Below are 1,131,013 nucleotides of genomic sequence, written 5' to 3'. Positions count from 1 at the left end.
CTGGTAAAAATCTCTCTCTGGGTTCTGAAAACATGTTCTCCAGGAAATTTGAGAGAAGGAAGCCCCAAATTGGTGCATTTATGCTCGTAATCATCTATTTCCCTATTAAGAAACTGGCTCTCAGATGTTATTACTGGCTAGATACTTAAGTATCTTCTTGAGGCAATTTTGAAACTGTCTCTTTCTCTGCACGCACATGTGCACACACGTGCACCCAGAGCAATACACAGTAGTATGCATAATGAAACTTGAAAAGTGAGCTGAAGCACCCTGTGGTAAACTAAATGAACCAAACATATCCTTGGCAAGACTTGAAAAAAAAGCCAGATTTTTCCCAGAAATAAACAGTTCCATCATAACAGAGGTGAAAAAAAATTAAACTAAAACTCCCAAATCCATCTCAGTTACATGGAAAGTCCATTAAAGTTTTCCTAAGAAGTTGTTACCAAAATCCTAAAAATTCACTCTGAATTCCAATGATCTACTTTTTATTCCAAGTTGTTACTTACCGGTGCAGCATTTCCATTATCCATGTTGAGCAATGGCTTATAGATGAATAAGGAATTTAGAATCAAGTATTTGAATTCAGCAAGCCGTTTCCAGTAAGTAATTTGAAACTCTGAGAAATGCCAAAGACCTAATTACTAATAGAATAGTCCTTTGTATCTGTGTAAATGAAAATGGACGCCAAACTCTGGTTAATAGAGATCATTTCCTAATATGCCCATACTTTTAATGTTGTGACATGGACTGTAATGATTACTTTTCACCATTATATTGTCACTGTCATTTGAAACATCCTGAGAGGGGAGAAGATGATTGACTTGAAATGTACTAGCAAGGTAGACACGGTCTTTCTCTACAAATACTTGGCCTAAACCTTGGGGACACATTGGAGACTGTCGAGTCTTTCCCTGGCTTTTTCTGGGGTTTTCACTCAAATGCCAGTGCCTCCAGGAGGCTTTCTCCACAGGAAAGATGCCTACAGTCTTCATCAGGGCTCAGAGGGGCTGGAGATTCCTGGACTCTTGCTATATCTCTTGCTTGAACTAGTGAGGTGATTGTAATCAATTCCGGTCGACACATTCTCCAATTTCCCCAGAGCATGGGGTAATTTTATCCCCTCCAGACTACTTGCAAAGTTCTTTAAAGACCCACGAAGACTGAACTGTATTCAAAATTCTAGGAACCATTGAAAGGGCAGGGGGTCAATGAAGTCAGGTTCTGCAAACAGCGTGAACCAAATCTGGCTCCACATTTTCCCCACCAATCTGTCTCTAATAATCTGTCTCTCTCTAATGATCTCTAATAGACTATTTGTCTCTAATAACCTAAGCTCAAAACTTTGGTCTGCTTTGACTTTTCCTCACCTTCTTTCAAAGGAACTTAGTTATCAAGTCCTTATCACTGCATTCAGCAGCTTGCAGTAGATCTAAATGAGTGAATGATGGCACATCAGGGAAGCATTATGGGTTGTCCAACTGACGCTTGTTCCATTTTCCTTCTTTTTTGCTGGAGAAGCCTCTCCCACTCTAGAGGCTGTAAGTGCCCAGGCCTTGCTAATGCATGGGCGTGAGACTCAGTCCTTGCAAGACATAGGCATGAGACTCAGCCATGACCGATGCATTAAGTCTTGTAGGAGGCCTCTAGGAAAGGTTTTCTCCTCTCAACACAAAGAGACACACTGCACACACTTAAAAATGGTTGCAATTAGGACTGAGAATACCAAGTGTTGGAGAGGATGGGGAGCAACTGGATCTCTTCCACATTGTTTTAGAAAACAGTTTGTCAGTTTCATATGAAATATGAATATATGTTCATTAGGAATATTGGCCTGTAATTTCCTTTTCTTTTGGTATCCTTATCTGGTTTTGATATCAAAATAATACTGGCCTTGTAAAATAAGTTTAGAAGTGATCCCTCCTCTTCAATTTCTTGGAAGAGTTTAAGAAGGATCGGCATTAATTCTTCCTTAAATATTTGGTAAAATTCACCAACGAAACCATTTGGTCCTGGGCTTTTCTTTGTTGGGAGATTTTTGATTACTGATTCAATTTCCTTACTCATTATTGCTCTGTTTGGATTTTCTATTTCTTCATGATTCAGGTTTGGTAGGTTGCATGTTTTTTAGGAATTTGTCCATTTCTTCTAGGTTATTCAATTTGTTGGCATATGATTGTTCATAGTAGTCTCCTATGATCCTTGTATTTCTGTGGTATTGGTTGTAATGTCTCCTGTGTCATTTTTTATTTTATTTGAGTCCTCTCTCTTTTTTCTTAGTTAGACTAGCTAAACATTTCTCAATTGTGTTTATCTTTTCAAAAAAGCAGCTCTTAGTTTCATTGACCTCTTATTTGTTTTTCTGGTCTCTATTTCATTTATTTCTGCTCTGATCTTTCTTACTTACTTCCTTCTGCTAACTTTGGGGTTGGTTTGTTCTTCTTTTCCTAGTTCCTTCAGGTGTAAAGTTAGGTTGTTCATTTGAGATCTTTCTTTTATTCTTAATGTAAGCATCCATTGCTATAAACTTCCTTTTTAAAACTGCTTTTGTAGACTCCCATAGGTATTAGTTTGTTATGTTTCCATTTTCATTTGTTTCAAGATATTTTTTGATTCCACTTTTGATTTTTCCTTTGATCCATTAATTGTTCAGGGGTGGGTTGTTTAATTTCCGTATATTTATGAATTTTCTAGCTTTCCTTGTATTATTGATCTCTAGTTTCATACCATTGTAGTTAGAAAGATAGTCTTCCCTTTCATTCTATTTTCTCTGAGCCATGATCCCAAATAATCACCTTTGTCATCTAACCTTAACTCTTGATTATTTATTCTTTTATAAAAATCTAAAATTGGTCAAGATTTCACAGTTTGCCATCATCTGTACTAGTATTACCAAAATGACCTAGCATGTGCCATAGAATGCACTGGAGTTGATATTCATTGTCTTATTTAATCCTCATACTACACTAAAAAGTAGATACTATCATTAGACCAGGGTTTCTTAACCTTGGCACTATTGACACTTTGGGGCTAAATAATTCTTCGTTGTGAAAGGCTGTCGTGCACATTGTAGGATAGTTAGCATCATCCCTGGCCTCCACCCACAGGCGCCAGTAGCCTATTTCACCCTCAGTTCTGGCAATCTAAAATATTTTCAGATATTGCCGAATGTCCCTGGAGAGAACGGGCTTCATTATCACACCCAGTTGAGCACCATTGTGTTAGACAGCTTTTACAGATAAAGGGACTGAGATTTGGAGAAGCTAATTACTAGCCCAAAGGTTCTTTGCTGGTAAGGGACAGAGTAAAGATTTCAATCTAGTTTTGCCTATCTTTAAAACTCTGAATTAATATTCTCTGTTGCCTATACAAACATAACTCCTTCTCTTCTCCATATACATCATTTGGTCTAGCAAACTGAGCTCCTCCCCTCTGAAGGAGATGTACTGATCTCTTATCCACCTCTTTGCACATTTCCTTGCCCCAACTCACCCACCCTTTACTTTACTTTTCTGCCAATTCACATATTATGCTATTCTGGATTAATGCTTCAACACGTTTTACCAATGTTGCTAGAGAATGGGTATAATCCTTAGAAATACTGGTGGAGTGGAACCCCAGGAAAAAAATGGATTTTTACCAGGCTAGACATATGAGACCTCAGAGTCAGTGCGAAAATGATATTCTACCCCCCACCCTCCTCCAAAGAGGAATAATAATTTGAACCAGTTACAGAGCCATAAAATGTTAGAACTACAGGGGCTTTAGAAATGATCTTACGGAAGCACCTCAGTTTACTTATGTGAAGGCTGAGGCCCATGGAGGAAAATGAGAAACTCATGATCGCACAACCAGCTGGTGGAGAGCCACACCTTTGGCCTCCTAGACTAGGGCTCTTTCCACTGCATCCTCCTCTTTCTAGAAAAGACCAAAGTCAGAACAGTGAAACTGGGTTTCAGAGGTGGTTTGAATTATTATTGAATTATACAATAAACGTATATTTAATGGTTCTATTTCTGAGTAATATAAATGAAATTCACTATTTTTAAAATGACTCTTCAAAATGACAAAGTTAATTAATGGCTCTGCCATTTCTTTTAACATTTTCTATGTTTTGAGCACTTACTATATGCTGAGCTCTTTCACTCATTTAATTCTTACAGTGTGAAGTAGGTACAATGACTATTGCATCAGCTCAGAAACAGACACCACTTTAAGACTTTTGAGCAAAGGGAATTTGATTCAGGAAATTGGTTATGCCAGAGTGGGAATGCTGAGAACGTTAAAAGGGGACAACAAGGCAACCCAGAGATTAGTAACAGCAGGAAGCTGCTACCATATCTGGGGCTGGAGGCACAATAGGAGGAGGTGGTGTCACCAGATTTCAGAAGTCTGGTTCTCTGAGAGGAAGGCTGCCCTGTGGGAGCTGGAGCTCTGGAAGAGATACTGCTATTGCCAGAGACACAGCAGGAAGTGGAGAGAGAGAGGAATGGGAGAAATACCTTGACATTTCTCCAGCTCCCACCCTTTGGCTATCTACTACTGTGTCTCATTGGTTGGACCTACCTAGGAGCTGGACAGCAAGGGAGCCTGGGAAATATGACTCCCTGAAATACAGAGCAGAGCAGAGGAAGGACAGAGGATAGATCTGAGGGCAAACAGGCATTGACTTACACAATTGTCTTTGTTTTACCTACTTCTTTGACTTTGTGACAGCCACCTCAACAGGTCCTCCTAAATAGAGGCAGGCAGACTGGCGGGCAGACTGTGTAGAGGAGTGATAACCCAAGTTGCTGTTTTTAGCTTCCCTTCTCTTTATCCTAAAGACAAGAAGAGATTAGAGTCAAAGCAACAGAAACAAGCTGGCACTTATCATTTGATGATATCGCTGGGGTGGAATCTACCAGCCAACTCACCCAGGAATCCACCAGCCAACAAGTTAAAAATTATGGGACACATTTGGCATCAGGCTCGTGTATTTTCCAAAAGGAAACATTGACCAGTTATGTGAGTGATGAGGCAAAAAAAGATGCATGTTATGGGCTAAGTTGTTGTTTACCAGAAATTCCTATATTGAAGCCCTAACATCCAACATGATGGCGTTTGAAGATAATGCCTTTAAAGAGGTAACTAAGGTTAAGTGAGGCCATAAGGATGGGGCCCTAATCCGATATGACTGGTGTCCTTATAAGAAGAGGGAGAGACATCAGAGATGCCCACACAGAGGGAAAAGGCCATGTGAGGACACAGTAAGAAAGTGGCCATGTGCAAGCCAAGGAGGGAAGCCTCAAGAGAAACAAAGCTGGTGATGCCCTGGTCTTGGATTGCTGGCTTCCGGAATTGTGAAGAAAACAGATGTCTGTTGTTTAAGCCACATGGTCTGTGATATTTTGTCATGGCATCCCCAGAACACTAATCCAAGGCACCAGAACAATACTTCCAGTAATGGCCAATGCTATTGCTGCTTTCCAAGCCAGTGGCAGGAGGTTACCCCCAGGAACTACCTAGTCCCTGAAATCATTTACCAGCCAACTAGCTCCCTTCCATAGGCAGAGATGAGGTATAAACACACGCCCATGAGAGAGAAAAAAAGCAATGACTCAAATTCATATGCACATAGAAATGATTTTCTTGAGAGCAAGTTGTAAGAAGTGGGGATAAAGACAGAACGAGGCAAATGGATATTCATAAAAGAAGGATTCGAAGAGGCGTATGGTGGGAGAGGGCATTGAGGGCACTGAAGATAAAGTTTTCCAAGTTTTTAAATTTGCCATGTTCGCTGGCTGAAGTCATGGTTAATTTTTTTCTCATTACAGCTTTGATTTTCAGAAAAGATACAATACCATATATGGTAGCAGATCAGCGACATACTTTTTGGTATGTTTCTTTCTCCAGATCATTTTGCATAGAAAATTGTTAAAATGGTCTAATTTGGATGTATTTCCTGAATCTTAAAATCCTTGACACATCGGGTCACAGGAATTCTGTGTCAGCATAATTAGGAGGGTATTGCTTTATTGAGGAAGATAAAAATGAAGTCCAAATAAGCCAAAAGTGCTCAGGTAGGCCATCCCAGTTTGGGGATCCTGAGAGCTGCTGCAGGATTTCTTTTGGGCAAAACAATTTTAGGAAGTAAATTGATATTCTGCAGTGGCATTGCCTTTGGGTCCTTCTGGGGTCAGAGCAGCAATTCGGGATCTGGTTGGGATTAACTGTTTCACATTTTCTCCTTGGAGACCTGCCTAAGTCCTGTAAATCACAAGAGAACTCCACAAACATGCTCTTCCCTGGAGGATCGGAGAAGGAGAGGGTAGAGAAGGATAAGGATCAGCGGGCTTTCTGGGGAAGAGAAGCAGCGTTGCTGATGAAGCTTATCTCAGGTGGAAGCAAAGGAGTGAATGACAGCAAGGCTTGCAGCTCTAGTGAGGAGAGACCTACACTCAAAACTACTAGGTTACCTCCATCTCCAGCAACCAAACTAGGGAGAGTTTCCAAGGCAGTTTGTTTATATTTTTTGAAGCCTTTCTACTCAAAGTGTGGTCTCAGACCAGTAGCATCAGCAAAACTGGGAGCACATCAGAAATGCAGATAATGCAGATCCCCAGACCCACTGAGTCAGAATCTGCATTTTAACAAGATCCCCAGATGATTTCCACGGCCATGAAATTTTGAGATGCTCTTATCTAAAGCATTCTTCACCCAGATGGATGTAAGAGGGGGTTGAAACATTCTGCCATGGCCTGAGTGTATACTCAAGGCCTTTCTTTCCCTCATTTCTTTGTTTCCCTTGAACAAAGCTGAGGGGAAAGGACATAGAGAGCAGAAATGGGTTTAAGGTTGTCTCTGAGCCAACTCTCACTAGCCCAGCCTTCACAATCAGTGGCAAACAGCAACCCAGTGAAGGTGTAAACAGCATACCTGGACTGTACAGGGCAAGAGTTTCCAGCTGCCACTGCTGCTGTTGTCAGAAACCTGCCACTCTGGGCACCTGGTGCAGGCTCACAGAGTTCTCTGTTCTCCCTTCCAACCCTGTTTCTCAGGCCACTGCTGCCCACAAGAAGTGAGCACCAACTGGTTGTTGCTCCCAGACTGTGTTTAAAACCCAACACCAAACAAGTTGTCATTGGTGTTGGGAGGCCATCCCCAATGCTGGGGAACTTCAAGCCATGAGCTAACACTGACAAGTAAATTCATAGGTTCCAGACTTGATGTGATCACCACTTGGAAATAAAGTTCCATTTCGCTATGGACTAAATGTTGTCCCCCAACCCCAGTTCGTATATTGAAGCCCTAATCCCCAAGGTGACTGTATTTGGAGATAGGGTCTTTAAGGAGGTAATTAAGCTTAAATGAGGTCATAAGTGTGGGGTCCTAATCCAATAAGATTGGTGGTTTTATAAGAAGAGGAAGAGAGATCTCTCTCTCTATGCACACACACTGAAGAACAGCCATGTGAGAACACAGTGAGAAGGTGGTTGTCTTCAAGCAGGGAAGAGAGTCCTCACCAGAACGTGACCGTGCTGGCATCCTGATCTTGGACTCCCAGCCTCCAGAACAGTGAGAAAATAATTTTCAAAATACCCAGTTATGGTATTTTGTTACAGCAGCCTGAACGGGCTAAGACACAATTTGTCCCAAGAGAATGGACTGTTGGACCCTAGATTTCTGATTAAAAAAGACAATGTTTCTGAATTCCAGCTTGTTTGCTGACATTGGTCGTGCTGGTTTTCTATCAATGATCAGTCGTTCCCTCAGTCAATCTGAGCATGTAGTGCAGTAACACACACTCTGGCAGGAAGGAGGATGTATCAACACACACTCACACACTGGGAATGAAGTCACAACACACACTGGCTCATTTAGGGTGACCAACCATTCAACTTGCCCAGGACTGAGGGGTTTCCTGGGACATAGGACTTTCAGTGCTAAAACCAGGAAAGTCTTGGGCAAACCAGGACAAGCTGATCACCCTAAATGGGCCAAATTTCACCTGTTGGAAGACCAATGGTGACATGTAGTGAGGAAATAGAGCATTTATTGAAAGAGAATTAGAGCCCTGGACTAGAGCCCTGGTCCAGTCTCAGCATTGTGTGCCTTGGATAAGTTACTTTACCTCCCTAGGCCTACATTCTGCTCCCTGTGAACTGAAGAACTAGACTACCTCTAAGGGATGTTCCAGTTCGAACATGCTGTCATTTTTGACTTTTGGATTGTTCTGTCATTTGTGACTTGGGTTCAATTGTATCAACCTACAAAATAATCTAAGAGGAGGAACAAGCCTCTGAGCTAGGTGCAAGGATATAATTGTATGTAAAGTCCTGCCTTCATGGAGCTTACTGTCTACTGGAGGTAAGAGATTATAAACAAGAACAGATGTGATGAGTGCTAGGAAGGAGATAACAAAGTGTTGCAATAAATAATGATCGAGCACCTTGTCAGAAGAAGTAATGTTGTTTTTGCTGGGATTGGAGGAGCCAGGCATGAAAAAGGAGAGGGATAGGGAACAGCAAGCACCCATGGGCCTGTGATGGGGAAGAGACTATGAAGTCAAAGGAGCAGAAAGGACTGCAGTATGAATGGAGCAGAAAGAGTCAAAAGACAGTTAAAAGAAATGAGGCTGGGGAGTTAGGCAGGGGCTAGATCAAGCTGGCTTTCCGGGCCGTGAAAGGAAGTTCCGATTTTATTCTAAGTACCAAGAGAGGCTAGCAAAGGTTTTGGAATTATATTAGAGTTACACAAACTGACTAGCCTTACTCAGTAAATTATTATTGTACAGTTATGGATCACACAAATGATTCCGTGCAATAACAATATAATATAACAGTAAGCACATAACGTTCCCATCCCACAGGTCTGGTTTTTATTTAACCAAGAAGAGCCTCCAAAGGTTTGATGTAAGTTGGGGATCCATACCTCCACCACATCGCTTTGAACATCAGTATCCACTTCAGCATGACTTTCACGGTAAATGACAAAATGAATCTGAGGCTCAAATAACCCAGATCTATCCCTTTGGGAGTGGAATGTTACTTGGAACATATCCTTATAATTAAGATCTATTTGTTATTGATGCTCAGACAAATGTTCTCACTGGCTGCATCTCCAAGAAAGTAAAACACAGATTACTTTTTCCCAGTGCCAATAGTGTTTGGATGAGCACCCAAGGAGATATTACCCCTGATTTTGGATCTTGACAGGAGTTTGAATTCATGCAGGAAGGATCAGAAATTAGATCTGTGTGGGTTTAAAGTTTATCCCGCATCTATTACAAAGGCATTTGAGGCAGCTTCAAAAATTAAACACTGCACAAAATAGAGTAACAAAGGGATGGGAAAAAGCATGTATGAATCTCTTCATCCCTCAAAAGGGGATGACTTTCTAGTAGATGAACTCAATGACGAAATTCTGCCCCTGAATTTTCTGGAAACTGAGACAAGAAGGAAAATGGTGGTTTGCATGAAACGTTATCTGATAACAAGGAAACATCAGAATTGCTCAATAGCAATTGAGTACCAAAGAAAAGACAAACTTTTTCTTTGGACTCCCACTGAAAGAGTAATTTATCCTGTGGATGTCTGTATAAGGGACATTGGATATCTCATGGGCAATACATTCAGAGAAAAATTTTGAAGGAAAGAAGACAGTAATGCAATTAAAAATTGTGTTATGTTTCTTGGGCTAGCTGTCTGTAAAAACTGAGTGGTATAAATCCACAAAGGTATTTTTGTAAGATGCCAAGGTATTGTCAGCCAGGAAATTTCCTTAATGACAAGGACTTCACTTACAGAACCTAGAAAAAAGAAGATATTTCTTAACATGTCCATTAGACCCTTTCTCGCAAATTACAGCTGCTTGAAGCAAGCCTTTTGTAGGTATTGAGTTGCAGTCAATTTGGAAAAGTAAAAATCTCAGGGAATGCAGACAGGCTATCAGCCAAAATGTACCCTGAGTGGCCAGTCACGAAAGAGGCTGCGTTGACCTGCTGGGGTGGGAGGGTAAGATGCGGACTTGTTGTCCAGTCCAGAGCACATCCTGCTTATTCACAGACTTGCCAGACAAAGATTGTATCTTTTTCTTGGAAAAGAGCTTTGAATATTCGCAATAACTTGTACAAAAATTCTTTGTTGTGTGTCCAGATTTTGATCCTCCGGCCCTTGAAGAAATGCTACTTGGAACATATGAGTGTGGAGCATGCCATCCCACCGGGGGATATCATTTCCTGGGGGTGTTTGCCTGATTGTACAACTCCTACCATAGTTTTTAAAATCAAATCTACATGGTACCTCTATTGTTTTTGCACTTATTTTCTTTGCTGAGGAAGATTCACCCTGAGCTAACATCCATTGCTAATCCTCCTCTTTCTTTTTTTTGCTTTAGGAAGATTAGCCCTGAACTAACAACTATGCAAACCTTCCTCTTTTTTTGTATGTGAGACACCTCCACAGTGCATCTGGTGAGTGGAGCATGTCTGCACCTGGGATCTGAAACTGTGAACCAGGGCGCCAAAGCAGAGTGCAATTTTTGCATTTTTATATCTTCTTATTGTGTTCTAATTTGTTTATTTTTCTGGCTTCACTAAACTCAAAGGCTAGGTTATGCCTATTTCTTCTTTCCCTTTTGAGTTGTCTACCATTAAAACTTAAGATTCATTAGGAAAGATATTCTGTGCTCATGGATTGGAAAAATTAACATGGTCAAAATGTCCATAATATCTAAGGCAATCTACAGGTTCAATGCAATCCCAATGACATTTTTCACAGAAATAGAACAAAGAATCCTAAAATTTATGAGGAACAACAAACTGAACAGCCAAAGCAATAAAAAGAACAATCTGGAGGCATCACACTCCCTGATTTCAAAATATGCTACAAAGCTATAGTAACCAAAACAGCATGGAATTAGCAGAAAAACAGACACACACATCAATGGAACAGAATTGAGAGCTCAGAAATAAACCTACACATCTATAGATAGCTAATTTTCAACAAAGGAGCCAAAAACCTACAATGGAGAAAGTCTCTTCCATAAATGGTGTTGGGAAAACTGGACAGCCACATGCAAATAATGAAAGTAGACCATTATCTTACACCATACACAAAAAGTAACTCAAAATTGATTAAAGACTTGAATGTAAGACCTGGAACCATTAAACTTCTAAAAGAAAACATTGGCAATACGCTCTTTGACACAGGTCTTAGCGGTATCTTTTTGAATATCATGTCTCCTCAGGCAAGGAAAAGAAAAGAAAAAAGGTAAACAAGTGGCACTACATCAAACTAAAAAGCTTCTACATGGCATAGGAAGCCATCAACAAAATGAAAAGACAACACACCAACAGGGAGAAAATATTTGCAAATTGTATATCCAATAAGGGGTTAATATCCAAACTATATAAAGGACTTATACAACTCAACAACAACAACAAATCCTCAAACAACTCAATGAAATAATGGGCAGAGGATTTGAACAGACATTTTTCCAAAGAAGATATACAGATGGCCAAGAGACACATGAAAAGATGTTCAACATCACTAACTATGAGGGAAATGCAAAACAAAACTGCAATGAGATATCACCTTATACCCAACAGAATGGCTATTACTAAAAAGACAAGAAGTAACAAATGTTGGAGAGGATGTGGAGAAAAAGGAACCCTCATGCACTGCTGGTGGGAATGTAAATTGGTGGAGCCACTTTTGAAAACAGTATGGAGATTGCTCAAAAAATTAAAAATAGAAATACATAGGATCCAGCTATTCCACTTCTGGGTATTTATCCAAAGAATACGAAACACTAATTCAAAAAGATATATGCACCCCAATGTTCATTACAGCATTATTCACAATAACCAAGACTTGGAAGCAACATAAGTGCCCATCAATGGATGAATGGATAAAGAAGATGTGAAATATATATCTAGTGAAATACTACTTAGCCATAAAAAAGATGACATCATTCTATTTGCAACAACATGGATGAAGCTTGAGGTTATTATGCTAAGTGAAATAAGTCAGATAGAGAAAGACAATTATCATATGTGGAAGATAAACAAATAAACACATAGATGTTGAAAACAGATTGGTGGTTACCAGAGGGGAAGGGGCTGGGGGAGGGTGAAAGGGGTAAAGAGGCACAGGGTGATGGCAACTAGACTTTTAGTGGTGAACACAGTCCATACAGAAGTTGAAATATAACACTATATAAGTTTCAGGTAATGTACACCTGAAACTTATATAATGTTATAAAGCAATGTTACTTCAATAAAGAAATCAAGATGCATTAAATATTAATTTATTCTTCGTATTATAACCTGACATATGTGTGTGTGTGCGTGTATGTCCAACCATTTTATACCATTACTCCATTACTACTGTGATGATTTCTGACAAGTAGATTAGCTATTTGATGAATTCATAAATGGATCTTAACACAATTGGAGAAGGGAATCTTATAATCTCTTTTGCTGCTATGTTTTATGAAAGTCTGTGAGAATTTTTCCCTTGGAGTTATTAAAAATTGTGTGTATACATATATAGATATATAAAATATAAACCTGTATACTACATACATATACATATGTATACATACATATTATGTGTGTGTAAATTTTTATTCTGCTATGTAATGTTTTGTATCTAATCCTTCTAGCTGGGCCACTCTAAGGTAAATTGACATAACCCCGATGAATTTATACAGAACATTGGTTATAATGTTGACCAGGAAGTCAAGTTCACCAAGCTACATGGTCCTCATGAGAAGATTAATTCCTGGATAAATTCAGTCTGCTTGGGTATGAATGATGTTCATGTGGAATCCCTCGGGCCCACTATTAGTCTCTGCAGATGCTTCAAAGATGAACAGGCCATGGTCCCTGCCCTCTAGGAGCCCAGAGTAGGGGAGGCTTAGCACAATCCCTGTACGCAGTAGGTACTTGGTGCCTATTTACTGAATAAATAAGTGAATAATGATGAGAACGTTTCACAGATAGCCATAAAACAGGGGTGAATAAGAAAGCCAGACTATAACTACCAAGCATTATTGGGTTCAAAGAAAGGAAAAAGGCAAACGACTTTGAGCTTGGTGAATCAGTAAAGGCCCTATAGAAGGGGTCATATTTAGATGAAATTGAAGGATGAGTAGAATTGTAGATTACAGACATGGAGAAGGAAAACAAATGTAGTGATTATTGTCTTTATCTGGGAGCACCAATCCCAGTCTCACATTGGTAACAGACTCTGCCACACTGGCCAAAACTCTGGGCAAATGAGCCAGGTTAGGCCAATTATCATTCTCCTTCACATTAGCCACTGGGATCAAGACATCTTGAGGGTACAGGATGGCTTGTTAAAGCTAGGCCATTCAGGTTGTTTCTCCTAAGAGTTAGAAACTTGGAGACAAAAATAGAGAGCTTAATAGGGGGGTTAATTGGGATGGAGTCATCATGAAGATAGTCTCTTAGAAGGTCCATGGGCTCCTTTGCTTGAATCTCTGAGCTGTACATAGCCTTCCTGACTCTTGATCCTCTAGTTTTTCCTTTGAGTCTGTGAGCCATCCTTCCAGGAAATATCTTCTACCTCCTTTGTTTTACTTAAGTCAGTCCAAGTCAATTTCTGTTGCTTGCAACCAAAGAATTCTTAATTGATACAATTAACAGGGAGAGGCATGGAGGCAGGAAAATAGGACGTAAATTCAGAAAGACTGGGTATTTTAGCAGGAGTGGGGTACAGGGACATAATAAGACATAATACTGGAGGGAGAGAGGAAGTGACCTTGTTACTGGAGGCTTTGAAATCCAAGAGATGCAGTTGTTCCTTGTTATTCAGATTCCATATTTGAAAGATTATATACTCAGAAAAATGTATTGGTAACCCCCAAATCAATACTCATGGCACCTCTATGGTCATTCATGGACATGTGCAGAGTGGTAAAAATTTAAGTCCCTGACACACCTGTTTGCAGGTGAGGTTGAACAAGGTCGTAGTATTTTAGCTTTCACCCTGTAAACAGGTGTCTTTTTTGCCATCTGTTTAGTGCCAGGTATTTCACATTTTTGTACTTTTTGTTGATTTCACTGTTTAAAACGGCCCCAAGTCTTAGTGCTGAAGTGCTGTCTAGTGTTCCTAAGTGCAAGGAGGCTGTGATGTGCCTTACAGAGAAAATATGTGTTGTGAGATAAGCTTCATTCAGGCAAGAGTTATAGTGCTATTGGCTATGAGTTCAATGTTCATGAATCAATGATATTTATTAAATAAGGAGTCTTTAAACTGAAATGTATTTTTAAAAAGGTTATATATAGATGGGCTGATGACAGTGTGTGACCAGAGGTTCTCAGGACCCTAACCCCGTATTTTCTCTAGAAGCAATGGTTCAGTATTCACTAATTCAGTGTTCCCAGGGACTTTGCAGAATACAACTACAGTGACTAATGAGAATCAAGTATATTTAGACTTAACTTTATAAGTAAAATTGAGTTATTGAAGGTTTTTGACACAGAACTACTATGTTCAAAACTGTGCAGTAAGAGAATTACTTGAGTGGCAAATGTTCAGTGTCCATTAGAGCTGGGAGAGACAAATAGCTGGAAGACCAATGAGGGTGCTCTAGGAGGTTACCTTTTGGCAGCAAGGAAGATAGAAAGTTCTTGATGTCTATGGTACCAGAAAAGAAGGCATGGATGTGAGATGTTGTGAAGGCAGAAGATACAGGAAGTTTGTGATGTGTAACCAAGCTGAGGAACAAATCAAAGGGCATAACTGAAATTTTGAGTTTGGGTGAACGGGAGACAGAATGGTGGTGTAGAAAGATAAGTCAGTCAGAAGTTGGTCAAGGGAGGAAGACGATGGATTCACTTTTAGATGTGCTGAGCTTGAGACCCTGTTGGTATGCCAAGGAATAGTTTACACTCAATAAACAGTATCTATATTGTTGATAACAATTGTGAGGAGGAGGAAAGTGATGAGGTGGGGGAGAAGAGGGGTAGGAGACAAATCTCTTAGTCACCTGCCAGAAAAACTGGCACTCAGCTGTCCCTTTCAAGTCCAATATCCAAAATGGCTGAGTTCTGGATGGCCCAAATGCCAGTCACTGATACCCCAGTGTGCAAATTAAGGGTGTGATGTGGCAAAAGCATCAGGGATCTGAGTTTTTAGCTCTCAGAAATCCACTCTTGTGATTCAAACTTAACAGAGAATTGCAGTCGTGTACCTTAAGCCCACCCATGGATGTTGGTGGCTGAGTCAGGAGAGGTTCTAGCATCAGCCACAGGCTGTGTCTAGAACCAGCTCTTGTCAGAAGTCCCCAGAAAGAAACCCTCCCCTACTCCATCCAGAGGCTCACACCTTGTTTCTTGGGGCTGGAGCTCAGAGGTCCTACTGCTGCTGCCATTGCTCCCTCAGAGTAGAGGTTGGATGGTGTCTCCTGCCTGTGTGTATGTGGCCAAGCTTTCTCCAACCTTGGAAGCCTGGCCTGAGAAAGAAGAAAGACCCTCCTTCCAGCCCCATGGATCGCCCATTTTTCTGGTCCAAAATTACTGTCTTCTTAGTACAATTGATTTCTATTTCCTTCAGGGGAAGCATCTGTATAATCTGGTACAATCTAGTCACCTGGTTAAAATTCTATGGATCTCTCCTGTACACCAATGATCTGTAGGTTGTTTGGATGATCTGGCGGGCACATACATGCCTCTATGCCCTGAGAACCCAGGAGAATGAGATAATGTCCCTCACTCCTTCCAACCTTGCTAGTGGCCATCTATTCTGCAGCTCTGTCCTGTGGTCCCAGAGATGAGCTCTCATAAGGAGACATGCCAGTGTTAGTTGGTGGGGTTGGGGCATCAGTGTCTGTAAGTCCCCGCAGCATCTCCTCACTCACCTGGCTGAGGTGGAAAGGGGAAGCACCTGAGTGGAGGTGAATGATTGATGAAGAATGCTGTGTGAGATCCCAAGGTCACGTTTAAATTTCTTAGCATCATAGTATCAAAGAAAAAAATGGCAGTTGCAGAAGTCTCTCCAAATGGTCACTTTTCTTTCATTACTTGCTTTCCTTCCTCTGAAATGCCCTCAGTGTCTTTCCCAAGTAAAGATAGGAGAGAGAAATTAATTCCCTCTTCGTTTCTGATATATTATAGCCCATTTTAGGGTTCTCCTAAGGCTCACTGAGCTGAATTTCTCTGGGTAGCATAAAAAGAGCCTTTCAGAAAAGGCACTTATAGATGTTACAGTGAAACCAGACAACTTTGCAACTGATTTATCAAAACCCTTGAAGGACCATTTGAAGGCAGGTGGCAAAGGCAATAATGTCGAACAAAGGGAGTACATCCAGAGGCAGAACTGTATTGCATGTTCTAAAAAGAAAAAAATAACAGTGAGAGAGAAAACCGAAGCCCACAAGGAAGCATTTTGTTTCGTTTTGTTCATGTCTCTTTACTGGTTCTGAGCATGAACCAACACAATTTTTAAAGAGCCCAATCAAAGCCAACTGGAGATAAAGGCATTCATTTCTTTCAGCTTCTCATAAGGGAACAGGTAGAATTCTCTTCTGAATTTTATGGTAATTATAGAGAGTTGCTTTTCTGTTCCTTTAAGTAGGCACTGTCAAAAATAACCTCCTGTAAAATCATAGTTTTTGACAGTTAACCAAAGGGAGCATTTTGGAATAAATGCACGCAAGAATGAAAGCATAAACAACACACATTATACTTTATATTACAATCTCTCCTGGTAAAAAGACAGAAAGGTGAGTTTGTAGCCCAAGAGAACAAAGGTACCTGAATGTCTTCCACTGGGACATCTAGCCCTAGGGAAGGACCGAGCTGTGGCAGCCTGTTAAATCAATGCAGTGAGTCAGCACCTGGGAAGGAGAATCAAGAGGGAGCAGAGGGCTCTGAAAGTCTGCCTGCCTTGGTGGAGTTGCACAGCTTTCTGGGGGGACCGGCCACGTGACAACTGAAATCCATGCTCCACCCACCATCCAATTCCATGGGAGATATCTCAAGGAAAAAATGGAGTCTTTGAGTCCTACAGTATCCAAGATGGGAGGGACACCCAGAGCTCATCTAGTCCAACTTCCCAGTTATATGGCCCAGGAAACTGAGGCTCTGACACAGGAACAGTAAAAGCTAAAATGAGAGACTGATTATGTTTGAGGTTCTGTTCTCACTATTCTAAGTATAAAAGTATGTCATTTAACAATACAACTCATTTGATCTTATTAATGTTTTAAAAGTTGGTGCTGTGATCTCATTGTCCCCATTATACAGATGAGAAATTTGAGACAAAAGGAAATTAAGTAACATCTTCGTGTGTTCCATACACTGGGTGGCTTGAAAACAAGAGATTTTTATTTATTTCTCACAGTTATAGAAGCTGGGATATCCAAGATCAAGTCACCAGCAGATTTGACATCTGGAGAGAGCCTGCTTCCTGGTGCATAGAAGGCCAGCTTCTTGCTGTGTCCTCACATGGGAGAAGGGGTGAGGGAGTGCTTGGGGGTCTCTTTTATAAAGGCACTGATCCCATTCATGAGGTTTCCATCCAAAGGCCCCCCTCCTAATACTATCACATTAGGGGTTAGGACTTCAACATATGGATTGTGAAGGACACAAACATTCAGTTTATAACAAGTAACTGACCTAAGGTCCCATAAACAGTAAGTGGCACAGTTCCTTGGTGATGTTGGGCCCCTCACTTAAATTCTCTGAGCTCCGTCTCTTTATCTGCCCATCAGAGATGCCAATGCCTTCCTTATTGGGTTGTTGTAAGATATGAAATACACCTCTAAATGCTCCTGGTACATATCAGACATTCTGGATTAAGGGGGTTGGAGTTGCTCAGGGAACGGGGAAGGAAAGGAGGCCCATGCTCTTGTTAGTCAGGTGTTTTTTGTTGTTGTTGTTCTTTGATTAACCTGGAACAAAAAACTGACATGGGGGAGTGAGAGAAAAGCAGGGAACTTGGGGAAGTTCAAATCCTCAGAGAAATGAAAGAGAGCCTGTATTAGTTAGGGTTCTCCAGAGAAACAGAATCAATAGAATCAATAGTAGGGTGTGTGTGTGTGTTTAGAGAGAGAGATAGAGAGAGAAGAGATTTATTATAAGAAATTGGCTCACAGGCCCAGTCAAGTTGACACATACAATTAACTATCACAGAGCCCTCATTCAAATATTTTTTCATTCAACAAAAATTTACTGAGCACCTACCATGTGCCAGGCAGTGTTTTAATCATGGAGGATATGTCAGTGAATAAAACAGTTACCAGTGCTTGTGCTGCTGATGTTTACATTCTAGTGGGGGGAGAAAGAAAATGAACATATTAAATATGTAAATTATATAATATTTTAAAAGGTAATAAGAGCAATAGGAAAAATAGAACAAGATAAGGGGACTGGAAATGCTGGTGAGGGGAGGACAAAAGCTTACCATTTCATTTATTTATTTTTTGAGGAAGATTAGCCCTGAGCTAACATCTGCCGCCAATCTTCCTCTTTTTGCTGAGGAAGACTGGCCCTGAGCTAACATCCGTGCCCATCTTCCTCTACTTTATATGTGGGACACCTACCACAGCATGGATTGCCAAGCAGTCCCGTGTTCGCACCTGGGATCCAAACCGGCGAACCCCTGGCGGCCAAAGCAGAACGTGCGCACTTAACCGCTGAGCCACCGGGCCGGCCCCAGGCTTACCATTTTAAATAGGATAGTCAGGCAGGGCCCCATGGAGAAGGTGAAATTTGATCAAAGACTCAAGGGAAGTGAGGGAGGGAGCCATATGGATATCTGGGGAAGACTATTCCAGGCAGTAGCACCAGCAACATCCCAGAGGTAGATTTGTATGAATAGTTAAGCATGTTTGATGAGTAGTTAAGGAGGTGAGTGGGCCTAGAAGAGAGAGAATGAGGGGAAAGTAATAGGAGAAAGGTTGAAGTCCATCATGGCTATTTGATTCACAGATCCAATGTATTCATAAGGAAGTGGTGACTTACTCTTGGAAACTTCCATCCTGCTTGACTTGGCCTAGACCTAGAGTTGAATGGTGTATTGATGGCAGTTTTCACAAGGCCCTTTCCACTGTTAATGAGTTGTGATCAACAACTCTGAAGTCATCTTATCTGCTAATCTGTCAAACATTTATCAAGCCCCCTGCATACACATGATGCTGTGATGGATATGGTAAGTCTAAGACAATGTCTCAGACTCAATTAACTTGTATATAAAATATTGAAGAACTTTATCAGTTAATTGAGCATGCAGATACCTGAATTAATTGCCAATTATAATTAATACGTATAATTGCAAAGAAAGGTATTGTTAACAAGCACGAGGCAATTTGGATGCAATTGAGATCCTTCTGGGCTTGGGTGGTCTGAGGAAGCTTTCTAAAAGAGGAGAGCCTTTAAAGATAGGTAGCAAGGCAGCAGCAAAAGAATGGTATTCTGGGAGTAGAGTAGTGTGGCTGAAATTCAGCGTTTATAAGGTAAGAAGAAAAAATATGGCTAGGAAGATAGGATGAAATCAGATCATTAAAGGCAGGAATGGGAGGAGTTTATACTCTAGGATGTAAGAAATGAAGAGTCACTGAAGGTTTTGGAGCAGCAGACTACAAAGTTGGCACTGCTCTTTATGAAGACTCCCATGGCAGCAGTGTGATGATTGAGTTGTTAAATGGAGGTGGGGGAGTGGGAGAGGGGTTGAGAGGGCAGAGAAGAGAATGAGAGGTGGGAAAAAACTCTAAAGGTACAAGCCTAGGGTTTTATCCACAGTTAAAGAATCTCAAGTACTTGGTGTAATCATTTGTACATTGTGCATTGGCTATAATCATCCTCTCTGGGTTTCTGAGAAAAGGCAGGTTTCTAGATAAGGAAAAGTGAATGGTAGACTTTCAACGCCTTCTTAGATCTTGAGTTTTGCAAAAGTAGGGCTCCAGACCATTTTATTTTTGTTAAAATTTAAGTTGAGCTGCCCAAAAGAGAGAAAATAAGGTCTTGAACTGAAAAGGGGAAAGAATAGAGGGAAAAAGGGGATCAAAGAACCCTATTTTCTAGCAGATCAATGGCCCCAGACAAAATTTCAAAGTGTATGCCCAAGCAAATTTGTGAAGTAAGTACACTGATCTATATTCTTTTAGGCTCTCCTAAGTTCCTGCAACCACTTTTTTATCTAGAGTCCCAATTTGGATCTTTTTACAGCTCAAGCATCATTCTCATAAAACTATTAAGTTTTAAATGTGATTTCTCTTTCAGGGAGGTTTTCGTTTTCATATTAGATTGAGGTAAGATTCAACAATGCTTAACCAAAGGAAATTAAATGGAAACAGAATTTCACCTTCTAGTACAGACTGTTTTTGGGGGTGGAGCATCAACCATGGTTTCTTCAAATCACCTCACTTTGGTGATCAAACACATATAGTGTTATCCGTAGAGAATAAAAAATTTGGCTTGGATGAGGACAAGACAATCCCTAAACATATGCAGTCTCATATGTCTAATGAGGCATTTCTTGCAATAAAATTAAAGAGCCCAGATTCAGCTCTCATCAGGAGTGGGAAGGGAAGAAGCTGTTACAAAAACAAGGCCATGACCAGAACTTCTGGAATGGCAGAGTGAGAAACTCCAAAAAGCAATAAGAGCACTGGCAAAAATGGTCAAAATCAATTTTTTTCCAAACTCTGGAAATTAATAAAGTACTTGCAAAAATACAAGGAATGTTCATTCAAGAAAAATGAGTGGATCTCGTTAAGAACAATGAGCTTTGTGACAGTTTAACTTACTCTATTCCCACTTCTCTCTCCCCAGTTCCATATTATCCTTGAAAACCAACAGCCTTGCAACCACAGGAGGGAGCAGATCAGGTTTGGGGCCCCTCAGAAAGTCCCATCCTCATGGTATTGCCACTATTTGACCTATCTAGCAGCTCCTCAGAAAAATCCCATTCTCTGAGCTTATCTTTATTTGACTTGTCTCAGTGGTCACTCAGTGTGAAAAGCCTTATTCTCAGGTTGTTTGTCAAAAATGATCAGGGACAATTGTTTAACACTGCCGCTACCTGAGGCAGCAATATCAGTTGGGGCAAACAAGAGGTGGGCCAAAAAACCTAAAAGGAAAATCTGGGAAATGAGATGTCCCTAGGGGGATTTGAAAAGCTCTAACATATTGCTGGGGGACTTGAAGGTTATGCACAGAGGTAGGGGTGTGTACATGCCCACTAAAGACCTGAGAAAGCCCTAATCCCTCATTTCTGGCTGACCTTGAGTCCCTGTGTAAGCAAGAGGAGAAGGCTAAGGCAGAGAGTTGTAAAATGCCAGAGTAGTGAAGACACATCTCAATACACACACACACACACACACACACACACACACACACACACACACGCTTTTCAACAAAAGATGGGAGATTTATTGGTTAAAGGCATTTCAGGAAATCTCTATCAATCGTTAGCTAGCTACTAAACTAACCAGGCAGAGACTTCAGTGGCTAGACATGACAAAGAAAATAGACTTTAAAGAGTTAGTCCAAAGATGTCACTAAACAAACAAACAAACATCAGCAAGAATAACAACAATAGGAGGAGAGAAAATATAATTTCTAGTGTTGCCACACTGTAATATTTAAAATGTCCAGTTTTTGACAAAAAATTATGAGATGTGCAGAGAAACAGAAAATTATGGCCCAACACAGAAACAAAAGCAGTCAACAGAAACTATCCTTGAGAAAGATGAGATGTTGCACTTATTTAAAAAAGACTTTAAATCATCTATTTTAAATATGTTCATAGAACTGAAAGAAGACATATCTAAAGAATCAAAGAAATCTGTAAGAATGATGTCTAACCAAATAGAGAATATCAATAATATATTTGTTTCCTAATGCCTCTGTAACAAATTACCACAAACTTAGTGGCTTAAAACAAGACAAACTTATTATCTTATGGTTCTGAAATTCAGAACTCTAAAATTGGTCAACAGCGCTTTGTTCTTTATGGAGGACTTAGGGGAGAATCCATTTTATTGCCTTTTCTAGCTTCTAAGGGCTGCCCCTTTGGCTCATGGCCCTGTTTCCTCTGACCTTTCTTTCCATTGTCACATCTCCTCTGACTTTGACTCTCCTGCCTCCTCCTGATAAGGACTCTTGTGAGTGCATTGGGCCCACGTGGATAATCTAAGATATTCTCCCTATCTCAAGATCCTTAACTTAATCATACCTGCAGTCTCTTTTGCCATATAAGGTAACACATTTGCAAGGTTCATGGATTAGAACATGGACATCTTGGGGGAGGGAGGAATTTTTCCACCTACCATGAGTAAAGAGACAGAAATTATAAGAAAAAAATCAAACAGAAATTCTGGAGTTGAAAAGTATAACAACTGAAATGAAAAATTTGCCAGAGAGATTCAACAGCAAATTCGAGCAGGCATAATTAAAAACTGACAAACTTGAAGATAGGGCCATTGAGATTATGCAGTCTGAATGACAAAAAGAAAACAATTGAAAAAATATAAGAGACCCTCAGAGATCTGTGGGACACCATCAAGCATACCAACGTACGCATAATGGGAGTCCCAGAGAAGAGGAGAGAGAAAGGGGCAGAAAGAATATTTGATCGAAAACAGCTCCATATTGGTCCTCAAGTGGAGTCCCAGCATTACACAGTCCTTTAGGACTGTACCGCAATGCAGTTGGAAGGTAGCATAGTAGAGTGGTAAAAAAAATTTGGCTCTATGGTTCAAATCTCAATTTTATCCTGTAAAATGGAGTTAACGTGTCTTTACCTCATAGGGATACACTGTAAGGATTAAATTAGGTAAGGCAAGTAAGGAGCTTAGCAGAGTGTCTGTTACATGGTAAATTCTCAATAAATGTTGACTTTTTACATCAACCAATTTATACTGTTTGCTGTGTGCTGGGCATGATGCCAAGCACTTTATCCCATGCCTCTTTTCAATTCTCATAACAGTCCGATGAGTTATGTATTATTATTCCCAATTTTCAGATAAGAAAATCAAATTTCAAAGACATTTAATAACTTGCTGAAGGTCACATGACAGAGCCATGACTTGAACCCAAGTCTGATGCCACAGTTGGTTCCCCAAATCTCTAGACTCAACTGCTGCTCTGGTAGAACATTTCTGTGAATTGCAGAAGTGTCAGGTCTCACTGAGTTCTTGTGAAACAAAAGTAAAAGACTATCCAAAAAATTAAACTCATTGGAAATTTCCAAAATTGAGCTTTCTGATTTCATACCAATTATAATAAAGCATGAGGCTTTTAGTAGCTTAAGCTTTGCCTCAAAACTGACATACAAGTAACTAGACTGATGAACGGTAGAAGTGATGGGGAGGTGCTGTAGACTGAATTATGTCAACAATCCCTATGTTAATGCTCTCACCTCTAATGTGACTGTATTTGGAGATAGGACCTTTAGGAGGTAATTAAAGTTAAGTGAGATTATAAGGGTGGCACCTTAGTCCAATAGGGCTAATGCCTTTAAGAGCAGAACAAGAGACACCAGAGTGCTCTCTCTCTCTGCCATATGAGGACACAGTGGGAAGGCAGCTGTCTGCAGGCCAGGAAGAGAGCTCTCATCAGAACCTGACCACGTTGGCACCCTGATTTCAGACTGCCTGCCTCCAGAACTGTAAGAAAATAAATTTCTGTTGCTTAAGCCACCCAGTCTATGATGATGGTATTTTGTTATGGCAGCTGAGCTGACTAACCCAGGAGGAAGCGTGGGAAATGAGGAGGTAAGGCAGTCAGATCCTCCTTATACGCACATACCCTTTCACATAGTTGGAATTAGCATAAAAATGCTAGCAAGGAACTTGTGTTGTCAAGACTGTATATGTAATGTGTGTGTAAGTGTGATTCATCACAAATGGAGTTTCTGGCTAAACAGAATTTCTAAGCGTTTGAGAACATGAAGGAACTGAGTGCAGCTGTCTCTTTCCTTCTGCATGGGTTTGCTGACTGGTCATAGCCTGCCAAGACCACAGCTAAGTACCAAGCACCACTTGGGCTGGAGAAGACACTCCTTTTGGGCAAACTGGGAAGGCTGCTTGGATGGGGAGAGAGGATTCTAATGACAGAGGCTTCCAAACTGGGCAATTCTGAGTAATTTGTAGATGATGGGGAAACTGGGGGAATTTGGAGTTGGGTAGAAAATGATTAAATATAAGCAGAGCAGTGTGTAGGGCACTTAGAAACCTAGAGGTTTGGGGCAGGCCAAGACTGGAGGAGATCTCAAAAGCCCAGGTTTAGCAGGTAAGCGTCTGCATTAGCAATGGGATGATTTTGAGAGAAGGGCAAAGCTGAAGCACTAATTGAATTCAGAGGATGCACGAGAGGAGCGATGGGCTGATTTTAGCCACACCTGCCAAGATTTGAGAAAGACCAGTGAATTTATAACACAAAGAGGAATTTATGTCTTTCTGTAGTTTACAATTTGCAAACAACAAAATTCCATCTCACTGCTTGCCAGACCGTGGTCTATTTAGCAAGGAATAAGCAAGTGTTCTGGTCAGATTTTAAAGAGAGAAAATTCATTTTTGTTCATTCATGCATTCAATAAATACTTGTTAAGTTTTTATTCCAGACCGTGAACTGTGTTACGTGCTGGTGATACAATGATAAGCAAGATAGACAAGGTTTCTCAGGAAGATTATAGTATAGTGACAATTTTTTAACTTCTTCAACTAACTCATCCTGTGAACACATTTTCTTCTTGGTAATATCCACTGCCTACAAAACCACATCCTAACAAATTCCTCACAAGTTAAGCATAAACACATTTATAATCAATGCAAATAGAAATTTCTTCCTTATGTCTACTCTCTAATGTGCGAACTCTAGGAGTTTCATCTATGCTTACAGAATTGCAAGTACCTAGTGTTCCCGCAGCCATTCTCCCTTGGGTTTCTGGAGAAGGAAAAGTGAGCAGTAGACTTTCACTGCTCTCTTAGGCCTTGGTTTTCTAAAATCAGTTCTCCAGTCTGTTTTGTTTTTAATTAAAATTTATGTTGAATTAACGGAGAGAACTTTTGGAAGCTATCAACAGGGTGCCCGCTATGCACTAGGTGGTAATGCCAGTCAGTGACATTTCACAGGAAGTAGAGCTAGTTATGTTTTATCTGTGTTAGCACTCCTACTCCTTGCTGATGCAGAGGAAACCTCTCACAATTATACAGGAAAGGAAAATTATAGAGACTATCTAAATGTGAACTTTTATCACAGATTTGCTGATACGTGACCAGATAAGTTTCTTTTAACCCACATGTAAGGCCACAAGCCCTGCTGGGCTAGAGCGGTGGGGTATCATGCTGAGAGACTGAAGAAACGACCCGGAGACTGCAAATGAGACATATAGGTTTACTGGGACTTACTTACGGGAGAGTGTCCAGTGGTGGCTGGCTGGACAGAAGTGTGCACCTGCAACCGCCCCCTAAGAGAAGCTTGCCTCAGTAGGCAGAGGAACAAAGGATCTTGCTTGCCGAAGGGCTGTCCTTGGTACAACCAGTGTTCCCAAGAAAAGCAGCTCAAATAGAGAGGCTCTGTGTCCCTGTAAGACGTGGTGTTCTTCACATGAGATAAGCAAGGATCCAGGCTGGCCAGACTCAGATGGTTACAAATCTCGGTAGCTGGGCCGCCTACCCAGAAGGGAGCCAGAAGGACATATGGTTGCAAAGGGCCTGGGGGTTTCTGCGAGCAAGCAAGGCCCAGGCCTTACACCACATTAAAGAATTTTATGTTCTCTTACTTGAGACAAGGTACTGGTTTTAGAGCAGATCCAAAAGCAGGGAGAAACAAGCTTGCATCTGATTAGCATGCCTGACATTTGCCTGAGATTGAAAAAGACCAGAAACCAGGGCCTTGTATACTTTTAGTCAGTGAGCAAACCCCTCACTAACGCCTGACCATTTGTTTACTCAGCTGTGGAAACCTTCACTGTCCAGGAGCCGATTGTTAAACCACAGCTTTCTTTTCCAGTTTTAGAGACATGGGCAAGATTTATGAGCAAAATGGTGGCTGCTTACTCCCAATACTAGAGTCACGTCCTCAAAGTGGTGGCCTTTGAACAGATTCCAGAAAAGCAAAGAGGGAGATGTTATGGAAAGAGCACTAGACTTGGAATTAGGATTCTAATCATAATTCTGTTCCTTATTAGCTACGTGACCTCACACCAATACTTGAGCTTCCAGTTCCATCATCTGTATGTTGAGGATCTCAGCCTTACCTCCCTCACAAGGCCACACTCAGGTTTTTTCCTGAAAGATTTCAAACATATGCAAAGGAAGAGAGATCAATATATCAAACACCCATAAACTACACCCAGATTCAGCAATCTTTTGGATTCTGCCACTCTAGCTTCATATAGCACCCCCTCCTTTTTTGGCTAAGTATTTTAAAGCAAATCTCAGAACTCACATCATTTCACCTCTTTATACTTCAGTATGCATTTCTAAAAAATACCCAGACATTTTCTTATATAACTGCAATGCCATTACCAACTCTAACAAAATTAACAATAATTCTTTGATTTCTTTTATGATCCATTACATTTGTATTTCCTGATTATATCACAAGAGTCTTTTTACAGTTGACTTGTTCAAAAGACTTTCCAAATAAGAGCCATACATTGTGCTTGGTCATGTCTCCTAGAATCTTTTAATCTAGAGAAGTGCCTCCTCTATCATTTGATTTTTTTATTCTATTGTCTTACTGAAGAAAATGACTTAGAAAATTTCATAATCTCAATTTTTCTGCTTGTTTCTTCATGGTGGCATTTAATTTGTTTCCCTATACCCCATATTTCCTGTAAACAAAAATTTTTCTCTAAGGGTTCAATTATATTCAGCTTTGACCTTTTATTTCTACAAATCCCTCATGGGTGGTGCTATGTATTTCACCTTGCCTCATGTGGCAAAAAATTCTGGTTTTGCCACTGGGAGTCGTGCTTAAATTGATGTGTGGGTTCAGGTGATAAGAGCGTGATCCCGGGGGCTGGCCGGTGGCACAGCATTTAAGTGCGCACATTCCACTTCTGCAGCCAGGGGTTCCCTGCTTCAGATCCCGGGTGCGGACATGGCATCCTCCACTTGTCAAGCCATGTTGTGGCAGGTGCCCCACATATAAAGGAGAGGAAGATGGGCACGGATGTTAGCTTAGGGCCAGTCTTCCTCAGAAAAAAGAGGAGGATTGGCAGCAGATGTTAGCTCAGGCCTAATCTTCCTCAAAAAGAAGTGTGATCCCTCCTTTGCAAAATGCTCCATACATTTTGAAAATGTTTTTATTTATTGATAGTCTTTACCTAAATCAATTGTTTCATTAGAAATTGCAAAATGTTGATTTCTTAATTCTGTCATTTCTTCCATCCCTCCACATTTATTGGCTAGAATTCTTCTAAGAAGAAGTATCGTTCTTCATCAACTAGGGCTACTTGGTGACACTAAGATACTGCTTATCCAGGAAAGGCAGAGTAAATGTTTAAGTATTTCCCCAACTAGTGAATTTTCAGAGTGAGGAGTTATTTCAAATATTGAACGATGAGGCTTTTTGGATGCTTTCGTAGAAAGAGCTATATATTTTTTTAACTATTAGTACAAACCTATAGACTTTTATAAATTCATTGAGGTTTTTATCAATTGAAGTTTACTTGTTTGATGTTCAAATTGTCCCTTCTTTGGTCAGCGAGAGACCCTTCCAGCTGGTTCCTGTGTCCTTTTGATGTGACTCCATTAGTCTTTGATTGCTTCTTTGTTATTAGGTATAAAAAGGTGGCCCAGGCTCATCTTGTACATTTCCTGCCTCAGATCTGGAATCAGCAATTCTTCTGTGGAGTCCTGGTTCCTTTTAGTGGGGCACAGTCAGTTTTCATAAAATGGGATCAAGAAGCTAAAAATGTAAACATTAAAATGCCTGGATCCTTGTCAATATTTGCTTCTACCACGCCACACTCTGTGTCTACCAGAACAAGTCTATTGACTGTAAATTTTCTATCTCCTCTCCAACTTGCTGTAGCCTCTGCCCTGATCTGAAATGCACACTATGAATGTTCCTTATGATGATGATTGAGTCTAATTCACCACTGAATCTCCAGGGCTTACAACAGATCCTGAGACATGCCAGGATGCCCAATAACATTTTGTTACATGAAGGATATGTTCATTCTAAGATGACTTTCCTGTTTCCCTGCTTCCTGAATCAGAATTACTTTTCATTTATTTTGTTATTATCATTATTATTTTTAACTGAGGAAGATGAGCCTTGAGCTAACGTCTGTACCAGTCTTCCTCTCCCTTACATGTGGGTCGCCGCCACAGTGTGGCTGTTGAGTGGCGTAGGTCTGCACTGCAGATCTGAACCTGTGAACCTGGACCACTGAAGCAGAGTGTGCCAAACTTAACCACTATGCCATGGGGCTGGCCCCAGGAATTACTTTTTAAATTTTTCGTTGTAGTTTATATCTCTATTAGTTTTCAGTACCTGGCACACTGGCATTTACAGGCATGCAATAACTATTCTTCAATAATAAACAAATGAACAAACGATATAATGACACTCTTCATTTAAAAATCCATTTATGACTCCTATTGTTCTTGAGCACATTTTCAGTTCTTTAAAGTGGTAAATAAGGCCCCGTACCATCCGGCCCCACTCATCAATCTTTTCAGCTCCATCTTCTGCCGCTTTTCTCCTTGCCCACCGAGCTCCAGCTCCGCAGAGTTGGTGCAGTTCTTTGAAGGTACCTCCTGCCTTTGCACCCTCACGTAGACTCTTTCCTCTGTCTGACATGATTCTCTTCCTTCTCCATTTTTCCCATGTAATTCCAACTCACCTTTGGATCCTCCCTTAAAACAATCTCTCCTAGAAGGCCTTGCCTGACTCACTGTCCCTAAGACTCCTTGGTATATGTTCCTACAGTGTTTGTTACTTTACTACCATGCTAGGACATACTAGTACTGTGTAATTACTTACTAAATGTCTGTATTCTCCCCTGGGTTTTGAGCCCCATCAGAGCAGAAACCATGCCTGCATAGACTAGCACTCTATCCCCAGTTCCTCAGTAAGTACCCAATCAGTATTAGCTGAATCAGTGGGACTTAGCAGCTGGTAAACTCCTGGAATATAAGAACCATGCTTTTTCTACCACTGCATCCGTTTTAGCTTCTCCAATCATTTGGATTCTTCGAAGAGATTTGGGAAATGTTGTTTGAATGGCTAGGTGCTATCTCTAATCAAGGCACTCAGCTGCTCTAGCTATGCAGAGAAAAACATTTCCTGGCACAGCCTACCACTCCAGTCCAGATTTTGTGAGTCTGAGGTATTTTTCCTCCTAATGCCTCGAAATTCATCTGTATCTTCACCTCCCCATCATCAGTTCTAAGCAACTCACAGTGCCAAAAAGCCAGCAGCTGGAAGGGTGGTCTATGGAGACTGCCACTCTGGGGGCTGGTTGCGTGTCCCTCTTGTGCACCTAAGTACTGGCATTTTGTCTATATGACCATGCTCTATGGCAGGGAGAAAGGTGAGTGCAAGTTGAGGAAGACCCCTGCTCCACTCAGGATGACTTAGCTTTTAGGAAGCAATGCGACATCCCATGAGTCCATTTCAGCTTCTGCTTAGTAACAGAACAACTCCATCCTCAATTACAGCCATAACCAGGAGAGGAAAGTTTAGTGACATCTACTGGATACAAGTTTGACTGCCTTGTTTACATCAGACAGAGCAAATATGATCTCCACGAATGGCATGCATTTTAAAAAATATTGTCAAGTTTATTACAGAACTTTTATTACGGAAAGAACCATTCCATTCCATTAGGACAGGGCGCTCATGGGTGGATCAAGTGCAAATTAGGAAACAAAGATGCTTAAAAAACTGGCCCAGCAGCTACCTCAACACTTAATCTACTGCTGTGGAGGATTCCACATCCAGAAAGCAGAGTTTATTGCCAGTGGGTAAGAATGGGCTGGGGCAGAGTGGGGAAGTGGCACCTCCTTGGCACTTCCATTGGTATCTGAGCAGCTACCTATTTGCAAACACATTTCAGGCTAAGAGACAGTTTGCATAGTGGTTAACATCTCAGACTTCAGAATCAAGCAGATACGGATTCACATTCCAGTTTTACTAGTTATTAGCTGGGTAACCACAGGCAAGTTTCTTAACTTCTATGAGCCTTCGTTTCCTCATCTATAAAGTGGAATAATAATAAACAGTTCCTACCTTATAGGATTTTGTGAGGCATAAGTGAAATAATGTATGTAGAGTGTTTAGCTCATTTACCCATTTCAAGTGGGCTTATTAGGTAATACTGAAAATAGTTATCTCCATAAGAATACCTCTTAAAGTGCTATTGTGATATGATTTTACTAGTTAGTTATGTACAGTCACGTGTCACTTAGTGATGCGGGTACATTCTGAGAAATGCATTGTTAGGCAATTTTGTCATTGTGCAAACATCATAGAGTGTATTTACACAAACCTAGATGATACAGCCTACTACTCGCCTAGGCTATATGGTACTAATCTTATGGGACCAGCATCATATATGCGTCGTGTCATTGACTGAAATGTCATTACGTGGTGCATGAATTTAAAGATGCAGAAGATGCAGCTCAGACTCTCAAAGAGCTTGCAGACTAGATGGGGAAACCAGTGCATAAATACCTAATTAGAATACAGTTTAATCTCTACTCAACATACCTATGAGAAAACAGAAGGGAACAATGAAGTGCATTCGGGGTAGGGTGAAGCAAGGCTGAAAATTGGGCTGGGCCTTGAAAGGTGAAGAAAATTACAACCAAGATGGACAAGAGAGAGGCAAGTGCAGAGTATAAGTTTGGGGGTGTGAACATGAATGGCTTGTTCAGGAAACATGGTGTTGCCTGATGCAGTGCAAGTGAGGAGAACTTTAAGGGGCATGAAGCTCAGTGTATTCAAGACCCTAAAAGAAGGCCTAGTGGCTCAAGCCTCATTGGCGAGGGCAAGAGGGGGACAGATGCTCTGTAAGGAAGGGTGCTTAGATGTTCTATGATACTAGTAATACACATTGCCTGCTTTTGTCTGCCCACTGTCCATCTTTCCATCTTTTGAAAGTGACAACCTGGTTTTCCTCTGGGGAATAATCTCTCCTGGATCTTCTGTCTATGTGATTTGTGTGGCACTGATCAGCTAACCTCATACCCACATTCATTCTCAAGGGTAGTCATTCTCAAGGGCAGGCCTGGAGAATGAGCATATTCCATCCTCCTAACCACAGTGATTGGTTCAGAGATTGATGATGCCATCTAAGTTAGTCCAATGACCCTAGGGCCCACAAAGACTACAAGCTGCATTTGATAGCTATAAAGATGTGCAAGCCTGAGCCACAGAGGTCACCGCGTGTCTAGTAATAAAGGCAATAGACAACAAAGAAAAGTGGAGCTATAGAAAGAGGACTAAGCCCTGATTATGTAATTTGGACTCCTGGATCCAGACATACCTGGTGGCATTTTCTATTCCTTGATTTCCCAATAAATATATCTTTTGGTTTAGGCCACATTAGTTGGCTTGCTATTGCTTTCAACTAACAGATTCCTGACCAATGAAATACTGCTGGCTCAATTTTTTTAAAAAGCTTTTGCATTTTATAACTCGTGGGGCTACTTCACTGTTACAATTGATGCATAACTTCTAGGAGCTTCTAATACATTTCCCAGCAAAAATTCGGGGTTTCCCTAGTTCTGCAAACAAGTGTTTTGAATATAAACTTGTCATCCTGCAGGGGGAGAAAACTATAGACTCAACAGACAGGTAAGAAAGTTATTGTAACTAATCTCCAGTCCTAAAGCCAATATTGAAATCAATAATGCATGCCATTTTTAGACAGTGAAGACCTGAAAACCATCTTTTATGAGTTTTACAGACTGTTACAGGACCTCTGTCTGTTGTTGGTCATGAGTGAATCCCCAGTGAATGTACAAGAAGAGAGAAAAGAAAGAAGAAAGAGTCCTTTACTACTGACAGCTTTGATTCCAGCCCCAGCAAGGCATTGTCTTTGGAAATGAGCACACTCTCTGGTTGAGCTTGGCAGCCAGCTAGCTGACAAGAAAGAGCCATTGCTCCGGGCAAGGCCACAAGCACAGGGGCTGGTGTACCCTCTCTCTGCAGCCCTGGCGGGAACCACACTGTTCAGCAGGGAACACAGCTGTGTGGGAGGCAAAGTAAAAATGTCGATGAAAAGAAGTACTCAGGCAAGATAGATCACATTTTCCCTATCATCATCACCATCATCATTATTATTGTATGATTGCAAAGGTTCAAACATTCCTAAGTCACTTACCTGAAAAATAGACTTTTTTTTTCAAGGGCATTGTTGGGTGGAGGGTCAGTTCCAGGAGAGCTCACCATGAATCATGAAGCCTGAAAATTGACATACCCAAAAGGGCTAAAGCACGACAGCCACCCACAGTGCTCTTAAAGGTGTAACGTGTGCGCTCCATCTCTTTTGAGTCATTTTTCTGACTGCAGAGTATAGAGAGACAGATGCCACAGCAGATACCAAAGGTTCATTTCTAGGCTGAGGAAACAGCAGACATACCCAGCACAGGTTTAATATATTTCCTTTGTCTTATAGGATCTTATAACAGAAAAGTGGTTCTATTGTATACTATTACTTTTAAATCAAATTTGAGAAAAATATCATCATCTTAAACTTCTCCCTAAACACTGGAGGATATCCCAGAACCCAGGGCAACCCCATGCAGCTAACAATATTCTTGATCAACTGCCAAATCTAACATCATCCGATGTTCAGGTTAAAGAGATTCTTTTTTCCCTACAAGGCTAGAGAAGCTGAAGAAGAAGGAAAATCTAACAGTGTCTGGGTGTGTTTGTGTGTACATGACCCCCATGGTATTTGCTGTTATGGCGCACTGTGTATTTTTTTCACAGGACTTCCATAACTGTAGTTAAAGAATGTGGTGTACAATGCCCTTATTTCTTGGTTTCCTCTGCCAATGGACCAGAATCTCTGTGGGGGCTGGAACTGAGTTTGACTTGCTCATTATTAGATCTACCTGTGCCCATCCCAGAGCTGGGAGCACAGAGGCACTTGTTAAATATTTGCTAAATGAGTGACTGAGAGGAAGAAAAAGGGAGAAAAACAGAAGGAAAGCCTATTTCAAAAAAATGTTGAGAGTGTGCTTAGAAAATTAAATATATTAAAAATTATATAGATACATATATATATATATGCATTTTATAAAAACACCCTCATCCTGAGGAAAGAGAATAAGGGGAGCATATGAGCCTATGGGCAAGCGACCATGGTCACTGCATACCACCCTGGGACAAGAGACAAGAGCTGAGCTAGGCTTGTAAGGAATTTACTTCTTATTCAGGAAAACTGGTTAAAACATACATGGAAGGGTTAGATAAAAAGAACCTTAAAACACATGGTTTTCTTCAGTGACCCCCCAGAGCAGTCAGGAAGTTGCCACGGACTGGATGCAGCAGGACAGCATTGGTCCCCTTGAAACTGTCTCACACTGTGGCTTGGCACCTCCTGCATCAGTCTCTGGGAGCTCATTAAAATGCAGAATCCCAGACCCTCCCTAAGAACTATTGAAAGAGAATTTGTAGGGCTGGGTACTGGAGATTTTATTTTTAAATTTTATTTTTTAGGAACCTCCTGGTTGATTCTTTCACACTTTAAATTTTGGGAATCACTGCCAAGTCAAGAAGGGAAACTTGCCTTGATATCATGGCTTGGGAGAAATAGCCCTTAAAACGCTACATTTTAATAAAATTTGAGTAAAATATTTTAAATGTGCTACTAACTTTGATCAAAAATGCAAAATATTTCCTCAACCCCTTCAGTGTGTTTAAACTGGGGGCTGGCTTGTTTTGGCATTTCCATTTTTTATAAAATGGTTCCCACACACGGGATGACTGGAGCTGGGAGCGAGAGAACAAAAGTGCAGTGAGTGACTCAAGAGAGCTGGATGGGGATAAACCAAGCAAGAGTATTTTAAGAATGTAATTTTTAATACTAACAGCAATGGGCAGTCACTGATCATTTTTAAGCACCAGCAAGAAAGAGTCCACTTTCCTTCCAGCATTTGTAAAAGCTCTTTCTGGGAGCAGGAAAGAGAATGCTTGAGGGAATGGGGAATGGGAAGGAATGATAATAAGGAGCAATGACAACAGTTGGTGGCTTCCTAAAGAGCTACAGTTGAGAGAAGATGGTGGTTTTGAATTAATCTATTGGTGGTAGGAATGTAAACATGCACAACTTTAAGAGAAATGAAAGAGGTAGAGTTCACAGAACTGGGTGATTGATTGGACGTAGCAGACGGAGAGGCAATAAGAATGACTTCTGGGTTTTTGGCTTGGACAATTGGATGGTGACGGCCTTTACTTAGACAGGAAAGCCTGGATGAAGATAACCAAGTTGGTGTGGTTAAGAAGAGACGGGGAGAATTCAGTAATTTAATTTTGGATATTTGGAGTTTGAAGTAGTGACAAAAGATCTAAGTAGAGAAATTCGGTAAATAAATGCATCTAGAATTTGGGGAAAAGATTTGACTAGAGTCAGAAACATAGCTTTAAGAGACCCCAGAAAATGAATAATAATTAAAAACATAGGATTAGGTGTAGCTATTTACAGACAGTGTGAAAAGTGAGATGAGAAGCGGGCCTGGGGCAGCAGCCTGAGGAACAGCAACATCTAAGGGATAAGCAGATGAAGAGGAGAATGGAAAAGGGACTGCAACATGCAGAGAGGTAAAGACAATAAGGAGAACAAGGGGGTTAAAAGAAGAGAATTTTTTAGATAGAAGGAATAATCGACTGTGGCGATGATGCTGTGAGGTCAAGAATGGCTATGCCTACAGGCATATAAAACACAGCCACAAAAAGGAGAAGAGAAAGACTTCCTGTTGTAAAGGACTAAACTACGTAGTGGAGGCAGTGCCAATAGAGACAAAATGCGGAACACAATTCAATTAAAAGTTGCAAAGAGGAATTTTTTTTTTTTCTCAGAAGAGGTAGGGGATGAGTTCAATCATGCTGAATAATGGCTGTTCAGATCACTGAAGGAAACTTTATGTTGATACTAAGTCCCAGTATTTTGGAGACCCAACCCTTTATGACAATGTGTCACAGTACAATATCAATTTTAATCATGGTCACTAGTATACCGGCTTCTGATTTTTTTTAAGTGAACATTTATTATTTTTAAGCTGTCCAGAATTCATTCATCAACATTCTGTTAAGAGTCTAATTTCACTTGACTAGATAGCTCTCTAATTTGAAGTCCCTTTGGGTATGGTTGAGCTGCCTCCCTCCCCTTCCCTTCTCCAGGTCCCGTGGTCCCATGGGTAAAATATACAACTTCTACCTAAAACCTTCCTTAGATTATTTTGTGGATGATAAAATTGGATTTCTTTGACTTTCAAATGACAGAACACTCCACAAGTCAAAAATTATCACATATGAGAACTGGAACATCCCTTAGATGTGCTTTAGTCCCACATTTCACAAGGAGCAAAGTTTAGGCCTAGAAAGGTAAGTTAGCTTGCCAAGGACGCACAACAGTAAAACTAGATCAGTTAACTCCAGTCCAGGAGTCTAACTGCCTTTCAGTAAATGTCCTTTTTTCTCAGTATGTTTCACCATCCGTCTTCCAACAGGTGAAACTTGGCTATAGGATTGGTTCAGATTATGAACACGTGTAACAGGCAGACTAAACTCGAGGAGTGGAACTGTTTGAGCTATTGGGGAAGAATACTCCTCTTTTTTTCTTTTTAATATATATATTTTCTTATCTGTACTTTAAAAGTTTTTAAATTTATTTTATTTTTATTTAATTAATATTTTTGAGGAAGATTAGCCCTGAGCTAACGTCTGTGCCCATCTTCCTCTATTTTATATGTGGGATGCCTGCCACAGCCTGCCACAGCTTGGCTTGGTAAGCAATACATAGGTCTGCGCCTGGGATCCGAACCGGCAAACCCCAAGCCGCTAAAGCAGGGCATATGAACTTAACCACTGGGCTGCGGGTCCGGCCCCAGAAGCATACTCCTTTTTTCCATTGTATTTGAATTTGAGCTCTTAAAAGGGCAGAATTCATCTGAGAATGGAGCTAACACTGTAGAAGGCAAAGGCAAAAGGCAGAAAGAAATCAACTCTAGTGTCACAGTAGGAGCCACTTGTCAAGGCATGCTTTATAAAGAGCCCTGTCCTTGAAGGTGTCGCCTAAATGGGCCCTCAAATTACTCTTCTTGTACAAACCAGTGTAAGTTATGTTTTCTGTCACTTGCAACTGAAAGAGTCCTGATTGACACATCGTTAACCCTTCCGCTGCCCCTTAAATGTGAAAGCCAGGATGACCCTAATGAAGGTGAAATGCCCTGGTACTAAGAAGTCTGAAGGCTGCAGGGGAATTAAAAGCAACCTTTTATTTCAAACTAAGATTTCCATGTCCACACCACTTTCTGAGAAAGCTCTAGCTTGAACAACCATACCCACTCAGCTCTGACTCCTTTTGCTTCATTACAGAATCTGGGTGAAGAGGCTGCAGTCTGTCTGATTCCTGAAGAAAGTAATCATCAGACTTGGGTGCACATGCTGGGAATGAGCTGGCTCAACTTTTCCCAGAACTTTACCAAGCAGTCCTTGAAATCAACTTACGGTCTTCCCACTGATTAAACCCAAAGAGAGTTTTTCAAAATGAGAGTTGATTGCTCAACAAGAAAAGGCCCAAGGCCCCCAAAGTTTTGGCATGGTTTTCTCCATACTAATTATAGCTTTAAAATGAGAGAGTCAACATCGAGTATCTCTATGCAAAGGATAAAGACAAAGGAGTGATTTGGGGGTGGGAAGGGCATGGGTCTCCAGATTGGAAAGCTTGGCTCTGAACGGTCTGAATTCTGGCCCTCACTAGCTGTGTAACCTTGCCATCTCTGGACTCGATCTCTGGATATAAATATCTCTGGGCTTGCTGATAGAATAAAGGAACTGGATTATTTGTTTCTTTGCTAGCTCCTTGTCAAATAAGAGTCTATCAGAATCCTTGAGATAATGCATTTCAGGTTAGACCACCCAGGATCCAGTGCAGTTCACTGCTGTGTTTCATTGCATAAGTTCTCTAACCTCCCTGATCATCTGTTTCATAATCTAGATATTTGGGGAAATATTTATATTTTAAGGCTGTTTCGACGATTAAATAAGGTTATACACGTAGAGTTTACTCACATCATAAGTTAAACAAATTATAGCAATTATTACCACCACCTTATAATTTTATAAAAGTCCCCAAAGATGTAATGAAAGATAAACTCTTTTAAAGCCAGGACCCCATGGTTTGATATGCTTCAGGCACTGCTTAAAAATACGGAGCATAGGGTAAGTGTGCATGGGAGATGGGGTGAGGGTATGTTCATCTTCATAGTCCTTTCTTTTTTTCCTGCTTAAGCAAGTTAACTTATTGAGTACATAAATTAATTTTAAAAAACTTTTTAAAAGAAATATCACATGGGAATAAAAGGGCTCTTTACTAAGTAGGGCCTCTTTCATAAGGTATGCATTATTAAAAAAATAGGTGAAAATGTTTGATTTTCTCCATACCACCCAGAGTCTGCCCTCTGGTTTATGAGTGTGTCATGCCATGGACCCTGGGAAGTTTGCAAGGAGGCCAGGCTGTTTTCGTATGCCAGGCACTAAAATCTCCCTGCAGACTCTGGGCAACATGAGGACAAGTCAGTATCAACTCCTTTTCCCCGCTGGGACCCTACACACGGCACCACAGGATTTAAGCGTCTTAAAAAAAAAAAAAAAAAAAGGTTAGTCTTAGCACAACATTGTCTGAAAATGCAGATTTCTGCATGGGATGACTGAAAGGTTTTAGAGGATGGTAAAATGTATCCTTTAAAACTAATTTTTTCAGAAGATAGGTAGAAGAAATTCAAATTTTGATATCTGAAAAGGCTTCCATCTTTTCCACATCATTTCTGCATCATTTCTCAACTTGCTTCTTGAAGAAATGACAGAAACAATTGCTTTAGAGAACAGTGAAATTATACTTAATATAGCAATGAGAATAAATCACTCTGCAGCATTTCACTTCTAATCAGCCTTAAGTAATAGTGAAGAGACGTTTATCGGGAGCATAATTTGCTCTTCACACAAAAGGAAAAAAAAGGACTAGAATAATTTACTACATTCACATCTCTAACCCAAACATGAAACAGGAGGGGAACCAATTTTCTTATCACATAAGATGGTGATTTATAAGAGAAAAGAGAATAATTGATTTATCTTCTTGTAGGACGTAGAAATATCCAAGAACAAATTATTGTGATTTAAAAAAAAAGTACAGAAAGAGAAAAAAGCACAATGCAAATACCTTTGATCTCAAACCTTTCTTTTTTTCATGCTTTGAAAAAGTAAGACACTACCCTCACCCCAGTCAAACATAATGAGCATAGATTCTTGAAAGGGTTGTAGCCTCAATTTGAGCTGTAATGCTCCCGCCTGCTGGAAATGTTCAGTATCAGACCCTCTTTCCACTGCACACTTTTGAAATTTAATTACTTCCTTTACACACAAAAGAAATAATGCTTCTAAAGCATTGTCCAAAAAATGTTGAGCTTATGTGGAATTGTAGCATGGGGCTAACATTTTTCCCAAAGTTTCCCCAGTTCATCTTGAAAGTTGATTTCTCTGAAAAAGATGTTAGCTTTTCCCCCTAAGGCCCATATGAAATGGGGAGTTCATGTCTTAAAATCCATTCATTCTGGAACATTCTAATCTAATTTCCGCCATGAATGCCTTCCTCAGATGCTGTTTCTGTATAAGTGTGTCACTCACATACAGGGAGTCCCCAGTTAAAGACAGGTTGTATTCCAGAAGTGTGTGTGTGAGCCCTTTGGCTCTCAGTTTATCTTTCCTCATAAACACAATATTTAAACAGTGATTGGCTGATTCTAAGGTTCAGAATGTATTTCAGCTACATTATAGGTTATACATTTTTGTAGGTTTGGAAAGAAAAATGCTTTCTGAGATCTTTTTAAGAGTAACCCTTCTTGGAATGTAAAATAGTGCAGCAGCTTTGGAAAACAGTCTGGCAATTCCTCAAATGATCAAACATTGAGTGACCACATGACCCAGCAATTCCACTCTTAGACATATACCCAAGAGAAATGAAAACATTTGTCTACACAAAAACTTGTACACAAATGTTTACAGCATTATTCATAATAGCCAAAGGTGGAAACAACCCAAATACATATCAAAGGATGAATGGTAAACAAAATGTGGAATATTAATACACTGAAATGTTATTTAACAATCAAGTGGAATGAAGTACTGATGTATGCTACAACTTGGATGAAACTTCAAAACATTAAGGTAAGTGAAAGAAGCCCATCACAAAAGTCCATATATTACATGATTCCGTTTATATGAAAGCCTAGAATTGAGAAAGTTACAATCAGAAAGGTAAGTTGTTGCCTAGAGTTGGGGTGGGGTATGGGGACTGATGACGATATCTAAAGTGTACAGGGTTTCCTTTTGTGGTGATGAAAATGTTCTAAAATTGACTGTGGTGACATTTGCTCATATCCATGAATATACTAAAAACCATTGGGTTGTATACTTTAAATAGGTGAACTGTATGGTATATGAATTATATCTCAATAAAGCTGTCTTTTTAAAACAGAGCACATCTGCTTACTCTCTCAACCTTGGCACAGGCTGGTCATTAGCAAGGTTAGTTTGCAGCCTCTTACCTTACGTAGATTGGTAAAACAAAACCTTAATTATTGTGCATCAATGTTGTATCTAAAGCTCTTGATAGTTGGTCAAGTTCATTCATGACTCAGGCAAAAATGAGTTAAGATTACAACAGACCTTGTGTTGGCTAGACAAAGGAAGTGGTCTCCTAAAGAAAACTCCACTTGGGTTATTATTTTTCTTTTCACTAAAGACATTCTCTACATAGTCCGTATATTTCCTTTTTATGTGTATATAGAAAGAGGCATCGAAGTTGGAAGAAATCAATGATTTTTTTAAAAAAGTTTGGCAAAGAGTGAGGGTGGTGGTGATTTGGATGTTGTTCTTTGCTATACCTCTGCAGATTCAGAAATGCTCAGAAAACATGAGTGGACTAGACCTTTCTGAATGGAGTTGAACAGAGAAAGAGAGTGTGAACAAGACATCATTGCAATTGATTTTCAAATTAATAGAAATCAATCTATCAGCAAAGATATATATATATATATCTCCTTATATACACACATATATACTACATATATATTCCATAAATATACATGTAGATATATATGGACTTGTACATACTACATACATGGTGCCTCCCCCTCACCCCATACCCATTATAGGTCTGAACTTATGATAAACTTGGAATTGGTAACAGTTAAGAAACAATTTAACTCTGATGTGCTAAACTCCAGATCTGCTTTACTCATTAATCTTATGCATTAACACTGTCCAGTTGAGTAAAAATTGAAAGATGAAGGCGTTTGATGCTAAGAAAAGTTAGGTTACTGGAGACATCAGCCCCAGGGAACCCTCAGGCTCTGCTCTTGATGGGAATTCTTACGTCTGCCATTTAAATAGGGAGGAAATTAAAAGCCAAAATGTCTTAGTCCTGTACTGAAGGAAATAGGACTGGAATGAGACAAGGATTCACTGATATCTAAGGAGATAGGAAAAGTCAAACAAAAAAGCACCTTGCTCTCTCCTTACAGACTTGAAGGGCAAGAAGCAAAGAGAGGGAGGTTATAGTACTCTGTAGGCAGCTTTTCTTTGTTTTTTTTTTTTTCCACAGAACTGACCCAGTCTTAGAATGAGTGCAATCTTGCAAACTTTTTATGACCTAAGAGCATTTTATTTCTTTATTGACCCTATAACATCAGAAATGTTTTAGAGAAAGCAGTATGGTTAACAGTTGGGCAAAGGAGCCTAAAACTGTTAGGTGTCAAATGACCTGTAGTACTTATATCTAACAGCTTGCAGTAATTGAGCCAAAAGCTCAACCTGCCAGGCTTTTTGCTTAAATTATTTCACTATATTCCAATAGCAACCTATGTGAGAGGTACCATTGTTTATTATAAAGCTCCAGTAACTAATACAGTATACCACTGGCACAGATAGACTGGAATAAGAATCTAGGAAGAGATCAATTTGTGAAAAAGTGAAACTTCAATGTAGTTGGGAAAGAATGGTCTTTTCAATTAATAAGTCAATTGGAAAAACATGAAAAAATTAATCTGACCCTTATCTTACATGATATACAAAAATCAATCCCAGATGGATTAAAATTTAAACATGAGAGAATATAACATAATCTTGGGCTGGAGAAGAATTTTTAAGTTGGACGTAACAGTGCTAACCGTAAAGGAAAAAATATTAATCAGATTACGTTAAAACTAAGAACTTCCATTCCTCAAAAGACACCATTAAAAGCGTAAAAAGGTAAGTGACGGAGTGAGAGAAGATAATTGCAATGCATTTTTCCGACAAAGGAGAATATATCAAAAATTCTTACAAACCAATTAGGAAAACATAGCTAACCTGATGGGGGTGATCTGTAAAAGATACATCTAGACAGTTCAGAACAGAAGATTCCGAAAGAGGGATACACATACAAAAAATTACTCCACTTCTTTAATCACCAGAGAAATGCAAATTAACATCACAATGCAACACTACTATACACCCACTTGAGCAGCTAAAATGAAAAAGACAAGTGTTAGCGCATACATGGAGCAACTAGTTTACCTCCCATCAGCGGCATATGAAATTTATAGGTGCTCCATCTATGCATTAACATGTGTCTTTGGAAGACTGCTTGGTGGTCAGTAGCTACCAAGGCTGAACCCTATGACACATCAATTCCATTTCAAGGCATACAGCTAATGGACACCCGTACATATGCCCACACAGGCTATTTCTATATGGAGCAACATGAATGAGTTTCATGAACATAATAATGGATAAAGATGACAGATACAGAGGGTACACGCTATATGATTCTGTTCAAATAAACTTCCCAAACGGAACTAATCTCTGATGTTGGAAGTCAGGATAGCAGGTGGAGGTCAGTGACTGGGAGGGACCTGAGGGAGTTTTAGGGCGCTGGTAATGTCTTATGTTTTATCTAGGTGGTACTGTCTTTATGTTTTATCCGTGGATGCATGGATGTGCCCACTTCATGAAAACTCATTGAAGTATACACTTATGATCTGTGCCCTTTTCAGTATGTTTGTTACATTTCAATAAAAAGGTAATAAAAAAAAAAGTAACACATGACCCTATGGATAAATTTCTGTTTGACTCAGAAAAATTGAGAATCTTGAGAGGCCGATACTGCAGGCAACGTTATATCTCCATCTAGGGTCTTGTATCCTGCTAAGTACATGGATTAGGGAGTGAGTTCAGTGAATTCATTAGTGATTTGGAATGAAATGGAATGCAGTGTACTGTGTTTCGTTTGAGTGGAGCATAACTTCATTAGTTTCAATTCGTTCCTACCGTGTGTGAGGGCAGTGATTGTTTGCTGCTGCTGGGATCAAAACCGACAACTTAAGAAGACACACCTGCATGATTTCCCCTTCCTGTCAATCTTTTTTTTGTGGAGTTTCAATCCCACTTTCACTGACTCTCCTGGACTACTCCAGAATTCTTTCTATCAAGAAAATAAAATATAGATGATAGATAGAGAGTCAGATAGAAAACAATTGGAAAAATCTTAGAGATTGCCTGGTCTTCTTTTCCTCTAGCTATCCATTTTCATGACCCGGTGACAGAGGAGCAAAAAGGAGGATAACGCATCCAAACTATAGAGTCAATTAGAAATAGAACCCGGACTAAAATCCAAATCTTGTCATTGCCAGTCTGTGCTCTCCCCATTGCCCCGGGCTTCTCCGTGATCTTGTAACAGGCATTATTTAATTTCTGTAATTTGCTGCGCACTCCCTATTAAAATGGTACTTGTCACCCTGCAACACTGCAATTTTCTTCAGAACAGAGCTTATGCCTTACATGACCCTGGGCCTGACACACACTATGCTTTTCCATGGTTACCTGCTAGCTTACTCAATCAGCCACACACATTAATCAATTACTCCACACATTATCCAGATTACATTTTCTCAGACCATGTAAGGAAGAAATAATGGCAGCGTGAAATCAAATAGGACAGTCCTTGGGAGGAGAGTCTATGCCAGCATAGGCATTCGTGGGCAGGTTAACAGACTCTAAATTACCCAGGCCTCCCTTAATGCCTGAACAAATATAATCTACTTGTGGTGGATAAAGAACTCTACACTGAAGAACTTGACCAAAGGCACTTACGCTGCCTCCTACTTCAGTCCTTCATTTACTTGGAACTGAAAATCGAAGGAGACAAATGGGATTTTCATTTTATTCAAACTGACATTCATTTTCCATCAAATTTCCATTTTTTCCCTTAAATGGGTGTACTTTATTTTTTGGCTCATTATTTATTATCATTTCATTTATTTAGAAATGGAAACTTCGAGAGTTTGATTAAAAGATTAAATAACTGGACTTTTCAGAGCTAAAAATAATCTAGGTATGGATTGCATTAGGTTTCAAAATATTTGAGGTTTTGATCAAATCTCTAAACACATCATTGCCGACTACTTTCCCCTTCTTTTCAAATTTTAAACACATTTATATTTTGAGAGAAATTCATTACTAAGTTTTCAGAATCACTGCTAAAGATATATGAGCTTTCTGAAGAGCCTTTTCTTTAAAAACTAAAACAAATTCTTCCTAAAATAAAATTAGAGGGTAAGAAATGCTGATCCTAAAAAATGCAATCATTTAATCTTCACGTTCTAATCAACCCCTCAAAAGCTACAGATATCAATTCAGTCAAATACCTTCAACTTTTCCCAAGGAAAGTTTCTCAAGAAACTAACATCAGTTGATCACTTACAAGATGGCGGTGCATTTTCTCTCTGGTGCTTTATTTATTTTTGAGAACAGCTCGTAGATGAAGGAATTATTAGGTCCTGAGAGGTTGAGTCACTTGATCAATATTTCAAAGGACGAAAATGGCAGAGCCAGGATTTCACACCAAGTCTGCTCGATTCTAAAGACTGCGAGCTTTCAAAAGAATTATCATTGAGCGTCTTCAAGCTGGCTTTAGGTAAGAGATACAAAATAAATAGCATGAAAATATAAACTTTCATTACTTTACCTGAAGCTGAGAAGAAAAGAATAAAAGAGAAAAAAAGAAACAGAAATAAAGTGCCGTTAAATAAAGATCCCAAAGACATCTTATGTCATAAAAGTGTTTAGCCTTCTGTATACCTAGCCAGGACCACCTAATGGTATCTATAAAATACTCCCTGGGAGCTAACAATTAATTGGAAAAGTTAAATAAATGAACAGAAATTACCATCACAAGGAGCACTATCTTTTATTGTGGCACAAAAATATTTTTCAGCACTTAATGGAGAAAGGATGCCAGAAAGAGGAAGAAATGCTCATGGGTTAAAAACGACTTTCAAGAAATGATTGAAGTAGATCAAAGACAATATGTTAGAGAAAGCTGAGTCCTGATGAATCATATTATTTCATTCCAATTCAACTCAACATGCATTATTTGGTAATCATAAAGACACTTGAAAAACCCATTTGAAAAATGTCATGGACAGTCCATTTGAATCTGAAAAACTACCAAGAAAGACACCAAGGGCTAGAATCATGCAAGCAGTTTTGGAAGAGAGTAAAGCATTTATGATTATTTCAGAGTCGTGGTGACGGGTCAGGGCTAGAAGTTACCATCATTATCTCCACTTCGAGATACAAAAACAGTCTCCATAAGAGCAGAAGTACACCCAAGGTCATGTGACCCATTAGAAAATAGGGCCACTTATTAGTCTCCTCTCTCCCATCCCAAAACTTCTTCTCAGTTGGACAGGTCACACAAATGACACAATTGCAGACAGACCTTATCATATGATAGATTATTTATCGTTTTTGTCAGTATCCATCACTAGGTTTTGGCAACATGGATACTCTGGATTGTGGTGCTGAGGACCCAATCCATTATCTCCAAGTTTAAACAAAACCAACAGATGGCAGCATCTCAACCACCATTTTTCCCTAGGGGAGTCACCATGGAGAAAGAAGAATGTTGTAATCTTGAAAAGGGTTGAGTCTAATGATCAGGGAATTCCAGAGACTACTAGAATTCTACTCAGTTTTCCTGCTTGTATGATTATGTGCAAGGTTCTTAAATTGATCCAGAAATTTCTAGGAACAGGAAAGCAAGTATAGTACTAGGTAAACCAGCAAAACAGATATGCATTTCTATGGCTGCTCTTTATGGGTGTTAGGAAAGAGTCAATTCCAGGGATTCTAAATTCCTGGCATGGGAGGTCATATAATAACCAGAGAAATTCCTCCTCATTAAAAGACTGAGTATTACCTAAGGCCACTTGGGAATTTTTACTGTATCTTCAGTCAGTCACACTTTATAAGTAAAATGATAGTAGATATAATAACTACTACCATTTATTGAGCAGCTGTTATATGCCAGGTGTTGTATTAAAATCGATGACAATGGTGGCAAGCATTTTGCAGCTGGCTGTGAAAGTAACCTGTTCAATGTCAAACATTAACCATGGGAGAACCAAGATATGGTTCTATTTTGAACCTAAAACTCAGCAGTTGGACTTAGGATATTTCAAAGACATGAAAAGATTTGTAAAATGGAGATCAGACATTAATTAAAGCAGTTTATTGGGCAAGGATCCAAAAGGAATGAGAAACTGGGTTCAAGCCTGTTGCTTTTCAATGACCATAACATTTATTTGGCTGCAGAGATACTCCTGGACCAATTAATCAATTCCCCTATCCTTTTCTATTCAAACTTCGAGCAGACTTCATCTAAGTAATTGCCTTGCAAGGCCAGAAACCATCAGGATGGCAAAGTCACTTCTTGAACAAAGCAAAGACTAAGGCTTTCTTTCAGATGTTCCTGAAGATGGATGAGAAGAAAACGGAACACAATTTTACTCTTGACCAGCCACGAAGTGCTCAGCCAAATAAATGACCAAGAAAAGTCAGACAAAAGCTGGAATGTCAAGGGTATGATTATTTCTCATCTCTTCCATCACCTCCAATTTGTTCTCATGCTGCATAGCAGCAAACTTGCTGGAACAAGAGCGGCTTTAGCAGCAGAACTATATTAGGATCAAAGTGACTGAGCTGGTCATGCAGGCACGCAAAAGACACGACACCCACATCAAACCTCCATGTACTGGCCCTCCTGCCTAACTGACATCTCTTGTCCCCTTCTGTTAGGCTCTCTCTGCGAGCTGAGAAATGCTCTTTCATCTAATGTGGCCACTGAAAGAATGAATGTCCTTTTTGGGGTTTTGGTGATTTTTGCGGAGAAGTTGCTAAAAAGTAAACACATCAGCCAGGGTTGTGACTCTAAACAAATATTCCACTCGCTGATCAGCAGAGTATAAGGACATAGCTTTAAGCCCTTGCCTAAATCGGTGGTCAGCCCTTCTTCGGCTTGGGCCTGATTTTGGTTCTCTAAGATGAGCAGTGAGGCAGAAACACTAGTCTGCGAGACCAACAACGATCAAAGTTTGACTTTACAGCCTCTTCTCTGCCATCCAAACTGTGCTCACTGGTTTCAGCTCTTTCCTGCTAAGATTTTTTTCCTTTTACTCAAAGTCTCCAGAGATGTCGACCTTCCATCTATTCTGAAGTAGACACAAAGGCTTTTGCTTTCCCTTCAGTGACGACTCCAGAGGGGGAGGTGTTAGCTTCTTTTCATCATCTTCCATCGGGCAGAGATGATTGGCAGCAGACATCCGATCGTCCTTCCTCTCCTCTGAGGGGGGTTCATTGGTGGGCCTTCTCTGCCCTTTGGAGAAAATTTTGAAAAGCAAGGGAGCACAATTTTGGACAGAGGTTTTTATGGGAATGCAGTAGTCGTTATATGTTCCATTTGTCACCACGTGGGAAATGTACATTTCTGAGAAAACAACACACACGTTTCAATGCAAATGACTTAGTAGTCCAGTTAAAAACAATTATTCCTATGTAGTGAATGTTAGGCTGCTCCAGGTTTTAAAAGGGAATTTGGCCAACAGTCTCCCCAAACACACAAAACCCTCAGTGGGGCAACTCTGGAATGCCAGATTCAATTCTCAGCACAGCATTTCATTAATTGGACAGTTATTGGAGCTCATTAAACCTAAGTGTCCACAGCTGTGATACGAGACCATCGGACTGTAGCATTTTATACGAGGGATGCGTTCCTGAAGATTTCTCACAATTCAAAATTTGCATAATTCAGAACTAATTTTCACACAGGGGAGCATGTAAGGTGGGATTCACAGCAATTCAAAATTTGTGCATATAGTCTTTATACCTTTCTATCTCAAATTCGCATAAAGTGAAACCTCATTGTAATGATAATAGCACTATGACGTCATGGCATCTTTCTGAGGAATCAGTGAGATAATCCTCGTATGTCAACACTCAGCACCGGCACAAGGCTCACTAAATGATCACTGTGAACATAATTGTATTGTTACTATTGCCGCTACCACTGCTGTCATCATCATCATTATTATTTTCCGTAGCATGAAACTTGTATACTCCAGCCTTCATCATCTCAAGGACAATCATGGAATTCTCCTTCAGTGCAACTCTATCATCTAAAATATATATATAATTCTTTCAAAAACTTGGTGCCTCCAGAATTGCTTTGGATGAATTATGCCGGAGAAGGAGCATAGTTGCACCAAAAGTTATTATGTAAAGGAGCCCGATGAAACGTACTGCTGCTCTCCCTGCAGTTTGCTCCTGAGGCTGGTCACCGCATCTTGCTCAAGAAAAATTCCTGGCTCATCTGGTTTCCAGGAATGGTGAAGAATAAAGGGATCATTTTAAAACTTTGATCCCTGTGAATGGAGTAACTGACAAATCTTCTCTCTTACACCTCCAAAGAGCCACAGCCAAATTTGTAGCCTGCCTAGGATATTTGTGTATCGTCGGGCCTCTTTTTTCTCCCTCATCTTTGTTTATCTTTCTTCTTTTGCCTCATCTTTAATTCATACTACTTTGCATGTGGAATGTACCTCTGCAAGCTCTTTGCAATCCTTTCTGGAGAAAAAGTCATGAATAAATGAATGAATGAATGAATGAATGAATTTCTTTAAAATAAGAGAATAGGAGGGGCACATAGAACAGCTTCCAAACACATGGTTACTGATTATAAATCATCTAAGACTCTGTAGAAATTACTGAAGTAGAGGCTTATTATCTCCTGCAATGGACAAGTATCTTTTTTGTAGGTCCAGCATCAGTCTGTTTTCCTTTGGGAAACACTTCCTTCCAATCACAGGCCCTGTGGTTTTGCTGGAATGTATACCACTCCTGTCTCCTGGGTACCTGACCCAGCGTAGGAGTCCTTCACCTGCCTCTGGCCTCAGGGATTGGCTTATGAATGGGTTTGTAACCTGAGCTGGGGGAATGTGGGTCATTCTGGGATTTCAGGTATAATTGTTGGGAAGAGGTCCTCTTTCTGCTGGCGTTGTTGAACTGGTATGACACAAGTTTATCATTTCTAAGGGACACCACATGACAAGAGCACCCGAGAACAGAGCTGAGAGAAGGAGTAAGAATACTTGAGTCTGGATGATGTTCTCTGTTGTCCTGAATCCACCTGTCTGCTTATGGACTTTTCTGTTATGCAACGATGCATTCCCCTCTTCATTTAAGTCAATTTGAGTTATTTGCAACAGATAACATTTCTGACTATTATTCCACCTCAAGTACTAATATTTCAGCTAGTTTTTCTCTTGCTGAACATAAAGTGAAATATTAAGGGAAAAGAAATCTGAAAAGTCAAAGTTGTCAAGCGTCTCTATCAATCTCCTTCAGAACATCCCCAACATTCCTCATCGTTATTCTAGCCTAACCATTTCCTTGCAGTCAGCGATCATAACTGAGGAAGTTTACGTAAGATTACATCCCCTAATTTCTGGAACTTAAATTGAAATTTAAAGATAGAAAAAAGACTGTCTTCAAATCGACATGCTACGAATAGCTGGTAAAGAGATGTGATGGTTGCTTCAGGATTTGAGACGAAATGAAGAATCTTTTGAGCATATGTAGTACTTCCTTCATGAAGAAGTCACTCTACACGCAGTTCTTACACGCTTCCCGGTAACACCAGCGGCCTCAGATTTAGTGTTTGTGGAGGATATCATGGGAGATATATATGGCAACTTCTGGGCCCACCAACCTTCTGCAGAGTCTTCTATGATTGCTACTGAAATAGCACAGTGTCCTGAGCATACCTTCCATTCACATTCCATGCTGTAGCCAGAGTTCGTTTTTCAAACTGCATATGTGATCCTGCCTCTCCGTAGGGTAAAGGTCAAACTGCCTAATAGGTTGGGTGAAGCCAGGTGCTGTCTGGCCCCCTCTCACTCCTTCAGTCTCACCTAGTATGCTTCTCCACTCTGCCTGGCTCCAAGCTCACCAATCTTCATTCTCTAATGCGTCACCCTCTCTGCCTCCTCAGGGCCTTCGTATATGATTTGCCTCCTTTGACTAGCATGTTCTTTGCATTCCAAGTCTAAGTCAGATTCTTTTTTTTTTTTAATATACATTCTCATAGAATGATATTGTTTTCATCAGCACAATTGTCTCATATTGTAATTAAACACTCACTGCATGGTTACAAGGTCATGCGTCTCCCGCCAGACATTCTGTTCCAGGAGAGCAGGCACAGTGGCTGTCTGAGCTCACGGGTGCTCACCCCAGTGCCTGCTGCAGGGCCTGAAATTCCCAGTCATCAATTCTCTTCCTTTGTTTCATTCCCCTTTCAGCAGCATTTGATACAAATGACCACTTCATCCATGAAACACTTCAAAACTCAGCTTCTGGGGTCCCACACTCTCAGGCCCCCTCCCCCCCATCATGGCTGCTGCTTCTCGGTCTCCTTCACTGGATCCATCTTCATTTCCATCCTCTAAACAGTCATACATTCTGTCTTATCATCCAACTGATAGGATCTCTCCTAAGAAAAGAGCCCAAAGCTTAGAAAAAGTCAAATAGAGGAAGATGCCCATTGCCGTAGTAGTTATAATAACAAGCAATTTGGGAGAAACTTAGATGTCCAACACTAGTGAGGTGGTGCAGAAATCGTGGTGACATCTGCTTTGTGTAATATTATGCTGCTAACAAAAGTAAGAACTATACAGTCTGTCTTGGAACACAACAAATTTCTATGATGTAATGTTCTATGAAAATCAGGGTACACAAAAATTATGTTATAACTTTCTAAAAATTAACATTAAAAAAGACCTGGTGAACATGGCAAATAAATATTACATTAGAGTGACGGGATTATGGGCGGTTTTTCCAAACGTTTCTATTTTATGAAAAGGTGTGTGTGTGTGTGTGTGTGTGCGTGTGTGTGTGTGTTTGAGCATGCAGAGAGCATAGGGAGACAGGGAGAGAGAAACAGAGAGAAAATAGTTATACTATGATTTTTTAAATATAACAAAAATGAGTATACTTGTAGAAATGTTATTAAAAAACAAAACCACTGAAAGCCATCCTAAAATATTTCATGCAAGAAATTCTCATAAATTGCAACACTGTGAGAGAGATCACACTTCTGCGATGCAGACACCAAACTCAGGAGGCAGTGGATTCTGCACAGTGGCAGATAACCTCGCAGTCAAGCTTTCCCTTTGTAATCTCACGAGGTGAGCTGTCCTTGTCCTGGAAAACAAGGGGCCACATTGGCCTTTGCAGGCCATTCAAAACTCCATCCTCTTCCTCAGCTTCTTTCATCTTATTTGCTTCAAGAAAATTATTTTAAGCCAATGAGTTCCAGGAAGCAGCAGGACAAACATTCACCTCTTTGCTCTGCCCAAAGCAGCCATTTTAACCACAGGCGCTCCTCAGATTCCACAGTGAAGACCAAATTTAATTGATTTCCAGTAGCTCTTGAGGATGAATTTGTACCGCCAAGCAATAGGAATCGCTTCCTTTAAAACGGAACCCCACATCTTCCTCTCCAAAAGATGTTGTCTTGCTGCAGCAGTAAGAAATGAATAGACTTTTTACACAATCTTTTATTGGAAAAAAACACACTGGATTACTATACAATATAATCGTGCAGCCAGAACTAATGGAACTTCAGAGCCACGAGCCCCGATTGTTGAGTTCTAGCATTCCCGAGCATAATTAAAAGACTGCAGTAGTCCGTATAAACAAACCCATGTAATTATGTAAACTATGTTATAATCTTGCGGATGACATGAGGCTAGTTTATGCAGTTTCAGCCAAATAGTCATAATATTAACAATACAGCTTGCATGCATTGTGTGAATACCATGTGCCCGGCACCGCATTAACATCTATTCTTTGCTACAACCTTGAGGGTCCCATTACCTCTGTTTTACAGATGGACAAACTGAGCCTTGGTGAGGCTAAATAATCAGATCTTTCTCTTTTTTTTTTGTTTCCAGAGTTCTTCCTCACCCTCCACCATTTCTCAACACCTTTTGTATGTTGCTTCTCCTCTGAACTAACTCAGGAGACTTTAGTACTTTGCCAACAATATGCTAGCTACATCCCTCAGGTTTTGAAAAGTACTTTTACGTTGAGACTGACTTGGAACATAGGTTCTAACTTAATCCATGTTCTTTTGTTCTAAGCATCTCATGATGGCAATAACTGTCTCTGGTGGATTCAGGTCTGGGATCAGCCAGGATTGGCTGAGCCCTTCCTGTATCATTTTTTGAGGAGAACTGATTTTCTGTAGGCCAATCCTTGGACAGATGCATCAATCTAACTTCTATCAACTTTACTCATAAACACAATCTGACGTTGTTAAAAGAAAAGCACGTGCAGGAGAATCATGTAGTTTATTTTTTCCAAAACCTGGGAGGTAGCTATTCTTCCCTGACTTTACCGATGACAGCACAATGTTGCACAGCCACACACCTACGACTTCTCTTCTCAACACTCAAATGAGGGCTGCAAAACACCTGGTGTGCAAGCAGCCACTTCCGTGGTCTGTGCTCATGTTAAACCTCACGCATGGTATTTGTCTTACGTTAGGTTCCCCCAGACACAGACCCTGAGAGGAAGATTTGAGTGCAAAACATTGATTTGGGAGTCAATCCCATCATAAGGGAATGGGGAGTTAAGATAAGGAACTGAAGGAAGCCAGTGCGTGGTGCACTAATGAGCAGGTTAGCTCCACGGGCAGGTGGGGCTCAGGTCCACTGGGGACCTCTGCGAGGGCACATGGAGCATGCCTCAGAGTTGCCTTCCGCCAGGGTATTTTCCACCAACTCCAGCCAGTCCTTGACTGTTTCCAGGGGTATTACGGGCAAGGCACTTTCTGCCTGCCTGGCCCACACTAACTGCCAGCTCTAGAGGCCATAGGAAGTCCCTAAGCAAGGCGTTGCAGTTGAAGTCTGTGAGCACTGAGCCACGGAGTGCTGGGGGATGCGGGTAGGCGCTCTGACAGGGTTGCGTTGCAGTTGAAGTCTGTGAGCACTGAGCCACTGAGTGCTGGGGGATGCGGGTAGGCGCTCTGACAGGGTTGCGTTGCAGTTGGAAGTCTGTGAGCACTGAGCCACTGAGTGCTGGGGGATGCGGGTAGGCGCTCTGACAGGGTTGGCTGCTGTGTTCTCTGCTGCTCCTCCAGCCCTCCAGGCAGCCACCACCTCTCTGCTGGAATTGGGAAACAAACGGAAACCCGTCGGCCACTTTGATTGTACTGCACTAATTTATAAATGTAGATAATTTCTGCTCTGACTAGATAACAGGTAGATCATAAATATTGATGAAATGTAACATAGCCTTGTGTGTTGCCCTTATAGTTTTCTAGCAGACAAAAGGCAGCAAGGCGTAGCGGTTAAGAACACAGACTCTGATGTGAGACTACCTGACTCTCCTCCCAGCTGCTCAACCAAATTGCCAAGTGACCTCATGCAAATGACTTAATTGCTCCAGGTCACAGTTTTTTCATCAGTAACTTCAGAACAAAATAATATCCCACAGGTTTTTGTGAGAATTAAATGTCTATCTGTCTATCTATCTATCTGTCTATCATCACTTAGTAAGTAATAGAAGTGCAATCTGTTATTAATATCAATATGCTCACATAATTTACAAAAAATAAGGATCAAGGGCTGGCCCGGTGGCTCAGCAGTTAAGTTTGCACGTTCCACTTTGGCGGCCCGGGATTCGCCGGTTCGGATCCCGGGTGCGGACACACTCAGCAAGCCATTCTGTTGTAGGGGTCCCACATATCAAGTAGAGGAAGATGGGCATGGATGTTAGCTCAGGCTGGTCTTCCTCAGCAAAAAGAGGAAGATTGGCAGCAGATGTTAGCTCAGGGCTAATCTTCCTCAAAAAAAAAAAAAAAGAATAAGTATCAGATTAGATTTTAAAAGCAAATGTGGTGAGTCTTTGGTAACTTTACTTCCCATTTTAAATGGCAACTCTTAGTCACTGGGGGATCCAGAGGCTGTGCTCATGTAACTGTACTTGATAATCCAGGAAGGGAAAAAGACTGAGGAATAATTTGTCATTTTGCTAAAGGAACATGGATCCAATTTCTGCAGCTAGGAGAAAAAAAGCACTCTGTTTTTCAATGCACATTAAAAGAAAAACCTCCTGAAAACAGTACTGAGAACCTTGTCCCTTGGTTCCTTTAAACCTGAGAGCTGAAAGCACCTCCCTTTTCATTGATTTCATCTAGTAAATGGATCCCAGGCTTCTTAAATGGGACAAAATTGAATTCGTATCTTCAGAGCCTGTACTCCGCAGCAATCCTCTTGGCATCTAAAATCTCTGATGATACAAGAACACACTTAAGACAAGAAAATTCCCCATTTAAATCACCCCTTTTCTCCTTTGGGAGATCAATCAAGCCAGCGGGGCCTCTGGCTTTGCAAGGATCTGTGCTTTCCTCAACCTACTCACTCAGCTCGCTTCAGGCTGGGCAAAGGAACCAGTTGGGCAGCCTTGAAGAACAGAACTTAGATCTCCTTTCTTCTGAATCATGAGCTCTGACTACCATGTCTGATCCATCATCAAGCATCACTGGACCTCTGATTCCTTGTCTCAGTGTGAGGAAATCCCCAGGAATCTCTACATGTATTGAACAACAAATGTCCATTGCCTCATGTTAATATCACTGGCGATGAATTTTCTTGCTACTTTCTCCCTTTCCCTTTCCTTCTGATGAGACAGAGCAAAGCCTTGAATCACTTATAGCTCGAAGCCCAGAGCAAGGCAGAAAACAGCACCTGTTACCTATATGATGTAGTCACTTTATAGTTCTGTTTCAAAGGTGGACTACATTCTACTCATATGTGTTTTAAATTTTAAATTAATTTCCTTTTGTAATGGGGGTTTCTGCGACAAAGGACAAGCTATAAAACTTTAGTTAGCTGCTTCTGCTGATGAAAAAATAATAAAACTCAAAAGTCTTTTTTAGCTTTGAAATTCTATGGTTCTGTAATTCTAGAGCTCTGAAGAAAGAAGTTTGAAATGAGTTGGAAGCTGACTATAAGGAGAATGCCAATTGGAAAAATAAGGTATATTTTTAAAAGGCAAGCAATATAAAGCTACATCATGAGTTTTTCTCTTTCTAAAAGGAGATGCTCAGAAGTTAGCAGAGATTCTCAGGAAACTAAGTGGTAATGCCAAAAGCCAGGGCAATCGCTTTTCTGTTGGTCCACCCCAAATGTCGGCTGCAGCTTGGATCGACAGTTTCCATACAGAGCTATGGCTTACCATCTCAAATGGTAGTGTCACTCTGCCAGAAAGCTGTTTTTGCCTGTAGAAGGCCAGAAGGGTAGTTAAAGCTCTCAGGAGCCATTCACAACTGATGAGGGATAGAATGTAGAAAACAAATATCTCGGGCTTCTTATCCCTCAGTGGGACATTCCTGAGTGTCTTCTAAAGTCTGTCAGAGGGGCAGGACTCAGCCTCATTAAGAACACTGGTAGCCACTCATTACCACAGCTTTTATTGGCTCTGCGATCTTCCAGACTCACTTCCCTACCTGCTGCCAACGCTTCTCAAGATCACCTCCCAAATAAACCACTTACACCTATAGGGCAGGAAGAACTAGTCCTCTACCCTTTAGGTTCTTCTGGCTGGTCTAAGAATTAAATTGACATGAGACAGAATAACAGGAGAAAATCGAACAAGACTAATAACATGTATACATGGCAGCAACCCAGGAAAACTGAGTAACTCCTCAAAATTGCTGAAGCCACTACCTTAAATACTATCTTCAGCTAAAAATAAAGGAGAATGTTGGGGTAATGGTTTGGGACTTCAAAAGGACAAAGGCAACTCACATGGAGATGGGAAAGCAAATGTTTAGTGAACAAATGTTTGCTATGCCTTGCAGAGACAATGGGACATGGAGAGGACTTTGATCAAATGGGTCTTGCTGGCTTCTTCCCTGTCTGCCACACCTGGTTCATATTATACTATAGTTATCTATGATGATAGCTCCTTTCGGAAATAGCTTCTATCTTAAATTCTTCAAGGAAGTTAGGGGAAAAGTCAAAGTTTCTTCCTGAATCCTTTGTTCTTAAAAATAATCAAGCCAGGGCCAGCCCAGGGGCACAGCAGTTAGGTTCATGTGCTCCAATTTGGCAGCCTAGGGTTCACAGGTTTGGGTCTTGAGCGCGGACCCACATGCTGCTCATCAAGCCATGCTGAGGCAGGCATCCCACATATAAAATAGAGGAAGATGGGCACAGATGTTAGCTCAGAGCCAATCTTCCTCAGCAAAAAGAGAAGGATTCATGGCAGATGTTAGCTCAGGGCTAGTCATCCTCAAATAATAATAATAATAATAATATTATAATAATAATTAAGCCAAAGAGACAAATTTTGGGGTATCAACTTATGCTCCCCTACACACCCAAAAACTTTGTCTCAGGGTATGCTTTTGAGGAAAGCAAAATTAGGATAACTAGTGGAAAAATAAAGAATAAACCCTAACTAGAACCCACCACCAAAGCTTCCTAAAGCATCATGCTACACTTGTATCCTGAGGCACCTTTGAAACAAGCAGGGCTCCTCAGGAACTGGAGCGAGAAGTGGGATTTGATAAAACACTAAAGATTCACGAAAGAGTCTTCAGTGATACCAAAGCAGTTCTTCATTATCACGAGAAGCAAACACACTTTGAAAACGGGAAAGCATGATAGAAATATTAGAGGGTCTTATATTTCTTTTTAATTTTGCTCTAAAGCAAGGATAGGCAGATATTTTTTATGAAGGATGAAACGGTAAATATTTTAGGCTTTGCAGGCCTTGTGGTAGCTATCTCAATTACTCAATTCTGTCATTGCAGTGCAAAAGCAACAATGGACAATCTATAAATGAATGGTTGTGGCTGTGTTCCAATAAAATGTTATTTTCAAATATAGCTGGAGGGCCAGATTTAGCCTATGAGCAGCACTGTTTTTTTTTTCTTAATAAAACAGTAAACTAGATGTCCCACTGGGCTTCCTGCATGTTTATTTTACTTTTTTCAGCTTTATTAAGGTATTATTGACAAGTAAAATTGTTAAGGTATTTAAAGTGTGCATCTATGAGCAGTAGTTGAATGACCCCTGCTGCAAAGCATTATTTATTTGTAATGTATATTATGCCGATGGTAATTCATTGTTCTCCAATATTATCTTAGTGAGTTCGATTGTTATGGAGCAAGCAGAAGCACACGGCAAATCCCACCCTGTTGATAAGAGACCATGTGAACATGAGGGAAGTCCATGTCTGTCCACCAGGAGCTCACAGTTTCCCATTTTCCAGCCATAACTGGCCATAGTGAGGGTGAGCCCTCTCTAATGAAGGTTCAGCAAAGCCAGGCTTGCAAATCTGTGCCTATAAAATAGCAGTCCGCGTCCCAACTCCGCTGCCGTGAGTGTGTACCTGGCAGACCTCCTCTTACAGGAAATAATTGATCAAGGGCTCCAGCTGCTGCATTTTTAAAACCATCTCCACATGTGCACCGAGGCCACACCTCCCACAGGCTCTTCCTGCCAATAACTGGGTGTGGTGGGAATACCAGGGCAGACTCGTTCCTGGAAGACACGGAGAAACTCCACTGTGGGCCAGGACGCAAGGACTCGCTGATGGCTTTGCTGAATCTTCCTTAGGCTGCATGCAGTCTAGGATGCTTCCATCCTACCTCTCTCCCTCTCTCCTTCACCCGGGTTCAGACTTTCATCACAGTGACAGTGTTGAATGTCACCTGAGCCCTGTGCTTCTGGAAAACAGCAGTGGTTAAGAAATCTACTCCCCACACTTTTGTGTGCTGGGAAACAGCTTACTGCAAAGAGTAATCCTTCCCCTATGACTTAGGTAAGACTCATGGTTGCCTCCCTTGTTTACCTATGACCAAGCCAGGCACAGACTCCCCAAATCCTATTCTTTGACTCATAAACAATGAGCTGAACTGCTTGTCCTCACTAACCAATCTTGACATAATGCCCACTACCTTGACTTGACCAAACGTTAGTGAGCCTTCTCTCCTTCCCACAGGCTCCTAAAATTTGGCCTAATGTTGAGCATTGGGAAACAGAACAACCTTTTCTTAACGGCCACACGCAAGAATCCCTTGACCTCAGGGAAGAATATTCCCTGATCAATGTCCCATCAAGCCACTGTTCATCCCACTCATCCCCACTCTTTCCCTTCTAGCCTTGTTTACTTCCTCCTATAAAAGGCAAGTCCTTTTTGACTTACTCATGGAGACACTTGCAGATCTTATGATAGAGCCTTCTCCCTAATGCTATTCTGCCCTTATTGTTATTATCCCTTTGAATAAAGTCTCTCCTTGCCTAAATCTGGATTTATTTTTAGCAACGGTCTGAGGGCTCTCCCAGTTTTCTCTCTCTCCTCCTTTATTTTCTCTCTCTCTTTCCCTTAATAAAGTCCTCGCATGTTTAATCCCTCTTGGCATCTCCTTCTCAGAGGACCCACACTAACACAAATGGCACCAAGAATGGTCTGAGAAAAATGAGCAGTAAAATGGGATTTGGTACTGGCTCACCCTCCATCCAGCTGGCCAAGAGGATGATATCTTGACTGGTAGGTGGAGCAGAGATGGATCTTGGCACAAGGATGGTACAATTGCTAAATGATTCACTTGTAATGACCTGGGAAAATGTCTTGGTAGAGGGGAATGCCGGGGCAGGCGTGATAGTGCAGGCATTTGGAATATGGAGAGAACAATGCTTTCAAAGACAGAAATGTTGGCTGGTTATTGCCAAATTGTATTGATGCCCTGAAGAAGGATAATGAGAGATGGAAAGTTACTGACAAGCAATTAATACACAATGTGAGAACCAGAGGACCTCAATGGTATCCATAAAGAGACCCTCATCACCTTTGGGAAGACAGAATGGTCAGTGATTCATCATCACAGGGGTATAGATCTCTTCGAGGTATAGATTTGGCTTTCCTGCTTGCCGAGCCTCAGCCAGCACTGCTATCCAGGGCTTATGAAATAGAATCCTCTATAGTATGGCATCTGACCAGGGCAGTCCTTTTACATGGAAGGAAATGCAGGAATAGGCCCATTACTGTGGGATCCACTGGACATATCACATATCACCAACACTGGGACAGCCTTTTAGAAGGTACAACTGAAATGCAAGCTTAGAGGAAACATTCTGAAAGAATGGGGTGCATCCTTCAGAATATAGTACATTTATTAAATCAGAGACTTTATATGGCGTTATCTCCAACAGGAAGGACACATGGGTCCAGGAACCAAGAGATGGAAGCAGAAGTGGCCTCACATACATCACTACAATGTGCACCCTGGGCTCTGCAGGATTGAAGGTTCTAGTCCTGTAAAGTGTCACACTCTGCAAAGGGGACACGACAAAAGTGTCACTGAACTTCAAATTACAGCTGCCACCAGGACACTTTAGACATCTTGTGCTGAGGAACCAGGACATGAAAAGAGGAGTCACCATACTGGTGGGGTAATTGATATTGATCAGCAGGAGAAGGGAGGGCTGCTTTTATCCAATGGAGGCAGGGAAGATACACGAGGAACTCAAATGATCTACTTAAGCACCTCTTGGCACTGCCCGGTTACTGTGGACAAATGTGTGCAACATCCCTAGATTGAGAAGGATGTGAAGATCAAGTTTTCAGATGGTTCAGGTACAATGGTCTGGATCACACCACCAGATAAGTCATGATCACCTGCTGAGATTGTAGATTGGAATGAGAGGAATTTAGAATGAGTAGTGGACGAGGGAGAGGGTGAGTACCAATTGCAAGCCCAAGGGCCACAGCAGCCATAGAGTCTGTAGCTCATCCCATTAACCCCCTTCTGAGTTTCTCTTAGGAAGAAAGGCCCATGAAACCATGGAGCAGTTGCTCCCTGAGCCTGTATGGAGAAGCACACTTTGAGGCACAAGGGATGCATTGTGGAGGTCATGTAAGCACTTCTAAAGTACCTCCTCCTACAGGGAGTGTAATCACTGAGTATCACTGAGCATCCCAGATGCTCCACTTTGAAATCCATCCCAGCATTGTGCTGAGGCCACGCCAAAGACTGAAGGCAGTGGGGATACTAAGGCAGACTCATTCCTGCAGGACAGAGAGACTTCTTTATTGGCCCACGTTGGCTCAAGGACTCCCTAATGACTTTGTCAAAACTTCCTTAGATGGCAGAGCAGTCTAAGACTCTGAGCCAGTCTTCTCTTGCTTCTCCTTCACTCAAGGTCATACTTGCACCACAGTCTGATGGCTCTCTGACCTTCTCTAGGTCTCTGCTTACTTCCTTTCACACAAATATTTCTCCTAACAAAATTCTCACATGTTTAATTTTATCTTGGCATCTGCTTCTTAGAGGACCCAGACTAAAATAACAGCATTTTTAATTTTCAGCGAGAATGAAAGGAGCTTTCATCTCAATAGGCCACTGAGCTCGTACAAGCTGCCTTTGGCCATATTGGGAAATTGGGGGTACTTTGGGGAAAAAGTGGCCAAATACTTTACTTCATTTCAGAAAAGCTACCCCCTTGAGGCAGAGAAGGGAATGCTCTTGTAGGCAGTGGAGATGAAGTAGAACAATTGCCATTTCTCCAACTGACCAGAACCTTCTTCAGGTTTTATTAGACTTTTTTCTGTCAACCCCTATCCAGCTGAAACTGTCAGGATTTGGATTTTTTAACATCTTAAAATCTACTGGTGTAGAACCAGTCCTTGCCCACACTTTGTTCCTAATGGCACAGAATTTTATTAGATGGTGTTTACCTGAAACCATATCTGTTTCAGTCACATACGCATGTGAACTCAAGAAAAGGAAACTGACTCTATGTGTGCTCCAAGGATTCTCCAAGGATAAAAATTTGACTGAAAGAGGGGGACTTATCTTTGTATTTTATATTGAAAGTACAAAACATACCTTTCAAATAAGGCAATGACCCAACTCATGGGGCACCAAGTTCATCTGTCTTTTGAAACAGAGGGAAATAAAATGTGGGATGGAGAAATGAGATGAACCCATCAGTAAATAAAAGAAAGGAGGTGATTTGCATGGAAGCCCTTCTAAGAAGAGTGGAGAAATAGGCTGAAGAACACAAAAGAGAAAACGCTAGAGGAGGGACACCCCATGGGCAAACTGAACACATGCTTAGGGCCCCAGAAGAGCGAGAATACCAAAAATAGAAAAAGTTAAGAAAGGCTAGAAAAAGACATTTTAATATGGGCTTGCATATACATTTAGTGACATTCTGAAAAATTACATTTCATATTTTGCCACTTAGTATTGTGTTTAATTTCTATATCGTACGGCCACGCATAGCCGTCTTTGTGGTACTTAGGGTCTTTCAGGGTCTTCATCTGGCCCGGGTTAGGGTGATGTGCCTGTATGTGTCTGGAGAGGGAGAAGGAGAGCCTAGGAAGGAAGAGTACTTTATAGAATTGAAAAAACAAAAAAACGAAAGAAACCCCTACTCTATCTAGTAAGTGATGCAGGACCATGGAGCAATGGTCTTTCACATTTATCACTTCCATTCAGTTTTGTTTTAAAAGAAGTGAGCCTTCCACTAAAGACATGGTTTCTAACTCTTTATTTCTTCTTCCTTCCATCCTTTTCTTCCTTTTTATTTTTACATCTCATTTTCTCATTTTGATGCTGGTACAGGCTCATTTACAATTTTGTCATGCTCTTTGAGTGAAAAAAAGGCATTTAAAAATGCTGGAATTCTTTATCCAAGAATCCCAAAATGTTTAACAACCCACTAGGCTCCATAGTGCCCTGGAAGGAAAAGGAACACAATCAGACAGTAGAAGGGGAGGTGGGCAGAACACTCAATGACATGGTAGATTTTCATTCCAGAATGCTAGAAATACGTCATCTTGGAGTCCTTATTTGACCTGTGTGCCAAAACTTCCCTACCATCTTTGATTTAAAAACATTTTGTTCAAATCTTTCTTCCTTCCAAAACTTCTGTGTTTCAATATTTGCAATCAATTCCCATATACAGTAGCCAATTGCTCCTTACTGGGCGGTGAGCTTCCTGATGGCAGCGACCATGGCAGAGAGACCAGTCTAGGCCAGAGGAGTGCTCAGAAATTATTGGGTGGATGTTCTCATGTCATTTGAACAAACATTAACTCAGTGCATTCTTAAGGCAAGGTGTTGCACTAGCTGCATGATCCCTACCTTTAAGGAGTTCACAATCTAGTGGGATGCAAAACCATAAAGAAATGTCACAAAATGTTAAATACAATTAACACTCTCTCTTTGCTCTCTTTTGTCTTCATGCTCTGGGTAACACTGAACCTTGTCTCCTATCAGAATTCCTTCCCAGTCAATTTCCCCAGTCCTTCAATCACAATGCTGGGACTTCTCTGTGCTCTCTTAGATGTCTCTATCAATGGAGAAATCAAACTAGGTGATGGAGACAGAGACGAATGAACAGCTCTCTTGAGGAAAAATCATGTTTTTTCTTGTGTTTGGGACTTCAGCCTCTTTTAGTCATGATAAGACAAGTCAACTGGTATTTAGTGAGCTCAGCATCATGCCAGGTGTGTGTGCATCCATTTCACATTTAGTGCACACCTACTATGTGCCTAGCTTGGTGGCAGGCCCTGGGGAAGCAGTGATGGCATGGGATAGTTTACAGCCCCTGTATTTCTGGGACACACAGTAATAATAAAATAATTAAATACTATTCAGTCAATACAGGTGCCATCTCAAGCTTTTGGGACTGTATAATCCAGGTGATGAGGTATTGTAAGAGCCTAGTGATAAAAACCTAAAGGAAAGTAATAAAGTCTATATTAATTGACACTAGAAGGGGGAAAAAAAAGCTTAGTTTTTCTCAGTGCCCTGTGCAAAAAGTCATTGTAATCACATTTAAATGAAATTACATTCCAGTTGTAACAGCACTGTGATACACAATAATCCTCAGTGAAATAATAGAAAAATTTCCTTCACAAAAACTGATTAAATGCATTTCCTTACAACTGCCCCAAATCAAAGCTTTTGTGTGGTGTGTTGTGCTCTGCCTTCTTGTGTGTTAGAGAAAACATTGCTCCTAAATCAGATTATCCAGCCCCAAACTCCAAATTGGGATTAGGCCTGGGCCCAATTCACATCTTCCAATTATCAGCAAGATGGACTTGGGCAAAGCCCTTAGTCTCTTTTAGCATCAGCTCTCCATCTATAAAACAGGGATAATATTACCCTTTTCATGGGCTTGATGTGCATAATAAATGAAACAAGATAATATATGCAAAGTGCCTAAATTGTAGTAAAGGGCTGAATAATTGATACCTACTATGATCATAATGGTCATTACTGCTATAGTTATTATTGATGCTGGGACTCTCTCCCACATTTTCGTGGAGACTGTTCCAACTAATGTCACACCTTTCATGTCAAGACATGTGCACCATCTACTCTATCTCTTGGAATGTCAGGTCCCTTGGAATGTGTAAGTTTTTTTTGTGCCCAGCTCTTTGAATAAAGCACTGCATACAAATGCTGGAGACAAGCTTGGAGTCACCCTCCATATAAATTTTATTAATATTTATAGCTCTACTCAGGTTTTCTAAGTTTTTTCTTGATTTAGTTGGTAATTAATTTCTTTTAGGAAATTGTCTACTTCATCTTAATTTTCAAATTTACTGTCACAAGTTTTTCCAATATCATCGTTCTAAAATGTCTCCTATGTTAGAATTACATCTTCATTTTCATTATGCATTTCATTTCCTTGTTGCATTTATTTCTTTTCTTGATAAGCCATGCCATGGCCACACCACAAGGTCAATACAGACCGGGGATGGCAGGACTAGTAAGGTGAGGGAGGGGTTCAAGTGATGAATCCCATTCTTTCGCAGGCAGTATGCTGTTCTCCAACATACAACATCTCATGCCTACACTTGGGTCTCCTCAAGGGTGTTTAGTGTCACCAGCTATAAGTTTGAAGGCGCTACAGACAGCAGCAAACAGCCACAGAAATCCAACAAGGGGTGTCTGCATGAAGTCGTGCCAGCTCTTCCTCCTTAATCCTTCCCTCAGCATTACCATTTATTTCAAAAATTCAAAAGCTAGAAAGTTTAGTGTGCAAATCAAAGGCCAAAGAAATACCCAGAGCTCTGCTCGGTGTCCTGATGAATGTGTTAAAAAGAAATGTGATTAGAGAAGTGATAGAGTTAAGCAGGGAATTATGCAGCCTGCTCATGTTTAATGGATTCTGGTGGAGTGGGGGATGGGCAGTAACCATGCTCTTCTGAATGATAATAGTGTGAAAATCCCCAGCTGCTTATGACTTACTTGTTTTTTTGGCCCGGTTAAAGTGTCCCTGACCTGTGGTGGATATGAATAACACTTTCCATTAATTTTACCTTTTGTTAAAAAATCAAAGGAGAAATCAGTCCATTTGCACAAATGGAATATTACAAGACCTCTGCTTGTATATGTGGAAAGAGAAACCCCCGGAGAAACTCAGTCAGAAGGTCACCAATAGAATGGGCACCATTAACCCTGAAATTTTTAATCCCTATGTTATGCATAACATAGAGGCAAGGAAAAAATTTGTTTCAAGCCAGAATATAGGCAGGACTCTATGTGGAAGGAGACGTAATGCTTAGTTACCCTGTTGGTCTGCCTGCTTTGGTCAGTAATAGAGATTCTGGAATCTACCCTGCCTGGGATTATCTGTGCCTCTTCCATTATGGTAATACCTCGCATATCTACAGCACCACAGAACTTACAAAGCATTTTCTCATATATTATTTCAACTGCTTTCTGTGTCATCCCATGACAATAAACAGCACAGGTATTATTTTCCCATTTGCACAGATGAAAAAAGCGAGGCTCAGAAATCTTTCTGGGGTTTAATAGGTGACAACTCCTACGGTAAAACTGGAGAGACAAATGTGGATTGGAATCCTAGCTCTGCCAATTAGTGAGTGGATGGCTTTGCTAAAGCAATTCACACAGTCTGAGTCATAGTTTCTTCCTCAATAAATTGTGGATGATCATCCACACCTGGCCTGCTGTGGTAAGGAACAGCTGTAACATACTCAAGGGCCCAACTCTGTGTCTCATGGAGTAGGGGGCTCAGCACATAGCAGCTCTCATCATTAGCCAAATCCAGCCTGGCCTTCTAGCATGCCTCAAGTCAGCCACTGACATCATTAACCAGGAGTCACCTAACAGAGTAATACCATGAATGCATTAAGAACGATGCCAGAAAGGCAGTGTAAATTAATTAAATATATACACACATAAAATATTCAGAACAGCTAGATCCAAGAGGAAATTTCCAAGGGACTAGGATGTGATGCTTGCCGAAATCCGGAGAACAATTCCCCAGGTGTTTTCCCTGAAATGTACTTGTGTTCTGAACACAATTACTTGGGGGACAGGGAACATAGCAGAGATCATTTCCAGAGGATTAGCAGTTTTCTCCTCCTAATCACCATGGCAGTCTGTGCCAAAGCCAAGATGAAGCAATGGCTACATCATTCCATCCCCATTTTGCAGCCAAAACTGTGGATATATATTGCCAGGCCTCTTCTGCTGCCTGATGAGTATTTTGATTTCAGGCAGGAAGGGATGAGCAGCAATAGTTCATGAAACCAGATCTAATCTCCATGCCCTGAGCCAAAGGGAGGATTTGAAAAGACATAGTTTTGTACATGGGCAGATTCAAATCAGTCTGCGATCCAGCATCTCCCTAACAATGTGAGCAGATCTATAACAATAAGCACATAAAAATCTGAATTGTTATTCATATTCTCCCCAAAGATGTGCCCCTTATATGTATCAGCGTGCCTGCGTTCCAGGGAACCACTTACAAATGAAGAGCTAATAAAATTCCACATACCCACAACTGGCCAAATCATAACAAAAGTCCGTTTATCAGCTGGGTAGAATGTAGTACTCCAAGCAAGAAAATGCTACCATCCTAGTTAGAGCCCTGGACATATTTCTCGAGAAGTACTTTCTCATTCTCTGGGAGAGTTTACATACTTGAGTAGCACCTCATTAATTCAGACAGTGGTAATTGGGAAGACGCCGTACTAAGGATGTAGAAAGAGGGATACATACACCATAACATCTAAGCTGTGTAGAGCTCTATCAAGCCTTGCAGTGACCAACAGCTAAATCATGCAATCTGCTCACTTCTAGGAATTAGTGACCTGGTGGCCGTCAGTCCCAGAGCCCTAGCCTCCCTCTGAGAACAAAGACCATGGAGAGTTTAAAGCCAAAGCAAAAGAAACTGGACCTGCCTGCTGATTCATTACATAAACACTCATCCAAGTGGAGGGATAAGGAAGAGGATCTGGAGATATGCTTAATTACAACCAGACAAAGGGTTTCTTGCTAAGATTTTTGCCTGGACAACCACAGTTTCTGTCTGGACCACTGCATTTGATGATTGAGGCTCAAGGTTTCTTATTGGAAGCATTGATTTTACCTGCTGAACCAAGAAAGCTGGTTTTCATCTTGCAGACCTGTGATGAGATTACAAAATACACTTTCTATGCAAGGAATACAGCAAAGGGAACTGCATTAACCCTCCTGATATCACAACAAAAAGGAATCTTCGGACGAGGTGTGCAGTAGAGGGTGAACACGTGTTCCCACAGTGTGTGTGACTCACCTGTCGGGATTCAGGGCAGCCCCAGCTGGTTTCCCTCATTTGTTGGTTAGGCTTGTGTGCAACACCATGTCTGACACCAGCTGAATGATTTCAGGCAAGTTACAGAGACTCTGAAAAGCCTCATTTTCACAGTCTGTAATGACCTCTCAGGGCTGTGGTGAGGATTAAATGAAATAATGCATGCAAAGTGCTTAGAAGGGCACCTGGTATTTTAATAAGTTCTCAATAATTTTGACTATCTCGAAAATCATCATTATTATCACTAGGAATTATGAGACTGTGAAGGAAGATAAATCTATAGTCTCTACTTTGGGTAGATTAATGGAGACACCAGAGAAATGTCCATAGAAGAGGAAAGTTAATATAGAAATAGGCAAACTGAATAGGGAATCGTGGCAAAGACTGGAAGCCCAGTTGGGGATGTTTTCTGAAGGCTACATAGAATGACGGTGGCACCAACTACAGACATATATTGAGAATCTGCTGTGTGCCTGGCAGTGTACTGAACAATCTACACGCTCACCCAACTTATTTTATACATACTAGGCCTACTGGAAATGTTGACTCAGTAGGGTGCAAATAAGAAGAAAACTTTCCCTCGTCATTGCCATTTAAACTTGCCCTTTAGAATTAAACCTCAGTAAAATCGCAAGTAGACTCCCCATCTTCTCTTGTCACTTTCACATATCATGAGTCTTATTTGGGGGAGAGGTTTTACAAGTCCAGTGTTTCCTAATATCAAACTTTTATTCTCTCAATAGATTTACACTCACCGCCCTAAGCTTGCATCGGACTCAGGCTTAGACATCTACGGCGTGAAGATGGTGGTGAGCTCAGTGTCACCACTATGTTCTTTATCTTATACAAGTGGTGGGCTTGAGGTGGGAGGAAGCACACTCTTCCACTTCCCTCTTTTTCAAAGAAATTCTTTCTCTGTTTTCCTTGCATAGCCGTTTATATATACTTGAAGTAGCTGATGAACTATGATTTTTTAAAATCACTCTTTGGCAGATTCTATATACATGACCTGGGCTTCATTTGTAAATATACATGAGCATTTCATATCTTCTGTTTCCCAACTTCTAAATCTCAGCCAAAATTCCATGACAATAGGAAATGGCTGGGTTAACTTCCTATGAGATATGTTAAAGAGATTGACAGTTAGATCTTTGATCAAGGTCCCATTGATAAGAGGCCACAGGAGTTTGCACCTAGTTTTCCTGTACATGATTTCTTCTATTACATCATGCTGGAATCTTAAGAAGGTAAAATTCAAACAAAGAAGCAAATAAACCAAGCAAACCCAACAAAGTCAGAGTACCTATCAAACTGTGGCTTGTGCCTACCTCAATTTTTTGACAAACCCTTAACATCCAGGCAGCCCTGTGTTACACCAACTCTGCTCCCAATTTCTCTGCTTTGATGAAGTCATCAAAGAACAAATCTTTGAAATGTTCCTGTAAAGGATGTGTTCCAGTGATGTCTCATACTGAATGGGCAGTTCAATCCCTAGAACCGTTTGCCTCCATACAATTATAGCTACCGCCATCTACTTGTTGGTAGCCGTATCTTTATTAACAAAAGAAAAAGTGTCTGCATTCTTGGAACAACATCCACTTCTCATCCTCCTTTTGGTAAGGGCATATTCTAGTCACTAAATCACATTTTAGATATTCCTTCTCTTATCATATTGCTCCAAATGCAGAGATTTGAAAGGCTCATAATGCACAGCTGAAATTAGTTCCAATCAGAATCTGGAGAGTTACTTATCACTTTAACCATCTGTGTTCAGGATCATCAAGAGAGCCCGTCTTAGGAGATATGGCTGGTAAATAATTGGAATATTTTTCTCTCTACATTGTTCCCTAGATTTTTTGTGTACCTTAATACATTTTCTTGTATATATTGGTACATTACTTAAAAGAGTCTGACAGTGGCCAAAAAATTCACTAACCTCTACCAGACCTCTGCAGTTTACAGAAAAATTTTCAAAATATTTATCTCATTTTACCCTCATTAAAACTATGTGGGGTTGATAGGGCATAGCTTGCTTATATCTAGAAAAATTATTAATGAGATAGCTTTCCATGCTTTATTTTCCCCAACCATTGAGGGACAAAAGCTATGGTTGTGACACCATCTTGCCAGCCATAGCTGCCCGAGTCAAGGAGGGACCACTGACCTAGGTAGCTTATTACAAGCCCCTCGACAAAGCCTTGTATGCAGGACTCTACCCAAAGGAGATTAGTTGAAGCTTATTCAATTTCCCTCTAAAGAAGTTAGAATTAGGAAACCAAGACACTAAGCTCTGAGTAGCTAAGCAGAAAGGTCACCTAGACCTGGGACTTCAGGCACCCATTATGGGACAGACGGAATATGGATAAATAGAGGACGGCCATTTGTAAGAAAGGAGAGAAGCAAGAGAGTAGAGAAAGCATGAAGTGGACAACCTCAGTAATAAAGACTCTCCAGTCTCAGTTTCTGTAGGGCCTGGCTGTTTTTGTTTTCTAACTTTGGATTTCCCTGAGACAACTCTTTTGCCTGATGATAAACTCTCTTTCCTTGAGCTAGTTCATGTGGATTACAGTTACTTACAACAAGCAGAGGCTGAATTGGAGCACTCCATTGTACTGAAAGTTTCTTCCCCACTGCTCATAGAATAGAAGCCAAAGTCTTTATCATGATCTGAAAGCACCCTTCTAGCCAGGCTTCTACTGTGACTTCATCTTGTGCCACTCCCCAACCTTTTCACCACACCCCAGCCAGTTTGATCCTTAGTTCCTCCAAAACTCAAGCTCCTTCCCATACCATGGAATTTAAGTTCCATCAAAGACAGGGGCCATGTTGTCGTGTACACTTCTGCATTTCCGGAGCTTAGCATCATGCTCAATACATAGCCGATGCTCAATAAATATTCGTTGAGTAGCTAGTAAAAGTTAGTCAAAAATTCATATCCGTACCTTCTCATACTCTTTCCATCATTCCATATTGCTTGGCCAACTAACAGCTGATTAATTTAAGGTTTTAATTTCTAAATTTTAAAATCTATAGTAATCACAGACATCCATTCACCCACATGTGTTTTGTGAGCCCAAAGAAGAGACAGGAGAACTATAGTCGTCCAGCTGGCATTACCAAGACACGCCACAGAGTTATGTAGAAAACACTTCTGGAATTCAAAACAAGGAACAGAGAAGGACAGCACTAAATGTATTTAGCAAAATGTGAGTAATAAGTAGCCTCTTTTCTGGAATCTTTGAAAATGTTAAACCACAAAATGCACAAGTTAGCCACTTTTAGGTAGAAAATACTAAGCAGGGTAATAGAATAGTTTTTATTTGAATCAAAGGCCTGGAGGAACATTTCAGAAATGTTCCCCTGAACGTTAATAACAGTCTAATAACTTGAAATTACACCACATGCTTCCAAAGCTGAAGTCCATTTTTTTCCCTTTTAAGTGCAAGAAACATCCTTATTCAAGGAGAAGCTGGCCATGGGGCAAGGTAAAAAAAAAAAACAAAAAAACCCCCCAGGGGTTCTGAAGATTAACTTGCGTCTTGGTGTCTCAAGAACATAAATTGTCCAAGTACTTCAAACCTTTATTTGAATGCCTGCGGCTGTACAGGTGCAAAGTGGACTAAAATGTCTACCAACTGACATCCTCCCAGGTAGCAGGCCATGTCCCCTCCCGGTGGCTTGCTAGACATCCTATTATGCAATACATCCCACTAGCCCAGGCTTTAGCACAGCACCTGTTAAGAGTTTTGCCTAAATTTGCGGCCTAGCTGGAGGCTTCCCGAGACCAGGATCTGAGACTCGGTTGTTTTGGAATCCCCAGCATCTAGCCTCAAGCTTGGCACATAGTTGCCTGTACCAAGACCCATGAGATGCAAGCTTAAGAGTTCAGGTTCTAATCCTAGCTTCACAACTTGTTGTATATGTGGCTTTGGCAAAGGTGCTTCACTGCATTGTACCTTGGTTTTCTTTTTTGTAGGAGGACGTACTAGTACCACTTTGTAAGGTCATGGTGAGGATTAAGAGATATAACTCAAGACAAGCACTCCATAGGTGCCAGCTATTATTATTATTATTATTATTATTCAATTATTGTTGAAAGAATGAATGAATATCTTGGAGATTTCCCAAGTCCCTGGTTTCTTGCCTTGACCCTATTCTCAGTAGCTGCACTTCACCATAGCTTCCAGTGCTGCTGGAACCCAGGGAGGGAGATCCTCAGCACCACAAATGGGAATCTGGAGGCCATTGATAGGCTTATGGTATGAGTACGAAAGAAAAGCATGGAGAATACTAAGGGGGAAAATCTTATCTATTGTCTGCTGAGTAGGCACTGTACTTTGCTCTCCACCCTATAGGATACAAGCATTGCTCTGAGCACTGCTGCCACCAAGGGAGATAGGGACAGGTGAATGGAGAAGAACATGAAAGGACCTGGGGTTTACCTTTCCCACCAATGACCCAACCTGGAATTATTGAGCACCACCTACGTGTTTGGCCATCTACCAGATGAATGAGATATCAGAGGCAGCCTTCATCCTCATGGAGCTTACGGTCTAGCAGGAAAGGCAAATATTAACTATTGAACAAGGGGTTACAAAAACGTGTGATGATAGAGCAAGTGCTCAGTGCTATGGAAGAATTTTGCAGTGGGATCTGGCCTAGTCAAGAGTGTCAGGAAGGTTTCTGAAAGGAAGTGATGTTTTACTTAAGACCTAAAGAATAGAAGGATAAGTTAGATGAAGAGTGGTGGGGAGAATCTTCCAGGCAGGGGTAAAAGCAAGTGCAAAGACCCAGAGTGGGGAAAGATGATGTATTAGGAGAACGGAAAGAAGGCTGGTGTGTCTGAAAGGCAGAGATTGAGGGGGAGCCTGGTGAGCGATGAGGCCATGGTGATGGCTGTCCATTCCTCCTGCCCTGACTTCTCCCTTTTTTCATTCTCCTGCCCTCAACGTCTGCTCTGGAAATCCTCAACCTTCTCAACACCAAGAATACCTTTGTTTTCTTTCTGCTTCTGTCAGGTTTTTAAAATATTTTGTTTTGACACATCTCATCAAGTACACAGTACTTACTAATAAATGACTTAATTATCCTGTTTTAATTAAAGTCACCTTAGTTACTAGTCACAGTTTCTGATCAGAATGAGATAAACAGTGTTATCACACAAAGCTGATGGAATTCCAGGGAACAACACACAAATGAAAGTCTGTTTGAATAATAACTAGTAACTGCTAACTAACATTGGTTGAATACTTGCTATAGGTCAGGCGCTATGGTAAATACTTTCTACACATTTCACTTTCATTTAATCTTCCTATGACTCTAGGAAATATCCCACTTTCTAAAGGAGGAACCAGATTTGGAGAGTCTCAGTAACTCAGTAACTGAAATTCCCATAGGTAACATTGGGTGAACCTGGGCTGCAAATTCAGGCAGCGTGACTTCTGATTCTACACACTTAATCACTCCATATTCAGTTTCTGGTCTTGTAGATGTTGTGTAAGTCAGTCCACTTGATTTTGAAATAATGTTAAAAATAGCCCCAGCATTGCTCCTCCTACCATCCCCCAACTTGATGCCTTTGAAGAAAAGTCAAGACTTCCTGAGGGCTTTCATAGCCTTAGGCAGTTGCTCTTGCTTCCAAGCCTGAGCTACTCAACTTGATTATAAGATTCACAAAGCAGAGACTAGAGTGTGGAACTCGCCTCCACTCCTGGACCCGGGTGGAAGTAACCCTTCAAGTCCTTTAACTGGAATTTTTACCTGAAACTTAGAGAAGGATTTCATTATGCTACTAAATCAGTTTGAAAAACTTTACTAGCAGATTGGGGATTCCATGGTATTTTGTTGAGAAAAAGTCTCTAGATTTTTTTTTTTTTTTGCACATATAGTATGTAAAAATCGACCCCATGTAGAGCAGTCATCTGATTACCATGAAATTCATGGGACAGAAAATAAAACACAAAAGTTCTATGCACAGCTCTGACAGTATATTAATGAATCAAGACAAAAATTTCAAATATCTCTAAAAATAATGATAGATGGATTATGTGGTATCGAAATTATGACATTTAAAGTTGGTGGGAGAATTCTAGTCCTTCAATTTGACAAGTTTTCCATTCTCAAATGAAAAACAATACATCAAAGAAATTATTTGTACCATGCCCAGACAATTCAATTAATCCCTTTGCTCCTATGGCAACGGGGGATGAAAAAAGCTGAGCCTATGTGGTAAGGTATAAAATAAACTTGCTGAAAGCAATTATTTTGAATTAAAGCTGAATATTAGGTTTACTCCCAAAACAATGATGGATGACGATAATAGTATGATAATGGCTTACACATTCCACAGCGTTATGATATTTCTACATGGAACTAAGAGGGATGTCACTTCTTCTTGAACTAAGCTTCCTGTCCATAGTTGGATCTAGACGTTTCTGTTTAATGAATGTTTTGTGCACACAAACTCCAAACAATTAATTTGATTGGGCGTTGATTATACTGAGTGAATTGATTCCTTCTTTAGAAAGATAGAACTAGCAAGGAGGGTAACTTAGCTCAAGAAAAAAAGGATATTCTATGACAAGGCTTGCCAGCACTGTACATTGAGCCAGTCACTTCATGTGGCAGCATTGCCGAAGGGAAATGAAAGGGAATGAAAGAACTCAAAGAGATAGACTTCCCCAAGCAGCCACCAGGTACGTGGCAGGCTGCAGGATCAGGAAGAAAAACCACACCTTGTCCCTGACTTCAAGGAATTTAGTTTCTATAGGTTATTGGGGCAAAAAAGAAGCTTCCCCTCCTCGCTCAGATTTTTTAAATAAAAAATTTTGATGAAAAGGAATCTCATTTATTCTTGGTGGAAATACAAAATGGCACAGCCAGTTTGGAAGATAGTTTGGCAGTTTCTTATAAAACTAAACATAGTCTTATGATACAATCCAGAAATCGCAGTCCTTGGTATTTACTCAAAGGAGTTGAAAATATCTCCACACGAAAATCTTCACACAGATGTCCACAGCAGCTTTATTCGTAAGTGTCAAAACATGGAAGGAACCTTGAAGTCTTTCAGTAGGTGACTGGCTAAACTGTGGTACATCCATACAATGGAATATTATTCAGTGATAAAAAGAAATGAGCTATTGGGGCCCACTGGTGGCTTAGAGATTAAGTTTGCGCACTCTGTTTCAGCGGCCCAGGGTTCACAGATTCAGATCCTGGGCGTAAACCTACACACCACTTATCAAGCCATGCTATGCCAGGCATCCCACATACAAAGTAGAGGAAGATGATCACAGATGTTAGCTCAGGGCCAATCTTTCTCAACAAAAAGAGGAGGATTGGTGGCAGATGTTAGCTCAAGGCTAATCTTCCTCAAAAAAAAAAAAAGTAAAAAGAAATTAGCTATCTAGCTACAAAAAGACATGGAGGAAACTTAAGTACATATTACTAAGTGAAAGAAACCAACCTGAAGAGGCTATGTACTGTATGATTCCAACTATATAACATTCTGAAAAAGGCAAAACTATAGACAGTAAAAAGATTAGTGGTTGCCAGTAGGTTGGAGGGAGAGAGGAATGAAGAGGTGGAGCACAGGGGATTTTTAGGGAAGCAAAACTGTTCCATATGATACCATGATAATGGACATTAGTCAAAACACAGAGAATGCACAACACCAAGAGTGAACCCAAAGTGGATTTTGGGTGACTATGATGTGCCAATGTATGCTCATCAGTTGTAACAAATGTACCACTCAGGTGTGGGATGTTGATGTTGGGGGAGGCTTTGAGAGGGTGTGGGGAGTGGGTTTATGGGAACTCTGTACTTTCTGCTCAGTTTTTCTGTGAACCTAAAATGCTAAGCAAAATTTTCCAATTTTAAAAAAATTTATTTCAGAACTGGGTCTTCAGAGAAAGAATTTGCCATAAAACAATGAGATAAAATGAAAATTATCACGGAAATGAGTCATAAAGAAGAAAACTAGGAACCCATTTTAGAATTGTAGAAGAGAACTTTTGACTCAAAATCCTAACATGAATGAGCTTGTCTCATTTAAAAGTAGTTTTGCACTTTCAGAACAATGCATCTGCAGAAAAGGCTGGGCTCAAGGTAGCAGGAAATGGGACATGCAGAGAAGAAAAGGGAGGAGGAGGAGGAGGAAAATATCCACGGAAGTTCTATCTATGAGCTGAAGAAATGACTAAACTTAGATTCTCCATTGCTCTTTATTCACTCATTCAGCAAAAGTTTGGGGCTTCTTTATCTCTTCTTTACCTCCAAACCCAGGCTGTGAGTGATGGAACATACCTCGCCTATGCACACTTGCCACAGGCTGTCAGAATGCAGGACATATAAGAAGCACTCCCATGTTTTTTAACTGATTTATATAAAATTTTATTTCTACTAATTAAAGTTTACCACTTGAAAGTGGCATGCTGCTTTTCCAAATGAAACCCAGGTAACTATTTATCTCTGGAAATCATAAGTGATTTTAATAACGACCTGTGAAATTCCTTTCTCCCTGATCAGATTGCAAACAGTGACAGATGAGGCAATCCCATGATGCTGAAATTAAAAAAAGAGCCATTTGTGTTGGTGGCTGTCTGGTGAGATATTTTATGCATAATTAATGCCCACGGAGTGATTTAAAATTTTTTTTCACATTAATCACTGTGAATGAGAATTTGTTGGTAATTCCATTTGGTTTAGCAAAGTTAAACATCTGTAAACTAATAAGAAATAGCCCTGTAGTCAACACTGGTCAATCAAGAAAAATTTCTATATTTTTAATAAAATAACTAATGTATTTCATACCTAGGGAAGAGAAAGACATAAGAGCTTACACTCCTACTAGTGAAGCAGCAGATATATTTGACTAGAACCATTAAGAGACAGAAAACACAAACTCCCCCAAAGGAAGACATGACATTACCTTACTTATTCCTGGGAAATCCCTATTCCCTTTTGCTTTGCAAACTTCCTCCATTATTTACGTTTTTCCACTCTTCAACTTCTCAATAGTTCACACTTGGATGCTCACAGAGGTCCTCCCTTATAATCTACAACAGCAACAAATATTCATTAAAACATCGTGCAAACATACACACATTTGTATTTAAGCAACTCCAGTGTAAAGAAATGCACTAGAAAAGATTTTAAGTGTTAGTTTCCAACTTAGGAGTGTGGTATGGAAGACAGAATACTGAGTATATGTGCACATTTCACCCACCACTTAAAATTTATATAAACAACAGAAAACATATTTTTAAAAAGAATAAATAAATACATTTTCTGCTATGGAAAAGATGGTATAGATTTGATTCTCCCTGCTCCTCCCCCATTTATCATAGTTACTTTTGTGTGTCAACTTGGCTGGCCATAGAGTGCCCACATTAAACACTATTTCTGGGTGTGTCTATGAGGGAGTTTCTAGATGAGATTAGCAGTTGAATCTGTGGACTCAGTAAAGAAAATTGCCTCCCCAATGTGTGTGGGCATCATCCAATCCACTGAGGGACTGAATAGAACAAAAGGCCAAGGAAGGGAGAATTTGTCTTTTTTCTTGTCTCAGAGCTGGAGCTGGGATAATTCACCCCATTTTCTCCTGCTCTTGTACTGTGATTTATATTGTCAACTCCCCTGATGCCCAGGCCAGGCCTCCCTTGGCATAGATAGATAGATAGATAGATAGATAGATAGATAGATATCCTATTTTACATATACATATCTCCTACTGACTGTGTTTCTTTGGAGGTCCCTGACTAATACACCATTAAATACAACTGTAAACCCTGGAAATAATGCAATAGATAACCAGAGGAAAACTCTAAGAGGTGGGAGGAGGTAGTCAGACTGCTCAGGAGCCCCAGAACTGGAGACACAACACAACGTTGCAGAGTATAACAAATACCTATCCAACAGCACAAGGTGATCCAGGCCTGGAATCTCCCAACCTCCAACTTCGCGTCACAAGGTATCCCAGGTACATTCCTCCTCTGGATCAAAGAGCTCAGCCCAGGAAAGTGCTTTCCATCTCTGAAGGCTGGAGACTCTCTTCTCTCATCTAAAGTTACTAGTGGCCTGGTCAGGGGAAGTGACTTCCATCTCTGCAGGGGGAACTATCAAGGATTCATAGGAATCCCAGTAGCACTAGGCAAACCAAACAAACCAAAACAGCACTATAAAAACTCTCAAAACTAAATCGTCATTGGAACCATAGCTATAAAAGAAGGCTAGGACTTGCAAGCTCCATCTAAATAGGATGACAACCTGTTAAAATAGAAGACTTAGACAGGAGCCAGAATCTTCTGACATAATGTCCAGAATACAATAGAATATCACTTGTCAAGTCAACAACCATAAAAATCACAACATGCCTTAGAAAAGACAATAAACATATGCCACCACAAAGATGAATCAGATGTTGGAATTATCTTACAACCATTTTAAAGCAGCCAGCATAAACACGATTCAACTAGAAAATGCAAATTCCTTTGAAACAAATAAAAAATACAGAAAAACCTCATCAAAGAAAGGAGAAGATATAAAAAAGAATTAAAATTATATAAACATTGTTTTGTGGATCTGTGAGACAGTAATACAAATCCAACATTCATGTCATTGAAGTCCCAGAAAGAGAGTAGAACAAGATTAAGGCTGAAAAACCCTTGAAGAATTAATGGCTAAAAATTTCCTAAATTTATTGAGAGACATAAATCTATAGATTCAAGAAGTAAGGGAACACAAAACAGAATAAATACAAAGAAATCCAAGCCCATACACATTATAATTAAACTTCTAAATCTAAACAAAGAAAAAGTCTTGAAAGGAGTCAGAAAAAAGTGACACATTACCTACAAAGGAAAACCAATTCAAATGACAACAGATTTCTCATCTGAAACCATGGAGGCCAAAAGGAAGGGCACAAGGTTTTTCCAAATGCTGAAAGAGAACCCCCAAACTTGAATCCTATATCTGATGAAAATACACTTCAAGAATGAAGGGGAAATAAAGAGGTCCTAAAACAAAGGGTAAAAAAAAAAAGGAAAATTTTTCACCAGCACACCCACGCTTAAAGAATGGCTAAAGGAAGAAGGCTTGAAGAATAAAGGGAGAATAAAGGGAGGAAAAATAACTCCATAAAGGGAGGAAGAATAATGGGATGGGTAAAATAAGGGTAAATAGACCATTCTTCTTACCACGAGATTTTTAAATCACGTATGATAGTTGAAGTAAACATTATAACATCTGATGTGATGCACTATAAACGTGGAGAGAATATTCAAGTAAATTTCATTTAGAAAGTGAGGAGAGTAAAGGGACTTATATATAAATGAGATTCTACACTTTTTTGAAGTGGAAGAACGTGGATACCAGGAGACAGTGATAAGCTATATATATATATATATATGTTGCAATTCCTAGAGTAACAACTAAGGAAATTATACAAAGCAATATACTCTGCAACACTATAAATAAATGAAAATGGAATCCTGCAGAATTTGTAAACAACCAAAGGAAGTCAAGAAAAGATAAACAGAGAAATGAGAAATAAAGCAAGCAAGTAATAAGACGGCAGACCTAAGCCCCAGCATATTAATAAACAACTTAAACTTAAATGATGTAAATACACGGATTAAAATACAAAGGTTAACAGAATGGATTAAAAAATACAACACAAGCCATCTATATGCTGTCTACAAGAAGCTTACTTCAAATACAATATCATTGGGCAACAAGAGTTGAAATGGAAGTCCCACAGGAGTGGGATCAGGAAGCCAGTAAACTACTGTGGGTTATTGCTCCAAAAGGCAGCACCCTAGGATTACGACTCAACCAGAATTAGACATACCATCATAGGAACTGACATCCAGCAACATATCATCACAACAACTGAAATTTGATGAAGATCATCTCAGATAGTGCCCCCAGATAACTGGAGAAGAAAATGTAAATTACCTCTGGAGGAAAGTGAGATTATTGTAAGCCTCAAATATTTCTACAAAATGTGTACAAATGTAATGCCCAGATCTATTTAAAAATTAGAATGAGAATCAAGAGACTTCCATTTCTCACCAAGATGGAGTAACACATACCAGATTTACCATTCTGCCTAAAAAATAATTTTTTTAAACTGGCCAAAATATACAAAACAAGCATTTTTAAGACATTGGATATCAGGCAATTAAGTGCATTCTTCCCTGAGAGACAGGAAACAAGTCAAGTAAGCTTATGATTGCCATAGCTTATTGCTTTAAGAGAGCTCCCAAGTCGCAATTCCAAGAGATGGAGCCTGGGTGGAACCTGCAGACTCTGTGAGTTGAGAGGACAAAACTGAAAGCCCAGAGAAGCCAAGGCAGCTGGAAATCACAGGACAGCACATCAGACAGGAGTGAGCTTCATAGGAGAGAGCAGAGAAAAAATGCCGGAGACATACCTGAAGTTCCCCGAGAGTCTTTAGCTAAATACTAATCAGAGCAAGTGAGAAAACTACCCAAGGCTGGGGAAAGAAGCACCTGAAAGGATTAGAGGGAATAATACCTGGGCTTGCATAGAGCTGGGAATAGTGCCTGTTTGCACCATACAAATTAGAAAACCTATAATTCAGGCAGCATATGGTGGAGGACTCAGAAAGATTTTGCCTCAGTGTTCAGGATGAATTAGCCATCGAAACAACCTTTATTTCTGGTCCTGCTAGCAAAGCTTAAAAAGAAAACCCCAAAGGACCAAACTTTCCATATAAATTAAAGACATCCAAGAACAAAGTATGAGAATATTGATAGGAATAAAAAAATACCCAGCATCAAATAACATAAAATTCACACTATCTAGTGTACCATGCATACAAAGAAGGAAGAAAATATGACCCACAATGAGAAGAAAAACCAATCAATTAAAAACAACCCCAGAACTAACATGTATGTAAAAATTGGCAGGTGAAGTTACTATAGTTATTATAACTGAATTCCATATGTTTAAAAATCTAGAGAAAAGATTTAATATGCTAAATGGAAACATGGATGAAATAAAAAAGACCCCAAATGAACTTCTAACAATACAAACTACAATGTCTGAGGTGAAAAATACACTGGATGGAATTAATGGCAGATAGACATTGAAAAGAAAAGGTTAATAAACTTGGAGATAGAGCAATAGAGATTATCCACAGTAAAACACACAGAGAAAAAAAGAAACTGAAAAAAAAATGAACAAGAGAATCAGTGAGCAGTGGGACAATTTCAGGCACCTTAATATTCATGCAATTGGAAGCCCCAAAAGGAAAGGGAAGAATTAAAATATTTAAAGAAATATCTGCTGAAAACTTTCTAATTTTGATAAAAGCTAAAACTCATAGATCCAAGAAGTGTAACAAATCCCGATGGTAAGAAATATAAAGAAAAGTACACCAAGGCACAGCATAACCAAATTGCTCAAACCCGGTAATAAACAGAAAAATCTTAAAAGAAGCTAAAGGAAAGAAAGCGCATATTACATAGAGAGGAATGAAGATAATGATGACAGCAGATTTATCATTGGAGAGAATCCAAGACAGAAGACAATGGAATGCCATCTTTAAAGTACTGTAAAAAAAAAAAAAACAATTTCTCAATCTAGAATTCTATATCCAGCAAAAAAAGAAATCTTTCAAAAACAAAGGCAAAATAAAGATTTTTTTCAGATGTGCAAAAATTGAAAAAATTACAACCAGCAGATGTACAGCATAAGAAATATTCAAGGAAGTCCTTCATCCAGAACAAAAATGATACCAGATGGAAATCTAGGTTAAAACCAAGGATTGAAGAGTACTAGAAGCGGTAACAACATGAGTAAATAAAAGAGTTTTTCTTACTATTTAAATTTTCTAAAAAGTAATAGTCTATTTAAAAAAAATAATAAGAATATAGCATGGAGTTTGCAACACGTTAGAAGTAAAATATGTGGCAACAGTAGCATATAAATCAGGGAGGTGGAAATGGAAATAGACTTTTAAGATTCTTATATATGAAGTGGTATAATATCACTTGAAGGCAGACTGTGATAAGTTAAAGATGTAGACTGCAAATGCAAAAGCAACCACTAACATAAGAAACTAAACTTACAGTAATAAGCCAATAAAGGAGGTAAAATTGAACCATAAAAAATACTCAACTCAAAATGGATTAAAGACTTGAATGTAAGACCTAAAACCATGAAACTTCTAGAAGAAAACATAGGCAGTATGCTCTTTGACATCAGTCTTAGAAGCATATTTTCAAGTACCACGTCTGACTGGGCAAGGGAAACAAAAGAAAAAATGAACAAATGGGACAACATCAAAGCAAAAAGCTTCTGCACAGCAAAGGAAACCATCAACAAAACAAAAAGACAACCTAACAATTGGGAGAAGATATTTGCAAACCACATATCAGATAAGGGGTTAATATCCAAAATATACAAAGAACTCATACAGCTCAACAACAAAAAAACCAACAACTCAATTAAAAAATGAGCAAAAGATCTGAACAGAGATTTCTCCAAAGAAGATATACAGATGGCCAACAGGCATATCAAAAGACGCTCAACTTCATTAGCTATCAGGGAAATGCAAATCAAAACTACAAAGAGGTATCACCTCACTCCGGTCAGAATGGCTATAATTAACAAGACAGGAAACAACAAATGTTAGAGAGGATGTGGAGAGAAGGGAACCCTCATACACTGCTGGTGGGAATGCAAACTTGTGCAGCCACTATCGAAAGCAGCATGGAGCATCCTCAGAAAATTAAGGATAGATCTACCATATGATCCAACTATTCCACTGCTGGGTATTTATCCAAAGAACTTGAAAACACGAATGTGTAAAGATACCTGCACCCCTATGTTCATCGCAGCATCGTTCACAATAGCCAAGACTTGGAAGAAACATAAGTGTCCATCAAGGGATGAATGGATAAAGAAGATGTGGTATATATACATAACGGAATACAACTCAGCTATAAGAAATGATGAAATCTGGCCATTTGTGCAACATGGATGGACCTTGAGGGTATTATGCTAAGTAAAATAAGTCAGAGGGAGAAAGTCAAATACCATATGATCTCACTCATAGGTAAAAGATAAAAACAGTGACAAACAAATACATAGCAACAGCGATTGGATTGGTGGTTACCATAGGGAAAGGGGGGAGGTGAGAGGGCAAAAGGGATGATTAGGCTCACATGTGCGAGCTATAATTAGTTTTTGGGTGGTGAACATGATGTAATCTACATAAAATTCAAAATATATTGCAATGTACATCTGAAAGCTATATAACGTTATAATCCAATATTACTAAAATAAAAATAAATACAAAAATAAATACTCAATTGATCCAAAATAAGATAGAAAATGAGAAAAATGCAACAAAGAATGGATGGGACAAATGTAAAATGAATAGTGAAATAGCAGAATTAAAACTAAGCATATCAAAATCACATTACATGGATATAGGGAATGAAAAAAGGAGATAATTCAAGGCTGAATCTTTTTTGGTGACATAAGCAATTGAATGAATGCAGTATCATTCAGTGAGATGGAAAGGCTTATGGGGCAGGGTAGGGTAGTAAGTTTGACAGGAGACAAGAAAAGTTCGACTTGTACATATTAAATAGAAAAATTGAGTAGGCTTGTGTATCTGTAAGTCTTCAGCTCCCAGGGAGATGACTGGATTGGAGACAGAATTTTGAGAGTTAACAGCACATATGGTGTTTAAAGCTGTGAGAGAAGTTGAGATCATCTATGGAGTGGGTATAAGTAGGGAAGATAACCACAGCAAGCCCCTATGTACCACCATTTGGAAGTCTGGTAACCAGCAAAGACTTTGTGTAGCCAGCAAAGTAGACTGAGGAAACACAGGTACGAATGGTATCCTCGTATCTAGGCAAGAACACGTTTCAAGAAGGTGGGAGGGGTCAGCCATGTGAAATGCTGCTGAAATCAAGTAAGATAAAATCAGAGACTTAACTGTTGATTTTGTCAACGTGTAGAAAATGGTTAACCTTGACCTTGAGACATTTCAATGGAGTGGTAGAAATTAAAAGTACTTGGAGTGGGTGTGAAGAAAACGAGAAGAGAGGAATGAGTGATTGAAAGAATGAATAATTGTTCATTTTCTCTGGAATTCCAACTTTAGCATGACATTTTAAAAAGTAGCCACTCAACTCAATTACAAATGAAAATGTGCATTACAAAAAAGTTTCAACACTAAACTTCTACACTCAGAGAGAAAATACTTCAAGTATCCAGTTCACTCTGTTCCTGAATATATTAAAAGTTAACAAAAATATATTTAGCTTAATAAATAAGGCATCATAGCTTTTTCATCTGAGACATTTTTCTGAATCATAGGTACAAATCCACATAAACATAGATCATACACAGAAATAGACTATTTTCTTTCTTTAAAAATTTTTGCTCTCCCCAACCATACAATGCAACTGTAACTAATGGTTATTACAAGTTCATTTCACCAACATTATCTGTTTACACAACCATTCATTGGAACTCTGTAAAACAAAGTATGTCATTGTCCAAAACAGAGCAATAAGCCTGAAATGCTAACGCATACACCAGTATAATATAGTAGTCCCCTTTAGCCTTATCCGTGATTTTACTTTTTGTGGTTTTAGTTACCCTCTGTCAACCGTAGTCTGAAAATATTAAATGGAAAATTCCAGAAATAAACAATTCATAAGTTTTAAATGGATCGCCGTTCTGAGTAGCATGATGAAATCTCACATTGTCCAGCTACGTCCCACCTTGGATGTGAGTCATCTCTTTGTCCAGTGTATTCACACTGTATGTGGTACCCACCCATTAGTCACTCAGTAGCCCTCTCGGTTATCAGATTGACTGTCGTGGTATTGCAGTGCTTGTGTTCAAGTAACCCTTATTTTACTAAATAATGACCCCAAAGCTCAAGAGTAGTGATGCTGGCAATTCAGATATGCCAAAGAGAAGCTGTAAAGTGCTTCCTTTAAGTGAGAAGGTGAAAGTTCTCTATGTAAAAAGAAAAAAAACTGTATGCGGAGGTTGCTGAGATCTTTGATAACTTTTGTCACAACATATTATTATAATTGTTCTATTTTATTATTAGTTATTGTTGTTAATCTTTTACTGTGCCTAATTTATAAATTAAATTTTGTCATAGGTATGTATGTATGTATAGGAAAAAACACAGTATACATAGGATTTGATACTACCCAAGTTTTCAGGCATGCACTGGGGGTCTTGGGACACATCCCCCGAGGATAAGCAGGGATGGCTCTACGGCTTTGGTGACTCATGTCCGGTTCACAGTCATAGGATGACATAACACAACAAATGATCTTGAAGACATAGATAAGGCAGGATGAGAGAGTTCAAGGCACAATGAAATCTGGCTGGAATCTAAAATAAAGAGCTAAAACAGTGGTCAGGAACAGAGCAACACACACCAACAGCACAGAAGCTGCAGCTCTCCCTGAAGAGATAATTTGCTCTCTAATAAATTAGAATACTACCAGGGCAATAGGGAGGCAGTATTAGGGATGCAAAATTTCAAGCTCCAGATATAGAAACTGTAACTGCAAAAGTCTCCAGGGTATATCCTAAGTCCCAGAGTTGCCTTGAAGAAAAGTATTGATGGTTAGGTTAACTCTCCTGCTAACGTCAAAGAATCTGGACCCTGGGTATACCACAAATACGTACTAAATTTGCTATGTGCAAGCACTGTGCATCACTTCATCCATCTTCACAACAGTCTTATGAAGCAAGTACTATTTATCGTTCCCAATCTCTAGTTCAAGAAACTGAAGGTCAGAACGTTTATGGGACTTGATCAACATCCCACAGTTAGAGATTAGTCTGTGTTTGATCCCAGGCAGTCAACACTTCCTCTCTGAACCTCGAACTTCCTCTTGACAAATATCCATAGTTATTGGAATTTCCACATATGGCTACCCTGGCTTAGTGGTCCAGAAATTGAGACTTAAATTCCAGCTGAGACTTCCCACTAGTTCTCTGAGTAACTTTGGAAAAGTTATATAGTCTCAGCGAGCCTCAGTTTCCACACTAGTAAAATGGGTATAATTCTGCCAGACTGTATTGTATGGCAAACAAATGAAATAACAATATGGAGAATTATTACCGTTGTTATTTTGCCTGTCTTCAGCCATCCCTAAAAGTTTTTATTAGATTCTATCTATAAAATGTAGAGCTCAAAATGCCGGAATGACCCCCTCGTCCTAGAATCCTGACTGAGTGGGTGAGCCCATTCCATTCTAGCAGGATATACAAGAAAGCAGCTTTTTCCCTCTATTATTTTCTACTATTCTTTTTTTTTTTTTTTACAAGAGAACTATTCCTTTGCAGAAGAATTTGCATACATATAGCCAAATTACACACCATTTCCCACTTTTGACCTGGAACTTACTTCTTTCCCTAAAAATCTATCTCAAGAAAATCATACAAAGGAAGAAAAAAACAACATATACAGTAAGGTTTTTTTTTTTTTTTTTAAAGAAAAATCCAGACAACAATAACAAAAACCCCCTGGTGCAGCAAAGAACTGAGGATTAAGTAAATTACAAGTTCAAAATGTTGAAATACTATGAAATTTATTAAATGAAAATTGGATTTTAAAAAATTAAAAGGGTTTAATGAAATAATATTAAATGGGAAAAGTAGAATAGGAAATAATATATACACAATGATAATAACTACATGTGGAAAAGAATTGACAAAAAATAAAATTTATTGTAGTTTTGGGGATTTCTTTCCCTTATTTAAATACATTCTCTTAAAAATGTTTTATTGAACTTTTAATTTTTAAATTAATTTTTAAATTTATTATTATTTTTAATTATTTATTATCTATTTATTTTTTAATTTATTCAATTTATTGAATTGAATTGAAGAATATTCTAAATTTTTAAAAACAATGAGCGACTCAAACAATAGCCTTTTCACGCCCTCCTCCCAAAAGAAAAAAACAGACCTCACTTCCAACTCTTCCTTTATTTCTGGTCCCTAAATTGGGAAATTGTTGCCTTCTCCTTCTCATAGATCTGCCTTGAGTACAGAGGGTCAGACAGCTCAGTCCATCCTGAAGATACTCAATTTTAGTCAGTTTGCGTGACCTGTCTCTGATTTGGTGCTGAAGCCCAATGCTGACCCACCTGACACTGTGTTAGGATACCATCAGCAATTCTTCCAAAACACCTCAGAACAGTGCCCATCTTCCATTCATCTGATGGATATTTATTTAGCCTTTACTATGTGCCAGGCACTGGAGAGTCAATAATGAGCAAAATCTCATTCCCTTAGCTCAGGGAAGTTACTGATATTGTCCCTTTGCATATTTTTTTTAAAAATTTTAAATGAGAAGATATTAAGCAACATTTTTGAAAAAGAGAAAATAAAACTCAGCCACATTCTCCCATCTCCTAACATAATGTTCTTTTTGATATGTATCCCTCCTGTCTTTGTCTTCATGCATACATATTTTATAAACTTAAAATTACAGTTTAAGTAGTAAAGTGTGATTTTTGTGTTCTGAATGTTTTCATCAGAATCATAAAGAATTTTCCACAAAGACTTTTCTTGCTTCATCAGAATCAAGAGGACTTTTCTACAGTCTTCATAATGATCATCTCTCAGGGCCGGCCTGGTGGCGAAGCAGTTAATTGCACACGTTCCACTTCTCAGTGGCCCGGGGTCTGCTGGTTCCGATCCCGGGTGCGGACATGGCACCGCTTTGCAAAAGCCATGCTGTGGTAGGTATCTCATGTATAAAATAGAGGAAGATGGGCATGGATGTTAGCTCAAGGCCAGTCTTCCTCAGCAAAAAGAGGAGGATTGGCAGTAGTTAGCTCAGGGCTAATCTTCCTCAAAAAAAAAAAAAAAAAGAGAAACCGGCAGCCAAGGAAAGATTAAGAGAAGAAAAGTGATCATCTCTTGTACTTGCCTCTAGTCAACCATATTTCCCATTTTTGATTTGTCCTTTTCCAATTTCTGAAAGCTTAGATCACTTTCAGACTTTTCTTCTATTTTATAATATAGATAATACAAAAAAAGAAATGAATCTGGCTCCTTACAGCCTGGCCCTTGCTGATGGCTGCAGCTGCTTCTCTTGCCTGTCCTGACCTGAAATCAGGTCATGCTAATCCTCGGAGGGTCCCAGTTGCCCATGTGTGGTCTATTCGGTTTCCCTTTGCAGATGTTCTTATTCCTGCCCATTGGCATCTAATTTCTCAATCTCCCACCTTCTTTGCCAGGGAAACTCTTCCTCAGCTCTAAGCTTCAACTTAGATATCACTTCCTCCAGGAAACTTTTTTGGAACCCTCAAATTGGAGATTAGGTGCCAGAACTGTCTGCTGTTACTCACCAACTCACCAATCACGGCACTTAGCATGTAATATTCCAAATGCCTAAATGACTCGCCTCTATCTCCCGCTGAACTGTAAGTTCTGGGAGAGATAATGTCTTTCTTTGCAGTCACTTCTCCTTCCTTTCTGCTCTCTCCTTTCTTTATAAAGCACTTGGATTTATTTTTTTTATTAAATATTCTATGCATTCAAAATAGAATACGCAATATAGATGTAAACGATAAAACATAATAACAAAACAAGTGCTCATGTACCCACCGCCTAGTTTAGTCTTGCACTTCTGCATTGGTTAGGATCTGTGGCAATATTTTGAATAGAAACAGTGAAAGCAAGTCTCATTTTCTTGTTCCAGATTTTTAGGGGACTATTTTGAAAGTTTCACCATTAAATATGATGCTTCCAGTAGGTTTTCAGCAGTAACGTTTATTAGATTAAGAAATTTTCCTTTTCATTCTAGCTTTTCCTAAGAATTTTTATCATAAATGGATATTGAATTTATCAAACGTTTTTGCTACATCTACTCAGATGAGTCTGTGCGCTTTCTCGTTTAATCTGGTAATTTGGCAATTTACATTTTAATAGATTCTCTAATATTAAAATAACCTTGTATTTCTAGGATTTGACCAATGTGACTAGCATTTACTATTTTTTTAATACATTGTTGGATTCGGGGTGCTAATATTTTGTTTAGAATATTTCATGCATGTTCATGAGTGAGATGAGCCTATAATTTTCCTTTCCTTTCCTATTATCCTTGTCTGGTTTTGGTATTGAGGTCATATTCACCTCACAGGAAAAGGAAAAAACCCTCCCTAATGCATTCTATTCTTTGGAAGAATTTAGGTAAGATTGATTTAACAATCCTTCAAATGCTTCATAGAACTCATCTGCAAAAGCATTTGGGACTGATATTTTCTTTGAGAGAAGACAATTACTGATTCAACGGTAAGGTATTTTTCTAGGTATTTTGTTCATTCCATTTAAGTTTTCAAATTTATCAGCATACAATTGTTCATAGTACTTACATCATCTTTTTAAATCACTGCTCTTTCTATAGCTATGTCTTCATTTTCGTTCCTAACGGTGTTTGTGTCTTTTCTCTTTTTATCTTGGTCAGTCTTGTTAGAACAGTGTTGATTTCATTAATCTTAAATTTTAAAAATGACTATTGGCTTTATTAATTCTATTTATACTCTATTTTACATTTGTTCTTTGTTTTTCTTTTTTACTTTTGTAGTCTTATTTTGTTCTTCTTTTTCTCATTTTGTAAGCAGGGTCCTTAGCTCATTCATTGCTGGCCTTTTTAAATTTCTAACATAAGCACTTCCTCCAGAAGTCTTTCTGAACCCTCAAATTGACTTTGACATCATTCAGGTTCCTATTTCCAGACTGATTGCTCTTTGTCCCATGAGTCTTTCTAGAGCTTGTTTTAAAAAAATTTCTAAGTGATGCTGCTTTAATTTTGGTTTTGGTATTGTTAATCTACAAATGAATTTTATTGCATTCAGAATACAAGGTCTCTTTGACATCCAATGTTTTGAATTTGTTGTTAATTTTTACAAACCTTTCCTGTGTGCTCAAAACAACACTGTATTCTGATTGTTGGAGATATAGTCTAAATGCCCATCAGACGAAACTCAGTAACTGCAGAGTTCGAATCTACCATATCCTTCCTAATTTTTTGTACTTGATTTTAACTACTGAGAGACAGATAGTATTAAAATCTCTCATTTCTCTTTGGAGTTATAGTACTTTTTGCTTTATATATTTTGAAGGTATGTAGTTAGCTTGCATTCCTGGTAAACTGACATTTTTCTTATTATATATATAGTGACTTTTTATCTGTAGTAATGCTTTTTGCCTTAAAGTCTGTTTTGTCTGTAGGTAACAGACACCAGTAACATTTCAGTAGTATTTGTCTGTTCTCTCTCTTTACATTTCAACCCTTCTCTGTCCTTGATTATGGTTAAATATGTTATGTTTAATGTGTGTCCCTTGTAAACAATATGTAATTGATGTACTTTTTTAATCTTCTCCGTGTTCCTACTAAGGAGTTCAATTTATATTCACTTCTTATAGTTAGTCTTACATTTAGAGTTTTTTTGTGATCTTATTCTGTTATCTGCCCTGCTCTTATGCAATTTTATTCTTTTCTTTTTTTGGTTTCGTTTGCTGTATTTGTGTATTTATTTGTTTTTTCTTTGAGAGATTTCATGAAAATGAAAATCTAATAAAAATGATCATTATGATCAAATTTTTTAGAACACTTAAATCCCATCGTCTGTCACACAAACCCCACTCTCCTGCTAATATGGCTCATGATAGAAACCATATCTTGCTTACTTAACTCACAATATTTAACATTAGAATTACTAAATTTAATCATTAATATTTTCTTAATCTATTCAAATGTTTATTCTATACTTTAGTTAACACGCCTTCTATCTCAGACCTTGCATCTGGATCGTTTCCTTCTTTCTAAAGTACAAGTACTAGAACTTCCTTTCGGCAAAGGTCTGTTGTTAGTAAACTCCCTCAGTTTTAGTTTTTCTAAAAATGCTTGATTTCATTATTGTTTTCGAAAGCATAGAATTCTAAACCATTACTTTTTTCTTCAATGTTTGAAGTTAGTTGTCAGTTTGATAGTCATTTCTGTAATCTTTCTTTTTCTTGGCTACTTTTATAAAGTTTTTGTAATGAAATTGCAAAAACTTCAAACGTGATGTGCTTACATGTGGACATACTTTTAATTATTCTGCCTTGCAATCCATTGGGCTTCCTGAATCTGAGTATTTATGTCTTTAAATAATGCGGGAAAATTCTTAGCCATTATGTCTTCAAATATTGCATTTTTATTCTCTCTATAATCTCCTTCTAGAATTGTTAGTGAAGAATGTATGTTGAGCTTACTCCCTCTACTCTCCTTATTTCTTAATCTCTTTTTCTTAATTTATGTCTCTTTGTCTCTCTCTTCTAGTCTATATGATTTTTTGGTATATTTTTGCAGTGGATTAATTTTCTTTTCAGCTTTGTATAACCTGATGTTTAACCATTACACTTTAGTTTTCATATATTTATTTTTAGAAGTTCAATTTAGTTCATTTCTTTTTCTTTTTGCTGAGGAAGATTCACCCTGAGCTAACATGTGTTCCCAATCTTCCTCAATTTGCTTGAGGAAGATTTACCCTGAGCTAACATCTGTGCCAATCTTTCTCTATTTTGTAGTTGGGTTGCGGCCACAACATGGCTGCCAGTGAGTGTTGTAGGTCTGTGCCCAGGAGCTGAACGCAGGCCACCAAAGTGGAGTGTGCCGAACTTAACCACTAGGCCATGGGGCCAGCCTCACTATTTAGTTCTTTTTTTTCCCCAGTCTTTATGATCATTTTTAAATGATTTCTAGTTCTTACTCATGTTTTTTAATTGGCTCTGTTATGTTTTTTTAAATGTAGGTTAAACACATTTAGTTTGTGTTCTGTGGCAGATAATTAAATTTTTATTGGTCTGATTCTAGTTTTCTTTTTTTTCTGTTGCCTTTCATTCATGGTACGCTGTTTCCTTTTGTGTGGGATATATTATTATTGTTAGTTTATATTCTCGGAACTTTACTTACAGGAATTCTTTAAGACTCTCATGGATTCTAAGTTCCTCTAGAGAATACCTGCAGTTATTTCTACCAGATACCTGGGGACAGCTTATCCTGGTCCATTTTAAAGTAAAAGTCTCAGGTTACGGCTTTTCAGGCCCCAAATGGGTGAATTCAGTCCCCACTCCCTCATGAGGACTGACAACAGACCACAGATTCTCAATGGAAAATTTTTCTCCACCTTCAATCAAAGCCGATGCTGAGACTGAAAATGTTCTCTCCTTTCTGCCTCTGTGGAGTATGTTTTTCAAAGTGGGTTTTTCTAAGCATTCTTTGTTCTTTCATACTTTCTCTGTGGAGGAGGGTATACAACCTGACTCCATTCTCTTCAGTGGGCCGACTTCCATCACCTGTTGCTTGCTAATGAGATTGTTAAAACCAAAAATATAAACCAATCACATCAATTGGTACACACCCCCGGTCAGCCTGCAGCTTCACTCGTTTCTCACCTCTACTGAGAAATGGTCCCATTCCTTTCCTGACTTTTCTGCCAAGCTCTCTCACTTATTTAAATGGTCTTTTAAAAATTTCATTTTAGGTGGCATTTTTAGTTTCTTTTTAAAAGGAGAGCTTCTGGTTCTCTATAACTGTCACATTTCCAGAATGGAAGGCAGTTGCATCAACTTTCTTGTTTACTATTTAATCCTAGTATCTTGTACAGTGCCTGGCATGGAGTAGGTGGTATATAAAAATTTACAGAATCAATAAATTAATTAAAATGTATGATATTGTGTATGCAAGTTTTTGCTTCTGGATCATTTCTTCAGGATAAATTGGATTGTTTGGTTCAAAGTATGAAAATTCAATGTCTCTTATTATGGATACTGCAAGATTACTTTCCAGAAAAGATGCACAATACACATAGTAGGTTAACAGGTTTGTGCACATATTAGGCATGCTGTACATTTTTGCAAATAATTACTAAGTTGTTTCTTTTCACCTCTAAGGCACATATACAGCATCATTCAGCCTTGTTTATGGAATGTGTGCTTCCTAATGACTTCTAAAGAACTGAACAGAACGCTCTGGAGGCCAAAAAGTTTGCTTTGCTGCCAATCTGAATATTACAGGATACACAACATTCATTTGGCCTTTATTTTGTAATGCAAGAGTTTCAAAGACAGGTTAATTAGTATGAATAAAGCATATTTTTCCCTCGTGAGACATGACTTCATTGCCTAGCTAAGGTCACATCCTATTCTCAATTTCTCTTCTACCCAAATCTACACTTACAGAATTTAGATACAGAAAAGCACAATCCCCCTAATGTTTGTCGTAACAATTTTGACCATGAAAGGTTAAGTACCTCCAAGGGAAACTTGAATTTGTGTGACTAGAATTTACATACACAATAAACCAAGATCGCTATTCTTACCTGCACTAATGGGCTGATATTTTCCCAAAGAAGAAATACTCTCCTGTGTATTAATTAGCTTCGGTACCGGCTGATATAGACAAAAATGTCTCCAGGGCCTGATGTGTTCTTTATTATACAACTAGAGTCTGGAAAAATCAATTTCAGGATAACCAAACTCTGGGAATATCTTCTCTGGGGTTTTAAAAAGATTTAACCCGTCTTTGAGAAAGAAAATGATTCTGGCGTCTGTGTGCGCACACACGCACGTGCGTGCGCCCCCACGCGCACATGCGCAGAGCACATGATGCAAGAAGAGGCGCTCAGTGCGTGTTTGCTGAATAGAGTGAAAATATATGAATATATAGACTCTCAAAGTGTTCTTTTTTCTGCTTGGCGTAGAGGAGTCTGATGGCTCGGAGGCCATGCCATCTCCCTCGAAGTTCCAGGTTTCTTGAGAGGAGAAAGTCCTGCAGCTGAGATCATCCTCCTTCCCTCACTGCTTTGATGATCCACCAGACCAGACAGTTTAGAGTGCCCTCCTGTTTTTAGCATGTCCTCAGGTTCAGTTCTCATCCAAGAGTCTGTACCCAAGCTCAATATTCAGTTTTATGATTCCTGTGCAGGCTTGGGTCATTAATCCTAGACAGAGCTTGAATCTGAATCTGGTTTCAAGTGGTTGTTGATAAAACATTTGTCAAAGGCTAGTATATTAGTCAGGACGATTGTTACCAGCTTTTGAAACAATCTCAGCGGCTTAACGAAGAAAACCTGTCATAATTCCACTCAAATCAGGCAACTCTCCTTGGCAGCTCTCCCCTGAAAAATCAATAGGAAACTAAGTGCCCCACTCTTGTGGCTCTGCCATCCACTAAGGACTTCCTCAAAGTCCTTGATTGGATTTTCTGTATTCAGCCAATAAGCAAGAAAAAAAGAGAATGAGAAGGATCTTGAAGGTGGTTTTACAGACAGGCCTGGGAATGAGCTACATTCATTACATCTGCTCACATTCTGTTGGCCGGGAGGAGTCACATGGCCTCAACCAAAATTCAAAATAGGCTAAGATATGTGTATAGGAGGAGAAAATGATATTGGAGAACATCTAGTTCCTCTCTGACATAGCTAATTCTTATTTCAAGTATACTCTTTAAAACAGATATGGGCCTAATATAAAAAATCCAAGACCATAAAGAAGCTAAAGTGGAGAGTTGTTATCTATACTATTATAATTGGACATTATATTTTAATATTGAAAACAATAGAATTAACTGAAATTATCAGCATTCCATTATATCCAAAATAAATTCAATAATGTGTAAGAGGAGAAAATACATCACAACATTCAAAAACTCTAAGATTATCAGGAATAAATCTAATAAAAAATTAGAAACTTTATGGAGAAATTTATTGAACTTTATTAGACGCCAGGAAAAAAAAAGTGGGAGATGGATTCTCTTACTAGAGGTGAAGACTTTATGTACTAAACATGTCCTTTAATCTTCAATTAATACTTCAAGTCAGTGCAATAAAAATGTGACAGGCGTATTATAAACTTCAAATGAATAGAGGAATAAATTAGCTAAAACAATTTTGTAAAAGAATGACAAGGAGAATTTTGCCCTTCCAGATTTCAAGTCTCGTTATGATGCCATAGTAATTAAAAATGTGTGAAGCTGATGCAAAAATAGACAATAGATAAATGGAATAGAACAAAGAACTCAAGAACAAACTTATACGTATATAAGATCTAGTATATAATAGAGGGGATATTCCAAATTAATGAGGAATGGATAGACTATCCAATGGATTTCTACTAGAAAAAAAATAAATCCCACATTATAGCAAACACAAAAAGTAATTTAAAGATGCATTTAAAAAAAAACACAAAAAAGAATTCTTGAAAATTCTTAGAGTGGACAATATAGACTATATAATTTCTGGCAGTTACAAATTTCTTAAAACACATCAAGCATTTACCAGAAAAGAAAACGTATATAAAAGTGATCACATCAAAATTAAAATTCTCCATATGAAAAAGTATACATCTAATCAGGTTACATGCCAAGCAACAGAGCAGTAGAAAAATTTGCAATATATATAAGAATAAAAAAATACTCAGAATAGCTAAGGAGATCTTAGAAGTTAATAAAAATAAAATTAAATAACTCACAATAAATATGAGTGAGAAATATGTACAAGTAATTCACAGAAAGGAATAAGGAAAGGAAAGGAAATATGAGCATCCGACAATCGTATGAAATGGTGTTAACTTCACCAACAACCAGGGAAATGCAAATTAGAAGAATAATGATGTAGTATTTTTCATTCATCAGAATGTCAATATCCAACTCTAACAGTGGTAAATGTGGAAGTGGATGTGAGTAATGGTTTTCTGATATGCGACTAATTGAAGGTCAAATTGGTAGTTTCACTGGAGCTCAACTTGATGATATCTATGAAATTGAAAATGTAATACCTTATGGCCCAATATTCAGTTTTAGATACATATTCAAAGAAAAGATTTGATTATGATTATAGGGAAAATGTCAATGGACATTCATTGCAATGTTGTTAGTAACTGTAAACAAATTGAATACCCTAATATTTACATATAATGGAAAGGTTGAATGAAATAATATATTATTCATAAAATAGAAAACTATATACTGTCAAAGTGATCTAGATCTGCACAAATTTCAATGGATAGATGTTAAAAACATAACAGTGGATGAACCAAGAACCAGAATGAGATGTACAGGGTGATACCATTTATGTAAATTTAAAAAGTACTAAAAATACCATATATATTTTATGGGTTTATAGAAATGAATGCCGAATTATTTTTAAAATGTAATAAATGAATATATATTAAACTCACTATAGTTATTGCCCCTGGAGTAAAAAGAAGAGGAATAGAATTGAAAGTGGTAACTGAAAGAGCCTTAAACATTTTAAATGTAAATTTTTCAATGAACAAAATGTGATTATAATAATATGTCTCTTCAATAGAATGATTCTTGAGCAAAGAATATGCTATCTATTAATATGTATATATGTTAAGAATACCAAGTTCTCCTTTTAAAAGGGGGAAAAATGAAGAAAGACAAGTTCCAGCAGATGTTAAAAAGTATTTCAAACTTATAATAATTAAAACATGTTATATTGGCACAAAAATAGACTGATAAAATTAGTGGAACAAAAGAGATAGTCCAGGAAAAGTTTTTACAATATATCAGGATTTACTAAATTATGAAGACAGCATCAAAAGCCAATGGAGAAAAGAGATATCATTCAGTAAATAAAGTGGTGATATGAGTTAACAAATTTTCCCAAAGTTAGATCTTTATACCAAACAAGAATAGTCTTTCTATATGAATTAATGAAAACATATTACATATGGAAAAAAATATACAGAAATCAAATCTAATTTTGAGGTATGGATAAATTTTCTCAGCATAAAAATAAGTAAAAGAAAAATCACAAAGAAATGAGAGAATAGAGTGGATCACTTAAAGAGTAAAACTTTCTATGCCTCAGAAAATCTCATAAAAAATATTTAAAAGGAAATATTTGCATTGTATAGCATACTTGTTTAAAAACTTCAATACAGAAAAAGAACTTATAAATTAATAAGAAAAATATAAACACCTAAGTATAAAATGAACAGAAGATATAATTTATAAAAGAGAAAAGAATGGCCAATACACATATAAAAGTATTTAAACTCATTAGTAACTAAAAATACTAATTTAATAATTAGAGACATTTTAGCCTTTCAAATTTTTTAATTAAAACATTCATTCTTGTTAGGAGTGCAGATAACTGTATGCACACACTTGTTCTGTGGGTAGGAAAAGGTGAAAACTTTTTGAAAGTTTATTTGTCAAGAAGCAGCAAAAAGATTATCCCACACACTTTTCACCCAATAATTCCAATCTAGAATTTTACCTTAAGAAACGAATTATGTGCACAAGATGGTGCTTTTTAAGCTATCAAGAGGATGAGTAGAAGAAATAAAAGAAAAAGGAGTAAGAAGAGAGGAAGAAAGAGAATAGGAAGAAGCAATGTAACTGATAAAAAAAAGAAATGGCTAAATAAGTTGTGATAAACTACTTTGAATATTTTAATTAATACTTATTGACATGAAAACGTACTCATGACAAACTTCGTAAGCTGACTTAGAAAGAATCTTCCCTACTTCTGCTTCTAGCCATGATGGAGTAACAGACACACCCAACAACTACAGAATACACATTCTTTTCAAACACACATGGAACATTCAAACCATGACAGACCATATCCTGTGCCATAAATAAACGTCGATAATTTCAAAAGATTGACATCTTAGAGAATATATTCTCTAACCACAACAGAATTAAATTACAAATGAATAACAACAAGATATCTAGAAAATCCTCAAATGTGTAAAAATTAAGTAGCATCCTTCTAAGTAACACATAGGACAATGAAGAAATAATAAGAGAAATTAGAAAATATTTCCAACTGAATGATAATGAAATGTCATGGGATGCACAGCATTGTACAATGCTTAGAGGGAAATTTATAGCTTTAAATGTCTATATTATAAGAGAAGAAAGGCTTAAAAATCAATTATCTAAGTTGCTTCCTCAAGAAGCTACAACAAATAGAGAAACCTACAATAAGTAAGAGGAAAGAAAAAATAAAGATAAGAGAAGAAATCAATAAAATAGAGAAAACTAGAGGAAATTAACAAAGTCAAATTTTCATTCTTGACAATACTTTAAAAATTGAGGAACCTCTAGCAAGAATAATAAAAAAAGGGTAAAAAACACAAATTGCCAATATCAGAAATAAAAATAGGGATATCACTACAGATCCTACAGATATTAAAAGACAGTAATGGGGAATTATGAGCATCTATACCAATAAATTCAACAACTTAAATGAAATGAAGAAAAATGCTTGACAGACACAACTTATAAAATGACTGAAGAAAAAAAAATAAAATTCTGACTAGCCCTGTGTCTATTAAAGAATTTGAATCTGTAATTAAAGAACTTTCTACAATAAAAGAATCTTCCGAACACTGGGAAGTCCTAGCTGCAGCAAAACAAAATAATGGTTGGATATGTAGCCAAGCTTGCAATCAAGAGGAAGAGATTCTTAAGGTGCTAAAAATGAAGAGGAAATTCAGAGTGTCAACAGGTACTGAAGCCAGGGTTTATGGGATCTAGGTCTTTATCAGACTTTATCAGGGTTTATCAGATATAGGTCTTAACACTGTGGATTAGGTACTGAATTTGGAAAGGAAGTATGAGAAACAGATTTGGAGGACTCCTAAGGCATGGAGTCTTGAAGAGCTATCCTATTGCTATTCCTGAAACAAGAATTAGAAATAGCTCACCTGCTGGCCCAGAAGGGAATAGACAACAGTGTAGCCAACCTGGGGCCACATTCCTAATTTTTTTTTCATGTCCCTTCTATTGTCTCTCTTGCCCTGATTCTTTACTTACTGCCATTTTTAATGAAGATATATGGTGAAGTATTAAGGCAACTCATTTAAAATACCTGCACCCTCCCCATCCCCCTGCAAAAGAAAACCTGCTAGAAGTGTTTTAGAGCTTTGGGGAAGTTGCTGTGAACTCACCAACGAATAATAAAACTCGTTTTTGTATCCGTATCACAACATTCACCCAAGGATTGAGAGGTAAGCATTATATTTCTAAAAGATCTGGTAAATCCTTCCTCTCTTCTCAAACCTAAAAGTAACTCTCTCTCAATGTCTCTCTTTCTCTCTCACACAGATGCACGCACACAGATCTGGAGAAGCAAATGGGTATTTTTGTTGGTTTCAAGGCCACAGAAGTGGGGAGGTTGGAATGAGGTGCCTTGAGTCAGGCAGGGAAGAGAGACTAGAAAAGGACATGGCAGTTTGAGTATTTCTGAGAATGGCAGAGACCCAGGGCCAAGCAGCAGTTTCCCAAATGGAGCATAAACGTAGGATGTCTTTGGATGATGGACTTTAAATGTCAAGCCTTGAAAGCAACAGCAAGAGAGAGTCACTGTGGCGAGAACCTCACAACAGGCATGTGGCCTAATGGGGTCACCTGACTGTACTGCATTGATGTTCACTGTAAAGTGAGGCCCAGGCCCATCATCTGGGCACCATATAAGCCCCTCAGAATTGTCATGGATCCAACAAATTGACAACAAACTTCCCAATACACAACAGAGACCCAAAACACAGCAGAGGTAGAAACTCTTGCATGCTCTCTTGGATGGGAGCCCAGGTTAGGTTTTATTTTGCTAAGAAAAATAAAGTAATGTGATGGTTCTTAAATTCAAATGTTGTGGGGGAAACTCCATATCCACTACATCGACAAATGATACATCAAACCTATATGGAACGGTAGAAGTCACCAATGTCCCTCTGCTCTCTATCTTTTTACCCTTTAAGGAAACCTGGAAACATTTGAAAGTACGATCTTGAGCATCCACGTCCCAGAAGAGTGATTGTCATCTCCTGAGAGGGCAGCATTCAAGATATTGAGGCAACTTCCCCGGCTGTGATTCAGTGGGTTCCTGCCGACTTTTGCTTCCTACCTTCCCAAGGGAAGTAATTCCAAATCTTCTCTAAAGGAAGTGAAAGAGAGAGAAGAGGCTGAATGTTGATCTAAACAGAACCTTGGCCTCAAGTTCCTCTCCTGAGAATGGAGTACAGACAGGGAAACAGAGAGGAATGAGTCCAGCTTGGGAAAGGAGCTCCTAACACATCCTGGGGAGGGGCCTTCTTCTGGCCTCTTCAGAACTCTGACACATGAGGGTCATGACTACAGAAACCAGCAACAATGGGAAAATGAAGCAATTATCTAGATGACTCAAGTAAACAACCCCAAATCAAACCAAACTAAGGGGTGAAACACACCTACATCGTTTTTCATAAACAATTGAGATTTGTCAAGTAAATGTGAGCCTTGTAGTCAAGATCTTTTGGATAATTGTCCTGATTCTTCACTCTACATGCATATGCACAACCTGAGAAGCCCCAGCTATGCACCGCCTTCCCACACATGGGCTCCCTAAAGAGGGTAAAATCATTTATGTTGCCTGCCTCTGCATCATTAAACATCCAGAAAGTACAGGAAATTGGGACTTTATTCCTCTTAACAGCAGTGTTTGGGGAACGTGGGTGTAAGCAGATTGATCTTCTAAAAGTGCAGTTTGGGTTGCCTCATTCCTTGCTCAGAAAACTTCCGCCTCCCTGTTATCTCATAAATCCTGTCCCTACTTCTTCACCAGCCATCCAAGGCTCACCTTTTGTACTTCTTTTCTTACCACTCTCCAAAATGTTCTCTGGCCTCCAATAAAGCCAGCCCACCTTCAGCCACCACACTTGGCCTATCCACACCTTTGTTTGTGCTGTTGTTGCTCCTAAAATCCCCTTTCCCAAACTTGTTTTTACCCTGATCATACCTGTTGAAAATAATTTTTCCTTCTTTTGATCCCCTAAATATTTTGCCTTTGTGCTCTTGATATTTGGCAATTTTTATTTGCATTAGGTATTAGTAACTATTAGAGCATGCATTTTAGCTCCTCTACTAGATTTTTAAGCCCCCTCGGGGCTCTCCTAATAATCCTAAAATGATATAAACTGTCTAGCATCCTGCCTTTTCTGGGTTATACAGCTTCAGGCAAGCTGCCTGTTCCTAAAAATTCTCTTTTCTCTAAGATGGGTCCCCAGTAGCCGTGCAGGTGATTTATGACATTTTCTGGCCATAATTAATTAGTTTTTGTGGTTGATACATAAACCATGTATTCAATCTTGTGTACTTGGAATTTTTAACCAGAAACATAGGAATTAGAGACTGGGGGTGACTAAGTCATATTCATGATGATTCTCTAAAGAGAAGGTCTGTAAACTTTTGCACAAGAAGTTGCCAAAGCTATCCTGATTTGGGCCCATTCTGATAATTCATTGTCCCTCTCTTCTTTGAACACTATAAGACACCCTCATATCCTTCCAAAAATTTTCCTTTGTTGCTTAAGCTACTATGGGGGACTGGTCTTGGCCATGACAAGATATGTCTCTTTGGCATGAGGATTATTTGAGCATGATTGCTTTTGATAAACTGGGACAGGGAAGGAGGCTCTGAGGGGTGGAACTTGCTTGCCTTTTGTTAGGAGATATTTACATTTGTAAGGGAAATCTCTATCTGTAAAGGTGCCTCCCTCTCTGTACCAGGAAGAAAGGGGATGACCTTCTCTCTAGAAACTCTTAATCAATGCCAAAGGCAAGGACTTAAATCTGTATAATAATCTTATTCCTGTTTCTGGTAACCTCCTGTAACTGACTCCCCCTACCCCCAACCTCCTCCTTTGTCATTAGCTGAGATGATACTTAAGGTGGGGGCTTCAGCCATTTTGGGGAGTTGCTCAGCTTGCCTGACCTCTCCCATGTATACATGTTATAAAGCTTTGTTTAATTTTCTCCTGCTATTCTGTATCATGTGAATTTAATTCGTTCTCCAGCCAGACGAACCCAGAGAGGGTAGAGGAAATGTCTTCCTCCCCTACACTAGCTCAAATTGGTTTCTTTTGCTTACATCAACAACAAAAATCACTAGTACATTTATCTATTAGATTTTCAAAATCTGTTGAGTAACGAATTGCAGGATTGAGTAGAGTAGAGGTTAGTGGTACTGGTGAAAGAATAAGAAAATATGTGAAGAAATGTGAAAATATTTAAATTTTGGAGTGGAGGAGATAAAGGCATTTTGGTCTTTGGATATGTTTTTGGGGTCTCTCACTAATCCAAATGTGAACCACAATATATTTAAATTCATTATTAATAGTATTTGGTCCTTTTAAATCTGATTTTTTAAAAGATATTTCTGCAATATCAACTGTCACTTCAGTTTACTATTTGAGGACCTGAAATGTGGAAGGCAGTGTATTAGATTCTGGAGGGATTACAAAGATGGAAGAGGTAGACCTCACTTATAAGCAACTTACAGTCTGTTCTGGGAGACTGAAAGATACACAAATAATTATGATAAAATCACTTCTCCTGTCTTAGATCCAGAAGCAGAGCCTGAGACAGGATTTGGGCACGTCATTCATTGATGGAGTGCTCCTAAGGAAAAACCTTTGGAGAGAAGGAGAAGAAGATAAAGACACAGAAGTAACCAAGCAAGGCTTTGGTCTCAGGCGAAGACTGGTCCCGATATGATCCACTGGAGGCCAGGGATGGTGTTGGCAGGCTGTGGAGCATAACTGCCACCACAAATGTGTTCCCTCTAGAGGCAAGGGGGCTGCCTTTTTAATTCCTTTATCAGTCGTTCATTGGCTGTGGGTGGCCCCAGGCTGGAGGTGGGTCTCCTTTCCCTATCAGAGGACAATTCTCTGGAGAAGATGGACAGTTATGAGCCCTTAGCTGATAATACTCAGAGCAGCTGGGGGATGGGTGCAGTGACTCAGTTAAAAGGAGCAAAGGGAACCTGGGCTGGGGAGCATCAGTATCTTATTGCCACTCACTTAGCATTCACTTGATGGTTTTGGAATAAGGAACAAGGTCTCCTATGGAACATCTACAGCACGAAAGCTTGCAAGGAGAGGTAACTGTATGAACAACAGCATATGGGACAATAATGTAATTTTTTTCCCGGTTATAGACTGTATCAGTACATAAAACCTCTGTGAACTCATGAGATCCATGGGTATTTGGTATCGAGCTTGAGTAAGGCGTGTCTTGCTGCAAACACAAAGAGGCTGAAAGATGCGTTCAGCTAAACACTGTGGTCACAGTGGTGCGAATGGCAAAAAGAAGATCTATTTGGACCCCACCAGCTGGAATGTCTTATGCCATATGGCCTAAAAATGCAAGACTTCTACTTTGGGTCAAAGATTTTACATGTCTTACTTTGCATTAGGCTGTTAATCTGTAGCTATCTGGTCTTTTCAGAAGGATGTCAGATACAATCTCAAATCAAATCAAATCATGAGAGTTGAAATTTGCCTCCTTTGTCACTTTGCCCCCTAGTATTTCTTTTTCTTATTTTGTTTCTTTCCCCTCTTCCTCCAGGAATCACCCTGTAGGAGTCTTGATATACACAAGTGTCTCTTAATTGTCTTTTTAAATTCAAAAGCCACTCAGCTTTCCCAATTACCACAGTCTCTCAAGGTTGATGTTTCCTTCTCCCTGTCCCCTGCAGTGGTCTCCATCTCCCCATCTGACGTAAAACTGAGGCCAAATCATTTTTCTGGTTTTCCATTTGGCAATCGTCATACATTCCCACAATGGTTTATTAAGCACTTCTATGGCCTCAAGGAACTCTCGTTATTCATCTGCAATAAGCCCATTACTGAGAGATACTGAAGATAGAATAATTTATAGACTACCAATTGGAATAATATCTGCTTTATGAATTATAAGTTCCATCACTTAATGACTTTGGCTTGATCCGGCTAAGTCAGCTTATGAACTTAACTTGCACCTAAGCCAGCATGAGGAATTAGACAGCTTTTGGAAAATTCCACCTGGTGAAAATGAACTTGTGATTTGAAATCAACAAATATTTTCAGACATGGAGTTGGTAGACTGGTGAGGGAAAATGAGAAGCCAATGATTGCCCCTTCAGCTGTGTAATAAAAACAGATAGATGGACATCTATGTTTAACTTCTCCAAGCTAGTTGATAATGACCTGTTTCTTAAGAATTCTTTTTCTAGGACTCTTCTCTAATCTAAAAACTCTGGGACATATTCCTATACTCTGCTTAGATATTTCTTTAGAGAAGTTGCTTCTTTTGATCTGGGTAACATTACAAAACTAAGCATTCTCACACACACTGGTGGGATTGAAAATTACACAATTTGGAAAGCAGTTTGGCCAACTTTAGAATTCATCATGCCCCTTGATCAAGAGCTTGAGCACTTCCAGGAGTATAACCTGAAAAAATAATCAGAAATACAAGTAAAGATTTATTTCCAAAGATATTTATGGCAAACTTACTTTTAATAGTAGGGAAAAAAAGAGGACATGTCCAACCATGGGAGACTAGTTAAAAAGACACATGACCCGTAAATAGAGTAATCTACGTCAATTAAATCAGATTGCCAAGGAATTTTTAATAGGCTGAAGAAATGCTTATGATATAATGCTAAGAAAAATAAAAGAAAAAACTTTGAAGCTAAAATGTTTTTGATCACCTATATCCTTAAAAGGAATAAAGTATTTAAAAATGTTAAACTCCAACCATAGCTACTACTGGGCTATGAGATTATGGATGATTTTTTTTTCTGCTTCTTTACCCTTTTTGGCATTTTCGATAATTTTGAAAATGAGTGTGTATAATTTTGTTAAGTCAAATAAAAAAAATAAATCACTATAGGAGAAGATGTTTCTCTTTAGAGCTCATAGGAATTTGCAAAAGAGAGTTTCCTTAAGGGAACAGAAGGAGGGGGCGTGACCCCATGAGAGATGGACAAGGAAGAGAAGAGAAATGGAAATAAAGCCAAAACCTTTAACAGAACCTGCCTCAGGGTGAGGCACCAATCCAGTTATTTATGCAGCCTCTAGAATTGCTGTCAAAACCACTTGTCTTCAGCCTTAAGGTGTGGTGTCATTAGGGGCATAGCTTGACTTCTAGGAGTAAGCTATTTTAAATATTTCCTAGAAAGTTTTCTCCTAAAAATGTGTCCTGTCAGCCTCCAAGGGCATGATCAATACACTGCATTTATTTTAAATGATGGTAAAGGGACAGCAATGACACAGAGGCAAAGTTCAGTTTAACAGCACTTTGCTAAGATCATTATTGATTCATTTTATGATAGTAATATCAGAACAACATTAGAAATTATCTAACCCAACTTCCTCAATGTATAGGTATGAAAATAAGGCCCAGAGATATGAGACAAATTTGCATTTGGCCTGGCAATGGAAACCCCTGTTTTTGTCTACAAGTTCCAAATGTGTTTTCATAACACCATGTCAACTCTACCATTTTCCCACTATTGAGAGAATCTAGGGGATGGTTTACAAACCACATAAGAAGGTTAAGCTCATCTCCCACTTTATCTTGTAAATATACACCCCCCTCCCCACCAGATATGCTTCACTCAATCACGTTGTCACTGACTGTTATGGCCTGAATTGTGTCTCCCCCAAATTCGTATTTTGAAGTCTTAACTCCCAATGTGATGGTATTTGGAGGTGGGGGCTTTGGAAGGTAACTAAGTTTAGATGAGATCATGAGGGTGGGGTCCTCCTCACAGGATTAGAGCCTTTATAAGAAAGATCCGAGGGCTTGTTCTTTCTCTTTCCTCCGTATGAGGATATAGCCAGACAGCAGCGTCTACAAACCAGGAAGAGGGCCCTCACTAGGGCCTGATCATACTGGCACCCTAATCTCCAGTTTGCCAGCCTCCAGAACTACGAGAGAGACATGTCTGGTGTTTAAGTCACCTGTCTATGGTGTTTTGTTATAGCAGCCCAGAGAGACAAATACACCATTGTAGCCAGATCTTGACACGTAAGAAGCTCTTGCCTTGGTAATTTATATTCCTTTCATTCTTTATTTACAAACAAATCCATTATGAGAAAGTAAGTTTCCTGTTTGTCAAGCAGAGTTTAACATCCAGTATAGTTATCCAAAGAAAAGTATGTATCTATACATTCAAAACAGTTTGGTTGCTTGAATCCAACACATCTCTAAATGTGGTACCCACTGATGGCCACTGGTAATCACAAAAGCTAATGTTAATACTTGCAGGCTTTGTCATAAATGCTTTATATCGATTATCTCATTTAGTTATGTCAATAGCCCTGTTAGATAGATACTATTACAGAAAAATAAACTTAGCCAGCTCACTGAAGGCACACAGGTGGATCCGGGTTCTGAATCCAGTTATGCTTGATTCCAAAGTCCAAGTGCCTAACAGCTTTGCTACTTTGCCTCGCAATTAAAAGGATGGTCCATTTGCCTTTAATATTGATTAAACCATTATTTCAAAGTCTGATAGAAAGAATACTTGAATGTATGAGCTGAAGGAACTTTAAGAAAGGACCCTTCTAAGTAACAACGCTTTTAGCCTTGACAAAAAAATGGCGAGTGAGCAGAATCTGAGACCTACAGAGAGAACTGAATAAAAAACAAAAAATAAGCAGAGGCAGGGCCAGCCCGGTGGCGCGGCGGTTAAGTGCTCACGTTCCACTTCTCGGCAGCCCGGGGTTCGCCGGTTTAGATCTTGGGTGTGAACATGGCGCCGCTTGGCAAAAGCCATGCTGTGGTAGGTGTCCCACGTATAAAGTAGAGGAAGATGGGCATGGATGTTAGCTCAGGGCCAGTCTTCCTCAGCAAAAAGAGGAGGATTGGCAGTAGTTAGCTTAGGACTAATCTTCCTCAAAAAAAAATTAAATAAAATAAACAGAAGTAAAAAGGGAAAATAGAATTTTCAGTGGTTGGGGTATATAGACAGAGGGTGGTCCACAATGACCTCATCTACCAATCAAAAGCATTATTGCTACAGGCCAGAGTTTCTCGACCTTGGCACTCTTCACATTTGGGGCTGGAAAATTCTTTGTTGTAGGGCACTGGCTTGTACACTGTAGAATGTTAGGCACCATTCCTGGCCTTTGCTCATTAGATGCCAGTAGTACTTGTATCTCAATTGTGACAACCAAAACACATCTCCAGCATTACCAGACATCCCCTGGGTGAAAATCACACAGGTTAAATACTACTGCCAAAGCGAATTGCTCTAGCGTAACTGTTTTTCCTCTGCAGAACTTCACCTGAGGCAATCTAGCCAAAGACATGCCTGTATATAATCTAAAGGAAAAAGTTCAAAAGGTCCCTAGAAAGCAAAATTTTATGGAAGACAATGCCCTGTAGTGGAAATGGCATTGGAGTTGGAATTAAAAAGTCTGTTTTCAAAGCCAAGCTTTACTACTTAATGGCTATACAACCTTGAACAAATCACTTCTCTGAGCCTCAGTTTCCGTCTGCAAGATAGGTGTTTATCAACCTCTACAGAGAGAGCTATTGTAAACTAAATGGCAAAAGTGTTAAGAGCATGAGTTTTGGAGCCTGGCAGACCTGAGTTTGAAACTTGCATCAGGAACTTCCTGCCCTGTGCCTTTGGACAAGTTTTTCCATGTCTCTACGCCTCTGTATCCGCATCTGTGAACTGGAGACACAGAGACCTCCACCATAGGCTCTCTTTAATCTCATACTTTCTCTAACTGCCCACTGCATATCTCTATCACAGGTCCTGGGGTACTTCAAATGCACTCCTGGTTATGGAGAGATCCTTCACTTAAGGCAGACATTTCACAGTAGTCATTGATACAGCTCATTCTTCCTTAGCTCCTAATTATAATTAATTGCAAAGTTCTATTTACACCCAATTAGTTCCTTCTCCTATGGACAGTAATGGAGGCTCTGGCTCCCCATTGTTATCAGAATGAAGATCAAACTCTTTACCATGATCTATAAGCTCTACAAAAACTATAAAATTTACAAAGTCCAGCCTCAAACTTGTTTTGCAGCTTCTTGCCTCATGGCACTCATAGTCTCCAACCCCTAGGTCCATCATGCACTCTTCAACCGTACTGGACTTCTCACTGCTCTCTGATCTCATCAGGCTCTCCATGCTTCTTTAGCTTTGAACCATCTATTTTCCTTCCTTGAAATACTACTTCTTTCTCTACCTGACTAACTCTCACTCACCTTTCAAGGTTCAGTTTATATGTTATTCTTCCAAGGAAGTAACCCTAAACAATTCCAGTTAGATTTCTTCATTCTTCCATATCGTTGCTACATTTTTCTGTAGCAGGTTTTGGGTCTCCTTAGAAGAGCATTTGTCACAATATCTTGCACCTCTTTGGTTACACTTTTGTCTCCCCTGCTTCACGTGTTCATGATATTTGTGAAGACTATAGTGGAGGAAAGTTCCAGTTGTCTTCCTTGAATCCATTTCCTATTTTTGAAAAGCACCATGATTTTCTTTCAGATATCCATCTCTCCCACATGCAGCTTCAGGGGGAGCTGACCCCTCTTCCACTTCTACTGGTGGTATGAAGGGTCTGAGTGTAATCAAGTTCCCACATGTATTAGTTTAGGAGTCTAGACTCAAGTCAACTAGAATATGACGTTCTCTGGTTAAAGGGATCAGCCTGGGAATGGCACAAATCCAACTGGGGCTGAGACATGAGAAAGAAGTTTGCTGAGAAAGATGTGTCTTCATTCTTGAGAGAAATCCCTAGAAGAGATGGTCTCACTCTTCCTCTGGATATTGTTGTACATAAATATCATGGACATGTGTCCTTGTACACATGTACACAGATGCAGCCACCTCTCGACCACCTTGAGATATGAAAGATCATGTGGAGGGGGGAAGAGCTGAGAAAGCTATAGAGAAATGGACCTGGAATCCTGGTTGAATAATTCTTAAACTCTGCCCTGCCTCTGGATTTTTTCAGTTACATGAGCTAACAAGTCCCCTTTAACATCTAAACGCATTTGGGTTGAGTTTTCTGATATTCAGGGCCAAAGCATCCTAACTAATACAACTCTGGCTTATATCTCAACCTCAGCACCAGTTTTCATATCTGTCCCATAGTTGATGATGAATGAATACCTTAACAAATGACTGAATCTGTAGTTACTATTCCATGATTTAAGTCACTTATATCTCAAAGTTGGTCTTAAGGTTTTTGATTGCTCTATTTATTTCTATTTATCGCTGTCACATATTACCATAAAGTTGTGGCTTAAAGCAACAAGCATTTATTTTCTTACAATTCTGGAGGTGAGAAGTCTGAAATTAGTTTCACTGGGCTAAGGTCAAGGTGCCAGCAGGATTCATTCCCTCTGGAGGCTCTAACAGGGAGCCAGTTTCCTTACTTTTCCTAGCTTCTGGAAGCAGCCTGTATTCCTTGACTTAGGACAACTCTAACTTCTTGCTTCTGTTGTCGCATTTCTTACTTCCTATTTTGTAGTCAAATAGCCCTCTGACCCTCTCTTATAAAGACGCTTGTGAACGCTTTTAGGGCCTGCCCAGATAATCCAGGATAATCATCCCTTTTCAAGACCCTTAATTTAGACACGTCTGTGAAGTCTCCTTGGCCATAGAAGGTGACATTCCCAGGTTCCAAGGATTAGGACCTGGATATCTTTGGGGACCACTGTATAGCTTATCGCAATTGCCTAACTTTACGTCATAAAATTGGTGAAAATCAGGCTTTTATTTATTTTGTTTTTTGAGGGAGGTTTTCCTTGAGCTAACATCTGTTGCCAATCTTCCTCTTTTGCTTGAGGAAGATTGTCACTGAGCTAACATCTGTACCAATCTTCCTCTGTCTTGTATGTGGGATGTCACCACAGCATGGCTTGATGAGCAGTGTGTAAGTCTGTGCCCAGGATCTGAACCAGAGAAACCTGGGCCACCAAAGCGGAGAATGCAAACTTAATCACTATGCCACCGGGCAAGCCCAATCAGGCATTTTTAAGATCTTAAAAATACCTGATAGATAACCTCTGACAAATAAATGGCAAGCAATAGGATATACTGGAGTATATGAGGAAGCCATTAGTGTAAACCTAATTGGGCCTGACTTTGTTTTTTCCGAAAGGGCCTGATGTGGCCATTGGGCATGCATTGTATACCTGCTTTAAGCCTTTCCTATGTCCTAAAGGCAAGAGCAAATGGCCTTAAGAGAAAGGTGCAACTTCCCCCACATTGACATTTCCTTAAGGATAAGCATCTCTCCCTAGGCTAGGAACTGATTGCTGTGCTCACCTGTGACCACCCAGCTCGGAACAACAGATCTGCCACCCTGCTGTGTCTACCAAGACAGCAGACCTACTACCTGCTTTGTCCATCAATCATTGTGCCAACAAAGCAGTCTCATGACTATTGCAAAAGGGACATTTCAATCATATGTGAGACATGATCTTTGAGGGTTTATAACCATTCTGTACACCCAACTTCTTTGGTGCCCTTCCTTCCTTGGGGAAGGAAGGCTCTGGGCTATATGATCCTCACATTTTGGCTCAGAATAAACTCATCCCAATTTTGATTTATAGATTGGTTATAGATTATGTGCATCGACACCTCCAAAACCCTCATTCTGAAGATGTAGAGACTGAGACTGAAAGAGGTGACTTATTCAAGGTCACATAATCATAACTAGAAATAAGGCCTTCTGAGTCCAAGATATGTACTCTTGATAGTTTGCCATGTTCCTGTTGCACTTGACAGTGCAATTCATAATCTGAGTTATCATAAATATTTACTGTTGGAACATAAGAAAGTTTCAAAAATTTGTCAAAATAAGCCCAAAAGATTTCAAATAAAAAAGATAGTTTAAATCATTCTTAATCTCTCTGGAAGTCTGACCCAAATTATCTTCTGTATTGCTTTGTATTTTTATTCCAATAATTTCTCCAGTAATGTTGCATACATTTTCTAGCTTTAGCCAACTCAATCAGTAATAGCCTGAGAATCCCATTACACAATATATTGAATAGGACCAAAATAATTCATCATCCTATATTCTCCCTGTTTTGTTGATCTCATCTTGGATGTCCATTGAGCATAATGATGTTCTCTACTGCATTAAACCTGTTTTCAATGGACTGAACCACTCTGGATCCTTCAACTACTTCAGAATACATCATCTTTTCAAATATATGGATACAACATTGCACTTCTTTAGAAAATTTTGTTTAGAATTCCTGGTAAACAGGACTGTGATTTTCTCCATAATTACACCATTACACTTCATTTTCTACAAATATATATTTGTAGTCAAGCATTTGTGCCATACTTTGGCTTGAGTCAGCATCAAGGTAAGTGACAGGCATGTTGTCTCACAAATGAATAAGCTGTTTTTCCCAATTTGTTCTGGGTTTATTATATGCCTTTTTATACTAGTATCATCATCATACAGTGTCTCCTTGTAGTTACTGTCTAGTCAAAATGCAAAGTCCATTTGAATTATTTGAAAACAAATCAACATTAGCTAGGGAAATGTTATTCTTCTGAAAAAAGTCATTTTTCCTTACATGAAACAACTTCCCAAAGTATCCTATGAGAAGAAAAACTTTTCTCATCTTGATTAGTCATTCCTGATGTAGCTATGAAACAATTCTCATGGAAAATTCACTATATTTTCATGACAGAAACCAAATTCACTTTTTTCTCCTACAGATAGAGAGGTAGCAAAAATAGTAATAAAAACATGTAAATTTAAAAAGCTTAGTGTCTTCCATGGGCCAGGCTCAGAGTTAAGAATAATCAGATTCATCATTATATTTAATCTTTACAATGTCCTTGTAGTGTGAATGACATCAGTTGCATTTTATAGAAGAGGGAACTCAGGCTTCTACACTTATGAAACTAGCCCAAAGTTGTGGAACCAGCCACCTGTTTATATGTAATGGACAATCCCACAACCTATTGGCTTAAAACAATGATTTATCACTTCAATTTACTACTGCTCACAGTTCTGTGGGTTGGCTGACTAGTTTTTCCATTGGTTTCCCTGAGTTCCCTCAGGTGGCTGAATTGCAGCTGGAGAGTTGGCTGGAAGCAGGGCTCAGCTGGGATAGCTGGGATGGCTGTCCCTCTTTCTCCATATGGTCTTTCAATCTCAAGGAAGCAAGCTTGGGGCTGGGCTTCCTCACAGGATATTACATGAAGACAAGCCACAGTGTACAAGTGCTTATCAAGTCCGTATTTGAGACACATTTGCTGATGTCCCATTGGCCAAAGCAAAATTCAATATAGAGGGAAGAGATGCACAAATGCATTGATGCTGGAAGTTGTGATTGATTGGGGGTCATTCACTGGACAAGGTACTACAATCACAGAGCTAGTAATAGAGAGGACTAAGACTCTGGAGTCCTTTCCAGAATGATGGAGCTATAAAACTGACCAACTAAGTGATACCTCAGAATATGCTGCTAGTGTTTCAACAAACAATGTTAGACACAATTTTGGAATAAAACTTTTCCTTTGAAAATTATCAGGGCAAACATGAAGGAAGAATGTATTTATAATTTAACTGGCCTCTGGTTTTACAAGATCATTTCCTGCTATGAAAAACATCTCCCTGCAAAAATGATCAAGTTCTGAGAAATTTGTTCTTGCCCTTCTTTCTTGGGGGAGATGAGTCTGTGTCTCAGCCAGATAGACATATCAACATGTTCTGAATGGCTAAGTAACTGTTCCAGGACTGTTCTGTCTTAAACTAGCCTCTCAGATACTCCTTGCCAGGTGTTGGTCTCTTCTGAAACTTGTAAAACCACGGTGCACTGCCTTCTTCTAAGTCCCATCAGATACTGACTTGGGAGAGGTAAACAACATTTTGTTTGGTCTTGCCTTTCCTTGCAGGGATTATTTGGGTATGCCAAACTCATTCTACTCACCACAGGATGCTACAAAGGCAGGACAAAGAGAAGTCATGTGCTCCATACTTGGGCCTCTTAGTTTCAGGAGAGATGGCAGGATTCAGATGGGAGAGCAGGACACCTCAGGGACCAGTTCACTGGGGAGAGGAGAAGGGAGAAGTCAAAGGAATTCCCTCAGAACTACACATTTGCTCATCTATTTATGGAAAACTGAAGCTAGAAGAAATGTAAGACATTACTTAGTATAGATATGAGAGATTAGGGAATTAGAATAATTAGAGGTGGTAAATGTCTGGCAAATAGACATGAATCTCCAGTCTTGCACATTGCAAATCGATCTGCATACTTCTCAGAATCTTCTCAATACAGTTTTTGGAGCAAATTTGGTAATTGGTAGTATATCGAGTCTATTGGACAGTATAAGTATTGTTCCCCTTTTTTGGATAAAGAAATAGGTTCAGTAAGAGGAAGAAAGTAAGCCCAGCTGCAACAGCTGTGAAAGGACAGTCCCAGAACACTAACCTGGCCAATCTGATTCCAAACATGACCTTGACACGAAGCTGCACAGAGGAGACCTTTGCTTGCCCCAGAGGCTATTGGTTCATTCTTTGAAACATTTACTGATGCATCCGTTCATTTGAGAAGTATTTGCTGATAACCCACTATGTGCCAAGTTTCCATGTTAGGAGAATGACTAGACAGAGACAGTCCTTGCTTTCATGGAGCTCACGTTCTAGAGGGGGAAGACAGAAAATCAAAACATTAAGAAAAACAAAATATACCATCAGATGATAAAAAGTGCTAAGAAGAGAAATGTAAGTAGTTCAGTTCTATCTCCATTTAAAAATTTTTTCCTGCATTCTCAGGCATGTAACACATAGAAATGCACAGAAAAAGTTCCTGTAACCCTTGGCATTGGATTTTTAATGCATCTCATCCTTGCTAACCTGCATTCTACCCCTGAGCCAAGGACTGGCATATCTAGAGCTGCAGAAGATTGCAAGGACCGTAGGAAGCCACAGAGAAAGCCAACTGGAAGACTGAACAAATTATCCAGGTAATTTGGGCAGAAATGTATCCTGCTAGGGACTGAATATTTGGCTAAAGTAATTTTTTGACAAATGATTTTGGTAATCATTCAAGCCTTAGTTTTACTTTGGAAATTTTTTGTTCTTGAGGTAAGGTAAGGACACATATACAGTTTCTCTTATGAGTTGGTCCATGGTATAGACACTGGAAACAAATTTGTGAGTGAGACCTGCACCCTCTCATATGCTTAGAATCAAAATAATTTATTCACTCATTTTAACAATCTTTATTCTAGAATCTACTATGTCCAAGACATTCTGTTAGTTGCCAGGGAAAAACAGTAATTGACAGAACTAATTGATAGGATAAATACAAGAGGGGAGAAGATAAGAAGGAGGAAGAGAGTAAGATAGTATGTAATTCTTAAACCTTAGGCAGACAGTAGAGTCACAAAGAATGAGAAATGAGGTGGGGGAGGGATAGTGTATCAGCTAAGAATTAAGTTCAACCTCCAATGCTATGTGTTTGAGGTTTTTTTTGTCGTTTTTATCTTCTACTTATGAGTGAGATCATATGGTATTTGACTTTCTCCCTCTGACTTATTTCACTCAGCATCATACCCTCAAGGTCCATCCATGTTGTCACAAATGGCCGGATTTCGTCATTTCTTATGGCTGAGCAGTAGTCCATTGTGTATAAATACCACATCTTCTTTATCCATTCGTCCCTTGATGGGCACCTAGGTTGCTTCCACGTCTTGGCTATTGTGTATAATGCCACAATGAACATAGGGGTGCAAGTATCTTTATGCCTTTGTGTTTTCAAGTTCTTTGGATAAATACCCAGCAGTGAAATAGCTGGATCATATGGTAGATCTATCCTTAATTTTCTGAGGATACTCCAAACTGCTTTCCATAGTGGCTGCACCAGTTTGCACTTCCACCAGCAGTGAACAAGGGTTCCCTTCTCTCCACACCCTCTCCAACATTTGTTGTTTCCTGTCTTGTTAATTATAGCCATTCTGACCGGAGTGAGGTGATACCTCATTGTAGTTTTGATTTGCCTTTCCCTGATAGCTAATGAAGTTGAGCATCTTTTGATATGCCTGTTGGCCATCTGTATATCTTCTTTGGAGAAATCTCTGTTCAGATCTTTTGCCCACTTTCTAATTGGATTGTTGGTTTTTTTGTTGTTGAGCTGGGGAAGGGGGGAGGGGGAACTGCAAAAGGGGTGATTAGGGTCACATGTGAGGGGATGCACTATAATTAGTGTTCGGGTGGTGAACAAGATGTAACGTATACAGAATTCGAAATATGATGTACATACGAAAAAAATAAAAATTTAAAAAAAGAATTAAGTTCATCTGCTTGTTAAAAAGAAAGTTGTGACAAAAAAATAAAGGTTTAAAATTTTTCTTATCTAATAAGAAGCCTGGAGTAAGACAGTCTAGGCTTATGGTTATTCCACAGAGCTTCAAGGGACCCAGGCTCCTGCATCTCTGCTCTGCCCTTCTTCATGCATGGTCATTTTCCTCATGCTAGCAAGATGGCTACTGGAATTTTGGAATTAATTACTCTATTCTCTTTCATTTTATATATGTTTGAAAGTGTATATTAAACATCTTAAAAAAAGAAAAAAGTTTCAGCTCCAACATATAAAGAGATTAGCAGTTATCATTTGTATCCTTACAATAAAAAAAGCTAAACAAACTGAAAGTCAACTATTTTTCTCTGGCCCATTATGGAACTGAATTCATGGGGCAAATTGTCATCCTGAAATCTGGAGAGACTAGGTGAACTCACAAAGTCACAGTTGAGATCTATTTACATGGAACTGAAGCAGTGGGAGTCATAGACTCATAGGAACACTTAAATGGTAATTGTGATGAATGGTTGAAGGCTGGGTGTGACTAGTTTGAGAGTGAGAAACTCTTGAGGTTGCAGTCTTGGGGTTGTGGAGCACACTCTTGTAAGTTTTACCTCCAGGAACCCCACTAGGTTCTAATGATTAAGAGCCAAAAAAAAAAAATCCCCTCATGGCTCTGGCAGGGGAAGGGGAAGAATGCCATTGCAAAAAGCACCCAGGCGGAAGGAGGCTAAGAAACATGTATGAAGGTCACAGCCCAGAGACACAGTCCCACTAAAAGACAGATTTAATCATAAGATTATAGAACGTTCCCCTCCTCCCTACCTTACCACCACATCAATAAGACTCCAGTATAATGGTACAGCTGAGAGAGCTGCAAGGCCCAGATATTATCTACGGACAAGTCCTTAAGGGAACCCAAAGACAGCAGAGGAGACAAAATAAGGGCATTAGAGAAAATAAAGCCTCTGGAATCTAGATCTCCAGCAAATGATAAACACAGCCCAATTCCTAGGTTAATATAAATGCTCATGCTAAAGGTCCATTTATCTCAGTCCCTGTTACTGAATACATTAGGTTCAGCTTTCAACAAAAAATTACAAGGCATGCTAAAACATAGGAAAACACAAAGCCTGAAGATACAAAGAAAGCATCAGAACCAGATTCAGATATAACAGAGATTTTGAAATGGTCAGACAGAAAATTTAAAATAACTAGTTTCATATACTAAGGACTCTTTCCAAAAAAAGTAGACAACATGCAAGAACAGATGGGTAATGTAAGTAAAGAGATGGAAATTCTAAGAAACCATGGAAGGAAATGCTAGAAATCAAAAACACTGTAACAGAAATAAAGAATGCCATTGATAGGCTCATCAGTTAACTGGACACCACTGAATAAAGAATCAAGGAGTGTGAAGATATGTCAGTAGAAACTTTCCACACTGGAATACAAAGAGAAAAAATAATAGGGGAAAAAAGCAGAATCTACAAGAACTGTGGAGCAATTTCTAAAGCTGTAACATGTGTAATTAGAACACCAAAAGCAAAGGAAAGAGAGAACAGCAGAAATGTTGAAGTAATAATGGCTGAGAATTTTTCAAAATTAATGGTTGACACCAAACCACAGGTCCAGGAAACTCAGATAACACCAAGCAGGATAAAGACCAAAACATCTATATCTAGGTATATCATATTCGAACTGCAGAAAACCAAAGACACAGAGAAAATCATGAAAGAAACCAGAGAATAAAATCACCTTACCTATAGAGGAACAAAAGTAGGAATTGGAGCAGACTTCTCACCAGAAATCGTACAAACAAAAGAGAATAGAATAAAATATTTGAAGCATTGAAAGAGAAAACCTACCAACCTAGATGTCTGTACCAAGTGAAATCATCCTCAAAAGTGAAAAATAAATAAAGACTTTCTGAGAAAATTAAAACTGAGGAAATTCATGACCAGCAGTCCTGCCCTATGTTAAAACAAATCTTTCAGGGAGTAGGGAAATGATATAGGTTAGAAATGTGAATCGACAGAAAAAATTGAAGAGCATTGGAGAAAGAATAAAAGATGACAAAATAAGTTATTTTATTTTTCTTATTCTCAGTCTACCTAAAACATAATCATTGTTTAAAGTAATAATAGTAATCGTGTATCAGGTAATTATAGCATATGGATAAATGAAATGAATGACAGTAACATCACAGGGAATGGAAGAGAGGTATTGGAAGTATGCTGCAATATATTAACTACATTACAAGTGAAGTGGTGCAGTTTTATTTAAAACTAGACTTAGATTAGTTAAAAATATATATTGCAAACTCTAGGATAACCAGTAAAAATGTCTTAAGGGAGGGTAATGATTATGCTAAGAGAGAAGATATATTATAATTCTTCAACATTCTCAATTGAAAACAGAAAAGCAGAAAAAGAAAGAGAAAAAAGACCAAATGAAGTAAATAAAAACAATTGCATAGTAAATATTAATCTAACTATATAAGTAATCACTTTAAATGTAAATGGTCTAAATACACCAATAAAAGATTTTCAGAGTGGTTTAAAAAAGACAATTATATGTTATCTACAAGAATATCACTTTAAATATAAAGATAGGTTAAAAGTAAATGGATGGGGAAAGATATGTCATGCTAATAATCAAAAGAAAACTGGGGGTTGGCTTGGTGGCACAGTGGTTAAGTTCACATGTTCTGCTTCAGTGGCCTGGGGTTCACTGGTTTGGATCCTGGTGCAGACCCATGCACTGCTTGTCAAGCCATGCCATAGCAGGCATCTCACAAACAAAATAGAGGAAGATGGGCACCGATGTTAGCTCAGGGCCAGTCTTCCTCAGCAAAAGGAGGAGGATGGGTGGCAGATGTTAGCTCAGGGCTAATCTTCCTCAAAAAAAATGAAAGAAAGAGAGAAAGAGAGAGAAAGAAGGAAGGAAGGAAGGAAGGAAGGAAGGAAGGAAGGAAAAAAGGAAGAAAGAAAGAAAGGAAAGAAAAGAAAAAAGAAAACTCGAGTAGCTATATCAATTTTAAACAAAGAAGACTTCAGAACAAGAAAACTTACCAAGGATAAAGAGGAGTATTTCATAATGATAAGGGTCAATTCTCCAAGAAGACATAACAATCTTACATGTGTATACACTTAACAACAGAGCATCAAAGTAAATGAGGCAAAAATTGAAAAAAATGGAAGGAGAAATAGATAAATTCATTACTATAGTTGGAGACATCAACACCCCTCTTCCAATAATTGCTAGATCAAGCAGACAGAAAATCAGTAAGGATGTAATTTTCCTGAACAGCACTGTCAATCAACTAGATATAATTGATATTTACCTAATAATCTATCCCACAACAACAGATTACATATTCTTGTCAAACTCAAATGGAACATTCACCAAAGTAGACCACATTCTGGGCCATAAAACACATCTCAACAAATTTAAAAGAATGAAATCATACAAAATATGTTCTCAGAATACAATGGAATTAAATTAGAAATTAATAATAGAAAATAAGTGGAAAATCCTCAAACATTTATTGATTAAATGACATACTTCCAAACAACACATAGGTTAAAGAAGATGTCTCAAGCGACAGTAACAAATATTTGGAATTAAATGAAAATGAAAATACAACTTATAAAAATGTATGGAATGTAGTGAAAGTAGTGCTTAGAGAGCATGTATAGTGTTAAATACACATATTAGAAAAGAAGAAAGATCCAGGATCAGTAACCTATTTCTTCCAGGTTGTCCAATTTGTTCGTGTTAATTGTTTGCAGAGGTCTCTTATGATCCTTTGTATTTCTATGGTATCATTTGTAATGTCTCTTCTTTCATTTTTTTTAAAATTATTTATTTATTTTTTCTTCCCAAACCCCCCCTCCCCCCCCCCCCCCCCCCCCCCCCCAGTGCATGGTTGTATATTATAGTTGTGAGTGCCTCTGGTTGTGCTATGTAGGAAGTCACCTCAACATGGCCTGATGAATGGTGCCATGTCCGAGCCCAGGATCCAACAAAACCCTGAGCCGCCGAAGCAGAGTGTGTGAACTTAACCACTCAGCCACAGGGCTGGCCCCTCCTCTTTCACTTCTGATTTTATTTATTTAAATCTTCTTTTTGTCTTGATGTGTTTAGCTAAAGGTTTGTCAATTTTATTTATCTTTTCAAGGAACTAGCTCTTAGTTTCATTGACCTTTTCTATTGTCTTCTTAGTCTCTATTTCATTTATTTCCACTCTGATCTTTCTTATTTCCTTCCTTTAACTAACTTTGAGCTTCACTTGTTCTTCTTTTTCTAGTTCCTTGAGGTGTAAAGTTAGGCTACTTATTTGAGGATTTTTGTTTCTTGATGTATGCGTTTATCACTATGAACTTTCCTCTTAGAACTGCTTTTGTTGTATCCCACAAGTTTTGGTATGTTGTAGTTCCATTTTCATTTGTCTCAAGGTAGTTTTTGATTTATCTTCTGATTTCTGCTTTGACCCATTCGTTGTTTGGTAGCATGTTGCTTAATCTCCAAGCATTTTTGAATTTTCTAATTTTCTTCCTGTAATTAATTCCTTTTTTCTTTCTTAGTTAACTTTATTTTTTTAATTGTAATTTTTTTTATTGTGGTAACATTGGTTTATAACATTACATAAATTTCAGGTGTAAATCGTAATATATTTTGACTTCTGTGTAGATTACATCATGTTCATCACTCAAAGACTAACTACAATACAAGTAATTAATTTCTAGTTTCATATCATGGTGGTCAGAAAAGTTGTTTGATATGATTTCTATCTCCTTGAATTTATTGTCTTGTTTTGTGGCCTAATAAATCATCTGTTTTGGAGAATGTTCCACATACACTTGAGAAGAATGTCTGTTCTGCTTCTGGATGGAATATTCTGTATAGATCCATTGAGCCCATTTGGTCTAACATGTCATTTAAGATCGATGTTTTCTTACCGATTTTCTGTCTGGATGATCTAGCCATTGATGAAAATCTCTAACTATTATTGTATTAAAATTCTCTTAATTTATTAATAAATAATTTGTCCAGTCTTTGTTTTTCTGTCTCCTTTTGGACCATGTCATCTAAGCCTTAACTTCCCAAAGCAAATAAGCTTCTCAATTTCATGTCATCTATTTTAAAATATATTTTACCAAGGAGTAAAAATAGTTTAAGTAACTCAAATAGAAATTAAAAGTTTTACGCAGCTGATGTGGCTCAGGAAGCGCTTGAAGACCAGGTAACTTTGAATCAAAGAAGGGTTGGAGTTTCATAGGGTGAGGAGTAAAGAATAATAATATTCTTACAGTCTGGCTTATGTGGTAGATTTTTTTTTTTATCTCTATCTGCTACAACATTTGTGATTGGACTGGATGCAGATTATTCTAGTTTTTGTTCCTCTTGACTGCATTGGTGGAGCAATCCCATCCTGGCAACTGTTAGAACAATTCCTTTGAGAATTCTTTTGAGAACTACTTTGTTGTTTGTCAAGGTTCAGGGGAGAAGGGGTGGGGAAGGAGCAAGAGGGGCAGGGGACAAAGGAGAGAGGAATCAAGTGCTGAAGCAGAAAACCTGGAGGCTCACTAATATGTCTGTTTTAATCCTTTATAGCTTCCTCCTTTTACATAAACATAGCAGAAAGAACTTGAATTCCGGATCTTCTATTTCTATGTCTTGGTAATTCTATACCTTTCCTGTCTTTCCTCTTTTCTTTCCTTCCCTTGTTAAGTTGTTACCAAACCAGGTTTGTTTTGCCTGCCACACAATTATGCCAATCACTGAGACAAGGAGTTTGCAAAGAGAAAGGATTTAATCACGAGGAAGCCAAGTGAGGAGGAGGTGGGAGAACCATTCTCAAATCAGCCTCCCTGAAAAGTGGGGATTCGGGATATTTATGGGATAAGAGTGTGGAGTGGTCTGAAGTGGAAATAGATGATTGGAGGTAAGGAGAATTAAAACAATCAATGATCTAATCAAGCTTCATGGCTTTTCATTGGGCGCATGTTCACAAAATGGAGGCATTACCATGATCTGATGGTGGAATTTTCATCTCTTTGATGTCAAAGCGTCACTTATCCTGGTCATCTGTGAAGGCCAACTTGATGAGTTGGTCTTCTTAACCAGCCTGAACTGGACAAGGAATTGACTCCCAGATCCTGAGAAAACTTAAGCACCTCACCCGTTACCATGGTGATCCAAGTGTCAGAGATATTACCTATAGGGTGAGTTTTATTAATGCATTATCTAACTACTTTTGCAAACAGACAACTAACTGAGGATAATTAAAGTAAATTGGCCCCTGATTTCAAAGTTGTGTGGACTTATACAAAGTATTTCTTCTCTTTGTACCTCAATACCTAGGTTGGAAAATGTGGATATAATTCCTACCTCACAACAGTATGATGAGGGTTTATGAGATATGTGACATTATTGCAGTAATTATACCAAGGAAATTATGTTTCTCTCTGGACCTCCTCCCTTTCATTATCACAGACTTTTGGAGTTTAAGGTTAACATGAGGGAGAAAAGAAACATTTGAATCACAGAGTCTCAGGGTAGATGACCTCATATTCTGCTGTGCATCACTGAAGAATTCAATGAGACCCAGGCTCATTATAAAATCTTTTTATACTGCCTTTCAATCCAGCCCCACCCTTCTGTCCATCACTATAATAATCCACAACCCATATGCCTGGCACAAAAAGTCCCAGATTAAGATTTCTGGTATTTTACTCATTTGGAATTATCTTCTCACTGTCCCCTACCAAAAACAATATAGAAGAACTCAGACTCAGATATGATACCAAAAGAAAAGGAGTAAAAGTAAGCAAATGGGACTACATCAAACTAAAAAGCTTTTACACAGCAAAGGAAGCAATCAGCAAAATGAAAAAACCTACAGAATGGGAGAAATACTTGCAAACCATCTATCTGATAAAGAGTTAACGTCCAAAACATAAAAGGAACTCATACAACTCAGCCACAAAAAAACAAAATGTGATTAAAAAATGGACAAATGCCTTGAATAGACATTTTTCCAAAAAAGACATGCACAAATGGCCAACAGGTACATGGAAAGGTGCTCTATGTCAACAGTCATCAGGGAAATGCAAATTAAAACTACAATGAGAGCACACACTTGTTAGAATGGCTATTATCAAAACGGCAAGAGAGAAGTGTTGAAGAGGATGTGGAGAAAATGGAACCCTTGTGCACTGTTGGTGGGACTCTAAATTGGTGCACCCACCATGGAACACAGTATGGAGATTCCTCAAAAAATTAAAAATAGAACTACCACATGATATAGCAATCTCACTGCAGAGTATACATCAAAGGAAATGAAACCAGTATCTCAAAGAGATATCCACACTCTCATACTCACTGTAGCATTATTCATCACAGCTAAGACATGGAAACAACCTAAGTGTCCTTTGATGGATGAATGGATAAAGAAGATGTGGTATAAATATACATACAATGAAATATTATTCAGCCATAAAAAGAAGGAAATCCTGCTTCTTGTGACAACACGGATGCACCTTGAGGGCATTATGCTAAGTGAAATAAATCAGAGAAAGACAGATGCTGTATGTTCTCACTTACATGTACAATCTAAAAATGTCAAAATCATAGTAATAGTGAGTAGAACAGTGGTTTCCAGGGGCTGGGGAGTGGGGTAAATGGGGAGATACTGGCCAAATGGTACAAGCTTATAGCTATAGCATGAATAAATTCTGGGGACTTGATGTGCAGTGTGGTGACTATAATTAACAATACTGAATTGAATACTTGAAAGTCATTAAAAGAGTAGATCTTAAATATTATCTCCACACACAAAAAGATGGTTATTATGTGAGGAAATGGAGGTAACTAATCTTATTATGATCATTTTACAATATGTACATGTATCAAATTAAATCATCATGTTGTACACCTTAAACTTACATATGTCATGTCAATAATATCTCAGTAAAGCTGCAAAAATAAAAAAAGAGAACTCCAATTCATTACCCTGCCCCAGCTCCTTGGTGCCCATCATATTTTATAATTTTATGTGTTCTCTTAATGTTTGCATTCATATAACTAATGTCCCAAGTAACATATATTTTATATACTAAAATAGAAAGAACCACAGCCCCCATCAAGAGGGACATAAAAAAGGGAAAATGGTGATCTGGGGCACTCCAGGCAACAATTTGGAACCATAAAAGAAACAAAATGAAAGCTATTATGTAAATATAAAGGGATTTAAGTTTGAAATAAAGGGTGATAGATTCATAGTTCAGGATTAAGAAAAGGAGAGGGAACATATTTTGAAGTTTTCTTCCCATTAAGATAGTGCCTCAATTCTATTTGAATATTTGTCTTCCACAGAGCTAGGGGCTTAAGGTACAATAACTGACCTCACCCTTGTCTTCAGTCCTGAGTTTAACACCAACTTTGGAAAACCCAGTGGTTAGACAGATGGAGATCAATATAGCATCCTAATTACCAATAAAGCTGATTGCAAGATATGGCTTGAATGTGTGAACACTGTCGGACTTCCTAATATTTGTCTCTCAAATCAAGACCTCAGAAAGGTCCCACCTGAGTGAGAGTGTGACTATAAAAGAAGATGCATTCCATATTGATGCTCCTCATATCCACAGTAGAGAGTGAGAGATTGAATATGCAAACGGATAATGGTCAGACCATATAGAAAAATAGAACTCTGACCCATACGCTGCAGCAAACAGCCCAGGGAACCAACCCGTCACCTACAGTAACCCGCCCAGGAAGCCAGCCTGCCATCTCTAAGTTAGACTTGTAAGAAGTTAGACTGCTACATCTAGTAACTGGTTCAGGAAGCCAAACCATAATCTTTGTAACGATCAGCCCCAAATGGCCAGGACTTGATTAATAACTGACAGTTTCCCTACTGTTTATCCCCACTTCCAATTTAAGACCAACCAGAAAAAGCCATATATGCTCCCTTAATCAATCACATAGGGTGCCTCCAGCCTCCCTAGGCCAACAACCTCCAACCGGAGCACACCTGAGGCTTTCCTTTTTCCAAATAAGCTTTCCCACTTCCTTGCTTGTCTTCAAATCTCTGCCAGAATACAAAGCGTTGGGGGTAGACTCCATTGCTATAGCAAGCTCTGAATAAATAGCCTTTGCTTGTTCTCATTTGGTTGATCTTTATTTATTTCCACAGGAGGGAGGGAAAGAGCAAGGCCACAGATCTCTCTTTCAGAGGCCAGCCTAGGCTCTACCCTGGCCTTGGTGTGCAGAGAAGTTAGGAGGAAAGTCAGATGCAAAGGTTCTCCAACAGGCTGTTCTGAAAGAAGGGGGCAGTTTCTGCCAGATTTCTCAATCCTTGCTTCCCAGTTTTACTAATTGGATATATCCCTTCCAATACCTTGGAAAGGAGTGAGTGAGTTAGGGGTAGAGAGGAGGAAGTGGCGGGGAAACTCCTTCCCCTCTAGGAAATTTGAGAAGTAGGGAATCAGTATAATCCCAACATATAGTATTTGGTCTCTGCAACTTTAATTCTTCAATACATCTCAACACTATGGATGGTGTTATCATCATCGTCATCACCATCATTGTCATGGTTAAAGGAAATACACTGAGATCAAATAAAATCTAGAAACTGTCCTTTGTTATCCCAGAATTATTTTGCCCAAGATCCTTCCCCTGCTTAAAATCTACATAATCAGGAAATGATTACTGAGTTCAGTAAGACCTTAAACCTGTCTAACAGTCAGTTACAGGAGCCCACACATAAGGTGACTTTCTCTAAAGGCTCCTGATTTGTGGAGAGAGGAAGGAGCAGAGCAAGTGCCCCTTCCCCAAAGACCGAATTACTAGGATTCACAACCCAGGATTGGGGGTGGGGGGTGGGGAAGGATTTCCCTAGTGTCCCTCTATCGCTTTTGTGATGACAAAGGTGAGAAAAAGATGATTCATTATATAACAACAGCAATGCCTGCCAACAGTAGTCCCTGTGTGAGCAATGTAGGTACAGCTGTGTGCTCACTTCTCCATCTGGGGTGAGCTCAAAATACTACGAGGAAGGGACTCACATGCAGTCCTGCCTGTCAAAACTGGGAACCTTTTCAAAGGCTCGAGAAAGCCATCTTGAGACTAAATGGGACTCATTTTGTTACTCTCAATTCAGAATTTGGAACAGATTTGTCCTTGTAGTAATGTCCTAATTGGATAAATAATAGCATCTCCTAGTTGTCAAAATTATATGCACTAAAACTCAGTTTGGACAATACAGTAAAGTGCCCTTCTTAGCACACTGTGTCCTGATCATGATAAATAGTGTGGTTATTCTTGTCTATCTTCCTCCTAACATGATTAAGAAGGATCGGTTATGAGATAAAAATGCAGAACAAAGACAAATACATCTCCAGTAGACGCCAAAAGTCATTGCCTAAACAGATGCACCCAGGTTGTGGGTACAAGTGACACCACAGTACATTCCTGGGGTGGCCACAGAGCATAAAGTGTAGTTCAAGTGTTTACATAAACAGCAGAGCTCCATTGATCTGAAAGAAAGTAAATGAGTGAGGAAGGGTTAGAATCAACTTGTGCAAAATAAGAGGCTTTTGTCACTGAGAATCAACTCCAAAATGCAATGTTTCCTTACATGTGATCCAAAAGCTTTTCACCTCTGTTCATCTCATAGTAGGGAGTCTTATTTACTATGAAGTTATCCCCAGGGGATCAAAGTTTCCCCCAAGGAATTCAAGTCGAAGTCTTTTACGGACGGGTCAAACCAAAAGTATTTATTCAGTATCCATAAAAAAGAAAGGTTTATGATAGATGTAATAAGTGATATGTGTAATAATAATATGTCTTGGTCCTTGTCTTTAAAAGGCTTATTCTTTAGTGGGGGAGATAATCCTCACAATTACCTTGCTGGCTGAAATGGCTAACACTACAAGGAAGCAGAGTGTCACAAGGGAGTCAATGTCGTGAGACCGGTAGTCATCCCAACAGCGACTCAACATTCAGATTAAGAATGAGGTGTTCAGAATCAGACAGGTCATGGTTCAGTTTCCACTTCCATCACTCACTCGCTGTATGATCTTGAGTAGTGTGTTCAACTTCCTTTTGCCTCAGTTTCTAAATATGTAGAATAGGGTGGATCATACACATGCATGTCAGGGTTTAGCAGGGCCTGTCCAGTAACAGGCACAAAATAGATGACAGCTACTCCTTTCTCTAACTTCAGTTAGCACTAGCAAAATGAAGCAAGTGGTTTTAAATGTGTTTATTTTTGCTATTGTGTTGTTATTTTGTTTGTGTTTTTCTTCCCTCATCGAGAATCAGAAGGGATGTTCACAGTGAAGATGTGTCTGCTACCCTGGTTGAATTCATGAGCATGTGTGGCTGTGAAGGGGAGCACTTATTTCTGAGGATTTGCTAGGATTTGGACTTGGATGGACCAGGAAACAGCACACATGGAGAGTGTAGAGATCCGGATTCATGTCCAGGTCACTTGTCATTGTAAATGGTACTTCAAGCTAAGTTGCTTAATCACTTTAAGTCTTGTTTTTTTATGTATCAAGTGGGAAAGATAGGAAGAAACTTCCACTTACTGAGGGTCAGGCATTATGATAAGTAACTTCTGTACATACTATCTCATTTAATCCCCACTCCAAACCTTCAAGGAACCCAGTTTTATCTTTATTTTACAGATCAGGGAACCGAGGAGACTGGAATATGGTGCAAAAAGTCTTGTAGCAAGGCAGAGCCATTCAGTAGCAAGACCATAGGCTTGGACTCAGATCAACTCAGCTCAAATGTGTCCTGGCCAGTGCCACCTTGAATAAACTACTCAGGCCCTCTAATCTCAATGTTCTCATCTGTAAAATGGGAATAACAACGCATACTACTTGGGCTTGTCAGTATTAAAATAAAATAATTACTCTGTGCTAAGTGTCCAGATCAGTAACTAGTACTTAATGCATTAAATGGTACCTATGAGGACATGGACCACAATCTGATGTCAAAATGGGTCAAATGACAAGGGTGCATTGGAAATATCTGGATCTGAACTCAGTTTCAGGGAAATAACACTGGCTTGGATGGGCTTCTTTTGAAGGCTCTGACATCATCTCCTGCTCCCCTGCTATTAATCCTCTTAAAGTAGATAAGTTGCATGGTTGCTCCTGACAGGAGAGAGAGCCTTGAGCCCAGTTCTCTTGTCTTCCTGTTTAATGACTGGTGTTAATGTCCACTTCACTCTGTTCTCAGAGATGTAGATGGAAAAAATAGCCATGACATAAGGTGTTCCAGTTTCCATCAAGGCCATGAGATTCATTAGAAAGCAAATTTAGCAAGCACCTACTATGTGCCACCTACCGTGTGCCAGATATTCTTCTAAGTGTGAGTTCACAGAAGTAAACAAGACAAAGATCCCCACACTCATGGAGCTTACTATCCAGCAAAGGGAAAGACAATAAATACAATACGTAAGGAAATTATATAGCATGTGAGAAAATGGTCAAAGTGCTATGGAAAAAAGAAAGAAGAGGTTAGGATAAGGGATTGGGGCGTAGGGGATGGGGTAGATTGTGACAGCTTTTAAATTGGTTTCAGGGAGTCTCATCTAACCAGCGTCATAATTAATAACACCTCAGAGATAATAGCTCTGAGCTGAATCTGCAGATGTTTAATGCTGCTTTGTGTGAAAAGTGGATTGAAATGATAATTTAAGAATAATTATTTTAATTGATGTTTGAGTATCAGAGAGGCAATGAGTTCTCTTGTGGGATGGGAAGATGTGCTCATGCTCGGGGATGTTCAACTTCGTTGATTTAAATGATATTTTTGATATTATTATTTTTATATAAATGCAAAGAAAACAAAATATTAACAGAGGTTGTCTCTGTCCACTTTTCACACAAAGCAGCATCATACCACACATGCAATTTTCCCACTTAAAACGTAATTTGATCATCTTTCCAGATACTTACATATTCCACTTGTAGTGGTTGTTTGGCATCATTAGGGCATGAATTAATTGCAAGCATTATACATAATGTCACCCTTTTCATCAGAAAGAGAGGTGTTTCTATTAACTATTGAGTGGCAGAAAATTTCCCATGAACTTCTGTCACCTTCATATGGACAGGTCAGAATAATAAGCACGTGGTGTCATTTTAGCCACCTGGCTGAGCTCTCTCCTTTTCTAATCTTTGATGATTTTGAGGTTTCTCAGTTTCTTTCAACCCTCTCTGCTCACCAGGAGAGAACAAACGAGAGGATATTTCTCGGTAAAGAGAACTGTTTACAATTACCTGGAAGGGTTACCTCACATCCAGAAAAGAGACTTGAATGCAAAATTCATTTAAATCAATGAAGTTGAACATCCCCGAGCATGAGCACATCTTCCCATCCCACAAGAGAACTCATTGCCTCTCTGATACTCAAACATCAATTAAAATAATTATTCTTAAATTATCATTTCAATCCACTTTTCACACAAAGCAGCATTAAACATCTGCAGATTCAGCTCAGAGCTATTATCTCTGAGGTGTTATTAATTATGACGCTGGTTAGATGAGACTCCCTGAAACCAATTTAAAAGCTGTCACAATCTACCCCATCCCCCATGCTCCCAATCCCTTATCCTAACCTCTTCTTTCTTTTTTCCATAGCACTTTGCCATTTTCTCACATGCTATATAATTATATAATCTGGGTAGACTTACGAGTGATCCTTATTTTCTTCTTCTGTGATAAGCATGTCACTTTTGCAAAAAGAACATATCAACACTAAAAGTTATATTTAAAACATAATAACAAATAAATGAGATCATCCATAGATATATTAGCCTTGTCCTCACCAAAAGGCTTGAAATCCTTTTGACAACTGGGCTGCACCCTTGTTGTGTACTGTACATGTGCAGTTTTGGTGAGGGATCACATCACTGAAGTGCTAGTAAATATTTAACAAATGGCTCTCTCGCCCACTCCTCCATCCAAAGAAAAAAGTCCTGATTTTTAGTGTTTTGCGAATTTCCATGGTGTAAATACTCGCTCCGTAGCCAATTTCAAGCTACCAATATCATGTCACTGAATATTGAAAACTCCAGAATTGGGAATCTCTTTCTTATTACATGAATAAAGGAATCTTACAAGAACAGTTAATTGAGACAGAGCAGCAAATGCCATTCTAGCAAAAGGCCCTGCATTATGTCACTGAATGAGGATTTGGGAAGGTATGCTCACAGTTGACTCCTGGGAGCCTTTAGGTAATACGCTAGTACACTATGGGTCATGTTCACATCTGCCTGAACACAGATTTAGGCGTGGAGCAAAACTGGTCCCATACATTGTTGACTCACTGATGCTTCTCTTTTCCCTGGGAGAGGAAGAGGCAGCTACGACGACTTGTTATCTTCTACTACGGTAAGGACTCTGGAGAGCCATGTGATCTTTTGCTAGCAAACAATTTGCTGCTCTATTTCTTGACTAATTGTTCTTATATGGCTTAATTTTTTCATTTAATAGTATGGAGATTCAGATTCTAAATTTTTCAATATATGAAGTTCCTCATCCAGTGTTTCAGGAACTTCTCAGAGATTCTGTGGGAAGGAGGGAGATAGCTCACTTCAACGCAACCTTTGCTATATCCGGATGGAAGTGGAGATTTAGCTTGTGAGAAAGGCAACAGACATTCACCCTGAAGGCAGACTATTACATAAAAATCACAGGGCAATGGTATTTGCACCGAGAAACCATTTGATGTAGATGGGGGTAGGTCATGGCCAGGAATCTGTACTGTGAAATAATGACCACCACTTATTGGGCATGTACCACATGGCAGGAATGACCTCAGTTCAATCTTTGTGACAACCTTATGAGCTAAGCCTTGTTAGTAACCCCCACATTATAGATAGGGAAACTGCATAGATTTATAAAGATATTAAGGGGTGGAACTCTGATTCCAACCCAAATCAGCTTTATCTGAATCTAAGCGAATTCTCAAAAGTGTGACACTATGTGGTGTCCCCAGTGTGTGGGTCAGTTCCTGGAAAGGCCCTGGGTGACAATATACTCTGTCAGAGACACTGCTATGTTTTTGTAACACCCATTTTATTTTCCTCCTGGCTGCACAGCTAAACTTTATTTTCCAGGCTCCTTGAGATATGTTGGAGTCGTGTGACTGAAGCTAGATCAAATGGAATGAAGTCAGAAGTAATGTGGGCCACTCCTGGCTCATACAAACCTCCCATGCTCAATGCTTCTTTCTCTTTTCTCCTTCCATGGTGAATTTGCAAGACACATTTTGAACATGGAGGTACCACAAAATGGAAGGAACCTGAATTTCTGAATGACCATGGTTAAGCCTCAGAGACTTGGGTTTATTTGTTAGTGCAGCATGGCAGAGTCTGCCCTAACTTATCCATACATCTCAGTGAAACTTTTTGGTTAAAAGGAGGCGATGTGGCCAGAACCTTGCTCTGCTGAGATGTCCCTCTCAGAGTGGTCCTCCAGACTTCCATAACATACTCCATCTCCCACTGTTACAGTTGCCACTGCGTTGAATTGCAGCTTACACTTCATATGTTTTTTTGTAAGCTCCTTCAATGCAGGACTGACCTCTGGAGCTAGTCCAGCTAGGCTGTTGGTTGGCATGTTGATTGGATCTCACACATTATCCTGGAAATGTCTGAAATGAAGGACTGTCAAGAACCAATACAACCTTTTGAACTCGTTTCAATGTTTCTTTGGAGTTGCATTTTTGCTGTCTTCCCTAAAAGCCCCAAACCCATGAGGTCCCTTCATCACTGATTCCAGAAAAGAAACTCTTTCAACTGAGATTATAAATCACTGCCTCACCTCCCCCTGAAAAACATGCATTTTAAAGCTGACTAGGGAAGGAGAGACTTTGAGCCCTGGGAAGGGGATCCAGATAGCAGGAGTTGGTCAAAATCCTTGCGGGCATGAGACCCTTCTCTGCTCCTGCAAACCCATCTGTTGGCCAGCTGAAGCCCTTCTGTGCTCTGCCATGGGCCTTGACATTACCTCAACTTTCTCCTTACTGCACTGATCACATTTATGCCCACATATTTCCATGATTTTGTGATACTGGGTGACCTCCTTACCACACTGGATGCTCCCAAAGGACAGGGCTTGCATGTTTTGTTCACACTATAAGCCCAGTGTCCAGCACAGGCCTGTTGCTATGCTGTGGGTGCTGGATGTGTAAGACTTTCCTAGTCCCCAGACTCAGGCTGCAGGCTCAGAAAGGTGCTGTTGGGGAGTGAAGAGGAAAACTATGGTAGACACTTACAGGTTTTCTCATTTAAAACGTAAGTGAGAAACTTAGAGGCTCTCTGTGAGGTGCTTGGTGTCACCCTAATTTTACCTTTCAGAGGATAGAACAGTTCACTGCTACTAAGTGAAGACACTGGGGTTTGGCCAGGGTGTGGCAGACACCAGGGCTTCTGCTCTTTCCATCAAACCTCTCTCCTTCTGCTACCACTTGTCGCTTCCTGACCTTTCCCCTACATTCTCAGCCAGTCAGTTGGGGTCAGAATAGAGTAAGAGGTCACAGCATCGCCCCATCTGAGATGCTGGCCCACGAGCCTTACAGAGGCCCCTGGTCCTTACTTCAGACTCCCTACATGGGCCTAGCCTTGGTGCTGGGAAGATTTGTACATTCTCATGAGCATCTTTTCAGTTCTGGTGGCTGAAAGCAGGCACTAGGGGAGTGAAAAAGCCAGGGGAAAACACTGAAACTCTTTTGAGTCTGCTGAGAGAGTGGGCACCCTGAAACTGGTGAGAAATTAAAAGTACCACACAGCTTTTTGAAGAAAGAATCATGCTACTTTTATCTCTCATTACTCTGTTTTCAGGCAACCCTCCCTCCAATTCTCTCTCTCTTTCCTTATTTCATGCATATATTACTGATCTGTTGCTGTGTGTCTTATGAGACACACACCCAACTAATCTTGCCCAACTGATTGGACCAAAATTTTGGACACAGAGCACTGTTGGAGACCACCGAGTCATTAGAAAGCCAGAGACTAGCACACCACAGACCACACAGCTTCTCCTTCCCCTGATCTACAGATAGCTGCCTTACAGACTCCAGGCACGTCTTATTTCTGAGCTGCTTAAGACCAATCTCTCCCTCTGAGTGTGTGGAGAATCAGCATTAGGCTGATCCACTTTTTGTATCTTCATCTGGCTATCCGAATACGTAGTGAATATCCTAAAACTCTCTAGTGTATATTCAAAATCTACCTTTTGTAGATTCAGAATATAGTCACAAAACAATCCTGAAGTTGTGAAATAAAGAGCTCTTGGATAGCCCTCCTCTCAAAATATACCTAAAAACAAAAGAATCATGCTCATGTTGAAGACAGATTTTCCCTTTGATATTGATAACGACAGTATTTTACAGACTTGGTCTGGTTTCCAAGGGGCATTTGGAGGGTGACATTCTTTCTTCTCTTCTCCTTTTGCTGTGATTTTTTTTTTTTTTTTTTTTTTTTGGTTTCAGGGGTTCCTTCTGCTTCTATGTTGAAAGAAATAGTGTACGATTAAGGGTCTGCTGGCAAACACGAGCTCAAGTTAAGACAGACTCCCATTTCCTCCTGTGTCATTCAGAAGAAACAAAAGAAAAACCTTGTTAGTTAATAAAATACAAATGCTGTGGATTCACTCACATTCTCTCAGGGGAATCTGAAAAACAACCTTGGGTCTCTTCCCAGCTCATTTAAAAGTGAGAAGTCAATGGAATGAAGCTGTTTTTGCCAAGTAATAATGGTGATAAATAATGCATGGGCATTTATTATTTCCACAGCCCCTCTTCTCCCACTTGATCAAGGTCCTAAGCAAACTTCCTCCTCCTCATGCTCATTCTCTGCCAGCTGAAGGGTCCAGTAAGAAATGATGGGTAGTTCATGCCCAGCGTCACCCAAAACAAAACCTGAGAGTCACACATGCTCGGCAGGCCACATAGAAGGATGATGTACCCTACTGGGATCTGCTCCAAATCTCCACTTGACCGAGGAAACTCCTCCTAACAGCATCTTACAGCAGGCCTGTGTTTCAGGGAATTGACCTGACAGGAGGATGAATCGAGTTGTCTCAAAAATGGCAGGACATGGCCATCAGGACAGAGGGAGAAGGTAATGTTCTGCACTTGTACAGAAGAAAAGGCAGCGGGACTGTGAATTATCACCCAGTTTGCAACCCGTGGCTCCACTCTGGTTGAGCCTTTTTGGAAGAGTAAACTCTAGGTTCTTTCCTTGAAGCACTGGAAGGACAGGTTGACTGGATAATCTGGTTCAGACTTTCCCAGCCAGAGGCCCAAGGAACTAGCTCCTCCAGATACTGGAAGAGGAGACAAAGTGTTCCACGGGAAAATATGTTTAGGAAATAATTGAGTTTCATTAGCACAGGATTTCTGAGAATCAAAACTATGTAATTCTAAATTGTGAATCTCTAAAAGAGGGGTTACAGCAAATGGTGGCTCCCAAACGTAATTCGCTATAGAGTTCTCTCGCTCACTTCTTTATAGGAGTCACTTACTAGCTGTGTGGCCTTGGGCAAGTTACTTAAATTTTCAAAATGGGGAAATTAAACTGATTAAATTAGTTAATGTGTGTGAAGAACTAAGAATAATGCCATAGAATAGTAAGTACTATATAAACAATAAATGATGATTGCTATTATTTCGATCGTTGTTGTAGAATCCAGGATTGCCATGGATTAAGAGTTGAAGAGTTTATGACACATATTTTAAGCATAGTGGAAAGAACATGGACTCTGAAGTCAGACAGCTATGGTTTCAAATACCAGGTGTCATTTTCTAGCTGTGTGCTCCTAGGAAAATTTGCTTCCATCCCTCAATTTCTCCTCTGTAAAATAGGGCTATCATAGTAGCTTGTAGGAATATTTTGAGACTTGAATGAGGTGGGATTACGTATGTAAAGTTCCTAGCACCGTGTCTGCCTGCATATTGTAAGCACTCTCAAACATCACCTAGCATCATCATTTTTTATCACAACAGCCATCATCTCAATTAATATTTGAAACAACTCTGCAAACTGAGAATTATTACAATGGAAGAGCAAGGCTCAGAGGGATTAAGTAATTTATCCAAGATCACTCAGCTAGTAAGACAAAATGCAGATTTGAACCCAATTCTATCTGATTTGAAAATTTCCATATGCCTGAAACATTGTGTTTTTAAAAAAATCCAAAATCTATGTGCTCCCTATAATCCCCGACCTGCCTTGCCTTGCTCTGGGTCAAATGGATGAATCTGGCAAATGGGGAATGATGAGCCATTTCTGGACAAGAACACTTACGCTTTGGTGAGACTCTTTCATCCCTCTCTTCCCTGCCATGACACACTCAGAAGGTATATGCTGATATGATGTGTCACAGACTGAGGAAGGCTGAATTCCTGAGTCACTAGGTACAGTAGTACCCTCTCCAGCCTTTATTGTGTGAAACCACTAGGATTTTATGGTTTGTTGTGGTCTAGTAATGGTTATCACAATACAGCATACTCTATCCATCACGCTTAAGATAATGTCCCTGTTCACAAAGAACTCACCAACTGGGGTGGGATATAAGACATACACACATGAAAATACATTTTAAATACTCCAGAGTATGTCAGCAACTATATCACTCAGGATCCAATCAGGAAGTCAGAAATAATTCCAGGTATATTAAACAGAAGATACTTAACATAGGAATTGATTACAAGGACATGGCAGGGGCTAGGGGATTAAAAGAGGAGAAAATAGAGATGCTTATAGCATTTGTGGGAAACTAGTACTGTTTCTGGATCCTTGGAGCAAAGATCTACCTGGAAGCGAGTGTGTTGTGCTGCTAAAGCTCCTGCAGTTGGAGCCCGGCTGCCTGAGCATGACCCAGAAGCCTGTGCTCCCAAGTCACTGCTGCCTTTGCTACAGTTGCCAGTACTGGAACCATTGCTGCCATTGTCACTGCCGCCAAGACAGCTTCTGCAACCAACACGATTCCTGATGCTGCTCGCAGAGACACTGTCAAAAGCCACTTTCCAACTTGCTACCTATGCCCGTCACTGGCAGAATCTGAGCCAGTCACGGGGGAGTCAGGGATATGTTGTTTGGTGTTCATGGAAGTGCAGCACAGAGGCTGGGAAGGAGGGCTGAGGGCACATAGTTGGCTTGGACTCAAATGAAGCACTAAGGACAACACTTGCCAAGGGAGAAGCAATTAGGAAAGACTCTGTGGTCAAGTAGAGATGTAGCAGTTTCCTGTTTCTGCCGAAACAAATAGCCATAAACTTAGTGGCTTAAAACAATACAAATGTACTATTTTACAATTCTGGAGGTCAGAAGTCTAAAATGGGACAGCACAGCTGCCTTTCTTCGAGACTCTGGGGTAGAAGCTGTTTTCTTGTCTTTTCTAGCATCTAGAGGCCATCCACATTCCTTGACTTGTGGCCTTCATTACTTTGACCTCTGCTTCCATCATCACATCTCCTCTTCTTACTCTGATCCTCCTGCCTTTGCTTATAAAAACCATTGTGATTATGTTGTGCTCACCCAGATAACCCAGTAAAATCTCCCCATCTCAAGACCCTTAATTACATCTGTGAAGTCCATTTTGCCATGTATTGTAACATATTCACAGATGTCAGGAATTAGGATGTGAACATAGAAAGGGGGCCATTATCCTACCTACCACAAGAGATTTGGGCCAGATGTTCAAAGGCCGCATAGGCTTGAGATGAGTAGAGAAGAGCATGGGGAGCAGTGAGTTCCAGGCAGGGGAACTGGCAAGTGCAAAGGCACAGGGGCAGAGAAGCATGCAGTCAGGGAGGGGACAGTGTATAAGGAGTCATGACTGGCAGATGGCTCACGTAAGGCCACTGTGAAGCATAAATCTAGAAAGGAAGGTGTGGGCCAGATACTGGAAAGCATTGATCTTGTAGTTTAAGTTGCAGTTAATGGGAAAACATGGACGATTATTGAACAAGGGAGTAATGTAAAAAAAGATCCTATCTAGTAATGTACATAATGGCAATAGTTAAGATTTATTGAGACTGCCAGGCATTGGATTAAGTATTCACATTCAGTGCTCATTAACCTACATGACAGTCCTGTGACCATTAAGATCTCCATTTAGCAGATGAGGGAACTGAGGCCAAGAGAAGTTTAGAGACATTCCCAAAGCCATTTGTTTGGTAAGTCAGGGAGCTGCAATTTAAATCAATTAAGCTGACTTTGGAATCTGAGTTCTTAACCCCTGTCTTAGTCTACTCGGGCTGCCAGAACAAAATATCGTAGACTGGGTGGCTTAAACAACAGAAATTAATTTTCTCACAGTTCTGGAGGCAGGAAAGTCCAAGATCAAGGTTCTGGCTGATTTGGTTTCTGGTGAGAGCTCTCCTCCTAGTTTGCAGATGTGTCTTCTCACTGTGTCCTCGTATGCAGAGATAGAGAGCAAGTTCTATGATGTCTCTTTTTATAAGGGCACAAATCCCCTCATGAAGGTCCCATCCTCCTGATCTTATCTAAACCTAGTTGTCTCCCAAAGGCCCCATCTTCAAATACCATCACATTAGAGATTACGGCTTCAACTTACAAATTTGGGTGACACTCTTCAGTCCATAGAAACTCCGAGGTAAGTGCGCGATCCATAGAAGAACTAGATTAGACCAGAATTGGACGTCTCAGATACTCTCATTTTCTAGAATCTCCATAGACAAACTTCAGAGAAGTTAATTTTGAAATTTTTTGAACAAAGAAAGAAGGGAAATTAAAACAATAGTAAAGTGTCATTTCACTCCCATCAGATGGATGCACATTTAAAACAGATAACACCAAGTGTGGGCACAGACATGGTGTATGGAAACTCGTACCCTGGTGACAGGTGTGTGATGGCTACATTTTGGATAGCAAATTGGCAACACCTCTGTATTGACAGAGGAAGTGGGTTACACCTACCGATATGTTTACTGTAAACATATTTTGCTGTGTGTGATATCAAAATAGTAAAAACAAGCAAAGATTCTATTAGTAGGGACAGAGATAAATAACTGAAGGTTTAGTCCAACATTAGAATAGCATATAACAGTTAAAATGAATAAGCTCGAGCTCATCTATCAACATGGATGAATCTCAAAAACATAATGTTGAGAGAAAAATGTAAAAGAAGGCATACAATGTTGGCTAAAATGCACGTAAGTTTTTAAAACACAAAAATTTAGTGTGCATTTTTTATGGATACATATACACATAGTAAAATTACAAAAACATTGGTGAGAAGAATGCCATGAAGTGCAGAGACATGGAGAGGGTGGGGAGAAATGAGAAATGAGAAAGCTTTAGCTTTACCCATAACAATTTATTTCTTGGGGAGAAAAAGAGACATTTGTAGAATGTTAACATCTGCAAATCTGGGTAGGAAAGATGCTTGTGTTGTACTATTTTCTGAACTAGCATATTTTCCTGCTGTAAGATATTCAAATTCTTTCATAATATAAAATAATTAGGAAAGAAGGCAAGGGGATGTAATAATGATAATACTCAACTCCCCAGGCTGATCTGAGGATTAAATGAGATGTTATAACCAAACCATCTTGCACAGTGTGTGTCTCTAGAGGCCAGGCTAAGGCCTCAGGAAAGGAAGGCTCCCTTCCCAGATTTCCTGTTCCTCCTTGACAATCATTCATGATTTATGGATTTTATATCCATTATTTTATTTTATCATCATAACAAGCCAGAGGATATAGTACATATCCTTATCTCATTTCAAGACACTGGGGTCCAAGAAATGAATATAGGGGGCCGGCACCATAGCCAAGTGGTTAAGTTCAAGTGATCTGCTTCAGCTGCCCGGGGTTCGCCAGTTTGGATCCTGGGCGCAGATGTGGCACCACTCATCAGGCCATGCTGAGGTGGCATGCCACATAGCACAACCAGAGCCACTCACAACTAGAATATACAACTATGTACTGGGGAACTTTGGTGGGGGGAGGAGGAGAAGGAGGGAGAAGAGGAGGGGGGAGGAGGAGGGGGAGGAGGAGGAGAAAGAAGATTGGCAACAGATGTTACCTCAGGTGCCAATCTTTAAGGAAAAAAAGAACAAATGTAGTGGTTCAAGGCAGGCTGGAGGAGGAATCAGGTCTCCTGATAGCCTGCCCTTGGCTTTTCCCACTCTCTCTCCAAGATGGGGCAGCCGTGGCTTGTCAAGGGCTGGAGCAAGCTCTTCTCCCTGCAGAGTGATAGTAACCCTGATAAGCCTAATTTGCAGGCTGCAGAGGCAAGAGATGGATTGGAGAGAACAGGGCCCCCCTGAGCACTTCCTCCACTACTGGCTAACACATCCCCTAAGCTTTCTGCCTGAATGCTCCTGTTCACAAAACGGAGATAAATATACCAGTTTTTCCCTATCACACAGCCTTGTTCCCTATAGATGCTTTAGAAATATGGATCAAATGAAACCATATGTGCAGTCATGCTTTGGAAATAATGATGTGATAATAAATGTAAAATACTATTGTTATTGCATAAATGGGCTATTGGACTGAATGTTTTGATATTTCAGCATTTCCATATGGCTCAGATCCTTCCTAAAATTCTAAGAAAAAGAGAAGGAAGGGGGGAATCTCTAGTCTTTTTAACATCAAATCTGATGAAAAGCCCAAAGGAGGATTTCTAATTGCAAAGAACCAATTCCACTGAGTCTAAAAAGCATAGAGTTATCTCTAAGTGGCTGTGACATATGGGTACCACAATGTCTTCTTCAATAAGCAGCTTTAATCTATTCACATTGTTTTCCATGCTATAAAAGTAGTTCCTAATTTACAATATCTGATAGGATTCATTAATCTAGAAAATTAGATTTCTGGGGGAACATGGTCTGTGTGTCCAAAAATTAAAATCCAACTCTCTGTGCTCTTTTGTTTTCCTTCAAAGAAACTTTTAGGTTTGCAAATGCAGAACGAATTAATTTAGCTAAGTGATTGCCCCCATAGTTATAAAAATGGATGTTTGACTTAGTCATCATTGAGTTATAGGAAGTGCAGGACAGCAAGAACAAGGTGGCTGATAAAAAAGGAAGAGTGTGAGTTAACAGTGAGGGCAAGCAGGGGCATCTCCATAACGGGGACAACACTGGGCACAGGTAAAACCTACCTGCCGAGGGACTGAAAGCTGACATCGGGATGAGTAACTTCTATTAGCCCTAGGAGCTTGTCACTGAGCTTTTCAAAACAATGCCTTGATGGAGAATCAAAAAGAACTAGGAGGAAGTTTTCCAGCCATTCAGCAGTTGAGGAGTTGGCTGTATCTGGAATCCCAAACAACCAAGGGACAAGAGCCTGGGTGCTGGCCAAGTTGCATGGTCTAGACTCTCTCACCTGCACAAAGGAGGTAATACCTAGCTTCCCAGGACAGTAATGAAGTTTCAATAGATGACATATTGTAAGTTCTTTGAAATGCTTGCTCATGTCCATCCCCACACAGTGGTATTTGCCCTGAGAAATGTTTTGGGAGTAGGAGGCAATGCCACATCCACCACGGATTGGACACCACTCTTTCCACTAAAGTTCTTATCTTTCTGAGTCTCCCCGAAGCAGTTAATAAAGGCTTTTTGAAGTGATCCTTTAGGAACAAGGCAAGGGGTTGGGCAAAGAAATAAATTATTTCTTATTGATGACAGTAATGGAAAACAAAGCCCAGGAGAAATTCATAATAATAATTCGTCTTTTACCGGGCAGTGGATTTCATTTGAATTGATCTACCCTGACCAGAATTCCCCAGCTCCTTACTGCATGCCTCATATGTAAAACAGTTCTTTCCAAGCTATACATCATAAGCACTAGTTCAAATTAATTAGGTATTGCTTGGATTTTTTACAAAAATGATTCAATTCTCGGAGTCTCTTGTTTTTATATCTCGTGTACTATGTGTCTTTAGAACTACTTTAATTTAATATTAGAGAAATTAGATATGCTTATAATCAAACTCCATTATTCACACAATCTAAGCATCCACACTTTTCAATGCTTGTATTTTGTACTTCAGTTTGTTTTCTTTTAAGGGTTGAATCAACTTGATTAGGTATTCTTATTGTTCAGCATAAGCCTTGTCTTTCTTTTCAGTCTGAAAAGATTGAGTGCTAACCACTGAGTCACAGAAACCTACTAGATTCAGCATTTCAAACTCAAACCAGGATGGCACCAATGAGCAGCACATCTTCTTCCCTGACGAAAGGACACTAGTCACATAAGTAAATGTACCATCTTTTATTCTTAAAAAATGTTATAGATTGCAAGTTCACTTTCTTTTTATGATGGGTTGAGCCACTTATATCTTAAGGCATGATTTTCTATGGGATTTGCTAGGTCAAATGGTACATGTATTTTTAAATAGATATTTCCAGATTGCTTTCTCCACAAGATGTAACAATTCAGATTTCTACCAGCAATGTATGAACACATACTTAAATTCTCCATCAGGAATAGGTAAGAGAGGTTTTTACAATTTATGTCAGTTTGATAGGTATGTGATATTTCATTGTTACTTTTTTTTTCTTTCCCTGCTTTATCTCCCCCAACCCCCCAGTACATAGTTGTATATCTTAGTTGCAGGTTCTTCTAGTTGTGAGATGTGGGACGCCGCCTCAACGTGGCCTGATGAGCGGTGCCATGTCTGCGCCCAGGATCCGAACCCTGGGCCGCTGCAGCAGAGCGCGCTAACTTAACCACTCGGCCACGGAGCCGGCCCCTCATCGTCACTTTAATTTGTATTTCCCCGACCACTAATGAGTTGAAGAAGTTTTAAATGTGTATGCTGGTTATCTGGATTTCTTTTTCTTTGAATTGCTTATTCATATTTTTGTCTCATTTTTTCTGCTCAAGTGTTTGCTTTCTTGTCAATTTGTAAGACCTCTTTGCATATAATTAGAGTTGTTAATTTTTTGTTGCCTGCACTGAAATTTTCTCCCAATACACAGTTTGTTTACTGATTTATTTTTTGGTATACAGGAAGCATTTTAAAAATTATTTTTTATAAGAAAGTATGCTTATTTGTTTTTTAAATGGTTTCTGGTCTCCCTGTCTTGGCTAACAAAGTTTCTCCTGGCTTTAGTTTGTATATGTAATCTCCCTGATTTTTACTAAGATTTTAAAAATATTTTCATCTTTTAATATTTAAGTCTTTCATCATCTGGAATTTATTTTTGTGGGTGATGTAATACAAAGGCCAAATGTCATTTTCTTCATCATAGAGAAGCAGTTACACTATCACCATTTGTTTAATAATTCATCCTTTCCCCACTGAATCGAAATAGCATCTTTAACATCTATTAAATTTTAATATATGCTGGAATTTTTTTCTGAATTCCCTATTCTATTTTATCTATTTCTCTCATAATTTTTATTTTGCTTTTCTTCTTCTCATTTGTACCAGCCCTTGCCTGATTCCATACATATTCACAATTATTTCCCCGTAAGTCTGAATTTGAATTCAAAAGATGTGAGTCCAAGTAGAAGGACCTCCTTTTACAAGATTTGATACACTGGGCAAACGGTTTGCTTCTCTAAGCCTCAGTCCTCTCTTGGATAAAATTAGAGTGTTAATACCTGTCAGCCCACAGAGCTGTCGTTATCATCAAATGAAAGAATTTGTATAGTGCTAGGGACCCTTTAAGATACTATAAACATGTAAGCTATTATGGTACAGAGAGATGGAATACAGCAACAGATATATACAGCCAGACCACGTATAACAATAGAATTCAGACCCACAAACTCTGCAGCAACCAGCCCAGGGAGCCAAATCACAACCTAAGCAGCAATTGGCCCCAATGATCAAAACGGTTAATAATTGCCAGCTTCCTGATTTTTTGCCACAACTCTCCCCCACTTCTCAGAACCAACTAGAGAAAGCTAAATGTGGCTCCGCATACGATTCCTCCATTCTAGTTAGCCCACCTCCAACTTCCCTTGCCAAGAATCTCTAATAAAAGTGTTTCTAAAGCCTTCTCTCTTTTTTTCCCACTCTACAGCTGTTTAACTCCCTTAGCTGCCTGCCTTTGGATCTCTGCCAAATACGAGTATAGTGACTGACTCCTACAATAGAGCAAATCTACATAAGTAGCCTCTGATATTTCTCATTTGGGTGGTCTTTGTATATTTTTATAACACCTGGTGTGTATTTAAATTTACTCGTATAAAGCTTGACAATATACATTTTTTATTTCAGAGAAATCCATTCATTTATTGGCTTAATGTTGATATTTATTAAGCATCTCCCATATAATAATAACTGTGATAGCTCCTCCAGGGTTTCAAAGAAGACTACTTTATGTAGAACCATAAATTATATAGAACCATGGGGAGCACATAACCTTGCTTGGAAAATATGATATAGAATATGAAAAAGTAAATAAAAAGGAAGTCAGCAATTGAGATTTCACATATAATATTTTAACAAGGTACTCCATAAATTTTTTAAAAAGAGGCTTGCAAACCATTGTCTGAATTAAAATGGAGAATTCATGTACTTCTTGCATGTGTCTGATTTCTTGGTACTGGATGTGGGAGTGGTCCAGATGATACCTTGATAACAAGAAGGAAGCGTTATCAAGTCATGTCTTCTTTGCTGGCCCCTGGATACCTCCTTTGACTGTCTGGAGCTTTGTGACCCACAGCATGAAAACTAGAGACCCCCCAAAAAAGTGAAGGCAAAAGAACTGAACCTATCTAATAGGTAAGAAGATTGAGAACTGAAATAAAAGAAGAATTATCAGTCCAAAGCCATTTGGTTTCAGACGATTGTACTTAAGGAAGGTGCTCCACGGAGTTAGCCTGATTCTGACTCCATTTCCCTCTTTACCTGAAGTGTCTATTTTACTCAAGACATGTGCCTGGCCTTGTGGGGCCCACGAAATCAGTAAGACTTGGTTTTGCCTTTAGGGTGCCAGAAGATATGGAAAAAAGTGGGGAGTTATGAGAATTCAGAGGTGACAGATAAGTCCTAAAGGCCTTCATGGGGATAAAGGTCTTCCCCCAAAGGAAACATAGACAGAAATATGGGCAAGTGTACGTGGTTTGTGAGTATGCCTTGACTGTAATGTGCATAGATGATGAGTATGGAGACACCAGGGATAAGACAAGGAATGTAGGTTGGAATCAGATGATGAAGGGCCCTAAATGCCATGGAAAATTTAGTCCAATATGGGGATGAGAAGAAGACAAGGTCAAGAGGTCTGCTCAAAACTGACCAAGCTCTTATATCACCTTCTGGTAGGAAAATGTCCTGTTGGGACCATTGGTCCTGGGACATGCTTCCTTGCTTTCTGAGGCACCCTTTCATCATGGTCCCACCTTCCAACAAAGGTGATTCTAACAAAAGAGGCTACAATATTTAGGGCTGTAATCAAGCCCTCCTTGCTTACACCAAAACTGTAGCCACTCTAAGCCAGAGCTTGGCTTATGATCTCATGTGTCACTATTATCTCACTCCCACCTGATCTAGGTTTGGACATCTGGTCTCTCCTCTCCTATCTCTGACTTTGCCCACTGAGGATGGCTTAAGGTAATGCCCCCAGCCCTCTACTCTACTTGGAATTCAGAACTCAATTGCAGAAGCTGAACCTAGAAAATTCCCTGCACCGGGAGACCTTAAACAATCCTTCCTAGAAGATATAGTGCACTTTTCATTCCAATCTTTTCCTAGCCTTGGTGCATTCTGAAGAAGTAAATGTTCAAAATTTTAAAAAGATAGAAAAGCAATTATGTTTTCTGTATGTTGCAGGGAGGAAAAGAGGAACATGCAGACAAGTAGAAAGATTCTTTTACTGTGTTTGTCTTGTTTTTAGGGTTAGGTCATTCCTTAAGGCTGGGCCATTCAAAGTTTTTGTCTGTTCTACACACCTATGTGGGCAGCAGGTCTGCAGAAATACCCACAATTGCTCCCCATAGCTGGCTGCAGTTGGAAAAGCATTCCTTTTATATAGCAACATCTGGACACAGGAAAGTTACATTTTCATTTTCTAGCAAGATGACTTATTTTGAAAGATTGGGTACCTGTGCTTTGAAAACGTGTTTTCTCTCAACAGAAAAGATAGTGTGAGTAATAACACCCCACAGAAACTGATTATTTCAGCTGTAAAATCCAACTTCTATGGAGAGTGATGATTCTGAGAATAAGGTGGAGTTTCAAAGATAAAAAGCCTATACTTCCAGTCCAACTTTTTCCACTGTTCAAAAGACTCTGTTATCTGTATCTTTTTAGCAGCTTGCTTTTCCTTGTTTCAGACATGACAGTTCATTTTGAATGAGCTTTTGGAAGTCTTCTTAAATCAACCGTAACTACCAGCTAAAATAGCAACTACTCATTTTACTTTTTTTTACTTTACTTTTCCCTAATCAAATAATTAAATTTATTTATTTATTCAATGGATGTCTAAAAATTTTATGCAATGGAAAATGCAAAATAATAATGAGATGTAATTTCTGCTTTCTAGAAGCTTATAGTCTAATTATAGGGATGAGATATGTAGACCAATAACTATGGCACAAAAGAGTATATGATAAGGGCCTTATGAATGATTTAGTTAGTTAAATGCTATGGTATATATCAGGAGTTAAAACACAAATGGCTAGGGGATCCAGCAGGAAATGAAGGATAGGTAAAGTTGGCCTGTGAAAGAAGCAACAGGGATTGGCAAGGATCTAGAGTACTTATACTACTTAAAGGGGGCAACTTTTATTCTTTTGAGCTGTATGTTGTCAGGCAAGAATATGGGCCATCCTCTGCCCATCTTCTTATTTTTCAGGAGAATCCAGTGATCTGGACTATCAGAATATCTTTGAAAAAATCTAAACAGCTAAAAAATATCTAAAATCTAAAATCTGAAATATCTATTACAAATAAAATTAATCCAGGGCAAGCCTGGTAGCATAGTGGTTAAGTTCATGCGCTCTGCTTCAGTCACCCAGGGTTCACTGGTTCAGATGCTGGGCGCAGACCTACACACTGGTCATCAAGCCATACTGTGGTGGTGTCCCACATACAAAACAGGAAGATTGGCACAGATGTTAGCTCAGCAACAACCTTCCTCAAGCAAAAAGGTGAAGATTGGCAACATATGTTAGCTCAGGGCCAGTCTTCCTTACCAAAAAAAAAAATTTTTAGATAAAGAAAAATTAAAATTAACCCTGTGTGAGTTTATAATGTGAAAGCCAAATGAAACATGTCTGCATGCCATATAGAGCCAGAGGCCACGAATTTTCAAACTCTTTTTATAGTCATTTAGGGAAAGAAGTAACTACATTGTAACAGATAAGATCATGGGCTTTGGAATTGGGCAATCATAACCTAAAGCAAGTGACTTAACTTTCCAGAGCACAGTCTGTAAAATAATAGGTAATTCATAGAACTTTTGCAAGGATTAAGTGACAGAACATACACATAGTATGTATGAGGGTTCCTGCAAAGTTGCAAATACTCATTCAATGATAGTTCTCTCTCTCTCTCTCTTACACACACACACACACACACACACACACACACACACACTCATGTTTTGGAATCCTTGAAGGCAGGAAGATCTATGGCTTCTGTCTTTATCCTCCAGCTACATGGTAATAACACATTCAGTCTAGAGGTTAAACTGTTCATTAATTTTAGTGAAACAATCACTCTATTATAATTCCAACTTCTTGTTAATTGGTAGTTGACCTAGAGACGTGATCAGCTTCAGGTTTGATTTTGTCATTTGTGTGGTTGTTAGCCTACTTTACACGTGAACTTGCACCAGGAAGTACATAATGTATAGTTAAGCCTCCGTTTATGATGGTAGCAGCCATTGATGACCAATACCTGGAACCATTTATTCATTAGGCACTGTAAAACACTAATATTACCATTCCATTATTCCATCTTCATTTGTTGGCTAAAAATACTTCAAAGAAGAAAAATTTCTCAGTAACTATTTTGCCATCCTGAGGTATAAATCTTATTAGAAAGACAAGATGAAGCTTGATTCTTTTTTTAATTACCAGTTTTCAAAATAATGCATAGTTCTCTACCTTCTTGAAAAGGTCAAAAACTAGTTTATCAATTTTATCATTGTCCCCATCATTAATATTGTCATTATGAACTCATGGATTCAAACATAGTTAATGTCATTTAGTCTACTACAGTTGTCATTTTTGCTGATGAAGAAATTTCTCCTTCTTTAGTCAGTAGGAGCTTACTCAAATTGGCTCCAAAGTCCTTTTGTCTTGACCCTAGTTGACTTTGATACTTTCTCTACTTTCTGCATGATAAAATATTCCAGGATCATCCTGAACACTTTCTGCTGTGAGCCTAGAAACAGCACTTCTTCAAGGACTCCTAGTTCTTTTAATAGGAAATGATACATAGAAATCACAATCTTGGCACTTGGGGTGCTTATTCCCACTGAGTTGGTCATGATTTCTAGTAATTTCATTTGACAGAACTAAAATAAAAGTATGATTTTTAAGATACACTATATAATGAGATCATACTGATTCTTCCCATCCAAGTTTAGAACTACAGAGTTGTACTTAACCTGAAGTTTTCACTTAATATCAAAATCACATTTGTATTTCCTTTCATCCACACTAAAAGTCTTGGTTCTCAAAGACATCAACAAAAATACTCTTGATCTAATCCTGAGGACACATGCAGCCTATCCTAGACTAACATCACTGACACTATTGCTGATATGATATTAAAGATTGTTGGTTTTTGCCCATTAGTTTTGTCCCCATTAGGGATATGCAGTCAAATAACCGTGTTTTCAGATTCCTTTGACTATTTCTCTCTAGCTGATTATGCCATCAACTTTGAGCACATTCATGTTGATTGTTCACTTTACTTTTGATTTTTAGGAATTGCTTTTTTAAAATGAATTTTTGTTTTGTAATTAAGTAAAATATCTATAAAGTCTACAAATAAAGTACTTCAAAGAAGTCAGCTTCTATCCATGGCCCTCCTTTTCACTATAGGTTAAATTTTTTAAGAAGTTTTTATGATTTATCTTTCCATTTCTCTAGTACAAGTGTGTGTGTGTTTACTGCCTCCTTTCTTAGATAATCCATAGCATATTATTACTGTTATTGTACCTCCAGTACAATGTCGAATAGGAGTGGTTGCTGTGGAATCTCTGACTTGTTTATAGCTTAAGGAGAAAGTATTTGATCTTTCACCGTTAAGGAAGATGCCAACTCTAGATTTTTGAAGATGCCCAATTAAGGAAGTTGCTTTCTATTCCTATGCTGCCAAGTATTTACCATTGCTGGAGGTTGATTTTCTTTTTTCAAATGCTTTTTATGCATCTATCGGGATGGTTATATGCCTTCTTTTCCTTTAATTTATTGATATAGTGAATTATATTGATTGATTTTTGAATGCTGAACTAACATCGTATCCCTCAGGTAAACCATTCTTGGCATGATGTATTATCATTTTTCATAGTTATGTTTGATTTCTGAATATTTTACTGAATGTTTCAGCATCAATATTCATCAAGTGTATTGCCCTGCAGTTTTCTTTTCTCTCAATTTCTTGGTCTGTTTTGGTATGAGGGTGATTGTGATCTCAGAAAATGAATTTGGAGGTAGTCTCTCCTCTTCTCCCTTCTATTCTCTGTGAGAGTTTGCGTACAATTTGAATTATTTCTTCCCTTAAACATTTTGTAGACTTTCCAGTGAGGCTATCTAGACCTAAAGTTTTCTTTTTGGAAAGGATTTTAACTACAAATTTAATTTCTTTATTAGATATAGGACCTTCAGGTTATCTAATTCTTCTTGAATTAGGTCATTAGTCATTTGTATCCTTCAGGAAATGTGTCCATCTCATGTACGTTGATGAGCTTATGGATATACAACGGTTTGTACTCTCTCATTCTTAGTTTTTAGTGTCCATAGAAATTGCAGTGATATACTTTTTCTCATTTTTGATAGTAGTAATTTGTATCTTCTTACTTTTATGAATTTTTTTGATCTTTTCAAAGAATCAGATTTTGATTTCAGTGATTTTTTTCCTGTTGTTTTTCTGTTCTCTATTTAATTTCTCTCTGCCCTAATTTTTATTATTTTTTTTTTCTTCTGTTAGCTCTGGGTCTAGCTTACTCTTACTTTTATAGTTCCTTAAGCTACAAAGTTAGGTTAGTGACTTGGATTTTCCTTGTTTTTATTTATTTATTTATTTTTAATAATTTTTCTTTTTTGAGGAAGATTAGCCCTGAGCTAACATCTGCTGCCAATCCTCCTCTTTTTGCTGAGGAAGACTGGCTCTGAGCTTACATCCGTGCCCATCTTCCTCTACTTTATATGTGGGAAGCCTACCACAGCATGGCTTGTCATGTGGTGCCATGTCCGCACCTGGGATCCAAACTGGCAAATCCTGGGCCGCCAAAGCTGAATCTGTGCACTTAACTGCTGCGCCACTGGGCTGGCCCCTGGATTGTCCTTCTTTTTAAATGCAGGTGTTTAGTTGTGAATTTTTCCTACTACACCCTGCTTTTGCTGTATCCCATAAGATCTGGTATATTGTGTTCATTTTCATGCATCTCTAAGCTTTTTCTAATTTCCCTTGTAGTTTCTTCTTTGACTAATTGGTTGGTTGATAGAATATTGCTTATCTTTCACATACTTGTGAATTTCCTAGTTTTCATTCTCTTATTGTTGTCCATTTTCATTTCATTGTGGTCAGAGAAGATACTTTGTATGATTTTAAAATGTATTGAGCCTGGTTGTGTTACCTGACGGTTATGTCATCTATGCAGGAGAATCTTCCATGTGTGCTTGAGAAAAACCTGCAGTCTGTCGTTGTTGGGTAGAGGGTTCTACAAGTCAGTGAGGTCTGGTTGGTTTATAATGTTGCTTATATCCTTTATTCCCTTATGGATCTACTTTTCAGTTGTTCTATTCCTTATTGAAAGTGAGCTATTAGAATTTCCAACTATTATGCTAGAACTTTCTATCTCTTCCATCATTTTTGTCAGTTCTTGCCTTGTATTTTTGGGGACTCTGCTGTTAGGTGTGTATATGTTTGTAAATGTTATGTCTTCTTCACAGATTGACCTTTTTATCAATATACAATGTCTTCTTTGTCTCTTACAACTGATTTGTCTTATAGCCTATTTTATGTGATATTAATATAGTGACCCCAGTTCTCTTTTAGTCACTATTTGCATGAAATATCTCAAATGTATGTATTAAATCATGTGTTTTTGTTTTGTTTTGTTTTCGTTTTTTCTGCTGAGGAAGATTCATGCTGAGCTGACATTCATGCCAATCTTCCTCTGGTTTTTAGTGTGTGGGCTGCCAGACAGCATGGCTGTTAAAGTAGTAGTGTAGGTCCATGCCCAGAACCGAACCCAGGCCATCAAAGTGGAGCGGGGCTGGCCCAATCCCATGTTTTTTTTAACCCATTCTATGAATTTCTGTCTTTTAATTGGATCATTTAATCCATTTACATTTTAAGCAATTACTGATAAGGAAGAATTTGCTTCTAGTTTTGTACTATTTGTTTTCTTTATGGCTTATATCTTTCTTGTTTCTTTCTTTTTTTTTTTGAGGAAGATTAGCCCTGAGCTAACTGCAGCCAATCCTCTTCTTTTTTTGCTGAGGAATACTGGCCCTGAGCTAACATCTGCCAATCCTCCTCTTTTTGCTGAGGAGGACTGGCCCTGAGCTAACATCCGTGCCCGTCTTCCTCTACTTTATATGTGGGACGCCTACCACAGCATGGCTTGCCAAGCGGTGCCATGTCTGCACCCAGGATATGAACTGGTAAACCCCTGGCCACCAAAGTGGAACGTGCGAACTTAACTGCTGTGCCACTGGGCTGGCCCCTCTTTCTTGTTTCTTGTTTCCTCCATTACTGCCTGTCTTTCCTTAGACTTAGGGATAGTTGGATCTATGACCTCAGATCTCTGATGAGTTCAAGAAAAGTTATGATTTTGTGATTCTGTAGATAATTTAACTTTTTCTTGTTATTTTTCTTCTTATTATCTGGGTTGTTTTTATTGTTTGGGAGTGATGCTTTTTCCAACCCAAGTGAAATTTTTTGTTTGTTTGTTTTGTTTTTTGTGAGGAAGATTGGCCCTGAGCTCCCATCTGTTTCCAATCTTTCTCTTTTTCCTTGAGGAAGATTGTCCTTGAGCTAACATCAAAGCCAATCGTCCTCTATTTTTGTTTTTGGTATGTGGGATGCCACCACAGCATGGTTTGACAAGCAGCATGGAGGTCCACTCCCAGGATCCCAACCTGTGAACACCAGGCTGCTGAAGCAGAGCACACAAACCCAACCACTATGCCACTGGGCCAGTCTCCCAAGCGGAATTTTTAGAATGCCAGTCTTTCTTTTGAAAGAAAGTTTTACTTGTTAATTCAAAGAATTTATGGGCCCAGAGTGCTCCAGTATCTTCAGATTTTACTGTGTCTCAATTCCTTTTCATTCACTTATAAATTATATGTTTCAGAGCATCTTCCCACTTTCTGCTGCTGTCCTCATATTGGCTAGTCGTATTTCCCAGTGAGCACTTTTTGAAGACTTTGAGGGTCTTCTCTCCCCAGGGCCCAGATAAGCCTAATTTCCTTCCCTCTAGTTCTTCCCTCACAAATGCTAATGCCACATAGGTCTTGTTGGCAATTTGTCTCCATTCATTTACATTTAGGGCTCATGGAGATAGCCAAATTACATGATTTTGCTGTAGATGTCCATAGGTCTTAACTTGGCTCTTTTAGCTATTCTGTTAATTTAACAGAAGGATTCAGGGAGAATTGAAAATTACACTCACTGCCACTATTATTCTAGGATCTATAGCTACTTTTTATTGCTCCTTAATTCAAGGAAAGTGGCTACTATTTAAGGACTACCTGCTCTAGACCAGGCACTTTACATGTTATTATTAATACTTTTTACCAACCTTGTAGCATATTAGTCCTATTTTAGAGATGAAGTGACTAAGCAGACTCAGCTACCTAAGATCCTACAGTTAGGTGGTGGTAGAGCGTGAATTAGATCTTTCCCACATCAATGACTGCCTTTTCGACTATATCATATGGCTGCTTCACATAAGAACATCAGTGCAAGCTAATGCAATGCCAAAGAGTCCCCACATTAGCTTCACAACTGTGACTCACTCACACAACCTTTCACTGACCTTCTAGGATTATAGTCATTCATTCAATCAACAAACATTTATGGAGTTTATTTTATGTGCCAAGAACTGATATAATGACATAGATATAATGAGTATTATCAATAAGAGTCTCTGCCTTCATGTTACATAATTTAGGACGTGTACTCTAAGGTAACACATTCTACTAAGTAGCAACAAGATAATAAATATGCTGACTTCAAAGGCAAGAGAGGAGAGCCTGGGCTGCAGTATAAAGACACCTTGAAGAGAGTAAAATTTAACTGACTTGAAGGGCATGAAGAAGTCCATTTATTGAACTTGGATATTCAACAGGGACTAGGGGTAGGGAAAGGTTAATAGTGTGATCCCTAAAGATACCGTGACATGGAAACTAAGGAATAAGATTAGTAAGCACTAAGTTCAGTAGTGGGAAACAAAATTATTGGAAACATTTAAAAAGTCACATTTATAAATAGTCAAGATTTAGATAAATAAAAAGGAAAGTGCAAGCATCCTGGGTCAGAAAGGATAATTGCACAGATATAGATGTGGGAACGCTGTGGCCAATTCAAGGGACAATGAGGAAGGGAGTCTGCCCAAAGAAAGTGTACAGAAGGGGTTTAGAAGAGAAGAACGGGGCTGGTATCATATGAACTTTAAGTTCCAGCTGGGTTATTAACTTCGAGACCTTGGACAAGTGACTTAACCTCTCTAAGCCTCAGTTTTGTCATGAAACATAAAGATAAGAATAATACTTCTTCATAGGGTTGAAGTATGGATAAAATGAGATGAGGCACATAACGAACCTGGCCTAGTGCTTGCCACATGTTAAATACCTAATACACATTTATGATGGTGGTGCTAACATTAGGGATAATGATGATAATGAGACTGATTCTGGGTCACCAATGCCCATCTAAACACCAAGGTGTTGGAATTCTGTTCCATAGTTTATGGGAACTGCTAAAGGGAATTGACTCTTTCTGAAGATGAATTTGGCTGTATCATCAGAATGGATTAGCAGGCGTAGATCAGAGAGGTAGGGAATAAGGCTAAAATTTCTGTCTGACAAAAGTGCAGACGTGAAAAGTACAAAGCATGCAGGAAAGACAATAATGTACACTTTTCTCTCCAGCGAGGACACGCTTTGTTTTTATCTGGGGTTTTGTTCTGGTTAAGTATGTACATTGTTATCTCCAGGATATTTTCTCACTGACGTGGAATCAATATCAAATTATTCTTTTCTATCAGTTTTGGAGTTCTTATCCTCTAAAGAATTCAACTCCAGGCACAAAAATTGAAATCAAATAAATAGAGATTTAGGACTGATTATCAGATGTTTAATGTTCTTCCTCAAACTAATACTACTAGAGAGAAGTGCAAAATAGGAGTGTACTTTGCTTAAACAAAAAATTTCCCAATCACTTCCTAGAGCAGTTTGCTTAAGGAGTATAGTCTTGCCAAACTGCCCTGAAGGAGGTGAAAAAGAGGTCACCAGTCTGGTGGGACCAAGTAACGAGGCCAAACTGGCAAAAGCTCTGAATATCCACTTTCTACAGCTGAATAGAAGGAGATAAACACATTCATCTTAGAACGAGTGATTCAAAAACTTCCTTTTTGCCACACAGGTCAGCAGAAACAAGGAGGCAGTTTTAACTTAATTTACTATCAGCCATCACATAGAAACCATCAGATTGTTTTGATATTTTCTCCAATAACAAGCATGAGTTTTCACTGAACCATGAGCAAGTCTTCTTCTGGGTCACCTTTTGACAAAAAGCATATGTTTATGAGCTGGAAAACTGGAAAAAAACATCAGTCTGTGTATAGTTCATAGAGCTGGTCTGTTTCTAAGAAACTCAATGGAGGATAAATGGCTCACGTCATTACTCTGCTGGGACATGGCCCTCAAAAATGGGATTTGATCTGGCTTTCTTTGGACTCTAACTAGATTTTTGAGAGGTCTTTCAAGCCTCATCTCCTAGACTCATATAAACCTTCTCTCTTGTTCCAGCCTATGGTCAAAATCAAAATTGCGGAAGATGCTTTTTTATCCTGGATCTGAGCCACGTTTTATTTCACCCACTCTTCTAGTGCCAAACTAACACTCATTTATTTAATCTACAAATATTTATTGAGTGTTGACTCTTAGCTGGGGACCCTGCTTGGAGCTGGAGAAATAACAGTTAGTTTGACCCAAGAGATGGATCCCAGTGTTCTCAGGACCAGTGTGTGGCTCCATTCCATGCATTTGTCAGAGTCTGCCTGGTCTTCCTTCATTTATGTTTCCAGTTTTCAGGCAGGCAGTTCCATACTTTTTCCCCTCCTGCAATCTTAGGAACTTGCCTTATTTTCCTAATCATTGCATATCTAGTCCCAAAGAGAAGCCACTATTGTTACTCTAAATTTCCCATTCCTAATTAACAAGGTGATAAAAGTCCGAACACTTTCACAGCACAACAAAATGTAGGTCTGTAAGGACATATTATTTCTGAGCAACAAATGGCATTTTAATCTGGAAAGCATTTATGTTAGAATGCTTACCCTTTCTGCTATTGTTTCCATTGTCAGGGAAAAAACTGTAGAAACACTAATTATTATTGCTCAGTGAAAAAGGAAGTTTGAGGTACTTCTGAATCATCAGTTATAAAAAGCTATTCCCTGAGTTCATTCTATTTTATTGTATATAATACAGTAACAACCTTTTAAAAATTAACATTATTGTCAGTACATGGAATAATAACAATATTTGGTGCAGTGTTCTAAACAGGCAGGCAGAAGAACAGCCCACTCTGGGAAGGAGATGGCCTTGCCCCTGTGTCTGAGAGCCAGCAGCTGTGGTGCTGGGAACGAAGTGTGCAGAGACAACAGAGATGCAGTGTACACCTCAGCAGAGCCCAGACTTGCAGGAGACATGATCCAACTGGGAACAAATGGGGCCTGTATTCATGTTACCCATCCTTGCTTCTCCCTGTTCTGTGGGAGACGACCTGCATCCTGGGTAATTCTATTAGAAGACTGAAGACACAGCAAGCAAATAGATGAGCAAAAGAGACAGTGAAAAAAGTATCATCCCATAAAAGAGGGCTTTCCATTCTGCACAGCTTTGAGTTACGGCACCCCATGCAACTGCCCAGGAAACTCGTCCTGTGGATTCCTGCCACAGAAACTTTGCTACCAAAACAGCATTTTACCATACTTTGTTCAATCATGAAAGACCTATCTTTCCTCCCCCTTCCTTGCAGTCTTCCCTTACAGTGTTAGAAGCTAGACAGTCTTCATAATTTATCTGGATAGGATTTGGTCTGCATTAAAGCTAAGAGAAGGACAGAGAAGTGACAGACAGTCATGTGTGGTAGAAGGCAATGGAGTTTGTTTGTGCTTACTCCTGCAGATGGGGAGTCTCCTGTCCTTTGGGAGACATCCATCTCCATCCAAGGAGAACATCCATTATGACTCTCAGCGAACATTCCTAGTGATAGATCCCCTGGTTCCAGAATGCAGAGCCTCTTCTCAGGTCTCCCCTCGCCATTTCCTTGTCAAATAAAAAAATTCAAAAGCTTCTCTGAAACAATCCACGCGGGGAAGAGCATTCCTTTTGTAGCTAGAGGTTGTGCATGCTGAAGTGGTCACCTCTCATCCAATCCATCAGTGAAACCTGTCTGTTCCAATTTTGAAATGTATCTGGAATCTGACCACTTTTCACCCTCACTGCCACCACCTTCTCTTGCCCAACCTCAGTCCAAAAACATCCATCATCCACCTTGATGACTAGTCTTTCTTATCATTTCTCTCTTATGCAAAATCCTCCAGTGGTTCCATATTACCAAACAGTGGGGTCCAAACTTGGTGTGCTGGTTATCTGAGATACTTATAAAAATATGTAGTATGAAGTCTTACTTCTGAAAATTCTGATTCAGTTGGACAATTCTATTGTGGAAATTCTGTGGTACAGACTTTGAGAAAAAAATCTTAAAAGACAAATTTCAAATTTCTTACCATGGATATCTACAATCTGGCTCCTCTTTCTCTCCCAGGGGTCAGCTTTTGCTCTGTCCTTCTCCTCCACCCATCATTCTATCTTCCAGCCATGCTGAGCTACCTTCAGTTCCCAGAATCTGTCTTGCTATTTTAGAATTAATGTCTTTGTTCCATCAGCCTAAAATGCTACGTTTCTTCCAACATGTCTGCTATGTGAAGACATACATCTATACATCTTTCACTATGTGAAAATACTTACAATGCCCTCCATGTTCCCCGGATACAATTGATCGTTCTCTCCCTTCAGTTTTCATTTTATCCTTGTGGACCTCTTTCATAGCTCTCTAACACCTAATTGCACACACCTGTTTTCTTAAGAGACAAGAAGTTCCTTGAATTCAGAGACCGTGTCTTATTCTTCTTTGAAGCCAAGCATCTGGTATTGTTTCTGGCACACAGAACTTGCTCAATAAATGTATATGTTAAAGAATGAATGCAAAAGTGATAGATTTTAAGAAATTTGTTTATTCTTCCAAATCAGATTAAAACTGGGAGTCAATTTCCTCAAGCCAATGAGTAATGAAGAAAAACAAAGCCTTGGTTTCATAACACAGAAGGTCACGAGCACTCAGTCCTCAGTAGCCTGGGGTACCTCAGTTACTCCCAAACTTTAGTTTTGGGGAGTTCAACAAATGCAGATTCCTAGGCCAGTCCCTCAGAGAGTCCAATTCTGAATGTCTGCAAAGGGGGCCCATGAAGCTACATTTTAAACAAGCGCCTCAAGTGGTTTTCATGTAGATAATTCCAAAGGTTTGTTTCTCCACTAGGAGAAAGCACACAAAGCCTGATGCAAATCTTAAATCCTACAACCCAACATGCTGGTGCCTACAAGCGTAAATATAATATAAATATGCTTAGCTATGACTTGAAGACATTTTTTCCCCTTCATGACTCACCAAAGGTTGTAAACACAGTTCAGAGTTGTCAAGCCCTGGTGGATAGGAAAGCATTGTTTTTAAGATGTTAGTTTTTGGGGGGAAGTTGTAAAGCTCTTCAAGAGTTAATTGCCCGAATCAGTGCTCCACTCAGCCATCTATCATGTGTCCCCTCAGGTGCGCAGGGCCTGAAGTTTCCCTCTTCCTCTAGGAGAAAGGAACTCCAGGAAGCACGGGGCCAGGCCTGAGAGACTGTGATTTCTTCAAAGGTTGGAACTGTGTCAGAATCTGTTCCCCACCTCTGCAACCCTTCCTCGTTGACCTATGGGAGTGAAATCTCAAGCGAACAGAACTGCTGGGGCAACGTCTCCCTTCCATTGCTAGTCACAATAGGAAATTGCACAGGGGCCAGCCGCTCCTGACATTATCCCAGCCCTTCCGCTTCCAGGCTTAACATAAAAACTAATCGTATCGAAACAGGCAGAACCAAAGAAAAAGGTACCTTGGACAGATCTTCTGGGAGGCACCCCCTGCAGGAAGTGGGGTGAGGTGAGGTGAAGTGTCTGTGAGCTCCCCAACCGTGGGTGGCTTACTTCCTAGCCACACTGGTCGTTGCCTGGGTGAATAGTACAGAAATCAAAAGGCAGTGCTAGAGAGAGGGTGAAAGATTTGTATTAACGAGGAAGTCATGATGGTCTTTGGTCCTTTACATAAAACGGGAGTAATTGTTAATTTAGAGGCACCTAATATATGGGAAACTGGGCCCCACCAAAGACAAAAGAGACGCTGTAGGGCTGGTCTTGTAAACTGAAAGACATTTGCCAACATTACTTGGTATTCATAGAATGCCCATCTATACTCAGATTTAGCAAATAAAAAATATCTAACAACAGTAGCTACTACATTTTACATGCAAAATACTTGATGGAACATATTACGTTTATTGGTGTAAATTTCACAGCAATCCAGAAATATAGATGCTGTTATTCCCATTTTATAGTCGAGAAAATGGACATTAACAGAGGAATAATTGGTTTAATCATTACTCTACAGCTAAAACTAGTATATGCCTAACCAAGGAATATTGTGTGAACATCAATTTTACAAGTAGCATGGGAAATTTGATCACAAACACTTTTTAAAATAAGAAAAGTTCATAGGAGTGGCGTAGATTAAAATGTCACATTCAGAAGAAGATAACTGTGTTGATGGTGGTCAGTGAACGCTTCACTGAACTGAGACCAGAAGAGCAGGCAGAGTTTGGTCTGACCAGCATTGAAGGGGATAGGATAATGGAGGCCAAGCAAAGAGGCAGGACTCTGAGGCACACGGAATTATTCAGTCTGTACATAAAGTTTTTAATAAAGCATCATGGAGAAGAAGTTTAGAGGCGTTAGTGGGTCTAGAAAAAAGAGAAACCTTGAGAGTTAGCTTATGGAATCTGTGTTTTTCCTTATAGACAATTGGAAAGCCTCAAGGTTTTTTGATTGAGTTTATTTTAGGCAATCGGGTACAGAATGAATTAAGTGAGGGAATCTATTTGGAAAGTCTTTCAGGGGCTGAGTGATGAATTTCTTCACAGGTGGAGGAAGGAGAGAACATGATGAGAGAGAAGGAAGGGGCAACACTAACAAAGAAGTGCCTGGCCTTGCTCTGAGGGTCAGCAAAGACATGGTTTTGAATCCTTCTTCCACCATTCACCCATATAGGAAGAAGAAGAAGAGTAGCCAACATCTGTTGAACTTGACTGTATACCATGCACGGTGCTGGCCATTCCCTCATTGCACAGATACATTCCGAATGTTTTCTAATGTCAAGCATCATTTTAGGCATTAGAGATACAGCTAAACAAGAGAAAAAATGGGCTGTTCTGTCTCTAATTCTATGAGACAGAAACCATTATTGTTCCCATTTTACAGATGTGAAGATCAAAGTTCTGAGAGGTTACACAATTATCCAAGGTCACATAAATGGTAAGCAGCAGATCCATGACACTCTGCATTCTAAACCAGCAGGTTATTAGAGCAGAGCTCAGATAATTACCCTTTCCTCAGCTCCAGTGGTCTCTTCTGTAAAATGGGGATGGAAGACTTTCTCATAGCACACGGCAGTTTTGTTTGTTGATTTATTTATTCATTCATTATTGGTGGCTGATTCCACTAGAGAATCTCAAAGAGATTCCCAGCCATCTCTGAAATAAGGTTGGTGTGACTCCAGGGATAATGGACAGCAAAGGGGCTCTGTTCACATTAAGGATGATTTCGCTCCTTGTGTTTCGGCGAGGGCCACCTTTGGAAAAAGCACGAACAAAACAGGTATATTCTTTCCTTTCAACCCAAGTTCTGAAGGTTTCTTGATTTTCCCAGGAGTCAAGAGAAAAGAATTATCACTTTATACAATCATTTTATTCTGCAACTCTGAAAACGGCGTCATGGACACAAGGAATTTGTTATTTTAATTATGGGTTTGGAAGGTTTGGTAAGAAGCCACTTTTCTTAGGCTAGACTCTAAGAAGAAAACAGGTGAGAGGCTTTGTGACGTGGTTAAGTATGTTGAAGTAGGCATCCTGTGTGGGTAATACCACCTTCTTAGTCAGACTATATTCAGAAGACGGCAGCCCCAGGAGGGGCCAGGAAATGGCATACAATCCCCGCAACTGAGACTTGCCACTGGGCTACATTTGTAAGACAGGAAATGCATTAAGGAAAGGAAGCCAAATTAATCATGTTACCTTGTGTAAAATACCACCCACCATATCTTCCCACCAGAACAGGTACAGAGAGCTGTAAGAACAGTGAAGCCAGTTCCTTTTATTTTTAAACACAAAAGAAGAAGGAGGTCTTGGATGTGAAAGGGACCTTCATTTGAGCAATGTACATCACCCAGCAAGATGGACGGAAGATGCCTGTACCAAGTGAAGTCAAGCATAGAGCATAATGACTCAGAGATTAAAAATCATCCTGTGTAATTTTTAAATTATTTAATTCACATTGATTAAGCATCTTTTACACTCCTGGCTAGATGCTAGGGATTCAAGGACAGATTCACATATGGCAAAAGTGTTTGAATGTGTTCCTTGTTTATTGTAAGCCTAGGGAAGTGGCTTTGGCTTCTTATTTAACAACTCTGGACCTCTGAACAATAATGACACTTCATAGGGTTATTATGATGATTAAATTAGATAATCTATATACATCAACAAACCTAGTGGCTGGCAGACAGTAAGTGTTCAGCAAACATTATCTGCTATTAGCCATCACCGTTAGATGCTAAGACACAGTGATGAGCAGTACTGACATGCTTACTGCCCACTAGAGGCTTAAAGTCTATCACATTTACTAATTTTCCACAGAGGTTGTGATAGAGGAATGTTACAGGGTACGGTTATCAGCCAAGGGAACAGTGGTCAATTTAAGCTGGGAGAGCCTGAAAATCTTTCGGTAAATGGGTAGATTGGGCAGTGATGGAGGGGTGCAAGAAAGGGTACTTCAGGCAGGCAGATCAGTGTGCTAAAATATGCAACAGCCAGGACTGTCAAGACATTTACTGGGATACAGGAGGGCAAAGACTGAAGAGGAAGCTAGAGGCCAAATCATAGAGGACTCTGGGGCATTTGTTCCTTCAGTAAATATTCCTAAGTGTCTACCATGTGCCAGGCACTGTGTGAAGTACTATAAGAGGACAAAGAAGGAAAGGACTTCACTTCAAAAGCCATTTACAAATAACCCTTGCCGAGGGCAAGGGATCATAAGTACCATGACGAGAGGAACAAACCGTATAGTGAGTGGTCCTGTTCCTGCCCCAGACTGTGACCCAGAGCAATTTGATTTACCTCTTTGGGGCTTAGCTTCATCATCTGTGGGCTGGGGATGTTAATTATTCCCTGCCTACCACACCTGAAAAGAGGAACGAGAGCTGAGAATATCAGAGGAGGCAAGGACAGAAGGCACCACGGGAATTGTAAAGCACCACTGACATAAAAAAGACAGTGAGAAAATGATGATGATGTTGGTAAAGATGATGATTGTGATGATAAAGAAGCTAGAGAAGATGGTGGTAAATAAGATGAAAACAATAACTATCATGACGATTCATCATGATTCATTCAATCATTGAACAACTATATATTGAGAGCTGACTACATGTTGGACACTGTTCTAGCATTATGAATAAGCAATAAACGAAATATCTCTCTTATTTTTTATTGGGAGGAAAACTATAAATAGATGAATAGTCATATAGATATTAGAGTTTTAGATAGCAAGAAAAAATGTAGAATGAAGAGAAAGAAAATGATGAGAGGTGGTGATGAGGATGATTCTGGTAACAGGTGAAATCTCTTAGCAAAATTAAAAACCTGTGGGACATTTCAAAGCAGGGGGGCAGGTTCCAGTGGGTCCGCTTTTATTTTTATTTTCTGATCCAATCTTTGTCACTCTAGGTGGTTCCGAGTGGCAGACATGTGGTGTTGTGACATTGGTATAAGCTCTGAGTGGGTACATGGAGGACAAAATGTGGAAGAAAAGATCTTATGGAGTCTGAGTACAAATGCCCAAACAGTCTGGGCAAACAAAGACACTGGTTGTTTCTATCATATAAAACACGTTTCTGAAGTTTGTCTTCCCTGCATCCAGCCGTGATTTCTGTGTAAGGTTCAGGAGGCTGGCACGTACGGCAGGTTGGTAACGTCAATTTTCCCCGTAAGAAATAATAACATCATCATAATTGTCTTTGGTTTTAGGCTTATGCTATTTTCCTGAGGGAAATTAAGTTGAAGGTGGGTGGAGAAAGGCTATTAAAACCCTGGGCTCTTTCTGCACATATAAAGAGCATACAATGACTTCGCTCGCCCCGGTTTTGGCAGCTAGGGTCTGAATCAGCTCGGGCAAACCCTGAAGTAAACACCTGAACATCACAGGAACAGAGAACAGGGAATCAGAGGGACTGCAGGGAAGCCCAGGTAAATTAGAACATTCTGTAACGTTTGAAAATTTGGTGCATGTCAAAGAAAAGGCCCCATTGGACTCTGGAAGGTCTCCAAAAGCAGAGGCCATGTTTTATTCACATTTATATTCCCTGTCTTTTAGTACTGTATCTGGCAACATAAATCAGCAAGCATTTAGTTGTTCGAATGTGGGACAGAATAAAAGAGAGAATGAGTAAGTGAGTAGGAGAATAAATTAGCAGAAACTGGTGTGGAGCAGAAGTGGAAGGAACAGACAAATGCAGAATCCAGTCCAGGCTTCATCTTCACCAGCTGGAAGATCCCGGGCATGGTCTTGACCTTGAACTTCATTTCCCTCATCTGGGAAATAAAGAGAATTATCATATCTACCTGAGAGAGCTCTTGTGAGGATTATGGAGTGACAGCCAGCATATGAATTTCCCAAGCAGCGCCTGGCATGTAGATGTGCTCAACCAACGGTCAGTGTTAATAATCATATTGGTTACCGTGCTCATGATCCTTGTCAGAAAGGCAATATTCTTCAGGACCAGAGGAAGAAAGCGCAATGTAGACATATTTCAGTAAAATGTCTAATCACAACTTCACTTAGCAAGGGCTTCGATCCTTTTACGTTGTGTGTCAGTCTCACCATGCCTAAATATAAAGCAGTACATGATCACTTAACATGTTTAAAGTGTTAGGTGCTTTGGGGGATACAAAGAATTATAAAATGTGGGCTCTGTCCTCAGGATGCTTTTACTACCTAGAGAGGTAGAGAGATAGACACACACACATACGTAAAACTATGACACAAAGCAATCCAAACTAAGTATTATGGGGGAGCAGGGAAAGCAAAGACTACTCAGGTAGAGTACTTGGAGATACTAGAGAAAGTACAGCCCAAGGCCACCTTTCTAGGAAGCCGATGCTCTTAAACTGGGTGACTGGCAAACAAAGCAAAAAACATGAAAATTCATAATAAATATTTCAATTAAAAAACTTGGAAATTCTAAAATATCATTCTGAATATACTTCAGATCACAGAAGAAATGAGCATTGCAGTCGTAGACGTTTACAGAACAGCTACAATACAAACCGCAAATGAAATTTGAGATGTAGTCAAAGCCGCACTCAATAGAGATGACATTGGAGTAAATGTTTTCATCTTTAAATACCAAAGAATAAACATGAGGGAAATAATCACTGAATTCAAGAAGTTAGGAAATTAACAAAATGTACCGAAGTAGGAGAAAAGAGTGAAAATGATGAAGGCAGAAATGACTGAATTAGAAAGCAAAGAAAGAATTATTAATAGACCAAAGACGTGGTTCTATAAAATAATCATGCATCCTGAAGAAACGCGTGCGTCTTAGGGGAAAAAAAAAAAATAGAGAATAAGACAGTGTGTTGGTGGTGGGGAACAGGCTATCTTCCATTAGAAATGAAAAAGAGTTCATAACATGTAGACAAGGTTTTAAATTATTTTTAAATGCCATTAAAATGTTTGAATAAAATAGATAAAGTTTGTAGATCAAAATTGGCTTAGGAATTAGAAAAAAAGAACTGGACAATAATGAAGGAAGCCTTCCCCTCCCCCTCCCCAATTTCAAAAACAATCTCTATGATGTTTAATGGACCCAGATGAATTTTACAGATATATCCTTTAAGGAGCAGGCAATATCTATGTTGTTTTGACCCTTCTGTAGAGAGAAAGAAAGATTCCCAAATTTTTTTTGAAGCTAGTATAACCCTGATAACTCAAATCTGATAAACATAACACAAAAAAGGGAATATTAGACTATTTACATTGCCTGTATCCAATAACAGACGTGTTCCAATCAATTGTCCTGGATTCTGACCAGATTAGCCCATCACAACTTCTGGGAGAAGTAAGATAATGAGATAAGATAATGAGTAGGATAATGAGATAAGATAATGAGTAGGATAATGAGATAAGATAATGAGTAAGATAAGGAGATAAGATGAATACAAGAGCAAGAAGAAAGAAGTTTTCATGGTGTGGGAAGCAGAGTTAGGAGCCTAACGTCTTTCTATCTTTATCTAACTGGAAAACTCCAGAGAACAATGAAAAAATTTTGGAATTAGTAAAAGAGCTGAGTAAACTGATTAGTTACAAACAAACATACAAAACAATTATTTTTCTCTGTAACCAATTTTATAATATAATGGAAGCGGTTTCCCAATAAAAACACAAAACATCTTGGGATAAATTTAATAAGAATACTTGGAACCTGTATAAAGGAGACTACCTTTTCTTAAGGTCTTAAAAGGAGGTTTGAATACAAGGAAAATTATACCGTGATTCCTTGGTAAGAAGACTGAATATTATTATGTCAAATATACCCCAATTAATTTATAGATTTCAATGCATATTAATCAAAATCCCAACATGATTATTTTTGAATTGTCAAAATGATTATGAAGTTCATCTGAAAAAGCCAAATAGATTAGAATAGCCAAGAAAATTTTGAAAAAGAAAAATGATGAGGTGGTACTTAATATATTTATTTATTTTAATATATTGCTATTAAATATTACCATGTTAGTATTTAAATATATTTTAAAGCTAGAATAAGTTTTAAATGCCTGGAAAGATATTAAACTAACATGACAATTATGGATGCGTCTAGGTTGAAGTGGTTATTTTTATTTTCTTCTCTGTACATTCTCAATATTTTCTAAATTTTCAATGGTGGGCATGTATTATCCTTATTATCAGAATAAAATTTAATGTTTTTTAAGGGATCTGTAGAATGCAGATAGAGAAGGGAGGCAGTCCAGTTTGTGGCAAGTCTATGAAGAAACAGATGGGTTATAAACATTAGCTCCATGAGATTACATGAAATTTACATTCTCAATTTGAATGTGTTTTATGTTTTCTATTTTGAATGTTTTTTGTGTGTTTGTAAATTCCTTCTCTCATAGCCCTCTGAGGGAGGGGGATTTTTTCTGTTTTACTCACTGCTGTATCTCCACCATCTAGATAAGTCTGGCCCATATTATGTAGTCATTAAAGGTTTGATGACTATTAAATACATACATATTAGTGTGGTTGATGTCTTAGTTTGGATTCCTCCCCAAACAGAGTTCTGAAACAAGGACTTGGGTACAGGCAGTTTACCTGGTTGCTAAGCCCAAGAAGCAGAGTGAGGGAGCAGGTAGTGTGAAATAGGAAAGTAAGACCAGTCCATCTAAAGATGCGTTATCTACAGTAAGCCCATAAATAACAGGCCCAACTCTCCTGGTACCCACTAAGAAACATACAGAAATTTACACCCGAAGGATGGGAGGCCAGAGCATCTGTCTACTGGCTCCCATCACTCATTGATTGAGGTTTGCCCTTAGGGCATTGATTTCTCTGCCCTATAAACAGACTTCTGCAAGATTGGTAAATCTCAAGGGAAAAAAAGAAAAAAAAGGAAAACTGATTGTTTTGTGCTGAGGCAAGATACAATCACCATGAGGTCAGACTTAGTTCCCAGGGAACTGGTCATCGTAGCAGAGGCTAAAATCAGAGGTGAACCAAGGGGTGGACTTTAGGTACCAGAGGTGTCTGTCACAGTTGATGAAGAGTATGATGATGCCAACTGGAAAAGTCTTGAGTCTCAGGTGAGACAAGTTGGCCTTTGTTCTGCGGCAAAGGGAATGAGAACTTGTGGAGAAAAACAAACTCATGCTAGTACCATTTAGAGAACCACAAGAAGAGAAAAGCCAAATTAATGGGAGCAACAACGCTTTCTTTTACAGCTAAATGGTTAATGACAACTTTGGATGGAGAAATCATATGTCCTAATCTTGAACTGTAGGATTGAATAGCCACATTACAAAAGTCATATTCTGAACTAGAGAATGGCTCTGTTTTGAGCGTAAGGGACTGAAGGACTTAGAATTTCCACTGTGGTCTTGTCCCCATAGCTATTTTTCCCTGCTCCCTCTTGCAGTTGACTTTAGCCCCTGACAGTGCCATCCCATCCCTTTTGATGAACCTGAATTGCCCTGTAATTAATCTGTAAGAATAACTTCTCTCTCTTCTTAGAACCATTTTTTGTCCAACTATTCCACACACAGGCTAAACTTGCTGACCCCTCTTGCTAAAGCTCTTACAAATCAATGTACCTTTCTCTTTTAAATTATAACATTCTTTCGGAGCCTTCTCATGCCATTTTGAATAAAGGCTTATCGTAACCATGCTCTCGTTGATTTTCCTCCAAAATTTTTGGCGCAACCAATTGGATCAGGACTGAACTTCTGCTCAGCCTTGGCCACTTAGATGAGAAGAGAGAGTACCAAAGACCCTTTGATGTCTCCCTTCCCTGGAGTCCTATGGCTGGTCAGCTGAGTCCTACTCCTGATGAACAAACCCTGTGCTCCCTTGGCATTCAAGTGCTACCTAAGCTGTTATTTTTAATTTTATTGTCTTTGGTATAGTCCTCTTGACTTGATTTGTCTCATTGCTCAGGGCTGGCATAGACTAGGTTAGGTTGGATTCCCAGAGCCTGGTTATCCGTCTGTTGTCTGTTCACATCAAACAAACCTCTGTGCCATCTGGCTTCTGCAATTCTCTCAGAGTCTTACTGAGGACAATTGTTTTCTTCAGTGACCCGTCTGGGGAACTCGGGACATGTATAAGAAGGTCCATTTTCATGGCACCTAAGAATCAAAGAGTTCAAACATTTCAAGTAATCACTGATCAGTAATTTTTTTTATCGTATAAAGAGGCATCTGAAAGACAGAAAATTTCTAAAATTACTCTCCTTAAGGACTCCTTAGACAAGGCTAAGAAAAATATACAGAATCTAAAAATCTAAACTTAAACTCTCCTCTTCTCCATACCCAACTCCAAATTGGCTTCCCTCTGTTGTCCTACACATCAACCACCACTTCCACCTTGCTCTGCTCCTTTTATTACTCCCGAACCTTCACCAGACCCTTTCCACTGTCCTTCATACACTTCTCACTGGACAATATACAAACATAATGTCTTATAACGTAGGTGGAGATGAAGATCAGCCAGTTGCTCTTTTAGTTTTTAATCTGATCTAATCAAGATCAGATTTGCATGATCTAGTTAAAGGCTCTCCAAACTCTTAGATAGAAGACAGTTCAATGAAGAACTTAGAATTGTCTTATGATCTTATAATTCTGGATGTTCTGATCAGTATCAATTGGTTCACTCCCTTGTGAGTCTTAAAGATACTAAAACTTGTTTAGAAACTACAGAATGCATTGATTACAGAATGATTAGCAGCTATCTCTGTGGTCTTTCCTGCTAAAATTGATTAGTCAACAATCCAGTCTTATAAACAGAAAAAGAATAAATCAATTGCTAATTTCAGAAACTACTTAAAGATCACCAGGGACTATTATAGTCTCCATAAGGGCAAAGACAATTCCCCTATCCACGTTCTTTGTTGATGTTCTTAAATCAGAAGTGGGATATTAGGCAGAAAACAAGATAGAATGGCAGTCTGCTCCCCTCCTGAATTAATAGGGCTTGTTGAGCACTTTGATGATACGTTGACTCAGAAAAAAACATAAATTGCAGGCCAAATAATAGCTCTTTAGGTTAAGTAATTAGACAAACCCAAGAACAAGGGCACCTCTGTGTCTGATATAGACCAAGACATTGGCAATATTGTGAGGAAAAATGACATTGGAAGTACAATTCCCACTTTAGCTTGAAAGATAAAAATCTCACAACTTTGTATGACAAAGCGACAGCCCTCTGAAGAGGTAGCCTCTCAACTCTGCACACATTTGCCCTTAACACAGAGGGAAAAATGTCCATGCAATTTCAGAAACAGAAGGTTCTATCTCTAGATGATTCTAGTCTACACTCTTTACTATAAATCTTTCCACTTTTCCATCATTTCTTACTCAGAATAACAAAAAAGTTCCAACAGTTAGAATCTCAAATATCCCTTAAATTACCTTTGTCTCTGCCACTGTAGTCCCTCTGAGCTCTTTTGCTAGGAACACACTTATTGCTTAGGGACCTCACTCCAGCGAATCAGTTGGAACGAGACCTACTTTCTAAATGGAGTGCCACTCTTACATACGGACCAATGGCCTCTTTCTGAAACACACAGAAGGAAAATAATCCCCAGCCAATAATTGAATGATTACACAGATTGATTACCCACTATCAACATCTCAGACCTTGAATTTGTCCCTGAAAGCTTCTGGGTCAAAGACAGTTCAGTTGTAACACATTAGGGAGTCTGAGCCCTTAAAGTCTCCACTAATTCAGCAACACTTTTACTAAATCTGTCCCAATACCCACACAAAAAGAAGGGTACTGAAGGACTGCAGGCCAGCATATCTACATTCCTCCAGATAGGACTCATTATCCCCTGCACTTGCCCTTGTAATATCTCTGTTCTGCCCGCTAAAGGACATATAAGTATGGCCACTGCTTTGTTCAGGATTTAAGGATCATCAACAAGATTGTTCCTGTTCACTTTCCTGCAATCCCAAACCCTATTACCATCATGTTCTCAATCCACAAGACAGTTGCTTACTTTACATTGGTCAAGCTATGTTCTGCACTCTTAGGATACCCCTGCACACAGACTCACAGTATCTATTTGCATTTACTTGGGGAAATCAATAATATGTGTAAACAGTTTGCCACAATGGTTTACAAAGTACTCTCTTACTTCTTAAAATTATTAACTGTAGCTTTAGAAGCATCCAAATCACCCAGGACTCTGTTCTTAAATAATATGTGGATGATCTGTTATGTTCTCCAAATCAAAAGTCTTGCAGAATTGATTCCCTTTATTTGATGTCAGTGTTAGCATAAGAGGGACACAAGGTCTCTTAAGTTTATCTTCAATTTTGTCATACCCAAGTGCATTATATAGGCCATGACATATTGCAATATGGAAGGACTCTTTCTGATCAAAGATTGTAAGCTATTGTGACTTCCCTGGGCCAATTACCAGCAGACTACTTAAAGGATTATTTAGTGTCATATGGTGAACAGACATTTGCTTTGTAATGTTTCTGAATTGGCTTTCCTTCTCTATGATCCAATGAAAGCTGACACACAGAAGCCCTTGCCCAAAACATTCATTGGAAACTACTGTAACATAAAGGACTCCCTTGAAAATCTCTAACCAATTACCACCAACCTTTTTATTTGTACATCAGAGATCAAGACAAACTTTGTGGGTTCTACACAATAGTACAATGGATATCAGTGAGCTGCATCACTTGTTATAGCCTCTCACTTTTGCTCCCCAGGTAGCAAAAGCCTACCTCCCTTATTTGTGCACAGTGGCAGCAGCCACAAATTTAACTGAGGCCTCTGCTGATCTAGTCGGGATCTACACTTAGCCACATGATCTCTCATGTTGTTCAGACCTTACTCCTGTCTGAAAATCCTGCTTTTAGAATGACCTCCTGTGAAATCCTTCTGTCATCCACACATATTTCTATCCATCATTGCCACATCCTAACCACCGCCCCCCCAACCCTTCTTCCACTCTCAAAGAGAGAATCTCATGACTGCCATACTCTTCCTCTCTACCTTGTCTTGAACTTTTTGAAACCTATCTAGACAACCAAGATTTAGGACTTTTTGTAAGTGATCCTATTTAAGAACTCAAGAAGAAAACTGTCAAGCTGGATAGGTAATCATAACCCAATCAGACTTGATTGAATCCAATCCTTTCCCAGAAGATGATTCTGTAGAGTTGATGAAATCGTACTCCTTAGTAGGGCCTGCTGGCTAACTAAAGACAAGAGAGTGTCCATCTATACAGATAGTAGATATACTTTGGGGCTAATGAATGATTTAGACAGGATTTAGAAGCAACATGGCTTCTTCACTTCCCTTGTGAGTGATCATGAATATGTTCATACTAGCGTCTCTCTGTTTTCTGGTTGGCCAAGAGCCTGTCCTTGCTGTAAAGCAACTTGTATTTGTTTCGCATTTAGTGAATATCCACATATTTATTTTGTGAAGGGGTACCCGTTTCACTGAAGCAGTAATTAAGGAATTTGCAAGGCTCTGCCTGTCACACAAAAGTTTCACCATCACTATTTCACAAGAAAAATAGAAAGAATGCACAGAAAATTATACTGAAACTTGCAAAAATATCACAGGAACTTACATTTCCATGGTTAAATACCTTGCTCTTGGCTCTCACGGATGTTAGATGCACTCTAAACAGGAACTCATAGACTCTTCCCATTAGAGCTGGTCACTGAATGCTTCATGTGTCTCAGCTGCTTGCCTCCTATCCTTGATTTTACTCTTTTACAGATGAAAATGGCCAAATACTACAGAGATTTAATACAATTTATCCAAGCTTATTAACAGCAGGTCCAGGTGGCTTTTCCCAATTGTAAACCTTAGGAACCCCTGCCTAACTTTCAGCCTGGCGACCATGTGTACTTGAAATGACACCAATATAAAACTTCTCTTGAACTTCTTTGGAAGGAAACTTATCAGGTACTATTAGTCACAAACACTGTAGTAAAACCCCAGGGTATTGACTTTCAAATTCATATCTCTCACTTAAAAAGATATCTTATATCCACTTCCTGGACTTCTAAGCTAATGGAAAATTCTCCAGAAACAGGCTGTCATGAAGGAGACAGCCTTCCCAAAAGCTTCAGATCAAGCAGCAGACTGTTATGTGTGTGTATTAGTCAGCACTCTCCAGAAAACAGAATCAATAGGATATATATATAAGATATTTATTATAGGAATGGCTCACATGATTATGGAGACTGAGAAGCCCCATGATATGTCATCTGCAAGCTGAAGAATCAGGAAAGCTGGTGGCCTAAGTAGCTGATGTCTGAGGACAGGAGAGGATGAATGTCCCAGTTCAAGCAAGGAGAGCAAATTCATCCTCCCTCCACCTTTTTGTTTGATTTAGGCCATCACGAGATTGGATGATGCCCACCTGCGTTGATGAGGGCACTCTTCTTAACTCAGTCTACCAGCTCAAATGTTAATCTCTTCCAGAGATCCCCTCACAGACACACCCAGAAATAATATTTCATTGCTATCTGGGCATCACCTTAGCCCAGTCAAGGTGACACATGAAATTAACCATAACAATGTAGGTGGCTTCCACCAAGGACCTTCAACTCAAGACCCCAGGCAAACCAGGGATTACTTACCACCACACACTTCTTTACATCTTTTTCTTCTTTTTTTTATCCTTTAGCTTTATTTTTTAAGAGTTTTATTGAGATATAATTCACATTCCATACAACTAATTCATTTAAAGTGTATAATTCAGTGCTTTTTAATACATTTACAGTTATGCAATCATCACTACCATCTAATTTTAGAAAATTTTCACCACTCCAAAAAGAAACTCTGTCCCCATTAGCTGTCGCTCTTCTTCCCCACACCCCACAGCCCTAGGCAACCACTAATCTACTTTCTGTCTATATAGATCTGCCTATTCTGGACATTTTATGTAAATGGAATCATACAATGTATGATCTTTTGTGATTGGCTTCTTTCACTTGCATAATATTTACAAAATCCGTCCATGTTGTAACAAGTATCGGTATATCATTCCTTTTTATTACTGAATAATATTACATTATATGAATATACCATATTTTGTTTATCCATTATTCAGTTGAGGGAGATCTGGCTTGCTTCCACTTTTGGGCTTTTATGAATAATGTCACTATGAACATTTATGTAAAAGTTTTAGTGTGGATATATATTTTTTATTCCTCTAGAGTGGGATTGCTGGGTCAAATACTTTCCAAAGCAGCTATATCATTTTACATTCTCACTAGCAAAGTATGAGTGTTCTAATTTCTAATATTCTCACTGATACTTTTTATTGTCTACTTTTTTGATTATAGCCATTCCACTGAGTCTGAAATGGTAACTCACTGTTGTCTTAATTTGCATTTCCCTAATGACTAATGATGTTGAACATCTTTCCATGTTTATTGGCCATTTGTATATCTTCTTTGGAGAAATGTCTATTAAAATATTTTGTCCATTTAAAAGATTGGGTTATTGATCTTTCTTATTATTGAATTGTAAGAATTCTCTATATAATCTGTAAATAGTCCTTCATCAGATATATCTGTCCTATATCATGTGAGTTGTCTTTTCACTTTCTTTTTTTTTTTTTTACTATTTTTATCCCTGTTTTTTTTTTTTAAATTTTTTTATTAATGTTATGATAGATTACAACCTTGTGAGATATCAGTTGTACATTTTTGTTAGTCATGTTGTGGGTACACCACTTCCCCCTTTGTGCCCTCCCCCCCCCCCTTTTCCCTGGTAACCACCGATCAGATCTCCTTGTCAATATACTAACTTCCACCTATGAGTGGAGTCATATAGAGTTCCTCTTTCTCTGACTGGCTTATTTCACTTAACATAATACTCTCGAGGTCCATCCACGTTGCTGTGAATGGGCCAATTTTGTCTTTTTTTATGGCTGAGTAGTATTCCATTGTGTATATATACCACATCTTCTTTATCCAGTCATCAGTTTCTGGGCATGTAGGTTGGTTCCGCGTCTTGGCTATTGTAAATAATGCTGCGATGAACATAGGGGTGCAAGTGACTCTTGGGATTTCTGATTTCAGGTTCTTAGGATAGATACCCAGTAATGGGATGGCTGGGTCATAGGGTATTTCAATTTTTAACTTTTTGAGAAATCTCCATACTGTTTTCCATAGTGGCTGTACCAGTTTGCATTCCCACCAACAGTGTATGAGGGTTCCTTTTTCTTCACAACCTCTCCAACATGTGTCGCTCTTGGTTTTGGATGTTTTTGCCAATCTAACAGGTGTAAGTTGATATCTTAGTGTAGTTTTGATTTGCATTTCCCTGATGATTAGCGATGATGAACATCTTTTCATGTGTCTATTGGCCATATTCATATCTTCTTTTGAGAAATGTCTGTTCATGTCCTCTGCCCATTTTTTGAGCGGGTTGTTTGTTTTTTTGTTGTTGAGCTGTGTGAGTTCTTTGTATATTATGGAGATTAACCCTTTGTCGGATAAGTGGCTTGTAAATATTTTTCCCCAATTAGTGGGCTGTTTTCTTGTTTCAATCCTGTTTTCCCTTGCCTTGAAGAAGCTCTTTAGTCTGATGAAGTCCCATTTGTTTATTCTTTCTACTGTTTCCCTCAACTGAGGAGTTATAGTGTCTGAAAAGATTCTTTTGAAACTGATGTCAAAGAGTGTACTGCCTATATTCTCTTCCAGAAGACTTATTGTTTCAGGCCTAATCTTTAGGTCTTTGATCCATTTTGAGTTTATTTTGGTGTGTGGTGAAAAAGAATGGTCAATTTTCAATCTTTTACATCTGTCCAGTTTTCCCAGCACCATTTGTTAAAGAGACTTTCTTTTCTCCATTGTAGGCCCTCTGCTCCTTTGTCGAAGATTAGCTGTCCATAGATGTGTGGTTTTATCTCTGGGCTTTCAATTCTGTTCCATTGATCTGTGGACCTGTTTTTGTACCAGTACCATGCTGTTTTGATCACTGTAGCTTTGTAGTATGTTTTGAAGTCGGGGATTGTGATTCCGCCAGCTTTGTTTTTCTTGCTCAGGATTGCTTTAGCAATTCGCAGTCTTTTGTTGCCCCATATGAATTTTAGGATTCTTTGTTCAATTTCTGTGAAGAATGTTCTTGGGATTCTGATTGGGATATCATTGAATCTGTAGATTGCTTTAGGTAGTATGGACATTTTAACTATGTTTATTCTTCCAATCCATGTGCATGGAATGTCTTTCCATCTCTTTATGTCGTCGTCAATTTCTTTCAAGAAAGTCTTTTAGTTTTCATTGTATAGATCCTTCACTTCCTTGGTTAAGGTTATCCCAAGGTATTTTATTCTTTTCGTTGCGATTGTGAATGGGATTGAGTTCTTGAGTTCTTTTTCTGTTAGTTCATTGTTAGTGTATAGAAATGCTACTGATTTACGTATGTTGATTTTATACCCTGCTACTTTGCTGTAGTTGTTGATTATTTCTAATAGTTTTTCTATGGATTCTTTGGGGTTTTCTATATATAAGATCATGTCATCTGCAAACAGCGAGAGTTTTACTTCTTCGTTACCTATTTGGATTCCTTTTATTTCTTTTTCCTGCCGAATTGCTCTGGCCAACACCTCCAGTACTATGTTGAATAGGAGTGGTGAAAGTGGGCACCATTGTCTTGTTCCTGTCCTCAGAGGGATGGCTTTCAATTTTTGTCCATTGAGTATGATGTTGGCTGTGGGTCTGTCATATATGGCCTTTATTATGTTGAGGTACTTTCCTTCTATACCCATTTTATTGAGGGTTTTTATCATAAATGGGTGTTGGATCTTGTCGAATGCTTTCTCTGCATCTATTGAGATGATCATGTGGTTTTTGTTTTTCATTTTGTTGATGTAGTGTATCACGTTGATTGACTTGCGGATGTTGAACCATCCCTGTGTCCCTGGTATAAATCCCACTTGATCATGGTGTATAATCTTTTTGATGTATTGCTGTATTCGGTTTGCCAAAATTTTGTTGAGGATTTTTGCATCTATGTTCATCAGTGATATCGGCCTGTAGTTCTCCTTCTTTGTGTTGTCCTTGTCAGGTTTGGGGATCAGAGTGATGTTGGCTTCATAGAATGCGTTAGGGAGTACTCCATCTTTCTCAATTTTCTGGAACAGTTTGAGAAGAATAGGTATTAAGTCTTCTTTGAATGTTTGGTAGAATTCTCCAGAGAAGCCGTCTGGTCCTGGACTCTTATTTTTGGGGAGGTTTTTGATTACCGTTTCTATTTCCTTACTTGTGATTGGCCTATTCAGATTCTCCATTTCTTCCTGATTCAGTTTGGGGAGATTGTAGGAGTCTAGGAATTTGTCCATTTCTTCCAGGTTGTTCAATTTGTTGGCATATAGTTTTTCATAGTATTCTCTTATGATCCCTTGTATTTCATTGGTATCTGTTGTGATTTCTCCTCTCTCATTCCTAATTTTATTTATTTGCGATTTCTCTCTTCTTTTCTTGGTGGGTCTGGCTAAAGGTTTGTCGATTTTGCTAATTTTTTCGAAGAACCAACTCTTTGTTTCATTGATCCTTTCTATTGTCTTTTTTGTTTCAATATCGTTTATTTCTGCTCTTATTTTTATTATTTCCCTCCTTCTACTGACTCTGGGCTTTGTTTGTTCTTCTTTTTCTAGTTCTGTTAGGTGTCGTTTGAGGTTGCTTATGTGAGCTTTTTCTTGTTTAGTGAGGTGAGCCTGTATTGCGATGAATTTCCCTCTTAGGACTGCTTTTGCTGCATCCCAAATGATTTGGTATGTTGTGTTCTCATTTTCATTTGTCTCCAGATAATATTTGATTTATCCTTTAATTTCTTCAATGATCCATTGTTTGTTCAGAAGGGTGTTGTTTAATCTCCACATTTTTCACCCTTCTCTGCTTTTTTCTTGTAGTTGATTTCTAGTTTCATAGCGCTATGATCAGAAAAGATGCTTGATATTATTTCAACTCTCTTGTATTTATTGATGTTTGCTTTTTTTCACTTTCTTGATGGCATTGTTTATAGCATAAAACTTTTTAATTTTTATGAAGTCTAATTTATCTACTTTTTTGTCCCATCTAAACAAATTTTGGTACAATGTCTAAAATATTATTGCCTACCTCAACATCTGAAAGATTTACTCTTGTATTTTATCCTAAGAATTTTATGGTATTACATCTTACACTTAGGTCTCTGATCCATTTTGAGGTAATTTTTGAGTATGGTATGGGATAAGGGTTCAATTTCATTCTTTTGTATTGAATTATCTTGGTATTCTTGTCCAAAATCAATTGACCGTAAATATATGGGCTTATTTCTGCACTCTTAATTTTACTCTACTCATCTATTTACCTATTCTTAAGCTAATACCACATTGTCTTGATTAACCTGTAGTAAGTCTCAAAATTGGGAAGTATGAGTCCTCCAACTTAGTTCTTCTTTTTAAAGATTTTTTTGGCTATTCTTGGTCTCTTGCATTTCCATATGAAATTTAAGATCAGCTTGTTAATTTCTGAAAAAGAGGCAGCTTGGATTTTGATAGGAATTTTGTTGAATATTTATATCAATCTATGGAGTATTGTCACTTTAACAATATTGTTTTCCCATCCATGAACATGGGATGTCTTTCCATTTATTTAGATCTTTTTCAATTTATTTCAACAATGTTTTGGAGTGTCCAGTGCACAAGTCTTGCACTTCTTTTGTTAAATTTATTCCTAAGTATTTTATTCTTTTTGATTCTGTTGCAAATGGAATTGTTTCCTTAATTTCATTTTGTGGCTTTGCATTGCTATTGTATTGAAATACAACTGATTTTTGTAGGTTGATTTTAAATCTTGCAAGCTGGCTGAATTTTTTTTATTAGTTATTATACTTATTTAGTGCATTTATTAGAATTTTCTATATATAAGATCATGTCATCTGCCAATAGAGATAACTCTACTTCTTCCTTTCCAATATAGACGACTTTTAGTTCTTTTTCTTGGCTAATTTCCCTGGCTAAAAGCTCTAATACAGTGTTAAATAGAAGTTGCTAGAGTGGATTTCCCTGTCTTCTTCCTTATCTTAGAACAAAAGCATTTACTTTCCGTCATCAATTATGATGTCAGCTGCGGGTTTTTCACAGATGTCCTATGGATACCGTATTGGATAGTGCACTCTAGAACTTCCCTCCCAGGTCCAGTGACTCATTCTTTCTGTGTGTCTTACTCATTGTGCCCTGGGGAAAGAAGAATCACTTCTCTGGTGAGTTTGAAAGAGGAACAGGATATCTGATGTTCAGCCTCCTCCTCTTTCCTCTCTCTGGGTAGCCAGCTGACCACAGAAAGCACATTTTCCTGTATGCCCCTCCACGTTTTAAGTTTTTAGGGGAAAGTTTTGACATGGGGAGATCTGCAATTGTTGATTACTATCTGTGATTGGGTGTCCAATTTGGAATTTCAGTTTCAGAAAACCTATCTGTGACATATTCTTCGCTATTATCTTATTAAAAAATCTGACATTTTTACCTTCACGTGACTGATGCAATCTGTCTATCTTAATTGATTCCTAACCTGGGCAGGGGAAAGGTATGTTATACAGAGCCCCATGAAACCCAGACAAGCACTGAAAGAGTGCTTCAAGGTCTAGTAAAATGCCACATGAAAATGTTAAAGCCCTCTGTGCGTTTAACCAGGGAAAGTAGTATAACTAGTAAAATCAGTCCCTGATACAAGCTTTAGTGTGCTCTCCAGCCACACACAGTGAATGACATTTAAGCTTCTTCACCATCTATAGCAGGGAAAATGAATTTGGCTAAACAAGTATAAAATTCTTGGGTAAAGTGAAGAGCTGAGGTTGTGTGTGGAAAGAGATGGAGAATAGGAGGGGAGAAGGATGTTTTATCTTAGATGGCAGACTCAAATTTCCAAGAGTAGAGGGCTGATGCTTCAATGCCAAGGGTAAGATAGTACATCTATAAATAACATCAGAGAGGCTTCCTTAGATAACCAAGGATTTTCATAGCCCATAGAGCCCAATGTAAACCACTGGCTGTATTGACCCTTCTTGCTTCATACACTGAGGGATTAAAAGAGAGGGCTAAAATTGTAATTAAAACCTTCCGATAACTGAAGTCTGTCCCATGAAAGAGGAGTTAGATTTATTCTGGAGCCTTAAGAAGACAGATCAGAAATAGCTTATTGAAATTAGCATGGAATACAATTTGGTCAATGTAAAGAAAAAGCAAATAATTAATGCTGGTCAAAAAATGGAATTGAACACACTGTGATGGCAAGAGCCAACATTTTGGGGAACATTTCACCGGAAACTAGTTGCTCACTTCTAGAGAATGCTGTGGAGGGAGATTCTTGCAAGTAGTAGACATAGAACCAAATATTCCACATGGTCCTTTCCCACTCTGAGATTGTAGGATTCTCGAAGGAACCAACCTGGGGGCTTAATACAACTCTTCAAGTAGAAAATCTGGGTTCTTGGCTCAAGTCTTCCACTAACATACCACCTGTTTGACCTTGAGCAAATTATTCTTTACGAACTGCAGCTCCTTTATCAGTAAAATGCACATCCAGGGTTGCAAGAGATAATGTTTATTTAAATTGTCTTTTAGTTTTAAACAATGCTAAGATTTAAATGGAGATGTAGAGTGGTCTAGAGCAGCCGTATTCCAATTTGCGCAGATGAAGCCTTCCCAGGGTTTCGGCACAGTGGTGACGTAGGACCGCCTTCTCCCGGCTCACCAGAGCTCATTGAGCATCTTTTTCCAACTCTGCAGTTCAGTGATGTCAGATTAGTATCGTGAGAATATTTACAACATGGAACTCAGCAAATACTACAGATTTAAGCTTTTTTGATTCAGAGAGTAGATTTATCAGAACAATGTTGGTTCGTGGTCAGGTATAGTTTTAAGAAAATCAATCTTCAGATCGAAGATTGCCTGATAAAGTGGCTAAGATGCCGGTGTAGTTTCTCTCTCCTCCAACTTTACAAAAGAAAACACCTCTCACACTGTCCTAATTCCTACTAAGAAGCATTTCCCCAGGGAGGAGAAACCTCCAGGGCACTAAACAAAGACACATTTGGAAATGCTGCTATAGGTGCTGAAGAAAGTGAATGACTAATGACTTAGGAGTCAATTAAGACAGGTAGTTTCCAATGTTTTTTCAATAAAATTAAAGGACAATTCATCTGAGCTGTCAATAAATAGATCATTAACAATAATTGTCTTTATGATAAATCTCTGATTTCTAGCATGCACCTGAGGAATTCAAAGAGTTGAGTGGCATTGTCATAACAAATATCAAATGTAGCTTATCATTGTTTACATTTTACAAAGAGAGAAATAGAATTAATGTTGCTTCATTCTAACAATGTGATATTTGTTTAAAAGTACATAATCTAATCTAAACAAAATCCTTTCCATATTATTAAGAAATATATTACTGTAAAATTTTATTTTTAATTAATCGATATTTTTTAGAATTTGCAATATATTTGTTATTTTGATTAATATATGAAATAGTTTTAATGATATCTCACACAGGAAAAACGTTAATAATTACACCCTTATGCTCACAGGCAATAAAAAGTTACATATCCTTTTATATATAATATTTTTGACACAGAAAACCATAATAGGGTTTTCTGTAAAACAGTTTCAAGCTTAAAATACAATTACAGTAGGATAAAATTCTATGTGGGAAGTGGAATGGAAATTTCAGCTCAAGGAGAAAAGGAATCTATATAAAATTTCCAGCTGTTAAAGAACTTCATGTGTGCGCGTGCGTGCGCGCACGCGCTTTAAACTGAGGATAGTGAAATCACATTGTTAAAGTATTCAGATTCCTCTAGATACATTTAAAACAACAAGGACACAGTTTTAAGATGTTAACATTTACCACACGTTGGAAATGATATCCTTGGCAGTATAGAGAGTGAGTTGGGGCATGGGCATGCCTGCCCCCTCACCCCAAAATAAGTCATACAGCAGGGCGAGCACAATGCAAGCCGCCCCTACCAACTTAGCAGCACTTCTACCTGCTACTACATGGCTCCGTGCAGAGGAGCCTCTCAGTAAATCCCAGATTGGTTGATCAGTCTAGCTAAAGGCCTGAGAGAGATGAAGTCCTTAGTTCAAAACACAATTGGAATATTAAGTGGCTGCAGCCAGAAATCATGCTGGCCAGCCAAGGAGTTCTTGCTTCACTCTGCTGCAGCCTGGCAAGAGGAAGACTCGAGCAACAATTCAGATGATGCAGTACACAAAAACCTCAAACTTTTCCGAATCCCAAACCTAAGACAATGACATTCAGCCCAAATATGGATGTTTTTGGTGTAGCTGGGGATACTACAGTGTCACTGGCATTTATTCTGGAAAATTTGGGATGAGAAAACTTGATCTTTTGATAAAAACCTTAGAAACTATACAGGGGGCAGGGTGGTTCAAGGTGTTGGGTGGGGAAAGCTTTATGGCCTCTTTCCCTGAATTTTCCACCCTCATCCTCACCCCTCTCTCTAAAAGGAGAAGGGGTAGTTTGCAGAAAAGAAGCAGGGAATTCTTGGTTTATCTTCTCTCTGCTTTCTCTTGGAACCTAGAATTCTGGTTTGTTCCTCTTAGCCTTAATAAACGCAGTGCAGCCTGTGATTAGGGGGTACCTAATTTTGGGGTTCAGTATTAGTAAGCTCGTGTTGCTGCGTATCTAAGCCACATCCTCCAAGGCGGCTTCATTGGCAATAAAGTTGATCATTTGCTCTCCAGCTATCTGCCTTTGTTGCCTTTGTTAACTCTCAATCTAATGGGGAGAAGGGGTCCTTAAAACCTCCAAATAAGGGTCTATCTGTGGAATCAAAATTAAGAGATAAATGTCCAAAGATCATTTTTATCAGGATTTGGAGAGGATGCAGGTAGCATCAAGGTTTCAGTATAAGAGAGGTAAATAAGATTAGAATGAGGAAAGAGAGAGAGTGAGAGTTTTGAAATGCCAAATGGTGAAAGGCTTTCCCCTAAACCGTGTCTCTTCATTTATCTAAATGTTCCCCATCTTTGTAGGGTGGTAGTGTAGCATGTCTAAAAACCTAACCTGACCTATCATGAGTTTCAACTGTAAGACGTGAGGAGATGACTGACATCCTAGGTAGGGCTGTTGTAACATAGTAGGGATTCCTCTTATTTGAATCTCTATTCTGTATATACAGAAATAGATGGCTTTAAGGACATAAATGTAAGTTATGGATGATTGCAAAAACCTGTCCCATTGGTAATTGACTCCTTGAATTCACTGCTGTTTATGTCCCAGATTGGTAGGTTTGTGCCTCTGGTGACATGGTCCAAGGCGCACATGTCTAGCTTTCTCTTTGAAGCATATCCACCATTGTAGGTCCAAGAGCTTTTGTAAGCACACGCCCCAGAGGATAACTCTGTGGTTAAGTTCTAGCAGAACTTTAAACTGCTTTATGTCATGAACTCTTTAAGGGTGGAAATCGTGACCTGATAAACATGATACTTACATCAGAAACTAGAACTCATGTGAGGGACTTGAGAGTCTACCTGGTAGATTTGGATAGTTCATTTTTCATTTGCTCATTCATTAATTCACTCAACACATTTATTGAATGCCTACCATGCTCTGTGTGCTTGTTATAAACTGCAGAAATAGTCATAAACTCCTCCCATCTCAGTACTCGCTTTCCCATCTGGTAGTCCCTTTGCAACGTGACTTTAAAGCTTCTCCCAGGAAAAAGAAAGCACATATTTCTCCACTTCTTTAATCTAGGCTTGACCATGTGACCTGCTTTGGCCAAAGGGGATATTAGCATGTATGATGCAGTCAAGGCCTTGAAAAGTGCTTGGTCATTGGGGTTTACCCTCTCTTGTTGCTCAAGGGAACCCTGTGACCATCATCATACGAATGAGTCCAGGTTTGCCTGCCAGGTGAAAGGTAACATGAGCACAGAGTTATCTTCATTGCCCTTGCAGACAACCAGCCAACCTCCAGATTTATGAGTGGGCCATCGACCATTAGCTGACTACAAATACGTGAGTGAACCCAGTTGACACCATATTGAGCAGAGAAAAATTGTCTCAGTAGAGCACCTCCCAAATTGCTGACCCACAGAAACATAAGGAAATAAATAAATGGTTTGTTCTTTTAGGCCACTAAGTTGCTGGGATGGTTTGTTACACAGCAAGAGCTAACTGACCTAGTGCTGGATATTCAAGAGCCAATAAAGCAGAAAATGTCCTTTCTCTCATGGAATCATCTTTCCTTTGGGGGAGAATAATGACAATTAAATAATTAAATAATGATAATTAAATTAAATAAATTAAATTCCTATTTATTATTGCAGATATATTATATCTGAAAATATTAGATAAAACAAGACAGAGAATTGAAATGGGTCAACATGATAGCAAGTACCTGGAAAACTACTTAAGATTGGGTGGTCAGGAATGGTTCTTCAGAAGAAGTGATACTTAAGCTGAGACCTAAATGACGCAAAGCAAGCCAAGACAGGGGTAAGATTTTTCTAGGCTGGTTTCTTTGGACAATTATGTTAGAAAGTGACAAGATTTCTGGCATACATTGGGATGGCTTCTAGGTGAGTACAAGGCAATGGCTTTCAAGAAAACTTCCTGGCAAATTTTTAGAATTTTCAAAGCTGAACATGTGTGGTGCTCTCTCTCTGCTCAGACAAAGATGTCAGAGAGGAATAGGAAAGACGCAATTCTCATGAATTAGAGTGAAAATCTTGCAAGAGGAGTCCCCAAGATCTTTGTGCAAAGTTCGTGCATTTGCTATTGGGATCTTGGGAGTTTTCCACCTGATAAGTTTGTTCTAGTTATAAAATAAACTTCAAGTATGTATATGACAGGGACCAAAATATGCCATGAAAAGACAGCAAGATGGATGGTGTGGAGACTGTGCAATGCTCCATTGCTCACCATTGGTCAGTGTATGTTTTCTGAGAACTAAATTGTTTTATAAGAACTAGATTGACAAAACAGTTTATTTCCTAAAGCTACAACATGAAGGATTTCAACCAACTGTCCATTAATGCTCTGTTCATTCATAGTGGCCCGGGCTGTCAAGATGATACCCAGCCTGTGTCCATAGACCTAAGGGAAAAGATTAAAAAGAAAGAAAAATATGCAAGAAAAAAGGAGGTGTGGTGGAAGGAACGTAGGGGAGCCTACCATATATCCTCATACCAAGAAAGCAGATCAGGAAGCTTGTTCTAAAGAAAAAGAGTAATAATTATCAAAAGGAATTATGCCAGTCTTAGAGTAGAATCCCCAGCTATAGCTTTGTTAGTATACAAAATCCTTCACCTGCCTTTGATAAAAGATAGAACCATAGAATAATGGTGGAAAAGACTGGGAAAGCAACATCAAATACATGTATACATGTACACACTCACACACGCAAATGAATATTTTTAGCAGAATCGACTATGAGTCTTTCAAGACTTTTGCTACATAGGACCAAATTAGAGTAAAATTTGCTATAATAGGAAAGAAGGAAGGAGAAAAAGAAGGAAGAAAATGAAAGTATAGAGAAGGGAGAAAAAGGCAAGGTAAGATTAAGAAGGTACTAAATTAAGGTTAAAGTATTAAGTGTGTGTGTATTAAAAGTGTAAAACAAAGAAAGTAAACCATAAAGTTCTATTGGCAATAGACTGCAGCGCCACCTCCTGGCTGGAAGACTTTTTGGATGATGATATCCAAAGGCTTTTACAGGAAGCCATTGCTTCTCCAGCAACAGAAGGGGTGGGCAGGTGGGGTAGCTGCTCTTTAATGCTGATAATGTCTTTAATTGATTGTGATCCCTGCTAATTCATAAATGCCCAGAAAAGTCAGCCTAGAGAAAAAAAAATCAACACTTTACTTCCATCATTTGTTTTCAGGTTATTTTCACCTAAATTCGTTTAAAGTTAAATTCGCATTAATTTTGAAGGCTTGACACTGATGTAAACTTTAATATTCTTAGTCATTAATTACAGAGCACTGCCAAAGTCAAATTTTTTCAAAACAAGTCCTGGCTGTCAGAATAGGAATATAGACACAAACTAGGCACATATTCTAACCTTATTGAGAAATCTTTAAAATCGCCTTAGGGTTTTGGCAGAGATGTACTGTCAGATGGAATTTGTGCAATTAAAAACCTGAGGAAGAACAAAAAAACACATTTCTTCCTGCAGTTAGTTTTGAAGGATGTCAGGAAAGACTCGGGGAAGCAGCGTCAAGTGTTAAGAGGATCAGTGTAGAGCAGTGGGGGAAGCTGATCAAGGTCAGCAGCAGCTGAGTGAGGAGAGGACACCGCATCCAGGCTTTCTGCCTTGAGTGTAAGCTCTTTCCAGTAGGCCCCCACCCCTGCCAGGAGGAGGAAAGCTCTCTGCATCCAGAGTCCCAGGAAGAAATATCTAACATGTGAATATCTAACAACAGATAGACTTTTCTAAGGGTGATAGTTGCCTGTGGTCATGACAGTGCTTTTCCAGATCAAGGTAATGTCACACATGAAACAGTCCCCTGTTTTCTTACCATTTGAAAGTCATGATTGCTTGGGACTGATTTTTTTTTTTTTTTTTTTTTGAGGACAGCTAGCCCTGATCTAACATCTGTGCCCATCTTCCTCTATTTTATATGTGGGATGCCTGCCACAGCATGGCTTGATGGGCAGTGGGTGGGTCTGCGCCTGAGATCCAAACCAGGGAACCCTGGGCCACCAAAGCAGAACATACAAACTTAACTGCTACACACAGGCCAGGCCCTGCTTGGAAGTGATTTCTTAATGACCACTTTTGCCAGTAGCCTCTTATAACCATGATCATCAGGCTCATTCTGCCCACAGAGTGGAGGTTCTGGCCAACTGGATGTCTTGAATGAGCACCAAGGACCCAGGCTCTCTGCTCTGTGTGTGGGCCGTTCCTGTACAGAGAGTATTAGCATATCCTAAGGATCCTTTCCTGATACACATCTACTGCACATCCTCCTCCCTTCTCTTATGTGGGAGATCCAGCAGACATGCAAATAAAGACGTGGGCTACACTGAGGTGGAGTGGAATTAGCAAGAGGGACTCAGCTTTCCTGAAAAGATGACAGCTCTACCAAGCATTTGGCAGCTGTCAATTAGGCCAGCTTCAAAACGTGCTAAGAAAGTTCCTTGCCCCCCATTGTTATCGGGGTTTGCACAGATTATGTGCTCAGTGTTTGCCTGTTGACTGAAGAGAGGAAAGAAGTGGCTGGCTGGGGGAAGTGAGAGCTAGGAAACTAGATAACCTCTCACAGGGTGGAAGAAGAGGGTTTGTGTGGTGGATTCTATAGGCAGGAATGGGGGGGGGTCAGCCCCCCCACACACACACACACACAGGTGGGGATTATGTCTAGAGAAATATGCTATGCATTTACCTCAATAAGAATCATTTTCTCAATTGTAAAATAGGATTCTTTTTTTTTACTAATAACTAATGACTACCTTACATGAGATTTTGGGGGGAGTAAAGATTTAATGGGATAATGCATATGAAAATGCTTGCATATCTTCAGCACTCAGCAGATATTATTTCCAATTAACCAATGGCAAACTGAGGCTCAGAAAGGTGAATTGACTTCCCCAGGATCACATAGCTAGCAAGTGGCAGTGTCAAAATAGAATCCAGTTCTTCTGAGCCAGCACCCTTTCCACTAAGCCTCATTCCCTCTATCCAGAAATCTCATGGATGCCTGTTTCTTTTGTAACTGGGCACGGGGATGTTGTCATTTCAAGGTCTCTAGTCTTACGGAGATAATCTACCCAAATGCTCTCAGGTGAGAGGAGGTAGAGCGGGGTGGTGATGAATACAGGTTCTAGAGTTTCACTGAATGGACTCAGGGGTTCCACCAATTCTTAGCCATATATGCTGTTCAACAAATTGCTTAATGTCTCTAAGTCTCATTGTCCTTGAGACTTTTTTAATGCAAAATGAGGATGATAATAATACCATTTACCTTATAGTTGTAAAGATTAAAAGATAAGATCTACGTACATTTAGTACAGTGCCTGGTACATAGTAATAACTCAATAAATGCTATCTGCTTTTCCCATCAAAGCTCTGATTTCCAACATATTCTAGCTGTGGGATGGAGCTGCTCATTGACCTCAACTGAAAGACCAAGAGTTTGGGATCAACCCAGCTCTTCCCCTCTCATCCTTCCACTCAAGGAACACACACAGTTATTTTTGTTTTAGTCAAACTTACATATCCAATTCCAGGCCAGATCTCCCTCACTTTTTGTTTTTAAGGGGTGTCAGCCTAAGCACAACCCTATTGTCTGGGCAGGCCTGGCAGGGGATCCAGTAACCAGGCCAGTGGGAGAGGGGTCATGAGCAAGGGTTGGACCATGAGAGGCAGTCACCTGCAGCTATGGCCAGGAACACGGAGAAGCAGTCCCTTGTCAGACACCAAGTTTGCCAGGGCCTTGATCTTGGACTTCCCAGCCTCCAGAACTGTGAGAAATGAATTTCTGTTGTTTGTAAGCCACCCAGTTCATGGTGTTTTGGTATAGATGCCTGAACAGACTGAGATACCATTTTACTTGACTGCTCAACAGTATTCTGTTAACTCCTCCCTTCTTAAAGGACTGTCTTCCTCTGTTTTCCATAGCATCTTGGTCTCCTGTGTTTCCTCTGAATTCCTGTCTACTTGTTTTTCGTCTGCTTTGCAAGTCTTCCCGTCTCTATGGCCATCAGATACTTGAGTTCCTTAAGACTCAATTCTAGACCCTCTTCTCTCACTTTGTTTTCTCTCCCTAGGTAATCTACTTGTTTATGGTTTTAATTATCTTCTCTATGCCAATGACTCTCCAATTTATATTTCTGATTCAGGATTCTCTTTTAAACTGGAGACCTGTATATCTGACTCCCTACTTAACATCTTTATTTCAAACTCAAAGGTGCTCCAAATCAAAAATTAGTCCATAACTCAAGATCATTTTCATCCCCAAACCTGGCCCTTTTTTGGTGCTCCCTATATCATTGAATGGCACTGCAATTCATCCAGTAAATCAGAATGAAGTCATTCTTTACTCCCCCATATCAGTCTATCAACAATTCCTATTGAATTGATATTCCAGTATCTTTCTAATCTAAACATCTTCTCTAGGTCCAATGTCAATATTCTAGTCTAAGCCTTTTTGCCTGAACGTCTTTAATAGACTCTTAATTGATTTCGCTAATCCCTTCTTGCCCTCCTTCTAATCCATTCTCCACATTGAGGCCAAAGTAATCTTTTCTCTTGTTTGAGAATAACTCTGATTACATGAGATGCACAGCATCTCCCCCAGTACATAAACACTTCAGTGGCTTCCCATGCTCTTAGGATAAAATCATACACATGACCTAGAAACTCTGCACCATCTCACCCAACTCTGCAGCCTCATGTTATGTCACCTTTCTTTGTGGTCTCTGCATTCTGCCTCAGAAGTATTCTGTGCTATTTTCTTTGCCTGGAATGCTCTACCCTCCCTCTACCTTCACTCTACTTGCATCTGTTCATTCTTTAGTTTTTGCAGAAGTGTTTTCTACTCTCTCAGGCAAGGTCAGGTGCACCTGCTAAATGCTCCTATAGTATCATCACACACATCTTCTTTAGTGCGCTTATCCAGTTTAAGTTTGCATATATTTGTATTATTTATTAATTCAGACTCCCTTTCTTCCAGATATTGGGAGCATATTTGTTCTGCTTACCATTGTATTTCCAGTTTCTATGCCAGGCTTTGCACATAGTAGAGGTTTAATAAATATTGTTGAATGAAGGGAAAACAAGCTAGGATGATGAGGAGCTCTATGACCCTTAGAGGACCAGAACTGAGAGAACCAAAGCTCTCTTTATTGGGGTGCTGGTGGCATGGTGCCATACATCTCCATGTTCAAGGGTATGGAGTTAGGGAAAATTATAATCATCTCTAGGAAGAAGTGGATCAAAGTGATAGCACTATCCTTGTTCCCAATGGTCAGAGTATTTTTGGATGATACAAGCCAGGAAAAATGGCTGAGCATCTGAAGGGGTTAAAGGAAGAGTGGCTAGAAGAGATTATAAGCAGATTGAGAGTGCACAGTACACAACAAGGAAACAACAGAACACAGCTTCCGGGGAATCTCTCCCCAGAAGACTTTTCCATAATGATTGAGTCTTCCCTGCGGGTGTTTAATGTGACACCCCCTGAGGTTCTCTCTGACCTCATCCGTGTTGATCTGCGTATCTCCAGGGTTAGTTCCCTGTGGTATCTGAGTCCCTGCATTTTTGTTTTGGTTTGATTTGGTTTTTGGTTTTGATGCAAACATCCTCCTTTTTCTTAAAAAGACAGGAGATATTTGAAAATGGCCAAGGAGCTCTTTTGTTCTCTCCTTGGATGGAGGGACAGAGAAGCAACAACAAATTATCTTGTGGTGCACAAGTCATGGGATTTGCTTCCCAAAAAACCACTCTTGGGGAGGGAGGCATATCAACTGGAGCAGCAAACATTTGATAAGAACTGGAAGAGAAAGATAGAGAGGAGCTGGAAAGTACAGTCATTCTGAGGTACCTGCCTGGGTCTCATCCCAAAGCCCATCTCCACCTCTTTACTTACTATGTGACCTTGGGCAGGTGACTCTACTCCTTTGTGGTTCCAATTCATCGTTTGAAAAATGGAGTTGATGATACTGTTTTTACTTTATAGGGTTGTCAGGATAAAGTGAGATTATGTATAAAACACTGTTAGCTCTTAATATTGTAAGACATTATATACAAAATGTATATTAGGGAAGGTGGTATTCCTTAACGGGACAGAATGTAATTTTAATATCTTTGTGGGAGATTACATATTGACAGTTATTGAATATGTCCTTTAGTGATTTCATGTTTCTTGGGGATACACTAGGGAGATCAACATCCACCTCTACCTAATGTTTAAAGCCTTACTTCTTTAATCAAGAATCTTTATTACAATGCCAAAAGGATAGGTGGCCATATAGCTGGCACAGATAATGTCATAGGATAAACTTGGCAGCCCTTCCTGCAGAATCAATTTTAGTTTATGGTATATAATTTGAAATACTTTTTAAAAAATAATTTTAAAAAAATCATGCATAGGTTGGAGAGTAGAATGTGAAATTCCCATTTTTTTCAAAAAGACAAAGGCTTTAAGGAAATATCAAGTTAACTGGGGGGATCTTAGAGTTGTGTCTCCAGACCTCCAGGGGTGTAAGCTCGCTCTCCTTCAGTACTAAGGCTATCTGATGGAAAAATTTAGTTGCGCTGATTTAAAAGAATAGAAAGAGGATCACTAGGGATGAGAAAAACATCATCTGAGAAAGGAATTCAAGATGTTTTATCCTTTCAAAAATTGCTTTCCTCTTTGTGTTTTCATTTGGATTCTTCCAAAGAAGTCGAGAAAGTACAAGAGAGAAAAAATGAAGAAAAAAATCAATTGCTTTAAATGATCCAAATAACTAGGGTTCAGTGTTTCTGGGCAACTTTACAGCAAATATTAAAAAAACGGTTTTTGGCCCAGAAACAACTCAAATGAATCCAGCAAACGTAAATGAGGAGCACAGGATATTCTCTCCTGCTCTGTAGTACTTAGATTCAGGAAATGGGAAGCTACTTTAGGTGAGGGAGACCCAAGACAGCAGGTTCCCATCTGGGTGAGACACACTTAAGACAGAGAGTGCAGGGGAGGGACGCTGACAGGGACAGAAGACCCAGTTTTTATATCTTAGCCCCAAGGCCAACAGGATGTGGTCAATTTGTTTCAGTTCTCTTGGTTGCTTCATCTGTAAATTGAGGGAATAGATTCAGGGTCCCTGAATCTCAGGACCCAGTCCTTCCTTGAAGCGATGGTTGTTAAGTCTTTCCTTGAATATTTTTAGAGATGAGAAGACACCTGCTATCTCTAAATGTCACCACTGGATGAAGAGCTCAGAGCCAGAAGTCAGAAGACATGAGTCCAGGCTCCATTCACAAATTGACTACATATGTAGGTACAGAACCCTCCATGTTACTGAGTTTCAGGCTCCTATTCTGTAAAGCAAGGAGGGATGGATTAAATAACTCTTGATATGGCATTTGTGATGTTCCAGAGACATCAAATCCCTAATATTCAAAGAATATCGTTTTCTTTCTTCCCCCTGCATCCTCTTTGCTCAGGACAATGTCAAAGAATATAACTACTGTGTCACTCTGCCACCTGCCTTAAAAGGGTAAATAGCCAGGAATTGCTTGTCTGGGAATAAAGAGATGAAGCCTAAGCCTTGGAAGAAAGGAGTAGAAAAAGATGACTGAGTAGGAGCAACAAAGACAGAATGGACTCTGTAGTAGCTGGAAGAAGAGTAGCAAGTTACCATGGGAGGATGAAACCAACTCAACATCTAGATTGGGAAAGAGGAAATAGAAAGGGGCTAAGAATCTGCACCTAAGAGTGTGCCAAGGGTGAAGGTTCCTGTATGGAGCGGGGGAAGGGAGAGTGAGAGAGATCAGAATATATAATCAACTCTTCCTCAATGTCGTGGATCCAGACACCTTGCCACAACTTTGCTGCTATATATCATTCAGGCTAAAACAAGAGCTGCAAACTCTAAGAGGATGGAATCCACAAGTTGATTCCCTGAATATGTTACGGTGACACACATCATGGAGATCACTGCCACTGGGGGGTATGACCTATAATGTCCCTCTCTGGGAATCTGTACCTCAAACACAGAGTCTCTGGGGGATTGACAAGGCAGTTTTGGCCTCACTCTTCAATCTCCACTTATTGTTCCTGTGATGGTTAATTTTATGGGTCAACTTGATTGGGCTATGAGGTGCCCAGATATTTGGTTAAACATTATTTCTGAGTGTGTCTGTGAGGGTGTTTCCAGGTGAGATTAGCATTTGAATCAGTATACTGAGTAAAGAAGATTGCCTTCCCAATGTGGATGGGCCTCATCCAATCCATTGAGGGCCTGAATAGAACAAAAAGGTGAAGGAAAGGAGAATTTGCTCTCTCTGCCTGACTCTTGAGCTGGTTCTTCTCCTACCCTTGGAATGGGACTTATACCATCAGCTCTCCTGATTCTCAGGCCTCCTGACTCAGAATGGAACTATACTATTGGCTTTCCTGTGTTGCCAGCTGGCAGATGGCAGACTGTGGGACTTCTTAGCCTCCATAATCATGTGAGCTAATTCCTCATAGCCAATTCCTATATTATTCTCTCTCTTTCTGATATATATTTCCTATTGGTTCTGTTTCTCTGGAGAATCCTGACTATTTAAGTTCCCTTCAATCTCTGGGCTTCTCTACACATTCATCTTCTCCCTCAAACACACAGGGAAAGTAAACTAAACTTACCCAATGAGATAATGGCCTCTTGCTTTGGGCTCTAACTGTAAAGTGACTGCTCCAGCAATCAGGGGCTGCTGTTAGGACTGAAAGTCAATTAGAGTCAGATTGGGAGGAAAGAGTGGGCAGGAACCAAGGCTCTCTTGGGAAACCCAGCCTTACAATGTTCAATGCAGTAGAGACCAAATTGTGCATAGGTGCAATTTGTCTGAATACATCAATATCCTAAAGCTGTTAGGATTTGGCAGTATCACTACTGATCAAGCTGGATTTTCCTATGGTGTTGTAGAATGACTGCATTAATGGCCCTGATTAATAGCCTCCCTGTATTACACCTTTGGAAGTGCCCTTACACACTGACTCTCAGTTTGGCCATGTCACTTGCTTTGACCAATGAGACAGTAGCAAACTTAATGCAAGCATAAATTTGTAGAAGCACTAGCACAATTTTTGCTTTCACCCTTGCTTCTCCACAATTGCTATGAGAACATGCCTGAGCCAGCCTGCTGGAGGGAAGTGAGAGACACATGGAAAGAGGCTCCAGTCATCCCAGCCATCCCCACTGAGGCTATCCTAGATCAACCATAGCCAAACAAGCCCCGACATGTGATGGCTTAGCTTAGCTGATACCAGAAGAGCAGTCCAGCCAAGCATAGCCTAAACTGCTATCCTATGGACTCACCTGGTCTTCTCACAGCTGATTTCCACCTGTGTAACCAATAGACGATTATTGTTTTAAGCCACTGAGTCTTGGAGTGGTTTATTCTATAGCACTATTGTGGCAATAGATCATCAATATAGGAATATTTAATTTATCTTATTTGATATTTGAGAAATAAAACTAATTATTCAATTAGACCAACTCTGTGATAAAAGCCTTTGGAAAACACCACCAGCATTCAGCATTCAAAAAGCTACTCTCTGCCTCCCTCCCTCATGCTTTTTGGAACCAAATCGTGAACGCTTTTCTATGGACTGAATGTTCATATGTTGAAGCCCTAATCCCAACGTGATGGTGTTTGGAGGGGGTCTTTGGGGGATAATTAGGTCTAGATGAGGTCTTAAGGGTAGAGCTCCATGATGGGATTAATGTCCTTATTAGAAGAGAAGGAATCCAGAGTTCTTTCTTTCTCCATCATGTGATGACACAGCAAGAAGGTGGCCCTCTGCAAACCAGGAAGAGAGTCCTCACCAGACACTGATCCTGCCTGCACCTTGATGTTGGATTTCTCAGCCTCCAGAACTGTAAGAAATATATGTTTGTTGTATAAGCCACTCAGTCAATGGTATTTTGTTATAGCAACCCAAACTGACTGAGACACTCCTTTTGCATTTGTTCTGTCCTTCACAAAATACAAAAAGCCATACTGAAAGGTCAGTCATGGACAAGTGACTATGTTCCTTGCTTGCTTGGTGTCTTGTCTCAAGGTCCTCAGGTGGCCACGTCTTAGTTAGGATTGTCACCTGAATTACACAAACCTCTGGAGCTTGTCAAAGTGAGCCATTTAGCTCTCAACAAATAATAACAATAACCTCCCTAAACAGATGGCCTTTCCTGTCAGCATGAAGCCTTCTAGCCTCGGCTAGAAATAAGGCGTGCCAAAAGAAAATACATTGCTACAGAAAGATTAAGCTACACATTATTTACAATAGCCAAGACATGGAAGCAACCTAAGTGCCCATCAACAGACGAATGGATAAAGAAGATGTGGTACACATATACAATGGAATACTACTCAGCTGTAAAACAGAACAAAATCATTCCATTTGCAATAACCTGGATGGACTTTGAGGGAATTATGCCGAGTGAAATAAGCCAGCGAGAGAAGGATGATCTGTGTATGACTCCACTCATATGAGGAATTTAAAATTATGGACTAAGAACAGTTTAGTGGATACCAGGGGAAAGGTGGGGTGGGGGGTGGGCACAAAGGGTGAAGTGGAACACCTACAACATGAATGACAAACATTAATGTACAACTGAAATTTCACAAGATTGTAACCTATCATTAACTCAATAAAAAAAAAAAAAAAGAAGTGAAAAAGAAAAAGATTAAGCCACAAACAGGCAGCCCAAGACTGATTTCAGATACTCACTTCTTTGTCTTTTACCTGCCCCTTTTACATGGTAGGTCCTTGGTGTCTCATAAATCAGCCTCATTACTAGTCCTACAAATGGAGGAGATGGTCGGAATGGATCCCATGGTTCTCAGGCTAAAGGCATCTCTGGGGCCTGTGTCCTTCAGAGTAGACTTCAAAGATATATTTCCCTTTGGTAGCTGCCCAGCATCCTCTGGGCTTCCTGGCCTTGGACAACCAAGGACATTTGGCATTAAAATCTGTTTTCTGACTCCCTGCATGAGACTTCCTGGCTGCTCAGCTTCTTGCCTCCTCCAGCTCCATCCACCTCGGCCATCTGTCCTTCAAGCTGTGGGGAGACTCAGCCAGGGAGACAGGCAGAATTCCCTGTGGAGGGAAATCCTGAGTGAGGCAGAGCCCTGAGTCAGTAGGGGGTGGACGTTTGAAGCCTTTTAAAGGTATTTGCAACTCTCATTGTTCCCCATCCATCGGTCGGAGACTTGGTCACCACAAATGTCATTAAAGCTGAGCACTAGGTCAGTGTGGGTCCCACAACCTGACCTACCAGGCACCAAGTTTCTGAGTTTCTTCAAATATCCCTCATCATGAACAGAATTAAGTCCAAGTTAGAAGGAAGATATGATTTACAGAGAATAGAAATCAGAAACAGGGCATCAGGGAGGCTAAGAGATCATTACACAGAAAAAAATCCAAAAGGAGGGGTGGGGTGGTCAGAAGTACCAAATGCTGCAGGAATGGAAGAGGGCTTCCAGACGAGCTGAGGGAGGCGCTTTCAAGGGCAGAGCTCCCAGGGTTTGGTTCATTCTCTTGGCATTAGTCTCAGAAGTTTGGGATGAATCCAACTTCAAAAGAAGTTAGTGAGGTTCCATGTTATCTTTTTGGCTGAGGTGTTCTGGGTAATTTCCCAGATAAAGGAACTCTTGTTAATTGCTTAAGTGGAAAGACAAGGCATTCAAGTTTACTCTTTCCCAAGGAGCAGGGGTTTTTTTTAGCAGGTTTTCTGTGGAAACTGTCACCTTAACCCAAAGAACTCATGTAAAGGGTGGTGGAGGGAATCACATCTCTTAGAAGGATGGTGTGTGGACCTTTTGTTTTGCCCCAACTTAGATTAATTGTGTGACCCTGGGCAAGGCATGTTCCCTCTCTTGGACCAAAATTCCTCATCTGTAAAGTGAGAAGCTTGCACCTTCCTTACAATCCTTTCCTCCCCCGGCATTCAGTGGTTTTTATTCTTTCCTGATTCAAATCCAATTATTGTCGTACGTTGTTGTATGTGCAGAGAACCCCACACTATCGGTTGAATGCTGGTCTGTCTCTGTCAGACAGAGTTCTCTCTGCACTCAGGAAGTGCAGTCCCGCAAGGTCAATCTTACAGGTTCAGTTTGCTCCTGAGTTAAAAAGGTTCTGACTTCCAATTGATTCCAGCACCAGTAACCAGGAAAGAATACCAGGGCTGGAGAGTGCCTAATAAACAAACCTAGCTGCTTGCCAACTAAACAAAGAGGGTTTATTTTATTTTCTCTGGCAAACATCAGTAACACAAAATGCCAACTGGGGGCTCTAAATAAAGCTGTCTCCTTCATTTATATGAAATTTGTAACTATATCAGCAAAGAAAATTACTGAATACAACTATTTATCTGCTAAGTTGTTAATGACATGAGATGCACAGGTTTTTAACCATTTACTCCTATAACGGCAGGCAAGCTTAGTCAAGAAGCAGCTGTTTATCTAGGGGAAACTTTGGCAACGATTCTTATTATGGTGATTGGGTGTGATAAAACTCTATTGTCTCAGGGCAGCTAGCAGGCAAGAAGTCATTCAGCAGAGTTACAAAACTAATCTTTACTGAATTTGTCACAAACAAAGGATGAAACATTCACACAAGGAGTCAAGATCCATCCTGGGCTATAAGCCACTGTTCCCCCTCCCGACCTGCTGAGGAAATTCAATACACTCCAGCTAGTCAGCAAACAGACCAGAAACTCTAAAATTGATTAAATCTAAGATGTGTTTATTATGCTCCTTGTGACTTAGCTGCCTGAGCCTCCTGAGGGAAAGGAAGAAAAACAAAAAGCTAAACAAAACAAAACTCTTTGGTATTCCAAGTGGATCTCCTGGTTTCTGCTTCTTGGCCTCTCTGGATTTCAATGACCCATCATGGGCCAACTATTTTGCACCCGGGGTGTGGGCTCAGTTGCAAAGGAGGTTGTGGGCCCTCTCTGGACTCAAAGGCAAAGCCAGAAAGAGATGCCTGAGACTCGTCTGGGAGTGAAGGTCTCTGAGTCCGGCTCCCCAGGCAGAAGCTGACAAACTGTGTGAACTCTTTTTATTTCTCTAATTAAGACCCAAGCAGTAGATCTGTACCTAATTTGATTGCTTCAGCCACAGAAAATACACGTGTGCAGGTGCACGCACACGTGTAGACACATAGACAAGCCCACTTGGACATTTTCCATTAAATTTAATCGGTGGTTTCAAGAAATAAAGTTAAAAAAATTAATTATGAGGTTCAAATCCAAAAATGTTCAAATTGCTGAGCAGATATGGGTTAGCCCTGGGCATGTGATTGGTTGCATCAGGCCTAGGAAACCTCTCCAAGGAGAAGAGTCTTGTCTTCACAAGCTGGTTCCAACCACATTTGCTGTTTAGATTTACCTACCTTCGCCCATTTCTAGCACTTCCCATTTTCCCCCTTTTTTTCATACATGCACACACACACACACACACTATCCTCTCAACCTCTCTGCCATCTCTTCTGAAGATGTGGTTTCTTTGCTGTTTCTTAACTGGAGAAAATCTTAGTGGTAGCTCGTGTCTGTTCTTTCTCCCTTCACACATGCTCACATCCCCTAACCCAACCACGTCTAACTCAAGATGGTTTTTTAAATCCAATCTAAATTTCATGAAAACATTGAAAATCATTTTCTCTCGGTGGTGCGATCTTCCGTGATTATTTTTACCTTCTTCTTTGTACTTTTTTGCGTTGCATATACTTGTACAATAGCATGCAACATTTTTACAATAACAATGAACTTTTACTTTAAAAGAGGAAACAAAGGCAAATGCACACAATAGTGCATAATGATTGCAATTTTTCTAAAAACTATCTGCTCAACAATAAGAATCAGGAGGAGGAATTCACTTGAAAATAATTGTTGTTTCCTTTCTGATTATAACATGGCTTAACAGTCAATAGAAAACAAAACTTTCAAATAGTTTTAGAGGCCATCTGAGCCTCAGAACTTTGGGCAAGAGGAGAGAAGAGGGCCCTACCCACACACACGTGGACTCAGCTTAGCAACTCAGCAGAGAAGATGTGGTTCACCCTCTTTCAGAGCATTGCTTATAAAGGCTTCTCCAGGCATGGAATAGAGTTCATGTCAAGATTACGGCCATAGATATTAAATTGAGTAAATAGACTTTCTGTACTTCCAAAAGCACAAACACAGTGCTGCTCTGCCCGGTCACCAAGGCAAGATCCAAGCCTGGGTTATTGTTCATCTTTGGCATTTTACAAACTGATGCTAATCCTCAATTTGGAATAAAGATGTCCTAGATAGAATCTGCACTGGAAATTTCAGAAGCGCCTAGTTTTAGAAAAGCAGAGGGTTTTTGCCTCCATATTTTCTAATCTTTCTCTAAAGCACCAAAGAGCAAGCACATGCTCAAGGATTAGTTGTTCTAAATCTCCATCACGGTGAAAAGAGGGATCCTGAAAGTTGACCAGCTGTTAAAAAGACATTAGCAGTTACTTCTCAAACAAGCTTTTAGTTTAAGGTAGTACTCATTTTTTAACACATTCATAAAGGAAGGAGAAAGAAAGGAAAGGGAAGTAAGAGAGAGAGAAGAAAGGAGCAGAAGGGTATAGAAAGAAAATGAACACAGGGTTTCTTTTAAATTATAACTGATGCTCTGTCAATGTGTTTGCTAAAGCTGCCTTATCTTTGATATACCCTCCCTCTTTCATCTTAGGATTATATATACCCATTAAATAGTTGCAATGCTCAGATTAATCCAAGAGGGAGACATAAAACTAAATACGTAACCTCGGATGATATTTGAGTACTGGGATTCTGTTCCCAGGTATGGCAGAGATCCATAAATGTGCTGGAAGACCCTAGAAGGCCAGAATTAAGGCAGCAGAGAACAAACCCAAGCCACATGTTGCTTGGACTGTTGCTTAGAACAAGAACGTTGAGTTCTTGCACTTGTAGCTTCATCTTGTTAGATGTAAAAGTGAGAAATAAGAATAACACAGAATGCTGTGGTTTGGGGAAGGAGTGTTCAATATTGGCACACTAGAGATGCTACTGCAATTTAATGATTCTGCTCCATGAAGGAGCAGATTTCAGACTGATATTGCGAAGTTACCTTTTTAGGGAAAAGACATTAGAACCATGTATGCACTTACTCCAACTCAGCAGCAAGCACTGACATAAGAAGGTAAACCTCTTCTCAGAGGACTCAGAGTGCTTCAGGCTGAGTAGAAAGGCAAAGTCCCCAGGGCCTTGTAAACAGCAGGAGAGGCCTTTCCCAGGGTGACAAGTGGAGTCTTTTTGTCAAGCATGTTGGAGGGAATAAACACCCTTAGCAAGAGTACTGAAAAAGATCATATTCAAACTTGGACAAGCACATAAGTAGAAACAAGTGAATGAAATTGATCGAGCAACAACAGCTTTCCACCCCAAATGGAGGAGCTCTTCCTCCTGTATCACCAAGGCTGATGAATGACACTATAGCCCAGGAGATGGGGAATAATTTTGATGCCCACCACAATCAGGATACAAAACAGTTCCATTAGGCCAATAAAACACCCTCATCCTCTCCCTCTGTAGTCATACCCTGCCCACCCTCAAACCCTGGCAACCACTGATGGATTCTCCAACATGATTTCGTCTTTTGAAGAATGTCATAAAAATGGAATCATATAGCATGTAACCTCTTGACACTGGATTCTTCCACTCATCATAATGACTTTGAGATTCATCCAAGTCATTGCATCTTTCAATAGCTCATTCCATCTTATTGCTGAGTATATTCCACTGTATGCATGTACCACAATGTTTATCCATTTACTCACTGAAGGACATTTATGTTGTTTATAGTTTTTGCCTATTATGAACAGAGCTGATATAAACATCTGTATACAGGTTTATGTGTAAACATAAATTTTCATATCTCTAGGGTAAATACCTAGGATTGAGATCACTGGGTCATATGCTAAGCGTACATTTAACTTTATAAGAAATTGCCAACTTGTTTTCCAGGATACCTGTACCATTTTGTATCCTGAGCAGCAATGAGAGTTCTAGTTGCTTGTAAACACTTGGTATTAGTATTTACTTTAAAGATTTTATTTTTTTCCTTTTTTTCCCAAAAGCCCCCCAGTACATAGCTGTATATTCTTCGTTGTGTGTCCTTCTAGTTGTGGCATGTGGGTTGCCGCCTCAGCGTGGTTTGATGAGCAGTGCCATGTCTGCACCCAGGATTCAAACCAACGAAACACTGGGCCGCCTGCAGCGGAGCGCGCGAACATAACCACTCGGACACGGGACCAGCCCCCTATTGGTATTTACTTTAGCCCTTCTAATAGGAGTATATTAGTATCACATCATGATTTTAATTTGCATTTCCCTAATGTCTAATAATGATTAGAAATTATATTTTCATGTGTTTATTTGCCTTACATATATCTTCTTTGGTGAAGAGTCTGTTCAAGGATTTTACCCATTTTTAATTGCGTTGTCTGTTTCCTTACTGTTAATAGTTGATAGGTTTTTTAAAAATATATTCTGGATATAAGTTCTTTGTTAGATTTGTGACTTATAAAATATTTTCTTCTAGTCCATAGCTTCTTTTTTCATTCTCTTCACAGTGTCTTTCACAGAGCCAAAGTTTAAAATTTTGATAAAGTCCAATTTACCAACTTTTTTCTTTTGTGTGTCTTGCTATTGGTGTCATGTTGAAAGAATTCTGCCTAACCTCTAGTCACAAGTGTTTTCTTTTATGTTTATGATTTTATATTTTACATTGAGATCTATGATTCATTTTGATTTAAATTTGGCAAAGGGGAGAGATTTAGGTAGAGTGTCTTTTGTTCTTTTTTGGGGGTTGGGGTATATGCGTAACTAACTATTCCAGTGCAATTTGTTGAAAAGACTATCCTGTCCCCGTTAAACTGCTTTGCATCTCTGTTAGAAATCAATTAACCATATTTGTGTGGGTTTATTCCTGGAGTCTTTATTCCATTTCACTAATTTATGTGTCTACCCCTACATTTGATTACTACAGCTTCATAATAAGTCTTTACACGGGTAGTGAGATTCCTCCCACTTTATTCTTCCTTTTCAACATTTTTTTAGCTATTCTACTCCATTTGTATTTCTATATGAATTTTTAAATCAGCTGTCAGCAAGATGGTGGAATAGGAGATCCCAGCCTGTCATATACAAATAGTCAACAGGTATATGGAAAATTGCTCAACACTAATAATCAGGGAAATGCAAATCAAAACCACAACGAGATGTCACCTCATACCTTTTGGGATGGCTATTTTCAAAAAAGCAAAAGATAACACATGTTGGTGAAGATGTGGAGAGAAGGGAACCCTGTACACAGTTGTTGGGAATATAAATTGGTGCAGCCACTATGGAGGTTCATCATTATGGAAGGTCATCAAAAAATTAATAATAAAACTACCATACGTTCCAGCAATCCCACTTCTGAGTGTATACCCAAAGAAACTGAAATCAGGATCTGGAAGAGACGTTTCCATTTCCATGTTCATTGCAGCATCATTCACAATAGCTAAAATGTGGAAGCCCACAAACGTTCAAGGATGGATAAATGGATAAAGAAAATGTATTTACATACAGCAGAATATCATTCACCCTTAGAAAAAGGAAATCCCACCATTTGTGACAACGTGGATGAACCTGGAGGACATTGTGCTAAATAAAATAAGCCAGACGCAGAAGGACAAATACTACATGATATCACTTATCTGAGGAATCTAAAGTACTCAAAATTATAGAGGCAGAGTGTAGAATGGTGGTTGCCAGGGGATGGTGGGGGCAGGGGGCCGAGCAATGAGTTGGTATTAATCAAGGGCACAAAATTTCAGTTATAGAAGATGAGCAAGTCCTAGAGATCTACTGTACAGCCGAGTGCCTACAGTGAACAAGACCGTACTACATACTGCAAGCTTTTTGAAGAGAGTAGATCTTACGTTGTGTTCTTACCACACACAAAAATTAAAAAGATGGGAGGAAACTTTTAGAAGCGATGGATATATTTATGGCATTGATTGTGGCACTGGTTTTAAAGATGTTTACTTATCTCCAAACTCATCAAGTTGGATACATTAAATATGTGCAACTTTTAATATATCAATCATACCTGAATAATACAGTTTTTTAAAAAATAAATAAAATTAAATCAGCTGTATCTATCTACAAGAAATCCTACTGATATTTTCCTATGTTGAGTTTTCTAATCCATGAGCACAATGTCTCTCCATGTATTTAGGCCTTACTTATTTTCTTTCATGAGCGTTTTGTAGTTTTCAGCTTACAAATATGCTATGTTTTTCTGAAGCTATTGTAGAAATTTTCAAATAGAAGTTTTAATTAGAAGTTTTTAAAAATTTATTCATTGCTGGTATATGGAAATATGACAGGCTTTTGTATGTCATCTTTGTATCCTGTCATCTTGCTAAACTCATGTCTTAGTTTTAGGAGGCTTTTTTGTTTGCTTTGTAGCTTCCTTGGGTTTTTCTGAGTAGACAGTCATGTCATCTGCGAACAGTAACAGTTTCAGTTCTTTCTGTACAATCTGTCATTTACATATTCTTCTTTCCTTATTACATAGGCTAGGCCTTCCGGTATGACACTGACGGAATAGTGAGAGTGGACATCCTTACCTTGTTCCTGAATTTAGAGGGAAACATTCAGCTTTCACCATTAAGTATGATGTTAGCTGGAGGTTTTGCAGATGCTTTTTATCATGTTGAGGAAGTTCCTTTCTATTACTAATATGCTGAGAGTTTTAAAATCGTGAATGTATATTGAAATTATTCAAATGGTATTTCTACATGAATTGACAAGATCATGCAACTTTTCTTTTCTTTTTTTTTGAGGAAGATTAACTCTGAGCTAACATCCGTCACCAATCCTCCTCTTTTTGCTGAGGAAGACTGGCCCTGAGCTAACATCTGTGCCCATCTTCCTCTACTTTATATGTGGGATGTCTACCACAGCATGGCTTGCCTAGTCCACATGGCTTGCCATGTCCACACCCAGGATCCGAACCCGCAAACCCCGGGCTACCGAAGCAGAATGTCTGCACTTAACCGCTGTGCCACCAGGCCAGCTTAGTGACTTTTCTTGTTCAGTCTGTTAGTATACTGGATTACACTGATTTGTTGTCAAATATCAAATCAGTTTTGCCTTCACTCGATGATGATATTATTGTTATTTATATACATTGCAGGATTTGATTTGCTAAAATTTGCTGAGGATATTTGCATTTATGTTTATGAGGGATCTTGGAATGCATCTTTCTTTTCTTGTGCTATCTTTGTCTTTGTCTGGTTTTAGTGTCAGGATAATTTTGGCTCCATGAAACAAGTTGCGAAATACTTCCTCTTCTATTTTTTGGAAGAGATTGTATACAATTGGTGTTATTTCATCTTTAAATATTTGGTAGGATTTGCTAGCGAAACTATGTGGGCCTACATATTTCTTAAATGTTTTTAATTTTAAAATTCAAATTCATTAATAGTTATAGGACCATGCAGGTTTTGTATTTCATCTTGGTTAAGCTTTTGTAGCTTGTCATTTTCAAGGAATTGATCCTCTTCATTTAAGTTATACAATTTATGTGTATAGAGTTGTTTGTGATATTCTCTTATTAGTTTTTTAATGTCCACAGGATCTCTAATGATATCTTCTTTTTCATTCCTGATATTGGTAATTTGTGTCTTCTTTTCTTTGACAGTCTTGCAACAGGTTTGTTAATTTATTCATTTTTTCAAAGAACCACCTTTTGGTTTTAGTGATTTCTGTTTTCAGCTTCATCAATTTCTGTTCTTTATCATTCATTTTCTTTCTGCTTGCTTCAAGTTTATTTTGCTGTATTTTTTTATTAAAGTGCAATTTTAGAGTATTGAGACCTTTTTCCTTTTATAATATAAGCATTTAATGCTGTAAATTTCCCTCTAAGTACTCCTTTAACTGCATCCTATAGCTCTTATATGTTGTATTTCCATTTTGGGGTTTTATCCTGGACATTTTTAATATTACCTTATGAGTCACTGGGTCTTGTTTAAGTCCTATCAAGAATGTTGATATTTTTGCTTTACTAGGCAACCAACCCTATTGGGTTCAGGCTGCAAATTCCAACTATCCTATGGTTTGTGCATTAATCTAGTCTCATTTTCATAGACTTCACAGTGCTATTCACATCTGTTCCACATGTGTGCCATTCAACAGCCACTCCAGGACCTAGGTTGTAGTTAATTTAGTTCTCAATGTCTTTGATATGCTGTCTAAGATCAGATCTATCCATCTGGGGTATGTTCATAAACAACTTTTATGGGATTGTATTTTCCAGGTTTCTCTGTCTCTGCAATCTCCTGGTACTTTTCACTTTCTTGGGGCTCCCCTTTTCAGTCCTCCAGTCAGAATGCTGGGGCTTCCTTTACTCCAGTCTTCTGTGTACTTTCTGTGATTACACCTGCATCCAAGACCAAGTGACAAAATGACAGGAAGAGAAAATAAAAAGTGAAGGTGTTTTGTCCCTCCTTTTTGGGAGCACAGCTCCTCTGATTAGAGAGGAAAGTTACCCTCTTTGAGGGTTTTATGTATTTGTGGGATTCTGCTGACATCACTGGTGCTAGCCTCACTGTCACGGGGTTATCCATAAGCTGGAGTACAAGAGAACAGAGAAGAGAAAAGAAAAATGGAACATTTCCTCCACTCTCTGAGTGTTGGGAAACCTCTTTCCTATTCTTTAAGCCAGAGCTAGAGAGCTCTTTCTATTCTTACCAATGCCTATGTCCAGGTCTTAGTCTACTTTGAGTCCAGGCTGGGGGATACTGGAGTGGAAAATAAATGGTGAACTCATTGTCAGTTCTGCGGAGCCTCAAATTCTTCTCTAATCTGGATGCTACTCTTTACTTTACTTTTTGGAGTCCTCACGTAGGTCTTCCATGCCTTTGGGCCAGGTCTTATAGTTGCATTCAGAGGGAGAGACAGGGTAGAGTGTTCTACATCTTAGCTGGAACTGGAACCTGACTTTGATATTTTTAAAACATTTCAGAATCTGAAAGGATCACAGATATGGAATAGAGGTCTCTGGTACCAGCTACTCTGTGTCTTGTTCATTTCTATACCTAGAGTTCCTACCATAAGTCTTCACAGAGTAGTCACTCAATAAAAGTTTTGATGAATAAAATGAATGGATGGATATAAAAATGAGTGGATAAGCAAACATCATATTATAAACTAGGTGAGTTAAAAGTAGTATAGGTCATACAGAAGAGGGACTGTTGAATGCAGACAATGAAACATCATTGATAGGCCAAAGAAATCACAAAGTAAAAAGAAACTAGAAGTTTTTACCAAAACTCCTTTTCGTGATCGTTGTAGTTGCTGCATCTATAACCCTGGAAAATGGAGTGTAAATAAGTTACAAATATGTTTCTCTGACTACCTCTCTACCTATAATTATGTGAACTCCCAGACCCCATAAGGGTCCGCTTAATTCCTTCTAGGTGTTTCCACAGTGGGGAACTACTACCACGTAGTGGCCACTATTTTCTCTTCTCTCCTGAGGTCATGCTTCCTGTTGCTCCCAATAGTCTGAAGCTGGAATAAGTATACAAGTTGAACCAGCTTACTCTTTAAAGACGCTGTCCATTCTTGCGTCCTATATGTTAACAGATCCTCTCAGGGGCTCTGTGAGTTTCCAAAGGAAAAGGAGTAGTTGATGTATTTTTTGAGCTAAGCAGTGGGATCCACTCACCAACTCCTCTGCCTAAACAGCGCTTGAGACTAAGGAAGCTCCAGCAAACTCTTAGAAACTTCCTTTATTGCAGTCAATTGTGTTTGCTTCCTTGTCATTCTCTGACAGAAAAATAATTAGAAAAGTTATTATCCCCAAAGGATCTGCTCAAATCTTCCCCTCTAATGAGGTAATGAATTCTCTACACCATGATTTAAAGACAAACAGAAAAAAAGTTTCTTGCAGCAAGATGTAAATAAACAAAAATGGTGGAGACGTGACTACATTGTGAAATGGTGTAAGCTAAACATAAGTTCTGGAGGATATTACACAACTGAAGAAAATGAAAAGCATCTGAAATGCCGGCACGCCTTTGTTGTACTTTTATATATCCATTGGTGAGAGAATGCTCTGCAGCTAACTGGGGAAGTATGAGTGCCATGTTTTCTGTGTATTCCTGTGTATGCTTTCGGTAGTGTACCTCTGAATTAGCTTGAATGTTGCACTTTATTCTGGGCTATGTTCTTGATAGCTGGGAAGACCTGGTTTTAAGAAAAAAGAGGCGTTTTAAAGCTGAGCTGGGATATATGGTAAACAAGCCTGGAGGTGTCTGTCTGGCCATGCCTGCATTGGGGTGGCCTCCGGAGAGCATAATGACTAAGATGGCAGTGTCTGTGTAATCAGACACCTAGAATTTAAAACCTGGCTCTTCTCCCTATTAGCTGCAAACTTGGCAAGTTTCTTATCTGGCTATGTCCCACTTTCTCCTATGTAAAATGGGGATTATGGCAGTACTTACTTTGAAGTTACTCTGAGGATTAAATGAGATATGTGTCTAAAGTACTCAGAGCCTTGTCTGGCCCATGGCGGACACTCCCTATATGTGTGATTACTCCCTGCCACAGAGACTGATGCAGGGGCAGTTAGCTCACCCGAGGCAGCCCACTCTAAGCCTTTCTAATTAGAATTGTAAACCAGAAACAGAAATCGAAGTCATGGAGCTGGGTCATGTTCATGGTAGCTGGAGAGAGAAGGTCCCTGCACTTCTGCTCCTCAGTTCCTAGTCTTTCCAATCTTACATGTTCATCCTTTATTTTCTGTGAAATGACTCAGTCAGTTTCAATAAAAGGAACATAACTGAAAAAGTGTAGGATGTTTCGAAAATGGTAGCCATTGTGTTCCTAGCTGGTGACCTGAGAAAAGATGGTAGAACAGGGGCAGAAAATAAGACAAAACCAGATACAGAAAGACTAGGACATCTTTGTAAGGTTTTTAGTCCTGTGTATTAAGGTATCTTTCAGCTCCTCTAAAGAACCGTACTCTACCATTCCACAGTGCCTTTGCACATGCTGTTCTTGCTTCTGTTCATGCCACACCCTCACTCCTACACATCCTTCAGATCTCAGCCTGGGTATTATTTCTTAGGAGAAGCCTTTCTCTGACCCACTGTGCTAGGTCAGTTCCTGTCCCTGGACCACCATGCTAAGTAAGTTGGACTCTGAGAGAGTACCCTGTACTTCTTCTGTGCACTTATTACAGCTTATAACTACATATTTGCAAGATGCGTGGTTAATATTTGTCTGTCCCATTAGCCTGTAAGCCACTGAGAACAGAAACTACCTGACCTGCTCATCGCTGTATTCCCAGCACTGGGTACAGTTCCTGAAACAAAGCCATGGCTCAAAAGGGATTTGTTAAATGAATAAATGAATGAACAATTGAATGTCCAGTTCAAAACTTCCCACCACTATTCTTGTTGCCAGGCAGAATGCATCGTTCCCTCATCTGTGCTCCCAGAGTGCTTTGCAGATACGTTGATTGTTCTTGCCACATTATGTCCTAGTTAGTAGCTCCCAGCTTAAGTTCTGAGCTCCCAGATGGCAGGGTTTATGAACTAACTTCTCATCTTATCCCTGTTGCCATTGTGACTGGCCCATGGCAGGTACTCGATTCAGATCTGTTAAAATGAAAGAAAATTGAATTCTCTCCCACAAAGCGAAAGCAACCAGCAGAGTCAATCCATGACTTGTTCTGTAGAAAAAAATAAATTGAAGCTTTTCCCGAATTGTCTGCTCAATTCCATCAAGGTGATCCATTTGCTGTAATCTTACAGTGAACTTACATCAACTTTTTTACACTTCAAAGAACCTTCAAGTCTTTCAGGTCCTTGAGTACCAGCCAAAGTCCTGTGAGGCAGCCAGGTGGGTATTATCGTGCCCGTTTCACAGAAGAACTGAGCATCAGGGAGGTTAAATTGGCCTGAAATCAACACTGAGGAAAGAGTGAGCTAGGGCGCCATCCATGTCTCCAGACTCCTTCTGAGTCAAGGACTTTTACTCCAAAATCAGGGTTCTCCAATAATGCGGTTGTTGAATTTTAGGAGGGAGTACCTCCTAATTTCTTTAAAGCCTCAAAATTACTGAGTGTGTATATATGGAAGGGGAGAGGCAGAGGAAAAGATGACAGAGACATCCCTGGAAGGGAATAAAGGAGTGAGGGGAGCTGGTGGGGGAGGGGAGTCAAAGAGAAGACCTCTGAGGGTGAGTGTAGAGCAGGTGAGAAGGGCAGCAAAGAGGGTATCTACATTCCCTGATACAGTCCTGCCGGCCTCAGGAGGAGGAAGTGGCCAGCACTTGTCACTCAGGGATCTTCCAGGTAGCTAAGGCGTTGAGATTGCACTGATCAGCATTTTCCCAATCTATTTCATCAAGGACTTGCTTTATATTATGATACATTGTTGATAGGACACCAGTGGGTCTCATGAGATGTAATGCATGCTTAGTTTAAAGCAAACATCAAAAAATGATCTCTTAAATGAATTGCTGCAAGGAATTATGGAAATTATCTTTGATTTAAGTGTAAATTAAAGATTTTATGATTAAACAAAAAATGACGAATTGAAGAAGTCAAATGTTTTTTATTTTATTAAAAACACAAAGAACAGATCTCACAAAGACACGCTGAAATTATAAATCAAGAGACATGACAAACACCCTTGATCACCCAACAGATGACACACTTCACCTCTGTGCTTCTTGAAATTGGCCTGAGCATCATGAGCTCATGGAACCAGGGTCCCTCTTCCCTCAGGGGGTTACACTCACCTTCCTTGGTTTGCATCACCTTTCCTTCATAGCAGACATGGCGGATAATCACAGAAGAAGACTAACTTTATGTTTTTTTAAGATTTAAGATTCTTAGAAATTTACTTTAAGAAAATTATCCTTAGAAGTAAACTTTGAGAATAACATTAGAATATGTATTGTACATGGATGTACATGGATGTACGTATGTGTGCACCTGCCTGCAGGTTTAAATATGTATGTAGGTGTGTACATATGTACACACACACACATCCAAACCCTCACATCTCCTATGTTTCTGGAATCCAGTCTGATATATAGCCCAGATAATTCCTTCCATAGAGCATTTCCACCTCACAATATCCTAATTTCAATCTTCCCAGTGGATATTGATGCACTAGTGACTGACCACTGGATCCATTCACTCAACCTGCTGCCGGGGAGAATGGGCACAAGGCGAAGCTCCAAGCTGGAGGCGCCCCGTCCTGACATACCAGGGGCCTGTCAAAGCCTGTACAGGGATGGCCCTTGTATAAGATGGGAAGCAGGTGGCCCACTCCAAAGGGTTTTATTGAACTGAATTTTAGGAATGGACTATTTCCTGAGGTAAGGGTAGGGTCAGGAGAACCACCAAGGAGGGAGAGGCTTAGAGACTGGAAACGAAACTGTGGAAGGCTTGAAGGGGAGGGAATTGAGTTTCCAGAGTCCAGAGAAAGCTGGAGCCACGGAAGGGCAGCCCCAACAGAGCTGTTATCTAAGGAACATGGTCATTATCAAAACCTCAGCCAGGCTGCAGCCAGAACAAGAATAAACACCCCCACCTCTCTAGGATTGCCAGATAAATACAGGACGTGGAGTTAAATTTGAATTTAAAATAAATAACAAATCATTTTGTAGCGTAAGTATGCCCTAAATACTTAACGGGACATACTTACATTACAAAATGTTTTGTGGTTTACCTACAATTTAAATTGCACTAAGATCTTGTATTTCCCCCCCAGCTTTATTAAGATATATTTAAAGTATACAGCATGATGATCTGATATATGAATGCATTGTGAAATGATTACCACAATCAGGTTAATTAACACCTCCACCACTCCACATAATTAGCTGGTATGTGAGTGTGGTAGGAATGCTTCAGTTTTATTCTCTTGGCAAATTTCAGGTATACAATACATTATTATGACCTATAGTCACCATGCTGTACATCAGATCCCCAGAACTTAGTCATCTTATCCAGCAGTCCATTCATCCAGCAATCCCACTTCTGGGTATATATCTGAAGGAAACAAAATCAGCATCCCAAACAGATATCTGCACTCCCATGTTTCTGCAGTGTTATTCACAACAGTTAAGATACGGAAACAACGTAAGTGCCCGTTGATGAATGAAGAGAGAAAAGAGATGTGAGAGATGGGTGCGTGTGTGTGTGTGTATGTTTATAAAATACTATTCAGCCAAAAAGATAGAAGAATAGCCTGCCATTTGGGGCACCATGGAAGAACCTGAAGGAAATTATGCCAAATGACATAAGCCAGACAGACTAAGACAAATACCATATGATCTCACTGATATGTAGAATCTAAAAAAAAGTCCGACAAAGAAGCAGAGAGTAGAATGGCAGTTACCAGGGGCTGGGCGGAGGGGGCAATAGGGAGATGCTGGGATCCTGTATTTTCATTTGCTAAATCTGGCAACCCTAAACCTCTCTCCTCTCACCAACCAATCTCTGGCCAGTGCCAGCTCTATTGTCCAGACCCAGCTAGAAACCAGAGGACAAGGGAATCGTGTGGAGCCATCGCCAGAGGTCAGCCTCACCTGGGCCACAGGGCCAGGCACAGAAGGAAAACAAGATCTGCGGGTGCGGCGGTAACCAGAGAATAGCCAGAAATTAGCAATATTAAGCTTCTGCTGTTCTAAACTCATCCTCTGTGGCAGAGTGGGGTTTTCTGTGGACAAAGCAGGCGTGTGCTCCTTATTTCCAGACTTAGCGTGCTTGTAGATCACTCTTCTTTCTTCAATCTCTGTCAGTGGTTTTCAATCTTTTATTCCAAACAAAATATTCCACAGAATCTCAGGACACAAAACACATGGAAAGAGGACAGCTAAGGTGGCAGCAGAGGTGATGAGCCTGAAACCCTGCCTGCTGCCCCTTGGCACCACCCCACCCACACACATATAAGCACAACGACTTACAGGCACCTGACCTGCCCGAAGCTGTTTGGAGAACCTGTGCTGTGAGGCTGCAAAAAGCAAATCCAGTGTGCTATCTTTTGCATAAGAAAGAAATAAGGAAAGGATATGTCTTATTTTTGCAAAAGGAGTCATAGGGAAAGTAGAAAGTATTAAAAACTGTCACCTCTAGGAGACAGGTGGGAAGGGATGGGGAAGCTGGGGACAGGAGCAGGAATTCTTCAAGTATGTCTTTGTGTAGTTTTGATTTTGAAATGAGTGAGCCCAAAAGGGATGAAAAGAAAGCACATCCTAAAACCGAGGACAAACAGAAACAGGTGAAACTGTATTAAATCAGTGGCATAGCACATAGGGAAAGACGTAATTCAAGTAACTTCTACACGCAGTTCTCTAATGATAGATATTTAGAGGCATGTGTTCAAAGACAGAAAGAGCTGCAAATGAGGGAGGCTTGTGTTGACGGAAAAGTTCTGTATCTTGATTGTGGTGGTAGTTATAGGAATCTACACATGTGATCAAATTGCGTAGGGTCACATCCACACACGAATGAATGCACATCCAACTGGTTAAATCTGAATAAGCTCTGTGGATTGTACTGATGTTAATTTCCGGTCTTGATATTATGCTGTGGCAAAGCGAGGTGGACCAAGTGGGGGAAATACGCTGAAGGACACACAGCACCTCTCTGTAAATTTTTTGAACTTCCTGTGAATCTATAATTATTTCAAAATATAGAGTTTAAAGAAAAAGGACTGTGAAGAATCCTGGAACTTTACCTAGTAGATTTATTGTATTAAAACGGGCATAGCAATCCTGAAATTCTTTTCTGTAGAGAGTAGGATAAAGTAAATATAATAACGTTATTATGAATAAGATGTTCACTATAACATAAAAGAAATGTACATACAAAATAAAAGAACATAATGAAAACATTATTATGTCAATTATGTTAAAATTGAAAAGAAAATTCTACTCTAAACTCATCTTTTAAAAACATATATTTCCTGGGGCTGGCCCCGTGGCCGAGTGGTTAAGTTCGCGTGCTCTGCTGCAGGCGGCCCAGTGTTTCGTTAGTTCGAATCCTGGGCGCGGACATGGCACTGCTCGTCAGACCACGCTGAGGCAGCGTCCCACATGCCACAACTAGAAGAACCCACAACGAAGAATACACAACTATGTACCGGGGGGCTTTGGGGAGAAAAAGGAAAAAATAAAATCTTTAAAAAAAAAAAAACCCCATATATTTCCTGGCTTCTACTGAAAGGCCTGGAAGCCATGAGACCTGGTGGCACTCACACCTTGGATTCTAAGTACTATTCCCACTAAAAAAATAAACACACAAACAAAACTGAGTTCCTCGGAGAAATGCCTGGGCCTGGATCTGGAGGAGAGACAGTGTAAGGTGAGGCTGGTACTTCACTTCGTGCCAGAAGATGCTCAAGCATAACAGAGGCACATCAGAACTTGAATAGTTCCTACTGGCCAAACTGAGAACAATTTAAACATCAGAAAGAAATATTAATAGGAAAGGATTATAATACATTGAATGCTTTTTAAAAAATATTTTATTATCTGGACTGAGAGAGGAAAAGTCATTCTTTTTATAACAATGGTAGCTATTAAATGTAAGAAATGATAGAAATAGAAAAATCACCATTTTTCAATGCCCAGTGTAATAATTGGTTCAGGCAAAGATTACTAGTATCTGTTAAACTACTAGGTAAAATAATGGTGGGGAACAGGACATTCACATAGTCGCAAAGTGCTCCCCCATAGATCTCTTACTAATTACAAAGGAGAAGAGGATGACAGCGAGATCTGGAGGTTATCGTCTTATCTAAAGGATCCATCACCAATGGAAGGGAATTGGCTGGGGCTATACTACTCTGTGATGGAACAGAGTACAGCAGAGACTTACAGGAGAGAGGCAGGGGCAGGAAAGTCTTCATAGAGGACTTGAGTCTGGAATGCAGAGTAGGAGCCTGCTTGCTGGGGGAGGCATTCCAAGCACAAGACACAGCAGAAGCAAAGACACTGTGGCTTGAAGCAGCCTACTGAATTTAGAGAACTGCAATTAGATGAGAATGGTTTGGACAAACAGTGTAGAAATGGGGTTAATGGAAGGTGAGGCTGGAGAGCTAGGAGAAGCTAGATCATTAAGGATCTCAATTACCAGGTTAAGGAGCCAGACCTTATTCAGAAGGTGATGGGGAGACTTTGAAGGTACTTTAAGGATGGTGGCAACAATGAGGATGGGAAGAAAGTGACAAATGTGAGAGCTATACAGAAGGTAGAAGCAACTGGCCTCCGTAACCAATCAGGGATGTGGATGATGAGAGAAGATATTAGAATGAAGAGGAAAGTGTTTCACGATGAGGGCCAATCCTGTGCACAGGTAGTGTCAGGCTAGAGATCTGGGTGAAAAACATATAAGGTCACATCCAAGGTCAGCAGAAAACAGTGCCAGGATGATTAGCGATGTCTGCTTTTGTTGAGAAGACAGGGAAGCGAGGAATACCAGGGTGGATGGTGGTGCCATTAACTGAGGTTAAAAGCCTAAGAGGAGAAATAGAAGTAAGGTAGTAAGGACAAGTGCGTTATTTCAACTCTGCTGAATTAGAAAGGGTTACCAGTTGCTTTGGAATTCCTAGCACCTAGTGTGGATTCAGTACGTATGCTGGAGGAGCCTTTTGGAGTTCTAATGATAACTTAAGGGCTATTTAATGTGTAGATTACTTACCCAACAGACCTCAGGGGCTCCAGCATACGCACCAAAGAGCACCTTCTGGATTTAGAGTATAGAGCTTGAATCAGGAGTCCTATTAGGTTGAAAAGGATTTACATAGCTAGAAGGGCTGTGGATGCTAGAATGAAAAAGGCTCTCAATCTGCCTTTGCATTTAATAATAATTAATAATGAATACGCTCTTTCCCATGGGAGTCAAGCATAGACACAAATTGCTGCTGCAAAGTCAACTTTCCTGCTTTGGATTGCTGTCCCATGGCAATGCTGGCACCCCAGTTTGTTAGCCTGAGAGCCTGTCTAGTCCAGGACCCGCACTGGGTGACTTATAATTAAAACAATTGCAATTTCTTTGTATAATTCAATTCCAAATATAATTTCTCATTTGCTTCACAAGGGGATAGCGTGCACAGCAGCCTGTGGGGAAATTAAAGAAAAGCACGGCGATATGCACCTCACAGTGCTTATATTAAAATAATCATTCATATTTTTCTGGCAACACTTTTTAATAAGTGTCAAATCTTCATTACTTTCTTTGACATTTGGGTCCACATTAATCACGTCGAATTCGTATGGTATTTATTTCTGGAGGTTGTAAAAATCAACACAGGGGCTGCCCTAAGCTAATCAATTAGTCTAAATCCACTTCTGAATTTCTGATTTGTGGAAGTTATAATGGCTTGGGGAGTATTCAAGAAAGGAGATTCTAACTTTGCGATGGCCTCAGGGGTGAGGAAGGGGATTCAGTCCCCTCCTGAGCCACTCACCATAGGTTTTCCTACTGCCTTGGCCAGCAGGATCAGGCCCCTACTGGGGTCAACTTTCTGATATAGGAAACCCACACATCACCACTTTTCCATAGCCACAGAGTGGTGCCTTCCTTTTACAGAGTAGAAAGGTCTAATAATGGGAGCCATGTAGATGCTTGCTGGTTCTCATGGGGTCACCCCTATAAATTATGGAAAGAGCACTATCCATAAATAAAGTGAAGACTAGAAGGACAAAAGCTGCTGGTGTGGCAAAAACTCTTGGTCTGTGTTTTCAGGACTTTAAGATGGGCTCACCTGCATGGTGTCTGAGGCTCCAACAATTCTCAAGCTGATGAGTGACATCATCAAATATCTCCCACCCAGGAAGAGACTCACAGCAGGGAAATTGGAGGATGCGGTGACCTCAACATTAAGCTTGACCAAACGAGGAAGTGATGGGTTGAACTTTATCAGTGTCACTCCCACCTTTAGGATTGAAACCTACAAGGTTGACACTATTGATGAAGAAGGAGGGATGCATCTGGGGTTTCTTTGGGTTTCACCCAATAAAGAGAAAACAAATGATAGGGAAACCCAATATGGTGGCACTGGGTCCATCTGCACTTTAATTCACCAGTCTGGGGCATCCAGCATCTGGTGTGGAAATTTTATTCACTCCTAGTGCAAAAGATAGAGACCGATTTAATGGACGTATTACACTGCACCCACATTTATCCTTGAGATCACAGAACAGAAAGAACTTGAGGAATGGAACTGATCTTTGCAAAACTGTGAAATAGGCAGATTTTGTCTTTTCTTCCCCCAGCTTCCTTTTATGTATCATTTTCCCCAGGGGAGTTCCCCCAACTATCTCTTTCAGGTGCTCAGTGTTCTGCTCCTTCTTTTTATTCTCCTGTATCCTCTGTCCAGCAGATCTCTTCTCAAGGCACCTCCCTTGCCAGTCATTTTTATCTTAGTGTGAATTTATACAACAACTTCTTTCAGCGAATGGGGAGAGGAGACAATCCAGACTTTGAGGAAACACGTATATAGGTAGAGACTTCTACTCATCACCCCAAATCTGTTATCTTCTAAGGCTCCTCCATAGCTACAGAACCCCAATTATCAGCTGAAGGCACAGTTACTGAAAATAAAGATTACATTTTCCAGCCTCGCTTGCTATTAGATGCATTTAGGTAATTACCACATGACCAGAGGAATGTGATGGGAAGCCATGAGTGTAACTTACAGGACACGTCCTTAAAGGGAAGAGGAAGAGCTATGCCCCTTCTCCGCATCCCCCTTTTTTTCCTGCTTCTTGGAACATGGTCATGGAGGTAAGCCATCTTGGACCAGGAGGCAAGGGCAATACCCTAGGATGGCAGAGCAACAAGACAGAGGAGCCTGGTCTGCGGATAACCACAGGGAGGAAAACCATCAAACCAGCACTGGAATACCTACTCAGGAACTGGTATGTCATGGAGAAATATTGTTTAAGCCACTTTTTTTTTTTACCTTTATTACTCATTGCCAAACCTAGATGGTAACTAAAACCAAGGCAAAAGATTAGCTATAGTGGAGACGGCAATATCCTCTCCGCGCACCTAGGTTTGAATTCCGCATCCACTATTTACCATCTGTATGACCTTAGACAATTTGTTTCCCCTTCCTGAAACATATTTTTCCCCAGGTCACTTTCTGCAAAATAAAAGTAAGAATTCCTATCTCATAGACTTGCTTTGAGAAATAAATTAAATGCTTATGAAAGTGCTTTTGTATACTCTAAGGCACCTGTAACCCTGTGATGTTGATCAGTGAAAGTCAAGCCTCCTCAGACTGTAAGGACAGGACCCCACTGACACTTACTCAGTGAGGGGTTTACTTTAAGGAGATGATAGGTGCGAACATACACATCCAAGAAAGGGCGAGGAAAGGTGATTGAGCTTTTAGGAAGATTGGAACTACAAAAGTCAGATTTAAATACTACACTCAACGTCCCCTGGGAACCACATGACCTCCCCCATACGGCTTCCTCAACACCTCAACACATTGTGAATCTTCAGCTTCAACTATAGTCAGAGGGGTCCTTCAGTCTTAATTCAGATTCCTCACAGAGGATCTGATTGGGCAATGCCATTGGCTGGCTTCAGGTCAGGTGCACACTTTGATCCAATCACTTTGTCCAGGGGTGCAAGGTCATGAAGTATGGAGGGCTGACCTTTCCAGAAGCTGTGTGGATTAACTTCTCAGGAGGGATAGTGAGTGGAGCAGTCAGTATCCCTTCTGGTACACAATGGTGATAATGACAACAACTATGTTAACTCTTCCTAGCAGGAGGAAGGTGTAAACAAATACCTAGAAATTTTTTATTTGAAAAGTTATGAGTTCTCCAAATATTTCACCTTTCTTATCAATGCAATGGACCTTACAACATCAGTCACCCATGGACCAATACAGTTAACTATTCATCTTCTCTTTAGCAGTCAGCGTCTGCCTGCCCCCACATCATGAGCTGTCTGGACATTCACATTATTGTCACCCTGTCCTTTATCTTTAATTACTGAAATTAGAAGTTCCTTTCAAATTAGACATAGATGGGTATAAAAGGGTATGGCCTCTTTCCACAATAATCTGGTACCCAGAGCCATGGATGAATTTTTGTCCTCACTGAGCCTTAAGCTTCCTTATAATTTCCAGCTCTTTAGTGTGACATGCCTTCTGAGTAAGTGACCTATGCCTTTCCCTTTGCAAAAGAAAGAGCAAAGAAAAAGCTTATCCAAAGACCTGAACAAAAGGGAGAGAAGACACTCGTCCCTGCTTCACAGTCCTGCCCTCCTGCTGGAGGAAATAGCATCTCATGCCCAGCCAAGATCCTGCGCTCTCTTTCTGCCTCTGAGTTTTGAGGAGAAAAACATCTTTAGAAAGTAAATGTGAAAGTGAGCTAAGCCCATTTATTTCTGATCATGCCAGATGAGAGTAAGAGTTGAAGAGAAAATTTTCTAGCTTTAACTTCCTTAATTTCACTTTCATTCCTTCTAATGAGGCAAACATCTTCCAGAGGACTCAAATTCCCCTAAGCCAGTTTGCATTTAATTTTCTATCACTTACAACAGAAAAATCTTAACTAACAAAACAAATCACAGAACTAATTTTTTTGTTGTTATTTAGTTTTCCTTTTTCTCTTGAAAGAGTTTTATATAGATATAATTGCAAACAATAAACTGAAAATATTTAAAGTATACAATTTGAAAAGGTTTAATGCATGTATACACCCAGGAAGCCATTTACACAATTAAAGTAATGAACATATCACCCTCAAAAGTTTACCCCTGTCTCTTCATAAACCCTTCCTCCCATTCCTTCTCACCCCCACATCCATTTTACTGGCATACACTGATCTGTTTTCTGTCCTAGACTGTATTTTCTAGAATTTTATAGGAAGGTAATCATACAGCATATATATATTTTTTGTCTAGCTCCTCTCACTTAGTATAATTATTTTGAAATTTGTCTACGTTATTGCATGTATTGATAGTTCATTCATTTTTATCACTGAATAGTACTCCACTGTAGGTATATACCACAATTTGTTGATTTGTTCTCCTCTTGCTCGACATTTGGATTGCTTCCCGTTTGAGGCTATTACAAATAAAGCTAGGAACATTCAGGTACCAGTCTTTATATGGACATATACTTTCACTATCCTTGGGCAAATACCTAGACATAGAATGGTTGGATCCTATGGTACGGGATTAATCTTTCAAAAAATTGCTAAGCTATTTGCCAAAGTGGTTGAAGCATTTTAGTTCCCATCAGCTGTGTATGAGAGTTCCAGTTCCTCCGCATCCTCAACAACATTTGATGTGGTCAGTGTTTTTAATTTTGGACAATCTAATACATACGTAGTAGTATCACAATATAATTCTAATTTGCATTTCCCTAATGATTAAAGCTCTTGAGATTCTTTTTATGTGCTTATTTTCCATCTTGTTATCATCTAAGGTGAAGTGTCTATTCAAACCTTTTGCCTATTTTTAAAATTAGGTTGTTTTCTGCTTCTTGAGATTTGAGAATTCTCTAATTCTTTATACATGCCAGATATAAGTTCTTTATCAAATATGGGATTTGCAAGTAGTTCCTCCATGTCAGCAATAACTTTCAAAGAGCAGAAGTTCCTCACGGTGATAAAGTCCAAATTATCATTTTTTTCTTTTATAGATTACTCTTTTGATGATTTATCTAAGACGTCTTTACCTAACCCAATGTCACAAAGAATTTCTCCTGTATTTTTCCATTTCTCTTTCCTTTTTAGACCTTGAAACAAACTATCAAATGAAGACTCTTATCAGGACTTTCAGCCATAGCCACAATGGCCAGGTGGAGCAAGTCAGGAAAATCCTAAGTAGCCTTTCCTCCCATGAGTTTCCATTTGTACCATTTATCATAGTCGGGAACAGCTTTTCTGAGTGTCCTAATGGTATCAAACAGTCAAAGAAGGGGAGAATTAGCTGTGGTCAAGAAGTGCTCCTCGCACTTAAATTTCAGAGACATCGACGGCTTACACCTCAGAGACCTCCTGCCCACTCCCGTCAGGTTGACAGAACAGGGTGGGGACCACCAGCAGAATTCTTTTAAAATGCCATACAGGTTTTCAGAATAACACCTAGTAGCTTTCTCAGGCAACACTCACCTCAAAATTACCTCGACTCTCCTTGTTTGTGATGTGAGATGGCTGATTCTCCTGGGCTTACCTTTAGCTCCAACCTGTTAGAAGGAGGGGAAGAAGGAGAGCTCTGAGCAAGTGCCCCACTCAGCACGTGGCCTCTGGACTACCTGCATCAAAACCTCCTGGGAAAAAGGCAGACCCTGGCCCCGCCCCAGACCACGTGAACAGAATCTCTGGCTCGCACCTCAAGGTCAAATTCCTCAGGTGATTCTTAAAGTCATTACAGATGAGCCCTCAGGCATCTGAGATGAGGCACAGGCAGGGATTCTCTCTTAAGTCGGCTTCTGGAAAGGTTCTCAGGGTGAACCAGTGGTTCTCAACCCTCTCCTGGCATGGAATCATCTGGAGAGCTTAAAAACTACAGATGCCTGGGCCCTACCACTGAGGCTCTGCAACAAGCAATTGCGCTAAGCCCAGTCTTTTCACTTTGCTTTGCTTGCTTTCTTCTTCCTCTTCTTCCTCTCCCTCTCCTCCTCCTTCTCCCTCCTCCCTCCTCCCTCTTCTCTTCTCCTTCCTCCTCCTTTTTTTTTTTCTCTTAAAGTCCCCAAGACAATTTTAACATGCAGCCAAGGCAGAGAACCACCCAGCCACAGAGCAGGAGCAGTGACATCCCAGCCGCGGGATAGGCAGGAGATGGAAATGATTGAAGGGGGCTGGCTGGGGAGTATCGTGAAGCAGAAACCTCAGCTTCATCCAAAGAGGGTGGTCCCTACTCAGCTAGTCAACTCCTGCCTTGTGGGAACAAAATTCATACTTGCCAATCCTTCTGATATTTTGAGAGAAGTCAGAAATAATTATTTGAACATGAGATCTTCTGATTTTTAAATGTGTGAAAATGACACAAAATGTGTAAATCACTGTGCGTGGAACAGAATACACCTGTGGGTGACAATGGCTCAAGGACTGCCAGTTTGTGACTTCAGCCTGCCAAGTTTCTCAGTCCTGTGGACAATGCTAGGACAGCCTTTCATGGTGACCACTTCTTGGGGGCCAGTTCTGAAGGAGTTCATGGGTTGTATGTAAGTCATACCTGCCTTCACAGAGTTTCTAGGCAGGGATAAACTCTGCTGTGCTCCTTGACATGGATTTCTCAGATTTCCTGACTTGTTTGAGACCAATCAGAGAAGTCAGTCTCATAATTAATATATAAGATAGCATATTTTACATGTTTTTCTCCTTATAGAATCCTTCTTCTATCATAGACAAGTGATATTTGTAAGAATATGATTTTTAAAAATGACATCTGAGAGTGGGGTTTTTTTCCCATCAAATTCATTATTACTAACAGTTTTATCCCATCCAATCCCCCAACCACACTCAGAATGGTGGTTCTCAAGCCTTAACTATAAGAATGAATAAGAATCACCTGAGGCACATGTTAAACTGCAGAAATCAGGCCTATGGTGTCCATACACTTGGTTATCAAAATCAGAAGACTTCTGAGAATGAAAGTAACTCTGAGTTAACGGGCGTAAACTGGTCCATGTGGTCAGCCCACCCAAGCCTCACTTGGACAAATCCTGATTCCGTGGCCTGTGCTGGAGCCAGGGACTCCCCTACTTTGAATGAAGCACCCCAGGTAAACCAGATGCAGGCGGTCTCAGTTACACGTTGAACAGCACTGACTTATTAGTAGGAAGAGAAGACAGTAGAGAAACACTTATTTGGGAGATGGAAACACCGAGTCTAGAGAGAGGACTCCCTGAGATCCAGCTGGGTGATGCTCAATACATTCTGTGATAAACAACCAGCCAGCAAGGAAAGTCGGAGACAAACACTAATTGCTAATCTCACACTTGCCTTTTTCCAGATTCCTCACAAAAGTAATTTGTTAGCTCTACTGGATTATATGGTGGTTGTCTATCTTCAAGTAAACACCTAAAGGCAACTGATAATTAATGAGGTGCTCATAAGCATTGTGATAAGCAATAAACATAGGCCACAGACATGCATTTTTATGAAGATGTGCTAATGAATCTTAGCACCCCAAACTGAAAGCATAACTCCAGAAGGGTTTTCTTTTTATTTATGTATTTTAGCCAACAACCAAGTGAGAGGTAATGAGCTCACTCGGGTCTGGCTTTCTATGCTATGGGCGCCAGGGCTCTCCAATGGATCCATTTGAATCACTTCAGAAACTCAATGAGTGGTGCTCTGTTTCCAGTAGCAAGGAATTGGCAAAGAGGATTTGCATTTTATTTCTGTTAGCCACAGCCACCTATCCGCACAACATGAGCTGGTCAAGAAGTGGGTTTCTTGTTTGATTTTGTTTTTAATTGATTCCCATCTGATGAATTCAAGTCAGAGAATTCCAGGGTATTGAGGGCCATTGGACCTCTGAGGTTCACAAGCACATTCTACTTCTTTTCTGGATGACGCAGCAGAGTTTAGTACTTAGAGTATGGACTGTAGAGCCTGCTGCCTGGGTTTGATCCTGGCTCTGCAACTTACTATTTCTGTGTCCTAGAGCTTAACTTCTCTGGGCCTCAGTTTCCCAATTTGTAAAACGAGGAGCATAATAGTACCTATTTCCTAGGGGTTTTTATGAGTAATAACTGAGCTAATATTTGTGAAGCACTCAGCAGGGTGTCTGGCATGTAGCAAGAGCTACGACGGTGAACATTGAGGTTCAGAGGGCCCAGCCCTTAGAACAGAACTTTTACCTAGGGAAGTTGAGTTAACACTCTCTTGGTTGACCTTAGCCTTTCAGTTTTCATCTGTGAATCACTCGCTGTGTCTCTACTAAGCCATCAATACTGCATCTCGGTTTCTTTATTCCCCCAAAGTCTCCTTAGGACGATATTAACTAACATGCCTCCCATGTTCTATTGGTTGGATCTAAGGAAACAAAGCTGCTAGCTAAAAAGAAAGCAGCTTTACCCAGGGAGTTTGGGAGCCCAACCATAGAGTGGAAAGCTACATTGGGCCTTCCTGTTCCTGCAAACACACGCTGTAGGCAGCTAGATATGTAGCTCGTGACCATGCCCTGGCCTTCATGGGGCCCCTGAGCTGTCCTCCCCACAGTGAAGTTTGACCTTCCTCTCTCTCCAGTAGCAGAATTCAACCACACACCCTCCTCCCCACCCCTACGTCCTCGTCTTCATGAGAGATTAAAACTCCATGCAAGGTTCTTTTTTCTCCCCTCCAGACACTCTGTGTTTAGAATCACAGCCACCTTTATTTTCAGCTTCAAGCAGATATTCCAGGCAGAAAATGTCTGCCAAGTTCAGGAGGTTTGGGCTCACTCTTTGCCGAGCAAAACTCTGCTGATAATTCTAGAAAACAGTAACACTTGTACGTGAAAAGGGTATTACTGAGAGAGGTTCAAAGCTCCAGAGAAATAATTACAGTACTTTCTACTTGACAGTTTATCAAGTCCTTTCACATCCATGATTGCATTCGCATCTTGTAACAACCCTGAAAAGTAGTCATGGCAAAGATGAGGACCGTTATTTTACAGATGACAGGGCTACAGATAAGAGAGATGCAAGGACTCGACACACTTCCAGGAGCTTGGTCTCTTGCCTTCCAAACCTACGTACTTTCCAGAAATAACAACATAATACATTCACATATCACCTTTATATCTACTCTACAAAGTACTAACATGAGCACAGTGTTACTTTATCCCCAGGAAAGTCCCGTGAGTTAGATAAGGAAGAGTTTTGGTCGGCATAAAGTAGGCTATGCTTGGGTAACAAATAAGCCCTGATATCTCAGGAGCTTAACCCACCAAAGATTGATTTCTTTCTCATATCATAATCTGATATAGGTCCAGGTTGTTCTCTGCGGTGATTTTCCTCTAAGTGGTAACCAGGATCCTTCTATATTATCATTCTCCATTTTAAAAACATGGCCTTAGAAAGTCAATAGGGAATGGGAACATAATATCATCAATTTCCTGGAAGGTTTTATGGCCAGGACACCACTTCCACTCGCATCCTATTTGCCTGAACCCAGTCACGACTTCAACCTAAGTGTAAAGGAGAGCTCTTCTTGTGTGCCCAGGAAGAATAAATGAGATGGGTTTTAGCGACTATAAAGCATTCTTTCTGCCATCCAAATTGGGCCAGCGTTTGTTCTAGGCTGTCTATGAGGGGTTGGCAAATTAAACATCATGGTCAAAAACTTTGTACTGTGCCAACTGTTGGGCAGCAACAAAATATCTTCAGGGCAAATTGAATTATTTCAGTGGTAAATCTCTCCACAAGCTGAAGAATGTTGCTATAGGTCAGGCTACCAGACCCCAGGAAAGACGAGCAGAATGATTTGTACATTGCTGGAACGGAAATGGAAATATTACTATTTACTCATTCATTCTTTTAGTATCTCCATCTACACCCACAAATGATTTGAGTGAGTTTCTAACATTAAAGCACATCCAAAAGGAAACAATTAAGAACAAAACCACAGGGGCCAGCCCAGTGGCGCAGCGGTTAAGTTTGCAAGTTGCATTCAGTGGCCCGGGATTTGCAGATTTGGATCCCAGGTATGGACATGGCACCGCACCACTTGGCAAGCCATGCTGTGGTGGCGTCCCACATATAAAATAGAGGAAGATGGGCACGGATGTTAGCTCAGGGCCAGTCTTCCTCAGCAAAAAGAGTAGATTGGCATCAGATGTTAGCTCACGACTAATCTTCCTCAAAAAAAAAAAAAAAGAACAAAATCACACACATACACACATAAAAAAGAAAAGTAGTTAATAGAGCAGAAATCTAGTCATACCAAATATTTAGGATTGATTAATCATTACAACTGAAAAACAGATTTGTCCTGAGCTTACTGGAAGCTAAAGGAGAAAGGAGAATAGAGAGGTTATGAAAATGGCATTTTTGATGTCCCAGTTACTATGTGAAATGTTTTATTTACATCAGCTTATTTGACCCCCACATCAGCTTCCGATTCTCAGTTAATGATAGTAGCACCACATATTGAATTTGTTCTCAGTGAGATGACATAAAATGTCTCAAGTACAGTCAGTGGTCAAGGCTAGGTTCCAACTCAGCCCTATCTGATTCCAAACTCTGTGCTCTTTCTATAACCTAATAGTTCTCTTTGCCACATAAAAGGAAGCATATAATTAAGTAGACACAAGGAAAACTAGAAGATGCACATACTCTCTATTTTTACTTAAAAAAAAAACAGGGTGCTATCTTAATGAGCTCCCAGTCAGCAAGTCCAAAATTTTCCTAGCTATTTCAAACCGCTTGGAGGTTAAGGTAAAGTTCACCTCTCAGGGTATCAAAGGGGCCTGCAATATACCCGTGGCAAGGAGAGGATTTGAAAGCCGAGGGAGGAAATGAGTGCAGGTAAACAAGGTTAAGATTTCTGTGTAAGGTCACACAGCAAGGCAGTGCCAGAGTCTTTCAGCCCTTCTCCTAGCGTTCTGTTTATTAGACTGAATTAGATTAGATTCTGAAGGCTAAAGCACTAAAAGAGGGTGCATTTTCATTTTTACCAAAGAACCAGAAACAAAGAAGAGAGAGGAAAACCTGTACACTACACGTTTGTTCCTTGTACCGTCTTTGATCGATACATGGGCAGTCATTTGGCTCACTACCCTTGCTAATGGCGTTCCTGCCTCCCGGCAGTGCTATACTGCACATCACCTCCATGATTAACAGCTGTTTCCAGTCCATGCTGGCTGCGCAGACTCAAGGCTAAAAGTACATCCTTTCCTAAAGCTAGAGACCAGGCATATCATCCAAGGACGGACATTCGATGAAACTCTGTACTTTGCCTACTTCACAGCCACCTGGAAGTAAGGGACTGGCCTGGGGTATCTCTGAAGTAGTACAGAGCTGCAAGGAATGGATGGTGAGTGGCCAGTGAGGGCATGTGTCCATCCACAATAGGCAGCCTTCACTCTGCATCGTTCTGAAATCTGCTGCCCAAATTCCAGTTACCGTGGTTTGTTTCAATAACACCAGTCCCCCAACAACACACATCAATTTCCAGTTACCTCTGTGTGTCAGCTGTGAGTTATTGAATAAAGTAGGGACTTTGCTGCCAGCTCTCCAGTCCACCAATCACTGTGTAAACAGCAGATGCATGTCATGGTCAGTGACCAATCAAGCCACATCTTTCAAAGTCTGGCCGTGATTGGTCACTGCGCACGTTACTCAGTTCACTAGAACGAGCGAACCTTGGAGTTGTGTTACCTCCTTGTCTCTCAGTGATAAGCCCGTGGGTCATTTTACAAAAATGGATAATCAAAAGAGGGGGTTGGCCAACGCAGAGAACGGCACAGCAAAGAAAGAGGCAAATTTCGAATCGAATGAAATCGGAGCAGTAACAGCCGACCATGCAATGATGCAGGCCGCTGTTGGAGAGGCTCTAGACAGGCTGCCAGAGGAACTTAGCGAAGGTGACCTATCCACATAAATGAGGAAAAGATGGAAAATATCCCAGAGAAATCGGCACCATCAAAAACCTTCACATGAAAGGAACTCTCCGAGCTATTTCACAACATTGAAAGTGCAAAGGATGAAATGTTGGAAGCTAATCCAAACTTAGAAAGAAGTGTGACAGTTCACCAAGGCACAGACAAGATGTTCCCTCCGTATTATGAGTGACATGATGAGAAGGCAGACACTGTTCAAACTACTCTTTATAACTTTTTTACAAGAAATAAGACATTTTGATTCTCAATGTTTCTAATGTTTTAAATAACCCCATATTAAGCAACTATTAGTTTTATTAATTGTTTCACTTCCCTGTACACTTAAAAGTGACGGTAAGAAAGCTTTTAATGTTTTGATAGAAATTTTTAAAGGTCACAGAACGATAGTAAATTTCCCCGTGGATTTTTAAGATCACTTTGTGTCGTTTCAGTTTGCATGGCATTTTTATAGTCATGCTCTACCTTGCCAAGCGAGGACCTCCTGTATTTCCCCGATCTTTCAGTGAGGAGTTCTGCTCAAATAAGTCATAATACAAAAATAATGGCCCCTAAAAGATGCCCATAGCATGCATGGGAGGATGTGATCCATCGGTGTGTGATCCTTTGTTCATTCAACTAACCTCTGGCAAGGGTTCTGGTGGCCTGGACACAGTCTAGAAATGAAAGAGGCAGATTAAAAAGGCATTTGAGGTGGCCAGCCCAGTGGCGTAGTGGCTAAGTTCATTTGCTTTGCTTTGGAGGCCCAGAGTTCGCCAGTTCAGATCCTGGGTGTGGACCTGCACACTGCTCATCAAGCCATGTTGTGGCGATGTCCACATACAAAATAGAGGAAGATTTGCACAGACATTAGCTCAGGGACAATCTTCCTCACCAAAAAAAAGGCATCTGATATTTTTCAGGAGAGTAGTATAGAATTGGAAGGATATAGGTTATCTGAAAGGAAGATCTATACAGACAGTCCCCACCTTACGAAGGTTTGGCTTACAATTTTTCAACCTTAGATGGGGCGAAAGTGTTACTCATTCAGTAGAATCCATACTTTGAATTTTGAGTTTTGATCTTTTCTGGGGTAGTGATATGATGTGGGATGCTCTCTTGTGATGCTGGGCAGCAGCAGTGAGCCTCAGCTCCCAGTCAGCCACGCGATCATGAGGGTAAGCAACTGAAACACTGACAACCATTCTGTACCCACACAACCATTCAGTTTTTGACTTTCAGTACAGTATTCAATAAGTTACATGGGATTTTCAACATTCTTTTGTAAAATAGACTTTGTTGTAGATAATTCCACCCACACGTAGGCTAACATAAGTGTTCTGAGCACGTTTAAGGTAGGCTAGGTTGACCTATGATGTTCTCTAGTTAGGTGTATTAAGTGCATTTTTGACATGATATTTTCCAGTTACGATGGATTTATCAGGACGCAATCCCATCATAAGTCAAGGAAGATCTGTATATCTAAATGAAATAGTTAAGCAGATATTTGGAATGTCCCTTCTGATTCTCAGTAGAAATCCAGGCTAAAGATAAATGATAAATAACTAGGACTCATTGTCCTGCTGGTTACAGTGAAGGCCATTAGCCAGATCTAGGAGTCTCCCCAAGAGAGAAGGAGGCAGGCACTACTCGGTGCATCTCGCTTCTTTTAGTGATGGAACCCAGATTTTCTTGTTTGTCTTCTCACTCCACGTGGTTAGGTGTTCGGAGTGGGGCCTCTCTCCAGCCAAATTCCCTGCATAAATCCTGACTAGTCTAAGTCTGTGGAGAGATTATTCCGTGCCCCTTGCAAGGTTCAGGCGTGGGCCTGGGATGCAATTCTACCCACAGAAGTGAGGGCTGGGAGCTTCTGGGAGAGTGTCCTTGACTGATGAAAAGAGGGTGAGACACAAAAGTGTCCATCTCTGTTAGCCAGCTTGTATAATGTGACACCTGGGACTCAAAGCTAATTGCAACAACAAGAGAGCATGCCTAAGAAACAAGCCAATTTGCTGAGGAGAGCAGAATAAAAGAGGAAAGTGACCTGAGCTGCTGAATCTGGAACTGACCAATGTGAAGATTTCTTGATATGTGAGACAAATGTCTTTACAATGTAAGCTGTCACTGGCAACTGAAACATCCCAATATGTCAGACAGAAATCTGAGAAATGACAGAGACTAGGGTAGCCAGGCAGGGAGGGAGGAGATCTATGGAGGACCAACAAAGAGATCCAGCATGGGGACTCCTGGCACCTCTGAACTCTCTGATCCAAACACTTTTTTCAGCTTTATTGAAGTATATTTAACACATAAAACTGTAATATATTTAAAGTGTACATTGATCCAAAGATTTTTAAGCAGGAAATCCACCTTCTCTTACAAGTGTTAATTCGATTTCCAAATATAGATGCAAGTCAGCAAGCACTTGAAAGTCAGACAAGTAGAGGAAGAAAAATCACGGGCACTGCCTTAACCAAAGGGAATTTGATACTTATTTTTTTTTTTTTTAAATCTTGGTTGCATCTTTCAAGGCTCTCAAGCTGGTTACACATACAAAATGAAGATGAACAACTTGGCGGGTGGTAGAAAATGAACAAGCATGGGCAACGAGCAACAACAGAAATGAGATAACCTGGAGCTTCAACAATGCTGAAATTATCCACAACTCAGGGCGAGATTATTATTAACAAAAAGGTACCAATAAAGGGCCAAATGGAACTGCTGAAAACTAGCCCAATCTTGTTTCTGCCTTTCAAATTAAACATGATGTGGCATCTATATTTAAGCAAGAAATGTCTGTGGGGAGATCTTGTTATATGTTATTGGATTGAGATGTCAAGACAGCATCCTCTACTCAACAGTCTTAAAAATTAAATAAAGGGTCCTTGTATAATGAATGCTCTGTAATTATGATGAGACACAGGGCCTAAAGGCCAGGGCGGTGCAAATCACTGCTGTGGACCTGGACCTGGAGTTAGGTCAAGAAAGACAATTTTCTCCTCTCATCTCTCCCCTACCAGAGATTGGATTCATTATGGAGAGATCAAGAGCTTTGCTGAGCTTATCATCAGACAAGCCTGGATGATATTGGTCCGGGCAATTTTTAGTGGTATGATCTTAAGCAAGTCACAAAGTCTCTGAGCTTCAATTTCCTCATGTGAAAAAAGGAGCAATTATAATATAAGATTATTATATATAAAGCTATTATAAATATTTAATGAGATTGTTCTTGTAATAGCCTAAGTCAAAATGACAGGAATAACTAATACGCATTAAACATTTACTATGTGGCAGCCATTTTATTAAGAGAAATGACAGAGAGAATGTGCATTGGGTTTGTCAGCAATGCCCAGCTAGTGATGAGAAAATTCACGCTGGTATTGAAAATGTGAGAATCTGGCTTTTCTCTTACACCAAGGTGGGTTAAACAGTGGTTTTAATAAGAAAGACTAGTCAATCCCTCAGATAAAATGTTACCTATGTTGAGTAATTTGAGTGACCTTAATATGACCTGTCCCCCTGAACTTGTTCCCTTATTTTTGTTTGAAGTTCCATCATAGGTCTTTCTGTTAAGCTTTGCTGGTTCCCTGGAACATTCTGTGACAAACATGTGTTCTGTAAATCAGCCCAACATTTCTTCCCTCCTTTGTCTCTACAGTCTCTTCCCTCCTTTTAGTAACTGCATGTTCCCTGACTCCAAGTAGTTCTGATGCGGCCTCAATTCACAATTCCCCAATCTCCTGGCTATAAGGGGGAGGGGGAGGATGGACAGGTATATGACCCAGCCCCGGTTGTTTATTATAACTCACCACCCTGAGCCCGGATGCGTATATGACTCTGGGATTTTATAATTGGATGTTCAGAGACAGAAGCTTTCTGTCTCCTGGATGACAGGCTGTGAGGATGTGACCCCCAGCACTGCTGGCATCTGAGTTACATCTACTGGGAGAAAATAAATCTGCAGGAAGAGAAAATTAAATCAACAGACAAAGAGAAGCATTATGAAAAGCAGAGCTGAGAGATGAGAAGCCCCGGGGATACTGCTTGGGTCCCCACATTCAGTCACACCTCAAGTTAGCATCTCCTCCATCCCTCCCAGCTATGGAAACCAAGAAATTCTCTTCTTTACTTAAGCTACTTTGATTGGAGTCCTGTCACCTTTAATCAAAGGAGTCCTGATTAATATGGAGCTCATCTAAAGCAAGTGCCTGAAAAAATCTAAAATTTTGTAGTGGAAAAACATGCTGGAAAGTTGTAGAATGAAAATGCTTCAAAGTTGCTGGTTTAGAACACAGTTCTACCTCCATGGTACCTGATTGCATGGGGAAACTTTACCCCACGTGTGTGTGCCTCTCTCTGCTGCCAAAGACTGGTGACTTCCTGGAAAGAACCTTCTGCTACTCCAGGTCAGTGGGCCTTAAAGAACCATTTGCTGGGGCCACAGTGCCAAAAGCCCTCTTGGATGTTCAGCGTGCCTACGGCTAATGTAAAGGTTTCTTGCTGCCAGATTGTTAAAAGTGATTCAGGAAGAAAGGTGTGGGAGGAGGGACTCAACAGAGGATGAGGGGACTGCCGCCAGCTGGAGGTAACCCAGAAGAGACAATCACTCATGCTCAAGACAGGCCCCGAGATGGAGATAGGAGAAATAAGATACCGGGGACAGTCTTGAGTCTACTGATGCCAGGACAGCTGGTTTCAAGGTGAAATCCGCCTTCGGGCTTTCCATACATTTATCGAATACAGTGTTTGATGACTTTGGAGAACCAAAAATAGGATAGTTCTGGTCCCAAAGAGTCAGAAACATGGCACCCATCCAGGATGGATTCTTTCTGTGCCCCGGAGCTCAGTCACTTTCTAAACTTATTTGACCATTGCATCCTTTGTTTCCTGAGCACGTGTTTTGTTGTTGTTTCAGATAACAGCATTAACACCCTATAGTAGTATTAGGACTATCCTATCTTGTCTAATAATAGCTCTCATCTGTTGAGTACCTGATATGCACCAGGCATCATTCCAAGCACTTGGCATGCCATATCTCATTCCATTCTCACAGCAGCCCCATCACTTAGTAGGAATCATCATCTCTATCTTACAAACGAGGTAACTGAGCCTCAGAATGGTTAAGGAACTTGCCCTAAGTTGTCGCTACTCAAAATGCTGCTCTGTGAGCTCTTTGCTGTCAGTCAGCAAAGTAACAAGAAACTTAACCTAGAATGTAAATCAACACACTGCTCCCTTCTTTGACAAAGTCTTGATTTGGAAAAAAAGAGCCAGCAGAACTAATGGTGTGCTTAGTGACATAGCTGATTTACATTCTGGCACAAACTCGTAATCTCCTTGTTGACTGTAACAGTTTATAGACTGATGGCAGTCTGCGAACTAGACTTTGTGTTGCACTGCTCCAGCTCACAGAACTGTGTGAGAAGAGGAGCCGGGATTCAGGCCCAAGCATGTCTGGTTTCAAAGCCTCTTCTCTTAAAACCACTATATCTGCTGTCTCCTGTAATACAGTTCTACAGCCACCAACCGTTTACCCAGTTTCCAGGCCATACCAGTTAGACTTCTCGAGCTACTAGATACATGTACCCAAAAGGTTTATGTTATCCTTCAGGGGTGAACAGACCCATTAGTCCAAGTAGAACCTGTAAAGTCTTTAAGACAAGTACGTTATGACATGGCCATAGAGCTGTAGCTGAGCCTGTGCATTCGAGAAGCAGGGAGCATCTGAGCCACATGCTGACTTATAACTCTGCTCAGACAGTGGGAGAGCTTGCCACAGGGTCCCTGTTTTTAGACTTGATTCACTGTAGCTTATAATTAGGCATTGTCACTTTGATGCCTGAATGAATTAGTGAGGATGACATGGGGGCTTAGCAAAGGCTGGAATGAGGAGACTTTACAAAAATAAGCAACCAGAAAAAATTTTTCTTAACAGTATGTCAGACTTTTGGGAAGTCAGTGTCAGGAACTGCATATGGCCTGCTCAGATGATTTAAATGACAAAGTGTCAGAGGCGTCTGTTTTTCTCTCCATCCTTGAGTCTTGTCTGTGTTTGTATCTCCCTTTGAAGTAGACACTTTTCCTTCTCCCACTCTTACAGGGACAACCAGTAGTGTCTATGAGAGAAACAGCTCACTTTAGTTCAGCTCATCCATTTATTTTTTTCGTTTAAACATTTATTGAGTCCTAGTGTGTGTCAGGCACTGTACTGAGTACTAAAAAGGAAAAAAAACACCCTGAAGCATCACAGAATTTGAAATAAAGCAACTCTGCTGTCTTAGACCCCAAAGAAACTGAGAAGTAAAGAGAGATCTGATGATCACACCAGCTTGTTATATGGGCCTCTAGCTGAACTCTGAGCCAGGTCAGAACAAGTCCCCAGGATAATAATAATAGAACAGGTAACATTTATAGATGTGCCAAATACTATATTAAATGCTTCATATATTGTATTTAATCCTCACAAGTGTAAGAGATAGGCCTTATTATTAGCTCCCTTTTAAGGATGAGGAAACTGAAGCACAGAGAGGTTAATTAACTTTTCCAAGGTCACAGTTAGTAAGTGTTATATCTCGGTCCAAACCAACGCAATCTGGCTTCAGAGTCCTTGTTCTTAGCTTTAAATCTCTTTGGAATGGCCTATTGGGCTCTCCTTCCTACCAACTGAAGCCTATATTCTATTTCCATTAATTCATCAAGAACAAGCACCTGCTGAATTGAAGCCACGTCTTTCTAGGCTCGGGGATGGAGAAAACAAGGAGGCCTGAGCCCTAGTCAGCTCACTTGGCACTTACATTCTGGCTGGGCTGACATGACACATGCAAAATAGCATTTACAGACAAGATGGCCTTTCCTACAACAGCATCGTATCAGATTGCTGGGCCATATTCTGTGGTTCAAAACATTTGCAGAGTCTAGAAAGCAGTCCAGAATACTGTTTCCCAAACTGGGCAGCACCCGGTGAATTTAAAAAATATTGATGTCCACCCCCAGCGATTCGAGTTTAATTGGTCTAGGGTACTGCATGGGCATCAGAGTCTTGAAATGGACCTGGGTGATTTTAATGTGCAGCAAAGTGTTAGAATGACTGATCTGCTGTTGTTGTGTGAGGAGTTAGAGTAGAACACTAAAGGGATCACTGTGAGCTACTCATTTTGTACACAGCTACCATGTTACTGCCTACTTTCACATAAATGTGCTTTCACACGATGCGTTTAAACCTCCTAATCAATAAGGTAGGTATTCTTATGCCCATTTTACAGATGAGAGAATTGAGGAGTAGAGAGGCAAATAACTTGCCTGGGGTATAAGTCACAGAGCTAAGACTCAATCCCTCCTCCCCCCAGGACTTTCTGCCTCTGAAAACTATTCTCTTAACCACTAGCCTATTACGCTTCCCTGGAGGTGGAGAGAAGAACTCTTGAAAGAGGTGGATCAGGGCTATGCCCTGAGGGACAGATCAAGGCTCAGCAGAAAGGGAGGTGACGTGGGGGTGAATGGGCAGTCGGCAAAGCATGGAGGCCTCTGGGCATTCAGACAACAGAATGGAAGGGTTAGCTGAGCAAAATCTGGGCTTTTCTGCATTAATACTTCTGTAAAGCCATTGTTCCCAAACTGGAGCAAGTATTTAGGATCACCTGGACAGCTTGTTAAAACCAAGACTCCTGGACCCCACCCTCAGAGTTTCTGATTCAGTAGGTCTGAGGTAGATCCCAAGAATTTTCATCTCTAAAAAATTTCCAGGTGATGCTGATTATGCTGGTCCAAGGACCACACTTTGAGAACCACAGCTATAGAATGGGCTCTTCTATAGAATGGGACAAACGTCCATTTGAAGACTGCCAGCAATTACCTCCTGTAATTGGGAATAGAGTCTGGATCTTAAGGTTATCGAACCTGGACAAGAACATTCTGGGTATCACAAGCAGTTTCAGCACTTTAGGGTGGAAGATGGAATTTGTTCCATCTTGGGGCCGACCCTCTCCTCCTTCCTTCCTGGAGGAACCAGTTTGCTGGGTCCCTTTATTTGTGTCCACCCGGTTTTTACCTAGGGAAGAGCAGAACCCAAGAAGTAATACAAACATGGATGTTTCTGAGCTGTTAAGAATCTCAGTCAACAGTGTAACAGGCCATCTTCACTGTGGACCAACTATACCTTGGATCCATCAGTTTTCGTTCTTGTTCTGGCAAGGTCTAAAGACAGAAGTTGGGGACCCAGGCACTGTTCTAGGAAGTTGGGGTTTGCTGGTGAACTAAAGAGACAAAGCACGTGTATTCTAGAATCACATTTAACGAGCAGCATCTTGGCAGCAAAGCACAGATGGAGGATCCCTACCTCTAGACATGCTGAATGAAGGGTTCAGAGACCTAACTTCTAATGTGCTGTACACTGAGCTTTCCATCATTCAATTTCTAGGCTTCAGTTTTTCCTCCTATAAACTGCAGAGCATTCCTCCTTTACCTAAATCGTGGGGCTAGAGGAAGACAAATAGATTATCAAAAAGAAAGCATGCTGTACCCACACACAACAAACCCTCTCTCTGCTTTAAACCCACTTTGCTGAAAACTTTTATATAATTGCCAATAACACATCACTCAAAAGCGGGTGAGGACATGCTGTCTGCGATTCTTCATTTGAGCTCCAGGACTCCTGCTCTCCAGAGGGGGCTGGCAGATGATTAAGAAGTCATCTGATGAATATGCAACATGATTCTGTCTTAATAAGTTCCACAGCTGTTGGGAACTCGACAAGGAAAACAAAGCCATAGAAATATGTGATGTTGAAAAACTGGCTGCCAACCTCACAGAGCCCCCCAGGTGGGGTCTCCCAGCCACAAATGGGCCCGGGCTTTTGCAGAGATGCAAAACATGCTACTGATGGAGCACACTCACCCAGTCAGGGGTGCCCACTCTGACAGCATCTTCTTTGTTTTTATAATTTGCCTCCTTATCCTTCAGTCTCCTGATTCTCAATACAGATAGATATACACGCATGCATGCATGCACACGCCTTTTTTTCTGTCAAATCAGAAGTAGAAATACTTAAGGATAGACACAACAGACAGAGCTAGGATCCTAAGATAGATAGACCTGAGTTAAAATCCTGGCTTCTCGACTTACTAGCTTTTCATTCTTGGCAATTCATTTAAGCTTTTTGTTTATCAGTTTCATCATTAGTAAAATGGGCGTAATAACACCTATCTTCTGGTGCTGTGATAAGGCTTGTTAGTAGAGAGCTCCAAATACAGTAGGTGTTTAATAAGCAATAGTAATTATGTTAATTAATATCATCATCACATCACCATTTCACGTAAGAAGAGATCAAAGCCTTCTTCAGAGTTTTGTGAACATCTGTTGATTTTCTTGTCTGGCATCCATTCCTCCCTTTTCTGGTACTAGCCCTCTGGTTATCCTCTTCCCCAGTGCATGGGGTGAGAATGGAACTGACTCTACAAACCCCTTCCCACAGTAATTGGATTTGGAAAGGCATATTGACCCAATCCAAGACAAAGAGCTGCAATCCTCTGAGTTTAGTCGGAATTATTAGAAAAAGGAGTTCTCATTTTGTCTGGACTTAAACTCAGGAAAATATAAACCTGGAATTGCTAGGGGCACAGGAGAGAGGACGGCTGAGACCAACAAAGAAAAGAAGCAGAGCTGAGAAACAAGGAGACCATTCTGATGACATTGCCTGAGCTCCTGGATCCAGCCATATCTGAAGCCCTAGAACTTTCAGTTACACGAGGCATCAACACACTTGCGGTGCTTAAGACAGCTCAACTTAAGTTGTTGCCAGGTATGGTCACATGTAAACTAAACAATCCTGACTGTGCATTTTACTGTATGTAAATTATAAGACTAAAAATAAATCTTTAAGTCAATATTTCTTCCGAGTTCTATATAGCTGGACAAATCTTCCCAGGAACAATTCTCACTGACACTTCTACCAAGACATTTCTGTGTAGCTCATTTTTGGCCCATAAAATGCAGCCCAAGTGCTAAAAGCAGCAGGTTCGCACCAGCTCCTACGCAGTATCTGGGGTTTGACACAGTCTTGCGTACTCAATAGAGATGTTAATTGATGCATTTTCTTCTAACAAAGCTTGGTGGTTTTTAATGTCTTAAGATACATGGATTACAATTCACGGCATTTGTAGGCACTAATGTTTGGTTTCAGTGTTCAAGATTGTTATTTTTAAATGTGAGGATCTTCCAGGAAACATTAAGGTCTTGTTTACATGCAAACTACAGTTTAATTCTGCAAATCAAAGGAGTTTCATGGAACTCGAGAGGAATGCACAGGTACTAACCATCAGCCCTTTCCCTTTAAGCTTGCTGACATATGACCAAATGTGCTTCATCATGATTCTTCAGTAAAGTGTTATTTGTGTTTTGCATTTCCCCTTAACAATTGGTTTTAATTCAGCTCATTCAAGCCTGGGCAAAGTCACTGGAAAGTGTCTATGTCCAAGCAGTTTCTAGGTGCCTGGAGATGTCACAGGGAAGTGTGGACAGAGAGGACCCAGAAAAGTTGTGACTACACACAGTGGAGCCCCTCCCTCCTTCTACAGTCCTGCTTGGTGCGGGAGCATTGGGAGGACATCCTGCTCTCTACTTACTTAGTTTTGGGTTTTGATGGCAGCCCATGTTGTTCACCCCACATGGTGACTGTTCTTCATTATAGCTACTTAATGTCCTCGTGTCCTAGTCTAAATTCTATGCCTCTAGAGTGCCTATTCTACACCTATTCTACAAACCCCCGCCCGCAGTGATTGGTATTATATAGTTACTTATATTTTAATTCCTTCACAAAGAAAAAAGCATATTGCAATGTGGCTACACACATGCTGTTGAGTTGGACAGGCCTAAATTCAAATCCTGGTCACATGGCCTTGATTTGGATAGTTGACTTCAATCGAAGTTTTGATTTCCTCCTCTTTAAAATGGGGCCAATAATACCTACCTTCCAGATCTGTAGTGAAGAATCAACAGCCTAACACCTATGAAGCACTGAGCACAGGGCCTGCTCCCTCGGAGGTCCTGTACAGATGTTTGTGGCCTGGCTTTTCTGCTCCTCGTGAGCTCCTCAAGGGCAGAGTCCAGGAGTGGTCCTCCTTTGTGTGCCCCCAGATCTTAGGAAAACAGCACATGGTAAATGTTTCTGGAATGAATGCTTGAATAGCAGTGACTTTTCATTCGTTAGTGCAACTATTTGATGGTCTCTCCTTCTAGACTGGACTGTAATGAACTCCAGAAGCTGGAGGAGTGTATTTGCCTGTGCTCATTAATCTCTCTTCAGCACCAGCGCAGTCCTGGCACATGGTAGGTATTAAACAAACGTTTGCAGAATGAATGAATGAGTGACTGAAAGACACTAGCACCATTATTGGAGGTAGCACTAAGAAAAAGACCTATGCAAGCATGAGCAATGTGTACGTGTAAGTGTGCACCTGTGTATAAAGTGTGTGTGTCCATTCTATTCCATTGTATTAGTGTTCTGAGAGGCAGAGGATGAGCCTGTACTGAACAAGGGGTATGGAGGTAGGGAGAAAATATGTTTGGAAAAAGCTGAGAAGAGATGAAAGAGGAGAATCAAAGTCTGGCTTAGAGTTGACTTCGTAAGAGGCATCTTAAGAAGACTAAAGATGTTTGGCCCCAGAACTCAATTTCTTAACATGAAAATAAAAGTAGATAGAGTTTTATAGACAATGCTCAGTGCTATCTTCAGGTTAGAAGTGTCAAATTTATGGGATTTTCTTATTGTGACCTTGTTACCCAGATGTGTTTCCCCCATCGCCTTGCCACTTCCAGCGCGTCTGTGCTTGGGCCAGTTCGCCACTATTTTGGTCCACGGACTTCCTAGATTGCTCTCCAGCCAAGTCTGAGAGAGATCTAGACTCAAGGAATTCTGCAAGCTTCCCAGTCTGGCTTGCCCTCTGTGTTGCCCTTGGAACTTGCTTCATGCAATTGTGGGGTCCCTAGCTCTCTGCTTGCTCGGTCAGCTTACCTGTATAATGTAATATTTGTTGTTTCTTTTCTGATTATGAAATGTAAAAATTTGGGAAAAATATAAGCACAGATATAAAGAAGAAAATTAAAATCACACATTATCTCATTCCTCAGAAATATCAACTATGCAAGTACACACAGACACACACACACATGCAACACACACACCTTCTCCCCCACACACAAAATTGAAATTTTACTCTCCATATTTCTGTAATATTTCCAGTTTGGTTTTCTTTTTGCTAGTAGTACATTGTGAGTATATTTTCTCAAACATAAATATTCTCTGAGTTTTGCTTTTTAGAAACTAAAAAGTTATTCCATGATTTGGATTTATCATAATTTCTTTATTGCCGATTTATCACTATGATAAATCAGAATGTCTTTATAAGAAATCCCTAGAAAGAAACTACTTGGCAAAAGGCTATGTATTTTTTAAGGTTTTGGATAGATATTGACAAATTGCCCTGTAGAAACATTAGACCTATTTGCCGCATACACCCACGCCAACACTGAGTACTATACTTTTGTTTTTACATTTTTTGTGATTTTTAAAAATATCCAATGCTATTTCCTAACAGGATTTGCCTTTCTTTATATATTGGAACATAAAAGTTCCTTATACATCAGACTTATTAATCCTTTCTTATTCACAAATGTTGCAACTATTTCCTAATTTTACTGTTTTCTTTTTAGTTATGTATATGGAGTTTATGAATATACAGAAGATATACTAATCTTTTCCCGAATTCCAATACCATTCAAACACATCTTTCCAGTTAATCTGTGGTTATTATAATTTTATTTGCATTCAGTGTAAAAACATTTTTTTGCTTAATATGTAAAATGAGGAATTGATATATACTTTTCCAAGTGGTTAACCAATTATATCTGAGCGTTATTTACTGGACAATCTGTTTTGACGATTGATTTGTGATGCTGCATTTGCAATGTACTAAATATCTTTTTATCTTTCTGAAATTTCCATTCTATTTTATTGCCTTGCCATTGGATTTATTGTTACTGGATAAATGTCATTTAATAGCTTATAGAGGAGGCCATCCCCTGCCTATTATATTTTCTTTCTGTTTTACAAAATGTACTTGGCTATGCTTGTTTTTTAAATTTTATTTTCCCAGATGAATTTGATTACTCTTTTTTCATGTTTAAAAAGTTCCAATGGGATTTTGATATTAATTGAATTTAAGTTTGTAAGATGTGTAAAATAGTAATCTTTCAAATCCTAAAACTTTCCCTCTACTAAATGAAACTATATACTTAATTTTTTGAAATATGTTTCTATGCCTTTTAGAAGTTTTTAAAAATTTTCTTCAGGGGCCGGCTGGGTGGTGCAGCGGTTAAGTTCGCACGTTCTGCTTCCGCAGCCCAGGGTCCGCCAGTTCGGATGCCACTGCTTGGCACGCCGTGCTGTGGTAGGAGTCCCACGTATAAAGTAGAGGAAGATGGGCACGGATGTTAGCTCAGGGCCAGGCTTCCTCAGCAAAAAGAGAAGGATAATCTTCCTCAGGGCTAATCTTCCTCAATAAATAAACAAAATAAAAATTTTCTTCATATAAGCTGTACATATATGTTTTATAAGGTTATTTATAGATATTTTTGTATTTTTCATGACTGTTGTGCATGAAATCTTTAACTTGCTTTTTTCTTATTAGTTTTTACTAGCATATAGTGAAGTGACACTTGTATATTTCTTTATTCCCAATCAACTTACTGTACTCATATTAGTTTCAAGTTTTTTCAGTTTGATTCTTTGAGTTTTGGGGGAAGACCATTACCACTCACAAATAAAGATAACTTTGAATCCCCCTTTCGGATATGTCGACTTTAGATTCTTCTCATTTCATCACATTGGTAGAACTTCCAGGATCACTTTTGTTTTTTGCTTTTAAATTAATAGACTTTATTTTTCAAAGCAGCTTTAGATTCACAGCAAAACTGACTAGAAAGTACAGAGGTCCCACATACTCCCAGCTTCCCCGCCCATACACAGCCTCCGCCACTATCAACATCCTGCATCAGTGTAGTACCTTTATTACAATCAGCCAACCAACACGGACATGTCTTTATCAACCAAAGGCCATAATTTACATTAGGGTTCACTCTTTGTGCTTATATTCGATGGGTTTTGACAAATGTATAATGCCATGTAACCACCATTCTAGTATCATACAGAACTTTTTCTCTGCGCTAAAACTCCCCTGTGCCTCACCTACTCATTCATCACCTCCTCCCCTGAACCCCTGGCGTTCACTGATATTTTTATTGTCTCCACAGTTTTGCCTTTTCTGGAATGTCACATAGTTAGAATGATGCAGCATGTGCCCTTTTCAGAATGGCTTCCTTCACTTAGCAATATGCCTTTCAGTTTCCTCCATGTCTTTTTGTGGCTTGATACTTCATTTCTTTTTAGCACTGAAAAATATTCCATTGTCTGGATGTGCCACAGTTTATCCATTCACCTACTGAAAGATAACGTGGTTTTCTTTGGAAAATTTTGGAAATTATGAATAAAGCTGTTATAAATATCCATCTGCGGGTTTTGTGTGGACGTAAGTTTTCAACTCCTTTGAGTAAATACCAAGAATCACAACTGCTGGATGATATGGTAAGAGTATGTTTAGTTTTGTCAGAAAGCACCGAATGCTCTTCCAGAGTGGTTGTACCACTTGCATTCCCACCAGCAGTGAACGAGAGTTCGTTCTGCTCTGCATCCTTGTCAGCATTTGGTGTTGTCAGTGTTTTGAATTTTAGCCATTCTACTAGGTATGAAGTGGTATCTCATTGTTGTTTTAATTTACAATTCCCTAATGACACGTGATGGTGAGTATCTCTTCATAGGCTTATTTACAGCTGAATATTATCTTTGTTGAGGCGGCAGTTCAGATCTTTTTCCCATTTTTAAATTGGATTGTTCATTTTCTTATTGTTGAATTTTAAAAGTTCTTTGTATATTTTGGATAAGTCCTTTAGCAGATATGTCTTTTTGACAATATTTTCTCCCTAGATCACTTTCTAAATAGATGTGATAGGGCATAGGCTATTTTATTTGTGACTTCAGTGGAGATATCTCTGTCTTCTGATGTTACTATAATTGAGTTATAGGTTTCAGATGAATATTTTTGCCAATGTAGAGGAAATCTGGATTCAAATTCCCAAGTTACTGAACATGTTTAACAGATATGGATATTGAATTACATGTTTTATCAAATCATGTTTCTTTAACATATTAATGTGGGTGACTCTTATTAATAGATTACCATTAAACTACTTTTGTACTTCTGAAATAAATCACAATAATATTCTTTTAATATAATATAGCATTCAAATAACTAATATATTATTTAGATTGATCTGTCCTACTCTCACGTTTTAGTACCAGATTTAAACCCATGAAATGAACTGAGAAAATTTTTTCTTAATCTATATTGTGTAGTGGTTCATGCAATATGAAATATATCACTTTCCTTGAAGTTTGAAAAACCTTACATTTAAAAACAATCATTTTTCTTTTATCTACATTAATTTCTACCTTCTGCTTACTATTGTTGTTTATCTTACCTAATTCCCTACGTTTAGTATTTAGCTTATTTTTCTTATGTTTAAGAATAAAAGAATTTAAGGGTAAGAATTTGCCTCTGAGTTTAGCTTTGGCTATACATTCCCATATTTAATATTCTCATTGTTAATTTTTAAATTTTATGTTATTTATTTTTGTTTTTCTCTTTGAACAATATTAATTTATAATATTTACATTTTCCAAATAATTACATTTGTAAAATACATGTTTATTATTAACTTTTAATATTATTTCCTTTTGGGTAAAAAATTACTGCTTTGAGGGTAAAGGACATAAACTATTTGTTTTCAGACTTTTTGGAATGATTTAGAACTTTTTCTTGGCCTCACTATATGTTCTGTTTTTATGTGCCTTATTGGAACTTGAAAGAAAATGGTATATGCTTTGTACAGTTTAAGGTCTGGTATTTGTTTATGAAATTAACCTCAGAATTTTTTTCAGAATTGCTAATTACCTATTTACTTTTGTCTCTTAGCCTGTTGAATGCAAAGAAATGTGTGCCAGTCACCTACTGCCTTTTACTCTTCCTGTTATTTTTCTCTCGGTGTTTTTATTAGCCTTTGCTTTATACATTTTGATGCCATAATTTTTAACAATTCTCATCCTTTTGCCTTTTTCCTATATATTTTAAAAGAAATTCTCTTCTATACCAAGGATTAGATTTTCCCCAGATGTCATCTCAGCCCTTTGGTGTTTCTAATATGGATTCAAATTCTTCCATTGCAATTTTAATTTCAATTTTATTTTTATTTAAATTAATTCAGCTTCCTTTTATTTCTATCCATATCTTGTCTAAATGACGAAGTACGTGTGAAATGTTTTGAATAGTGCCTGGCATAGGATAAGTGCTCAATAAATCTTATTATTGGTATTGATGTCTAGTGTTTTTTATAGAAAACATTTTATAGCTTATCAAGAACCTACATTTCTAAATATGATATATTTCCTGTGTGTTTCAAGAGTACACTCTTTCTTGGCCTCTTGAGAACAACACTCTCCTTTTTGTTATAGGTTCCATAGAGCTCTTCAGCTTTCTGTTTTCTCTTCTTGAATTGCTTCTCCAAGCTTGGTATTTTCTCTTAAACAAGTTGAGTGCATTCTCTTTGGCCCTATTCACTGGACCTCTCTTTGCTTTTAGAATCCTCCACCCAAATCTTAACTTGGAGGGCTGGATGATATAAATTGCATTATCAGTTCAAGGATCCAGCAACTGGGATGGGAAGGGATGGGAAGAGGCTGGAGTCTTAGTTTGGCCACTGTTGCGAAAACTCTAAGGCATTTCTTCTTTATTGTTTGGTGAATCATTTATGATGGGGCCACTTTGTTCAACCAACTTTCTATTCAGCCTGGTGTTTTTGCCAGCGGTAAGCTGCAGCTCTCCTAGACGCCTGCCCTACTCTATCACCCATTCCCATCTTTTCTTCTTATCTGACTACTATGGAAACCCTGGGATCTCCAGTGCCACTGACTTTGAAGGCTGCTAATCTGTGTTGTCAAAGAACAGTTCAAGTCCCACATTTTATGCCACACAGCCTCCTTTTATTCTTAAAAATTAGGGGGTGCAAGAAGGGATTTTCTACATGATTCTTATTGGGGGGAGATACCAATGTATCCATTGTTCCATTGTCCTACTTTGCCCAGGAGAGTTCCAGTTTATGCCTGTTATAGATCAATTAATGCCTACTGATTACTTTAGTGCCTCTTTTCATTCTTAAAAAGTATCCCTCTTTAGGATATAAATAATATAATTCCCATATATATAATGAGTGATACACACATATAATGAGTGATCTGTTGAGAGCTGCCTGCATAGCATTCCCTGATTCCCTCTTAGAGGGAGATAGGTCTGTCATCGTAAAGTAATAGACCTTTCAATAGAGGATGAGAGTCCAGTGAGACTCTATGTGAACGAAAATGCAAAGCACTGCATTCGTGTGAGATTATTCTCTTTGCTCCATTTGTTTGGAACCTTTTCTCAGAATCAACGCACCCCTGTGGGAAACTATATCAGAGTTTGCACTTGGAAAGCAACATTCTAACACATCAAAGTTCATAACCAGAGGCTGTCTCTCTCTGCTCAGCCTTACTCATCTCCTGCTCATTACTAATCCCTTAAGCTGTAGGAGCCCACAGCTGACACACACCTTTAGGTGACAGAAAAGGTTGATGCAACCACAATAAGTTGTCAGCCAATTCAGCCCTGAGCAGTAAGAGGCAACAACAATAATTAGGTTTAGAGTGAGTGTACAAACTGAAAGGTAAGGAAGTATTCCACATTCCACTTGGTCAGGAGGCAGTCAGAGGTACTGTAGCAGCTCTTCTGTAGCCCATATTTAGCCAAGCTGACAAATCCAAAGTGGGAGTCATTTTGCTCACCAAATAATAATAATAATCCTTGGCAACATGATGGTTCTGCTGCTCCCCAGATGGATTCCCTGCTTCCACTAATCCTTAAAACTCCAGTAGAGGCAGGCTAGAGCCTTAAAGCAGATCCCACGCCCCTCCTCATATCTGGAGTCTTAACTAGGAAGCCAAGGTGGTGGGTGGAAACAAGGTTTAGGCTTTGTAAGATGCTGAGTGCTGGGAGAAAAGGCTCTTTTGCCTTTGAATTCACAAGCAAGGACAGTAGCTGTAATCTACATTTTGCTTTCTGCCAACAAGATAAGGAAAGAAGGTGACTTCTGACTTCAGTTTTACCCTTCACCACCAGGAGATCTTGCCTCCGCCACTGCTTGTGAGAGCAATGCTCAAGAATGTAAGATTTGAATCTGGACAGACCTGGGTTCAAATACTTGCCCTGCCACTTACCAACTGCATAGCCTTAGAAAACGTACTTGCTTTCTCTGTGCTTCAGTTCTGCCATCTATAAAATGAGGATAATAATACTTTTCTCATAGTGTCAGCATGAAGCATTAATGAGCTGACATTTATAACGTACTAAACTCAGACTTGGCACAGATGGGGTTTAATTAATGGTAGCCTTTATCATGATAAATATTTGTTGAATGAGGGAATGACTAAATGAATAACTGAATGAATGAACGAATGAAATGAGACTGGAGTTGAGGGTGGAATGAATACTAATTGAGTGACTACTCTGAGTTAAGCACTAGGGAAAAAATGGTGAGCAAAATTTAGATACCATCCCTGCTGTCATGGACTACATATAGTACTAGAGCCAGACCTTAGTTTTAAAAGGAAATGCAGCAATGATAAACGTACTTTTAAAAATGGAGTTAAATGCTCCATGAGAACTTAAAATAAAGGAACCTGATCTCAGGGAAGGCTTTTCTGTGAATGTGCCATTTCTCAAGACATGATCCGATCCGAGGGATGAGAAGGAGTTAACGAAGGTGAGTGGCGAGCGTTCTGGGAGAGGACAGCATGCATGGAACCCAGGAGGGCAACTGGATCCACGGAACTGGAAGTCAGAGGAAAGCACCTAGATCCTGAGGCCGTGTCTATGTTGTCAGCACATGGGCATAGCTGAGCTGACGTAGAAGACTAAGAGTGGTTAGAAGTGTAGTAGGCAGCCCAGGAGAATTTGTTCTCATATAAGCCAGGTATTTCAGTTACTATTGCTGCATAAGAAATAACCCCAGAATGTAGAAACTTAAGCCAACTATTTTATCTTGCTCATGATTTTTGTGGGTTGGGAATTTTCAAAGGCCTTGGCTCAGCAGTTCTCACTTGGGGTCTCTCATGCAGATACAATCAGATGTCAACTAGGGCTACAGTCATCTGAAAGCTCAACTGGGCTGGACATCCAAGATGGCTCACTGGCATGGCTGTCAGTTGACACTGCTTTTCAGCTGGGGAATCAGCTGAGTCAATTAACTGGAGTGCCTACACAGGGCTTCTCCAACAGAGTAATCTCAGGGCAATTGAACTCGGTAAATTACAACTGGTTTCCCCCAGAACAAGTGTCCTCAGAGAACCAGGAAAAAGCTGTATAGCTTATTATTACCTATCCTCAAAATTCATACAGTCTAACGTATGCTGCAGTCCATTGGGTGGAGTAGTCACAAGGCCAATCAGATTCAAGGCGAGGGAACACAGGTCCTACCTCTCCATGGGAGGAGTGTAAGCAAATGTTGAAATCAGGTTTTAAAACCAACACACAAAAGGAAAAAGAATGATGACCCATGTCAGTTGTTGCTAGGAGCTCAAGTACAACAGGACATGAAAAAAAAAAGATAGGATTTAGCAATGTGGAGATCAACATTGACCTTAGCAAGAGTGATCTTTGTGGAAGGATGGGGGCTGACACAGTAAGGTTCACTTCTCAAGAAATATGGCTGGAGTAAAAAGGAGCAAGGTGGGATGGTAGCTGGTAGGGGAGGGAGAGAATGTTTTCTTCATTTCTTGCTTCCTTTCTTCTTTCCTTTCCCAGTGGGATAGCTTTAAGTGTGTTTAAATGTTGAAGGGAAAATCCCTCTTGCAAGAAGGCATCCTCAATTCCTCCTTCTCTGAAGTTCTTTTGCACCTGTAGCTGATCTTCTTTACCCACGTGCTGCACAAGACACATCGGAGTTAAATTGGCCCTCAGTGTGCATGTGTGTATAGTTTGTAAACTTGGTCAACTGGAAGGACTTGCTTTCTGCTGTAGTTCTCACAGTGCCTTGCAGAGAAAAACTGAGCTCAGGGAAAGTCTCAATAAATATGCTGCTTCTTAGTATATTTGTGTCACAGACTTGGAAACCCTCAAGGACAGAGGCTGGGTTATCATTGTCTACGTCTTCCAGTGCCTGGAACAGCACCTGGGCCACATGGGTGCTCAACATCTATTTATCAAACCAAACCAAATCGAACCAAGAGACAAAACTACTCCAGTGGAGTGCTTTTTGAAAGAACAATGACCACATCACCCTTGAAAGTTCTCATTTTGAGGACTTTTCAGACGTATCTGCTAAATGTTTAAGCAACCCCATCCCTGGCCAATGGTGGGATTCCTTTTCAGAGATGATGATCAGAAGCAGATTCCATTCAATATTAATTGAGGACATACAACATGTCAGACACCTTAGCCTGGGGAAAAGCCATTCCTCGGACTTGACAGACTCCTGAGGCAGTGGCTGTTGGCTTCAGTATTATACATCTTAAATGCCAAATTTCTAGGTGCATCAGAGAGGCTGCTTTATTTAGACAGTGAAATGTCGACGAAAATAATCCATAACCAATCTATAAATGAAAATTTGGGAGAGTTTATTCTGAGCTAAAATGTGAGGACCATGGCCCAGGGCCTTTCTTCCCAAAGGAAGAAAGGGCACCAAAGAAGTGGGGTGTACAGAGTGGGTATATACCCCCAAAGAGGATGTTTCACATATGATTGAAATATCCCTTTTACAATAGTCGCGAGACTGCTCTGTCTGCACAGCGATTGACGGACCCAACAGGTAGATCTGCTGTCTCAGTGAACACAGCAGGGTGGCAGATCTGTTGTCTTGAGCTGGGTGGTCACAGGTGAGCTGGGTGGTCAAAGGTGAGCACAGCAATCAGTTCCTAGCCTAAGGAAAGATGCTTATCCTTAAGGAAATGCCAATGTGGGGGGAAGTTGCACCTTTATCTTAAGGGCATTTGTTCTTGCCCTAGTAAATGTTTAAAGCAGATATACAATGCATGCTCAATGGCCATGGCAGACCCTTTTGGAAAAACAAAGTCAGGCCAAATTAGGTTTACACCAAATGGCTTCCTCATATACTCCAGTATATACTATTGCCATTTCTATTTGTCAAAACAAACCTTTTGGTTAGAGGTTTTGAAAATAATGTGATCTATTTTCCTTCCTCCTAGCTATTTTCCATTCTTATGTAATGTGTGTTCTACAAAGCTCTAGCCAAGCCAGGAAGCAGAAAGCAGCAGCCAGCACACATCTAATGTACTCAGAACCAGGGGGCAAGGCTCCATGCCAGGTGACTCTGGACTTGCTGGATGCCTTGGCTTGACAAATTTGCAACAAAACAGGGAGCGCAGGTGAGTTCAAAACCCATCAAACAGGGTGATGAACAGACAGTGTAGGTGGAGGCCAGAGCCACAGACAGCACTCATCATTGGGAGAATGGACTTCATTAGTTCATATTTCCTGAGAGAGGGGAAGATCGAACTTGAGAATCTTTCATTCTGGTCTCTTTTTCTTCTCTCCTTTGGCATGTCATCTTCTTGAAGCAAGTGTCAGCAGATGGCTTTCTAACTCAGTGGATGGATGGCCTCTTCTGAGAGTTCATTTACTGGTTTAGGACAGTATTATGACCAGAAGTGTTTTTACCTACTATGGAATGGAGAGCGAGAACAGCTCAAAATTTTTCCATGACCTTTTGTTAGTGTAAAAGGGGAAAAAGTTTTTCTCGACCCTCTTAGGGTCCCTGGATGGGTCTGAAAGTTAAACCAACAAAGACAGATTAACAAGAGAAAAGTATGCAAATTGATTTAATATAAGTTTTACTTGACACCGAAGCCTTCATAAGGAAATGAAGATCCAAAGAAACAGACCAGGGGCCGGCCCGGTGGTACAACGGTTAAGTTCGCACATTCTGCTACTCGGTGGCCCAGGGTTCGCCAGTTCTGATCCCGGGTGCGGACATGGCACTGCTTGGTACGCCATGCTGTGGCAGGCGTCCCACATATAAAGTAGAGGAAGACGGGCATAGATGTTAGCTCAGGGCCAGTCTTCCTCAGCAAAAAAGAGGACTGGCAGTAGTTAGCTCAGGGCTAATCTTCCTCAAAAAAAAAGAAACTTAAGAAACAGACCAGTGTATTTTTACACTAGGTTTGGTAAAGAGTGGACAGTCACAGAGGAATGATAGGTTAAGGAGTGATAAACAAATAAAAAGGAATAGGATATATTGGAGTGTATGAGGAAGCCATTTGGTTTAAAACTAATTTGGCCTGAACTTGTTTTTTCAAAAATAGCCAGACATGGTCTGTTGAGCACGTGTTGTACATCTGCTTTAAACATTTATGTCATCCCAAAGATAAGAGGGATACCTTTAAAGGTAGGACTATATATTCCTTCCATATCAGCATTTCCTTAAGGATAAGCATCTCTTCCTGGGAACTAAGGATTGATTACCGACTTGCTGTGCTCGCCTTGTGACCACTAACCTGCTGAGCACTGATCAGCTGTGCCAGCTAAGCATCCCGTGACAAGAGTAAAAGATATTCCTGTCATATGTGACATATGCTCTTTGTTGTAAGACGGTATGTAACCACTCTGTACAACCCACTTCTTTGGTGACCTTCCTTCCTTCCTTGGGAAAAGAAGGCCCTGGACTATAGTCCTCAAAACTGGGTCATAATAAAGTCACTCCAATTTTGATTTATAGATTGAGTACAGATTATTTGCTGTGACAGGAGGAAGAGGTAAATGTAGTAAACAGGGGGAAACTTGACAAAGCCTGTTTGATAGGATTCTTCTTGGAGTCCCTTTGTCTTCAAAGATAAGGATCCTCCCTTCCTCTGGCTATAGGGAGCGTACCTCTCATGGAAGGATTTTATGACCTGTTTTGGGGAGAATTGGAAGAGGAGAAGGAGGAGGTCAGAGAGGCCTTCCTGCTTCTGCAGTCTTCTCAAACTCCTTCAGATTAAAATATTCAATATGCCAAGGGGCCATTTTTTTCTTTGCGGCAGATTAGCCCTGAGCTAACATCCGTCACCAATCCTCCTCTTTTTGTTGAGGAAGACTGGCCCTGAACTAACATCCATGCCCATCTTCCTCTCCTTTATATGTGGGATGCCTGCCACTGCATGGCTTGACAAGTAGTGTGTAGGTCTGTGCCCAGGATCCAAACCAGCCAAGCCCAGGCCGCCAAAGCAGAACATGCAAACTTGACTGCTGTGCCACCAGGATGGCCCCCAAGGGGCCACATTTTGGGGTAGCATGTCCTGAACCCCATCATTAGTCTTTCTCTACTCCCAATTCCCTTGTCAAACTTCATATAAAATACAATATGCTAAAATTATCAGATTTAATGGGCCCATTCTAACTGGTAGCTCTTTTGCTTATACTCCCAACTTTTGGAGACAGATATAGATTTCCATGTTTAATTGAATAAAACATTTCAATAATTATTCTTTTCTGAGCAGGAAGCTTGAGACAACCAGTCCAATAGTTTTTAATTGAGTATAAAGTGTCTCTTGATACTTCTATGAATCTTTCAATACAAATAAGAGTCTGCAATTAGCATAAATGGCTGGAGAATACACAGTAAGCTTAATCTTTTACATAGCACCAGCTTGAATATTAATCACTTCAGCTGGAATGAGAAGGGATAAGTGGTAGCCTTTGATACTGAAGTGCATTTTGAAACAAAATTATTGTCTTCCCTTGGTTTATTTGTGAAGAATTAGAAAACTTGGGCTAAACTTTTCCTCTCAGAAGGAAAAGAGGAGAAGTAGATATTCTCCAATCCGAGTCCTCCAGAAGCCCTGAAACTTTAAGGGATGCTTCCTGTAAACTGATGGTGAAAGCCACTCCTTTCACTTAGTATCCATCTCTACAATAGACACTGGCGTAAGCAGAGGGGTTGCAATGAATACATTTGCTCAACCAGTAGTCAAACAGAGACATTACAATGGCTATAACATTACTGTCCCATGCTGCCTCTCCTTTAGACACAGATATCTCAGTACCCGCTGGCTTTAGGGCTGACCATCTTTCGAACCACTTGTTCCCTAAAAGGATCTATCACATCTCTGGAGGCCCCAGCAGAAAATACAGCTCATCAGGAAATGGGTTGCAATATCTTACGGTAGTTACTGATCCCTCTTGTCTTCTTTCTCCACTGCCAAACAGTCCCCAGGTAGCGTCAGTGTTTCTTTATCAGTCTTCCACTTCCTTCCCTTCTAGTCCATCTCAACACCCACCACTCCAGTTCAGGCTCTCAGCACCCTGGTCTGCCCCACTGCAATAACTTCTCTTCTGATCCTCCAGCCTCATTCTAATCATTTGTCATCCTTTAATTCACCACGCTGTACATGAGATATGGGATGAAAAGAAAGATGAGTTTGGGAATCAGAGAGACCTAGATTTAAATCTGAAGGTCTTCACTTTGTAGCTGTGTGAACTTAGACAATTTATTCCACTTCTCTGAGCCCCATCTCCTCACCTACAACATATGAATAACATGATTACCTCATGAAATTGCTATGAAAATTATAGAGGAAAATACATGTGAAACCCAAGTCAAATACCCTTACTGTAAGCTGTTCATGCACGCTAAAGTAGTCCAGAACAGTATCCATAATTGTCTTTGACCTGAGGTTAGTTTTATCTTCCAAGGTTTTTTTTTCTTTTTTAAAGATTGGCACCTGGGCTAACAACTATTGCCAATCTTTTTTTTTTGTTCTCTGCTTTATCTCCCCAAACCACCACCCCCCACCCCCCCAACACACACACACAGTTGTATATCCTAGTTGCACGTCGTTCTAGTTGTGGGATGTGGGACACCGCCTCAACGTGGCCTGACGAGCGGTGCCATGTCCAGGCCCGGGATCCGAACCCTGGGCCGCCGCAGTGGAGCATGCAAACTTAACCTCTTGGCCACGCAGCCGGCCCCAGCCAAGCTTTGTGAAATCTAAAGAAAACTAGGGTCTCAGGAGCGGTTCCTTTTCTTTCTTCACCTCCTCACTAGTTCCTTACTAGTCCCGGCTCTTCAGTCTCAGTTTTTTTAGCCATTGTACATGGCTACTCACTCACAGTTATTAAGAGCAGTGTAGGGGAGGTAAAATATTCTTCCCCTACCTTCCCAGGTTCAATGACAAACTGATAAGAGACTTACAGGAGGAAAAAACCCAACAGATTTACTTACTTGCATAGATATAGGAGTTCACAAAGAAATGTAACTCAAAGGGAGGGTTAGAATTCGACGCTTATATACCATCTTGAAGGTAGATAAGGTGAGGAGAAGAAGCTAGACAAAGGAAAAAGGGGTTTGGGGCTCAGGGAGAGGAGAGGGATGCTAACACAAGTAGGAAATATAAGGTAAATAAGGTCATTTAATAAGGTTTGTTATACAGATAGAGTCCTCTCACTGCTCAGAGTTGTCTCCAGAGTGGTCTTCATCCTGGTAGGAGCGGGAGACAGAGATACCTTTACAAATGGAAATTGGTGTCCTGCTTTTAAACAGAAAGGAGGAGGGCAAAGAGCTAATAGCCTTCAGCTCAAAAACAATCCCTAAGCCCAAGTGGCGTATGTTGGGGTGGCATATTCTGGTCCCTACCATCAACAGCCCTCTTAGACTCTCTCTTAATTCCCTCCCTTCTCCCATGGCTCCTATGTCCCTTTAATTCCTCTGCTCCCTTCTCTTCAATCTTTAGCTCATCTTAGTAGTTAGTGGAGGTGAGGGGGAAGACTGGGGTTGGGGTGTCCCTTAAACCACTGAGAAATCTAACAACTACAAAGCATTCAGCCGTTTTGCACAGGTGAGATGAGTCTCCTCTTAGTTTCTGTCCTGTGTGTTATTAAGCTAAAAGTCTCTGTGTTATTTTCCTATTGCTGCTGTAACAGATTACCATAAACTTAGTGGCTCAAAAGAAGACAAATTTATTATGTTAGAGTTCAGTAGGTTAGGAGTTTGCCATGGGTCTCTCTGGGCTAGCATCAAGGTACTGGCATGGTTGTGTTCTTTTCTGGAGGCTCTGGTGGAGAACCTATTCCCCTCTGTTCTCAGCTTCTAGAGGTCACCCCCATTCTATGGCTCATAGCTTCCTTACTTCATCTTCAAAATCAGCAAGGTTGCATCTGTCTGAGACTTTTTCTGTAGTCACATCTCCCTCTGACTCTCCTCTTCTTCTTCCCTCTCCTACTTTTAGGGAATCTTTATAATTACATTGGGCCTACTCAGCTAATCCAGGATAATTTCTCAATTTTAAAGTCAATTGATTAGCAACCTTAATGCCATCTGCAACCTTAATTTCCCTTTGCTATGTAACCTAACATATTCCAGGGTCCTATGGATTATGACATGGACATCTTTGGCATGTCTTTATTCTGTCTATGCTTTCCATTTCTTCTTCTTTCCTGTTTTTGCAAATGCCCTCTTTCGTTAACTTTTCAATAAATTCCACATCCCATTAAAAGGAGTGAATCTATGAGGCTCTACAGAATGGGGTGGGGACAAAACATCCCTCTATACATCTAAAGAACTTAGTAGAGTGCCTTATACAAAGAGGAAGTTCAATACATGTTAGTTTCCTCCCTTCCCATCCTTTTTACTAATATATACGAGCTTGCCTTTCCTAGTCATGCCCATTCACATCACCACTAACTGGCATACTCATCTCTCAGTTGTCATTCAAGCCAACAAAATTCTTCGAGAACTCTCCCTCTGTGCCAGGCATGGTGCTAAAGGTAGATAAACTGTATTTAGTCCAAACTCCTCAAGGATCTTGTATTTGAGCAGAGCAGTTTTATCATCTTTTTCCACCTGGCATGCCACAATTCTGCTATTGGCCCATTGTATCTTCTCAAGTCATTTCCTTCCCCTGGTACACTGATCAGTCGAGCTCTTCTGTGAAGCCTGCCTGTCAAAATGTACCTCTTTACAATTTAAATAGATCTCTCCTCTTGGAGGATTCAGAGTATATGTAAAGCCATACTCCTCATTCGATGCAGTTTTTGAACATGTGTCTTCTGAGTCACTGGGATGGCTCCTGAGTCACTGCATGCTTATCTCATTTTTCCCAAAGTGTAGTTTCCTTTGGGACAGGAACTGTGTCTTCAACCTTTTAGTATTTCCCATAAATCAAGATGTGGGTGCTGAATTCAGGGGGGATGATGAGTCATGGGGGCTGGTGAAGATTAAGAAGGAGGAATTGCAGAGTAGCATTGAAAAAAGCAATGATCCTTAGTGCTGGTCAACAATATGCCCGATTCTCCTCCTTTTTGGCATATGAGAAATTGTACTCTCAGCCCCACTTGAAGTTACACGTGGTCATATGACTTACTTTGCCCAGTGAAATGTGAGCAGAAATGACACAGTCACTTCTACAATGCTTTTTAAGGCTCGTGCATGATAATCCCTTATCATCCCACCTTTCGTGCTGATTGACGGTAGTCTAGACATTGAGGCTCCAAGAGCCAGTGCACCTTAATGAGGCTGCATAGTGTGGTCTCTGACTGAACTGAGATGGACATGTAGCACAAACAAGAATTAAACTTTGTTGTTTCAAGACTTTAGGATTTGAGTTTTCTTTTTTTTTTAAGATTTTATTTTTTCCTTTTTCTCCCCAAAGCCCCCTGGTACATAGTTGTATATTCTTCGTTGTGGATCCTTCTAGTTGTGGCATGTGAGACGCTGCCTCAGTGTGGTCTGATGAGCAGTGCCATGTCCGCGCCCAGGATTCGAACCAACGAAACACTGGGCCACCTGCAGCGGAGCGCGTGAACTTAACCACTCAGCCACAGGGCCAGCCCCATGAGTTTTCTTTTAATAGACTTTATTTTTAGAACAGTTTTAGACTGATAAGATAGTATGGAAAAACTAAGAAGATAAAACAGAGAGTTCCCATATACCTCTTGCATCCAGTTTCCCCTGTTATTAACATTTTACATTAATGTAGTATATTTGTTACAATCAATGAACCAATATTGATACATTATTACAGTCACATACTACATAATGATGTTTCAGTCAATCACGGACCACATGTATAATGGTGGCCTCATAAGATTAGTGTTATATAGCCTTGCTAGTCTATACCATCTAGGTTCATGTAAATATACTCTATAATGTTCTTACAATGATGAAATGGCCTAATACACATTTCTCAGAACGTATCCCTGTTGTTAAGTGACACATGACTGTATTAACTGAAGTCCATACTTTATTCAGATTTCCTGATGTTTTACGTAGTATCCTTCTGTTCCAGGATCCCATCCAGGACAGCACATTACATTAGTTATCATGTCTCCTTCAGGCCCTTCCTGGCTGTGACAGTTTCTCACGTTTTCCTTGTTTTTGATAACTTTGATAGTTTTGAGGAGTAGTAGTCAGGTATATTGTAGGATGCCTCTCTGTTAGAATTTTCTTGATTTTTTTTTTTCTTATGATAACAGGTTTTGGGGAGGAAGATTACAGAGATAAAGTGCCATTTTCATCACACTATATCAAGGGTGTACACTATCAACATCACATCACTATTGCTGTTAACCTTGACCACTTGGCTCAGGGAGTCTTTATCAAGTTTCTCCACCGTAAAGTTACTCTTCATTTAGCCCCTTTTCTACAGTGTACTCTTTGCAAAAAAATCACTATGCATAGTCCACACTTAAGGAGTGGGGAGTTATGCTTCCTCTCTTCAGGGTGGAGTATAGGCATAAATTATTTGGAATTTTTCTGCATAAGAGAGCTTTCTCTCTTCTCCTCCAGTTATTAATTTACTCACTCATATATTAATTTATCCAATCATTTATTTAAATCAATATGAAGTCATGAATATTTCTTGTATACTTTGGATTATAATCCAATACTACTTTCTTTATTTTGTTGCTCAAAGTTTCCCTGTTTTGTACGTTGAGTGCTCTGAGTTGGCTCCCATGCTCTTTTGACATGCCCCCATAGTTTTGTTTTTTGAACACTTCCTTACTTTTTAAGGTATTACAATATGTTTCAGGACTATCTTGCATGTTTCCTGCCCCAGTCCTGGCAATAGCTATTTCTCCAAGAAACCCTGATTCTTTTTATTGGAGAATGGTATTAGAAACCAAGATCTGGGTGCTCATTGCTACTGGGGTGTCATTTCTTTTAGACCTTCTCAGACGATGGAGCAAATATATGAGTGTATACTAACCTGTGCATATACACATATCTAAAGGTAATTCTATGTGCAACTGTGGTATCCACGTCAAGCCAAACAAGAATTATTACTGATGTCTCCAACTCTAATCCATTTCCCCTGGATCATTCTAGTCTCCTCCCTTGCTTATCTGTAAATTACCACTCCAACAGTGAGAAATATGGTTCCCACCATCCACCACCCGTTTACTTAATTGTTCAAGTACACCTGTAGAGCAGTATCAGAATTTGTAACATACTTTCATGGGAAATAACTTTATCAACTAGGCTACAGTTCTCACATGCAGTTCCTTTTGCCTTTACTCTTACAGATGACATTCATTTCCAAAGTTACTTAAGTCAGTGCCTTTTTCCTCTACCTCCTTCAGTTAAATTGTTCCATACTTTTGTAATACATTTTGATTCTCTTGTCACAGTCTATATTCCTTCCTGGGACCTGAGAGTTGTTTTCAACCATATTGATACAGTGTTCTAGTCTTGCTTTTTATATATTAGCTTATGAAAGTGGTTGCTGTACATCCATTTTAAAAATTAGACTTTAAGAGTTTTCTGGGAAGGCAGGCCTTTTCTGTCTCATCCGTCATTCTGAGGTCAGAGAAAAATTCAACTTTACATTTGGAATGTCCTCCTTCTTCTATACTAAATCTGCTTCCTCAAAACCATGGAAGGGTACACAAACTTTAGGCCTTAATGCCCATCATATCTAAATCACTTGGTCCTTTTCATAAAATTCTGCCCTGATCATTTTTCCCTGTGCTCACAAAGCACTTTTCCCAGCCCACATAGAAGTTTGGTCTTGACTATATTCCTGGGGTTTAAGGATTGGCAAATTAGAACTCATTAGGGTAGCAGAGAGGCCAACAGAGCCAGTGACAGCCATATTGCTAGTTTTCTATCATGCCTGTATCCTAACTCAGCCTTCTCCTCAGCTACCAAGTCCTACCTCTTGACCATGCTCTTAGAAACTCTATAGTTGCATGTTTCAATTTTGTTTTTCCTAGAAGAGGATCCTAATAGGATTCTGTCTGTGACTTTGGAGAATCCAAAGTTTGAAGGAAAAGAACTGCAGAGAACTCTCTCCTCAAACACATGAGCTACAACTCAATTGTTAAAGAACGAGCTTGAGTAAACAGCAGGATGTAGAAGTCTAAGTTGAGCTGGGAAATTTCAAAAGCTTGACTTGAAGCATGTGATGGTTAATCTTGGCCTTAGCTCCCCAATGTTAAACTGGACTTTCTTTGTATTTAAGCACTGCATTCAGCTTCAGTAGTCCTCCCTGCTTGAACCAATCCGAATGGTGCACACACAGGGAAACTTCTGGCCTGCCTGTTAAATGGTGTTTCAGAATCATGTTTCTAGGTAGCAGCAAATCCCATGTCAAAAAATATTGTTTTAAAACTTCAGGGAGTTGTTAGCACTGAGTAATTAATAATAAGAAAATGCTTGAAGATTAACAGGAATATGCTAACACTAAGATTACCTGACACAAAGCAGGTGAAAGCACACACACGCGCACACACACACATACATACACATATAAGAGGATTCATACACTGTGAAGAAAGGAGGACTCTTTCTCATGGCAACCTTTCTGATTCAGTCTGCACATTTAGAAATATGTTTTAAATTATTAGGAGCAGTTTATACTGTACTCAGTACTCGTAAAGATTCACATTTAGGGAGCTCCAAGAAACATAAATATAAATTGGTACTAAAATGGTGCGCTTGGATGATTTTTTTTTTCTTATTTCTCAAAAACTATGACTGCTCAAAAATCACCACATGGCTGCATCCTCCAGTTAGGAAAACTATTACCCAGAGTCCCAACCTGTGAGATAAGCATGTGCTCCAATGGCAGAGCGTCAGGGGCCTTCTAATTTTACAACCAGAACACTAGCGTGCATCTGTCAAAGCACTGAGCTACATCGCAAGCAGGAGACAATAAGTCAAATACGATTTTGAAAATTTAATGTGTCAATTTAAAACTGCCACTCGCAGGGTGGTTAGCAAACCAATTTTCAGAGCAGAGGGTCAGAAGTGGTAAACAAATTCCCTCTGCTAAGCAGTTGCTGATGTAAATTGCCTGAAATGAAAGATATTTATTCATGACCACAGTGGGCTCAAAGAAATTAATTTAGAGAAGTTTTTCCACCTTGCCTGGAGTATGAAATTCTTAAATAAATGATCAATAGCTGACTTGAGCCAAACAGAAGGACTTGTCCAGGATCAGGCAGGTAATTACTTACAGTGATGAGCTGAGGAAGTAAGGCACCCGGGGACACAGTGGCATTAATCATGGCTTTAAAGCATTTCTCCTTTTCTACTTTCATTATTTGAAAAATCACTGAACAATTTTGTCTACTAGAAAATCCATAGATCAGGGTGCGTGTTTCAGATACCTCCATCTTCAGGCCAACTCCCAGAGCGGGTGGAGAGAATTATTACTGGGAAGCAACGTCATTTTGTGCTTTTTAGGAGACATTGGAGTTCCTGGTTAGCCGAGAGAGCCTGAGTGGATGGGGGCTGGGAGAGGTGAATGAGACATGGGCAATTTGGGCCTGTAAATATCTGTTTAGTTCCCTAGTGGGAATTGAGGACAGAATATTTGTTCCATTTAGTCCTTAGAACAAAATGTCCACGGCTGGTGCTGAAACTTTCAGCCTCTACAAGCCAGACCAAGATGAAAAGGCTGATGTGGAATGAGTTTGGCACTTCAGCCCTGGAAGTTGCTTTATTTTTTCCCAAGGGTGACTAACTCTCGGGCCCTCAGAAGGAAAGTACAGTGCAACGTGGCAAAACTGAGGAACATCGGGTCTGTGGACTTACTGATCCTACAAATTCTATTTCTAGGAACCTAGAAATAATTACTCAAGTATGTAAGCACAGCCTTAGCTAAAATGATAAACATCTAATGGCCATCACCACGGAGATAGGCTAAATTAAAAAACAAATATTTTGTAGCCACAAAAAACAATACGGTAGGTCTACATGTATTATATAGAATAAATTGGAAGATAACCTAAGTGAAAAAGAGCTAGAAACAGGATAGTAAGCATTTGTATAAAAGAATGTATGTTTATAAATATTTTATATATTCTCACTCTACATATACAGAAAACTTCTGAAAAATAACCAAAAAATTATTTACAATGGTTGCCTTTTAGAAGTGGGGATCGGAGTCAGAGAAAGAGGGAGAGGGGTTTACATTTTCCTTTTGTGTTTAATTACTTTTCTTACTACAAGCATGTATTGATTATAAAATTTAAATTCAATTAATTGAAAAGTTGCTTTTTCTTAAGAAGAACAAGGATCTAGCAGCGTCGCCGTTAGTTCTAATTGCTCTGTCATTTGGTGACCAATGAGAACTGCTAAAACCAGGCCCAAGAGGTCAGAAGTAGGCTGTACCGTTTACTAGCTGCATGACCTTGGGTAAGTCATTTATGAGTTTTTCTGTAAATGAATAAGTTGGACTAGACTGGTATATTCAAAGAAGATGCCACGTCTGCTGCCTTAGTGAAGGGTGTGGAATGCTAGGGGAGAAGCTGATGCATTCCAGATGCTGGGCACACATCTCTGCTTTAAGAATGGATGCAACCTCATCTAGTCTACCTGTATGGAGCTTTCATGTAAGTTACAGTTAAAGGAAGGATCCTGAGGCTAAAATACATTGAAAAACCTAACATCTTGTAAAGGTAATGGATCACATCCACATTGGTTACCATTTATTGAATGCTTTGAATGTGTCAAGCACTGTGTTAACAACTTAATTTGTTGCATTTCTATTAATCCTTACAATAACTCAGAACTATGTACTATTATCACCTCTATTTTGCAGTTACAGAGACACAAACAACCTCTCTTGCCCTGGCCTATATCCCATAGCAAGAGAGCGTTGAAGCAGAGATGGAGAACAAACCCAAGAACTTGTGACTCCCAAGTCAATGTACTTAATGACTATGAGCTACCTGTCAGGCATCTGAAGAGGAGAAAGTGTGTTCCCATTTACCAACTCTTACCTAGCCCACCAGGATGCTCACTGGCTGATAAGCATGGTAAGGCATATGCTTGGCAGGTGCTGCTTACAGAGTGGTCCAGGGAGCAGCAGCATCACCTGGAAGCTTGTTAAAAATACAGAATCATAGGCCTCCCCCGGGTCAACTGATTCAGCATCTCTAGGGATGAGGTCCTGTCATCTGTATTTTCATAAGATCCCCAGGGGATTCACAGATGCCTTCAGGAATAAGAAGTTGTCTGGGGACCACTACTCAAAACTCAGTTCTAGAGCAGTGCTTTTCATCCCTACTGAGTATTACAATTACCTGGAAAGTTCCTTAAAGCTATTGATGCTTAAGCCCCACCACAGACCAATTAAACCATAGGTGTGGCCTGGAAGTGTGTATTTTTAATAGGTGTCTAAAGTATTCCAATGTGCAGCCAAGTTGAAAACCAAACCATTTTTCTAGACCCAAAACTTCGAAGACAGTGCATCCCAACCTCTGGTTGCACATGGGACTCACCTAGGGAGCGTTAAAAACTACTGACGCTTGGATCGCCCCAGAGATTTTGTTTTAATTGCTCTGAGGAGTGTCCTGGACTTTGGGAATTTTTTAACACTCCCCAAGCAACTTGAACATACAGCCAGGCGAGCATTACTGTAAGAAGTGTGGGAGGGAGGACCCAATACAAGCCTGGTTTCTGATTCTACCTGGCTCATCGTTCCACAGAGAAGCAGCAGAAGCCTTAGGTCAATGGCAAAATTGTTCCGGTGGATAAGCCATCAGCACCTGGGTACTCTGAGCAAATTCCTGGTCCTGGCAATGGCACTCTAAGACGTGTATTTGCCAACTTGACAATGTAAAGGTTCTCCTGCACGTCTTTGCTTCCTGTTGCCTCCCCTAAACCCTCCGACAGGTAAAAATGAGTATTGATACTGCAGTATGCGAGCTTGCCACTTATTTAGCTGTAACCTTGGAAATCTGAATCATCGTTCCCAGAGAACAGCTAAAATTGCAGCCTGTTGAGAAGGAGAAGCTCGAAGGAAATAAACTCAGACCTGAAGCTCTCCTGAGAAAATTATGCCTTTCGGGGAAGAACAATGCATCATACCTTTTAATGAGCAGGAGAGATTCACTTGGGTCTCATGTTAATTTAGAGCTCATGCAAATCCCAATTGAGGAGTCAAATTTGCATTTATATAGAGGCTGAATACTCTACCAAAAGGCATCTGTCCTAAAAATTTATTTTTCTATAGGAAACTTAGTAAGGTGAAAATGACCCATCAAATCATTGGGTGAGTGTATTAGAGCCTGGGCTTCTAATGGGAGATCCAAGCTCAAGTCTGGCCTCTCCTTTTTACTAGCTGGGTAAGATATCCCATCTCTCTAAAGTGTAACTTCCTCATGAGTAAAAGGGGGATAATATTTCTTTCATAGGCTGCTTGGTAATAATCAAATAGGATAATGTGCATAAAGCTCCTAACACGGTGATTCGAATGCTGTGGGCATCAAATAAATGTTTGTTTTTGTCTCTTTTGTTGCCTTCTTTTCTCAAACAGACAGGAGATGAAATGGATTTATTACCATTAATTGAAATCCATTCTGATACCACAATTGGCAGCTACTGGAAGTCACCTAGATAAATCAAAGCCAGCCTTCCACTTCTTGGTGTCCTTATAAATCCTCTAGACTCTTCATCAAATTGTGGGGACCTGGAATTGGCCACCCCAAGATATGCCTCTTTGGCATCAGGATTATTTGAGGCTGATTGATTTTGATAAACTGGGACAGGGAAGGAGGCTCTGAGGAATGGAACTTGCCCTTTGTTAGGACACATTTACGTTTGTAAGGTAGATCTCTATCTGTAAAGGTGCCTCCCTCTCTGTACCAGGAAGAAGAAAGGAGATGACCTTGTCTCTAGAAACTCTTAATCAATACCAAAGGCAAGGACTTAAATCTGCATTTTATTGTGCTTCTCTGGTAACCTCCTGTACCTGACTTCCCTCCCCATCCCAACTTTGGTGTTTCTTTAAGGATTAAGCATCTTTCCTCAGGGAAGGAACTGATTGCTGCACTCACCTGTGACCACCCAGCTCCAGACAATTGACTTGCCTCCGGCTACGCCCTCTGAGACAGCAGACCATTACCTGCTGTGTCCATCAAGCACTGTGCTGACAGGGCAATCTTGTGACTATTGTGGGAGGGACATTTCAATCACATGTGAAACACCCTGTTTGGGGGTATATAACCACTACGTGCACGCCACTTCTTCGGTGCCCTTTCTTCCTTCGGGAAGAAAGGCCCCAGGCCATGGTTCCTCATAAAGCTTTGTTTAATTTTCTCTTGCTATTCTGTCTCATGTGAATTTAATTCGTTCTCCAGCCAGACAAACCCCCATTTGGGAAGAGGAAATGTCTTCCTCCCCTACAAAATCAAGCAAAGGGACTAGCATGACTTATACCAGGGAAAATGAGCAATAGAAATTAAAGAGTGAAGAGAGATTGAAAGCCATCCAAGAAGAAAGAAACAAGACTAAGAAATCAGAAATAAAAAACGGAATAGAACTTGAACCATGAGCTTGACCAATCCAGGCCTTCAGAAGTCTGAAGGACTTCCTCCCTTGGCTGCTCTGACACCACTCCCTCCTAGACCTCCTCCTGAATGGCATCTCCTTCTCATTCTTCATCGCATGTCTTCCTCTGGCTAACCCTTGTATACAGTGTTCTCTCAGGAAGAAGAAAAGATGTTTGAAGGCAGAAATTTAGAATCTTATCCTCACCCATGATTTCAAGGATAGCATTTGAAGGATTATTCTAAAAGCCATTCTCCACTCAATGCTCCTCTTCTGAGTTCCAAACCTGAATATCCAACTGCCTGCTGGGTATAGATACTTAGATTTCCCATGGAAATCTGAATCCAACATGTCTAAAACTTGACAAGCATTTTCCCCAAAATTTGTTGTCTTCTATAATCTATACCTCAATGAAAGATGCCTCAAATAATGCAATCACGCAAGTCAGAAACCATTCTTGACACATCATTCTTCCACATCTAATCATCAATACATCCTGATGATTTAATTTTTTTCATTAATTCATTGGATAACTCCAAGATCTGTCCACTTACTATGGGGAAGGCCAGATATCCACATATGGAAAATTAATAACAGTAAAATGTAATTTTCATTCATTTGTTCAATAAATATTAATCAGTGTTTTATTCCTTGATAAACATTGCTGTAGGTTGTCTGACAGAAAAAACAGAGACTCTGCCTTTGAGGAGTTCATAGTTTAAAATAAGAGTGAGAAAATAATATGCTCGTGTATCAATGACAAAAATCCAAAGCTTTGATAACCATAATGTAGCATAATACTTGCCAAAATAAAGTCTCACAACCTTGAACATTTTGAGAAGCCCTCAATGGGAGATAAGAATCTGAGCAGGAAACACAAGGATAAAAAAGTATATCCAGAAGCTATCACCACCATCACTTCTACCATTATTGGTTAATATTTCTTAAATACCTTACTATGTACCAGACTCCACGTCCAACACCATACATGCATTATTTTATTCATTCCTCACAAAAGCCCAGTGTGATGGAGGCTGCAGTAAAAATATTTCCATTTTGCTGACAAAGAAACTGAAGTTTACAGAGGTTGAATATTGCCTAAGGCCATACAATTGGTAAATGGCATAAGTTCAAACTCAGATCCATCCTTTTCACTGCTATGCCACATTGAGAATGGCATGCCTAGCAGAATATAAAACAAATGCCACGGGAATGCCACAGAAGGCAGGACTCCAGCTGTGTTCTCCAGTGCGGTAGCCACTAGGTGTATAGAGTTTCCAGAGATGTGAGCTGTACACATAAGATACAGTCTACATTTTGAAGACTTCATATAAACAAAAGAATGCAAAATATCTTAATAATGACTTTTACGTTTATAACATTTTGAAATGAGAATATTTTGGATATATTGGGTTAAATGAAATATATTATTAAAATTAACATTACCTATTTCTTTTTACCTTTTTATGTGGCTATTAGAAAATTTTAAATTACATATGTGACTCGTATCTGTAGCTTGTGTTATATTTCTATTGGACAGTACTGAGCTAGAGGTGTTGAGGGGGCGGGAAGAAGACTATGAGCAGGACTGTCTGAGGAGGTGCCACAGAAGCATCCAGACCTGAGTGAGGATTCAGAAAGATGAGTCAACTTTGAATGAGTAGGAAGAGGGGGCAGACTTGTCAAGTGGAAGGAAGAGCTCAGGAGGAAAGATGGCATGATTTCTGTTGGGGAATAGTGCACAGGTCAGCAGGAGCTGCACCCTGGAGTTTGCCCAGGGTATCTGTACACAAATTAAAACTCTCATTTAGACTGATGTCTGTAAACAGGAAATAGCTTTATTGAATTCTTCATTAGATAAAACGTGAGGCCTATTGTAATTCTATTGCAAAGGGAAGTAAACTGTCAGTTTAAATAACAGTGCCATTTGGAGAACTACTATTCTGTGAAAATATTAGGGAAGGCAGGTCCTCAGAAATTCGAGATTGCAATTTGCTTATCCTTGAAATTTTCAAGTACGTGATGTCTAACTGAAAGGTAGCACTCTAATAAATCAAAGATTTTATTTCAGATGAAAGATTGTACTTCTGACTGTAAATTCTGGCCCTAAACTTGTGTTAAGGTTTCTCTTTTTATAAACATTCATCTGAATGTGTCTCCAGTGGAGATATCTATACCCTATGCTTGAGTATAGATGTGAAGTCAGGGTGACATTGTCATGGGAAAGTTCACTGGCTTTGGGGTCAAACAGATCTGCATTGCCATGGTGGTCTCCTATTTACGGGCTAGTTACTTAACCTCTCTGAACTTAAATAGCCTCATCTGTAAAATGGGGTCAATGATACCTACCTACTCTCCTACTCACAAAGAGGTGGTAAGGATTAATTTTAAAAAGGCAGGCAGTGCATTTAGCACAGTGCCAGGAATGTGGTAGAAGCTTGGTGAATGGCAGACACACCTACTCAAACCCACACACAAATGCACTCACCTACTGTAAGAAAGGCAGGCTTGAGCCAGCCCTGATGGTCTAGTGGTTGAGGTTCAGGACTCTCACTGCTTTGGTGGGCCACGTTCACTTCCTGGTCAGAGAACCACACCTCCCATCTTTCAGTTGCCATACTGTGGCAGTGGCTCACATAGAAGAACTAGAAGGACTTACAACTAGATGCACAACCATGCACTGGGGCTTTGGGGAGAAGAAAAAATAATAAAAAGAGGAAAATTGGCAACAGATATTAGCTTAGGGCAAATCCTTCCTAGAAAAAAAAAGAAAGAAAGAAAGAAATGCAGGCTTGATTTTTTAATATACTGACTATGAATGCTGAATGGTCATGGGAAAGCTATGCAAACCTGTCCAAGTGACTTCCTAAGGCCTCAAGGCACTGCTGAAGACCACTCTGCTCCTGTCTGTCTTCAGGAGTCTTTGGAATACTCCATTAATGCCAATGAACTGAGAATATACTATTTGTATAATAAGCAGCAATTTTCTTTTCAAATTTTCTTAAATAAGACGGGAAAACAGTCTTCTAGACCAAGAAGTATATATCTCAAGAGACTGAGTATACATTAATGAGATCCCAAGGCTAGACTTATAGGCTTGTTATACAGCAGAATTAGTCAGAAACGGAGAAAATCTGGTCATTCTATCAACTAGAATGACTAAGTCACTTTCGGGCTTTCACACAGATACAAATAACCAAGCCAATTCTGAATTAATCATATACTCATATCTGGAAGGGTAGGCTGGATACTCCCTTTATTTTATGATATTGATTCTCAAGATACACAACAGGGCTTTGAACTGTGAGGGAGTAAGGGTTATTTTACCCATACTTGAATCCCCTACAACGATTAGCTCTAGTACCAACCAAATACTTATTGAATGAATGAATCAATGAATGAATGACTTGGATTGAAATTAACACATTTCTACATGTTTTCATGGGTAATGAGTCCATTCTGGTACAGGGTAAAAGTGTTGGACTGTCCAAGGATGCTTGGGACAGTGATGTAAAAAATTTGGTTATAATTGAAAACCCAGAGGGAACGTTTTAAAATTACAGATATCCCTACCCCTGATCCTAACTTTGTGTTTCTAAGGTGGGGAACAAAGTTATTGGTCCCAGAAAATTCTGATAATCAACAGAGTTGCTACTCACTGTCTCAGGAAAAAAGCATTGGGCGAATATTGACCCTAAGGCAAGTGAAATTCATTGAACCCTCAATCTGAATGCTGAAAATCTTCCATCCTGGGAGTAGGACAGCTAAATGAGCACTTCAACAAAGAAAGCAGATTTCAAATACTTAGGAGCAATGATAAATAACTAGTCCCAACAGAAAGAGAATGGGTATAAGTTCTTTGAATTTATTAGTCACCATAGGCTTATCAGGTGAATGTGTTTAAAGCAGTAAGGCAATGATGAGTGACGTCAGCTGAGTCATTAGTAGGGCAGGTTTTTCCTTGGTGATTTCTTTTGCCAAGTTCATAAATGGAAAGTGAGGCCTGTTGGGATAATTATAAACCAGACTGGCAACTGAGATGATTCTTTCCCAAATTTGCTTAACCAGGAAGGATGGAAAGGTACCACTATGGAAAGGTGCCAAGGAAGTCAGGAACTTCAGGCAGCATGTCTGTACTGAGTGGCAGAGCAGGGGTGTGTAAGGCTGAGTGGATCTGTGTGCATGTATTATTTCACAAATTAAGAGGCAAGGTTGAACAGTGAGGCTTCTGGTGAACATCTCAAGCTCAGAGGCTAGTGTGGAGGTGGACACGTGGTTTCACCTTCTTCACCATTATCCAAGGTGGCTTCCAGCAGCCCTCCCCGACATCAGGTTGCTAGTGTTGTCATGCTTACCAGAAGCCCAGCCAATTTGAAGGAATTCAAATATAGGAAGAAAGAGATTCAACATCCACCAGAAAAGTGCTTGCTTAGGTGAGAAGGCTTGGCTCAGAACAATAGATGGATGGGGTAATCCCATTAGCTTTCATGTCTAAAAGCCTCTTGGAAAATGACAGCCTAGAAATATAAGCCAGGGAGAATTATCCGGTTGTTAACAACGATGCCTGTAGGGACATCTAATCCAAGCATAATCAGAAGAAGGCCGGCAGTATAGGCAGGGTGGCAAGGGGACTCTGCGGGAGTCGGCTGAACTGGCTTCTAGTTGGACTTCATGGATTTTACTTCCTGCTCTGCACTTTTCTGGCTGTATGAGATTGGACAAGTTAGTTAATTTTTGAGTCTGTTCCATCTGAAAAAGAGAACAACCAAAAAATCTAATTCATACAGTTGTCATGGAGGTAATTTTTGTGAAGTGCTTAGCTGAATGCTTCCCACCTCTTAGTTCAGACATGTGATCAGAGGATGTTCACCATCTGCTGGGAGCATGCCTAAATCGCCAGGTCTGTGTTTCGGATAGGTCAATAAATGACACTTCTAAAAGCTGAGTTCCACCTCACAGGGTAACAAAGATTCAAGTTCTATTCTCCACTCATTCTTTAAAGGTTGAAATGAGGAGGAAACCTGAAAGGGCCGGCTTCATTGAGACCAGCTGATCAACTTTTTTTGGCCTGAGTTTGGTCATTCATTCTCCAGGACATGTGCCACATAGCTTGTGAAGTCAGTCATTTGTGGTCCCATGAATCAATATCTAACGTGTGTCAAATGTGTCAACAAGTTAACAAAAAGACAGCAAGGCTGATTCTTTTGGCACTTGTAGTCTCTCTGGCAGCGAATTTACAAGCTAAATTGAATCATCAGCACCCAATTAAATTCCTCCTGCATCATGGCACAAAATGCTCATTTTATTTTCTTGATGAAGGAGGAGAAGTGGGGGAGGAGGGGAGAGCCATCCCATTCTCGTCCACGTATTTCCTTGAATTAGAATATGTTTCACTCTTGAATTCATCTAGTTTCTCAAGTCTAGTGAAGTAAGGAAATGTTATAATTATATTTCCTGGTCGCCTACATATTTATCTCCTTTGCTATAATCTCCGTTACTCATTACACTCCCACTGACTCTATCAAGGTTAAAAAATTTATCTGCACAGATCCCAATATCCGCTGCAGTCCCTGAGCACCCATGAGCTGGCAGCTTTCGCCCTGACTCTCATCCAGAGAGGGGTTTATCATTTCTGGATGGGACCTGCCAATAAAATATTTAAGTCTCTGCAGTCTCAACAGCCACCACCGGAAACCCACTGTTCTGTCTAGCTGGGACAAAAAGGACAGTTCTTCCTCCTGGAAGGAGGTTGCCAAGTAATAAGCCAAACCACCCAGCTGCACTTCCGAAGTCCTACTGCTAGCGCTACCGGTTGCCTGTCTCCAACCTGCTTGACAGACTCCTGGGCCAGCAGGGTTGAGAGCACCCGGCCTGCACAGGATCCAATCTCATTTCTGTCTGGATTCGGAGTCTTAGCCACAACTCCTGTTTAGAACACCAGTCTTGCCCTTTAGATTTGATGTTCAGATGAGAGTGCTCCAGACCTAAGTAAAGCCCTTCCCTCAAAGACCATGGCTCAGGATTATACTTCTAGCTGTCCCAATTTGGTCTACCTTAGGGATGGTTTCAATTTGGATTCCCCTAAATCAGACCCTGAGATAAGGATTTGGGTACAAGATAATCTCAGAAAGCACTGTGAGAGCAGGGAGGATATCCAACAAGAAAGGGTATGTTCGTGAATACGTTGCTATTGTGGACAACTTGTACTCAGTCCCACTAGACATTATTGCCCAAGAGATGGCATGGGGACAACTTAGAGTTGTCCTGTGGATGAGTGAAGAAGCTGGAGAATTTAGCCACAAACTTCCATCTCTCCTCACTGGTTGAGAGTCCCGTCTGCAGCAGGACTTCCCTGGGGCATCCAGCTTGCCCTACAGGCAGACTATATTCCACACCCAGAGAAGACCTTCAGACAGGGAAGCTCAGGAGACCACAGGGTGTCTGTTGACCTTCTAATAGGCTGAGGGAACTGATGGTGTTCAGGGCAGGCTGCCCCAAGATGTGCCACTCTGGTATGCAGATTATTTCAAGCTGAAGACAACAAAGGCTCAGAAGACTCAGGAAGAACTTCACACCTTCCCCCTCCCCCCAACTCCCTAAAAGAAATGTAAAATAAAGGCCTGTCCCCAGGACAAGCCATCGCCATAGAGCACTCGGGGTATCGGTAGACAGGGAGGATACTTACTAAACCCACTCTTATCAAAGTTCTATTTACCAAACATTTGCTTTTCCATTTCCATGTGAGTTGCCTTCCTCCCTTCAAATCCCCAAATCACTACCCACAATGTGCTCCTTATCCAGAGCTGAAGATATTTAAACAGGCAGCCTCCGCCAGATGGCTGAGTTATTCAGTTTCTCCTGAGTTTCTCCCATGTATACATGTTATTAAACTTTGTTTGATTTTCTCCTGCTAACATGCCTTTTTAATTATTTGACCAGCCATAGGAACCTTAAGGAAAGGTGGAGGAATTCTCCCACTTCCCCAGCAGGACACAGCCAGGCACCAACAGTCTGCAATAAGGACATTATCCTCGCTCAAAATGAGCACAACCTAACTGGTCACCAGTTGAAGGGGTCAAATACCAAATTGGAGACAATGTTATGGCGATTCCCTTTCAAGAACATCTCAGGCAAGAGTAACATAGATGGACGTACTGGACCAAATAAATGGGCCACAAAACCACAGTTTGGGGTTGGAGTTTATCTACTGTAGGGACAGAAAGTAATGGTTTGAGGAATTCCTAAGTGTGGAGCAGTGCACAGAACTTGTCTTCATTGTTTATTCTGCATATGTTTACAACAGCATAGGTTATTGTGTTTAATTCCCACAATGATATTGTGAAATAGACATTTGTATTCTCATTTTACAAAGGAAACTGCTGAAGTTTGGAGAATTAAGTAATTTACCAAAAGTGACACTTTAAGTCATGAAACTGGGGCTAAGACGCTCCAAAGCCCCCCTCTTTCTAGGGGGCCACACGCTTCTTGCTCCCCCTAAGGCAAGACTGGCCTACTGGTGAGGTAGGATGGATAGTGCACTGTCTACAGGGCTTTTAGGGACTCAAAAGAACACCACCCAACACCATACTTGCTACATATCTCCATTCCTGGACGGTAAATGATGCCCAAAGTTTCATGGCCATCAATTCATTCTTTTAGGGTAGGCATAAAAAGACCATATAATTTTCTTGGGAAGTATAGCAAGTAAATTCATTAGATTCTGAGCTAATGTAGGGCAAGGACCTTACGAATCATCATTTTATCTCCAGTACCTAGCACAGAGCTCAGTGTGTTAAAAAGTCCTCAGTAATTATCTGTTGAATAAATGAGTAAACCTCACTGTGAATAAATTTAGCAAATAAATATATGAAAGGTATAAAGGTTAAATATAAAAACAGGAAAGAGTAAACAATGTAGGAAGAGAACTTAGAATTTTCTCCATTTCTCGTTCATTCTATTAACCCAGGAATCTATATATAAACTTTCCTTTTGTTTCCTTGATCAATATAGTTAATATTTAGCGGCTGCCTGCTACTTTCCCAAAGTCTTCCTGCTTATGGTTACCTTTTAAGGCCTTCGTAGGGTGTTAGATTCCCCTCTAGACTCAACACTCCAAAGGAAGCACCTTGATCTGTTTTGTAGTCCACTGCATACTTAGTTTTGGCTCTAACACAAAATGGGATCTTCAAAACTGAGTTGCTGATCTTTACTCTAAAGAGCATTTGAGATGGTCAGAAAATGTTCAGAGTTGCTGTTTGCTTCAGAGGTCATAATATACGACACTCAAGAAAGACTCAACTCCTACTCTTCGATTCCACATTGCAGATGTGGGGACTGGAATTGGCCACTCAAAGATATGTCTCTTTGGCATGAGGATTGTTTTGGGCTGGTTACTTTTAAAAACTGCAGACAGGAAAGAAACTGAAGAGTAGAATTTATTTACCCTTTGTTAAGAGACATTTACATTTGTAAAGGAAATCTCCATTTGTAAAGGTGTCTCCCTCTCTGTACCAGGAAGGAGGGATGACCTTATCTCTAGAAACTCTTATCAAGACAGAGGGCAAGGGCTTAAATCTGCATAATCACCTGACCCTTGTTTACTATACTTGTCTGGTAATCTCCTGTAACTGACTGCCCCCACCCCCAACATCCTCCTTTGTCTTTAGCTGAAGATGATATTTAAGGTGGTGGCTTCAGCCGTTTTGGGGAGTAGCTCAGGTTGCCTGAGTCTCTCCCATGTATACATGTTGTAAAGCTTTGTTTAATTTTATCCTGTTATTCTGTCTCATGAATTTAATTCATTCTCTGGCCAGAAGAACCCAGAGCAGGTGGAGGAAATGTCTTCCTCCCCTACACAGAAAAGTGTTTCTGTGGTCTCTCTAAACCGGAGTCAGTATATTCTCCTTCAATATAAACTTGAAGATTATATTGCTCTTTTCCATGGGGCCTTTAGGGGAGTGTGGGGCCAGCATGGGGATAATAAAATGTCCCCAATCTCCTGTTAAAGAAAAAATTATTCATGACACTTGTTCAAACAGAAACAAACAGAAAGGCAGACATCATTCAAGACTATCACAATAGGTATAGGGACTACTGCAATGGGGTTTTGCAGCAGGGGAGAGAGATTGGGCTTTACTCTGAATAACAACAAAAGAAAGTATGAATTTATAGCCAAGGAGTAGCATTCTGTGGAAGAGGGTCAGTGGGAAAATTACTAAGATAAAAACACCAGGGGTGAGGGGGGATTCTGGCTAAAGTGACCTAACAGACTTCTTGCTGAAGGCAGGTCAGGGGGATCAGACATCACTTAGGGGATGGTAGGGGATGAGAAATTTGGTCAGATATCAAGGGTGAGCAGATATGCAGGGTGAGGGATTCTGGTTAAGCTGACCTAGCAGGATTCTGGCTAAAATGGGGCTCTTGAGGACATGCCCAAGGGTGGGACCTGGTTGGAAAAGAGCTCAGAGGAGCCCAACTAGAATTTGGTCAAGGAGAAAATCTTTGTCGTTCCCACCTCCCAGATTTGTCTTTGTCTCTTCTCCATGACCCAAAAGCCTCAGGAGTCAACAACTGCTGGGGGGTGAATTCCAAACTACAACAAATGTATCAGATTATGTTATTCCAGCCCCAAAGCTTCTATGAGTCCTTCTAATTGTCAATCACAACATTACAAATAGTAAAGTAAAATAATTTTACAAATAAGGAAACTGAACCAGCAAATGGCAAAGTGGGGATTTAAACCTGACAACTGAGACTCTGAATTTGGTCCCTTTCAACTGCACCGACTGATAGGCTGTAGGAGGGTTAAAGGGTAAATATATTTAAAAAGAAAAGTAAACTCATAATTCATATACAAATATAAAAGAACACAAGTCAAAATGTCAAAGTTTTTATTTTTAGTCCAGTTAATAATGAGAGAATCAGTAACTATTATAACAGGTTCAAAGGAGAAGCTGAAGGACACATTTATAGAGATTCAGATTGAATGTCCAAGTAAATTTTCCAATAGATGCAACACTGATCTCTTCCACAGGAAGGAAATCAAATGCATCTTCCCTGGACCAAATCTATCTGCATTTCTATGCTCAGGAGTCATTTGCATCACCATCAGATCTCTGCAGGTTAACTTCTATCTCTACAGAATTGCAAAGTAGTTGAAGACAAAGAAACGCCCCTATACAATCACATAACCCTGGAAGGATCCTCAGACAAGACCTAGCTTCCATCAAAAGGATTCCAAGTAGTCTTTGGCCCATTTCAAAGGCTTTTACAATTGTGCCTGTTAGTAGCATGATGTAGGATGAGATGCCTCTGAAGAACTCAGCTAAAAAGACAACCTATCTAGAAGGCCTTCCAGTTTCCTTCCGGAACTGTTCTATTTCATACCCTGCCTTAAAATGAGAATCAGGATCCCATCCCAGGGTCCAGTTCAAGGAAGTCTGTCGAAGTGGGAAAAAGACACTGTGGAAACATCTAGAAATCACGAGAACCTCAAGCTGCAGCAGTTTTTAACAGAGCAAAATCACTGTGTTCAGCTTCCGCATTCTCAAAGAGCTATTGCCAAGGACTAATCACTCGGATAGAAAGGGAATGAACAACCTCCCCAGGCAGCCTGGCTTGCTGGTGTCCCTCTCACAGAAGAAGTCCTCAAAGAACAAAAATTAACTGAGAGCAATTTCTGAATGTGAGTCAAGTATTCTGTACTTTTCCCCTTCCCTGGAGATTTGGATGTGTACATCAAATCCAAACATTTATTAAACACTCGAGGTATTCTTCGGTGGAGCAGACATGGTGGAGGGTACAGAAGGAGGAATGGGAGACGTTTGGGATCTGGCTACATATATGACAGCACAGAGCAAAAGAACACACTGCTCATCTGAGAGCAAGGTCATTTAAACTCATCTTAGGGGATGCTTAAAGGAGTGTGAGGAAAAGGAAGCCTAAGATGGAGTCAGGGAAGACTCTAGGTGGGGATGGGTAGACACCAGAGCTGGGTATTGAAGGACAGGCAAGAGTTAACCGGGTTAAGGAAGGTGGGAAAAGAGCCCTCCTTGCGTGGGGCAATGCTACCGCAGCGACAAATAACTTCCATTATAGCATAGCAACTCCCATTAATCTCCCTGGGCCCTGATGTCCTGGCTCAGAAAAAATAGCCTAATTCTCCTTTCTCCTCAATTCTTCGTGTAGACAATCACCTGAATCTTGTTCACTGCAGAGGCTGCAGCAATTAAAGGTATCAAACTACTTAGGGGAAAGGTTCATGGTGTGCCACCAGCAGGGATATAGTTGCATGATGGCTACAAGAGGATCCTGGAAAATAATCCATCCTAAATCAGAAAGGGTCAGAGAGGTTTCCAGGTCAATGGAACAGAGTCAGAGAGTGAGGCTACTGAAAATATTAGATGAGACAACACATAAAATCCTTGATCCAGGGTCTGGCACTTAGTAAGCCTTCAGGAATTGGTAGCTATGAGGCTCTCTACCTTGCTGCCTCTCTGAGTGCATCCTGGAAACGTATCCCATTTTATTCTGTGTCTTTTGGGGCAATCATGACATTCAATATCAATCATTTACTTGGTAGATCGTCTCATCTGCACTGTACAATCAGAAAAAAAGAACAGAAAAAACTTGCATCAGTAAGACTAAGTCTTTCACTTAAAAACTCATTTTCAACCATCCAGAAGGTCACCAGTTAATGGTGTTCATCTCCGTATGATAAAACCACTGTAGATGGCTTCACTAATGGGATGCTTTTAAAAACAGCAGCTCCGTAAGTCTCCCAGTGCTGCATAAAGGACTTTTATGAAGCTATTGGTTTTCGGCAAATAATCATTTTAGTGATACATCCTAAGTATAATTGTAAACACTCAGTGGGGCCATTTAACCTTCACAACATGTGAGCAGAGAAAGGCAGAAAGAATTATGGGCTCCCTCAAGAGAAACCAGAAGTTACGAGAATGGGAAAGGCTTCATCTGCTGATTAAAGAGGGTCAATGGAACGGTCCATTTGGAGGCAGAGAAGCCTGGTGGTTGAAAAGACAGACTTTGGAATCCACCTTAGACTTCAGGTCTAAAGCTTTGTGAGGCTATTTCCTTTTCAATGACATAAGGATCATGTTAAAAGCCTCTCAAGATGAATGTGAGAATTGGCTTGAATAGGGCGTAAACGGAAAGCACTTGGCACATATATGATCAATAAATTGTAACTACTTTCACTGTGGTTATCGTATACATACGGTACATGCCAGACTCAGAGACTCTTTGCCATGTCCCCTTCACAGACATTGAGTCACTGAGCTATTCTTTCTTCTCCTGGAGAATCAGAGCAGCCAGGAGTCTCCCAGGGAAAGCTTTGTTCTCCAGAAGATAATCGAGAGCACTAAGTGTAAACTAAAAAGAAGATTTTTCTCTGGACTTACATATGGTTATTTTACCTTAGGTCTGCTTGCATGAGCATTTTATAAACAAGATCTATGGCTCAAGGGCTCAAGCACGAGCTAGGAAGCAGAGAGTTCCCCTCCAGCGTGTGTTCTCCACACTTATTTCTCAGCACTCCATCTGGAGAGGAGTTTGGAAATTTCCATTATGCCACCTGGAATCTGTTTTGCCACAGGGAAAAAAAAGTGTAGTTTATTTGAGATGATGGTGTGCAATCCTTTTTTTATTTTTTAAATAAGACAGGCTCCTGAGGTGAGAATAACAAAAAAATAAATCTTCAAAAACAAAGTTCAGACACCACCTTCCAGGATATGTAGTAATCGGTACAGACACACACCTCCACACACACCTGCAGACTACAGCATCAATGCTTGACATCACAGCCAGGAATGAGGGTTTTGGAGTTTGTGCATGTGTGTGTCTTGCTTTTTTTTTTTTTTTTTTTTTGATGATGATGCAGATGAGCTAGCTAGTGAAAGGGTGCTTGGGGAAAAAAAATAGGAAAGATGAGATGATTCTCACTCCATCTATATTTCAAAGTAAATCCCCAGGCAAAATGAATCAGCTCTTCAAAGATGTTTTCCGTCAAAGAAACTTCTGAGAGTCCATGACAGGTTTCACTGTGGAATCCCAAATAGATTGATTAACTACCTTACTAGAACTTTGTAGTCAGCTCTCTTCCAATAATTGAGCCTTTATGCTCCTGCTAATAAACTTTGAAAATCAGTTTTAGAATACGAGGCATCCTTAAGCTGACAATACCCTCAGAATTCACCTGTCTAAACCCCTCATTTTACGCATGAGGGACCAAATTCTTATTGGTCAAAACATAAATGACAAAAACTCCCAGCTCAGACTGGCTTAAAGCAAAATGGAAACTTTTATTTAAGTAACTGACAAGTCCAAGGGTGGTGCAAGCTTTCAATATGGATAGCTCAAAGTGCTTAAGCACCGTGACCTGGCATTTGTCTGTCTCAATCCTTCATTCTGTTTGTCTCTTGTATTGTCTTAGTTTGGGATGAGATTCTCTCTGAGGAAACAAAGATGGCTGGCATGACCTCCAGCTTACATCTAGAAAGGCTAGCACCCCAACAGGAAGAGAGCGTTCTTCCCTAGAATTCTAGCAAAAACCATAGACTTCACACTCATTGGCCAACTTGAGTCATGTATCCACATGCTCATGTACTTGATGGGGATGGGACATGCTAGTGGCCAGACCTGGACCCCATGCCCACCCCAAAATCATGGGCCAGAGAGAAGAAGTAAATCACCAAAGGAAAATAAGCCTACTCTCCCCCTAGAAGACAGATGAGTAGACATTAGGCAAGATCAACAGATGTTTATTGCAGGCATCGAGAAGGGCTGTAACTTACCCCAAGCCACACACAGTTAATGGAACACAGATCTCCTGCATCGTGCTGTGTTGAGTTTTGATCCACTAGGGTCAGGGGAACTATTATTAAGAGGAGCCAGGAAATGGCTTGGTTTTGAGTCAGCAGATTCATATGAGGTCACTGTTCACAGTGTACACGTACACATTGTCAACTGAGAAAATAACAGCAAAAGCTACTATGAATTCAGCAACAACTTTAACACAATTATTAATCACAAAGACATCTATGTCCATTTAAAAGATAGCCTTTCAAGTATGTGCCAGACATTCTACTTAGTCTACAGACAATTCTTGCACACATGGGTTCATAGACTCTTTGTAATAACCATTAAACACCTCACTGGGTTCACTGCTCAGAGAGTTACTGACAATTGTTGTTCTAATCCTAGCCTTGCCAGAAAAGAAAGCAGTGTTTTTGTCAAAACTCAAGTATCAGTCACCATCAGAGACCACTCCGTGGAGGAGATAGAATTTGAGTGCCAAGGGAAAAGCATGAATGGAGCACTGAGAAGGAAGAAGGCCACCTTTCATTTGGTGGGAACAGCAGGAGTAGAGAAGATCGGGAGACCAGCCTGAGTGGAGTAGAGATTTGGGCTGGGGAGCAGTGATGGACCAGCTTTTGGAGAGCCAGGAAGTCAGCTTCTGTTTCCGTATGTCTACTGACTGTATATCTTGATTCAGTACTCAATGTGGGGGTGGTTAGAGGTTCTTAAACTGGCAGATATTAGAATGAATGGAGTGATAAGCTACAAAGTTAATCTTTCGTTCTGTAAGGAAACTAGTTTTCCTGATCTGTAGTGTTTGTGGAATTATAAGAAATAAATTTCAAAGTATCAGTCTTAGAATGAAGATAAGCCATTTCAGGCCCCACTGAACCTCCACTGTGTTATGAGCGGAGAACCAGCCTTCTGGATACCATTTTACATAGGAGGGGAATGGAGGCTCAGAGTGGGAAATGCTGCTCATGGCCCTACACTTATTCTGCTGAGGGGAACTTCCTGGTACTGGGTAATGAAGCCAACAAGAATTTGTTATTTAATATGGTCTTCACCTCGTCAAAACTATTTACTGACCTCAAGGGACCTATAGGATGTTGGTACCATGTCTCTTGATAAGACATATGACCAACATCTGTTCTACTACTCTTTGTCCTGACTCTTTCAATGGTCCACCATTGGGCTATACACCAGGCTGTTGGAAAGGCCTAAGCTCTTTATCTTGAGGAAAGATAGGGAAAATAAAGTGAAGTAAAACCAAAGTTGATGTAGCGAGAGACCATGCTAGAAACATTCTCATTCATTTTCTCATTTAACCCTCCCAAATACACTGCATGCTAGGTGTTATTCCTTCATCTGAACAGAATGAGGCTCAGAGAGGCTAAGTGACTTACTTAAGGACACAGGGCTTGCAGTAGCCTAATTGAAAGTCAAATCAAGGTCTGGGCGCAAAGTCCATGCACTTTCCACTACATTATACAATTTTCACAAATCAGGGCAGGGGGTACCAGGAGTGGCAAAATGGTTTTATCTATCGTTCCTCCATGCTCATTAAAGTGAGAAATACCTGGGACCTCAAATAATTAGAGAACCCGACTCTGCTCACCTCTCACTTCTTAGACTTATTCCCCCAACTGTAGATAATCAATCATCAATGCATTTCCCTCCAGCCAATTTCATTTTGAGCTTACTCATTGAGTCCCTCTATTGTGCTGGTCTCTAACGTACTTAATTCCATTTCATTCCCACAAAAACTAAATTAAGTGAGTACCATTTGTCCTCATTTAACATATGGGAAATCTAAGGCACAAAGAAGTGGAGCAACTTGCCCTAGGTCACACAACAAGAAATCTGACAAAGATGGAATTCCTACCCGAGTCTGGCTCCAAACCCAAGCTCCCCTCTGAATGGCAGGCACTCAGCCATGCCTAGCACTTGTTGGCACTCTAACCACCAGCCATTTTTGTCCAAAATCGCTTGCCACAGAGATTTTCAATTATGCTGTGAAGGGTCACTGCTAGTTGATCATTCAGAAGCCTCCTCATTCAATTGTGAACTTTCCCAAAGGGGTGGAGACTCCAACAGGGTTCCTTCCTGCTCAAGGTACCAGCTGCCAAGCAGCAATTGGGTGTTCCCTACAAGGCTGAGTGGTGTTGAAGCTGCCAGTTGTCATTAAACTGTCAAATCCTTTCCTGGAGCCCCAGCCGCCTGACAAGCTAATTGTCAGGTGTTGAAATCAATAAGTTTCAAAAGGTTTCACAATTAACCCCCCTCTGCCTCTCACAGTGTTACTGCTCTTTCAGCAGAGGCTATCCTCACTCTACTTCTGCAGCTCAAAATCTGCCTGTGCCGCTAGCCTTCAAATCCAGGGAGCCCACATCCATTTAGCATGGTCAGTGCAAAGCATAATCAGGAGGTGAATTAGCTTCAACAAACACATGCATTGCACCTTCCAAAGACAAAGGCATTGTTGATTATCCTCTGGGTTATTGGCCATGGAACAATGAACCTCCATTATCATTAGAACACAAAGCAAAAAACAAAAAAATTAAATCATAGTACATATTCCAAAATATCTCAATTCCCTTATTTGAGGCTGAAAGTTTTAGAAATACTCTTCTCTAATTAATCAAAAAAATTTAACATTCACAGATAAAGTTATAACATAAAAAACTGCATTTATTAGAGTTATCTAAATTATAAGCCAACCCTGTGAGGAAGATAAGGTCGTGTTTTTAGCTCAAGGTAATATAAGCAGTGATTATCAGAATGTGAAATAAAAAATGATTTTCTTGACTCCTCTTTCAGTGCTCTTTCCATTGGGCAAGATTGCCTTCAACTATTCTCCAGGGAGAGTGGAGGGTGATCCATTGAAGCTCAAGGAGTTGGAGCTCAGGAATTGAAGAGAAGATAAAAAAACATCTCCAGAGAGAATTCTGACCTCCTACAAATCTAGTCCTGCCTCCCTGGCCAATCTTGCAATTTTAAAAAACATTTATAAATTATCTATCATGAGCCAGGAGAGTCCCAGATGCTATAAACACAGGGTTTAACAGAACTGTCTTTGGAGGCTCACAAGCCAGTTGTTCAACAATGATCTACAGAAATACTCGCTATGAGAGAAGAACATGCAATTCCTATGGAAACTCAAAGGAAGGAAAACAGGGAAGACAGGGAAGAAAGGCATCCCAGATAAAAGAAAAGTATGTTCAAAAGGTATGTACATTTGGGGAACTGTACCCTATTTGGTGTGACTGGAATGAAGCTAGACATGTAGGTAGGAACAAGATCCTGAAGGATCTTGAATGTCATGACAAAGGATTTAAACATTATTCTTAAGGCATGGGCAACCAATGAAGAAATTTCAGTCACTGAAGACATGTGAAATTATTTAACATCAGTCCCTCTGATGGCAGTGGGCAGAATGGATGGGGCAAGAATAGAGGTGGGAAAACCAGTTAGGAAGATATCGAAATTACTTGGATTTTTTTTTAAATAGCGTGAACCTGAAGTGTCCACAGTGGGAGATAGATGACAAAGACTGCGTTGAGAGGTGTTTAGAAGATTGAATTAAGAGGAACTCATGACAGATGAAAAAATAGGGGTTGAAAAGATGAAAGGTCCATGATGACTCCCAAGTTTCTGATTTCAGTGATTGGAAGGAGTCAAGCACTCGCGAGGAAAGAGCGGAGTAGAGGGAGATGAAGAGTAAACTTTTAAACGTGTCAAGTCGTGAATTCTCAGACAGAGATGTTCAGAAGATCTATGGATAGACAAGCCTGGATTTCTAGAGGGAGGTCAGGGGTGAAGTTAAGGATCAGAAAATTCTCAGTATGTAGTCAGTAGTTGAAGCCAAAGGCAAAGATCACAGTACCCACTGGGAGAGGCCAGGAGTGAAGAGACGAAACCCTGGGATGTACCAACACCCATCAGGCAGAGGTCTTACAAATCAAGGACAGAGAGAGGTCAGGAAGGAGGGAAGGTCAACAGTGAGCTGAAAGGTGAGTATTTCATTTAGCACCAGAAAACTGCTGCTGAACTTTAACAAGCTCCTCTGCCACTGGTTAAATGTGAGAGGAAATAGTAGGAATGGCCTTTTTTTTTCTTGGAAGCAGGTTCTTTCTTTTTACAGAGGCAAAGGGTTTCGACTGTTGATATACAAACACATCTATTCACATCTCACTGTAAGTCAGGTCAAGAATCGCTGGTGGGGAACCTGACACCTAGGTCTAACCTGGATCATCCTTTCCTCTCTCTGAGCTTCATGTGTTTCCTGTAATTAACTCTCTCTTTCCTACATACTCAATTGGAATGCCACTTGAAAAAAAAAAAAAAAAAAGGAGTGCCCAAATATAAGCTGAAGCCCTATATGGTCCTGTCTAGAGATGGTGTTGCATTCAAAGAAACACGGACCTGTTGGTATAATAATGTCAATATCTTCCTAACTGGTTTTCCCACCTCTATTCTTGCCCTATCCATTCTGCCCTCTGCCATCAGAGGGACTGATGTCAAATAATCTCAAATTTCTTCACTGACTGAAATATACCTGTTGGTATATTTATGGTGTATATATGATATATATACACCATAAATATTTTGAGTCATTCCAATTACTACTTTGAGAACATGAAAGGGAATCAAATTTGTAATACGCACCCAACCTCCTTAATGCTTTCCCAACCCTCTTCCTTTCTCACACCTCAGGAGCTCCTTCAGAGCCTCACAATCTTAATCCTACAATTTCCTCTTGCACCTCCAAAGTTTCTGAGGCCCCAGAATCTGTGTTACTTTTCCCACTGTCCCTTTATCCTATGAACTAGCTATACAGGCAGAACTCCCATCATAAAGAGAGAGAGAGAGGAGCTGAATAAGCAAACACTGTTCCCCTGAAAGCCAGCAGTGAGAAGTTCAGCAAAGGCTGGGAAATGCACATTTTAATAAATTTTGTCCCAGCTACATCTAGCACTTTAATCTCTTCCAAACACTTATGTTCGTACTCTCCTATGCTCCTCATACCACTCCTTCTGTGAGATTGGTAGAACTGATTTCAATATCTTTGAAAACAGAGACCAAGATAATAAATCCCCTGTCTGTATTCACCAGTCACGCCAGAGCCAAACTGGACATTCAGCAAGGTCTCCTGACTCCCGCCCTGAAGTGTCAGCCCAGCCACCTCTCCCTCCCCAAGCACCACATGGCTCAGCCTCAGCAGACACTCCCTGCCTGTGCTGTGGCTGATGAGAATGAATTTGGGAGTGTGGAGCCATTTATGAAACCCAGCATCTTAAGTACACTTCATCGTAGGTGAGGAAAATAATTTTCTCTCTTCCCTTCTGAGTCCTAGCCAAGACCCCTGTAATAAAAGACATATTAACAAGAGAAAAATAATTAACATGTGTATCTCATATACACATAGGAGATACCCAGGAAGAAATGGGTAACTCAAAGAGATGAGTTAGAATTTAGGCTTAAATACCATTGTAAGAGGGAAAGGAGACAGGGAATGCAGGCATCTTAGAGGAGAGTAAATGATTTTTAGGAAAGATGAATAGGTCCTTAGAAGAATAGATGATAAATACAATAGTTTGTGACAAAGTTTGTCTGGGGGTGGTGTCAACTTCGAGTCTCCTCTCCTGCGATAAAAGTCAGTCTTCTCTGGTTGGTGAGTCTCTGGCGGAGGGGAATTAGGACAACTGAGTTCCTTTTGGAGGATCTGTCTTTAGGCAGATAAGAGGAGTTCAGAGAAGGCCTCTCTCTGCATGTGCTGTATTTCAAGTGTCTACAGCTCAAAATAATCATATGCTAAAGTGGCATTTTGAGGGTGGCATAAGCTGCCACCCTTCTTCATGCGTAAATGAAGAAACTTAATTCTCTGGAAGAAGAGAATGGGGAGAAATGAACTCCATTTTCTCAAATTTTTTCTACAGCTATAATCCAGGCACCTCCCATGGATCCAACCAGTGACCTGAACATCATATCATTTATTTTCTGCTTGCATTTTGCATGCCTACAATTCTTGTTGAAATACCATTTCATCCTGCTGCCTGACAGACAGCTCCCCCTCAGCTCCATCATCTGCCAGATGCACAAAATCTGGAAGGAAACGCTAGAAACCTAGACCCCCTTTCAAATATATTTACGTATGGATTATTCAGAAATCCTCTATTACTGAGCAGTATTTTGGTGGCAATTTTGTCCATCCTGCACCATTCCTTACAGTAGTAAACAAAATTCATCTACTACAGGACATCTTATTTCATCTATTCCTCCTTTTCAAACTACTTTAATTGAGAGAGAGGCGAGTCAGAAAAAAGAACGAATTTTTCAGGGAAGAAAATCATCTATCTGACATCAGATAGCAGTTTCTGCGATGTTGTGCTCAGACGGAGGGACGGAATAAACAGCAACTTTAGCAACAGCAGCTCTTCACGTGCCACTCGGGCAGCAACCTGGTCTCCTTCCCGGCCAGCAAAGTCAGGGACTTCAGTTGAAAACAGGTGTTGGAGCCCTGGTTGTTCTGCACATCTTGGGGAAATATCACTGCAAAATTTAAAATACTATTGGCACCAGGTGCATGCTAAGAATGTAAGTGGTGCTGTTAATTTACTCTAATGAATTAATTACAGTAATGCCCTGATCTACAGGGAATTTCCCTAGAAAGAGAAATGGAATGATAAAAGACAGCTCTAACGTGGCTTCCTGACTCACAATGGAGGAAGTTCACTCCAGAAGGGCTGCTCCGGGAAATCTAGGGCAAGAGAGGACAATGAATGAAACCCCCCAGAAGGATCCACTGTACCAGTGGTTCTCAGCAAGCGCCAGAACATGCCGAGGGCTTGTTAGAACACACCCTGCTGGGCCCTCCCCTCAGAGTTTCTGATTGTTTCTAACAAGTTCTCAGGTGATGCTGATGCTGCTGGTCCAGGCACCACATTTAAGGACTACGGACCTACGGGCCGGCCTGGTGGTGCAGAAGTTGTGTGCACGTTCCGCTTCAGTGGCCTGGAGTTCTCCGGTTCGGATCCCAGGTGCGGACATGGCACCACTTGGTCAAGCCATGCTGTGGTAGGCATCCCACATATAAAGTAGAGGAAGATGGGCATGGATGTTGGCTCAGGGCCAGTCTTCCTCAGCAAAAAGAGGAGGATTGGCAGTAGATGTTAGCTCAGGGCTAAACTTCCTCCAAAAAAAAAAAAAGAACTATGGGCCTAGACCAAATGACCCACAGAATAGGAGGCAAAGTGAGCTCTGGAATCAGCCAGACCTGGGTGTAACTTACAGCTCAGCTAACCAATTGCAAGATCCTGTGGAAGCGCCTTAACCACTGTAAGAGACACACATAACTCGTTGTGGATGGGTGACAACAACCACTCCCATGCTGCTGTGAAGAAGAGGGGCATGCAGTCTGACACAATGTGTGACCTTAGCAGGCTCCGCAGAGATAGTGACTGGCCGCAGAAGCAGTAGCCGCAAAGGCACATCTTTCCTGTACGCTCCGTCATCGGTTCATCAGGGCAAAACCAGACAGAGACACAAGTTTACCTTGGCTGTGTCCCCTCTGTTTGGGTCCACTTTTTTAAAAAGCCCTGTTCTTAAGTAAAGACCAGCATACCACTAGGACAAACTACAACATATAATAATAATGACAATAACTGACAGCTAGTGAGCCCTTCCAAGATGCTGGGCGCCATGCCGAGAGACACATCACATTTATGTTTAAACCTCATAACAACCGTAGGATGAGGTAGGAAGCATCATCATTCCCACAACACGGTAACGGAGGGGAAACTGAGCCTCAAATAGGGTTAGTAATTTGCCCAGGGTTAGCCCACCAGTAAGTGGCAGACCTGGGACTTGAACCCGGATTGGTCTAACTCCAGAGCGCAGGTGCTAGCCACTGTGCTGGGGGCTTACCTACAACAGTGACAGTGATGATATTTGGCTTCTCCACAGTGTTTTCCAGCTAATAGGACACTCTTCTCTTGGCTGTCCTCCCACAGCCCTGGGAAATAAGCAAGCTAAGCATTTCTTGGTCCAGCTTGCAGAGGGGGCTAATAGGGGTCATGACTGGCGCTCAGAGCTTCACGCGCTGACACACTCAGTGAGCTGTCTGTTCATTACACACGGACAAGCCCTGCTGTCATTATTTATTACGGATCTACCTTCTCAGGAAGGAGCAGCTGGTGGCTTGTAGGTGGTGGTGGTAAGTGCTGGTCCCTGTCTTCATAGGGAAAGACAGTGGAGGGGTCCAGCTTCAGCAGCAGGGTCCATGAGAAAGCTGGACTGGAGATAAGAGACATTGTTTGAGTCCTGACTTTTGCTCCTTACTTGCTGTGTGCCTGTGAAGAAATCATTTAATATCTCTGAGTAACCCGATAAAATCCTCAACAGCTCAGTGCTTACTTGAATAACAAAAGATCTAAGAGGAAAAGGAAAGTCATAAAAAACGATGTGATAAAACCCCACTGACCACCCACCCCTCATACCAGTTTAGGAATTTACTCACATATTTTACAACAAATGATGGTACTTTCTATTCTTTCAGATCAGGAATAGATTAAAGAGTGATACAGCTCAGAAGTAGTAATAGTTATTAAGAGAAGGGATCGAAATAACATTTATGAGGACCTACTGTGTACTGGGCACTCTGATAGGGGACTTCCAATTCATTTGTATGTTTAGTTTTATCCTTTTAAAGCACTGTGGGAGTGGTGTAAATGTTCTGTTCTTCCAGTTGAGCTTACAAAAGTGAAGTTACTATGGGGTCCAGGGCAGGCCACCCCAAAATATCCCACAATGGCATGCTGATTTTTTTTAATTAAAGTTACTTGAGAAGCAGCTGATGCAAATAGGGCATTTTAACCCTCTTTGTTCCCCCTGAAAGCAGGAAATAAATCTTCCATGTGAAAGGTAACTTCCCCTCACCAGGAAACAGAGAGACAGCCTCATCCCCAGAGTGAAGGAATTCAGGGCTGAGAAGCCTGTACAAATAACCCTTGTTACTTTTTCAATTTACTACCCCAAATCCAAACTCTGCTTAAATTCCTTAGTAATTAATCACCCAAACCTAAGTATCTTTGTCTTGTCAAATCCTCACAAATGTATTATTCGTGTATAAAGATATAAAAGCTGCCTGGTTTTTGGCCACTCTCTGAGCATGATTTTTATGATCTCCAGTGCAGACACATTAAATTGCTTTTTCTCCTGTTAATCAGTCTTGTGTCAATTTTATTATTAGTCCAGCCTTAAGAACTCAAGAGGGGTAAGGGGAAAATTTCCCCTCTCTAGCATTGCCCACCTAGACACAAACCTAGAGCTGTCTGCTTCCAACGCCCTCTCTCTCCACGATAAACCCCATAGAGGTTGGGAGATAAAGGAGCCTGGCATTTTTCCTACCATGGATGTGCTGTAGCTGGCCCTACCTGCTCTGCAGGGCCTGTTGTACACATCTATTCCCGATTCTCCTTTCAGTGACTTCACATTGATAGCTTAACACAAGCCATGGTGGGAGCATTTGCACCATGAAAATCAGCAAATGCTACAAAGCAGGGCGTCCCCTCCCACTCAAGAGAGCCAGTTGACTTGCAACTAGTGCCCCATCCCCTCATCCTCACATGAGCTGGGGAAGTCAGAGCATATACTTCTTTTCAGTCAAGGTTGATCTACCAGGCCATAGCGAAGTTACAGGGTACTGAACCACTACTTAATATTTCTGGAAAGAAAAACAAAGTTGCTTTGATCAAAAATTGTCTTGACTTCAAAAGAGCCTTTGTTCCTTTTCCTTCTTCACTCGATGGATGGTATTCATTATCCCCAGAGCCCAAGCAAAGCATGAGTGTTCCAAAGACATTGTTCCACTGGTTCCATTTGGCCTCTTCCGATCCCACAATGAGAGCTGAGTATCAGCCCAGGAACATAAAAGTGTCAGCAGTGTCCTCTTCTCCATCCCAGAATTAGGACTCAATAAAGTGAGTCCATGAAAATGTCAAGCAGTGAAGACAAAAAGAGGCATCTTCACTTAATCTCCAGGATGTTCCTTTCCAGGCATTGTAAAGAGCCCCTTCTCTCTGGGCTCGTGAAAATAAAGCGATCTTTTCTATGTTGATGCTGAAAGACTTCATGTTTCATTCTGCGTTTGGAAGCAGGAAAACTCCTAGGTCGGTCCCTCTCCCTCTCCTGAGGGCTCCATTTCCTTCTCAGTAGGACGATTAAACTAATCAAAAGTGGGCTTTACTTTCTCTTGCCTTTAAATTGCCCTTCGCTCTGCATGCTGCCTGGTGCTCATTAGGAGCTTCGCATCTTATGCCTCTTTCTTAGACCTTCACAGATACTAGGATACAAGAAATTCTGCTAACAGCCTCTTTTGCAATTCTACAAGAGCAAAAAATAGCTGCCCTTTACGTTGCTTCATTTGATAAAAAAATAAATGAAAGTTTAAAGACAATAACAACAGAACCCTGCCTCTTGTCTGTCCCTCCTTCGGGTAGAAGACATCTTATTCTGGAGACGAGTTCCTTCACCTCGCTCTCTTCTCACTCTTTTCAAGGATCACTTATTTTTTCTGCTTACTAATTAGCTCTACACTCACTATAGTCTTGAAATCTCATTGTCCTGTCGAGGAGACAGGTGATCACAGCTCAAGCTCTGAGTGGCCCAGGTGGCTGCATGCTGTGAAGCAAAGAAACTTGAGCACAAGCTGAGCCTGGGGACAAATGCCAACTAGGAGCCCGTGGCTCCTGCGGGCAGACAGGAACTCTTCCATGCGATATGAACCCACACCTGGAGTGTGGGGACTTCATTTTTTAGTGAAATGCAGATAAGAGAGATACACTTTGGAAATGGAACCTGATTTCAGTTCCCTAGTCTAACTTTTCAATGAAAGTTTGCTTTTCACTAAGCAAACAACTATTTTTTTGAAGGAAAAAATTCCTCATGAACAGAGCACACTGCTAGAGGACATAGAAGATAAAGAGTTAAAAAATGAGAAGGAATCACCCCCAAAGAGAACAAACAAAAGCAGAATCACTGAGGGTGGAGCCCAGGCATCCTGCTTTTTTATTTTTATTTTTTAATTATTTTATTGAAGTCACATTGGTTTATAATATTGTGTAAATTTCAGGAGTACAACATTATATTCCAACTTCAGTATAGACTGCGTGTTCACCACCAAAAGTCTACTTTCCATCACCATACACGTGCCCCTTTACCCCTTTCTCCCTCCCCGCACCAGCTTCCTCTCCAATAACCACAATCTGCTCTCTTTATCTGTGTGTTTGTTTGTTTGTTTCTCTTCTACATATGAGTAAAATCATATGGTATTTGTCTTTGTCTGACATATTTCACCTAGCATAATGCCCTCAAGGTCCATCCATGTTGTCACAAATGTAACATAAGACCTGAAACCATAAAACTCCTAGAAGAAAACATAGGCAGTACCCTCATTGAAGTCTGTCTTAGTAGTATCTTTTTGAATATCATGTCTCCTCAGGCAGAGGAAACAAAAGAAAAAATAAACAAATGGGACCACATCAAACTAAAAATCTTCTGCAATGATAAAGGAAACCATCAACAAAATGAAAAGACAACCAACCAAGTGGGAGAAAATATTTGCAAATCACATATCCAATAAGGGCTTAATTTCCAAAATATATAAAGAACTCATACAACTCAACAACAACAAAAAAGAACAACCTGATAAAAAAACGGGCAGAGGATCTGAACAGACATTTTTCCAAAGAAGACATACAGATGGCCAACAGGCACATGGAAAGATGTTCAACATCAGAAATTATTATGGAAATGTAAATCAAAACTATAATGTGATATCACCTCACACCCATCAGAATGGCTATTATTAAAAAGACAACAAATAACAAGTGTCAGAGAGGATGTGGAGAAAAGGGAGTGCTCATACACTGCTGGTGGGAATGCAAACTGGTGCAGCCACTGTGGAAAACAGTATGGAGATTTCTCAAAAAATTAAAAATAGAACCACCATTTCATCCAGCTATTCCACTTCTGAGTATTTTTCCAAAGAAAATGAAAACACTAATTTGAAAAGATATATGTACCCCTATGTTCATTGCAGCATTATTTGCAACAGCCAAGACTTGGAAGGAACCCAAGTGCCCATCAATGGATAAATGGATAAAGAGGATGTGGCATACGTATGTAATGGAATATGCATTGTTTTTTTTAAGGTCACCAAGTGTATCAGGCAGCGTTCTCCAAAGAAACAGAACAAATAGGATATATCTGAATCTATAGAGAGAGATTTATTTTAAGGAATTGGCTCACAAGATTGTGGGAGCTGGCAAGCCTGAAATCAGGGTAGTCTGGCAGGCTGGCAGGCTGGAAATTCAGGTAAGATTTGATGTTGCAGTCTTGAGTACAAAATCTGTAGGGCAAGTCAGCGAGTAGGAAACTCAGGCAGGACTTCTTTGTTACAGTCTTGAGGCAGAATTTTTTCCCTGGTAAATGTCAGTTTTTGCTCTTAAGACCTGCAACTGTTTGGATGAGGCCCACCCACAGTTTAGAAGACAATCTGTTGTACTTAAAGTGACCTGATTGTAAATATTAACGCATCTACAAAATACCTTTGCAGCAATATCTAGACTGTTTGATCGAACAACTGAGCTCCACAGCCTAATCAAGTTGACACATAAAATTAATCATCACACCAACAGATTCTATTAGCCAGCCAAAGTTGAGAACCATTGACTTAAAATAAAATTATTTTGGAGGTAAAGATTTCTAAGAAATTGGATAACCTAGACCATTCATCAAAATAAAAATTTGTTTCCCTGTCCTCTTTCAACTAAAATGTACAGTCAGAACCACGTAACAACATTTCAGTCAATGACAGACCACATACACAATGGTGGTCCCAAAAGATTAGTACATATAGGCTATATGTATAGTAGGCTATGCCATCTAGGTTTTTGTAAGTTTACTCTATGATGTTCACTTAATGACAAAATCGCCTAACAATGCATTTCTCAGAACGTACCCCTGTTGTTATGTGACACATGGCTGTACTCCCTGAGTACCCACCTTGTGACAGGCACTGCTCTGAACATCCTGTGGATGGGTCAAGTGTAATACTGCCCTCAAAGCATCCATATCCTAGTAAGAGAGGACAAAGGCCAACTGCTTATGCCAACAGCTCTTAAGTGCATTAAACTTATTGCCTCACTTTATCTTCTCCAGCGATTGCTTCTAACTATTTCCACTCCCCTGAGTTCTCCACCCCATCCTCACTTCCTTCGCTGACATCAGATGAGCTTATCTTCTGTCTTGTGGAAAAGATGGAGGCAAACAAAGATGAAGTGCTTTCACTCCAAAAACTTTCAATATGATCTATTGATGGGAGCCATTTATTGGGCACTCTACATTAAGATTAATTATGCCCAAAGAAGGAATTGGTTGGGATACTGCTTCTCTTGGCTGTGATCACGGTGTTCTCTGTCAGTTATCCCGATCAGTTCAGAGATCCCGCCTCATCTTACGGATATGTTGCCAAATAGGGGTATGGATTGTCCCTACTCAGTTTAGCAATATGTGAATAGTATTTCCCCAATTGAGTGATTACCTCAGGAAGTGTTTCCACAAATCCAAATTTATAGTTTCTAGTGGATTGAGAATTATAATTCTAAATGGTCTCTGAAACTCATGCATTAATTGTAATCTAGGAAGATGCTGCTGAATCTCCAGTCGGTAGCAGGCAGGAAATGTCTAGGATTGTTTGTCATTTCAACTGTGGCAATAGAAGCAATGGGAAAAGAATCAAACCTTCAAAGAGATATACTTAGAAGCAACTGAATAACGGAATACTACAAACTACATGCATAAATTTTATGACATAGACAAATGGATGAATTTCTCATAAACTACTACAACTCACTCAATATGAAATAATTTAATTATCCCTATATCTATTAAAGAAATTGAACTCATATTTTTAAAACTCCCAAAAAAGAAACCTCCAAAGCAAAACCGTTTCACTAGAGAATTCTATCCAACATTTAGAGAAGAATTAACAATAATTCTACACAATCTCTTCCAGAAAATAGAAGAGGATGGAACACTTCACAGTTCATTTTATAATATATATAGCATGAAAAATGAAAACTACATCAAATATTTCTCATGAATATAGATATAAAAATCCATAACAAAATATTAGGAAATAAAATTCATCAATATATAAAAAGAATTATACACTGTTACCACATGGGGTTTATTTCAGGGATACAATATCCAAGAAATCAGTCAATGTGAACTACCATATTAACAGACTAAGGAAGAAAAATCATGTGATCATATTAATTTATGAAAAAAAATTGACAAAATTCAACATCCTTTCATAATAGAAACTCTCAGAAAAATAGGAATAGAGGGAAACTTCCTCCATTTTGTAAATAACATCTCCCAAAAAATTACAGCTAGAATTATATTTAAAAATGGAAAACTGAATGATTTTCCCCCTAAGATTTGGAACAAGGCACGTATATCCTTTCCTACCACTCTTATTCAATATAGTGCTGGAAGTTCTAGACAGTACAATTAGACAAGAGGGAAATAAAAGGCATACAGATTGGAAAGGAAGAAATAAAACTGACCCCATTTGGAGATAGCATGATTGCCTGTCTAGAAAATCCTATGAAATCCACACACAAAAAAAACTAGAAATAATAAGTGAATTCAGCAAGATGACAGGATGCAAGATAAACACACGGAAATCAATTGTATTTCCATACAATTGTGGATACGTAGACACCATAACTAAAAATACCATATTTTTTACAATTGCCAAAAGAATGAAATACCTAGTTATAAATCTAACAAAACATGTACAGGACTTATGTGCTGAATACAATGCAACATTGATGAAATAAAACAAAGAAAATGAAAATCAGTGAAGAAACATACCATGATCACAGATTGAAAAACTCAACATTGTAAAAATGTCAATTCTCCCCAAATTGACATATAGATTTAGTGCAGTTTCTATCATAATCCCACCATGTTTTTTCATAGATAGAGATAAAACTGTTATAAAATGCATATGGAAAGGCAAAACAACTATAATAGCTAAAACAATTTTGAAAAAAATAAAGTGGGAGGGAACAGTCTACTTAATTTCAAGTGTTATTGTGTAGTTACATCAATCAAGACTGAGTGGTATTGGCAGAGGGCTAGACACACAGATCAATGGACAAAACAGAGCAATAGACCCACTCGAATATTACCAGCTGGTTTTTGACAAAAGTGGAAAAATTTCCTCAATGGAGGAAAGATAAACTTTTGAACAAATAATCCTGGAACAGTTGGACATATATGGGCAAAAAAAAATTGAGGGAACCAGCCCAGTGGCATGGTGGTTAAGTTTGCATGCTCTGCTTTGGCGGCCATGGTTCACAGGTTCCGATCCTGAGTGCGGACCTACACACCGCTCATCAAGCTATGTTGTGGTAACATCCCACATACAAAATGGAGGAAAATTGACACAGATTTTGCCAACTGGAGGAAAACTAGGCCCAGGGCCAATCTTCCACCCCATGCCCCCCACCAAAAAAAGCTGTTTGGGGGCTGGCCCTATGGCCTAGTGGTTAAGTTCAACACACTCCACTTCGGTGACCCAGGTTCGATCCCCAGGCATGGACCTACACCACTTATTGGCAGCCATGCTGTGGCAGCAACCCAAATACAACATAGAGGAAGACTAATGGGTGCCAGCCTGGTGGCACAGTGGTTAAGTTCGTGCACTCTGCTTCAGTGGCCCAGGGTTTGTGGGTTCAGATCCTGGATGCGGACCTGGCACCTCTTGTCAAGCCACATTGGAGGCATCCTACATAAAATAGCGGAAGATCAGCACAGATGTTAGCTCAGCAAAAATATTCCTCAAACAAAAAGAGGAAGATTGGCAACAGATGTTAGCTCAGGGCTAATCTTCCTCAGGAAAAAAAATTTTTTTAAATGAACTCAACCTAACTCTCATACTTTACACAAAAATTAACTCAAAATGGATTCTGAACATAAATGTAAAACCATAAAACTTTTAGGAAAAAACAGTAGAAAATCTTCAGGATCTAGGACTAAGCACAGAGTTCTTAGACTTGACACCTAAAGCATGATCCACAAAAGGAAAAAATGATAAATTGGATTTCATCAAAATTAAATGCTTTTGCTGTGAACGATCTCGTTAAGATAATGAAAAGATAAGTTACAGAGTGAGAGAAAATATTTTCAAATGACGTATCCAATAAAGGACTAGTATCTAGGATATGTAAAGAATTCTTAGAACTCAACATTAAAATAGTAAATAATCCAGTTAGAACATGGGCAAAAAACGTGAAGAAGTATTCTGTGAAGAAAATATACCACTGGAAATAAGCACAAGAAAGATGTTCGACATCATTAGCCATCAGGAAAATGCAAACTAAAACCAGAATGAGATATCACCACACACCTATTGGAATAGCTAAAATAAAGAATAGTGACAACACCAAACTTCGGCGAGGATGAAGAAAAACTGGATCCTTCACACATTGCTGGTGAGGGTGTAAAACATAAAACGTAGAAAACAATTTGGCAGTTCCTTTTAACACTAAACTTGCAACTAAGACCATAAGACCCAGTAATTGTGTTCCTGGACTTTCATCCCACCAAAATGAAGACTTTTGTTCACATAAAAACCTGTACATTACTTTTGATAGTAGCTTTACATAATAGCCCAAAACTGGAACAACCTGGATATTTTTCAACTGATGAATGGTTAAACCGTACCATGCGGCACATTAATACCGTGGAATAGTTCTCAGCAATAAAACGCTAAGAATTATCAGTACACACAAGCACATGTATTACACTGACTGAAAATAAAAAGGCAGTCCCAAAAGGTTATATACTGTATGATTCCATTTACATAACGTTCTTGAAATGGCAAATTATAGAAATGAAGAACAGACTAAAGGTTTCCTGGGTAAGGAGTCGGGGCAGGAAGAAAGTTCGGTGTGACTATGAATGGGGGAGATGGGGGATTCTTGTGATGATGGAAATTGTTCTCTATCTTGAGTGTATCAATGTCAATACCCTGATTATGGTATTGGGGTAGAATTTTACAACATGTTACCATTGGGAAAAACTGACTAAAGAGTACAGGGGATCTCACCGTATTAATTCTTACAACTGCATGTAAATATACAATTATTTCAAAATAGAAAGTTTAACTTAAAATTTTTTAAAGGAAAATTAGGCTTCTGGTTAATGTGGAGCATCAGGGGTCATGCTTAGCCTCCTTTCTGAAAGAAGTAAAAAAAAATTAAGGAAACTATACGAATATAAGAAACAACAGATTTTGAGACATTGGATGTCAGACAATACGGAAAAATGATTCCTGAGTGATAAGAAGTGTCTGATGGGAGCCCCGTGATTGCCCTGGACTAGAGAGAGTTTCTAGGCCTCAGCACAGAGAAGGAAGGTTAGGAGGAGCTTGTGTTCTCCTAGCGTTGAGGAGATTGCTCTGGGTGTCCACAGGGGCCAAGGCGACTAGAGTCTACAGCTCAGAGAGGAGAGCGCATGGAGAGAGAGCTCTGGAAACTTAAAGAAAGTTCTCCCTTTAGTATTCAGCTAAGTCCTTTATCAGCTCATGTGTGAGAAGAAGCTATCCGAGGTCAAAGAAAGAACCACTCAAAATGATGAGACTAGTTCCTATTCCCACAGGTCAAAGTGGAAAACCTTGTAATTCACGAGGCATCAGGTAGAGCACTCAGAAAGATTTTCCTTCGTTTCTGGGGGTAAAATTAGCTCAAAAACAGACCTGAAAGGATCAAATTGTTTCCAAGTTACTTACCTATGTCCCTAAAAAATAAAAGCTCAAAAATACGTAAGTAGATTTAAAAATACCCAGCACCCAAAAGTGAAAATTTACAGTGTCCAGCATCCAACCAAAATTTATCAGACCTGAAAAGAAGCAGGAAAATATGACCCATCATAAGGAGAAAATTTAATCAAGTAAAACCTCATGAAAAGAAAAAGCAGTCAGTGGAAACTAACCTATAAATGATACAGATGATGGAATTCTAAGACAGAACAATAAAATAGTTATTATAACCATGCGTTCAAGAAACCAGAGGAATTGGGGCTGGCCCCGTGGCCGAGTGGTTACGTTCGCGCGCTCCGCTGCAGGCGGCCCAGTGTTTCGTTGGTTCGAATCCTGGGCGCGGACATGGCACTGCTCATCAAACCACGCTGAGGCAGCGTCCCACATGCCACAACTAGAAGGACCCACAACGAAGAATATACAACTATGTACTGGGGGGCTTTGGGGAGAAAAAGGAAAAAATAAAAATCTTTAAAAAAAATAAAATCCTAAAAAAAAAAAAGAAAAAGAAACCAGAGGAATTATTGAACACGTTAATTAGAGTGATGGAAGATACAGAAAAGATCTAAATTGAACTTCTTGAGGTCAAAACTATAATATTTGAGATAAAAAAATATATATATATGAGATCAAAGGCAGATTAGACATTACAGTATAAGGTAAGAAAAGAAGAAAAGTTTGCTTAACTTGAACACACAACAATAGAAACTATTCAAAATGAAATACAGAGAAAAAAAGGCAAAAGACATGAATAGAGCATTAATGAGATGGGAATAAGGTCAAATCGTCTAAAATATGTGTAATTGGAATCTCCAAAGGAGAGAAGAGGAGGGACAGGAAAAAATATTTAAAGAAATAATGAGCAAAACTTTTCCAAAGTTGATGAAAATTATAAAGCCACAGGGTCTTAGACGCTGTTTCCTGACAATGAGTTCCTCATAGAGGGCTTCCCACCATCAAATATAAAGACTTATTGACAAGGGCTGGCCCCATGGCCAAGTGGTTAAGTTCACGCGCTCCGCTGCAGGCGGCCCAGTGTTTCGTTGGTTCGAATCCTGGGCGCGGACATGGCACTGCTCATCAGACCACGCTGAGGCAGCGTCCCACATGCCACAACTAGAAGGACCCACCACGAAGAATATAATACAACTATGTACCGGGGGGCTTTGGGGAGAAAAAGGAAAAAAATAAAATCTTTAAAAAAAAAAAAAGACATTGACAGATCAGTGGCACACATTGTAGAGTACAGAAGCAGATCCATATTGTACCACCCAGATCCGTGGTGTAGAGGGTGTGCATTTCCCTGGATTCCATCAGGCCCACCTATTCCCCAGTCTGGACCACTTGCTCAGTGGAGACCCTGGGGCCCCAGACATCACTTATCTTCTAATACTGCTGAGTGTCTCATTTTTCTTGGGAGACTTGAGGTTGTGTTCCAGCACAGCATCATTGTGCCTGCTGCAGGGGTGGCCCCGGTCACTTCAGTGCCCAGGCCTGACCCTATCATATCCACAGTGGCTCTGACTTCCTTGGAAGATGGGAGGAAGGGATGTTAGTTAAACATGACCAGGAAGTGCTTCAAAGTTAACTATAGTGGGGCAAAATTTGACCAATGAGAGACAGGGAATAAAATTAAGAAAAAAGCCTGCACATAACTTCCTCATCCTTTTCCCCTCCAAACAGACTATACTAAGATACAGTGATTCCATATGGCCTTGCCAGCCCCAAAGGACTGAGAAGTTGGCTATACTTTTTTTCTTTTGAGGCCATGGCCAGCCTGGTAATTCACCATTTTGTATTTACTTCCTCTCTTTCCCTCTCTCACACCTTTTCATGTCCCCACATTCCAGGGGCCACGGCTTGCATACTCTACTAAATCATTTTCATGTGATCTTCGCCTCAAGTTGTATTCACTAGGGAACACAAGCTAAGACCCAAACATAAGAATATGGAAATTTTGCATATAACAAATATGGCATTTCAAATAATTGGGATAATACTGACTATTCAATAACTGAGTTGCAACAATTGGCTATCAGTTTGGGGAAAAAAGTAAGTTAGCTTCTTGCCTTACACAAAAATAAGTTTCATACAAATCGAAGAGTTAGATGTGAAAAGCAAAACTATAGGACATTGGAAGAAAACATAGAAAAATGTTTCTTGTACTACTCAAGATAGCAAAATGGAAAATTCATACATCATAAGTAAAAAGATTTAACCCTTGCTCACTCAAATATATAACCTCTGTAAGAAAAAAAAAACAATATAGAGAAGGTTAAAAGACAAGTGAATGACTGGGAGAATATATTTACAAAATTTAAAGCAAGGTATTAATTTAGAAAGAGCTCTTGCAAATTGATAAGAATAATATTAATATTCTAATTGATAAATTAGTGAATAGTCAGGGTTCAGTCAGGAAACCAGAAACACATTAAGTATTTTGGACAGGAGACTTAATACAGGAAATTGGCTACCCAGGCGTTGGAGGGCTGAAGGAACAGAGAGGTAACCTAGCTGTCACTTCCAGGGCTGGTAGAAGAAGAGAATAAAGGGGCAGGCCCAGCAGAAGCCGCAGGTCAGGAGATGTGGTTGCGAGGGAGTAATGTGACTAGCTCCGGGGAGGCTGAAAGAAGCCTGCAGCTGGAGCGAATTGCTGCTGCCAGAGCTGGGCTGACAGCAATAGGGAAAACCGTGCAGTCCCTTCTCCTTTTCCTGTCTCCCGATCCCCCTCTAATATAGACTCCCTCCTGTTGACAGACCCAAGGAAGCAAGGAGGACAGAGAAATCTAGTTTCCAGAGTTTCAGTTCCATCACAACAGAGCAGAACATGGAAGGATGAATTTGGGTTTGAGAGACAAGTGAATAACCAGCAGAGTTAGAATAAATAATTCCTAAAAGAAGTCAAATGGCCAAAAAAGATTACTAAAAAGTTGTTTTTATCTCACTAGTGGCCAAAGAAATGCAAACTGAAACAATGATGTCATTTTTCTGCCATCAACTTAGAATAAAGAGTGATAATATTCCATTTTGGCAAAGGCGGGTGAAAACGGGTGATCTCTTGGACCATTGATCCATGTACTTGTTGTTCTAGGCCTTTGGAGACTTCGCCAGTATCTGCCAAAGTTTAAAAGAGGCATATTTTCAGACTGGGAAATATTAGTCATGTGCACAAAAGGCAGGATTGCTTGTAATAGTAAAAATAGCAACGTAACAATAACAGCAAGAGAAAGACCCTAACTGCTCTCTTGTTAAAGGATACAACCTCAAACTATTAATAGTGATTATTTCAGGAAGGGGGCAGGACGGGGAGAATAGAGTAGGGGGAAGGGAAGCTTTTAGTTTTTAAACTATACATATCTACTGTTTAAAAAATTTTGCAAGAATATATAATCATGCTGTCCAATTAGAGATGAAGCTTTAGTATTGAAATAATTATTTTTAAGTATTTATTTTTAATATATTTATTTAAAATAACGTTGGTGATAAATTACTAAATTCACAATAAATTACTATTTAGTAGGATAAAATCTCTTGAATGAAGGAGAAAGAAATGGCACTACAGCCAGTGTTGGGTGTGCCCACAAGAGAGGCATCGGGAGGCATCATCCATCCTGCGTCTCATGGTAGAAGGTAGACTGAGAACCATTACATTAAACTCCACCTCCAAGAACCAGAAGTTCTATGTGACTAAGTTTTTGTTTTCTTTACCTTTAAGGATTCATAAAGCCATTTGTCATTGTCTGAATCTCTTAGAATTATCTTCAGGGTATTTGACATATTGGAAACCACAAAAAGTAGAGAAAGACTAAGCGACATACAGTTAATCACAGTAGTGACACAGCACAAATATTTATGAGACAAATTCCAAGGCAATTAGAAAAACTCAAAGGCCTGCTTTTCACTTTCCATTTTACTCTGTTTTAAAAGGTCTTCAGTAGATTTTCTTCCAGATCTGGAGCTGTAGGCCTTGTTCCTAGTTTTCCTATTCAGATCATTAACCTCTATTTAAAATAGTTAAGGATTACATGAAAACCCCTATCAGGGCTGCTTTAATTCAAGAACAAGAAAGTGGTTTTAACTCAAGCCCCTCTCCTGAAATCAAACATATGGTCCACAAATTGGATTTCTCAGAAAGATATAAATGAGGAGAAGGCAGAGGTTGTGACATACTGGGGTGGAAATCTTGTTCACTACCGTGGCTACCATAATGTATTTAAGGAAGAAGAGAGAGAACATGACAGAAAGGGAAAGCCAACACTGACTTTTATTCCTGTCCGAAGATGCACCAGGGTAAGAGCCTCTAATACGAACCCCTAGCTCTGCTCTTTTCCCAGATTCTCACCCTCATTTTCTCCGCTCTGTCTCTGCTCCATCCTCTTGCTCCTGCATCACACAGAAGCAACATGGAATAGAGAAAAGAGCACTGACTAGGATGGAGATAGGACTTCTGGCCCTGGATTTGCCACTGTTTAGCAGTGTGACTTTGGATAATTAACCTTCCGAGAGTTTCAGTTTCCTCATTTATAAAATGGGAATCATATCAGTCTTTCCAGATCACGGAGAGCTGAGAGTATTTCTACGAGGCTTAGAATGTTACTGCATTTACCATTGCCGTTACTTCCTTGCCCGCGTCTTAGGAACTGAGGCTACCCCATCATTTGAGTTAACTGTCTGCTCACCAAGACTGATCATCCGAGGTGGAGCTGAAGTTATGACCTCACAATGGTTCAGAGTTTCTCAGCCTTTGAAAATCATGCTGGGTTATTCAAACTACTTAAAATAATTCCAACACAAAAGTTTCTAATCCTTTAAGATTAAATATCTTGCTATAAAATCTTTCTTATAAGGAGATTTTGTTGGTGTTGGAATGTGTAAAAAGTAAAATTCCCAATTTGTTCCTCACAAGTAAATCTCATAAAATGCTTGAAGTGGAGGGGAAGACAATCCTAATTAAGTCTGGGAATAATCCTGTGCCTTTGAGATTCAAGTAAATATTAGAATATTAAAGACTCTGAGAAGCAGACATCTAGGTAATTTTATCCCAATACTTTCCAAATTTCTTTGACTCAGGAAGCCATTTGATGTGTTTGTTAATGTTGGTTCCCTTAAGCAGAACTAAGACAAGGATTTGAATGCAAAGAGTTTATTAAGGAAGCCCGGAAGTGAAGCAGGAGAGGGAAGAGAATACCGCTGTGGACTCCTCTGGGGACTTTTGGCGACAGTATCAAACACACCTCAGAGTTGTCCCATCTAAGAGGCAAGGAAGCTCAAGTTTTCATCTACCAACTCCCTTCCATCCTTGGCCAAAGCCTAATCCCAGGGCTATTAACTCCTCAGCACCTCCATTATGTCCTGCAGTGAGTTGAGCTCTGCGAAAGCCCTTGAGTAGAGAGTTCTAGGAGCTTGCAGGAAGAAGCCATCAGAGTTCCTGGAATAGTGTGTGCCAAGAAGAGACAAGTGGCTACTGCCAGCCTCTTATACATTGTGTGACAAGGTGACATCTTCATCTCATGGAACTAAAATCCTATGGCCCATATTTTGGAGAACAGATTTGGAGAATGGTAAATTCTGATGACACGAATCCTAGGGTTCTTTCTTCTGTTAGGTTGAAGGAGAAGAAAAAGGATGAAAAGCAGAAGCAGACAGGACCAAATATGATTGTGCTAACCCTGCTTCTCTTCTGACCTCCAGTGGCTCCTGCTCTCATGTCTATCATGACTTATTGCAATGACTACAACCTTTAATCATCTGTTTTCCTCTCACTCAGCAAACATTTAAGGAGCATCTACTAGGTGCCATGTTCTGGGCTGGTAACATAAAGTCCAATAAGCCTTATATTATATATCATGCTTCATATTTTATAATAGAGAAAGCAAAAGGGAAAGAATCATTTTTCTCAGCTGAGGCTAAGAAATTGGATCCATCAAGACCTCAGCCCCAAGGATACTGAGTCACATATTAGAGATCTGGGTCTTCAAAGAGACAGTCAGTCTCGAAAGTGACAGCACTCATCCATCCAGAGGAATCATTGCTTATCAATACTACTGGATCTGTGCAGAAACTTAAAAATATCCATGATATTTAAGTGTGCCAAAACAGCACATACAGAAAAAGATGGAGGAGGTGGGGGCAGAGATAACCCTAACATGGAAATGTTGCTACCACATTTAATGTCCAGCAGTTATTTGCCAAGAACAGACCAATAGTGACTAACTTGTTTAACGTCATCTGAAACACACAGTGACGAATTATGGAAGTAAAGCCTAGAGCGGTTTCCTTGGATATTGGTGATAATTGACAGCTCTTCAGTTACCCTATTTCTGCATACACAGATTCTTTTAACGCAGTTAAATGCTGAGGTCTGGCCGGGTTAAGGAGCATAGCTAGGCTTCAAATCAGGCAAGCTTAACAAGAAGGTATCAACACTTTGTACCTACATAACTCAATTTATTCAGTCATTCATTTAGGAAATATATGAGTGTCTCTTATCTGTCAACACAAAGCAAAGTCCCTGCCTGCAAGGAGCTTATGTTCTCTTGAAAGTAACAAAGAGGCAATTGTCATTCAATATGATAAATGTCATAAAGAAGGAATTTGCCCTGTGGCCTAGTGGTTGGGTTCTGCCTCCTCCACCTTAGCAGCAGAGGTTTGGTTGGGGGCACAGACCTACACCACTTGTCAGTAGCCATGTTGTGGCAGTGACCCACACACAAAATGGAGGAAGATTGGCAACAGATGTTAGCTCAGGGCAAATCTTTTTCAGCAAAAATAAAAAATAAAGGAATTTCTAGATAACCTGGGAGTGAATAGTCGTCCATCCAGTCCTTAGGGGTGAGCAAAGATTTCCAAGAGGAGATACTAGGGTGAGTAGGCTTTGGCTGGTCTCTATTTCACAGTGTCAAAAGAAAACAGTTGAAATGGCTCAAATAAAGGCTTTATTCATCTGATGCACATCAGAGGGTACCCAAGATGGGATAACTGGGTTGGAATTCTATGAGAGTGAGCAGAAGACAGTGATTTGTGTCTGTGTAGTTGGGCTCAAGTAGCAGTGTTTGTCTTTGCTGCAAAACTAGCAGGTAGAATAGTAGGCAATTGTTCTAGTTTCTGTGCCTCTTGTTTGGGATCCTAGAGATGTGCCACGCTGTTCTGGTAACCGTCAGAAGGTTATTTTCAAGAACTGTTTAACAAGTCTTGCAGTGTTTCAATTAATTAAGGTTCAGAGGCAGGGAAGATAGCCAAAAAAAAGTAGAAAGGGGAAAATTAGAGAAAAGCAGCAAGGGTTGAAGGCAGGAGAAAAACATCTGTTTTTGTTCTTTTACAAGAAGACTCATTAATGTCATGGCATCATTTTCTCCACCTTTAAAGAAAAAATAGGAAGGCAACAGCTATATCCATAAAGTGCTTAGTTAGGTTTCCCCAGGGTTCAGCAGGGGTGGCTTCACGTAATCCCTCCAGCCAATGAATACTGAAGTGTTCCGTGTTTGCGTGAAGGTCACGACTGTTAATATTCAAACATTGAATCAGCTCCACCTTCTGATATTTGTATTAGGTCTTAGGCAGATGATGTTGCCCTCTCAGGAGTTTCTTCTTTGAAATCAGGAAATGTTATATCTGAGAGGAACAAAATTGGTAAATATGTTTACAATGAAATCTGAATAAATACACATGTATTCATATTTTATTAACAACCCTTAACATCTGCTAGAATCAGCATGATGTGTGCCAGATTCTGCCAGCTGAGATAAAAGACTCAAAAGTGGTTTGATGTTTTCAGAAGAAAAACCTGGTCTGTACTCAAGCTGTTGTTTCTAACGCTGTGAATAATCACAAGTATAACTACACAGACAAACAACAAAATTTTTGAGCAAAGAAGACGTAAGGAAATTCTCCCAATTCAATTGCTTTGCCAATGTTAATTTTTTTGTGAGAAGAGATTAGAGACTAAGATGTTTTCTCTTGAGCAAATCTCTTTTCCTTTTTGTGCAGGGGCCTTAATTTATTCAGGTGAGCCATGAGGACATTGAAAGAGACCACTGGGAGGCGCAATTCCTTCTTAAACATGTTAACTCTTTGGCTCTTGTGTCGGGTAGGTGTGTGGAGATGGTTTTAGCTCTAGACCTCATAGCTTGATTTCACAGACAAATTCTTTCCTGCAAATTGGAGTTTTCCTCAATTCATCACATTCGAAGGCCTGTCTGAGGGCTGAGAATTGTGATGGAGGGAGTAGAAAAATGGAAAGGGAAAATTTAACCAGTTTCTCATAAATAAGGGCAGTGCTTCCAGGCCCAGGGACCAAGATATTCTTGGGTTTTAGAGAAAGAAAGCCTCCGTTTTACAGATTGTTTACAGCAGAATCTTGGAGAAAGAAGATGGATTATAATAAAAAGAGATGGTCGCAAAACAAAGAAAACTTGACTGGTAGGAACTCAAACAATTGGTTTTGTGTTTGACTAGTAAAAGACACAAAAACTAAGAAGAGAAAACCGCAGCCATAAAGTAGTTGATAAACTGGAAAGCCTCACAATGTGATCTATCGTAACTCTTTCTAGACCTTTGCAAGCAGCCTGGTGATTCCCAGAGAGCACATTGACACCAAGAATGGTCCTAGAGAATTCTATGGAAAGGGATCAATCAACCCATTGCATCTTGAATATACTATAAGCACACTCATTTCTATTCCTGGGTCACTTTGACATAAAAGTATCTGCAAAATTTAAGCCATAAAAAATATTATACCTACTAAGTAAGAGATTTATGAGGATAACTGTCGCCTAGACACCAATGATTAGAAAACAATTTTAGAGTGATCAGTTAACCAACCAATGCTTATAAAGGCTGCAAGTGAAATATTCTTTTGAAATTAAAATGATGTTTTGCTGTTATTATTGTTGTAAGTGGGATTTTGGTTAAGTTTGTTTTGTTATTCAATGATTTTTGGCATGTAGCCTTATCCTTTAGATACTTGATTTTTGTTGTTTCCAAAACTGTCATTTATTTCCTTGGCACAAAAAGCCATTTTTTTTTACCTCTCTATATCCAAAATTCCCCAGTAAAAATAATTCTTAAGTTTCCATAGAAGATTTCACGTCCAAGAAGGAATGTAAGTGGAGAGAGATAAACCATGGGCTCTTTCTCCCTACAGAGACGTTCTTGAATCTTACCTAAGTTACTGCCACTCCATCAATTGCTCTGCTCATCTCTGTCGCGGGCTGCTCTCTGCATTGCCCACTCTCTGGGTATCTACAGTTCTTCTGCCTCTTCCTTCTGAGAACTGAAACCATCCAGCCCACACAGCTTGCTTTGTCTGCATTAACATTGCTTTACTATTCCATTGTTTCCGTCAACGCAACTTTATCATTCCAGGAAACTCTTGCCCAGGCAAATCACTTATTTGTTCATTATAGGAACTTCCTGGAACTCTTCAACAGAAAGCATCAAGAAATAGTTTACACACCGAAACTCCTTGAGACCCTCACCTTAAAATCCTCACCTTGCTGCTTCTACCAATCCTAAACTTAATTACATCTTGATCCTCACATAATTCTAATCAAATCCCACATTGAAAGACCCAGCCAGGTAAAGAGCATCTTTCCTATAACTCTGCATAACTATCTATTTTATAGATTTTATTTAAATAACTTGCTGTGGCCAGTCCTGGTGGTGTAGTGGTTAAGATTGCCCGCCTCTCCCACCTCGGCCCGGGTTTGTTTCCCAGTTAGGGAACCACACCGCCTGTTGGTTGGTTGTCATACTGTGGCAGCTGCTGGGATGCTGAAAGTTATGCCTCCAGCATTTCAAATACTAACAGGATCACCCGCGGTGGACAGGTTTCAGTGGAGTCTCCAGACTAAGTCAGGCTAGGAAGAAGGACCTGGCCACCTACTTTCAAAATAACTGGCCATGACAATCCTATGAATAGCAGCAGAGCATTGTCTGATGTAGCGCCAGAAGGTGAGAAGTTGGCACAAAAAGACAGGGCAGGGTTCCACTCTGCTGTACACAGGGGCGCTAGAAGTTGACACTAACAACAATAAAACTTGCTTTGAGTCACTGGCATGAAGGGCTTTCCCAAACTCATAACTTAGGAGAATGAGCACTGGACTAGGAGTCAAGAGTGTTCGATCTTGGCCTTGGCTCTGCCGTAACAGATCATGTGCACTTGAACCACTTTTCCCCTCTCTGAGTTTTACTTTTCTCATTTGAAAAAGGTGGAAGTTCACTTATTCAACAGATATGTAATAAATACAAATATATTAGGCGTCTGCTATATGCCAGGTGTTATGAAATATTTCCAGCTCTAAGTTTCTACCGTTTCCATAAAATTCAGACCTTAACAGGGGTCATGACAGAGTCAACCCCCTGCTGACCCCTCTGGGCCATGGCGGGTCAATACATTGCTTCACTGCATCACAAACTCCAATATCTCTCAACATGACAGTTCTAAAAGTCACACTGCTACTGTGATTATAGTTACAGTTAGTTCCTCCAAACAAATTAGTTTGTGGCATGCTGGTTAAGTTTTGGATGCTAATTATAAAACATACAGAACAAAAGAAAATTAAGACTGTCAGATTCCAGCAACCAGCATGACAGGTTTTACGCATTATTTTAATAATTTTCCTGTTAATTAATGTTTGTTCTTATACTTTTGTTTTGTTTTGTTTTTGGTGAGGAAGATTCGCCCTGAGCTAATATTCATTGCCAATCTTCCTCTTTTTTTTTTTTTTTGCTTAAGGAAGACTATCCCTGAGCTAACATCTGTGCCAATCATTCTCTATTTTTCATACTTGGTATGTCTCCACAGCATGCTGACAAGTGGAGCAGGTCAGCCCCCAGGATCCAAACCCGGAAACCTGGGCTGCCCAAGTAGAGCATGTGGAACTTTAACCACTTGGCCCCAGGACTAGCTCCTGTTCTTATACTTTTAATGAAACAAAGAAGTTCTGAAAGTTTCAATTCCTTGCAAAGGAAGTGTATCATGTCCTGGAGATTTGGCTCCTGTAATGCTCTTCCTAAACTTTTCTTCATGCATAAAAAGCTTCCAGCATTAAGAATTTTTAACAGCTCAAATCCTTAGGGGTAGAAAAAGTAGAACATTCCAGCTGAGTATGAGACAAAAATCTAGTTAGAAATTGCCCAGGAGAATCAAGACAAATACAAAATGCTTAAGTCCTGCTACAGAAATTTAAAAATAAATAAAATCAGCCTAAAATGTCCCAATTAGGTACCTACTCCACCCAGGGATTGCTTATCAGTGTGTGATTTCATGTCTAATGAAGACAGAGTAGTTAGTTGATAAATGGCTACACCACGAGTTAAGAGATACAGGTTCAAATCTTTGCTCTGACACTAACTAGTGGTGTGATTTTGAAGAACACACATTCTTCCTGCACATCCATTTCCTCATTTAAGATGTAGGAAGCATAAAACTTGTCCTGCCCACTAATGGGGAAATGAGACAACATACGTAAAAGTGCTCCAACACGTTAATGTAATTTCATTATAAGAAAATACCATGAACTGCCATGCATCACTTGTATAAGCTAATAAGGCAATGCATCCAAATCAGATTTGTGCCTAGAAATGGCTCCTCACCATCCACTTCATACTAACAATTGACCTGAAGCTAAGCCAATGGTGCTAACTCATCCCCTTGTCAGTGATTGGTTCAGTGATGGGAGGCAGATTTGGCAAGTTTGGGCCAAAGAATCATAGCAAGAGGCAGACTCAGGAATAAGAAAAAGAAGCTAGAGCCTCTCCCACATTAGGTACATAAGGAAGTATATTGTCCCAGCTGCCACTGCCAGCCACTTTGTTTTCATGTCATAAGGTAAAGCAGAGGCAGTAGGTGAAATATAGAAAGAAGCTGTATATGTGGAATTTGTAAGGAACCCGTGCACCTTGTGCCACTGAGTTACTAAATCAACCAATCCTGAGACCTGCTCTGATATCGAGGCTCCATCATGTAGCGGCTAAGAGAACTGGCTCAGGAGCTGCTTTCTCAGTTCAAATCCTGGCTCTGTCCCTTCTTATGTGACGACGGCAAATTACTTCACCTCTGTGGACCTCAATTTCTTCATCTATAATATGGAAATAACAATAGTACTTCCTCCATGGTGTTGTTATGAGGATTAAATGAATGATTTTATGGTTTTGGCAGTCTGGCATACTGTAGGCATTATATGAGTGTTAACAAATAATTTAGAAAAATGTTATTTATGTATTTATTATTTTAAACAGTCTGTGTTAGGTTTTGTTATTTGGTCTCAAAAACAAGCTAAATAGACTGTTTTTCTTAATCCTCTGAGTCAGCTATTCTTAATTACAAGCCAAAAATCTATGGTATAGTAAAAGTAAATTTTAGTAATACTAATTAAAATATTAAAGTCCTCAAATTACTTACTTTAACGTATGTATATATATATATGTACATGTACATATATGGGTATGTGTAGGTATGTGTATATACGTATATATTTAGAGAGAGAGAGAGAGAGATGCAAATTCAACATTATCTTGATATCAACACTATTGTTGCATACTTTGCTACAATTATCCATGTGGTCTGGAATGAACATTTTTCCTCTCTGGGTCTCTGTTTCTTGAGAAATGGTTGGAATTATACCCAGTAACGAACAGGGAATTGAAAATAACCTGGGTTTGCCCACGGAGTGTGTTGCACGTGGAGTGCCAAGGCTGCATGCTAGTTCTAACCCTCCACACTGAGCTCACCGGGAACCTAACTTAGGGCCAGGTCTGCCATTCCTCCTACGTCATCTTAATGTGGGAAAGGCCAAGTTCTCAAACATTGCCCTTTGTGGCAGAGATTAGCTAGATGCTCACTAGACCTGTTGCCTCTTTTCCTGAGCAGCAAGATAGGCTACATGGTTCAGCTTCCCTTGCTATTAGGTGGGGCACATGATTGAGTTTCAGCCAATGGAATGTGAGCAGAAGTGAAGTGAGCCACTTCCAGGTCTGACTCAAAAAAGCCACCCATGTTTGATGCATCATCACCTTTCTTCATCCAGCCTCCATACACATCTACAAATGGAGAATATTCTGAGGGCCTAGAGAGGGTGGGGCTACGGGACTGAAGGAGCATGGGTCCTTGACCAGAGAAAAGCTAATTGTCCAGAAACCACTGCATTGGACAGTGATGTAAACCAGAAATGAGCTCATATTGTGCTAACTCCCTGAGAATTTGGGGTTTCTCTGTTAAAACAGCTCATGTTCCCTTAATTAATAAACTCAGCAAAAAGAGAAGGGATGCCCCTTAAAAAGACATCGTCAAATTCAGAAAGGAACTTAATGCGGCTGTCCTGAATTTCGCCGTTAGCAAGGACGCTGGGTAATCAGGTGAATTTTTGGATTTGCTTGGTTGCTTTCACATGACACACAAGGATATAGGCGAAGAGCGCTGTGCTCCTCTGATGAGGACAAATCACAGCACTCACAGTCACTCCAGGTCTTAATTGACTATCTACGAGGTCCACAGGACAGGCTCCTTTTTGTTTGGAAGAGGAAATGTCTTTCATAGAGTACGTCAGTGCATTCAGGCAGTAGTCACAAAGAGAAAAGTTACTATTCTGTTCCCAATGTGATTGTTCCTTGCAGTAGGTGATGTCATCTGCCGGAATGACTTTCAGGAACCCCTAAAATGTGTTTGCCATCTCCCAACAAGGACTCACCAGTAGCAGTCAATCAATCACATGCCCTCCTCCAAGGGGACTTGGGTTGTTCTTTAACTTTGATGGTTCACCTACTCCACAGCTAAATGCTCTTAATCCACTTAAAAAGGGAAAAAAGATATAAGTGAAATGGTATGAAGCAAAGAAACTACTACTATAGTGAAAATCATTCTAGAATATTCTCTACTGTTTGTCTTTCTAGAGGTCTCTTTAACTAAATGACAGCAAAGACAATAGATGTTCTACCTTTTGCCCCATCTCACACCCTCCCTCTCACTTTCTTGTTTTTTTTTTTCTTTTGAACTCTTTTTTAAATAAGTGTATGAATTGTGACATCAGCTACGTTTCATATCACTTTCCAGGCCAATTTTCATTAAAGATTGCTCCCAAATTATATGATATTCTCAGCACAACACCAAGGGGCTCAAGGAAAGGTGTGATTCAGAAAGCTTAGACCAGAGGCTCTGATTACGACAACTAAACATAAAGGGCCCTTTGGAGACACAGTAAGCATTCCCCAGATGGAGCAAAACGTCAAAAACTCAGGTCCAGCCTCCACCCCACCCCATGCTAACACCTCATCATGTTTTCTTTAGTGAGAAATGAGAGCCTATGGTGGGTCAGGTACCTTGGAGCTCCTTTTGTTTTTATTAATTCATTCATTTAACAGACATTTACTGGCCCCCTGCTGTATGCCAGGGACCCGCACAGTCCTACTCCCAAGTTCACCAAAAGAAGCTACACCGAAAACGCTATTAATTTTTTTTAGTCTTTTTCATTGCCAATATATAATATTTCTGGTACATTAAAGTTTAAAAGTCTATAATTTTAAAAACTTTAAACTTTAAAAGATGGCCTGGGAATCTAATCATTATTCATCATGCTATTTCTCAGGGAAAATACACTGTGAGTTCCAAACACCTGCCTTTTATTTGTTCATAATTTCTTTCCCATCCCATCTCAAAAGTATGTCAGATGGTTAGCTGAAGATAAATAAAAGAACTCAAAAGCCATTTTAAAAAAAGGCAAGAACACTCTGTAGCAGGGATAGGTTATTAAAATTGAGTTCTAAATCAGCTAAATAATTCATTGAACCAAAATATTTTCAAATTTCTATTAGATGGCAGGCTTACAATATGGAATAAGATAGAAAAGTCCCAGTTCTCAAGAAATTAATATTCTATGATGCTGGAGCAGGGAGGGTGGGGGGAGGACTCCAACAGTAAAGAAGAAACACATATAATACCAAAATAATGCCAGTCAGTGGTGGGTGCTGCAAAGGCGAAATGAACTACGACAGATGTTCTGGGCTGAATAGCATCCTCCCCAAATGCATGTCCACCCCAAGACCTCAGAATATGACCTAATTGGGAACTAGGGTATTTGCAGATGCAGTTAGTTCAGTAAAGATGAGATCATCTGGATTACTGTGGGCCCTAAATCCAATAGCTGGTGTCCTTATAAGAAGGCAGGGTGAACTCACAGAGACACAGAGGAGACACACACACGAAAGGAAGACAGCCACATGAAAAAGGAGTCAGAAATTGAAGTGATGCAGCTATAAGCCAAGGAAGGCCAAGGATTGGTAGCAAACATCAGAAGCTAAGAAGAGGCAAGGGAGGATTCTTCCAAAGATCATCTAGAGGGAGCGTGGCCCTACCGACACCTTGATTTAAGACCTGTATCCTCCAGAACTGTGAGATAAATTTCTGTTGTTCCAAGCCACCCACCCAGTTTGTGGTGCTTGTTACATTAGCCCTTGGACACTAATACCATCAGTTAGAGTGACCAGAGGAGAAGCTAGCTAGACGGATGAAGTTACCTTTCTCAAGAAGTGACAACTAAGCTGAGATCTGCATGACACCAGCTTTCACTCTGAGCTTCCTACCAGACAAGGCAAAAACGTGACACAGTGCTTCTTCACTGTTAAAAGCAAGCACGTGCATTCATTTGAGGAGAGAAATATTTTAGTAATTGCCTTACAAGTGAATTTTGGGGACTAGAACCTATTTTTAGGCTAAGGGGTCTTTGTCAGACAGGCCAATCTGCTTTTTTTCTTCCCCCAAACTCAAAGCTAATTCTTTTTTTTTTCACTTTTTATTAAGATTATGATAGTTTACAACCTTGTGAAACTTAAGTTGTATATTATTGTTTGTCAGTCATGTTGTAGGTGCACCCCTTCACCCTTTGTGCCCACTCCCCAACCCCCCTTTCCCCTAGTAACCACTAGTCTATTCTCTTTGTCCACATGTTTGACTTCCACATATGAGTGGAGTCATACAGAGATTGTCTTTCTCTATCTGGCTTATTTCACTTAACATAATACCCTCAAGGTCCATCCATGTTGTTGTGAATGCAAAGATTTTATCCTTTTTATGACTGAGTAGTATTCCATTGTATAGATATACCATATCTTCTTTATCCAATCATCAGTTGATGGGCACTTAGGTTGCTTCCACTTCTTGGCTATTGTAAATAATGCTGCAATGAAGATACGGGTGCATGGGACTTTTGGAATTGCTGATTTCAAGTTCTTTGGATAGATACCCAGTAGTGGGATCACTGGGTCATACGGTATCTCTATTTTTAGTTTTTTGAGAAATCTCCATACTGTTTTCCATAGTGGCTGCACCAGTTTGCACTCCCACCAGCAGTGTATGAGGGTTACTTTTTCTGCACAACCTCTCCAACATTTGTCACTTTTTGTTTCGGTTATTTTTGCCATTCTAATGGGTGTAAGGTGATATCTTAGTGTAGTTTTGATTTGCATTTCCCTGATGATCAGTGATGATGAGCTTCTTTTCATGCGTCTATTGGCCATCCGTATATCTTCTTTGGAGAAATGTCTGTTCATGTCCCCTGCCCATTTTCTGATCAGGTTGTTTGATTTTTTGTTGTTGAGTTGTATGCATTCTTTATATATTGTGGAGATTAACCCTTTGTAGGATATATGACTTGCAAATATTTTTTCCCAATTGATGGGTTGTTTTTTTGTTTCAATCCTGTTTTCCCTCGCCTTGAAGAAGTTCCCCAAAGCTAATTTTTAAAAACCGAAGCCGCCCAGTTGGTTGTAGCCTCCCTCTTTTCCTGGGCCTGGGGGATGTGTTTCAAGGCTGCAGGATTTAAGATGGTAGAACGGAGCTGGCAGCACGCTCTCCTCAGCCCCAGCGTTCTGCCTTGCTCTCAACTGTTACAAAATGAAAGGAACTGCTTCCTTCACAGCTTATTCTACACGGCCCTTGTTAGGTGATGAATGTCATCTGCCACTCTGAAAAGTTAAAGAATTTAGTACAGGAATAGTACATAATATAAATTATAGAAAACAAAGCAGAAACGACATTGTGCTGGATGGAGAAAAATTATACCATTAGCAGAGAGAAAGAGAAATTAAGAGATGCACCAGGGAAGACAAAGATGGGCTCTGAGATCAGATCTCACAACACGGAGAGCCAATGAGGCATGGAGAAATGCAGGCAAGCAGAATTACAACTATTCTTGAAGATGTAACGTTGATTAAATATCACTAGTACAAAAATGTTAACTATAGAGCATTCTGTGAATTTTCAGTGTGTGTGGCATTCATTCGGAATTAAGGCAACATGGCTAGTTCCGTCTCTGCATTGTGCAGAGATCTAAAGACTAAGAATGGTAGAAGCTTTGAATTAAAACCCTACCTCCTCCCCATCCCAACTTTTTCAATAGATTAGATGTGATTTTCAAGAAGAGGCCCACTGAGTCCTGGTAGGCCAGGTCACAGGCCTCAGCCCTGCTTCGACAGAGCAGCTTCTCCTCTCATTTCATGTACAGATGATCTGCCTGTAAGTTTGTTTTTTAAAGACATCTACCATTTTGTGTTTGTTTTCTTTTTTAATAGAAAATAATTTATTTTTACTCAAAAGAGTAGCAATAAAGCCATAAAGACTTGAGCTTCTTTGCCAGGAACTAAGCCTCCAGGAAGAGTCATCAATTTATTTTGCAGAAAAGACCACCTTAAAATGGACTTTCAAACCTGTTACAGCTTGAGCAGAGCATTGCCGATCGAAGTGAGGGAGACTCCATTGGCCCGCTCTCAGAGGGCTCCAAAGAAGTCTTTCACGCGGTGAATTCACTATGGCTCCCCTCTGGCACCTGCCTTTGAAGTCTCAGAATCTGAATTTTGTCAGCACTTCAAGAGTGGATTCAATGATCTTGGGTGGACTCCTGTTAACTCAAGCTAAGAGAAGCTGATGGAAAAGCCAGAAGGCCAGCAATTTGTTATTATGATGAGAAATGGAAATGTCACGTGAACCAGAGTTCTCAGGCTGCTATGACTGAAGCATTCTCTGCCTGTAGACAAATCCACTTGAATGCCAAAGGGACTCCAAAGAGAAAAGACTGAGGAATTGTTCTCTGTACTAAATGGTGCAGGAAAATAAACGATCCAGCATGTTCACTTTTTGTTGCCAACATCCACTATCCCTGAATGCCATCCCCCCGTGAGGAAGGTGTCAGCACAACAGCAACCCAAGATGGCGTCATCCACCCAACCCCACCTCCCCAGTGCTGGTACAGCAGGTAGAGAAAAATGGGGAAGTGTAGATTCTGGCCACCTTGGGTTCCCAGGGCTGCCCCCATCACTAGGGTTCTTCAGACACAAAGTGTTGACTGGAATAAACCTCTACTGAAGTGACTGTTTCATCTCAATCAAGTAAAAACAACTACTTTAGGGGGATTTAAGGGGCTTCAACTTATTTTACCCCTTGGGGATGAAGATGGGGCTTCAGAGGAAACCAATCACATTTACACGTTTAAATACTCCAATCGTTCTTATTACTTCAAACTTTAAATTCCTCTTGCTAGTGTGCATTTCAAGCAGTCAACCTGCCCTTGGCAGTTATTGCATCTTTTTAAAAGGAATACTCCCTTATAATCAATTAGACTCATTAGCTTGAATATTCAATTTCTGCCAAGCCAGTTTAAATAATCACTTCAGAGAATCTGTTTGCGAACATCAGGCCTGCAAGCATTACTGAGTGCACTCACACACTTTGGGGACATCTTTTCTAGGCTAATCTGCTCCCTTCTACTCACATAATCTCTTTCCCAATGTGGTACAGTACAATGGTTAGGTTTCTACTTAAGGACTTACAATTACATGCCAGTCTTGTCTCTCTGAGAATAAATTCAGATTACCTTATATAAAGTTTTATGCATCCTCAAAGTCTGCAGTTCCAGAGTTAGAGGTGAAATCAGAGTCTTACAGCTGGGGAATCAAAGCCATAGAGGGTGTAGGTTTCACCTGTTTAACTTTCAGAGCACAGTCTCATCTCTATGGTAGCTGTATTGGGTCTCTGCTAACCTCTCATCATGTCAACAGTATTGATACCCTTGGTGAAGCGTTGGTCAGTTATCCAGCTGTTGTCTCTCAGCTTCAAATTCACCATTCTGTACTCTGCTCTGTGGCACTGGGTTTGAGACTCTGCAAAATACGTTTCTCCTTGGTCATCTGGCTTCTGATTAGGTCTTATCAAACGGGGCTCTGAAGAGACAGCAGAAGTTAGGTCCCTGCTCCTTCTCGTCTGTCTGCAGATCCTGCTCTTTCATTTGAAAAGGAAGCCACTCTCGGGCACATGGAAATTGGTTAATTGAATGCAAAACTTTTAATTATTTTGTTTCCAGTTACCCTAAGTTTTCTGGTTATTGTAGAAGGCACCAAAGTTTGGGAGGCCCAGTAGGCCCGGTCAGGGCTTTCTGGGACCTAGAGCAGAAGTTGGCAAGCTACAGCCTGAGGGCCAAATCTAGCCTGCCACTCGACTTTGTAAATAAAGTTTTATTGGAACACGGTCATGCTCATTCATTTCTATATTGTTTATGGCTGTGTTCACACTATGGCAGAGTTGAATAGTTGCAACAGAGACCATGTGGCCCACAAAGCCTAAAATATTTGCTATTTGACTCTTTATCAGAAAAAAGTTTATCATCCTCCCATGCAGAGGATCATAAATCCTCATGGCTACCTGCACAAAGGTGTCTCCATCTGATTGATCCCATTTCCATCCACTCTGGCTTGCATAGGAGACCTGTAGTTACACCAAAATGAGTCCCCAAGGCTGAGTGGAGAGCTACACAGTCAGGATGAGTATGAGGTAAAAAGCCTTCCATTTTACCCAAGAAAAAGTCAGCATGGGTTATTAACAGCTGTAATGATTCCAGGAGAAAGGAGAAAGAGTGGCTCTTTGACCTTCCAAATGCCATAGTCATCTTAATCAGAGAAGACTTTGACAGCCCAGTACAAGCACTTTCATCCATCTCCCAAATGCACAGCTCAACTTCTGAAGCATCAGGCAGGTTTTAATCTTTTTAGCCTCCTAAAGGGGGCTAGAAAGTGGACACCCTCCTTGATAATGCTCTCCCATTTCCCAGAAGCAGGTGAAAATCAATTTATCATTTTTTTTTTTTAATTCTGACTGTATGTTCAATTTTGGGCTGGGCAATGAATAGATAAGGACTCAGGAAAAGTAAGTAAAACATGGTGCCCCCTGTAGGATCCTGAAATCTCTATAGCAAAACAAGATTTACACACTTGAAAAAGGGGGAACTGTAAAGTGTACGAAAGTAAAGGCTCATTCATTCATTCAGCAAACTCTCATTGGCTTTGAGGGGAAAAAGATGAAATATATGTGCACATATTGCACACATAAATATATACACTCTGTCCTCAAAGGAGTTACGAACCTAGTATGGAGGTGATAAATCATGAGACCAAATCACTATGATATCATTTGATTAGTGCTATAGGAAGCACAAGGGGGTTTTTTTGGACACATAGAAGTAAATAACTATCCTAGAAGGATTGGGAAGGATTTGAAGAAAATATATTGGAACTGTCTTAAAGATGTGCAGGAGATTGCTGGGGAAAGCACAGTCCAGCAGAAGGAAAATTGTCACTATTGTCAGAAGGCTTGCTCACCGGACCCAATGACCACAGGCTTCCTGAGGAACCCAGACAATGCAAAGAAGGAGCAAGAGCAGTGGGGCTTACCGAAGCCTGGGGACATTTACTGGCCTTATGATTTTCACTGGCATAGGAACAGGAAAAGTGACACCAAAAGTCAGGCTCTAAGTAATTAGTTCACTTTGACAAATATGTACACTGGTACAGCCTTGTTTACAGTGACAAGTAGTCCTTTTCCAGAGATGCATCAGCTCCAACCTCCCTCCTATCTCCGTAAGAATCCACATCCCACCACAAGCAAAAGAGACTAGGGCACACAGCCCCCAAATGCCACTTCAGCCCAGTTTGTCCCTAAGAGGTGTTTGTCTTCTCAAAGTTTACCTCTCATCTTCCATTCTTTACTTGCATTAGCCAAAGTGGAAGTGCACTCTCCAGATCAGCAGCATCAGCACCACCTGGGAACTTGTTTGAAACGCACACTCTGAGGCCCCACTCCAGACCTCCTGAATCAGTCACTTGGGGTGGGAGCAACGATCCGTGTTTTAACGATCTACCCACAGAATTCCAATACACACTGCAGATTGAGAACCGCTTGGCTAAACAGTTCTGCATGCCAGAGAATGTTGCTTAGAATCCTAAAAAGTCTGCTCCATTAAAAATGAGAAGAAAGAAAAGAATTCTGGCCCTGCTATGACTACAAAGACAAAGGGAATACAGGCATCACTGTACGGCCTAATCTATAGACTGGGCCCTACAGGGCATTAGAAGACTGTGGAATAGGAGCAAGTAAGAGAAGAAATTGACTGCATATCCCAGTCCAGGCAACTAGAGGAAAATGCCCGTCTGTATTTTCAGGTGTGTTTACCCGCTTCTTAAGCTTACTCCAGCAGAGAGCATCGCAAAGGCACAGCAACTTGGAAGAACAAGAGGTTCGCTGTGGTTCGCTCCTACAATGAAAGGAAGGAAGGATGGAAAAATAGGCCATAAATGTAGACTAGGGCAAGATCATGAGAGGCCGGGTCCTTCTTCTGCATTGGGCTTTTATCTTATAGACAATAGCAATCCACTAAATCTTTTTTGTTGTTTGAGTAGCGTCGTGATGTGAGGCGCCTGGGTTTCAGAATATCATTCTAACGGCAAGATTGGGGTAGAGGAGACAGTGTTAGAGAGAAAGATCAGAAGCTTGTCATTTAAGAAGCTATTATTCCAGGTGATGAGAACCAAAACCAACGAGCTCCACAGAGGGGATGGAAAAGAGGAGTCAAATCACAGAGAACTTTTAGGAAGAACTTGTGGGACATGGTGTCAGACTGGATGTGGAAGGGGTGCGGAGGGGTGAGTGAAGATGACTCAGATTCCTAGTTTCAGTGTGGGATAGGTAATGATGCCACTCCCCAAGGTAGGTAATACAGGGGAGGAAGCCTGTTGAGAGGAGAAAAATGAGCTTTATCTTGACAGTTAATGTTTATGGCATCTGTGTGAAATTCACATAGAGGTATCTAATGCCATTTAATTTCTTTACCCATAAGGGCAGAATGCATGCAGCAAACTCACACTGTGGTTTAATCTACATTACCCACATCAGATCCCCATGTGTTACACAGGTGTCTACCAGCGTCTAATATGGAACAAAGAAATTTAATGATCGGTCGAGTTGCAATTTCAATCCGGATTCGTACATGCAATCCAGGTTTGCAATATAACTAGAAATTGAGCTGTACGGGAAAACATTTTACATTTTGTAAGACTTATTTGGGATATTATTTTCTAAGTGATACTCCTAACCAGATTTCAAATCTCAGCTGGCTGGGGCTGGAAATTAAGCCAATTTAGAACAAATCCATCACGCTATCTGGCATCTCAGGGTTTTAAAGGATAAGAATTAGAAGACACAGCCAGCTATCTGACAGCATGTGATGTGAATGTCATGCAAATTAACAAAGAACCCCTTTGCCAAGTTTTAATCAATAGTAGCAAATTGAAAAGGAGGCGCCAGCCCTGATATAATGCTGTTTCCTCAATCTCTCCATACACAATTGACTCCACTTGTCTCCTCAAACTGCTTAAAAAAAAAACCTTATTCCTGACGTTCTTAATCCCTTCTTCTATTTATGGTTTCTCCAGGAGGCTGAAAGAAATGTATCCAGTGAAATAACTCAATTTTGAGAAATGGGCTGGAGCCCAATTCAGAGGCATCTGTGGGGGGCTGGGAGATTCACCTCTGGGCCCAGAGTTTCTTCTTCTTTATTGAATCTGTAAGGTGAATTGACAAAAAAGGAGTCCTTTCAAAGCGGATATTTGTTCTATTTTATGCTTGCATCCTCTCAACACAAATAATCCATAATCAATCTATAAATCAAAATTTGCATGAGATTATTATATAAGCCAGCTTTGAGGACCATAACCCAGAAGTGACCTTCCCAAGGAAGGTAGCACTCTGAAGAAATGGGGTGTACAGAATGGTTATATACCATCTTGGAACAGGGAACATCCATCACACATGACAGGAATTTCTCTTTTACTGCAGTCACGAGATGCTTTGCTGGCATAGCTGGTCAGTGGTCACAAGGTGAGCACAGCAGGTCAGTAATTAATCCTTAGCTTCTGGGAAGAAATGCTTATCCTTAAAGAAATGTTCATATGAGAGTAGACAACATCCTTATCTTTAAGGACATCATTCTCAGCTTGGGGACATTTTGTAAATGTTTAAAGCAGATGTACAATGCATGCTCGATAGGCCATGTCAGGCCCTTCTGGAAAAACAAGGCCAGGCTGAATTAGTTTTAAACCACGTGGCTTCCTCATATACGCCAATATGTCTCATTGCTTTTCATTTATTCATCAGTCCTGATTTGATTAGAAAGAGAGTATCCTGGCCACCCAGGAAATAATATCTGGTATGAAACGTTAGGGGAATAGTGACGAGAATGTAAGCATGAGACCAAGAGTGATATTGTTTGCAGAGAAATCATTTGCATTTGAACAGCTCAGAGCCAGGGGTCTAAGAGGACTGAATCAAAGTCTTTTGATGTTAACCTCTCAGTGAACCAATGTCTGCTGAGGGAGGAAACAAAAAAGCAGCCTGTTCCCTTTTCTGGGAAAACTTAGAAATACACACTACTTCTCTGACTATTAGAACACTCCAGATAAAGAGACACTTGGCTGCAGATATAATTACTTGGGCAAGAGTGCTAGAGCCAAAAAGGGGCATCAGATCTTTAAGGAAATGACCGAATACCTCTAAGTATTGCATCAGAGCAGCAGAAGGGTTATATTTTCATGCCATTAGGGAAAAATAGAAAGAGCTCATCATCAGGAGCTGGAGGGTGAGTGCTCCTGAAGATCAGGGAGAAAAGGACCCAAAAGCTGCTGCCCTCATAGTCCAGTCCTTTGCACTTGCACCCCTGTCCTGGAACCAATGGGTTGGAGCAGGGAAAACAAGAGTGAGACAGAGTGTTTGTGTGTTTATATGCATGGCGTGCAAAATGCATGGAACAGCTGCTTTCCTGGGGGCTTAGGTAAAGCTATATTCTTACACAGCAAGGGGGATAGCATGAGATAATCAGTGACAGATGACACTGGCTAAAAACATTTTACCTTGACAACTAACGTAATGATTGTACCAACAAAGCAAACCACTTCAGCAACCAAACTGTGGGCTGTCAAGAAAAGGGTAAGTGCCTAGAAGGTTGGCCACAATTTCTGCACACTAACCCCTTGGAGTTAGCTGAGTGCTAGGCAATAATGGTGGGCGGTGATCAGCACAAGATGCATGCTCTATAGGTTGATTGACAGGCAACCTCCACTTCACCAGCAACACCACTCCTGCCCTGGCCATCCAGTGGTCACCCATCGGGCAGGAATGACAGGCAGCTGATTCACAGTCCAGATTGACACTGGCAGGCCTGTATGGCTATGGTCACAGAGAGAGAAGGACTCCAGGCTCCACCTTCACCGTGAGACCTTTAAATCAGGCTTTGAAAACTCAAACCAAAGGAACCAATTTGGGAAACAAATGCATCAAGAAGGGCAGATGGGGACTGCAGTGAAAGAGTGGCTGCCTCTGCTTGATGCTAACCAAGTGCTGCCATTGGGAAGGTGGTCATTGCCATGTTATCAGATCAACTAGCTTCCCAAGAAAAGCTAACATATCCAACTTTCAAGTGAAATCTCATGAGGTTTAATATTTCATAGACCTTGCACAGGCCAAACAAAATGCTGCACCAGTGGGTCCACCAGGCTATGATCTTTGTTTCACTCCTTAACCAGGCTAGAAAGACTTTTGCTGCAGAATCAGTAATACGAAGCTCCAAGTCAAAGCCTGTGGGAGCTGAGGCTCATTGCCCTTTGTTGGGAGCTGGGGAAAATGGAATGAAGGGCAAATGTTGTACGTTCCCCAAAGTGTTTGTTTCTGTGTGTGTGTGTGTGTGTGTGTGTGTGTGTGTGTGTGCGAAAAATGGATGGAACATTTGCAAGATCAGAGAGAACCAAAAGCAGGGGTTCATAAAATGTGCTCTGAGGACTTGACATTTCACCATGGACCAGTCCTGGACACAGGAATGTTTTGTGGTTATAGCCATTATTTCAAAGCAACCAGTGACCACAACAGCCAAAACCACTCTTTTCATCAAAGGAGTTGGGGGTCAGGGAGGGGGATGGATGGGCAAGAAAAATTCTACGAGGACCCCAGAGGATGCTGCAAAGATCACTATCCCAGATCAGTTCCTTTCCTACACACACCTCCCTCTCCATCAATTCAAAGCACAGCCATTGCCATTCTGAATACAAGAATCAAGCTTATTAATAGTTAGCATATTGGGGCCAGCCTGGTAGCATAGTGGTTAAGTTCACATGCTTCACTTTGGTGGCCTGGGGTTTGTGGGTTCAGATTCTGGGTGTGGACCTACACACCACTCATCAAGCCATGCTGTGGTGGCATCCCATATACAAAATAGAGGAAGATTGGCACAGATGTTAGCTTAGGGCCAATATTCCTCACCAAAAAAAAAAAGAATGAAAGAAAGAAAAAAGAAAGAAAGAAATAGCATACTAATTGACTTTTTATTATGTAAAGGATGCTCAAAGAATCTCATTGGTGTGGCTTAAAAGAATGGAAATTGTCAGGAACAGAATTTGGTGAATGGGATAAAAAAATGTAAAGAGTTGGCTCTGGCTGCAGGCTCTGTAGCCATCCTCCTTTCATGGGGCAGTCATCATCAGGGCACTGGCAATCAGGGCAGCTGTACTGAAATCCTGCTCCGAGGCTCTCATTGCAAAGGGGTCTGTTTATTTTTTCATATAGAAGACAGCTTCAAAGGGTGTTTTTTGCTTTGGTTTTCCTTTGGGCAACATAAAAGGGGAGAACAAAGGGAATTCAGAACCTCTTTTTTTTGCCACAGGCCACTCAGTAGACAATCTAAGTTCAGAAGTGTCCATGAAGCGCTGATCGGCAACTCTGCATGCCTGGTGCCACTCTTGATATTGCAGACAGTCCTGACACTGCTTCTCCAGCCCAGACCAGGTGGAAGGAGGTCCCTTCTCAGGGCCAAGAAGGAGCTGATTGCGGCAAAGTGAAGAAATGTGCCCAAGGTCCCATCGCAGGTGTTGAGAGCAGGAGCTCTGTCAGCCTTCCTGGTTTCAAATCTTGCCTCTGTCACTTTTTAGCTCTGTGATCTTGAACAAGTTACTTAAGCTTTTTGTGACCCTGTTACTTCACCTGTAAAGATAATAATACCTACTTTGTAGGATTACTGTAAGGATTAAACGAGATAATGCACGTGCCTGGTACGCAGTAAACACTGAATAAATGTTAGCTAGCTTTGTTGTTATTAGTATTGTTCTCATAGGCATCAGCACTTTAAGTGTATACTTCCTCATTTGTTCCAAGACTACTTCATAGGTAAACCACATTAGGGCACCAGAAATTGTGCCATCTAAAGAGAACTGATTTAGGGCTCAGAAGTCCAAGAGATGGACGTCAAGATTTCAGCAAGGCAGCTGACCAGCCAGATGACTCCGGCCAAGTCACTGTACCTTCCTGAGTCTGAGTGCTGTCACCAGTAAAATGGGAATAATCTTTGCCCTTTGGCCTTTACAGGGTTGTTGTTAAAATCCCTGCTAGAATTATTTGTCCTTAAATCATCATGCATTCTATCAATCTTAGTTATTTCTACGCTTTCTTTCTATTTCACTCTCTCCTCACTTTTCTGCATCTGGTACCTAACACAAACTGAGGGCATGGCTGAGACGAGTGAAGAGAAGGGAAGAAAAGAGCACTGAATGTTTTAGTCACATACTGGAAAAATGGTGTGCAGGCCGGCCAGGTGGCACAGTGGTTAAGATCACGTGCTCCACTCTGGCGGCCCAGGGTTCTTGAGTTCAGATCACAGGTGCAGACCTACGCATTGCTTATCAAGCCATGCTGTGGCCAGCGTCCCACATATAAAAAATAGAATAAGATGGACACAGATGTTAGCTCAGGGTTGAGCTTCCTCAAAAAAAAAAAAAAAAATAGTGTGATTTATTTTTATTTTACAAAGTTCTCCTTGGTCTACTTTCCTGTGATTTTAAAGAATTGATATTAATTGGCCACCCTGAATATAAGCAAAGCGTTTGCTACATTAAAGACATGAGGGTTAAATTGGTGCAAATCTTCTGGAAAACTACATCAGTATGCTTCAGGCGCTATTAAGAAGCTTATTCCCTGTGACTCCATAATTCCACCCCTGGGGATTTGTCCTGGCGAAGTATCTTAAAAGAAGAAAAATGACCATTAGATAAAGTTTTTCATTGCAGTATTATGTATAATAGTAAAACACTGAACAACCTGAATGTCCAACCATAGTGGGATGAGCTAGTAAATCAAAGGCCATTAACTTGAGGGACAATATCACAGGCATTAAAAATGAAAGTCATGGCTTTCAATATCAGTGTGAATAAGCATACCTAATTTCATATAGATTACAGTTACTACTATCGAAAAATAAAGCAGTTGTATGAAAGTGGTGAAGTTATGGAAGATGGGTAGAAATTTTTAACTGTATTTTAAAGTGTAACATTGTGTTTTGCAAACAATAAAATTGGAGGATTGAAGCTTTAAAAATATATAGGCATCAGGTCTGTTAGTCTGGGGACAAGAAGGTTGAAGAAAAATTCCTGTCTTCAAGAAATTACCCAGACAGGCCCAGCAAAATGGCCAAGTGTGGCTTCCCAGGGCTCTTTCCAGTGCGGTTTGGCTCACAAAATTCAAGTGCTAATATATAATTCTTAGTAACTCCAAGACATATCTGCATTTTCAAAGGAATCTCAACTACCAAGTTTTTCAGCCCCAAAGAATGAAATTATTGATCCAAGATATGCCATTGAAGTCAAAATTTGGGGGGAGGATGACTCCCTTTTCTGGGTCCTCTGCTAATCATTTGCAGATTCATCCTCTCATTGACCCCTCATGAAAACCCTCCAGAGAGAGGCAAAACATCATAAGCTATGCTATCAGGATGGCTCGGAAGTGCTATGTTGACAGGCTGACAGTCAGGAAGCTAGAGGCTCAAATTCTAATCCAACATAAAATTTATGGGGCCAGTAAAACAACATGGAGAACTGTATTTGCTATAGTGCTGATGGAAAGAAAAAATACAAAATCATAATCACACTGTAATTACCATGAAGTAAAAGCATTCAACTAATTTAGAAAGAAATGGGAAAAATTAAAATAGTTTTGCAAGAGTGGTGACATTAGGAGGGCTTTTTTCCTTTTCAACTTCCTTTATTATTATAATACTGTTTTTGCAATAAGGAGTCCCATGCTATTTTGACTGTAACACACTGCATGATGTACCCTCACCTCTTACAGGCCTGGGATGTCCTGGCTTAAGCCATAATTATATTAAAAAGGAAATGGAATAAATGGACAATAATAACAATAAGAGCTGCTGTGAATTGACCATAATTATCTTGATGATTAGACCAGCTATGAATTAAGAAGCCAGTTGTAATTGTAATGCCCATGGCAATAATTAGCTAGAAAACAAGGGCATGCAAATGGATCCATGAGGAAAAGGGCTGGAATATATGGCCAAAGACTGAGGGTCTGTATAGGTGGAGATGAGAAATTAGAAGAGCATTGCACAGTCCAAGAAAGGATTCCAACAGAAGCATTGACCAGAGGGCATCCTCCCACAGAGTGGCTTGGGCTGAACCACACAGGATCAGACCCACTAAGAAGAGCAAATATAAGATGTCCCCAGTGCCAATGGTGTCTAGATATCTCAAGGATCATGACGGTGGGGTTGGGCTCTTACAAGTGGGGAAAATACCACAAAACTGCCCAAGAAAGTTGGTTTTTTACAACCAGACACTCCACTCTTACAATGGGTATCTCCAGGCCCTGAATTCTATATAAAACAAACTCCAAAAATAGAACTTTCCAGTGTTTTCCATCGATGGAATTAACTCAGATTGACCTTGTATCTCTAGACCTGCAGAGATGACTGCTCAGATGTAAACTTGCCAACACACAATATGTGCTGTAAGGAAGTGACAGGTACATGCACACCCACACTGATGGTGGGCAGTTATTAAGAAAATGAACTCTGGAGACAGAAACCTGGTTTCAAGGTTCCTACCTATTAGGTGTTCTTATCAGACAAGTACTTACCTTCTATGGCCTTTGTTTTCTCACCTGTAGAAGAAGCACAGCAGTAGAATCTACCTAAGGGAGTTACAGCGAGAATTAAATGAAACGATACACGTCAAGCTCTTAGTGCAAAGCTTAGTGAGCCATGAATCTTATTGTTAGTTATGACAATGAATGTTATTAGAGTAAGGCAAAGTGATGTAATAATTCGTAAATCAAAATTTTCTGTTTAACCAGAATTGCACGCCTATTGGTGTACTGTCTTCCAACTTTTTGTCCTGAGATCCTGCTTTGGAAAAACAATCTGTCTCACTGTATTTGAGGCAGGTAACTGGGGGCCAGCCATGCTGTTGACTGAAATGTTGACAATGAGGTCCTGTCTATTCCCAGCATAGACGGGATGTGAGGAAAGGGATGAAAGCAAGAGATTTTTACGGTAGACGAGGAATCTAGTAACAAGAGAGTCTGAGCGAGTTTACTCTCAACATCTTTATAGGTTAGGGACTTATCTTGAATCAGTAAGGAAATATATGACACTTATTAGAGGTATAGGTGTCCAACAAATCTTTATTAGCCATAAAACAACAATTACTAGTAAATGAACATCTAAGTACATGCCAGATAACAACAGCTAATGTTTATTGAGGGCTTACTGTGCACCAGGCACAATTCAAAGTGTTTTGTGTGTATTAACTCATTAATGAGATGGCACCACAAAGTAGGTGCTTTCTTATTCCCATTTTACAGATAAGGACAATTGAGGCAGAGCTAAAGTAACTTGCTTAGGATTATGATGATAGAGTCGGGATTCAAACCAGGCAGTCTGGCTAGAGAGCAGCTCTAGGATAGTGATCAAGAGACAGCTCAAATAGACTATTTCTAAATTGCAAAGACAACCCTACAGAGCAGGTACTTTAATCTCTATTTTACTCAGCTTTACAGATGAGGAAATTTACACTTGGTGGCATAACAAGGTTGTAGGGGGGAGGTGTCCATGGGAATAGTTGCTCCTGTGGAGAGGAGTATTTTATTACTAACATTCTTTAAAATTGCCAGTGCACACTGAAAACAAAAAGCAGACTGGCTTTTATTTGCTTTTATTATCGATTTAAATTTTCTACAGATAATGCACCCCCTTGTTGCCAACATCTCCCCGAACCCGCCACTCCACCCCTGACACAGATTTGGCATGCCACCAGCTCGGATAAATTAAATGACTAAGGTCACACAGCTCTTAAGTGCTGGATCCCAGATCTGAGTCTAGGCACGCCTGGTTTCCAAGTGCATAAGAGCAAGAAGTAGGGAGGTACTACAATTGATTCTTCCCAATTCATGGATTCATTGGAATCACTTGGAGAACTTAAAAAATTAGACTAAAACTCAAATGCATCCCACAGAGTGACTTAACCAGAAGGCCTGTGGGCGAAACATTTATTTGCATCAATATTTTAAAGCTCTGCATTTATTCTAAAGCACAGCTGACACTGAGACCTTTACAAATGAATGGAATTTCACCCTGGAATTCATTTCTTTATCTTCTAAAACAATCTCCAGGTAAGACTGCTATTTAGAGACGATCACGCATGGAATTACCCTCCAAGCTGTGTCCCTAAATTCTCCGCCCTGAGATAGTTCCAGGCTAAGCTGAGAAGTCTGACTGAGGTAGCTTCATGTGCCCAGCAGCCCCTCCTGGGGAAGAGTCTTCCCAAACTCTTAAAAGTGAATATAAAATTCTTGCATATCAAGTAGAAACAGCAAAATGTATACAGGACAGAGACTACCTAGTTCCAAAGACAACCTAGTGCTCACTGATGTGTTTGCATAGCAAACACAGTTTAATAGCAAGTACCAAGGTATTCTAGTCTATGCCTATGAGGCTATTTGTAAGGTTCCAGGGCCAGAAATTTCCCCTGGCCTCCACCCCTATTCACTCCAGATGCTGCTGAGGCAACCTGGATATGAAGTATGACCTTTAATGATTAATTTAATTTGAACAAAGCAACTCCTGACCGTCCATTCAGGTCATCAGAGCAGATGGTAAGACCAGAGGATACCAGTCAAGGCCAGACTTCAGAGTCATCTAGAAAGTATAAAAAACACATGTCTTAAATTCCTGGACCCCTCTTAGCCAGTCTAATTAAGAATCTCCAGAGATAAAGAGATTTAAGTTTAAAAAGCTCCCGTAAGTGATGCCGATGTGCCTGGATGGGTTCCCAGTATGGTAGAGACCTTGAGACACCGTGTGACTAGCAAAGCATTAGGTCCTTAGGCTCCAAAGAGCTCTCCCACCTACACATTCAAACACCTGAAGAGCTGCCATTTTAGCTACATCCCTTCAGGTCAAGCAAACAGGACCTGAGAGTCCCCAAGTGTAATGAAATGCAATGAGGAGGGACTGGGGGGGACCCCAGCCGCAATGTAGGTAATGCTGGGGGTGGAGCACACACTTAAGAACTGAGTCAAGAGGCCTCACTGCACAGTGGACAGACGTGGACTTTGGAGTTAGGCCCATTTGGATTCTATTCCTGGCTCTGCGCTTCGCCAGCTATGAATGTTGGAACCATTAACTTAACCTCCCTCAGCCTCAATATCTGCATATGTAAACTGGGGAATAAAAATGCCTCCCATATGCTTATGGCAATGATGTATCATGCCAGTCCTGGGGCTTTTAGTTTTCAAATCCATTCTTCATCTTTCCATTGATCTACTTTGTATGGTAGGGAGCTGATCCCTGCGGGGTGGCTTCTGGCTGAGTTGGCCAATGGAAGACCCCAAAGGAGACTGGATGACTTGGTGGCATCCCTGTAGTGGTTTCTCCATCATGCCACTTACTCCCAGCAGATAGGCCCACCATGGCTCTAGTTCCCATTAAGTAATTCCCATCCCCTGGCCTCCAGTTACCTTGAGTTCTCCTGTTGTCCCTCCAGCCCAGGGGTGGAGGAGCCCTCTGCCATGGCCAATCTCTGGTTGCCTCCTGTCCCAGATGGCCTAGTCAGCTCTTTCACTACCTGTGTAACCAATTCCCTAGTTTACATTCTCTCTCTTTTAGATAGTTAAGTGATTCCTTCCTTCCTCCCCATTAAGTCTTTACATTACAATGTTCCAAGTATAAGGCTTGGCACTATTTACGCTCGATAAGTTAGAACTATTATAATCAAGTATATTATAATAAGCCACTGCTATTCCCCAGGTGCCTCCTGCTATTGTCCTCAGTGTGAGTGCTTGGAGGGCAAGATGGTTGATTGTAGCCACATCTGTTCGAGCCCCTCTCCAAAGCTTGAAATAATAAAAATAGTCAACATTATATAGTGCTTCCTCTGTGTCAGGCATGGTTCTAATTGCTTCATTTAAATTAACTCCTTTAATCTTCACCACGACCATATGAGGTAGACACTATTACAGTTGGAAATGAGGCAAAGAAAAAAAGTTAAGTGACTTGCCCAAGGTCATAGAGCTAGTAGGTGGTAGAGCCAAGATTCAACCCTGGCAGTCTGGTACAAGAAGCTGTGCTCCATAAGCCCTATTCTACACTTCCTCCCAAGATGACTGCCTCCAAACCAGGAGAAACAATGCACTTTCTTTCTCAAAGGCCATTGCCACTCAACTCTGAACCTCCCATGTGAAGGGGCCTCTATCTCTTACAGTTTCAGACCCACACAAAAGCTGTCATGTCTTAAAAGAGCATCCTGCCCATCCTGGCCTAGAGGAAGGACTGGCATCCAGCCCTGAGGCTGCCTGGCACCCACCGCCCTTTTCTGCTTTAATAAATACCTCTGGTGGAGCCTGACCACAGAGGAATCCATAAGCCATTAACTGGAGCTATATTAAGCCTATAAAAATCAATTGCTAACATTCCAATGACCTTCTTATACATTAGTTTATCAGATGGTTTTACTCATTCACTAATTAACTGAAGGCAGAAGGGAACTAACCAACCTTTGTTGAGTGTTTATGTCCAGCCATCTGCTGGGGGCTCTACACATGACATCTCTTTTCCTTTTCACCTTTCTAACAAACCTGTGAGAGTAAAGTATGACTCCCACCTTACAGATAAGAAAACTGAGCTTAGAGAGATTAAGCAACTTATGAGTGATGCCATCATTTAAATCCTGGTCTGTCTGACTTGAGTATATCACAATCTTTTCTGAAGTGAGAGAAAGATGCTATCTAAATGGGAATTTTGAAGTGTGGCCGCAAAAGGCATAATTACAAAGTTTAGGACTCTTCCCACAGAGGAGATTTCAGAATTGTTATAGATCAGCTACTGCTTTGTGGCTCACATTTTCCCCCTCTTTGAACGGAATGTCTATAGCAGTTATCCTATGCCTGTCCCACCACTGAATGTTGGGGAAAGTGGGGGCAGATAACTGTCTCTTTAGTTTCACAGATCCTCATATCGAGAGTAAGTGTACTCAAGAAGCTGGACTTAACTACAGTCAAGGAAGCTTATCCCACCTGAACTTGATATGGATGAGGATATTCAGGACTTGGAGCTGCTGGTGCAGTGGTGTAAGACATTTGGAGATGTTGTGAAGGGATGAATACATTTTTCATGTGAGAGAGATGTGACTTGTTGAGGGTCAGAGGGTAGACTGTGGTCGGCAGCCTTTAGCATGTCCCCCAGTGATCCCCACCTCCTGATATTCATACTCATCTGTAATGCCCTCCCCGTGAGTGTGGACTAGACCTAGGGACCTGCTTCTAATGAATAGAATAAGATAAAAGGGATGAGTTTGATTACAAATTAGGTTACAAAAAAAGACTCTGACTTGTGTCTTGCTCATTCTCTCTTGTTCTCTCTCGCTTGCTCACTCTGATACAACCCAGTTCCTATGTTGTGAGCTGCCTTTTAGAGAATTACGTGTGGCAAGGAATGGAGGAAAGACTCAGGCCAACTTCCAGCAAAGAATGTGGGCCCTCAGTCCAACAGTCCACAAGAAACTGAATCCTGCCGAAACCACGGGAGTAAATATGGAAGCAGATTCTTCTCCAGCCAAGCCTTCATATAAGACTGCAGCCCTAGATGACATCTTGATTAAAGCCTGGGAAAAACCCTGAAACAGGAGCACCCAGATTTCTGATCCACAGAAACTGTGAAATAATAAATGTTTGTTGTTTAAAGCCACTAGATCTTGGAGTGATTTTTTATTTTTGTGCAATAAGAGACAACTAACATACTTAGCATCTCATTCCAACCATGATCTCTTTCTAGTGAAGCCTCGAGAGAAGAGTACTTTTGGCTCAAACTTCAGCTTTGCAGGAAAGAAGGAAGGAAGGAAATGAACATTTATTGAATACTTACTAAATGCTAAGCTTTTACCTTGGTGATCATCATATTTAATCCTCCCAACAAAAGCCCTATCTCCATCTTGCAATTGAGGAAGCCAAGACTGAAAGAGAGGAATTAGATCACCCAAGTTACCACGCTGATGAGCATCCAAGCTGAGGCTTTGTTGGACATGGGCCCATTAACCTGCGGAGCTGACGCTTTTACCACTAAACCATGCTATTGAGGGTGGGCCTGATCTGTGCCTACCTCTATGGCAGCTGCTTTGCTGTGTTATCTCATGTAATTGGTCAGGTTTACTAAAGAAAGAAAACAGGCAGATCAGCAGACATTCAGAGGATGGACATCATGCCTGGCCTTGAGGCACAATAGGTAAAAGACAGAGAAGGAAATTGTTTAAAAAGACACAGTTCCCACCATTCCTTCTCACCCCCAGCCCTGCTTGGTCTCAAACCACACATGTACACCCTGCCCCCCACCTAATTTTGGTCCCTTTTTTGCAGATAAACAAAAAGATCAATTCCATATTTGGGGAGAATTCCAGAGCTTGTGCTTGGCTGAAAATGAAGAAAATTTCTAAACATGGTGGGAAGAAGGAACAGGGTGAGGCAAGAGTAGAGACTAGGAGCCAATGCCCTAAAGACTCAAAATCCTTTCCAGGACACAGACACAAGGGAAAAATCAATGTAAAATATATCTGTGCTCCAGTTTTAAATATTTCCTCTTCCTAACCCGAGTCTCTACTTTCAGGGCATCATTGCCCTGACCCCCAAGGGACTGCTCCCAACCAGTCTCTACCTGCCAGCTTCCTGGAGAAACAACCCATGCTGGAGTATACGCTGTGGTCTTCCAACTCCTTTGCTAGTAGACTCCCCTAAAAGATTTTGGGAAAATACATACTTTTAAAAAATGATAACTAAAATTTTTAATTTTAAGTTTGAATAGATGTAAAAATATATATAATTTTACACGTATATTTTCCCAGCATATTAGATATACATTTTTATTAAAACTTTTTATTTAATTGTAGATTCAGATACAGTGTATGAAATTATGAAGAGAGTGATCTTCTGTGTGCTCTTTACCCATTTCCCCCCTGCTCGTGGTAACATATTGCAAAACCATAGTACAATATCACAACCAGAATACTGATACTGATACGGTCAAGATTCAGAACATTTCTACCACCACAAGGATCCCCCTTACTAACCTCTTATAGCCACATCCACTTCGCTCCCACCATTTTCACCCTTTGTATTAATTTGCCAGGATTGACATATAACAAATTGCTACAAACAGGATGGCTTAAAAAGCAAATTTATCATCTCACAATTCTGGAGGCTAGAAGCCCAAGATCAAGATCTTGGCAGAGTTCATTCCTTCTGAGGGGTGTAAGAGAGAATGTGTTTGATCCCGGTAGCCTAGCTTCTGGTGGTTGGTTGACAATCTTTGGCATTCCTTGACTTGTAGATCTTTGCCTTCATTTTCTCATAGTTTTCTGAGTGTGTGTTGGGGGTGTCTGTCTGTCTGTTTTCAAAATTCCACTTTTTATAAGGAAACTAGTCATATTGAATCAGAGACCCAGCCTACACCACGTTGATCTCATCTTAACTAATTATATTTATAACAACCCTATTTCCAATTAAGGTCACATTGCGGGGATGTGGGAGTTAGGACTTCAACATATTAATCTTGGGAGGGACATAATTCAGCCCATAACAATTCCCCCCAACCTCAACCTCTGGCAATCACTAATCTGTTCTCCATTTCTATAATGTTGTCATTTCAAGAATGTTATATAAATGGAATCCTATAGTATATAAACTTTGGGCTTTTTTCACTTATTTCTTTGGAGATTTATCCAAGTAGTTAAGTGTATCAGTCATTCATTCCTTTTTATCGATGAGCAGTATGTTTAGTATGCTAAGCATTGTATGGATATACCACAGTCTGTTTAACCTTTCACCTGTTGGAGGACACTTGGGCTTATTCCAGTTTTTGGCTATTAAAGATAAAGCTGCTATGAACATTCATGTACAGGCTTTTGTATGAACACAAGTTATTATTTCTCTAGGATAAGTGCCCAGCAATGAAAATGCTGGGTCGCACAGTCATGCGTGTTTAGTTTTATAAGGAACTGCTAAACCATTGTCCCAGAATGATGGTACCATTTTATATTTCCATGGGCAGAGTATGAGTAATTGAATTTCTCTACAACTTTGCCAGCATACGCTGTTGTTGTTGACGTTGAGCCATTCTGACAGGTGTGTAGTGATATCTCATTATGGTTTTAATAAGCATTTCCCTGATTGTCTCCACTATAAATTTGGATTTGTCTAGTTCTCTTTTTGGCTCTCTCAGCGTTTGTCTCTTGTGTTTTGAGGCTCTGCTGTGTAGTGTATATATATTTAAGACTGTAGCATCTTCCTGGTGATTGATCCTTTTATCATTACGTTATGTCCTTCTTTGTCTCGAGTAATTTTCTTTGCTCTGAAGTCAACTTTATCAGGTATTGATATGGATATTCCTGCTCTTTTGGATTAATGTTTGCATATCTTTTTCCATCCTTTCACTTTCAATCTATTTATATTATTGAATTTGGACCGGGTGTTTTGTAAGTAGCTTATAGTTGAGCCATGATTTTTCAATCAACTCTGCCAATGACTGCCTTTTGATTGGTATATTTAGACCATTTTGTTTAATGCAATTAGTGATATGTTAGTGCTTAAGTCTGCATTTTTTGTTTGTTTTCTACTTGTTTTCTCTGGTTTTCATTCCTCAGTTTCTTTTTGCTTGCCTTCTTTCAGATTAGTTGAACATACTTTAGGATTCCATCTTAATTTATTTATGTTTTTTAATGTATGTTTTGTATAGTGTTCTTAGTGGCTGCTCTGAGCATTATAAATATACATATGTGACTCATAATGGTTTACTGATGTGAATATTTTACCATTTAGATTATAGTGTTAAAATTCTAATTAGATTTAAGCCCTTTCACCTTCCTCACTATTAAATATCGTTGTCTTGGGTATCAGATAGTTATAATTTTTGTTTCAATCATCAATTATGATTTATAAAACTCCTGAGGGAAAGTATAGCCTATTGTTTATACTCGTATTTCTGCTTTTTCCATTATCTCTTCTTCCTTATTGATGCTCTAAGATTTCTTCTTTTACCATTTCTTTTCTCTTTGAATAAATTGCTTTAACCAATGTACAAGGATAGATCTGTTAACAACAAATTCTTTTAGTTTTCTCTCACCTGAGAATGTTTTTTCCCTTCATTCCTGCAAGACAGTGTTGCCAGATAGAGAATTCATTATGTACAGTTCTTTTCTTTCAGCAATTCAAAAGTATTGTACCACTTCCTTCTAGCCGTCATGATTTCGGATGAGAAATCTTCTGTAATTCAAATTGGTGCTCCCTCATAGATAATGCATCATTTCTCTTTGGCTGATTTCAAGATTATTTTTTTATCTTCAGCTTTCAAAAGTTTAGTTATGCTGTGTCTCAGTGAGGATTTCTTTAGGTTTATCAGGTTTGTGGTTTGCTCAGCTTTTTGAATTTGTAGTTTGTGTTTTTCACCAAATTTGGGAAGTCTTCAGCCATTATATCTTCAAATACTATCTCCGTTCTACTTTTCTCCTATCCCTCTGAGACTAAATGGTACAAATGTTGGCCCATTTGTTATTATTTCACAGATCAGAGACTGTTCATTTCCATTTTCATCTATGTTCTCTCTGGTGTTCAGATACGGTGATTCATATTGTTCTGCCCTCAAGTTCACAGATTCCATCTTTTGTCATCTCCCATCTACTATTGAGCCCACGTTTTCTATATGTCATATTGTTTAGATCTATAAATTCCTTTTGGTTCTTTCTTATAGCTTCTATTTCTTGCTGAGATTTCATTGTTAAAAACTTGCTTCAAAAGGATTCATAATTGACTGTGGAATTATATGTATATTTATGATGGCTGCTTTAAAGTCCTTCTCAAATTATTTCAGTATTTTATCTATCTCAGTGATAGCATTGGTTGACTTTTCTCATTCAAGTTGTAATTTTCTTTGTTCTTGGGTAGATGGGTGATTTTTCTCTTGTATTCTAGACATTTTACCTATTATGTTAGGAAACTCTGGTTCCATTTAAATCTTTTAGCAGGAAATCACACTGTTTAGGTTTAGGTTTAGCTCATGTGTCAATTTATTTTTGTGGGCTACAGTTCTGGTGGCACTTTAATTTCAGAGCCTTTGTGGTTTTATTTTGGTTTGCTTGATTTATTTTGGTACTGCTGAGGCTACCTGAGAGAGTGGAAGATACTTCTCCAGGGTGAACCACTGAGTGTGGGAAAGGGGCAGAATAATTTTGATCAGGCAAATGATATAATCGCTATTGTATTTTAGAAATTTTTTTTTAGTTAATATTGTAACATAAGCATATATCATTAAATTTTAAACCCTGAGTACCATTATCTTTAATGGTTCTTATGTGGTTTTAACCCTCAGGTTATACCCAGAAGATAACAGTTGGGGTGATAAGAAATTAGGGAGCTAACATTGGTGTTCCTGTCTACTTTTGTTTTTAAAGATATAACTAGTAAGCTACATTTAGCTGTTTTCTTTCTTGCCCCCTTAACATTCTAGAAAGGAGAGTTTAAAGAAAACGATGGTTTCAAGGGTGGAAGAGTCCCACTTTTGGGGTACTACCCAGTTCTGGAATTTGAATTGTGGGTGCCATTTTTTCTTTTCAAAGTGCTATAATGTGAGAGTTTATTTTTTTAATTATGATCTATTAAATATTATTTCCAGGCCCTCCTCTAATATGCTAGTTTATATGAGCTCCATCAGTCTTGGGGACCCTTCCATAAGCATAAAACAAAGGATTCAGGCACCATGATACCAGGGTCCCCCCTCATCTTGTTAAGCCCAGATGAATCCATCATCCTACTCTGTAAGGTCCTTTCAGAGCCTGGGCTTTTCCAGTGAGATCATTATTCCCCAAAGCAGCCATGTCTCACTTCCTACAGCTTGCAAAAACCATAGTTCCTCACTCGTTTTTTCAGATTCTGGAAATTTCTTTCTAGTTTTGGGGAAATTCCTTGAGTTTTCTCCATGGACAAGGCCATAGAGCAACCTATGGGTTTAAACTCCAGTTCTTCCACTTAATGAGTCTGTTTGCCTGAATAAGAGCCTCAACTTCTCTGCACCTCAGTTGCCTTATCCATAAAATGAGAATAAAAACAGAACCTAACTCACAGGACGTTATGAGGATTAAGTGAGCTAATACATATAAAAGCTCCCAGATAGGGGCCTGGCATTTCGTCCTGCTCACTATTACCATTTTCATCACCATCTTCATTCCTATTTCTCCCCAGAGCACTCCCTTTCTTCCTTACCAGGACACCTAGCATAAGCTCCTCCATGGGCTGAGGACTTTGAAAAACAAAGTCAGGAAAAGATGAGTCTTGCAGGCTGTGTTTGTCCTTTACACAGCCACAAACCTCCTGGAAGTCAGGAAGCCAGAGGCTGCTACCCATTTAGGGAAACAGAAAGAGAGAAAATTATAAATCATTATCTGCAAAGATTACCCTGCCAATTGTCGTGGTGGTTTTATGACTATACATTTTTCATATCTCATGGAATAGTGCACTTAAAATTGGTGAAATGAATTGTATGCAAATTACACCTCAATAAAACTGACAAAAAAATTGCCCTGCTATATGAATAACACTATATTCAAAGAAATCTGGGAGGGAGAAATACCTGGAGGTGGATTTGTAAATGGGGGAAATTACCATTCTAGTTTGTCTTAACTCTTCCAATGTCTCCACTACAAGATGAAGCCTAAGCTTTTAACCACAAATTACCCAGTGACTTCAGTATTACAGGATGGGGAGTGGTTGCTTCTATACGTATTCAGCAAAGGAGAGCAGAAAGCAGTCTTCTGTCCCTAAAAATTTGATTTTATACCCTGGTATCATGACAAAATAATAATCACAACTTCAGTGTGCACATTACTAGTTTAGAGCTAGAGATACACCTTCACAGAATACCTAATTTGGTCACCTCCATGTCCCAATATGTCAGTAAGGCAGGTACCACCTCCACTTGACAGATGAGATGCTCATGTCTAGAGAGAGGAGGTTACTTGCCCAAGGTCACACAGATGGGACATCTCAAAGCCAGGCCTTAAGTTCTGGCATTTTGTGGCCAAATACAATATTCTTTTTACTACCTAATTGGACACAGTGATCAAATTTTCAGGCTCTGGAATTGGCCATATTTCCCCCCAGGGTCTAGCAGTAGAAATTCCTACAATAAAATAGGATTCTGCTGGTCCGAATCTAGAGCCTTGTGTCGGCATCCTGTAGCGAATGCCATATTGTTATCACACTGGCCTCACAGGAACAGATGGGGAGAAAATGCAGAACGTTCTTCCTCCTGCTCCTGTTCTCCTGATGCACATGAATTGTGGTGCAGCAAAGAGAAAATGAAAAGGTAGCAGCTTGCCTCTAAAGCATTAAATTGCCATCTGGTCGGAAGGAAATTATTTATTATTTAATCATTCCCATGTAGAATTTGAGGCACCTCCAAAAAGAGCTTTTCTTCTGCCTTGAGGATTTGAACAGTTTCAGATGCAAATGTTACCACTACTTTGCTTCGCGGCCCACAGATAAGGGGTTGCTTTCTGAAATTAGACAACTAATTGATGTGCTCCGTACATCAGGGAGACAGCAAGGATCTCCTGGAACCTCAAGAAACAAAAGGAGGAGAGTCAAATAGTGATGGACGAGATTTCCATCTGCAGGAATAATCCAATTGGTTTCTGCAAATGGGAAGCTGAAGAAACCTGGGGAAAATCAAGTTTAATCATTAAGCGTCAGGGACAATCTCCAGGGTGATGATGGAACACGCTGTATCCTGGAATGCTGCAACCTCCTTGTAACAGTTTGCTAGGGCTGCCAGAACAAAGCACCACAGACCAGGTGGTTTGAATGACAAAAATTTATTTCTTATCATTTCTGTAAGCTCGAAATTCAAGGTTAAGGTGTCAGCAAGGTTGGTTTCTTCTGAGGCCTCTCTCCTTGGCTTGTAGATGGCTTTCTCCCTATATTCACATGATCTTCCCTCTGTGCTCATCTGGGTCCACATATTCTCTTCTTACAAGGACACCAGTCATATTGGATCAGGGCCACCCTAATGATCTCATTTTAACTTAATTACCTGTTTAAAGACCCTAACTCTAAATATAGTCACATTCTAAGGTACTGGGGATTAGGACTTCAACAAACGAATTTGGTAGGTGACACAATTCAACCCATAATACTCCTTAATGTGTTGTCTCCAAGGTGGAGATGTTGTTCTCAGCTCTATTTCCAATCTTTACTCTGCTCTTTTCTGTATTGTAGAAAACTACATTTCCCAGACTCCCTTGCCAATTGGCTCTTGGTAGGTAAAAGACATTGGAGGAAGGCTGAAGGATAGAGGAGGGGAAAAGCCAGGACATTTCTCCTTCTGCCTCAAGCAGCCTCTCTGACAGTGGATGACTCTCCTCCATTGGTCCAGGACCTAGTAGAAAACTCCCCTTTAACGGTCTTACTTTTTCTGAGCAGTCCTCCTCGTGGCTGTGGCTCCTGTCAGGTAGTCCTGGCTTCTGGCTCTGGCAATCCCATCTCCTTTCTTTATCCTTCCATTCCTAAGGGTAGAAGCAGATTTCTGCAGTTTCTAATCTCTGATGTGCTTCAACATCCTCTGTTTGCCTTCTCAGCTCTTCTATCGCTTGGCTAACCACTTCCCTGCATTAACTTGGCTCTCTTAGAGAGACTGAGAACGTCTTCTGCTTCCCTACTAGACTCTGAAGGCTACATCCCAAACTGAGAAAAGTGATTCTAACAGAAGGCAAAAAAGAAAGCTCAGCCTAGAATCCTAAAACACAAAGGAGGAGGCCGGCCTGGGGGGTGTAGTGGTTAAGTTTGTGTGCTCCACTTCAGCGGCCCAGGGTTCATGGTTTCAGATCCTGGGTGCAGACCTACACACCATTCGTCACACTGTGCTGTGGAGGCACCCCGCATACAAAAAATAGAAGAGGATTGGCTCAGATGTTGGCTCATGGATAATCTTCCTCACCAGAAAAATAAATTAAAAAAAAAAACCACAAAGGAGTACCTACCATGCTACAATAAAATAAAGTAACAAACAAAACCACATATTCTTTCTACGTATAGAGTTTCTTTCTAGGTGAGGAGATAGACCTTAATAAAGATTTCACAAACTGCAAAATTAAATGATTCCCCTGGACACAGCCAGCAGCCAACTGCCACTGAGACAGCTTAATCTTCCGTGTCCCCCACCTTCATGGTATCCTTCCAGGGTCCTGGGAGAAACCTTGGCTATGTGTTTACATTCTCATTTATTTTTTATAAAATTTTTGAAAGAAACATGTTTGTATTACTTTTCTTATAGAGGTTTCTAAGTTTGTATATACTTCAAACCCAGAAAAATTTAATCTGCTCCTGCTGCAATTATTCCAGAATAGGCAGGTAGGAACTCAGTCCTTCCAGAAACAGATATTGGCATTTAAGACCTTAATCTGTTCTTTCAACCCTTGAGTCCTGGACACTCTGGCCATGGATTGGAATTAGCTCCTGGCCATGGTCATTCTCATCCTCAATATTATACTGAGGCAGCAGTGGATTGTCACCTACATGCACTAGGGTCAGAGCCTCAATTATAGTCCCATCTCCACCTTCTATTACTATATGACCTTGAGCCTCAGATTTCTCATACATGAAATGGAAATAACATTAGTACTTAACTCAAAGGGTTGTTCTGAGGGTTTAATGAGATGATCCAGGCAAAGTGTTTAAAAGGTACCTAGAATTCTTTATGTAGTAGGTGCTGCATAACTGTTAGTCTCTGTTAATATTGTTATTGTGGACTTGATCTCAGGCTTCCTGTGCCTTAGTCCGTTTCTGTATGTTTCTTTGCTTGGACTCATTCGGCTCCCCACTTTGAATACTTTACTGCCTCAGAATAGTAAACTGACTGCATCACCTCTGTCGGCTCTGTCCTAGCCTCAGCCTTTGGTTTGGAACTTGAGCTTACAAGGAAATCCCCCTAGGGATGGACATACACAGCTTTTTCTAGTCCACTGGTGCAGAGGCTCCATACCTTTCTCTGGCTTTTTGTTGACCCTCCTAGCCATGTGCAGCTCTGCCCCCATGAGGTAGCAGTTTGACCCTTTGCTTCCAGCAGCAGCTTCTTGGCTCAAAGCAGTAAAGGACGAAACTTCTGGAGCAGGCACAGTTATCACTGAGAATTTTTCCCACTTCCTTGTGAACTGTCTTTCTCCATTCCGTACTAGATGTCCAGAGCTCCTGTGATATCCAATGTCTGGGGCTCCATCAGAGACATCTTTCCTTAAGTTCCAACTTTATGCTTTCCACTACTGTACCCCCACTTCTGCCAAAATTCCCAATTACTTGTGGTCCATCTTTATTATTCTTACTATGAGTAAGATGAGAATTAATGACAGTTCAACTTGCATTTTCATGAAGTTTTCTTTCTCTAAAGAGGTATAAGATGCAATAGTTAAGATCTACAGATTGAAATAAAGAATAATTTACTGAAGACCTATCTACCAGCACCCAGATTAAGAAGTAAAATATTACCAGTTAAAACTCCCAGTGTTCTCCTTCCCTATCATGTCACCCTTCCTCCTCCTGAATTTGCACCCACCACCATCCTGAATTTGATGTTTGTCATTCTCTTGTACTTCTTTACGCTTTTTCTATGTACTGGCAGATACGTATTCCTAGAACAAGTTAAAGGATATAATAGTGCTTTTATAAAGGGCAAAAAGTTGGGTTTTTACTCAAATGGATCTTTGATTGGCCCGTAGAGGAAGATATTGAAGACATCAGGAAGGAAAGTCAAATATCCAATGCGTGTTTCATTTAGGACCCTGCAATTTACAGTTCTAGAATTTCTTTTGATTCTGTTTTTTTATTGTGTCATTTTTAATATCAATTTCCTATCTGTTCAAAAATATGACTCTCTTTTCTTTTACAATTTTCAACATATTTACAATAGCTTCTTTAAAGTTCTTGTCTGCTAATTTCAAAATCAGGATCATTTTATGTATTTTTCTATTGACTGCTTTTTCTGTTGACTATGGATCACATTCTCCTATTTCTTATTTCACATTTTCTTCGTGTCCAGTAATCTTTTTAGCTTACTGGAAATGGTGCTAAATTGTAGCACCACGGATACATTGTAGACTGTGGGTCTGTCATATTCTTCTAACGAGTGTTTATTTTTGTCCCAGAGGACAGTCTGATTACTAGCTGACACTTGGATCTTGTGGAGGCTTGATTCAATCCTTTGCTTTGGTGGTTCTTTTTGGATGTTGTCCTTCATTCTAAGGCAAGACTTTAGACCAGAGATAAGGTGGGAGTTCACAGGAAAGCTCAAGGTGTTTACCAAGTTCCACTAACTTGGAAAAACTAAAACTCAATTCTGTCTCCTCTTCAGTAAGCAGAAGTGAAAGCTCTGCTTAAGTCTTTCAACTTTCTAGCTATTGCTTTCTGCTGAACCTCTTGGAATCACCCCTGTCCATATGCAATTCAGGGCCAGCCAAAGATTTGAGCAGAGTTTATATGCATATTTAGAGGCTCCTCTCTTCATTCTGGAATAGTCTTCTTCACTTTCCAGCTTCTTTAGCAGCTCTGAATTCTGCCCTGTAAGATGTCAAGCCAGTAACAGTGTCTTTCTGGTTCAGTGCTAGTCCTCTTATGACATGTGTACTAGGTTACCCAAATGGAAAACTCATATAAATGTGTATTTCACCCACTGTAATTTCCTTCTTTTGAGGATTAAATACCCTCCAGTTTCTGCTCACTTTGAGTCACTCTCCAGTGCCTTCAAACGTCTTTTATTTTATATTTTGTCCAGAGTTTATAATTATTGTCAGTGGAAGCATTAACTAATACAAGCTACTTTGCCATTATCAGAACTGGATCAGAAGTGACATTTTTACCTATTAAAGCTGTCCTTTAAAGGATCAAACAATCACTTCTTTTTTCTTCTCACCTAGGACATGAAGGACATGTTAGAACCAACCATTCAAGGAAGTTTAGTTATTTCAGTAACCTAGAAACAGGGTCACAAAAATACAGTTGGTATTTTCCTGGTAAGTAGGGACTACCCCGCAGGAGGTAATAAGCTTCAGGCACTTCTTGCATCATCAAACTCTCCACAGCCAAAATATCAATCCTGTAGGTTATTTTTATAGATCTATTTTATCTTCCACCCAAACTTTATGGTCATTATAGGACATATTTCCTAAGTAAAACATCCAGTACAATTCTACTTGGAAGCTTCTCTCTCTCTCAAGTGAATACAGTTTTGTGGTAGGCAGGAGAATTTCCGTTTCCCACAGTTATGAAAATAAAGCGCCAAATGCTCAGATTTACTTTTCACAGGCACCTGGATTTTCTTGCCAGGGTCAGCAGTTAGACAAACATTTATAGGACTCTGCAGGAATCTGACCTAATGTCTTCAGTCCATCCGTCACCCTGACTTAACACAGATTCAACTGTGAAAACCCAATACATAATAGAGATGAAAGCTGAACTGTTCTGTTTGAAGTAAATTGGGCCCTAAGAACCTTGTCCACCAACACCCACCGCCCAGTAAGAGAGACTTTTGAGTTCCATTTCAGTGAACACAAATTTGCAAACTGTTCCTTTCGACCAGAGTGTGGCAAGCCTTTGCTGAAACAGAGCCAGATAGCAAACGTGTCAGGCTTTGTGAACCATACAGTCTCCGTCACAAACACCCAAATGTACCATTGCAACACAAAAGCAGCCACGGACAGTAAACAATGGATAGGACTATGTTTTTTATTTTAAAGAAAGGTAGTAGGCTGAATTTGTCCCATAGACTATAGATTGTTGGTCCCTGCTTTAGCTAAAGGGGAAGGGATCCTTAGAAATCCAGGGCAACTCCTAGAAGCCAGTACATGCTCTTTTTGAAGGTGTGATGGGTTAGGCACTTATTCTTTCCTTAGACAATTTAGTGCTGTAGATTATTTTCTCATTGTTGTTATTGGTTATACTTCACCTCGACAGTCTATTAAGTAAACAGCCATTGACATTCTCAGCATCTTTGAAGTGTCCTTGCTTCTCTGTAGAAAATGTTCACTAAGGAAATGGCAGGGCATAGCCATGAAGATTGGTAAGTACCACCATTGCTAGCTGTGCAAACTTGAGCAATCTTCTTCATCTCTCTGAACCTCCTTTCACCATGTACAAAATGGCAATCATAACAGTTACTTGATAAGATTGTCATGAGGATTAATGAACTCCAGAGTAAGTGCTGAATAAGTGACAGGTCCCTTTCCCTTTCTGCTAAACACAGAGGACAAGGATGGAATTCTTCTAAAAAGCAGAACAAAAGGAACAAAATTAAAAAATCCAACTTGCCCAGAAAATTACTCTAAATGTCAATATTATTTTAGAGAACTTCAAGGCTTTCTTTACCAATGGAACATGCAGTAAGTTCAGCCTGATACAATGGGGAAAACCTCAAAATTAGGAGAAGGGTCCAAGTGACCAAGATTCTTGTTCTAGCTCTGCCGTGTGACTTTGTGTAAATCACTTTGCTGTAATACCAACTTCCTCAATTGTCAAAATGAAGATGATTGACTAGATTGGGGGTCCCCAAACTGTCAGAAAACCAACATACGAGGTTCTTGAATCCATGCAAGTATCAGGTATGTCTGATGAATATATCTGAATAAAGTGAAGGTAGAAAAAGCTTAATGTTAAAAATGGTCTTAGAGTTCAAAAGTGTGAGCAACACTGGGTTAGGTGATTCATCAGGTGTCTGCCAGTTCTAACTACCCATGTTTCAGTGAAACTGTGCAGTTCTATTGTTTCCATGCACATCACATAAACGTAATTGCCAATAAGACATTGTTATTCAGGAGGCATTTTATTAGTCACATTGAGTTCACACTATGAATGCAGACTGGGGATATGGATTCTTTCCTGGGTTGTTTGAAATCAATTGAAGCTGACTCCACTGTAGGGAGGCACGGAACAATGTACACAACCAAACTGCCCTCTATGAAGAAGTCATGATGCCCAGTGACAGGGAAACAGGTTACTGTGATGGACAAACAGATGTGAAACAGGATCTCAAGGTGGGCTGAAGTTAAGCAATTTCATGCAGCAAATGCACAGCAGCTGCTCTAGAACTAGAAGTGAATTATGGGGGATGTAAGTTGTTTTTGCCTGCTTAGCTTCCACTTCCATTCCTGCTGTAGTCCTTCAGTTTTCCTTGGAAGGGGACAGAGGGTGAATCATACTCAATCTGTGTAATTCTGGTGTGGTTGACCTCCACCATGGTTTCTGGAGAGGTCACATGATCCGTGGCTGGCCAATCAAAATAATCTATCTGCCTGTACATAGGGATTGACTTAGGGTTGGGCACATGAGTCAGATAAATTCAGTGAGATTTTGTTTTTTCACTTTTACTGAAACCATTGATAAATATTCACTTCTTTCCTTTAAGATTATTTAATTGATAGAATGGAAGCCCCATTTGCTACCAGCACACATACGCACACAAATAGCCTCCCAGAGAACAAAGCCAACACAGAGAAATCAGAACCAAGAGAGGAGTAACAATTTTCATATTACTGAACACCCAGATTCAGCTGTGCCTGAAGCAAGCATACCCCTAGACTTTTCAATTATGGGAGCCAATAAATTTCCTTTTCCTGTTAAGCTAGTATGAGTTGGATTTATGTGACATGCAACTGAAAGAAGCTGGACTAACACAGAAATGTCTGAGAAAAAGCAAATTATCTCATGAGGTTCTGTTGATACACATACACACACACAAACACACACACACTCATGCATATTCCTTCACTTAATAGTTCCAATTTCTCTTATTTGAGTCAGAAAACCAAGAGTCATCCTTGACTCCTCTCTCCCTATCACTTTCCAGTCCCCAAATATGTTTATTCAATTGCAAAGTTCCAACAACTTGACCTCTTAAATTTCTTTTGAACTCATCTGCTTTTCTTCAACCCCATGGTCAGTGCTTCTTCGAGATCTTCCTAGAAGCAGAACTATTCCAACATCCTCCTAACAAATCTGCATATAACATGGTTACACTCAAACTCTATTCAAGCATCGTCCATACTCTTCTTCCAGAGCAATGTTTCTAAAGTGTGAACCTCACTAAACTCTTTAAAATTCATCAGACTCTCCGTTACCCTCAGTGTAATCCAAATTCCATAGAACTGTGTGTCAGGTTGTTTGTGCTACAATGTCCAGACTCTGTATACAGTGCTAGCTTTATCTTTTAATAACACTCTTCGATCCCCTTGTCTCTCTTTCCTTTTCCCCACAACACACACTATGCTTCTCCATGCTGAACTACTTGCAGTTTTCCAAACAGAACAAACTATAAAACACCTCTCTGCTTTGTAGAACTCAGCTAACCTTAACAAGCAAAATCTCTAGGAAATATACCCTGTTATGTCAGGTGTATCAGAACTCACCATATGCCCACAAGTTACCAAATATTGTGCTGTCATTCAGTTCCATGGGAAGTGGAACAACTACATTTAGTTCTGTTTTGATCCAGCCATTGCTAGGCCAAATCTCTTAAGATGTTTCTACATTGTAGTACAGATGAAACACAAATGATTAAAGCCAAGATGGAGAAAACAAGAAGAATTAGGATCTCAAATTTTTCTGATGGTTCCTATAGTAGATGATTTGCAAATATAGCCATATTTGAGACTTCACCTCTGGCCAAGATAGAGTACAGTTTTACCCTCCACCCTGAAACAACCAAAAAACAAACAATCTGTGAAACGATGGTTTACAAGACACTGGATAGCAGGTAACAAAGGACAAAAATCCTTGATAGACAGGAAACAAACAAGGCGAGCTTTACGATTGGCCCTGCTTCCTGCCTTGAGAGCATTTCCAGGACACTGTCCGACACTGGTGGACTCCCTGAGTTGAGTTGAGGAGGCAGAGCCAAGTCTGGGGAGACCAGGACAGTTAGAGTTCAAAGGACAGAGGATCGAAGAGGAGAGACCTGCATAAAGAGAGCAACCCACAGACCTGCAGAAGTCTCCTCAAGCAAACAGCTGAGTAGTGATTATCACAAAAAGCCAAAACAGCCTTGAAAAAGAAGAACAAAGATGTAGGGCTAACACCACCTGATTTCAGGTCTTATCATAGAACTTTACTAAGAAGACAGTGTAGTATTAGCATAAAGATCAACAAATATTTCAATGGAACAAAACAGAGTTCAAAAACAGACCCATGCGTATATGGACAACAGAGGTTTGGACAAAGATGCAAACACAATTCAGTTGAGAAAGTGTAATATTTGCAACAAATGGTACTGAAACAATTGGATAGTTATACTTCATACCATATACAAAAATTGTCGATATAAACATAGCACTTAAAATGACAAACTTTATAACATGAAAACTATTAAACTTCTAGAAGAAAACATTGGAGAAAATCTTAGTGACTCTGGATTAAAAAGAGAGTTTTTAGCTACAACATCAAAGGCATCATCCATAAAAGAAAAAATTGAAACTCCAAAAAATCAGACTTCAATAAAATTTAAAACTTTTGTTCTTCAAAAGATATGGTTAAAAGAATGAAAAGAAAAGCCACAAAGTGGGAGAAAATATTTGCAAATTATACTTTTGAATAGGGACTTATATCCAGATACAAAAGTAACTCTTAAAATTCAATAATAAGCAAAGAAACAATCCATTTTCTAACAATGAGCAAAAGATTTGAACAGACAGTTAACTAAAGAAGATACAACAGTGGCAAATAAGCACATGAAAAGATGCTCAACATTATTAATCATCAGGGAAATTGAAATGAAAACCCCAATGATGTACTAGTGCACATCTATTAGAGTAGTTAACATTAAAAGGTTACCAATTCCAAGGGACAGCCATGATTTAGAGGAACTAGAACTCTCAGAAACTGCTGGTGGAAATGTAAAATGGTACAACTACTTCGGAAAATAGTTTGGCAGTACCTTAAGAACTTCAACATAAAACTGCTTTATGATCCGGTCATTTCACTCCTAGTTATTTACCCAAGAGAAATGAAAGTGTATCTCCATACAAAGACTTGCACCTGAATATTCTTGGCAGCTTTATTTGCAGTAGCCAAAAACTAGAACAACCCAAATCCATCAACAGGTGAATGGATAAACTGTTATATCTACACAAATGAATATTCATGGATAAATGGAATGAACTATGGATAAATGATTCAACATGTATAAATCTCAAAATAATTATGCTGAGGGAAGAAGGTAGGCAAAAAAAAAAAAAAAAAAAAGAGTCCTGGCTGTATGATTCCATTTATATAAAATTCCAGCAAATAAAAACAAATCTACAGTGGCAGAAAGATCAGTGGTTACCTGGGGATGAGGGCAGTGGCAGGAGGGCAGGATTAAAAAGGGGCAGGAGGAAACTTTGGGGGCTGAGGGCTATGTCCTGTTGATTGTGATAATGGTTACAGGCATATGGATATGTCAAAACATAACAAATTGTGCATTTTAAATGTGAGTTGTTGGTTGGTATGTTAATTATACCTCAATAAAGCTGTTTTTAAAAATAATGACCATAATTATTTCCTTGCCTGCAAACAAGTCCTTTTACAATGCAAGTTTACACCTACTCCCATCAAGAGGTAAAGTCTATTTCTTCATCCTTTGATTCTGGGATGGCTGATAGAAGGTGCTGGAAGTGATGGATGAGCCTAGGCCATAAGAGACTTGCACATTCCCCACTATCTCAGTCCATTTGGGCTGCTATAACAGAGTTGTTGGCTCAAACAACAGATATTTATTTCTCACAGTTCTGGAGGCTGGGACTTCTGAGATCAAGGTGCTGGCAGAGTCTGCGTCTGGTGAGAGGCTACTTCCTGGTTCATAGAGGCCATCTTCTCACTGTGTCTTCATGTGGTGGAAGGGGCCATGGGTGCTTTCTGGGGTCTCTTTCATAAGGGCACTAACTCTATTCATGAGGGCCTTGCCCTCCCGACCTAATCGCTTACCAAAGCCCCACCTCTTAACACCATCACATTGGGGTTAGTATTTCAACATATGAATTTTGGGGAAACACAAACATTCAGTCTATTGCACCCACTTCCCCCTCAGGACCTTGTTGCTGCCATGTGAACAAGTAAGTGTGATGGAGGATGAGAGACACGTGGCCCAGTCATTCCCCTCTCCCTGTTGACATCCAGCCAAACTCCCAGAAACAGAGTGACCTAGCTGGCCTGAGTTGAGGAAACTGAGCACATGAGGGATCTCAGCCAAGACCATATGACCTGCCCAGCTGAGGCCAACTTAAACTTTCAACCTCCTGAATCATTAACCAAATAAACGATTGTTATGTTAAGCCATAAGTTTGAAGTAGTTTCATATGCGGCATTATTTGTGGCAATACATAAAAGATTGACTTCCCATCCGGGATCATATCCCTCACTCACTCTACTTTGCTTCGTCTTTGTAGGGAAGCTAGAGATTTAGGAACATTCACTATAATAGGTCAGGTACTTTCACTCCATTGAAAATTCTCATTTGTTCATATTCCAAACACTGAGCATCTACTATTCTCCAGGCACTGTGCTAGACCCCAGGTGTAGATGTGTGAAAGAGATGGCCCACCACAGGAGATGAGAGATTACACACCAGAGTAATGAGCTGGCAGCACCAAGTGTATCAGATTCATTAATTCCCTTTTCTAGGTTGACTTTGTTGTCCTACATCTTTCCAAATCAGTTCATTTCTCTCCGATCTCAATACCAAATCCCTCCCTACTCTAAGAAGAGTTAAAGAAAAAGGTAAACCCCTAGTAAACCAAGACAAAATTCAGGCAAGCATTAGAGAAGATGCCAAAGAAGGAAGAGACCAGAAGTGAGGACTAAGAGTTTATGCAAGAATTGCCGAGAGGCAAAGTTGCATGCTTTGGGGATGGATGAGAACCCACAGGATTAGGCTACCAAAAAACCCAAATTCATCAACATGAGTACAAACACTTGTCCTTTATATTTTTTAAAGGTTTAAAAACCATGCTTCCAAGTGTTTTTCCACTTGGGAGACGTTGAGCCAGGAGACAGGCTGATAGTCAGTCCATTGCCATTTAAATGTCTTTCTTTCAACTGAAGAGAAGGCGGACTTTATAAACTATTCTGAGGAGAGCATGGCCCCTCAAGGCTAGGACCATTCCATTCCCAAGGAACGGTTTATGTGCATAACAACAAAGGCAAGGAACAAAAGTATTATATCTTTCTAGATCAAGAGGATATTCAGGTGATTGCCCTCAGAAATATTTCTATCAGAATATCAAGAAAATCCACCTCTTGGTGCCCTAAATGTCATCCTGATTTTTCATCTCCTATAAAAGAGAGTAGCCGATCACCTCAAGGGGAAGGAACGCAGCCACGGCATGTTCACAGAGCCTGATTTTAGATGGATCTATTTTTGTCATTCTTCCTCAGACAGGATGGGTTATCGGTTCTACTCAGATGCCAGAAATAACTAATGACTAACAGTTATCCGCCTATCCGCAAACGAGTAATAGTAGGAGTAATAGGTCATCGATATTGAATGGCATTTTGAGCAGAAAATAACAAAGGACTTACTTTAAAAACTCTCCTGACTTGTCTCTCAATTCTGAGCCTTTCAGTCACCATCTTTTTAAGAGAACCTATTAATTAATCCAGGACTTCGCAAAGACAAGGGGGTCTCCCCTAATCCTTAGCCATGTATGCCCCTAAGACAGACACCACGAGGAATTTAGAGGCAAATGGATAGCTTCTGCAGCCCTTGGGATGCTCTCCAAAGCCCCCGCTAACAAACAGGACCTTGTCCGTCTAGCACGGGATCCACGTCGCTCTTAAGACCCAGGCACTGCTGCTTCTCTCGCAAGAGCCCTGGGCATCCCGTGTGTAGGAGGATTCTCTCTGGGGAGCTTCTCTCTAGGAAACTCATCCTTCTTCCAAATTACACCTTCCTCAAATTCCTGGAAAAGCCCTTGCCTCATGGAGAAAGATCTCTTTTTAAGTTGGTCGCCCCTTTTTTAAAAATTTGCTTTATTCTTTTATTTCTTTTCGCTTTGACAGCTTTGTGCCTTTCATCGTTAAAAGTGCAGTATCGTTTAAATAAAAGTGAAGAGTGACATTTCCAAGAAAACGGTTGCTGCTTGGGGACAGTACTATTAATTTTGAAAAGTTATTGCTTCAAAGAACACTCTTTTAGCACAGGATGTTAAACAGCACGAAGCTTAGCATGTCCACAAGCTCTACACCAGCAATTTCCCTGTGGTTCTGAGACCGCAGAAAGAATCTCGTGCTCTGGGAGCAGCCTGGCTGCACTTCCGGCCCTCTCCACACCAGCACTGCTGAGAGCGAGGCACCAAGCCAGGGCCACCTGCTCAGTGAGCAAAATGGAATGCTCTCACTCTCCAAGTACCACTGAAAGGAAGCTATGGCTCTTTTTTTTAAGGACACACTTTCATCATATGTTCCCAACTTCTGATTCCACTTGGCCACAAGTTGAGTCCAGCAGCCTTGATGGAGGCACAGTGACCTTGTGAACCCTCTGGAGGCTCAGTCCCCACAAGGTATCAGGGACACCTTTCTGTTATAGCCTGTATTAGACCATCATGGTAGATTAATGAGCCCATAGATCAAAGTCCAAAACAAGCCAGTCATAGCCCAGTTCACTGGCAGACTGTATTCCGTACCTTCCAGATGCATTGGCTACTGGGACTGAAGCCAACAGAGAAAGACCATTCCAGAGGACGGAAGATCCATTTACTAAGAGACAAGAATGTAGGATATTGGGGTTTGGCACCGGAATGCACCTTCATTTTAGACTTAGTAAAAAACTAACATCATTACATCACTTAAGTAGCTAGTAGTTGGAGTAACTAAAATGGACTTACACGTCAAAAAATAGAAAAACTATCAATTACCAATCCTTTCACTGTTGCACGTACTGCTTAAAGAAAATAGTCTTGCTGGAGCTTGTCTGTCACACAGCCAATAAAATTTAGACGGGGTCAGGGTGAAGGGGAATCAGAGGGACTTTCTCCCAAGGCCAGTGCCTGGATTCTAAGAGGAGAATCAGTCTGATAAGGCATTCCCATTGCATTCTGCAGCACCACTCATTACCGATCAGGAAATGACCGTCATCATCACGCGTGTCACTAACAGAACCAGATTCCTTCATCTCATCTCCCTCCGGTTTGACCTTGTGGTTCTGTAGGTGAGAACAACATTAAGTCCAAATGCAATCCTGGCGGTAGACAAAATTAAGGTAGTCTATAACATCGAAGATCTATAGTTAACCATTTGAAAAATTCTCAAGATTGCCCACTATCAAGGAGGTAAAATCCTTTCAAATTTCCTGGAAAAAGCTTGACAAATGAAGATGTGCAGGTAGATGCCCAGTCTCTTGAGAATTAGATAGTTCAGGATAAAATTATAATAAATGCTCTCAAAATCAACGCTATGAACACAGTTCAATCTCTGGAGCTCATGGTGAATGCCACATTACTCAGCTTGCCCCTTTCTCCGTAGCAAAGTGGCTTGTGATCTGTCACATGCAAGAGGTTGACAATGTCAGTCACATTAGGGAACGTTACATCTGCTCAGGACATCAGCCACTTTCTGCAAATGCTCTTCAATCTGAGGGTGTTACTTGAGAATCAGTTACAGCATTGGCAAAATCACAAATCTTCCCAAGGTTGAGCTCCAGTGTTGAAAGGTGACACGATACATGGCCCCAGCGGTGGCTGAACTCACTCTTAGGGACCAGACTCTGGGCTGAGTTCCAAGTGTCAGTTATAAAGATCACGTACATGTCTGTCCTTGATTCCCACACATTTATTTGGTCTTAGTTCAGATTAAGGAACTAAAATCAGATGCTGTCGGAACTGGTTGCACATTCTCATGCTCTAACACCAGAGCATCTGCTGTCCACATTAGTCCTCAGAAGCAAATCTCACCAAAATGAATAGTACCAGGGATCTAGTACTGACTTGAACTATTACTCTGAGCAGTTTGTATCCTCTCTGCATTTAGGTCTTCTTCTCTGAGAGGACAAGACTCAGTAATGCCTGAGACCTCTCTCTGGTTTAAGATTGTGGGCCTAGGAATTGCCCATGAAAAGGGAAATGTGTATCAAAATATTTATAATTTGACCTCAAAATATTTTGAAATTCCTTTAAATGCTGAAATGGGTAATAAATTTCTCACTTTTTTTACCACGAAGGAAATGCCTATCTTTGAATGGAGGCAACACCAAGCAAAGCAGGCCATAGAAGGATAGAAACCAGCCACAGTAACGTTATTTGAGCCCCTGGATGCAGCCATTCCTGAAGTAGACATATTCCTAGACCTTTCAGTTATGTGAGCCAATACATTTCTTTTTATGCTTAAGCTTGTGTAGGTTGAGTTTCTAGTCACTCAAAACCAGATTATTCCTGACTAATAGACAGAATGGGGAATCTGAGGGCCCCTGAAGTGTGTTCATTATTTTAGTGTACCTCTATCCCAGGAAGATATCAGATTTAATATACTTCAATCTCAGTAGCTTGATCTTTAAAAAATAAATGGACATTTTTGACCTAACTTCTCAGATTGAAATCTGCATTTGTCTAGATTAGTCTGTAATCCAGTGGAAAGAAATCCATATAGGCTCCACCAAAGGAAAAAGGAAAATGTAAAAGAGGAGTGAGAGTTAACTATGGGGATGAATTAATAAACACCTAAGCCCTCTCTCTCAAAGTCCTGGGCAGGCCACACAGAGGCGCTGGCCAAGACTGCTGAGGCCACATTCGTGTCCTGGGAGCCAAGTGGTTGCACAGAAAAGCCAAGGGCAGATGGAGGCAGAAAACAATGGCACCCTACATCTCAAAGATTGCCAAATGGCAAGCCTGGGAAGCCAAAACATAGCTGCAGGTCCAGGGCATGAGACCAGGCCAGAACCAGAGCAAAATTTAATTCGAGGAACCAAGTCAAGAAGTCCAGTATAATAAAGTATAAATGGGACTGGATGCTCAAACCTCCCTGTGAGTGGGCTCCAGTGGCATGGTGCAGGGGGACCAGCCTGTGAAAAGACTCAAGGTGGACAAAAGGCAATATACATTTAGGTTTATGGGAGGGAAGAAAGAAAAGAAAACGGTAAAGGGGACTAAAAGAGGAAGAAGAAGATAGAACAGGAGAAACAATAAGGTACAGTGGTCAAGACCAGAGCCTCCAGAAACAGGCTGACTGGATTTGTGTCTGGGTTCTGCTCCTTCCTGTGAAACTTATTTTCTTCTCTCCATTCCTTCCTCCCTTCTTTCCTTCCTTCCTTCCTTTCTCTTTCTTTCCCTCCTTCTCTCTCTCTCCCTTCTTCCCTCCCTCCCTCCTTTACTTTCTTTCTTGTTCTTAACAACTTTATTGAGTTAATAGTGTACATATCATAAATCCACACATTCAAGTGTACGAATCAATGATTTTTAGTAACAAGTGGTACAGCCTTCACCACATATCAGCCCTAGAACATTTTCCTCTCTCCAATAAAAATCTTCAGGCCCATTTACGGCTACTCCCCATCCCTACCCTCAGCTCCAGGCAACCACTAATCTCTTTTCTGTCTCTATAATTTACCTCTTCTGGATACTTCATATAAATGGAATCATACCATATGAGGTCTCTTGTGTCTGACTTCTTCATTTAGATAATGTTTTTCAGGCTCATCCGTCATCCATGGCACAGCAAATGTCAGGGGTTTTACTCTTTTTATAGGTTAAAAGTAGTCCATTGTAGGTATATGAGACATTTTCTTAGGCCTCAGTTTCCTCACCAGTAATATAAGGATAAGAATAATAGAACCAGTTTGATAGAGTGTTCATGATAAATGAAAATAGTGCATATTAAGAGCTTAGCACAGCAGTGGGCACCCAGCACATCCATAATTAATCTTAAGAAGCTATGGTGGCGTAGGGGAGGAAGACATTTCCTCTACCCTCTCTGGGTTCTTCTGGTCACAGAACGAATTAAATTCACATGAGACAGAATAACAGGAGAAAATTAAACAAAGCTTTGTAACATGTATACATGGGAGAGGCTCAGGCAACCTGAGCAACTCGCCAAAATGGCCAAAGCCACCACCTTAAATATCATCTTCAACTAAAGACAAAGGAGGATGTTGGGGGTAGGGGGAGTCAGTTATGGATTACCAGACAAGTACAGTAAACAAGGGTCAGGTTATTATGCAGATTTAAGTCCTTGCCTTCTGCATTGATAAGAGTTTCTAGAGGTAAGTTCATCCCTCCTTCCTGGTACAGAGAGGGAGACACCTTTACAGATGGAGATTTCCTTACAATGTAAATGTTTCTTAACAAAGTGTAAATAAACTTTGCAGTTTTTTTAAAAGTCACCAGCCCAAAATATTCCTCATGCCAAAGAGACATATCTTGGGGTGGCCACTTCCAGTCCCCTACAGTGGTATATAAAGAAAGCAGTGCTATTTCAACCTCGCTCAAATCTCTGACTTTACAAACATCACCTTCCTCCTACTCTATTCAGCAAAGAAGAGGAAGGTACGTTTGTCTGCAATTTTATAGAAAGGAAAGAAGAACAAAAGCTAAGTGAGTGCCTTGGGCCACATGCAAAGCTCCGGGGGGGGGGGGGGGGGGGGGAATGAGGAGGAGCGCTTTGGCACAGATGGCTCCTGAAATGGAGCATCTCCTAAACAGACTCGCCCCGACTGTCAGAGAGCCTATTGCTTCCAAGTGTATCTGGGGGAGGATGGCAGAGCTGAGTTCATAATGCAGATTCACTTTTCTAAAAACTGGAATGATAACAATGTAACAGCAAAGGCAAGTAGGAATAGTGTGAAATTGAGGAAAGGAACAAATACAAGTGAATTGAAAAACACCATCCAGATCCTGACGTGCACTCGATGGCTGCACGGCTTCTCGAAGGGAATTGCAGGGGAAGCCTGCTCCAGCTCTCGAGCTCAGACAGGACCAAGGAAGCAGGCTGCCCAGTGTCAAGACGCAGTCGACAGCTTTGACCACTGGGCCAGCCTTTCCTCTCTTTCCTGTAGCTGACTCTGAAAATGCACTGTGTTAAGCTCGTGACATTAAATTTTTCATCATTCCTGCCAGCAGAAATAAATGAACAAGGTACAGAAACGTGCTCAGTGAAACAGACTCTAGGATGCAAAGCAGAGACTGTTGACACCATCCTCTGCCGCACAGCCCACGGAAGGAAGACCCACAGAGACTTCGAATTAAAGTGTATCAAACGTAGCCAGAACTTTCAGAGGAGGAAAGAGCCAGATTATAAAAAGGTGAGATTTTAGGTATGGGAGACTTTTATATGCTTATTAAATCCTCCTGAAAACAGCAATATCCAGCCCAAAATTTGAATTTCAGTTGGAGCATAGAGTTGGTGGAAAGACCCTCAGAAACTTCTAAGTCAATCCTTCATTTAATAACTGGAAAGAGGAGGAAGAACAGAAACACACACACAGACACACACACAGACACACATACACACACACAGACACACACACAGACACACAGACACAGACACACATACACACACAGACACACAGACACACACAGACACACATACACACACACAGACACACAACACACACAGACACACACACAGACACACATACACACACAGACACACATACACAGACACACACAGACACACAGACACACAGACACACACACAGACACACACACACAGACACACACAAACACACAGACACACAGCAGACACACAGACACACACACACACACAGAGACACACATACACACACACAGACACACATACAAACACAGACACACATACACACACACAGCTATAACCTTGGCGGAACGGATAAGGACTTCTGGCATTTGCTGCAGCTTCCATTCATCTCTGTATTCTAGTACCTATCACACCATCTGCGCATCTAACACACCCTCACATCTGTAGGTTGGACTTTTCACTAACATATGCAACTGCAGTATTTTATCTCAGTGACTTGTCTTCTTCGTTACTTTTGCGCACTTACCAAAAACAAAATTCCAAACTTAAATTGATCTGACACATGAGAAACTCCAGACACACGTGTGAACAGCCCTCTCTGAACCCTCACAATCCTCACGCCGAAGTTTTCAAGGATGCACACACGCCAGACATGGCGCCTGGCACCCCAGATTGTCATGACAAGACTGTGATGTACACGTAACTATGTCCATTTTACTGATGAGAAAACTGAGGCTTAGAAAGACAAAGTTGCTTCTTAGGGTTACACAGATAGAAAATGTTTGAGCCAGGCTTACAACCTGGCCCTTGACTTTAAGTATTGAAGAACAAGGCACAGTAGAAATATAGAATAGAAATAAGTAGCCAGCATATAAACAGAAGTTCAAAATTATTAGCTCAAATGAATGTGAATTAAAACAAAATAACATTTTTAAATCTATTAGCAGATGTAAAAAACTATAAGGATTAAGAGCATTTAAATTGAAATATACTTTTTAGGAAAGCAATTTGGCAATAAATATAAAGACTGCAAGTAAGATTCTTACCACTTGACTAAGCAATTCCATTTCTAGGAACCTATTGTAAGGAAAAAACACAAATCAGGGCAGAGATTGATGCATTAATGTTAATTATGGGGTTATTTACTATAGAAAACCAAAAAAGAAGAGAAGTTGCCTGAATATCATAATTAGGGAGTTAATCAAGAAATTTGAGCATATCCATAAAGTGGAATTTTATGCAGTCACCAAACATTGCTTTACCAAAATATTTAATAATATGGGAAAGTGCTTAAAATATCAAAATAGAAAGGCCTAGTCCATCGAGGGATGGATGAATAGATAAAGAAAATGTGGTATTTACAAACAATGAAATGTTACTGAGTAATACAAATGAATGAAATCTTGCCCTTTGCAGTGACATGGATGGACCTTGAAGGCATTATGCTGAGTGAAATAAGTCAGACAGAGAAAGACAAATACTCTGTGGTCTCACATGTGGAATCTAGAAATCAAACAAACAAACAAAATCCAGGCTCATAGATACAGAGAACAGATTGGTGGTTCCCAGAGGTAGAGGGTGGGGACTGGATGAAATAGGCGAAGGGGGTCAAAAGCTACAAACTTCCAGTTATAAACTGTCAGTCCTGGGGATGTAATGTACAGCACGGTGACTATAGTTAATAATACTATATTGCATATTTGCAAGCTGCTAAGAGAGCAAATCTTAAACATTCTGATCGCAAGAAAAAATTTTGTAACTACGTGTGGTGATGGATGTTAACTAATTGTGGTGATCATTTCACAATATATACAAATATCAACTCATTATGTTGTACTGAAACTAATATAATGTTATAAGTCAATCATATGTCTATTAAAAAAAGCCTATACAATAGCATCTTTGCCATGATACCAATTTTTTAAAAATATCTAAGAAAAAAGATGGAAATAAGATATGCCAAAACATGAGTATGGCCTTTCTTTTCTTTTAAATACCTTTCAGTATTTTTTTTCTACAAAATCTGTATCTTATATTTACATAAAAAAATAAAAAGACCTAGATGTTGCTGTAAGCTGCAAAAAGAACTTCATAAACGATGATTGGTTGGTTACCGTAAAGTAGACAAGAAATGAGGGCTTTTGACAACGGAGTTTTTTATTCTACAAAATAACTCTGTGATAATGTCCCCCAAAATCAGCACTACCTGTGGGGTACCAGAGATACACAAAAGACTCACGGTGCTTCCACTGAGAGAGAGCTCAGGGAGAGAAGAGAGGGACCTAAAGTCCTGATAAAAAGAGCAAAGCTCACCAATAAAAATAAAATTAGGTGAACGCTAACCGAGGGAGAAGTCAGGCTGACGCTGGACAGTGTTAAAAATTCTTAAAACAGAAGTCTTCCTTGCCCTCAGGCAGATCAGATCATGGCACTCTCTGGTGATCAAAATCAAAACAAGAAGTAGCTCCTCAACATTTCTATAATAAAGTTCTCTCTGCTACTATATAATGCAGGCAAGCCACTGCACAGCAGGCCAGCTCTGGAGCTAGGAATCACATGACTTTTTCTGTAAAGGGCCAGATAGTAAATGTTTTACCCTTTGCGGGCCAAGTGGTCTTTGTTGCAGCTACTCAACTCTGCCACTGCAGTGTGAAAGCTAGCAGAGACAACACGTAAATAAATGGGTGTGGCTGCATTCTGGTAATTTGTTTACAAAAACACTCGTTGGGCTAGTTTAGCCTGCTGATCCCTTGAGACTTTAAGCATGGCCATAAAAGTAGTTTTCTTGTGGTTTTCTTATCAGTCATGCTTCCTCATATTAAAGCACCAGAGTTTGAATTTGCTGAATTATGTGATTATTTGAGGAAAGAGCTGAGTGGATCATAGGTAAACCAGAAAATGTGCTCATTTTACGGCATTTTGGGAACTGAATGGACAGCAGGCACCGTGTCAGGCCCTACTCAAGGTACTCCCAGACCTAGTGGGTCACAAGTCCATCAACATTCAGTCTCTAAGTAGTGGATGTGAAGTTCACTGGTCACCCCTGAGAGAGTGAGCTTCCCTGACCGGTAGGAAGAGCAGTCAGAGAGGGATCCAGGGGGGATCCATAGTCAGCTGTACGTTCTTTGAGTGGAGTCCAGTGTTGACTCTTTTAGGATGAAACTCCAAAATCACAGGCAATGCTTTGATAAGCCACATGTCATGCACTTCATTTCTCACTTGGAAAAAATCTAAAGGCCTGACAATGTTGAATTTTACTGAGCCCTGCGGGTCTGCAAAACAGTGAAAGTTAAGAAATGGCCCCATCCTTTGTGTTCCAGGAAATAGCTTACTGTGGCCTTCCCCTGTGACTTAGATAAGGCTCACGGGTGCCCCACCCCCACCTGTTGTTAACCTGGGGCAAGGCCAGGCACGGACCCTCCAAATTTCTGTTCTTCGCCACATCAAGGATTAACTAAACCGTTTATCTCCACTGATCAATCAGAGCAAAACTACTTGCTAACCAAGCTTTGGTTGTGCTTCTCTGCTCCTCCATGCCACTGAACTCGGCCCACCCTCAGCTGAATCAGCATAGAGCCCTCCAGAGACCAGGCTGGCCTCCAGGGAAGACATTCTCTGATCCACCTTCTGATCACCACCTCTCATCCCACTTCCACACACATGGCGCTTTCTAGCCTTGTTTACTCCTCTGCAAAAGACAGCCCCTTTTTGCCTAATTCCTGAGAAACTTGCAGACTTCATGGTCACAACATTCTCCCGATTGCAATACTCCCTTTCGCCCTTGGTAATAATCCTGTCAAATAAGTCTTTCCCTACCAAGTCCAGATTCGACTTTCTTTTTCGTTATTTTTTTTGTAGTATTTGGTAATTTTATTTTCTGTTGTGGGAGAGGTAAAAGGCTACCTCTTGGAAATAAAAGCTTTCTTTTTTTACAGCTTATAAGGCAGTTTCATTTTTTAATTTTTTATTGGTTTATAACATTATATAAATTTCAGGTGTACATCATAATATATTTCAAATTCCATGTAGATTATATCATGTTCACCACCCAAGACTAATTACAATGCATCACCACACACACGTGCCTGATCAGCCCTAGATGTGGTTGATATGCTTCCCTTCCATCTCTCTCCCTCTCTCCCTCCCTCTTTTTCCCTCCCCCACCCCATTTCCCTCCCTCTGCCTCTCTCTCTCCCTCTTTTTTTCCTTTTCTCTTTCCCTCTGCCTTCCTCCCTCTCCCTCCTTTCCCCTCCCTCCCCCTCTCCACATCCACCCTCTTTTACTCCACTGGAGCCACACTACCCCGTCGCTATTCCTCAAACTCCGAGCGTGTTTTCCCTCCAGGTTCTTTGCCCTTACGTTTCCGTCTACCTGAAGCTTACATAACTTGTGACTACCTGAGTTATTGCCCCCTTCCTTCCAGTGTTCGTGCAAATGCCGGCCTATCTGAGAGGCCTTCCCTGACAGCTCCCTGTAAAGATCAACTCCGTCCTTTCCTCTCTCTCTACTCCTTACTGCATTTTTTCTTTGTCAGTTGTGTTTATCACCACCTGACATATTTTCATTTATCGCCCGTCTTTCCACACGTAGGATATAAACTCTGTATACCCAGGGACATCGTTGTTTTTGTTCACTGCTGCACTTTTAGTGCCTAGAACATTTCCAGGATGGAACAAAGTCGGCTTTCAATAAATATTTAGCTAGTAAAATGATCTGACTAAATAAAGTAAAATGAAAACTACTAGCTACGCTTACTGAGTGCTTACTAGGTACTAGCACTGAGCTATGATTTCTAAGTCTCACAATTATCCATCAAGGTCAGGATTATAATCTCCTTTTACAGATGAGGACACTGAGTTGTAAAGTCTCACTAAACGGCCCAAAGTTTTACAGTAATGATGTGCTCAGGCTAGGACTCAAATTGACTCCAAGACCTTTATCACTTTTACTGTAATATAGCAGGCTGCCTCCTAAACCTTTCTAGTTGCTGCAATGCAGTTGTCTGCGAAGAAAAGCAGAAAGGAGTCCATTAGCGCCACTTCCCTTTGGCACCAGGAGCAAGGGTGTGGAGGAGATCCTGGGGGAGCAACCAAGATGGAGCACCCTTCAGCTGCCCTCCCAGAGGGAGGTGAGAGGGTGAGAGGGCCACCACCTGGGCGCCCACAAGAGCAGGAAGCTGGCTGGTCCAGCTCCTTACCATTGCCTCAATGGCCAGTAGTGCCTGACTCACAGCAGGGGCTCAACATGTGTGGAATGAAAGCACCACAGATGGCACGAAGGGGATGAAAAGGACCAGAGGAGGAAGCACGCATGGCACCTGAAACTGGGAAGAATCAGAGAGGGCAAACGCAAGAGGTGCCAGTTAAAAGTCCCCTAGAAGGATGGGTAGAATTTGCCTTCAGACAAGCAGGAGGAGAAAAGTTCCCCAAGTCCTTTCTGGGACTCACACAAGCCTCCCTGCTCCTTGCCCATCCACCAGGAGGTGCTCGCACCTGATCTGCTATTTCGAGCTGGGGGTGGAATGTGTGACTTGCTTATTTTGCTCAAGACCAGCCCTAAATCTTCGAGGCAAAAACAGCAGGCATTGAATACTCTTAACACTTCCCCAAGTATACAATAAACTCTTAAAGAGATTTTTTTTTTTTGGCTGAAAATGTTTGTCAAACAAAGAAATGTCTCAACTTTTATTGAGCTCCAATTATGAGCCAGGTATTGTGTTAGGCATGTGCCATGTGCCATGCGTTTACTTTTCACAAGAACCCGTGAGATGGTGATTATGTCCATTTTACTGAGAGGAGACTGAGGCTCAGAGAGCTCCAAAGCCATTCGCTATAAATAGGATGCAAATACAGGTCCATTTGACTCTAATACCCTTACTCTGTTGACTGCGTTATTTTGCCTTCCAGCGAAATTTCTACTAGCCAGCTTCTTCATATTTTGCTAACTTAAGCACCCACACAGAAACGGGGCTCTTACCCCAAGGAAACCAGTTCCTTTTGGTAGAGCATTATCCGGCCTAGTAATTGGTGCATAAAATTGCAGGTGTGTTCCTACTTCATGAATGCTGAAGATGAGAAAACAAACTTGGCAGTCAGATAAGTGAAGAGCAACTATTTGCTTCTCAAAAGGATTCTGCCTTTTACAAAAGATTAAAATCAACATCCTAATGTATTTCATTGTTGCTAATAAAGAGTTTATCAGTGTACAAGGAAAATGATAATCAATTTGCCTGTCATACAATTTCCTATTCTAGTATGATCCGCCCATTTCTCAGCCTGGGCAAAGGAAACTCAGTGCCATGGGACTTGGCCTCTGGTCACAGCTGATTTTGTAAGAGAGACAGTCTGACTCAAGCCAGGCTGATTAGATTCCCTCCTGAGAACATATGAGGGAGCCCTGGGACTGAATCAGACTGTGTTGGGCTGGGCAGCTGTAGCCCCATAGTCAGCTCACATCACACACGAACCAATGTTCTTGGGAAGCGAGAAACAAAGAGAACTCAATGTACAGCATGAGAGCCGAGAAGCAGAATACGGCAGACACAAGAAGCCACAGAACTTCAAAGAGCCAGAGAGAGCAGCAGACTAACTTCACTGAGTGAAGACTTTTCACTTCCAGGGAGGCCTATGTCCTGAAATTAGGTTCTGTGAGAATCCCCTGATTTCTTATAGTGAATCTCCCTTTTTGTGAGCGTTTTCAGGGGGCTTATTAGTTACCCATTGCTGTGAAACAAATTATCCCCAATATGTAGCAGGTTAAAACAATAATATTTATTATCTCATGCAGTTTCTGAGGGTCAGGAATGCAGGAGTCTTGCAGCTGGGTGGTTCTGACTTAGGGTGTCCCACAAGGTTGCAGCCAAGCTGTGCTGTTGGCCGGGTCTCCAGTCATTTCAAGGTTTGACCTGAGCTGGAGAATCCACTTCTAGCCTCACCCACATGGTTTTTGGCAGGCCTCAGTTCCTTACTGGCTGCTTCCCCCAGAGAGAGGGGGCAAGGTTAGGGAGAAAGACAGGGAAAGGAAGCGGACCCAGGGGAAAGTCGTAATCTGTAGTAATCCCAAAAGTGAAATACCATCACTTCTGCCATATGCTATTGGTCACACAGACCAACCCTGGTCCTCTGTGGAAAGGGGCTATATAAGGGGGTTTATAATAGGAGGCAGGCATCATTGGCGACTGTCTTAGAGGCTTCCTGCTCCACAGTGGTTTCTATTTCAAGCAACTAAAGAATCTCAACTAAGACATTAGACACACATAAATGAAGTCGACTTCCTGCAGTGTCAGTCATCCAAAATGCAGTGAGAAATTTAAATAGAAATAGAGAAGTGTCCCTAAGCACTAACGAATTTCAATAAGACCTTTGACTTACACGGATGGTCAGATCCACTCTTGGACCCTCGTCAATTTGCGTGTAAAACAAGTAGGCAGATTTAAAGCAGTGGAAGAGAACGCTCATTGAATGACTGACAACATTAAAAGGATACAGAAGAATCAGTAAGCTGAGGTGTTTGGGTCCATGTAGCATTGAAGCAAAAGCTCAGAAGATGTATCAGTCAGAGAAGGCAATGTTATGCTGCAATAACAAAGAAACAAGCTTAGTGGTTTAAAACAGCTCCCCTTGCATGTCCAGAATGGGCCAGCTGCCTTTTGCTCATTGTTGCTGTCATTCTTACCCCAGGACCAGGGCTGAAGAAGCAGCCACAGTCTGGAATATTTTCAGTTGCTGTGTCAAAGGGAAAAAAGGACATGACAAAATGTGCACTGGATAGACCAAGAAATATATCAATGAGATTTGTCAGTTTTTCAAGAGAGTAGATATGGTGATGAATAAAACCAAAAATGACAAGTCATTTGTTTTTCCTCCACCAATGAGTGATGTCATATATAGTTTATCAGGGACACAAGGTGAGGCTACATAGCTACTTAAGAAACAGAAAACTTTCTATAGATGTGCATTGCTACATCTGGAGGGTGGAGAGAGGCAGTCTAGTGGAGTGGTGGAGAATGAGCCCAAAAGCCAGACCAACCGGGTTCCTATCCTGGCTTCACCCTTACTAGCTGTATGACCCTGGGCACATCACTGTACTGCTGGATCTTGGACCCTCATTAGTAGAAGGGGCTGATAGCAATAGCAACTATCTCTTAGAATTGATGGAGGACCCACCTTAGTAAAGACATGTAAAGTACTTGGAACAGCACCTCGTACAGAATCAGTGCTTGACAATTGTTAGCTCTTCCTATTGTTTCCCGAGTCTACCATTCCCACACCAGAAATCCCTGAATCACAGAGCTAGAAGTAGCATGTCCTCTCTCTCTCCCCAGTACAAGTGGGAACAAAGGGATGAAGATATGGTAAATCAGGTTTCTCCACTGATGAGGGCCATACAAAGAGATGCAAGGGGACCAGGAAAGGCTGCTGTTGAGTCTTCATCTTTAGAGAGAAAATTCAAAGCTTCCTTTTATTCTCTAGTATGCTCCCTGCTATTGTAAAAACCTTCACATTGCCTTTAATTTAATGCAAAATTCTCAGACTAGCATTTACGGACTTGCACACTTACCTCTTCCAGCCTTACAGGTAATTCTCCCTTACATATATTAACTGCTTCAGAGAGACTGGCCTCCTTGACCTATTCTGAGCTCATGGTGGGCTTTTCTGCATCTTTCGCTTGCCTCTCCTCTTCCACCTGTGCAAATCGCACTCGTGTTTCAACTCCATCTGCTCCATGCTCTGACACTGCACTCATAAGTGGTTGCTCCTGCTTCTGAATTCTTGTAACTCTCTGGGCTATTTATTAATTTGTTCACTCAATTAGACTACTGACAATGGATAAATTTTTTTTCCATTTGAGGAAAGAAAAGTTGGAACTCTAGGGGCTGGCCCAGTGGTGTAGCCGTTAAGTTCGCACGTTCTGCTTCCGTGGCCTGGGGCTCACCAGTTCGGATCCCTGGTGCAGACCTACTCACCGCTTGTCCAGCCATGCTGTGGCAGGCGTCTCACATATAAAGTAGAGGAAGATGAGCACGGATGTTAGCTCAGGGCCAGTCTTCCTCAGCAAAAAGAGGAGGATTGGCAGGAGATATTAGCTCAGGGCTAATCTTCCTCAAAATTTTTTAAAGTTAGAACTCTACACCGTACACAAAAATAAATTCCAGATGGATGAAAAAGCTAACTGGAGTGAATGGCCAATTCTATAGAGACAGAAAATAGATTAGTGGTTGCCAGGGGCTGAGGGGTTTGTGGGAAATGAGAAATGACTACTAAGGGATGTGGAATTTCTCCTTGGGATGATGAAAATGTTCTAAAATTGATTGTGGTGATGGTGGCACAACCCTACAAATCTATTAAAACCACTGAATGCTACACTTTCATGGGTAAATTGTATGGCATGTGTATTATGCATTTGTTAAATAGAAAAAAGTCTACTTTTAAAAAACTCCTGAGAAAAGCTAACGAGAGATAATTCATAGAGCTTACACTTATGATTTGTGAATTTTTCTTTATGTGTGGTACATATCAATAAAAATATTATTTTTAAAAATCTAACTGGATAAAGGGATATCTGTAAAAGTCCTAGGAGACTACAGGAAAATATTTGTTATAATACTTGGATGGGGAGGAACTTCTTCAGCGAGACAAAGCTCTGAAAGCCATAGCAGATAAAACTGACATGTCGTATTTTACTATCCATACATAAAAAATTAAATTTCCTGTCAGTAATTGACACCACTAAAGCTTAAAAGACCAGAAGAGAATATTTGTATGTGTATATGAACATATATATACACATACATATATAATTTATAGCTATCAAAGATTTAATACTCCTAATATAAAAAGAGCTCTTACAAATCAATAAAAATAATAAACAACCAAATGTAAAATACAACGGACAAAGATGTGAATGAGAGACACAAATGGCTGCAACTAAGACAAAGGGCTGGCTTGCAGCTGATGGGGAGGAACTCTGTTCCATGATGTCTCTTCACGGCTCCTCAGTACCTAACACAGCACCTTGGACATAGTGTGGTTAATACGTGATTCTCAAGGGCAACATTTTGTATTCCTCAAGTTTTAATTTGCCCTGTAACTTTTTAACTCTAGCAGATTTTACATTCTCCATCTCTCCTTCTACAATAGCAAATTTTCCTTTTTTAGTTTTATTCAAAAGCAAAAAAATTTTGGTGGATGTGATGTTAGTTAAACTGTTCTATTTCATACTTCTCTTTTTTAATTAAAGATGGTTTTTCTCTTGATATGTGGATGCAGCTCAAATTAATTTGTTTCCCCTCTATACTGAGTTATATGTGATCTGTTGAGAATAAGTGAGTAACATTTCAATGGGGGCAGGATGGTACTCAGCATTTTCATCAGGAATTCCATCCTCCATGTAACACACAAAATTATTAGGCTTTGGGGAACTTAAAGTAATTGCCTCAGGTAAAAACGTAGAATTTCTTATTTGCAAATGAAAATATTAAAGAGTTCTGAGGTATTAAATTAGCCTTAATGCCATGTTTCCCTCTTCAATAGCGTTTGAAAACAATGCCCACAAGCAGATAGGAATAAAAGAAAAATCTTAATCTTGGATTAGCCACAGCAGTATTATGAGAGTTTACAAAGAATTGAAGAGGTGAAAGAGTGAAATGCTTTTTTGTCTTGTGCTAGGAATTTAATGGAAAGGAAAAGAATCCTCTCAGGAAATGGGTTTCTCACTCTTAATTTCCTAACCAGTAACTGCGTGTGGACAGCCACAGGATTGAACCTCCGATTACCATGCCTTCCCACACGCCACAGCCGACGTTTGACAGTCATTTGAAAGCCCTGTGGGCACCTCAAATACGACAGGTCTCTCTAGAAGCTGTTCCTCTTGCTGTCCTTCCTGCAGCACCACAAACCCTGTCACCCAAGCTAAGCACTGGTCCTCCTAACACCTCCCTCCCCTCTCCTCACCACCCAACCAGCATACACTGAGACCTGAATGGTTTGCCCCCAAGAAATTTCTCAAACCCCTCCAGACTGTCTAGTCTCACTAACACAGCTTTGTTCAGGCCCTCATCCTTTCTCACCTAAACTTTTGCAGGGGTCTTCTAACTGGTTTCTCTACTTCCATACGGTGCCCCTCATATTCCTTCTTACATAGCTCCCCATCCCATTCTTCTGAAATGCAAATCCACCATGGCCCTCTCATCAATAGAACTGTTCGATAGCTTCCTACTGGCTATGAATTCTATCGGTGAAGGTTCCATATAAGCTCTTGGTGTAGCTATCACTGCCCTCCACAACCTGTACGCCACACTCTTCTCCAGCCACATCTCTCTCCACTGCTTCCTCACAAGGTATGCTCCAGTCTCCACAAACCATTCAACAAACTAGGCACTCACCATACTTCACTGGGTATCTGCCCTTGACAGTGGAGAAACAGGTAACTGGAGGACAACCTTTGGTCATCTGGTCATATCCTATTCATTCTTCAATGGTCCCCAAGCCAGGCCCCCAAACTTAGCTAAGTTCTCCTGTGACCCTGCCCTTACCTCTGTCACAGCACCCATTACATCACGTTGAAATGACCTGTTCATGTGCCTGCTTCCTCTGCTGGAATATTAACTACTTGGCCAAGGGAATCTGTCTTTGTTGTCCTTGTCTTGTCAACAGCTGACAAAAATGTCTGCTCCATAGGAGATTTGCAATCATCATATACTAAGCATAACTGATCTGAGCCAACATCCTCTTCCTCAGCAAATACTTATAAGGCATTTTCGTGAGTATGGAGAAATTCTTCCTCCCCAGAAAGCAGAGATCCCCACACATCTTCGAGGCAGCCCTGCCCTGCCCCCCGACAGAGGCACTTTCCTTCTAAGATAATATCACATATGAGACCTTGTCTTTATTACCGATTTTCAAACTTGGCTGCACATTAGAATTACCTAGAGAGGTTTTAAAATATTCTCTGCCCAGGCCTCATTGATCACAGATCAATGAAATCAGAATCTCTAGGAGTGGTTCCCAGGCTAATTTTAACAGGCTTTCAAGGTGATGGTAATGTGTGCTCAGAGCTGAGAACTTCAGGTTTACATATAAGGTGAAATAATGGAGGGCAAAGACAGCTCTCCAGACAGTATTGCCCTACATTAGCAAGCAAGGACTCTACCCTGGGACCCCACCCTTTGGAGTCTCTTCCTCAACAATGTCTAAGCCCCATTCAGATGCCTGGAATTGGAATTTGCATAGGCCAACAGTGCAAATGCAGGCAGAGAACCCTGAACCCAAAGTGGGAGCCACATGGGTCCAAGTCATCCCCCTTCAGAGTCCCCTTGGCCTCTCTACCATCATTTGGGGTTGACCAGATGCCCTAAGGAACTATATAACTCACACATATAGTGTAATCCCAGGGTCTAGGGCTGAGTTCCAGTTCCAGGAGGGAGGACTGGAAAGCAAATCATTTCTGTTGGTTGGCATAATATTTCTTTCACAAGAAAGCATAATGTTGGGCTACTAGAATGGTGCTGACATGCTGATTTGGGGTAATTCACTCACATAAAGCAAAAGAGAAGTTCAGGGCTCTGGGCTACCCTATGGTCTGCGCCCAACTCTTGGGTTTGAGCTACGTGTGTGTTGGCTATGCCTTGTTCCAACAGCAATGCCACCTCTAGTCTACAGCACCCAAGGGTAGTGGGATGGTGGCAGGCATCCCTCATCATGAGCACCCCCTACAGTTGGTACCCAGGGCAGTCACCCTAACTCTTGTGCAGGCTCCATGCCTCATGACAGGAGGTCTCCCAGGGATAGCTGTTCCTATCCCTTCTGAGGGTTTTTGGAGCTGTCGCTCCACAAATTTTATAGGCCCTCCAATTGATGTCCTCTCCTGCTCTGAACGATGGAGTGACGTTGTACTATCTTGGGTCAGTCTGAATCATGCCAGACAAGGAACAGACATTTCTTGCATGAACAGGACCACTCTTTTCAGTCCACCAATAGTCCCTCACCTCCCCTTCCCGCTGGTGGAAGTGTGTGGGAAGCCAGGACACGGTCAACAGTGAAAGACATCACATTCTAGGAATTCAGTGATAATTGCCAAAAGAGTTCAAGAAAAGACCAAACTGCAAGTTGTGCTGTTCTGTTTACGCCATAATAAGTCTTAAAAATGAGCTTAACATAACTAAAAATGAATTACCATTCGCATTTTCCTGTATACTCTGGGTAGGACTTGTATTTGTGGTCTTCATCAACAAAGCACAGTAACAATCCTTAAGAGAGTCAATGGAAGCCGGTATTCACAGGCAACATCATGGATGATGCAGTATCAAGAGTAATGACATAACTAGCATGAAATAAGTAGCATTAGGGAGCTGCAGAGGCCAGAACATCACATTGTTTCAATACAAACAGATTCTAAAAAACTATGGCATTGCGAATAATAACAACATTGCCACTCCTTTCTCTCAGTGGGAGTTACAAAATTTGCCAGAAATGCCTCATTTAGCAGTAAAGAACAAGAACATGAAGAAATAGTTTATGGACCTGAACATGAAGAGATGGTGTCTGGATACTACAATGAATCTTTGTGCATCGATTGGACAATGAACTAATATATAAGTACCTCTTCTGCCCATTACTCTAAATCTTTATCAGTAAATCATTATACTGTACATGGGCCCATGAATTTTGTAATACATTTTTATTCCACTCTGCTGTCCACAGATTACTCAAAAGGTAGGGGGAGAACAATTTAAGTGACTTGGATTTTGGCATGTCCCATTATATTGTGCTTAAACTTTATTTACAGCGCTGAAATGTGGCTCCTCCAATTGACTAAGATCCTGAAGCTCAATGAGTAGGAAAAGAGGGCAAGTTATTCACTCCTCTTTGTATTGCCAGGAAGAAACACTGTGACACGTAGCAAGTGTTCAATAAGTATTTGCTGAATAAATAGTAATCTTAATATACCACTGATTTTGTCCTCATAGGAAAAGTCTGAGATATCCCACTTGCTGCATTCCTGAGATATCGCTGAATGTTTTTCATCTCTCTCTAGAGCATAGACTTTCTGGTTTATAATGTACTATGGGATGAATTATCTCATCAACCAGGAAAGACTTCTTGAGCCCTGAGTCCTACTATGTGTTATGTTCTTGGGGAAAAGGATGAAGAGAAAAGTCACTGCTCTCAAGGATCTTAAAAGTCAGCATAAGAAAGAGTCAGACATAATATTACAAAGCAGCATTATTAAGGGCTGTGTGATGATTAATTTTATGTGTCAACTGACTGGGCTAAGGGATACTCAGATAGCTGGTAAGTTACTATTTCTGGGTGTGTCTGTGAGGGTGTTTCCAGAAGAGATGAGCATTTGAATCTGCAGACTGAGTATAGAAGGTCACCTTCACCCATGTGGGTGGGTATCATCCTATCCATTGAGGGCCAAGAATAGGACAAAAAAGCAGAACAAGGGTCAATCTCCTCTCCTGCCTGAACTGGAACATCCATCTTCTCCTGCCCTTGGACACCAGTGCTCCTGGTTCTCAGGCCTTTGGACTTGGACTGAATTACACCACTTTCCTGGTTCTCCAGCTTGCAGACAGGAGGTCATGGGACATCTTGGTGTCCACAGTCACATGAGCCAGTTCCTATAATAAATACTCATATATGTTTATGTGGGCATCATCAAATTGGTGGCGGAAGAGACTAGAAGCATGGCCATGGACATGTTGGCTTAAATCTTCCTATAATACATCCAAGTGTATAAGGCCAAAATATGAATGTTAGGAGAGAAGTTAGGGCTGGAACTATGAATAGGTGGTCACCTGCCAGAGGTAACTTCTCAAAGACCAGGAGAGAGGACCATTTATTCTTGGGTGTTGATTGTTGGAGCATACCATATGTAAGAAGTAGTCAGAAAAAGAGAACTAGGAGGAGGGACTGGGAAAGAAGAAACAAGAGCTCATGCTCTTGGGAATCAAGTGATGGAGGGGTTAGATCGATTTTATCTTCTCAGCCACCCTTTCAGGAGGATGAAAGGCAAGTACCACGTAGGGAGCAAGGCACGGAGGCAAGACTCAGATCCAGGTCTTCTTCCTGCCAAGTTCAATGCTCTAACCAAGCATTGCTCCTAAGGGTAAGAAAGAATTGTGTTAAGTGTTGTGATTTGAAGGGGTCTCAGATGGCCCAAATTGAACAGACACATTTACTTCACTGACTTTCCACACTGCCTGAAATTTTCAGCACCAACATCACTCTTTGGGACGACAGAATTTTCAGAAGGCCTTTAGAATTGTACATTTGCAGGGGCGATTTTAACACATGAACACATTAGCAGCTCTTACGGTGATTTTTTTCTCTCAGGACAGCCCTGCTCACAGACCCTTTCATCAAATTTCCAAAGAAGAAATGACAGGTCATGAAGGATTTCAGAACACGAGAGGGAGAGAGAGGGAAATGTCTTTTGTAGGCAGAAAAGCCTTAGCAGCTACCCTACATGAGCTCCAACCAAAGCAAATGGGGTACTGGAAGGAACCCAGGAGTGGAGTTGAGCAGTGCAGCCAGGATGGCAGCTGGGTGGTCTAGATTAGGCTTAGGTTCTGCAGAGCTGGAATTGGAGCAGAGCGCCCCTATGTGAGTGCACACAGGCACTGAGAGTCAGAGTGCAAGGCCAGAGAAGATGCCCAAATATCAGAGTCCAGAGGCAGGGTTGGGGCAGGAAGATCACAGAACCATGTAGAGATGCGAACAGAACTGAGAAGGGGAGGAATAGGTAAATGAGGCTGAGGAAATGGCAAGGAGAGGAGAGAGAATATGACCACAAACAACCAAGCATAGTTATGACAAATGTTCATGAGCCAGTGAGTGCATGGGTTGGTCAGGAGTGGACCAAGCACCACTACCATCTAGCTGTGACCTTGGAAAAGATACTTTGTCTTTCTGAGTCTCACATTGCTCATCTATAAAAATGATGAATTGATTAAATTATTTCTAAAACCTCCAGGTCTAAAATCAAATCAATTTTCCTCTCTGTTGTTGAGATCAGAGCTACCCTACACCTTTAACACAAACTCAAAAGCAAAATCACACTCAACATATATTTTTTTTTAAATTTGTTTCTTATCTACGTTTAGGAAACTATCAGATGCTTACAAAAAGAAAGCACCCATTGATTTATTTCTTACCTTCTAAACAACTACTCCTTTTAGCAAGAATAAAAATGAAACAAACCAAGAGGTGGAGACAAGAGGGCATTTTAAATCTCTAAATTGAAACAGAAAAGGGAAAAAGATTTAAAGGTAGCATAATAATGGCTTTTCTGTTTTCCCACTAAGAGCTTTTTATGTAAAAGTTTCACCCAGAATGCCAACAAGGCAAAGAACCAGAAAGGCATCAAATGAAACCATTTCCATTTCTGATGACCTTAATCCCCTCTGTGGTTTGGGCAGGATTAAGAGTAACCCCCAAGGAGTTGCAACCCCCAGATGCTTTCCAAGTCCACCTGTCTAGGTGTGTGTAGGCGAGGGCATTGGCCTGATTCACCCTGCTTTCCTGCAGCAGCTCCACGGACTTCTTTGAGCATGTCATCCCCTGAAGCTACCAGCTTGCTGCAAATGGCACCAGTACTTTAGTGCTGGTCAGTTACATCTTTGACCACTATACCAAAAAGTAGCTCTCCCATGTTTTTACCTTTTATATTTTTGGTGAGGAAGATTCACCCTGAGCTGATATCCGTTGCCAATCTTCCTCTTTTTTTGCTTGAGGAAGATTAACCCTGAGCTAACATCTGTGCCAGTCTTGCTCTATTTTGTATGTGGGAGGCCTCCACAGCATGGCTGGTGAGTGGGGTGGGTCTGTGTCCAGGATTCGAACCCACGAACGTGGGCCACGGAAGCAGAATGTACAGAACTTTAACCAATCGGCCACAGGCCCAGCCCCATTCTCCCATGCTTTTAAAATATGAAAAATGCAATTAAAGAAGTATGTCGTGAACAATATCTTAAATTCTCCGGGGATGTCCTCTCTGGACCAGTGCAGCACCAGAAACATCAAGTCCTACTGCCGCTTGATAAAGACCTTGGGTTAGCACGAGCTCCCTTATTCCCTCTGACTGCTGTTTCCACGCCACCTTGGAAACTTAGTCAAGTTTATACAATAAAAGACCAGTCGTGTAGGGTAAGCAACGTTGGAATCTCATCAAAATCTTCTTTAAAGTTGCATTCCAAAAAAGCTATAATTTTAAGCTCCAAAATACTTAATTAGAGACGCTACACGTCAGGAGAAAAATGACAAAGTTGACATTTCTACTGAAAAGTCACTGGAACCAAGGAATGTGTCTCCAAATGTATTAATTATGGGAAGGTGCTCTTGAATGGCAGTTGGTGGTAATTGTTAATGCTAAAAATAATGTTTTCTGTCTATCAGTCATACCAATTCCACTCAGGCCTCCAGAAGTCTCATCTTCTCTAGAAAGTCTCCTCAGATAGTGGGTTTTGTTTTCACGGAATGCAATAGAAAGTATAATAGCTAAATGTTCAGATGACCCCAAGCTAATGGGGTTTACTATACCGGGGAGGATGGACCTGGAGTTCAAATTAGCATGGACAGATTGGGTTGGCTGTCAAAATCCAAGCCAGCAAGTGCAAGGAGCACACACACAGCAGAGTCTCTGAGGAAGGGGGAACAACCTGGAAGTATCTTGGCCGCTATGCCCTGCAATGGTCAAAAAGGCTTACAGGCTCAGCTCATTCCCAGAAAGTTCAGGTCTTCTTCATAATGGATGAAGAACAAAGTCAGAGCACAGAGGGTGAAACAAACCCTCTTTTTCTGCACTTCTGGGTGTCCTTTTGGTTAGGGCTGGGGAGTCTGTCCACATGAGTGCCCTGAAGACCCTTCTCCTGATTTTTCCTTCACCTTCCTTTCCTGTCTGTCCTTGTTCTGGCTTCCCTACTTGTCTCCCCAAGGGTCATATTGAGCTTTCCCCTGTGTTGAAGGTTCATGGCTCCCCTGTTTCATGCAGTTGCTTCTTGACCCTCAATCAACGAATTGTAGGGGCCGGCCAAATGACATAGAGGTTAAGTTCACGCTCCGCTTCAGTGGCCTGAGGTTCAGATCCTGGGCATGGACCTAGCATCACTAGTCAAACCAGGCTGAGGTGGCGTTCCACATAGAAGAACTAGAAGGACATACAACTAGGATATACAGCTATGGACTGGGACTTTAGGGAGGGAAGAAAAAAAAAGAGGAGGACTGGCAACAGATGTTAGCTCAGGGCCAATCTTCCTCACCAAAAAAAAAACAAACAAACCCATACACGCAAATTGTAGGTCTTATTTCATGCTGATACTACAAGAATTGGCCCTGGCAAGCACAGTTTGGTCTGGGATGTTCACATCCATTAGTGTAGTATATATAAAAGAATAAATTGTTCTCTTGCTAATCTAGAGCATAACTTTTTATGCATGACTTTGATGTTATTATGCTAATGTTATGCTAAGTGACACCCTGCCCACCTTGGCTGAAGATGGGAAGAGGTAAAGGGAGGACCCTGTCCTGCCACGGACATAAACCTGGATTAGGATCCACAACTGCCGCTACCAGTTATATGAGTTTAGGCAACATCCTTCTCTCTGGGCCTCAGTTTCCTTGTCTGTAAAATAAATGGCTAAGACTCTCAGACTCTCAGATTCCCCTGAAGCACTAACATCCTCTGAGTCTTGTCCCTACATTGGTCTTGCTCTTCTGCCTTCGTTCCACTCCATACTCTTCAGCCCTTGAGAGTAGTATTCTCAGGCTTTCTACTCTATTAGTATCATTTGCCTAATTTGATCATAAACTCATGGCCTCATTGCACCTTTGGGCAGGAAAGGATCCCAGTCAAGATCTAATTGGCCTCAAAGAAGAGAAATGGCCAGTCTAGACTCAGAGTTGTTGTGACCTATACCCTACATTGTTCCATAGAGGTTTTTTTTTTTTTTTTTTGAGGAAGACTGGCCCTGACCTAACATCCATGCCCATCTTCCTTTACTTTATATGTGGGATGCCTACCACAGCATGGTGTGCCAAGTGGTGCCATGTCCACACCCGGGATCTGAACCGGCGAACCCTAGGCCTCCAAAGTGGAATGTGCGCACTTGACCTCCATGCCACTGGGCCAGCCCCCCAAAGAGGATTTATGGCAGCTTAGCAGGATAGTTACTGAAGATGGAACAAGTTACTAAAAGAAAAGATAGAAAGAAAACCAAGGATAGGGACATAGATGGAGTCTAAAATGCACCCCAAGAAACAAACAATAAAAGCCCTTTTTGAAAATTCTATGGGTAGTGCCAATTCAGAACCGCATATTTGGCTCTGAGCTCTCCACTAACCAAAGGGAAAAGGGAAACCTAGTGAGTCAGTTGAAGAGAAACCCCCCTCTTCTCACCAGTGCTCTTTCCCCTGCTCCCCACTGCCTTTTGGCTGCACCTAATACCGCGCTCAAAGCCAACAGTCATCCCCTGAAGGGGTATTGATTGATAAGGTTGGAACTCTTCAGTCTTCGACTGATTCACAGTCCAAGGAGGAAATAGAAACCATAACCTAGGAGGCTGATCTTGTTTCTTATCAGACATGGGTCTTACAATGCTGCCCCTTCCTTGCATCCCTGCTGGGCAAAACCACAGAGAAATGTTAGTCCATTGCAATACACCCAGTTTTCGTGTCATATCTTATTCGCTGGTATAAGAATTGAAAGCCGGTTGCTGAAAACATGTTTCTCGCTCCGTCTTTTTATGATACAAAAGCCTTCAGGTCCTTCAAAGAGACTCTTTGATGCATCATTAAATAAACACCTGGCTTTCTGAAGCGAGACACTGTTTCTCAGCAGCACGAAGACTATTTCCAAGTAGTTCTATTCCAAATCATCAGAAAGAACAAGCTCTGCCTTCTCCTCAAAGGGCAGCCGCAGACAGGAATGTTACTGGGATGAGAAACCTGGCAGAGGGAGGATTTTTCAGAAGTCTCAGAGGCAGCTCCAAGCTGTGGATATCAGTCCTTAAGTATCCTTATATCTAAATAGTGGCTTACAGTTTCCCAAGTATTTGTGTGTCTCCTATCTGTCCCAAATCGCTGTGAGGTAGTAGGTAAAAGAGAGAGAGTGATCCCCATGCTGAACAAGGAGCTGAAAGTCATTGAGAGACTTTTCAGAGATGGGTTGCATAGTAACAAAGAATCTCTCCTTGGCTAAACCTTAGTTAGCCTCCTCTGAGCCCTCTGCTTGACTAGACCCAAACTTGGGCTTCTCTCTCCATCCTTGTAGAGAGCAGTTTTAGAGACAAGAATCCCGTCAGGTCAGTTTAGCCAGAATCCTACCCTAACCCCTGAGGTTTCTCTTAGTAATTTTCCATCCACTGACCCCCAGTCTGCTCCTTGGCTATAAATCCCCAGTCGTCCATGTTGTATCTGGAATTGAGTCTGGTTCTAGACTGAGGTCTCTTTTCCCTTATTGCAATGGATGCTGAGTAAAATCTGGTTTTAACACTTTAATTAACGTCCAGCTCTGGTTTTTCTTTGGCAATTGCCACGGGTCAGGTCTTCTGATTCCAAGTGCAGTAGAAAGCCTGGGGAGGTGGGAGGCAAGCAGCGAAGCCCTGGATCTGCCTCCCACTAACTAGTTGTTTGATCTCAGACAAGTCACTTTCTCTTGGGTTGGGGTGGGCATGCAAAACGTGTCTCCACCATCACTACTGGGCAAGCTTAAAGCAACCCATCTCTCTAGCCTGCCTCCATCTGCTCCTGCTCTTCTCAAGACCATCACTTCATTGAGACACTGGCTTCTGTGACCCTTCTCACATTGGCTCTGCCCAGCATTTATAGGAGGGGAGAAACAAAGTCATTTATCTAAAAGGTGTGAGCACATGCGGGCAGGTTCAGTCCTGGCTTTCCCCTGTAATCCATGAAAGACTTTATCATGAGGCAACTGGCTTATAAGTGCAGGATGGTGGGAGCATTTTGCTTTTATAAAAGTCAACTTTTCATCTACTTAAGCTTCATCCTTTGCACATAAACAAGATAATGATGTCTTGGCTGGTCAAAAACTTTTCCCTGCCACTTAATGTAGAAAACCCAGGTTAGTGTTCTTTGGTGTAACTACTTGTGAATGGAAAGCAATAGCCTTTATAATGTCATCAAGCTTCTTTCCAATTTAGAAAGACCCTAACAACCTCCTCCTCCCTCAAAGTAATGACAGCTGAGAGCAGCTTTATCCCGTAGGCAATCCGCAATCTGCCCACACCCCAAACCAGCAGAGATTGGTCCTCACTCACTAATCTCCCCCCTACAGGGCTCTGTTGCAGGCACTGAACCTGGTGCTGAACCCCATTTTAAAGACCTGCTTAATCTGCTAGAGGAAGTCTCTGATGTTAACACGGACACAGTCAGAAAGATCCAGAAAGGGCTACGCATCCCAAAGTCCCTAAATCCAGCACTGGCCAGTTTAGAATTGTTTGTCAGAAAGAGTCCTATTTCTATTTCTTGACTACATTTCCTTTATGGCCCAGTTTAATCTTTCCCTGTAAATGTGTTTTCATCAGTTCTCCTTGGGAGCTGCCCTTCTCTACAATGACGCACTCCAGTTAATTAACCGGAGGTAGTCCTAGATGAGAACTGCGAACCACCCTTCTTCCTTGCATTGTCTACTCAGAAATGTCAAAGACAAACTATAGAGTAAGACCCAAGGGTGAATTATAACCTCTATTGTTTCCTATAGTCGTATTAACCTTAAGATTCAGAAAACAATAAATTTCAACCTAATGCTCCTTTAAAAGACAGAGTTATTATGAAAATCTTGGGATGTCTTACTAATATTCAAAGGGGAAAGCACTTTTGTTGCATTATGGCAATGATTCCATTGTTCCTGGTCAAATATTTATATACAATACTGCCAATCATGGACCATAGTGAGGCAGGCAGCCCTACAACCTCCTGTAGTGGGAGTATAGCCACAAATGTGTGTAGGTCTGTGTGTGTGTGTGTGTGTATTCAAAATTTGTCCACCTTCAATGTGACTCTGCAAATGAATGAGCTGTCTACCAGGCTGATCTCAGAATCCACACATTTATGGTTCACCATTGTGACAGCAGAAGCTGTTGGACCCTTACCCAGATCCTCTACATACTGGTATCTTCCAGCCCCCAAACGTGAGTGGAGGCTGCCAATGACAGCTGCCACCCTTCCCTGAAGAATGATCTTCACCAACAGTAACCAGTTTCCCCAGCAATGCCTTGGAGGTTCCCAAGGCACAGTCTCCCAGGGAAGAGGGGGAAAAGCCTGCAGCCAATGACTGAGTCATATGGGGTGTTAAAGGCGGGTCCTCTTACCTCCCCCTGGGACAACTCTAGGGTGCTATCATGCTCCAGAGCCCCTTATACCATCATACTGATGCTACACCTTCACTTTTTTGTCCAAGTTTTCTGCAGTCCTCTCCTGCTTCCCTTGCTCCTTGAAAGGCTGTGGCTTAGAGCTTGCTGAAGCCTTCACTTACACAGGAATCCTGTCTCTAGCTCTACTTCTAGGACTCCCAACCTAAGGCACAGAGGAAGGAGCAAGGCTAAGCATAGGAAATCATGCCTGGATGTCAATGACGCTAACCCCTTCCTTCCAAGGTATATGTCTCTTATTTTCATTCCATGGCGCTGTTTCAGCATGAAAGACAGGAGCATCCTTGGACTTCAAAGGCTCAGTGTGTCTTGATAAGTACATAGCCTGAATCTTACTCACATAACCAGCAGGCCTCATGCTCTAAGGAATGATTGCCGTGGAAAATATGCCTTAGGAATGTATGTATTTGCATAAGGTTTTTAGGAAGGCCCTACTGATTTCTAATTAAAGACAGAGTTCAATCATTTAATTGAAGGTAGGATGGAGTTAAGATTAGGGCAGATATATTTTAACTACTGGGGAAGCTGTACTTAAACTTGATCAAACATTTATTAAGGAGTCCCTGATGCAAAGCTTCATACTAAGTGCCTTTCAACAGGCTGAGAAAGTAGATTTCCATGGCTGAATTCTACTCAGGAATACGAATGAAATACAAGTGGGTTAATTTTGTAGTACATTTATAATACTGTAAATAGTTTAAGTACAGCCCCCAACTGAAAGCTCCTTGAAGGCTGAGGTTTATCATTTCAGATAAATGTGTCAATTCTCTTGAAATGGGCATCTACTGTTTTTGCCTGTCCAGAATCTGTTCCACCTTTTAGGAGCAGCACCCAGATTGTCTTTGTGGACTACTGCCCCAGACACTCAGCCAAGCAGCTCCGGTGGGGTCAGCCCTGTCCCTCAGATCCAGGGGTGACTCTCATATCCCCTGGTGACAAAGTTTGGTTCACGAATGGGCCCAGGAGCCAAGCCTGGCCAGTTAGAGACTATGAATTCAAGTCAGTCTGAGATTGTTGCTGGAACAAGTGGAAGGAACAGTTTTTTCTCCCAAGTTGGTGAAACTTCATAGGATGCAGGCCCAGAGCTGCTGATGCCACCCTTCCACAACAAGGAGATACCCTGCCAGAGAGGAGTCAGCATGGCGGAAGGCAGAGCTGAGAGCTGAAATGCAAACATTTCCCCCCAATAGTCCTGGCCTCTCTATTACAAAAAGCAATAAATTCAAAAAAAGTTTAGGCCATTTTGAGTTGGATTTCTGTCAGTTCCAATCAAATGCCACAACTAAGCCCTAAACCCAAGATAGGCAGTCCATACATATTTTGGGTATGAATGTTACTCAGAATGTTTTGGTACCTTTACTAGCAAGTAGACAAATTCTTTCAACCTACAGCAGTTACATTTCATTTCACAAATATGTATCGATCACATACTCTGGGCCAGATATTGGGCTGGGATCTTTGAAGGATTCTAAGACGATTAAGACATGATTCCCTTCTCTTAAATATTTATAACACTTCCAGCTTCTGAGAAAAACCCATAAGATTTTAATGGTAGTCTGTTGTACTCATCTCCATTGGCAATAACACATGGACATCACTTTGACAGAATTTTATGTTGAGAAATGTTTTATTAAAAACTCAATGGGGAAATAGGTGAGTCAAGTTGTTTCCTGGATCTAAACCATAAATTGGCGTAACAAGCCGTGGATGATGACTCCACTGGGACACAGACATGTATTTTTAAACTTTTGTGGTTGGAGGGTAGTTTGAATAGAACAGCTAGAAGGAACAGTCTGTCCTGTTGAATGACTCACTTGAGAAATTTCCATCCAAATGCCATTTCAAAGCAGAATTTTCAGACTTAAAATTTGGATTGCCTTTAAAGTAGATATGCTATTCAGACAACTTTCTTTTGAGGAAATATTATGTCATCATATCATAGAGATCATGGCTTCTGTTTTATCTAACTTTTTTGATAATCATTAAATTTAATAGTTTTTCCAAGATTTGGATAAACTCATGAACAATGAGCTACTAATCACAATAATCTACTTTTATAAGGGACTTTCCAGTTTATGACAGCACTTTCACATGCATTATCTCCTAGGAAATTGGGAGAGTCAAGCACTAAATATATCTAAGTAGTTGCTTATCTTTTTATGGGGTATTATTTATTTTGATGATTTTTATTTCCTTTGCTCCATTCCTACTACCCCAAAAGAGGCTTTCTCTCTCACTTGGATTTTTGCAATACCCTCGTAATTGGTCCCCATTTCTTAACTTTTATTCTCAATATTCCTCATGCATAGATCTGATAATATCATTTCTCAACTCTTGAGTGCTCCATGCTTAGCAGAAAAAATCCAGACATCTTAGCTAGTCACTCAATGATCCATCTTACATTTCCAATACCAGATCCTACCCATCTTTCACTCTGGCCAGTTTCACAGAGAAAGAGGGACTGCTGCAATACTAAAGGATGAGAAGGATTTGAAGGGGAAGACAGAAGTAGAAGCTGAATCTTGAAGGAAAGAAAGAATGATGTGCAAAAATCACATGACTACAAGGCTCGAGGTGCAACCAGGAATGTTAAGGGGACCAATTTGCCTGGAACAAGACCCAGGGGAGGATGGTGATACCTACAGAGCCTCATCAGCTCTAAAATTTCCCAATGCTACTCGATAGCTCAGGGATATTCATTCTAAATACTGACTGCCTCCCAGAGGGACAAAAAGTAAAAAGAACAGAAAGGAGATAGAAATATCTCTCTACATACAGAACGTGATTAGGGGATTTAGCCCTCAAAGCCAGAAAAGGTAACTCACGGAGAGGGAGAGCACCTCTCCAGGGCACACAAGTTCATGAGAGCCTAGCCTAGCCTCAGAGTTCTGTTCTGAGCACAGCTTTATCTCGCAAGACGGTGGTGACCTCTTCCATAAAAGGCTGAGGTCAGACCACGGGAGGCAATGGCTGGCTAGGTCCCAGAGTTCTAGAATCATTTCAGTTTTATACATTGTGGCTGGCCACTAGCAACATCATAGAAGAGGAACAGTAGCACATGGGAATCCTTATAAGATGGATAGAAATGGAGCAGCCTCTATTTCAAACAATACATATAAAATGTGGCGCAACAATAGGTGGCTTGGAGGAGCTAATACATGACCCCTCTGAAAGGCCCCTGAGAGATGGCTGTTCAGCTCAGGTGGGTCCACACCTGTGCTAGGCTGGCTGTTTCCAAATACCTGAGGAGCTTGTTAGAAATGCACACTTCCGGGCCTCCACTTCAGAGATTCAAATTCATTAAATCTGGGACAGTGCTCTGAATTCCAAATTTTTAACAAGTTCCAGGGTGATTCAGATGCCCAGCTAGCTTTGGGAACCCATGACAAGCCTACTGTACAAACCTCCCCATCAGAACTGGCTCCCAGGCTAACTGGGCTGCCATGAGTCTACTAGGTGCCAGCTGTTTATTTTATCACATCCTCTGTAGCAGTGGGTCCCAATTGGTGTGCGCATTACAATTACCTGGAGTCTTAAAAGTTTCAAAGTCTAGGCCACGCCTCAGCCCAATTATCACAATCTCTGAGGGATTGGACATATGTCAGTAGTTGTTTAACCTTCCCAGGTGATTCCAATGTACATGTAAGTTTGGACACGGCTGTTCTATAGTCTTGCTACTCAAAATAGTGGTCCACAGGCCAGCAGTGTCAGCATCTCCTGGGATCTTGTTAGAAATGCAGAATTTCTGGCCTCTCCCAGAACAACTGAATTAAAATCTGCATCTTAACAAATTTCCATGTAATGTGTGTACTATTCCAGTTTGAAAAGCCCAGTTCTATTGATTTTAATCTCTCCATTTGTTTGTGGGTATCAAGGTCAGTTCTGCAAAACTGGATAGGGAAAAGAACCCTAATGCTCCCCAGGAGATAGATAACCAAGTTCACACACGCCAACAAAAAAGAAATCATTTTTAAATGCTTAATGACTGTAGGAAGAGCCAGCCTGTCACTCCAGTTATTCAGCATTTACAGACACCACATGCTCTTCCTGACATGAAAGCTAACAGGGGCCCGCATAAGTTGATTATTTGTGGAATATATCCTCAGCCCAGCTTGCTCAGTTTGAGCGGAGCTGTGCCCACCCCAATCCTGTCGTCACAGGTCCTGTGGAAGATAAGGCTGGGCAGTGGCAGCTCCAACTGCTGAGCTGGCTGAGGACACAAGACATCGCTGGCGAATTGCCTGCACTGCTCCTTTCACGGGAGAGAGGAGAGGAGAGCTGTGTGGAGACATGGTGTGCGACACCTGACTCAGGAGAAGGCAACCTGCCAAGGAAATCTCTGACAAGCACGAGCTCAGGAACAGAAGTCCAGAGCAGAATTGTTTCTACTGTAATTGCCAATTTGTCCATGTCAACACAACAGCTATATCTAACTTACCATGCAGAAGCAGCCATGTCCATCACAGGAGGTGAAAACCCGGCAGATTGTACCAGCCAACCTGCTCATGCAGGACCCTCACATCAGCCACACGGGCGTCAGGCTCACGTGAAGCTTGGGTTCGTCCTGCAGCAGAACTTCTCTCTCCACGAAGGGCAACATGAAGAGCAAGTGGGATTGTCTTTTCAAGGCACTTTAAACAGATAATTTTATTATCGTGTTTATCAGGTCATATCAAGGAATGATCCTATGGTCTTGCACTCTCTGTTTGCAACTCAAAGAGGAAATAAGTTTATTAAAGGTGTTTCTCCAGTCTCTCCCCTCTCCGTCTTACCCTCTCTACCATCCTTTGTAGATTTTATATGGATTGGCAGTAGCTGAAAACCTCTGAAGAATGGCCAAAGAAATCAAAAATGTACATAATGAATTGTGTGCTAGTGATAAACTGGGGAGCAGTGGGAGCCCAGACTGAGCAGATAGAAAGAATCACGATGCACCCTTCCTTAGCCGCCCTTGTCAAGCTTCCGGAGCCTCTACCGGGTTAAGATGGTTCTCAGACTTGAGCAGGAAATAGAATTCCCTGGGCTGTGTGCCAAACCCCAAAATCACTGAGCTGCAGACGTAGGCTCTCTGAATTGGCAGGTCGGGACCGGAGCACAGAAATTCGCGTTTGTATTAAGTCTCCAGGTGATGCTGTCACTGCCGGTCCAGGGGCCACACTTTGAGAACCAGTGAACTAGGGAAATCCCAAGAGCCACTGTGGGATCAGAATGTGGAGAGCAGCATCCCTAGGTAGCTCACCTCATCTTCACTTTGTGAACAGAGCATCTTTGTTCCACACTTTGAAGAGTTTCTTAAAGATCCCGTCCCCAGAAGTGGGATTCATTGAGCCAAATGGGATAAACATCTTTACGGCTCTTGATAATTATTTCTAAATTGCTTTGCAAAAGCTTTGGGCCAATTTATGACAGCATTATCATGTAGGAATACTGAATATCATACTTTTATTATAAGAACTGATTATAATTCTCGACTTATTTCGTAGGCAAAATACTAATGATAATGATGTCATTTAAGAATGTATCCACTTCTCTGATTCCTCTGTATGGCAGAATATTGCTCCAATCTTGTATCACCATCTTGAGTATTAAAATTAACTGAGAAGACAAAAGGAAATCCACAGCACTCTACAGGTCCCTTTAGTATCACTTCTCACGTCCATCAAAGCTCCACGACACAGGACGCTCTCTGGGTCTCCACGGCGTCTGATATTCCTTGTCTAATACCTGTCACATAGTAGGTACTTAATAGATATTTCTAAAGGAATAAATTATAACTTCCCTTGCTTTTCTGGAGAAAAACTTATATACAGTTGCTGCTTTAAAATAATATACTTTCACTCTCCATAGCTTCTGTGCTGTTTGTTCAAAGGAAAAAAGTTTGATAGTGTTTTGAGTTGCCAATGCTAAGTATGCGCTAATGCCCCTGTGCTTTTGCAATCAGCTAACAAGCAGCCCTGAGCATCCATAGTAAGCAGGGAGGTGGGAAAGAGGCAAGCATAATGTCACCTGATGTCACCCTGCATGGGCTTTCTCCCTCTCCCAACCTGATTCTCTCTGATGTTTGTTTCCAGCATTGTCGCAGCATTCCCCAACCCAATTCCGCAAGATTAAAAGAGGATCAGAGCCTCCGCTACGCAGCCAGGCATCCAGGTGTGGAGGTGGGGGCCCACTTTGTCCCCTTCCCTCATGGGCTATGAGAAGCACAAAACTTTTGGAGCACTGGGCCCCTGGAACACAGCAGTTCCCAGAGCAGCTGGGCTCATTATGGAAGCTTTAGCTACTCTGATTCAAACTCAGAGGCAGGCCCAGCCTCCATCGGGCTTGTCCTCAAGATTGATGGCTTTAATTTGATCTGAGTAATTCATACAGTGGCCCATGTGTCCTTATCAGCACTGCCACTTGGTAAGGAGTCCTAGAATCAAAGGCAGGCCTTAGAGACAGCTGTGATTTCCCGGGTGGGTTGTTCTCAGCTCCGGCTGCCGTTAGTTGGGGAGGCTCCACTAAACTGGTCTTCTCGGCCTTACTTGAAAACAAAGACGTGCAGTGATTTCCTCTGCCTCCAGCCAAAAGGCCAGCTGCCCTCTGTAAGATGACCCCGGTAGACTTTTTCAACTTCAGTTGTTATTACTCCCTGGCGTTGGGGCCCACACACCGTTCCTGCCTCCACACCTTGGCACACATCCTATTCCTCACTCTCTGCTCCTTCAGGCTGAGCCAGGAATGCCGGCCTCACATCTTTTGAATCTGAGTCACCCACCAAGTTCATTTGGGGGCCCTGCTGCTCTGGGAATACTTACTGACAGCCTTATCCCCAGGGAGCCCCCCTCCCACCTAACACAAACTGTGTCTGTAACACTCAGCTGGTCTCTTAAATACATATCCAGCTAACAAGACAAAACTGTACCTTTGACCTCTTGTCTCCCCAGCTAGAATGCAGGATTTAAGCCTCGAAGTCCTTACGTCCCTCCCAGCGCCTCAAATGCAGCAGGTATTCAGTAGCTGCCGAGAAAAGGAATTTTGCAGGCATCCTGTTACAATCCACCTTTCATGTCCCTAACAACTCTGCAAACCAAAACCATGATGAAGCACAAAAATAGTCCGGCCCTGACTAACCCGAGAGTCCTGAGCATGGGGGCGGGAGGAGGGGTGTGCTCCCGTGCATGCAGGAATCTGAACGTCAGTGCTATCTCTGAAATCTGAACGCCAGGAGATGACCACCCTGGCAAAGACAGCTCAGCGTGTCTTTGAAACCACCATCCTGGACTTCAGAAAACAGCCTCATGGCACTTTGATTTTTCCCACATAAAACCGCTTCCCGAAGATTCTTGGGGAATCCATTTCTTGTCTGGCTCCTGAGCATGCATGTCAGTAACAAAGCTTTGACAAGTGCTAGATCCAGTAGTGGCTTTTATCTGTAACACTACCCACTGACTGCTGTCATCCTGTCACTCTGAAACACCCACTGCCCATCAAAGCCCTCTCACCCTACGATATTGTGTGCTTCCACTACTGTAGCTTAGTATTCAGCCAGCCAGTTTTACACATTATTGACTTTCATTAACTCAATAAATAATTGAGAGGGATTGATAGATGTGCATTTAACGCATATGCAGCTGAACATGTGTCTATAATACAGCTGCAGCCTGGAAAGCCATTTGAGGCTATCAAGAATTGCCTCACTAGTAAATGCCACCAGCAATAGGTTGAATAGCTTGTTTATTTACCCAATGGCTAATTTCATCTTCATAGATTGATAGAAAAAGCCATACTTGTGAAGTCAGACAAAGCATAAATTATGCTTCTGTTTTCTCTCTTGTTCACAAAGCTAATATTTGTATTTGTTCATCTTTTCTACTTCTACATTCTTTTCAAACAAATATGGAAGAAGTTTCCCTAAACACATGATTCTAGAACTTTTTTTAAGAAATTAAGATAAAGGGCAAAAAATAAGATAGTCAGATGAAACCAGGAATGGCAAATTGCATTGTACAAAACGGATGCAACAGTGTCTCCCATGCTGCAAGCTCTTCTATGCTGAGACCTTGACATTCCTCTCATCAAGACATAATGTCTGTGTCCCCCTTTCCTTGTTGGGTGGGCTTCTGGTTCCTGTGTAATCAATAGAGTATGGCAGAAGTGAAAAAGCAGTTTGGCTTCTGCCTTGTCCAGTGAAATAGCTGCACTTGGAGCCCTGAGCTGCTATGTAAGAAAGCTACCTGGTTTTCTTCTCAGTTCAAGCACTAGACATGGGAGTGAAAGAGTCCATGGGGCATCCCAGTCTCCAGCAGTAGCGTCCTCCCCAGCCTTCGAGTCTCCCCAGTTGAGGCCCTAGATGTCACAGAACAAATTCAAGTCATTTCCATGTGTGCCCTTTGGGGATTTCTGACCCACAGAATCCATAAGCTTAATAAAACGGTTGCTGTTTGACTCCACTAAATTTGGAGTGGTTTGTTCTGCAGCAATGGTAACTGGAACACCTAGGAATAATTCACAGATTCACTTAACATCGAGATTCTCATCCACCTGTGAGGTGGATTCCCTTGATACTCTCAGAGGCCTCAGTAAAAACAATGATCCTCTAGCAGCAGAATCACTGTGCTGTTCTGGAAGTCAGAAAGCATGCTGTCTGGGGCCAGCCCTGTGGCATAGTGGTTAAGTCTGGCGCACTCTGCTTTGCTGGCACAGGTCTGGATCCCATTCATGGTTTCAGATCCCAGGCTCCAACCTACACCACTCATCAGCCATGCTGTGGCAGTGACCCACACGCAAAATAGAGAAAGATTGGCACAGATTTTGGCTCAGAGCTAATCTTCCTCAAGCAAAAAAAGAAAGAGGAAGATTGACAACAGATGTTAGCTCAGAGCAAATCTTCCTCACCACACACAAAAAAAGCATGCTGTCTTATTCCAGTTCTGTCACTAAAGAGATGTGTGATTTGGGGAACAATAATATCTGCATAATGCTTTCAGTTTCTACAAACATCCTTTCACACTTTTAATTTCAATTATTCTTCCCAAAATCCCTGTGAAGTAGAGTAAGTGTTCATCTCTCTCAACCTCAGTTTCCACACTGTAAAAGGAAGACAATGTCTGTTCTGACTACTTCATAAGGCTCCCATAATACTCAAATGAGGTATGATAAGTGAGCACACATTTGAAGGACGAAAAATAAGAATTTGTCAGCTACAGAGACAGAAATGTCAACACAGGCACAATATATTGATCTTTGTTAGACATACAGACTCAATAGCTACAGAAACACACATATTCTGATACAGACTTTGTATTCTTGCCACCCCAAAACAAATAAATTTGATTAAAAGCAATTCATACCCAGGAGGAGATGCTTCCTTTTCCTGCCAAGTAATTCATGGAGACGGCTGGGTTCAGTCCTTCCCTCCCCACCCGATCCACTGGATCCTTTCAAATGGATCCCAGGTGGAGTCCTACATCTCGCATCGCATGGCAGGCATCTTGACCATGCTCACCTGGGTGACATCACAGAACCCAGAGTGCAGAGACCACTATACCTGGCAACACACGCATGTGCAGGAGTATTGTGAGGGGGAGAAAGCAAAGGTGAATGAGTAGGAGGAAACAAATCCCAGTGATAAGCCTCACGTGCACTTTCACTTCATCTCCTAGGGAGCCTCTTTTGGGAACAAAGCTAAAGAGCTGAGATGTTTCCTACCAACAAAGGGGCTGATCTCTAAGACTGAGAAGGGAGTGTTAAAAGAGGAACAAGAATAGCCTGAGCATGTTTAACACTCACCTGTGGGTCCATAGCGCAGCTTGAGGAGAGCAAAGAACACTGTGCCAGTCACTGAAGCCCTAGGTTATCATCCCAGGTCTGCTACCGACTAATTCTGGATAAGTCACTACCAAGCCGTGAGATCCTCAAGAGTAGATCTGTGTTTTGCCTGTCATTATATCCCTAGCACTGGATGTTTGGCATATAGGATATGCCCAAGAAATGTTTATTCAATTCATAAATGAGTTCCATTAAAGTGGTAGTTAAAATTGTGGGTTATGCAATCAAATACACTAAATTCAAATTCCATCATTTGCTGTAGGTTACTCAACTTCTCTCTCAGTTTCCTCATCTGGAAAATAGGGATAATAATGTCACCTTCCTGTAGCAGATGCTACTGATCTCCTCGTTGCTCCCTGCCCCCCAACCCCGACTTCCCCTTGGCACAGCTGAGTTTCCAGCTGAAGCTGACAGCTTCCACCTTAAGCGCCTATATCTCTTTCTTCTCTGCTGTGGGGCTTTCTCTTGCACCAAAAGAGCCCGCTCTCCAGAAGCAGATACAATTCCAAAGTGCTAGGGAGTTATGCCCGATGCAGAGTCTGTGGATAAATGCCCCAGCCTCCCCAGACTCTGGTCAGGCAGTTCTGACGTGTGCTCCCCAGCAGCACTGAGGGCCAGTAGCCTACTCATTAGCACACCCTTTATTGGCTTTTCTACGTGTCTCACTTTCCTCTACATAAACTCAGTTGTGCTTTCCAGATAAACTACCTGTCCCCAAGTGCTTGTCTCAGAGTCTTCTTTGGGGGTGTTACGAGCTGAATTGTGTCCTCCCAAAATTCATATGTTGAAGCGCTAGCCCCCAGCACCTCAGAATGTGACTGTATTTGGAGATAGGGCCATAAAAAGGTGATTAAGTTAAAACGAGGCTGTTAATGGGGCCCTAACCCAACCTGACTGGTGTCCTCATAAGAGGAAACCTAAACTAAGAAACCCCAGGGATAAACACACAGAGGAAAGGCCCTGTGAAGACACAGCAAGAAGGCAGCCGTGTGCAAGCCAGGAAGAGAGGCCTCAGGAGAAACCAAACCTGCTGACACCTTGATCTCCAACTTCCAGCCTCCAGAACTGTAAGAAAATAAATTTCTGTTGTTCAAGCCATCCAGTTGGTGGCAGTTTGTTTTGGCAGTCCTAGAAGACCAATACAGGGGAAAATCAGTAATAAGATACCGCCTCATGAAGTCATTTTGAGGAATAAGCCAGACAATGTGTCTAAAGTACCCAGTACATACCTGGAGTAACGCTCAATTCCCATCAGTTGTTGCTATCGTTAGTAGTAATAGTGGCAGTATGAATACGACTATAATGAATAGTACTATCATCATCATCACCATCTGTAAAATAATAATTGCTCTGCTATGATTCCTCAAAGGGTAGATGTGAAGGGCAAAGAAGAGAGTAGATGTGGAAAGATGTTAATTGTTTAACATTCACTCACTCTTTCATTGAACACACTTTTAATGGCACCAACTATAGAGCGCTGAACTGTCCAGTACTACGGATGCTAGTCAGGTGTGGCTCTTTACATTTGAATTTAATTTATTTACAATCAAATAAAATTTAAAATTCAGTTCCTCAGTCACACTTGTCACATTTCAAGTACTCAAGAGCCAATATAGTAGCCACTAGGCACATGTGAAAGCATTTTCAACACCAAGGAAAGTTCTATTAGATAGCACTTGTAGAGAGGAAAAAATAAATTCCTGCTCTTAATGACTCAATCAATTACAAATGCAATCTCATAATGATGATATTTCGGGAAAGTGTACTCAAAAATCCATGACAAAGAAGTCAATCTTTGCTTCTGAAGGACACTATAGTGATTCCAGACTTCCAAGTTCTGAGAATAGGCAGTTGCTATTCAAATCATTGCCAATAATAGCAAGGATGTTCTTCCATTCATATAACGCCATTGAATGCCTGCTTTGTGAAAGTCACAATGCTAGGTGCAGTGGGCACACAAAGATGGAAAAGCCACAGGTTCCAGTCTTAAGAAGCTTACAGTTCAGTATTAGGGATAACAGGTATACACAGAGAGCTGCAGTATACAGAAGATTGAAAGTAGCATCCCATGAGAAGTGACTGTCCTAACAGCAGCGAGCATGGATTGCACTCAGTGTGTGTCAGCATGGAGCCAAGAGCTTTACAGATACGCTCTCATTGAGTTACAATAACCAATCTAGTAGGTATGTGATGTTATTGTCTTCATTTTACAGAAAAAGAAAACTAATCACAAAAAGATTAAGGACCCTGCCCAGGGTCACACAACTTACACGTCATAAACCCAGGCAGCCAGACCAGGGCCAGTGCTCTAAATCCCTGATAGTTAAGATGGCAACAGTGTGGCTCATGGTGGAACATGAACAAGACTGTAGTCATGGGAGAACCCACTTGGAAAAACAAATCTTACACCCCTCCTCCCGCAACACACACCTGTCTTAAAGTTTGGGTTTCCTCCAAAGCAGAGTGAGAGCCAAGGACTAGGGTGCAAGTGTCCTATTTGGCAGGTGATGTTCAGAAGCAGGAGTGAGAGAGGAGGGAGAATGAGACAGGGAAGGAAGAAAAGCCAACGTGAGGGTGTATTACCAAGGTCACTGCCGTGAGCAACAGAGAATCACTTCCAGGCAAATAGGATGCCTCCCACAGTTGTGCACCTAAAAGACAGAAGACTTTATCCACCAACATTTGCCCAAGAGCTCCCAGCTCTCATTGGCTGGGTGTTCCCCCAAGAGTGTTAATGTCACCCTACTTCTAGTCTGCCCTGCATGGCCATGCAAACTCCTGTGACCTCAGAGAGGGCCCAGACAGAAGGCAGGAAGATTCATAGCCCAGCATTGCACACTGTACAGCACAAGATGAGTCTAGAACTGCCCATTCAGAGACAGGTGAGGGGGTAGGACACAGGCATCAGAAGCATCTGCCATATCACTCAGATTTCTCTCCTTGGGACTCACTCAACTGATTTTTCCAAGAACAGATTTGTAGTCTAGGCATTAGGGATAGCCTGGCCAAAAGAGAATATCAGTTCTACCCTCATGGAGTTTACCATCCAGTGGAAATTCATTTCTGACCAGTTTTCAAACAGGACCCTTCCCAGAGTCCACCAAAGTGCTGAGACCTACACTCAAGAAACACTCACTGCTGGCTAAGCCACTGAGTTCCTTTTCTGGTTACACAACTGCTTTCCCAGGGACTGGCTGTGTCCCAGCAGCTACTAAGCATTTTCCTCCTAAACTTTAGTTGGCAGAATTTCATTACTTTAACCTCATTTCAGCTACCAGAAAACATCACGCATTTTCCACTGGGCCCAAAACATTACTCAGAAAGAAATGAACAGGAGGGAGAGAGGGAAAACCCACAGAAGCAATATCATTAGGATTGTCTGTTCCAGAGCCAGCCTGCCTACATTGTCATTTCATCTATGTGCGTATTTACCCAAGGCCCTTCGGTTCCACTCTGAGTTCCAAAGTTTGAAGTTTTCTTGAGGGAAGAAGAAGGAAGATGAGAAAATCCACTTCATTAAAGTCGAAGGATTTCACTTGAAGTTTGACAACTTCTTCATATCATTGAACTCCAGGGGTGTGATTGCTCATGTGCAATAATAAATTTTCTAAAAATGGGGTAGGAGGAGACTCTAAACAAGGCATAAAACTTAAAGCACTACGTTAGAATCAAACTTCTGTTGAGACGGAGTAACTTTAAAATTTCTTGCCAAAGGGAGTTGTGATTTGCAGCATTTTGCAGAAAGCAATTTGTGACCATTGGAAGTATGATGTTAAATGTCTCTCAAACGTCTTGTGAAAAAGAACGCTGAATGTGGTCATGTCCTCACTCAAGAATTTCCAACCATCTTTATGTTGATTTCTATAGGACATCTCTGACAACACCCATTGGTCAGCTTCCACTCCTACTCCCACACCATTAGCCTGATTAAATCCATAATCAGAGTTTTCTGCTAAAGAGACCAAAGTTCATAGGTTAGTTCTATATCCAACCAGTTTATTTTGTTCCGTTGTTAAGACTGTCAACCTTTGACATTACCTTACAACATAGCCATTGATTCCAATGGGAGGTGAGGAGGGTAGATGGATCAATACTGCAAAACATATGTCTTACCACGTGAGGTCAGGAGTATGGCACACTGTCACCTTCACAGTTGTGAATGATGAAGTTGGGTTGGGTCTATCTGAGTTTGATCCATTGAGAGCCTGACATTAGGTCTGGAAACCTCTCTTCCAACCACAAGTCTAAGACAATCCTTTGCCACAGGACAAAGCTTGTAGAAAGACTACAGCCACATCCATAAGCCTGCCTGATTCTTTGGTTAGTGGATATTGTTGACATAAGCTTTAGATAGCTCTTCAACTTGAAGAACATTCCAATGTTTTTTTCCATTACATCTCACTTGGAAGCTGGCCCCCTGTACTTCCCTCTAATCACAAAACCATTTCTCATGGCAAAAATAACTACTCCTAAGAAGTACCCCGAAATAGCAGTAAGTCTGTATCCTCCTGACATTCTTCAGACATCTCACTTCCTAGTTTAAATAGTGTGAAGAGTTGACCAAAATCATGAAAATAGTATTGCAAGTGCAATAAGATAAGAAAAAGAAATGCAATAAAAACATTAGAAAGGAAGAAATAAAACTATCATTTTTTGCAGATGATATGATAATTTAACTAGAAAATCTAAGAAGATTTTAGAATTCAAAAGTAGTTTCAGCAAAGTGGTCAAAAGGGAGATCAGCACTCAAAAATCAGTATCTTTCCTACACACCAAAGCTAACCCATTATAAAATATAATAGATTCTGTTCACAACAGAAATAAAATTGTGAAACTAACTATGAAAAAAGATCACAAAAATTTCTAAGACTTTTCTGAAGAAAATCAAAAGATTTATGTAAAGTTGCAAAATAAGACTTAATAAAAGGCCCAGCAATTCTATTACAAGGGATTGTCTTACACAAAAACAAATATCTGTGCGTAACAACTCATGCTTTACAATGTTCATTGTAATACAAAAAAAATTAAAAATAACCTAACTCTCCATTAGTACACGATTAATTAAATAAACTATGGAACAATGATACTAAGAAAAAGATTGAGTGCTGACATGCAAAGATCTATAAGATATATAGCAAAGGAGAAAAAGCAAGCTACAAGATAATAAATACAGAACGAACTTATTTATTAAATAAAATATGTATAAACACAAAGGCATATATATATATATATATATATATATATATATATACACAGAAACACACTTTTAAATGAATAGAAGTGTCTTGATAGATACACACTAAGCTGATAAGAGCAGCAGTGTTCAGAGACAGAAGTGGTACTTTTGTCTGTTTCCTTGAATATTTTCACAATTGAGACCATACACATTCATTACTTAACTGAAAATAATGTGTTCATAGAAGGAAAAGGAAGAGGACAAGGAAAGACAAAGCACAGCCTTGGACTCCTTGGGTGTCTTCTCAGCTCACTCCTCTACTTCCTTTTTCCTCCTGGTCAGTGCCCCACCTGGGCTGAGTCCTGGAGTGGATGAAATGTAGCATCATCGAGAGTGGGATCTGGTTTCTGAATGGCTGCTGGGGAGCCAGTTGACAAAATCTATAAGTGTGAGGGCGGTGGCTCCTGGTGAACTGAACCTTGACCAATGGAAAATGGGGGCCAGAGAGAGTGGGAGAAAATTTCCCAGAGAGGCCAGAATCTTCATGTAAATTCCCACCTCCAAGTGTTTATCAGCCTTTTTCTCCTGCTTGGAATGCCCTCTTTCCCACGTAAGTATCAACCATCAGATACTTTCTGAGCACTTACTACATGCAAAACACTGTGGGGCTTTGCGGGATCCAAAGAGACATTAGAGCCACAGTCCTTGTCCTCATGGCATCTACTACTATCATCGCAATCCTGCAGGAGAGAGCAGACAGAGGGAAAGTTGAACAGAGCAAGAGTTAACCAAGACGCAAGATCAGGAAACAGGAGAAGAGACAGGGCAGAGGAGGATCAATTATGCTCACTTTACTCTCAGGTCTAGTTCACAGAACCTTCTCGACTTACCCTATCTGAAGTCTTGCCACCTGTTATAAAATCCCATTAACTCATATTTCCCTTTTTACTAGTAAGAGCCAGCATTCTCAATTGCCAGACACAGTGCTCTGCACTTATTTGCATTATTGCACTTAATCTTCACAACAGCCTTGTGATGTTGGCATGGTTATTTTCCCCACATCATAAATAAGGCAACTGAGACAAGCGTGGTCAGGTTACCTGCCCTAGGTCACACAGCCTCACAAGCTTAGTAAGAATCAACTGCCCTTATACAAATAAGGGTAAAGAGGGACTGTTGAAGTCTCAGGGACAAGAGAGGAGCAGCCCAAGGGAGGCCTACAACAGGAAAGGAAAAATCCTTGGGAAAGAACAGAAATTGCTGCTGGTCTTGAAAAAATTAGACCCAACGAGCCAATGACTTGCTATTTCCAGTTATTAAAACTATCCAGCTGCCATAGCAACAAGTGCAGTCAGTGCATCCACCCCTCTCTCAAGACAGAATATTTATGACTCTATTAAAGATACACATGCAGAGCCTCATGTAAACAATGACAGGCATTTTGCTGTCTTCCTGAGAAAAGGTGTCCCCGTTTTTCCTTGTTACTTTAAGAGCATGATTCCCATTTATTCCTCTCTCTTAGCGTGGGGTAGGGGGTGGAGAGTTCCTCTCTCTTGGGGCAGGAGAGAGAAAGGATGGGGAGGTTGATGGGGCTGAAGTTGGTAAGAGTTTGGGAACTTTCTGGTCTAGAGTTGGAAGGTCCTACTTCAGCAAGGATCAGAATTACACTGAGTAGTTTCTCCCCATGGCCTTCTTCCCCTCCTTGTCTGCTCTTCCTCTTGTGTCACTCTACTGCAGCCACTGTCATAAGCACCCTTCCTTGCCGAGTGACTGCTATAAAGGCTGTGATGTTATAGTCTACTGAGTCCTGGGAAAGTGCTTAATCCTTGTGTGTCTGTGCATGTGGAGTCCCTGAACTCCATCTTGCGGCACCAGCAGAAAAGTATCCAAGGGCAATTAGCTCAACAATTTGGCTTTGGTGCAAACAACCGGGATTCTGGATCTGAGCACCTGAAAGGGAAAATATCACAGGAAAGAGAAAACAGAGTTAAAAATTGTTCTCTGGCTGGGGCTGGCCCCGTGGCTGAGCGGTTAAGTTTGCGTGCTCCGCTGCAGGCGGCCCAGTGTTTCGTTGGTTCGAATCCTGGGCGTGGACATGACACTGCTCGTCGAACCACGCTGAGGCAGCGTCCCACATGCCACAACTAGAAGAACCCACAACAAAGAATATACAACTATGTACCGGGGGGCTTTGGGGAGAAAAAGGAAAAAATAAAATCTTTAAAAAAAAAAAATTGTTCTCTGGGTTTAGGATTAGGGATGGAGAGAAGGAACTGGAATTGGGCATCAAGCACCAGGGAGAAGGATAACACAAACCGGCCCGGAATGAGCAAGGCTTGGAGGCAGCAGGTGGGGAGCCAAAGGTCAACTCAAATTGAAGCTTGCATCAGACCAGGCCATCAGTTTGTGGGGCATGTTCTCCAGGAAACTTTGCACAAGGGACTGATCTTTGGCTGCAGATCATGACCAAATCCATGTAAGGTGAGGAGGCTGACCCTCAGCAGCCAGGGCCATCTCTGCCAATCAAGCCTCATGCCAGTCCTGTGAGGAAAGAGCCAAAGAAAAATATTAATGAGTCTCTGAGATTAGTTAGAATAAATATAAGAGAAATTCATTTGCCCCATGGTTGTCTCCTGCTATTTTTGCCAGCCCAGAATCCTGTCTCTCTTTTCCTGGTAACTCACCTTGATGTTTGCTGAGGAGGCATACACATGCATGTGTGTACACATATACATAGATACACACACACACTCCTAGTTCATTTATTTGAGGTCAACCTTGACCTCACCCGCAGCTGCAGGGATAGGCATGGACCCAGGTCTGACCAATCAGACACTCTTTTCCCGTGGCCACAGGGATTGGTTTAGAAACAAGCATGGGATGGTTATATCCCATTTGACTCCTGAATCCACTCTCTACTCCTCTCTACCCTGCTCTGTGCCCCAAGAGGTTGACCAGTATGGACTCCATCAGTGAGCTCCCTTATCTTTTTGCTTCCAGTTAGATTCTGCTGTTGCCAAACACTGTCAAGACAGCGGAGGGAGGAAAGAGATTGAGAGCGAGCTGTGTATTCACCAGGGGCTTACTGCAACCCTCAACCAAAGGTCGCAGCTGCTGGCAGACAGCTCCTTCTGTTTTTAGGCCTAGAAATAATAATAAAACCCCAGTGTTACAGCCCCAGAGTGCATCAGTGCCCTGTGGTTTCCTTACATACCACGCACATGTTTGAGAATAGTCGCTTAATTAAACTCTCCTCAAATCATCCAATTTGAGTGAACTATTTCTTGTTACAACCCTGACTGTTATAGAGTACGTGACACAAGTGTGAGTGAGGGCCTACCCAAGACTTTGGGTGGAACTATTGGGAAAGAGAAGATGTCTTTCTATTGAGAGTATAATGCAAGCAAAGCTGGCATGGGGAGAGCTGCCTAAGAACGCAGCCAATGTGGAGGATAACTGAGCCAATAGGGAGGAAGAAGAAGAGAAGGACCCATTCCTGACACCATTCCTTGCGCACCTGGATCCAATCATGCAGGAAGACTGTCTACTCCCAGGACTTTCAGTTACATCAGCCTGTTTTTGCCTCAGCCACTTTGAGTGCATTCCTTTACTTGCAATGAAATAATCATGATTTATCCATTGTCCTCACATCCATTGTGTGGTCCAGCCTAGATAGATGGGCGCATTTATCATCCACGTGGGGCAAGTGATTGTACTTGCACTCAGACATCCTTGGAGAGGAATAAGCAGGCCCATGGGAAAGACAGGAAGAGATCTAAAAGCTGTCAGCACCCCATGATTCCTAGAAATAGAGCCTGGATATCAGCTCACTAGAAGTTTCAATTGCTTTCTATTACTGAAGAGGTAAGTGAGGTCAAGAAGAATGAAGTGACGAAGCCAGAGCTAGAACTGGGGTTCCTAGCACCCAGAGCCATGTGAAATGGAAGTCATTTTCCACTGAGTCCAAGTACTAAACGTGAACAATTCCCATAAGAAAGTATTTGCAGTTTGGAGCACAGGAGAGTTAAGCCTTTGTCCTTGAAAGTTCTGAAAAGCCCAATTTTTCAGAGACAGGTTGGGCCCATATTTCCAGAGATGGAGGCACCAGGGGAAGTGAGGTGGACTCCAACATATCAAATCCATTATTGGTTTCTGAGGCTGAATGGCTTCCATTCTGCAGGGGGCTTTCAAGGAGCTAGGAGTGTGTCAGGAGATGAAACCAAGCATAGTCTGATTTCATCTTGATGACTACAACACTGCCCCTCCTACAAACAGCGCGAAGAAAGGGGAGAAAAAAGTTTATTGTTCTGCTTTTGTTCTTACCAACTGGACATAGAAAAATAAACAAGACTTGCTTGCTAAGGTGAAATATTACTTAAAACCATGTGGAGTACACGATGAAATTCCACAAAAGTCTTCAGTCTTTTTCTCCTTTACGGCATTCTGATAAGGTAATGGGAAACGCGTATTTGAAGTGAGCAAATGTTTTACTTCTTAATAAGCATCCTCATTGGGAACCCCAAATCCAAATCGCCAATCTCTAATTAGAACTAGAAAAGGCCTTGATGGCCAGATATCAGTTAGAGTTTTCTGGATTTGACACTGTAGTTCTATAACCGATGCAGAAATATAGATGAACACGTGGAAAAAATCGTATGAAGCATTCACAAAATTCAACACTAGTGTATATTTAGAAAATAATCCCAGCAAAATTGGAATAGGAGTCTTCTCAGATGTGATAGAGCCCATCTCCCAAAGTCCTATATCAGATACCACACTTAATGGTGAAATTTTGAGAACATTTCCATTAAGGTTAGGAAATCTAAAAGGATCTCCATTATTATGGCTTCTACCTCACCTTGTTTTTCAGGGTTTAGCTAAAAAATATAAGATAAACAAAGGGAAATAGAAGGACAAGGATTGAAAAGAAGGTGACAACTATCATAATTTGCAATTAATACAATCACCCCAAAGGAAAACCCAAGAGAAAAATGGTAAAATTGTTACAACTAATGATAGAGTAGTCAACACTGGCAATAATCAAGTTAAAATAGAAAAAAATCAAGGTAACTCTATGAGTGTGTGAAAATCTGCACAACATGTAGGTGGGATGCCAATGCCACCTTTTACCTCCACTGGGTACCTGGGTATAATACTTAATCTCTGATCCCCACTTGCTTCATCTATATAAGAATTTTTAAAATACTGAGTTCATATATTTGTGAGTTCATAAACTTACGTATATTTGGCACCTGGCATGAAGTCTAAAATGCAGTAAGTACTCAACAAATATTAGATCTCTTCTCCCTGAGGACCCTTGGCCATATGTCTGTTCAAGCCATATGAGAGCTAAATGTATGCATTTAACCATTGAAGAAAACATTCCGTTCAACTATCAGAGAAACTGCTCAGCTCATCCCTGCTTGAAACCACAACCCAACTGCTACCAAGAAAGAAGAGAGAGATGTGGGTCATCTAGAGCTCAGTCTAAGGGTAAAGTGGGCAAAGAGTCAAGGCCCCTCAAGCTCTCTAGTTCATGTTACTTTGGTGACAATGAAGCTGCTCCTGGAAAGTTCTTGCCTGTTGAGCAAGGCAGATCCATTTTTTGCTCTCTATATTGGGTCCACGGTGTTTGAAATCCTGCACAGGACCTAATAACTAGAGATTTTTCAGGAGCCTATGAAATATTTGAGGGCTGGGGGAAAAGAATTGGCTTTAATATATACAAGAAAACTGAAAAATTGAAATTAATAAATATTTAATTAAATTTCTACAAAATCTAACATTATGCCAGCTTTTTTAATAGCTAGATTTAATTTCATAAAAAATTTTCATTGTATTTGAAAACAACATTTGGGTTAGATTTTTCTCACTATGTGAGTACGGATACATTCTCAGGAATTCTTGCAATGATTGCTGATAAATTGTAAACAATAGTCAGCTGGCTTACAAGTAGCCAAATCATTTTCAAAGCAAAAATAACAAGAAAAATCCTTTCAAAAACTTTTCAACAGAGAGTGATATTGAATGTAAGACGTGATGCTTCTTAATCAGTCTGATAAGATGTAAGGATAACTGCGAAAGGAAGAGTTGGTCTGGGGCTTGTGAAAGTGTTAAAACAGCTCCTGGCAGATCATATTCCTTAAAATGAAAGATGTGCTGGAAAGATTAAAAGTATTCTACAAAATGGCTGCCCCAATACATACATCAGAAAAATTACAGCCACTTACATAATCCTCTACACCTTTGTTCAGCAATCAGTTGCATTGTCAGCTGCATCCGTTCTGTGGCTTGTGCGATTTTATTTGCTTCCCTCATGTCCTACCTGCTAGATAAGACAATAAAATCCCCAAGGCCAGGAGTCATAACCACCGTCTCTTTTTATCTCATCTTGGGACATACAGCAATCACTCAGCATTTACTTTTAAAGATTAAAAAAAGCAAGCACTTTTGAACACATCTTAAAAAAGATTCTCCCAAGTTTATTACTAACAACATATGAAAAGAATCTGAAACTTTGGACTGTAAAACGCTGCTGTGAAATTACATTTTTGCGAACATCTATTGTTTCTTGGCTGAAAATATATTTCTCCCTGGGATATTAGCATATAACAAATAAATCCTAAAGTACCTTATTTTCCTGCCCAAATGTAGTACTTAACTCTGGTTGATTTCTTAGCTAAAATTACTTACAGGAAGAAAAACTGCCTAAGTGTTTTTGATTACGGAATATTTGTGCCCCTATCAAGCAGTGCCAAACGTGTTACACGAAAAAACAAAACACGCCTTAAACGGGATTGTATTTAAATATGATAATACTTCACAGTTTGTTTTTGATGGAGAAAACAAGAATTATTATTACCTATGTGGATTCCCACCTCAGGATTAACCTTGCTGTATGGATTTCATAATTGTGGCATTATAGCTGCACTTTTCATAATGAAGGGAAAATCCAGCATCTAATAAACAATTTGCGATGGTTTACATACTCCCCCACTTCTGTGAGAAGAGGAGAGTCAACTATTCTAGCTATGATTTTCTAAGCTTTTTTGCCTAAGAGGAATTTACCTGAGCTCCAGTAGGGAAGAGAAGTGTGCTCGCAAACCAAAGTCACAACGCCCCAGACCATAGTGGCAATTGTAACAACATTTCTTTTCTTTCTTTCTTTCTTTTTTTTTTTTTTTTTTTGCTATTTCTCTGCTGTGAAAAGGAGTCAAGAATAGTCTCTGACTTCTGCTGGAGAACAGGAAGGAACCAACGGTACCGGGTGTAGCTCCTCTCGCCCCCTCTCTGACATCAAACCCCCGCCAAACACACACCCTCAACCAGAATGGGAATTTTCACAAAAGATGGAGAACGGAGGTACTATTAACTGGGTCACTGGAGTCTTTTAAAAAACCTGGACAAAAAAGGAGAGTTTTGTTCTTTTAGCTAAATTATTCCTCCTGAGCTCTGCCTTCCTGAGAATCGCCTCTGTTCATGACTTCAAAGGAACTCAGAGATCTCCCGGCCCAACCTGATACTTGGGACACTTGGGACCCCTCTGGGGCTGGTGGTCTCCAATCTACTCACCACCATGGGGATTTCTCATTCATTTCAACGTTGCACATTCACCAAGCTTTCAAAGATCCTGTTTATTAAACAAGCAGAACTGATTACATCCAATAACTAATTTCCCACTTCTAATTAAGCAGACACTCATAACCACCAAGCAGCGTGTTTGAGCAGCGTGAGATAACCACGGTTACCACATTACCACACTGAGTTGGTTTAACTACAGCCCAAAATAAACAATTCTGAGATTCCTAGTACATGCTGTTTCAGAGGAGCTAAATGTAGGATTCTTACTAGATTTTCTGAAAGATAGAGAATGACTGAAGAATCCTGAGTTTGGGAGCACTGCCTTAGAGTCCTCACGCTGGGCTGTCCTGGGGGGAGTTCATCTTATAGGACTCATGTGAGCTTTACGCCCTCTTCCTTCGAGTGAGTATTCCAGTGGCTAAACCTGTATGGACGGATATACTTATTAAACATTATTAAGCATATTAAGCTGGAGGAAGGCCTAGGGTAGCTTTTCCATCATGGAAGCACCATAAAGCATATTAAGCATTGTGCTGGATGCTTTACAAACACTGTCTAAAATAACCATCACAGTAACTCTATGAAGTAAGTACTCATTCATTCATCTGTTAATTTGACAAGAATTTATAAAGGGCTTACAATGCACAACGTACTGTTTGACTGCTAGGAATATAGCAAAGGAAAAAACGGATGAAGTTCTTTCCTTCAAAGAGGGTATATTCTAATCTGGAGATACAGACAACAATTGGGCAAGGAAATAAACAGGATGATACAATAGACAGTGAAGGGAGGCACTGCCTACACCACGTGCTCAGGGAAGTCATTACTGAAGTCCTGACTTTTGATCAGAGACCTTAAGGTATTAAACCCGCTTTGCCAAGTGGGAAGCTGAGGCTCAGAGAGGCTCAGCAAAGTGCCCAACATCACATATCTACCATGACTAAGTTTAACTCTAACCTACAGTTATCAATCTCCAAAGCTATCTGCTTTCCACTACGCCCCATTGCCTCCCAACAGGGCCTGATAAATACCTCAATTCTGCTCTCCATCAGAAGCTATTGTAGCAGAGGTTTCAGCCCACTTAGGCCTCATTGAGACGAGAATGTTGCCAAAAAGAGAAATGAAAACAAAAAAGTAAAACTCCTAATCATCCTCATGTATATGATTGGATAAGCCAGATCCAAGGCAAGGAATCCACATTTAATTTTTCTTTTTTTCATTTCCTTAATTCCTCCTTAATTTGTCATCAAAACTAAAATGTTCAATATTTTTTTCTTAATGATTGGAGCAAATGGGGTTCTGATTTAATCTCTAAATATCATAGATTTTCAGAGCCTATTTTTCAAGATATGAAAGTTACATAAACACCTGTGTCCTCATCAAAGGCCAGATCTCCACCACTCCCCCTACCCAACTCCATAAAGAAGTAGAGATTCATTAAAAAAAAAAAAACGAAAAAAACTCAAGGGAAAAAGTGTCCTTGTTGGCTGATTGGGTAACCCAGTGAACTACCTTGATTACAAATGACATTCGAAGAGCTTCTCTCTTCCACTTGCCACTTTCTTTTGCGGTGATACTGAACAGGAGACAAGGTGCTCATTCAGGATGCTTCCAAGAACAGTTTTATTGACCCCAGGTTTTACTGAAGCTGAAACACCCAGCTATCTTTGAGCTCCACATAAAAAAAATCTTCTTCCGTAAATAGAGAGCTATTAGCCAAGGAAGGGGAGTAATTAAGGCACTGCTCCTCTGGAGCGTGGGCGGGGGAGGTGGGGGGGAAGCCTCAAGCTTTGAGCACAAAGGAAAAGATTGGGGTTCAATTTAAAGAGGGCAGCTCTGACTGAGAAAGTTATTAAAGACAAGGAGGAAAAACTATCAGGAAAGCTTGATTGTGGCCACTCCTATTTCTCTTTAAAGATGGGACAGCTATTAGTCTCTCTGATGTGCCCGTGAAAAAGCAACCCATTCAATTTCACAATAGCCTAGTACTAAGAAGGACCAGAATCCCAAGACTCTTGGAAGGAAATGTCACTCCTACGTGACTCCTGCACCATGGCCTGACGTGATCTCCCCCTTTACGGGACCCCTTTAATGGTATGTAATTGTTAATAATACAAGCCTGGTTGGTAGTAGAGTTCATGGAAGTTTAGAACCTGGACTTTGGAATCAGACTGAGGGCTCTTGGTTCTGCCACTGGACAGCAGTGACATGGGATTTTCGTGAAAGAGGAGTGGGCTTATTGTTCCTCCAAGGCTTTGAAGAAGCCTAGGCAAAATAACCTTCTCCAGCCAAAACAAAAACAAAAAAGAGAGCATGTAGTTCAAAAAAATGGTAGCCAAGATAGCAAAAGCAGAGACAGAGAGAGGGAAGAGGAGGAGAACAGAAGAGAGAGAAGAAAGAGAAGAATGATAAATCCAGAATTTCAAGGACTGCTAAGGAGATATGCAGATTGGCGCTCATTTTAGCATTAGTGGCATCAGCATCTCACAAGATATTCAGCAAGCCTGAATATCTGAGGTAACATGAGTTTTTCATGTCATGTAAACCACAGAGCTTGTAAATCTAAAAGACATCCTTTCAAAGGCCCTCTTGCTGAGCGGTAGACTTGCTTTTAAAAAGACATAGTAGACATTGTGGCTGACTTTCCAGGAACCATTCCCTGGAGGCAGGTAGCAGGTCACGGCAAGTCCATCCCCATGGCCAGTGATGAGCCCATGAACCTGTGCCAATTCGAGTTGAGCAGACTCGAGAAGAGAGTGGCTCAGGGCTTGTGGGCAAGAAGGGTTTCTTCCACTCACTGGACCATCCATAGCCCCAGCTGCTGCCTGTAGACATCAGGGGAGCTGGCCTATGAACAGAGCAACACTGGGAGAGATGAAGCCAAGCGAACCTCAGGGAAAGAGGACCTCAAACCCACCTACATCTGGACCTCTTGTTATGTGATAGAATAAATGTATGTCTCAATGTCAAATAAATTCTCGAAATGCTCTCTACTGTACCCTGCCTTGCACAGTGACAATGCATATTAGTGTAATAAAGGCTCTGAAAGGTCCTATAGTAAAAAGACCTGTCTAATCCTGCATTTTGCTAACCTAGCTTTCCAGAGAAACCCCTCTCTTCATAGTACCTGTTAACGTGCCATAGCACACATGCTATTTGAGACTCGCTACTGTGGAGTTCAATAACTTTAGCCTGGATCACCAGCCCGTCCCCAAAAACAAAAACTCTCTGTCTCTAGCTATCTCTATCACCAAATTGGTAAAGTTGTCAGTCTGCTATATGTATATATATATATTTTTTGATGAGGAAGATTATCCCTGAGCTAACGTCTGTTGCCAATCTTCCTCTTTTTGCTTGAGGAAGATTGTCGCTGAGCTAACATTTGTGCCAGTCTTCCTCTATTTTGTATGTGGGATGCCACCATAGCATGGCTTGATGTGTGGTATGTAAGTCCGCGCCCAGGAGCCCACCCCGTGAGCCCCAGGCCACTGAAGTGGAGTGCGTGAACTTAACCACTATACCACTGGGCCAGCCCTTCAGTCTGCTATTTTGATCTGCTGTCTCTGATATGATCTTCTGTCTTTAACTCTTCGCATCCTTTTTCTTTCATGCACATTTGTGCATTACAGAGAGCTTTCAGAGACACTCACTGACTTAGATTTCTATTCATCTCAGGCAACTCGCATACATGCCGACCACCTTCCTGCTCTACTCCCTTCTTTCTTACAATCTTTTTTTTTTCTTACATATTTTATTATACTCTTTGGCATACTTTCTAGTCTCTGAACTCTCTTATCGGCTAACTTGCTACTTCCTCAGTTACACAGCTACACTTTGTAACTGGGTCTGCCCAGCACTGTTTCCCGCCTCCCCGCATGGCTGTAGTAGAAGCCACCATATTCTTACATAGCTCCATTCTCATCACTGCAGTTTTTAGTCTACGGTCAATCACAGTCCTTCCCTGGGATCTTCCTTCTTCTCTGCCTCGGGTGACAGAAATCGCAGGGTATGAGCTGTTGGCAGTTGAGAGCCTGCCGTGAGAGAAAACCAGTCTGGAATGAAGACGGATGAAACTTAGACTGAAGACAGCAGAGGTAGAGAAAGAGAGAAGGTTCCGCAGCTGTTCAGGTCCCAGGTTCTAATGGTTTCTGAACCTCGATGCATTTCTGCCCCTTTTTTTGGTAATTTGGTATTCAAATTTCCTTGAATTATCTAAAATGGCGGTCTGCAAGCTAAGGGCCCATGGACCAACTCCAGCTGCAGCCTATTTTTGTAATGAAGTTTTATTGGGACATGGCCACATGCATTTGTCTGTTTACAATTGTCACTGGCTGCTTTCATGCTACAACAGCAGACTTGAGTCATCACAACAGAGACCATTTGGCCCACAGAGCTGAAAATATTCATTATCTAGACCTTTACAGAAAAAGTTTGCCAGCCCTCATCTAAAACAACTCAGTATTCTCCCAACAATTTCTCCTTTTTGCCTAAGGTAGCTCAGATTGGTTTCTATCAAGTGCCACCAAAAATCATGTTTAGTGGTCTTCAGATTGCCCTTGTGCTCAGTACACTCCATGCACAGCACACCTGCTGTCCAGCCTGAGCTAGAGCCCTTTGCCCTTTTCTGTGCCTATCTTCTCTTTCTGATCATTTCTTTTTGTGTAGAGGTTATGCTATTCTGTATTATGTTTTTAATCAGGGATTTACATAGAGGCCTCACCTTTTTCTTTCCTCTCCTCCTCAAAATATAAACTTTAGGCTGGGTAGGAGCTATTTCTCATTCATCTTTGGTTTTCCCCTCCTCTGGTATCTAGTACAAAGTAGACACTCAATGAACACACATTGTATTTTGAATTAAATTTCTCCTCCCCCCATCTACCCTCAGTTAAGTCTCTCTGTTAAGAGAAGCTATCTTTTCAAATACTCCTTCATTTTGCAAAGGAAGACTAGCTTCCAGGCCAAATGTTAACAGGAGGACCATGCCATCCAGAAATAAATCCCCAGTCTTTGATCATTTTTAGCAGCATCAGTTTAAAGCAGTCACTTCAAAGCACGGTCTCTGGGCAGCTGCAGCAGCCTCACCCAGGAACTCGTTAGAAACACAAATTCTCAAGGCTCCACTCCAAACCTTCTGAATCAGAAACTCGTAGGCGGAGCCCAGCAATCTGTGTTTTAGCAAATCCTCCAAGTCATTCTGATGCTCGTTAAAGTTTGATGCTCTAAAGAAAAACCAAAGGGTCAGCAAACTTTTCTGTAAAAAGAAGAGAGTAAATATTTAGGCTTGGAGCACAAAAAAGATATTATTTAGTACTTACGTAACAAGAGAGAACACAGACTTCCATAAAATTTTTGACGAAATTCAAAATATTATAAGATTATATGATATACAATAATAGAGTATAAATTTTCTGTAATACAGGTCTACTAATGAGAAGAATGATATATTTTTTTAGGATAACATATTGCTCAATTGGGGTTGAAAGTTAACGCTCCCTATCAGCAAATCCATTGCAAATGTTCATCTGTAGGAACAGATCCTTAGCTTGTAGGAACAGGCCATGAGCCAGATGTGTCCCATAGGATGTATTGCCAATCCTTGTTCTAAAGAATGAATGCCTACAATTAAGGAGAAGGACAAAACATTCATTGTAGGGGAAGCAGAAGACCTTTGTCTAGATGAGCAGTTTCCAACTGGGGAGGGAATGACTTTGCCCCCAGGGCACATTTGGTAATGGTTGGAGACATTTTTGGTTGTCACATCGAGGGGCAGAGGGCTGTTATTAGCATCTAATGGGTAAAATCCAGGGATGATAGTAAACATTCTACAATGCACAGGACAATCCCCTATGACAAAGAATTAACTAGCCCAACATGTCAATAGTGCTGAGGTTGAGAAGCCCTCACAACAGATAACCCTTTGCAGCTCACGGCAGGCCTGTGGACCTCCTTTGTACCTTCTGTCATGTTCCTAAGCCGTGCAGGCAGATGCCCAGTCTTATTCCTACTGTTGCTTTCCAACTCAGACTTAAACAAGATACCCTTAAACATCTGTGTAAAGATATTTGCAAGAAGCAAGGCTTTTCTTTCTAGAGTTTTCAAATTTTGATTGCTGAGGCAAAGTTCATCTCGACACTAATACGATTTAATTTCAGAGCTGTCTTTACAGAGGGAGCCTAGAGTGTGTTTTCCCTTTCTTCAGGTATGGCCTCATGCAGTCAGATGTTTGTTTTGAGGAGGGAAATACAAAACAAGCTATACAATAGAATCTGTGGCAAGAGAAAATGTCCTAGAAAGTCCTAGGGTGTTGAGGACTCCACATGACAACATTGGGAAATCATGAAGGCTTTTGGTTTAGGAAACTTCAAATGATTCTAGTTATGAAAAGGAAGCAATTATTATTCCCCCTCATTCCTCCATTTAAAAATGACACATCAGAAGTTAAGACATTCACAGAGGTCCTACTTAAATAAAAGATAAAGATACTTCCTCTTCTCCATGATGTGGCCCAGGTTCATGATTAGGCTATGAAATCAGATTTTCTGAATCAGGTGATGGCTAGCACTCCTGGAAATCAGTTGAAGTTAGGGGACCTTTTATTGGGAGAAGAGGAGAAGAAAATAGGAAAATATTGCTTTATACTAGGAAACGTTAGCTGATATTTAATGAGGGTTTATTACATGCCAGGCACTCTCCAGGTATATGGTATATATGGTATATATGGTATTATTTCATCCTTACAACAAGCCTGTGGGACAGGTACTTATTTTACACATGAGGAAACTGAGGCTCAGAGAGGTGAATTAACTCAAAAGTTCACACAGCTGATAGAGTCAGTATTGGAATCCAGGCATACGAAGACCTCAAACTTGAACTCTTAAATGTCATCAAATCCCTAAGGCTTTGTGGATAGACACAGAACCACATAGTTTAGAAATAAAAATTCATAACAAGATAATGTCTTCTAATAACCAGTGGCTAGTAATGACCTAGAAGTTCACTGAACCCCCGGAAGTGGGTATAACCTCTCCTGATACGCAGGGTCCTGTGTTGCTAGAGAGTCGGGGAAGATTGATTTGTGTATAAGGTTTCACTCTACTGTCAAAGATAGCCTCGCCTCAATGGACAGGTCAGGTGAGGAGGCTGCCTCCAGGAGTAATATCTGAGTCTGGGGAACTTTTTGAGTTTGAAAAAGCGTATATTCATGTTATCACATAGTTTCATCTTTTATAAAATGAAAACACCAACTTATTCTTTTTTATAACACAAACCACAGAAAGTAAAATCTTCTTGGCTAGAGAACATAGTCAGAAGGTAGAATAGTGACTCTCAAGGGAGAAAACTAATATCAAAAATTCCAAGCTATAGCCAAAAGAGACACATCAGTCATAAAAGGGGGGGAAATCCTAGTGTTGCTACTCTACCCTCTGTTGGGTCACAAACTGGCCCCCATATGTAGAGGGCAAGGAGAGACTGAAGAAAGAGGCAGGCCACTCCAGATTGGTAGGAGGCAGGTGTAATAAGCAGGAACTTACATAGAAGACTTTCTTGGGTGGCCACCAGATAAGGAGCTCTCTGCCCCCACGCACCAGAATCTTAAACTTTATATAGAGGCCTTAAGTGGGTTTAGTCTCATAATCTATCCAGACAGTCTCAACAAAATATTGCTCTTTCAAGGCTGTGTCCTTGAAAACAGTTCCCACCGTGGGAACAGTGGCTGGAACATACATTCCAAGAACAGGGGATCAGGTGAGGAGCCTCTGATCACCTGTGTCCAGCTCACAGGTCAACTGGCGGTCACGTCCTCTTGATGACCTTCTCTAACACCCTCGCAGTCATACCCTTCCCTCTAATTTTTCTGGTAATTTTCTCTAATCGCAAATTCTATGGAGAGGATAGAAGTGGAGGAGAGAGGGAGGAAAGACAGGTAGGAGCAGAGAAGAGGAAAGGGGAGAGAGAAGGTGGAGGGAAAAGAAATGATTCTCCAAATGTTTATTCCTCAGAGGAAGCCCATATCAAATTGCAATCCCAACTCAGAGACACTTTTTCCCAGGCACAACTCAGAACAAACTCCATAACGTGCAAAGGAGGAGAGATGCACTTTAAGTCCAGTCAAAATAGTCATGCTTCCAGCTGGATCAGAAGGCTGGGGGAGGAGCCAAGCCCTGCAATGGTGCTTCACTCCGGCTCCCTGTGCTTCCTCTTTTGCTGACCCCAACCAAAAAACGAATGAATGGGTAAATAAAACCCAACTCCCAGCCCTCCTCTCCCCCACTCTACCCCAACACTCACACGCACATACATATTTGGGAAGGAATTTTGTCTTTCCCACATTCTGTGTTCAGAGAACAATGTCACACAACTGAAAAAAAGACATATAAATAGATATACACATACATGTTAATCTTATTACAACAGACTTGAATAAACAGTTCAGATATGTTTGTTGTCTTGAATTTTTGGGCCATTGGCTAGTTACGTATTTTTCCAACTATAATGTATTTTGTTGTAGCGGTATTTGACCAATAATAAAAATAACCACTATTTCTTTTAACTGAACAGGATTGTGTTTGCTAGATAAGCCAGTATCCTGCAGTGTCTCATTTAATCCTTACAACAATCTGGTAAAGTATCATCCTCATTTTGCAGGAATAAAAGGAAAGGAGGGAAGGAAGGAGGGAGGGAGAAAGAAATCTGAGGTTCAGAGAGAGCAAGTATTTTGAACCCTAGAACAGGGAGGCTAAATTAACGTCCTTGCTTTATTACAAAGCAAAACTCCCTAAAAAGGAGGCTCATCTCATCCTGACAAGCATCACTATGTAAAGAAAATTCCTTCAGGTATCCAGTTGAAAAAAAAAAGATGACCTATAAATATACAAAAGTCATTCTGGCCTCAAAAATTCACTTTGTAACAAGAAATACTACCAGACAATGAAGCAACAATTACAGTTTTGAGAAGAAAAATATGTAAATTATGACCATACAATTTTTTTCCTTTCTTTTCTTACATGAAGCTGACAAGGCAAAAAAAAAAAAAATTGAAAGACTACTTGAAAGTGTACTCCAGACAACCAAAAGTTAAATCTAAATTAAAACAGTCAAGAATAATGATATGTCACGAGAGTCTTGAGGAGAACTCTCCTATAGGTAAAACACAATGATTCTAGCGGCAATATTAACGAGTCTGGGAAAAACATGTGGAAAGTTAGTATATTCAATTACCATGCTCTCTAGATGAAGCCTAATGGTAAAAATATGTCTTACATTGTTACAAGAAGAGCTTTATAATTAGGCATGAGATATTTCTCTGGAAAAGACCTCCCCTGAGGCAGACTTTTCATCAGATTCAGAAACCCTATTAAATATTTTTACATATGTGGGAAAAAGAAGGAAATATGCAAAAATACCCATATGTTCATCTTTGAGCAAAGGGGCCTTCCAGATACGCATTTTTTTTCATGTTTCTGTATTTTCCAAATTTTCTTTAGTAAACACACACAATTTTAATTTAAAAATCTACCATATTTAAATATAAAACAAATTTAAAAAGCAAAGACTTACAGTCTGAGATTCTGCTTACAATCTGAGATTTGAATGCGCTCGTTTCAAAAAATAAAGAGATCTTTCGAAAAAGCAGTGCAGTATTCACTTTAATAAGTGGACCTGAATCATGAATTTCAAAGCATCATAGATTTTAATTTCATTTCATTCCGTGAACAAAGATAAAATAACACACCTTTAGGGGAAAACTTTTATTTAAACATGTTTCAACTATCAGTGATAATAGAAAAGGAAATATTTATGAGTCTGAGTAAAAGAAAGAATTCTTTCAAGTTCTTAACGAAAGACGTTTTTTCAGGAGAATTAGCTAAAGGGAAAATATCGCATAAAGAGTTGAAGAGAAAAATAAATTATTTATCAGCTCTCCTGCAGTGCCTTCTAAACTTTAGATATGCATCAAAAGATGTCTGAAGTGAACTAATTTCCCTAGCACATTTCCATTTAGAATTACATTGTAGGTTTCAAAACGCCCTTGTTCTGTGTGTATATTACATGTGTGAAAAGGTGTTCAGGTACAAGGCCAACCGTAATCATCCAACCAGAGCTCTCTTTATAGGGTAGATGTGTTCCTGGAAAGACGTATGCAAAATCAAATTATATTTGAAATGCAATTGGGAATTCATGCTACAGTGAATCCTTTGGGAAACCAATAATCCTTGGATAATATGAAAAAGAAAAACATCCACTAAACTACCCATCTGGCAAGCTTCAATGTTCATATTTGCTTTCATCCAAGGGTACATGTTTGGACAACATGCACAGAAACTCTTGACAAAATCTATTACTTATACTAAAGGCTAGAATTTTCAGGTTAAGAACAAAGACTATTGACTAGTTAGAACAATCTGAGTAGAACTAAAACAAAACATATACCCAGCCCCAACATATAGAAGTAAGCAATCCTTACATTTCTTTCCTATACCAAGAATTTTCAGCATGTAACTAATTTAAGACTGGATTCTTCTCCTTATTTTATTTGATGGCATCTGTAAGCCAATTGGAACTATTAGGAGCTGTATGAGTTCCAGATAGCTTTAAAAGGGTAATTATTTTCAGACCACTCCTGTATTTTTAAATATTTAATCTAGAATTCGGAATATAATTTGCCTGTGTGTTTGACATTTTGTCAGGGAAAATACAAATGCTTCAAAACAATGATAATATCAACTGTGATTACAGCAAATTAGAGTCACATCCTCAGTCTCCTCCCCTGGGGTTGTTTTGGGACCAAGACAAACACAGCTCAATAAATTGAATTGCAATAACTAATTTGTCTTGACATTGAGCAGGAAATGCTGGAGGAGGCAAAGGTACCACGGGTTACCTGACCCACGAGAGCTGTTCCTGAGAACAGCTTAGGATGGTCACCCTACCATGGGAAGCCTGGGGGATGCAAGAGCCCTGCAGATTCAGGATTGGGTAGACCACTCCCTGGTGCTGCCACTCTACACTTGGAATGCCCATTTGGTCCTAAGGGTGGCCAATTTCTTGGGGCACATCACACGACATGATGCATGAGTGGGGAAAGAATGCTGACCTCATTATTAATAACAACAGCTATCATTGATTATGTCCCTCTATTGGGGCTCCTCTGGGGCTAGACCTTCTGTGTATTTTACCTCATTTGTGATTCACAACACCATTCAGGAGAAGGTACTACTATTCCCCTTTTCCTCATAAGAAAACTGGGCTAAATTAAAGTGATTTGCCTAAGGTCATCCAGGTAACGAATGGCAAAGAGTTTTTCTTCATCCATATCTGAGTCTTAAACCCTGGGTTTTTCCCATGTGCCAAGCTTCAGATGCATAATCAAGAATTTATGTCAGTTGTAGCCAGCCTTGAAGATGGCCCCAGGAATCCTAACTTCTTGATATTCACACCCTTGCACAGTCTGTTCCTACACTGCACCACGGTGCATCTTGATCTCTATGACCCATCACAAATGGCGGAAGTGATGGTTTCTCACTATTGAGACTAGGCTATGAAAGACTATGGCCTGCCTCTTGGGTTCTCTCTCTCTCTCTCTCCTCTCTCTCTCTGTGTCTCCTTTTGCTCTTGGGGAAGCAAACTGCCATGTTGTAAGCAATCCTATGAAGATGGCCACTGGTGAGAAACAAGCCTCTAGCTGACAGCCAGTGAGGAACTGAGGCATGTCAACAGTCACATGAGTGAGCTTGGAAGCAGTTTCTCCAGCTCCAATCAGTCCTTTAGATGACTACCGACGTGGACAGCAGCTTGACTGCGACCTCATGAGGGACAGAACCAACCAGCTAAGCTGCTCCCAAATTCCTGGTCTTCAGCAGTGTGTGACATCATGTTTGTTGTCGAGCTGTTAAGTTTGGGGGTAATTAGTTACACACATAACTAATATACCATTATACACGAATTTTCATAAAGATGATAAAGATAATTGATTTCCTAGTGTACTACTGATGGAAAGCCTGTGCAAATGCCATGGGGGAAATTAAGAAGCAGAAGAAGAACATGATTCCAGCTCTCAAGTAACTCTGAGCTAAAAGGAAAGAGAAAAACACATGTAGGCAGATCACAAATCTATTTTCCAAAATATTTCTGTGATTTTTCTCTTGGGCTTTTCTGTGTACAGTATCTTCTCCCTAGTTAGCCTAAATTATCTAACCAGATGTTTTTGGGGTATTAGGATTATTACAGAAGAGCTACAAAGAGAAACAAAGGGTAATAATTAAGCTTCTTAAATTCAAAATAGCATTTTCTTGCAAGATAATTGGTTATAAGCCAGACGTTGTTCAGAACAAAACAATTTTCTAAATTCCTTTAGTTCCCGTTTAACATATAAAGGGCTAGTCTTGGCATACTAAATCACAGGCTTTCTTCCACAACGTGGAGAATATAACCTTCTAACTGTGGTGGCTGCCCCAGAGCAGAAGGAAGACATGACATCAGAGAAGTTAAGGAAAATACAATCTGTAGTGGACACTGTGGTCCCCCAGGCCCCCCAGCCAGAATGCCCTACTCTCCCAGCTGCTGGGAATGCTGCTGGCAGCCAGCCCTCAGCTGTCAGCCCTCTTTGGAAAATGCCTCAGGCAGAGAGTCACCTTGCCCAGGCTGCGCCCCCTTTGCAGGGAAGCTCCCACTCACTAACTGGTAGCTGCAGAGCAGTATAAAGACTTGGCCCTCTTGCCCCAACTCAGGACAACTCTGAAGGGCCATTCCCAGCTCCCCAAGGGGCTCACTGGGGCCATTGAGGCTGCATCACAGCACAACTTCTCCCTCTGCTCAATCAGATCCGTTTCTCTGCTTTCCACAGGTGGTGACCCGAGAGGACTCCCTACTAAACCTTCTGTGTACCAATCCATATCTCAGCATCGGCTTTACAGTGAACCCAACCTGTGACATGGTCCCTTTGGGTCCAGTGGAAGGTGGAGAATAAGGAGAGTGGTAGACCTGGTGGATCAGACACGTGTCCTGAACCACAAAGTCCTGAAGAGGAAGGAGCTGCTGGACATATCACTGGCAGATGACTTCTTACCCAGCCCACTATTTGGGACCTGGGAGATCACCCTGCAGGCTGGCACTGCACAACACAGTGAGCCCCAACATAGCTAGGAGGATGGAGCGGGAGGCTCAGGCAAAGAGAACATCAAATTTGTTCTCCTGAGTCTCCCTGGTTTTCAATACAGGAGAAATGCTAAGCTGAGGGCCAGCCGTGGAGCCTGCCAAGATCAGGGCTGGGTATTTGGGAAGAGAATGCTCCGACTAGAGGCCGGTTAATGGATAAAGCAGAGTTTCGTTGGGATCTCCAGTCCTTAGATGCCAGGGGAAGCTAAGGCAGCAGGGAGACAAGACCCAGGCTGAGCAGAAAAAGCTTAGATGTAGATTCAGCAGCAGCAATGACAGCAGCAGCCATTAGCAGTGGATTGGAGCAGAATAGCCAGGTGTGGTGCCAGGCATGAAACCCAAAAGATCTAACCCAAGGACGGAGAGTGCTCTCTTTCACCCCAGTCTTCTAGGCTCACATAGACCACTCCTCCTTCCCCTGTATTCTTGGCCACAATATTGGAAAGGAGGAGAGAGGGGAGTGTGGACCCCTAAAGACTGACATATTGGCTGAGTCGTCCAAGTGGAGAGACCCCTGTCAGCCTCAGTAAAGGTGACAAGACTTCAGTGGTGGTTGGAACAGTCCTATGAGACAACTGTAAATGAAAATTTTTATAAATAGCAAAAGAACATTATAAAATGTATATTTGTAAAATGTATTAGGTTATCAAGATACCTAACCTCTTCTCTTTGACATTTCTACTTTAGCAAGAACAAGTGGATGAAATAATTCGTGAGGGTTGGCTACGTATTAAATTAGATGAGAGCTGCCTGGATAGCATTTCACTGCATCGCCCAAGCTGGGAGCCAGCAGACCAGCCATGGGGTGCCCACCCACATGGGGGCTAGGGGTAGCGTGGACTGCCCAGGTTAGAGGTCAGCTGAAGACCTAGAGAAATGAGAAAGGGCCTGCAGACCTCAAGAGTGAGGGGGAGGCCAAGTCAGCGGCCCCTTGTGATTGAGAGTCTGAAAGAGTGTATTGAGAAGCAGAGAAACCACACATCCCAATTTTCTTGGGAGAGTCCTGGTTTATACTAAGCTCCTCAGTTCCATCCGGTTAGTACCCTTTTCATCCTCCAGAGTACCCCAGTTTACACGAGAAATTCTGTCACCTTAATTAAAAGCTATTTATTCAAAAGGAAGTGATTATATATTTAACAGAAAATTTCTGTTTAAATAACCTTGTAGTGAATCCTTTGATGAAACTAAAAAACATTAGGGGGCCGGCCCAGTGGCTCAGTGGTGAAGTGCTCACGTTCTGCTTTGGAGGCCCGGGGTTTGCCGGTTCGGATCCCAGGTGCAGACAAGGCACTGCTTGGCAAAGCCATGCTGTGGTTGGCGTCCCACATATAAAGTGGAGGAAGATGGGCACGGATGTTAGCTCAGGGCCAGTGTTCCTCAGCAAAAAGAGGAGGCTTGGCAGCAGTTAGCTCAGGGCTAATCTTCCTCAAAAAAATAAAATAAAATAAAAATAAAAACATTAAACTTTACCCCTCTCATTAAAAATGAAAGAGAGAAAGAGATTGATTGATTCTTGGATTGGACAGTGATCACCAGATGTTTTGCCTTTAGAGGCTCAGAAGGAGACCAGATCATCAACAGACAACGTGAAGAAACCCCATTGCCTTTGCACATGTCAATTCACTGGGAGTAAATTTCAACGCCCAACTCATCTGTGAAAAGTTAACCATCTTAGGCAGTCAATTAAGTGATGAACAAGAGGCACAGGGAATAACAGTGGCCGACATTCTGAGGAGAAAGAAAGCGCTGGCAACTCCAGTTGTCCTCATTTGAGAGGTATGGCTAGATCTTGAGCTCAGGAGAGAGGGAGGAGAGAAGCATCCACACCTGGTGAAACCAAGCCCCCTGAGTAGTGCGTCCAACAGAGGTGGGTGGATCCTGAGGACCAGGCAGAGACAGGTGCGTCCGAAGCACAGGTTGCTGCAAGGATCAAAGACATAAGCCCAGCAGGATGGTGACAACCAGCTTAGGAAGGGGCCCAGGCTGGGGAAATCCTGCCAGGTTTGGGAGACATAAGTCCTCTGGGATTGTCCATAGGAGAAACTCTGAAATACTGGAGTCAGATGCTGACGGAATGAGAGTATTTTTCAAGACGGCTGGCTTTGCTGTTGTTATAATTTAATTTTTTAATAGGTAACATTTGTAGGGTTAAAATTTCAAAATGTGCAAAATTATATACAATTTAAAAACTTCCCTACTCTCCTCCCCAGCAACTCCTCTTTCCTCTCCTTTTTCTTGCTTACCTTTCCAGAGTATTCTATATCATATAAGCCAATGAGATTCTCATTCACCCCCTCCTTTTTGGTTTATATCAATGGTAGCATGTTATATAAATAATTCTAACCTTCTTTTTTTCATTGAAAAATATATCTGAAGATGATTCCATATCAGAATATTAAAAGTTCTCGCATTTTCTATGGCCTCCTAGCACTCCATTATATGGACATATCATGATTTATTGAACAGTTTCCTTTTGATGGAAATCCCAACCTTTTGCTATTAATAGCAATGCTGCAATTATTACCCTCATGCATTCACCACTGCCTACCTCTAAGTACATCTGTGGGATGCTTCCAGAAGGGGAACTGCTCAGGCAAAGGATGTGCACATTTGTAGTTGTGAAATATTTTGCAATGTTGCCCTTCATGAAAGTTGCACCAATTGGCATCCCACCAGAGGATCTGTCTACCCAGAGACCAGTGAACTCAGTGGGCTGTCCAACTTTTTGATTTTGAGCCAGAACTGGGAGGTGGAGATAGAGGCGAAGAACACTGCTCCTTTTTTCCCACTATTTCCTGACAAGGGGCCCCCCATGTTCCCCTCCACCTCTGTATTCACTCCACCTCCAGAAAGATAAAATCAATTATCATGTTAGTAAATCTGGGAAGCATACACCAGGCATGCTCCTCTCAGCTTCCCCTCCCGGGCACAGAAAACAGCAATTTGTTTTCTTTCCTCCACGCAGCGTAGACAGGCCTGCCTCCGCCAAGATGGCCCAGGAGGCTGCCACCCTCTGGGGGTTCGTCAGCATCCTCTGTGGCTCCCACATTGAACCCCACCTTACAAATCAGCCCCTATCAGTCTTGAGGAAGACACTTCAGCCCCATCTGCTATTCGCTTGTTTGATTTCTCAGCTCGTTCACAGCTCAGACAGGGACGAAGGTCAGAGACCCAAGCAGGCGGTTCACATTTAAAGAGAGATTATTGAAGAGCCATCTGGAAGAAGTTTACTTCTCAACTAGGCAAAACTACCGGAGACTTCAGTTGTCCACCCAAGTGGTATTTCTTCATGTGAGGTCATCAGCTTCCGAACAACTGGGAATGTGGGAATGGGGACTATTTAAAATGCAGATTCTGGGCCCCACCCAGAATTTCTGAAGTGGAATCTTTTCAGGGGAGGAGGGGGATAGGGAGCCGGTAGGGAAGGAGATGAGACCCAGGGGGTTTCTTTCGTTTTTTCCTTTTTTAAAGATTGGCACCTGAGCTAACATCTGTTACCAATCTTCCTTTTTTTCCCCTTCTTTTTCTCCCCAAAGCCCCCCATACATAGTTGTATATTCTAGTTGTAGGTCCTTCTAGTTGTGGCATGTGAGATGCCCCCTCAGCATGGCCTGATGAGCGGTTCCATGTCCACGCCCAGGATCGGAACTGGCGAAACCCTGGGCCACCAAAGCAGAGTGCCTGAACTTAACCACTCAGCCGCGGGGCCGGCCCAGGGGTTTTCATTTTATAACAAACTTCCCTAGGTGGTTTTAAAGCACAGTTATGTTCAAAAGCATTACACTAAACAGTCATTATTAGTCCTAAGAAACTCAAAAGTAACCTATACGATTATGGTGACCAAAGTGAAAGAGGAACACACCACACCACACCACAACACAGCACAGCACAACGCATCACACCGTAACACACCATACCACACTATACCACACCACAACACACCAAACCACAACACACCACACCATAACATACCACAACAGACCACACCACAACACACCAAGTGAAAGAGGCAGCGAAAGAAAATAAGACTCAGGAAAGACAACTTGAAATGTTAAGAACTGGCGAGTGCTAGTGAAGAATAACAGGGAAGAAATATTCATGAGGCTATTAAAGAAACAGATAAATAGCTTTCTCCTATTAGGGATGGTACTTCAAAGCTGAGTGGCATCAAAGAAGGGATGAATAGGACAAATGAAAGCTGTGGGCTTCAATTATTTATAAGCATGGTGAAAAATGAAATTTGCGGGATTCAGAGCCTTCAACATATGCTAAATAAACTGCTCTTGCCTGGCTAGATTAATTAATATGTTAAAAGACTGGGTGTTAATTAGTTGCCTTTATGTTGCTCTACCTACCCATAACACCACTGAGGAGTTATTATCTCCTACTTGTTAATTGGCTATGAACAGCAGGAAGTAATTGCTTTGGAAATTATTCCCTGGAAAGTACTTAAGGTCTAATGTTGAGAAATGTATCTGTACCCGAGTTTGCTTACGAGCCAGGGAAGAGCCCGGCTGCTGACGCTTCCTCCCACGGCCTGGGCCATACAGCAGGCTTCCATCTTTCTCATCTAATTGTTCACATCCATTCTTCCGGAACCAGGTGTGAACCACCTTCACGGCCAGAGAAGATTCCCTAGGCAGAGCCAAAACATGCTGGATTGGTCACATCTGTGTGATTTAACCCAATTGCGTTCATTTGTTATCTTACTTATGCCTATTTTTTACATTTATAGTAGAAGGTTTATGACTAATTTTTTATTGATGTAATAACACATTAACATGCGTTCATCTTAACGTACAGTTCAATGAGACTGGACAAATCTAGACACTTATGTAACTTCCAACCACATGGTTCCAGAAGGTTCCCTGGTGCCATTTCCCAGTCTATACTCATCCCCTAGAAGCTACCACTATTTTGTCATTTTGACAGTTTTGCCTCATCTTGGACTGATTTTAATAAAGTCATAGAATGCGTATTCTTTTGAGTCTGATATCTTTCTTCAACATAACGTCTGTAAGATTATGACTACTCTTTGGTTAAGTGTTTCTGGTGAAATTTAGCCAAGGAAGAGCTGGCACTTCCATGAGAAGTGGACTAAATCAGGGCAGCTCGTGCTCTGCTTTGGGGACTGTGGGCTGTGAGAGGCACACACGTGCTCACTTCTGGGGCCGGGGGAGGTGGCACTGCCCAGGCTGAGTGTCTGATAGCCCAGGAGGACAATGTGGCTGGCCCGGCAGAAGAACCATTGCCTCTGCTTAGACCCAATGTCAGTATGCAGTCCCTGAAACGGAGCACGTGGCCGCGCCTCCCCAGCTGCCTTTGATATTCTTGGCGTTCCGAGAGCTGTGTTCTCAAATGTCAGCAAGCGTCGGAATCAGCTGGAGAACTTGTTAAACTTCGGATTATGGGATCTCAGTCTTAGAGTGTTTGATTCAGTAGATCGGGAGTGGTGCTCCAAATTTACATTTCGAACAAGGCTTCATGGATGATGCTGGTACTGCTGCTCTGGGGACCACACGTGAAGGCCCACTCCTCTATACTATCACCCAGGACTGCACACACTGTTATTTACGCTACTGAAAATATCATCGACCTTAGTAAGCTTACTCCCACTGCGGTGAAATGTTCAAAAAAAGCAGGATATTAGTTAAAGCCATAAAAACGGATCTTATTCAGTAACTATAGTACTGCCAGTAGGGGACAGAGCTGAGTTCCATTCTGACTTGCACAGAGGTGACTGGGCATTTTAAAGGGAGAATGAGGGAGTAGGGAATGAGTGGAGGCCCAAGTAGAGTCAGGGAAGAGAAAAATTACAAAAGGATGGTCAGCGTATGTGCAATTAGACCGGCCGTGTCTGCCAGCTGGCAATTATCTTATGATTTTGTCCTCCCACAGAGACTGGGAAACAGAGGCCCCATCCTTCCTGCTGATTACATTTCAAAGGAACGGCTTACAACACCCCTGTGTTGTAGGAGAAACACGTATATCTCGAAGGGACAGAGAAATGAGTGACAATTGTAAGCCCTTTTTAGTAAATGCTTTGAGTAAAGGAAGTCAAGGGCCTATCATCAGGTGTTGGCTGGAACCAACGGTAAATTCTTTTGACTGCCCTTGAGTTTTCCAGACAGGAACTCAAAAAGAGACTCAGTGATCCCAGAGATGTGGCCTTAGGCTGCTGGAAGTCATGCCAGAGTTGGCCAAGTCCCCTAGTGCAGAGGTTTGGATGGAGTGGTTACGTGCCAAGAGTTCCTTGTAATTCTCACCACCAAAGTAAAATAGCAAGACTCCCCAGCACGTACACTGCCCCTCATGCCCCGCAGACAGCCTTGTCTCTGCCTACCCTCTTTCTTTACCCGTTGTCGCTGTTTCTTATCTCTCTCTATACTATGGGTTTAACATTAAAAAAAATCAAAATTAGCATTCCTAATCCCAATGAGCTTAAAAATGTACCCATAAACATCAACCAATGAGTGCAGTTGTAGGCTACTAAGTGTAGTGTCCCAGTTTCAGGTGGATCAGGAAGTATAGTAACAAGCTATTTTTCATCTTACCCAGGTCATCCTGTATCAAAGGTCTTTAAAATGTGGTTTGCGGACTCCTGGGGACACCCAAAACCTCTTTCAGGGAATCAAAATGTCAAAACTATATTTATAATGAAAATTAGCATTACTTGTTTTTCTGCTATTGTGTTGGCATTTTCAATGATGATGTAAAAGCATTGATGGGTAAAATTAACACAAGTAAAAGCAATGGTTCCAACTGTACTGCTAGTTATTGCTTTCTCCACTGACATACACTCACAATTTTTTTTTAAATGCCAGTTTCACTAAAGAAAGCCCTTTAAGAAGGTAAAAAATATTAATTTTAATCTCAACCTTTGAGTACGTCTTGTTAATATTGTATGATAAAATGGGAAGCACACATAAAACGTTTCTGCTGCATACTAAAGTATGATAGTCTCGTGGAAAAGCATTTGTGCAACTACTTGAGTTGCTAGCCGAACTAGCCACTTTTTGCTTGGAACATAATTTTTACTTGAAAGAATAAAAACTTGGATATTTGGCAGATATCTTCTCAAAAGTGAATGAAGTGAGCCTGTCATTTCAAGAAAAATAACTAATAGTATTTTTTTTTTTTTGCTAATTTTAAAATTAAAACTTTCCAGTGAAAGTGAAAATTCTGGAAAACTTACATCTACCATCACAAGCATGACAACTTCCCCATACTTAAAGACTTTCTAATGAGCTCAGCAATGATATTAACAGATATAATTTAACAAATTTATATGAAATGCGCTATCGTGGACAAAGTGTAGATCCCAGAAAACCAATATTTTCCAAACGAACCAATGATGTTACAAAAGAATGCATAATGTTTTTAAAAATCCATTCAAAGTATGAGATAGATCGAAAGATTTTAATCTAACAGAATACAGAGATTTCACTGATATGGTTTCACATTCCACATCACTACAAACCTTTAAGAAATACCACTTAGGGGCTGGCCTGGTGGCACAGCGGTTAAGTTTGCATGTTCTGCTTCGGCAGCCCAGGGTTTGCCAGTTCAGATCCTGGATGAGGACATGGCACCGCTCAGCAAGCCATGCTGTGGCAGGTGCCCCACATAGAAAGTAGAGGAAAATGGACACGGATGTTAGCTCAGGGCCAGTGTTCCTCAGCAAAAAGAGGAGGATTGGCAGCAGATGTGAGCTCAGGTCTAATCTTCCTCAAAAAAAAAAAAGAATAGGAAAAAAAGAAATACCATTTAATAAGTTTTGGTGTATTTTGAAAGAAGAACAGCACAATTTTCTGAAAAGCTATTAAAATACTCTTCCCTTCTCCACTCTACGTGTCTATGTAAGGCCAAATTTTCTTTATACACTTCAATCAAAACAACACATTGTAACAGATTGAACAAAGAAGCAGATATGAGAATATAGCCGTATTCTATTAGACCAGAATTGTCTAATTTAATCATTGATTGGCACATACACTCTACATCATGCTTCCTTGGCCTGACAGATCCTCTCTTTCATCAGACATGAGCAGTGTCACCGAACATTGTGGAAAAGAAGCATTCTGAGTACAGACAACTACTGGATCAGAGGAGATAATCATGAGAATGCGCTGACGCAATTTGCAAAATACTTGTTTGAAATGCAAAATTAAAACAAATACCTTTCATCACTTTTCAAACTGCCAGAGGCTTTCCTTATTATTAATGATATTACATCCAACCTGGGGAGAAATGCATTCTTGCTTGTTCTTCGCGGGAGCATTATTTAGTACAAACTTTATGGAAGACCGGCAGTTACAGATTTTAAAATCCAAAACCAGTGCTATAGGACTGTGTGATTTGCACCATTCCAGGGGGGATGCTATTCACACGAACTTGACATCCAAGTGGAGTTAACACAGCAGTATGCATGCCCTTTGACTCAGATGCTCCAGCTGTAAGAACTTTTCCTAAGCAAATGATTAAGGATGTATGCAAAAACTGAAGTCCTCATCACAATGTAATCTACGACAGTGCAAAATGAGGAAAAACACAAGAATCAATGATAAATGAAATAAACTGGTACATCTACACTCTGTAGCTATTAAGACTTAAGGGGAAGGTGTGTATTTGGTGACCTTTAATGACATAGCATTAAAATATCACGTGGCTAAAACAGTATGTATAGGATGATACATTTTGTCACTAGAAACTGTAATCAACCAGAGTTGAGCGTAGCTGTATCGTCGTGGTGACGTGCACAGCTCTGCAATCAGACTGCCTTGCTCAAACTCAGGTTTTCACACTATTAACCAAGGGGTCTCAGTCAAAGAGCTTCACCTAGCGGGGACCTAGAATGTGGTCACTGCTTATATTTCTGAGCATCTGGAGAGCATGGAGAGAGATAAGGAAGGGCTCCATCTTTCACCCCAACCAGAGGCTCAAGGGAGCAATGTTTCTGCCAAATCTTTCCACACCATCGGAAAAGATCCCTGGCTGGCCCCATCAGGATTGCTCTCATCAGCCTCCACAGCCGCATAACTACTATCTACCTCCCGGCCACATCCACATCAAAATGCCTAGTCCATGTTGTTGAAGTTTATTTATTATTGGAAATTTGGCTTCTTTGAAATTTAGTTTGTTTTATTTTTATTTATTTGCATTTGGAGCAAAATACTTAATTATAGATGCAGAAATATTCCAGCAACTATTATCATCGGCTTGTTTTCCTTAGCACAGAAGCAACTCCCTGTAACAAATTGTCGTTTGATGACACCAAGTATACCGAGATCAGCAAGTTGTCCATAAAATGGCTACATGGCTACATTCTCACTTGGTAGAGCTTACCCCATGCTGGGGTACCCCAAATAGAAGTCCTGAGCTTTGAGGTCTGTAAAGAGGGAGTTCAAACCCTCCTTCACCATTACTAAAGGCCTCCCCAGACCTGGACTTTCTCACCAGCAGTGACTATAGTCAACATCAGTGTTGCTCATGCTCCTCCTGGGCACACGGGAGGATGGCACTTCTGTTACCACTTGGGGTCAGGTGTCGCCATATCACTTGCTTTGGCCAATGAAATGAGATGGGGAGTAACATGTCATTCTGGGTGGAAGGCTTAATCCTCAGTATGAGACGCTCCAGTGCTCCCTCTACCATACCTCAATAACCGTCAATGTTCCAGATGGTGAAGCCACCATTAGTCAGGGTCCTTGCAGGTCATCCATGAGGATGACATGGAACGTCTCTTGGACTAGAGAAAGATAAAGCATTGTTGTTCAAAGTCAGCAATTTTTTTTTATAAAGGGCTGGATAGCAAATGTTTTCAACTTTGCAGGCCATGTGGTTTCTACCACAACTGTTCGACTTTTCCCTATGTAGTGTGAAAGCAGCCCAGATGATACAGAAATGCTGTGTTCCAATAAAACTTTATTCTTAAACTCAGGTAGTGGGCCAAATTTGACCCTACACCATAGTTTGCCTACCCCTTTTGGTTTTGTTTTTATAGCAGAACTTTTTTCAAGTAGAAAATTTATTTTTTTCAGCTTTATTGAGGTGCAATGAACAAAAATTGTATGTATTTAAGATGTACAACATGATGATTTATTACATGTATATAATGTGAAATGATTACTACAATCAAGCTAATTGCATTCATCACTTCACATGGTTACCTTTTGGGTATGTGTGTGTGATGAGAACACGCCTACCTCTGTTTTAAACCATTAAAATGTGGGGTTGTTTGTTACTACAGCACAACTCGGCCTTGAGTGACCAATAAAGCAACAGTAGGTCTGTTAGGGCAGCACACCTGTGACCAAGTCACAGCTGGTAACAGAGCTGATCATGGCGACTTAAATCATGATAAAAAGTCTTTGAAGTAACCATGCTTCGAAGCCAAGCTACCTAGCCAAAGCAAGAGAGCTTGGGGACTTTGATGAGATTTGGGGAGGAGACAGGGAGGTGCTTCTAAAGGAGAAATCAGACCTGTGCTAATGAGTGGAGACAGACGATCAATCCCCTTAGGAGCTGCTGGTCCCTTTCAGAGCCATGCAGAACACATGCCCCAATGCCTTCCCTCCACGCTAGACCTAACACCTGCCTCTTACGAAGTCCCTTCCAAGAGAAAACCTCTGGAGCATTGGTTCTCAAACTTTAGGCTGCATCAAAGGCTGATCACTTCAGGACTTGTCAAAAACCCAGAATGCTGTTTTAGATGATGTGTCATGCGGGTTGAGTAACTGGCTTAAGGTCACACAGATGGATGGTGGCAGTGCCAGGATCTGAACCCAGGTCTCTAACTCCAAACTCAGCATTCTTCTCATCTCAACATAGTCTTATCATTTGTAAGAAGCCCCATAATCTAACACAAAAAATATAGGCAAAAAAGAAGAGAAATATATCTCCCCTCCCTCCTAAAAAAAGGCAGCATGACATCATGCTCACTTGACTTGATGTAACTCAGCATGCAGCAACAGTATTTTTGCTTTCTTAATTTCCCTGGGTCTGCACCTTTGAAGTTGGAACCGATCTGAGTCAGTGTGGCAGAGTGAGAAACACGTGGGAATCAGACAGACCCGGATTTGACTCTCAATCCCCGCCACTTACCGGCGGGGTGACCTGGTCAAGTTACTCAGCCCCATGAGACATCATCTACAACAGGTGTAAGCAGATTTTTCTTTAAAGGGCCAGAGGATGAATGTTTTAGGCTTTCGAGGCCACAAAGTCTCTGTCCCAACTTCTCAACTTTACTGTGTAGCGTGGAAGGAGCCATAGACAATATATAAACCAATAAGATTGGCTGTCCTTCAATAAGACTTCATTTACAAAAAAACAAGATGGCAGCCTGGATTTGACTCAATGGCTGTAGTTTGCCCACCTCTGATCTATTAGATAGGGCCAAAGATATCAATAATTTTGGATATCTATTGCTACTTAATGAAACACTCCAAAATAGAGTGGCTTAAAATGATGGTAAATTATTTCTCCCAATTCTGTGGGTCAGGAATTCAGGCAGGGTTCAGATGGGCAGTTCTTCTGCTCCATGTGGCATCAGCTGAGGCCATTCACTCAGCTGCATTCAGCCAGCAGCAGTCTAGAAATCTAAGAAAGCTTCTCCCCCCATCTAGTACTCTTCCATGTGGCCTCTATCTCTGCACTGGCATCTCGCCATTCAGTAGACCAGCCTAAGCTTTCTTTACATGGTGACTGGCTTCCCCAAAGAGAATGTGGAAGCTGCCAGACTTCTTAAAGGACAGATCTGGAAATGGTACAGCATTGTTTCTGCCCCATTCTATTGGCCAAAGCAAGTCACAGGCCATTCCAGATTCAAAAGCAGGGCAAAGAGGGGGCCAGCCCAGTGATATAGTTGTTAAGTTTCCACGCTCCACTTCAGCAGCCTGGGGTTCACAGGTTCCGATCTAGGGTGAGACCTAGCACTGCTCGTCAAGCCACACTGTGGCAACATCCCACATAAAGTAGAGGAAGATTGGCACAGATGTTAGCTCAGCAACAGTCTTCCTCAAGCAAAAAGAGGAAGATTGGCAACAGTTGTTAGCTCAGAGCCAACCTTCCTCACCAAAAATAAAGAAGAGCAGGGGCAGACACTCTTGATGCAAAGGACATGCATGTGTACAAGAGAGGAGGAGGAATTGCTGGCAGCTGTATTTCAAGATTATGTGCCTGAATGAGAGATTAAAAGGACCTAACAGAGGCAAATGATTCGCACAAAGAATGGCCAGTACTACTCTCCTGACACTGGAGAGTCCCAGTGGTGGACAGGTCCTGAGTCATCCTTATTCTTGCCAAGGTGACAGCAGCAACTTCCTTGCTGTCCTCTCTGCTTCCACTTTTGTTTCTACTCTCCCCACTGTGCCTATTAAAACACCAAGTCAGATGATGTCACATCCCGCTTTAAACTCTCCTGTGGCCTCCAGAGATACTTAGAATAAAGGGCAAACTCTTACCCTGCCCCTGATGTCACCCTAACCAGCTCTACAACTTCACTTCCTCCACTCTTCCCATCACTCACCCCATTCTGGCTGTACTAGTCTCTTTCCAGTTCCTTGAAATGACATGCATGCTCCTGCCTCAGGGCCTTTGCACTTGCTGTTTTCCTTTTGAGGAGTACTCTTTCTTCATGAATCCAGAAGGCACCATAAGGTGGCTTAATTCCTTAGTTCTCTCAGGTGTCTGTTCAAACATTATTTCACCAGAGAGGCCTTCCTCGTCTACTCTTTCTACAAGGACATGCGTCATCATTATCTAGCCACTTACCTCACCTTACTTTTTCATCACAGTAATTATCACTACTTAACCTGTTATATATGTATTGCTTTGTTATTCTCTCTCCCACTAGCAATAAGCCTCATGTGGGCTTGTTGATTCTGATATGTTCACCTTCGAATCTTCAGCATCTAGTCATTAGCATTACTATGAGCTCAAAAAATGTTTGAGTCAAGGAAGCAGAGAGGGAGGTGGGGAGCCTTTGAATGTGATACTATTGCCTTAGGTTCAACATTTGTTAACTGTGTGTATTTCTAAAGACTACAGCAATGTGGCGATTTTATCTGGCAGTTTCCCCCATTTCCTTGCATGGCATGATTCTTTTACAGACAGCTTCTTTATTGACTTACAAATTCTATCTCCCTTAGACCCCAGGCCAGCTTCTGAGAAATGTATTCTCAAAAGCTACTCTGTGCCAGTTTCTCCAAATGCAGTGTTTCAGAGAGTGCTTCTGGCCACTTGTCTTGTTTTCCCTTTTCTATGATTAGTTATGGTCAAGATGAAAGCAATCTGCTAATAAATCTTTTCAAGGGCGCTTTAATTGAGATGTTCATGTTCAAACTTTTTTAACCTCAAAACAAAATGCTCAAGGGAAGTCATACTAGATGAGGTGGAATAAGATCTAGGGTTTTGTTTTTAACAAACACACTGCTAATAGCTGGGCAGTGGGGAAATAAAGGCTTTGTGAACAAAGCAGGAGGTGTAGTGAGGAGGCTAACAGCACGGAGTTGGGAGCTGGCAGAACTTGAATTCCGGCTCCAGGACGGACAAGATCTGTGGTCTTGGGAATGTTTCTTAAGCTCAGTTTTCTCACATATAAAATAGGGATCATGATTATCTAGTTCATAGGATTGTTTCAAGGAATAAATGAGTTCATGAATATGAAATGCTTAACACAGCGCCTGTCAATATTAAGGGTCTAGTTAATGTAGGCCCATCGCTATTGTTAAAACAAGACCATCTAAAACCCTAAAGTGACTTTCTCTAATACATCCCACGCCCTGTGTTTAGGACAAGAGAACTGGTTTCCAACCAATAGACAAATGAGGCAGTACAGGGCAAAGCTGCCAGGATCATCAGAAATTAGGAGAATGGGGCCGGCCCCATGGCTGAGTGGTTAAGTTCACATGCTCCGCTTTGGCGGCCCAGGGTTTCACCGGTTTGGATCCTGGGCGCAGACATGGCACCACTCTTCAAGCCATGCTGAGGCAGTGTCCCACATAGAACAACCAGAAGGACCTACAACTAGAATATACAACTAGGTACTGGGGGGCTTTGGAGAGAAGATGAAGAAGAAAAAAAAAAGATTGGCAACAGATGTTAGCTCAGGTGACAATCTTTAAGAAAAAAAAAGAAATTGGAGGAATGTATAAGCATGAATGAAACCATTGTGGAAAGAACCAGCCCTTCAGCCAGCAGAGCACTGAATTGCTACCATGAAAGGAAGGGGCAGAACTGGGTAAAAATGAGATGGGCGAAAGGCCCTTTTGACAGAGGTTAATGGAGATTTCTGGAATCCAAGACTTGCCAAAGACCACACCATGCCCAACCTCCCAGGAGCCACCACTGATACTGGCTCAACACAAGGTGGACAAGAGGGAAGCCATATTGTAGGAAAGAAACCATATTGTAACTTTGAATGACCTCTGACGAACTAACCAGGCTGGATATGCACCCTCCAGGAGATCCACCTGCTCTGTAGCTTTTATGACCCCTGCTTGTGCTGGTACCTCCCAGCTGCGGTAAGATGATAACTTTGTTCTTCTGAGTTCCTTAGGAATTTGATGACCTCCAAATAGAAAGTCAAGGCTGATAGCCATCATCAATGACAACTGAAAGATCAGGGATGGTAATTCCTGGGTCAACATTCCTAACCCCTGCCCCGTAACCCACTGGCCTATATAACTGCTTCAAGATTCTGAGACCCCTCAAGATGGTTCTTTCACACATCAGTCAGCCACTTCCCCCTTGCTAGCAAGCTGTAATAAAATGCCCTTTCTCTGCCCGCATCTTGCCTCATGATGATTGGCTTTTGTCTCGAGGCCAGCAGACCGTGCCCTTGGTGTAGTAACAGGACCACCCACCCCCCCACCCCACCCCCCCAACCCCCCACCTCCACCCCCCCACCCCCCACGTCGGAAGCATTTTGAATGGAAGAGAAACTCAGGAGGTAAAGCTCAAGTCAGGAAGTCATAGCTCGATGCAAACGCGGGCCAAGCTCTAACTTTAAAGGGAACCGTAAATCTAGGTTAATTGGAAATGTCAGATCAATGACTTACCCTAAAGGAGCTGGCCCAAGATGAGAAGAAACAAAGAGTCCTCTCATTCTTGAAACCCACACAAGCCTCTTTATATTTCAAGACAAAACCTTATCTAAGTTGATGGTCAAAGAAGCTGGCGATGGTGCACGAGGCCGTCTCTTTTCCACCAGTAGATTCGAGTTCTCCACTGAGGCTATTTCTACATAAAGTGCAGGAGGAAAATCTCCATTTTCTTTGAACTTGAGTGTAAAGCAAAGCTGTAGAGCCAGATCCTGCCTTCTCTTTTGAGCTGTTTATTCACTGTGATGGTGAGCTCAGACACCCTGGGGCAAACAGGAAATGAGTAAATTTTGTCAGGGTTTAAACTGCGATTTCCCCCTAAAGCTACATGTGGATGGCGAAGGACTCCAGTGAAAGCAACTACTGAGCAAAGGAGTCTAAACTCACAGTCGGAACACACTCTTCGTCCTCTAGCAACACACTCAGAATTGAGCCTTAGAAAGTACCCAGCTCTGAATCCCCTAGGATGATCCTAATTCATTTGTTATACTTTTCAAAAAAAAATTCATTTTTTAAGCAACTGCTAAATATAGAATTTTATGTCTTTAACATAAACAGAAATATATAAAGTGGTCTTTTGTAAAGACTACATGACCAAATGTTTGGGTCCATATACCATTTGATTTCATTGAAGTGAGCTCCCAGGGCCCTCTTTTCTTCTCATTTTACAGGTTCTTCCTGAGGAATATTCTATTCTCTCCACCTGTACACCAACAACACCCAAATCTATCCAGTGGAGTTATACACTTATTCATCTTATGCAGGAGTTAGAACCCAAAGTCAGAGAACAGGCAAAAATTAGGAATATTACCAAAATTATCCATGAACTTCTACACTCAGCTGGGAAAAATGCTCCCTCCATGAGAGGCATATAAGAACCAGGGCTTCCCAGGAACCACCGACCCCTGCCTCCCATCACGTGGTCACTCAGGGCAGATGCTTATTGTACAGAATAGAAGATTCGACCCACTCTCTACCTGTCATTCTTTCCTGTTCTCTCTTTCTTTTAGTGAGTGCAACACTCAGGCATCAACCAGGCCCTAGCGGTTCAAGCAGAACCACTGAGAGATAGACATCTCTGTTCTCTGCGTCTGATGTTGGACCTTGAAGTCCCCAGGCAGACAGTTGGTGAGGGAAGGTCAATGTAAAGTGGAGGAGATCAAGAGAAGCTGGAATCCAGAAGCAAGAAGATGGACTGAAACCTCTGTCAGTTCTTGCTGCTTCTCACCTTGATGGTGTGGCTGCCCTGCAGAAGCTAGAGCCTTTGGTCATGGAGCTAAATACACGCACCTGAGCCAGGAGTTAGCGATGCTGAAGGAGGAGCCAAGGGAAGGAGTGAAATTGCACGCCCAGCTGCTGCTTCACACCAGTGAGGTGAGTCAGTGGACCAGCAGCGATGCATGTGAGCTACACAATGGTTGCTGCTTCCCTTCCACCCTCTGAATCTCCCAAGACTCTCCCTTGTGATGCACCCTAACTCAAATTAAGCAAAAAGAGAGAATTCTGGGAAATTTAGATCAGCCTAGCCAAGTTGATATTTTCCAAAGCCATCACAGTGAGAACTTGCTGAAGGCTGTAGGCTAAATGTGGCCAAGACCTTGCTCCTGATTTCAAGACCCCTATCTTAAAAAGCTTTCTGGACCTCTCCACCATGCTGTTCCCACAAGCGTGCCAAACTCGCTGCGCTCCTTACTGTCCATAACAACGTCCCTTCTCAAGTCAATTCCCCACCTCTCCCAATCTTGGTTAATAAAACCATCTAAGCCTGATAGCTGGGATCAACCTCCCCTCTAACCCTCCCAACATCTGTGCAATTCTGAGCCTAATCAGTCCTAAACCTTCGCTGTGTCCCACATCTATCCCAGACTCACCACTCCCTCCTCTTCCTTTCCTCGACACCACAGCAGCCTCTCAACCGGCCTTTCTGCCTCTAGATTCAGAGCCAAGACTCACTTGGAGAGCTTATCAAAGCACAGATTGCTTGGCCCAGCCTCACCCTCAATGTGGCTCAGAGATGCTAATGCTGCCAGTCCACTTCGAGTAGCCCTGCTCTAGACTATTCTCCTCCGGAACTACCTTCCTAAAGTGCAAGAACGATAGGTTCCTTCCAACAATGTGAACAACATTCACATTTCCCATATTACTTCGTATTAGTTTGAATATCTCTTCTCTCTCTCTCTCTCTCCCCAGAAGACAGGGGAAACACTCAAACAGAACAATTTCAGGAGAGATTAATGAAGGAACTACTTCTGAAGGCATTGGGAAAGCACAAGGAATAGTGCAGTAACAACCATGATCCATTTTACCCCTGGGCTGAGAAGGAGTACAGAAGGAGTGGTTACTAGATCCCAGAGACAGAAAGCGTCCCCTTAGTTTCATGGAGATGGCCACCCAACAGGAGCTGCGAGCTGTAGATGGGAGAGGCAGCCAGCCTGATGTCATCTTCTCCCTCCCTCCCTCCAGTCTTCTGCTGATGCTCCCCATTAGCAGAACCCATCTGGAAGGCAGAGAACATGGGAGCCCACTAATGTAGCTCACACAGGTCAGCCACAAAGGCCATAGAATAGGGTAGAAAAGGATGGGAGCGTGGAGCTGGAGGAACAAATGGAAGATACGCAGCACTCTAATACCATACTTAGAAGACCAGTAAATACTTGATGAGATGAATTGGCCCTATCAGCTCTCAGAGCAGTGAATGGCCTCTCGGGCTGAGGAGCTCACATGATACTGTGACAAATCCTAATAATGAGCAGACACAGGCTTTCCTGACAGTGGCATAGCTTTAAGATAACGAGAAACTTCTCAATGCACAAGTAGGCTGAATAGAGGAGATCCAGGTGACGGCTTGACTCTGGAGGTGAGGCAAGACTGATGAGGGGAGAGGAGGAGGAGAGCACATTACTCACTTTCTTGAAAACAGCAGTGCAACGGAGAGCCCCTGACGGCTGACAGGCTTGTTATGCAAAAGTTCCAAGCCCAGGGGGCTGGCCCCGTGGCCGAGTGGTTAAGTTCGCGCGCTCCGCTGCAAGCGGCCCAGTGTTTCCTTGGTTCGAATCCTGGGCGCGGACATGGCACTGCTCATCAAACCACGCTGAGGCAGCGTCCCACATGCCACAACTAGAAGGACCCACAACCAAGAATATACAACTATGTACTGGGGGGCTTTGGGGAGAAAAAGGGAAAAAATAAAATCTTTAAAAAAAAAAAGAAGTTCCAAGCCCAGGATCTCCCTCTGCTTGCGTCTCCAACACCACCACAATCTGGCACAACCTTCACTTTTGCAGCATGTACATCTGCGGAATGGTTTCCTTGGTCAGTGGGTGTGGCTCTGTCTCTCATACCTCTCCATGTATTAGTTGACTTTACTTACCAACAGAGCTGTTTTTGCAAAAGAAGATAGAAGTGAGGGCTTAATGGAAAAGAAAAAGATGGCTTGGATTAAGACATAGATGGATCAGTCATGGCTGTATTTGAGAGAACTACTTAAAATGTGGGTCATACATCATATATTCTATTTATTCAGCAAACTTATATTAAGCACCTATTCTGTGCAGAAACTAGGAGTAGAGATAAGAAATTAGGGTAAGAGAGAGACTCATAAATAGGAGCTTAGAGTCTGGAACAGGAAATCAGATATTTACATAAATAATGAAAGCAGAAGGTAAAGCGTTCATAATACATGACAGAGGAGATGCAGATGCATATAAAGTGATTACACTAGAACCTACAAAGATGGACATATAAGAGGAAGAAGCATACGTAAATGCATATGGCTGGGGAAGCATTGAGAGCATACAGGGGATGCTAGAAGTGGGATTTAAAGTTAGAAAAGCAGATTGGAGACAGACTACAGAGGGCTTTGAAGAGCAGGTTAAAGAGTGCGTACCATAATTGTTGCACGTCATAGCACCAATTAAGTGTTTAGATCAGAGAGTGATATGTTTACAGCTGTGTTCCGCAGCTAGAAGCAGCACGTATTGAGGGTCTTTGGGCTCTAAACTTATTTGATCAAGCATAGTACGAATAAAAAAAATTTTAGGGGCCAGTCCCTGGTGTAGTGGTTAAGTTCAGCACGCTCTGCTTCAGCGGCCTGGGTTTGCAGGTTCAGATCCTGGGCACGGACCTACACCATGCATCAGCCATGCTGTGGTGGCAACCCACATATAACATGGAGGAAGATTGGCACAGATGTTAGCTCAGGACTAATCTTCCTCAGCAAAAAAAAATTTAAGCATGCAATAGATGCATATTTATTTATAAATTATATGCATAAGCCACTGTCTTAGTGTATTATGTACATAGTAAAGCATACATTAAAAAAACAAGAATTAAGGAAAGAAAGCATAAAAGATAAGCAAATATAAGTACTATTATTTCTCCCCATGCCCCAGTGGATTGCTTTTGTGTTGCCTTGGGTCTGTACACTCTCTCTGAGAGACCCCTAGGAAAGAGGCAACTTTCCAAGTAGATCATGGGAGTCCTTCCAGTATATCCAGTCTTAGAGTAGAAGATGAGATGTCCGTCTTGGGGGTAAGGTAGGCTGTGGGCAAAGACTGAATGGGGGAGAGCAGGAAATGAGGCCAGTGTCAGGGAGGATTAACTGAAGGCTCAAACTAGCCTACACAAGGTGGAAGCTATTCAGCTTCTTATCTCCCAGACCATTCTAGACTCTGTCCATAACATCTAGGACATAAAGATAACTCCCTATCTTCAAAGAGCTTATTCTCAGCCAGAGAAAAGGAACATGCCTAGAGGTAGCAAGAGATATGTGTCATTACAATGCAAAAGTAGCTGAAGGAACAAAGGCTAGGGTCAGCTCGCCTCCCACAGCAGGGCTTGCAGGTCAGAAAAGAGTTTTCAGAGGAAGATTGAGCTAGACTTGGAAATATGGTTAGATTCTCTCTTGGTAGAAGTTGGCTATTCCAGGCTATTCCAGGGGCTGCATCCAGGGGATGGTGTGTGGTCCACCATCATTACAGCACAACATATGAGGCTAGAAAGGAGGGATTGGCTAGATTATGGATGATGGAGGACCTGAGTGTCAGGCCAAGAAGTCTGGGCTGGCAAGAAATGGATGCCCATGAAGGGCTTGAGGAGGAGAGGGGCAGCAAGATTGCCACATCGATAGCTACACCAATTGCTACTATTTACAAGTCCTTACTGTCTACCAAACACTGTGCTGGTCTCTTTAGCTACAGCATGTCAGTGAACCCTCATAGCAACCCTGAGTTCTCATCCCCATTTTAAAGAAGAAAAAACTAAAGCAAATTGTTTAATTTGCCTGAGGTCACAAAACTGATCAGAGGCCAGGCTATAGTTTGGACCCACATCTGTCTGACTCCCACCCAGTCCAGGCTCTTAATCACGTGTCCATCACAGGGCACTAGAGGAAGCCCATCAGCCAGAAGTACAGGATGGAAGGGGAGTAGATGCTGACAGTGAAGAGCTCTGAGGATTCTAGCCCAGGAGTGGTCTGGACAGGACTTAGAGCTTAAGCTAGAGCAGGAAAGAACAGAATCGGGAGCCAGGCTGGAGTTGGAATTGACAGAACCCAGGACCAATTACCCTTGGAGGAGAGCAGGAGGGGAGGGGAAAAGAGAACCAGAGCTGCTCCTATAGGAAGGGGGAAGTCTGGCCTGAGGGAGAAGAGTACACGATCAAGGAAGGAAAGTGTCTACAAGTGAGGTTTCCGTGATCATCCACTCTCTTCAAATGCAGGACGAGTGATGGAGAGAGCGCCAGTTCTAGAGTCCAAAGATTCTGGTTGGAACTTGAAGCGTACCATTCACCAGCCTATGTGACCTAGAACATCCTTACATTTCTGACACTCATTGTCCTTATCTGTAACCCAAGGTGATGACCTCCATTTCCACAGGGCTTTTGCGAGCCTTAAATAAAATGATGCATAAAAAGCACTAGCTCAGGGTCTGATTTTTAACAAGTCCTCAAGAAATATTCATCCCTTCCCCTTCTCCTCCTTAAATTAAGGAATCAGAATGCTTTAAGGAAGTAGGGGTGGGGACACATTATTTTAAAAGTTGGTGGCAAAATTCCTTTTAGGCAGGAAACTGTTATTTAGAAAACATCTTGAATAGCATCCTGGTTGTGAAAAGACAGATTCTAGTCAAGGCATGGAAGACGGAGGAGATAAAAGTAAGTAGATCAGCAGAATAAAATAAAAATTTTTAACATTCCAGGAGAAAGAAGATAGGGAGAAGAATGTGCGGGTAGAAACTGATAGCTGTGAATTGGTCCAGAAAAAAGGAAGAAGGGGGGCCAGCCAAGTGGCATCGTGATTAAGTTCACGCAATCCGCTTCCATGGCCTGAGGTTCATGGGTTCAGATCCCAGGTGTGGACCTATGCACCGCTTGTCAAGCCATGCTGTGGCAGCGTCCTACATACAAAAAATAGATAAAGATTGGCATAAATGTTAGCTCAGGGACAATCTTCCTCAAGCAAAAAGAGGAGGATTGGCAACAGATGTTAGCTCAGGGCCCATCTTCCTCATCAAAACAAAAGGAAGAAGGGCCCTGCAAAATGGAGGGAGGTGAGGGCCAGAGAAGAAAAGATAGTGAGAATGTTTCTGGTGGTGGGAAGAGGCCAAGGAAGATTTATAGACAGAGGAAGTCTAATAACTGACTCAAGCTGTCTGTCTGGGCTGGGTTGTGACTCCTCCTCGGTAGTTCACCACACTAGCCATCTTGAATTGGGCATGTTTTAGGGAAAGTTTTGAAAAGAGTTGGTGGCACAGTTAGGTGAATCTGGGGTCAAATGGAAAGAACAACGGGAGGAGGTGAACCTAGGTCAAGATCAAGAATTGTTCAGTAACAACCACACTTTGGAGAGAGAGGGGAGGAAGAGAACATAAACCTCCAGGTATTCAGGAGAATATTAAGATTGGGACAAGCTTCCACTGTACATCACACGGGGAGTGTAGGTCTTTTTTTGTCTGTTTTTAAATATTAAAAAACAAGATGACCCCATAAGTCCTCAGGACTTGGATTCCTTGACAGCTAAGACTTGAATTATTTATGTAACCTAAATATCAACTGCAGCTCCTGGTCCCTCAACCATCAAGCTGAACTTGGCTTGAACTCTACCGCCTTAGCGTGAGAGTCCAAAAAGCACCACCGTCCCTTTTTTGTGCCTCGTTTCCATAGGGTCCCTCCATCCCTGCTCCTTTACCAGCACCTAGCATCTCCATTCTACTCCCTAGCCATTCCCACAAAGACGTCCTCTCGAGCCCAATCACTTCAGTCATCTGCCTGTCGTTCTCCATCGCACACTGCCTGCCTCCCACAAAAGATCCACTCCTCCGCCCTGAGGCATGTGGTAGGCTCCTGCCCCTCCCTGGGGAGCAGGTTCCCAAGCCTGTCTGATTTCCCAGCCCCACCCACTCACCCCTCCCATGCTATGGATTACAGTTTTTAATCCTCTTACCTAGAGTGCCTCAGCCGCTTTAAGCAAGCACTAAGATTTTTGAGACACTCTGTATACAAGTTTGTTTAGGAGTACCTTTTTATTTGGACTTTAATTTTTGTTTTTTAGCTTGACCCAGAGTTTGGATCAGAGGTTAGATAAGAAGTAGAATAATGAGAACAGTTGCTATGCTTCCAAAATTTTTCTCCCAAGCCCATTTGAGACTTCCCGGGGAATCTCTCTCTCTCTCTCTCTCTCTCTCCCACACACACACACACACACAACACACACACACACACACACATCAGCCCAGCAGTCTGTCCCTGCCCCAACCACAGGACAGCCAGGGCTCCTGGAGGTACCTCACTCTGATCAGTGGCACCAGCCTAAGCTCTCAGTTATGTGGTCAGTGGCAATGAAATCTAGGACAAAGACAAGAAAATGGAAACAGAAGAAGCTTCGGGAACATTTCCATGTCTGCTTCTTTCTGCTCAAGTTCGTCTTTATCCTCCACTCTCCCAGCTGATATGTGCTTGGCCTGCACCCCCGTCTTGTCATAATTCCAAGGGTTATCTGTTGCCTGTAGCGGGAGCAGGTCATGAAGGAGACTCAGAGCCCTTGTCTTCCCACCACTCTCAAGCTCAGAGTCTGCAGTCCACCTCTGCCTCTTTCTGGCCACGTGGTCTTGGGTGAGCCTTGCTTTCTGAGTGTGTTTTCTCACCAATAAAAGCCAGGAGTTGGTGGGAGAATCTAAGGTTTGTCCCAACTTCAACATCCTAGGACCATGACCTCAAAGTTTCCAGACCAAAAAGTGAAACTTCTTTGTCCCCAGATGGGAGGAAGTACTTCTGTAGGGATTACAATTACTTATTAATTTGTCTAGAAAGCTCTCAAAAAAGGAGGCATTAAGTTCTTCTTTTATCAACATTCCCAACTCAGACAGAGACACACACATACACACACACATACACCCCTTCCTTTGGGATTCAGTTTTACATTTAAAATATGTACACCTCTGAAGTTTTTAAGGTTTTGTCTCCTTCGTATATGTATGAAATTCCTCAACCACTGAGATAATAGCGACCCTTCCATAGCTCTTTCTATGTGCCCACAAGCACAGTCCTAAGAGCTTTTCACATATGAACTCATTAGTGCTCGCAGCAGACCTACGAGGAAAGCATCTCTCAAAATGGACCCTGACAGAAGGCTTGATGGACAACCAGATGCCCTGAGCCTGCCAAAGAGAGTCCCCTCTCTCCTGTGTAGCTGTGTTTCTCTCTGGAAAAGTGAGCTAGAGAGGGGAGCTGGAGCTCCACATTCTGGCAACCTATTGCTTCCCACTTTGCCACCTGCGTCTGTTCCCTGATGGTGGCTCCTCAAACCAGCATCAGGCTGCCGCATCCTCTTTCCTCGTAAATGCAGAAGTGCTTTCCTCTGAATCAGTTTATCCTCTGGGTATACATAATTCAGTTACAAAGGTTGAGAGCAGAGCTCAGGTGATTGCAAACAGAGGCTGGACCTCATGGCCAGACTAGAAAAAACACGCAGAGCTCACACTGAGATGCAGAGGTTGGAAGAGACTAAGGAAATAAAACTGTCATTTAAAATCCCCACTTACTTCCCTAACAATGGCTCTTTCCACTTCTTTTCTTTTTAAGCTTATTAAATATTTTATCTGTTTCCATTGCCTTGAATCCTTTTCATCTCATTTACCCCATCTTCCAAACTTTCCACAGGAAGAAGAGTGTTCTCATTGTTTTTCTTAGAATAAATAAATCCTTCCCATCTAGGTGACTCATTCTCATCATTGTTAGAAGCATTTCTTAAGTGTCTAGTTATTTGTGCCCAGAGCAAAGAGAATTCTAGAACCCAGACTGCTGCCTCCTGCAACTTTCTAGCATTTATAAGTAGAATTGAACGTGTGTGTGTGAGTGTGTGTATGTGTGTTCCTATCAATTTGTTAAGATGACACAATCACATTCATTTCAGAGAGAAAGCAGAAGCTACCTCCTCTGGGAGTCTTTCTCAGATGCCTCTCCTATTTTCCCAAGAAGACTTACTCCTTCTTGCTTGTACACACCCCCATTAGACCAATTATTTTATGGCAAATATTCTTTGCGTGTCTGTCTCCCCTCTAGCTCGAGCTGAACTATTTGTATGATACATCTTTCAAATCCCAGACCCTAGCATAGTCCTTGGCACCTAGAAGATACTCAGTAAAATGCCTTTTGAATGAATGCATGAACAAATGAATGTCTATTTTTTACATAATCCTGGAAAGACATCTTATCTCAAGAAAAGTGTCTGAACAAATTTCACTGTTTCAGCCAACCCTGCTGTGTCCAGTCTCCTGCCTCGCAGATATAGGGAGCTTTATTTTTCTTCTTAGGTCATTTTTTTGTATGATGTCTTCATTTTTCACCATGATTGTCAAGGGTTTCTTTGATGAAGGAAAGAAGTCATCAGCTGCCTGCGTAGTACAGAGATGGCTCAATGTTGTCCCTTCCCCAGATTTTCCCACCCAAGCCTGCACAGACACCGAAATACCTCTCCAACTGATTTGGAGCTAACATCAAAAGAATTTCCACTGTTAGAGTTCCAGAGGGCCACTCTTGTAATATTTGGATGGTAAGGCCAGAGGTCACTTGCATGAAAGAGTCACCCCTGCTTAGCATGGATTAAATGCACAGATTGGTTTGTAGACCCCTGGCAAACAGAGGACTACTGTGGACAAATGGTGAGCCCAAGGAGCCTTTCGTGGCGAGGAACAGCCTGAGGGACAGGGCCCCTATTTTGGAAGTGACCCTGACCCAGGAGCATTTTGTCAGGTCATGGGTCTCAAATCATGTCTTGCAAAGCAGTTCTCTGTGCCTAAGACTCTCCACCTGCAGAAATAGAGTTTTGCCATGTCTTTGTTCCTCATTTCTCATACCCCACCCGGAACAATCTCTGCTGAATCCACTTTAAAAACATCCAAGACTCTGTTGTTCCTTCTGCCATTTATAATGAACAAGATTTCTTTATTCTGTGTGTTATCAAGGAAAGCTTCTGGCTTTGTGTCCCCAAGGTGAGGCAAATCTCAACAAAACAATTCTCGGTGAAGGTCCCATCCAAGCTCATTAGAAGTAGAAAGCAAGGATGCAAAAGCAAACTCTCTTATTTACCCGCTGTGTGTCATCTTTTATTCCATTCCCATCCCCCTTTTTTCATTTCCACATTTGCTCAGATTCTTTATATTTGTTTCCCAAGGTTCCTTTATTTGCCTCCAGAGTTTGAAATCAAATCTGCCTGCTGCACAAGAAGGACACTGATGTATGCAGCAAATCACATTACAGTCACTTCAAATAGGGTCTGCCAGCCTTCTCAGAATAATGCACAGAATCTTCCCATGTTGGAAAAAAACATTTCAGTCGGAAGAAAATACTGTGCCGAAAATCAAAATGATTTCACATCACAAAAGCAGCCTTCCTCTTACTGGAGGCAAGTTACAGGCTTTTAGATGTCCTAATGTAAAATGCTCAACTCAAGGCCTTTCTCTGCTTTCAAGGGCAGCCTCACATGGACCAGCTGACTTTATGTTGTAGGTTGTATTTCCTCCCATATGGAGTCCTCCACTTTTGGCAAGAGCCCTTCAAGAAGAGATGGACATATTGTATTCACTGTGTCAGGTACATAATTTTTTAATGAATTAACACATACATTTCTCAAAACACCCAGTAAGGTAAACATTATTCCCATTTTACAGAGGAAGAAACTAAGGCTTTGATCCTTCACCCCCTGCAAAGTCCTAGAGGTAGTTGGTGGCAGAACCAAGTCTTGAATGCAGGCTTTATACCCCAGCATCAGAGTTCTTTCCACTGCTCCATACCCAGGGCTTTGGCATCCAGGACTTTCCCTGAAGATCATGATACATCCCTTCAGTTTGCAAATTATCTCTTTAGGACAGATGACACAATAAGAAACTAGGATATCAGGTCAGTTTTGACACATGTTATTTCCCTTAGGAAGACCAACCTCCAGAATCCAGTTATCTATTAAGTGCCTACAAAGGGCCAGGTATTTTTCCAGGCCCTGGGCTTCCAGCAGAGAGAAAAACAAATTCCCTCCCTGAATGGAGCCTCCATTCTAAGAAGCAAGTAAGGAATGAACCCTCTTCTTGATGGATCTTGTAGAGGGGAAGGTTTATCACATCAGGACTAAACAGCATACTGCAATAGTCTTATTTATTTAATATACATTAGTGTATATAGCACTTTTTCTGTGCTCCATGCTGTTATAAGCACTTCACAAATAGTAGTCCATTTAATTATCATAACAACGCTCTCAGGCAGACACTGTTGTTATCTTCATTTCAGAGATGAGGCAACTGAGATACAGAGCAGTGAAGTAACTTGCCCCCAGGGCCACAGCTCTAAGGGGCGGGGCCAGGCTTCTAACCCAAGCTCCAGAAGCCATGCTCTAACCACTTTGCAGTGCTGCCTGTGGTGACTTGGGGTTGACTAGAAGGCATTCTGCATAGCGTGGCTTCGGAGTAGCATCCCTGCCAATCATGTCTGTTAACCGTCATCATAGTTTGAATGTGTCGAGCATTTTACACTATTTGATATCATGGGAAGTCACTGCCATGAATGACATTGCCCAAGTTTGTGGCCAACAGCTCATCTTACTTAGCACTTGCTAACAGTCAGATGCTGTACCAAGAATTCCCCGTGGAAACTCCAATTTAATACTCACATCCACCACCCTGGGAAGTAGACGAGCAGTCCTCCTATTTGAAAGATAGGGCAACTGGGATCCAGGGAGCTGGGGCAGAGAATGCTGATTGCTTTCCCCTCCCTGCACCCAACACACACCCCCCCAGATACCTTTCTTTTCCTCTTCTCTAGAAATACCTGTTTGGCTGGGTACATGGCCCCGATAGCAGCACCCACAGCCAGGTGAGTAGGTTCTAGATGATGATGTGTGAGCAGAAGTGATGAGTGTGACTTCCGGGTCATAAAATAAAGGGAAGGTGCCCTTTTCCTCCTCTTTCCCTCCACCTGTGGCTGACGTTTGCGCATGGTGGCGGGCCATCTTTGACCATGCAGACGAAGGCAGGGTTGACAGAGGAACAAGACGGAAGGATCTCATTCTCCAGTGTAGTCAAGCCACCATACCAACCCTGGACTCCCAACCCAGATTGTCATGTAAGGGATAGTTATAACATCCACCTTGTTTAAGCCACTGTATTTGGGACCTCTGGTCCCAGCAGCCTAGCCTATGTTTCCAAAACTGTGCCCAAGGCCACCCAGCTGTGAGCAGCAGAGCTAAGATCTAGATCTAAGACCCAGGCTGTCTCATATTTACTTTGACCTAGAAACCTTTCTGTCCCTTACAGCCACATCACACTGGACAGTTAGTTGTGATGGTAGGATCAAAGTTATAGTCATGAGATGATCCATACCTCGGAGGGGAGCGGCACACAGATTATGTGATGCAGCACCCTTCCTTTCTAGCCCAACTCCTCCCCAACCCCTTTCCACGTTGGCTCCCTCATGCCCTGCCCTTACCATCTGGCGTGACAGGAAAGGGGCAGTTCTCTAAGCCAAGCTGTACCTAGCAAGGTCATGGCATCCATGAAGGGTTAAGAGCCTCTAGTACGCTTGATTTCAAACAACGCTACAAGAGCTACAGGCTCTTCAAGAACCTGAAACACCCCAAACTTTGAGTGAGACATTTCACATAAATCTTCACGGAAATTTGCAAGTTTTAATTTTGAGCTTGAACATGGCTTCTCATTAATATGTAAGCAATATAAAATACAAATAACAGTATGCATATAGCCACCACAAAATAGCATTCAAATGTTAAAGATTGAAAAACAAAGACTGATAAATGAATGATAAAATGCTTGTGACATGATGTGAAGAGAACAGAGGAACGCTGTAGTAATGGCATGGAGAACCCAAAAGAACTAAATTCACGTTGAGAGTGATGATTTAGTTTCAGCCAAAAAACATCACCTGACATTATAAATACAAATAAAACTGCAAACTCAACAAAATTCAAATAACATAAAATGCGATAATGTGTAAAAGTGATGAGATTTTATAGCTGTCTAGGAAATATGAAAGGGTTTATACAAAGTTGTATGTATATATATATTTCAGTAATTTATAGTAAAAATACTTGTGTCAGCATTGGAGGTCATCAAGTTTGGGAAATCTAATATTTCAGGTGAACCATATAACACAGCAGCTGTGAACAATTCCTAGAAAAGGTTTAAACCCATTCTCATTATTACATTGGAAATCATCTGGCCTAACTTTGGCCTTGGAACATCAATATCCTACTCTGAGATATTAGATAGATATACATCTGCCTTATTGTTAAGTGGAAGTATTCAAGTCATTGCTGTCAGACCACAAGTGGGCAATGCCCATCCGTGGCTTTCCCAGATTTCTTGTTCCAAGTAATTTGACGTGAGAATCAACATCTTGTTTCGTCCTTTTCAGTTAGGTATGAAATTGTTTCCTCTGGTAATTAACATGTGGGACATAAAAGGAAATTAACTGATGACTCTGAAACATCGATTCACTGCATTAAATCAATCTTCCTACCAGAAAGAAAGCCATTGCCATTAGCTTGGGACTCATTTTTGCTGGTGCTCAGTTACTATGCTTGAATGGATTAGGCCAATTAAATAGATTCAAAGACACAATCGCACCAAGGCTACAGATCCATGGTAATCAAATTTAAGTCACAGATTGGCTTCTTGGCCTGCAATGAATAAGAAATAAGGTGGAACAAGCACTAAAAATGATACAGAAGTGGCTAGAATCTCAGATGAATCTGAAAGAAACACACTGACTTCCTTCTTAGGAGAATTTCCCTCTCTTGTGTACACAATCCTTTAACACTACAACTTAACTTTCTAAATCTTCTCCATCTAAAAGATACTGCCACCCTTACCCTCCCTCCCCTTTCTATCCCTCCCCGGTATCCCCACTTCCTTTCAAGGGAGGCTCCGTGTGGCTGGTATTGCCCATGAGGGCTGATCTGGGCCAAGCTCCCCAAACGTAACACCTTCCCTCTGATGCCAGACCCCCCAGCCCACATCACCAGTCCCAACAGGATTCTACACAGTTCACTTTCAATGTCCTCCCAAAGCCCCTATCTCCCTCATTCTCCACTAAACTGCAAATCCCATGCAGGGCTGGACTCTGTCTGTTTCCCCAGCATGCTAGGTCCTCATTAAATGTTGGCTGAGTTATTTTACCATCTCCCATCTTGGAGCCCCCTGCCAAAAGCACCACCTTGTAGGCAGAAAAGGGTACTCTGTCAAGTCTGTTTGTGGGGCCAGGAAAGGTAGAGTTCCTTCTGCCAGTGTGTATTTTGGTCCTTTTTGTGGAAAGATGGCTTTTAACGATGTTAAATGGGATAGTATAGTGCTATATTTAATATTTAAGTGCTATATACTTAATACACATTAGGTATTTTGTGAGCTAGACCTGGGATCTAACCACCCTTTATAACATTCATTCCACGAAGAAATATGTTCCCAAAGGTGATCAGATACATGTATTAGTTTCCTGCAGCTGCTATAACAAAACACTACGAACTAGGTGGCTTTAGAAAAACCAGAAATGTATTCTCTTACGATTCTGGAGGCCATAATTCTGAAATTTCAGTGTCAACACGGCCACACTCCCTCTGAAGGCTCTAGATAAGAACACTTCCTTGCCTCTTCCAGTTTCTTGTGGCTCCTGGCACTCCCCATGGCTTATGACAACCTAGCTCTAACATCTGCCTCTGTCTTTACATGACCTTCCCTGCATCTCTGAGGCTGAATCTCAGGTGGATCTAGGCCCACCTTAATCCAGTATGACCTCATCTCACCTTGATTACAACAGCAAAGACCCTTTTCCAAATAAGGTCACATTCACAGGTGCCAGGGTTTAGGACCTGAACATACTTAGCGGAGAAGAAGGAAACATAATTCAACCCACCACAGCATGATAGTACCAAAATCCTAGTCTGGCTACACTGCACGTTAAATTAACCATTCTGGGTTAGCCTGGGAACCTCACCATTGCCCATAACATGGAAACTTGGAACACACTTTGCCATTAGTGTAAATTTACTACCTAACTTTTAAAATGCAACGTTTCAAATAATCAAGGATGTATAGAAGGATATTCAACAGAACATTTGTAATAGTAAAAAAGTGGAAAAACCCAAATATCCAAAATATAGGTTTGGTTAAGTTGTGTTAAGACTATACTATTGTATAGCTATATTATATATATTGTTATTATATATTGTATAGCTATGTTAAAGCTATACATTGAATACTATTTAACCAATAAAATGATGTGGTAAAGTATATTTGATATGAAAATATATTTATACTATATTGCCTTAAAAAACCACACATATACACATATATATATATAACTATATAGAGGTTTTAAATCATACATTTATACAGATAAATATATAGCTATATAATCTCTATATAACTATATATATATACATGTGTGTGTGTATATATATAAATGTATAACAGCCCTGACTATATTTCTAGTATAGATAGTATCTAATTTACAAGCTAGCTTCAATATATTCTCTGTAAAATTTTATATAAAAACAAACTGCTTGTTTTAAAAGCAATATATATTCATCACAAAATAATAAGCAAAAATAGACAAGCAAAATATTAAAATTTTTAAGTACCCACGATTTCAACTCTCCAGAGCAAACAGCCGCAAGCACTGCAGTGTAAATAACCAGAGAAAATGGGGAAATGGTCTGGAAATCATACCTCAAACTAGGGCACGCTTGGTGTGTCTACTGGTAGAGGAGGCCATAAGATTATCAAAGGATCCGCCAGAGACAGTTACACTCCAGGACCCAGGAATAGGGGACATTAAGTAATTTAACTTAAAGCACGAGGCACGGGTTCATAATAAGAAGGGGAACTCAGTCTGAAGGGAACAAATTCCTTCAGTAGGAACAAAGTTGGAGAAGCACCACACTCTCTAATATGAGTGGAAGAATTATGTGTATTTTATAGTTTCTTCTTTCGGCTTCTTTGTGTTTGCCGACTTCTTTTTTTTTCCTGAAATGAGTCAGTACATTTATAGACAAAAATAACAAAATAACAACTCTATCAAAAAAGTAGAACTAGGGGCTGGTCCAGTGGCACAGTCGTTAAATTCACACTCTCCGCTTCAGCGGCCCGGGGTTCGCAGATTCAGATCACAGGCATGAACCTAGCACTGCTTGTCAAGCCACGCGGTGGTGGCATCCCACATAAAATAAAGGAAGATGGGCACAGATGTTAGCTCAGGGCCAATCTTCCGCACACACAAAAAAAAGTAACATTAATTACCCTTCTCCTCCCCCGCCACCTGTTTGCAGATTGGGACTAGCTCATGTTGAGGACAGTTAGCAGTCAAGGATTTGCTGTGAACCTGATCTTTGTTCCCCACAGCTCAATGGCTGGCTGCAGGCAAGATTTCTGGTGCCCGTGGGACTCCCTGCATCTGAACTAGGAATCTGGCAGGGATAAGGAAGCCTCTGAGGTCCATTTGTCCATCTAAATGCCACCAGGCTTGGCCCATAGAATCCCATCAGATTGCGTCTGGAAATGCAATAAAAATCCATCTGTTCGGGACTGGCCCGGTGGCACAGCAGTTAAGTTCACACGTTCCACTTTGGCGGCCTAGGGTTTGCCAGTTCAGATCCCAGGTGCGGATATGGCACTGCTTGTCAAGCCATGATGTGGCAGGCATCCCACGTATAAGGTAGAGGAAGATGGGCATGGATGTTAGCTCAGGGCCAGTCTTCCTCAGCAAAAAGAGGAGGATTGGCAGCAGATGTTAGCTCAGGGCTAATCTTCCTCAAAAAAAAAAAAAATCGATCTGTTCAACACAAATCACATAATTATAACTGTATTGTGGCTCAGAAACTGGCCAAGCCCCTGAGAAGGGAAAAACATTTATTGAATGTGTACTACATATTCTCTCACTTCCTCATTCCATTCTCACAACAACTCTGGTACACTTGTCCCACTGTTCAGATGGGGAAATTGAAGATCAGAGAGGTTAGGAAACTTGCCCAAAGTCACGCAGTCCAGATGCGGCAGGGACAAGATTCACATCCAGGTAGATCTGACTCCAGAGCTTGAGTCCCTCTGCTACCCCCACTCGACAGCCTTGTTCTGGAGATGAATATTCCCCTAGCTGTCATCTTCTCTCTCACCAGTCCTCTCTCCCTCCCTCTTTCCTGTTCATTCTATGAAGTGGCTTGCCCTTGTCTTTCATCCTAAGAGGTTCTTTGCCAACATCTTCTGGCAAAGATTTCCTACATCAATAAACTGAGGAAGCCACTTCTAACCCTTCGCTGTTCTGATTTCCAATAAATGCTTCCTGTGTATTCAAGACGAGACAAAAAGAATCGACACCGGTCTGTAGCGCATGGCCTTAAAACCTCAGTAGTTCAGCCCAGGTAATCACCTCACCAGTGGGGGCTTGTCTACCCAACAATGACAAGTTCATTTGCTTTTTCATGTTCAGATGCCGTTCTTTTTCAGTTCATTATTTTTTCTTTGCCTCCCTCTATTTTCAGAATTTGTCTCCTGCCCATTTAATTGCTTTTAAAAAATGTTCATTTTTTTTTCTGCCCTGTAACTGTCCTCTGAAGATAACAACCAATAATTGCATTCTTTAGTCACATGAAATTTGCTATTTAAAAATAAGCTTCTGATCGGACAGGGTCTTCAGAACATTATGACTAATCTACGGACAATGTAATAGCAAACACAGCGATCCTCTCGTTTCTAAATGCTGTTTCATTAATAGGATTCATGTCTTGAGTCCATAATATTCTCAGCTCTACTTTACAGGCTGAACAAATAAAATTCAAAATCATGTTGAAGAAAAGAGAAGCTTTGAAAATGAGAGTCTGTTGGAAATAGGAGACCTTCCTCAGGCAGCCCCACGATCCTGGCGCACGACATTGCCCTTCTGAACGCACTTCAGAAGGCACGGGTGTACCCTATTCGGAAGAACCCATAGGGTGTTTATTTTTCCTTGCAACAAAAATAAAGCCAAGCTCTTCTTTCTAACTTGATGCATTGTGGGCATAATAGAAAAAAATCACTAAGAAACTAGAAAAAATATCTCTTGTATAAACAGAAAGATTTTTGTTCTAGCTCTTTCTCAAATATTTTTTTAGTCAGAGGTAAAAGAAAAAAAAATTGCAAAGGGGGAGGGTAGGAAAAGGGGAAATGGCCAGAAATGGGTCTAAATTTCAAAGGCAGAGAAAGTTGCAAGGGTTAGGGGAAAACGTTCACACTCATGTGGCCCCATCACCTGGAATTCACGTGGAGGCCTCACACCCTCCCTTCCAGGTGTGTTAGGGAGCTGACAACATCAAGGGCGGCCCAGGACACCTCTTTCCAGGGTTGTGCGAGAGCAGGGTGTGCTGCAGCCACCTTGTACTGGCTCCCAAGAGCCTACTGTTAAATTTTTAGGAATTTTGGGAATTAGTTGACATCACATTGGTAGCTTGAAATCCACCATGTGGGAGTGTTTCCAAAGAAAGTAGCAAAGGCAACAAATCAGGACTTTTTTTGCCCCTGAGAGAGCCAATTGTTAAACATTCACCAGCACACCACTGCTTCTTCCCGTCTTCCTGTGGGCTCACCTTGGGAGATGTCCAGGCCTGCTGAGCATCACTGAGGCACACTGACAATGAAAGAAGAAAAGCAGTCACCACCTTCCAGAAGTTTTCCACTAATACACAGATGAGGCTGTATAAAGACCAGGGCCACATCTAAATACTTTCCGGAGGGGTCAGGATGAAGCAGGCCTGCCCGGGAGACTACTCCCAGGAGCCAGAGCTTTTTAGCGTCCTCAGTACTTGCCCTTCCCCACTCTGCTCTGAAACACAGGTGTTGCCTCTCACTGGAAGCGGCATGTCCTAAGGTCCAAAGGTATCACTTTCACCCACTGGTGAGTTTCTCACAGGCCCCAAGCCCCAGAGCCCTGGTTTTCCTATCTAGTCCTGCTCTTCTCTGCACCCCCTGCAAAGCAGGCTCTGCCATCTCAGGCCACTCGCCAATCATCTCCAGTCCCACTGGTGACACACCCAGAGGAGCAGCCTCAACTAAGGAAGTGCAGCTGAGACCAACCCCTTTTGTCCACCTCTGTATACCCAACAACTAGCACAGTGCTGGGTACTTAGTAAGTGCACAATAAAAACTTATTGAATGAATGAATGAGTTTAATAGGCTAATATACTCATTGCTGACAGCAGAGAATCTTGATTAGGGGTGGTAATTGAAGAAATTCAGGACATGGCACCCAGAAACCTGGATTCTATATCAGTCTTGGCAATTAACTTGCTTGTATAAATCCCTTAACTTTTTTGGATTTCGTCTCTTCATCTAAGAAATAGCACCTGGCTTCTAGCATTTTTATACTGATACTGCCACTCAACAGCAGACAAATCTAAGCAAATTGTTTAAACTTTCCAAGCCTCAATTTTCCCATCTTTAAATGATGATAACACAACCTATGCCCACTTAAACTCTCATTGTGGGGATTAAAATATATGTGAAGCTAATAGAATATAGAATGAATATAAAGAATACAGCATATAAAATGAGTATTCCGTAAATTATTTATGGCTTCCATTTCTCTCTTCTAGGCTGAATAGTTCATGATTCCACCAGCGCCAGTCAGAGATTTCTCTGTGTATGAACAGGACAGGTGCTGGCTTCAAAATGTTTCCCTGGACAGTGGTTAGGACAGGCTGACATGGAAACTTATTTCTTTATTCCATTTCAGATCTCACCAGTGAGAACAACATAAGGATCTTCCTCTATAGTTAAAAAGAAATTAGACTCAAGTTCAAACTCTGGATCCCCACCTGACAGCCTCTTGTATCACTTAGGATTCAGCTAGAAATAATAGAAAACCCAAATGAGCATTGCTAAAACAATAAAGGGATGTATTACCTCCCTAGTAAATGTCAAGTGGTAGACTGCCACAGAGCTGGTTAATTTAGCAGATAACACCACCAGGCAACACCCAGATTTCTTATCTCTTCCTATAGCAGGTTCTCCTGGAGCCTTGGGACTCATTTCACTCCTTGTCCCAAAATGGCAGCCGCAGTTCCATGCATCTTGTGTAGGTATGATAACATCCAGTAGAAGAAAAAGGACCACTTCTTCTGTACGCATCTCTTATGAAGAGCACAAAAATTCCCCAAAAGTTTCCCAGCAAAATTCCCCGTATGTCTCATTGACCAGAGCTGAGTCACAAGGCCACCTTTAAAGCATTAATTGTCAAGAGTATGGGACCATTATCCTTGGCTTAGACTCATCCAAATTTGTCCGAGTCACTTCGGGGAGGTTGGAACAAATCCAGACCTCTGGCAGCATGAAACATGGGGACAATAGGTGTAGGATAGGTAAGCTACATCATTCGGTGAGCCCTTCCCACTCCTACAACACCCCCTGCCCTGCAACACACACACACACACACACACACACACACCCCCATTCACACACACACACAGCTGCAGCAAGGAAGATCCAAATCATGTGATCATCTGACCTGATGGTATTGTTAATAACAAAAGCAAAGATGAAAGTAGTATTTGTTGAGCATCTTCTATGTGCTGTCCAGTATTCTAAAGCAACTGACACACCTAATTCTCACGGTAACCCCATGAGATAGGTTTTTGCACCCATTTTATGGATGATAAAAGTGAGTCACACAGAAGCCAAAGCAGGCAGCCAATATTTGGCAGAACTGGATTTGAACTCAGATTTGACTTACACCGAACAATCTTTCTACCATACCAAGCTATCTGATGAATGAGTAACTAGAAGTGACAAATACATTTTTTTGGACTAACTGCTATAGAAAGGGCAAGTGCTCAGCCTCTAGGCTTGCTTGCCCCAGGCTCACTCTGAATCCTGCCAATCAATTGAGCTATTTTTACAATAAAAGATAAACAGCATTGAGAGCCACATCCTGCTTCTGTCCTTTCTTCTCTGGTTGCTATTTCAGACTTTTCTTCTATCCATGCCATTTTTAATATATTCTTCTGTCTTGCTAATGATAGGAAACTTGCTGCTGCATGGTTCCATAAAACATTATCTCATTATCTCGTTTTGCCTCTCACTGTAAAGTACTTTGTAGCGTTGACAGTGGTGTATGAAAAAAATTAATTTTGTTAAATTAATGGAGAGTGTCATGACCGCTCAGTTATGACTCGGATGCATTTGTAGAGGGGGTTATATGCATCAAAGCTTGTCCTTTACTTTGCCACTTTTCCTCCCACTTGCACCCACCATCTTTCTCCAGGAAGGATGAGGTAATTCTACATGACATGCATTAAAGAAATATTGTTACCGCCAGCAACCTGGGAAATCTCAAATGCAAAGCATGACTTAATATGGCCAATCGACAAATTGCAGAGCCAATCCAGTTATCTCCACCATCTTTCTAAGAGATACAAATGCTAGACCCGAATACATCAAGTTGTAATTCATAGCAGTCCTTAAGATTATCCACATGAATGATCAGTTCTCTCCTAGTCCTTCAGTTTATATATAAAAAAAAAATTCTAAAGTTGTTCACCATTCCAAAATGTCTGCTTTCCCTTTTCTACAAAGTCTACTCATTCTTCCAGGTCTTTCTCAAGTGCCTTTTACAATAAGTTTTCTCCTTTAATTCAAGCTCACAGAACTCTCCTATCTCTAAGTTTATTTATTCACTGGTTCACCACATATTTATTGAGCATTGAGATACGCACAGCTCTGTTCTAGGCACTGGAGATGCCATGGAGAAAAAGACAGGCTGGTCCCTCCCCACCTGGAACACACTGTATCTGTACCACACGTTTACCACCCGACTAGTGGCTCCCCTGCCCCACCCTCCCAAAAAACTAGGATCTCTCCTGAGAAAGCAGCTGCTCAGCTCAGTGAGTTTAACCCTAGCCTAAGGTGTATAACATCCATCTTATTTTAGCTTCTATAAATGAAATAAATATTTCCACATTAGGTAATGCTGGTATTCCCATAAGGCTGCCCTAGATATGTACACTCCATTTTAGAATTCCTCCAGACGATCTCCCATTTGCTCCTTCAGTTAGTTCTTGGTCTTAACTTTTCTGGACACCCCAATTCTCTGCTTTGGCCTTCATAACTCAACTCCAACTCAGGTCAAATATTCATTGAGTACCTGCTATGCATCAGGCATTGTGCTTAGGGTTCTGTATACACAATGCCTAGTTTTCACAACAGCTTACAAAGGTGATGATGCTATCTCTGTTTTACAGAGGAGGAAACTGAGGCTCATCAAATTAAGGAACTTATCCCCAGGTCAGCCCACTCATAGGTGGCAGCACCAGGAATTTGAACCCACGTCTGTGATGCTGGCATTCTATTATTCCATATAACCTCAATCTCTGCCTACTTCTTCACATGCAAAATGAGAAAAATAATCCCCACTGTAACCTTCTCATAAGATTGTTATGATTATCAAGTAAGAATTTTGAATGAAAAGGATACTAATAACTCATGTCTCCTGCCTTCTGAGTTCTAGTTGGTAGAGACAAATACCGAAAGCCAAATGGAGAGCAATGGATTAGCTTTGTTAACCATCATCTGGTAACTAGGGTCCCCTAGTGAAAAGGCATTGCAGAATGTTGCTTGGACCCAAGGCCAAAATAGAGGATTCTTACTAATGCTCATCCCCGAATCTAGGCTAGATATCTGACTGTGGTAAAGTAAACTCTGCAGAAATACTCTGAGTACATGTCAAAGGCCAGATCAGCCTGCCTCTAAGACCCAGACCCCAGCAGAACCAGAACCCAGGAGAATTAGGATGGACTTTGTTCCTGTTCAGTGCAGTGACTGGGCACTTGGAGGGGAAAGTGTGATCCAACAGAAATCAAGTTCTCTACAATCAACTGGACACTCATTCTCCTTTCAGGAAGGTGAGTAGGGAATGGAGAAATTGTCCCCTCTAGCATTTTGCTGTCATTTGGAGGAAAGCAGAGAACGCTTCCAGTAGAAGCATGAGGAGAGGAAATTAGAGTTCCTAACCATAAGGATATTGTAAGATAGAAAGTGCCACACAAATGTTTAAGCTGTCATTTTCATATCACTTTTTCATCACTGTTTCTATTGCACTGTACACACTTTTACATCATATTGCTAGATAATCAGGTATTTTTTATCTCACTCTCCTATCAGACTAAATTCCTTCATATAAAAAATCATTTTTTAATTTAACCTGAAATACCCATGTCTAATACCATGTTTATCGCATAGACATGACATCATTGAGTACCTGCTACACGGCAGGCATTGTGCTTAGGGTTCTATATACACAATGCCTAGTTTTCACAACAGCTTACAAAGGTGATGATGCTATCTCTGTTTTACAGAGGAGGAAACTGAGGCTCATCAAATTAAGGAACTTATCCCCAGGTCAGCCCACTCATAGGTGGCAGCACCAGGAATTTGAACCCACGTCTGTGATGCTGGCATTCTATTATTCCATATAACCTCAATCTCTGCCTACTTCTTCACATGCAAAATGAGAAAAATAGATATAGGCATGAAATAAACATCTGTCCAGTCAATGAATCGAATGGAGTCAATTGGTATATAAATGCCAAAACTCCATGGAATGGATGGTTTTCCAATTACAAAGAATATTCATATTGATGCATCATTTTGCATTTTTTTTATCTTCTCTGTTTACCCACCTGCTAACAGGTTAAACTAGATCCATACCTGTTTCTTTAAATTGTTTTATAATTCCCAGTCAATGTAATAGTTTCATATTTCACAAAATTGGGTTCATAAATTTATGGTTCATTTAATTATGCTCTTATTCAAAAAAGAAAAAGAATTTAAGAAAGCATACAATATAGGAAAACAAAAATCCATTAAAAAGTAAGTAAGAAAAATGGAGGCAAAGCCACCAATAAATTTTTACCTTTCTTATAATGTTCTCATGGGAAGCACTCATCTGTCTGCCTTAGTGTCAAGATGGCATGGCAAACAACTTTTCAAGAAGAACATTTCACAATTTATTCATAAACAACCCGGTAACTTCTCAAAACAAGCTCAGACAATGTTGACAGAAGCTGGTAGCGAGTAAGGTAACATGATTCAGCCCTGGTAGCTATTAGCAAGTCTAGCAGACTTTGCAGGGACTCTCCAAAGACACCAGACAGAGATGTACTTAAAAATAAATCGACTTTTAGTCTGAAAGCATTAAAAAAAAGATGAGGAGACAAAGGTGAAGGCTGAAGTGGGCTGATAAAGCACTGTTCCCTTGAAGATATCCTCTCCCCTCGAGAGGCACTCCCTGCTCCTTATTTCCACCGAAGAACAGTTCTCTTGGCAGTTATGAATGGGCTCAGAGAGTATGCTCTTTTGCTTCCAGCCCCAGAATTGGAACTCATGATGATGCTGCTTAGATCACATCCCAGTGGGCAATCCCAGTTGAGAAATCTGGAAACATTACAGAAGCCAGATGAGGCATCTGATTCAGAGAGAGGCCTGTACGTGGCTGGTGTTGGTTACCGATTGTTTTCACAGTAAATGAAGGAGAGGGCCAAAAGAATCAAATCAAATGGAATCTTTTCAACTTTTTTCTTAACTTCCCAACAGTTGAGTGGGGATAAGGTATCACTGGGGCATAAGAAAAGCCAGGGAAAATTTTGGAATCTGCTTGCACATTCCAGTACTTTTTGGAAAATAAGAGAAGGCAATCCAACTGCAGCCAGGACAATGCAGTCAGTACATTTAGGAAGCTTTGATCTTTTGAAATGCTGAGTAACACATTTCTGCTCAAGGGAGCAAGGGGGAAAATTACATTTACTGTCTTCTGCTCACAGAACACCCCACCTTATCCAACTACAAAACTTCTTTACAACAATCAGGCAGCATCTAAAGCAGAGGTCCATTCAACTAATTAGATTACTTTGGCTGGCCTTAACCAAAACAAACTCAAGCACTGCAACGAAAAATACACTGACCCTGGAACCAAATGTCCTGGGGTCCAGTCCACTTACCAATGGTGCAATTTTTGGCAGGCATTTAATGTCTTAGAGTCTAGTTTCCTCCTCTTTTAAATCAATTAACATTTCTACCTCCCTACAAAGCATTGGGAAGATCAAATAAGGTGATATATGACAATGTTTCTCAACTGGGGCTACTTTCCCCCAGGGGACATTTGTCAATGTCTGAAGACATTTTTGATTTTCACAACTGCTAGGTGGAAAGGCTAGGGATGCAGCTAAACTTCCTACAATGCACAGAACAGCCCCAACCACAAAGAATTATTCAGCCTCAAAATGTCAATAAGTATCGCAATTGAAAAACCCTGATGTGTGTCAAGAATTATAAAGGCATAACGATTTGATTGATTAGGACTGCATTAAGCCACAAGTAACAGAAGTGGGTTAAATAGTAAAATATTTATTTTTATCACATAATAAGTAGCTAGGATGTAAGCAGTTCAAGAACCATGCAGCTGCTCATGAGAGTCATCAAAGACTCAAGTTATCTCTATATTCCTGCTCTACTACCCTAGCATCTGACTTTTGCCCACTTGGTTGCAAAATGGCTATTACTTCTCAACTCATTGCATCCACATTCAAGACAGGAATAGGAGGAAGGGAGTTGCTGAAAGGATCTGTGCCTATACTGGGAAATCAGCAGGAATTTTCCTCTTATGTCTCATTGGCCAGAATTATATCACATGGCCACCCTTAGGGGCAACAGAGTCTGGGTAGTCTTTTAGCTGGGTAAATTGCCTACTCAAACAAAATCTATTGGTAATGGAGAAAGCAAGATTAGCTAGTGGGTAGGCAGCTAAAAATGTCTGCCAGAGAAATTATAATCACCATCGTCATCATCATAATGGAGAAGCAGGATACTGAGGTATTTAAAAGAATAGAATCTGGTCAGGAAGATGGAGATTTATAGCCCTGGTTCCACCATTTGTGTATTAGTGAGCTGCTTAATTTCCAAGCCCTGGTTACCTCACCTAGAAAATAGAGGTAACAAAAATGTATACATGAATCAAGTGTTTTGAAGCTTTAATGACTAATATAAAATGTTTTCATTCATGGAATGCTGGGCATTTGATAAATGGTATATATTATCATCATCATTTAAACACTGTGATTGCTTAACTCTGAGGCACCAAATAGCTGACTAATTTCCAATCCTTCTCTGCACTTTGATCTAAGGGACCCAGCCTTGTCTTCTCTGTGAATTGCAGAGGCCCACTGTGAAAGTCACAAAATAGATTTGAAGAGGGAGACAATACTTCAGCTCTTGATTCACAGAAATCAGTGTACAAATGGTCTCATCATTAAAGAGGTCAAGCTTAGTACTTGCCTGATATAACAGCCTAAAATTGAACGCACTTTCTGTGTTTGCAAGAATGTCAAGGTAGAGAAATTGTTAGAGGGACATCACATTATCTAGTAGTTTATCTAAGTGAGGCTCTTCATGTTTCATTGCTAGCATTTCATTAACGCTATCTGTTTGCCAAATTATTGTTCACAAGAGCATTTGGATGGATTAACATTTAGAGTTGATTTGGAACTGAAACTAACGAGAAGTAATTACGAAAAATTTTGCAAAATCAGCCCAAAGTTGGGTCATCACTGGGAGCTTGTAAGCATCGAAACTTGAGTTTGGAATGTGTGCAAGAAGGAGGCAGCATCCCTTTGATATTTCAAAAGCATGCTGGAAGAGCAAATTTTTCCAAAATATGACTCCCTCTCACAAGAGCCTATCATGGCTCCTTGATGTCCACAAGATCAAGCAAGAGCTCCTCTGGCTTCATGTACTCTGGTTCTACCCTATCCACTAGGAATACCCGCAGAAGCTGGGGCCAAGTCATTAAAGCTCTGACTCCTTTTGTTCTTTTGAGTTCCTGTGGTTGTGTCCTACATGAAGGGGTATATCTTGTTTACTAATTGCCCACCTGACCCCCCAGTGCCATTTCCCATTACCCACTCTCAGCATGTTCTCCAATCACTCAAACCCCTTCCCTCTCTCTCTTCTGCGTAGCTCTGTTGATTCCCGCCTCTGTGTCTTTCCTTCTAGAGCTGCCCCTGCCTTGAAGGCCCTCTCCTTTCCCTCTAATTCTCTAATTCCTACCGATTTATCAAGACCCAGCAAGAGGACCACTTGGCTCTACAGTTAACCTCCATTACTCCATTTCCCTCCCGTTAATCCCTTTCTTCTCTGACCGCTCACAGCACCAATAGCTGCAATCCATGATTTAGCACTTGATGACCTGTCAGCTTATAGGATTGTCTGATCGTTTCAGCGCACGTGTTCTGTCTGTGATTGGACTGTGAAGTCTTCAAGGCCAGGGCCCAGATAGTCTACATTTTTGCTAGTCCCAGAGAAAGGAGCATGGTCTGCATAGTAGGCACTCAAACATTTCCTCCTCCAGGGCTAACCTAGGAAATGAAATCAACAAATACTTGCTGTGCACCTGCTGGAGGCAAAGTGCTCCTCCCTGATCATTTCAGTCTCCCTGTTGACAAAAAGGCACCACAGGTGAAAATCCAAGTAAGCCTGAGATTAGAAAGACCTGGCTAATATTAACACTCATGAATATGTAGCAGGGATTGCTTATTAACTGGCTTTAGAGAGGTCTCCCTTATAATCACGGAGCTCTAATAACTGCTGGCGTTTAATTGTGCTCGTCCAATAGTAACTAAGCTGCGGGGTTCTGTGAGCTGAGAAGTGCGATACGGTGTAGAGTAATGGTTTTAAAACCAAGCCTCACACAATTCTTAGGTCCTTCCAAGGCAATTTAGAGGCTGCCTGGGGACAAAGGGGAGACCAGCAGATGGTGACCTGATCCTCCATTCCCAATTCAGCCAGGGCAGCTCTCTTCCAAAAGCTTTATGTATTGGGCCTTGCTTGAGAAAAAGGTGTGTTACCAAATTTTTTTTTAAATAACAGAAAGACACTATAAACAAAAGACTGCTTGGAATCAGAAAACAAGATATTTTCTGAGCTCAGCTAATTATTGTCTGTGGGAAACTAGACGTGCTATAATTTTTCTGATCCTTCAGGTATAAGCCTGACTTACACGAAACACACTGAGTTGTTCCAAGAACTAAATGAGGCAACACGTATGAAAGCTCAAGGCACAGAGCAGGCACTTAAAACAAGCTGCGTGAGCAGAGAGCAACCTCACCTTCACCTAGGGTGTGGATGTTAGCTGAAACGCTGGTCTTCAGGGGCTCTAGACTGGGCAGGCGACAACAGCCCCTGTAAATCCAGCTCAGAGCAGGAGGACACACTGTGGTCAGGCCCACCTGGCAACTCTTCCACCCTCCCAATCCCCTAGGCCAGAGATACCCTGACATCGTTAGGTCTCCATTTTATGTTTTCATGGTGACTCTGTTCTTTTCCTTTACTGTATATCAACAGTAATTAATTATTCGTGCAATTGTTTGTTCAGTTTCTCTCTCTTGCTAGATTACAAGCTCATGTCTGTCTTGTTAGGGCCAGATCCCAGCATCCTGCACCTACCTGGCATTGAATATCCCTGAATATGCCTTGCTGAATAAATGACTAAATAATTCAAGTCAGGACATCTCCACGCTAGGCACTGGGATAGAATAGGATGCCTTGACATTAAGGGACTCTCCAGGTCCTGAGAATGGCATAGATGGATACAGATGTTGCTGTTATAATCCATTTTATCTAGAGGAATAACAGCAGATGTCTATCTATATCTGTTACTGCATCAAATGAAAACTACTGGACTTACTACCCAGGTTTGGGGTGGTCTGACATAAAATACAGGCTACACCTGTATATGAAATTCACTCTAAATTTCACAGCTGAAACTGAGACGCAGTAACAGGACTGTTCATCAAGAAACACAAGCCATGTGTATTACATTGCTATGAAAAAGGAAATACCCTAAAAAAAGGTTACGTGTGTGGATGCCCGAAATTGCAGATGGTGAGCAGATGACTAAGCTGCTTCTCACAAGGGCAACTGTGAACGCTAAACCATGTTGAGTCCTCTCAGGAACTGGTTATTTCATGATGGTTAATGCTTCTCAAGCAAGGCGAGATATTAGAACTGGTTACGATTCTTACTTTGACAACTGAGCACCACTTATCTCTGATTCTCAGAATACCCCTCCGTGCTAGCTATTATTGTGCCCATTGTACACATGAGTTCCATCAGAATCTGAGAGGTTAATTGCCCCAATGACAACTCAGGAAGTAGCTCAGCTGGGATTTGAGCCCCAATCTCTCTGACTCCAAAGCCCATGGTCTTGGTGTATGGTCAGCCTTGTTTCTGGGAGAGGAAGGAAGTGGAACTGAGACTTCACAGCCTTGCCCGAGACACGTCCCAGGCACTGGAGCATCGTCTATGAGATCTGGAGCTGGAGGCCTAAAAGTCCAGATCTGGGCTTTGATTCCTGTATGTGAGCAAGACTGGCAAAACATAGAAGTGTCTCTCTTGGGAAAGCACATCAGTGGTCAATCTATGGAAGCGTCAAAGGCGCTCAAGTCATTTCCTACACTAAGTAGAAAACAGCTCCTCCAGGACTAAAGGTTCGCCAGGGAGAGAGCCAAAACCTCTTTGCAGAGCCCAAGCTGTCTGCTCCTGGCCTGAAGCACACTGCCTTCTCTCCTCCTCCCTCCCTCCTTCTCCCCTTCCTCCCATCCCTCCAAAGATCAGAAGGAACCACTGTCCTGAATTGTGGGCAAAATCCCATGGTGCTTTTCTTTTCAAGTTCACCACTTACATTTGCCAAAAACTCTCCACCTCACTCTGATAGATGGAAGGCTTGGCAAAGTTTACACAAAAGGAAAAGTGTGGCTCAGAAAGGGTTTAAGAAGAGTGGTCATGACCGCCACAGTTAAAACACATGTAAAAGAATCCCCCAGCCACTTTCCAGTCACAGCAAGGGAGTGGGGGGAGGAATCAGAGATGCCTCACTTCTTGGTCCTCTTCTAGCAAGTTCCTTCTGATTTTTAATTGGCTCACATATTTCTCCTTCTAGGGGAATGCAAAGACAGGATACCTGTCTCCCAGGGTTATTTGTTTACATTTCATGTTTAAAAGATACTTCCATGTTTACATACTCATAATTCTTTCCCTAACGAACCAGAACATTTCTACAAATTCAAAATTCTTCATGTCTCCATGACTTGCGGACAAAACAGAATTCAGAAGTGCGTTCTTCACCTCTCCTCTATCCCTCCCTTCCTTTCACCCCACTCTTCTCTGCCCAGAACGTCTTTATCTCCCAAGATCCAGATTGCTCCTCTCTGATCTTTTTCTTTATCGCATCCTTGGTTGGCCTACTCTCTCATGATCTTAGCCAAGAGCCTCAATTATTTTTCATTGCAGTGGACTCAGCAATCAGATAACTCCTTCAATTGAATAAATACTCCCTCTCTTCTCCTGCCCCGAAATAGTTTATAATATTTCACTTAGAAGTTTGACTAATGTAAAACACTGCACACAACATCTGCACACCACCCCTTCCATTTTCCTCTTTCTGCAGTCTCAATTCTTTTTCTAATATCCACATTGCTCTAACTCATAAAATTTCATTTTAAGGGTCTACGTCTCTTTTGACGTTCCATAATTTTTCATGGATATTGGAGGCAGTGGCTCAACTTTCAAACGTAGATAGAAACAACATGTTCCAGATAAATCACACTTTGCACAACCAACAAATCAAAGGGCAGTTGCTCTGTGCGGGAAAATTTTTTTCCAAAGTTTCTTTTAGACATTTGATCAAGTGCCTTCAGCAACTAGTAGAGTCCTACAGGTAGTAGGTGATTCCCAGACAAGAACAGTCTTCCCACATGCATGCACACACACACACGGATGCACATGCACACACATGCACACACAGCGCACACACGCCCACACATGCACTCCTTATAATCTCTCATAATGCTATTCATTTTTCCTTCAGAACAAGTTATAATGGAAATAATGCTAGTTAAACTTAATCAAGAACTTACAGTGGGTCATTCATCTGTTAAGGCCCTTCCACGCATCCTCTCATTGAACCCTCACATCTTAGGAAACCATTTCACAGACAATGAACTTGAGTTTGGAGAGATTTATAGCATGATTGTGGTCAAACAGCTGGCAGGTGAAATTCCACTGAAAGTGATTATTTGAGGGATGTCTGTCTTTCCCACTAGATAGGAACTCTACCAGGGAAAGCATAGTGTCTTTGGTCTCATTGTTGTGCGAGTCCACATACCAGACTATATGACGTTGTATTGGTCCATCGTAGGTGCTCAATAAAACCTTGTTAAATGGATGAAATTAAGATGTTTTGTTTGGGGCCAGCCCCGTGGCCAAGTGATTAAATTCACGTGCTCTGCTTTGGCGGCCCAGGGTTTCGCTGGTTCAGATCCTGGGCGTGGACATGGCACTGTTCATCAGGCCATGTTGGGGTGGTATCCCACATGCCACAACTAGAAGGACCCACAACTGAAAACACACAACTATCTACTAGGGGACTTTCGGGGGGAAAAGGAAAAAAAATAAAATCTTTAAAATGTTTTCTTGGTGACAATGCTGGTGATGCCTCCACTAATGCCCTTAAAATAGGACTCCCCCAGTTTCAATACAACTTAAGAAAAACTTCTCAGGAACATAGGAGGTAAATTAAGATAGTCCTGGATTAATTGAAAGATTTGCAATGAGAACTCTTCTTCTAAATGTGCATATGACCTAAAGCAAATGTTCTACTCTCTCTGGGGCTGTTTTCTCAGTTATAAAATGAAGAGGACCAAACACACATATTTACCTGTGTTTTCTTAAAAAAAAGTCCTCTAAAATTTTAGCAAATGAATTTAAAAGAGAGTTCAATAACCTATTAAGTCAAAGAGAAGGAAGAAAAGATGATAGTAACAAAATTTAGAAAATAAAAAGAAAAGGGAATTACGGTAATTTGTGAACAGCAAAAAAATCCCGAAAGCTAAGCTGGAAGTGCAAGGGGCCAAAAAACAGCCTGTTTCTTCTGCAGAATATCAGGAAGGCTCAGCAACCGGAGGTGCTAAGTGCCCTGACCATGAGGACATGGATGTGGCTGGATAAGCTGAAGGTCTAAGGAATAATTAGACTCACAAATCTCCACCCCACCCTAGTGGGGCGGCAAACGAACACTCCTATTCTATTCCAGCAGAATACTGGAGGGTTAGGTGGTTAGAACCAAAGGGACTCTGAACTCAGGGACTCCAGGCCCTCTCTGTGACAGAGAGCATGATACTGAAACAGGGGCCCCGTGTGAATGTCTGCACAGGGCATGGTGACAGGATTAGTCTCCTTTTCTCACTTCACTTCATAAATGTACAGTCAGGTTTACTTCCTCCAGGCAGAAAATTGGAAAAATTTTCTTAGGGAAAAATCTAAAGGCCAAGAAAAATGAGCTATGGATATTGAAACAGATAGAAGTTCCCCGTTGAAGTGGCCTTCCACGGTCACCCAAAAGGAAGCCCACCAGTGGCAGGCCCTACCAACACACACAGCTTCCAGTCACTCTTACCTGCTTCAGTTAAAGAAAAGACAGCAGAAAGCAAAGGATCCTCAAACATTTAAGAAAAATGTCTACTATGAAAGATAGAAATCAAAATAATAAACAGAAAAAAGAAACTCAGAGAAAATAGTGTGTAAGGAGCACAAAAAATAATCCAAAGAAAGGTGAAATTAAATTTGCAGAATGATAAGAAAAGACATTGCAACCATGAAACAAGAACATGACGTCATTTTTTAAAAAGGAAGATGCAGATATGAAAAAATTACTGAAAATTTTAAAATATGATAGCAGAAATGAAAAGTTCAGTGAACATCTGGAAAATGAAGTTGAGGAAATCTCTCATAAAGTAAAACCAAAAAAGGTGGTAAATAAGAGGGGGAAAAAGATAAGAAAATAAGCATATAGATCCAGGAAAACCCACAAATAGGAGCTTCAGAAAAAGAAAGCAGGAAGAGAGGAAATTAACCAAAAAAAAATTAAATAAAATGTCCCAGAACTGGAGGGTTTGAGTTCCAGATTAAAAAGCCCTACTAAGTACACTTGAAAGAAAGAAAAATGATTCACTTTGAGACTCATCATTGTAGTGTTTCACAATATTGTGAATAAAGTATGGACCCTACACGTTTCCAGAGAGGAAAAACAGGTCAATTCCAGGATTGGGAATCAGAATGGAATCACATTTCTCAAAGGTAAAATGAAGGGAGTAAAGGGGCAAAAGGAAAATGTCTTTAAAATCCTGAAGAAAAATTGTGCACTACCCAGAATTCTACCCCAAGTCAAATTATTGATCAAATGGGAAGATAGAATAATACATCTTCAGTCATACATGTTTCCAAAGGTACATTTCCCATGCACTCTTTCTCAAAAAACTACGGGAGAATGATCCTCACACAACCAAAAAATAAACAATAAATGGGAAGGCATGGGAGCTACGAAACGATGGATCCAAGATGGAAGACAGGCAGAGGGAACTGCTAAAATGGTGAAGGAGAGAAATTCCAGAATGACGGAATCTGTACACACACGTGTGTGTGTATCTGACTTATCAGCTGGGACTATATATATTCACAATAAGGTAAACACTGGATGTTGAATTAACAAAAATATTTAACTATTGAGAGACAGAGTAGAGGGAAAAATGGCACGGTAAGAGAGTAAACCATCTTCAATAATAGGAAGTTGATAGATAATGTCTAACGTTGAACAATCAAAAATAACAGTATATATGCATGGTACTTAGAAATATGAAAGTAACTAGGGGGACTAAAATCTCTAAAGAACTAACTGTAGCTGCCCATGGGAAAGAGGGTCACAGGTAGAGAGAAGTGCGACACGGGACTGCCTCTTTTTGTTAGAAATTTACAGAAAAGCCTGGATTATCTAATCTGCAGTTCCCTGAGTTTCTAATTGGATTTTTAGGGCAACTATTTTCCAAAATGAGTTAAGTCTGAATTCCAAATATCTTACATGAATCCCTCTTGATCCAATTAAACCCTCTTGCCTCATCCGTTATGGAAGGAAACTGCTCTTTCTTCCCCATTCTGCCCAATGCCAAGATTACACATCCCCCGTATTGTCAGAGGCTGACTGGGCTCCCACATGGTTGTTCACAGGTATCAGTTTTCCAGGGTTCCTGTTTCGACAGGTTTGGAATAGGTTTGTGTGAAAAGAAAATAAAGCAGGTTGGCGAGGGGCTGAGTGAAGCCAACCTAGAATAATTAAGACAAACTACCACTTGTTTGAAAAAAGGGAATCAAAAATTTCCTTTTCCATCTCGTTCAACCCTCAATCCTCAAAGGGACCTTGTGGAATTTCCTTGACTCTCACTAAGTAGGGAGCATTTGCAGGACCAAAATAGGTTCATGTCCTAGGTAATTTTATTTTAAATGGAAATTTCTCTGTGGTACATTGTTTAATGATGGAAAACAGGAACAATTGCATTTTGAAGCTCTCGATTGTTGGCTTTGCGAAGTTAGAAATAACCTGACTTGTCTTCCTAGCTGACAGCCTCTTGCCTGTGTCCTCGCAGCTGCCTAGTTCTTCATTCTCTCTCCCCACTGCAGGCTCACTGATCTCCAGATGAAGTAATTCATCTCCCTACATGGCTCCCTCATCTGTTTCCACTCCACTTTCCAAGGAGAGCAACCCTCAGGAGCCCTAACATGAAAAGCAAAACCAGAGATTCTCCCTCCCCTACAGATCAGTTCCCCTGGGGAGCAGACGACTTGCTTCAGATATAGGGTGGGCTTTGTGGAAGGAGGTAAGGGTGATGGATGTGAGGGGCATGCATGCCTGCTCTCACACTTGGGCACCCAGCTTTCATCTTCGTAATGAAGACGCATGCAGTAGACAGGGAAATGTCTGTTGCACTAATGTTCCCCTTTGCAGCCGCGGGACGTGCTCAAAATGCCAACCTCAGAGTGCAGGGCTCTAGAATAACTGGGAGTGTGGGTGGTCTCAGATGGAGAGCAGGGAGCCCTCGGCACAGCCCTAGTGGTCAAGACACATACCTGCCACCCCTACCTTCCTTGCAAGCCCCAAAAGACAAGGAGTGCTGCTCCACCATATTCCAGGGAAATCAAGCCTCTGATTTCAGCAATCTTGTGGCTTAATTTTAAGGCAAATATAACTGCTTCCAGCACAATCCTGGCTCAGATGGAGGAAAAGACACAGCGTGAAAATAAGTTGAGTGTTGTTCCTGTTTTCTCTTCTAATATACATAACATAACCTTATGAGAATCTAGGCTTCCGGCACAAATCATCTCTCACCCGACTCCATATCCTCATCCAGCCGCCTCCCCAAAAGATAAACTATGTGCCAACAGCATATATTTTATTAGCCTATAAAGGCTAATTAAATCAACTAATTTCAACACAGTGTACTTTCCAAGGTTTGATGGATTTCAAAAGTGTTATTGACCTGCATGAGGCTAAATAAGCCAAAAGTATTAGCGTTCTTAGGAAAGTTCATTCCAACTACGCTGTACTTCAAAGAGGACTCTCACCGGAGAGGCATTCAACATCAGGATTAGGTGCTTTTAGTGTGTCAGGGTTGCTGAGTGGTCTAAGGATTGGGGTGCTTTGATAGGGACGTTTTCGCGAACGTCCTCACCAAATCTCACACATTCTACCAAGAAATTATTTCTTGAGTGGGTGCACCGTGCTAGACACACAGGGGGTTTCAGGGATGGCTGGCACAAGACCTCTGCCTCAAGGGAGCTCCCTGTCCTAAAGAAAAATAAACAAGCCTATAACCCAGAGAAAATGAAATAAAGACACTCCGAGTGGCACAGAGCCCTGGGGGATTCACAAGGAGGGGCAGTTCACCCTGGCTGAGGGAGACTGGGACAAGGAAAGTGGCTCTTAAGATGAGCCTTGGGAATACTAGTACTTCCAGGAGCTTGGATGTGAAAAGAAGGTGTGCCAGGCAAGACGGTGGGAGCAAAGGGCCAGAGATGAGTGGACCTGACCCCTTAGGGGAAAGTGAGCTCTCCGGAGCAGGCAGCTCAGGGCATATGCAGAGGGTAGAATGATGACGGAGCCTAGTCCTCAGTTTGCGTAAGTCACAGCCTCTCTGAGTCTCAGCTTTCCATCAGAGAAAAGGAGTTGGACTAACTGATTACTAGGTCTCTGCAGCTTTGTAATGCCACAAGGCTGGGAAAGGGTGGCCAAGTCTAGAACTAGAGAGCCTCCAAGGCCAGGATAAGACAGAAGAGCTTCTCTCTGAAGCTGAGGGAGTGCCACCACAGGTTTGTGAGTCCAGCGGCGTCATGGGCTGGATTGTTTAGAAGGTGGCAACAGCAGGGAAAAGACGAACTGAAGAAACTAGATGTTAGAGGCAGAGGCAAGGAAAGAAGGCTGGAGCCCAGATTTCAGCCTGTAACGTAAAGGAGAGCAATGGAATTGATAAAATATAGCTCTTCAACCCCCTCATTTTACAGATAAAGAAGGTAAAGTTCACATAACCAACCAGTGGCAGAGCAGGACCAGGATCCTGTTCTCCAGGTTTCCAATTCAGCATCGTGGAGTCATGCATTCCTCAAGGGGATGCCTTCTCACTGGTTCACCCTTCCAGGATAGCTCATGGGCACCTTTTTCTGATCTTCACTTTTAGTCCTCCAGGCTCCTTCTCTATCCTCTGAGATTCCCAGTCCACACATGGTATCAACTGGGGATCTCAGTTATTAAGCAAGCTCAATCAAGTATAGAAGGGAGTTTATTAGCCTTCCTTATTGGGAATACCACTCAAAAAATTGAAGAACAAGATGCAAGAACCAGAACCAGACATTCAATGCCACTGGGAATGTACTGGGGGAATGTGTATCTTTTTCTCATCCCCGTTCATTGCTGCATTGCCTTATGTGTCACTTGGTCTTTTTGCTCTTGGCGGACCATTTCTACATGGTGGGAACAGGGCTGCCAGCAAACTCAACTTAGCAAATCCAGCAGGAAAGAGTAGCTTCTTCCCTGTGTCCACATATAAGTCACAGAGAAGGACTCTGTCCTTGCAATGATTACCTGCCCACCCCTTCAATTAATCACTATTGATTATAATTAGCCATGACTCGCTCGCAGGACCTCCGTCCAGCCAGGAAGATAAAGTCTGTTTCCAGAGGAAGAAATCTGGGAAAACCTTTTATGAAAACAAAGTAGAATAGCTACCCTAACCTACTAAACCCATCTCTTAGTGAAGATCCTATAATCCACTCCCTCTGTGGATGGGCATCTCTCTCACTGTAAGACACGAGATTGGAAATGTATACAAACCACCTGCGCAAGCATATTCTAGCATGAGCCACTGAAGAATATTCAGGCTGTGACATGAGGCTCACCCCCATGTTTCATGCAAACATTTTAATGCAGCTCAACCAGCTGGTATTTAGGTAAAAGAAATGCATATTAGTTTCTGCTGTGGAAAGGTTTACCCTCAATGTATCAGACCTTACTGACATCAAACTTCTGTAAAACATCTCTTCCCCAAGTGGAGGCTGACTGGCCTCTGCCCTAAGGCTCCACCTTGCCTGTTCTCTTGAAACAAGCCTGCTTTCAGGCAGGAGACACTTGGGTAACTCTGACACATTACCCACTTTCTGGGTGCTCTGGCCCCAATTCTGAACCCACTTTGAGTAACCTGGCTGCTGTCTTTGTTCCTAAAACCCAACTCCTCCTTCATAGGCCCTTGCCTCCTTCTCCATGCCTCAATTCTCGCCTCACACCTCCATCCCCAAAGGACAGAAGCTCAGCCTTCATCTCGTCAGTGCTCTCTCAGAGTTCTGATAGATGCCCCAGCCCAAAGAAGAGAACTTCATACCCTCCCTGGGGCCGTCTGCAAACATCACCTCCGCCTGAATTCCCCATCACCCTGCTCCACGCCAGCACTCTGCAATGGCCCTCCCTGGTGCTGATGATTTGAGAGGCCACCTCCTATTCACCGACGTTTCTTCCAGACGCTGCCTCTGGGGCCTGTCTCCACTTAGGGGGCAGATCCAGCCTGGCTCACTCAGCTGTATTAAGCAATACTCACTGTGGCAGTTTTGACACTAAGTCAACTGTCCCACGACCCCAACCCTTAAACCCAGCTTCAGGTGAAGGCTGAAAGGATATAAATATTCATGGCCAAATGATAGCCAGCCCAACGCTGGAGCTCCATTTATATTTTCCCACATAAACATTGTAAGATAAACATATACAATGGAGTTCATGTGGTAAAATAATTATGACAGTCTTGTTAAACCACCTAACATAAGCAATGCGGACAGCTGATCAAACCATTTGTGACTTTATAAAATTATTTCTGGAGCTAGCTATCCAAGGACAGCAGACTACTAATTTGATATATCTTCAAAGGTCTTCCAGATACAGTGGAAGGAAAGACTTGAGGCTCCCAGGGATGGGGGTTATAGGCCCAAACTCATCTGGCGCCAATCTCCTAAGAGCTTAGAGCAGTGGATCTCTAAGTGTGGTCTCCAGAACAGCAGTGGCAACAGCATTGCCTAAGAACTTGCTAGAAATGCATATTCTCAGGCACCACCCACACCTACTGGAGCTTTAAAAAATTCGGATGCTCATTCCCCACTCCAAAGATTGTGGTTCTATCTAGCCTAGCTGAGGCCTGGGCATCTGTATTTCAAAGATTCCCAAAGTGATTCTAACAGTCAGCTACTATTAAGAGGCACTGCCGTGGAGTCTGCAAAGTCCTGCAGTTTTGCCCCGAGACAGAGCCATATTCGTGGTTTCTCCTCCCCACCTGTCTTGCTTCCCTGCACATGGGCAGCTCCATCTGCGCTTAATCTGCCTGTTCAGCCCCTGCAGGATGGACTGGCCAGGCTTGACAAAGGCTCATTTTCAAAGGCTCCATAAATGTCAAGCTTCTTGTTATTCACAGTGTTTTTGTGTTAGTTACGGTTGTTACTATCATCATCACATCAAACCCGGAGATTTTATGGCTTGCTGTGAAATTGTATCCAGATGTCTGCAACTCCAGCTGAAGTCCTAGTTAGGAGAAGTCACATATACTATCTCTACGGACCGCGGTTTGCCACAAGAGGAAATGCCAGTGCTAAATAAGAAAAGGCGAGGCAGGAAAAAATCAAAGGAGTAAGACATTCGCACCTTGGTTAAATCCACGCATGTTCCTGTTCTTCGTGGAAGTCACTTAAAACCACCTGTTTGGGTTCCACTCAAATCTGTAGCCAGTAATCCATCAGGACCAGGCTATGTCATATGGGAACTGAGACTGCGTCTGGTGCCTCCCTCCACAACGGTGGTTCTCAATCTTTCAGCATGAGGATATTTTCAGTGACAAAATACTTCTCAGAGTCCCACCTAATGGTAATTATGCTTTTAGTTTTGTTGGATTGAGAAAATCCACAAAGGAAACTACTCTGAATTTATTACATTTACAAATGAACTTGTACTGTATTTATTACATGAATTTGAAGATGTGTACTTATGTACTAAACGTTTTTTTTTTTTTTCCTCAGCGCAGAGGCAAGGCTTGAGGCATAAATGGATTCCAGGGCCCAGGGCCCACAGCAGGCTGGAACCCCAGCCCGGGAGCCAGGAGAATGGGAACTCAGCGGCTGTTTGATGACAATTTTTTGTACATAAATCTCACAATTCTCTTGCATCCACCAGCAGCCCGAGTCCTAGAACTGCTCAACCATCACCAAGGTGTCCTGTCGTGTCTAGAAAAGGCACTTTGCTTCTCGTCTACGTTATTCTGAACCACTCCCTCTTGAAAAATAAATCTGGTCTATTAGAATTAACTGCAGTTCCTTGAGAGAAAGGACCAAACAAATGAAGGTTGGCTCTTCTTTTGGAATGACTTGGGCCTCCATCTCCAAGGCTAGGCCATGTCATCACTCTCCCAATCTGTTACACACCCTCTAAGGACCTCTCTGCCTTTTCCGGTCTCTTGTCCTCCTGCAATCAGAATGGACTGCCTAAAATATAAGTTTGTGCCATTCCCAGTTCCCCACTGGCCTTGAGAAAAATCCAGATTCCTGAACATCGTATGAGAGGTGTTTCAGGAGCTGGCCCCTCTGTATCTCACTTGTCTTCTGCTGAGCACACCTTTCTGTGGCACACGCTGGATCCTACCAAACCACTTTTAGTTCCCTGAATTTATCACCACCAGCCTTTCCCCATGCCCCTTTCCTGGCCAACTCTTACTTTTCTGCCACACCCAGGCCATCTGCTCCCCCAGGGAGGGGCCTTCCCTGCCCTCCACTGGTCTGGATTAGTTTCCCTCTTGGATGCTCCCATAGCTCCTTATCATTCCCCAATCTTAGCACTCAATCACACCATCTCATATTTACTCATTTTCGGTGGATCCTAGAATGTATCACAGAGCAAGACAGGAAAGATTGATTCCAGTGAGTTGCGCTCACACATGAGATGTGGAGACTGTAGTCCCCAGACAACATTCTCCCTCTTGGCTGGTTCTTTTGGATGAGTTTATGACAACTGCCAAGGCTACAGGACACACGAAGGCACTTTCCACCCATTTCCTTGGCTCGCCCCCTTCTCAATCCTCACCCCCACTTGCGCAAAACACCACCAGCCTGGCCAGTCTTTCGTGATGGAAGGACTGGAGCTGTCCCCACTGTTAGGAAGAAGTTAAAGGAATGTTCAGGAACATTTCTCCCTTAAGGGCTTGGGACTCAGAGCCCTCCCATGAATTCCTGCAACCCATCTGCTTCCACCAAGGAGGGAAGAAAAGATCTTTGAAGAACAATTCAGACCTTGTATTTTCATGAAAGCAAAAAGGCAGAATGAATCTATGTGACAGGTCCTTGCCGGCCTCCTTCTAGGTATGAAAATGAGCAGCCCTGTGGCCAATCCAAAACAACAGACAATGCGGAGAATCATCTCCCCTTGGCAATCTAAAGAAAGCCTTAGGTAATTTCGTAATTTCCTCGTTACGTTCAATCCACGGCGCTTTACTAAGATTTACATGCCATTTTCAGAACACAAGCTCTGAACCACTCAAGTAAATGTTCCAGGCAACAAACATGTCCTTTCTTATTTTCAAAACAAAAATAAATTTATAGGGCTTTTCCCATTGAAAAATAAAATGAGCTCATTATACATATCCAAAAAATGTAAATATGCATAAAGAAGAAAGAAAATAAAACTCAAAATTTCAATACCCAAAAATACTAGTTATGGGGCTGGCCCGGTGGCATAGTGGTTAAGTTTGGGTGCTCCACTTTGGTGGCCCGGGGTTCATAGGTTCGGATCCCAGGCATGGACCTAGCACTGCTCATCAAGTCACACTGTGGCAGCATCCCACATAAAATTGAGGAAGATTGGCACAGATGTTAGCTCAGCAACAATCTTCTTTAAACAAAAAGAGGAAGATGACAACAGATGTTAGCTCAGGGCCAATCTTCCTCAGAAAAAAAAAAAAAAGCCAGTTACTTTTTTAAACCTGTAAGCCAGGCTGAGCTTTGGTCAATTCCTCCGATCAGGGCCTCTCTGTCAAGCCTTTCCATAAGCAGATCCCTTTGTCTAAAAGAATGTTCTCACCCCGCCAAACACCTGCCTTCAACCTCCTTCCTGGTCCTAGCTTAGACATTATTATTATTAATTATAATTAATCATTGATTAATGATGTCACTGATGATAAGATGCCATGCAACAGAATACAGCAAAGTATATGCAACACAATATAACATAATGTAATAATTATTGGACATAATAATTTCCTCCAGGAAGCCTTTCCTCACTCCCCAAGGCTGGTTGGTCCTCCCTTGTACTCTAATAGCACCAGCCACAGTACTGTTCACCCTGTACTAATGCAATTACTCTCAATTCTTCTCTTTCTCCCACCAGACTCTAAGCTCCCTGAGGGCAGGGGCCCGTTCTGTCTAATTCACTGCTATGCTAAGTGCCCAGCAGACACCTGCTCTCTCTCTAACCGAGAGACAACTCTACATGCTGTTCTATAACCTGCCTTGTTCCTCAACGATAGATAGTGGACACATTTCCCTGTCAATCAGGAGAGAGCTATATTGTCACTCTGAATAACCAAGCTTGTATTGATGGCTGCTGTAACATTCTGTGAGACCAGATGATCATTTCTTTCAGAATTTCGGGTCCGATAGGAGTCACTGGGCTATGAGTAAGAATCTAAGGAACAGCAATATAAGGAAATTTAATGCAAGAGTTTTCTTATGCCTTCCATCTGCTCTAAAGCTCTTTTGTTGCTTACTTCCTATGTCTTAGCTGCGTTTTGATGGTTGACGCTACAGATTCATGACCTTGAGCTAAGTGATACAACATTGTTTTGAAATACTTAATATTTTCTGAGCATCTGTAAACTGCTATTTAGTAATGTCAGCCTGGGGGAAAGATGCCATTCTGAGATAAATACTTCGCCTAAAAGAGACCATGAAATAGATAACCCACGCGCTGACGAAGTAAGATTGACCTTTTTGTACATTACCAAAAGTCCCCTAGGGATTGAGCCCATTCCAGCCTAGAGATAAGAGTCCACATACTTCCTATCAAATTGCATTTACAGCGCTCTTAGTGTAAACCTAGGACCGTACTAGATACTACAGACATGGGAAGTCCTACTTTTTTGCTCCGGGAAAGCGCATAGTTTCTTTTAATGACAAGATATTTGAATCAAAAGCTCAGGACCCTCAAAATTCAATTCAGCCCCAGGAACGTACAAACACACCTGCATTCACAAACAAACATGACCCACCTTCTCCTGGAAAAGCAGATGCGTCAGTATAATGGCTCTCTGAGAATAATTCAAGGATGGAGGGGAAAGTGACCAATCGTGTTGAGAAACAGGTCTTTTGGGCTCCTGACCCAAGGCATAAGGAAGCTGAGCAAGGCTGCAGAGCATCATTTTTTCTCTAAATGTAAGTATTATCTCTATTTGCCATGTCAAGATGCAGACACACAGCTGAGCAATGACTGGAGCTTCTGGGGCCATCAAACAGCATGGTAATCACACCAAATATTTACATATTTCCTGCCCCTGAGGAGCTCAGAGGCTCTTTACAAATTTTTTTAAAAGTAATAAACAAAAATCTAACTAGTGCATCAGTGCAAGAGGCAACTGGTATTCCTCTCTGTAGTGGAGACAATGGGAGTCCAACGGGATTGAAAACCAAAGCTGGACAGGCAACCAACATGCACGTTTTGACCCGGCACCCTCTTTTTCCTCTGGACTCAATTTACATTTTCTGCCCCACTTCTGATTGAGTTGCCTGCTATGGCAAAGATGTTTGTGTTCATGAAATTCTCCGTGTGTTCCCCAACACTTCCCAGACTCCCTTAGAGTTAGGTGAAGGCCAAGTGACTTACGGTCGATGGACAACGAGCAGAAGTGGTGTGTCACTTCTCAGTTGGTAAAGTTAAATAAACACCTCTGTAGTCTCTCTGTCCCTTGTCACAGCAACCTTGGAGGCCATGCATGAGTTGGAGGCCTCGCAAGATGGAGGAATGTGGGAACACGGATCCAAGTGGCCAGATGGAGAACTCCCTCCAACCTGCATCAGACTTTATGATGGTGAAGTAAACTTCTGTTATGCTAAGCCACTGGGATGCTGGAGTTTACTTATCTCTACAGCCTGTTCTATCCTGTCAGATACTATCCACCAGCCATTCCAACCCCCTCATTCCTTCAAAAGTCCTCTAGGAATTGAGCCCATTCCAGCCTAGATAACCACTAGAGTGGTTCACTCTCTGCTTGGCTACATGCTCAGAGTGAGTGATGGCCTCTCCAACCCCAGGATGGTGAGTCATGAATTGATCTCAGCCCATCACAATGGTTTTACTTGCCTTGCCAGAGATTGGTTTAGGTTTGGGCATGTGATACTATTCTGGACAAGGAGTTATAAGGAACATCTCCTGGGGAACTTTTGGGAAAAGTTTCATTCACTCTGAAAAAGAAATATATTTGGAAAAGCCATCCCTTTTATGTCTCAAGATGCAACTGATGTGGAAGTGATGCTTGGTACCACTGCAGCCATCTTGCAGCCATGAGGATGAGGCAAAAGCCAACGTGGTCAAGACAGAAGAGGAGAAATATGGAAAGAACATTAGTTCTTGAAATAACTAAGCCATAATTTAACCAACTCTGAACCACCTTGCGTTTTTTTATTGTTCAAGATATGAAAAGTGCCTGCCATTCAAGTCAGCAATTCTCAACCCCAGCTGCATGTTAGGAAAAGCTGGGAAACATTTGAAACACACCAATGCCCCAGTTCCACCCCCAGAGATTCTGGTTTAATCACACTGAGGCAGTACCCAGACATCACTTTTCTTAAGCTCCCGGGTGATTCTAATATACCTTCAGAATGATAACCACTGCAGGAGTATGAGCTTACTGAGCATACGAGCTGCATCTTTCTGATATTTTATTCCCTCTAAGTACAAACATAGGGCCTAGTGTGCAAACAGGCTCTTCCCTTATTGGCAACAGTAATCTACAAAGCGGATAACGTGGGCTCGGCCCTCTGGAGGTCCATTTCCTCACTAAGGAAAAGCTGAGTTGCATCTTGGAAAGAGGTCAGTTGTGATGATAGCAGGGGCCTGGGGAGAGGGGTCACAAGCAGTTCTCCCCTAGATGTCCGTGTCCTTTGATGCTCCCCGTGCCCTTCCCTGCCAGACACCTGCCTTGATTCTCTGTGCCTTCAGCACTCAATCTCACGCACCTCCTGGGCCTGACGAGTTATCCAGGTTGGATCTGCACAGATCTTTTTCTATGTCTGCATCCACTGAAGCCTGAGAGATTCGCCAATATCGCCACCATCCAACATAGAATAAACACCAATTTACTGATCCTTTCGTTGGAGCATCCAATTCCATAAAATAAATTATTGCTTCACTTGATGCTGAAAGCTCAGCTTCTATCACAGCAAGTAATAGCAGAGTCTGGGCTGCAGAGAACAAACAGCCTGGACCCGGAATAGCCCCAGAACCCCACCCCACTGCCTTAGGAGCCCACACCTCCAGGAACTGGAGCAGACTTCCCTCCAAAGATAAGGGCTGCCTCTTTCCCTAGAAATGGGAGAAAAAGCCCCGACTTCCACCCACCTACCCATACCTCCTCTCCCTCACAGAGGAACGCCATCAGAGGCTGAAGCTCCCTACAGCTATCTACCAGTGACCAGCACATTACAAAATAAGATAAGATGAGGCTTACCATAAATAATGACTGGTCTCTAGTACCACTTACTATCACAAGGCACCCAGCTCAGAGCTTCACAAGCATCGCTCTGAGGTAACATTACTACACCCACTTCACAGTCGAGGGAACAGGAACAGAAAAATGAAGCAATGTGTCCATGATCACATCACTAATGTATCAGTTAGCTATTGCAGAGTAACAAAAATTCCCACAACTTCCTGAAAACTTAAGCTAGGCTCAGCTATGCATTTTTTTCTCCTCTTGGCTAGGTTCCTTCTGCTTTTGTCATCAACTGTAGGTTGAAGCTTCTGGAAGTTTGTAGGCATCTCTGTTTCTGACTGTGGGCTGCCTGTTGGCTGAGGTGCCTTCATGAGCCCCCACGTGGTCTGTTGTACTCTGGCAGGCCAGCTCTGGCCTGTCCACAGTGGTAGGGGCAGTATTCCAGGTGAAAGCAGAAGTACCTAAGAACTCTTGAGGGCTAGCCTTGGAATTGACACAATATCACTCTCCCTGCATTCTGTTGACTATGGCAGGTCACAAGCAGATTCATGAGGTGGGGAAACAGACTCGACCCCTTGATGGAAGAGCAAAGACCTATTGCAAAAGTCATGGATTTGAGGAAGCTATTAGTCCACCACAGCTAGAAAGGGATGGAACTGGATGAGAACCCATGGATCTGGGCCCTGAATTCTAACCACTACATACACAAGTAGCTTCCCACCCTCCCAGATAGCCAAGTTCTATGGTTCTGGTTTGAGCTCCCCAAGAATTTTCCTTCCAAGTTAAACTTTCTAGGTATTACACAAACATATATTCAATGCCACATCAATAAGCAATAATTGACACCTTAGTCAGCCATTCCAAAAACTGAAGCTAATAGAAGGGGGAAACATGGAAATCTTTATAAAGCTAATCTCAATTCCACCCAGGTGAACAATTGTCATTGCTGAAAACTCAAATATCATGAACCAAGTCTGCAGAATTAGGTGCTGTGGTAAAATAAAGTGCTAAGAGATAAGGCTCCCATTTACATAGAGCTGTAAGAGAAATCCTTGAATGGTGAAGGATTTCTGGAATAGCTGCTTTCCCCTTGGAATGCTGAGTTCACTCAGAATGAGGACCCGGTTGCTGGACTGACAGCTCAAGACTCAGACTGTAATTTCCAAGAAAGCTTTCACCCAAAACTCCATCATAGAAAGATTATTTGATGTCCTTGAACTCCCAGTACAAGCACACTTCATTTTTCTTCAAATTACCTCCAAACAATCACATTTGTATTGCGCTCATGTCCTATAATCCACACTCCATTCCTCCAAATTGTCTGCAAGAAGAAACATAACTAACTCCATCCCTATGAGAATTTTTGGTTTTTTTGGACATGTGTGTTGACATCTTTTAAACAGATTCTTACAAATTGAACTTGATACATTGTCTGCAAGTGCTACTTGGAATGTGCGAGAAATCTTTCCCGCATAAACTCAGGAGCTCACTGAGAACATGAGCTCCCGTCCCTACCCTGCCCTCTGCCCTCTTTGACCACATTGAAGTTCCTGGGCAAAGGCGGACACACCCAGAGCACCTGCACACACTGCTGCACCCACCAGCGTTGCCCCAAGTGGGCCGGATGCCAGCAGAATGCCATTTTGTGAGTGGTTCCTAGATATTTCAAAGTGTTCAAACTAGAGGTAAATGCTGCCTCTAGAAAAGCACCTAGATCTTCTTTCTCTCATCTTCCTTCTCTTTCCCTCAAAGGAAAAATACTAAGAAAATACTGGGAGCTTTATTTAACTGAGAGAGAGAGAGACTGAAAATGAGAACCCCTGTTGGCATCCAAAAGAATTCAAATGGATTTCAGCAACAGAGGATTTGAGTTCTCTGGTGCTACAAGCGCAGTCCCTGATCTAAACGTTCTCTTCATTCCTTCCCTACTTCAGGAGGCCATCTGCTCCTAGTGCCATAGACCCACCACCCATCTCCTGCCACCTTGCCTGTTTACAGAATGCTGGCCCATTCCACAGCTTTTAGGGAGCCCCACACACATCCACACCAAATCCTGACTCTTCCGCATGGAACTCAATGCCCAGTTACTTACTGATGCTCGAGGACTAGCTGAAGGATCTGTAGGCAGCGCCTGCGGCTCAGGTCAGTGTCTCTCAAATGCGTAGAATCATAAATCACTGAGGGCGTCCCACACAAGTTCAGATTCCTGTGCTGACTCACAGAAGCTCCACGGGAGAGCGCTGGGCATCTCTACTTTTAAAAGGCTCACCTTAGCATTTTGATGATTGGCCAATTTTGGAAACAAGTTTAGCAGAAAACCTTTGAGGAACCAGACATTGCCAAAAAGACACAAAACAGAGACTGTGACTTGGGAGGGCCCTGGGGGGGCACACATTCCTCAGGCACCTACTGCTGTCCCCAGACTTCACTATGAGAACCCTGGTGGCCCACAAAACTGAGTCATTATCAATTGCCAACATCCTTATCTTTTTATCTTAAATCCTTAATTATCAGGGACCCATAGAAGAAAGCCTTCCAGATAGGACTCAACATTTTCAAATTGTTCTTTTTTTTTTTTTTTTCAGGAATTAGTCCCAATGATGAACTGAGCAATGACCAAGTTCCTCTTTCCTCAGCAGTTCAAGAGTAACAGATAATACACATCCTAGACCTGTGGTGGTGAACACGATGCAGTCTGCACAGAAGCCAAAATGTAATGATGTACACCTGAAATTTACATAATGTTATAAACCAATGTGACCTCAATAAAATTAAAAGTGAAAAGAATAACAGATAACTGATGTGATGGAGTCCCACCACCACAGGTAGTCACGATAACTCCTGATCCTGGTCACTTACAACAACCAAGGTTGATTTTTGACCCCAGGGGACACCTGGCAGTGTCTGGAGACACTTTCGTTTAGCACAACGGGTGGAGGGGTGCTACTGCTATCTAGGGGGTGGAAGGCAGGGATGCTGTTCAGCATCCTCCAATGCATAGGACTGCCCCCACAACAAAGAATGATCCAGCCCAAAATGTCAATAATGCCCAGGTTGAGACACCCTGGCTTAGAACAATGTTCTGCACAGTATTTAATCGGCAAATAATAAACTTGATTTAGTTATAACTCAGTGACAATTACTTTCTGGTCTGATGGTGGAGTAGTCAATGTGACAGATATAGAATGGCGCAAACCTCTACTCCTTCACTCAAGGACTGTCTTAAATTCCAACTATACGCAAGCGTCATGCTGGGAAGTGGGGCTTAGACTCAAAGATGATGGGGTCCCTGCAGCCCTCAGGGAGGTTACAGAATTATTGGAGAGATGGGCGCTTGGCAAAGAATGATCTAAGTCAGGGTGAAATCACAACTGTGAGCGCTATAAGGAAGACTGAGAGTGAATAACAGTGGGATTTCACCTAGCTGCGTGTGTGTGGAGAGGGGAGGGGTGTCGGGAGACATTTCCCTGAGAAATGGTGGTTGGACTAAGATCTGCAGGATGCAGAGGAGTTCCCCAGGGAAAGAGAGGTGAAAAGAGCTTTCCAGGCAAAGGAAAGAGCACATCCAAAGTTCAGGGCTGGAAGGAATGTGGTCCCCACAAGAGGCCGAGATCTGCAAGGAAATGATCGCGGCACCAGAAGAGACTCAAGTGGGAGCATAGAGCCCGGATCAGGAGAAGCTTTGGTTTAGGGGATGGTAAGGGCTTGGTCTTTCTCTTAATAGCAATGGCAAATCATTCAAGTCTTTTAAACTGGAGCTGGGGGTTATGAAGGATTGAGGTATCTCCTAGTCCATTGGCTCCCAACCCTGTTTGCATACGAGAATCACCTGGGGAGCTTTTTTAAAAACACACAACTTCAGGCCCCACCAAATGAATCAGAATTTCTAGGGGTGTTTCCCAGGCATCAGCAATGTTTTAAAAAGTTCAGAAACAGTGTCCTAAAGCATCACAAACCCCAAATTCACATATACAACTATAATCTAACATTTTGTCCATAAATTTATGCCTGAGGATGAGTAAAGATTAAGAAAGTCACCCAGGGGCAGCTAGGACCTTCCACCAATGGAGAAGTGATTCCATGCCAGGGGCTGGAGCCAGGCAGGTGTCTTTATTACAAAGGGCCTCTCTCTAGCCTCCCAGCCTGCAGTAGATACGATGTTAATTCTTGTCTTTGCAAAGCTACGAATAAATTCAAGGCTTCTAGAACACAGTCAATTCCATCAGTTTGGGAATCTGCAAATGCCAAGGATATACGGTATTAAAAAGATGGAAATACTGAGGCAGAAATCAGATTTATACGATGAGGCAAAGCAATGGCAAAAGTGGGAAAAAGAAAACTTGAACCAAATAGCAGACTCTCCAGTCATGTGGAGAGATGTTAGACTTTTAAATGATTTCAGGGGGAATAGAGATGGGGTCAGTTTCTGAAGTTTGTAGTTTCAATGTTGCCTGAAATTACAAATAATTTATGAAGTTATGTGAGATACTTAACATAGTACTCCCAAACAAAGGACATGATCTTCCGCTGACTTACCCCATTACGGTACAGAACAGGTGATTAGACCAAAATGAACGTGACAGAGAGATAATTGCACATCATATTAAAACCTGTTCTGAGTACCAGCAGCGATCTTTAAAAAGACTCAAATTTTAAACTAATAAAGGCAGGCAGAGAAGTGGGAAGTATTTCAACGCAACTTATTATACCAAACAGTACAGATAATAACACAAAACTGGTTCAGTGTCATCAGCTTTATGCCAGCAGATAATTCATTTGCTTCAGTTCACCACACACAGAGCACTGTTTATTAAAGACACCTGGGAAATATAGCACGCCACAGTAGAATTCATGACTGTGGCTTGGGGTCAAGGCCACCAGCAAAATGAGTGAGAGATGACCAATAATTCCATCAGAAGTGCTTACATAAGGAGGTGGGAGAAGGGCAAAGGAAAGGAAGAAAAGAATGCCTTTGGCTCCTTGGGCCAAACTTAGGCCCAAGTACCTCCAACTTTGAACACAGAAGATCAAAATAGACTAAATCTTTCCAGAAGCTTCCATTTGGGGATGATCTCAAAGTACGATGCTAAGCTAACATTCTATGATGCTACACCACCAGATATCTAAGATTAAAGGAATCAGGGTAAAGGATAATACCCAGGCATGGAAATACTAAGCAATTTGGAATATTTTCACCAGAAGAAAGACTGATTCTTATGTTTTAATCCAATTCTTTGTAAAATCAATATAGTAGGAATACTTTAGTAATCCAGTGATTTCTATTCATTCATAAACCAAACTCCTCTGGTGAAATAAATTTCCCTGCCCGTCACCGTCCATCTTTTCCATTCACATGACACACGTGCGAGAGTTAAAAAGGGTCCAACGCTATAAGGATTACAAACTAAATAGAAAATTTCCTCCAGGCAAAGAAAAAACAGAATATTTCATAAAAATTGCCTCTTTATTTTTTTTACCAGTCAATTGATTAACAGTGAGTGCTACACAAGGCATTTTGAATTTATATGACAACTTGTGACTCAGAGCCCTAATCGGGAAAACCCCATTTAATTATGGATTTCTGCAAGATGTGCATTTGCACTGCTGGCTTTACCTTTAACGCACATTCCTCTAAACTCAAAGATAGATGCAGATGACATTTACAGAAGGTACACACTATAATTTCTAGACAATGCAGTCGTTTGTCTTTTTCTGATTAAATTTACAGCTCCATCAGAAAATGGATAGACGGTGGGGCCATTTAGTTTACATCTTATTGACAGCTAAACGAAGCAGATAACTAGCAATGTTCCCAGAAGGGGGCCCATTTCTAACCAAACAGATCAATGTCCCTTATATTTAGGGACTTTTTCCTATGGATAAGAACAATCACAACAAACAGCAAATGAAACAACCTCTTAATAAACCAGCAAGCCTGTATACCTTGTTTCTCAAACAAACAACTTCATGTTTTTAAAGGTTTGGTGTTTTTCATGTACAACTTCATTATTTGAGACACGTTCCCATTCGTAAGAAAAACAAGATTATGGCTGGCACGTCAGCCAGAAGAATTGAGAATGAGGGAACACACAGGACCCACTGTGCTTTCCTCTTCCTTTGTCCCAAGGCCCAGATATCCACTTGGAAGGCCCACTCTCAATCACAGGATCAGTGGACTACAGCTAATTGATTTCCTGAGACACAACAGGAAGCTATGAAATCATTCCCACCTTCCTTCACATTCCATTCAAAGTCTACTGTTAAAAGTCTGCTATTTCCTGGGCCAGCCCCAGTGGCCTAGTGGTTAAGTTCAGCGTGCTCTGCTTCGACAGCCCAGGTTCAGTTCCCGGGTATGGACCTCTGTTAGCGGCCATGTTGTGCTGGTGGCCCACATACTAAAAAACAGAGGGAGATTGGCATGGATGTTAGCTCAGGGCAGATCTTCCTCAAAAAAAAAAAAGAAAGAAAGTCTACTATCTCCCCAGCACCATTCTAGGAAACAGAGAAACAAAAATCAACCTGTCTACCCAAGTTTTAAAAAGTAAAAAGAAAAAGTGAAATTTAAAAAAATCAAACTGTCTTCATCAGACTTGACCTAGTTGTGGCTGCACAAACTTAAGTAAGGACACACCAAGGTATTACCTTCCTGGAGGGAAATTGGTCAGAATATCTTTGGGGTTCCAATCACAGTGAACGTTTACTGAGGGCCTTCCACGTGCCAGGCACCTACAGGGATCATTTCATTTAATCCTGAGAAGAACCCTATGAGCAAGGCACTGTAATCTCCACATTTCAAAGAGGGAGAGACGGAGGCCCAGAGAGGTTCAGTAACCTGCCCTGGGTCACACAGAGAACAATCAGCGGCACCAAGGTGTGGACTGGGATTTTCTGCTTCCAAACCCTCTGTTCTCGACTTCTCTGCAATACAGCCCTGCGAAGAGGAAGTGGTGAGTTTCATCTTGGATGGGGACTGGGAGAAGAAAGCAGGAGAGGCTTCATAGAGGGCATGACTTGAGCCAAGTCTAAAAGATGAGGGTGTACAGAGGTAGGCTGTCCAGGAGAGGGCAGTGTGAGCAAGACGGAGGTGCACACATCCTCGCCCTCAGGGAAGCTTCAAGCAAGGGTTGGAGCAGAGGCACGCAATGCACTAGAGATGTCCCTAGGGCCAGGCCGTGGAGAACCTTAAATCCAAGCTACAGAGTTTGAACTTGATCCATAAGCAGTAGGAAGCCACCAAAGGGTTTTAAGTGAGTGCATTAGTGTGGTCCTATTAGCGTTTTAGAATGATCTAGTGACATGGTGGAAGATGGATTAGAGGGACAACAGACGAAGGGCAAAAAGTCTAGGTAAAAACAACTGCATTAATATGGGACAAAATCACAACATAGTAGCAGTGGGGCTGGAAAAGAGAGGAAAACTTCAATGAAACATATAGCGCTGTGATGAATAGGAATGTGACTGATTAGCCCTGGGAAGAGAGGAAGAGGGAGGTAGTACAGAAGCCACCAGATTTCCAGCCCAGGGGACTGAATGATACCATTTACGAGGTCAGAGAGTATAGAAGGAGACACAGCTGGGGAGGTGGAGAAGTGAGGTCATGAGCTCATTTTCTGATATTTTAAATACCAAGTTCCTATGAGGCTTCTAAGCGGAGACGGATCCAGTAGGCTGATGGTTGGGAGGTCAGAACTCCTTACAACAACCATATATCAAAACAATCAAGGTCATAAGCAACGCAAAAGGGCACTGTGGATTCCCAATGGGCCGGCGTGGTCCGCGGTACATTCCTAAGGAACTCTGAAACCGAGGCAGCGCGGGAGGAGTATGCTCCACTTTCACCACATGGGGGCAGCACAGAGTCACCTCCTCACTGGAGACGTGCTGCTCTCCTGCTTCCTGGTCGCATTCAGTTCCTGCTTGGTGGCACAAGATACCAACGTTCCACCTGCAAGATGGTCCCCAAGGAGGCCCTGTCCATTTGCCCTTCCCACCTTCCAGAAGGAGGCAGGCTGGGATAAACAGTTTTCCTTTCAGCAAATTAGTCCTGACCATCTGAGCCTTGGTGACAGCTAAGTGAACTAACTTCTCCTCTGTCAAAACACATCCCCGTAGAGACCCAAAGGCTCCAGAAGTAAAGTTTATAGGGCTCTCCTGTGGCCATTCAGCCATCAATAATTCCACATGCCCCCGTGTATTTTTCCCTTATGGAATTCTATAGTATGGAGTTGCACCTATATGTGATGATTTGATTAACATCTCCCTTATGATTTCTGTAAGGGTCTGGGTCTGTTTGTATCACCCATTGTATCCTACTTAACATTTAACATTCAAGAAAATAGTAGGAAATGCTTACCATGAGTCAAACGCAGTGCTGGGTCCGAAGGACAGCCAGTTGGCTGGGACCCATCCCTAACAACGAGTTGCTTATAGACAACTGTGGATCTGATATTGTCCTCTCGATTAGCTAAGGACATTGATTCCGATTCTGTTGAAAAGAAATGCTCTCTGGTGTCCCGGCACCAGCCTCTGATGGGCCCCGCTGGGTCCAGACCTGACACTGAAGCCAAACACAGCACAGCAAGGGGAGCAAGGAGGTTCCCGTAAGTCATCACATGAGGCGAGACCTGAGATTAATAAAACGCTTTGAATTGTTCTTACAAATAATATTTTCAAGTCTTTAGTGAGAGAGAAATTGTAGTTCCTTTAAGAGTCTCATTTGTCCCCTTCCATTTTGAGCTGTGAGATGCTCCCCCAGCACTTCATAGTCAAAAGGCACTGTCCACTTCCCACAGCAATGTAGTCTCAGGGAGGGACACTGTCAGTGTTAAGATTCACACAGTTGTTCTTGAAATTGAGGTGGGTTTTTTTTTTTTGGTGAGGAAGATTGGTCCTGAGCTAACATTTGTTGCCCATCTTCCTCTTTTTCTCGAGGAAGATTGTCGCTGATCTGTGCCAATCTTCCTCTGTTTTGTATGTGGGACACTGCCACAGCATGGCTTGATGAGCAGTGTGTAGGTCCACACTGGGGATCCAAACCCACAAACCCTGGACTGCTGAAGTGGAGCACACGAACTCAAACACTATGCCTCCAGGCTGGCCCCAAAATTGAGAATTTTACATCTTTTTCCTCCATAACAAGAATCGTCAGGAATTAGTATAAAGAATCAGAGACCTAACACATAATCAGAAGTGCTTAGCTTGGGAGAGGTAAAAGGATATTCTACCATTATTTATGAAGTAATTTTAACACTAAATTTTTTTTCAGCTAATTTCTATTCTTATCAGAGAATTCTGCCAACAGAACACTCTTACTTGGAGATTCAGCCAGTCATCTGTCTGTCTGTCTGTCTGTCTCTCTCTATATATATGCATATATACAGTTTCACATCTGCGGATTCAACCAACTGCGGATCGAAAGGCTTACAATGGTTGTGTCTGTACTGAATGCGTACAGACTTTTTTCTTGTCAGTATTCCCTAAATAATACAGTATAACAACTATTTACATAGCATTTACATTGTATTAGGTTTTTATAAGTAATCTAAAGATGATTTAAAGTATACTGGAGGAAGTGGGTAGGTTACATGCAAATATCACTCCATTTTATATAAGGGACTTGAGTATCCATGGATTTTGGTATTGTGGGGGGTCCTGGAGCCAATCCGCCATGGAATCCAAGGGATGACTGTGTACATACTATATACATACACGTTACTGACACATAACTTACAAGCCATGCAATTCACCCATTTAAAGTGTGCAACACAATGCTCTTTGGTGTATTCGCTGAATTGTACAATCATCACCACTATCTAATTTCAGAACATTTTCATCACCCCAAAATGCACCCCCATACGTAAAGCAGTCACTCTCCAGTGCCCCTTTCCCTCAGCCGCTGGAAACCATTCATCTATTTTCTATCTCTATGAATTTGCCTACTCTGGACATTTCCTAGAAATGGAATCATACAATATGTGGTCTTTCATGACTGGCTTCTTTCACTTGGCATAATGCTTTTAAGGCTCATCCATGTTGTAGCATGTATCAATACTTCATTCTATTTTAATTGCCAAATAATATTCTACTGTATGGATAGACCACATTTCGTTTATCCATTCATAGTTGAATGGCTCAAATTGTCTGTTTGGATTGTTTCCACTTTTTGGCTGTTATAAATAAAGTCACGTTGAACATTCATGTACAAGTATTTGGGGACATGTCTTCATTTCTCTTCAGTATATACCTAGGAGTGGAGTTGTCTGGCCACGTTGTAACTCCATGTTTAATCTTTTGAGGAACAACAGGACTATTTTCCAAATCACTGCACCATTTTAAATTCCCACCAGAAGTATTTGAGGGTTTCACCTTTTCCATATCCTCTCCAACACTTATTATCATTCGTCTTTTTGATTATAGCCATCCTAGTGGTATGAAGTGGTATCTCATTCTGGCTTTGATTAGCATTTCCCTAATGGTTAATGACGTCCATAGTTTTTTGAAGACTAAAGTTCTGGAATATGATTCAAATCTTTTTTTTTTCCCAATGCTGAAATGAAAAACCTTCTTCTGAGAATGTAAACAATCATATAAAGCCAGGGGATCTAAGACCCCTATAGTAGCAATAGAACCCAAAAGTGCCATTCATGATTTCAGGGGAGGCACTGGAAGAGGCAGTCAAGGTAAGTTGCGAGTGTAAAATGTGTATGTTCTCGGGGCTGCAGAGAGAAGGGAATCAAAGCCCCAGGAGAGCCCACCAAGCAAGGAGGCTTCAGCAGAGCTCCGCTTCATAGGCACCACCCCAATTGCTCCAGTCACACCCCTGTGTGAATCATCTGATGAGGGAAAAGTCAGACCCCAATTAGATAAATGGGAAGTTGGGGCACAGCAGCATGTGGTCTCGCTGACTTGCCAAAACAAGGTCCAAAAGGGGCTTTGGACCCAAGATTGGATCATAAGAAGATAGTCCAAGACTGTAAAACCCAAAGAGGGAAGGATGTACTGAGCCTTTCAGAGGCTTCCAGGACTGCAAACCGGCTGTCACCATAGCTGTGGTTGTGACCACTCTTAAATAAATTACTTTTGTGTGTGCCCACCTCCCCTCCCCTCCTCTGTCCGGTGGCCTCACTGCAGGGTGGCAGAGCTCCTGTGGCTGAGGATTGTGTGAGTTGGCTTGTGCTACAAGAGATTGCGGGAGCCACTGGGTACGGTGATGGGAGACTTGGGAGAGACACAAAGATCTGGCCCCCCCTTTAAGAGGTTTTCACATTAAAAAAGAAAAGAAAAGTGCTGTATCGTGTTCATCTCTATGACTTTATATGATATTTATCAGTAAATCCAATCCTGGAGTTTACTTTTTTGTAAATCAAAAATCATCACTTGGGATGTGACCGTCAATAAAATCAAATTGCCAGCCCAAGCTTATTACAGAACAGGAAGGAAATTTAACGGTAGGAATACTTTGTGTGACCACAGGATCAGCAAGCTTAGGACTGTAGATCACTGTTCAACCTGGAGTGGGAAAGATCAAGTAGCCCATCTGAATCCATCATGAACCCATGAGGCGTCTCCCCCTCAGAGTGAGGCCCCTCCCTTATTCTCAGACCATGTGGTTTGGGTGGGCCTGACCTAAACCCCTCATTCAAGGAAAGCATGGAACCCAGGACTGGCCAATGAGACTAAAATAGGGAACTTTAGCTTGGACCAGTGACAAAGACAAGACTTCTCTTTCTACTGGACTTGAATCTAGACACGCTTGGGGGCTGTCATGCAGAGAAAATCTGTCAATGAGAGTGCCCAACAGAAGAAGGTGATATCAAAAGACAAAGAAAAACAAAGCACTATTGACATCATTTGAGCTTCTGGAATTTTCCATTGGGTTAATTAATGACCCTCCCTCTCCACACATATATGCATTTGTTTGTTTTCTGCTTTGTTTTGTGTTTTGCTTAAATCAGTTTAAATTGAGTCTCTGTCACTTGCAAGAAAAGTCCCACTGGACAAACAACTTAGAATTTTTTTTTTCTTCAAAAATCACCATGGACCCCTTCAACAGTGGGGCTGCTATTTGAACACACCTGTTTGTGCCTTGACCTCACTCTTTTTTATGTACAGACAAGGCAAATCCTTTCCTGTCACTAAACACACCAACTCTCCACGCCACTGGCTTGCCCTTAATGATGCCGCCTGCCTCTCTCTATACCAATTTGTACCCTGTCCCTCCCACAGCACAGGACCTGCTCCACCCACCGTCCTGCTTTTCTAACACTGTCTACTCAAGTGATCTTCAGCTACAAGACAGTAAACTTGACACTGATCACAGTTTGGCAGCACCTTGCAAGGCATTCCAGCTCACTGGCGCTCTGAAGTCACGCTTATCTCCTCTTCCACTTCCCCTTGCTTTTTCCTATTTGCAGTCGACATATAAATTAAGGGTTTTGAACTACTGTAGCAATATGCTCATACGCAGATGCAATCACCATTCTAAATGATGGCTTTGCTCATCCCCTGCTCGTCTTTAGAGAATAAAGCCAGGCACGGTGGGAATCCTCACAGTGCCATCCAACCCAAAGTTCCTACTATTCCGCAGGGGTTTGCTGGTGGTGTTTGTAAAAATTCACAGAGAACTTTGCCTAAAACCTCCCAGTGGGGAAGGTAGATGCATGCAGATGTCCTGAACCCCTCTCAATGTCCTCTTGCACGTCACCTCCTCCTCCCCCGCTGCTCCTCTCCACTCGCTGACATTCCAAAACCTTTCAAACAGTCAGGAACATGGACAAAAGGAGGTGCCTGGTTACATGCCCTGGGTAGGATTCATGCCTATGCTGCTCCCCAGGGAGCAGAATGCTACCCAGGTTGATGTATCCTGGTCTCCAGTCAGGAAGGCTTAGTTCAAAAAGCATCCTTAATTTTTATTATAATATGTTTTCACCGAAAATCCTGTTTCCCTGGTGTTTAGACAAGATGGGTATTTTTCAGGAAATGGGGAGAGACAGGCACACATGTGTACAGCACAGTGGGTTACAACACAGACTCTGGAGTCAGGATGTCTGAGCTTAAATCCAGGGCTGACCACTTGGACGCGCTATTTGACACACTTTTCTTATTTGTTTAATAGGGATGATATTAGAAGCTGCATCATAAGGCTGCTGGGAAGATCAGCAATGGTAATGTATGCAAAGCACTCAGCCCAGTGCTTGGCACACAGCAAGTGCTAGACAGACATTTGCTACTGGGGAGCTGACTTCCCAAAGTGACCGAGGAGCCTGGTGGATGCGAGAGCTCATGATGTCCAAATGGTCTCTCGGAAGTCTGGGGAAGCTGGTGGACCACCCTGTCCCCCGAGTGTGGGAGTTAGGCAGTGCTGTATTCAGTCCTGCCAGAGGGATTCTCCAAGGGCCCTGCCTCTCTTCCACAGGCTGTTGCCAGGACCAAAGACATGCCCATCACATGGGTTGGCTTCCATTGGAGGTATCTTTGCCTCAGCTGACGACATGAACCCTTCTCTTCTAGCAACCTGTTTGTGTTGATCAAAATGTGTGATTGCAGGTCCCAAGAAGAAGCTCTATCTGTGGCAGCAGTTCTCAGTCAGAGGCAATTTTACTCCCCAGGGGACAAATGACGGGGTCTGGAGACATTTTTGATTGTATCAATTGGGGAGTGTGGGCTGCTCCTGGCATCTAGTGGGCAGAGGCCAGGGATGCTGTTGAACATCCTACAATGCAGAGGGCAGCCCCCCACAACTAAGAATCATCCAGCCCAAATGCCGATGGTGCCCAGGTTGCGTAACTCTGGTCTATACCTGTGTCTCTTGAAGTTTGGTTCTTGGGCTACCTGCATCAGAATAAGTTTGGGCTACGGGTTAGAAATGCACATTTTGGAGCTGAACCCCAGACTTACTAAGCGAGACTCTCTGGGGCTCCCTGCTGATTCTGAAGAAGACCATGGTTTAATGGGATTCCTTCCACGTGTCATGCTTTGGAAAGTGGCCTTCGTGGGGCCTCCACAGACTCATGTCCTCCTCTCTTGCTGTTTCGCTGACTCATTCAGGAGACTGTGGAGGATTAACACTGGAAGTTGCTTTAGGTACGGACACATCTCCCCACCAGGTTCCAGGATGTGCAAAGGAGGCTGGGGCTGGTGAGTCAGAGGAAGGGCCTCAAAAGCCTGAAGGGACCAGTGAGATCACTCCATCCAAACTTCTTTTTGTAGAGGAGGAAACTGACATCATTAAGAGAAAAAAAAAAAAAGAAAGAAAGAAAGAAACCATGCTAGGTAAAATTCCAGAGTTGGTCACTGTTATTTTCTTTCTTATTTTCTTCCATCTTAGTCAAAATCATATAAAAAGGAAGTGGGGGAGGAAAAGCCGCATGGAAGGAAGTGGAAAGGTGAGAGGCCTGGTAGCTGCAAAGATGAAACTAATGTTGATTCTTCGGTGACGGAAGAGGAGGTGGCGAGGGGAGAGATTTTAGGGTCCCAGCTCCCAGCCAGTCAACGGTGAGCCACTGACCCCTTCCTCTGTCGTCTCCAAGCAGCAGTGGCTCCTGCATAGTCCGCAGGCCTGAGGTGATGCCAGCTGACAAGGCCGTCAGCGACGAACAACCAGGGAAATATCATTGGCCATATTTTTCTAACCTTCCTTTTAAAAAGGAAAAGCAAGAGTGTCATCAGCCTTGGATTATCACATGAAAAGGCAGATATCTTTCACGTGTCTTTTATTCAGCAAGACCACCATCCAGGCTAAAAATTTACGTTCCACACATACACACACAGACACACACACATGAATGTACACAACACATACACACATACATAGACACACACATACATACACACAGACACATGCACACACACATATACACAATATCCACAGAGATACACACATACACATGCACACACAGAGTGACAAACACATGTACACAGAGACACACACATACACACAAATACACACAAACATGACACAGACACACATACATGCACACACAGACACACTCACAGACACAAATACACACACACACACACACATGCCTCATGCAGTCCTGGTAAAGACAGGGCAGGGACAGGGCCTGACACCTTCTCGTCCCTTCCTCCAGGCCTATCTGCTCAAGGAGCGTTCGGAGACGGCACCTCTAGAGCAACCGGTAAGGCTGGCTGGAACCGGAAATCACAGTCCCTGCCCTCAAGGGAGTTTAACTCTGGGAAGAGGGAAGAGGTGGCCTCCTGAGGCGAGCAGACATGTACAGCCCACCAGTGAACGTGGACGAAGCCACCGGAAGCGAAGTCAGATAGGGTGTCACAGCGTGAGGTGTGTGTAGGAGGGACGACGTGTTGTTTTCGCGCCCCCTCCCTGCCTCAGCAGCCGTCCTGCCCGCAGTGTGGACTTCAAGCGAGTCCCAGAGCTCCCGCCCGGGGGCACAGTAAGGAGACACTGCCGTGCTGTGAATCCCCTCCACACTGACGCCCTTCAGTTCCTTCAGTGCAGGGGTTGGGGGCATTCCTTGCATGCCGTGGCTGGAGCCAGGATTCCACGGTAATCATCCCCACAGAAGGGAACATCTGGACTGACACTTGTTCCCCTGAAGAGGAAGAAGGCACGTTTTACTCCCCCATGAGCCCTCTGCAAAAGTGGGATAGGCTGATCGGGGGAGTAACTTCCCTTTCACTGGATGGACCATGGCTCCACCAGGGTGACCACAGGCCCAGGAACCATCATATAGCTATTCAGACAGAGCTGGAGCAACAACTCAGAGAACCTGGGCTTCAGAGTCAATAGAATCTGGGTCAAACTCTGTCGCTGCCACTTTTTAGCTGCAAAACTTGATTCACGTTACTGAAATTCACTGAAGTAGGTGCCTACTTTCCAGCTTTTTGGTTTGCCTCTGCAGCCCCCATTTCTTCTTCTGTAGGTAACAGAACATGATTTTCCTTGAGGCTGAAGGGACTAACTTGCCCACCCTTAGCTCTAGAGGTGGACATGTAGCCCCGAAGGTCAGTAAGCATATTCCATCCCCTCAGCCACAACAAGCAGATCAGCATGGCCCATGACCCAAGGTAGCCCAAGGAGATGCCATCCTGGGATCTGGACTCAGGACCACTGAAAAGGAAAAGCTCTCTTTTTACTGTATTTTAAACTGAGAAGGCATTAACCTGAGGCTGCTGGGACTGCCACGCTAGGAAAGCCCACCAACACATGAGAAAGTAGAACCAAGAGAATGAAATGGAGTCCTGAGGACAACATTAAGACCCTAGATCCAGCTGTGCCTGAAGCCTTAGAATTTCTACTTACATGAATAAATTCTCCTCTATTTCCTGTGCCAATTGGACCTGGATTCCTAACATTCACAACCACAAGTCCTCAGCAATATACTCTCCAATTTGTTTCTTCATGTTATAATGGAGATATCAGTTTTTAATCTCACATGGTTGTGGTGAGGTTTAACTGAGATACAGCAACACGTATAAGGTGTTGGCCTTTAACGCCAGTTTCCCTTAAGTTAAGAAACTCAGCTAGATTAGATTGGAGGTTGTGGCAGACGTGATCATGCTCACCAAACTGTCCATGTGCTGCCTTGTGCTTCCCAGACTCTTGCATTTAAGTCAGGCTATGTGACCAGTCTGGCCAATGGGCCATGACGAACATTGAAGAGTTGGCATTTGACCCTCCATCTCTGACCACAGAGACCAAGAAGCCTCAAGAAGAGATGATGACAACACAAGATCAAAGCAACCAGAATTGCTGAGTTACCGCATGGAGGACAGCTGCCCTGGAGAGTTGCCAGACCCACATCAGCTGTATTAGGCTACTAATATTTGGGGAGCATTTGTTAGCACAGCATAGCCTCCCCTATACAGACTAATAGAGATGTCTCTCCAAAAAGACTTCCACAGCAAGGCAGATGAATATAGTGAGGATTTGAGTCTGCGTGAAGGGGAACCCCTCCAAGGAGGTGGACTCCCCATTTCCACAACAAACTTCACACGGGTCCTAATTACACGGATCCTACACCCCAACTCCACCCTTTTGACCTTCCAGCAATCCTGGAACATGCCAGTCTCTGCTGCCTCAGGGCTTCTGCACATGCCATTCCTCCCTGTTTAGCATGTTCCTCACAGTTGGCTCCTTGTCATTTTTCAGGTCTGAACTTTCAGGGCATGTCCTTAGAGGGATCTTCTTGACCTCTCTATTGAAAGCAAGTCCCTTTGATACTATTGTCCCTCTCAGCATCCTACTTGTTTTCTCCTCCCCCTTCCCCTCCCCCACACCTTCCTCTTTCTCGTCTTCATCAACAGAACCAATGTTGATTGGCTGTTTCCTATGTGTTGGGTTAATCCACAACAACCCTACATACCAGTCAGGAATCTTGATTTCACACAATAGAAATCAAGCCTATTAAGCAGAAAATACATTTATTGGGAGGGTATCAAGTAGCTCACAAAATCAGTGGGACACCTGGAACCAAGCAAGACTGGATGGTCAGCATCCCAGCCCAGGTCAAACCCGAGGTAGGGCCTGGCTAAGAACAACTGCCACCACTGCTGGACATGAAATTGTCATTGTGACCACCACCCCCAGGACCCGGGTACACTTGCTGCTGCCTCGGTCAACTCTAAATGTTTTTGCTCCTTCAAGACACCTCCTCGCTCAAGCCAAAGTCTTAGGCAGAAGCATCTAATTTTCTATGCTAAGGCCTAGGCCCTTCCCAAGCTTACCTGGGGCAGGAGATCATCTGGCCACGTCAGCTTCCATGAATGGCAATAGGGCCACCTAGTGAGATGCACAGTGGGTGGTTCCCAAAGCACAAGAAGGAGCTTCAGATGCTGTCTAGCTCTAAAAGTGGCAAATGCCCACACTCCTTGAGGCAGACAGAACATTCAAGTCACAATTTTTTTAAATCCTTGCCAGTACCAGTGCCACCCCCACTAAAACTGTTGAACAAATATTTAAAGACTATCCATTTGAAAAGGGTCCAAATTATTAGCCTCTCGAGGGTACCCACACTTTCCAGTCTCATTCTACTGATGAGGGTGGGCAGCAAAGTCCCCAGATGGATGTCCGCAGCCCGAGTTTCTCATGGACTTGTAGCTTCTGAGAGCAGAGCCAGATGGCTGAGCCCTCGAAGTCTTGCTCCACAAACTGTGGTCCTGGAACCCGCAGCAGCATCCTCCGGGAGCCTGTCAGACACGCAGATTCCGTGGTTCCACTGCAGCCCTACTGAATCAGAATCTGCGTTTTAGCAAAATCCCCAGTGATTCACATACGCAGGAAAGTTTGAGACGCGCTGTTCTCACACAGCGAGTCTCCACCACGCCCGCACATTGGGATCACCTGGGCAATTTTTACAAAGTACTGACGCCTCATCCCGCTCCCAGAGATCGTTGTAATTGTTCCAACGTGTGATCTGGGCATCGCAATTTTGAAAGTCTCCTCAGATAACTCTAATGAAAATCCAAGGTCAAGAACTACTTAGAAAGACGTGACGACATCCAATCCGGAGCATCCTTGAAATGAAAACAAATATTCTTATGAAAACTGTGTCAACCCAGGGAGTGGTTCCTCGGCAGTTCCCTCCTAAAGGGTCCCAGAGCATCATGACTCGGTGAGGTGCATTCCTGGGATGTAATTTTACAAACCTAAGAGCCCTGATTGGTCGCTGTCTCTCTGTGCTACTTACTCAAGTTCTTGGTGGTTTACTTTCTTTCCTATGAGTGTTCAAGTTCAATAAAGCAGTAAAAGGGACGCCAGAAGTCTCTCATTTTACAGAGGAGGAAACTGAGCCACAGAGAGGAACTGAAATTTTAGCACAACCAAGGACCCAAACTCCAACCTTGCAATCATGGGCAGTCCCAATCTGCCGCACACAGCCTGTCCAGGGAAGGGCGCTTATGAGGAAAGTATGTTGGATGAGCGTGTGGTTAAAAGTTCATCACCAAAATGTTTATTATTAATAATGAGGTTATAAGCTTCAAAGCCAATGCGGTGCTACTGGCTCCCATGGAAGCCATTTTTTCAATTTGTTCTCATCTAATTACGAGTAGGTACAGTAATTGGAAACAGGCTCTCTCCCATGGGCAAGGTTGCAGGAAATGGAAACCTCTAATACCATTCTGCCTGGGAAGAGTCAGCGTCCACATCACGTGCAGCTGGGTCTCTCGCAAGGCCTGCCCCGCGGAGAAGGAAAAGAGCACATTCTAGGAGAGGTGGGAAAAACAGGCCTCAAAGACAAGATCACCGAGGTCTGAAGGAGTTATGGTCCCACCAGGAGAGCTGAGCGCTGGGGTCCTGGTCCTCTCTGTGCTGTGCCTGTTCCCCAGGGGTCATTACTACATCCAGGGTTATGCAAGCCCTGCATGGGTGTGGCTGATTGTGCTCTTGAAGTTACACTTACTGAGTAGGTACTAGGTACTAGGTTCCAGGTACTGAACTAAGTACTCTGTTTACGTTACCCCATTTAATCCTTGCATCTATTCCATCACGTAGGTACTCCCCTTTGACAGAGAGGGAAACTGAGGCTTAAAGTTGTTTGAGTCACTTGCCCAAGTCCCACAGATAGAGGTGGAGCCAGGATTGGGGGCCAACTCCCTCAGAGCCCGGCTCTCACATCCGCTATGCTCCACTGTCTACCCCTTCTGGTTGCAACAGCCTCAATTCCTAATCAGGACCAGCCTGATCCTTTGGGTGGAGGCAAGCAGAAGCGTCAGGCTCCATTGGAGCTGAAGGGCAGATGCTGGTCAGAGGAAAGTAGACATTGGAAGGAAGAAAATGGCACACACAAAGTGAACAGATGTGCCTCTGGAACACTCAGGGAGTGTCAGCAATGTGAGTTCAGCAGACCCAGGAGCTGCCAACCCAGGCATCTGCTGCAGGGCGTGTTCACTGCAACAAGACCTCGGCATCACCACCACCATTTGCGCCATCGGCTTTCCAGCAGCAGTGAGTCTGCCACCGTTTGCAGCTGAGTGTAAGCTGAGCAGGTCTCCAGCGGAAACCATTTAGCAAGTTCATCGCTCAGTGGTTCCCAAGATGGATCACCGGAAGCCCCACGCTCGGGGGCCAGATTTTCCGCAAAGCCAGCTGCAGGTGGTGTCTCGTGGTTGCCATCAGCCTTGTTAACCAGACCTGATCTGTAGATCATCGTTTTCCCATCTGGTGCCCACCAGCTGGGCTGCTGGCAGCTGGGAGACTGATTTTCCATTTCTCTCTCTCACTTTCCCTCTCTCCCTTTCTCCATCTCTGTATTTTTATTCCAAGCCAACTTTCTCATCCATTAAAAACCTTATACCCCATTTTGTCCCCATTTTCAAGCCCAGCCTCAAATCTGCATCAGCGAGGGGTGAAAATATTCTTTTTTGTCTAACTAAGGTGGTGGAATAACTTCAGCTAAGTCAGGCCACCCTCCTTTTTCCCTGAGGTTGCACAGAAGGTTCAGGAAGGCCAATGCAATGTTGAGGTTTGGTCAGGGAGGGAGAAGGAAAAGCCATCCGGATGTTGACATCATCGACCCATGCAGGTCACTGCCAAATCATCCCCGTTCCTGCCCCTGAGACCCCTGCCGGCCTCGTGACTGCTCTAGAATCATCTGCTTCTTTTTCATTTTAGGTCGAGGATAAACTGAGGCTATCCAGGCTGGTTTTTATCAAGACTCACCGGAAGCCATTCTTCCCTGAGGTCCTGCTGCCTCCTTGGAAAACAGACACAAGTCCTCTCTGCCCTCTGCTCCCACACACACCTGGCAATGTTGCTGCTTCTCCAGGTTCAGCCTGGGGTGAGGGAAGCCAAGCCCCTCATGGGGTCTCCCCACATCTACACCTTCCCTGCATCCCCTCCAACCCTCCCCCGTGCCTGCAGCCTGGAGAGTCTTTTTCTCATCAGAGATGGGGCGAGAGAGGGTCTTCCTGTCATGCGTCTTATTTCCTTCTAAATATTTTTCCTCTGATATGAGTCCTTTCTGTACCTGAAGGGTCTAGGCTATTGAAACTTAAAGGCCAGGAAGAGAGTTCCTTTTCCCTCTCCTTTCTTCTATCACAGGGAGGGGTATGGAGAAAGACAGCACTCACACTGCTGAGGGAAGGGAGGGCCAAGAAGGCAAAAGAAAAAACAGTCAGCTCGTACTTTTAAAATATGATCCTACCACACACTAAGAGACAGGCTCAGAGACGGGCAGCATCTTGCCCAAAGAACAGAGCAAATGCTTGTGGATGAACTTGAACCAGAAATTAGCATCAAGAATGTGAGATATGGGAGAAAATTCAGACACCTTTTAATCCAGTGGGTCCGGCTGTGAGTCAGAACCACCTGGTCTCACTCGGGGAATCTGACTTTAACAAGAGCCCCAGGAAATTGTTCAGTAGTAATTCTGTCTCTTTGGAAAACATTTTCCAGATGAAGACAGTAAGGCCTAGAGAGACTATGTTCTCACAGTTGTAATTCATAATCTACCTATTTCCAAAGAAATTGAGGCTATGTATAACAAGTTCATGGCCTCAAGACTAGAACATGATGCTTGGCTCCCAGCTCAGGGCTCCTTCTTCCAGAAACCAGCTTGTTGCCTATCTTCCATCCTGTCCACTCCTGCAAAGTGAAAAGTTTTATCCATTTTTTGCCATTTGTAACCAATTAATTCCCCCAAATTACCCAGAAGACCATTAGGGTTGGGAGAGAATTAGAAGCGCCTGTGGCCAGAGATGGCTGCCAGGAGCAAGAAGTATGTAAATACATAGTCAACATCCATCTACCCACCTACGGGGGGTGCATGTTTGGGGCAAGCAGACTACAGATAATCCAAAAATATTAATCTGACTGCTAATTAATTACTCGATGAGTCCTAGGAAACATTGGACAATGTCATTAACTTTTTTAAATTTTGGTCAAGAAATAATAATTGAATACTCCTATACACCCTCCCCCATGCTCAGACTGGGGAAACAGGCGTGAAACTGTCATCTAAGGCCCCTAGGCTCAGGGAATTTACATTTTTATGGGAAGACAGGTCAAAACACAAGTAAACATGAAAATACATGAATTAATCCTTATATGTGGAAAATGACATCAAGAAAGCAAGCAAAAGATTGAGCTAGAAGAGGAGTTGGCAGACTTTTTCTAAAAACTGTCAGACGGTAAATATTTTACACTGTGTGGACCATACCATCTGAATCACGACCAAGCAGCCAAAGTCAATCCGCAAAGGAATGGGGCTGGCCGTGTTCCAACACACTTTATTTACAAAACCAGGCTGTGGTCAGTTGTGGCCCATGTAGTTTGGTGACCCCTGAGCACGATGCCTGCGGGGTGGAGGGTAGAGACCAGTGAGGTGCTGAAGGTACATTGATGGGGACCAGGCATGCAGCCACTAGTGGGGTCATAGAAGGAGCAGGAATTTTATTCCAGGTGCAACAAAAAGCCACTGAGAGTTTTAAGCAGAGAACTGACATAATTTGAGTGACTTTCACCTTAAAAGCATTGCCCCTTTTAAAGCTGCTTTGTGAAACTTGGGTGACAAGGGTGGCAGCAGGGACTTGTGAAAAGGCTTCTCTTAGGAGCTGGGTGGTGTGGGGGCCTGTGCTGTGGGGGTGGCCCTGGCAATGGAGAGCAGAGGGGCAATCGAGACACGTACAGATAAAGACCACAGCTCTTGCAAAGGGGTTGTGTGTGAAGGGGAGGAAAGTGCAGGGGATGAAGAAATTTCCTCTACCTGCTCTGGGCCCTTCTGGCTGGACAACGAATTAAATTCACATGAGACAGAATAACAGGAGAAAATTAAACAAAGATTTATAACACGTATACATGGGAGAGGCTCAGGCAAACTGAGCAACTCGCCAGAATGGCAGAATCTCTCCCCTTAAATACCACCCTCAGCTAAAGACAAAGGAGGATGTTGGCGGTGGGGGGAGTCAGTTATGGAAGATTACCAGAAAAGTGCAATAACAAGAGTAAGATTATTATGCAGATTTAAGTCCTTGCCTTCCACATTGATGAGAGTTTCTAGAGATAAGGTCATCCCCTCTTCTTCTAGGTACAGAGAGGGAGACACCTTTACAGATGGAGATTTCCTTTACAAATGTAAATGTCTCTTAACAAAGGGTAAGTAAATTCTACTTCTCAGAGTTTCTCTGTCTGCAGTTTTTAAAAGTAACCAGCCCAAAATAATCCTCATGCCAAAGAGACATATATATCTTGGGGTGGCCAATTCCAGTCCCCCACAAAAGGAATGACTCAAGGATGACTGCCAGATTTCTGACCTGAACAGGTGGGTGGGGATGGGCTCCAAGGCCCTCTTAGCTCTGAGATGCTACATTTCTGTAAGTGAGACACACTACGATGAGGCCAGTCACAAAAGGATCATCTGAACTGCAGGTGCTCAAGCCATCCCTGGCTGTTCGTTCCTCAGTCAACTTTAATTAGGCACCAATGGTGCACCCAGCACGCAGCTGGGTTTTTAGGCATCACTTGGTGGGGTGGGCAGTGTAACAAGAAGTCAGGGCAGGTGACTGAGCTCACAGCCTCCTCTGGGCCTGCGATGCTCTGTCCCCCGCCACCCCATCCATCTCAGGTTCCCAGACATCAAAGAACCCAAGGGGCGCAAAGGCAGAGGCTGCAGAGGACAGGAAGAGTGACCTACCCGCATTGGCTCCATTGGTGTAAAAGCCAGGAATTTTTAAAACATTTAACTTTTAAATAAAATACAACTGTTACCCTTATTATCTTTAAGTAAAAGCTGGGCCAGATCAAGTGATTTAAATGCCAGCCTGCAGAGAGCATGCGGCAGGTTCTCTGCTTGGATTTTACTGTTTTTCCAAGAGGAAAGGCCTCGGAGGAGGTGGGAACAGTCCAGGGAGCCCTGGATTCCAGGCCTGCGCTGTCCTGGAAGGATGCCCACCTTCCATGCTGGGTGCGTCATCTGCCCTCTCCGGGCCTCGGTGGACCCATCTGTAAACTTGGAGCCATGGCAGATGCTCCCCGGGGCCCTGGCATCTTGCCTGTGCTGTAAATCTCCTCTGTTGGGTGATGTAATTCACCACAGTCACTGGCCCAAAGGGTCTGCGGCTCCCGTAAATCACCATCATCTGCCCTCTGTCTGGGACGCATAAATCACAGCACAGAGCGCTGGAAGCCCTTCCTGCTCAAACCCAGGGCACTCCTCGCCAGCAAGCAGAGGAGTCTGGCACATAGTGATGAGCATTCAGCAACCCCGAGTTTACAGTGAAATAGAGAGAGCCGGCACTGGCCCTCCGTCATCAATATATCCCACCCCAGGGACTGTGCTTCGGGTCACTTCTGATCTCCCCCAAACTCACAGGCCTCCCCTCCTCCCCATGCCCCAGTGACCCTGATCTGACCCTCTGTATGGCCTCGTCCCATGAAATATTGTCACTTGCGTATGTTGGGTTCATTCATTCAGCAAATATTTATGAAGCACCTACAAGGTGCCAGACACAGTATGAAGAGCTGGGGATGTAAGACAAAGTAGACAGACACATGTGCCCACGAGGAGCCCACGAGCTGTTAAGGGCACAGCATCACAGTCTACTTAAAATTATAACTTACAATGAGTCCTACGAAGGAAGTTCAAACCAGACAAAGATAAGAGTCTGACAGGGGGGTCTCGTGATGACTGGAGTGGGGTCAGAGGAAGGGGGTGTCCTGAGACAGGCTCTCTGCGCACCCACATTTGAGGGGAGAGCTGTGGGGTGATCAGAAGGACAGCAAAACATGAGGCGTGGGGAAAGCATGGACCGGGTCGCCAGGATAGATGAGGCCGGAGCCTGTTGTGGCTGGCAGGCGATGAGAAGGGTTTGCGATGTAATTCTAAGTCCAGAGTTGGATGCCATTTACTAATGGTTTGGATTCGTTTCCTAGGGCAGCCACGACAAAAAACCACACACTGGGTGGCTTCAAACAACAGAAATTTATTCTCTCACAGCTCTAGAGGGTAAAATCCCAAATTGAGGTGTTGGCAGGGCCACATCCCCACAAAGGGTCTAGGGAACGCTTGCTCCGGGCCTCTTCCTAGCTCCCAGTGGTTGTCCTCGGCTTGTGGATGCATCGCTGCCTCTGTCTCCACGTGGCCTTCTTCTCCCTGTGTTTCTCTGTGTTCTCTCCTCTATTTATAAAGACATCAGTCATTGGGTTTAAGCCTCACCCTAATCCAGTGTAACGTCATTTTAATTAGATCTGCAAAGAATCTATTTCCAAAAAAGGTCACATTCTGAGGTCCAAGTAGGAATGAGTTGGGGGAACACTATTGAACCCACTATAGGATTTTAGACAGGGATGGGTATGATGGAATTGATGTTCCAAAAATATGACTCTGGCTACAGTGTGAGGAATGGACTAGGGTGAGGAAGAGCGAAAGCAGGAGTTGGTGAGGAGTGGTGGGGAGAGGGTGGAGGCTGTTCCGGGTTGGGAGAGACCAAGAGAAGGGGATGGATTTGAAATCTGTTTTTGAGATTGAGCTGACATGGTTGGCCAGGGACTAGATGTGAGGGACAAAGGAAGAGCGGTCAAGAATGCCTCCCCATTTCTAGGACACCTGGGTGGTTGGCCACTGGACTGTATGCACTTTGAGGGTATGAGAAGACCCTTCTTCTCCCAGCACAGATGAGTTTGTGGATGAGGTGTTGATGGATGGCTCAGAAGAGGTATCTTAGAAGCTGAGCACGAGGCCTTTTTTTCCACTGTGTAGCTGGCCCCTCCAGGCTCAGTCTCTGGCTTGGATGGTGGTTTCCATCCAGGAGGAGAGGCGGGGATCTGTGCTCCCTGATCCTCTCCCAGCCCTCGTCCTCTGCTTCCAGGGCATCTCCAGTGACCTCTGGCTGGGCATTTGGGTGAATTGTTGTCACTGTGGCTTCCATGTCAGTCTTCCCCATCATCATCATTGTTGGACTAGATGCAGAGGGTCACGTCTCACTTCTCAGCTTTGGCAGAGAGCTGGCACTGAATGCCGGGAAGGAGCGGGAGGAGAATGCTGCGGCCTCAGACCTTTTAGGGTCCCAGATGGAAAGACCCCAAATCAAAATATGAGCAACAAGAAGCAGCAGCAGGAGGAAACTGCAATGCAGACATCAAAAAGAATTCTGTCCCCACTGAAGAAGTCTTCTTTGAGATAGCATCTCAGGGGACTGGCTTTGACCAAGGTGACACTTTCAATTTGCTCCTTGCCTGCTCTTTAACAAGTAGCCTTGAAGCAGTTTCCTAACCTTGAGAGGAGCCTGTGGCCATTGGAGAACAGTAACTTCTATGAAGTGACGAAAGCGGGGAGAGAATAGCCCAAAGGCACATGCCTTTGCACACATGGGCACACACATACATACACACACACACGGTGCTCAGTAGGCAGCCTCTTGATTTTGTACTTTAAGAATGCTGATGCTACAAAAATTGAACCGGAACTGGATCAAACCTCCAGACCCAAGTTCCAGATTTCAGGAAATACAGTGGACAGAGGAACATGTTAGACAGGACCCCGAGGATGCCAACAGCAATAGCCAGGTGTGGCAAACCACAGGATCACTGACCAGATTTCTGGAACAAATACATTGCAAGGGGAAAAAAGAGGGAGAGAAAAACTACAGTTCAAACGAAACTTAACTGCTTGCAATGTGTAGCTTTGACTTGGATCCTGAGTTGAACAAACCAACTGTGAAAAAAAATAATCGTGGCCCAGCCCTGGTGGCCTAGTGGTTAAGTTCAGCATGCTCGACTTCAGCGGCCAGGGTTCAGTTCACAGGCATGGACCTACAACACTCATCTATCAGTGGCCATGCTGTGACAGAGGCTCACATACAAAATAGAGGAAGATGGGCAACATATGTTAGCTCAGGGTGATTCTTCCTCAGCAAAAAATAAATTAAAAAAAGTTAAAAATAATCGAGTCAATTGAACATTGAATGACTAGAATGACTCCCGATTTTTTAGGTGTGATAATGGTATTGTGATTATGTTTTTAAAAAAGAGTCATTATCCCTTAGAGCTGCTTGCTTAAATATTTATGTATGAAATTATATACGACGTCAGGGATTTGCTTTGAAATAATCCAGAGAAGAAGAGTGGAGAGGATAAAGATGAAATAAAATTGGCCCTGAGTTGGCAATTGTTGAAGCTGCATGATGGGAGTGTGGGGCTTTGTTGTACTTTTCTGCCCACTTTTGTACATCTTTGAAATTCCATGATGAACAGGATTTAAAGTTTTTTAAAACACCTCTGGCCAGCACACTCACAGCTCCACCACTGACCATCTGGGGCCCCCTGGCCCATTCCTGACTCTCCCGGAGCCCCAGCTCCTCTGCATAAGGATTCTTGTCTTGCAGGGACTACTGTCCAACAAGAGCTCCATCACTGTTAGTTATTTCTGTTATTTATTTGTTTATCTGTTAGTGTTTACTCTTTGTTTCTTTTGGGATCTTCTCTGGATTCTCCTCCAAGAGAGCTCAACTTCTTTTCACTTCTTCCAAGAAGACTTGCTTGGTACCCCTCTTGGCCGAGGTGAGCTCCCCTCAGCGTCACCCTGACACCCTGCCTGGGCTTACCACACTGGAGCACCATCACCCTGATGTTGTAACGTCCTGTTGACTTGTCTGCACATCCCATTAGACCCTGAGCTGTTCTCGGCGCGCAGCATGCAGTAAGCACTCAATAAAGATGATTTGACAAACTGAATAAACGAATTCTGGGCTCCCAGCCCTCTGATGTCCCATTTTGCAGAAAAAACCCTGAAGATGAGGATGCAGAAATCTGCCTTCTGAGCCTTGCTCTGGCTCTGCTTTGCTGTGTGGCCCTTGCAAGAATCTCAACCTCTCTGAGTCTCTCCTCCTCTATAAATCACACTTAAAGTCACACTGCCATACAGAGTCATGACATCTGGGCACTGCCCACTGCCTCTCGGTTTCTGGTGAACCCGCGTTTGTAACAGGACCACTCTATCCATCCTAGCCTTCAGAGGCATCACCATCTCACTAAATTCCTGCATTCCACACAAGCTCTGCAGGAGTCCTCAGACCCTGGACAATTTCCATCACTAAAGCTCTCCTTATGATGGAAATCATCCACCAATGACATTTAAAACCAAATATATTAACATTTCAGACAAGTCTATTATGCAACTTGCCCAATAAGGGATTATTTTCAGATAGGAGAAATGGCTGCTGGAGACCAGCATGTAAGCCATGTCCTCCAGCTACCAGAACGGAAGCTGGATGGCCTGGGAGAAGAAAACGCAGCCTAGCCCAAACGCCAACAGCCCACATTATCAAGGTGGGAAACCCACACAAGAACGTTATGCAGCCCCATCCCCAGGTTGGCAATGTTCATGCTGAGAATCACACCAACCAGAACCTCTGCAACCACGACACCCTGTGCCGGAAGCTGTCAGGACCTCTACGGACCCCATGGGGCGCCAGCCCAGGATGGTGGGTCTCCCTGGCTCCTCCAGAGAGCTTAGCCCCGTGACTGAAGGCCAGGGCCCAATAAGGAAGACACTCGCCCTTGGTCCCCTGGCCCAGAGCAGCCTGGAGGAGAGGGCTTTGGAAGCCGGGAGCAGAGTCGGCTTCGTGGGTTGGTTCCTGGTTCTGGAACAGTGGCGGGTCCGGATGGCCGCTGGGCCAAACCTTCTCTGGAGGTAGACCCTGCCTGCCTGTCAGAATCCTCCTCATGCTTCCAAGAGCAGCTCACTGCCCTCTCCTGTTCTCCTCCTCCCCTTCGTCTTCTTCCTGCGTTCTCCTTCCTTCTCCCTCCTTCCTTGCTCAGTACCCCTAGCCTTTCTGCTGCTTCTAAACCTCATTCCCCAGGACCAGGTGAGCCCCGGTCTAAATCCCTTCTCACTCACTCATTGTTTTTCAAGGTGCTGCCACCAATCTTTCCAGCAGCTCGCTGGAAGCCGACACACAGTAGGCACACAGGTCCAGTGGATTTGATGAGCTCCTGTGAGCGCCGGATCCAGCAAGGCCCTGCAGGGCAGAGGAATAGGAACGAATAAGCTAAAGACAGGTTTTCTTTCCCAGGAAACTCGCGGTCCAGGGAGGAGGCCATGGGCACTCACAGGCTCCTGGGCAGGCAGACCTGACGACCTGGGACCAGCTCGGGGAACCCCTCTGATGTGCAGCACAGCAGCCCAAAGCCGCTGGGCCCGGGCCAGGGGTGCCCACTCCCCGGGGCTCACGCTGGCAATGGTGGGGCCAGACCCGGTCTGTGAGCTGCCAGGGAAACGGCAGCCACAACTGAACAGCAGAGAGGACGAGCAGATGCAGGGGTGCGAGGCGGCAGTTCCAGGCACTGTGGCATCTCTGAGGCTCCTGACACACCCCCAAACTCTCTCACCGTCCACCGCCTTTGAAGCGGGCACCAGCAACTCCAGGCCGCCCTGTGGGGTGCAGCGCCCTCCAGAGGATGGAAGGGTCATTGCTCTTACCGGGCTCGCCTGGAGTCTCCAGGTTGAGGTCCTTCTTCCCTGTGCTGGGAGGAGGGTCAACCATCCAGAGAGGTGCCGTCCAGCAATACTGTGAAGCACCCCTCCCCTTACCTCTCCTCAGCATTCCCCATCTTCCCACAGACCCCAGACACAGAGTTACACATTCTCCCTACGACCCTTCCCAGCTCGCTGTGTGGAGCTGTCTCACCAAGGTGCAAAATTCACAGTGTACATAAGACTTTATGTGGCAGCTCTACCAGGAGGAAGTCAACTTACAGCCAGAAAGGCCTTTGTTAGGAGTGAAATTCCCACATGACTCAGGGATCCAGGCATCCACTTCTGGGCAGCATGGGATGCACCCATTCTCCTCTTATGCAAGGCAAGCAGGACTGTGCGACTCCTCAACCATCAGCACCCCACTTCTCAGAGGTTAAGTGTGGTAAGACGGATCCAGAGTTCACTGCTTAAGCGAAGCAGTGAGGGCCCAGTGGCCTGAGTGCCCTGCACACAGAGCAAAGGAGAAAAGTGATGGCCAGCCCTGGCCCGGCCCCAGCCCTCTGCAGCCATTGCAAGCACTCCTCAGTGCTCCTAAGCCGTAGGCGGCAGGCAGCCAGGGGACCCTGCTTCAGTCCCCCTGGCACCCGCCTCCCCGGCAGGATCAAACCTTTATGGTAGTTTTGCCAAGGGAGGCCACCTCAAGAAACGCTTTTTAGGGACACAGCGATTGATCAAGTACAGTCCCTGCCCTCAAGGAGTTTTGAGTCCATTAACCAAATGTCAAACCAAACGTCCACACCACACTGCCCTCTTGCACCCACACGGAGCCGGCTGCTAGGTCACCTCACTCTGCCTCTCACATGGCACGCAGCCTTGGAATCCGGGAGCCCGTGACCCCTCACCCCACCCCAAGCCAACAGAGTTGGTATTCTATTTGACACTAGACCCCAACCCTTTGAGATAGGCAAGACCTGCCCATCAATCTCTAGAACATTCCCAAATCCACTCAGGTCCCCACCTCTCCACCCTAATCCTAGACAGCATCACCTCTCTCTGCACTGTGGTTTCATCTCTTCCCCGTCCCTCTAGGCCGTTGTACACAGATCAGCAAAAATACTCTTCGAAAGGCTTAAACCTTGATGACTCCCCTTCAATGGCCCCCTACCTTCTACTCTGGCACCCTTCTCCGCTCAGCCGCTGGGTTCCAGCCTTCTTTCAGCTTCTCTACAGTCTCATCTCTTGCTGTCTCAGGACCCTGCTCCTGCCCTGCCCTCTGCCAGGAACGACCCACCCCAAGCTCCCTTTGCAAAGCTGGCTCTTTCTTAGCCTTAAGGCTCTCAGCTTCCATGTCAACTTGCTCGGAGAGGACTCCCCAGCCCACACCCCACAATTACAGGCTCCCACAGCTCCCCATTGGTTCACTCCCTGCCCTCATCGCAGTCTGTATTTTATTTACACTCCTGTTTACTCCTTTTAGACACACCGCACCAATGAGAATGTAAGCTGCACAAGAGGCAGCACGTATCATTGTATGCCCAGCATCTTGCTGCACATAGTAAGCACTCAAGGAATATTGGAATCAATGAATGAAAGGGTCCCCTGCCATAAGAGAGATGGAATGAGGGCTCAGAAGAACTTCTAGGAGAACCCAAGGCAAAAATATAGTAAGATTTGGACATGCAAAGGTGCTGAGGAGGGAAAGGAGGGTGTGGCTGAGGCAGCCCTGAGTGGGCAAGTTTGACCCTGTGAACAGTGAGGGGAGAGGAAGGAGAGGTGGTCCTGGAGGGCTCTTGGGGTTATTAACAGCGGAGCAGAAAGGCTCATGGAAGGTGGACTGCAAGGCAGAGGTGGGTGCGGGGACCTGAGAGGAGCTAATATAGTCATCCCGGAGAGAGTGGCAGAGTGACCAGAGCCGGGACCAGCACAGGCGATGGGGAGAGACGAGGCCATAGACAGGAGACCGAGGCAGAGCCTGCCTCAGGCCCTATCAATTCCCATCCTTGTTCCAGCAGGACAGCAGAAAGAAACGGAGACGGGGGAAACAGAAGAACTTGGGCTGCACTGTCGCCCATTATATCCCACCCCTCCCCAATTCTGTCTCTTCCCTTTCCTTTCTTCCACTTGAAGGATCCGTCCTGAGGTCTCATTTGCGGCGGTCGGTGAGCATCCCAAGGCCCTCGGAGGAAGCGCAGGCTCTCGTCGCACGGTCTGGGCGGTGGCCGCCCTTCTTTTCCGCCCTGGGTCTAGGAGCCCTTGATGAGGTTCGGGCGCCACCTAGTGGACAGAGCTGGAAGGCGCGGCGTGGCCACACCCTGCATCCTGCTACGGCGGGGCGAAATTACGGCGACTCGCCCCTGAAACTTCTTGGCCATCCGGAAGGCCTAGAAGGCTGCGAAAGCTCAAAGCACAGATCCTGAACACGGCTGCCCCGTCTACACGCTCGTATAGCTCTGTCAGAGTATTCGATTGGGCAGGTGGGGGCAGAAAAAGCAGAGGGTCCTGCGGAAAGTCTTCTGAGTCCCCTGGAAAGGGGCAGGCCCTTGACTGAGCTAACATTTATAAAGCATTTACGAGGTGCCAGGCTTGGGGCTAAATGTTTTGTGAGCGTTCATTACTTCACTGTATTGGTGGCGGCGGAATCAAGAAGCAGAGGCGGCGGCTGCTGGGGTGGTGGGTGCGGGGCTGGAGTTTGAACCCAGGCGGCCTCAGCCACGTTCTGGGCCTGAATCACAAAGCTATAAACGCCCGGCCGTAGTCACCTCGCAGATAGTTAACCCAGAAGCCCCCAGACTCCTGTTCTAAACTCCAGTTTGTCAGCAGTTCAAGGCTCTGTCCCAAAAGAAGCTGTGAAAATGGGCTCGCCCATGACTTTTAGGTCACCGCCTTCTTTTCATCATCCAGCGGCCCCAGTGGTGGGACCGGCCCATCCATCACGCTCCACACCAGCCCCTGGCTTCCTCTCCTGCAACTGCTGTGGCCTCTCTGTCCGGATTGGACGGGTTTAATTCCCGAGGCAGAAACCTGGCTCCTGGGAGGCAGGATATAAATTATGGGGGTCATCTTAAAGCCCAGCTTCCTAGTGCACGCCTTCCATCCCCCTCCCCCTACCCTCATCCCTGTCCCACCCCAGATGTGGTGACAGGGGGGACTTGCCACACCCAGATGGTGAAATCCAAACACTCAGGAAGAAGCTCAAGGTCCAGGAAACCCCCGGCTTTGGTGAAAAGCGCAGGAGTTTGAGGGCCAGGCTGGCCATTCTCCCCTTAAGAAGCTTGGGTTTCTGGAGACATTGGCGCCTCCACTTCCTCGTCTGTATCATAGGAGTGGCTCGGCGACTGGCAATTAGTTCATGCTCCATATGTATTCCTTTATTCTCCCCTGAAAAAACAGACTGCGATTCTGCCGACTCAAATGGCTTTCTTTTTTCCATTTTAAACCAAGACATGCATTTAGAGACATTGCTCTCTGTTTTGGAAAAAAACAAAATACAACTGTGCAAGCCCAATGATTCAATGACCCCTGACCCTTGGTCTCAGTGCCAGGGGACGATGGGGCAGATGCACTGCAGCAAACGAAAACGCACACCCCCATCAAGATGACCTCTAACCCATGGTCCCATGTGGGGCGCAGCCCGAGTGCTGCCAGATCTTCTAATTGTTTTCACAAACACCAGAATTTTACTAGAATTTTTGATTTTAGAAAAATCTTCTGGGGCTGGCACCATGGCCAACTGGTTCGCACACTCTGCTTTGGCAGCCCAGGGTTTTGCTACTTTGGATCTTGGGTACAGACCTAGCACCACTCATGAGGCCATGCTGAGGCAGCGTCCCACATAGCACAGCCAGAAGGACCTACAACTAGAATATACAACTATGTACTAGGGGGCTTTGGGGAGAAGAAGAAGAAGAAGGAAAAAAGAAGATTGGCAACAGATGTTAGCTCAGGTGCCAATCTTAAAAAAAAAGTCCTGATGGTTAAGTTTCCCTGATTAACCATCTTTTAAAAAAAAGAGAGAGAGAGAGAGAAAGAAAAATCTTTTGATATCTTAAGCATTGACTCCATCTCTTTGCCAATTCAGTGTTACCAAACTAGGCAGGTCTGTGGGCTGAATGAAGCATACAAGTCGCCAGTGTGCACAGGTCTTTCCTGTGAGCACTTTTATGGTTTAGTCAAATTTAATTATCAGGGGAGACTTTGAAGACCTTCCTGTCCCCACTGTCTGGTTCTCGCCCTTCCTTCCATCCCCATTAAAGACTGACTCTGCCACACGCCCCCTGAGTGGCCACCTGGGTCTCCCACAGCAGGTTCTGTATTTGCCTCCACCAACTACAGTACTGTGAGGTGACTTTTCTTGGGTAAAGTCCTGTGTCCCTCAGGAGACAGTGAGCTGCTCCAGATCGGCTCCATGCTCTGCTCTTTGTATCCTCCCCCTGCCTAACTCGAGACTCCATCCTTGTTGGTTATTGATAACAGTAACAGCCCAGAACACTCACCGCCCTGAATGCTAATCTCTTTAGACACCCTGTTGATCTTTCTCACTGGCAACCAGCAAAGGAGGCAGGACCGCATTTACATATCATGCCTCAACACCATCTTTGAACATGGATCTCAAACTGGGAATTAGAAATGCCGGGTTCTCTCTCTAATTGTTCTGCCACCTGGTATGACGATGCGTTGGTAAGTCCAACCTAACAGCCTTCAGAAACACTAGCTCTTGACATCGCTTTGTAGCTCTATATCTGGTCAATGAGTAGCCATGAGGACGGTCATAGTTTGGGCTGCCCTAAAAGCAGCTCCTGAGACAAGAATTTGGCTGCAAATTATTTACGTGTGAGCTGATGCCAGGAAGCACCAGCAGGGGATGAACGAAGGGAGACAGGGAAGGGGAGAGCCAAGAAAAGGGTTCAGTGAGCGGGTCACTGCCATAGCCAACTGGCGCTTTGTCCCACTGCGGGGCAAAGAAGCTGGGCTATTTATCTCCTATTTCCCACCCCTCGTTGGCTGAGGGTCACTCCTGGGGTGTTAGCTCCCGGCACTCCCGGCGTGCTCTGTGGGCCCCACGTGCTCCAAGGTCACAGAACACCCTCAGCAGGGAGATGCAAGCAGACAAGATGCAGGAAGGTCCTCAGTGACCCCCAGGTGGCCAAGGGGATATAAATAGGATCCTACAGAATCTACTGCAAGAACGCTGCCTCTAGAAAACCCAACACCTCGACAGAAGCCCATCTTGACTCAGAGGATAAATTACACTTTCAAAGCACAGGCCGCTGGCTCAGTGGGGATTTCCAACACTCCTGTGACAGACATGGGGTCATTATTATTTGCCCTAATTTACAAATAGGGGAAATCAAGTGTTTGCCCAAAGTCATATAACTGGTTACAAACTCCAATTTGTAGGTTTGATGAAATTCATGTTACTAAACAGAGGGTAACTAAACATTTTACTAAAGTAACAGGGAGTTACTTTAAATAGCAAAGCATTTACTCCTTTAAAATTATTTTGAAACTTTTAAAGTTGATTTCCGTACAGCTTTTCGGGAGTTCGTTTTTGTCTTGTGCTTGGTGTCGTCTGTCCTTCTGTGGTTGTGTGGTCGGCTCTGCTACAGTAATGCCATACTCAGTGTCTGCCATATTCTGTCCCCTCACAGTGTCATGAGACCCAAATGCCCTTTCTGACACTTACTCTTGCAACCTCTACACTTCACTTTTATTTATGTAAAATTATTTTCTGGACACTGACAAAATATTATTGTTAATAAAATTAAGTTAAAACAGAAACCATGGACACACCATTTAAGCTGACCTTCCTTGTTCAGTAGATTAGAGAAGCACAATGAATTTTCATCAAAAATTACCTAAATGCAAGGTTGTTGCCAATAAAAATGGTTTCATCCTGATCAAAGACAATGGCTGTGTTCCATTGCCTGTTTTAGAGATATTTTCCAAATTAATGTGCCTGCTTTGTGTCTGCAGTGAGAAGGGACTTCTATGGGGAAAAGTTAATGAGGCCAGAAGGCCCCAACAAAGCAGATTCTGTAAAAATTCCCAATCCAGAGGTGGAAACAAACTTTCTGCAAAAAATGCCTTGCAGTTTAGACCTCTATGGCATTGTAGCTGTGGCCCTATTAATACCATTGCTGTCCCAGGATTGCAGATTTAGAAGTGATTTATTCAGTGCCCTGGAGGGAAGGGATATCTCCTGACCTCAGACAGAGCAGCCGGACCACAGCCGGCAGTGTGGGAGGACACGGTGGAACCAGAGACAGTGACTTTTCCACCTCAGCGAACACAGTGAAGACTTCAAAGCGAACCCAACCAAAGCTTGCCCTGTGCTCAAAACGCCTCCCAAAGAAATGCCATCTGCAGATTCTGTTTCAGTGTTATTTGTTCTCTCTTCCAGACACGGACTCACCAGGGATGCTGAGCGCCTCCACTGAGCACTTGTAAAACACACTGTTGAAGACCCAGTTTGAAAACCAGCCCCACCGCCTGCCAGCAGCATGACCTTGAGTAATTGCTTACATTCAGTTTCCTCTTAGGGTCTTTAGGACCACCACCAAGTGATCAGCATGGTGCCAGGAACACACGATAGTGAAAACACTATCATAGTTCACAAACTGGGCCCCGGACACAGAGGGCAAGGAGAGATGAAAGAAGGAGGCAGACCACTCCAGACTGGTAGGTGACAGTCTTAACAAGCAAGGAAACTAACTTACAAGGCTTGTCTTGGGTGGCCGCAAGACACACAGATCTTCACATGCCTCACCAGAATCTTAACGGTTTATGTAGAGGCTTTACATATTCAGTCCAGATGGTCTGAACAACACCTTACTCTCTCAAGACTGCGTCCTTGAAACAGCTGCTAGCGGGAGAATAGTAGGCAGAACATACGTTCCAAGGACAGGGGTTGGGGTGAGGGGCCTCCGATGGCCTGGGTCCAGCTTGTGGGTCAACCAGCAGACACATTCTCCTGATGACCTCCTCCAACGCATATGCTAATTATTGCTGAGTTTTGGCTCTGCACCATAACAAATAGGCAATAAATGGCAGCAAATTCTCGCCATCTTCAATCTCAAAAGCTCTTCTCTTGCTCAGCTCTGTTTGTGCCGAGAGCATGGTCTAAGAGGGCTTCTGTGAAATCCTTTGAGCTAGTCATATCACCTCAGTGAACATGGTTGTCTTCTATAGGGACAACCTCACAATGGATTGTTGAAGAAGAAACTCTGCGGAACGATGGAAAGAATCCTTAGATTATTTTCCGCCTGTCTTGAGACCTACGGCTTTCTGTCCTACTCCTCCATGCCTCCATCAGTTGTACAGGATGAAGGCAGAGTTTGCAACCCCCAGGAAGAAACGTGTCACCATGATGAAGAGCAACTTTGAACTCCACCTTGGCAGAAGTCTTCAGCAGACTACTGCACCCTTGAGCCTCAGTTTCATCAGTGGTGATATGGGGCTAACAGTACCCACCCTAGAGGATCAAGATGACACACAGAAAGTGCCTAACTATAGACACACAAATAAGTCCTGGCTACGAGCATGTCTAGCACATTGTTTTGTTGGAGCCAATTTCCTTTCTTCCAGTTTCACATCACTATGCGACTTGCCAAGTTCCACCCCAAACCCATGGATTATCCCTGCTTCACTGGATGGGAGCTTCATCATTTTGCTTGTTTGTTCACATTCCCTTGGCTGATGGTCATGGGATTGAAAGTCAAATGATGTTGCTTCTGTTCCAGATCCAATTATCAACTTACTGCGTGAGCACAGGAGATTTTCTCTTCTGTAAAACTTGGGAGGCTGAATGCTAGGTGACTCCAAATTTCCCTTTCAGAGCTAATTTTCTATCCTAAACAGGAAATCGAGAAAACCAAATACCACACAGCCACAACACTCTCAGGCTTACAAAACACTTCCATATTCACTCCACCTAATTTTGTGACCCAGAACCAGGCAAGGAAAGGGTTACTAAAAATCTGATCGATAACCAACATGGTCTGTCAAGTATTTTCCAGACAAGGAGAAAACTAAATGCACTATTTTTCAGAGGTGGATGTCCCTGTTTTTGCAGATGCTGCCATCCTACAGTGAAACTAACATGGTTGCAGCAAGACCCCTGCAAATTGCTCCAGCTCTAAGTGTCCAAAAGTTACCATGGACCCATTATGTAGTGATATGTTCCCTGAGCTCATTATATAATGGCATGTTGCATTGAACCTGTCATGTAATGGTACCTTGACCTTGTTATGTAATGGCAGGTTACACTGAACTCATTACGTAATGGTATCTTGACTTTGTTATGTAATTGCATGTTACATTGAACTCATTATGTAATGACCTGCACATGTGTCCTGACTGGGCCCAGTTGTTACACAATTGTAACATATCCTCTGCACTTTGGTGTATAAAGTCTTCATCAGCACTAAGTTCGGGGGGACACTGCTTTGGGAGCTATCCCCAGCGTTCTCCATTGCTTGTACAAGCAATAAACCTTTTTCTTCACCCACTTCAGCCTTGGTTGTGCCTTTTGGCTCTGCACTTGCCAAGAGACAGACCCAGAGTTAAGTTACAATTCCATCTTAAAAAATGCATTGTGAGGTTGTTCCCTTACAATGCAGAGGACAACCATGTTCACTGGGATGCTGCAGCTGGCTCAAAGTCTTCCTCCAAGTGCACACGAGAGCCGGAGTCAGTTCTAGGTTTACTGCTCCTCAAACCCCATACTCCTTCTGCTATATTCCTCTTATTAAAAATAACAAAAACTGATTTGAAAGGTCATGAAAAACTCACACACAGAACAAAACTTGGCAAGCCTTCCTTTTCATAGACTGAGGGCTGAGAAGCACCCAGATGCCAAGCTTTGTGGTACAAGTCCCACAGCACAGGAGCTAGGCTGGCATCTATAGAGATAGCTAAGCAGTGACAAGACTCAAGGCCACTGTTTCCCAGTATAGAAGCCTCTCGACGCACAGAGAAGATCCACATACCATTACCTTAAAGCCTAGTTCTGTCAAGTTAACTTGATGGCTTTCATACTTCCCTGAGAAGCAGCCATTTTGGAAAGGGCGTTTATTACCGATCCCCCTGCCTTGTGTACACTTTCTGAGTACACTGTGCAGAACTGTGCAAGCCCCATTTTTGCCAAGGCAAAGTGTCTAGAGCAGGGATTCTCAAACTTTACGTGCATTAAAATCACCAGGGGCTTGTTAAAACAGATTGCTGGGTGTTGGGGTGAGGCCCAAAGTCTTTGCATTCCCAACAAGTTCCCAGGTGGTGCTGACACTGCTGGTCTGGCGACCACACTTGACCACCACTGGTCTACAGAGAGCAGCCATATTCAATCCTTCCTTGAAATCCCCATCATGGGTCCACGTGTTCTACTGTTTCCTTATTAGGTGAAGGGACACAAGTGGCTCTCTTCCCCACCATGAACACCTAGAATCATGACATAGAAGTGGCAATGTTTTGCTTGCCATTTCAACAACAATAATGACGCATGTGAATTTGGCTTCCAACCCTCCAAAAGTAGTAGAGGAGAGGGGTTTGTGAGATTCTGAAAAGCTGAGAGAGATTACTTGGGGAACATCTGGGCTGTTTCTCTGCTGTCTCCCCGTAAGTCCTAAGATTTGTTCAAGAAGCAGCAGTTAGATGTCTACAAACATTTCCTTACAAGTAAATTCAAAGATGGTTAAAGTTTTCAAGTAATAAACACCTGAGTAGATTGAAAAATAAAAAGGTAGCTTCTTTCTCAACTCCAGCAGGACCCGCCCTGTCACTGGCAGCTGCGTGTCCCATAGATACAGTGACCACACAAATCTGGGCTCTTCAGAGAGTCAATGGGTGCATTATTAATAATTGTGGAGGGACTGTTGCAGGCAAACGAGATCCAGGTATAGGATCCGCCCACCAAGAAGGAACCCAGAAAGAAGCAAGGAAAAGGGCTCTAACTGACCTTATGGAGCCACCTCACTTCTACTAAGTTCTGAATCTTGGCTTTGTCAGTTGCGGACTTTCAGCAGGTGTGTGAGGGTGTGTCTTATATGTGTTCTTTGCCTTCTAATTTTCAGCTGACCTGCGATATGAAGGTGGCAAGGTGTTTTTCCAGAAGGCTGGAATTTGAGTTTGTTCACTCATTTATTCTAATCACTTCATGTCATAACTGGCTTTTACACTGGTACCAAGCCCACTGATAGTGGCCAACACTGGCTGGTTTTGACATATGCTTTCCTCGCTATGGGCATGGCAATGACATCAGAGGGAGGCTCAGATGCCCACTGCCTGGCTAAGCATCACCCAGTGGTCTTCATCAAAGACTTGCTTCAAATCTTCATCCCTGCTTAACTCAGATGAGCAAGATCAATCCTCTCCCAACTATGGATTCCCTTCCGGCTCCTGGGAGGGGTACCTTCATCTGGTCTTTTCATCTCTCTTTTTCCTAGGCCAGAAGACATGAACTGGCAGCTGACAAGACAGAAATGGCCAAAGAGGCAGTTTATAGGAACCACATAGTTTCTTGTACCACCATGTAAAAATTGAGTGTTTTCATATAAAAAAATACAAATTCCAGACAAAATTGACTTTTTTAAAAAAAATCAGAGAATCCGGTGACAACACCAGGACCATCTGGTAAGGGGTGGGAGGCAAGGAAGAGCTGTAGAAGAGCAGAGTCATGAAGGAGCTAGAAGAGGAGACAAGACCACGGGAATTAAAGGAGCGAAAGCAGCCCCCAGGGAGAGCCAGGCTGTAGCTGGGCATCACGGTGCTGTGGGCAACAATTAAGAAAATGCCTTTGTACTTGTCAAGGAGGTTCGTTAAAATTTTACTAAATGTGTAGAAGATGGACTGCAAGGTGTTAAAAAGGGGAGCGGACAGGACTACAATTAGTCAGGACAGGACTAAACAGCAAGAGATTCGGCTTCAAAATTAATATCCACTTAAAGAGAGTGAGTGGTTGTAAAAGTTAGAATTTTGCTACGATAAAGATATGTTTGGCAGCAGCAAGAGAATTGCTAATGCAAAGGAATGAATGAGTGCACCAAGGGGCAAAGGCATAGTCATAGTAACAACATCCCAGAGGAAATCAGAGGGACGAAAGGACAAGTTCAGATAGAGATGCTGGCGGAGAATGGAGGGGATGCTCTTGAGTGTGTCAGTCAAGTTCTCAGCCACGTCATGCACCCAAAGGGCATGGACGGCATCGCCAGGCATATGGTTACCACCCTTTCCTGGAGGCACACTCTTGAGAAAAGGCTGCATTTGGGCACACAGAAAATAGTGCTCTAATACTGGTCTTATTTGTCAAAAAAGTAAACGAATATTTTTTGAGCAATTAGTGTGAACTAGTAGGAAAAAACCTAACACTTCAGTGCATACTTTTATAAACTTTATATATAAATGTGACAGAAGCACCAAGTTTAAAGGAATCCTTACAGAAACCCAATAAATACCTGTGATGTATTTAACTAAGGAGAACAATAGCTAAGATGTAGATATGTACATCTCCAAATGCTTGATCAAATTGAAAGAGCTCTGAGTCAATAATAAAATCATGCACTGTAGGTTCATAAATGTATGTAAAATTGTTTCTTATAAGCATTTTAATAAAGTTCTATGTAAAGTCAAATGTCACAACAATTATATAATGAATGACGTAGGGAACTTTTAACTACAAATACAAGACATCAGGAATACATTCATTTTTTGCTTTATTAAAATAAAACTACATTTCTGTGTTTCTTACAATACATTAAACAGGCATAAAAATCAATGTTTCCAAATAAGTGTCGCCCACAAAATCACACAGTGTTATTTTACAGTACCTTATAGTAATTCTCTTTACAACAATCTAACGTTTCTTTGTACAACAGGTAAATAGTTTAACACCTTCCATCAAGGCATTTCAGAGCTTTAGATGTTTAGAAATAAAGTCAAAAGTCTCTTTCAAATGCAATCATTAGCTTGTATTAAACTAAAATGCCAGATGTCAAGTCTTAAGTTCCTAAAAAGAGTGCTTTAAAAAAGATTCACATCCAAATTAAGTCTCATAAACGTCAATGATAGGTCCTATCATTTCTAAACAATAGGACTATCTGTGGATAAAAATCTGCATTCAGTTGTGCAATAATTTCTTCTAGATCTGAATTAAAATCTTATTTACCCCAGTGAGTCCCTGTGTTAATTCTGCTACTTTCGGTGACAAACCCAGGATCATTGATGGCTGATACTTCCATCAAAGGAAAGAGCTCTGCTCTAACTACTTATATTACAGTTTTCTGTGCTTGTTGTCTCCAGGGGAGGAAATATACATCTATTAAATGCGACATTTGATTGTACCAAGTGCATGCAAATTCTGCCTCAGTGCCACATGTTACTGTTTTGCTCCCTTAAACAACTACCTAACATAGTATTTCCCCAAATATTTTCCGTGGGTACTAGCGAGAGGTTCACAGGTGTCCCATAGGGAAATACGGACCTGGGGTTTCAACAGTTTGGAGAAGTGAGGTTAAACAGGCTTGGTTCTGCCGGACCCTGAGCCCTCACTGACCTAAAGTGCATTGTGAGTTTCTAGGAAAGAGGATCTGCGTGCAAATTTATTTTACCAGGAATGCTTTTGCTACAAGACACCTGTGAACATCTCGCAGCACACTCACATGACATGGAGCTCTACGGGGAATGTTTTCCCCTTCAGGTGACTGGAAATCTCACAATCTGAGTTACACTCATTGCAATTCCCAACATATTTTCTCCACTCACCCTCAGGACTTCGGGAGACTCAAGAGATCTGAGAAGGAAGAGTCAGGGCACTTTCTCTGTTACTAGTTCTATGCACTTCACACTAGTTCTTGCCCTTTTTCTTAAAATTTAAGAGAGCAAAGAGTCCTTCCCCTCTTCTGAATTACTTAGGACATTCTTATTTTGAGAGAGTGCAGTTTCATATTGCTTATTATTGGATGTTTTTGTTTGTTTTTTTAACTTAACTCACAGCCTTCCCCTGGAGAGCATGCATTTCAGTTTTATAGAAATGCAATAGAGTAAACTGTCATAAATTATTTACAAGCACCTAATTTGTTTAATCTTACATGGAAGCCATTCGCTTTTGGAAAACAATGAGAATGATCTTTTAGTGAGATAGTGCTATTGGAAGCCTTATTGTGAAGATGCATGTTTTTTCAGTAATGAGGCACTGAAGGATGAGTTGTGCTAAAATAAACTCAAGGGTCAGCTTGTCTGGATGAGCATAACTTTGGTTGAGATTTTTCTTCCTTAAAAAAGGTTTTCAAAGCACCAGTTAATTACAAAAAGCATGCATATTTATTCTCACAGTGAGTTAAGTGGCGAGCGAGCTAGCAAATCATATATACATTGCATTCCCCAAAGCATCTGATTAGATTTCCAGAACACAAACCAACTGAAAGGGAAGATAAAGCCAGAGAAGCCACTGTGTCCTGCTCGGGCTGGTGCGGCAGCAGCTCTTAGCACAAGGGACAGGCAGGGCAGCAATATTCACTAGGAAGTCAGTCCCAACCATGACTTTCCAGCTAAGAGAGAGTTGGAGGAATCCTTGATGTGTAATCTAGGGGACAAATAAATGGGACAAGTGAAGTGTTTATCTGCCCCGTTAAGGAACACTCAAGGGGATAAGTAAGCCTCCCTGCAGCCTACAGAAGAAGTGTTCTTCTCTGCTCACTGGTAAAATGGAATGTTGCACGCCGAGGGCCTCCACAGCCGAACTGCCACAACACTGACAAGGGCTTAATGGTACACGAGTGCCCGTAAAGAAAAAACACATCTTAAATGCTGAGTTTGGGAACAATGGAAGAAGATGACAGCAGCACAGCATTATTGCTATGAATGTCACACGCAATACTCCACACAACGTGCAATACCGACTCGGCATCCTTCCCTCTCCCGACACACAGGCGACTCGAGATCTGTTAGTGTTTAGATCCAAGCTCATGAAAGTGCAAACTTAAATCTTAAATTCAAAGACGCTATGCAATATTCATCAGGAAAAACTCCTAATTCCATAACACCATGGAGAGCGGGAAGAATAAGCTATTAGAAAACATTTTAATATCACATGATCTTTAAGAAATCACCATTATTACCACAATTAACTAACAACTACACTCCCTGCTCACAAAAAGGCACCTACCCATTATAAACAATTTTTCATAATTAGTTACCACTATGTGGCATCAGAGTCTAAGCATATAACACATATACATTTTTTAATTTCCATCATTTTTCCTCAAAGCTAAAAATCCATAAATGCCTCTGCCCATTTATCAGTCAGTAGGGCCCCCACACATATTGCACGGGTTGTCCACTGCACAGTTCAAGTGGCTATCAGTGACCCAGACTATGTGCAGTGCACAACCTGCATGCAGTGCATGAGAGCCCTGGGTCAGCAGCCTGTAGTCGCAGCACTTTATGTTGACACAGCCTATCAGGTCAAGCTAATCAAGTAGGGACAGTTGCTATTTGGTTGGAGGATCTCCAAGAAACAGCTGTACCTGTGAGAGGCAGGTACCACCTGAGGGGTGGGAGGGGTACAGACATAGAACAGGAGCTGTTCCTAAATACTTACTGGTCATTTAAAACTCAACGGCACTTTTTTATACGAGCAAAAGTTTTCAAAGTCAGTTTTCTGGCCAAATTTACCCTGAATTTGCCAGCCAAATTTTCTTCCTGATGTTAGCTATTTCATCACATGATCTCTCTTCCTGACCTAAACTACTTGCGTTTTCATGTAGCCCTTAAAATGCTTTCTAAATCTGACTGCAAAGAGCAGCACAGTGACCTCTGGGTGCGATGTACATCAGCCCAGCCATTCGTAAAGCACTTTGGAATGAAACGTGTTCCCATTTAAAATTTAGCTACTATTGACAAAGATGAAACTGAAAAAAACAGTCACTGGATAACAACTATTTTTAAAGGAAAATCAGAAAATATACCAACAAACTACCCGACAGCATTAAGTATACTACACAAGATTCAGTTCTAAAATACAACTACGTTTTTGTGTCCATCACAGTAATTAGTCCTTAACAGTTGTACTTAAAATGTAAATCTTTAATAAACTCCAAAATAATTTTTTGAGATTCATTTTGTAATCTACTGATTATGAATTGCAAATGGAGGCTGAGGGCCCCCCAAAGTGTCAGCTGTAGGCTGCTGTGTCATCGCAGGGTTGGGATGATCACAGATCCACAGAGGGGAGAAGGCACTTGTCTTCCAGGAGGTCACATCAGGACAGGTCAGGCCTGACCACATGACGGCACCTTCCACTCTTGAGCCCGAGGCTGGAGCCCACAAGGGACTCATCCCACGCCCTTCACCTGCCGGCGGTGCAGGAGTTACCTACAGCACCACAAAACTCAGGATGTATTCTAGGAGTTTTTGCCGGTTACAGTGAGGTAGAAAAGTGCTGCTGAGTTCTAACACAGACACTCTCTTTTGTTTGGTCTCTTTGAAAACCTAGAGAGAAAGTTTAGATTAAATTAAAGACAACAACAAAAAAGAGACGTTTCTGTCACCAACACTGACTTGTGTCCTAGACCCCAAAAGGCAGTAAGACACATAAACCCATAGCCTGGCTTTAAGTAGATGTACGTGTGGGTGCATGCAAGTATGGGGTGGGGGGGGGGGCTAGGGGTGCAGGTATGGTGTTTCTGCGAGTAGAGTTCAACCAGCGTACTATGTTAGAATAAAGTCACAAAGAGTCCCTTACAAAGGCCACTAGCACCTCCACGAAACTCATGTCTCACATGATATGTGCAGGTGACCTGAGGATACTTCTAGAAATACGGGTAAAAACACAAGAAAATAACTGAAAATCATATGGTATAATTAATATCCCTGCCAAAGTGTACTGCCATCTTGAAACTCATTGAACCTTATTATATATAAACAGTTCTGGAATGAAAATGAAAACCAGGAAAATTCTGGAACATTCAAATAAATCTGTGCTGATGCGCCTCACCTTCAGCATGCCCCTTCCCCCATAATGCCCAGAAATGCCTTCATGATAAACCCAGCAGGAACTCTCGGGGTCCACCCCCACACAAAGGGGGCTCAAATAGACCAGATCTAATGGAAAGAGAACAGAAGGTAACACACGCTCTTATACCACCAGCAGTGGACACTTACCCCAACATCCTTAAACATTTTCACAGCATTCTTCACAAGACAATATGTGGCACTCTCAGCTGTAGAGAAAGAATAAGACCCTGTCAAATGTTTAGGGTCAGCAAAACACGAAAACCCCCATTTCCACAGTAAGGAAGTGTGGGAGGCTCTGAAGAGGAGTAGAGCAAGTCAGTGGACTGGGGTCAAGATCCATTTCTGCAACTGGTGACCTGTGAGGTCCCAAATGATTTGCCATTTCTTTAATCCTACTTTGTCATCTTTTAAGGAAAAAAGAGAGAGAAGTTGAGAGAGAGAGAGAGAAAGAAAAACCTGAAGAGAAGGAAGGAAGGAAAGAGAGAGAGGAAAGAAGGCAAGGAGAAATACCTAAAACATCCATCCTGAAGGCTTTTTGTGAGAATGAAACAAGACAGAGTAGAATTTCTTTAAACTGCACAGTGATGTACAGACGATTCCTGCATCCGTGGAAGCAGGCCGAGCACAAATCTAGAGGTGGGAAAACAACAGCTCTAAACCCAGGCTTGCCCCTCGCTACTCTGTGATCTGGGAGAGTTTCCTCAACTCTAAGTGAGGTGATGATGAAATATCTATCTCTACAGAGAGAAAGAGATCGCCACATATATACCTAGAGATGGACTATCTTTAGAACACTTTGCTTCTAAAAATTAGTGATTCAAAGTAGTTTCAGTCCTAAACCATAACTGTATAAAATGCTCCTCCCACCCGAGTCACATGTCTCACATAAGAGACAATACACCAAGTGCTGGCCAGGATGGGGAGCACTGAAACGCACACTGCAGCTGGGGATGCAGACTGGTGCACCCCTTAGGAGGCGCTGGGCAGCACCCACTAAAGCTGCACACGCCTCACCCCTGTGACGAGGGAACTCTCCTCCTAGATCCATCCCAAGATAAGCGCGTACAAATGTTCACTCGAAGACATATTCAAACACCTTCAGAGCAGTACTATTCATAGTAGCTCTGAACTTCAAACCCAAATATCCACCAATGATAGATATGAATAAACAAAACGTGATAATTATTTACACCGTGAAATCCTACAAAGCAGCAAAAATAACTACATGTAACAACATGTGCAAATTTCACTTATAATGTTAAGTGAAAAAAGTCAGACATGAGGTTATATAACTGTGTCATGTAATTTATATAACATATCAAGACAGATTACAGTAGAAATCTATGCATTCCAGGTCAGGATAATTTTGCATTTTTTTGTCCCCAAGTGTCTATAATTAGCAGATCTCTGTAATCAAAAAAGGCATAGCTTTTAAAAGAAGCCAAAACTGTGACACACATACCATATACTGCAACATTTCTTTCCGTTCTGGTGATTAGGTACTTGTGCAGCTTCTGCAGATATTCAGGCTCTGGAACAGGACCACTGAAGTTGTGAATGAAGATGGCAGCGGAGCTATAGGCCTCCAGCAAAGGTCCAAGGAGCCTCTGCAGGAAGCTGAGGAACTGCTGGTGCTCCTTGGACTGGCTCACCTAGGAGTGCAAGATGGGAGACGAAGTCATGGAGAAGGGACAGAAGAAACAAGGCCACTCACAGACAAACATCCTTGGAGAAAAAGTAACTTGAGAAGACAACTTCTCACTGTCACTACACAGAAGCGGCCTATTGCTCCACGTGCACAGAATCTCAGTTGGAAACAATGGCTGGTTTTGAAATGCATTCTTTATTATAATCATTGACTTTTACAGTATTTGAGGTTTGCATTCACTGAACAGCTGCCTAGAGGAAACTGCCATACTTGAATGACATAATTATGACATGTTGTCATCACTGAAAATAGCTGATTCAAAGGCTGGACCCTCCAGGGTTTGAAGCCTGGCTCGGCAGTCACTCAAGTGTGCAAAAAGGCCACCTGGCAAGTCCACCCAGGTCATCTCAGTCTTTCCAAGCCCTCACTTCCTGCCACCCCCACACAGCCTTAGGTCCACAGTCCAGCACAGTGGGGAGTGACCGTGGTGGTGAGAAGGTGCTTTGTGGGGGGGAGGGGGGGCTCTCCCTGTACCCACCCAAAACACGCACGTTCAGATGAGCCCCTCCAGAGTGTGGAAGCAAGATCATTGCCCCTTCCTGAAACTAATAATACCCAAAATGGAAAAACTTCCAAATGTCTTTTGGAATCTCCAGAAGCTATACCTTCTAACTGTGTGCATGTGCGTGTGCATGCAAACTAGGGGTGTTATCCCACTGGAGATGGAGCAATCCACTTAGGGTATTCAGAAAAGATGGGTCATTATTACTAGTTTCTAAAATTGCAAATTAGACAACACTGACTTTTGTAGATCAGAGATAATCTGTTAAAAATCCAAATTTTCTCCTGTGATAGCATTTACTTTAATTGAAAGCAAATAGCTCAACATATGAAATTTGGGGAGGGATGGCAAGACTGAGAATGACTCAAAAAGGGCAATGAGGCCAAGGACAGCTAAATATTGATTTCTCGCCCACACCTGGTGTGGTATTTCCTTGCTTTGGTGACGTCTGAACGAAAATACTGCCTCTTTAGGAGTGAGTGCAGCTGTGGGTAACCAGCTCTGCACCTGTGCACGCTCATGAGAGGCTCATGAAAGGTATCATCTATGGCGTTCACCTTCCTGAATTTTCAGACTCCTCTTTCCTTTTCCATTTACCTATCCCCAAACTGAACAATTCCAGGTGTTAATTCAACTCAAACAGTTTGAGTGTCTTTACTAGGTAGAAAGTACCATAGCTGGTTTGTGGGTGCATGAGATATGAATACAACACCAGAGGCCCAGTTTATAAGAACCTCATTAACCAGTGGCAACATCGACCTCAACTCATCACTGTAATGTCCACTCGAATTCTTCACCAAAGTACCTTCAGGTAGCAATCTCGCTGCTCCTCACCAAAATCACTGTCTTCATCTTCTTCATCGCTTCTCCAAGACAAAGCTTCTGGGAGCTTCTTGTCCCACTGCTGCTCAGTAAGTCCAGGACTAACATCTTCCTGATCATCTTGCTATGCCAAGGAGATGACCAACAGTAAATAAATATGCATGGCCACATAAACACCTGCCCAGCTGGACCCCGGAAAGAGCAGTCTTCTCTCTCTCGCTTCCCTACTCTTCACTGTTTAGCCATTCAGAGTCAACCCACTTCCCTTTCCAAACTCAAAATCATTTGGGAGACAGCAGGGAATGAAAAAAAGAGTTGGGGGCGGGGAAGCTATCAGACAGATCAAATAAAGATAACCTCACCTCTTCTAAATTGACATCTGCTTTCCCAGGCCATAGTCTCTATACTAAATCTACCAAAATTAAAACAAAACCTCAACAGAGAAAAATGCATGTGTGTGAGCTACAAGCACAGTGACACATAAACATCTCATCTTGGACTGCAAACTTCTGAATGTCACAGAATCAAGTCAAGACACATTTTAGACAATACCAGTTACACAAAAGGAACCAAAATATTAAACAATCCCAAAAGACATTTATTCTCCTCATTCTTATTTTTTTCTTTTCATCCGTACTTGACTATATATTGAATGTATTTATCAGTTAAAATAATTGGTAGAAAAGATAAGGAAACAAAGAACAAACTAAATAAAGGAAAGCTACTTTTCTTACCTCAGCCACAATAAGAATGCCATACTGGATGAGCTTTCCTACTGTTTCATGGCAAACTTGGTAAAATGTCTGGCAGGGCTGACAAGAAGAATTTAATGTAAACGTCACTGTCCTATACTTCTTTTTTTAAAGACAGATGGCACTGTACAAAGTAGCTGCCAAATACTCCCATGACATCACCTCCCTCACTCCACCAGGCACGTCCTAAGACTTGCGATGCCCACCCTCTTGATGAATGCCATGGTCCCGAGCAAAGCCTGAGAAGAGACGTGTGGCCTGACTGGCAGAGGCCCCAGTGCGGACCACCTGCGGAGGGTTGCTGGGCTCAGTCTCACCCCCAGGGGAGCTGCCTGTCAGGCCTCTAACACCTGTTTCTTTCTCTTTACCAGACAATTTCTCTGAGAAGCTATCTGACAGTAAATATTGTACACAACAGTGGTGGACGAGGAAACACAATATTCAAATAACTCACAAAAGACCCAGGAAAAGGACAAGGTCAATCTTGGGGATCTTATCTACTCTATCCCCTCCCATCCTGTCTCCCCAAGGTTCACGTAAAACAGATTCCCCAAGAGGGCCACCAACATACAAAGAATGCTGGGGAGGAAGGTTGCAGTCCTAACACGTGTACTCAAAAATGTCCCAGGACACGTCCAAATAGGTAGAAGGGGAGATTAGACTTTAAATAATAGGAATTCTATTTGTTGATGATTCTGAGGAAAAAAATCTCTCTACTACTTCACACGTGCTTCATTATAAATGTCTAAAAGGGCTTGGATATAACATAACTGCTCATTAGTGCTACTGCGCCTTAGTTTCCCCATTTGTAAAGTGAGAAAGGGTTGAGCAGATGATTTTTTTTTTAAACAATTTTAAAGTATGCATTTTTTTGGTGAGGATGATTGGCCCTGAGCTGACATCTGTTGCCAATGTTTTTTTCTTTTTCTCCCCAAAGCCCCAGTACATAGTTGTAAATCCTAGTTGTAGGACATTCTAGTTCTTCTGTGTGAGTTGCTGCCACAGCACAGCCTGATGAGCAGTGTGTAGGTCCACGCCCAGGATTCGAACCGGCGAACCCCAAGCCACCAAAGCAGAATGCGCCAACTTAACCACTTGGCCATGGGGCTGGCCCCGAGTAGATGATTTTTAGACTGTTTACGGCTCTTACCTTCTGTGGTTCTATCATCCACAAGTGGGTGCGTTAATTATTTACAAACCTCTGACCCAGTGCCTTTGGCACAATCAGAGCTCAGTAACTTTGATCCGACTGATGCAGGACGTCAAGCAATCTGTCCTATCCTGCCTCAGAGCTGCATGAAGGACTCACTGGAGCAGTGACCCCACAGCAAACTGAGATAGTAAACGACATATTGGTTTGGCAGTCATTGAGACCCAGGAGTAGAATTTAAAGCTTAAAAAATGGATCAAAAATTCTCTAAGAGAAAAACAAAGGTGGTTGCTGTTTTCATAAAAATGCTCAAGAAAAAGAGAACAGGCAACACTAAAGAGTCTTCACTTACGAGAGAGATGGTGCCTTCGTTAGAGAGCAGGTAGCACAGACTGGCGGCCTTCCGCACCAGCTGCTCCTGGCTGATCAAGCTGGGGGATGCGCTGGCAGACCCTCCACAGCCTCTCTTGTTCAGAACTGCGTAAAGGCTGCAGGCTGAGGAAAGGAAAGCATCAGTGAAGCCAGCAGCCTTACATCTGCAAGAAAAACTTCAACTGGCTCAGACAACTTTGATTACCCTCAACAGATTGTTAATATATCAAAATAATTACCTGCATTCACTGGAAAAATTTCAGTAAATCCCCTTAGGATTCACTTCTCATGATTACACATGATCCCAAACCCATCAAACACCTTCCTCAGGGGCTTCAGTCCCCTCTGCTCTCCTCCTTCTCTGCTCCCTCTTAATCACAAATGAGCCCCCTCCACTCACTTCACTGCCATGCATGTGTCTCCTCTCACCTAGCTTTTCAGCTCCTGGATAGCCAGACCCCTTACCTCTGCTCCTCAGTAATAAGTGGAATACTGTGCATACGCTACAGTAATTCAGTAACTACTTATTGAAGAATAAATGTAAAAATAAGCTATAAATAGTAATGTAGATTACATTTGTATTTGAAAACTAAAAATATAGCAACACACTCTCTCAAGTAAGGGGCTATCCTCCAAACTGAAGTAAACACCACTATGTGTTTCAGGGCCCTCTCTTTTCCATGAAAATATTTCAGGGCTTGACATACCTATAATGGACTCCATGATAAAGACATGGAGTACCCCATTGCTGTAGAAGTTGAGTTCAAAGACTGAGGGGACAGTTGTGCTGGGAGTAATAAAAAACTCATCATTCCTGCTGGTGTGGGTGATTGTGACGCAATTTCCCAGCAGCTGTATGGCATGCATGACTACATCTTCTGAATTTCCCGAGAACCCCAGGTCAAAATCACGAGCCAGGACTTCCTCCTTCATCACAAAGAAGTCCTCCACCAATGTGGAGAGATCGATTCCCTAGAGAAACAGACAGAAATGTAGCATGACAGTGGAAAAGCTACTTGCCAAGAGGCCAAGAGGCTGTTCCAAGAGTTTTTTTTTTTTTTGACTTGGTTTTCCTGCAGCAGGCTGTTGGCATATACAGAAAAAGGCACAGAACACCAATGCAGAGAAAGTCAGAAAACTGGTTAAAAAGCTCATCCTCCAGGAATGTCCAGATATTCCACATGCAGGGAACACTCTAGCCACAGCACATGTTATGAGCACAAAAGATCACAAAGGGAGGAAGCTGCTGAGTGTAAGAAGTGCTCATTTTTTAGTAAGAATTTCCCTCATTTTAACTATTTATGTGGCAAATATTTATTAGGTGACTATACATATTGGCACTATGTTTGGTGTTGAGAACATGACTCTAAGAGAGACAGACAGTCTCTCCCATCATAGCGCTTAGACAACTGCATTGTGGGAAGGTGGAGTGTGGTCCTAAACACAAACCAAACAGCTTAACTGTTAGTGATCAGAATACTTACTGCATGTCAATGAAATAGGCCTTATTTACGTTAACTATATTACTCAAAGAATGTCTTACTATTTTTACATTAAGCAGTCTCTGAGTTTTTTTCAAGTAGATTTCTTCCCCCATCAGGTTTGTAAGTTCCTGTGGGCAGGGTCCTTAGCTTATTTTACTGTTTATCTCATGGCACTGGCCAGGAGCGGGCCAATCCGTCAGTGAATAAGTAGGTGAACAGCTAACGAAGCATTCTCATGCTTCCTACAAAACTCCAGGTGGCCCTGCAGACATACCTGCCTGTGTCTGTAGAGGAGCAGGCAGGCCACGATGTGCGTGGACATAATAGCACAGGATTTGCTAGCAGCTGGAAGACAAACACAAAGCTTTAGTTGCATTTTTTTTTTTTAATATAGCTGAAACTTTTAAAAAGTACCTAAATCTTAATCTATTTAAGACAATAAAAGTCCTCTACCATATTTCCCATAACTATGATTTACCAAAGGGCAGTTACAACATTATACCGTGTTCTAGGCCCATGGAACCTCATTAGAGGTCACTACTCATCCTGTAACAGAATTCAGTCTAAGATAGGTCCACCTTCAAACCAGGCCAATGGAAGTTAGTTACTGGATGACCAAGAGGCACCTTTACAGAAATACCAAGACCCAAGGTATGAGCCTGTTCTAGGAGCTCCACAGCATACCCCATTTTTGTATTTCCTGACTTGTTCCTGGGGGCAATCTGCCATAACTCCCTCTCTACTTCACTCCACATTAAAACAAAGGTGTAGTGGGAGGGAGATGTGGACTTTAAGTCAGAAAATTTGGGCTTAAATCCTGACTTTTACACTGACCAATTTCATAACTTGGGGGAAATTACTTCAATTCCCAAGCTTCAGCTTCCTCATTGGTAAAATGAGAATACTACCTTATTCACTGGGCAAGGTAAGAATGAAATGACTGGCCTGGCACAGAAGCCATTGAAATGCTTGTTCGATATATTTTAATTTCCTTTTTTTTTTTACCCAAAGGTAGCTCAGAAGTAGGGAGAAAGGTGACAGAAATACATTTGAGAATGATTATAGTTCACAACCCAATACTCTGAATTTGTAGAAAATTGATATAAATCAAATATGAGAACATCTATGAAATAATCTGAAGCAAAGACATCATTTGTGAGTTTTCTGAGATGATAATGAATTCATGAATACTTTACTCACAATTGTTGTCTCCAGTGTTTAAAAAACAAAAAAGTACCCAGTACCATATTTAAAGCCATGAAAAAGAATAAAGAGTTTTTTTAAAACATGAATAAATATTTGTGTTATAAATTGAAAAAAGCACAGTACCAAACTGTAAAAAATATTTTAAAGACTAGACAGCAACACTCTTGGTTATTTGGGTGTAGGTTTTATCTTTATTTTCCAAGTTTTCAACATTAAGGCTGTACTATTTTCAGCATCCAGAATTTAAGCAAGGAAGAGACATAATCAGATGCACTTAAGAAAGAAGACTCTGGCCCAGCACAAAGCAGGGGCAGGAGCAGCCAGAGCAGAAGGAGCAAGACGAGGTGAGGAATCCTCCACAAGAACGTCAGCAGGAAGAGCCGAGTGTCTGACCTGATGGGGATGAGGCACAGGGAATGGCGAGGTGATTCCACCCCACGGGGCTCACTAAGGGACTACGTCGCTGCCACTGCCATAGGGACTCTAAAGTAGGCTCTTGGACGTGACACACCACCACAACCTGGAACTTACGGAAGGCTACTCCTGCACTCCACTCACTCGGCTCTGGGTCACTCCCACTTGAATTATTTGTACTCTCTCTGAGAAGAGCATGAGCTTTTTAAGAGTAGAACCGTGAATTATTCAAGTTGTGGTCCCCACGGCTAAAACAAAGCTCTACCTTAACAGATGCTCAATATTTGCTGAATAAAATTGATCATGGGGTGAGAGTGGGAAGGGACATGCATAAACCTAGATGCTGCTGTACCACAAGTTAGTTCAAAGAAACAAATTCATGAGCAAAATAGGCGACAAACCATTTGGCAATGCTATTTTTAAAAAGCGTAAGAACTACCACATGAGCAGCTACCTCAGGCGCTATGTGAGAGGTTTACTCAGTTCCCGCAAATCCCCACAGCGTCAGTTTCTTTCTCACAACTTACCTATCACCACCTGTTCATCAGGTAATAGAACCACAAGCGGAACCTCCCTTCAGCAGATTCCAGAACCTACATGGTTTGCACTGCACCGTGCTGAATCTGAATTGCAGAAATAAAGAGTTTGGTATTCTACTTACTGAAGAGAATGTGCTCAGCCAGATTTGCAATCAATCTTCTTCGGAAGGGTTCATCTGTTGCATTTCTGGACTCATTAATGGACATGTCTGTACCTTCATCAGCAGCATCACTGGGTCTGAAAAGTATTTTTACAAATTAGACTCCTACAACCCCACGCTTTCACAAAGCAAACTATATGAGCCTAAGATACAAATGTATTAGATACTTTAAATTACTACATATTCTAAATTTAAACCACAAACAGATTATTTCTCTGGGCTGTTTTCCTCCACAATATCCTTTATTACGTTACACTCTCCTGACCAAAACACGTGACTTAGTTATGACTAAATAGTCTGTTGGTACATCACTTCTAAAATTCACTGGCAGAAAGAACCCAAAAACAATTTTGAAAAGTTGACCCTTGAACATACTGAAGGAAAAGCTTAACGTTCAGTTTCTCTAAGTTACAATTCAATTTGAATTCTGGAAAATTCACATAGGAAACCTCTTTTATACGTTGCACTTAGGTACAAGATGCATAACCTAAGCTTCTATCAAAAATAATTCATTTCAAACATTCAAAGCGTAAATAAGAACTCCTACATGATTCACAAAATCAAAAAGATTTTATAATGCAAATAATCAAAAACCTGCAAACTAATATGAAAACACATCATTTCAAGATCCTTTATCAAACCAATGGAAAAGTTACTCAAGTGAGGAAGTAAAAACAAGAACATGCATGTTCTTAATGAAGTTAACCTATTTTCTATGCAATATGAGAAATAATAGATATTTGAGAGTGTAGTTAGTATAAACAATCTCCTTAAATCTTGCCTTGAAGGAAGCATAGCTGGTAACAATGCTTGCTCCAGCGAAAGTGGAGCAGACACAGGTTTCTGACTTTGGCTTTCTAAATATTCCTGGAAAAAAAAATACAATACAATCACTGACTGTCATTGTCTCACTTTCACAAACACATATAAAATATAATTTGACCTTTGAAAAGTAAAAAGGGAGTTGTTTATAAAATGAGCCATGCTACAGAGCATGAGAAGTCCTTTCCACATCCTAAACTATCTTCAGAAGTCCAGAACGACTCATAGAATACTATTAAACATGAAATCTAAGAACTGAAGATACAAAGAACAGGATGATGCTTAAGCAAAATCATTTAAAAATTAACGGAGAAAATTTAACTTTTCTCACATCTTCATGAAATTATTTGACATCTTCATGAAATTATTTGACATTCCCAACATTATTAATAGTGATAATTGACACAACCACATTTTTTAAAGGAAATGCGACAATCTGAGGGTCACATGATATTCAAAAGAACCTCAATCCAAAAGCAAGTCATAACAAGATAGAGAAATGCAATATAGTTAAAAAAAAAAAAAAAAAAAAGTGGTTGGGGCCAGCCCAGTGGCGCAGCAGTTAAGTTTGCATGTTCCACTTCGGTGGCCCGGGGTTCACCGGTTCAGATCCTGGGTGCAGACATGGCACTGCTTGGCAAGCCATGCTGTGGCAGGCATCCCACATATAGAGGAAGATGGGCACGGATGTGAGCTCAGGGCCAGTCTTCCTCAGCAAAAAGAGGAGGATTGGCAGCAGATGTTAGCTCAGGGCTAATCTTCCTCAAAAAAAAGTGGTAAGAAATGAGGTCCCCAAAAGCAGAAAGGATTTAAGGCCAGAAAACATTAGCATGGCAGTCAGACTCTTAAAGTAAAACCAAGAAGCAAGACAGAAAGAGAAGCAGGACCTCTGCTCCTTATCCTCGGAGTCCCGACTCCCTTACACATCTACTCTTTCTCCTTTTCCAATCTGAGAATCTTAGGAATTTAAAACTGCCAAGACCTCGGGGACCCACCAGTCCCAGGATTCTCCTGGATGATGCCACTATCCTTTGGCATATGTGGGTACTAGATTCCACTTAGTAGGACGGAGCATCATCCTGGACTGTCAATTTTACCCAGCTTTTAGGGGTCGTGTCTTGAAAAATTTCCCCTAAAGGCAATTTCAAAACATAATATAAAATATCAGTATATACCATAAAGTAACATGCAAAATTTTCATGAAGTAAAAACAATAGCAATAAATGATGAAGCCGGTATCTCCGAAAGACAGACATTTACTGTCCTTTGTCAACAGGCATGCCTTGGTGGAAAAATTTAGGAAATGCCATTCTTGACATAGTCTTCACTTTACAAGAGAAGAGCCTGAGGCCCTAGTCACATGGAGAAGAGGCGATGGAGGCAGTCCTGGAGCCCGAATCTTCTGACACTGAGCTACACCAGTGCTTTAACACAGCCTCATCCCAACGGACACTCACCTTTAAGGAAAACGGCTGTGCAAAATCCACTCTGACACATCCATAGTTTTTTCGTAACATTCTGATAACGCCTCTAGCTACGCTCCAAAGGCTCTCATTCTTCTTAGGTTTTCCCTAAATTCCAATTTTGAAATAATCACATGGTAAGAAATAAAGCTAACACATCAATGAATGAATAAGGAAAATAAGTATTCATTGACTGAGAGTTGTCAGAAACGGTTAGCATTTAAAGACACTAAGTAATCATGTCATTGGGAGAGACAATTTGGTCAACAAAAAACAAAACATTTAACACTAATTCATTTGATGCTCTGTTTATATCACTCACAAAAATACAACTAAAAACTCATGAAGGATAAAAATGACACAACAGCCTGAAAAACTGTTCTGTGGTCCTCAGATAAAAATATCTGAGGTCTGATGGTCTCCAGCGTCCAAATACCTAAGGTTAGACAACTGAATGACAAATCCAGCCCCACAGCAGTCTTTAAGCTGACGATTACTTTAGTAAGCATTTACTGAATACTTAATGTGCACAAGGATGGCCATATATCACACACAGGACTCACATGTGACCTCATGAGACACAGTGAGGGTGAGTGGAGTCGACATTCAGGACAGACACATACAACACAAGGAGGAGTCTCATAAGAGAGACACGAGTAATAATCCAGGTCCATCACAATTTTTAAAGCCTCCAATTAGCAAGTGTCCTTGACTTCTGACATGTTTTGGGCAGTAAGCTTGAAACACATACCTTGCCCAAGACTTCCACACTGAGTAAGAACCAAACTAACTTCCTCTGGAACTCTCACAATGTTGGTAGGAATACTAAGTTGGTAAAAGCATTTTGGAAAACTGTTTGGCAGTATCTACTAACGCTGAACACATGGATACTTTATAACCAACAATTCCACGCCTAGGTACATACCCAAGGACAAAATGCATACATATGGTCATCAAGAGAAGTGCACAAGAATGGCCATAGTCAAAAGCTAGAAACAAAACTGTTTTTCAACAGAATGGATGGATTGTGGTATATTCATACATTGGAATACTACGCAGCTATGAGAATGAACAAACTCTAACTATAGGAAACAACAGATGAATCTCCCAAACACCTGCTTGAGCAAAGGAAACCAGATGTAAAAAGACTACACACTATGTCATTCCATTTACACTGAGTTCAAAAACAGGCAAAACTAATCTATCCTACAAGAAGTCAAGATAAGTGGTTCCCTTGAGGGGACAGTAAGAGAGGGGCACAAAGGGAGTTTCTAGGGTCCTGATAACATTGTTCCTTGATCTGGATGCTGGCTGCAGGGATGTGTTCACTTTATGATAATTCAAGCCACACGTTTACGATTTGTGCATTCTTCTGTAACTATTATACTTACTTCAATAAAAAGTTTACTAAAAAAATTATTGCCACTCCTCAAATTAATTTATAATTGTTTTGTCAACAGGATTCCACCAATTCTTCAGCCTTAGCTTAAAATCTGCACATAAACAGTAAGCTCTGGGGAGAACAAACCACATGTAACCCCCATGGTCGAGACGGCAACTCAATACCAAGCATTCTTCCATTTCCAAGTCCCATGACCAAAGCGGGCACTGATAAATCTCATCACGTCACCTCCTCCCAGGGCAGGAAGGAACCACATTAGCACTACCATCAGGCTGACATAGGAGATGAGAGCTACTGGCCACGCCCACTCTACCATGTTTTTACAATGCTTGAAAACTAGAGAGTACCAAAAAAAATTCCAAATTAATTCTAAAAGCAATTGTCTAAAAGCAAAAGACTTGAAAGCAAAGCAGACCTTTAGGCAGGCAGTCCTCTTACCAACTGTTCGCCATTGTAGTGACCTTCAATAATACGATCATAGGAGATTCCAACAGGTATTATCAAGATGTCTGGGATGGTTTTGGTAGACATAGTATCTACCACAACGGACAAAAGTCCTGCCCGAGCACAGGAGGTTTTTCCACTCCTAGAGCGTGTGCCTTCCAGAAAAATCTCCAAGAACTGCTGCTGTCGAAGTAGTTCAACTATATGCTGGGATATAAGGAGAAAGAAAAACACGAATTCAAGACTACTCAACTTAGAATAAGCTTAGCAAAGTCAAGTCTTAAAAAAAAAACCCTATAACTTCACTACTGACAAAATATTTTACTCACACAAATAATAGTAAGACAGCTCCTCCAATACTATATTTTAACGATAACAAAAGCTCATCATCAAACCCATACCCAAGCAATAATCACTCAAATAATTACTCAGACAACAGTTTTTTATAAAATCTCTATCAAGTCTCTTTTTCCTTCTACTGTGATAACTACCATAACAGCTTTAGGGATAGTTAGAGATCAGACGTACCCCATGGAGCAAAGCTCTATAGAGAGTATCTTTCCGTCCATCTGGTGTTTCATCTAGCCTCCGTCGTATGAAAAAGCCCCCAAGCTTATGGATTAAAGTACTATAAATTCAAGAATGCATTAATTATTTACAAAGAAAAATGTAAAACAAATACTCAAATTCCAAGTTACTTCAAAACATTTGCCATATGGATATAAGTCACAAGTTGTTCGAGCTGCTGACAGTGAAAATATGGACATCCTTCTATTTTCCACTTTATTGACGTTTCAATCATTTACATTATTCATCACCCTTTAGAATATCACTTCGCATGCTAAAGCTCTATTACATCTGTTCCAACCCAAAAGAAGTAGGTATATTACCCCACAAAGGCGAAGATATAGATGGTAAGAGGATTATGAAATACTGCTAAGTTTTAAAACCCTGTCCAGAGTCTCAAGACACTGACCATTAGACATCCCAAAATCTGCCTACAGCACATTTACTACAAAATGAATGTAATGCTACAAAAGCTCCTTTGGAGAAATTTTCTGAAATAAGTATTGCTATAGTGTCTCTGTGAGGCAAGGATAAGTCTATCAAACTGAAACCAAGCATAACCATCTTTCCAAACCATGCAACAAACATCTGCTTCATTTATACATACATAGGAATAAAACAAATCTTTTCACACCTCCATGTCTCTTTCTATAATACTCATGGATTCTGACATGAAGTTTAAATTTTCTAATACTTAAGTCAACCTTTCCAAACTCAGAACCTCCTCCTATTCTTTTCAAATAGTGATATTGATATAAATATTAACATATTTTCACTATCTTCTATAGTCAGTATAAGGAGGCAACAGCAAGATGTCCCCAGAGCTTAATATCAATCTTTGAGAGTAAAACTCTGCAGCATAAGCTCATAATGAATGAGATGAACCGCCCACAAAAGTAACCCATCCTGAAAAGTGATTTGTGAAGGTGTAGAAAAGAAAACTGCAAATAAATAGTCCAGCTTATCGACAGTCTGTCACGTCTGAAAGAAGGACAAGTGAGCAATGACTGGCATAGAGTTCATGAAAAGGAAAGGTGGATTATGAGAAATTATCAGTGTTTATTAAACACTTTCAAGAGATCCAAGTTGAGAACCTGGAGGGAATGAGTACATGAGTCATTCAGATTACGAGAGGCAAACTATTATGGGGCAAGACTTCTTGAGAGCCCAGATGGAACAGTCCTCTTTGCTCTAAGTCTACGCCTACCAGCAACTTTCTGATGACTTTTTTTTTTTGCAGAGGAAGATTTACCCTAACATCTTGCCAATCTCCCTCCTTTTTTTCTTCCTTCTCCCTCACCCCCACAAAGCCCCAGTACATAGTTATATATAGTTTTAAGTTCTTCTGGTTCTTCTATGTAAGCTGGCACCACAGCATGGCTACTGACAGACAAGTTGTGTGATTCCACACCTGGAACTGAACCCAGGCTGCCAAAGCAGAGCCCACTCTGATGACTTTCTAATTCAGCTTCCCAGGTTCCACAATACTGGGAAGAGGTGCGCAGGAGAGTAAACAGAAGATATTCTAGTCCCTGGAAAAGCACGTCTGCCCTGTAGGGTCATATCACACTGTATCATAGCTAGCTGTTTGTCTACTTTCCCCCAATAGATTATGAGCTATTTGAAGGCAAGGACTATGTTTCTTGTTCACTCTTGTCTAAAGCACAGCTGGGTAAGTATCAAGTGACTGCATGAATGAATGGCTTCTCTTCAGCTGTTCACATGAGTCAGGTTAGCCACAGAACTCTGCGCCAAGGAATTAGGGAGGTGCTCCTTGGACTGTGAGGCTGACTGCCACCCTGTGAGGCCCTACCTGCACAACCTGCCCACCCACTTCCTTCCCAGTCATTCTCCAAATTCACCCTCCTCTTACTCTCTGCTGCTCACAGAGCTGACCTCAGAGATGCTTTGTGTTTTCAAGTTTAAAACTTCAATTTCCCCAAACCAACTAAACCTACTCCTCATCAATTCCCCAACTGGTGATCAGCCCCATTATCCACCCAGTTCCCGGGTGGTAAACACCTGGAAGTCTTCCTCCCTCCTCTCCCCTACTCTGTTGAGCCCCACATCTGGACTAGGAACTGGTCTTGTAAATTCAACTTACTAAATATTTTTCAAATCGATGCCCTCCTCTCCAAGAACACTACTACACTTTTAATTTAAGCTTTCATTATCTTCTGCCTGAACTATCACAACAGAGGCAGAATTGTTCCAACTCCCTCAACCAGAATGACTATTCAAAAGGCAAATCTGAACATGCCATTTCTCAAGTACAAGATACACTCTAAACTCTTGGCTTAGAAATTGTTTGATCTAGCCCTCACCACCTGTGCAGTCCCCACCTGCAGCCTCTGCCCCTTCCCAATGCACCCTACGTCCTAATCCTGCTGACCCATCTGCAGTTCCCAACCAGACCGTGCTGCTGAACCTCTCTGCCTTTTCACGTTCTATTTCCTCTGAATGGCATGCACTGCGTTCTGCTAAAAAGCAACGAGATACACCTTTGACATTATATTATAATTATTACATGTTCCTAACTCTACTAAACTATGAGGCCAAAGTAAAAGGTACAATTCTTTCTTTCTTTACAGCATCACCACCACCCCAGCTCCCCACTGCCAAGACTGATACAGCAATTTACTATCTTGTTTTTCTAATTGCCTATCTACTTGATAAATACTGCCCATAAAGGTTATTCACAGTTCACAGTTCAATGGTAATAGTCTTTTAATGTTTTTTTGTACTTTCCATATTTTCCACAATAAGCATGCATTACTTCTATAATAAAAGTAAAAAAGCTAACGTCATCTTTACAATAACATGTATAATATGTATCAAAAGGCACAATGAAAAACACAAAAGTCAAAATATAATCTTTTTCTTAACTTAAATTTCAAAAGTTGATCTTACCTGAAGATAGGGAGGTTGAGATTATTGCCTGAAGCAATGTATGGTGCTTTGATGTTATAGCAGAAGAGAATGAAAGTGAGCAGTAGATAGTCAATATGTGATCTATGAACTGGTAGAAATATAAGTGGCAAATTCATCTAGTAAAGGGAAAAACGCCAAATTTAAAATTCAAATGTAAAGCTCAGTCACACTTCCCAACTTCACATTTGGTTAGTCACTCAAACACAGGCTAATCAGTGACTCATTCTTTTAAAACATTTTCCAGTAATATGAACTTCTTTCAATTTAACAGCTAAAAACAACAACAAAGAATCAGAGAAAGAGAAGAGGCAATCACGAGTTCAAGCTGACTCTATATATCTTCTGAGAGGCAGCCTGATCACGTAAGAGCATAGGTTTTGGAGTCAAGCTTGGTTTGGTTTGAAATCCTGGGCAAGTCACTTATTAGCCATGACTTGGGACAATTTCTTAATCTCTCTGTGCCTTTATTTCCTCATTTATAAAATAGAGATTGTTCTACCTGATTTTCAGAGTAGTTGCAAGGTAACTTACAAAAGGGGGTCCTCCAGATTGCTGGGAGGTCCTCCCTTACCCCACTGCTCCTCCCCAAATACACAGCTCCTGTAGCTACCTCACATGGGGGAAATCTTCCAAATGGGTTGGAAAGCACAACAGTATACAAGAGAACATTTCCAAAATCACTCTACAAACATGGAGAAAACAAAACGACAGATTCACATAATTCTTGCCTCAGCTGCAGCTTTAACCATCTCAAGTTGACCTTTGTGAATTTGAATATTCCAGAAGAAGCTGTTGAACAGTTTTAGCAGCACCCATCCAGTCAGTCTGAAAGTAAAAAAATTCTAATGTGTATACATATATTTATATAAATATAGTTGACTTTTGTCTATTTAAATTTCAGAACCTACCAGCTAAGAGCAACTGTAAATGGCTTCACATATGTGCATGTGTTTGTATGGGTTTATCTGAATTGTGGAATTAAAGAGCTGACTTTACATATATACTATTTATGGAAGTATTTGCTTATTACGTACTAAAGTCTTACGTTTCACTCTAATTGCACACTTTATATTTCAGAAGCAAATCACCAAACAAAGATTTAGGTGAGCAGAGGGATCCCTCTGTTGCACACAAACCACTCCCTTTAAGACATGAGTCTGTGCACCCTGCTCGTGACTAGTCTAGAGAGTAGACGTCAGCAGGGAAACAATGGCTGCCATCAGTTAGCAGAGATGAGGGCAGCTTAAAGCCCACCACATTGCCACTGCCCATGGAAGCGGAGTAAGAATATAAAGAGGAGTTGGGTTTAACATCCAAATACATAAAGCATCTTTTGGACCAAGAGCATTTGCTGAGGAAAGTACAATGGTTCAGTCCTGTGTGCTCAGAACAGGATGGCTCTCCCTGAAACCTTTTGCCTTGCCTTTTAATACCTGATCATTGTCGGGGAGACAGTGGCAACCATTTCTTGAAGGATCTTTTTGGCTTTCTTCTTCACTTTACTGATGGCTTTTGATTGCTGCTGTGCAGAACCATCAGGGTTTAATTCAGCAGCCACTTCTGCAATTGCCTCTTGTACTCTGATTTGAAAATGGAAAGACAGACAATGTAACAGGTTCTATGCTACAATCTGTATTCAGTATTTTCTAAACCTAGCTATAAATGACCAAACAAAATGTACCTTCTCTTCAATATGTGATAACATGAGAGAATAAGTTCAAGTTAGAAGTGCTTTCTTTGGCTGTCTATTAAATATTAAGAATATTATATTCCTAAATCAACAAATCCCTGAGGAATCTGGAAGGTAGAGTTAAGAATTTAATTCAAATTCACTGGGTAACAACGTGAATTTGAATGTTCCAGTTATGCCGTGAGGGATACAAAGTTGCACTCTAGCAGAAGGAAGAAAAGGGCATAAAAGTCAGAGGTATCCAAAAAGCCACTGCCAAAGTAATGTGTGATTTTTCTTTTGAAGATCTAATTTATTATTCATTTATATTGTCTCTCTCTTAGTGGAACTCTGTAGAAGTCTCCAGGAAAGATCAAAGATAAATATTTACAAGTGTTTTCCAAATCAAACCAGTAACTTACGAAAGGCATAGCTCAATATTAGAGTGGCACAGAGCAATAAGCAGTGAGGTAAAAGGGAAGATTTGATCCAGTTTTGTAAATTTTCCATGTGACATAGGAAGAATACACAAGCTTAAACTGCCTCAAATCACTTTTAACATCCTAGTTACAAGTCAAAATATCTGGATGGAATGAAACATACTTGAAGGTTTTTACCTAGAAAATAGAAAATGTAATAATCTAAGGGAGTTTCAAACAATTGTGCTTTCTCTCATTGCTGCCACTGATTTTAGACTAGTGTACAGCACAACTACGCGTAGCCCATAATTCATTAATAACAAAAGGTCAATTCCACAGGACACTGATGGACTCTGAATAGCATTTATTTCAATCTGGCCAGGAAGGTTTTCACAAGTAATTAACATGGTTATTACATCTTCTTTATCAACCATTCACTGGTTCATTCAACAAATATTTCTTGAGTACCTACTATGTGACACCCTGTTCAGGTCTTAACAATCATCCCAGAGGGACTGCATTTCTAAGCATCTTTCAGTCCACCTGGTCTCCGGCCCCCCAAATCCAGATGGATGTCTAACATGGGCCACACCAATGAGGTGGAACAGAGACCAACATTCACCCAAATTCCCAAATTCCAATGCCTAAACTTCAGAATGATCCACTTCATATTTCCCCACTCCACCCGAGTTCCAACCAGTCTCTCCCATTCGTGAGCAAGCTCTTCTAAGAGCAAGGACAGTATCTTATTCACTCAAAATTTCTACTGATGACTTTCTAGTACAAGAATTTGTGCCTAGATACTCATTAATTGTTTGACAGAAATATCAAACTTGCTTCTCTTTTGGCTATAAAATAGGAAATGTGATGTCCCAAACATCCATACTACAGAAAACTTCACAGAGAACTCTGGAAATATGTGCATCTCTGAACTCCAACTTGCCTTTCATGTATTAGAAACCCATTCAATTGTTAATGCATGAAACAAGACTGCTATTCCCACTTGGCAATGCTCACCAAAATCATCTGTTTTCCTGCTTTTCCCTGGTTTCCTTTGGAAGCTAACATTTAACGTTTAGAAATGCAAATACCTCGAGACAGATTCCCAGAGAAACTAAAGGTTAATAAAGGAAATTTCTTCCCACTCCCACTCCTAGCAGCCACCCTTGCCTCTCCCCTTTACAGCAGAACCCCCTCCCCTTACCTACTGCTGTTTAGTACATTTTCAGTCACATTGGTGGCAAACATGCCTCTATGGACATCTCGCTCTTGAACAAACAGCACGTAAGAAAGACGTCTTGCCAGCCATCCTCGGTGCCTGCAACGTGAAAATGACTTAGCAGAGAAGTACTCTGGGAACAGCTAAAACAGGTTGCTTAAATTATACAGTGGTTTCCCTCCTGTAAAAATGAAGTGAAGCTTCATTTCATCTACTCCTGAGATTTGGAGTTCTCTTATAGCAAATTCTCCTTAGTAGTTCAGGATGCTATGCAGACAATTTCACTCTTAATTTCTTTCATCTACTCTCACCTAAAATTTAAACTTGGAATATGCATACTAATTCTTGAATAATGTTACTTTGCCAAATAATAACCTAAATATAAAAACAAAAGAAATAAAACCAACTTAACGTTATTAATACCACAAAAAAGTAAATATGTTGAATGCTATATATACAAGCTATATAGCTTTTAACTATAGCTATGGGCTACAAAAAGATAATTTGGAAGTCTTTTCCTACCATGAAGGGCTAATTTTCTTTATTATAGTAATTCTTCTAAGGTAATCACTGACTCTCAAATTGACAAGGCTGATCAGTTGACAGAAGTAACAATAACTAGAGTATCACTTGAATATGTGTACCATGGGCTCACGAAACCAGAAATTTTTTTTTTTTTTGTACACATTCAACATCTCTAAGGGATAGGACATATTCCCATCAGTGTCAGTGTCTATGTGTTGTTTGGATGGGGGGGTTGGGGACAGGACCTCAGAAGAAGAATGCTACAAAACTTCAACATGCACTGATTTGTAATGATTACATAACGCCTCATTATTGTTTCCTCCATAACATTCATATGGACAGAAGATTTCAAATATAAATTCACTAATTCCAAAAAGCCCTCAATTGAGGAAAAGTAATGTGAGGGAGAACTATTTATGAATCACTTGTTCCTTCATCTCTCCTTCCTGACATCTACCTCATTTCCTTTGTCTGTCTCAATTCTCTGCAAACTTGGCCCAATACGTTTAATTCTAAATTCTTCCTTGAGTGAACATTTTCAGAATTATTATTAGAATGCACAAAGCCCAAGTTTTCCAAGAAATCCTTTTGCAATTGACTGAAAGCTGTATGTGTGTGGGCATGCAGGTGCAAAAATGTTTAGGCTTTGCTTCCTGTAACACATGGAAGATCTAAACAGCCAACTCAACTGCACAGTGTATTACATTGACTAGTTTCATATCGCCTAGTCAATAGAGCATATGCTTTTTTTTCCTAACTGCCTCCAATTGAAAGCAACAAATGAACCTTTTGACTTTATACAAAAAAATGTCTACTCACATAAAGAAAAAGAGACTCTATGAGACCCCTTTTCTTAGGATCTTAATCATGTCAACCAAGGGGGGTAAAAAAAAAAAAATCAGTGGACCAGAATTTCTCTTCCTTCCTTTGAGAGAGAGAGAAGGGAAGCATGGAAATGGGAAAAAAATATGTTCTTTGACTTTAGTTCTATTAAAAAAAAACTTTAATATATACACAAGTATTATCATGCTTGTTTATGATCTCATCATCAAAATATAAGCAGTAACATCAACAAGGCTTCAAAAGTAAGTATTTGACTTCTCGGGTCAATTTTTCCTAGAATTTCACATATTTATCATCACCTGAGCCTACCGCTTTCCTATTCCAGGCATTTACTCTTAGAATCACAAGGACTGTTCGCATTTTCGGCTGCCGTTACTCTCTCGCCTCACAGACATTCACACGACCTTCCCAGCCTCCTTCTCATTCCCTAGCCTAGATTCACATAAAACAAAGCCTCTTTTCTCTCACTCTGGGGCCTAATAGCCCATCCCATATGCCTGGAATTTGGAAGTAAGAATTCTAAGAAAACTCTTACGCTAATAATAAATCAAAGAACATTTGCTCAATAGAGGAAAATATTTTCTAAAACTCTATAGATTAGGTAGATTTCAACAGGCTATACTTTTTTTAAAATATAAAATAACCATAATAGATCAGAAGACATTCAAATCTATACCTCTTCTCAGACAGATCTTTATCACACTTTGGCACACTTCAGATGCAAAGTCAATATATGAATAAGTTAGAGAAAGCTCTAAGTGATACCTACACTCTCATGAAAATATCTATTATATAATTATCCTGGCAGAAATAGTAGCAGGTCTCTCAGGTGGCTACACTGCTTCCAATTTTTAGAGAAAGCCTCTTGTGTCAGAAGTTCATATTCTATTAACTCAAAAACATAAAGAGATTCATTTTAAAGTATGTTAATTGATTATTATGGAGTTTTTCTTTCGAGGTATATTAGAAATATAAGAAATTTCTTTTTACCTTGTGTGAGTTTCATTGATATAAATAACATTCCGCAAACCCAAAGACGGGATACTGGAGTTGAAAAATTTATCCTACATAAAACAAAATAAACGTAGACATAGATATACACTGGATTGCTGGTGAAGAGCTCACATTACTAGTTCTTGATGACTTTTATACTTCAAGCATAAAGTTATGCATTGCTTCAAAAATCTAAGTGATGAAGACAAATTACGTTTTATTGAAAAATACTTTTTAGCCTTCAAAGATGGTCACAAACTCAAAATTAGTCCTTAACACCTTGCAATGCCTCTCTCTTCTGCCTTACTCCCCACCTCCAACCCAAACAAGTTGAAGATACAGAAAGCTTAAGTCATTGACAAGAATACTGGAGACTTCAGTGTTCCAAAAATACAAAAAAAAATCATGCTAAGTACCGCGTAGTTACTGTTAGATTACTAAATCCCCCAGTAATCCTGTCACATAAGACTTACTATCCCCATTTCACAGAAAGGAAAATTGAGGCTGACAGAGGTTTCACACTCAACCCTACATTTTGCTCCAAAGAGTATGGTCTTTCTATTCTAAAACGACTGTCCCACTTAATGAGAAAAAGTATGGCTAAAGGTCACCCTCTTTACAGGAAACCTTAAAAGACAATCCAGAAATAGCTCTGCTAAAAAGGGAAAGTCTACAGCTTTATCAATGTGGGCAAAAAGGTAAACTTTCCACAAATAAATTTGGAGATGGCATAACATACCTTCAACAAAAGATATAAAATATTTAACAGAAATCTCTTTAGAGAAAAGGAAAAGAGGATTTCAGAGTAAGAGTGGCAAATATCAAAAACTTACTATAAAAATATCGTCAAAAATTATTTTAAATAATCATGCCATGGAAGAATTTTAAGATCAAATCCAGCTCTATCAGGTACTTAAGCAAAAAACATTTATCTGTTATATTACTCACCTATCCCCACTCCAAACCATCACCACCAAATAATTTCCTATACTCTCTCCTGACTTAAGAACACATTAGAGTTAAGGTAATGTTTTGCTCTTCTAAACATTCAAAATTAGAATTAGATGAGATGTCAGCTCCAAAAGGAAAAGCCACATGATCTTCTATTTAAATCTTTATTTCTACTGGCCTGTTAATCTGAACTGGCCTTACTCCTAGACTAGAAATTCCGATGATCCTTCAATTCTACCAAATTCTTCCAACAAGGTGCTTGTGATTCAAAAGGAACAATATTTACCTCAAGACATTCTTGAGCAGCCCTGAGTATTTAACATAAACTGCTTGTGTCCTACTCAAATCTCTCTGAAGTTAGTAAATTCCTTTATACCAGACTCAGAATTCTACTTCTCGCCAAATCAACTCTGAGTAGAAAATTCACGCAGTGCAGTTAGCTATGCACACAGGTTAAAAGCAATCTCTATAAATGACAGGCACTTAAATGGCAGAATTTCTATGTCCTAATAACTGGCACAGCCCAGAGAGAGCTTAACATGCAAGTGTACGTTATAATAGGTAACCCTATTGCCTTAAAACACAGCCTCATTAGATTCCACGTTCCTGTGCCAACTTATCCCCCTGGCAGACGGCCATCAGAAGCACACCTCTCATCCAACCCACTCTTCCCAAATACTACACTGTAACGTGGAAGATTTTGCGTGGCTTGTGTTTTTTCACCAAAACACAAACAACAAACCCATATACACTCTTTCTTAGGCCTTCATCCAAACCTTTTAGTGACCACTCTTCACTATCGGAGTCAACAGACACCCTCCCCCAGCACCCCCTGAAACAGAAACTTAGTAAAAGGAAGCGCAGAGCAAAGCCACAGTGCTGAAGTTCAACATCTAGAAGTTACGTGAAGGTTCCCACCAACTCTTCAGAAGAGTTAACTGAAACTAACATCTACTCTCCTCCTAAAGTCATACTAAAACTACTAAAGAACCAAAACATCACTTAGCATCAACTATTGGACCAATATTTACTGAATAAATGAGTGGAAAGAAAAACTGAGTCAACATCTCTACTTGGAATATTTGGTTTATAAACATGAGTCTCAATTCTAGAAATGAATTAAGTCTACTAAGACAACACAATAAAAAATTCACGCAAAGTTGGAAATCCATGTCACATATTTCACTCTGTTTATTAAAGTTTACCAAACAGAGACATTCTTACCCAGCTCTGGGGAGTACAGGAATAACAACATCTTCCGACAAATGGCCTTTTCCGGCCCATTAGGCTTTCTTTCCATTTTAAGGTTGCAGATCTGAAGAGAGTAGGTCTGAAACCACATTCACTCTAATAAATATTAAGGAAAAAATAGTGTGTGAATGGTAAGAGAATTATACTTGTCCACTTGCTCTGTAAAATTCATACATTTCAGATAGAAGAGAAACTTATGACCATTTTTGTTTTGGTAGTGTGTGTTTCTCACAGCAAATTCTGTTCAAGGTACTCTTTCCATGATCAACACTTGGAACAAAGCTTGGAACATAAGTAAAAGTTTAGCAATAAGAATAGTAACAGCCAGCAGTGACTGCTGCATGGTCAAAGCAGCATTCAAAGGTTTAAAAACTATAAGGTCAAACAGCCTTCTGACAGTTGTGAGAGCAATAAAATCAGACTCCTGGATCCCTATGCTAACAGTTAATCTTACTCCTTCTTAAATCATACAGTCCCACAGGAGTTACAAAGGCCTTACACAGTAAGCAAGTTGTTATAATACAGCTTAAAACACTTTAAAGGAAAGTCAAGGTAAACATACAAAATTCCTTTATCTTAACAAGAGGGTTTGAAGGTTGGAATCTAAATTATAGCGTACTGTCCAATCAGGGTCAAACTCCACTCTTCTGTTCCAAATATTTTTCTCTTAACTTTGAGTTCATCAGTTGCTCAAACCCCACTGATATAACATTCTCAAAAAAAAGCAAAAAAATCACCAAAATTCCAACATCATTTTTCATTTAAAGCAGAAAGTGTTCAAGAAATATTTAAAACATGCCATGTTATGCTGAAATAGGGAAAACAATGCAAGAAAATGCATGCCCTTTGGATTGGGATTCATATGAAAATTTATTTAAAAAATTATAAATAGGAAATAAAGTTTCTCTATTACAAATTCATGCTTATTAAATATAATTATGGAAAATAGATAGAAAAATAAATCTCTTTAGAACTACACCAACCAAAACAACTGTTAGTAGGTATTTTTTTCCCATGCAAAAGTGTTTTGCTTTTTAACATAATCACCGTACTCAAATTTCCTACCCAATTTTTTCTTCCCAGTTAACATAATACTGTAAGAATTTTTAAATATTAGATTTCATAAACATACCTTCTAACAGCTGGAGGCAGTTTCTGTAGCTATTAACCTCTATTTGATATTATGTTGCTTCCAGCGTTTCCACCTTCATAAACAACATTGAAATGAACATCTTTAGGTTGAATGCTTTTAACCAGTAGTATCTTAAACTTACCCATTCCTCGCTTGCATGCTTACATCGACCAACACTGTATTCTGATGAATTTGGCAGATAAGAAACATCTATTGTGCCAAGGGTCAGTGCAGATTCATCCATGTCACAAAGCGTAACTCCTAAATCATGTGCTATAAAAAATATATACCGCTCATGTTAATGAGGAATCCAGAGAGTAAATACCAGAACTCAGAACTCTGACTTCTGCATTATTTTGCCCCATAACAGGCTGCCAAATGAACTACTAGCAGACTTCCACCATGTTTAGTCAAAGCGTGAAAACAGACTGATGTATTTATATGAACTCAGGCCATCCTGATTTAAAAAAAAAAAAAAAAATCAACATTTGTATTTTCAGACTTTCTGAACAAAACAGCTGTGAATTTGTAAGAGTAAATAATAGCTCATTTCAGGCACATGACAAAGAATTTCATTTGTGTTAATAATTGAATAGTTCTTGGGAGGATGAAGGTATGTGTTTAATTAAATATGTTACATGTATGCACACAAGTAGACAATTTTTAAAAATTACATGCTGGGAATTTTGGGTTATACATATTATGCAATGTAAAATGGGTAAAGGCACAGAGGACACCTCAAAGTTTCCCGCTTAAACTGAATTAAGCTCTTAATTTTCTTGTGATGCCTTAAATATTTGCACTTTTAACACATCTACAAAGCTCTAAAACAAGACCACACTGTCTCGAAATATCTGATTTATGAGTTTTCAGCCTTTTAAAGCCTTTTCCTACCCTAAGGGAAAATGTTCACTAACAGTGAACTGCTAAAGAAAATGGATAGACGTTAACCTAAAATATAAAAAATGTCTAATATAATTCCCAAATTATTTTAGCTTTTGGCTATTTCTCAGCTGGCCTTCAATTAGTCCTTTAAAACCTTAAAAGGTCACATCCAGGTTAACAGTATTCTTTGGAGGGCATATTCTGATTTCTTCATAATCCCCACGTGGGTTTGCTATGGCAACTGTTAACCTCAGCATAACTATATACTCCTTAACAATTTAACTCTGTAACAATCTAACATCATAGGCGAGGGGAGAGAATAGTCAAGCAATGCACCTGGCATGAAATCTCTTCGGTGTTAGAAAACTCAGCTATCAGTTTCAGGTGCAGAATGCGGCTACAACAGAGGGAGCCTGAGAAAATGAACTCCGTGGCTGGCCCCAGTGATGAGGGGGGAAGGAGGGGGAGAAAGAGTCTTGTGCCAACAGGAGGTCCACGCCTGCTCCTCCCTCCCCGCAGAGTCTATCCAAGGTCAAGAAGTAAAAACGAACTCTGGAGGCGCCAGATTATGGGCTGAGGGGAGCCAACTGTGGGTTCTAAAAGGGACAGAAGCGGGAGGGCCAGCTCTGACGCCAAACACACCGGAGTTGAAATCCCCCACTGCTTACCGTGTGTGCGACTTGGGACAAGTTGGTTAACTTCCATGCCTTGGTTTCCCCATTTGGAAAGTGGGCATAGTATGACAGATCTTACCTTCTAGGTTGCTGGGAGGAATACGTTATTATAAAGCGCCTAGCACAGTGTCTGACACACAGTGAGCGCTCAGTCCAATGAAAGGTCATCTGTCATCGCACTGTCCGCAGCACCAGCTGCTCTCAGAGCACCCCTGCTGCCTCCACGCCAAAGCCCATGCCCCCACTTCCCCTTCAGGTGCAGAGGGTACAGAGTCCATAGGGACTTCCCTCCTCGCAGGGGAACCCACGCCGCAGCCCGGTCTCCCGGGGAGAGAACAATCCCGACCTGGACCCCGGCACGAGCGGGGCCCATCTCTCACGGGGAACTGGGGTCAGGCAGACACGGACCTCGCTGGCACCTGGCAGGAGTGGCGCGGGGTCCAGCGGAGAGCGCGGCGGCGCACCCGTGCCAGCTCTGGCCGAGCAGCCTCCCGGAGCCGTTCCCGCCCTCGCGGCTGCTCCGCCGGCTCCAGCGGCCGCCGATGCCGCAGCTGCCGGCACTTCAAGTCTCTGCGGCGCCTGCTGCAACGTCGCGCCCTGATGACGCAACTGGCGAGTGACGCGACAGCTGCAAGCAAGCCAGCCTGGCGCCGGGAAGGGGGCGGCGCCGCGCTCCGGGAGCCTCGTGGCGGTGCACGTTGCACGCCCATCTGAGAGTAGCATAGCGAACGGCTGTGTGTCTGTGTGGGCAAGTGTGGTGTGTGAGTGCCTACACGAATGGTTTTTCTGCTCAGGCGCTGAGTCACATGAGTGTGTATGTCTGTGTGTACGTGTACCCGTCTGCATTGTGTGAACTCTGCTCATCTGGACGTTTGTATCTCCACCAGGGTCTTTTGGGAGTGTGCTCTCGGGCTGTCTGGGTTTATGTGTATATGTGTGGTCTGTCTTTTGTGAGGGTTGTAAGACGACAGAACTTATTAGGGATGGGGGAGGCGGGGGCTGGGAATGGCCCTGTTGTGTAATTTCTGTTAACAGTGGCTGAGTGCCTTTTTTTAAAGGAAGAAAATGAGGAATTAAAAGAGAAACAAATAAGGCTTGAAAGAGTCCGAATCCAAATTTACCTACCTTTAGCCCTTCAAACAAAGTAACACTGGACACAAAGAGTTTCTTTCACAATATTTGTTATGCCATTGACAAGGCCAGTGATTATCAAGAGCATTAGCAATTTAAAAGGAAAAAGATGACCTTTTGCATGTACTTAAGCAACTAGGCAGCTGGGAATACAAGGATGATTAAGACATAGCCCCTGTCCTCACACCTCTACCACCAGTCCTTGTCTCTGCGCCCATTAACCATAACTCTCTCTTCCAAACAAATCTTCGTCCATGTCCACCCATCAAAAACCATCGAGAGCTCCCCGCAGTCCAAATGCCTGAGCCTGGCACATAAGGCCTCCACAGGTAGGTCTCTGCTTTTCCCACTATTTATTCTCCAGCAGGAGCCCCTTACTTCAGCCTCTCAGATTGTCCCTAGCCAAGAGATGGGCACTTGTACTCCCAATTCCTCGTGCCATTCTCTCCTAAATTCTACAGTTCCTTCCTGAACTAGGTCTCCAAGCCTTCCCAAATCTCTCCAGCCCTCAATAATCACACCCCCATGTGAAATCTCACAGGTTTACTGTGGTACCGCACCTTGGGTCTTTATCAATTTGCGTCAGATTGATCCACAAGATTATAAACTCGTTGTGGATGTCAGTGACATGCCTCCGTCTCCTAAGCAACACCACTACGCTTTGTTATAGTGAGTACTCAGTACATACTTGTTGAAGCTGAGGAACAAGAAGTGAAACAAGAACTCCTTTCCTTGAACTTTCTACTTCTGTTATAAATCCATCCCAAAATGCAAGCGTGTCCCTCTTTTAAAACAATCCGAAACAGGAGTAGGTATTCATATTTTAAAACCTTGAAGTCAAAGACCCTGTCTTTATTCAAGCCCACACATACCTTAGCTCCAAGACACACCTAAGTACTCAAGGCCTACGATGACTAGAATAAAATGAATTCTAATCCCAAAACATGAAATTTTGTGAACAGATTACTGGTCTGTCACCAAAAAGAATAAAGAAAAAGAAAGAGGAGAGAAAATGAAGTCACAGGGTTTGAAGTCACTGCTGAAGAGAAAGTAATGAGAAATGAAGAGAACATCACAGGAATTAAAATGTAAGCCAGAGGGAAAATTTAGATTGTCTTAGTAAAGTTCACTTATTGGGCAACTCTTCTGTAACACCCATTGCACAAGAGTTTAGTGTACTTACATGGAAATGAGGATTGCAATGTGAGTTGTTTCAGGTTACTTAATGGGAATTGTTTTGGAAACAAGTGACACCCTTGGCAATCTATGTTATCAACAGAATCACAATAATTTGTGATAATCAAGTCTAGCCAGCCGAGATAGAGCAACAAGGACTGAATTTACTCTGCTGCTAAGACAACTAAAAGTAAGTAAAACAGGCAAAATATATAAAACAGACAGTAGTGCAGGACAGTGGTCCATAAGGGAGAGGAAACAAACGAAATGAGCGCTATGATTGCCTGAGCTTACTGCCTAAAGAGGGTTGCCAGGATGCAGTGCAGAGAGGGGGAATCCAGGAGGAGCTAGGCAGACTCCTTGAGTTGAGGAGACAGAACTGGGAGACCAGGAAGGCCAAAGCAGCTTGAGCCAGGAGTAGAGAACTGGAGAAGAGAGACCTATGTGGAGAAAGAGGGAGCTCTGGAGACCTGCAGAAGGTCTTGCTCCAGTCTTCAGCTGATTAGCACAGTGAGAGAATGCCACCCAACCCCAGGGAAAGAACTACCTACACAGAGAGAACAAACACCAAAGCTTTTACAGAGCAGGGAACTGTTCCTGTTTCCGCAAGCCAGAGTGGAAAATATAAGACAGAGTGGAAGTGCAGAGTGATCATACTGGACCAGTAGTAGGGTCTGATCCTGGCACCCAGACTGGAAAACCTCATAATTCATGCCTCAAAAGGTCTTGCCTCAGTAGTGGGGTAAAATTAACTCTAGAGTAAATGCTGCTCTGGTCCTACCTAACAAGTCTTAAAAGCCAGCCCCAAAAGGATCAAACTGTTTCTAAGAACAAGTGTCCCAAAACAAAGCACAAGAATACTTATAGGAAATCAAAAATATCCATCACCCACAGTGAAATTCACAATTTCTAGCATCCAATCAAAAATTATCAGGCATGCAAAAAAGGAGGAAAGAATGACTCATAATAAGGAGAAAAATCAATCAATTGAAAGTTGCAAAATGATAGAATTAGTAAAGAAGGATATTAAAAAACAATTATAACTGCATTGTATATATTCAAGAAAATAGAAGACAGATTGAACATATTAAGTAGAGACATGGAAAATCCTTAAACAGACCCAAACCAAACATCCAGAGATTATAAAACCATTGTCTGAGGTTTTTAACACACACAAACCCCACTTGTATGGGACTAACATTGGATTAAACATTACTAAAAAAGTAGGTTAAAGAAACTGAAAATATTGCAATAGAAACTATCCAAAATGAAACAGAGGGAATAGAAAGACTGAGAATGAAAATGGACAGAGTATCGATGACCTTAATATTCATGCAATTGAAGTCCCTGAAGGAAAGGAGAAACATGAGAGTCAGGAGGGGTCAGAGAGGACAGAAAAAAATATTTGAAGAAATATTGGCTGAAAACTTTCCAAATTTGATAAAAACTAGAAATTCACAAATCCCAAAAGCTCAACCAACTGTAAGTAGAAACATGAAAGAAACTTTACCAAGGAACAGCACAGTTACATTGCTTAAAACCAGTGATAAAGTGAAAATCTTAAAATCAATCAGAGAAAAAGAGGACGTTAGTGTGCAGAGTAACAAAGATGGAGTAGTGGTTTAGTTCAGCATGCCTCACTTCAGCAGCCCAGGTTCATGGGTTCGGATCCCAGATGCAGACTTACACCACTTGTCAGCCACGCTGTAGCAATGACCCACATACAAAATAGAGGAAGACTGGCACAGATGTTAACTCAGGGCTAATCGTCCTCCAGCAAAAAGAAAAAAAAAAAAAAGAGGGAGATTGGCAATAGATGTTACCTTAGCAAAAAAAAAAGATAAGACTGGCAGCAGACTTTGCATCAGAAATTTGCAAACAAGAAGACAGTGAAGCAGCATCTTTCAGCAGTACTGAAAGAAAAAATTGTCAATCTAGACTTCCTCCCCCAAATATATATATTTCAAAAAGAAGATAAAATAAAGACATGATCTGACATGTAAAGCTGAAAGAATTCATCACCAGCAGACTACTTGTGACAAGAAATGTTAAAACAAAGTCCTTGAGGTAGAAAGAAAATATAATCAGATGGAAATCAATCTACTCAAAGGAATTAAGAGCTCAAGAAATCATATGTAGGTAAATAAAAGTTTTTCTTCCTTTTGAAACTCTTTTAAAAGATAATTGCTTAATGCAAAAATAAAAATAATATTTTGGGAGGGTATTACATATGTAGAAATAAAATGTATGACAACAAGAACACAATGTCTAGAAAGGGGAAAGTTTTCTGTGGTAATATTCTTATACAAACAATAAAATAGTCTAATATACTTGAAGGTAAACTGTAACAAGTTAAAGAAGTTTATGCTAAGTCCCAAAGCAACTACTATAAAAGCAAAACAAAGAACTATAGCTAAGACAGCAAAAAGAAAATAAAGTAGAATCATTAAAAAAAAAAAAAAACTCACTGAATCCAAAAGGCAGCAGTAACTGAGGAGAAAGGAAACAAAAAGACATAGGATAAACAGAAAACACAGAGCAAGATGGTCGATTTAAATCTGAGCATGTAAGTAATCACCCCAATTAAAAGGCAAGGAGAGTCAGACTAGAGAAAAAAGCAAGAACTAACTATATGCCACCTCTTAAAAAAAAAGCACTTTAAATGTAAAGCTAAATAAGTTAAAAGTCAAAGATTGAAAAGCAATATACATAATGCTAAAGTTAACCAAAAGAACTATAGGTGATTATATTAATATCAAAGTAATTTTCAATACAAAAAATATTACCAGAAATAAAGACAATCATTTCATAATGATAAAGGAGTCAATCTATCAAAAGGAAAAACAATTCTAAACATTGATGCATCTAATACAGAGTTTCCAAATATATCAATCAAAAATTGATAAAATTACAAGGAGAAATAGAAAAATCCACAACTATAAACAGCAATTTCAACACCCCCCTCTCAATAACTGTCAGAGCAAGTAGGCAGAAAATCAGTAAAGAAATACAAGGCTTGTACAATACCATCAACCAACTTGGCCTAACTACTTAAAGAACACTACACCCAGCAACAGGAGGATATCAATTCTTTTCAAGTGTATATAGAACAATTACCAAAAAAGAACATATTCTGAGCCATAAATCAAGTCCCAATAGATTTATAAGGATTCAAATCATAAACAACATTATACATACTCTGAGGACCATGGAAACTAGAAATCAGTAACTTGAAAGAATCTGGAAAATCCCCAAATATTTGGAAACTAACACACTTCTAAGAAAAAAAACACGGTTTAAAAGAGAAATAAGAAAGCAAATTAGAAAGTACTTTGAACTGAATGATGATGAAAACAATATGTCATAATTTGAGGGATGTAGCTAAAGCAGTACTTAGTGAGAAATTTATAGCAGTAAAACATCTATATTGGAAAAGAAGAAAGGTCTCAAATCCTTGATCTCAGCTTCAATCTTAAAAAGAGCAAATTAAACCCAAAGTAAGCAACAAAAAGAAAAAACAAGAAATAATAAAGGACAAAACTCAATGAAATAGAAAACAGAAAAATGATAGAGAAAATCATTGAAACCGAAAGTTGGTTCGTGGAGATCAATAAAATTGATAAGCCTCTAGGCAGATTGATAAGGAAAAAAGAAAAAGACGACACACATTATTGATATCTGGGATGAGAAAAGTAACATCACTGCAGATTCTACATATGCAGTAATCCAGCCTTTCCATTACCCGAACTAGTTGCCTTTTGTTTTCAGGGTGGTATTTCAAGATGTTCGAGTCCATGCCTCCATAGAGGGTGTCTGGTTAGATTCTGTAAAAAGCTGGTTCCATCAATTGTACTAGCAAAGAAGCTTCAGAAAAGCCAGGCTTTCCCCATCCTGCATTTGTAAAAGTGATGCTGGTCTATCTGTGTGCACATTGCATTATATTTTGTTTTGTCCATTTTTCGCTTTTCAGTCTTTCAAGATAGTTTTACTTTTTTTTTTTTTGTCATCCTACCCATTGGCATACCTGCAAATGTCTTAACATGACTCATTCCCCTAATGATTCTGCAAAGTGTTATAATCTTCAATTTACAGAAAAGAAAAATGAAGCTCAGAGAAATTAAAGAAGTTGCCAAAATCATCCAGACGGAAGGTAGCAGAGAATAGATTTGAACCTAAGCCTTTCTCTTACTAAAACTCATTTTCTTGCTAATAACTCCTGCCACCTTCCTACTACTCCCTGTTCAACAGGCTTCCCTCCAGACTGACCCAGATTCACTGATCAAAACTTACCTGGGTACATTTGTTCAAGTTGCTACGGATCCCCTTATGTATAGAAGAATTTCTCTGAAAGACTACTATGAGGAAGATTGTCAACTGAATTGCCAAAATCTAATGATAAAATATCTATGACGTGCCCCGATCTCAAAGATAACAATTATTCTATCAATAAAGGAAATAAAGTAAGTTTGGCCTAACTTATCCTTACGGAATCCACGCTGCTCTCATCATCTACTTTTCTCCAGATTCCTTTTGCTCACTTATTCAGTAAATACTCATAAAACACCTACTGTATGCACCTCTTGTAGTTACAGCAATGAACAAGATGGCTCAGTGCCTCCTCTTTTAGAGCTTCCAGTCTAGGAGACTTACACAACTCCTTTTTAACAATTGTTTCCAAAAAGTTTCAAAACATCAGCATCAAGTTCATTAGCCTTTGGCTTCTAGAATTTGCCTAATTGAGTTGGAGCAGGTACCTACACCTGCCTACCCATTATTTCTTCTTTCCCACATCCTGGCTGTCAGAAGCCTGATTTTGTTCAGGGTTATCTCTTGCCCAGATCTGAGAAAAGAATGAATCAAGGGATCCAAGCTCATTGCTGTCATCTTGTCCTCTAATATTCTAACTGTCCCTGCAGGCAAGATGGTCACGTGACCCACTTCTGGGCAATGAGACCTAAGAGAAAGTCAAAATTCAGGATTTCTGGAGAGGCTTTTCTTTCCTAGTAAAAGGGAACAGACACAGTTGGCACTGCTGCTTTTTCACCCCCGCCCCCCATTTTCTCCGTAACTTAATGTCCAAACCCAACACCACCAATCGCACACGTCTGGATTTTGTTGAATCTGTTTAAGCTACCATAATCTTGTTTTCAGTTACTTGCAGACAAATGCATTCCTGACTCATATTTAATTTTTAGCACAGTTCTGGCTGCTGGAATAACTCAACATATGGGGGGAAAAGTGAGAGAGAGTTGAGAAATAGTCCCCGCCAGTGAATCACTCTGGGGGATGGCAATGGAAGTGACCTTAGAGCCAGCCATGTAGAAAGTCCAGTAGGCCAGAAGAGAATGGAACCCCTCTCACTCACTTTCACCATATCTGTGGCAAAATAAGGACTTGACTGAAATTGAAAACTGCTTCATCAGTAGATCAAGCTAAAAATTTCAAATAAGCCAAATAAAAGGCAGTCAGGCTTCTGGGAGACCCCTCCTGGCATCTCCTACCTGATGGGCTACACCAGGAGGTTCCACGCCCCACACACCTCAGGAGGGAAGGGCAGCAGGAACTAGGTTGGATTCCAGCCTTCCAGCCACGAGCTGTGCCTCAGGGCAGGGCACCGGTTCTAGAGAACTGGGGCGCTGGATAGGATAACTAGCAGAGCAGGGTAATTAAGAAACTAACTCGTAAGTCAGGTTTTTTCCCCCAACTGTTAGTTCATTCTTAAGAAATGAAAGGTATCTTTTTTCCTTCTGCCAGGAGAATAGCCAGGCTCTTTAAATCCTGACATTCCCTAAGCTTTCGAGGGAGGCTGAGTAATTACAATTAACAGCCTTTTTGTTACAGAGAATCAAAAAATGAGAAACTATTGACTGGGGTTGGTCACCAAGAAGACAAAACTTAAATGGGCCTTTGTTTTTCCTGTAGAATCAAGCTGGGTTGTGTGAGAAGGAGAGGTTGTCTGAGAAGGGGATAGAAGCTAGGATGGCCCAGGTACTGAGACAGGGCTAAGGGTTAGGGTTCTGATTGTGGTTCAGATCTGAGGCGGCAAGTCTTCAGAAGGAGGGTGCAGGTGGGAGGACTGTGAAGAGTGCGTCTAGCGTCTTGGGAGGCTCAGTGAAGGTCCCAGTGGCTGAGGGTGTTGTGGAGAGAATGGAGCTTTAGGGACCACACAGGGCCTGGGCAGGGAACAATGGTGAAGGAGACCAGGCTGAACCGAGCCAGGGCCTCTGCTTTCAGGCTTTCTGCCCAATGCAAGTGCCAGGGTGAGGGAGAGCAGGGCAATCCCAAAAATGATCACCATTGGACTTCTAGGGACCCTTGGTATGAGCAGTTAGAGAAAGATTAATTCAACATCCATTCATCCATAACACAGTGACTGAGAGCCCATTTTGTGCCAAGCATCTTTTTTAGGCACAGAGGATACACAGGTGAGGATGTCACACTTAGATCCTCTCCATGTAGAATTAGTAGTCTAACGGCCTATGGCACATTGGGAGGCAGACAGTAGGGAGAAAGTAATAAACAAGTAAATGCATAAAGATCACAACCAATTGTGAAGAGTGCCATGAAGATCTATACAGCATCTGTCACAGAGAATATCCAAGGTGAGTGACATTACATAAGGGGGTCATGGAGGGCCTCTCTAAGGGAGCAGCAGCTACACTGAGGCTGGGTGTGAGAAGGACCTGGCCATGAAGGGAGCCCAGAAAAGACCTTTCCAAGAAGAGGGAACGATACCAGCCAAAGCCCAGAGGGAGGACAGAGCTTGGCCAAGAGAACTGATCAAGGGCCAGTATGGGCTGGAGTGGACAAAGGGGAAAAGTGGCAGAGGGAGGGGTTGGGAAGCCAGAGGGGCCAGGTAAAGCAGGGCTCTTTAAGCCATAGTAAGAAGTTTGGAAAATTAAAAATAAAATTGTGACGTGTCATCAGTGCCATGGAGGAATTCACATACCCATTACTTGGTAAAGATTAGAGAAGGATAAATGAAAACAGAAGTCCAGGTCTATGGACTCGGACAACCTGGAAGGAGGAGAAGTGGGCAGGGACCTGCCTGGGGCAAACTGGCAGCAGAGAATCTGGGTACAAGGAAAGTTAGTACATGTTGTAAGCTATCATTTATTGACTACTTAATATGTGCCAAGCACTGTTCTAAGTACTTCATATCGCAAACAATCCTCTGTATCAGTCATGGCACTGTCTGGAAAACAGAGCCCATGCCAGATAGCCTGGAGTGGGACTTCATACAGAATTTTTCCTAGAAGAGACTTGGAAGAGCTGAAAGGGTGAAAAGGACAGTGAGGCAGGCCAGAGATTAGCAACAATGGAAGATCACTACCCTCCCTAGGGCAGGAGTGACAAAGCGAGGTGTACACAGAGCCAGGAGCCAGAGCCACCTAGACAACAGCTGGGACCAAGGAGAGAGAGGGTGCCTAGGAGGAGCCAAAACCACAGAGCTGCCACTGCTGGAGATGCCACCCTCCCTGGCCTTTCCCTCTTTCTGCCCTCCCATCTCCTGCCAAGCTCTCCCATTGGCTGAAGCAAACTGCAAGGGAGCCTAAGGAATGAGTTTGCAGGAGCCACCCCCCGCCCCGCCTCCACCAAGAGACAGAGTGTCGTTGGGAAGGATGGGGAGTGGGTCTGAGGGCAAACATACAAAAGAGGGGCCCATCCTCCCCATAGCCCATGAGCTAGGAACTATTATTACCCCCCATTTTTCATATGGGGAAACTGAGGCATAGGGAGAAGTTAGGTGAATCTGGTACATGGCAGAACCCTGATTTGAATTCAGATCTACTTAATTCTAGCGCCCAAAAATGTAACTGATGTATCTGTCAGCCAGCTTAGGCGAGAGCTGGTAGTTAGGGTAGTCAGATCCCAGGTCCGAAAGCATACCTTGATGTTAAACCCCACTCTGTGAAGATACTCAGATGGGGCTGGCTTAAGAACTCAGCTGCTCATTGGGACACCAGTGGACTAACCCTGAGTCCTTCTAGCAGGATGTCTGAGAGTTCTGCGAGGACCTTGGAGCCAAACAACCTGGGTTCCAGTCTTGGTTCTGCCACTTACTAGCTGTGTGACACTGGGCAAGTTACTTAGCCTCTCTGAGCCCCACTTCTCTCACTTTTGTGTAGATTTGCTAATGTCCACTTATTGCATTATTTTGAGGTAAAGTCGAATAATGTATACAAGATAATTAGCACAGTGCCTGACACATGGTAAGATTTACTAAATGGTAGCTATTATTATAGTTGCTATGTATATGTTAGTCTCTTCTTATATACATATAGATATTAGTCTCTTCTTGCAAAGACTCTGGGGACAAAAGAATGATCCTGTTCTTTTGAGCTTGAATCCTAGCAAAGAATTTGTCCTAAAATCTTTGGAAATCATATGAACCCTTAAGGTTACTTTGTTCTGGGCAGAGTGTCCCTGTATCAGTCAGGATGGGCTGGGTTATGATACAGTAGCAAATGTCTCATAGTCTTAAGACAACAAGGTGTCTTTCTTGCCTGTGCTACATGTAAACTGCAGGGTGTTATAGAGGCTCTGCTCATAAAGGTCACCGAGGAAGGCTCCAGCTTGTTTCCTTGATTGCTGAGGCTGGGAAAGAGTGTGGGGAACCATGCACTGGCTCTGAATTCACACATTACCTCTGTTCCCATTTCATTAGTCAAAGTATCATATAGACAAGGTAGATGAAGAAGTGTAATCCTACCATTACAAACAAGGTAACTAAACATTTATGAACAGCCCCAGTGACTATCAGAACAACCTCAGTGAACCTTCTGGTGGGCTGGATAAAGCAAAGGTCCCAATCCGGAATGAAGAGATTTAGGACCTTCTAACAGGCCAGACTACCCTACGTGATATCATGAAAGTTTGTTTTTGTCATGCCCAGAGTTGCATCTCTGAAGACAACATGTCTTTTAGGAAAAACTGTTGTTCCTAAATATTGCTTAAGATCTCTCCCCTGAAAATCACTGTTGGTTCTTGGAAGATCCTGTCTAAGGTGGTTTGTGGAGCTGAGAAGCTGGCTGGAAACAAAGCATCTTGTCTTCTGGAAGAGGGATCCTAAAGCAGACTAGATATTACCTGCCGAGACTTACCTAGAACTTTTCTACTGTTGTATAGCCTGATGTCAGATTGTTGGGTACTGATGGCTTGTTGAGCAATTTCAAGCTCTTGGTGTAAGGAGCAAAACCTTTTCTCGGCTTTCACAACCCCATGCTCTCCTGGATTTCTTTCCACCCACCTGAATGTTTTTCCTTGGCATCTTTTGCTGGCTCAAAGCCCTCTTTCATTCTTACCCTATCTCTCTCCTTAGCAGACTAGGAACCTAGGAGTCATTCTTAACTTCTCACATCCAATCCAACATTAACTTCTAGCAATTTGACCCTCTAAATAGCTTTAAACCCATCATCCATTTACCTCCCTCTCTACCTGCACTGGCCTAATCCAGGCCACCACCTTCTTCCCTGGGAGACATAACACCTTACTACCTGGACTTCATGTCTGCTTCCCACTCACCAATTCCCCCTCCCCCAAACATCCCACATGTGAGCCAGAATGAACATTTGAAAATGCAACACTGACCATGTGAAACACCCCCATTTCTCTTCCTGATCCCCACTCCACCTGCTTCAAATCTTTTCAATTATTCCTTATAGTTTTTAGGACAAAGACTAAAGTCTTTAACACAGCCTCTAATGCCTGGCACGGTCCCCCCTTGCTAATGTCTCCACCCTCTTCTCCCCCGACTCGCCCTTTCTCTCTCCAACTTTGGCCACCCTGGCTTTATTTCAGTTCCTTACAAAAGGCTCAGCTCTTCCCTTGCACAAACTGCTTCCTCTGCCAGGAGTCATCTTTCCCATAATCCCCATTTTTCTCTTTTTCTCATGCCTCAAATCTCAACTCCTCATAAAAACCTTTATCGATCCTCAGACTAAGTCAGGCCCCTTGTCATATGCTTCCCCCCATGGGACTTATCACAATTATCATTGAATGCTTAATTGTAGAATTAGTCATTTAATGTCTGCTTCTCCCTCTTAATTGCCATTCTTGACTTCTCCCATTCCCTTCCTCTGTATTTCTAGCACCTAACAGTGCCTTGCACAAAACAGATGTTCACAGTCTACTTGTTGAATGTCTAAATAGAAGGCACGATTAACTTAGAATTAATAAGGGAGAGTGTGAATTGTCAACAGTCCTGGACAACAACAGCTCTAGGAATAGAAGTATTCAAGGAGGGATCCATGAACCATAGTTTTGTGGGCTCAGGACTTTACGGGTCTTGGAGAAGGCGTGTATTCAAGCTTAATAGGGAGGTAAAAAGCAGATTTTCCATTACTCCCCTCAGGCCACTCCTTGGGCCAGAGTAGAGGGAAAAATATAACTACATGGGAGAATAGGGGCCCAGATCTCCAGTATTAACTGGCAACACAGTGGGCGGTGGCCCACCATGGAAGAGAAGCCACAATTGAGAACAAGGCAAAGCAGAGGCTAGCAGGCAAACACACGTCCTCAGTACACTTGGAGGAAGGAATTTGAAAATAGTTGAAAGGGAAAGCTAGGAATGGCTGGAGACATACTTATTTTTATCTCCCTCAGAATCAGTCTCTGTCAAAAACAGAAAAAAAATTTCACGAAGACAGCAAGGGGGAGCAGAACTGCTTTGCATTTAGATTATTCTTTTTCTAATGAGTCCAAAATAAGCTAGAACCTCATTGAAGTCGAATTGGGAGGAAGATCAATCTAAGTTCAGCTAAGGCTCATTTTCAGAATACTTCTAAAGAAATTTAGTTTTATTCCTTTTGGGGACATAGAAGCGCTATTTTCTTTTGGAAAATTTCTTCTCTTGGGTATTCTAAGCATACTCCTGCTAACTGTCTTTAGCTCTTCATTTGCAAATTTCCCAAAAGAAAACCTTTCCGAAGAGTGTTTTCAACCCAGTTTCCAGTTATCTAAATTACATGGTATAAAGCAGATTCTGAATAAGCATAATACAATTGACTGTGGTTTTCACCAAATCTTTCTTAACTGACAATCATTGCCATATTATTCCATAAAATATTTGGAATTTATTACAATGCTGATCTCCCACATGAAAGTAAGATGTTAGAGAAGAGTCTTTTCATAATCTAGGGTCATGGGATGCAGTCCCCTCTTCTAGCCCCACTTTGTTACACTGCTGACTAGGCAGGTCATCGAGTCCAACCCTTCACTCATTTAGGGTGATTTATACCTCGCCTTTTTCTGTTGCACAATCAGTTCTGCTTAGAAAATAGTAAAACATTTTCCCCCTTTATCAAATTATTTTATAGTCAACTTTTTTTCAAAGGCTCTCAATGCTGGTCCATGGTTCCAACTTCACTTCCATAAATCACTGGAACACATATGTAAATTTAGCATACATGCAAGTGTAGAATTCCTAGTAACCATCATCGGATATAGATAGGAGTAAACAAACCTTCACATCCATAATGTTGGTTTTTCTCTAGGTTATTTATAAGTAATGGTCTTAGGCGGTAGTCCATCTAAATTCCCAGGTCACGTGCTCATTAACTGTTGAATGAATATAATCTTGGTAGAGGGGGAATTGTATCTAAAGTCTCATCAATTGATCAAATCCTGGAATGAATGAAATGTTAACCTCCCAGAGATAAGGTTTAGTTAACTTTAAGCTCTATAGAGTATGGCATGCCTTATGTACACAACATGAATTTTTTAGTGGTGATAATAGTTACAATAATAAAATTATCTACTTGGTCCATAACCCCATTTTATAAACCACAGCGACTCTTTGCCAAATTCTAATTAAGCAGAATAGTCAGCTGGCTCTCCTTTGTGTGTGGCCTGCAATCTGCTCTTGCTCACATAACCAGAGGTGGTGCCTATAGAAATCATGTTATCAATTAGGCATGTGCTTTAAGATTACAACATGGCTGCCATTCAGACACATCCAAAATGATCATTATTCTGAGTCCTTAATTACAGTTTGACAAACTAAATTATCCAGAACTGTGAAAGGTCTTGGAATGTTGAATGTAAACTCAATCTATGGTTTTAATCTGTGCCTCATTTTCCCCATCTGTAAAACAAGGCTAATAATAGTTCCTACTTTATAGAGTTGTCATGAGGATTAAGAGTTAAGATATGTAAAGCACTGGGACAGTGCACAGCACATAGTAGGCACTACGTAATGTTTGCAGTTATCCTAAGAGTTCCTAGGAAAATGACTAATCCTCTAAAAGAAGGCCTCATTTCCTGAAAAATGTGATCTTTGGGAAGCACAATCTTTCCTAGCTCCAATCCCAACAAGTTTTCTTTTTCCAGTTACAAATTTGTATAGTGTTTTCCTTTGATAACTACACTATGGATTGAGTCAGTAAAGTCTTTAAAGCAGTAGTTCCTAACTTTTTGGAGTCAGGGAAGACTTTGAGAATCTGATGAAACTCCAGACACTCTCCCGAGAAAAACTGTACATGTTGAAGTTCGCATTCAATTTCAGAGGGTCCGTAATTCCCTCCGAGGTCATTCACGGACCCCAGATTAAGAATCAGTGTTTGAAAGCATGACTTGGAAGATAGCCACATTTGGATCTTGTTCTTTTAACAATGTCTAAAGCAAGAGAAGACAGAAACACACATTTGTACATTGTAAAGGAAGTATGCATTACTTTGGCCAGCTAAGTACTTTCCAATAAAGGGTTTTGATGAAGATGGAGATGATGATGAAGTGGAGGACAAGAGGAGGAGGAGGAGTCATCCTCCAAAATGGATAAAGGTAGATAGACTAAAAGTATACTTTTACCTTTGGCTGAGCTGACTATGCAGCAGAGCTTGGAAACTGGGCAGTCCTGTGGGGCTGTTATTATTAGGACCTCTGGAGGCAGTTTGAGTAACTGATTGTATCCAAAGCTTTCTTTGAAGCCTCAAAGAGGTAAAATATTTTCACTGGGTCTTTTCACGCCCATTCAATGATTCAGACACAAAAGAAATGCTAATTATGGGAACTGAGCTGTGAATTCTGAGTGACCCCGGGGGACAAAATGATTATCTGGTGGTCTTATGTTGCTGGAAATTTATTAGAGGGTTTTAAGATTACGTTAACTGATTTTCACCTTAAGTGCTCCACCTGGGGAAGCATTAAAGGCTCCTGAGAAGGAATGATTTCCAAGAAGTAATGGCATCTGCGACAAGATCTTTCGGGTGAGTCAGGGGTACTCTGAGGAGAAAAGCCTGAGTGAGGCGGCTGTGTCCAGCTGGGGTGGTGTGATGGGCTTGCCACAACCAAAAGCTGCCACTTTGATTAGGTCCTTACTGATCTCCTGCTTCCAATAGTACAAATGCCAGAGACCCAGAGAAAGAATAATATATTTACAACAGAGGTCATAGAATGAGACCAAGGACCCACTTACACTTCTGCCCCATTATGGTCTCATATTGCACCCCTGGCTCTAAAAGCCAAACACCTTCTCAGGGTCTGCAAATATTGACAAGCTCTTACCCCTGCTGACCTCTGCACTCTTGTCCTTTATCATCTCCCCCTCCCTCCTGCCCTCTGCCCCAGTCCCCAAGGCCATCTCTCTGTTCTTGGATCATCTCAAGCTCTTCCCTGGCTCAAGGCCTCTGTATTCATTGTCCCCTCTGCCAGGAACATTCCCTCTCTAGGTATCTGCATGGCTGACTCATTCTTAACGTTTTGGTCTTAGCCCATTAGCAAGCTTCTGTCCCCTGCCTTGTCACTTTCTTTTATATCATCCTAGTTTCTTTAGAGCACTTACCACTATCTGAAAATAATCTGTTGACTTGTTTTCTTTATATTGTCTATCTTCCCCATTAGAAAGTGAGCTCCATGACAGCGGGGGACCTATGTCTTGATCACTGTTGGAGCCCCCAGGCTTAGCACAGAGAAAGCACTAGATAAACATTTGTTGGCTAAAGGAATGAACCATCATCCTAATAGTTACCATTTATTGAGCACTTACTCCATGCCAGGCACAGGGCTGTAGGTTTTTTACAAATACTGTCTCAGAGTTTTCACAGCAACCCTCCAAGTGAGGTATTTATCTATTATCCCCATGGTCCAAAGTAGGTTTCAGAGAGGTTATGCAGCTTTTCCAACATCAAAGCTAGCAAGTAATGGAGACCTGATTTGTACCTAGGCATGTTTGACTCCCACACTCACACTAAATCCACAGTCAGCACACTTTTTCCATGAAGGACCAGATAGTAAATATTTAAGCCTTTGCAGGCCATATGGTCTCTGTGGCAACTACTCATCATTGTAGTAGTTTGAAAGTGGCCCTAGATAATACATAAACAAATGGATGAGGCAGTGTGCCCATAAAACTTTATTTACAAAACAAGTCTTAGGCAGGATTTGGCTCAGGGGCCATAATTTGCAGATCCCTCCTTTAAATCATCATTCCATATATGCTATGCTAGAAGGAGGTTAAAAAATGAGGGAGGGAGTAAAAGAAAAGCATTAAAATGTGTGCTTGTGCATGGTGAGCTCTGTTTGAATAAGACAGCAGGTGGATAAACAGTTGTTAAAAGGAAAATAGGCAATAGGAAAATAGGCAAATTGACTGAATTACAACCATCACTTAAGACTACAGTCAAGTTTAATTCGAATAATTTATTCCATTTAACCAAAGTTCGATTCGTATTGTAATTATACACTGTTTCACCTGCCAACACCTGAACAGACCCACATAAACTTCCATCCCAAGCAGGCCCCAACTAATCTAAGGACAAAGCGTACTGAGTCACTCTGACTGTTAAAATTCTTCCTCTTTCAACTGTTGAGCCTGAAAACTTTAGTCTTTCCTTCTCCAGCAAACATATGAGTTCTTGGCAAGAGGTGAAAGACAAGATATGAATCTCAGGTCTGAGCCAGCCCAGAGAAGTCTCTCGCAGCCTCCCTGGGAAGATGAACATTATTTGTGCTCAGCCGTTCAGTCATTCCGTGTGGCTCTTGGGACTGAGTATCAGCACTAAAACAAACGACCAACTCACCAGTCCCCGGGGTCTGGGCGGGGAGGCAAGGACTGAACTTTGAGCAGGTGGGAGATGGAGGGACAAAGGCGCTGGCTTCTGTAGTGCTTGTCTGTGCATGAGCGGCAGGCTGGTGTGGGCCAGAGCCCAGCGGGGAGGCCTCCTCTAGGCACTCGGCAGCCCTAGGTCATCAGAAACACATTAGACAAAATATTCATTTCTCTGGTACCCTGGAGAAAGAATCCCTCTGGAAACAGCCTCCAGGAAAGATTCCCTTTGTAAACAGCAAGAGGTTCTTAAACCGATAGACTCATTTTCCTCAACTTGTATGCAATTTTCTAAACAAGGGCTTTCAATGTTTAAGCAGGTGACAAAGATTCAAACTTTTGTCAGGCTCCTGAACTTTCCCCTCGGCCGATCTGTGCACTTCCTTGTAAAATCCAGTTTGAGCAAGAACTCTGCTAAATCAGTTTAACTGCACCCCCACCTTCCATATCTGATTGGGTCCCTCATCCTCCACCCATCTCCCAGGTGACATCTGACGACCCTAGTCCGTCTTCAGCAAAGAATCTTGTTAGGTCAGCTTAGCCAGAATCTCCCTTACTCCTGATGTTTCCTCTTAGTAATCTTCCATCATCCACTGACACCCCCCCCCCCCACCCTGCTCCCTGGATAGAAATTCCCACTCGCCCACGCTGTATTCGGAGTTGAGCCCAATCTCTCTCCTCCACTGCAAAACCACATTGCAATGGTCCCTATTGCTATCACAGTGGTCCTGAATAAAGTCTGCCTTACCCTGTTTAACGAGTGTTGTTGAATATTTTTTTCCTCTAACACAGGAAAGCATCCCAGCGTGGTAGAAGCAACATCTGAAGGGGAATCTAGAGATGCCAGATCTATCCCAGCTCAGCCATTCACCAGCAATGAGGTCTTGGGCACCCCTTCCCATCGAGTCCCCTTCCTGAGCCTGTTTTCTTATCAATAACAGGATGAGTCAATCTCATACTTTTCATCCACCCCAATGTCCATCTTTTTGTTGTCTGTTTAATATCTGTTTATTTATTATTGTTTATAGTTTCTATTAAAGATGATTCATATTATTAATAAAAGTGAGTTCTGGGGCCAACCCCATGGCCTAATGGTTAAGTTCAGCGCAATCTACTTTGGCAGCCTGGTTCATGGGCTGGGATCCTGGGCATGGACCTACACCACTCATCAGCCATGCTGTGGCAGCTACCCACATATAAAGTAGAGGAAGATTGGCACAGATGTTAGCTCAGGGCTAACCTTCCTCAGCAAAAAAAAAAAAAAAAAAAGTCCCTATTGAGCACTTTGTATTTACCAGGATTGTGCCATATGCTTTCCATGCATTCTATTACTTAATTCTCACCAACCTCCCTATGAGAAGGGAGCCTTATGATCACAGACTTCATAGATATGACAACTGAGGTTCAGGGAGGTGACATAATTTCCCAAGGCCAAACAGAGGGTAGGAGGGTAAGTGGCAAAGCTGGGATTTGAGCCTGAAGCTACTTTTTTTTTTCAAGAACTGCGCTGTCTTCATGTGCCCTATAGCCCCTGGTCAGGGTCTGACTTGAGAGGAAAATGCAGATTCAAACTCCCTTGCCCTGAATTCCTTATTACAGCACCGTGGTGCCACTCGCCAAGTCAGGCTACTAAATACCAAGATGTCTTCCCTGAAGGAGATGGTGCAGGAGCTGCCTTGCATGTCCAGTGTGCAGTCTTTGCCCTTGAGACACTTAGGACCCTGGAGAGCTGATAAAACTCATGGCCCAATCAGGAGGACCAGTGCTGATAACTCACATAGCAGGAATTCCCTTGTCCTCCATCCGTTATTGTCATATCCATGCACAAGGAAACTTGAAAAAATGGTGTCTGCAAATCTCTGGTCACTGAAGAATCTTTTTCTTTCCTAGCGAGAGGCAACCCATTCAAGGATGCACCAAGTCAACAATCTGGTGATACAAGAGGTCTGAAGGTTCTCCTTGAAACAAACAATTGGAGATTTTTAAGAGGACATATCAGTGCTGGCCTGACCAGGGAGGAGAGTGGGGACACATGGTGGGAGAAGGGTAGACTCCTGGAGATAGCAGGGCAAGGCATAAAGTTAATGGTTTGTGCATATCTGATACTCTCCCGGGTTGGAAGAGAAAAAGGGAGGGAGTTTAACTATTGAATGTCTACTAGGGTGTGGGTGCTTTTATATACAATGAGCATTAGGTCTTGACAAGATGTAAAGTTGATGTTTTACAGACGAGGCTAGTAAGAATCTAAACAGGGATTCCATTTCTTTTTTCCACTCTACTTCAATGCCTATGTAGACACCATCCTACTTCTAATTCAGATTTTCATGAAGTAGATGACACTTTCTCAAAAGAATATCTGTAAAAAATATTTAGGCTGCAAAACCTAATATAGTGCCTAGCATATAGTAGGAACTCAAATAAAACAGGATGAATTAACAACTCTGAATGTGGTTTCTCAAACTGAGGTAAATATCGTTTGATCCAGTAGTTCTCAACTAAGAGTGATTTTGCCCCCTGGAAGACATTTGGAAATGTCTGGAGATATTTTTGGTTGTCAAAAAAGAAGGGAGAAATACTACTGGCATCTAGTGGGTAGAGACCAGGATGTTGCTAAACATCCTACAATGCACAGGACAACCCCACCACAAAAAAATATTATCTGACCCTTAATGTCAATAGTGCCAAGGTTGAGAAATTCTGATCCAATCCAACATGTTTTACAGCTGAAGAAACCATGACCCAGTGAGATTGAGAGACTTGGCCAGGGTCATATAACCAGTTGATGGCAAAGCTGTGATGAGAAATATCCCCTGAAGCCTCCTACAATGTTCTTGCCAGACCTCCAGCTGCTAACCAGCCAGAAGGCTGTCTGCTATGAGAGGTATGGGTTCATTGGGAAAGACTGTGTTGGCCCAATAGCCCAGGCAAGCCAAACATAGTTATGTAAGTTCAAGTGGACCAAGCCAGTTGCTCCTCAGTCTGAATCATCCCCTGAATAAGCAGCCAGGGAAGGTTCCAGAGAACAAAGAGACTCAGACTTGGAACACAGAGTGCTCCCTTGGAGGCCTTTGCTGCCCACCAGCTTCACACTCCCACTCCTTCATTTTCTTAGGGTTGCAAACCAAAATGCAATTATCAAGTCAAAGAAAGAATTTTCTTTTAATAATTAAATAGGCAAGTTAAAAATATTAATGATTAAGTGGTCATATTGGGTCAAGGTAGAAATCAACAGAAATTTATTCTCTTCAAAACATATTAGTCATTTGCATTATCATTGTCACCAATGACAACTTTTTGGCCTCCTATGTGCCAAGAGATGTGTTGGGTCTCAGGGGAGAGATGGGAAGAAGGAGAAGAGTGTGTCCACCAATGTCATGCACAAGGCATATCCTTGATCTCAATAAACACTCAGTCCAAACAGAGTCTCCTTTGCAATTGCCATCATAGAGCAAGGCCAACACTGCAAAATGGATAAAACAAAGCTCTCCTTACAGCTAAATATCTAAGCCTAGCGTGACTCACTATTTTAAACAACTTTTAACACAGAAACGTTCAACTACAGACCAAGAACTTGGACTTTACCATTTACATTTTGGGACTTAGTTTGCCTGATGGACATTTTCTTCTATCCATCAAACTACATGGGGGACTTCCAATGCTCTGGACCATATCTAAAATGACGGGATAACCAGATGCAGTATGGGACTTCATTCAACCAGAGTAGATCCTTTAACCCCAAAATCCCCTAACTTAAGTGGATGAAGAGCCCCTAAAAGGTTACCCCAAACCAGGGTACTGGCATCTTTTCTAGCAGGCTCTAAACTGGATCTCAGCGGAAGCTGGAGATCTGGGTTAACACAACACTGAAGATCAACTTTTATCTTGAAATTTCAATGAAAAATTAAACATCTTGATAACACTGAGTACTAAGGGCTTTTATTTCCATTGCAACTGCTTTTTGAGATGGATAATTCCCCTTTAGATTTTCATGAGTTTGGCCCAGAAACTGGATACCCAAGGCATTAAACATACAGGAGCCTGGGACGCCAAGAAAACAGTAGTGTCTACTTAACGGTTTGGCTGCCACAGCCAGCTAAGTGTCTTGGGGAAGTGAGTAGAATTTGAATACATCAGCTCTGCCACTCTGCTCCAGACTGGGAAATCAGACACTAAGAAAGACACTCCAGGGGCTCCTTCTTGCGTTTGGACATGGGTGTTAACCTCAGTGATGAGCAGATTGTGGGGCAATGCTTCCCAGGCTTTGAGTTATGACAGTGCAGTAAACAAAGGAATGCTAACTTTTTTATTCTGCCTAATCATAATGTAAAACTCAACATAAATTGGAAATCTACAAACACCATCATTTGATAAAAGAAGGAATGTTTTAACATCCCAACAGGAAGAAGGGATAAACTCTCAGAACAAGAGGAAGTTCCTCGAATTGAATACTGCAGCTATATTAAAGAGTTGCTGCTTTGTCCTTAGTTCTTACATCACCCTAGACTGGAGGAAACATCGCAAACCAGCACCCATCTGCAATCAGGAATGTGGGTGCTATGAGTAGCCACTGGAGTTAGCTGGAGAATTAGGTTTGAGACCCAGCTTGAATGGAGAAGGTATTCTTGGGCAAGGACAGGGAGGGGTGAGGGGGTAAAATTAGGGGGATAGGAGTTGCCCTTAGAATCAGCCACTCTGCTCTCTGGTGGCACTCTCTATGCTGTAATGCTACACTAACTTGCCTGTTTAATTATCCGTCTCTTCCACTGGGCTTTGAGTTCCTTGAGAGCAGTAACTGTGCCTTGTTGCCCTGAGTCACAGAGCTAATTAGATGTGGGGGAGGGCTGGTGGCGTAGCAAGGGGGCATTCAAAGGAACAATGGCAAAGCACCAGGGACACACAGTGCTGCCTCATGGACCCAAACAATCTGAGGATTAGAAGGCACATTTTCTGTTACCCAATCATGTGTGCCATTTCTGGCTGGTATAGTAGAGGGGGCTCTACCTCCATCCTACGTGATGGGGGTCAGGACTGCTGCTTCCCCAGGGAGGTGCCAGGGGACTGCTAAGCAAAGGCCCATCTCCTCTCCCATTGTCCCTGTGGCTGTCTGAACAGGAGCAAGGTTGGGTGGAGAGCAGCCAGCCTCCTGCCTGCTTGCTGCTTCGTGCCCCTGGATTTCCCATTGCCCAGTCCCAGAAGAGCGCTCAGTCCCAAGGTTTTCAACTTTCCCAGGCCCTTGTTCCTTATAGTCACTTTTAGGAATTAACTCAAAGAAAAGGTCAGCCACATTGTCACAAGCAGCCCCCAGGGTTGAGCTCCACAGCAACCACCCCTTCCCTGCAGAGAAAGTCCAGCCCACAGGAAAATGGATGTTGCTTTCTTTCAAGACTCATGTTGGGTGGTTTTTTAGCCAGCTTGATTCCTGGCAGCATGTTGAAGCCCAATACACAGAGCCAGCCTCAGCTAAAGTTCCCACCAGCCCCATGGGGCACTGGGTGAATGCCAAATGCAAAGCTCACTAAGTGCACTGAGGTGGTGGGGGGGAGGGGGAGACATGCAGCGCTCCTGTCCCCTGCTGCTTGAGAGCCCAGGAGCAATGATGGGGTGTTTTCATTAGCGCTGGCTCAGCATGACAACTAGGAGCCCCATTATATATCTGAAATGCTGCTCATGGCTGGAGAACCGGGCTCCACCTTGGTGGGATTAGCAAGGCTGTGGGTTCTGGGAAGTGAATGGTCAAGATGGGCTTCCCATTGCAAATATCCTGCCATTTTCCTCGTATGACCTATTAGGGGGAATTTGCCTTGGGGTACAACTTGTTATTCAAAGTCTCGTTGGAATTGCTCTTGGTCTAGCATATTGTTTACTGCATGGCCTCTCTGTTCCTGTCTCAACATCCAATCCTCCATGACTCTCCCACCAAACAGGGGTTTTCAAATCCTGAATTCAGGTGAAGACAGTTGTGTGCCTTGAAGTATCAACCCTGCTGCTTACCTTCCTACCATGATTTCTCCCTTCAGGAGTCACTGGCTAAAACACTGATGTCCCTGAGAGGTCCCACTAAGCCCTGTGGCCAGCAAGCAATAGGTGGGGATTGGCTAATAGATAGCTGAAAGCAAGGCAAGAGTGAGCCCCAGGTTGGGAAGAAGAGATGGAGAGAGAATTGATATGCCTCCAGAGGTCAAGGGAGCAGGGTCCCCCACGGGGAAGGTGGGAAAGAATTAAAGATGCTGACATCACCATTCTTTCAGGAGCCTGGGACTGATCATTTCCTTTCACCACTCTCTGCAGGCTTAGGCTTCCCATCACCTCCCAGAGCTTCTGGCTTTGTCTGGAAAAAATGCTAACCAGCTCTTTACAGGAGCTGTCACTAATGGCCTGGCCAGAGAGCTTACAAAAGACCCTGTGTGCAGTGCAAAAGGAACATGGTGCTCCTGAGAGGAGGCCGAGTGGGTGGGAAGGGGGCAGCCTTGGGGGCACTCATGGGCAGCCAAGGAAGATGACGAGCCCATCCCCAATTCCTCAGCTCCCTGCTCCCCGCCCAGCCTGCCTTGCTCAGAATATTTCACCACCAGAGATGACCACCGCAGGTGGGTTAATCATCCAGGCTGGACATGTAGGAACTTGGGGGGAAAGGACACAGACTAGAACTTGTTTTCTGTCCCCAATCCCTGGGAAGAGGCTCAGGGACTTTCTCTGAAAGGAGTGACCCCAGGAGATGGAAGATGCTGGGATCCAGCTGGGGGAGTAGGAAGGAGGTCCTAGAGAATGGAGATTCTAAGAGACAGAATCAGCCAGTTCTTCCTGTTGCCTTTCTTGAGTTTGGGCCCAGCCTCTCCCCATCAGCAGAGACAGCTGGGGAAGAAGAGCACTGGACAGGGAGTCAGGAGGCCCTCATTTAATCTGGCTCTACCTTGCTATGAGTCAAGAGAACCATAAACACCAGAGACAGGCAACTCAGTCTTAGGAATCTTTCCATCCACCTGCTCACTTTATACTCACAGACTCTGGGTCCCAGAGGGTTGCAGGCACTTGGCCAGGGTGGCATGTACCAAGCAGCTACTGTGTCCTGGTCAAGGTGGCGTGTTAGGTGCTCACGTGCTGTTGGTTCATCAGAGAGGCCTTTCTTGACTAGCTCCCCATCTAAATTGGGTCCTTTATTCTTGTTCTCATCACAGATGGGAATGACCCATTTATTTGTGCGATTATTTTTTTTTTTTTTAATGCCTTTCGCCTTGCCCCATTCTGCGGTAACTTCCACGGGACAGGGAACTTTCTCTGCCTCATTCTCCACTGCATCCCAGTGATTCACGCACAGCAGGCACATACCAATATTTACTGAATGCAGAATCTCTATTCTCAAAGTAACCCCATGAGAGAAGTATAACACCCATTTTACAGACAAGAAAAGTGTGGTTCAGACCATTTAAATAACAAATGGGAAAGCCAAATGCAGCAGTGGACCTGGATGAGCCTGTCCCCAGGCTGCACTCTTTTCTAACAAAGATTATCAGACTTGGCGGATTCCCTTAATCTGGGGGCCTTGGTTTAGGCTTTTCCAGCTGTGATGTTCTAGAACCAAATGCCCCAAGACCACTCCCTGAGAGAGCAGAAGAGGCTAGGGGTCACTCCAGACTGGAGGCAGCTTAGAGCCTGAGTGCCCAGGCAGGCGCTCCATCTTGCCAGGCCACATTCTAGGTCAAGGGACCAGGCAGGGAAGATGAGGCTGAGGACCACACAGCAGTGAGGGGCCCCACTCAGCAACTGCGGAGGCAAACAGGAACATCTGCCTGACAGGAGTGTTAGAGGGGACCAATCACCAGGAGGCAGTGAGCCCAAAGCTAAGGGTCTGCAAAAGCCTCTGGCAAGTGGGAAGGGCACAGGCTTTGAGGCTGGACACGTCGGAAATTGTCTCCGCTCTTGCACTTACCAGCTTGGGCAGGTTAGTTACATTCTCTTAGCCTCAGTTTGCTCCTCTGAAACATAGGATGGTGCTGACCCCCTTACCTCACAAGGAGGATAAGTGAGATATGCCAGGGAAAGCACTTAGCACAGCGCCTGATCTACGGCGAACATCTAGCTGATGTCAGTCTCCTTAAACACTTCCTTCCAGGCTGGACCAAATTCCCGATTTGGAGCCCCTCTCTGTCTTTAGATGGGAGTCCATCAGTGGTTAAACCTGGCTACAAAGGTAAGGCAAGAGGCTGACAGGGAAAGCAGGTCTTTATAGAGAGGACAGAGCTCAGAACCCAAACATCTCAGGTCCGGGTCCATGCCCGCTTACCACTGTATCCTCAAAGCCTCGCCCACAACCTGCACTGCGGTTCATGTGCAGCAGCCTCAGCTGAGTGGACAGGTCCAACAGAGCAGGTGGGAGAGCTAGCTGCCACATTCCAACCATTAGCTTGATATTCATTTGGTTTTGATCAACACATTGAGCACCAGAGTGGCACCCCACGTGGCATGGGAGAGAAAGCGTGGACTCTGAAGTCCACCATCTAGTGTGTTAACTTGTTTCTTAACCTACAGTTTCCTCCTCTGCTAAATGGGTTGACACTCATAGGCTTGTTGTGAGGATTAAGTTAAGAAGGTAAAGCACTTAGAACAGTGCTGGGCAGGTGGCAGGCACTCCATCACAACGTCAGCCGTTATTACCAGTAAGAGTCTACTGGGTGTCAGAGACGGCAAGGCTCTGGGGGCCTGGCTGGGAGCAAGGTCCTCGCCTTAAGAGAGCTGCTGGTCAAGTGGATGCAATGAATGAGGAAATCAGTAATCATAAAACAATATGCTTAGTGGTCCGGTAAGGTGAAGTCCAGGGGACCTCACCTAGTACCAGAGGAACTTTACCCAGAAACCTGACTAATCTGTTCACTTGGCCAGATGGGGGGCAGGGCAGGGTGGAGAGTGCTCCAGGCAGAGAGGATAAGAAGCAATAAGGTCGACCACGGGACGTGCAAAGGACGAGTGTCTATGTGGCAGGACAGAGATGGAGAATGGCGAGGGAGGAGGCCAGAGAGGCGAGCAGGACCCAGACCATCCAGAGGATGGTAAAGGGAGGAAATGCTCCTGAAAGAACACGGAAGAATCAGATCCAGGCGGTCTAACTCCCTGCTCTGGGCTTGTCCGGCACATCTTGGCATTTCCCTTAAAATTACGAGGGGGAAGCAGGATTCATTTTGAGGAACTTCTCAGACCAATTATTCTGAAGAGTCTCAGGAGATCCAATGGGGCCTCAGCAGAGAAAACTCCCCAGGGAACCACAAAATAGAGAAAAAAGCATCCTCCATCCTGTGGAATGTTTGTGGGACAAAGCCATGATACCATCCCGCTGCGGCTAACAAAGCAAGGAGGCCCCAGATGCAAACACTTGAGAATTCAGACAACACAGATGGAAACATTTGGGAATTAAGATAACCACCAAGACTAGAAAAAGGAAATACAGTTGCCTCGGTTCTTTCTTAATCTAAAATGCATAGGTGAAAAAAAAAATCAGTTTTAATACCACTTTACCATAAACGCATTCTTTCCACTTAGTGCCAAAATAAAATGTTTTCCTTGTTTTTGCATCAGCTCCTCCCCACTTCATCCACACCAAACAACTAGAGAAGATAGAGGCTATTCTTTTATCCTCATTCCTGCTAGCACCACAAGGAGCCCAGCCTTTATCCATAGTGAGGCTGTCCTTTGACATTATAAAGCCCAACCAGAGCTCGGAAACACTGCTGAATTGGGAATATGATGGGGATGAGAACGGACAATGCACATCAAACACAGACCTAAGACAGAGTGGGAGACAAATTCTCATAAGTGAGGTGCTAGGCCCCACTCTTCTTTCTCTATAGCCAACATCACAAGGATGGGTGTCATCAAGCAGAGCATTTGCAAATCAGATTTAATGATATTTCAAGCTAAAGCAATTGGACTTCACATAAAATATCCAAAACCGTCTCAGGGCTGTGGAGTTCTGAGCCAGGGGGAAGATTAACAAGGAGGCCAAGAGAGTAGCTAGACCTCAGGAAGGATTTCATGGGGAGCAAAAGCGTGCAGACGTGAAAGTTTCATCAGGATCATGCTCACACTTCTCTCCGCCGCAAACAACTCACACCTTGGCTTTGCCTTCTCATAGAATCACAAGATTCTGAGTTCTGTTTCCTTCCACTTCCTTACTCTACCTTCTCTGCCTCTTCTGTTTTTCACTTTTGCTGCCCCATCACCCCACCCAAACCCCAATTCTAATGTTATGACATCCTAAGAAATTAGACACACACACACACGTACAGAATAATTAATACCTGTGTCCTTGAGTCTGTTGTTTGAGGAATTATTTCCAACCAGTTGATTAGCAAAGCTGATCAGGACTCTGGAGAAGACAGCCCCAGCCTGTGTGTGGGGTGAATAAAAAGCTCCTCAGGGTGCCCGTTTCTATGGCCAGAGACTGAAGGACTTTGGGTGCCCGATAGTAACCTCAGAAACAGTCCCCAGGCAGCAGCACAGTTTTGAAACACCACAGGAGGAAGCCTCTTTAATCAAATAATAACCAGCCAGAGATAAGGCCTGCAGGGCCGAGTTCGGCCAGCCAATCACGTGCTTCCTTCCGATCTCAAGGACAAACAGACCCAGGCTTCTGGAGTGAGTTTCAGGGCTTGTTATAATTTAATGATGCTGCCGGTGGTGCCTTCTTGGCTTTGCCTGGTGGGGATTTTCTGACTAGGGAGTGAAGCTCTGAGCTCAGGAATCTCACTCTCAGTGGAGGCACCTGGCCCAGAGCCTGCAGCTGAGTATCCTGAGTGATCACATAGGGTATCCAGCTCTCAGCCTGGATGCTTCCACATTACCAAGAGGTTCTCCCTGCTGCTGGGAAGCCAGGCTTGAGTGGAGCTGAGCAGGGCTGGGTCACCAACGGGTGAGCATATTTGACACCAGATGTGCAACTCATTGACTGTGACCCTGAAGAGGTCGTGGAGACCCTAGTGACTTGCTCTCATGTGTTGGAGATGCTTTACACGCATTCCCTGTGGGTCCTTAATTGGCAGTGACTGAGTTTCTCTGTGTTTTTCATCCCTCCCAGCTGCCCTCCCCTTGCAAGGCTATCAGTGCTCTGTTAGGCCACAGAGGTATCATGAAGCGGGGTGGGGGGTTCTGGGGGCTAAGCAGGCCCGGGAGTGAATAATGGCCCTACATCTTTCTAGACCTATGACTTTGAACATGCCACTCAGCCCCTTCCTCACCAAGTTGCTGCAAGTATTAAATGGAAAAACTCTGCCAGGTCCCTACAAGGTTCTTATGGGCCCTGAGGAGATGTAAACAAACCCTCAAATGGTGTTAATATATTAGAGCTCAATATTTAAAGGAACTTGAGGGGAACCCCTTCATTATGTGAATAACACTTGGCCATCAGCAGAATCAACTTTGGGACATTTTATCATCCCAAAAAGAAACCCCTTCCCATTAGCAGTCATTCCCCCTTACCCCTACCCTAACCTCCCCCAACAACCATCCATCCATTCAACAAATAGTTATTTTTCATCTGCTGTATTAGAGAGTGCATTAATCACTGGAAGACACCAAGGTGAGTTTCCTGCCCTCGTGAAATGATGTTGTAGCACAGGAAACAGTTTATTAAAGAGGTCCTTGGTAGAGTGGAGTCAATGGCAGGGGCCAGTGCAGGGGGCTTGTCACAGAGGGTTTGGTCCAGTCCAAAGGGAACAAGAGAAAACCAGCACACGTGGACGGAAGTGGACTCAGGTCAGAGGGCCAAGTGTAGCCAAAGCTTTTGCAAGGGAACTCCCTGAAGGGCTCCTGCTAGGGGCAAAAAGAGGAAAGCAAAGTTATATCTCCACTCCACTCCTTTTTAAAAATATGTAACAGCCTCATTAAGATATAATTCACATATCATACAGTTCACCCATTTAAGTGTATAATTCAATGATTTCTAGTACATAGTCACACAGTTATTCAACCATTAGTGAAATCAATTTTAAAACATTTCATCACCCCAAAAAGAAATCCCTTCCCATGAGCTGTCGTCCTGCATCCTTCTCCCCATCCCCACCTCTGCCGGCCCCTGGCAACCACCAATCTACTTTGTGTCTCCCATGGACTTGCCTTTTCTGGACATTTCGTATAAATGGCATCCTATACTATGCAGCCTTTGTGACTGACTTCTTTAACTTAGCACAATGCTTCCAGGGGTCACTTCATTCCCCTTTGTGGCTGAATAATATTCCACTGTAAGAATGTACCACAATTTGTTTACCCATTCATCCATTGATGGACGTTTGGACTGTTTCCACATCTTTGTTGTTACAAATAAAGCTGCTATGGACATTCATGTACAAATCTCCACTCCCTTTTTTCCACAAATTCACAGCCCTATGGCAGGGAAACAAAGCAGGTGAGAGAACTGGCTTTTGAAGAGCTTCTCTCCAGCCAGAAGTTAGACTCTCATGGCAGTGGCTGAGGCTGGTATTTGCACAGATTTTCACGATGCATAGAGCACCATCACCCATTCCCTCTCATCACAATCCTCCCCACAGCCCTAGGCGTGAGGGAGGTATTATTTTTACTGCCATTTTAAAGATGAGATCATAAAGAATACGAAAGTTTGAGTAACTCGCCAAAAATCACCCAGCCAAGAATTGAAGCCAGAATTAAGTCCTATGTTCTTTCTACTTCAGCTGTGCACACACAAAACAGGTCTTTATTCTTCTCGTACATGCTCAGTCTTGGCTTCTAGGATGTGTAGTTGAAGGAGAAAAAAGAAGAAAGAAGTAAAAAAGAGCTCCATCATTATTTGTGAAGAAAACGGCAATTAGGCCATCTAATAATTGTCATTATCTGGATTTTGAAAATTTGTACAGAAGGCTTAGAAAGATTAAGTATCTTATCTAAAGGCACGGAGCAAGTAAACCAGCCATTGACAACATAAGGGCAGATACGTGATTCCCAAACTCAGACCAGATCAGCTTGCTTTCTTCCTAACCTTTAACTGAGGGCAGCAGAGGTCTTGATTGTTCAGGTGGGAGGAAAGGAAGCTTTGGAGGGGGCTCTGCAGGTAAGGGTAGGCCAGGGCAAGGAAGATGCCATCCATAGCCGGAGGGCGTGCAAGGGGATTAGGGAATGTGAAAGTCTGAAGATGCAGAGAAAAGATGGCTCTGAAGAGAACAAGGGAAGGAGAGAAAACAGAGAACGTGGGGAGAGTCAGGTCAAAAGGCTGGCCAAGTTCCCAGTTTGTCCCATGGCCAGGAATGTTTCATCCAGACCCTTGAGGTCACTTGATAAACAATACGAACAGATGTTCTGGGTGGAATGGTGTGGGAAAAACATCAACTGGGGATAGCAAGTGTGGTGACAGAGCTAGAGAGTCCACCCAGCTTCTCATCACCTGTTCAGCCCCAACCTAAGAGCACAGCCCTGGTGGAGCACCACCTGAGGGAGAGCCTCCTGGAAGCAGGAAGGCAAAGCTCTCCATGGGGAGGGATGAGGCCAAGCAGGCCAGGTGAGCACAGGTGATGGGCATGGCCACAGCTCACCTCTGAGGTGGAGATTCCAACACAAAGTGCTTCTCACCTGGGAGTAGGGATCACAGAATGGGCAGCAGGGATGTGGGAGTACTGGAGGTCTGGAACCAGCCAGGCATCTCGTGGTTCCTGGATCTTGACTCATTGCACCAAGATCACGCCATCTTCATTTGGTTCCCATTGGACCCATTACTTGCAAAATCCAGCACATACCAGGCAAATCACTGTGAGAAAGTCAGTTGGAAAAGCTCTCTAAGGGTAGGAAGCCATCCCAAGCTAATTCCAGGCCCCTCAGATCTCTGAGCCATCTACAAGATCCACTTCTGGAAAATGAAAGGGTATCTTTAGGTCTGCTCCCACTTCAGAGCACCAGGGAGTATTGGCCTCAGGATACAGAACACGGCAAGCACCTATCATAGGTTCAGCTTGATGAAAAGAAACAACATTTATTGGCACCAACCACAGACTGGGTCCTGGGTAGATGCGCTCCCTGTCACATTTTCTCTTCGCAAAAACCCTATAGGGTAGAAATATTTATAGCTATTCAGAGAATGAGAGAGTAGAGCTCAAAGAGGTTAACTAACTTGCTTGAGGTCACACAATTAATACGGGGTGGAGCAGGGATTTGAGTCTAAGGCCATCTGACTCTAAAACTTGCTATTATTTCATGTTTCTACTCATAACAGAGTGCTTAGATTCATTTTCTCTCTCACAAACTGCCACTTATTCACACTGATTTTTCTACCACTCCCCAAATCATCCATGTTGATGATTTTGTTGATGATTTTCCCAAAAATGCCTGCATTGTTGATATATCACATATCTGCATCTGGATCCATATTGATACCTATCTGTGTTAATACATGTCTGAGTACACATATTCATGTGTATGGCTCCTTGCTTTTAGCTCTGTGTGTTCTGTTGACTTCAGAGAAGGGTACAAGTGGCTTTAGTTTTAATTTCCTCAAGGCTGTGTAAAAGTCTGTCCTTAGACAGTTGGTTGATGGCAGTCTTCCTGTGTATGTCAGCTCCTGAGTAGAGAAATCAGCTCCTGTGACAGAACAATTTCCCTACTGCAGGCATCTTCTGGATACCTGGTCCTGGGATGGATCGTTCATCCCAGAGAAAATCTGTACAAACTTTCATTAACGGAGGTTCCCACTGATGGGTACCATTGATGTCTATGTCATGACCAAACAAAAACCCTCTTTCACTTGGGCTTGATCTCCACTCCCAATGACAGCATACACCACACACACACACACATACACACACACACACACACGCTTGTCAATTGAATGGGGAGACTATCCAATATATCACAAATTCAAAGCATGTTAGGTAACGTAAACGAGAAAAATGTGTTAGGTGTAATTAATAGGGAGTAGTGGGGACAGAGGTCAAATGGAGGGTGCATATTCCACCTAAGGACATCTACCACCTCCAGCCAAATATTGGCATGGGAAAATGTAGGCTCAGCATTGTCAGATCTTTTTATCTTCAAGAGAGGCTGGAAATATGGATTTTAATGTGAATCTCCACAATTTTTAAAAATTTGGCAACTTTTCAAAGAAATTAAATACTGCTCAGGTCAAAAGATCCACAGAGATTTGCAAGATAAATTCAGTCCACGGGCTGCCAGGTTTTGCCCCCTAATGTAGACAAAATACGCATTTACATACATGTACTTACTAACTCTTTCACCGTGACCAAAGGTCCTAAATAAGTAGACTGTAAGAGCCAGTCCTGCAAGTGGCTTATGGGATTCTCTCTCTTGTTCCGCTAGTCTAGAGTCATGAAAGTGTGGTCACAGGACCCCTGCATCAGAAGTCTCCAGGTACTTAATAAACACACAGATTTCCAGGCACTACCCTGGAAGCCCTAAGGATAGAACCCAGGAATCTGCATTTTAACGAGATCTGCAAGTTATTCTGAGATGTATGGTAAACAGCTCACTGGTTCCTCCTTAGAAAGAGCTTCTCTCTTGCCCTTCATTCTAAAAATAATTTTCTTGTTGGAACAAGTGAGCTTGAATAAAGTGGATAAAATGTAAGTCTTTTTATGCCTGTTGAATTCCTGCAAATCAAAACAAAGAGAGAAGTATTTATGCAAATACAGAACCAAATGGATCTTTCTGTCACAAAATGGTGACGGTAATAAGCATCGAAAGAAAGAAAGGGCAGATCTGAGTGAGAGAATGTGGAAAATTCATAGTTCTTGTGGCTGTGATATAATAAGAAATATGTATTTGGTCTCTGCCCCCTCACCTAAAACCCTTGGAATCTCTGAAAGGGTAAGTGTCTTTTTGTATGCTGATGAGACGACAGGTGGCTGCACGGGAGCTGGCTGCCCCTGGAACAAACCATGTGATTAGAGGCTTGGAACTTTCAGCCACACACCCCTCCTCCAGAGGTTGAGTCAATTACTAATGGCCAATGATTTAATGAATCACATTTATGTAGTGAAGCATCCATTAAAAACCCTAACTAGAAGGATTTAGAGAGCTTCCGGGTTGCTGAACACATGGAGGTGCTGGGAGGGTGGTACATCCAGAGTGGGTGGAAGCTCCATGCCCCTTCCCCACACCTTGCCCTATGCATCTTTTCCATCTGGCTCTTCCTGACTTGTATCCTTTATAACAAACTGGTAATCTAGTAAGCAAACTGTTTTCCTGAGTTATATGAGCCATTCCAACAAATTATCGAACCCAAGGAGGGGGTCACGGGAACCCCCAATTTATAGCAGGTCAGTCAGACATACCGTAGGCCCAGACTTTTGATTGGGATCTGAAGTGGTGGTATTCTTGTGGGACTGAGCCCTTAACCTGTCGGATCTGATGCTAACTCCAATGTCAGAACCGAATTGACTTGTAGGACACCCAGGTGGTGTTGGAGAATTGGACGGTATGGGGAAAAAAACACACATCTAGTGTCAGAAGTATTGAGAGTAGAGAGGAAACAGGAGTTTTCTTTTAGTGACCTTCAAGATCACTTAAGAAGATTCTTACTTGCAAGCACTTTCCATCACTGACTTAAATAATTATGGAGTTATTTTCTTCTCATATAACAAGGAGTCTGGAGATAACTAATTTCTGCCATTGGATTAGTTATCCAACAACTTTCTGCTCTTCTGTTCTTATTATGATGGATTTCTGTCCTCATATGTGTTGCCTTTATAGTCAAGACAAGCTTGGTTTTGCTGCAGTAACAACCGCAAAATCTCAGAGGTTTAAAAAATATTCCCATACATGCCGCATGTCCATCATATATTGGCAGAGGACCTCTGCTCACTAATAGTTACTCAGAGACCTAGACTGACTGAGGCCACAACTTGCCAAATGCTTCCATAGTTGCTGAGGCAGGGGAAAAGAAGCTTGTGAGTGGTGCACAGGTTTTAAAGCTTTTTCCCAGAACAGATACCGGTAGTTCATTTGCCAAAGTAGGTCACATGACCAAGCCTATTTTCAAAGGGAGTGGAAAAACACAATTCTACCATATGTCTCCAAGAAGGACCACTTCCAAATATTTGGCGAATAGCACTAATGATTACCACATTGCCTCATGCTTACAAGATGGCTGCCACCATTTCACGCAGCACGCCCACATTCAAGAAGAATGGGGGAAGAGGGAAACGGAGTAAATACAGACAGTGCCAGGCTTCTGTCACTTTTATCAACAAAAGCATTCCCAAAGTTGCCCCAGCAGATTTCCACTTACATCGGATTGGCCAGAACTCTCTGACATGACCCCCCCAACCCACCCCACCATGGCTGGAAGGGAAGCTGGGCATAATGAGTGCCCCACTTTCAGGCCTCAGTATGAAGGTTGGCAAGGAAGGGACATGCTGGGTTATGATGTAAGGAAGGCATCTGCCTCACCTCCTATCCCCTTCCCATTGCTCTTAGAATCATTAAATGATCATCTCCAGCAATGGCAGATGATGTGTGGGCATGAAGTGGGGGCTCCTTGATGGGGTGTGAGTTTCTGCCTCACCCAGCACCTGCTGCTCTGAGTCACTGCTTACCTGCCAGTTTTCCCTAGAGCCCAGCTTGGATCTAATGCTCATGAACAACCTAAATATTTTCTGCACTGTCTGGGGGCATTCCTAAGGGTCTTTGAACCTGACACTCAGGCTTGAGGTTCCCAAAAATAGAATTTCAACAAGTGAGAGATCAAAAGATTCTGGGACTTCTGCCTAAGCCTAGAACCAGCAAAAGGCAAACACCAGCCCACATTTGGACGGTTCTACCTACTTTCCAAAGTCCTTTCATATTTATTTTCCCTGTGGACAAATCTTCCAGAGCCAGCAACCATCAACTCCATGTCACAGAAAAGGATTAAAAGTCCAGCAATCTGGCTCGGATGTGGTGTTCTTAACCTGTGCCACAGTTAGCTGTGTGACATTGGGTAAGTCACTCCACCTGTCTCCTCATCTTTAAAATGGAGATGACAAAAGTCTCTGCCGCATAGGGTTACTCCGAGCATTGGCTGCATTAAGATATTCAAATTCTTAAAACAGAGCACAGCATGTGCTAAGCTCACAATCCATGTTGGCAACATATACTCTTAGCCCCAGTGTCCGCAGCAGATGCCTGACAAGTCTGTTGCCTGCTGAGCTTCAAGTCCTGACTCCCCTCTCCTCAAGCCAAATCCATCTGGTAGTAGCTGGTCCAAAGAACTCCTTCTGAAAGCTATTTGTTCCCATCAGCAAGTTTGCACTATGATTTTAGCCTTTTCTCATTTCAACATTGATCAAATGGTCCTGCCTTTAATATGAACTTTCAGTGCCCCCTCAGCTGGTCCTTGCACTGGGATCAGGTCCCTGAAACCACAGATTCTGGAGCCAGATGGCCTGTCTTCAAATCCCAGTTCTGCCACTTACCAGCTGTGTGCCCATGGCCACATTACTTTACCTCTTTGTGCCTCAGTGTTCTCGTCTGTAAAGTGGGGACAATAGTGGTGCTCATAAAGTCATTGTGAGGATTAAATGAGTTAAGATATGTAGAGCTCTTAGAACAGCTCCTGGTATATATTAAGTACTATAGTAGTATTATCATGACTTTTTTTTACTACAGAATTTAAAAAATTTTAATTGTGGTAAAATACACATAATATTCACCATCGCCACCATTCTTAAGTGTACAGTTCAGTGCATTATGTACATTAAAATTTTTTGCAACTGTCACCCCCATCCACCACAGAACACTTTTCATCTTGCAAAACTGAAACTCTGCACCCATTAAACGGCAACTCCTCACTCCCCCTCTCCCCAGCCGCTGGCAATCATTCTACTTTCTGCCACTATGAGTTTGACTGCTCTAGGTACGTCATATAAGTGGAATCATCCAGTATTTATCCTTTTGTAAGTGGCTTATTTCACTTAGCATAATGTCCTCAAGGTTCATTCACGTTGTAGCACGTGTCAGAGTTTCCTTCCTTTTTAAGGCTGAACAATGTTGCATGTATATACCATATTTTGTTTATCCATTCATCCATCCGTAGACATCTGGGTTGCTTCCACCTTTTGCTATTGTGAATAATACTGATACGAACATGGGTGTATAAATATCTTTTTGAGTCCCTGATTTCAATTCTTTGGGGTCTATACAAAGTAGCCGATTCGCTGGATCATATGCTAATTCTAGTTTTAGTTTTCTGAGGAACTGCCACACTGCTTTCTACAGCAGTTGCACCGTTTTACATTCCTATCAACAGTGTACAAGGGTCCTAATTTCTCTACATTCTCACCAATACTTGTGATTTTCTGTTCTTGTTTTTGTTGTTTTTGTTTTTTTGATAGTAGCCATTCTAACGGGTGAGAGATGGTATCTCATCGTGGTTTGATTTGCATTTCCCTAATGATTTATGATGTTGGACATCCTTTCATATGCATATTGGCCATTTGTATATCTTCTCTGGAGAAATGTCTATTCAAGTCCTTTGCCTGGTTCTGAATTGGGTTGTTTGTTTTTTTGTTGTTGAGTTTTCATCATGATTCTTAAGCACTGACCCCAGTGACCCATATTATTTGGAGCCTGGTAACATTCAGAGAATAAAAATTGCTCATTTTCCAAATGTCTTACAAAGAAAAAACCAACTTCTTCAAGTTATAGACAGAAAGTGAAAGGAAAGGCCAATCTATTGAACTCAAATGCCTTTTCTTCTTTGTGCTCTTATAAATCCTGAGAAACCGGAGAATTAGCATGAAATAGTGTCTGGCCACCAGAAATGAAAACGTTCCCTGATGATAAATAGATGTCCAGGGAATTTTATATGAATGGCTAATACTCTGAGGGAATTAACACAGATCTCTGCATATGAGATCATTAGCAATAATATGAGCTGATGAGAGAAAATTCAACTCAAAAGGCCAATAATTGGAACTTATAAAAGCCCCCACCACCTCCAAAACAAAAGTATATAAAAGGATGCAAGACTTGTGTGTGTGAGACAGATTTTGTGTGTTTGTGTGATGCTTATGCACAGATATGTGTAAGAAAAAAGGAATATATGTGCGAACGTTAAAAAAATTTAGGTAAAAGTAATTTAGTTCTAGTCAAAAGAAGAATAATTGGGCCATTCAAGAATTGGGAGTCTGTTTAGTCCTTTGTTACCTAGGCTATTTATTTAAATAATGTTTCTGCCTTGATATAGGTCCTGACCATATGAAAATGTTACTGCGTTTCATGGCAGAAAACCAAGTTCACCAAATATCGTTTCTCATGCAAAGTGTTCTGTGAAAGCAGAAAACACACGCAACTAATACATTTCTTAGTTTTTCTAATTAGACTGAAAAGTCTGGGGGCAGAAATCCTGCTTTGGGATTCTTTTATTTTCCTCCACATTCTCTAGCAGATATCATGTGCATTATACTATTAACACAACCGTGGCCAGCTACTGGGCTAAGCACTTTATATAAATGTAGTTAATAACCCTGCAGAATAGATATCATTATGCCCATTTTATAGACAGGAAAATTGAGGCTCACAAAGTTGAAACTTTGTGTGATAGTAGTCTGATAGTAGTATTGTGGATGTGTTTTAAAAGAAAAACGACATCCCTATCTTTCAGACACATACTAAAACATTCACTAGTATATTTATTTATTTATTTTTATTTTATTTATTTTTTAAAGATTGGCACCTGAGCTAACAACTGTTGCCAATCTTTTTTTTTTTAATTGCTTTTTCTCCCCAAATCCTCCCAGGACATAGTTGCATATTTTTTTTAGTTGTGGCTCCTTCTAGTTGTGGCGTGTGCGACGCCGCCTCAACATGGCCTGATGAGCGGTACCGTGTCAGCGCCCAGGATCCAAACCTGTGAAATCCTGGGCCGCCAAAGCAGAGCGCGAGAGCTTAACCACTCGGCCACAGGGCTGGCCCTCACTAGTGTATTTAAATGATGTTGGGGATTTGCTCCAAAATAATACAAGAAGGGGGAAGTGGATGAGGCTAAAGATAAAACAAAATTTACTGTGAGCTGATCATCATTGAAGCTGGGTGATGAGTATATTCATGGTCCATTATATGATTTGTTATTCTACTTTTTCAATATATAATTTTTTCTGTTTTTTCATAATGAATGGAAGTAAAAAGCTTCCTTCCTACTCTTGCATCACGCATTACAGAACTTAACAAATATGTAGTAGCTAAATGGATGGCTTTACCCATTGTTGGTGCGTCACCGTGAATAGCAGGATTGCACTCGTTAGTAATCCCACACAAACCCACACATACTTCAACAGATTTGTTTTTTAATGACTCATCAGTCTATGAGGCTCCTCAATATCATAAGCTTGTTTACAGCCAGGGACCCACATAATCACTGTACTTGGCTTGCAGCCTTTTTCTTGGTAGGTCCTCAGTGAATGCCAGGTGGGCAGAGGCAACAGGTGGGCGTGGGGAGGGCTGAGATGACGCAGAACCCTCAGCACACACGCCTGTCACAATGCCTAATGGGAACATCCCAAGCTTTCCTCCGGGGATCCCTCTTTGAACCACCAGCCCACATTGTTCCCAGCAATCTCAGACTGCTCTATCACTCTCTTTTTATTATTGCCTTTGCCATTATTTAATGCACATCCTTGTCCAGGTGTGCATGTTTGGTCTTCCCAGGTAGACCATGAGTTCCCTGGGGATGGGAACAATGTTCCTCAGATCTCTGTAGCCTCCAGGCCTACCACAGAACCCAGCACAGAGTGGCAGGCAAATAACGCATGTCGTGGCAGCCGTAGAGATACACTGCTCAGCTTCCCCTTCAGGAGAACCTGCTGCAGGAGCATAGCTGACTGACGGCCTCTAAGTGCTGCCCCTTTGGACTGACCACACATTCTCGCCAAGGCCACGCTTCCTCCAGGCTACTGCTGGTCAGTGGCTGAGCACAATGAGGGCACTAGAACCAGTCCTTTCCTGTCCCCTGTGGCATCCTCCACCAGCCCAGCAGAGACATGCTCAGAGCTGTACTGTGCTCTGAGGCTCTTCTTACCTAATCCTTCCTTCCCTCTCTCCTTGCACAGGGCTCAGACTTGCATCATGGCCCAACGCCTGCCTGCTTCTGCTCCCTCCCCTTTTTATCTTTCAAAAGTATTTCCCCCAATAAATCTTTTGCATGTCTACTATTCTAGCACTTGCTTCTCAGCGGACCCAAACTGTTGAGCAGTTGAAGTGCCTGAACTCCAGTAGTAACCTGAGACTTCCATGCTCCCTTTCTTGCAGATGAAAAAAATTCTATTGAGCTTCCAGAGTACATTTGAAGACTTGGTGTGGAATTCTTATCCTAGAATCAGTTAAATAAATTCTGCCCCAAACTAGGACATTCTGTTCTATACTGAAGCCACAAGTTGCAGTGGAATGAACCAGGGCCCCTGGGGGACCTAGACTGTTATACATGGCATTGTGACCTTGAGTGAAGCACTTTCGCTCATGGTGTCTTGTTTTCATTTTTCTTAAAATGAGGCTAATAAGGTCTTCTTTATGTTGAAGTAAATTTCTGGACCCAAGATGGAGACACTCCAGCCCTGGATGCACATCAGCAAATTGAATCTTAGATGATGTTCATCTGCCTATAAATGCTCCGCTTGACCAGAAACGCAGTCTATACACTCAGCCAAGCCCCAACTGCCAAGCCAGCTCTGGGCTCCATATGGACTCCTTTGTTCCGTATTTGTTTTCTACTTTTCTCTTGCTCGTTCCTTGTTCTTTATCCTATAAAAGCTCCCTGTCTTCCGCCCATTTTGCAGCTCTCTGGACCCGTGGGAACAGAGACCATCTGCTTCATAAAGTATTAAATAGTTTGTTGATATTGTCTAAATTGTCTTCTTCAATCATTTTTACACTTAGCTTTCTTCATGGAGATGTTAAATGTATAAATTTTTTTTAAAAAATGTGTCTTAAAGTGCCCTAAGACAAAGTTGGCAAACTTTTTCTGTAAAAAGCCAAATAGTAAATATTCTAGGCTTTTTCGGCCATAGGGTCTCTGTCACAACTACTCAACTGCCATGTGGCACAACAGCTGCCAGAGATGGTGTGTAAAAGGAATGTGACTCTGTTTCAGCAAAACCTTATTTAAATAAATACTAGTAGTGAACTGGCTTAGGGCTATACTTTGCTGACCGTTGCCCTAGAGTCATGGAATCTTATGATTGGAAAAGACAATAAACATCATGAGGTTTATGGTACCAAGACGCTTCCTGCTACATTCTTGATAGCACTGCCTAATCAGTCAGGAAGCACCTTCCTGCAGAGCTCAGAAGTAGCCTCAGAATCCTTCTTAATACAGGGCTGCAGATCAAGCTGGGCTGGCATGTGTAATGGTATCTGTCGTTTTCCCCTGATCTTGTTCAGGTCCCACAACTCCCAAATGAGAAAATGGAGGCCAGTGATTCAGTAACGATAAATATAAAAGTATTTTAAAAACGTGTAAAGCACTTCTTCAATGCAAAATGCACTGATCTGGAGCTAAAAACCAGCCATTTAAAACAAAATTTAGATAACAATAATAAATTAAATCATTGCATACAAACTGATCATGCTTATTTTCTGCAGCAGGAACAATCGGGTCGAAATTTTCTGTTGCCCAATTTGCATATCCCGGAAGGTCTGGACTCATCCTTTTAGTTCGTGCAGATCAGTGTCTGCTGTTTTCCACTGGCAGAAAACTCCCTGGCCCTGGGTTGGGGCCCAGGAGACAAGGTCTGTATCTTTCCTCTGCAGGACCACACAGGTGCCTGGACAGGGCTGCAAGCTGTCTTAGGTTCCCTCCAAGCAAGGGTCTGTTCAAAGCAGAGCCCACACGGGCCACAGTGCTCCTCTGGCTGGCCTCTTCTCAAAGCTGTTTCGTCACCTCATTTTGGGAAGGCAAACCTTGACATTTCTGTTCTTCTCTCAACTTGCTCATCCGAAAGATCAAAGCCTTCTATAAAATATGCAACTACTCAGCGTCTGTGATGTTGTGATTTATAGTAAGAAATATATATATTTGGCCTTTGTCCCCATTTCTGGCACAGAGCTAAAACCTTTGGAATTTCCTAAATAATGAGAGCCGTAAAGGTGTCTTGTAATTCATAAAAAGCCTCTTTCAACCACACTGGAGTTTATATTAATGAGGTGATTTGGGGAAAGCCTGTAAGGATGGGGGCTGGTTGCCAGGGGAACCAACCCAGATCACAGTTTGGAACTTTCAGCTCCACCCTTTGAACGCTGGGAAGAGGTGAGGGGATGGAGGCTTCAGTTCAATCACCAATGGCCAATGATTTAATCAACCATGCCCATGTAATGAAGCCTCCATAAAAACCCGAAAGGACTGGGTTGGAAGAGCTTTCCAGGTTGGTGAACACATCGAGGTGCCGGGAGAGTGGCATGCCCAGAGAGGGCATGGAAACTACACGCACCTTCCCAACAGCAAATGGGAACCTCCAATTTATAGCCAGTTGGTCAGAAGCAGAGACGACAACCTGGATTTGGGATTGGCATCTGAAGCGGGGGAGCAGTCTTGTGGGACTAAGCCCTTAACCTGTGGGATCTGACGCTAACTCCAGGTAGAGAGGGTCAGAATTGTTACACTGTAGGACACCCAGCTGGTGTCACAGAATTGCTAAATGTGTAAAACATCCACATGTCTGGTGTCAGACGTGAAGTCATGCTGCAGTAGAGTATGGAGAGTAGAGGAGACATACGGGAGTGTGGTTTGTCCTTTACAGGACTGACAGCTTATATCCCTGCCCCTAAAAAGCCAAGGTCCCTTACAAATATTAAATAGGTGACTCTTTGCCATTTGAGATCAACCGCTCCTTTTGGAATCTGATGATAGCCATGGACCTTCTCCATAGGAAGAGCACGTGCACTGTGATTACTCCAAGTTTTCCAGCCTCCAGAATAACCTCTTTATTTGCATCTAAACAACAATAATTCCAGACTAGTTGATAACATAATCATGTCTGCAGAATGTAAATAGCCATCTGTATCATTAAGCAGAACATTTAACATCTCAGTTAGGAGGACTTTGCCTGTATGGGGACTTCCTAGCAATCCCACGTGGGTGCCAACCTTGCAGCTGCCCGACAAGGAAGTCTCCCGGAGACCTGGCCCAGAACAGGTGGATGCTGCCCAGAACAGATTTCAGCTTCCAGTCTAGAACGCAGAATGTGTTGCATCTTCACAACATGGCGCTATCCAGGTTCCCCCACTACACACAGGCAAAAATTTGTCTACAATTTCAGAATTCCGGAGAGCTTGGCATTGGGTAAGTCCCTCTGTAACCTCCCTGAGGGCCACTGGCTCCTAGAGAAAAGACTCCTGAGGGTGGGGACTGCTTCGTTGAGTCCTGGAGAGCTGGGGCCTGAGGTTCAAATCAACCTCCAAGTCCGGCCCAGGGATCACTGCCACACCTTTTCACTCCACAATTCCACTCTCCCAGCTGTGCCAGTGAATCAGCATAATTTCACTACTAGGATGTCTATGTAGGGGAAGTGAAGGAAAAAGAACATTCTAGGGAGCAATGGGTTGGGGTGGGAGCATCCTGAGTAGGATCCCCTGGTACCGTGATCTCTTACAAAACAGAACACGGTTCCCTTTTCATAAGTGAAGCCCCTCTGACCTCTGCATGTAGAATGGCAGCTCCCTCCCCACCTAGAAGAATGCCCAGCCCAATAAACACTTGTTAAATACATTTAATGAATAAATAAAGAAATCACAAGTAGCCATATTTTTGGAGCCTGGCTCAGGCTCCACCTCCTCTGGGAGCCTCCTCTGACTGCTCTGGGGATCTCACCATTTTTCTTGTGGTGCTCACTCATGGTTTTCAACAAGTTCATACTGATCACCTACTATGTGCCAGATCCCATTCTAGGCCCTGGAATTACAGAGGAGACTAAGGAAAGTCCTCGCCTTCAAATAGCTCACAGTGTAGTTTAACACATACAAAGCATCCAGGTTTGGTTTCCAATTGCGTCCTGGTGGTCTTTTTTTCTGCCCAAGGAGCAAGGGCATACCAAAGAAGGGAAGAGGCTGCCGTCACCTGAGCACCCAGTGCATTCCCTGCTGCGTGATATGTGCTCTTCTGTAACCAGGTGAGGCTTCCCCCTCAAAGAAGGGTCATAGTGGGAAGAGGATGAGAGGGGGCAGAGAAGGGACTTGCAGAGAATGGGAGTCAGAACCCAGAGGTGGAAGGAGAGTGGGGAGCTGTTTCCCATTGGAAATATAAAAGAAGGCTCAGAAGAGACATGGGGAAGGATACACCAGGTCTGATGTAAAAAAGTCAGATACCCCCTGAACCAGTGTGACCTCGGCACACCACTCTCCCTTTCTTGTGCATTTCCATAGTAGAAAAGGTAATTGGTGGCTTAAATGACTTCCAAATCTTTTTGTGTGCAAACATCTATGATCCTTTCTAACCCACACAGCATCTTCCTCTTTCACTTCCTGAGGACCCTCTTCTGATGCCTCTGTATAGAAAACGACTTCTGGTGTTTCCACAAATGTGGTCTTCTCACAAAAAAGGGTCCATTAAACCTGAACTTTTACTTCTTAAGAAAAATTATTTTGGGAGATGAAGGGCCACAGCAGAACTCAGTGGTTTCTCTGCTCTATTCTTTCCAACAAACCCTAGAGCCCCATCTCCTGCTCCACCCTCCCCTCTGGCCTCTCCCCAACCTGGAACCCCGCCATTGGCTGTTCTGATCCTTCTCTTGCTCAAGTGACTCACCTGATTGGCTGTGGGGTCAAAATCCAATTGGCTCCTGCAGTCACCAAGGGGCCTTGGCTTTTGGCCCTCTGGCCACGCACAGGCAGAAGCCAACAAGACTATCCTCTCAAGTGACTTCTTCCTCATCATGCTTGTCCCCATGGCTGAAGAAGATGGATTGAGCTAGTCAAACGATGACATGAGCTGAAGCTCCTCATTGAGCAACTGGCTGCTCAAGTGGATAGGCAGAGGTCAAGGTTCTCGCCCCACCACCCCCAACCATTGCACAGTTACACATAAAGAACAACTGCATGAAAAGCACCTGGTGGCTCTGGAACCACAAACAGTTTGGATCAATTCGTTCAAAGGCTCCTTGGACAGCCACACTGCCCTATTCTCTCTTTGCTTCCTGGCCATTAGGCTCCCTGCTGACGCCACTGCCTGCTCAGACAGGCAAGAACACAAGCCCCTCAATTACAAGGGTCAGGGATGCAATGAGCATAGTTCAACTAGTTGACCATGTCCCATTTGCAATCACAATGCTACAACATAAGCAGAATCATAGCTTCCTCACTAATCATTTCCCAATCTTTCCAAACATAGCCTTTCTTTCAAAAGAGCAATATTACCACAGGACTGAGATATGTTGCTATAGCAATAATTAAATGATTGATGATAGGCAGCTAAAAATATTCTTTGAATGAAAGTAAGACAGTTTCATTTTGACAACTCGGCTTAGCATTTTAAAAAACAAACATCATTTTGTGTTTGTGGGTTCTGTAAAGATAGCCAAATCAGTAGCCTCAGAAATCCTTATACCTTCTGTAAGTAAGAAATCAGAGAGTTAAAATCAGACAATGAAACCACTAATATTTATTATCTACCATCCACAAAGCTCTGTGCTATGCGTTGACACACAGAAGTACAAAGCTCAGCCCTTGCCTTGGGGATGGAGAGTTTGCTGATTTGAGGACAGAAAAGCTATAAACCTACATAAAAATAATTGAGTGAAAATAGCCAGATATTATGAACTCTTACTGAAATGAACATCTGCAACAGGTACATTGCTGGGTTCAACACATTATTATGAACATGGCCCCACCAAGTTCTGATATGAGAGTTGGTAATTGTACATGGAGCATGGAGCGATAAAGGACAGACATAAGTAATGCCGGATTTTATATGCATCTCAAATTAGTTGGGAGAGAATTCAGCTGCAAGTGACAGAAAACTCACAAATAGTGGTTTAAACAAGTGTGGGCCTTATTTTCTCACTCAACAAGAATTCCAAAGGTAGTCAGCTCAGAGCTGGAGAAGTCATCGGGAAAAGCCTCAACAGTTTCTACTACTCTTCTGCTATATTGTCCTATGTTTGTGGATTTTGTCCTCCTGTTTTCGAAATAGCTGTCACACTCCAGGCATCATGTCCATATTACAAGAAGAAAAAAGAGGGAAGTTTAAGCAGCAAAAGTCTTCTCTTTTTAAGTTATTGTCTTTTTATTTGGGAAGAGAAGCCTTCTTCAGATAACTGCCTTCATCTCATTGACCAGAACAGATTACGTGGCCACCCCCAGCTGCAAGGGAAGCTGGGTATTTTTCACTTTCCAGGTTCCATAGTAGAGAAAGCAAGGGAGAAGGTGATTTAAATAGGTTTCACTAGGGGCCGGCCCAGGGGCGCGGTGGTTAAGTGCACGTGTTCCCCTTCAGCGGCCTGGGGTTCGCTCATTCCTATCCCAGGGGCAGACATGGCACAGCTTGGCAAGCCCCGCTGTGGCAGGCATCCCACATATAAAATAGAGGAAGATGGGCATGGATGTTAGCTCAGGGCCAGTCTTCCTCAGCAAAAAGAGGAGGATTGGTGGCAGATGTTAGCTCAGGGCTAATCTTCCTCAAAAGAAAAAATAGGTTTCACTGGACCAATAGCATCTGCCTTATGCTTGGCACATAATAATCATGTAATGTATGAAATGTACTGATTTTAAATAGTCATATCATAAGAGATTCTTTCCCTGGCCTCACTGAATGTACAACATGGCCCTATTTTTCTCTTTTTAAGAATAGTCTTTCAAATATAATTATGTTTTTAAGAATATGTTTTTAAAGAATAGTTAAGTACACATTTTATAATGATTATCTCTGAATGGTGAAATTACAGATATTTTTTATTTATTTCTGTGCTATCTGGGTTGTTTATTTTATTTTTTAGTTTTCTATAACAAAAGTATTATTTTGTAATAAGAAAACAAAAAAATTTTCTTAAATAAGAATGTTCATGATTATTTATGATATAGCATCAAATAAAAAAGCAGTATATATGACATTTTCCCAACTTCCATAAATATGCATGAGAGAAGCAAATAATATATATATGAGAAAAGAAAAGGTCTGGAGAGTTGCCTCTGAATACTGGGAATAGAGGTCGTTTTAATTTTCTTCCTTCTGCTTTTTGTATTTTCCAAATTGATTAGAAACAACCAGCCATCACAGGTTAAGCAGGTCTCCGCCTGGACCTGGAGGGAAGGGGGCCTTGGAGGATTAGCTGAACAACAGGCTTTGTAAATGAAAATTGCAGCAAAAAAAAGCATTCTCCTGAGGAACAGGCCTTGTTTGTTAAGACCAAAAAGGATACAGAAAAATACTTCCCTCTCCCTGTTTCCTTTCTCCAAAAGCACTTTCTGCTGAGAAACATTAAACCCCTTAACATTCTTCAGGGTCTTCTCAAGTCCGAGGCTCAGAGCCCCACAGAGGGGTATTTGTTCCTTTCTGGTGAGTCAGCTGTGAACCGTGACTCATTGTTTTCCGGCAAAGGCGGCCACCGGAAAGGGTCCTTTCACGGGCTGCTTCTTCGCAGGAGGCTGGAGAAGCTGGGAGCAGAAAGATGGCTGGGGGGCTCCTTTGCTTTTAAGGTGACCCAGTCTTGATACAACCCTGCAGCCATCTCCTTTCTCCGGTTTTATGTTTCTTTCCAGTAAACACTGCTTTCTCCCAGAAAGCAAGAGGCCATCTATAATGCTCCCGAATTTGCAGAGCCAGAGGGCGTAACCCTAAAGGCCTGGGAAATTAATCTGGCAAAAGGGTCCGCCTGCTGAACCAACCTCAGAGATTCAGCCGGTTCTGTAGGCCTTCTTTCCTTCATTCGTTCACTCACTTATCCATCCATTCAGCAACAGTGCCTGGCCTAGGCATACACTGAGAATAAGACAGACTGAAAGTGGCCTTCGGGGAGCTTATATTTGGGGGGCATGTGGGTGGGGGAGACAGAGAATAAGAAAAAAGGAAACACAGCAATAAATAATTTCAGAAAGTGGGAACATGCTATAAAGAATATAAAGCAGAATATGGTTCTAAGGGTCACAAAGGAGCAGGGTGGATAGTCAGGAAAGGGTCTTTCAGGAGGTGGCATTTGAATTGAGACTTGAATGGTGGGAAGGCGCAAGCCATGAGAAGCTCAAGCATGGTGTAGGTAGGCACCAGCAGGAGATGACAAGAGAGCCCAAGAAGCATGGGGTCCTAGAGGCTGCAGGGAGGAGAATAAGTGGTATCTACAGAGTCCTAGGGAGCCAGAGCAGAGGGTTGCAAGCAGCCATCCAGCCATCGGCAACTGTTTTCCAGCCCTGCTTGATGGGAACATAGAAGATTAGATTAAAAGCTTCTTGTTTTCTAGGAGAGTCCAGTCTAGGCCAAGAGACAGAAACAATACCTAAAGCAATTATTGAAGAAATCAGGGCTAAGTTGTGTACCTCTGATTTTACCCAAAGTCATTTGGAGAAGGCAAGATCAGTGTGGACAGGGCAGTCAGAGGCTTTCACGGGGGAGGAGCACACTAGACCCAGGAGAGGGGAAGGATCACGTGGGGACAGCGCTTTCGCTGCATACACCCACTCCTTCCATTGCAAACACCTTTAACCAATCACAGCTCGCTTTCCCACCACCTTGGTCTCAAAAACCTTCTCAAACTAACATTCCAGGCAGATGCTTCCAGTCAATCAGGGTGAGCACAGGAGGAGAAATCTCAGCCTAAGCCAGAGACAGTGGGTCAGGGAACCCAGGGGGAGAAAGTGCCTCCCTAATAGAGAAGCCCAAAGATCAGGTAGGAATTACCTAAGAGAAGACGGCAAAGATGGTGGCTCCAGCCAGAAGAGCAGCATGTACAAAGGGCTGGAGGTGGAAAAAGGTGGGCCGAGTGATTCCATGTGGCCAGGGTTAGAAGGGGCAGGAGCAAAAGTGGTTGGGGAGGTGATCATAGATGGCGGTGGGGGCCAAGGGAAGAGTTTGGGCTTTATGGGAAGCAGTGGAAAAGTTTGGAAAGACTTTAGCAGGGGAGGGAGTGATCCTATTCTAGCCCCAAACATCACTCTAGCTGCTCTGTAAATCAGGGAGGACACAGGATGGGAGGATGTTGCAGGAAGCTGGACTAGGGTGGTGTCCAGGGGAATGGAGACAAGTGGGTGACTTGGAGGCAATTTAGGACGTGGAATTGCTCAGAACTGGTGATTAGATGTAAAGGTAGAGAAGAGGGTCAAGGATGGAGTCCTGCTTCCTCACATGAGTTCCCAGAGCCCCCCACTGATAAGGGAGGAATGAAAACTGACAAGCCCAACCGAGCTGTCTGTTCAGATCTGAAATACCCGCAGGAAGCCATCTGTGCCTGAAGCTTTGCGAAAAGATGCCGATATCTTTACTGAGAACTTGACACACCAGACATTCAGCTGTTTCTCACTTCTGCTTTAGGTCTCAGGCAAATTGTACACAAAGGCCTTCACGTCCAGGGCATCTCATTTGCAATGACACTGAGAAGTGGCCCAATTTTTGAAAACCACTTGATATTTTAATTTGCTAGTGTCCCAACTTTGCATAGGGTAATCCAAAGGCTCAGAGAGGCTGGGGATGTTATTCAAGGTTACACAGTAAGTTGGAGATGAGTGGAGAGTTAGAACCAAATATTCCTAATTTATTAGACCTCGCTTGCTGCTCAGTCCCTGAACAGATGGAGCATCTTAAGTTATGCCACTGCCCCCTTAGCATATTTGAGCAACAGCATCAAGTGTACGAGAAAATGACATAGCCCTCACTCTCTAAGTGTCAGGTCAGCACCTCTGGTCAACCTCCTTCCACGTTATAAATAAACCCTGAGGTTTGGCCCAGAGTGACAGATGGGTGGGATCCATGATATCTATGTGCATCCCAGTTTCTCCCAACTCTACTTCTCCCTTCCTTGAGTAGCATTTAATATCTAAAGGAAGGTGGAGCGGGGCGTGTTCAGAGTCTGAAACATGACATTTGAATGGCACCTCACTCCTGTGACAGAGCTCCAAGGTGAGGTAGCACCTCTCAATCTCAACTCTCAAAATGGTTCCCCTCGGCAGGCTCCTGAGCACCTACTGCGTGCAGGCACTGCCATCAGCACCACACACTTGTTCGCTATATGCAGGTCTGTTCAGGCTTCTGATAAGCACTTTATGCAGAACAGGAAAAAAAAAAGATTTTTTAAAATTGGCCTTCTCCTGAACTCTAGGCCCTTTTTGGCTGACCTCCTCGTGTGGGACATGCAAATTCAAAGGAGCTGAACTGCTGGGCAAAACTAAGTGATGAGACATCTGGAGATCTGGGGGTGGAAAGGAGGCGCAGGGGAGGGGAAACTGGAGTCAGAGAGGCTGGAAAGGCCCGAGCTGGGAAATCCCCACTGGGTCTGGGCCCAGAAGACAGACAGTGAATATGACGAGCTGGACAATATAGGCTCCCCACATCCCCCCACCTTCATTCATTCATTCATTCATTCACTTATTCAACAAATACTTACAAAACACCTTCTAAAGTGTCCTGGGTCCTGAGACTATAGTAGCAAACATCAAAATCTGTTCTCATGTAGCTGATATTGTGGTGGGGGAGACAGACGATTAGGAAGGACATCAAATACTAGGGGGTGATACATGCTGGGAGAAAACCTAAGTCAGGGAAGGAGACATTGGAGTGGTGCTGTGTGAGAGGGGACTGGAGCGGTGTGGGGGGCCAGGGAAGGCTCCAGGGAAGAGGTGAGTTTTCATCAAAACCTAAAGGAAATGAGGGAGCCAGCCCTGCAGATACCTGGAAGAAGAGCATTCCAGGCAGAGAAACAGAAAATGAAAAGATCCTGGAATGGGAACATGCTTGGAGCCTTAGAGAGACATCGAGTCGGCCGTGAGGCTGGAGTCCAGTGCGCTGGGGGTGAGAGGAGGAGGAGGGGCAGAGTGGTGATGCTCCAAAGTACAAAACTGCTCAGTTTTCTTGTATTGAGGTTGGAACCAGCTCAACCCATGGGGACAAGAGGGCCAGTGGACTTTTGGGGGCATGTGCATTATATCTGTTCACTCCCATAACACTACACATGAGGAAAGTGAGGCCCAGGAGGGGGAAAGGAATGGTCCGAGATCACCCAGTTAGGTAGGTAGGACCTGAATTTGCCCCAGTGACTGTTGGATCAAGTCTCCGATCTTCCCATTACTGTTAGCTAAGACGCTGGCAGTCAGGCAGAAAGGGAGTCAGAAGACTCGTGAACAACCCAATTGTCCTGGTTCATTTGTAACACCTGGGATGGCTGCAAGATTCCAGAAGAGGAGCCAGTGGCTGCATGTCCCAACAGAAAGGACCTCGGACAGCCTCTTAATTATCCCTCAGCCTGGCCTGGCAGGGAGGCCTGCATACCAGAGGCCGTGGAAGTTTCAAGGAGAATCCCCACACCATTGGCTGGGAAAGGGGGCAACCCAGCCACATCCTGCCTGATGGACTCTACACCTGCAACCTTTGGGAATCAGGCTATCTCAGAGGACACCAGTGTGGGCAGGCGATGACCCAGGAGATATATATCTGCTCAAGCAAAAAGGCTAGGAGACCATAATTATGCAGGATGGTGCTTAAAATAGGAATTTAACTTGGTTATAGAAACATAAAGAAATTTACACCTCTTTCACAGCTTAATTCATGAGCCAAGATTCATTCCTATTAGGGCAGTCATTGTTGATCATTCGTTCATTTGTGTGTACAGTTATCCAACAATTTTTGTGGCAGGAACTGTTCTAGGTGCTACAGTGAACAAGAGACAATTGAAAAGTAATGATACAGGCTCTATCCATACAGTGGAATATTATTTGGTAATAAAAAGAAATCAAGTACTAATACACATTACGATCTGGATGAACCTTGGAAACATTATCCTAAGTAAAAGAAGCCTGACGCAAAAGACCGCAAATGATTCCATTTCTATGAAATGTCCAGAATAGGCAAATCCATAAAGATAGAAAATAGATCAGTGGTTGCAAGGGACTGGGGGGATGTTGGGGAAAAGTGAGGAGTGACTGCTAATGGGTCAGGGATTTCTTTTTGTGATGAAAATCTTCTAAAATTGATTGTGGTGTTGGTCGAACAACTCTGTAAATTTACTGAAAACCACTGAATTATACACTTTCAAGAGGTGAATTGTATGGTATGTGAATTACATCTCAATAAAATGTTAAAAAAGAAGTTAAAATTTAAATTTTACATTTAAAATTTTTAATTAAATTATTAAAATGTTATATTTAAGATTTTTAATTAAATTAAAATTGGTAGAAGTAGAGCTTTTAAAATTAATAGATCCAACTTGGTCATTAAATGACAACGGTCATTATTTTCATGTACTTGTTATGATGTAATTAATACTTCTCTCTGTGAATCATCCACAACACAAAAGAAAGTGAGCCATGAACCAACCTAGGCTGAACTCAAGCTCGAACTGAGAAGGCTGCCAGAAAAAAAAAAGAAGTCATACTGGAGAAGAGTGGGCCAGTAATCCAACACGGCTGGCGTTCTTATCAGAAGACTGCCATGTGAAGACAGAGACACACAGGGAAACCATGTGATGCCAAAGGTAGAGGTTGGAGTTATGCAGCTGCAAACCAAGGAAGGCCAAGGACCACGGACAAAGCACCAGAAGCTAGGAGGAGACAAAGGAAGATTCTCCTACAGGTTTCAGAGTCTGGCCCTGCTGACACCTTGATTTCGACCTTGTAGCCTCCAGAAATGTGAGCTAATAAATGTCTGTTGTTTTAAGCCAAAAAAAAAAAGAAAGAAAGAAAGAAAAAGAAAAAGAAAGAAAGAAAAGTTAATGAACATTTATTATTATTGGCATCATTTTGTAGATGAAGGCAAAGCAGCATCATTCAGGCCCAAGTAAATTACCTAATACTCATCCTTTAGGAACAGGGCTGTCTCCTGGGCTAGACCTTATACATACTGCAAATACATGCTCTCACAATAAAACTCAATTCAAAATTTTAAACATTTAAATCCTTCCCTTGGGTAACGATACCCAATGGTAGGCAATTATGGCATTATCCCAATTTAAGAGTATGCCATTTGCACTTGTAAATGTTCCATTCTCACCAACATACCTTTTAAATCATCTCTTCCAAGTAATTTCTTTGCAATTATCAGGCTTACTAAACTATCCTTCTTAAACTTGCCACCTGGAGCATTTAAAACCTTTTGGCCAGGAGAAGCAGGCCCATGAGATGGATTTTCCAGGAGAGCCTGAGATAGAGGTTGTGGGGGGATTTGGCAAAGACCTGAAGGGGTCATGCAAGTGCCTGAAGTTTGGGAAGCATTGCCACTCATCATTCAGTTCATGGATTTCCCGGCATGCCTTCTAGGATCCAGAGTTGACTACTATTGAGTGTGTTTGACTTATAGTGGGATCTCACCCAGAAGAGCTGAGGAGTCTTCTCAGAGATAGGAACCACGCCGATATCCTGACTGCTTATCAGCGTGGGCCTCTCCCACCACATTGGCGAGACCCTGCTGAGGTCACTCAAGTCTGAGGATGTGGCAGTGTGGCCTGAAAGTTAAGAACTCCGAGTGTGATTCAGACAGACCTGACCTTGGGTCCTGGTTTAACTGCTTCCTTCTCCTAGCTTCAGTTTACACATCTATAAAAAGGGGGATAATCAGAGGTCCTACCTTACAGGATTGCTGTAAGGAGAAATAGAGATAGCGTGGAAGTGTTAACACAGCCCATGGCACATTATAAGCATTTTTAAAGGTTTATATTCCCTTCTCTTCCTAATTTATTATTGCAATTATTAATATTAGTGTTGAAACCTCAGATTACCTTTAAATTCTTCAGTTCCCAAATCCAATCACTATCCAGGTGCTGTTCATTCATCTCTGTGGAGTCTCCTCTAACCCCTCCCTTCTGCACCATACTCTTCGTTACCTTTTCCCTGAATGAGGTCAGGCCTCCTCATTTCTTATGTGATCCCTCTCAGCCTCTTGATGAATCTAATGCCCCTTAAACGAGTGGTTCTCTAACTTTGCTGCACATTAGAATCACCTGGGGAGTGTTTCGAGCTCCCTGTGCTCAGGTGCACTCCAGACCAATTCCATGAGAATGAGTGGCATGGGACCCAGGCTTGGTATGATCCAGGTGATTCCAATGAGCCTCCAAGGCAGAGAAGTGCTGCTCAGTCCACAGCCCCACACCACCCCCAGAGTGGCTTTCCCAGAAGACAGCTCCACCCATGACTCTCCTCTTCTGAAAAAGACAGGTCTCCCCATTCTTCTTCAATTCAATAAGAATCTTAGTGCTGGGAAGATCCAAACTCAATTTTAAAGATAAACTCGGCGCCCCATGTGTGAGTAGTTTTCTATTTGCAAAGTTTGTGGACTGACAAACAGCTATTATGAATTCAGTAACACTTTTAAATGAACAGCATATCTCATTAATCACTATGGCATCTCCCTGTGCTTGAAAAATAACACCTAGTGAAAGCTGCCATGTGATTTGCCACACATAGATTCACTGACTTGCAAGAACCTCACAGGCCACAGGACCCATAGCCCACAGAAACTGCTGATTAAGGTCAAGATGAAAACTTCATTGAGCAACAAATTGAAGCCAAAGAAAGATTAGATGAATTTCCCAAGGCCTTACAACGAGAATTGGGACAGAGATTTGAGGCCCCATCTTCTGATGCCCAGTTTAGTGCTCTTTTTGCTGCAGAAGATACTCAAGGCTCTCCTCTTCAGATTTGTGTGGCACCACCTCCCAACAAGCATCAATGTGCCTAATTTCCATGGTAGAAAGAATAAAGGCCTCCAAAGATGTCCGTGTCTTAATCCCTGAAACATGTGAATATATTACTTGATATGGCAGAAGGGACTTTGCAGAGATGATGAAGTTAAGGGTACTAAGATAGAAAGGCAGGTCAGCCTGAATTATCAAGGTGGGCTCAATGTGATCATGAGGGTCCTTATAAGGGGGAGACAGGAGAGTCAAAGAGATGTGACAGTGGAAACAAAGGTCGGAGTGATTCAGTGCTATGAGCTAGGGAATGCGGGCAGCCTCTAGGGTCTGGAAAAGGCAGGGAAGACTCTAGAAAGAATGTAGCCCTGCTAACACCTTACCTTCAGCCCACTGAGACTGACTTTGGATTTCCAGCTTCCAGAACTCTAAGATGATGAATCTGTGTTGTTTTAGGCCACAAAGATGGTGGCAATTTGTTACAACAACAGCAGGAAATTAATATGCCCTTGCACATCTGTGATAGTTTGATCTAAATTTTATATTACGTATGTGTGCACTTATGGGGAAGGGAGAAGAAAATACACTAAAACGTTAGTAGTGGTGATCTCTGGGTGTGGGATTATTGGGGGTTATATTTGTATCTTTCTGGATTTTACAACATATTTATAATGAACATATGTTGTTTTTGTTATTAGAACAATAAAAATACTTTAGAAATTTTATCCATTCTTGAAAACCTATCTCAAACACCAAATCAGCAAAGTCTCTCCCTATCTTGACCAGAGCAAGAGTGATTCCCTCAGCGATCTGTTCCTCTCTCTGGCGCTTAGTTCACATTGCCTTGGACTGAGTTATTTCTATACTTTTCTAGTTGCTTAGTCTTCACAGTGAGGGCTTCAGAGTCATGCTGTATTTACTTTGAATGTAGAAAGCACACGTCCCATATTTATTAAATAAAATCGCGTTGGATGATATGTTGTGCTATCACCTCCTAAGAACACCCAGTGTGGGACCACCTCTCCCACTTCGGCTGCTATTGTTCTGGTCCCATCATAATTCCCTGCGGTGCTCCAGGCCCTGGTACCACTGCGACCTCATGTCCTAAGACATCTCCTTAACTCACCCACCCGGCCACGCTGGCCTCCTTGCCACTCCTCCATCTCCTTCTGCCTCTAGAACTTTGTGCATCTCGTTCCCTCTACCTGAAACAACTCCTCCCTGTCATTGGCGTGGCTCACTGTCTAACCTGCTGGAAGTCTTTGTTCAAATGTCTCCTTCTCAGTGAGGCCTACTCTGAACTCCACTCTCCACCCCTGGAACTTTCTATCACCTTCTCCTGCTTTGTTTTGCTCCATAGTCCTTGTCATCCCTATATACTTTACTTATTTATGTCCATCTCCCTCCATTAGGAAGGGCTACAGCAGAACCCTGCAAGAATAGGAGTAGGCACTCAACAAATATGTACTGAGTGAATTACTGGTGTGTCTCATCCCCCAGGGGCTTGTGTCTACACTGCACTTTACTCCTCTGACCTGACTGTGAGGACATAGCTCCAATTCCAAGTTTAACTTGGACTCTGAGGCTGGGCAGCATCTTTCAAAGCTAATAACATTCAAGTAGCAAAGTTTAGTTGCTGCAAAGCATTCTTTGCTCATGTGAATGCCATGTTCCCCAAAGCCTGCCTGACACCACTTACCCAGAAAGATTAGTCCTGGACACAACAGCTGCTCATCAAGGGTTATAAGGGTTACAGCAACACTGAACCATCTAACACGTTGGCAATGATCCCCGAGCTTCTCTCTTGAGCAATGTACTCAAAATGGATTTTCCCCTTCTTATTTCCTTTCCCTAATCAGACACACAGGCACACACAGAAGTATGGAATAATGGGCAAGAGAGCAAGGCTGGACTCGGGGCTCAGAGAGCTAAATTCCAGTCTAGCGCCCTCCACTTTATAGCCATGAGTTTGGGTGAGTTCCCTACTTTCTCTGAACCTCACTTTCCAAAAGGGAATATAATCTAGATCATCTCCACACGCCCCTTTCCATGCCTGAAATGTTAGCATTCTGTAAAAGACTAAGTCTCTGCAAAGAGGATGCTAGTGCGATCCAGGACTGCATTTTCTCTCCTGCTCCACTCAGCCTGTCTTCTCTCTCCATTTCGTCCCCATGTACAAACTATCTTCTGTCACTCTCATGGGCAATCCTGGTTATAAGCCTCTTGAGAGGGCCTTGTGAACTTTAGTTTGATCATCTCTGAAGTGGCATAAGCATGCAGACCTCTTGGGGCTGTGTGCATATGACATGAGCTCATACATACAAAGCTCCTGCCTCAGTGCCTGGCATAGAGGAGGCTCATGGCAAACATTCTCTTCCTCCTTTTCATGTCCCCTTTAGAATTCTGTTGTCATGGGCCCACCACAGAAAGAGGGAATACATGAAATCATTAGCCCAGCCTCCATGTGATCTCATTTGCCATCTCCATCTTCAGAGACGACAGGCCAGGCCGCCTTGCCTTGATCCATACTCTTCCTCCTGGGCTCAGTGAGATCATCATGATGTCAACAGGCATTTTATGGGTCATCTACAATGGCTTTATTTTTTGCAACATGTATTCTCTCACTTCATCTTTGCAACATCCCTGTGAGACAGATGTCATATCCCCACTTTACAGATCAGGAAACTGAAGAATAGGGTGTTAAGTAGCTATTCACAAGCTGGTGAGTGAAGGGACTGGGACTGAACTTCCGATTTTCTGATGCACTGCTCTTTCCTCCTTCCCAGAGCTGTGAAATGGTTTGAAGGAATGAATCACTGCCTGGAAGTGCTGGGCAGACATGGGCCAAGTTGGAGGAGCTAACATTGCCCTAGCCCTTGACTTATTAAGGGGTAAAAACTAACAAAGCTTAACCTGTTAAGCACCCACATGCATACTGTATTAAATCTTATTTCTAATTTTTCCAACAAGCCTATGAGGAAACTAGGGGTCAGAGAAATTGAAGAACTGGCCTAAGGACACCCAGGCAACGATTGGTGGAGCCAGGGTTCCCACCCAAGTCCCTCACGTCCATGGTCCCCCTCCCGACTCTGAAATTATTTCCAGTAATATTGGATGTTGGCCATAGGGGTGGGATTTAACGGTCGGCGTTATCTGAGTACTTACTCTGCGTAGATTCCTAGTCTGAGTCTGTCACAAGAACCAACAGCAGGAATCTGACCTCAGCTTCCCCTCCTCTCATCTGAGCACCGCCTGAGCCTACCAGGTACCCTCCCTGCTCCAGACACCCATGATCCTCCTCAGCTCTTCTGCTCACGAGACCTTGAAATTGCCATATTTTGGTATCACTGCCCATACTTCCTAGTGGACAAAGGACATCTCAAAGGCAGAGCCTGTGTGGGGTACATCTTTGCGTCCCCCATAGCACCTGGCATAAAGCCTTTCTCATAAAAGCTTGAGAATAAGTGTGTTTCCTCTCAATGCCATGGGAATTGTAATGAAAAACACATTTTACTTTGTTACCAGAACATGCTTGTCAATTCTTAAATGAAACAGGTTGTGAAATTCAAGGAAAAGCAGTGAATAAATAGGTTATGAGTGACTTGAGAACAGAAACTGATTCAAGGTTGAACCCCTAGATCAAAGGCTTTTCACCTGGGGTCCATGACCTCAATGGACAGACTTCAGCAGGTCCAATAACCCCCTAAAAATGTATGTAAATTTTTTGAGGATATTCATTTGTCTGCCACCAGGGCCCATAGCTTTCATCAGATTCCCAAAGCGGGTCAAGACCCACTCCCCAAGTACACAGTTGATGCCCACTCTTACGTCTAACAAGTGGCGAATGAGTACTCTCTCAATAATCATTTGCTACAGGGACTGATGAGTTAAGGAAAAGAGGTATTCGAGGTGCAGACTTTTAAGGTTGGGTCTCTTTATTGCACTGGTCTGTTAGAGCTTTTGGGGATCTCCTAGGAGGTCAAATCTTCTTCTCAGAGTATCAACTAGGTCAACACTCCCAGGACAAATGTTAAAAGTGGCAATGTTACACAAGCTTTGGACTGGAAATGGGGAGACCTGAATTCTGATTCAAGTTGTTACTAATTAGTCAGGCTGACCTGGGGCAAGTCCCCGAAAGCAAGATGGTTTGTGGCAGTTCTTAACTTGTATTCTGCCCCAACCAAACGACAAATGACTTTGCCATAGGGAAACAGGGGTTTTTAATGTATGGGAAAGTAAAATATGACAATAATTCATAAACACTCTGCATATATTAACAGCATGTTCCAGAACATTCTTTATAACGCCACACTTCACCCTCCATGCCCCTGCACTCCTCACCCACTTTGGCCCCACCTTTCATTTCCACCCAAGAAAGCATATGAGCAGGTGAGCGACAGCAATTCCTCCTAATTTAATTTAAAAGTTAATTATTTCCAGACATAAGCACTTTGAGGAATGTTTGTAACAAATCCTATAACATACCTCAAGGTAGATCACGAAGATACTGAGCTCGAGAACTACAATGTGGATGGAAAAATCCAGGCCAATTGGAGAGCAAATCTCAGCTCTGCTTGTGAGGCTAAGTGACTTTGGGAAGTTCAGTGACTTCTCTGAGGTTCCACTTCTTCATCTGAAAAATGGAAATGATACCCCTTATTCACACGATTATGAGGATTAACACGGCATAGAGTAGAAAGAGCTATGGAGCACTCTGCCAGCCTATGGTAACTAATTTTAATGCCCATCTCCTCCTGATTCTTCTCTCTGGACCTCAAGTTTGTGATTATCAGGATGAGAAGGTCAGACTAGGTCCATGTTGGAAAGACCTGTGTTGGCCTCCCTCACGTCCTGCCTCCAACATGTCTCCCAACTACTTGGGGGGAAGTTTTCAGTACAATGGAAAAAAGAGACAGAAACTCTGTCAGCAAATAATATATGAAAGATCTGCTACATAAGAATTAGCCAATACTTTCAAGAGAAACTGACAGGAAAAGTCTACCTTCCCCTCTAGAAACCACAAAGGAAAAACTGAAGGGAGTGGCCTGGCCTGGCCTTCCACAACCTACACATAGAATGAGGTAGTTACAAACCCTCGTTTCTCAAATCGAGGGATGGGTATCCTTGCAGGAATGCAAAGGAGCCAGGGACAACCTCAGATACAGGCTGGGCCAACTCATCTTCCGGAGACACCAGTTTTATTCCAATTACTTTAAATTTAATTTTTATTATGCAAGGTAGGCTTTTTAAATGATAATTTAAAACCTTATTTTTGCTCTTATTAAAACAAACACAGAAATATTACAGTGTCACAAAGTTTTTATGGATTTTTAAGATGAAGGGAGGGTGCCTAACCCATTCACATACTCTAATGGGAGGGAGAAAAGTTTGAGAAACATGAGACAGGATGATCTCCCGAAAATTTCATGTGGTTGTGTATCTTGTCGGCCCCAGGCCTGTCTCTCCAAACAAGACTGTCAGAGCAAGTAAGTAAATTAACATGTGAAGCTGAGAGAAAATTCAAGTTCAATTTGAAAAGAATTTGCTTCAAAAGCAGGGAATCCAGGACAACCAACAGATTAAGTGCTCTCTGGTGCCCATCTGCTGGGCTACACGATCCTGGAGGAGCATCCCCATTGGTGCCCAGGATGAAAAGCTTTCACAGATCTCCCAAGGGCTGAGGCAGGTACCCTGATGAGGTTGAAGGCAGATGGGGAACAGGCCGGCCATTTTTATGATGTGTGAAAGGAAACCCAGGAGCTATAAACGCTCCCCTAAAAAGAAAGCTCACAAATCAACTAAGCATCAAGGAGGACCAAATTCTTATCATTTCTGGGCACTGCTTACATTTTGAAAGCATCTTACTGTATAAAATTGGGGAAGTGCAGGAAAGCATAAACTAGAAGTAAAAATTACCCATAATCCCTGTCTCAGTCAGTTCCAGCTGCTGTAACAGAATACAAGAGACTGGGTGGGTTATAAACAACTGAAATTTATTTCTAACAGTTCTGGAGGCTGGGAAGTGGGTGCCCTCCCCGGGATGGTGAATTCTGGGGGCTTGAAAACATCCAAGGAGAAGAGTCTCTTTCTTTCTCTTACTTGTTAGAAATAAAACCAAATCTCTTTTTTCTGAAAGCAGACTATGGTTGGATATTTCTGGAGATCTTTGAGAAGCTGTAGATGGTAATTGGTTCCTATTTGCCCCTAGCCTCACAACCCCGGCCCAGGGGCTCCTGGCCCCTCTGGGATCCACTGCAAGAGCTCCCTGGATCTTGGCTGGAGGGGCCAGATTGCCCTGTGGGCCTGTGACTGGCCAGCCTGGGCTCTTGGAAGGCAGAGAACTCTCTCCTGTCAGTACCTGGTCTTCAGGGGAGGACCTGGTTGTCAAATCCGGTCTGAAGCTTCCAGTGAGATCCTTTACCAGGTCCCAAGCAGTAAGCGATAGAATTCAGGTGAAATTCATAGTATGACTTGAATGTAACACCATTCCTGGAATGTTGCTCAGGTTCAGGTCTACCTCCTAGAATAATAGAACTCTCCATCCTTTGTCAAGGGCCTCAGATTGCAACTGTACTACCACGGGAAGTTCAGGGCTAGATTGGCCAAAATGCTTCCTCTAAAAGTCACTAAGTGTTACTAGTGGTAGGGCACTGCTTGGGACACTTAGCAGGCATCAACTCATTCATTTCTCAAAGCAATCCAGTGAAGAAGTACTTCTAACATCCCCATTTCTCAGATGAGGAAACTGAGGCTTAAGAGTTTAGCCTGGTGAGTAGTAGAGCTAGGATTATGGGCTCAGAAAAGTCTGGCTTCAAAGCCTCTGCTTTTACTACTGTCGTATCTTCCCTAGGGATGGAATGGATTAAATGGAATGTGCAGTTGGAAGGGACCTTAGAGACCAGTGGGCCCAGCGGGCTTCTTGTATTGACAAAGAAACTGAGACTCATTCAGATTTCATCGTGATTAAGAGGATGGCTGGGTTTATGTCCTGGCTGTATTCCTCACTAGCTCTGTGACTTTGGGCAAGTTACTTATTTCTCTCTGCCTTTATTTCCTCATATGTAAAACGGAGAGGATAATAATACCCACCTTATATTGTGAAACTTAAATGAAATAATCCTTATAAAGCATTTAACACAAGAAACATTAGCTATTTTTGCTATTATTGTTTATAATAGTAAAAAATGGAAATATTTCTAATAATACTGGTTTAATAAATCATGTATGTGTAGATACATACATATTGAAATGTATATATAACCAGCCATAGTGTGCTTTCAGAAAACAAAAGGTTGGTTTTATTTATAACTAGTAAGAGAATGGAGACTCTTCTCTTTGGAGGTTTTCAAAAGCCCAGAATTTAGCATCCCGGGAGGGCACCAGTTTCCTCTATGCGGTCAGAGTTTTATCCAGACAGTGCCTCAGGATGGCATCACCTATAAGAAACGGGAAAGTGTCACTCTCACCATCCAGTGGAGCTTTCTAGGAGGATGACACAGCTGTTGCTGAACCAACTCAACAACTCCCTACCTCTTTCAATCACTTGCAACCTACCTGAAAATGCAGAAGCAGCCAGTGCACAGGAGATTCTAAAACCAGCCAAGAGGAAACGCTCACTCTGTTCCATCGCCTCCACGTCTACACCACCCCCACCCTCTACTGCTTTCACAAATCTGATAAAAATCCCATTTTCCTTCCTTCCAGTTTCTCACATTTTCTTCTAACACAGGAGGCTGTTTCAGAGTTGGAAAATAGCCACTTTCTCCTGAACCTCCCCTCCCTCCTGCTCAACCCTGAAAAGACCTTTTCTGTTTGAAGCCAATGCAGACCTTTCTCTCTTTTGGCCTGGAGAAAGAGGGGGAGGGATTGGCTGCAGTGACAAGGGAACAAGCCAAACCTGTCCACATCTCTCTCAGGACCCTCCTCTCTACCACCACCTTTGGAGATTAAAAGGGGGCTTTTTGAAAGGCAGAAGAAAGCAACAAAAAGCCTCAAGGAACAATACTTTGTTACAAGATCCCTCTAATAATATTGAGACAGGAGTCAGATGATACCAGAATGGAATGTTCCATATGTTCTCGCACATTTTTCCCCCAAAAGTGTATCCATTTGAAGAAAAAAAGAAAAACACCCAAGAGTATTATTGTTCACCACACTTCCTGCTCCGCAGTCGCTCAAACCTGGACAGATTGGCTAGGCTTGCAGAGAACCCAATTGCTTCTCACGCAAAACACGACAGGTTTTTCTAGCTTATGTTTGTTAGAGCACACACTCCTGGATAGATAGACTTTTGAAAACACACCGAAGCACCAGCTCTATTTGTAAAGTCATAAAATGCTGACTCTATGAAGTGTCTTTAGAGAACCTGTATTCCAAACTCCTTGTGCAAATGAGACACTTGAGACTCAAAGGGACGTGACTTGCTCAGGTCAGACATGGTCATGGTGAGCAGGAAAAGGAGGTAGGTCCTCACCAGTTGTTAAGGACGCCAGGGCTGTGATAACGACCTCAGCAAAGAACAAGCATCCCCACTCTCTCCCCAACAAACCCAACGGGGAGTGAGAGTTTTTCAAGAATTTATTTTATATTTTATATTTCCCAACGAAACTGCATTGGATTCTTGAGGTCTATTTATATTTTGAATTACAAATAGGAGAGGGGGAGACATGAGCTTTTTAGGGCTTAGGGCTCCGCGGTACCTAACGCAGCTTTGCTCTCCACCACCTCCCCAGGTCCCCAACTCCTATCTCAAACATCTGCCTCCTGCCCCCAAACACTCACATTCTCAACCCACTCAAGTGGTGTGTTGACTTTCTGTGACATTTTCCCCTTTCAAGAGGCTTCCCATGATACTCCTGTTGACATTTAGCAGTGGAAAGTACTAGAAGCTGGAGGGCAGCAGGAGAAGAGAAAGGTACATGGGGACTTTTGCTGGTCACCATGAGTGGGAGGGGTTTAGAATTAACTCTGCACAGAGAGAGAGGGAAGCGGGGTCAGGATGGAGTCCCATTCTCCCACTGCACAGATGATGGAATGAAACCCAAGGTAAGGACTCCAGTTACATGGGGGCAGAGCCAGGACTCAATCCAGGATGCTCCAGTTACGGATCTGTGGTGTGTCCTCCTCAAAGCCCAGGCATTTGAATAGAACACCTGCTCCATGGACCCTGATGTCTTCTAAAGGATAGGCACTGGAATTATTGCTAAGGAGTAGCTCTAGGGTAGAAATGTTAGACTCCAACAGAGAGAGAGAGAGAAATTAAGAGGCAAGGTGTCTAGTGGAGCCCCTCCAATCACACCATGCGTGTGTTGGGTAGAGGCCGGAGGGTGTCCACCAGAATTATCTAGATGCTCTTCCAAAGTAAGCATGCTTTCCCACACCCCCCAACCCCACCCCCTCTGAACCTCCCTAGGTGGGGAGAGAAAGTTCCCCAACATGGTTCTGATACATAAAACCCCTCCTCCAATGGTGCTGATAAGTTCAACAACTAGCCCTTTAGTGGCTTCCTCCTTCCCCTCCATGCCCCCTGATGATCTCTGAAGGTTTCTTGTGAGTGACACCACCAAGAAAAGGTCATCCAGGAGAATGCCTGCAAAGATGTGTCTGAGGGCTCTTGAATGTTGTCACACCCATTAGCTGGTTACATTCTATCAAGTCATAGCCTAATGTGCCTCCAGCCTGTGAATGAGGCCTATTGTTCAGGCCTCTCACCAGAGCTGTCTCTGAGATGCCAAGAACTGGAGCCTTCAGGTTTGAACTTTCATGAAGATGGACTGGGGGTAGGAAGTAGAATGAGGTGAATGCATGAGATCCCCAAAATGGGAACAAGCTGTTGGCTGACACAGGTTGGACAAGGGATATGAGAAGGAAATGACTTCCCTTAAATGAAAACCAGAAACCTCCTGGCTTGAGCAAGGGCTTACAGCACAAATGACCTTGATCGTAATAGCCCTGGATTCCCATTCCTGTGTCCGCCCTGCCCCGGAGCTCCAGGATCAGCCTTGACCTTTTAACACTCAGGCCCGGAGTGGTCCAAAAAGGGTTCTGTTTAGTTACTTTCAGCACAGGCTAAAACAAGTGGCACTTTTCCTTAAAAATAAAAAAAGCAAAAACCCATGGAATACTAAGGAAAAACAAAAAAGGAAGAATTACAGAAAATACAGAGTAACTGTCAGCACATTCGATAGTAAAGTGTTATGGTCTCCACCGAGGTCATTAAATGCTCTGCTTACAACCAAATACACTCCCCCAAGGATACAAATGTGTGTCATGCAGTTTGCTACTCCCAATTCAATGCTCATAGCAGACATCACTAATCAATCACAGCCTTTTATCTAAATGTTGACCCCACTGATCTGAGAATCTCTCCACACAGCTTTCTACACAGCCACTTCCAGTCAGAGTTGGCACTAAAGATGAAGCCTATCTGCCATCTCTGCTCTTTGCCAAGAGAGCTGGAAGAACAAGGAAACATCTTATGCAGTTTCTTCTTTTCTAATTCCATTTGTCCTTTGACCAAGAGACCTCTAATCATCATCTTGATTTCTTGTTCCCCAGGATGTGGTGTAACTAATTCACTTTCAACTAATTCCCAATGCCTCTCCTTCATTGAAGTACAGCCTTTTCCCACATTACAACAGACCATGGAACCTAGGACCCTCCACTAGTTCTCGTTCCAGACTCGAAAAATCTTGTCTGCCTTGATTGGCTTCACCGTGGTGACTGTCCACTGAGTGAGCCCACTCCCCACTCAGGCCAGCACCTTTGTCATCTTTATTATTATGTGAGTTTTCAGATGGACTCACACAAACATCTCCCTCCTCCCCCAATTTAACTCAAGGTCTGATCTCCATAGTTAGAAAGGCACTTTTCATGTCCCAGGGACCTCCGAGCCATTAGGAAAAGCCCCATCATACAGTGCTTGAGTCCACTCTTGGGAGCCACTCAGGCTGATACTTTAGCTATGTGACCTTGGGCAAAGTATTTCACCTTTCCTGAAGTCAGTTTCCATGTGTGTTAAATGGATGAGCTGGAAATATTCTGTTTTTCATCCCAATCTCATTTCCACCTTGTTCTCTGCCCCAGGTGTGCGACCTCTATGAACCAACTCAGCAAGCTCCTCTGTCCTCTGGCTTCCCATTGGATTAGCCAATGGCGAGACAAGTGCAAGATGGGAGAAAGGAGAATCAGGTTGAGGTATTCAATCCTGCCTGCCACCTGCCCCCTTCATCCCACGCCAGTGCCACTGTTGGCTGGGTGGGTCTCACCCCTGTCAGATTAACCTATCCTCACAACCCTCTTTGTCTCCAGGTTCACTTACATGCCCTTTCACCTCTTCGGTCCCCACAGTTACTAATCTCAGGATCTCGCCCTAGTCCCTGAAGTTTCCCTATATCCTGCCCATACCTAGGAAAATAACCCCTTTGTTAATGCCTCTCTACATTATTTTGAGTGTGCCATCATGTTCCTTCCAGGCTCCTGACTGCCACAATCGGGTATAAAAGGCTCAGGGATGGGGTAACTGAACTCCAGGTTTGCATATCCTGTTGCAAGCTCACCATCTGCAACTGGATGTTGTGCTAGTTTCCTAGGGCTGCCATAACAAAGGTTCACAAACTGGGTGGCTTAGAACAACAGAAAGTGTTTTCTCACAGTTCTGAAGTCTAGAAGTCCAAAATCAAGGGGTCAGCAAGGCCGTGCTTTCTCTGAAGCCTGTAGGGAAGAATCCTTCCTTGCCTCCTTGAGCTTCTGGCGGTTGCTCTCAATCTTTAGAGTTCCTTGGCTTGTCGATGCATCACTCCAATCTCTGCCTCTATCATCACAGGGCCATCTTCTTCCTGTGTGTCTCTGTCTCCTCTTCATATGAGGATCCCAGGCATACTGGATTAAGGGTCCACATGGCCAGGATGACCTCATCTCGACTAATTTCATCATCAAGGACACTATTTTCAAATAAATTCACATTCTGAATTACTAGGGGTTAGCATGTCAATGAATCTTTTGGAGGGACATAATTCAACTCATAAAAGTTGTCTAAACGGACCTCAAATCCAGCAAGTTCCAAACCAAGCTCTGAATTTTCCTCCCAGTCTATTTTTCTCCTAGTCTTCCCTATGTCAGTAAGTGACAACCATTCTCCTAATTTCAGAATGAAAACCTGGGCACCACCCTTAGTCCTCTCTATCTTCCACGCCCCCCATCTCACCCCTCACTGTCTGCCCATGTAAGCGAGGATGGGACCCAACCAGGATGGGGAGATCCAGGCTTTCCCCAGAAGATCACAGTGCAGACATCCCTTCCCACTCTGCAACGTCATGGTCTCGACAGCGCTTTAATTTGTTTTAACAGTGCTTTAGAAGACTTCGTGCGTGTGTGTTTTAATTATTTATTGTTTTAAAATTGTTAGTGTTTTCTTTAAAGCAGGAGTTGCAAGCATAAATGCCTTCAGAGTCCAGACAGGGAATATGAATGCACAAAGCAGAAGCAGGTGGAAGCGCACATACAAACTCTCAGTGGGTGGTAGGGACTGTGACACCTGGAGAGTAGTGAGCTATCAACAGGGGCAGGAGCTACTCTGCAGCCACAGCTACCACCATGCAGAAATGTGGGCACAGGGTTGCCAGAGCTTATCATTCTTCATGTTAAGTTAAAAGTTAAGACAATATGTGAAATCTCTTCATTTTTAAATGTTGGCTCAAATTCATAAAACCCTTCAAGAGCCAAACAAGTCACATCGTCTGCTGGTTGAATCAGCATGTCAGTTCACAAGCTCTGAATTAAGGGAATTCTCTTTTGCAAATAGTTACAAATAAGGTAGGTAGAGGGGAATGACCCTAAAAAGAAAGGAGGGAAGGAAAAGGGAGGACATTACCACTGGAGTAGAAATGCTTGAGCGGAAGTTGGGAGGTGCTCGTCAGTAAAACACACTGTAGAGACTGTGATTAATCTACTAAAAGAGATGAAGAAGAACGAAATAAAACTGAAGCATAAGTTCAAGGAGATCATTGAGGGACCTAAAAATTGATACCTGGGGATTTGACTTTATCCTGGAAATAATAAGGAGCCATTAAACACGTTTAAGACAGAGAAGGATTGACATTTGGCTGCAGAAAGATTTTATAAAATCTGGCCATCATTAGACTCTCTTTTTCTGAAATATGAAACTCTCTCCCTCCCTTTAATTAAACTAGGAGACTGCAATCAAAGGAAGAGCAGTGGAGGGCTGCTGCCCTTATTATGGTACTGGAACAGCTGAAACCCGAGCCCAGATCAGCTTCACGGACTCGCTGACTTGACTTTGTTCTTTATTCCTAAAGCCACTTTCTTGTCATTCTCTCACTTGCAATGTGTAAGCCGCCTCCAATGGGCCACCTTGAAGTTACTTAATATGGGTTCCGAAAGGCCTGGGACAATGAGGCTGACTCCACAGGGGATGACGCTATCAGCTTCCTTGAAATCACAAATGTAGAAAAACAGGAATTGCCCAGTAGGATAATGGTTTCAGTGTGTTCAGAAAAGGAGGCCCTGGCGTGAAATCATGGGCTTGAGCGATGTGGAGGAGAGAATTCCGATTCCACTCAGGATAAGCTCAAGTGCAGAGGGGGAGAGGTCAACATTTGCATTTTTCCAGTGGCCATTTGATAGGGAACCTCTACTGGGCCCAGATGAGAGATTCTGGTGGGCAGCTTATGGTCACGTTGCTGTTATCCCCACCTCAATCCCTTTCATCAGCTGGAAAATAAAGACTTGTGTGTGAGTCCCCCCTCCCTGGATGGCAATGAGGCTAAATGAGGTGATTCTCCGAGGCTCCAATTCTCCAAACTCCACCTGGAGAAGATCAAGAAGGACAAATGAGAAACAGAACCTTGAACTGCCCTTCTTACTCAACAGTGTGGGGATCAGGACACCCTTGGCGGTCACAGTTGAATATTTGAGGTTTAAGCTATTCACAGGTGATTCTGAAAGTCCAAGACCTGGAGTCATTTGTTCTTTCTGGTCATGTGAATTTGAGTTTCAAGTAGCAGGTGACTGGGTTATGGGATCCAGTTCCATAGTTAGTGATGGAGCCCAGTCAAGAGGGCACAGCACAATGCAGTTATTATCACACACGTACTAGTTCACAGAAAGTAGTAGAAACTAACCCTGAACAGAGAGTCAACTGCTGGTGAAAGAGGGAGAGAAGTTTTATTGGGGGAAATTATATTCTATACAAGTGTTAGCAAATATGGGGATTCAAGAAGGTCCTGAGATCCATCCATAGAGATAGTCAAGGTTCTACCATGCTGCAATCAGCAGTGAGAGTGGGCAGGGTACCAAAGTTCATGAACAGTAGGCTCTCAAGGATGTTTTTAAAATGCATAGCTACAAAACAGTAACAGCAGCAACAAAAGAAAGGAAATAGGTCACAGTGTTGACAGGGGTTGTCTCAAGGGGACGGAATTAAGCATTTTCCTCTGTTTCTTTAATATTTTATAAGCTTTCTAAATATTCTACAATAAGCAAGTATTACTTCTACAGTAAGAAGAAATGAAAACACGAAAAGAGAAGGGAAGATGAGGGAAGGAAACATGAAAGGAAGAAGTGGGTAGACAATGGTAAAAGCCTAAGGAAATGTCAAGTGTTCTAGCCACAGCTCAGGGCCACCGCTCAAGGCCCGTCTCCACTTGTGCATCCAGTGAACTGTAACTGGCACCGCAGTCTAACAAACAGCCTTTCCTCAGGATGAAAACACCACCAGCCACAAAGCCATCTTCACTATTAGAAATGGGATCTCTAGCAGTGCCTTGCATGCATGTGTGACTTTATAGTTTTGAAATGCTCTCACAACCTCCATCTGTCTGTCTCTCTACTTAGTGGCAAGAGACATCATAGATAGATATAGATGACAGATGGATAGAGTGATTTATTTTGCGTAACTCCTTTTATGTAATTATATAATTTGATATAATACTTCTAATTTGTCAAAACACTTTTGAGTGCCTCTCTTCTGACCATCATCACAACCTTATAATGAGCTTAGTGGAAACAGATGGCCAGAGAAGTGGAGCCGCCATTTGCCCAAGGTTGCACAGCGGGTTAAGGGTGGAACCAGAACCAGGAGAAGGTGGGGGGGAATTTAAGTGCTTCCCAAGCCCAAGCCCTCTGTTCCTTCAAGGGAAGCCCACGTTGTGCTGTGGTTATCTTGGAGTGTGCACAGAGCCACAAATGGATTTCCTATCCATTTTAACCATCTTTTAAGTCTGCTGGGAAGGATCGATTTCCATAGCTTTTTCATCCAACTGTAAGAGAACGGAGTTGGTTTCAAACCAGAAACTAAAGCAATGTGGTCTAAGGTAAGTAGTAAAGGTCGTAGGGCACAAAAGTCAGGGCACAAAATCACAGAACCGTCCAGCATTTGCAATACTTGGAAAAAATTGCAGGTCTGACCATGCAGCTGTCCAAGTTGCTCAAATTCAACTTAACTGGGCTATTTTGTTTTGTTTTGTTTTCAAAAGAAAAAAAAATCATTGCGCTACAGTCTCCCTTAAAGGATCTCACAGCTGTGCATACATGAGAACAATTCTGGATTGTTCCAGAATACCAATATCATTATTTGGACCAACCCGTTGGCTCACTGCATCACTGCCACATAAAGCCCTTTGGCTGCGAATTGTTAATGAACTTGGGAACTATTCAGTGACCACAAAATCACTAAATCAATCTGCTCTGTACAGACAACCGATGAAGATAAAAACAAATGAGATGGAAACCAGAAAGACGCCTCACCTGTGGCCCAGTCATACAGGTGACAGGTGTAGGAGATTAGCCTAAATTTCCCCATGAGCCCTACCCTGCACTTTCTTCTGCGTTGACTTGATTTCCCAATACATGAGCAGACACAGGCTAAGAAAACAGAGTTGGTGGATAAATGTTCCCATAGGATATGATTTAAAAGCAAAGTTAATGTCCAAAAGACTGTACTATGGGCCAGAAACATCTTGACACTTGAAGCTCGCAGACTCCTGAAGGCAACTGTGCTGGCAGTGTGAGAAGGTTGGCCACCAGCTCCCCACACATGGGGTGTCCCTGATTCTATCCAGCAGAAGCCCTAAGAGCTCAGAGGAAAGAAGTCCTTTAGATGAAGGATCCTGAATCCCATAGAAGAAGGAGCCAGATAAAACCACCCTCCTACTGGGACCTTGAGAAATGGTGATAGGTGACAGCACTAGCTATGATTTATTAAGCACTTACTGGGTGCTGAGTTGTCTGCCTTATCTCACTTCATCTTCCCAACAACTGTTGGAGGCAGGTGTTGGCATTACCACCTTTTTCCAAATGAGGAAAGTGGACAAAAGAGAGGTTAAGTAACTTATCCACAGACACACGGCTGGTCTGCCTCGCTTCCATGTCCTGGCTCCTAACCACCATCCCTGCCTCCCACCAGTATGCCTCCTCACCAGCATTACTGAAACAATTACATCATACTCGTGTACCAAAGCTCTGATGCTTTCTCCCAGTCAGGATGAGCCTCAGATGGCAATCATTGCTTTTTATGTCATCATCAAATAAATAGTTAGTTAAATGCTGGACATTAGGCTGGGTAATGGGAATCCAACTGTGGATAATCCAGAGAAAGTTCCCTACCCTCACTGCACTTACAATTCAGTGGGAGGGACAAGCAATCAACAAGGAACAACAGTAACATGATCGTTAAAGCAAACAGTTGATAATCTCAGAGTGCTTAGAAAATGATGATGCAAGGGATTTTTTTTTTCCTACAGATCTCTTTGAGCACCCAAGACCCTTTTTGGGAGTCAGTAAGGTGAAAACCATTTCCATAACAATACTAAGGCATCATTTGCCCTTTTCATTGGGATGGTATTTGCACTGACAATGATGGATATAACTGCTGGTGCCTTAGCAAGAATCAGGCAGTGGCACCAAACCATACTGATAGTCTTGTCATTGCCAATATAGTACACCCTCAGCTTTTTTTTTTTTTTTTTTGAGTCATTTTCACTCAAGAATATCCTTGATAAAGCAGTAAAAATTATTAATTTAAATAAATCCCAACCCTTGAGTACATAACTGTTTAATGTCAACATCACGCATAACAAAATGGGAAGCATACATAAAGGACTTCTGCTACGTAGCAAAATGGGCTGATCGTCTTGAGGAAAAGCACTTGTAAGATTGTTTGAATTAAGGGCTGAGCTAGCCACTTTTTCAGGGAGAACACTTTTACTTGAATGAACAATTGACAGACAAACTGTGGCTCTTCCAACTTGGATCTTTGGCAGGCATTTTCTCTGAAATGAATTAAGTGAGCTTGTCACTACAAGAAAATAACTGATGATGTTTGTTGCCAGTGATAAAAGTTGAACTTCCACTGGAAAAGTAGAATTTCCAAAGTCTGCTATCCACCACCATGATGTTAACAGCTTCTCAATACTCATGGAATTTTCTCAAGAGATACTGGTGATATCAAGGCATGTGATTTTTTTATTTTTTAATAATGAAATATGTCAACCTTTGGAAAATCAGCATAACTCAGTGAACCGATATTTTCCAAAAGGCCAGTGCATGGTGTTATAAATCATGCATGGGTACAAGACCCATTAGAGTGCAAGGTAGACCAATGGATTTTAGTGTTGCAGAGTACCAAAGGTTCAGTGACGGAGTTTCAGATTCCACATTGCTACTAACCTCTAAGAAAAACTACCATCTATTGGGTTTTGGTGCATTATCAGAAAACCACCAGGGGCCGGCCCCGTGGCCAAGTGATTAAGTTTGCGCCCTCTGCTTCAGCGGCCCAGGATTTCACTGGTTCAGATCCTGGGTGCAGACCTAGCACCACTTATCAGGCTATGCTGAGATGGTTTCCCACATAGCACAACCAGAGGCACTCACAACTAGAATCTACAACCATGTACTGGGGGCTTTGGGGAGAAGAAGAAGAAAAAAAGAAGCACCACAATTATCTAAAGAATCTATTAGAATAGTCCTCTTTTTTAACTATAAATCTGTGTGAAGTCAATCAAAACAACATATCACAAAAGATTGAATGCAGAAGTAGATATGAGAATCTAGCTGTCTTCTATGAAGCTAGATGTTAAAGAGATTTGTACCCATCTGAAACAGTAGCACTGTTATGATATTTTTTTGTTTTGGAAAATACAGTTATTTTTCACTAAAAATACATTAATTAAGCTAACATTTAATGGGTTTAGTATTGTTATGTTTAAATAAAATAATAAATATTTTTAAAATTTCTCAGCTTTAATTTTTTTTTTCCCAAAGATTTTATTTTTTCCTTTTTCTCCCCAAAGCCCCCCGGTACATAGTTGTAATATATTCTTCGTTGTGGGTCCTTCTAGTTGTGGCATGTGGGACGCTGCCTCAGCGTGGTTTGATGAGCAGTGCCATGTCCGCGCCCCGGATTTGAACTAACGAAACACTGGGCCGCCTGCAGCGGAGCGCATGAACTTAACCACTCGGCCACGGGGCTGGCCCCTCTCAGCTTTAATTTTTAATGTGGTTGAATATCAATGGACATAACCCATAAAACCAAGGCTCTTCAATAATTTTTAAGAGCATACTTGAATCCTGAGACCAAAAAGTTTGAGAATTGATGACTTAGATCTCTGTGGTGGACAATAAGATTGTTAATGAAATGAAAAACCACTTGAATACTTAGGTATTGTCATTCCAAGGCTTCTGTATGTTTTGTTCATTTTTCTCACTTTATTCACTTAACAGAAATGTATTAGCTGCCAGATACTGTGCTAATAATATAATTATTAGCTAGTACTTCTGCTAATAAGACCTACAGAACTATTTGCATTCCTTCTCATTTTACAAAATGAATTTAGTTAATAAGAACTTGAATTGATGCTGACCCCAGAGCCACACAGCTTAGGGTCATAGTCAGGCTTCTACTTCTTAGCTGTGTGATGTAAGCAAGATTCTTAACTTCTCTGTGCCTCAATAGCCTCACTTGTACATTGGAGATAACCATACATACCCACCTCAAAAGGCTGTTGCAAAGAATAAATTTGCCAACACGTGAAAAGTGTTTAGGGTTAACGTAATAAATGTTGTATAACTATCAGCTGGAATTGTAATATTACAAAATAGCTTACTCTCATTGTCATTGGACTTCGAAAAATCCTTTTCAACAACATGTCTACTTTGTAGATGAGGAAACAAGTCATTAAAGGGCCTGTTTGAATGTCCCGGACATAACACTCTGAGGGCCTTGCACTTACGATCCTCCGCTAAAGGAAAGTGACAAATAAAAATGGCAAGTAATAGGATATATTGGAGTATATGAGGAAGCCATTTGGTGTAAACCTAATTCGGCCTGACTTTGTTTTTCGAAAAGGGCCTGACTGTGGCTGTTGAGCATGCATTGTATATCTGCTTTAAAACATTTCCTATGGCAAGAACAAAGGCCTTTGAGATAAAGGTGCAACTTCCCCCCACATTGGCATTTCCTTAGGGATAAGCATCTTTCCTTAGGCTAGGAACTGATTGCTGTGCTCACCTTTGACCACCCAGCTCACCTGTGACCACCCAGCTTGAGACAGCAGACCTGCCACCCTGCTGTGTTCACTGAGACAGCAGAACTACCTGCTGTGTCCATCAATCGCTGTGCTGACAGAGCAGTCTCATGACTGTTTTAAAAGAGATATTTCAATCATATGTGAAACATCCTATTTGGAGGTATATAACCACTCTGTGCACCCCACTTCTTCAGTTTCCTTTCTTCCTTCGGGAAGAAGGGCCCCGGGCCATGGTCCTCAGATTTCAGCTCAGAATAAACTCTCCCAAATTTTATGGATTATTTTCATTGACAAAAGGGAAGCCAAAATTCTCTTACACCTGATCACTGTACTTTACCAACTTGAACTTGACTCTCTAATCTCAGTTGATTGAACCAGGGATTGGTCCTTCTATAGGCTAGTCAGCAAGAATTGGGATAGATGGCCTGGGAAAACAGCTCCACCAATAAGGTACTTGCTGACCCATCAGATCCTCTCTTGGGATTGATTGGTAATCTACAGAGGGACTCAGCAAGCAAAAGAGTGGGCAGATTGTCTGTCCTAGGCATGAGTAGGGGAAGCAGCACCATTGTGCCAAAGTTTATTGCTCTGGCCAGATAATCACCAAAATCCCTGCCAGCTTGGTAGCTACCTACATAACCAGCCCCGGATCCCAAGTTCCTCTTTTCCCCCCACCCCTGCCAAGACTAGAGCCTACTGGCCTGCACTCTGAGGCCTGAGGCTTGCCTCCCCTGGGTCAGAAGGTCTGGCCAATCTGAAATGTGTGAAGTCTTTACACTGAACCCTCTTCCCATTATCTCTGCAGGGCCTGCTCTTTAGATGTCTGCAGGGGGGGACAGAAAAGGGAGAATGAGTCCCTTTCTGTTTGTTTGTTTGATGTTTTTTCCCACACAGTCGGCTGCCATCAAAGAAACCATCATACTGTCTGCAGCTCTTCTGCTGAGCCAGGGCCCGGGAGATGGCCACTGGTAGGCACTTCCAATGTCGCTGGCATTGGCAGGCGCAAACTTGCAATGCCGCCAGAGGAAGCGGCAGAGGGAGTGTTAGGTGATGAAGAAGGGGCAGAGAATCTCAGCACTGCAAAAAGTATTTCCTGGATAGTAGTGCGAAAAAGTAGAGACAGCTGGGGACCTCAGTTTACTTATAATCCATATCAACTGTTTCAATCTTCAGTATGAACTGCTGAGCTTTTTCAGTCTTATGTAAGTTACTCTTAATCACTGAATCATCCCACTTTTCAACTAAAGTGCTGTCTTATATCCCTTCCTTACAGAAAATCTGCTGCCGCCATTGTGCATACACTAGTTCTTCTGGATAAATCACTGGATTAATTAAACAGAACCCCCATACAAGCTCAGGAGCCTTCTATGACCCTTTCTTTGCCCACAACCGGTGTAGAGGCTGGCGTTCACTGAGTATGTGCAGAGGAGTGGATTCAAGAGCTGTGTGGCATGTCCAAAGGCAGTTTCTTCTTTCTCTCTGCCAAAAACAGAGCCCTGTGTGGCTAAACCCAGAGACTGTCAGGGAGTAAGACACCTAACCTTTCCTAGAACGAGATCAGGAAAGACGTCATTCTTTAACAACCCAGAAGCGCTGCTTTCCAGTACAGCCTTCTCTACAGCTCGCCCACAGAAGGTTAGCACATTCTGGGACCCAGTGTAGACTCTCAGATTGTTTCCAGATAATTCTCTAATCTGGGGCCTTGAATTCAGGCCAAGGCCTTTGCTCTTTGTTCACTAGGGAGCCAGTTAACAAATATTTACTGAGCATTTATTAAAAATTTTCAAGCTGTGAATTGATAAGCTTGGAGCTGTCTTTTAAGAAGATTGATCTGTCAATAATTCACCTCGTTGACTGACACCAAGGAAGCCAGCTTGAAGCTATTATAGCCATTAAGGTAGGATGTTGGGAGGCCTAAATAAGAATGGTGACAGGGGAAATAGAAAACAATGGAATAGTGTAAGAAACCAGGTTAACAAAGAAATATAGTGTGGTGGCTTGAGAACCAAACAATCATGGGTCAGATTCAAGCACCAGCGCTTACCCCAGCAGGTGACTTAAGCTTCCCAAGTGTCAGTTTTCTTATCTGTAAAGTGAGAATAATCTCTGATGATAGATAGATAGATAGATACACATACACAGTCTTTCCAAAGGTAGCTATATGTATTTGACTGCTATCTGTTCACCAAAACCCATCTTCTCTTCTCTCTATGCAGAGAGCTGAAGTTAAATATTGCCACTTAACTGAGTTCTAGCCAGTGAACTCTGAGCATAAAAGATGTGTGCCACTTCCAGACCTGGCCTTTTCAAATTCCTCGTTGGAGATTCTCCATACTCTTTCTCCATCTGCTGGCTCAATACAGAGATCTCTGAGGACTCAGAGGAGAAGGGAGCCCTGAGATGCAAGAAACTCAATTCCCTGCATAACCACGGGAAGACCACCTATCAAGTGGGAACAGCTGTTTGAAACTTCACATGAGTGAGAAATGAATTTCTCAGTATTAGGCCACTAAGATTTGGGGATTTATATTTATCTTTCTATTCTTGCACAGAGCCTAACATCAGAATCTCTCAACAAATGATCATTATGACAGGTTTTGGTATTATGAGAAATGCAAAGACTTATAAGCTCTCAGTTTAAGAAGACAAGACATACACATAGCAGCACATACTAGATGCCGTATACATGATGTAGACAACAGAAGTTAAAAAAGCTTAAAGTCCCCAGAGGTAGGAGGATCTCAGACAGCTTCACATAGCAGGTAGCTTTGAGCCTGTCTTTGAAGAATGAGTATGAATTGTCTAGATAACAGAGGCTCTATTCATTTACTAACATCTGAAAACAAAAATCCTCCATTATCCAGTATCCACCCCTGTGGTCTGTAGAACACTTCAGCTCTTACCCAATATTTCTCCATTGCTCATCTCTTCTGTCAATGATGCCCAATGTGGTCTGGCCCTGATTTCCCTGCAATGGCCTTTAGCCATCTGCAACCTTCTGAAATCACCTAACATCCACTTTCTATCCCCAGAAGTCTTTGCTCAAGAAAGCAAGGACCTCCGCCAGCTTCAGAATTTTTGATATCCTTCTCCTTGGGTCCATCACAGCCCTAGGTTTGTAGATTTAAGAAAACGGCTGGTAAATGAGACTATAATTATGCGTGTATATCGCTCCAGCATTTTCCCTTACTCCTTGCAGCTATTGATCACTTAATCCATTTTAATTACCATTTCCCTCTGGCTGTACAAGCAAAGAGCTTCTTTTCAGAAATCAAAAGACTGATCAATCCAACAAGGGTGTTGGTCTTTAATCATCACCATGTAAAGAAAGCTTGCAACATGAACTCACTGCTCTAATTTCCTTCTACCAAATAATGAATTATAGATGATATGGTGGAAATTCTGCCACGATTTATAGCTCACTTTAATTAAAACTATTGCCCTTCAGTCTTTAAAAGCTGTGAGTGTTCCTGTTTTACAGGGGAAACTACCTTTGTAACTTTCCAGGTTTTCAACTTTCTCAAAATGTTTAACACAGGTACTGTAATTCTGTAGGTTCAGAAATGCATAATGTATTCACTGAGTTGGGAAGTAGACTTGAAAGTGTCACAAGTCATTCTGTCAGTTTATTAAACAAATAAGATGCACATATGCAGGGTCAGAGAAAGCAGAAAAGTGGGACTACTCAGAACCTGGTACAAGAGATCATTTAAAATCATTTAACTACAATGTCAAGCATGCATTTTGTAGGAAGAGTGCTAACAGAGCTGCAGGATTTTGAGGACACTCCCTCCCGCTCTCCCAGGATGCAGTTTGGTTCTTAGAGCAAAGGGGAAACATTGGCAGGTGCATGCGCTCTAGTTACACAGAAACCGCTTTGATGCGATATGGAAATGGCCTTCCCTTCAGAAACACTTAAACTCTAGTGCCTACAAGAGCCGCCGTGATCGGAAGTAGTATTGAGAACTAGTAGTGACTGCAAAGAGCTGACCGAAGGAAAATCAGAGCAGCACATTTTTAGCGCTTCAGAAAGAAGCTGGGTCTCTATATGCTAACTTGCCAAAATCTGGTCGACTTCACAGAGAAGTACTACAGAATAGTACCCTTCAGCAAAGGAGTCTGTTCGAGGGCAGTTGCATCACAATTTGAAAAGCTCTCTTGCTTCTTTGCGTCAGTGGTCCATTCAGTAAATTTTCTAAATGAGTCATGTGCTGGTACCGTGCTGGCAGCTAGGGATTTAATGCTAAGCAAATATTCAGATAAATAATCCTTGCCTTAATGGAGCTTTCAGTCTAGTAAAGGAGGCTTCATGCAAAAAAGTGAAGTCAGACTATTGTACATGCTATGTACGAGAAGCACATCATGCTAAAGGGCATAATTCTGTCCTAGAAGCAGTGAAGTTGCTTATATCGTGGATAACAAATTGGTTTCAGCTCATATGCTAATTCCAATTGACTAATAATATCTGAAGTGCAGTGTTGAGAATGCTTCTGAGGTTTTATTTGAGGTCAAGGGGGAAGAGTTTCTTGATTAATGATGTCTGGCATGGATGCAGAAGGGGGACGTGGCAGTATGTGTACCATGTATCTGATGTGCCTGGTATCTATCTAGAGCATGTAGGCTTTTGAAAACAAAGTGAAGTGTGATTACAATTGCAGAATCATCTGGTAATAGTGTACAAGATAATTATATAGATTCTTTTCTTCTGTTGCTCCTTCCTTCTACCTGTCTCCGGCTATCTGAGAACTGGACTGGCCAGTATCTCTATAATAAACTGTCACAGACATGAAGGAAAATGGAACTCACTCCATCTCTGGCATAATTACAAAGGTATCAGGCCTGGTTAGACTTTGGCCGGAAATGAGGAAGAAGCCATGAGTGGCTTCCCATGAAGTTCCTGGAAAGAAAAATCAGTCGACCAAAACGGTCATGGGTTCTGGAGGCTAAGTTTGTGCGTTAGTTTTAGTTTCTATAGATCCATGGGACAATTACTCTGATCTTAATTATAAATCTATAATCAAAGTGACATCAATTCGCCAAACAGAGAAAGAAAATCCAGAATGGCATTATCCACCAAGGATGGAAATTCTCACGGTATGGAAGGCCAAGCAAAGGAAATGCACTTCAAGTCAAACAGGAAAACTTGCTTGGATGTCAGGGAAAAGAACTTGTAAAAAAGAAGAGTATGTAAAGGTTGGTAAATGTATCCTCTCCATCCTACATCAGAAGCTTCCTTAAGTGCCACACCACCTGCCTAGAATATTCTGCCCCTACACACATACATGCACGCATCCCCTTGGCACCCATCCCAACTCCTTCTCATCCTTCAGGCCCCAACTTAAGTCTCTCCAAAGAGGTTTCCTTGACCAGGCTGTCTAAATTAGATGCCTTTTCTCTGTCCCATTATTCTTTATCTTTAAAGCCTATTTGTGTCCTTCCTCAATATCCTTAGATTTACCCCAAGTAGAAGAGAGAGAGAGAGAGAGAAAGACAGAGATTCATATATACATATGTGGTTACTACCTGGTACATAGCAGACATTCATTACATATTTGATGGATGAACAAATGAGCAAATGAATGAGTAAGTGAATGACGCTCTGGAAATTTTCAAGTACAGAGCAAATTATTTGCCTCGAATGTTTTAGACCAGCAATGAGATCCCTAATCATGATCTGAGGAGGAGCCATTTTTTATTCTCCAGTCTTATGACTGGAGGTAAGGAGGGCGGTGGGGAGACGGGCTGATGAGAAAGAGGGCAAGGCTTCATCCTCTGCTTAGCGTTTGGCTAGATAAGACTCCAGGATCTCCTGGAGGAGGCAGTTTATCCACCTGGGGCGATCTGGTTCTCTGAAACTGATGGCTGCTGGGTCTGCGGAGAGCAGGGGGGAGCCCTGAATTTCTGAGGAGCTATCAGCAGAGGCTCTTTTCTCGTTTCTCGGTTCTCCTTTAGGAAGCAGCGTATTTTCTAGGAGGGGAAGCACTTTCTCTGGAGAGCTGTTAATTCCCAGGGAGGAAGCCATTGAAGCCTGCATGGGAACACCCACTCATTTGCAAATTGGCAGTCTCCCATGAAGTAGAAGAAGGCCTTATTCAGGGCCTAACGGAAACAATGGAGTCCATTGAACAAAGCCAACATTTAATGAACTCAAAACAGAGCGCTTTAAAAAATAAGTTAATAAAGCAGCCATTTAAACTTTAATGCATGTTCATTAGCTTTATTTTTAAAGTACCGTCTGTTACCTCAGTAAGAGTTTACTGGTATTGTTTATCCTCATGATTCATCACCTATACAATTTCTGAGCTATGAATGAAAGTATTGATTGGCATTTTGCAAATGGCAACGCTTTGTCTGGGCTAGCTTTCACAAATCACGCAGGACCTTCAAACAGAACGGGTACCTTCTATTGCCTGGCAATTCGCAAAAGAAAGACACAGGAGAGACAAGCTCACCTTTCAGATGAGTCTGCTATAAAACCCTCTCCACTGGGCTCTTTCAAGATCCTGGGATTGTTCAAATCCTCCCATCAGTTTTATTTGTGAGTCTTATGGAGCATTAGCGAAGGTCTCAGTGGGAGAAGTGGCTTTTGGATTTTGTCTCCCAGTGGCAGCGGCCCCCTCCCCCGCCCCCGCCATCTCCATCTTCATCCCAGGAAGGGAGAGGAGCATTAGAAAGCAGACAGGGGATGGACTGCGGCAGCGGAATTGTGGGTAATTACCAGGAAAAACTAGGAGCTTTCTACCTTTTATCAGAGCAAGTATCAAATACTATTTGGCCCAAGTGCATTTTGCCCCATTCTGTTTCTTATGCAAATTCAACATCTAGAGACCAGCCTTCTACAATGGTTGACTCCGCTTCCCCGACTTCATTCAACTTGCCCTTGAAAGAATATTGTGCACCTGATTGTTAGCTGGGTCCCCCCCCCCTCCAAGAAATTGTAGGCGAGATCTTATCATCATCAGGCTTCTCCAGAAATCAAAAGCACCTGCTCTTTCTTAAGGTGGGCTCCTAAAGAGGAAAATATTCCCATTAGAAAATGCCCAGAGTTCATATGGGAACACCATCGATGTGTCCTCCCGGCCTGAGGACACCAACCTCGGATGAATAAACTTGATGAAAGCAAACCTTTATTGGGCACTTAACTGTGTGCCAGGCAGCACACTGTGCTAAGTAGTTTACATGTATCATTTCATTAGGTCCTAGCCATAGGAGATAGGAGCCCAATTTTACAGATTTGGAAACAGAAGGCTAGGGAAAATCAATTTACTTGCCCAAGATCAATCAATTGGAAATGTGATGAAGCCACGACCTCTAATTCCAGAATCTGTGCTGTTAGTTACATATGACATAATTCAGCATTGATGACAATAATATACACTATCCAGCAGTGACCCACTCCGGATAGGCTCCCCTCTTTGGATTTCCCAAGCAGAATTAAGCATAAAATGAAAGTCTTCCGTGATGCCCTGCCCCTATAGAGAAAAATGAGCTACGTCTATGCAGATGGGTTTATATCTCATTTAATACTCTGAGTAACACTATCTCATAGATAGTATCATATCCTTTCAGGAGAGGAGGAACTCAAGGCTCACAGAAGCTAAGGAACTTGCCCAAGAACACATAGCTAATAAGCAATGGAGGTGGGCTCTTGATCCCAGCCTTACTCCATACCACCTCACAGCATCTTGCAGGAATCCATCAGACATTTCCCCTGGGAGACAAGAAAAGCTTTTATTTCCAATGCAACTCTTTCCACTAGTGTCCCTTCCGAGTCAGAGAGAAGATGATCCTGTTGACCTGCCTGGGTCAAGATTGGCTGAAAAGAAAGCTATATTTGAAGATGTGTGAAGAGAATCTGCTTGAAATAGAAATGAGTATCCAACATACATAGGAGAGCAATAGAGAATTGTCAGTAAGGGATAATCAGAGGGGCTGTTCCTTACGCAGCTAGGCTGTTTTAGTCCTCTGGGACTTGGCTTACTTGTTGCTTCCTCTATCAGCATTTTGATCCTCCCTTTTTCCTTTCTCTCCATCACACACTCCCAGTATAGACTTCCCTCACTCCATGCATCCCCCCACTCACCCATCCAGTTCCTAGTTCCGCTAAGTTGCCGGTGTCTTCCCAAGGCCTAGACCAGTGCCTGCTATGCTGTAGGGGCCCAATAAATGTTTAAGAAAAAGAAGGGAGAAAGAAGCAGAGTTAGTGCTAAGCCCTAGGAAAGAGAAACTCAGAGAATTCACACATACTTGTGAGATTCAAGTTCCTTTTCCCTGCTCAGGAAGTAATGCCTGTAATGATCTATGAAGATCAGTATAAACTTGCCGATGTTTCTAGGCCACACTAAACTTGATCCAAGTGTATATAACAATAAATTAGTGTGTTCCCTCCTCCTCCCCTCTTCAACCCATTTGGTCTTTTCTTCTTATTATTTTTTATTTTTATTTTTATTTTTGAGGAAGATTAGCAATGAGCTAACATCTGCTGCCAATCCTCCTCTTTTTGCTAAGGAAGACTGGCCCTGAGCTAACATCCGTGCCCATCTTCCTCTACTTTATGTGTGGGACACCTGCCACAGCGTGGCTTGCCAAGCAGTGCCGTGTCCGCACCTGGGCCGCTGAAGCAAAACGTAAGAACTTAACTGCTGCGCCACCGGGCTGGCCCCAACCCATTTGGTCTTTATCCATAAAGTATATTGCCTGTGTGTTATACAATATAGGCATGTCTCCTGTTGCATGAATCTGCACTGCAACACTTTGTGGTACTTTCCTTTGTGGAAAAGAAAAACAACTCAGGGGCACATAACATTTGCCAGAAATTGTTAGTTGTCTTTTCATGTACCCTATTTACTTATCTAGTACTTTACGGTTGACAAGAGCCTTCACATCATTGCTCTCCCCCGCTTTGAGGTGAGCCCAGGACTATGGCTTCCATTCACAGAGAAGGTAATTGAATCACAGAAATATTTAATGGTTTGCCACATGGCTATTTCCTCAATTCTTAAACACCATCATTGTAAGACATACCATCGGTTTAACAATAAGTTTTGAGGAAACTACCATACTATGTATGCATATTGCTTATAAGACGTATCTCGGTGTTTCTGAAACATTAAATTACATGCATTTGGAGGAAAGAATATGTATCTTAAAACTAAGGAAATATGGCAAGTAACAGAACAGCGACTTAACTCGGCGATCTAACTCTGAGTCATTGTGGATAGATCATTTACCTTCTCAGTTACATTATAAACTCCTGCAAGACAGGATAATTTTCTACACTTCTTACGTTTATCTCCTGAAAAGCTTAATGTAGTGACTTCTGTACAATATGCTCTCAGTTGATTGATAAAAGGGTCTGTTTCCTCTAAAAACAAAAACTAAAAGAAACCCATGTTTTTGATTCTTAAATTTCTAGGTGCTAAAAATTCCCAGGTAATATATTTGGAAACTTCCCAGGAGCTGCATTTAATCTGTTGTTTTTGGTGGCATCTCATTAGCTGACTAAGGATTGACCCATAAGATTGCCTTTCTAGGTTTCTTCATCTAATATTATTGCTCTGGAAGACTAAGGAAACTTTAGAAGCCTCGGGGGTCTATGATCTAAAGTTATATCTCAGGATGAAGCTCTAGATGAAATTCAGGATGAAACTCTGGAAGTCCAGAGTTTCTCATAAAAGAGAAAAAATCTTCAACATGTTTGCATTAACACACACAGCCTAGTTTTGTTTGAGTGTCAGGTGTAGCACGGCTGGACTTGGGTCTCCTTGAGTTCAAAGTTTAGACGGCCTACTTGTGAAAGTAAGAAACCAAGAAATAAAGCAAAGAAAGCAAAACATCAAGAAAGAACATTATCACCTGGAACCGCGCAGAAATTAGTTTGCCTCCAATCAGAGTCACTTTTTGTACGAGGGGTAAAAAATTCAACTTTTTATCCCAATCTTGGTTGAAGCGGTTAAAAAAACAGTTTTTCCAACTCTGTGAAGTAAAAGAAATTAGACTCAATTGGCCGTAACTGAGCTTCCCATCGGATTATTGTGTAAAGTCTCCTTTTATTCTCCCCAGAGTGGATAATGCGTGTTCATTGTGATTTATCTGGAGCCGGTTTCTTTTACACCCTCGGCCTATATAAAGTCAGCTAGGACTGGGGCTGGAGATTTAGGGAGCTTCTGGGAGGCAGGATCCACAGTCCGGAGAGAATGAGACAGTTGGGAACATGAGCAACCGCATGTGTCATTGACGCTTCCAGGGGTATGAGTCCTGCTTTTTGCCTCTCAGGGCAGACGAGGAACCATTAGGAACAGGGGCTGGCATTATCCATCTCCCTTGGAAATTCCCCTCAGGACTGTGTATGCTGCTTTGTTCTCGCCCTTGATTTTAATTTCTCACTCGTGTTTCTGACCTAGAATGCCCGGGGCTGGGGCCCTAGCAGGACTGTGAACATTTGGCCAGCTTGGGTTGGCCGCCTGGCAAGGACCGGGTTCTGAGAAGCAATGGTGACGAGGGCCTTTGTCCTGTTGGCCGTCTTTGCGGAAGCCTCGGCAAGAACATGCACTCCTAATAAAGCAGGTATGCGCTGGTGCGAGTCCGTTTTCCTGGAAAGGAAAGTTTCCTGAAGCTTCTCCTTTGCAAAACGCAGAGCTCTGCGCTTGTATTGTTATGAAAATGCAATAATGCAGCCAAGGAGAAGCCCTGAAGCTCCCCGATGCCTGGCGGACTTTTTCCACAGGAAGTAAAAATGTATTGGATAAACAGACTTTTTAAAATTAGAGAATGCTAGATAGATGGATAGAGAGACAGACATAGAGAGGGAGAGAGATAAAGATAAAATTTCCAGGTTTTTTCTATTTGATTGTTGAATTTCTGTCCTGCCATAAACTGCTATTTCACAGTGTTGGGCATGAAATGGACATTTTTTTATTTTAAGTTATGTGTCCATTTTCATGGGATTAAAAAAAACTATATATTTATGATATCTCCAATCCATCCATTCTGATTTCACAGCTACACTCCTTAAAATAGGTTAGAGTTTAAAAGTGGCCCAATTTTGAATACATATTAAGTATAGTGCAGATATTACACAAATGTATCCAAAACTGCAAAAGTGGAACTTCAATGACTGAAATTTGGGGAAAACTTTCATCACAGCTCGTAAGGAATAGCAGGGAAGGTATTTTTAACCAACTGCTTTGCATCTTTAGGTGTGGCTGGAGCTCATCACATGTAGATTAATGTTTTACCATATCTGATTTCAAACCATGTATATCCTCTTTCTAGATGTCATTCTTGTGTTTTGTTATCCCAAAACCATCATCACCAAAATCCCTGAGTGTCCCTACGGATGGGAAGTGCATCAGCTGGCGCTCGGAGGAGTGTGTTACAACGGGGTTCATGAAGGAGGTTACTACCAATTTGTAATCCCAGATTTGTCGCCTAAAAACAAGTCCTATTGTGGAACCCAGTCTGAGGTAAGTCCAGGCCGCACACTGAAGAGTTGCTAAAATGAGGCAACACCTCAGAATGAGACGTCTGCCGGCCACCCTCAAAAGGATTCAGAATTCACCATTTTCCTTTTAAGAGTCTATCCTGAGTCCCAAATTTCCTAGGATGTGTTGCTTAAATTCTTCTCTTCTGCCTGGTTGAAGTGACTCTTGGCTCTGAATCTTATTCTCCTAATTTGTTGCCAGAGCCAGCTAGGCCACCTTCTGTGTGTATAGCAAAGTACCCACCCTACTTCCACCTCACTTGGAAGCAGTTCACAGGCTGCCATCCTGCTCGGGTGGATGCGCAAGCCAGCCTCTGCCCGAGCCTTTGAAGTGGTGAGGAAGCGCGTTTGGAAGGGATTTAAAAGAGGGACCAAAGCATAACCCAATTCATAATTTGGTCTTGTGAAGTATTCAAGACAGGTAATCAGAATTAGAAGGAACCACAGACATTTTCTTGCCTAGTATCCTTGTGTGACAGAAGAGAAATCTGAGACATCCCAATAAAGTCACTAGTCTGTGGCCACAGAACCAGTAACAATGTAGTCACCAAGCGAGGTTAGTTCTGACCCCAGGGCTGATGTCTAGCATTCCTACTGCCTTGACTGCAGAAGACTGTAGGTCTACTGCATCTCAGAAGATGAAAGTAAAGAGCTCCCAGGACCACCACCTCCTCCTAAAGACCTGTAGGGGAGGAAGACATTTCCTCTTCCCAAATGTGGGTTCGTCTGGCTGGAGAACGAATTAAATTCACATGAGACAGAATAGCAAGAGAAAATTAAACAAAGCTTTATGAGGAACCATGGCCCGGGGCCTTTCTTCAAGAAGGAAGAAAGGGCACCGAAGAAGTGGGGTGCACAGAGTGGTTATATACCCCCAAACAGGGTGTTTCACATGTGATTGAAATGTCCCTCCCAGAATAGTCACAAGATTGCCCTGTAAGCACAGTGCTTGATGGACACAGCAGGTAGTGGTCTGCTGTCTCAGAGGGCGTAGCCGGAGGCAAGTCGATTGTCTGGAGCTGGGCGGTCACAGGTGAGCGCAGCAATCAGTTCCTAGCCTAAGGAAAGATGCTTAATCCTTAAGAAATGCCAAAGTTGGGAGGGGGAGGGAAGTCAGTTACAGGAGGTTACCAGACAAGCACAATAAAATGCAGATTTTAAGTCCTTGCCTTTGGTATTGATTAAGAGTTTCTAGAGACAAAGTCATCTCCTTTCTTCTTCCTGGTACAGAGAGGGAGGCACCTTTACAGACAGAGATTTACTTTACAAATCTAAGTGTCCTAATAAAGGGCAAGTTCATTCCTCAGAGCCTCCTTCCCTGTCCCAGTTTATCAAAAGCAATCAGCCTCAAATAATCCTGATGCCAAAGAGACATATCTTGGGGTGGCCAATTTCAGGTCCCCACAGGCCCCACAAGGATTCATTGATTTAGTGGGAAGAGTCATAGGCATAATTAACAACAACATCTTGTCTTTGAGTATCCTGGTAAAGTGAACTAGAAATCATCTGTGTGGGTTTAAATGGATTACTTCTCAAGTGAATGTTCAAGATCTCTTCTGACTCTAATGTTCTGTGATTTTTAGAGCCCAACATGTCAGAGGAAAGGGTCTCAGAAATCATGTCACGACTAGAAGAAGGAAAGAGCAAAGAACTAGAAAGTAATGTTCTAGAAATGGAAGATGGGTGAAGTTATTCACATAAGATTACTTGGATAGAAAAAATGGATAAAAAGTTGATGTTGGGAAATAGAGATTTCTGAGCCAGTCTATTTTGGTCAGAAGCCTAGTGGGTATAAGGATTTATTTTTAAGCGTACAACATTCAACCTAGATTATCTTAAACAATCTTAGTTGAACAAACTCAAGAACTCTTTACAAAAATTATCAGGCCACCCATAGACAAAAAGAGTGAGTGTTACTGCCAATGGCAGGCATTCAAGTCTCCCCATTGGGTTTTGTTCTGAGCCATCTTCAATCACTTTTCCCAGAATCCTCATTCTCTTGGGGGTACAGGCCCACCCTAACTGCCTTCTTTCTTTCTCCAGTACAAGCCCCCCATCTACCACTTCTACAGCCACATTGTTTCCAATGACAGCACAGTGATTGTAAAGAACCAGCCTGTGAACTACTCTTTCTCCTGCACCTACCACTCCACCTATTTGGTGAACCAGGCTGCCTTTGACCAGAGGTAAGTTGCTCTGAGAGTGGAGGGCTGGCTGCTTTGTGCGTGTTCTGCAGTCCCTGTCAATCAGGCATGTTTCAGTCCTTATGCAAAATTCTCTCCCCTTTTCAGAGTGGCCACTGTTCACGTGAAGAATGGGAGCATGGGCACATTTGAAAGCCAATTGTCTCTCAACTTCTACACTGTAAGTGGTCTCTAGGTTCTCATTACTGCCCTGTGGCCTTTCCAGGAGAGGATGGGATGCTTCCTTGGGATTTGCTCTTCTCTAAGCTCTATGAAGAGGCCTATTCTTGAATTCAAGTTGAGATGTAAGCTTTGGTCTGGCTTTAAGCTCCTTAAAGACTAGATGCAGGTTCATAGACTGGATGGAAGAGCTAAAAGATGCTACAGAGAAAAAAGGTCAACCTTCCCATTTTACAGATGAGAAAATTGAGACAAGAGGAATCCTCTGAGTTGCTGAAGGTCAATAGACAGTGAGACAGCCAACATCTAACTCTTAATCAAGATTAGTTTCCACAACAACCCACCCCAGAGATTTATATTTAGGATCTAGCTCTTGTTAAAACATCTGGCACAAAGTGAGCTTCCTGCCTGGGACAAGGCTAAGCAGAGAGGTTGTGGTTGGCCGCTGCTGCCTAGTTCTTTGGTCTCCAAACCTCTTCGGTCAGTGGGTTTCCTCATTGTCTAATCTGGACATGTTACCTTTATTGACATAAAAGTTAAAGGCACACATTATCTCTCTCAAAATAAAGTGCTCCAGAAAAACCAAATATGCAGTGGCCATTAGCCTGGCTGCCCTCCTGTTTAGAAGGGGTGCTTTGTTTTTTAAACCTGTGGCTTCCAGAGAAGAGGCATACACATAGTGACCCTAGCCCAGCTGGCTCTAGGAAGACACAGGCAGAAATAGAAAGCTTTACATGGAACGTTAGAACTGGAAGATATCCTTAGAGGCCATTATGTCCAACCCATTCATTTCACAAAGGAAACCACTCTTTTACTTGGAACTCCACTGACCTTGAAGTCTTTGAACTTGCCTTACTGGCTCCCTAGAAGCTATTAACCCTGCTGAACTCAGAAGGTGAGAGCTAGAAGGGATCCTAGAATAACCTAGTCCATTTCACAAATGAGGATCTAAAGCCCAATGAGGAAATGATCTAAAAGGCCAAGATCCCACAGGTGGCTTGGAGCAGTACCCAGTCTGGAACACAGATCTCCTGACATTGGTTTCTGAGGCATATTTCCTATGAAGCGAATGAAGCTTAAGTTTCATGAAACTTCTCTTGCACAGACCCCTTTCACAGCCCTCTGTCTAATTTTGTATTCAAAATTTTGATTCTTTTAATTAAAGAGGGCTCTCTAAATATTTAAGCTTTAAAGTCTCACAAAACCTAGATCTGCCCCTGGCCACACACAACTAGTCATTAAGTCCTGAGAAAAGGAATACCATACAGCCTCTTGACCTATAATCAGAGGGGTTCATACAGTGTGGACCGCTAGAGTGATGAAAGGACGGCCAAACCACTGTAGCAACTGATAAAGTTTGTCCATAAAGGAAAATAGGCTTCATGAATTGACAACAGTCTCAGGGGACATCCTGATGACAGGCTCTCTTTACTGCTAAGCCCCTGTCTAGAAGAGCATGATTGTTGTTTCAACCAGATAAAATTATAGATAAGATGCTTCGAAGATTTTACAACAGCTGGAAATGGAGAGGCACCACGATTTTCAAAAATCGTAACCCATCATCAGACGTGTTGGGCTAAGTTTCAGACATAAATATCAAATCTTAGCACTTTTTTAAGAAAAAACAAAACAAAAATTGAGGCATGTTCTCAGCATCACCCAGGCCATCCTCTGGGCTAGACAGACAGACGTAACAGGATGTTTCCTTGAACTGTTCTAGAAACAAGGATAAAGCCTCCCCTGGGGCCCACCAAGACCCATACAGAACAAACGACCTCGGCAGAGATGGGGCTCTGATGTTACAACAGAGACTTTGTACTGATTAACATTCCCACCATGGACATGGTTTCCTATGTCTGACCCACGCTTTTGGTATTTTTCTTCTCCCCCTTTCTTCCACTTTGAGAGCATTCTTGTGCATTTCTGAAGCAACCACTGCTCCCTGCATATATTTGCATCAAATTACTAGAGACGGAACTGTGCCCTAGATTGCACAATGGAATCAATGCACTGCTAATTGCTTAGGATTCCAAGAGCTCCAAATGCTGGACTCCAAAACCACTGGTTCTACTCAGCATGCTTCCTCTCTTCTCTCTCTACCCACTCCCACTCACTTCTACCAATGGCCCATGGTTGGTACTCTTGGGAAAAAGTTGTTTTGACTCCCCATCCAAACTAAGGGAAGGTGGTCAACTTGCAGAAGTAGACTAGCATTATAGTTAAGAAAATAGGCCTTGACATCAGACCGTTGGTTTGAAGCCTGATTCCACCATTTACTAGTTGTGTGACCTTGGGCAAGTAAGGTAACCTCCCTGGGACTCCACCTGTGCATTTGTTAAACAAGGGTAATAATAGTAATAGTACATACCTGACAAATTTGTTATGAAGATTAAATGAAATAATTCTTATGATGCACTTTGCACAATGTCTGGCACAAGATAAGTGCCTCAGAAAGTAGTCATTCTCATGGTTGTAGCCTTTGACTTCATTTAAAGTGGAAACCCTGAGAGCTCCTGACACCAGCATTGTTACCTTTATAAGGTTGAGCATCAATGCCAGTGTGGGATTAGGTTGACTTTTATTCAATTGAAATGGTACTCACCATTCCTCCTAGTTACACAGAAGCAAATGAAAAAGCTTGGGATGGAACAAATGCAAGCAATAGAGATCAACACGACATTCAGAGTCAGAACAAACCTCAGAGGTGATTAACCTTGACCTTCCACCCAAAGCCCAAAACTCTTCTGGGAGACTGCTCAGTGGTAGGCTCACCACTTCTTCCAAGGACAATAGCAAGTTAGGCCTTCTCATTTTAGATGAGCGTATGAAATCCGACACCCTGAACTCCAACCCATCGGTCCTGTTCTGTCTTCTGAAATAATAGCCTGTGATGCTGCTGCTGACAGTCCTTCAAATGTCTCAAGCTTTTCCTTCCCAAGCTAAATATCTTGCCACTGTTTGTGGTCCACACATCATCCTAATCACTCTTCTCTGAGTGTGATCCACTTTGTCAATGCCCCTAGTAGCAAGTGGAGCCCAGAATTGAAATGTTGTATTCTGGACCTTGTCAGACCAATGCAGGTCAGAGGTGAGCTTCTGGGTTCTGGAAGACTCTAAGAACATGGTCTAGGATAATATTAGCTTTGGGGCAGTTTTCTTCCACCACTATCTCACATTGAGCTTGTGAGCAAAAGCAACCCCCAGATCTTTCTCACATGAACTGCTGTTAAACTAGATATATGCATCCTAACTTGTGTCACTAGCTGGTTGTGACTCAACCTTTTGGTCAGATGAAGGGACTAGATGGCACGATTTTTCAAGGGGCTCTTCCATCCCATTCGATGAATGAGTTACTACTCATTATGTGGCGTTTCAATGTTTCCAAGGATGCCAAAACAAACTGTCTGGGTATTGGAGAGTGAAGCTATCTGGAAAGAGGTTCCTAATTGTTCTATTATAAAGAAATTAGGGGAAAATCACGCTGAGCTTGGCTTTAGCTGTTGAGTGGAAAGTGGAGAAACTGACCATTAAAGGTGTTTTTTATTTCAGAAATTGAATTAATGGTGCAGATTCTGTTCTCTACTTTGTAGCGTAATCAGTCAGGTTCCTCTGTGAGCAGAGACATTATTCCAATGTTCCAATTTTCTGCTGGCTGGTCCCTGGGAGATGGAGCTGGGAGAAACACCTCTGGCTAGACTGAGGACAGCATTGTGGTCCCCAGGTTGGGCCCCACATTTGGAAACAGTCTCTTTAAATATAATAAATCTCAAAAAACAATAAGGAATATTAAAAACCTCTGTAAATCTGCCACTTCAACCTGCATATTAAGCTAGTAAATCACTTATGATTAAGAACATTATTGTTTAATTATTACAACCATTTAAACGGTGCAGAGGGCTGACAGATGGGAAGAAAACAATTGATTTCTAGGTCACTGAGGCTGGGAGCCCTGGCTGGACCTGCAATCAGTAAAATAGTGTAAGAGGCACTAGAATTTGATTCTGAGTCCTCTCAGCTGCTTCTCTGAATTTGACCCTTAGGGAGTTAAAGTCCTTTTTAGCTAGATATCCTTGCTGCCACTGTCTACCTATGGCAGTTCTGTAAATCTCCAAGTCCATGAAACAATCTTTTAACCAGTATCTGGTCTAAGCTTTATTTTTCTATTACATAAAATCACCATTATAAAAACATTTCTGCAAGGCAGACGAAGGTAAAAGTTATTCCCATTTTGCAGATGGAGAAACTGAGGCCCAAAAGACTGACTTGCCTGTAGTGTATCCCACATTAGTGGTGGGAGCTAGGATTAGCCCAGGATCCTTACCCTTCCATCATGATGCTCTTGTCTCTGGAGGCTAACCTTGGAGAGTAGTTAAAGGTCGTTACTAGAGTTGAGTGAATGCAAGACTCAAAGAATGGAGAAATCAGCCTCCTTTGGGTAAGTCAACTGCAAACCCTGTAATTATTCCTAATAACTCACCCCCACCTGCCTGGTGAAGATGGCAGGTGAAGACCACACACACCAGGCCAATGACCCAAGGCTGCCATTCCTGCTCGCAAATTGTGGCGATGACTCCCTATTGCATTTAGAGTTGAAGTCACAGTCTTCTGCACGCACCCTCACAGCCCCTCTAACTTCATCTCCTGCCCTCCCACCCCACCTCCGCCCACCTCCCCCTTTGCTCTCTCATGCTCCAACACACTGGCCTCCTTGCTGTCCTGCCAGGCACACTCTGACCCCAGGGCTTTTGTCTTGGCTGAAGCATTCTTCCCTGGGTGTCCGCATGGCCCCCTTCCTCTCCTCTCTCAAGGCTTGCCTCAAATGTCACATCCTCAATGAGACCTCCCCAACCGTTGTATTTAAAACCTCAACTTGTTACTCTTCACACTCCCAATCCTCCTTAACCTGCTCTACATTTTTTACAGTTTTCCTACATAATGTACTATATTCTATCCTAACCATGTAATTCATTTACCTATTGTCTATCGTCTGTCTCCCCTGCTAGAATGTCAGGTGGTTGGAGACAGAGATCTTTGCTTTGTTCATTGGTATATCTCAGTAGACAGAACATCCTGACATAGAGACTATCCCAACAGAGAAAGCAGGGCCTGACACATAGTGGATGATGGATAAGTTGTTGTTATTGTCATTGTTGTTAACTGTACTGGGAATAAGCTCATAAACTTTCCAACCCAGGCTGGAATCTGCTCGGGCAGATAGTAGAGGAGCAAGGGCAAAGTGGGGTTGCATGTGTTTGGTCCCCATGCCTTTGGGTGATTCAGTAAAGCACAGTGCTTCAGAATTCCCGGATTCTACTTTTTTTCCATCAGCAAGATCTTGTTCCTGATTGGCATAGATGAGACATACAGTATGTGTCTCACTGTGACCAGCAAATCCAGCCATGGGATGTCCTCATCTCTTCTAAGATGGCACCAGCATCCTAGGAAGTATAGTTTCTCTGGTCCTGGAGGGCCTCACTGTGGTCTCATGTGCCTGTGCCTTTGGATTGATTCCCACCCCCACCCCATCCCAATTTATCTGCTCCTGTCAGACCCAAGTACTCAATCTAAGAGGTCATAATGCCCAATGTCAATTTCCTTCCCAAGAATGCCAAGTTCTCCATCAAGAAAGAAGCCCCTTTTGTCTTGGAGACATCTGAAATTGGTTCAGATCTGTTTGCAGGGGTAGAAGCCAAAGGGTTAAGCATTAGGTAAGTACATTTCCTTCATGTTTATATCTTTAAATACAAAGAAAAGAAAAAAAGACCAGTTGAGTGACTTTTTAATCACCAGATGCTTCCTACAACTCTCTGGCTCAAAGTGATGTGTTTTGTTTCATTTGCAGGTTTAAAGTGGTTTTGAACAGCTGTTGGGCCACACCCTCAGCTGATTTCATGTATCCTTTGCAGTGGCAGCTGATCAACAAGGGGTAGGTACCACTCTCCGGAGCACAGGGCTAAGAGGTGGGGCCAGGTACATCCAGGGCTAGTCTGGCTTGGGGGAGCTTGAGAGGAAGACGCAGAGCCTCTTGGGGATCGGCGCCATCTCCTGTGCTTCCAGGCTGAGTACCGATACTGGGAAACGATATAGTGCTTTCTAGATACCAGGTACTGTTCTGAGAGCTTTATCATATATGAACTCACTTACCTTACAATAAGTAGGTATTATTACTATCATCACCATTTTCCAGATGAGGAAACTGAGCCACAGGAGGGGTTAAGTAACGTCACATAGTTAGTGTGTGTATCTGTGTGTTTTGGGGGAAGTGGATTCAAATCCAATCAGTCTGACACCAGAATCCTGGTGAGGACTAAATTAGATAATCCATGCAAAAAGCTTAGCACGTAGTACCTACTCAGTATCCTATTGATTGAAATAATATCATTGTTTTTATTATTAATTCAGTAAATAATAGGGAGCTCTTGAAATTTTTGAGGAGACTGACTTATTGGAATTGCACAACAGAATGGTGATTCTGGAAGTCATACAAAGGACGATTTAGAAACAGTATGTGGACAGTGGGAAGATCAGATTAGATGCTGCAGTAGCTAGAGCCAAAAATGATAAGACCTGAAGTGAAGTATAGCCAAGTGAGGGGAGAGGTCATCCAAGGGAGGGAGAAGCCATAGGATTTTAGCAACCATTTGACTATGCGGTGGAAGGAAGGCCAAGACGAGAAGTCTGAGGAATATGTGACAAAGATGGCTCTGTATTGTTGAATCTGTGGATTCTGAAGGTGAGGAATTGTTGAGGGCTGCTGGGGAAGGAGCTTTCTGGATAAAGGAGTTTGGTTTCTCCTTGAGTTCAAGGATGACATGCTGAGTTTGAGATAAGAATGGTCTAGAAGCACTTAGAATTAGAACTTTGGAAAACAGAGGAGAGATGGAGCTGTACTAGAGACGCAGGCATCGTCCACCCAATGCACAGCGAACACGGAAGAGGCCATTCCCCAAACCAAAGCAGGCCCTTGTGCCCAAGTGATCACCAGAATCCATCAGGGCTAAAGAAACCCTGGGGCCAGGGACAAAGATAATTAGATAACAAAGGTGAAGTCACTTTGGATCTTTACTTATTTTTATTTAACAAACACTACAGCACTTACAACATGACACGTTGCTCTTCATAGGGGCTTTACAAATATTAACATTTAAATTTCATTAAATGCCCTATAAAGTAGGCAGTATATTAATTACTATTGTATAGATGAGCCAACTGAGGCACAGACAGGTTCAGAAACTTGCTCAAAGTCTAGAGCTAGTATGAGGATGGAAGATCTGGGGTTCAAACGCAGGCAGCATTATTTCCTGAGTGACGTGGGTAGGACAAGCCAGTAGAGCCACATCTAAGCAACCCAGCAAAGCTCCCTGCACAGATGGGAGCTTAGTTTGGATGCTTATTTCACATCTGTCCTTGAATGATTTATTTAGGTTCTGTTGACGATGACACAATCAAATGGTTTCAGGGAGATTCTGAAATAAATTTTTGGCCTACAGAGACCTGAAATTACATTGGGAACCTCTCCAAATAAAGGCCACATGGGGACAAAGACTTCAGCCACACAGTGGAATCATCTCCCAGCAGAAAGTTCTGGTGCTGTTGCTCAACTGACCGATGTGTAATAGAGCAGGAAAAGCAATGCTTGTGGCTTTGGGGTAGTCCCTACAGGCTGTCCTCAAATTCTAGTGTGCACAGGACTTACCCAGGGTGCCTGTTACACATGCAGGCACCCTGTAAACCTACCACATCAGAAGGTCCCCCCGGCGAACCCAGGGTATCTGCATTTAAGCACAGCCCAACTAAAGGAGCCCTGGCCTATTTCCACATTCTGCCTAGTGGAAATGACCCCTTGAGACTGGAGAGGCATGTGCCAAGACCAGTGCCAAAAGGGAGAATTAAAAGTCCACTCCCACAATCTCCCAGATGCTTTCAGTTCACATTGTGCCCTTTTGGAGGAAAATCTAGTTTTCAAGACAGCCTGGAGAGATTAGAATAGATATATTAGTAGGAATTTTGATCCTATGAGGGGAAGGAGACCCCTGTGGCGACCATGTGAAAACCACCCTGTGGGCAATCCATCCAGAGACATCTGTCATGAAGGGAAAAATGCCACAGCCAGCGCCAAGAGGCAGCGGTGCCAAGGCATCTAGGACTGCCCATGATTTGCCTCCTCCCAGCCCCCGACAAAGCTCTGCTTACATTGTTTTCCATTGGCTGACACCAGGCCTTGGCACTCCAGCTGCAAGGAGCTATTTTAAGGACTCACTTCTTGAGTTCATACAAGAATCTCAGGTTGATTGACCAAATGATCCTCCAAGAGTTTTGTTTCGTAACTTGGAAAATGCCCTCAGCTCTGTCCCTGCTCAGAGGCCACCACAAACAGAGCCAGCTTTTCACCCCTGGTCCAGATATGAGGCACAGAGTTCTCTCCTTATTTCACTCACTAACTCTCAGAGATGACATTCCTTCAGTCCTGCCTCTAATTGGGCCCCTAATGTCCGGTTCTGATAGAATGAGGCTGGAGAAGGTACATCTTGAAAGCTCTCTGTGGTAACCGGACAACTCTCCAGTGTGTGTATTGAGTTGTATTGACAACAGAGTCAAAGAGACATTCCAGGAGGGGTGGTAACACTGAGGTCCACTATGGTGCTGCCCACTGGTCTTAAGCTTTTGGACCCATAGAGCTTATTCCACAGAGGACAGACTCTGGTGCTCCTTCTCACCTGCAGACAGCAAGCCCCCACACTCGTGTGGGCCTCGCTGTAAGTTCCCAAGAATGATTATGTCTGTTCCCAACACCTGGTTGAACGTCTGGTATTTAAATAAGAAATGAGTATGTGTTTGGTAAACTAAAGAGTATTTTGCTTAAACAGGGATTTTCAGTCTCAACACCATTGACATTTTGGGCTGGATCGTTCTTTGTCGTGGGGACCGTCCTGTGCATCGTACAATGTAGAGTAGCATCCTTGGCCTCTACTCACCAGACATCAGTATCTCTTTCCCTCAATGACAGTCATGACAACTACAGTGCCAAATGTCTCCTGGGGGACAAAATGGCCCCCAGGTGAGAACTGCTGTCTTTAACAAATGCCCATCTGAGTCATCATTTTTTCTTTTATTGCAATCATTACCTTTGGGACTTTGGAACTTCTCAAATATTATGTTCTCATTATAGAGAATTTGAGAAACACACAAAGATACAAAGAAGAAAACAAAAACTCTTCGTAATGCCACCACCCCACAATAGCCAGTTTTAACATTTAGATGGTATCCTTCCAGCCATTTTTTCTGTGCTTACATTAAAAATTTTTATACATTTTACACATTTTTACAAAGTAATTATTTAATATAAAACATATAGAATTTAAATAGTATAATGTAAATTTAAATTCCCAGTGGCAAAACCTCACGATACACACAGAGAAAAGTTTTGGGTGTGACCTGGACTTAGGTGGCTGTGGCAGCACTTTGAGAAGTGCTGTTCCCAGCACTGCTATCTTTAGTTCATACACAAACTGGGAGTCTGTACACGTCCCAGTCCTTCAGAGGGCTTTGTCTCAGGGATTTGACTTCTTCGGGACAGAGGTGTGGTGACTTACCAGGTGTGTGGTTTCTCATAAGTCGCTCTCCAGCTGCTGTACCCTGTCTATAGAATGGGGACGACCACACCCATTTCAGCTCCTCAATTTGACCTCAAGTCCTGAGGCTAAGTGAGGTGCTGCCAGTCAAAGTCCTTTGAAAGACAACATGCTGTATGAAAGCCCAGGGCAGTGTTGTTGTCTGTGAACTTGCCTCAGAAGCCCTTGCTGGAGTTCATAAGGTGACACTTTCTCCTCCCCACCCCTCCCTGCACCCCTCTCTGCTTCAGCTGCCCCACGGATGAAACAGTCATCGTGTATGAGAATGGGAAAGAGCACAGGGCGACCTTCCAATTCAATGCCTTCCGGTTCCAGAACATCCCCAAACTCTCCAAGGTTTGGTTACACTGCGAGACGTTCATCTGTGACAGTGAGAAGCTATCCTGTCCAGTGGTGAGCCACCTCTTTCTGGAAGGAGAATGTTACCCAAGGGGGTGGGGCAAGGGGGGCCGGTATTTGAGATGCTGTATTTTTAGCTGGGAAACTGTAACCAGACCAGTGTAGGTGTGTGCTGAGGACATTCTAGAGGAAAAGGCACTGAGCATGGGGGCAGACGTTCCAGGCTTTGTCCACCCTGCCACCAAAACAAGCTACACAGTCTGGCACAGGTTGCTTAACCTCAGGAAACTGGTTTTCTCACCTTTAAAGATAGAGTGGTGATAAGTGAAGGAGGCCCTTCTCTCTTCAGGGAGCAATGTTAACTAAAATGAAAGTGATAACAGATATGAAAGTGCTTTGAAAAAGCACAAGGAAAATTCAAAATCTAGGTGGTAGCAACGGGCTCTGGATGAAAGTCAAAAGGTGGGTATTTTTAGCCCTTGATTGGCCAGCCTGAGGGTCCATCTCTGGGACTGGAGATGGACCAGAGAGAAGCTACAGAAATTCCCGACACCCGGTCACAGCTGATCTGACCGAGAGAGAGGAAAGGCCCAGCGGTGGCGGTCTGGCTTCACAGACCTGTTTAGTGTAGCTCATGCTGCGGTGGGGGTGAGGGGTCAGTTTCCCCTCTGCATCCCCCACCAAGAAGTTGCTGCAGAATCAATCAACATGAGCAGCGAATTCAGGTGAAGATAGTTTTCCACTGTGACCTGCTGTCAATCTGCTCCTTAGAGCAGTGGTTCCAAAGTGTGGTCCACAGCAGCTCAAGCACCACCTGAGAACTTGTTAGGGAGGCAAATTCTCAGGCCTCCCCTAAACCACCTGACTCAGAAACTCCAGGGTGGGCCCAGCAATCTGGGCTTTAACAAGCCCTTTGGGTGATTCTGAGGCATGCTCAAGTTTGCGCACCACCGCTTTGGAGATCTAAAAGTGTTCAGCCCTAAACTGTTACCTGCTGTGGTCTGTTTGGACTAGAGACTTCGCTGAAGGGGGACACGGTGTTTCTGAGGAGGATACCTGCTCACATTGCCTATAGTAACCATTAGAAATAAGCTTATAATCTCTCTTCCTTTTGATTCATTTGACCAGGAAATGGTCATTTATGAGCACAAATAGAGAAAAGGAAGGGAGTAGAGAGACATTTAACAGCTGATGAAAGGATAATTGTTGACACTACATTTAAAAAAGAAAAGAAAGGGTCTGGCCCCATGGCATGGCACTTAAGTTTTCCGGCTCTGCTTTGGGGGTCTGGGGGTCACTAGGTTGGATCCCGGGCGCAGACCTACATACCGCTCATCAAGCCATGGTGTGGCAGCATCCAAGATACAAAAAATAGAGGAAGATTGGCACAGATGTTAGCTCAGTCACAATCTTCCTCAAGCAAAAAGAAGAAGATTGGCAACAGATGTTAGCTCAGGGCCAATCTTCATCCCCAAAAAAGAAAAGAAAGGAATGAGCCAGAACACATTTTGCAAGCGTCTACTTCTCAAATCACTGTGATGTGTAACTGTAGGTAAAAGCCTTACTTCTTACCAAAAGAAATTATGTCACTCCCTCCCACACCCAATGACCTCTTTCAGGTGGACATCTTCCAACCTGAAGAGTTGAAAAGTAAAGCTTTCTTCTTTTTCCCAAGTTAGAGGAGGAATGAAAGATGTCTCTCTGGGTTATAAAAAAAAATAAGGTAACCAATTATCTGTTGACTGGGGAATCTTGACTCCATTTAGTTTGTGACATGTTCTGTTTTGTTTTTTAAAATCTCTTGTCTTTCCTCTCTTGTGTTTGCTTCTCATCCCACCTTCCAACCTCCTCTCCCCTCCTTTTCTCCTGGTCTCCAGACTTGCGACAAACGGAAGCGTCTCCTCCGAGATCAGACAGGGGGCGTCCTGGTTGTGGAGCTCTCCCTCCATAGTAAGTTTCTCTGTTTTCCAAATGGCTGAGTTCTCTATGGGCTGCGTCCACAGGCACAGCCAGTTTGAGCATGTTAACTAAATTGCCAAACCAGTCCTGCCTGTAAACACAGCCTTTACCCGCAACTGGAGTCTTCCCAACACAGGGGTGGGTGGGGAGGGAAGGCGTGATGGGGAGAGGGGGTAATAGTTGATGCCAAACCAAAGAGTTGAGGTTTGTTAACTACTCTGAAAAGTTCCATCTGTGGCCTAAATTCCAATCCCCCAAGGAATTAGGAGGTGCTGAACTTCCAGACAGAGCATGTGGTCAACAATAATAACAGAGAATGAAATGTATTGGGAACAACCAGTGCAAGTCAACCAAACTTTACTGACAGCCAGGGCTGGGCTTGGTCTGGGCTGGGCACTTGGGTTTCAGAAATAAAGACCCACATGGGTCCTGTCCTCAAGAACTTATCATCTAGCAAGGAGAGCGATGTTAAATGCGAAGGGAGATTACTATTGATGGGGGTGGGGGAAGGCGGGGTGCTACGGGCATATATGGCAGGGGGATTCAACCTGGTCCAGGGCTTAGGGAAGACTTCTGTCGGTAATCTTTAAGTATGAGCTGAAGTGTGGTATGACATGAAGGGTGAGCAAGGCCTGTGAGAAGGCTGGGGCCTTTAGGAGCTACATCTTAGAGGACAGTTACCACATCAGGATCAGGGGCCAAATCCAGCTGCCTCTTGATTTTGCATGGCCTGCAATCTGAGAACAGTTCTTACCCTTTTATGTGGTTGAAAAAAGTCCAAAGAACAATATTTCAGGACACATAAAAATTGTATGAAATTCAGATTTCAGTGTCTATAAAGTTTTATTGGAACACAGGCACCCTCACTCATCGAGGTCTTGTCTCCAGTTGCTTTCATGCTACAACGGCAGGGTCAAGTAGTTGCAACAAAGGCCAGGTGGCCCTTAGCTGCAAATATTTACTATTTGGCCCTTTCCGGAAACTTTAACAACCCCTGCCTTAAAGAGCAGAGGAGGAAATGGTGTGAGATGAAGGCTTCGTAAACCCTGCTATAAACTTTGTCCTAAAGGCAATGAGGAGTCTGTTGGTTTAATCAGGGGAGGATACAGCCAGGTTTCAGATTTGTGTTTTAGAAACAGCTCTGAGACTTCTCCTTCCATGATCTTTTCTTAAACCTTCGGCCTTCTCTCTCTTTCCTCACTACAGGCAGGGGACTCTCAAGTCTCTATAACTTCTCAGGTAAGGAAAAGAGACACTTCTGGGAAATGTCATGGCAATATCTTTAATGGGAAGATGTGTGTTTTAAAAGAAGTTTACCTTTGGCCCCAGCAAAGTCTTTAAGAACTGAAAGTTACTCCTTAAAGTTCCGCCTAGTGGGGAGGAGGGGGATGGAGGCGGGTGGGTGAAAATGATTTAGATAGCAGCCAGGGGAGCCTCTCAGAGGAAGAAACATGTCAGCTAGGATGGAAGAGCTCACCTCAATGATGAGGAGGAGGCAAGTATGCGAGGGAGGAGCTAGGATAAGACAGTTCTATTTATTAGTAAACTCACAGTTGTAGACTTGGCTCTCACAATTACAGGAAATCATGTAAACCAACTTTTTAAGACTCCAATCCCAGATTCTCATTTCTAAAGGAAGTTCTACAGAGAAATGTACCATCACTGTATTGTAGAAGTTCAGATTCTGTCTGTCAGAGGTCCATAACCTGGGTTTGTCTGTTCAGTTCTCTGTACTGATGCAAGTGAGCTAAAGAAAGCCCAAAGGATGAACAAAATTGACTTTGTATAAAATGTGCAGAGTTTTATGAAAACTCACGTAACAGCCCTAGTTGACTCTTTTGTTGAGTTCCCCCTTTGTGGTGTTGTTCTCGCTCTTTGTGGAACTGTTCCTGTCTCCTTTCCTATCTGGTTCACAGATGTTCTCTACCACCTCATCGTGATGCTGGGGATTTGTGCTGTGTTATAGACGACAGCCCGGCAGGCAGCTACAGCTCCTCTACCAAGATCATCTCCTCTGTTGATGACAAGCTCACATTTATTGTGCTGCCAAAAAGAACAAACAGAAGACCGTATTGTTGGGGAGCAGAGAATAGCACTTTGCCAAATATGTGTTCCAATGATTTTTGTGAATTTCAGTGATTGCCTTTCTTTGGTGCCCCACTTCCTCTTGTGACTTCCTGTGGCTCTTAGATCCTGCAGTCCCTCTCCTGTACCTGGCGGAGGAGTTTCCTTGCCCCATTCTCGAGTCAGGGCTGCGGTGGACTCCTTTGACAGCTATAGTACTGTTAAAAGACCAGCACAGCCAACCAAGTGCAACTGAGAATTTTGAGGTGCATGTCGGGCATAACCACAAAGTCAGTGGTAAGTACAGGACACAGAGGAATAGCCAACTTTGCTGAAATGGTCTTTGTCATCGATGCTGTGCAACTCTTTTCTAAGAACCAGGGCAGAGCCACCAGGTAGGGGGGGTCCAATCTTTCAAATGATGATATGGGAATCAGAGAGGAACACAATAGTTTTGCTCAAACCTGAGTAATATAAAGGAAAACAGTTATTGAGAACCCTGCAGTGCTAACCTAATTTGTTTTTATCATAGGACTTCTTAAATATGTATAAACATTATATAGATATAAACTCATTTTTGTAACTGATACTTATTTCTAAAATCAGAGGAAAATTATAAGTTAATTAGGAATAAAGCAACAAAAAAGAATAAAACTCACATTGACATGAATTTAACATCATAATGTGGTCTTCCCTAAATGAAACTGCCACTTGCAACATGACTAGGGAGTGACCTCCATGACAGGGTCTCTGCAGCTTGTTAACCCAATCCTACCGTATACCTTGTGATGCTCGACGCTCTCACTATTTTTTACTATTTGCTCGAGAAAGAAATCTTCATTTGTACAGAATGGTCTGACCTCATTTAGCCTTTACTTCAACATTCAAGCCTGTATCTGTTTTTGTTCCATTAACTTATAATCATTAGAATCGAACCAACAAAAAAAATCAGAAACACAAATGCAAATATGACCACTGGAATCACGTGGTGCCACACCCTGGTAACACGGCCACCCCAGTGATCCAGAATATGTCAATATTAACGCTTTACATTGTCAACAAAGTAAAAACAGCACAAAACAATCCTGGCGGAGAATTGGCAGATCCCTGAGAACGTAAGGTGGACCCCGGTTTGAGGCTAGAAGCTGGAGTGTAACAGAAGTCAGAGCTCTAAGTTCTTTTTCTTAGTCTTGTACAGAGTTAATTAGTAGGCTTATAATTTGAAAACACATCAGTTTGTGTCTCTATATATAATGTATTTAAGAAGTTTTGAGATAAGTAGTTTGATGGTTCTTTTACAATTGTGTTAGTGAATTCAGAAATTAAGCTGGTTCTCCAATCTCTGGAGACACGGAGTACACGTTTGTTTAGCAATAGCTAGATTAAAACCACTCAGTATAGTCTAAACTGGGCTCAAAACTGGTGCTCCAACCAGGGTGAGATCTCATCTTCCTACAAATTCTGAATTTTTGTAATCAGAAAGGTTAGAAGACATATTTTATTGGTCCTAATAAAAAACTCTTAAATAGCATACTGTTAGCCATAGTCATAAATCCTTGGCTGTCAGAGTAAAACAACCTTGTATTAGTTTTGCTTTATTTTATCATAATGCTTAATGATCTTGTATTTCTACCTGGTACTATGAAATGAATAAAATGCCTTAAAATAAATAACCTATGACTGCAGCTCACAGTGGTAATATATCATGTTGATGGCCAATTCCTCAACCCTCCCAGGGGTTGATACAGCTAGGGCTTCTTAGACTCCCATCTATACCACAGACTTTCTATCATTCTATCCTACACTCACATTTCAAAAGTTCCAGTCTTGAGTTTCTAATGCAAAGAGGCAAAGCCATTTTGTATGATTAACATTTAGGGGAAAAAGCTTTTTGGTCATCCCTGTCTCTACAGTCCTAACGCCCCAGCAGTGTGTTTCGACTTTAGTTAACTAACAGCCCATGGAGTCAGCTTGCCCTTCATGTCTCTTAGCTTCTCTGTTAAAGAATTAAGGGAAAGCACTCTCAAAATAATCTCTCTTGTAAATTCCCATTAGTGCTAAACATAAAACAGACATTTAGAGAATGTGGAAAGAGAACATTCTCCCTTAGGTATTATTGGCTGACATAGAAAAAACACTGGCTATAGATTTTAGGAAATTGCTCTTATCAAAATTCCTGCTTTTGATCCCTAAAGACTCTCTCTCTCTCAAAAGCTTGAGTAATATAAAGGAAATATATAAATACACACGTATATACTGAGTACACACACATAAATCTCTCTCTATTGATCTATTGATAGATATAGAGAGATTTATATATGTGTCGCATATATGCACTTGTATATGAATATGTGTGCATGTGCATGTATATATTTGCACGTGTGTGTATGTCTGTGTATGCACATGTGTGTACATATGTTTTATATGTTTGTGTGTGTGCAGACGCCAAATGTTTATAATATTGAATGAAGAAGGCAGAGGTAACAAAGTCTTTATTTTATGAACCTAACTTACATAAGCATGTAGGCTAGAGAACAAACACACATGCACTTCACCCAAATACAAAGATGGGATAATAACAGACGATCTCCATATCCCACCCCATCCCTACATCTGTGTATCATTTTCTAAGGCTTTTTAAATGTAACAATATCGGATTGCTTAGTTATGTCTACACTTTCATACATACCTCTATTAGTTCTTAATATACTGCATTACTACTATATATGCTGCCTCCCTCCAACTAAATGGAGAGCTAAAGATTAAGGAAAGTTTCATGTTTTCTTCTGTCCCCCAATGTGGTACTTAGCACAGAGTAACTGCTTAATAAATGCTCCTTGTTCATGTCCATATGGATAAAGGACGGATAGATGGATGGATGGATGGATGGATGGATGGATGGATGGACAGATGGATGGGAACTGGCCCATCTCTCTAAGAGACCTCATAGCAGAGGTTGCCTTGTTCCCTTTAATGGTGGAATAAAGTGTTTCAGATCCAGAAGCCAAGATCCCCAACAAGAGAAGACATTATGAGACATGAGAAGATAAATTTTGGCCCATTGTCTCCATGCTAGGGTAGCAGAAGACACACCCCTGTCCCTTTCATATAAATGCCTTCTGCCTTCCTTATTTCTAAACATCAGTCAAAAGCTTTCAATCCTTGACACTGAAGGCCTGTGGAGAGGAGCAGAACCTACCATAAAGAAAATGGAATCATGTTATAGAAAATAAAGTCTGCGAAAATCCTAGAGTTTAGTCGCCCACCCTGGGCAGAAGAAAAGTCCAGCCGACAGAAGCGCTTAGAAGCTTGGTGGAGATGAGACTGCAAAGCACTTCCCTTGGCTCCTATTTAGAGTCTCGCCTCCTGAAGAAAGGCAAGAACTCCACCAAACCTTCTGTAAAATTTGGTATTAAAGGCTCTCAACCCACCAAAACGTAGTTTATTTCCCTATTCAGAGTTCAACAATATCTCCACAAAGGCAGCTCACAGGTCAAGCGAAAAAGAAAACATTCTCATTGGTTTCCACTTCTTCAGTCATAGGAAATTCAACAGGAAAAGGTCTCAGACACGATATATCATTTAAATCACTCTGCCATATTCAGAAGCAACCACACGGAAGACAATCTGGATGCGAGGAGTCGCAAGAGATAAAGCAAGAAGTATTGTAAATGCATTAGCAGTTCAGTAAATCTATTAAACAACATGGGATCCTATTTGTGTAAAGGGGGAAATATTCATATCAGAGTGGATAGAGCTCATCTTTGCTGGACATTTTAAAAAAAAAAAGTACTTCATAACTGAGTGAAAAATTCTATTTAAAATGCAAGCTTTGACTGTATCCCGTGCTCAGTGGATAGGAAAAAATATATACAATAAATTGAGAACAGGACATCATCCATTTGGAAGCTGCAGTGCTCAAAGGAAGTTAGAACCAGGGACCAGGCCTTCTGGTAACTAGACTGCAGGGGTCCTGTCTGCTTGGAACTGCCCGGGTCGGGTTGGCTTTCAGTGCTTGCTCAATCAAACCTTAAAGCTTCATCTCCTGAACACATTCTGGAGGTGCCTTCTCATATGCATTCCTATCTCCTTGCAGGCTCTTTAGCTGATAAGGAAATAAGCACTAAAGGTTAGGGAGCAGCCGCCTTGCACAGGAAGGTGGGGTGGGTGGGGCCTGTCGGCCCAGGCTTTGTTCTCCTGCTTTCCCCTCGCCCAGAATGAATTGGGTTCGCTGCAAATCGCAAGCTAATAGGCCGGAAATATCTGGCAGCCAAGGCAGGCTTACTGGCAGGTCTGGGAGCAACAGCCCAGCCCTGGCCCCCCAGGAAACGAGTTCACCACATCCAGCTCTTCCAGCTCCAAGTGTGCTTTGGGCCACAGAACTCAGAGTGGGAAGAGGAGGCCAGCTAGATGGATCCCCCTACTGGGAGATTGACTCAACACCCTGGAAGTACATCCCCTACGTGGTATATTTAACGCACCTCACAGACTTTCCTGAGACCCCACAGACATCTTCAGAAAAGACACTCACCTCAGAAGATCTCTGGGAATTTAGCTTCTTTCTCAGTAAATTCAGGGAGTGGAATAGTGAAGCCTGCTTTGCCTTTCAACCAGAAAGTTGTTTGTTCTCCTTTCCCCTGTGGGAGGGAAAGGAGAGCGATGGTGACTCAGAGGAGAGGCTGCCTGTGAGATGTGGCCTCTGAGCAGACGACTCAGTCTCCCGTGCTGCTTACTGAAAACGCTGTTTGTAGCCAGACCCGCAACTAGGCAGGAGCTGCCTCAGTGAGGAAAAGGCCTCGTTGTGAATGAAATCTTGATGACTCCCTTGGGCTTTGGTGATGAGCCTCGATGGACAGTCAGCAATGGCCTAGGGGTGAGGACCAGTGGGAGCTAAAGTTTGTTGCAAAGAAAATCTTTAAAAGATAGTAATGAAGCCTATTGGCTCTTACTATGAGTGGGGCACCAGGTGAAGCCCCTCACATGCACGTTCACATTTAATCCTCGCATCCACCCTTTGAGGGCAGTATTATCACCATTCCCATTTTACAGATGACAAAACCAAGCCCCCAAATCAGACAGCTAGTAAATAGTGGGACAGGATTCAAAGCTAGGGCTATACTGCTGCCTTCTAGAAAATTCTTCCTCTTTCCTGAAGTCAGTTGATCAAATACAGCAAGCCAGGAGCAGACTCAGCAAACGAGGAGTTGATGCCACCCCCTTACCTTTCACTTCTCTCCCTGGACCCCACTCCCACCCAAACACCCAATATCTTAGTAACCACCCACCACTCCTACTGTGAAAATCTCCAAGATGTTGTTGAGAATATCTCAAGAGGAGCACCCCCCCCAACCCCAAAAGGGCAGTGTTTATCGGAAAGAAGATCATGGTAAGTTTCAGTAACAGACTGAAGACCAGGATGGAGGAGAAGGCAGAAGGAAAGGGGAGAAATATTTAAATGTATAGAGATGAGGTCCTAGTACCCCCAAACCAGTGGGCTTCTCTCTCCCCTGTGAGCTTCATGATTCCTGGGCTTGTATTAGCTGTTACTTTGTGTGGGAGATGAGACTGGGGTATTCAAGGGGAGGCCGGGAGACCATTAGTGGCAAAGAGAAAGGAGGCATCCCATAAAGGGTTGGTCTAGGTGGGAGACAAGGTGTTTTCTGTCATAGATTCCATGTCTGACTCTTTGAGGGAACCATACAGTCCTGTCTGAAGGAAGAAGACCTAGAAACACGAGCACCTCCCAATGGACCTTAGAGGTCTCCACACACCACAGCGTGGAGATTCGTTCATCTTGCCAAGTTCCTCAACACCTCCATCAGAGACCCCAATGGGGCAGGTGGGGTACAGTTTGCCAGGTCTTACCTTGACTGGAGTGGTGCCTCTCTTCTGCAGATCATACCCTCCCAGCGCCAGCAGGGCACCTGCAGTGCTCTGAGAGACGTGAATCCGGAGAGCTGCCATGAACCAGTCATTGCCTAGTTATCGCCTTGATCATGACTCTCACACAGGTGTCAGCGGGACAGCGGCTGCCGTGGAGGGGAATGTTGCACTGCTCAAAGTCTCTCATTAAGCAAATCACAGACAACCTCTCTGAAGTCTGGGACCCTTGGGCTGGGACCCCCAACCATCCAAGCATCGCTCAGACACTCCTGGGTGCTGCTCAAGCTTTAATATACTCACTTTAGAATCAGAAGGCAGAACTGACTCCATATCCAAGTTGATACTCCTCATGGAGGGAAATCAGGTGGGCTCTTCAGGCTTCTTAGGATGATACCAGAGCCGAACGTATCACTGAAAATGTTGTTTGTAACCAGAACTGCAAACAGAGTCAGGTTTGGAGCCTACATAAGCAGTTCCACTTTCAAAATTTATCCTGAAAATCTTGATTTACAAGCTAAACGAGGGGTAAAAATCTGTGTTTGAGATGTGGTGGATTAAGTTAAACAATGACATAATCAGAGGGGGAAAACTTTTTTATGTATTTTTATATATTGTGGGAAATTTACATATTCGAGAGAATGTTAACCTAAACTCTTTGAAACTTAAATCACTGAGTAATTATTTTTTCCAGCTGATAAATGTCTCAGCTGATAAATGGCATACATGTGTCTCGCAATAGTCAATGCAATAGAAATTACTGTAAAGCAAAATAGTATGATGTTCCCCGGAGTTCTCGGCCATTGATTTCTTCTGCATCACCAGAACCATACTCTACATCAGGGAAGAGCAAATTACCACCCATGGGCCAAATCCAGCCCACCACCTGTGTTTGCAAATAAAGTTTTATTGGAACATGGCCACACACATTCAGTTACATATTGTCTATGGCTGCTTTCACACTACAATTGCAGTTAAGTAGTTGTATCAGAGACAATGGCCTGCAAAGCCTAAAATATTTATTGTCTGGCCCTGGACAGAAAAAGTTTGCAAACTCCTGCTCTTCATTTAAATGATCTTATTGTATGTGCACCTGACTTTAGAATGGAAAGTCTTAGAAGGAGTAAGTTGTGTGTGTTTACACAGCTCCATAGAGAGAACAGTACAAAACCTTGTCTACAAAGCTTGTGATCAGTGTTGTCTCGAGTGGATAACGATCTTATTCTCCAAACGGAAAACTGTAGAAAATGCAAATGAGTCCTCTCAAAATAGTCTCTGGTGAAAGAGAGCAGACTGGAGGGACAGCAAGACTGTGTTTGCAAAGTGCTATAAATGATACCCACGCAAACTGCTACTTTCCATTCCGGATGCCATGTTCACAGTGTCTCCAAACAGACAGTATCTAGGCATGGTGACTCCCACCACGCCGGCCACCACAGGGCCTACAAAGGGAAGAACAGAAGGGCATACCCAGTCTGCATTTCCCAAGGACTAGACCCCATGATGCACATTAAGTCAACAAATGCAATTCAACAAACATTTGTTGAGTGCCTTCTTGGGGCAAAGCTTGGTAATCGATCCTAGGGTTTAATGAGGCAACCTATGGAACCCACAGACTTCTGGTGGGAAACAACATAATTAAACGTTACAGACTGAATGTTTGTGTGTCCCCCCCACCCCACCCCCAAATTCATATGTTCAAGCCCTCAACCCTCAAATAATGGTATTAGGAGGAGGGGCCTTTGGGAGGTAATTAGGTTCAGATGAGGTCATGAGGGTGGGGCCCTTATGCCAGCATTAGTGTCCTTATAAGAAGAGGAAGAGACACCAGAGCTCTCTCAATTTCTCCACTGTGTGAGGACACAACTGGAAGGCAGTCTTCTGCAGTACAGGAAGAGGGCCCTCACCAGAACCAGTCCATGCTGGCATCCTGATCTTGGACTTCCCAGCCTCCAGAACTGTGAGAAATTAAATATCTATTGTTTAAGCCACCTAGTCTATGGTATTTTGTTATAACGACTGAGCTAAGACAGAAATTAATGACAATGCTATTCATGTACTAGAGATGTAAACAAAGCCACAGGGGCACAAATACGGGAGTAATTAATTCTGATTAGGGGTCAGGTTTTACTTTAGTTAAGCCTTGGAGGATAGGTAGGAGCAGGGCCAGCTACATAATTTGCAGGGCCCAGTGCAAAATGAAAATAAGGGACCCCTCATTCAAAAGTTATTAAGAATTTCAAGACAGTGATGGAAGAGAATTAAACCAAGTGCAGGTCACTTCTGCTCAGGTCACACGCCCATGAGTTTGACAAAAACAGAACAGATCAAAGGGCATTTGACGCAGAGGCATGGAGGAAAAGCAGCCCGATATAACTGCTCTGGTTTTTGGTCTCCTCCTTATTTTTGGTTCAACACCTTGAAGTCTTAGTGTGTCTATTATCAAGCAATCGGGCTAACTGGAAATACACATGCTAAGACAATTCAACCTTTTATTTCCCCTGGAGATGTTACCATCTATTTCAGGGTTCCTAAATCCTCCGACCTAGGACTTGAGCTCAGAATTACCTGCCGCCACACCTGGACCATAAGGCCACCTGCCATCAGTGTTATCTACCTGTGTGGAGGCCAATTCGAAGCTTGAGCTTCTCTTCAGGCATGTGCCCAATCTGGAAGTGAATGTTGGCTCTGAGAAACTGCAAGGACATTGTGGCAATCTCGCCCACATGTTGGGTTCCATTGTGGATGGGAAGTCTACTAGCCACCATGTATGCATCTCCAATGGTTTCAACCTGAAAATAAAGCAACAAGGTGACCTTGTGTCCTCCAGGAGGGAGGTCAGGAGTGGAGGCGGGCTCAGAGACCAAGGCCCCTCATTACTGACCCCTGCTTTGAGGCTTCATATACTGAGGGGTCACACTCCCTGACCTCTACTCCATCCAAGTGCCAGCCTTTCCTCAAGTTCCTGCTCTCGTCCTGGTTCTTCCACAAAGCCTTCCTTCCCTGAGCCCTTCTCCCCACTGTCACTGCTTCCTCCTCTGAAATCTGACAGTGGTGTGACCATATTTCCCAACCCAAGTTCAAAACCAGTTAGATAGGCAGCAGTGTACTGATGAGGTAAATTGCAAAGGATCACATGGATCAAGTAGAATCCATCTTATGGAACCTGAAATGTCTTCACCCCACACAAGGACTCTTATATACATTGTATACATATGTATATTTACACAAAATATATACATTTATACATATATATAAATGTATGTATCTGCCTGATCTGTCCTCTTCTCTCCCAATCCTCCTAATAAAATCAGCTTTCAGATCCTTCATTCACAACAGAGAATAAACGACAAGCGTAAACTTAAAGTTATAGTCCTTTCCAGATCCATTTGCATTCTAGCAGAATCCAAAGATACTGCGATAAAGGTGGAATTTCAGGCCTTAGCCAGGCAGTCGGAATACCCCTGTCTCCTGGTGACCCTGAAATTACAGACTCAACTAGTACACGAGTCTAAGTCTTCCTAGGGTACCTCTCTTCACCATGAGCACATCTTTTAGAAATACAAACTGATTTTAGCATTAGCTAATGCAAAACATAACTGAGAAGATAGCACTAAGAGGAAGTCCCAGAGGAGGTCCCCCCAAGCAGAGCCGGTCCTGTTTTGTTGGGTGTGTGTGATCTGCTCTTTGAGATATCCATGTCATCCTTTCTTTCACCCTCAGGGATAACCATTGAGGACCTGTCACTCAGGGACATGACCACACTGTCCCCCAAATGTCCCTGACCCTAGGGCCATAGGGAGAGCCCTGCAATCACGGTCAGAGCTGGTGCACTTGAGGCTGCCTACCAGGCGTGTGTGAACATGGGTACTGTCCCAGGAGTCACCATCTGGCCCATCTGAAAAGTCAGAAAACACCTAAAGCAGCCGTCATCACCACCACCTGAACGAGGCCAAATTATTTGTTCTTGCTCTTCTCCCTCCAAAATGGTTTTGCACACTAGGTGACCACGTTCATACACCCCAGGGTAGCACCAGGCAGGTAGCTGTCTCACCTTTAGCCATGGGTCCAATAGTCTAAACTCAGGAGTCTGTCTTCACCTGAATTGCTAAGGATCACATTAACAGAAGTGGGACTCACACAAGATCCAAAGACAGCCTTTCAAGGAGAGCACATGGGAGCCTCTCTGTCTCTGAAGGAAATACGTTCAGGAGGCAACTGGCAGAATTAGCCAGTGGAAGGTCAAGGCCTCTTTTAGAAATGTGTTTACCACAAGATATAATAATGGAAGGAAACAGAGGGAACAACTGATGATTCTTGACAAGCACCTACTTCTTTGATTAATCAAGCACTTTCCCAAGAAAACAAACAAGAATAAGATATTGAGTTTCTGTCAGGAATCGAGATAGACTGCCAGCCTGAAATAGAGCCTTCCTCCTGGCTGACGTCTAGGGCTGCGTTCATCCTCACTCACACCCGGAGACAGCCGACAAGGAGCTCATGTTCCCTCACAACCCAGGAGCCAGGTGTCTCACCTTATACACATCATAAGTTTTAATGATGTGATTGAATAAACTGTACAGGTCATTAAGGAGCTTTACAACTTGCAAGGGGGAGCTGAGAGAACACAGTTTTGTGAATCCAACAATGTCAGAGAAAAAGATTGTCACGGACTTAAAATTTTCTGGTTCCACAGAACTTCCAGCTCTGAGCTGTTCTCCAGTGAAGCTGAAATCAGAGAGCAGGACCATTTTTGAACAGTACCTTATTCATCTTTCTCCTGTAGACCCCTACAAACTCACCCTGTAGATGCTTTTGCTTCAATGAGTTGGGTTTTCAGTTGACAAAATCCATCGTCTAGAGGGATTCTTTTGACACCCATTTCTCCACCTGCATTTTCTCTAAAGAGATATTTTAATTGGTGGGTATGGATTGGGGAGGCGGGACGGGCAGGTCACAGAAACATCTTTACAGAAAGGATTTTCTCCCTAAAGGCACTTCATTGTCTCCTATTGGTTATAGAGTTTGATTGTAAAGACTCGATCTGCAGAAGTGTAAGCAAATATAAGCATTCACTAATGCACAAATTAATATTTTGCTTCTATCAAACAATCTTGCATTAACACGTTCAAATCCCCAACCCAGCTTCTTTGTCGAGACACACAAGAAAGGTGTGGGATTTTAACAGCCGATGCTTCTGCCAAGTGCTTAGAGAATGCAGAGGTGAAAGCAGAGGCAAAAATGAAGCAAGTTTTGGATGTGAAGTCATGGGTATATATTATATCGTGCAAAGGCTTTGGACTACAATCTGAAATACTGGGAAGTTAGCAATTCATCAGACTCATGAAACTAGAGCGCCATCTAGTGGTTCCTCTCTTATTGCTGAATCCACCATCTTCCATGCAAAAGACCTACACTCTCTATTCCTATGGATTCAAGGGCTTTTGCCTCTATCTCCCTTTATAGGGTGTGCCTAATTACACGCAAAATACTTGACCCATTTTACAAGAAACTGATGTCCTCCTAGGAAAAGAACAAAGGAAATATTCTCTCCATGTGGGGCCTCCTTAGATAGTGACGCTGTTGCTTCCTGGGTTCCTTTGTCAAGGCCCCAGTGCTTTGGGATACCTGGACAGCATTGTGGACAGAAGCTTATCCACCTTCCTCTTCTCTGCCATCCGCTAGTTGGTCCTCTCTTCCACCACCTCCTGCAGGTGATTGGCATATGCTTCCAGCTTGCTCATCATATTGTCTAGTATGTTCACATGGCTTTAAAAGAATCCAGACATTAACATATTTTCCAAGAACTTTACGGCCTCAGTGGAGTACAACTTTCAACTATACATTCCAAGAAAACGTGCCTCACTCTTAAGGTTTCCTACTTAATTGTTGCCAATGGACAACAGTGAAATGACAAGGGCAATGGGGCCATGTGGCAGCATGGAGACTGCCCTTTACCAGCTCTTGATCTTGAGCTGCACCTTTCATTCCTCTGAGCCTCAGTTTCTTCATCAGGAAAAAGGGGATAATGATACATACCTTACAGTGTTGTTCTGAGGATTCAGGGAGACAATGGGTGCAACGTGTCTAGGGCTGTGTCTGGCACCCAGTGGGCACTCAACAAATAGTGGCCTTCACTGGCCTTCCCTCACTCTCCAACAATCTCTACACCACTGTCATGGTCAATCAAAAATGTAGATTTCAGAACAGGTCATTCTTTTCTTTTCAGATGGCAACACCAGACGGTTTCTTTCTAGTTGACGGATGTCAGGGGCACGTCTCCATCATACAGGCTCTTGTTTTAGAAGGGTCTTCAGAAAAATCTCTTAAATTCCTCATTTTTCAGATGAGGAGACTGAGGTTCACATAGAAAATAGGCTTGCCTTAACATTGGAGGCCATATTTTCTGAGTAAAATGTCATGACTGATCCAAGACATACTATTTAAAACTATTTTGATATGGAAAACACAGAATATATTGCTTAGCGACATCTGGAACAGACAAAAGAAGGTGATGGAAGTACTGATGTCTGATCCATTTTTATATCATTTATGAAATAAAAGGAGCATTTACCACTCTACTTCAACCGGCATGTAGTACAGTGCTTTGCATATGGTAGGCATTGAGTGAGTATGTGATGAATAAATGAATGAGTGGAGGAATAAATGAATGAGAGGAGTGAGCCACACAGAACCAATCACAGCCATATAGTTTTAAACTACCAGTGGTTAAATGATTAGGAGAAAATGTCTGTCACACATATAACTCACCCTTTGGGACAGGCTTCACGTAAAATTTCTTGATGGAAGCGAAAGTGGGCCTTTTCTCTGGAGACATCCCAACACACCCTCACCACGACCACGATCTTTTTACTGCATGCACTTCTCCTCTGCCAGGGAAGGTCAAAGTGGAACTGATGCTGTGGGCTCTTTGATTTGGCTGATGATCTCTGAAATTCATTTTGAGTTTAGCTAGCCAAATTTCTGAACTTTATGCCATTTACTACACTTCACTTTAAACATATGTGCTCTTAAATTTGTAAATTGAGTTTTTAAGTAAATTAAACAGATTAGAATTTCAGAGAAATTTGAATGTTTTAATAGAAATATTCTGAATCCTCCTGGAAAATGAAGAACCCTAACGTAAAACTTATAAGCACTTCCTAATTAACCTGCTTTTAGATTAAGTTTTTTTCTAATAGAACTTTTCTTCAAGTGAAGCATATTTCTATACGATTTCAGGAGTGTATAGCATCTGGTATTGGAAATCCCCAAAATGTGCTTTATGAAAGTTTGCATTCCATTTAATATGTTACATAAAAGTTATTTTAACAAATAATGAATGTTACCACCATGTTCTGCCTGTGTCCAACTTTGTAAACCCTACTTTCTTTCACGTCCTCATTGGCTTTTATGACATTCATTAAACATTCTGCTTCTGTAAAGGAAATATTTTGAGAACAATGTATACATCGTTGGGTACAAAAATACCTTGGGTGAAATAACATGGCTCAATCTCGAGTACATATTACTAAGTATAAGAAGCAAGTCTTGAGTGACATCAGCATTATGGCAGAGTGAGTTGCTCCCTTTGTCTCTCCCCTCTAAGGTGCAACAAGTTGGGCATTCATTGACCAACAAAGGACTCCCTGCACAGCACACCAGAACACCTGAGAGATCCATGCCTCTATACATCTGAACATGGGTGGACTGGACCTCCGGGAGGTAGTGGAACTAGGGGAGCAGCTCCCTCCACCTCCCCCAGTAGCCCCTCTCCCAAACAGAACCAGCACTTTGCAGTGGCAGCATTCTAAAACATGGATCCTCACACCAGCAAATAGATTAAAAAGCAAGACCCATCATTTTCAGGGGCAAACATGGCACTCACGGCTTAGCCTCTGCCAGCCACCCCCAGCAGTGGCTGGTGGTGCATTATGTCCTGAGGTGTTAGGACACACAGTGGTCCTGGCCACTCAGCCCCCTCTCTAGCCCCTGGAAGTTGTGCTGGTCTTCCCAGCAGTGGGGACAGCCTCCAAAACATGGATTCCCCTGGCTGGGGTGGCACACTCTGACCTGAGGTTCCAAAAAGCACAATGGCACATGCCAGCAACCAGAGGCTGCAGGACCAATGACAACACCTACGGCTTAACCCCTGCCCCTCCCCTAGCAGTGGCAGGTGGTACCTGCAACCCGAGGCTTCAGAAACCACTGCAGGACCCATGAACAAGCCCCCAGTGGTGACATGCCCAACACCAGCTCTACCAGCAGTGGGGGCTGCATACAAGACCCTGGGCCCCCAGCAGTGACAGAAACACCTGTGAACCTAGTGCCCCTGCAGCAGTGCTGCCAGCACCCCCAGACAACCCAGGAACATTAGCACAGGTAGTGCATGCGGCACAGTACCCGAGCCCATGGAGAGCCTGCAGAGAGCCAATGGAGGAACACAAGACCTAGGTGACCACAGAAGCAGCAGAAGTGCTCACAGCCTGGTGATCTTAGTGGTAACACCTGAGACTGCAGTGACATCATAAGCAACAGGGCACCAGCAACCTCAGAGGTACAAACAGCACAAGGAAGACACTGACAATGCCTCTAGCAGAGGCAGAGGAGGGTGGAAAGTGCAGCTCTCAAATACGACCAGAAGCAGCTCGAAACCAAAGTGATCAAAGCCTTACCCAAATAAGAAAGGTGGTTATTACCACAAATGTGCTGGCAGAGGATCAACTCATCAGATACCATGAAGAACTAAGGTAACACAGTGGAACAGAAAGAAAATGGCAACTCTCTAGAAACCAAACTTGAAGTCACAGAAGATTCCAATCTAACTGACAGAGGATTCAAAACAGTGGCCATAAGGAAACTCAGAAAGACAGTTCAATGAGCTCAGGAATAAAATTAATGAACAGAAGGACTACTTCACCAAGGAGATGGAAACTCCAAAAAACAAAAAACACCAAACAGAAATTCTGGAGATGAAAAACGCAATTAATGAGATGAAAAATAAAGTAGAAAGCATTGTAAATAGAGCAGACCATGTGAAAGAAAGAATTCGTGAGTTCAAAGATACAAATCTAGAAATGATTCCGGTGGGAGAGGACAGAGAACTAAGATTTTCAAAAAATGAAGAGATTCTGGGGCTGGCCCAGTGGCATAGTGGTTAAGTTTGCACACTCCACTTCGGCGGCCTGGGGTTCACCAGTTCAGATCCTGGGCATGGACCTACACACTGCTTATCAAGCCATGCTGTGGCAGGCATCCTACACATAAAATAGAGGAAGATTGGCACAGATGTTAGCTCAGGGCCAAGCTTCCTCAGCAAAAAGAGGAGGATTGGCAGCAGATGTTAGCTCAGGACTAACCTTCCTCAAAAAAAAAAAAATAAAAGAAGCAATTCTACAAGAAATATCTGACTCAATTAGGAAAAGCAACATAAGGATAATGAGTATTCCAGAAGGAGAAGAGAGGGAGAAAGGAGCGGAGAGCTTAATCAAAGAAATAATAGCTGAGACCTTCCCAAATCTAAGTAAGGAACTGGATATACATGTATATGAAGCAAATATAACTCCTAATTGTCTCAATGCAAAATGACCATCTCCAAGGCATATTATATTAAAACTGTCAAAAGTCAATGACAAAGAAGTAACATTAAGGGTGTCCAGAAAGAAGAAAATAACTTACAAAGGACCCCATCCTCACCCCAAATCAGGCTACCAGTGGATTTCTAAGCAGAAACTCTAGGCTAGGAGAAAGTGGAATGATATATTCAAAATACTTAAAGACAAAAACTCTCAGCCAAGAATACTCTATCCAGCAAAGTTATCCTTCAGATATGATGGAGAAATAAAGACTTTCCTAGACAAACAAAAGCTGAGGGAGCCCATTGCCACTAGACTTGCCTTACAAGAAATGTTGAAAGGAGCCCTCCTACTTGAAACAAAAAGGCAAATGTTAACAGTGCTTTGAGCAAGGTGATAAATAGACAGACGGAATCAGAAAATTGCAACTCTATATCAGAATAGGTTAGTAAACACTTGGTTAAAACATAAAAATTAAAGGGAAAGAAAGCATCAAAAGTAACTATAACGACTTCAATTTGGTAACAAAGTCACAACACAAAAAATGATAATTTGTGATGACAAAAACAGAAGAGGAAAAGGAAAAGGATGGAACTGGCATAGGCTAATGAAGATAAGATGCTATCAGCAGAAAAAGGACTATCTCAACTACAAGATCTTCTATACAAACCTCATGGTAATCTGAAAACAAAAAATCAGAGCACAGTCACAAATCATAAATAAACAGGAAACTGAGAAAAACATCACAGAAAACCACCAAACTGAAATGGCAGCCAGAAATACAGGGAAAGAAACAATGGAAATATAGAACAACCAGAAAACAAAAGATAAAATGGAAGTATTAAGCCCTCATATATCAGTATTCACTCTAAATGTATGTGGATTAAAGTCACTAATCAAAAGACAGAGTGGTTGGATAGATTAAAAAACAAAACCCAACAATGTGCTGCCTCCAGGAAACACATCTCAGCTCTAAAGATGAACAAAGATTCAGAGTGAAGGGATGGAAGATGATACACCAAGCAAATGGCAGGCAAAAGAAAGCAGGTGTAGCCATACTTATATCAGACAAAATAGACTTCAAGCCAAAAAAGATAGCCAGACACACACATGGACGTTATATTATGACAACAGAGGCATTCCACCAAGAAGACATAACAGTTATTTATATACATGCACCTAACATAGGCGCACCAAAGAATATAAAGCAACTATTAACAGACCTAAAGGAAGAAACTGAGAGCAACACAATAATAGTAAGGGACTTTAATACCCCACTTACATCAACAGATGTATCATCCAGACAGAAAGTCAACAAGGAAACAATGGCCTTAAATGAAATTCTAGACCAGGTGGACTTATTAGATACATTTAGAACATTCCACCCCAAAGCAGCAGAATACACATTGTTTCCAAATGCACATGGGACATTCTCAAAGATAGACCATATGTTGGGAAACAAAACAAGCGTCAATAAATTTAAGAAGATTGAAATCATATCAAGCATCTTTTCTGACCACAATGGTATGAAACTAGAAACCAACAAGAAGAAAGCTGGAAAAGTCACAAATATGTGGAGACTAAGCAACATGCTACTGAACAACTATTGGATCAATGAAGAAGTCAAGGAGAAATCAAAAAATACCTGGAGACAAATGAAAAGAAAATACAATATACCAAAACTTATGGGATGCAGCAAAAGCTGTACTAAGAAGGAAGTATATAGCAATACAGGCCTACTTTAAGAAACAAGAAAAATCTCAAATAAACAATCTAACAGTATACCTAAAAGAACAAGAAAAATAAGAACAAACAAAGCCCAAAGTCAGTAGAGGAAAGGAAATAATAAAAAATCAGAGCAGAAATAAATGAAATGGCAACTAAAAAAACATAGAAACAATCAATGAAAGTAAGAGCTGGTTCTTTGAAAAGATAAACAAAATTGACAAACACTTAGCTAGACACATTAAGAAAAAAAGAGAGAAGGCTCAAATAAATAAAATCAGAAATGAAAGATGAGAAATTACAGCAGTTACCACAGAAATACAAAGGATTATAAGAGAATACTATAAAAAGCTACTCATCAACAAATCAGATAACCTAGAAGAAATGGATAAATTCTTAGAAACATACAACATCCCAAAACTGAATCAAGAAGAAATAGAGAATTCTGAATAGGCCAATCACAAGTAAAGACATTGAAACAATAATCAAAAACTTCCCAAAAAGCAAAAGTCCAGGACCAGATGACTTCTCTGGTGAATTCTACCAAACATTCAAAAAAGATTTAATACCTATCCTTCTCAAACTCTTCCAAAAAATTGAAGAGGATGGGATGCTTACTAACTCATTTTATGAGGCCAGCATTACCCTGATACCAAAGCCAGGAAAGGACAAAACAAAAAAGGAAAATTGTAGACCAATATCACTGATAAACATAGATGCAAAAATCCTCAACAAAATATTAGCAAATCAAATACAACAATACATTAAAAGGATCATACACCGTGATCAAGTGGGATTTATTCCAGGGATGCAGGAGTGGTTCAACATCTACAAATCAAACAATGTGATACACCACATTAACAGAATGAAGAATAAAAATCGCATGATCATCTCAATGCATGCAGAGAAAGCATTTGACAAGATCCAGCACCCATTTATGATAAAAACTCTCAGTAAAATGAGTATAGAAGGAAAGTACCTTGACATAATAAAAGCCATATACAACAAACCCACAGCCAACATCATACTCAGTGGTGAAAAACTGAAAGCTATTCCTCTAAGAACGGGAAAAAGATAAGGATTCTCACTCTCACCACTCTTGTTCAACATAGTATTGGAAGTCCTAGCCAGTGCAATCAGGCAAGAAAAAGAAATAAAAGGGATCCAAATTGGAAAGGGAGAAGTAAAACTGTCATTATTTGCAGATGACATGAATCTATATATAGGAAACCCTAAAGAATCCACAAAAAGCTGAGAGAAATAATTAACAAATACAGTAAAGTTGCAGGGTACAAAATCAACATGCAAAAATCAGTTGCAGGGGCCAACCCTGTGGCTGAGTGGTAAAGTTTGCGTCCTCTACTTCCACAGCACAGGGTTTCACCTGTTTGGATCATAGGTGCAGACATGGCACCACTCATCAAGCCATGCTGAGGTGGCATCCCACATAGCACAACCAGAAGGACTTACAACTAGAATATGCAACTATGTACTGGGGGACTTTGGGGAGAAGAAGAAAAAAAAGAGGATTGGCAGCAGATGTTAGCTCAGGTGCCAATCTTTAAAAAAAAAAAAATCAGTTGCATTTCTCTACACTCAAAATGAACTACCAGATAGAGAAGTCAAGAATACAATCCCATTTACAATAAGAACAAACAGAACAAAATACCTAGGAATAAATTTAACCAAGGATATGAAGACTTATACACTGAAAGCTATAAGACACTATTGAAAGAAATTGAAGAAGACATAAAGAAATGGAAAGATAGTCTGTGCTCATGGATTGGAAGAATAAACACAGTTAAAATGTTCATATTACCCAAAGCAATCTACAGATTCAATACAACCCCAATCAGAATCTCAGTGACATTCTTCATGCAAATAGAACAAAGAATCTTAAAATTTATATGGAACAACAAAAGACCTCAAATAGCCAAAGCAATCCTGAGAAAAAAGAACAAGGCTAGAAGTATCACACTCCATGGATTCAAATTATACTACAAAGCTGTAGTAACCAAAACAGCATGGTACTGGCACAAAAACAAACACACAGACCAATGGAACAGAATTGAGAGCCCAGAAATAAAACCACACATCTATGGACAGCTAATATTCAACAAGGGAGCCAAGAACATACAATGGAGGAAGGAAAGTCTCTTCAATAAATGATGTTGGGAAACCTGGACAGCCACATGGAAAAGAATGAAAGTGACCATTATCTCACACGATACACAAAAATTAATCAAAATGGATTAAATACTTGAATGTAAGACCTGAAACCATACAACTCTTAGAAGAAAATATAGGCAGTACACTAGTTGACATCTGTTTTAGTCGTACCTTTTCTTTTTTTTAGTATGCTTTTTGGTGCAGAAGATTGGCCCTGAGCTAACATCTGTTGCCTATCTTCTCCTCTTTTTTTCCTCCCCTAAGCCCCAGTACATAGTTGTATATCCTAGTTGTATGTCATTCTAGTTCTTCTGTGTGGAATGCTGCCACAGCATGGCTTGATGTGTGGTGTGTAGGTCCATGCCCAGGATCCAAACCACCAAACCCCAGGCCCCCAAGTGCAGTGCACAAACTTAACCACTTGGCCACGGGGCCAGACCCCAAGCAGTATCTTTTTGAATACCATGTCTCCTCAGGCAAAGGAAACAAAAGAAAAAATAAACAAGTGGGTGTACATCAAACTAAAAAGCTTCTGCATGGCAAAGGAAACCATCAATGAAATGAAAAAACAACCCACCAATTTGGAGAAAATATTTGCAAATCATATATCTGATAAGGGGTTAATTTCCAGAATATGTAATGAACTCATACAACACAACAACAGAAAACCAAACAACTCTACCAAAACATGGGCAGAAGATATGAACAGATATTTTTCTAAAGAAGCTATACAGATGGCCAACCGGCACATGAAAAGATGTTCAACATCACTAATTATTAGGGAAATGCAAATCAAAACTACAATGAGATATCACCTCACATCCATCAGAATGGTTATTATTAGAAAACAAGAAATAATGAGCGTTGGAGAGGATGTGGAGAAAAGGGAACCCCATATACTGCTGGTAGGAATGCAAACTGGTGCAGCCACTGGGGAAAACAGTATGGAGAATGCTCAAAAAATTAACAATAGAAGTACTATATGATCCATCTATTCCACTACTGGGTATTTATCCAAAGAACATGAAAACACTAATTTGAAAAGATATATGCACCCCTATGTTAATTGTAGCATTATTCACAATAGCCAAGCCTTGGAAGCTACATAAGTGCCCGTCAATGGATGAATGGATAAAGAAAATGTGGTATATATACATGGAATATTACTCAGCCATAAAAAAGAAGAAACCATGCCATTTGCGACAACATGGATGGACCTTGAGGGTATTATGCTAAGCTAAATAAGTCAGACAGAGGAAGACAAATACAGTATCATTTCACTCATATGTGGAAGATAAACAAACAAACACATACATACAGAGACAGATTGGTGATTACCAGAGAGGAACAGAGTGGGGGGACAGCAAGAGGGGTAAAGGGGCACGTATATATGGTGACAGATCGAAACTAGTCTTTTTGTGGTGAACACAACGCAGTCTATACAGACGCCAAAATATAAGATGTACACCTGAAACTTGCACAATGTTATAAACCAATGTGACCTCAATAGAATAATTTTTTAAAGAAAGAAACCAGTCTGAAAAGGTTAAATACTGTATGATTCTGTTCATATGACATTCCAGAAAAGGCAAAATTATAGAGACAGAAAACAGATCAGAGGCTGCCAAAAGTTTGGGCAGGAGAAAGGGTTGAATAGATGAATAACCTGGGTTTATTTTAGGGTGATGAAACTATTCTGTATGATACTGTTGTGCTGGATACATGACACCATGTATTTGCCAAAACCCATAGAACTTTACAGCATGAAGACAGAGCCTTAAGGAATGCGTATTTTAAAAAATATCAGTTGGGAGATTGGACGACCCAAAGATAGAATGCAGACAGTGACAAAAGAATGTAACTGTTTTACAAATGTATGACATAACCTCACTGAAGGGGATGGGGGGAAGTGCTGACTTGAGTGACTTCTGAAATGACTTGAGACTACAGGACTAAAGACAAAAGGAACTATTCATAATCACTACACTCTAGTTGGTAAAATTGCTTCTCATCGGGATACAGATTGACAACTGGGAAACTATTATATCCATATACTGGGATTGAACAAATAAGTAAATGATGGTAGACGGTGGGAGCCAGGATTCTCACTGTTGGAAAGGGAGGTTAAAGACAAGCGATGGGAAGAGACTAGAGTAAAGAAGCCATTTGGTAATGATGTCAGAGATGTCAGTATGAACCCATGTTTGGATTACTACAGATATTGATGGGTAGATATAGATATAGACACATGTAAGCATACAGGTTATTATACACATGTATTTCCTCACTCTGCCCACTGAAAGGGCCTAGAAGCAACGCCGGCCCAGGGGCAAAGAGGGCACCCAGCATCCAGGTCTTGGTTTCTAATACCATTCTCCAATAACGGGAGCCAGGATTCCTTAGAGAAATGGCTGCTTCTAGTACTGGGGCAGGGAAAATACAAGATGAGGCTGAAGTATCTTACATGACCAGCGAGCAAGGAAATACTAAACAAAACAAAACACAGCAACAGGTACATGTCAAAGGTACACAGAAGCCAAATGAAAGGGAATGGTCAAAGATGAAACAATGTGATAAAAAAAAAAAGTCGTATTAGATTATAATCCAAAGCATAAAATAAATATATAATATAACAAATATATAAATATAATAAATATAGGATATAAATGTGTAATAATATAATATAAATACAAGTATAATACAAATAACTGAATAAATAAATAAATGGGAGAGAACAGACAAATCTCCCATAGAGAAAAAATCCAAATAATTTTTGTAGATATTCCCCATTCAAAGCGGGGGAGCACAACTCCCCCCTCCTGAAGTGTGGGCTTCACACAGTGACTTTTTCTTTCTTTCTTTCTTTTTCTTTCTTTCTTGTCTCTCTCTTTCTTTTTTTCTTTCTCTCTCTCTCTTTCCTTCTTTCTTCCTTTCTTTCTTGTCTCTCTTTCTTTCTCTTTCTTTCTTTCTCTCTCTCTTTCTTTCTCTCTCTCTCTTTCTTTCTTTCTTCCTTTCTTGTCTCTCTCTCTCTTTCTTTCTCTCTCTCTTTCTTTCTTTCTTTCTCTCTCTCTTTCTTTCTTTCTTTCTTCTCTCTCTCTCTTTCTCTCTTTCTTTCTTTCTTTCTTCTTTTCTTCCTTTCTTTCCTTTCTTTCAGTGAGGAAGATTGTCCCTGAGCTTACACCTGTGCCAATCTTCCTCTAGTTTGTTTGTGGGACCACTGCAGCATGGCTTGATGAGTGGTATGTAGGTCTGCGCCCAGGATCCGGGCCTGTGAACTCCAGGCTGCCAAAGCAGAGCACGGGAACTTAACCACTATGCCACTGGGCCGGCTCCTAGTGACTTCTTTCTTAAGAGGATAGTGTGGGAAGGCGGAAATGAAGTGAACTTGACAGTGGAGAAACCGACGAACCTCAGTCAGGTGCTCAGGGTCAACATTGACAGTGACAGTCATGCTGACGATATCTACCTTTGATATGATGTGATGAATATGACAACTTAGTTCTGTAGCCTTCCTCCCCCAGACATAATCCTAGTCTAACCACGAGGGGAAAAAAAAATCAGACCAATCCCAAATGAGGGACATTCTACAAAATACCTAAGCAGCACTCCTCAAAAGTATCGACATCACAAAAAATAAGGAAAGTCTGAGAAAACTTCCTACAGAAATGTAATGTGGTATCCTGGATGGGATACTGAGTCAGGAAAAGGACATTAGGTTAAAAACTAACGAAATCTGAACAAAGTATGACCTTTAGTTAATAATAGAATACAGGTTACAAAACAGTATGTGAAATATGATTTGTTTTTCCAAATGTATGTGCTTGTGTTTAAGTGTGCATTTTTAACTCCTGAAAAGAATCTGAAAGAATATACATTTAAAAAGTACCGTGGGCAGTTGGGTTTTACTTCCCAAATGAAGTTTAACTTGAGATGCGGGACAGCAATGGTTTTAACAGTATTGAGTGTCTGAAGAATTAGTACTGCGGCATCTTCTGCTTTCCTAATTTCACCTCTAAGAAATGCCATGAAAGAATCAGTAAAATGATATAAAACTTTGACAACAAATTAAACCATGAGTCTGCACCTGGAGAACACGGGTTTATTTCCTATTAACGCATAACCAGCTATACTATTACCTAGCAACAGGTAACCATCCCTTAATCATTTTTTTTTTTTTTTTGGTGAGGAAGATTTGCCTTGAGTAACATCCATTGTCAATCCTCCCCCCTTTTCACTTGAGGAAGATGAGCCCTGAGCTAACATCTATGCCAATCTCCCTCTATTTTTTTTGTATGTGGGATGCCTCCACAGCATGGCTGATGAGTGGAGTGCGTCTGTGTCCGGGATTCAAACCAGCGAAGATGGGCCACCAAAGTGGAGTGTGCAGAACTTTAATCACTCAACCACGGGACCAGCCCCTATCCTATAATCTTTAGTAGTCTGCTGATCACTCTAACCTAATTGTTCTTTTTCTTTAGCATGCATCAGAACCGCCGGGGCGGGGGCGGCGTGGGGGGATGGGGCTTGTTAAAACACAGATTCTGGACTCATCCCCACGGTTTCCAATTCAGAAGGTCTGAACTGGGTCCTGAAAACTTGCAGTTTAACAAGTTCCCAAGTGGTGCTGATGCTGCTCGTCTAGGGACCCCACTAGACCAAACTTCTCAAACTGTGCATCCTCAACATCACCTGGGAACTTGATAGAAATGCAAATTCTCAGGGCTCACCCTAGACCTACTGATCTGAAACTCTGAGGGTGGGACCCAGCAATTTTGTGTTTTCACAAGCTCTCCAGGTGATTCTGATGCCTGCTGAAGTTTGAGAATCACTGGTCTAGTGTGCACAGAGAATCGCTATTTACTCAGCTCCCAGCACCAGGATTGTTTGTAGGGAAGCATGAGAACTGAATGGAAGAAGTGTTTGTCTGTAAATTAAGTGCACATTGTGCTTTTCCTGGGTACAGTCCTGTGTACACATAGTCCTACATGGCCAGCTCTCATTTAACTTTGTGAGCAGAGGACTACAACGAGGGGGAAATATACTGATTGTCACAGTCTTCCCCACCCCCACCCTCGTTGGCACAATCACATGGCAGCTGAGTTAGGTGGGCTCCTGCCTGGGCTCACTCTGGGAAGATCTGTGTACCGCTTTGTTCAAAGTCAGATGCACCTGGATTTTGGGTTCACCTTTTTGAATTAGTCTCACCTCCGTTTCATTTAGTCATGAATTAGAAAGTGGAATCTGCTTTCAAAGCAACTACATACACTCAGAAAGGCTCCTGACTTGAAAACGTCTCAAGGGAATGCCTGATGATCTAAAGATGAGACTTGAGATGGGCCACTGGGGATGGGCTAGAAATAGTAGACAGGGCAAAAAGAAGAAAAAAGAAAAAAAATCAAGAGAGAAAGGTGGGCTGGGTTTATATAGGATCTGTCGCGCGCGCGCACACACACACACACACACACACACACATCCCTCTCCTCTCTCCAGGACAGTGGGTCTCAACTTTAGCTGCATGTTAGAACCACGTGGGCAGCTTTAAAACCCCTGATGCCCAGGCAGTACCCAAGATCAATGACATCTGAGTCTCCCAGGCTGAGATCCAGGCATCAGCAGTTTTTTAAATTCCCCCGCATAATTCCAATGTGCAGCCAAGGTGGAAATAACAGTTCCGAGGGGTTTCATCTAGTACATATTGTTTTAATCTTTTTTTTTTTGAGCAAGATTGGCCCTAAGCTAACATCTGTTGACAATCATCCTCTTTTTCTTTTGCCTCTCCAGAGCCCCAGTACATAGTTGCATATTCTAGTTGTAAGTCCTTCTAGTTCTTCTATGTGAGCCGCCACCACAGCACGACTTGATGAGCAGGGTGTAGGTCCACGCCCAGGATCCAAAGCCATGAACCCTGGGCCCCCAAAGCAGTGTGCTAACTTAACCACCCAGCCACGGTGCTGGCCCTACACTGTTTTGATCAAATTTTGCTTCATTTCCTACTACTTCTGCCCCTAATTCTCTTATGGAATGTGTTAAGCGATAACCTAGCAAAAGAACAAGCCTGAATATGTCCTTTGTAAGTGGACAGTTGGGCAGCATTTGTCAAAAATCTTAAATATATTTCAAATACATTTATTGTTTCAATTTAATGGACAGAAGTCTATCCTGAAGAAACGTTCACACGTGTCCACGAAGATACAAGGCAGCTCACTGTGGCAATTTATAATAGCAAAAAATGGGAAACAACCAAAATGTGTATCAGTCAATAATACATGGTGTATCCTTACAATGAAAAATGTTGTAGTCCTTAAGACAGAATGAGGCAAATGTGTATATATACATACAAGGTGAGAGATGCACAGCCAGAAGGAACAGCATGTGCAAAGGAACTGGGGTGGGGATGTGTCTGGCATGTTGGAGGCACATAAAAGTGGCCAACGTGATTGAAAGGAGCAAGCCATGGGAGGTGGAATTAGGAAAGTGTAGTGGGCTGAATGGTGGCCTCCAAAGAGATACGTCCATGATCTAATCCCCAGAACCTGTAAATGTGACTTTATTTGAAAAAAAAAATGATTGTTGCAGACACAATTAAGTATCTTGGATTGAGGAGATCATCTTGGATTATCTGAGTGGGCCCTAATGCAGCAACAAGTGTTCTTTTAAGAGACATACAGAGGAGATCTACACAGAGGAGGATGCGTTGTGAAGATGGAGGCAGAGATTGGAGCTATGTGGCCACAGCCCAGGATGCTAGGGCAGCCACTAAAACCTGAAAGAGGTGAAGGATGGATCTTACCTAGAGCTTCTAGAGGGAGCTCGGCTCTGCCAAACCTTGATTTTGGACTTCCAGCCTCTACAACTCTTACAGAATAAATTATGTAATTCTGAGTTCCTTGACTTTTTTTGGTAACCAAATGGCAATTTGTTTTCTAATTTTCAAAAGAATATGAATGTTAAAAAGAAAAACTAAGAATGGAATAAATTGTAAATTAATAAACATTTAATAAAACAATTCATAAAAACGAGCATTTAAAAGCTAGCCCAGATGACCAAAGTCTGCCAAGGAGCCGCCCCAGTCGTCCCATTTGGTGCCTCATCAAGGTCATCGAAAGGCCCGCAGTCCTGCTGGTGGATCAGCTCCCTCATCAGAATGGCAAAGCTGTAAATGTCTCCCTTTGGGGAGCCCGACCACAGCACCTCTGGGAGCCGCAACAGCTCTGGGGCCGTCCCATAGAGCTCTGCCAAGCAAAGGACATGGAGTGAGAGAGCAGCCAGGCAGACCTGGAAAAGCCACCCCTCCTTCCTCAGGGAAGTGCAGGAGAAATGAAAGCATCCCGCCCCTGAGCAGTCAGCCCTGCTGGTGCCCAACTTACAGAGCAAATGAGGGTTCACGTGTGTGAACAGGAGGAAAATCATCAGGACAGACGTGCACTAACATGGTAATGGTGGTTAACTCCTGACTTTGCAATTACAGGTGGTTTTCATTTTCCTGTTGCCTTTCTGTATTGCCTACATTTATAACATAATTTATTGTGGTATCATTCAGAGAACATAAAATGAACCATTTTAAAGTGAACTCAGTGGCATTCAGTACATTCATAATGTGCAACCACCACTTCCATCTAGTTCCAAGACATTTCCATCACCCCAGAGGAAACCCCATACCCATTAAGCAGTTTCCCCCTGTTCCCCACCTATCACAGACCCTGGCAACCACCACTCTACATTCTGTCTCTACAGATTTATCTATTCTGGATATTTTATACACCTACATTTTTTTGTAGTGAGGTTTATAGGTTTGTACCCTCATAGGTTATAATCATTAAAGGAAAATATATGGAGAGATGAGGAAGAAGAAGTGGCTACGAGCAGGTTTTCAAAATTTCCCCCTTTGTCTTTCTCTAGAACACCGCCCTATCTCTTGTTACAGAAACCTCCCCACAAGCACACAGCAAAGCTGCTGGCAACATCCAGAGGGAGGTGGGCAGGGCTGAGGGCACCGGGCTAAGCAGGGCTCGGGATCCGTGCGAGGTGAGACTCAAGAGTGCTCAGTTAACTCTGGACAATAGGAAGACTCACCAAGCCTCAGCTTGCTCAGATGTAAAGGAGAGTTGAACCCAAGCTGGTGGGTCTTATCTTGAGATGTGCGTCAGAATCACTTGGGAGCTCTTAAAAAACAATACGAATGCCCAGACCCCATCTTCAGATATTCTGATTCAGTTGATGTGTGTTGAGACCCAGCCACCTACTTATCTTTAAAAGCTTCTTGAGTCATACTGGAGCACAGAAAGAACAGAGAATTACAGAACTTTATGGTTCAAGTGCCTGGCAGACCTTACATTCTATGCCGAGAACACAGGATGAAGATACGTGGGACAGAGAGGACTACAGAGAAGGGCAGTGACTTGCTTCAGGTTGCCCAGCTGAGCTGGGATGAGAACCAGTTCTTCTAACTCAGATGTCACATCATGGACTCAGGCCACTCCCAGGGGCTATTTTTTTCTCGTCTCCTTGAGTGAACAGGATAGCCACAAACAATGAGCTCCAGAGGACGGCCCACCTGCAGGTACCTGTGCAAGTGAGCATCAGGAATCAGGGATGGGGTAGGAAGCCCTTTACTACTGCCAATAGCTACTCAATGGTTACCTGGTCTGTGGCTTTCTCATTATATGTTCTACATGTCCGGCCGTACTTGAGTTCCCACAGCCCGAATCCCGACAGCTTCACCTGCATCTGAGCGTCCACCAGGCAGTTGGAAGGCTTCAGATTGCCGTGGGACCCCAGCGGGTTCCTGTGGAGGAGCAGCCTGCCCTGCAAGAGTGGAAATGAGCAAATGAAGCAGAGCAGGTGCCAGTGGACACCCCTGGAAGAACAGAGACAGAGAGACAGATGGACAGTTACACAGACAGACAGGCTCACAGCAGCGGCACATGCCCATCTCTACGTCCATTTGTTCAAGAGCCGCTAACACAGTCCCCCGCCCAGGGGTCAACCTGAGCAAGGACACCCAAAAGGTGAAAACTATTTCTGGGCCCTCAGTGTGGAGCCACAAAGACAAGGCCAGCTTAAAATAGATATAGCCTCGTGGTCAGACTCCTGGGTCCAAATCCCAGCTCTAATACTTAGTAGAGAGCAAGTTACTTTACCCCTGTAAGCCTCATTCTTCTCATCAAAATAGAGGTGACAATAGTGCCTACCTCTAGGGTGGCTGTGGAGATTCAATATAATGCACGTGAGATACCAGGCATGGTCCATGACACAAAGTAAATATCCACTATAAATTACAATTAAAAATTTGTATAAATATGATAAGGAATATCAACAATGCAGGAAAACACTATATAATTAAGAATATTATTTTATTACCTACATATTATGAATTATATTCCATTACTACCTACATGTAATGGTTCTATAATAATATAATTATATAATAGATATAATTACATGCACTTCAAGGGTCTTGTTTGAACACTTTGCCAGGAAAGGAAATAAAATGAGGAACACTGAAAAATTCTCATGTCATCTACTATGTTCTTAAGGGGTTATACTTATTATTATTATGCAATAATGAAGCACCGCTTTTACGAAGAGGGCAGAAAGAGCACTAGAGTCAGAAGACGTGTTCAAGTCTAGACTTTACCACTCAGTCTCTTGAAGCGAATCACTTCATCTCGCTGGGCTTTGTTACCATCTGTGAAATGGAGCTGCCTAGACTTCTGCTGCTTGAAAGATGGCCTAGGGACCAGCAGCATCAGCATCCTCTCGGAGCTTGACAGAAATGCAGAGTCTCAGGCCCCGCCCAAACTTACTGAATCAGACTGTGCATTCTAACCGGATCCCCGGAATGTTCATATGCACATTAGTCTGAGAAGATCTGTCCTCGTCAATTGTTTCCAACCTTGGCCGCACATTAAAATCACCTGGAGAGCTTAAAAAGAAAATACCAAGGCTTGGGGCCATACAGAAGAACCTCTATTAGCTGCAGATTATACAAGGTACAGGCTAAGCATGAGTGCTAAGGAACCCAAAGCAGGAGAATGATGAGAATGGGGCAAAGAGTGCTTGATCTGACAAGCTTGCTAAGGGAGGTGAGTTCAAAAATGATAATCTCATTCAGCAAGGAGCTGAGAGCAGAGTGGGGGGGTCTTTCCATGGGCAGAAAGGGGCCTGAAGAAAGACCTGGAGTTGAGGAGGGAGACAATTATGTTGGGAGGGCAAACAGAAGAAGACAGCAATTTGGAAAATGAAACCTGTCATATCTGAAACGTAATTAGACAGACAGATGTTTGTATCTCTCTGACATTTCCAAGGGGCAGACCTAGAAACAGTGAAATGAAGTTAGAGAAAAGAACCAACTGTGTTTCAGAAGCAGACCCTAATAGTTCAGGGAGATAGGGGCACCCATTGTTTGTTGTCTTGGTGTTTTATTTTCTTACCTTCCATTTTCCCTGCATCGGCCTGGTACCTGGCTCCTCTCAACTGCCTCAGCCGAGAAGTTTCAGAGCAAGAGCAAAAACGACAACGTCTCTCTCTCAAGGGTCTTACAGGACTTTTTTTTTTTTAAGTTTAGGGTGCTAACCTTATGCCAGGTATTGTTCTAAGTCCCTTATTTAAACTAACTCATGTAATCCCTCTGGTGACCCTGTAGAGGTAGGTGGTATTATCATCAACCTCATTTTACAGATGAGGAAAGGGAGAAACAAAGAAATGAACCTGACCCAGGTCACATAGCTGGCCAGTGGTGGAGCCAGACTAGGAATTCTGCAGTTGGATTGCCAAGTCTGTGCCCTTGACCAATTGCCCAACTGCCCCTCTGCTGATGAAAGAAGCCTATGAAGGGCAGAGAGTGAGAAGTGATTGGGTATTTCATTTCAGCCATGAGGTTCCATGGAAATCCATACTGTAATATGGACCCATGATGAAAAAATAAATAGTAATAAAACTTTTTTTGTGACTTACTTTGCACTATGCACTGAAGTACTAGGAGAAGAGTACCCCATACATATGATTACATTTAGTCTCTCCTGAGATAGGTTAATATTCTTGTTGCCTATTTCACAATGAGGAAATTCATGATTTTAAACTGCTCCCATGGAGTCGGGGCAGAGATGGGATACAAACCCAGGTTGGGTTGCCTTTGGAGTCTAGCCGCTTCTAAACCACTAGATTTTACTGCTTCTGGTGCCCTTGGTGATTGTAGAGGAGGATGAGAAGGAGAAGGAGGGTGGGTCCAAGCACATCCATTCCCCTAACACAGTTATACAGGAACAGCTTGGTTCAGACGAATCTCAAGCCCAGCTGACAAGGGGCATGATGTCACCATGGGCATGGCTATGAGGAAGCGCTGGCCCTCAATGTGAGGAGGGCTCCTGAATGGACTACTGCACCCAGAGACGGGGTCCTTGGGCCTCTTGGGGACCAGCTCAGGGACTCACCTCTTCCTCCAGCAGTGATAGGCTGAGTCACTATTCCACTTTAGCAAGAGCCTTGAGCCAATATCGCATTAGAAATACAGGCTAATCATCAACATCCGCAAATCAATCAACGTGATACACCACATCAACAAACTGAGGAATAAAAACCACATGGTCATCTCAATAGATGCAGAGAAAGCATTTGACAAGATCCAACAGCCATTTAGGATAAAAACTCTGAACAAAATGGGCATAGAAGGGAACTACCTCAACATAATAAAGGCCATATATGATAAACCCACAGCCAACATCATACTCAATGGGCAAAAACTGAGCACCATCCCCCTGAAAACAGGAACGAGACAAGGATGCACTCTATCACCACTCTTATTTAACATAGTACTGGAGGTCCTGGCCAGAGCAATCAGGCAAGAAAAAGGAATAAAAGGAATCCAAACAGGGAGGGAAGAAGTGAAACTCTTGCTGTTTGCAGATGACATGATCTCATATATAGAAAACCCCAAAGAATCCATTGGAAAACTCTTAGAAGTAATCAACAACTACAGCAAAGTTGCAGGGTATAAAATCAATTTGCATAAATCAGTAGCATTTCTATATTCTAATAACAAACTAACAGAAAAAGAACTCAAGAACACAATACCATTCACAATCGCAACAAAAAGAATAAAATACCTCAGGGTAAATTTAACTAAGGAAGTGAAGGACCTATATAATGAAAATTACAAGGCCTTTCTGAGAGAATTGGACGACGACATAAGGAGATGGAAAGACATTCCATGTACGTGGATTGGAAGAATAAACATAGTTAAAATGTCCATTCTACCTAAAGCAATCTATAGATTCAACACTATCCCAATCAGAATCCCAATGACATTCTTTACAGAATTAGAACAAAGAATCCTAAAATTCATATGGGGCAACAAAAGACCCCAAATTGCTAAAGCAATCCTGAGAAAAAAGAACAAAACAGGAGGCATCACAATCCCTGACTTCAAAACATACAACAAAGCTACAGTAATCAAAACAGCATGGCACTGGTACAAAAACAGGTGCACAGATCAATGGAACAGAATTGAAAGCCCAGAAATAAAACCACACATCTATGGACAGCTTATCTTCAACAAAGGAGCTAAGTGCATACAATGGAGAAAAGAAAGTCTTTTCAAAAAATGGTGCTGGGAAAACTGGAAAGCCATATGTAAAAGAATGAAAATTGACCATTCTTTTTCACCATTCACCAAAATAAACTCAAAATGGATCAAAGACCTAAAGGTGAAACCTGAAACCATAAGGCTTCTAGAAGAAAACGTAGGCAGTACACTCTTTGACATCAGTATCAAAAGGACCTTTTCAGACACCATGTCTTCTCAGATAAGGGAAACAATAGAAAGAATAAACATATGGGACTTCATGAGACTAAAGAGCTTCTTCAAGGCAAATGAAAACAGGATTGAAAGAAAAAAACAACCCACTAACTGTGAAAAAATATTTGCAAGTCATTTATCTGACGAAGGCTTAATATCCATAATATATAAGGAACTCTCACAACTCAACAACAAAAAATCAAACAACCCGATCAAAAAATGGGCTGGAGACATGAACAGATATTTCTCCAAAGAAGATATACGGATGGCCAATAGGCACATGAAAAGATGCTCATCATCGCTGATCAGGGAAATGCAACTCAAAACTACACTGAGATATCACCTTACACCCATTAGAATGACAAAAATATCTAAATCTAATAGTAACAAATGTTGGAGAGGTTGTGGAGAGAATGGAACCCTCATACGCTGTTGGTGGGAATGCAAACTAGTGCAGCCACTATGGAAAACAGTATGGAGATTCCTCAAAAAATTAAAAATAGAACTACCATACAATCCAGCCATTCCACTACTGGGTATCTATCCAAAGAGCTTGAAGTCAGCAATTCCAAAATTCCTGTGCACCCCAATGTTCACTGCAGCATTATTTACAATAGCCAAGACATGGAAGCAACCTAAGTGCCCGTCAACAGACGAATGGACAAAGAAGTTGTGGTATATATATATACAATGGAATACTACTCAGCTGCAAAACAGAACACAATCATCCCATTTGCAACAACATGGATGGACCTTGAGGGAATTATGTTAAGTGAAATAAGCCAGTTAGAGAAGGATAATCTCTGTATGACTCCACTCATATGAGGAATTTAAAAATGTGGACAAAGAGAAACAGACTAGTGGCTACTAGGGGAAAGGTAGGGTGGGGGGTGGGCACAAAGGGTGAAATGGTGCACCTACAACACGAATGACAAACATTAATGTACAACTGAAATCACACAAGATTGTAACCTATCATTAACTCAATAAAAAAAAAAAAAAGAAATACAGGCTAATCAGAAAGCAATAAGGAAACATACAGAACAATGAGTACACCCTCGCCACCCCCACCCAGCAAAAAAAGCAGGAGGCTGTCCGCCTTTATCACTGTGACTTGTTTGCTTTTTGAGAGGATAAAGTTGAATCACATTTTGGCAATGCAACCCCTTCAACCAGACCTGGAGGGGCCTGGCTGGGGCTGCCTCTGGAATTTCTCCAGGGAGGCTCCAACCGGCCAGGCCTGGGCTTGAAATCTGGGGAGACCTGTGTTCAATCCAGAGTTCCTTCTGACCTCATGGAGACCCCTCCATGTAGCAGGACTGTTCCTGACACACACGACTGTCCCTACCCTTGCTAATGCCAGGCCCACCCCAGGCGTGAGACATTCTACATCTGGTCGCCACTTATCACCCCTGACATCTGCTGATCATCCCATGTGTAGGGACGCTTGGAATCCTAGGAATGTAGTCCTATCCAGGAGATGACACGCATTTCTTTGTCGTTGTTTTTGTTGGTTTTTTTCCTATCTTGATGGAAATGTATGATTTTATGTATGTTGTCACAGAACAAATAGAACTATGAGAGGTTTCATAATTTATATGCCAGGATTTCATGCACTTTCAGCAATGCTATCACCCACCTGTCTGCTAGTTATGTTTATTTCCCTACTAGGAAGTTGGGGGTAGCCCACAGGGCTCATATCTCAGGATCCCACATCTGCATTCTCTGGTACTTGGCAGGAGGAAGCATAGCATGGAAGAAAGAACTCAGCCTGTGAAGACAGACTGGCTGCAAATCCCACCCTGCCTCTTACCAGTTGGGCAGGTTACTTCATCTCACTAAGCCTCATTTTTATTCCTCTTGAAAATGGAGTAAATATTATTATTGGCATTAGCCCAGCCCTGTGGCATAGTGGTTAAGTTCAGTGCCCTCTGCCTTGGCAGCCCAGGTTCACAGGTTCGGATCTCAAGTGTGAACCTACACCCTTCATCTGCCCTGCTGAGGTGGTGACCCACATATAAAGTGGAGGAAGATTGGCACAGATGTTAGCTCAGGGCTAATCTTCCACAGGAAAAAAAAATACGCATTAAGATGAATTAATAACGGAGTTAATTGTTAATTACTAAGAGCACTATCCAATTGAAACAATGCAAGCCACATGTGTAATTTTAAGTTTTTAAACAGGTAAAATTAATTTTAATAATATATTTTGTTTAACCCAATGTACTAAAAATCTTATTATTGCAACATGTAATCAACATAAAAATATTAGTGAGATATTTTACACTCTTTTTTTTTCACTAAGTCTTTGGAATCCAGTGTGAATTTTACACTTATAGCACATCTCAATTTGGACTAGCCACATTGCCAGTGTTCAATAGTCACATGCGGCTGGTGGCTACCATATTTTGACAGTGCTGGCTTATTCCCATAGGATTGTCGGGGGAATTAAAGAAGAAAATGTACGTTGTTTTAGTCCGAGTAATGGAGTCATCTGTGATAATAGATAGCAATACCACTGCCACTACTAATATCAACAATGAACTTTATTGGATACCTGTTATGGGGTAGGCGTGGTGCTAAGCATTTTACACACTTTAGTCCTCACAACAACCTGATGAGGTAGGTACTGCTATTATCTTTATTTTATACACAGGGAAACTGAGGCTCACGGTAGTTAAGTTCACCTCGCCAGTAAGTGTCAGAGTCTGGGTTCAAACCCCCAAGACAACTCCTATGCCAAACTGCCCTTCATCCTCTTTATCCTCCAAGACTTGTCTTACTGAGAAATGAAGGCCCTTCCCCAACTCCAGAAGAGTATTATGCTCTCCTCAGCATCTTCCCAGGCTGGCCTCAGTGGGTTGACCTCCTTGGGGACAAGACAATGAGCCTTATTCCTCTGTGCCCTCCGTGGCCAGAATCAGGTCTGATCCAAATGACACGCTCAATCAACACATGTTTATTGCTTGAAAAGTCTGCATCATCTCGGAATCTCTCTGGTACCTGGTATAGAAGAGTTTCTAGTCAGACATCGGGAGAGGAATTGTTTTTATGATTGATACATGATGGCCAGAAACTCAATCTGACCCACAGAGCTTGGCCCAGTGCCTGGGTTCATGTCAAAGTCATCCATGGCAAAGCTCTAAGAGGCTGCCATGAATTTTCTGCTACTCTTAGTCTCCTTTCAAAGGATGTAGGCAGAGTAATTGGCCTTGAGGGCCTAAATGTACTGTGACCTAGCTCATTGTGACTTCCTCACACCATCCCATAAAGTCTCCATTTCAGGAGACAGCAATCCTTCCAAAGCAAGGGGTCAAGCTGTCCTCTGTTCTTCTGGCTTAGACCGGATAGACTCAGTGACCTGGAGTAGCTGATGGCTACCAGGGACATTTTCCCCTTCAAACTGCCATTCTCACCCACCCCAACATTGCTCCAGAGAAAGCTTTAGGGTAATGCTTCTTGAAAGCCAAATGCCCACACTGAAAAGCCTAAATCTCTTAGTCATTCATACCTTGGTGAGAACTTACTAGCTTTCTCCTCACATACTACGTAAATGATGTGAGCTGTTTTGACTCAGGCAGGAGACAGGTCATTCTAGATCTATCTAGTTCAGAGTCTACAGTACTTCCCTGGGCTTGGTGGGAAAGGAAGGGAAAGTGGGTGAAGAGAGGGAGAGAGGAGCCCAGAGGAGGAGAGGGTGCCACGTCAGATCCCCCTATTTTATAACTGTTTCACTGCCACTTAAATAGTTTTATACGTACATTTCCTGACTGTTTTAAATTTTTTCTCTCTAGCTAGATTTTAAGCCATTCAAAGCTGGAAATGAGTCCTTGTCCTCCTATAAAACTGCTCAGAGTAGGACAAACCCTTAATAGACAGTCGATAATGTTTTACTGAAATAATAACAGTAGTGGCCCAGCATTGTCCACGGAGACCTAATCACTTTCAGGTTTCTGTTTGTCCACCTTGCTTGGTAACAGTATGCTGGCTTTACCCCAAGGCCTAGGAAATCAAAGTCTCATAGGGCTATTAAGATTCAGCTCCTTAGAAACAAAGTGGAATCAAATCCTTGAGGAAGAAAAGCACTTCAGTGTCAATCAGGCCAACCTCACCCGTTAAACCTACATGGAGGCTGAGGTCCTGAGAGAGGAAGTAACTTGCCACAGTCACTCAATAAGCCACTGGCCCTATACTCCAGGAGGGCAGATTTTATGTCTCATCCTTTTATCCCTCACAACACCCAGGCTGGGTCTTGCCCATAGGAGTCTGTTGGTTGATGGATGGACTGTTGATTGACAGATGATGACTGGTCCCTGCCCTGCTGCTGTATGTCAGACTGAGGGGCTTCCTCACCAGGACCCACTCCCAGGTCATTGGCTTGGGCCCCTCTGATGGTAAAAGCAGATGCAGCGAGCTTAGAAAGAGCGGCTAGATTTTAGCCCAGGGTGAAGACAGCAGCCTCAGGATGCTGGTCCATTCTGACATGGCCCCCCAACCATCTCCCACCTGTAAAATGGGGATAATAAGAGATCTGCCTTATATTTTGTCATGAAAATTAAATAAACTAATATATACAAAGTGCTACAAAGTATCTAGGCTAAAGTAAGCACTAAATACATTTTTGCTATTTATTACTATCATTATTATTATTATTCTCTTCTTTGCAGCCACCACAGCCCTCTTTGCCCAAAGTAAAGATTCTACCTGCTTATATACCTTCTCAGATCTGCATCCCCATTCTACCTCATAGGTCAACGGCATTATGGTTACTCTGGCCTTGATCCTCATTTTCTGGGGAAAGGAATTGGGGACTAGGGGGAAGAGAGGGGTATTAGGAATCCCCCTCCCCAGCTCGCTTCATGGTCTAGTAATTAGACTTTCTTTGGGGTAAACAGTTCTACCCGAGGGGCCGGCCCGGTGGCATAATGGTTAAGTTCGTGCACTCCGCTTCAGCAGCCTGGGATTCGTGGGTTCAGATCCCAGGCACAGACCTACACACTGCTCATCAAGCCATGCTGTGGCGGTGTCCCACATACAAAATTGAGGAAGATTGTCACAGATGTTAGCTCAGGGACAATCGTCCTCAAGCAAAAAGAGGAAGATTGGCGACTGATGTTAGCTCAAGAACAATTTTCCTCACCAAAAAAAAAAAAATTCTGCCCACAGACACAAAGGAAGAGGCAGAATTAAGGCCAGGAGGAATTAAGGGAAAGAGCAAGGCTAGGAAGGATCTCAAGCTTCAGCTGCTCAAGTCAGGCCAAAGGGTCTGAAGACTAAAGTCTGGGCTGTCGGGGGATGGGGGTAGCGGGCCAAGTTAAAGGAAGCAGTCTCCCAGCGTTGCTCCTTTGGAACAGGGGGCCAGCCCCATCCAAGGTGGGAACAGATAGCTGGCAGGAAAGGGCCAAAGAACAAAGCCACTTTGTCTCCTCCCACGGGTGAGGGCCTCACCTGCCAGATTTCCTGCAGCACAGACAGCTTCCTGACCCAGGCTTCTGCTTGGTCACCGACATGGCAGATGGCCACATAGTTTCCCTGGAGCCGGAGACAAAGGGGAATGTTCTTACTCCAGGATGATCCAGAAAAAGCTCCACTCAGAAAGAGCTAGGAATGGAGAAGAGGAAGACTGGCAAGAAATCTAGTGACAGAGGGATCATCAAGCTTCACACTGCCCAAATCAGCCCTAGGGTGGCGCTGTGCTATGTCCAGGCACTGAGCTAGCTGCTCAACACATAAGAGCTCAGTTAACATGTGTCACAGTCCTGCAAATGGGTATGATTAGCCCATTTCCAGATGGGATCCCTGAGGTTAGTGATGTTTTCAAGGTCACACATTTGTAGGTAATACAGCCAGAATTTGAATGTCTGACTCCGTGACTACACTTTTTTCTGTTATACAATAACGTCCCATTGACTTTCAGGAGAATAGTGAGTTGAGGTCATAAACGTAAGTCTGGAGTCAGATAACTGGTTCAAAGTTCATTTCCACTGCTGACTACCTGCATAACCTGGAGCAAGGGATTTAACTTCTGCAAGCCTCCATTTCCTCATCTGCACAATGGAGATTAAAAATAAAACTATGTGGAGCCAGCCCAGTGGCATAGAGGTTAAGCTCATGCACTCCACTTCAACGGCCCAGGGTTCACCAGTTTGGATCCCTGGTGCAGACCTACGCACCACTTATCAAGCCATGCTGTGGTAGACATCCCACACATAAAACAGAGGAAGATGGGCACAGATGTTAGCTCAGGGCCAGTCTTCCCCAGCAAAAAGAGAAGGATTGACAGCAGATGTTAGCTCATGGCTAATCTTCCTTAAAAATAAAAAAATAAAAACGTGTATGATGATGGATCGTAATTGGTCTTCGGCTGGTGAACATGATGTAGTCTACACAGAAATTGAAATATAAAAATAAAAGCTGTCTCACAAGGTTGTTGCTGGCACATGTCAAGTTTTCAGTAAGTGGTATATCCTATTGTTATTACCTATTGAGTCTGCTTTTAGAGAGTCATTTAATCAATCACCACAAAATTATACAACAGCCGGGAAAGATCTGGGTAGAAGAAGAGAGAGAATCTGGAAACAAGGGAAAGTAAGTTTCGGGATGAGTTAAATGTCAACCTGAGATCTGGCACTTTTAGTATGGGATTAGTAGCAAAAGGACTAAGGACTGTGATGGGAGTTCCAAGGAGGAAGGAATTCCTGTGTGATGAAGGAAAGGCTTCTTGAAAGAGGTGATGCTTAAGCTGAACCTTGAAGGATAAGAAGGTTCCAGATGGGGTAGGAGAAAGGGCAGCGGGCACGGCATCGTATGAGGGTGAAACATACATGGCATAATCAGCAGGACCAATTGATAAGCATAGGATTTAGGCCAGGAAAAAAACTTCTTAAGGTAGGTTGGGTCTATGCAATAGAGAGCCTTGAATCCCTTGTTAAAAGAGTTTGGACACCATCATTCAAGCAACAGAGATGGGGAACCCAGTGAAGCTTTTTGAGAGAGGAGGGAAATACTTTTGAGGAAGGTTAACCAATTGTGATATGCTGTGGATTGTTGGCTTCCATCTCTAAATAGCTAGTTGACTATAATATACAGTTTTGTATGAATGGTGGTCCTTAGGGTTTTACAGTTGGTAATATCCCAGGAGGGTTTTGTAGTTTGAAATTCAAGTAAACAAACATTTAGAAAAATAAGTTCAGTTGCATAGGGAATGACTTGGTTCCAATCTTTGCTAAACCCAATTTAGAGCAAGGAACAAGTCTTCCCTTGCTTGGAGCTCTTTGCCCTTACTCTTCAGGAACTCCATTTTAAAGAATAAATATAGATTTGTTATTCCTTTACATAATTTTCTCCCAGGGGCCTTGAACTTCTGAAGGAGTGCCAAGCACAGGCAGCCGTAATGATCTGGGGTGTAGAAGAGAGGGTGAGAAAGGGCAGGCAGGAATCATGCTGTAGGCCTCAGCAGCTGCCACTGTTTACACAGCAGAAGCATCAGTACCCGTGACTAGGCCATCAGTGCTAAGGTACCAAGAATGAAATAATCCATGCTCTAGGACTGCACTGTCCAATAAGGTAGCCACTAGCCACATGGGGCTAATTCAATTTAAATTTAATTTAATTATTTAAAATTTAAAATTCAGTTCCCCTCTCACACTAATGTTTAATAATCCCATGATGGTAGTGGCTACCATGTTGGACCATGCAGATTTGGAATATATCCATCTTCATAGAAAGTTCTATTGGACAGAGTTGAGTCTAATCTAAAAGTCAACATAGGAATCAACTGGAAGTTTGTTAGAGAAAATGCAGAATCTCAGGCCCCACCCCAGACCTACTGAACCAGACTCTGCATTTTAACAAGAGCCTTAGGTGATTCATATGCACATTAAATTTCGAGAAGCACCAGTCTGGAGTCACAAGACTACCTTGGCTTTTGCTTGGAGAATGTCCCCCTATTCCGAATGCCCTGTCTGACAGCAAGGACATGCAGAAAACATAGACATACACTAACAGCTACATGCGCCACCTCGCCCACAGAAGTACCTGGTAAAGCCTACTGGGGCATAAAAGAGCTCTTCCCCATGCTGGCTCTTGACAAAGGAGCTGAAGTTCCTAGAAATCATCACACTAGACAAATTACTGTTGTTCACTCTTGACACAGGTGAGCTTCTCTGGGACAGCTGTAAAACAGGACATGATTCTGTTGCTCTCAGGAGTATGATCAAGTACCGAAGAGACTGTACCTTTTATAGATGAGGAAAATGAGTGCCAAGGTCACACAGTTAATTAATGGGAGAGTAAGGACTCGAACCCTGATCTCTTTGACCCAAAGTGTGAGTGCTTAACTGTTATAAGCATCCATCTTGCATCTGTACCACCAACGGACAGTGTCATGGTTAAGGCTCTGGCGTCAGACTGCCCAAATTCAAGCTCCGGCTCTGGCACTTACTCAATGTGTGACCTGGTGTCAGAGTCATTTCTCTAAATGAGCGGCTAACCGTGTTACCTCTCTAACACCCCCAGTGCATCCCCAGCACCTAGAGAATGTGCCTAAAACAGAGGAATCCTGTTTTTCAAGGAGAGTCTCACCCGGAACCACAAGGTAGAAACCAGGTAGATCACAGCAGAGCTGCTTTGGCTGAAGAGGGAAGAGGAAGTATTCCTCCCCACCACACCTCCGCCCTCAACCTGCCACTCACCCCAAGACTAGACAGTGAGCCCCAGAAGCCCAGGGACCTTTGAAAATGACCTACTAGTGAACCCCAATCTCCTGGTCTTAGCATATTGAAGCCTCTTTGACTTGGTACCTGCAAAGTCCCAGTACACCCCACATCTTGGCACACCTTGTGTACTTCTCTCCTGGTCACCGCAAGTAAAATCACTCTTCCCAAAGGTCACCTCCTCTCTGAAGCTCTCACGATGCTGAGACATTTCGTCCTTCCATGTGCAGGGCTTCTGTCTCACCTTGTGGACACCTCTCAGAGCACTTGTCCCCATCAGAAGGCATCTCCTCTGTGGTGTGTCCCCATGCCTTGCCCTATGCTTGGCCTGCGGTAGATGTGCAACATGTGTGTGTTGAGCAAATGAACCTTACTGTCTTAGTTGTCAGTAGACTAGAGGAGTTAATATGACTTTGAAAACTACTAAATGCTCCCCAGGAGATAGCCTTAATATTCGAGCAGGATAGATGGGTTCTTATCCCCACAGGGTAATAGAGCTGAAGGGAACTTTAGAGACCATCTGATCATTTTCAAGTATTCAGAAACTGAGGCCCAGAAATGATGTTCCCAGATACTCAGCAAGGAAGTGGTAGGCCTAGAACCAGAACTCAGGCCTCAAGACTCTCCATTAAGCTCTCACTATAAATGAGCCAACCTCTGCTCTCCTAAACTCCTGAATGAGGTCCCATCTACAGATCACCAGCAGTGAGCAGGAAACTGGATGTCTGGGCCAGCTGTGGCCTCACCTTGTTCTGGGGCAGAATGGTGATGTCATCATAATTGATTTGCCACCAAATGTCTTTATTTTGCCCCCGCAGTTTTCCCCTCTGTATCCTCAAAATCAAACCTATGATGACAGTTTCCAAGACAGTAATAAGAAGGGTCATCGTGAGGATCCCAGCAGTCATACTTGGAGGACAGAGACATATTGTTGCTGAGGCCAGCCTAAGAGAGAAGTGAGCACATCCTGGCCGCAGCCTGGCTCTGCCAAGCAGATGCTCAAAGGCTGCCCAGGTGTGGGTCCAAGTTAGGACACACTGAATCCACGCACCCTTGTCTCTTCCAGGAATCCTTTCCTGTCCTCCCCTCTGGTTCCCATGGCAACTGCGCTCACCTCCCGCTTTGTATAGAAACTTCCATAGTAGAGAGATAGTAATGATGACTTCTAATACCACCACCATCTTTTATTAAATATTTACTATGTGCTCCCCTTAGGGTTGTTCTCAGGCGTTATCCATCTAATTTCGGGGTTGGGCTCCTAACCACCAAACAACATTCCTCTGTCCAGACTCTTTCTACTGCCTTAGAAATGAAGCTCCTGAGACTCAACCCTCAGGAGCCAGGTTTCCCTAGAGGAGAGGTTCTCAACCAGGGAGGCAGGCGATGCTGCCTCCCCAGGGAATATTTGTCAACATATGGAGACATTTGGGGTTGTCACAATTAGAGGGTACCTCTGGCCTCTAGTATGTGGAGACCAGAGATGTTGCTCAGCATCCTACAATGCACAGGACAGCCCCACACACGCAAAGATTATCCCACCCAGAATGTCAATATGCTGCCGCTGTTGGGAAGTTCTGCTGTAGAGAAGGCCTTCCAGCTACTCTAAGAGCCCACACTGACCTGTAAAAGCCGGCTCAGCTTCACAGAGCTCTTTGTAAAATCCACAGCCAGGTCTGTCTTCAGGAAGGGAGCCATGAGGCCAAGTGATAATGGAGAAATTCCTCACGGGTCTTAAAAAAAAAAAAGACAATTAAACACAACGCTCACTTGATTTATTCCGCTTGTGTCTACCTCAGATATAGCATAGATTCTGATTCAATATTTGAGCAAATTTGAGCATGTCATTTGCAAAACAGCAGGCCTTCGTCTCTGACTTCAAACTTCCTATGACTTGTGCAATTTTCCCACTTCACCTGACTTTAAATCCAGCCTACAGGCAACCTACTTCACGAAGAGCGATATCTTTCAGCCAGGAAGAATAGCTGACTCAATCTTTTTATTTAAACCATGTCACTTTTGATTTTAAAAAGATGCTCCAATTCTCCAGGGTTGCTGGGGTTTTCTCCCATGTTGGATATAGATGAATCTTGTTACAGATCACCTTGACATTTCACAGACCAAAACATCTCCCCCGACAAGGAGAATGCCTGTTCCTACAGTACTGTGGACCTAGTCTGCCCTGGTTATTTCATTTCCTGCGTCAACCCACTTTGGTACCTTAAAATTCCACAAGAATAGGGGAGAAAAACAGTACCAAATCAAATCTGGATTAAGGGTGGTGATGGCTGGGACAAATAGAAACTGAGTTAAGCTTTAGGTTTCCTCTTGGTTTTCTCATTGATTTATAGCTGAGAGAACAGAAACAGAGATTTTTCCAGGGATTCCTGGGTTCTGGGAACCCAGGACAGCACCAGGGCCCGGTGTCTACATGGCTATCTGTTTTGGAGTCAGGCTGTCTGGATGAGAGGGTTTTGCTGACTGTGGATCCGACCCTGCAGGGGGCGCTGTGCCCCATCACCCCCACTGAGCCAGGGCCTCTCCCTGAGACCGTGGGCCAGTAGGACCTGCCTGGCTGGAGCATCAGAGGAGGCCCAGGCCCCTGCAGAGGTGCAGTTAGCGGGTGCCGTGTTCTCAACTGGAATCTAAAGTGGCTGAGCCACAACCACAATCAAGGACGAGATCATCTTAATGCCCCAACGTGGATCTTGGTGAGTTCAGAGAGCACCAGACAACCTGTGGTGGATTCTAGGAGCTGGATTCCAAACTGGCCTCCCTGCAGGACCCCTGGCCCTCCCTCTCCTCCCAGATCTCTTCCTGCAGAGAGGAGATGTCCTGCCCCTACCTGATCACTTTCTGGTAGCTGTCATATTGAAGGATGGGAAGGAAGAGGGACCAGTTTCCCGATTTCTGTATGGCATAGACCGCGTAATCCTTGCACCTTTCTCCCCGGGAGTCCAAAAACACGGGGCCAGTGATTCCTGGAAAAGAGAAGATGGTACACAGTAAGGAGGACAGAGAGGAGCACGTGGCTGGAAATGCCAGCCTGCTGGCTCATATCAGCAGAACCCCTCCCCCAGCAGCCACTGAAAACCAGCCATGAAGTTTTTACCATTTCAGGGCATCCAAGAGAGGGTCAAAGAGGGGAGTGAGAAAAAGAAGGAAGTTTGAAGATGGTACCCTGGTGGAGCTCAAGGGCCACTGTGGGCAGGCAGATGTATTTTGTTAGGCCTATGCTGGCGAGGCCTATCCAGCATTAACAAAAAATAAGTTAAGCAGTTTCCAATTAATTTCACATAAAACCCAAGATTTATGCCTCCCCAGAACAATCAGATGTGACAAAAGGAGGCCAAATGACATGGCAGCAGTTGGCCGGGGCTGGAGACAGCTGCCTCCACCCAGCTCCTACCACCCTCCTCCCCGCACCCACTCCACGCCTCAGGCACTGGGGGACTGGTTTGCAAGCTTTGTTCTCAGTGCACCCCCCCTGCTGGTTTTGGTTAGCGCTCAGGCCTGGCTCAGGTGCGTTCTTTGTTCTTGCTTAAAATGTGCTCAACCCCACGCAGAAAGGACACAGCACAGATCCTGGAGGAGTAAAGTAAAGCTCCTCCACACCCAAACTAGGACCCATGGGCTGACATAGGACTTATTGCTGATTTGCCCCACTGGGCACTTGGGGATGGGACACAAAATCACCATTTATTATGCACCTACTATGTCCCCGACACTGTGGGTCATGGTGAATTCACACATCTAGTCCCAATCCACCCTGCAGAGGAGGCAACGTCATCCACTGCTAACAAGTGGGGCCTGGAGGCACAGACTTGGCCAAGTTTCCAGACCCGGGAAGAGGCAGGCCTCCTGGGCCCCAATACCATGTTCCTCCCAGCATCCCACACTGCTTGCTGTGCACACATGCACGCTGGCATCCTGAATATGAATTCAAGCACAGCTCCCTCCCAAGGTTTGCACAGGGGTGTGGGGCTGCAGCAAATGTGACAATGACAGGAGGGTGGCTGCTTGCAGTGTGTGGTTTGTTCACTGCACAAAGACGTGATGGCCGTTCCGTTTCCTAATTTGGCCTCCTCGACTGACAGGCGGACTCTTCCCAGCTGGTGTAAGGGCTTTTGGCACTGGTAAGTTGTGTGGCTGTGGTCCTGGCCGCACCATGTGGCAGAAATGAACACAAGAAACAGAGACAAATATCCTAATCCTGTCAACGGCCAGTCCTGCAGCCCGTAAGGGAACAGAAGCCAGTTTGGAAGGGGCGGGGGATCCTTCAGCCTTGAGTCCCTGAAAGGAGCCCAGGCACCCCCAAACCAAGGTGAGATGCCTCGGACTCTATTGAAGGACCTCGCTGCCTTCACACCCTCCCCTCATTCAGGCCCTGGGAATTTCTGGAAGGCAGGAAAGAGGAATTAATTGATCTGGCAGGGGGGATTACACTGAGAACAGGAAGACAGACTCCCCCAACCTCCCTTTTTTTTTTTTTTTTTTTTTTTAAGCAAATGCTTCAGGGTCAGGAAGAAAAGAAGGAAGAGAGGCAGGTTAATATTTCCACTTGGCAAAGGTGTTGATGGGGTAAATGTGAACTGAGCCTATGAAAACCCCAAAGAGCAAGACTTAGCCCCTGTCTTTAAATTTTAGAACAAAATTTAGGTCGTAATTTATTAAGTGAGTGATAAGCCAAAGAAAAGATAAATAGCTACCATTTACTGAGCATCCCATGTGCCGAGCCCTTGAGATAGTTCACTGGCTCCCAGCGTCACACAGCGGTGAAGAACAGGAGCCCTGGGGAAAGGCAGGCCTCATTTTGACTTCTGGTTCCACCATTTAGTAATTTTGTGACCTTGGACAAGTACATAATCTTTCTACCCTGCGTTTACTCACCTGTGGAGCATCATACAGTTAGTAACAGACTCCCTCCCGGGTTGTGTGAGAATTAAATGAGCTAGCCCACAGAAGCTCTTGGCACCCAGCTTGGTATAACGTAAGCCCTCAATAAATGCTGGTTATTATGATGATATGTGGCAGGAGGTGTTCTCTCTGTCTTACAAATGAGAAAACTGGAGTACACAAAGAGACAGCAGTTGGTCAGCTCCCAGGGTCGTTTTAAAACAGTTCACTTCCAAGCCAATCCTCACCCCTGCAAGGAAGTCCAATGGGATAGGCGCCATCTTTAGAGGTTGATAGTCATGAATCAGGCCCAGCGCCCCACCAGGGAGGACGCAGGATGGGAAGGATTATGGAAATGACCCCCAGGAGGCAGGTCTGGCTCTCCTCAGTTTTATTCTTGATGGATTCTGTTTGAATGGAGCTATGGGAGAGAGTTTCCAGAGGGCAGGGGATAAGGTAGCCCAGAGGTCCTCTCAGCTGGTCTGGGCAGCCTTCTGGACAGAGCAGGAAGAGTGGGCTGTGGCAGCTGGGAGGTTTAACCTCAAGCACCCCTTACAGAAGACTTGAGTCTCCAGGAATGACTCAGCGTGAGGCAGGCTTTTAATCACACGCCCGACGTCTCAAAGCCCCACCGATTTGGGCTGCAGGCCTGAGTCCAGAAAACCCATCAGCAGTCTAACCACTTACCCTGCAGTGCAGTCTGATTGGAACCTTTCAGAGTGCCGACCAACTGCCGCCCATCCCGGAAATCTCTTCCAGCCTGGATCATCTCCCTCACGGTCTGAGCATAGAGCGGGATGGTGTCGTGAAGGTAGGTAGAGGAAGGGCTCACCTTCAATGGGGGAAGCAAAGGCAGGGTTTTAAATGGCTCACAGCTTCCTGAGTCATGGCCTGAGGCTCTATTAGGAGGAATCTCACTCCATCCTCTTGATGGAGTAACGTAGAACATGTTTCCCATCATTCCACAGAAAGTGGAGGGCCCTCCACGTGGCCCGGGCCGAGCTATATTGTGATGTGCAGATATCACACTCTTTACTTTTTCTCCTTAGGCCTCCTTCTTCCTATTTGATCACATGATCCTTCAGATTGAGAACAGCTCTTTAGGCCATAAATGGGAACGAGTACGGTTTAATTGAAAGAGGGTAGATTTTGGAGTCAGGTTGGCCCTGCTACTTACTGGCTATGAAACTTGGGGTAAGTTCCATAATCTCTCTGAATCTCAGCTCACTCAATTATAAAACAGGGATAAACCCATTGTCATGGTGAGTATAAGGACAGTTAAATGAGGCAGAATTTGCAAAGTACCTACCCATTGCACTACCTGGCACATAGTAGGTCTTCAAAACATATTCTCGTATTTATTTAGTCAACAAAAATACAAGTGCCTCCTAAGTGCTATGCACTGTTCTCCTCATAGAACCTGGTACAGAGCTGACACTTAGTAGACGACTCCCCAAATATTTGTTGATGGATAGCTTTTCTTGTGTGTTGGGTCTGTGATCAGCTGCCTCATTCCTAATGGAATCCCTGTCATCAGTGGCCTGTCATCACCTCCAGGCTCAGCTTGGCTGCACAGTTGGCCCCAGCTCTGTTCAATGGTCTCTCTATAAAAACTTCTCTGTGGGAACCAGACACTTTGCCCCATGATCCCACACATACTGAGACCACCAGTGCCTGATAATCTCTCTCCCAACTGTCTTCTCCCTGCTCCAGACCATGTGCTTGCCTTGACCTATCCGAGTTCCACATCTCTGACCAGAATCCATTCTTGTTCTTGGTCCTGGCGTGCTGCTGGGAAAGGAGATTGTCATGGTCTGAGTACCCGCTGCTGTCTGTTCTGCTACTTCCGTGTACTAGGTTATTAGAAACTCAAAACCACAGCCTGGGAGAAAGATGTCACTGTCAGTCCCATCTTTCAGGTGAATACACGGAGGTGTAGGGAGGTTAAGCAATTCACGTCAAGGTCCCACAGTTAGTAAATAGCAGAACTAAGATGGGAGCCCAAGTCTCTGACTCCAAAGACCACCTGGCCTCCCATCTAGTAACCTCTGTCCTCCTCTGTGGTCCTGGGGTGCTGATTTCACAAGACAGCATCAGACCACTGTTGTTTGGGGCTATGGAAAATGAGGAAGTGTGTGTGTGTGAAGGAGTAGGGGAAGAAGAGAGGAAATAAGAGGGAGAATGTAAAAGCCAAATATAAATATCCTCAAAGACGTGGGGGCGGGACCCATGCAGGAAGGCCCTGTGCCACACCTGCTCCTCTGCGGGGATGGCGCTGTGGAACGGCGGCCCCCTCAGCCTTTGGTAGCTGTGTTTGGAAGCCTTCACCTCCAGCGCCTTCTCCGTGGGAGCTGAGAGCGATGAGAAACACTGACTCATAGACTTTGGGGAGGTGCATCACCTTCCCATTTGTCAATACCTCCTTCCAAAAACTGTCCTGAAAAATAATTAAATAAATGGAGCCGTTCTGTAGGAAATAATCTGAGCACAGAACTGCACGAAAGTCAGTGTCGAATTTGAATTGCTACATTCTAATCCTCGGAAACACAATGACTCTGGAAGGCCTGCCATGCAAGTTCCATGTTTTCTAGCTAGCCTCGAAGTGGGAAGGAAGCCAAAAAATAAATAAATAAAAAATAAAAACTTACCTGGAGCATCAAGCAGCTAAGAGGTAGAAAGCTTAACTTTTACCCGTGGATGGCGAAAACATGAAAAACTTAGGACTGTCGATTCTAGAGTTTTTGTTTGTGACTTGAGTGGTTTGTTACTATCGTTATTATCTATATTATTACTATTAAGAAAGGAATATCCACTCCTTGTATATACGTATATGACAGACAGTAGGACCTTCCCCGATTCCCTGCTGTCCCTCCCATCCCACTCTGAGAGGTGTTCAAACTTTCTAGGCACGTACAGAGGGGTGTGTGTTTGTGTGTGAGTGTGTGTTTCACGTAAATTATATACCACTACACTGCTCTTCTGAAGTTTGATTTCTTTTCCCCTTAAGCCTACGTCGTGAACATCTTTATAGAGTGGATTTATGCTATTCTTCTTTAAAGCAGCATGAATTCAACTGCGTGGATGTTGTGTGGTATATTTTTAGTCTACATTCTTTCTGCGCCACAAAACAATTGGAATTTGGTCATCAAGGTTTTAGGAGAAAGTAACCATGGGGTTGGAAGGGCTCCCCTGTCAATGCTAAGATTTGGCCCATCCTCTCCTCCCATCTTTCTGAAGGCAGAGGTGAGACGACAAGTGAGGAGAAAGGGGTGGACAGCAATGAAAAGGGAGCGTAGGAGGATGTTCTGGAAAGTTGAGCATAAGTGTAGAATTTCGGCTGGCCATCCTAAGAATCTGAGATGCTTTTGGTGATCCGAAACACTTCGTGATAAAAAAAAGCAAAGAAATCTGGGACCTTATTATACATCTTCCTTTATTCCCTTTTGCCATTTCAGCTTCTTATGATCATATAAAACATGCACATTTTAGAAAGATAAAGCTGCTGGAAACAATATACAGTCTGTCCATACCTAAATGCAAGTGGCTTTTTTAAGATGTCTGCTGGTATAGTGTGGTGGTTAAATGTGCAGACACTGAGGCCAGCCCACCTGGCTTTGCATACTAGCTCTGCTCATACTAGTCGTGTGAACTTGGGCAAGTTGTCACCTCCCAGGGCTTCAGTTTCCACATCAGTAAAATGAAGAAAATGAAAGTATCTACCCGACGGGGTGGTTGTAAGCTGAAATGAGTTTTAGTATCTCAAATGCTCATAGTGGAGCCTGGCCCCCAGTAAACACCCCATCAGGCTGAGCTGTGTGGGGCAAAGGGCTTGGTCCCAGAGTTCAAATGACCAGGTTTGGAAGACCAGCCATGCTACTTGGGAGCTCTGAGATCTTGGGTAAGGTACCTTCTTATCTAAGCGTCAATTTCTGCATCTGTAATGGGGTGCTAATAATATCTAGCTTATGAGGCTGTTTGGCATACTGAGTGCAATGATGCCTGGAATTAATGCACGGCATGTCTACCTCACAGAGCTCTTGGTACTATCAAATGCAGCGACGCATGTAAAATGTGCAACTTGATACTCATAGGAGGCACGTGGTACATTTCAGTTATTCCTATCATTACCAAAAGAACCAAATCACCTTAGATTGCCTCACTGGACCAGGATGTTAGTCTCTCCAGGCCTCCGTTAGAACTCCAACAGGGACACAGGGAAGTGACCACGGGAGAAAAGGAAGTGATAGCCACTTGTGCTGGAGAGTCCTTTGGGGAGGTCTCAGCTACCCAGTAGAAATAATAGTCCTTCCTCAGCTGGTGTTCCCTGACAAAGACCACAGAGGGCTAGGCTCCAGAGCCAGCAGCCCAGTTCAAGGCCCAGCTCAACCTCTCACTAACTGTGCAAAAGAACTCCAGGTAAGTTCTTCCAGCTCAGTCCCAGTCTCCTGATCTTAAGATGAGGACACAAGAGTGCCTGCCTCCTAGGGTCATAGCGAGTATTCAGTGAGCTAATGCATCTAGCACATAGCAAGTGCTCCCTACATGTTACCTCTTACTGCGGGAGCCATTGAGGGGTCGTGGGCACCCGCCTCCAACTGCTGCAAAATAATGAGGACAAATTCTCCTGTGTTGAGTCCCAGCTTCTCTGCAGCCAGCAGAATAATTTGCGCATCCTCTGAGCTGCAGATTAAGATGATAACTGTAAGAGAAAACAGAGTGGGCCAATTGTACATGGTCACGTGCATGCATGCATGCACACTTTTGAAGTCTAGCCTGAAGCCACTCCAAATGAGACATGAACATTTTTTCCTTGAGCATGCTTTAGGAAATAAGAATGCCTACACTATTCCCAGAGAGTACACCTCTTGAACCAGACCAGCATTATACAACCTGGCAGCTTTTGCTTTTTGGACCAAAGACTTCACCGCAGCTCTCTCCCAAGTCCAAGCTGAAAAAGTCTGGGAGCATGTCTGTACTCTAGTGCTCTAGTGTCTTTGCTTAATTGACTCAGAACAACAGACTCAGCTTGTGTCTCACCAGCCACACATCAGTTAGGAGGAGTTCACAGAGGGCCTGGAATCAGGGGCATTCAAACTTTCTGAGCTGGGATGGGAAGGGAGTGGGCCATCCTCCTTTTCTCCCATCCAAATGTGTCAGCATGCATTTTGAGGTCACACACATGAACTGACCATGGGAAGTCACATGAAGTAGTGATTTTTTTTTTTTTAATGACGTAAATTGTAATCTATTTATCTGAGCTCCAACAATGTACCAGGCACTGTGCTAAGCACAGGAAACACAGTGAGCAAGAGAGAAGGCCCCTGTCCTCAGGGAGCTGTCAGTCAGACAGACAGTATACAAGTGAAGAAATTAAAGAGATCATTCAAGATTCTAATTAGTGGGGGCGGGGAGGATGCTGTAATAGTAACAGGGGTAAAACCATTTCGAATCAAGTAGTCAGAAAAGGCCCCTTGGAGAAGGTGGACTCTGAGCTGATTCTAGAAGGATGAGAGGAAGCTACCCACAGAAAGAGCACTGGGTGGAGTGAGGTAGGATTGCAGATGGCACTCCAGGCCAAATTGCAAAGTCCCAGGGCCAGAAAGAGCTTAGTTTATTTGAAGAACAGAGAGGAATCAGTTACTAATTCCTGCTAGAAAGTGCAGCCCTATAAGCACCATAACAAAAATAATTGCTATCATATATTGGCCAATTACTATGTCCAGCACTGTACAGCATGACCCTAATTAATCCTCACCGTTCTATGAGGTAGGTAGGATGATTGTCTCCATTTTGCAGATAAAGTATCTGAGGCACAGAGAGATTAAGGTACTTTCCCAGGAGTACACAGCTAGAAAGTGTTAGAGGCTGGTTTCAAACCCAAGTCCGTCTGTCTCCAGAGCCCATGCTCTGAACAACCACGCAAGTCCAGGACCCAGCCCACCTGGAAGATACTTCCAGAGCTTATTCTGTGCATCATATCACTATAGCATCAGAGATTTCACTTTAGACCAAAAAAAAACCCAAAGAATTTTTCTGTTGTTGGTGATGCTTTTATGTATCATTACTTTTGTACCCTGTTTGTGTCTGCTTTTTACACCCATAGAAAAATGAAGAGTTCTCAGTTTTTTCAAACAGTCTGCTTTTCCTATTTGTCTCTCCAAACATAAGCAATGGGAGACTCTTTTCTACTTACCCCTGGTAGTTGCTGACATGCTCCTAAGATTCTCCTGGAGGAGGGCTCGATCATTGTTGGTATATCTCACACTGGCAGTGATGGTGAAATGGGACTTGAGTTCATTCTCTGCAACCCTCCACAACTCATCCACTCCATCCCAGGAGGAAGTCCTAGAGTGACCTCCCAGCATCCCGATGTGTTTCCAGCCCAGGTATCAGAGGCTTTTCTGGAGCACACCACCAATTTTGTGCATGGGGGGCACGAGTTTCACATAGGTGTCATACAAGAAGTCATTTTCCGGTTTTGCTGTTTGTCCAACAAAGTCAAACATGGGGATGTTCCACACAGAGGCCAGCAAACCAATAATCTTGAAAGCAACCAAAAGGGTGTCTTTCAATAATTGAGTTTATGCCACTCTCACCCCACTGTAAGGTATCTGCATAAACTGTGGATTCAGTGAGTCTATGGGTCATACTAGATCCTCTCTTTTGGAGCATGGATGATAATGTCTTGGATCCAACTTGAGGATGCAAGACCTCAGAGGACAAGAATAACAATATTGGACTTTTATTGAGAGCTTACTATGTACCGAGCATTCTAATGAGAGCTTTCATATATCACCTCAATTCTTACAGCATTTCTATGAGATAGGTGTTCTCATTAACCCATTTTATAGATGAAAACATGGGGACACAGAGATGTAAGTTACAAAGCTAGCGAATAATGGAGCAGGGTTTGAAATCAGGCAATAAGGTTCCAGAGCCCACACTCATAGCTGCTACTCACTCTCTTAGTCTTTCTTTCTTAGTTTGTTCTTTGTTCATTTCTCATTCATTTTTCTTAGAAGCCTACGATTTACAAGGAACTTTGGAGATCTTACTCTTAAAGGAGATTTTCATCTCTTTCAGGAGCTAAGACATATACAAATGCTCTAGAGTTAAATATACCCTTTAATGTTTATAGCCAATAGATTCGTAGGAGTTTAGAGAAATGAGAAATTACTTCTGATTTGGGAATTAGGAATATGGAGGGATGAAGAAAGGCTCCGTGGCATTTGAGCTTGACTTTGAAGAATGGGTAGGCTTTGGACAGCTAAAATGTGTTAAAAGGAGAATTCCAGGAGAGACGACGATTCAAATTCCAACATGAACTTAATTCTACAGCACCCACTAATGATAGCTCTGCAGTATTATTGAGGGTGAGGACTGTGACGCTCCATTCTATTCAGCCTTTGCATCAACACCTCTCAGAGGCCAAAATACCCAAGGACATCAGCAAAGGGAATCCCATTAACTAAACAAACATAAGTCATTTGTGTCTCTCATTTTCTTGCCCTGGCTTATTGCAATCTGTCATTCGTTCTTTCTTGCTTAGTTTTACTATCACTGAATAATTTATTATACACACCAAAGGGAAATCTACACAAGCAATATTTTTCTATTTAAAACCAAGCATTCATTTCCTTCTTAATTATTCTGAGCCTTTCACTCTGACATTAGAGTGAATAATGACAATATTAGAGTGAATATACAATAGCACCAAGTCCAAACAATTGACACATGTGTTAGTGAACACCAACAAGTTAGTGAGTGAACTAACAATTATTGATTTGAAAGGTTTTCATTACAGGGAATGTTAACTGTTCTAATTGCATGGTCTAGTCTAGTTACATCTCAAAGAAATAGTACCCAAGACCTACACAGTTATTATTTATAATAATGCCATCCTTTCAAGAGATGGTTCAAGTCTGTACCATCACCTTTAAGACCATCCCTTCCAATGGAAACTCAATCAAAGTTTCTAGAAGGCTGTATACTCTACCTCTGCTGCTTCTGGGCATGCTGGTCCAAACAGGGCAGAAATTTGTTCTCTCTGGACCTGGTTGGTAAAAATAGCAAGAGACTCCTTGGCACCAGACTCAGAGGCTGAGTTGGTATAAGTGAACTCCCAGCTGAACTTTCCAAGGTCCGCGGGCTCGGAGTTGATCTTGTCCAGGGCAATCTAGAGGCCCACACCCAGCCTTTGCACACTGAATGGATGGGAAATGTTCCAGGGGGCCTGAAGGCCCACAGTGAGTTTAGCAGCCTCAAGCCAAGTCACCAGCACACCGACAAAGAGAGTCAGAAGTACTGTTAGTTGGGTAGCATGGCATTCAACGCCCAAACAGAGCCCAGATGTGAGTGGAGCCCCAGCACCTGTCCTGGGAGCCATAGATGTTGTCTAATACCTGTATCACTGCAGAACTCTGAGAGACTTAGCCTCTTGGCCACTCATGCCAGGAGCTTAAATAATAGTACAGAGTTCCCTCAGGACCACAACTTGCTTTCTACTCAGTGCCATTAATTAACTGAAAGCTTCCCTTTTCAGAGTCTGTCCTAACACCATCTAGAAGCAGCAGGCTTGTCTAAAGAGGCCAGGGCAGAAAGTCAGCAAGGCCCTGGTAATTGACCTAATGACACCACTGACAAATTTCATGGTCCTGGGCAAGTCGCAATCTGGCCCCCTCCCCCTTGCCCCAGGTCCCTCTCTTCTAATAAAATAAGAATCATGGGATCCACTCAAGTGGAGGCAGATGGCCTGGGCTGGAATTCTGACTCCACGATGTATTAGCTGTGTGACCTAGGACATGTTACTTCCCCTCTCTGTGCCTTAGTCTCTTGGCCGAAAAAATGAGAGTAAAACTATAATGGGGTCTTCCCCAAAGCAGTATGGTGTGATTAAAAGAAATCATACAAGTCCAGTGTTTGGTACAATGCCTGGGCAAAGAGAGCCACTTCGTCAGTGTTAGATGCTGCTGCTGCTGATGACGAGAGTGATGACTGAAGAAGCTGATATTGTAATAATGATGATAATTATCACCTGCTGAATTCATCTTGTAGGAAATCTTTCTGGAATAAGTGAGCTGATGGCTATGAGAGGGTTTACTGACATCTGGCACAGTCTGTATCCCTCACCCAGGCCCAGGGCACCAGGGAGAGGTTACTGATGGATGAATAATAATTCCGCCTCTACACAGGTCAGAGCAAGGAGGTGGGGGCGGCTCTCTGTTGAAGAATTACTTTATGTGAAGTATTATAGGCATGGCAGGCCTCTTGGGAAACCATTGCTATCCTTGGGTAAGATATCCCAGTCATTAGCCAAGCAAATGCACATCAGTATAAAGGATTCAGTTCCCGCCTACCATGGGTTTTCCTTTGGACCACCCTGGCAGGGAGAGGCTGGCATCTCACAGTCATCTCAGGTTATGTAATTCAGCACAGTAGATTTGCCATGATTCTCAAAGCCTGATCTAAGGACCACCCGCATCAGCCTCTACTGATGGTTAGAAATATAGATTCCAGGGACCCACTTCAGACCCTACAAACCAGAGTGTCTTGGGTTTACTCTGGGAATCTGCATTTAAGAGGAACTCAAATATCCCCAAGTACACTAAGGTCTGAGAAATTCTGAGACAGTCAGAAATGAAAGGAGAGAAAGAATAGCCAATAACTCTTCTCTACTTATCTTCCTTCAATAGGAAACCCCCTGAATGGGATTACTGAGACAGCCCTGGTCCATCTCAGAGAGAGCCATTTCTAAAGCCATGGATTGGAGGGATTGCTTTCTCCGCACTAAATTCACCATAAGTGCTTCTTCACTGAGCTTCAGACTCTCTCTCCTCTGCTAGGACAGCTTACAGTCAATTTGCAAAATCATCTGAGTCTAAAGACTCCCTTGCTCTAATCATAGGCAGAATTCCCTGGATCTTTTTGACTCAGATGCTTACCAGATATATATGGTCTTGGGGAAGTCAGTTAAATCTGTGCCTCAGTCTCCTCAATTTCAAAATGAGCATAACAACGCCCCTCTCAGAGGGATCTTGTAAAGATATCGCGAGATTGTGTCATCACTCAGCACAGTGTCTCACGTGTAGTAGGAACTCAATAAAGGAGCTTTCTTCGTGGGTGTAGCATTGCACAAGTCAGGATGTCAAAGCTAGAGTTCTGGAAACAATATTTTATTACATACTCTGTGTCCTCTCTCCCTGTTCCATACACAAAGTTCTTAAAATTTGTGTTCCCACTCTAGATAATTTTAGATTCTTTGTGTTTACAGATTGCCTTTCTCTGAGAAACTCTGAAGCCAGGTGATCATAAGTATAAGTATTATTTATATTTGTAAGTACTTACAAGTGAGCATGGTCAAACCCAGAAGAAAATATGGATGACGTTCAGCACTAGTGAGAGTTTAAGAAACAGACATACACTGCTGGTAGGAGTATTAATTCATAGCGGTTTTCCCATACACATCCCAAAGCCTTAAAAATATATGGATCTTTGACTCAGAAATTCCAATTTGGGGTAATTATCCTAAAGAAATAAGATCATATAATGAGTTAACATGGTGCTTTTTTCTTATAGCCAAAAACTAGACACAATCTTCACGTCCAACAGGAGGGGCCTGGATGAGTAACATGGAGTGAATCCACATGACTGAGGAACACGCAGTCATTAAAAATGATGTTTTAAATGTGCATTCATTGACTTAGAAAGATAGTCACAGTGTAGTAAGTGAGGAAGCACACTATAAAACAACATGTATGGTATTCCATTTTTGTTGTTTTTAAAAAAGCACACAAATTTGCATAGCACAGATTCCGTACACCAAACCACTAAAAGTGGCTCTCTCTGGGCGATGGGAATTATGGGTGGTTTTTTCTTCCTTTCGCTTATCTTAATTTCCATATTTTTTGTCTTAATATCTGTGATAAGGAAGAAAAGTGAAAGTTTTAGTTAAAAATAAACCCATATGGACTGGGTGTTAAGTTTGGCACACTCCACTTTGGCATCTGGGTTAGGTCCCAGGCGTGGACATATACCACTTGTTGGCGGCCATGCTGTGGCAGCAACCCACATACAAAATAGAGGAAAGTTGGCACAGATGTTAGCTCATGGTGGATCTTCCTCAGCAAAATAAATTAATGAATTAAATAAACCTATGGACTTGCACTTGTGGAGTGAAAGCACAAGGGGTTAAACTCATGTTGGCTGAATTTTCAGATCAGGAGCACCTCACGCTGGTCTGAGACTCACACTTCTAGGCACTTGGTATACCTCTATGGGCTCTAATTATTCTCTGCTGAGCTCAGCCCCTGCCAATTCTCCATTGCCCTCTGATGGGGAGAGAGACGGAGATGCTGTGATCCAGGTAGTGGTGATCAGTGTCCAGAAACCATTGCCGTAGTAACAGCCCTACCCAGTTTGTGCAAAGTGCTTCATTGGCTGGATTAGAAAAGTTTGAGGTGAAAACCAATTTAGGGGGGATTGTAGGGACTGTGGCTGCTGGAGGGGGGAAGCTGTTCTTCACTTTGCTTCTCAGGCCTCCTCCCTTCTAGGAAATTCTTGTGCCTACAAGTTACCATGGTGGTTGAGCTGGGAGGCCATGTTGTTTCATCCAACGATGCTTTGGAACAAAAGTCATCTGTGCTTGGCCAGCAGAGATGCAAAGCTTGGTTTCCTATGTTAGTGGGGCTAGTACCTTGATTCCTAGGTACGTTATCCCATCTCTGTTGCCTGAAAAGTCTGTTACAGAGGGAAGGTTCTTTCTGCCTGATTTATGGTTTCCTCAATGCCAACCAGCTTGGGCAATAAACCAGGTTTAGGGCCAGCTGTTCAGCATCCGAGATCAGATAAGATCAGCTGTATCCAGGGTGGTGGGGTTTTCATAAAACCCCTGGTATTTTTCTAGCTGTTCTTCTTCCCCTCCTGCTTTCACCCTGAATCCTTTCAATTTGTAAATCAGTGCTCTGATCATGTTTAGAAAAAAAGTGAAGGTTTGGAATGCGTGGGTTGGAATTTCTCCACAAGGTGAGAGGCAGGAAAGGTGTTAGGCCCACTTGGAACACAGTGAGCCTGTAAATGCCTGGAGGGAAAGACAAGGGGAGAGGAGCCCTCGCGCTTGCCTCACACACACTCACATCCACTCTTGCATCTCTTGGTGTGTTCTGGGAAAAAGCATCAACGTCAGGCTTCACCGAATAGATAAGACTGTAACTGAGCCTCTGTTTCGTTTTCTATGAAGTGAGGAAAGGGCAGGGAGCAGAAACCACTGGCCTCATCCGCATCCTGCCCTAAAGTCCTAGGACTCTGGTGGATTCATAACTAACCAAGTATCCCATGCTTGGTCGCGGCACCAAGTCTCTTTCCTGGTCTTGCTTACAGGTTCCTAAAGGGAACATTCCTGAAGGTCTAGCTCACCTTATACTGACCATCCCAGAAGTAAGAGCAAGTGAAAGTGGCTATTACCTGTCAGGATATAAACCTCAAACTTCCCTGCTGTGTTCTCAGCTTTTGCAAAGAGTTGTGACACAGGCACTGAATATGAAGCTCCGAGCGAGTAAATGTTTGAGGAGCCGTAGGAAAGTGGAGTAAAGGCTGAATTTGTATAAAGCTGGGAGATGCTGTTTCTTAGATCTGCACCAAAGCAAATTCCTCAGATCCAAAAGCCACTCCTTTAGGTGGTCATGCACACACTACTCCTAGAAGGCCGAGGATGGGGTACTGGCCTTGGCTTTCTGATGAGGACACTCTGCTCTTGTGCAAGGGGACGAGAATCCTCCTTCCTAGGAACTCTACCTGTGTCTTACGTACTTCAAACACCTGATCCGTAGCCGGTGCTGCTGAAATACACGCTTCCTCTGGCCTGTATGCTGCTCTTTCTCACTCCTGTTTCCACCAGGAATGAGTCTTTGATGCCTGAGCAGTTTCTTTTGACAATCTGGGGCTTCTAATCAATACTTTCAAGTTTTCTGCTGGCTACAAATATAATCTCAAGTTTAGCAGGTTGGTCTGGACTAAACGCCAGATTTCTGATCTGAATATTTATTTTGTGGTCTTTGATCCTGCTTCCCAGATTACTGCTCCCACCCCTCATAAAGCCTTAGCATGAAGAGTAAAAACTTTCAGAAGATACTGGAAAGGAGGGTCAGCTGCCTGCTCCAGGTTCTCAGTAATCAAAGATACTAAATGATTAACAGTGATGTAATCACTTCCCAAGCCACTTTGCAAAAAATTTTAAGTTTTCCAAGAATACCTTTCTTGTCACAGTGTCCCAAACACTGAGCAAATAAAGAATGTGACCTTGTCTTAACACAGCTTTCTGTCTTAAGTGATTATATACTTTCGACCCGTAAGAATGATATGCTTCTCCATCCAAGCCAATTGGAGACCTGTGTGACACTAGGCTTGTCACTGGGGCTGTTTCTCTTTGGGGTCTAGCCATCTAAAGCCAGGCAGGATGTTCTCTCTGACTCCTCCACCCTCTTCAGTTTCTTGTCTGTAGAGACCAGAACCCCTCCCACTTCCTGGCATTTCCGCTCTGCTCATGTTAAAGGCTCCCAAATAACTCCCTAGCCAGGCACTCAGAGTCTTTCTCCCATGCCGTGAGCCCAGAGAACCAAGGCTGCAAAGCAGAGGGTGATGTCCTTAACGTCTTGGCGAGGGGGGAGGTGTTGGCACTCCTCAAAAGTATTGCAGCTGCTATCTGAGTTTTCTCCCACCCCCTCCTGTAGGAGGCAGTGTAGCAGAGTGGTTGAGAGTGCAGGTTTGGAATGAGACTGAAGCTGGCTTGGGCATGTTAGGCACCGTCTGAACCTCAGTTTCCTCATTTGTAGTTACCCTGATGGGCTCATATGAGAATTAGGCAAACTAATAGATGTAGAGCGCACCGCATGGAGCCGAGCGTGGAACAACGGTCAGTGAATAGCAGCAGTTTTATAATAAGGGAATGTTACTTCAGTCAAGAAGATCTTAAACTCTGTTGGATGGATGCTATGGAAATGCAAAGGAGTAAAGCACTGCTGCTACAGAAACCAGAGGAAAAGGTAAAAGACATCACCGTCTTCAAGTTCACTCTGAGCAGTTGTAACATGTTTGCTGCTGCCATTGGGTAACACCAACTTTTGTTTTTATTCTATAAATGTTAAGGCAGAGGACGTTTGGTCTAGAGCAGCATTGTCCAAGAAAAATAGAGTGCGAGCCATGTATGTAATTTAAAAATTTCCAGCAGGGGCCGGCCCAGTGGAGCAGCAATTAAGTTCGCACATTCTGCTTCGGCTGCCTGGGGTTTGCCAGTTCAGATCCCGGGTGTGGACATGGCACTGCTTGGCAAGCCATGCTGTGGTAGGTGTCCCACATAGAAAGCAGAGGAAGATGGGCAAGGATGTTAGCTCAGGGCCAATCTTCCTCAGCAAAAAGAGGAGGACTGGCAGCAGATGTTAGCTCGGGGCTAACCTGCCTCAAAAAAGAAAAAAAAATTTCCAGCAGATGCATTTAAAAGAGTAAAAGGAACATGTAGGATTACTTACCCAGTATATCATAAATAATATCATTTCAACAAGCAATCATCATTGTAAAAATTGAGATTTTCTGTTATTTTCTTCATCCTGGATCTCCAGAATTTTGTTTGTGTTTTGTACTTAGACATCTCTCAATGCAGACTTGCCTCATTTCAAGTGCTCAGTAGCCACATGCGGTTACCGGCTACAGTATTGGACAGTGCAGGTCTAAATCTTCCCTCTGAGCAATGCTTCTAACCTGCTGGGATATAGTGATGTTTCCTGTGGGGATGTTGAAGGTTCTGGGAACTTAGAGCTGACACCTCTCTTGGGAACCTTTACACTTTCCATCTGATTCTTAAATGCTCTTAGGAAGCTCTTGCTGATAAAGGAGCAAGTTGCCTATTTCACTGTGTTCCAACCTTGTTGACGTCGTGACCCTGAGAATAATGGTATTTATATGAGACCCTGAAACCCCTGGATGAAGCTGTCCATTGAGCACACCCAGCCCACCAGTCGCCACAGTTCACAAGTTGGGAAGCTCAGATCTAAGTCTCAGGGCAATTTGGTCTCTGTGTGTTGTTTTTATGTGGCGGGGGCAGGGACAGCTTATCTGGATTTAGTGTAAGCTTTTTATTGCAATCTGTGCAAACACCATTCTTGTCAACTAAGTGCTCATGCTTGAGTAACACTTCCTTCCCACAACGAATGAGAAAGTGGCCTCAAGAGCCCAGGTGCCCAAGCCCAGTGACCCGAGGTGAGCAAAATGAGCTGCTGCAGACACTGAGGTGTGGGGTTAGCTTCCCACATGTGCGCTGTGAAGCCTCATGGTGCAGGGCTGACAGTGGGGCCCAGAATAGAGCTGTGGGCACTCATGGAACAGCAGACAAGGAAGCAGAAAGATCTGGAAGGATGCACAGCTGGAGTATGTGGTGCATTGTCCCCTCCCTTCAGTTGAGTGAAGGAAGGCTCTGTGCGGGAAATGCCCTCAGTGGCAGGAAGGATGTCCAGGCAGATGGGAAGCCCTTCTAAGGAGGAAAAAGGTAGCTGTTCTTCCACCCTTGGCATCAGGTCCATGGCTGGCATCGGGTCCTGCTTCCTCTAGAGCAAGAGTTCTTAATTTTCTTTGAGAAACCAATGAAAGTTTCCAAGAGCAATGCATATATAAACACACAAGATTGCAAGGGGTTCATGGAATCGATCCTACTCAATTATAGATATGTCTTGGGCTCTGGACTCGAGACTACCTGAGCTCAAAATCTGACTGGGCAAGTTATTTGGCCTCTCTTAGACTTTTTTTCTTCTGCAAAATGATAGTAACTTCATAGTGTTGCTGTGAGATTAAATGAGATGTTGCCAACAAAGCTCTTGCTGCAGTGCGGCCACATAGGAAGTACTCAATAATGTTCATATCATCTCAAAGGCCGTGAGAAAGGAGCCGGCATGAGAACCTAAGATTGCTACCCTGTAAGGTGTGCTTTGAGTGCCATTAGCCTTTTGAAACATCAGATAACCAAGGAAAGGGTAGGTATAGAATTCTGATCATTGGGATGGCCAATTATGGCACTCTTGTTAAGAGCTGAAGGAACTTCGCCCCTTCCTTTTCACATCTCAGTAGAAGGGTAAACTTCAAAGTCAGTTCTGCCATGTGGGAAGCTAAAGGTCGGTCCATCTCAGCTTTATTTTTGCCCTCTTTGTGCCATCAGAACCTCTGCCCTGCTGTATAGCTAACGCTAAGGAGGGACATCTTGCCTCTCACCTTTCTGATCCATTATAACTAAATTCACATGAAGAGATACAGTCTATAGCTTGAGGACTCTGCTTCTCTTTCTTGTTGGGTGATATTGTCTGACTTCTAAAGACTTGGATTAACAGTTAAAACAACCTGGGATCCTTCCTAAATAAGTATTCCCCATGCCTCACGTGTCCCAGCTACTCCAGACATCTTATTCTTCCCCTTTTCTTCTCATCTCCTTCATTCTTCTTTGCCCCCACCCAGAATGCTTACAATGAGCATTACTGAGTAGCTATTCCATAATCTGGAGCCAGTGAAATATTCTAAAGCAGAGGAGTCAGAGGTTTAAGATGAATCTTCTGGATTCTGAGGGCAAAAGTTTATTAAAAGGAGAAATTCCACTTTCCTCTAGAAGGAATTCTTTAGTTTTAGTGGTATCTGGAATCTGGAAACATCCCTCAAAGACCTTTATATAATATTTGGCACCCTGATTCATACCCCCAACCTGCTCTAAAATCTGTTTTGCAACAAATCGTGCTCCCTAAAGAAGGTTTCCTTTCCAGGGACAAGATGCAAATCACCTGGCTTTGCAAAATAGCCTGAAATTATTTTAAAAAGTAATGCTTGGCCCCACCACCATCATCACCCTATGACCAAGCTATGGGATCTGGGGAAGGTAACGTACCTTCCCTAAGCTTCCATTTTCTTATCTGTACAAACCATAACTACCTGGTAGTTTTACTGTGAGGGCCAAATGAAGTCCTTGTCATGGAGCTTGGCTCCCAGCAGTCACTCACTAAAGGTTCAGATGTTGAAAGTGTTGTCCCCACTCATACCTCACAGGTTTGTTAGGAGATAGTCTGGAAGTATTTTAAAAATGGGAGAAGCTATACAAATGCAAGGTGGTGCTGTGTAAAGTCCGCCTGCTTATGAGGTCTGTCTTTCTCTGCTTTCAAAAACAGAGAAAACCTTGTTTCTGCTTCCAAAGAGCTGTCAAGCCCTATCATAATATCTCGGCTGTTTCCAGGCTGTGTTACAAAACTCTGAAATGGCCTCCAGGCTTCTAGAACTGTTGTGTATGCAAGTATGGTTCCTTTGGTTCTATGAAAGAGAAACGAGTATATTCAAATGGGCTAGAGCAGTGTGTGTGTGTTAGAACTGTGGCTGTTAGGTCAGACTCTTCACATCTCGGGCACCTCACCTATGAACGATCTAAAACAATGAATGTTTGCACTTTTTAGGGGCTATAGGATGCCCAAACCTGAAAGGAATTTTTTGTTGTTGTTGAATTCTAAATGCACATGGCTGTGAGAAGGGAGGGAGGAATGGAGGGTGTTGCAAAGACTTCTCTAAGACATATTTTTTTGAAGAGAGATGCTGTAGGACACTAAGTTTTGTCAAGAGAGGGTGTAGCCCCTTAGGGCACTGGAGACCAGGGTTCTGGACTGCCTTCTCCTGCTAAGTCGACACCTCACTGTAGCTAGCTTCTTCACCCTTTGCAGTCTCAGGTACCCTCAGAATAAAGTTAAGGTCATTGGATTAGGTGATGCCCCATACACACCCAGACTCATATCCACACGGGTTGTCTAGCTGTGATGCTACCAGCTTTGACTTACATTTATATAAAGGAGAAGTGGGCCAGTGAGTGGAAATACCTCTTGCTGTTGCAAAGTACTACTCTGGGACCTGGGCTGTCTGTTGGTCTAGAGTAACACCTGTCCGCTAGAGCACATAATAATAAGTTCCACTCTGTGTCAAACTCTCCTCCCAATTGCAAGGTCACCATCGCCAAGACTACCCAAAACGGTCATTTTGGGCACTTCAGTCATTGGGTCCATTGAAAGCAGGGGGGCTGCTTGGAGCAGTGCTGCTTCTAATGTGTTCCTAGTGTGGTTCCCAGACCAGCAGCATCCACTGCTCTGGAATTATGAGAAATTCAGATTCTCAGGCCCCAACCCAGGACTACTGAGTCAGAAACTCTGGCACTGGCCTGGCAACCTGTGTTGTAACAAGCTCTCCAGAGGGTTGTGTTGCTCACTAAAGGTTGGGAACCACTGGATTGGAGTATCTTGCCCTCTGGCAAGCGTGGCATCAAAAGGTGTTCAGTGGGTTGCTGCTTAACCCACCTAAGCCCAATCAAGTGAGAGTCAGGCTCCCAGTTCTCATTGAACTGGATCTTCTTAAGCCACTTCTTGGAAGCCCTTTTCTTTCAGATACTCTGGCAAAACTAGGGCTCTGTGGCAAGAGGTGACTTTAAAGAGTTAACGTATCTAAGACTTGTGTGAGAATCTGACCTAATAAGACCTTTCTGTTAATAGGGTAGCCATTCCTTCATGCACAAGTCAGCAGGAAGTGGTATTGCTTCTGATTTTGATATTGGCCACCTGACCAAACACAGTAAGAAGAAACCTAATGCAGCATTTCCACGAATTTCTTCAGGCCTGATACACAGAAAGAGTTAAGTGTCTAAGGTCTGCTGGTAGTTAAATGAACACTTATATCAACAAAGCAGCACCATATAGGGTCAAAGCCACTGCAGTGGTTGTCTGTGATGGTCTTGCCTTGATGACTAACTGGTTGTGTGATTCTGGGTGATTTCTTTTCTCTGAGAAGGTTTCAATAGTCTCACCTGTAAAACGGAAATTGAAAATCATCTCAAGAGCCTCTTTCATTTACACTCATCATTTTTGTTTAGTAATGATGCCTTGCAGTCTTAAAGATTTTGGAATCGAGAATGGTGACTAGTGGCTTCAAAATGGAAAGAGAGAACACAATTGGCTGAGCAGTGATACGGAAGCGACCCTGCTTCTTCAAGGGCCTCGCTGAGCCATGGGTGGTGCAGACCGTATCCATGATTCCGCATTCTAAATACAACTCAGTGAGGCTTGTCCCTCAGGCTAGACTCGAGAGTGATTTGCTTTATTTGGTTGTCTTGGAGACATTCTAATTCTAGAAGGGTCACCGGCCCTTTCTAGAAGAAGACTGATCTCTAAACGCAGACCTCTGCTTATCTGAATCTTAAAGTTATAGCTTGAGCTGTTAGAGTGGCTTCTCACTTTTCTCTCACCCTAAACTCATGGAGCACTTTTGTCCTCTTGTATGTAGAGCTTCCTGTTCCTATCACGATCTCAAGGATTCTGCCCCCAAAGCGGTGGAAAGCCCTGTCTACTCCCTTCCCTTCCCCTGAGGTATGGGCTGTAGAAAAGGTTTTGCTTGTTAAACGTTAGCTTTCTGAGCTGAGCACTGTCTTCTTTTTTTTTTTTTTTCTTCCTCTTAGACCTATTGCATAACGACCTCTTGTTTTAACCTTTCACCAAATTCTACTCTTCTCACTGTCAGAGGTTACCAGAAGTGTTTGAACAAGTAACTTCTACCTTTGAACTTCTCTTGCAAGAGGTTCAGAGTTTCCAGGGGAGCTCACTGGCCACTCTCAGTGCAGGACGCGTTGGCTTCAGGTGTGGCCCCATCACAGGAGCTGTGGAAAGGGTAGAGGAGCCAAACCTACATATGGAGCTAAACCAGAACAGCCAGGTGTGAGGGGTGCATTTCCTGGCCCCAGGAAGTGAGAGTATTCTTACAAGGTAAGTTCTGATCATGCTATTTGCTCTATAGTTTATATATCTATGGGATCGTGGGGATTGGAGTGGTTTGGCGAGAAGAAGGTGGGACGTGTATCTATATTCAGGCTAAGCCTCTTTTACAACATGATATTACATTTGGTTGAGCAGAAATCTCAGCTAACTTGTGGGAATCAAATTAAAAGTCAATTGGAAAGGAGGTAGAAACATCGAAGCTATCTGAATGCTGGCAGGAGATAGACTTGGAAAAGAACGTAGTTAATTTCACTAAATGCGACTAAAACAGACTTAAAAGCTTTAAGGATTATAGGCAAAACCAGAACATGGGTCTCCTTCATCTTCCATTCAGAAATTTCTGTATCAATATGGTTAGAAAGGCTATTCATTAGGCAGCAATTCTCATTTGGAAGGGAGAAGGGAGAGGGAATCCTTAGCAGACATTCTAGTAGGTACTGGAGTCTCCTAGTGGGTATGTGACAGTGTGTTAATCCATTGGCTCGCCACTTTCTGTAAGATTGATGGTGGTGTTCCCACTCTGTAGCTGAATAATGTGTCTCTGGCCTATGCTACACAGCCAGGAGGTGGTGTGGCTAGAATTTGATTCCTGATCAGTCTGTCACTACAACCTGCTGCATAATACAGAATTCTTGTGTGTTGCCAAAATCTTCCATTATTCCCTCAAATCTTGGGAGTGTCACTCAAGCACATAGGATTGAAAAGGAATGCAACTCTCCTAGAACTTTAGAATGGTCCAGACCCTTCTGAACTTGAGCATTCAAGCCTGGGGGAAACCAATAAAAAGAGAAAGCTCATCTTCTGGCCCTGAGCTCTTCACCCAGTTGGTGAAAGAAGACAGCACCGGGGAAGAGTCCAGCAGCATTATAGAGGCTGACACTTGACACCCATTCTGCCATCTTCTGCTCTCTGATGGAGGCAGCTGCCCCTTGGGGAGATGACCTCTTGAAACTAAGCAAAGCCAAGTTTTCCTCCAGCCATGAGATGACCCAGAAGATGGAATGGCAGGGGCCACCCTCATCTTCCCTTACTTCGTCTTTCTCCCATGTCTAAAATAGGCACCTGTGAAGTCAAGGGATCAGCTCCTGTTCCCTGAGACTGTGGCACAGCTCACCATGGCTTTTTCAGTTGGAGGCTTTTAGGACTTTCTGTAGAGAGAACGAATCCTGATCCAGTTCTAGTAAAGGGCTGGGCTCATGCTGAACTTACCAGGAGCCTTCTTGAAAGGATCAAGGCTGGAGAGGTGTTGCTTAATTCCAGGGTGTGTCTGTAAGCTGGTCATGGGGGCAGGGAATCTTGTTATTTTTGCCTCCAAATCTGAGAACGGAAGCTCCTGTGCCCTTCTGTGGCCACAACCTTAGGAGAATCCAGTGAGGCAACTTTAGGTCCTCACACCATGTAGACCCATCCCCAAGATCCTTTCAGGGGGTCTGCATATTCCAGACAATCTTTATAATCATACTAAGAAGTTATTTGCCTTTTCCACTATCACTGTCTCACACATATACAGCGGAGTTTTCTAGAAGCTACAAGACATGGCATCAGTCTGACAGCTAATGGCATATGTACTTGTGTATTCCTGGGATTTAAAAATTCCCCAGTTTTAATTTGGAAGGTGAGGGAGGCGGCAGAACACATTTTAATTTAAGTGTTGAGGTATGAAAAGGATGAGCCAACACGTCAAAGCAAAAGAATCAGGCCTCTTGTCCCTGCTCCTCTTGTTCCTGACTTGCTTGTTCTGTCGGCTTTATCAGAACTGCTTCGGGGACTGAGGCAGGTACAGCTGGGGACTGGAGAGAGGGTGACATGATACCGGGCTGGCAAGCCATGCTGGGCTGGGCTGCCCCCGGGTGCCCCCGAGGTCTCAGGAGGCCCGTGAGGGCTGAGGTGCCCTCTGGCTGGACCTCCCCGTCCTGGGAATCCAGCGGGGAGTGGCCCGGCCTCTGTGACACTAGTGATCTGAGGGGGACACCTCAAGTCCTTTTTGTTTGGTTTTGATCTGGGTTTAGTCAGGCAAAGGAGGAAAGGGCGAACGGTGTGGATACAGGCTGGCTTTTGTTTCAGCCCGTAGGGACTGGAGTTAAAGGCTTTGAAAACAAGCCAGGGTAGCTCTGGCCGCTTTCTCCTCCTGGTCAGAACACTTCCACTTTCAGTTGTGAAAGAAAAACCAGGAAGTGAAGTTCCGAGCACGTTAGAAAGCCCGGCTATGGCCTGACTCGGGACAGCTCAGGCAGGGCAGAACTGGGGACACTCTGAGCTGTGGCCGTCTGTCTGCATGGATGCTCTGGAGCCCCTCTAGCCCTGGAGGAGCTAAGGGTGAAGGAAGAGGGACAGGCGCTCATGTGCCAGGAAGAACTCAGAGCCAGGAAGCCCCCGTCGCTGGAAGCACCAAGGCATGCGGCCCCCTCATAGGGTAAGAAGACCATTTGGAGGCAGGGTATTTAGCAAGGGGTCTTATAAGCACGGGGCAGAGGCCAAGGGGGCTTCCTGACCCACAGGTTCAGCACATCTCCAGCTTGCTCTGTGTGCCCCAAGCACGTGTCGGCACTTGCTCTCTCCCAGGTCTCTCAGGGACACCCTTATTAGGAGAGGCGAGGGGAAGGAGGAAGGGGGAGCATGGACGGGATTTTCTTTCTTCTGCCTCTTTTGGGGGAGGTGAACCACAAGGAGACCTCTTTTTGTGGGCCTGAGCATCTGCCATGGCTCCCCTCTGGTGGCTGGAGGTTGCCCTCAGTTTTCATGGTGGACTTTGGCTCCTTCCTGTGATACGAGCTGACGGATGAGTGACTGGTGAATGGTTTCTGAATGAAGTTGGATCTGTTTTAAGGGGTAGGGCCGCAGGCTGAATCTAAGATGAACTTCAAGGAGTGAACCTCGGGCAGGGACTCCGCGCTTGGGGCTTACTGGGGATATCATCCATTTTGGTGGTTTGAAAAGTAGGGTTGACTCTTCAGCTCCAGCTTGTAGGTGATTGGTATTCTCTGACAGAAGCAGAGTCTTAGACATAATAAAATTTAAATAATTAAATAAAATTTTAAAATCAAATAAAAGATTAAAATCTTTAAAATAAGTTAAACTAAATTTAATTTAAAAAATAAAAGTTTGGTTTAGTAAAAAAAAAAAAAAAATAGAATAATTGGTTTTTCTTGATCCCTCCCTCTGTATTCCAGCATGGGAGTTCCCATGTGGTGGTCCCCTCCAGTTGACAAGGATTTGAGATGAACACAGAATAGTCTTGGAAGAGGGATGGTGTAAAATCCTGTAGGCATCATTTGTGTGCTTGGCACCAGAAAAAGAACCAAAACCTAAGTGAAACAAAAGTCACGAATACTTGTGTAATATCGGTCAGTAAAAAAAGTCAGATAATAAGCTAAGGAAAGTAGATGGTATGTAATAAGAAGCAAACAATAGGGACTCTGGCAAAATGCAAGGCAGGTGCACCCCAGATAAACACATTCCAGTTTAATTTTTTTTTTTTTCTCGGACATTATCCAGACCAAACAGAATGTTTCAGCCAGGCATTCGGCTTGGTCCTGATCTAAAACAGTCTTCTCTCCCAGGATGGGTTCCACCTCCTTGCGGGCAAAGGTACCTACAATAATATCAGTGTACCATTGAATGCCTAAGTGCTAAACATCCAGTGTGGGCCACAGACCGTACAGGGAGGCCGGGGGTGAGAGAAGGAGAGAGCGTCAGGGAATGAACGGAGAGAGGGAAGATGAAGCCAGTTAAGTACCAGCTTATAGAAGGTACTCTTAAATTTCATTAAGACAATCTTAGGAGGTGGATGGTTTCATTATATTATAATTGAGAGCGTAGGCTCAGAGAGGTAAAGCAACTTTTCCAAGATCACAAGGCAGTCAATTGTCAAACCGGGATTGAAGCTGCAGTCAGGGTGAGGCTCAAAACCATGCTCCATCCACTAGTTTGTAGTGTTAGCGTTTCTTCGGATTTCCCAGAAAATTTTATTTGTAAAAAGATTTTCATGTATGGTGACCTGGGCAGATATTGAATTCACATATTTATTGGATATTCTTCAGGCTGACATTTTTCTAGAACTGCAGATATCACAGCTACCACTCATTGACTATTTTCTAGGGGCCAGCGCTGTGCTTACTGTTTTATGGGGCTTTTATCTGTTGATTTTCAAAACAGTCCTCTGAGGTAGGTACTTTGTTTCAGAGATGGGGAAACCAAGGCTTAGAAATAAAGAAACTGGACATGCTATGAAGAGATGGAAGCTAGAATTTGAACTCTGGCTCATTTAGTTCCAAAGGCAAACTGGGCCTCAATTTCCAACCAGTCTAGTTAGTGCATGGGCCCAAGAATTAGAAACTGAGAGAAATTTCTCTTTTGAAAATCCTTCCATTTCACATTCATACAGACAGAAAGCAGATCAGCAGTTGCCAGGGACTGAGACCATAGAGGAATGGGGAGTAACCGCTTAATGGGTACACGGCTTCCTTTGGGGGGTGATGAAAGTATTTTGGAACTAGATGGAGGTGGTAGTTGCACAGCATTGAGAATGTGCTAAATGCCACTGAATTGTTCACTTTAAAATGATAAATTTTATGTTATATAAATTGCACCTCATAAAAAAATCCTTCCACCTAGAGGCAGGTGAATTCTCAAACCAGGATTTGGCAATTTTTTAGAAACCAGGCAATGGCGTTTCTGCTCTTGTCCCATATGCCACGCTAGCAGATGCACTGATCCTCTTTTGGAGTGCAGCCTGAGGTGACTCTCTTGCCTGGCAGCACCCTGCAGGGTGACATGTCCCCAGCAGCACTGAGTTGAGCCATGATTGCTCTGGCCAGACTCTGCTGTAAACGCTTCTATGTCTGTTTCTCCCCTATGTGGTGAATGTCCTGAGGTCAGAAACGTACTCTCTCGCTTGCTCTTCCCCCTGGCAGAGGGCCTGATATTTCCCAGGCTCTTAATTCATGTTGGTTGAATAAATAGATGAGTTGTGGAGTTTGGAAGGTCAGGCAACCCTTGTACTGCTGAGGCCAAGCCATGGTATCAGCCCTCTGTCTGGGAGCTGGTAGGAGATCTCTGGGTCTCCATGGGTAATTCTACTCCAAGCATTGTGAGGTTGTGAGCGGCTTGTGGATGGATGCAGGGGTGGGATAGGGTCTCAGGAGGTGGCTAGGTCTGAGCTCAGAGGTGGACCATGCCCTCTCCAACCAGAAATCCTCTGTTTAAATAGAAACGAGGAGTTGTTAAGACCTTTGCATATAAATTGAAGGGCAATTATATATGAAGACCATGATCACCTCGTCTCTTTCGGGATGTCTCAGAAGAGAACATCTGATATGGACAAGGAGTTAGAAACTGAGGGAAGTGGAAAAGGGAAAAGGGAGCTAGTCTTTACTGAGGATTTATCGTGTCCTCGACGGTGTGCCCACAGTACCCCTTTTGAGTAGGGATTGTCACCTGCCCCTTCTGTGTGCAGTTGAGGGAAACTGATGCTCAGTGACATTAAGTAACTGTGCCCAGGGTCACATATCTTGTTAGTCTGGTATCTGGAAAGGCGATGACTTTGGAGTTTTGCACCCTCCCCCCCCCCCCCACCGGAAATGAGACTCTTGGCAATAAAGCTTGTTGTTTGCACTTTGCATCTGGTGATCCCTGACCACCGGCCAGGCCAGGTAGTGTGTGGGCTGATTTTGCAGAAAGCCCAGGCAGGGAGGCCTCTCACAACATCTTGCATCACCCTGTCTTAATCCTGACATGGGTGACAGGGACCTAGCCCTTTGTCCAGCCTAACTTTCCACAGGCTCTCTTATCAAATCCAGCGGACTTGTTCACCTGACCTCAGTTCTCTCATGATTCACGTGGTCAGCAACAGACTTGGGAAGCCTTCGGGGGTGTTTACTGAGACAAGGTCTTCCTCAGGGTAGGACTGCTGGACTGTGATTTGTTGGAAGCACAGTGGTAGGGTCAACCTGAGATCAAGTGGGATGCGTCATTGCCTGTCACCAGCCTATGCTGAGTTAACAACTATCCTGTGCTATCTTCACAGACTGAGTTAGAGGCTTTTGGTATTTGACTTCATGAAGGCTTTCCTATTCAATGCCACTCAGTTCAGCTGGCTGAGGCCTGGCATCCCAAAGCTCTCCGGTGTTTGTGCAAATGACTCCAGTGGCATAGTGTATACACCAAGCCCAAGACACTGTCTTGTTCAGCCTTCTTGGAGGCTTTTTCTTTTTTTCTCTTTCAGCTAAAGATGGATCCTCTACCTCCATCAAAAATACCTCTTCACCATTTCCCTTCCCCAAATGTCATGCTTGTCCCACTTTAGTGCCTTTAGCCATACTCTACCTCTTACCCAACATCTAGGTATTCCCCTTACTCCCTTCCAATTAGGTTTATCCGACCTAATGCAGTGACTGGTCTCTCCAAGGAAAAAGTGGATGGAGAGACAGACAACAGTTGAAAAAGATGGTTTGGCGACAGTGACCCTGGTTGGAGTCATAGTTGGGGTCTTAACAGCCATCAGCTTCATTGGTGGAGTCAGCATCCTTGACTGACCCTGGAAGTTAGACTCTTGGCAATAAAACCGGGGGATCAAGGACCACACATCCTTGAAGGGCTAGTGCTCCATCCAGCTACCCTCATCTACTTCAGTCTACACTAACTTCTCCCTTCTTCAAATTCACTGGCTTATCCCACACACTGAATCCTTCTCTAAGTGTTTTTAGTGTTCGATAGACACACGAGTCCTCAGAGGGCAGGAGCTGTGTCTTCTAAGTGTTTGTCCCTCTGCACATGGCACAGCGCTGGGCACACAATCGGTCCAAGATCTTTGTTTGCCTTATTAAAAGTAAATTTAAAATGCAGAGGGTAAACGTAGCTCTTGCACCACGCATACTTCTCCAGTCCACCAGACGCTCCCAAAGCTGGGATACATCCCAGAAAGCGCTTGCTTACTGCCTGGGAAATTGGCTTTATGCCCTGTTACACTATGAACTCTAAGTGTGCTTTTCCCAAGCTGAACACACTGCCTGACACATAGTAGGTGCTCAAATATTGAAATGCTTGCAGAATAAGGAAACTCAACGTCAGTCAGGTCAGGCTGCTTAACATTGCCTTTGCCATGGTGTGAAGGCCCTGGCTGTGGCATTTCTGAGGAGAGCTCAGCTGCCTCTGTCTCCCTGTGTGTATAGGAGCATAGCATATCATTGTGGGGTAGAATTCTGCAACCTTTTCCTTCAACAGACTCCCCACCCTAGCTGCCTTTCTCTGAACTTGTGCCAGTGGTGGGCAAAGGGGGAAGATGGCTCAGTGGCACTTAGTGTGTTCTCACTGAATTTCAAGCACTGTGCTGTGTGCAGTAGAGTCTGAAGGCTAAGACAGCCTCTGCCAGGGAGTGCCCACGTGGTCCGCTGGGTCACAGGAAGCCTCCCTGAGACTTGAACTTGAGGAAAGAGCTGAGCTGACTCCACTTCTCACAACACTCCTGAGCTCTGGTTCCTGTAGCTTTTCCTGTGTGATTCAGAAGCAAAGACATTACCAGCGGATACCCGTGAAACCCTACCGATTGGTTTATGGTGTGTTTGCTTGCAGGCCAGGGAATCTGCCCCAAGCCTAGCCCTCGCCCTCTGTCTGCCAGCTGCCTTACAAATTGGAACTGTTGGATGCGGCCTAGCGATTGGCTAGGAAAAGCAAGATGTGGGCGCTTCATATCACTTCCCTGTTTTAATCATTTAAACACTCACAGACTCTTTCCATGCTGTGGAAATGCCTCTCAGCCTGCCTCTGCAGTTTTAATAGGGATTCCCGTTGATAATGTCGCCTCCCTGCTCTGCCCTGCATGGAGACGATAAAGAGGCACTTTTCTGTCTGCCTGGGGACATCCCCTGGTGTGTGCGCTTCAGGGCACCCTGAGTGCCAGGTCCCCAGATGAGGAGAGCAACCTGTGCCTGGTGACATGGCCCTGCTTGGTGGAGAAGGCTAATGTGAGGCAGTGGCCTGAGCACCTGGATGCTGGTGAGTGGCTAGGAAGTTATCTATAGGTTCATAGGTCAGGATCTTATGCCATCCTCTCTTTTTAGCTCCTTGCAGTAAATGTTAAAAGGCACACTTTCAGGGCCCTTTGGCCCTGTGACTCAACCTTCACCTTTGGTCTGGTTTCTTACCCACTAAAGAAATGAATGAAAAACCTTTCCACCCCCAGAGCTGCTGTCTGGACTGGCTTACTCAATGGCTGAGAAGCACTGTATACAACACGAGCACTGGGAAAAGGTTGCATGTCGAATGGAGCTTAGGTGGTGGGAGGGCTGCACTTTTAGAAACGGAGCTGAGCCTGTATTGTCAGGTGTATTCACACGAAATGCTGCCAACCAAGGGGGTGGAACTTGCTAAGTCAGCTGCCTGAGTCGGAGATGGGATAATTTGCAGTTACTCATTTTACGGTTGGTTGGTTGGTTTTTAAAAAGCATGCATATTTCAGATTAAATGACATATGCTCTCAAGTGGCACCTTCCCAATGAGACCTACTCTACCTCCCTAATTAAAACTCACCCCCAGCTGTCCCCTTGATCCCCTTTCTCTACTCTTTTTTTTTTTCTTTTGAGAAAGATTGTCCGAGAGCTAACATCCATTGCCAATATTCCTCTTTTTGTTGAGGAAGAGAGACCCTGAGCTATCATCTGTGCCCATCCTGCTCCACTTTGCACGTGGGATGCCACCACAGCATGGCTTGATGAGCAGTGTGTGGGTCCGTGCCCGGGATCCAAACCTGTGAACCCCAGGCCGCCGAAGCTGGGCACATCAACTTAACCACTTCGCCAACGGGCCAGCCCCCTACTCTATTTTTTTATTCCATAGTAGTATCTAATCTAGCTATTGTTCAGGCTTGTTGTCAAACTTCCCAATAAAATACAACCCTTCAAGAGCAGGGATTTCACGGTTATATACCCAGGCCCTGGAATGATGCCCCATATACAGTTAAGCCCTTAAATATCTTTTGGCTGAAGGATTGAACACATGAAACTATCTGGAAAATCTGTTCATGATTTCTCTCTTCCATCTGTCTTTTCCTCTGAGGATTATCTTTTCAGAAACGCAAAAGCATGCACCTTGTCCAAGTGGATTTTTTCTTTCTACTTGATAATATATCATCAAGCTCTTTCCACATCAGTACATACAGATCTGCTTTATTCCTTTTAATACGGTCAAGAGTTCCATGCTGTGGAAGTGCTATAATTTATTGGGTTGCTCTCCTATCAAAGAAGGCTTTCCTGGTCTCTGGCATTATAAACAATCCTATAGATTTAATGATGATGAACATAAAAGCTAGAACCTGAGCCTCTGGGCCAGACATTGTTCTAAGCACTTTATAGGTACGTTAACTCCTTAAATCACGGTGACAGCCTTATGAGGGAGATTATTGTCATTTTGCAGATGAGAAACCACACAAAGGTTCTCTACCCCAGGTCAAAAAGATGACCACCAAATAGGATTTGAGCTCAAGTCATCTGACTCGGAGCCCACATTCTTAACTGGAAACTTACACAGCCATTTGTGATGCACTTTGTTGAGCTGATGTCTTTCTATAGGATAAATTACTAGTAGAGTCATTAGGTCAAAGGGCACACATTTTAAATTGTGATAGAGGGCAATGGGCACATCTCTAAGTAGGCTGTACCAATTTTACTTTTCCACGATTAACAGTGCATTGTGCACTGTTTCATGATTGCTAATCTAATGGGTGGGGGAAAGTCACGTCATTCAAATTTGTATTTATAAAAACTATAAGCAAAGTTAAAGTCTCCCTGGTTTTAAGTAACCCATTTGTGAACTTTCTGGTCATGCCCTCTGACCTTTGTTTTATTGGGTCGTGTTTTATTTTCCATTGACTTCTAAGCATTCCTTATTGAAGAAATGAGCTCTTTGCCCATCTGGAGTATTTGATACTCTTCCCAGTTTATCTTTGATTTTTGTCTCTGGTATCTTTTCAGCAGGGCAAATATTTTTCAAAATTTTATGTAATCAAATTTGCCAACATTTTCATTTATAGCTTCTAGATTTTTGTGTCTGGTTTGAGTCTTCCCCATGCCAAGATCATAAAATGTTTCTCTCAGACTTTTTATCCACAAATACTCTTAGGGTTTTCAATGTTTTATAGTTAAGTCTTTGATCCATCTCTAAAGTATTTTTGTTGTAGGAGTAACACAGTAATCAGCTTTATGTATTCTCTCTGGATGGCTAGCCAGTTGTTTTAATACATTTATTGTAAGTGAAAAAAATCCAACTTGATCTGAAGTGCAATTTAGTATATAATAATAGCATCCACTAGGAGTATTTCAGGATTACTTCATTATGTAGATTTGTCTTTTCATGACCGATAGAAAACTTCTATAGCTCCAGAATAAGCAAATTTGGTAATGTTACCTCTCTGCCACCCACCCAATTCCTGTTATTTTTCAAAAATTTTCTGGCTATTTTTATAAGTTTTACTTTTCTGGGTGAACTTTAGAATTAAATTTTTAGGGGGCCGGCCCAGTGGCGCAGTGGTTAAGTTTGTACATTTTGCTTCTTGGCGGCCCGGGGTTCGCCGGTTTGGATCCCGGGTGCGGACATGGCACCACTTGGCAAAAAGCCATGCTGTGGTAGGCGTCCCACGTATAAAGTAGAGGAAGATGGGCATGGATGTTAGCTCAGGGCCAGTCTTCCTCAGCAAAAAGAGGAGGATTGGCAGCAGTTAGCTCAGGGCTAATCTTCCTCAAAAAAAAAGAGTTAACTTTTTAGTTCCCCAAAAAATCCTGTTGGTCTTTATTAAGGTACACATACATTTAGGGAAATAGATCTTCTTGACTATTTCAGGTGTGTCTTTCCATTTTTCAAGCCTTCTTATGTCCCTCAGATCTAAACTTTTAAATATAAGTTTTACACATTTGTTCTGATGTACGCTATTGTGAATGGCATATTTTCCATTATTTTCAGATTACTTATCTGCATGAAATATAGGAAAGCTATTGACTTTCTGGCTACCAATTTGGTAACGGGTCCCCTCACCGAATTCTCTCGTGGTTTCTAATTGCCTTTTATTTCTTTAGAGGGTTTTTAGAATTCCCCTCTCAGCTATTTTTTTTTAATTGGGAAATATAACAGCAAATTTTTATCTCAGATATAACTGAATGTTGGCCCTTTCGATCTTTGAGTCACTGAAAATAGCATGGGTAGCTGAGATTCACGCTCCTTGGGAACCAATGCTTTTCCATAAAGGGCTTTTCTCTGGCTAAGTTTTGTGAGACAGGATTGTTGTCTCAAATTATTTTATCTTTTATTTCTTAGCAGAGGAAAACTACATTTGATGCAGAAGAGTAAACTGGTATAAAAAAAGGTGAAAATCCCTTAGCTCCAGGGCTCTGAGAATGTCGGGTGAAGGATCTTGCAACAGAACACATATCTGGTTCACCTTCATTGCACAGTAAGGAAAAGGCTATTGATCCTTCCAGGCATGCTCATGAAGCTATTGGTTTGTAATGTCCTATTGACCTTTTTGCCATTACTTTGGAATTTGTCTAGAAATATTGACCATGAAGTTAAGGACTGAGATGGAGGCCTCCTAAGTTGGAGGTGGAAGGAATTTTGGGGAAATAACAATGGAGGCTGAGTTATCAACTTAAAACCCAACCAAGAGAGCAAAACTTTCGTATACGGTTTCCTAAATAACACACAGGCCCCTTTGGAGTCATTATGAGTTGTAAAGACTTGTGACGTAGTCTCTAGGAGAGAGTCAGTATTTCAGTATGGAAGAATGTGTTAACTAACTGGGTGTAGGAACTTGAGGACTCTGGTCTCCCTTTTAATGAGTTTTCTATTACCACAGAATAAGCCTATACATGCAAGAGAACAGAGACACCAGTAAAATCCAAATGAGTATGGCACTTTCTGGAAGGTAGTTTTTTTTGGGAAAAGCTTGTAATTGCAATTTATATCTCATTCTTGCATACAAAATAATTAGTTCTTTAGGCTTAAAAGCAAACATAATTTATTTTACTGTCCTTTGAGTTCCAGAAAACCAGAGTAACAGAATTATTTATTTCTAGACTAGACTTTCTGCCTGCTTCCTACTGTAGATGACTTCATTTGATAAGATTCATCTTGTAGATTCTTCCAAGCCTGGAATTGTCCACTGATCCTGAGTGGTCCTTGATATGTGCTAGAAATACATCCTTTTCATCACCCACTATCGCTAACCCAGTACCTTGCCAAAATATTGATTTGGGAGTGTCCATCTCAAGATTGGCCAGAGGGACTTTTGATGATCTAAGTTTTGGGAGTTTGGGGGTGGGGGAGTTTTACTAAAGGAAAAATGGGTTAACTGAGAGTATTTAGAACACACAGTTTGGGATCAGAAAACTGGTCATTGATTCAACAACCACTTATTGAAAGTTGACTATGTGCCAGACATGGTGCAGGCATTGGAGGCCCAGTAGCGAGCAAAATGAAAATCCTTGTTCCAATTAGAACATCAGTTCAGTAGAGTCAATTGATGATAAGAGTTCAGGACTACTTCAGATAGTGAACGGTGTCATGGGGGAGAGAAAGCAAGGTCCGTGATAGTGATTGGGGTAGGAAAGACAAAATTAAACAGGGTGATCAGAGAGAGTGAGCCTCTGAGGAAGCGACATTTGAATTGAGACCTGACCTCAGGCGGTCAGGGTTTCAGCTGTGGAGAGCAGTGTTTAAGGCAAAGGGAAGAGCAAATATAGAGGCTCTGAGGTGGCAATGGACTTCTGATTGAAAAGCAGAATACATTTAGGAAAAATAAAATCTTTTAAAGGAAAGGGACTATCAAAAGAAAGATCATTTATAGGCTATAGGGATAGCCTGAAAGATTCATCACAATAAATACGGTTGACCCAGAACTTGAATGTTAGACAAGAAGGGCCATGTAGGGACTTTATTCAAAGAAAATGAGACTTTAATGAAGAAATGCTGGCCCAAATCCACAAAAGAACAAAACCCAAAGCTGAATATGGGGTGGTCATAACCTAGACACCAAGGCTGATCCTGGAGCTTGCAGGCAGGTGTGAGGCAGATGGCATCCTTCAGCTAGCTTAGGAATTCAACACATTAGGATCCAGGAGATGAGTGACTTTGACTATGGCCGTCCATAGCCCAGAGGAAAGGAGGGCCCTGGAGTGAATGAAGGGGAAGAGCTGAGGACAAATGAACATCCTGGGGGATGGGGTTGCGGCGCGTCACTATCACCATGTTGGAAGGCGGAGGAAGCTTTCCACTCGGTGCCATCCTCATGTGTCCTGTAGCCTGCTCAGCCATCTGCAGATGACTTGGAACAGGAACTTCCAGATGCAGCATAACACAGCTCTCTTTCCTCTTTTCTTTACCACTATTGTACTTCTCCCTACCCCATTCTTTCCCAACTAAGAGTGACGTAAAGGAAAGAAGAAATGCCATCCCACCAATGCTTGCAGGGGGTTCTGTGGAGTGACTGAACCAGAATTGTAATTTGAGTGACACAGGGCACATGACAAGAGAGACGGTGGCTTTTTCGCATTTATTTGAGCACATCTGGAAATGTTAACAGATTCTAAAGGTTAGAATGGTAACCAGAGTTCCTGGTCCAGTAAAATGGTGGAAGCCTAAGGCCCTCAGTTTCTCCCATTTAAATAGTGAGAGAGTTGATATGGTCGCAAATCCTCTCTAGCACTAGCATCATGAAGTTAAAAATGTGTGTGTTTTGCACATTAAAAAAAGGCACTATCAAGGTAGTGAAGAGAAAACCTACAGAATGGGAGAAAATAGTTGCAAGTCATATATCTGATAAGGGTCTATATTCAGAATATATAGAGAACTCTTGCAACTCAACAACAAAAAGAAAAAAAAAATTTTTAATGGACAAAGGATATTGGAATAGACATTTAGCCATGGAATAGACAAATGGCCAACAAGCACATGAAAAGATGCTGAACATCATTAGTCACTAGGGAAATGCAAATCAAAACCACAATGAGATGCCATTTCATACCTATTAGGATGGCCATCATCAAAAAACCCAGAAAATAGCAAGTGTTGGTGAGGATGTAAAGGAATTAGAACGCTCTATGTTGCTGGTTGCGACGTAAAATGGTACAGCCAATATGGAAAACAGTCTGGTTGCTCTTCAAAAAGTTAAATTTAAAATTGCTATGTGACCCAGTAATTCTACTCTAAGATATTTACCCTGAAGAACTGAAAATATGTATTCAAACAAAACTTGTATGTCAATGTTCATAGCACTACTCACCATGGCCAAAAGGTGGAAACAACGCATTTCTAGTAACTGGTGAATGGATCAACAAAATGTTGTCTATCCATACAATGGGACATTATTCAGCCATAAGAAGGAATGAAGTACTGATCCATGCTGAAACATGAATAACCCTTGAAAATATTATACTGAGTGAGAGAAGTCAGACATAAAAGTCACATATTAAATGTTTCCATTTATATGAAATATTCAGAATTGGTAAATTCATAGAAACAGCAAGTAGATTGGTGGTTGCCAAGGGCTGGTGGAGGAGGCCATAGGAAGTGACTGCTTAACAGGTACATAGATTCGTTTTGGGGGTGATGAAAATGTTTTGGAGCTAATTAGAGGTGATGGTTGCAAAACGTTGTGAATGTACTAAATGCCGCTGAATTGTGCATTTTAAAATGGTCAATTCTATGTTACGTGAATTTTACCTTGATTTAAAAAGAATGTGGGGAGGCAGGGAGGAGCCATCTGAAATTCTGTGTATATCCTATTTGGATTGGATAGCTGGTCAGCACTAACAAAGTGAGGAAGCTCTTTCAGTAGATATATCCTTCAATGTCTTCTGCAAATAAAACCCCTTGCCAGTGTAAGCAAGGTATTTTCATTCTCATGAAACTGTCGTCTAGGCATTTGTAAATATCTCCCTTGTTTGTAATGAAGTGGTCAGTCTCATCCCATTTGTGGGTGATGTAACTAAAGTATGTTTAAAAGCAGTGCTTAAGAATTGACAGACCATGGTCCAGATTAAACCAGATGTGTTTTTGTTTATCCCATACCAGATTCTTAGTATTTGAGCCAATAGTTAAAATAGGGGTTCCATAAAAATCCAATGTTCCAGCTTTTCTAGGCAGAAAAAAAATCTGACAGTCTGGTGACCCAGGGCTTACATTACTGCGTGGTAACAATCAGCCAGGGTTGACACTACATGCCACCTTTAGACTGGTCATGGGTTCTCTCTCTCTCTCCCCGTGTTCCATCCCAGGCTATTTGCCCTCCCTTACCCCCATCCCATACTGCCACATCTGAACATAAATTTCACCTTTAGACCCTCTTTTGAAGACACTGTTTTCAAAGTCTCCCATTAAAATGTAAATCTGCCACCTGTAAAAGAGGACAAAAGTCCTCAGTTCAACAATTTGTTCCCACAGCTGAGAAGGGAGATAGAGGTAAGAATCACTTAATTTGAGGGTGGGATTAGGGCAGAGCAAAGACACTCCCAGATGAGTGGCAGTGTCCCAGGCTGAGGGGAGGGGTTGGTGGCAGGCAGGATGGGCAAGCACAAAGCAGATTTCTCCTTCCTTTGGCACCGCTACCCACTCTTATCCATTTTGCCACTTTCCCTGGGGCGGCCTCCCTTCTCAGCGTGGGTTGGTGTGGCCGGCCTTAGAATGACGTCCTGCATGGCTGGCTCTTGAACATGTCTTGCCTCCTGGAGCGCCACTTCACTATACCAGTCCAGGTAAGGCTGGATGCTAAAAGCCCCAGCTCTCAGAATCCTGGCAGTGGTAACAATAGCACCTGTTGTTAGGTAACCTAGCAGCTGCACCGCCTCGCTTTTGTTTTTGTTTTGTCCTCTTTTTCTTCCCCAACGTGATGTGGAAGAAACCAAAAAGCTGGGGACAGTCATCCCGGTCTCTGGAGGTTCAGGTTTCCTCTATAAAATGGAAAGAGATTACTCTAAATTCAGGTAATAACCAATCAGGGAGCAGAAAAATGATGAGTGACTCAGGGGTTCTTGTGACTGTTCCTGCTCCCACACCGAACTCCTGGTCTTTATAGCCTTTGTTAGAGTGCAGCGAAGTGTTTCCCGTCATGAAGAAAACCCAGATGCCAGCTCATGGCAGCTGCCTCAAAGCTCTAAGGACAACTGTGATCTTGATCTGATAAAGCTTTTTATTGGGCTTGCTTTGCCCTCTTGATTTTGAGTGGGAATGGTTAGCCTCTTCTCTGAGATCGTGTTCTGTAGTACACTGAAGTAAACTTTGAAGAATGTGAATTCTGAACTTCTTTTGTGGTTACCTGTAAGATGCCAGACAAATTCAGTCTCCTTGAACCCTGTGGCTAAAACTCTAAGGAAAAAAATCAGTTGTGGTTTTGTACATTTCAATGGGGAAGCAGCAAAGGGAAATAGTGCGTGACCTCAGGCAAGTTCCTTTACCCGTGGGAGCTTCTATTTTCTCATCTGTAAAATGCTACTTCCGGTCGCTGGTTGGATGAAATTAGCCGATCCATGCAAACAGCCCCGCCCAGTGCCTGGCATTCAGTCAGTGCTCATGTATTTGCTGCTGTTATTATCCTAATCAAGTCTGAAAGCTATGAGACAAGAGTTAGAAGAGAGGGCTTCAGCAAGAATAAGTTGCTAGGAACTGCCCAAATGTTCGTCCCTCCTATTAGAGCAGTTTGAAGCTGCACTTGGCTGGAAACTACAGGAAAAGCTGTGTTGGGGGAAGGCTTTGTTGCTTTCGGTTCCTTGAGATCTCTTCCTGGCCTAAATCTCCAACGCTCACTTGCTACCTTATGTCGGGTGCATTCTCCAGCACCCCTTCTGTGTACGCGGCTAATGCTGCCTCCGGTAAAAATGGTTCCTCCAGTCTTCCTGGAGGAGAGGACACTGCAGGTTGTGACCCTGTTGATCTCTGAGATCCTCCTGATACTTCAAAAAAGAAAGCAAGGTGTATCTGGCCAGCAGGAAATGCCCTTCACGCAGAAGGCTTGATTTCTGACATCTGTAGCGTCGCCTCTCCAGAGGTCCCTTTTTCTGTTTGGTTTCTGCGTAAGAGGGAAATCCAGCCGGAAGAGTCCTTCCTGACCCGCGGTCCGCCTGGGCGGGGGAAGCTGTCTGGAACACTCTCCTCTGACGACCAGCTTATGTTGGACCAGAAGGGCTTGTTTTAGGCTTTATGGGACAAAAATAAAAGAGCAGTCGTTTTTCAAAATTATCTGGGAAATGATTAACTTCTTTCCTTTGATCCTTTCCGCCTTGTAGGAGGGCAGTCAAGCAGCAGGGTGGAGAACACATTCTATTACTTTCAACATTGCTAAGGTAAACAGTGGGAGAAATCGGCTACTGGAGGGATCAAATTCTGGCTATTTGGAGAGTTAGAAGCTGTGTGTGTGTGTGTGTGTGTGTGTGTGTGTGTGTCCTTCTGTAAACATAGAACTGCTGAGTAAAAAACTACAACCATTTCCTCTAACTTTTTCTTTCCTTCTTTTTTTTTTAAGGCCTGAATTTCCTGCCACTATTCACAAAGATGCTTTTTATCTTTAACTTCTTGTTTTCCCCACTTTCAACCCCGGCACTGATCTGCATCCTGACCTTTGGAGCCGCCATCTTCCTGTGGCTGATCTACAGACCTCAGTCAGTCTTGCCTCTGGTTGATCTCAACAACCAGTCAGTGGGAATTGAGGTAACTTACCAATCACCTTTTTAGTTTGTCAACCTTGATCGAACACAAACTATAATTCAAGACCTTGAGATAACTCATGAAGGGGATTGGGTAGCGTGGGAAAGTAAGCCTTTGGGTTAGCAATCAACAAAAAGTCTACAAGTTTAAACTTCTATTAATAGCACATTTCCTTTGTAATAAAAATGAAACCACGGCTAAGTTTTATGATGCCAGTAATCTAGAATGGGCGAACTACAGCCGACAGGCAAAACCCACCTTTTTTGTGTGTTACTAGCAAACTAAGAATGGTTTTTACATTTTTAAAGAAATATGTAAAAAAATAAAACTAAAAAGAGGGACAGATCGTATGTGTTCCACAAAGCCTAAAATATTACCATCGGGCCCTTTACAGGAAAGGTTTGCCAACCCATTATCTAGATGATAGAGTCCTGCCTTTGGGGTAGGAGAACATTTTCATTGAGATGCCCAATGTCTGAGAATGGTAAAGAAGTGATCGAGTTAAATTCCAGCTTTGAGATAACATTCATTCTTAAAACTGGCAGAAGTTGAACTGGGCTTTTCCCCACAATTCCCCATCTTTCAGCAAATCACACAGTTTCCTGTATCTCTGAGAAAAGGGGAACCTCCAAGAATGTTCTCTTCATCATTTTTCATCTTCAACCCTTTTCAGAGAAAAAAGCATTCCTGTTCCTTCATAAAGTTAAGCCCTTCTGATCTTTTTAAAAACTTCTTTCCTCTACATGGGGCTCTTACCCCAAGTTACTTACCTCCACTCTCCACCACATTCCCAATTATTTTGTTATATTTACGTGTTCTTCGTTGGCTTCCTCCTAGCCTGCTGAGCCTGCTGCTTCAGGGCCCCTTCTCCTTTCAATCCTTTTTCTACCAGAGTTCTTTAAGATTAGTCTGCTTGTTGATTTCCTCTTCTGAGTTCAACCCACTGAGATCTGACCTTTACCACTACTATCTCCCCAAACTTCTCTGGGTTATTCATAATCTAACTTCTAAACTTAATGATTTCTCCTTCAGCCTTCCTCTCAACTGACTTGAGACTTCCTCTTTCTTAAAACTCCTCCTTTTGCCTTTCATAATTTCCTTCAATGAGATCTCTTCCTGATTCCGAGGCAGTTTTTCTTTGTCACTTAGATTCTTTGCTCTCCTCATCCTAGCGTTTCAGTCTCACCGTCTCTTGATTCCTCTAAAGCAGGGGTGGGCAAACATGTTCTGTAAAGGCCGGACAGTGAATGGTTCAGGCTTTGCAGGCCATATAGGCTCTGGGGCAACCACTCCTCTCTGCTGTTGTAGTGTGAAAGCACCAGACAATATGTAAATGAATGCACATGGCTGTGTTCCAATAAAACTTTTATTTATAAAAGAAGGTAACAGGCTGTATTTGGCCCCAGATCATAGTCTGCCAATCCCTGCTCTAAATCCTCACAACTGAGAAAAACCCTCCTCTCCTATGACTTGAAAATGTACCTAAGAGGCTATGACACCCAAATCTCACTTTCTAGTTCTGACATCTCCCGAGTTCCAGTCCACCTCAGTGGCACTCAAGTGCGCCAGGCTCAACAAGTCTCTTTATTGCATATTTTCTCCCTTGCACACACATACCCTTTCCTGTTTCCTTGCCTGCTGTCTCTCAGTTAAATGCATCTCTTCTTATCCAGTTGCCTAAAGTTGAATCGAATCATCTTTCACCCTTCCTTCTTCTTCAGCTCATCTCTGTAAACAGACAGCAAGACTCTATCTTCTTTTACTAGAAGGAACTTTAGTTTTGACATCTTGACTTAATGTGACATCTCATGGAAATCTTCCCTGGTGATTAAGTCTAAGTCAGATGACTAGACTAAGTCACATCTCTTTTGATAGCCTCACGTGTTACCCTGTACTTTTTATAGCCCTTGTCTCAGTAGTAATTACTTTCTGAATGCTTATTTAACTGATGCCTATTCTTCTCTAGACTAACTTTCATAAGGGTTGGGCCATGCCTGCAGATCCTATTGCAGCTTCCGAATCCACATCAGTGCCTGATCCTGTATTCCAGCTGACATTTCTAGACACACCCCTAGCTACACCCTCTTTCTCAGATACTCTTGTTCTCTAGCTGTGTATGAGACTCTGCAATGTATTTGGTTGTCTCTGTGCCTTTATTCAGGCTGGTCCTTCACTCAGAATTGTTCTTCTTTCCCTCCCCTCCACCAAACCACATCTTTTTGGTGAACGCTTACTTATCTTCAAAGTCTCTATTGAAATATTATTTCTTCTCTGTAGTCTTTCTAGGAAGAAATTGGTTGCTTCGTACATGTTTAATACAGAATTGATTGCTCCATTCATCTCCCAAAACAAATATTTTTCTTACAGCATGTCCATCATAGTATTATATTCTCACCCCAACCCCACTCCAAAAACTCTCTTTTATGAGGTGCTATGGGCAGCAATTTTGTTTTAACTCACTTTGCAGCTGAGGTTTTTGCACAGAACCTGGAACATAGTATGCATTTGATAGATATCTAAACCTGATATGATTTTTTTAAAAAGGATATAAACCTATGATATTATCTTTCCTCTGTGTGTGTGTATGCCTAGAGGGGTGGGGAGATTGTCAAAAACATAACAGTGACAGTTTCTGGGTTTCTAATGATGTGAAGATATTGCAATTTTGAGATTAAAAAATTGATTGATTGAATAGTGCAGGGCTTATCCCTGTGACCGCAATGGTTAGCATTTCTGTTCTCTTCAGTTTAATCCATAAGAGTTTGCAAAGGGTGGGGAGAGACTCGGGCTTGGCTTAAACTTGCTCTTGTGTCTTAGGGAGGAGCACGGAAGAGTGCTCGCCAGGAGAGCAACGACCTAATACGTTACTACTTCTCGGATGCCAAGACAACGTATGAAATTTTCCAAAGAGGACTTGCTGTGTCTGGTAAGCCTGGCAGTCTAACCGTGCCTGTAAGAAGACCGAGGTGGGGTCTTGTTCCATGCCTCTTCTTCCCTGTCTCACTTCTGGAACCCCGGCTGATTAAACGTGGTGGTCTGAGTAGAATCCCAACATACAAAATGGAGGGGACATCAGCACAGTCTCAGGATGGGTGCTGGAAACAGTAGAGGACAGATTGGAGTTTGAAACCCGCTTCTTCCATTTCCGGCTGTGTGATCTTGTGCAAACCACTTTGCCTCTCTGAATCCGTTTCTCACTTAGCACAAGGAGAACTTCCCTACCAAGTTTGTTAAAAAGTCAACAACAATGTATAAGAAAGTGTTCTGATTAACTCACTAGTACATTATATTTGTTTAGGAACACGCTTTTCATAAATGCAATCCCTTGCATTTACAGGTGCAGAATCTGGGCCAGAATTAGCATCCGGCCTCCTGACTTCTACCTCATCTTTGACCCCAGTTTCATGATATTGACCCATGCTACTACTCTTAGTATCAGGGAAGACAATTATCTTTTGGGCTGTCTTAGAAACACCATCACCTGGGCTCTGGTAGCTCCTCCAGGAACACAGCATGGCTTAGTACTTATATCTTGTATCTCTGAACCAATGCCAAGTGTGCTAGTTTCCTTTCAAAATCAACTTGCTTATAGTTCTCCCTCCATTTGTTTTCTTTTGGTGACATTCCGTCCAGTAGGTGTGCCTCTGTGACTTCTTATCCCGCCCTTCCCCAACCCTTTTAACTATAACCACGGCTATTTAATAGTCAGCTCTTGTCAAGTGCTAACTATGCAATAGGTATTGCTCATTATACCATCTACTTCATCTTCCCTAAACCTTAGTGACTGCATATCATCACCCCCGTTTTTAAAAGTGAGGAAACAGAGACTCAGAGGTTCAAGAACATTCCAAACGTGACAAAACTAGAAAATGTTGCAGCTGATACCGACATCTGAGTCTGTCTGTCTGACTAGGTTGTTCTACTTTAGGTCGGCTCCTAAGCGTTTTATAAACGTAGTTGCTCCTCCAGACAACGAAAGATTATTATAAAGAAAATTTCTATCTGAAGGTTCCAGAGGGGACCGTACTTGGTATTTCTGGCTGCAAATCAGCACTTATTTAGACTTCCATGCAAATAACAAGCGAAAACCAAATCAACCATTAGTTTCTTTCCTTTTTGGCAACTTAAGATAGTATATAGCTGATATAACAGACTTTCCTTTGGGATTTTCTATTTTTCACAGTTTTCTTTACTGAGTTATCATCATGGCATTGTTATTGTAACTAGAAACAAATCATTTCATTTATGATATATGGCACATAAGATATTTCATTTAGAAATTTTTTTTCAATACTAAATTAAAACTAAACTGATAAAATGGCTTCCCATGTAAGCAGGCATGAGAAGTCTGGCCTGGCTATTTCCATAGAAAAATGACACTTCTGGTCCTGACTGGGGTTGAATACATCAGCCCCAACAGACACTTTTAGCCCCTACCCAATAGATGGTCTATGTTGAGAATTACCTGTGATAATGTTTCAAATACAGATTCTTTGGCTCCACATTGTTGCACTGAATCGGAATTCCAAATTGTGAGACCTGAGAATCTGAATCATTAACAAAGGTTCTCGAGGGTTCTGCATGCCAGAGTTTCAACCTAGCTTAGGGCAGCAATTTTGCTGAGAAGCTGTCAATGGGTGGGCTCTTCGTAGATGGCCACGCCTTAGAACAGAAGGAGAGCTGAGATAAGTGGGTTAATCAAAGGCTAGGCTGTCGCCTGGTCATGACTTTGGCTAATCGGGCTGAAGCTGATTAGGAAACAGAGTTTAATGAGACTTCAGTTGGTGCCCCTTTGGGCCAATTATTTACTTGTTCCTTGAGCGCGGGCCTCTGCTAGAATGGTCATCAGCAGGGAAGTGATCAGAGGCAATATGGTTTTTCCACATTCATCAGCTCTACCACTGACTGAGTGAGCTTGAAGAAGCTGTCCTAGTCCTTCATGATTCTGAGTATATGGGGCTAAGAAAAGTCGGGAAGACCAAATGCCCGAGTGTGCCTAGCACGGAGGAAGCATTCCATAAACAGTAGCTATAACTAGTGATTAATGTTAGAACAAACAATCTCGTTGGTAGACTAGAGGCGTCCCACCCTTCGGGCTGGAGCAGTGGCTGTGAACACCTAACAGAGCCTGGCTTGCCTGGCTTCAGAGAAGGTCACAGTCTGAGACTTGATTTCCTGAATTTTCATGCAACTGTCAGCGGGAAGAAAAATTACTAAGTTTTCCTGTGGACAGTCTCCTCATTCATTTTTTTATATCTCTGTAATCAGAGTGGATATTTCTTTCTTGCATTCTTTCCTTTTTCCTCTGTCAGTTAGTCTGGAAGTTCTCTTATTTACCTGTGAATTCCTAGTAACCCTCTCTTTTTTCTTTTCTTTTCTTTTTTTTTTTTTTTTTTTGAGGAAGATTAGCCCTGAGCTAACATCTGCTGCCAATCCTCCTCTTTTTGCTGAGGAAGACTGGCCCTGAGCTAACATCCATGCCCATCTTTTTCTGCTTTATATGTGGGATGCCTGCCACAGCATGGCTTGCCAAGCGGTGCCATGTCTGCACCTGGGATCCAAACCAGCGAACCCCGGGCCGCTGAAGCAGAACGTGCTCACTTAACCGCTGCGCCACCGGGCCGGCCCCCAGTAACCCTCTCTTGAATGCTTCCTTTTGGAAAGGCCTGAATTCCTCTCAGCAACTGGGATACTAGATACTCTATGTAAAATTTCCTTCCCTTCTCCTTTTCTATTTATAACTCAGTCTCATTCTGACTTAGCTGTGGGGGCCTCTTAGCCGCTTACCGTTGTTCCTTAGCCTCACACCACAACTTCCGTGCCTTCCATGGCTGAGGTTACTATTTACTCTAGTAAGTAGATGTTCCCAGACTCATTTTAATTTTAAATAAAGCTGAGTAGTTTAGGTGTTCAGAAGTTTAACTCTTCTATTTTCAAACGTAAGACACAATTGTAAAAATATTGAAGGCAAGTGTACATGTGTGCACCTGTGTGTGTGCTGTGTGTAAGCACAAGCGTGTGTGTATGTGTTCTTGTAGTTCTTTACAAGCCTCAGTATCTCAAAAGACCTCTCACATAAACAGGAAAAGTATACTAAGAGATGATTCGTGATAACAAATAGAACTTAAGGGAAAGTTCTCACTTTAATAGCTGTAAAGAAACTTAGACTAAAGTGATAGCTTCTTAAACCTATCAAACCAGAAGACATGTTAAAAAGATACTGTTTAGTGTCTATGACTTGGTACGTGGCTGGTGGGAGTGAAGTAAGTTGTCACAGCTGCCCTACTAAGCTATGTGAGGCCAGGTGTCAAAAACCTGAGCGGTTCTGACCCTTTCTTCCCAACCCAGTTATTTCATTTTAGGGACTCTATTCTAAGAAAATGTTTTAAATTTGAAAATATTTGTAGCATTATTTGAGGTGTCAAACTTGGAAGCAATCTGAATATCCACAATGAGATAAATCCAGCCGTAGGAGACCCTCCATCAGTTGGCAGTACTAAGGCCCTTGGAATCTCTACAGAGAAGATATTATAACATGGGAATGTGTATATCAAAACAGGGGAAGGAAGCAGGAACTAAAATATGTATGTGACATAAACATAACCCTGTAAAACTATGCAAAGGAACTAAAAAAGAAAATACCAGGGTTAATAAACGGTGTTTATGTGATGATATTATTGCTGACTCATATTGTCACTGGCTAATTGCCCTGAGGAACTCAAGGGTGGGTTTGGAAGCATTTAACTATTTCAAGTGATGCAGCCATCAACCACTCTGAACCAGACCAGGCCTCACCACAAGAGCACGCCTATGAACTTTGCCCCATTTTTAATACTAAGATCTCCTCTCTGGGAGGAGCTGAGGCCTTAATAGTGTAACCTGCAGCACATGTGGAAGCACATTTTCCAACTGAGCCTGCACAAGCAAATACCCACCTCTCCCTTTTGAATATTCATTTCCCATCTAAAATAAAAGGCCCCTGCTTCCCTTTGTCTGGGGACAGCCACGACTTTGGAAATAATTCCGCGTGGCCTCCTATTTGCGGCAAATAAGTCCTACTTTGTGTGACAACTACTTCTGGTGGAGAGTCTGATTTTTAACTCCCCAGGAGGCGAACCCACTTTTGATTCTATGACAATATTTTGATTTTTTTCTATATTTTTAAGAGCATGCATTTCTTTTATTATAGGGAAACTCAATTCAAGATTATCCACTACAGGCTGTTTGTGTTTACTTGTGGGCTAGTCCATACTTCACGGCTGTCTCTGAATACCTGTTACTCTGGAGGTCACATATTCCAACGCTGAACCACTCCTGCTTTGTAGCATTTCCTAAATGTTTCAAGTGTAGCTTGTAAGAATCTCTGCCTTTGAGAACTAAGTACTTACTGCCTTTGAATTTCCTTGGCACATAAGAGAAGCTCATATTCTTAGTGGATTTATCCTTTGTGTCTTGTCTCTTCCTAATCTCCTTTTACCTTCTCTGGTCCAAAGGATTTGCAACTGGAGCTAATTTTCTTTTAATGTTGTGTTTTTAGACAATGGGCCTTGCTTGGGATATAGAAAACCAAACCAGCCCTACAAATGGCTATCTTACAAACAGGTAAGTCAGGCCCACGGTTTTGGATAGATTCTTTTGCTAAGGCAGTATCCTGAGCTAATTTGTTCTCTTTGGGTCTTGACTGCTTTCTTTTTTCTTTCTCTCCCTTTTGTAGGTGTCTGATCGAGCAGAGTACCTGGGCTCCTATCTCTTGCATAAAGGGTACAAGCCATCACCAGACCAATTTGTTGGCATCTTTGCTCAGAATAGGCCAGAGGTAACTATGTGAAAGTTAAGTCAGGGAATTGAGTCAGCGTTGTCTACAGACTTTAAACCCCTCCCACAGAAGCAAGCTCTCTGACACTTGCTGATGACTTACCAAAGCTGTTTAAAGAGCTCATGTTCTTTATTGTTTCACTTGAAAGAGTTACAGTTTAGGGCCTCCTTAATTCCTGGTTGAATGTCTAGTGTAGGTGTCTGGACTTTCCCAGCCCATTATGGGCCATTTTAAGTCAGTCTGTTTGTTGTATGAGAAAAATAAGAAAGCTTTGAAGGACTGGCAAATAAGAGCTCGAGGACATTGTGGAAAAGGATATATTCCTATTAGAATTGGTACTTGCACGTTGTACCTGAGCTAGTAAACCAAGGCATCCGTTGCTACTGAGACTGACCATAGCCGTATTTCCACAGTGAGTTGCAAGCAGATTTTAGACATTAAGATGATTGGAATTAAACTTATCTCCAAGTTCAAGTTAAGTCAATAGACCCAACATCCTCAGAGAACATCTTTGAATGTTTCAGAATAGTTGGATAACATATGCTCACTACAACCAGTTGCTAAACTGAAAATCTGAGTGGGCTCTGGCTGCAGTTTTACATGAAGCTACTTACTCTATCTTTGTTACACCCAGCCTCAATAAGATGAGATATCCTTGACTCTAGTTCAGGAACTTAACACAAAACCTGGTGTATTGGCCTGCTAGGGATCCCATAACAAAATACCACAGACTGGGTGGCTTAACCAACAGAAATTTATTTTCTTACAGTTCTGGAGGCTGGAATTCCAAGTTAAAGGTGTCGACATCTTTGGTTTCTCCTTAGACCTCTTTTCTTGGCTTGCAGATGGCTGCCTTCTCACTGTGAACTCACATGGCCTGTCCTCTATCATCCTTGCCTCTCTTCCTCTTCTTGTAAGGATAACAGTCATATTGGATTATGACCTAACCCTTATGACCTCACTTAACTTTACTTCCTTAAAGGCCCTATCTCCAAAAACAGTCCCGGGGGGGTTAGGGCTTCAACGTGAATTGTTGGGGGACACAGTTCAGTGCGTCACACCGAGATTGACATTTAAGGCCTGCCATTATCGGATTCTGACCCACCTTTCCAATTCATTTCCTGTCACTCTTCACGATTCCTGATATATATGTAATGATGTCATGCTATCCTATCTTTGTTCATTCGTTGCCTTCTTCCTTGAATGACTTCTCTGCCTCCACTTCCATAACCAAATCCTACCAGGCCTTCAGAGCTCTGCCCAGTTTCCATCACTTTCCACAAAGCAGTCCCAGATAGCCTTTACCCCACCCCTCAAAGTGATCTCTGCCTCCTTAAAGCTCCCAGTGCTTTTCATACTTCTTACGGATGGAACTTACCACATTCTACCTTTGGATTCTGGTCTGCCTTTGTACTGTAGCTGTCTCTGTGCCTACCTATCTCCTTCATTTAACTGTACTTTACAGCATTAGCAGTGGCAGTCCCAAGGGCCCCATAGTGATTTTTTTTAGCACAAGGATACCAAATAATCATTTATTGGCTGAGTGACTCTTCCTTTTACGTGTTCCCTAGTCCTCATTTGAACTTCTCTCCATACAGTGGATCATCTCCGAGTTGGCTTGTTACACATACTCCATGGTAGCCATCCCCCTCTATGATACTTTGGGCGCAGAAGCCATCGTATACATCGTCAACAAGGGTAAAACTTTACTATTACATTGTAACTTGATTCTTTCTTAATGCTGAGTAATTCCTCCATATCTGCTTTTGTTACCAGACTTGCAATGCTGAAACCAGAACAGTGCTCAACTCTTTCTTGTCCTGTACTCCCTAGGTTATAATTTACAGGGAAGCTACAAAAAGCACATGAGGCAGGGATGTGCATAGACAGAAGGTTCAATGAAATGCCTCAAGGTGGCATAGTATGACAATATAGTTTAGAGATAAGATTATTTACTTTGGCCACACTGGATAAAAGGCCATAGAGGCCATAGACTAAATCACTTAATTGACTAAATCTCTGTGAAATGATTGATTTAATTTCCTATTTTTGTACCACGTCAGTACAGTTAACCAACATGTACCGATGTCTATGGTGTGTCTGTAGAAAAAATTATCATTGTTAGAGAAACAAGTACAAATTAAATAGGCAAGTAACAGCCCTTTCACATACCCAAGATGTCACTTTCTGTCACAGAACTAGTAGACTGAGTAGATCCATTTGAACTATAGACACAATCAGAAGTTTTCTACTTGTATAAGCAAGTATTAAAGCAAATGCTATCATTCAGCATCATAAAATAGTTGTCTGCTAAAATCCCATTTGCCCCTTCTTTTCTCTTCTCCTATTTCTTCGCTCCCCAAAATAAAACACATAGATGGGACCACTTCTAAGCAATTCATACACCTTGTCTGTATTCTTAAGCAGAAGAAATTTTGTGGCTCCTCTAGAAACCATAAACTGGGGGCCAGCCCAGTGGCGCAGCGGTTAAGTGTGCACATTCCGCTTCAGCGGCCCAGGGTTCACTGGTTTGGATCCCAGGTGCAGACAGGGCACTGCTTGGCAAGCCATGCTGTGGCAGGCGTCCCACATATAAAGTAAGGGAAGATGGGCACGGATGTGAGCTCAGGGCCAGTCTTCCTCAGCAAAAAAAGGAGGATTGGCAGTAGATGTTAGCTCAAGGCTAATCTCCCTCAAAAAGAAAAAAAAAAAGAAACTGTAAACCGTGTTGGCAGCATGCAAGAAAACTATGTGCTGTTTCAATTAAGCTCATTTATTATCAATGGAATGTTTCAGGTTTTATACATTATAAATCTGATTTGCAACATAATCTCCTTTGGGGACCCACTAGCTTTGAAATTTTCAAAAATCACTTCCTCCTTGCAAGACATACAGAGCAGGCTAGTGACCTCTGGCTCTATCTCTGCTTTCAGCCGATATTGCCACGGTGATCTGTGATACCCCCCAAAAGGCATCACTCCTGCTAGAGAATGTGGAGCAGGGCCTCGCCCCAGGCCTGAAAATGATCATCCTCATGGATCCCTTTGATGATGACCTAAAGCAAAGAGCGGAGAAAAGTGGAGTTGAGCTCTTGTCTCTGTGTGATGCCGAGGTATGGATCTGAAACTCAACTCACTGCTTGAAGTCTGGTCTGAACCATGGACAACTTGCAGGACATCTACACAAGAGCTCAGGCTGTTATTCTCCAAGGGTGGCAGGAGAGAAGTAAATTAGACTGATGCTGTGAAGCTCTGAGAATAATTTCCCCAAGACAACTCAGAAACCATGCCAGGGGTGAAGAAAGGTCTGTGGCCAGTGTGCACAGACTTCTAAGTAGATAATTTATAAATACAGAGGTCAGGGGTAGTTAAGGGTATAGTTCTGGAGCCAGGCTGCCTGGGTTCACGTTCCAGCTCTGCATGTATTGGTGAGGTGACCTTGGGCAAGTTACTCAACATCTCCCTTTCCCCTTCTGTAAAATGAGGTTAAAATAGTCCCTACCCTAGAGAGGAGTTGTAAAGAGTTAAAGGAGTTAATACATACAAAGTGCTCAGGATAGTGACTGATATGTAGTCAGCCTTGAAATGTCAACTATTCATATGATTCAAAAGGATTCAGGGGCCAGCCCTGTGGCCGAGTGGTGGTTTTCATGCTCTGCTTCAGCGGCAGAGGGTTTCACTGGTTTGGATTTTAGGCACGGACATGGCACCGCTCATCAGGCCACGCTGAGGCGGCATCCCACATGCCACAACTAGAAGGACCCACAACTAAAATATACAACTATGTACTGGGGGGATTTGGGGAGAAAATGCAAAAAAAGAAAGATTGGCAACAGTTGTTAGCCCAGGTGCCGATCTTTAAAAAAAGAAAAAGATTCAGCAATGGTCCTAGATGACTGAACCTTAAGAGTATGATGGAAAGTTTGGACATTTGGAATCTGCCCTCTTGAGGTTGCTATTCTAGAGAAACATGCTCTTCCCTGGTGCTTCCATTGTGCCTGACTGTTGGCTTCTGGGCCTGATCCATGTTGGAATTTTGGCTCTATTCCCACAGAGGCATTCTCATGGAAAAGGGAAAGAGAGGGCTCTATTTGTCATAAATCTGTCCATTTCAACTAATGTCTTTCTTGGTTTTCTGTTCATGTAGATTCTAGGCAAAGAAAACTTGAGAAAACCTGTGGTAAGTTTTCTTCTGCTTGAATTTGAGTCTTGCCATATGCAACTCTCAAAGTTCATAGCAGACTAAGCCTGTGTGCTTCCCCCTCTAGCCTCCTAGACCAGAAGACCTGAGCATCATCTGCTTCACCAGTGGGACCACAGGTCAGTACCCATGAAACTGTCCCAGAGGCCCCTGGTCAGCCAAAAACATGGGTCGAGTCACTGACCACTGGTGGGCTGGTAAATATACTCTAGAGTGAGCCCTGTCCGACTTTTGAGTATGCATGCCCAAATAGAAAAACATAAGCATAAGCAAATAAACTTCATTGAACACACTGAGAGGTGTTTACATGCTATGGATTTCAGGGGTCTTAAAGATGGCATCATAAAGTCAACTTTCTTCCCCAGCCCAACCAGTCTCTCAATTTGACACCACTGGAATGGTTTCACTCACTCAAAGTAACCCAATGATAGTTCTACACAGATCACTGTGTGTCCCCCAACCCTATCTGGCAGCTACCTATCTATTAGAACTCTTAATAGCTTTTAATGTGGCCCGTGATGACCTATGGTTATATTCATTTCATTGTGCCCAGTTTATAAGATATAACCTAGGTAATATTGTCATATCTGAAGCTTTAAACATAAAAACAATGGTGGTCACTTGGATGTTTTAAAAACTTTTACTGCATTGCTGTCTAAGATTATGGCTGTGCCCTGTGTAGTAGCAGAAGGCTCACGATGCTATCAGCAGTAGCTTCTCTAGGGGCGTTAATCATTCATAAACAGAGTCACATACCATTCATAAAAAGACATAGTGACAGGAGAAGCTCTTGGCTCTCTAGAAGAGAACCAATTGAATGTAGCTTCTTATTTCAAAGCCAAAGGCTACCTATTAATTACATAAAGGATCTTTCTCTCCACCTCTTGTTTCCTACAGGTGACCCCAAAGGAGCCATGATAACCCATCAAAATATTACTTCAAATACTGCTGCTTTTCTTAGATCTATGGAGGTCAGTGATCAATTGAAAAAGAGGAATTCCTAATTAAATTTCAATTGAAAATTCCTAATTAAAATAGGAATCTGCCATAAGATTTTAATCTTGAAATTAGAGAAGGCATAGAGGAAAAAAATAGGTTTAAGGCCTAAGTATGCACACATATCAGTGCCTCTTTGTCCAGAGGACTGTGCATTTTCACGTCTTGGTCTTTTAGGATCACTGCAGAGCTCTACACTCTGTGCAGTTAAGGGTACCTCTTACAGTTGTACAGTACATCACCTGCACAACCATATGTGGCAGTTCTGGGAAGGAGTAGTTTTTTAAAAATTAAAAAAATATTTTATTGAGATATGATTGACATATAACATTATGCTAGTTTCAGATGTACAACATAATGATTTGCGGTTTGGGTATATTGCAAAATGATCCCCACAATAAGTCTAGTTAACATCCATCACCACGCATAGTTACAAATTTTTTCTTGTGATGAAAACGTTTAAGATCTACTCTCTTAGCAAATTTCTAATATATAATACAGTATTACTAACTAGAATTAATAGTAGTTTTTAAATCTCCTTCGAAGAGAAAGTTGGATTAATACAATGTTGTCTCCTCTTTGTTCCCTGATCTGTAGGGTACTTTTGAGATCAACCTTGAGGATGTGACCATATCCTACCTCCCCTTGGCTCATATGTTTGAAAGGGTTGTACAGGTGAGTGTCCTATGTTCCTAGCAGGTATGTGAAGAGGGAGTCCTGACTTGCTAGTCCCACGTCTATTCCAAAGGGAACTCTACATCATTGACAGTCCTTTCTCTAAAGGGAAGGGCACAGACAGGGACTTGGTACAGCTGAGTCCCAGTCCTAGCATTACCTCTGCCTTGCTGTGGAGCCTTCCTCTGTGGATCTGTGTGTCCAAGAGGGCTAATGCTTCCTTCTGCTTCACACAGGGTACCTGCAAGACCAGTGAGGTCATAGCCAGGAGCTTGCTACCTATACTTAATTCTGAGCTGGGATACAAGACATTACTTCCCCTCTATAATTTTATTTTGGTTAAAATTTTTGAAAAGATCTAGGGTTAGAGCAAAGGAGGTTCCCCACAGAGGGCAGAGAAGGAGCATTTGACCAGGTAAGATCCAGAGCGTGTTAGGTGGAACCATCAGGATGGAGAGCTGGCAGAGAGCTGCCCATCTGTGAGTGGCCTCCAGGCTTTTCAGGCTATTCTGAGGCCAATGTGAGAACTGAAAGCAGTTCTGGCCTTTCAAAAACACAGGTGGTAATATAGATGGGAAATCCTTTCTTTGCTTAAATACCTCTTTAATCAGTTTATCTGTTGATGCATGAAATGGCAAAATGAAAGATTCAGTTCCTTGGGCTAAAATGTTGATATCTGATGAATAAAATATTGATTCTAATAAGCATATTTTTTTCACATTTTAACATTTCTGAAACTGAGACAGTTCAATTGTAGGGATGTTCTAGTTTAATTGGCAGTGTCTTTTCTAGGTACTTCATAATGAATGGCCTCTTACAAAGGATGATGTCTTAGTCAATCCCCCAGAGCTGTGGGTGGAGTAGGGGTGGGCCCTGAGTCTCACAATCTGTCTTATCTGTCCTGCCTCTGCCACAGAAATGAGTTTCCATCCTGTCCTGGGGGTAGGCTCTCAGAGTTTTGGATACCTGAAATGCGGGGGTGAGGGATGCTGCACAGGGAAAAGTACCCAAGGATGTCAACCTAGTTCCCCAATTCTGTCCAAGACAGGCCCCACCTGAAGTGGTCCTTTGACTCTGAGCCCTATTCTTTGGTTTTGCTTTTAGGCTGCTGTGTACACCTGTGGAGCCAAAGTTGGGTTCTTCCAAGGAGATATTCGGTTGCTGCCTGATGACATGAAGACTCTGAAGCCCACAGTGTTTCCCACGGTGCCTCGAGTCCTTAACAGGGTCTATGATAAGGTACTAACCTTGCTTCTGCTGGACTGGCCCTGAGATGAAGGAACTATCTTTGGCTTAGGACTGACTGAGGCTCTTAGGGACTCTATATTGCTAAGAAATTTGCTCTATTTCCACCCCCCGCTCCCTACAAGTATCTACTTACAGCCACACTTACAAATGCAGCCATGAAAAACCATAATAAATGAAACCCCCTTTCCTCTGGGTGAGATTATTTAGACCTGACCTGGAGAAAGAGCTCAATTCAGAGACTTGGGGAGCCCCTCAAAATTCAGCCAACTTACTGGGAAGTTGTTACTCTGATTTCATAACACCTACTGGTTATTGAGCTTCTTACTGAGGTGCCAGGCCCCATGGTAAACATTTGATATGCGTTCCTTCATTTAATCCTCACAAAAGCACAGGAAATCACCTACACTGATTATCCTAACTTACACATGAAGGGACTGAGCCTTGGAGGTTAAATAACTCGTTCAGAGTCATATCTAATACAGGGTGGGATCAGAATCACACTATCACATAATAGTTTTAGCTGTCATTGATCACTGCTCTTTTTTTCACTAGGGTTAGTAAAATTGTGATTTTTTTTCTAATTCAATCATTTCTCTTGCATTCATATGGAAGCTGAGATGCTTCCATAAAGGCATGACAAATATTTGATTCTTTTCCTTTATTTGTCAACATGCAAAATAATCAACTAGTGCCCCAGTGATCTTCAAAAATGGCCAATGAGATTTTTTCTTTGTAACATTATGAACTTGTGATTTGCATATTTGTATGTCTAATCCATTTCAGCTGCTCTTCTTGATGTTCAGATTATCCCATTTGGGAAGTTGGGAGCCCCATCAGTTGCTCCTGTGTCCTTTTGATATGACCCCAGTAGTCTTAGATAGTTCCGGCACAAGAGGTCCCAAGCTCATCTTGTATGTTTCTCACCCAACTCTTGGATTGACTAATTTCTCCAAGGAGCCCTTGGAACCGAGATTTGAACTCAGGCAACATAATAAAATAACAGAGGCCAGGCTCGTAAGCATGAGCTCAATCATCTCATAATTCTACAGGCATGGGAGCTCTGAGAAAATAACACCTGGTCATTCTTCACATGCCTTGGACCCTACCCTTGAGATTATAACATTCCTCTTCACACTTGGGAATCTCACTAGGTGCTATCCTGGGGCTCCAGGGACAGGGCAGGCAGCAATCTAGAACACAAATGACCACTGGACATTAAAAGCCCTGGTTTCTAACAGAATTGTTAACAATTCTCGCAGTTCCTCATCATGTTATGGAATTATTAGATTTGGTTGTTCTCATGGTTTTTGTTCATGTTGTTGGCATTTTTTATTTTTGAGGGATAGTTACTTTATAATATGGTAATATTTAACACACAGTTCACTTATAGAACATATTTTTAAAATAGAGGACATCATTCACTTGAGTCTCTCAATTCCAGCTCTTTGTCAGTGACTTAGGAGGAAGTTGAGTCTTGTGAATATTGAAGAAAGAGAAATCTCTTAAGGTTGAGAGAGGGATTGGGAATGACACAATGCAGGCAGCATTTGAGTGTAGATCTTGGAAAGAAGCGGAGAGATATTGGCAAATTGATAGTACAGATGTGAGCAGATGCTTGAAGCCTAGAGCACAGTTGGTATTAGGTGGTGAGGATGAGCAGCCCTGTTTGACTGGGGGCCAAGAAATGAGAGTGCAAATATGGAAGACAGCTGAAGAGGCATTCTTTGAATTTGGAACTGGAAAATAACTTTGATTTCCTTGAATCTGATTTCCAGTAGGATGGAATCTTGAAGGCCAGAATATGGAGTTCAGGATTTAATTTTGGAAAAAGGGACTTTCTTTGAGTTGTACTCGGCAGCTCCTTTGGCAAGACTGTGGTTGTTGGGTTTTAGAGGCCAGAGTTTTTAGTGTGGTTGTTGGATTTTAGAGGCCACGGTGAAGCCAGAGTCAGGGAGAGGAGGGAAATCATGTGAGCTGGGGCAATAGTGTCAGCATTAAGCCCAAAAGGAAGAAATAGTCTCAGTAGGAAGTCTGTTGGGTTTTGTATGGGGTGGCTAAAGGAACTTTAGTTACAGAGAAAGGTGGTATTTCTCCAAGTTTAGCGTATGTAAGTATCAAAGGAGCAAGGGGAGGGAGAGGTGGTGCTCCTTTGAAAAATCAGATTCTTAGGCACCTTCCTTAAGCTACTAAATCAAAAGCCCTAGGGTGGGCCCACTGAGCTGTTTTTTTAATCTAGTACTCCCAGATGACTTTGTAAGTAAATGCTGACCACTTTTTGAGGACATGCTTATTTCAGTTGTCAAAGTTGTCTGCCAAGGACGAGGAATCAGAGGAGATGGAGCCCTGTATGTATGTCCTAAGTTCACTTCTTTCTTAGTGTGGCCATAATTCTCTGGGTTCCTCATTATCCAGCAACCCAGTTCATGCATGAGAGCCACTTCCTTATGAACCCAGAAGGCACCATCTCCTGCTCACTGAAGAATGGCCTTGGTGAGTGTCTCCAATAGGTTTCCAACTAAGAGGAGTTATCACCCTACAGGTACAAAATGAAACCAAGACACCCTTGAAGAAGTTCTTGTTGAACTTGGCTGTTGCCAGTAAATTCAGTGAAGTGAAAAGAGGTGTCATCAGGCGTGACAGTATCTGGGACAAGCTCATCTTTGGAAAGATCCAGGTAGGTTGGGTGGGTCCTGGACAGAACCAGGCAAATATCTGGGCTGCCCACTGACCTAGCGTACTCTGCTTTCCCTCTGATGGTTGAGCGTCTGGAGATACTTTCACACTTTCTGTGTTCACTCACCATTTGAGATCTCTCTCGGACAACTTTGTCATTAAACAGAATTGGTCAAAAAGCAGAAAACAGATTTTACTTAGGTTCTATCATTCCCTCTTATTCTCATAAGTTGTCTGTTAAGATTATAAGTAATTTGAAGGGCCCAAGAATACAAATTATTTGAGAAAATGTTTTAAAAACTACAGGTCTGGTCCCAGCTATGAATGGTGGTGACAATAATAGCTCACGTTTTAAGTGTTTTTCCACAACACCAGGCCCTATTCTAAGAGCTTTGTAAATTAACTAGTTTAATTCTTAGAACAACACTGGGTAGGCTGTTGTACCCATTTTGCGGTGGAGGAAACTGAAGCCAAGGAAATAGGTTTCAGCAGGTCTTTTGTTTCTACTAACCAGGCCAGCCTGGGAGGGAGGGTTCGCTTGTTGCTCACCGGAGCTGCCCCCATCTCCGCTCCCATCTTGACGTTCTTCCGTGCGGCATTGGGATGTCAGGTAAGCCAAGCAGCTTCTCTGAAGATAGCTTATTTCACTTTTGCACATGTAAAGCTCAGTGTTGAAGTAAAAATTGAAAAACTGAAAAGTACCAAAGAGAAAGTCACCCCAAATCTCAAAATCAAGAGAAAAAAACTTTCTAGTCACCTTTTTATGCATCTGTGTACAGAAACCTTTACATAAATGACATCAGTGTTCTAAAATACTTGTTAAACAGTGTCCCATCAACATTGCTCCCTGTCAAATAAATATCTACATCATTTTAATGGTTTTGTAATAGCTTATTGAATGTTCCCAAATAACCAGTCTCCTATTGATGGACACTTGAGTTGCCTTTTTTTTTTTTTGCTGTTATAATCAATGAAGTGATAAGAATATTTGTGTATCCTTTAGTATTTATGCTGTTATCTACTTAGGATAAATCCCTCCAAGCAGGGATGATTGGGTCAAAGTATATAGGATTTTGGGATTTTTCTTTTGAGGAAGATTAGCCCTGAGCTAACATCTACCGCCAATTCCCCTCTTTGCTGAGGAAGATTGGCCCCGAGCTAACATTCATGCCCATCTTCCTCCATTTTTTATATGTGGGACGCCTGTCACAGCATGGCTTGATAAGCAGTGCACAAGTCCGTGCCAGGGATCCGAACCGGCGAACCCCGGGCCGCCAAAGCGGAGCATCCGAAGCAGTGTACCACTGTGCCGGCCCCCAAAGTATACAGGCTTTTTTTACATGTTAATGTAGATTATCACACTTCCCTCCAGAAAGGTCTTGTCTTTTTTATACGTTCCTGCAAATAATGCATGAGACCTTGTATAGCCACATTCTTGCCAGGGACAGGCTTTTTCAATCACTTAAATCTTAGCCAATCAGATACATAAAAAATCGTATTGCAGTTTTATTTCTTTTATTCACACTGAACATCTTTTCTATTGCTTATCAGCACTTGTATTTCTTTCATGAATACTCTGTTACTTTCTTATCGAAAAATGGGCAAAGGATAATTTACTTCTGTTTCATGTTACTTTCTAAGAGTTCTTCATATAGTAATGATGTTAATCTTTGTTGTGTTAGAAATATTTTTCCTAGTCTCCTCTTTTTGCATTTTGTATTGCTGCATAAAAGTTTCAAATGTTTATGTAGTCAAACTGATTAATCTTTTCTATTTGTGGTTTTTGAATTGCTTAGACAGGGCTTCCTAACCTCCAATATTTCATAAGACTGTTTTCATCCAGATTTTCTGGTAATCTTATGGTGTTACTTTTTTTCCAATTAAGTGTCTGCTCCATCTGGAATTTAGTACAAGGGCTTGAGCATGGATATTGTCTCTCTTTTTTTTTTTTTTTTTCTCCAAATGGCTAACTAGTTTGTCCATTCGACCGACATGCACAGCATGAGTGAAAGAGATAGGCTTGTCCTCACAGAGTGTCCCATATCTGGATAACCACCATCAAAAAACATTCTGAATTGATACCAAGGCCAGGGGTCCTCTAGTCTTTCAAACTAGCCCCCTCTTGGCCATTCTTAACACTTTCTTTTCCTTCGGCCCCTAAAACCAATAGATCAGAAGGTCCTACACCCCTTTCAGAAATGCCTTGCTCTACCAACTCTGCCCATCACAGGCCACACCCCTCACTGCAGCAGCCCATGCACTTGTTTCCCCTACCAGTCTCTCTCCTGTCAAGATATCTTCTATACCAGGGGTTGGCAAACTGCAGCAGAGGCCAAATCTATCCCTTTGCCTGCTTTTATAAGTAAAATTTTAGTGGAACACAGCCATACCCATTCATTTATGTATTGTATACTGCTGCTTTCATGCTACATTGGCAGAGTTAAGTAGTTGAGACAGAGACCAGATGGCTCAAAAAGCTGAAAATATTTACTATCTGGTACTATTGAGAAAAAGCCTGCCAACCCCTGTTCTATACCACAGCCAGAGCTATTTCTCTTAAAAAATCCTACTCACTTTCTCCAGTTCGTTCAGTAGTGCTCCATTGCCTAGGTTCAAGACCAGTTGACATTGGGTTGCACATCCCTTAAGGAACAACTCGCATTTTCCTATCAACTTGAAATGCCACATTTCCCAAAGTATAGTATAAGATTCCATAATTTGGTCTATTTCTGGACCCTTTTGGTTTTTGAGTGAATCCCCAATTGTAAAGACTTAGCAGCTCGGGTATGAATTCAAGGTATTAGGACACTAAGTGAACTAACTCCAACCCTCAAAGACCTTGCTTTTCCCATGTCTTGCCATAGGGCACAGCCAGCTCATGCTTTATCTTGAGTAAGTCTCAAAGCCTTTCTTTGGTTTCCCCAGGTGTTTGAGGCTTATGGTCAAACAGAATGCACTGCTGGGTGTACAGTTACATCACCTGGGGACTGGACATCAGGTAGGCTCTCCATCTAGTGGGCGGGAGGTGCCATGGTTGGGAGAAGAGTTCTAACTGAACTAGGACTTAGGAGTTTGGATAACCTCAGTGGTCTAGATGAATGTGGCAAATGCCAAACTCAAGTTTTGGTCTAGGCCTTCCTATCTTGGCTGTCCAGCAGGTGCCAGATGATTTTTCAGTCATTCTTTTAGAGTCAATCCATAAATCTCTCTGATATAGCTGGAATTATCGCCATTTTATGGTTTCCCAGCTGACTTGGTGTGGTGTGTTCTAGGCCATGTTGGGGTCCCCTTGCCTTGCAATTACGTGAAGCTGGAAGATGTGGCTGACATGGACTACTTTTCAGCAAACAATGAAGGAGAGGTGGGTACCGGTCGTCACGTCCAGACAATCATGGTGGGGATGTTTGTAACAGAAAGAACACACAATTGTGAGCAGGCTTGGGTTTGACTTGTTTGAGATCTTTCATAAGGATCTGAGCCTCACTTTCCTATCCCCCACAATGGGGATTAAAATCTGGGCTCTTCACGTCGTAGTAACCTGTAGCTCTTCACACCAACGACTGATTTAAGGTGGGAGCAGGTGTTTTGTAAAGTACCCAAGCCGGGAGTAACAGCCTTTGCTATTGTCACCACCTGTACCACCTGATGTTTAGGTCTGCATCAAAGGCACCAACGTGTTCAAAGGATACCTGAAGGAGCCTGAGAAGACAGAGGAAGTCCTGGACAAGGATGGCTGGCTTCACACAGGAGACATCGGTCGCTGGCTCCCGGTGGGTGTTTCTTCAAAGCTCCTGGGAGTCTATGCTACTGGATTGGGGAAAACCATCTGCTTATCAGGAAGATGTGCAGACATGCAAACAGATTAGTCAGCTGAGTTGGGATGGCTCCTTTGACAATGGAATAGACTTGCTCACAGATGAAGGAAAATTAGGTACCTTTTCCGGGGGAGGGGTGTAACGGTCTGATTGTTGTTTTCTTTTGTTTTACTTTTCTTGAGGCAGAAATTGTGATCTGATAACTCCATGGGCCTGTAACATCTGCCTTTCATGAGTTTCAAAGGACTAAGTTTCTTCCCGCTTAATATACAGAGCTATATCAAAACAAGGAAGCAGGATTTCTAAACGAGGTGTATGCAGAGGCTAGTTTTTGCCTGTCAGTCACAGCCTTTCTCTGTGGAAGACAGAGACATTTTTTTAAGCATAGCTTGCTGATATGCAATCAGTAGTCGTCTCTGTCAACCCCATCTGTTTTCCTAAGAGAGGAAATTATTGCCTGATAGCGATGCAGCCTTAGAAGCCCTGCAGGGGGGCTGGCCCCGTGGCCGAGTGGTTAAGTTTGTGCGCTCCGCTGCAGGCGGCCCAGTGTTTCGTTAGTTCGAATCCTGGGCGCGGACATGGCACTGCTCATCAGACCACGCTGAGGCAGCGTCCCACATGCCACAACTAGAAGAACCCACAACGAAGAATACACAACTATGTACCGGGGGGCTTTGGGGAGAAAAAGGAAAAAATAAAATCTTTAAAAAAAAAAAAAAAAAAAAAGAAGCCCTGCAGGGGATTTTCCAAGAGATCTCCTCTCTGAGAAGTTTTTGTCTACTACGTACTGGGGGAGTGCGAATGTAATCGTATCTTAAATCTCCTTCCTTGCTCAATATTCTCAAGATTTATGTGACATTTAAGGAATGCTTGACAATGAGACCTTCAAGAACACTGGTTCAAATGATGTATTTCATAGATTTGGGTCTAGGTGTATCTTGCTAACATATCTGTTTCTGTATAATAAGAGTTCCCTGCTCTGATTAGCCTAGAATGTAGGCAATAGATGGGCCCCCACACTGGAGTTATAAAGGACTGAGCCTTATGAATCACCTCCAGATAATGTCTGTTAGGCTGAAATGATGGCGAATTTCTTAAGTCAGGCTTGTTGATGGTTCCAGGGTTGGTTCAGTCTATTGTCCTACTTAGGGTGTGATCATGTGGACTGTATTTGCCACTTGTCCCAATTCTATAACTCAAATCCCTAAGAACCTAAGCTCCTCAGACCAATTAGCTCAGAGAAATGAAGCTGCAAATAACCTCTGGTGGCTGGGCAGAGAGCCCTCGCAGCCCTGCTTCTGTCCTAACAAGCACAATTATTGACTTGTCTGATTAGCATTAGCACAGCAGAGCTGTTGTAGCCTGCTCTGGATCTAACAGGAGGGCTCCATTAAAGGGAGTCAGGGAGGGCACGATCTAACTGAGTCAAACGTCTTAATAGAGAATAACTCCTTCCCTAGTGAGGAGCATTCTGGAAATGGAGTAATTGAAAATTAAGTTATTGGAAGTTCAGAGCTGCAAAATTTCTTCGTGGGATGAGGCCACCATTTACACCACCCCAGAAGGTTCTAGGGACTTTTTCTGAGGCTGCCTATTGACTCTCCATATAGACAAAGTGTAGACAGGTTCTTGCTGGAAGCTGCTTCCCTTCCTTTCCCCTAAGCCAAGAAAGAGAACTAAAAGATTGCTCAAAAGTCTCTAGAGAAGTCAAGTTTAAAGAAGGAAGATAACTGTGACTTTGCCACTCTCGCCACTGACACGATCCACAGGGCTCAACCACACTGACGCTGTTATCTGTCTCCCATAGAATGGAACTCTGAAGATCATTGACCGTAAAAAGAATATTTTCAAGCTGGCCCAAGGAGAATACATCGCTCCAGAGAAGATAGAAAATATCTACACCAGGAGTAGACCGGTGTCACAGATATTTGTACACGGGGAAAGCTTACAGGTAATACGTTGTTTTAACAATAGCCCCTTTCAGGCACAGACCATGCTGATTCCCATAGCTACAGGAAATCTGTATAGGTGGGTTTAGGATGAGCAGATCTGAGCTTATAAACTAAAGAAATGAAGCCACATCCAAACCTCAAATAACGCAATATAAGTAAAAAAAAAATTTTTGAAACTATGATAGACTCTGTAAGTCAGTGAGTAGAATTGTTAAAACCGTTATAGTAAAGTGTAGCCATTTAGTGAAAAAGAACCCCACGCTGCACTTAGTTTCCACTATAATGAGAGTTCCTCGGGTACAAACTGTTTTCTATATACTGTGCTTATACTTAGCCTTTTGGGAGTTGCGGAAGGTTGATATGGACAGGCCAAAGATACCTTAAGCTTAATGTTGAACACGATTTCTTTTTGAACAATCGAATTTGAATAGAAGATTTTTGTAAAGAGATGTCAAGTGGGAAAATGGGATTAGAGTTCCATGAGGGTTTGAAACACATGGTGAGAAAGGAGTAGGATACTAGTCCTGAATTTGAGGTCTTGGAAAATGTCTGTTATAGAAATATAATCCCGCTTGCTTTACCCACGGTGGGGCAGGCTACACAGTTCTCATATGCCCCCGTGCTTTTGTTTCCTTTCCATAGTCATCCTTAGTAGGAGTGGTGGTTCCTGACCCAGATGTGCTGCCCTCATTTGCAGCCAAACTTGGGGTAAAGGGCTCCCTTGAAGAACTGTGCCAGAACCAAGTAAGTCTCACTATGGAAAGCTTTATGCACCCCATGGGTGCCTGTCATGGGAGAGGGGAGGCCCCACCAGCTCGGGCACCCATGGGTTCCCAGAGCCACCTCTCTGGAAGAACAGACTCTTCCTGCATTTGTGACAGGTGGCTGCAGTCTAAACAGATTGATTTTATCAGGCTGGAGGATAGGATGGGGAGTTTAAAAACAACAACAACAAAACTCTATTCTTTTTGTAGTAATGAGTTCACTGTGGGGCAAAAAGTTGGGAAATAGAAAATTTAAAATGCCATCCAGAAAAAAACTGTTAATATTTAGATTCGCCTTTTCTTATCATTAATTTTTTTCTTTGAGCAATACTAGGCATAAAATGTGCTTCTACACACTCTAAATCCTACTTTGGTCCTGATGGCCTTTTCTAGGCATTTTGAGTTGGTCCTTGCATAGCCTTTCATTTGGGCTGATTTTCAAAGAGCCATGCTTTAAGCTATGTTTGATATTCTTAGGTTGTAAAGGAAGCCATTTTAGAAGACTTGCAGAAAACTGGGAAAGAAGGTGGCCTTAAATCCTTTGAACAGGTACGTCTACTGATGTTATCCTGGTCTCTCAAGTCACACTAGAAAGTTTTAAAGTTCGTATTGATAATGGAGTTTAAATGTATATTTTCCAAGGAATTGGTTTTAGATTTCTGCACCGTCAACCCATTAACTACGAATAGCAGTGACCTTCTGTATTACTTGTAAGGTCCCTTTTGCTGTTCACAATCCTTTCTCCCTTCTCCCTACTTCTTTCTTTCCCGGATTATAAGTATGTGCCAATGGGCACGTGTTATGGTTCTCCTTACCCTCCTACTTCATCAACCCCACTTTTATAAGGTGAAACATTGTTTAAGGTTCTTCACAGAGCACTTAGAGTGCTCTGCAGAAAAGTCCAAATCTCTAATAAACACGTATGCGTGTATGTGTGTGTGTTCTTCTTCTCTTCCAGGTAAAAAACATCTTTCTTCATCCAGAGCCATTTTCCATTGAAAATGGGCTCTTAACACCAACATTGAAAGCAAAGCGGGGAGAGATTTCCAAGTACTTCCAGAGCCAAATCAACAGCCTGTATGACAATATCCAGGAGTAGGTTAAGGTACTTATGGCTGGAAGGGACTCGGAGGTAGACTGCCTTGTGGGAATATGGATTAAAAATTAATCTTACATTCATTTTTTTGTCTTCCTGTCTAGGTTTGTGGGCTCTTTTTTTTTTTTTTTTTGATGAGGAAGATTGGCCCTGAGCTAACATCTGTTGCCCATCTTCCTCTTTTTTTTTTTTCTCCCCAAGGCCCCCCCCCAGTACATAGTTGTATATCCCAGCTGTAGGTCATTCTAGCTCTTCTATGTGGGATGCCACTATAGCATGGCTTGATGAGCAGTGTGTATGTCTGCACCCAGGATCCGAACTGGCGAACCCCGGGCCGCTGAAGCGGAACGCACAAACTTAACCATTCAGCCATGGGGCCGGCCCGTCTGTTGTTTTACCTACTAAATTATCAAACCATAGTTTTGGGGGTTTTTAAAAATATTAAGCGAGAGACTTACAATGTGGAGGCTTAGCCCTGAACTAAATCAATCTTGTCCTTCCCCTCTTAAATGTTGCCGACATTTAGGTTTTAGGGCCACTTTTATCAACATACCTTTCTTCCAGGTCCATTCGTATTCTGTCCCTTCCTCATGATCTCCAACCTTTATAAGTGACCACTCATTCAAGGGCCAAAGTGACCCTCTGTGACATTTTCCCCATTTTATAGTAAGCCTAACTTTTTGACAGTCCCAACACTTAGGCCTTCCAATGTTCAAATTAAGAATCTGTAAGTTCTGAAAGTCTGTTTCTAATTTGTTTTCTGACTACGCCACAGAATCACTAAGATTTTAAACTGAGATTTAACCTATCACTAATATTAATTATATCTGTGACAAAAATTTTTACTAAGTACTCCTGTGTACACTGAAGTCTGTGTACAGAAGGGAAAAGTTTGATCTTACAGAAAATTTCCTAAACACTCTAGTTTCTCGGACTTGGGAGAATTAGACATTGGGCCTGACATGTTGCCCAAAAAGAATGTTCTTAAAGTGTTACCTACAGTAAGTAGTATCTGTTGACGAAATCTGTTCCTCGCAGTTTGCTGCCGAGCTGGAAGCTGTGGGGCAAGGAGCTGAAACTTACCTCAAGTGCACTCTTCCAGTAAATGAGGCAAGCACTGAGTCAAAACCTCCTGACTGAGAAAAAATGACCTATGGGCAAGCATGACACACCTACACAACAGGCAATCTTCTGTCAAGGAACCAACTGATCTTTTCTGCCCTGGACTCGTTTCTGCTGTACCCCAGGCCACAGATGTTGCTTCCACTTGTAAAATCTTTAGAATAAACAACTGCAGATACTTATATTGTGGTGTTTGTTTCCTCATGAACCATGATGAGAATCAGCCTTAGACTGAGGCCACTTACCAATCATGTAAGCTGGTAACTCTCACTAGCATTACCTGGCTGCACACTAGAATTACCTGGGAGCTTAAAAAAATGCTAATGCATGGGTGCCACTTCAGGGATTCTGATTAACCAGGTGTGGGGTATAACCTGGGCATTGGGATTTTTAAAAGGTCCAAGGTGATTCTAATATGCAACCAAGTTTGATAACTACTGAGGAAAACCATCTTGAGAGGCCCAGGCTGTCTTATCCCACAGTCGTAAGTAACAAAACAAAAACCAGCTAAGCTCAAACTCTAGCTGGGTACGATTCTTGTTCTTTCTCCTTCACCGTTTTTCTAAGTAGTCTTGAATAGTGCTCCTTTCTGGCCTGTAAGTGGAGTTAAGGAGAATGTTCCTGGATGGTCTTTCTAAACTTGGAGCCCAGAAAAGCTGAAGAAATGTCTATTCTTGAGTAGCTGAAACAAAAGAGAAGGTAGGAATTAACTTCACAGGTCCCTGCAGTCTAGCCCCATCAGCTCTTTGACGTCCTCTCCTGTTGCCCCCTCTCATTCCACCTGAACCACACTGGCTGCCTTACTATTCCTCAAACATGCCAAGCACATTTCAGCTTCTTGCTCTGGCTGTTCCCTCTGCCTAAAATGCAGATACTCCCAGGGGCATATGACTTGTCCACTCATCTGCTTCAAATGTCACCTCCATCAGACTGTCCCACTGGCTTTCTTCATAATGACTCCATCTGGCATATAGTTTACTGTATCATATACTGTATTAGAGTACACTATATTATACTATGTGTCTGTCCACTTCCCCACCCCTCACTGGAATGGGGCAGAGTTGTGTGTCATTCACTGCTAAATCCCCAGGTGCCCTTCCCTTATTGTTAACTGTTACAAGCCTGACCCCAAAGCTCAAGTTCTCTGCCTTGGAAAGAATTAATACTGGAATAGGTGACTTCTGTAATTCTATTCACGGGTTTAGATAAGCCCAACTTTAAGAATCCAAGTCCACCAGCTTAGATCCTACCACTTGCATAAGCTTCAGGTTTTGATATATTCAAGTGTACAGGAGCAGTTTGATATTCCTAGAATACTGTAATCTCAAAATGCCTTTAAAGGGTTTATTTACTGAGGCAAATATGTATGTCTTAAGACTCCTGATTAAAGATGCCAATTTTTCATGAGGTAGTAGAACAGTTTTTCCATAAGGAACTCAAGACAAAATTTTCTTTTTCAGCACAAAAGAAAGATGCTTTAAATAAAAACTACGATTTATATAGAATATCCATTGATCTTTATTTGATTTGACAAAATCTGCAATATTAAAAGACAGGTAACAAAATTTGAGCTTATAGTGAATCTGACAAATTAAGTTCTATAGTATCTAGAATATTACGTAAGAAATATCAACTGAGGAAGAAACAGGATAAAAGCATCACATGCAGATGCTCCTGGCAAAGGGGAGCTCCATCTGCAGGTGAGGTCCATAGTGTGCAGGGCATAAAAATCCTAGAGAAAATGCAATTGACTCACTTGGGTGAGTGTTTTTCCTTTTGGGGCGAGGAAGAGGTGGCAAAGGGGCAGGAGTGCAGAGGCATATGCAGAATGGCTTCTCCATTCCAAAATGGTAATAAAAATATTTAGATCATGGCACTAGGGCACCTTGGAGGAAAAGAACACCTTAACCAGAGTAGGCTCATTGCATAATTCTTTAGTAATATGTACAATTTTCAAGTAATGAAACGGATTTAAAGAATAATTTTACTTTAACAGAGGCTATCTAGTTTTCTTCTCGCCCTCTGGGGCTTGATCTGTTTCAGTGTCACAGGGACACTTTTCCACACAGTTTCTAGGGAACCATCCTCTTATTCTTGAAACACCTGAGGGAGAAAATGAAATTGATGTGAAATAGTGAGATTTACTACAATGACATTACTGAGACGCATAAGTCCTATTACTTCAAATTAATAAGCTTTTAGTTAGACTTTACTTTTTTTTCCCCTTTACCACCTTTTATAAGCACAGTTTGAGAGGGGAAAATACATGGTTTTTTAAATGCTACTAACAAGCTAGAAAACAGGTATTTCCCAAATTCCATTATTTGGAAAAGGAGCTCATGTGGTTCAGAATAACCTCTAAGTGGAGTCAGGGGAACTTTTCAATATGGGTATTCACTTACACGTGTGTGATCATTAGGCTGCTGTGGCACACTGCTACATTTCATCTGGTCCAGGGGAACTACCTCTCTGTAGCCTTGGTGAATTTCCTTTTCAGACCTTTCTAACATGTAAATTTCTATATCAAGGTTGTCTAAGTGCCTAAGCAGTCACTGGGGTTAATTTACAATTAATCCAGTGGTTTTTTTGTTAGTGTTTTTTGGTGAGGAAGATTGTCCCTGAACTAACATCTGTGCCAATCTTCCTGTTTTGTATGTGGGATGTGCCACAGCATCGCTTGATGAGTGGTGTGTAGGTCTGCATCCAGAATTCAAACCCGTAAACTCTGGGCTGCCAGAGCAGAGTGTGCAAACTTAACCACTACGCCACCAGGCTGTCCCCTAACCCAGTGTTTTTAAAAGAACATCCTGAGTTAATCTTTACTTTAAAAAGGTACAATTCTAAAACTTAAATAAAAAGACACAGAAGGTTTCAATCCATTAGTTTTTATAATAACTTAATAGGAATGTTCATTCAAAGGGGGAGCCTATAGCACTGGGGTTAGTTACCACACCGACGCTGGGGCCAGACTGCCTGGGATGGAGCCCTGGCTCCACCTGTTCTTAATGTGGCCTTGGGCAAGTAGCTCAGCCTCTCTGTGTTTCAGTTCCCTCATCAATAAAATGTAAATAATAGTACCTGCCTCAGAGGGCTGTTGGGGACTTCATTGCCACAAGGGAAGTACTTACACAAATGCCTGTCACATAGAAGAGTGCAAATGTTAGCTATCATTAAAAAGACCTGATAAATACAAGTGCCACGGAGAAATAATACAAGGGTGCTTCGTTCTGTTGCTTAATGATGTGCCTTTCTATTTAGTTCCCCTAATGCATGTGACATGTGACTGTTTATAAAAGTTACTCTTGTAAAATTTGGAATTATTGCTACAAGTCCTGTCCTTTAAACATTGCCTTCCATGCTCATACCTTCTATAAAGGAATCATCAAGAATTTTGTCTCCATACAACCAGTATCTGAAATATTTAAAGGATCAAAATTAATTTTTTTAGGTTAGTTGCTAATTTTGTCATTAAAGAACAAATTCAGTAATTTCTATCACTTACCGTAACCCTCTTGTAGCTAAAATGAACTCCCCTTTCCGTAGCCTTATTCGCGGCTCTTCAGTGCAAGGGCTTGTGAAGAAGGTTTTGATTCCTTTATTCAAAGGACAGCAGGCACCACTATAATCTTCTATTACTTTATACCGAACCTGTCACCAGTGATCAGAAGAAAAAGCTAACATTTACCCATATCTGAGTTTTTTAAAGTTCGAATTTAAATTGTTAAAGGTAGATCCAAAATACCAGATGCCTAGTTTTTCCCTCCCAGTTCCCGACCCACCCAGTTCCCTTACAGGAGACAAATGATGTTTCTGGTTCTCAGGGCTTTGCTCGCCTTTCATTTCAAGCACACAGCTAAGAATTACATTCTAGAGCACTGCTGTCCAGAACTTTCTGCAATGATGGCTACATTCTATATTTGTTATATCCAATGTGGTATCCCCTAAACACATGTAGCTACTGAGCAGTTCTAACGTGGCTGGTGCAACCAAGGAACAGAATTTTTTATTTCTTTTCAATTAATTTAAACAGCCACATGTGGCTAATGGCCATCATATTGTATAGCATAATTGTAAGGATGGGTTTCATACTAACAAGCTATATTGAGGATAAGGATTTCTCTCTTGACAATATAAATTGACTAAATTCCCTCCAAACTTCCAGTCCAAAGTATTTAAATGAAAACAAAAGTGAACTACATCAAATTCCAACAAATGTGTTAAGAAATACTATTTAATAAAAGCCAATAGCTGGCTTCTACTCAAAGGCAATTTTAAAACCTACATAAAAGTCTAGAGCTTGACACAAGAAAAAAGAAATTAGTATCATTGCAAAAGAATTACTCACACTTCTGACTCTTTTATCAGCTTTTTGTTTCAACTGTTCTATCTGTTTGGAAGATATAAAAAGAAAAAATTAAGTCTCATCGTAATTTTGAAAAATAGGTTTTCCTTATCTACCGCATCAGAGTGACATGACAAAACTCCCAATTTTCCAACATTTCAAACTGCTGATAATTCAAAGGCCACATGTTTTTCAGCATGGAAAGAAGGCCCTATACCCAAGAATAGGGGCTGAAGTGGGACTTTCTTCTCCTCTCACGATTCTCTCTCTAATGTCTTCATCTGCGTATGCTCACAGAGCACTCCCTGCAGCCTACGGCTAAGGGAGATGTGCTCTCCACCCTCACGGAGCTTCTAGGGTAGTACTAATGGGGAAGATGACACTGAGATTCCCCGATTCTATAGCAATGTGGCAGACTGCAAAACTCAACAAGTCTTGACTAAAAGTCATCATTATGACTCACTTTTCTTCATTTATCCAGTAACAATTTAATAAACGGTACTATATTATAGTAGGGGAAATAAAGATAACACACAGTCTCTGTCCTAGAATTTTGTCAAGTTAAGTTAAAGATATAAGATCCAAGAATTAAATAAAAATAAGAGACTTCATGTGCAACCATACAGTGGTATTTGATTTAAGTGCCAAATCCAGATGAGTCTAGAGCAGTTAGGTTAGACTTTATGGAAGAAGTGGGACTGGAATGGGTCTTAATAATTTCAGTTAGAGAGGAGGTCACATGAGATAGAAACAACAGTGTGGGCAAATTCAGGTGGCAGGAATGCACAAGGAGTTCACCGAGTAGACTAGACTGACTGGAAAAGAGGATTTCTGTTAGGAAGTAGTTGGAAGGCAGTTTTAGGCCAGATTTTGTAAAGCAAGTTAAGGAATCAGGACTTTATCTCACAGGTATGGAGAGTTAAGGAGAGATTTAAATAAAGGGAGAGACATGATACAAAGAGTGCTTTAAGATTATTAACTTAGGGGCCGGTCCTGTGGCCAAGTGGTTAAATTCATGTGCTCTGCTTCAGCAGCCCAGGGTTTTGCTGGTTTAGATCCTGGGCGTGGACATGGCACTGCTCATCAGGCCATGCTGAGGCGGCATCCCACATGCCACAAGTAGAAGGACCCACAATTAAAATATACAACTATGTACTGGGGGCAGTTTGGGGAGAAAAAGCACACACACCCCAAAAAGAAGATTGGCAACAGCTGTTAGCTCAGGTGCCAATCTTAAAAAAAAAAAACATTATTAACCTAGATTCATTTTGCCATACTGAAAAATTTATTACTCGTTTTACGATAAAATGTGATCTGAGTTAAAGGGAAGAAGGTGAGGCAGGAAAGGAAGGGCTATTTGAACAGAAATACTCACTGTTAAGCTGTACTGGTGACACCCTTCTCTTATCGGCCACTCCAGTCCATCTCCTTCAGGGACCCCTGACCACGTAAATACCTGTTTAAAGTTCTTCCATCTACTTCCCATGTCATAAGGAAAAACAAAGACTTCATCTAGTTGATAATATTGAATTCGATCTTTAGCCTGTGGGTAACAAAGATATAAGATGGCTGATGCCACTGCCTTAAATGACTTTTAGTAATATACTACTGAGAACGTTATTCGTAAAAGTTGTATCATTCATAAAAACACTTCCTCCCTGTTGTAATGTTGGTGTACATAAAAGAGATTGACAAATTTATCACAATACAGGAAGAACTTGACACACAACACCAAACTCGTATAAGATCATCCAGAGAGTGTATGACAGGGCTTATTTAGGAATAAACATTCAAAAATGCTTATTAAAAGCGTCAGTAACTTTATTCCATATATAAAAAAATCTTCAACGCTTCTGGTTGTTTAGAAGCACAAAAGAATCCAGGTGTAAAGAAGGGATGTTGATAAACAGATTTAAGAGAAAGCAAGGGTTTACTCAGGGTGGAAGGAACTGTTTCACGGGGGGCACATTAACAAAAGCTCTTTAGTGTCCTTAATTTTTGAGAATGTAAAAGGGTCCTGAGACCAAAAAGTTTGAGAACAACTGCTGCAAATTAAAGCTCACAAACTGGCTGCCAGAGGGCTAAATACATCCTGTCGGTGTGTTTGGTTTGGCCCACAAAGGTTTTTGTTTGTTTGTAATTTGAAATGCTTGCCAGCATTTAAAAACTGAAAGGAGGACTGGCCCAGTGGCACAGCAGTTAAGTTCGCATGCCCCACTTCAGCGGCCTGGGGTTCACCAGTTCAGATCCCGGGTGTGGACCTACACACCGCTTGTCAAGCCATGCTATGGCAGGCATCCCACATATAAAGTAGAGGAAGATGGGCACGGATGTTAGCTCAGGGCCAGTCTTCCTCAGCAAAAAGAGGAGGATTGGCAGCAGATGTTAGCTCAGGGCTAATCTTCCTCAAGAAAACCCCCAAAACTGAAAGGAGGTATCATAGAAATCCAAATCTCTTACTTTTCTTGAAAAAAAGAAAATGAGACTATCTCACAATCCTGGGTGAGTATTCCCCTGTGGCAACAATCAGCCTGTCTGTCAGGCAGCTCTGGTATGCTGGCCAGCTCCACACACCCAGGTTATCTGGATGGACCCTGCAGGCATTTGGGGTTACAACCCCTGCTGCAGGGATGGTGACGCCCTGAGAAGTTTTAAGCAGGTGGTGGGTAGTCAGATTTATTTTCTACACCAGAATCACCATGCACAGTGTGAAATACGTATTGGAGGTTGTGAGGTCTGTGACAAGCTAAATGTTATCTGTAAGCCCTATCTGATGTCTAAAGCACTAAGGAAAACTTGATGGCACCTAGGTAGGATAGAGGTTCTTTTCCAAATGGGCTGCCTTCTCCTCTAGTCTGAGAGAATGGCCAAATGGCTTCACGTGTGGCTGAGGCCTCTTCAGCAACTCAGGGTGTGTAAAAAGCGTGTTTCTGTGGGAGTTATATTAAACCAGGAATAAATCAAATGTTTCCTATATTCACCTTTTACCTGGCATGAAATGACTTAAGGAAGCTATCTGGTAGCCAAGTTTTCACTTCTGGGCACTTATTAGTTAATCTAGTCTATTAGTTAATCATATTTATTCATATTGAGGAGACAATTATAAAATTTACCTTCTCTTCAATCCATGATTCAATAGAAGTTTTATTTCTGAGAATTATTTTCATCTGGAAATTAAGGGATAGACAGTAAAATTTTATGTGACCTTGGTTCATTTAAGATTATCATCTTTATACTAACCCTATGAGATCGTTTTTATTACTATACTCTACAGATGAAGACACGAGGATAACAGAGATTAAGTAACACAGTTACTGCGTGGTCCACCTGACTCCAAAGTCCTTGTTCTTAACCACTGCACTACAATCCCTCTCCATGAAAATGATTACATCAATCCACAATCATGTCTGAATCTACTGTTTTAATAAAAATTCATGTTTTAAGTACTATCTTCTACAAGGTTTTCAGTGTTAAAACATTGATATAATCCATTCAATCAATACTTAAGCATATTTTGCTATTAAAATCTTTTATCACTATTTTTAATTGATCTTAAATTTATGATTAATCTACTTATTACAAGCGACTCATTTCAATCTAGATATTCCACTTGCCTTAAAAATTGAATATATTCTGTCATGATTCTATTTTTCAACTCTCCTAGATATGCCTAGTTCCATTTACGTATGTTTTTACATGATAGGATTTTAGTTTATTTCTAAAATGACTCTTAATTATAGGCACTGGGGGAAAAATTTCAAACAATTTGACCGCAGGCTAGTAGAAAACACGAAGTATAACCCAAACCAGCTTATTTCAAAACCAAGAGTTCAAAAGGGTTGGGTGATGCATCGGGGCCCTCAAGACCAGCATTTCTAATTCTATGAGAGTTCTGCTTTTCTGTGAAGTTTGGCTGTGCCTTCACAGAGACAGTGTGACAGAGTAAGAGCAACCAGGAGTCCTTATATTCCAAGAAACTAGCACAATACCTGGCCCACAGTGGGCCTTCAATGAACGGATAAACTAATTAAGTGATGAAGAGTCATAAGAACTGTTTTGTGATCCTGTCAGGGTCACATCCTCCTTCTCTGTGTTCTCCTAGCACTTTGTACATAAAACTGTGATACACACATGACCCTGTAGGGGTTAACTGTTTACTACCAATTATGAGTTCCTTAAGGGCAAGAACAACTTCATTTTCATTATCGTAGTCTCAGAAATTAGCAGAGTAATTCATCACAGAGTAGACATTAAACAGCACCTATATCATAGGGTTGTTATGCAGGCTAAAGGAGCTAACACATGTAAAGTGCCTAAAACAGTGTCTTGCATGCAAGTGCTCAATGTCAGCTATGTTATTTTGATTATGATTAAATATATGCTATTATAAAATAACATTAATAATTATGTTTATTGAATACACGAATGGGTGATCTTGGGTAAGTCACTTAAGTTTTCTGTGACTCAATTACTCATTTGTAAGGAAGGGAAAATAAAACTCTTCAATCTCTTTTGGGGCTTATGTGAAGACCAAGAGAGATTATAAATGTGAGAAGAGATTTCTTAAGTATAAAGTGCTACATAACTCTAAGTTAACATTTTTTAAAACTAAATCAGTCACGTAGAAATTCTGGCAGTTACTTCAAAATTATCTGACTAGTAGAAAGAAGATTAAATTAATTACCTAGATGGAATAAGTACCAATAATTTCCGTTTCATACTGCATACTTCAATGCAGCCTTTATCCCTCTCTCATTAGAAGCAGCCCCAACAACTTGACAACTTTTAGCTAGGGGCAACTGAGGAACTTACCTGGATAAAAAACAACATTCCAACAGCTATGGTTGTTCCTAAAGCTAATCCCAAGGCAAACAAGGTGGCAGCAAATGCAGCTAATCCAAATGGAATAACTGGAAGAGGATCTCTCCGGGCTGCACTCATGTCAATCTTTACTGTGTTCCACCCAAAAGAGAGCTATAAACAACAACAGCACACGCTCAAAATACTTGGTGGTTGCAAATCGTCAGACTGTACTGTAACCTTTAAAGCAACTTGATCAAAAAGATCAAGAAATGACAACTTGACACCATGGCCAAAGTGAACAGTTGTTTCTAATTAATACTGTGACTTGAATTCATATTGATATGCACAATATCATGCTTACTTATTCCCAAATGTTATTTTTTGGATTATTTCCTCAGAAAGTGTTAGGCAGACCACACAAACATTAACATGCATGAACAACAGCAGACATCAATCTAAATTGTAACTGTGTTTCCCATCCTTGCTTTGCTTTTCTGTATTTACAGTACTCTTCCATAGCAACACATATAGCCTAGGAGTCAGTGCTTTCTTCCCTCATGTTCCACAATCAGAGGTTAAAAACTAGCAAAATGCAGGCCAAACGTGGCCTGCAGAGGTGTACTGCCTGGCCTGCAACATTTAGAAATCAGGAGATTTAACATAAAAAATCCAGATTTTCAGATTTTTCTTGAAAAATTGGAAGATCTAGCATCACTAGGCTGGATTTCCAAACATCAAAAACTGGTTGCAGTCAAACATGGGTTGTCCCTTGTGTGAAGGACATGTGTTCTCCAGTTTGCCATGGTCCCATCAGGCCTGTGTCCCTCATTTTCCTTCCAGGCCTCTTTAGGGACTTGAATTTGTGACCCCTGAACTTCATCTCGTGACTGTTTGCCCATAAATCAACTCAATCTATTGCAGGATATGTTAGGACATGTGCCTGCTCCATGACCCACCTTCCAGGGCACTGGAATTAGAAATGAACAAAAGTGCTACAACTTGCCACATGAACTGGATGGAAAGAGAAAGCACTAGTGTTGTCTTTCTCTTCTCGCTCTTCTTTTTTTCCCCTCTGTTTATTCTTACCACAGCTACCAAGTTTGAAATCTAACAAATGATATATACAGTACTAAAATAATTATCAATTTCAGCTAGAGCATGTAAGGTGAGTTTCCAGAGCAAAATCATCTTTCCTCATCTTAAAAATTAAGCTAAAATTTTTTTAAAAAGGGAATTCATACAGAGGTAAAAAAAGTTCTGTTTTCTCACCTAAATCATAAAAAGTATAATTCCAAAAGGGACTTCTTAAATGATCTTAATAACTACCATTTAATCTGGAATGAATGATTTTATAACAAACATTTTCACTTACCCGATTATAAAGCTGTGTATACATAGTCATAACAAAAATGAAGGCAGCATGAATACAACCCAGTGGTGCTAAAAGGAGAAACAGTGTGAACGAAGCATGATTTTGGTAACCACAACAGTTGTTGATCCAAGGACAGTGATGGTCCATCTTCATCACACATCTAACAAGAAAAATTTACATAAAACATGAGGCAGAAAATCCTGTCTACTTTAAAGAACTTTGGTCTTCAAAAGATCAAGCAAATAGGAATCTAGCATGTCCATGAGTCACAGAGGTATTATACTTCATGGAAGAGAAAGAAAAATCTTTGAGTTTTTAAACAACTCAGAACAGTGACTTCTTTTCGATTCTAAACAGCACAAGAGAGGGCAGGCTTTGTAACAGCTTCTGAGGAAAAGACGTCTGCTACAAGCGAGTTTGTTTAAAGAAGTCAGGAGGCCCACTGAGGTTCATTATAAAGAAATGAATACAGTTCCTGGTTTTCCTCTAGCTCTGAAATGCAGTGACTGAAGTAGAGTACAATAGAGACTCAACAAAATCACTTATAAGTCTCCACTGGGGTTGATGGGGCCTAGCAGACCCTTGTCACTTCCTTCCTGTTCGCGTCCTTTAGATGTAGAATCTCTGAGCCAAGTAAGCTAACTCCAGAATAGAAGACGTGGTACAATAAGCAAAGTCCCCTGTGCTTACTTTCCTCATTGTTGCTAGAAAAAAATTTCCTGGCCTCAAACTAAACTTTATTTGCCTCCAATTGTTCCCCTAAACCTCAACATTCTCATCATAAATTTCTTATTAATCACTGGATATAGCTGTTCATTAAAAAAGGTTCTAGCTTATTTCACATTTTTTATAGGGATTCAGTTTTCTTCCCATTAAGTTTTTTATATTAAAACACTGTGGTAACAGGCACCTGGATGTATTTATTAGATTTGTATAACGTGTAAATGTTAGTCAACTAAATAATGGAAAAAGCTGGTCTCTTTTATAATGTAGACTCAGAACAATTCCAAACCTAGTCAAGATGACAGTTGACAAGCACAATTAATCCTGATCTATGGAAGCAACTCAAAGGTATCAGTTTTTAACCTGTTCTTGGCAGGACAAGCAGCAAAGTAAATCTGTATTTTTCTAGAAAATCTTTTCACTTACAACAAAAAAGAGTGAGATCTATTTATTATCAGAATTGATAATTTAAGAGTAAAACGGAGATTATGGACACTAGTATTTTGACAATATTTTTTATAAAGTAACAACCTTGTAGAGAATAAAACTAGGATTGATGTGGTAGAAAGAACAATAAAGACCGGTAATCAAGTTGATCACTCCCCAATGAATAGCAAAGACAGACAGTACCTGTTACACTTTCTGCAGTGGTGTGACCGCGGCGCCTTGTATGCTTGGCAGACTTTACAATACTGGAGGTACATGCTATCCTGAGAATGTTCCTTGGCAGCAAAATATAAACAAAAATACATCAGATATCTGACCCTGGGTAATAATAAGTCAAGCCTTATAAATAAATACTTTCCTACAGTTTGATTTTCTTTTATGGGGATGGGGGAAGGATGGAATCTCAACTTGCATTTCCAGCCCTTTTATTTGAGCTAAAATATTTTTAAACAATGAATTTCTGATAACAGCAGCATCGCTTTTCCAATTACCTAGAAGTCATTTTTAATTTCTCTTCCGCACACTCCATCCAAATCCAGCGTCAATGAGTATACGTGATGGTTCTACTAAGATCCAAAATCTTAGTGGAATGGAGCAAGTTCAGAAAAAAAGGCAGCTGACAACTTGGCAGGTGATTTAGGGCGGGGATTCTGCATCGCAGGTGATACTCTTTCCGAAATCAGCCCCCTCCCTTGGACCACTTTATTCATTTCCTAACTAGTTTCCTTTACTGCAGTTTCTCTCTAATCCAAGTGTCTATTGTCAGAATAATATTCCTATGACACAACTCTGATTATGTCAAAGCCCTGCTTGAAAACCTCTAATAACTCCCTATGGTCTAATTTCTCATGTATTTGAGGCCTTCCATAATCTGCCTTTGTTTCAGCCTTATCTGCACTACATAACCTCTTTTCCAACCAAACTAGGCTGTCCATTGTTCCTGAATCCGTGCTCCCACCATTCTCTCAACCTGAAATGCCCTGTTCCCCATCTCCTGTGGATATGCCTGCTCCTCCCTCAGGTCTCCAGCTGAAAACCATCAGTTCCCTCTAAATTCAGCAGCATCCATCACGTTCTACTCTATAGTTATCTGCACAAGTGCCTTGTTCTCTCCTCAGTTAGAAAGTTTTTCAGAATATGAATTGTATTTTACCTACCTCTGTACTCACCTCAAATAGTACGCTAGTGTTTCTCCAACTTTAACATACCTAACAATCATCTGGGGATTTTTTTAAATGCAGATTCTGATTCAGTAGTTCTGAAGTGGAGCCCAAGATTCTACATCTCTAACAAACTACCAGGTGATGTCCCTCCGCAAGGAATATGGAAATTCACAAGCATAAACTTTCTAATAATTTTTAAGAAGCCATAAGTTGATACTATCAATAAACTGATTGATACTATACTTCCCAATGTTATGATTTCACTGCAATGATTTAAAACCTTTATAACTTAAGCCAGTAGTTTCTAAGGAATTTTCCTAGTTCTGAGGGTTGTTAATTATCACATGAAAAAAGATCCTACAGTAAAATCACATTGTGAAATTATGAAGTTTCTGATATGCAGTGTTTCCTGGAAACTCATGAACATGGACTCACCACCCCGCCTCCATTTTTTTTTTTTTAAATGCAGGAGAAGTATTCAATGCAATACTTTGGGAAATACTAATTTAGATCAATATTTTCAAACTGGTATCAAATATTCTTTGAACTTTAAATAATCAGTGATTAGAATAATATGCTTAGTCTCTACCAAGGCAAACAGCAGGCTGCGTTTGACATTATTGGTTAGCACATAAGGCAAAAACTAAATCCATGATTATCATTAGAGTTCATCACTTTAAGGAATCTTTTTCTTACCGGTTTCCACCCCAGAGGGACAAAGCCAGGACCAACAAACATGGCATTGAAGTAATTATAAAGAATCATGACAGTCCAATTTATCAACATGATGAAATTCACGCTTCCTCCAGTTGTATGTAAGGGCCAATACCACAAGACAGAGTCAATCATGGCCATCGTAGAACATATTGCTATAACACTAAGGGCTATGATGGGACCCCAGTGACAAAGTCTCTTTAATTCTTGGAGATTTTCAAACTTGATAACTGAGCAGAATGTGCCCATTTTGGTGAGGAAGAATGACTTCCTATTTTTAAAGAATTATAGATTTCTCTTTTCTGTGCACACATTTCCATGTGCCACAAGTCCATGTGTGTTCTTTAATTGTCATGCCTTCAAGCTGTGGGATGTTAATGCAGATTATGCCATTTTCACTGTTATACACTTAGAACTCTTTATCTTAAGTAGGAGAATCCAGTATCTTGGGTTGAAACCCAATCTAAAGAAAACAAAATAAGGAAGTTTAGTAAAACATTATATACTGTATTTATTAACTCCCATAATCACCTACACAAAAGCATCTCACAAGTGCACTACTACGGGATGAGTATCTTGTCCAATGACAAAAAGAACTTTTTTCATTTTATCTAAAATAGGGTTCAAGTCTGAATGACATACAAACTGGATACACGATTCTAAAATAGCTATTTTTATTCCTTTGTACCGAACTTGTCTAAGGACTGTGACTACCCAACGTTTAGTGAATGGTTTGAGGCCACAAAGAATTTTAGAGCTGGGAAGGAGGCCCTTAGAGTTTATCCAATCCAGCTTCCCTCTTCATGGAAGAGAAAGTGGCTGGGAGAAGCTAAGTGATTAGACCAAGGTCACAAGTAACAGCTGAACTCAGAATAGAAACCAAGTCATAGAGCTCCCTTTATGGAATTCTACACTGCTTCTTACCCATCTCGAATCAAGTATGGTATGATCCAGACATGGTCTACACCATTTGCCTGCGGTTGCCCCCAAAACACCAACATAAGGGTCTACTCGGGCCAAGGGTAAAGAAGCGGGAGAGTGAAGGCAAAGAGAGAGTGCAAGGAGAGGAGGGGAAGAGAGAAGCGTGTGTGAAACCACGACTGGAGGCGTATATGAGAATGAAGATGAATGAGAACAGTTGAGAAAAAAAGAGGAGGAAGCGCCTCCCGGAGTGAGGGGCGGGGAAGGCAGGAGGTGGAGCCCCGGGAAGACCAGTAGAAGGATCTTTCTAACTGGACTGGAGCAAGTCAGGGAAGAAGATCTGAGGTACAGCATAATAAAGACTTCCAAGCACCAGATGCTGCTGCCTTGTGCCCCCGTTTCCCGTCCGTGTCCTGGAGAAGAGCGCTCAGAAATCCTCACCCTGGGGAAAGACATCTGGTTATTGGTCTCAACATCTGGAGAGTCTGGTCTCACTCGGGTGGGTCGAAGACGCCAAAATCACGGTCACATCCCCCGCCTAGACTGCCACCTCAGTCTAGTCATTAGTGCCCCCTCCTTGCCCATCGCATTTCCGGCGGCCTGGGCTCACCCGGAACAGGTTTTCTCTTCCTCGGATAACTCCGTCATGAATACCCAAGTCCAACGCACGCAGAGACCAAAGCCTGGTTGCTAGAGGCTCAAGCCCCAGACCTGCCCCAACCGCTCGGTCTCCCGGCCAGCGCCCTCGCCCCGGCTCTCCCGCGCAGGCCCCGTGCGCAGTCTCCAAGACCACCACTTCCGGGAAGTTCCCCGCATCACACTTCCCTCTGGAAGCAAGCGCCTGTGACCTGTAGCTGGGGAACCGGAGCCGCTTTCCAGAACTTGGAGGAGTAAAACAGATGCTTCCAGTGATCCCTGAGAACCCGCATATTTCCAGAGGCTTTTTGGGACCCTAGTCGAAGAGGTTTTTCTTAACGAATTTCTTAATTTTGAAGCCTGAGCGGAAACTAAAAAGCGCACGCAGCCCAATTTCCTGAGGACCGAGATTGCGACGAACAACTAGGAAGCGGTCGGCCGGGAGCTGTCCCCGGTTCTCCGTTCTGCTCTCGAGGGTGCCGCCCGGGGTCCCTCCACCGTGTTCCCCTGTCCCGCGTGGCCCCTGCCACGACCTAGCCTCCGGCCTGGGCTCATCACTCCGGAGTCGCCATGTCGTCTGACTTCGAAGGCTACGAGCAGGACTTCGCGGTGCTCACTGCGGAGATCACCGGCAAGATTGCGAGGGTCCCCCGACTGCCCCCTGGTGAGAGCCCTGCCCCAGTGGGCGGGGGTGGCCCGGAAAGCACGGAGCCTCGGCGGCGGCGGAACGCCGCCTGAACAAGTGTGTCTCTGAGGCGCGAGGCTGGAGTGGAGCCCGGTGATGGTGCCGGAGCCCTTCCGGAGGGATGGAGCTTCATTAGTTGAGGGTAAAGGGAGACTCTGCAAGTTGGGTTGTGGGGTGCAGTGAAAAGAGCCTTCGGAATCTGAGCCATCTGGGCTCGAATCCGGACTCCACCACTTTGTTACTTGTATAAGCTTAGGAACGCTTCTCTGTGTCTGAGATTTTTGTTTGTAAAATGCAGAGATGTGAGTATTTAAAGAGAATGAATGAACGTACCTAGATCATGGGTCTGCAATATACAGTAATGTTGTTTTATTAGTAATAATACTATTTTATGCGGCAAAATAGGGTTAAGAGCTGTGGTGCCTGGATTCAAATCCCAGCTCTGCCACTTAATAGTTGTGGCACTTAGGCAAGTTTCTTAACCTCCCTCAACTTTACTTCTTGGTAAAATGGGGGAGAATCGTACGTCTCTCATGGGGTTGTTGTGAAGATTAAATGATTTAACACACGTAAAACCCTTTTTTGGTGTTAGCTGCTCTTATCGTTAGTATTTTTCATACCCTCAACCCCATTTCTTATTTCTCGTCCTTCTTAGGAGTCTGTAACCCAATTTTATGTAAAACTTGGTACAGGATAGTTTTTCTCACTTTTAGAATTCCACAACTACCGTCCAGAAATGTTTTTGGTTTTTGTGTTTTAGCATGGCTTACTTTCTGTTCTAGACTGCCAACTATGTGAAGATAGGAGCTATCTTTGATTTCCTTGGCATTTACTTAGAAAGGGCACAGAAAAATGTTTAAGTAAATGAACAGATGAATATAAACATATTTTGTGATTTTTGTTTGTAAGACATTGTTTTAGGATTTGTCTTTCACTAAGTACAGATTTAATTTAAGTAGTTAGTTGCAGATAAGATTGTTACTTTTTGGCTTAGTTTTGTTAGGGAAATTGAAACATCGTCAGGCTGCTAGACTTAGTCCTACCTCTGGAGGGTAATGTGTAGAAAAGAAGATGCTCATTGATCCATGAACTGGTGGGCAGCTTCTTTCCCACCTTTTTAGTCAATCCTTGATGCCAGCAATAATTTCTCCTGGACCAAAGTTGTCATTCCTTTTTCCCTTTCCCTACTTCTCCCGAAACTTATATGTTTATAAGTAATCTTCTTCCTTTATTTCTTTGTTTTCTCCCCTCCCCCCCCCCCACCTATTTTCTATTAATAGGGATATTTGCTTGAAGCCAGGATCTCTGAACTTACACCCCACTCATCTCCTGAAGTCCCAGTTAGTTCTGGAGGAGGTGGATCATGTCTTAAAGAGGTTTATGAGTCCAAGTGAGGGAACAAGAGGAGAGAACAAAGGTAGCATATACCACCAAGCTCTGCTGCCTCAGAAATTTTTGTGGAGAAAGTGCCTGATGGCCTCATCACTTCATGATACATCACCTCGCTTCTTCAATCCCTGTCCAAGATCGTCTTGATTTTTGTTGTCATTGTTGAAGACTACTTCCTTTGACTTGAGTCCCAGAGCCTCAGAATATCAGGACTTGTGGTTTCAGTTGGTTTTTTGCTCATTTTTAATTGTAATACTTTTAACAGGGAAACATTTTTTGTTTGGGCTAATAGCTTTTGTAGAAGGAAGGTGTTTTATAAAGTAACATAGTCATCAGAGTGCAAAGTTGTAATAACTATTTCCAAGAGAACAGATTTTGTTACAAGTGATTTCTTCCTTGCCTTTATATTTTAATGTAACCCTTCTCACCATATGGAAGGAAACCTTTGAATTAAGTACCTTAAAAGTAAAGCCTTGACTCTCCTTAAGTACGTATAGTATAAAATAAGGCCCAAACGTAGCAGCTACGTTAGAATTGAAAGGAGACTGTACTGGAAAAATGCTTACTGACTTGAATAATAGTAATTCTTAAAAATGCTGTGGTTTCCCTCTTAATAATTACTTGTGCTTGCTCCCTTTATAATCTGTTTCTAATTGATAAATAGAAAAAGATGAAAAATATATCCATATAGTTATGAATTTCAGATGTATGTCTGTGGACCAACAAATAAATGTGTACAACCATGGCAAAAACAGTATGACTAAAAGTAATTATAATCTCTCTCTCTCTGGGCTTCATTAGCGGTTGACCCTATGGAGATAACTGTAATTTTCTTGAGTTAAGAAGATTAAAAATCAGAGCAAACTTTTCAGCCAAAGCAGTTCATTCCCCAACCTGTGACTGACTTAAATTGAAGTAGAAGGGGTAGGATTGATTGCAATTCACCTCACTCTCTGCTGTGTGTGTACAATGTATTAAAGTGTTAATTCCAAAGAGAATAGACAAGACTGAATATTTTTAAAAAGAAATTTGATTTCTCTGTGATATGTTTAAACAATAAAAAGACTCTGCTCTTAGGCGAATGTGTTTGAATCTTAACTAATTTTAGTAATTGGACTAATGAGACGGATAGTCCCTTCTTAGGCAATACTGTTAAGGCACTGTATTTGATTTTAATGATTAGTGTTCTGTGGTAAAGTCAGGAAAATAGGTGAGTAGAAACCATAACTGGTACTAATTGTGAAGTTCCCCTTCCTCTGGTGATGAATCCTAACTCTGAGGATACTTTATAGGTGCAGAGGTTCCCTTACATCAGGCAGGCTTCCTGAAGGATCTTAAACAAAATGTTCTGCAATTAGTTGCTCACCTCACCATTTACAGAGAGGTGAATGGTCTATTGTGAATCCTATCACTTTGAGGCTGTAGTCAGAAATACCAGGAAAGGTTTTATGGCAGATTGGTTAAGTTTCACGCATGGCATCAGATCTGTTTAGCATCCCAGCTCTGCTACTCCCTAGATGAGAAGGCTTGGACAAATTGCTTGGCCTCTCTAAGCCTGCTTCTTCTACCTGTAAAAGTGGGGGTAAGGGGTAACAGTTTCAACCTTAAAGTCTTGTAAAAATCAAATGAAATAAAGCATGTAACACTAGCAAAATTTTTTCTCAGGGAAAGTTAGTGGTACTATTGCTGCTGCTGAAGACAACAGCTGGTAGGGTTAGTCAGGACCCAGCTCCTCAGACCTCGTGGTGTTAATTGAACTCTTAAAGGAAACTTGGATATCAATTCTTGCTTCCTTTCTGTGCCTAGACTAGAGTTAGGTGAATCTTTCTCAAACACCCATATCTGAAGGGAGATGAGTGATCAGGGACTTTGGAATATGAAATTGGAATTGGGTTTGTACTCAGGATATTAAAGAGGGAAGCTGAGGAGAGAAGTGGAAGTGGTGGGGCAAGATGGGTGTCCTTTCTGGAAGGAAATGCTCTCATCTAGCTGATTAGTTAGCTGATGAGTTAGACTCCAGGCCAAGTGCTGAGGCTTTTGGAAACCATCTAGACATAGCGATGTATGGAAGAAGCCATAAATGTTGTTTGGTGATGCTCTCTTGCCTTTGCAAGGTGGTTGAGTGAGAGAATAAAAGAAGAGAAGTCTCCTTTTATTTATGAATACCGTGGTTTGCTTAAAATATGTGTGGCTCTGGAGCTGTAACGTCCACATGCAGCTATTGAGCACTTATAGTGTGGCTATTGCCACATTGTGAAATGATAATATTTTGAATGTATCAGGTTAAATATTATTAAAACTAAAAAAATATATATTAACACTAATTTCACTTGTTTCTTTTTACTTTTTAAAATGTGGCTACTGGAAAACTTAAAATTATGATATATGATTTGCTTGCATTACATTTCCGTTGTTCTGGAGAGTTAGAGGGGAGGGTTCCAGCCCTAAATCAGGAACTCAGGTGCAGAGTTGAGTTGAAGTAAAGTTGGTAGGATTTGGGTTAGGTATATACACACATACTACTCACACTCTAATCCCAGAGGCACCTCTCCCTTCAACAGTTTAGTTAACCTAAGTAATAGCTTCATTGATTCTTTTTTAAATAAACTTTTAATTTTAGAGTAGGTTTGGATTTACAGAAAAATCACAAAGATAGTGCAGAGACTCTGTATATACCTCATGTCAGTTTCTTCTATTGTTAACATATTAATATGATACATTTGTTGCAGCTAGTGAACCCATATTGATATTTTATTATTAACTGAAGTCCATACTTTATTCAGATTTCCTTAGTTTTTTACCTAATGTCCTTTCACTATTCTAGAATCTAATTCAGGATACTACAAAACATTTAATATTCATGGCTTCTTAGGCTCCTCTTAACTGTGACAGTTTCTCAGGCTTTTCCTTATGTTTTGTGACTTTACAGTTCAGAGGAGTACTGGTCAGATATTTCATAGAATGTTCGTCAGTTGGGATTTGCCTCTCGTTTTTCTCATGATCAGAACTGGGGTTGTAGGGTTTAGGAGGAAGATCACAGAGGTAAAGCACCATTTTCATCACGTCGTGTCAAGAGCACATACTGTAATATCACTTATCACTACTGATGTTACCTTTGATCACCTGGCTGGGGTAGTGTTTTGTCACGTTTCTCCACTGTAAAGTTACTTTTTTCCTCTTTTCCATACTCTTCAGAAGGAAATCATATGCGTAGCCCACACTTAAGGAGTATGTGTATGTGTGTTGGGGGTTATGTTCCACCTCTTTGAAGGCTTAGTATCTATGTAAATTATTTGAGATTCTTATATACAGGAGAGATTTGTCTATTCTCCACTTACTTATTTATTCAGTCATTTATATCTAGAGTCTCATGGTGTTTATGTTATACTTTGTTGTTATATTCCAATACTGCTTTATTATGTTGCTCAGATTGATCCAGCTTTGACCATTGGAACCCTTTCCTTGGCTTCTATATCCTTTTGATATACCGCCATCATTGTGGGGTTTTTAAATTTTTTTTCCTTTTTAGCTCTTTCTTACTTTCTGGTGTTATAAGACCCTCCAGGATCATCTTATATTTTTCCTACACTAGTCCTAGAATCAGCCATTTCTCCAAGGAATCCTGTTTCTTTTTATTGAAAAATGGTGTTGGAAACCAAGATCTGGACAGTAGGTGTGCCCATTGCTATTGGGGTATTATTACTTCTAGGCCCTCTCAGCTGACAGACCATTAAGGCCACTAGAGCAGGGAAATACATGTGTGTATACTAACTCATGTATGTATACATATTGATAAATATTTGTATATATAGCTGTCTGTATGTATAGTAAGCTAAACATGAGTTCATACTGATATCTCCAACTCTAATCTATTATCACAAGGATCATTCTAGAATGGCTTTGTCTTAACATTGACCATCCTATACCATGCTACACAGTGTAACATTACTAATATATCCATTTTTAAGTTCTCTTAACATAAAAAGTTCCTCTATTAGTGATTTCACTCCACCTTTCCCAGTACATAATTTCTGCTGCTAGTTTTATTAAAAAGTACCTACATTGCACAAAGACAGGTACCAGTACATGAATTCAAGTGAGCCCCGACACTTTCACTGTACTTTATGGGGGGTGTGCAAGGCTAACTAAGCACCTCTGTTAATAATGAGAAAGAATCAGACTCTGCACAGATTTATGTGTATTTCAGTACTAAGCACTTCTGTTGATATTGAGTAGGCAAGAAAAGATCACACTATACAAAGACTTATGTGTAAGTCAGCACTCATCAACCCTGTATGTAGGAAAAAAAGATGAGGAAGTTTGTTTATACAGTGTAATTCATATAGTACATTAGAAGTTAAGAGCTCAGTTCTGGAGAATAGACCTGATTTGAATTCCAACTTTGCCATTTATTAGCTATTTAACTTTAGAGAAATTATTTAATCACTCTGTTTGTTTACTTGCCTGAGAATGGGATAATACTAGTAACTTCAAAGTGTTGTTTGGAGGTTTGAGTATGATAATATTTAACACATAGCCCATAAAAATAACGACAGCTGTTAGCTATGAGATTTTGAATCCTAGGAATGTGCCATTTATAAAGGGGGTGCCATTTGTAAAGGGGATGCCATTCGCGGTGGGCAGCATGAAGCTCTCTTGGGGAATACATGTGAATACTGTCAAAAGGTTACCAAAACTTAATGTTGGTAGATATTTCCAAGGTCGTCTAATTCAGTCCTTCCTTCTTTCCTCTCTTCCTCATGCATTCCTCCTAAATTGTCACCTTTTTAATTCTTCTCTTAAAAATATCAAAGATTGGCTCAGCTCCACAATTATTTCTGATGGTGCCAGTATGAAATAGATTTTATGAGAAAATAATCTACTTATATTATCCCACTCACCTCCCATCCCAGTTTATTTCTTTCATAAAGGAAAACTTGCCATTCCAAGTAGGAAGATTTGCCTCAGTCCTCACTGATATAATGTTTCTCTTCCTCAGTTTCTCTGTGAGTCATATCATGTTGCTGAATGCTAAGACTGATTCATTCACTCAGTAAGCACTTAGTGAGCATCTGCCGTATACAGCTCTCTGCTAAAGACAGAAATAGGACAAAGAAGTGTCAAGAATGGTCCCTGTCTTCAAGTAGCTGTAAATGGGGCTGAAGAGAAAACTACAGAAACCAATATCTAATGACCGTTAGGACCAGTAGAGCAGAGCACAGAGATCTAGGAAGTCAGAGGAGATAAGATCGTGTCTCAGGAGATCACCTGGAAGGATAGGGGGTTTTTAGCAGACAAAAATGGAGAAAGAATATATTACAAGAGGTTGCAATAAGTGGGTACAGTGGGCATCTATTGTTTCGAGAATCCTCTATTCTATCTTCTGATTGCAGCACCTCAATTTTCCGTTGATGAACTACCTAAACCCAGTCTGACAGGCTGCTATGCCCTACCCAGGTGAGGATGTGAACACGTTACACTAATGAGGACATTCAGAGAGTTTTTGCTGGGAATTTGAGTTTTGAGCAGAGTGAACCAAGAAGAAAGCATGGTATTATTGTTCAAGACTCTCCTTTTGCAGAAACTGTTGGTGAGTTCCTGCTCGCTTAGAACCCTGAGCCACCCTGGGTACTGTCCTCCCTGAGCTTGGGGGCTCATATTTTCTATTGGCTCTGTAAGCTACCCCATGTTATTCTTTTTTGGTTTAGGTTAGTCAGAATCAGTTCTGTTATATTCAGCCAAAGAACCATAAATAGTAGCTTGAACAAAAGCTTAAAGCAGAAAAAAAAAAAAAGAGAGATGTGCTTGGATAGTAATGAATAGTCTGTCTGGTTAGCATGTGAAGTACATACTGGAGAGCTAGTAGTTGGAAATAAAGTTAGAAAGGTTGCTTAGATCTGGACTGCAGAGGACCTTGACCATTAGGATCAAGTGAACCAATCAAAAACACATTTTAGGAAAATTAAATGGGGGAGGGGGCAGACATGGAGACAGGGAAATCGGGATGGTTGGTAGCATAGCTTCTTTTGTGAAAACTTGCATTAACCCACAGTCTTTATTCAGTTTGCCATCATTTTTCAAGAACTGATTATATTGCAGGCTCAGTACTAGATTTTAGGACTATAAAGATAATTAAGACACAGTTCCTGTCTTCCTGGAGCCTCCAAGCTAGACAGTAAATTAGACCTGTGAGTGTGAGAGATAAATCATTAGGATTATGTAAGAGTCTCTGTAGAAGAGAGGGGTTAACTCTTTTGTTGGATTAGGAAAGTCTTCCAAGAGGTAGTGATTGCTGAAGAGAGTTTTGCATAGCAGTTTGCCAGGTGGTCACAGTAGAAATGGGCATAAGCATTGAGATTAAAGGTTTGAATTCCTGGAACTATATCAGGATTAGAGATAAAGATTTGGGATCAGAAATATATAATATAATAGTTAAAAAATGGGAGTGGGTGAAATTGCCCAGGGATGTAGACAATTGTCATAAGAGAGGAAAAGCAATGACTGAACTCCAAGGAACACCGACAGTTAAAGGATGGGCTGAAAAAGAGGATGTCCAGAAGATGACCCTGAGACAGAAATGAGTGTTTAGGAGAAACACAAAATCAGGGTGTCATGGAAACCAGAGAGGAGAAAGTGACAGGACGGGAGGAGCAGAGTATCAGATGCCACAAGATGAAGTAAAAAATAGGACAGGGAAAGGTTATTAATCTTTGAGTCATTTCCGTGGAATCTTGGGGGCGCAAGTGAGATTACAGGGAGGAAAGGGGGAGATGAAGAAGGGAAAGGTGACTGAGCAGAGAAGGAGAGGGAGGGCAGTAGCAAAGGCGAATGCGGCTTCCGTCTTTGTTTTGTTTTGTTAATGAGAAAAACTGGTGCATATCAATCCTAGAGGTCAAGGCATGGACATTCCTAACAACTGAGTACCTTAAAGAAAACAAGATGTTCCTTCTGACATGTAAATACGTAATCTTGCTCTTGGTCCAAGGTGGATTTGTCTTGTTTCATACTCTGCTCTATCACAAAAACGTAGTGCGGTTCTATTATAATTTGTGGTAATATTAGACAGATTGACATGTGCCAGAGGCAAGTAAATTTGAGATCATATACTAAATTCTTAATCTGGCCATATGTAGGTATAACTTTTTCAAAGAGGGAAAATCAAGCTAAATTTTAATTCCAAATGTGTATTTTTCTTAGGAGAAATATTTAGAGTACACATAAAAGACTTTATGTGTCTCTAGTTTGGGGGGATCAAAGGGAAGAGGTTAGGGTTAGCAGAACCTAATTATTATTTTAGTAAAATAACTTCTAAAGATTCCCCACTTAGTGTTGACTAGCCTTCTGAAGAGCTAGTCAGCTAAGAGATGGTGTACCCATTTCAAGCTTCATGACTTTTCCAGTCTGTTATATGTCAGTTTGTGATCATTAGGTTCCATGTCACAGACACCCAACTTGAAACAAAGAAAAAGAAATTTGTTGGTTTAAGAAACCAAACCATGATAAAGTCAAGCAAAACCTGTTTCAAAGTTATCTGGAACTAAAAACTAAATCTGTCTAATCTAATCTATCTATTTCATCTGTCTATCTCTCTCTCTATTTGTCTCTCTCTCAGCTTTGTTTCTTTCTAATGTAGGCTTCGTTCTTAACCATTACAAACTGGCTCGCTCGTTGCTAGAACAGTGGTGAATCCCAACAGCTTCTGGACTCAGATGTACTTGTAACTCTACCAAAAGAGAGGAAAAGACTTTCCCGTTGTTCCAGGACTTTGATTGGTCTACTTGGGTCTTATGCCACCCGCCCCCCCTCCCCCCACACCCCGACCAATGTGGCAAGAGAGATTGAGCTGTTAGGATTGGCCCAGCTAGGATGAGAAGCCCATCCTTTGCCAGGTCACTATGACGGTGGAGGCAGGATCATAGGAGACAGCATCTCCCATTGACCTGCTTGGTGAAGAGGAGAGCCTCAAGAGTGGGAGTTACTGCCTGAGAAGAGTGAGGTGCTAAGCAGACAAAACTATAATTGTTTGATAAGTTTAGTTAGCTCAAAACTTAGATGCAGTCTCTGAATAAATGGGCTGATTGGTTTGGAATGTGAGTAGGGAAAAGTTTTCTGCAATTACCTTCTGGGATATATTTCTCCCAGAAAAGGGAGTTACAGTTGGTTATAACTTGATTGTGATAGAGTTTGAATAAACCACATAAGAGACTTGGCACTTCACAATTTAAGAGTAATTTCACTTACCTCAGCTTATTTGAGCTAAAAAGGATCCTGTATGTATGTTAAATTTCCATTTTAGAGCATACAGACTGAGTCTCAGAAAAAACTCTTTCTTACCTTGGATCTCATAACCAGCGAGTAGCTAGTGGCTTTGGGTTTAGAATTAGTAGTCCTGACTTCAAATATTTCTTCTATTACATCCAATTCTCAATGAAAGTACATTTTTTTAAAAGGATTTTAAGATCTTGCCCAATTTTAGGAATCATTTTTGTATATGACTTTTATATTCATATATCAGTTATTCCTGATTTATTAAAGTCATGACTTTGCAGATTCCTGATGCCGTCACTAAATCTGCTGTTGTTGACAGTCTCTTCTAAAGAACAAAATAATTTTTTGTTTCTCTTAAAAATGTTATGGCATCTCTTAATAATTAGGTACTCCCTAGGATTACATATTTCCAGGTAGCCTAGAATCAGTGGCTTAAATTGGTTCCTACCCTACCAAGGAATGATATAGTCATTTGCCTGATATGGTAATTCTCTACTCTGATTGATCAGAAAGGAAAAAGTTATATAAAAATAGAAGTTTGTAAATATTAAAGGTATTTGTATCCATAGCGATTCCTTGATATTATTGTTTGTTCCAGATGAGAAGAAGCAGATGGTTGCAAATGTGGAGAAACAGCTCGAAGAAGCAAAAGAACTGGTACGTATCAACTTGGTAATACATTTAACACATGACCAGAGCCATTTAAGTTGATGCCTTCCTCTAGCCTGTTTTATACATTGTAGAAATGTGAAACATTACTGAATAGCATTTTATAATTTGGAATTCATCAATTTTTAAATTGAAGAGAGTTTAACAGCTCCTGGGATTTTATTCTTAATAAAAGTGATTCATTAAGTTTCCACCTCTAATTTTTATTCCTTCATAGTACTTTTCATAATAGTTATAAATAGCTAATGCTTGTTAAAGGCATACTGGGTACTAGACACTGGCTTAGATATATTACTTACTGTATAATATTTAATTTTCACTAAAACTCTGTGAGACAAGTACTATTTGTCAAAAACTGTTAAGGATCTGAGATTTCCCCCTACTTGCTCACTGACAAGTGAGCTTGCCACAGTTTCATGGATGCTGATAGAAGACGTGAGATTCCTAGGTCAGAGACAATAGACTTGTATTACTCACAGCAAAAGCAGCTACTAGAGTTTCAGCATGCTTGGGTCAGTTTCCTGAGCACCAGTTCTCACAGGCGTGATGCAGGTTTGCCTAGAAGAATGCCTACACATACAGTGGAATATCTTACAGGAGAGGAACATGGAGCCTGGGAAATGTACTGCTTTACAGCAGCCTGTAAGCAAGTCTGCTCCTTGTCCCAGGAGGATACGTTATTTCCTCCCCCAAGATTGTTCCCTGCAAATACAACCCTGAGAAATGGCCGAGGAAAAGAGTGGTTAAGGCCTTGCATTCTTGGCATGCCCAGCAAGACATGTAGGAGCATGAGAGACCCACAGAGGAGTGATTCTCAACACTGTTCCTATCCCATTTTGTAGATGGGGAAACTGAGGCTTAGAAAGATTAATTAACTTGCCTGAGGTACCACCCCCCGTAAGTGATGGAGTAAGGATTTGTATCTAGATATGCTAAACCCAGAGCTCCAGCTCATCCACTACTTTTTGATATAAATAAATTTGCAAATCATAGAACAAAAAGTATTAAAAAGTATTGTATCCCAATTTTTTGTTTTAAAGCCAAGTAGTGCAAGTATGATTCAATCTGTTACTGCATTGTTGTCCTAAATGACTGTGCTGCTTTTCTAAATATTGAAGGGTCTGTTTGATGTTCCTTCAGTACTACTTGCTGATATACTTAGAACAGTTTCCTTAAGTGTGTTTCTATTAACTGGTGTTGCCTGTTCCAGTAAGTGTGGGAAGCTGTAGCTTAAATAGAATTGGAGGTTGAGGTCTTTTTTGGTTGTTGTTTTTCTGCAGGACCTTCTTGGACCCTTAAGTATGCTAAGAAGCATTATGAATCTCTAAGAAGGGTCTATAGGGGGCAGCTAGAGCATGGAGCATTTCCCAAGCTTATTTGACTGAGTAACATTTGTTAACAGGACCATACCTGGGGAACTGCTGCTTTGGGGAGTCTGAAGGAATACGTGGCTGTTGTTCCCCATTGCACAGCAGACTTTTCCTCTGTGTCTTTGAGTGCTAAGGCATCGCGTTGCAGAGCTGCTGCTGTGCCTTCTCTATTGCTGGTTCTTTTCTAGCTATCAGAACGTCGGGTGCTCTCTATAGTCTGTAAGATATGCCTCTGATCTCTGCTGGCAGCTGTCACCGTCTCTACAGTGGCAGCTTACCTTCTAATCTCCACATCTTCCAATGTTCATCTCTCTTTTGAAAGTTTCCTCTTTTTTTTCAAATGCTTTTCTCCTTACTTTCTTTTCTTTTTATATTCAACTACTTCTCTCATGCTTCCTGCTTTTCTGTAAAAAACCTGACCTTTTGCACACCATAGATGTCAATCAGGACATTTCTTCTTTCTGATTGGCAGACTTACCATAAATAGTTCAAATGGTTAATTCTTTGAATCTTGATTTGACTTCTTACATTATTGAGTTTTCATTAGCTGGTTTTTTTGCCATCAAAATCTGTGTTTTGGTTTATTTATTTGCCTTGTTTTGGAGACACAAATTTGCTTGATGGTGATAGCAAGCTGGTCTCCTGATAACCAAGGTTTTACTGTAACAAGAAATAGAAAACATAGTCATTCCCTCATGGAGCTTTTTTTTTAAATTAAGATTGGCACCTGAGCTAACGTCTGTTGCCAATCTTCTTCTTCTTCTTCTTTTTTTTTTTCCCTTCTTCTTCTTCTCCCCAAAGCCCCTCAGTACATGGTTGTATATTCAAGTTGTAGGTCCTCCTGGTTGTGCTGTGTGGGACGCTGCCTCAGCATGGCTAGATGAGCAGTGTCATGTCCGCGCCCATGATCCAAACTGGCGAAACCCTGGGCCACCAAAGCAGAGTGTGCGAACTTAATCACATGGCCGTGGGGCCAGTCCCCCTCATGGAGCTTATAGTCTTCTTTACTTATTACTAACGGAAGGAGTTTTGTCTGAGATATGTGTTTCTGTTTGTTTAAAATGATCAGAAAGCTGATTTACTTAATTCTGATAAGATCCTTGTTAAGGACACTGTTCATTATATTACATCCTGTCTTTTTGAGAAGCTTGGGAGAAAAACTTCTTTTTGATTTGATTTATTAGTGTTAGTTGTGTTTCTGCTGAATGATTGTTTGCGTTAATCTCTCAGACACTGAATGTCTTGTAATTGTCATGTCTTCCACTTTACATTGGCCATGTGCATGTTGTGGCAACATGAGACAAGTGCATCTTAGCCTTATTCCTGGTTTCATTTTAAGTGCTTGTTGTATGTTTCCTTTTTCTTTTCTTACCTACTTTTTTTTTTTTTCCTTTTTCTCCCCAAAGCCCCCCAGTACATAGTTGTACATTCTTCATTGTGGGTCCTTCTAGTTGTGCCATGTGGGACGCTGCCTCAGCGTGGCTTGATGAGCAGTGCCATGTCCGTGCCCACGTTCGAACCAACGAAACACTGGGCCGCCTGCAGCGGAGCGCGCGGACTCAACCACTCGGCCACGGGGCCAGCCCCTTTTCTTACCTACTTTTAAGTTAGTTTTAAGTGTCCTTGTAAAATGCCTTAAACAAAAATGTACTTAACTCTCGGATTTTTACTTACATGTGCTTTTGCAATTATTTGTCTGGATGATCCTGTTCACCTTGTTAGAACTAAGTACTTGATGATGATTTCAGAGTAGTGCTTTAAATAATGGCTTTGCTGAGTAACTATTTAATTTATTGATGCTTCATATTTATGTTGAGACATGTTAATAATTTGAATGCCACTGCTTAAATCAAGGCTAATTAAAATGATCTTTGTTTTCTTTATAAAAATCGAGGCCTATAAGTTGGAAACATGGTCTTCTGGTTTATCTGTGTTCTACTATAGTTATTCACTCTCTTACACTGGACAAGTAAGAATTCTATTAGTGAGAAGCTTACAGTGTTCATGGAAATAACTTATTACAATGCTATAAAAGGCCAAATATATGGCAACGTTTTGGATGAGAGTTTATCAGACATGGCTTGAACCAATTTGTTGTTGTTGCTCGTTTTTATTTTTTTAATGCCAGGTATAAATAATCTACCTCTGATACCTGACTCATGCTTGCTGTATTTCTTCTTCACCATCAGTAATCCTTACTACTATGGTTAACATTAATGTACGATTACCAAGTAAGAGACACTGTTGTAAGTACATTATAGGAATTACCTCATTTAATCCTCACAGCTGCCCTACAAAAGGCATACTATTTTTAGAAATGAAAAAAGGGCTGGAGAAGTTAAGAAACTTGTCCAGGCTTGAATGCCTAGTGAGTAGTGGAGGCTATGATGTGAATGCAGGCATCCGATTTGAAAGCCTGTGTTCTTAACCATCATAATATTTCTGTATTGCCTCCTATAAACGCTCATGTGTTACAGACAGACAAAGTGTTATGTAATGACAGGTTGTTAAAAAGTGCCCTGCCATGATTTCAGTGAGCTTTGTGTAATTTAGCATATTGCTGTATCCTTAACTCCATATCAATGAGGTTATAAAGTACACAGAGTTAGGCTGGAGGGCGAGATCACATGTTGGCTGGTATGTGATTTCCTAAGCAGAAAAGACCTTCCAGAAGAATTTTCACCAAATGGCTAAGGCTGGGCTGACATTTCATAGATTAACGGTGGAAAGAACGGTTTGGTTATCTTCCCATACTTCTCGTGGTTTGGCTTCAGAAGACCTGATCAGGTTGAAGTGAAGGATAGGATACTCCAAGGATATTAAAATCATCATTATTGAGGCTGTTTGGATTCCTGTATATGTTTTAAAAGAAATACTTGACCACGTAAGTGCTTTGGCACTCTGTGTGTCGCTTGGCAAGCATTCAGTAGCTATTTGTTGACCTAAACAAAAATTAAGCACAAAAGTAGTCCCAGTGTTGTTTGATCAGGGACTGTTAGCTCCCTGGGCCTGGTTCCTCAACTGTAAAATGAGGAATGGGAATTAAATCCTTTCAGCTCTAAACGTCTGATCAAATAAAGAATAAGCATATGGTTTAAATCACATTTTCCTCTCGCCCTTCCAGCTTGAACAGATGGATTTAGAAGTCCGAGAGATACCCCCCCAAAGTCGAGGGATGTACAGCAACAGGATGAGAAGCTACAAGCAAGAAATGGGAAAACTTGAAACAGATTTTGTGAGTCCAATTCCACCATTTGTCATATTTACTAATCCTTAAACTGAACGTTCACCTGTTTTTTATTGTTTCTTCCACATGCCTCAGCCAGCGTTATGTGCATCATCTTCAGGGGTTTGTGCAAAAGACAAGCAATAGCTTTCATTATTTATGACTTGGGGATCTAGAAGTGCTTATAGAGCTAGCTAATGATGGAATTGGAAGTATGTTGGATTCAGGACTGACAAATACATCCAAATCATGTGGTTCTTTGAGTTTGGATAGTATTTATCAGTATTTAACATTTATTAGAATTTTGAAACCCAATTTTGGGCCTTTAAGAGGCAGTGTTCTTAGATGGACTTCAGGGGCTCATGAATGTTCTGAAATTATACCCGTAATTTTGGATGTACATTGCTATGTGCATATTTTCCTGGGATAGGCTCCATAGACTTTAGAGTCTGAAAAGGATACGTTACACTCCTCCCCCCAAAAAGACAGAAGGAAGTCAATGAATAATTTATACGTGATCCTTTATATCAATTGCCCCATGAGAATATTTAGCTTTCTCTTCCTATATATCTGACTTTCAACTCTACCTACTTTATAGCAAATTTAAGAACATAAAGATATAATGTTAAAATTGTTAGCAATTAGAAAGTAATAGGAGTAGAAAAGATACATCTGGGCAATTTCACTTCTGGGTATATATCCAAGAGAATTGAAAGCAAAGATTCAAAGAGATATTTGTACCCCCATGTTCATAGCAGCATTATTTGCACTACTGAAAGACGGAAGCATCCCAAGTGTCCATTGACAGATGAAGGGATAAACAAAATGTAGTGCATGCATACAATGGAATATTATTCAGCCTTAAAAATTAGGTAATTCTGCCATATGCTATGATATGGATGAACTTTGAGAACATTGTGTTAAGTGAAATAAAGCCAGTCACAAAAGACTAATACTATATGATTCCATTTATATGAGGTACATAGAGTTGTTAAATTTATAAAGACAGAAAGTAGTGGTTGCCAGGGGCTGGAGGGAGGGGGAAGTAGGCAGTTACTATTTAAAAGGTATAGAGTTTCAGTTTTGCAAAGTGTAAAGTTCTAGAGATTGGTTGCTCAGCAATGTGAATATATTTAACACTATTGAACTGTACACTTAAAATGATTAGGATCGTAAATTTTATGTTATATATATTTTATCACAATTACAATTTTAAAAAAATACAGACAAGGAACGATCTGAGCTTGACCTGTGAGTGACAGGAGTCATGTGTTGGCATATAAATCAACTGTGTCTCTGACCCTGGGGTCTAAATTCATAAAGAAAGTCAAGAATTTATAGGGATCTTCCTGTTCCTGCCTTAGCTGTTTTATTTTGGGGGGCTGCACTTCCTTGACTGCAATGTACCTTTCCGTTACAAGGCCAAAGGTTAGGGACCTAGAGTCTGGAAATAGGGGGATTGGCAGTCGTGTGAATTTATTTTATATTTTAATGGGTATTTTCCTGTGAAGTTGAAATGGGCTACATCAGTGACTCTGATGTAGTTGCCTTTTGAACTGTGTTCCTATTAATTAGAAAAAAAGTTGGAGGGGCCGGCCTGGTGGCACAGGGGTTAAGTGCGCACATTCCATTTCGGGGGCTCGGGGTTTGCCAGTTCGGATCCCGGGTGTGGACATGGCACCACTTGTCAAGCCATGCTGTGGTAGGCATCCCATATATAAAGTAGAGGAAGACGGGCACGGATGTTAGCTCAGGGCCAGTCTTCCTCAGCAAAAAGAGGAGGATTGGCAGCAGTTAGCTCAGGGCTAATCTTTCTCAAAAAAAAAAAATTGGAATCCACATTGGGCCTAAATTCAGGAAAGAAATGTAACTGCCTGGCTTCTGTGCTCTGTACTAGATAAAACCTTCTCTAACTGCTTTGTGAAAGGTAGATTCTCTCAGCGAGAATATGAGATATGGTGAGAAAATTGGATTGATTTAAGAATTTGACCACTCAAATTTACACTTAGACAATTCTAATTAAAGTTAATGTTTCCATACAAATGATGAAAGTAAAAGAAAATATTGATAAGGATTATTTTAGTTTGCTTACCTCCTCTTCATGAAACTCTTTTCCAGAGATTTTTCTCTTGATTTCTAAAACAACCAAATGGATTAGATGTAACAAAGTATCACAGACTGGGTGGGTTCAACAATGGAAATTTATTTCCTCCCAGTTTTGAAGACTGAAAGTCCGAGATCAAGGTGTCGTCATGGTTTGTTTCTTGTGACACATTGGCTTGTGGATGGCCAACTTCTCCCTGTGTCTTCCCATGGTCTTCCCTCTGTATGTTTTGTGTTCTGATTTCTTCTTTTTAGAAGGAAACCAGTCCTAGCGGATTAAAGCCCACCCTAATGGCTTCATTTTAACTCACTTAAGTCTTTGAAGACCCTGTCTCCAAATGCAGTCCCTTTCCGAGGGACTAAGGGTTAGGACCTCAACACATGAATTGGAGAAGACACCATTTGGCCCGTAACATGGAATTTAGTTTTAATCTTTCCTTCTTAAATTTTTTTTCAGAAATTAAATTGCTGCTGTGGCTTTTAAGTCAACTAACCCAATCGTAATCTTTTTTGTTTCCTGAAGAGTATAATCCTGGGTAGAGTCCTCTAGGTATTGGATATTGTATACTTGGATAAGTATTTTTCAAGTATATTTTCTATTATAAAGAAAAATGGAGCCAGCAACTATGAACTAAACATTTATTCTCCAGGCTATCATTAAAAATTCATGTGTTTATGTGTATATTTGCTGCCATAGCTTGCTTCTACCGTGTCGGGAGACGTCCTTTACCACTACCACCGTCACCGTCTATTGTACAGTGACTTAAAGCTTATAAAGTGCTGTAGCATACGTTACTTCGTTTCATTGTCTAAAGAGTAGACAGAGCAGATGTGGATCACTATTTTACCATCTTACACATGATAGGACCAAGAGGCTTGGATTGATTACAGATTTCGTTCAACAAGTCTTTCTTGAGCCCTACAGTGTATCTGTCACTGTCCTAGGTCCTGGAGAAAAGCTGTAAGACAGAAAAAGTTCTTGCTCTCATGTAATTTAAATTCTAGTGGGGAAGACAAGAAACAAACAAATATGTATATTTCATAATTTCGGGTAGTGAAAATGCTGTAAGTGAAAATAAAGTGAGTAAATGGGTAGGAGTGAATAGCAAGGTGGTTGTAGCAATTTTTGCTGGGGTGTTTTCTGTGGCTTGAGTGAGCAAGGAAGAGAGGTGCATGTGGTTACAGAGGGATGCAGAAGAAAGATCTATAAGGGCACTGTAGGCCCGGTAAAGACCTTGACTTTTGCTCTGAGTTGGTGAGAAGCCACTGAAGGGCTTTGCAAAGTGAGTGGTTCCTTGACTCCTGTTTTGTAGCTTTTTCTGCTTGACCATACCATATCACGCGAGTATTTGAGTAGAATGTAGAAAATATTGACTTAATTCCCTTTTGATTCTAACTTCCTCTTATATTCAATTCTTTTATTTTTTAAAGGAATGAGGAATGTGTTCTTAAAGATATTTGATAGCTTCCTTATAGTGTTATACCATACCCAAAAATATTGAATCCCAAGAAAAGAATAGCAGAGATGGTCCTTCGTCTCTCTATGTTTATTGCAAATGAAGCAGCTCTCTATTCCCCTTGTAGTATCAAGACTTTAAGGGAATATTTATGCCAATGGGGAAAGACAGAGGACAACTCAATCCTTTTTTCTTCGACGCCGTTGTCCACTTGCTTTCTTTTCTTGGCCCCTCCTCCTCCTCTGCCTGTCCCTTAGATACCTGGATTCTTCAGTCTTCTTTTCCACCTACTCCACTGTCTTACTCTGCATGTTGTCATCCACTCCTGGGACCTCAATGACAGCATCTGTACTAACCTGCGTTTCTAACCCAGACCTCTCTATAGCTCTAGATTCATATTTCTTACTACTTACTGGACACTTCTACCCCGGAGTCCCTTAAACACAAATACTTAAATTTGACAAGTGCTAGTCACTTCAGAGTTATCTTTAATTTTTCCCCCTGCACATCCAGTTGATCACTGAGAATTAATAATCCTGCCACTTAAATCTGGATGTTTGTAGTAACCTTTCCTCCTTCTATTCTTCTCCCACTCTAAACCACCCTCCGCACCACTCTGGAATTATCTTTCCAACACGCCAATCTGAATATGCTTCACTGTTCCACAAAATCCTACAAAGCCCTCATTGCCTGCTGAATAAAATCCAGGTCAACTTCTAAGATTTCTATTCTGTTCCATTGCTTCTTCACACGTCTAGTAATTTTATTATCGTATGCTTGATATTGTGGATCATGCACTATTGAAAGTCTAGATTTTGTCAATTTCCTTTAGAGCAGTGCATCTCAACCTTTTTTCGCTATCATCCCTCTAAGGAACCTTTGTAGACATTTGTTTTCCTCATTGTCCCCCTCCCCATTAAGTTTTAATTACTGTATATCTGTACATATGTTCATGTACTCTGGCCCTTTGGACGGCCACACATCTGTGTAATATCAAGGCTTCTTAACTTTCCTCAGAATCAATTTTTGCCTCATGGGCATATCACCTCTGTTGATGATGCATGTTTTAGAGAATGTTGAGTTTTATTTAGGCAAGCAGATAAGTTACTAACAGATCAGACCGATCCATTCAAAGCTTATTCTTAAGCCTGTTAGGACATGTCTGGAGTAGTCCTACTTTTGAGGTGTGGCCTTTCTTGGGTTCCACTTGAATAACTGGAGCATTCAATGAATGCTCTATCTGTTTGGTCAGAATTCTGTCTCCCTGATTTGGGTGACCTCCAGAATCTCCATTCCATCCATAGCTCCCCAATACCTGTTCTCTGCAAGACCTCGTGGGATCTTGCCCTCTGAATATGCAAGTTCATTTTTAACCAAAACCTTCAAGAGACCCCCTTATAGATTTCTGGAGCTCTTCTGTGTGGCTCCCTTTTCTCCATTACCCTGCTAAACGTCATCCATCCCAGCAGTCCCCAACTCCACTGCCCACCTCCTAAGCTCAGTGACATGCTGTGCTCCATTTGGGCTCCACCCCCACGTGCTGTAATCTGGAAAGTACCTACAGGCTGAGAGCCTTGGCCATTGTAGGGCTCATTTCAGGTGTTTCTTTTCTCCAAGGGATTGCAATCCTATGCTGCCTGTTGTCCAGTTTTGGAAAGCAATTGCTTCATGCATTTTGTCCATTTTTATAGTGTTTAGAGTGGGATGGTTAGTCTTGTACCAGTTACTCTGTCATGACTGGCATGAAAGTTCAGTGTACTTTTAATGTTTGTTAATCCTTAACAGATAGTTGTATACATCTGAGAATGAAAAATAATAGTCTACTGTTTACAACAATATATCATAGAATTTAATTTGCAACTGGATAAATACTTACGTAAAAGATTTTAAAATTCTGGTTATAATTTGTATTCATAATTGTGGGCACTTATGGCATAGGAGGCAGAGATCATCTTTATGTTCCCTTCTCTACTGTTGCTATTCCTTATGATTCTGCTCACTTGCCTAATTCCCTTCTTCTTGACTTTTGGCCTCTTATAGCTTCATATTGTTCATTTTTGACTTCTTATAGTCTTAGAGTAACTTAAGAATATTAGGTCCACAAGTTAAAATCCAGTCACCTTATTTTTTAGAGGAGGAAATGGGAGAGCCAGGAGACCAAATGATTTACTTTAAAGCCACGCCATTGTTTAGAGCCAGGACCAGAATCAGATAACCTAGACACATGTTCCAATGTTCTCTCCATGATCCTTTGCAATCCCTCACCCCCAACGTCACGTTTCCATAAAAATCGATTTAATAGCCTCTTTTTGTATTTGAAAGCAACTTTTTTAAAAAAATAGAATTCATGTATTTAAGCTGTTCTTGTAATTTCTTCCTTCACTATCCAGTGAGATTAGCTAGGGCATGGTCATGTCAGGATATTCCAGGAAAATGAACCAGCTAAAAGGGGCAGAGTGGGGAATGTAGTTGAGGATTTTTCAAGATTATTGTTTGCTTCTTAAGAAAATAAGTAAATCCAACAAAAAAAAACCTAATGTTGTATAAAATGTTTGACTAAGTCTCAGTAAGTAGAGAAAGAAAAGAGCAAGTAAGTGATGTACCAGGGTAAGGTTGCAAAAGTTAGGAGGACGTGGTATGCTGAATGCCTTGTACATCTCTGATATTGTACTGTGGTGCTAGCGCCATCTTGTGGTTAATTTGTGTCGTTGCATATTTCTTTTTTCTTGTAACAAAGCTGAACTTCCTTTAAGACATACGCACACACACAGGATTTGGGGTGGAGAATTAGATTGTAATGAATGTTAGAAGTAGAGCTTTTTAGCCCTTCTCAAGTTCACTTCTATCCTAGGTCAGTGGTGCCCGAATGCTGTCCTTTTCCCGTTTGGCAGGCTATGTGATGTGATTGTTAGACCTGCTCCTAGTGCAGAGCTGTCTACATCAGAGAATAGCACTTCTATTGACAGTCTCAGCAGTGAGGCTGAATGGTCCTAGAAACCCAACTACCTGCAGACTATCGGAGCTGGTCCCTTAGGTCAGGGTTCAAAGGATGTTGTGGAACAGCTTGAAGCTTTTACTGCTACTACCTGCGCTCTCTCTTTTCACAGGTGAATGGACAACTTGAGTATCCAGGTTTATGAGTGAAGCCAGTAGCCGTATTCCGGTTTGTCTGGGGGTTTTTTTGTTTTTTTAAGTCTAAGATAGATTAAAGAAGTGCAAATGAGAAAGACGATCCCTTTTAAATTTTGATTTTTGTTGAAAGGTCAAGAAATTGATGCTTCTGTTTACATTTTATCTTTTCTCTTCTTATAACTTCCTGGGATATTTTACTTCTATTCTGTGGAAGCTGTAGAAAACCGTGAGAGCATGTTTTAGAGATTTGGATGTCAGTGGTAATATGTTTTAATTATAGCATCAGCTTATCCTTCTTGCAGGAACATAAGTACATTCTAGAAAGATAGAAGAAAGCCAGACTGGGACAGAACCATCCCAGAAAAGACGTTTTCCTCTACTATCTGCACTTAATAAATATGTTTGCCATTTAAAAAAATTGTTTGTTGTTTGATTTTCTGTAAAAATAATACCTGCTCATTATAGAATATTCTGAAAATAGGGAAGAGTGGAAAGAAGGAAAAATCACCTTATTACCCAAAAGATCTACATTTTACATTTTGATGTTTCCTTCCAATCTTCCCTTCCCCTCTCCCTTGCATAATTTATTGTTTTATTTTACATAATAATGATGTTACTCAATCCACATTTTTCCACCTTTTTTTAAACTCGAGATTCTAACTGGTTTTTTTCCCATTTCTATCAATTCTTAATCATTTTAGTGGGTGCATAATATTTCAATCAATGATGTTAGTTCATGTTTTGTTGAGTCCTAATATATTTCCATTTATTCCCTCCATCATTTATTGCCCTTCAATGGACATATTAGGACAGGATGATTTCATCGGGATCATTTCTCAGAAGGCAGATTACCAAGTCAAAGGGCATCAACAATATTATAGCTCTTATTAAAATATTCGTTGGAATTGCATTTTTATTGTGACTCATCAGATCGTTTTTATTGTTCTTTCTCCGTATCTCATTTGTGTTAGAATGTGATTTAAGAAATAAAAATTATAGGTAGGCCATGGCTAAGTACTTTATATGCATTATATGAGAAAGATACTGTTATTATCTGTCATTATGGGGTTTTTACAACTCTAGAATTAAATACAACTGAGATTTCTTTTTCTAGGATACTCTTCCATGGAAGATATATTAATATTGGTAAAGCTAGCACATATGCATGGCTCTCAATATCTGGTCTAAAACTGAACTCATTTTACATTTTCAATATTTCTTAATCAGAGACTACAGAATATTTTAGTTATCTGGATATGACTATGACCTTCAAGGAAGAAGGTAATACTGTGTTTACATGCACGTACATATGATCTTCCTTGTTTGCAGTTATTTTCTGAAGATGGTGGTTCCTACCGCTCCGCTAGGTGAAATTATTAAAAAATTATCATGTAGTTGGCCTTCTTTGTTTGTAGGATTCTCATTCCAGGCTTTGAACTTGGTAAATCTTTTACTCACAGAACCTCTAATCATTTCAGAGGCTGACACAGGAAATGGACCCTCTGGATAGGAAAGAGACTAGAAGTCTATTTTCAGCTGTGGTGCTGCCTTCTGGGGCCTGATCTGTGCTTGTGTGTCACTCTGGTCTCAAGGTCCAAGATGCTGTAAAAGGTTCATGTTCTTGACCCTTCTCACCACCATGTATGCTTGAATGGCACAGTAGTATGTATTAAATATTCTGTCATTGGTCTGTGTACTGATTTGAGGTTGGCCTTAATAGATTTTCTTCACTTTGGACACTTTGGAAGCTCTGACACTTTCTTCCAAGGTAACTGTTTTTATAATGACTGCTTTGGGCTTTAGACCATTGCCTTTAGCTCCTATAGAGCTTTATGACCTGCAGAAATAACTTCCATATCCTGTAGTCATTGGCAGAGTTGAAGTGTGTACTGATACAGACATACTGTGTTTGTGCACCCACACATTCCTGTGTGTCTAAATTTTTTTTAAAACTTGGTGTCAGATCTCCGGTTGGATTTTGCAATTTTATTGGAATATTTTTCCCTAGCTACTTACAAATTTTTTTTTAGCGTTGGAATTAAAGTTATAATGCCATTTTATGGCAGAAGAAGCAAATTTTTGTTACAACTTTATGGTATTTCTAGTGGTTTCAGTTTTCTAAGCAGATGAAGTGTACATTTTCCAGAGACAGTGCTAAATTGCTTTAAAACAAAAAAAGAATATAAAGCTTATTGGTCTTAATGTAGTTGTCTTTGCTCATAATCCATCTTAAATGACTTAACAAATTATTATTGACTTTTCTGTTGTTTATTTGTTTTGCCTTGCCACCTTGATCTTACCTAAGAAATAAAGAGGAAAGATAAAAACAGGTAAGATTTTGAAAGATTAATTATAAACCTGTGACAAATTTGGCTTCATCGTTAGCCACTAGATGGCACTGTTTATTTGCAGAGTGCCATTTTTTAAAAAAAGGAACTGGTAGTAACTGAAATTACTGCCTCATGAATAAAATATTTCTGATGGGATTTGCATTTCTATATTGGCTGAAGACACTGTTGAATGTTTTATTAACCAGCCCAGTGCAACTGTCAGCCTATTAAAGAGATCCAATGGTCCCTGTTTAGATAAATAAACTAAATAAATCCAATTCGTCAAATTGTGTTCCTGGCTGTTTATTTTCCATTCTTTTGATGTACAGTTTATTTTAAGTTAAAGCCACATTGGTTTAAAAATTAATGGGAAAATGTTATTTGGTGTTTGCAACATGAAGAAGCTAATTGCCATCGTCAAAAAGCCAGCTCTGTTTTAATGTTAAATTGTTTGCTCATAAATAGTAAACTTTTTACGGGTTGCTTATAAACTGTCCCATGGCCAAAAATAGTCTCCTGGTCTGTAAATATATGGTCAGAGACTGTATTATCAAGATCTGTGGAACCCCTGTTGAATTTCCCTGGAAAAAGTACTATGTAGTTTAAAAGATAAGCCTTTTCCTTGATTCTGCCTGTGAGTCATGCTCATTTTTCACGTATGGTATACTATTCCTTAGAAAGAAAAGTAGCTAATTGATTTTTAAATGAAATGCCTTTTATCAAAGTACTTGCCAGTCACTCTCCTGGTAAGTGCCAAACATTAAAGCAGGGACAGCGATGCTGTGGTAGTGATGTTGCTAGAGCAGGCAAAGGCCTCAAGGCTCAGGCTCCATACAGAATGGATGCTCACGTGTTCATTGCCCTCTTAAAACTTACATTCTAGGGATCTTGAAACCCGCAATTGCCTTATTTAATACCACTGACTGAACTATAGATTTCATACTTAGGCCCTAGGGTTACAAAACTGTTCGAATAAAGCATGTCAATTTTGCACTTTGCTACACCGAAGTCAGTTAGCAACTGGAAATGACACATCATGGTTCTGACTTTTACTTCTCATTTCCTTTTTCATGAATCCTCAGTTGCATTTTATGCCATTCTTATTGTCTTTTATCTAGTTCCACATTTGTGAGGTTCAGAACAAAACTTAAAACAGATTAGGCACTTTTGACTTAGCGTATAGCTTTTAGGAGCCTTTAGCTGCTTGCAGTGAAGACTGAGCCAGATCTGATCTGTAGGGTGAAGGTTTTTAAACTGTGTAATAGTGGTTGAAGAGTTTTGCTATGTCGACTATTTTAAGCTTTCCTGTACAAGAAGTTAAAATGGGGCTAGAAAAGATTTCTCCAGAGACGTTTCTCTTGACTTCAAGTCCTTGGAAGCCTACCAGGAAATGGACCATGCGAACAGATAGTCTCATTTTTTACTTAGGCTGTTTTGTTTGACTTTGTGTCCTTTCATTCCTCAAAATGGAAAAATCTTATTTAAAGTAAAAACAAATAACAAATATGGAATCAAATTGCTCTTTTGGCCCTTCTTTTAAAAAGTTCATTGGATCATGGATTAAACGCCTTTGCTAGAAATGCCTCTGAAATGCTTGAGTGTGGGCACATTGGGAAACATCAAGAAACGGGATTCCATCCATCGTAGGGCGTTTTGTTAGTTCTTGAGGCTCCTTATGTGTTTGCAAATTCACAAAAACTACTATAGGTCAAGCTCCATCACAGAAGGTTCTAAGGAAATGTCCAAATTTTCTCATTCTTCATTTGGTTTTGTTAAATATTATTTAAAACAAGTTATCACTGTCTTGGACTTGGAAATATACTGTGAAAATGGAGATTTCTGTTATTGGTTATGAAGAATTTGACCTGTAATTGCAGTCTTAAAATGGAGAGAGTGTGTCACATTTTATGGTTTGGAAAGTCACATTGCATGGCGTTGGCCTTGGTGTGAAATGTCCAATTATAGAAGTGAAATGAGTTTCTTAAAAATTTATTCTGCACTTTAAAACAAGGGTGCCCTTTGTTAATCTTTTCTGTATTTTTTACCACACACCCTTTGACTTTCGTAATGGAACGCTGCATCTTTGCATATTGAATGACTGACATTTTTTCTTTCATTGTTTTCTTATTTTGGTCTTTTTATATAAACCTAGCCTACAAATAAATTTCAACTGAATTAAGATTAGTCTTGTTTTATTTATGGACATATGTGATTTTTAGAGTAAAGCTTAGAAAGAAGAAAACTATCTCTATGGTTAGAATCTTGCAGATTTATATTCTTTTTAGTTTCAGTGAACTTAAAAGTTTTATTTTTCTACCTTTTTAAAAGAACATGGTTCAGTGCTATCCATTTCAGATGCTGTCTGGTCCAGGGCCCCTATTTGGAGACTTTATTGACAGTTCAAAATTATTATGTATATATTGTTAGACATTTGTTAGAAATGGTCAATCCCGTATTTTTCTAATATTGTGTGCAAGCTAAATTTGGTCATGGATCACACACGTTGCCAAGAGAGGAAGTGTGAAATAGTGAGAAAAGCCCAGGACTATAGACCTGAGACCTCAGACGTGGCATATTCATTCTGCACTTCAGTCTCTGTATCTGCAAACTTGGATCATCATATCAATTCTCCCTATCTAATGGGGAAATATGTGGGTCAAATAAGATAATAAATGTGGAAATACTTGGAGAACTGCACTGACTTTTAGTCAGTGATTTTGCTGTGCACAAGTAGTATCCTATAATGTAAGAGTTTAGGGGTTAAAGTGTTTCAGAGTCAGAAGATTCGTTCAAGATCCTAAAACTGTAAACCTTTCTCAGTGCTTCAGGAGACTAACTCAGGATCTTACACAAAAGATTGAAACGTGAACTCTTATATCTTATTCTCGGATACGACCTTCTAAGTTGGATTGCTTGTATATTCTAGCACATTTCATTTTGTAAAAGCATCTTAGAGATTAATCTATGCCAGCAAGGTTTCTCCTTGACCTTGTATAGTAGAACCAGAATTAATGATAGAAGAATTATACTAGTATATATTATTTTATTTCATTTTACTATGCATATCATTTCACTAATTGGAGTTGTATTTGTACTGAGTTTTTCATCTAGGCTTCAAAATACACATTGAATCATTTACTTTGTCTTTTCTTTCCATTTCTTCCCTAATTTCTAATAACTGACATTTCCCAGAAACTATTTGAAGTCACCGTCTTTGCATTGTTATGTCACCGGCCTGACATACCAGTACTGAGAAGGAGGGAGGAAGATTCTATAGTATCTGTTAAATATTGTCATTAATTTCAGCAAAGAATTGACTGTAGCACAACTAAAGACAAGAACCAAATAGCTTTATGATTAAAAAGTTCCAAATATTATTGCGTACTGAGAATTTGGTTTAGAATATTCCCACATGTAATGTAATGGCAATGTAATATGCAGCTAGAAATAATATGGTAGAAGCTAAAATGATTTAAATCAAGTTCTCACTAGTAAAACAAATAATATTAAAATAATTTCAAACTAAAATATGAGGAAACTGAGGAAGAGAACTATCAAGCTGGTTTTCTTTGTATTCACTTCATTAAAGTTTTAGTTTTGGTGGTTTTCAACAATTGTTGTTTTGGTGTAGATTATTATAAACAACTTATGTATATTTAGTACCTGTTATGCATGAAGCATTGTGCAAGGGATCAAAAGATGAATAAGACATATTTTCAAGGAGCTCACAGTCCTAGTAATTTTAATATTGTGGTAAGTGAAATTATGGAGGCTCTGATGGGATGGTATATGAAAGGACATACTTTCAGGGAGGGGCGTCCAAACCAGGAGTCTATGTGTAAATGAATTGGGGGTTGTGAGGGAAGGCACCCTCTAGGAGGTAACACCCAAACTGAGACCAGAAGGATGAGGAGGTATTGGACAGAAGCAGGGTCTATGCAGGTTGAAAGAACAACATAAACAGAGTGGGGTTGGTAATATCACAGAAGCGGGGAACAGGGGGCCTAGAGTGTTTGATACAGTTTCAGGTGAACAGTATGGGGCTAGAGCCTTTGTTCCCAGACTTTGCTACACATTAGAATCACCTGGGAGTGTTTAAAAAATCCTGATGCCCAGCGCCCACTTCCAGACAATGTGATTTAATTGATGTGGGGTACAACCTGGGCATCAGAGCTTGATAAGCTTGAGAGCTCGCCAAGCCTCCCTGGTTCAGTTGAGGAGCTAGGCCTTTATCTCATTTGTGATTAGAAGCAATTGAAAGATTACACGTGCTGGATAATGTGGTTGCTTTATATTTAATGAAGCATTTAAAACAATGAAGCTCTTTCTTTCATATGAGTTGTAGTCCCATTTAACTTATTTTCATTTTTTTCTCTCAAATCTTCAATGCTATTATTTTAAATACATTTTAATTAAAGTTGGCAAAATATAGCATCTTACTTTGGCAGTTACCTACATTTCTTTTATGTCAAATATACTTTAAAAATTAATTTCATTTTGATTTAAAGTTAGGTACTATGATAACCTTTATTTGGGGACAATAGGGAAGCCATAGCATGCGTGATTTTTCTCCCTAGGTGGCAAAACGGATATTTTAAGTTTTCACTTGAGCTTAGAACAAAACAAAACCCTCAGCCTTTAATTTATTACTGCTAAATAGACTGTGCCTTTGACCTCTTACCCTAAGCCAATGCCAATAGAACATCTTCACGTGAATTTTTTGTTCATAAATAGCACTTTTAACTGCTTTGAAAACAAGTATATTAAGTCCCTTGTAAGAACAGAAATATAAAGGTTATATATATGTTGTTTCTGGATTTACATGGTAGGAAAAACTATATATATGTATTTTTTTCTTCCACCTATGAAGTCTTGCAAGACTGATTGTAACTTAATTTTGTACAAGAATTGTCAAGAAATTGCTAGTAATCTCTAATCAGAGAAAAAGAAGTACGGATGTGATGGATAAATAGGATTCTGTTATGGCCAACATCTTCATTGATCTTAACGGAATTGCTCTTTGCCTCCCCTGTGTCTGTGTTTTCTCTTGGCAGTAAGCCGAGTGAATTTGGAACAGAAAGAAAGAGAGAAAATCTACTTGGTTCCAAATGATGATAGCTGTGCACTGGTGTGGGGAAAATAACTTACAACTTGATAGCAGAATTACTAGAGGATTTCTTGTCTCTTGCTTAGGGGGGAAATTGAAGTTCCTTTGTGGCCAGGTTGGAAAATTCTAACTTAGCATAACCCATAGCTTATGATATCAATTTAAATCTTATGATCATCATAGCAAATGGTATTTAGTTTTTAATTATGAAACAACTTTTAAACTATTTCTGAACTGCAGTCAAAAGAGGCTCAGATTAGAGAAAGATACTATCTTGTGTCTTAATTGCTATTTTAGAATCTATTTCTTAAAATAATTGTTATTTTCTTGGTCTTTTTCTTAAACATAGTGAATCAATTGAAGAGCCTTGGTTTACGGGTTTATTATTTTGCTGTAGACTCTGCAGTCAGCGAGATTATCCTCATGAAAGTATGTAATTTCAAAACATTTTCAGCATAAGATTCACAAATTTACATCTTTTTAGCTGATTATTACTCTCTCAGATAGATTCTAAGGAAGTAATCCTTCCATGTGTCTGGAAGTACAGATTTGGGGCGAGGTTTTTGTCAGTGCATTTTATATCTTAGAGGGTTTTCTATCTTCCTAGTCTGTTCAGAGACTGTCAAAGTAGCAAAATTATGCTTTCTAATTCAAATGGAATGTGGCCATAGATGGCACTGTGGCTCACACTGATGTTTAAAATATACCATATTGTGGCATTTTCTGAGAGGAATTTCCAAGACCAAATTCATCTATAATAGTCCCTTTGTATTAAGAGTTTACCTTTCACTCTGAAGAGGAATGATTTTAAACCCAGCAAAATTAGAAATACTAACTATATTTTTTAATATTTTAAATAAATTATGAGCAGCTATATTTTGGGGACTCTTGGTAATGTTTTTCAAAATGGGATCTCTTTTAATATATCTCTGCCGAGACTTTTTACATGAGTATGCATAGTTCCTAGAGAGGGCAAATTAAAGTCCACCCACGATTCTCTTTCTTACCTCCCGGAGAGCGTGATTGAAACCTTGCCAATAAATCAAGGCATTTTGTCTTTTGAGTTCTGTTATGTCTGGGGCTAAATAACTGTCACTGGCAAGTGACAAGAGGCATAGACAGCAGGAAAAAGAAAAAGAGAGAAAGGGAAGTAGGAATAGAGGAAAATAAAAGTGTAAGAGAGAGAGGGAAGGTACCAGAATACACCAGAAGGGTGAGGGTGCCGGCAGCAACTGCCTCAGGTGCCAGTTTCTTGGGACTCATACAGTAATCTGCCTCTTCCTGCTATATCCTGATACTTTTAATGCCTTTTTGGAATCTAGGTAGTACTAAGAAATATCTCAAAGTACAAACTGATGTTGTCATTAAGTTCAAATTTGCCTAAAGAATTTTCCAGTCCTTCAATTAAAAAAAAAATTCATAAAGATCCCACAAATTTACATCTTTTTAGCTAATTATTATTCCCTCAGTTAGATTCTAAGGAAATAATCTTTCTATGTGTCTGGAAATATAGATTTATATGCAACCCTATCATATGCAAATAGTCAGAAGAATCCACACAGCAGGGAATATTAACCCAGTTATATTTTTGTACTCCATGTCATAAACTTGAGGGATCTGATGCATTTCTATCTTGATGTTGATACCTTGGCAAAGTCAAGATGCTTGCCTTTAGGGGCAGAAAAGACATCTCTTTTAACTGAACACTGGTGATAACGGGTAGTCTTTCTCTTTGGTCTAGAACAGGGTTTCTCAACCTCAGGACTATTGAAATTTGGGGCTGGATAATTCTTTGTTGGGGGTGGAGGGAAGCTGTCCTGTGCCTTGTTTAGCAGCATCTCTGGCCTTTACCCACTAAATGCCAATAGACTACCCCACCCCACCCAAGTTGTCACAATCAAAAAATGTCTCTGGGTGTTCCAAATGTACCCTTTGAGGCAAAATTATCTTCGATTGAGAATCATTCAATCTAGAATGATCACTAATAGGGATTTTGGAGGGAGAGGGAGAGAGAATTAACAATTGAGGGCCTCTAATAGCTTAGATATGTTGTATATTGTTTATTCTTCACAGCTAGTTTATAATTCAGACGTGCGAGGTTATGAAAAACTAAAACACTTTCCCAAGGTCTCATAATTTGGATCCAAGACTTGAAATCAAATCTGTCTGACTCTAAAGCCAATAAATCATACTGCTTTCTAGCATTTATCTTTTTTTTTCTTTTTTTGAGGAAGATTAGCCCTGAGCTAACTACTGCCAGTCTTCCTCTTTTTGCTGAGGAAGCCTGGCCTTGAGCTAACATCCATGCCCATCTTCCTCTACTTTATATGTGGGACACCTACCACAGCATGGCATGCCAAGCGGTGCCATGTCTGCACCCGAACCGGCGAACCCTGGGCTGCGGAACGTGCACGCTTAACCGCTGTGCCACTGGGCCGGCCCTCTAGCATTTATCTTTAAAGAATCACCAAAGTCCCTGCTACTTCCAATGTGTACAGTTTAAAGAAGACTTGATTCACTAACCAACCTACTTTTATTTCAAATCGGTTGTAAACCAAGACAGGCAATGGGAAGTGCAGTGGGACGTAAGCTGGGAAGCCAAGAGTTATGGCTTTCGGTGTCAGCCCTTATACTAACTAGCTGAGTGCCATTGAGCAAATCATTGTGCCTCACCTTCTTTAGCTCTAAAATGCAGGAGTCAACCTCTGTGCTCTGGGTGAGCTCTGTTGTTTAACAATGTTTAAAATGGGAATGCTTGGCATTTCAAGACTGGCGAAAGTTTTCACATTGCTTTAAAATTATTCTATATGCAGTTTAGGACAAGCGGTGTGCTTTGGAACTTTTGGCTCAATTAAATCTATTAGTCTCATATTGGTATGTCTTCCATTTCTACGATCCCTAGCCCATGATTCATCTCCTTTGTGAAGTCTTTTCTAATTATCTTTCTTTTCGTGATAGATTTTCTTTACTTCCCATTCACCTTGGCACCTATGTTTATAACCTGTACCACCTTACACAGTGCTTCCATGTCAAAGCTGAAATAATTTATAGATTTTCACTCACTTATGTTTTATTACTCCAACCAAATTATGAGATCTTCAAGAAAGGAGACTGGGTCTTCTACTTTTATGTTTTCTGAAGTATTTAATAAATGCTGTATGTAGTAGGTATTCAATAAGTGCTATTGAATTCAATTTAAGAATTTGTAATTAAGGCAAACTTTTTCAGAAGAAAGATCTATGATAAGTGTTAGGCACACAAAATGTAAGTATTCTAACCAAATGGTTCTATCTATTGTGAATTATTCTTTGAGCGCAATTTCTGTTTAACTTTAGTGGAGCAAAATAATAATGCCATGTGTTGCCAAATGTGTTTCCTCTATTCTGACTTCTTTTAAATTTCTCATCCCTAGGAATTAAGATGCTTTAAGAATGAAGTTTCTGAAATGCTCCATTGGGTACATCTTTTCAGAAATAGCCATATGCGGGAAAACATGACATATTCATTGGCAGAGAAGAGCTGATAAATACAATTTCATGTAGTATTTCAGCAAACATTTCAATAACTTTTTGACATTTTCCTGTAGTCCTTATTTACCTTATCAATAGTTGTAGTGACATATGATTGTCAACTTTTTATATTAAGACCAAACTAATAAATTAAACATGTTGTGTTTATATCTGATGAAAGCTGACGTTTTGGAAGGGTGTTAAAATATACTGACAGGTCCTGTTCATAAGCTCCTTTGGTATAAATATGCAGATGACATCTTTAGATATTGTTTGTACACATGTCGATAGACAGAAAGCGTTGACAACGTAACAAATACAAATGTCAACCTCACAATTTAACCTTTCTGTGTAGAAAAAGATGTTAGTTTTAAGTTACATGTATCTTTTAACTTTATTTCAAAGTTTTTATTATTTTTTAGCCTGTTATCACTACTGTTTCATGTACCGCTGAAAGCAGCCGTTGCAATAAGATTTCCACTTGAGAGCTTTTCTCTGTAGTGCTCCTACTTAAATGATTGCCACTGCATAGATGTGTATATTTTTCTAATTCTCTACGTTATTTTCCATGTTCATTTCCTGTCTCTTGACCGTTTTTTGTAGCATCCTTCTGTTTACCTATACAAACTCTCTTGGGTTGATAAGAGAGCCTCAGGAAAACATTATGAATCCCGCTCCCTGCCCCACACATACTTTATGTTAAAGCATTTCTTATAACCCTTTGCCACACTTATGTGTGTGCCAAGATCTAACAGTTAAGAGTGTCGTGTAGCACTTAAAAAAATTTTGGCTTAAAGATAAGCCTCATATGGGACAGCAATGGGATGGACTGGAAAGAACACTGGATATTCCAGTTAGGAAGATTTAAATCCTGCCTCAGCCACCTTTGAGAATTTTTGCAGGTCACCTACCTTTTTTGGGCATCCCTTCTTCATTTGTAAAATGAGAATAATGATACCTGTTCTATCTACCTAAGCATGAAGTGATGCATCATGAAAATGCTTTGGAAAATCTATTTTGGAAAACCCATGGAAAAGCCATGTCAGGAAATCCTTATTATGGTGTCCTTAATACCATGATGTGGTATCCTTGATGTCTTCTTGTTGACTCTGTCTGTCTCTGAAACAGTAGTCTTCTGCTTAAATTCTATCCAAAACTAGTTTTGGAAATCTGAGTCTTGGACACCTTTAAGTCCAAGATAGTAAAAATCTTATAGTCATTGCATGCAATAACCATTAGAAATAATATCACAGGTCCAAAGAATATACATGTACCAAAAAAGCAAATAACCATGTTTCCTGTAGTAATACACCTAGATTAAAGATCCAGATAACATAGTTTCTGAACCCACACAGAGACCTTTTTTTTGTCCTTGACCACATGGCCAATCCCTAGGCCACATCATTTCTGAATTTCCACATCCACATTCTTTTGTTTACAGCATATTCTTGATTTTACCACATTTAATCTCTTCTTCAGTGCATTGTGTGAGTCTGTTGAAACAGTAATATATCAGTTAGAAATAGTCTCACTTTTTTCAGGGGTAAAGTAACGTCAGAATGAGAGGGATTGTGTAGGCATGTATATCTTATAAATGCTCTGTACCTGGGTTGAGAAACACTGATAGAGTTAACAAACTTTTAAAAAGGGGGGTGGGGTTTCTACCATGTTGCATCTTTGTGGAGCATGCAGGGTTTATCATTTCCTATTGGATCAAATTCAAATAGCACATTCTAGCATTCATTTCACTCCTAATGCTCACTAATCCCCAAGCCTCATCACTTTACAAGCTTAAATTGCCTATATTTGCTTCCCATAATCAAATTAATCTGCTAGTGTTATGTAGAGTGATTCACTTATTCTCACCTACTTGCCTTTGTACATGCTATTCTGTCTGGAATTCTCTCCTCTTGCTTGTAACCTTATGGCCTTCAGCATGTGATTCAAAAATCATTACTCCAACTAGGTTTTCTGACTTGATGCCATCTCCTCTACTCCACATATCTTTTGCAATGCTTTTACCTAAAAGGAGGAAAATACTTTTGTCTAAGTAGTTTGGCTTAAAAATTGGCCTTCATCTCAAAATTTAGCCTAAGCCTGTACAAATATTTTGGTAGTGACTAATAGATACAGTCCTTCTATTTTCTGCCTGTGTCAATTGCTTAGGAATACATGGTGGTAATTATACAAAGAAATGCTCAAAGAACTGTTTGGATGGTGATTTGGTTCACTGGGTCACATTTCATCATGTTATCATAAATAAACTGAAACAATACTGTGATACTGCCAGAACACATATTTCCAATGTAATTCTAACATGTTTCTGATTGCTTCGTCTTCCATTCTCCCAATATCTATACTGTTAGGTCCTAAGCCTTATGCTGCCTTGTAGTTTCCTTTGTTTCCACGTGTGATTCATTTTGTTGCTCTGACTATGTTATGTACTATTTTAGAATAGGAACTGTGACCTATCACGCTGTGTGAAAGCATGGAAATTCTAAATAAATATTTGTGAATGAATGGATGAATAGGGATATCAAGTCTGATGTTCTAGAAAAAATTGAAATAGTTGTCCATTTAGCTAATCTCCATGGTAAGTGAAGAGAATTGAGCTGGACTGTGTTATGAAACGTACATTACAATGTGGAGCTTTCCTAAATTTGGGTAAAATGCCTGTATTCCTCTTGGTTAAATTATAGGGCTTTGCTATCCCATATCAACCCAGGACCAGACCCAAAGGCATTAGTTAATAGGAGTGTAATTATGCACATTGGTTTCTTAAAAAGATTAGGTTTTTCCTTTAGAATAATACCTTTTGATACTTATCATAACCCAAGCAGTCAAATAGTGTTCTACATTTAAAATATAAAACAAAATAATCACAACACAAACTTTAGTTTCATAGTCTAAAGAACTATATTTGTTTTAAAATACTCTGTGGGGTTTGTTTTTCCACCTTTCCTAAGTTATTAGAGATTTTCTGAGTTCTTCCTTTGTTTCTGAAAATATATCACTTTCTCACTGGTAAGTGTAGAAGCACTTTTCTGTTCACAACTTGGCGCCCATGTTTTAAATTCACGGTGTGCATTATCCAACCCCAGCTGCCTTTGCCTCCCCCCTTATCCATTCGGGCAGCTGACAGTCACAGTCTGAAGTCAGGAATATGGCTCCTCTTTTCCCACTATTGATGATAGCACAATTAGTAGTAGTTAAGAACCAGGAATGCTCAAAGTCTTTGTGGCATTTGAAAAAAAAACAAACTACAAGTTAGGAACTCCCCCTGGCAGACTGTGGTTCTGCAGACCTGGGTTAGGTCCCAAATGATTCCAATGTGCATCTTTAAAATAGAACTGTTAGGTTAATGTTGCCTAGTCTTTTCACCATCAGGGACCAAATTAAAAACATTTATTAAGGAAGCATTGATTTCCCTATTTTTTTATTAAGAAAGTTAGGGAGATAGAATTTTAAATAGATGAGAGAAGTCAAGGTTTGTTAAATCAGTCTGAGAGAACTAAGTCTGTATAATTCCAGCCTAAAGCAAAGAAAAAAATTCTTGATGTTTTAATTTTGCTGTGTAGTCTTGTTCTGGCTAAGTCTGTGATCACCATTAATTTTTCTGAAATATTAAAAACAACTCATAAGCCCTTCAATACCTTTCTGGATATCAGGTAGCAAAAATGGAGAGAACAGGTCTGAGGGGTAATAGAGAGTGTGTTGATGTCTAGAAAGACAGAACTGCACATTTCAAGAATGGAGCTAGATAGAGCCTCTCAGCACACGCATAAAGAAAACAGGTAATGTTGACTTTCTGTCTGCATCCTCCGTAAATTGAAAAAGAAGAGGAAGAAGGGGCTAATGTTTATTGAGTGCTCATTATGTATGAAAAACTGTTTTAAGGACCATTTGCATTTTATTTTCTTAGAAGCCCTACAAAGTTAGGTGTGAAGACCATTTTAGAGATGCAGAGACACATCCTCAGTCAGAGATATAATGTGGCCTCCCAAGGTCGTTGAGTGGCTGAGCAAGTATGAGAAACCAAGACTCTTTGATTCTATATTCAGTGCTCTTTCCAATATACCACTCTCTTCTAAATGCACTTCTTGCAGCAGTCTGATTTTTTTAAAAAGTTACGTAGGACTCTGGCTTCCTCTCTCTGGTCTTCATTTCTTACTGGTTCAATATTTGTGGAATATTATGTTGTAGGCAACCTTATAACCAATACTCTAGGAATGTCTATGTATTTTAGGTCCCAAGAGCTAAGTGTACTCTGAAAGGAAAGAGCTGTGGGGATCCTAAGGCTCAGTAGTCTCAGAAGTTATGTGATAGGTGACAATATTATATCTTACATGTTAACAAAAAAAAATTGTAAATAAAAGGAAAAAGATGATAGTAAGTTCCTCAAGGTCATTCTCTAATTTTATTCTTGTGTATGTAACTTCTGCCTCTATCTCAGCTCTCAGTTTCCTCATCTGTGCAATGAAGTGGTTAGACTACCAGTAGTTCTTAAACTAGACCAGTAGATCAGATTCACCTGGAGTGCTGATTGCTGAGCCCACCTTAGTGTCTCCGATTCAGACGGCCTAGGTGGGACCCAGCAAAGGCCTGGGGATTTGAACTTCTAAGGAGTGCCAGGTTGATACTAAAGCTTGTGTCAGGGGACCACATTTTGAGAGACACTGGAGTAGATAATCCCTGAAATCTCTTCCTGCTCTATAATTTCCATGACTCAGCTCTGTCAATTTCCTGAACTTATTGGAAAATAGCTTGTATTTTCCACTTTGAAGATGTACACTGTGAATCTCTGCTTTATTTAACTTTGTTTGGTGCCCTTTGTAGTCATACTGCAAGTTCCTTTCCCTTAGAAATTATTTCCTTTTTTCCCCCATTCTTGTACTGCCAAACAGAATGTTTGGTTAACTAATGTTAGTACAATACATTCCCAGAACTGTCTTTTGGGGAAGTTTAAGTGAAATTTTAAAGTATCATTAAGAATGCAAACAATAATTTTTTTTGATTGGCTGTAGGCATCTTTACATTGGGATGACTAAAAAAGGTTCTGGTTAATTAGAAGTAATTTGTTAGAAACCTGAATCCTCCTTTTTTCTCTCTCAGATTAAAACTCAGTTCCCAGCTGGATGCTTATAAGTGCAGGAAATGTAATTGTCAGATGATTAATTGCAAAAGATAGATAATTAGACTTCATATGATGTGTCAAATATGGGTAACCAAGAGGTTGGCTACGTATTGAAAGAGAGCAGCTGAAATCTCGGTTGTGGCTAGAGATGGGTGACTTTCCTTTACCCCTAGAGCTGGTAGAAGGAGTTAGGTGGAAAGAACACTTGCCTAATCCTTGCTTTTTTCATCCCATTTTGGGCAAATTCCTCACAATAAAAATTAGTCAAAAGAGTTCCCACTACCTGAAATCAGGTTTAGAACATTGAGCTGTTGCCCACCTACCTTTTCTAATGTCAAATAAAGGATCTGGGATTTGTAGCTGTTTTTCCATACCATATATTTTTAAATTCTTTCCATTAAACCTACCTTAAATATTTCTTTCTCCAGTTGAAATGATTTGTTTTTAAAAGATTTTCTAATTTTCAATGGCCAAATCTTATCTCCTTTTATATTAGTGTCCCTTGTTTCTGAAAATTAAGTGTTTTCATCATAAGTCATTGGATTCCAAGATGGAATTGTCTTGCCTTAAGAAAAATGTGTTTATGGTATGACTTTAAATTATCCATCAAGAAAATTAGTGAGATGAGAAAAAAGTCTTATAACCTGTCAGTAATTAAATTACCCACCTCCAGTCTGACTCACCTGTTGGCTTATTTAAAATCACAATGAAATTAATAAAAACTGGATTTTTCTCCTACGTTTGTTGGAACTGTCTCCATCTTCCGAACTTTATATTTTTACTGAAGAGTGTTTCAGCCCTTGGAAATACTGCTTTACAAATTCAGCTAATGACCCAAATCCAGCTTGTTTGTTGTGTAGGAGTTATATTAAAATAACTCACTGTATGAGTATTGTCATTAATGATATGCTCATTTTGATAATGGGGCTGCAGATTCTTAGTCTATGGTCCTTGGGGAGATGCTACAATTTTTTTTTTTAACTAAGTATTGTTCTGGCTCCTTTCCTTGATTGGCCCAGAAATAGCAATCAGCTGGGGAGCAGGATGACATGCCTCTTAGCAATCCCTTTGATCTTTGAGATGAGTATCAACATTGTATGCTTCCTAATGGAAGTGTAATTTAATGAAATCTATTGGGTAAACATACTTCAGATGTTCAAAGGAGGTGACAAAATTTTTGCTGGCAGCCAGGACCTGGCGGCTTTCCAGCTTGCCTCTAGCTGCTATGCATATAGCATTGAGAAAGGCACTTAAAATAGGAACATAAAGTATTATTTTCATTGTGTTTCAACCCCCATGCCCGCCCTCCCCTACCAATTTCTTTCCCTTAAGTTTATTTTTGTGGTATTTCTGTGAGTACCCTTTGACGTATAACCTTTCCTAGTATAAAGTGAAATGTGAGATTTGATCTTTTTATATTTTTCTTGGTTTATTTTATGACACCAAGAGTAATACATTGGATGTATGGCACCAAAGTCAGGAGAAGTTGTAGGCATAAGACATACATAGAAACATCCTAAAGGGAAACAAAGCACTCTATAAAAAGTACATATTTCGGTACTGGTTGATTAAATTAAGTATTCTATTTTGGGAGGAGATGATAGAGCACTTTTGTTTTAACAGTCCTTGAGGAAGTATGATGGAAATAGTCATAGACGGCAGGAGTCAGGGGAACTGACTGATCTCAGCTATGTCACTTTCTAGCTGTGTCGTGTAGGGCCAGTCAGTTTCTCTGGGCCTCAGTTTCCTTAGCTGTAAAATGAATGGACTTAATTAGATAATTCCAAAGGTCATTTTCACTATGAGATTTTATGATTCTTTTTAAGACTGAATATCAGCATTGTCCAATAAAAATATCATGGTAACCTCATATGTAACTTTAAATTTTCTAGTAACCACATTGAAAAAAAAAAAGCAAAAACAAGGAGGTAAAATTAATTTTAGTAATGTATTGTATTTAAGCCAATAGATCCAAACAAAATATTACCATTTCAATATGTAATAAGTTTTAAAAATTATCAATGAGGTATTTTACATTCTTTTTTTCACACTGTCTTCAAAATCCAGTGGATATTTTACACAGGCAGCATATTTCAGTTCTGACCATCCATCTTTCAAGTGCTCAATAATCATACATGGCTGATGGCTACCATATTGGACAGCAGCTCTAGATGCTACAATACATCTATTCCAAACCACCTTCCCAGGAGACAGTTGGGCCTGAAAATAAAGGTTCTTAAGCCTCCACCACTTCCACTAGACCAGTGGTTCTCAACTTTGGCTGCACCACCCAGGGAGCTTTAGAAAATACTACTGCCTGGGTCCCTTTAGTCTGGATGCAGCCAGGGCACAGGGATTTTTAAAGCTCCCCAGGTGATTCCAATGTTCAGTCAAGGTTGAGAACTGTTGCACTAGACATAATGCTCCTGAATGCAGCTATGTCTTATTCCATAGGCTCCCCACCATCGAAGAAGCTTCTATAACCTCCAACTTCCCCTTCTTCACTTCACTTTCTTGGTAATAAAGAGTACATAGGATCTTCAGATCAGACCCAAAACGTTGGCAGTCAGTGTATGATAAACCAAGAGAATGATAGAGTTTATTTCTTCCATTAAAAATAGGGATATGAGGGGCTGGCCTGGTGGCATAGTGGTTAAGTTCATGCGCCCTTCTTTGGTGGGCTGGGATTTGTGGGTTCAGCATCAAGCCGTGCTGTTGCCATGTCCCACATACAAAATAGAGGGAGATTGGCACAGATGTTAGCTCAGGGCCAATCTTTCTGACCAAAAAAGAAAAAAATAAGGATATAATACATAAGAGAGGGTGGACACTGAAGTGTTTTCAGAACAATAACAACAGCAAAAAATCATATAAAAGCTAAGAGGAGCCTTTGACATCAGTCTTAATCCTTTACAATCTCAGAAATTCTATGTAGTATACAAGGCAATTTCTAGTCAGTTGATACTACTTTTTTTATATGATTTTAGATTTTTTTCTTCGATAAAAGTTTATTTCCTTATAGTCCAGCTTCTTTTTAAAAGAGATTTGAGGTATAATTTACATACTATAAAATTTTCCAGTGTAAGTATACAATTCAATGATTTTTAGGATACTTATACAGTTGTGAACCATCACCACAATCCAGTTTTATAATACTTTCTAGAGGTTCCCTCATGCCCATTTGTGGTCAGTCCTCATTCCCACTCCCAATGCCATGCAACCACTGACCTGCTTTCTCTCTATATAGCTTTGCTTTTTTTTTAGAAATTTCATATAAATAAAACCATTCAATACATCTAGCTTCTTTCACTTACCATAAGATTTTGGAGGTTCATCTATATTGTAGTATGTATCAATAGCTTGTTTTTATTACTGAGTAATATTCTAGTGTATGGATATGTACTTCATTTTATTTATCCATTTATCAGTTGATGGGCATTTGTACTAATTCTAATTTTTTACTATTATAACTAATGCTGCTGTAAAAATTCATATACAAGTCTATGTGGACACGTTTTCACTTCTCTTGGAAAAGTACCTAGGAATGGAATTGCTGCTGGGTCATGTGGTAAATATGTTTTCAAGAAACTTTCTTGAAACGTATCTGAAAAGATTGTACCATTCTACATTCCCACCAGCAAGGTATGAGGGTTCCAATTTCCCCATATCCTTGTCAGCACTTGGTATTATCAGTCTGTTTGATTGTAGCCATCTAAGTGAATATGTAATGACATCTCATTGCAGTTTTAGTTTTCATTGTCCCTAGTGACTAATGATGTTGAGCATCTCTTCATGTGCTTGTTAGACATTTATATGTCTTTGGTGAAATGTCTATTCAAATCTTTTGCCCATTTTTTATTAGGTTATTTGTCTTTTTGTGATTGACTTCTTTGTGAATTCCAGATCCAAGTCACTTATCAGATAGATGGTTTGCAAATATTTTCTCCCAGTGTGTGGCTTGTCTTTTTATTTTCTTAATGATGTCTTTTGAATTACAAAAGTTTTAAATTCTGATAAATTTCTACTTGTTAATTTTTAATAGATGGTGCTTTGGTATTGTATCTCACAAATCTTTGCCCAACCCAAGGATACAAAGATTTTCTTCCAGAAGTTTTATAGTTTTAACTGTTATATTTAGGTCTATGATTATTTCAAATTAAATTTTTTTGGTATGGTATGAGGTAAAGTATCTCAGTTATTTTTTTTGTATGTATATATCCAAATGTTCCAGCACCATTTGTTGAAAAGACTTGTCTTTTCTCCCATTGAATTCACTTGGCATTTTTGTAGAAAATCAGATGAACATAATTAACAGTTTACTTTTAGACTCTTAATTCTGTTTCAGTGATCTATATATCTATCCTTATGCCAGTACCACAGTGTTTTGATTACTGTAGCTTTATAGTAATTTTGAAATCACATAGGTAAGTCCTCCAATTTTGTTCTTTAAAAAAAAAAAAAACCAATTCTAGGTTCTTGGCATTTCCATATAACTTTAAGAAGCACCTTGTCAATTGCTATGGAAAGTCTGCTGAGATTTTGATGGGAATTCATTTAATAAATGCAATATAGATCAATTTCGGGAAATTGCCATCTTAACAATATTGGGTCTTCCAATCCGTTTATTTCTGTGTTCTTTAATTTTTCTCAGCAATGTTTTATAGTTTTTAATATACAGGTCTTGTACTTCTTTTGTGAAATTTATTTCTGAATATTTTATTCTTTTTCATGCTGTTGTAAATTATTTTTTTTCTTAATTTTGTTTTTGGTTTGTTCACTGTGAATGCATAGATTTTTTAATATTGGCCTTGTATCTTGTGACATTGCTGAACTTGCTTAATAATTCAAGTAGTTTTTGTTATAGATTCTTTTGGATTTTCTACATAAAAGATCGTGTCATCTGTGAAGAAAGACAGTTTTCTTCTTTCCAATATGTGTACCTTTAATTTTATTTATTTATTTACCTTTTGCTCTGGCTAAAACCTCTAGTACAACGTTGAATAGAAGTAGTGAGAATGGATTTCCTTGCCTTGTTCCAATTTTAGGGAGAAAGCATTAAGATTTTCACCATTACATTGATGTTAGCTGCAGATTTTTGTAAATGTCCTTTATCAGGTAGAATAATTTCCATTTTATTCCTAGTTTGCCTTCAGTCTATATTATAAATGAATGTTGGATTTTGTCAAATGCTGTTTGTTTGTCTATTGAGATGATCCTATGTTTTTGTCCTTTATTGCATTAATATGATGTACTATAATAATTACTTTTAGATATTAAACCAGCCTTGTATTCCTAGGATAAATCCCACTTTGTCATATCGTATAATCTTTTTTATTTGTCACTAGATTCAGTTTACTAATACTAATTAAGGATTTTTCCATCTATGTTTATAAGGGATATTGATGTACAATTTTCTTGTCATGTCTTTGTCTGGCTTTGGCATCATGGTGGTGCTGGTCTCATAGAACAGTTGGGAACTGTTTCCTCCTCTGTTTTCTAAGTTTCTTTGTGTGGGTTATTTATTTCTGTTTTAAATGTTTGAATTTAAAATTCAAGCGTTTAGAATTCATCAGTGAAGCCATGTAGGACCAGGCTTTTCTTTGTAGAAAGATTGTTTTACTAGTTTAATTCCTTTAATTGTCATAGGTCTATTCTATTTCTATTTCTTTTTGAGTCAGTTTTTATGATTTATGTCTTTCTAACAATTTTTCCACTTCATCTAAATTCTCTAATTTGTTGACATAAATTCTTCGTAATATTTCCTCAGAATATTTTTAATTTCTGTAGGATCTGTGACAATGTCTCCTCTTTCATTTCTGATTTTGGTGATTTGTATCTTCTTTTTTTTTCAGTCAGTCTAGCTAAAGTTTATCAATTTTTGGGATCTCTTTAAAAAAACAACGTTTGGCTTCTTTGATTTTCTTTATTATTTTATCGGTTTTCTATTTCATTGAATTCTGCTCTCACCCTTATTATTTCCCTTCTTCTTGAAGTGGCAAGTTAGATTATTAATTTTAGATCATTCTTCCTCTCTAAGTATTTAAAGCTCTAAATTTTACTCCGCCAGCTTCATTTAAATTTAAACCTATGGCCATTTTCTATATCATTTTCCAGATTAATATTGCCGGGCTAAAATAAAATTTGAAAATAGGCTTGGGAAGCTAAGAATCAGAAAGTTTTTTTTTTCTAATATTGAGTCAAATGCTCTTAAGGTCCCAATAATTTTTTTTTTTTAAAGATTTTATTTTTTCCTTTTTCTCCCCAAAGCCCCTCAGTACATAGTTGTATATTCTTCCTTGTGGGTCCTTCTAGTTGTGGTATGTGGGACGCTGCCTCAGCGTGGTTTGATGAGCAGTGCCATGTCCGCACCCAGGATTCGAACTGACGAAACACTGGGCCGACTGCAGCGGAGCACGTGAACTTAACCATTCGACCACGGGGCCAGCCCCAAGGTCCCAATAATCTTTTAAGATATAAGCAATGCACTAGATCGAATGCACTGATGGAAATGTGTCTTTCTAGATGCAGTGAAGAGGCCTGTGTGTTCTGCCATAGAGCTTTAGCTTTAAAAACATTAGCTCAATAACAGGGGCCACCTGCCAATAGTCCTTGTCACTGAAGGGAATAATTCAGCAAAGCCTTTTTTTTCTTTAACTTAAAAAACGTTTCTCCTCAACTCTTTGTTTTGAAAGTTTTCAAGCATATAGAAAAGTTGAAAGAATATGATAATTGTCTATGTACTTCTACTTAATTTCAGTAAACTATTAATACTTTCCTTCATTTGTTTTCTCTTTCCGAGAAGGATGCCTTAATTTATTTAATCTATGAATATTTCTCAAGAAGGAATCAAGGGTAAACTTCCAAGTTTCTGGCTTGAATAATTAGATTTTTCGATTAATGACACTACTTATTGAGTTGGGGAAAACTAGTATGGGACAAGTCATTTTTTTTGTTTCTTTGTTGAGTGGGAGAATAGTGGTTGTAAAATCAATAATTCACTCTTGGATGTTTTAAATTTGAGATACCCATGAAACATCCCAGTGGGGAAATTAAATAGCTAGTTGGAATTAAGTTTGAGTTCAGAGGAGAAGTTGAGTTAGATGTATTTCGACATTGGCATAGAGATAGTATTTAAAGCTTTAGAGATAGATGAGAATACTTAGGGAAAGAAGAGAATGTTAGAAGCTCATAGGAATTATGGCATGTAGAGTTCAAACAGAGAATGATTTGAATTGAATTAGGAAAAGAGCTCCTGGTGAGGTAGAAGTAAAGTCTGATCATTTCTACAGCGGACACTATTTAAAGAGGGCATTTTAACCAAGATGGATACTATTGAGAAGTGAGTAAAATGAAGACATAAAAAAAGTGTCCACTAGATTGTCAGCATGACAATCAATGTTGACTTTGACAGGAATCTGTAGATTGAGTGGCAGCTACTAAGATTCAGTAAATGCCTTTAAAGCCTGACTTGGTCACTCCCAAACATAGTCATTGAAATATTTATGTATGAAGATCGTTAAAGCAAAATCGCTGCTCTATTAAACAAATCCAGTGTTAAGTTTATTTCACTTAGCAGATATTTATTAGCTACCAATTTTAAGACATTTCTAAATGGACATGATAATGCAGATTGTGTTCTGATAAAATCGACAGTAAAATTTTTTGGTCAGTGTGATCCTGGCTGTACTGCTGACAAAGAACTGTTTTAGCTAAGAACCTAAGTTTGTTCTGAATGTTTGGGCAGAGCATTTATATGTGGTCATCACCACTTACAAGTTTTTTTCAGCATTTATTTATACCTCTTTTCTTTCCAATGATTACTGCTGCCAGTTGGACCAATTTTTAAAACAAGTTGCCCTTAAAAATAAAAAATATAAACATATTGGCTATTCTTTCTTCAGCAATAGAGGGAGGGACCTAGTAAAAGAGTAAACATTTGAGTAAATGTGATTGGATTTATTATATGAAGTGATTTACTGCAGAAGATTTGCCTGGTGTTAAATTCTTACTCTGACACTTAGTTGTTTGAACTTGGGCAAGTTACTTGTTTAATCTCTCTGCCTCAGTTTTCATATCTGTAAAATGGGAATAATAATAGCATCTGCTTAGTAGGATTATTGTGAGGAGTAAATTAACATATATGTATATATACACACACATACACAGCTCTTAGAATAATGCCTGGTACATAGTAAGCTCAAACAATATATTAGCATTATTTTTAACATAAATCAAGTTGATTTTTAAATAACTTTTGCTTAATTCCAGAGTGAAGCATAATCTAAAAATTAGACCAAAATCCCCAAGAGAGACAGTTTCTCTGGCATGAGACATTTCTTAGCTGTCATCCCACAAGCCACATTTGATTACCCAGTGTACTGAGTGACACCATTTAATTATTGATTCATAGTGGTTTGCCAGAACTGTATTTTCCAGCTCTAGAAAATAGATCTAGATGAATGTGTAAATAGGTTAAAGTTTATCTCTTATGTGTAGTCTCGCATAAACTAGTGCCAGTTTTAGATATGGGAAAAGATGAAAGATATTCTGAGTACTCTCTCCTAAAATTTGTGGTTCTTAAAATAAGAAATCATACCATCATTTTCAGTCAGTCTCTCATTGTGTATATTAAATGGCATGAAATAATGTAATAGGTCACCCCTATATAATTTCCAAGATGATCAGAATATTTGATGTTTCTTGGTATGTGCTTCCTCCACTGGATTATGTACTACGTGTAAATGATTTCTATCCAAGCAGTCAGAGTAAACTTGAATTGTTAGCTGAAACGGCCCTTTGTCAGCAGCACAACCAGGTTTATACTGACCAAAGAATTGCTCTTTCTATTTTATTAGACCATAATTTGCATTTTCCTCATTTGTAAGGAGATGAGATTAGGTTAAATTGTTCTAAGAGAGTCTTATAATTCTGAAGTGCTATTATTGTATGATTTGTAAATGTTAATGATATCAAATTTTATCCTGTAAGACCATTAAAAGTAGTTTATTTTGCTTGAAAATGGAAACTTTCCTTCTTACTTGATTTGTCTGCATGTTCCCAGCACACGGTAAACTAACCTCCCCACGACCAACAACAAATGAACACAATACTTTTGTAAAACCTTCTTTTTAGAAAAACAATATAAAATATGCTGTGACTATTTAGGGGAGCAAAATGATTGTAATTTACAAATATATTTAAACTAGACAGAAAAGAGTAAATAAACCTTGTAGGATATATTCATCCCAATTGGCTATTTTTGAGTTTATTCATACGGGACTCAAGTCAAATAAAGATTGAATAGACTTCTGTTTGCAGTTGGAGTTTTGAGCACCATCTTTTTTCTCATGTGACATCCAAGGGTTATCATATATTCAGATGAATAATTTTCTTAGAAACACTGTTGCTTCAAGTGGTAGGTGTACTATTCAGGTAGCCTGTCACTTTAATAAATGTCTTCCTTCCTAAGTGTCTCTACTTGAATTATTCTATTTTCGCCACAGGGACTAAAATGTTATCCAGTAGAGTTTTGTCCAAAGAGAATGAGGTAGGAGGTGCTGGTTCAATCAATCATTCATCTGCTAGATGTCAGCAAAGGTTTAAAGTAAATGAAGAAATAACCAGGCTTTGGGAAAAGTGGCCTTATCTTGTCTCTATACTTTACAGATATTCCCACATTTAGAGAAAGGGGAATATTACGTTTAAACATATGTATAGGGAAAAATTCAGGTGTTTAACTTTTTAATGTTTTTTTCCTTTATTTATGATAGATATCATACCTCTGAAACTTCTAAAGTCACTCATGACCCCTGTTTCTGAGGTCCCTTTCCAGTTTTTATTTAACTTGTCTTCTCTGTAGCACTTGATTCACGCCCATCTTCTTGAAACTAGCTTCCTTGACACCGTGCTCCCTTGGTCTCTTCCTGGCTCTTTGATCTGTCTCCTTTGTTGGAATCTCTTTTTTCTGCCTTCCCCTTAATTTTTGTGTTGTCAAATTGTTGTTATTTTGACTTATCTTCTCTATATTGTCTCTGGTTAATTTTATGTATGCCCATGGCTTCCACTAATGCCTATAGATTACTGACTTCAAAATCGTGTCTCTAGCCCAGACTTTCACATTGCACACTGCACCGTTTTTTTCAGTTGTCCATTGCATACGTCCCAGTCCTATAAGTATTCAAATACAATGTTCCAACTTGAACTCGTTAAACTTATTATCTTTTCTCCAAAATCCTGCCTTCATTGTATTCGTTAATGCATTATATTAGTTATGCTGGTTAGTACACCATCTACTCAGTTACCCACATGAAAAACCTGGGAGACATTTCATACTTGTTTCTTTGCTTTCACACCACGTCTAAGTGTCAGTAAGTCCCATGGATTCTACCTCCAGGAGATCTCTCCCCTCCATCCTTACTATTGTTCTGTTAGTTGAGGACCACATGGTCTCTCTCTTGACCTTTAAGAACAAGCCAGAGATTTCTGCCTTAAATCTAGTCCTCCTCCTGTCTACCCTCCACTTTAAGTCCAGAGAAAATTTTGTGAAAATGTGCATCTGATTAGATCAAACTTCTGTTTTTGTGACTTCTCAGCACATATAGGAAGTCACAAAGTTTCAGTCTGCCAATCAAATCCAGCTAGAAGATATGATATCTTTTGCCTGTTCAGTGTTTTTGATATATTGAAATTGGTTGCCAACATTAAAACATTGAGAGATACCACATAAACATCCAAATTTCAGGTTTCCCCTGAACTTCCAGGAGATCTAGAATATTTGGAAACAGCTACAGCTGATTAGTGGCTCCTCCCTCGGTGGCGCATATTTTGTCTAGGTCCCTACAGTCACCTCCCATTTCACTCACTCTTGTTGTTGGCCGGTCTCCTGTGGGCATCTGAGTTTGCTCCCGTTGGGTTAGCTTTTTTTTTTTTCTCTAGTCCTTAAAGCCTTTGTTTTATTTATTTATTTTTTAATTTCTAACATTTCTAAGTGACACTTTTTAATGATTATAATTTACAAATGTGTTTAAACTAGAGGGAAGAGAATAAATAAAGCTTGTGAGATATATTCATCCCAAGAATTGGCTATGTTTTGGTTTATTCACATGCGGCTGATGTTAAATAAACATTGAGTAGACTTCTGTTTACAGAGTTTTGACCACTATTTTTTTTCTCATGTGGCTCCCAAGAGTTATCATATATTTAGATGAACCATTTCTTTAGAAATGATGTTGCTTCAAGTGGTAGATGTTCTATTCACGTAGTCTGGATAAACACATTTTTGTGCCCTCATAACTTCTTTCTAAAAATTATTTTATTTTATTTTACTATGAACACTTAACATGAGGTTTAGCCCCTTAACAAATTTTTTTTATTGAGGTCGTAATAGTTTATAACATTGTGAAATTTCAGTTGTACATTATTATTTGTCAGTCACCATATATATGTGCCCTTTTACCCCTTATGCCCGCCCCCCAACCCCCTTACCCTCTAGTAACCATTAATCTGTTCTCTTTGTCCATGTGTTTGTTTATCCTCTACATATGAGTAAAATCATATGGTGTTTGTCTTTCTCTGTCCTATTTATTTCACTTAACATGATACCCTCAAGGTCCATCCATGTTATTGTAAATGGGACAATTTTGTCTTTTTTATGGCTGAGTAGTATTCTATTACATATATATATATATATACACCACATCTTCTTTATCCATTCATCAGTCAGTGGGCACTTGGGTTGTTTCCATGTCTTGGCTATTGTGAATAATACTACAATAAACATAGGGGTGCATAAGTCTCTTTGAACTGTTGATTTCAAGTTCTTTGGATAAATACCCAGTAGTGAGATAGCTGGGTTGTATCGTATTTCTATTTTTAATTTTTTGAGAACTCTCTATGCTGTTTTCCATAGTGGTTGCACCAGTTTTCAGTCCCATCATCAGTGTTTGGGGCTTCCCTTTTATCCACGTCCTCTCCAGCATTTGTTGTTTTTGGTCTTGGTAATTACAGCCATTCTAATAGGTGCAAGGTGATATCTCATTATAGTTTTGATTTGCATTTCCTTAATGATTAGTGATGTTGAACATCTTATCATGTGCCTGTTGGCTATCTGTATATCTTCTTTGGAGAAATGTCTGCTCATATCCTCTGCTCATTTTTTGATCAGGTTGTTTGTTTTTTTGTTGGTGAGTTGTATGTGTTCTTTATATATTTTGGAGATAAACCCCTTCTCAGATATATGATTTGCAAATATTTTCTTCTGGTTGGTGTGTTGTCTTTTCATTTTGTTCCTGATTTCCTTTGCCTTGCAGAAGCCCCTTAGGTTGAAGAAGTCCCATTTGTTTATTTTTTCTTTTGTTTACCTTGCCCAAGTAGACATGGTATTCGAAAAGATCCTTCTAAGACCAATGTCAAAGAGTGTACTACCTATTTTTTCTTCTAGGAGTTTTATGGTTTCATGTCTTACTTTTGTCTTTAAGTCTATTTTGAGTTAATTTTTGTGTATAGTGAAAGATGATGGCCTAATTTCATTCTTTTGCATGTGGCTGTCCAGTTTTCCCACCACCATTTACTGAGGAGACTTTCCTTTCTCCATTGTATACTAGTTCCTTTGTTGAAGGTTAGCTACCTGTAGATGTGTGGTTTTATTTCTGGGCTTTCAGTTCTGTTCCATTGATCTGTGTGTCTGTTTTTATACCAGTACCATGCTGTTTTGATTACTATAGCTTTGTAGTATGTTTTGAAATCAGGAATTGTGATGCTTCCAGCTTTGTTCTTTTTTCTCAGGATTGCTTTTGCTATTCAGGGTCTTTTGTTGCCCCATATGAATTTTAGGATTCTTTGTTCTATTTTCATGAAGAACGTCATTGGGATTCTGATTGCAATGCATTGAATCTGTAGATTGCTTTAGGTAATATGGACATTTCAACTATGTTTATTCTTCCAATCCATGTACATGGAATATCTTTCCATTTCTTTATGTCATCATCAATTTCTTTCAATAATGTCTTAGAGTTTTCATTGTATAGGTCTTTCACCTCCTTGGTTAAATTTATTCCTAGGTATGTTATTCTTTTTGTTGAGATTGTAAATGGGATCATATTCTGGAGTTCTCTTTCTGTTAGTTCATTATTAGAGTACAGAAATGCAACTGATTTTTATAAGTTGATTTTGTACCCTGCACCTTTGCTATAGTTGTTGATTACTTCTAATAACTTTCCAATAGATTGTTTAGGGTTTTCTATATATTAAATCATGTCATCTGCAAACAGGTAGAGTTTCGCTTCTTCATTGCCACTTGGATACCTTTTACTTCTTTTTCTTGCCTAATTGCTCTGGCCAAAGCCTCCAGTACTATGTTAAATAAGAGTGGTGAGAGTGGGCACCCTTGTCTTGTTTCTGTTCTCAGAGGGATGGCTTTCAGTTTTTCTCCATTGAGTATGATGTTGGCTGTGGGTTTGTCACACATGGCCTTTAATGTTGAGATACTATCCCTCTGTACGCATTTCACTGAGAGATTTTATTGTAAATAGCTATTGGATCTTGTCAAATGCTTTCTCTGCATCTGTTTAGATGATCATGTGGTTTTTTATTCCTCATTTTGTTAATGTGGTGTATCATATTGATTGATTTGCAGATGTTGAACCATCCCTGTGTCCCTGGTATAAATCCCACTTGATCGTAGTGTATGATCCTATTGCTGTATATTCAGTTTGCCAATATTTTGTTGAGGATTTTTACATCTATGTTCTATTTACATCTGTTGGCCTATAATTTTCCTTCCTTGTGTTGTCTGTGTCTAGCTTTGGCATCAGAGTGATGTTGGCCTTGTAGAATGTATTGGGAAGTGTTCTGTCTTCTTCAATTTTTTGGAATAGTTTGAGAAGGGTAGATATTAAGTCTTCTTTGAATGTTTGGTGGAATTCTCCGGGGAAGCCATCTGGTTGGTCCTGGACTTTTATTTTTTAGGAGGTTTTTGATTACTGTTTCAATCTCTTTACTTGTGATTAATCTATTCAGATTCTCTATTGCTTCTTGATTCAGTTTTGGGGGGTTGTGTGAGTCTAAGAATTTATCCATTTCTTCTAGACTATCCAATTTGTTAGCATATAGTTTTTCATAGTATTTGCTTATAATCCTTTCTATTTCTGTGGTATCCATTGTAATTTCTCCTCTTTTACTTTTAATTTTATTTGAGCCTTCTGTCTTTTTTTCTTGGTAAGTCTGGCTAAGGGTTTGTTGATTTTGTTTATCTTCTCAGAGAACCATCTCTTAGTTTCATTGATCTTTTCTACTGTTTTTTTTGTTTCAATTTCATTTATTTCTGCTCTAATTTTTATTATTTCCCTCTTTCTGCTGACTTTGGGCTTTGTTTCTTCTTCTTTTTCTAATTCTGTTAGGTGTAGTTTAAGGTTGCTTATTTGAGATTTTTCATGTTTGTTAAGGTGGGCCTGTATTGCTATGAATTTCCCTCTTAAGACTGCTTTTGCTGCATCCCATATGAGTTGGTATGGTGTGTTTTCATTTTCATTTGTCTCCAGATATGTTTTGATTTCTCCTTTAATTTCTTCAATGATCGATTGGTTGTTCAGTAGCATGTTGTTTATTCTCCACATATTTCTCACTTTCCCAGCTTTTTTCTTGTAGTTAATTTGTAGTTTTGTAGCATTATGGTTGGAAAATATGCTTGATATGATTTCAATCTTCTTAAACTTATTGAGGCTTGTTTTGTTTCCCAACATATGGTCTATCTTTGAGAATGTTCCATGTGTACTTGAGAAGAATATGTATTCTGCTGTTTTTGAATGGAATGTTCTGTATATATCTCTTAAGTCCATCTGGTCTGGTTTTTCTTTTAATTCTACTATTTCTTTGTCGACTTTCTGTCTGGATGATCTATCCATTGATGTAAGTGGGGTGTTAAGATCCCCTGCTGTTATTGTGTTGCTGTTAATATCTCCTTTTAGGTCTGTTAATAGTTGCTTTATGTACTTTGGTGCTCCTGTTTAGATGCATATATAATTGTAAGTGGTATGTCCTCTTGGTAGAGTGTCCGTTTTATCATTATATACTGCCCCTCTTTGTCTCTCATTCCCTTTTTTATCCTGAAGTCTACTTTGTGTAATATAAGTATGGCAACACCTGCTTTCTTTTGTTTGCCATTAGCTTGGAGTATCATCTTCCATCCCTTCACCCTGAGCCTGTTTTTGTCTTTAGACCTGAGATGTGTTTCCTGGATGCAACATATTGTTAGGTCTTGTTTTTTAATCCATCCAGCCACTCTCTGTCTTTTGATTGGAGAATTCAATCCATTTACATTTAGAGTGATTATTGATATATTAGGGCTTAATACTGACATTTTGTCACTTGTTCCATATTTCCCTTGTTTCTCATCCCATGTATTTTGGACTGCCAATTCAGTTCGGTGGTTCTTTATGATGGTTTTCTCAGTTTTCTCTTTATTTATCATTTGTGTCTCTGTTCTGACTTTTTGTTTAGTGGAGACCATGAGGTTTGTGTAAAAGATCTCATAGATGAGATAGTCTATTTTCTGACGGCCTCTTATTTCCTTAGTCTAAGCCAGTTCCATCCCTTTCCTCATCCCCATCTAAGTTATCGTTGTCAGAACTTATTCTGTTTTGTGTTGTGAGTTTGTGGTTAAAATCAAGTGATTATAGTTATTTTTGATGTTTTCCTTCCCTTTATCTTTAATGTTATAATTAAGTGTTAGCTAACCTGTTCTGATGGAAAGCTGCAATTTTCTGATTTTTGTCTGCCTATTTATCTCCTTGTTCAGGGCTTTGTAAACACTTTCTTTTTTTTTTTATTTTTTTATTTTTTTTGGTATGGGGGCTGTCTTGTTCATTTCTTGGGGGCGTGGGGTCTTGTGGCAATGAACTTCTGCAGCTTTTTAAACAAATTTTTACTTGTACGATACAGTATTGTTGACTGTAGGTACAATGTTGTACAGCAGAGCTCTAGAGCTTATTCATCTTGTTTAACTGAAACTTTATGCCAGTTGATTAGTAACTCCCCATTTCTCTTCTCCCCAGTCTCTGGCAACCAACATTACTCTGTTTGATTCTATGAATTTGACTATTTTAGATACCTCACAAAGGTGGAATCATGCAGTATTTGTCTTTCTATGACTGGTTTACTTAACTCAGCATAGCATCTTCAAGGTTCATCCATGTTGTCACATATTGCAGAATTTCCTTCTTTTTGAAGGCTGAATAGTATTTCATTGTATGTATCTACCACATCTTCTTTATCCATTCATCCATTGATGGACATTAGGTTGTTTCTAAGTCTTCACTATTGTGAATAGCGCTGCAACAAACGTGGGAGTGCTGATATCTTTTCAAGATACTGATTTTGACTTTTCTGGATAAATATCCAGAAGTGGGATTGCTGGATCACATGGTAGTTCTATTTTTAGTTTTTTGAGGAACCTCCACACTATTTTTCATAGCAGCTGCACCATTTTGCATTCCAACTAACACTATGCAAGGTTTCCAATTTCTCTATATCTTCTCCAACACTTCTCATCTTTTGTTTTTTGATAATAGCAATTCTGACAGATGTGAGGTGGTTTTGATTTGCATTTCCCTGATGATTAGTGACTTTGAGCATTTTTTCATATAGCTGTTAGCCATTTGTATATCTTTGGAGTAATGTTTGTTCAAGTCCTTAGAACATTTTTTAATTGGGTTATTAGTTTTTTTGCTATTGAGTTATTGGAGCTCCTTATATATTTTGGAGATTAACCCCTTTTCAGATATATGGTTTGCAAATATTTTTTCCTATTCCATAAGTTGCCCTTTCACTCTGTTGATTGTTTCCTTTGTCATATCCATGAAATCATTGCCAAGATCAATATCATGAAGGTTTTCCCCTATGTTTTCTTCTAGGAGTTTTATGATTTCAAGTTTTACATTTAAGTGCTTAATCCGTTTTGAGTTGATTTGTGTATGGTGTACAATGAGGGTCCAATTTCATTCTTTTGCATGTGACTATCTAGTTTTCCCAGCATCATTCATTGAATAGACTATCCTTTCCCCATTGTGTATTCTTGACACTCTTGTCAAAGATCAGATGACTGTATATGTGTGGATTTATTCTAGTTTTTCTATTCTCTTCCATTTATATGTCTTTGTTTGTGCTTGTCCCATACTGTTTTGATTGCTATAGCTTTATATATATTTAGAAATCAAGAATTGTGATGTCTTCAATTTTGTTCTTTCTCAAGATTTATTTGGCTATTTGTGGTCTTTTGTGATTCCATGTGAATCTTAAAATTGTTTACTTTATTTTTGTAAAAAATGCCATTAGGATTTTAATAGGAGTTGCATTAAATCTATAGATTGCTTTTGGTAGTATGAACAATTTAACAATATTAATTCTTCCAATCCATGAACATGGGATGTCTTTCCATTTGTGTCTCTTTAATTTCTTTCATCAATGTTTTGTAATTTTCATTATACAAATTTTTTGTTTTGTTTTGTTTTGGCACTATTGTTAATGATATTTTCCTAATTTCCTTTTCAAGTAGTTCCTTGTTAGTGGGTAGAAATGCAACTGATGTCTGCATGTTGATTTTGTATCCTGCAACTTTACTGAATTCATTTATTAGTTTTAATAGTTTTTTCATGGAGTCTTTAGGGTTTTCTATATATAACATCATGTTGTCTTCAAACAGGAATGATTTTACTTCTTCTTTTCCGACTGGGATGCCTTTTATTTCTTTTTCTTGCCTAACTGCTGTGACTAGGACTTCCAGTACTATATTGAATAGAAGTGGCAAGAGTTCACATGATTGCCTTGTTCCTGATCTTAGAGGAAAAACTTTTCAATCTTTCAGCTTTAAACTCTTGATCATGCCTTTCATGGCCTTTTATGATGAGCCCTTTCCTCTACCTACTGTTCTTAGTCCCTTTGTCCAGACATGTCAAAGTACCTCAGTTTATAGTGTTGTGCATCATGTTTTAGGCGTTAATTATTTTATGTATGCTATTTCCTTGTCCTGGAATGCTTCTTCTCTCCTCCTTTTCCACCTGATAAATGACTCATCATTTAAACCCAGGTCACACATCTTCTCCTTTGGCTTTACAAAGGAACCACATTAGTTCCTTCTTTTCTTCCATTGTACTGATATAAACCTCCATTTTGTAGTACAAGTGTACACTTATTGAAGTCATTTGTCTTCATGCCTGCCTCCCCTGGTATCACTAAGGAGCTCACAGTCCAGGAATCGGTTTTATTAGTAATGCAATAACTGGCTTGTAGTGCTGCTCAAAAAATTTTTGTTAATTGGATGAATCAGTGAATAGCACAGGACTCCAACCTATAATCTTATTTAGATTTGTTATCCTCTCTGGTCTGAGCGTGAGATGGTCAGTAAAACTTTGTGGCTTTATTAATTAATAGAATTTCTTCCAAAAACTAGTAGTGATTCTTATTTTATGTCTTAATAACATATTCAGTTTTATAACTAATTCAAATATATCTGGTCTTTTGTGGTAAACTATTTTAATAACTTTAAATCTTTCTATTTTCTATTAGGTAAATTCTAGGTTAGGGTTCTCAAAAGGCATTTCCAAAAAAAATCAAAACCAAAAAACAAAGAAAAAGTGAAATAAATAATAAATGAGATATCACTTTCAAAACCCTTTTCTCTCCTTATCAATACTTTGACATACTTTGTTTTTTAAGCGTACTATATTAATAGTCACATTTTTCGAGAACTCTGTAATTTAATTACTAATTGGTAATAAAAACTTTTTTCTAGCTGGCTATCCTTTTTTTCCCCCATAAATCTAAAGTTTTTACATGAAAAATTTACCTTTAAATTGAGTAGTAAGATGGTTTTTGTTGGTTGAGGATTACAAACATCTTATTTTCTAAAATAATGCCTTAAGAAAAAATGTACCTGTTTCTTAAAAGAGATAATGCATGAGTTTACAGTAGTGTTGAGCATAGTTTGTATGTCAGAATTTTTAAAGTAGATATTTACTTCAGTTTCTATGATCTTATGTCCTCCAATTTCTATGATCTAAATCCTCCAAATAAAGATAATGTGATTAACCAACTTTGAAGTTCAGTAACAAAATATGTATCTGTACATGTTTCCTAGAATCCTTACTTTTTTAAATCTAGTATAATATTTTACTTGTCCTCGATAAATCAGAGATTAGTATTTGCAGGTTATATCTGTGACCTCCCACTCAACAATCCCTACAAAGAAAGAAAGACTTACATTAAATCAAATGGAATTGAATGGCTAACCAATGTGATAAAGGTGGTGTACCAGAAGGATGCCAGCATATGATTTTTACGCGTGTGAATTTCCTATGAACATGGCTACTGACCCACTGTCATCAGGTCATGCATTTTTAATTATTTTTCTAAAAATGAGACAAGATTTGTGTATGTCTCTCTTCATTTTCTCCCCAACTCCTGCTTGTGACTAACAGTATGATCTTGTCTTTATTAGCATTGTCTCTAGACCCTGGAATCAAATGTCCACAGCTCACTCAGGAATGGGGAGATCTTGACCTTTTCAAGAAAGTGTGGACTCTAATTTGATATAACTATATGCACTTTTTTTAAAAAATGGTAGTTTAGAATTAAGCCTACTTATTTTGTTTCTTTTAACACAACTAACTTGACTTCTTTTTCATTATTTTATTTCTAGTCTTGGTATCCTGCAAGCAACTGATTCCCTGTTTTTACATCTTGGTTCCTTAGGAATAAACAAAACAAAGAGTTTCTATGAAAGTTTGGAGTATGCTGTTAATTTAAATTGCTTCAACTTTCTCTCATTCCTGAAAGAAAGCAAACAAATTTTCATGTTGCCTATTGTTTTTCCTAAGAAGGTGGAGGATTCTCATTTGATAAGGTGCTAATTTTGTAATTACTGAAATCTAAAATTTTGATATTGAGCAAATGTTTTCTTTAAATAAATTTCCCAAATTTTCTTCCACTAGCTGATGGTGGCTTTGGGAGAGATTTTAAGAGGACAACCCTGATATTAATGTTTAACTCTTATGGGGTGTATGATAGCAATATCTTTTATCACTTAATTGCTTGGTTTTGAAAGTTTCATTGCTTATTGTTATCCATGTGAAACAGTGCATTTATATTGTCATCCCTTGGGTTTTTAGTTACTATTTCTTATTTTACCCACGCATATAAGTCTGATGTCATAGATCTGCAGGAATTGTGAATGGAAAAGATTTATTGGATTACTTATTCCTTCTTGCAGGGTCCAAAGTGTGATTGCTCCCCGTGGCACACTGTTCAGCGTTCTGAGCAAGCCACTTTACTTAATGAGTCTAACTTGGGGATTCCTTCTTTTTTCCCTTGGGAAATTGCTCTATGGTCCAAAAGATCTCACTGGTTTGGAATTTTTCTTAATCTCATGTCTAAAATTTCCCCATTATTTAAACTATCCTGCAAGGTATTCATAGGCAAGTGCTGAAACATCCTAAAAATATAACCTACGGTTCCTGTTGCATTGTTGGAAACCTTTTACCCATCAGATGCTGGAGATCATGGTGCTAGTAATGATGAAGATGATTATAGTTGTGATGATTACAAAGATGTACAGGGGAAATTCTCCCTTCCACCTCTGTTGCCCATCTCAGTTCCCCATCTTACCCTCCCACAAATCCCCAATCTAGGTAACTACTGTTATTAATTCCTTGTGTATCTTTCCAGTGTTTCTTTACGTACATACAAGCAAATACAAATGTACATTCTTCTCCCTCCCACCTTTAAATAACAACAGCAAAATGGCGTACCATACAAAAGACAGCATAAACTATCAATACTATTCTACGCCTTGCTTTCTTCACTTTTCAGTTGATCTTGGAGAACTTTTCATATCAATACATAAAGAACTTACTCATTCTTTTTTTTGTACCTGAATAGCATCCTACTGTATGGATGTACCAGATTTATTTAACCAATCCCATGTAGATGGCTTTTGGTATTGCATGTAGTGCTGCAGTAAATAACTTTGAAATTTGTCATTTTTCATGCGGACAAAGATCTTAAGAACTAGAATTACTTCTTCAAAGAGTGTATGCATTTGCAATATTGATAAGCCTTTCACAATTGTCCTCTATGGGGGATGTCCCAATTTATACTCCGCCTGGCAATGCATCAGAGGACTGGTTACTTACAAAATGAATTTTCACTTAGAAAATGAAGTATCAAACTTCTGGATATTGGTCCTACTGATAGGAGTAAAGCGGGTAGTTCATTATAGTTTTCATTAACTTTTCTCATGAATGAGATGGAATGTTTTCAGCAACTGTTCTTATCCTTTGCCAGTTTTTTGCAGGGGGGTGAAGTGGGGGGGAGTGAGAATGGGTGGTTGTTAGTATTTTTCTTATTAATTTCTAAGTGTTCTTATATGTCTTGAAGATCAGCCCTTGATCAAAACGGAATTTGCAAATATGTTTCCAGTTTATAGTTTGTCTTTTGATTATGTTCAGTCAAACGCTAAATTTATTCTTTCTTTATTCTATATTTTGCCATTCAAAACTTCAATTTTCTGCATGGTTGAAATTATGCATCTTTCATGGTTCTACATTTAGAATCATGCTTAGGCTTTTTCACCTTGGAATTATAAATGAATTAAGTTTATTCCTGGTTATTTTACCTTTTATATTTTTACCTTAAATGGGAACTTTTCTTCCATTATGTCTTCTAACTGGTTGTTGTTTGTAACTGGTTCTTGTTGTATGAATTGATTTCTGTATTTTAATTTTGCAGCACGCTACCTTATTAAATTCACTTACTGTTTGCAATTTCAGTTTATTCTCTTGAATTTTTGTGATATACTATTATATCATCTGTATGTAGAGATGGTTTTTTCTTTCCAATTTTACACTTCTAACTACTTTTACTGATCTAATTATGTTTGCCAGTATTTTCTGTAAAATGTTAAATAATAGTAGTGTTAACAGTCACTTTGGTTTCTTCTCTTTTTGAAAAGCAGTTTCTTTGGGATATAGTTAACATATATTTGACATATATGTGCCCATGTATATATATAGTGTGTGTGTGTGCTTGTTCTTTGTTCCTTTGGTCTTTATTTCTTGCCTTCTTTTGAGTAAATCACATAATTTGTATTATGTTCTATCTCCTGTATTAAATTTTTAATTATTCCTCCTCATGTTATTTTATAGTGGTATCTGTAAGAGAATATAATGCGTGTCTTTAAGTTATTACAGTCTGCTGTGAAACATTATCATAATACCTCATGGACAGTGTAAGCCCTTGCATAGTAGAGTTCCATTCACCTGTCTCCCACCCTCTGTACTCTCGTTGTCTTATATTTTACTTCTACATGTGCTCTGAGCCTCATGATATATTCTTAGAAAAAGTCCTTTATATTTACTCAGATATTTATTTATATTGGAACTCTTTATTCCTTCATGCAAATTGCTGTTTCCATTTGGGGTCGTTTCTCTTCAGTCTAAAGCACCCACTTTCATATGTCTAGTTGAGCAGTTCTGCTGGTTATTAATCCTCTCAGGTTTTATCTGACAAAAAAAGTCTTTATTTCACTATCATTTTTGAATGTTACTTTTACAGGATCTTGGCTTTTAGTTTGATAGTCCCCCCTTTCTGTACTTTAAAAGTATATTTTCATTGTCTTCTGGCCTCCATTGTTTTGGTGAGAAGTCAGCCATCATTTGTGTCATTTTTACCCTCTGTATGTAATGAACCATCTTTTATCCCCTGGCTGCTTTTAAGAGTTACTATTTATCTGTGTTTCAGCAGACAATTTAATTTCATTGTACCTAGTTCTGGTTTCTTTGTAGCAGATGCGAACCTGCTTGTAATCCACTGAGCTTCCCAGACCTGTGAGGTGATCTTTTTCAGCAGTTTTATAAAGGTTTCTTCCCTTATTGATTCAAATATTTCTTCTGCCCCATTTCCCTCTTTTCCATCTTTGACTCTAATTACAAATATGTTGGGTCATTTAATATTATTTCACAGTTCTTAGATGCTTTTCTTTTCTTTTTTCACTTTTTTGTATCTTTATTTTAGTTTGCCTATCTGTTTTTAAGTTTACAGATCCTTTCCTTTGGTGGTTCCAGACTGCTCTTAAATTCATTTAAAATATCATATTTTAATTACATTTTGATGCGATATTTTTTGTGCTGTCATTTCTATTTGGTTCATTTTTATAGTCTCTCTTTCTCTACTGAAATCCCCCATCTCTTTGTGTGTATTGTCCATTTTTTCCACCATATCCTTTAGCATTTTTATGATAGTTATGTTAAGGTCCCTGAGCGATAATTCCAATATATCGATCATCTTTGAGTATGCTTCATTGGCCATGGGTCACATTTTCTTGATTCTTCGTGTGTTTTATAATTTTTTATTGTATGCTGGATATTTTATATAAAAGAGCAGCAGGAAGTGAACTAAGTAACATTTTATCCAAAAAACAAACCAAACAAAGAAAACTACCCCCTTTTCTTTCAGGCTTCTATGGTGGAGTGGCTAAATAAGTCATTCTGACCTCTGTGTGGGCTGTGTGTGGACTTGTTTGGCAGCTTCAGTTTAATTCACATATTTTGAGGCTAGAATTAGAATTTTCCTTTCAGCAGAGCTTGAACTCTGAGCACTGGTAAGTTTCCACAGATCTCTTTCTGCTTTTCAGCTGAGCGACCATCTTTTTCATTTGTGGAAGATCCTTCTCTCTGTTTTAAGCTCCAGTGCTACCCTTTTGAGTCTCTAGGGAGTTCTCTTTGCTCTCCAGCCTTGTTCCTGGCTTTCTGATTCTTGGCAGATTTTTTTCTGCCCTGCTACATAAAGCGAACCCTAGAAGGGTGGTTGCCTTACACTGTTTGAAGATGCAAAATACCTCAGGATTTTCTCTCAGCTCTCCTGTTCCCCTTTTCCTACTCTAACCTTTGTTGGCTGAAATGTTGGAATGCCTCAGATAGGTTTCTATCAGCTCTCCTGCCCCATCCCTAGCCTACAGTAGCCAAGATCTCAGAGTTCTTAGCATAGACTTCTCTTAGCTCCACCGCCTTGCACCCCATCTTCAGAGGACCAGCTAGCTGCCTTAGAATTCGAGGAGATCTTGCATAACCCAGGGCAGCATCTCTCTCAGCAATCCTACCATTCCCTGAGCACTCAGTGATGACCCATAGGAAAGCATTGGTTGGTAGACTCTCTGCCTCACTCTCTGGCTCAGGCTTCTTGAAATCCTAACCTGTTGTGCCAGCCCTGATGCCGCCCTTAAAAGTTTGCTCAAAATTTGACTGGTTTCTTCTTACCTAGATCTGTGGAGGCTTCCTCTACTCTACCAGGAATGAGGATAGCCATGGAGCTCTTCTTATAAGAGCTATAAAAGGCTCTCTGGAATGTACTTCACTAGGTTTTTTTTTGTGTCATCAGCTCTCTGATGGGTTTTAAAAACTATGATTTTGTAGCTTCTCTAACTTGTTTTGTTTGTTAAGGTGAAAGCAATGGGCTCTTGTGACTTTCTTTGTTCTTTGGGAAGCTGAAGTCCTGTGTTATTCTTTATGTAGCCCTGCCTTCTCTACTTCCCTTAATAAACTGTGTCTGGGAGGGCTCCTGCCAGCAGTCTCCTTGCACCTGTTCCCACGTTCATTGTTTCAAACAAAGCATATAGATTTTGTACTTCAGAATGAGTCCCTCACCTTCAGGAAGTGTATTTTGGCTGGTGCTTTCTGAGCTCAGCTATTATTGAGTACTCTTATCATCCTTCATGCATTTTGTCACCTTCTCCAAATGGCTCTGAATGATCTCATCTGCTTTTGGACACCTCTCCACATATTTTTGGATCTATGAATAATATCTGTTTTCTAGTTTTGCCCAGAATAGAGAGTTCAGAATATGTTTGTTCTTATTCCCTACTCATCCACCATCCCGGGGGTGGGAGGGGGAAGGAGAGGAAAAAGTGATGACTTGGAGGGAATCAGTTAACTTAGGCAGCTGTGTTCATATTGTGAGCCCCATTTAATCATTACAACAAAGTATGTGTTTTTATTTCCTATATGCAGATATGCAGACTAAGATTCAGAAAAGCGAGACAGCTTCTCTGCAGTCACATAGATAATAACTAGCAAGACTAGGATTTGAATCCTAGTTTAACTCATACTGTTAAAGTGCTGATAATGAAGCACATTATCTTTGAAGCTTGTAAGCTGTATTACTGTCTGAATTCTTCTTCGGAGTTTGGGATAACATATACAAGTATTTTATCTTCTGGAGACAGAGCAAAAGGGTGAATGAGAACCTAAATCCTCAGAAAATATTGAGGCTCAAAGCAGAGAAAATCAAGTTCAGATATAAATAAAAAGAGTTAAAAGAAAAACGACCAAAGGTGGGAAGCAGAATTGAGTTCCAAGAGCCAGGAGGAACTAGAATGGAATGGCAGTCTGGTCATTATAATCGGGAGTTTGGGTGATAACTGGGAACAGAAGTGAGGTGCCCGTGTTGGCTATAGGTGTGTGAGGCCATCTTAAAGAGCTGAGGGGGCAAACCCAGAGTTTTATATGCTAGAGGAATAGACTTGCTGGCATTCTTGATAATAATTATTATAATTGGAGCAGTTATTTTTCTTTAATTCCTAATGTATGCTAAGCACTATTCTAGCTGTTTTATAAGCTTTACCTCAGCTAGACCTGAGGTACATAGGGGTTCAATAACTTGCTCACTTATCACAACTAGAAAAGGACAAAGCTGGGATTTGAACTTGGGCTCATCAGTACCCAACCAAATCGGAGGCCTTTCTAATTTATCATATAGTTTCTTCAAAGGACGAGAAAATAATTGTAATAGAAACTAGCCCCAAAACTCAAATAAAAATTAATACATATAAATAACATTAAATGTATTCAGAGCAGAAATAAGAAAGAACAGAAAAAGGAGTGACCTCCTCAACTTTACGTATTATGAGTAGATTGGGTACACTTTGCTTCATGTTAGACTCTGGAAGAATCTACTAATGTCCATCTCTGAGTCCAATTGAGGCTACCATGCCTAAAGATAATTCAGAGAAAATTCTGGGGTGGGCCCCTTAGATGATTGAAGGGTTGGAAAATTAGACAGATGAAGAAAGGCCCTGGAATCATTTTCGCTAGATGGACAGTTGTGGAGTTGTGAAGTGTCTTCAAGTCTGTGAAGAGTTATTATGCCAAGTATGGTCAGCAGCTGTTGTTGGTCTCTACTTTATGTGTAACTATAGTACCATAGATTTAACTTTAATCTAGGGAAATAATTCCTAACAGTAACCAGTGACTGTCGGTAAATCTCATTTGTGGGAGTCAAGGGCCCTCCTTCCTGAGGTCTTCATAAGATACATTCAGTGTGCTATGATGTAAGGGGCAAGGGAGGCACAGTAGAGGACTCTCAAGGTCCCGTCCAGCCCTCAGGTTCTATTATTATTGCGTATTTATAGAACACCAAAATTGGCTGTGTTCTTTTCAGAGAACAGAACTGTTCAGTCCCTGTCCAGGCCTATCACAGTCAAAATTAGACAGATCAGCAATACCTTGGTTGCCAAATCAAGTCAAAGTTTAGTGGGCACATGTCGAACTGTCGGAGAGCGTGTATTCTCTTCAGGAACGTTAGAGAATGACCTAAGAGAATGGTAAAAGGTCTTTCGTTAGTGGAAAACACACTAATGAGATTTGTGTTAGGTTCCTCTAGGCACTTTTGCTTTAAAGAAAATCATGTATTATTATCTTTTAAGCAACCTAATTTAGAATCTCAGGCATTAGTTAGTTGTAGAAAATTAGCCTACCAGGAACCTCTACTTCCTTCTCCCACCAACCTTTTGACACTTCTTAATCATTTTAAACTTTTTGTTTAGAAATAATTTCAAACTTTCAGAAGAGTTTAAAGAATAGTACAAAGAACATACATATGCTCTTTACCTAGATTAATTTATTAGCATTTTGTTCCATTTCCTTTATCATTTGTGCATATTCTCTATCGATCTGTTTCTACATATATGTCTATTTTTTTCTGAACCATTTGAAATTAAGTTGCATACACCATGCATCTGTTCATGTTTTTACAGTAATTTAATTTTATAACTTTCTTCAAAGTGAAAATAATTTTTCTCAGATAGCTCTGTCATTTACCAAAATGTAGAGGCAACTTGGAACATTATATATCACCTTGCTTTTGTCCTCCTATCTATTTTAATTACCATTCATGAGCTCCTTTTCCCACCTTGTATCTAGAGTATACTATTTTTTCAGATTGTTCTTTAATAAAATCTCAATAAAATCTCAAGTCTTGACATAAGCACCTGTTGCCACAGCATGCAATGTTATAGTTTTGCCATGTGACATATTACAGAATTTTGTAAAGTGCTAGATTCTTTTACATAATTTTAATTGAAGAAAACTCATTTTCAAAATGTAAATATTTCCATTTGAGTAACTGAACTAATTAGATTTCTGTTTAGTAAAATTACATGGATTCAACTGAAGTTGTTGACCTTCAAGTTTATTTTCTATTTCAGTTTAATGTGGATTCACAAGTTGAACTTGTGTGTTTGCTTATTTCCCTCACAGCGGCTTATGATTCCACAAGTCTAAGACTGGATTTCACTGGAGGGGTAGCCGCATTAGATCCAGAATGAAGACGCAGCTTATAGAAAAGAGAACGGGATTCAACTAAAAAACATATATATGAGGGGAGAGAATTCAACCATTTTAGATACTTATGAGCTAACTGATATTATTTTCAAGTTGTGAAAATTTTATTACTGTATTTTTGTTGATGTAATTTATCAGCATCTTTAATATCTGAGATTAACACTAACTTTGAATAGATCAACTCATTTTTCCAAATAGTCTGAGATATGGAGGAGATTAAGTATAACTGTGGTGAGGTCAGTTCTGTAAAGTTTTCGGTGGTTCTTTGTGAATGTTGAAGACACAGAGCCAGAATTAATTTAGGCTTAGGGAGAATGATGGTCCTACTACTCATATCGACAGTTTTGTGGGCAGAAGCACTACCTGTATTCCTGGAAGGACTACAGATCAGAGAACAAACTCAAAATGCAGCACAGTGTCATCTTCTTCAGGTACCTAGTGAATTTTGACTGAGAATTTTATTGGTGAGCCTCATTTTCCTCTGATAACGTGTAATTCCTGTCTGTTAGTATTTTTTCTTGTATGTTTATTAGCATTAAGTATACTATGTGCTAGCTTTATTTTAGACCACTGCCAGAAAATCCACAGAATTAGTTCCAAGGATATATTTTTTTCTGTGGCACCCACATGCAGGATGTGCGATCTACAGTAATTCTCATTCATTTGAAATGCAGCAATTTGTTACTGTCAGTAGAGGATAGGTTTGTTGTTTTAAATTGCTGGATTTTGTTTTTGTTGGTATGTTCCCCAATACAAATTGAATGGCTGACAAAGATCTATTTGTATGACAGTTCAATCTAGATAAGTGCCCTCTGTTGCCTAACAGTACAATTTGGGGGTCTCAGAGATAAAAGAGAACTGAATGCCAGCCTTGTAGCAGAGCTTCTTCATGCAGATAACAGAAGTAATCCATATTCCTTAGGTCCAGAAATGAGACAGACAAAGAAGAAATATGCATGCACATCATCTTGTTTGAAATGGCGGTCTTTTAGCTTCTACATAATAAAAAATGGGAATAATTCCTAACTTAGGACAACAATAAAATAGCTGATATAAGATATACCTATATTTGAAATTAAAGAGAAATGTGGTATTGACTTAGAAAGTTGGAGAGAGGTCTGTCGCTTAGCATTTTCCCATAGTATATTAGCTTTTGTTGAATTAATTTGCTTTCTATTTCAACATGCCTATTCTGAAATGTTATATGTTTAGACAGTGGTTCTTTTATAGCTTTGATATTCTGCTGGAGATAGAGTTGAAGGGGTCTCCTTTACTCCCCAATATGAGGAGCTGAGAATTTGTACCTATTGCCTTACCTCTGCCTAAAAAAGTATCAGTCTTTCCAAACAAGTATTTCTCAAATATAATTCATATATAAAAAGAAGGATGAAATATGCAGTAACAACGATTATGAGGAAAGAATTGGGACTAGTGCATGAGGTAACACACATCCTGGAAATATGGCTCCGGGCTCCAGTTGTAGATATTCTGAAAAATAAGAGTTTAACCCATAGGGCTTGGGGATTGATTGGATTAGGGGAATAAGGGAGACAGTGGGGTAATTTTTAGGTTTTTATCTGGGGAGACTATGTGCACAGTAACACTATACGTCAAATTAGGAAAAACAGGAAGAAGAGCAGTATATAGGAGAAAGAATTATGCCTCACTTTGTCTTAAGTCTGAGATGTTTTTAGGTTATCTAAGACACCCAGTGGGAATTAGATTTGTGAGCAGAATAAGCAGAAAACATGTTTTTCCCAGCCTCTTGGTAGTAGTTAGAACAATGGGTATAGATGAGATCATTTGGATGAGTGAGAAGAGGGCTAAGGGTGGAGACGTAGTGCATACTGAGAGAGAAGTTACGATGAAGGAGACTGAGAAGGAGGCACCAGAAGGATAGGAAGAATTCCAAGGGAGGGTGGTGCCGTAACTGCTAAGGAGGAAGTGGGCAACAATGTCAGATGCTATTGAGAGGTCAAATGAAAAAAGGACTGAAAAATGGCCATTGGAGCCAAAGTTGGTACAATCTGAGCAACAAAATAAATAAAGTGGTATTGGATTATAAATCAGAGTATAAAATGAATATCCGTGAGTTCATACTGACATCAATAAATGATTGAATAATGATTGAGTAGACAGATCTCCTATGCAGAAGAATGCCAAATAATTTATGTAGATACTTCCTCTTCAAGGAAGTGGAGCATAACTCCTCACTCTGTAAACATGGGCTGTACGTAGTGAGTACAGTATGGGAAGAGGAAAAAGAGTAGCTTTACAGTGGAGAAAGCTGACAAACACTACTTCAGCCAGATGATCGAGGTCAACGTCAACAGTGATAAGTCATGTCGATGGTATGTACCTTCGATTTGATGTGATGAATACGGCACTTTATCTCTCTGGTCATCCTCGCAAAAACATAACCTCAGTCTGGTCATGGGAAGAACAACAAACAAATCCCAATTGAGGGACATTCTACAAAACACCTAACCAGTACTCTTCAAAACCGTCAAGGCCATCAAAAACAAGAGAAGTCTGAGAAATTGTCACATCCAAGAGGAGACCAAGGACACATGACTGCTGACCGTAACGTGGAATCGTAGATGGTATCCTGGAACAGAAAAGGAATATTAGGTACTAAGGAAATCTGAAAAAAGTATGGACTTTAGTTAATAATAATGCGATTTATTAATTGTGACAACTGTACCACATTAACGTAAGATGTTAATAATAGGGAAACTGGATGCGGGTTATATGGGAACTCTGTACTATCTTTGTGGCTTTCCTGTAAATCTATAACTATTCTAAAATAAATGGTTTGTTTAAAAAATGGCAATGGCTTTGTCAACTAGGAAGTCACTGGTGATCCTGGGGAGTCCTGTGGCATGGTAGGAAAGCATCCAGTTTGCTGTAAGTTGAGAAGCGGCTGGGACATGAATAAGTGGAGTTAGTGTTTGTAGAGTACTCTTTCAAGAAGCTTGGCTAAGAAGGGAAGGATAAAGAGAGGTTGAGCACTGGCTGAGGAGAGTAGTATAGGGTGAAAGAACATTTTAAATATATAAAGCTGGAGTACACTTAAATATGTTTATATCCTTAAAAGAAAGAACCAGTAGAGTGACACATTGAAGATAGAAGGGACAGAACATTCAATTGATGAAGCAGAGTCCATGTGTAGGCAGGATATTATTCTATTCAACTGAAAATGGGAAATCTTTTAGGAAGAATATGTTGTTTATGAATCAGGTATGTATATTTATATTTACTTTATTATATATTATAGTTTTGGGTCACTCTGATATAGAACTAATCTTCAAAATGTTTCCATAAAGAATTTGGGCTCAGGGCTGGCCCGGTGGCATAGTGGTCAAGTTCGCATGCTCCGCTTCAGCAGCCCAGGCTTTGCAGGTTTGGATCCTGGGCTCAGACCTCTACACTGCTCACCAAGCACGCCGTGCTCTGGTGGTGTCCCACATACAAAATAGAAGAAGATTGGACAGATCTTAGCTCAGGGCCAATCTTCCTCACACACACACAAAAAAAAATGAGGCTCAAAGAATTTTGCTTTATTGCCTAAACATTATAGTTTTATTGGCTATATTCATAAAGCCTTAAAAGGCATATTGTACATCTCTGAATTATGAGCACTATAACCTCACTATAACACAGTGTATTCTATAATAAAGAATCTGGACAGCATGGGTCCAAAAGTAAGTACCAGAAAAAAAAATATATAAAAATTGTCTGCCTATAAGATAGCTGGTTTCCATCTAGAATTTCAGAGTAACTGTATAGGGAGTCACCAGATCCAATGGATAAGCAAGCAGTTCTTAACACATCTTAATAACTGGTGTGGCTCCTCTCCTGCCATGTGGCTAAATTATTGTTGCTTTATGGTGCAGCCTTTGAAAATTAATCTTGAAACATATCTAAGTTACATCCATAGGTGGGGTTATGACTCACCTCTGAGATCAGATGTTTTATTCTGTCAAATAAAACATTCTATCTTAAGCCTTTGTCACCCTTGAACTTTCAAATTTATTGTTGTCAATATTCCAGATGTTGGCAACAATATATAAGTAAAGGTTTGTTTTTTGTTTGTTTATTTTGAAGGAGGGTGACAGGAAACAAAATTTACAGATGAATCAACTTTCTAGCTGATGACAAATTCATAGAATTAGGCAAATTATGCAGCCAACCCTGCCAGGGGAATGAGTGATGGGACAACCCCAGTCTGTCTTGGTGTCAAGATTCTATCCTTGTTCTACCTGCTCCTTCTCAGGTGTGTGGCCTTGGAGAGATCACCCATCTAGCTTAGAACTCATCTCTAAATATGTAAGCTGGTCTAGATCATGCCTCATGTAACTGTCAACTGTAAGATTCAGTCATTTATGTGATACCTCAGTATCAGTTACACAGACTCCTCAGGATCATTTGTTCTTGGATGTTGAAATTAATTGAAATTACGGCTATAGACAGATTTTCAATGAATGATTCTTTTTCCTTCCTAATGCTAAGTATATTATGTAGGGAAAGCTGGATACAAATTAATTATATAAATTTATATACTTTACTTCAGTAGTTCTTTTAAAACTACAAATGAAGCATCTGTTACATAGCATTCATTTGTCAGAGTATCATTTTCCAGTGGGAGTATATAGGGTATTTATATATCACTATCAAACCAAATAATGAACATTTTATCATTTTGATTATTTCAAGCATAGTCTATAGGGCTATTTTATTTTATATTCACAAAGTCTTTAAAGAATTAAATTTCCTATACTGCATACTTAGACTATTCCAGATGTTGACAACAACATCTGGGCATTCTATCATGAGCTGATTTTCTGAATGAAGTAACTTAATTATTGATTGACAAGCTAACATGATATAAGACACAGCCACACTGTGTTCAATAGCAGTGTCAAAGTTGTAAACTACAAGCATGTGCAAGTAAGTGGGGCCACGATACTAATTCAAGTTGCATTTTGAAACGCTAGTGCTAAACTTAAATTTCAGGCTTAAGTTTAGAAATGCTGGAGGAGGAAATGAAGAAGTGCAGCTACACGATTTCTGGGCTCTCTGTTTTGCAAATCATTAAATGATGTAGCAGCAATGTGGTCAGAGTTCCGACTATAAATAAAAGTCTATTCTAGCATTGTGAAGCACCAATAGAGTTATTATTCCATATGGATTGCGTATGGATTTATGTGAGTCAATATGTGTAGATATACATATATAACCTCATCATATGCATATATCATTCATATGTGATATTATAGCTAAATTTTAAAAAATAAGAGAAAATGTGGTATAATTTATCTTACTATTTACAGCCAAAACATAAATATCCATTTCAAACGTGTAAAATATTTTTGAAAGTACAAGCAAAAATAATAAATGAGTGATTATAACAGAAAGATGTTAGTATTTAAATTTATTTCAAAAAAAATTTAAATATCTTTTCCTGGTATTACATACTCAAGAACAATGGGTTATTTCACTGTTCTTACAGTAACCTGCTTTTCCAACTGGTGGTAGCCTAGCAGCAGAGCGTGTTAGTATTTTCTTTCTGGTGGCTTGCATATGGTCCATTGGCCATGAGTTTATGATAGAGAGAAAGTGTGCTTCCCCTTTATTAACGCTACAGTATTGGTGACATGTGGCATGTGCACTTTCCAGCGAATGAGCTTGACCTTTAACTCTAAACAGTCCCTTGAGCAAGGGCAAGCCATGTTTAGAGGAATGATTACTTAGACGAAACAGATTGGAACTTAATTTTTCTAATGACATTAAAGAAATGCAGTAAAGTTTTTCCCATTGAAAGTTGTCCAAAAATTGTAGCACCATAAAATAGGGAATTGGGCAAAACAATGTAGTGGAATTACTGGGTTAAATAACATGAACTTTTTAAAGCTACTTTTGGTATCATTTTCTAGGAAGGATGCACTAATTTATACTCTTAGCCATGTATGTGTACTGGTTTTATTGCAAACTTTCCAATATTATCAACTGATATTTAGTTGCACATCCTTTGCAAGGTGTCCATATCCAAGGTATTTTGATAGATTTCCATTTGTTTGTAATATTTAAATCCTTACAATAGCCCTGGGAAATAAATATTACCACCATTCTTTGAGAGATTGAGGAAACTAATATTCAGGAAACTTAATTTGACCAAGATCATATATTGAAATGTTATCTCTGTTCTTTTTTTCTCAGTGCCCTGTGCTTTTTTGTCCTAACAACTTTCCAGGGGTCAATTTACCTAACGGTTTACTTTTCCTTTACTTAAATCATGTAGTATGATATGTTTTAATCTTGTCACCTTCTACTAGAAATTAATACAGCACAGAGAACAGTGTGATAAACAAAATTTCATAAATTCCTTTTTATTGTTTTCACCAAAATTTAAGTTTTCTGAATTGATGAGCCTTTTTAAGTCCTGGGTCAGAGGTGTAGTGATGAAAAGCTGAAATTGGCCATGGACAAAGAGAAGTGAGGTTAAAAATGGAATGCTTTGTGTCAAAGATAGATGCATTTTAGAAAATGCCATCTGGGCATTACAGAAGTATGATATTATTTAATTAGAACCAGATAAAATTAAGTAAGAAATGAATGCCAGCAATTATATGACTAGCTAATAAATATAATTTCATGGTATTCTGTAGATATCCCAAAGTGTTAATTATAACAGGAGCAGTTAAATTCTTTAGAGCAGTTAAATTCTTTGGCTATGAAAGCATGAGAGTTTTTAATAGATGTATCACCTGGTAACCTTGGGCATTATTAAATATATGGAGACTGAAAGACATGGTAGAAGCAATGGAAAAGTCTGGCCAGACTGGGTAATTTGTTTTAGACCTATGGAGAAATCTATTAACCATTTCTTCTATAGACCAATTTGATTAGGAAGTAGGACAAGCTGTTCTTTCATTACTTACTGCACTTTGTATCAATTATTTGGCTGTCTGCAGCACATAGATTAGAATAAAGGGCTTTCTTAGTGTTTGTGAATGTTGTGGATTGCTGATTAGTAATTAAAGTACTGAATGAAGAAAATTAGGCCAAAATTGAATGGGAATGAGAAAGTCTTAATTCTGTGATACAGATGTTAGAAACAGATTGTCTTGAGCAGCCCATTCAACATAGTGACATTCTGCATACCCATCGAGTGTTTGCCTCCCATGTAAAACTCAAGTCAAATGCCTTAGAGATGGTTTCCTCTCCCATGCCTTGTGATGTAGCTGTATGGGTATTAATTTAGTGAAATATCCTGTCTGCCAGGTGTGGGAACTAGCTGATTTTATTGTAATACCAGATCATTACTTAATTCATATGCAACAGTGTGCAGCACATGGAAAGCATTATAAATCTATTTACAATGTGGCTGGTCTGATGATAACATTGTATTAAATTCCCAGGTGAGGCAATTTAAGCAATTGCTTTGCCATGTGCACGCCATGGAAATTAAATTCTCATATACGCTTAGTAATAAACCAACTTCATTGTTATGCTTACGCTCGCGGTGGGTTGTAGAATCCTCATTCTGGTTACGTATACCCTGTTTCACATGTAGAGTCATACAGGAGGTGGAACCACAGATCACAGCTCTTAATGAGTTTAAGCTAAGTTAATTCATTTTGTTTCTAATTTAGCAGTGTCTGTCCAGGAACATACTCATTTCAGTTGGGAAATGTTAAGTCTTGGGTCAAGTAGATAAATTGTTGCAAGCCAAATTTCCAGAGAGAACTGAGCAAGTGTATTTGTTTGAACTTGCTTTAAGAAAATTAGCCAATCAGTATGCAAAAGTTCTGTTCATATACTGAGTGAAAACTGCTTGGAATTGAAATTCTCGCTTTCATAACTAAAGACTCACGTTCGTCATCAGTTTATAATAGCCATTGCAACTTTGTGCATCTAACTTCTTAGGGATAACAATCAGTTGTTAATTTGTCATATTTTTTCTATAGTTCACATTTGGTCTGTATATTTTTCTGTCCAGCTGTGTCTCGTCCACCTAAGTGTATAAATTAGAATAAGTTTTACACAAACACACAACTAAAAGTGAGGAATGCTCTTGTATTTAACATTGTATGTGTGTGTGTGTGTGTGTGTGTCTGCATGTGGCAGTATTGTCACTTGAAGCTTTTCCACCCTTATGGTACAGACCCTAAATTGCAATAGATTACAAACTGCGGAGAGCTTCTGTCTTCTCCAGAAGCCACACATAAAGCACCAGTAGACAGTGGTAACTGACAACTAAGACTAAAAATGTTGACAATTTCTTGATTTGCCTGGTTAGCTTATGTATAGAAGTCATTAACTATTTATAAAATGCATTATGAATTGGGTTCCTTCAAACTGTAGCTGAGTGTGTGACATTTCCAGCTCAAATTCTCATGCTTGCATTTGGCTAAAGTACAGATTTTATACAGTTGACAATAAAGTAAAAATAGTTTATCAAGATACAGTAGATGCTTCAGTTTCATTAACTTTGAATCTTCCAAATTAAAGTATGACATAGTACTTAATAAAATAAAGTGAAGTTTTTAAAAATTCCATAAAAGGTAAAATAATTTACTGATGTTTTGGAGGAAAATTATCCATAGAATAAGCAGTTTGTCATTCAAAGGAATTTGCCTTTTTTGGTATTCAATTCATTTAGTGATGATCCTACAGGTTAAATTATGGTTGATTACAATCAGCTTACTTAAAATTTCAAACCATAAAAAATTAGGAGAAAATACCAATGTCAGGCGTTTAAATATAATTCTTAATAAAGCAAAGTTTTGATTTTTAAAAATTTTTGTAAAATGATACTTGAGTGTAAAGAGTTCAGTTGTCAGCATTGGTTTGTCATTTTCATGAGGAATAATTTCTGATATTTAAAATGAGTTGTCTTTTCGTTCTTCAAGAGAATTCAGTGCCATCAGAGAACATTTTGTAAACTCAGTGTATCATTTGCTCAATTACAGCCAGAAAGCCATCCAAATGACCAGTTTTTACCATCCCAATGTAAAGAATGACATTTATGGGGACCACCCTTCAACTGTGGATAAATCTTTAGTTCCCCTATTACTGAGCATGCACACTGTTAATTGCTGGTTTTCAAAAGCAATGGATTCTAACCAAACAAGATTAGATATTTAGGGATTTACGTTTACAATTTTCTTCTTCTTTTGAGGTATGGTAAATCAAAATAAGAATATAATGTAATTGAACAATCTATGCCAATTTGTTGGCATTTTGGTGAAAAAAGGGAAAAACAAAAACAATCTCCATATGATATTCTTGCATACTGTGGAATGTTTTAGTCCCCCATAGTGATGAAATGAATAATTAAAAAGGCAGCTCTGATACCACAGCCTGTTTAAAGGTTCTCATTTCCTTTAATGCTGTAAAATACTTTTGCTTAGCTAGTTTGAAACTTCTATAGTGGGGATCTCCAAATGGGCAAAAGAAAGGTTTGGCTTGATCTAAATATTGTTGTAAGGCCATGAAGTGTACTGTCCTTGTAATTTAGCATTTTTCAGTGCAATTCTGTATGAAGTCAATAGAAATAGCTAATTAATAGTGGCTTCAGTAAATACAATAAGGAAACCAGGTTTGAAGTAGTTTGCTGTTTGTCGGGGTAAGAAGTCTGGCATATTCACAGTTGAATGAATTGGGTCACTCCTGAATTGTTAAGACATCTGATATAGTTGTCATTACTGACCTCAGGCTAATGACTTAACTTTTCTACTTTGTCTTCTCTGCAGCATTATTGGTGTTATTTATCTACCCACAGTCTCACTGCATTTGCTAAAGTGTAAGATATACATTTGTGGCAGGGAAGGGGGCCTTGGGGTGGAGACTCAAGGCAGGGAAGGGATGCCACCATCTCCTTTTGCACTTTTTGTTACCTTTTTCCTGAGTGTATCCAGAGGGCGCTAACACAGTGAGGAAATTCTGTGTGGTAAATTGAGCACTGAGCTGTGAGTCAGGACCACAACATACTGGTCTCAGTTTAACCAAAGCTACCTTTAGAACTCCGTGAGACTGAGTTGTTTTTGTTTTTGTTTTTTTTAAATAAAGGGGTGTCTAGATTAATTTATTTTTATTTATACTCCATTCAGCCCTTTTCAACTGGCTTCTGCCAGAGAGTTAAGCCCTAATGCCCTAAGGCTTCTGTTCTATGTAATGAACTAAATTCTCTCTTATGTACCATCCTTGGGAGAATTGAGAAAATAGATGCTGAAATAATTTTCTGTGTTTTGTCATTCAGATAAGGAATACCAATTGAGAAAGGCTGCAGCTTTCAAATGATTTAAAATCTATTGGTTTTTCTTGTTGAAAGTCCTTTTAAATTCTAATATAATATGATTTTTACGTCTAAGATATTATGATCTCTAGGTGGCAAAGCAGTGTTACTCATTTACTAGTTTAAAAATCTAATCAAAAATCTTGTTGAGTTCTAGTCATGGATTATGGATAGTCTTTTTAAAGTACAATAATTTTTCAGATTGTAGTTGAACAGGTAAGAAATTTTAAACCTTAAACCGTAGACTCCAAGTGAGAAAAGATTACTGTTTCCCACTGCCATTTTTTAATTGACTGATTTTGCTTAGTTAGTTCAGAAGCAGAAAAGACAGCAAAGTAACCTGTAAATCTGCATTTGAGTCTGCAATAGTGATGCTGAAGTAAGATCTGAGGACAGCACTCTGGCTTCACAACTAATTTTCAGAGCCTTTTAGCTTTTAAAAATGTGTGTACATTTAGACAACCTGGATGATTCATGAATTACTTACAGACATATCCCTCTGACTTTACAGGTAAAGGAGATTTCTTGTAAAACAAAATTTTAGTGTGTGAAACGTTGACTCATAGCCCACTTGTCTTTATTTGCTGGGATTGGGGAATTTAATTTGTTTTCACGCACACACACACACACACGCACTCCCATTACTTTTCCCTAGGCCATTATTTATAGGGGACTTGGAGATATTTAAATTATTGTTTGGAAATGGGATGGGCTTTTAAATTCCATTTCTTTCTGGTTAGTAACATCACAATAATGAAGGAAATACAGATGTACTATTTTCCAGGCATTCTAGTGTATAGTTGCAGATATAAGATTATCCTAGAATTAGAGATTTTAAAAGATTTATATTGTATAGTGCCTTTCCTGCCACAATATTAAAGACCCCCATATACTCTTGTTTTAATTGTAATCTGGTGAGTTTTGCAGATTATACAGCTCTGTAGCAGTCTTTCCTTCAGTTTAGTGGTCTTATTTGAATGACTATATATGGAATAATATACCAGTTTGGATCCGTTTGTGAATATTAATAGAGTACTTCCACAATGCAGAGTTTTCTTTCATTATTGGCACTTGAAAAACTTCTAATTTACATTAAACTTTGCAAGTTCAAGAACTTTACACAACTTTGGTTTGCAGATTTTAGCAAATAGGTTTCCATTAGGGGGCTCTCGAGGTTTGAGATGATCAGCCTTGATACCAATAATGCTTCGAAGCCTTTACTTTCCAACGTTCATCTTGCTCTCTCCCTTTTTGTTTTGTTTTATAGAAAAGGTCACGGATCGCCTACAGTGACGAAGTACGGAATGAGCTCCTAGGGGATGATGGGAATTCCTCAGAGAACCAGGTAGAATGCTAATCAGGAAGGCCCGGTGGGTGGCTGGAGGGTGAAGGAGGTCACTGGCACACTGGGCTCTCAAGCTGCTCCTTAACAGTATTAGCAGCAACTCATGTGGAAGCGATACTGTTTAATGCAAAGCTGGAGTCTTAATCAACTTCAAAATGTTTCTTGGAGATCTTACATTTAACCCTTTACCTTGTGATCACTGTCTGCTATCTTAAAAAAAATCTTTTCTTCTCTTTTCTTTATTATTTAGTACTTAAGGAGTAACTTGAAACACACTGTTTGCAGACAAAGCCAAGGTCTTCACCTCAAACACATGTAAAAGGAATAAAAAAGTACATAATGCAGCTTTGATAATAATGCAGTATAATTAAATCAACACTTGCAGCAAAACAAATGAAAGTAGAGCTTTCAAAATTCAACAGGGCAGCTCCGTCTCCTATTGTGCAGCTTCTTAAAAATACATTCACCAAAATGCAAATTGTAAGCACCAGTGTGGAACTTGGATACTCATATAGAGGTCCTGCCTCTGTCAAATAATAATAATAATATTAATAATAATACTAGGAGAAGTCTTTTTGCAGTTTAAGATCTGCACAGGCAAAAAACAAGATCGAATTTCTTCTTAAAAGGGTCGTACAACTTGGCTGTCAGTTCTCATTGGCTCACACAATAGTGTCATGAGTTTAATTACTTATCCCACTTCTTTCTTTGAATTAATGCTACAGACTTCATTAATTCATAATGAAAAGATAATATATCTGACTTTAAAAAATGTTTCAAGAACCTCAGTGTAGAGATGACTCTAAAAATGTCTCAAACAATTAGTGACCGATTCTCTGACACTTTACAAAAACAAATGATAGGTAACTTCAGAAACAAGACCTGAAGGTGTTTATTAATTTTACTTCAACAAGTATCGTAAAGATCTCTACTCTGCCTAAATAAAAAGGAACATAAATCATTCAGTGAGTAAACCAAAATTTTAATGATAGTGAAACAATGTATCAATACACATTATGAACATTGCATAATTGTATTTACCATTTCAAGTAGATTATATTATAGGTCTATATATGCCGAAACTGTATTACTCTCTATGATAATGCAAATATTATAAACAGAGATGTTGCTTATGTGATTAAGGCTTCCATCCACCCATCCCAAAAAAGGGAGAAGAATCACTGGGCTGATTATGTTTGTTTTTGGAAAGATCTCACCTCCTCCACTATTTGGATGTTGTCAGCTTGAGTTCAGACATGTTAACACATTAAGATTTGACTTGGGATTCCAGCTTCCCTGACTGAAATGTGAGAATAGCTGAGGGAAACAATATAAGGAGCACATCAAACATAAAAGGATGATGTGATAAAGGGGTTTTACTCATACTAGATTAAATAATGTGGGGATGAGAGAAAAAAATGCTTTTTTGCTATTTTAAGTGAGATTTAGATTGCTCATACCTCTTGAGTGAATGAATCATAATTTTATTTCCTATCTTTGCTGCAAAAAAGCATTACTTTTTTGCAAAAAAAAGTGAATGCATAGCTCCCATGTCAATTCTTTAAAAAGCCATAGATCTTTCCCTCATTTGAAACTACTGCCTAATATAGAGGAACTAGGAAGGAGGTGTTCCTGTCTAGCTCAGACTCCTTTATTGTAATGGATGTTGTAGTCCTGTCACAGGGATCCTTTTTTTCTTTAAGCATGTTCACTTCTCTTAATGGACATTTTCTGTGCCTCAAACATTTGCCTTATGCACATATACGTATGATTTTTTTATGCCTAAAGAAAAATATTCCACAAAAATAGATTGAGTTCATATATTCTGAATTTTTCAAATTATCTTCCTGTCACTTTAAAGTGATTACGCAGAGATTTCCCCTGGACTTGTATAAATCAAACTTACAAATTCTGAAAGTGCTTGGAGAACCTGAAGTTTGGTTGTAAGGAGCTGTCACTTCAATAAATAGAGTTTGATAAATTATAGTCATGAGACTGTGTAACTGTTAGATTATTACTTACACGAACTTTTCAGTCTAAAATTTGAATTAGGTTTGAAAGTTCAAAGGGACCACAGTTAACTTTTTGGATATTTTGTTACCAAATGTAGCAAAATTTCCCTATCACAATGAAGTCATTAAATTTTGTTTTGAGGCTCTTTATCATATAATAGGAATCAAAATCCCTCCAATCACAACACATCCCTAACCAGGAATGGTCACTTGAGAATAACTCTTTATTCTGCATCAGTGTTCATCCAGATGATGGAATCAAAACAAGATGCCCTTTTTTATAAAGACAGAAAAGATTTTAAGTTGGCTCTTCATGTTAATTTTTGTAGCTCAATGACTGAGAAGATAGTTTTTTCTGGGTAGGATTACCTATAATTTATATAAGAAAATATTTTCTGCCCACAAATGTTTATTTTCAAGTTAATTATTGATAAATTGATTTTCAGAACTTCTTGGCTGTGTAATATTTATGATAAATTTTTAATATATACAGAGAAAACTTGGAGATAAACAAAATGACAAAAATAGCAATATTTGTTTCATTGTAATTGGGATATATCTCAATTTCCAAAAATTGTAGATCAGAAGAGGAAAATCATAAAGAATTCATAGCAATGGTTACAGATAGGTAAAATAAACTAAGTGCTGACTAGTTATTTTCGATGCAGTATATACATCCTCCCTATAATGGCTTCTTTGAGGAGATTTAGACAAATGTGAATGCCATAGCTATTATTTCTCATTCTGGTTATTTACAGTGCATTTTTTGAGGCATCTAAAACCTACCTGTTTATCCACATAGTTATAATCTGCCAATTAACTATAAAGTATATTAATTTACTCATATATATAAACATTTCTGCCATGATTAGAAATGTCAAGATTTCAGAAATTAAGGATTTTTCAAATGCATCTTTATTGTCCCTCATACAGTACACAATTTCATTTAATTCCAGATTAACTACTTTGTATAAATTCATTTCTGATTCTTATCCATTTCATACACTCAAGTATAGCTCATCTCTGATTTACAAAGAGGGGACAGAATTACCTACCTTGCACATTTGAGTATTGTTGGGTCATTATCTGTTGTCTTAGGTATTATCATTCTATTCTTTTAAAATATCCTATTTTCCATTTCATATGGCAACATTTTAATTTTTGAGAGTTGTTTTTGAAATATAGTGATGCTATATTTAGAGTGTATTTAGAGTGAAAACTTTAACAGTCGTTAACTTGATTTAGTTTCATGAAAACCATTCTCAGAAAAGGAAAAAAACATAGAATTAAATCCCCTTCATATTGGAGTATGATAATGGACCAAATAAAATGTTCCAAGCTCTGCTTTTGAACCCTAATAGTCTCTCAGTTTTCAGATGCAAAATTACATTGATCAGTGAATAAATTTGAGTAAATCCTAAATAGAAGGTTTAAAATATACATCAAGAGTAGGATATTTCTAAACGTGCCGAAATTTTTGTGGTAAGGCAATATTCAGTAGATATGATTGCTTAATTTTTTAATATGAGGTTCTCTTTAAGTTCCGATTTGGGCTTGCTGTGCATAAAGTGTGTCAAACTTCAGCTCCAGACCAGGGGGTGAAGTCGGTCAATTTAATTCCCCAAGATCTAAAGAAGGTCGGTATCATTTCATATAGCCCTGGCAGAGCAGATCATTACCAGGCACAAATCTGTTCGTTACGTGCTGAGGGTTTATAGCAAAATAAATAGACTGTCATCATAAGTTCAGAAAATTGTATGTTCGACCCACGATAATGTGTAAAGGGCGTTTAATAGAGTTCAGCATTTATTCGTTATCTGTATGCGGGCAGAGACGGCAGTCGCGTTATCAGCTTTAAAAAAAATTCGGTAGTTCTGGGGGTCACATGACGCACCTCACACATGGAGGCGCGCGCGCATGAACCCTCACATGCTCTGCAGTGCAGTTTGATTTTAGTCACAGCAGAAGGCTTAGCCACAAGAGATTCCACTGGTTCAAACCAGCGTAAACCAGATTTTTTCAGCCCACAAAGGAACAGATTACCTCTTGTATCAAATTCTGCATTGGGGAAAAAAAAATCTTTGTTTCAAAAAAGATGTTGATTATCATAACTCAACATGGAGGCATGGCACACTTTCATGTCGCCCATGATGGAGCTAGAAACTCGATAAAATACGAAATCACTACTTTCAACCTAGTCTAAGCATTGTTAATTTTCAAAAATAAACCATCTTTTGTTTACTTGAATGAAAACTCTCGGCCTAACTTAAAAAAAAAAAAGATAAAGATTAAAAACCCTCCCATTACCTAGCTTAGCTACAAATCCGGTGTAGAGCTTGAATGCAGCCATGCAGCACAAACAAGATAGAACGTTTTTTGTTTGGAACCTATTGAAAAAACAAATGGGTAGCATTTTTAAACACTCATTGATTATGGCAGGGTGGCATGCCCCAAATGGTCTCTATTGCTGAGGAGTAGTTTTAAACTTTGGCCCCTTAAGTATCATAGTCAACTGAAGAAGGGTGCCCCCAGAAAGAAAAGATAGCTGTGCGATCAATTCCCAGATCGTCTCTTTCTGAGAATTAATGTTTGCCTTTTTCTCCCATGATGTTCGGATAGCAAAGAGACAGATTCCGATATATGATAGACCAGGTATTTTAGTTTAAAATTTTACTTCTTCTGGGGAAGAATAGTAACTTTTCACATGAAATGATGAGATGCTTTATTCATACCCATTGGAGGATTGCTGAGAGAGTGTGTATTAATTAAAAATAATGACAACTTCTTGTATATTTTGAAAAGATGATATTCAAAGTTTCATTTTCACTAAATGCAGTGAGACATTATGTAATAGATTCTGTACTCTTTTTGTAAAAGATTCATAACAATTTTGAAATCTCATTCTTTTGTTCTTGAAATAGTTTTCATATAACAAATGAAATGACAGAATAAGCTGGAATGCATACTGCCTTCCTTGAATTGGAGACAAAAAAAGCATTAAGCATTGAGAAATCCGGGCTATAGTAAACATGATACTTTTAGAGAGATTTAAGTGAGCAATTCATGGCACGTTTCTCCCAAAGCAGTACTTTAATTTATTGGCCTGCATATGTCAAGTGTTATAACAGATGTGCTAGATATTTGGATGTTTAAAATTATCAGTTGTAGATCTGAATTGCTGAGGATGCAAATTTCAGACCCAGAATGTGGTTTACAGTCTCTTACACCATAGGTTTCAGTTTCTATCATTGCAGAAACTATGGCAGTCATCTCAGGTATACAATGATGTTTGTGGTTTAGAATACTGTCAAACACACATGGACACCCACACACGGAGTGAACCAGATATATGATTATATCCATTGTCTAGTTTTTAAAGAGTTAAGCAACTTGTTTTATCTGTTATATTTGAGGCAAATAGAAAAATGTTTTACAGAGGAGAATTAAAATGTTATCATAGGAGAATTTACTAACAAGTAAAGAGCAGTTTTGGGTTTCTCTTTAGTGAGAACAGACTGCAGTACAAATGAAGTAAGAGAGCTCATTGCTTTGAGATGGCCCAGATTTACAAAAGAAAGAAAATTGAAAAATGAAGAAACTTCAAAAATTGAAATAGAAACACCATGTGACTGCGGTAGCCTCTTAAGCAAAACAAAACCTAGAAGTTAACTCTGATATATACAGTATTTCTAAGGATAGTGAAATATTTTCTGATACTATGTCCTGAATACTGTCAATCCTGGCATGCTTTATTTTCAATTAAAATAATGTTACCTCCAAATGCAATCCTATTACTAGAGTGGGGATAAGTATGTCGTTAACTAACACAGTAGTTTGTTGTTTTAAATACTTATTGGGACAAACGCATGAACTATTAATCATTTTCATTTGTAGGTAAAGTCTGATATCAGTTGTCAAGACTCAAAATAGAGAAACATCCTGAAGACTTGTATATACAAAACCTCTTCAGTGGTACCTTCTTAGAAGAGAGAACAGTAAACTTGTTTTCTTTCTTTATAATATAGACTTCTATGAAGTCGTTCCCCTTTATTTCATGATGGTGTCTTAGATGTACTTTAAAAGAGAATTTCACACTATTCTCTTTGTTTAATGTGACAGTGTGAGAAAGTGATCTTTATTCGTTCAAAAAACTCCGCATGTAGTCTATGTTTAGGTTCTTTTAATGTGTTTGTCTGTGATTTTTAAATGCTAAACATGTAAACAGATAAATTGTCAATGTTAATTCTGTATCCTGTCACACAACTGATCTTTCTTTCCTGCCATTTCTTTCCTTTTTATCTTTTTTTTTGGTGCATTCATGTTGCAGTTGATAAAATTACGTGAAGAGGTGAGTACTTCCTAGCTTGCTTTTTTTTTTTTAATTCTGCTTTTCCCTATAAAATTGAGTTTCTTAATCTGAAGTCAGATCTTTGGGTTCATTTTTCCAGGAAAATCTACACGTAGCAAAAATATTGATTGTATTGCTCAGAAATGTTCTCTGCTGACTATCTTTTTAAAAACAAGTATATCCTAATCATACTTACCACATGATCAGCGTCATTTGTGGGCATCAGAAGAAAATTCATATTTTAAAGGCCAAGACAGGGAGGAAAAATAAAGGACTATCTTAAAACTATACCCAAGTGTGGTTTTAATGTAGACTAACTTCAGATTCATTTTATTCGTATTGGTTTCTCAAAGTCAATATGATTTCAAAATCTTTTTCTGACATTACTTTACTGAAAACTGTTTTTAAATAAACTCCTTTCCCTCACCCAGAATTCTTGGGTTCAGCATAAGATACCATGAATCTATTATCTTTTGGGGGAAACACACATATGGTATAAATGCCCCACTAGTCTGTGTACACAGATACCTAAGAAGAGCCAAAGCTCTCGTCATTGTTAAACACTTTCCTTTTTGTAGGAAATAGCACCCAAGTGAGTTCTCATTTTTCTAAGTTTGCTAGTCTGTTTTATAACACAGCTCTGGACTTTTTTGTGGCCCAGCAAATATTTACAGCAGTGTTTATAATTTTATCCCCATATCAATGAGGAATGTTGAAAGATTCTGTATTTTTTTTAATAAAGCCAGACATATCAAATATGCTTTGATACTCTCTTCAGAGATAGAGTATTACATTTTTTATTTAGTGAGGTTGAGTTTTGTTATTTTTATATTATGGAATAAAATAATGACCCATATTGCAATTTTAAAATTGTCTAATTGCTTATAATAGAGCACTGTGAATTGTTTTTGAGTTTAGCTTGACTGCACTGATTGAGATTTTCATAGCAGTTTTTTTATCAGTATGTCATCATTCTCTAGGTCATGTGAATGCTAATTTAGAGGTTTATAGTAGTGGTTTTCAACAACTCTTCTGATTTAAGATGCATTAGTGATGTCTTCTCTTAGTAAAAGTAATAATGATGTGTAAAATGAAGGGCAAAAATACACAGAAGCCTCACCCTCCAACCTTTTTGTGTTTCTTTTCTTCCCTACATCTAAGCAGATGTATGTACTGAATGAATATAAACAATTACAGTTTTGATGTATAAAATTATTCTTGAAGTGGGTGATACATCAACATAATTTTTCTGCAGGACAGAATGTCTGCTTGTATGTGTTTGTAGATGCTCATGCTTAGAGAAGAATCTGAATTTTCAAATGTTAGTGGAACTAACAATAGGCTTGAAAACCTCTGTATGAAGAAACGGCATGAAGCTCTTGCCCCTGAACTTAGGAATGAATATAATTAATAAAATCTTGTGTCTGATTACATTCAGCAATTTTGACAGAAGATTTATTTGTGTTAAGCTGAATTGTGTAGACTTAGGAATCTTAATTCTAAAAGCTGAAAACATCACATCTGCATTTCTTTTAAAATATGTTTTATCATCATTTTGTGGCTTAATTCTTTTGTTGTGTCTATAGCAAGAGTTTCATCAGTTATGCTTCTGGAATACATGTTACTGTAACCTGTAATGGGATTGTACTTGGAAGAATTAGATCATTCAACTAATAGAATAATATACTCTGAAATATTCTTTTAACAGCCTTTGATATGGATGTAGCATTGGTATTTATAGAATGGGTTACTGTGATGACACTGCATTGGTATATGGTTTGTTCAGAAGAGATTGTGTCTCAGCCTGGATTCTAATAGTAGTCGAACAGGGAATGTACCCCAGATTTCTCCCTTCTACCTAGTCTAAGAAGACAGGCACTCATCTGCTTCAAAATAGGATGTTTTGTTGTGTTTGGAGACAAAGCATGCCCCATCCCTTCCTTGTGATGTGCTTTTCGGGCTCGGTTCTCGGAGCAGGGCATGCTTGGAGGCAGGCTGGTAGAGCACAGGGAGCTGAACTGGTGTTGGCTGTGCCGAGCTCTCCGTTTGAATCCTGCATCTCCAGCTCTCCACATTGCACAGCTCCTCACACGAATTGAGCTCTGTCTGAAGCTCCTGCACAGCTTCACTTACCTGCTTTGAAAAGGGCTGAGAAGAGGGTGAGAGAATGAGTTTGGGATGGAGTGTGGGGGCAAGTTGAAAGCATCAGCTGCTACTGTAGTGTATTTCCTTTCATTTTCAGAGACCAGGGCAATGCACAACTAAGGGAACAATGTAAATAGCACAGCTGTTACAAGAACTTGATTTTAGCTTGACTTAAGCGAAGAGGTTCCAAAATACAAAGTGGGGTCCCGCTGGAAAGCTGCTGGTAAACTGATAGTCCTCTTGTGTGCAGATTTACTCTGATAAAATTGAACTGTCCTGAAGAAGAGTTACTTCCAGTAGTTCAGAATATGCATTCTTTTAAAAAAGTTCTTTTAGAAATTTTGCTCCCCATTGTAGCCATACACTGAATAATCTGATTTGGCTCCCTTTGATAGAATCCCCAGAATCATTCTACATTTAAATGCTTTGTGTTCTACATTACATATTATCGTATAATAGACTGTCCATTTCCAGTATTGATCTTTGATTTTTTCTTAATCTATAGTAGCTAAATGTTTTCTTTTAATTTAGAGATTCTATATAATACGAAAATGAACTAAAAATCTTTGTTCTCTTATTCTGGATTAAAATTCAGATTTACTCTTGATTTCACAAATCTGATATCTTTTTAGATAATCACCAGTTTGAAATTAAGTCCTTTGTTAAGGTAGAAAACAATATTCAGAGAAAGGAAGAGCAATTCCTACTCCCAAAACCTGCTTGTAGGGAGAATTAGGAGTAAGAAAGCTATTTTTGACGTGCTGAGTAAAGTGTTTAATTTTATTTAAAAATAGTCATTAATGCCAAACACACAGAGCTCCCCTTAGTTTTCTTTTTTTCAATTACAGCCTTTAGTGATTTTGCATTTTCATGATATAAGCTTTTCTTCCTTCCTCCCTTTTATTTATTTAGTTTAGTGGGGTTTTTTTTTTTGCAGAGGGAGGGGCAATTTTTCCCTTAATTTCTCCACTGTATATTAGACAGCTCTATTAATTATTATAGACTGTTGTTGCAGCTTTCCTGACCTTCACATCAGGGCCTATCTCTCTGTTCTAAATGCATTGTTTTAATGATTCTCCCCCCTACCACCGCCCTTCCCCCCCAAAAAAATTTCAAGGAAAGCTTTGATGTGGCTTTAGCTGCCTCCAACGTCTGGCCGCATCTTAGATGTGTCACCTATGCCGGGAGGGAATAAGGAAATCACGTTTTGAATGGTAATGATAACATACTAATCACTTCCTTTCTTTGAAGATGGAAGCGAGATATTCTGTCAGCATCCCTGGCTGCTAGAGCTTGGAGGCACTGGTCTAGGTGTATTAGCTTAAGTGTGCATGTCAATACAGCTTGCATCTCCAAGATCCGTGGGGGCTCATTAGAGCAAGGTAGATCGTTTCGACTCGACAGCCACTCAGATAATATGTGTGGCACCTCCTTTTTTATTATTATTAGAAAGCATTGCTTCAATTTTAAATGACATCTGTCAACAACACAAAGTTGTATGAGTTGTGGTTGCATTTTTCTTTCTTTTTGACCAGATACCAAAACTCATTTGAGGGGGAAAGGTACTAATTTATACAAATATATGTATGCATGTACACACACCCAAATATACAGATATGCATATTTATATGCTTTTAAGTATTCTGACGTATGTGTGTCTATACACACATGTTCACATGTTACCCCTTCACAGCCATGATTACCTTATAAATCTGTTTGTCAATCTGAATCAATCCAGTATATGATCATTATAGTTAAAAGAAAAAAAAACCCAGGCTCAATGTAGAAAAGAAAGTTTAGAAGCTGAGATTTGGGGGAAAATCCTCTAATTTCCCCATCAAATATAATATAAAAGAGTATATAACTATTATAATATTAGTTCACCATCTAAAACACTGCATGTCAAAAGTTCACACTTCAGTTTAGTGCCATATATTGGGAATAAACCCACAATTTTGTACATCTGTGTGCATGGAGATACACGTGTCTCTTGTTTCTTGGTAGTTGCCTCGAGTTGTCTTAAAACCAGAACTGCTGTTTAGTATTGTTTTAGCAGCATATGTTGTTCTATATGGCACCTTGCTGTACATCCAAAATTGAGGGACATTCTCTTAAAAATAAAGCGCCTATTTAAAAATTACTATCTGCAGGAATCAGAGGAACAAATAAGGCTTTTAAACGATAGCATTTTGTAAAACATAAATACAAAATAAGGATCATAGATCTATGCAAGTATCTCTTACGTCTACCTCTGCTGAAAAAGGAAAGAACCAGTTGGCTCTGGTCTTCATGCATTTCTCGGTGTTTTGGAGTAAGATTCATTGTGGCCACATACAACATGAGTGCACCTTTTAAAACACAAAAGTGGATGGTCCATACACAATAGATTGATTAGAAATCTGTCTATTTGAAGTGGTTCTCATAATGGAAGATTTGCTAAAAATTATCTATAGTGGGTTGTGACTCCCTTCCCCACCCCCCCCCCACCCCCCAGAAATGTTAGGGCATACAAAAGCGTTATTTTTTTTTAAGGCAAAAAAAGAACATTGTAGACGACCGTCTGATTTTTTTCCCTTTTTCTTTTTCAGAGGGCACATCTGCTCGATAACACAGAGAGGCTGGAAAGGTCATCTCGGAGACTAGAGGCTGGATACCAAATAGCAGTGGAAACCGGTAAGAATTCTGAGAGTGAGCAAATTGTCTTGCTTATGCACAGCAGTCTTCACAACACATGACATTTCAGGGAAACTTCAAAGGAGGAGCAGAGACAGCAGCCCGAGATGTGGTTTACATATTGGGGAGACAATTGGGAGCTTATTTGCGCTTATCTTTTTTCAAGTTAAAAGGCATGACATCTACTGAAAACAGTTCCTGAGGTTTAAAAGTATACATCTGAAAAGAGATGGAATACTTTGTCTAAATTCTACATTTGTCTTAATATGCAGTTACATGTTGTCAGTTTACCCACCCGCAATGATTGCTAGCACACAGCGCCGTCTCCAGTTGTTTGCTCCTTTACGTGTATTCACATGTGTAAAAATTAATGTTTTAATCAGTCTAAATGATGTGAAGGAGGGGCAAAGAAGTCACGCTACCTAGTTTACCTTGCCTATTTGTCCTGGTATTGAAAATGGTTCCTAATGATCCTGTGTTGTTGTTTTTTTTAAATCCTGAACAGAACCTATAGTCAGATATGGAAAAAAAACAGTCACGGTATACAGCAAGGCTAATGTTCACGATAATCTTATTAGCACTAGTAAATGTTGTCCAAACTTTTGGTTTGAATTAACACTAGTTATTAATTTTAGAAAGCACAGCCCTAATTTGACTTCTAAGACTCATCTACTTAAAATAGACAGGCTTTTTCATTATAAATGTTTCATGCAATGGCTGTTTATTTTTACGTAGAAAATAAGAGTCCATTAACCCCTTTGTAGTCATTAGTTTCTTATTATTTAAGTATCTTTTTTGTTTTGTTTTGCGAAGTATTGATTGTACAGAATCTATTTTACGTATTTTGGATAGTTCTTGCCTAGTATGTAAACCACAAAAATATGTGGTTAACAATATTTCCATCGACTTTTTAAAATTTAGTGTCACAAAAATGTTTATTTTGCAAGAGCAGGTATAATGAAAAGGATTCCAACTAATTTCTTTTGTGACTGGCCAGTGTTTTTTCTTGCCCTGGTCTCATGGCTGTCCTATATTGGCTTGCTTATGTGATGAATTGTAAGAAACTGAATAGGAAGAGCGCAAATGGCATTGGCATTAGAGTGATGGTGAGAAAACTAAAGAAGACCATAAACCCTCCAGGGTTTTTAATAGTATGGGCAGCCCTTCTTTCAGAGGTTATTGGTAGATTGGCCTTCTGCTCTGATGGAATAAAAGCCATTTTCCATTTGTTCTTATTATCATTCTTATTGCCCTTTGAAGAATGTGACTAATGGAAAGAGCGCTGAACATGAGGTCAAAGGACCAGGCTCAAGTTCTGGCTCTTGTTTGTGTGACCTTGAGCAAATCATATAACCTCTCTGAGTCTCAGTGTCTCCTTCAATAAAATGGAAATAATATTGCCTGTCTCAGAATATTCCTAAGAAATGATGGCATATATTAAAATGTTTTATATACCATAAGACACTATACAAATATAAATATTATTAATGTATGGTCATTTAATGATATACAGGCATTTATCTTTATCTCAGAAATAAATTTTATTGTGATTAAAATTTGTATGTATTAAAGGAATTTTTTAAAAGTGTTACTTTGACATTCTTGGGGAATGTAACAGTATACCTATTGAACTTCATCATCATCCAGGAACCTTCTTTGACAAAACATCCCATTGGTGAGCCTCTTTCCACATGGGACTGGATTGAGTTGGGGATATTCTGGCTGTAACACTGATCACAGGGCTGATTTGGCTGATTGGGCTGCCTTTTCTCTTTCACTACACCATTCATGTAGCTCCCTCACAAAGCTGAAGGAAGTCATCAAAGAAGATCACAGATACTGGAGGATCATGCATTGATCAAGGTTATAAGACTGAATGGGATTTGATAGTTATTCCTTTTGGTGTGTGTTAAAATATAACATCCACATCAAACTCTGAATACAGTCAACATGGAAAATGTCAGTTAAAGAGTGTCCCCAAAACCAACGTCAGTCCTCTTGGACTTTCTAGTAGAATACAATGGTAGATTAACTATAAACTTTTATAAAATTAGGTATTTATTTGTCATATAAGGCTTGGGAACTTCTTACAGACTATAAAACCAACTCTGGGAGGAGGAGTAAGGGTGAAAGCTGTGGAGGTAAAGACAGATGTGGTACATACAGCCTCTGCCTAGACAGAAATATTTGTGGTAATTCATTTCCATGGATGAGTTTGAGTGGATTGAGATATGAGAAAGCAGGCATAAAGCATTTTTCCTGTCCTTAGTTCTTATTAAAGTAATATGGAAAAGAAAGTAATTGCGGTGGGCACCATGTTGCTTCTCCATTTCCTGCTTCCCTACTAGCCCTCAGCCTAGTCATGTCTAGTCAATCAACAACTCTGTGTTTTGATTATGACATAAAGTTATGATATTAATCTTTTTGTTATAGTAGCATTAGAAGAATAGCATCTTTCAAAAGGAAAAACGTTTAGTGCTTGTTGGTCTCTTCTTCGTAAAGACTATGAAATGCAAGGGGGAGAAGAGGTAGCAGAGTTAGTATGACTTTTGAAACAGCACAAAAGAGAGAAATAGTTCCCAACTATTGGTCTGAGAACTAGTTTTGAATCACAACAAGAGTTTTCACCAGTCTACAGCAAAATGAGATTTAAAAAAGAGAGAGTAGTGACTTTCTCATAAAGCAGATTTTATTAATTTAAAAGACTGCACTTTTTTCCTAAGACCATGTTTTTCCTATTTTGGGGTGATAAAAGAAAGGATAGTTTTATGATATGATAAAAATAGTAGGTAAAAGTTATTTATTTATTTTTTTCTACCTGGAAAAATAACAAAATTGGCAACCCTATTTTGAGCACCATGAAATGTTTTTTGAAATTTTATTTGTCCAAAACATCTAGGAACTATTCTCTGATGTTCTGAACTGGAGAAAGAGAGAACAACCCCATCATCTGGCCCTGTCATAAATCACTTAACTTCTCTGTACATGTTCTTTTATTTGCAAAGTGGAAACCTCACAGCAGATTCTATGCATCCCATAAGGTTGTTATAAAGTAAAATGAAGTCATATATATTCAGGTGCTTAGAAAGTAAAGAGGGCTCTATAAAAGTCATCATTTTTGTACATTACCATCAGCAAAAGTGGTTATCTTTCAAAATTCTTGGCAAAAGATTTCAACAAAAATCTGTAAACTTCTATTCATTAACTTGATGACTTATTGGCAAATATCATAAAAGAAAGCTTGATTATTACATATAATCAAGTATATGGAGAATAGAATAAAAGCATATGATTTTGGCCACTAGTGTTGTCTTAGCAAAGAGTGAAATTCATCTTCTAAAATTCTTGAGTTATTTCTGACATTTTTAGAAGCTATATTGTCAAATTGGCAGTTATTGTCTCTTTAAGAAGAGCTACTCAGCAGAGGGCCACATGTCCAGAATGCACTTGGTCTGAAAAAAAAGTACATAATTATTTCTAAGTGCCATGTACACTTTGATATATGTTGAGTTTAATACCAGTCAAGTTTCTTTCATGGATCCCTTCTTATTTGAGAAAACTGATGAAGTTACAAGTTAATTGAACAACTCCATTTGGAAAAGATGGGACAGATGGAAGAATATATGATGTTAAACTAAAGAGCTGATGCTAGGACATTTCAATATAAGACTGACATCAAGAAGGACAGTTATCAGACTGGTTAACAAAACTTTCTTCAGAATGACCGTCAAGGACCAAATTCTCTGCTGATTGTGTGAGCCATTGGCTGGGTCCAGTTTGGCATTTTTTATAAGTTCTTGTCCTAGAATCTGTGAATAAAAAAGTGACTCTTATTAGTTATTACTAATAGGTATGACTCTTAGCTGTGGAGATACCTATTTTGAGGTCAAGGCCTTAATATTTCAAACTCTAGGTCATCTGCCCTTTATTCTGTAATTATGATTTTTTTCCTCTGAGGTAAATATCTCAGAATGACAACAGGCACAAAAGTGAGGGAAGCTATCAACTAATGATTAACAAAAGAAATAGGCTGAAAGAGAAATTATACAAAGACAGAAATGTAAGGCTCTTTTCAGTATGTAAACAGGTAGTTTAAAACACTCATAACTGTCCTACTCTATACTCTAAATGGGCTCACTTCGCCTGCGTGCGTCTCTGGGACCATGAGAGTGTTTATCTATAGTCAGTAGCCTCATGTCTTTGAAGAGTGATCTGCACCATTTACTAACTTGCTCATGCCATCCCTGAGTACCTAAGCCTTATGCGTCGGCACCCCTTCTCTCAGTAGTCACTCAGGCCACCTAGCTCTGAGGTTCCATTTGGTCATTGGTCTCTTTACAACAGAGTGCTGTACTTCTGCCAGCCTTCCTCCTATGGAGAAGAGGTGCTCCATCCTTCACTCAGGTCCCTGCACATTCCCCACTGTGGACTAGTGATTGGACATATGTAAAAATAATACAGTTTATTGAACACTTAATATGGGCCCCACACTGTTCTCAGTACTCTACCTCCATTATCTCTTTAATCCTCCCCACAACCTATCCAGTAATTACTCTTTTCTCATTTTGCAGATGAGAAAACAAGGTACAGAGAGATCAGGTAATTTGTCCACACTTATAATCAAGCTAGGAAACAGTACAGCCAGACCATCTGATTCTGTGCTCTCAACCAATAGACCACACTGAAATATGAATGGGTTCCATGTACCTAAATTTTCCAAAGTTGTATGTTGTAGTCAAAATATGTCATGTTCTCACATCTATTAATTTCCTTTTCACATAATTTATTGAAAAACTAGCTATTGGATACTGTGTGCTGTGTGCTGAAGATACGGTAGTAAACAAGACAGCCAAGGTCCCTGTTCTAAGGGAGCTTATGTATGAGGGTGAAGAGGGGGGCAGAATGAGACTTTTTTTTTTAATTAATAAATAAATGGACAAGAGAATTTCAGATAATGGTAAAATGAAGCAAAGTATTAAAAAGTATCTGATGAAGGCTTAGGTTGGCTAATCAGGAAAGGTCTCCAGAGAAGTGGCGTGTAAGCTGAGTTTTGAACAGTATAAAAATACCATCAATAAGGACATTGGGGCAGATGATTCCAAGACAGAAGAGCAAACACAAGGGCTCTGACATGAGAAGGTGTTGGCAGTGTTCACAAAACAGAAAGAAGGCCAGGATGGCTGGAGTGAAGTGAGCAAGAGGACACAACATATGGTTAGGTCAGAGCCAGATAGGGTGCAGATTGTGTGGGGCCCCCTGGACATGGGAAGGAGTCTGAATTTGACTCAAAGTAGGGTGCATGATGCCATTGGAGGGATTTCAGCAGGCAAGTGGGCTCATCTGACTTGTGGAGGACAGGGATTGTAGGGGTGGAGTAGCAAAGGAGTGGAAACGAGGAGACATGTTAGGAAATGTATTATAGTGATCCAAGATCTGGTCCTTTTGCCAGTTGAAATTAATAGGGGGATTTAATGGTGAAGAGGCAAGAGAAATTATAAGCCATTTTAAAAGGCATTCAGGAGCAAGAAGCTTGAAATTTATCATTACTTTCTGTAATAATTGGCATGAGATGCTAAAGATTTTTCCTTAAAGATATCCCCAAAACAAATGGGGATTTATTAGTCCTTATATCTGTCCATCATCCTTGTATCTTATGGTAATGGACACTTGTGATTATAAATCTGAGCTTAAAATCATTTATGATAATATTTTATATGAAGAATGATGATGATGATACCTATTTCCTAGAGTTCATGAAAGGGAGAAATAAAATAATGTACATAGAAAGATTTTGTAAATTGGCTTACAAAAGTATGGTGTATTTTTCTCTAGACTCTTCACTTCAGGTAGCTTCTCAGTATAAATATACATTGTCACTTTGGTTAATTTTGTATCATTCTAAAGAGGAAATGGGTTAGTTCCATGCTACCCAAAGTGGGCCTCAGGACCAGCAATATCGTCATCCCCTGGGAGTTTGTTAGAAGTGCAGGATCTTGAGTCCCACTTCAGATCTATTGAATTAGAATCTGCATTTTAACGAGATCAGCTGTGTTACCTGTGCACATTAAAGTTGAGTTAGATGTCTACTTTCCAGTGTTAGCATTTTGTCTGTGAATATTTATTTGAACTGGATAAAGCCATTTCGTTCAATCTCATGTACATGTGTATATATGTACATCTATATGTGTGTGCAAAAATTCAGGTAGATTAGCACTCAAGTTCTCTATGAAATAATAAGTGTGGTTATGTCTGTTATTATTGGTGGCACTGGATATGAAGATGGTCTTATTTAGAAGCTGTAATAATTATTTATCTTACCTTAGTTCTGAAAATGTGAGTAGGCATTACTTAGTAACTAAAAAGCCAGTAACCCATCTAGTAACCCAAAGGGACTCATTATACCACTTTATTTTTGTTAAAACACGTTTTTCCTTACATTTAATGCTACTTATATTCTTTTATTTTTAAATGGCATATTTATCACAATTTCCTATATAGCTTGTTTCATTAGGGAAATGTAAAGATAGACTTTCTGGGCAAGAATAATATCAATGTTATGTATTTATAAGTTCCTTTCATAAAAGAAATATTTCCTACCCAAACCTTGTTTGTTGTAGAATTGACACAGCAGATTCTTCCCTTTCTGTTTGAGGGGTTTTTTGGAAGTCCCATTTCTTTTCTATGAAGGTTCTCTCTCTCTGTTTTTCCTTTTTTTTTCTTTCCTTTTTTTTTTTTTGGTGAAAGGATTCCCACCATCAGTTAATTAACACATTCATCACCTCACATATTTATCTTTTTTGATGCAAACATTTAAGTTCTAGTCTCTTGACAAATTTCAGTTCTATGATACGGTGTTATCAACTGGAGTCACCATGCTTACGTGAGATCCTCACCTTACTCCTCTTAGAGCTGAAAAGTCTGTCCCTTTTACCAAAGTCTGTGTCCTTTTACAAATATTTTTTAAAAATAAAAAATATAGATTTTACTTTAATTTCAGTATTTCAATACTGTGTTATAGTTACCTAATTTTAAACTGCAGGCATTCCCCATTTTAGGAATATACTTCCACAGTCCTATTTTTCATGATGTGTTCAGATTATTTTTACTTTTTGTGATTAACTCATCAGAATTTCAATTCATTTGACCTAATAGTGTTAGCAGAGAAACATATGGAGTACTTTTTTCCTTCGGGAAAACAAATAATTCTTAGAATTATAGCATTTTCATGAGGATGAGATAATTATGTACATGACTTTTTCTCTTTCTCCTTCGCCTATCTCTTTTTTTAAGAATTTATACAGGAAAAGCAATCAATAATGATACCAGCTTACATTTTTAAAAATCAAAAACAAATGTGTTTCATGTTTAGAACTTTTTAAAGAATCTGCACAAATGCATTTAAAACGTGAGGTGTCTTCCTTTATATCTTTAATTGTCACAGAGTCTTGGCTGGAATACTAAGGGGGTTTTCCTGAGCCTTTCAGGGGGTTATATGGGGATTATGGAGTGTAAGAACATGATACTGCAACTTTATCACATTCTATCTTTTGGTTCTTGATACTGTCTTTCAACTCACCTTAATATTATTATTTTAATCAACTCACTATAGAACTCATTTAGAAATTTTAATCAGTTTTGGAAGTATCTATTGAGACAAAGTTGTTATCAAACTCAAAGCCAGTCATTTTCTTTATTATCTCAGGAGTTTCTTCCATGTCTACTGATATTTTATTCTTCTACCTTGTCCTCATCGTTATTATTAATCCTCTTTCTTCTCTTGTTCTTCTTCCTGTTCCCCTTCATTCTCCTCTTCAAGAAATATTTTGAGTGTTCGCTATGCTAGGCACTATGTAATAATTTGATTCAAAAACACACATCCTTGAGTGTATTAATTTATCATCTATAGAAAAGATTAATGGGTAAAATAATGCACAATAATAGAAATTTAATACATAAAACTATTTTCGAAGTTGTAGGCCAGCTTGGAACTGAGCTAACATCTTTGTAGGATATATAAGACAGGTTTTTTTCCCTCCATTTAGGTAAGTCGTTCATAAGGCTCCTGGGAAAATAGTCCCAAAAAGTATACTGTATATTCCTTGCTCTTGGAGCTGTTGTCAGTTAGTAGAAGAATAAATTTCTGACTCTGTAATATTAGTGAGAGTGATATAACATTATATGAAAGAAGGCAAATATTATATTGCACGTATTCGACAAGCTTTCATTGAACTTTACTGAATGTCAGATGCTTCAGGGATGCAGAGCTAGAAAGATAAGATATCCCAGTCCTAGGTTATCCAAGTAGAGAATATTATGTCTGTAAACACTGATTCAGATTTTTAATTTAAGTAAATTTTTTTAAACACAGATTGGAATTCAGAAAGGCACTTCCATGTCCATATTATTGCAGCAATACCAAATTAACACTTTATGTTGTTTTATGATACAGAAAAAGAAGGTGGAATTATACAGTTGGGTTGATATTAGCCACCTATTTTACCCAAGCATATATATTTTAGAGAAATTTTTTTCTATAGAAATATTAAACTTTTTGACAGAAAAAGTTATCTGTAGAAAGTTTCTCCATTCATTATATTGGATGATGAAGTGTGTGGTTATGCTTTCAGAATCTTAAAGATATCTCTGCTTGAATGCACATTATTTTTAAATGCTGAGAAGAATTACTTGACCATGGCCTATGAGTTTTTAAAAATCTATCCCATGGTACAATAATCATTTTTAATGTGTAGTTATCCCTTATCTGATAATTATAACCCTATTAAAGTCTTCCATCTCAAAAAGCTGTGGTTCTGCTCTGAAAAGAACAGAGGAGGTTGTCATTTGGGTGAAGCTCTTAAAAGAATATTTTCAAGTTGTGCTTAAATTTACTTTGTGAGGTTCTCTGAGATATTGGTGAGCTCCACAGTGGTAAGAAAAGGATGTCATTTAAACCCTATTTGGACAACCTGCTCCTTAGGTGGTCCAAGTGAACTCATAGGGTTCATTTTTAATCCATTAAAAAGTATTATACTCATTTTTAAAGGTGTCTTACCCCATAATGCCTATCACTTTTCCAGTTGATTTGTAAGATACACGTGAAGCCATTCTTATTCTGTTGCATCTCTGTGAGTTGAGAAAAAGAATGACGACCAAAGCAGATCACTAAAATGCCAATTTACTTTCAAATATTACAGTGAAGGACGGTTAAGCTTATGACCTTGTTGCACTGTGCTTATATAACTTTGCTTGGGATTTTCTTTTAATCAGGTTTATTTTCCCTTTGAGTCTGACTTCTAGTGCCCAGAAGTTTTCTTTTCAGCTGTGTTTATGTATTTAACAGAATTTTCTGAGGTGGGTGCTACAGAATTTTCACAGCATGGGTTCGCATTGGACTAAGACTTTGTGTATGACTTATATCAAGTGGAAAACTTGACGGGCATGAGCTTTAAAAATGGCTTTTTTGTGTGTGCTCTACATTTGAAGCTTTCGTCTGTATTTCCTGTTGGGCTACAGTGTTTTCCAACGTTGCCATAAGAGAACAAAGTCAACATTTAAAAATAATTTTTTTATTGAAGATGTGTTTTTCCAAGTAAAGTCATTATCAAAGAGACTGTCATGGTGGGTCATCATTCATGTATGGCACTGTGTTGCCCTTTTGCATCTTGAGATATCAACTCTAAGTCATAGTTAAATAAATATCTATTTATTTAGAGAGAGGAAGAAACCACCCTAAAGCCAGACATGAAAAAAAAGCTTTTTGAAGACTATCCCTTTTGGAGGAAAAATAAGCATGTTGTTGGGTAATCCTACCATTATCCTCCATGTTGGTAATCTCATCAAAATTAGTCACCTAAGGTCCTGGTCCACATTCAGAAGTTGATATTTATGTCCACATAAAATACACCTTTAAAATGGAGCTTATTTTCTTTATTTTCATTTTCAATGCTATTTACAACACATGGCACTTGAATAGACCACAGTGGAGCCTTAATGTTTATTCACGAAACAACCATTGGTCCCTAAGAAGTTAGAATTGGGGTTCATTAAAGCTAGACTGGGCTAAGTTGATCTCTGAAATAGCAAGAAAAATACTGTCTTAAATCAATACTATTAGCAAAATTTGCAGTTGGGAGCAGGGGAGAGGAGATAGTCAACCCACCTGAAAGGGAAAATAGATGTTGTGCAATTTAGGAAGGAACAGACCCAGCACTGTCCTAGGCACTTAGAATATAAAATTCCTTTAATAAGTTGATATATCTCGTCAAAATAGCTTTTGGGGAAATACATAGCTATAAATCTCCATAATAAACATAATTAGTGTTTTTGAAGCTGGATAGAGGAAGTAATTAAGTCTATTTCATTGCGTCATGGAAAGACTCAGAAGAGATGGGCCTTATGGAATAAATACAGGGGGAGCAAGGGAAGTGAGTAAACCATGAGTGAAATCGGGCTCTGGGGCAAAGACATGGCTTATGAGAGTTTCTGAAGTGTTTTCTAGGGCATAGCTAATGTTCATTTTAGTTATTAAGTATACTTGAAAGTGATAGCATTTATTTTTAAAATATTTCCCCTCCAACTTTTTATTACTTTAGGGTAACCTCCCCAATTAACCTATCCACTTTAATAGTCAGATGTATAATTATTTTATTTTAACACATTATGGAGGTTTTTAATGCTTTAAATCATAAACTTTGGTAATTTTTAACCTTGTACTAGGTGCTGAAAATAGTGACACTAATATTAAGAATAACATTGTATAATCTGCTTTAAAATTTTCAGACTAATTTTACATCTGTTACCTCATTGTACCAATCAATGAATAAACTTGTCTGAAATGGAAATTACTTGATCAGATTGAGTAGATTGATCCCACAATACTTCTCCAAATGCCATCTATTTTCACCAAGCAGAATGAATATTAGGCCTTCTTTGGTTTCTTGATGGAATCAGTAGTCTTTGTTGCCCTCTTCATCATTAGCATATCTATGAATTATCTATAATTTTCAATGCTCTATGCGGACTTGTTAATGATTAGGATCTGTTATTTAAACAAACAAACAAAACTCTGTCATAAGAAGGCTGCACAAATTTAAAGGATGCACCAGTTTTTCTCACTGCTGTTAGCGTAGGACTTTTACAGTGTTATCCAAATTTTTCATGTAGGTGAGTTAAAGAGATTGACTGGAGTGACTTTGTTAATATAAAAAGGGGACCTTTTTTTTTTTTTAACACTATGACTCGAAAAAGTAAGCATGAAGATGGACCAAATATCTTATTGCCTCCCTGATATTGCCTGCCAGCTGTGAATTTTCTTACTACAATGAATCCCCTCATTTTATTGCTGTGTGCAAGGTACAGTGTTTCATTTTTCTTCCTACTTGGGCTTCCTGTAGAATGCACACCCCATATAGTTCTTTAAATTCATACCGTTGTGAGAACAAGTCAGTCTTTCTCTTCTCTCCTTTGTTAACTGTAAGCCTCGTGGAGCAACAGTTCTTTCGTGCCCTCCATGAGTTGCTAGACTCTGCTGAAATTAAACACTGTAAGATTATCAGCAGGTTACAAAGGTGAAGTGTATCTTTCTCTTCGGCATTTTTGTATAATGTTGTCTCTATCTGAAACATGCTAACAAATTCGAGCAATCTAATCGTCTCTCACATCCACTCCTTGTAAATTCGGACTTCATGTCTACCACATAAAAAGTAGGGAGAACATATGCACAATTTTTGCTTTCCCTTCAGGATTAAAAAAAGTTATGCATATAAAATGCATAGGAATTGTTTTTTAATCCAAGCACCAAGTCAGGTCACCTGTTTTTCACCTGCAGTGAAGCAAAATGGAATGTTTGTACAGCTTTGTAACTAGACAGATCGGGGTTCAAGTCTTGGTTCTGCCGCTTAATAACTGGGAGACCTTGGGCAAGTTCCCTAGCCTTACCAAGTCTTCATTTCCTGATCTATACAAATCCTTACGTGTCTTCTTTATGGAGGTTATTGTGAGACTTAAATAAGGTCAACTATATAAAACACCCAACACAAGTTGAGTCCATCATAGGTGCTCAGTAAAGGTTAGTTTCCATTTATGCTACTTTGTATAGTAACAGTAGCTGCTATAACAAATGAACCTCCAATATTCCAGTCGCTTGATACAGTAAAGTTTATTTCTCAGTCTCGGAATAGTACAATATAAGTGTTCCTTGTGACCAGATGGCCTTCCATGGGGTGCTTCAGAAATCCAGATTTCTCCTGCTTGTGGCGCTGCCCTGCACCAAGCCTTGGGAGCCCTCTACATGTAGCCGGTGGCCAGGCAAGGAGAGGATGGAGAAGGCACACCCACTTCTAAAGCTCCATAGGCAGCACGTGACACACATTGATTCTACATACATCCTGCTGACAAGAACTGGTCAGGTGGTCCCACCTAGATGCAAGAGGACTGGGAAATATAGTTCCAACTGGACAACCACTTTCTAATTACGGCTTTGTAGTAAATAAGAGAGAGAATAAATATAGATGGGCAGTTTATCCTCCTCTGCCATGCTGTTTATTTCTTGCACACTTCACTGCCTCATAATCAATCAATTAAAACCCTGGCTGGTAACAGTATAATGGGGAGAAGTGGAGGAGTAGATGGCTTATGGGTCAGGTCACTGGTTGTAATCTTCTAGAATTTGTGACAAATGAAACTTTCTCTCATCTGTATTGTATTAATAGACACATTAAAGAGTCAGTATCTTATGCTTTCTTTTCTACCTGGCATTTTTCTCTATTCACTTCTGAAATTTATATTTCTTAGATCTGTAACAAAGGATAATTCCTGCTACATGTGTTTTTTATCTAAGTGTTGACAGTAGATACAAATCGGCAAATTTATTTATGCCCTTTCTAAAGTATGTGCTTAGTCAGTGCTGATGGTCTAGTGGCTAAGATTTGGTACTCTCATCGCCACGGCCTGGGTTTGTTTCCCAGTCGGGGAACCACACCGCTGTCTGTTGGTTGTCATACTGTGGCAGCTGCCTGTTGCTGTGATACTGAAAGCTATGCCACTGGTATTTCAAATACCAGTGGGCCACACATGGTGGACAGGTTTCAGCCAAGCTTCCAGATTAAGACAGACTAGGAAGAAAGACCTGGCCACCCACTTCTGAAAAAAATTGGCCAAAAAAGAGAGCAGGGTTCCACCGTGCTGTATACAGGGTGGCCAGGAAGTAAAATTGACTCAGGGCACCACCACCAACAAAAAGTTGCTTAAAGAACATTGCAAACTGTCACAGCCACGAGGAACCTAAGGAGACATGGTGTCTAAATGTATTGTGGTGTCTTGGCTGGGATCCTGAAACATTAGCAACATGTCTAAGGACATTAGACAAAAACTAAGAAAGTACGAATAAAGTGTGGACTTTAGTTAATAATAATTATCGATACTGGTTCTTTAACTGTGATACATGTACCATAGTGATGTAAGATGTTAATAATGGGGGAACTGAGTGTCTATAAATCTAAAACTGTTCTAAAATGTTCTTTTTTTTAAAAAGTACCTTGCAGTCACAGTACTCTTCATATTTATTGAATACCCATAGTGTAATATTGTCATTGTTGCAGACCTGGCCTCTCCTTAACTTCTGTATTACCACTGTAGATAATTCGGTTTTTCCAATAACTAACTGGGCCTGTATCTATTTAAAGCATCTTGCCCAGGCTTTGGCACTAGTAAATGCTCTAGGAATGTTTGCTCCCTCTTTTTTCCTTTCCTCCCTCCCTCAGTGCATCTAGTTATTCTGAAAAGAAGAATATGAACTTCTATTTGGCTATCGAAAGGATCAGGCTAAAAAATCCCTCAATTTTGCACCAACGGGAAATAATAGATATATATGGGGACATGGTCCCGGTGTTCATGTGGTCCATCCCATGTGCTGTCTTTAAGATGTGTGAAGAATGAGTAGAACATTTTACTTATTAGAAGAATGATAGTCAGTATTTTTTTCTTTTTGAGTCTAGAAAGACACAGCAGACTGTATAATGATAATAGAAATGGTTTTATAAGAATATTGAGATAATTTTTTCCTATTCTGAATTTCCTAAAATGTTATTCTTCATTTTACAATTAAAGAAGAATTTTCTCTATATTTAAAAGTGCCTAAAATCTATTCTTAAAAAATTATTTCACATCATAGTTTTTCAGATACATTTAGAGAGAGAGACAGATTCCATATGTCAGTACCACAGAGGCAAAACACCTGTAAAAACATAATTTTCAATTATTTTTGTTTCTTCTTATTTAACAGCCCAAATTGCATAATACTAGGATTTATATCTAAAGGTCAATGTCTCTGAAAATTCTATAGTATAATAGACTTTTAAAACCCATATGTTTTTTAACTTCCTTGGTCTATTTCTTTGGATTATTCTAGCATCATAATGACGATTTCCTGATTTCTCCAAACACAGTTGTACCCATTTCAGCAATATTCGTATGTGAAAGGAAGTGGAAGTTCGAATCCAGATTTGTTGACCCTTGAGATCTTATATTGACCTTAGTAGGTATTAACTTTTTAGATCAATAAGAGCTGTTATTGACCTCAAAGAAAAGTCAATATCTGCTTGTTAATTTGCAGCTTGAAAATGTTATACATTTTGTTCTTCATTATTACCCTACTTATTTCAGCCTTTAAAAAAAAATATCTTTACTGTTTCTACCAAGAGATCATCATGTCAAAACATTTTAGTTTTGGTATTTAAGGAGATAATCATTGGACATGGTAGTCGTTCATGAGTGGTTTATTTTAGTTTTTTGTAAAATTACAATTGGCTGAGATTCATGCTGTTCAGGAAAGTGAAGTGTACCTAATTGTATTTTATTTAATGTAGTTTTTAACATTTGAGAAACAATTTTAATGTTCTATAGCTCCTGGCAAGAATATTGTGACAAATATATATGACAAATGAAAAGAAAGTTAAATTGGAAATAAGTGATCTGAAAAGCAATTAATAATGTTTTTTTGCTTTTGCATGTATAAATGAGAAAGATCAGTGCAGATGAATGTTCAGTATATACCTTTTATGTGGATAAACATTAAAAGCTTTTAGGTGAGGACTTCTTGTGTGGGTTTGAATTTTAGAGGGCTACGCTTCTAAAGTTTTATTAAGTGTTTAAGTTTTAAGTATTGGTAGAGAAGTGGTTTTTCACATCATCATTGTTTTGTATATTAACATGGAAATGTCAAGTTTTGCATAACTTGAAATGTCTCAGAATTGCCTGTTGCTGAAATTCAAATGTCAGAACAATACGTCTGCACTTATATGACTCTGATATTTCAACTCTAAAAACCTCATAAATGATTCAGTATCACTGTGGCTCTGTTAGGATATAACTTTAAATAAAGGCAGGGCAATTTAAATCTGGTTTAGGAAGTGGTGGTCTCACTCAGTCCAGGCATAATCTCTCAACCTATTAATGGTCATTAACCTTTTTAAAAAAAAATATGGAATCATTTTGGTGAAGAATTTGAGTTTTAATGAGGATTCTTTCAGTATTTTGCAATGTTGCAAAAATGAAGTTATTTCATTTTTGAGCAACAGGATTGGCATATATCTTACCCTAATTTGTAATATTAGTTCATTATCATGAGTCCTCAATATTAAACAAAAGAATAGCTTTCCTTTTTTTCAGGAGATGAATGCTTTCTAGGACATGAATGATAAATAACAGCTAAGTGGCCTGTAGAAATAGATCTTCTGCCATTAATTTACTCTTCCAAAGTTTGTGTGGCGTCTGTACATTTTAAAATTTAAAATTTTAGTGCTGGAATGAGCCTTAGAGATGACAAACCTGACTTTGTCATTTTATACGGAAAACTGAATCTTGATGTCTAGTCCCTATTTATTGCTACTTGGTTTAATTTTTTATTTAAAAATCTCAAATATTGTTGACCATTACTGGTATATTAATAGTTTGAAATACAATACCTTTACTAGCTCCTTTTGTGTTTTTTTTTTTTTTTTTTGGTGACGAATATTGGCCCTGAGCTGACATCTGTGCCAATCCTCCTCTATTTTGTATGTGGGATGCTGCCACAGCATGGCTTGATGAGCGGTGTGTGGGTCAGTGCCGGGGATCCAAACCCATGAACCCCTGGGCTGCTGAAGCAGAGCGTGTGAACTTAATCACTGTGCCACTTGGCTAGCCCCAGCCCCATATTTTTATACTAAGTATTTCCTTTCTTATGGGAAAAAAGGCTTTCCCTAGGAGAACTTCATCACTTAAAGAGGCTTATTTTCATTCACGTCCCTGATAGCCTGGTTTCCTTCCTTTCCTGGGATACAAAGTTGTGACAATTAAAATATGCCAACATTTCAATATGATAAAATTGAGATGTTTGAGGTCTTACCATTCCAGAAATAAAAAATGCCATTAGGGTCATAACCTGGAGGGTGTAGCTTGACGTGTTTCATTTTTCCTCTGCTAAGAGATTAGTGGAAAATAAGCTCTGTAAATTAAATTTTATTGCAAAATTATCTTCCAATGTTCAGGAGTGAAGATAATATTGAGTGATAAGGCTGGAGTGGATTTGTATAGAGCAATTACAGCATGAAGACTATAATCTGAATGAAAACTATTGCTCAAGATTTCCTGTAATCTGTAGAAAACTTCATTTTGGAGTATGTTTAAAATTGTCTCATTTTATGCAGGTGATTATAATACTTAAGGTATGTTGCAGTTTGAAAGCAGCATTACTAAATGGTTTTAATGACCATTTATATATGGTAAGAGGTACAAATATGCATTGTTTTTCCTTTTTTTCATACTTGGAAAATTGTTGTCGTTTCAAAACAGTCTCTCCACTACTAGAGTTCTTTTTATAAAGCTTGTTTTATTCAGTGAGCCCATCTCTCTTTCTAGGTAACTGCATATGAAAGTTAAGATCAAAATGTCCACTGTGCATCCCCTCACCTTGGCACATGGAAAGAGAGACTTCTACCCTAGGTCTCCATTGTGTAGTTGAAGAAGTCTGGTCCTTTAATAACTTTGTTTACACCTGGACTCTTGAGTTTGGCCTTTGCATAGTAATTATAAATAGATAAGAACAAAGACTTTGTTCTTGAATTATGTGGAAAATCCTTGGTTTGAAAGGGCCTCCTGCAAGTAAACTTGAAGAAAATATGTGTGCATGATCCCCCCCAAATTCCAGTTCATAGGTATTTCCTGGCCTTATTTTCTTCTTTCCTGCCAATCAATCAGGACCCACTTAGTGGGTGTCTGATATGAGCAAGTTTTCATAGGTGCCAGACTGGTGGATACAGATTATGGCTGTGTCAGCATTGGAACTCCATCCCAAGGAATTGAACATCCGGTAGTATTGGACAGCCAGAATTATTAAATGGATCTGATGGTTACCTAGTATGCAAAGAGTCCTGTCATCCTTTAATTAGAAAAAAAAGAAAAAGCCATCCCCTTTAATAAATAGTAACCTTAAAAGAAACAAAATGATAATTCAGAAGTTACTTTTTATGTCATACAGGGAGCTTGGAAAAGATAGCTTATTGATTCAATGTACATAAATACTTATCACGGTCTTATCGTGTAGCCATTACTTGAGGCAATTCATCCAGCTAAATTGACTCTAATGCCATCATGAATGAAGACTATGGAGGTTTATCAAGATGAAAATAGCCCATTAAGAACTGATCTGAGCCAGTTTTGAGAAGCAGAGCCTGAGACCTGGCTGGTGAGGCTTTGGCTAGGAAAAGTTCACTCAGTGCTGGGCATATACCAGCTCCACAGGCCCCAACTTTATTAGTGTGGAGATAAGCTGATTAGGTCTTGTCAATCAAAGGTGCCCATATCTCAATTGAGAGACACACACTCTCTCTCAATTTTTCTTTAAGCATTGAAGCAGGCAACAAAGAGAGAGATGTGTGGTATGCATCCCTACGGTTGTCGCCATGCGGGGTGCAAGGGTCCTGTGATGATGCGATGAGTGTATTAAAGAGTACATCAATTTGTTTTAAAGTGTTTTGATTTTTTATGGTGGCATTAAGAGAGAGAACATTGTGGTTGCAGCTTTACTAGAAAGCAAAGAGTTCTAGAAGAAGAAAAAAAAAATGTTTCTTTGAAGCCTACCAGGGCTTTGAATCTTGCTGTGCCAATGGGCGCTTAAGTGCTCCCGTAACTGGCAACCTCAGATCCTCCATCAGCTTAGGAACTACCTTCCTCTCCAAATTATTCATCTAGAGGAATAAGAGAAAAATGTTTAAATTGACCTAAGTGATATTAATGTTTATCGACCACAAGTTTTTTTCTTTTTTTTTTTTTTTTAATGATTTAAGGTTTTGGATGAAGATATAACGTGTATAGGTTACACTGATGTGCCCTGATTCAGGTGTAAAGAACAGAGATACTTCAAAATGTTCCCCAAGTACAGACTGGCAACACTGTGCCATTTAATTGTTTTAGACGCAGTAATGAATGCCTTGCCTTACATATCTGGAAGATAAACCAAATAAATATAGGCTGTCAAAATGGAATTCTGTAGGGCTTCAGCTTGAGACCTCATCATCTAGTCAGTATTGAGAAAAAGGTAGAGCGATGGTGTAGGGGGAAAACCTGGCCTTTTGTTCTTCACATCTGAAGTTTGCTCACTGCAGGCCTCCTTCCCACTTCAAATGCAACAACAGAAAGGAGCCCTTCCTCTTCTTCCCTCACCCTACATGCACCCCCCCAGCGCTGCAATCCTGCACAGCCACATTGCCACAGTGGATTATCTCTCTATCAGCTATTCTTCCCTTCACTCCATCCATTTTCCACCAACCAATCAGGAAGCTCTTAGGAAAGAACTGGTGCTTATTTCAATAAGATGTGAATTCTGTACACACAGATCCACACAGCATTCTAGACGTTGCTTGTCACAGAACAGAAAGGCATTTGTGCTCCCCAGACTTGGATACCTTTATTGGGTGTCCTATGAGAAAAATAAAAATTTTAGGAAATGAACACAGGGCTAGTATTAGTGTCTGAAATGGAAAAGGTGTTCCATTTTATACAGCACTGATGAGCCAGAGTGGTCACACTGATAAGTGAGCCTGTGTGCCGTACACATGTATGCTCGTGGGTACCTAGAAAGATGTGTCCAGCTTATAGGACATGTGAGACAGTAAAAGATAGTTTGTCACTGCTTCTTTACTGTCCCAGATAGGGGTAATTGCAATGATGACTGGTCCAAAGAGTGTATGATCTTAAAGTGCCTTCTGAGTTGTTAGAAAGATTAGTGTCAGTGATGCTTAGAAATAGGTGTACTTTAATATACACAGATTTTCTATTCAGGATTCTTTGCTTTAAGACATTTTATTACTGGATTTATCTTAATATCAATAAGGTCTTTAGAAAACTCACTGATTTTTTTAATAAGAAAAAGTTAACATGCAACTTTTGAGAAATACCTTTTAAGACAATATATCGATGCATTCACATGTTGGACATGTACCTCTCTATTCTGTGTAAGGAACCTGGCCAAGCTCCTTCTCATTGTTTAGGTTTCTAGCTTAATGATGCTTTTTCAGAGAAGACTCTCCCAACCACTTCATTTGAAGCAGCTTTCCCTTTACCTCCTGTCAGACTCCTCCCTTGTGGCATTGATTGTAACTACAGATAATCCATTGCTCACTTTTTGCTTGTCTTCTCTAGAAGAATGTAAGCTTCCTGAGGGGCATTTTGTTGAATGATTGAAAGAAATGGGCAACTCTATTCCTTTATTATAAAGAAAAGTGCTTACTTCTGAAAGTTTCCCATTAACCTTTAGTGTTAGAATAGCTATAGCCATTTTCCAGCTGCTTTTAAGGAGATACATTGTGGCTTTGTGACGTTTTAGGATTTGTCTTTATCTGTCTTTCATTGTGTTGAAATTCTTAATACGTTGAAGTAGTTCTCTCAAAAATACCATTTTTTCAAAAATATTACATTTTTACTCAGCAAAGTGATAACTAAGAAAAGCTAGTTTGCACTAACTTAAGCTGTTCCACCATGCAGCAGTATACTCATTCATAAGCATTCATTGGTAAAGGTTTTAAGCCAATAATGAGTCTGAACTCACTTTTTAATTCACTGCATACTTTAGTTGTGGAGCTTTATTTCTTCTCCACTATTTACCAATTAAAATTTCTTTTATTTTCCTTTTCCGCTTTTTCTCCCCAAATCCCCCCAGTACATAGTTGTACATTTTAGTTGTGGGTCCTTCTCACTGTGGCATGTGGGATGCTGCCTCAATGTGGCTTGACAAACGGTGCCATGTCCGTGCCCAGGATCCGAACCAGCGAAACCCTGGGCCCCGAAGCAGAGCGCGCAAACTTAACCACTCAGCCCCAGGGCCCACCCCCAATTAAAATTTCTTAAGTTTACTTTGGTGATTGTTTTTAGGCTATCAAATTAATAGTGAAAATTAGGTTGCAGTATCATGTTGCCTTATCATGAGTTCGGGTGTAATGTTTGTTTCACTGAAATCCTGAAACAAGGAATATGGGAAGAAGTGGTTAGACTAAGGGGCACTTGTAATAGCAGCTTTGTCTTTGTGTAAACCTCAGTTTTCCACTTTATTATTTGATGAGTAAAGCACTCATTTCTCTTTCTGCTTATAAGGATGCTACAAATACTTAAATTATTCAACATTAAGCTGTAAACACCTTCAGTTCATAGCATTGATTTCGGAAAATTACTTTTATTTTTTTTAATTTGGAAGCTTAACTCAAAAGGGAATAAGATATTTTAACATTATTCTCTGATCACTGATAACTGAAAAATTCTATTTGAATAATATACGGAATTGCATACAAAAAATAGATCGTGCTTAGAATCAGCATTTGAAAAAGCATTCTCGAAAAAAAAAAAGTCTTTAAAGAGAGAATTTAGGGATACCTTAGAAATATATGGAAGGATATATAAACCAGAGAATACTGTCCCTTACTTCCCCCTCAGAAACATTTTCTATCAATAAAGATACACTTCTCTGAATTTTCCATCAATAAAGAAATGCTTTTCTGAGTTGCTTTTATCAACATTCCACCGCACCCCCCAAAATTTTAAAAACTATCATCAAACTCTCTTTATCATGTACAGAATTTACCAATGCCACTAGATGTTCTTAACCCCTGAGACACTACTTTTTTATTTCATAAAGGTACAAGGAGTATTCTGAGTTATTTGATGAACTTTTCTTCAGAAAAAAATATTTTTAAAAATAAATGATGTCAAATGTTTATTTTTCTCCTTCTCAAATGACCTGTCAAGTAGTTGTCAGAATATTCCTGAGTTACAGCGGGTTTATCAGGAGTAAACAGATGTAATTTATGACACTGGAGGTTTAAAGTATCACCATTAAATTACCAAAATTCGAAAGCAATGATATTTTCTTATTTAAAAACAATCCATATTTTTTCATATTCTTCCTTAAGGCATTAGTATTTATTCAAGAATTAGAGGGCCACGATCTTGTTTCTTTATGTTTACCTTGCAGTTCTGCTTGACAAATGTTTATTTCTGAAGATAAGTGTGAAATGTGACTATATTTAGGATAATTGAGTCAATATTACCTCAGTTTAATTTTCTTTTAGGATGTTATATTTCCGTAAGTAGCAAATAGCAGATAACTTCCAGAAATGGAAAGGTTTAGACAGCAGTTTTATCTTTTAATGTGTGTGTGTGTATGCATGCATATATAGAACTATATAAAATAGATTTTCCTTTATAACAACATCTAAGTGTCTCTTGATTCAGATAGTTTTATCATAGCAATCACATGTTGTAGGAAGTTCTTTTGTACCATTAATAATAACTAAAACACAATCATCTTTTTAAGGAAGAGAGAGAGAGAAGAGGAAAAAGGTAGAATTTGAAAAGGGGGGAAAATCTGTTCCTATTCCTTCCCTGAGGCTGAACTGTTTATCACTCTATCCTCATTCGATAAAAGTGAATTTTATAATAAAATTTTCCCTAATCGGGCACTGTCAGTGGAGGTGTCTTATCGCTGAGAGGAAAATGACACCGATCCTATCGGAAAACAGAAACGATGTCACCATGTTCCCAATCACAGCTCTTCAGCCCCCATATCTACCTTCTCCACAAACACCAAGCAGTGCTTTTTTCATAAGAACATCAAAACCCAGCAAAGTCATTAAAATTGCACCCGCGTAGAATTGCAGGGACCAGCCGCACTGGCGCAAAATGGGATGTGGGAAAACAGACTCTCTAAATGTGCTAATTCCATTGTCACGTGTTTACGGCTTAATTTTAATCAGTTAAAAAAGCCACACATTGCAATAAATTGGCATTATCTTCTGTGACACCAGAAGACACAGTTGGTTCAAGGATTTAGAGGGTCACTGGCAACAGTATATAGTATTACAGACAAAGTATTTTTACGCTTGAACTATGGTAGCTAAGGTACAATCCCCAGTTAAGACTGCAAACAAAGACTATAACCCACATCGCACTAAATTCAACTTGCAGACCACCTTCATCTTGGATGGACTTTGTATGCAAAACAAAGAATTTTGAGAATTTTTTAGAGAGTAATTTATTCATCATATAAAAAAATTTTAAAGTAGCCTTTCAGCACTGTAGCCTTATTGCATACTTGGCAGTAGACCAAATGGTCTTTCCCTAAGTCCTCTCAGTAGACTTGTTTTCCAGTCCTGATGTTTCATTGACTGTGTTTACATTGACCATTCGACTTGCGAGCCTAAACAAAGATACATTAACACGCTTGAGGAAATGCAAACAGAAAATAGTGTCATTGACAATTGTTGAAGGCCAACAATGAAAGACTGTCTCTAATGGTCTTCATTTATTAACGTCAAATTAGCACCAATATATTTTTACACAATTAAGTTCAGAAATTACTGAAGCAGAAACTACTGGCAAATTTAATTTTAATTTGTTCCATGGAGTTTTTCTTAGGATATACATATCACTATTTCAAAACAGAATAATCCCTTGGATATGGACTGGCTATTCTGCATAAGAATATCTGTGAGCAGTTTTTGGACAAAAAGATTTATTTTTTATAGCAAAGGATAAGATATCACTTCGGTTCTCAAATTTAATATTTTAGCTTGTAAATTGTCAATACATTTTACAATATAGTTTTAAAACATTAGACATCATAAAGTTTGTTTTAAAAGCTTAAGGTGATTAAAATATCTACTAAAATGTTGAGAATTGTCAAACCTCTGTGGTTTGTGAAATAACAGAGTGGAGAAATCCCAGTTTCATCCTGAAACTAGTTTTTTTTTTTAATTGACAAATCTGACCTTGAGGGAGAAAAAAAAATAAATACAACCACAACTTTTATGGAATGAAAAGAGCTTTCGGAATTAAATCATTTGGCAGTGACTGAAAAACTAAACGTTTGAGTGGCTTTTGTTTTAATTTTGTTCAACACTGTTGATTTCTTCATACCAAAAGCAATAGAAAGAAAAGATGAAGTAACGTGAACCACACAGACATAATTTTTCAGTGCATTGTGCTTGTCTTCACTGTGAGTTTAGTTTTCTATAGTCAATGTCAAATTGATCAGACCTCTGCTGTGTGATTGAAGTACATTTTTTTAAAAAAACCTCATCTTGTGAAGTTAAAATGGTTACGTTGTAGTGTCAGGAAAACAGTTTTTCTGATTGCACTTGCTTTACCACAGAGCCTCTCTGATTTATTGCACTTCTTCCATGTTTAAACAGCTTGAGTAAATTTACAGGGTCACTCTTTTTTTTTTTTTTTCCCTAATAATAGAGAAGAGGAATAAGTGCAAATTTTGAACCTAGTTCTTTTCTCTGCTAGGATTAGCAGCCAGCTCTGCTTGAAGGGAGAAAAGTTGAGGGTACATAGAAAGGACTTCCCCATATGATGGCTCTTGGTTTTTTAAAGGAGACGCTCACAAAAAATAACAGGGAGGTTAATTGTGTACAACGGAATGCTGGCTTTCATTACACATCTGAAAAATAGTTTCATTGATTCTGCTCAGACTTGACTAGTAGCTGTGGGTGTTTGTAAATTTTATTTATTTATTTTTTTTGGAGGAGAGAGGCTAGTTAAATTTTCAAATGTATATGCACATACATATGTATTTTCCTCATTGTATGTTAATGTTAAAAAGGTTGTGGGAGACGATCATTATGTGTTGCCTTAGAGGGGAACAGCTTCCCCTCTGTATTTGACTGGAGACCCATATAGGATGTGGGAGTCATGTGTGTTGATTGAAGGAGATTTATGAAAGGTAATGTATTTATCAAGTTCATACATGAGGTAGCAGGACAGGTTTTATTTAGCTTCCTATCACCATTAAACAATGGGTCTCTGTTTAATTAACCTAATACAACTGCTAAATTGAAATAAGATTTGTAATGTAAGTATGTAGTGTCTTTTCAGGAAAAGACTATTTTAAAGGAGATTGCAAATCACAGTGTCATATGTTAACCTGACAGGACACAACTATTGAAATATTAACTCAGCCACAGAATGCCATACTTCTTTAGTTTTTTGGCAATAGAGGAAATAGAAATATTTCAAGTTTGTTCAGAGGCTATTTACAACTAATGAAAAACTATAATCTTTCATGTTTAATGGAAAAGACTTATTTTTGTTTCATTTATATTTACTTTCAGTTTATTTTAGTTTCACAAATAGCAGTGAAAGTCATGATGCAATAGAGACTGAATTCTTTCATGTGTATGTCTCATTTTTCAAAACCATATTATATTTTTAAACGCTATTTGTAACTGACACAACTGACTCAGTTTGCACCTCAGTTACTTTTGTATTATACTTTTCTACACATAGGCTGCGCCATTGAGCCGCTAGTCAAAGAAATATTTCTTGTGCTGCCTACAATGCATGGAAATGGAAATGGAGAGTAAATGGAAATGAAAAGGACTGGCTATCAGCTTTTTATATGTTTGTTACTAAAATTAATACAGGAAAAAGTGGATATTTTGGCATACCTAACTAAAATTTTCGGATCTTTTAAGATATTTCCTAGTAATTTTAAATTTACTACTATTTTAAAACACAGTTATTCTTTCAAGTTTTAATTATTTCTTATTTCCCATAGATATTAGTAAATGTATAAGAGAAAGATAAATCTATGTTTCTAAAATACAATTTTTAACTTAAACATGTGAAGTAATTTTAGTACTTTTTTATTTGATTAAAAATTATTTAAAATTTATTGTAACTTGAAAGATAAACACTATTTAAAATAACTTTGAAGTGTCAAATATAATTAAACCTAAATATGTGCTTGGAAATTTTATGTTAAAATCTAACTATTTAACTTCCATATCTGCATAAGAAATTTGTGAAGTCAAAGTGAATATTGTTTCCTCTCTAATGGAAGATAAAAAACTATTCAATAAATCTAAGAACTGGTTTGTTCTTATGAATACACACTGCATTTTCCTTTTAATTCCATTAACACTGAGACTAGCTGACATATGGAAAGCTATAGTAGTATCTCTATTGTATTCTTACCCTTTGATTCAAGAATACATTAAAATAATAGATTTAGAATAACATTTACAACTACATTACATTTCAATCACAATGCTCCTTAGCTTTTATATGTTGAAAAATAAATTTTAAGTATAATCAAATACTTTGTTAAATATATGAGAAAACTAAACTTTATGTGTAGGGTAAAATGTCTTTCTTTGATCTTTGCATTTTGTAGATCTGCAGATTGTAAAAACAGAGTGCTCTGGGACTGTTTCTTTGCATACGTGCATTTCGTTTAAATCATTGTTTTCTTATTTAATAATTAGTGTCTTATTGAGAAAAGTGAGGTATTGCTCTCTGCTAATAGTGGAGAAGTTTGTGATTGAAAATTTCAGCAATGACATTTATAATTAACCCATGGCAAAAGTTCCAGAAGTGTTAATGTTGTTGGCAAATGTGGCTCGTGCTCGGATCCCCAGTATTCCAGGGCTCGCATGCTCCTGCTCATAAACGCCTCCTTGCGAGCACCCCATCGCTTCCTATGTGAATCTTCAGGGAAAAGTTTATAGCAAATATGTTCGTCAGCCAGTTATGTGTTGGGGAGGTCTTCCTCAAGGTTTATTTATACTGAGGCTAACTTATGGCCAATTTGGACATAATATCTAAGTGTATCATAAGAAAAAAATCTTGCTTGGAAGTAGTAAAAATCTATTCTATGTAGTATAACATATTTTTGTAAAACACCATTTTTTTATAGCTTATAATGTAGTTTACTTTATAAACTGTGGTGTGTTAGGAATATAATTTTTACCATTTTATGAATTCATTAATGAATGGCAGTTTTATTTTTCATTACAAAGAATAATATATGAAAATTTATTATTGCTTACATTTATATCATCTTAATTCTATTAAGAAAAATGTCTGTGATATTCATATTAGAATTAACAGAGTGATTTGAAATTTACAGCATCAGGCTAACATGTCTTTTATTTCTTAAGATATTTTATGTAATCAGTTTTTTTCCTGATAGTATGAATAGTGCTATCAAAGCATCAGCAGTGAAATTACAGAAAGATGATTCTTCTTGTAACTTAAACTTTGTATTGGGAATCTGCCAAGTTGGATAGTTGATATTGCTAGTCTTTTACTTGTGGAATACCTCTATGGTATGATTTGAGATACTCAGTAAGTGCGTATTGGTGACCTGTCCAAATCCAAGAGTAGCACAGTTATTCCAAAAGGTATGGCTGAACATGTGTGTTAATGACCTTAGATTACCTGGATCTTTCTGGAAAGGAGGACCATGTTAATTGAAGAGACGTACTAAGAATTAGCACTTAAATAGGGCACACTTCTGTGTAGTACATAGGACTAGATTGGCCTTTGTTTATATGCTACTGCATGTTAAAATGATTAGATGGATTTTCACTATTTGGTGGTTATGTTTGTGATCATCTCACTTAAAATAAGGCTATGTAAGTTACCCAAAATTCATTATGGGTTCCAAGGTGATATTTCATAGCTTTTTCAGAGCAACTGAAACTGAGGTGTCAAGAGAAATATGCTATACATGTTAAGATACTGTGGACAGAGAAGAAAAAAGTGTGTGGTCTCAAATATAAGCACCAAATTACAAATCCCAAAAGGAATTACACACACCAAGATGTGATGGAGCTGCTTTTCGTATTAGCAGCCCTGTGTAGGTGTGGAGCCAAGAGAATTGTTTACCAAATGATGGCACATGATTTTCCTTCGAAAGATTGGAGAGTTCTAAATAAGATCCCCAATCTTATCCTATAGCAATCACCCAGCAGCTAAAAATTATCGGGTACAGTTATGTTCTCCCCTTGAAATTCACTTAAGTGGTCATATTTTACTTCCTGTGTTGTCTATTCGCTTTGGGGATTATCAAGGCTTCACACTTTTCCTCCTGTTTCCTATGACTCTCCTTTGACCACCTCTCCACTTTTGCGCTTTTCTGCCATGGAGCAGCCCCACTCAAGAGGTGAAACCCTAATAGATTAATTGTATGCCTCCTAGAAACCCTAATAATAGACTTGTGGAGAAGGGGAACAGCCAGTTGTTGAGTGCCTTCTGTGACCCAAGCATACGCTTCATTTGATCTTCACAATTTTCATAGAAGGTAGGTGCTATTGTTCCCATTTCACAAATAAAGAAAACTGAGGTCCAGAGAAGTTAAGTACTCAATCCAAATGGTGAACCATCTAGAAGTCAAATCTCTTGCTTTTATTTCATTATCACATGCTAAGTATAAAGTATTTAATTATCCCAGGTGACTTCTAGTATGGACTACAGAATTGAAAGGTAAGGTTGGAACATGTCTTGAGTCAGTACTTTGAAGACACAGGTTGGCATTTTGTCCTTTCCATGGAATCAACTCCCATAGCAGTGTCATCTCTAATGCTGCTGGCAGTTATCAGTACACTGGTGAGAATGAGAACTGACTAACAAAGAAGGTATCAGGGAAAACTTTGGAAGGTGGTGATGTGATGTTGCTATGAGCTTGCTTCTGAAAGTGGATAAAAATCTGTGTCAGTACCATCTGGGTGCTTACTAACAATGCAGCTTCCTGTGCCCCAGCGCTAACTGACCAGATCAGAATCTCTGGAGGTGTGGCCCAGGCATCTTCACTTCTGAGAAGTAACTTCAGGAGCTTCTGAAGCATACTAACTTCTGAGGGTTATTGCTTTCCTGTATGAAGCATGTATGAACCTGGGAGAACCTGTACTTTGAAACTCCACGTGCCTATCTGCAAAGTCTGTTTTTCTCTAGAGAATTGTCTTTTCTGTGCAAAGAGTCCATTTAGTGCCACCAATTCCCTGCATTTTGGTGCTCAGACACTCAAAGACATAATTAAGGGGATTTCTTCTTTAAAAGCCTACTGCACAGTATCTCATACAATTATATGGCTTGTTTATTTTTTAGTCCCTTTTCAAATATAAAGTGAAATGTTGCCCTGAACAGGATCCTATTAAAATATAAAATTACCTTTTGTGAAAAGTGAAGTCAGGGCATACGTCTGGGAATCCAACAAACTCTAAACCGTCTGTGTACAAAAATTTTTTTAAGTTTGGAAACTGCTAGCTGCCTGAAGGTCACATATTTAAGGTCAGTTTCCCTGTTTTTTCATTTTCGCCCTGTGGCAAAGCAAGGCAAGGCTTCCTGTGGAAAATAAAAAATGAAAGGAAGAAAAGAATACCCAATATTGTCATTCCAACAGTAAAGGAATGATAGACATTGAGCCTGGAATTTGTAATCTTTTTGGATATTGATAATCTAATTTTCAGTTGGGTAAATTAGTATACCATATATTTCAGATTAAAAATTTAGTGAATGTTGACCCATATTTTGTGATATAAGCAAAAGAAAAAAGTAGCACCTTTAATGAAGGAAAATGAAATATTGAAATAAAGTGTTTAAATCTCATAGTGAGATGTTGTTCATACAACAGCCTGAGTGTCTCTGTGCACGGCATTTCTCTGAAGAGGCTAAAGTGCCAGCTGGAATTTCATATTCATTTTCTCACCAACTTCTGGTGCCAATAAAGGAAGTCAGCACATTTTGTCTCATTGAAGTTATCATCTATGTTAGAATTTTTCCACGTTCCTCCTCCCTAGTTTTTGCTGAAAGAACTGAGAGAAGAGAGTTAGTAAATAATAGACTAATAGTTACAGTAGTGGTAATCATTTCTTGAGCAGTTACTGTGTGCCAGGCACCATGTTAGAGAGGTTATGTAGATTATTTTGTTTAATTCTGAAATAACCCTCTGAGTATTATTTTCACTTTCCAGATGAGAAAATCAACAACCAAAGCAGCTAATATTTATCGAGCATCTTCTGTGTGCTGGGTACCATACTGTGCTATTCCCTATGTTATCTTAATCTTCAAAGCATTCTGTTTGTAGTATATGGGTATTTGTCTTTATTTCACACATGAGGAAATTCAAGTTGAGAGACAAAATGACTTATTCAAAATGACATAACTGGTAGATATTAGAAATTCCAGGCCTCTTGATTCCCCATTCTACTTTATGTTTGTCCTAAGCTGCATTTAAAATATCTTCCGATCTTGTTTATTCTTTCCATGTTTTTACTCCAAAGAAGAGACTAGTAATATCCCATGTATCCAGAGATCCATCTTAAGGAAACTTATTCTTCTCTAAGGGACAACACTAACCTTGGAAAGATATCTTAGGATGCCTAAAAAAAAAACCCACAACAAAAACATGCATTATAAGGTAGTGGTTGAGAGCATGTGCTTGAATTAGACCTCTGTTTAAGCCCTGCTCTCCACTTTACTAGCTGTGTGACTTTGGGAAAACTGATCTCTCCATGCCTGTTTCATCATCAATAAAATGAAGGTAATGATTTGCGTTGTTGTGTGTCAGTGAGCTCGCGGTGAAAGGTATTAGTGGTGGAGGATGTTGTTGATGTTATTCCCACATTTAAATCCCTAAAACCGTTTGTTTTTGCAGTTCTTTAGTTGTTTGCTTATTTTGTTTTTCAGCCCACTGTGGAAGGGTTAAAGTAAGTAAGATAGACACCATGAAATAAGAGAATTACCATTAAAGAGGCAGTTGTAAAACTGTCTTTAAACAGTCAAATAATGGCTGCTTATAATAACTTTAAGTCAATAAAAAAAAGGGAAATGTTCTCTATCTTTTGTTTAAGGAGACAATGAAATATATTTTAGTGGTGTATTTTAGAAGATTCTCGTTAATTAATCAGATAAATCTTGCTTGAAGTTAAATCAGTTTTAATTATCTGCAAAGTTCTTTTTTCTAAAACATCCCATTTCACCACAATACTAGATAAATGAGTTGTTACCCCACCCCTACAGAGCTTTAAGTTTATTAAGGGTGACATACCCAAATGCCTTGAGATTCACATATGTAGTGTAGCAAGTTGTGCTTATTGTAGCTGAACTTGAGGGAGCATGCCCGCACCTAAAAACATTTGGTGTTTAAAAACATTTTACTGGCCAAATAGATGTGATTGGAACCAGCATTTGGCTCAAAGTTCATAGCCCTGGAATGAATTTCTTTGGGGCCCTTAATGCTCACTAGCTATATTCATGTTCCATTACCTGAAATAGTTTAAGCAACTTGGGAGTCAAGACTAAGCCTTAGACCTCTTTATTCCCCCCTTTTTCTGTCCGGTGCCCTGCACTCAGTGGTTCTCTAACTCTTGCTGATGACAGAAGATGTGTTTATTGGAAAAAACCATATCCATATCCATGAATTACACCAAACAACATTGATGAAATCGTTTCATTATTATACATAGAAGGACAATGATATTTGGATGTTTGGTGAAAATATTCAATCTCCAAAAAATGAAAAGGTAATACTAGATCGCAAAGGAGATTTACTCAGCTGCTGTCTATCCTTCTTACCTGGGAGGCAATGTAATATAAGTGGAAAGACCATGGAATCAAAGAAATCAAATTTTCCTTCCAACTTCACCATGTACTGTCTATATGGCTGTAGGAAAATTGTTTGTTCTCTACTTCCTTCTGCTTCTTCTGGAGATCCCTGTATTTTCTAGCAAGCTCTGTAATGCATTAAAAATGCATGTTCCTTGAGGTATATCCAAGATCTGGTTGTGAGAGGGCCCTTCAGATCAACAAGTCCATCATATTGCCCGAAGAAGCAAGGCAGTAATTCTTATTCCAATAAACAGTGAAACCTCCTCTCTTTTTTTTCTTTTCTTTTTTTTAAATGAAATAGAACTAATGCCAAACTCTACTTTAACTTTGGTTTTGTACTTTAACAATGTTCCCCAGAAGCTTCAGGATGTAAAATAAATTGTTAATGTGTTAGATTCTTTTTCTGAATGTAACCTTTCATTCTCATAGATCTCTGCAGGTTCCTAGTGAATACTATAGTTTTCTACTCCATTTTATCTGAGTGACTTAAATTGCAGTACTCATTGTATACTCAAATCACTTGTTCTCAGACACTGAGTTTAAAAAATAAAATCAAATAAATCAAGTAACAAGTACTGTTTTAGGCACAGGGAGGAGAGTGAATCTAATAGGCAAGACAGAGAATGGAATCAGTGAGCACAGTGTAGGGGGATGCATTGGATCAAGGAAGGCTTCAAGGTCCTGATCTAATTATGGAGATTCCATGATGTACAAAGGAAATTTCTGGATGAAGTTGACTTGGCTGGTACTAAACTATTGCTGAATTATTTTAATGGTAGTCCCCAATATTGAACCCCAATATTTGCATTTTCTCCTTGAAATGATTTAGCTCAATCATTTCATTTTAACAGATAAAAAAATTGAGGCCCTGATGTGTAAGTGACTTGCCATATTTATACAGCCAGTTAGTAGCAGAGGAAAGATCTAGATTCCAGATCACTGTTGTACTTTGCTTCACTAACATGCAATTTCCATGACCACAGGGACTGTATATGGTTTGCTCACTACTATATCTCTCTTTGGTGCTAATAGTAGGCACTAAATAAATATCTGTAGAATGAATGATTGATTTCTCTCTTGAGATTTCACAGCCTAAAAATCTTTTTGCTTTCCCTCACCTAATGATGTCTTTCCCGGGCACTGAAAACTGATGAAAGTTGGGTAGTGTTCCTGTAGCTCATTTTCAGTTCCTGATTTACTGATATACAGATCTAATTTATGGATCTTTTCATTATAATCTTTGTAGATGTTTTCATAAATGTACAAATCAAGATATTCTTCATGCGTATTTAAATATCACTGATATTTCTCCTCTCTTTGCAAGAGTGGATTTTGATAAGGGCTGGAGGTGCAGCAGTTTTCTGCTTCCTTCCATAAATGTTTGCTTGTATCCATCATGTTTTCAAGAATGGTTCGTCTTGGGCCCTGTTGTGTGTGCCCTCCAGGGAAGCCTGCTGACTTTATAATTCAGTTGAATTAATACCACCTTCATTTAAATTAGAAATTTTTAAGTAATTACAGAACTAAATTACCTTTTACTTTATGAAATTAATTAGTGATTAATATATAACTTGAAGGATAGCACTCTGTTATTCTTGTTGTTATATACGAAGATACATTCATAAAATCATTGCCTTGTTTATTTTCTAGGCAACACTGGAGCTATTTAAGCCATTTTTCCTGATGGACTTCATATTTTTAACAGTTAGATTCTTCTGTTAAATTAATACTATTCCATTATTTTAGATGATATCTTCTTGAATTGAATTGTTTACAATTACCTGTTTACTGTACAGGAAAACTTAAACCTCTTAGGGTTTCCTTGGTGATTTTCCTCTGTTCATTCTATATGTTTATCTTTTGCCCATTCCTGTCTAGCTTCTTCTAAAAGGGCCAGAACTATCTGTTTCTGTTTATGAATGGCTCTTCCCTACATATGTTCTACATACATGCCATTTTAGCATGCGTTTAGTTATCTGGTCATTTCTGAGTACCTAACAGGTACTATGCACTGTGATAATGTGCAGGTGACACCCATGTTTAATAGCCTCAGAACTATGCCATTCTCAAAATGTAAACTTTGGAATCTGGAGAAAACAAAATATATTTCAAAGTGGAAGTTTGGATAAATACATATTAAACTATCAAGAGTATTTATCTTGGAGTGAGATAGTGGAGTATTGATTACAAGGTACTACCTCTATCATCTATAATGGTAAATTTTTAATATTGCATTACTGTCATAATCAGAAAATTTTAAAATAACATCTTTTCCAGCACCTACATCAAGAAATCTTCTCTTGTCTTATATCTGCATGCATAGTATGTACCAGATACTAAGCTATACATGGCAGGGCAGTATTTTTCAAGTTTTTTTTTTATCATGACTTATCACATCACAATTCATATTGCACACATACGTCAATAATTCATAAAATAATACTTACCTTTTTAAATTATGGCTAATGTAAACTAATACTTTCTAATCTTTTTTAAGAAAGAAATTCCAGTCTTGATTTCTAAATTGATTTTATAACCCATTGACAAGGTCACAATCCATAGTTTGTGTTAGGGACTCACAGATAAATATTTTTAGCCCTAGTTTACAGCTTGCATATTCTAATAGGGAACATAAAACATCATACAACAAACACTACTGTGAGACAACATGTTGGCAGTATTTCCCAAATTTCCATCATTTGTGAACCACAGTCACAGTTTTCACCGCATCCATGTACCACTGTATAGTTTTATTTACTTAATATTTTTCTATCAATCAACTTCAAAGTGACTGAAACTTTTTATTACATAGCCTTGTCGTGTGTGAAACCATGAGTTAGATGCTCCAGTTTAGTTTTTATAATACCTAAATACATAAGTAATTGTATAAATATTAAAGTAAGAAAAGTTTTGTGTACCACCAACGGCAGACCTAACATTCTTTAGTAAACAATTTAAAGTGAAGCTTGTAATAGGGTTTGAGAAACCAAGTCTGGATTTAAGAAGACAGCACTTGAGATGGACCTTGAAGATGGGAGAGGTTACAAAAGAGGCCATCCCCTGTGGATAGAGCGTTGTGAACAAATGCATAGTGAGTAAAAAGTTGTCTGAGGAGTAGCAAAATGTAAAGTTTAGCTATAGCATTGAACACAAGTGAGGATTGATAGGAGTTAAGAAAGGAAAGGTAGATGAGAACTTGGAGGAGCATGAGTGCCAAAGAGGTAGGTTTGAGTGTCAGAGGCCATTAGAAGATATTAGAGATATATGAACAATGGGGTGATATAATGAAACCTATACTTAGGGAACACTATCCTGGCAATGGTGTGAGAAAGGAACTGGATAAAGGACTGATTTGAATTATAATTTAATAGAAAATTGTGTTTTTAAATTAGACATAGATCTTAGGTCTTTCATTATTAGATCAAACAAGCAGACTTCTAGGCAGTTAAGAATTGCAAGAGGGCACAATTCAGGAAAAAAACTACCAGACCACCAAATCCATTCACTGTTTGACTTCCAGCAAGTCATTTACACATTCTCTATTTCTGTTTCTTCTTTTATGGGATTAATAATGCCTATCCTTCCTCATAGACTTGCTGAGAAAATCAAATGAAAAAAAGTCTGAAAATGCTATGTTAATGTAAAGTAGCTTTCTTATTGTACTTGAACTTTTTGAGCCAAAGAAGTGACCTGATAATAATTATGCTTTAGGAGATAAATCTGGATATGAGACAGCTCAGAGGAGAAAGAATGCTAGGGAGAAGCATTTAGGGCACTATGGCAGCAGGCCGTAGAAGTATAATTAAGGCTTGAACTAGAGTTGTGAAATCAAGAATAAAGAAAAGAGGATAGATGCAAGAGACATTGCTGAGGAAACTCAACCAAGACTCAGCGATTTGCCCATGAGGATAGGAGGTCAGGGGCATGGAGTGAAGAGAGGGCTGGGAAGAAATCCAGAGTGGTTCCAGGGTTTCTGGTTGAGTGAAGGGTGTGCCATTAAAAGTAAAGAAAAACTGGGGAGCCAGCCCAGTGGCGCAGTGGTTAAGTTCACATGTTCTGCTTTGGCAGCCCAGGGTTCGCCAGTTCGGATCCCAGGTACAGACCTACGCACTGCTTGTCAAACCATGCTGTGGCAGGCATTCCATATATAAAGTAGAGAAAGATGGGCATGGATGTTAGCTCAGGGCCAGTCTTCCTCAGCAAAAAGTGGAGGATTGGCAGCAAATGTTAGCTCAGGGCTAATCTTCCTCAAGAAAAAAAAAAAGTAAAGGAAAATTGGGAGGAGGAATAGGTTTTGGGGACCGACACTGAGATTAGATTATCAGCAAGATGCCCAGGTAATATCACTGAGCAGGCAGTTAGGATTTGGGATTGAAGTTTAGGAATGAAGTTATAGCTGGATATATAAACAGAAATCATCCTTGTAATGATGATAATTTAAGCCTGTGTATTCCAAACTTTAGCCATTTGAGTGCTACTCGTAAGCTTTTTGCCATATTTGAACAATACTTATGCTCTTTTTAAATTAATATTTTAAAATATATTTTAAATTAACTCACTTTTTGAAAGCATAACCCCGTTCTAAACAATAACATCTGTAAAACCTTGAGTTTGATGTGATGGATACAGTTTTTTTAAAATACCCATTAAAATAAATGCATAAATACCATATTTCATGATGCACATCTTTTCACAATTTAACATTTCTGAAATTAGGGTGTTTTACAATTGATGGCATCTTAAAAACTCTGTTGATCGGACAGTAGTGGTGATGTACTTGTCATTGTCAGCACATGAGCCAAGTTGGTTGATATTCCTAGTGGCATGAGTGAAGAACCGTAATCCCTCAGCATTTCAGTCAACAAACCATTTAAAGATCTTTAGAGAAAAGGATGTGAGTTTTAACTGTTGTCTGAAAACCTTACCTTCTGGTATGATCAAGAAAACACCAATGGAAACCTTCAGAATGGGTATCAGCACAGTGGAAGAGAATTCCAGAGAAAGTGTTTGAAGACAGATGAGAAATGCTATATCCCCAATGCTCTTGATGGCTCAGGGAATATTGATGACCGTGCATTGTAAAGTGATTCAGAAGAGTTGGATACTGATTATGAGAAAATTTTAGGAACACCTTCACGCATTTGTTTTGCTTATACAGTCATGCATCACTTAACAATTAGGATACTTTCTGAGAAATGCATCATTAGGCAGTTTCATTGTTGTGCATACATAATAGAGTGTCCTTAGCACAAACCTAGATGATATTGCCTACTATACAGCTGGGCTATATGGTACCAATCTTCTGGGACCATCATCATGTATACTGTCTATTGTTGACTGAAACTTCGTTATGTGACACGTGACTGTATTTCCCTCTATGTATGCATAAGAGTGATGTATAAGAAAATCTGAGTAGTCTACAAGAGCTCTTTTTATAAGTATAAAATAAAAATTTTCAGTAATAAGAAAGCATTGTGTCATAATTTAATTGGCAGCTGTTTTCTGAGTAGTATATAAAAAGTGGTGCATCTTACAATGGACCCTGTCCAAGGTCAGATTAAACAAAGTAGCCAAATAAAAAAATGTCAGTTCATGTTCCACTTAAAGTCATCTCATAAATACTACTTTATGGAAGCACTTTTAAGCTAGAGGAATAAATAAGATCACCAAGAGAATATTTGTACAGAAGAAAAGAGCCTTAAAATGCTGAGGAAAGTCTGCATTTCATGGGAGAAAGAGCAGTCAGAGAAAGTAACTCAAGAGGATTAGTAGGTGACTCTGGGCAGTGCAGTGTCATGGAAGCCAAAAAGGAGAGATTTTTCAAGAAAGAGAAGTAACTTAGAATAATCAAATAGTTCAAAAGACCTGAAGAGTATTCAAACAGATAAGAAACGGTAGTTTTCAGGAATAAGAGAGCTTGAGTAGTGGGGAAGTTGATCCTAGACTTCTCTTTTTAAGGAAAAGTGAGTAGAAGAAATAAAAAGATGATTCTTGATTAGGATCAGAATTAATTTTTCTTTTTTCTTAAGTTCAAGCTGGAGAGCCCTGAGCATGTTTTGGGGCCTAGAGGTAGGAACTGGTAAAGGGGTAGTGACGTCAACAGGATGGAGAGTAATTGAGCGTTTCAGGACCTGGAAGATATGCAGAGGGATGGAATCAACAGCACAATTTGAAGATGTAACTATAGAAAGGAGAAACACTTCCTTAGAAGCAGAGGAGAAGAAAGAAGAATATTAAATAGATTTTGAGTAATGTTAAGTTACAAAGGAGAGAACTTCGGAAGGATCACCATAATTCCAAATGGGGAACCAGGTTACTCCTAGAAGGTGAAGGACAGGGTCAAGGGCTTGGGAGGATAGAAAAGGCTCAGAACAGTTGCTGCAGGAAATGTCAAGGGCACTCAGCACGAGCAGGGTCAGAAATGGCTGACCTTCCTCAGCCCAACTGAGGTCTGGGAGCATGAGTTTGTAGTGGGCTCACTAGTATGATTTCCCAGGTCTCCCCAGGATTGCTTGGCAGACCAAGAGTAGGAGCCAAGAAACCAAACAGTGGAAAGTCAACGCCTGTTGAGAACTGGCAGAGTAGGAATGACAGGAGAACAAAGAGGAGTGATTGTAGGGTAGTAGTGAGTGCAAAGTTGAAACGGCTAACCATGGGAGGTAGGCCAGATGGGGAGGCAATGGGAGGCCAAATCAGGGTGATGGACAGGAAGAAAAGTGGGGCCTTGGGTGATTGACACTCACAGTGTGCACAGAGAACCAAGAGGGAAGAGAAGAAATGTGGGAATCCAGTTGGCTGAATGGAGATTTTGAGAATTTCAAGAGATTTTAAAAATAGAAGACTTAAGAATAGCTGCGTACCAGAATTATACATACGTATCTTCTTAGAAGGCAGTCTAGAGCCTGGTGATTAATAGCAATAGATTTGGATTTAAATCCAAACCCAACTAGCATTTACACACTGTGTGAACACTCTGGAGATAAGTTTGCCCTTCCCATGTCCACTCTGCTTTGTTCCTTGGATGACCACTCTGTATGGACCGCACCAGTGGTCTCCCTTCCCCTCTGGGTTCCACTTAGGTTCACGCAGTGTGGGAGCACTGGCAGGACATGGAATCCTGGGAGGAGAGTGAGGTTGGGGTCTGGATTCTCCTGGCCCTCTTCCTGTAGGATTTCAGTGGGCTGCCTGCATCATTCTATCTACAGGGCCCTTTCTTTCAGAGTCCTGGTTACCACTCTCTCCCCTCCCGTCTTCAAGCCTGGGAGTGGTAACTCCCCACTGTTACTTGCCCCAAGCTAATGTGCCAGACTTTGTGGTTTCCCACACCTTTTAAATAATCTGTTTAAATTACCCAATTTGATTGTGTGGTCTGTTTTCTATTGGGACTCTGATAAAAATCACCTTAGGCAAGTTAGTTAGGCTTTCAGCCTTGCTTTTCTAATCTGCAAGTTTGAGATAATAATAGTACCTATTTCATAGGTTTGGTGGAAGGATTAGATGTGATAATGTAAAATCCTTACACAATGCAGGGCATATAGTAAGCTCTTAATAAATGATGATGATAACGTAGTATAAACTCTGGATTTTCATTTATCCATTTATAGATTTATAAAGATCTATAGATCAGAGACTGAATGTTTATATTAGCAAGTTGCATTTTCTGATGCTACATCATCAGTGGCAGAATTGAAGGAACAAATTGGAAAAGGAGAAACTAGCTACCTTTATAGTCTCTGTTAGTCCCTCCTCCCGAAGGCACTTCAGATTGACTGTAGCACAACTTAATTCATGAGAAGAAGAATTGGAATATCTTTAATATTCAATCTAAGTAAAAATAGTGTGCTTAATATACATATGCAGTTTCAAGACAATTTCCCTGACCCACCCCCTTGACACACTTTTCCAATAGTCGCTTGTTAAGCGTGGAAATTGTACAGCATCTCTGGTTCTCGTGATTGTGAAGCCTTCTCTAGTTCTCCTGATTACATGGCTAACTGAAACGTTTGAAGGCGTGTCTGTGCCTTTTAGGTGGCACAAAAGTTGGTTCAGAAACAACCTTGGTGGAGGGGAAGCTCAGGAACCCTTACCTTCTTTCACTTATGACCTAACAAGGCAATACTTAAACTTTGTTAAGTGTTCTGAATTATTAATTCATAGCAGTGATGCCATCTTATATGTGATTAAGCTTTTTAATTTGAAAGCAGTTTTAGTCACTTTGCAAAAGTGTAGACATTGTCATGTGTTAAACATGAATCCTCTGTGAAGTCGACCACCTGGAGACCACCATCATGGACCAGACTTAGAAGGACACCACTGAATGTGTCTTATCTGTAACGACCTTTAGGAAAATAAGACCCTCTAAACCTTCGTTAGTAAACCACTCAGGTTTGCCACTGACCATGATGCTCACGATGGGAGGCATTTTTGTTGATAAACGTATTCACACGAATTTACTCATATTCCCTGGAGTGGTTCTGTAAACTACACAAATCACTTAAATGGTTTCATGTTTCATGTCCTATATGAATGTATAGGAGATAAAGGAGGAACGGGGAAGGTAAAAGGGTAAGCAGTGATCAAGAGCAGAGTTCCCATGGCTCATTGCCCGCTCTCAGGATTCTCTTGTGCTTCTTGGCACTGGGTCCTGATGATAACAGCAGAGGATTTGTGTGGCTTTACTCACCTAGATGCCATATGTAGCTTAAACCTAGGATAACAACTTCAATTTGGTAATGTCTTCTTTTTCACTCTCACCAGTCCCTAAGTTTGATTTTCAAAAACCCTCAAATCTGGAGGCCATTTCTCCATTGGATGTATTTATTTGTCTGTCCGCTCTATCAGGAATGTGGTTGCATTCAGGTCTGTTGTCCTAAGCGCCTTTGTTTGTAGCCGCATTCCATGCAGTTCAGTCTTTCAGTCCCATGTATTTACTAACTATTCACATGCCTTGCGGTATTCACACACAGATTATGTAAAATAAAAAAATACGTTATTAAGGCTGTGGATGCTGTGAATGGATTATTACAATTTGCCTATCATGGTAATGGCACCTGTTAGAGGTGTGATACAAAAGGCAGTGACAGGCAGTGTAATTTAGTAATTGTGGCCATTGTACTGTATGGCTGGTCAGTTCACCAGGCAAGTACAAAGGAAGCAGTGTTATAGCAGAGCAGGGGTGGGTACGCTTAATAGAGAGAGCTGGTTGTGTACTGAAAGAGACTTTTGGTGGAGGGCTAACTCCCAGGGGGCAACTTCGAATGAGTTGAAAAGAGTGAACAAAAGTACAAAAATGGTACAGGTTTTCCTATTTCAGCTCTTAAAGTGACAGACGAGTTATGTTGGTGCACACTGCCAGCACTTTCTCCTACTGCCAAAATAGCTTTTTTTCAAAATGCTCAGTCAAAGATGCCTTGTCATATGGTAGTCACATATACTGTACTCTTTTCTTTTTCTATATGTAAAATATACTGTGTCAAAGTTCAAATCTAACTGGCATGGGACAAAGGCACTAAAGTTTGAGATAATCATTTGTTTACAGTCTACAACAGTATTTAAAGAGCACATAGCCACAGATTCGGAAAGGATATAAATTTACACATCCTTTTCTCTATTAATTTCCCTGCTCTCCTTAGTATCATGGGTGGTTCTGCAACTAGGCTAAAATCCTAGCATACTATCAGTCAGTATAATTAATTCTGAACTTTGGCATCAGATTGGGTAGCAGAAATTAATAGTAAGAATTTATGAAACATATTTTCCCCTTACCTCAAGAATTCATGAAGTCATTTCTCAAGGAACTACTGAGAAATACTTGAGAGGGGAGTGAGTGAAGCCATAATAAAAATGACCAAATATGCCAAGATGACTTTTGTATCCCAAAATAGTATGTCCTGGGTTCATTTCTGGAAGGATGCCAAATTGATCCCCATGCATCACTGAACTGTGATGTCAGGCATAGTACACCTGTGATGTCAGGTACAGTATAGAATGTGCCCTTGGAAGCAGCAACTTCCTCCACCTGTCTCTTGCTTGATTTACTGTTCCAATTCATGTCGTGGGTGACAACAAACCGAGCTCTTCTCGGGTTGGATATTGACTACTTTTTATGGGCCAGGCACTGTCCTAGGCTCTTTATAAGCATTTCCTCATCTAATCTTTGCAGCAACCTATGGAGTGTAGAAAGAACATTCCCCATTCAACAGAGAAGGAAACAGGCTCAAGGAGGTTCCCCAGCCTCCTTATATGCAGTGAGTTGGGATGATGTATTCACATTGTCTCCAGGTTTATATCTATATAGAGAGAGGGAGATGTTTGTACAAAAATAGTATTTAGTTCTATAGTGTCTTGGAACAAAGTAACCATGATATATTCGGTAATGACAGTTGACAGGGTTTTGGAAACAGAATTGTGAAAATTAGTCATAAGATTCCAGAATCTTATCATGGAATAAAATATCAGCATTTTGTCCCACAAATCATTTTAAGCAGCTTGGGCTACATGAACTAGGCCTTTTATTAAAGGTGGATCAACTTATGTAGAATATATAATGCTACTGGGAGCCAGCCCAGTTTTAATAAAGGGCCACACGGAAGAAAATTTATGCTACAAAATGTTGATTCGCATCTCTTAACTTGTGTAAATAGTGTTGCAGACAGTACTAGACATGTGTGAATGGGCGAGGTGTGCCACTGTTCTGAGTCACTCATGCAGGGCTTTGGCCATCAGCCCATTGGAACGGGCGTGCCACTTAGAAGGGTGCCAACTGAATAGATGCAGTTGTATGATATTTAAAACACGGTTTTGTACTTTTGCTGTGTAGAACAGCTATTACCGCTTGTTACTTTTCTTTGCACCAGTTTTGACATCTGAACATTCTTAACTGAAAACGAATGTCATTTTCCTGAAAGAACTTTCTGTACAATAAAGTTAGCATTTATAGTCATCCTAACATATGCAATGATTTGATAAGCTTGAATATTCTAATAGGCAGAAGTTTCCTTTTTCTGCTTCCTAGAAATTATTCCAAAGTTTGCAGAGTAGCCATGGGGAAAGATATAGGGGTTTATTTCTGGCATCAAGTTGTACAAAGAAGCAAGAAAAGTATGGATTTCTTTTTGGTTGTGTCATACGTCGTCCTCCGCCTATTTGCATCGTAATGTCAGTAGCTATGGAAAGAAATAGCATATTGACATACTGCATATAAACCCTACTCCACAACTGTAATCTAGCGCTTAAGCAGAAAAAGTGTTGGGTGTTTTGGACAGTCAGAAGCAGACTCAGAGATCAATATTCTCTAGTTTAATGCACTTATGTCTGATAAAACCACTTGGGTTTCCTCAGTGGCTGAGGTCAAGGATGTGGCCGCAAACCCATGTGCTCATCAGACTGTTGGAGTCAAGTCCTCTGTTTGTATACAGTGTATAAATGGTAATGTGGATAAACACTGCCCTCTCCAACCACATAATTACGTCAATTGCTGAAAAAACCCAGAAATGTACCAAAATATCACAGGGAAGCTATTTCTAACACGACTTTGCTCTTTATGGCTAAGTGGCAGCCACTAGGTTTTTTTTTCTTCTTCTAAATTATGTGTTCTTGTTTCAAGCATTTAGATGATGCAAAACAGATTTTTGTGGCAACATTCTTTTTCGCAGCCAAAAAAGCATTCAAGGAAGCTCTTATGCTCCTCCTAAATTGCCATTTATTCTAGACCTTTTGTGTTATCGGCATAAACTCATTTCATTTTAAAAATGAGAAATAACCTACTTTGGGTTGTTTTTTAGAACTGCTAATAATGCCAATAAATATCTAATTATGATGGGGAGTGAAAGTTTTTAAATGATTAGACATGAGTAAGAATAAATGAATGTAATACGTGCAAAAAATAACAGCCTTGTGATTGCATATGACCTATAATCTCAAAAACAAGTAATGATTTTATTACCAGTCTTTTAACATCAACTTCCTTATCCCTCTTCGTCCTCTTTTCATCTTTTCCTTTTCTCTGTCCCTGCTGCTTTTCTCTGCACCTCTCCTCCTCCTCTAGCCAATCTCCTTAGAAACAATTGTGGTTAACAGAGTCGGAAGTCAAAACAGTTACTCTCATAGCCATGGTAAAAAAGACCAAAGTAAACAAATTCACAATTTCTCATTTCCAACATCTCCATTTTGCACATCCTATTATTATGGCACTTAGTTTTAGGGAAACCACTGGTGATTTAGTTGTCTAAAAATGGCCAGTGGTTTTTAGCAGCAAACATGTTTTATTCTTTCATGGACCTTGAAATTTAAACTCAGAAATTCCACATCCATAAACTTAGCTTGTTCTAGCACCATCCATTTATATATGTAAGTTCATATTTTCATTTGTTTTTCTGACTTTCTTAGGCGTTAGATTTAGGATCTGAGTAGGATTTCACAGCTTTCAATGGACCCTGATGCTACATATGGAATACACATCCCTTTTTCTAGGTCTTAAAGTCAGTTGTTGCAAGAATGCTTCAATTAAATAAAATTTGTGGGAAATTATTATTTTTCTGTTTACGCTGTTTCTAAAAGCATATTCAAGGTTCCTTAGCTCTATAAATGTTCAGAGTGAACGCTATTTTCCAAAGATTCATTTAGCAAATTTAAAACTTGGCCGTGTACGTATCGCTGCAGGAGTCACTGTGGAAACTTCAGAGTAGTATCTGTTCTCAAGAGCTTCTAACATAGGCAATGGAAAGTTAAACAATACCAAATTAAAGCCTGGGCTGGAGACTGGCACAGAGAATAAATGAGTGTGACGAAGAGAAAGAAATTGGAAAGAATATCGAGGGAATAGCTCTAACTGTTGTACTTTAATGAAGAAGAAGAAAAAAGAAAGATAACACGCTTTGATGATGGAGAACATGTGAAGTGGCTGTGTTAGATAGAATTCCCTGAAATCTGCTATCAAAAAGGTACCTTAGCAGAAAATGTTGAAACTTTACTACTCCTAAGTTATGCTTCTTAGAGAACTAACTGTGATGAGCACATTATCTAGGCCTATTCCCGTAATTTGAATGGGTTAATTAGTAAATGTAGAAATACAAATAATACTCAGAATTAGATTCCAAGTGATATAACTGGAATTATAAAAATATATTACAAAGAGTAGTAGGATTTTTTGAAGGTGATTTTTCCCTCAGTGTTAGGGAAGACAGTGACTTTTAGACTTCCCTTCTTCTCCCCCCTCCCTCCAAATTCCTGGACTGTTTTAAGTGCTTCTGATGTTTTCTTACATTCTTAATATATTGTTTTAATCAGGAGAAGAGCTTTGTTTTTTGTTGTTTTTCTTTTACCCTTAACTTGTGCTTTGTTGGTTTTAGTAAAATAAGCTTTAAAAGCCACATCTTGCCCATTGAAATGAAATTAAAACCTCTGCTGCTCTGATGCCATGAAAGAAAAATGAGGTGGATTTAGACAGGAAAATTGTGTAAGGAAAACTTTATAGGGCTTTTAAAGGAGCTTGTACAGTGTCTTCTAACTTGAACCAAGCTGCGATTGTGTGTTCAGCGTCTCTACATTGAATCTGATTTTATGAAAAACAAAGTAGACAAGCAACAAAAATATATATGGAAATACGAGTGGCCTGGAGCAAAAAGCAATAAATATAGTTTGTTTTTCCAGCTTCTCTAAAATAGTTGTAATTTAGGCCATATTGTTATAAAGTTTTTTTTTCCTTTTGGAAAAAAACAACTAATTTCTAAAGCAAATCACGACTCAAAGTAATAAATAGAATAAATTTCAGAGTATTATTTCAGGTCAGTATGTTCACAGGAAGCACTACTTGTTGAATGTTTGAAGTCATTCAGTGAAAGACTGAGAATATTATAACACGTTTGAAAATTAGGTTTCTCTATTCACTTTGGAGCTACTATACATTTTCTTTTGAAATGAATGATAATACCCTCTTACAAACTGAGAGCATAAAGAAGGATGAGGCTGTGTGTCACTCCGAATGGTTTAAAGACAGGGTCTTTCCAGAGTCTTTTCAGAACTGCTGGTCGAAAGTAGTAGAGAGTAGTAATGCATGAAAGGTAAGTTTTATTAGCTTTGCAAGTCCGCATCCCTCACATAGGCTGTCACTGTGTAGGGCTTTAATGCATTATAATATGTGTTCAACACTTCTCGTAACTGGCAGCATTAACTTCCATGCACGTCATCACTGTGTCACGAATTTGTTTGATCACATTGCTCCTTTATTCCAGGTTTTGTCCAGCTTTCTTACCTCTCCTGACACCTTCACTCACTTGCAGAGCACAGCTCCTGGCAGGGATAGAGGTATTCATTTTAGTCAAAAGCATCAGTGCAGTTTCCTATAACCACTTTCCCTATGTATTTATAGTGAAGGTGTAGATGTTGAAGGTCTTTGCTTCTAAGAGAACGGTTTTGTTTGCCTTATTGTGTCTGAGAACTGATTTGTCTTCATAGAACGAAAACTTCTTTCCTTTTAATAAATGGGGGAAAGAAAAGGAGAGACATGAACTGCAAAGAATAACATTTGCCATATCTAAAAATAATAGTAATGATATTAGCTAACATTTCCCGAGCACTCACCATGTGTGGACACCATGCTGAGGGCTTCACATGTATCCTGTCCTCCCAGCAACCCCCTGGAGTGGGGATTATTGTTGTCCCCACTTATAGTGAGGAGGCCACAGAGAGTTTGGTAACTTGCTGAGGGTAACACTACTAGAAAGGGGTAGAACAAGGATTTAAACCAGCAGTCTGACATCAGAATCTGAATTCCTGACCAGGAAATTATTATACACACAAGTGTTAAGTCACAAGAGAGAAAATTTTATGTTACAAAAGCCTGAATTTATTTCATGAGAATTGCAATATGCATTTCCTTAAAGATGATGATTTACAGTTTTCTTCCTTTTCATAGATTTAATGTGTATAGGGATTGGAGGGCCAAACCTTAATGTCAGGGTGCTATTTAAGTGTAGATTTCTCGTTTTCATGACAATATTTTTGTACTCAGAATGTGAACTCCGTAACTGAATGTATCTTACTTTTCCACCCAGATGTTTTTACCCTAATCTCTGTTAGGGATATTTGAGTCCTAGCCGTGTTTCTTGGTATTTAGCAAGAGATGAAAGCTAGTAGCCGCTCAAAAGCTCATATATGGGTGAGTTGATATTAAGAATTTTTTTTATTGGGGTGAGCCCACTGGTATAGTGGTTAAGTTTGCCCACTATGCTTTGGTGGCCCAGGGTTCACGGGTTTGGATCCCGGGAGCAGACCTACACACTGCTTGTCAAGCCATGCTGTGGTGGCATCCCACATACAAAGTAGAGGAAGATTGGCACAGAGCCCAAAAAAAAAAGAAGCTTTTTATTACTCAGAGATGATAATAGAAATGTATGTTTGGTGAATCAGAGAAAGTTATGAAGAAGAAAGTAGAGTATTGGAGAGAGAGAGAGAGAGATACACACACACCAACAAACACATACATACATACAGAGAAAGAATCTATTTATCTGTGTGTGCATGTATGTGATACTGCATTAGACCAGAGACTGGGAACAAGAACAGAAGATATGCCCAGGATAACAATTAGCATACAGAAAGATAGCCACAACTCAAGAAAGAATTAGCTTCAGCTCAGATACCTCTGTTCTGATCTATAATGGTAAGAACTGAGCATGAAAAGCACAGGAATTCAGCTTCCTATTATGTTCTGAGAATTATATTACAAGAGCTATCTTTCTAAAAAGTTTTATATTTCTTGGTATATGAAATTTACCTCTTCAGAGCCTTTATTACCTCTTGCTGGCAAGAAAAAATCCAGATACCTCAGTTCAAGGTCCTCAGGTTCCTTCCCCATAACTCCCAACATCTATGCTCCGACTATATCAAACTGACTGTCCTGCAGATTACTTAGCATGCTTGACAGAATGACCCCTCAAAGATGTCCATGCCCTAATCTCTGGAACCTAAGAATATTTTATAATGCAAGGCAAAAGTGACTTTGCAGATGTAATTAAGGTTACAGACCTTAAAGTAGAGTTTCCTAAACATGGTGGGCCCAATCTAATCACATGAGCTCTTTAAAGCAAAGAGCTTTCTCTAGCTGGAGAAGAGATTCAGCTGAAGAAGAATTTGGAGAGATTTGACATGTAAGAAGGATTCAGTGTACCTATCCTGGTTTAAAGGTAGAGGGGGCAGGGTGATGAGGAATGTGTAAGGGGCTGAGCGAGGTCTCTGGCTGACAGCCAACAGAGAAACCAAGACCTCAGTCCTACAACTGCAAGGAACTGACTTTGGCCAACAACCCGAATGAGTTTGGAAGTGGATTCATCTCCAGAACCTCCAGAAATGAGTGCAGCCCAGGCAACACCTTGATTTTGGCCTTGTAGGACCCAGAGCAGAGGAAGCAGCCATGCCCACCTGGACTTCTCACCTTTACCACTGTGAGATAATAAATCTAGAGTTTTAAGCCATAAATTTGAGGTAATTTGTTATAGCAGCGAATAACCTTTTTCCACCCTTATCACTATCAACATATGTTCATCCTCCAAGACTTAATTCAAATGACACTTCTTCCATGAAAATCCCAGTCAGAAAAATTACTCCTCCATCATTGATTCCGTTGGGTTTCTGCCCCTGCAATGGCACCTCTTCATTAGGCTTTGTGTTGCATTTAGCTGTTTGCATTCATCTCTCCCCTGCTAAATCATAGTTCTTGGAGTCTGTCTGTACTTTGGTTTATAGCCACATATTATTTGACATACTACTTTGTACACAGTAGGTGCCCAATTCCATAAATGTTGCATTCTGAATGTCATCCTCAGAGAACCTATAAATGATTAGACATAGTGCCCATGTACATTTACTCAATCTGCAAATTATGGGGCTATATGGGAAATAAAACCGGATATTGTTCCTACCCTCATGGAGCTTACAGTCTAGTGGAGGAAAGGAGGATATTGATCAAGCAATCCTGCAGATAAACCTAAAATTAGACTTTTGTAACTGCCATGAAGGAAAGGGATATAGTGCTTTATAATCAAGTGTGTATCAAATGAAGGACTGTATGGTATCTGAAGAAAGAAAATAGCAATTCAGATTAATAGCTTGAAGGAGAGAATACATAGTGATAATTTCTGTGTATTAAAAATAGAGACAGGCATCTTCTACCAAGAGTGAGGGTGATCTTCTTTCCCATCTTTTTTTTTTTTTTAAAGATTGGCACCTGAGCTAACATATGCTGTCAGTCTTCTTTTTTTTTTTTTCTTCTTATCCCCAAAGCCCCCCAGTACATAGCTGTATATTCTAGTTGTAGCTCCCTCTGGTTGTGCTATGTGGGACACAGTCTCAGCATGGCTTGATGAGCAGTGCCATGTCCACATCCAGGATCCCAACCGGCCAAACCCTGGGCCACTGAAGAGGAGCGTGCAAACTTAACCACTTGGCCATGGGGCCGGCCCCCCCACCTTCTTACAGGATGCAGTGAGAGTGAAGTTAAGCTGCAATCTGAAGAGTTTAGCTCCCACCAGGAGTTTTCAACCCTGGCTCGATGCTAGAATCAGCTGAGGAGTTTTTAAAAATTCCTTATGCTGGGGCCCATCCCAGACCACTTGAATCAGAATCTGCAAGGTGAGATATAAGCAACAGTATTTTTCAGAAGCTCCCCAGCTTCACTTCCAATGCCAGTGAAGCCTGAGAACCACGGCTTTAGCATTTTCTATGCATTTTCGGATGTTGTTGTCAAAGAATAAGGTTGTGAAGTGGAGACAGTGAAATCCCCTTCCGAGAGAGCCCTCCAAATAGGAGAGAAAAAGCCTCCTCCGAGTGCATTAGTGCCAGCGGTTGTGTGTGAAAGCAGGCTGGAACCGATCATCTCTTTTTTCTATTTCATAACGTTTATCATTAGAATTTTTCTAATTGTAAAAGTAAGGGTTTTTTTTTCATATAGAAAGTTTAGGAAAAATAGAAAAGCACACAGAAGAAAATAAAAATTACTCATAATCCGAGCAGTTCCCCAAACATTTTTTGGCAAATTTTCAAGGGTCACAGGCTGTGGTTGTGTGGATGTGCGGATGTGCGAACACATTTCTACGGGGCGTGTGGTCTCCCTTTTTTAAACTTGGGTACATCACACCATGCATTTGTTACCATCTTTTATAAGCATTTAAGCTTGTAACCCCTGAGGTATATATATCTGGCTTTTGTTTTTAAAGCCTGCTTTTAAAAGAATTAATACAGTATGAAAACTTTTCCATATCATCAAATATTCTGCTGAGAAAAAAATTGACTGTCTATTACTCCATCCTATGACTATACCATAAATTTATTTAACCAGATCCCTACTACTGGAAATTCTGTCTCTATTTTTTTTTCTGTAATTTGTTGCAATAGGGATACTTGTTTATAATTCTTTGCATAAGTTTCTGGTTATTTATTAATGATAAATTCCTAAGACTGGAATTGGTAGGCCAAAGAACATGAATATTTTCAAGGTATTGCATATGTAATACCAAGTTGTCCTCCAAAAGGCTATAATAGTTCCATTTCTCTTTCCCAAAACCTTCACTCACACTGAATAAAAATGTGCGTGTGGTTTTTGTTGCATTTCTTTATCACTAGTAAGCCTGATATTTCCTCTTATGTTTACTAATTGTTGTAATTCTTCTGCTTAGTTTTTCTTTGAAAGTTATTTTTTTTCTGTTGATGTGTTTGTGTTTCTCATCTTCATTTGCATAGGAGCTCTCCTAGTAACTCTTCTAGTACTTCTAGTTACTTCTGGTAACTTCTAGTAAGGTTTGTGTGTCATGTTTGTGGCATACTTTTTCAAGTTTGTCAGTAGGCTTTTTCTTCTATTCTTAAGTATTGAAATTTTAAATTTGACAGGGTAAGATTTTTCTTTTTTTCTTTTTTTCTCTTTGAATTTACGCTCAGAGAAACCTTCCCTGCCATACATAAAATGAAAAACAAACTCATATTTTTCCTTCTGATTCCGTATTTTACTTACTGGGTTGTTGTCTGGTTCTCATTCTTTGAAGGTAACTTGAATTGGAGGTTTGAGAATGAGACAGAACTGGAAGAGTCTGGACTCTACACTTACTATTACTTGTGAGAATTGATTCACCCTCTCTGGATCTGTTTCTTTGTCTGTAAATGTTAAAAGTAAAACCTGACCTGTGAGGACTAAATGAGGCAACATATAAAATACGGAGCACAGGGCGTGGCAAAAAGTCAAGTCTCAAAAAAAAAGCAATTTCCTGTGGTTGCTTTCTTCAGAGTAACATTATCAGACTAGCATTTGAAGATACAAGACCATTTCTCAGCCAGTTTTGTTTTCCTCCAATAAATTCTGATCCCTTGATTTTGGACTGTCTCCAGTTTAACCCTTTCTTTCTTAGGTCTCTCTAATTGTCTAAAGGATAGAGTTGCATTTTCCTTTATGCAACGAGTTTATGTACCATTTATTGAGAGCCCTCTTCCTTCTTTTCTGAATCATTGTTTTCCTTCTGTTTAGTCTTCAAATGTACCTTTCTATTCTCTTTAGCCTTTGACTGACATTTCTATGAAGCATTTTGTGATGTGCATTTAGAACACTATGTAAAAATAAACTGCATTGTGTTATTTAAATATTTAGAGGCCTTTGCAGCCTTGGAGGCTATTTTTAAAATGACCTTTAAAACCATTTGCAAAGAAGACAAAAGTAATGGGGGAAAGCATAACCTTTTAATGTTTCCTTCATTAGCAGTGTTTTCTCCCTTGGATGTATTGCTTTGCTTTGATAGCTCATAATGTAGGATACATCAAAGACTCAAATAATGGAGAACAATTTTTAAAAGCTTATTTTGTATTATTGCTGACGCCATTAGGTGTCAGATGGAAAAGATCCCTTTCTTTTAAATAACCTGGACTCATGATTGATTTTCTATATACTGTAGACCTTCTTGGCAATGCTGGTATGTAAAGAAAGGCCTGCTGTATATTCATACGTGAATTGGGCTTATTCCGTTTTCTCAGACCTTGCTTTTGTGAAATGATTTTATTTTTGAGAGGAGAGATTCAATCTACGTTATATCTGATTCGGTAATAACAAGAAGCCAGATTGCAGTAATATTCTGTTCTATTCCTTCCTTCATTCAATCCTCCATTCACCATTTCTTCAAGACATACCAGTTACTCTTCAACTGTGTTCTGAGGGTCTGAATACAGAGCGAGAGCCACCCTTCCAGAAACTTCCCTGAGAAACAAGGGTGAGAGAGACAGGAGGCCAGAGCCACTGCAGAAAGCCAAGATTTGAATGCCCAAAAAGACCTGAAATGAGCAGCAGCTAGCGGGATAAGGTTCAGAGATCAGTGAGGCTGGAGTGAGGTAGGAAACAGGCCACAAGGAGGGGTCTGATCGGGCTAAGAGCATATTAGGCTAGAGAAAGCGGGCAGCCCGATTGTGGCTCTCCATGGTGTTGGGTAAAAGGGGTGCAGGCATATTGGACTGACTGACTTTATTTATTTTAAAACAGAGCCAGGGCTTAGGGAACATACTGCCCTTGGATCTTGCAATATAGCTGGAGCATATATATGTGAGAAGTTAAAGATTAGGGCAGTGCAGTATATGAGGAATGCCGATGAGTGGCCAGCCAATAGGTTCTGGAGGAGAAGGCCTTTATGGAAGGCTTTCAGTACCAGAGACTTTGTTCTATACTCAAAAAGAATAATAATATCCCGGCACAGGAGGCACATGGGGGCAACTCAATAAGTATTCTAAAAATACATTATGCTGTGTGTTTTGCATTCATTGTCTCATTATCATTATGAAGTAGATACTATTCTTATCCTCATTTTATAGAATCGGGAACAAAGGTTTAGAGAAATTAAGAATCATGTCCAAGGTCACACAGCTGGTGTGGGATGAAGAAGGTTTTAAATCCAGGGCTGTCTGAGCCAGAACCCTAGTTATTAACCACCACAATCACCAAACATCTCTGAGAAATGAAATATTTGAAAACTATGTATGATGGATAGAATACTACCACTCTCCCCCTATGAAATGTGTCCTATGAAAATATTATCTTAGTGGCAGAAGGCACTTTGCAAATGTGATTGTTAATGATCTTGAGATGGGAAGATTATCCTGGATTATCTAGGTAGTCCCATTGGAATCACTAGGGTCCTTATAAGAGGGAGGCAAGAGTGTCAGAGGCAGAAAAGGAGATGTGATGAGGGAAGCAGAGGTCAGAGAGAGAGAGAGAGATTTGAAAATACTATGCTGCTCACTTTGAGGATGGAGGAAGGGGCCACACACCAAGGAATGTGGGTAGCCTCTACAAGCTGGAAAAGGCATGGAAACGGATTCTCTCCTAGAGGCTCCAGAAGGAACACAGCCCTATTAACACCTAGGTTTTAGCCCAGTAAGATCCATTTCAGATTTCTGACCTCCAAAACTGTATGAGAATAAATTTGTATTCTTCTAAAGTATTAAGTTTGTGGTAATTTGTTACAGCAGTAATAGGAAGCTAATGCACAGTGCTTCAAAAAGATTAATCCAGCAATAAAATACAGAATGAATGAACACAGAGAGGCCGAAGGCAAAACCAGCAAGGAGACTGTTGCCACCATCCAACCCTTAGGTGACCTGGAACTGTGCTCTTTCTTTGCCTTTTATTTTCTTCCTAATACAGATTGTGTCTTTTGGGTTGACCAATCATAATTGTGGCAGGCGAATCTTCCATTCACTTTTTTTTCCTTATTATATTAACAACTTCGCTTGAAAATAAGGGAGAGGACTTGTTCTTTGAGAAATTGTGATTCTTTTGTGCAGGATTAGCTAATTTTATTACTAAAGGGGAAAGATGATGATTTCCCATGTGTCCCCAAATCTTCCTTTTACCGTGTGTGTATGACATACATTGAATAGGTACCTATATTGGGCTGGCTTTTCCATTGAATCTGTGGTAGAAAGCTGGCCAAGACCATATAAAATACATTTTTGTTCTTTTAAGGGTTCTGTATGGTACAACTTGGGAGTGAGGACAACGGATAAAGAAAAAGGTGGTTACATATTGAAGTATCACTTTCAGTTATACACAGAAAAACTTGACTGGATTTTGGAATTTCCAGAGGAAATCACCGACATGCTGTCTAACATACAATGACAGAGGTGATGTCTAAATTAAACATTCATGTTCTTTCTCATGACTATTTGCTGAAATATTCATGATAGAATATACTTTATTCTTTTTTGTGATTAAAGTTTTCCCAAAATGTTCATGCTTATTTATGCCTCTGGGATTAGGATCATTGTTGATGTGATAGGAAACAGATTAAAGTAACTTTGTTTTTTAAATTCAGTGTACTTTAATAGATTGTAAGTGGGCTTAAAAGTATACTAGTTAAATTTTAACCTTATAGCCTCAAAAGCATGTATGCGTATGGATTGCAACTATATTCCTATAAATCTCACATTTATATCTCCAGCTCTAGGCTTACATCTAGCTATCTACTCAACATGTCCAATTGAATGCTCTTTGTCAGCTCAAGCTTAATGTGTCCAAAACAGAACTCCTGCTTTCTTCACCATCCTGCTCTTCCTCTGGTGTCCTCCATCTCAGTTAATGGTGGCAGTTTTCATTTAGTTGTTCAAACCAAAACCTTGGAGCCAACTTGAATTTTTCTCTCTAGCTCATGTCTCACATCCATGCTATCAGCAAATCCTAGAGGCTCCACCTTCAAAGGACATTCTAAATCTGCCCATTTCTCTCCAACACCATTGTTACCACTCTGATCCAAGCCACCGGCACCTCTACCCTGGGCCGCCAGGGTACCCTCCTCATGGCTCTCCCTTCTACAAGTAGCCATTACAGTCTTCCTTTATCCTCATTTGCAGCCAGAGTGATGCTTTGAAAACTTAAATCAGACCAAGTGATCCTGTAAGCAGACCATTTAATAACCTCTTCATCCCACTTGGCATAAAATCCAGCCATTACCGTGCATGGTCTACAAGGCCTCCCACTACCTGGCCACTTATCCCTCCAACCATAATTCCTACCACTCTTCTTTACCTGTTCCTCTAAAATGCCTAGCATGTTCCTACCTCAGAGTCCCTGTTCTTGCTATTTCTTCTCCCAGGTATTCACATGGCTGACACTAGCTTCATTCAAGTGTGGCCTCCTCAGAGAGCTCCTTCTCGACCACCCTGTCTAAAATACTCTCTCTTTCATTCTCTCTTTACCCTACCTACACTTCACTACCTGACCCTAGAGTCTATGTTTCTTGGTTAATTGTCTTTTTTACCACCAGCATGTAAAGTCCACGAGACCAGGTCTGCTTTGTTCTCTGCTGCATCTCTAGCTCCTGAAACAGTGCATAGCAAAATGTGAATGTTCAAAAAATTGTGAATGAATTAGTGAATTTTTACAAATGTTTAAAATCAACTTTTGGTATGACTACATTATGATAGTCATTCGCAGTCATTCACTTGGAGCGTGGATATGTATGTACAAATATTCCATCTGCTTTGTGCAGTTCCTTGTCTGAGGCTTCTGAATAGGCAAATATGAATAAAGTGCAATCCCTTGTTTGGCCTCAAGGCGTTTACAGTCTAATAAAGGAGATGGATTTCAGTAAATGTTGGGCTGACAAGTATAACTTATAGTAGTCCCTGAGTACTATAATCATGCTTCAAGGATAGTTCTATGGAGAGTCAAAGAAGAGAGCACTAGTGTCCAGTTGCTAGGATTAGGGAAACCTTCATCAGGAGGAGGGGTGAAGTTTGGCCTGGGTTTTGGATAGTGAGTAGTGGTTAGATATGTGGAACTTAAGGAAAAGGCATTCTGGGTGAAGGGAACTGCTTAAACAAAAGTGCAGAAGGAGGGAAGTCCAAGGCGCTTTTCTAAAGGAAAATATTGACTAACGAGAAACCAGAGTCAATAATACCCCAATGACAGTAAATATTGATGTTCAGTAAAAACCTGTTGGCATGTCTGCTATGCATAAACAATTTAGCTAGTAGAATATTCTGTACTAAAATGTTGACTCAAAAATTATTTACTATATTTTTTGTATTTAAACATCTATTTCTATAGGGAAACTTTTGTAAATGTGTCTGGTCTAATTTATTTGGTACCAACCAGGTGCTCCATGCTGTGTTGACACTCATTTTATTTACTGTTTCTCTGGTATATGGTCATTTTTATTAGTTGCTCCATGCCTCATCCTAGGAGATAGGTCTGTCCTGTTTGTGTTCATAAGCTTGACTGACCGATATAACCCTTGACCTTTAAGTGATGAGCAATTGGAATTCACCACTTATTCTATAATGAAACAAGGATTCTCTGTATCAAATGTCTTCAGTAAGGCGAGAAAAGAAAAGTGGCATGTGCTTAAGGAATCATTATCGGTTAATGAGAATGGTCCACATTTTAGCCTTTTTAGGAGTAATTTTTCTCAAGGGCTTTGGAAACTTGAATAAATAACACATCTGAAGTTGGATTTAGATTTTGATAGAGCATGAATGATCACAACTTAGGGTCCTTTGATGGCCTGAAACTATTCAAATACAGATAAAGACAATGTATTTCCATATATTCTTAAGAAAACATGTGGATGGAGTCTGAAGCACATTCTTCTGATTGCTGGGGTTAAAGGCCATTAAGAATGGGAAGAGCTGAAAAATGCAGGCATTAGTTCCTTACATGATAGTTGCTCTAAATAAAAGACCATTTTATAGACTGCATTTTTTAATGTGAGCATTTCTGTAGTTAACATGAGCAATAGAATTTCAACAGTGAAAATTAAATCATTAGTTCTAACATATTCCTTTCCTAATTAAGAGTAATTATAGTGGGGACTAGGTCTTATTCACCCTTTGACCTCCACCTTGACCAGTGCCCGAGACTTAATGTGCATTGAGCAAAAGAAAATTTTTTTTCTCCAATCTTTTGCTTAGGCAGGTTTACCAATGGCAAAGGGCCTACCCTGGATGTTGCTGCAAGTGAGCAATTGATATGCAAAAGTTCGACAAAATTCAGATAAAGCAGCCCAAGGCTTAAAGAAGAATAGCTCAAAAACTTAAGGAAGATAGAGACTTAAAGCTTTCTCTCAGACCGACCGATCCTTAATCTTGACATGTTTATCTTTAATTTTGAAAGCTTTTAAACCCTAAAATAGTCTTAATACCTTTTAATAATAAATTTTTAAATGCCTTAAATAAATGTGAAACTCTACTTGATTTCTTTTTGTTTAAAGATTGGCACCTGAGCTAACATCTGTTACCAATCTTCTTTTTCTTCTTCTTCTTCTTCCCCCCAAATCCCCCTGGTACAAAATTGTATATTTTAGTTGTAGGTCCTTCTGGTCGTGCCATGTGGGACGCCTCCTCAGCCTGGCTTGATGAGCGGTACCATGTCTGCGCCCAGGATCCAAACCGGCGAAAACCTGGGCTGGCAGAGTGGAGCGTGGGAACTTAACCACTCAGCCACAGGGCCGGCCCCTGATTATAGTTTTCATATAGAAATATTGGGGCTAATGGATTTGTAAGACGTTCTAGTGGACTTACCATTAAGAGTCTTTATTATCAGGCAGCCTTTAGGAAGCATCTAGTAGCATATGTTTATAAGGGATGCATATGCTGGGAAATTGTGGTCAAAAACAGTAAAACAGCAGAGTTCAGGCTAGTTCACATCAATATTTATGTTAATTTTGTAAACATTTATTTGGGTGATTTTTCCTGATAGGCTAAGCTTTAGAGAACCACCTTTATGGAAACATATCAAGGATCAATTTTTTAAAAATCCTTGATCACATAGAATTGCTTGGTAATATTGTCCATATAGCCTATTAAGCAAATGTGCCACTTAATTTTTTAAAAGTCTGTTACAGGATTGAAGCATCCTTTATGTCAACTAAATAGTTATTTGGGTCCAGGAGTATTTACTGTTAATTTTATTTGATTTTTAATCTGTTAAATAAGCTGTGGAGACTCATGCAATGGATTCTCTTCAAACTTTTGGTAATTAATTATATATTTTGCCTAAGTTGTATTGCCAGGCTGGCTAGGTAACTCAGCCATTCTAGGAGAAAAAATTACTTGTTTAAACTGGTTTGGACCTTGTGGTATTTAATTGCAAGCATCAGTATAACAGGCTAAATCCAAATGAATGTGGACACTGATTAACTGGGAACTTGTTGACAGTGTAATGAGGTTAAGAGCTCCTTTCCTATATTACAAGGGCTTTGAGGAACATTTGTCCCACAGAAGTCTCTTGGTCCTGAGGGTGTGGGGCTGCTCTTGGCCATTGATGTACAGCAGAGTATGGAGGGTTTGTTTAAGTCTTCAGTAATATTCATTGTCCTTTTTCTGAGTATAAAAAGTCATTATTTCACTGTGTTTTATGTTTGGTTTGGGTTTTAACCATTTCAATAGTAATAATACTTTTTTTCAGTTGTCAAGATTTTTCTCGTTTGGATTATTTTCCCCATGGGAATTAGATAGTGTTTTACTTCAGAAAGGCTTCTTCACACTTTGCATCTCAAAACATGTTCCTAGGAATTTCTTAAATCCCTTGCCCTTAACATGAGATGCTCACAGATTTCTTAGTCAAAAAGGACGTTACACCCCAAGGGCAGCTCAGTAAATGGTAAACAAGAGTAGCTTCCATCTTACTGCCTGCTACATCCTGTCTCACCCCCACTCCCCACCCGCTCAGCCATACAAGGCCTGGCTGTGCTTCTGGTTACCTGTAAAGGGGAAGAACAGTTACTGTTGGCGTTTGACAATGGCCAGTAACAATAACAAAATCTTCATGAGCTCATCCCCCTTAAAAAACATTTAGTTAAGTCCTTCTGGCTCCCAGTTTTTTTGTAGCCATTTCCCATTGCCCAGTGTGCTGTTGTTTAGAATTTGGGGCTGTCACTGCCAGATCAACAAGCTTTAGAAATGAATTCATTCTTTTGGTCTGGGAGTTAACCAAGAGTTCTAGGAAAAGAGTAAACCAGTATAGAGAGGAGGCCATATCAATCTAGTTATTAATTTTGCATAGTGGGTGCTCTGGAGCCAGACTGCCTGGGTTTGAACCCCAGCTTTGCCTCGGCCAACTGCTGTGTTAGTTCAAATGTTACCCAATCTCTTTATGCCTGGTTTTCCTCACCTATATAATGGCGCTCTTAACAGCTTCATGGGTGGTTAAGCAGATACATGTAAAGAGTTAGACATGTAAAGTGTTAAAACTAAGGCATGTAAAGAGAAGAGCACCAAATACAAAGTGGGCTCTCAATCAATAGTGATTACATCTCTTTCTGTATCCCATTCTCTGTCTTTCTCCCTCTGTCTGCCTCACTCTCCACCTTCCTGTCTGTCTGTTTTTGCTTTTTCCTGTTTCTAGAAAGAATTTAACATGCACTAGGATTAAAGAAAATCAAGGCAAAGAGAAAATAATAAAAACTAAAGTGAAGTTAATCAGAAATGACTAAGGCCTTCTTCATTAGTTAGAAGTAGGTTATAAGTTTACCTCAGAACTTCCTATTGGCCAAAGAGGGAAGTCTGATCAGTTATAAGAGGCAAAGTAACCAAAAGGTGAAACACACCAATTGGTTTGGTAAAGCACAGCTTTTCTTTGCTCTGAGTTTTGTGCATCATTCTTCTCACAGACCCTCATAACGGGGATCTTATAATGTGGGATGTGATGACAGTATCTTCAATATTACCTTTCGTATTATTTCTCAAGTTCAAACAAATATGGGACTAGGGCAGTGCTTTCAGATTTATGTGATCCTTCTTTATAGTCCTTTCTTTACAGAGTGTCTTGCTAAACTAGCATTCCACCAGTGTGATATTTCTCAGTTGGGAATTGCCTATGACTATTAACATGGTAAATTGGAATTTTCAAGAAAAGAGAAAATCCAGCATTTTGTTTAAAAGGGTTGCATAGTGTCTGTATGTGTTCACCTGCCCATAGCCCATGGACATGCATGCCTTTGAGTGTTCTTTGGGACTTTCAAATAATTTGAAACTCCTATACACAGAGAAACTACTGATTATCTTGCTTCTAGATTTTTGTCTGGTTCTACATTTCACCTCTTTCTTATGGAACTATTTTGGCATATTCCTGTATAGCAGGCTACTTCTAGAAAACGAAATTATGAACTTGAGGGAAAAAACATACTGTGTGAAAGTTAAAAGCTAAAAGAGATATAAAACATCAGATTTCTGATTCTTCGTGTTTAATTTATGATCTGATGACCATGTCTAATTAATCACCAAGTACAATTTGACCCATTTAGATAAATAAGGTGTTCCTCTCATTTAGAACAAGGTAGTAAAATGTGTCAAAATGGACATTGTTCTCAAGTAAAGCAGGTAACCATATAGAAGTTGTCAATTTTGAATTATTTTATTAATTAAATATATAACTGTGTGCATCTGTTTTTCTGGATATTAAACCTCTCTTGTGATGAGCTTCTTCTAAAAATTTGTGAAGAGAAAAGAAAATCCAAAAATTCCTTTTGATGTGCGTTATAACCTTTTTTTCCCCCTAGAGCTAGGTTATTTTTGGTTTCGCTTGTGTTCTTTGCCCCTACAAGGTTGCCCAACTGCCTTTCCAACCTGATCTTCCATCACACTCAGGCTCTGCCCTCCACAGGTTTTTGTTTTACCCCTTCCAGTCCACCTAATGTCCAGGGGTGTGACAAACCCAGGCCTGGCTCCTGGGGTGACAGAGACGGAACAATCTGTGCAGTGTCTCCTTTGCGTCCTTTCACCCCCTGACATATTTATCCAGAGGAGGCTGGGCCATAGTGTACACTAGGAACAGTGTTGAAAGGAAGAAATTTACAAGAGGGCAAACAAGTATCTAAGAGGTAGAGGAAGAAGGGAAAATTGGTTCCTTCCACTTTTCTAGGCAGGAGAAAAAAGGACAGGATCATAGCTTTACTGTTTCTCCATTACAGCCTCGGCTGCTTCTGAGCCAGTAGCCAGGCTCACTGCTCTTCATTGTGTGGATTTGCCTTTTACCTACCCTTCCATCTATCTATTTCAGGAGTCTATCTCTCAAATATCTGGAGCCAAGGAGGAAATACATGTGTGTGAGACAGATGGGGTAAAAACAGTAGGTATTTTCAGCACAACTAAGGGCAGTACCTGCATAGTCCTATCCAGCCTGTGTTTGCAGTCCCACATAATTCTTATCTCCACAATAATGCTCACCGAGAAGGGCCTGACAGGTAAAGGAAATGAGTAAAGTAGATCAGGTGTAGGACAAAGGGGCATGGTGGAAGCTAGCGTATATCCTGTCCCTAGAAGGAGCAGCTGTAATGGAGGGTGAATCTAAAGCTATCAGATGGTACAACTTTTCAAGCAAAGCTAGAAATTCAAATATTCTCATGGGAGTTCCCAATTTTTAAAACGCTGTGTGGGTCAAACAAAACTCTTCTGTGGACCACATACAATCTTTAGGTCATTGTGTGCTATTCTGATCTAAATCTTACCTACCAGCTTGAGTCTCGGAGTCCTCCACCAAGGCTTCCTGCCTGCACCAGCCATAGCGGCTCTAGCGATCAGAAAGTTTGGCTGGGTCTGGAAAACCTGCTTTCAAGCTCACTCAGATGGCTGCTGATGGAAACCACAGCGGTTTATTCCTCCCCTTGAGCCTCTCCATAAGTGAGTGTGCTCACAATGTGGCAGCTGGCTTCTCCCAGAGCAAGTGATCCAAGAGAGAGTGAAGGTGAATCAGCCAAGACAAAAGCCTTAATGTCTTTTATAACCTAATCTTGAAATTGACATATCATCACTTCTGCAGTATTCTATTGATCGCGTAGGCCAACCCTGACGTAATGTGGGAGGGCACTCTACAAGGGTGTATACCAGGCAGTGGGGATCATCGGGGGCCATCTTGGAGGCTGACTACCACAGCACTCTGCTGTAAACCCTTTCTGTAATACAAATATCCCATACCTTCCTCCTTTGAAAATCTTCACTTTAAGCCCTTCTAGGATTTCCTAAAGAAGGCATCCTTCCAGTAGAATTAGACAAGACTTCCACCCTCATCTACAGTACAGTTACATATCTATATAACCAACTGTTTAATTTTTAAAACAAAGTACAAAGCCTTTGGATGTGATCAGTAAATCACCATGTGTATAAATAGAACACGTGCAGGGTTCTTGCGGAAGCGGTGTAAATGATTTACCAAGGAAAAATGATACACAAGGGCTATGGGTCACTTGGGCCATAGTTTTTAAGTTTGTAGGTATTGGTTCTTTTCTATATTTAGGTCATTGAAATAACCACTTAAACCACATGTAGACATGCTGGCAAATGTATTGAATCAGTGGTATAATTATTTCATGAAAGGGAAATAGGCCTTTTATATAATGACCTTACAATGTGTCATTTTTTTTTTTTTAAAGATTTTATTTTTTCCTTTTTCTCCCCAAAGCCCCTCGGTACATAGTTGTATATTCTTCCTTGTGGGTCCTTCTAGTTGTGGCATGTGAGACGCTGCCTCAGCGTGGTCTGATGAGCAGTGCCATGTTCGCGCCCAGGATTCGAACCAACGAAACACTGGGCCGCCTGCAGCGGAGCGCATGAACTTAACCACTCGGCCACGGGGCCAGCCCCAATCAGTGTCATTTTTATATGTGGAAAAATAAGTGCCTGTCATTTTCTCATTATTCTGAGGTCAGAGCCTACCACAGAGATTTTAATATTTGAAAACTATTCTATTCACTGGAATCCCAGCATTTAAAATAATGATTTTCTTAAGATGCAGCATTCTGATGCACTATATTTGACCTTTTTGGTCAGGAAAATAAGATCTTCAACACTTCTTATTTCTTACTCTACTCTTTCCATATTGCTTGAAACTGATGTTAAATGATCAGGATGCGTTTTTCACTCCTTTCGCCTTTTTTTTTGAGGAAGATTAGCCCTGAGCTACTGCCAATCCTCCTCTTTTTGCTGAGGAAGACTGGCCCTGAGCTAACCTCCGTGCCCATCTTCCTCTACTTTGTATGTGGGACGCCTACCACAGCATGGCTTGACAAGCGGTGCCATGTCCACACCTGGGATCCGAACTGATGAACCCCGGGCCCCCGAAGCAGAACGTGTGCACTTAATCGCTGCGCCACTGGGCCGGCTCCCTTTCGCCTTTTTATTAGCATTTGTCTGTTGGTGTGGTGATCATGAGCCTTAGCAGCCTTTATAGTCACCATACCTTCAATCAAGTATTTGCACCTTAGAAATCATTTTAACTAGGTTAACTAGTAAAAATGGGGTTGGAAGTAAAAATCGATAGAAAGAATTCTCATTGGAAAATGTTTTTATGGTGGGATATATGGTTATGATAAAGATTTAGTGGATCTTATTTTATTTATATATCAGTGAATTTTAAGAAGTTCCTCTTATACTATGCTGCTTAATACTACTGAAAAACTAGGTGTGTGCTTTGGGGAAGGATTAAGTGATGAGGTATATTTTTCCTCTTTGAAAGAGAATTCATTAAAATAGGAACTTATTCTAAGAAGAGGAAGCAAGTAATATTGAGTAAGCATTTTAAATGGTTAAATAAAGGTGGTCTCAGCTTTGGAAGAAGATCATTGGAAATATGCAAAAACCTTTTTTGGGTGGTTAAAAATAACTTTAAAAAATAATTGCATTTATGGTAATGATGAAAAGAACTCCAAAATAATTTGACTATAAATTCTGTGAGGATGGGGGTCATATCTTGTTAATTTTTAAAGTCCCCTTCCTGAATCTAATACTTTGAGTACAGTAGACAGATAATAAATGTTGAGTAGCTAGATAAGTAGCATGGTAGATTTTAATAATTTAATTACATGACTCTATTTCTGCATAGAAGCCATATTTCTCTTTATAAGAAATATTCTAATTCCTAAAATCTTTCCTCTGAATATTCTGTCATCATAAAGTTATTTTAAGCATTTATCTAGTATGCACCCCTCCTTGCTATATCATCACCCCTCAATTTAAAAAAATCTGAAATCACCTTGGTGACTTCTGTGTGCTGGTTTAGTGTGGCAGGTTCAGTGGTCCCTCACAGAGCAGTAGTCCCACGTCTGCACAGAAAGGGGCTTGCTCGTGAAATCGCTGCATCCTGAATGGGACTCTGAATCTCACTTGTAAAAGGATGGAGTTTAGTCTTAGTATGACAAATAATGACGGTTTATTTCCAGACATTTTTAAAGACTGCACTCTAGCTTTAAGTAAAATATTTGCCAATAAAATGTGGTAAACGGGCAAGAAAAAAAAAGCTGACCCTTCACACAGATACTCAATTCACAAAAATTTATAGGCTTGAGAGGTGCTAGACCAAACACTTATTATATACATGCAGCATCAGTTTTATAACTGCATTTAACTGGTCTTTTTCGGGTTAAAATCATCTTCACTGTTCCAGGGGTGTCATAGAAAGTGCATAGTTTGCTCTTTTTTTTCAAGACCACTCACTTAGGGCTGCTCTGTGGCCAAGCCTGTGGAAAACATAGGCAGCCCCAGTAGCGTCCCTAAGAGCTTCAAAGGGGCCAGTGATTATTGTTGATGCTCTAGGTAAAAGCCCCCAAATCAGTCATCTCTTGAGTCTCCTATTCGCATGCTCCTTTCAGAAGAATCTCCCAAACCAAAACACCCAGCAAGATGGGGCATCAAGTCAGAGAATCCTGAATTTGGAAAGGATCTTTGAACTCATCCAGTCCAATTTTTATCTCCTACCCAAATTTCTTAGATAATTATCTCTAATAGTACAATCTAATAAATAAAGTAATTTTGATCAAAAGGAAGCATTACATATGAGTTTATATTTCTTCTGTTTTGCCTTGATAGCTTCTTCTCTAGCCCTTTTGACAAAATGCCTGTTTAAGAATTTTCTTCCTCTAAATTTTAGGATACATCTAGCCTATCTGGACTGTCCAATCAATAAATGAAATGAAAACGTCTGTCAGTTATTCTCAGGCTGATTTTTGCTACTTTCTTAATATGGCTGGCTCTAACCTCCTCCTGGATTTCCTTATGCTAACTTTAAAGAAACCTAGAACTGCTTTTAATCCCAGCCATTTATCATGACAGCTGTCCCAGCATGGTGACATTGACAAATACTAATCTTCAACAAGAAACAATAACGGAGTAACATTACTTGCTTTGGCTGAAGTCCAGTGGTTCTAGGAATGACTTACAAATAAAATCTCTTGTCAGTCCTAAGTAGAACAGAATAAAATGTGTAACTTCTGAGCTTTCTTGTCTGTACGCTTTATTGCCATTGCTCTTCATTGTTTCTACTATCATGCTATTGAGCAAGTAATGTGTGAAAGGATGAGAAATTCTGATTGGCTGCCCATGCTTCCAGTCAGTAAATTCCTTAAAAGCTTCCTGGTAATTTAGCAGCCTGTTGGTCACGTGTATGAAATTTACGTGTGTGTGACCTTTCTCAATGCATGTTGTAGTAGTGAATATGAGATTCTGTGGAAAGCTTTTCTAGTAATTCAGAGGCAATCAAGATGAGAAAATATTTAATTTTTAATGTTAATACCCTGAATTGATATCTTTGGAATATAAACACCAAATCTAGAAAGCAAAAAAAAAGAGAGTTATGCTTATCTTAAAATCTGACAAAATGATCATCTTTGATAAAGCCTATTTGTAGAGAAAGGTAATTACTATTGAATAGATATTCTTCTTTAGGTACAAACCTATGGATTCCCAAATTCCTCTAAAATAAAAAAAGCCATTTTGGGGCCGGCCCTGTGGCTGAGTGGTTGAGTTTGCACACTCTGCTTCGGCGGCCCAGGGTTTCGCCAGTTCGAATCCTGGGCACTGACATGGCACCACTCATCAAGCCATGCTGAGGCAGCATCCCATGTGCCACAGCTATAAGGACCCACAACTAGAAATACACAACTATGTACCGGGGGGCTTTGGGGAGAAAAAGGAAAAATAAAATCTTTAAAAAAAAAAAAAAAGTCATTTTATCACGAGTTTGAAAACTGACGTATCAGGATTTTCATGTGACTGTAAATGTGTCTTCTCTCATATTTGGTTATCAAGACCTGATCTGGTCAGTTAGCGATTTAGAGAGGTCGAAAAAGGTACACTTGGTTTTAGTTAGGATTAATAGAAACTGAGACCACAGAGTTTTCAGTCTAAGTTAAACTCTAGTCTTTATTAAATGTTTGATTTTTTTATTCTTATATCCCAGAGTGATTTCTTCCTCCCTTCCACTAGTTATACTAAAATATGAAAAAGTCTTTTGTAGATAATAACCTATAAAATGTAGATTACATATGTGTGATTTTAAGGTACCTAAAACATGTAAATCAAATTTGCAATAAAGCATTTTTCTCTATTGACAATAGGATAAATCACACAGATAATATAGACTTAATGCTCGCATGTCTGGAGACTTAGTCAATCCACAATTTTTGCCGTTTATTTCGCATCTAACCTGAGTATTTCAGAAATGTGACTGTGAGATTGGCAACAGTCTGTTTTCTCCTTTCTGTTTTATCTATAGTGGCCTTATTTAAATCTGCTGATAATTTTTCCTTAATATTAATACATATTCCATCAGGGCATATAAATATTTCTTTGTATTAAAGCACGTATTCAGTCATTTTGGAAGACTTTCCACAACGGGGCAATGAAAAATATGTTGCAGTAGTTTTGTGGTTGTCAAAAAAGAAAGTTAGTCTTTTGAAAAGTTATGATTGTGGTGCCGGCCCGGTGGCGCAGCAGTTAAGTGCACATGTTCCGCTGTGGTGGCCCCAGGGTTCACCGGGTTGGATCCCGGGTGCAGACATGGCACCGCTTGGCAAGCCATACTGTGGTGGGCATCCCACACATAAAGTAGAGGAAGATGGGCATGGATGTTAGCTCAGAGCCAATCTTCCTCAGCAAAAAGAGGAGGATTGGCAGCAGATGTTAGCTCCGGGCTAATCTTCCTCAAAAAAAAAAAAAATTATGGGGGGCCGGCCTGGTGGCACAGCAATTAAGTTCACAGGTTCCGCTTCGGTGGCCCATGGTTTGCCGGTTCGGATCCCGGGTGCAGACATGGCACCGCTTGGCTCAGGGCTAATCTTCCTCAAAAAAAAAATTATGATTGTGTTTTTTTAACAAATGTTAAACATTTCCTTTTGCATTTGTCTTTTCACACTTTGGTTCCTAGAACTTATGTATTGTTGGAAGAACATACAAAAAAATGTGTTTTATTCCCCCTGACTTCTTATGTTGGTATGGCCATCTTTACAAAATTCTTCCTACAAAGATATCTGAAAACACTTAGGTACTTCTTATGCCATATTTTTTATGCCTTCTACCTTCTTTCATATCTATAGAGCTCATTCTCCCTTGCCCTTTTTTCTCTCTTCTCCTCCTGCCTTTTTCTCTTGTCTCCCCTCTTTTGCAGACTCTTCACTGTCTAACTTGAAATTGATTAGAATGCATTAATTTTTAAATAAGTGTCACATACCCTTAACTGAGCACTAAAAGGTTGAGAAGGCTTCATGGTGTAGAGTCTGATCCAAAACTAAGTGAGAAGAATTTTAAAAACAGGGGCTGCCCTTCATTAGCCTTCATGCTCTCTCCTGACAGGTTCCGTGCTCTTCCATCGCCATGCCAGGCCGGGGCAAGCCCTGCTGCCGTGCACCATTTACCCTCTGTCAGCAGCTTCAGTCGGAGCTTGGGCGATACTGTACATGCGAGTCTGTCATGCGTCAGCCTCAATTAAGCTCATATTGCTTGCTTGAGAAACGCAAACAGCCTCCTGTTAACCATCTCTTTTTGTTGTTGTTCCTTTTTTTCCTTCAACTCTCTCTAGAAGCCCATGTTTCTGGTGAAAGTCTGTTCATGGTTTTTCAGCCCTTTACAAAGAGCAATGGTTTTTAGAGGAGGTAAATCCTCTATAGGTTCCAACAAGCTGATTTTACTCTAGGAAATGTGCTCAGTTAACACCTGAGTTTTTGTTTAAAGAAAGGGTTTCTGGGCAACCCTCACTGACGTTTTCTATCTGTGCCAATCATGGTCTTGAGTGTTATGAAGCAATGTTTCTTTAGGCCTTTTAAGAGTACAAGAGCAATGGGCATCCAGCGTTAGTAAATGTTGAAGTACTTCTCTTCTTTCTCCACAACCTGTTGTTTACTCATGCCCTTCTCATCTAAGGGGGTGGTGGTTTTCTTTTTTTAAGAGTAGAATGAAACTTTGCCACATTTGAAGAGGAAAAAAAGTGTAGACAGCAGCAGTTTATATTTGGTTCACTATTTTGTGGTTTGCCGTAAGTTTATGGGAAAAACAAAAAGACCACCCATAGCTTCATTATGCTGGTGGCCGGCTGACCAAGTTAGTCTCTTATGATAAGTCACCTTTAAGAGGGCATTCTCAAAAACATAAAAGAAGCATCTTTGAGGGGGAATTTTCTTTTCTTTCTCTGGATAACTGTAGAGCACCCAAAAGAGCTCGTGTGTGCTTTCATGGACAGGTAGACATTGAGATGGTTGGGCATCTTGAAGAACTTATGAGATTTTGTGGGCCTGGTCAGTTTTTAAAGTCAGGTTAACCCAAGAGGCTGCTGTCAGATGTTGGTCACAAAGCACCAAAGTGTGAAAGAAATCAAAACAAAGTAAATCCCATGAGGTCTATGGCAGCAGAAGGGGTTCTCGGTGAGTGGAAAGCAAGGCCAGTTTCACAGATGAGAATGGAGACCAAAAAGTATGTGGGTATTTTTTTCTTTCTCCATAAGCACACCATCGGCATGGGTAAGTAGCTTTTGAATAGAATCATATTGCTGGATGAATCCAAGCAAACAGATGGAGTATACAGATAATGGGATTCAGATTTCCAAAATATGTGGCAAACAGATCATTGCTGAATTTATTAGCTGAAAAACTTAAAAATCTATGATTATCCAAAGTTCAAATTGGCAATAGGTTAAAGATTTCCAATAAGACCATGTGGCAGTCCGTGATATTGGCTTTTTGGAAGATAAATATTACCATTGAATGTGAAGTTATTGAACACCTTGAATGAAAAATTGTTTGCAAGAATCACCTGTCACAGTAGTTTGGCAAGGAAAAGTTTTTTCTGAGATACTTTAGATCGAGAGATTTCCATTTGGAGAACAGATGGCCAGCAGAAAGGCTATATAAATTAATATTTAGAAATATTTCCTTTGCACCCTAGGTCCTGATGGATACTGTAAAGAGAGTCTTCACTTTAACTTCTTTGTAGAGATCACATCCCTTGTTGTTTGGATGGGTCACACATCAGTGACTTTTTAAGTTGTTCACTTATTTAACAAATAGTTTTGAGCTTCTAGGATGTGGCAGGCACTTGTTAGGCACGGGTGAATCAGCGGTAAGCAAAGCAGACATCCCTACCCCTTGTGGACTTGACGGCCTCCTGGTGGAAATAGCCATTACGATATATAAATTTTAACCATGTTAAGTGGATTGACAGAAGTCCAGAGGGCTATTAAAATGTGTAACACGGGGTTTTGGTTCTAGTCTGGGGGTCAGGGGAACTTTCCTAAATGAGTGACACTTGATATGTGATCTGAAAGATGAGTAGGAGGCAAAGGGAGTGGGGAAAGGTGGGAGATGGGAATAGTCCACTAGGCAGAAGAAAGAGCCGATTGCGAAGGCCCTGCCACAGGAAGGAGTAAGCACATCAAGGAACTGAAAGAGCGTAGCTGGAGCACAGGAAGTGAGGTACAATGTGGTGGGCATGGGCCCAGAGGCAGAGATGAGAGCTAGACCACATTTAGCCTCTTCATGGGCCATCTCTGGGTTTTGCTCTTTATCTTAAAAGCAGATATTTTCCATCTTTAAATGAGAGGATTGAGCCACAAAGTTCTGAACTTAGGAGGCTATTGGAAATGTGTGATATTTTCAATCATTTCGATTACCCGTCTTTAGCAGGTAGAGGCCAGGGATGTTAATGTCGTACAGCATTTGGGACAGTCGTAGGACAAAGAATCATCCTGCGCCAAATACCAGTAGTGCCTCCAGTAGGAAACACTGCGAAATAATCACTTGGATGCCTTTCTGCTCTAACAGTCTATTACTCTGTAAGTAAAAGTAAAATGCGTACTTCTAGAAACCAGTGAAACTAATGGTAGTGATTTCATTGAATGCTCAAACCTTAGAACTTTTGTGCTGAACCAAAAAAATGAAAGCTGCATTAATTGAGAGAGAGGCAATGTCTTGACCTATGATATAACTGGACAGTAGATAAGTTAAAACATTATTTAATGCATTAAAGAATTTTCAAGAAAATAAGGGAAATCTCCAAGGAGGGAAAGGGGAAAACAGTGAGCTGAAACCAGAATAGAACCAGCAGTGAGCTATAAGTGAATAAAAAAGCCTAAGACATCCAGGGACCAAATGCAAACAAACACCAGCACTGCAATTGGGAATCTAAGATGGAGGAGTGCACACACACTTGCAGATGCATGTGCATGCACACACACAAACACACAAAGTGGGAGAGCTAACTTTGAAACTCTTCTATTTAACCAGGACAGGGTTAAAATAGTCCTAGGTAAGTCATACCTGCTGGCTTCCAGCAAAAGTAAGCAAGTTTGTTTTTCTTTTAAGTATCCCTAAATTAGACTTTCTGGATTTCTATAGATTAAGTTTAACAAAATATGAACTTATAATAAAAAATTTCCCAAACACGCAAAGAAAAAAAAAACATGACCATAACTAAGAGTTGATTCAAACAGCAAACAACACATTTTGACTTCCTAAGGTTTTCAGACATTGGCGTTATTGACAAAGATTACAAAATAGGAATATATATAATATTCACAGAAAATAAAAATGGAATTTGAAAATGATCAAGGAATATAAAACTATTAAAATGACCATAAAGAACCATATAGAACTTTTTGAAATTAAAATCTGGGTGAATGTGTTTAAAAGCAGATTAAACTGGGGACAGCCCTGTGGCTGAGTGGTTAAAGTTCCACATGCCCCACTTCAGCAGCCCAGATTCAGATCCCAGGCATGGACCTACTCCACTCTTCAGCTATGTTGTGGAGGCATCCCACATACAAAGTAGAAGAACATTGGCATGAATGTTAGCTCAAGGCTAATCTTCCTCACCAAAAAAACCCAAAAACAAACAAGCAAACAAAACAGATTAAACAAAGCTGAAGAGACAACTAGTGAATTGGAAAATACTTCCAAAGAAATTATGCAGAATTCAGCACAGAAAGAAAATGAGATGGAGAACCTAAGAGAGATGTTGAGACATGTAGGATGAAATGAGAATCTCTACAAAGCATCAAATCAGAGTTCCAGAAGGAGATGTTAGAGGAGCAATATTTGAAAAGATAATAGCTGAGAATTTTTAACTCTGGCAAAAGACATACATCCACAAATATACAACATAGACCAAGCAAAATAACTACAGAGAATTTCACATATAGACACATTGTCGTAAAACTGCAGAACACCAGAACCAACAATAAGTAAAAGTATCCAGAGATAAAAAGACACAGCACCTATAAACAATCAATTAGATTGAAAGAAGGCATCTCAACAAGAATCAAAGCCAAAAGACAGTAGAATAATGTCTACCAAGTTTTAAGAGAAAATAACCGCCAGCCTAGAATTTTCTTCTCAGCAAAGTGTCTTTCAACAACAAGAGCAAAACAACATTTTTAGAGGGGCTGGCCCAGTTGCGCATCGGTTAAGTGTGCATGTTCCGCTTCAGCGGCCCCGGGGTTTGCCTGTTTGGATACCGGGTGCAGACATGGTACCACTTGGTGAGCCATGCTGTCGTAGGCATCCCACACATAAAGTGGAGGAAGATGGGCACAGATGTTAGCTCAGGGCCAGCCTTCCTCAGCAAAAAAAGGATTGGTGGCAGATGTTAGCTCAGGGCTAATCTTCCTCAAGAAAAGACAACATATTTATATAAACAGAAAGTAAAAGATTACTATCTGTGGATTTTCACTAAAAGAATTTTTTAAAAGAGGTACTTCAGAAAGAAGGAAAATGGCTCCAGAAGGGAGATCTAAGTTTCCAGAAGGAAAAGTGAACAAAGGAATTATTAAATCCAGATGCAAATCTAAAGTATTGTAAGATTTACATTTACAATTTATTAAAAATAATAGCTTTAATTTAGGGGGAAGAGACGTTTTAAAAAAAAAGAACTAAAATCTTGCTCTTTTGCCTTGTTATTGGAAGTTAGTAGGCAAGTGATCAAAGTTAAATTTATCTAAGGTCTTGTAATTTTCAGGAAGGGAATAAAGAAAATCATTAACTTGAGACTTCATTACATATACATGGTAAAATTTCAAATATACATTGAGAGAATAAAAATAAAATTGCCTGGATTCCAAAAATGTACAAAAGCCACTTATATTTCTATATAATAGCCAAAAGAAAGAATAAAACTGAGTAAAAAATAAAGGTGCCACTTATGATAACAAAATACAAGGCATCTGGGGATGAATATAACAAAAGATGTAAGAGACCTAACTCTTCTACTTGCTAGCTATGACCCTAAGCAAGGTAACTTCTCTGAACCTCAGTTTCTCATCTGTAATATGGCAATGATAGTAGTACTTACTTAATAGAATGGTGAAAATTAAATGAGAAAAGTAGCATTTGACAGTATGCCTAGTCCACAATAAAACTCTCAATAAGTATTAGCCACTATTATCATCATCATAATTAAGCACCAAGCTAAAACTCATGGGAGAAGCAATGGCCCCAGCCCCCAAGGATCTATAAGTCTAATAGGAATGATAATGCAGTAGACAAATAGTCATCATATGATATATAAATTCAAATGTCAAAAGGTGATGGCAACAAACCGTTAGGAAGGAGAGATCAGTGTTGGCCTGGGGATGGAAGGATGGGTCCTCAGAAGAGGCTTTGTGAAGTAGATGATTTTTGAGTTGGCCTTAAAATTTGATAGTTAGAATATGCATACTATGGGCAGACATTGGGGCCAAAGGTATGTAATATATGTATATTTTTTGAGTCTACCTTGGCTTAATATTATTAGGGCATCCAAGGTGAACAGCAAGGAGGTGAGAAAGCATGATGGGTGATGGGGGGTAGTTCAGCTTGGCTGGCTGAGAGGAGGTGAATTTGGAAGGATGGGTCTGAGGAAGTACACTGAAATTACACAAGTGAGTGTTGTTAGCACAGCCCATTGTGACACTGAGCCAAATATTAATTAGCTGTCAGATAACAAGTAAGTGTCTGGGAGAATCTCTAAGGTAAGGTAAATGCATCTTTTGGAATAGTTCCTGGAACATTAGTAAACAGGGTGTTTTTTGTTTTGTTTTGTTTTGTGGTGAGGAAGATTGGCCCTGAGCTAACATCTGTGCAAATCTTTCTCTATTTTGTATGTGGGATGCCACCACAGCATGGCTTGATGAGCAGGGTGTGGGTCCACACCTGGGATCCGAACCCGTGAACCCCAGACCACTGAAGCGGGGCACGTGAACTTAACCGCTACACCACCAGGCCGACCCCAACAGTTTTTTTTTTTAAAGAACTAATATATAGAGTGCAGTAGGTTCGGAAAATTGTCTTGAGTAATGTCATGTCAAACTAAACTGGGGGCTTTTTCCCAATTGACTCCATGATTGAAGGGATAAGTGTATGCCTGGTCTGAGCCAATCCATTGCATCTGCAGTAAAATTGTTCTTTTGGGAGAAGCAGTGGAAGGGGGTTTACTGGGAAGAAATATGTGGAAATAGGACAGGCGTGTAGTGATGATAGTTCCCCTCGCTCAAGTACCTGAGCCAGCACAAATAGCTGAACAATACAGCTTGGAGGGTGTGGGAGCTTCCCAGTGATGGAGAAAACGTGGGACTCTGTGCTCAGGATCTTACAGTCTCAACTCGGGAGCTGTCCTGACAGTCCCATTGCTCTTCTTTGAACCACTCGCTGCCTCCATCTTGCAGGCCCCCAAGCTACAGAGCTGGCCTGTGTGGCTTTAATGTCATTTCTGTAGAATATATGGACTATGTTTGTTTCTTCTTTCCAAACCATACCTAATTTTTACAGAGCTTTCTTCTTTAATGTTTTTCCCAGATGCACATAATCATTCTGCTCATGACTAGACACAGCTAGGGGAAGATTGTCTGCTAGATGAGACTTTAATTAACTTCCTTCCTTGCGAGGAAGACTTGGGATAAAATGTACAAGGACCTCTCTTACCTTTTTCCTCACAATGGATGTGGTTTGTTTGCCAACTAATGAGTAGTGGGATCGGGTGGGGAGGATGGAAGTTAGAGGTGAAAGAGGAGGAGACACCACCTGGGGAAGGACATCATTGAGAGGATGTCCTGCACTGGGAATATGGACGTCCAGGTGGTTGGGGAAGGCCTGGATCCCCTGGATTGTATTTTTAGTTTTGAAACTGTTCGGCAACAATTTGGAAATGTTCCCAGGACTTTTAAAACTCTCCACTAAAATAATTCTGTCAACAATGTGGAAATCTTTGTGATAGTAAAAGCACACAGTGTTTTTAGGCCTGGTAAGTAACTGCATATAATATTAACAGTGCATGTTGTTCCTTTTACCTAATTATTATTGAACTTTAATAGAATTTGTATTTCATCATTGGAATATAATCTGTTACTCTTTGAGCTATTACTGTTACTGATCAGAATTGAAGCCATTTCGTCCATTTTATTTTGAAGCATTTCATTCCTCATTTATGTGCACAACATCGTAATAGAGGCAGTGTGGAGATATGAAGAGGAAAGACACAGCCCTGGTCTGGAGGAGTTTACAGTCTAGTGGAGACCAAGATAAAAGTATAGCTCTGGGGAAAACTAGCTTGCTAGGCTGACAGCTACAAGAGGTGCAAACTACTTATGATTGGCTTATAGGAGAGGAAGCAATGCATTCAACTGGGGAAAACCGGGAAGACTTCTGATTGGGAGTCAGTTTTAAACTAGGCTTCCAAGAAACAGCAGGACTTTGATAGACTGGGGAGAGTGAGGGAATGCTTTGCAAATGGAATTTCTTTTTGCCATGGCCAAGAGATGGGAGAACTAAGAGATGCTTAGGGAAAGTTAGGGTCCTAGAGCATGAAGTTCCTTAGAAGTGCAGTCAGAGGTACAGATGGGCAGTGCAGTGTAAAGGGCCAGGGCTGATGGCAGAAGCCCTTGATTGTAGGCCAGGACTTGATTCTGTATACCACATTGTGGTCTTTCCCCATTCTGTGGACAGAGAATTTGAAGACCCAATTGGTTGCTGTTTGCTGGCCAAAGCTGAAATTTCTTGGAAAATGACCTTTGATCCTCTTGTTTTGGTAGTTTCCAGTAATTGCCATCTGTTCCGATATTCACTTATGAACTCCAAGTAGATATATACATTTTAGAACCTGTGGCACTGTTTCCCTGCTGAAGTAGGTGTTCCACCAAATAAGGCCTTCATGGTCCAGTGTCTGTGCCCTGCCGCATCCTGAAACTGTCTTGAAGAGTTAGATTGTACACTACCATATTAACGGTTTTTGAGAAGTCAAAGCCTTTTTAACTTTGCATACCTAAGATCCCATTCATCTTATTAACATCTCACAAAACAAGATTGAAGAAATATTACATTAAGGTACACTTCATAAATAGTTTTCATATATGTTTCTCATAGTCCCTACAACATCCTTATGAAATAGACATTGTTGTCCCATTTTTCAGATGAGAACTAAAGGTTAGATATTTTTCCCAAGTTCACAGGCCAAGAAAGGAGCCACAGTTCAAATCCAATTTCTCCTCACCTGGGAACTATTCCACCACATTGTGCTCCCACTTAGAATTGTGTATATCATTTCATTGAGTGCCAGTGTATCCTAACCTAACTGGCTGTGGACTCTATCTTTAGGGGTCTTTAAAAATACCTGCTTCTGGGGAGCCAGCCCAGTGGCATAGTGGTTAAGTTCGTGCAGTCTGCTACCAGGTTCTCGGGTTTGGAGTTTGGACGCAGACCTACACACCACTCATGAAAGCTGTGCTGTGGTGGCATCCCACATATGAAATAGAGGAAGATTGGCACAGATGTTAGCTCAGGGCCAATCTTCATCACACAAAAAAAAAATCTGCTTCTGCCTTGGCTGTTCCAGCGATGGCCTGTAGCCCTAAGTCCTTAATTATCCACTGTGTAACACCTTTCATGACCCACACTCTTCCACATGGAACTGACTACTCTGCAGTCCCTGGTAACATTATATTTTTTTGCATACTTGTCTCCATTTTATGGCTATACGCTCCTTAAATACAGCATACATTTAGTAGACACAGCATCTAGCACAGTTCTTGGCTCCTAGTATTGCTCAGTGGGTGTTTGTTCATTGAGCGCATAAGGAGAGCATTTCTAAGCTGTAGGAATCAAGAGGGAGACCTGAGTCCTCATTCTAACTCTGGTTCTCATTGTGCTACAGTGTCAACTTGCTAAGAAACACGTAAGGTGATTTTTTCTGTATGTAGGTAGTCAATCATCTGATAGAGAAACATACAATTGTCCTATGAAAACGTGAGCACAAAATTGTACCAACACCAGACCGTGTAGTAAGCCAGTCAGTATACCTAAAAGCCAATCTGGAAACCAGGACCAGTGCTGCCCAGAGGGACCTCAGGATATAGTTATTTTCTCAGGTTTTAACATTAATGGGCATGAGGCACACCCAGGTGGAGCAAGGGCTGTCCTTAGTTTCCAGCTTCCTCTGCCTTTCACTTACTTCTACAGTTTTCGGCTTTGGCTTTCATAGATGTTAATGCAGACCAAGAGTGCTGTTTTTATGTATGAAATCTTGTATTTGTAGAACATAAAGTATCTTAAAAAAAAAAGAAGAGGTTTAATGAAATCAGGCAGAAGAGCCAGGACTATAAACAGTCAGGTTCATATTTCTTTATATGAATTAAGGGGAAACCAGGAAATAAGTGCAGACTGGCAATGTTTTAAAAGAAAATAAGATTTGAAAGATAAAATTATAAATTCCTATAATTTAGATTTTTACAGAGTCAACTTGTTCACATAATCTTTGTTCTTTTGAGCATATGATGTAGCAAACCTCTTTCAAACATCTTAAAACTTTTTGTCAAAATAGCTCTAGTGTCTAATGCTAATTGAAAAATATGAATTTAAAAGTCTGAAATACAGATTAGGAGGTAGATTAGTAGGAAGTTTAAGCTATAAATAAGACTAGGCTCTAACTTAAGTTTTCAAAATTCCAATTATGGGTATTCAAGTGCATTTACACAAGCTGGGTTTGTTATTTCTGGAGTTAATAAGCAATTTCACAATGTGCTATATATCACTTTTAAAGACATGATAAATTGTCCCTAATGGTATTGTGTGTATAAAGCAGAGCCATTTCTGCCTTGTGTATAATTCTCAGGATTGGGTGGTACACCTGAAAAGGCTTGGATTTTAATGGGGCCTTTTTAGCACTTTTGCACCTCGTATGCTCAGGATTATGTTTGATTGATGACTTTAAATGTGCTGGCATGAGAGATATGTAGATCTTAATGCTCTTAAACCATTTGTTTTCCAGTCTCTGTAAAAGGCCCCTCTGTTTTGGGGTAACACTTTATCCTTCTTAAGTAAACAGAAATAGGTTTCTGGGATTTTGCTTTTTAGCATTGTAAATCCAGCAGGAAAGAGACAGGCTAGAGGCTTTTAAGAGAAGACTAAAACGCTGTGTTCCCATTTTATTAGAGTAGTCCCCAAAAGTCAAAGTGTGCGCCTGTGTAGAGATATTTTTCTTTCTTCTTAACAGTATTGAAATAACTCTTTTCTCTCTTTCGTTCTTTTTTCTTTTCTTTTCTTTTTTTCTTACCAGAACTCTGAATCTTTTCTTGCCTTTGGACCATTTGATGCCTCAGCCATCGTCCTCCGCCTGCTGGCTGAGAACTCTCTTGATCCCATCATCTTAAACAGCTACAGGGTTGGCTACTGTGTGGCCAAGGGGATATTTTCCCCAACAGATCTTAGAACAAGAGATTGGGGCTATAAATTGAATCCTGCTTCCCAAAAGGCTCTGGGACTTAGTTACCCAAGCCTGAAGGTGTTTTATAATCCATTCCTGCAGGATTCCTCTGACTTGGACAAAATCTTCAGTGCTTCAGGAGGGGCTCGAAAAACTACTGGTGAGGGTTCCCAGTTTCTGATTAACAATCTAGGCACTGTTCAGGGAGAGGGGGAAAATTGCTTCAGCTGAAAGAACAGATTGTTTTAAGATTTTCAGAACTGATTATAAAGTTGCTTAGGGAGGAGAAAAGTACGCTGGTCAGAGGCAGCCTCCGCTGCCAAGCAGTGGCACGCACCTCTTGCCGCAGCAGATCTATTCATACCAGCTTCAGCCCTGGCTCCCAATGGTCCGTCATCTTTCGAGAAAAGAGACCAGCATGGTACCGACAAACACATTTTCACTTCCATCTAAGATATGAACTTAGGGGCTCGAGAGTTGAAAGACTAGTGCATTTACCCATATTTATAATATGTTGCTAATTAGCAGTCAATGTCCTTGTGATCTTTTTCTTTGTCGTCCTCTCGAGGCATCCCGTTCCTTTCATTTCCTTACTCTCCATCGTCAGCAATGCTAAATGGAGTATGGATTATTCTGGCAGCAGGGCAGTTTGAGCCCCCTGATTAGTCTAGAATGAAATGTGAGGGAAAAAAATGTATGAAATGAGCCATTGTATCTCCTTGTTCTCAAGATATTATTTTGAAATCTTCATGGGTGGTGATGTATTTGCTGGTGATTCATTTTACCCAGAGACCACTAGGAGTCCGGGGAAGGGTGGGTTTTCAATATACTTTCTCATTTTTATGTTTTTTATAAAACAGTTCTTGTTAGGATAAATCCTTGTAAATGAAGGATGAATATGATAGCAGAAAAGGTAAAAATCCCAGACACAATCTTAGGGTACTTAAAATGACTCAGAGCCTCAGAGCCTTTTATCACCAGTTAGCTGCTGTTGGGGTTGTTTTAAGTGTATGAGTCAGCAGTTCCTGATATGTTTTTCACCAAGTAATCCCAAAATCATTTTTCACTTAAACTCTTGAAATTGTTTATTGTAATAGGTATTTTATAATAAAGGTTAAATTCATATATTTGACTTGGGTGTATTAATAACCTTTGTATATACACCTGTATTTGTGAGAGTGTAAAAGACTGTTGTATCATGTGTAATGCAAAGGAAAACCTTGTATGTGTTCATATGAGAAAAATAGATTGATAAAGCCAGAAGAGATCTTATAGCCATCTGGTTCAACTCTGGCAGGGTGTAAATAAGAAAACTGAGTCTAGTGAAGGGACATATGTGATAGTTAAAAGGAGCTAGAACTAGGTTTCCAACTGGTCATCCACTATTCTTAACATGCCTTGGGGCTATGCTCTGGCCTTTGTTTTCAGATACCACGCATTGTCTGTCCCTCATATAAATAGACGAAGCTGCAATGTAATAATTTTATTAACTGTAATATTATTTAAAAATTCACACAAATGGAACCATAAAACTGCATCATAACTTTTCACTTCCAAATATTTTGTTCTATTCAGACTGTTGTAGTGTTTAACCACTTACAAATTAGTTGCAAATGCAGCTAGCTGAAATACTCATCCACTAATAACCAATTAATTCAACTTGTCTAATGTTAATTACCCACAATTGCCTGGCAGATAATCCGTCCTCATTACATATGTGTTGATTCAGTCTTCCCTGTCTCAGCTCTATTTTGAGCCAGTTTCTCACATGGTGAGCTTGGAGGCAGTCACCTTGGGTGATTTTTTTTTAAATCCAAATTCCTGCTACCCAATCCCTGTCTAGAATCTCTGGGGATAGATCTTGAGATTCTATATTTTTAACGAACTGGGCAGGTGACTCTATGCTGCACACTAAAGTTTGAGAACCACTGCCTGAAATAAAGAGATTGAAATCCTAATTGAGTAACATGTCTTCAAGTGATCAGTCCAGTTGAGAAATCAGAGATACCTAAATGTAATCAGGAGACATATTTTTAAAGCAATTACGTAGATTCTACAAACTCTAGTCCTTATATGACAATTGGTTTTTTTCTATTTTTAATCATAGCATAATTCACCCTCATTGCAAATTATTCAAGCAAGGTAGAGTATATAAGTAAAAAGTAAAAGGACTCCCACCTTCCCCCTCCCCATCCATCTCTCCCATTCCCACTCCCCAGGGACAACGACTATCAACAATGGGTGCATATGCTTTGAGATTTTTTTCCCCTATGTATTTTTATGTTTTCTATATATGTAAAGATATATTTATGTGTGTGTATATATATATATATACATACATATACATATATATGTATACACATATGTGTCTATATACACATGTATATTTATATTTATTGATTTATTCAACAAATATTTGAGCATCTACTATATTCTAGGAGCTGGTACTGAGAAAACACCAGTGACCAGATGAGGTCCCTGTTCTCATGGAACCTATATTCTCATAGTGAGATAGACAATAAATCAATAAAAATGTAATATAAAGTGTGGTAGTGATGCATGCTATAAAGAAAACTAAAGTAGGCTAAAGGGGCAGAGAATTCCGGGGGGCTCTCCTTTAGATTTGGTGGTCAGGGCAGGCCTATCTGAGATGACTTTTAGGCAGATCAGAATGACGTGAGAGAATGAGGCATGTGCATATCTTGGAGAAGAGGAGGCCAAGTTCTTCCTAGATTATGTGTGCAAAATCACACTTTTTTCTTTTAACAAAGCGAAGTTATATTATGCATAGCATCCTGAACCTTGCTTTTTCTGTTCAACCATGATTTATATATATATTTCTAGTGTCTGTATATATGGATTTGAATTATTCTGTTTTAGTTACTGGTTAGTATTCCATAATATGTCTGTGCCATAAATTAACCATTCACATATTGTTGGACATTTTTTTATTTACATTTTACCTTTGCAAACAGTACTGCATTAAAATTCTGTGACTCATAATCTTGATATTTAGATATTATAGGATTAATATTGTAGTTCTATTGCAAAGTGAGATTATTTTAAGATTATTTTATTTTATTTGGATGATATCAGTCAAATACAGAATTACTGTTCAAGAATAAAAGAACTAGACCTTAGGGTGCAAGAGTGTATGCCATTCACTTTACATGTAGAGGTAAGAGTCAGTTAATCATGTTTAATTTTCACTTGGGCCGTCAAAGAATCCTAAATCATGTCTTTATCATAAAAGACCATGTTTTTACTATTTTCCATCTTTTAAAAGTTATTCAACCAACTGCCCAGGCACAGGTTCTGACTCCTAGGATTGGGGTCAGCTTGGCTTGGTTTATTTTTATAACGTCTGTTTTTTTGGCATTGGACCATCCAGTGCCGCTGCCTTTATGTTGTTCTTTGATCCAAAAGTATTTGATCCAAACTATATTTTGTCTTTTAAATGTAAGCTTTTCTTAAAAATTTTTTCTTAATTATAAAATTCAAATAAAACTATCACCCAGAAATAACCATTGTTAATATTTTGGTGTATATCCTTACAGGTTTTTTTTTCCCAGCACGCATGGGTTTTTTTAGATCCAGGTTTTCATTTTGAGTTACCCAATTCCAGCAACTCTCTTTGATACATCTGACTATCTCATAACCAACACTGAGAACAGACCCATTAATTCTCTCATATCACCTTTCTGTTGCTAGTTACTCACTTTATTATGAACAACCCAGCAGACTTTGTCTACATTGTCAATTGAATAGACATGTGCCTTGCAGATTGTTTGCCAAGTGAATGGCTTCTAGGGTGGCAGGTGATGTCACTGCAACACTCAGAACCTGGATACTTGCCCAGTGGCTGTCATCATGGCTTCAGGTCAATCCTATACGTGGGGAGCGTTTGAACCCGTGATTCACATTCTTCCTCAGGGAGAGGGTGCCAGAAAGTTCTCTTACACCCCTCCTTTTCATTACCAGGCCCTGAGGGAGCTTGCTTTGTATTTTCACAGAAAAAAAGATTTCCTCCCACACTACTTCTCATATCCCCTTCATTCTTCCCATTCTCTATTTCACCACTGCTAAGCCCTTGGGAGAAGGACTGGCTTTTAACTGGAGGCTTACATGTTTTCCCCCACCTTGAAACTAAGAAGTAACACAGTCTTTGAAAAATAGGAGCTAACTCACCTTCTCCCCAGTTAGGCTTCCCTTAGGAAAGGGCTTCCTGTCTTTGGGCTCCTGCATAGCCCATGATGGACGAGTGTAACACACTCTGTGATTTGGGAATGAATGTTTATTTAATGCAGGAATTATTATTTGAAAATGAAGCTCTATAGCAGCAGTTTAGTAATTTTTTGTTTTAATTTGCACCTCAGATTTCAAGAATGGCTTAAGCAGAATTAAGCTTGTTGAGTTCCAAGTAACTGGAGTTAGTAACTTTGCTTATTTATTTATTTTTACTGGATAATTCACCAAACAATTGCATGGTTTAGTTGCAGATGAATCTATTGACCTTCAGTGTGCTCCATCCTCATATGAACCAAATCTCCCAAACTTGCCGTATGCAATTCATACTTATGAATTCTATGTAGTACAGTGTACAGTTGTGTGACTACTGGATTTTTTATGAGGATTTTTTCAGAAACATCATTTTATACTATTAAAACTGAGAGTAAAGGTGAAAAAAGGACCATAATATATTTTTTAAAACACGTTAGTTCTGCCTAAAGATGTTTGTTTTTTCTTAAAATGCCCACTTAGCTTCCAATTGATCAAAAGATGAATGTTTCAGAGAGTCTGTCTTCTGACAGACTTATTTAGGGACTCCCTTCTAGAGATACTTGTTATTTTATAAACATACGCATATGCATAATATATTCTGCCCAATACTCCCACTTTCTGATCTACACATTACAACAGAGCACCCCATAGAGTCAGAGAACAAAGAAAATCTTCACTCTGAAATTCTTTTCTGGAGCCGAATATGTTCTCAGCTTCAGAAAGACCTTTCTGGCCCTCTGAAGGCAATTCTAGGCGCCACTGTTGTGCTCCCCAGGAAAATAGTACACTTGGAGGTACTGGAACTTGGCTTGATTTCCTATTATGGTTTCACGTTTTGTTCCAGACATTTTACCTATGTCATTGCAGTTAATCCTCCCAGTGACTCTGTGTTGTAGGTATTGCTGCTCCATGTCACATGAGGAAATTGAAGCTAAGAGAATTTGAATAATTTGCTGTAACTGTATGGCTATTAAGTGATGGAGTCAGGATTTGAACCTCTGTTCATCTGACTCCAATGCCCTGACATTTCTATTCTGCACAGAAAGCCCCTCTACACCATTCAAGGTGGCTGAATTATCTTTTTCAGCCTATAATCAATCCCCATAAAATTCTATTCACTGTGGATTTATGGCATCCACTTCCTTACACAATAACCAGAAAATGAAAAGGAATAAAATAATATTTGTAACAACAGTATGAGAAAGCATATGAAGAAGATCATACTGCTATGCTACTTTCTAGTGTATTGGGGAACTCAAGTGATAAGAGCATAGTATAGAGAAAAGAATAGTATTTTTTAAGCTTGTTTATTCGTTTTTAATCAGATAAAATTCACATAACATAAAATTAACCATTTTAAAGTACTCAAATCACAAGCACTTAGTGCATTCACAGTGTTGGGCTGCCACCACCTCTTTTTAGTTCCAAACATTTTCATCACCCAAAAGGAAACCCCATATCCATTAAGCAGGTGCTCCTCTTTCCTTGCACCACCTAGCCCCTGGCAACCAACAATCTTCCTTCTGTCTCTATGGATTTGTCTGTTCTGGATATTTCATATAGATGGAATCATATACCATGTGACCTTTGTGTCTGTCTTCTTTCATTTAGTATAATGTTTCTGAGATTCCTCCACGTTGGAGCATATATCTCACTTAATTCCTTTTTATGATTAAGAATATTGATTTGTAAGGGAAGGTTCTAGGCCTAACTCTGCTACCAACTTTACACAAGGCTCTTACTTTCTCTGAGCCCTGGTATGCTTATCTTTTAATGTGGGGACTGTGTCCCCTTTGGAACGTGAGTTCTGCAGGGAGCTCTGGAACAAAAGGCCTTCCTACTCCAACAAGTGTGGGGAGCAGTGCATGCTGTATCTCCCTTGTGGAGATGCATAATGTTCCCTGTGCTACAGATTCTGCAACCTGCATTACACTCAGTAGCCCAGAATTTCCCAACCCAAGACCTGAGAACCATTTTATTTTGCCTACTTTTTTTTTACACCCTGGAACATAGTCCAGTGTTCTAACACACTGTAATCTATGATCCACTTATTGATGAAACCCCACCATGTATGGCTTGGCCAGTCAAGTCCATGTTGATCTGGTCTCTAGGTTATTGACCTAGAGGTATTCTTCCTCAAGGGGAAGTTTTGAACCTTTCTTGGGGCGTTTTGGTTGTCTCAATGATAGGAGTCAAGGATAATAAACATTCTGCAATGCTTTGGATGTTCTTTCACAACACAGACAGTCCCTGGTGTATACAAACTCTCAAATGTCCTGCTGGTCTTTTACATAGGTGAAAACACTGTTTATAATGATCTGAACCTAGTTTTCCTGATAAACACGAAGTATTTTTTGCATGGTTTTAGCATCCACTAATTTTTCCAAGTATACAACAATTGTGTAAAATCAGTGTATATTTTTAAAAAGCCATTCACCATTGAAGGATAGGCAGAGTTATGCTGCAGAAACAAATTAACCTAGAAATCCTGGTGGATTAACACAACAAAGTTTTCTTTTTTGTGTATCCTAAAACTCCATCAAGCATTGGCTGGGGGCTCTGCTCATAGTTAATCAGGGGTCCAGATTGACTCCAGATAGGACTCCACCATGGAGGTTGTCACCAGCTACCTCGGGCAGGGTGTAGACAGGGATTGCACACCAGCGCTTCAAAGCTTCAGCCCAACAATGAGGCACATCACTTCTGACTACAGCCCAACAGTCAGAACTAGTACATAGTCCCTTCTAACCGCAAGAGCAGATAGAAAGCTTGGCAATACACTGTTCATGGTAACGCGACTTGTAGTATTTGAATCATCATTAGAAGGCACATGTGTTGGTTTGCACATGTAACTCACATTTATGTTGATTTTACATATAGGTACAAACATACGCCTGCTTAGCTGTGTCTGCTCCTATAGCAGTGCCTGCACATTTACATATAGAAATGCATCTTATTATAAATTATTTCCCTGTATTTATTCTTTATATTACAGTTAGGGCATTACATCAATTTTTTTTAATTATGTGTGTTCACAGATTATACATTAGCTCTTGAAATTTCATTTCAAGATGGTAAAGAGGCATTAAAAAAATGTTTGTTATAAAAAGGAGGTCTGATGGGGATGAGAGCCACTTTTCTAGGTCTTTAGCATCATCCAGAATATATAGTAGGTCATGGAGAATTACAGAGATTCACATAATAATAGTAAGCAGAATATTAGCTAACATTTATTAAGTGTTCCCTGTGTGCCAGGCTCTTTGCCAAGCCCAAAAGTAAATTCTCTGCTTTAAGCCTTATCAGAAGTCTATGAGGAAACGTCTGAATTCTCTGTTTTACAGGTGAGAGGTGCTTCCCTCATTCAAAGTTGTAGTTCCCATAATTTCTGTTCATCCTCTGTGAGCATGTGACTATGAAGTAGGACCCCACATTACCTGCCAAGAAAGGATAATTGATCTTCAAACATTGAAAAGCGACAACAGACAAAGCACAAGGTTTGGGACAACATAACAGGATAGCCTGACAGCCCACAAGGAAGTGAGAGAAGAGATTGGAGGAAAACAGTGGTGAGGAAAAGGACATTGCCCCAGAAAGGAATATCCCCATCCAGAGAAGAGTGGGATTATGGAAATATGTCACTGAGAGAGTTACCCTGACTCTTTAGCCAAACTTCAGTAAATGCCTCTCCCATTTTGTCCCTGTTCTTGGGACTCCCAATTTTTCTCTGATTTTATGGGCATAAGCTTGCACTTAGCAGTGTAATTAGTTAATTTATTTGGATAGTGTTATCAAGATGATTCTAGGCCAAAATAAAACCCAAAATGTCAGAACCCACCCTGGAGTATACCATCAGTTAACAAAAGGAAAAAAGAATCAGAGTTCACTCAAAATTAGAGAATAAAGAGTTTTTCAGACTTCCTTTGTTAATGGTATATCCAGACACCTTTTTTCCAGAGTGATGGGGCTCTCTTCCCTTTTACTTGCAAGTATATATTCAAGATTGAGTACTTTAAAATTTTTGTTGCACCCTTACTTTCATTACTTGGTCTTTATTTTCTTCTCAGTCTTTATTCCATAAGAAATAAGCTTCAGCAGCTTATGCATTTGGAAGTGACTTTGTAGAGTAGTACACCGTTTTCCTTGCCAATGGCAAGACCACGTTGGTTCAAGGCTAAGAAACTAGGCTGGTCCTACAGAGACCCTCTGGGTGACTCATCTCTTTTGAGATCCCGATTGTCCGTTTTTTGGTTGGTGTTTTCTGCAGCAGTGTGTGTTGCCCTGAAGGCACCCTCTCATGTGGTGTTGACTGCACTACGCTCAGCTATTTAATTCTTGCTTTGGATTGTGCCTCGAGTTTTAAGTCACTTGACAGTACAGATGGTTTCTTTCTCCAAAGTTTATCAATAGCGTACTATTCCCTCCCAGTAACACCACACACACACACACACACACACACACACACACACACACACACACAACTATGCACAAATTTCATGTTTTCTCTCTTTAAAAACTAAATGTGATCTGTCTGACCCTTCTGGAGAATCTGCTGCTTTTTCAGATTTATGTCTCTGTGACCAGGTAGCTTGTCAAGCTATTTGTCTTAATCACTCAACTTCTCCATTAGACATGCTGTTTAAAAACCTTCTATGTAATTATCTTTTTTGACTCTCAATTTTCCACATTCTTTTCTTTATTGTAAACTTTCTTATGACTTTTTTATATACCTGCCATGTTCCAAAAGGCCTGTAAGCCATCTTACACTGTTTTGTCTGCTTTTCATTAAGCTTGCCATCAACTTATAATACATGCCTATTGCCCCCCTCACAACCTGACTGCTTATTTCTTTGGGCGGGTGAACCCTAGATTGAGTGGTCAAGATTTGCTCTGTATCTTCCTTGCCCTTTGAAATAGGCAAGCAGAGAAGCATCAGAGATGCTAATTCTGTGACTCTCTTAAGGACATTTGCCAGACTTGTTACTGCCTTGCCGTTATTTTATAACGGCAAGGTTTAGAAGCTGGGGCTGGAGGTACCTTCATTCATAATATATATAAGCCAGGAATAGTGCTAATCACTTTGGGGGAATAAAAGATGACACAGATCCTGCTTTCAAGCAGCTTTCACTCTGGTTGAGAGGATAATTTAGGCACATGAATTCTGTTGAGGCAAGAGAGAGTGCTGAGGAATTTGAAGAGAAAGAGATCTCTTTTGGCAGGGGCAAGTGCAGAAGAATTCATAGCAGATACAAAATTTCAGCTGGACTTTGAACAATGAGCAGGATTGTAAGGAGTAGATTGTCCGAGGCATCCTGGACAGGGAACCACATGGACAGAGGCTCATAGTTGCCCAAGTCCAATTTGACTAGTGCAGTGGTTCTAACCAGAGCTGGCTTTGACCCCAGGGGACATTTGGCAGTGTCTGGAGACATTTTTGGTGGTCACAACTGAGGGAAAAAGACTGTTCCTGGCATCTAGTCAGTAGAGACCAGGAATGCTGGTGAACATCCTGCAATGCACAGGAGAGACCCTCCCACTGAACAAAAAATTATCCAGCCGCAAACATCAATAGGTACTGAGGTTGAGAAACTCTGGAGTAGAGCCTAGACTATATGCCAGAGAGAATTGGGAGAGAAGCCTGAAAGAGTATTTAGGCCTCAATTCTGAAAGCTTCTGAATGCTGCCTTAGGGCTTGGATTTTATCTGGTAAGCAGTTAAAGGGTTCTGAGCATGACCAGACTAGTGGTTCAGGAAGACGGAGCAATGAAGATGTATTGATGATTGGAGACAATGAGGACAGGGAGACCAGTGAGGAAGGAGGCACTAGTCTGTGCGAGAGGCAACAATGGAAAAGAAGAAAAAATACGAGAGGTATTTCAAAGGACAATTTGAAAAGACCTGATGACTGGTTCAAAATGGGAATCAAAATAAAGGAATATTCCAAATGAATTGATATGTATCAGTCCTGGGAGACCCCCTTGATTTGCCTACCCTTAACTGATGAGAAGAGGCACATTGCGAGAAAGTGTGATTTTTATTCTTTACCTGTTGAATTTAAGGAACTGGTGAGACAAGCGGTGTGGAATATCCACCATGTAATAGGAAATAAGGAGTAAAACTTGGAATAGGTTAAGAGACAGATTAGCCATAGAAACAGGGATGATATTTGAAAACCATGAAAGTGAATGAAGATCTCAAAGGAGAGTATTTGGAGAATGTAGGGAAGAAATACGAGATAAGAATGTGAATTACCAACACTTATGAGCTGAGATGAGGAAGCAACATCTGCAAGGGAGGAAGATCTGAGGAGTGGGAGAAGTGCTTTGCCCCCAGAAGCCAGGCTGCACAGATTCATTTATGAATGAGTATCTGTCTATTCTGGGCCCACCAATCCACTGCTTACTTCTAAATATGATGAAGCTTTATGTAGTGGCATTTTGTAAACCAAGAGCCTTGAACTCACCAACTTACATATTTGATTTTTTTTCCAATATCACGACTTTGTATAGGGGTACACATCACAATTAATATTACTTAATTTGTTATTTATACCTATTGTAATCACTTCTTAGTTTTCTAAGGCCATTGGACAGTGTGTTGGGGTGGAGGCAGAGTCCCATCTTTTCACATAGATTATAAACTCCATCAAGGGCAGAGACTATATCTTTTGCTCTTTGACATATTACCACAGGGCACAGTAGGTATAAATTAAATGCTAGAGACCAATTCTTCTCTCCCAAAATAAAGAGAAAACAAACAACCATAACAAAACAAACCAACAAAAAAAAATCTTTCTGATTTACTACCGTGGATATGGTATTTTGGGTGGATTGCAAACCAGAGGAAACATTTCAAATTTCTTATTTATCAGAAGACTAGTCTCTTCTTCCAGAACCTAGAGGCCTCTGTGTACTTAGTGCATCTCAGAATAGCCTTAACCTGACAAATATGTTTAACTTAAATAATGACCTCAAAACTTTTTTGAATAGTTCCAATAGAAACATTAGGAATTGTTTGTACCTAATTTTTGTTTGGTTTTGTTTTCTTTTTCTAAAAGCATAACAGTTTGGGGACTCACAAAATTTTATAGGTGCCATCTATTTTGGAATGCTATTTACTTTTATGGTGTTTATTCTTCACCCACTGAAGGGTGTGAACATTATGGGTTTCACTGCATGGCTACCTAATGCTATTTTTACATTATACTTTATATATAGTGTCCGTTTTTCGGTGCTTCTTTCAAGGTTCCCTTGTGGCATGTCAGCGGGAAATCACAATTAGGGGTGCTATGTAAAAGTCTCTCTTTTTCTTTAGCATTTAACTCTTAAGGAAAGAGGAAGTTAAAAAGTAATGTAAAATTATAAATTATAAACCTTTGTTTCTTTGCTGTACATTACGTAAAAGTAGATAGTATAATTGCCATGAAAGATCTAACTGAATGAACTTAGATCTGAATGTGAGGATTAAGGAGTATAATGGTAATACTAAAAACTTGCCTTGCATACAGTTGCTTTCTGGTTCTGTAAAAATGGTTTACTTGACACACAGGCTTTTGAATTAATCAGATGTGCAAGCATGTGGGCAAGGGGCACCCCTTATGGTTTCTACATATGTGAATCAAAGATGAGATTTGTTTGAGTTACCCTTTAGCCTCCATTGTTAAAATCAGAATTAACTTCTTTGTTTAGTGAAGCATTAATAGCAATCTTTGAGATTGCCAAGAAAGGCTGGTTGCTGGCAGAGAGTTCTCAGTGTATTATGCTGTTTACCTAAGGCTTATATTCGAGAAGCTCTCTGAACAGCTGGGCTGATTATTGAAAATGCCTCATAGTAACTTCCAGCCTAGGCTGATCAATATCGGTGCAAAGCTTTACATGGGAGGGAGCTATTTAAACATTGAGAGCCCCGGGGATAAAAGAGAATGAAAAAATAATGCTGGACAAATACGCTGAAATGTTCAAAAGAAGAGAGAAGTATCTTGTCTTGCTATAGGGGGAAAATTCCTAAACAAACAAGCCAGAAAATTTTCAAGCTTATCTTATAATAACATCCTAAAAATTTATTTTACCTTATAGCAACACCCTAAATATTTAGTTTATCTTATGGTACCCTCCCTAAATATTGAGTGGGAGGAGGAAAGACTAATCAAGAACACCAAAGACCAACTTTATTTTCATTATTTTGAGATTTAACTTGTTACATAAAATTCCATAAAATACTTTTCAGTGATACAACAGGGAAATATTTAACTTTATTTTTAAGTAGATTGAGCTTCCCATATTTTAAACCTTTCTCTTTCTTAGGATCATTGGAAAATCCTAGCACCAATTTACTTCACCACCCAATGTAAGCAGAAAATTCCCATTTCTCTTTAATATTTTCTATTTCAGAGATCGAGGATAGAGATATTAACATTTCCTTTTGTCTTAGTTCTTAGCAAAACAAGTTTGTTTCCAATTCTGTTTTTAAACAGTTTAATACAATAATTAAAAAACATACTAGATATAGGAGACCTTATCTCCTAAAAACATTTGGTGAAATTATGACACTGAGGCAAAACTATCAGCATTTAAAAGCTGTTTCTTTCTACAAAATGGAATAACAGAGAACTGCCCCCCAAAGAAGGGGAGGAACCACTCAATCAAAGTGGAAACCTGTGTTGAGAAATCCTACATCATGTTACATCCAGGATTTCTGACTCTGACTCTGCACACAAGCAACAGACAGGAAGTTCAGAAACACAAAGGCAATCAATATGAAAACTGTGAAAGTCTCTTAATTAATCAACTCACACAAACTCTCCGAGTAAGAGGATTTTACAAGCATTTTAATTAAGGTTTTCCCTTTTTATTACCAAATTTCATTGACAATTAAAAATGTGTAATCAAAGTTGATGTGATTATAAAATGCAAAATATTATTTAAGTACTGAGATTTGGACTTATAGGAGGCTTTGATTTTCTGATGTTTATTCTTTTGATGAATCACAGAGACAATTGCTAATTGGATAGTTATTCTATAACAGTGATGTTTTAAAATTTTCAAAATGGATAGGTCTTTGAACATGTTTGTATTTCCCTCCTCATATGAACATCATCATTTTGGCATTCTCATACGTAGAAGCTACACGACTGACTCGTTAATGAAGTTTAACAATAATACATATGCAAAGAACTACGTACCTTATTCAGTGAATGTTTAAGAACCGACATTCTGTGATGTTTTTTGATGTTAGAGCCCTAGAACAGCCTGAAAACACTGAGGGCTTGGCAGCAATTCTGTTTACCTCTGAATTGATGTTGGAATATGAGAAATTTAGTGACACTGAGAAAGTATATACAGAATACGGGAATTTTTGTAGGTCAGCTTGGTCTAATACTTTGTTTTTGTGGTTAAAAGAAATATTAATTTGAAATCCTCGTTGACTCTCAGCTGTTAGGCTACAGCATAACAAATGTGCAGAAACTGCACATATTTCCAGTGTGGTTTATGCACATATTCCCAGTATTGTTTATGCTGGTTTTCTGCTTTGAAGACTAAAACATAGACCAGGAAACAAAGTATCAATTCATGATTCTGTCCCTCACTTCTGACATGGAAAAGTAATTTAACTCCTTTGTGCAAATTTTCTTCGCCGGGAAATTAGGAATAATCATGGCCTTCCACCTTCAGCTGGGGACTTTGAAGAGTGACAATCCAAGGCCATTTGGAGTTAGAATAAAAAGATGAATTATTTTCCTTTACCCAAAGAATTAAGTTCAAAGAATATGAGAATATGTTTTAAATAGTTTTTATTTTTAAATTCTCATTAAAATTTTTATCCTATTAAAATCTATTTATTTTGTGTTTATAATGCAAAAGTACTACAGAGACGCTAAAGATGTCATATTATGATGTCTTTAAATAGTCATATCTACCAATGCTATTAGACTGTTATCTACCTATGAAGCATAAAATTCTGTTTTAGGAGTGAAACATGGGAGTTAAAAAAAAATAAGCAGAAACTTCTCCATGTATCAGGAATCATAGCAGTCGGTCTTTGAATCTGACTAAAATCTTATTTTGCCCATAGCTTGCCCCATCCCCACCCCTACCACCTCTGATGGCAAACCACTGAGCTCGATCCTTTGGGGATCAAGCCTTGCAGAGCCTGGAGGTGGGTAAGGAGGATCTCAGCACTCCAGGAAAACACACGCACACACATACACACTAGCTTCTATAGATAAATATTTAAGTGGATCCGGTTGTTCCACTTCGTAAATGATTTGTTCGCCTTTATTAGTATACTGTGTGAAGGACTCCAGTGCTGAGCCCCTAGAAAAATAAAGCTAAACGTTTTAATATTGGCCTACCATTTGGCAACAACTGAATTAGGCAGTCATTGTTTTATTTAAAGAGAATTGGCATTCTTGTGTGTATAAGAGAGTAGGAACCCTGAGGGTAGTCTGAATGCAAAATACAGGACTCAGTCCAAGAACAGATCTTGGTGTCATTTATTGTCTGGGCTCCAGAAAGATGCTGATGAATGCTGTGGTTTAGCATCCAAAAACTCAGTGTGAAGGCACAAGTCGCAGTTTCTAGCTGATAAGGGACAATCAGGCATATTCTCATTGGCTGTTTTTATATAACTTCAAAAGAATAGTAAATATTGTTTTGTTGTCTTCTGACTATTACAGAAAAAGCAATAGCTTTTTTTCAAGGTAATCATTCTGAAAGGAGGGAGAAAAAACCTCAAAAGTCTCAGATTTTCTCCTGTTGGAAAAAGCAATATCTGAGCAAGCTTGTAGAGCTGTCAGTTGGGCACTTCAGGCTCTCGCTCTGATCATGCTGTTCGAAAGCCTTTGCAACTCTCCTTGCAGTCCTCCTGCAGGCTCCTGTGATCCAATATGTCCCACATTACCTCCCTGCTACCCCAGCCCTCAAACACGCCAAGTTTGCTATTGATAAGAGAAAAACCAGAAGAGCTGCTTTCCTTTATTTGCCCAATTCAGAAAGACTGAGGACTCCCACCAGGGCTCATGAGCTCCGAAACTGGGGGATTTGGAAGAACTCCTAGAGGTCATAGCAAGCGATCAGGTAATGATGTGCATGACAGTGTGGGCTCAAGAGGGGAGATGACCTCAGCAAGGAGTAGAGGTGGCAGCCCTGATGGTGTGTACACAGTCCCAGGCAGAAATTCCAGAGAGCAGTTGGCGAGCCTTACCCACCTCCCAGCCTCAATACCAAAGCCCCTCTTGCAGAAGGTCTCCCTTAAATGATCTTCTCTATCCATTACCTTCAGTGTCCCTGTCCCCTCCAGAGATTCCGTCCCCATTCCCCAATTATCCCTTTTCAGTGGAAGCCCTAGATTACCCAAACTTCCGGTTGTATTTTATGAGCTGCCCAGAATGCTTACTTTTACAAACCATATTTGACACGTCCCTGTGTCAATCCATTGTATAAACCATGTAGAATTTTTGGTCTCCTAGCCAACTCCTGTGCTTGTACTGCTTTGAATATGAATGGACAACAAAAAGACGGGAACTGTGATAGCCTTAGTGAATGACCAGAGCCAGGGTGCTATTGAGCAGAAATTGGTAGCACAGTGTTAAGACAGAAAGATTCTCAATAACTAAATCACTCTTTGAGCACCAAATCAACATTTATTGCATTTAAAATGTGATAAATGCAGTATTCATAAACTTATATGTTCCTTGTGACTTTTGTGTCAGCAGGGTTTCTGTAGGCCTCTATTTATATCAAATAAACTTCAAATATTCCAGATTGTAGACCGCATCTGGCCTCATTTTTGAAGTGTCCCTCTAGGAACATTTTGTGAAATAGTAGATTGTTCCAATTTTTTTCCTAATGAGAAAGATCCATGTCTTCTGTGATTATTAATAATAATGGCTTCAAATAAATTATTGACTGATTGCAATGGAATGCACTTTTCTGGCAGCTGAGGAGCTCTTTAGAAAAGAATTCTGATTCCTACTGCAAAATGTCTAAGTTGTGTTCCTCTGACCTATCTACTTCATCAGTTCCATCAGTTATCAGCCATCCCAAGCAGAGTTACTAAAGAGTCAACAAGGGAAACATGGGACAAATGTGAAGGATTTGTAGTTCAAGATTATAGTGACATTTAATAAAAATTTTAAAGGGGTTGATGATTCCTAAATTTTTAATATACAAATTTTGAAACTTTTAAATAAATTTTGTATTCAGCAGAATTCAATATATTGTCTCATACACACTCATAAACATACTATTTACATATCTATATGTATATGTATGTCTATATCTATATGTATATAGATAGATATACAGAGATAAAAATAGATATGCCAAATGACTACCATTGATGAGGCATTGTATGGGAGGGGGAGTGAATAACGTGTAAGATTTATTCCCTGCCAGCAGGGGGTTGCTTTCAGTCTGGTAGGGAGATGGGCATGAGCATGGTGAGTCACTTTAGTAGACATACATTGTGTGCACAGTATGATGCACTCTACTAGGCTCTGGGCATAGAGAGCAGAGCAAAATGCCAAGCCTTGGGATATGTGCCATAATATTGGTACAGATAATGAGTTGATCCAAGTCCAGAGGAGGGAGAAACATTGCCAGCAAAGCTGATCATGAAAGGCTTCTAGGCAGTGGTGACATTGGAGCTGTATTTAAATGCATCTCCCCCATGCATAATTCTCTGAGCATGTTTTCCATTTCAATTATACTACATTTTGAGACATGTAAGTCAGTGATCATTTATCATTTTTTAAATATCTTGTGATTTTGTAAGTAAATCATTAAAACTCCAGCTTTACTCAAAATAATCCAAGACCATTTACTGTGATTTAAAGTATTCATAAAGCAAGGTGATTATTACTCTTGAGACCATTGTACAAAGCCCTGAAGTGTGTTAGACATAGGCCAGAAACCTCTCTCCTTTGTTATATCTTATGAGTCTGTTAGGTTAAAAAAGTCCATCCTTTTTTGCTATTCCTGTTCTATCTTAGACGCTTGAAGAATAGAATTTTATGTGCCACAATCTAAAGGGAGGATCATTGAGGAATTCTCTTTCTGTATTGCATATGCTACCAAAGACATAGAAAATCAAGAGCATAACAGACAAAAATGCTTCGCTCATTAGTATACACACTTCCATTTTCCTAAACTTGCATAACTAACTGAATTAGGAAAGTGCTATAAACATTGCATCGCTGTTGACATTGAACATCGCATAGCTAGAAAGAAAGGGATGTATGTATTTTTTCCATTTGCTATTTCAATAGTCTAAATCGCAGTGGCAAATGAAAATACAATTGAATCTCAAGTGAATGGCCAGAAACACCGTATATTTTATGAAGTATGGCAGCATAATGAATAGGAGGTAGAAAAAAAATGTCCTAGCTTTCAAGTCCTGATGGTTGTGATGTGATTGAATCATAGTGCATTCTGTTTGATGTCTGGGCATTGCTATTCAGATACACTGCAAAGTATGTGCATGCCCCTCGCTGCCGAGTGCACCTGGCAACCCGGCACGGCTGTAGTTTGTTTTTCCTGCACCTGCAAGAAACATATATATTCAGAGTAGAATTTAAGTAAGGGTATTTTAATTCTCCTAATTGTGATAGATTCCTCACACAGGGAAAACTATCAGTCAGCTACAAAAGAAACTGCTTAGGATTTGAAGGAATTTGACAATTTTGTTGTAGTTCCTAGCCTGGCAGGTGGTAATAATGCCTATGCCAGCACTGTCAAAATATGAAAATTAAAGTGACGATGGGTTTTAATGAAATCCATTTGACAAATATAATTAAGGTGTTTTAATATGAAGTCCTGTAATAAAGACTACCGGTGGACTCCCTGAGGTCCTGACTAATTGTGTAGATTGCTTTTAAGCTTTGAATAGTTTTATTGGATAATGAACTGTTAAGAAGTGTTAGATCTTTCTTAAGCAGAATTTGGTTTGAAAAAGAAGAGGAGAGACAGGCCTGAGGTGTGGCATTTTAAACATAATTAGAAGAGAGATTTAAGTTAACATCTTTGATCTTGCTGTCAGTTTTTGATTAGAGCTGTAAATGCTTTAATCAAGTGTAGTGTAGTCATTACATTTCTAACTGTTTTTTAAACTGCGAAATTACTGAGACATTGACATCAATTTTAACACATTCTGAAAATTTGCAGCAGAATTGGGTTTCTCTATCGAGTGTTTGTTTGCATTAGAATATCTGATTATACTGGCTTTCCAACCTTAAACACAATGGCAAAATCATACTGTGGTGAGGACCAGTTCGGTTTCCCCAGAGTTAGACATAGCAGCAAAACAGTGCAATTACTTGATATTTATTTTGCTTTCTAGGAATGTGTTTGCAAGTGGAAAGCACTCATCGTATGAAACTATTCCATGAAAATCTGTAGATGAGGAAGTAATCTCAAACTGTTCAATCACAAGGATTTTATAATATTAAATGTTCTTAACTTTCACTTTCAAAGAACCATTGTTTGCCTAATAACTCACTGTGATCACCTGATGCCATATTTGGTTTTTTATTCCCATGCCTGGTGCATAGTAAGCACTCAGTAAATATTTGTTGAATGAATGAGTAATCAGTTTACAGTAGCTGAGTATGTAACCTACTTGAATTATTTTACCCCAATTAAATAAAATCTAAATAAGTGAATTGTAAGGAAAAGTACATTTCCTCTCCACTCTACCACCAGTCTTGACCCAGTTCTCATTATAGAATATAAATGGGTATATATTTGGTATTTCTGACTAGTTTCAGATAGCATCACTAAAATGATGAGTGAGACCAGTGCTGTGTGGGATTCTCCTTGGTGGAAATCTGCCTCCCTAGCATTTCACTCACGGTTGTAGAAGTGATGGGGCTATTTTAAGGAGCCGTGCCCCAGGGCCATTCATTGATTCTAATAAGAAGAAGTCCACAAAGATTACATGCTCTTGAACTTTCTGCTTGTGTATTATGTGTTACATAGGATGTGAAATGAAGAGTTAAGAAATCTGGATTCTAATCCAAGCTCTGCCTGATATGCCATTTAGAAAAGCTACTTTTCTCCAGATGATCTAATCCAACTCTCTAATCTCACTCTCTGCTGACTCCAGAGTCTATTGAACAGTGTCTAGTTCTCTAAATAAATCTCTTTACCACCTTTACTCTTTTAGCCTTTCTCACTTTTTATATATTCCCCTTTTTAATTTTCTTTACACTCCTAGTTTTTCTTTTGACCTTCCCCACCATTCATTTATCCATCAATACATCCATACTTACATCTAGGAAGTGTGTATTAAACATCTGTTATATGCCAGGCATTATGTGGAAAAGAAACACCAATTGGCAATGTATTGCTTCTTGGTTACCTGATGCCAGAGATGGGGAGCAGGTAGACAGGAAAGAATACTATCTTTTTATCATCCACTTTGATTTATGTGCAGCTGAATGATAGGTAAGTCAATAGTAAGTAGGAGTAGCTGGACCAGATGCCTTTCAACATTTTTCCCAGCAGACATTGCTAGAAATGTAGACTATCTAACTACGCATTCCCATTATTTTAAATATTTATTGTTTACAGTTAGTTTCAGGTCAGTATTATGTCCATTCTGAAGCTACAGTGAAAAAAATTAGGAATCATTGTTTCCATAGGTCCTTACCTTTGTCTTCTAAGATTTGAAAAGAAATGTGAGTTTCACAGTAGAGTTAGTTACAGTTACGTTGTCAGTAGATAGTCAATTTTTAAATTATGTCAAAAGATGTCCACATCATTGTGAGGCAGATGATTATGACTGTCAGGGCAAGAAAGCTGGGGTGGACATCATCAAATGTGGATTCGTGGAGACCTGCAAAGATGATGAACAAATTAGTGGAGAGTACCATGTTTTAACATAAGTTGATCCCACGCACTTGGCACCATCCTGTGTTTAGCACTTGCACAATGTTTTATGCTTTGTTGTAGTGCTGGTGATCTTCATCTCATTCTACCCCACCTAAATGTGAGCTGCTACATGTTGGGAACATGCTTTATTCTTCTTTATATCTTCACAGTGCCTGCCACATAATTGGTTCTCAATAACATTTATTGAGTTGAATTCTAATCGTACCTCTGATGTAAAATTTGTCACCTTTCTGGGAGATTTCTTTTTCATCAGGATTACCAAGAAAAAAATGGGTGGAGAATCCATGGATGAATGAAAGTGACTGCAAAACTTTTCCTTTACTTCTGTGAGCATATTGTAAACTACTTAAGTCTCCAGCCCACCCCCAAATGAAATAAAGATGCTCCAATGGGACCATGGCAATTTTCACTTTTGGAATGTTTGTCCAGTGGTTTGAGATCATGATGAAAGACCTGTAGAGTGGGGAGGGATTGTTTAGTGTGATTCCTTCTGAATCCATAGATATAATCAGAGTCAGTCAGCTTATAAAATCATCAACACACTATTTCCCACAGCACTAGGTGTTCTTTTGAAGTCTCTCATACCAAGCTCTGACCTCATTTCTCAAGATGTATCCACATTTTCTAAATGGGAGATTTTGGCAAATATAAGACAGCCTCAGCATGCAAAATGTTTGTGAATGTTACTTTCCATTTACCACTTAAGGACATCAATAAGGTAAAATATGATATGCATACCATATAATGTTAACTGGCATTTCATTCAAGTTGTCAAAACTAAAAGTGAGTTTTCCTCATAAGTTACGTATGGGTTTCTTTATTATCAGTGCAGAATGTTTAGGATCTCACATGTCTTTAGAAATTTTCGTTTCTTTAGAAATTTTTTGTAAAATATTCCTGTATTACACACTGTCTCTGCATTGCTTTTAAAGGGAACAATGAGATAATCTATGTAGAAATTACTCATCAATTACACATCTGGACTGATTTAGTAGCTTCTTATGAAAAAAGTAAAAAGATCTTCCTCCTCCATTGGAGTCAGGGTTTAAGAATAAAAATATGAGAAATGAAAATCAGCTCAAACCTATTCATTCTCATTCCATCTTGCTCCCTCTCTTGTTCTCACTAAGGAAAGAAAGTCAATGGTTTGTGCCAATTTCTACCTCCATGAAACTAGAGAATTTTTAAAACTTGTCAGAAGATCCTATTTATTATATTCAATGGCAATCCTAGGACATGGCAAGCTTCTTTGTTCCTGATGGCTTCATTGTCAAGTTTCTGCGAATGGTTCTGGTACCAAGTTCAGAGCACCAGACTCTAAAATGAGTATCATCCACTCATTAAATCACCTTTAGGGTAAACCAACATTGAAGTTCATGAAAACATTGCAAACAGTTCAAAAAGAGATGCATTTTCGTATGGTACTGAAAAATCAAGAATAATTTTGAATTCATTCTGCCTTATTCTGTCTCTCTTTTTAAAAGATTTGTTGTTGTTATTCTTTTGGTAGGAGCCTTAAACATTCTCTCTACTCAGCAGTCTTCTTTTTTTTATTTCAGTGTTTTGAGCCTCCAATTTTGTAATACAGTTTCTTAAATATGACATTTTGCTTTCAAACAAGAGTTTAGTAGGAGATAAAAATCCCTAATTAACAATTCCTCAGCCTGGGTGAAATGTATAGTGGGTCTGAGTTTGTCAGTGAGTATAAAAATACCTATTAAATCATTTTTTTAATCATCTATCAAGACTTTGAGATTTCTGGTTTCACTTACTGTGTATAACAAATATTTTATTTGTATTTGGATGTTTGGGTATGTGTTATTTTTTAATGTTTCAGTCACTTTTCCGGCACCTGAAGAGGAGAATGGGATTTGCCAGTGATAAATGGGGAAGTTGACTAGCTAACTAATAAAGATTTGTCTTAATCAAGTATGATTTGTCAGAACAGGAGCGCACTGGGGTCAGGGCGCACGCAATGAATTATACAGCATTCACAGGAGGAAAGGACCCGGCAAGAGACCTCATAAATATGCTGCCATTACCCACTGCTAATTCGTATTCAAAGAGTGCTCTGCACAGCCAGTTTCTAGGTTGCTGAGCTGTTCACCAGCTTCCTGAGCTTTCTGTTTGTGTGAAAAAAGAAGTTTCATTATGTTGTGGCATCATCTGGGTTCTCCCGGTGTATTAGTCCCCAAAACTGAATTGGTACCAATAATTTGAAGTATAGCTTATTACATTACATCACGTACAGTACTTATTTAGTACCTACTATGGGCTCTGCAACATGCTGGACATGGTGGGGAGGATACAGATGTACAAGACACATTCTCCGCTAGATGAGGCTCCAGATGCTTTCTTATAATCCTCTTCAGTATTGTCTCTGTACATTCAACTATGACTACAAGAAAAGAAGCCATCTGCCTTCACATTAAATATGTCCTCCCAGTGACGAGATGCAGAATTTAAAATAGCCCTTTTTATTGTCTGAACTTTGACTTACATTAAATACATAGAAGATATTTTCTTGTGTTTTCACTAAGCTTGACTTTCTAACGTATGATTCACATTCTCATTTGTTTGTATGACTAACTGCTTCAATAGGTTGAATAAGTCTTTTGCCCAGTCTTTATTTTGTAAATCACTTCTTTGATTTAAAGAGGTTATTGTTTCTTCCCTTCATATTGACCATAATTTTAAGTACTGCTCTGCAGTTCAAGCAACATTCAAAACCAGCTGATCTGCCATGTTCAGCTAGAATTGGGATGATGTCCTCCTTAGCTCTAGAAAGTCGACAGAGAGGAGCAGCGCTGTCTTCAGAGTTAGTTTCTTTTATGCTTAAGTAGCCCATTAGATGGTTTTCAGATGAGATTATGATTGTGACAAAATAGTTTATAGTATCTCGATGTCTAAATTGGGTAGAAAAGATATTGGCATTGTCTTTCTTAATGGAATAACCACTCTAGTAGTTGATGATCCCAGTCCCTTTTTGATAAAACTTATATCCCTATTAGAATAATAATAGTTGTGATAATAATAATTTTAAAAATTGTTTAGGAGTATGCTTTCAGTATATCGAGGAAAAAAATGAATGGACTTTAGACTCCTGCTTCTAAGGATGATTCCTCCAAGAAAGAAAAGGTTGAAATAGAAAGTTAGGGAAGTCCACTTTATCCATTCCTGTTGTATCAAAGGACATTTTATAGCAATAGGGCTATTATTTGATATATTTCCTGAAACCTCCTGAGAACACTGGCCTCTGCCAGGAATGGAAAAGGGGCACAGTCCTCTGATTTCTGACCATTTAGAAATTGCCATGTCTCCTAACAGGATGTTGACAGTGGAGTATAGTAGAATGTTGAGAATTCTATAGTAATGAAAATTTCTTTGTTTCAGGTGGAAAACCACCCACCAACTCTGTGAATTAAAGACCATAGGAAGGGGCTTGGGTTTGTGGTTGAGCCAGTGCTTACTTAGAACAACATCTGAACTTCAGTGTAGACAAGTCCTCAGTGAAATTAAATCCTGCCATCCTCGTGAGTAACACCGTGAAGATAGTCACAAGGCGATACAGACAGATGGTGGTGAAAACAGACCAGAGAGATAATTTGGTCCCCAGAAATGAGTGATCTTTACATTGGCAGTCACTACTGTCTCCGTGAGTGTGCAGTCCCCGCATGTCTCACAAAAAAACAAAAGGCACAGAATCCTGGAGAGGAATTGAGAACTCTGAAATTGAGGGTAGAATAAAGAGTTGGAAAAACAGGTCAGCTGGGACTGGGCAGTAGACCATATAATATGTGAGGCTCTTGGGCCTTAGAAAACTCATCCTGCTTTTCTTTCTTTCAAGTAGAAATAGTCGTTTTTAAATTTTATCTTATACTCTCATGCTTGTATTGGATTTATGACATTCAAAAAGTCATAAAATATCTACCTACCTTTTTTATTATGTGTTTGTCCAAAGTGTTGCTTCAAATTACCAGGCCAGAATGCCTGTGATGTTGGCCATTTATGGGCTAGTCGAAGCATGGTGTGTCACTGGCCATAACCATCAGCTCAGGGATCAATCACACATGGGTTTTGAATACTGGCCAACATTAGGCAAATTACTTAACCCTCTGAGCCTCAGATTCCTTGTCTTTAAAGGGGTTAATAATAATCTACTTCATATGGTGGTTGTGAAGATTAAATGCAGTATCTGTCAAGTGCTTAGCACAGTGGCTGGCATACAATGAAGCAGTCAATAAATAGGAGCCAAAAATAAAAAACCTTCCCTGCAGGGAAACATTCATTGCAGTATTTTACACACAGCCTGTACGCAATAAACTTTTGTTGGATATATATTGAATGAATGAAGGCATTTTTTCATTGCCAAGGGTGTAAGCGTACATGCCTTTTTCCCTCAAAAAAGCCTCATCTCAACTTGTTAATACTCTCACACGGAAGTTTGATGAAAGGCTCAATTTTAGTGGTTCCCTGATAGAGCCTATTGAGATATAATTAAAAATTCTTCTTAGAATTTTGCTAATAAGTTCAATATACAGCCTTGCCAATGAAGCCTAATAAATTGTCTATTGTATTTAGAAACAATAGTGGCTGTGTTTTATTCTGTATTTTAGAAACTCCCAATGTCATAGTGCTTGCTAAGAAAGGCAGACAATAGTAAACTATTTTTTTTAGGAGTTTTACTAAAAGAAGTCTCTAAGTGCATATTTGATTATGTACTACCTTTCTAAGGTCAAACTGATATTTCAGTTTACAAAATTGAATAATTCTTTCCTGTCCTTCACCTGACATTGACCAGCAGTTGCCATCTGATGAGCTAGATTATCAAAATCCATATGTATTTAGCCTTTTCTTTAATGTCAGAAGGATAGCATAAATATTAGGAAATCTTTAGCTCCTTCATATCTGTTCTTTTTTTAGGAAGACAATAATTTAGGCTCAGTTTGAATCTTTTATAGGCCATACATCTCAAGTTTAGAAATTACAAAGGTCACATCACCTTAAAATTCTGCCGTAATATACCGTCAGATCACCTACCCTTTTTTATTATGCTTCTCTCCACTTGTTCACCAATTCCCTTCTCTTGAGTTTTATTAATTTCTACCTTTCAAAATGTCAGTGTCTAAAACACAGGGCCCTTCTGCTTTAGAGTTATTCAAGAATAAATTATCTCCATCTTTTTGTCTGCTTCATGATATAGTATAAATTCTCCCCTTTAGATTTTAGAGTCCTCTGTAGATTGCTCTGGTTTACTTCTGTGAGTTTGCGTGTGTTTCAGTTAAACTTTATTTACAAAACCAGGCTACAGACTGAATTGGATTAAGGACCCTAGTTTGCAAACTCATACTCTAGAAGAGGGGTTCTCTCAGCAGCATCTGGGAACTTATTAGAAATGCAACTTCTTGGGCCCTGCCCCAGACCTCCTGGGTGTGGGGCCCAGGAATCTGTATTTTAACAATCTAGCTTACTTTTGATTATTGATTGATCTGTGCCCCATCTACTTCCACAAAAAGAAGTGTCTTACAATAAGAGCTTGGGTAGGTATATCAAGAGCAGAAAAAATTAACCCAGGACAGAAGACAGAAGCCAAGAAGGAACAGGAAGATTTGGGCAGGGGCGGAGAAGAAATCCTAGAGAAATGCTTTAACACTTAAGGATTAAACTCACCCAAAGCTTCCTAGGATTCAGGCCAAAGAAGAAAATATGTTGGATTACATAGCTTGCATTGTTCTATAGTACAAAGTGAATTATTTCCTGTACTGTCAAAAAAATTTTTTTAATCAGGAAGGGGAGGAAGTGTGGTGGTGGTCTTTAAAAAGACAAACTAAGAAATGTGATGAATCTTATTCTTGAAATCAGCTTGACTAAAGCAGTAGAAATATTCCTTGTTTTGTAATTTCTTTTATTTTTTTATTTTTAAAGATTTTTTTTAATTTTTTTCCTTTTTCTCCCCAAAGTCCCCCAGTACATAGCTGTATATTCTTCGTTGTGGGTCCTTCTAGTTGTGGCATGTGGGACGCTGCCTCAGCGTGGTTTGATGAGCAGTGCCACGTCCGCGCCCAGGATTCGAACCAATGAAACACTGGGCCGCCTGCAGCGGAGCGCGCGAACTTAACCACTCGGCCATGGGGCCAGCCCCTTGTTTTGTAATTGCTTAAGTAAATCTTATGAGTACCAAAGGTGCAGAGTTAAAGGGGTAAAGTTCTATATGGGGGCCAGATATGTAGTACTAGAGAATTTTGAGAAATGAAGGCCAGCAGTCCTTGACAAAGAATTTAACATGACTTCTAGAAATTTTTAAGAATATACATGTCTGGACCCCACTTCCAGGGATTCTAATTTAGTCAGCCTAGCATGAGGTCTGCACAACTCTGTTTATTAAAAGTTCCATAAGTGTATCTGGTCCAAAAACAAAGAAGGACACCACCAGGTGAGAACTTTGCCATTGACTGTCCACTTCAAATTTCAGTCATCTCATTCAGGCTTTTGAAGGAAATAAATGGCAGAAAACTCAAGAATGAGAGCACTAGCTGAAAAGTGGGTGTTCTCTGTTGTCAGTTGAAAAAAGACCTCCGTGTTGTAGACCCACGATAGCAAATAGGTCTTATCCCCCGTGCTAACTCTCATCAATTGGAGTTGATTGCCTGGAGCATTGCGAGGAGAGAGTTAGTTGCAAGGTATGTTCAGGGGCAATGTGACTGATTAATGATATCTGCCAGATGTTTGGGATTAAATAAAGAGTGGCAGTATGTATGGCATGCATACATACGAATGTTCACTTTGCTCTCGGGACTAGATATGTGGATAGCAGAAGTGACATTTTGTTGGAAAGTTAAAGAAACTGGCTTCTTTTATCCCTCTGAATTTTTATTTCCAAATTTTAATCATTTCTTTAATTTCTGTCACCTTTAATGTCAGTCTTCCTACTTTCTCAATTTTCCCCTCTAAATTTCCAACATGATTTTCCTGCCTGATATTTCTTGAATGTTGATCATCCTTTAAGTCTAACTTGTATTTCTTTTGTGTTTGTGTAAGGAAGATTGGCCCTGAGCTAACATCTCTGCCGATCTTCCTCTATTCTGTATATGGGATGCCACCACAACACGGCTTGATGAGCTGTGTGTAGATCCATGCTCAGGATCTGAACCCACGAACCCTGGGCCACTGAAGCGGAGCGTGCAAACCTAAGTGCTACACCACCCTGCAGGCCCCATAACTTTGTGTTTCTTGATGCTCAAATTTAGCAGTGTCAGTGTTCAAGGCCTGTTCCCTGCCTGTAGCCCATTGCCCTGTGTTTCTTCAAACTCAATAAATTTCTGTTTTCTATTTATTCAGTATATCCATGCTCCCTCCTCCTATTTTAACCTAGGTGTCTGCTTTCAGTGTGCTCAGAAGGGTCAAGACATGAAAAAATGCTGTATAAAAATAACATTTTAATTTATCAAATCAATGAAAATATTGGTCTAGGCTTTGAGTTAGGGTGTATATTAGATTTTTTTACATATATAAGTTGTATAGGAAGAAAGTAATTCCTTCCAGATTAAGTCTAAATATTTTGTGCAAATCAAAAACAGCTCTGTGGCTTCCTGCCTCACACCATAAACAAAAATTAAATCAAAATAGATCAAAGATGTATGTGTAAGAACTAAAACTATAAAACTCTTAGAAGAAAATGTAAGGATAAATCTTCATGGCCTGGATTTGGCAGTGGATTCTTGGATATGACCCTAAAAGCATGAGAAATAAAAGAAAAAATAGACAAATTGGACTTCATTAAAGTTAAAAACTTTTGTATGTCAAAAGACACTATCAAGAGAGTGAAAAGAAAACCTATAGAATGAGAATATATTTACACATCATGTATCTAATAAGGGTCTAGGTATCCAGAACATATAAAGAACTCATAATTCAACAGCAAAAAAGCAAGCGAATTTAAAAATGGACAAAGGACTTGAATAGACATTTCTCCAAAGAAGATATACAAATGGCCAACAAGCACATGAAAAGATGCTCAGCATCATTAGTCATTAGGGAAATGCAAATCAAAACCACAATAAGATATAACTTCACGTGTACTAGGATGGCTGTAATTTTAAAAAGGGAAAATAATGTGTGGCCAAGGAAAAATTGGAACCCTCATGCTTTGTTGATGGGAATGTAAAATGTAAAATATAGCCACTGTGAAAAACTGTGTTTTTCAGTTAAACACAGAATTACCACATAATTCAGCAATTCCACTCCTATGCATATACCCAAAAGAGTTGAAAATAATCATTCAAACAAATACTTGTACACTAATGTTCGTAGAAGCACTATTCACAATAGCCAAAAGATAGAAACAGCCAGAATATCCATGAGTGGATGAATGGATAAAGAAAATGTGGTATATCCATACAATGGAATATTACTCAGCCATAAAAAGGAATGATACCCACTACAACATAAATAACCTTGAAAGCATTAAGGTAAGTGAAAGAAGCCAGTTCATGTTTTCAACTCAATGTGATTTCACTAATTTTTAGTATTTAAACCTGAAGATCACAAGCTGTATGTGTCTATTCCTTGTGTATTTATATGTTGACTTGTGTCTATTGCCACATACCAAATCAAAAGGAGAGAAGTGATTTCATCCTTCAGGCCACCTTTCCCTTCTAGCTTCAATTCAAACAGAATAGAATTAAGACCAGAAAAAAAAATCAGGAAAAGGAATGTCAAGGCCAAAACTTCTATTATCATCTGGTATTTGCGTATGATAGTTGAGTTTCTATGATTTTATCTGTCCCTGTTTCCATCCAAAAACCTTGAATAAAGTGTTCTCCTATTAAGTGCTGAACATGTGTCTCAAGCCAAGTAAATATGTTTTATTCCGTGTGTGTGTGTGTGTGTGAGAGAGAGAGAGAGAGAGAGAGTAAGGGGAGAGGTTGGAATGTCATCTCCTGATTACCTGCTTTTCACGGAAACAATAATCAATTCAAATATATTCAATTTTCCATTTCACCTGATTCATTTGTTAAGAATAACTTATTCACTTGCCATTGTGATTAGAGAGTGGAGAAAAGGGGTCAGTGAGTGGGACGTTTTACAATTCTATGTGAGAATTGACCCCTAATTTCTTAAAAGAACAAAACTATACTGAAGTCAGAAGGTTTGGAATGAGAACATAATACTCCTAGGACTTTTTTGCTGTTTGTGTAATTTGTGAAGAACAGAAAGTGATTCCAGTCCCAACCATGAAATCACAGCATACTTCTCTGTAGATGCTGTAATTCTTCTATGGGAACAATGTTAGGGAATGTGGAGACTGTCTCCTTTCTCACTCTTGCCCAAGTTACTGCAAAAGCCTTTCTTGGCACTGACATTGTAAATGTTTACTAAAGTATTAGAACGCCTTGTCAGCCACATTGTAATGCATTTTGGACAGGACACTTTTAAATTTATTATTATTATTTTTTTTACTGTCAAGATCTCTGAGTTGGGAGTTGGGAGGCTTAGGTCACGGTTGCAGCTCTGTCGGTAATTAGCAGGGTGACTCGGATGATCTCCACCGCTGACTCCCTGCACCCTCATTGGCTCATCTGTGCAGTTGCTCTTAAGGCTCATATTTCTTCTAAAAGTCTGTACTTCTAGTATTGTAAATTTTTGGAAGACCGTATTTTCAAGGTCAGAGTTTCCCAGAAACAAAAATCTCCTGACCACCTGCGTATGTCAGGCACTGCCTCTTAAAATGCTGCGTATACTAAGAGCACTAAGAAATGGCCTCATCTTTAAAGTAGTTTACAATCTAATGGGGAAGGAAGAATATATAAGCAAGGAGTCACAGACTCAGATCCTACAACAGCAAAGCAGCAACATAAAGGAGTGAAACGGGCCAGGTGGGGAGGTGGCACGCTCCGTAGTACCTGACTCTTCTAAAAGGGGCAGCCATAACTCAGTTCCAGTCTGAGTTTACCAAGTGGGAATGGGGACCCAGTTTCCACATATTCCAAATTTCAAAAGAAGCCACAAGTCCAGCTTTTTATATGAAATCTCCTGTTTAAAATTTTTTTTTGTTGCCAATCAGTTCAGAAATACTTAAAATAGTGTTTCATAAAAGCAAAACATGTTTGCTAGCCACGTTAGTTCTGCAGTCCACCCAAGAGTGACTTCTGACTAAGCAGATAGTCAGAATGTTATACATTCAGTGACAGAAATGTGTTCTAGTTCACAAAGAGTAGAGATAGTGGTTAACTCTGCCTATAATGATTTCTAAAAAGGCTTTCTAATGACTTTCTGGTCACTTTTCAATAGTTCACAGCACTTTTTGTTTTTTCAGAATGAGTAATTCATTCAACCTGGAGATCTGGGTGATGCTGAACGGGTCTCCCTCATCTGTTAAGTGAATACACGTTCAGTAAATTCCGCAAGTGAGCCTTTGGAATGTGTTTTGACAGTTTTGCCCATTCAGGTTTTCTGCTGCTTCGTCTCCTGGCTTTCACATTCTTTAGTGAATTGTGAAAAAAGGGATGTCCTTCCTGCTGCTCTGGTCTTGTTTCATAGAATAGAACAGATTCATTCTCAGTTTTGAATGGAGCTGTAATTAACATGGTTCCTTTTGTTTAACAACCTCAATTTACATAGTACCTGCTCATTCCCGAGCATCATTATTGGTAGCACAGCTTCATTGACTGATGTCTGAGGGCTCTGGGAATAGTGTTTGTTAATTATCTGCAGCAAACCAGGTGACTAAGGGAAGGTTCTGCTACCATGACTCTGATGAAAGTAGCGCTGATGATTTTTTTAATTGCTTAATGATAGATTTGATCATCCTAAAGCAAAACGGAATATATACTCAGCTGCTCAGGAGGTAGTGTTAAATCATAATTGCTTTAAAAAAGAAAGAAACCTGGCCCTGCATACTCTTGCTGCATTTCTACTTAGAATGCGTGTTTACCTTCAGTTTATATGAATGTATAATTTTCTGTTAATAACGTCATCATCAAGGTGCCTGCAAATATTTTGTACTGCATAGTAAATGCAAAAGTCCTTGGAGGCCAAGCAGGCTACTGTGTGAAGCGGTCCAGTGTTGGAGACTTGGGCAAACTAGAGAGTGTATGACCTGCTTAAAAGCATTTAAATTTGAGTTGTTTGTTGTTTTTAACATTGTCTGGGAGGCAGAGTATGGGAATACGTTTGTGGGCCTGGTTTGGCCCTTGTGTTCTAGTTTGCTTAAATGCTCGATAGAAAAAGAGGCATTGAGATTTTATACAGTCACTGAGTCCTAATATTGTAGAGCCAGAAGGGGCACTAACATTATCTGGTCTAAGACTGTCATTTTGCTTTTAAGGAAACTGAGGCCCAGTTTAGCTAAATTAAACCCCAAATGAATACTTCTTTATTTCTTTTACGTGGATCTTAAAGACAAAGGGAATTTGGAGATCCTTCTAGAGATGGTATTTCCATATTCGTCGGTACAGTAACCATTAGCCACATGTGGTTACTAAGCACTTGAAATGTGACTAGGGCTATGCAGAAACTGAATTTTAAATTTCATTTAATTTTAGTTAATATAAATAGCCCCATTTAGCTAGTGGGTACCATATTGGACGGAGAAGCTCAAGGATTACAATTTCTATCCGTAACATCACAGTCTACCTTGAATAAATATTATGCTACTTCACATGTAATTTAAAAACCAGTTAATAGTATACTTCCGTTTACCTCCTCTCCAGCCTTTGTGCTGTGCTTTTCATATATTTAATTCTACACATGTTGTTATTATTTTTACTTTATTTGGATCTAAATTCAGTAGATCCAAATTTCCATCTACTATTATTTCCCTTCGGTCTGAAGAATTTCCTTTAACATTTCTTATAGCTCAGTCCTTCTGGATAATTCTCTCAGTTTTCAATTACCTAAAATTATCTTTATTTCATTTTTATTTTTAAAGAATATTTTCACTGGATATGGAATACTAGGTTGAAGTCCCCCTACCCCACCCCCAGCACTTTGGGATGTTGTTCCATTGTCTTTTTGCATTGTTTCTGACAAAAACTCAAGCCCTTGTTCTTATCATTGCTTTCATGCATGTTATTTGTCTTTTTTCCCTCTGGCAGCTTTTAAGATTTTTAATTATCTTTAGTTTTCAAAGATTTGACTATCATGTGACTAGATGTGGGGGTTTTTTGTATTTATCTTGCTCAAAGCTTGTTGAACTTTTTTGATTTGTGGGTTGACTTTTTTTTAAAATAAAATTTAAAACATTTTGGCTGTTATTTCTTCAGATACTTCTTCCATCCTATTCTTTGTCTCACTGGGAATATCTTTTCCTGGGAACCTGATTGTATGTATATAAGACCACTTGTTATTATCTCACAGATTATTGATGCTGTGTTTTTTTTTCAAACTTCTTTCCTCCATCAGTTTGGATAATTTCTATTACCCAGCTTCAAGTTTAATGATCCTTTCTTGTATAGTGAAGTATATTCTATTCAATCCATCCTATGAATTGAATTCATATGCGTATTTCTTTATCCTAGAATTTCATTTGGTTCCTTTTTAGAGTTTCCATTTCTTTCTTAAAAAACCCATCTCTTCACCCATTATGTTTACCATTTTTAATAAATTCTTTAACAGTTAGCATAGTTGTTTTAAAATCTTTATCTGCTCCCTCTAATGACTAAGTCATCTTTTGGTCTACTTAGATCAACTATATTTTCACTTCAAGATTCTCTTTTTCCCCCTGCTTTTTTGCCTGTCTTGTAATTTGTACACTATTCTAGACATAGTGTAAAAAATAACAGCAAAATCCGAAATATAAACATTTTGAATTTATTTTCCTCTGAAAGCATTTTATTCTATCTAGTGTTTGATTAATGGCCTGATCAGATTCTTCCCAAAATTAAGTTGAGCTAGTGCTGAGCTGAATCCTTAATTAGACTGGATTCCTCTGAGATTAGTGCCCCCACAACCTGTGTCTGTGCTGCTTTTTTAAAAATCTTATCAGTATTGGTTGGTCCACAGTTTCCGCTATTTTTGGTTCCTGTTTGAACTCTGATGCTGTCTCAGAATGAAAATACCATAAGAATGTGTGGTAATATGTGATTTCTCTTTACTAACCAGCCTCTCCTCCACTGCCTCTTCCTTGGCAAATGTGGAGATTAGAGAATTATCAGACCAGGCAGTTTGTTTTTGTGTTTGGAGCTCCTCTAGATTCCATTCTGTCCTGTAAGACTACATTGTCGTATGCTGTTTGACTGATTTCTCCACATCCCCAAAAAGTCTCTCAGTGGGAGACCTGTACTCGGCCCGGGCACTTGCCCTAGGTATGAATGTTGCCACGGCTCTTTGCTCACATATGAGGGCCTTGTTTCTCTCTAGAATCCATCAGAGCTGCTTCTTTGCGTCCACTGAACTTCCCCTAGAAAAGAATGGTAATTATTTTGTCTGGGTTTTTCTTGTTTCTATGAGAGTGGTCATTTGCATCTTTCTGCATCCTAACTGGAGGCAGAAGTTCCTCACATGTCTTAATTGTCAAATAACGAAGGTGGTGAAGGAACAGTCTTTTCCATTCCCCCGCCTTTCCAGGTGTTAGGAATTCAAAAGACTCTCCATGCCTGAGTAACACCCCTACTGAGGATAACCTCCCCACTCAGGGCATGATACCAAAGTCAGTGTCCAAGAAGGTGTGCTAAATGCCAAAGAATGGCTGACCCCACCAGTCTATGAGCAGCTACCGCTGGGAAAGCTGTATGTGACTTTCTTTGATCTCCTGAAGCATCACGTTTTTACCTTCATTGATTTGGTGGCCAGGGGTTCCCAAGCCATGTCCAAAATTCAGTACTCCGAATTGTTAGGAAATATTACTTTGTGTTTTTCATCTTTCTGGTTAGTGTTCTGCAATATACATATGAAAACACATGCTTCCAAAATGGCTCTTTTACAGTATTTCTATGCACTCCTACACTTCACAGAAGTCCCCATATGCAAACAATAGCTGGATAATTGTGAATGCCTTTTACCTGTTACTAAAATTGCTAATGAAGTTTTTGAGTGCCAGCAAATGACCTTACCTTTTCTTAGTTCTTTAGAGAAGACTTAACTGACTGTCTTCATTTTTTAAAATAATTTTTTGGAAATCACATCCTTAATAAAGTTTGGGAAAATAAAGTAAATTTAAGTGTGCTGAGGAATGATCATTATTTTCTGGTGAGTGCACTACTTATGGCATAATGGCTAAAATCGTTTTTTAATATTTTGAATTTATCAAGTGGAACATTTTCTGGAGAATTATATTTGAGGCTCTTTCCCTTTCAGCCATGTTTATATTATGATATGATATGAGCTTCAGTCAGTTCTCTCTTCTTATAGAGAATATTTTAATCTGCTCATCTCCAAAATACAAATCCAACAAATTTTTTTTAAAAAGTTAATTCATGTCAGTCTTATGATGGTTCAGGTGGCATTAATATTTTATGAATGGAGAGCAATGATGCTTTCATTGGTACAAGCTTCTCAAACTAGGTCTTTCTTATCTTTTGTGATGCCAGGCCAGTCCTTCAGGAAGTGTCTTGCTAGATTTGTAGTTCCCTGCTTCCTTCATTATTTTATGGGGCAGGAAAGTGTTGAATGCCTATTGTATATACCCGCCACCCAAATATATTGAAAAGAAGAGGAAATGTTAGCCAAAATCTATTTTGTAGATTGTGACCCAATAAAAGGGGCCACAGATCAAGGATATGATTCATTCTGGGTAATTTCGGAAACAAAAGCTCACTTTATAAGTTTGAATGCCATACTCCCAGGATGATTCCCAGGACCCCTGTGGAAAGGATAGAAGTGCAGGAAGGAACTTTCTTTCTAGGAATTCGTTTATCATGCTGATACTGACATGTAGAATTCCAGCATCCAGCATCAGTTTTGATGTTCTTTTGTGCTTCCCATTATTTCTTACTCTGAGGAGGATCCTCACAGTCAACAAGTGCAGTAGTTATAAAATTTATGATTTGTCAAGTTATTTCAAGAGATGCAGTATGGCTATTCCCATTCTAAAGGCACTGTGAAAGTCTAAAGAACTGAAAACTCTAGACTCAGTATATCACGTTTGCATTGGTTTAGGCCTATGAGCTTGCGTTCTTTCTTTATTGGTGTTTTTGGTGAGTGCTTACAACTTAAATTAAATTATTCAAGAAAAGTAAACCAGACAATGTTACTAATTTTTTGATGAAATGATCCCTAAATGTCTAATAATATTATGACCAAGGATAGTCTATTTAAAGAATAATCCCCTCTAATTTCTTGTCTTGTTTTGGTTTGGTTTGATTGGGGTGGGGGAACATATAATGAAAAAACCATATATAACTTTCTTTGCATGAATTTTTTTCATTCCATAAGAGTGAGTATTTTCTAATATGCTTGGCCTGGAATTTTCTTTATTGTGGCATTAAAATTGAAAGTAGCAAGTAAGAAATAAAAAAATAATTTTGTTTCCAACAATTGCATGGTGTGTGTGTTAATACCAGGATGTGGGCCCTCTTGCCAGTATCTCTTCTCCTGCCAGATGGGGTTAGAACTTTGTATGCTGAGATATTTCCCAGGAGGCAAAGAGGATGTGGGAGAGACTTATGACTCCTGAAAAGGCTGAGCTCTTTACCTCTGGTTCCACTGATTCCTTTAGTAGCAGACTATAGATCCATTCAGAGTAGACTTTTTCCCCTGGCAAACCTGATAGACTTGTGGATGTATTGCCTGCATTCCAATGTTGACTTCTCCAGTGCCACACTTGATGTACTTTGGGAGCAGGACTAGATCACAAACCTTTCATATTTTCATATTCATATTCATATTTCATTTTTCACTTTATTTCATTTTCTTATTGCTTTATTCCTGCCACAAATACTAGGAACGTTATGCTGGTGACAGACACCATGGTAATAACCTATTTCCTATTCGTTTGAGATAACATATTATAATACATCAATCTTGATAGGAGGAAAATATATAACTAGTGTTTTGTTGATAATTACAGTATTGGTGGTGTTCATAGCTTTAGAGATTTTAAGTTAAAAATGAATTAAAACTGCTATGTTATATTAAAGGAATTCAATATGACAGTAATACCTAATAGAATGACAAAATTGAATATTGTAGTTGTTATGCAAAAAAAGAAAAAGTTCAATTCTAGTTGTTTCCTGCTTCTCCATTATTGGTATCATCTTCCACTTTTATGATGCCTTCACTGGGAACCACGTATCTTATTCAGTTTTACCTTAAGGATAAATTGTATGGAGTTAGTAATAAAAAGCTAACATAAATCTGAGAGGAGAGATTATACTGGGAAGGTACTACCCTGGAAAGAATTTTCAGAGTTTGTATAGGTGTCAAAAATATATTTATGTTATTGTATTTAAGCATTTTTTATTATTTAGATTTCTCTATCATGAAAGGAATGTATGGTCCTTTTTCTGATATGCCATGAAATACAAACTCTAATGTCACATTTGCCTTTTAACTGCTACATCTTCACTAATAGCACGGAAGATCATGAGTGAAAGGGCTTGATCTAGTTTACTAGTCGTGTCACCAGCATCTACACCTGGCACAGAGTGAGGGCTCAGGATAATTTGTTCAATGCCTTGATTCTCACATACTGTGAATTACATGCATTTGTACAGTACCCTGTAACTTTCAAAACATTTTTACTTAGGTTATCTTATTTGACAATAACAACAATTTTTGAGAAGGATAGGACAGATATTTCATCTTATAAATAAGATTGCAATTCAAGTTGTTTATGACAGACCTAGGGTAGGAAGGGGTCAATGTCATAATCATCCACTGGTTTTTTATATCAATCATCATCATTCAATAAATGCTTACTATTGTTATAGGCCAGTCACTGTGCTAAATATTTTAACTGAATCATCTTATTTAACCCTTACAACAACCCCGTGATATAGAAATATTCTTATCCCCATTTAGAGATGAAGAAACGGAGGCACAACAAAGGTAGGTAACTTATGTGAGGCCACACAGCTATTAAGTGGCAGCACTGGGATTAAGGCTCAAGCCGTGTGAGCACACAGCCTAAGCTCTCAATGTGGCCTAACCACTGCACTACAGTTTTTAGGATGTCCTTCTAAAAAGTTGGTCAGTGTGTATACATGAGCCAAATAACTACCATGGTGACTTCTTATGACTTTATTAAATTATTTGCTATTATTGTAATGGATGCTTGTTGAATGTTTCTATAAGTTTATAAGGCAGAAATGATTGTTGTTATAGGTTATGGGTAAAGAGACAGTGTAAGAGAAAAAAAGAAAGAAAGAAATATAGAATAAGGTAGTCAGACAGGTTGCCAAGATTATAAGAGAGAGAGATTGGAATTCTTCTATTATAGAATAAAGCACCTCCCAGGTGATGGAGAATGAGTTGGGAAAAAATTTATTCAGAGCAGCTCAATGTTTGTCAGGTCAGGAGATACCTACAGTCTTGTAGAAGGATGTGCAGACAGAGGAAAACTGAACAGTGCCAACCAATTGGGATGATCACGGCAGGGGGAAACCTCATTGGAACTCAGCAGTGTGGCTTATTAATGAATGTTCTAACCTGCCTGTACCAGTATAAGCGTTTGGAAGTTCTGTCTCCAGCTGGAGCTCTCCTCAACTACTTTTTAAGAAGTGCACCTCACCCTGACTCAAATACCCCAGCCGCTGAGAACACTAAACAAGCCATTGCTCCAGGAGGGCACAAGCCTAGAGATAGTTCCATTACCAGTAAGGTGCAGTAGTTGAGAGTATGAGGACTGTTTTTGTGGGGCAAATACATTAAATCAAAATCATTCTAATTGGAGTTTGACTTACATATGCAAAACAGTGTGATAATGAAGTCGGGAAGGTAGAGCAGGTTCATTAACCTTATTTTTAACCTGTAAACACCAAAGGCTATGTTCCAAGATGATAAAATAGTGGAAAGACTTCCAGATCTAGGCTCTCCTCTATCTTAGCAGATAGTGTGCTGGGCTGGCCTTGGGCAAGTCGTATCACCTCTAAATTGTCATTGCCATAGTCATGTTCTATAGGTTGAATTATAAATCACATTTAATTATACCTCAGATAAATAGGCAAGTTTATCAAATAGTTTTTTAATGTTTTTCAAAGGAACAAATTGAAATAGGTGTCTGATATACAACGTCTATTTCTTTAACATTGATTTTGCACCTGTTGTCATTTGGTACTTCTGAAGGTTGTTCTCACTTGCGCCCAAAGTCATCTTTTCTTGCTCACATTTTCTTTTCCATAGAGCAAATTGGCCAGGAGATGTTGGAAAACCTCAGTCATGACAGAGAAAAGATACAGAGAGCACGTGAAAGAGTGAGTAGAAGTGGTACAGTCTTTTTACAAATTCAGTAAATGATGAGACATAAAGTAAACGGTCTTTGGCACATGCGTAGACATTGACAGTTATGTAGATGTAAGTACATCTAAAAATGGCTAGGGTGAAGGAGGGATGGAGAGTCTGGGGAGAGGGAAAAAAAGAGCAGGATGGAGAAAGAATAAGCTGACTCTTTATGTCCCCCCCCAACCAGAATGCTCCCAGGTAGAAATTTTATTTAGCTCTATAGCTGAGAAGAAGGTCATTGGGGGAGATTTTGAAGCATGTCAAGTCTTTCAGAGTGAAAGCTGTAAGATACCTCATCCTCCCTCAATTCTTTTGTTTCCATTTATATTTCTAGGACTGTGCACGTTCATAAATGGAGATTAATTACCAGATATTTATTAAACTTTGTCCGCCTGTGAGACATTTGCTTTTATATCCAGTTCAAATATCCAGTTTAAAGCTCCTGGGATTTTCTGTTATGTGTAATTTTCTAAATCTAAGAATTTTCAGAGATTGTAATAGGTGTCAAAAATGTATTTTCGTGTATTTAAGCATTTTTTATGGATTGGATTTTTCTATCATGACAAAATTATTGTTTGCCAGTGTACTTTAAAAATAATCCGAGTGCGTGAAGTTTGATTTGTTTTGTTTTAATGCTACTTTTCTCCTCCTAGCTGCGGGAAACAGATGCTAACTTGGGGAAGAGCTCCAGGGTTCTGACAGGGATGTTGCGAAGGTAAGAGCAAGGTAGGGACTTATCTTTCTCTCTCTGTCTTCCTTGTTTTAAAGTATGTTTTTCATCTGGTTGCAACTGGGCATTTTTGAGCCATGCAGGCTTCTGCTCTTAGTACCCCGTGTCAAGACCCTTTTGAAATGACAGAGCACTGATATTAACTCTTGTTTGGATGGAAACACACACTGAGTAACTTAGATTAGAGAGAAGGTTTGAGCTAGGGGGGTTACCTAAAGCTATGGAAAAAATTAGGGTTAGACATGAAGTATTTTTTCATAGCCTGAGGAAGTCCCCATGGCAGGAGCAGACTCATTTTATTTTCTATTTCGATAGCCTCCTTCTTATAGAGGGAACACAGGCCTGCAGTATCAGGAGCACACTCAGTATTAGCTTTGCTCTCTGTTGCCTTATTTTCATTTCTTTTTTAAGAGATAACTGTTTGGGGAAACATTTCAATTTTATGTATACTTAAAGGTGATTTTTAAAATGTAAAGATTATCTGAATAATCTGAATTCACATGTGCAAGCAAACAAATGTTAATGTTTTATATGTGTAACTAACCTTTGATTGATGGAAAATACTCAGGAGAGTATGTGAAAATAAATGAATGAGTGTACATAATATTCTATATTCTGGTTGTTTTGGAGGGGAGTGAGAAATGTTTTTATTGTTCTGAAAATTGGTGCCAATTTTCACCTATGTATATTCAGCATGGAATTATTTTACATTCAGAATCTACCAAATAAGAGTATCCTCTAGCATAACCTTCAGTTTGAAACTGTGAATAGAAGTGTGAATGAGGAATGTTGAGAATCGGCTCTAGAATAGCTTAATTGGAATTTTAAAGAGAATCTTGTTTATCATTGATACCATAGAAACAACTAGAAAAGATAAGTAAAGTCTTCTCTGATCATATCTCTATATATAATAATTTGCTAAAAGTATGTTTGCTGTCTTAGCGATTGATTGCATAAGAACCAATCAAATGTGTAGTTGCCTAGTGTTCTGTAGGCCAATGTGGCCGATGTGATTTCTCAGTCACGCTGATCAGTCATTGCCAACCAACGTGGACCTAACTCCACGTGCCTCTCCTTTTCCTGCACGCACAGTCTCAATTCAGGACCATAAACCACCAAATGCTCTGATTAAGAGTAATCTGTAAATGACCTAGAAAAACTCAAAATCCACAGAGGAGTGGCGATTGAAAGGAATGCTTCAATGCATATAGACAATAAAAAAGAAAAAAAGGAAGAAATCCTCTACTGCTTCCCTGGGAGGGCCCCTGCGATGTGAGCTGTAACGAATATTCTGCATATGTCTCCATTTTGTCAAATCTCATTAAAGAGTCCTCCTGCTTTATGTCAATTGAGCTGTCTAGAAATCATTCATCATTTTTAGTGTAAGAAAAAATCATGCGGTTATTTAAATAATATCATATTAATGTTAAAGTTCAGCTGTCATTTAATGGTATGGCTTAATCAGATGTAGCATTTAGGAAAAATAGTTTATTCGGGCTCCACGTGGCTTTCAGGTTGGCAGATTCAAATAAGGATTTATGGGTTTCTAAACCAATGTATTTCTGTCCATGATTCTGCTTGATGTACCTCACCCTTTTGTGCAGGACACTGCAGACAGTTATTTCAACAAATAAAGCATCTCCTCATATTGTGTTTGAATAAATTTGCAAATCATTTAGAGAGGGTGAAGCACAAACAACTTCTACAACCTTTGACTGGGCCTTCTGTAGGGAAATCACGCTAACATGGTTGTTTCATAAGCTTGCAGAGGAAAATTACTCTGCTGAAATCTACTTGGAGTTCTCTTTGTAGGCCAACTCAGTCAGTCACCAGCTCGTCACCTTTTGGGATCTATGTAGAATATAAACAGAAATAAAAATCCCCAGATAGACAGCACCTTGCTATGTCTGAGCTAAGGAAAGGCTTAAGTCCACCTGTGCATTAGGGTGACTGTTTATTAGTAGGCACAACTGGGCTCTTGGTATCAGCCAAGGTGCCCAGGTACTTTTCATCAATGCTGTAACCTAAGTCTGGGAACCAAATGCGGATAAGTGGTTTTGTTTTAGTTTCTAATTACTCTCCCACATGATATACAATTTATTTTGGACTTGGGGAAAGGCAAATATATTTTATCAACTTCTTTACTTCATTATTTTTTATTATTCCCTGGGAAAACAGTCTGGAGAAATGGAACTAGAGTTTAGGTGCCAAAGTCTTTCATTTAATGCTCTGATGCTGCGTCCTCTGTTACCTCCCCCCGTTCCACAGCATTTACTTCCAGCACTGGGGAGGTTTTATTTCAGAAAGAGAAGTCACATTCTCTTATCAAAACTGCGTAGCTACATCATGTGTCAACAGGTGCTTCTGATTTAGGAAAAGTTGTAATATTGAACCATATGCTCATCCGTCACCTTCACAAAATGTATAAAAGAAATGAACGTCCTCTTTGTGCAGGGTAGGTGTTTACCTGCATGCAACATAAGCTTATTTTCATATGATAAATTCTGTATGACTGAGAATAGTTAAATATTCTACAAATATACCAAACCAAGAAATTATTTTATTTAAAAGAAACACTACCGATTATTTTTAATTTTTTAAAGTTAAATTGTTTTTTAATTTGTAAAATGAACAAAAATGGCATGCCATGGCCCCTTATTTGGGTAATTTTACTTATATTGATTAGTCTATTGTGAAGACAGCTGAAACCAGTGTTCCACTAGTGCCAAAGTCTGGATGTAAATCCACCTGATTATCTGTAAGACTGACCAAAAGCAGAGAGGGTAATAAAAACGAGTAAGGGGCAGCCACTCCATTCAGGCTTTTTAATCTTTGATCAACTTCAAATGAGGTGAAAATTCTGTTTCCTTCCTCCCTCCCTCCCTTTCTTTCTTCCATTCTGCCTTCCTTCCTCCCTTCCTCTCTTCCTTCCTTCTTTCCTTTCTTTTTTCTGCTTATTCACTTCCTCAGCAAATAATTAATGCCTGTGTACAAGGCCTTGGGGATCCTCAAATGAAACCAATTTAATCCTTGCCTTCAGAGTGCTTCTGTGTGGTAGAGAATATGTGCGTATAAAATGCTGTGAGAATTCATAAAATTATCCATTTCTCAAGGAAGCTATTGAAGATTCTACACCTCCAGTTAATCCTTGCTGGTCATTAAAAAGGGCACCAGGACAATAAATAACCAATAGAAAATATGATTTAAAAAGCTATAAAACCAGTGTGTTTGGAAAAAATTAGAGAACTGGAAGGTGATTTATGGAATCATAGCATGAACAAGTTTTGAAAGAAACTAAACTATGCAGAAAATATTGAGATATATCTAGCTTAGTGCGATAGCAGCTGATTCAACCAGAAGAAGTCAATAAATTATTCTGCATGTAACTACACTATGCATATTACCAAAAGAAAGCAAACAAAGGAGAAAAATTGGTCCATTCAAAATTATAATAGTAGTAAAACTTGACATCAGAATGCAGATATAGCTGATTTCCTGGAAAGTAATTTTTCTTCAGGCTTGACATAAGATGGAGAGCTACCTAGGGACAAACTGGTCATTTCCTGACTATGTAGAGAGAGTTTTAAATAAGTGGTATTCAGATAATAATGAAAATGGTCATGAAACAAATGACCTCATTCATGTAGTGTCTGGGGCCAAAGAAATGGATTGTTCATTGACTTTCACAAAATTTGATTATTATAATTGGTTATCTTAAAGTGTCACCGTAGCACTGAGAGACGTACATGTTGTTCTTCATATATTTGCATGGATGTGCATGTTTGTGTGTGTTGTTTTTCCCAATACATTTAACTGGGAAGTCTTATCAGATCCAACAGTGCTGGCTATCAGTGAAAATGAAAATAGAAGTTTTCCAGATTTTCAGTCAGGAAACGAAGGACATCATGATTGTATTTCTTTTTACTACTGAAGAGTGAATAATTTATCCGTAAGAGTGTACTGGTTTCTAAAAGCATCTGAAGGGTTCCTTAGAAATGTAACAAAGTTATAATTTGAGATCTCCATTGACATAAATTTGGAGGACACGTTACTAATTTATGTTGGCTCATTGACTGCATATATATACTGGCAAAAGTCTTACAAAAAGAAATGGCATATATAATATTTTTAAAAAACACCTTTTTCTGTATGATTACCTTAGTATCAAATAATTTCCTCTCTCCTGGACACTACCTATATTTGCCCCTACTATTTCTACAAATTAAAAAAATCAGAATATTTCCTTCAGAAAGTGAGTGCTGTTTATCCTTCCAGCATGCATGGAGTAACTTCTTAAGCATGTAACTGTTGAGAGGTCTTTTGCAATTAATCTGTAATATCAACAAAGCAGATGGTATTAAATGCAGTTGACCTAACTAGCACTATTCATACATTACTATTTAACACATGTATTTTTGCTAGAGCTACTTCTGAGTCAATCTGGGGAATAATTGCCACCCTTCATTGCTATCACATTTTACATTTTAAATATGATTTTGTTGCTTTGGTAGAATGACAGGTAAAACATCAGGAAAACTTAAATATACTGTCAGAATGATTCCTAAGGGTAAGTATACCAGAAATACCAATGCAAGACCTATAAGCAACAGAAATATAATTTTTTTAAACCAACAGATTTATTCTTAAAGAAATAGGCCATGACTTCTCTAAAAATTCATTCTTTCCCCCACCCTTGTTTTGCCCAGGAAGCATTTTTTTATATTTTAATTGTCCTTATTACAATGTCTTGAAAATTCAACAGTAGAGAGTTTTCAAGACTTGTGAGAAAAATGTCCTTGAGAATTTACTCTCGACTTTTATGCAGTGAACAGTGTGTCTTCTCTCACAGTACCTTATATTTACATTTTACCTTTTCTCTCGTTTTTTTTTTTTTTTTTTTTTTGCTTTTCTCAGTTTATCTCATTCCTCTTTCTTGGCTTGTTTTTACTAGTGATGAACATGGGTCCTGACCTGAAATTAGTATAGCAAAATCTTAATGTCTAAGATATTCTTCCACTTTTAATCAAGCACTTATTCTTTCAGAAGAAAATGACTGAATTTGCTTCAGATTCTTTAGACTTAACAGATTTAGGATCTGAGCTTAGAATAATGCTACAAAGAGAATTTAAAAAAAATCTTGGTCCCTTTTGTGTGAGTAAATTTCTTGCTATATTCTTGACTCATGCCTTTGTCCTATGACCTCTTCAAGACTGACGTGGGTGATGTTTATACCAAACTAAAGAATGACTTTAGATTTCTTTCTATATATTTCTTTTTTAATAACATTCTTGTAGCTTTAAATGTAGAATATTGGTCCTGTGTCAGACATGTGAATGCAGCATGTAGAGTTATCATCTTGGATTTCTTTATGTATGTTTCTCTTTCAATAACATTCTTGCAGCTTTAAACATAGAATTTTGGTTCTATGTTGTTTGAATGCAACATCTAAAGTTAGCTATCAGTGATAACTCTACCAGCAGCCCTAAGTGTGTGTCTGACCCTAACCATACTTCACACACATTATCTGACTTAAGAACCCTGTGGAGGAAGCACCATGTCCCCATTTTACAGATGAGAATAACTGTGCTTAGTGAAGTAAACTATCTGTTGTTGCATACATAGAAAGCTACAGAATGAGGATATGAACTTAGCTTGCTCTTTTGAACATACTACACAAAAGGCTCTCAGAGCCAGTTTTCACTAACTAGTGGTGAAATGAGAAGAATAAAAACAAACTGGTGAGTTTTTGTTATGCAAATTGTTACTGTTATATGCTGTGTTATAATTCCATTTCTTCTGTAAAATAATTTCGGTAGTGAACAATTTCCTTAAAATAGCCAATTGTCATAGCAAACGGAAAAATAAATACTTGGAAGTATAAAACGTTGGCAACCATATGTCAGTTTCCCTCCTTTCTCCGCCTCCCCCCACATTTTACTGCTCTGGGAAATTCAGAATTTCAAGACCTGTTATTATACGTTATACTGTATCTTTTAGTAACAAGGACACTGCTACTTATGCACTCACTGATAGCTCCTGGGTGGCAGGCACTGGTCTAGGCACTTGCTGCACATTATCTTATTTCATCTTCGCGACGACTCTGTAAGGCAGCTATCATTACTCCCGTTTGAAGAAAGAAGGAACTGTTGTTAAATATCCTCCAGCTATTCCTGAGCAGTCTGCCTCCACAGCCTGTTCTTCCTCCTGCACTGGACTGTTACCCTTCTCCTATGGAGCATTAGTAGCCTCACAGACAGTCAGACAACTGGCCTGGATGGGCAGACAATTGCTCTTGAACGCAATGAACAAGCCCTACCAGATCCCACTATTTAGGATGGGCTGAAGGCACTTGGTCTGCTCTGTGCGGACTCAAGCTGCCGTGTACCAATGGAGTCCCAAGGGGATGTGTTTTTAAGGAGTCCTTTAGAATTATTCTATTTTTGAGCATAGACTGTGTGGCATTAACTAGAACCAGCAACAGGGTGCAGGAGGCGAGTCTGCAATTTCCTTCACCTCCAGTGTTCGACAAGTATCACTGTTAGGAAATTTTATTTTTAGATATAACTTTGTAAAACCTGGAGCCTTACTCTCATTGGAGAAAACAATCTCGCTTTTATTTAATTATTCAAAATGAAATTTCTGTGTATGCCTCAAGAGTCTATGCCTTAGTGGATAAGAAGTAGGCTCTGGACCTGGCTCTGCCAATCTCATTCTCTGTACCTCAGTTTCCCTGTCTGTAAGGCAGGGATGACAAAATTCTTATGAGGGTTAAATGAGTCTGTACATGGAAAGTACACACAGCAGTGCCAGATACATAGTAAGATTTCAAGAAATGTTGAAATGTTGATTATTGTCATCATCATTGCTAAAAAAAAAAAAAAGCCTGGGAGAAACCACCAAAATCAAAATGTTAATTAGTAGTTATTTTAGATTGATAAATTTTAAATGGATGTTTTTAAGTTTATTTTCCACTCCCAGATTTCCCTAGTAATTTTTATAAAATTAAAAATTAATAATAATAGTCAAATCCCATTATTCTTTCATGTCCCTTTTCTGTACTGGGACCACCACTCTCCGTCCCCACTCTGACGCTCACTCAGCAACGCTGCTTGAACTACCCCAGCGCAGGCAGATACTGCTCGGAGCAGAGCAGCCCTCCAAGCTCAGGCCTGCGCTCTCATTTGGACAGTTCAGGGAAGGAAGCCTCCTCGTCGTTGGTCTCTATGCCTCTTCTTCCCATCTTGTGTCCTTGTAAATATTATTGGCCACTTTATTTTCCAAAGTGCAAAACTAGTTTCTTCCCTGCTTAGAAGGCTGCCAAGGTTCCCTGTCACCTGCTGACACGTGTCCTCCTTAGTCTGATCTCCAGGGTCTTCGAGTGAACATTCTAGCCTTATTTGGGGCTCCTCCCTCTGGGTGGACCCCATGTCCCTACTAGAGTTAACTACTTCCCATCTCCAAAGCTAGCCTTAACTCTTCACTAATTCTATACCTTTGCTTTTTCTGTTACTTCTACCCAGAATATTCTCTTTTTCCCACCTGTCTTAGCTAGAGAATCTTCTGGATGCAAGTGACAGAAACCCAAATCAAATTGGCCATAAACAAACAAAAAAAAGGAAATATGTTATCACATGTAACTAAATAGTTCAAGGGCAGAAGCAACTTCAAACACAGTGGAATCAAAGGGTTCCAACAGTGCCATCAGGACTGGTCTTGCTCTCTCCATCTCTCAGCTGTGCTCTCTATTGTATTGGTTCAATCCTTTGTTAGGGTTTCTCCTTGTAGAGACCAAGGTTTTGCCAACCATCTCAGTGACACCTATTGAATATAGCACTTTTTTCTTCCCACTAGTTCCAACCAAAGTTGTATCTTAGAGTCTTATTGGTTCTGCTTGGCTCAGGTTAGGTAAAAATCCCCTTAATTTATGATCTGATGTTTTAGACCTGGGACCTCACGCAGGGACGGACACTTGTACTGAGAATAGACAAAGCATAGTTCCCTCAGAAAAATCCAGGAGCTTTTACTAGAAAGGGGAATAGATACTGGGTAGACAAACACAACAGATATTATCTTCGGAATGTTCCAGATGAACTTTTATCTGTACTCTAGATCTCAGGTGAAATACCACTCTGTCCATCAAGTCTTTGTGAGTCTCCCAGCCAGAAATTATCTGTCTTTGCTCTGATCCTTCACACTAGTTTGTACTTCTACCAAGGCACTAGCATCTTCTGCTCTGCATTGTATATATTGGAGTTATTAGCAATTGTGTCTTAATTTTCTCCCAGATCTTTTTTATCCCCTATCTTATCCCCAAAAAGATTTTATATAGTTCCCCACAATATTGTGCAACCAGCTGAAATGAATAGGGGAGAACATCCAGGTGAAAGAGATCAAACAAAATGAGGGAAACCCATCAGTACCCCTAAGACTTCCCACAGACGCCTGTACAGATTATCTAGACAGGCTGAAAATGTCCTACCTAAAAGCAAAGCAGAAAGCAGAGGATCCACAATGTTTTATAAGATGAAAAGAACCCTTGGTTGAGGTCAAGCATAGCCTTTCTTTTTTGTTGTTGTTTTATTTTATTGAGGTCATATTGGCTTATAACATTGTGTACATTTCAGGTGTACATTATTATATTTCAGTTTCGGTATAGACTGCATCATGTTCACCACCAATAGTCTAATTTTTGTCCCTCACCATACATATGTGCCCCTTTACCCCTTTCACCTTCTCCCTGTCCCCCTCCCCCCGCCAGCAGCCATTAATCTGTTCTCTTTATCCATGTGTTCCTTTGTCCTCCACATATCAGTGAAATCATACGGTGTTTGTCTTTCTCTCTCTGACTTATTTCAAAACATAGCCTCTCTTGCCACAGAGACGGGCCTTTGATAGAATGGTTACAGGGAGGTGGTGACAGTTCTTGTGGCACCTCCCTGCCCTGAAGAGAATGAGGAGTTTCTGTGTGACCAGTTCCCTTCAGGGTCCTCAGGTCTGGATTGTAAGCCACTCGCAGTCAGCAGCCTCGTCGCATTTAGCACTGGGGCGTGTTATCCTGGCACAGGCCTGATCCATGAATAATCTTGGGAAGAATGGCTAAGAATAGTTTCAGAGTTGTCATATAGGTTCACATGGGTGTAATTTAATTGAAACCCTACAGGTTTTTATCTACGGCACTTTGGCTACAGGGTAAACGTGTTCACTCAAAGATAAAATAAGTAACCACAATAACAGAATATTTTTGTCCCTTATTTAGTCACAACAGAAAAGCATCTTACATTTTTCTCGGTTGTGAGCCACAATTTGACCTAATTCTTGAATTACCTTTCTTTTATGATTCTTCCGTTTTTCCCCAGGAGACATGGCTCTCTTTCATGCGATGTGGAATATGAAGGGTGCACTTTACCTTCACCATCAATGCCTCCTTTGAACGCAGCCTTGAGCTGTTAACTCGAAGCAAGGGGCCATAGGCCTTCCTTATAAACAAGTAATGGAGCCCTCAGCCCCCCTTGTAAATGGCTATTTATTAACATATACCATCACCAAACAACCTTTTACAATTCCAGGCCCCCACACCATTATACCACTGTCTGCTCCATTGTAAGTTGAGGGAAGCCTTTGGCCATCTGTTTCATTAAATGCCAGAGGCAGTGAACAATATCTGAACTTTATAAAGCAAGTGTCAGGGCTTCTCCCTTCACAAATCTCCCCCTTCTTCTGCTGCCACCGCCGCCACCACCACGACCACCACCACCACCATATTTTTTTGTTTGAACGCTCACATTGTAAATTAGTGTATTCACACATCCATTTTAAAAGGCTCGCTGTGTTATAAGACGGGACAAAGCAAGCTCAGTAACAGCTCTTGCACAGTGCAGGTGGTCGAGCTAGCTGCTCCCCAGATCAAAAGTCAAACAACTCTGAAGCTTCTTTTGAAAGTGCAGTTAGGGAGACAAGGCCAGGCTTATCTGCACAAACAAGAACGAGTTATAGATATACATCGCAAATGCAGGAGGACAAAAAGGGGTTTCATAATCTTGCAGGATAAGAAAACCTTCTGGTGCTGACAATTCTGAGGGCATCTCTGGAATATGTAGCTTTTTTTTTTTTTGTAAAATTAGTCTTTTATTGTGCGGCGATTGATAATTATTATTTATGCTTTTGTGCTGTTCCTAAAGTAGCTAAGAATTTTTTTAAGCCACCTTAGGGGCAGGAAATGGTTCCTTTTCATGGTTACATTTTATTTTTCAGCAGCATTTAAGGACAGGCTCCTATTTATACCACACAAGCAGTTTTGTCTGTTGTAAACAAAGTAAGTGGCCGGGAATTGTGCTTTCCCAGAAATGTTTTCCAGGGAAGCCATAATAAGAAACAACTGTGTACATCTTCAGAATTTATCATCTAGGTATTAAGAAAGAATTCTTTGCTTTTATGGAAGAGGGAAAAAGACCCTCTGTTTGTAAAGAAATATATTCAGTATCCGAAAGTGTAATTCAAGTATTTGTTAAATTGCAGAAGTTGGCCACCTTTCTGGTATTAATTGAGGTTGTTTCCGTTTTTTATTTTAAATTGTCTGTAACATTTTTTGACAAGATAGAAGCTGAAATGACAGGAGGCATCATCATTTTTTTAACCTCAATATCCTATTTAAAAAGTTAGTAACTTCTTTTGCAAATTTATGTGAAGAACTTTGGAACTAAAGTATGAATATCAATGGGGGAAATGCCAGAATGGTAAATTTTACAAAAATTTTCAAAAGAGCGTTGAAGAGGCTTGAATTACAAAAGAACAGAACCCACATCCCCTGTAAAATTATAGTTTACCTAGGAAAAAGCCACTCTACTTTCCATCTACTGAGGCCTTAATGATTTTTATGATGAAGAAAAACACAAAACTATCAGCTTTTTAATTCCCAAATCAGTTAAAGGTGTCTAAATCAGGTCCCGAAGTACTTTCATGAAACCACACTCTGTCTCAAGGTGTGGGGCAGTGGGCCCTACGCTGGGGTGGGTTTCATAGTCTCTGAACCGCTGGAGTTTTCTGAAAACGTGTGTGTGTGTGTGTGTGTGTGTGTATAAGCATCTTTCTGGGAGTTTTCCGTAAAATTTTCAAGAGAGTCCACAACCACCTTCAAAAAAATTGAGAAATGAGACATTGTTACAGAACTATGTACAATGTCCTAGCTAAATATTACTTAATTACTTTGATATTCTGGCTTATTTGAAATGTGTTGGCCTACACGAAACGCTTATTTAGAATTTCCCGCAAAGTTTAACAAGAAAATTTGCAGGGATGCTTTCTTTGGGAAATCAGATAATTTATCAAAAATAAGTCCTTAAAGACAATCCTAGCAATTAAAATTTATGTAGGACCTTATGGTTTGTAAGACACATTCACATACTTTATTTCATTCAATGTGATCTTCGTAAGAACTCTGTGAGTTGGTATTGTTATTATTATCCTTATGTTCTAGATAATTGAGACCTACAGACGTTGAGTCTTGCCCAATGTCATTCCACCAAGATGGGGCAAAACTTGGACCAATACCCTCGTTTTAGCCACGGAAACCATGTTTTTAGCAGCCTCTTAGCAGTAACAGCAGCAGCAGCATCTTCTTGAAAGCAAATATTTAATGTTACTGTGTAAAAGGGAATGTGTTAGGCATCAGAGATTTGACACACTCAGAACTCTGCTCCCAGGTAACTTAATATTTTTAAGAAACAACAATACATAGTAATTTATGCTGTATGGTGAGTGAGAGATAAATGCAATGACAGGAAGGCGATGACAAGGAGAGGGAATCTCTGGGGCCTGTGGTCAGTTAAGACTTTATAGAGGAGATAGTTGTATCTGGGCCTAAAAGTCACTGCCTAATTCTTAATCCACACTTGGGGTAGGCTGCTTCCCTTTTAAAGGCAGCTTCAAGGTAATAACTCCCAGCAGCAGAATTTAAATGCTGGGGTACAGTGTCAGAAAAACCTATTTGACCACAACTATGTGGAGGGTACACAGGAAGTTAACAAACAATTTGTAACTGCATCTACTCATAAAGTAAATATAATCTAAAGGCTTATGGAGAATTTTTTTTAATTGCAGTGGAATTTAAGATTTTCTTGAAACAAATAAGAAAGGCTTGAAGTCACCTAAATAGTTCTAATTGTAAACAATTATGAAAAACCTTTTCACACCTTTTACCCCAATTTTAGAAAGATATTGAGGATTTTCACATACTTTACTAAAATTATATACTTATAAAATGTTATAGCCTTTGAAATTGTATTGCATGTTGATTATACCTACTATACAATATGATTCATGAATAGATATAAAGAATGTTGGCAGAGTACATGAATTATTTTATTGTGGCATATTAATTAGCTGATAAGTGTATCACTTTAAAATATTGAATTTTTTCACATATGCCAGTTAAATCTTCCTCACTGAATGGGTTTATAGAAATTTAGTTAGTAGAAAACTTGCCCAGCCAATAAAGAAAAGCATTCATTTTCCATTCTGTATACATGATCTGAAGCCATAGCTTTTTAGGTCTTTTAATCTGTTTGTTCAAGGCCAAGCTATTTATATGGATAATTTTAAAGCTTCTGTATAAAGAAAAAGAGAACACTTTATTTATTCACTGGGGTTTTTATGTGCCTTGAAATTGCATAGATAAAGTATTTTCAAGCTCGTGGATCTGGAAGAGATGAAAGGTCTCCTGTTTTATAAAGCTTTATGTAAGCTTTTCAAATATACAGTTTTCTCTTGGCTAGAATTTTTTAAATAAAACATTTTTCACTGTTATAATTGGAGTTTGATGTGAGCATCTTTTTCCTTCTCTGAATTACATGTTAAATTATGTGTTTAAGATCGTTTTTATTGCGTTTTTACCTTCTGGATTTTAATAGTTCTCTTGTTGGAGAAATTAATTTGCCAATTCTAATTTTTAGTATTGCACAACTATTTCATATGACTATGAGCGGAAAACCCAAAAATCAGATTTAAGAGTCTAACTTGGTTTTGCACCATATTGATATGAAGATGAAAAACTATTTACTTCCCCCTCCTTAAGAACTTTTGCTAAGCCTGGTGGACTCAGAAAAGGAAAAGAGGCATTTTTGAACTCTAGGGCAACTGGATCCAGACCAGTTTCTGGGTGAACATTAGCTGCTGTTAGCTCTGCCATGTCAGGGCCAAGAAACAGCTTCCCCTGGCTGGAGCATTCCCAAGCTATCATGGCCAGCAGACAGGTGGGGAATAAATATTGTAGAATGGTGGGACATTTGAAGAGCAAGCTCCCGATCCCCAGGACTCAATTTGGACAGGCTTCAATTGGAGCAAACAGGTGTTCCTGGGAGAAACTGTTCTCAGGTGGCTGGTGGGTGCCATTCTTTCACACACATGAAAAGTTCCCCTTCCCTCTGTCTGCAGGAAAATTAGAATTAACTACAGGTTTTCTTTTGAAATGGAAAAAGAGAAATAAAAATATGGCACCAGGTTTTGGCTTCGACTGGATTTCCATGGAGTATGTGATCTATGATGAATGATGAGAATTCTTAAAGCAAAGCATCCTTGTAGTTTTTAACATTGGAGATGCTGTAAAAACTGAATGAATGCAAAGAATCTTTTTACCAAAGTCTGTACCTATAAAATGGAATAGGCTTTCCTTCTATTATTAATTGTTCATTCACCAAGTATTTGGTAAGCACTTGTGATTTTCTAAACACTAGGTTAAATGCTGAGGATAGAGTTAAGACAGAAAAAGGCCCTGCCCTAGAGGGGCTTAGCCTGAGCTGTAGAATAGTAATGGATTGGATGATGAAAGTGAACCTGACTAGTCTTTGGGAAACTGGATAGAAGGTAGTCGCTGGCATCACAAAGATTTGTTTTTCTGTGACGTCACCATAATGAGGATATGGCTAACATTTTATTTGGGGGCATTCTTTTTAAATCACATTTTTCCTATAAAACATAAAATAATAATATTAAGGGAAATTTTTTAGAAGAAAAAAATTGTTCTTAATCCCTCTACCTTGAAACAAGCTACTCCCTTGGTACAAGTCTTCCCTTCCACTCATTCAGTCATGATCCATGTATAATGTTATACTGCTTTTCTCACTTAATATTGTATCTTAAATATATTTCAAAGTTTCCACATAGTCTTCATAATTGGATTTTTCCTAATTTAAAAAATCTAATAATAAAAGTTTTTTTAAAACTCTTATTTTGTAGGGAAGAAAAAAAGCTATCAAGAAACAGGGAAACAGTTATGCATAATCACACTGGTGAATGGCAGCAACTGTTAAAGTTTGGGCATTTTTCATTCCAGTCTTTTTGTATGCATTTTTGTATGTATTTTGTTTATGTAATTGAGATCATACAACATATACTTTATATTCTGCTATTTGCATTAAGGGTATATTGAAAGCATTTTCCCATGCCATTAAAAACTCTTTGTAATTCTTATTTATAGTGGTTGTGTAATATTCTCTCATAGGAATATTTCCTTTATGTTAAACACTTAGATTTTTTCTGGCTTATGGCTATACATTGAGATTATGTGTCTTCACTCATAGATTATTTTTGTTTCTTCGTGTGGCATCCTTGAAGAGAATAAATGCTCATCTCATTTAGGACTTCTCTGTTCTTGAGGTTTTTTATTTGTTTGGTTGCTTGGGGGTTTTTTTTGCCAAGGAAGATTCACCCTGAGATAACATCTGTGCCAGTCTTCCTCTGTTTTGTATGTGGGTCACTGCCAAAGCATGTACACCAACAAGTCGTGTAAGTCTGTCCTTGGGAACCAAACCCAGGCTGCTGAAGCGAGCGTGCCAAACTTAACCACTAGGCCACAGGACTGGCCCCATTCTTGAGTTTTTAACTTTCTAATCTTGTAGTCAGCTAGCATATATCTTCAAGTAACTTTTTCAAGAAAAATATATGATTTGGACATATTCTGATCCTCACATATATAGGAATTGCCACCAATTGCACATGTATGACACGTACATATGTATGTACCTACATATATTGGGCTGGGTATAATATTTTTAGATCCTGCCCTTCTTAGAAATCTATAAATGTTGAGCTATTGTTTTCTGACATTTAATGTTTCAGGTCAGCAGAAGGGTAGACCAATTTATGGTACTCTGTAGTGACATGTTTGTAGGCTTTGTTCTTTGTTTCGGTTTGGTTTTATAAATTTTTAGAATTAAACAGTCTATCCGGATGTGTCTATGTATGAGTCTATTTCACTAATTTTACGTGGATTGCAAGAACTTTAAATCGTCAAATTCAGGTCTTCCCTCTATCCCTCAGGAGAGTTTCCTTTAATCATATCTTGGGGGCTGGCCCCATGGCCGAGTGGTTAAGTTCGTGCACTCCGTAGCAGGCAGCCCAGTGTTTCGTTAGTTCGAATCCTGGGCGCGGACATGGCACTGCTCGTCAGACCACGCTGAGGCAGCGTCCCACATGCCACAGCTAGAAGAACCCACAACGAAGAATACACAACTATGTACCGGGGGGCTTTGGGGAGAAAAAGGAAAAAATAAAATCTTTAAAAAAAAAAAAATCATATCTTGGATTATAGCTTCGGTTCCACATTTTCTGGTTTAAGGAACATCTGTGATCCTCACATTAGACCTCTATTTTATATCTTCCATCTTTGTCATTTTTTATCATTTTTTTCTCTTCTTTTTTTTCTCATTTTATTATCTCCAACATCATTGATTCCACTTTTTGTAGCATCATTTCTACTCTTTACTGCTAAATATGTGAATATTAACTTTGCTCTTGCATAGCTGGTTCCCCTGAAATTTTTTCTTTATTTCACCCATCACTTCTTTTACTCTTTCATCTTTTTTAAATCTCACAGATTCTTACTTTACAATTTTCTGCCCCTCACTTTATAAAGGCTCTAACCTCCTACTGTTTTTATTGAGGATATCAAACGATTTTCAAAAACATTTTTTGGTTGTTTTAGAGCATAATTTTCGGAATTACATTCTTCTTCAGGCTTTTTAGAATGTCCTTTCCTTTCCTTTGTTTTATAGTATCTTTATTCCATCATCTTCATGTTGTTTTGAGTTTTTATGTTATTTGATTACTTTTTAAAACCTTTTCTTGGATCTGTAAATGGATGGCAGCTTTATATGCTCAACTTCATCTAGAGACAGTCCTGTCTGCAGACTGTCTTTATGGCAATGAAATGGGACTTCTTCCTTCTCCCACTCCTTTACATGAAAAATATCTAACCCTTAGGTGTACAGCTGTCATCTCCTTTGCTCCCCATCACCACAGACAGACACACTTTATTTATGGAGACCACACTTCCCAGGATTCGTTGCATTACACCATACCTTGCCTATCATTACCCAATATTGAATTTATTGTTTTCCTGGGAATTCCAGTTTCTTACTGGCTATAGAAAACAAACAAGAGGAGGAGCGTGGAGAAAGAGGAACGAATATAGCAGTCCAAATGCCTCTTAAGTTGCAGCATTTACTCATAAGAGAGACAGCTGCTCAGTTTCTAGTTGTTACAGACCTTGCATTTGTTATCTAGTAGCAGACTTTGTGGGAGATAGACTACTGCTTATGTTTTTCAGCCCAATTCATTTTTTTGTAGTAGTTGGAAATCCTTCTAGGCTCTGGAAATTTGTGATGAAAGTTTTGGTGTTGTACATTTTCATCACCTTCTATTTTTTCATTCCAATTTAATGGGCATTTTGATAGGTGCAGCATCAGGAGCCATCAACTAGCCACCATTTTAAACTGGAAACTGTGGGTGATCTTTAAAATTGCCCTAGATAACCATACAGATCATTTCTATAGCTCAACTCGTGGGCTTGTATGCCTGGGTGGTCTTGTTTTAACTGTTGCTATTTAATTATTGATGATTTACTGACACAAGGCATGGAAGCCTTAGGGAAAATGAAATCCCACATGCCAGTTTCTTTAGATGAATCTTCTTTGAGGTTTAAGTGTCCCTCTAAGTAATATAGTGAGGCAGGATTTAGGGAGTCATTCCAAATACTGCCTGGGAAAGTCAGCCGTGGCATCTCTGTTCATTGATGGAGTCTACTGATGCACCTTGAAGATGAGGCATGTCTGCCTGTGCTTCATGTCATGACAGCTGGTACAGGCCTGTGTCCTGTAGGCCAGGCATCCTCACACATTTCCATATTCCCCATTTCCCTTCTCTGCCCCTCCTGGGAAAAAGTCTAATCTCCAACAATAAAAATGACTTACCCACAGGAACTGATTTCCCCTATTGATGCTCCTATCCTGGGAAGCGTTTATTAGGAAAATGGTAATTCACTCCCCAAATATGTGTGGGGAACTTTACTCGGTATATAGGGATGGAAGATGACTGTTGCCTTCAGAAAACTCACATTCTAACTAGAGAGAGAAAAGGAATGCAGAAGAAGCGCCACCTTAAGATGTATGGTGACAGAAACCTCAGTGCTCAGTTCCCTAAGTCTGGAGATTATTGCCAGCTTGGGGGAATTGGGATGAGTTTCACAGGTGACTTGATGTGTGTAGGGGCCCTTGAAGGAGAGGGACCAGATTTGCCCAGGCAACGTTAGAAGAGCTTCCTGGCTAAGGAGATGGCATGAACCAAAACGGGAAGGTAGCATCTTGCAAGGCAGGCATGGCGGATAATTCAGATCCGCTCCTTATTGTCAGTTCTGTGATTTCTGTCTTTCATTTCCGGCTGTTCCCATTTTAACAGTAGAGTGCGGGTCACTTCACAAAACATTTGCAGTTGTGCATAACTGTCATCTCTTTCCCATTTTTACCCCCCACTGGGAAGATAAAAGCTTGACTAAGTGATAGTGACCTGTAAACCTACAGTCTACTTTTTCTTACTATCATTATTCTTTTTTGGGCACCTACTATGTACTCTGGGCAGAATGAACCTTATTAAAGGACCAAGTTCTTCCATAGTTTTTATGTAGCTCATTGATATGTTTATTTTTGTAAGTTCTTATTTCTTCTTGAACATCACTGATTGCACAGTGTTTCTCTAAGGATTCTGAAGGGTATTACAAGTACAAGTGAGGTCATATGTATGTAAGCAGAACAGACCACCACCAAAAGTTGGGATTTTTCTTTAGGGGCACCATGCCATCGAAAATACCATCCAGAGGGGCCTACCTGGAGACGTAGTAGTTAAGTTCACACATTCCACTTCAGTGGCCTGAGGTTCACAGGTTTGGGTCCCAGGTGCAGACCTACACACTGCTCATCAAGCCATGCTGTGGCAGCATCCCACATATAAAATAGAGGAAGACTGACCAGATGTTAGCTCAGGGACAATCTTCCTCAAGCAAACAGAAGAAGATTGGCAACAGATGTTAGCTCAGGGCCAATCTTCCTCACACACACACACACACAAAAAAACGACCATCCTGAGGGCCAGCCCCAGTGGCCTAGTAGTTAAGTTTAGCACACTTCACTTCAGCAGCCAAGGTTCAGTTACGTGGCACAGACCTACACCATGCTGTTTGTAGCCATGCTGTGCTGGCAGCCCACATGCTAAAAAATAGAGGAAGATTGGCACCACTGATGTTAGTTCAGGGAAATCTTCCTCAGGAGAAAAAAAAAAAAGCTGTCTTGAGCCAGTGCCCCAAATGCCTCTTTTCAGGCTTGTACTCTTGATCATGAGGCTTTGCTGGCTCTTCAGATGCTGTGTGGGCACCATGATGACCTGTTGTTGCAGCTCTGCTGCATACGACATCATCATATTCTTTGCTGAGAATAGGTTGGTTTGGGGGTAGAGGGGAGCTAGATCCTGGAGCAGTTTAGAAAGCCACAAATCAGAGAGCTGGATGGACTGGAATCAAACTTCACAACACTGACTGAAACTGGCCTGGGCCTGCTACTACCCTTTTTTTTTTTTTTAAACAATAGTCTAGCTTTAATAGAGCTTGAAATTTTTAACCAAGTTTTGCTTTGGGGAAAAATGTCTTAACCATGTGTCTTGTCAAGATGTCACTGTTTAAAATTTTTCTGAATGAAAGTCATCTCTCAGCACTGGGGTTCTTTCTAGGTGCACACCTGCCTTGTTAATGAAGTTCTCTGACTTTTGTTATTTCCATTTGCAAATGGGGATACTTAGCAGCCAACCTTGGAAGGAGCAGCTGTCCTCATCAGCATGGCTAAAGGGTTGATGAAATACTTGCAGGTACCTGGCAGGTACTGCAAAATCCCTTGGCCTTTCAAATCTGTGAGGAGAAGGAAGTGGGAGCAGTCAACACAGACATTAACTGATGGGTGACAGATAAGCACAAGGTCCTGGCTGGTCATCCAGTCTGTGTGATTTCTGATTTGTATTTATTACACAAATAGTATTGTCAAAGCAAAAGAAAACATTTTAAAAGGCAAAGAAAAAAAATCACTCGTAACCCAACACACCTACAGGATCTTTTCCTCATTTTTTTAAGTCTTAATTCATTTGTTGACATTTTTCTTTATGTGGCTTTAATACAATTTTAAGTTCTGCCTTTTTCTTTTTAACTTAACATGATAGCTTGTGTTACTATAGTCAGTTTGATATTGTAGTTAGTCTTTTCTTTTTTAATTAAGTTATTATGACATTTATGGAGGTTCAGGAAAGCCTGGGAGCATGCGGTTGGCATTCACTTGTTTTTCAGAAAATTGAAGGGCTGACTCTAATACATCTTAGAGCTCCTCAGCCTCATCTTGAAGAGCACTCTGAGTTTTGATAATTGCGTCCTGAGATTTATTTGTACCATTCTATGCTATCCGCACAGACATATATAATTTTGCATATGTTAATTTTAAGGTATTTCATGATAATGAAATTTATCTCTGGTAGAGATAAATGTGGTGGGTTCTAGAAATAGCCCCGTTTTCCCAAAGTATTCCCTACTGGGCTGAAAGGTAATCACTCAGCTTTATGCATCGTCTTTGTCAGATGTCAGTACTTGATAATTTAACCAGTATGGATCATGGCACCTACTTGGTGCTGTGTTAACCAGGTAGAATTTGTCTCCGCCTTGCACAGAACGCTGAGGGTCAGCCTAGGGTAAAGGAGGTTGAGAGAAGGGCTCCGGGAAGGGTGGTTTTGGAGCTGCCTTAGAAGAATGAGATGTAAGCTGGGTGCCTTGGTAGGAGGTGCTGCACAGCCAGGGGGCAGCATGGGAGCATTTTGCACCTGCTAGAGGATCGAGAAATGGAAGAAGGGGGCTGAACGCAAACGTGGCCATTTTTCCTGAGCCCAGCCTTGGGAAGGATGATGGATGACTTCTTGTCATCTTTTGTATTTCCTCGGGGGCAGCTAAAACAGAATCTTTCTACTGAGACCAGAGGTTGGAAACTGGAAGTCTGTGGGCCATAAGCAGCCTGCGGAATTTTTTTTTTTTGTCTACGTAGTTTTGTTTTGTTTTGTTTTTAAAATTGGGATATTATTTACATATAATAAAATTCACATATTTTAAATGTAGAGATGAATGAATTTTGGTCATGGTATACAAGTTTGTGACCACCACAAGACATAGCCCAGTTTTCTCACTCTAAAAAGTTTCCTCCAGTCCCTTTGCACTGAATTCCCTCCCTAATCCCTGTCCCAGGTAGCCGCTGATGTGCTTTCTGATGTTAGAGTTTTGCCTTTACTAGAATTTCATGTAAATGGAATTTTACAGTACATAGTCTTTTGTGTATGACTTCTTTCACTTAACATAGAGGTTTTGAAATTCATCCAGGTTGGTGTGTATGAGTATTTCATTCCTTTTAGTTGCTGAGTAGTATTCCATAGTAGGGATATGTTACAATTTCTTTGTCCATTCACCAGTTTATGAACGTATAGGTTACTTGCACTTTGGAGCTTTTATAAATAACGGTGCTATGAACATTTGTGTACACATCTTTTTGTGAACATGGGTTTTCATTTCTCTTGGGTAGATATCTAGGGGTGGATTGCTACGTCATATGGTAAGTCTCTGTTTAATTTTATATGAATCTGCCAAACCATTTCCAAAGCAGCTGAACCATTTTGCATTCACATAGCAGTGTATGAGAATTCCAGTTGCTCTGCGTAGTTACTCTTAAAACATTCAAAATAGCTGTCAACAATTAAAACTCAGAACCCTTTCGAGGGGCAGATGGTCGCCAGTTCACCGCAGTTCCTATTTGATCCATTTTGCTCATTTATGTTATCCACTTCTCACCTGTGGATTTAAGACCGCTGCCTTAGAAATTCTTCTGAGCAACATTACGTCCCATGGTGTGTGGCAGGGCATCATGGTTAAGAGCACAATCTATGGAGAAAGGCAAGTCTTCGTTGGAATCTCAATCTTAGCATTTATAAGCTGCCACTTTGGACAAGTTACTTCTCTCAGCATAAGTTTCTTCGTCTGTAAAATGCTGAGGATACGTTATTCAATGTTTTGTAGTAAAATGAGATAGTACAGAGCATGTCAAGCGCCTAGCACAGGGCCAGGCCCATAGAAAATGTGCAGTAAACGTTGAACATTTACTACCTATTAGGTTGATGATATAGTCCAGTGATTCTTATATGGGTAGTATCATGTATTAGATGCGTAGTATAGTCCAGTGTGTGCATCAGAGAGTCACTTGCACAGATTTTTTAAAAAACATAGACTCCTGTACCTCCCCCCTCAGATCTCATACAAAATCACAATCTCCTGGACTGGACCTGAGCAGGTACGTTGTGTAAAAGTTCCACAGATGATCAGGATGAGCATCCTGGTCGACAACCATTGGTTGACTGGGAAGATGGTAACAAGGAGCCCTACATTCTAAACTCAGTTCTGCCACTAACTACCTGTGTGACCTTGGGCAAATCACTTAATCTCTCTGAGGGAGCAAGTTTAGCTGAGATCTGACTCTAGCAAAATTCATCTTTCACAATCACTAGTTTCTTCCTGGTAGACAGTGGCTAACAGCTGGAGACTGATGAGTTGGAGGTGATTGATGGCTATGCCTGCTTCCTAAGTAATATGTCAAAACGAAGGCAAATCTCAGACTGAATTCTGCCACACATAGAAACACATGTTAGCAAGCAGGCACAAAAACGGCCACCCACCTTGTGCTGTTAGGCCCAGTGAAGTCCCCGTCCTCTGTCCCGATGGGAGAGTGCATTGACAGCAAGTTGCATGAAAGGTTCACTCGAGGCAGATGTGAGAAGATTCTAGCAATGGGAGTGGGCTAACCTTCTAGTCGAAGTCAGGCAACAGACCCCTCCATTGAGTGGATGGACACACACTAAGTCAGAATCCTGGGCAGAGAGCACATTTCCGGGAGGTAGCAATTGGGGTCATGAGATTCCAATGCCTCTTCCATGCAGGCTCTGAGAGTGCTGATGACAGTATTTCTAGCCAGTCTACCTGGCTTCCATACCATTTCTAATGTGCTCATTAATAATTATTAGTTATGCTAATTAAGGGTAACTAATTAATAAGATAAAGATAGCTGCCACACTTGTGGTAGCTGCCTCTGGAATATGGCTTTTCATTAGTCTTTTCAATGTGAACTCAACACGCCTGGGGTGTGTATTCCCCATAGGCCACTTCAGTCATAAACTCACTCCCTGGGCTGTGGATTAAAACTAGCTAATGCACACATATATGTCACACTACACGAAACTATGTTAAAGTTAATTACAGACAGTGTAATAGATGATTCCGAAGTTCCATCCAAACCTAAGATTCAACAATTCTACCTATGGAGGGTCCTAATAGTGTACTGCTTTTCAGCACAACTTCGCCTGGTCCTTAAGTCTCCTCTTTCTGGGAACTTCTCGGATCCTCCAGGCCAAGTCAGTGCCCTTCCGCTCCCCGTGCTCTCCTGGAAGTATTCGCCTTTTTCATGGCAGCTTATTTCAGGCCAGGGAACATACACTGAGGACTCCAACCTTTGTAAAATGGCGTCTTTTTTTATTTACTCACACTGATCTGCACTATTTCCAAACTTCAGCGATTTGAGTAGTACCATCACGATTTTTTTTTTCTTGGCCCTATCTGTCTAACACCTTTGCTGCTTTTTTTCATTAAATTGCTGCACTTTGTTTTAATTTAAATACCTTCTTTATTACGCAGAATATTATCCATGGAATCATAGTTCAAATGTACTCGTTATGCATTTTTTCACATATTAAAATAAATGCATAACTAAATATCTTAAATAAAGTGTTAAAAGTGTTAATGAATATTTAAAATAAAAAGTAATCATCTCTGTGCTGCCTAAAATCAGCTCTCATACCTCCCACAGTCTGCACGTGGCACTGTGGGGACCCTTGCTCCTCTGCACTTGTGGGTTTCCTTGCCATCTCCCCACTAGCCCATGAGGCCCTTGAGGGGAGGACCGGCTTTCATCTCTGTATCACCGTGTCAGTAAGCCTGGTGCCTGGTGCATAATATGCATTCGATAAATGTTTGATGACTGAACGTCTCTATCACAAATGCAATCCCATTAGCAAATAGGAAGATCTGCCATTTTCTCTTTGTTTGCCAACCTCTGATAATTTAAGCACTCAAACATGGAATCAAAACATAAGGAAGAACCAAAACATGTAGAAGTGAGGTGATACCTGTTTTTCTACCTCCTGAAAATGTTTTTAAATGACAGGCTATTTTTCATTTAACTCCACTAATGTTAAGTGGGCAAAAGTTAAATGATTTAAAATTGTAGGCAATTTTGTAAAGTAAAAATTTACCTGACACAAGGCTCAAGTCACCTATACAATGTAAAATGTAAAGAACTTTAAGAGGGAGTTTCCAAGTAGAAAATGGTGATGGAAAAAGCAGTGACCATATGTCGTACACCTGAAACTAAGACAATATTGTATGTCAATTATACTTCAATTGAAAAAAGCGGTGATCAAATTGTCATCTCAGTTTCCTGGAGGAAGGACAAAAAGAGAATTCAAAGGCCCTTGTTACTCTCTTTTTCCTGAGTGCCACCCTTGGGGACGTAGGAGCTACTTCTACACACGCAGAGTCTCACCTGGATCACATGTGCTCTTTAATCGCTGCCCTTTGGAGGAACCAGGCATTCCTGATCCCAAAGGGAAAATACCTCATCTGTTTGAAGGTGACCTGTCCCCTCGTACCCTGCCCCCATCCCACTTGTTCAAGGTCCTACTTGCTTGCTTTGTTCTCTTGCGCCCAAAGCCTTTTCCGTCCACAAGAGCAGGGGCTGAAACGTATTCTGCTTTAGCTCCGCTGTGCCTTGCTAGTTCCTGGGACAGAATGGACACTCAGGAAACATGTGAATGAATGAATGAATGAATGAATGAACGAAGAAACGATCCATCAAACAACAGAACAGGTGAACTACGACTTTGGTTTATATAAACCTTACTGACTTAACTTCCTGCATTTTAGTGAAGATCTGGAAGGAAACACGTTTGGAGAAAACTGTCTAATGTCTGGAAGCATGCCTCTGGATGGCAGAGTTAGTCTCGTCATTTTGGGTGAATTTTTACTTCTAACCTCCTTTAAACAAAGTTTGATGACTCAATCTTTAAAACCTAGTCAGTCTTACTCAATCTGAGTTAGTCCCAGAAAGAAAATGTTCCAAAGCAAATCAGTTGACTAAAACTTATAAATTCATCTTCCACTTATTGGAGTCTCTTTAAGTTAAGGAGGAATGTAACACATGAAATTTTTTTGAGGTTTGTCTCTCCATGGGCTTCCAAAAATGAAACATTTAGACTTAGAAAAATATTTATCTTAACGTGGTACCTACCTTGAACTCTTCTGTATGGTATTTACTGCTATCATTTCAGATTGAAGCATTTGCATTTAATTGCATAAAGCATTTGAGAAGTTCAAGATTTCTAGTTTGAGGGTTGATTAATTCTATAAGCATTACTAAGAAACATATTGAATAGAAGAAAAAGGGCATAAATATTTAGATATATAAAAAGCATCTAATTTTCTTAAGCCTTTAAAAAAGTTGTTTTTAATGTTTAAGGTGAGAAACATAAACGGACTTGCTGGTTTATTTGCATTGCTTTTGCTTTTTTCCCATAATTGCTGAGGTTGTTTTGTTCATAAAAAGGGAAGCAATGCCAACATCAAGAGTTGGCCGGTCTCGATTTGGGATCTTGTGAAAGTTCTCTCACTTACTTTAAACACACGTCAAATGTGGCATCAGTTTATTATCAATAGTTCCTTCTTAGACTGTTTAGAATCTTGGTCTGGCTTATCCCAGGAATGCACAGAGCTCAGGCAGAGGGAAAGAACATTGAGGATGCACAGTATGCCCAACCGGGCCAGCACTTCGCCTCCCCTCACAACCCTGGAGTGAAATGCCCTTGGTTGTGAAATTGGGAAAACTTACTCCTCAGGGAGCCCTTTCACTCCACACGTGACCTGTCCACTGAGGTTAATGATGGTCACTTCAGATGGAAAGCAGAAGAGGCTAAAATTACATTTCTAATCATTTTTGCTGCCTTCTGAAAAGTTTGTTTAGAAGTACAAATGGCTATGCAAGATTTATTAACTACCATATTACTCTTCCTGACATTGTACACAGTGCCCTAGGGAGGAATTTTTTCAGAAAGAGCCTCTTCCCTCTACTCGCCTCTAGTGTGTTTTATTTATTGAGTGTTCCGTGTCTAGAGAAAAATGTGATTAAGGAAAATGATTATATGTATTTAAATGGGCAGATGTAGGGAAATTCAGAAGTGTTATTTCAAGGTCTATATCTCTGTCAGGGCTGTTGATCTCATTCTGTTTTCTATAAAGTGGAGTGTGTTTGCACACTTGTTTGCCTAAAGACTTGGGGGACCCTTCCATAAACTGGACCTGACTAACAGTTCCAGCTGGTTCTGAGGACCCAACAGCACACTCCTTCGTAGTTTTTCCCTCCAGCCCCTGAGATTTACAGATGTTTTATAACTTTAGTAGTACAGACATTATTCCTGACCCTGATTTACATGCATTTGGAGACTAGCCTCAGTGAGATAGCTGCAGATATCAGGGTGTGTTTAATATTGAGGAAAATTAATGGTCTGCATTCTATGTTTGTTTTGCGCTGTTGAAAGTGAAATGTCTTAATAATGAAGAAACGTGGGATTGCTGAAATGAATTTGCTCATCAGTACATTTGTTTGGATCAAAAATAAAACTATTAAACATAAACTAAGAAAACCCTATGCATAGCCTTTCTCTATTATTTCCTTGGTCGGATTCTGTTTTCTTGGTTTTCTTAATTTGGACTGAGTCTCCAAGACAAAAAAAAATAATCGTCGCCTTGTCAGTGTGCTCTCTAGAATTTGTTTAAGCAAAGAGTCAGGTCACAGCACCCAGAGACTGTCCTTTTTTCTGCTGAGGAATTGTATTTTCTTGAGTGTGTACTGAACTGCATGAACAAATCATTAAGTGACACAAGCGAACAGGAAGAGAAAAGTATTCAAAAATTGTGTGACCTCTGCTCCAGGGGTGGCTGACAGAAGACACTAGCTTTAATTGTTTGTTTCTCTCTTGCCAGTTTTTGTTTCAATAACACATTCCGTGATCTTGAGGCAAAAGGTGATTGGGAAGGCAATATTGTGATTTTAATGGTTATATCGATTTTTCTTTCTTCAGAATGATCAAAAATATTTTCCTAGGTGTAATCAAATAGCATTTATACACAAATCATTCTAGTTAAGGAGAAAGAGCCATATTAATTAGTACTGCATAGGAAGTGGAATTTAAACACAAGCTTGTAGATCTTTTGCCTTTCTTCTGTTCTTGGTATTTTTAAAAAGAATATTTGATTATATATTTGCTCTCAACAGAGAAAAGAGTGGACTTAAACAGGTTTACTGGTTTATTTTGTTGATAGCTTTGTTTCATAACAAGGAAATAAAATAGCCACCTGACTTTTTTTTCTCTGTATAAGCATATGTATATTTGTTTTAAACTCTCTTCTTCACCCTCTAGAAAGACATCAACAGCACATTCTGATTTTTGTCTACTTTCATCCTTTTAAAAATAACATTCAGATTTGTGTATTTACATTTTAAAATAAGAGGATTCATTTGCTTTGGAATGGAAGCTTCCAGCAGCAATGTAGATTCATAAGCTAATAAATTTAGCAAATAATGTCAGAGAAACTTTAAAGCCGGTCTCTATCACATTTTACTGTCAGTAAGAACTGTCAGAATCCCTGCTCTCTAGAGAAGTGTTATATGTATTTAAGAATTGAAAACAAAAAGCAGAATCCTCGCTGTGGCGAGGTGCCCTGGATATGATAGTCCCCCCATGTCAGTGAACCATGTGGCTTATCAAACCTTGAGCTTAGTGTAATATGCTGCTGTATGGTGCAAACACCATATACTGTCTGACCGCACTGAGCATGGGTTAGCCCCCGTCACTGACTGTTGCCATCTCCCATTTGGAATGTTACCCCAGTTTTTGCTTACACTAGCAGAACACCACTATGTTTATTGAAAACTATAGACGTAAATTCTTCATGATGAAACCAAGAGGGAAAAAAGAATTCCAACTTCAATTTTTTTTTTAAGTTTAAAAATTTATTAAGTTAGGACAACACAGAGCTATTGCTTAGCAACACTGGATTAGGCAGAAAATAATTTAAGCTCCCAAATGAGAAACATTTGTAATCGAATATGCTCTAACACTTGCTTTACCACATGGCTTAACACCCTTTTGCTCACACATGGTTAAACACATGTTTGAACTGATGTTTTAACACCCGTCTCACACATCTTTATGCTCTTTGTTCACATAGCTTAAACACATGCTTTGACACCCTTCATGCACTCATTGTTGAACACAGGCCGAGTATTGTCTTGGGTCTCATTTTCTAGAGTTCATTGGTTAGTAGCCTTCAGCCAAGGACTGGTGCCTGGTAAAGTCAGAGCGCTCTCTGCTAGATGACCTCCACTCTGCTTTTCTTCAGTCTGTCTGGAGAGGAAAAGCCTCTTGGAGATGACCACTGCTATGGTCATTTGTGTCTACTGTACCCCTGAGGGGTGGCCTTTTCAGGTATTTCAGCACGTGGGTGTGTCATGTCACAACATATTGTTTTCCACCCTGGCCAGTCCACTTGGATTTTCCCAAACTCTAAAGTCTTACTCACAGCCAGATGTAGAGTTGAGGTGAATTTTTTTCCATCTTACATGTTGCTTGGTAATTTCAGCAGAATTGAAAATATGTATACCAGAATGGAGTATTTATGTTGAAGAAATCTGAACACAAACAGAAAAAGTTTGACCTAGTCTTTCATGAGTCTGATTGTTTGGACTCTCTTTGTTTTCCTCATGGCATCTGCCATCACCTTAGGTGACTGTCTCCACTTAACTCTGACTGCCTAGCCTTGCCATTGGCAGAGTCACAGAAGGCGGGTCCTTCTTCCTAAGATTATAGGACTCAGTATGTGACAGAGGTTTAGAATGTAGGCTTCTAAGCCAGACTGCTTGGGTTTGAGTCAGGCTTATGTTTCCTCATCGGTAAAATGGGACTATACCTGCCTCTTTGAGTTGCTGTAAGGATTAAGTGCCACAACACTTATAAATCACTTACACAGTGTCTGGCACAGTGAGCGCTCAAAAAATAGTAGCTCTTAATTCAAGTGGAATAAAATAGTGACAGTTACCTAAATCTAAACAGTGCTCTGCAGTTTATAAAATGTGTTTTATCTATATCTTTTTAAATTTCTGTCAGAACACTGTGAGGTAAAACATTATCCCCATTTTACAGGTAGGCAGACTAAGACCCAGATATCTTAAGAACTCTGCCAGAAACTGCATAGCTAGCAGGTAATAAGGTTGAATGTTGAATGCTGGTCCCCTGACATCTAAGTATTTTTCCTACCATGTTACAAGGCTGAGTCCTGTGAGATGTACAAGGAAGTACCAGAAATAGCCCTTCCCATCAAAGAGCTTGCAGAGGAGGAAATATACTGACAAATGAAAAATCGCTTCCATTTATTGACAGATTACTATGAACCAGCCCTATACTTGTTCTTAGTGCCATGGAGTCACTTCTGACTCTTAGTGACCCTGTGCAGAGCAGAGCAGAACCCTGCCCGGTCTTTTTGCGCCATGTTCTCATCTTCCAGTGCTACATCAGACAATGCTCTGCTGCTGTTCATAACGTTTTCATGGCCAATTTTTTTGGAAGTGGTGGCCAGGTCCTTCTTCCTAGTCCATCTTGGTCTGGAAGCTCTGCTGAAACCTGTCCATCATGGGTGACCCTGCTGGTATTTGAAATACTGGTGGCATAGCTTTCAGCATCACAGCAACATGCAGCCAACACACTATGACAACTGACAGACAGGTGGTATGGTTCCCTTACCAGGAAATGAACCTGAGCCACAACAGTGAGAGCACCAAATCTTAACCACTAGGCCACCAGGGCTGGCTCAGCCCTATTCTAGGCACTTTATCTCTCTCAGTCTTTACAACAACCGATTCAGCAGGTGAGAAAACTGAGGCCTAAAAAGCGTAATGAACTTACCCTGAATCAAAGAGCTCGTGGGTAGCAGAACCGGAATTTGAACGCAAACCTGATCCCAAATAAAACCCATACTTTTAACCATTACTCATATTGGCTCTCAACCAACAACAATAAATGAGTTCACAGACAAACTACAGCTATTGTATAAATCAGTTTTGGATGAAGTGTATTCTTCCCATAATCGTTCCTGGTTATGTTGCTGTGTGATTGTTTGTTTGGCTTTTTTCACTTTTAACATTATAAAGTGGATAAATGTAACAAGAAATAAAAGTTATGGCTATTATTTGAAAGCATTTGTAAATGAAATCTACATTTAGTCTATACCACCACCTTGAAGAAATTCAGGGCTATAAAATGTGCTGCCTGGATAAATCTTCATGGAAATTTTCTTTTACAGGTAACCTGTGCTCACAGTTATCTGAATATAAGAATCATTTACATTCTGTGGTTTTCAGGTTCCAAAGAGTGTTAATGGATGCTAAATTAAATTATTTGAAAATAAATTCTACTTCACTGGCTGGACTCTAAAAGGTCAACATTAAGGAAACAGTGTAAAGAATGATACCCTTGAGTTTGGTGAGTTGGAAGGGCATTTTTCATTATTGTACATTAATAACTCAAGCTACCTTCGTAGCTGGCTTTAAAGATAACTTAAAGGTGACTGGAATCCTTGAATTAACTTTCCACGTTAAATTGGTTTGGACCCAGATGCAGAGACTAACAATCAGACCATTTTAACACAGAACAAGATCAGCCAGGAATAGCAACACTTGGATGCCTGACTTGTGGATGTAAGCAGGAATTAGTGATGACTTTGAATGACTGGAAGATCCCAGATGGAAATTTTGGGGGCTCTTCATCCCGTTTTGCCCTGAACACAGAATTGTTAGTACAAATATCTGGCAACATCAAAATACAGGTGCAGATTTGGAATATATAAAGCCTCACTTTAGTTTCTTTGTATTTTAACTGAATTTCACTATGTTGAAGTTCAAGATCAAATGCTTGAGTTTTCATGTAGCATTTGCCAAATTTCCAAACCTCTAAGCACAAAATCCTCAGCCTTCATTTTTTTGCTTGCCTGGAAATCTAGGTAGCACTGAGCCAAAACTAGAAGTTATGAAGTGAGATTATACTTGATTAGGAACAAAAAAGTCTTGTGTCCAGAAATGCAGATGTGCACAGCAGTCCTAGGGGAATGTTGGTATTTGATCTCCGAGTCTTAAAGGTTCATGTTCCCAAGGTTAAGAGATGCAGAGAGCCAACTTTTATTTGTAACTAATGCTGAAATTACTCTGGAGATTCAAGAAGTATTACGTTACATTACAAATCACTCAGCTTTGGAAATCCTACGACTAGTGAGTTACAAATATCACTGTGTGAGAGAAAGGGGCAATAAGTGAAGGACGTCATTCATAAACTCAAGTTATACTGCTGCAGCGTGGTCGTGAGGATACTGTGTGAGAGTTTTCATCTCAGTGTGAAAAGGAAAAGGGAGCATATGTAGTCCATGAGTCAAGACCCCAGCTAAAAGAACCAGAAAGTAAAGGCCTCCTTGAGTAGGAATTTGGGTGGGGGCCGGGTGGGGGCAGGGTGGAGGGGGGCTGCAATCCAATTTTGGCTGCAATATCTTCCTCCTTTTCTAATATCCAACTTCATGACCTGGGGTGAGTCACTTATTTATTGACCCAGGCTTCCATTTTGGTGAAAGTTAAAGCTGAGGTATTTACAAAATAATATCCTTCAACAAATATGGCGCCCATGGCCATCTATGAAAAAGATACACATAGCGGATGTTTCACCTCAAGGGGGAACTTTGTTGGAACCAAATCCAATATTAAAATCAAGAATAGTTAGAGGCATTAATGTGTCAGCTGCCTTTTTTTTAACCTTAATATGCTATATTCCTATACTAAGTACTTGGTACCCTCTGGTATTAACTAATTGAGCTTCCATTTGGACTAGACCTTTCTTGTTTTTTTAATCAACAACTTTGATTCCAAAAACAACAAAGAACAGATGGATAAATCTGTGTCTTGGTTATAGGAATAAGCTGTTGTGGGCAAAATTACACCTTTTACACTTTTCACCAATAATATCTACTACTAGATGTGTTTGTTTTCATTGTGAGGTTAATCTGCCCTTGCTATAAAATGTTTTTCTTTAAGAATTAAATTCTTTAAATCATCACACTTTGGAAAGAGTTTTTAAAGTGATCGGAATGCATGATCTTAAAAATACTGCGAAAATTTGGAATGTAAAACATAATCTATATAGTTAATGCACAATATATAATTGTAAATGTATGATATATTTTTAAGTAGATAATACATAAGTGAAATATAGGAAAATGAAGCACCCCATACATATAATTTACATCAAACTAGTAAATTCAAATTCAGGTTGTGGCACGTAAACATTTTCTACTTCATTCATCCTCACTAATGGTATTTTTCAGATCTTAGATTTTGATAGATGCACCATGGAGTGTAGAAACAATCATTATTTAGGTAGCTGAAAAATAACTTGCCAAAATTGATAATGAAAGTTATTCAAGATGTTCTGTCAAAATCCTTTCCAATTAGTGTTGAGGTCTTGAAGAGCCAGACTTAGCTTTTTATTAATATGTTCAGTTTATTAATGTATTTTTGATATATGCATACTGTGACTATCTAATACTTCTCATGATATTGCATAATTATAGGGCTTTTAATTTATTATACCCCAGTCTATTCTTCAGTTTTATTTAAAATTCAGAATTACTTCACAGTTTTACAACTAATAACTCATTAGGAAGCCGTGCAGTGTACTTGGGGTTACCTCTAAGGCAATCCATATTTAACAGTAAACTAAAGAAATATCTGACTACTTGCCTGTCATTGACCAGTTTAAATATTTAAAGGTATCATCTGACCCTTTGTCTAACCACTTATAGCAAATGAAATAAAGATTGTGTATAAAACAGAGGAAAGGGAGATCCTTTCAAATAGTCTTTTCTAAATGAAAAAAACTAATGCTATCAGTAATCATGTCCTTAGATAATACTTATATATATATGATACCATGCTAATGATATATTATCTTTTTTTAAAAGGCCCATTTTTTCTTTGTTCTTGTCATTTTTCAACAAGACATAGAAATTTAAGCATGTCATTCTACAGTGACCAAATTCAGATTCATTGTTAATCATCATAATAGTTTTACATTCCTGTCTTTTCTATTATATCTTAAAAGACAGCTTTTGGCTTGTTTCTGTCTTTCCTTCCGAATGACGAGAAATTGAGACTATTGTTTTTAATACCTTGCTTTCCTTACCAGATAAATGAACATAGTTAAAACTTATAGTGGCTCAACCCCTTGCTTATTGAGGTGTTTCTTACCTATATTATTTAGACCATGTCTGACTGTATAATAAGTAGCTGAATGATGTTAAATTAGTACAACCTAATGCGATGGGTACAGTGGTATGATTTAACTAACATTTATTCAGCATCTACATGATAAAAATAGTATTAGGTTCAGTAGGGATACAAACATGGGGTGGAAGATATCTCGTAAGAGGCAATGAGATAATTAGGGTCTATTGTTGGATGCTGTATTGGTCAGGGTTCTTACATCCAGCATGGTAGAATCATTTAGCTAATTTAAGCAGAAAGAGATTTATTAGAGTAGCTTATAGACTCTTTGGGAAAGCCAGCGAAGCTTTTTTGGATGCTACACAAAGCAGAAGAGACCAATCAAAGAGTCCTGGGAGAGCTCACCACTTCAGTCTTACCCTACATGGCACCCATCATCAGGAACTAGACTCCATCATCTCTGCCAGAACTGTCCCAGAAGAAGCAAATGCAACCCCCTCCCCTACACACACACACATTTGCCTCCCATGCAACTGCCTCATATTGCTCACATCCACTTTCCAAGTCTTGCACAGACATCTGCCTCGCAGAACCTGGGCCTCATCTGGAACCTGGTTGCAAGAGAATCTCAAGAATGTAGTTCTTAGCATTCTAGCCTTTGCAAAGAAAGCTGCTACAAGGGATCCAAATCTGCGTGGAATGAGCCAATGCACAGTACCCTCTGGGGATGCTGTGAAGTAATGATTCTGAAACTGTGTTCCAAGGAACCCTAAAATTTTGCCCACCCACTTGAAGATTGCCAAAGAGGAAGAAGAGACCAAACAGGCAGAACTTAATCTGGAGCAGCTGCACATTAATCTCGTCTTCTCCTGGGCATGTCTGTAATCATTTGAGAAAAGTTTTCTCTTCATTTTTTTGTTTTTTAAGTTTCATAATCACTGCTAACCTGCATGTATGCCTCAATCTTTTCATGTTAAGCAGGTTATCACAAATGTACCTTAGCATTTCTTTCCATAACAAGCTTTTTAATAGAACATCGTCACTTTCTTAGCCAATATTTGAAAATAATGACGAATTATACTCTTCTCTCACATGCCTCGTTAGGGAGAGTGCTGCTAACAGGCCCATTCATATTAGGGTTTTTAACGTGAAGCCACCACCTCCTGAGAAAATGCCTTGGAGTTGTTCAAAGCTTTTCCAACATCTTCTCATAAAACCTCAGCAGTGGAGGGCTGCCCAGTCATCATAGCCGTAGGGATGAAGAGACTGGACACATTTAATTACTCTTCAACTACTTTATTTCATGGGACTTCAAAAGCAAAATTAGCGGTAGCAGAAGACGGTGGTTACATGGGGTTAACTTAATCAATGTGTGCTAATTAAAGAACTGTTGTGCCTCTGCCATTAATGCCTGTTTCAGATGGTGGAGGGCTCTTAGTAAATCTTACCTTCTTGGGTCTCTCTATCAATATTCTGCTGTGATGACTAAATTGAAGGGAAACAGTCTCTAAATTAAGTAGGAGAGAGACAAAGCTATTGCCTGCACATATATTGGTCCTCATGAAAGGATTTGGGTTGGAAGCCTTTTTCGTGCAGTCCCTCTCGAGCCTCTCCCACCGTACCACGTATGGCCTTTCCCACTCTGACTCAGAACTGCTCACAACAGATGCGCAGTAAAGAAACCTGGACTTTTGCTCACAGTCCACTACTTGTCCATCTTTCATGGACAATAGCCTAACCTCACCGCTACCTGTCATGCCACATGAAAGCCCAAACCTGCTCTGCCACCCCAGAAACAGGCAGCGGCCAGACGTTGCTGTAAAGGGGGAGCTTTCTTCACTAGCACAGGCACTGTTTGTCCTGTTGCTTCACTTGCTTACTGGAGGCTTCAGAATATTTCATCTTTTTATAGTTTCTATAGTTTTTTAATACCAAAAAAAGGTGAGTTTGTTGAACTATTCATAATTAAAAAACATTTTAAAATAATTTCATACTTATTGTGGAATACCTTGAAACTTCAGAAAGATATCGAGAACAAAATAAAACTCCCTTGTAAGCCTCATCACCCACTGAACCATTGTTAACACTTCTGTATGCATTCTCCCCACCTGTTTTCTATGCATATTTTACCTACAAACCATTGAGTATTTCATTGGCATTTTGAGTTTTAGAAACCTGTCTATGATTTACTGTTAGTATGAACAAAATTTTTAAAGTTATTGTCCTAATTTGGTAGGTGATGTATTTTAACATAAAGAATATAGCATCTGCCAGAATTATTTATTTGAGTTTTGCTTATAAATTATAAAATCTGTTTGGTTCACGTAATTGCCTTTTAGTTTTTTTTCTACCGTCAGCTGTAAAGCATCAAACCAAAATTAGCAGCTGCAGTCCTGATTGTACTTTATTAAGTATATAGTCAACTTTTTCACCCCTGTTTCCGGCGAAGTTTATTTAGGTAAAAGGTTGATAACATTCTTCACAGCGAAGAAAAGAGTTTTTTTCTTTCTTTTCTGTTAGACAGTTGTATCCTGATAACATTGACGAAGTTAAACATGAAGAGTCATTGCTTCTTTCTCATGTAAACGGACCCATCCTTCCACTCTGTTAGCCAGGTTTATAAAGTATGTGATCTCACATGCAAGAGAATAAGTAGGTAGTGTGTGTAGGGTATCTGTATTACGATGGGTTTGTTGAAATGCAGAATGATCCAGAAACATTTGTATTTTGACAAAGACTGGGCCTCTCCCGTGCACTGATGTGCAGTGTTCATAGTTTATACACGGGCATATTTAGATAACTGGAGTGACAGCTCTGGGTAAACAAGTTACATTGATTACGAGAGCAAATGTAAGTTTGGGAATATTTTTGTTTTGCAAGGCTCTGTGCATTCCTTACATAGAGGACTGTTTTCCTAAAAGTGGGAAAAGTGGAAACACTCATCTCTGATGTTTTATGCCGTGCCAGCTATGTTCTCAACAAGATTCTTTGTTTTAGTTATTCTTCTTATTAGAGGTATTTCTCAAGGGATATGTTCTGCATACTAATTAAAGCATTACACAGTACTTTTGACAGAAAAGAGTCACTGAATATTCCAGGTGAGAATTTTAAAAAATTTTGCATGACCTGGCATATTTCAAATATTTCTGCCATTCAGCAATCTAGTTTTTGATGGCCAAATACACCAATAAATGCTACCCATCGTATTTATACAAAAATCATGCTGTACGTGTATCCATTTTGTAGTCTTTCCCACTTAGCAGTTTGCTATAAACATTTCCCCTTGACATTAAGTACTTTCTAAAAGGATGTTTCCTACACAGTTTCTCTCATGGGAATGCAAAGAACAATCCTTAGTTTACAGGTAGAAATCCACAGCTAGCAAGTTTGTGCTGTTCGCGTGGTTGCCAGTGGCTTTCCAAACCATGGGCTTGCTCTCCCCCAAATTTCTGTAGTGAGTTTTCTTGGGGATTAGCCTGGGGGGCGGTGATGAGAGGGGCCTCTGTGCTCGCCTCCATCATGTTCCTTATTAGACAACCTTCTCTCCAGCATAGTTCCTCCTTTACCTCGCTCATCTTCCTCCTTTTAAATTCCTGCTCATTCTCTGCCTTCACTTCCTTTTAGTCACCATTTCTTCCCCGTAATTGATTCCCTTTGGAGGGAGGGAGGGCTCCTCTTTCGTCAGTGTCTGGTTGCTTTGCTGACAAAACCTCAGGAGAGGGACAAAAAGTTGGAGCCCTATATTTTTGTAGGTAAAAAGTTTATGGAGGCAGATTTTTGCCCTGGTTCCCAGTGCCCCTAATAGTGTGTGTTGTCAGACAGAACTGTCCCCTCGGTCCCTTGAGCAGGCCTCTGTTGGACCTCTGAGTCCTTCCCAGCCACCCTGCCCTCTCTTCACCTGCTTGCAGCCAGATCTGACTCCTCCCTACTCCCCAGACCTGCCTGGAGCTCTTACCTTGCTCATGCTGTTCCTCCTGCCTGGACATTAACTGTCCATCTCCCCCATCAATATCCGACCCATCTTTCAGTGTCGTGTCTCCATGCTACATCATCAAGGAAAAGAGATCACATTTTCTGGATCCCTCCAACAAGAGGGGCTCCCCGTTGCTTTGATTGTACTGCTCCCATTGATGTATCTAGTATGTCTCTATTTTATTTATGTCGGTATCTGTCTCGTTCACCCTACTACATAGCAGCTCCTTGAGAGCAAGGAATATATCTCTCATTTTTGACTCTCAAAAGCACTGGACACAGTTGCCTGCACAGAGAATGTGCTTGGTAATCACTGGCTCTTGAGAGTTTTTAAACCTCTCATTTGAAACCATTGATTCTCCGCCCAGTTAATGTCTATAAATTTTCTTTATTTGGCGATATTATGGAGTAAGTTTGGAAACCATAGATGATTTCTATAAAAGCACAGAATGATGTGTCTTGGTTGTGTCTTTAAGCAATGCCCAAGGAGAGGCCAATTCCAAGTTGAGAATTTACTCTGGGCTCATACTGTTGCCTGTTGATTTTTTTCCAGACAAGTACCAGAGCTTACCTTGGAGAGCCTTGAGCCTTATGCTTTAGCTCTGATTACCACAGTCTTCCTCAGCTTTGTTAGTCAGTCTGCATTGTTGTTCTTTTGTGTGTGTGTGAGCATGGGGACCTTGACTTTTGGGATAATATGACATTGAGAATCAAATTCTGCCTCAAAAGAACTTTTCTTCCACAATTTTCTGCATTTCTGAGCAGGTTACAAAATGTCACAATTCAGTAGGGCCAATTATTAGATTTTCATTTAATGGGCAGTTTTAATGTTCTCAGAGAATCTGAATAGTAATAGCATTTTAAACTACTGCATTCCATTTAATGACTCACAACCAGTTCCTCTCTCTTTGAGCGCACCTAGTTATATTTTTGGGTATCATTTAAATTCAGGCTCCCAATCTGTAGGAAAATCAATGAGTTAATGAATAACCTCATTCTTAAAACTTTTCAAATATTTTATCCTAATTATAAGGCATATCTAGTGACATTAATTTGATGAAATCCCAAATCATCAGGTTGTGCAGAATAGCCCTTACCAGGGAGTAATTTAGAGCATTTTCATTTTAACAAATGTACTGTTTTTTTAGGACCAGATCATGGCTTTGCTTACTGTGAGAAAAACTTTCTACTGTTAAGGTTTGGGGTCCATGTCAGTGGAGGTCAAACTTCATGCTTTTTTTTTCATAGTCATATTTGTTTACTATGTTTTATTTAGCCTGTTAAATGGAAAGCATTCCTACTACTAATAGTAATCACCCCTGACATTTGTATAGCAAATTCTTTTTGGTAAATCACTCCCACATGCACTGTCCCCAGGCTTGGTGAGCCTCACGGTTGCTCCCCAGCCATACAGTGAGTAAATGGCAAAGCCAGCACTGAAACCAGAGCTGGCCAAGTCCAAGAGCAGTGACCTTTGACACACAAATGGTGTGTGTTCACATAAACCACCTCGAATCCTGTGGGGAGCAAGATGGAGAATAAGCCAACAAAGTGATGACTGTTTGAGTCATTTATTTTCTACCCTGTCATCCACAGCTCATAGATGGTCCTCTGGGACAACAACAGAAAATGAATTCTCCAAACGGATCGAGGCTACAGTTTGAGAGAGACCCACAAAGCAGGCATCATCTCAGTCCTTCCTACAGTCCAATTGCCTCTGTGTGGTCTCTCTTTCAATCCGTGTCTCTGTTTATCCTGATCAGTTCTCTCTCTACTCTCCAGCTGAAGATCCCTAACACACAATCTCAGGGAGGTGGAAATCACTTACAAGCATTGCTCGATCAATCCTCATGGCTGCCCAGTAAGATAAGTCCAGTAGAGATCTCAAGCCCCTAGCTACTCCTTCAAGATTTGAGTGAGTGACCAAATTACTAATCTAACCTGGATCTCCTGGTTCCCAGTCTGCTTTTCTGTTCATGACCTACACATTGCTCTACCTACTTCCAATACATCTTGCCTGAGGGTCTGGATTCTTCTCTCACCCTCCCTCACCAGCCAGAAAGTTGTAGGTGTCGCATTATATTGGGCTGGCCATTCAGTAACCTAAGATTTATTCTTGCATATCTCCTTTTATTGGACTAGTACAGAAGCAAGTTGGAGGCCTCACATGTACTTTTGGCAAAAGCTCATGACTGTGGATTACGAAAATCAAAGTCTTCCTGGAAATGCTCATCTTCTTACTAATTCCTCTGCTAGACCCACAGTAGGGCTCAGTAACTATATGTGGACTAAATGATATAATCCAGCTACATGATATAAATTGTTATATCACACACACCTATACATATGTAAATGATATAAATCCAACTAAATGTATAATCCTAGGGGAAAAAAGAAAAAAAATAAACATATGGAGAAGAGGGTTAGGCATTTCCCTTCCTAAAGAAGCAGGGTTCAGTGCAACACGTGGCCTATTAAGGAAAATCTGGCATCAGGACAGACTTGCCCACCCCAGTTTTCCACTTGCATTTCACTTCCACAGCTCCCTCCCCCAAACAGGAACTGATTTGCTTCTGTTGCTAATGGAGACTGGGGCAGGTTCAAGGGATTTTGATTACATAGCATCTCATGGTGCTCTATGCAGATTTAATGGATTCAGACCATCAGGATGCTCTCTCCTCTTGTTGTTTTTAAATTTGGGGTGACAGATGTTGAGTACCTTTAAAATCCACTGGAGCAAAAGCTGCAGCTAACTTGAGGAGGCCTCTAAAACCAGCCCCAAATGCGAGGGACACATTCCACTGGCCTCCTGTCTCCTGTTCCTGATAGAGGACCCCTGTCCTAGCTCTAGGGAGCCCCTTTCCGTGTTTCCATGTCTACCTAAGACTGCCTGGAATGGCCCCACTGCCCATCCCATTCTGAACCTCTTAGATTGGAGACTGGGCCCATGGTCCATGTGGATGACCCCGCCCTCCCTAGTTCCTGTCTCTCTCCAACCGCTGTGCTGCCCTCTCCAGCCCAACAGAGTACTAATATTCACTTACGAAACTATAGTTTTTACTATTAGTTATTGCTTAAGCCTCTTAGGAATCTAGAAGCCAGGGCTCTCCTTCTCAGTTTCAGAACTGAAGAACCTTGCGTATGATTTCTTCATCATCACCGCTGTGATTGGTGTTGTCATTTTAATTGCCACTTATTTTAAGAGCACTTAAATGCTAAGTGCTATATAATCATTCTCTCATTTCTTTTCATTTAACCCTCAGAGCAAACCTATAAGGGAGATATTATTGTTTTCTTTTACAGATGAGGAAACTGAGGCTTAGAAAAGTTCAGTAAGTTGCTCAAAGTCACACAGCTCTCCAGTCTCAGCCAGGACTGCAGCTCCTCGCATCCATCAGCCTTAGGAGCTCAGCTCTCCTTGTCTGAAACCTGATGCCATCTGGGTTCTCATTCTGCAGTAACCTCCAGAAACATAAGTAACTGTATGTGGTCAAAGTGAAACGTCTCTTTTAAAATCAGACAATGCTTTTGTTAATAGGTTTCATTTAGATTATCAATGATGTTTTCAGTCAATATCTTAAGAATCAGATTTTTAAGAAATTTTTAAGGTGTGCACTTACCAGCTCCTCTCTCCTCAAATGGGGGGAAAATGCTGCAGTGGTCCTGAACAGTCCATGTAGATGTGCCAAGGTTGGCATATGAAACACTTTCCTTATGGCACATCAAGATTGCTGCCCAGACCAGAGGCAAAATGGCAGAAGAGGTCTTTGGTGCTCTTCATGTCTTTTGGCGTCCAGCCGTTGCCTTCCATTCTTCCTCTCCCCAGCACTTTTGGTCACTTTCTGGCATTCTACATCTCCCCACTGTAACCCCATCTAGGCCAGCCTATCCCAGAAGTGCAATCCCCAGTGAAAACTCTTAGCCCAGGAGAGACAGCAATCTCCAGGCAAAGCAGCCTGAGGACGGTAAATCACACTAAGACTTAATCTTGGGTCATAGCTGAGTTTTATAAAAAGAGTGGAAATGAAAACAGATAATATTATGAACTCTCTGGACCTTTACCTTTGCTTAGAACAGTCCCCTGTTTTCCATGCCGTTGGATCTCTGCTCAAATACCCACCTCACCTCCATGTCTTTCCCCTGTTTCGTTTTCTTCATAGCATGTATCACTCCCTCGTTGTTAGTGCCGTGGAGTCTATTCTGTCCCCAAATCAGACCACTGCTATTTGTAGGGTTTTCATTCATAATTTTTTTGGAAGTCAGCAGCCACGTCCTTCCTAGTCTGTCTAGTCTGGAAGCTCCACTGAAACCTGTCCACCATGGGTGACCCTGCTGGTATTTGAAATACCAGTGGCATAACTTTTAGCATCACAACAACACACAGCCGCCACAGTATGACAACCCACAGACAGGTGGTATGATTCCCTAACCAGCAAACGAACCTGGGCCACAACAATGAGAGCACGGAATCGTAACCGCTAGGCCACCGGCGCTGGCTCTGTCACTCCCCTGGAATTGTATTATATACGTGTTGGTTTATTATCATCTCCCTCAGTAGAATGGAAGCTCCATGAAGGCAGGAACTTGATTTGCTTGCTGCTATAAACCCAGCATCTGCAGGAGGGCCAGGAGCAAGCCCTTGCCGCGCCTCTTCTGAGCAGGGCAGCTTCTGCTTCAACCCAGTTTTTTCTCAAAAGAACAAATTTAAGTCGCCATCAAACCCATGGTCTTACTGCTATTGTTGCTTGAGATGAGGTGAATTTTTTTCTTTAAAAGGCCAGTTTCACGTTGAGATAAAGAAAACAGCTAAGTAAATACTAGCTCAGGTGGTGTTCAGGTGCGGTAAAGTCAGGAAAATGGTATCTAAGTGTCTGGAAAACACTGTGAGATCAAAAAACACTGATCTAACAAAATCTACGGTATATTTTTGGATAACCTTCATGTGAGTAAAAAATCGTAGTGGTCTATGTAATTCATCTTGAAGTAATTATGAGCCAACCTTTTCAATCTCACTTCATGTTCACTGTGTTCATGGTCCTCTATTAATATTATCTTTGGCTTTGGAAGTTATAAGTAATGTGCACAAAATTAAAAGTAAAACTTATCTACATTTGAGTCCAAATATTTCCTCTTTTAGGGTGTACCCGTAACTTTGAAGTCTGCATTAAACCACAGGCTTATGTTCTCTTATAATTATTTTTTTTTAATATTTGGATCCAATGATACCTGGTAATTTGGCATGTAATGATGGGGTAGGCTCAAGAATATTCAAGAGCAAATTGTACCATATTATTACGTTTTCCTTAATCTTACCAAAATGAAAAACCACAAATTACTGAATTTTAATATCTCCTGAATCTTCCAGCAGAAAGAAGGAAGATAGCACTAATGACTAATTTAAACACTATAAAAGGGGGCAGGGATAATCCCAAATAAGCCAAATTAGCCTGCCTATTATTATGATTGTTTTTAAGATCACAGAGTTTTATGGGGAAAAAAATGCGGTTTCGTGGTACCAGGTTTGAGGGATCTTCTTTGTTAAAATCTTTGTAAATGAAATTCTAGAGGCTAATTTCTTTTAGAAGCATCTTAATTGGAGGGATAAGACAGGTAAATGAACAGGTGGACAATAAATAGTGTAGGTAGAACCCTCTTGTTAATAAAATATTGTTTTCTACATGTCAAAAAAAAAAGACACCTTATGCTCTCCATCTAGACCTGCAGTCAGTGAGCTTGTGTACTTCCTTTTCCCCGCCAGATATTTGTTCCTGGCTGGAAGACATTTTATGATATTTATTTGATGACACACACCTGCTGGGTAGATGAAAAGCAAGTGCTCCTGAGGATGACCCACTTCAAGGGCACAGTAAGCTTCTGAGGACTTTGGCAGGTTGTCCTTAAATCATTTGAGTGCATCTTGATAACACCTGTTGAACATATCTAAGACTAGTGCATTTGCAGGCTCGTTGGAGGCAGAGTTGCTAACCCCAGGGAAGAGATTTCAGAATCAGTAATGACTTTGTAAGTGCACTGAGACAGGGAAGACACACTGCTTTACCAAACCTACCCCGAGTGTATGAAGTGCTGTTCTCAACACTCGGGATGGGAATCGGCCCAGGAACCCGCCACCATGGAGTGGACCGTCTAGAAAGAGGATCTAATAGGCATACCTGTAAGTATGGTCCCAGGTAAAGAGAGAGGCCAAGGTGAAGGTAGGGAGGATGAGGGGCTAAGTAAGGGAAAGAGCCGTGAAAGAAATTCTAATGCCATGTTCCCCTGGGAGTTTACAGGACAGAGAGAGATTTCCGGCTGAGATCAGGCAAGAGCACGGAATGTTGGAAATGCGTGGAGACACTGTCACCAGATTCATCTTTTGAAGCCAGCTTGTCTTTATGTGTTTATTTCCACAGACTTTTCTTGAGTACCAGCTATTATGACAAGGCAGGCCTTAGGCAGTAAAGACACAGTTATAATTTATATCGATCTCTCAACATGCACAGTCTAGTGAGAAAACAAACCTAAACAAGAATTTTATTATAAATTTAAATCCAGCTATAGACACACACAAGGAGTTCTTAGCCCTATTGAGCTTGCCTGGCCTGAGTTTTGACGAGTAGGTGTGAGTTAGCTGAAGAAAAGAAAACGGGGACCTAGAGGCGTTAAAATAGCGTGTTGTGCTCAGGAACTACAAACTGTTCAGTTTTACTCCAGCAAAACAGGCAAGGCAGGAACCAGTGGTTGTACCAGTGGGTACCTTAGAGGGGCTGTAGCTTCCTCACCCATCTCATGCTCTGCTCACCACCGCTGCCAGAGCCACTTCAAGCAAACAGGTAGTCGGAGTAAGAGGACCACGCGTGCTGCATAAATGCAGCTTCAGACCAGTTCCCTTGCACCCCTTGCTGCCTTAAGCTCCTCTGAAAGGAAAATCTAGAGATTCCACTGAGGGTTCATTGAACCACTGCTGAGGAGTTATAAGCTTTGAATTAGGACTGATTTGGGGCATTACTTGGTGGTTTACAAGGAGCCTTTCTCCGTTACTTTTATCCGCATGTCTAGAGATCATGGTTTGAAAGATTTGACTCCAAATGTATTATTTATGATATGAGTCTCCATTCGGGTTTCCTTTCCTGGTCTTCCCGTTATCTATTGCTGTGTAACTAATCTCCCCAAAGTGTAGTAGCTTAGAACGACAATCATTATCTCACAATTTCTCTGGGTCAGGAATTGAGGAGCAGCGTGGCTGGGTGTTCTGACTTGAGGTCTCTTGTGAGGTTGCTTTCAGACAGAGCCTGAAGCTAAAACAGTTGAGGAGAGATAGGAGTAGTTAGGAACTGGCTGGGCATCTCTCCCTTTGTCTCTTCATTAGTCTCAAGGCCTTTCCATGTAGTCTTTCTGCATGAGCTAGTATGGGCTTCCTTACAGCATGGCAGCCTCAGGCTTGGCAGCTCAGAGATAATTTCCAAGAGCGTGAGTGGCAGAAATTGCGTGGCCTTTTCTAACCCAGCCTAGCAAGTCACACAGTGTCACTTCTGCTGCATTCTATTCATCAAGACAGTCACAAGGGCCCACCAAGTTTCAAAGTGATAGGGCATAGACTCCCTCTCTTGATGCAGGGCCAAAACAGGTTGTGAAAAAACAGTGGGATGGGAAATATTGTTGTGACCAATTTGGGAAAAAACAATGTGCCACAAACCCTTGAAGAATATTTCCCACTTTTCACGTAATCTTTTAAATTACCTAAATATTAATTCACTCGTTATGGTATTGCCCACAACCTTTCTTACTCCTTTCCCATGCTAAAATCCAGATGCACTCACACAAACTAAAAAAATTCCATTTCCTAAATGAGAGTCAGTCACCCTAGTGTGTAGTGTTCCCCTCAAGATGGTAACACTTTATAAGTATGTATCCTGTTGCCCCATCTTCAAGGAAGATATACTTCCATCAGGCATTGTTGAAGCCAAATATTGCTGAGATCTTTCACTGAGCAGCCCCTTTTTTATCTAACCACAGCAGACTAGAGCCTCAGGAATGAGTGATTTCACATCTCTCCTTTTTTTTGCCATGCACTTGGTAGACTGATGGTGCTCTCATAACAAGTTTGGTCAGTGGCATTTTGTGGGGTACTGTATGTTTCAGGGAGTGAAAATAAAAAAAGAAAAGAAAGGCCCAGACTTTGGACTCAAGGAACTTTAAAAACTGAAGGGTTAGCATGTTCTTAGTAAAAAAATCTTCTGATGGAAAATTAAACTATTGATGTAAATTTTATATTTTTAAATAAGTACTATTGCAAGCGCGCTATCTTTAATGAGGCTTCTAATTCCAGTTTTTATATATACACAGTGAACAGAAGTTGAGTTCTTCAAATATTTTCTGTTAGAAATATATGAAACATAAGCACTGGTTTGGAGAGTTTTTTCACCTTGGATAACCTAGAAAAGAATATAGCTCTATTTTAAAATCTCTTCCAGTTCGAGAGTTATCCAAGCAAATAGTGTTGACCAAGGTGTTGAATGCACCGCTAATAATAATGCTACTCTTTCATAAAGCTAAGTAATCAGGAATAATGCTGAAAATAAGAAGACAGTCATTTATTTACTCTATTGGCATTGTTAGTACTAATAATGCATTTCAACACAGTGGAACTGCTAGATAATGCTTTTGTGACTTTTATGCAGGTTATTGTTATTTAAATGAACAGTCGACTGTGCTGTAATGAAGAAATGCATGCTTTTCCCAACTCAGTTATCAACCAGGATTCTAGGAAAATGAGAATTTGTGTCTGCCTTCATTCACACAGCAAACTGGAGGTCACTGTTTTCAATATGAACCTTTTTTTAGCTTTACAACAGTGAATAATTAGAAGCTGCTGCTTCTGAAATTACCTGTATTCACTGTAGAGAAGGAAAGACTTTTATCTTCCGCGATGAAATACATTTTCTCGTTCAAACTTTGTCATTCTTTTTTTAAATGGCATTTTACACCGCTGAGTCAATCCTAGGTGGTAAAATAAAAGAAATATATTTTGTGGGCCGCAATAGCCTTGTTTACTCAATTTTTGCTTTCTTAAATTTCAGCTCCTCCTTGAAAAATGATCTAAATGTAAAAATGGGTTTAAGGCAGTTAAACGTATAAAGCAATTATCCACATAAAATACTATTATACAAACACACATGTTCTTTGCACTTTGATTTACATTGAATTGATCCTTGATCCTTACAATTTAATGATTATGTGCTTCTATTGAGTTTTTTAACAGCTTTATTGAGATATAATTTACATATCATACAATTCAGCTATTTAAAGTATACAATTCAGTGGTTTTAGTATATTCAGTAAGTCGCGCAAGCATCACCACAATCAATTTTGGAACATTTTCATCACCCCAAAAAGAAATCTGGTACCCATTAGCAATCACTCTCCATCTCCCACCAGCACCTGACAACCACTAATCTACTTTCTGTCTCTATGGATTTGCCTATTCTGTACATTTTGTATAAATGAAGTCATACAATATGTGCTCTTTGTGTCTGGCTTCTTTCACTTAGCATAAGGTTTTCAAAGTTCATCCATGTTTCAGCATGTAGCGGTATCTTTTTATTGCCGACTAATATTCCATTGTATGGATATACCAACTTTATTTATCTGTTTATCAATTGATGGATATTTAGGTTGTTTCTGCTTTTTGGCTGTTATGAGTAATGCTACTATGAACATTCACATACGAGTTTTTGTGTGAACATATGTTTTCATTTCTCCTGGCTGTATATCTAGGAGTAGAATTGCTGGGTCATATGGCAACTCTGTGTTTAACTTCTGAAGAACTGCCAAACTGTTTTTTAAAGTAGCTGGACTGTTTTATATTCCCACCAGCAATGTGTAAGCGTTCCAATTTCTTCACATCCTCGCCAACACTTGTTATTGTCTGCCTTTTTAATTATAGTTATCCCAGTGGATGTGAGGAACTGTCTCATTGTGGTTTTGATTTGCATTTCCCTCATGGCTAAGATGTTGAGCATCTTTTTATGTGCTTACTGGCCATTTGTGTTTCCTCTTTCAAGAACTGTCTGTTTCTACTGAGTTTTTAAAAATTCTGTTACCTCATCTAGGGAGTGTGGCTAGCAGAACTAAGTTAGGAACAAATATCTTCCTAAAGGGAGTAATTTTCAAACAAATTTACAAACTGTTTTTACAATGGTAGTATTTTTGGATTATGGAATAATTGAATTTCCTTGGGAATCAATTTACTTTTGAAACTTATTTTTATTTTGATTAGCAGGATGGATATTGGTCATAGCTAGAAAAGGGCTTAAAGATCAGCTTGTCCAATTAACTCATTTTATAAGTTAGGAAACCAGGGGTCTAAAAGGTAAAATATGTGGGTCACACAGAGAATTAGTGACAGAGTCGGAAGTCTGTCCAGGTGGAATCCGGGTAACTGAGTGTCTCTGTTTACTTTGGAGAGAATATAATGCACTTTTCAAATTGGTTCTCACTGATTAAGAAAAAAGTAGTAATGAAATGCTCTGAAATTAGAATCAACAACATTTATTGTTGGGTACTTAACCCATATTATTTTATTTTATCCTCATAGTAACATATGGAAGATTGATATTATTATTCTCTCCTTTTACATGTGGAGAAGCAGGTTTGCTAACATTCCATGGTGCCTACCTAGTAAATGGCAGATTCTAACCCACACCTTCTGATTCCAAGTCTATAGTCCTCTTTGCTGCTTCTGGTCCATCAAACTACTAAGAAACAGCATCAGTACATTGTTAAGATTTTTATTTCTAATTCACTTAATCACTGATGCAAGTAACCGATACATGGCATCATGGAGCACTCATTTACCATCATTAATACAATTATTTAGCGACATTAATATACCTAACTTCAGAAACACAATACATGTTTCAATTGACAGAAGAATTATTCAAGTATAGAAATATAGACCCTTAAATATAATACTACTAACATAATACCATTTGTAGAGTATTTTTCAGTTATAAAGCATTTGGCTTACATTTTTAATTTGATATTTACAATTATGCAAGACAAGTTTTTCATTGTCTTTATTTTTACGTATTTTTCATACTCATGATGACTCTAAGGCCTTAAAGGGCTTTCGTTGCTACATTCATCAAGTCTCAGGCAGAGTTAGAGCTCAAATCCAAGTCTCTTGGCTCCTATATGGTCCTGCGTTCCCTCCAGCGTCCCATGCTCCGCCTTAATGATGTGCTGAAGGACACTCATTTGAAAGAAGAGGAGACTTTATACCATTATTCCAGACAACAACAGAGCTGTGAACAAATAGAAGTTATAGGGAGGCAATTTTGAGCCCATATAAAGAAGACTTGATCTGCCCAACAATGAAATGTGTTGTCTTGTGAAGGATGAGATCTCTTGTCATTGAACTGTTCAAGCCAGGGCTGAATGGCCATCTGGGAGGACGCTCTAGGAGGGATTTCTGCATGGGGGTGGGGGGGGGGGGTGTTTGTGTGTGTGTATGTTTGTGGTGCTCAGAGAAATTAAAGGCCCCTTCCAACTATGAGATTTTGGATCTTTGTTCTTAGTTAAGATTGTAAGCTGGCTTAAGGGGTCTTCTATATCCTTTTTGAAGAAAGATACTTGGCTCTGATAAACTCTCATCCTGCACAGTTAAAGCTGCAAGCTTTTCTGTTTAAAACCAAGTAGCCGAATTTATCAACCTGAATTACTGGTTTCCAAATGGTCAGAATAGCAGTTCCCATCTACGTTTATGGAAACTCTGCACAACAAGGGGTTCCACGTTCAAATAACTTTGAATATGAGCCTTATGTACGCCATTGTCCTTTGGGACTATCCAAGAGGGAGAGAAAGTATGCAGCAACTTCAAATTTATTTTTTATTTTTGCAAAGTACTTCAGAAGCACGTTTATCAGTCTCACCCTGTGGTTCTCAGCGCTGGTTGCACATAAGAATCACCTGGCGAGCTTTGTAAACATACAGGTGACCAGGCCCCACCCCAGACCAAATGAATCAGAATCTCTAGGGGTGGATTTCCAGCATCAGTGTTTTTTAACAGCTCTCCAGGTGATTCTTATAGGAAACCAGGGCTAAGAAGAACTAATCTAGTGTGAGCACGAGTTAAGGCAAAATCTGGACACTTGCTCTTGTAATTCAGGTTGCCATTTAGAGTTCAGATTATGAATTCAAAGTGAATGCTCATGAGTATGATGAGAGGCAGTGTCTCACAGTGGTTCACAGTGTTGCTCTTGGCCAGACCACTTGGCTTTGTCCACTTACTAGTCTTGTCACTTTTGGCAAATTTATTTCATCACTCTGTGCCTCAGGTTCTTAATTTGTAACTGGAAATAATAATAGTACTTATAAGATAAAAGCTGGGGTAAAGACCCAAAAGAAAATAAAGACTCTACCTATTGTGATATTACAGTTACCACTGTCATCATCGTTGTTTTGTTGTTGTTAAGAGTAGCAGTAGTTCTATTAGGGAGAACTGCTAAGCGCCTATTGAGAAAGTGGTCCTCTCTGTACAGGGCTGCAAAGAGGACCTGACCTTACTTGAAAACTAAGGACTCTTTGCAACAACATTAGCAGCGTGCTTCCTCAGATTCAGAACTTCCCAATGAAGTGGATGTTTTGCTTCAGGTTTTCTGCAAGAACCTAAGGCTTGAACTAGGTTCAAGCAGTTCCATCCAGCTCTTAATTCTGCATTAAGAAAAGGCCATAGGAGCTGGCCCGGTGACCGAGTGGTTAAGTTCGCACGCTCTGCTTGGGCAGCCCAGGGTTTCACCAGTTGGGATCCAGGGTGCGGACCTAGCACAGCTCATCAAGCCATGGTGAGGCGGCATCCCATATAGCAAAGTCAGATGACCTACAACTAGAATATACAACTATGTACTGGGGGGCTTTGGGGAGAAGAAGAAGGAAAAAGAAGAAGATTGGCAACAGATGTTAGCTCAGATGCCAACCTTTAAAAAAAAAGAAATGGCCATAGCTCTGCCACACAGGAGCCTGGACTGAGGGTTAATGCTGGGTTTCTGTTGGATAACTAGAAAAGGCGTGCACTGTGTATGGTGGGCTGACCTCCTGAATGCTCACAACAATCTCAATTTCAAGTGGCCCACCCTGCTGAATGATCAGACCTGCAGTTCAGAAAGCGTGGTTGCTATTGAATAGGAAGCAGTGGCTCTGTATGCCAGTGTCCTGGGCTAATCATGCAAAAAGTAAACACAATCTGAATATGTGGGATAGCCTCAGAGAAAAATTAAAGAGCACAATTAGGCATAGTTTCTATTTAGTTTTCAGTTGATGAAGGAATGATTTGAGGTAGTTGTAGTCATTAAGAGTACAGTAGCAAGAGTCCTTGTCTCCCTGGGGTTTAGGACAAGTGTAGACATTACATGGATATTACTGAATCTTTCGCACAGTTTCCATCAAGACAGCCTCCAATTGCAATTGTGGAAATTGGTGGAATATTCCTAGGAGGAGCTCAAGGATTGTAAAGCTGAATGACATCTTTGTGTTGAGAACTTATATGAGAAACTGGTTTTTTTCCCTTTTCTCCTCCAAGCATTTTGTGGCTCAGCATTGCAGACACTGCATATCTTTGTATCCCACACAGTCCCCATGTTAATAGTTGTTTGCTAGTTGTGGTCATTTAATTGAAAAAAGCTGGCAGGGAGATATTACAGGTCCCAATAGGTCATTTTTGCATCAAGTGTGGTGTTATTACCTTTGACCAAACCCCTTCCAAATCCAAATTTATTACATTCTTTAAATGCATTAATAACATAAAAGCATAGACAGAGGGCTGAAGGAAAGATGTGTGTGGCCTTTAAATATGCCAATCGTCTACAGTTCTGAGAGTTGCTTGCCATGGCAAATTGCCAGTGATGCATTATAGAATTCCAGATGGCATGGTTCTGTTGGTACTTGTTTTGGATTTTCTCTGGAAATGAGGTTAAAGAGGATGCTAGACCATGGCTGGGATCCTCTTGCTCACCTCTCCCAGAGAAGATTCTGGAAGCGTCCATCCTCTCCCACCAATCAGAAAGCTGCCCCAACCTCTCTTGGGGATTGTGGACTCAGCACAACTGCCCTCTCCCCGTGAGTTCCCATGCATCTCGTAACCCTATACTACAGAGACCAGTGACATTGAACTCCCTCATGTGACCTGTCCTTGCCCTCCTTCAGACCCTGGGGCTGGGGCTGGGGCTGGGGCAAGCGTGGACATGAATTGAAAGGATCAATAGATAGGGGTTGTGTTTTTCATCACCTTGCCTATTTTGCTTGATTTATTTTCTTGACATTGTCTTTTTTTTAAAAAAAAAAACCTTTTATTACAGAAATTTACCTTACACAGAGAGAAAGAAGATAGTGTCGTGAACCCCCATGTCCACAACACTCAGCTTTAATAGTTACCAACAATTAGCCATTCTTGTTTTCTTTCCCTTCTCTTTTTCTTTTCTGTTTTGCTAGAGTATTTTAAAGTAAATCCCAGTTAACTTATTTTACCTGTAATTATTTCGGTATGTATCTCTAGTACCTATAGCATAGCTTTTTAAAAAACCTAACCACAATACCTTTATCACTTCTAACAAACGTAACAGTAATTGTGTACCCTGTCCAGGTTCAATTTTCCCTGCTTCACAAATGCCCACAAATGGCTAGGCAGTTTAAATCAGGATCCCAACAAGGTGCACTAGTTGCATTTGGCTGATCCATCCTTAAGTGTCTTTTAACCTATTGCAGATTCTCCTCCTGTTTTTATTGTACTTATTTGTTGAAGAAACTAGATCACTGTCCTGTAAAAATTTCCACATTATATGTCTGGCTTATGGCATCTTCATTGTCCTGTTCAACATGTTTCTCTCTCCTCCATAATTCCTGTAAATTAGTCATTAGTGCTAAAGACTTAATGAGATTCAGGATCAATTGCATCACATCAGGAGGCACAGAACAACTTTTATGGATGTCAAGACTGATAGTGGGTTCAGGTATGGGCAGCCTGATTCATCCATTATGAAGTTCTCTATCTACCTGATAACTAACAGTTTTAGCAACCATTGATGATCGCTGCCCACATCCGTTAGGGATAACAAAATGGTGATTTTCAATTCTATCATTCTTTCTGCATTTATTAGCTATTATTCTGTATAAAAGAACTTGTCATTATCAACTATTTGGTTACTGTGAAATACAGTTCCTAAAAGAAAAGCAGCATAAATGCCTCTTTCCACTTATTATCAATTTTCAGAACATTGAATTGCACCAGCAACCTCCAAAAGTAACCCCTGAGGCTTGTTTATTTGTTGTTGAGTATCATTATTCACACTTGGGTTTTTATCTATTTCATATGGTCAGCCCATTTTAGTCATTCTTCTTTTTGATGCTGAAATATCCCATCTTTGATCCGTGAGAGCCCCTTCTAGTTGCCTCTTGTCGTCTTTTAACATAATCCCACTAGTCTTTTCTGGCAGGATAAGATACCCCAGGCTACTGGCCCAAACCTGGGATCAGCTGTTTCTACAGGAATGCTGGTTCCTTTCCATGGGAAATAGCAAGTAAAGACCACAGTCTGGGTACTTGGGGTAGATTCCCTCTTAAAATGGTTATGTTTGTGTTGGAATGGTAGCCTCATCCTTCGGGGTTTCTCGTTATTCCTGCTCTCTGTGGGCATCTGGTTCCAGTTGGATACTCCCTCCTCCATGTAGACTTATAAGAGCCAGTGCTTACCTCTCCTCCAACCAGACCCTACCTCCTCTCTCAACCTTTCATCTATCTTTCTCTTCTAAGTCGGATGCCCTCACTCATCTCTGAGCTTCTAAGAGACCAATGTAGGGAACACTTCGGTAATGCTGAAGAATAGTAATACCCTTTTTTTCATGGACTAATTTCCTTTTCTACTTCTTGAAGAGATTTAACCTCCTGTTGCTATCTAAGCCTTTGGTAGACAAATTTAGTCTCTTTCTTAACCCAGAACAACAGTGCTTTGAAACACTATGGAAATGGTCAGCCCAGTTACCAGAGCTTCATAAAACCAGCAATCCCCTCAGGTACATGTGTTTTCCAGGCAACATACCCATTTGAACATCAGGTGAAAACTGTGGACCTTCTCTCTAGAAACATGCACACACAATTTTTTAGACTATTTCATGGGCTTCAAGGACCTCAAACTATCTTGGAGTTTAATTTGTTTTCACAGACTAGGTCCTAATTTTCATTGGCTTGTTGGAGGCAGCAGGATTTGGAAGTGGGGTGGAAGTCTGGACAGGAAGGCACAAAACGGGAACCAGGGTGCTGGCTTTGAATTGCTCCACTGGACATTATTCATTCTTTGGTCTAGAGCTATTCTTGGTGCCAGTCCATTAACTATTTGCCATTAGTCCATGACATCGTAAGTACAGAAATTGAGAGTAGGCATTTAAAAACATTTATAGCAATTTGACAATGCTGTGACATCCAAGCACATGGTGAGTGGACTTGTCTCATTGACCAGGGCATCAGCCATTTTGGGTGCTGTTGAGTACACATGTGAGTTGCATGTGACGGGAGCTTCATGCTTCTCATGTGAATAGGACCCCTTATCAGCCCTCAACAGGTTGTAAATTAAACACCAAAGCAAAAATGGGTGCTTCATTGCAGATAGTCTGAGAAGCAACAGGAGTACAACCCCAAAAGCCTTCATTCAACCTGTCATTGTGTCACTTTAGCGTATCTTCCTCCATTGTCTACCTCTCTAAAGCTTACCCAGAACAAAGCACACTGTAGGCATTTGGTCAAAAAAGACAAAGCAGAGCAAAGCTACTCTCCAAAGAGAGAAGCCACATTCTTTCCCAATGATACCCTACAAAAAAAATGAATTAATTTAAAAATTCTGATAATTCCTAAGAAGTTGAAGTTACATGAAAAAAGTGTGATAGGAAATAGATTATAAGCCATCGTTATTCACTGAATAGTCTCAGAACATGAATTAGCAGAGTAACATTAAGAGCTGGTCCTCACTACGGAAGCCGTGAGTCTCTCAGGATGGTGTGTGTTTCTGCGTACACACCGTGTGAATTAACACGCCATAGTAGCACATGCAGTCCATTTTCAGGCCAGAAAAACTAGAGTGGTCTCAAGTATAATAATACTAACAGTGGGAAGGAAATAATTTATTTAATATTCATAATAAGATTTTATAAGTGAAAAGGAAAGAAGATCCAATAGTATATTCTATGTCCTGTTTTTCCTTCCTATCATTTCTTTCTACCTTCCCTGAGGATCCAGGATTAGTAAAATCCACTCTGAAGGAATCCAAAATCTGGTCTTTAAAAACTGGGCTGGTGAAAAGTCACCTTTAGCTCTCAAGACTCCTGGAAGCCCGAGGACCAACCTACCTAAGGAGGACCCTGTCCTCCCCCACTCCCACCACCCCGGTCCCAGTAAGGTCCGTTCCACACTCCCGGCATGCCTTGGTCCACTCTGCAGCCACCCTGATGCTGCGCAGCGCATCTGTGACACAAATGGGCTGCTGAGGGGATGGTATGAGCTCAAAGTCACCACCTGTCTCAATTACCAGAGAAAGGGATTTTACCTCAGGACACCTCAGATTTTGTGCTGCAGTCCCTACTTGAAGAGACAAATGTCCTTCTTTCTTTTCTTTTTAATTGAATAGAATCAGAAATATTATCTGTTAATAGTAAGAGAAGAAGAAAAATTAAGAATGTCTCACACAGCTGATGAAATCAGCAGTTGACTGTATATGAGTATGTGTTGCAAGAGTGACTACTGGTTTATGTTTATCAACAACTATTAAGTGAACTAGAAATTTCTGGAAATAATTTTGCTTTTTAACATCCCTCCTGAATAACACAGGCTGTTTGCTCTATCGCACGAAAAGAAAGAAAGAAAAAAAAATGTCCTAGTTACCATGCACTAGGGGGATAAAGGAGCTTGTCCACTGTACGTGGGCCCAGAAAGTGCACCATTGCTGGAATCTGATATGACCTTTGTCTCCACAAATAAAAAGATTGATAACCCCAGGAGCCACTGCCACATTTTTTAAACACACACATCACAAAAGACTGAACTCGATGACTATTTTCAAGTACAAACAAATTTTCTGAAATGAAAGAAAAAAAGTAGAATCACACTATATCTATGTAAAAAGGGGGAGAATTTAGAGTAAATGGAGGCTTCACTTACCCTCGTGTTCTCCAACAATATCCAATAACTGCTCCCTGCCCCAAAGCCCTGACTCCTGTGTGGGAGTTTTATGGTTATTGATAGTAACATGATTATGGTAACCATTTATTGAGTGCTTCTATGGACCTGGCATGGGCTAAGCGCTTTATATTAGTAGATTTTTAAAAACCTTCACAATAGCCCTAAGAGATAAATGTTTTTATTATTCCATTTTGTAAGTAAGGAAACAAATTACTCAGATCTTGTCCCTCATAAGTGGCCAAGCTGGTCTGGGAACCAGGTCTGTCTAACTTCTCAGCTTTAACAACCATGCCAGCCCGTAGGGGATTTTTTGTTTGTTTGTTTGTTGTTTTTTCTTGAAAGTTTAAAAAGAGAGGCTCCTCTGCTCCTTGACAGAAGGCTTCCACACCACTTTTTATCCTAGAACTCAAATAAACCATCAGAGGGAATGGAAACTGGCCGCAGCAGTATCACACAAAGGTAATAATTAATGAAAGAGGTGTCACTTAAAGAGGTCAGTGACACGAAGCGTATGTTTCTCTTGGATTAACTTTTCTAACACTCTTTAAATAATGTGTTGATATCAGCAGAGACCAAAAAGAATGCAAACAGACCTGAACAGTTTAAACCTCTGGGAAGAAAAATATGAGAATAAAGCTGTTCTCATAGCCTTAGACAACTACTTACACTTCTTTTTCTGTGATAACAATTGTGATAATTACCACTTATTGTGGGCCTTTTCTGTGCCAAGAGATGTCTTTATCTCTAATTATCAACAAGCCCAGAAGATAGGCATTGTTGTCTCAGTTTTACAATTGAAGAAACTAAGGCTCCATGAGGTAAAGAAGTTATATGTGTAGAATCTTAAAAAGATTTTCTCTCCATGAAATTGAGCATATTCAAAACATACAGCAGAAGTAACGGAAAAACAGCATGGATTGATGAGCACTTCCAAGGGATCTATACAAAAATAGCCTCTAAGAAGTCACAGTGATGAAGGAACAGCACCTCCTGTGGAGTGGCACATTGTCATTGATGGGGACGTGCAGCAATTAAAATACAGTCAGGTCGGCTCTCCGTTTGAAAATTGGCTGATCGTGGGCTGGACACCCTTGGTGTAACCTATAAAATGCTCTTTACAAAGACTTAGAAAAGGGGACTTGTGTCTCCTGCTGGGCTGGAGACACTGGGCTGCAGTGATGCTGCCAAGGGTCATGTCCGGGAGTGATTCTGGAGAGTTCCTCCAACCTCTTTGTGGGTAGCAAACCTGATACTCCGCAGAAAGTACCAGGGCCAAGGGCTGGGCATACTGACCTCAAATCCAGGAGCCCCAACCTCAGGACCTCTCCCCAGCAGCCTCACCTGGGATGAGTTATTTAACTTCTCTAGACTTGGAGCTCATTCACTATAAAAAGAGGGCATATTTCTTACCAAGATGGCATGAAAACAATGCTAACCATTTGTACAGATCACATTGAGCTCCTTGGAACACGTGAACTATCTAGGTTATTTTAAAGGTGGAAATGGGCGTGTTAGGGGAGAGAGATTACAGCCACCAGTAAACCATACGTTTCCTCCATTCTGTGACCCTCATTTCTCTCCATCCTTAAACACTTTGCTAGAGCTTGAGTTTTCCATTTCTACGTGTGAGAATGTGTCTCTCAGAGTTTATTAATAATTCCTGCCCTCAGCACACCTTGTAAGGCAGAGAGAGGGTCCTGCCAATTGGTTGTCACCTTGTGACTTAAACCTGTCAGTCCAAAAGAGCAACTGGAAAAGGTGCCTTTAAATCCATTTAGAGTGAGGGACGGTGTGGAGCCAGCATGCCTGAGTGTCACTTCCTGCCAGTTCACCGACACATGGAGCCCTTTTGACAGGTGACCTGTTGACATTGGCAGTTTGTCTCTTATCAGTCTCTGAGACTGAGCATTTCTCCTTCCTATTTATCACAACTCGTACCTAAACTTCTTTCCCCCTTTCCTCCCTGTTCTCTCCCCTCTGTCATTCTTTCTTCATCTCCTCACCTTTTTTATTCTCTCCCTTTTCTCTCTTTTTTTCCTTTCTACTTTTCTTTTCAACATTTTACTGAACCACCATATGTCAGTAAATCCAGTAAGTGACCAGGAAAAGACCAATTCCAACTGTGAAAATGGCAGCACAGTCTCAGCTTGGAAAAAACTTGGGAATACAAGCTCAAGTCATCAAACACTTAAGAAGTCATACCAGAAAGATGGGATTTGCTGTGAGATATATTTTACAATGAAAATTCTGGTATAAAGAAGAATCTTTTTACTTTTTCCCTGATATAGCCTGAATAATTTATACCTAATGCCAAGAAATTATATATAATTAGTCTGGGTAATGTATAATTTCCATTTGATTATATATATTAAAGTGATTAAGGAACTTCAGTTTTTCACTAGTAAATATCTGCCTTCTTTGTTCCATTCTGGGTCTGTAATGACTGTTTGTATCAAGTGTAGGATTTGTTCAGGACTGAAGGGAGCAAAAGTTTGAGTGCTTTTACCAAGCTCAGTTGACTGATGTATGTGAATCTGGGAGATAATATAAAGTTAGCTACATGTAGGGGGAAAAAACTGAAGGGAGACTGACACCCAATCTCTAAAACCATCATGGGATTTTGCATGACTTCCAATAAAAAAATTGAGTAAAACAGTGTAAATGGAAAGGCATAGTTAATGAAAAGTTATTCAATAAAGTATGTGACATCACCAGTATTTTTAATATTGCATGGAATGAAATGAAATTTTTGACACTTCGGTTATTAATTAATGACTTTTATTTGCTCTTTTGGAGTACTTCTATATGTTTACTGCCACATATTTTATAGCAGTTTTTCTTTTTCCAATTAGGGGATAGATTTCCTCCTTTATGTTTACAGGTAGCTGATCCAAGACATTTTTTATGTAAATGGATTAATTAATTGGTAGCCTTCACTTGAAACTTAAAAAGAAAGTAATCCTTTTTGAGAGGCATTAACTGTTTTTTAAAGCCATAAACAATTCTTTACTTAAGCACCTTGTCATACAATTAGAAATTATTTGACAGCAGTAATCGTAATAAAAAGCATTACCCCTTACCAAACTACCTTTTTTTCAAGGTGATTAAAAGCACCCATTTATTAGAAGACAGTGCAGCAGCTTCGCTTGTAAAAATCATGTTTTTTTGGAAACTTAATGCTACATATTGACACAACTTTTGAGCAAATGACATCACAAGTTAAATTTCCTATACAGCCTCTGTGAGAAGGCATCTAGCTACAGAAATGTTCTGGATTCGAGGAAAGGCAGCTACACCTGGCTTCCTTTGCAAGCCCTTAAACCTCTCTGCCTTCCAGCCCTATGATTTATGCAAATCAGAAAGCTTTGGCGGTCTCCACTTCCTGGCGGGGCCAGCATAATCCACTTCCTTCGGGTTCATGTGACCATGCAAATTTGAGGACTCCTGAATAGTCCCCGAGGGGCTGTGCCTCTCATTATTCCTGCCCCATTCTCTGCGCAGTGCAAGCATTCAGACTATGAATGGACAAGGGTTTAATTACTCACCACATCTGTCAGATCAGATTCAACTTGAGAATGAAGAGAATCCCAGACAAGCCCAGTCGTTTCTTTGCAGTGTTCTTCATGGCCGAGGTCATCCAGCTCTGTCTTCGAGGGAATATTTTCCGCTCCTTGTTTCATGACCCTTCTGGAAAACAGAGACTCCAGCTTTTGGAGATCCATTACTGAGCCTTTCACATTGTGTGTGGCCTTTACAAATGTTAATTAATCTTCCTGATGATGCAGTGAGCATCAGGGAGCCCTTTATTCCCCCAGGGCTACTGATGACCAATATGAATGCCAGAAAGTTTTCCTTACTGTTTCCTGACCTACATGCTCCTCTCTCTATGTGCTTTGCTTCTCTGTCTCCCTCCCCCTAATGTGTCTCCCACGTGACAGATTGCCTACTCACGTTACCAGGTCAGCCAGAGTTTGACATAGTAAAGGCGGATGGTCCCCAAACACAGGACATACCTACAAGGAATAAGCTTCTTGCCAATTAAACATTCCCAAGGCTACAGTCCAGGCCTTCCAAGGAAAATGTACTGAATAACAGGTAGGAAGGAATGTGTCCACTGGGAACTAAACAGATGATTACACTCAATGAATGGGCACCAGCATGCCTTCCCTTATGTTTCTTTCTGTGTTGGTATCATTTGGGTTTAGGAGGAGATTCTTGGTCTGTGCAACTCTGGAATACAAGGTCCCATGGACTGCCATGGTGTTTTGTGGACTTTGTTTTTGTTTTGTTTGTTTTTCCTATCTCTTTTTTATTGAGCGAAAATTCACATGACATAAAATTAGCCATTTAAAAGTGGATCATTTAGTTCTATTCAGTACATTCACAATGTTATGCAACCATCACCTCTATCTTATTCCAGACATTTTCATCACGCAAAAGGAAACCCTGTACCCATTAAGTAGTCACTTCTCATTCTCTTGAGCCCTGTCTCTATGGATTTAGCTATTCTGGATATTTCATATAAATAGAAACTTACAATATATGATCTTTATTACTGTTCTTTCATTTAGCATCATGTTTTTGAGGTCTGCCATGCTGTTTTACTATGGCATTTTCTGGTGTGTGGGGGGTGTGTGTGTGTGTGTGTGTGCGCGCGCGCGCGCGCGCGCATATGTGCATTCATCATTCTTACCCTGTCAAAATTATTCCTCTTCATTATTATTAATTATTCCTCTGTCTTGGATAATGTCATTACCATCTATGGAAGCCTGACAATCAGCTCAGACCCATCCTCTTCTCTTACTCCTGTTGTCTACTTATTCTCTAAGTTCTGTTGATTCCACATCTAAAATACCTTGGATCAATTCTCGCTGCTCCTGCCCCTTTTCAGACACCATTCATTCCCCAGCTAGTCTTTCTCAAGCATAGATTCATCTGATCATGTCACTGCCCTGCTCAGTACTCTTCAGTGGCTCCTCACCACCTTCAGAACAGGATTCAGACACCTTACATTGCTGTCCAAGGTTGTCCACAATCTATTCCTCCACTCCCTCTGCCCTCATTCCTCGCTACCTGATACTCCATATCTATCTAACCACGTTAGCTTGTTCTTGGGTCTCTGACAGAGGTGCACATTCGCTTTTGCATGCCTTTATATATCGTGTTCCCTCTCCCTAAAATGTCTTTCCTTTCCCCCAACTGCAGGAATTTGTTCCTCCTTCACAATCTATTACATTTTACCTTCTCACTTTCTCTGATTCGCTAGTCAGAATGAATTCCTCCTTTCTCTCTAATCCCATGGCTTCTTATTTATCATATACTTGTCACAGCCAGTCTTTAATAAGGGTTCTTTGTAAATCTCTGTCCCTTCCCCACTAAATTCTGATCGTCTTGAGGCCAGAAATCTTGCCTCACTCATTTGGCGGTATCTCTGACATCAACCACTGTGTAGGTCCTCAATAAATACTTTGTCGAATGATTTGAATTTTCTTCTCCAAAGAAAAAGGTATGGGCCTGGGCCTGTAAGGAGCCCTAAGTCATGGAGAGAGCCACTCTAATGCAAAGTAACAGGGACTAACATTTAAAATAGTAATTATTTTGTTCTTCTGTTGAATTTAAAGTTACCCACAATGGTTTACCAGTTACAATTAGCAGAAAATGCAACTTCGCTTTTTTTGCCCCCTCAGATTATGTTCTTCATTACAAATCTCAAGAGTTTCATATACTGTTGCCAAAAATCTTCTTTTTGACAAATTGCACAGGAGGCATTTTGGGATTGTGTGATAAAGTTGATTGAATTTAGGCCAAATTCTGTACCCTGATATCACTCAAAACAAAAATACAGATGTAGGGCTACTCAAAAATTTATCTGTTTATTTTATCCCAACCCTCCAAATTCATCTGTCTTTAAAAATAACCTATTGGATTCTTTTAAAATTAAATGCCAAGTAAACAATGCAAATAAAACGATTTTGTTTGCTGAGAAGTAATTGAAAATCTGCAACTAATTACAAATTGGCAAGCTCTGAGCCTACAAATAGCTGAACCACTCTGCTGATGCATTGTTTACAGCTGGGTTCAAAACTGGTTTCCTTACAGCAGCCATCCACAAGTTATTAATCAATACTTTGCCAAGTTCTCTACCTCACCTTCAAAAAATGGTAATAAACATTTAATTTTCAATATGGGCGTCATAAACAAAGCTGTTAAAAGCTAGAGGAGGAGGTGTAATTGGTTAGAACACACAAAGCCTGTTCTTGAGTTATGTGAATTGGCTTTTCGTTTAAATCCCCTGTTCTTCCTTGACTACTCAGGAATCTTGCAATTTAGTTAAAATTAATATTCTGTCAGTCTGGTCATTGAGTCCCCTGTGGCACTCCACTGATACATTACAAGACCTCCTTAATTGAAATTCTGGGGAAAAGCAACATATTCATGGACCACAGAGAGACAGAGATCAACGAATTTGATTTGCTGTTGCTACCAGCAAGTACAGTTGAATTTATAAATGACTCTATTCTGATTAACTTATATATATATATATATATATATATATATCTCTCTGACCCGTCCATAAACTCAGACTCCATCTTTTACTGTTCTTTCTCTCCCAACTGACCTACATTCACTCTTACTCAGTCTTTGCCCTTGCTATTCTATTTTTCTGGAATGTTCTTCCTCTAGATCTTCACTTGGCTGGCTCCTCCTTTTCCTTCAGGTTTCAATTTAATGTCACTCCTCACAAAGGCCTTCCCTGTCCCCCTTACCTAATATCTCCTACTTTATTCTCCTTCTTCATTTATTTACTTGATTGTTGTGAGATGCCTCCACTAGATTGTAAGCTATGCAAGGACAGTCACCTTATCTTGTTCACTACTCTAATCCTGGTCCGCAGAATAGTGCCTGGCACATGGTAAGTTCTCAGTTGTGTTAGATGGATGGATGGATGGATGGATGGGTGGATGGATGAATGGCTAGATTAAAGGGACGAATGAAGGAAAGCAGTTATGTTGGTTGGGACAAGCAGCACAGTTAAGACAGAAATTGAATGCTGGGAAGAGCATAACTCTATAAAAGCAGCTCCTTTGATAAGAAATCAAAGCCTGTTCTAAATTCCAAAGCTGGAGACATCTCTCTAAACTGGGGTGCATTCAGAGGCGAGAGATTGTGAGAAGTACTAGCTAATGAATTCTCTTCAACTTTCCCAAAGGTTGTTCTGTAGAAAAATGATTAGACCTGTCTCTTTGGCCCCAAAGGCTTGATCCAGGACCAGTGGGTGGAAATTACTGGAACACATATTGTGGCTTAAAATGAGAGAACTTTCTCAATGAGAGAGCTGCCCTGAATGGAAAATGAGTAGTGGGATGTTGTTGGTGGGAGTATTTATTATACATACAGTGCCTGAATACTTGGCAAGGATGCTTACCGTAGGGGGTACAGGCATCAAATGTGCTGTGGTTCTAGATGACTTGTCTAGTCTCTTCCCACCTTGAAGCTCTATGATTCTATAATGATCAAAGGAGAAGCTTGCTCAATAGTTGACAATTATTTTAAAAAGGAGAAATTCCAATGAGATGTGGATTATTCATTTTGTCCCATAAGGAGATAACTAAAAAATGATAAAAACGAACTAAGAGGAAATGTGCTAGCAAAATAATAGGGCTGAATTTTAAAAGTCTCTTCCCCATCTTCTGTTCCCTGGGATGCCTTAGACAGAGGCGTGCAGTATTTTAGGTACATTGTGAGCAAGAAGCCTGCATTCCCAGGGGGTGGCAGGGGCAACATGTAAGGTCTCAGTCCAGCTCTGTGATCTTAAGGCAAAGCCTCTATATGTGAAACGCAGTGGTACCTCCAAAATAGAACAAGAGTACTCCATCCGTGTGAAGACGACTGGCAAGGTCAGGGAGACCTACAGTGATCTGGCAAATTCAGGCTGTCCGTGGCAGCCGATCCTTTCAGGACATACTTCTGGAAATCAAAAAAGAATTTACAAACTTATGATTTTCTGTTGCTGAGTCATTTTTCTTGCAGTTCTTTTTTTTTTTTTTTTTTCTATTTATTGTTGGTTCAATATCTGAGCCATAGAATTGGTGCCTCCCAGTGGGTGTGAGGGAGAGAGCCCAAGATGGAGCTCTGCCCCCGGTAGGCAGATCTAGATACGGATGTGTAGGCCTTCCTGCAAGTTCACAAATGTGCAGAGATCAAGATTAACGTTCTGTCTGGTTAATGAAATTTAGATTGTTCACTGCACCACAATCCAGTTCTTTCCTTTGCCAATCATCGAGGTGAGTGGAATACTGAGAATGGAGTATGGGAAGGGACTTTAGGTTCCTCACCTGGTTTCTAGGCAGTCTGATTCAGTGTCTCACAGGGGGCGGAGGTCTCAGTTGGGCCACGTGCAAAGCAGACTGGTCACTGGCAAAGCTCCCCGGATGTTCTCTCTTGCCACACCTCCTATCATCCAGGTAGATCTCTCTCATCTTGCAAGGCCCAGCTTAAACGTTGCCTTGTCTTTGGAGCTCTCGCAGGCCCTCAGGCAGAAGCAGCATTCTTTCCTCTGTGCCTCCTCACAGGCAGGGTTTGTATTCCCTTTTTCTTTATACCTAGAGGATTCAGCACCGTTCCTGGCACATAATATGTTCTCCATGAATGCCTAGTGAACTGGGAAAAAATGACTAGACGCCTGAAATATTAAAGGAATTACTATTTCTTGGATGAACAGTAAGCAGGACATGAGATTCAATGTGAAACTAACCTTGTCTCCCCAATCCTGATTAAACAGTGACAGTTTCTTCCTCTTGTGAGCCATCTGGATCTTAATGGTTATTTTCTTACAAGGTTGTTGAGTTTACAAGATGACAGAACTGTGTTTACCTTGGACTTGGGGCTGTCCTCTACTAAGAAGCTTTCAGCAGAGCCTGGGAGTCAGGTTATGGCATTGTGGGCAAAAAGCCAGTGGGGAAAGCCTGGGGAAAAAGCCCTCCTGGATAAGAAATGCTGTATCGTGTGGTCCCTGAGTCTTATGGAATTAAGCAGTTACCTAGCCGAATTATCCCACAGTGGGGCCTCAACAAGTTCCAAAGCCTGAACTTGCTCTGAATGGGCTCCAGACTCCCACTGATGCATGCAGCCCCTCAGGGTCAGGGGTCACCCTGCTGCCAATCAGTCAAGGCGGGTGGAATGTTGCACAGCTGCAACCCTAGATGCATTTCCCAACACCTCCCTATCCCATGATGATCGGTCCTTGGCATGCTATTTCTGCCACCTTGTCGTACTTGTCGAGGTCTCAGTGGCTGTGCGTGTGGAGAGCCTGTCCCCAGTCCTTTTTTCTCAGGACAAGCTCAACTTCACTTCCTCTGGCTTTATCAAACCCTTTGTTTCCAAAATTGTTACTCAGCCACTTGGGGAGTTGAACTCAACTCTCCCTCCCTACATCCTCCCAGCTGAAAGTAACGAGAAAAACAATTGACCCTGGTGAGTGTCCATCTTCCCATTCTCCCCAGTCTACCATGACTTAGAGGCTGTAGAATTTTGTCAGCTGCATTTCATACTGCTGGTGATGATTTGGCCATCCCTGCTTCAAGCCCAGCTTAAAGAAACATATGGCCCCCAATTCTTCAATGCTACAGATATGGGACTTTCCCATGTTAAGAGACTTAACAAATGAAATATGGTTTTCTGAACCTCTTTTCATTTACTGTCAAAATAACAAGTGATGTCTTGTCTTTCAACAGAGACGCTCTTTTTACTCAGCTATTCAACGAAGAATGTGCCGTTGTCTTTGCTGTAGATTTTTATTTTATTTGTAAATTGTGCGTGCTGCAAGCCACGGAATACTGAAAAGCCATACACCCTGGCTTGTTAGCTGACACACAGTATGTGTGATTGCAAATTGTTTGAATAACAGTGGACTATTGAACTGCCATCCAGATGTGTGTGGAGTTAACTGTGGGAATGTCCACAAAGGAGGATTATCTTTCTTGTTGCTGGGTCCAAGCCCCCCAGAAAGTGAAAACATAAGCATGGAAACTACTCAAGTAGAACAGTAGCTACAAATGGCTCTTCAGAAGCAAAGTTAATCATTTTTAAAAATTACATGTTACAATTAAGACTGGGTTTTTCTCCTAAAGTGAATCATGCAAAGAAAATGCCAAACAACAACAAAAGAAGTTGCAGCTTTGATTGGCTTTGGAGAATGTTTTAGTCATTTTATGTTTTTAAAAGTCTAGACATTCACAACACTGTAGAGTCAAGATAAGGCCCTGACCATCCCAAGCCTCTGGGCTGTCTTCTTGTGTACTTCGTCCATGTTTCCTACACTTGCTCCCATCCTGTCTGCTATACAGGATACCACAACTGTAGAATGGTTGGCATTCACAGTACTGGTCTTGGAAAAACAATGAAGAAATCCTCTGTGAACATTTTCTTTAAGAGATATTTGAACCACAGTGAGATACCACTTCACACCCTCTAGGATGACTAAAATAAAAACCCAGACAATAACAAGTGTTGACGAGGATTGTGGAGACATCAGAACCCTCACACACCACTTATGAGAATATGAAATGGTGCAGCCACTTTAGAAAACAATTTACCAATTCTTTAAAATATTAGACATGAGCTGCCATATGACCCAGAGTTTCCACTCCTAGATATATATACTCAAGACAAATGAAAATATACATTCACACAAAAACTTGTACATGAATATTCAGAGCAGCATTATTCATAATAGTAAAAAAGTAGAAACAACCCAAATGTCCATCAACTGATGAATGGATAAATAAAATGCAGTATATCATTTGGCCATAAAAAGGAGTGAAGTACTAGCACAACCTGGATGATCCTTGAAAACGTGCCAAGTGAAAGAAGCCAGACACAAAAGACCATGTATTGTATTACTCCATCTATATGCAGTGTCCAGAACAGGCATTTCTGTAGAGACTGAAAGTAGATTAGTAGTTGCCTAGGGCTGGAGAGGTTGAAGGGAAATGGAGAGTGCCTGCTTATGGGTATGGTTTTTCTTCTTGGAGTGATGAAAATTTTCTAAAATTGTGATGATGATTGTACAGCTTGGTGAATATTCTAAAAACCATTGAATTTGATACTTTGGGAAAATTGCATAGTACATGAACATACAATAAATCTGTTTAAAAATCAAGGTAAAATAAAGACATTTTCAGGTAAAATTTCTTAAAGGTATTTGAAGGTGATTTTTTCTTTTTAGAAAATCATACCTCAATTTACGATATTTTCAAAAGTCACATATCTGAACTTTTTTGGCAGCATGAAAAAGAGGGGGAAATGGTTTAAAATTTAGTAGATTATATCTCTCTTTTTTTCTCTCTCTGGAATGAAAGATCTGTTACTTGTTCAGCAGTGTCAATGCTTTCTATCTCTAGTTGGAATCTACAGCAGTAAGTTGGCACTCAGCCATCAAATACCTAGATTTACCTTTGTGCAATAAAACTCCCTTTAGCAATGCATATTGAAATATATCATTTTGAACCTATTTTAAATTCTGTAGCAAGCAAGTCAAAAAATTCTTTAAATCATGAAACATCAACAGGTCGGAGGAAACAAAGAAACGAATAGGAAATCCTCCCTAGATTCTGTTCACACTCCACTTTCTATAGTTTAATCTAAAAAAAAAATGTGGAATTTCCTGCAGAGTGATTAATAGGCCAGTGTGGTGACATACAGGAACTCTGAGCTTGACCTTGCAGGTAAAGGCTAACTGGTATGTTAAGTTGATTACACAATTTCCTCTAAATAAGTTGACAAGTGGTTTGCACAGTTGCCTTGACTTTTGCCCTTATAAATGCACACTTACAAATGACTTGCTTTTTCAGCTAAAGCAATCCTTATTTTAGATGTGACATGTGTTAAGTAAACAGCCTGATAGGGGAACCCTGGCCTCCTAGCCTTCATAGCCAGGTCACATTATCAGTGTTGTGAGGGAACAAGAGTTTGGGAAACCTGGACTCAGCTTTGAGATGTGACTGTATTCATAGGGCATAGGAAACCCTTTAGTCCGGCATAAGAAACTGTTTTCCTTCTTCCAATGTGGTAAAGTAGATGGGTGGATTTCAGAAGAGTCCACAAATGGCTTGAAATATTCCAGGAATAGAGGCTGCTAAATGGTTTGCAGTAAATGACGAGTAGGCTTAATTCTAGTGTTTTCTACAGATCTCCTTTCAGGGTATCAAGTCTTACAGCCTCTGGTAGTTCTTCAAAAATATCATAGAAAGGGGCCGGCCCCATGGCCAAGTGGTTAAGTTCTCACGCTCTGCTTTGGTGGCCCGGGGGTTTCACCAGTTCGGACCCTGGGCCAGGATATGACACCACTCATCAGGCCATGCTGAGGCTGCGTCCCACATGCCACAGCCAGAGGCACTCACAACTAGAATACATACAACTATGTAGTAGGGGGCTTTGGGGAGAAGAAGAAGGAAAAAAAAGGAAAAGATTGGCAACAGTTGGTGGCTCAGGTGCCAATCTTTATTAAAAAAAAAAATCGTGGAGAAGAGGTTTCTAGTCAGCATTTCCGTTCTATGATCATTTTCACAGGCAGAAAATGTAGTCCTTTTATAGTCTAGAGAATATAGTTTATTGAGATATTTTTGTTTACAGATGTAGTACTTCTATTTAAGGGGAAGTTACGAAAAGCTGTTATAAATGAACAGGAAATGTCGTTTCCGATGATAAATCAAAATGCTGCTTAGGAAAATAAGTGTTTATTTGTGGATTAATAAGTCAAGCACCACTATTGAACCTAATATATCCTGATTTGATAAGCGAAAAGAGCTTTGCTGACATTGTTGATTTAGCCAGGATGTATTCATGTATGTGTCTCTTCCTGAATGAGTTAAACATTTGGAAAATGAATTGATTTTTATTTGTATATACAAAGATAATACCATTTATGCTTTCCAGGTCTAGAATATGACAAGGCTTGAGCTCATCTGGAAAACAGAATATTATTAGGACTCAGAGGTGGAATTTACCATCCCACCATCAAATCTATGAATGTTCCTCCGAAACAATGTGCAGAGCCATTATAAATCATCTTCATTCACGTTAACTCATACATAAGATGACATTCATCAGCCTGAAAATGTTTACTACTTGCCAGAGATGACTCACTCAGTATTCTCTTTATTTATTTCATTATTTCGCTCAGTCGTCTATAGGTATCTGTAACGAAAAGATTGCCATCCATTTCTAGCTGGCTGTGTGCTTGGGCAAGGACTGGAGCAGATCTTTTCTGCAATGTGGCTTCTCGTTGCAAGTCGTCAATACTCAGTAACCATTAACTATTAACAACAACATCCTTGGCTCATGTTTCTGAGCCATTTCACTTCCTCCCCAGCTGGCCAGCGCCCTGTTAGTCATACTCATGAGGCAGGGGGAGATTTTTCACACCCACCCCTCTCTGCTTGTGGAAAGTTAGGATCTGCTGAGGTTTGGTTTTAAACTCTGCATGGCAAAAGTTTCGTGAACTTCCCACCACAGTGGAACAGAGAGGTTTCTGCTGCCTCTCAATTTTCTCTCTCAAGAGAGTACTCTCTTAAAAGTAAAAATAGCACTTCTGTTATATTCACTTTTAATCAAATATTTCAGGAATAAAAAATATAGGACATAATATAATGAACACCCTTCTTCCCAGCACAAGCTTAAGAATTAATATTTTACAAATACAAGTGAAGCCACTGTTCAACCTAAGAAGGTTATAAGACCAAGTTTGCAGCACTTTGAAGAAATCTAGATAAAATATTGGGACCTGCCCCATGAGAGGAAGGGGAGATGATGCTCATGGAGGGAGAATGCACTTTTCCTGTGTTGTTTTGAACTTTTTATGTTCCAAATATTTGAACCATAAGAAATTCCAATATTCAATTATTTTTGATCTTCAAAAGTGACAGTTTTATATGGTCAGCCTCATAACAGGGAGACAAATGTCCCTTGCACATTACAGAGGAAACCAAAATCAAGCTCACATTTTCTCTTATCTAGACCATTAGTTTAGCTTCAGAATTGGCTTTCCTGCTTCGGTTCTTAACCCCTTCCTATTCAACCTCCACTCTCTTACCACAAGCATATATACACGGTCAAGCTCTTAGTAGAAACCAGCTACACTACAGAGGCTGCCACTATATATAACTCATCTCATTTCATCCTCACAAGAAACTGAGATATCCAGGGGCAGACCCAGGTTTTGTGGGATCGGGAGCTTATACAGTTTGGCATACCCTGCTGAGGAGAGCTTAAATTCAAAATTGGTCATGAAAGTTAATGTTTGTTTAGGTCAAGAAAAGGAAGTACAACAAAATTTTTAAAATGGGCACATACTGCAAACACCACAAAGTCCAGAAAAATCACATAGTTTTATTAATTCACTGCTTCACACACATTTATAATACTGCTTCCTCTGGATTTTTGGCTGCATATTCCTTGGTCATTTCTTCATATAACAGTTATTTTATAATATCATTTTCTTTTGAGAGACTAGAAAGATACTTTAGTCTTTCCTCTAACATGGTTAAGCAAAACTTGTTTTTATTATTGAGAGTATTTAAAAAGGTTTTTTTGCTTCCTAGTTCAATGTCAATAATATCATAGAAGTTTTTAAGGTTGGTGTCAAATGAAAACACTTCTCCCTTTTTTTCCAGATATGAGCCTGTAAGATTTGGGATTTTTTTCCACAGACCAGCTTACGGCTTCATACCCTTTTTTCTCTACCTCCCACATACCTCCACGGCCAGGTGTTCTAAGACATGTTCATATCACAGTATGACCTCTGGCCCTGCTCCTTCATGTCCCAACACTAAATGAGTTGGCCATTTCCAGCCCAGAGCAGCTAGCAATAATTTAACCAAACACGGAAATGACTGTGAAACGAATAAACATGTCCCACTACATCCAAAGTAAATTATCCCTAACTCAACTTTCTCTGAGCTGGAGCCCAAGAATGCCTACGGCCACTCCAACGCTACCCAACACAAGAGGGAGTCAAGTAGCAAAAGACAGTAGTCCTAATGGATTGCAGTTAATATGTCTTATTTTTACAAAGTGCACAAGACATTTGACCAAGGGAACATATTTTTTGGGCCTTGGAAGGAGCCCTAACAAATGACCGACTGACCCTGAAGGCTTAAGGAAGCTAAGAAGCTGCATTTGCTTTATAGGAAACTTGCTTGAGGTCCGTCGGGTAGCAAGTGACAGAGCTAGAATTTGAACCCAGTCTTTACAGGCCAAGCTCTTATCTATTAAATTAGGTTAATTCACATCTTTTGTTGTTTTTTTTTTTTTTTTTGAGGAAGATTAGCGCTGAGTTAACTACTGCCAATCCTCCTCTTTTTTCTGAGGAAGACTAGCCCTGAGCTAACATCCATGCCCATCTTCCTCTACTTTATACGTGGGATGCCTCCCACAGCATGGCTTTTGCCAAGCAGTGCCATGTCCGCACCTGGGATCTGAACCAGCGAACCCCCGGCCACCAAGAAGCGGAACGTGCGAACTTAACCGCTGCGCCACTGGGCCGGCCCCCACATCTTAGTTTACAAAACCTTTCTTTTTTGTATCCCAGGATAGTGCTCAGCATATAGCCGTTGGTCAACATTTGCTACATAAAAAATAGGCATCCAGATTTCAAACAGATATGCTATATTCCTAGTCACCCATGGGCCAACTGCTTTTAATACTCTGGAATTTATCTTCCGTTTGAAATAAACTTTATTATGATATAAAATTTCAGATAACTCTATATTAAACAAAACTCACTACCCCTGTTCCACCGATGTTCTACGAACCCCGTTGCTCCCCCTCCAACCAGGAATATTTCTCAGTCTGCCCCATGGGTTGGTAAATATAGTACAATCCTCTTTCGTTTATTCTGGTGTCCTAAAAACTACAGTTTGGAAATGGTGGGACAGTCCTAATTTGAAGGGGACAGCTGGCAGGGGCCCTGCTCTCAATGTGCTGGCACCTGCAAAAGAAAGGCTTTCTCTGATAAACCCTCCAATGTCTGTAGCCCTTGGCTATGCACAAGGGCGGAACTCTTTCGTGCAGAACAAGTGTGTTTGCCAAATGAGGGGGTGAAGTATCTTGCAAGTCCACTTGTTCCAGAAGAAAGACAGGATAAGGGAAGTGGCAGAAACAGTGATAGGAAAGGGGTTTTTCACAGTAACAAGTGTGAACTGATAAGCCTGACCTGTAAGGCAAATGTTGAGGGTCCTAAGTACACCTCTCAGGCCAAAATTAGCTGAGCAAATTTGATTTGGCTTTCCATTTTATAATGGAAAAAAATTCCTGGGGCAAAAGAAAATTCAGCATTTATTACTATCATGAATGACACATTTGACTGCTTATCTGCTAGCTTCTCCTACTAAATAGGTCAGTGGAATCACTTTCTAATACGCCTAAAATATAAGGTATGACATGAATAAAATATAGTAATAATAATATTTACTCCTTCCGATAATCTGGTCCCTGGCCTGAGTGTGTTTACATTGCTTATGGCATTTAATCCTCACAAGACCCCTAGGAGGCTGTTTCAATTTACAGATGAAGAAAATGGGTCTCAGAGAGATTCAGTTACTTACCCAGCCCAGCTGCACAGCCAACAAGTGGTGGAGGCCAGATTCGAACCAAGGCAGCCAGACTTGGAGCCTGCACACTTGTCTACTCTGTTATACACAGAGAGGTCCGTGTGCATCCTGTTCCCGTCTCCCTGCTCGGGACTCACCTCTCCGAACAGTTCCTATAAAAGGGGTAGTGCTTCGAGAAACTCTCTGAATGTTACCCTGTAATATGAGTAAAGCAAACAAGGTCTATCTTTATCATCTGCCACAAGTACCCTTATTAGCTAATTTTATTCTCTTAGGGTGCCTAGAATCAAACATAAGGATATTGGTAAGGAGGCAGAATAAATATTTATTGATCCCTGAAAGCCACAATATATGCTTCATTCTTCTCCACCCCTGCTTGGAGGCCTGGGCTGTACAAAAGGAAGCCCTCAACAAGGATTAAGGAGAGCATGGCTGCTTCCTTCCGGCAGACTCGGGTTGCTCTGAAGTGCTGAGGTCGTGGCACTGCCTCCTTAGGGGCTGAAACAGGGTTCCCTGTGTGTTACCTATTTATACCTAAAGACTCCACCAGGAAGTTTTTGAAAAGTTCTCAGAAGGAGCAGCCATATTCACGTGGCCAAGATGTAGAGTAGGTGGCAATCCAATGGCCAGACCAAGGGTCCTGGGGGGAAGCACTGGGGCTCGTTGTCACGTTGGAGTAGAAGTGATGGGCCAAGGCCGTGGTGATTAGAGGAAACATCAGGAGAATATGTGCTTCAACCCATAGTTTCCTAAAAGTAGAGGCTGAGGCTGGGGGAGAGGAAGTGACCTACTACAGGTCATTCAGCTAATCATAGTAGAACCAGCACTAGGATTCCTGCTAAGCACGCCTTCTGCCATAGGCTGCTGACACGCCCACCTCAGGGCAGCATCACCCGAGCCGACGGGTACCTTCCACGGTACATCCTAAACACTTCATGTCAGTTTAGTCACCCAGTGATCCAATTTTGGGTTGCACTTGAGAATTGTACTGTGAATACTGACTACCAAGAGAGGCTATGCCCTTTTTTCTCAAGTGGTTAGATTCCCAGCGTATAGCAATAAAAGAGCTATTTAAATAAGCTCTCTATTTTATTCCTACAGTTAGTGACTCACCGACACTAATACATGTTATCATATTCCCTGAGCCAATCAAGTTTTCTCCAAACTTATATTTCTTAGCCGAGATGCAGGGAGATTGCCCAACAAGTTACTTATTGCTTGTTCTGAAAGCAAGAAGTGCCCTGGATGACTATACACGTGTATGAGTATTTCACATGAATGACATTTGTTACTCTTTTTCTCTTTGAGTACCCTGTTTAACTAAATATACTTGGAAAGAATTGGGAAAAATCAAACTTTTGTTCACATCAATCCATCTTTGCCAATAAAATTTTTTTAGAAAACACTTTTATCTTATATGCTTTAAATCTATTCTTTTCAAAACGTTGGAGCAATAGATTTAGCTCATGCAAATTATGGAAACATCCGCTGTATAACCCAATTAGCAAAACCAGGCTTCACTGTCAAACAAGCAACCAAAGTGGACTCATTTTCTGACAGAACAAGTCTGACTTCATTTTTTCAATTTAAATGTGTTCGTACGTGTCCCTAGGACAACCGAGTCACTTCTGAATTCTAGTTCTACGAGAGGTGGGAAGATAGTAGAGAGGGCTTGGGAGAGCAGAGAGCTTCAAGCCTCTGTGTGAATTTGTCACATGGGGGACATAAGATGCTGCCCCCCTCAGTACGTCTTACTGACACTCTCTTTGCTTTGTCCACACAAGACTCGGAGGAAAGCCACATTCTTTGAAAATAAGTTAGGAGATGGAAGAGGTGAAGTCATTATGCTTTCAGTGGACAAACACTGTCAAAACTTGCACCACTCCACTCTACAATATATCTGAATGCAGACCATCCCAACACAGGCTGAACACCATGCTTCACCCTTAACAGGAGTATGTGTAAAACAGGAAGAGACTCAAAGCTACAGCTTGGCTGTGGTCCTTGATTTAAGGAGTAGCTACTTAGAGCAATGCTTCCTATTGTCTCTCATCTCTTTATCTGGCACTATGGAGGCCTTTACAGCCCAGGCAGTGCAACTTAGTGAGTGGGAGAAGGCAATTGAGAAGGACAACGGTGCAGGGACTGCTGGCACGGTGCTTGGATCATAGACATCTTCTCAGAAGACTGCTTTTAGCAAATAATACATATGGAAGTTAGGGATCTGGAAATTGATTCCCTTAAATTTAGCTATACTTCAGTTTGAAGACTTTAAGTGAAATCCTTATAGGTACTGACAAAAGACCGTGTACAGGATGTTCATTGCAAAATTGGAATAGCAGAAATTTAGAAGCAACGTAAATATTCATCAGTGGGGGAGGGTCAATACATCAAATACTATACAGCAGTTAAAATAAATGAATCATACACACATGTATACACATATACATCTGGGAACTATTATGTTGAGTCAAAAGAAAATTTTCAAAGTGCTGCTTATAGAGTATTATGTTAAAAAAAATAGCACACATGTTTATAGATACGTAAATATGTAGTAAAAGTATAAAAACATGGGCAGAAGCTAGCCTACTGGGGAAGGAATGTCAACTGTATTTGTAGCATGTTATCTTTTCAGAAGAGCAGCTCAGCCTTCCATGCTATTTCATTGATTATTGTATTTCAAGAGGAAACAAAAAGACTGATTTTTAAATGTGTCCTGTGCAACAGTCCAACGGGAGAAAGGGCTTTAGAGTTTTGACTTAGGCTTTGTGGGAGAATAAACGAGGTGAGCTGACCTTTCACCTAGGCTGCTCCAGCCACCCAACTACCGGTTCAAGAGAATTCCCATCTAGGAAGGGGCTGAGTCTGGTTAAACTGCTTATCCCAAAGTCATCCTTGATTTTTGTTTTTAATGAAATTTGACAAATAAAGTGTGTGCATGAAGGCTCCTGTAGAATGGCCTTAATTTGTGCTCAGGAATGCATAATTTTATCAGGGTCTCTGTAATTAGATATTGTGCAATAGAATAAAAAGCAAATACTGCTTGTTCCATGGCAACCACGGCCTTTAGTACCTCACTATCTTTGAGATAACGAAGGTTTCCATAGACACACGTATCACATGGGATTTTAAATAGACATCCAAGAAGAAAACAAAAGTTTCCCGACTGGTTTTCCCCTATTTTTAAGGGTGAGTATATGAATCTGTGTTTTGTTCTCTTCTTTTTCTGTTGCCTCCTAGATTTGGGTTGGTTTTCCCCCTCCTCTACCTGCCTGAACTGGAATGTTGATAGCTTCATAGTCCTATAGAAAAATGTCAGTGCTTAAACTAGTGTTTGATATGAAGTGCCTATCTTTTGAGAGGAGAGGAGAGAATTAAGATTGTGGTCACTTTCTGTATAAGGATTGAGGGAAAGTTTGCTGGGAACGTGCTCTGTGTTTTAGCAGAGAGAGCGGTAACGTTCCAGGGCATGGACTAGAGAGTAAGGTTCTAAGAGGCAGGGAGTGGCCTCACTCATGTCTGTGACCCCAGCATTTAGCACTGCAGGCACACAGTAGGTGCTCAATAATTAACTCCCTGCTGGTTAGCAAATCATATAGAGGAAAGACAGTAAATTTCAGTACTTACTAAGAAGAGACCTGCAAGGTACACCTTTGCTTCCAGATCAGAGGTCACATGCCAGTGGAGCAGATGGGTCACATAAGTGTGCAGGGGTGAGGCTGGCCAGATGTGACACAATAGGAAGTGGAAGGCCTGGGGTGGACCAAGGTGTGCATGGCCCATCTTAAAGCATTCAATCCAGCACCAGCTAAACCAACCAAACCCACTAATTTGCATTTCCACCTAAGCTATGAGGAAAGCTCTTTCCAGTACTGTGTTGTGTTGGCCAAATCCCAAGCAGGTTAAGGACCATTTCTACCAAGAGCCAGGTTGAAGCAGGTAACTATGCAAGGCCATTGCTCTTTACTAAGTAGTAAGACTCTGGGCCAGGCCAGCTCTGTGCAGGACCAGTCCTGGAAGCACCAAGCTCTCTTCTTCTCATAAGCATTGGTATCTGGTTGAAATCCATCTGTAATGTTCACCAAGGGCAGCCTGGAAAGGGAGGAGGATACCCAGCAAAGTAGCCTGCGCGTTAAGAGGAAGGGTCGGCAAAAGACAAGAGAATCAAGCCCAAGGGTTTGTGGTCTGACGACATGAGTGTGACCTTCAAATCATTGTTCTAAACACCAGCTGGTGAACCACTGCCTTCTGTCCACCTGCTGCCTCCCTGGGATGATCTAGAGTCTGATTAACTGTGCTACCAAAAAAAGCCTGATGGTTGTACATCTCTAGTACAGTTCCTCATGGCCACAAGATTTTTGCTTTAAGAATTATCAGCCCAAGTACCTGCTGTTGGAACACATGGCCTTGAATATTTGTAGATGTTCCTCCCAAGATACACCTAAGCTGAATTCTGGAAACTATTTCTTTTATCTCATTCATTTCATTAATTGCATTTAATAGTATGATTGGAATTGTTAGGGCAAAGCCTTTTGCAATTTTATTAGCACTAAGCAATTTTATATGTGGCAGTGAAGTATGCACCTTGGGAGAATATTAAAAACATTTTAAGAGATGAAGAGAGATAATGATGTGTAGTGAGAGAGGCAGAGAACCACATGTTAATTATTCCTGTGAATCCTATAAATGACTTTTCAGAAGCATAGAAATCATACCAATCGTTGGATTTGCAGAGCATTCTCTTCTAAATAACTCAAGAGGCAGTTAGAGGTGTTGTCTTATCTTCATATGATCCTGAGAGAGAGAAAGGAGCAATTGTAAAACAAACTCTTCAGACCCTGTTAGGCATCCTGGAGAGCGTTTAAGACATCCTTTAAAATATTGTCCATTTCTTCTAAAATTTACGGTCTTATTGGAGGCGTTATAGTCACCTCTGCAAGTAGGATCAATAAAAGAACTAAAATTGTCCATTTATTAAAATGAAGAACTGGAAAAAGAGTCTGGGCCACCCGAGTGCCATCCTAGAGACGATGCATTTTAGAATGTGCAGAAAGCAAGCCACAGGAAAGGATGCATTTAATGCCACGGACCTGCAAAGGCACGTAGTTGATCTCTAACTACTCTCATTGATTAGACAGTCACTTTGAGATATTTAAACACTTTCAGAGGGCACCCCACACTTCCTTTGCTCAACGGTGATTTTCCATGATGGTAGAGTAGGCGGAGGTTGGGCAGCATCCTCTGAGAGCTACAACTTACATGGTTGTATCCAATCAGGCACCAGGTACATCTGCTTAACTACAACTGAAGCATTCTTTTAACTCGGAATTCAGAGAGAAGGCAGGTCTCTCTTCTTGTGTTGAGAACAACCAAAGTCATAGGGTAGACGTAACTATGCATAGGTAGCGTAAGGAACTATAAACTGGAAAAAGGTATAGAGAAACCATAATATGCGGTTAGGAGGAGCTTATAGGCGTGAACCCCCCACCCCTGAGCTGTGGCGAAACTGTGGTCAGGAGCTACCAGGGCTGAGGACCGTCTGGTTCCAACCAGAGCCTCCTCCTTTGCTGTCACGCTGATTCCATTTTGTCCTCGGACCTCCCCTGTGTATCTTGGTTCGTGCTATTTGAATTACACTATTGACTACTCTGAAACAGAGTTAATATCCTAATTACAGAGGAGTCTCCGTCTCACCAGCTGCAATTCCTGAAAGAATAACTTGCAGGTGTCATCCACTGCCTTTCCGTTGCTCTGGCACTTTCTGACCTGTGTACTGTTTGAGAAGTCTTTGAAAATGCTGAAGGTGTGGTTCTCCCTTAGTGGGAATATGCTTTGGAAAAACACCCACTAAAGATGTATTTCCTCCCCTGCTATGGCAGCCAGGGTTTTATAAGGGCTACTTGCTTTAGGTGGGTGAAGAACAGCTTTCAGACCAAATGTCCCCTTCATTTAGTAAACCGTGGATTGTTTTCTGTATCAAACTACCCAACTCCAGTATGGGTGTAGTGGGGAGAAGGAACTATGGCGCCTGGTTGGTGTTTTGCTCTTTACCTCCTTAAATTCCATTTCGTGGGGGTTATGGTGGTTTGGCTGTCTCTCCTTTGGGGACAGTACAGGCTTCTTTTTGGTCCTTCATTTTACTCACATGGACTTTTTTTTCCCCTCACTTACCCTTTTTTTTGATATGATAGAGGTCCATAATTTGCGAAATCTGAAACCATGTTTTACAAATCAAAAGTAAGACATGTGGCCTGAAAAGAGGATTTTTTTTCATGATTTGTACATGTATTATATAGAAAGTTTCTTATAAATTAAATCAGATTTAGTTACACATTGGAAAAGTCATCTTTTAAAAAGATAAGATTAGGGGCCGGCCCCGTGGCCAAGTGTTTAATTTCACACGCTCCACTTCGGCGGCCCAGAGTTTCGCCAGTTTGGATCCTTGGCACAGACATGCCACCATGCACCAAGCCATGTTGAGGTGGCCTCCCACATACCACAACTAGAAGGACCCACAACTAAAATATACAACTATGTACTGGGGGCATGGGGAGAAAAAGCAAAAAAAACAAAAGATTACATAAAATAGACACTGTCCTAAGAAGATAGCAGCATGTGGACATTCTATCTGTAACATACATAGAGTGAAAAGTATTATCAGCTGTTAGACTTACAGTTTATTTTTGCAAAAAGAATTCCTTCACCAGGTTTATATACATGAGAGAAATAACCAAGAAGCTTCACTCTTTGGAATATAATCATAATACAACCCTTTATCCCATAACCAGAAAGAACAGACATCTCCAAGTTACTTTTCCCAACTTTGGAAGGAGAATGAGTTGGATTTTTTTTTCAGAGTTACTATTCTCAGAATGGTAGAGAGTGTACAAATCCTAGAAAGAGTTTCTTCTGCTTAAAAAGCATTTTTACTCCAGAGTAATTGTTTGCTGTTTGCAAACCTACAATTACTGTTATCTAATAGTTTTATAGTATGCCGTGCACTATTTCCAAGTAGTTTTTTTCCATTGGTCATCCAGAAATACAATAAGGTGATGAAAATTAGCTATTTTCCCTTGGTGTGGGAAAAGAGACTGTACAAGGGCAAAAATAGACTCCCCCTGCCCCCAGATTTATGTTCTGCCTGCCCAGACTTGATAGCCAGGAATGGAGCAGGATTATTCTCTGTGAATATATTATATGAAAAGAATTTGATATTTCTTTCTCTAACGGATGGGAATGCCTCAATTTCAGCCTCTATCCATGACTTCATGGGGATTGTAAAGAAACCCATTAGGAAGAATGAATCAAACCATCAGAGAATTTCCATGCATCCTTTCCAGGGTCAAGTCTAAATCTGTAACAAGAAGAACTCTGTACACAGCGCAGGTAGGAATCTAGGAGCCAAGAAGAGACGGAGCACACACATCTTGCCGCGATTTGATGTAGCTCCTGTCATCATATAAATGTGCAAGCTGGACCACGAGAGAAAACAGGGCTGACATTCTCTTGGGGCACTGTGCTTCTGCGTAGACAAAGAAAACTTTGGGAAAAAGTTGAGCCAAGAGAACATAGACATTCCCTAGGAGGGGACGACCAAGGGGGAAGGGACTGTTTACTTCTCAGGAAGTTATGAAATCTCATACGTAAAACACAGTCATATTTTTGTTATTACTTGATTTAACACTCCAGGAACTGAGCCCGAGCCAGCTGTGACTCTCAAGCTGCCCTGCTCATTAAAATTTCCCTTCCGATCAGACCCCTTTCTACCATTATTGGATGTTGCCTAGCCTATTGTCCCAAAGTCAACTCCACATAATTCAGGAATGTGCCTGTTCAGTGCTCCCAAGAAGTTTTTTTTTAATAGCATATTTCATACCTACAAATGTAAAAGTTCACTGTAGAAATTTTGGAAAAGTCTGAAAAGAAAAACTATATGGCACAATAATTCTATCACCTGTACTTTGTGCCACTGTTACCACTTTAGTGATATAAAACCGTTATTATCCATTTAAGCATTCAAACTAATCCCGAAGAGACCAGGAGCAGAGGTGTCCAGACCCCTCCTCGAGGGCAAAGGTCATATCTTCTCTGTCTCGGTGCCCTGGCAGCTGGCCCAGCACCCAGCGTGCAGGGGTCACACTGTGTGTGCAGCATCCCCAAACCTGGGTTTTCAGAGGAAGGCAAGACTCTAGCATGGGACCAGGAAAGAAGAAATGTGTTAATACTTTTTCTCAAATAACAACTATAAAATATATTTCTCAATTATGACCTTTTCCTGGAATTGTCTAGAAATGTCAAAAATGTGTCTATAAGATGATTTGGACACTGGGGATTGAAGAGAAAGTAAGACATTTCCAAGACTTTGCTCAGAAGACAAATTTACTTTAAATTCCATGGCAAATCTTTAGCACCCATGGCAGGAAGATGCCTGCTTGGGAGAATGGACTCCCAGCAGATGAGCCAAGGCCCATGCTGTTTGAGAAGGGGCCAGTGTCTGCCAAGGCTGGGGCCACACTGTCTACCTTTAGGATTTGATTTGAGGTGGGGTATGATTTGAAGAAGGGCGGTGGAGGGGTCGGGGTGTTTGGTATCCAGGCCCAAGAACCCACCAGGGCCTGTCCGTGGACCAAATGTCCCTGCATGGAGCAGCGCCCGTAAACAGATTACAGAGCCGCCATTTGTTAATCCCAAAACAGTTTTCTGTCATTTAATTAGAAAATTCATCTTATTTTGCCTCCAGGCCTTGTAGCCTTATTGCATTTGCACATATTTCACCATGTTTCAAGTACTGACCAGATAACATTAATGAATATATTAGATAGGCAAACGCTTTTAAACAAAAAATAATAAACATACTTGTGTGTATATAAAAAAAAAAATGTTAATTCTGTCTGGAGCCAAACAGGTAATTTTCCCTTCAGCATTTTTTCAGTCCGCTAAGACAGGTTGGCCTAGGAGTGCAGTCAGCCTGTCTGCAGACTCTGGCTTGACTTGCATACCAGGGTCAGATTTTCTGCAGAAACAGACAGCGAGATGATCTGATTGGCTCGGGTCCAGAGCATGCTCACAAGGACCTCTTTGATGAAAGGGTTCTTGGTAAGTACTGTACCAAAAGCAGCCTGCCACCCTCCTTTCAAAGATACCCATTTAGAGTAATTCCCAGAAAGGGAAAAAACAGCAAGAAAAAGCGAGGGGGGTGGGGAGGAGGAAGAGAGAGAGCCCAATACGGGATTACCGCAAGAATAATTATGCTCCCTGGCATAGAGAAAGGGGGAAAAGTTATTACAAGTAAACTGCTGGATGGTGAAGTAGCTGGTTGGCAACTCTGCAAGAACATAAGGAATGTGCAATTAAGCTCATTAAAACATCATCATTATGCTTATCAATCTTTTTCCAAAAGGGGTGAGGTGGAGCAGTGTGTTAAGGCATGACTGCTTTTGCAGATAAAGATCCGGGGCTACCTAGTTGCTTCTCTCAGCAAACAGAATCAGCTATTCAGTTCCACGCAGCCCTTACAGCTAGGCAGGCTGGCTCCGACTCGCAGTGGAGTCGGGCCTGAACTCCGGGAGAGCATCCAGAAGGCTGGCTCCTCTCAGGGGCATGCTTCCTTCTGATATGATCCCCATCAGACAAGCAAGTCTTCATTAAGCACCTACTGTATGCCCCGCAGTGGTGTTCAGGGAAGTTCAGAAATATTGTATATGACGTGAGCCCTGCCCTCTAGGCACTGTTGGCTTTGTTGGAGAGGTGAGACCTGAGTCATTCATTCATTATGCAAAAAATATGTATGGAGAGGCAGCCACGTGTGGGTATTCTGCCAGGTTCTGTGGGTATGAGGGTGACAAGGAGGACACAGCCCCCACCCTCACCATCAAGCAGAGAGTCAGTCAGCCAGGTACAACTTCAGTGATGCAGAATTGCTGCCTGATGAGTGCAGGGAGGGGGAAGGTCAAAGTGCAGTGGGGCACAGGGTAGGAGCAACCAGGCACAACTTGCTCATTTTCCACATTAGATTTTATACTCCTTGAGGAAAAGCAGTGTCTCTCTTTGGCTTTCACTTTTTCTCTTTCTTTGCTGCTATTCTTTTTTAATGGCATTTTTTAAATGACAATAATGTTTTCGATGAAAATTAGTCACATGCAGAAAAATCTAAAAAGAAAATAAAAATCATCTGTAATCTGACCACCCAGAGATACCCACTCTAACATGTAGATATATTTTCTTCCACTCTTTTGTTTTTATTTTTGTTTTTTCACAAAATCATATGAAAATAATTATTTTTTACTTTGTCCACTTGACATGATGTGAGCATTTTCCATATCATTAAATATGCTTCAAACCATTGTTTAGAATGTTGGCACAGTTTAGTCTTCTACTCCTGGACATTTTGTTTGTTTACAGTTTTTCACCATTATAAATAATATTGCCCTGAGCATCTTCGTGTGTAAGAATTGTCACTTATTTCATATCCCCACAGTTATTTGCAAATACATGTATGCAATAACCACCTGTAAAATAAAGAAAAGCTACGTAATACAAAGCAGAGTGTAGCTATGGGACCCACGTTGGAGCTGAATAAATCTGAGGAGAGGAGTTCTCTGGGTATTAGCGAGAACAAGAAGGCTCATAGAGGAGGCGGCGCTTGAACTGGGGTGGTCTAATTTTTTAGAGTCTTGTAATATTGCGGATTGTCTCAAAACCCTAGCTTGCGCTTTCATCTGAGCATCTGTAAGGAGCACCCCTTTTTCTCCACCAGCTCAGTCCTGGCAGACTCCATCACTACATCTCTAGTTCAGTAATCTGCAAATGTTTCTCTGCTTCAGCATCACCTGGGGTGCAGGTTAAAAAGACAGATTCCTGGACCCCATCCAAGACCCTGCTAAATCAACACTTGTGGGGTCAAGTCCAGGAATCTGTATTTTTCAAACACGCACCAAGGTAATTCCAGCGTAAGGGGTCCGAGACCCAGTGATACGGGAGGAAGTGCAGGCTGCAGCCATGATGCTGAGCACACAGTGTCAAGAGCAAGGGCTCTGGGCAGAGAGATTTGGGTTCAGACCCTGGCCCTGCCACTCACCACCGTATGGCCTTGGCCAAATCACTTTGCTTACTGAGCCCGTTCCTCATCTTTGAAAGGAAGATGATAATCGAAGAGCCCTCCAAGAGTGGTTGTGATGATTAAATGAAGTGCCTAAGACTATGGTGCTTAGCCCAACCCATGGCCAGTGTCCAGTGAATGTTTTCAGTAGTTGTTACTGTTGTTCACATGTATCATTTCTCTCTACAATATGAGCAGCGTGGAGGCCTCCTTCCTTAGCTTTTTGTCTTGGCTGGAGCTGAGATCACCAATGAGACATGTTTTGTAAAAGTGGCCTCAGAGGTCAGTGACCCTGCCAGGCTCCTGCTGGAACCCCTGCCGTGTCTTCCCCTGGTGCCTACTCTACTTCCCCAGGCCTCCTGGCCACAACAGGGGAGCTGTGGCATCTGATTGGTGGAAATGCATCCTTGGTTGGGAGCCAAGTTAAGCTCAGGTGGGAGGGAAAGATAAGCCTGAGGAAACGCTGATGTGAAGAGGTGTGACTGGAGAAACAGCAGTACCCTCCAGGACTGGAGGGAGCCAGCTTGAACTTTAATTCCTGGTTTGATCAAGGTAGTGTAAAAATGGACCCCAAAGGTCTTTAGATGGAAAACTAGGTTTTAGGTTTCACATATTAGCTGTAGTTAAAGCCAAATGTTCATTCCACTCAAATTGTGTGGGTGGATCACTTTCCTCCCACTGTTGAAGTATCGAGTTTTTAGCTGCTAATAAACTTAATAAAATCCATTTCTTATTTCCCCTAGTGTATTAAGTTCGTTCACATGCACTGCTGAACCAATGTTTAAGTGACACGGTGTTAGAAAGTATTTTTGTTGGAAACAGACAACTGACGCAGTTCAACGGCAAAACACTTCTCAAAAAGGCTTCTTTTCTCCAGACTCAAGCTTGCAAAGAGCCGTTTGAATTCAGGGAATCCTCCCAGTCAACCGTAACACCTACACAAAGTATGAAGGAATTTTGTTTTATTGATTCAAGAAGCAGATTCAAAGGAACTGCATGCTTTTCTACTCCCACGGACGCTTCCACCTGTCCCAGCCCCACCCCCACCCCCAAACTCCCATTGCCACCAGTGGCCCCAGGTCTGCTCAGTGTTCCAGCGCCGCAAGGCAGCCCCGATCACAAGAGTCGGTGCATTTCCAGGGTTTAACCAACCCCAAGAATTCTCAGAGTGCTTAGTGATTGCATGTGGATGCTGTAATCAAGCAAAACAAAGATGCACTTCTGAGAAGGGGGATGTGGAGAGTAGTATGGGGATACTGGAGCCTTCTAAGCCTGCATGGAAAAGAGCCAGAAATAAAGAAGGGGGATCGTGAAGATATAAACCAGGAAAAAAAATGTAGAAGTCCACATGAAGAAATAGAATCTAGGGAGGTAGAAATAGATGTTTGTTTCAGTAGTTCTAAAATTTCCGCACGTGGTGTTGAGACCATCATGCCTTATGTTTGTGGAATGTTGATTATTGGTGTGTATGTGTTCGGATGGGGAGAGATGAGATTTTGTTGTAAGAAAAACCGGAAAGTTGGAAACAATCCAGATGTTTGTTGATCCATAATATTGATTAAGGTCCCATTTGATTTAAGAATGCAAAAATAGGACAGAGTGTCCTTCCTTGTCAGTCCTGCTCTATTTTAGTGACAGGTGAACCCACTTTACATGCAAGCATAATTTTTCTTTTTTACTTTTAAGGTCAAAAAAGGATAAAGTCAACTTTGTACTCAGGCATATGTATACCATGACTGTGAGTCTTGAGGAACCTGCTGATTTTTAACAGTGACTGTGGGATCTTTGCTCTTCTGTAAGGTGAAAAACTAGAAAATTACAATGCCATGCCATGTTTGCAGAAGTGATCACCCTTAGATTGTATGGGGCTTATCTTCTGGAATAATCAGCATGGCCCTTTTAATAGAGCTGTCTTAAAAACCCAGATCTACCAGTAAGATTTGTTTTAATTTCCGTCTAAGAGCTTTAGGATTACCCCTCAAGACTATATCGTCAGGCTTTTGTATGAACAAGGAGCTTACACAAGCCTCCCATTATAATGGTAGCTTGGAGGGGGAGGGGCCTTGTTTGGTTGATTGAGTTATGATTGTATAGGGAACAAATAAAGGCTTTCTTTCCTTAAACATAACGGTTATGTCTTACTCTCGCCAATAATGCCACATATTCTTTTAAAAAAATATTTACACAGCCTGACATTATTCTTAAAGTCAATGCAATGTGTTACCTCTAGGTTGAAATCCAGTTTTAATCCTATAAGCTAGAAAAATAAGTTCGATTCAACACAACTGAGTTTTGAAACTGTTGATTTTGTTGCTGTATTTATTACCATTGATGGTTCGTCCCTCCCTCCCTCTCCTCTTTTCCCTCCTCCTCCTCCACCATCTCCTCTTCCTTCTTCTTCTCTCTCTCCATATGTATATGAATTAAATTGATGAGATGTATATATGTATATACCACCCATCTCCTTGTTTGTACCTATACACATGTAATCATTTCAGTCATGCTATAAGAAACTATCTTACTTCATTTTCTGGCTATCAGCTTTGTGATCTCAATAAACTCTTTTACAATGCTGATTTATTACAGACCTAGACAGTATTATGCTTTCTCCTGCCTTCCTCCCCCAAAAAGTTAAATGGCTGGTCTTTGACAGTTGTGGCACTAGGTACATTACAATTTTACTTACTAGATTTTATTTACAGTCTCTTGTAAATAAAATGGATTGGACAGTTTTGGTGTGGGGTAGGTTATGTGATTTCAGCTGAGGGGTAGCCAGCCACTGGGATGATGGATGCTGCAGGTCTCATTTCAGATGGCTGTAAGGGCTGCAGGCGAGTCCTCTGTAGCTGGGCTCACAGGGCGTGCTAGAGCCGCTGTGCCGCAGCCAGTGTTCCAGATGCAGCTCCGCAGCTGCAAGGTGTAATGGTGGAGGCCAAAAACGAGCCAAAAGGCGAAATCGGAGGTGAAGTTAGACAAAACTAGGCTGACAGCTTGTTGGTGGTTGTTGTTTCAGAAATGGGAGGCAGATAGCAATCCAGAAACAGGAAGACAAAGAGAGGTTCCTACAAATTGAAATAGCCACAGCGAAGGCTTTTTAAAGTGAGTTTGAAATGACTTTGGCTCTGTATTAGACACTGAGTGCTTTTTGAGTTCTCTAAATCCATCTTTAAACATAGTTAGGTTCTGCAAGTATCTTTGGGCAGCAGATTTGAATTAGGATATTAGAACTTCAACAGGACTAATTTTAATCAGCTAATTTGGCATTTTGAAAGCACTTCAGGTCACTGTAATTATGCAAAGGATATGCAATCATTAGCTCTTGGTATACCAACTTCTCATTAATGTCTACCTGGAATAGAGTTGATGAATATGAGGCTATCACTGCTTGAAGATGTGGCTGCTTTTCACTCCTGGCTGCTCCCAGCATTGGTGTAAGTGCTGGGCCTGGACAGCATTGCCCTTTAGGTTTCAGGAGCGTGTGTCTCACACATGTAATGATCAGGACATTTAAATATCACTGATCCAGCTCATCACAACCAAAAGATCTGGGGAAGGCTAGTTTGAAAAAAAAAATTAAAAGTCACAGCTGGAGGATGCTTGGCACAGCCTCCACCCCTGCCCTCAGGCACCACAAACTCTGTACCCAGACTGCGCCTGCCACTTGGCACCAGACTCAGAAACCAATTAGCGGTGCCACTTTGGTTAGCAGAGAATGAATGACTGAGCATGCAGCCTCTTGGTAAACTTTAAACGTGCCACCGGCCTTTGTTACAAGTCTCCATCCAAGCATAATTGTACACGCCCCACCTCCACTAAGGTGATGGGGTTCAGTTGAGTGCTTGCTTCTTTTCCTGCCTGTTTGTACCAAGAGTGTGTTGCCCTGCTTTGTAGCTTCGAGAAATGAGTTTAATGGCCAGGTGGCAGTTAGGACACTGCCTCACTGAGTTATGGGACTTTACAGCCCCATGTTTGGGAGTTTCGTGCATTATATTGCTACAAGTTCTCTTTCTTTAGAACCTGTTTTATGCTTAAACCTCACCTCAATTTAGCCCTCATTGTTTTATTAAAATATGCTACAAGGTCATTGAGTTTCTTCCTTTGACCTCCAGCCTCCCTCTTTTACCACCTCCTGCCATGTGACACGAAAAACATGAAATGAACTGGGTGCCAATCAGACACCTGTACAGTGGCCTTTACAGCCATCTCAGTGGGTTTTTTTTTGACTATGCCATAGCACACTTCCTGGGACAGAGCATACCAAGAATGTGTATGGTTTCAGGGACAGAAAAAGGGAGAGACAGAAGGAAAGATTTTTAAAAGCTGTGGTTACGCCTGCCAATAACAGAGTCTTCAGCACCCCTGGGAGTTATTTAGAGGTTCCCAGTAGACTGATGCCCAACTTGCAGTATTGGGGCTGGACGCTCTCTCCCCACGGATATGGCACCCTCAGGAATTCTTAGTTAATGTTAGGGATTTTCCCCTTCTGTGCCAGAAATTCTTGGACACAGTTTGCATCCGTCACCAGCTACTTAATCCCATTCACAGCCTGTAGTTCTTGATGTGTCCGTCATTGTAGCCAGCTGCAGGCAATTCTTGATTATCTGCGAGAAGGGAGACGACCTGTGCGTGGTTAATCCAAAGTGGTGAATAATGCAAGAGAGTCATATTTTGAGAATTATCTTTAGTTGGCTTTGTTTTTATAAAACTGCTTTACCTGCCTAATTATATTTTGCTTATGCTAAACTTGGTAACTAAAATATTATATTTTAAGTTTTTATATAATATAGAATAATGTATTTTTAAAAATTTGAAAATTATAGGAGATGGTAAAGGAAATAAAGTTCGCTTATAATCACACTATTAATAACCTTTTGCTGAATAGATGTCTTGACATTTTCTCTTGCTACATAACTATATAGATATAAAATTTTAAATTAAGTTGAGGTTTTTGCGTTTTAGTAAATAGTGATCACTGCTCCGCATCAGTTAGTTCATCAGCATCATCTTTTTTTTTTTTTTTAAAGATTGCCACCTGGGCTAACAACTGTTGCCAATCTTTTCTTTCTGCTTTATCTCCCCAAACCGCCCCCCACCCCGTACACAGTTGTATATCTTAGTTGCACATCCTTCTAGTTGTGGGATGTGGGATGCCGCCTCAACGTGGCCTGACGAGCGGTGCCATGTCCGCGCCCAGGATCCGAACCCTGGGCCACCACAGCGGAGCACGCTAACTTAACCACTCGGCCACGGAGCCGGCCCCCAGCATCATCATTTTTATCAGCTGTATGGTACTTGATGTTATGGCACCACGATTTGCTTATACAAATGTGTGTTGATGAACATTTGCGTTATTTCAAAATTATGGTTACTAACAGTGTTACAGTGTTCTCTTGTACATCTATATACCTATGCACACATGTTCTAATAAATCCTTAGAGTTAATGACAAAGTGTGGCATTGCAGGGTCATTTTCAATTTCCAGAATAATGCCAAACTACAGTCCAGAAAAGCTGCACAAACGCACATCCCTACAATGGCAATTATCCACGTGTCCTTGCTGGGTATTATAATTCCCTGTCATCTTCACTAACCTGATAAGTGGGGAGGAAATGACATCACTTGGTTTGGCCAGTTTCTTTGTTTAATAGTTGAGGTTGAGCATATTAAAATATTTGCCACTTCTCTTTCTTCTTTTGCAAATTACCTGTTCATCTCTTTAACTCATTTCTTCTATTACGTTTGTCCTTTTAAATGTTACATTTGTTTATTTTGAATTTATTGAGCAGCTGTTAGATGCTAAGCATTACTTGGTGGTGGGGAAACAATGGTGAGCAAGAAAGACACAGTTTCTGCTCTCAGTGTAGAGGGAGAAGCAGACATGAATCAAATAATCACACAAATATGAGAGTGTAATTGTCGTGAGCACCCTGAGGGAGAGCTCCACAGTGGAATAGGGCTATTTAAGCAAGTGCTTCTCGAACTTTAGCAGGCATCAGAATCACCTGGAGGGCTTTTTGAAACAGGTTGCTGGGCCCCACCCCCCGGTTTCTGGTTCAGTAGGTCTGAAGTGAGCCTGAAAATCTGCATTTCTCACCAGACCCCGGGGTGGTGCCAGCGATGCAGGTCCAGAGACCACATGTGGGGAACTTCGGGTCTAGAGATTTCATCTCAACAGGGAGACCAAAGCTGGTTTCCCGAAGAAGTGATGCTTGAGCTGAGTTCTGAAGACATTACCTCGATGCTCGTGGCATAGAAAAGAGCCTGTGCAAGAGTCCTCTGGTGGGAGGGAGCATGCGGAGAGCAAGAGACAGTTAGGCCAGCGTGTCTGGAGAGACAAGAGAAGGAAGAGAGTGGTATGGGGTCTAGCCAGGGCCAGACCATATTGATGTAGGAGGACATGTGGAGGGATGCTAAGGAATTCGACAAGGTTCAGCATAAAAGGAAACCTTAGGCCATAAAATGTTTTCTAGAAGAGGAAAACATTGCATTCAAATTCATAGTCATAGGAAAAGCAGGACCCAGATTCTCATGGGAAAGAAGAAAGTGTTTGTCCTTCAGAGAAGAGAGAAAAATACTTGCTTCAGATTAACAACAAGTGCTCAAGGGATCCTATAGTCCATGGGACCAAAACCTCCCATTTGATTCCTGTCATAAGGAAGAGAGGTAATGTTGGCTTTCAGCAAGGGTGCTGGTAGGAATGTCCTTTCTCTAGGGAAGAGGAAACTTAAAATAGCATAAATATTCTAAGTATTTGTAAGTATTTTAAGAAGCTCTGAGACTGGTTTAGTGGCAGGTAAATTGGATGAGAAGAAAGCCAGGAATTTCTACCTTGGAAGCCATAAAGAAAAAAGGAAAAGGACAAGATCCACACCAGTTCTGGTTTAGTGAGAAAGGTGTAGCAATATTGTGTTCAAGTGTTAGTTCTTTAAATCTTGCTCCATGTATACAGTAGTCCCCCCTTCTCCACAGTTTTGCTTTCCATGCTTTCAGTTACCTGCGGTCAACCATGGTCCAAAAATATTAAATGGAAAATTCCAGGAATAAGCAATTCTTATGTTTTAAATTGCATGCTATTCTGAGTAGCGTGATGAAATCGCATGCTGTCCCACTCCATCCTGCGTGCAACATGAATCGTCCCTTTGTCCAGTGGATCCACACTGTATACGCTACCTGCCCATTAGTCACTTAACAGTCATCTCAGTTATCAGATCGACTGCCGTGGGATCAGTGCTTGTGTTCAAGTAACCCTTATTCTACTTAATAATGGCCCCAAAGCCCAAGAGTATTGATGTTGGCAACTTATTATAGTATATTATTATAATTTGTTCTGTTCTATTATTAGTTATTGTTAGTAATCTCTTACTGTGCCTGATTTATAAATTAAACTTTATCATAGGTATGTGTGTATAGGGGAAAAAAGTACATATAGGGTTTGGCACTATCTGCAGTTTTAGGCACCCACTGGGGTCTTGGAACTTATACCCCACAGATAAGGGGAGACTGCTGTCTTACATAGCCTTCAAAACAGAGTTTAAAAGCTACTAATTGCTTAGCCACATGAGTTTTTATTCTTTAAAAGGGAAATCCATCAGTTTCCCAGTCTGTGGTTTAAACCTTTTTCAAACCGTGTAAAAATAACAATAATAGTAACAGTAGCTAGTATTTATTGAGTGTTATATATGCCAAAGACTGCGCCAAACTCTGTATACATGGTATCTCTTTTTAATTCTCACAACAACCTTTGGGGTGAGTACTTTTATCATGGCCTGTTGCAGATGGTAAAACCAAGGCCCAGAGTCATACAACTAGTAAGTGGGGATTTGGGGAATTGAATCCACATGCTCTGACTGCAGAGCCCACGCTCTTATCCATTTGGCTCTCCCACCTCCCCTAAGCCCCTTTTTGACCTGGGGGCAGCGAACCCTCATTGCAGACTTAGTGCCCAAAAGGAACTAAGTGCCCATGCAGTGCTGAGTGTAAAGTGAAAGTTCTCAGAGTAAAAGCACATAGAGAAACCATCTCGTGTGTTGTGCAAAATAGATTTGTCCTAGTCCTGAAAACAGGGAGAGGAAGTAATCACAACAGTGAGGAGCATGCTGGAACAATGGGAGCAAATGGCGTCTAATGTAAAGTGCATTCATGTTAGGGTAGTCAACTAAAGGGGCCTGCCTGACCTCCTGCCTTCCTCCCTTTCTCCCTTCCTCCCTTCCATTTTCTTAGTTACAATGAAAAAAGTAATTTTTTAAATTGTTTGAGTATCAATGGGACATTTAACCAACTTATTTTAAACACTAACTCCATACAAGACATGGTGAGATGGTGTAGAGCCCAGAATGTTCTGGGCACTCAGACTTTTCCGGGGACCAGTCTTGCCATCAGGCACCTTGCAGAGGGTGGCTTGCAGGTGTCTGGGTGACGTGTGGTTCTCTTTTTACTGAATCCGGCAGAGGAGTGAGTGCATAGGGCAGCTGCAGAGTGTCCAGTAGGATGAGGACGTGGCATCTGCTGAGGTCCTGCTCTCCCCCAGGAGCTCAGATAAAATGCATCACTGTGATTTGCGCCATGTGCCATGGAGCACTTGTGTCATGGAAGTGTGACCCCACGTTACTTCTCCTTGCACCCCAGTGCCTTTCCTGGGACTTCTGTGCCCCTGTCTCCTCCTCCACCCCCAACCCCATTTGATAAGTGACCACCAGGACGAAACCAGGCCTCCCCCAGTCCCTCTCTGTCCTGACCCCACACATCCCACATCCTATTTTGACCTCCAGTGGCTTGCAGCTCCCTGCAGATATTTGAAAAGAGAATGAAATGATTTACATAATTAAAACAAATTGCTTGCCGAGTGTGAGAATCCATTGTTGTGGTACAATGGAATGACTTAGATGCTTTATGAGGCGCAAGGCTGGTGGGGGGTGGGGGGGAAGCTGCTCTCCCCCACTGGAAATGCAGTTACGGCTCCACAAAGCTCTTTCTGGAGAGACTTTAGGGCGATTAGAGCAGGACGTGGCAGTTTTCTCTGGAAGAAAGCATAACACCAAAACAGAAGACTCTCAACTCTGCAAGTCTGCCTTCTCAACTTTAAGCATATGATGCAATTCCCAGAGCAACCACTGCAGCCTAAGGGAACATTTGGTGATCCCCCACCAACCGTCTACCATTTTACCACTACGTTTGGGGATTATTTTTCTTTTTTTGCATGTTTCTACCCTCTACCTCTATCTTTTCTGGTTCTCTGGTGACACAGAGAAAACATCTTTAAAACCACATTTAGGATCTACTCTCTTAACAACTTTCCTATGTATCATACAACAGTGTTAGCTCTAGTCATCACATTGTACATTACATCCCTAGTACTTATTTATCTTATAACTGCTCATCACAAGGAGAAACATTTTTTCTTTTCTTCTATCTTTTCTTTTTATTGTATCTACATGAGATGATATACGGTAGCCAAATCTATCGTGGTAATCATTTCACAATATTTGTAAATCAGACTGTCATGCTGTATGCCTTAAACTTATACAGTGATGTATGTCAATTATTTCTCAATAACACTTGGAGAAAAGAAACCTACATTTAGGATTTCAGATGAAAGGAGACCAAAGGGACCTGAAAACTAGACAACTAAATTCAGGGTGTGATCCTAGGTTGAATCCTGGAAGAGAGGTGGAGTGAGAGCAGATGGAGCTCTCGAGGACACTATTAGGACAGCTGGCAGAGTTAGAATGCAGGCCGTGGACTCGATGTTAGTATTATGCAATTGTTAAATTTCCTGATGTGGGCACATGTGTTATAGTGATGTAGAAGGGCTTGATGTCTGCACCTGATTCTCAAATAGTTCCCGATGAAATATGTATTTATGCAGAGAAAGCGGTAAAGCTTATGGGGCAGAATAATAACAATTAGTAAATCTAGGTGAAGGGTATAGGAGCTCATTTTATTATTCTTGCAACTCTCCTGTTAAGTTTGGAATTATTTCAAAATAAGAAGTTAAAAAAACAATCACATTAAGAATGATTTGGGCCTCATAGTACTGACAGTTACTCATTTCTTAAAAGAAACACTGAGAGAACTAGAAAAGAGAAATAACATGCACACTCTAAATAATTTCTGTGTGAAGGAGGGAGAGCTGAAATTTGCGGTTAATTGTATCCACAAGTAAGATGAAAATCCAGACCCCTACTGCAGCCCTGCTGACTTTGGAACACAGAACGCAGGCTCGCCTGTGCCCAGCGCAGGGTGCAGTGTTTTAGAGACCTCATCATAAGGTTATCACAACCAGGAAGTGAGTCCCTCATGTGCATGGAAGGACCTGCGCTTCCTCTCATGGCGTCAAGCAAGGTTTGTCATTTAATCTGCAGGGCTTTTTTTTTTTTTTTAAAGATTTTATTTTTTTCCTTTTTCTCCCCAAAGACCCCCGGTACATAGTTGTATATTCTCAGTTGTGGGTCCCTCCAGTTGTGGCATGTGGGATGCCGCCTCAACGCAGCCTGTCCGCGCCCAGGATTTGAACCGACGAAACACTGGGCTGCCAATCTGCAGGGCTTTTTTGTCTCCCATCTCATAAGGAAGAAAATGGGTTGACTTGGAGTCCCAATCCATTTGGAATGTTAGATGAAACCATGGAATTTCCCTGTCTTCACATCTTTAGCACACTAGACTTGCCATCAACAGCCTCCCTAGTTTATACCTAGATGTACCTCCATCCCTGAGCTGGAGATCCTGGGGAAGGGAGAGCAGTGGTGAGGGCTAAAAGCCCTCCAGGTGTCTCCCTTGGGTCCTGCTCTGGGTGTGGTCTCCAGCTTGAGGGCCAAAGTGGTATTCACAAGAGCTTTTCTTCCTCTTGATATTGGCAGCAATCCGTGCATCCCATTGCTCTGCATAGTATTTGGAAAAATATATGGCAAGGTCTAGGTGTCTCATCTCGCTTTTGCCTTCCTGTTGGAACACTACAAAGCTAGAGCATAGCCTGGGAGAGCAGGTAGGAACCTGGGAGAGGATGCAGTTCAGAGGTGGTGTACTCAGATGCTCATGGGAACCAGGAGGTAGCATAGATGAATAAAACGAGCCAGGAGGTGAGGAGGAAAACTGGAGAGTGAGTGTCTTGTCCAAAAGGCTTCTCAGAATCCCTTCCTCTGTTGCCATGAGGAAATCTGGGCCTTGCTGTGGAGCAATCTTCCAGATTTTCCAGAGTGCCTGAATTCTAGATTACAAATCTCCCATTTGTAAATATTGGCAAGAAATTTTTTTTAAAAAAAATTAGCAAGTGAATAGGCCAAACCAACACATCTGGCAGGTGGGATCTGGCCATGGGCTGCCAGTTGGCAACCTCTGATCTGATCCAACCCACTCATGTTATGTGTTTGACAATTGTATTCCACAAACAGTTATTGGACTCCGACAGGGTGCTGGCATCCAGAGAGGGCAAGTGACTGGCCTATGATCGCACCGCAAGTTAATGGCAGAGGTGGGCACACTGCATCAAAGTGTTAAACTCGTACAGTGAGTGTTCTGGTTTGATATGAAAATGAAAATTTGGCTAACAAATGCAACCTCGTGAACAGGAGTGATTAATTCCAAATGTATTTAAAAAGAAAATTAATTCCATCATTAAATTTCGTAACATCCTACTTCTGTCACATGTTTATAGAAATACCTCCTTAAAACTCACTGAGTATGTTTCTTCCTAACCGCAAACTGGTTTTCAAAAACAAATATGTGTAAAGATGGGGTTCAAAGTGCCAGCTACAGTGTTGCAGCAAAAAAAGTACACCTCCCCCCCCCCATTTTTAAATGACTTGTTTTAGGAATAAACAGGATGAATAGGGCTACTCTCAAAAGAAGTTTCTGGTTCTCCCAGGGAACATTCATAGTTTAGAATGGAGAGGGCTTTGGGATTCCCCAGGCCCCAGGAGGAAAGGGAGCCTTCCATGTGCACACACTGGCCCCCTTGCCAGTGTAATGTCACATGTTCACAGGTAAGTACGGCTCCTATGTGCCCAGATTCTGGAGTCAGATGGACTTGGGTTCAAATCCAGAAGCTGCCACTTGTTAGCTGTGTGATGTTAGACAAGTTACATAAACCCCTTCAGGTTCCTCATGTTTAATGCAAGTAAGAAGGGTACCTATCTTGGAGGGCAGTTGTAAGAATTAAAGGAGGTGACTTCTGCACGGTACTTAACACAGAGCCTGGCATGTTGCGCATGCACAGCAATGCATAGTTCTCATTACCCATGCTCCATCACTCAAGGGATGAGTGGAGAAGGCACTTTGAAATGAATGGCACACCTGCCAAGTGGGGCAGACCCTTGGAAAGGAACGTGGGGAAGGATTTGCCCGCTGCCAGCAAAGCAGCTACACCATAAGAGCAGCTCCTAAAGCACAGTTGTATGTTTGGTTGTTTCAGGAGTTTTCTGGTAAAGTTGTATTCAGACATAATTCAGATAGTCTGCAATTCACCCACGGAAAGTGCATAATTCAGTGGTTTACGGTATGTTCACAGATATGTGCAGCCATCCTCGCAGTCAATTTTGGAACATCTTCATCACCTCAAAAAGAAACTTTTAGCTATCACTCCCCAATCTCCCCATCCTCCCAGCCCTAAGCAACCACTAATCTCCTTTCCCTATAGGTTTACCTATTCTAGACATTTCATATAAATGGAATCATAAAATATGTGATCTTTTGTAGCTGCATAATGTTTTTAGCAATTAGGATAATGTTTTCAAGGTTTATCCATGTTATAGTATGTATGAGTACCTCATTCCTTTTTATGGCCAGATAGTGTACCATATTTTATTTATCCATTCGTCAGTTGATGGGCATTTGGGTTATTTCTACATTTTGGCTGTTGTGAATAATGTTGCTATGAACATTCAGGTACAAGTTTTTATGTGAACATATGTTTTCATTTCTCTTGGGCATAAACCTAGAAGTAGAATTGCTGAGTCAAATGGTAACTCTGTTTAACTTTTTGAGAACTGCCAAACTGTTTTCCAAAGTGGTTGTACCATTTATATTGCCACCAGCAGTGTATGAGGGTTTTGATTTCTCCATGTTCTCACCAGTACTTGTCATTATCTGACTTTTTGATTCTAGCTGTACTCATGAGTATGAAATGGTATCTCATTGTGGTTTTGACTTGAATTTCCCTGATGATTAATGCTGACAAATGATCTTTTCCTATGCTCACTAGCCATTTACATGTCATCTTTGACGAAATGTCTACTCAGATCCTTTTCCCATTTTTTAATTGGGTTGTCTTTTTATTATTGAGTTGTAAGAGTTCTTTATAAGGTCTGGATACAAATCCCTTATCAACTATATGATTTGCAAATATTTTCTCCCATTCTGTGAGCTGTCTTTTCACTTTCCTGATAGTGTCTTTTGAAGCACAAACATTTTAATTTTGATAAAGTAAAATGTGTCTATTTTCTTTTGTTGCTTGTGCTTTTGGTTTCATATTCAAGTATCTGTTCCTAAATCCCAGGTAGGTCACAAGAGTTTTGGCTCTTGCGTTTAGATCTTTGGTCAATTTTGAGTTAATGTTTATGTATGGTGTGAGGTAAGGGTCCAACTTTCTTCTTTTGCATATGGATATCCAATTTTACAGCTGTATTTTTTTTTTAGGAAGATTAGCCCTGAGCTAACATCTGCCACCAATCTTCCTCTTTTTGCTGAGGAAGATTGTCCCTGAGCTAATATCTGTGCCCATATTTTATATGTGGGATGCCTGCCACAGCATGGCTAGATAGGCAGTGCGTATGTCCACACCCAGGATCTGAACCGGTGAAACCTGGGCTGCCAAAACAGAGCACACGAACTTAACCACTGCACCACCAGGCAGACCCTGTACAGCTGTATTTTTAAAGGAAGAAAAAGAACTGTGGAGTGATGTGATCATCCACTAAGACACTCCTCAGCCCAATCCACCTTGGAAGCCCACTGGCCAATCGGCGCAGGACTGGCAGGGTCAACTTTCACAATGGGAGACCCACTTCAGCTCTCAGAAGCTAAAGGCTGCAAGCCATAAAGTATAACTCTAAAGTTCATAAAGTATGCCCATAAGTGGATGAAATAATAACCAAAGGAGTTAACCTTAACTTATAGTTGTCTCTTACCTCTCTGCCATCTCCAGGCATTTTGGCAGAAGTAGGGTGTAATAGAAAGAGAATTGACCTTTTTGTCAAAACTAAGAGCTGATTCTTATCCACCTTGTGACCTTAGACAAGTCACAACTTCTCTGAGCATTAGTTTTCTCATTGCTAAAGTAGGATAATGATACCAAGTTCACAGTATTATTGAATGGGTTAAAGAAAGCATCCCCAGGTATGGGAAAGCACATAGTACCTAGTGTCCAGTTGCCATACAAAGCATGTGTGTTCACTCTCATCACACTCCTCTCCCTCTTCCACTGTTGATGAAGATCAAAGCTAACTATGTGTCTAGTGCTTCAGATCACAGAGGCCAGAACCCTGGAATTCCATACAGTAGCAAATTCCAGAGACACAAACCTGCCCTATGAGCTAACCTACGCTAGCACCATTCCTCCACCAAAGTGCTAACCACTGGAAGGCTTAGAAAAGCATGATGCCCAGACACACCTTGACTCAGCAGAGGGTGTGCTTGGAAGGTGTCCAGGCCTCGATCCATCTCGTTGTTGCAAGTGGCACCCCTTGTGCCTGGCAAGAGACAGTTGATTGGAAAGGAAACTTGTAGCCATAGGACTAAGTGACTGTCCATCCAGTGCAGCCTAAATGTTAGAAAAGAGGACAACGAGGGATCTTGAGGTTATGAGTTGAGATTTTCCCCTGGACCTGAAATTCCTTCCAGTGGTGCCCTGCCCTTGTGTTAAGGCATAGCGTCTCATTGCCAGGATCTGACTTCTTACCTGGGGTGGGCAGCAGAGAGCTAGTGGATGTGAAGACACTAGGAGCAGTAAGCAGGGCGATGCAAACGTGACAAAACATGATAACCCGTGAGTAGCCATTGGCATAAATAATAGGATGTTAGAGCTGAGAGGAAGCATCCTTAGAGACCTTCTATCCAACTCCCTCATTTGGCAAAAGAAGACAACTAAGTCTCCGAGACACTGGTGACTTGGCTGAGGCAAGGCAAGGAGTAGCAGCAGAGCTAGGTACCTGATGCACAGGCCACTTGGCCCTGAGGTCATGGAACCTGGAACTGCAACATTTTGACGTGGAGAGTATTGGAGAAGGTGTCACAAAAAAGAGGCTGAGTGTTCAGGTCTGGAGCTGAGGGCACCAGAAAAGCAGCTCAGGAGCTATTTACTTGAGGACAAGGAAGCCGAAATAGGCTGAGGCAGAGGCACAAAGGCTAGAAGAAGCTCCCCTGCATCTCTGTTTTGCTGAAACTTCAGGATGCCAGAAAAAGATGGTGGGAAATCTATGACCCAGGCCTGCCACTGCCGCTGACTGTCCAGGGGCTCCAGGACCACCATATCTGCCTCCGCATCTTGGTCTTGTCACGGCGAATGAGATGGGAGTGAAGTAGATGAACTCTGGAGGCCTGTGGTTCTGCCCGGTCTCCAGGCTTAAGACCAAGTCATGCTTGAGGTAGTAAATTAATCTGAGGATGAACAACTTTATGTGAGCGTATTTAGAAATAAGTTTGGGGTGATGATTTTAAGTTCCCCCTTTTTTTATGTATTCATTCCGGTGATACATTCGACCTGATTAATAGAAAGTACACGGGCCTAATATACAATATTAGGAGATAATTGCAATGGATGAAAGTCTCCTGAGTCAATTAACTCTTATTACCTGGAAACCATTTATAAGAGGCAATAAATTATTGGGACAACACAATTAGCAGTCCCACAATAAAACGGGTTCCACGTGTGTGCATGTAGGTGCCCCCTCCTGAGGGCCTGTCAAGTTAAAGGGTACACGTTTGAGGGGATTTCTGGACCCTTTTGTGTTCACAGGAGTGTGTTAACATGCAGCAGGGCTGACATATCCCAGGCTAGACTGAAGCAATGAAATAAGCTTTCCACGCCTGGGAACAATGATGCCTGTGTCACAGCCAGTCAATGGCTGTTTCAGTGCCTGTACCTCATGGACCCTCACCAAACGTTGGCCAATCTGCTGAGTGATATTTGAAGCTGGATCTTGTGATTCTGTTTAAAGACCATTTCTAACACTCCCACCCTCAAATTTAAAAACTGAAATTGCTTAGCATTTTTAGGAAGACTTTTTTTTCCATCAAGCTACAGGTTCTATACTAGCGTGGACAGAGTTGAGACCAAAGAAAAGTTTTGTATAAGGATTCTAGAAGGTACTGCTACAGTAGCAAACAAGCTCTAAGATCCCTGTTGATATCTTACATTTGTTTTCAATCTGTGGGAGAAGATTTTCTTGTCCCCAAACTGGCCCTAGCTTAGTTCACTATGTCTTAAGGCAGTAGTATCCTGGGCCCCTGAATCTTCACACCATTTGCTTATTAAATAGGAGACCTACCCTAGAATTCCTTCGTAATGATCTGAAATAACCTGACATTTACTTTCACCGACCTTTTAGTGTTTCTGACACCTAAAGCATTTTTCCCTCCGTGCTTGTGTTACAAGCAGGATTCAAATTCCTAACAGCAGAGGGAAAAAAAACTAACAAATCCCAGAGTACGACAACGTTAATGATGAACGTTTTATTTTTATCGTGTTGACTGTTTCAACCACAAGCTTAAAGAATTATCAAGGCAGACTGCATTAGTCCAAATAAGCTGCAAATAATAGACTGGCCAGAACTAGTGCTAAGAAGGCAAATTTATAAGTCGAGTAATTGAAAATGTAATAAAGAAGGAAACAAGTCACCATAAAACGTGAGTCTCTCTTGTGTGGGTGCGTCCAAATTTGTAGGTACCTTTTTTTAATATCACCAGATAATTTTGTGATAGTCTATCTGTGACTTCTTCAATGATGATAAATGTGCAATCTGATCTTTTCGAAGAATAAACAGTTCCTTGTTAATTAATTTATACAGCTGTCAGTGCAGCTCGCTCTCTTTGCACTCTAAGTGTTTCCCTGCCATAGATTTTCTTGCCGTTCCTGGCAAACCTCCAGTGAGAGCCTGGGGTTTATTAGGCTGACTTGGTGCAAAGTCTATTGATTGTGGCCCCGAGGGTAATAACTAAATAGAGCCGGAGCAACAAGTCAATAACACCATTGTTGCTGCGGCCTGCATTCACTCGAGGAGTGAGATTGTTGTACGGCAGCCGAGGGTAATCATGGGCAGATCAGTGTGTTCACCACACGCTGCATGCCCCGTGTTAGAGCCGAGGACTGTTTGAAAGCTTTCCGCGGGATCGCTGGAGAATCGGGGTGGGGTCCTGGGATTATGAACCCTGTGAACTCCTTCATTACAGCTTAAAGGTTTCAACTTTAGTTTTTAACATCTGCTGCAACCTTAGGGAGCTCCAAAGCGGGGCTGGTGCAAGGGAGTGCAGAAGCAGGCCCTGGGCCTCAGCACGAAGCCGCCTCTTCTGGTCTGTGTCCCAGAAACAAGATGGTTGTGAGCGGAGAGATTCTTTCACAGCTGCTTTCTGTCTTCCATCCATCCATCCGGCTGTCCATTTGTGTGAGGTGCTAGCCAGCGGTGCTGTCCCTAGCTTCTCAAAGCCCAGAATATGTCCAACATTAACCATCTAAACCCCGGAGGAAGTCATGTAGTTGTAATTTTCTCGCTTCCAAATCTTGAGTTGCACTGACTTAGTTTTAGAAACCATCTTCCCCTGGCTTGCTTAGAAAGAGAAACCAATCACGTCTTCCAGAGCTCTTCTTTTCTAACTGGTATAGGTTCAAAACTCTGTCACATTCCTGATGATTGTTTTTTTAATTACAGAAATTAAAGTCTAAGTCCACATGAATGCCTGTCTCTCTTTTGCCTTTTGAAGACTCCTCGCCGTGCCTTGTGCCAGAAACCTGTTTCTGTGTGTGGAAGCCTAGCAAGCCATGAGTCAGGCTCCCAGGTGTGGTTAGTGCTAAGCAGTCTCCCATCTCCCAGCCTCAGCATGTCTGAGTGGTGTGTGAATCACTGAGGGGGGATGGATTTCCTAGGCCCCTGTGGAAAGCTCCGGGACCTTGGCACACAATCGAGGTACTGAATTGATCACTGACAAATAAATGTCTTCTCTTCAGGTGGGAGGGTGGAGACAGCCATGGGGCAGCCATTCATTACACAGAAGTTTGTCCTTGGAGTTTTTGACATAGAGCATTGTGGGCAAAAGGCAATCTCTGGGGCTATAGAGTCAAAACCAAGACTTCACCAAAAGGATTTTATTCTGAATGTAAAATCTGCACCATGGAGAGACCTTCTCCATTAGTCCTTGGTGGTTATCGCATTTTGGTTCCATGCCTGACATTCCTTAGAGAGAAAACTCACCTGTAGGGAAGAGGACTAGCCATTCTGAGCCCAAGATCAGGAGAGCGCTGGGACTCCCACCCAGTCTCTGCAGGTCTCAGTCTTCTGGACATTGTGGCATTTGTCCTCTGGCTCCTTCCCAAGGAAGTGCTGAAGTTAAATTAGATTTTGCCTGTATTGTCATTTACCTTACACAGAAGCAAATAGAAAGTATTGATGATGGCAGGTCCCCTAATAGCCTTGTTACTCATATCACTCCAGGAAGGTGACCTTTTAGATCTGTTACCTGGGATTACCAGCCACTGGATAAGCACCACCTCATTTTTAACTTAGACCCAAGGACATCGTTTCCAAGTTGTTGAACTGAAGAACTAGAGAATGGCTTCAGGAAAGGCAGGCGCCTCTGAGCGGTTGTTTAGCTTCTTCTGCTGAGTCCTCATTCGTCCTCCTGATAAGAGATGCCAGCCACTGTGAGCTAAGCCCAAATGTGGCCATGTGAACCAATTACCCACAAATAACCACACACCCTCGTGTGACCCAGTCTAGACTGAATGCAACTCTTTCACAGAATCTTATGTTTTTAAACAAATCTACTTATTCTGTACAGGACTAAGAGTTTTTTCCTGTTCACTCCTATTTTACTGAAAGAATCCTTGGCAAATCTATGGCAAAAAATAAAACTTGGGAGGGTTTTTAAAAATTACTTGCAGTATGACTCACTTTAATGAAAGGAGCAATTCCATCAGGTGGCAGTCCTTCTGGGGAAAAAAAATTCTTTTTTGAGAGTTTCATCAATACTAACATATAACTTAGGAGCAAAGGTGGGCCACTTCTTCCTCCGTTGGGAGACACAAGTCACTTTCTCATCAGGTTTTTTTTTTTGTCTGAATAAAGAAATTCCTTTCTAATCTGCTTAGGTTCAACCCTGTGATCCAAGCCGTTTTTGACATATCTAGATGACCTAAGAGTTGATAAGCTTTGGCACAGCAAAGAAATATGCAAGAGAAGTACAGGAGCTGAGAGGAAAAAAAAATAATAATGATAATCTAAGCTGATTTGTAGAACACCTTCAAATTCTCGAAGAAGACGTTTGTGTTGGGAGGCTGTGGAAACCTCACGTTTGCTTTATCACAGCTTGAAAAGGGAAAACCCCAAAGAATACATACGTTTGCTGTTTTTTTGGATGATATGACCAATATCTCATCTCAAGGTTTTCAAGAGTGGAAGCCAGATATTTTCAGTATTATGCACTCTTCTAAGTGTCAGAGGTAGTCAGAATCATCTCGCATGGAATGAAAAGGAGATAAACTGCTGAAAATAAGCGCTTTGTGTATTTGCTAGATGCTGAGAAGTCAAAGGGAGTCCTGCGTGAGCTCCTAAAACAGTAGCTGCTGGATTTATCTTTTTAAGAGGCGACTGGATTTTGACACAGAGACAAGCATAGCAGGAGTATTACAGTTGAGAAATGACCGCTGATTTCTCTAACTGCCACCAATAAAACAAGTCTGTTGTGAGTGCATCTCCGTAAGAGAGACTGTCCTCTTTTCGCGTCATGGAGCAAGTTTTTCCAAACTCATATACACTTGTGAAGCCAATAGTATAGGAGCTGGACTGACTTTTAGCTAGATCACCTGGACTTGAATTTAGAGAATATCTCTTATCTGTTAGCGCATGCTCACCCACTTTTCAAAAAAAATGACCATCCAGGAAAAAATTTTCTTTGACAATCAGATCTGCTTCAGCAACTACAGCCAGCATTCATTTTTCATCACTTTATGTTTTTTTTGTTTCTTGCCTTTTATGGTTTGGAATAATCTGAAACTAGGTATCTGAATGATTACTCACATAGAGAGGTGAGATTAGAGAGAGAAAAATATCCGTATTTTCAGTATTGCTATTCCGTGGAAGCCGTCAGGTTCTGTATAGCCACATTCCTCATTTACAATGTGCTGTTCTCTCTAAGAGCTCCCCTGTTCTTTAGATTTCTTGTGGACTGTTTTTCCATTACAAGCTATTTATTGCTTATTCAGCTCTGAATTGCCAATATTAATTGTTTAATTCTAAATTTATTTGTATGCCTGGAATTTCAATAATTGAGGATTTGGGTGGCTCCATAATCTTGGTGGAAAAGGAATTTAGCAGTTTCGCTTACAATTTGCTCAAATGCATGTACATTATTTCATAGTAAAACTTTAAAATCTTTGAAAACAAAATTTAAAAGTAAGTCCATTTTTCTCCCTTGCCGCCTTTGAGAAGGCATTTCTACTTGAGATTTTCTGTTGTACCCAACATTTACCAAGTGTTACCCATGTACGAGGGACTGGATTAAGCTCAATATGCATAATCTCATTTAATTCTCATGTTACCCTTATAAAGTGTATACTCTTGTTCCCATTTTATAGACTAGGAAGCCAAATATCAGTGAAGTTAGTAACTTTCTCAAAGCCACGTGGCTAATAGACAACAAGATCCTTACGATAGTCCACAAGGCCAGCACGATCTGATCTCTGCCTCCCCTTCAGCTCACCTCCTTCCCATTGTTCTCCTCCCTGACCACACTGCCATCTCTTGGTCCCACCACATGCCACTCTGGGTAAAGGGCCTTTGCACGTGCTGTACCACCCACTTGGAATCCTTTTCCCATTCCCACCCTGCGCCCTTACTTATTAACCAAGGGCATCCTTTAGATCTCAGCTGAACATCATCACCACCTTAGGGAAACCCTCTCCCAGCCCCTAGATGAGCTTAGTCCTGTGGCAGCGATGAGAGTGCAGCCGTCAAGCTGCAAGGCATGCGGTCGCTCCAGGTGTTGGCACCTTCAGGTACCCAGCTCAGCATCAGAACTGAGCCAGCTTCTTCCCTAGCAGCCCCCAGCCATTGTCTGAACACAGTAGGGGTCCTAGGGCCAAGCCATTTCTGCCCACTGTGGGATTCCTTTAATGGAATGGAGCCCTCTTTGCCCCAGAACTCCTCATTGGGTTTGGCCGAGACTTGTTCACACCTGCAACGTGGTCTGAGGCTCTGCCTACCTATTCCTGCCTCTTCCCCGCTTTGCTTTCATAGGTGTCAGATCTGCATGGTGGTCTGGAGCCTTTCCCTGCCCAATCCTGCCTCCTGCCCCTTTATCTTTCACAGGTGTTACCCTCCAGTAAATTTCTTTCATTCCGAATTCCATGTCAGCATCTGCTTTCCTAGAAGTCCCGCTGACACAGTCCCCTCTTCTAGACTCTCACAGTTTCTCATCTGCATCTTTTGTAGCACTTGACAGTTTTGTGGTACTTACACTTTGAAACTGTATACTGTGTGCGTGATTGTTTTGTTAAGGTCTATAAGCTCCATGAGGACAGGCGCCTGTCTGATTTTGCCCATCATTGCATCCCCACACCTAGGTCTCTTGCCTTTTACCCCAGAGTAGAGAGACTTATGCTCGGGACTGGAGCCAAATCACTTCCCATTGCCCTGCTCCGGTGCTTGCTCAACTCTGTGTGTCCAGGGCCACTTCACCGGTCGTAGGCAGCTGAGTGCTAAGACCATCAACACAGCACTGAGAGTACAACACTGAAACCCAGCGCTGACTTGGAGAGCATGCTGGAAAAGGATGTTGTGATGTGGCCTGGGTCGGACCGGCCCCTATGTTAAGGCCCTTGGGCTTCTTTTTCCTGCATGGAAGTGCATGCCCTTTCTCCTTGAGGAGAAGATAGGACTTCAGCGTTTCCAAGGCCTTCTGAGTGAAAACATCTGTATTCGGTTTTTCCCGTCACAGCGTATTAGTGAAGTCCTGCTAAAGAGCAGCTTGTAGTTGACAAGACTCTCATCAGAAGGTGTCACTGCCATCAGCTGGAATTACAGTGGGGCAGTTAGAGCTGGTGGCCTAGCCAGATGCCAGTCTGGGTAATTACATTTGGTCTACCTAAATTCCCTCCAGACTTCTCATCGTACACAGTATTCTTCATCTCTGCCCTGAACTGCTAGGGAGTGTTTGCTAAGAGCCTTTCAGCTGCTGCCATAGTTCATTCCAAAAATGGATGCATTCCTGAAGGACCACTTGTCAGGGGGTGTTGTCGGCGGGGGGATTCCTGCTTGGGAGAACGGCTGGCCTGCTTAGATGGCCCCTAAGGCCCCTTCCCCTTCCAATTCCGATTCTGTGATTCAGTGATTATCACCTTCAAAATGTAGCATTCATGGAACTGCTAAGAGCCTTGTAAATGAAAATACTGCCAGATCAAAAGGGTAGAACTTAGTAGGAGAGACATTTAAATACACTCACACACACAAAAAAAACGTGGACCCAAATCTGGATATCTCTGGGACCCAGAAACAGCCACAGTTGTGTTTTCTCTCTTGAGTGGGTTCTGAAGCCATAGTTAAATGAAGACAAAAACATCTATACGTTGAATGAAAGGCGTGTAATCTTTGGGATAATTCTGATGTAATTAACACAGCAGAGCTGCATTAAGTCCAATGTGCAATGAGTGGAATTTTCCAACATTGATTAAGCTGGACTTGAAGAGAACTGACTCTTTGTCTGCAAGCTGCCAAATGAAAACAACTTTGGGATATTTAAATTCAGGTTGGAAATTGGTTTGAGTAAGGGATATTTAAACCACAGCTGTTCAAGGGCTGAAAACATATGAGAATATGTGCATGCATGCACACACACGCACACACTCACATACACACTGCCTCCTCTAAAAACAAGTTAGCCAAAGGTGTACATTCCTTCTAAGTTCTCATGATCAACAGATGTAAATGTTCACGGTGTTCAGATGAATTATGGACCCTAATGAGATTTCAATACTGCGCAAACAATAAAAATTTATGCATTGCATAGTTGCCGTGGCCTTTGGCTCCATGGCTAGTGTTCCACCCTTTCAACAGCTTCAGTAATATAATATCCAGCTGGCTTTGGAGGTAAGGAAAATTCGAGGGGTGAATTGAAATTGTGAGAAATTATTTGATGGATTACTTTGTCAGAGTAATGCATGGCCTTGGCATAATTACCGTGGCCACCTTAACCCTTGCAGCAGGTGGTGACAAAGGCCTGCAGGGCCTAGGTGCTGAGCTGGTTCCGCACAGGCTCCTTGCTCTCCTGGGCCCCATGTCCGTGGAGTCTAGGCTCTCTCGTGAACAAATGCCGAACAAGCACATTCCTGGCCAAGTCCAGCTAGCGAGCGGGACGGTGGAAGGCTGCACTTTTCCTGAGAACTGTCGTCTGTGTCAGAGTGAAAGGAACCAAACAAAAGACAGACCGACCTTGACATAAAATGGGGCAAAGACGGGAAAAGGAGGAAGGATACCTTTTAAAGCAATACGTTTCAACACAATGGCGGACACGGGCACAGGAATCCTTTTTCCCTTCTGTCTCTCTTTTTTTTCTTTATCAATTCAGACCTTGAACTTAATGGTTGTCTGCCTTGTACTTTATAACATTCAAATCTTAACATGTGATTAATAGCAGATTCCCCATGTGTACGTGTCAAAGACCACATCTGTAGCAAATCTGCCAGCATATTTCTTACGCTAGTTTTACTTTGGAACCATAAAGTCATTCCTGTTTTGTGAATGAGAATAAACTTATTATGCACTAATATAGCTACCCCCAGCGTCCGCTCTTCGGGGAAAAGAAGTTACCTATATGATAGGGCAGCTCAAATTTCTGCGTTCTGAAGTGCTTTTCAGCGTGACCTTCAACAGCAAGAAACCGCCCCACCCAATGCTTGGTTTTATTATGATGATAGAAATATATTTGCAGCATGTTGACAAACTCATCTGGAGTAAACAGAGCAGTCTTAATTCTAAGTTCTAATGTTTTAATGCTAAATCAGGCGATAAGTCAGTGTTTCAATTTGGCACAGTCAACCGCATGTTCTCCAAAAATAGCCTTTGACACTTTTTAAAGCAAGTCAGTGGTGTACTTAAGCTTCTCACAAAAGCCTTCATTCTTGTCTACAAATGGCAGACCTCCCCTTCATCCCAAGGGTGCCCAAGTCAGGTGAGGCTGGAGAAAAATAGACACTTCCCCTGTTTTAAGGCATTTCTCCAACTCTGACACTTGTCAAAAAGGAAAGATTGTGGAGCATATAGAGAAAGCATGCCTAAGAAAGGTTATCTTGATTGTCATTTAACAAACCCTCCTACTGACTTTTTTAAAGGTCCGTGGTAAATATTTCTGCGTAGCTGAAAACACAGATTCCACCCCGGAGAGATCTCAGGGCTGTTCATGTTACACTCTGAAGCCATGTGTTTTCACATCATGGCAAAACCCAAGATGTAGGCATATCCCTTGGCCCCTGTTGGCTTTGGATTTTAGTCTTTTCATTGTTCTCCACTGTAAACTTATACAGAAAAAGACCTCCACATCCCTGAACATAAGCACAGCCAGTAATGTTTTCCCACAGATGCCAACAATGTGGCTGAGCAAGACCCAGGCGTGGTGGGAAAGGGAAGGAAGAGGGACAGAGGTCCGTGAGTGCTGTGCATGGTAGTGAGGGGCTCCCTAGGGTACCCCAAGGTACCGAGCACTTCCCCAGGCAGCTTTGTCAGCAGAATGACCACGGAGGCTGATGCAGAAAAGCCCCTCCCCAACAGAAGCAACTCTAGAGCTTATAAGACCCTGCTTCAAAGCCATACCAGGGGGTGGTTACAGAAATAATAATACCAACTCTTTACTTTTATAGTGGTCACTAAGTGCTAATCACTTCATATGGTTTATCTCATTTAATCCTTACTACAACCTTATATGATAGGTATTGCTATTATTCTGAGGCCCAGAGAGGTAATGACTTTGTCCAAGGTCACACAGCTAAAGAGTGGCAGGATCAAACCTAGGCAGGCTGGCTCCAAGTCTCACAATCTTAACCTCATATTCTGCCATCTTCCATTCTTTGGAGGTTGCCTACTCCTGTCTCTTTTTTAGCATAACCTGATCCAAATTTTTCTGCCTTGTCACGTTCTCTTCCGCTTATCAATATATTTGCAATGGCTATAAGATTTTATTATAGGTTACTAATGTCAGGTAGTTCAGTGTTCACTTGAACTATTTTGCTTATAAAGTGCCAAAGTGGTTCCTACCCACAGTGCCTCAGTACAAGTTTGATAGCTGGGGTAAACAGACAGCTCAGCTGCTGAGGTCCCCGTGAGATCATGGCCCTGCTGCATTTTGAGGTTGGACCTAATCCAGACATCCTCAGGACTCACAGCTTTTCATGGTGCTCTCCAGTGAACTCATCCTGCTTACCTTTGTAAGTGTTCGTGCTCCTCAGTGACCTTCACTGATGCTTTGTAACTATCTTCCAGGGTCCAGCTTGATGGATGGATTCTGAGATGAAATGCCCCAGTCCCTCCCTCTGCCTCCTCCTAAAACAGTCATTCTCTAACTTTTAGGTCTCAGGACCCTTTTACACTCTTAAAAATTGCTGAGAGCTCCAAAGAGTTCTGGTTTGCGTGGCTTACCTCTATCAATATTTTTCATATTAAAAATTGAAACTGAGAAAAATTTAACTATTTATTTCATTTTAAATAGTGATGATAAACTGATTACGTATGAACAAACACTTTTATGAAAAATAACTATTTTTCTAAAACAAAATTAGTGAGAAGGGGGCATCGTTTTACATTATTGTAAATCTCTCTAATGTCTGGCTTCAGAGCGGACAGCTGGAGTCTCATATGTGCTTCTGTGTTCGATCTGTTGTCATGTCACACGTCAGGTAGCCTCTGGAAAGCTCCACTGTACACTCCCGAGAGAGGGAGAGTGGAAAAGGCAGATAATATTGTAGTATTGTTATGAAAATAGTTTTGATTTCATGGATCCACTGAAAGAGTCCCTGGACCACATTTTGAGAACTGTGCCCTAAAATAAGACTGATATTTACAAAACCACACTGTTCTGAATAAAGGAGGAACAAGTTCTTATGCAATAAGCAGGTGGTGTCCTGGGCTGTGAATTAGTTTACCGTTCAGTGGCATCTCCTGTGCCCTCTGGGCTCACAGGCACTTGGTGCTCTGCCCCTTTCCTCCAGATTTGCTGGAGGCTGGGCTTTGCCACTGGCGCTCATTAGATGTCAGAATACTGTGTCTTGTTTTCCCCTAGACTAGGAGCTTCTTGAGGACATGAACCAGGTCTGTTGTTTCATTCCCTAGTATCAAGCACATAATGCCTGGCACACGGTAGGTGAATTTCGCTAAACTGAATAAGGTTCCACGATAAAGGTATTTGCAAACAATCCAGGCATATGAGTGTGTTGATTTTTTTAATGAAAAATCAAATATTTCTCCTGTTTCTCAACATTATTTATTCATCAAATATTTATTGATACCTACAAGGTGCCAAGCACTAGAATAGGTAATGAGCCACAACAAAGACTCAGAGTTGAGCCTTGCTTTTATACAATTCCATTTTGTAGAAGGGACATCAAGAAACAAATAAATAATTAGAGGTTGAAGGAAATGAAGAGGCTGCCCTTACCAAGAGGGGAGGCGGGAAGTGGGCTACTTCAATCTGAAAGATTGACTTTACCTCTTTACTGCTAGCACACCATCTCCTTTGGAATCCAAACAGGTATTTGCTGGTCTGTGGACTTTTTGTTTAACAGCTGTGTTGAAGCATCATTTGTATACCGTAAAACTTATCCATCGTAAGCATACAGTTCAGTGATTCACAGCAAATTTAGAGAGTTGTGCAACCATCACCATGATCCACCTTTAAAACATTTCTATCAGCCCAAAATGTTCCCTCATGCCTGTTTGCATTGGGTCAACCCCTGCTCTCACTCCCAGCCCCAGGCAACCACTGATCTGATTTCTAGAAATTTCATATAAATAAAATCATACAATGTGTAATCTTTTATGTCTAGCTTCTTTTGCTTAGCATAATGTTTTTGAGGTTCATCCTTATTGCTGCATGCATCAGTAATATCTTACTTTTTATTGCTGAGTAGTATTCCATTGTGTGGCTGTACCACACTTTGTTTATCCATTCACCAGTTGGTGGACACTTGACTTGTTTCAAGTTTTTGGCTGTTACAAATATGCTGCGATGAATATTTGTATACTAGTTTTTGTATAGACACACGTTTTCATTTCTCTTGGGTGGATATGTAAGAGTAGAATTGTTGGGTCATATGGTACGTATATGTTTAACTTTTTCTTTAAACTGCCAAACTGTTTTCCAAAGTAGATGTACCATTTTACATTCTCACCAGCAATGTATGAGGACTCCATGTCCTTGGCATTGTCCATCTTTTTGATTAGGGCCATTTAGTGGGTGTGTTGTGCTATCTTATTTTAATTTGCATTTTCCTAATAACTAATGAGATTGATCATTTTTTTCATATGCTTATTAGCTATTTGTATATAATCTTTGGCAAAATGTCTATTCAGCCCTTTTCTAATTTTATAGTTTTTTGATTGGGTCATTTGTCTTCTTGGTATCGAATTTTGAGAGTTTTTACATTTATGCTTCTAGATACAAGTCTTTTATTGGATATATGACTTGCAAATATTTTCCCCCAGTCTGTGGCTTGTCCTTTTATTTTCTAAATGGAGAATTTGGAAAAGTAAAAGCTTTTAATTTTGGTGAAATCAATTTATCAATTTTTTATTTTATGGATTATGCTTTTAGTGTCTTATCTAAGAAACCGTTGCCTATCCCAAAGTCACAAAGATTTTCTTCTATGTTTTCTTCTACAAGCTTTATAGTTTTAGCTCTTACTTTTAGGTTTATGTTCCATTTTGAATTTTTGTGTATAGTGTGAGATAATGGTCTAAGTTCAGTTTTTAAAAATAAGAATATCCAATTCTCCTAGCACCTTTGAATTGCCTTGGATCTTTTGTCAAAAATGAATTGATCGTGAATGTAAAGGTTTATTTCTGGAATTTCTGTTTTGCTCCATTGATCTATATGTCTGTCTTCACACCAATACTACACTGTCTTGATTACTGTAGCTTTATTATAAGTTTGAAATCAGATGATATAAGTCTTCCACTTTGTTCTTTTTCAAAATTGTTTTGGCCATTCTTGTTCTTTCCATTTACATATACATTTAGAGATTCACTTTCCAATTTCCACAAAAAAACCTGCTAAGATTTTGATAGGGATTGCATTGAACTGCCATCTTAACAATATTGAATTTTCCAATCCCTGAACATGGACTTACTCTCCATTTATTTAGATGTTTAATTTTTCTCAGCAATATTTTGTAGATTTCAGTGTACAAGTCTTAAACCTATTTTGTTACAGTTATCCCTAAGTTTTGTATTCTTTTGGATGTTATTGTGAATTAAATTGTTTTCTTAATTTAGTGTGCATACTGTTCATTGCTAGTGTAGAAATACAATTGATTTTCGTATGTTGATCTTTTATCTTGCAACCTTGCTAAATTTGTTTATTAGTTCTACTAGCTTTTTTGTAGATCCCTTAGGATTTTCGACATACAGGATCATGTCATCTGTGAATGAAGATAATTTTGCTTCTTTCTTTCCAATCAGGATGCCTTTTTTGTGCCTGATTGCATTGGCTAGAAACTCCAGTACAAGGTTGAATAGGAGTGGTGGAACAGACATTCTTTCTCATTCCCAATCTTAGGAGCAAAGCACAGTCTTTCATCATTAAGTATGTTGTTAGCTGTAGGTTTTCCATAGATGCCCTTTATCAGGTTGAGGAAGTTCCCTTTTATTCCAAGTTTGTTCAGAGTTTCTATCTTGAATAGGTGTTGGATTTTGCCAGATGTTTTTTCTGTGTCTAATGAGATGATCGTGTGGTTTTGTTGTTTATTCTATTAATGCAGTGTCTTACATTAACTGATTTTCATGTGTTAAATCAACCTTGCATTACTGGAATAAATCCCACTTGGTCATGGTGGGATTTTTTAATATGTTGCTGGATTCAGTTTGATAATATTTGTAAAAGATTTTAGTGTCTTATGTTCCTGATGGATATTTCTCCTGATGTCTTTGTTTTGCTTTTGTATCAGAGTAATACTGGCCTCATAGAATGAGTTGGGAAGTATTCTCTCCTCCTTTATTTTATAAAGAGTTTGTGTAGGATCAGTATTATTTCTTCTTTAAATATGTGATAGAATTCACTATTTAAGCCATCTGGTGCTGGGCTTTTCTTTGTGGGAAGGTTTTTAATTACTAATCCAATTTATTTACTTGTTATAAGTCTATTCATATTTTCTATGTATTCTTGAGTCAGTTTTTATAAAGTGTCTATTTCTAGGAATTTGTCCATTTCACCTAAATTGTCTAGTTTTTTGGCATAAAATTGTTCAGTGTATTTCCTTATAGTCCTTTTAATTTTTGTTAAGTCAAGAGTGATGTTCCTCTTTCATAATGTTGGTAATCCTGTCTTCTTCCTTTTTTGTTGGTCATTCTAGCTAAAAGTTATCAGTTTTGTTGATCTTTATAAAGAGCCAACTTTGGGTTTCATTGATTTTCTCTATTGTTTTTTGTTTTCTATCTCATTGATTTCTGCTCTCTTACTCCTTTACTATGCTTGTATTGGGCTTAATTTGCTCTTTTTCTAATTTCTTAATGTGATGACTTACATTATTGATTTGAAACTTTTCCTTTTTTCCTTATTAGGCAAGTAAATTTCCCTCTAAGTTCTGTGTTAGTTGCATCCCATAAATGTCGACAGTTATTGTTTTGTTTTCATTCATTTCAAAACATTTTCTAATTTCCATTGTAATTTCTTGTTTGACTCATGGGTTCATTAGAACTGTGTTACTTAATTTTCTCATATTTGGGGATTTCCCAAATTACTTTCTTTTGTTGTTGACTTCTAATTTAGTCCTGTTGTGATTAAAGAACATACTTTTTATGATTTCAGTTCTTTTCAATTTATTGAGACTTGTTTTATGGCTTATGTATGGTCTATGCTGGGAAATATCCCATGTGGTTTTGAAAAGAATGTGTACTCTGCTGTCATCAAGTTGAGTGTTCTATAAATCTTAATTAGGTCAAGTTGGCTGATAATACTGAAGTCTTCTATATTTTTACTGATTTTGTGTCTAGTTCTCCTGTTAGTTTTTTGAGAGTGAAGTATTGAAATCGCCAAGTATAATTACTGAACTTTCTATTTCTCCTTTCATTTGTCCGTTTCTGCTTCATGTATTTCAAGACTTGGTTGTTAGGTGTGTATATGTTTATAATTGCCATATCTTTCTGATGCATTGACCCTTTCATATTTATGAAATGTCCCTCTGGGAATATTTCTTGTCTTAAAGTCCATTTGTCTGACACTAACATAGACACTCCAGCTGTCTTATGGTTACTGTTTGCATGGTATATATATTTCCATCTTTTAACTTTCAGCCTGCATGTGCTTTTGAATCTAAAGTGTCTCTCTTATAGACAGCATAAACTTGGATCTTTTTTTATCCAGTCTGACAATCTGCTGTTTGATTGGAGTATTTAGTCCAGTAACATTTGTACAATTTTTGATCCCGTTGGATTTATGTCTGCAATTTTGCTATTTGTTTTCTGTATGCCTTGTGTCTTTTTTGTTCCTCTGTTTCTCCTTTTTGCTTTCTTTTTTAGAACAGATAGTTTTTGTATACCATTTTAATTCATCTGCTGATTTTTTTAACTACATTTGTTATCGTTATTTTCGTAGTCTTTGCTTTAGGAATTGCAATATATATTCTAAGTTTTCACAGTCTACTTCAGCTTATTACTGACTTACTTCTAATAAAATAGAGCAACTTTATTCCAATATAGCCAATTTCTTTCCTCTTCCTTTGTACAATGATTATCATATCTATATGGTATAAACCCAACAATACTAAATTATAATTGTTGCTTATGCAATCTTTATGTTCTTTAAAGAATTAAGGGAATAAAAGAGAAAATGTATACTCATACAGTCTTTTATATTTACCCACGTATTTACCATTTCCAATGTTCTTCATTTCTTTCTGTGGATTTGAGTTACCATCTCATGTCATTTCCTTTCAGCCTGAAGAAATTCATTTAGTATTTCCTGTAAGGCAAGTCTGCTACAAGAAATTCTCTCATTTTTTTGTCTAGAAATGTCTTTATGTCACCTTCATTTTTGATGGATTGTATTGCTAGATATGGAATTTTTGGTAGACATATCACCCCCATCCCCACCCATTTTACCACTTTGAATATGTTGTTCCACTGTTTTCTCCCTCCATTGTTTCTGATGAGAAGTCAGCTATAAATCATACTGTACAAAATGAGTTCTTTTTGACTTGCTGCTTTTAGGATTTTCTCTCTTAGCCATTATTTCTTCAAATATTTCTTTCTGCTACCTTCTCTCTCCCTTCTCCTTCTGGGACCTTCACTGCATCTATGTTGGTATGCTTGTTATTGTCACATAGGTCTCTGAGGCTCTGCTCATTTCTCTTCCATCTTTTTTTTTTTTCTCATCTTCAGATTGAATGATTTCTACTGACAGATGTTCAAGTGCACTGATTCTTGTATATTTAGTTTATTGTATTTTTAACTCTAGGATTTTTTTGTGGTTTTTCTTTCTCTGTTGGGATTCCATATTTGTTGAAGCATTGTCATCATAATTTCTTTTAATTCTTTAAGCATAGTTTCCTATAATTCTTTGAATATATTTATAATAGCTGCTTTGAAGTCTTTGTCTGCTAACTCCAACATCAGAGCCACTCAGATTCAGTTTGAATTGACTGTTTTTTCCTCTGAATAATAGATCACATTTTTTCTTTTTCTTTTCTTTTCTTCTTCTTTTTTTTTTTTTGTGGTCATGTCATAATTTTTTGCTGCAGAGTGGACATTTTGGATGATATATTGTAACAATTCAGTGTTCTGATATTTTTAAGTAGCTTGCTTGAATGTAATCTGCAGGATCTCTCTCCCTTGCAGTCTGCTCAGTTGTTGGTTATTTTGTTTTTTTAATTCTTATTTTTATTTTATGAGCCTGCTTCCTATGGGTGGCCCCTTTGTGTGCATAGCCTAGTGGCCCCCCAGTGATTGAGTGGAAGTTGTGCTCAAAAACCTTGAACCCATAAGACTTCCATCCCTAAGACTTCCATCCTCTGCCAAGTGATCTGTATGTGGGTTGAGGAGAATATTCAAAGTCTAGCTGGTTCTCAAATCTGCCTTCGCTTTGACTTTTCACTGGTCTCTCAGGTCTCCCCAGCACATGCACATACTTTGCCAATCAACACGAGATGTGCAGAGAGCTTTGCTGGCACTTCTCTGGCTCATTTCTAAGATCTCTTCGTCACGGTTTTGGTCTGTCACTTACCCCAACCAAGATGTAACCTCAGGCTAGGGGAACTGTGGGTTTTTCCCCATTCGTTTCCCTATGGAGTTTGCTAGTTTTACTGACAGTGCCACTGGGCACAGGTTTTGCCCTCTGCTCCAAATCAAGCCAGCCTTGTCTGGCAGCCCAGCCCTAGTAAAACCATCATTCTAGCCAACTAAGCCAGGGGGTGAGTTAGGGATGTTCTTACCCAAAGTTCTGCCGGCGTTCTGTGAATAAACACTTCTCCATTTGTTTTTTGCCTTCAGTCACTATCCAGAGCCCTGGAAGGATTGTTTTAATAATTGTTCAGTTTTATACTTATTGCAGGGGGAGTGAATTTGCCAACCTCTTTACTCATAGCTGGAAGTCCCCTGGTAGAAGTATTTTGCTAGTCTGTATAAAGTGTTTGCATAAAGTATTTAGGATGTGGTTGTAATGAAAGACCTCGTCCTTGACTCCTGTGGATCTGGGCCCCTTCTTTCCCAGTGATCCAAGCCCTCCTCCTCCAAGAGCTTTCAGTGCCTGAGGTTCTCTGAGGTGGGTGCTGACCAACTCTGTGAGTTTTCATTCCACTCATTCCACCATCGATAATTTGGTGGTCGAAGTCTTATCTACATGTGCTTACATCAGCTTCAAATCCAGGGCAGCTCATTGCCCATTAACTGCCCCAAAGTCAACAGGTGGGACCTGTTTTTGGCAGAACTGTTGAAGAAAAATGGCCTAGTCATCAGCTTGTTTCACTTTCATTTATCTCTGTCATCCGGGAATACAATATAGATAGTATCAGGCCCAACAAAAGGTACATTCTGATATTATTTTCAGGTTTTTGTCTAGACAGAGAAGACTAAGCACTTGGATGTCAGAAACACCTACGACCAAAAATAAGAACGATGGGCTCGGTGGAAGGCCAGAGGGGGTAGCACTGCTTGTTCGCTGGCTCTCTATATATTCTTTTTTTAAAAAAGAAAAAAGTTTAAACCCTACCACCCACTCATCAGGTGATTGGAGACTGTAGTTGTAAAAATGTGCTGCAGGCAGAAGTTCTGAAAAATCCCAGAAAGTGTTGAAAACATCTCTAAACAAGGTATTTTTCTCCTGCACCTTTCTTGCTAAAGGTCCCAATTGCTGCCAAGAAAACTAGTGAAAATGTTAGCTGCCAAATAAAAAATTTATGACAGTGTTTGGCAAAGGACTATCTCGCTGCTTGTTTTATACATTTCCACAAGGCACTTGAAGGCAGCCTCTTTTTTCCTTCCCCTCCTCTCTCCCCCCGATTTTGGGTACGTAAACCTTACTGATCACTGTTCCGGGTCTGTTCTCTAATAAAAAAGCAAACTCCTGTAAAGTAGGATTAAACAATATAACTTTTTTCCCTTCAGTAACCTCTGAAAATGTGAGGGAAATGTTTTCAAATATGATATGTTGCATAGAAGAGGAAAAGAGATGCTGGATTTGCTTGTTTAGAATAGACACATTTGTAAGAAAAAGAAAAGGAACCCTTCAGTTAATGACTGTGGACTCTTAGTGGCAGAAGGAATCTTAGAAATCCCCCAGTCCTTGCACACCCCCACACCCAACACTTTGTAGACAAGGAAATGGGGGCCCAGGAGAAGACAGTGTTCTGCCTCAGGTCACACAGCCAAGCCCGCCTAGACAAGAGCCTGGCTTTTGCCTCAGTGCCAGGCTCTACCCCCTACTTTGCACCCCAGTCCAACTTTGCTTTTGTTTATTGAGGTTCCCACACACACAGGCACTTACAGCATGTTTTGTGAGCATTAGAATTCTAAGCTGGGGCCGGCCTGGTGGCCGAGTGGTTAAGTTCACGCTCTCCGCTTCGGCAGCCTGGGGTTTTGCCGGTTTAGATCCTAGGCGCGGAAATAGCACCGCTCATCAAGCCATGTTGAGGCAGCATCCCACATGCCACAACTAGAAGGACCCACGACTGAAAAATATACAACTGTGTACTGGGGAGATTTGGGGAGGAAAAGCAAAAAAAAAAAAAAGATTGACAACAGTTGTTAGCTCAGGTGCCAATCTTTAAAAAAAGAATTCTAGGCTATTCTGCTTTATGAAAATTAGAACATTTCCTTTCTCTAAAACTCTTTTTTAAAAATCTAACGCATTGAAACTGAGTCAAGATAGGGTAATAATGAAATGGCATTGCCTGCACATACCAATTAAACCTCCTTGCTGTGTCGTTAAATGTTTGGGGGGGGGGGTGGGTGTTTAAAAGAGGGCAGTGCTGTATTTAGAAAAACGTTTTCTTCTTCTAAGTTTGAATGTTGATAGTAATGATTACATAGGCCGGTGAACACTCTGAAATATTTTGCCCGCCTGTCTGAGAAAGCAAAATTATCTGTCTCTGTCTTTTCAAAACAGTTATCAGATTATGCTTTCAGTTGTTAATTAGTGCTGTTTAGCACGCATTTCATCTTTCTAACTTCTTCCGAAGCCCTGCTGCACCCACCTTCCTTGCCTTGCTTCTGTCTGCAGCAGCATCTGCAGTAACTGTCGCACGCTCGGTGATGTCGAAGCCCAGGGCCAGGCTGCGGCTGCCTTTTGCTGCGGCTGTGTTAAGAAAGCAAGTGTTATTTGATATAAAGTACTGCGGACAGACCGGGAGTAAGCGGATTATTTCAGACAGCGTTAGGAGGTAACTGGAGGAAGATTAGCTCGACGTGAGGCAGATATCATAAGCAAATTAGAAAACCTCCCCAATTAGTACAAGAAACCCAGATTTGTGCTGTTTGTGATCTTCTGCTGAAAGGCAAAGTGTCGATGTTATGGGCTCTAGTCTTGATTTAAGTTGAAATGTTGGCATTTCCTATCAGTGCACGTTAGCATCTGAGGCTGTGTACTGGCCTAATAAGTGAAGTAAATCCCTCTTCTCCTCGGCTGCCAAGTACTCCCCATTCTGAGGTTCTGTACATTGGGTAATGTTTTATTTGGCCCTGGAATAATCTCTAGGGCATATTACAATATTTCTATACTGGGAATATTCGACATGACTCCAATGTCCCACACTTAATCTCTCCTTTGTTTGTTTGTCTTACGGAACATGTATCATGCTGAAGTCATAAAAATGGAGTGTGCAAAATGCCAGATGCTACAAATGCAATTAGATACTTAAAAATAGCTTCCTCGGTGGCACTGCTGGAAATCTGAACTAGGCCTTGTTTTTCCAAACAGAGTGGTACTTTTCTGCTAAGCTACTGATTGCACGCTCCGACAGGAGGCACGAGTCCCCTTCTGAGGCCACCATGCAAACTATCAGATCATTCTAGAAATCAGGCCATGCTCTATTGTCCTTCCAAAGTTGTGGCAGCCCCAGGCTTGTGTTTTTTTCTCCAAGTGCACCACGTAGTCTCCTGCTTCTTGACCTCTGATGATTTACAGCCAAGTTATATGTGGCAAAAGGCCTCAGCAGACAGAGCCCGACTTGTGTCAAGAAAATGGGGTCTCTACACTCCTCATTTTAAGATTTAAATGCATTCCAAATAAACTTTTATTTCACCAGAATTCAAACCACCACAAAGCCCAGAATTTATTTTGCAGTCTTATCCAAGGAAGAAAGGGATGTTTTTGTACATGTGTGTGGAGGCTGATTTTTTTTTTCTGATTATAAAAATGGTGCATATTTATTATAAAAGAATGTGGAAAATGTCATAAATCATAGAAGATTTTTTAAAAATCATCATGATCCCAACACCTAGACACAATCATTACTTTCATTTCAATGTGTACCTTTCCAATTTTTGTTTATATATGTATTTTTCTTTTGCAAAATGGAGGTCATAATATACACACTATTTACAACCTTTGCTTTTTAGCTAATATATGATGGGCAAGAAAATCGGTGATGTTGATAAATAGGGTAGGAGAGGATCCTCTTACACCTTCTGAATCCTCAAGAGCAAATATGTTCAGTATAGTTTCAATATTAATTCTATCTTAGTGTGTTTTTTCCTTTGAAAATTATCAGTATCTGAATGGCATTTGTGGCGACTCTCAACCCACCAGTATTATATGAAATATTATCATATCACTATATTTCTTTGAGCAGAATTTTGCATTTTCTCTGTTTTTACGTGCATGAACTAATTTGAACATCACAAGAACTTATAAGGTGGGGAAAAAAAGAACAGATGTTGTTATCCCTGATTTTATTCATAAATGCAAAGTGAGCTCGGGTGTAAGATACACTGGGATACCAGCCGTTACTCTTCCCACCACGCGCAGCGTGTGGTCTTTGACGTCAGACCTGATTTTAAATACCAACATTGCCACTGAATAGCTCTGTGATATTGGGCAAATTAGCCTCCCAAAGCCTCAGTTTCCACCTCTGGAAAATGAGAACATTGATACCTTTGTCACAGATTTGTTATAAGGATTAAATAAGAGAATTTGTGTGAAGTCCTTAGGATAGTATAAGGCATAAAAAGAGATTCCTAAAAATTTTACCCTTGTTTTTCTTTTTTTCACACATTCCCTCTTACTTTCTTATAACATTGTGAATAAATTATTATGTTTCTTTTTCCAATTTGCTCAATTCTTAGTTTAGCATTATTTTAAATAATAATTAAATATGAAATAATATACATTTCAAGAAAATGTAGAAATATAGAAAGAAAGGAAAAGAACACCACCACCCAAATACAAACACTGTTAAGACTTGGCTACATTTCCTTCCAGTCTTTTTTTTTTCCTTCTGTGCGAAGGCTTGCCACTTGTTTTTAGACATGTCAACTAGTGTCTTGAACTAAGGAAGCATAGGTGGCAGTTAAGGCATGTGTTTTAGAGAATGTGTTCTGTGTGCCACCACACTCTGCTCTTGCTTCCAGATTATAAAAGAGGTGCTGCTCTGGAAGCCTACTTCCGTTGGCAGGAAGCCAAAGTAAGGGGTCAGATGGGTGGTCCTGGCGGGGGTGCAATGAGGATGTCTCAGGAGCCTGAGCATCTGAATGCACTGATGAGTCCCTAACCACTGATCCTGTAGCCTTGGAGCAAATAGTGTAAATCTCAGCCCACTCATTCACAAAACTGGACTCTTTGATGTAAAAAGTGAGTCTGGACAAGACTTCAGCAGAGGCCACCTTCTGTCAGACCCAAGTCAGCCTTGTCATCACCCAGGGCATGGGCAACTCTGAATTACTACACTTGAGTATCTTCAACCACTGGGAAGAAAAGCTTTGCCTAGATCCTTAAAAAGTGTTCTGTTCAGGCTGAAAGGAAAATTCCTACAGCCAAGCATCTCCTGTCAGCTAATTTGATGGTTCTCTATCAAGTAAACCATTAGTGAATACATTGATTCTTTCTCTTTCTTTCCCTTTTTTGCAGTTCTGCCTTGGCTATTCCCAAGATTTCTCTGAACCAGTTGGGCAAAATTGATTTTTATTAGTTCCACTGGCCTTGTGGAAAATTATCTCATGAACTGGTTTTTATAGGAAGACTCAAAACGCAGCCCAGGGTGAGAAATGAGCCTATAGCAGTCAAAACTGTTGTCTGAAATGTCTTCAGACTGGAAGGCTGAATTTATTGCACAAAACAAGTACGAGCAAGGCGGAGGTGTGCAGTCCTGCTCATTATGACTGGAAAGGGGAACCAAAAAGCCGAGTGAAAAATTAAATTTTAATAATGCTAGTGATATTTTCTAAATCTTTCCTGACAGAAAGATTCTCATTATTTTTATCTGTCTCCAAGTAGGTTCTTTCAGTGCCATCTCAGAAACGGCCTCAGCTATGATTGTTTTCAAGGCTTTAAAGCATCTGAAAAACCAAATATATACAGAGAGAAATATGCTTTAGATTGTTCAAGGAGGGGCCATGACCGTGGTAACGTTTCGGCTAGCATATTTGCAGCCAACATTTGCTGGGAAGGCCTTCAGCTTTCACAAAAGAGGTCCACATTGTTAAGACAATTGCTGCCAATCCCCCGAACAAAGGGGCCCCACAGTCCACTGCACTTGGCCACAGAGGAACCCAGGGGCCCCAAGTCCTAAGTTTGGGCTGGTTCTGGAAACCGCCCTATGCTGGCCATGAAAGGAGGTGCAAGAAAAAATGGAAAGATCTTATTGTTTTGGTAAACGTGCAAACTTGCCTTCCAAGTATCACATAGTACAGAATTGTTTGGGGAAATGAGGAAAAATAAAGCCAGAATCATGAAAGTAGCCGACCCGGGAGGATGCGGATTCTTTCGGTTTTCTTAGCTCTTTGGTGCCTGTGTATAAACCTGCCTTGGTCCCAAAAGGATTTATAGCAATTTACTGAAATATATACAATACAGTAGATTTTCTATATATAAAGTGAAGTCAGGAGTGAGTTTGGCACACACCGGGGGCTAGCCTATACGTTTGTGAGAGGTGGGCCACAGTTTATCCCTGGGCATTCTGGATGGCAGGCGGCTTGAAGAGAGATGCTTTCAGTTACGTGAGTCAATGTCCATAAGATAAAAACACAGCTCTTTCCCCTATCCCGATGAGAGGGAACACCTTCCCATGGGACCTCATCGCAGGGACACACGCTGTGCAGGGTAATAAACAACATGTTCAAGAGCATCCTTACAGGAAATACGAGTTCCATGGGGCTGTCTTTTACTGTCCCTCTGTGTAAGCTGGTGGCTTTGCTCCAAGCACAGCTGAGAGTGCATATGCGAACCTAAACCTCGCCAGGCGGGGTAGATTCCAAGGGCTCCGCTGCTCCAGGGGGTGACCCTAGAGTCTCCGGGAGAGATGGACCCCATTCCTTAGGCTCCTCATTCGATGGTTTCTCTCACCTGTACTGTGTGATCCTTGGAAGGCAAGTCTCCCACAGGGGAGTTTGAGGTTGTACCCTCTGACAAGGACCTGGAGTGGCACCACCTTGTATTGGTAATTAGGTGACTTCCTGTCATCTAGTAGCCAGTTAGGGGTTGGGTTTTGCCATGCTTCTTGTGAAAACTAAGGGCAGGGAGCTTGAGGGTAGTACCCTAAAGAATGACAGAGAAATGGCTCCTTCTTTTTAAGATTCAGGCTGCTTTTTGGCTCAGTTCCTGTAAAAATCCCTCCTAATTTATGGTTGTTTTTTCTATTGATTGCAGCTAAATAAAGGATCTGAGAAAGTGTTCGAAGGCCGTTCTACTCCTTGGCAATTTATTTTCTTTATTTTTGTCAAGTCCACAGACATGGTCCTTGGCGTCCATCCTTACAGGCGCCGGGGTCACATGTATTTACTACCATTTTAGAGATGGGGAAACTGAGGCATATTTACTTGCATTTCACAAGATCACACAACATATTAGGAGTAGAGGCAATTCTGCAAACCTCTGTCTATGGCACTCACCCTCCAATAGAGGCCGCTTGATTTCCCATCGCAGGCCTACTGATTATAAGATGTTGCATATAAAATGTATGCTATCCTCCTTAAGAATAGCCAGCCAGGCTCTCCAGCGCATCCTGAAGGCTGTGAAAGTCCAGCAGGGTGCAGATGTTCACTCCAGCCCTGACCTCTGCCTATGATTTTCCTCACGTCGTGAGAGGTTCACAAGGCACATACAAGCTGGTTTGTGGCTTCTGTTGACCTCTCTCTGGCCTTTGACTCCGTGGTTGGGAATCAGTTATGGGCTAAGTCAGATGCAGTCAGTGTAGACCCTGGCTACTGATGCTCACGGAGAGGCTGAACTTCAGACTTCTGCAGGGTCAGGAGGGCTGGGCTTTTCCCGCCTCCCAGGGAACCTCCAGTAACATAGGGCAGGGGTGCCCTCACGCACTCACCCCCCTCCTTTCCATTTGTTCCTTAGTAACTAGTCAGAGGTGGCAGACTGAAGATCCACAGGTCCACCCTGCACCACAGCCATCTGCTTTGTTGGCCACCCAGTGTTTTAGAAAACTTTTACTTAGTTGCCAATATTTAAAACTTGGGAGATTTCACAGAAAGAACACAAGTTCTGGCTTCTCTTGGCAAATCGGAAGATCCGGCCACACTGAACCCGCTTGGAGTCCCAACAGCCATCAGGAACAGCCCCCCAATTTAGAAAAAGAGCAAGCACTCCTGTTCGCGCATTCTCTCTCCTGATGCCTGCAGCCCTCAGACTGGACAGTACCCCTCATCCCTGCAAGACTTCCTTCCTTAGAGAGAAGACTCACACACGTTCCCAGGCCAGCAGGGGACATGGCTTCCCAAGCCTGGGGATCCTGCCGTCTGATCGTTGCCCCGCCCCACCCTCCTCCCGCCCGAAGAACTGTGAGTCAACTACTGTGCTTATGGTTCATAAGCCTTCAGAGGAGGCCTTCTCAACCTGGTGCTCACCTGCTCAGAAGTGATTGCTGCTGCTTTGGGGTATGAAAATCAGTTTAAGGTAGAAGATCGTGAAGGAGATACCATAAGTTTGAATAGACAGCACACACGCTGCTGGGTGTCTCATGCACTCTCCAACCAGGAAAATAGAACAGCCTAGTCAGCCCCTCTATGACGAAGAGCAAAGGGACAAAGGGACATGCAAAGGATCTGAGGAGAGGCAGCCCTAGGACTGGCACAGTGGGGATAGAGTTAAGATAGATCCCATTCAGCTTGCCATGGAACCAAGTCTGGACGAGAGAGAAAAGTTCTGATGTTATAATCTAGAAAATGTAACACATCCCTTAAGAGTTGACAGAGATGCAGGTGGCTGATAAACCTCTGCCAAAATGTTTTATTCCCCCCAACATCAGGAAAGAAAAGAGATGTAAATCCAAGACAATTGGGAGATGTGTATCTATCGTCAGATCTTGCAGGGAACTAATGTTAAAGCCCACCACAAAAGCCAAGGCAGCTGTGTCTCCACCAATGGGACGTCAACCAGCCATGATCCAGAGGAAGCATCTTGGCTGTCAAAGGATGTCCCCAGGCAAACTAACAGAGTTGGAAAAAGCAGCCTCCACCTTTCTGGGTAACTGAGTAGCTGCTGAAGATGGGGCTTCCAAGAGGGTGGCTCAGCCTGGAACCCACAAGGCAGGCTAATTAGGGCCAGCACCAGGATGTGCCCTGCAGAAACCTGCGAGGAGTCTGCACGCTTTCTAGGCCACGGCGCCTGAAGCTGGGGCCGGGGGTGGGGGGTTACTGGAGGGGGGCAGCCAAATAAGGAAGAATTTCAGGGCACATTGTGGAGATATCGGTGAGTAATAATAGGAGTAGAGTGAGAATAATTATTACTGTTATTTACTGAGCAGTTATTGACAAGCACTGATCTAAGCACTTCATGTTGGATTAACTCATTTACTTATTAATGTAATTCATTGACTGGGTACAGCTATCATTAGCCCCATTTTTCTGATGAGGAAACCTAAGCATTGGCTCTTTGGAACTTTCAGATTCCTTGTATTGGTACTTTTGTTTGCTTTTTTAAATAGAGGACTGAAGGACAGTTGTCCACTTTTTATTTTGCCAAGTAAGAAAGAGTAATTTCCAAGGAGAGAGTATATTTCCAATGTCCAAGTAAGGACACTGGGGAAAAACACTGCCATCTACTATCACTGTCACTCCACAAAATAGAGAACATTTTCACTCTAAAAGAGTCACACAGACATACTCTCAGAGAAGTAATGAAGTAACTTGCCCAAGGTTGCATTTCTGGTGTGTGGCAGATCCTGGATTCGAATCCAAGCAGTGTAGCTCCAGAAATGAAGGTGGCTGGTCAGCTTCTGCCTGATCATAGTTCATGACTTCTCTGGAGGGTGAAGAGGGTGAGGGACCCTCAGCCGAGGGGATCTGGGCGTGGCTAGTTCAGGAGGGTAGTGAGGTTGCTTCACAGTACAGGGGCAGGGCCCCGTGGGAATGCGGACCCTCCCTCAGGGCACCCAGCAGGAGGTGGAGTGGGGAGGGTGAGAAGCGCCTAAGACGGGGTCGGCAAGGGGGCCATCCCAGGCTGACACCAGTGATGGTGTGCCTTGCACTGAGAACTTTACCAGGGCCACATCTGGAGTGGGCCTCACCTTCTCCCTGGGTGAGCCTGAGCCACTCAATCTGGGTCCTAATAAATCAGGATTATTGTGAAGATTAAATGACATCACATGTGCAAGAAACATCCGAGACCAGAAAAAGACTCCCTGCCTTTTAAGACTGTCTGGAAGTTACATGGCTGCCCACTCCCCGCGCGGAGAACACTGGGGAGAGATTCCTTTCTTACCTTTCGTACATGGCCAAACTCAAGAAAAGAGACATTAGTTCTTTCCCTAGATCACACGGTGAGTCTTGCTAGTTCTCCCACTGGATTTTCTTTTCTCTCTAACACTCTATTCCAAAAGATACATTAAATTAAATTTTCAGCAGACCTAGAATCTTTCTATAGCCTATCCCCTCATCAGTATGATTGGCTGATGTAGACATAATAAAAAATCATGTGTGGTACAAGGTCACTGGGCCAAGGACAGTCCCTGGTGAGTAGCCCCCAGAGGACAAGTGCCCTACCCTCTGTCCCCGGATCTGGTAAGGGATCAGGTGATCGTGCATTTACTTAGAAGAGAGAGGCTGAAAGGACACAGCCAATGTGCCAGTGACTAAAGAAAGCTGATGAAATATACTACTGAAAAAATAGGAATATTACCATATTAATTTACTGTGTATTTACACTACGCACTAAGAAAAGAGGTGACTTTGGTTAATTAGTGTTCCGCACTTTCATTGCATACCCAATTACTTTGTCTATGGAGAAGAATATAAAGATGAAGCTGTCAAAGACTCACCCTTCAAGCAACCAAGGAGAGTCTGGTAGAGACACACCAGTTATTTAAATAACCACTTGATAGTTTGTATTTCCTGCAGGGGTGGAAGACAAGACAGGAGAGGTAGGTTGGGGCTTGGGGTACCTCCTCTCTAAAAATGGGGATGATAATAGTCTCCATCTTGTAGGATCACTGTGAGGGGTCATCAAAGTGCAGAAAATGCCAGAACATGCCTGGCCTGGAATAAATGCCCGGTTATTATAGTTGCTGGTTTCAGTGTTGCTGCAGCTATCATAACTGTCGTGACTGACGTTGGTGTTGTTGCTGCCATCGCCATGGACACCATGGGTAGAGACTGGAAGAGCCATCTCCAAAGAGTAGAGCTGGGTGGGATTTTCTAGCTCCAGGGTTCACGAACTTTCACCTTTCTTGGATTGAGACTTTTTCTTTTTAAATAGAGGCCTGACAGAGCATTGTCCACTTTTTATTTTGCCAAGGAAGAGAGAGTAATTTCTGAGGAGAGAGTACATTTCCAATGTCCAAATAAGGACATTGGGGGAAAAACCTGCTGTTTGCTATCACCATCACTCCATAAAATAAAGGACATTTGAGCACTAAAACAGTGCAAGGACAAAATCTCTGAGAAAAGGGCAGCCCTTTAAAGTGAGTGATCTTGTTTTCAAGAGAAAGCAGCCTTCTCCGTTGCTCTTCTTTTCTCGCTTCGGCTCAGCCTGGAGTTTGGGAACCACCGCTCTCAGCCATCCCTGCCTCTCTTCATTTCACATGGAAGTGGGATTGGGTTGGGCTGAGGAAGAGGTGGGGGCCGCTGCTAGGTTTTGAGTCATGTTCCTTGATTATGTTGAACAGTCCCTGTTGGCAGAAGACCTGTTTTGAATTGCCGTTGTGTACAGTTGCCATCAGTGACACTGGCTACTCAGATGAAAATGAGTATTACAGTGAAACAAGAGTGGGCCTGGGGGTCAGAAGACCTGGCTATGCCCTGAATGGTTGACGTTGGACATGTCCCTTCACCTCTCAGGGCCTTGGTGTCCCCAACTCTAAAATGAAGAATCCAGACCAGACTGTGGACACCTTTTCCAGCTCTAACAGTCTGCAAACCTTTGAGGGATTAAGTATACCTCGCGTTTCTAGAGCATCATTATTTAATTCTCTTCAAGTTCTTTCCAAGCCCTTTGATTGAGCAAGCTGCCTTGATCCTATCTGAAAGCCCGGAGCCAGCAAAGCCACTCTCCAGGCCCCCTGCCATCATCAAGTCCGTATTTAAGAATGGTGGTGGCCGTGGTGCCCAGGCTGAAATTTGATGTACATATTTGGCAACGTAGAGAGCAATGTAACTACATATCACTGATCAAAACCCATTGGACTTATCAGTGGGCTCTGACAGGTACTTGTTGGCTGCCTTCCCAGGCTGGGAAGGTATCCCTGAGCCAGCCAATGGGACGCCCTCTCTTCGCTTTTGATGTTTATGCCACCACCTCAGAGAGGAGGCTGGGTCCTGCTGGGGAGAGTGTCAGCGTGAGCCTAGATAGACACCAGCCTGTGGGAACAAGGAGCCTGGCAGGTTTGGGGCGGCAGCAGCTTCCTGGACTCCTGCCTCCACCTTCCCATCCAGCCCCTGGAAGTTTCCCAGGCAGCTTCCCCGGCCTCGGACAACTTTCCTCTTTCCTGAAATGGCATCTCCTTTCACAGAATGATTTGCCGACTGCACACATGTGAAAGGTTTTACCTTTTGAAAGTGCTTTATAATCTTTAATGAGCTAATCCTCCTCTCCCTGGGGTGGTTGGTGAGCTGGCTGATTTTGTTTGGGAAGAAACTAAAACCCAAGTGTCATGGAGTGACTTGCTCCAGGTCACCCCAGGCAAATCCAGGACTGTGGGCACGCAACAAATTGTCCCAGGCGCTGGCATTACTCTAATTACGGCCTTTGTTGTCAGGCTGCTGTAATTGACTGCTCATTGTGACACCATAAGCTCCCACAGGGCAGAGACCCTGGGTTTCCTTTTTTCTTCAGAGGGACTTGGCCAGACCTGCCATACTCATCTGTGCATGGTCCAGGGACCATCACCTTCTCCAGCAGGGGAGGGCCTGCCGTAGTGAGCTTTTTGCTTTTAGACCATGAGTGGGCAGACTACAGGCCAGACCTAGCCTGCTGCCTATTCTTGTATGGGCCACGGGATAAAAATGGTTTCTACATTTTTTAAATGGTTGAAAAAAAATCAAAAGAAGAATGTTTTTTGACATGTGAAAACTATATGAAATTCCAATCCCAGTGTCCGTAAAGAAAGTTTTCTTAGCACACGGCCATCCATACTTATTTACATATTGTCTATAGCTGCGTCTGCACTACAAGGGCAAAGTTATGACTGTATGGTCCACGAAGCCTAAAATATTAACTGTTATGGGTTAAATTGTGTCCTCCCTTCCCCTGCTCCTGTCCCCTGAATTCATGCGTTGAAGCCCTAACCGCCAGGACCTTAGAATGTGACCTTATTTGGAAGTCTTGCCTTTGCAGATGTAATTAGTTAAGATGAGGTCATTCTGGAGCAGGATGCTCCCCTAATCCAATATGACTGGTGTCCTTTCAAAAAGAAGAAAGTTGGACCCAGATACATACTCAGGGAGGATGCCACATGAAGATGAAAGCAGTGAGGGGATAATGCTTCTATAAGCCAAGGAACCTCAAATACTACCAGCAAACCACCAGAAGCTGGGGGAGAGGCCTGGAACAGATTCTCCCTCACAGCCCTCAGGAGGAGCCAACCCTGCCCACACCTTGATCTCAGACTTCCAGCCTCAAAGACTGAGACAGTAAGTTTCAGTTGCTTCAGCCACCCAGTCTGTGGTACTCTGTTACAGCAGCCCTAGCAAACTAATGCGCTTTCTGGCTGGCCCTTTACAGAAAGTTTGCTGATCCCTCTTCAACTAAGCAGAAATTTAGAAAAAGGGTAAAGCCACTCTCGTCCTCACTCAGGACCTGACCAAGGTATGCTGGGGCTCAGGTAATGGCTCCTGTCTCCTCATTTCCTTGGGGAGAGTATGCTTATTTCTCCATCTATCAAAACTTATCCCTCCTGTGTCCCATTGCCTCAGGGCTCCTGGACAACTGCCCACACGTAAACTCAGGTCGGTAAATGTGGACTCTGAATGGTGGGCGATGGCTTAGTGAGCTGGCCCAGAGAGAACGCCTAGTTTTCTTCTATTTTAAATGGCTTATCCCAGAGACAGGAGTCTTATGGGCCATGCCCCCTCAGTTCCCTCATCTCACATGGCTTCGGGCAGCTTCCTGCTCTGACCGTGAATGGAAATTCTCATTCTGAGATGAAAGAACCAATAGCTCCTGAAGATTGTGACCCTTATAGCTGTCTGCAGAGCTTCCAAGGAACCAGGCTGGGACTGTCCTGTCCGCAGAGGAGGACTTTGTACAGATACGTGGCAAATGTGTGATGCAGTGATGGGGAAGTGGGTGGAGACATGGAGAACAGTCATCATGAAGGCCAAGATAAGGCCCATATCCTGGTCTGGATCTGAGAACTCCATGTATGAGTGTCCTGGTGCTGCTGTGACAAAGTACCACAGACCAGGTGGCTTAAACAACAGAAACTTATTCTCTCACAGTTCTGGAGCCTTGAAGTCTGAAATCAAAGATTCAGGAGGGCCATACTCCCTCTGAAGGCTCTAGGAAAGAGCCCTTCCTTGTCTCTTCCAGATTCTGGTGGCCCCAGGCATTCCTTGGCCTATGGCAGCATCACTCCAATCTCTGCTTCTGTCTTCACATGGCCTTCTTTCCTGTGTCTCTGTGTCCTCTCTTCTTATAAGGACACCAGTCATTAGTTCTGGGACCCACCCTACATCCAAGATGATTTTATCTCAAGATCCTTAATGAATTACATCTGCAAAGACTATACCCCTATTTCCAAATAAGGTCAAATTCTGGGGTTCCAGGTGAATGATTGCAGGTTAGGGGGGAGCACTATTCAGCCCAGTACAATCAGAATGGGTTGAAAGTGAGAGAAGTCCCAGCCAAACTTGCTCAAATCCAAAGGGAATTATTTGGCTCCGGTAACTGGGCAGTTTAAATGTGACACTTTAGGTTTCAGGCACACAGCAGGATCCGGGGGTTCAAATAATGTCTTTAGGAATCCATCTCTCTTTCTTCATCTCTTGGCTCTATGTTCCTCAGTGTGGGTGTCCTTCAGGCAGCTTCCCCTCCTGTGTGGTAATAAGAATGGCCCCTGCCACTCTAGGCTTCCATTGTCCCTACAGTCAATCCCAGTAAAGAGAGTACCTTTTTCTTGATTTTTCCAAGGAAGATCCCCAGGGGACACTATCTGGTTTGAGTCACATGCCAATTCTTGAACAAATGGTTGTGCAAGGAATAGAGAGCTGTAATTAGCTGGACCTGCCTGGGTCATATGTCCACCTGTGGAATCAGAAAGTGGGGTCAGAGAGTGGGGTCACCCGCAAAGAGGCAGGAATAGAAGACCCTGGATGGGCATTATCAGGTGGCACAACAACCACACAACTCTAGCTCTGAGGCAACCATGTACCCAGCTTTGCAAATAATGCTTCAAATTAAAGTTAGTGTCAGAGGCTGATAATAAACCATTTCCCCTCCTCCTGTGTCCATCTCCTTCTGGTGAATACTAACGTTGAGTTGGATAAAGAACTTGGAGAGCCTTTCCCTTGTATTCGGGATGTTCCCAGAGAGGTGTGGGTATAGGCTCCTTTGCACAGAGTTTATCTCATGCTCTCCTGGCTGCTAATTGTCCTGCCAATTGTTACTGTTCTGTCAGACCCCAAAGGTGGGGCATCATTATTCAGGCCTGCTCGGCCAGGCAGGAAAACATGCGCAGGATGGGGTGCTGAACCTGTAGAGTGTCGTGCACTCTCCAGCTAATGAATGCAGACTTGTAAAAGGGTTTGGACATGGCCGGCATCCTTAATGGGAGGGTGGCTGACAGCTAACTCCTAAAGCAGTGCTTGTCTACAAGCATCCCTTAGGAACCAGGAAGAGGGGGCCTGCCCCATGGCCCAGTGGTTAAGTTCACGCGCTCTGCTGCAGGCGGCCCAGTGTTTCATCGGTTCGAATCCTGGGTGCACACATGGTACCGCTCATCAAGCCACACTGAGGTGGCGTCCCACATGCCACGACTAGAAGGACCCACAACTAAGAATATACAACTATGTACCGGGAGGCTTTGGGGAGAAAAAGGAAAAAAATAAAATCTTTAAAAAAAAAAAAAGAAACCAGGAAGATACTCCATGAAACTTCAGGAAGGCACATGTGGGTGTGGGCTCTCCTTCATGCGTTCAGCAAGCATTTCTGTGAGAACGTCTATGCCAAGCTCTGTTTTAGGCACTGGAAATACAAAAGACAAAGAAGATTCAGACACTAGAAGGTCTGCTTTTCGTTGGAGAAACCTGCACAGAAACAGAAACTTATAAATCCGTGTAGTACCTGTCGTGGTAAGAGAGACGCACGGGGAAATACAAGAGTGAGACGGGGCATGATCAGGAAATTCCTGGAAGAGGTAGGGAAAATACGCTGGAGGTCAGGGACTTGATTTTGGAATCAGAATGAATCAACCTGAAAATGCTTTTGGTCACAAATAGTAGAAGACCTAACTCGAACTGACTTGAAAATAAAGTTAATTTATTTTCTCATATAACCAAAAGTCCAAAGGAAAGGTGGTTTGATATACAGGTTCACCATGTCTTCAGGACTGGGGTTCCATTTCTCTGACATTCTTTCAACTATTCTGTCCTTCATTGGGCAGCTTCTTTCTTAGGCTGGCTTCCCTCGTGGAAATAAAATGGCTGCAGCAGATCCAGACCTAACATCCACACACCCCATGGTCCAGATGACCCAGCATTCCAAGCAAAGCGTCTGAGATTCACTCTATTAGTCTAAGTCACATGACTGCTCCTAGTCCAGTCACTGTGGTCACCATGGAACTCGCTGATCATCTTTGCCTAGGTCACAACTCTACCCCTGGAGCTAACAGTAGTGTCAGATGTTTGGAATGGAGAAACGGATGCAGCCAACATACGTCTGCTATACATGGGAAGCAGAGTGCCTAGCTGAGCTTGCTGAAACATTCACCAACACACTCTGGCATTGGTTACAGCTGCAAAAAGCTCCTGAGTCTTCAGTGAGAAGTATCGTGACCAACTATGAACAGAAGAGGATCCCAGCTTTTGAAAACGAAGAGGCAAAAACCTATCCTTAAAGAAAAGAAGTCATGTTGGCCCTCATCATACCTTGGCTTCCTGGAATACATTAAACCAGAGCCTCACTTGGCTTGGTCAAACACCCCATCTTGTTGAGAAGGGGGGTGATAGTGTATCACTCAGGATAGTTTGTGTTATGCTGCAATAACAAACAATCCCAAAAATCTCATGGGCTTAATACAAGTCCACTGTGAGTCCTTGTGAGTCTCCTGGGCAGTGGTCCTCCAGGCACTGCCTCAGGGATCCAGGCAGAAGAAGTCTCCACCATCCGTAACTACATTCCTGGGACATACAGCCTCCTAAATCCGAACAGCAAGGGAGAGTCAAACACTGGAAGAGAAATGCCTCCACCTGGAAGTGCCGCCCAGCACTTTTGCTCACATTTCCTTGGCTAGAACAAGTCATGTGGCCATCCCTGACATCAAGGGACAGGAAAGTGCAGTCTGTGCCTAGAAGTGCAGAACTGGATGCTGGCAAATGGTGAGAGCCTGCTACAGTGGAATTCCTGGACTTCGCAAGCAAGAGCAGAGAGCTGTGCCAGGTGCCACACCTGCCTCCTTCCCTTCAACCAGTCTTCTGTGATTCCGGCTGCCACACGCAGGGGCTTGTTTCCAGAGGGGGAGGAGACTGGCGATGGAAAGATTAGCCGCTCCCTGGGTTCCACGCGGGGATCAGTATTTTCAATAGTACTTTGTGAGTTCAGCCTCAAAGTAAATGGTTAATTCATCTTGTATCAACAGCACTGTGATTCATAATGTAAACTTGGAGAATCCTTGATGTTTCGGGCCCACATTCCTTTTAATTTGGCTCTGCATTCTTTTAAAGCCACAGTGTGCTCTCTTAATAGAATGCAGCATGCAAATACACAAGTTTTTGCCTGGAGGCAATTTAGCCTGGCTGTTTCAATGGATATCTTCTTTCAAGTGTATATTCTTTCTTAAATTATTTACTGGGTAAACACACTTTGCATTTTCAAAAGGGAGATTAAGACTGCTTGCTGCAAACCTAGTTGAACATAAAGCTTCCCTAGCCCAAAGTTAGAAGGAAGTTACTCTGGGCTTTCCCCAAAGTTCCTTCTCTAGCTCACTAGCTGGGAATCCCTCTTCCTGGCTCATTTTTTCTGATTCTCTCCGAACTCTGCATTCCTTTCTGCTTTGTCTACAGCAATACCTGCCTGCTGCTCCTGGCTCTGAGTGTTCTCTGGGCTGCCTCACCGGTGCCAGCCTTTGTTTCCCCTCCAGGCTGGCTCTGTCCTCTCCACCACAGGGCCCCAACAGTTCCCTTTTCTGGTCCTTAGAGGGGCCATACCTGCCCAAACCTTTGAAGTCCAAAGCTGGGTTGGTAGCCCTGTCGGAGTCAAGCTTTCTTCCAGCTCTGTTCCAATTCTTTTTTTCCCCCTCTATACCCTTCATCCCAAATATCTGCCACCCTTTGGTTTGAAAACAAATGCTGTCTCCGGCTGACCTCCTCCATCACCAGCACACGCTGCAGTTCCAAGAGGGCCATTCTTCTCCTGGCTTGGGGGGGAAGACACAGGAGTGCTCTGAGAAGGCTCGATGGTGTGAAGTTACATCCTTGGGGGTTTACTTCAACTTTTACCTTCAGCCTTTTCTACACAGACTCCCTGAGATTTTCCTGCAAATTAAATTTGCACAGATTTCTTCTCCATTCTCAATTAAATGGAGTGATTATAATTACGGAAGGCTGCGTTCTTTCATTATCATTCTTTGGACAGTTCTCTTTCGAGTGTGAGAGCAAACATGCTGTTTCCTGGGGCTGTGGAGCTGACTGGATGCACCAAGGAGGGAGTGGACAATTCCATCTTTCTGACCAGCCGTGACCCAACGGTGGGGTCACCCATCTTGGGGTTGGGTGTATGTTGAGTGCATTAAAGATACGAGCTGTTAGGAAAGATCATGAGTGAAGCACACTCCTCTTTGCCTTGAGATGAGGGAAAGCCCAATTAGGAAGCCCAGGGAAGGGCTGAGGATTTTGGGATTCCTGTGTATTCATTTTTCTAACTATGCCTCAGATTAAACAAGTAACACCCACAGTTAATCCTTTATAAATTAGCATCATGGATGCCTTGGGGCCCTCAGCCCACAAATAAAATGGTTGTCAACCAAGAGACACACTACCGTATATTACTTAAGGCAGAATTTTAAAGACTTTTCATGCTTTTAATCTGTTTCACTGCTGAGTTTCAATTTTGCTGATTTCCTTTGCAAGCTTGATGTGGGTGACTGTGGTAAATAGAGATTTTGACAGTGACACGGGCGAACGCGATGTGTAGGGACTGTTCTGAAGACTTCTGCCCCTTCTAGAGAAAAGGGGGAAAAAAATCAATTTGGGTTTTGAACAGAGCCACCAAGTAGCAGCGATCAGTGTTCATAATTAGCCTCACTTTAACAAGCTGTGAAGTCCCGTTTTTATTTATTTATTTTGAGGACAGAGAATCTTCTTGCCTCTTGAGTAAATATGGCCTGTTAAGTCTGAATTAGCTGTCATCACATAAGAATTAATGTCAGGGCGCAGCCTTTCTAGTGGGGAAGGGAGAAAATAAACGAGACAGATCTTAGCTGAGCCTTCCGTGATAAATGAGGACCGAGCAGATCGTTCATCTCCTTCGAGGAAAGTGGACACAGGCACTAAAGCAGTTTTGCGGAAGACGTGTCAGCAAATGTGATCATTTTGTAACCTGTCAGGAGGAGAGAGAGCTAGTCCTTCCAGGGGGCCACGAGGGAGTGGGCTTGTCTGATGCCACTGTCTCCATCCATCCATTTAGGTTTGGGGAAGAAGGGGTGGGCAAGGAGGAATCTGACTAAAACCACAAGGATGTCATCATCCTTCCAAGAAAGAAACTCATCCGGAAGCTAGAAAAGGCTGTGAACATCCTGCCAAGATTCCTTCCAGAAGATTCGAAGTAGGAGGGTGGGGTCCCTCTTAAATTCGGGCCTGGCTAGTCCCACCTGACTCCTCCCCTTGGTAGCCGCCTGTTCCGTATTCTGTGTCAGGCTAAGGCAGAGACCTTTCTCTGCTTGATATTCGGAGGACAGGAGGGTGGATTTGCTGAGGGGGCTTAGCCAGATGGACAGCCTGCTAGACTGCCAGCCACTCTGTCTCTGTTTCTGTGTGGGTGGTTCTGGGAGAGAAGCATGTGCAAGGCTGTTTGACCTAGGTTCCCTTTGAAACTCTCCACAAAGCATTCTGATGTTTGACCTCTTTTTCCCAGAACGAGGTAACAAATTACGAAACAAGTTCATCAGAAGCTCTCTGCAGGCATCTGGGCGCATGTGTCTCCACTCTGGTTCTCCTTCTGAGCTCCCAGTTCCCCATCAGCATTTGGCAGAGCCAGAACTGAGGGGGATGGAATCCCTAGAGGTGAGGGCCCACCAACCGAAGCAAAGGAGACACTCGGGTACTTTGTAGTATTTCTCATTTCCATCTTGCTTTGCTGTGGAGCAAATGTAACGTTTCCTCCCGGCATAACGCAGCCTGAGCCCCAGTGACAGATGATGGTTTCACAGCCTGAGCTACAGGTTTGACACTTGCTTCTTAATCCTGTCCTTTTCTTCCTAAGTCTCTCTTTTCCTTTTCCCCAGGTATTTTTGTACAGGTAAGTACCTTACTGACATATGTTTCCTTGGAGTCTTTTACTTTAACAGGAAACAGTGCAAAAAAATGAAGCTTGTCTCACATTTTAAATTAAAAAAGAGAAACTCGCATGGGGCCCTTGATCACTTAAAGATTACTACCTGGTACTCCGAGCCTGGAAAGCCATTTGATTCACTGTAGCTTTGCAGTAAGCATTTCTCCGGGTGCAGAGTGACAGTCGCTGTGGAGTCAGTCATTTCCTGGTGGACCATTCGTAGAACTAAAATACTACGTGGTCTCACACACACACCCCCACACCCCACTCCAGGCTCCCCACTCCCACCTGCGAAGCCATCGTTTGGTTAGTCAACTTAGTCTTGGATGATCTTTAGAACGTCCTCCTTTTATCTGTGTGAATTTTTTTTTTCCTTTGCTCTCTCCTAGAATCATCCAGAACCGCATCCTGGTCGTCATCCTAGCCATCATCCTGGTCATCACCATCCTGACAGCGATCACTTTTTCTGTCAGAAAACGCTGATGTGTCTGCTCTTCCTCGATAAACAGCAACCAGCAACAACGGCTTGTTCTGAGTAATTAAGACAAAATGGTCACATGAATCATTCTTTCGCGCTGACAGGCCCTGAATGACCCTCCCTCTCTCTCACCACTGTTCAGCTGAAGTGCAAAGAGTGTAAAAATATTTTCTATTCCTGTGTGCATGTGGGTGGGTTTCTTTTTCTAGGTTTGTCTTCACCCAGATTTGTTTTTATAGGGGAAGGTGATGTTTATTTGCCATTTGGTAACTTCATCTCCCAACCAAAACAGCCTTGGTGACAGTCTTCCTTGCCCTGTGGACATGTCAGGGGTCCTAGTCTGGGAGAGGGCATGATGAGTCAGTGATGGGGCTTCTGATGGGCTGTGCTGTTTGTCATACACCTCCTGTCACCGACTTGCCCTTCTGTGATGTCCGAGGATAAAAATGCAGAGAAAAGCAGAGGCCAGAGCCAGTGACCAGCTCCAGGAGACCAGCCCTGTTTCTCCCCAGGCGTAATGCATAGAGGCAATGTGTCTCAGTGCTTTCATTGTAAAGGTGGATATGTCATGTCAGTTGTGCAGGAGATTGACTTAGGATGTTCCCTGTTTTTTCTATGCATAATTATTTTTTGGCCAAGAATATTTTTTGCTGAGGCTGCCCAATAACCTCTTTTCACAACTTTGATTACTGGCTACAAGAACTATTCCCTTACATTCCAAAAATCCCATACTGCCCAGAATTTGCTGGCAAAGTGCGCCCTGACACGGTATTTAATTGTGACCTCCTCTCCCCTGACCTGTGTAAGCATCTCTGTATCCTTTCGGTCTTAATATTTGCACTCCCAAAAGCAGCCCTCCTACATGCAAAAGGTCTGACAAGGTTCTCTCCACATCCATTCGAGTATGTAAAGAGAACATGAATATTTCAGGAAGAGCAAGAACATGACGCTGTCAGTGTGAAATTTCAAATGTGATTATAAATATGGTAGAGTCCTGTAAGATGATCCACTAGAAATAAACTTTATGGAGAAGATTCACTAATCTCCTGTAAAAGAATAAGGGATTGCAGCGCGTTACAAAAGGACAGCTTGGGTTTTTTACTAACAAATGTCAGCAAAGCCTTCTTGACTTCACTATGTATTCAAACCTTTACCATGCTTTGTGATTTTCTTTGGTTTCTTTCTGTCCAAAGTAACTGGGAATTGCGTTCAAAATGAGTTCATTTATGATCAGGCTTAAAATTGCCCAAGCTGAGGTCATTTTCCCCCTAGTCATAAAGCAAAATGTTTTTTCTTAAGACTTCGTAGGCACTTACAGGGTCCATACTGTCTTTTGAATATAATTGGAAGCTTTGAATCCTTGAAAAGCAAACCTGTTCTCTTCATAAAAAATGCTAACCACCTGTGCCCATGGATTGAGATCACCTGGCTGCAACAGTTCTTCCCTCCCCCCCCCCCCCAACTCGGAAGAGAACCATTATGGTTTAGAGAGGAAATGCAGAATGGCGAAATCCACCAGAGAAATCGTACTTATCGAAACAGGCCAGGGCCTGCATGTGTTCAGATAAATCATTTAGTATTGTGTAAATAAAGCTGCAGCCCTTACTTCGCAGGGACGGTGTGGGATTTTGGCAGAGCGAAGTAGGACAGCGAAGGAGTGGGAAGGCTGTGCTGTTTTTCCTACCGGCTTAAGGGATCTATCTCAGCAAGAATCTTTTATTCTGATAACGGAATTCTGTATGTGCTAAGCACATCGAAGAAAACATTAAAAAGCAAGGAAACAAACAAATAATCTTCTCCTCCTGAAACAGTAATGGTGGGCAGGTATTATACCATCCTCTCCGGTGGCTTCCTTTGAAACTGCTGAGCTTAGCTAAAGAATATAACCAGTTATGCAGCTGCACCTCACACCTCCGGACTCTTCCCGAGGCCACCTGGCAAAGCAGGTTGATCTGATCATCTAAACTTGCTGGCTCCTAAATATTTCATTAAAACCTCGTGTTCTTGTTGAAGTGGATGAAATGAGGAGGGAGTGCATCCTTCACGTCTCAGTGGCTTTTTCTTTGGGGTTCCATCTCTTTCTCAGTGGTTGCCTGAGACTGTGCCGCAGTTCAGCCTTGGAAGTGGAAAGAATAGGAACTGATAACTGTTGGCCTGACAGCCCCATCAGACCCACCTCAAGAGAGACCCCCTGGCCTGGAGTGCTTTGTAGGAAGCTGGTCCGAAGGCCCCTGAACTCCTACCTAGTCGTCCCGGATGCTGCAGGACAGACTCAAAGGAGCCCCCGTGGAAGCAAATTGTTCTCCCTTCTTCCCTGCCCCACCGGGGAAGGCAGAAAGCCTACAAACTCGAAGCGGGTCATAGATCTGCGAAAGGTTCTAGCAACTTCATATGTAGACTTCAATTGATGAATATTTCTAAAGTCGGAAGGCTTTGTTAAAAAGGATGTTTGACGGGAAGGGGGGGTGCGGTGAAGATGAAGATGCAGAAGAGGAAGAGGAAGCCTTGCCATATAAAATTCATGCAGACTAAACAGTTGCCCTGACAGGATAAATAAAGCGAATGCTCCCCTTCTCCAGAATCAAAAGCAATTTAATTAAAGTCTCTTAAGTTGTAAAGAGTTTTAAATGTTCCACGGTGAAGACAAATTCCTGCAAAGGCAGCAGGCTTGACGTCAGCTGCCAGGCCTGGGCTGGGAGGCCATTTGCTATTCTGTTTAAGGCAGGCTGGATTGTCTTATTTTGGAACCAGCTTGGTGGGGGGTTTGCTTTGCTACTGCTTCTGAGCCCTGAGCTTCAAAGGCAGAAATTAATGGTGAACAAAATTGTGCGGCTCTGGCCGTCCCATGCGGGGCAAGCCCATTGAGGGTTATCATTAAGTAAAGAAATAAAGAGGGGGAAAAAGCCTGCCTGTTCCAGAAAGCTCATCAGATAATGACCTCAGTGATTGGGTTTTCATTACCAAGCAGCATCCAGAGATTATCTACCCCCTAGAAGATGGGAGAGGGAAGAAAAGAAAGAAAGAAAAGCAACTCTCTTTCTCTCCCTCTCTTTCTCCTTTTTTTTTTTTTTTTTGCACATCTTTTCTTTAAAACTGTCAGATCATTTCAGTATTTCAAATCCGAGGAAAACAGCCTGCCTGCTGCTGTATTTGAAGTTGTAATGGTGTCAAAAAGTCACGACTGACTGACAGCCGTCAGTCCCAGAGGGGCTCATTAAATCATAAAAACTTGACAAGGAAATAATTGCGCATCGCTAGCAACTTGGCGCCTGTTTAGACGTTTTTATTTTCTTTCATTATTAGTCCCCACCATTACGTTCATTAACAAATTGCATTAAACAACTGTTAAGGGCTAATGATTTGTTTATCGCTTTTTTTATTATTATTATTTAAACATTAGCTGTGTCATGTGGTACCCCAGCAGCCTCTTGCCATCATCTGACTGAATATTTTTCCACTCCGAGCTCTGGGTACTGTTGGAATATGAAATAGATTATTCATTACTCTCCTCTTTGCCACTGATTTGGTTTCATGTAGCGTCTTCCACAGAGAAAGATGAAAACTTGTCAAAAATAGGTTATATCTTATTCGAAGGGGCAACAATAGCAGCAGGTACAGGCACATTTAATATTTAATTAAGGTGGATGTTAACCCCTTTAAATGACTTTAGCTGTAAGTTCTAGTCAGATGCAGAGGAGAAAAATAATTGTTCTTAATTTGCGACCTATTCAGCAGGCATCCTTCATGGAGTTAGGTGGAAATTTAGAGCAGAATTTTTAAATAATGAAATGTCCCGTCATAAATATTTATGGCCGTTTGTCTACGTAGTTGAGAATTAACTACGAGCAATGATTTCCTCATCGCTTTGGTTTGAACTGCTAGCCTACTGGGGCACCCGGTGCTTGGGCTGGAGATGGCTTTCCTGGGAGAAATGTGTATGCAGAGCCGAGGACGCTTGGTCGGTTGTGGCTGAGGCTGCTTTCAGAGGAACCACTGTGAGTCCCCGTCTCTGGTGCACTTGCTCCCCTTTAGCTGAGTGTGTGGTTGGAGGACTGTGGTTGGCGTGAGAGCGGGTAGGAACTTCTTAAAGAAACACTGTGTGTCTGCTCGGCCCGTGCAGGGAGGGTGTGATGGGGAGATGTCTGGGGCGTCTCTGTGTAGTCAATGAGCTCATTGCAAACAGTGCTTCCCTAATAGACAACAGGAGCAACGCTTTGCTGGGATTGACCTTCTGCCTTTTTTCCTTTCTGTGACTTGCCATTGGTGAAATGATCAGTTTTTCCATGGGCTATGAGCTTGATGGAAAAAGCTCCATCATCATCATCATCATCCCAAGTCAGAAGTCAATGGCATTCTCTATCCTGTAATTGCTCTCTACATCTGGTCACCCTGTTTGATTCAATGAGTTCATGTAACCATGGAAGCCACTCTCAGAGGCCTGGTTCATTGGTACTTCAAGGCTGGGGTGTTCTGGTCAATATTAGGAGACAGGGAGTATCTTTCTCCCAGCCTGTTTCTACTCCCACCCACTCATCCCCAGAAAGACCAGTCTCCTTGAGCAGCTATGCCATGGATGTGAAGGGGAGAGATGGTACTTGTTCCTCACTTAGCACAGCATCTCTCAGCATTACCCACCTAAGGACAGATGGTCCTACAGGAGCCATCACACAGGAGAGGCCAATCCAGCAGGCGTGAGCCAGGTGAGGCCTGGCCTCAAGCCTCATCCATCACTGTGGGTGTAGAAGCGGCAGACACACCAGGGTCTAGGGCGTCTCAAACCTCCATTTCAGTCCACTCCAAATTAGCCATGGGACAACTTGCCACCTTTGGGATGGCCTCCACACCTCAACAGAAGGTATGCTCAGAGTCATTTTTCCAGAAGGAAGGAGGGCTCTGTGGGAGGCCATCCCCAGTCCAACTCCCAGAGACATTGGTTGAGGCTACTGCCTGAGAAGAGACACCAGTCTTCAACTTGAGCCCTCCCTATGGTGTAGCTCACTAAACTCAAACTAAACCCCAGGAAACATTCTTGTTTATGTGGCTTTGCTCTGCCTGCAGCCCACTGGGCTCAAACCAGTAGTACCTGTCAGAGGCCATTCACATTGTGTGACTAGTCAGGTGGCTCTTAGACAAGATGTCAGCATTTTTTAAATAGAGCAAGTGACTGTGTGGACAGCTCAGAAAAGTTCTTGAAGCCATAGGCACTGCACCCAAGAGGGAAGACATTGAAGGGTAACCAAGAGCAGCCAGGCACGGGCAGAATTGTGTGTGTGATTGGAGCCAAGGCTGGATACAGGGTCCTGAAATGGGTAATTGAGCCAGGGTCAGTGCCCTCTCCTGTTGTGGAGGAGGGAAGACACAGGGAGTGCTAAGAGAGACTGCCCATCTCTGTTAGGATTCCAGGTCAATAACAAAGTGAATGTTCCAGAGCCAGCTTACTAGAGGCAAATAGGGTGAAAACAAAATGGCAGGGCAAACCAAGATGGTGGGGCAAAACCAAGATGGCAGGACAAATGGGTTGGGAATGTATGAGGAGATGAGGAACAGGTGGTGTGCAGGTTAAGGATGGATTCCCCAGCACCAGGGGTTAGGAGATGGTAAATGGGGTTCATCCCAGGGAATACTAAGAGGGAGGGGCACAGGCAAGTAGCCCCACTTTGTGCCACCCTGGGCCCATCATTGCCTTCTTCAGGAGAAGCCAAAGGAGGGGAAAGACAGGGTGCATCTCTCCCAGGACCCCGGCCCAATCACGTACAACCCCCACTGCCATGCCTTGCAGGGCTCTCAGCATGCTGTGGGGAAAGCACTTCCTTATCCTGAATCACCTCGTTACTCGCACTACATAAGTAACGAAGGCATCACAGAAAGAGGGGATAATGCCGGGATGCAGAGCTCTGGACTGTGATTCTGTGAACTCCTGCACCCCCTCCTTCCCTTCATCCAAACAAGGCCCTTTGGCGTGAATAATAGCTCAGCGGCCCCGAAGCCCGTATTGATCGGCTGCACACGTGGCTCCGCTGAGAACTGCCTGGACTTTTCCTGGGGGCAGGATGGGCACTGCTCAGTGCAGCCCGCCTCCCCCCCCCCACCAGCCTCCCCCAGGTGTGCTCAGGAGGGGACAGTACGGGGGGAGCTAAGGCCCTTCTCCAGCTCAGTGCTTTGTTGCCTCAACTTTTTGTTTTTAACTTATCTTGCCAGGAAAAGGACCTGCGTTGGAGAGAAATGTTTTTTGCATGATGATGCCCCACAGAGTTGAGAATGAATATATCCTTGGGCTCCAGCTTTCTCCAAAAGGTTCTGCCACAGACCCAGGCCACAGAGGCATCCTCAGCTGACACTTACAGAGGCCTGCTGTATGCCAGGCATTGGGCTGAGCACTTTGGCATGCTGTACTGCATTTTCCTGTTAACTTTCTGTCTTACACCATCAGAAGGGAGAGGAGGTGAGAACGTGGCTAGAAGCCATCACTCCCTTGGGGGATGGGAGCGGTTGCTAAATTCAGTGGAGAAGCGTCAGCCATAGGCTGGTGAACACACAGGGACTGAAGCCTGCCAGCCCTCTGCCCTGAGGCTCTGACCACACCATCCCCTTCCCTTGGTCCCTTCTCTTCTGGATACGGAAAGTGGCCAAGGCCTTAATCCTCTGAGGGATGTACAATTGGAAGGTCAGCCAGGCTCCTACACGGGTGACACCCTCCAGGCTGGGAGATAACCTGAAATCCCAAGTTTGAAGATTCACTCCTTTGGTTTCTCACCTTGAACCCTGTGAAAATGCAGATCCATTTTCCCCTAGGCAGCTTCAGCCCCATCAGCCACTGATCCCTCTGGGTGAACTGAATTCCTGGGGGAGATTTTGGTTTTGGGGGAGGAGAGACCCACTCCTCAAGGCAACCAGTGGTGGTCTTTGGGAGAAGGGATGCAAGGGAAAGGGGCCTGGGTTCCCTGCGACCAGCTCCCTGGAGCTTTCTCCTGGGGTCAGCTGCCCTTTGGGTAATGGATGGGTTACTGGGGACACAGCCTTGCCCTAGGAGCCCACACATATCCTGGCCAGGGTGCAGGGCTGCTCAGGCTGTTTAAACGTGAGGGGTCTGAGAACACATGGGCTCTGCCAAGGAGAGGCAACTGGTCAAGGGTCCTCTGGCACATCCCACAGCAGTGCCATTGCTGAGGAGGAGCAGGGAGAGCAGGAAGGCGAGGGTGGCGTTGGAAGAGTTAACCGTGGGGTCCAGCAGCTAGCTTCCCTCCGTGAGCTGTGCCAGCCTCGTCTTGTCCTGGCCCTGCTGAGAGCGAGAGGAGGCCGAGACCACTGCAGCACACCGTGTGGCATTTGGGGAAGGGCCCCAAATAGATCATTTATGCCCTCAGCAGACCCTCCCCACACCGCCCCATCCGGGGGTCTCGGCACAGCGGAGACATCGTGACCATCAGCGCCTGGCTCTTCTTAACTACCATCTTCTCTTCTTCATCCAAGCCCACCCCTCTTGAGAAATTACAGAGCGAGGAGAGCCAGATGGCTTCCACGAGCTCAGTATTGTCCCCAAGACTTCTAAATCATCAAACCTTGCCCTGTTAGAAGCATGAGAGGTGTAATCAGATTTATTCATCTAGTCAGTAAATATTTATCGAGTATCTACTCAGTTCCAGGCCCCAAAGACACATGGTGAATGAGATAGATAAGACAACGAGTAAGACAGTCCCCCAGCCCCAGGGCTGGAGGTCAGAAAGCTGTTTTCATTCCCAGTGTCCTGACTTGCTGTCTGATCTCAGGCAAGTCCCCCTGAGGTCTAGAAATCACATGGTGATGCCCCTGCCTCTGCCGGCATCCACCGCTGGCCCTGAGAAGAATGCCCCATCTCCGTGAACTGCTTGGCCAGGCCCTACCAAACGCAGTGCTGTGTGTTCTTTCCTCCCTGCACTTTCCATGGCCACATTTGCAAAATTGCCCCATGAGTGCATGACTAGGGTTGATGCATGCAAGTAAGTGAGTCCCCATCAGCACCAGCCCCTTGTCCAGGACCAGCCCAGGAGAGGCAGGGGACAGGAATGGGGACATTTAGACTGGGACTGACTTGGAGGATTTTTTTTTTCTTTGCTACTTATTAAATGATAAAGGTTTGACTTAGCAGGCAATCGGAAACCCAAAATATCATAAAAGGGAAAAACGCTGCCGAATAGCTAAGAGGTGCACCACGGGAGTGTCGCTGGGCTCGGCAGCAAGTGAATTGCTGAGCGAATGGAGCGGGAGACGTTTTTCAAAGGCTTCTCGCTCCTTCTTCTCCTCTCTCTGTCCCCCGTGTGGAAAGGAGAAAATAGAAGCAGAATCCAGATTGGGGCACGTGGGTGATTTGGTCACCACCCCTCTCCCCCGCCATCAGCACCCCCAGACAGTGGAGAAACTTTGATGTCTGGGTGCGTGGCATTTGGGGACAGGGGACAGGAGGAACCTGGGCACCCCGGCCTCTGGACGGGCCTCCCTCAGCTCCTTTGTGAGGGGAGATGAAACCCACAAAGCCTGAGAGAGCGGGGTTTTCAAATGAGGACACATGAGATCAGAGTCCCTTGAGCTCCGTGCCGGGCCACCTTGGTGACAGTTGGATGCAAAAGCCAATAAAGCAGATGAGCTCAGATTCGTGGAACCTTTGAGCTGTTATGGGCGTTAGGGGCCGTGTAGGCACACTGGCTCATTTTCAGATAGGGAAACAAGGCTCAGAGAGGGAATGAGACTTGCTCAAGATCACCCAGCAAATCAGTGGCAGGGCCAGGAGTAGACTCCAGGTCTTCAGCCTCCAGCTAGGCTTCTCTTCTCTGCACAAGGAGGTGTAACTTCAAACAGCACCACATTCTGGAAGCCTGGCCTCCTTGGTAGTGTGGCCTTCACACCACGGGGGCTAAAGTTCCTCACTTACATTTTTTAAGCCAACATGTACAGAAGAACTCAGTTCTATCCCTATTGGCTATGATCATTTTTTTCCCTGAATGTCTGATCTTTGCTCTTTTGAGAAATTGGCAGGGGACACGCTGGGTCTCTCCTCAGCTGAGCTACTGACATCATCTGGGAAGAGCATGTCTGTCCTCAAGCCCCTGAAATCTCTTCTGACCCACCACCATCACTAGACACCCCCCGCCACCAAAGGAATCTTGTGAGAAATAATTAAATAATATTTAGAGCCCCCACCCTGACGCTGAGCCCAAAGGGGACTCCCAGAAATGCCTTGGCAGCTGATGCTAAGAGGATGCTGCTTTAGAACTGGTGGGGGAGCCCTGAAAATGTTTCTGGGTCCTGGTGGTTGTGGCCACAGTGCATTCGCACCCAGGAACGGCCTGGCAGGGAGACACCATGAGGCTTTAGTCTTTTCCAAAGTCTGGCATCTTCCATGCTGAGTTGGGCTTCAGATACCCAGAGCTCTGGGCTCTGCTGTGCCACCAGCCTGACATGTGGCCTTATGCGTGTCATGCCCTGCTCCAGGCTTCAGTTCCTCATCCAGCAAACAGGAAAGTCTCAGGAAGGAAGGTCTCTGCCAGCTCCAGTCATCCATGGCAGTGGAAAGGGTACGCTCCCTACAAAGCCAGGGCCAAGGGCCTGGGGGTAATATGGCAGCCTTTGGTATGTAGAACCTCCCTAGAAGACCAGGAGACTTGGCGTGCTGAGCTTCTGAGTGGTCTTACATGCAGGGCTGGTGTCATGGGCCTGTGACCAGTGCAGTCACACAGGGCACTGCACTCAGAAGGGCACCATGCTTGGGGTTTAATGCTCTGCAGTTGCTGTCTTGAAATTCTTAATAATGTTATCTTGTAATTGTGTTTTGTAAATGAAGTTGAGTGGAACAATGGACCTTGAACCGGGGGCTTGGAGCCTCAGCTCACGCGCAGTCCTGCCTGCCACCACCTTCCTGCTTCTGGGGTCCCTTTCTCAGCTGCTCGCGCCTCTGCCCCCTGGAACCCCAACACTACAAGGCCTTCTCATCCCCACCCCCACCCAGCAACTGCTGCCAACCTGTCCCCAACCTAGGCACAGGCATGGGGATGGTCTGGGTCGGGCATGCGCACCCCACAGCATCTTGGGCTGGGGCAGGGTGATTGCCATCCCCGCCCTAGGCTGGCAGCATCTGGGTGCATTCAGTGGAGAACTCAGCGGGGACGAGCCTTTAATCCACCCCTGATCTAGGTGCTGAGTGTACCTAGTGCCTCCTGGCACGAAGATTGCAGCGCCCATCTGCTGAAGGTTGGGCCAGGGGGCCTGTGGAAGGCGGAGATGCCTGCATCGACCTCCTGCCCCAGGCCTGGGGCACAGCATGCCCGTCCAGCCACTGGGGAGGAAAGGAACCTGGCTGCCAGGCTCGAGGGCAAGTGCATGCCCCAAGTCACGAGGCAGGGCCCAGCACCTGTGGGGTCTGCACTCCCCCTTGGAGAATCCCCACGCTGAAGGAGCGCCCCACTGGCCAGCTCCATACTTAGAGGAACCCTCTCTTCCTCTTCTGATCCTCCTGAGTCTGGCTTGACTCTTCTAGGCAGTTCGAGGCACCCTCTTGTGACGAGCCCCGAAATGCGGTGTATAAATTTGGTGATTCCACACACATGTTAAATATTCTATTTGCCCTTAAAACCAGCATTGCACAGTATAGAAATGAATGATATAATTCATGCTAATAACTTAAAATTTTGACTTTACTTCCAATGACATTAACTAGGAAATTTAAAACATCATGACAAGTCAAGAGAGAGAGAGACCAGGGAAGAAAGGAGAAAGCATTTTTTCTTGCCTTTTGAACAAGGGGCTGCACGTGTTCATTTTGCTTTGGATCTCTCAAATTATGGAGCCAGTCCTGCCTGGGTGAGTCACTTTCCCTCTTGGGCACCAATTTCTCTATCAGGAAACCAGACTGTTAACATTGTGCTTGCCCCTCCCTGGCTCACGGCACATTATGAACATGCACTTGGATGAAATCCATGAAAGATTTAGAAACAGTGTGTGGTGCCACTTCTCGGCTTGCTGCCACAGCCCTTGTTTCTTAAAAGGAGGTTCAGCCCCCCTCACAGAGGCTTAACCACCGTTGTCCAGTCAGTCTCTCCCCCAGGTATTCTCCTGAGGAATTATGAGCTGGAACTGAAGCCCCGGTCTGAAAGCTCTGCCGCCGCCATCCCCGACCCCCCCAACTCCACCGTCCATACAGAGTAGCGGCGTAAGCACCCAGAGAGATTTAATTTGGAATCCAGGCAAGTTGTGACATGGAAAGACGTCGGCTGGCTCAAAGGGCCTCATAGTATAAAAAGACCAGTCATTGATCTCTGCATCCGTCCATTTTATTGTCCAGTGAGGCCCAGGACTCCAGAGCTCAGTACAAAGGTACCAGCACTGAGGAGGGTGGGTGCCAACCAGATTTGGGTTGAGGGTTGTCATCCTCTTGAGAGTGGTAAAAATCCTGATTCCACTTACACTTCCAGGGGGAAGATATCTCCATTTCAGGATTGTTTCCATAGCTACCATCACGGAGGGTTCAAGTGCAGCCTTCAGTCTGCCTTGTGTGACCTTTGAGGACTCAACTGTCCAAAGGTCGAGTGGGTCCAAAGTAGCAGCCTGTCATATTCTATAAAAGTGCTGTCACTTTAAGATAACATTTATGGAATGAATGAATGAATGAATGAATGAGTCGTTTAGATCAAGTTGCCTCAAATGGAGTCCAAATATTAAATTATATACTCAACAAAGTCATTTCAGGAGAGAGAAAAAATTAGATGACCCTCATTCGGCTTCTACAGCTTCTCCTGGATAGTGGACGATCTCTCTATCATTTTAAAGTTTTGTTTGCTTATGTGTATCTTATTTCACTTCATTTCATTTTGAGTAGGGTCTTCTGACTCCAGCTCAACTTTGTCCAGATAATTCCTTAGGCCTGAGAGCTGCTCCAAAGTGGGATTAGAACCCGTGTAATACATAGTCGCTTTAAACTGAGATCTGCTAATTAATCGCTCTTCTCTGTGTAACTGAGCGATAGCGCTCCTTCCCCGAGGAATTGCAATTTCATGGTTCCTAATGATGGTGCGATTACATTATCTGGATCACTTAGACTGTGGGTGTCGGGAGCGGTGCTCAGAGCCTGTCTCGGGGATGGGCAGAAATCATTCCTAAAACCAAGGGGACAAGGAGAAGGCGGGAGAATGTCTGTTGCTAATTTCCATTAATGTGCTGCTGTTTCTCACATCTCATTCAGGCATTAGTTTCAAGTTCCGATTCCTCCCAGCTCCACAATGCCTCCTTCCCCAGAACCTCACATTTTTTGCTAATAGACACAGGGTTATTTTTTGTAAAAACCTATTTATTTGCTATATTCCACAAAGTAATTTATTTTCATTAGATTTCTTGGAAATGTGGTTCTACATATCATTAGTACAAGTAATACATTTTGATTGTTGTTTCCTGAACTAACTTGTGTTATTTGATGAGTTAAATAAAATGCCTAATTGCAAAGTCTGCTATTCCCATCTTTCCCGTTTGAATGATTTATCTTGCAGTCCCTTTCTAACTGAAGGGGAGTTGTAAATCTCAGTTCGGTGCTCTGCTACAGTCTTTGTACTGTGAATATAGACACTGTCATTTTGTTTTAAATGATGAAACTTGGGAGGATCATGTTCAAGTTGCTTTTGAATTATGGGTTTTTTCCTTCTTCTTTAATTGCTCTGAGAGCTGGAGTCGCAGAGTGATCACAGACCTAGTTCCCTCACTGGCGAGTTGAGATAATCTACTCACCTCCTCACTGAGCCTCAGTTTCCCCGACCGTAAAGTAGGGAACGTATCATCCCCCTGCCTCCCCACAAGGACTGACATGAGGATTGAGTTAGGGAACCGTGGCCGGCCCCAGCAGGCATGTGATGAACCACCACCACTCCACTCATCTTGCTTAAACGGGCTGCTCTGTAACTTCATGGGGAACAAATATTATGGGGGCGAGGTGTTTTTGTTTTGTATTCTTTAGTGAGTCTTCTGATTTGGGCCTTAAAACATCTCAGGAATGCCTTAGATTAATAAAAGGAAGATATTCATTTCTTCATTCATTAAAAATATTTCATTAGGGCTGGCCCCGTAGCTGAGTGATTAAGTTTGCGCGTTCCACTGCAGGCGGCCCAATGTTTCGTTGGTTTGAATCCTGGGGGTGGACATGGCACTGCTCATCGAGCCACACTGAGGCAGTGTCCCACATGCCACAACTAGAAGGACCCACAACGAAGAATATACAACTATGTACCGGGGGGCTTTGGGGAGAAAAAGGAAAAAAATTAAATCTTTAAAAAAAAAATTTCATTAAAAAATTTTTTAAATTATTTTTTAACACTAAATATCAGCTGTGGCACCAGGGACTGAAAAACAACATTGAACCACAAAACCTGGCAATTACCTGCCGTCGGAATTCAGTCACAGAGAGACCTGAAGAGGCAAGGCAGTTTGGGTTGGTTGGCGTGACTGGAGCGTACCCACTGCCAAAGGTGCGGCAACCTGAAGGAGATTTGAGGACACTCTGGAAACATTAAATATTTATGTAGTGACTGAGAAAATGGAGACTGAGAAATTATAAATGCTGTGATAAAATGCTTTTAAATGAATTCATAACAATAACATCTATGGGCTGGCCCGGTGGCGTAGCAGTTAACTTCACACACTCTGCTTTGGTGGCCCAGAGTTCGCCAGTTCGGAACCCCGGAGTGGACCTAGCACCTCTTGTCAAGCCATGCTGTGGCAGGCGTCCCACAGATAAAATAGAGGAAGATGGGCATGGATGTTAGCTCAGGGCCAGTCTTCCTCAAAAAAACAAACAAACAAAAACAATAACATCTATACAAATTTGAAAAATGAGACATGTACAAGATCTAGTATCCATTCATTCTGTAAACAGGGCCTGAGTCCATATGGAATCTTGAGCCCTTGGTGACTGAATGGTCCCTGAGAAAGCTACTACCATCGGGGAGGGGTGGAGGAGGGAACAACAGATCTGTAGAACAGAGATTCAGTTAAGGATGGGCCACCAGTGCCTTGTGTCCCCAACTTACTGTCACATAAAAGGAAAGTACAGAAGACATATCCTACCTGGGTTCTCCCGGTAACACCGGTGGGATCCTAGTCCCCTTTTCTCCATCCCCACCACCCCCTAGTCCAAGCTGCCATCACCTCTCACCTGGACCACTGTCAGAGCCTCCTAGCTGGTCCCCCCACTTTGGCTTAGTAGGTAGTCCAAGCTCACCATAGCCACAGTGATTATTCGAAAATGAAAATCAGATCTTAGAACTTGCTGGCTCAAAACTTTTTGACTTGGCATAACCTTTCTAATCATAATTCCTTCTCATGGCCCACAAGCCCTGAGTGACCTGACCCTTGCCCCCTATCTCTCCCCTACTTCTCAATATCCTGCTCCAGCTCCCTCACCCCTTTTCTTCCTCCAACACTGCAAGCTCTTTCCCACCCCAGAGCCTTCTCCTGTGCTGTTCCCTCTGCGTGAGTGTTCCCCTTCCCCCGACTTCTGCCTGGCTAACTCCCGCCAGTCCTCCGGGTCTAGGGTTAAAAGACACCATCAGAGAAGCCTTTGCCAACCCATCCCCCAGTCTCAAGATGATCCACTTGAGTCTTTCTCAGCCTACCTTTTTCCTTGTCACCATATATAATCAAGTATTTCTTTCTCTGTTTATGTTAATGTCCACCCCACTAGGCTGTATGCAACATGCTCTTTGAGACCTGTTTTATTTCTCCATTTTGATGCCAGAATTGAGCATGGCACATAGCGAGTCCTCAGTAGATTACTATTGAACAAATGAATGAATGAATGAATGGGAAACAACTATCATTCCAGGCAACCTTCTCAGCCACAAGTTCACCACCAGGAAGTTCCCCGTGGAATTACCCTGTTCCCATCCGAAGGTGGAGGCACTGTGGATGGCTCGGGCAGAAGACACATGGGATCCCCCCTCGCACTGGACAAGAGGGAGGCTGTGAGGGAGCCCTGAGCCACCCGGCCCCACTTGGTCCCAGCACCGCGGGTGCCTCTCAATGTTTGCGGGGGACCGCCTGCCTTGGATGAAACGGTTTCCTCCAGGAGTCTCCTTTTACCCATCTAATTTGGTCACCAAGACACTCCCCCGTGTTACGAGGGAGCTGAGCCGCTGCATGAGGCTGGCCTCGTTTGGATGCACAGCACAACGAATTTGTACCGACCGAGCCTCCAGCGCTGATATTTCAAAACCTACAGTACACTAAACGTGAAACTTTTGTTCAAATTTCAAGGATTTTGATAGCCCAAGTGAATAGACACTGCCTATTGATTTTTCCCTTACAATGACTCTTGGATAACCTATTTTCTCATTTATTTTTAAAGACAGCTCATGAGATTTCATAGCAATTCTGCCCAACCTCCTAATATCAAAATCCCTCCTTGACCCTGAAAATTGTAATGCTGCTATAGATCACAGCTGCTGAATATTACCTTTTACTAAGCTGGTTAAATAAAATATGTCCAAATCACTAGATCCCACAAGCCGTGGCCTGCAAGTGTAATGATCCCGGGGCTGAGGTTCCCGCAGTTGGCTCGTCTGCCAGCCCAGCGCTCTGCCGGCCGGCACTGCAGTGCGGGAATCGAGAATATCGGCTGGGGCCTGGAATTCAAGGAGGAGGAGAAAGGGTAGCTCTGCTGGTCTTCAATGATTTTCTTGTAAAACTTTCATAAGGGAGACTTGCCTGTTTGATGTGTTCTCCACAATCAAATGCCCTCCGAGGCTGCAGCAGAGTGGCTGGAGTTTCTCCCGAGCGAGGAGGGCGCATTATTTGATGTCGGGCAAGTTCAAAACCCCCAAAGCCTTCCACGCTGGTAGGTCAGATTACACCCACGAGGCGGGGCAATGCACCACGCGCAACGTGAACAGGACCCCTGACCTGGGAAGTGTCATCTGCTCGTGCTTTGGCTGGAGAGGGGCCTTGCAGAATTTAGATCCAAGGGGGCTAGAACCCAGCCTGAGCCCCCTCAGCCTCTGTGCTTTCAGGCGCTCACCTGCGCTCCATCCACTTTAGTCAAAGGGCCTCACACATCTCTCCCCACCCAGCTGCCCAGAGGCCCCTTCCTGTCGGACTTACTTTTCTCTTTCTCAGAAGAATGAAGGACAGCACTGACCCAAGCAGGTTCCAAGGGAGTTTGAATATTTCAAAGCCAAGACTTAGATGAAAAGTCATAACCTCTGGCTTTTAGATTGTGCTCTCGCCTTACCTGGGCGGCCCCCAAGTCCAATATGGTCCTGTTTCCCGGAGAACCTCACTCATTACAGGTGAATGGAGTCTGAAATGGCTCTGACTCAGCAGAAATGTGGCCTCTTCCGGCAGTGGCCATTGGAGCCCATTTGAAACGCAGGAATCAAGAGGCTCTTGCTGGGTCCCTCGAAGCTTTGCTGCTGAGCTCTCCACCTGCCCAGGCCCTCTGACTGCTGGGCCCCACTGCCCCAGCAGGTGACAGGTCCATGGAACAGATGCAGGAAGTCTGCTGAAATCAGCACCAGGTGAGTCAAAATGAGCAAGAAATTGTCCAAAAAAGAGAAATTAATAAACAGCAGCCAGTCCCCCCGTCCACTCCCCAGTCAGGATCTGTCAAAAGAGCTAACACGTGTTACTGTCCCTTAAGCCCACCTTATGCCAGGATGACGAGCACGAGGCAGGAGGTGACCTCCTTTCCCCCACGTTCCTGGCTGACGTTGTTAATTGATCCCAGCTCTCTTTCATCCTCGGAATCCTCTTCAACCCAGCATTCCCTGCAGCCTCTGCGCATCAGTAAGGGTTGATTTGGGGGATGCAACCTATTTACCACCCAGCTCACCATCTTCCCACACCCATATCACGTGCCTGCCATTTCTCTACCTGCTGGGACCTCACACTCCCTCGCTTGCTAGCCTGCCTCTACTCCTTCAAGCTCCCACTCAAGTCCCTATTTCCTTGAAGCGTTTTGCCAACCACCTTTCTCCTCCATCTCACCAGCCACTAGAGGAATGAATGAGAGGCTAGGAGTGTGGAGACCACTAAGGCCTGGTCCCAGCTTTGTTTTAAACTAGATGGATGACTCTGGACAAATCGCTTTCCTTCTTTACGCCTCTATTTCCCCATCCTCAGAGTAATGAATAAGACTGAGATTTCTAAGGTGAATCTCAACTCCTCCATTTTGTGTAAATTCCCTTACAAGCATCACCCTCTTTGGACCATTTAATATGGCCCTTTGTTGTTTCTTTCTCCATCTATGTGAGCTCCTGGATGGCAGGAATCATGTCTGGGGCTGACCTATATTTCTCCTTGGGGCATCAAAGTACTAGAAGCCAAGTACTCAGTACCTACTGGTTGTATGTTCAGTTCCTGTGATGTTGATCCTCTCTCAAGGCAGAAGAGCCCCTAGAAAAATGCGGTGACACCAAGTTAAGCATCGTTCCAAACAGATTGACTCCATCTTCTACCCCTCCAAGGGGCTTTTGAGCCACTGCTGGGAGCTCAGGACTGTGAGCCAATGAAAGGAAAGGAAGATGGTTCAGCAGGGAGGCCAAGGCTCAGGTGCAGGAGCCAGGCTGCCTCCCTGCTCCCAGCTGTGTGAGCTTAAGCAACTTACTCAGCCTCCCTACACCCTAGTTCCCTTCCCTGCAAGCCAGGCCTGGCGGTTGGGGTAGTGGTGTGAGGACTGAATGACAGAACCATGTGACGTGCTGAGCTCTGAGCCTGGACAGTACTAAGTGCTCAGTAAAGGGAAGCAGCGATCACCGTTCTCACAGAGGCAGCCAACCCAGGACCCGCTCCGCCCGCGAGGCCTCTGGTCTTTTCATGAGACCATTACCCAGAGGGGCTTGTTCTCTCAGTTCAAGCAAGCTGACTGCCCACTCTGTGCCAGCCTCTGGGCTGAGTACAAAGGGGAGTGAGCAATTCTTGGCCTGAAGGAGGAATTAGGACATCAAGACCAGTAACTAGATGAGGTCAAACAAAGAGGTCCAAATTCTGACGGTCCCAAATGGAGGTAGAAACACCACCTCCGACCTCTGACCAACTTGTGATTGGCTCCATGCAAGGAATTCTCCCCATGGCAGAGGCGGTGCCTGGGGGAGCAGAGCCCCCTGCCCGGTGGCAATGCCACCTGTGTCTGGGAAGAATGCAGGCTTCAGGGCAATAAATTTTAGCTCTCGTTACCACCTCTCTATTCTCTTCCCTCGCTCCCTCTTGATCTTCCTCTCTCTGCTGACAACAAGATATGGTTGGCATTCGGTTGGGGATTTAAAACCAGGAGAGCTTCTCTTTCCCTTTGGGCTGGAAGCTCACTCCCTGGCTCTCTGAGGCCTCTCGAATCTGGGCGCTTGATGAGTGCCAGGAGACCGGCTCCCGAAACCGGAAGGGGCCTGCATTGTTGGCCCAAAATAGCAAATGTGTAACATGAGTCTCTTCAGGGGCCCTCAGCAGGCTGGCAGCTTCCGGTGGGTGTTCAACACCCGCCAGCCCGTGGAAGCAAAAGAGAGTGGCCCTCACTGCCACTTGAGAGAGCCCTTCTGTGTACATGACTGTTCTGTCCCTTAGCTAGATTAGCTCGTCCATCCAAAAGTAGACTTGAGCCATCCTTAGCAAAAAAATTGCATGTCCGGGTCAAATAAACCAAGCTTACACACAGGGCCCACGTGCTTCCTGAATGACTTCAATCTTCCCGTCTGGAATTTGCCGCCCCTGGATCTCCCAGGACAAAAGAGACCCCCAAACCCAAAAGGACCCTTTTTCCTTTTGGGTTTGGGGGTGGCAGCCACACTTTCCCCCACACTTGAGGCCAGAACGCGGAGTTCCAGGATGTCGCTTCTCTTCCCGGGCGGCCCCCAATTGATTACTTGTCAACTTCCAAAATGTTTTCATCTCTGGAAGAAACAATGCACAAAAAAACAGTTCTGAAAGAGGAATTAAGAGGCTTGTTAGACACGGGCCTTGGGTCAGGGTAGGTGGCCCATCTGGGGGGCCTTGGAGAACACATGCTGGGTCTTTCTTTCAGGCCAGCCCTCTCCCCTGCAGTTCCCGCTTAATGAAGCTGTCCTGCAAGCCCCTTGGAGGGCCCATATGCTCCCAAATAGTAGCAAGTGTCCCATTACCGTAAACGGCCTTTTATTTTTAAACTAATGCTATATTTGGAAAGCAGTAATCCTGGGGAAATGATACTGGGACTAATGGGGAACATATTACCTTTCATGTGTTTTTTTCATGTTTAAGGTTTCTTTGTTATTATCTGAGCAGCAACGTTCTGCACACACTCTTGGGCAAAAAATCAAAATAAGCCTTAAAGCAATAATATTTTAATAAGCATCAAATGTCTTCAATGAGATAAAAGTATTATATGGCGTTTTGATATTGGGCTTTAGTTAAAACCTCATTAAAAAAAAAGAAAATTTCTCATATGTATCGGGGATCGGGGAACAGGGATGTATTTTTAAATTCAGGTGGAGAAAAAGTTCCAGTTCAGGTCAATTATGCTAATTAAATGTCACAAACAGCTGAAATTGCCAGCAAATGGACAATATTATTTGTTGCTTTCACTGCTTTCTGTTGATCAAAAACAGCAGCTAATGACACTTGAGCCTCCAAAAGCTGGAGCTCCAGTCTGAATAAACATCGGTGCCTGGGTGCCCATCACAGCCTTGATGGCAGGACTAAGCTGTCTTCCGTCCCACATCCACCCCGTCCGCTTCTTGGGTGAGGTTTCCGTCAGCCGAATCTGCTGGCCACCTCCCTGAAACTCAGATCAGCTTGGTCACAGAGTCCCTCGTCCTGTTCCCAGCACCAACCAGGAAGTGCTGAGGGGCCCAAGTTACCAAACGAAACCAAGTCTTTGATTTCTTCACCCATGGCCAGGGACGAAGCCAGAATCACGGGCTCTTTAGAAGTGAAAGGAGGAGCCTTGGAGCTCCTCCACTTGCTTTTATAAAATGAGGAAACTGAGGCTCAGAGAGAGGAAGTGACCTGCCTAAGGGCACACAGCAAGCTAATTGCAGAGCCAAGAATAGAAGAGCAGCTTCCTGATTTCCGGTCCCGTGTCCCATGTGCTCGCCTCTCTAATAATATCAAACCGAACTTCAGGTTTCCTCTCCTCCACCCTCACAGCAAATTCCCCCCAGCTTTCTGTTGTAGTTTCATGTCAGATCTTGGTTGGGTGACATCAGCACAAACCAGCAGGACTTCCAAGTTTGAATCAGGCCACGTGGAGCATGACTTGAGTCTGTCTCTTCCCACGGCTGATCTAAACTGGGAATCAATTTTCAGTTGCAAAATGAAATGCACTTAACTTCAGATAGGTGGGACATCAAAGGGGTAGGGGGATCGGTGTTTTCAGGCTGATTCAGGGACTCCGCTGTCCTGGCTTTATCCCCTGAGTTACGATAGGAGCCCTACTCCAAGCTGCTTCTGACCTCCGTATGAATAAAGTCTCAGAAAAAGTTTGCTTCAGGAGAAGGAGTCAAAGGAGATCAGCAACCTGGTGGGAAGAGGTTGGAAGGTTTTAGACGGGGGCAGTTAAGGATGTCGTAAGGACACTTCATTTCCCATCTTACTGGGGTGGGTCCCGAAGGCTCCATGATTTCCAGGGGTCGTTGAGTGGGGCCCACCCTCCACCTCTAAATCGGAGCTGCCAGCCATCATGAAGAGAGCCACCCCGGGCCTCAGACATCCTGATTCTGCTCCTGGCTCTATCAACCGTGTGACCCTAGCGAGTTGCTTTCCCCTCTGGGTCTCAGTCTGCTGATCAGCAAAACGAGAGGGCTTGGCCTGGAAGGCTGTGAGTAGAATGGCTCCCCGGGAGCAGCTGCTGGTCTTGGGGACACAGGACAAGCCGCTCTGTTGTCGTCAGGTCCCTAGAGACATATAGGTAATTACCAGCCACAGATAGTCCTGAAGTCATATTTGGGGGCTTTGCAGGGACTGAGTTTGTCTTTGAAGCAGTAGGGTCAGAGCAAGTATCTGATTGGGTTTGCCTCCGAGTCATCAGGAAGTGAAGCCTGCGGCAGTTGAGAAGAAAGGGCGAGAGCACCTGGCAGTGGTGGGGTCGGGGAGTGCCCAGCCCAGTCTGGGCCTGGGCCAAGGGTTTGAGGCTGAAGTTGTGCAGCATTAAGGAACTGAGTCCATGCTCTTGGCCTTGCAGTGCAAAGGCCCAGACCCATGGTTAAGCGACCTGGCTGTGGGTACTGTGCACTTCTCCGTCTGCCTAGGGTTCTTCGGGTGTGCTCAGGGGGCTGGACCAGCCCTGCCCCGGGCGAGGACAGACCCAAGAGGGCTGGGCCCAAGCCTCCAAGGCCAGACCCCTCCTTGCCCTGCCCATTCTGCTCCCAGGGGAGGCCCAGGTAGGGGAGCCAATCCCCAAGGAGGCCCTGGGACAGGCCTCAGGTCGTCCAGGGTTTAGTGCCAGAGCCCACCCCACGCATCTGTGAGGGGGCCCCAGGGGCTGGGAGCTGAGCCTTCTGCACAGACAGGCTGAGCAAACCCAAGGACATGGTACCTGCTGAGAAGCAGGTCTGAGTTCTTGAAGAATAAAAAGTGCTTATAAACTGCATAATGTTGTGTCACGTGTGTTGTAGAGATTGCGACCAGGAATGATCTCATAGTGTCGATTTTCTTTCCTCCACTAACCTGTATTTAGTGTCCAATATTTTGCTGAAACAACCTAAAGCCCCACACTTCATGGTAACAGAGGGTAGGGAAGGGGTGGGCAGTGGGGAGAGGACCTCAGCAATCCTACGTTACCCCCACCAGTTGACAGCAGGTTGAAATGAGCCTCCAGGGCAAGAGTGAGGACACAGGAGGAACCAGAGGGGCAGGAGGGGCGGAGGAGCAGGCCTGGGACACGGGCGGTTCCCAGCTCTTCGGGTACCCAGCAGAAGCACACTGCTCCCGAGGCAGTCAGGTGTGGGTTAACGCCCACCTCAGCCCCCGGCTAGTTGGGGCTTCAGACGAATTCCTTAACCGCTCTGAGGCCCACTTCATGGACTACGACATGTGGATGATGATAAAACTGACTTTGGAGGGTTGTCACCAGGATTTGACAGGACGCAGTAAACCACCCAGTCTGTCCGTTTTGCATCTGACCCTCAGTTACTTTGGGCACCTGCTGTTGGGAGCACCCCACTTTCTCCTCTGAGGTCTGCTCGCTGAGTCACTGCCCAGCTCACCCAAAGGAGGGGACCCACAGGCAGCCGCCACAGCCACAGCCTGAGGCTGGCTCTGCCCAGTACCCTTTCCCTCAGACGGAGGGAGCCGGAGCATCATCTCAGGAATAAGAGCCGCCACCGCAGGAAGGAGTCAACGACTCACTCACTTATTCATTCACAACATGCTTACCGAGCACCTATTATGAGCCGGACACTGAGAACACCCCAGAACAGGGAAGTCAACTCCCCACTCTCACAGAGCCTTCAGTCTATGGGGAGGCAGACAATCCACAAACAACCAAAAGCCCCTAGAGTTTCGGATTGTGAAAAGTGCCAGGCAGGTGATGAAGGGGTGATGCAGTCCGGACCTGCAGAAGCAGCTTCTTAGGCCAGAGGAGGTGATAGTTGAGCTGTGTCCTGAAGGATGCTGAGGACCAGGAAGGGAGTTCCAGGCAGAGGGAAAGGAAGAGCAAAGGCCCTAAGGTGGGAAGAAGCGGGGTCTCAGGAGGCCTGAGAGTGCCCTGGGGGCTGGAGCAGAGCCTGGAGGAGCCAGGGGGAGGAGGTGAGACCCCAAATGTGGGCCAGGCTGAATCTGCCAGCTCGTGGGTCGCAGATGGAGGCTGGGTCTTAGTCCAAGAGAAAGAGGAAGTAGCACTGGGAGGTTTTAAGCCAGAGAAGATACCATCTGATATATGTCTTTAAGGACCACTGGCTGGCGTGTGGGAATGGATTAAAGCGAGGACAAACATGGAATCTGGGAGAGATGGTATAGTGTGGGACCCAGCAGCCCAGCTTCCATACCTGTCCCAGCTGAGGGAGTGCAGCACGTTACTTGACTTCCTTGGGCCCCAGTTTCCTCATCTGTAAAATAGGCTGCTGGGAATTAAGGGCTGAGAGACTGAAAATACTAATGCACACTGGCCAGACCACACATAAAAACAGAAGCCTGACTCACAACTGGCAGCTCCCTCCATCTATAATAACCAGCCCAGGAAGCCGGTCTGCTATAGGTCAGATGTGCTGAGTTGTCTCTAGTGACAACCCAGGAAGCTACACAATTACTTGTGTAAGAGTCAGCCCCAAAGAGCCAGGACTCGATTAATAACTGACGGCTTCCCTAATCTGTGTCCCCATCTCCAACTTAGGACCAACCAGAGAAAGCCAAATATGTACCCCTAACCAACCACACAGCACGCCCCACTTCTAGCTAACCTGCCTCCAGCTTCCCCAGGCCAACAGCCTCCCATCAGGGCACACCCGAAGCTTCTTTTTGTTCACCATAAAGCTTTCCCCACCTCTGCCTGCCTTTGAGTGTTTGCCAAAACACAAGAGACGGGGCTGCCTCCCCTGCCATAGCAAGCTCAGAACAAATAGCTTTTGCTTTTCTCAATTGGTTCATTCGTTTATTTCTATGGTGCCAATATGAAAAGCTCCTAGTGCCTGCCTAGCACTTAGTGGGTGCTTCAGGAGGTTCTGTCCCTCCCTCCCTAGCCACTGAGAGACCCCATGTGCTGCTGCCCCACTGCCCGCCTACCCAAGAGGGTCCACACCCTGAGCTGTCAGGCAGGCCAGGTGCCCTAAGAATTAGCTGG

General features: G+C 41.0%; 6 protein-coding genes and 7 long non-coding RNA genes across 55 annotated transcripts; 4 read left to right on the top strand and 9 right to left on the bottom strand.

Annotated features, from left to right (window-relative positions):
* Positions 1-261,086: 261,086 nt before the first annotated feature.
* Positions 261,087-293,642, bottom strand: LOC139085447 (uncharacterized). The gene is made up of 3 exons (XR_011543744.1): positions 293,559-293,642; positions 279,231-279,407; positions 261,087-261,990 (listed from the first exon to the last, which is right to left on the bottom strand). It is a non-coding gene; the product is annotated as an uncharacterized lncRNA (long non-coding RNA).
* Positions 293,643-377,408: 83,766 nt separating this feature from the next.
* Positions 377,409-380,005, bottom strand: LOC139085455 (uncharacterized). The gene is made up of 3 exons (XR_011543760.1): positions 379,839-380,005; positions 378,723-378,834; positions 377,409-377,505 (listed from the first exon to the last, which is right to left on the bottom strand). It is a non-coding gene; the product is annotated as an uncharacterized lncRNA (long non-coding RNA).
* Positions 380,006-491,879: 111,874 nt separating this feature from the next.
* Positions 491,880-498,143, bottom strand: LOC139085452 (uncharacterized). Its single transcript, XR_011543748.1, has 2 exons — positions 496,672-498,143; positions 491,880-495,934 (listed from the first exon to the last, which is right to left on the bottom strand). It is a non-coding gene; the product is annotated as an uncharacterized lncRNA (long non-coding RNA).
* Positions 498,144-508,080: 9,937 nt separating this feature from the next.
* Positions 508,081-567,682, bottom strand: GPAM (glycerol-3-phosphate acyltransferase, mitochondrial). Of its 15 annotated transcripts, XM_070632433.1 has the most exons (23): positions 567,337-567,572; positions 558,825-559,005; positions 557,022-557,182; positions 538,281-538,411; positions 536,980-537,102; positions 534,802-534,875; positions 532,429-532,542; positions 530,570-530,716; positions 529,865-529,961; positions 529,116-529,252; positions 526,167-526,266; positions 525,633-525,845; positions 523,787-523,900; positions 522,289-522,374; positions 521,469-521,584; positions 519,462-519,532; positions 518,411-518,675; positions 517,684-517,826; positions 516,164-516,241; positions 515,413-515,553; positions 513,860-514,049; positions 512,545-512,603; positions 508,081-511,872 (listed from the first exon to the last, which is right to left on the bottom strand). In XM_070632433.1, exons 2-23 carry the CDS (start codon positions 558,848-558,850, stop codon positions 511,756-511,758), a joined length of 2,703 nt encoding a protein of 900 aa, XP_070488534.1. In that variant the 5' UTR covers positions 558,851-559,005; positions 567,337-567,572; the 3' UTR covers positions 508,081-511,755. The 15 variants fall into 15 exon arrangements, with proteins under 15 accessions (XP_070488534.1, XP_070488535.1, XP_070488547.1 ...); XM_070632434.1 differs by lacking the exon at positions 516,164-516,241; XM_070632446.1 differs by lacking the exon at positions 558,825-559,005 and having other exon boundaries at positions 567,337-567,546.
* Positions 542,109-546,391, top strand: LOC139085450 (uncharacterized). Its single transcript, XR_011543746.1, has 3 exons — positions 542,109-542,194; positions 546,097-546,154; positions 546,253-546,391. It is a non-coding gene; the product is annotated as an uncharacterized lncRNA (long non-coding RNA).
* A 54,523-nt stretch (positions 567,683-622,205) lies between the features above and the next one.
* On the top strand, positions 622,206-641,998 carry TECTB (tectorin beta). Of its 3 annotated transcripts, none has more exons than XM_070632667.1 (11): positions 622,206-622,262; positions 623,723-623,885; positions 624,594-624,784; positions 626,845-626,987; positions 627,063-627,165; positions 632,769-632,872; positions 633,007-633,090; positions 637,027-637,189; positions 639,013-639,085; positions 640,301-640,333; positions 641,011-641,998. In XM_070632667.1, exons 2-11 carry the CDS (start codon positions 623,810-623,812, stop codon positions 641,058-641,060), a joined length of 1,020 nt encoding a protein of 339 aa, XP_070488768.1. In that variant the 5' UTR covers positions 622,206-622,262; positions 623,723-623,809; the 3' UTR covers positions 641,061-641,998. The 3 variants fall into 3 exon arrangements, with proteins under 3 accessions (XP_070488768.1, XP_008537880.1, XP_070488764.1); XM_008539658.2 differs by lacking the exon at positions 622,206-622,262 and adding an exon at positions 623,469-623,567 and having other exon boundaries at positions 627,093-627,165; XM_070632663.1 differs by lacking the exon at positions 622,206-622,262 and adding an exon at positions 623,469-623,567.
* Positions 636,259-695,296, bottom strand: LOC103564288 (guanylate cyclase 2G-like). Its single transcript, XM_070589957.1, is given in 23 exon segments — positions 636,259-641,137; positions 645,690-645,795; positions 647,024-647,115; positions 648,382-648,480; positions 649,656-649,830; positions 651,574-651,766; positions 652,667-652,807; positions 653,810-653,919; positions 653,921-653,990; positions 667,586-667,739; positions 668,219-668,222; positions 669,148-669,312; positions 678,752-678,842; positions 681,347-681,477; positions 682,764-682,926; positions 683,619-683,747; positions 684,860-684,995; positions 687,598-687,742; positions 689,164-689,218; positions 689,220-689,347; positions 691,500-691,609; positions 693,104-693,452; positions 694,907-695,296. Coding segments are annotated over 22 exon segments (3,135 nt in total). The 3' UTR covers positions 636,259-641,137; position 645,690.
* Positions 687,178-750,945, top strand: ACSL5 (acyl-CoA synthetase long chain family member 5). Of its 18 annotated transcripts, none has more exons than XM_070632527.1 (25): positions 687,596-687,721; positions 706,240-706,322; positions 706,529-706,715; positions 723,989-724,045; positions 724,225-724,409; positions 727,224-727,332; positions 731,944-732,008; positions 732,121-732,222; positions 733,821-733,920; positions 735,156-735,334; positions 736,369-736,401; positions 736,490-736,541; positions 737,320-737,393; positions 738,016-738,093; positions 739,198-739,332; positions 741,881-742,015; positions 742,529-742,624; positions 744,940-745,012; positions 745,287-745,375; positions 745,668-745,784; positions 747,637-747,780; positions 748,424-748,525; positions 749,023-749,094; positions 749,504-749,650; positions 750,680-750,945. In XM_070632527.1, exons 5-24 carry the CDS (start codon positions 724,254-724,256, stop codon positions 749,642-749,644), a joined length of 2,052 nt encoding a protein of 683 aa, XP_070488628.1. In that variant the 5' UTR covers positions 687,596-687,721; positions 706,240-706,322; positions 706,529-706,715; positions 723,989-724,045; positions 724,225-724,253; the 3' UTR covers positions 749,645-749,650; positions 750,680-750,945. The 18 variants fall into 18 exon arrangements, with proteins under 18 accessions (XP_008537862.1, XP_070488622.1, XP_008537856.1 ...); XM_070632508.1 differs by having other exon boundaries at positions 687,632-687,721; positions 706,412-706,715; XM_070632535.1 differs by lacking the exon at positions 687,596-687,721 and adding an exon at positions 705,453-705,591.
* On the bottom strand, positions 720,246-725,466 carry LOC139085451 (uncharacterized). Its single transcript, XR_011543747.1, has 2 exons — positions 725,177-725,466; positions 720,246-723,898 (listed from the first exon to the last, which is right to left on the bottom strand). It is a non-coding gene; the product is annotated as an uncharacterized lncRNA (long non-coding RNA).
* A 1,312-nt stretch (positions 750,946-752,257) lies between the features above and the next one.
* ZDHHC6 (zinc finger DHHC-type palmitoyltransferase 6) lies at positions 752,258-766,058 on the bottom strand. Of its 5 annotated transcripts, none has more exons than XM_008539711.2 (11): positions 765,859-766,058; positions 764,310-764,790; positions 762,634-762,725; positions 761,281-761,440; positions 759,918-760,079; positions 758,219-758,272; positions 756,481-756,648; positions 755,109-755,150; positions 754,266-754,411; positions 754,129-754,175; positions 752,258-752,866 (listed from the first exon to the last, which is right to left on the bottom strand). In XM_008539711.2, the coding sequence occupies exons 2-11, from the start codon at positions 764,574-764,576 to the stop codon at positions 752,763-752,765; spliced, it is 1,242 nt and encodes a 413-aa protein (XP_008537933.1). In that variant the 5' UTR covers positions 764,577-764,790; positions 765,859-766,058; the 3' UTR covers positions 752,258-752,762. The 5 variants fall into 5 exon arrangements, with proteins under 5 accessions (XP_008537933.1, XP_008537925.1, XP_070488747.1 ...); XM_008539703.2 differs by having other exon boundaries at positions 765,690-766,053; XM_070632646.1 differs by having other exon boundaries at positions 761,281-761,348; positions 765,859-765,999.
* A 247-nt stretch (positions 766,059-766,305) lies between these two features.
* On the top strand, positions 766,306-1,110,620 carry VTI1A (vesicle transport through interaction with t-SNAREs 1A). 6 transcript variants are annotated; one of them, XM_008539667.2, is made up of 9 exons: positions 766,409-766,548; positions 776,825-776,883; positions 781,390-781,500; positions 843,493-843,570; positions 849,910-849,930; positions 854,664-854,748; positions 970,059-970,129; positions 970,811-970,872; positions 1,107,176-1,110,620. In XM_008539667.2, the coding sequence occupies exons 1-9, from the start codon at positions 766,455-766,457 to the stop codon at positions 1,107,267-1,107,269; spliced, it is 675 nt and encodes a 224-aa protein (XP_008537889.1). In that variant the 5' UTR covers positions 766,409-766,454; the 3' UTR covers positions 1,107,270-1,110,620. The 6 variants fall into 6 exon arrangements, with proteins under 6 accessions (XP_008537898.1, XP_008537889.1, XP_008537906.1 ...); XM_008539684.2 differs by having other exon boundaries at positions 970,811-970,883; XM_070632681.1 differs by lacking the exon at positions 1,107,176-1,110,620 and adding an exon at positions 985,117-986,446.
* Positions 1,016,913-1,030,088, bottom strand: LOC139085453 (uncharacterized). Its single transcript, XR_011543755.1, has 3 exons — positions 1,029,899-1,030,088; positions 1,029,431-1,029,572; positions 1,016,913-1,018,972 (listed from the first exon to the last, which is right to left on the bottom strand). It is a non-coding gene; the product is annotated as an uncharacterized lncRNA (long non-coding RNA).
* An 11,946-nt stretch (positions 1,110,621-1,122,566) lies between the features above and the next one.
* Positions 1,122,567-1,127,158, bottom strand: LOC139085456 (uncharacterized). Its single transcript, XR_011543762.1, has 3 exons — positions 1,124,611-1,127,158; positions 1,123,915-1,124,045; positions 1,122,567-1,123,768 (listed from the first exon to the last, which is right to left on the bottom strand). It is a non-coding gene; the product is annotated as an uncharacterized lncRNA (long non-coding RNA).
* Between the last annotated feature and the right edge of the window lie 3,855 nt (positions 1,127,159-1,131,013).

The sequence above is a fragment of the Equus przewalskii genome, chromosome 1 (genome assembly GCF_037783145.1).
Source record: "Equus przewalskii isolate Varuska chromosome 1, EquPr2, whole genome shotgun sequence".
Taxonomy (NCBI): domain Eukaryota; kingdom Metazoa; phylum Chordata; class Mammalia; order Perissodactyla; family Equidae; genus Equus; species Equus przewalskii.
This window is presented reverse-complemented; position numbering and strand designations above follow the sequence as displayed.

Bases quoted from the DNA above. Each gene is read 5' to 3' on its own strand.
- ZDHHC6 (XM_008539711.2), bottom strand. From the start codon at position 764,576: ATGGGCACATTCTGCTCAGTTATCAAGTTTGAAAATCTCCAAGAATTA. The intron at 756,649-758,218 runs GTAAATTTTATA...TGTTACCCACAG, and splicing joins AATCATGGATTGAAGAGAAG to GCTAAAGATCGAATTCAATA. The intron at 752,867-754,128 runs GTATGAGCATGG...TTTCTCCCTCAG, and splicing joins TGATGATTCCTTTATAGAAG to GTGTTTCAAGAATAAGAGGA.
- ACSL5 (XM_008539640.2), top strand. From the start codon at position 724,254: ATGCTTTTTATCTTTAACTTCTTGTTTTCCCCACTTTCAACCCCGGCA. The intron at 742,625-744,939 runs GTAAGCCAAGCA...TGGTTTCCCCAG, and splicing joins GTGCGGCATTGGGATGTCAG to GTGTTTGAGGCTTATGGTCA. The intron at 748,526-749,022 runs GTAAGTCTCACT...TGATATTCTTAG, and splicing joins AAGAACTGTGCCAGAACCAA to GTTGTAAAGGAAGCCATTTT.
- GPAM (XM_070632433.1), bottom strand. From the start codon at position 558,850: ATGGAGGACAAGGGAATTCCTGCTAT. The intron at 534,876-536,979 runs GTAAGAATGTCT...TGTTTTATGTAG, and splicing joins CCTGTACTCCCCAGAGCTGG to GATAAATTTTTCAACTCCAG. The intron at 518,676-519,461 runs GTATGTCTGCAG...CTGTTTCTCTAG, and splicing joins TCCTCTACAGACACAGGCAG to GGAATCGATCTCTCCACATT.
- VTI1A (XM_070632681.1), top strand. From the start codon at position 766,455: ATGTCGTCTGACTTCGAAGGCTACGAGCAGGACTTCGCGGTGCTCACT. The intron at 766,549-776,824 runs GTGAGAGCCCTG...TGTTTGTTCCAG, and splicing joins GGTCCCCCGACTGCCCCCTG to ATGAGAAGAAGCAGATGGTT. The intron at 776,884-781,389 runs GTACGTATCAAC...TCGCCCTTCCAG, and splicing joins TCGAAGAAGCAAAAGAACTG to CTTGAACAGATGGATTTAGA.
- TECTB (XM_070632667.1), top strand. From the start codon at position 623,810: ATGGTGACGAGGGCCTTTGTCCTGTTGGCCGTCTTTGCGGAAGCCTCG. The intron at 627,166-632,768 runs GTAAGTGGTCTC...TTCCTTCCCAAG, and splicing joins TGTCTCTCAACTTCTACACT to AATGCCAAGTTCTCCATCAA. The intron at 633,091-637,026 runs GTAGGTACCACT...TCTCTGCTTCAG, and splicing joins TGGCAGCTGATCAACAAGGG to CTGCCCCACGGATGAAACAG.